Source organism: Eumetopias jubatus, unplaced genomic scaffold (genome assembly GCF_037043125.1).
Source record: "Eumetopias jubatus isolate StellerSeaLion01/CBP00866 unplaced genomic scaffold, mEumJub1_p1.0 scaffold_13, whole genome shotgun sequence".
Taxonomy (NCBI): Eukaryota; Metazoa; Chordata; class Mammalia; order Carnivora; family Otariidae; genus Eumetopias; species Eumetopias jubatus.
This window is the reverse complement of record NW_028274819.1, coordinates 52,959,238-54,003,234: the sequence shown is the minus strand read 5'-3', so window position 1 is coordinate 54,003,234 and position 1,043,997 is coordinate 52,959,238. Positions and strand designations below refer to the sequence as shown.

At 44.1% G+C, this 1,043,997-nt stretch overlaps 32 protein-coding genes, 1 non-coding gene and 12 pseudogenes across 77 annotated transcripts; 23 read left to right on the top strand and 22 right to left on the bottom strand.

Annotated features, from left to right (window-relative positions):
* Positions 1-8,711: 8,711 nt before the first annotated feature.
* Positions 8,712-13,143, top strand: PHOX2A (paired like homeobox 2A). Of its 3 annotated transcripts, none has more exons than XM_028115944.2 (3): positions 8,712-8,928; positions 11,053-11,240; positions 12,170-13,143. In XM_028115944.2, exons 1-3 carry the CDS (start codon positions 8,712-8,714, stop codon positions 12,617-12,619), a joined length of 855 nt encoding a protein of 284 aa, XP_027971745.1. In that variant the 3' UTR covers positions 12,620-13,143. The 3 variants fall into 3 exon arrangements, with proteins under 3 accessions (XP_027971745.1, XP_087874176.1, XP_087874175.1); XM_088018050.1 differs by having other exon boundaries at positions 11,053-11,241; positions 12,147-13,143; XM_088018049.1 differs by having other exon boundaries at positions 11,053-11,244; positions 12,120-13,143.
* Positions 13,144-13,249: 106 nt separating this feature from the next.
* INPPL1 (inositol polyphosphate phosphatase like 1) lies at positions 13,250-28,604 on the bottom strand. 3 transcript variants are annotated; one of them, XM_028115943.2, is made up of 29 exons: positions 28,086-28,172; positions 26,814-27,222; positions 24,000-24,063; positions 23,757-23,907; positions 23,452-23,572; positions 23,075-23,215; positions 22,749-22,842; positions 22,553-22,642; positions 22,281-22,379; positions 22,012-22,162; positions 21,818-21,924; positions 21,422-21,524; positions 21,140-21,336; positions 20,703-20,820; positions 20,005-20,101; positions 19,589-19,727; positions 19,375-19,474; positions 19,189-19,277; positions 18,816-18,897; positions 18,602-18,691; positions 17,941-18,054; positions 17,713-17,801; positions 17,188-17,275; positions 16,938-17,093; positions 16,623-16,701; positions 16,389-16,529; positions 14,575-15,247; positions 14,180-14,313; positions 13,250-14,074 (listed from the first exon to the last, which is right to left on the bottom strand). In XM_028115943.2, the coding sequence occupies exons 2-29, from the start codon at positions 27,008-27,010 to the stop codon at positions 13,984-13,986; spliced, it is 3,795 nt and encodes a 1,264-aa protein (XP_027971744.1). In that variant the 5' UTR covers positions 27,011-27,222; positions 28,086-28,172; the 3' UTR covers positions 13,250-13,983. The 3 variants fall into 3 exon arrangements, with proteins under 3 accessions (XP_027971744.1, XP_087874174.1, XP_027971742.1); XM_088018048.1 differs by lacking the exon at positions 28,086-28,172 and adding an exon at positions 28,291-28,604 and having other exon boundaries at positions 19,375-19,727; XM_028115941.2 differs by having other exon boundaries at positions 19,375-19,727.
* Positions 28,605-30,106: 1,502 nt separating this feature from the next.
* On the bottom strand, positions 30,107-35,963 carry LOC114218777 (folate receptor beta). Its single transcript, XM_028116044.2, has 5 exons — positions 35,816-35,963; positions 33,954-34,115; positions 31,119-31,307; positions 30,880-31,015; positions 30,107-30,762 (listed from the first exon to the last, which is right to left on the bottom strand). The coding sequence occupies exons 2-5, from the start codon at positions 34,101-34,103 to the stop codon at positions 30,476-30,478; spliced, it is 762 nt and encodes a 253-aa protein (XP_027971845.1). The 5' UTR covers positions 34,104-34,115; positions 35,816-35,963; the 3' UTR covers positions 30,107-30,475.
* A 28,844-nt stretch (positions 35,964-64,807) lies between these two features.
* FOLR1 (folate receptor alpha) lies at positions 64,808-67,552 on the bottom strand. The gene is made up of 4 exons (XM_028115900.1): positions 67,400-67,552; positions 65,533-65,721; positions 65,244-65,379; positions 64,808-65,094 (listed from the first exon to the last, which is right to left on the bottom strand). Exons 1-4 carry the CDS (start codon positions 67,550-67,552, stop codon positions 64,808-64,810), a joined length of 765 nt encoding a protein of 254 aa, XP_027971701.1.
* A 6,681-nt stretch (positions 67,553-74,233) lies between these two features.
* Positions 74,234-77,734, bottom strand: LOC114218688 (folate receptor gamma-like). Its single transcript, XM_028115901.2, is given in 5 exon segments — positions 74,234-74,520; positions 74,638-74,773; positions 74,877-75,065; positions 77,568-77,614; positions 77,617-77,734. Coding segments are annotated over 5 exon segments (777 nt in total).
* Positions 77,735-95,364: 17,630 nt separating this feature from the next.
* Positions 95,365-98,688, top strand: ANAPC15 (anaphase promoting complex subunit 15). Of its 5 annotated transcripts, XM_088017614.1 has the most exons (6): positions 95,439-95,469; positions 96,657-96,737; positions 96,875-97,004; positions 97,682-97,741; positions 98,069-98,206; positions 98,345-98,688. In XM_088017614.1, exons 3-6 carry the CDS (start codon positions 96,885-96,887, stop codon positions 98,402-98,404), a joined length of 378 nt encoding a protein of 125 aa, XP_087873740.1. In that variant the 5' UTR covers positions 95,439-95,469; positions 96,657-96,737; positions 96,875-96,884; the 3' UTR covers positions 98,405-98,688. The 5 variants fall into 5 exon arrangements, with proteins under 5 accessions (XP_027971610.1, XP_027971609.1, XP_027971613.1 ...); XM_028115809.2 differs by lacking the exon at positions 96,657-96,737 and having other exon boundaries at positions 95,365-95,469; positions 98,357-98,688; XM_028115808.2 differs by lacking the exon at positions 96,657-96,737 and having other exon boundaries at positions 95,365-95,469.
* Positions 97,304-103,929, bottom strand: LOC114218646 (transmembrane O-methyltransferase). Its single transcript, XM_028115819.2, has 3 exons — positions 101,437-103,929; positions 100,164-100,360; positions 97,304-99,667 (listed from the first exon to the last, which is right to left on the bottom strand). Exons 1-3 carry the CDS (start codon positions 101,693-101,695, stop codon positions 99,347-99,349), a joined length of 777 nt encoding a protein of 258 aa, XP_027971620.1. The 5' UTR covers positions 101,696-103,929; the 3' UTR covers positions 97,304-99,346.
* A 178-nt stretch (positions 103,930-104,107) lies between these two features.
* On the top strand, positions 104,108-109,899 carry LAMTOR1 (late endosomal/lysosomal adaptor, MAPK and MTOR activator 1). Its single transcript, XM_028115807.2, has 5 exons — positions 104,108-104,277; positions 107,895-108,040; positions 108,291-108,368; positions 108,814-108,940; positions 109,278-109,899. Exons 1-5 carry the CDS (start codon positions 104,236-104,238, stop codon positions 109,368-109,370), a joined length of 486 nt encoding a protein of 161 aa, XP_027971608.1. The 5' UTR covers positions 104,108-104,235; the 3' UTR covers positions 109,371-109,899.
* Positions 109,900-110,273: 374 nt separating this feature from the next.
* LRRC51 (leucine rich repeat containing 51) lies at positions 110,274-123,690 on the bottom strand. Of its 4 annotated transcripts, XM_088018069.1 has the most exons (7): positions 123,567-123,690; positions 117,300-117,382; positions 116,533-116,670; positions 112,226-112,431; positions 111,134-111,282; positions 110,690-110,869; positions 110,364-110,448 (listed from the first exon to the last, which is right to left on the bottom strand). In XM_088018069.1, the coding sequence occupies exons 3-6, from the start codon at positions 116,612-116,614 to the stop codon at positions 110,728-110,730; spliced, it is 579 nt and encodes a 192-aa protein (XP_087874195.1). In that variant the 5' UTR covers positions 116,615-116,670; positions 117,300-117,382; positions 123,567-123,690; the 3' UTR covers positions 110,364-110,448; positions 110,690-110,727. The 4 variants fall into 4 exon arrangements, with proteins under 4 accessions (XP_087874197.1, XP_087874195.1, XP_027971605.1 ...); XM_088018071.1 differs by lacking the exon at positions 110,690-110,869 and having other exon boundaries at positions 110,274-110,448; XM_028115804.2 differs by lacking the exon at positions 110,364-110,448 and having other exon boundaries at positions 110,652-110,869.
* A 239-nt stretch (positions 123,691-123,929) lies between these two features.
* Positions 123,930-191,105, top strand: NUMA1 (nuclear mitotic apparatus protein 1). 10 transcript variants are annotated; one of them, XM_088017699.1, is made up of 28 exons: positions 124,019-124,143; positions 128,773-128,860; positions 148,759-148,827; positions 159,260-159,333; positions 163,653-163,738; positions 169,063-169,142; positions 170,265-170,347; positions 170,802-170,882; positions 172,216-172,303; positions 173,740-173,860; positions 174,350-174,507; positions 174,800-174,917; positions 175,023-175,140; positions 175,497-175,637; positions 177,451-177,573; positions 177,725-181,123; positions 181,533-181,574; positions 183,057-183,125; positions 185,003-185,113; positions 185,212-185,430; positions 185,550-185,707; positions 186,865-187,111; positions 187,956-188,184; positions 188,765-188,934; positions 189,217-189,393; positions 189,620-189,736; positions 189,838-190,050; positions 190,391-191,105. In XM_088017699.1, the coding sequence occupies exons 4-28, from the start codon at positions 159,292-159,294 to the stop codon at positions 190,400-190,402; spliced, it is 6,402 nt and encodes a 2,133-aa protein (XP_087873825.1). In that variant the 5' UTR covers positions 124,019-124,143; positions 128,773-128,860; positions 148,759-148,827; positions 159,260-159,291; the 3' UTR covers positions 190,403-191,105. The 10 variants fall into 10 exon arrangements, with proteins under 10 accessions (XP_087873829.1, XP_087873825.1, XP_087873826.1 ...); XM_088017700.1 differs by lacking the exon at positions 148,759-148,827; XM_088017703.1 differs by lacking the exons at positions 124,019-124,143; positions 128,773-128,860; positions 148,759-148,827 and adding an exon at positions 123,930-124,004.
* A 261-nt stretch (positions 191,106-191,366) lies between these two features.
* On the bottom strand, positions 191,367-194,436 carry IL18BP (interleukin 18 binding protein). 2 transcript variants are annotated; one of them, XM_028115919.2, is made up of 6 exons: positions 193,831-194,436; positions 193,421-193,511; positions 192,886-193,077; positions 192,092-192,212; positions 191,856-192,003; positions 191,367-191,648 (listed from the first exon to the last, which is right to left on the bottom strand). In XM_028115919.2, the coding sequence occupies exons 2-6, from the start codon at positions 193,440-193,442 to the stop codon at positions 191,565-191,567; spliced, it is 567 nt and encodes a 188-aa protein (XP_027971720.1). In that variant the 5' UTR covers positions 193,443-193,511; positions 193,831-194,436; the 3' UTR covers positions 191,367-191,564. The 2 variants fall into 2 exon arrangements, with proteins under 2 accessions (XP_027971720.1, XP_027971721.1); XM_028115920.2 differs by having other exon boundaries at positions 191,856-192,000.
* A 1,315-nt stretch (positions 194,437-195,751) lies between these two features.
* RNF121 (ring finger protein 121) lies at positions 195,752-273,359 on the bottom strand. 2 transcript variants are annotated; one of them, XM_028115916.2, is made up of 9 exons: positions 273,280-273,359; positions 243,032-243,069; positions 239,998-240,139; positions 213,520-213,674; positions 210,687-210,794; positions 207,099-207,219; positions 199,402-199,535; positions 198,653-198,754; positions 195,752-197,109 (listed from the first exon to the last, which is right to left on the bottom strand). In XM_028115916.2, the coding sequence occupies exons 1-9, from the start codon at positions 273,340-273,342 to the stop codon at positions 196,989-196,991; spliced, it is 984 nt and encodes a 327-aa protein (XP_027971717.1). In that variant the 5' UTR covers positions 273,343-273,359; the 3' UTR covers positions 195,752-196,988. The 2 variants fall into 2 exon arrangements, with proteins under 2 accessions (XP_027971717.1, XP_087873831.1); XM_088017705.1 differs by lacking the exon at positions 273,280-273,359 and adding an exon at positions 269,955-269,990.
* On the top strand, positions 234,417-238,263 carry LOC114218696 (large ribosomal subunit protein eL6 pseudogene; annotated as a pseudogene).
* LOC114218695 (diphthamide biosynthesis protein 3-like) lies at positions 251,153-251,399 on the bottom strand (annotated as a pseudogene).
* A 393-nt stretch (positions 273,360-273,752) lies between the features above and the next one.
* On the top strand, positions 273,753-294,094 carry XNDC1N (XRCC1 N-terminal domain containing 1, N-terminal like). 2 transcript variants are annotated; one of them, XM_088017663.1, is made up of 10 exons: positions 273,753-273,986; positions 278,007-278,182; positions 280,131-280,272; positions 281,077-281,232; positions 283,269-283,447; positions 286,825-286,907; positions 287,144-287,316; positions 289,605-289,677; positions 291,405-291,532; positions 292,209-294,094. In XM_088017663.1, exons 2-10 carry the CDS (start codon positions 278,138-278,140, stop codon positions 292,442-292,444), a joined length of 1,215 nt encoding a protein of 404 aa, XP_087873789.1. In that variant the 5' UTR covers positions 273,753-273,986; positions 278,007-278,137; the 3' UTR covers positions 292,445-294,094. The 2 variants fall into 2 exon arrangements, with proteins under 2 accessions (XP_087873789.1, XP_087873788.1); XM_088017662.1 differs by lacking the exon at positions 273,753-273,986 and adding an exon at positions 273,989-274,055.
* LOC114218786 (short transient receptor potential channel 2-like) lies at positions 293,441-312,778 on the top strand. The gene is made up of 14 exons (XM_088017508.1): positions 293,441-293,455; positions 294,899-294,912; positions 295,076-295,832; positions 297,621-297,830; positions 298,899-299,063; positions 300,078-300,252; positions 302,892-303,092; positions 303,178-303,340; positions 304,076-304,168; positions 307,621-307,813; positions 308,359-308,486; positions 308,602-308,680; positions 311,387-311,516; positions 312,384-312,778. The coding sequence occupies exons 1-14, from the start codon at positions 293,441-293,443 to the stop codon at positions 312,773-312,775; spliced, it is 2,715 nt and encodes a 904-aa protein (XP_087873634.1). The 3' UTR covers positions 312,776-312,778.
* Positions 312,779-313,659: 881 nt separating this feature from the next.
* Positions 313,660-316,239, bottom strand: ART5 (ADP-ribosyltransferase 5). The gene is made up of 4 exons (XM_028115781.2): positions 316,183-316,239; positions 314,482-315,211; positions 313,856-313,888; positions 313,660-313,775 (listed from the first exon to the last, which is right to left on the bottom strand). The coding sequence occupies exons 1-4, from the start codon at positions 316,237-316,239 to the stop codon at positions 313,660-313,662; spliced, it is 936 nt and encodes a 311-aa protein (XP_027971582.2).
* Positions 316,240-324,366: 8,127 nt separating this feature from the next.
* On the top strand, positions 324,367-328,410 carry ART1 (ADP-ribosyltransferase 1). The gene is made up of 4 exons (XM_028116037.2): positions 324,367-324,432; positions 324,683-325,454; positions 326,522-326,563; positions 328,313-328,410. Exons 1-4 carry the CDS (start codon positions 324,367-324,369, stop codon positions 328,408-328,410), a joined length of 978 nt encoding a protein of 325 aa, XP_027971838.1.
* Positions 328,411-329,814: 1,404 nt separating this feature from the next.
* CHRNA10 (cholinergic receptor nicotinic alpha 10 subunit) lies at positions 329,815-334,387 on the bottom strand. The gene is made up of 5 exons (XM_088017507.1): positions 334,237-334,387; positions 332,802-332,947; positions 332,245-332,399; positions 330,981-331,513; positions 329,815-330,272 (listed from the first exon to the last, which is right to left on the bottom strand). The coding sequence occupies exons 1-5, from the start codon at positions 334,385-334,387 to the stop codon at positions 329,815-329,817; spliced, it is 1,443 nt and encodes a 480-aa protein (XP_087873633.1).
* Positions 334,388-342,092: 7,705 nt separating this feature from the next.
* LOC148162655 (THO complex subunit 7 homolog) lies at positions 342,093-343,409 on the bottom strand. Its single transcript, XM_088017602.1, has one exon. The coding sequence runs from the start codon at positions 343,383-343,385 to the stop codon at positions 342,771-342,773; it is 615 nt and encodes a 204-aa protein (XP_087873728.1). The 5' UTR covers positions 343,386-343,409; the 3' UTR covers positions 342,093-342,770.
* A 1,241-nt stretch (positions 343,410-344,650) lies between these two features.
* On the bottom strand, positions 344,651-465,075 carry NUP98 (nucleoporin 98 and 96 precursor). 8 transcript variants are annotated; one of them, XM_028115821.2, is made up of 33 exons: positions 464,942-465,075; positions 447,308-447,411; positions 445,640-445,741; positions 445,354-445,530; positions 442,891-443,030; positions 440,523-440,630; positions 438,216-438,396; positions 436,405-436,568; positions 432,369-432,506; positions 430,809-430,947; positions 423,485-423,577; positions 417,094-417,234; positions 411,382-411,515; positions 407,743-407,930; positions 397,377-397,493; positions 395,544-395,842; positions 393,191-393,304; positions 392,244-392,382; positions 385,093-385,270; positions 383,885-384,049; positions 377,446-377,628; positions 376,602-376,758; positions 374,774-375,203; positions 372,962-373,191; positions 371,115-371,381; positions 366,117-366,274; positions 365,041-365,184; positions 363,454-363,596; positions 358,608-358,829; positions 355,426-355,667; positions 351,103-351,257; positions 346,131-346,242; positions 344,651-346,002 (listed from the first exon to the last, which is right to left on the bottom strand). In XM_028115821.2, the coding sequence occupies exons 2-33, from the start codon at positions 447,381-447,383 to the stop codon at positions 345,785-345,787; spliced, it is 5,454 nt and encodes a 1,817-aa protein (XP_027971622.1). In that variant the 5' UTR covers positions 447,384-447,411; positions 464,942-465,075; the 3' UTR covers positions 344,651-345,784. The 8 variants fall into 8 exon arrangements, with proteins under 8 accessions (XP_027971622.1, XP_027971621.1, XP_027971623.1 ...); XM_028115820.2 differs by lacking the exon at positions 464,942-465,075 and adding an exon at positions 464,642-464,769; XM_028115822.2 differs by lacking the exon at positions 464,942-465,075 and adding an exon at positions 464,642-464,769 and having other exon boundaries at positions 430,860-430,947.
* On the top strand, positions 374,629-374,703 carry LOC148162654 (small nucleolar RNA U3; annotated as a pseudogene).
* On the top strand, positions 453,465-453,988 carry LOC114218651 (small ribosomal subunit protein eS10 pseudogene; annotated as a pseudogene).
* A 391-nt stretch (positions 465,076-465,466) lies between the features above and the next one.
* PGAP2 (post-GPI attachment to proteins 2) lies at positions 465,467-487,966 on the top strand. Of its 11 annotated transcripts, none has more exons than XM_028115839.2 (8): positions 465,467-465,531; positions 474,435-474,455; positions 477,328-477,502; positions 481,497-481,571; positions 485,483-485,735; positions 485,877-485,983; positions 486,612-486,720; positions 486,934-487,966. In XM_028115839.2, exons 3-8 carry the CDS (start codon positions 477,338-477,340, stop codon positions 487,062-487,064), a joined length of 840 nt encoding a protein of 279 aa, XP_027971640.1. In that variant the 5' UTR covers positions 465,467-465,531; positions 474,435-474,455; positions 477,328-477,337; the 3' UTR covers positions 487,065-487,966. The 11 variants fall into 11 exon arrangements, with proteins under 11 accessions (XP_027971640.1, XP_027971649.1, XP_027971648.1 ...); XM_088017963.1 differs by having other exon boundaries at positions 465,473-465,531; positions 481,497-481,665; positions 485,877-485,971; XM_028115836.2 differs by having other exon boundaries at positions 465,473-465,531; positions 481,497-481,665.
* A 630-nt stretch (positions 487,967-488,596) lies between these two features.
* Positions 488,597-499,257, bottom strand: RHOG (ras homolog family member G). The gene is made up of 2 exons (XM_028115852.1): positions 499,171-499,257; positions 488,597-489,834 (listed from the first exon to the last, which is right to left on the bottom strand). The coding sequence occupies exon 2, from the start codon at positions 489,763-489,765 to the stop codon at positions 489,190-489,192; it is 576 nt and encodes a 191-aa protein (XP_027971653.1). The 5' UTR covers positions 489,766-489,834; positions 499,171-499,257; the 3' UTR covers positions 488,597-489,189.
* A 10,904-nt stretch (positions 499,258-510,161) lies between these two features.
* STIM1 (stromal interaction molecule 1) lies at positions 510,162-700,718 on the top strand. 4 transcript variants are annotated; one of them, XM_088017883.1, is made up of 13 exons: positions 510,162-510,931; positions 616,307-616,437; positions 646,378-646,492; positions 665,945-666,056; positions 669,297-669,412; positions 678,643-678,820; positions 683,334-683,511; positions 689,893-690,060; positions 690,552-690,652; positions 690,929-691,164; positions 692,507-692,599; positions 694,292-694,358; positions 698,791-700,718. In XM_088017883.1, the coding sequence occupies exons 1-13, from the start codon at positions 510,793-510,795 to the stop codon at positions 699,305-699,307; spliced, it is 2,151 nt and encodes a 716-aa protein (XP_087874009.1). In that variant the 5' UTR covers positions 510,162-510,792; the 3' UTR covers positions 699,308-700,718. The 4 variants fall into 4 exon arrangements, with proteins under 4 accessions (XP_087874009.1, XP_027971840.1, XP_027971839.2 ...); XM_028116039.2 differs by lacking the exon at positions 692,507-692,599 and having other exon boundaries at positions 510,163-510,931; XM_028116038.2 differs by lacking the exons at positions 510,162-510,931; positions 692,507-692,599 and adding an exon at positions 578,525-578,544.
* Positions 557,104-557,448, top strand: LOC114218774 (small ribosomal subunit protein eS26 pseudogene; annotated as a pseudogene).
* Positions 574,615-575,802, top strand: LOC114218775 (calmodulin pseudogene; annotated as a pseudogene).
* On the bottom strand, positions 587,658-587,915 carry LOC114218776 (NADH dehydrogenase [ubiquinone] 1 alpha subcomplex subunit 1 pseudogene; annotated as a pseudogene).
* A 1,070-nt stretch (positions 700,719-701,788) lies between the features above and the next one.
* RRM1 (ribonucleotide reductase catalytic subunit M1) lies at positions 701,789-738,467 on the top strand. Its single transcript, XM_028115950.2, has 19 exons — positions 701,789-702,223; positions 709,765-709,853; positions 712,046-712,223; positions 713,490-713,590; positions 715,586-715,645; positions 716,765-716,804; positions 717,052-717,214; positions 722,015-722,156; positions 723,485-723,568; positions 724,778-724,939; positions 725,312-725,391; positions 726,036-726,237; positions 729,114-729,263; positions 729,471-729,692; positions 731,710-731,786; positions 734,175-734,310; positions 735,447-735,542; positions 736,645-736,833; positions 737,846-738,467. Exons 1-19 carry the CDS (start codon positions 702,205-702,207, stop codon positions 738,032-738,034), a joined length of 2,379 nt encoding a protein of 792 aa, XP_027971751.1. The 5' UTR covers positions 701,789-702,204; the 3' UTR covers positions 738,035-738,467.
* On the bottom strand, positions 730,113-730,216 carry LOC114218822 (U6 spliceosomal RNA). The gene has a single exon (XR_003611244.1). It is a non-coding gene; the product is annotated as a U6 spliceosomal RNA (small nuclear RNA).
* A 4,564-nt stretch (positions 738,468-743,031) lies between the features above and the next one.
* Positions 743,032-744,072, bottom strand: LOC114218641 (olfactory receptor 52Z1P-like; annotated as a pseudogene).
* An 8,030-nt stretch (positions 744,073-752,102) lies between these two features.
* Positions 752,103-753,071, bottom strand: LOC114218616 (olfactory receptor 52Z1P-like; annotated as a pseudogene).
* A 41,808-nt stretch (positions 753,072-794,879) lies between these two features.
* LOC114218658 (RNA polymerase II subunit A C-terminal domain phosphatase SSU72 like protein 3-like) lies at positions 794,880-795,461 on the top strand. Its single transcript, XM_088017788.1, has one exon. The coding sequence runs from the start codon at positions 794,880-794,882 to the stop codon at positions 795,459-795,461; it is 582 nt and encodes a 193-aa protein (XP_087873914.1).
* Positions 795,462-799,709: 4,248 nt separating this feature from the next.
* On the top strand, positions 799,710-800,649 carry LOC114218575 (olfactory receptor 52B4-like; annotated as a pseudogene).
* A 32,991-nt stretch (positions 800,650-833,640) lies between these two features.
* On the bottom strand, positions 833,641-841,680 carry TRIM21 (tripartite motif containing 21). Its single transcript, XM_028116007.2, has 7 exons — positions 841,625-841,680; positions 839,909-840,363; positions 839,341-839,436; positions 838,046-838,276; positions 836,234-836,256; positions 835,447-835,547; positions 833,641-835,200 (listed from the first exon to the last, which is right to left on the bottom strand). The coding sequence occupies exons 2-7, from the start codon at positions 840,314-840,316 to the stop codon at positions 834,653-834,655; spliced, it is 1,407 nt and encodes a 468-aa protein (XP_027971808.1). The 5' UTR covers positions 840,317-840,363; positions 841,625-841,680; the 3' UTR covers positions 833,641-834,652.
* Positions 841,681-851,619: 9,939 nt separating this feature from the next.
* On the top strand, positions 851,620-853,473 carry LOC114218656 (olfactory receptor 51G2-like). The gene is made up of 2 exons (XM_028115832.2): positions 851,620-851,649; positions 852,493-853,473. The coding sequence occupies exons 1-2, from the start codon at positions 851,647-851,649 to the stop codon at positions 853,471-853,473; spliced, it is 984 nt and encodes a 327-aa protein (XP_027971633.2). The 5' UTR covers positions 851,620-851,646.
* Positions 853,474-865,467: 11,994 nt separating this feature from the next.
* Positions 865,468-866,415, bottom strand: LOC114218589 (olfactory receptor 52P1-like). The gene has a single exon (XM_028115763.1). The coding sequence runs from the start codon at positions 866,413-866,415 to the stop codon at positions 865,468-865,470; it is 948 nt and encodes a 315-aa protein (XP_027971564.1).
* Positions 866,416-886,769: 20,354 nt separating this feature from the next.
* Positions 886,770-887,720, top strand: LOC114218816 (olfactory receptor 52K2). Its single transcript, XM_028116082.1, has one exon. It carries the CDS (start codon positions 886,770-886,772, stop codon positions 887,718-887,720), a length of 951 nt encoding a protein of 316 aa, XP_027971883.1.
* A 14,083-nt stretch (positions 887,721-901,803) lies between these two features.
* Positions 901,804-902,750, top strand: OR52K1 (olfactory receptor family 52 subfamily K member 1). The gene is given in 2 exon segments (XM_028116080.1): positions 901,804-902,061; positions 902,064-902,750. Coding segments are annotated over 2 exon segments (945 nt in total).
* Positions 902,751-915,403: 12,653 nt separating this feature from the next.
* On the bottom strand, positions 915,404-916,435 carry LOC114218617 (olfactory receptor 52M1-like; annotated as a pseudogene).
* A 35,245-nt stretch (positions 916,436-951,680) lies between these two features.
* Positions 951,681-952,634, top strand: OR52M1 (olfactory receptor family 52 subfamily M member 1). Its single transcript, XM_028115744.1, is given in 1 exon segment — positions 951,681-952,634. A coding segment is annotated over 1 exon segment (954 nt).
* Positions 952,635-1,005,061: 52,427 nt separating this feature from the next.
* On the bottom strand, positions 1,005,062-1,018,640 carry TRIM68 (tripartite motif containing 68). Of its 2 annotated transcripts, XM_028116074.2 has the most exons (7): positions 1,018,596-1,018,640; positions 1,014,731-1,015,213; positions 1,012,978-1,013,073; positions 1,011,869-1,012,129; positions 1,011,452-1,011,474; positions 1,010,766-1,010,866; positions 1,005,062-1,010,564 (listed from the first exon to the last, which is right to left on the bottom strand). In XM_028116074.2, the coding sequence occupies exons 2-7, from the start codon at positions 1,015,154-1,015,156 to the stop codon at positions 1,010,014-1,010,016; spliced, it is 1,458 nt and encodes a 485-aa protein (XP_027971875.1). In that variant the 5' UTR covers positions 1,015,157-1,015,213; positions 1,018,596-1,018,640; the 3' UTR covers positions 1,005,062-1,010,013. The 2 variants fall into 2 exon arrangements, with proteins under 2 accessions (XP_027971875.1, XP_027971878.1); XM_028116077.2 differs by lacking the exon at positions 1,018,596-1,018,640 and having other exon boundaries at positions 1,013,007-1,013,073; positions 1,014,731-1,014,819.
* A 5,405-nt stretch (positions 1,018,641-1,024,045) lies between these two features.
* On the top strand, positions 1,024,046-1,024,725 carry LOC114218806 (AN1-type zinc finger protein 6-like; annotated as a pseudogene).
* Positions 1,024,726-1,041,865: 17,140 nt separating this feature from the next.
* On the top strand, positions 1,041,866-1,042,879 carry LOC114218592 (olfactory receptor 51D1). The gene is given in 4 exon segments (XM_028115765.1): positions 1,041,866-1,041,916; positions 1,041,918-1,042,012; positions 1,042,014-1,042,146; positions 1,042,148-1,042,879. Coding segments are annotated over 4 exon segments (1,011 nt in total).
* The last annotated feature ends 1,118 nt before the right edge of the window (positions 1,042,880-1,043,997 follow it).

Here is a 1,043,997-nt window from a genome sequence, read left to right as displayed (position 1 = left end):
GTGTGGGCAGGACCTAGTAACCTTCTTCTAAGGAATAGAATACGGCAAAAGTGATATGATGTCATTTCCAAGGTTAGTTTATGAAAGACTGACTTCTGTCTTGCTGGCATTTTGTCTGGCTCTTCTTATTTGCTTTCCCTGTTGGAGAGGTCCATATGGCAAGGAACTGAGGGCAACCTCTGGCCAAAATCTGGTAAGGACTGACCCCTTCAGTCCAGCAGCCCTGGAGGAACTGAATCCCGGTAACAACCATGTGAGTGAGCTTGGAAGCAATCTTTCCTTGGTCAGGCTTTCATTTGAGACTAAAGATTTGGCACCTTGACTCAACCTTATGAGAGGCCCTGAAGCAGAATACTCAGGTAAGTCACATCCAGATTCCTGATCCACGGAAATTATGAGATAATAAATGTGTGTTGTTTTAAGCTAGTAAGTTTGGGGTAGTTTGTTATGTAGCAATGGGTAACAATACACCTGCCTAATATCCATTCTCTCCTCAGCAACATAGACTCTACTGGGGATGGGGCATACTAATGTGCTCAGTTAAAATCTTGCCTTTCCTAGTCTCCCATTAAGTTTGATGTGACTGTATGACTAAGCTCAGGCAAAGAAGTAAGTGTTGAATGGAACTTCTAGAAGGTTCCTTATTAAGGAGCTGTCTCACTGAGAGATGCACTTTTTCTTTTCCTTTTTCCTCATTCTTGCTGCCTAGAATATGAATGTGTTAGCTGGATCTCCAGTAGCTACCTAGGACGTAAGAACCTAAGTTAGAAACCACACTCTAGGAAACAAAAAAAAAGAAGGAATCTGAGTCCTTAATGCCAATGGAGCAGCCACACAAGCACTGGACTCCTTACTTATAGACTTACCTTAAGTGAAGAAGAAATAATCTATTATTTTGCTTACCTTGTTGTTATTTTGGATTTTCCCTTATGTGCTCCCAACCTAGCCCTAACTCACAAAGGGCTTAGGCCTCTCTTAGCCATCCAAATTCTTTCATCACCATTCCCATCCTGGCATGTCCCTCTTTCAAACCATTCTCTAACTCTCACACAGGAGCAAACGTTGAGTTTGATTTTTACCCTCTCATTCTCTCTTTAAGCTTTCCACACATCCTCACAATCCTTGAATTCCTCATTCCCTTTATACTGATCCCTGACAGTCCACCAAGTCTATGCTCTTTATGGATACTTAATTCCAGGTGGCCACTGGTAATAAATTGATGAACTGTTTTGCCATTAAATAACACTCTATGTCTGGATTTTTGCTGCCTTTTTTCCCAACCAGAAATCACAATTATTCCAAGATTCCAATAGTTCTGAGAGTCTGATGCCCTCAGCCAATCTAGTACCAATTTCTATATCAGAGTCATTAGTTACAAGCAACAGAAACTACATCTTATTTAAGCAAAAAAATATATTTATTAGACATTACATTCATAAAAGATATTAGATATCTCAGAGAATTACTGGAATGACTGGAGGACCAACTATAGAACTAGAACTAGAACATAGAACTAGAAATACTACCCTAAATTAAGCTACATTGTTTTCCCCATGAAAACAGCCTTGCCACCACTGCCCCTTACACAGCTGATGTGATTGGCACTGAACCCTCACTGCTGCCAAGAACAAGCTCTGTAGGGGCCTGCTGCACCTCGAACTAGATCTTGCTGCAACCTTTTGCCCCTGTAGAAAATTTTTATGGTCCATGAGTCCTCACTACTACAGATTCCTTAGCTTAGTCTGTGATGAGTGTACATGATTGGCTGAGACTAGGTCAAGTGTCTAAATCTTGGTTGTAAGGGAAGTTTAGAAAGCAAGTATCTGGCATCTGTTAGATGGGGAATTCCCCTAGCTTAGAAAGTGGTTTCAGATGCTTCAGATTCAGTGGTTTCAAAAAAAAAAAAAAATGAATGTCAGCTCTTTCCTGCTGTCAGGCCAGAGTGCCACGGACTGGGAGAATCACACTTTCCTAATTTATCTGGATCTTCCCAAATATCTCCATTTCGTTATAAGACATTCACTGTTTCCTAATCAATATTCACTTTAGGGGGTGGCAGAAAACTTGACTATGGACAATCTGCCAAGCACATGGTTATCCTCTTGCTGCAGCCTCTGATTGCTGGTCACAGGCAGAGATTTCCTTACCAGAGTTACAAATTATCATGCTGTCCTTCATCTACCTGTTCCCTCGTGATGCACCTTTCTGAGGGTGCAAATGTAGACAGTATACATGAATATTTTACCTTTTTCTACTTAATCCTTTGATGTTGCAACCACAGGGCAAGGGGAAAAATTGACATCAAGTTCTAAGAGACACATGCAATAGTTTTTCCAGCTACTTTATTATCACCTAACAAGGTCATATCATTTCCAGGCTCAGAATGGAGACATTCTCACTGCCTCCCACCCTACATCAACAGGACCAGTTTCATATTTTAAGATCTGCTCTTTGCATCATTACATAGCTTATACCAATTTTTATTTGAATATCTTTATTTGGAAGTGACAAATCCCACTTGAACTAGATTAAACATAAAGAAGAATGTGTTGGATTAAAAAAAATCCATTGAAGGACTGAACAACTAATTTGCAAAAAGAGTAAGGATGTCTCAGGAATCACCAGAACTAGGCTCCTAAATTCTAACATGAGACTCTATATCTTTTGCTTCAACTTTTTATTTATTCTTTCTTCACTACAGACCACCTTTTCTCTTAATGATAGGGAAAGTAGCTGCAAACATTTCCTGAGATTTATATTTATAGCTTTAACCATTCAAAAGAGAATGATTCATTTCCCAATTAAGAAGTAATGATGAGGGGCGCCTGGGTGGCTCAGTTGGTTAAGCGACTGCCTTCGGCTCAGGTCATGATCTGGAGTCCCAGGATCGAGTCCCACATTGGACTCTCTGCTCAGCGGGGAGTCTGCTTCTCCCTCTGACCCTCCCCCCTCTCATGCTCTCTCTCTCTCTCTCTCTCATTCTCTCTCTCAAATAAATAAATAAAAATCTTTAAAAAAATAAAAAAAAGAAGTAATGATGAGGAAGTGTTTGTTGACCCATCGTTGGACAAGTACCCACACCTGGACCAATTATGGCTGCGGGTAGGATTATATAAGAGCAATGATTCCCTGGGTAGCCATGTGGATGGAGGAGACAGTTTCCAAGAGAAGAGTTGTGCTGGCTGACCACACCATAGATGTCCACTATGGCAGCCCTTAGGCAGGACCCTTCCCACGCATAAAAACTTGGATAAGCTTGTCAGTGTATGGTGTGGTTGTTCGGATCAAACCTTTTTTTCTTCTTCCCTTTTTAAAAGAAGAGTCAACTCACCTCACCATCTGTGTGCCATTCTCTTGTCCAGACAACTGAAACATTCTAAGGATAACATCCCCCATAGACAAATACCCATGTGCCCATCAGACTAGGAGATTCTTTTGTTTTTGTTTTTTAAAGATTTTATTTATTTGTCAGAGAGAGAGAGCACAGCAGGGGGAGCTGCAGGCAGAGCAGGCAGAATAGGCAGAGGGAGAAGCAGGCTCCCCACTGAGCAAGGAGTCGGATGTGGGACTCAATCCCAGAACCCTGGGATCATGACCTGAGCCTAAAGTATCACTTAACCAACTGAGCCACCCAGGCGTGCCCAGACTAGGAGATTCTTAAAGAAAGCATCTAGGATTAATTTATTCCCATGTGTCTAGTGCCTCATGAAGTTCTATTAGATCAGACACTCAAAAAAGATTTCTAGAACTGGATTAACATCTTCCCTCATTCTTCAGAGATCCTTGATGGTTGAGCATTTGGGTCCCTGGAAAGGCCTAATGCTAAAAGCTGAAAACAAAAATAGAAATTGGTAGTATACTGGGTAGCCTAAGGTACCAATAGAAAGAAAAGAATGGTCAAAAGGGTTGTCCCCATAACAGAGAAATGAACAAGAGACTGTAAGTTCTGATAGACAGGTTGGGAGGACATACAGTTAATGTGTTTGCCTCCAACTCTCCCTGGAGCACAGAGTCATGGCAGAAGAGAATAGGGATTTGGAAGAAGGATGCTTGTGGAGTTGGTAGATAAATGGGGGGGAGGGGAGAGGAGTTCAAAGGTCCTCAAGCAGGACCTGACAATGCACTAACTTTCCACTCCCTTCCTTATTAGAAGTTAGACATGGATGTCTGATCACAGTTAGCTTCCAGTCATGGTTAGACAATGATGACACTGAGGACATTGCTTCAGAGGGTGAGAAGATGAGTTTCCATGGTAAGGAGTAGCCACTACTCCGTGCTCTTCCCCATAGCAGAGAAGGGCTGACAAGGAGTGCACTGGCTTAATAAATCAGCATGGTGGCCACTTTCTGAGCCTAGGTAAGCCTTGCTCAGAGTTCTGAGGGGAGGCTAAGGTCAGAGACTACTTGTAGAAGTGGGAATAAGGTAGTGGTACTTGGGAATTCCCAGGCTACCATTCTCCAAGTGACCATAGGCAGAAAAAGTTCTCCAAAACATGGGTCCTTCCTCATTCATTCTCATGGTGTTTCCACTGTCTAGGCTCACAGAGTAAGTTAGTGTCAGAGCAGAAGAAAAAAGTCTCTCCCCAGGTTCCTTTTTGTATTCTGCTCCCTCTGTCGGGGGGTGGGGGGCGGGGCGGAATCCTCCCACTCTGACACACTTCCACTGTTTTTAGTTCACTCTTTCTACAGGACCACTCCTTGGGCCCCAGCCTCTTCATCTGCTAAAATTAAGAGGTCAGGCTGGGTAATTCTGCTAGGCCTTGATATCCTCTGAAATCTTTGAGGGTAGAGGTGATGCTGTGGTGCAAACATAGGGGTTTATGTCCAGGTTCTATATCCAGGTATCAGGTGTAACAAATCAGAGAAGCCTGACCAGAGTGTGGTCTGGGTCTGTGAGTCACACAGGGCTCAGTCAGTTGGTGAGAGGGAGGAAGGGGTATGTGTGAGTGATGGTGCTGGCGGCAGCAGCAGCAATATATTAAAAAAACAAACAAACATTAATTTAGTGCTTACTATGTGCCAGGTACTATTCAAACACTTTATGTATTTTAATTCATCTAATCATTAAGATAAACCAGTTTACAGGTGAGAAAACTGAGGTATAGAGAGGCTGAATGACTTAGTCTAAGTCATAAGTTTGTACGTGGCAGAGTTGAAACCCAGCAACCAGTCTCCAGAATCTGTCATCACTCGTGGAAGTGAAGACATTGTGCTCAGCAAGGGGGTGTCACAGCAATATTGCTGCAACAGTGTTTTGTGCTAGAGCATCTTTTGTTCTCCAAGAGTGCACGCACTTGTGGGAGGGAGTTTCAGTTGGGATGAGCTCCCCACAAGAGATCTCATCCACTGGCCTCTTGAATGTGAGGTCCTTGCAGAGGCAGCCCACTCTCCCTGTTTCCTTCTTCTTTTATGGTGAGTTCTCAGGGAGCCCTCTTTCCTGCCCCCATCTCTCTCTCTCTCTCTCTCTCTCTCTCTCTCTCACACTCATTTGCATGCACCATGCAGCCTACCCTCCAAAGTCCCCCCACTTTTACCACCTGGAAGACCTGAACCCAGTAGTGGACAGGGTTCAAAGCATTTTTTTGAGCTGTGTCTGTTTCTATGCCAATCAGCAGATGCAAATGGCTGCCTGCAGAGAAAGGAAACTGAGCCATGGGAAGGTGAGCTCCTGCCCTGCTAACCCCGTAACATGCGTGTTAAAATAAAATTTCTAATCACCACTACCATAATTTGATTACCTGTAAAGGTGTCAAGCATTCACAGATTATATTGGTCAGAGATTTTGGCTGCAAGTGTCAGAAGCCCAAACTTAAAGTAGTTTAGACAGAGAGGGGAATTTATTGGTTCAATGACCAAACCGTAGAAATAACAGGGATGGATCATGGTCTTGGAGACAACTGGAACCAGGGCCTCTTTGCCTCCCCTCATATCTCTGCTTTACCCTGCCTGTGAGCTTCAGTTGCTCCTTTCCTTCAGTTTTGTCACTGGGGAAGGGATAAGGCCCCCTGCAAATTCCTCCGATGAGGGAGGACTTTCTTCCAGCCCAAAGGTTGGCTCAGAGGAAGGAAGTTTCCTGTCCCTGGGGAATGAGGGAATGAAGAAGAGAGGATGATCCCTTTCCAGAGAGTGGGGAATGGGACTCAGAGGTTGGGGATTCCATCCCCAGAAATGAGGGCAGGGATTCCCCAACACACAGCTTAGCTTCATTAGCCCAACAAGCAGATATGGGAAGACCTGTGATGTGCAGAATGGTGTGCTAGACACTGTGGTAGGGCCGGGAAGTAACAGTTCTGTCCTGAGACCTTGCATTTTATTGCAAATATTGGGGACATGAGTCACCAAAAGAGAGGGAGCTACTATGGGACATTCAACAGGGTCTAGGGGCATCAGGGAAGGCTTCCAGGAAGCAGTCATGTCCACTTCAAGACCAGATGGATAAACAAGAGTCGTCCAGGTTTGGGGGTTTGAGGGAAGTAGGGGGCAGTGGAGTGGGGTGGGGAGTGGAATGAACATTCCAGCCAGAAAGGACAGCTTTAAACTACAAGATCAATCAATGTGTGAGGGCTTCAAAGAAAGCCAAGGTAAGGGGGAGTCAGGCTGGAGCACTGGTGCTAGAGGACATTGTGAGCAGAATGAGGGCTTGGATTTGACCCCCAGGGCAATGGAGAGCCATAATAGCTCTAAGGAGAGCACTTCTGAGTTCTCAATTCTGAGATCCCTTTTTGGGCTCCCTGCAGAGGATGTGTCAGAGGCGAGAGGTACACTTCACACACCCGTGGGGAGAACTTTTGAAGCAGTTTTGCTGTCAGCTTTAGAAGCTTATACCTAAAACGTAATTAGAGACAACACTTCAAAGACCCCCCCCCCCGGCATAGAGTAGGTACAGAATTTGGGGACAGGTGATCCTTGTGTAAAACAAAGAGCTGGTGGCCCTTGAAGTGGATGACCTGAGGATGGGCATGTTCCCCATAGTGGGGAATTGGGGAAAGGTATTCCCAGGGACCTTCTCTCATCCTGCACGGGTTTTCTCTGGGTCTTCACTCTCGTATCTGTGGGACCTACCAAGATTTGGGTGGAGGAGGCTGGGGGCTGGGTGGGAAAGCTGTCCAATCCACCTCAGGTGAGCTGCAGGGGCAGAAAGCTTCTCTCTTCTGTTCTAGAAAGGATCCTGTGTTGGTTTTCCCACAGTGTGAAGGCCCGAGGCTGAATCTGCTGAGGGTCAGGTCTGTGGCCAGTTGCAGACTGAGTCTAGGTAGTTTACCTGGTGAAGAAAAGGAAGAGGGGGGATGGGGAGGCTGAGAGAGTGTGGAGGTCACTCGGTTACTCCTGATCTCCTGATCCTGACATTCATCACATACACACACTCTGTGCCAAGGGTGCTGGGGACCAAAGGGTCACACTGGGTGGTGGTGGGCTGGGGAACTGGGGGAGGGGAGAGGCAGGCCGGGCCCTGAAGGTACAGGGCAGGGTTGTGTGGCCAAGTCAGGATAGAGGGATCTGGGCTGCAGCGACCCTCCCCCTCAGCAGCCTGGCCTGGCCTCCACCACAATCCTACCGGCCCTTGGGCACTCCCGCTGTGGGTCTCAGCTCTCCGAAGGCTCTTTCTCTCAGCTCTGTTCCTCCTCTATCTGTCCCTGTCCTTGTCTCTCTGAGACCGCCCCTCTGTGTATGTGTGTCTCCCTGTCCCTGCCCTGTTTTGTCTCCTCTCTCTCCTGATCTCCGTCTCAGTCCTTGTTTCCATCTATGTATCACCCCGGGGCCTTCTCTGTCTCCATGCCTGCCTCACTCTCTTTCTCGGTCCCCCTCTTATCCTTGTCTCCTCTGTCTCTGCCTTGTCCCCATCTCCATCCCTGCCTTTCTCTTGCACGAGCTTCAGCTTTGTCTACATCTCTATCGCTGTGGGCCCACTTGCCCCTGTCTCCAATCTCTCTCGCGTCCATGTCTCATCCTTGTCTCCATCTGTGTACCTGTATCTCTCTTGTCTCTTTCTCCATCACTGTTTCTGTCCCTTTCTCCCCCCGTGTCCTCTCTTCATCCACGTCCCCATCCCAGGCTCCGTCTCTTCCTTGTCCGTGTCTCCATCCCCCTCCTGGACCGCCTCCGTGGTCCCCGGTGGGATAGGACCTCGCTGGGGGCGGGGCCGAGGGGCTGGATCAGAATAACTCGGTTATCAGGACGAATTGAATTAACTTCTTCACCGGAGCGCCGCGAGGCCTGTCTCCCCTCCCTTCTGCGGGGCCGCAGGTGGGGAGGCCAAGGAAACGGGTTGGGACCCTCCAGCCTGGCACTGTGCGTAGAGAGCGAAGGTCTGATCGGGATTGGGGCGGGATGAGGACTGTAAGGATGGGGCCCCACACTGCCCCGCCCTGCACCTCGGGAGCCCAAGGAGGGCGGCGGGGACCCTTTGGAGTGGGGGTCTGGGGTAGCTGGGGGTGGGGCCTGGGCTGTCCAGGCCCCGCCCCGCGGAGCTTGCCCGCTCCGCCCCCTCCGCGGGGTCCTGAGCGTTAAAAGGCGCGCGGGTCTGGCCAGGCGGCACTTGCACTGCACCCGGGCGGAGGGCGGCCACGACGGGGCGGGCGGACTCACGGGCGCTCAGAGCCGGCCTCGGGTCCTCGGCGCCAGGCGCTCGAACCCTCAACCCGACCCCCACCCGGCCGGGGACCCCGACCCCGACCCGGCCCGGCCCGGCCCCCGACCCCGACCCCCGGGCCGATGGACTACTCCTACCTCAATTCGTACGACTCGTGCGTGGCCGCCATGGAGGCGTCCGCCTACGGCGACTTCGGCGCCTGCAGCCAGCCCGGCGGCTTCCAATACAGCCCCCTGCGACCCGCCTTCCCCGCGGCTGGTCCGCCCTGCCCCGCGCTCGGCTCCTCCAACTGCGCGCTCGGCGCTCTACGCGACCACCAGCCAGCGCCTTACTCGGCAGGTGAGCCCAGCCCCGGCCCAACCCTCCCTCCAAATCCTGCGGAAACCCCAGCCCCTGCCCTATTTGGCAAGTGATTGCGACTGTCCCCCACAGCCGCCACCATCCTTGCCCTCCAACACCCGAGGGATCCCCAGCCTCCCTGTAAGACGGGCCTCCCGTAGGCAGAGTTGAGCCCCACCCTCTCATCTTTCCCCTTCTCGTGCTCTTCGGGTCAGGGAAATAGATCCCTGGCCCAGCCCCAGGCCCCTCACCAGGTCCTCCCTTCCCCACCTGCAAAGACTGACCACCAAATCTCTCCATCTCCGTATCCTTGGAAGATGCTCCCGGCTCAGTCCAATCAGATCTCCATCCTTATCCCCACCCCACTTCATGTCTGACCCCAACAAGGGCTCCTGCAGCAGCTGAGCTGCCCAGATGGAAACCTTCCTAGAGCCCCAGCACCATCAAGCCCCTCCTGCCCAGTTTTGGACCCATCCTGCCTGTGCCCAGACCCTCTTGCACCACTGAAACCTCCTCCCTTACTGGACGAAAAGAGTGTCCAGGTCATTAAGCCACTTTCATTCCCCTCTCCCAGCTAGAGTCCTACAGAACCCAGAAGCAGTCTCCCAGTACCTCCAAGCCTCTTGATCTAAGTCCCAATCTGAACCCTCAACCTCATGGAGCCTCTCCAGCCATCTCCATCTCTCCGGTTAGAGTCCAGGCTGCCCCACCCAATCTCCTTATCATCTTCTTTCCTGGGAAGACCACTGGGACCCAAATAGAATATTGGGGCCTAGGAGGTGGGAAGGGATGGTGAGATGGGGACCTGGATTTGGAGAAATGAAAACCAGCAAGGTGGAGCCAAAAACTGGAAAGGCGATGGGGAGATTGGGTACTCTGGGCCAGATGAGGATGTGGATTGGGGAGATAGGGTCAGGAAATGGGGATATGGGCCCCACAGAGATGGAGAAATGAGAACAGGTATAGAGAGGTGTGAGCAAAGATGGGAAGACTGGGGGCCCTGGAAGAAATGGGGACCCAGGGTTGGGGAGATGGAGATAATAACTATGTGATGGGGACAGGAATTATGGGACATGGGGACCAAGGAAGATTAGCAAGAGATGAGGAAGATGGGGCTAGGAATGGAGTGTTGCAGACAAGGATTAGGGGGAGATAGAGAACTAGGGATGTAGGACAAAGATGAAGGATATTAGGGACCCCTGAAGAATATGGAGACTTAAGCAGGGGTTGGAGACAGGGATGAGGAGATATTGTCAGAAACACTGTCTGTAGGGCAGCGGGGACTGGGATGGGGTAAAAGAGACAAGGATGGGAAGAGAATGAGGGAGAGCAGTGGGGCTGGCTGTGGGGGAGTCGGGTCAAGAGAGAGGTGCCTGGAAGGAAGAAGAAGGGCAAAGAGATGGTATAGGAACCTGGGTGGGGGAAAATAAGGACCCTTTTCAATGGGCACAAAGAAAAGAATGGTCCAGGAGGGAAAGCTGAAGAGAGATGTGGATGGAGAAAGATGAGGAAGAGGAGAGGACACCTGGAAGAGAATGGGTTGTGAGATGGGGCTGAGGAAATGAGGCCTGGGAGGAGAGAGATGGCAAGGTCGAGGGGGCTAAGTCCCTACATGGCAGAAAGTACATGGCAGGGCTCACAGTGAACCCAGGCCAGGGAGTCTCAGTCGCCCAGGCGGGGACCAGAACTGGTTACTGGGAAGACTCATGATGATGATGAGACCTGGCAACCAAGGCTAGGGTGGACAGAGCAGGGCCTGAAACCAAGCGGGCAGGTTGACCAAGGTAGAAGCACACCAAAGCAGAGGTCGCAGGTGCAGGTGGACTGGAGGGAGGTGAGGGAACACGGGGAGGACCGGGGACAGGTCTTGACCTGAGGATCAGATCCTGATTCCCTCGCTGCTGCTCTTGGGCCCCAGATCTCCCTGCGCCCTGTCCGCCTTCACTCCTGCCGGCTCCACTGAGCGACAGGGAAGACGCTCAGTTAGAGACTGAGCGAAGGAAGCCGAGGGGCTGGGTCAGGGGCGGGGGACCGCGAGCGATCTCAGGGGCAGGACACAGCGGGCTGAGCTCGGCCCCTCACGCCTCCACTCTCGTCGCTCCCCCCTCCTGCACACACCCCTAGTGCCCTACAAGTTCTTCCCGGAGCCGTCGGGCCTGCACGAGAAGCGCAAGCAGCGGCGCATCCGCACCACGTTCACCAGCGCACAGCTCAAGGAGCTGGAGCGCGTCTTCGCAGAGACTCACTACCCCGACATTTACACACGCGAGGAACTGGCGCTCAAGATCGACCTCACTGAGGCTCGCGTGCAGGTGCGTGTTTGCGTGTGTGTGCAGGAGTGTGCGCGTGGAGGAGGGTGGGAGGTTAGTGCCCGATACCTGGGGGCCGCGGGACAGAGGGGCCTCAGTCGGGTGGCAGGCAGGTGCAGCTTGGAGGCAAAAAGCTGGGGCTAGGGGCCAGGGCGCAGTCTGGGGGTGGTTGGGCAGGAGAGGATGGGCAACCTGGGGAGGCAACGGGGCCAAGACTTGGCAGACCTGAGGCCCTCAGGAGAACTGAGTTCTTCAGCCCCACGATTTCCCCCTGGGTCTCCTTAGTAGGGCCAGGCATGTAGAGGGATGCCTGGGAATTCTGGAAGGAGGCCGAGTGGGTAGAGTGGGAGCCAGGCAGACGAATCCGGGAAAGCCAGCGAGCGCCTCCATGTCCCCTCCCCAGCTCTGCTGCTGTGAATTCTCTGAGTCCGAAACCCAGGGCTCTGGGCCGGCTCAGGGCTCAGGAGGGCCCGCCCAGATGGACTCTGTTGTCTCTCTTACAAATCCAAGTACAGATGTTCAGCTGGTCCGCCTTCACTGGAGACCCTGAACAGAAGGTTTCCTCTAGTGCCCGAACCCGTTCTCCACCGCCGTGAGACACTCCAGGTGGAAATTCCTGGAGCTTCTTGTAGGAAGGAATCGGGGGCAGGGCTTTGGGTGATGAGGGAGCGAAGGCGGAGTCCCCTCCAGGAGACCAAGAACTCTGGAGGCAGCGGGGTCCGCGGGTGAGCAGTTCCCAAGGGGAAGACCTGGAGGAAGGGGCAAGTGGAGGCGAGGAGATGAGCAGAGAAGCAAGGAGGGCTACGAGCCTAGTGGTGGAGGGCCGGGGGGCCGACGCTCAGAAAGCTGGTGATAATCCTGATCCGGCCCTTCCCGACTGAGGGCTCACCCGCGTCTTGCGGCCTCGGCCTGACCGGCCCCTGTGCCCGCAGGTCTGGTTCCAGAACCGCCGGGCCAAGTTCCGCAAACAGGAGCGTGCGGCCAGCGCCAAGGGTGCGGCGGGCGCGGCGGGAGCCAAAAAGGGCGAGGCGCGCTGCTCGTCCGAGGACGACGACTCCAAGGAGTCCACGTGCAGCCCCACGCCCGACAGCACCGCGTCGCTGCCGCCGCCGCCCGCCCCCGGCCTGGCCAGCCCGCGTCTGAGCCCCAGCCCGCTGCCTGCCGCCCTGGGCTCCGGGCCCGGCCCTGGCCCCGGGCCACAGCCGCTCAAGGGCCCATTGTGGGCGGGCGTGGCGGGCGGCGGGGGCGGCGGGCCGGGCGCGGGCGCGGCGGAGCTGCTTAAAGCCTGGCAGCCGGCGGAACCCGGGCCCGGGCCCTTCTCCGGGGTTCTGTCCTCCTTCCACCGGAAGCCTGGCCCGGCCCTGAAGACCAATCTCTTCTAGCCACCGGACTCTGGAGGCTCCGGGCCTGCCCCCAGAGACGCCCCTGCCCCTCCAGGACGTGACAGAGCCCCTCCCCATTTGGGCGCCCGCCTGGAAGTGCCCATCTGTCCCCACCCCCTACCGTGTCTGACCCCTAGGTGTGCCCTCCCCAGCTTTGGAGACCAAGTCAGGACCTCTCGTCCTCACCTGCCCCTCCCAGCAGAGCGGGGTACTTTTCACTGGGACCTCCCCCCTTCCAGCTTGGCTTTCTTTGGAACCCGGATCAAATAACTGTGCTGGAACGTGAGGGTCCTCAAGTACAGTAACAGCCTGGCTCCCTCCCCTGGCTCTGCAGCTGGCTGGGTCACTCCTCACCTTAGCGACCAGCCTGCTGCCCCAGAACCTCGGGTCCACCAGTACTGGTCCTCCTTGGGATAATAAGCCGCCTGAAGGGTCGCACTGCCAATTTATCCCCTCCCATTCCCAGCCGGTCTGGCACAGAGGTTAGGCCTGTTCAGAGCAGTGGGGCTGGCCAGGGCATCGGGACAGAGGGGTTTCTCCTCTTTCCTGATTATTATTTTTGGGGGGGAGGGTTGTTGTTGTTCTTTTCCTTTGAAAAACTTGTAATTTATTGAGGTGAGTTTTGCTCAATCCAAATAAAACTTAATTTATTGAAGACATCACGCTGGCAACCCTTCTGAGTACCCAGGATGGGGATAGGCTGCCTGCAAGAACCCGACCCGCTTGCAACCAGCAAGGTACCCACTGCAGCCCCACATCCGCAACCCAAGGTGGTATAGACCAGGTGACAGTGAGAACTAAGCAAACTAGCACTTTATGGCCCAGATCCTTCTCCCCACCCCCACCAGCCCCAATAACATTAAAAGTGCCCGCCCTCCCTAAACCCACGCAGAAAGCCTTAAATAAACCCCAGCCCGGTCCTTGGGCTATTCCTTCATTTCCGGACGGACACCCCCATAGTGGGGGCTGGGAGAGGTCCTAGCTGAGCCCCTCCCCCTGTGGTTCAGGCCAGGTGGAAGGCAGCAGAAACAGCGGTTAAAGTGGGGACCCAGGCGTAGCCAAATGGACGACCCTACGGGCACCCCTGGGGCTGGGAGTAGGGTTCCAGAAAAGGAGGTCAGCACCAGAACAACCGAAGTCCTTGGTAATCACGGCAACTGACCTCTGAAGCCCTGGGGCAGGTGCGGGGCAGGATGCCCTAATTAGGGCATTCCAAACGATTGGGCAGTGGGGAACGCAGATCCCCAATAAATAGCCAGAGAGGTACTGCCCCACCCCTCATAACTTTTCAACTTCGGAGCTATGGCTGGGCCTTAGTGGAGGGGTAGGGGTGCCGAGTTCGCAGCTTCGCAGTGCCACCGCTATCACTTGCTGAGCTGCAGGGTGTCCAAAAGGAGGCGCTTGTGAGCCGGGTCCTGCACCCCAGCCTCCTCCAGGTCCTCCTCGGTGATGTCGCTGTAGGGGTAAGAGAGGCTGGGAGATTGGCGAAGTGGTCTCGAGGGCCCGTAGCTCCGCCCCCGGGGCCAGCCCCACCCCATCCGCCTCCAGCCCCGCCCCCACCTGAGAAACTCCAGGTCGTCCCAGCCATTGTGCACCAGGCCCTCCTCATAGCGCTCCAAACCGATGGCCCGCAGCCAGGCGCCCATGCCCGCCTCGCCCAGCCCGCTGGCCCGCCCGCCCTGCGGGCACGGAGCCTGAAGGAATAGGGCGTGTCAGGGGGAGCACTGGAGGTACCCGCACAGAGAAGCACCCGCAGACAGCCACATTCTACTACATGCTTTAGGGGAAGAGGCAAGAACTGGGGCCGATTCAGGTGTCCCCCCCAACTCCCCAGTGCCCAGCTCAGGGCAGAAGGGACACCACTGAGTGTTGAATGGTGAAGTAAAAGGATACCACTGTCCATAGGCAAGCACACACCTCAGGTACACACAGATAGCCACCCTTGGTCCACACACCTCCTCTGCCAGGTCCTCCTGGATGCTCTCTCGGATGCGAGGCGGAGGGAAGCTGAGAGGCCGGCCATAGTCCGAGGGCAGTCCCCGGGGCGGCTGCAGCTCCAGGGGGCCTGGCAGAAGTACCGAGCGGCCAGGCCCAGCAGGGGCATAGTCCACCTCACTCAGCGTCTTGGCCATCTGCAGCACGGAGCAGGAGCGGTCGTCCCCACTGGCTACCTCCCCCAGGAAAGTGCTGGTAGGTGAGGGGCCTGGGGGCAGCGGGGGTCTTGGATGGGCCTTGGGAGGTGGTGGGCCACGGGCCTCACCCCCGCTGCGGCCCCGGACCACTGGCCCTGGCAGAGGATCCAGGCTGGGGGGCAGGAAGATGGCCGAGTCTGGCAGTGGTGGGGGTGGAAAGTCTGGAGGGGGCAGTGTGCCCCCAGACTCCTCATCTGATGAGCTCCCCTCTCCCACACGGGGGGGCCGGTGGCGCCCAAGCTGTGGAGCAGGCACTGTGATGGCCACTTTGTTCTTGGTGGCTGGCGGGACAGGGGCCCTGGCAGGCGAGGGTGGCTCCGGGGGCAGCAGCTGGTGGGGGACCCCTTCAAGGACGTAGTAGGCAGGGTTATTGAAGCTGTTCTTGGGTGGGGGGGCTGCCACCCCTTCCGGCTCTGGAGCCCCCTCTGCCTTCAACCTGGGTTTGGGAGCAGGATAATGAAGTCAGGACCCAGATACCAAAGAGAAGGCAATGGGTGCAGTGGAAGGAGAACTGGACTGGGGAGTCAGGACGGTGGGCCCCCGGTCCTACAACTGCATGTGACCTTGAGCACATCACTTTCCCTCGCTGGCCCTTGCTGTCTTCACCTCTAAAATCCAGGAGACACGATCGCTGAATAGATAATCCCTGAACTTCCTTGCCTGACTTGCTAAGATTCTCAGATCTTTCTTTCGTGACTTTGTGAAACCTGAGCTTAAATCAGGGAAAACAGGTGCCAGAAGGCAGGGCAATAAAGACCTTAATGCGAATGACCAGCCAGATCTTGTGAAAGCCTCTGGAGGCATCTGAGGCCAATCTACTGAGAAGTCTCACCCAGGGATTCAGGTTAGTTTTACTCAAGCCTGAAGATAAAACCAAGGTGACTGATAATAGGTGAAGGTGAGTGAAAAAGCACCAAACCGCAGCTAGGAGCTTTTATTTAAGTTCAAGCGACACTTGGATATAATTAGAAAGTAAGCCTCACTTTCCCCGAGTATGAGCCACAGAACACTAGTTCCCCAGGGTATTAATAGTTACTGTGTGGAAAAGAAGTTTCCTGGCCCATTAAGTTTGGGAAACTATATTCAACAGAGTTGAAAAAGGGTTTCCTTCCTGTTCAGATGCTCAGAGCTTTTGCGAATACTAATGTGCACTGGGACTGTGTAAGAAAAGAATCTAGCCAGAACCATTTCCCAAACTCATTTGACCACAAACACGTTTCCAATGGGGCATCTTGTAGGACAGTGTTCCATAGAATGCACCAGAGGAAATCCCATGCTGAGGCCAAACAGAAAGCTCAAACTAAATCTGTTTACATGGAGGGAACTGTTGCAGAAAATAACTTCTAATTCTATTTTTTAAGGCAGAACCGGGAGGAAAGAATGACTGTGCTCCCGTGGACTCAGAGCCACGCCTCAGGGAGGTCTGGCTATGGCCAGAGTGCCCATAGGTATAGAGCCCCGGCACCCCCAGCCATGGGGCTTGAGATTACTCAAGCAGCAAATGGTCCCCAGGCTGGCCCTGAGAGCCAAGCACAGCAATAGATGAAGTGGGGGGTATAACAGCTTCCTTCTCTCACCTGGAGGTCAAGGGCTCCTCCCGGGGGGCAGATCGAGGCGGGGCTGGGGGCCTCCCAGTTGGTGGTGGTTTTTCTGGTTCTTCGAATAACTTGGACAGTGGGTAGGAGGCCTCTGCAGGGGCTGGTTTGCGGTTCCCTGACCTGCCAGGGGTGTACAGGGGTGAGATGAGGTAGAGGCTGACCCAAAGCCCCCAGGCACCCCTTCATGGGACCCCCAGCACAGTCCCAGCTCACCTGGGATCCTGGCTGCCTCGAGACACAGAAGGGACTTTGCTCTTTGCTCCTGCCTCATCCTTATCAATGCTGATCCACTCTGGAAGAAAAAGAAGACTCAGAGGGGACCTGGGGTTCTGGACCACAGATACCCACTGGGCCTACCAGGCCTTTTCCAGCTACTCCTCAATGCAGGCTCACTTCCAGCCATGGCTGCATAATTTCCAAATATTTCAGAGATTCTAACAAGCCCTCTCCCCACCCCGGTCCACCCCTCCTAGACGTGCCCACACCACCCCATCTTATGCCCCATATCCCTCCCAAAGGAGCCCCCACCGTAGAGTCGCTCACGGGTGCCCAGGCGCTCTGTGGGCACCCGCACCTTCATGGAACCACGGATGTTGCCTGTCTCCTCGCCGCGGTGGGACAGGAAGGTCAGGAACTGCTGGGCCGTGCTGCCAATCATGGACTTGAGTGCCACCACACACTCCCCTGAAGGGAAGATGGGGCAGACCAGCAGATTGCCAAACCTTTCTAGAGCTCTGCTTGGCTGTCCATGCCTTTTGGCACCCCTCCGCGCCCTCACCATAGGATTCGTAGCCATCCATGGACTTGACCGTGAGCAGGAGGTGCTGGTCCTGAAGGTACTCGATATCAGCCAGAATTGGCTTGAGCTGGGAACCAGAGAGGCCCAGTGAAGAACAAAGCCCCAAGCACCCCCTCCTGCCCCTGACACCACTCACCCCTACCCTCAGACTGGTCCATGCTCACTCCCACTTAAGGAGAGATCCCAAGCCTTAATGTAGAAGACACAGCCCCGCATGGGTCTCTCATAACATTTAACAGCATTGTCATTCATCTTCTACATCCTCAATGGCCAACACAGGACCTGACATTTAGCAAGGGCTCGAAAAGTATTTATGAACGGATGAATGAACCTGCAACTTGGTCCCACATCCCCCAACTAAAGCAGGGTGCCCTCACCCTTACTCATGCCCAGCCCCACTATGCATAGGCACAGGCACACTCGTGCATGCACAAACCACATGTGCTCTGCCACACCTCTCCCTATGCCCTCACCTATAGGCCCAGGCCCTGCCAAAAGCCTCACCGTGGGTAGCTGGCGTGAAGACCACTGCACCTTGAGGAAGTTGATGTTGTCACTGCTCTGGGCATCATTTTCGAAGCTCTTCTTGTACTCTGGGGAGAGGGAGGGGATACCCACCTGAGTGCCACCTCCTGGCTTCCCTTCTTCCCCCTATCCTGGGGGCCGACCGCTCTGGGCACCTCGGGCTCCGCAGCCCTCTTGGCCACACCCAGCCCCGGGCCTGCCTCTGACCTTCCAGGCAGGTGGAATAGAACTCAATGAAGAACTTGGTGCGGCTGGCTGTCTTCACAATGGCCTCGATGCTCTCAAACTCAATGTAGGCCTGGTCCGAAGTCTTTGAGAGCCCTGAGGGGCAAAGGGAGGAAGGCGGTCAGGACGGCTGCAAGGGTGGCAGGAGGAACAGGACAGACACTGAGCCCTGGGACAGGAAATCAGGGGCCCTGGCAGAGGAGGAGGGATGGCCAGGAGGGGCCTCCCTAATCCCAAGCAACCAATGGGGAGACCGCAAAGCCCAGGCCCTGGACCAGGCAAACAGATAACCCAAGGATGAGAGACCACCTAGGAAGGGGGTTGGGGGACCAGAACCCCTGCAGGGACTGTCTGCCAACAACCCTCCACACTACCAGGCACACTCAGGGGTATCCACACGGCTCCAGACAAATACAGATATCCGTGTGCTTTTATATTCACAGATAGGCACACACGCACGGGCACGCACCTTTCACGGTGCCCCGGGCACACAGACAGCCTCAAACAGTACATATTCAGAAACAGTTTTGCACATACATGTCCACACGCAAACACACACACACACACAGATATAGTCAAACCTATACACATCCCAGGCCACCCCCTGTGCCCACCCACCCACAAGCACATCCAGAACAGTCACCTTTCTTGGAGATGAACTGAGAGGTTACTCCAACCTCAAATGTCCCAAACACGGGGGAGTGGTCGCTGGTGACGATGTCATCCGTGCAACCTGGGATAGGAATGGGAGCTCAGGGGGCAAGCTCTTTCCTCTCAGCTCCCAGTTCCCAAAGCTAGGGCAGAATCGGCCTGTGGCCACCCAGGACTGCCCATCACCCTGTCCAGGAGACTCTGACCATAGGAATTGCAGATGATGTGGGTCTCAGGGTAGGACTTCCAAAGAATCCGGTCACACCACGAAGGCACATTGGTCCGGACCTGGGGCAGGCGATGTCAGCATGGTCAGGGCCAACAGCCAGGGTTGCTCAGCATGAGCCCCACTGCAGAGCTGCAGAGCTGATGAGGCCCTACACTCCCAGCACCCCAGGCCCCGGCACCCATCTCCCTTCTTGGGTCCTCACAACACCCAGGATCACCCACCCCTAAGGCCTCAGAGGGGCCACCAAAGCTGGAGTAGTAACTGCCCAGACCTTGACCAGACAGGCACTCTTGATTCACTGCAGCCCAAAGGAATCTCCCAAGGCCCCCCTGCCCGTTCCCCTCGCTCACCCCAGTTGGCTTCTGCTTATGCCAGGCATACGTGTCCCGGGAGCCCCGCTCGTAGCGGTAAGTGGGCGGGAAGGAGATCTCTTCCTCACCTAGGGAAGGCAGGGAACAAGCGGGGCTCAGGGCCCTGAACACCCAGGCATATCATAGAGGCCCCAGCCCTCGGAGACCTGCCAGGTCCACACTCACTGAACCGAAGGAAGACCTTGTGCTTCTCGCGTTCCAAATTAAGCTGGTCCACCCTGAGCAGGGGCTCAAACTCCTTCCTGCTGATGTAGTTCAGGATCTCCTGCAGTGAAGACGCAAGGGCTGGCCACTCCCTGTTGAGCCAGAGCCAGAAGTGGGAGCCCAACTGGCCCCCAGCCCAGCTTCCCTCGCAGCCACCCAGCAGCCCTGTTTGCACCTGGATATCCATGTCCAGGCGGTAGTTGAGGTCCCCAAACCAGAAGAGGTGAGTGAAACGCAGAGAGATGTCAAAGGCACTGAGCTGCCGATCGCCCAGCGAGAGCAGCCGCAGGATGTCCAGGTAGTTCTGGTTCCGCCTAGGGGGCGGGGTGGGAGGCCCAGGGTCAGGGGCCAGGGACTGGCAGGAAGGTAAGAAGTCTCTGGGGTCAGGGATGGGGTGTGGATCAGGGTCCCTGGGGACAGAGGAAAGAGCTGGGAACAAGATTGAGGTAGAGAAGTCTTGAGTTGGGACAAGGGAGAAGGCGGTGTCTGGGGACAGGGATGTAGGAGGGTCATGGATTGGGATATGGGAGAGGGGATAGGTCTCAGGGGAGGAGGGAATGAGGGTAAAGACTTGGAAAGGCGCCCCCTCACCGGGCGGTTTTCTCATTTCCTGAGGTGAGGTGGCAATTCACAAAGCCAAATGAGGTGCCATTGAACATGAAGGAGACTCCCACAGCTCCCTTGTTTCCTGTCAGGCCAAGCAAGAGAGGAGGGCCTGCGTCACCTTTGGAGGGCTCCCAACTCTCCCCTCTGCCCCTCGAAGCAGTGGTGGGAAGGTCCTCCCACTCCCCCCGCCCCGCCCCAGATGCTATGAGGCAGGCAGGCCTCTGAACGCATCCCCCCTTCCCAGGGGGCCACACAGGGCACACGCCGTCCATCTGGGTGGCCTGAGTCTCCGCATGTGTGAATAAAGCCCCTGCAGATCACAGGGGATCCCAAAGGTGGAGCTGAAAGCACCCGCAGATTCTGAGCAGAATCTCCGCTGAGGGAACGCTGGGCCACAAACCAAAAGGCCACCACGTACTAGCTGTGTGACCTTGGATAGGTCACTCAGCGACTCTGGGCCTCAGTGTTTTTGGGGTTTTTTTGAGGTTTATCATCTATGTAATGGAGATAATTATCCTGGCCCTGCCTTCCTGGTGGTGCTAGAAGACATTTAGAATATGAATATGTTTTACAGGGTTCAAAGTTCTATATATGAGAAAGCTGAGACCACCCAAAAAGGGGAGACTATGGGCTGGAGAGAAAGCAGAAGGTATGGACAGAGAGACCCTGCCCACCCCACTCACCCAGGGTGTTGGCAATGCCAGTCTTCACGCTGGATGTACTGACATGGCTGATTCGGTTCTCATGCTCTGGCTTGACCAGAACAGCTACCTTGATGTTCCACAGTGACTGCATGGCAATCTGGGGAGAGGGTTCGGGGTCACCCCTGCTCTGGGCTGGGGCACTGTCCACATGCTCCCCCAACACCCCTGCCTATACCATAGACTGTGCTGTCAGTCACAGGATAGAAAGGTCTGCTACCCCTTTTTCCTGAGGGGCCAGAGAGAAACATAGCATGTTCCCACAGCACGAAGCACTCGTTAGATCTCCTAAGGGATATGCCCGGGGGCCAGAGGGAAAGCCAGTCAAGTTGTGCTCCCCAGGGTCGCCATAAGGTCAAGCAGGATAGTTTGGGGTGGCGTCTGAGGAGGGGGGACTGGACAAGATGACCCCCCCTCACCGGGCGATAGTCCAGATCTGTGAGTTCCTTGAGGCCCCCGCGTAGCAGGTCCAGCCACTCGCGGTCGCCCACTGAGTTCTCCTGGGTCCCAAAGACATAGATGTCATGGGGTATGGTCACTGTGACCTCATCCAGGGTTTTCCCGAGACCCTTCGATGTGAACCAAGATGTCACGTTTTTCGGAGGTGGCACACTTCCTGGAGGAGAAGGGGATGGGGGGTGGTCAGGTCCCTGACCTGGGGCTATTCCTCTCTCCCCGCCCAGCCCCAACCTGGGCCTGACCCATGTTCCAGGTGCCTATGAAGACAGAGATCATGTCGGGCTCATCTTGCTTGGAGTGCTTGTTCTTCATGAGTTGCAGTAGCTGGCAGAAGGCCTCCCGCTTCTGGGGGGACAACAGCCAGTTAGGGGAGGTCCCTGGTAGGTGGCAGGTCCCACGAGGCGAGGGTCATGCCTGTCTGGTCCCCCATTCAAGCATATCACAGGTGCTCAATAACCGCTCACTGGATGGACCTTTGACTCCACCCTCAGACCACCCATTCTCAATACATACACTCTCTGCCCTGTCAGACCCAACTCCTACCAGGAGGGACGACCCACCTATATCATGTGTCTCCTCTCTTCCCACCCCACAGGGACCCCTGCAGCCCCCAGGGCCTAGCCCAGCAGGCTGCTCACCCGGGCACTGACAAAGATGAAGTCCTTGCGCTGTGTCCGATCCTTCTCCTTCTCAAACACGACACCCAGTTTGTTCTGGACACGCTGGGACTTAATGAGCTGGCGGACTAGAGAATGGAGTACGGTCTCACTGGCCCGGGCACTGAGGCCTGAAGGCCACCCTGCTCACTGCCCCTGGTCAGGCCCTGGCTCACTGCGGTCATGTGTGAAGGTCGTCCAGTCCTCCTGCGAGTCCCGCTGTCTCCGCAGCAGCACCAGCCGCCCGCCCTCCACATCCACGCTCAGCGTGAACTTCTGCGACTTCCCGATCTTGGTTAGGTCGCCCAGAGTCACATCCAGCTTCACCTGCAGGTCATGAGGTGGGGGGGAGGGGCGCCTGCTGGAAAGACCTCGGGCAGGGGACACCCCCTTCACCCCCAACGGCCCTTTGCCCCAGAAGGCCCCACCTGACACCCCTCCGTACCTCAAAGGCCTGCACGGGGATGGTCTTGGCCTTACGTATGGATGGCTGCAGCGGAGCTGGCGGGGCTGTGGAGCTCATGTCCTGCAGGGCCTTCAGGGCCTGGAGCGGGGAAGGGCAGGCAGGGTCAGGGGACATGCGGAGAGCTGGGGCCAGGAGGGGCATGGCTGATGCTGGGGTCAATGCTAAACTGTAGATTCAGGGTGGAGATCCATTAGGCTAGTGCAAATAGTCAGGGACTGGTAGGTGAGGTCCGAGGTCAGGAGTCAGGCTACCTTCTTCTGGATGCCTGACAGGAAGTCCTTTAACACGGACAGCTTCAGCACCAGGCTCTCCAGCTCCTGCTCCCCAGTCTGCGGTGGAGTCTGCACAGAGCCAGGATGAAGCTTGTACATGAGGCCAGCAAGCAGGAGGTCCCCCAGCCAGCCCCAGACACGAGCCCATTCCCCACAGGCCTCCCTGTAATCCCACCTGCTGCTGCAAAAGGCGGGTCACCATGGGAGAGCTCTGCTGGTCAAACACCTTGGACAGGATCTCCAGGCCCGACAGGACCTTGTCCACCTCACTAGGGGACACAACTGGTCAGAATGCCCCCTCCCCACCCCAAGTACAGGGCAGGGGGGGCTGAGTGGGTAGCTTCAGCCTCCACCGCGAGGATACAAGGCTTCGGGTGAGGAAAAGTCAGGAAACAACAGCTGGATCCCTGTTCAGGGCCAGAGATCAGAGGTATGGACATTTGTGCAACAAGGGGGCAGGTGAGGAGAGGCTGCACGCATGGGGCTGGGTGGCCCAGGTACCTGTGCAGCCTCCGGCATGAGGTGGCAAGGGTGCGGGTAAGGTGGGGCAGGTTGCTGGCTCCGCCTCGCACAGCCTCCAGGTCCAGTCCGTAGCTACCCTTCAGGTACTCGTGCGAGACAGTGCTCAGCCCATTGGGAGCACTTCAGGGAGGGGTTGAGAAGTCAGTGAAGCACCAGCTGACCCTGTGCCAGCACTCCCACCCTGTCCCTGGAGGAGATGGGGCTGGTAGTGATCAGAACACCATGGATCAGGGTGGCTGCCTCTGGGGGTGGAGCGGGGCCTTAGAAGGTCCCTCCCACTTTGATGAGGACACAGTTCTCAGAGGGGAAAGGGAATGCCGGCTCCATGTTGGGGGGTGGGAGGGTTGTGCTCTTACCTCTCAGCAGCTGGACTTGTGGGAGTCTCAGGGGCTGCTGGGAGGCTGCCGGGCCCCACGGGGGCAGAAACACTGGTGGAGCCAGAACGCGGGGGCAGCGGGGGCTTCTCATCCTCGCCATCTGTGGACAGGAGTCAGTGGGCCTCCCCTCCCCAGTGAAGTAGAGATACTCCCATGGAAGTGGGGGAAAGGGCCCTGGCATCATGGTCAGGAGCAGGGGGCTCTGGGGGAAGGCAGGTTGAGGAGGCGGGAAGGGAAGCAGCAGGTGGCGTCTGGGAAGGGGCAGGGAGGCACAGCGGCAGCACCTGAGACATCACGGTCATCAGGGGGGTCTGGCTCGCGCTCCCGCTCCACAGGCAGCAGCAGGGCACACACAAGGCCCTGGCTGGGCTGGGCGTACAGGCCGATGAGCTCGCCCAGGGTCTGGAAACGGCGCACGGGCACGCCCTGCGAGGTCTGAGAACCAGCAAGGGTGGCAAAAGGGTCAGCCAACTGATCCCAAGCCACAGGACGGAATCAAGGCCAGGACTCAGGGTCCAGGCTCCTACCTGCACGGCCAGGAAGTCTTCTCCATCAGGTAGAATTCGATATGTATGCACGTGCTTCTGATACCTGATGACAAAGCAAGGGTCAGAATCTGTCGCCCTCTGGCTGGGGTCTAAGCCCCAAGGCGTGCCTTCCTCCTGCTACTGGGCTCAGCCCTCAGCTCCCTCAGCTTGGTTTTCCTAAAACCTTTGCTCAGGCCGCACAGGGTGAATGAGGAGTCCAGTCCACTTGTCTCCTGCTAGTGTTGCCAACAAGAGCAGGAATGGCCGGCCTCCCCCCCGCCACCCCTCCACCCAGACCTACATAGGCTCCACACCCACCACAGGGCCCGGGAAGCAACAGGCAGCTCTTCTGTGGCCTCCACAGCTGTCTAAACAGCCCCTCTGGGCTGTGGTACCAGCTCTGGCCCCCTGCCAGAGTAAGCGTCCTCAGAAGCCTGGTTAACCTCTGTTTGCACACATAGGAGACGTGCTCACACACGTGTGCGCCTGCTGTCTGTGTTTACGTTGGTGTCTGGCTCTGCTGGAGTAGGCTGTGTCGGGGGCCGTTTTGTTAGGAAGTATGCAGGTACCCTGGCTTTCTTCCCACTTCCCCAGACACCAGGACATTGGGATTCCCCAAGAGGGCCCCCCTATGGGAAACCTAGGCCTCTAAGAGCCCCAAACCGAGGAGGGTGCTGACAGATGGCAGCAACAGCTGAGCAGGTGACAGCTGAGCCTGGCCTGGGCAGTGCAGGCCACACTCAATGGGGATGGAAGACTCCTTCTGCAGCCAAACTTCAGGTAGGCTTACTCAAGGGACTCCCCCCCCGGGCCCATGTGTGTGCTGGGCACCAGAGAGGACCCAATGCCCACTTGAGGGGACCCTACACCTTGGCCACAGTCCATCCCCTCCACTCAGGTAGGCCCCCTTCCGGAGCTCTTGCGGCTGCTGACGGGGCAACGTTCTGTGCAGGTGTCTGTGTGGGCACAACTCTGTGGGCTGTATTTACAACAATAAGAGCATCCCATTAACTGAGTTGTGTCTGTAGGACACCCTACAGGTGTGATCTCATTTAATCCTCACATTTTGATACAGATATTCTCCAGAAGAGGAAACAGGCTCAAAGAGGAAAAGCAATTTGACTCCAGTCGCGGGGTAAGTATAAGGCAGAGCTGGGACTTAAAGCCAGGGCAGAGGCCAGTGCCTGTCAGAGCAGGGGTGTGTCCTGAAATGTCACCCACGGACATGTGGGTATGTATACAGGTAAGCAAGTATGTTTCTGATTACCTACCCCCACGCTTCTATCCCATTTCTGACCCGCGCCCCCACCGCCGCCCGGCAGACCCAGGCTCTTAAGATTCAAGGAGTAGCCAGAGTCAGCTGGCAAAGCTGAAGCCCCCAATACAGACAGACCCTCACTCCACCCATCTCCCCTAGCTATGGAGCCAGGACTCTCCCCTCCTGGGACAATAATGTTCCTCCCCCAGACACAGGCCCAGCTGTCCCCCTCCCACTCAACAGCTGACCCAACACCTGCCTCCCTCCCCTCCCTAATGAGGGGGTATGCCCCAGAGGGGGTTGGGAGGCAAGACTCTAGGAGAGTTATCTGCCAAAGCAGTTTCTTGTTAGTCTCTCCTGGGCGTCAGACTTGGAGCATGAGCTGACACTTAGGGGACCCCCTCTTCTTCAGGTCCACTGCCCCGGTCAGAGCTTCTCGATCCCAGCACCACTCACGTTTTGGAATGCACAGTTCTTTGTTGTGAGGAACTGTCCTATGCACTGCAGGATGTTTAGCGGCATCTCTATGGCTTTTACCCACTAGATGCCAGTAGCACTATCCCAGCTGTGACAACCAAAAATGTCTCCACACATTGCCAAATGTCCGGGAGGGGTAAAATCAACCCCAAATGAGAACTACTGGCCCAGGCCAGTGCGCCCCCAAAGAAGTGAAGAGAGCAGAAGCGTAAGGGACACAAATATAGGGGTTTGGGAGGGTTCACAGGGCTAAGGGGGATATAATCAGACCCTAATGCCCACAGTAATCCACCTAGTATCAGACAATGGGGCACAGGAGACAGCTCAGGGAGATGACTCCAAACCCACCAAACTCACCCAGAACCACTGCCACACACAGCTGATGGCTACAGAGGCAGGACCAGACCCACTCAGAGAGCTGCCAAGTCTCACCCACGTTCAGCACCCATAGCTCAGGGCTACGGCGGCCAGGATCCCCAGGACCAGAGCACAGGCGCATGCTCATTGATTTATGAAATAATGACATGGCCCCATATAGCTTTGCCTCCCCCATCCTTCTCAACACCACCCTGCCCCTCAGCCCCAGACATCAACAGCCCCACAGGTCCCAACCTCAGTCCTGGGGGCATAGAAAGGACCCCTAAGGAAGCTGCTGGGCGTCCTCACAGATCCACTGGTCTCTCTGGCCCCAACTCCCTCCATGCCTACTGCTCAGACACCCCATCCCTGTATAAACAGAACTACACACAACCCTGGAATGCACATCCACACATCCTCACCCCTCCTAACCCCTTCTGCCTGAGGGTACCTGAGGGGGTCTGCCAGAGACTCCCTGCATTTTCCCCCCTTACAGCCACCCTGGCCAACAGGACCCCACATACTCTGCCCTCGACGCCCCAGAGAGTGTCCCCAGACACACAGCAGGAAGGAAGTGCCCCCTGCATCCTTCCTCAGCCCCGGCTTAAAGCCAAAGCCCCCACTGTTGGGGGCGCTGGCGTCCCACTGTCCCAGGCCCTCCGCACACACGCAAGGAACCTGGGGCCGCGCCCCCGCCCGCAGGGAGCCCCAGCCCCACTCACAGGACGCAGAGCGCGAAGGCTCCCGCCACGCTCTCGCTGTCTCGGACCAGGAAGCTGCCATCGCGGCCTGCCCGGGCCAGCAGCTCCTCGGCGGCAGCGCGGCTCAGGTCGCGGTGGTACCAGGCGGGGGCCGGGCTGCCCAGCGCGCCCCCGGGCCCCGCACCCCCCGGGACCGGCGCCCCGCACGCCGAGGCCATAGCGCGCGCAGGGCTCAGCGCCGCCCGCGCCCACCGCCCCGCGCCATCCGCCCCGGGACGCTCGGGGCCGAGGCTGGGGCCGGGCCCGGGGCCGGGGCCTGAGGATCCACGGACCGGACCTAGCCGGGGGTCGGGGGCTCCGCGCTCCGCCGGGCAGGCCGACTCGTTCGCCGCACCGCCGCCGCTGCCGCCGCCTGCAGCGCCGGCCTCAACTTGAAGAGAAAGAAAAGTTTGTTCAGAGGCGGCGGGGGAGGGGCAGGAGCACAGCGCAGAGCCGGGCCGCCGGCCCCCTCCCCCTCCGCTCGGCCCACGGCCCGACCGTCCCTACCCCCACCCTCTTCCCCGTGGGGATGATGGCCCCCGCATTCCCGCAGGACGCGGGACGCCCCAAACCCACAATGATCCTGCCCCGCCATCACCACTCCTAGGAGATCCAGACCCTCCCCCCAACAACGAAGGTCAAGTTCCCCCTACCCTTCTCCTGGACGTTTTGGGATCCCGGCCCCCTCTCCGGAGTTAGCCCCCTCCAACAATCGCAACGATATGATCCCCAATTCCCATAAACGTCTAATCCCACCCCAAATCTTTTCCATTCACCTCCCTTGCAGCCTCAAAGGGTCGGGTCGAATTCTCAAAACCCGCGAGGGATCCAAGAGGAACCTCTTCCCCGTCCTCGTTACCCGAGCGGCCCGACTCTCAACTCCCGTGAAATCCAGGCCCCTCTTCGACCTGAACCCCCAAACTGCACTGGGTCCAGCCCCCTACAAATCCCGCTGGGGGTAATCCCCTCCATAGAAACCTGATCTCCCACAAACCCTCAGACAAGGTCCAGTATCCTCGATTCCCCACGCACGTCCCTGGCAGCCCCTCGCAGCCGAGGCAAAGCCCTTCCCCCCCTCCCGGCCAAGTTCCCTGGCACCATCCCCCATACCCGCAGGCCCGGGCCTTGAGGGGTTCAGCAGCCCGAGATCAGGCGCCCCCCACTCCGCCACTGCCCTTCTAGAAGAAAGTTCCCTCCAACCCCTGGGCTCCCGACTTCTCCCCAGAGACGCAGCCGCCGCGCGCAGACCCCCACCTCCTGGGCCGCTCCGAAGCCCCCTTCCCGGGGGAAGCGGCCCTTGACTCTCAGCGGCCACTTAAGATGGCCATCCTCTGCCGCCGCACCCCCCCTCGCCTTCCGCCCCGCCCGCCGCTCCGCCCCCGCAGCTCTCGGCCGAGCCGGGGGTAGCACCCGCGCCCCGCCTTCCCCGGCCCCCCGTCTCGATCCCCCAGCCACTGACCCGCTGAGTGACCTCGGGCAAGTCACGACACCCCTCCGCGCCTCGCCTTCCCGCTCTGCAGAGTGGGGGCAGTGTTATGAGGGCAGACTCAATGGGACCGTGCTTGTAAAGCTCTCCGCACGGGGCCTGGCATCCAGTAACCCTCCAGAACAGCGGCTATTTTTATTATTAATTAAGGAGTAACGAAGGTGACAGCTGTGTAAACTGTAAAGCGCGGCGCCAGAACGAACGTGTATTATTAGTACCCGCCCCCGCCCCAGCTACTCCCTCCAAGACGACAAACTTGAGCCTTTGTGGGCGGGACGCCGACCCGGGAGCTCCCCAGAGCCCGTACGCTCGGACACCCCCCGGCGCCCAGGGTGGGAGGGGTACCGGTCGCCGGAAAGGGGGCGGGGCCCACAGAGGGTCTGGCCCGCCCCTTCCCCCCAAAAAAGACCTAGCCGGTGGCAGCGTCTCCCGGGAGTCCGCTTCCTGCCCCGCCCCTCCGCCCCTTGGCTCCTTAAAGGCGCAGGCTTCCAGCCTAGCTCCCGCAGCTGCCAACCCCTGGGCCGCCGTCGGCTGATCCCCTTTAACCTGGGAGAGAACTTTCACTTTGCTCAATTGAACCTGTGTCTGGGTCAGTCCGGACAAGCTCCTTCCTCTATTTCAAATACGCGTTGGATTAACCCAGCTGGAACAAAGCCTGGGACACAGAATGGGCTCTGTGGGGGCCTTCCAGACTAGGTAAATAAAGTAGCTAACAGACACCCCCATACATCCCGGTGTCTCCAGACCCCTCCAGGAATCCCATAAGTCATCCGCCACAAACTGCCCGGCTTCCCCCGTCACTCAGCTCTAGGTATGAGGGAAGGTGAGTGCCATGAAGGGGGCACCCTGGTGCGGTGGGGAGGGGAGAGGCCTGGACTAGGAGTCTTCACACCTGGGTTCTAGTCCTAGCTTGATCACCCACCTGCCTGTTGTTCTCAGACGGGGACCTGTGGCTCTCTGGGGATAACTGTGAGGGGGATGTAGAGACAAAGACTTCCCCAGGGGAAAAGGGCAAGAGGGAGACCCCGAGATCAACGTAGGCCCAGTTCCTGGGGGCTGTGCAAAGACAGGATAGGCATATCTAGCAATCCCTGGAGGGGACAAAGGTGCCAGAGAAGAGGCCAGGCTCCTGCCCCTGGGAAGCCCCTAAGAGTTCCCAACCTTTTTCCATCCAAGCCTCTAGAACTCAGCTAAACCAGTTCGAGGCTCTTGAACATTTCCTCTTCCAGGAGCCTCCCAGGCTGCCCTCCCCAGTCTTCTCTCTTCCTCTTCTGAGGGTCCAAGCCTCAACTCTGTCCCTTCAATCCACATCACGTGTGAACTTTTCTTCACCCCCCCACTGGGAATCCAGAGCCTTCCCTAGACTCCCATCCCCAGCTTTCCCATTGCAGAGCTGAGCACAGAGCCAGGCAGGCTGGGCCTGGGAGAAAGGGGGAATATTTGGGGCCCAATATAAGTAACAAAGCCCTGGACCCAGCTCCCATTTGTGGCTACAAGAGCAACAGAATCCCTGAGGACTATTAAAGTGCAGGCACTGGGCTCACATGCTTTCTAGGCAATAGCTCCTTTGTGTTTCACAACCCGGAGGGAAAGAAGGACCATTATCCCCATTTTATTGAGGAGGAAACTAAGCTTTAGAATAGACAGACAACTGCTTCACTTTGGCATAGTCAGTAGCAAAGCTGGTATTCAAACCCAGGTCTCATTTCTCTGACCTGAAGGAATACAGAAACTGTGGAATCTGTCATCTACCCACTCAAACCAAAATAATTCATCTGACATGGATGTGTCAGTTTTTTTTTTAATTTTATTTATTTATTTGACAGAGACACAGCGAGAGAGGGAACACAAGCAGGGGGAGTGGGAGAGGGAGAAGCAGGCTTCCCGCCGAGCAGGGAGCCCAATGCGGGACTTGATCCTGGGATCATGACCTGTGCCAAAGGCAGACACTTAACAACTGAGCCACGCAAGTGCCCCTGGATGTGTCAGTCTTTTTATTTGAGCTGACTGCCAGAGAAACCCCAAGACCCACCATGGAGGAAGAATGGGATGACAGAAGGATGGATAATGGATGGAGGCATGCTTAGGGCTCCCTCTGTGCCCAGCTTGGTCATCAACACTGGGGACATGCAGAGAGGATGTCTGGGTAGGGCTAGACTCAGCGGAGCAGCCAGAGCTGCTGCATCAGGGCCAGGCTGAGCAGGAGAGGCTCCACCCCTCGGGGCAGGGCCCCGGCACTCATGGCCAGGGCATAGAACCTCGCCACCTCCTCGTTGGGGTTGCCCTGGGCCGGGTCGAACCACAGCTGGATGCAGCGGCCGCTCCCTCGGCTGTAGTTGCTGAGTTTGTAGGAGTGACTCCAGAGGCCCTCACACAGGGCTGCAGGCGTGGGAAAGTAGGCCTCAAATGTGCGGCAGGTGGTCCCAGCTGGGCACTTGTTAATTCCTGCAGGCGGAGAAGGCGTGGACGCGGACATTCAGCCCCTGGGCCCGAAGCTGGTTTCTGGCCACCCCCAAATCCTCCAACCCCACCTGCGTCTCCCCCCACCCCCCAGGCCCTCACCTGAGGTCCAGTTCCAGCCCCTGTGCCAGTTGCTCTTGCAGGTGTAGGAGGTGCGACAGTCCTCCCACCATTGCTGGCAGTCCTCTTTGCACAGGGGCACGTCCAGGAAACGCTCCTTGCGCCAGCTCTGGTTCACCTGGGTGGGAGGGGAGGGAGGGGGGACGGGGATGTGGGCCGCCTGCAGCCTTGACAGAGCTGGCTGGCAGCCTGCTGGGCTGGGGTGAGGGAAGGTCCCGTACCTCCCAGATCCAGGGCCCCAGGTTGGGTGAGCACTCATAGAGACAGTTGTCCTGGATGAAGTGGCGCTTGCAGGCGGGCTCCATCTTGCCGCAGTGGTCCCAGGTGAAGTTGTACAGGAGGGAGGTGTCCTTGTGCAGCTCCTGGCTGGTGCTGGCTGAGCAGCAGGCCTTCTCCTTCCAGGGAGTGCACTGCGTGGGGAAGACACCGGACTAACTGCCCCCCCCCCCCCCACACACACACATAACAACCTTCTGCTACCTCCAGCCTCTCCCCATTTGGTTCTTGCTCTCCTGCCTCAGGTGGGTTGTCTTAGGAAAGTTTACTGTGAGGACCCCTCTGTCCTTGACCTCCAGGAACTCCCGTCCTGGGGGAGACTCAGTCACAACAGGGCTGATCAGGGGTCGTGGGAGCCGGAGAGAAACCCCGTGTTGGGGGGACAATAGCTATCATTGATGTAGCCCTTCACACTTTATAGAAAGTTCTTTGTTGTATTCATTAAAAAATAATTACTGAGTACCTATTCCTATTCCAGTCACTGTTCTAGATGCTGAGAATACGATAGAGAACAAAACAGACAGAAATATGTGTTCATGGAGCTTACATCCTGATCAGTGGGGACAGACAGTAAGAAACTGAAAGAGAAAAAAATATGGTGTCAGGATCCAGTCAATTATATGGAGATTACAGCAGGGAATGGGAGAGTGGAGTATGGGATAATTGTTGAAATTTTAAATAAGGTGGTTGTGAAAAGCCTCACCAGAGGGTGCCTGGGTGGCTCAGTTGTTAAGCATCTGAGAAGCCTGCTTCTCCCTCTCCCTCTCCCCCTGCTTGTGTTCCCTCTCTCTCTGTGTCAAATAAATAAATAAAATCTTTAGGGGAAAAAAAAGCCTCACCAGAGGGTGACATTTTGATCAAAGGAAGAAGGCAATGACCTGTGTAGTAACGTATGTTGAATAACTTTCTCCTTGGCAAGTATTAAGGTCTGTGTCCCCAGCGATGAGGCCAGTGCCAGAAACGTGGCAGGCCCATAAAAAATATTTGCTGAGAAAAGTAAACGAAAGACCTCTCTATGATTTCCTAAATCTAAACTGAACTCCATCTTACATATAGACACACCATATTTTAGCAAGTTTTTAATATAGACCGGCTTTTTCAGGACAGCAAATACTGTGAAAAGGAAAGCCGTGCTATGTGTTTTGTTTTACCAGAGTTATTCACTGTTTTAGAAAATTACGTCATCATGCCAACACAGCTTAGAGTATCTTGTAGGATTTAAGTTGCCAATAGAAGACACCTGTATCGATCTTCATCTGTAGTTGCCCTATTCATAGTGATTTTCTGAATAGAAGCAAACATGCTATTCGGTATTTTTTTTTTTAAGATTTTATTTGTTTATTTGACAGAGAGAGACACAGCGAGAGAGGGAACACAAGCAGGGGGAGTGGGAGAGGGAGAAGCAGGCTTCCCGCCGAGCAGGGAGCCCGATGCGGGGCTTGATCCCAGGACCCTGAGATCACAACCCGAGCCCAAGACAGATGCTCAATGACCGAGCCACCCAGGCACCCCCAAACATGCTATTTGATAGTAATTTCTAATGGAGTCATGCCAGGGAATTGACATATTGAAATATACTTTATTGGGGCACCTGGGTGGCTCAGTCGTTAAGCGTCTGCCTTCGGCTCAGGTCATGATCCCGGGGTCCTGGGATCGAGCCCCCATCGGGCTCCCTGTTCCACGGGAAGCCTGCTTCTCCCTCTCCCACTCCCCCTGCTTGTGTTCCCTCTCTCGCTGTGTCTCTCTCTGTCAAATAAATAAATAAAATCTTCAAAGTACCCTCCAACCACTATTTAAAAAAAAAAAGAAATATACTTTATTATAAGTTACTTTCTTCGTGCTTCTCCTTTGTAGTACAGATAGAGAATCATGTTGATATTTTTTAAGTTAAATGTGCAAATAGGTTCTATTGGCTTTGAATTTTATTCCAGGATAGAAAAAGAGTCTAAAGAGTATTTATTGGGACACCTGGGCGGCTCAGTCAGTTAAGCGTCTGCCTTCTGCTTAGGTCACGATCCCAGGGTCCTGGGATTGAGCCTCACATTGGGCTCCCTGCTCAGCAGGGAACCTGCTTCTCCCTCTCCCTCTCTCTGCGGCTCCCCCTGCTTGTGCTCTCTCTCTCTGGCAAATAAATGAATAAAATCTTAAAAAAAATAAAGAGTATCATAAAAAGGAGACATGGAGTCTCAATAGAGTCACAAATGACTGGCATCCATTTTGACAGAATGAGTGAATATACAGCACCTGTTACCTTGTATCACAGCCAGAAGAGACCGTCTCCTCCACCCTTGGCACTCCGTGGACTGGCACGTAGTGAAGGTAGGAAGAACCATCCTCCCTGACAATCTCTCACCCTCCAAACAGCTGGGAGTGCCCACCCGAGTCCTGTCCCTCCATCACCACAAGGGCTGCTTATGTCTGAGTCCCCTGTGTGTCCTTGTGCTTCTCTGGGCCTCAGTTTCCTCGTTTCTGTCATGTGGGGGAGAACATTATCTGCTACATCAAAGGACCACTGGGAGTGTGAAATCATGGGCAGTAAACAGCACACCTGGTAAGTGCTCAACAAATAATTATATCGTATCATTGCTGACATGGTATTCTCTGAGGAGGCCACCCCTAAAATCACCTCAGCCAATGCCCCCCCCTTACCATCATCTTCTCTCCCAGCAGTAGCCCAGGATGTGGGGGCATCTGACCAGTTGACCCTTCCCCCACGCCCCTGACTTCTTCTTCCCCATTAGAACCAGCCCCCTCCCCAACTCGAGCCACACTCTCCTCACCTGGCCATGCAGCTTGTCCTCAGGGCCTGGCTTTGTCTTGTGGTGCTTGGCGTCCATGCAGACGTTGAGCAGGTCTGTCCTGGCCCGGGCCCTGCACATGGAGGCTGTCCAGACCAACAGCAGCAGAAGTGGCATCAGTCTCCAGGCCATGTCTCTCTGTCCCTGCAGACGGAGCTTTGGTTAGGGAGGCCGAGGCCCAAGGGGAGAGAGCCTCATGCAGGGTCCCCCTTGACCCCCTGTGTCAGTCTCCCCACCTCCACAGTGAAGGATGGGGTCAGACCCTGTTCCTTCAGTGCTGGGGTCCTGAGGCTCCCTGAAACTGAAGTAGAGAAGGTTGGCAAAGGGGCTCCTTCATCCCAGGCTTGGTGGGTTCCGAGAGGATCTGGGATTAGTGGATCAGCCTTGGGAGAGTCTTCCTCAGTTGGAAGAGATGTCTTTGTGCCTGCATTTTCTCTCAACTTTACTTAGAAAAGTAAATAGTTTTACTATTTACCAAAAAAAAAACCCAAAAACCCAAAAAACTTAAATAGTTCAGGTCCATGCCCTGCTCCCCTGAAAAGGGCTAGGGACACACAGTGCCCTCGTGCCATGTCCAGCAAGTGCATGCTCTCCATTATACCCCAGATCACCTGGGTTCCCACGCCAGCTTAGAAACCTGTTAGCCTGGGGAAGGCAGTGACCCAGCTCTACTGAGTTCTCCCAATCAACACTGAGGTCAAGGGAGGTAGCGCATGGGGTGCTATTTGGAAAGACATGGAAAGACTGGTGGTTTCTAACTTTTGCTTCCTCAGGCTTTTTCCTTCCCTGTTCTCGGAAAGCCATTTCCTTCCTCCACCCATCATAACACTGGTCTCCTCAGCAATCTCTAGGCTAATGCACCAGATTCCTACCTTACCCCTCAGAAAACAAGTGTAGAGATCCCTGGACCTGAGGGATAATATAAAAGTACCCCATGGGGGAAAAAAGCAATAAATAAACAAAAATAAGTAAATAAATAAAAGTACCCCATGGGGGCGCCTGGGTGGCTTAGTCAGTTAAGCATCTGACTCTTGATTTCGGCTTAGGTCATGATCTCATGGAGCCTGCTTAAGATTCTCTCCCTCTCCCTTTGCTCCTCCCCGCTCCCCACCCCCTGTGTCTCTCTCTCTCTCTCTCCCCACCAAAAAATTAATTAATTAATTAAAATGAAAGTACCCCATGTTGGAGCAGTCGACTAGACAAGTGCTTAAGAGTCCTGGGAGTCACCCAGCACAAGTGACACCCACTTCTCTCTCCCTGACTGACCCTCCCCCCCCCTCCCAGCTGTTAAAGATCTGTTTCCTTTTGGCTGTCACTGAAGTACCTAAGTTGACAACAGAGACTGCTTCCTCTCTCTCACCATCCCCACGTCCCCACAAAGCCCTGGCCAAGGGTCCTTCCGAAAACCTTTCTGGAATTCACTTCCCTTGGCTCTGCGTTTGAGGTCAGGTGGCTCTGCGTTTGAAGTCAGGTCTTCCCTCCTCCAATTTCTTCCCCTTAAAGTCACCTTCCCCACAGGAGTCCGAGTGATCTTTCTTTCTTTCTTTTTAAGATTTTATTTATTTATTCAGGAGAGAGAGAGAGAGAGAACGTGTGCGAGCATGCGAGTGGGGGTGGAGGCAGAGGGAGCAAGAGAAGAGAGAAGCAGACTCCCCGCTGAGCAGGGAGCCAGACAGAACAACGCAGGACTCCATCTCAGGACCCTGGGATTGTGACCTGAGCCAAATGCAGATGCTTAACCGACTGAGCCACTCAGGCACACCCCCCAGTGATCTTTCTAAAGAAAGATCTGCCCCTCCCCTACCCAGTGTCCCCGTCACCCTTCCCTCCTTAGGGCATCTTGCCTGAGCCTCCTTTGCGGCTGGGAGCACACACAGCTGTGTCCAGACTGGCCTCTTTTCAGGCTGGCAATGGCTCCGGGCCCCTGGACTTTCCCCAGCCGTCTCTGACCTCAGCCAGGATACACTGACTGTAAGAGCTCTGATTAATACAGAAGATAATTTCCCCTCTCCGCCCTTCAGTCTTCCTTCCTTCCCTCTTCCAGGCCCCACCCATTCAAGGCTCCATTAGGGCGGGGGGCGGAGCAAGATGGCAGAGGAGTAGGAGACCTAGATTTTGTCTGGTCTCAGGAATTCAGCTGAATAGGGATCAAACCATTCTGAACACCTACGAACTCAACAGGAGATCGAACAGGAGAGTAGCAACAACTCTCTGAACAGAGAAGCGACCACTTACTGGAAGGTAGGACGTGCGGAGAAGTGAATCCGAGGCGATATTCGGAAGGATAGACGGCGAGGGAGGGGCCTCCGCCGGCCGCTTCTGGCAAGTGCTAGAGCCGCGGAGCACAAAATCGGACCTTTTAAAAGTTGGCTCGGCGGAGGGACGTCGCTGCAGTGGCTAAGCGGGGGGTGGAATCCTCCCGGGACAGTGTGGTCTCAGGACCCTTGGGGTCACAGAGAGACCGGGGGTGCCTGAGTGCGGCAGAGCTCCCAGGTGTCGGGGCGGGGAAGCCGGCTGCAGATACGGAGCAGAGTCGCGGGCTCTCAGCTCGGGGTTGCCATAAACTGTGATCTGCGGCCCAGTCGGGGCACGGCTCCCCCAGCAAGGACCCAACAAGCAGCAGATCCGGGGAGACTCCCCTTCCTTCCCGGGGAGGAGCGGTGCGGGAACGCACTGCAGGGATCTGCTGGGTTTGGAGACTCCGAGCGGGGTCGGGTGCCAGAGATAGCAATGCTCGATCACAGGCCGGGTGAGCACGGAGTGCGGCCAGAGACCGGGGACACGGGAGTGACTGCTTTTCTCTGGGGGCGCACTGAGGAGCGGGGCCCCGAGTTCTCGGCTCCTCCGGGCGGAGACTGGGAGGCCGCCATTTTCGCCCTAGTCCTCCAAAGCTGTACCGAGAGCTTGCAGGGAACAAAAGCTCCTGAGAGCAAACTGGAGCAGCTTCCTTAGCCCGGACCGACAAGGGCGGGGCAATTCCGCCTCCGGCAAAGACATTTGGAAACCACAGCAACAGGCCCCTCCCCCAGAAGATCAACACAAACAGCCAGCAAGCCAAGACCAAGTTGATCGATCAAGGAGAATAGGAGAACTCCAGCGCTAGGGGACTACTGCACATAGATTCATGGCTTCTTTTTTTTTTTTTTTTTTTTTACCATGATTCATTATTTCATCAAAGTTAATTTTTGTTGACTTTTTTTTATTTTTCTTTTTCCCTTTTTCAACCAACATCTTATAAATCCCTTTTTTTAAAAAAAAAACATTTTTTTTTTCATTTTTAGTCATATTTTATCCCTTCATAGTAGTTATCCTTGTTTTTGGCATATATATATAAGTTGTTCTCTCTTTAAAATTTTGAGGTACAGTTTCTTCTAACAGATCAAAATATACCCTAAACCACTAGTGTATGGCTTTGTTCTAGTCTCCTGCCTGATCACATTCTCTCCCTTTTTCCTTTTTTTTTTTTTCCTTAACTCTCCTTTCTTTTTTCAAACAACTTATCTTACCAACTCCTTTTATAAAATCTTTTATAATTTTCATCTTTACAGTCATCTTCCATCCCTTCATTGTATCAACCCTTATTTTGTACATATATGTCTTTCTTCCTTTAAAATTTTAGGAGGCACTTTTTTCTAACAGACCAAAATACGCCCAAAATCTAGTGTGTGGCACTGATCTATGCACTAGCCTGATCATATTTGATCATATTCTGCCTTTTTTGAATTGTTTTGTTTTTGTTTTTATCTTTTTTTTCTTTTTTTTTTCTTTTTCTCTTTCTTTTTTCTTTCTTTCCCTTTCTTTTCCCCTGGTTTCAGGTCTTTTCTGATTTGTATACAGTATATTTGCTGGGGACGTTGTAAACCTGTTAGCCTTTTGTTCTCTCATTCATCTATTCTCCTCTGGACAAAATGACAAGACGAAAGAAATCACCTCAGCAAAAAGAACAAGAGGTAGTACCGTCAGCCAGGGACCTACTCAATACGGACATTAGTACGATGTCGGACCTAGAGTTCAGAATCATGACTTTAAAGATACTAGCTGGGCTTGAAAAAAGCGTGGAAGTTATTAGAGAAACCCTTTCTGGAGAAATAAAAGAACTAAAATCTAACCAAATCGAAATCAAAAAGGCTATTGATGAGGTGCAATCAAAAATGGGGGCACTAAATGCTAGGATAAATGAGGCAGAAGAGAGAATCAGCGATATAGAAGACCAAATGATAGAAAATAAAGAGGCTGAGAAAAAGAGAGAGAAACAACTACAGGATCACGAGGGCAGAATTCGAGAGATAAGTGATACGATAAGACGAAACAACATTAGAATAATTGGGATCCCAGAAGAAGAAGAGAGAGAGAGAGGGGCAGAAGGTATATTGGAGCAAATTATAGCAGAGAACTTCCCTAATGTGAGGAAGGAAACAGGCATTAAAATCCAGGAGGCACAGAGAACCCCTCTCAAAATCAATAAAAATAGGTCAACACCCCGACATCTAATAGTAAAACGAGTCTCAGAGACAAAGAGAAAATCCTGAAAGCAGCTCGGGAGAAGAGATATGTAACCTACAATGTAGAAACATTAGATTGGCAACAGACCTATCCACAGAGACCTGGCAGGCCAGAAAGGACTGGCAAGATATCTTCAGAGCACTAAACGAGAAAAATATGCAGCCAAGAATACTATATCCAGCTAGGCTATCATTGAAAATAGAAGGAGAGATAAAAAGCTTCCAGAACAAACAAAAACTAAAGGAATTTGCAAACACGAAACCAGCCCTCCAAGAAATATTGAGAGGGGTCCTCTAAGCAAAGAGAGAACCTAAAAGCAGCAAAGAGCAGAAACGAACACAGACAACAGACAGTTAACAGTCACCTTACAGGTAATACAATGGCACTAAATTCATACCTTTCAATAGTTACCCTGAATGTAAATGGGCTAAATGCCCCAATCAAAAGACACAGGCTATCAGATTGGATTAAAAAACAAGACCCATCAATATGCTGTCTGCAAGAGACTCATTTTACACCCAAAGACACCCCCAGATTGAAAGTGAGGGGGTGGAAAACCATTTACCATGCTAATGGACACCAAAAGAAAGCTGGGGTGGCAATCCTTCTATCAGACAAACTAGATTTTAAAACAAAGACTGTAATAAGAGATGAGGAAGGACACTATATCCTACTTAAAGGGTCTATCCAACAAGAAGATCTAACAATTGTAAATATCTATGCCCCGAACATGGGAGCAGCCAATTATATAAGGCAATTAATAACAAAAGCAAAGAAACACATTGACAACAATACAATAATAGTGGGGGACTTTAACACCCCCCTAACTGAAATGGACAGATCATCTAAGCAAAAGATCAACAAGGAAATAAAGACTTTAAATGACACACTGGACCAAATGGACTTCACAGACATATTCAGAACATTCCATCCCAAAGCAACGGAATACACATTCTTCTCTAGTGCCCATGGAACATTCTCCAGAATTGATCACATCCTAGGTCACAAATCAGGTCTCAATCGGTACCAAAAGATTGGGATCATTCCCTGCATATTTTCAGACCACAATGCTTTGAAACTAGAACTCAACCACAAGAGGAAAGTTGGAAAGAACTCAAATACATGGAGGCTAAAGAGCATCCTACTAAAGAATGAATGGGTCAACCAAGAAATTAAAGAAGAATTAAAAAAATTCATGGAAACCAATGAAAATGAAAACACAACTGTTCAAAATCTTTGGGATACAGCAAAGGCAGTCCTGAGAGGAAAGTATATAGCAATACAAGCCTTTCTCAAGAAACAAGAAAGGTCTCAAATACACAACCTAACCCTACACCTAAAGGAGCTGGAGAAAGAACAGCAAAGAAAGCCTAAACCCAGCAGGAGAAGAGAAATCATAAAGATCAGAGCAGAAATCAATGAACTAGAAACCAAAAGAACAGTAGAACAGATCAACGAAACTAGGAGCTGGTTCTTTGAAAGAATTAACAAGATTGATAAACCCCTGGCCAGACTGATCAAAAAGAAAAGAGAAATGACCCAAATCAACAAAATCATGAATGAAAGAGGAGAGATCACAAGCAACACCAAAGAAATACAAACAATTATAAGAACATATTATGAGCAACTCTATGCCAGCAAATTAGATAACCTGGAAGAAATGGGTGCATTCCTAGAGATGTATCAACTACCAAAATTGAACCAGGAAGAAATAGAAAACCTGAACAGACCTATAACCACTAAGGAAATTGAAACAGTCATCAAAAATCTCTCAAGAAACAAAAGCCCAGGGCCAGATGGCTTCCCAGGGGAATTCTATCAGACATTTCAAGAAGAATTAATACCTATTCTCCTGAAACTGTTCCAAAAAATAGAAATGGAAGGGAAACTTCCAAACTCATTTTATGAGGCCAGCATTACCTTGATCCCAAAACCAGACAAAGACCCCATCAAAAAGGAGAATTACAGACCAATATCCTTGATGAACATGGATGCAAAAATTCTCACCAAAATACTAGCCAATAGGATCCAACAGTACATTAAAAGGATTATTCACCACGACCAAGTGGGATTTATCCCTGGGCTGCAAGGCTGGTTCAACATCCGCAAATCAATCAACGTGATACAATACATTAACAAAAGAAAGAACAAGAATCATATGATCCTCTCAATAGATGCAGAAAAAGCATTTGACAAAGTACAACATCCTTTCTTGATCAAAACTCTTCAGAGTATAGGGATAGAGGGTACATACCTCAATATCATAAAAGCCATCTACGAAAAACCTACAGCGAATATCATTCTCAATGGGGAAAGGCTGAGAGCTTTTCCCCTAAGGTCAGGAACGCGGCAGGGATGTCCACTCTCACCACTGCTATTCAACATAGTATTAGAAGTCCTAGCCACAGCAATCAGACAACAAAAAGAAATCAAAGGCATCCAAATCGGCAAAGAGGAAGTCAAACTCTCACTCTTTGCAGATGATATGATACTGTATGTGGAAAACCCAAAAGACTCCACCCCAAAACTGCTAGAACTCATACAGGAATTCAGTAAAGTAGCAGGATATAAAATCAATGCACAGAAATCAGTGGCATTCCTATATACCAACAAGACAGAAGAGAGACAAATCAAGGAGTCTATCCCATTTACAATTGCACCCAAAACCATTAGATACCTAGGAATAAATCTAACCAAAGAGGCAAAGGATCTGTACTCAGAAAACTATAAAATACTCAGGAAAGAAATTGAAGAAGACACAAAGAAATGGAAAAACGTTCCATGCTCATGGATTGGGAGAATCAACATTGTGAAGATGTCAATGCTACCTAGAGCAATCTACACATTCAATGCAATCCCCATCAAAATACCATCCACTTTTTTCAAAGAAATGGAACAAATAATCCTAAAATTTGTATGGAACCAGAAGAGACCCCGAATAGCCAGAGGAATACTGAAAAAGAAAAGCAAAGCTGGCGGCATCACAATTCCGGACTTCCAGCTCTATTACAAAGCTGTCATCATCAAGACAGTATGGTACTGGCACAAAAACAGACACATAGATCAATGGAACAGAATTGAGAGCCCAGAAATGGACCCTCAACTCTATGGTCAACTTATTTTTGACAAAGCAGGAAAGAATGTCCAATGGCAAAAAGACAGTCTCTTCAACAAATGGTGTTGGGAAAATTGGACAGCCACATGCAGAAGAATGAAACTGGACCATTTCCTTACACCACACACAAAAATAGACTCCAAATGGTTGAAAGACCTAAACGTGAGACAGGAGTCCATCCAAATCCTAAAGGAGAACACAGGTAGCAACCTTTTCGACCTTAGCCGCAGCAACTTCTTCCTAGAAACATCGCCAAAGGCACGGGAAGCCAGGGCAAAAATGAACTATTGGGATTTCATCAAGATAAAAAGCTTCTGCACAGCAAAAGAAACAGTCCACAAAACCAAAAGACAACCGACAGAATGGGAGAAAATATTTGCAAATGACATATCAGATAAAGGGCTAGTATCCAAAATCTATAAAGAACTTATCAAACTCAACACCCAAAGAACAAATAATCCAATCAAGAAATGGGCAGAAGACATGAACAGACATTTCTCCAAAGAAGACATCCAAATGGCCAACAGGCACATGAAAAAGTGCTCAACATCGCTTGGCATCAGGGAAATCCAAATCAAAACCTCAATGAGATACCACCTCACACCCGTCAGAATGGCTAAAATTAACAAGTCAGGGAACGACAGATGTTGGCGGGGATGTGGAGAAAGGGGAACCCTCCTACACTGTTGGTGGGAATGCAAGCTGGTGCAACCCCTCTGGAAAACATATGGAGGTTCCTCAAACAGTTGAAATTAGAGCTACCGTTCGATCCAGCAATTGCACTACTGGGTATTTACCACAAAGATACAAATGTAGGGACCCGAAGGGGTACGTGTACCCCAATGTTTATAGCAGCAATGTCCACCATAGCCAAACTGTGGAAAGAGCCAAGATGCCCATCGACAGATGAATGGATAAAGAAGAAGTAGTATATATACACAATGGAATATTATGCAGCCATCAAAAGGAATGAGATCTTGCCATTTGCAACGACGTGGATGGAACTGGAGGGTGTTATGCTGAGTGAAATAAGTCAATCAGAGAAAGACATGTATCACATGACCTCACTGATATGAGGAATTCTTAATCTCAGGAAAGAAACTGAGTGTTACTGGAGTGGTTGGGGGTGGGAGGGATGGGGTGGCTGGGTGATAGATATTGGGGAGGGTATGTGCTACGGTGAGCGCTGTGAATTGTGCAAGACTGTTGAATCACAGATCTGTACTTCTGAAACAAATAATGCAACATATTTTAAGAAAAAAGAAAAAGAAGATAACAGGAGAGGAAGAAAAGGGGAGTATGTCAGAGGGGGAGACGAACCATGAGAGATGATGGACTCTGAAAAACAAACTGAGGGTTCTAGAGGGGAGGGGGGTAGGGGGATGGGTTAGCCTGGTGATGGGCATTGAGGAGGGCACGTTCTGCATGGAGCACTGGGTGTTATGAACAAACAATGAATCATGGAACACTGCACCAAAAACTAATGATGTAATATATGGTGATTAACATAACAATAAAAAAATTTTAAAAAAAAGGCTCCATTAGCTTGTCAGAGTATTCATTCCTGTTTTCAGTCATCTTTGTTAATTTATTAATTATAGGATTCACACATTCAACATTCATCAAAACCTAGAGAAGCTCATCTCTAAAGGGGATCTGAATTTTTGAGGTACCCCAAATAGTTGTTAGGATGAAGCTAGCTTGAGGGGCATGAGGTGCAGTAGGGAAGAACCCAGGCTTTAGGGTCAGGCCGTGGGTTCCAGTGACAGCGCTATCCCTCATACAACCTTGGGAAATGTCAGTGAGCCTTTCTGAGCTTTAATTTGCTCACCAGGAGATTTTTGAGAATTATATATGGAAAAGCCTGGCACAACCCGAGTAGGCTTAAATGATAGCTATCGGGTTAATTTTTGAGTAACCAGGTAGACACAGTTAGAGGTTGAAGTGCAGAAGTCAAGGTTCACAGAGAAAAATTGTCTCAAATCTGGCAAATGATGTCATATCTCACCACCTAGCATTTCTGTAAACATAATTAAGCATTTTTTGATGGCCTTTTTAAAAATTGTGGAAAAACATACATTATATAAAACTCGCCATGTTAATTCTTTTTAAGCGTATAGTTCAGTAATGTTAATGTATTCATTTTGCGCAATCGATCTCCAGAACCTTTGCATCTTGCAAAACTGAAACCCTATTCTCATTAAGCAACAATACCCCATGTCCTCCTCTCCCCAGTCCCTGGCAAGCATCATTCAACTTTCTGTCTCTATGAACGGACTACTCTAGATATTTCATATAAGTGGGAATCACACAGTATTTGTCTTTTTGTCACTCACTTATTTCACTTAGCATAATGTCCTCAAGGTTCATCCATGTGTCAGAATTTCATTTCTTTTTAATAACTGAATATTTCATTGTATGTATCTGCTGCATTTTGTTTATCCATTCACCCACTGAAGGACCCTGGGTTGCTTTCACCTCTTGACTATTGTGAAGAAGGCGTACAATTATCTTTTGAGGACCCTGCTTTCAATTCTTTTGCGTATATATTCAGATGTGGAATAGCTGGATCATATCGTAATTCCATTTTTGAGGAACTGCCATAATATTTGCTGTAACGATTGTACAATTTTACGTTCCCACCAACAGTTTACAAAGGTTCTGATTTCTCCACATCCTCACCAACGCTTGTTATTTCCTGTTGGCTTTTTGTATCTTAATAAAAGCCATCCTAGTGGGTGTGAGGTAATATCCCATTGTGGTTTGGATCTGCATTTCCCTGATGATGAGTGATGTTGAATATCTGTTCATAGGCTTGTTGATCATTTGTAGACCTTCTTTGAAGAAACGTCTACCCAAGTTGTTTGCCCAATTTTAAATTGTATTATACATCTTTTTATTGTTGTGGGAGCTCTCTAGTTCTCTCTATATTCTGGACTAACCCCTTATCAGATGTCTGAGTGGCAAATCTTTTCTCCCATTCCATAGGCTGCTTTTTCACTCTGTTAACTGTCCTTGGGTGTGCACAGTTTCCATTTTGATGCAGTCCAATTTATCTATTTTTTCTTCCGTTGCTTTGCTTTGGCTGTCATATCCAAGAAATCATTGCCTCCTACAATGCCATGAAAGTCTTCCCCTGTTTTTTTAAAGGAGTTTTATAGTTTTAGCTCCTACAATTAGGTCTTTGGTCATTGTGAGTCAATTTTCGTATAAGGTATAAAATGAGGGTCCAACTTCATTTTTTTGCACGTGAATATCCAGTTGTATCCCAGCACCATATATTGAAAAGACTATTCTTTCCCTCATTGAATTGTCTTGGCACAATTCAATTTGTCAAAAATCTGTACTCTCAGTTCTATTTCACTGATCTACCTTTATGCTACTATCACACTGTCTTGATTGTTGTAGCTTTGTAGTAGGTTTTGAAACCAAAAAGTGTGAGTCCTCTAATTTTGTTTTGTTTTGTTTTTTCAAGATTGTTTTGGCCTTGTCCATAACATTATGTGTCCATATGGATTTTAGGATCACATTGTCAATTTCTCCTAAAAAGCCAGTAGGGATTTAGATAAGGATTGAGTTGAATCTGTAGATTAGTTTGGGGAGTAATACCCTCTTAATAGTATTAGGTCTCCTGATGAACATGGGATATCTTTCCATTTATTTAGTTCTTAAAGTTCTTTCAATAATGTTTTATAGTTTTCAGTACACAAGTCTTTTACTTTGTTAAATTCACTCCTGTGGGGCACCTGGGTGGCTCAGTCGTTAATTATCTGCCTTCGGCTCAGGCATGGTCCCAGGGTCCTGGGATCGAGCCCCACGTTGGACTCCCTGCTCAGCAGGAGGCCTGCTTCTCCCTCTCCCACTCCCCCTGCTTGTGTTCCCTCTCACGCTGTCTCTCTCTCTGTCAAATAAATAAATAAAATCTGTTTTAAAAATTCACTTCTATATATCTTTTTTATGCTATTGTGAATGGAAGTATATTCTTAAATTCATATTTATATTGTTCATTGCTAGTGTATAGAAACACAACTGATTTTTGTATATTGATCTGGTATCCTGCAAATTTGCTAAACTCACTTATTAGTAATAATAATGTTTTTGTGGATTCCTTATGATTTTCTATATACAGTGTCGTATCATCTGTAACTAGAAAGTTTTACTTCTTCCTGAGAACTGCTTCCTAGATGAGCAGCCTTTGAGGGATGCCTCTGACAACCCTGTCAGGTCAAGACTTGTGACGGAGCTTCTCCCTGCAGCCACTAGGCATCTTTTTAACCAAGCTGTGGACCAAATGGAAACAATAAAGCTTTTTGCAGCAGAGGAAGGAAGGATGGAAGGAGGGAAGGAAGAAAAGAAAAAATAGTTTTACTTCTTGCTTTCCAATCTGAGTGCCTTTATTCCTTTTTATTGACTAATAGTCTTAGCTACAAATTTTTCCTTTTTTTTTTTTTTTAAAGATTTTATTTATTTGACAGAGAGAGACACAGCGGGAGAGGGAACACAAGCAGGGGGAGTGGGAGAGGAAGAAGCAGGCTTCCTGCTGAGCAGGGAGCCCGATGCCGGGCTCAATGCGGGGCTCAATGCGGGGCTCAATGTGGGGCTCAATGTGGGGCTCGATCCCAGGACCCTGGGATCGTGACCTAAGCCGAAGGCCGAGGCTTAACGACTGAGCCACCCAGGTGCCCCGCTACAACTTTTTCTTAAAAAAATCTCTATACCCAAAGTGGGGTTCGAACTCATCACCCTGAGATCAAGCTTTGCAAGCTCCACTGACTGAGCCAGCCAGGCGCCCCCTAGCTACAACTTTTGTATAAGGTTGAATAGCCATGATGAGCATGGATATACTCGCTTATTACTGATATTAGTGGGAAAGGTTTTTGGCATTGACTATGATGTTATCTGTGAGTTTTTCACAGATGACCTTTATCAGGTTGTGGGAATTCCCTTCTATTCCTAGTTTGTTCCGTGTTGGGTTTTGTTTTGTTTTGAATGGATTTTGTCAAATGATGTTTCAACTGAGGCAATCATGTGGGTTTTGTCCTCTATTCTAGTAATATGATATTTTATTTATTTATTTATTAACTTAATTAATTAATTTATTAATTAATTAATTTATTTATTTGACAGAGAGAGACACAGCGAGAGAGGGAACACAAGCAGGGGGCATGGGAGACGGAGAAGCAGGCTTCCCGCGGAGCAGGGAGCCCGATGCGGGGCTCTATCCCAGGACCCTGGGTCATGACCTGAGCTGAAGGCAGACGCTTAGCGACTGAGCCACCCAGGTGCCCCTAGTAATATGATATTTTAAATCAATTGATATTTGGATACTAAACCAACTTGTATTCTGGGACTAATCCTGCTTGGTCATGATGTATAATCCTTTTTATATGTGGCTGGATTCAGTTTGCGAGTATTTTGTTGAGATGATTTACGTCTTTATCCACAAGGGATCTTGGTCTATAGTTTTCTTGTGATGTCTTTGTCTGATTTTGTATCAGAAGAATATTGGTCTCATAGAATGAGTTGGGAAGTGTTTCCTCCTCTTATTTTTTGAGAGAGTTTGTGACAAATTGGTATTAATTATTCTTTAAACATTTGGTAGAAAGAACCACTGAGATAGTGAGACCTGAACTTTGGTTTGTGGGAAGTTTCAAAATTATGAATTCAATCTTTTTGCTTGTTACAGGTATATTTAGATTTTTTACTTCTTCTTATGTCATCTTTGGTCATTTGTGTCTTTCTAGGAATTTGGCCATTTCATTTATGGCACCTAATTTATTGGCATACAATTGTTCAGAGTATTCTCTTACAATGCTTTTTATTTATGTAGGGGCAATAGCGTTGTTTCATCTTTTATTGCTGATATTAGTAATTTGATTCTTTTTTTCTTGGTCAATCTACATAATGGTTTATTGGTTTTGTTGATCTTCTCAAAGAACTCACTTTTGGGGATGCCTGGCTGGCTCAGTCGGTAGAGCATGTGACTCTCGATCTTGGGATCATGAGTTCGAATCCCATGTTGGGCATAGAGCCTACTTTAAAATTAATTAATTAATTAATTAATTTTTTAAAAACCCAAAGAACCAACTTTTGGTTTCATGGATTTTCTCTATTGTTTTTCTACCTTCTGTTCCATTTATTTTTGCTTTCCTCTTTATTATGTCCTCCCCTTTGCTCATTTTGGGTTTATTTTGCTCTTTTTTGTTTTTTAAGGTAGTAGGTTAGGTTATTGATTTAAAATCTTTCTTCCTTTTTAATATAGCCCTTGATAGCTCTAAATTTCCTTCAAAGTAGTGCTTTAGTTTCAACCATAAGTTTTGTTATTTTTCATTTTCATTTCATTCATCCTATTTTCTGATATCTCTTGTGATTTATTTCATTCATTATTTAGGAGTGTGTTGTTTAATTTATACATATTTGTGAATTTTCTAAAACTTTTATTGGGGCGACTGGGTAGCTCAGTCATTAAGGGTCTGCCTTCGGCTTGGGTCATGATCCCAGGGTCCTGGGATCAAGCCCCGCATCCAGCTCCCTGCTCAGTGGGAAGCCTGTTTCTCCCTCTCCCACTCCCCCTGCTTGTGTTCCCTCTCTCGCTTTGTCTCTGTCAAATAAATAAATAAAATCTTAAAAAAAAAAACTTCCTGTTATTGATTTTTAATTTCATTCCTTTGTGGTCAGAAAATATACTTTGTATTTCAGTTCTTTTAAATGTATTGGTGCCTTTTTCATGGCCTAACATAGGATATCCCATATGCACTTGAGAAGAATGTATATTCTCTGTTGTTTGCTGGTGTGTTCTATAGATCTCTGCTAGATCTCGCTGGTTTCTCATGTTGTACAAGTCTACTTCCCTGTTGACCTTCCGCCTAGTTATTCTATTCATGATTGGTAGGGGTTATTGAAATTTCTAGCTGCTGTTTTTGTTTTTTGTTTTAAGATTTTATTTATTTAACAGCGAGAGACACAGCGAGAGAGGGAACACAAGCAGGGGGAGTGGGAGAGGGAGAAACAGGCTTCCCGCGGAGCAGGGAGCCTGATGCGGGGCTCGATCCCAGGACCCTGGGATCATGACCTGAGCTGAAGGCAGACGCTTAACGACTGAGCCACCGCGCCCCTGCTGTTATTTTTTTTTTAAGTAATCTCTCTGCCCATGGGGCTCAAACTCATGATCCTTTGTAAGATCAAGAGTCATATGCTCTACTGACTGAGCCAGCCATGCACCCCTTCCAACTGCTATTTTTGAATTAAGTATTTATCTATCCAACTCTGTTAGTTTTTACTTCATATATTTTGAGATTCTGTTATTAGGTGCATTTATGTTTATAATTGTTATGTGTTCCTGATGGATTAACCCTTTATCATTATAAAAAATTTATTTTTTTATATTTTATATATATTATATATAAAATATAAGTGTATATATATTATATATATAATTTATCATTATAAAAATATAGCTTTGCCTCTTAACAATTTTGTCTTAAATTCTATTTACCCAATATCATTATAGCCACTCCAGCTATCCTTTAGGGTTTTTTTGCATGATATATCTTTTTTATCCTTTTAAGTTCAGCCTTTTTGTGTCTGTGAATCTAAAGTGTGAGTCATGTAAAGAGTGTATAGTTGGGCAATGATTTTTTATCTGCCAATCTTTGCATTTTCATTGGGGAATTCAATCCATTTATATATAATTACTAATAATATAGGTTTTACAGCTGCAATTTTATTTGTTTTATATATATATTTTTAAAGGTTTTATTTTTTTAAAGATTTTATTTGTTTATTTGAGAGAGAGAGAATGAGAGATAGAGAGCACGAGAAGGAAGAGGGTCAGAGGGAGAAGCAGACTCCCTGCTGAGCAGGGAGCCCGATGTGGGACTCGATCCCGGGACTCCAGGATCATGACCTGAGCCAAAGGCAGTCGCTTAACCAACTGAGCCACCCAGGCTTTAGGGCACCCAGGCGCCCTAAAGATTTTCTTTTTAAGTAATCTCTACACCCAACATGGGACTTGAATTTACAACCCGGAGATCAGGAGTCATGTGCTCTACTGACTGAGTCAGCCAGATGCCCCTATATGTATATTTTGGTTTTTTTGTTCCTCTATTTTTCCATTACTTCCTTCTTTTGTGTTTAATAGATATTTTCAAGTGTACCATTTTAATTCCCTTGTTTCTTTTATATATTTTTATAGTTTTTTTCTTAATAGTTGCTCTGGGGTTACAATTAACAATCTGGTTATACAATTATAACAATCTGGTTCAGATTAATACTGAGTTTCAATAGTGTTCAAAACTTTACTCCAATATAGCTTCATTCCTTCCCCTACTCCTTTATACTTTGTATTATTGTCATACAAATTTCATCTTTATACATTATAAACATATCAACACCGTTTTATAGTTATTATTTCGTGAAGCTGTCTTTTCCCATTAAATAGGATCAGGAAAGAGTTACAACATAAAAACATTTATACCATATTTTATATTTCTCTATGTAGTAACTTTTACTGGTGCTTTTTATTTCTTCATGTGGATTCAAGTTACTGCCTGGTGTTCTTTCATTTTGGCCTGAAGGACAACCTTTAGTATTTCTTGTAGGGAAAGTTTGCTAGTGACAAAATCTCCCCGCTTTGGTTTATTTGGGTATATGTCTTAATTTCTCCTTCACTTTGAAGAATAGTTTTTTGGTTACAAAATTCTGGGTTGACAGTCTTTTCCTTTCATTTTTTTGAATGTCGTCCCACTGCATTCTGGACTTCATATGGTTTTTCTAATGAGACATTAACAATTGATCCTATTGAGGATCCTTTGTAAATGATGAGTCATTTCTCTATTGCTGCTTTCAAGATTCTCTGTTTATATTTCAATAGGTTGACTCTACTGTGTTTAAGTGTGAATTTTTTTGAGTTTCTCTTACTTGGAAGTCATTGAACTTAGATGTGTAGATTAATTTTTTATATAAAATTTGGCCTTGAAATCAAGGTTTTGGCCTTAATTTATCCAAATATTATTTAGGTATTTATTCTCTCTCTGCTCCTTCTAGGACTCTCATTGTGCATATTTTAGTATGCTTAGTGGTATTCCCACAGGTCCCTATGTTTCTGTTTATTTTTCTTCCTTAGGTTTGTTCCTTTTTTTTTTTTTAAGATTTTATTTTCTTAAGTAATCTCTGCACCCAATGTGGGGCTCAAACTCACAACCCGGAGATTGAGAGTCTCATATTCCACCAACTGAGCCGGCCACGTGCCCCTTATTCTGTTTGTTCTCAAGAATGGACAATTTCTATTTTGAAGTCTGTAGATTCTTTCTTCTATCACTTCATATCTGCTGCGGAGCACGTCTAGTAAAAAATGTTTAAATTCAGACTTTATTTTTTTCTTTAAAAAGCAGCTTACGGTTCCTGACAAAATTGAGGGGAAGGTATAAGGATTTCCCATATACCCTCTGCCTCCAAACATGCATAGCTTCCTCCATTATAACATCCCAAACCAGAGTAGTACATCTGTTATAATTGATAAGCCTATACTGACACATCTTAATCATCTGAAGTCCATAGTTTAGATTACAATTCACTCTTGGTGTTATACATTCTTTAGGTGTGGACAAATGGCTGACATATGTCATTATCATATAGAGTATTTTCATTGCCCTAAAAATACCCTCTGCTCTGGGGCGCCTGGCTGACTCAGTCAATAGAGCATGGGACTCTTGATCTCAGGGTTGTAAATTTGAGCCCCACGTTGGGAATAGAGATTATTTAAAAAAAAAAAAAAAGATACCCTCTGCTCTGCATATTTATCCCTCCTTCTCCCCAGCTCCCAGCAACCACTGATCTTTATAATGTCTCCATAGTTTTTGCCTTTTCCAGAAATTCATATAGTTGGAATCATATAGTATATAATCTTTCCACGTTGGCTTCTTTAACTTAGTAATATGCATTTAAGGTTCCTCCGTCTCTTGGGGCACCTGGGTGGCTTAGTGGCTTAAGTGGCTGACTCTTGGTTTCAGCTCAGGTCTTGATCTCATGGTCGTGACATCAAGCCCTCCATCGGGCTCTGTGCTCAGTGCAGAATCTGCTTCAGATTTTCTCTCCCCCTCTCTCCAGCTCTCTCTCTCTCCCTCAAATAAAAACATAAAATCTTTTTTAAAAAGTTTCGTTCATCTCTTTTCATAGCTTGATAGTTCATTTCTTTTTTTTTTTAAGATTTTATTTGTTTACTTGAGAGAGACAGAGAGAGAGCACAGAGGGAGAGTGAAAGGGAGAAGCAGGCTCCCCACTGAAGAGGGAGCTCGATGTGGGGCTTGATCCCAGGACCCTGGGATCATGACCCGAGCAGAAGGCAGGTGCTCAACTGATTGAGCCACCCAGGCGCCCCAGTTCATTTATTTTTTAGTGCTGAATAAAATTCCATAGTCTGGATGTACCACAGTTCATTTATCCATTCGCCTATTAAAGGACATCTTGATTGCTTCAACATTTGGCAATTATGAATAAAGCTGCTATAAGTATCCCTGTACAGATTTTTTTTTTAAAGATTTTATTTATTTGACAGAGACACAGCAAGAGGGGGAACACAAGCAGGGGGAGTGGGAGAGGGAGAAGCAGGCTTCCCGCGGAGCAGGGAGCCCAATGCGGGGCTCCATCCCAGGACCATGACCTGACCTGAAGGCAGATGCTAAATGACTGAGCCACCCAGGCGCCCCCCATGTGCAGATTTTTATGTGGACATAAGTTTTCAACTCTTTTGAGGAAATATCAGGTTGTATGGTAAAAATATGTTTAATTTTGTTAAGAAACTGCCAAATAGTCTTTCAAAGTGGCTGTATCATTTTGCATTTTCATCAGCAATGAATGAGAGTTCTTGCTGCTCCACATCCTCACCAGCATTTGGTGTTGTCAGTGTTCCAGATTCTGGCCATTCTAATAGGTGTGTAGTGGTATCTCATTGTTGTTTTAATTTGCATTTCCCTGATGCTGTATGATGTGGAGCATCTTTGCATATGTTTGTTTGCCATTTTCATATCTTCTTGGCTGAAGTATCTGCTAATTAAGGTCTTTGGCTTATTTTTAAATGAGGTTGTTTATTTTCTTATTGTTGAGATTTAAGAATTTCTTTCTATATTTTAGAAAACAGTCCTTTACAGATATGTCTTTTGCAAATATTTTGTCCCAGTCTGTGGCTTGTCTTTTCATTCTGTTAACATCTTTTACAGAGCAGAAAATTTTAATTTTAATTAAGACCAGCTTGTCAGTTCTTTCTTTCATGGATCGTGCCTTTGGTTTTGTATCTTTTTTTTTTTTTTTGGTTGTCAAATGATCCTTTACTGAAACATTTTCCTTTGTAGTTAGCTTGCTGGGCATTCCACCGCACCACTGTTGATGTCATCTGTGATGTCATGAGGGTGGCGGCCGTCAACATTGCAGCCCACAGACTGGGCAGTCCCCAGGATTTCTTTAATGGTTCCAGAGAGTTCTCTGGCTAAAGATCGGTGTCGCGTCCATCGGGCAATATTGACAATCTCATCAAAAGTGATATTTCCACTGTGCTTAATGTTTTTCTGCTTCTTTCTATCTCTTGGTGGTTCCTTGAGGGCTTTGATAATCAGGGCAGAGGCAGAAGGTACCACTTCAATCTGGGCCTGTCTGTTCTGAATGGTCAGTTTCACCATAATCCTTAGACCCTTCCAATCACCGGTTGCCTTGGAGATGTCATCACCAACCTTTTTTGGAGACAGACCCAGGAGGCCCATCTTTGGGACCAGGGCAGATGTGGCACCGACTTCGCCACTGGTGCACCTCAGGTACATGACTTTGATCTCGTTGGGGTTGAACTTAGGCGGCGTGGCAGAAGTGGCTGGTGTCAGATGAACCCAGATTCGGGACAACTGAAGAAAGTTGCACCTTTGCCTCCCCGAGCCGAAAGCCAAAAGCTGGTTTTGTATCTTAAAAAGTCATCACCAAACCCAAGGTCACCTGGATTTTCTTCTATATTAACTTCTAGGAGTTTTATATTTTCCATCTGTGATCTATTCAGGTCTGTGATCCATTTTAAGTTACTTTTGCGCCTACACAAAAAGTGTGAATTGTGTGTAGGTTTATCATTTTGTATGTGGTGTCCAGTTGTTACAGCTACATTTGTTGAAATTACCACTGCAGCCCCTTTATCAAATATCAGTTGAGTATACTTATGTTAATATATTTGTGGACTCTTTGTTCTGTTCCACTGATCAATTTGTTTATTCTTTTGCCAATACCACTGTCTTGATTACTGTAGCTTTGCAGTATGTCTTGAAGTCAGGTATTGTCATTCGTCTAACTTTGTTCTCCTCAGTGTTGTGTTGGTTATTCCGGGTCTTTTGCCTCTCCATATAAACTATAGAATCAGTTCGTCAGTATCTACCAAGCAACTTGCTGGGGTTTTGATTGGGATGGCATTGGGTCTATAGATCAAGTTGGGAACCACTGACAATCTTGACTATATTGAGTCTTCCTTTCCATAAACATGGACTATTTCTCCATTTATTTAGTTCCTTGATTTTGTTCATCAGTTTTGTAGTTTTCCTCACAAAGGTATTATACATAGTTCGTTAGCTTTACACCTAAGTATTTCATTTTTATGGATGCTATTATAATGATATATATTTTTAATTTCAAATTCCATTTGTTCATTGCTAGTATGCGGAAAGGCAATTGGTTTCCATATATTAATCTTATATTCTTCAACCTTGCTATAATCACATACTAGTGCCAGGAATTTTTTTTTTGTCATTTCTTCAGATTTTCTATATAAACTAACATGTGATCTATGAACAAAGACTCTTTTATTTCTTTATTCCCAATCTATACCTTTTATTTCCTTTTCTTGTCCTGATACATTACTTAAAACTTGCAGTACAAGGTTGAGAAGTGGTGAGAGGAGACATCCTTGCCTTGTACCTGATCTTAGTGGGAAAGCTTTGAGTTTCTCACATTAAGTATATTAGCTCTAGGTTTTTTGGTAGATATTCTTTATCAAGTTGAGGTCATTTTGGTTTATTGTACTATTCTACCCCTAATTTCTCTTTTTAAAAAATATTATTTGAGAGAGAGTGGAGGGGAGGGGCAAAAGGAGAAGGAGAGAGAGAATCCTCAAGCAGACTCCCCACTGAGTGCAGAGCCCAATGTCCCAGGACCCTAAGATCATGACTTGAGCTGAAATCAAGTCAGATGCTTAACCGACTGAGCCACCCAGGCACCTCTCTACCCCTAATTTCTATTTCATTATTTCTTTTATTTTATTTTAAGATTTTGTTTTTATTTATTTGCCAGAGAGAGAGAGAGAGAGAGCACAAGCAGGGGGAGCAGGCAGAAGGAGAGGGAGAAGCAGGCTCACCGAGCAGGGAACTCAATGAAGGGCTTGATCCCAAGACCCTGGGATCACGAGGCATTGGTGGTTCAGTGGTAGAATTCTCGCCTGCCAAGACCCTGGGATCATGACCTGAGCTGAAGACAGACACTTAACGACTGAACCAGCCAGGCGCCCCTCTATTCATTTTTTAAATAATTTTTGTTTCTTTATTGGTGTTCTCTATTTGGTAAGACATCATTTTCATATTTCCTTGAATTCTTTTTCTTTTTTAAGATTTTATTTATTTAGGGCGCCTGGGTTGCTCAGTTGGTTGAGCGACTGCCTTCGGCTCAGGTCATGATCCTGGAGTCCCGGGATCGAGTCCCGCATTGGGCTCCCCGCTCAGCGGGGAGTCTGCTTCTCCCTCTGACCCTCTCCCCTCTCATGCTCTATCTCATTCTCTCTCTCAAATAAATAAATAAAATATTTTTTTAAAAAAAAGATTTTATTTATTTATTTATTTGACAGAGAGAGAGAGAGCACAGCATGGGGAGTGGCAGGCAGAGAGAGAGGGAGAAGCAGGCTCACCGAGCAGGGAGCCCAATGTGGGGCTCAATCCCAGAACCCTGGGATCAAGACCTGAGCCAAAGGCAAATGCTTAACAACTGAGCCACCCAGGCACCCCTCCTAGAATTCTTTAGACATAGTTTCCTCTAGTTCTTCACAAATGAGATCAAGAGTTGCATGCTCTACTCACTGAACCAGGCAGCTGCCCCTAGTTCTTATTTATAATAGCTGATTTAAAGTCTTTGTCTAATAAGTCCAATAGCTGGGCTTGTTCAAGGACAATTTTTATTGATGGCTATGTTCCCCCTGTGTATGGCTCACAGTTTCCTGTTTCTTTGCATTTCTCATATTTTTTGTTGAAAACTGGGTAACTTTTTATTTTTATTTATTTTTTCAAAAGATTTTATTTATTTATTTGACAGAGAGAGAGATAGTGAGAGCAGGAACACAAACAGGGGGAGTGGGAGAGGGAGAAGCGGGCTTCCCTCTGAGCAGGGAGCCCGATGCGAGGCTTGATCCTCAGGACCTGAGCTGAAGGCAGACGCTTAACAACTGAGCCACCCAGGTGCCCCCAAAACTGGGTATTTTAAATAATATAATGTGGCAACTCTGGAAATCAGATTTCTCTAACCATGGCTTCTTATTATGGCTGCTTATTTGTTTATTGACTTTCATGGACTAATCTGTAAAGTCTTATTTTCTTTGTCTTATGTGGTCACCGAAGTTTCTGCCTGGTTTGCTTCATGGTCTCCTACTTTTTGCCAAGGGTTCAGGCAAGGCTTCAATGCTTTGGCAGTTTACTCTGCCTTATCCCTCACTTCCTGCTTGAGGAAGACCTCCAGCTCACCAAAGTTGAGAGATTGGCGCCTTCTCAGGTATTTCCTGGATGTACTCACAGGTCTGTAGACATATGTGAATTTCTAGATCCCCAGGTAACATCAGAGATTTTCATAGCCTTCTATTGACAGTTCATTCCCTGATATTCCTCTTAAGTGTTTTAGCCAGCCTCTTGTTTGCATCAGCTGGTGTTCCTGCCTCAAGCAGCTGGGATGTCAAATAATTTGCTGCAAAGTGTTTAGATAGACAAAATAGAGTTTCTCGCTATGTGAGCTTTGAATCAGGTCAAATAAAGAATAGCCCTATGAATGGGACTCTTATGGGGAGCTTCCAGGCAGATCTGAGAGCAACAGTTCTCTAGGGCGAGGGCTGTTTGGGAGTTCCACACCCGTGCTGCCCCCTCTAGTGGTTACTAGGCCACTGGTTTTCAAAGCCGCTGTTAGGTGTGAGGCGGCCGATTTGGGAAGCTACTGTAGAGTTGGGAAGAGGAGGAGGGGAACAAAGCTGGTCCAAACACCACCAAACTCACTGTTCCTACTGGCATTTGACCATTTCTTTGGGACATTTTTCTTGGACAGATTCTCCTTTGAGTGTTGAAAGCTTTGGTTTCCAGACTTCTAAATAATAGATTTTTGACCATTTTTGCCCGTGCTATTGCTTTTATGGAGGAGCAGATTTTCAGATGTCTTTCCTCTGCCATTCCAGAAGTGCCTCTTCAGACTTCTATTTTAAGAAGTACAAAGCTTTAGGGGCGCCTGGGTGGCTCAGTCATTAAGCGTCTGCCTTCTGCTCGGGTCATGATCCCAGGGTCCTGGGATCAAGCCTCACGTCGGGCTCCCTGCTCCGCAGGAAGCCTGCTTCTCCCTCTCCCACTCCCCCTGTTTGTGTTCCCTCTCTCGCTGTGTCTCTCTCTGTCAAATAAATGAATAAAATCTTTTAAAAAAAAAGTACAAAGCTTTAAATACTATGGTCACTCATAAGAAAAATGATCTTTGAGCCTACAGTCTACCCTTAACATGAAGAAATAAAAGTTATTTTGGCTTCCTGGGTGTTTTCCCCTTACAGCAGAGTTTAGGTCATTACATAACTTGAATGTGAATTCTCACTTCCTAGAAAGAATGGTGATTTAAGGGTTTTGTGCCGACTCACATCATTCTCTTGGGTCGAGATATAACATAAAACATATAGGGCTCCTCTCTTCTTGAGAAGTTAAAAATTTTAATGACAAAGTTATTATAAAATATAATTTTCTTATTAATAACACAACCAAGGCTAAGGCTGTTTCCAGACAATACTTTTTTCTGTTTCCCCTTCTCCAAGATCAGGCCCTACATTCAGAATAACAAAACTATCAAGGCATCTTTTATACCAAAATCATCTTGGCACTTCCCAGACAGCTGCTAGAATACACAAAAGCTTTGCTCTCTCACTGCATCGCTCTCATAAGTGAAGAAGGATACAAGGAGCAATGCTAAAAATAATTAGGTGTAGTTGGTATGCTCCATGTTTTTAAAATTAGCATATCAGTATTAGAAAGAGCTGCCCTGTTCATGGTGTCCACAATGTAGAGAAAGATGTCAAGGCAAAGAGAGGAGCTCATCCTTTCTAGAGGACTTTTATTTTTTAAGATTTTATTTATTTATTTGTCAGAGAGAGAGAGAGCATGAGTGGGGTGAGGGGCAGAGGGAGATGGAGAAACAGGCTCCCCTCCGAGCAGGGAGCCTGATGCGGGACTCTATCCCAGGACCCTGAGATCATGACCTGAGCTGAAGGCAGACGCTTAACCGACTGAGCCACCTAGGTGTCCCTCTAGATGACTTTAATACAGGGTAAAGTGTTGTGACTGAACGTTCAGTGGCTGCAAACCTTCCCAAATGGGTAAAAGCATACTCATCTTCATGTGCCACGGCTTGCATGATGACTGTCAACAAATGTATTTCCAAGATAATTTTATGCCTTAGTTTAAAATAACTTGTTAGGGGCGCCTGGGTGGTTCAGTCAGTTAAGCATCTGACTCTTGATTTCTGCTCAGGTCGTGATCTCAGGGTCTTGAGATGGAGCTCCGCGTCGGGCTCTGTGCTCAGCACGAGTCTGTTTGAGACTCTCTCTCCCCCTCCCTCTGCCCCTACCCCCCATGCCCTCTCTCTCAAATAAATAAAACTTTTAAAAAAATAACTTTTTATTATCACTAGTAATTTTGGTGACCATCTTACAAAATAGATGTAAGGCCCTCAAGATTTCTAAATGTATCCACTGTCCATATCACCCAGAGCTCAAGGAGATAAAAGAGGACAAATAGAATTATCAACAGTAGTGGGTTGGGAAGACTAACTCTCCTTCCCCAGGTTCTAATAATATGTCCTCTTTAAAGTAACCATCAGGGGCTCCTGGGTGGCTCAGTTGGTTAAGTGTCTGCCTTTCAGCTCAGGTCATGATCTCAGACTCCTGGGAGAGAGCCCTGCATCGGGCTCCCTGCTCAGTGTGGAGCCTTCTTCTCCCTCTCCCTCTGCTCCTTCCCCTGCTCATGCTCTCTCTCTCTCATATAAATAAAATACTTTTTTAAAGATTTTATTTATTTAACAGAGAGACACAGTGAGAGAGGGAACACAAGCAGGGGGAGTGGTAGAGGGAGAAGCAGGCTTCCCGCTGAGCAGGGAGCCCGATGCGGGGCTCGATCCCAGGACCCTGGGATTATGACCTAAGCTGAAGGCAGATGCTTAACGACTGAGCCACCCAGGCACCGAATAAATAAAATATTTTTTAAAATAAAGTAAATAAAGAGCCATCAACTGAGACCTCATGAAATGCAGCAGTCCTGTAGGTTCATGCTCTGTTGCATTACACCTCAATGAAACTTCTCTCTTTCACTCTGGTATGGGACTTTAATAGGTTTCTAGACCATTTTGTCTGGTCAACAAGGAGTACCTATTCTCTCCTTCTATTTTCCTAAAAATCCTGCCATAACTGATAGGGGAACAGACTCATGGGTCTGACATCACCACCATGACTAACCCTTGGGTGATTCAACCTATCAGAGCTCTGAGGCTTGAGATTTCCAGAAAAATTCCAGCCCTAAAATGAAAGACTTCTATGGAGGGTGATGCTAATGCACAAATAGGTAATAGGAATAATTTTAAAGAAGTTAGTGAAGTTGATGGAGACACGGTTGTGGTTATTGTGCTGGTATTTTTGGTAATGTGCTTCATGATCTTTTTTTGAGTAGTCATATGATGTAGCCCTTTTTCTTTCCCCTGGCTCTGGTTTCTAACCCTCAATTTAGTAGACCATACTTGTGCCAACTGGAATAAACACTCTATAAAAAAATCCTTGGTCAATGGGCCACTCTCCTAAACATCTCTACAATACATCTGGTATTGTCCATATCATACCAAGCTCATGCTCCCTCCTTGATTGCTGCATTGTTCCAACTAATCTCTCAAAGTTTATGATGGGATAGAGTTTGGCTCAGATGATAGATTTTTAGGGAGCCAGATACTGAATTCCGTAGAATATGTCCCCTCATGAACACGCCCCACAGAAATTTAGAACCATATAAGATTCTCTGTATGCTACCATTGCAAGGGAGAGTATCATATAGGTAATCATTCATTCACTCATTGTACATATCATAAAATTTACCCATTTAAAGTTTACAAATATTTTGCCAAGTGAGGGGTGCCTGGGTGGCTCAGTCAGTTAAGTATCTGCCTTCGGCTCATGTCATGATCTCAGGGTCCTGGGATGGAGCCCTGCATCGGGCTCCCTGCTCAGTGGGGAGCCCGCTTCTCCCTCTCCCACTCCTCCTGCTTGTGCTCTCTGTCAAATAAATAAATAAAATCTTTAAAAAAAATATTTTGCCAAGTGTTACAACCTCACCATAAATAAGTTTAGAACATTTTCATGCCCCCTCATGTTCATTTATAATCAATCTTGGTTCCCCAATCCAGCCCCAGGCCACCACTAATTTACTTTGTATAAATTTGCCTTTTCTGGAATTTTCATAAAAATAGACGTTCATTAGCATGGTGTTTTTAAGGTTCATCCACGACATTAGCTTGTGCCAGTAGTTTGTTACTTTTTATTGCTGAATGATGTTCCAATGTATGGATACAACACACTTTGCCTATCCATTCCCCAGTTGATCGACATTTCAGGTTATTTCATTTCTTGAGCTATTCTGAATAATGCTTCTATGAACATTCAGGATCAGTACTACCGAATCCTCCTCTCATGTACAAGTCTTTATGTGGGGACGCCTGGGTGGCTCAGTCATTAAGCATCTGCCTTTGGCTCAGGTCATGATCCCGGGGTCCTAGGATCGAGCCCTGCATCAAGCTCTGCTCAGTGGGAAGCCTGCTTCTCCCTCTCCCTCTGCTGCTCCCCCTGCTTGTGCTCACTCACTCTCTCACTCTCTCTCTGTCAAATAAATAAATAAAATCTTAAAAAAAAACCAAGTCTTTATGTGGATATATATTTTCATCTCTCTTGAGTAGTTGCTTAGAAGTGGAATTGCTGGGTCTTAAGGCAGTTTTACATTTGAGGTTTTTTGAAACTAGCACAGTTTTCCAAAGGGCCGTACCATTTTACTTTTCTGTCAGCAGTGTGTCAGGGTTCCAATCTCTCCACAGCCTCGCCAACATTTGTTATTGCCTGCCGTATTTATTAAAGACATTCTAGTGGGTGTGAAATGGTATCTTACTGTGGTTTTATTTTGCATTTTTCTAATGACTAATGGTGTTAAGCTTCTTTTCACGTTCTTATTAGCCATTTGTGTAACTTCTTTGATGAAATGTCTGTTCGTTTCTTTTGCCCCCTATTTGAGTTGTTTTCCTAATTATTGAGTTGTAAGCATTTTTTTGTATATTATAGATACAAATCCTTGATCAGATACGTTTTCCAGATATTTCCTCCAGTCTGTAACTTGTCTTTGAATTTCCTTAATGGTAATTTTGAAGTGCACAAGTTTTGAATTTTGATGCTATCCAACTTACCTGTTTTTTCAGTGATAGACTGTTTTTGGTCCAACAGAAAACAGTCCATCTGTAGAATAGGTAGAAGCTTTAATCTAAGAAATCTTTGCCTAACACAAAATCTGGAAGGTATTCTGTTTTCTTCTAGAAATTTTATTGTTTTAGCTGTTACATTGAAGTCTATGATCCTTTTGAGTTAATTTTCTGTATGAGTTGAAGGTCTAAGTTCATCTTTTTGTGTGTGGATAATCAATTGTCCCAGCACATTTGTTGAACAGACTATTCTTTCCCCCAATGAATTGCCTTAGCACCTTTGTCAAAAATCAATTAACTATAAATATAGGGATTTATTTCTGGACTCAGTTCTGATCCATTAATCTCTATGTCTATCCTTATGCCAGTACTACTGTTGAGGAGATCTTAATATGGAAAATTATTTCTGCAAGCTAATGATTCCTCAGAATTTGAGGATGACCAACTCCAGAAAGTGGGACCCAGACTAGTATTCTCATAAATGGCTCAGAAACAATACAATACGTCTTTAATAAGGTATGTTGGCTTGAATTGAAACTAACTGTTTTAAAACAAGATTTTATTTATTTGAGAGCGAGAGCAGGGGCAGGGCAGAAGGAGAGGGAGAAAGTGTCAAGCAGATTCTGGGCTGAGCCAGGATGCTGACGTGAGGCTCGATCTCACAGCCTGAGCTGAAACCAAGAGTTGAGTGCTCAACCGAGCCACCCAGGCCCAAGGTGATACTAATCTTAAATTTCACTAATTCTAACACATCTATAAACAAGTCCCATTTGTTGGGCAGAAGACATGAACAGACATTTTTCCAAAGAAGACATCCAAATGGCCAACAGACACATGAAAAAGTGCTCAACATCGCTCGGCATCAGGGAAATCCAAATCAATACCTCAGTGAGATACCACCTCACACCCGTCAGAATGGCTAAAATTAACAAGTCAGGAAATGACAGATGTTGGCGGGGATGTGGAGAAAGGGGAACCCTCCTACACTGTTGGTGGGAATGCAAGCTGGTGCAACCCCTCTGGAAAACAGTATGGAGGTTCCTCAAACAGTTGAAAATAGAGCTACCATCCGATCCAGCAATTGCACTGCTGGGTATTTACCACAAAGATACAAATGTAGGGACCCGAAAGGGTACGTGCACCCCAATGTTTATAGCAGCAATGTCCACAATAGCCAAACTGTGGAAAGAGCCAAGATGTCCAACAACAGATGAATGGATAAAGAAGAGGTGGTGTATATACATAATGGAATATTATGCAGCCATCAAAAGGAATGAGATCTTGCCATTTGCAACGACATGGATGGAACTGGAGGGTGTTATGCTGAGCGAAATAAGTCAATCAGAGAAAGACATGTATCATATGACCTCACTGATATGAGGAATTCTTAATCTCAGGAAACAAACTGAGGGTTGCTGGAGTGGTGGGGGGTACGGGGATGGGTTAGCCTGGTGATGGGTATTAAAGAGGGCACGTTCTGCATGGAGCACTGGATGTTACGCACAAACAATGAATCATGGAACACTACATCAAAAATTAATGATGTAATGTATGGTGATTAACATAACAATAAAAAAAATAAGTCCCATTTGTAAATAGTTATCACTGGTTCTGTAGAAAATGTTGGCCTTGTTTGCAAGACTACTAGGATGGTGGCCAGGAGATTGCTCCACTCTTGATACAGTTTTTTGCAGAGGTTCACAGAGCTGGTTCTCTTTCTTACCTGAATCTGAAAGATTAAATTTGTAACCACAACCATGCCAGAAATATAAACTGACCATAACATAACAAGGTCTTTGTAGTGGTTATTAGGTCTTTTGACAACCATTCTCATTGCCCTCTCCTTTCAAGAACTTGTTAGCATTGTGTTTTCCTCGCCTCCTTGAAGTTAGTCGTGGTCATGACTTGATTTGGCCATCAAAATTAGTGTTGGGTGGAACTTTTAAAAGCCCATATGGAATTCACCAGGTTTCCTGTTCCTGTCTCATGGAAGTGTGCAATGAGATGGAGCTTCCCACAGGCTTGGCCCCCGAGTGACATGCAGGCTATCCCAGATTGCCCACAGCAAGCACTGTAGCTTGTATAAGAAATGATAGTTGTCTTGGAAATATCTGATATGTTACTGTAACATAACCTAGCTTATTATAACTGCTACAAACTATACTTAATGTGAAAACAAGGCCTAAAAATCTCTCGGATTGTTTGTTTGTAACCAGCTCTAGGAGTCTAGGTTTGGGTTCCTTTCCTGGCTCAGCCAGACCCGCTCTAGCCCAGCTTCTCTGGTCAAGCATGAGGTCTGTTATCCCTTCAAGATACACATATTTACACACTCCATGGGACAAAGAGCTTGTTCTCAAGAGCCATACTGCCTGGGGTGGAATCCCAGCTTTTATGCAGGGGACAGTTTTATTTGTTGTTGTTGTTTTTAAGATTTTATTTATTTGACAGAGACACAGCGAGAGGGAACACAAGCAGGGGGAGTGGGAGAGGGAGAAACAGGCTTCCTGCTGAGCAGGGAGCCCGAGGTGGGGCTCGATCCCAGGACCCTGGGGTCATGACCTGAGCTGAAGGCAGACACTTAACGACTGAGCCATCGAGTCACCCCTGCAGGGGACAGTTTTAGCCATGTTTCTTAACTTAGGTGGCTGTTTCCACATGTGTACAATGTAGACAACAGTGTCTATACCCTATAGGAATACATATAAAGCATTTAGGACAGTGCCTGGTAGAGAGCGCTTTGTGGGTATTAGCTGTTAGTGAGGAATGGCTCTTGCTGGCCCTCTTCACCTCTACCCAGCCATCCATCCAGAACATGCCCGGCACAGCCATTCCCCTCTCTTCTATCAGAGAGCTGAGCACTGGGCAGAACAGTCAACCCTGGAATGCTTGGGTCCAATTCAAATGATAAAACTCTGGGCCTAGCTGTAGATTAAAGCTGTAGTGAAAAAGGAAATTGAGGGGCACCTGGGTGGTTCAGTCAGTTAAGCGTCCAACTCTTGGTTTCAGCTCAGGTCATGATTTCAGGGTTGTGAGATCGAACCCCACATCGGGCCCTGTGCTTAGCCCATAGTCTGCTTCAAATTCTCTCTCCCTCTCCCTCTTGCGCTTTCTCTCTTTCAAATAAATAAATAAATAAACAAACAAATAAATAAATAAATAAATAAAATCTTTTTTAAAAAGGCAATTGAGAGCTATGAATATGTTCTAGGTTACAAGAAAAGTTCAACATCTAGAAAGTTCACAGAAGTATCAGAACTGGGAACTGACCGAGTCTAACTGGCTTCAATCAATGGGAACTGGGACGCAAACCCGTCACCTTCCCACTCACACCCAAATAACTCATGTAACACATGGTGGGTGTCTGGTTTATTCAAACTGTCGGTCAGAGCCCCATCCCTGGCCAAGGAGCAGGAAGTGATTGGCCAGGAGCTGTGGGGCTCAACAGGGCATGACTGGGAGGGTGTCAGAGGGTGAAAGGGGCTCAGCCGAGCAGCCAGAGCTGCTGCATCAGGGCCAGGCTGAGCAGGAGAGGCTCCACCCCTCGGGGCAGGGCCCCGGCACTCATGGCCAGGGCATAGAACCTCGCCACCTCCTCGTTGGGGTTGCCCTGGGCCGGGTCGAACCACAGCTGGATGCAGCGGCCGCTCCCTCGGCTGTAGTTGCTGAGTTTGTAGGAGTGACTCCAGATTTCACGGCACAGAGCAGCCGATGTGGGGAAGTAGAAGTGGAAAGGAAGGCAGGCGGCTCCCGCTGGGCACTGGTTATAGCCTGTAGGAAAGATGGCAGACCTTCAGCCACTGGGCCCAGAAGTAGCTTTGCTTCCACCAAGCCCACAGCCCCAAATATTCCTATGCCAGCCCCACACCCCACACCTCCACCTCCAGATCTCTCCCTTCCCGCCCCGCCCGGGCCCTCACCTGAGGTCCAGTCCCAGCCCCTGTGCCAGTTGCTCTTGCAGGTGTAGGAGGTGCGACAGTCCTCCCACCATTGCTGGCAGTCCTCTTTGCACAGGGGCACGTCCAGGATGCGCTCCTTGCGCCAGCTCTGGTTCACCTGGGTGGGAGGTCAGTAGAGAAAAAGGGCTCAGGTTCGCGATTCTCAGCAGCTCAGCCCTGAAGAGACCCAGAGCTGGAGAGGCAGCCTGACAAGAGGTCTGGGAAGCTCAGCTCCTCTGTAAAGGTGGGGGTCCAGGGAGAACATTCATACCTCCTGGATCCAGGGCCCCAGGTTAGGGGAGCACTCATACAGGCAGGTGTCCTGGATGAAGTGCCTTTTGCAGGCAGGTGTCATATGTCCACAATGGTCCCAGTTGAATTTGTACAGGTAGGAAATATCCTTATGGGCTTCCTCGCTGGTGTTGGCGAAGCAGCAGGAATTCTTCTTCCAGGGGCTGCACTGGGTGGGGAAAACACAGGGACTAACTCCCACACCCAGCACACCCACAATATTCCCACGTGCTGCCTCACCCCTTTTAGTCTTTGATCCCCCAAGGCAGTCAGCCTTCCAGGGCAATGCTTGCCATTGGGAGACCCTCTTCAGGGGCAGTGCAGGCATTATGAAATTCATTAATTCAAATTTTTATTGAGCTCCTACTTCCTCTAATCCAAAGAGTAGAGACATGACAAGGAACACTTCTCACAGGACACCTAGTTTGGAAAGAGATTAAGCAGGAGAGAGGGATGGGGAATTGCAGCTTTCTAGAATGGTCAGAGATGCCTCACTGAGAAGGTCACAAGACACCTGGAGGTGAGGAAGCAAGTCAAATTAATTAGAACCTCAGAATAGATCTAATTACAGAAATACTCAAAACACTGAATGAATGAAAACCCATAGCTTAGAATGCAGTATAAAAGCAAAATATTAAAATGTGCACTTTATTTTTAGAGAGGGATTGTGCACACACATGCACAAAAGGAGGGTAGAGGCTGGGAAGGGGACAGAGGGAGAAGTAGAGAGAAAATCCCAAGCAGGCTCCACACTCAGAGTGGAGCCCGATGCAGGGCTGGATCCCATGACTCCAAGATCATGACCTGAGCTGAAATCAAGAGTCAGAGCCTCAACTGACTGAGCCACCTGGGTGCCCCTAAAATATGCACTTTAGGGTGCCTGGGTGGCTCAGATGGTTAAGCGTCTGCCTTCGGCTCAAGTCATGATCCCAGGGTCCTGGGATCGAGTCCCACATCGGGCTCCCTGCTCCTTGGGAGCCTGCTTCTCCTCTGCCTCTCTCTCTCTCTCTCTCTCTCTCTGTCTCTCATGAATAAATAAATAAAATCTTTAAAAAAATGTGCACTTTAAAAACAATATATAGGCTGAAGAAGTTAAAGTCAAGGCTGCTCCAAGTATCCAAGTTACACCATCACTCAGCTGTAGGCTCAGTGATTCAAAGCAATGCAATCACTATCTGTTAATGAGATCAAAATGAACATTGACATATTGGAATGCATTTTGCAAGTGGCTTCCCTTTTGTGTTTTCTTTACAGTTATGGCATCATATTGATTTTTTTTAAACATGTAGACAGGTTCAGGATATTAAAGGGGTTGTGGTAAAACAATTGTCATAGAAAGGAGACCTCAGGTCCAATAAAAAGGTCAAGAACCCCAGAGGAAATGTTTGCTAGATGCGTGAATCAAGGTGCCTCACACCCAGCCTCACGACTGTGAGAAATCCACTTTTCTCCAGCTGGTTGGGGCTGGCAGAATAGAAGCCACGATGTGCTGTGGGTACTTTCTCCTCTCAAGACTCTTAGAGGGGTCAGTTCCCGTCTAGACTCTGAAATCAAAATGAACCCCTGGGCTGGGTCGCTCCAGTGTCATTTCCTAGGCTCCTCTCTGGACATGCTTCCGGGTTTGTGTGCCCCGGAAATGCAACAACCAAGAAGCTGGGCTCTTGGCGTCGTACTGACAACATGGGGCACTGAGCATGTGGTAAGCAGATAGGTGCCCACAGTAGTACACTCTCAAGGCCTCTCAGATGGCCTTCTTGCCTCCACCATGGAAGGACTTGGACGCTTCCATTCCCACCTTCATCTTCCTGAGTTTGCTCCTCCCCACCCCAGACTGGCCCTCTGCCCACCTGCTTATGCAGCTGATCCTCTGGGCTTGGCTTTTCCTTGTGGTGCTTGGCGTCCATACAGACATTGAGAAGCTCAGTCCTGGGCTGGGCTGCCCATACTGCGGCCACCCCCACCAGAAGGAGCAGCAGCTGTGTTCTCACCAGCTGGGCCATGTCGGTCTCTGAAGGAAGAGCTGTGGTCAGTGGCACCGGGGAAGGCAGGGGGTGGGGCCTCCAGGTGGGTGGAAACAACCCCAAGTAGGTGGAGCCTCCGTGAAACCTGGGCCTGGTCCTGCCCCACGCCTACCCCTCAGTCTTCCCAGCCTCAGGGAGGGATGAGATCAGACACCACCCCCTGGGACAGTCGGTCCTTGCTCGGGTCACTCAGGTTACTGACTTCTCCAGGTGGAAGGGATCAAGTGATGAAACTAAGGGATGGGGTTTGGGCAAAATGCAGAAACAGCCAGGAGATTGCCATAGGTCCACAGTCTCTTGTTCTGAAATCCTTGGAGGCAAATGTTTCAGAATTTAAAATATTAAGGATTTGGTAAAAGGTAATACGATTTACATGCACAACAATCAAGCACACATTCTGTGGTAAAAGTTACACTGGTGGGTTAAATAAAAACTATAACAACAACAAAAAACTATTGATAACCTCACATTGATTCTCAGGTCAGATTTTGACACCAAATCACTTTGTGCAAACTTTGACAATGATCTTAGTTTTGAAGCTCCAGATAAGCTGCAGACCTATGTTTAGAAAAAACAAAAACAAGGGGCTCCTGGGAGTCTGTCTGTCAAGCATCTGACTCTTGATTTCGGTTCAGGTCGTGATCCCAGGGACATGAGATCAAGGCCCACGTCGGGCTCTGAGGTGGGAGTGGAGCCTGCTTGGGATTCTCTCTCTCTCCCTCTGCCTCTGCTCCTCCCTTCCCTCTCTAAAAACCCAAACCAGAAACAAACAACCCCCAACCTTGGTTCCAGCCCTTCCCCAGCCTCATCATTTGGTTTCTCCCAGAGGTCCTGTGACGTGGGTCATTGTCACAGGGCACGGAGGGCTGGGGGTGGGTGTGGGCAGGCTGGACAGCCTCCAGGCCTTGGGAGGTTCCCATCCCCTGGCCACAGAGCTGGCCTCCCACCTTTGGGGCACCTCAGCCCTCTGAGCTCAGACCCTGAACCTGGAGGTGACCGACTGTTCCTTCACCCCACCGGTCACCAGGCACCTGGGCTCTCCTAAACTTTGGTATGTTTCCCACAGCTCCCAAAAGCACATGCACCCCTTTGCTCCAAGTTGCCTTGTCTCCACAGTGCCCCATGTCCTGTGGAACTCGGGCTTCTTCCTGGGCCTCCTGGATGGGGCCAGAGTTGGCCGCCTCCAGGCTGACTGCCTAGCAGGGCTCAGGGAACCTGGAACTGAATTCCCGCCGCACTCCCCAACTCGCCCCTCACCTTCCCACCATCCAAGATTCTACTACTCTATTTATTCTCATGTTCATTCACTCTCTCCCCTGCTAATTCATTCATTCCAGGACCCAATCATCCTTCTCATGACCAAATCACTTACTGATCTGCGAAAGCAAAGGACAAGTCTGTATTTTGGGGAGCACCAGGTGACTCTCTGGGGAAACAGTCTAGCAGTTTAGAGCACAGGGGGCCAGAGGAGCCTGTCCACGATCTCAGTCCTAACAGAAAGCCCCCGCCCCAGGCTCCGTGGGCCCCACCTGGTCGGTCAGGGGTTTTTCTTACTGCGGTTGCTTTCTAGAGCTAGAGCTCTCCTCTCATGCAATCTACATCACCCGGCAAGCCACTCCCCACATTCCTAGTCTCTGCTTCAGATCTTGGTGCAACTCTCCATGCCCTCCACCCCCCACCAGCCACCATCACCCTCATCACCCTGACCACAGGTGCCCTAGGGCCCCAGACTTGAACTGCGCTAAGGACTCAGCACTGTGCTAAAAGACAGGAGCCCATCGGTTCTAGTTCGGGGGTGGACACTAACTTACCGTTTGAACTTTGGCCAGGCCCTGCTCTGCTCTGGGCCCTCAGCCTCCACTTTTGGATTCTCTGGGATTTAGGCAAAGTGGATCCTCCTGGTTCAGCAAATTCTTTAACACCTGCTGGGGGCACCATGGGGTGTGTTGCCTCTACTGAGGGGGTGGGGAGGCATACCTGGGAGAGGAAGTGGTTCCTGGTCTGGCTCAGTCTTCTGCTCCGCTCTAGAGTCCCCCTTGCCCTACTTTGGGGCACAGCTGAGGTTTAGTGGCCTAGGAGACGGGCAGTAGGGCAGGCAGCGGGGAATGTGGCCCAGGAGTGGAGCCTGGGATCGGGCGAAGGCCACTCAGCAGTTAATTATTGCATGCTAATTATTGTGGGCACTAGCCAGGCCTCCATGGGAGGTGGGTGGATTCATAGTGCAGGCCAGTCCCCAAGTCCCACTTACCCCATTTTCTCCCCCAAACTCAGGTCTGTTAAAACCTTGCAGCCAGAGATGCCGGGATCCTTTAAAATAAACCTGTCCACTTCCAACCCCCTGTCCTTCGTATACAGATGAGAATGAGATCCAGAGACTCAGGACAGAACCAAATGCAGGGCAAGGACTGGAGTGCAGGCTTCGAAGCTCCCAGGCAGCTGTAGCGAGTGCAGAGCTCCCCAGTCCCCAACACAGAGATCCGCCAACTCCTCCAACCTCACCAGCCCCAGGCATTACCAGCAGCCAAATCAGACATTCAGATGCCCAGCCCCCCTCCCTTCCCCCTGGCACCCACCCACACAGGTGTCCCTTCTACAGCATCTGAGAGTCAGGTCTCCGGTAGACCCCTCCACCATGCCCACCCCAGCCAAGGACAGAAGCCTTCCTTTTACCATGGTGGTACCACTGGCGGGGAAAGGGAAAAGCAGAGGAGCAAATTTGGGCAAGAAGAAATGCCGAGCTCCATTTTGTCACAGTGCCTGTGTGCCACCTAGGGAGAAGTGGTCAAAGAGTCAAGAGCCCCGGGGAAGGGTACAGGTTGGATACAGATGTGGCCGTCATCGGCCTAGGGACAGCAATATAAGTTTAAGGAAAATGGGGCCTCAGCACTGTGGGGAAGGCCACAGGGCCCATGGAACAGGCTGGGGATGGGCTTGCTGGAGAAGCAACCAAGCCCTGAAGGGCCTGTAAAGAAATGGACTCCCAGAAGACCTCCTCTCTCCCCCAACCCCCCCCCCAAATCAAGCCCTGTTTACCTCTCCCTCGGGGCGATCCTTACTTGAATCCTGTGACAAGCAGGGAGGGTTAAGGCCTCAGAAGACCTCAGCAGATGAAGGGCCATCGGACTCCTCAGACCTCTCTTCTTGCTTTATAAGACCAGGCAGCCCTCTCCAGATTGGAGAATGACCAGAGATCTAAGAATGCCTGCAGGACGGAACTCCTCCAGATGGAATTTGCCCCTACCCGGCATCCTCCACTCTGCCCTGGGGACTGATCCTTAACTGGGTTTTGTGGCCTCTTGACTAGGAGAGGAAGACCCTGGGCCCTGAGGGCTTCAGAAGTCAGCAGCTAATGGGAGGGGAGATGGGGGTGGAGTTCTGATCTGTGGGGAGTTCCTTCCCCTTTGTTGAGCCCTCCTCTGAATCTGGGATCTGGGTGCTGGGGCTGTCTGACCTGCAGGGAGGGGCAGGGTGAGGCAGCCACCTTTGAGCCTGGACTGGAAGTTTAATATCAGCCAGGTGAGCCATCGGCACCCTATAGACCCCAATCTGTAGGCTATGCTATGACCAAAGATAACAGGAAGGTGTTTGACGGGCACAGGTGGGGGCCCCAGGCTGCAGGGAGTCAGGGTGGGTGAAACTGGAGCTTTCCCTGCCCGCTGCTAGCCTGCCCCCTGTTTTCTTAGCTGTGGAAACAGCAGTTCCCAGGCAGCCAGGAGAGGCTGAGAATTCAGATCTGAATCCCATTCCAAGCCAGATTCTTACACAAAGAGAGAAAGGAAAGCTCTGTGAGAGGCCTTCAGGGCATCAGCCTAAGGACTGCAAATCCAGTGTCTCTCCTCTGGCCTCAGTTCCGGCCCTTGCCTTCTTAACTTCTGTTGCAGCAACCTAGACATTTCTGCTTCAATTTCCATCCTACCAAGCCTTTGTCCTTGCTGAACCCTCTCCATGGAATGTTGTTCCTCCCACCATTTTCTGCTTGGCAAACATGACTCCCCTGGAAGCCTTCTCTAACCTCCCCCAGCTCCCATAGACTCCTTGTGAGTGTTTGTTTTGTTAGGGAAAAGCAGATGACAAACACAGCAGATAATAAGTATTTGTACAAAGGGACAAGACAGATGTGATAAGAAAGTGCTTGGATGACCTCTTTTGGTTCATCAGAAGTCATGTTAGTGGGGAATCGTAGGTTGAAATCTAAGTGACTACAAGGAAGCAGCCCAGAGAGGACAAAGGAACATTCCAGGAACACAGAAAGAATTGCTGGCACAAAGGCACGAAGTGAGAAGTGTGAATGGAGCTCACCTATGGGGTGTGGAACGGAACGATTGGAAATGAGCTTTAAGTCCGTGTAAGTCAGGGTGGAGGGCTGGGCTCTCTATGCCGTTGAAGTTTGGTTTCTCCAACAGATACCATGGGAAAGCATTAAAGGGTTGGCGAGGGACTGTCACATAAGACATTTTTGGTGTTTGTTTTACTCTTTTAAAAAGTGTCCATCAGATAGTGAAACTTGTGGGTACCTGTATGATGGTCAATAGGATATCTCCAGTTCTCAGTATCTGCCTATATCATACTTACAAATTACAAAGGGGGAAAAAAGTAGTGGAGAAACCTGACGGATCCAGTCTCACCCTCAGGAGTGGGTGAACTCACCACCATTCGCCTTCTGTTAGAATGCACTGAGAATGACACAGTATTGCCTTGGGGATATTCATGCCAAAAATGCATAACCTCAGTCTAATGAGGAAGAAACCGATAAACCCCAAATGAGGGATATTCTACAATGTAACTGGCCTGTGCTTTTCAAAAATGTCAAGGTTCTAAAAGAACCCCTCTCCCTCAAATATCCATCAGTAGGAGACTGAGTTAAATGTGACATACACCACATAGACTGGACTATTGCCCAGGGATTGAAAAGAATGGGCCAAAACTCAGTAGATCAATAAGGAAGATCTCAGAAACTGTGTTCTCATGATAAGACACATGGCACATGAAAACCACACCAAGATGGTCTTTTCCCGGGGCGCCTGGGTGGCTCAGTCGTTAAGTGTCTGCCTTCGGCTCAGGTCACGATCCCAGGGTCCAAGGATGGAGCCCCGCATCGGGCTCCCTGCTCCACGGGAAGCCTGCTTCTCCCTCTCCCGCTCCCCCTGCTTGTGTTCCCTCTCTCTCTGTGTCTCTCTCTGTCAAATAAATAAATAAAATATATTTTTAAAAAAGATGGTCTTTTCCCACCTATCAGCTTAGCAAAAAAGTCAGCTTAGTAGGAAATCAAAAGTTTGACCCTGGGAAACAGGCACTCATTGCTAGGGGGGGGCTTGGTCAGTTGAGGGTCCGACTCTTAGTTTCTGCTCAGGTCATGTAGGGTCCTGGGATCGAGCCGCATATCGGGCTCCATGTTCAGTGTGGAGTCTGCCTGAGACTTTCTCTCCCTCTCTCTCTGCCCAGCAACTCTCTCTTTTAAAAAAGGGAAGCAATGCAGTTTGTTCATCATTGGGATTCCTTACCTACTACCACCACTAATATCTGCACCCTAGTCCACATCTAATAAGGGAAAGAAACTTTCTTTCTCACCAGGAGCCTGAGAACTCATCTGTCAGTCTCTGCCCAGCTTCTCTCCACCCAACCCCATATCCCCTTGTGGTGTGGGACTGATGAATTTGACATGGGGGGGAAGCCTGGTGAAGAAGTAAGAGCCTCAGACTAAGGAGTCAGCTTCTACCTCCTACTTGCTGGTGAACTTCAAGCTAGTCACAGTCCCTCTTTGGGCCTCTCAATAGGAATGATAAAGCAATGAAGCATGTCCCTCCAACCCACTCATCCCCAAATTATTATTATTTTCTTTTTTTTAAAGATTTTATTTATTTATTCATGAGAGAGAGAGAGAGAGAGAGAGAGAGAGGAGGCAGAGGGAGAAGCAGGCTCCCAAGGAGCAGGGAGCCCGATGTGGGACTCGATCCCAGGACCCTGGGATCATGACCCGAGCCGAAGGCAGACGCTTAACCATCTGAGCCACCCAGGCGCCCTATTATTATTTTCTTTTTAAGATTTTATTTATTTATTTGACAGAGAGAGACACAGCAAGAGAGGGAACACAAACAGGGAGCGTGGGAGAGGGAGAACCAGGCTTCCTGCAGAGCAGGGAGCCCAATGCGGGGCTCAATCTCAGGACACTGGGATCATGACCTGAGCCAAAGGCAGACACTTAACCACTGAGCCACCCAGGCGCCCCATCATCCCCAAATTATTTACAAGACACAAGATACACATGGATCTATTAAAATAGGCTGTCAGAGGAACCCCATATGACCCATGTTGGATCAAGAACGAATGACCAGGGGCGCCTGGGTGGCTCAGTTGGTTAAGCGACTGCCTTCGGCTCAGGTCATGATCTTGGAGTCCCGGGATCGAGTCCCGCATCGGGCTCCCTGCTCGGCGGGGAGTCGGCTTCTCCCTCTGACCCTCTTCCCTCTTGTGCTCTCTATCTCTCATCTCTCTCTATCAAATAAATAAATAAAATCTTTAAAAAAAAAAAAAAAAGAACGAATGACCAGGGCATTGTGAGGTCCCCTCATCTGAGAGTGCTGAGCTCAGCTGAGGCCAGGTCACCCGGGCTGGGCCGGGTGCAGACTAGGAAGGTGTGCAGGTGTCGGCAGTGGGAGGGGCTCAGCCGAGCAGCTAGAGCTGCTGCATCAGGGCCAAGCTGAGCAGGAGAGGCTCCACCCCTCGGGGCAGGGCCCCCGCACTCATGGCCAGGGCATAGAACCTCGCCACCTCCTCGTTGGGGTTGCCCTGGGCCGGGTCGAACCACAGCTGGATGCAGCGGCCGCTCCCTCGGCTGTAGTTGCTGAGTTTGTAGGAGTGACTCCAGAGGCCCTCACACAGGGCTGCAGGCGTGGGAAAGTAGGTCTCAAATGTGCGGCAGGTGGTCCCAGCTGGACACTTGTTAATTCCTGCAGGCGGAGAGGGCATGGACGCGGACATTCAGCCCCTGGGCCCGAAGCTGGTTTCTGGCCACCCCCAAATCCTCCAACCCCACCTGCGTCTCCCCCCACCCCCCAGGCCCTCACCTGAGGTCCAGTCCCAGCCCCTCTGCCAGTTGCTCTTGCAGGTGTAGGAGGTGCGACAGTCCTCCCACCATTGCTGGCAGTCCTCTTTGCACAGGGGCACGTCCAGGAAACGCTCCTTGCGCCAGCTCTGGTTCACCTGGGTGGGAGGGGAGGGAGGGGGGACGGGGATGTGGGCCGCCTGCAGCCTTGACAGAGCTGGCTGGCAGCCTGCTGGGCTGGGGTGAGGGAAGGTCCCGTACCTCCCAGATCCAGGGCCCCAGGTTGGGTGAGCACTCATAGAGACAGTTGTCCTGGATGAAGTGGCGCTTGCAGGCGGGCTCCATCTTGCCGCAGTGGTCCCAGGTGAAGTTGTACAGGAGGGAGGTGTCCTTGTGCAGCTCCTGGCTGGTGCTGGCTGAGCAGCAGGCCTTCTCCTTCCAGGGAGTGCACTGCGTGGGGAAGACACCGGACTAACTGCCCCTCCCCCCCGGCCCAGCTGTCTCCCCCATCTTCTGGCTCCTCTGCCCCAGGTAGGGCATCCAGAGGAACCCTTACTGGGGAGGGCGTCGCTATGCTTGGCCCTTGGGGTAGAGGCAATTATAACGGAGTTTTTAACAGAGAGTAAAACAGTGGATGTGGGAGGCCTGGGAACCACTGTCTGGGGGAGCAATTGTTTTCACAACTCTAAACGGTTTAGAAAGTTATTTCACGTGATTCGGGTTATTTATATTACTCATTTTGCATCCAGCCAATATTAACTGAGTACTTATGATCAACCCCGCATCGTGCTAGGTGCTGAGAATACAGCAGTGAACAAAACAGATCAAATCTCTGCCTTTATGGAGTTTATGGCTTTAGTCAGGGGCAGGGGGAAGACACAGAACATTGTAGGCACAGAAAACAGCAAGTGCAAAGTCCCTGAGGCTTTTGCACTTAATGCCCTCAACACTCTAGTGAAAACATCATTCATTCAACTGTTACAGAATTTACATAAGCTGCACCCCTGGTAAATAGTGGGATGAAGGTTTTAACTCAGGGCAGGGAAGAGAAGAGCCTGGCCCCAAGCTGTGGTAAGGGCAGAAGTGAAAGGGGCTGATCTGGCTGTCCTAGGGTCTTGGATCCCCAGGCTAGGGGACTCCAGATAGGTCCAGAAAGCAGTGGGGGACAGAGGGCATAATGGCCTGCGCACGAACCCCAGTGTGGACCTGACTCAATGTGGGAGACCATCCCAGAGAGTTAAATTCAAGGCTGATAAGACAGTGGAAGTGGTGAAGATTTCTCTATAGAAATAGTTCCAAGCTGGAACTCCGGAGCTGAGTGATTATGAGCCAGTCACTTAAAATCTCTGAGACGACCTCTAGCACCCAAGACCAAGTGACAGGGGACGTGGGACAGGTCTGGGCACTCAGGAGAAACTAAGGAAAATCCAAGAGGGTGGAACCAAACCTATCTCTGTCCAACAATCTAGCCCACCCCCAGCACAGCTGACATCGAACATGCTTCCAGGCCTCCCTGACTTCATGCGTGCCCCTCCTCAGATGCCCCAACTCCTGGTGGCTCTGCAAGACCCCGTGCACCTCATCCCTGACCTGCCAACCAGACTCAGTTGTTCCTGCCTCCAAAAGAGTGAATGATTATACTGAAAAGCACTTGCTGGCCTCTAGTAGGGGCTTGACACAGATAAGCACTCCCATTATAGCCCCTGTCCCTCAGAATTACAAGCAAATGGCTCCCTCAAAAGTCTGCGTGCCATTTCTTGGCAAAGAAGTGCTCCCGAGGGGTCTTAGAAGCACCTTCTAGAACTTAAAAAGTTCTGAAAATAGAGTAGTCTTTCAGAAAAAGTTTTGGAGATGGATGGTGGTGGTGACAACAATATGAGCGGCCATCGAACCTGACACTTAGAAATGCTTAAAATGGCAACTTTTATACTATGTATATTTTAGCGCGCACGCACCCCCCCCCCGCCCGCCACAAACGAGAAATTGGAAATGACTCAGAAGTCATGGGGCTCTGGGCTTCCCGCTCTTCACTTCTAGCCTCTGGGTGAGTCCAGGCCAGCTTTCCCTGGGGACATCCCAGTCTTCCAGCAACATGAGACTTCGTGGGGAGCAGAGGAGGAGACCAGGGGGAATGAAGGACGGGCATTTGTCGGGAGCCTGGAGTTCAACTGTAAGCTCAGCTTCCCAGCTGCTTCAGGGGCTTCCCTCCCCTCCCCTTCTCTGTGGGCAGCAGCATCCTTGGCTCTGGTCACACTATGCTCGCCACTGCCCATGCTGTCACCCTCCACCCGTGTACAAGCTGTTCTCTGCCAGGCTGCCCTTTCCTGCTTTGTTTTCCTGGAAAACTCTTACTCATCCTCCAAGGCCAAGGCTGATGGCACCTTTCCTGGGAAGTCTTCCCAGTGTTATCTGATTTGTCACTGTCTCTTCGAGACCTGATGGGGGTGGAGGACCTGGACTGTTCCTCCGTGTTTGCTGCATCATGACCTTGAGGGACCTGTGTCCCCTGTACCTTTTGAGCTCCATGGGCCAGGGGCATATTTAAGGCTGGCAAAGGCACTGTCCGACTCTGTCTTAGCCCCTGCTCATGTCTAGCCTCTCAATTCCCATGGTATGTGTATGCACAGACATACACGTACATGCACACTGTACCTATGCCCTCTGTGGACCTCATTTCTTATTTCCTCTCCTGTATAAGTAGAGACCACCATCCACCTACCAAGTCGGCCCTCTGGGCATATTCACTGATGAGTTGTGAGGAAAGCACTTGCCATGGGAGTCGGGGGCCAGAGAAGTGGTACCCCCACTATAGTAGATTTGGTAGCCTCCTGGGGATCACCTCAGCCACTCTCCTGACTCCATTGCTCCCCAAAGTTGATCTTCCCCTTCTGCGACTTCTTCCATTTTTAGGGTCAGCTCTCTCCCCAACCCGTGACCCCACTCCATCCTCACCTGGCCGCGCAGCTTGTCTTCGGGGCCTGGCTTTGTCTTATGGTGCTGGCGTCCATGCAGATGTTGAGCAGGTCCCTCCCGGCCCCTGGAGTCCTGGGCTGGGCACGCCATGCAGCAGCCACCAAAGCCAGAAGCAGCAACTGTGTCATGGGCCAGGCCATGTCCATCCGTTCCTGCCCGAAAGCCATAGTCAGAGGTGGACACAGAACCACGAGACTCTCCACTGGGTTTCTCCACTGGTCTCCCTGCCAAGCCCAGACCTTCTGCCCTCCTCACCTAGCTTATCCCTGAGGGTACCTGAGCCAAGCAATAAGGCAAGTGTAGAGGTCTGGGCCAGAAGGCAAGACCCCCTCACCCCCTCCCAAGGGCACTCCAACACTAGCTTTCTCTGTGACCTTGGTGGGATCCACCACCCCTCCCTGGACCTATCCATCTAAATTTCACTGGCCGTATTTCACCCACAGTTTGAGGACCCTGCTAGTTCTGCAACCCATCTCAGATCTGCACATCATGGGTTTGAACTACATGGGTCCACTTATACACAGATTTTTTTGCATAAATGTAGTATAATACTGTAAATGTATTTTCTTAATAACATTTTCTTCTCTAGCTTACTTTATTGTAAGAATACAGTATATAGGGGCGCCTGGGTAGCTCAGTTGGTTAAGCATCCGACTCTTGGTTTTGGCTCAGGTCATATGGTCCCCAGGGTCCTGGGATCGAGCCCCGCATCTGGCTCCATGCTCAGCAGGGAGTCTGCTTCTCTCCCTCTCCTTCTACCCTTCCCCCTGCTCTCTTTCTCTCTAAACTCTCGCTAAAATAAATAAAAATCTTTTTAAAATACAGTATATAATACACATAACATACAAAATATGTGTTGGGGTGCCTGGGTGGCTCAGCTGGTTGAGCGCCTGCCTTCGGCTCAGGTCATGATCCCAGAGTCCCGGGATCAAGTCCCGCATCGGCCTCCCTGCTGAGCAGGGAGTCTGCTTCTCCCTCTGACCCTCCCCCCTCTCATGCTCTCTCTATCTCATTCTCTCTCTCAAATAAATAAATAAATAAAATATTAAAAAAACAAACAAAATATGTGTTGATCTACTGTTTATGTTACTGGTAAGGCTTCCAGTCAACAGCAGGCTCTTAGTGGTTAGGTTTTGGGGGAGTCCAAACTAACATGCAGATTTTCAACTGTGCAGTCTGGGTGTGTGTCAGCCCCTGCCTTGTTCAAGGTCAATTGTAGATTCCATTTTTGTGCATAAGCGATAGCATACTGTTCTACACTTTGCCCTTTTGGGGGGTAATTTCACTACACATTTATGCTTCCGACAAAACAAACAAAAACCTCATGAAGCCAAGTTACCCACATTTGATGGCCTAACCTTCCACTCACTTCTTTATGCCTGTTATGATCTGAAATTAATTAAAATGCTCTCTGGGGCAAAAACTCTTTCATTAACCATTATAAAAAAGTTAAGAAAGGGTTAACTTTCTTGGCAGGCTCAGTGGGAGGAGCATGCAACTCTTGATGGGGGTGGGTGGCTGTAAACTCAAGCCCCCATGTTGGCTTAAAAATAAAATCTTAAAAAAAAAGTTCAGGAAGAAAAGTTCATTTTTTCAAGTTAAAAGTGCTTGATCCTTGGGGCACCTGGGTGGTTCAGTCGTTAAGCGTCTGCCTTCGGCTCAGGTCATGATCCCAGGGTCCTGGGTTTGAGCCCCTCATCGGGCTTCCTGCTCAGTGGGAAGCCTGCTTCTCCCTCTCCCACTCTCCCGGCTTGTGTTCCTGCTCTCGCTATCTCTCTCTCTCTCTGTCAAATAAATAAATAAAAAATCTTAAAAAAAAAAAAAAGTGCTTGATCCTTAGTCTATTTCTCAAACATTATTACAGACGGTAAAGTTGCTGTTAGTCTAAGAAGACAGATGGTATTGCTCCTGGTTTTTTTTAATAATGTATATTGATATCTTCCCATTATGATTTTGGGAAAACCTCCAAATCCTGTCATCACTTACTCAACTAGTAGAATGCCTCTCCTGGGGGCAAGGTCTGTGGTTTCAGTCTGTTCTCGGCACATGGTCCTGCCTCAGGTACATCTAAGATGACAAGGTCGGAGTCTGGTTATGAGGTGCTCACCTTGCCCCATCTGCCTGCCTGGGGCCTCATCACCTCGGAGTACCAGACCACAAACAGTCAGCAGCAGTCTGCCCTCCTATTGAACCAGCCTGTGATCTTCACTGTGCTGCTGGTCTTAATATCTTCATTCCCTAAATTGGGACATGCATCTGTTTTCCTTCTTTAGGAGTAGTTTGAAGGTGTAAATGAAAGTATTTTGTAGCCTAGTAAACATTAATTACATAATCACACTAGTCATATATTGAGAACCACACTACAGCAGTTAGAATAATGGATGTGTTACTTACATTGTTGTGTCTTGTAACTCTCACAAGTCACTGCAATGTTGACATTATTCCCAACATACAGATGAGGAAACCAAGGCCTTGGGAGTCAGGCGAATTCCCAAACAGCTAAAAAGTAGAGGAGTCAGGATTCAACCCAAGCTGATTTAACTGCAAAGCCCACTGTAATGCTATCTCCAGATACATGGTCTCATTTTCTTGCCTTACCTCTAGGAAATTTAGCCAAGAAACCACATCCTATGTTTACTTTTCTTTTTTTAATTTTTTCTTTTTTTTTTATTTTTAAAGATTTTATTTATTCATGAGAGCAAGAGAGCGGGAGAAGCAGGCCCCCAAGGAACAGGGAGCCCGATGCGGGACTCAATCTCGGGACCCTGGGATCATGACCTGAGCCGAAGGCAGTCGCTGAACTGACTGAGCCACCCAGGCACCCTCTTTTTTTAATATTTTATTTATTTATTTGACAGAGAGACAGTGAGAGAGGGAACACAAGCAGGGGGAGTGGGAGAGGGAGAAGCAGGCCTCTTGCCGAGCAGGAGCCCGATGTGCGGCTCAATCCCAGGACCCTGGGATCATGACCTGAGCTGAAGACGCTTAATGTCTGAGCCACCCAGGCGCCCCCTATGTTTACTTTTCAGACCAGCCTTCAGAGCTTCTTTCCCCAGAAACCTTTTAGACTGTACATTTTTTTTCCAGTTCTGCTATGTTTTGCCAAATAATGCAAATAAAGGAAATATAATATTTTAGAAATAAGAGTATCATGCTACCCCATTCCAACAGAGATATGCTTAAATTTTTCATCAGAAGTTCTTCCTAGCCATGTGATGAAGCAGGTATACAAATCATAAATGATGCAAAAAGGACAAACATAAGATTTCCATTGCTTTTTTGAAAAAAGCTAAGCAAAGACACAAATCAATCTATAAAGGCAGTCACGCCTGGAGCAATGCTGAGAGCATGCCCAGAACCAAGGATTAAGATTAATCTCATCCTGTGCAATGGAGGGGAAAAAGGCCTTTCCCATGTGGGAGTTAAGAAGGGAACAAATTCTTTGACCATTGAGAGGCGAGGACTTTGTCTCCTCCCCTTGAACGTGGACAGGCTCTGTGACTACTCTGACCAATAGAATATGGTACAACTGATGCTTTGCCTGTTTCTAGGTCCAGGCCTTAAGGGACAATGATGGACTAAATGTTTGCATCTCTCCAAAATTCCTATGTTGAACCCTTACCTGCCCTCCACCATGTGATGATATTAGGAGGTGGGGCTTCTGAGAAGTGATTAGGGTTAGATGGGATTAGTGCCCTTATAAGGGTCATGAGAGCACTTGCTTCCCCTCTCTGCTCTCCACCATATCAGGATACAACAAGGAATGGGCAGTCTGCAACCTGGAAGGGGGGTGTCCCCAGAACTCACCATGCCGGCACTTTGATCTTGGACTTTCAGGCTTCAGAACTGAGAGGAATAAACTTTTGTTGTTTGAACGCCCTGTCTATATGGTATTCTGTTACAGCAGCCCAAACTGATCAAGACAGGGACTAGCAGCTTCTACTTCTATTTCTTGGAATATTGGAAGATAGCTATTAAGCCACTGTGTCGGTTTGTTTTTTAACTTTGCATTTTGGCATAATCTTTGACTTACAGAAAAATTGCAAAAGTAGTGAAAAGAGTTCCCACCTTCTTTGCATCCATGTTCCCCAAATGTTGACATCTTACATAATCAAAGTACATTTTGGCCAGAAAATCGGAGAAGTGATGGCCCTTTCAGAGTGTATCATATCAAGGGGTATATGACGTGCATGATGTCTTATTGCTAGCAATCATTTGGTTAAGGTGGTTTCTCACCATATAGTTATTAGTTCTCCCTTTGTGAGCAATCAGTATTTTGTGGGAAGATACTTTGACATGATGCACAATCCTCATCACACTGTCATCCACTGATTTTAACATCCAATCTTGCCTGCAACAGTAAACCACAAAGCTAGGGGATGTTGCAGCAATAGCTAATGGCTAATACCACGAGAGTCAGTATGGCCTTTGTCAGGCTCTGATAAACAATTTGGCTTCTCACCTTAATATAGCCAACATAACACTTAATTCTACTGAATTAACAAAGTATTTCCACAGAATTCCTCATCACTGCAAGGGATGATCAAATTATTTGATCATTGAAGAGTTTTAATCTGGGGAGTGACCTGATTCAGTTGGCAGTTTTGAAAGATCTCCTGGCTGGTGTGTGCAGGAGGGATTGGGTGTGGGCGGGGCGGGTGGATCTGGTAGACTTCAGGAGTCTGGGCTTGGGTTGATGGTGCATTGGACCAGCAGGGTGGCAGTAGGGATTTGGTCAATACATCAGTTCAAGGTCCACTGAGTGCCTACTGTGTGCTAGGCTGTTCTAGGTGCTAGGGCTCCAACAGTGAACAAGACCAAGTCTCTGCTCTCGTGGAGCTGACATTCCAAGGAGGGCGGGGAGATGGGAGAAAACAAATGGAGAGATACATGGTGATGGTGCTCTGCAGAAATAAAGCAGGGTAAGGGAATAGAGAAGGATAGAGGAGAGTTTTTTTTTTTTAAGATTTTATTTATTTGAGAGAGAACACAAGCACAAGTGCTGGGGGGAGTCCCTCTCTAGAGAGGCAGGGAGAGGGATAAGCAGATGTAGACTCCCCGCCCAGCAGGGAGCCCCACATGGGGCTCGATCCCAGGACTTGGGGATCATGACCTGAGCCAAAGTCAGATGCTTTAACTGACTGAGCCCCCCAGGCTCACCGAGGAGGGGCTATTTTATATAGGAGAGATCTATAAGGTGATATTTGGGTAGAGGCCACAGTGAAGTAAGTAAAAGATCCCAATGGGTATGGAGGGGTGTTTTATACCAGTCTCAGCCTATCAATAAGCAATGTTGTGCTTGGACTGGCCCTGGCTCTTGTGGTTCTTATTATGAATGTAAGACACCTTTCAGCAATCACCTTGTGGGAGCTTTGAAAAAATAAAGATTTCTTAGAGAACCTGAAAATTACACAGCGAGGGCATCGGTAGAGAAAGCACATGGGCCTGGGGTTCTGCTTTTATTGGGGTCAAGGGTGGGGGCCTAGAGTTTCCTTGTATTTATTTATTTATTTATTTTAAGATTTTATTTATTTGAGAGAGAGAGCATGAAGAAGGGCAGAGGCAGAGGGAGAAGGAGAAGCAGACTCCCCGCTGAGCAGGGAGCCGATGCTGGGCTCCATCCCAGGACCCTGAGATCATGACTGGAGCGAAAGTCAGGCGCTTAACCCATTGAGCCACCCAGACACCCCTTTTATTTACTTGTTTGTTTGTTTGTTTTGAAAAGATTTTCTTTATTTATTTGGGAGAGAGAGATGAGCATAGGCTCACTCTTTATTGGTGAATTTAAAACATAAGAGCAGGGGGCGCCTGGCTGGCTCAGTCAGTATAGCATGTGACTCTTAATCTCAGGCTTGTGAGTTCAAGCCCCATGTTGGGTGTGGAGCCTACTTAAAATAAAAAAACAACAAAAAAATAAGAGTGGGAATTTAAAGTGCGAGAAGAGAAAAAAAAAAGTGACCCAAATGGTCAGTGGAAATCAGCCAAGATCTCTAAAACAAAAGAGCCTCAGTTGGGGGTGGAGGTGGCCTGGCTCTTTATCTAGCACATGTGTCTGGCAATGTGTTTCTTGGAGATGGCTGTCCTTGAAGTGGATGTCTCAGTAATCAAAGCTTAAGTCAGGCACTTGGGTTGCAAAAAAGAACAACCAACAGTCAAGGTTTACACTATAATCTATCCTGTGATGCTTGACATGGGAAACAAAGGCAGAAGAAAAATTATTAAATTTCCTTACTACCTACAGCCCATTGACAAGTCCTTGAAACAGGCAGAGTGACATTCCTCTAGGACTCAACTGCCTCAATGTTAATACTTTGCTAAAGGCAAAAGGCAATCCTAGCCCAATCCCCACTCCCCACTAGGATCCTGTAAGTCTACTTTAGCATATAAAAATTCCTTTAGAAATTTTCTTTATCTCTACCCCCAAAGATACTTGGTGGCAATCATCCCCCAAGCATATGGTCCACTGATATACATTTGAAGGGTCTAATGACTAAGGTTTTATTAGATGGTAATAAATGACCTTTTCCCAACAAGAGCCAGCCCCCTCAAGGTCCTAGAAATCTTGCTTCCAAAATTCCTTAGAGATTTATGCTATCCATAACCCCCTCCCAACTTGAAACTATATAACGGGCCTCTCCTCATGACCCCGGTGCATCTTTTTCTGCCCACGGGTCCTGTCCCTGTGCTTGAATAAAATCACCTTTTTGTACCAAAGACGCCTCAAGAATTCTTTCTTGGCCTTTGGCTTCAAACCCTAACGTCTTTCCTACATCAGTGCTGAGGTGTCAGAGCCAAAGGTGAGGAGATTAACTGGCAGGGTAGCCAATAAACTAAAAGTCAGGGTTAGGGCACCCTGTAACCCAGAAATTACACTTCTCAATAGGATTATAGTAACAAATGCTATAATAATTTTACAGGCAATAGTCTGAAATCCAGTCCAGAGTCATTGTCCCAAACTTGAAATGTGCAGCCATGAGAACAGGTTAGTGATCTCAGGGGCTTAGCAACCTGTTCAAGGATTTGGATAATGTTGTAGAATATTTTAATGTCTTGGGCCATCTGGCATAAGTAGGTTTGAACCTGTCCTGAGTTGGTAGATTTCTCCATATCTCATCAAACTAGTCTCTTAATCTTGAGAATAATCAGTTCAGTTAGAGGATTATTTCAGGAGGGGGTGATGAAGGTTGGTTCTCCAAGTTAGGCCTATGTGGTATAAGTATTTGCACTGGGTATTTAAGAAGAGGCATTTCTATGGCAATAAAGAAAAAAAAACAAGGTTAATGGTTGGAGCAGATTATAATCGCAGTTTCTGAGTTCTGAAGGCAGCCAGGTGAGATTTCTAAATGTTGGGCTTGAAGCATCTTCAGATGGAGTGAGGGCAGACGGTGGCAGTCTAATAGATTTTCCTGGTTTGCAGTTTAAATGTTGCTAGTGACCTTTCTGAGTGACCCACACAACAACAGGCATAGAGACTGCCCATACATGAGCTGCTGTGGTGATTTCTCTGAAGTTTATTTCAAGTTGTCCCAATTAGCTTGCATGGTTTTAGGAAAAAGGCAGTTTTGGTTCTCAGTGATTCCAAGTCAGAAGGGTGGGAGAAAAATTGGAAACATTTAGATTGGAGAGTTGTAGCCAGATATTGGAGGAAATAAGAATCAGTGTCCAGTCCAGTTTACAGATAGAAAACAAAACCTCAAAGACAACAGGTCTAGAATCTCATATTTATAAGAGTGCACTATAGCTTTCCACTGAAACATTTTTTTCTCTCTATAGTCACCCCTGTTTCTATCAGAAATAATCAAAGAGACTGATTTGATTGCAAAATAAATCTAGTCTCATTAAACTTGGCCTGATGATTTACATAAATGCAGCAAGAACAGTGATTGACCATATAGGTTCTTTTTTGTTTTTTTAAAGATTTTATTTATTTATTTATTTATTTTTTTTTTTTAAAGATTTTATTTATTTATTCATGAGAGACAGAGAGAGAGAGAGAGAGAGAGGCAAGGGAGAAGCAGGCTCCCAAGGAGCAGGGAGCCCGATGCGGGACCCGATCCCAGGACTCTGGGATCATGACCTGAGCCGAAGGCAGACGCTTAACCATCTGAGCCACCCAGGCGCCCTTTTTAAAGATTTTATTTATTTATTCATGAGAGACAGAGAGAGAAAGAGAAGCAGAGGGAGAAGCAGGCTCCCCACTGAGCAGGGAGCCCGATGCGGGACTCGATCCCAGGACCCTGGGATCATGACCTGAGCCGAAGGCAGACACTTAACCATCTGAGCCACCCAGGCGCCCGACCATATAGGTTCTTTTATGTTTGCTTTGCTGGAACTTTTCATAAGATATCTCAGACAACTTTTAGAAGACTCTGGAGGCTAAGAAGCCAAGCCAAGGATCTGCCATCAGACTTCTGCAATACCTCTAGATTTGGGTGAATTCTTCCCTTCTTGAGGTTCCCCAAAATATCCTGAAGTTCCTGGGACTGCCAGAAATGACCTTCCTTATGCACCTCATACGGCTGCTGAAACCCCATAAGCAAGGTACTAGGCTGATTTTTCCAAGAGGCTTTATTGGCTCCATAAAGTCAACAGTAGTTCCTTAAATCTGGTATCATATTTGAGCCTATGCATATCTCTCTAAAATATGACATTCCAGGGGTGCCTGGGTGGCTCAGTTTGTTAAGCGACTGCCTTCGGCTCGGATCATGATCCTGGAGTCCCGGGATCGAGTCCCATGTCGGGCTCCCTGCTCGGCGGGGAGTCTGCTTCTCCCTCTGTCTCTCATTCTCTCTCAAATAAATAAATAAAATCTTTAAAAAAATAAATAAATAAAATATGACATTCCAGTCAAAGCCTTGGTAAAATAACCAATTTTTCCAACTGTTACAAGGAAAACAGATCCATATTGAACTTATGCAAATAATTATATTGCCATGAAAATAAGAATCCTTGCTGAGACTTTCCAAATTCTGGAGAGATCAAGTAGGAAGAAAAAGTAACTGTTTCATCTTTGTTCACAAAGATATACTTTACCAAATTGTTGTCATAGCTAGTTTAAGAGAAAAAAATCTTTAAATCTGGAAAACAAAAGATTAAAGAACCAGCAATGTTTTGAACAAAAAAATTATAATCATCGTCATCTTTTAGTCCTATGTAATTAATTCTTGATCTTTTGTTAGTGCTTTTATGAATCCAGCTTTTCATAAGAGTTTGTAAATTCTTACCCAGTTCAGTGGTATGATCTGAAAGTGGTAAGACACCTGTACTTCCTCCACAGCCTGTACTTGTCAGAGTCCTTTCCATGAATCTTCTTGAAGAGGAATTACTTTTGCAAAAGAATCAGAATAAAACAATAACTGCCTGTAAATGAAAAAAGACTGAAAAATGCCCATAGTTAAAAAAGTCTGATGAGGGTCCATTTAATGAAATCAACAAGGAAATTTATTTATTTCTGTGATACCTGACATTTTAAGATGGTAACTGAAATTATGACTGATAATGTTACATATTGGACTTTTAGGAATTTCATAAAATTTCTGCAACCCTTATATTACTAACATATATCCATACAAGGATATCCATAAAGAAGGTTTAGCATTATTTTTTACTTGGCAATACTTCCCCTGTTTTAACACATCAAATAAGCCCAATTCACTAAATGTCTTTTTTTGTAGAGAGAGAGAGAACAAATTTGAGATGTTCCAGGTGCCCTTTAGAAAATCCCAAAGGTACTTCCAAGTTAAAAAAACTTCATTTAGAATTTGATTTGGGGAAGTTTGATTTTTGTCTTTATTTTTCTCTTTCCTGTTATGAAATAATCAGGTTTTTTTTTTTTAAGATTTTATTTATTTATTTGACAGAGAGAGACACAGCGAGAGAGGGAACACAGCAGGGGGAGTGGGAGAGGGAGAAGCAGGCTTCCCGCGGAGCAGGGAGCCCGATGTGGGGCTCGATCCCAGGACCCTGGGAACATGACCTGAGCTGAAGGCAGACGCTTAACGATCGAGCCACCCAGGTGCCCCAGGTTTTTTCTTTTTTTAATGTTAGGAAAAATTTACTTTCTTTTTCCTTAAGAAAAATGCATCTTCATACCTCAAGCCTTCTCTTAGCCAAAAACATATCCTACTTTCCTTGCATATAGAGTCTTTTCCTTTATTAGTTCTAGTAGCTTTAGCTTTAATTACATATATTAATTAGAATCTTAACCCTTAGAAAACTTAATTTCTAGTGAAAACTAAAAGGCAAGTAGTTGTGAACTGTTACACCAGCGTTCTTTAGATTGGCCAATTTATGAGTGAATTTAATAGTTTCTAGTCACATACATTTCCCCATAGCACAATTTTTCAATGTGGCACAAGACATGTTTACTAATAGACCCAAATATCTTGAGTGCTCTGTAATGAGAGGTCAAAAGTAGGTAAACTTAGACTTGTTTAACAATTAATGTTTCAGTATTTCATCTTATTTGGAAATAATCTAGACAGTCAATGAATTCTCATCATTTAACATAACTTAGCAGAATTCTTTTTTTTTTAACTTAGCAAAATTCTAATGGTGAAATTTATCAAAGATTTGTGAAATTGTGTTTTTTTAAGATTTTACTCTTTTTAAGTAATCTCTACATGCGATGTGGAGCTCGAACCCACAACCCCAAGATCAAGAGTCACATGTTTCACCAACTGAGCCAGCCAGGTGTCCCGTGAAACTATTTTTAAGTAGACATGCTATAAGACACAATTACTGCTGAAAAATTCACCTAAAATCTCTTTTCCCACTTACCTCTAAAGAAAGTACTTGCTCCCAACAACTATGTTTAGATTACCCCAAAAAACTTCATTAGACACTCTACAGTCAGTCATCATCCCAAGCTACTTCTCTTCCTGACAAAAGGTGTATTAGAGATAACATGAATTTGACTAGTAAATGGAGGTAGAATAAAAGTTGTATGCCTGCATTATATTTAATGCTAATAACTCTGAAGACATACCGATTTTAATTAAACCAAACTTAAACTAGCTTTTATTTACCAAAGATTATCCCAGATCATATGAACTTGAAAAACATTTGGGTGGTTTCTGTATTTCTGGTTTTAGGAATACTTACTTCAAAAGTGCTCATTTTTAAGCCAATTAAATAGAGCTCTTTTACCAACTAATTTTGGCAATGCCGTCTTCGTAGGGAGAGAGGGAGAAAAGACCACATGTACATATCATACATCCATAGACATTTATAATCATGTAGAGATACACAAACAGAGACCCTATAGCTTCTGTTCCAAAATTTTAGCCACAAATCAGGTACATTAATATAAAACTAGTTTATATATAACAATTGAATCCAAACTGGCAGATGGAACAAGTTAAGGTTGCCTGCTCCAATGGCTAAAGCTTTTTACTAATGTTTGTGAAGACTTTTTAAGATTTGTATTTGTCCTTGACAAGTAATCATAAATTATTTCCTTGGGTATTTACATTTCAAAGACATGTTCTTCAAGGAACAGAGAAAGAATGTAAGTTTTCTCCTTGGAGTTTTAGTGCCTTTTGGATGGTTTGATAGTCTCCATAAAATATAGTAGCATCAACCTCTAATTAGGGGAGCACCTGTAAAAATAATTCTCTGGACGCAAGGTCAAATGGGGCCGCTTCAGGAATGGAAATGAAGAGGGAGTCATCTGGGTCATTATGGTCATGAAAATGATAAACCCATTGGATCATGCTGATTTTGTGCAGCAGGAGATGGGCCCCATCTTAGTGTTTTCCATTCACTGTGAGCCTTAGCAGTGATCACTGTGATGGAAGGATGAGCATGGAGCCAGGCAATAAATACCCAAGTGAGGACAGGAAGGGACCTGGTATGAATATCGGGGGCTCTAGGGGCCTCTGCCTTCCCATTTCCCTCTTCCTCCTCACTGGAGGCCTCAATAACCCTATCGGTCCCCTCAGTGGCAGGGATACCTCTAGAAGTGTGCTTGTACTTCTGCCCCATTCAGGGGAAAGCCGAGGGGTTCAGGATCTGTGGGATCTTGGTGGAAACAAGCACATAGCCTGGATAAGAAAGTTATGGATTTTATGGTCTTTAGAGCAACTGGCCGGTTGATGCATTTTGGCAGCTGTAAGTAACAATTCAGAGCCCATTCCAAGCAAACAAGAAAACTCTCAGTAGCCTATTAGTTCCCCTCTCTCCTTCCTGCTGCATAAAACTTCTAAGGAAGGTTTGAATTTCAGTTAAATTTTAGTTTTTGATCTCAGTTTCTACATTTTGGTTTTATCCCATTACCTTCATCTTATATGTTGTTACCAAAAATTTTAGATGACATCACTGTACACCCTTCTTGCTAGGTGGCTGTTTTCCTTTCCAGGGTGTCCCAAGAGACCTCTCTGGATTGGAGTCTGCCTCCACTAGCATGATATACAGAGGGTCTTTGGGAAAAGCCCCTAGGCCTCTGAGCGTAATACCAGTCTTGGCATGTTGGTATGCATGGCATTGACTAACACCCAGGAAGTGTCCATGGGCTTTTACATTTATCAAGGAGCTGGTGTACCTCCTCAGTCTTCTTAGGAGGCACTGGCAAAGATATTCAAGACATGTATATTTGTCCATTAATTTTTTTAGTAACATCACACCAGGGATTGGTAGTATCCCATCAGGTCAGGGGTTGAAGAGCAACAACAGTGGGTACCAGAAGTGGTATCACAGAGACTCTAGGCCTCTGTTGTATTCTCTCTCTGGAGGTGCCATTGATTTCTGGTTGCAAAGCTATTTCACTCTTCGGGATTAGGACATGTAGTGCAGGCACAACCCACTGACTCAGTAGTCACAGGTGGAGGTCTCCTGTCTTCCTCTTTTCCTTGTGCCTTTAGCCCAGAGCCTCTCCTTGGACAATGATAACACCCTTGTTATCCAATCTCCTGTCCTCAGCTCCCCTAGGCCATGAGGTGTGAAGGATCCTTTCACACTTTAATGGTCAATTAAGGCCTTTATAATTAGTAGTCTAATCATCTCATTAGACCATATGGTCTTGATCACGGCACTCTGGGGAGATCATTGGATTATTATGACAGCTGTGGCCTTTTGGGTTGGACACCACACACCACAGAGCGATATGCAAAAGCACAGAGCAGTATGAGACCCCACAAATGGTCCTTCTTTCTCAGACAGGGTTACCCATCTGAGGGAGGTGGTTTGTCAGCAAGTTACAGGTGAAAAAGGGCATTCCCCTCAGGAAACTGCACAGGCTTCATGCTATCCTGCCAGCCACACCAACTGTTTTGTGCCGGCCTCAGCCTATCAATAAGCAATGATGAGGTTGGACTGGCTCTTGTGGTTCTTATTTTAAGATGCCCTTCAGCGGTAACCATCAGGAGACTTTGAAGGAAAGGTTTATTACCTACAGAACCTGGACATTACACAGTAGGCCTGGGGCCACCCAGTGAGGGCATCGGTAGAGAGAGCATGTGGGCCTGGGGTTCTGCTTTTATTGGGGTCCACAGTAGGGGCCTAGGATTTTTTTTTTTTTAAGATTTTATTTATTTATTTGAGAGAGAGAGAGAGAAACAGCATGAGAGGGGAGAGGGTCAGAGGGAGAAGCAGGCTCCCCGCTGAGCGGGGAGCCCGATGTGGGACTCCATCCCAGGACTCTGGGATCATGACCTGAGCCGAAGGCAGTCGCTTAACCAACTGAGCCACCCAAGCGTGGGGCCTAGGATTTTGAGGGCTCAGTCTTTATCCGGTGAATTTAAAACTTAAGAGTAAGAATTTAGGGGCACCTGGGTGGATCAGTTGGTTGAGCAACCGACTCTTTTTTTTTTTTTTTTGACAGAGAGAGTGAGTACAAGCATGGGGAGCTGCAGGCGGAGGGAGAAGCAGGCTCCCCTCTGAGCAGGGAGCCCGACAGGGGGCTCCATCCCAGAACCCTGGGATCATGATCCAAGCTGAAGGCAGACGCTTAACCGATTGAGCCACCCAGGTGCCCCGAGTGTTCGACTCTTGATTTCAGCTCTGGTCATGATCTCACAATCCTGAGATGGAGCCCTGTGTCAGGCTCGCACTCGGTGCGGAGTCTCCTTGTCCCTCTCCCTCTGCTCCTTCTCTCTCTCTCACTTTGTCTTAAAAAAAAAAAAAAAATAAATAAATAAATAAATAAAATCTTAAAAAAAAATAGAGTGAGAATTTAAAGTGAAAGAAGAGGGGCACCTGGGTGGCTTGGTCGGTTAAGTGTCTGCCTTTGGCTCAGGTCATGATCCCAGAGTCCTGCTCAGCGGGGAGTCTGCTTCTCCCTCTCCCTCTGCTCCTCCCCCTGCTTGTGCTCTTGGTCTTGCTCTCTCTCTCAAATAAATAAATAAAATCTTTAAAAAAAAATAAAGTGAGGGAAGAGAACAGACAAGTGGCCCAAATGATCAGTTATCAAAATCAGCCAAGATCCCCAAAATAAAGGAGCCTCAGGGGAGGGGAGGTGGCGTGGCTCTTGGTTTATTAAAGATAGCTATGGATTGGATGCCTCAGTAATCCAAGCTTAAGTCAGGCACTGACTTTACAAAAAAGAAAAGAAACCAACAGTCAGTTTATGTGGCCAGAGGGATGTGTCCCAAGCAGAGGGAACCTTAAGCCCGAAGGCTCTGGAGCGGGAATGTACTCAGTGCATTTCAGGAACAAGTAGCAAGGAGGTATTGTATTTGCATCACTCAGCTCTCGTCCTTCCCAGATCCTGGAGAATTCTCTGCCCAGAGCCACGGATTTTCCTCTCCAGCCTATGGGCTCTGTCTGGACTTATTTCTCACTGTTGAGAAATCATCCTACCTCTTGCTTTCGGCCCAGGGCTGGCTTGTGTAATACACAATGAAAGAGCAAGTAGTATCTCAGGACAGAAGGGCCAGGTCTAAGGAGTATCTTCCAGGAACTCACATTAGAGCTGGAGACATGTTTGGGATATTATGTTAGAGAAAACGGAAGCTGGGAGATGAGTGGAATCTGCCTGGGTCCCAGCAAGTCAGCAGTAGGGCCAAGGTAAGGCCCAGGATGCCTGACTTCCACCCTGTCCACTCCATCTCAGGACCACCAAAGCCCTTCCCATCTGAGTCCCCCTAACTTTCTTTCTCATCTCCCTTTCTCTATCCCCAGATACCTAGTTCTGCCCGAAAGGATTTTCACTATTCTTCAAACACATCATCATCACCTTTCAACTCCATGTCCTTGAAGGTAATAATGCCTTTTGTACATCACCTTCTCTCACTTGTGTACCAGGTAAACTCCTACTCATCCCTCAAGGCCTCTCAAATGTTTCCTTCCCTGGAACAATAGTCTAAACTCAGTTTCTCCAGAACCCATTCATCTCTCCTTCCTCTGTGCTCTTATAATACTCTCCACATATATTGATTTTAACATTTACTACCCTCTCCTATAATTGTCTATAATTGTTTTAGTCCTCATTGGATATATTTTTCTCTAGGACAGGGATTATTTCTGCTTCTGTCCCTAGGGCCTAGCATGGTATCTGGCATTTTCTTGGCAATCAATAAATGTTGACCAATAGTGGAACAAATGAAGGAAGATGAAGCAAATTTCTTAACCTCTCAGTCTTAGTTTTATTATCCTTGAAATGAAAGGAAGTTAAACACTAAGCAAGGTTAAATGATGGATAATGAATGTAAAACAAATATCACCATCATTGACTGAGTTGCCCAAGCCAAAAATAGGGAATCACAAAAAATTTCCACTTCTCCCATTCCCTTTTCCCCTCCCCCCAGCTAACCAGTCACCATGGCTTGTTGAACCTGGCTGCAGACCTTGGTAAGAAACTCTAGCTTACAGGGGAATTTCCATTAGGTCAGAAGCATGGGAGGCAAAGGGTGTTGGAGGTAGGAAGTCTATAAGGAAAAGAAGCAGGACAAGAGACTCACGGGTACATGGGCCACAAGAAGAACAGATAAGGGATCCAGGAGAAGGGAGAAATCAGGCTGAGTCCTGGCGACATAGAAACCACTCAAGTCTGTGTGCTCAAGAAATCCTGGTGGACTGGGGAAACAAATAGAAACAATAAAAACAATTTGTACAGAACGATGCTGTAGTAGAGCACTGCCTCCTTCGGGATACCCCTTCTTTACTCAGCTTACAGGATATCACCCAGCTTGCCTGCTTTTCTACTTATATTTTCGGCCTTCCTCAGTCTGGTTTGCTGCTTCTCCTAGTTTCCTTAAATGCTGACTGTTGCAGGAAACTATTTTCCATCTACACTCACTTCTTGGATGACCTCATCTAGTCTCATGGCTTTAAATGCCATCTATGTACTGATAACTCCCAAATTGGTATCTCTAGTCTAGATCTCTCCCCTGACCTCAGACCTCCTGCTCCCCCCTCCTCCTGCCCTCTCACCATCTGTACTCCAATGAGCATTTCAAACTCCATACATCCAAAAATGAGCTCCAGATAGTTCCCCCCACAAAACAACATCTCCCTTGTCTTTCACATCTCAAGAAATAGCAACACTGGTCTTCCAGTTGTTCAGTCTTAAAAATTGGCTCCTTTCTTCCTCTGATACTCCACATCGAATCTGTCAGCATGCTCTCTTGTCCCTACCCTCTAAATATATTCAAAATTCATCCACTTCTCGTCCCCCACCTCTGGATTATTGTAATAGGCTCCCAGTTGGTCTCCCTGCTTCTGCCACTCTCCCTCCTGAATTTATTCCTCGTAGAATAGCCAGAGTAACTCTGTTAAAATGTAAATCAGATTGTGTGGATCCTCTGCTCAAAACCCTTCACAGGATTCTCAACATGGAGTAAAAGCTAAAGTCATTATTGTGACTTGCAAGGTTGTATTGTCTGGCTCCTGCTATCTCTCTGTCCGCCTCTCCTGCTCTCACCATAGTACTCGATGCTCCAGCCATTCTAGACCCTTTGCACTTGCTCCCTCTCTGAAATGCTCTTTCCTAAATATCAGAACAGTGGGGCCCCCCCAATCTTTTTCTTCAGACCTTTACTCAAGTTATCTTCCTAGTAAGGTCTTCCTTGCCCCCCCAAAATAAAACCTCTCCCCTCCCCGTTTCTCTGATTTATTTTTTCTCCTAGGTATTTACTGCAGTCTTAAAACTATATATTTTATCTATCTTTTTTTTTAAGATTTTATTTATTTATTTGACAGAGAGAGAGAGAGAGCACAAGTAGGCATAGAGGCAGGCAGAGGGAGAGGGAGAAGCAGGCTCCCCGCTGAGCAGGGAGCCTGACGCAGGGCTCGATCCTGGGAGCCTGGGATCATGACCTGAGCCGAAGGCAGCCACTTAACCAACTGAGCCACCCAGGCGCCCCTTATCTATTTTCTTTGTTGTTTATCTCTCCCATTAGAATGGAAGCTGCATGGAGATTTTTGGGCGGTCTGTTTTATTCACCATTGTATAACCACTACTTAGACTAGTAACAGGCATATAGTAAGGCACTCAGTAGGTATTTGTTGAATGAATGAAAACGGTGGACATTTTCAAGAGGCAAATTTTACTCTTTAATGTAGAAGCAGACGAATTTTCCTGGGACCCGGCAGGACAAGCAGTCCTAATACTAAAGGAGGTTGCTGCCAGCTATTTTTCAGCAGGGGTTGGCAGGCAGATCCTGGCTGGGGACGAAGGGGAGGGGTTAAATGGGCTGTTGGGGAGGGGCCAGGCTGGAGAAGCCGAAGAGCGGAGGCTCAAGGAAGGACCAATAGAGTAGGCAAATTTCCAACCTTAACGATGTGACTAAGGTGTGTAACGTCACATCCGGTGTGGTGGGCGGGAGCGGGAAACAAAAGAAGACCAAAGGCGCATGCGTTGGTGTTTCTCAGGTTCTGGCGGGCTCTTCCGCTCAGCCCGAGAGAAGTGCTTCCGGGTTGCCGCCGGCTGCCGCCTCCCGGCGCGGTAAGTACAGAAGCCAGGTTACGGCCGCTCTCTCCCTGCCCCTTCTCTTCTCCCTCCCCCAGAGAAACCCCGTGGCCCTGCCCCGGCTCCTCAGGACCTCCACGTTCAGACGCCTTTTAACATTAAAGAGCTCCAGCTCATTGGCCGCTTCCTCGAGGCTAAGCCCCACCCCGTCGCCCAAGATCCGTCACTCATTGGTGTTTCTTTCTGTCACCCAGCATTTCTTCCAGTTAATTGGCCCTATTCAGGCCCCGCTCCTTTCGCGATTAGCAACCCTATAAGGGCAAATGCCTATTAGAATCCCGCCCCTGCATTCTTCGTGTTGGTCCAACCCCTCGGTCATTATCATAATAAGCAAAGAATGGGCGGTGGCTTTGAGGCGAGGGGTGGGCTTTCGGAACCTCAGTCTCTGGCCTCTCCTACTTAACGGGATTTGAGGATGGGTGCTGGTGTGCTGGTGACATTGGCCGGGAAGCCGAGGTTCACGGAAGGGCAGCGGCTGGCCCAAGATCGGTCACATGAATTTAGGGCAAAAGCAGAACTAGACGTATGTCCTTTTCTCCTGCTCATCTCCTCCAGTGCCTGGCCTCGACTTCTTCCCGGTGGGAATTCGATGCCCCAACTCACTTGTGATCTAGAGCCAGTCGTTGCCTGTCCCAGGGCCTCAAATTTTCCTGTGAGGTGAAAGGTTTTAATTCAGATTCTCCGGGACCTTTCTGGTCAGTCCCCTCAGCTGCTTAATCCGTGCCGAATTTACTTACTCTCTCACATGATAGTTCATTCAGCCTTCCATTTACTTACTTATCCATTTAGGCCTTTAGAATGTCTTTCTGAACCATACTGCACGTGGTACCCCACCCCCACCCCAGTCAGCTGTGGTTCATGAGAGAGGTGATGAGTGTCCTAAATTTCTGACACTGGGTAAGTATGGTACGGATCATCGTAGAGGGGCAAAAAGTAGGTCTTACTGTTTGGAGGAGGTAAAGATAGTGTCAGTGGAGCCCTGCTACCTCTAATTTTGTCTAATTTTGTAATGCCAGTCTGCATTCTGGATTCATAACTTTACATTTGGCTTCCATTCTCTTCCCTGCGAACAGTTTAAACCACTTTACTTCTCCATATAGTAAATTAATTATCAGAATAACTATGAGGGCGTAGTATAATTGTTATTATTCCCCATTTTACAGATGAGGAAACTGAGGCTCAGGTTAAGTGACTTGGCCAAGGTCAAACAGCTAGTAAGTGGTGGAGCCAGGACTCAAACCCAGGTCTGTCTGATTCCCACAGAGAAGAGCGATTTCCCTGCTACCTTCTACTCCACCCCATCCCCAAATTAAACTGTAACCAAATAAAACCCCCAACCAAAGACATCTGACAGCTGGATTCACCTGGCCCTTTACCTCAGTCTAGGAGCCATGTCCACTTTGTTTCCCTCACTCTTCCCCCGTGTGACTGAGACACTGTGGTTTAATCTGGATCGACCCTGTGTGGAGGAGACAGAGCTGCAGCAGCAAGAACAACAGCATCAGGCCTGGGTGAGTAAGGACCTGGCATAGTGGTGGAGCCTCAGTCAGGGAGGAGCTTTTTGCCCTGGGTTGGGAACAATCAAGCTGGGAGGCAGGAGGCCTAGGTTCACATCTTTGTATGACCCTGATTTACTGTGGGCCCATGGGACTTCTGGGCCAGACTGGAGCCTAGGCTCTTTTCCCTAAAGCATAGGAAATAGTTTTGACTTTATTGAGGACCTAGTAGATGTGATATTCTAGACTGATAGTCTCTCACTTCACCCTCACAGTAATCTTTTTTTTTTTTAAGATTTTATTTATTTATTTGAGTGATAGCACAAGAGGGAAGAGGGTCAGAGGGAGAAGCAGACTCCCTGCTGAGCAGGGAGCCCGATGCGGGACTCGATCCCGGGACTCCAGGATCATGACCTGAGCCGAAGGCAGTCGCTTAACCAGCTGAGCCACCCAGGCGCCCCACCCTCACGGTAATCTTATGAGGAAACCATGGCCCAGAGAGTTTATGTAGTTGGATCAAGTTTGTAAGTAAGTGGCAGATGACAAGAGATAAAGGGATTGTCTCTTTCTGGAAACTGGAAGGAAGCTTCTCCACATTTAAGGGGTCATCTTAGGGGCAGAAGGGCCAGTCCCATGTCCCTGACCTGTCCTGCTTGCACCCTGACCATGCTCTCCTCCCACTTTGGCCATAGCTCCAGAGCATCGCAGAGAAAGACAACAACCTGGTACCTATTGGCAAGCCGGCCTCGGAGGTGAGTGGTTCCAGCAGGTAGGGCTTGTGTGGAGCCCAGGTGGACCAAGGCTCTGCTCTACTTCTGAAAGTCCTGCCTCTGGTCCCAGAGCAGTTGTGTTCCTCAGCTCTGGGTGGAGGCTGTAAAGGGGGTGTAGAGTGGGTGGCCATTGGACCCAGCACTAAGGTCCTGCAGAACATGCATCAGCTTCCTAGACTCAAAGGGGCGGGGCAAGGTTGGGGAATGGAGGGTCATTCATTGTTCCCAGAGACTGGCTCCAAGTGGACCAGCCCTTGAACTGGTCCAGGCAGCCCTATAGAGCCTATAGGCTCTCCCCTGCCTCACCAGCACTATGATGATGAGGAAGAGGAGGATGAAGATGATGATGAAGATAGTGAAGAGGACTCAGAGGATGATGAGGACATGCAGGACATGGATGAGATGAATGACTACAATGAGTCACCTGATGACGGAGAGGTCAATGAGGTAGGCAGGGGTGTGGGGGAGGGCCCCTACCCCTGACCCAACTGGTGGCCAAGGGTTACAGAGACTCTGGTTCCAGACGGGCAGGATCTGGGACTGGGGCTGGCTGGGTGGCTGAGGCCCCGTCCCACCCACACCCAGCCTTCTCTCCAGGTGGACATGGAAGGCAACGAACAAGATCAGGACCAGTGGATGATCTAGGTAGACAAGGCAGGGTGGCCTCAGGGAAATTCCAGGCCAGCCGAACTTACCCTGCATCCCCTGCAGAACCAGCTGTTTGCCCCACTGCCTGAAAGCTCACCCTTGGGTATTTCTTCAGCTGCTGCCAGGAACTGGTCTCCTTGGCCCCTCCCAGGCCATCAGTTTGCCCTTGAGTCCCCAGGGCCTGAGCCCAACCCACCTTTCTGCCTAGTACTTCGCCCTTTGGTTGCCAGGTATAGTCTCTTTCTAACTCCCTTTAATAAAGACACAGGACTGATTTTTTCCCCCCCGTGTCTATTCCCTATTTGTTGGTGGGGCCCAGAGGAATCCAGCATCTTCTCTTGAGCTTTAGGGAGAGGGCATACAGGGGACTTAGGGCAAGCCTACCTGACCATGCGGTCCAGGGCTAAGGCAGGCCAGGGTGTCCCTGGCTCTGGGCCCAGGCTCCATCTCTGGCCCAGCTTATACTCATATATTCCTTCAGAGCCTCCCTGTTTCCTCTGATCCCACCTGGAACTGCATGGGCTGGGGAGGGCAGGCTTTCTAAGGCCCAGAGCTGGGACGCCCCTGGAGCTCTTCCAGCCAGCTTCCTTAGTGTTAAGAAAGCAGATTAAATCTCAGAGCAGCACAGGGACTCCTTTGGAGTCACCCAGAAAATCAGTGATAGAGTTGGGTTGGGAGCTCAGGACTCTTGCCTGTTAATCCATGACTCTTTTTGGAAGGAGAGGGGCCAGTGGGACCAAGCAATCTGACAGAACTTGATGCCTGAATCAGTGTGGAACAGGAGTAGGGCAAAGGTGGGAGGATAGCCTTCCCCCCCCACCCCCCTCCCCCGAGCTCAGCATGTGTCAGGCCACAAGCAGTGGGGGGAGGGGATGTTCTGAGGTCCTTGCTTGGGGGGCGGGGTGGAGGGGTAGCAGTAAGTACCCCTGGGCCTGGACCTCAGCCAGGCCCTGCATAGGTGAGCTGGGCTATGCCGTCCTTGATGGCAGGGAAGTCTGGGAGGCCAGTGTGGTGGAGGCGGCAGCGGTAGCGGCCACAGTTCTTGGCATACTGCAGGAAGCGAGGTGCACCAGGGAAGAGCACGTGGTCAGCCAACACAGTGGCACCAGCTGGCAGCAGGGCATGGGCCTCCAGCAGCTGCAGGTCTCGCAGGTAACATCGGGGCCGGTGTGCCAGGAGCACCATGTCTGCCCAACTCAGCTGGTACTGGGTTTGTAGGCGTGGGATCACCTCCTCTGAGCTACTCACAATGAGCTCCACCTGTGGGAGTGGGAGGAGCTGGAGGTGAGGGTGGGAGGGACTGTTCTCCCACACTAAACTCCCGTAGGATCTGGCTTACTTTATGCCAAGTCCTGGCCTAGGTCCCCATGAGTATTCTCACATTTCCTCTGTCCTCAGAAAAACCCAAGAGGTCAGCATCAGTATTGTGATTTCCATTCTGCCAGCGATGAAGCTGAGATTCGGAGAATAAGTGCTTTGCCCAAGGTCATAAAGCTCACAAGACGTAGACAAGGTTTGGACCCAGATTTGCTGGACTCCAGAGACCTTCCTCTTAACTGCTCCTTTGTCATCCAGCAGCAAATACGAGCAAATGACTTGGAACAGAAGGGCAGGAGTTCATACATCACCAAGGGTCACAGTCCCCTATGTGGAGCTGCTGCCTTCTCCTAGGTGGGATTCCCTCACTGGGGGGCCTGGCTAGGGCAAGGCTGGGGGTGGAAGGGAAGAGACAAGGGTTGGGGAGGTGGGGGCTGACCGTGCGCTCGTCGAAGCCAGCCAGGCGGATGAGTTTTTCAGCTACTGCTGCCATGCGTGGGTCCCACTCCACGGTGAGAAGGCGGCCCCCGGGGGGCAGGGCACGGGCAATAAGCAATGTGGAGTACCCGCAGTGGGTGCCCAGCTCTAGCACGCAAGCAGGGGCCTTCTCCTCCACCAGCCGCATCAGGATCTGACCTGGGGGGAAGATGGCTGTTGCAGCAGACATGGGAGACAGATGCAGGGCCCCTGATAGAAAGGGATCTCAAATGCCCACCTGCCTCACTGCAACCCCCAACCAGCTGGGGTCTTCTCAGACTACAGTTCCAGCTGCCCCCACTGGTCCCCTTGCCCCTCCAGGCTTGCCTCCTTCATGCTCCTTTTCATACCAGCCAGTAGGCATCTTTCCAACAAACAGATCTGACCCTGTTGTTCCTTGGTTCCTATGATCCTCAAGGCCTTTGAGATTGAACTTGAGATCCTCAGCCTGACATTCGGGACCTTCTTGGACCCGATCCTATCCAAACTTTCCAGTTCTTCCCATCTGTAGCCTGTATCACAGCCCTCCCAAGCACTGTACCCAGAGTCAACCAAGTCAATGCTGGCTCATTCCATCATGCTGCATTAGCATATGTGACTGGCTTTGCCCCTCCCCACCCCTGTCTTTATCTGCTTAGCCAAGCTGGAAGCAGTTCTTCTAGGCTCTGTGTAAGTGTTGCTTTCTTCAGGAGGGCTCAAGCAGAAACAACTACCAGGCTTCTGAGAGACCTTCGCTAGAACTTCCAGTTTCATTCCCCCTTGTTTTATTCATTGAATATCTTTCTAACCTTGGAATTTAAAAAATTTCTTCAGACTCTAAAAGCAGGAGCCGGGACTCAGACAAAGCCAGGCAGCTGAATGGGATGTGGGAGCCTCCACGGTGTGGGGGAGAAATGCTTAGCACAGGTAATTAGAAGGTTATGGGTTATGTGCTGAAATGGTTGTCCCCTTTATATTATGTCCCCTTTGAGGCCAGCATTTGTGGCTGATTCATCTGTGTGGCCTCTGCCTCCTTTTCCCACCCAGCACCTAGTATAGGCCTAGCACAGAAGGGTGGCAATAAGTGTTTGCTAGATGAGTGAGTAACTTTGCCTAGCCCCCTCATTTGCAGAGGAGAGAAAGACCCAGATAGGATCAGGAACCTGCCCAATGCACCCAGTAGGCAGCGGCAGATCCCAGACCTTCCTTACCATCTTGGGGGTGCTTCCTGGAGCAGAAGGCTAAGGAACACTGACCTTTGACAGGCCCCATGTGGCCCAGGTACTCGCAGTGGCTGCTCCAGTGGTCCAGGGTGGTGAGGATGTGACTGGGGTCCCCAGGCAGGGCATGGGTGAGCACATAGCTGAAGGCCCGCTCCTCAGTCCGCAGCCCTGAAAGGCAGTCTCGGAGGCTCCGCAGCAAGACCATACGCACCAGCAGTCGGAAGTAGTGCCGGTATCGCACCAGCAGTGTCACCACCAGGGGCAGGAAGGCCAGTGCGATGGCGGGGGACATGGTCCCTACCAGGGCTCTGGGGTGAAGGGAGGCAGGGAGGGAAACCCACACCCACCATTGCTTGTCATTTGTATTCCTATATTTTACAAACCATAGCTCAGGAAGGCTGTCTTTTGTCCAGAGTCACACAGCAGAACTGGGATTTGAATCTGAATTGGTCCAATTTCAAGCCCATGTACTTTCAAGTACTTCATGCTAGTGTGTGTTGTGCACCCACCCCCAAACCAACTCTTCCCACTTCTACCCCTTGGTCCTATCTTCACCTGGCTTCTTCCACCTGTTTCTCCTCATCTCTGTAGTCACCCCTTCTGGACTGCTTTCTGCAGACCTCCTCTGAGATATCCTCCACCCTCCCTACCCTCTGCCTTCTCTTCCGAGACCCGTTAGTGTGGAGCAAAAGAGCACAGCTTTGTAGTCAGAAACCCCTTCAGACCCTGTGTGCTGTCTCAGTAAAAGGCAATCAAAACACTCCAGAGGGTGTTAGGATGAGATTTCTTCCCATCCCTCCATCTGGTCTTCCCTGAGTGTGGGAGGAATCCTTGATTCTCTATCTCCTCTCCAGACCTGTCTCCCCTCCCCTGCATTCGCCTTTTCTGTTCTCAGAATTCCTTTTACAAGCATGTACAGACACAGCACACAGTCCCCCCACTCGATCCTCTTCTTCCAGGCCCCCTTTGGGGGATAAGTGCCTTCTCCTCTCGAGTGCCCTGGACCATCCTCCCTTTCCTCCAGTTCTGCCCCTTGTGAGGCCCCTGGTGATGGGGACTAAAATTGAAAGTAAGAGTATATAAATGGATGTGAGTAGGTGAGTGATAGTTTGAACTGGTGTGCTTGGGAACCCACACTCAAGAGCCCTGCTTACCTGGGCTGGAGGCTCCTGCTTGGGGAAGATCAGAGCATAGGACAGGAGGGGGAGTCCTTGGGACCAGAGAACCCTGAGGCAGGCTGGACCTGCTCTCAATTATTGATGCAGAAGCTGCTGCTGTCACCTGAGACCTGCAGTTCAAGTTACTAGCTGCAGCAACAAGGTGGGGCTAACTCTTACCCTTCTCGAGTGCTGAAAAAATGTACAGAACTCCAGGGTCTTGATCTGAGGGGTAATAAGAGCTACTGGGTTTGCTGACCTCTCCTCTAACTCCTTGTAGCAGAACATGGGACATGGTGTGAGCCAAGGTGATGGGAGGCTGTAATTTACTCAGTTCAGACAACTGACATTTTGTCTAAGTAAATGCCAGGGTGTGGGTCGCAGAGGGGAGTCAGATCTTGTCCCCTTCCTCCAGGAACTCCCAAGTTTGGAGGAAGAGACTGATCCAAAAATGGAGAATAAAACATAATGCAGTGCTCCATGGATACAGGGACTTTGGGCTGTTTTGTGAACTGCTATGTATCTAGACAGAACAGTATATGGCACATCAGACACTCAGTAATTTTTGATTCGATAAATGAAGGAATCAACACGGGATAGGGATTAAGCACAGGGAACTGGACATGCCCAAACAATGGGATTGAAGATGGCAATCAGGAGAATACTGTTTGTAGTGAGGCTTGAAGGCAGAAGACAGACCTGGTGGGGAGACAGTGTGCCAGGCCACATGAGGAAAGTCCAGGAGGTCAGTCGGGAAACTGCAAATATTTTCTTACGGTTGGTGAGGCATCACTACAATCCCTGCACCGCCACCACCATCACTACCAGCCCCCACGACCCAAATGCTGGAATGGGAGGCAGGTGAGAGGCTCTGCAAGATCTTGAATGACACACCTGGACCTGTGTTCAGCATCCAAGGGAAGATATGGGGTGGTTCTAAGAAAAGAGCATTGTGTGTTAGATTACTATGGTTGCTGTAAAAAGGCCGGCAAGATTGAAGAGAAATGCCTGAAGGCAAAGCCTGTGAGGTAGCCTGTATCTCTTACAGTTTTGAGCTCTGCTCCGCTTTGGTTTGTGTATGAATAAGGGCTTTTCTTCCAGTAAGTCTCCGATCCCCAGTCCAGGCTGAGAACTCCGTTGGGCGCCACACTCTATGTGTCCCCCGACTGGGGGCTGGGCACCTGGGTCCAACGCTTGTACACAGAGACTTGTGTGCTCTAGGAGTGTAGGGCCTCAGTCCCACTCGCCCCTCGCATAGCATTTAGGAGAGCAAATCATGATGGCATTTGGGATAAGTTCACTCACTGGCCCAGAAAGGTAGCCTGGCAGCCACGCGACCACAAACTACGAGGACCTCTGGAGCGGGTGAAAGAAGACTCACGCTGCAAGACTGGGCAGAGGCTTAAGTCATGTGATCTGCCCCGCCTTTTCATCGCATCACGTGTCTCGCATTTTGTCAAGCGGGGTGACCCTTCCCATTGGTTGGCGATGATCACGCGGTGGAGACGGGGCCGGAAGTCGGGTTTGCGGCGGCCGCTGCGCGGCTCTGGGCAGGAATAGGCGGGGAGGCGGGTGGCTGCTTGCTGGATGCGGCCACGGGTCATGTGACCGGAAGGGCTCCCGACGGACGCCGTCCCTCCTCGGCGCGGCCTGAGTGCCCGGCCCGACCCCGGCCATGGGGTGCTGCTACAGCAGCGAGAACGAGGACTCGGACCAGGTGCGGCCGCGGCGGGCGAGGCTCGGGAATGAGGGTTGAGAGGCTGGGGCGTGGGGCCCAGAAGAAAACCTGCAGAAGAGCAGGAGCGGGAGTGCGGGGCTTGTATAGTACGGAGGCCGGGAGGGGACAGATTACAGAGGGGACGCCCGGCCAGGCTCCTATCCCTGTTAAAAGCCCCAGCTTTCTCTACAGTCTCCGCATTGGGGTGTAGGGGCAGCCGCTTGTCCCGCTTGCTCCCACCCCTTTCATCTTATCCCACCCTTAAACCTTTATAGCTTTCAGGGTCCTCAGCCTAGGTCTCTGGGAAACTGTCTTCCCAGCTTCCTGTGCTTTTTCTGTGCTTGTATGAGCGGGCTTTGTGAATCCATTCTAGAGACGGGTAAGCTGAGGCTCAGAGTTCGTTTGTCCTGACATGAATCAGGAGTTTGTGTATGCTCTCAGTCCCTGGGGTTGGAGAGGGAAGGTCACTGCTGGTTTGGGGTCAGAGAAGGCCTCTGGAAGTAGGTGGCATTTGAGTTGACCAGTGAAGAATTTAATAGAGACAGTGAGGACATCGAGACATGTGGGAAGTTGTTTGAGAAGCTACAAAGTGGGTTTCCGCCCTGGCTGGATTGGATTAGAGAGACGGGATGGGGAGCTCCGTTTGGCCTGCCTCAGTGCAGTTTTTGCTTGGGGCCTGAAGGTTCCTTCAGCTAGAGAGGGTGCCTGTCCTGGGAATTTGACTGTAGATCTGATCCCTTTGCACAGGGGATTAGGCTGAGAAACCTGTGCGGTTTTAAATTCTCCCTCTTCCTCTTGGTGCATTCTCACTTCTCCCCACACCTTAAAGCCTGCCCTACCTGCTTGATCTTTTAAGAGTGGGGAGACCTTCCTGAGGATGAAGTCTCAAGCTCTTGGCCACTCACCTTTTTTATTGTCTGTAAGCCTGGATTCTACATTTCAACACATTCTAGAAACGGACATGATAGAAAGACTTCAGCAAGTAGCTCAGAGTCTGGTGGGGAAGATGGTAACAGAAATGGATTTTGTTACTGGTATTCGGGAAGTAGGTCTTTCCCCAGTGACTCACATGAACCTATTTTAGGTTAAGGACTTAAGGTTAGGAAAATGTCATTTGTATGAGAGGCATGAGTGGCTCCTGGGCCTCATTAATTTCCCACTCAGTGAACACATACTTTTATTTCCTATGCCTTATGTTAGGCATGCCTCATGCCCACTACCCCTCACTTCATCCCAGCCTCGTAGAGGACACAGTATGCCTGCCTACTGGGAAAACTGTGGCATAGTGGGAGATTGTCCCCTAAAGAGTAATACAGACTCTTGCAGGGAATGAATCAAGAAGGGTTAGTGTCTTCTAAGAAAGGATACCAGCTTCTAGTTGGGAGAACTGGGCTTGCTGCTTTCCTGAATTTCACCTTCTTGACAGGCTCTCACTTCTGTATTTAACCCCCAGAACGGTGCTCGATCAGTGCTGGGTGATTTAAGGCTTCGTGTGGCAAAAGTCTATTCCATACCCTTCACTATCTCAGAGTCCCTCTCTCAGCTAGCTGTTGGACAGGCCGCTTTCCCATTCTCATCTCTGCTCCTTTATTTTAATAAAAAAATGTATGATGCATTTTTCAAAGGCCTTTATAGTTCTTTCATTTGGTTTATGCCAAGCGTTTGTCATATAGGTACAGGTTATGTATTTAAAGGCAAGAAAAAGGGGCGCCTGGGTGGCTCAGTCGTTAAGCGTCTGCCTTCGGCTCAGATCATGATCCCAGGGTCCTCGGATCGAGCCCCACATTGGGCTCCCTGCTCCTCAGGAAGCCTGCTTCTCCCTCCCACTCCCCCTGCTTGTGTTCCCTCTCTCTCTGTGTCTCTCTCTGTCAAATAAATAAAATCTTAAAAAAAATAAAGGCAAGAAAAAGTTTAGAAAGACTAAGTGATTTAACCAAGGATACAGAGCTGAGTAGTGCCACAGCCATGGTGTCTTGATACCAAGCCATGTGCTTTATCCATTGGGCCAAGCTGTCTCTTTTAGCTGTGCCCATAGACCAGGTGGGTAATCATGGGCAGGCCACATATATGTGTTTGTGCTAGGGTAAACAGTGGAATCCTGACTCTTGGCTTGACACTGACTCAGGGACAGACCTTGGTGTGAAAAACCTCCTCCATGCTGCACTTGGCCTTTTGGGGGTGGGGTGATGTTATTTGTCCACTCTGATGGGGGTAGCCTGGCCTCTTCTGGGAGTGTAGGTCTCAGGAAAACAACGTTGTTCTTGAAGAACCCCTGATGGGGGGAAAACTACCCAGTCCTGCAGGAAGATCTGTCTCAAGTAGGGTTGGGGGAAGGATGACACACAGGAATCAAACTCAGGGTTCATTTTGAAGCTAGCTTTCCTTTGAGATAGTTTGATCTTTGGCAAATAATTTTGTCTTTCTAGCCCTTTAATATTTAGCCTGTGTTTTAAGGAGGAGGGGTTGTGTCGAGGAGTTGGGAGGTGATAGGGTAGAATCCCACAGCTTCTGTCTCATGCTTTTGGGAACTGGGGACACTTGGGCAACCTAGGGTTGAGAAGGAAGAGTATTGTGAAAAGGGCCTGCCCTAGGGTGGGGCAGGCGGGCAGGAGGAAGTGGCCCTCTGTAAGGAGCGTTGTGGAGTTGTGGCCAGGGGAGCTGGGAGCCCGCAGTGGGAAGGTCTGTGGTAGGAACTGAAAGTGGGCTGGAGTGGAGCACTGGTGGTCTGGCACTGAGGGTTTGTGAGTCAGCATTAGGCAGGATGGCCCCCTTGTCCTTGGCTTTGTCCTGGGCACCCTTGCTCTTTACGGCTTGGATAGATACCCAGCAGGTCAGCTTATCCAATTTGTAGCTGACACAAAGCCAGCAGGGATTTGCAGCGGATGGGCTCAAGGCAGGGTTGTATCCAGAGATTGCAGTAGATTAGAACGAGGAGAAAACCACACAGAAATGTGAGGAACCAGGGAGACTTGGTCTGGCCCCAGGTTAGTTCTGGGAGTTGTAATTATCAGTGTTGGCTAGCAGTAACAGGACTACTGAAAATTAGCAAAACCACACTACTAGAGGTGTGGTGGCATGGCAAGGGAGGGAGCAGCTCCATGTCAGGTCAGGTTTCACCAGGTGCATCAGGTTTGGTTCTGGGAGTTGTATACAAAGAGAGCATCAGAGGAGAGTGAACACTTGAGAGTAGAAGGGACCTGCCCTCAAGAAGGGGGCACACTGGGACTGTGTGACCCAGAGGCTGGGACTCCTGCCCTGACATTATACAAGGAATAGAATTGTTTGGGGGATCAGGAGTGCCATTCTTAGGCTCCTGACCTGCATCAGGTGCTAGACTGTTTTCTGAAGCTCTAGAGCTGTTACTGAATACATGCTTTGTGCCTCTGTCCATCCTTTCAGGGCCTCTAGGACTGCTTGGTTCCACTTTGATTCATCCCAGACCACCAACTCAGCTGAGCTCCCAAGGGCAGGCAGGACTGAGCCTTAGCTGACATTCCACACACTTAGGCACTTAGGGTATTTTTTGGTGCTTAAAGGTCAGAGCTGGGCTGAGAGAAGAGCCCAGGAAAGGCAGCTAAAGGCTCCAGGGCTGACTTCTCCCCTATGGCCTCTCCTAGGACCGAGAGGAACGGAAGCTGCTGCTGGACCCTAGCAGCCCCCCTACCAAAGCCCTCAATGGAGCTGAGCCCAACTACCACAGCCTGCCTCCCACTCGCACAGATGAGCAGGCCCTGCTCTCCTCCATCCTTGCTAAGACAGCCAGGTGAGCACCAAAGGACCAAGCCTGGGCAGAGCTTCTCCATCGATGTTAAAGGATGGGATAGAGGGGCTGGGCCCAGGACATGGGGGATGGGACAAGGTCAGTGGCTAGAGGTGCCTCTGGGCCCAGCCCTGCTCCAGTGGGCAGGCAGGGACACTGGGGTCAGATAGCCCCGGAGTTGGCACTTGGCAGTGAATCCTGCGTGTCCCTCTTGAAGCACCTGTCATGTTCTCTCTGCCTCTTCTCCCCAAAGCAACATCATTGATGTGTCTGCCGCGGACTCCCAGGGCATGGAGCAGCATGAGTACATGGACCGGGCAAGGCAGTACAGGTGAGACCTGGCCAGCTTCGGACACACATGCACATGCACACGCACACGCGCGCGCACACACACACACACACACACACACACACACACACACACACACGCACCCCACCCCGGTCGGGCTCCTTGGGCTCCTCCCTGCCCCTCCATCCCTTATCCAGCTTTGGAGCCTGAGCCCCAGTCCACGCTTCTTGTTTGGGTGCAGCCCAGGAGACTGATAACAAATCTCTCTGGTACCGCAGCAGATGTTCATGTCAGCCCTGTTTGCCCCGTGGCCCTCAAGGGTGCGGAGGCCAAGGGAGGTGGGCCTGGAGCGAGTTTGTGGTGAGCGGAGGTGCTTGTCACCCTGCTTCTCTGGCCTGAGGGAGCGAGGCATGCCTGGGCTGGGCAGGGCAGGGCAGACCAGGGCAGACCGGCCTGACCGCCCACCCCCCTCCATCCTCTTGGCCAGCACCCGCTTGGCTGTGCTGAGCAGCAGCCTGACCCACTGGAAGAAGCTGCCGCCGCTGCCATCTCTCACCAGCCAGCCCCACCAAGTGCTGGCCAGCGAGCCCATCCCCTTCTCCGACCTGCAGCAGGTGAGCCGCCCCTGCCTACCCTTCCCTCACCGCCCAGGCTGTGGCAGAGGGTTCACCCTCTCCGTCTCAGAGGTGGTAGGGAAGTGGAGTTAGGGAGCCTGGTAGCTCGTGTACCCCACTCACCCTCACCTCTCGTACTTTGTATCTTCTTCTTTCCACCTTTATTTTCTCCCTCCCCTTTGTTCTTTGCCGTCTTTCCCATCCCTGCCTTTCTCTTTGGCTCCCTGTCCCTCACCATCCCCTCCTCTCTCGCCACCCAATCCCCCTCCCCGGCTTTCTGGATCTCCCTTCTCACTGCCTCTCTCCGTTCCTCTTGTCCCTGGCCCCTCTGTCTCAGGTCTCCAGGATAGCTGCTTATGCCTACAGTGCACTTTCTCAGATCCGAGTGGACGCAAAAGAGGAGCTGGTTGTACAGTTTGGGATCCCATGAAGAGAGGGATCCTTGGACAGCTCTTCTCTTCACCCCGTCTCCACCCTGCCTCCCCTGGCCCCCAGCCTCACTGCGGCTCACACAGTACCCTAACCTGCTACTAATCACAGAGAAGAGTGTGGAGGAGGAGAAGAGTGAGGCTGGAAGCCTCAGCAAGTGAGGACGGAGCAAGGGAGGGCAGAACCATTTGGGACTGGTGTTCATAGCCCTGGCCAGGGATGAGGTGGGGATTGAAAGGTTAGGGCCTAGTAGGTCTTCACCGTCACTGGGAAGTTGGAGGTACCACTGTGAGGGTGATCCCTAGGGGGCCTGTGGGGGCCCCCTTCCCACCCTTTCTCTTGGCCTCACTCCTGTCTCCTTCTCCCTGACTTGGTGCTCACATGCACCTCACTAGGGTTTGTGACCAGGGTCTGGACGAGCTTGAATTTGAATGAATTGAGTTTGTATTTCTAGCACCCTGGGTTTTTACATGTTTGGGGTTTTGGGGTTTTGTTTTGGTTTGTCGCCCTCGATAAAGGAAGTGTATTCATCTGTGTGCTGGTTGCAGCCCCTCTGTCCTGCCCACCACCCTAGTACTACTTCTGGTCTGTGAGCAGTGAGGTGGGTGAGGGGGAGGAGCACGTCTTCCAGGGGCACTGAGAGGAATCTGGGAGATAAGGGTTCAGGGCTCCCAGGTCTTAGCTGGAATTCGGCCTGGGCTAACCTCAGATTGGATAAGACTGCTTATCCCTTCCCCGATAATGGGAATACTGTCAAAGCTGAACAAACTTGAATCCGAGGCAGCTGTCACTGTTGGGGGCCCTGCCTCAGGTTCAGTGGAATTACCAACAAGCCCAGGGTTGCGGGGGGAGGGTAAAGGCAGACCAAGGATACTTGACATGGAGCCAGCAAGCCACTGTTTTCAAGCAGAAGATTCTTTTTATCAAATGAAATCTCAAGCAGAACACCAGCATGTAAAACAGTGGAACCACTCTGATCTGATTGAAGTGGGGGGTTCAGAGGTCACAGCCTATAAAATCTTCTGAGGCATTTCCACAGAAACTTGGCGCTCTGTGAAGCAGCTCTGACCCCAGGATATCTGAATTGAAGAGTAAAAGAAAGGGGCCCAGAGAGATTAGGTAAGTTTCTCAAGGCCACACAGTGAACCAGGTCCCCTGCGTCCCAGGCCAACAGGCCTTTCCCTCCACTGCCTCCCTTTTATCAGCGAAGTAAGACTGGAGCTACTGACAGTTGCCTGAGTTGGAGGACATTTTTACAGGGCACAGATGACTTCACATCTGCTCAACTGCTCAAATCGTTTATTGTCAAACCAAACTGACCATCCTCGGCCTTTAGGACTGCTGGGGCCCTGGGAACCTCAGAGTGCATTCTGCTTGATCCGGACCTTCTTGGGCTTGATGTTCATGCGTTTCCACACTTCAGCTGAGGCATGGTCTGCCTTGGTGACCCCACTGAAGTCGAATGTGGTGATACGGGGCAGGGTGCACAGCACATATTGCCTGTGGGGAAGACTTGGGCTGGGGGCCAGCCCCCCACCAGAACCTCCTTCCCCCTCCACCAGTTGGTGCTCTCTCCCCTAACTGCAAGAATGGAGGGACTGAAGTATAATTTGGGGGAGACAGAGTTTCCTCTGATGGATAGTAAGACAGGAAAGATCTCCACTCCCTTCTCTGTCCCAGCATGGCAGAACAATGGTATTGGATTTCTTCTCTCTCCACCTCCTTTCCCTCAGGGGAGCCCAGCTTCAGGGCCGGGGCACTTACCTATACCCCTTCTCTTCCTCTATGGGGTTCCCGTGGAGTGTGAGGCTCCGGAGCCGCGGGAGGACAGCCAGTTTGTTCACCTCTCCCAGGCGCTGGATGCTGTTGCCATGGAGGTAGAGTACACTGAGGTTGAAAAAAGTTGTCAGGACCTGTTGGGGAAGGAAACCAAAAGCCAGGATGGACAGGGCCCTGGATCTGTGCTCAGGACTGACTTGGGGGCAAAGAAGGAAAAGTTTGGGAAACAACTTGCTTTCCAGTCTATGCCACCCCCCTGCAGCCATTCTGGATAACTCCGACCTACTTTTCATTTAACTCTGAAGGAGTACAGGGGTATCACATGGCCATAGAGCTGTGATCTGAGGGGCGGGAGGTATGGGCCTGGGGCCTAGCACAGCCACTGACTTGCCGGGGGCCTGGGCTCTCCTGCTTCCCCCTGAGCCTCAGTTGCCTCTACACTGAAGACCTTTTTAGCTTTGGTGATCTAAGAATCTTTCACAACAAGGGACGGGTAGAGAGCATCACGCTAGGTACAGAAGAGAAGCTTTCAAAATAGTTAAATTGAGATCACTACTACCTGGGGAATAGTTTCCAACTCATGCTGTAGCTGCTTTTCCTCTGATAGGGATCCTGGACAAGAAAGGGTCAGTTGTGTTTTATAAAACTTGAGTCTGAGTTCATGGAAAATAAGTGCTGTACTTTACCTACCTCTTCCACAGAAGAACTCAGCACAAGGCACAGTGGGTGCCCGATAACAAAAACTATTATGTTCCTGCAGCCTGCTACGTGCCAGTTGGCTTTCCTAATTCTCATTTAATCCTCATAAAACCTTTATGTTTTGTGGGGGCACATGCTCCCCATTTTTTCAGACAGGAGGGCTGAGATTTTGAAAGGTTGGGTTTCTTGCCAAAATCCCCAAATAAGAGACAAATCTAGGATTTGAACCTACATCTTTCTGGGCCCACAGCTGTGTACTTTGCACAGCGCTGTGCTGCGGCACCACTTCCTGGATAATGTGTGGGAGGTAGAGCGCTGGGGGCTGGACGAGGTGGTATCAGGCCCACCCTGACTGGACACTCGGGGCTGGGTACTCACAGGGTCAATGGAAGTCAGGTCGTTGAAGGACAGGTCGATCCAGGCCAGGTTCTCTGGATGCTCCAGAAGCAATGAAACCACATGGCTGAAGTCTCTCAGGTCATTGAGGACATTGTTGTTCAGCCACAGGGACTGGGTCAGTGACTTCCCTGACTTTGAGTGCCTTATTGGTCGTAGCCCTGTCCGTGGCTCCTCGCTCGTCAGGTCTGTGGGGACAGAGTGAGACGTGGGCTATCATCTTTGCTTTTCTGTTTTAGGGCTGAGAAGGGACAGAGCTGGGAGGATTTACAGCCTAAGCTATAGCTGGAGGGACTGCCAGGACCATAGCCTCATGCTTGAGTCTAGCATGACTCTACCTGCTGTCAGTACAGGACCCCGTCCCACAGGCCTCAGGAATCCAAGTAAACTTGGACTAAGAGTCAAAGACTTCCCATCCCAAATTCTTGGTTTGGGTCACATGGTCTTCTCATGTCTGTCATATCATTGGGTCTGGGGACGGGGGAGAGGCAGAATCACTCACTTTATGGAAACTAAGAACTAGAATTGTCAGGCTTGAACGAAGATGATTATAGCACAAAGTCTAGAATTATCCACTGGTAGAGCCTATAGCGTTCACTTCAGTACAACACCCTCCGACGTCCTCTCTCTTGCATTACTGCTGAGCAACTGTGTATGTGCCAGATACTGGATGTATAGTGGTAAACAGAATGGCAGATCGTCTGTGCCAAGCTCTGGATGAGTAACAAGGCAGGGATGAAGCAGATGTTTGTGCCTTGGAGGAGCTCATATAGGCAGGATGAAAACAAGCTGGCAGTGACAGCAATGGAATCATGAAGAAGGACTCCTGGCTCAGTCTGGGCACTCAGGGAAGTCGAAACCTGAGCTGGAGCTCAGTGGATAAGGAGACCTTAACCAAGCAAAGGGTGGAAAGGGCAAGAGTGGCACCACACAAGTAGAGGCATAGAGGTGTGAAATGGTGTGTATGCATGCACTGCTCAAGGTGGGGGCAAGGAGGAAGAAGCCAAGGAGCCTTGAATGCCAGGCAGAGTATTTTGGACTTTATTCTGTAGATGATGGGAAGCCACTGGAGGGTTTAGACAAAGGAGATGATCCAAATCTTTCACACTGCAGAAAGATCATTCTGAAGCTCTGGCGTGCAGATGGATTAAAGGGAGTGGGTGCGACTGGAAGATCAGTGTGGCTCTTTGAGTCATCCAAGCAAGAGATGAGAGGGAGAGAAAATCAGCATGACTTCAAGTTGACTGGATGTAAGCGTAAAAGAATAATCTAGGGTGGTGCCCAGTTTCTTGTCTAAGGGACTGATAAGGAATTAGAAAAAGACAAACCAGGGTTGGAAAGGTGAGTCCAGGCTTAGCCTTGGTGTGTGTCTGAGGTTCCCATAACACAAAAAGGTGGAGAAGCCAACCAGGCAGTTGGATACAAAGGTCTGAAGCTCAGGAGACGGATAAGAATCATTAGCATAGAAGGTGTACAAGTTAGAGAAGTAGAGGAGATTCTACACGGAGAGTGAGGGTAGAAGGGAGGTACAAGGAGGAAGGGGAGTCTATTAAAAATGAGTAATGAGGGAAGGATGGAGGGAGAACCACAAGAAGATAATTTTACAGATGCTCAGGGAGTGCAGAGTTTATAGGAGTGAATTTCAGGGCGATAGAACTGAAAAGTAATTTTGGCAACTCCAGCCCCTGGTGACCTTGGTGAAGGCTGTTTCAATGAAATGAGAAGGACCTGGGAACAGAAGCTAGACTGGACTCAGTTCAAGAGTGAAGGGAGGGTTAAGGAAATCTAAGCAGGTAGTGTAAACAACACCCTCAGAAAGTTTGGCCAAGGAGGAGAGAGGATAGGGAAAACAGAGTGTTCCAAACCATCTGTGTAGACCCCCACACACTTTTTGACAAATGAGGTAGAGAGGATGGGCCCTGCCCAGACTCATAGTGGCAGAGCCAGAACCAGATAACCCCCTATGGCTGAGGGGACTATATTTTTCCTCTTGCCCCTAAGCCTCTCATTACTTGTCTAAAGCTGTCTCTGGGGAAGGAAGTATTTAGGATTTGCTGAAGCTGGCCAGCTGTCTTCACTCCCCTCAGCTCTTATTGGACACACTTCCTCTCTTCCACCTACCCCCAGAGTTAACTTCCTCTCCTCTCGGCTGCAGGTCAGGCAGCATCCACCAGGTGGCTCTCCGCCTTAGTGCTGGAGTGAGCAGGATCCCCGGTCGGGGCCGAGCTGGGGGGGAGGTGGCAGAAGGACACTGAAGCAGAGTACTCCAGCTCCTGAATAAACTAATCCTGCCCCCCACCTCAACGTATCCTGAGAACCCCCAATGAAATGACACAGCTGAATAAAAGTTAGGGTTAAAATAAACCCACATATAGATTAGCATCCAGCCTGATGAGGCAGCAGCTTGGAGACTGCCACTAAGCACGGGCGGATCTCCAGCTCAGAAGCAGCCACTGGTGGAACTGTGTTGCCTAAAACTTGAGGCTCCCATCCAGGCTGCCGGTATCAAGAGTGGAATGGTGTATCCCATTGTTACAGGTTTCTGTTCCCTTTAGATTCCACCAGGGTACTGCATTAAGGATCTGTTGACACTGCCTTGTTCAGAGTAGGCCTGTGGAATATGGACCACAGATATCAGTGCCCAAAGAACTGGGGAGTGTTTAGCCCCAGGAAGACCTGGGAAAACGTGATCCCGTCTTCATATCTCTGAAGGGTTGCCACACAACTTTTTCTTTTTCACATGAACTTTTCCATGTTCCCTAGAGGGTGGGAGTTAGTTTGATAACTTCGTCATGTCATCCCTCACCCCATAATGGAAGGGGTTGGTAAGTGTGTCTTGCAGTAGACTCCCTTAACACTGTAGGTTCATGAGCAGAAGTTAGAGGACTATGGGTTGGATATAGTCTAAAGTCCTTGCCATTTCAGAATCTATAATCCATCTATTGGTTTACTTTAGCAAATAGTCTATCCAGTACCCCCAGACTCTGGGGAACTTGAGGGGACTGGCATTTTGGGGCTTGGATGTGCTTCTGTTCCCCTCCTTACAAGACACAGCAAGGAGCACAATGCCTGGCATGTATGTATACACATCTGCTCACTAAATAGTAGGTGCTCAGTAAATATTTAACCATTGAATGAAGGAGAGGGCATCTGTACAGACCATGGTTTGTGCTGTGGAGTCATCTGTGGTTGTAGTAGATTGTTTCTCCCCTCATTTTGAAGGTTCCAGAGAGTGCAAAGCTCTGTTTCCCCGCTCAGAGTTGGGAATTTCCAGGGTAGGCAGGAGCCATACCTCCCTCATCTGTCACCCCAGCTATCTTGTACAGAATCATTACAGCTAAAACCCTTGTGAAACACGGACTACATCAATCAGAAGTGATGCTGTGCACAGTCAATAAAGATCACAGTAGGTGGGTGTATACTCCTGAAAGAATATGAGTGAGCCACTGTGGCTGGCGCAAACCCAGTAGTATCCCCAACTCAAGCCAGGCCTAGTACCCCCTGGATAACTATTTGCCTTCTTCCTGATCTTAAAAGTAGCCACCAGTTGCCTATGAGAGAAAACCAAAGCCAGTTATTGGGTCTAGGATATATGGGTACAAGCATGTGTTCTGTGAGAGCAGATGTACAGTGTTTTATGAGAAGCCAGATAGCAAAAGCCAGGGACAGAACTTCCTTGGAAAGAAGCATATTACCCTGAGAATATGACACTGCTAAGAGCCTTCCTCTGTCTGTTCCCGAAGAGTATGAGCCACCTATTTACAAAGACACTGAATAATAAAATGGGAATGAGCATGGGTAGTGCTGGAACCTGCAATAATTATGGGTGATAATGGAATAAACTTGGATAGGGCTGGAATGAGTATAAGATATTTATCAATAAATATTTAAACTGGAAACATGCCCCGAATAATGAGACCCTGCATGTTTTACCAGTGATCAGAATAGGCTTGTGTCCTCAGAGGAGTTAGGGTTCCGCCTGTTTTCATTCCTGTCTTCCTCTTCAGGTAAAAACAGGAGAATAAAACCATTGGCTGATAAACTGGTTTCCCAATTTCCTTCCACCTGACTTCACTGTTGTAGCCTGGATTCTTTTGAAGATGATCAATTACCCCTTACACCCCTGCCACCTACTTACCCCCTACTCCTCTCAAAAACAACAAAAAAATCTGCAAGCAAACAGGAAGACTCTCTTTCTTCAGGCTCTTAAGTAGAAGACTGCTCTCTCCCTGGGAACCATACCCAGCCTGTTGCCATGGTGAGTGGAGTGCTGTGCTCTGTGGGCTGACCTTGGATCACGTGGATGCTTCGGAAGGAGTAGTCAAGAGGGGGCTCTTGCACCGAAGTGTTCATATAGTCCGGTTTGCTCATAGCTCAGGCCATCATTTGTCAGGTGTAAGCATTGGCCCTGGGAGTCCGGGTTCAGCCTGGGGGCGATAGAGAAGGACTGGTGTTCCAGGTACAAGGGGTTTAGGCTTCCAGGTATCCCCAGAGCCCTGCACCCTTGCTTTCTACCCTCCACCACTCCAGGCTTGCCTGGCCGCATTTCTGTTTTAAGACAGTAATCACCATTCCTTGCATTTGTAGGGCACTTCCTACTTCTCAGAGCACCTTTACATCCCTTAGAGCTCATTGATAGTTGTAACACCCATTTCGACTTTCCACATAAAGAAACTGAGACCCAAGGGTAAAAGCACTTGCCCGGAGTTAAGCCAATGAGTCAGTGTGGACTGCAATCCTAGACTCCCGAATCCTACTCTGAGGCCTTCTGTGCTACTCCACAGTAGTTACCATGGAGGCTATCTTGGTACCTACACTCCAGTGACATCAACTGGGCTATTCTATTGCTTAACAAACCCCTGAGGGCCTTCATTGGATCTGGTGTCTGACAGCCCTTTGCCAGGCTGACCCAGCTGGGGATTTGCCTCCTTCTCTGCTCACCTTGTCTGTCAGCCCCATTTCCTTTCCATCCAAAGACCCTACTTTCAGCCACATCCTCAATGTACTCCTACATACATAAGCACATACACATGAAACCAGAATCTACCTCACTCACCTGTCACCAGTGCCTGAAACTCCACCATTAGGGATTCATTCCTTTGGGTTCAGGGATTGTTCCCTGTCAAAATGGAAATACCCCTGAGAGGGGTAAACACAAGTTATCAGTCATTTACAATGTGGTGTGAATTGTCTTATCAGATCCTTTCCGATTTGTTAGCTCAAGTAAAGCAGAGATATTTTCAAGAGACTGGGGAAAGCCATGAGAATACTACTCACCTGGGAAGAAGAAAGCTGAAAACACACTTTACCAAGGGGTTTTGTATGTGACAGATACAAACAAAAGACACATAGACAAGGACATGTCCCAGTCAACCTCCCCTTCACTTACCCACTGCTGTCACCTCTTTTGCTCACTACACCTGCTTTCCAAAAGGATTTGAGGTAGTTTATAACACACTCATAAAACAGGATGATTTGGGCGCCTGGGTGGCTCAGTCGGTTAAGCGACTGCCTTAGGCTCAGGTCATGATCCTGGAGTCCCGGGATCGAGTCCCACATCGGGCTCCCTGCTCAGCAGGGAGTCTGCTTCTCCCTCCGACCCTCCCCCCTCTCGTGCTCTCGCTCTCATTCTCTCTCTCTCAAATAAATAAATGAAATCTTTAAAAAAAAAACAGGATGATTTATAGAATGGAGTTGTCCAACTGAAATATAATGAACACTATAAATGCAAGCCACATAAGTAATTTTTTCACATATGTAATTTAAAATTTTCTAGTAGCCATAAAAAGGAAAAGTCAAAAGAAACAGGTAAAGCTTAATATATTTTATTTAACCCAATATATCCAAAATAACATTCAACATATAATTGCTATTGATAATTGAGATATTTTATACATCCCAATTTGGACAAGCTACCTGTCAAGTGCTCAACAGCTACAAGTGTCTAGTGGCTACCAGACTGATGTAGGAAATGGAAACATGGAAGAGAAAGATCAGAAGGCAGATTAAAGGAAGAGAAAGAGATGTACGATGGAATTAGGAACTGGCCTATGTTATCTCTGAAATTCCTTGCAGCCAAAGTAAAAAGGGAAAACTTAGGATATGCAGTTCTAGATTATATGCAGAAAATGAAATCCACACATTTTCTTAAAATGAATTTCTCTTAAAAACCAGGGACCTTGGGGCACTTGAGTGGCTCAGTCGTTGAGCATCTGCCTTCGGCTCAGGTCATGATCCCAGGGTCCTGGGATTGAGCTCCGCGTTGGGATCCCTGCTCTGCGGGAGGCCTGCTTCTCCCTCTCCCACTCCCCCTGCTTGTGTTCCCTCTCTAGCTGTTATCTCTCTCTCTCTGTCAAATAAATAAATAAATCTTGAAAAAAACAAAAACAAAAAACCAGGGACCTGACAGTATATAATTCAGCTTAAGCTTAATACAGTTTGAGTAAATTCCTTTTTTGGTGTTTTAACACGTAGAGGAATGGAAAGTGAATGTCTTCCTCTCAAAAAGCAGCAGTCTCAACTGAGCTTTGTGGAAGTGCCACCTTGAGTCATTTCACAGTTGAATTCTCTATCAAATCAAGACTGGCCGGGTGGGCACCGACTGTTGATTAGGGAGACCTGCATCTTTTAGGTATCAAATATACAGACAGACAACAAAGAACACAGGCTTTTCTGGAACTAGAGGAACCTAGCTTGTGTTCTCACCTAGACAGAGAAGCCCATTCCACTAGAGCACCTACAACAAGTTTGATGTCTTTGAGTGAGATTGGATACTTTTCTCAAAGTCCTGTGTTGGGATCCCAGAGTTCTGCACTGGACATGGATTTTAGCCTAAAATATTTAAGGGCAGAATTTTACCATTAGTTTCCTTGACCATCAGAGAACCTAACTCAGTGCAGTTCCTAAGAACTTCTGACTTTGTGTCATACACAAATGCATCATCCTTATGCATTTTTCCGGATGAGTTACTATTAAAAATGGAGCCCCCAGTAGTTAGATAAGTTTGCCAATTGGAAACAGTTGTTATTCTTCTCCATTTAAATAGTAGCCCAGACTGTGAGCTAGCACTGTCTTATTCATCATCTGACACAGAACCTGGCTTACAACAGGCACTCAAGAAATGTTTGTGGGAGGCATGAATGAGAAACTGCCAAATTCAAGGCTTTCTGTTTTGCTAGTGTTGATGGTAAGCTGCTCTTTCTAACAATTGGCTCCCAGGTTCAGCTATTTCAGTCTACACCTCATTCACAGTAAGAAACTCAATTCAAATCTGCAAACATTTATGGAGTGCCTGCTGCCCTGTGCCTGACCAGAAGGAATGAAGCCTAGATAACAAATAATAGAGCAACCCTGTCTGTCATGAGCACAGAAAAGCCTGCTAGGTTTCCACTGATTGTGGCAAACCAGCCTGCATCCAGTTCTAAGAAACAGCTGCCTACTTAGTGAATATTCTCAGGTTTTATTTTATTTTTATTTGTTTTAAGATTTTATTTATTTATTTGACAGAAAGAGACATAGCAAGATCAGGAACACAAGCAGGGGGAGTGGGAGAGGGAGAAGCAGGCTTCCGGTGGAGCAGGGAGCCCGACGAGGGGTTCAATCCCAGGACCCTGGGATCACGACCTGAGCCGAAGGCAGACACTTAACGACTGAGCCACCCAGGCACCCCTATGCTCATGTTTTAATACTCAGGCCTAGTGTACTCTCTTTGATGAAGCCTGTCTTTCCAGATAAAATTGGTCAATGTGTTCTGTGGTAGATTGATTCCCTTGATTATTCCTATTCCTGGTCTCCCTCGTATCTATCTCTTTTGCCCTATAAGTCTGTAGTTCTCCACTCCGATGCTGGGCTCAGCCATGTGACTTGCTTTGGCCAATGGGATACTGGTAAACATGAAGCAAACAGAAAACTTAAAAGAGAGGGCTTGCCCTCTTGCTTTTTGCCTATGCCAAGAGAAAATCGCTACCCTACAGGAGGGATGGGAGAAACATGTGCAGGTGAGATAGGTGCAGCGAGCTAGTGTTCCCAGCTGAGGCCATCCTAGACTGGCCAATAGCCAGCCTACACCAAGTCAGGTTCAGGATAGTCACAGATGCCTGCAGACATATGAATGAGCCCAGGCAAGACCAGAAGAAACACATGGCTGACTTAGAGACTTGGAAGCAATAATAAATACTTTTTAAGTCACTATGGTTTTGGATGGTTTGTTATACAGCAATAGCTAACTGATACATGCCCCTACTGTACTTTGAACAAAATTTTATCACAGACTGTTTCTTCATCTGTAAAATGGAGACAAACCTATCTTGAGAACTATTGTATGTCCTACAGCAGGTGCTAATATTAATACACTGAAGCAGCTGTATTCTCTGTACTCATTTTTTTTTAAAGATTTATTTATTTGAGAGAGAGGGGGCATGCACACGTGAGTGGGGTGGTAGAGGGAGAGAATATCAAGCAAACTCCCCACTGAGTGGGGAGCCTGATGTGAGGTTCAGTCCCATGACCCCGAGATCATGACCTGAGCTGAAATCAACAGTCGGACATTTAACCCACTGAACCACTCAGGCAACCCCCCACTTTTTTTAAAGTAGGATCTATGCCCAGTGGGGGTCTTGAACTCATGACCCTGAGATCGAGAGTCGCACACTTTACTGACTGAGCCAGCCAGGAACTCCTGTACTCGTTTCTTTATAAACTTTCTATTCCTTCTCTGTAAGCTCAAGGCCAGGGACAGAAGTCAGACTTCTTTTTTTTTTTTTTTAGATTTTATTTATTTATTTGACAGAGAGACACAGCGAGAGAGGGAACATAAGCAGGGGGAGTGGGAGAAGGAGAAGCAGGCCTCCCGCGGAGCAGGGAGCCCGACGCAGGGCTCGATCCCAGGACCCTGGGATCATGACCTGAGCCGAAGGCAGATGCTTAACGACTGAGCCACCCAGGCGCCCCCAGAAGTCAGACTTCTTTCTCTCTTCCCACCATTACTCTGTACTGAGCCTGACAAAGACTGGGTCTTCACTAAAGGCTTGATGAACAAATGGATAATGGACAAATGAAAGAAGAAATGAATAGTGTCTTCAGGTGTCACATGGTATACCTGGCTGCTGGGTAGAACTGACAAAACCCTGAGGTTGCTTTGCTCACTTCAGTGGCTACATTTCTGGAGCCAGTCTTTCCCAGCTGCTGTTCTGCCTCATGACCAGTCAGATCCCAGTGCCTTCCTCATCTGTCCAGGCTGACTTGACAAATGACAGGTTTAGAGGCATACTTGTCTTGTTTTGGAATTTTTCCTTTCCAAATTGGAAATACCTTTTATTTTATTTTAGTTTTTAATTTTAAAAGTTAACATGATAGCTGAATAAAGTCTAACAACATAGAGAAGTACATCAAGTAGAAACTAAAAGTCTAAAACTAAAATGAGAGATAGAGAGCATGAGAGGGAAGAGGGTCAGAGGGAGAAGCAGACTCCCCGCCGAGCAGGGAGTCCGATGTGGGACTCGATCCCGGCACTCCAGGATCATGACCTGAGCCGAAGGCAGTCGCTTAACCAACTGAGCCACCCAGGCGCCCCTAAATAAATAAAATCTTAAAAAAAAAAGAAACTAAAAGTCTGAGTCTCCATCTCACCAAGAACAATCATGATTAACGTTTGGGAATATAACCTCTTAGAAGGAATATATACAAAATTGTGTAATTATATATACACAATTGTGTATATAGTAAAACACATCCTATTTGTAAATGTATTTTTTAAATTCTACTTTATAACTGGGATAACTGACATAACATTGTGTAAATTTAGATGTACAACATATTGATGGGAGACATTTATACTGAAATATGGTTGCCATTGTAGTGTTAGCTAACAATGTATTTTTTCTTTTTATATGGTAGATTCATCCTTTTCTAAAAATATTTTTAAAATTTATTTATTTGACCGAGACAGAGTCCATGTGCATGAGTGGAGGGGGGGTGGAGGGAGAGGGAGAAGCAGACTCCCCACTGAGCAAGGAGCCAGATGCAGGGCTTGATTCTAGGACCGTGAGATCATGACCTGAGCCGAAGGCAGATGCTTAAATGACTGAGACACCCAGGTGCCCCTAGACTCACCCTTTTTAATAACTGCAGAGTACTGAATAGAATTTGTGTGTATCCTATTAATTTAGTTAATTTAACTTTAACCAATCCAAGTTGATGAAAATTTGTTTTCAGTTTTTGGAAATTACTAACAATTGGGATTTGATTTGTTGTTAGCCTATTTCTTCCCTCTCTCGGGTAAGTAGCAATATGATGGCATAGGAAGTTTTGAGGAATAATCAGATGAGATCTGATAGACTGAATGGCCTGGCCTAGAGAGGGTTTCTGTTTATGGACTACAGGTGGAAGAAAAATCAAAGAATGTTATGAAAAGTTGGCCACATAATCTAGTGTATTCTGAGAGGTTATATTCCCAGGTGCCACAGGGAAGCCCAAGATTCAGCCTAGCAGATGTCCAAGTTTACTCCTTGGAACACATCCTTAAGCTAGACAGGCTGTAAACTCAAGTTAGTGACTTGGCTCGAAGTTGACAAATGGGTATGGTCCTAAGCTGTCACTGACTTGGTGTGTGGCCTTGAGCAAGTCACTGCTCCTTTTTGGGTTTCAGTTTTCCAATCTGTAAAATGGGGATAAATATCCTCGACTCACAAAACTCAAAAGAGAGAGTGAATGTGAAAGTGCTCGGTAAGTTGCCAAATGTAATCTGTCATGAAAACTGTAAAAGGAATCAAAGTCTAACCACAGAGCTAGGAGAAGCCGACCATAGGGGAGGTGTAGCGAGAAGAGGTAATTTAGGGACGGCACCCCTAATGAGTGTGTGACGCTGCTGATTCTGAGAACGGGGCTGTACCCTGGGACCTTCCTGCATGTCAGGGAAGAGACAAGTCAAGCCCCATACATCTCCAGTATTAGGGCCGGTGATTTACTCTAATTCTACTCCCTTGTCTTGAAGAGGTCTCAGTTCATCATCAGAGGAAAAACCAACCCATTTTCTGAGTGTGTTTCAGATCTCCCACTGTCAGGGATTTGAGCCATCCGTATTAGGGGGTCCCAGGTTTGTGATAGGGGATGTTCTTAAGCACCCCCCAAATCCGTGCGGCTATGTATCTCGTCGCCCTTCCCTCCCCTACCCCGGTCTGTTTCGAATGGATGTTATGTCTTGTTCATTGTGCAATGGGTGTGTGCGGGAGGGTTTCTCAGGTCCCCGAAAAGGAAATTCCTTAATCTTTCCATAGACAGCGAATGGTCCCCTAGAACGAATTTCCTGTTTTCCCGCCCGACTCACCCGCAGTTGCTTTCCCTCCAGCCTCGGCGTCGCACTACCTCAGGCTTACTCAGCGCAACTCCATGGTAACTACCTTCACCACCGCATCCCGCAAGCCGTCAGTGCTACCGCGATGCCTACCGGGAGTTGTAGTTCGCCAGGGGCGGGGCTCCAAAGCCGCGGGATGTGCTGGGATTTGTAGTTTTCTTTGCTCTCAAGTCCAGGCCGGATTCCGGAAATAGTGACACCCCTTCTCTCTTCCCAGTGGTCCTCACACTTCCTTTTCCCGGGTCCTCAAGCGTGCCCTTGCGTGAGACTCCAGCCGACCGGGGCCAATCAGAGGGTGGCGCGTGGGGGCGGGGCCATAGTTTAAACTAATTGTGCGCTCACCGCGCTGGCGCGAGCCCGCGACAAATACGATCCCGCGGAAGCTTGAGGCGGAGCGGGAGCGCGCGGCAGGTAACCGGCGCGGGCCCGCGGCTGGCGTTCGGTTTGGGCGCCCGCAGGGATGCCGGGGCCTAAAGGGGGTGCTGGAGAGGCGGGTGCGAGCGGAAGGCCTCCTTCATAACCTGCTCTGACTGGGGAGAATCTATCGGGGGTAAGGTTTGTGAGGAGGGGGGCATGTCCGGGGGGGAGGAGGTGCTGGCGTGCCTAGGGGGAGGGTCTGTTTGGGGGCGTGTCTGTGGAATTCTGTCTGCAACCGGGTCGGGTCGGTGGGGGTGGGGGGCGGCTAGTGCGTGTTCCTGAAATGCTTGTGACCCAGAGGTCCCAGGGAAGTCTCCGCCTATTATTGTTAACAATAGCAGTAGTAATACTAGTAGTAAACATTTTCCGAGCACCGGCTACGTTTCAGACATTGTGCCACACCCTTTACATGGATCATTTTTAAATATTCCTAATTGTCCTATTATCCTTTATTACAGATGGGGAAACAGGTATTTTATAGTGTTTACTTGGTCAGGATTACATAGCTAGTGCATGGTTGGCGTAAATAAAGAGTGGGGGGTAAGGGGCTGTGTGGGGGTGCGCGTTGTCTTGGACGAGTCACCTAATTTATTTTGAGCCTCATTTCCCAAACGTAAACAATGAACTTACCTGCCTTACCTACTTCTTAGGGTTGTTCTGAGGGCCAGATCAGTTAAGTTGTTTCGTGGAAGCATCTTGGAATGTACAAATATATGACTGTAAGTTACTGTGTGAAGGTTGTGGGTGGGAAAGAGCGTAACTGGCTTGATGATGCCTCCTGTGGACGTCCTCTCTTGCTTAGGCCCCAGGGGAGTGCTTCTCATCTGGTATTGGAAGAGTGTCTGCATGTTTGCCCTTCTAGAGACAGTGTCTTTTGTCCCCGTATCCTGATGCCTAGGCAGGTATGAGTGAAACATGTCATGGCTATTAATGCATGCTTTGAAAGGAATGAGCTTTCGTGGACTGAAAGGAAATAGGAGCCTGGCTTTCCCATCTTCATTTAGTGGCTTTTGAACCTCTGTATTCTATCTTTTTGCCTGGAATGGCACTGCCTTCTAAAAATGTGATATTTACTTGCTTTAATCCGTGTTTCCCTCTCTCTGGTGTCTGTTGCCTGGTCCTGTATGTCCAAAGTTCTGGAATGTCAAAAGTGTGTTACTCTGTGGTGGACAGAAACCTTGGATAAGGGAAATGGGGCTACCTTGCGGAGCTATTTACTGCTGTGAATATATGGGAACCCAGAAGGAACATTCAGACTGAGTAAGGTAGCTGTCCATCATCAAGGATGAGTGTATGTGTTCCCTCCCTCTCTGTTCCTGTATGGTTCTCCTTGTAGAGGAAGAAGCACATAGTTCTCTGTAAAAGCTTCCAGAGTACTCTTTTCTTGGCCCAAGTTCAAGCAAATGGTGACTAATTGTAATGCCTGATTCTTAATCTATGCCAAAGCTGTACTCCCCCAAAGCTAAAAGGTCTTACCTGAAAGCTCATTTAAAAATTTCTATTTAGAATGTTCTTTTTTTTTATTTATGGAATATGGGAGTGAGAAGAATGCCTTGAACTAGTACTTGAGTTCTAGAACTGTTAGGATGGGGGGAAAGCCCTGCCACAGGTGGCTAAGCAGAGCTGATGGGGAATGTTTTGACAGCTGTGTCTAATTGATTAACACCCTATGGTCAGTAAGTATGTTGGGGGTCACTTATTTCAGCCTCTTACCCAGTGTTACACTAAACATATCAAAAGGTGTTGTCCGAACTCAAAAGGAGCACTTCCAATGATGAGACCACTCCCAAAGGCAATCCATTTCAATATTGAACAATTCTAAGTAATAATCATTGTTATTGTAGTCTAACAGTATTGTTTTGTGCTTTCAGTGATTAATTTCATTTTACCCTTATATGCTTTTTGTTTTTTCACCATTCTTGCATTTTATTCCTTTTGTGTTAAATAGATGAATATATCCTTCAGATGTTTTCTTCAGTGAGAGTCAGTTAGTGGTAAACACTGTGTGGAAACATCTTTTATCTTCTCTTCAGTCTTGATAGTTTAGCTGGGTACTAAGTTTCCAATTATTTTCTCTCAGCATTTTGAAAATGTTATTTTACTGAAATTCTGACTTTTTGTTGTTACTTTTGAGAACTATGCTCACAATTTAACTATCATTTTATTGTAGGTAACCTGCATTTTTCTCTGGTTGTTTTAAAGATCTTACTGTTTGTGTTCTGCAGTTTCATTATATGGTGTGGATTTAATTGTATCCTCTTGGGAGCTTATAGTGATTTCTCAATCTGAGATTCCATACCTTGCATAAATTTTGTAGAAAAATTTGCAGTCATTCCGTTTTTAAATAGTGCCTCTCCCAGATCCCGTATTTTAACTTGTGTTGGGCTTTTTTATTCTGTCCTCCACATCTCTTCTTATCTTTCATAATTTCTCTTTCTGTGTTACCTCTGAGTAATTTCTTTAAATCTATCTCCTAGCATACTAATTGACTCTTCAGCTAGAACTAATTTACTTTGCGTGTGTGTGTGTGTGTGTGTGTGTGTGTGTGTGTTTAGGGTGGGAGGGGCAGAGGGAGAGGGAGACAGAGGATCTTAAGCAGGCTCCACGCCCAGTGCAGAGCCTGATGAGAGCGGGATCTCATGACCCTGAGATCAAGAGTTGGTTGCTGAACGGACTGAGCCACCCAGGTTCCCTGAGTTCTTCTCTTCATTAGCTAACTTTTTCAGTTTTAGAAGTACTCTTTAGTTCATTTTTAAATCTGCCTCTTTGTTTTCTATGGTATCTTGTTTTTGTCTCATTTTTTTTTTCTTTTATTTTTATTAACATATAATGTGGGGCGCCTGGGTGGCTCAGTCGTTAAACGTCTGCCTTCAGCTCAGGTCATGATCCCAGGGTCCCGGGATTGAGCCCCGCATCTGGCTCCCTGCTCGGCAGGAAGCCTGCTTCTCCCTCTCCCACTACCCCCTCTTGTGTTCCCTCTCTCGCTGTATCTCTCTCTGTCAAATAAATAAAATCTTAAAAAAAAAAACAACAATGTATTTGTTTCAGGGGTACAGGTCTGTGATTCATCAGTCTTACACAATTCACAGCACTCACCATAGCACATACCCTCCCCAATGTCCATCACCCAGCCACCCCATCCTCCCACCCCCCTCCACTCCAGCAACCCTTAGTTTGTTTCCTGAGATTAAGAGTCTCTTGTGGTTTATCTCCCTCTCTGGTTTCATCTTGTTTCATTTTTCCCTCCCTTCCCCCTGTGATCCTCTCATGTTTTCAATTCGTATAATAATTTTAAATAAACTTGTAGTCTCTATCATGTTCAATTTTCTGACGTTTTTATGGGTATGATCCTGCCATTTGTTTTAAACTGACTCTTGCCCATGATGAATTGTTTCCTCAAGTATGTAGTAGTTTTGGATTGTAAGTTCATATTCAAAGGAGCATCATTTATGGTAGTCTTATGTAGCATGGATTGAGGTCAGTTCTCTCAAGAGCAGTTTCTTTTCTTTTTTTCCAGTGTTAAGTCAACTTTGCTTAGGCATAATTTATGTACAATAAACTCTATTTAAAGTGAAAAGTGTTTTGACAGATGTATACACCTATAAAAAGCTGCCACAAAGTATAGAGCAGTTCTGTCATGCCCCAAAGTTTCTGCATGCTTCTTTATAGTCCATGTTTCCCTTCACCTTGGCTCAGGAACTTTTTTTTTTTTGAGTTTTTTTTTTTTTTTTTTGAGAGAGAGAGAGAAGGAGTAGGGGGAGGGGCAGAAGGACACTCCCTGCTGAGCAGGGAGTCCGATGTGGGGCTTGTCCTGGGACTCCCTGGAAGCCAAAGGCAGTTGCTTAACCAACTGAGCCCCCAGGTGCCCTGCTCAGGAACTGTTGTAGATTAATTTGCATTTTCTAGAATTTCATGTAAGTTAAATCATGTAGTGTGTATTCTTGGGCCTAATTTCTTTCACATAGCATAATGCATGTGAGATTTATCCATTTAGTTGCATATATCAGTAATTTGTTGCTTTCTGTTGCTATATAGTATTCTGTTGTATGGTTATATCATGTAATGTTGTTTATTCACTGTTGATGGACTTTTGGTTTGTTTCCAGTTTTTGGCTATTGTGAATAAAATTGCTATGAGCACTCATGTACAAATATTTGAGGATTTGTGTATTTTGCTTTTCAGAGTGGAATGGCTGGGTTGTATGGCAGTTGTATATTTAACTTTTTAAGAAATTACCAGTTTTCGAAAGTGGTAGTACCATTTTAGTGGTATGTGAGAGCTCCATTTGCTTCATATTCTTTTTTTTTTAAGATTGTATCTAATTATATATTTATTGAGAGAGAGCTTGTGCAGGTGCACACGCTCAAGCAGGGGGAGGGACAAAGAGAGAGTGAAAAAGGATCTCAAGCGGACTCTGCTGTGAGTGCAGGGCTCGATATCACCACCCTGAGATCATGACCTGAGCCGAAATCAAGACTCAGATGCTTAACTGACTGAGCCACCAGGTGCCCCTTGCTGTATATTCTTACCAATACTTGGTATTGTCAGCCTTTTAATATTAGCCATTTTCATGGAGGTATAGTAGTATCTCATCATGGTTTTAATTTGCATTTTCCTGATGACTGATGATGTTGAACATCTTTTCACATATTTATTGGCCATTCATTACATCTCCTGGAGAACTTTGTGGTTGCTTCTGTTGGGCACTCAAGGCTATTCCCAACTTGGGACCAAAATGTATGCAATTTATCTCTACTCATAGGTTTCCAGGCCACAAGCTTACGCCACAAAACAACTATGGTTTTGAATTCCTAGGAGGGTTTTTCCTCCTACTTCACTGGGTGAGCAAGGTAAGCTTCCTTATTTTCCTGGTCTGTCTTTTTATTGAATGCCTCAGCCTTTATACAAGGATCTCAGTTGCTCTTTGTAGGCTCAAAATCTTTCGCCTGGACAATGAGGAGGTTATAAACTCTTTACACGGTTAGCAGAGCTATGCTGTCAGGTCACACTGTTCCTGGGATTTCCCTTACTTTCTCATGAGCTCAGTTTATCTGTGTATCAGTTAGGATCCAATCAGGAAAGTAGAAACCACACATAGCTATTTTAAGAGTGAACTCAGTAAATGGAATTAGTTTAAACCCTTGTAGGAGGGCTGAACAAGCAAAAAGGGAATCTTAAAGTAACTTTGATGTAATAACTGCATTAAACAGCTACCTCATCTAGGACTGAAAAAGAAAGGGAGGAAAGATTGGAGTTATTAGAGCCTAGAAGTCTGAAGGGTTCTGGAGGAACTACGCCCTGATTCTTGGAGGAGAGGGTGTTGCCTGGTGCTGCTGGTTTCTCAGGTGCTCATAGGAAGGGAAGGGCCTGGAGGAGTCAGGTTTGGTTGAGCTCTGCCCAGCTGGTGCTGGTGCCTCTGAGGGGGTGCAGTGAGGCTGGTTCTGGGAGTTTAGAGAGAAGTGGGAAGGAACCAACTGCTGTTGTCAAGAAACAGCAAGCCATAGGAAGGAGGAAGTTCCATTTTCCCTTTAGCACCTCATATTGACAGAGCCTAACTGGAAGCTAGCTGGCAGAGGTGAAATGGGGTTGGCGAAGTCCAAGCCCCAGTGTCACAGAGCAGAGTATAACAGGGTAGGTATGGAGCTGAGGGACAATAACTTAATTGGTGTAATCTAAAAGGACGTTTATTATATTTTCCCAAGCATTTCCAGGTGTATTTAGTAGGAAGATTTTCAGGTTATCTTATTTTTCATATCAACAGTCATAGCAATAGCTAACGTTCTTTTTTTTTTTAAGATTTTATTTATTTATGGGCGCCTGGGTGGCTCAGTTGGTTAAGCGACTGCCTTCGGCTCAGGTCATGATCCTGGAGTCCCGGGATCGAGTCCCACATCGGGCTCCCTGCTCAGCAGGGAGTCTGCTTCTCCCTCTGACCCTCTTCTCTCTCGTGCTCTCTATCTCTCATTCTCTCTCTCCCAAATAAATAAATAAAATCTTAAAAAAAAAAAGATTTTATTTATTTATTTGAGAGAGGGAGATAGAGCAGGAACACAAGCGGGGGGAGTGGGAGAGGGAGAAGCAGGCCTCCCGCTGAGCAGGAAGCCTGATGCGGGGCTGGATCCCAGGACCCTGGGATCATGACCTGAGCTGAAGGCAGACAGTTAACAACTGAGGTACCCAGGCGCCCCTAACGTTCTTCCCCCCCCCCCCCCCCGGTATATACTCTGAGCCAGGCACTATTCTAAGCACTTTACATGAACTGCTTCCCAAAGTTCTATGAGGTAAATACTATCATTATTACTATTCCCTTTTAACAGGCAAGTAAACTGAGCCACAAATAAATCAGTCCACTCAAAGCCATACAGTTTGTAAGTGGTGGAGTTGGTGTTCTAATCCAAGTATTCTGCGTTCCATAACCCACATTCTTTTTTTTTTTTTTTTTTAAGATTTTATCTATTTATTTGACAGACACAGCAAGAGAGGGAACACAAGCAGGGGGAGTGGGAGAGGGAGAAGCAGGCTTCCCGCCAAGCAGGGAGTCCAATGTGGGGCTTGATCCCACCCTGGGCCATGACCTGAGCCGAAGGCAGTTGCTTAACGACTGAGCCACTCAAGCGCCCCCCACATTCCTTTTTTTTTTTTAAGATTTTATTTTTGACAGAGAGAGTGTACAAGCAGGGGAAGCAGCAGGCAGAGAGGGAGAAGCAGGCTCCCTGCTTAGCAGGGAGCCCTATGGCCTCCCACATTCTTAATTTCTTTATTATGCTGAAAGTCTTTCCCCATGTCCAACCAAAATCTATCTTCCTATAATTTCTATTCAGTAGTTCTGGTTTTGTCTTCTTGCAAGAAAACACATAAGTTTTTCTCTTCATGCATGACAAGCATGCATATATTTGAAAAAAAGTTTTCATGTTCGCCCTGCTAAACTTCTGTAGTTCTTCCCTCACGTTTGCCAGGACATGACTTTTAGATCTTTCACCACAGTTGTTGTCATTCTTCACTGCATATACTCTGACTTTGCTCTTTAAATGTGGGACACAGAGTTGTCACACATCCTGATCCTGTGTTGATGTTTTGGGTAGCTCTGTTACATTCATGGTTCATTAAGAGCGTAACAGCCTCTCCTCCACCTCCCACTATAGGCAGCTTGCTCCCTCCCCTGCCCCAAAGGCAGCCTTTTTTTTTTTTTTTTTTTTTTAAGATTTTTACTTATTTATTTGACAGACTGCGAGAGAGGGAACGCAAGCAGGGGGAGTGGGAGAGGGAGAAGCGGGCCTTTTGCTGTGCAGGGAGCCTGATGCGGGGCTGGGGCTCGATCCCAGGACACTGGGATCTGACCTGAGCTGAAGGCAGACACTTAACGACTGAGCCACCCAGGTGCCCTGAAAGGCAGCCTTTTAAATAAGAACTGCTGAACCAGGTCTCTACCATCTTGTATTAGTTTGATTTCTTTTATTGTGAATGCAAGCGTTTATATTTAATCCTATTAAATTGTATTGTGTTGGTTTTGGTAACTGTTGAGATCTTTTTTGCCAGAGCAAATCTAAAAACATTGTATTTTCTGTCCTTCACAGTTTATAATTCCAAAGCTTGACAAGCAGGCTTTATATGTTTTCATTCTGTCTTTGGTAAAAAGGCTAAAAATGGTAGGTTTGAGAAGCAAGCTCTGTATTACACCACTTTAGATCTTCAGCTGATGGAAATTTGGGAGGGATAGTTTTGATTATTCTTTCTGCTAAATTGGTGGAGGAGCTATCTGGAAAGGGCAAAATCTTGGCTGTCAATGAGGGGAGGAGAGAGTCAAGGTTAAGGGTTGGCCATTGGGCAGTCAGTCACCCTAATAAGGGACCACTTGGCAGAAGTAAAATGATCTGGTGGCCGTAGAAGGGAAAGAGGGCATATTGCACAGCATGCTCCTGAGTTGAGGCCTCTGTTGACAGCTGTGTCAGCTGCCCTTTCTGTCCTATTTAAGGGCTGATTTCTTTGAAGCCAGTGCAGGAAATGCCAGTGATTCAGCCTTGCAGATTTCTTCTGCCTTACTGCAGCTGAGGACTGGTTTATATGGTGAGGAGTAAAGACTGTGTATACTTCAGACATATTTTTTTGATCACTTGGTGCCTTACTGTGACTGGCCAGAGACACTTGTTTTGCAGGCTGTCAAGTTTTTGGTACTCTATGACAAGGTGGATGCAATGTGACCCTAGCTCTTGGTCCTTTGTGGGTAGCAACTGTATTCTGCCCTGTAAGTGGGCATTTGTCAAGTGTCTCTGACTGCTGGATGGCCTCAGTGAAGGGCGAGGTAATAATAGCTTTTATTACCTACTTTTCTACCCTTCCTGTGGTGTGATGGTGTGAGTGTGAAGGAAACCTCTTGTTCCCTAAGAGTTTGCCACTGTACCCCTCATGAACTGTTGCAAAGTGGACCCTGTGTGGTTGCTGACCTCCAAAGCCCAGTTTCCTTAGGTAGTGAGCAAATAAGTAATGAGTGCCTGTTTTATCTCTCAAAGAGCTGAGTATGTAAAGAAGTGTGTAATACAGGATTTTCCTCCTCACCAACTGTTCAAACCTACAGATACTTTATAGGAATAATAAATATTTGTATACGCTTGTATAAGTTCAAACCTATTGATACTTTACAAGAAAAATATAACAAATACACTCTTCACCTGGATTCACCAATTGTGAACATTTTGTTGCATTTGCTCTCTGTCCTTCATTTTCTGACACTTTGGACTGTTACATGTGAACATCATGTTACTTCATCCTAAATATTTCAGCAGTGTTTCCTAAAAACAAGACTATCTTCCTGTATAACCACAATACACTTAGCACTCAGGAAATTTAATATTGATTCAGTACATCCAATGTATTGTTCAGATTCCTCAAATTTTCCCAGTGATGTCTTTTAATAGACTTTTTTTCAAATTAGCCTTCATTGAAGGATCGTGCTTACATTTAGGTGCCATGATTTTGTCATGCCCCTTGAACAATTCTCTAATCTCTTAATCTTGAATTTTTTCTTTCTTTTTTTTTTTAAGATTTTATTTATTTATTTGACAGAGACAGACACAGCAAGAGAGGGAACACAAGCAGGAGGAGTGGGAGAGGGAGAAGCAGGCTTCTGGCAGAGCAGGGAGCCCGATGCAGGGCTTGATCTCAGGACCCTGGGATCATGACCTGAGCCGAAGGCAGACGCTTAACGACTGAGCCACCCAGGCGCCCCAGGAGTATTAATAATTATTTAAGAGGTTATTGTAATGCTGAAGGTGAAGTATTGCATACATATTTGAATTAAAATATTTGAATGCCTTTAGGTGGGGACAGTACTCTGGGTTTTACCATATGCTCCCCTGGAGAATCCATTTCTTTTACCTGCCTGAAGGTATTTGAATTTACCACTGCTGGATAACTGAAGGCATGGAGATGAGAGAGGCTCATGCAGAGAGAAGTGGGAAGACTGGCTTGATCAGTTCAGCGTGTACACTGGAATAGTGGGAAATAAGGTTGAATAAATGACTTAAAGGCCATATAATGGAGGATTTCAAAAATTAAGCCCGATAATTTAGGTATGATGCTTTAGGCAGAAGAAAGCCATGGAAGGTTTTTGAGTAGGAGAAACACACTTGGGAATGAAAGTGGTATGGAGCCTCCTGAGGAAGGACCTTTCCTGGTTTGGAGACCAGAATCCTAATAGGGCAGGGCCTTCCCAGTGCTGACCAAAGTGGGTGGGGGTGGGGGTGTGGTGTGGTATGGTTTGGCAATCTTGCCACAGGAGGCCAGAATTTCTGCCCCAGTGACTCTTCCTGCACTTCGACTGACTCACCCCATTGACCTAGGTTGCGTGGCTTCCCTTCCGGTTGCTGTCTGATCTACAGAACGCTGGAGCTGCCCAGAATGATATGAGGCTGAGCTGACCAACAGTGGGTGGGATAGGAGAATGAACAAGCATTCCTGTCCCTTTTCCCCTTCCCTGGGTAGATGCTAATTCTAAGCCAGACTGCCAGGGATCTCTTTGTCCAGGTCTGAGGAAGCTGTCTACCAGGAGGTAAATTCAGGATGGTTCCTGCCCTCTCTGGTTTTTCATAGATTAGCTTTTTCCTGAACAGAAGCTTTACTATTTTCTTTTTTCCTGATTCATGTTCTTCATAGTAACTTTTGGTTAACTTGAGGCACATGGGTTACTGCAGGAGGTAGGAAGACAGGTTTAATAGATATATTCTTAGTGTGTGTGTGTGGGGGGTGTCCAGAGGTTTCACTGATCCCTGCTCTGAGGTAGATTATCCAGAACTTTTGTGAGCTACATACTAAACAATGGCTCATACCCATAGGGGCGATTACAGAGAGACATCCTGGTCTTAAGCCATCATTTCTCAGCTACTGGGTTTCAGAACCATTGTGGTGTACTTTAGTGTCCCAAGTTATTTCCTTTCCCTTTGAAAGACAGCAGTAAGGAATACAGAAGGGGGAGGGGTATGGATTAGGAAATGTTTGTGGATTATCTGAAAAGTCAGGGTGACTAGGTTTATAGTCCTGACTGTTGCTAACCAGCTATGTGACTAGAGTCAAATTGCCTAACCTCAGTGGACTGAGTGTTCTCATATGTAAAAATGAACAGTTTGGATTGTATGATCTGGAAGATTTCTTTCAGGGTCAAAATTTATGATTATATAATGTGATTGTAAAGTAATATAATTAATATGTCACATATATTGCACATATCTTGTCCCCTTAGTTGTAGTTGTGGGACCCTTAATATTTGTAAGTTTGCCCTCAAAGTAATTGTGTTCTCAGCCTTTGTATTTATTATGGTGATGCTGCCAATGCTCAGAATATTTTTGGCTTCTAAGCCAATCTTTTGGATATCCTCAGAAGTAGCAAATCGTCACTCTTGCTTGGTGGATTCAGTTTTTGAAAACAGCTAAAAGATATTGTGAGCCAAAGAGTGAAGCAAGGCAGTGCATTTTTTAGTGAAGAATGACATGTAAACACTAAGACTTAATTTATGTGTGTGTGTCTCACATGGCGTAGACTTTAAAGGCAGTTTCCGATGGAGTGTTTCATAAATGTTTTGAGTGATAGTAATATTGTTAGAATAAGTAACTTCCTACAGGGACTATTTTGACTGCAGTTTTCATTTGATTTAATAAGATTGGAGGCGCGGTGGCTCAGTTGTTAAGCGTCTGCCCTCGACTCAGGTCATGATCCCAGGGTCCTGGGATCGAGCCCCACATTGGGCTCCCTGCTCCATGGGAAGCCTGCTTCTCCCACTCCCCCTGCTTGTCCTCCCTCTCTCACTGTGTCTCTCTCTGTCAAATAAATAAATAAAATCTTTAAAAAAAAATAAGATTGGAAATGTTTGTTTATGTATTTATTTTTAATTTTTTTAAGTTTTTATTTTTATTTATTTGACAGAGAGCAAGAGCCAGAATGCAAGCAGGGGGGATGGGAGAGGGAGAAGCAGGCTTCCCACGGAGCAGGGAGCCCAGTGCGGGGCTCGATCCCAGTACCCTGGGATCGTGACCTGAGCCAAAGGCAGTTGCTTAACAACTGAGCCACCCAGGCACCCCTGGAAATGTTTGTTTAAAAAGGTGCCACTTCCTTTATACTCACTGTGCTTATTTGCTTGCTTCTAGGCCGTGGTGACTAGATAGTTTGAGAAAATTTGCCTTTCTCCTGGTAGTCCTCCCAAATCACAAATGTGATTTGAGGACCAAAAAGGATTGGAACATGCTGCTGTAGGATACTGCAGCTGTGGGGGCGTTTGCAGTCCCATCTCCAAAAAACTCAGGCACAGGTCCTTCTGGCTGCAGCACCCACTGCGCACCAGCATGCCAGAGCCCATCACATGGTGTGGCTGATGCAGACAGTTTGGTAGCTCCAGTCTTTTTGTGGGAGAAATGATATATCGAGTCACTTCATTATTTTTTTTTTTTGTCAGCAGTTGGGTTTGAGAAAGGGTGAGGATGGGCACGGAGATGGGAAGAGGGAAAACAGAGAGCCTATCTTGAATGCATTTGAAATAGGCTAATTGGTGTACCCTGGAATCTGTTCCTGGAAATGGTGGTCTTGTTGATAACTAGTCAGTAAAATAAGGTATTCGGCAGTGTGGTCAAAGGATTCTGTCACTAAGTCACTATATGATCGTTTGCAATTCTTTCTTACTCTAGGTCTTGTTTAACTGATTTTGATATTGAAAAAGTTCCATACTAAGAGTTCTAGATCTGAAAACAGGTAGGCCTAAAGAGATTTGAGGTGGGAAAATATCTACTTGTAAATTCTTGACTATTAGATTAGGGGGTAGGAGTGGAATTCCTTTTTAGCCGCTAAGTTGTAGTGATTTTGCTTTCTACATGCAGTCACAGCTGAGTGATCAAACATGAAGTAGCTGTTTAATGGGAAGCAGGCACTAGGAGCTTTCTCCTGAAAAACAATCACAGGACATGCTGGTCCTGAGAGAAGTCATTCCCTGGTAGGACCTATTGTTTGAAGGAGTTGGAGGTGAATTTCATCAAAATGGACAGTGTAGATATTGTGATTTAGGAGATTTAGAGACTTTGTTCCCTACTGTGGTTAATTTCAAGTCTTTCTTTAAAGGGATTCTCTTAATGATTGATGCAATGGGATTCATTTAGAGAAAAAGCCCCAGGTAACCACAATTAGAAGTTAAAAGGCCAAGAGCAGAGCCAGTTGCTGGAGAGAAAGTGGCCTAATCAGTTGCTCTTTGACACTTAGATCCTATAGTGGCCCCAAGGAGAGAATAGGCTGCTTGGTGAGCTCACTAGGCTGGGAGATCTGAGCTCCAAACAGAGGAGGAGGTGACCTGTAGAATCCACACCTCTTAATCTTCCAATTCCTCTTCTTTCCCTCAGTGCCCTTTAGTTTTAATTAGGATTGTGTAAACACAGTTTGCCAGTCCCCTTAAAGTGGCAGGCCCATGACGTTTTCTGTTGGTCACTTTAAATTAGAGGGATTGTCCTCCTTTGACACTTCGGCTTCGCTGGCTGCCTCACTGAAAGAATTCATTAGATTAGGGCCAGTTGGCTGTTAGTCAGGCAACATTATTTAGTACCTACTGTGTGCAAGCATTGTACTGAGATGCAGCTGGTAGGTGAATGAGAGGGCTTCTGTTCTCCAGAAGCTTAGTCAAGTGAAAATATTTGTAGTTAGTGTAGACCCAAAGAGGAATGGAATAAAGTGTGTAGAGGAACAAGCAATATTGGGAACACGTAGAGGGGAGAACAGTTGTTTTTGAATTGGGAGAACAAGGAGAGCTTCTGAAGAGAGAAGGCATTTGAACCAGGTTATAAAAGGTGAATTAGCCGTTCAGTAGGTTTAGAAGAAAGAGCATTTTGGAGGAGGTCACAGCATGTTTGGGAGAAGCAGAGAGCATATTTTAGAAAAGTATTCCTGAGATAGAGGATGTTTTAGAGGTATGAGCTGGAGATAGGCCGGAAAGGAAGTTTGATGGTTATATCTTAACTTTAAGTGTCATGTTAAGGGATACGGATTTTATTCTGCATGGAGTTAGCTGTTGAATTTTTTTAAGTTTATTTTTTTTTAGTAATCTCTGCACCCAACACAGTGCTTGAACTCACAACCCAGAGATCAAGAGTTACAAGCTCTTCCGACTAAGCCAGCCAGACACACCCTGAATTTTTTATTTTTTTAAGGTTTATTTATGAGAGAGAGAGGGAGAGAGAGCGAGCACTGCAGGAGCTGGGGGAGGGGCAGAGGGACAGGGAGAAACAGATTCCCTGCTGAACAGGGAGCCCTTTGCAGGGCTCCATTCCAGGACCCTGGCATCATGACCCAAGCTGGAGGCAGCCGCTCAACTGACTGAGCCACCCAGGCTCCCTGTTTTGTTTTTTTAACTAGGCTCCAGGCCCAGCATCCAGCCCAACGCAAGGCTTGAACTCATGACCCTGAGATCAAGACCTGAGCTGAGATCAAGAGTGAGATGCTTAACCAACTGAGCCACCCAGGCGCCTGGCCCCCTGAATGTTTTTGATGTGAGGAATAACATGATCCAACCCATGTTACTTAGGTCTTAGTCTATTTTCTTTCCTTTTTTTTTTTAATTTATTAGAGCGCGTGCACACTTGCGCATGGGGGGGAGGGGCAGAGGTAGAGAGAATCTTAAACAGACTCTGCAGTGAGCTTGGGCTCCTTGCATGGCTCAATCCCAGGACCCTGTTCCCAAGATCAGGGCCTGAGCGGAAACCGAGAGTAGGATGCTTAACCAGCTGTGCCACCCAGGCGCCCCTGTTTTCTTTAAGTGTAAGGTCTTAGATTTAAGGGTTGAGAAGGTGATGGTCCTGAGTCTTAGAGTATAAGGTTTGTCAGGTGTCTCACTATAACTTGATTCCTCAGTTACATTTACTAAAGCATCTCCAAAAACAAGAAGGCAGGAAATGATCGGCATTGTCCCTTTAGATTGAGCTTCTCTACACCCCAAAGATGAAGGTTTTCTTAGGTCTTCTTGCTAATGGGTTGCTTACTTCTGCTAATCCTGTGTACAGTCCTATACAAATTTCTGACAAAGGGTGGACTTTTAATTATACAGTAGAAACCGAAAATGTTTTTTGAATCTGATTGAGAAATAGTATATATTCATTGTAGGAAACAGGAAAAATATAGGAAAGGATAAAGAAGAAGACTAAATTATCCATAACCCCACTATCTGGAGAAAATCACTTATTCCCATTTTAGTATTTCTTTTCAGTGTTTTATACCTATGCATATTTCTGTTTTGCATAGTCCAAAGTCATATATTACCTATAATTTTGTATTCTGCTTCCCAGTTACCCTTGTTTTCATTGTATAAATTCATATAAATTTAAAATGTTGCTGAAACTATAAATATTGCTATATATGCTGTATAATAATCTATCATAGAGGATTTTAATAGTGCTTTCAGTTTTTCTATTTTAAACAGCACTGTAATGCTTTTATACAAATTATAAAAGTGATATATGTAACAAATAATCCCCTATACTTAACCCTTTATTCTAATCCTACTCTGCAGGGATAACCATTTTTATTTATTTTTATTTTATTTTTTTTAGATTTTATTTATTTTTCAGAGAGAGAGAGCACAAGCACACAAGCAGGGGGAGGGACAGAGGGAGAAGCAGGCTCCTGCTGAGCAAGGAGCCTGATGTGGGACTTGATCCCAGGACCTGGGGATCATGACCTGAGCTGCAGGCAGATGCTTAACCAACTGAGCCATTCATGTGCCCCATCTAAATTTCGTTTTAAGATGAGCCTCACTGTCTAAAATAGCCACTGTCAGTTGGACAAACAATCTCCATTAAGAAACTATTCTATAGATATTCAGTGTAAGTTATTGTTTTGTTTAGACCCAGGTAGTAAATATTTTAGGCTTTGCAGGCTGTGTAGTTGCAACTACAGTTGACCTTTGAACAACATGGGTTTGAACTGCATGGGTCCACTTATACAGGGATTTTTTTGATAAATACAGTACTGTAAATGTATTTTCTCATGATTTTCCTAGTAACATTTTCTTTAGCTTTATTGTTCGGTTACAGTATTAATACATATAACTTAACAAGATAGATGTTAATCAGTTGTTTATGTTATCGATAAGGTCTCCAGTCAATGGTGGCTATTAATAGTTAAGTTTTTGGGGTGTCAGAAGTTCTGCGTGAATTTTCAGTTGCATAGGGTGGTGGGGGCGGTTTGGCGCCCCTAATCTTTGCATTATTCAAGGGTCCACTCTGTTCACCTCTGCAGATCATAGTTTGTTGACCTTTGGATAGTGGGAAATATATTAGAATATAGTAGTCAGAAGGCCTGGCTGTTCAAAAACTATAGCATTTTTCTCAAGCTTTTTATTTATTTATTTTAAAGATATTTTTTATTTATTAGAGAGCGTGAGAGTGCGCACCAGCAGTGGTAGGGGCAGAGGGAGAGGGAGAAGCAGACTCCCTGCTAAGCAGACACCCTGTTGTGGGGCTCCATCCCAGGACCCCAGGGTCATGACTTGAGCTGAAGGCAGACGCTTAATTGACTGAGCCACCCAGGCACCCCCAAAGCTTTTTTAAAGTATGAGAAATCCATTATATACTAACATGGAAACATGTGAAATAAATTTTTAAGTGAAAAAGGCAAGTTGCAAAACAAAGCATACAGTATGATTACAGGTATGTAGACCAAACACACACTCTTTGTCTCTTTATTTACATACATGCATATATATATACACACATATATACACATATATGTATCTCTGTACATACACACACGTGTACGTGTGTGCATGCTTAGGAAAGGCTACAACAAACTTGTAACAGTAGTCACTCTGAGGAGGGGAGTGCCATTGGTGAATGTGGGTTAAGGTTTGGTGAATGGGGAGTTTTACATTTTACTCTCTATATTTCTGTATTATAATATTTCGTAGTGATAATGTATTATTTCTCCTTCCTACTTGTTTGGATAGCTGGTGGGCCTGTCTGCACTTGTCAGGGTCAGGAGTGTGACAAAGTAGGATGAATTCCACAAGCCAGCTCTTCCCACATCAGTTGAGTGGGAAGCAGCTGCTGAGTCCAGAACAAGGAGCACATGTATTGGGTGGGGGTGGGGGGTTGGGGGGTGGGGGGTGGGATTGCGCAGGTGGCTGGGAGAGGGAGCCAAGATAGGCCAATTTTAATTTACCAACAGTAAGTATCACATGTCCTGTCTTGACATTCTCCAAGTTGCTTTGCCTTCCTTTATCACACTGGGCCCTGAGGAAAATTCTATGAGCTAGTAAGGCAGGGTGATGACAAGAAAGGAAGCAATCAAAACATTGGATGACTAGAAAGTGTGTATATGGAAATTTTTTTCTTTCATTTAAAAAGAAATATGCACAAGGATATGCATTATGGCATTGTTTGAAATGGTAGATTGAAAATAGCTTTGTCCATCAGGAAAATATGTGAACACATTATGTTATATTCTTTATGTGGACTGTTACTATATAGCTTTTTTTTTTAAGATTTTATTTATTTATTTGACAGAGACAAAGCGAGAGAAGGAACACAAGCAGGGGGAGTGGGAGAGGGAGAAGCAGGTTTCCCACTGAGCAGGGACCCGGATGCGGGGCTCGATCCCAGGACACCTGAGCCGAAGGCAGACGCTTAACGACTGAGCCACCCAGGCGCCCCTATATAGCTTTTTAAAAGTATGAGTTAAAATTTTATTTACTGATACTGGGAATGTTCATGATAAATTATTAAGTGAGAAAAACAAGTTGCGGAGCAATGTTGAAGTGTAAACCAAGTTTTTTAAAATGGAGAATAATAAAAATCCTTAAATATAAAAATATATTTGTAGTTATGTTTTGGGGGCATGGAAAAATCTATTAGCATATCTTATCTTGTGGGAGGGCCTAGAGGGAAACAAAAAGGGGCTGAGAGATTACAAATTTTTTTTAGTCTAACTTTGTATTGCTTCATTGGTTTTAGAGAACAAGGAAAATAAACTTGGTCAAGCAAGAGGTGAAGTCTCCTATTTTTTCATCTTAATTGATTTTTAAGAGGTGCTTTTAATTTTTTTAGTGAGTTGATGAAGCAGAGAATTATGAAAGTAAAAAATAGAGTTAACATGTAAATCTTATCCTGGGTTTAGGGGGAGGTATCTGGGTAGTGGAAAGAGTCCCAGGAATCAGGGAACCAGCTTTGTAGTTCTCAACTTTCTGGTGTGTGAGCTTCAATTTAATAAGGTCACTTAACAACTGTTAAGCAGGGCCCCACTCTCTCCATCTCTAAATTGAAGAGCTTGTACCAGAGACAAGGATCTCCAAGGTCCTTTCTAGCCCTAATGCTCCAGGATCTATGATCCCACAGTTGAACTACCTTTTGAAGATTAGAACATTGTATTTTACTTATTTTTAAAATGCTTTGTTGCTGGGTTTTTTTGTTTTTTGTTTTTTTTTTACATTTTAACACTGAAATTAGGATGCATTTATAATTGGTGGCATCTTTCAATTGTTATTGGCTGTTTTTTCACACTTCTATTGTCTCTGAAATTGAGCTATCTTACTATTGATAGTATAGGATAGTTGCACTTTTCAGATGCATTTTTTTTTTCATTTACTATAATCTTGGTCCCTTCCTGGGCTTCCCTTGCTCCTGATTCCATCAGATTCCCTCACATCACCTAGACATTATGGGTAGGAACAAGTGGGTGAATATATTATTTGTGTGTGCAAGGATTTTGTGCATCCTTAACTGGTAGGTGCCCTTTATGTACCTCCTGCTTGAGAAGTCAAGTAAATATATATGTAGCCCTGAGACATCCAGCTTTGCTCCTGAATTTTGATTAGTCTATCTTAATTTTGCCTAGTGTTTGTTTGCTTTTTAATTAAAGTGTAACATACATACAGAGAAATGCATAAAGTGATGTAGCTCATGACTTGTCACAAAGTGAACACACCTGTGTCATTAGTGCTGTTTCAAGAAACTGAACATTACCAGCATCCCGTTAGTCCTTTCCAGTCATTATCCCCCCTGCTGTTTTCTTTTTAAATACAGCAAAGGTGTACATAGGGATGGTGACTCTTTTGGTTCCTAGGTGGGTGGGTGGCTCATGGTTATCTTGGGGTGAATCTGCTGGAAAGAGCTTCAAATTTGGAGCCAGAAGATCAGAGTTGCATTGTGGTCCTATTGTTTTGTAGTTGTGTGACCTTAGGCAAAGTACTTTTCTGAACTTCATTTCTCTTTGATAAAATGAAAGCAGTGTCTACCTTGCAGAGTTGTGAGGTTCACATGAAATACTTTGTAGATGGGAAACACTGTCAGTGGTAAAAAGCCATATACAAATGCTAGGTGTTTTTAGTGAGGAAGGTAGAATCCCAGGCAGGAGATGATGAGAACCTGACATAAGGAGAGAAAATGAAGACGTTTTATTTCCAGATCCATTCTCTTAACCACTTTCCTTTTAAATTGACATCGGTGTGGTCACTGGCTTTCTGTTAAAATTTCCTCAAATAAAATAATATAAAGGTCCTAAAAGGAATCTCCAGAGATGTGGAATTTCACTCAGTCTTTCCATCAATTCTCAATGTGGGTGCCCCCTGGAGCTGCGCAAGACAGAAGCTTTGGCAGAAGATTAACAAATTTCAAGAGCAAATGTATACACCACCTCTTTGTAGGCCTACTAAGCAAGCATGATCCTACTGTAGACCCTCTTCTGATTATAGTCACCCTGTTCCAGAAGTGACCCAAATCTATATCTCTAGCCCCAGATCATATTTTTCACCAGCTACTGGGTTTTTCTCATTGTATGTCCAATAGACACCTCATGTCTAAAACCAAACTTCAAACCACCTGCCATTATGGCATGATGGTTTAGATTATGAACTTTGGAGTGAGAGAGACCTGGGTTTGAATCTTAATTCTGCTACTTGTTAGCCTCATGATTTTGGACAGGTTGCTCAACATCTTGAAACTTCTATGAAAGAGGGTTTTTTTTTTTTTTTTGAAAGAGGGTATTAATAGCACTTGCCTGATAGGGTTGGTCCTAGTGCTCAATGATTGAAGTTATTACTTTTAGATTCTTTTTGTTTTTGGCACACATATTCATTCAAGCTAGGAAATTAGAGGTGCTTCTCGAATTTTCCTTTTCTCATTCTTCACTTACAATTGATTATCAGGGCCTGTCATAAGTAGTTCTCAAACTATTGTTTCCTCTTTTTTTAAAATCACTGCTTTATTTCAGACACATATCCCTACTTGCTTGGAACAAGTAATGGTTTTGCAGTGCATTCTGCAAAGCTTAACATAATTACAGAACAAAAAAAAAATTAATTAAAAAGAAAAAGAATTATAGGGGCAACTGGGTGGCTCAGTTGTTAAGCGTCTGCCTTCAGCTCAGGTCATGATACCAGAGTCCTGGGATCGAGCCCTGCATCGGGCTCCCTGCTCAGCGGGAAGCCTGCTTCCCCTCTCACACTCCCTTTGCTTGTGTTCCCTCTCTCACTGTCTCTCTCTCTGTCAAATAAATAAATAAATATAATCTTAAAAAAAAAAAAGAATTACAGAACAGACTTAGGAATCAGGTGGAAGCGGGGGCTGGCGGGGACAGGGCTCCAAACATCCTTTACTTCAAACCATCTACTTTTATCTGTATCTTGGGTTCTATATGAAGAGTGAGTCTGAAGAGGGTTCACTTTTAAAATATAATTTGAAACCTTTCATTCATGTAAGAAGTATTTATCAAGCACCTTCTATGTACCAGGCATTGTGCTAATTTCTAAGAATTCAATGGTGAGGGGCGCCTGGGTGCCTCAGTCGGTTGGGTGGCTGCCTTCGGCTCGGGTCATGGTCCCAAGGTCCTGGGATCGAGCCCCGCATCGGGCTCCCTGCTCAGCAGAGAGCCTGCTTCTCCCTTTCGCTCTGCCTGCCGCTCTGCCTACTTGTGCTCTCTACCTCTCTGTCAAATAAATAAATAAAAGATATCTTTAAAAAAAAAAGAATTCAATGGTGAGCACACAATCTGTGATTTCATGGAACATATGATACTAGGAGAAAAATTAATGAAATACAAAAAGGCATAATTAGAGACTGTGAGAGCTGTGAAGGAAAGGACTCTGGTGCTCTGCATAGTAGGAACTGGACCTAGTATGGAACTGGGAACTAGGTGGTTAGGGAGAGTTTACATGAGGAAGTAACATTTGTTGAGCTGAGATATGAAGGATAAGTTGGAATTAACTAGATGGAGAGGTAGGAAAAGAAAGCTTTGGGTAGAAGGAAGAGCAAGGACAGCACTAAACCCCATGTGGATATAACCTCCTCCTAAGGAACTTTCAGCCTCTAACAGCTAGCATTTATTCTCTGTGCTAGGTATTGTGCTTAACGTTTTACATATACTGTCTTGTTAAATCTTTACAGTGACCCTCTGAGAAAGTACTGTTACTATTCACATTTTATAGATGGGGAAGCTGGGGACACAGAGAGGTTAAATAACCCGCTCAGGGTTGCACGGCTAGTAAGCTGTAGAGCCAGGATTTGAATTAGGCAGTCTCACTGCAGACCCCATGTTCTTAGCCCTTGTGCTGTATTGCCTTCCTCTTGTTTCTTACCATTCTAGCCTGTACGTCATACAGACTGGGACATAGATCTGATCTGTGTTCCTCCCCTTTACTCCCTCCCTTTAGAAACCTTGATTGTTTCCTATCACCTACAGGATAAAATCTGAATTCCTTAGTATGATGTAAGTGCCTCACAATTTAGTACTACTTATCCTCATCATCTGCTACACCTTCCTAAAACTGCATGCCATTACTCAAATGTAATAAACTCTATCTTTGCATATGCTGTTCTCTTTGCCTAGAATGCTCTTTTTTAGTTCTCTTTTGGTGAAACCTTACTCATCCTACTCACACTTTAAGTACTCAGCCTAAATGTTACTTCCTTGGTAAAGCTTTCCTAATCATCCATCCTGAGTCAGTCAGACCCTCACATGTCCTCTAAAAACAGTAACTTCTGTGTTCCTGGTCTTTTCAGCAAAGCAGGAATCCTAGGTCTTTTCCTTACCACACCCCATTCCTAAGAACTTTGGGTTTACCTCCATGATGCCTTTCAAGTAACACCGTTCTTCCTCAGTCCTACTGCTGCTGCAATTACCACCTCACTCTGTTCTGCCTCCGGACTCGATATTGTGCCAGATTCATCTTTTGAAAAAGCACAAGTAAGCCATTCTCCTTTTCAGGACACTGCTTTTCTGGTGTGCCTCCGACAAGTCACTGTTAGTCTCCACTAGACTTCCCAGTGTTCTCTCACCTTCCTTTTAGCACTGCCCAAGTCTGTGTTCTTTGGCCTTGTATTAAGGTGAGTTATAGGTATGTTTCTTTCTCCACAGGATTGTAAGCCTGTTTTTTTTTTTTTTTTAAGTTTTTATTTATTTACTTGACACAGAGAGATAGCAAGAGCAGGAACACAAACAGGGGGAGTGGGAGAGGGAGAAGCAGGCTTCTGGCAGAGTAGGGAGCCCGATGTGGGACTCGATCCCAGGACCCTGGGATCATGACCTGAGCTGAAACCAAAAGTCTGTCACTTAACTGACTGAGCCACCCAGGCACCCCACTTGTTTTTTATTTTTATTTTTATTTTTATTTTTTATAAACCCTTTACATTTCTCAGATTTGACCTTTCTTTTCCATCCTTCCTACCCTTATCAGGCCATTATTACTCTTTCTTGGATTTTTTTTTTTAAAAGATTTTATTTATTTGAGAGAGAAAGAGCACAAGCAGGGTAAGCAACTCAGGAAGAGGGAAAAGCAGGCTCCCCGCTGAGCAGGGAACCAGACATGGGACTCGATCCCAGGACCCTGGGATCATGACCTGAGCTGAAGGCAGACGCTTAACAACTGAGCCACCCAGGCGCCCTGTAAGCCTATTTAGGTTTGAGTCTCCAATATAGTATCTTCAGGTGTTTATTTCATGTTTATGGTTGAATGTCCCTGGTTAAATTTCATTAATTCCAAGTAAAGAGTAACCCATCTTATATATTTTGAAGAATCTGTATTGCAAGTAGTGTTTTGGTTTTTTAAAGATTTGTTTGTTCCTAAAGGGAGGGAAATTTCAGCTTTAGGAAAATTGCTTGTGAGGAACTCTTCATACTTCTCAGTGATGCCAGATATATGGGATGTTATTTTATCTAATGCTGTTAAACTTACTTAGCGTCTTTAAAAATGGAGAAAATGACACCTGCCTTGCCCACACCACAAATTAGTTGTAGCAGAAACCCTTTGAACAAGGAATGTGTAAGTGCTTTGCTTTGTACACATAAAGGACTATACTGATAAGACAGGTATAGGTTGTAGTTGAGGTGTGCTGGAAAGAGTCCTGTATTTAGAAGACTTGAGTTCTGGCTCTGCAGTCCTGTAGGTTGACCTTGAAGCAGGCATTTTCTTCTAGTCTTTTAGTCTATGAAATTGGAATGAACATGCTTGCCTCTTAGGGTTCTTCAGGAGGGATTAATTGAGGTGTGAGAAGTAGCCTTCCTTAAATTCTTGAAGTCTGTTAAAATGTTAGGTTTGGGGGTACCTGGGTGGCTCAGCTGGTTAAGTGTCTGCTCAGGTCATGATCCCGGGGTCCTGGGATCAAGCGCCTCATTGGGCTCCCTGCTCAGCAGGGAGCCTGTTTCTCCTCTCTCTGCCACTTCCCCAACGCCCCCCCAGCTTGTGCTCTCTTGCCCTCTCTCACTCATGCTCTCAAATAAATCAAAATCTTAAAAAAAAAAAAAAAGGTTTGTTGTCTTTTTTTTTTTAATCATGGCCACATTAAATACCTTCCCATTTATTTTATTAGTTAGCATATTAACAAATTTGGTTTTTGGGGCAGTCTAGCATCCTATTCATCCTATTTAGAAATCCAGCCCTTATTAATATTTGTGTTTGTTCATTTCTTTCAGAAGTTAAAGGCATCACATTGTGTGTGATAGGAGAAGTGGATTTGGAACCAGAAAGACAGGGGATTCAGTGCTGTGTAGGAGGTAGAGACAGAAGATAAAGCAGAGGGGATGGGGGGAGAGGGAGAGATGGGAGGGTGAGAGAGGAAGAGAGAAGAGAGGTGTCATCTGGGTTTTTTAGCCACTTAAAGCCTTTTTGAAACAAACCAGATCCTGGGCAGAATCCTTATTCTCTAAAGCTTATGTTCTGAAGTCACAAGTTGTCTCAAATCAGCAGACCTTGCTCAGACATACAAATAAATTGTAAATTTCCATCTCGGGCGGAAGATAGCAAATCTTCACCTAGTTGTCACAAGTGTTCTAGCATGAATGTAGGGTGGGTAACTAGAAGACCATTAAGGTCTCTTTCAACTTTGAGATTCTGTGATTTGTTGACCAGGTATAGAAAGCTGCTTTTATTTAGGTGGGGTTTTTTTCTCATTTTTTAAAATTAGGCTTTTAAGACCAATGTGATTATAAATTGCACTCTTCTCTGTGGCTTTTATTTATGAAAGCTTGTAAATGCCTTGACTATAGTTCCAAATACCTTTCATTGTGCCCCATGCAAAGTTTGTATTACCAGTTTCCAAGGACCACCTCCTGTCATCAGGATTAATGAAGCATCCACCTGTGCCTTGCTTTGGGGATGGGACCCAGTAGGGTAACAAACAAAAGTGCTTGTTTCTAGGGGATTTGCTTTTTTCTTTTTCCCCCCCTGGAAAGGAGGAAGATCTAACTGGTGAAGTTTTGACCAGATCCTGAGGAGATTAGTTCTGTGGCAAAGATTTTTGTTGTTATTGTTGAGAATGGTATCCTGGAGAAAGAATCCTGGGAAATTTTGGAGGTGCTTTAGATATGATCTACCCAATACCAATACCCTTCTTTTACTGAGACCCAAGCTAGGGCAAGTGACTTGCCTGAAGCCATAAATTTAGTAGGTGATGGATTCAGAACTTACCTCCAGGGGCTTCCAACACCAAATCTAGGGTGTTTGTTTGTTTGTTACCATTGGTGTGGCTGTCTCTAAGATTAGTTGGAAATCTTTACGTTGAAACTGTTCCTCCTTCAGTTTCTTTTACCTTTTTCATCATCAGTTCTGTGTTTGTGCACAAACATTGTGCTAGATATATTGCCTGTAGGGACAGATCCGTTTACTCCTCTGTGACAATGAAACAGGGTGAACAGGTTCTTAGGTGTTTTGTAGAAAGACCTTCTTGAGGGAGAACTGAATAGGGCCTCTTGGATGTTATAATGAATCCTCTCTGGGTTTTGATTTGCCCTCTGCTTTTCTCCCCAGGAAGCTGCAGGCTTACTAACACTGCCTCATTACTCAGCACTACCCTCTGGAGAGGGAAAATGAGGCCTGGTAAGTAAGCTGGAGGTCTGGGTTCCGAAACAGCAGTTCTTCCCTCCACCCAATGGTGTTTCTTCCAACCTTCTTTCTCCATGGCTTCTCACCCTTGAGATATGTCCACTGTCCCTTCCAGTAGAAAATTCTTCTATGCTCACCTCTTCAGAGGAGTTTTGGTCCTTTAATGTTTCTAAAGCTTGTTGTATCTTCAGAAAAAAATTCTTTAGTGGTAACTTTTAAAATTAGAACTGTTTGGATTAAAAAATTGATTCTTATGAGGAAGTATAGAGGTACCGGGTTTACTTTGAGCCACTGAGAATGTGCTAGCTTTTATTTATTCATTTGATGGTTGTTTATTTAAGAGCAGTAGAGAATAACGTAGAGACCACATAGACAAGTCACTACCTATGTGACTAAGTCACTTAATTCCTGAGACTCAGATTTTCTTATCTTTAAGATAGAAATAAAGCCTACGTAGTTGAGAGGACTAGATGAGATGACCATGTAAGAGGATGGGCTCTGGAGAGACCCAGCCGGACTCCAATTTTGGCTACAACACTTACTAGCTGTGTGGCCTTAGGCAAGTTACTTAATCTTTCTCAGTTTCCTTTTCTGTAAAATAGAGATGGATAATCATAGTATTTGTTACTGTGTCATTGGGTTATTGTGAGGACTAAGCAAAAAAGTGTTTAGCACAGTGCCTGATGCATACTAAGTGCTCATTAAATGTTAGCTATTAATTACAACAGTAGCAGCAACAGCAACAACAGTCTGTAGGTATTTATGATGCTAGGACATCAGGTGGCAGAGGAAAGACTAGAAGGCATTGCACAGGGCAGTGGATCTATAAGAGCATTTTCCCCTACCAGCTTTCTTAGTGAGAGGACCTATAGGGACTGCGAGGCTCTCATCGGGCCTACAGCTTCCTATAGTGAAAGCTTCCCTTCCAGCCTAGTAGGCTGAGATAGGAGGTTCAGAGGGACTTCAGAAGACAGTGAGAAGACCAGTCTGGCAGGGTGGAGGGTTTGGGTAAGGGCATAAATGACTCTAGAAGGTAAAACTGGGGCCCGGTCCTGGAGGGCCTTGAAGGCCAGGTGAATTCTTTGTATTAGAACCACCCTACCCTGGGCCATCTCAGTGGAAATTGCTCTCTTTCAGTTTTTCCTTCATACTTTTTAAAATGGTAATACACATTATTATTTTTTTTTAATGGCAATACTCGTTAAAAGCTGTAATGTCTACATTTTAAACAAAAATAGTAAAACAAACACCCATGCACAGGAGATGTAATATTACCAGACCCTTTGAAAACACCCTGTGTGCTCCTCACACATCACCAACCCCTTCCAACCTCTGAATGCTATCCTGAATCTTGTGTTAGTCATTTATTGTTTTCCTTCCTTCCTTCTCTGCTTTCTTTTATTTATTTATTTTTAAAGATTTTATTTATTTGACAGAGAGAGAGACAGCGAGAGAGGGAACACAAGCAGGGGGAGTGGGAGAGGGAGAAGCAGGCTTCCCTCTGAGCAGGGAGCCCGATGCGGGCTCAGTGCGGGGCTCGATCCCAGGACCCTGGGACCATGACCTGAGCCGAAGGCAGACGCTTAATGACTGAGCCACCCAGGTGCCCCCTCTCCTTTCTTTTAAAAATGGTTTTACCTATCCTGGTCTTTTGGGAACACAGAGCAGGGGCTGTGGATTCAGGCAGGAGCCATGTGGCCTGCCTGTTGCCTAGCTAGGCTGGGAGGAGGCTTGGGGGAGTCCTGATGCTGCCACTGGAGGCCAGCTGAGGCATTGTGGTGGGGGAAGGGGAGGCTGGAGAAACTGGCCACCACTGGTCCTGGCTTGGTGGGCAGTCCTGAAGAGCAGGCCCGGAAGCTTGGCAGTTTTGGCTGAGAGGTTCCAGAGGAGAGTTTAGCCCTCTGCAGCTGCACAGCTGGAAGCTGTTGCCTAGAGTTTAGAGCAGAGGAGTGGGGTGGGAATCTCTTGTATTCTTTTGAGACACAGTATCAACTCTCTCAGGTGCTGGGGAGCTTCAGGGCTCACACCCTGCCAGATGTAGCCAGGACAGTTTTAGCAGGCCTGCCTTCTATTTTCATCTCATACATTTCCTGGAGTGTTGATTGTGCCAGTCATTAAATTATGTTTGCCACTTTGCTTTTCTTTCTTTCTTTTTTTTTTTTTGCCACTTTGCTTTTCTATAAAAGCTTTGGTTTTTGCTTTGGCTTGGCTTTCCTGGTCCTTCTTTGAATAAAGAACTTTCCTTTCTACGAATAGCAGTTGCTAACCACAGACTGCAAGTGATACTGTGGGAAAGCTAAGGGCCTGGGAGAAGAAGCCGGGTGACGGGGGTCTCTGTAGCAATGGGCCTTGGTCTGACTCCCACCACTAACTCCAGTCATTCTCTGGTGCCCAGAGGGTTAAATTTGGAAACCTGCCATCCAGATGTATTTCAATGGAACAGATTCAAGGAGCCCTAGTGTGCTAGATACTGTGGGGGATCATAGAGAGAGATGGAACTGGTTATGCCCTTGACATTTACATTCTAGATGTGAGGACAAGACTTCCATGCTTATATAGTTAAGGCATGCAGAATGTAGACACATTTTTCTGATTACCAATGTAATACATGTTTATTTAGAATAAATTCAAATATAAAAGAAACATGTGGAAACTCCCCCACAGTCTAACTCCTCCCTTAGATAACCACTGATACCTGTTAAGGAATATTTGAGGAGTTGAAACTTGAGCTGGACCTTAAAGTAAAATTCAGAGAGGCAGCCTGATGGAAGGAAGGCAAGCATCCTGAGGATCCAAGCTCCCACTCCAGGAAGGAGCACCCCCACTAGCTTCCTTGACAAACAGCCAGCTTCTGCTTGGACACCTTGGTGAATAGGTGCCAGAATGCCCAGAATAGGAATTAACCTTTGTTAAGCACCACCATGTGCCTTATGTGCTAGTCAGTGTGTTGGGCACCTTATAGGTGTTATGGGATTAAGCCTCATTATAACCTTGTAAAATAGATATCTTTATTTTTGTTTTACAAATAGGGATACTGAGGCCCGGAGGTTACCTGCCAGGGTCACACGGCAAGTGGTATAGCGTTGTGCCCTTCACTAGCTGTGTGATCTTGGGCAAATTATTTCATCTCTGTGGCTCAGTTTCGTCCTCTGTAGAGTTGAGTGGTAATAGTACCTGCTTCACCAAGGGAGTTTTTCAGATTAATGAGTTAATACACATTAGGTCAGCAGAACAGGGTGTGTGTGGCACATAGTATGCTCTCAGTAAGCAATAGCTGCTGTTTATTATACCTTGTTTTCGCTCTTATTCTAATAAGAGAGATCTGTCTCATCTTCCCACTTCTATATATGGCCTTTCTGTCTGCCCAGCCATCCCCCACATTTTCCTCTCCTTTACAATTTCTCCTACTTCCAGCCATTCCCTTGTCTTCATCATGTCTCATTCCTCATCTTTCCATTCTCGCTCATTTTCCCCTTTCGTGTCCTCATTAGCTGCCTTTGGTTGTGGCAGCCTTCTGACCTGCCTCCCTGCTGTTAGTCTCCTTCTTTTATATACCAGAATAAACAAACAACAAAATAAACATTCAGATCTTTATTTGATTTCTTGGTTTCAAGTTCAAGATTCACCAACTCCGACCCCATCTCACAACTTAAAGTTCTGTTCCAGACTACTTCCACAGTCTTCTCTGCTTTCCCTTCTTCCCCACTCTTCTATTTCTGTCTGGGGAAATTTTACCTACATGTTTTAAGATCCAAATTCAAGTATCACTTTATTTTCTTAGTCTTTTTTTTTTCTCCCGACATTTTCTTAGTCTTTTTACCTACTCTCAACTAGTTGGAATTTTTATATCCTTTTGTGGGAGTTATCACATACTGTTTGAAATATAATTTTCAAGGCACATTTCTTATCTCCTGTGTAATTATAACCTAGCTAAGTGTAGAGGCTGGGTTTAATTCATCTTTGTATACTCCCTTCAATATCCTATAGCAGTGCCTTGCACATAGTAGGTGCTTAATAAATATTGGTGGTCTAAGTAAAAGCTAGACAAGGCGGGGGGGGGGGCGGTCCTGATGACTGGTGGGTTTCTCTCCCAGTCGTTGTGAGAGTCACTGTTCAGTGGGTGGAAACGCTGTGGTTTTGTTTGCTCAGAGTCCGACATCTTTTCTTTTGGGCTATGGGGGAGAGGCAGAGCCTGTAGGCTCTGCCCATGGGTCCCAGTGCCTGTGCCTGTGCAGGGGCTCCAGCCAGTGCCTGCCTGCCGTACTAGGTCCCGTGCCTTGGCCCCTCGGCCCCTCCCCACAAATGCTCAGCGGAACAGGGGATTAGGTTCTGGCAGCACAGCTGGGATTTTGGCGGCCATTCCACAGCCGACAATAGCGCGCAGCCACCCGGACAGGACAGCGCAGGCCTGCGCTCCAAGGGCACAGTCTGCTTGGGCTGCTTGTTTGGGTGGCCGAGGGGGAGGAGCGGGCCCAGCGCGGCGTCCTGGCCTTGCCACGCAGAAGGTACGGGCTGGAGAGATTCCCTCAGGGAATGGGCTTGGGGGGGTGGCCTTGTCCCAGGGCAGGCGGCGCCCGCGAAAGGAGGCCGGCGCTTTGTGTGTGAGCGGCGTGTGTGTGCTTAAAGACACAGCCACCCCGCCCTGGAGCCGGCAGGAAGCTGCCCCGCGTGAAAGGGCCTGTGTCCTGCTCACCCTCCAAAGCCTCTGTTCCCGGCTCTTCCTCTCTGCCCCGCGCGCCGCCAGGCAGGGGCTGATCTAATCATCAGGGCAGTCCGTTGCTGGCCAGACAGATGGACAGGCTGTCACTGCTGTGTTAAGAGAGCGAAGGGGGAGTGTCCGGGTGATACCAGGTTTGTCAGGCAGGCCACTGTGAGATGTGTTTTGTGTATTTATGCCACAGTTTGCCTCGGCTCTCGCCACTGTTGCGGTTCAGGATTTTTTGTCTGCTGGCTCTCGCGCCCCCCCCCCCCCCCCGCGTCCTATTCTCTTGTTCGTGGGCCTAGCCTTCCCGGCCCCTCCTCTCCAGGGCGCCCCTCCCTCCTTGCCCCCGACTGCCGCCCCTCCCCCCCTTGCCGAAAGTTCCCCGCTTTCGCCGCGCTCCCAGATCGCGGAAGCTTGCTGTGCCTTTAAAGAAAGCAGACTCCTGGCTGTGACGTACTTCTGGCTGTCAGCCAGGAAGATCGCTCCTGCCAGGCTGACTGAGAAGAAAACCAACAACTTTTCTTTTGTGTGTGGGGTTACTTTCCACTAGCCCCCCCTTTCTCCTCTCCTTTCAAGATTTAAATGCTAATGGCGGATTAAAACCTGTAGATACGTTTGGCTTTAGGAGTCTGGTAAGGCCCCCCCTGCACTGAGACTTTTTCTCCCTCCCTCTTTCTCTGGGTTTTTGTTCAAACATGGACGAGGGGGTGCGGTGGAGTCTCCCCCCCCTCCTTTCCTGCGCCATCCTTAAAGGGGAGGGAGAGGAGAGGGAGCGCAAGTAAACACTCAGAAACAGGCGCTGGGAGCAGAGCTTGCCAACATCCGGGAGTTGGCGCCTTTGAGAGCAAAGGGTTGCTTTCTTTCCCCCTCGCCTAGATGTCAGCGTGTTTTTGTTCAGAGGGGCGAAAGCGTGCGCCTGCACATTGAGCTGTAGAGACAGCTCAAGAGAGCTTCTCCATTCCTGAGTGAGGCCTGGGTGTGTACGCAGTGGTGGGGAGCGAAAAGGGCTCATTTTGTCAGCTGGTAGCGACCAGGGTGTGTGAATATAGTAGTGGGGTCAGGTGCTGATGAACTGCTGGAGTGTGCTTGGGTGTGTATGTGCAGTATATGGCTGTAGGCCCCAGGTCTACTTCATGAGGCAACCCTTTTGCCCACATCTTTCTAATCTGGACCCTGCAGAGCATGGGGTGGGGGGAAGGCAGATACCAGTAAGCCACTTTTGAAGAAACCAGAGAAATCTTGGTTTCCCTTGAAGCCCTTCTCTTGTTCCTCACCAGGGCTCTGGGCGAAATTCTAGGCTACACAGAAGGGTTGGTCTGTGTGAAGAGTGGGGGGCCTGAGTCCAGACTAAGTCCCTTTAGGGGGCCCAGGGAATACATCCAGCAAGCTGGTTTGCCCTGACTTCAGGAGTGCAGAGAAACCCTTTGGACTTAGATGAGACAGCCTATCCAGGACTCCCCAGGAGTTGAGAAGGATTATATTTTTTCCTCCTTGGCTTCTCTTGGAGCTGCTGGTCCTTGGGCCTTTTACCTCCTCCAAGCCTAGAGATGCACCAGCAAGATATTTCCTACTTTGTTCTTTATGATGAGTTAGCCTATGGCGACATAGCTTGGCCTTTGCTGGGCCCCTCTGAGGTAACCTACCAGGTGAGGTCTGGGTGCTTGTTTGCCAGTGCCTCCTGACCTATCCCTCCCACAGTCAGAGGAGGAGGAACACTCTCAAGATCAGGGTGTTTACCCTTTGGATGTGGGGTTCGCTTAGATGGTGGGAGTATCTCTTTTAGGTGTACAGAGCATGGAATTCTTATGGCTACAGGCAGGCAGTCTGTCAGGGTAAGTAGTGGTAAACCTTGCTATTGAACATGGTCTTATAGCTAGGACAGACATTTCCCTTCTGAGGTCTGAGCCTTTGGAACCATGGGGTAGAGAGGGGGTGGGGCTTGGGGAAGGATGCTGTGAGGTGGGAGTTTGTGTGGGCTTTGGGCCCAGAAATTCTGAGAGTGGGAGCTATCACCTAAGAGAAGGATGGTTCAGTGGAGGCAGGGGGCTCGTGAGTGAGCAGTACAATTTTGTTGCTTTCTGGGACCAAAGGTGACTTTGGTGTTATCTTGAGGAAGGGCTGGTTTCAGGCAGGCAGTAAGTGCCTAAGAGATGGTCTCACAAGGAGCTGGCACCCAGGCTAGGGGCTGGGGTAAGGAGAGCAGCGCTGCCACAGCTCAGACCTTCTGGCCCTTGACCTATCACTTGGTTAACCTTAGAACTGAAACTTCTAGAACAGACCCCAGAGCTTAGCAATCCGACCCTTTGGTCCTGTTCCTTGCATCTAAGCAGGTGGTTTGCATTAGCTTCAGCCCTGGTAGGAAACCATCTCCAGGTTTTAACTCTTTAAGACCCAGAGAGGGTGCAGGCCAGGTGGCTGTGCGTCTCTTGAGTGTCATTTTCCTTGTCCTGATATATCTTCTCTAGAAACATAAGAGGGGTTACTGTAAATGTGGAAATTCGTCCTGATGTAGGAATTTACATTATATCAGTTTTGAAAATGTAAAGAGGATGCAAGGCCTTTAGTTTATAAAAGCAGCTGCTTCTGTGTGTGTCTTGGTTCCTTCTTGAGCTTTGGGAAGAGAAGCCACCTTATCAGCTCTGTGAAGCCTCTGTTTGGGATTCTGGGGGCACTTCTTTTCAAAGAAACAGCCGGTAGAACCTCTGAAGGTGCCTTGAGAAAGCTTGCATTCCTGGGTTTTGTTTGTTTGTTGATTGATTGGGGGATGTGGGTGGGTGGTACCTGATCAAGTTGGGGTGGGTCTCAGCAGATCCTTCTGTGAAATGTAGTTCTGAGTTACAATCGTGGGGATCTGTTTTTCCATCGCCATGACCATCACCCAGTCTTCTGGGTGGGGCTTGCCTCAGATTTCAGGGGGAGGGTGGGGAGGATGGTGCTTTGGCTGGGAGCCCTTGGGTTTCAAGCCAAGGCCTTCTTAAAGCTGTAGTCTCAGTCCAAGGACTAGCTGTGCCACTGGCTTCAATCATTCATTACACGGAGAAGTGAATGGCTGGCTGTCCTAGCAGGTCCCACTCCAGTGTCCTGTGTCTGGGAAAATGCTTCTTTATGGGCTTTGAACTGACAAGGTCATTCTGGAGTTCCTCATGTTGATTATTGGATTCCTCCTGTTTCTGTGTCTGGGGAGCATAGAAGAAGGCATTTGGCCTTGACACCGGTTTTCCTGAGCAGTGGAACTAGTTTTAGATAGGCTTCCCCTGGGGAGGACATAAGGATTGTATGTTTTGCCTCTGAGATGAAGGGAAGAGGTTGGTTAAACCTCAGGTCATTTTTAGCAACACAGCTGTGGAATCTCTCAGAGGGGGCAAGATCTACCTCCGGTTACAAATAAATAAAATTTCTGACTGAAATTTTGGACCTCTTCAAAAGGATAGCAAGTCTAGAGGCAACAGTGGGGATGAGGGAGAGGTGATCTGGGCCTCATTTCCCTTGTTGCTGACTAGCACAGACTTTTTTTTTTATTTTAAAATTTTTATGTATTTAAATTCAATTAACATACAGACTTTTTTTTTTTTTTTTTTAAGATACCCCAGTAGAGCATTTCACTATTGCTGCCTTCACCACAAGGGCCAGGCATGGTCCCTCTAACTTTAGGCTTGCCAACCAACCAGAAAAGTCTTTTTGCAGTGCAGTAGTTGAGATCATCTGTCTGTATCCTTGCCTGGCCCCAGGGAGCTAAGCATTTGGTGCCGATGGGTAGGCCATGCTGGGTGAAAATCATCCAAGACTGAGGAACACGTAGGCCCTTTAGCTTCTCTGCCCTCCTGAGAGCTCCCTTAACCACTTCTCTTGCTCTTGCCAAAGCCCAGGTGAACTGGCTCATTTCCAAGACTGTGACGTTGGTATGACAGGTGGAATCTTGTTGGGTTTTGTGGGGTCAGGAAGCACTTAATTATAATTAGCATTTAGTTATATTTAGCATTTAATTATTTTCCATTATTTAAAGCTTCATGTATGTTTAATTTCAGTCCTCATCTTGCTGTAAGCTCCTCAGAGGCAGTCACCATGTCAGTGGGTCCCATTTCCCATGTAGCTTCCAGCACAGGAGGAACATATGTATGGACTTTTTTGCTTGGTTGGTAAACACAGTACAGTTACATAGGAAGGACTAAGAATGATGGGGAGTGGATTATCATCAGATTTATGTATATCTTTCCCCTGCTAGACAGTAAGTACCTTACGGACAAGAATGGTGTCTTTCTTATCCCCAACACATTGTGTACAGAAGGTGCTTAGCAAATATGGGGCACCTAGGTGGCTCAGTTCATTGTGTCTGACTTCGGTTCAGATTGTGATCTTGGGGTCCTGGGATCAAGCCCCAAGTTGGGGGAGCCTGCTTCTCTCTCTCCCTCTGCTCGTGCACATGCTCTCTTTCTCAAGTAAATAAAATCTTTAAAAAAAAAAAAGTGCTTAACAAATGTTGGGTCCATAGGTCCCACACGTTGGGGATGCTAATATACAGGGAGAGATACAGGTGATGTGACTTAACCACTCATGTTCTTCATGGAATAGTGACAGACTGAGTACCTGTGACAGGAGGGGGAGGTGGGGCTGATTGCTCCCATGATTTATAGGAATTGTGGGGGCTGCTGGGAGATGTTGAGGAATATTTAGTTACCAGGTCTGTGGTTTCTTGGGCAGGTTGGCAGGCAGATGGCCGATTCCCAGTGGGAAGGGAAATTGGGAGTAGGAATACCAGGATAGGTACCTAATCTTTCATTAAATGGCTCATGAGATCTCTGCCAGAATTGAATCTGGCATCATCCAGTCCCTCATTTGAACTGTATCTTTGACATTTCTGTGGGAGATACAAAAATCCAGAATTTGGAGAGGTTTCCCTCAAGAACTTGGTTATTGTTAGGTAGAATTTGGGCACCTACAGAAGGAGCCAGAAATCAATCTTTCTGCTTAAGATAAGTGATCATTTAGCGTATACCTACCATGTGCCAGGCGCTGTTAACACTATGTTAACACAGGCTATTTGTGTTACCCGCTTTGTCTTGAAGCCTCACAGTAACCCAGAGAGGTGTTTGCAAATCCCATTTTGCGGATGAGGAAACTGAGACTAAAAGAAGTTAAGCTACTTGTCCAAGGTCATATGGAATCACCATTCAGACACACCTCTGGCTGAGAAACCATGTTTGTTCCATGTTTTAAGGGCACCATGTCCCAAAGAACAGCGTTGGAGGACAGCCTTGAGTGTTACATTTTCTGTGGAACAGAAAGATTGTGTGTAGAGTTTGTGGACATTGAATTAAATGCAGGACTCTTTACTGTTATGATAAGTTGTTTTTTTTTTTAAAGATTTTATTTATTTGAGAGAGAGAGAGAGAACATGAGAGAGGGGAGGGTCAGAGGGAGAAGCAGACTCCCTGTTGAGCAGGGAGCCCGATGCGGGACTCGATCCCGGGACTCCAGGATCATGACCTGAGCCGAAGGCAGTCGCTTAACCAACTGAGCCACCCAGGTGCCCCTGTTATGATAAGTTTTATAGTAATTTTAATGTGTACTTTGAGCTTTCTAAAAATTCCCATGTGCCTTGTTGGGTTAAATGCTGAGGGAAGAGAGATTTAAGTATTCAGAGCCAGTATATTGAACCACTTCCCTTCTTGTCCTTCATCATGGATATCTGATATAATTAACTGCTCTTCTTCTCTTGGTTTCCAGGAGCATTGGGGTGACTATTTGGTGTCACCAAGATGACGCTCCATGCCACCCGGGCAGCTGCACTCCTCTCTTGGGTGAGTAGTGTTCCTCTTTTTGGTCTGAGATTCTCCAGGAGGTTTGCAGGGGCGGAAGAGGAGTTTTTTAGGAGCCACGGCTATGTGAAGTCTTCTCATCTCCAGATGAAGGAAATAACAGTTTTCCCTTGCCTTTCCCCTTAGTTGTTAACTTTTACAATTTCTGGCGATGTTGCTCCTGACAGTGATCCATGACACCACTCGTGTAGCTTAGAAGAAAACTCCCTTCTAAGCTTCTATATACCTCTTAGGAGAGGTCTGTATTTACTTTTGGTCATGGAAACCCTAGTTGGCTGCAGGGTGGCATGGAGACCCATCTTCATTTGCTTCCCGTGCATTTTCCTGACTAGAAGGGTTTATCCTGAGCTTCACTGACATTCAGGGACTGGTCTTGAAAGGCTTTTTATCATAGGGCAAGGTTCTCCTCGCTTTCTTTACCATGTTTCTGTCTGCTTCCATTGTCCTCCTGTTGCCTTCTTGATTACTTAAATCTTTGTGCTAGGTCTTTTCATATATCTTCTGTCCAAGATGAACAATGGCAAATGAAGGAGTAATACCAAGCATTGGGAACATAAAGCTGCAGGGAAGCAGAAGAGGACACAGAGTGTAGTGATGACAGACCTGATGGAGTCAGACAGCCTGACTTAGAATCACTGCTGTGGCTGGGGTGTGTGACCCAGGGCAAGTTACTTAGCCTCTCAGCGCCTTATTTTTATTTTTATTTATTTATTTATTTTTAAAGAATTCCTTTTTTTTTTTTTTTTTTAGATTTTTATTTATTTATTTAACAGAGATAGAGAGCACAAGTAGGCAGAGCGGCAGACAGAGGGAGAGGGAGAAGCAGGCTTTCCACCGAGCAGGGAGCCCGATGCGGGGCTCGATCCCAGGACCCTGGGATCATGACCTGAGCTGAAGGCAGATGCCTAACCGACTGAGCGCCCCTCAGCGCCTTATTTTTAAAATGGAAACAATAAAAATACCTCATGGTGTTATGATGAGGATGAGGACATAATGTGTGTAGAAAACATCTAGCACTGTTTCTGAATAAATAATAATTCTTGATACTTAAAGTATTGCTGGGGCATGTTATGTGGTACAGGGTATTTTAGTAGTCACCTGACTACTGATCAATTAGGGCCAATGAAAAAGCCAGCTTAAAAAAAAATTATAGAATATTTTAAAGGAAATGAATGTTTAATTTCTTTTTTCTTCCTTTTTTTTAAAGATTTTATTTATATGACAGAAACAGTGAGAGAGGAGGGAACACAAGCAGGGGGAGTGGGAGAGGGAGAAGCAGGCTTCCTGCTGAGCAGGGAGCCCGATGTGGGGCTCGATCCCAGGACTCTGGGATCATGATCTGAGCCGAAGGCAGACACTTAACAACTGAGCCACCCAGGCACCCCAAATGTTTAATTTCTAAGTAGGGTGGATTTAATAAGACACTGTGTTTGGGGCACCTGGGTGGCTGTCAGTTAAGCATCTATTTTTGGCTCAGGTCATGATCCCAGAGTCCTGGGATTGAGTCCCAAGTCCCGCGTGGGGCTCCTTGCTCAGTGGGGAGCCTGCTTTTCCCTCTCCCTGCCACTCTCCCTGCTTGTGCATGCTCTCTCTCTGTCAAAAAAATAAATAAAATCGTAAAAAAAAAAAGACACTGTCTTAATTACTGTTAGATCTCTAGACAGGAAATGTGTTTAATATACAAAATGTGCATTCTTTGTGTTCAGTTTCTGAAATAAATGTGAATTTTAGTTGTATAGTTTTAAATGGGTATTTTTATAATTATGTTTTACATATTTTATATTTATATTAAATTTCAGTGTTTTAGATCTATGTTAGAAACATTGTCTCTTCCTTTTCCTCCCCTCATCCCTAAGAGGGGCCTGGTTGGGTTTGGGGGACTGTGAGCTTTGTCTCCAGTTCAGTGGATTAACTGAATATTGGGGGATCCTTTAGCCACACTGTTTTAAGTTGATCTTTAAGTTGATCTTCCCACTGAGCAGTGAGCCCGATGCGGGGCTTGATCCCAGAACCCTGGGACGATGACCTGAGCCGAAGGCAGACGCCTAACGACTGAGCCACCCAGGCGCCCCTAGAAGTTGTTTATAATATAAAAGTATGTAGGAGCACCTGGGTAACTCAGTCAGTTAAGCCTCTCACTTCAGCTCAGGTCATGATCTCAGGGTCCTGGGATCGAGTCCCGAGTGGGGCTCCCCACCCAGCAGGGAGTCGGTTTGTCCCTCTCCCTCTGCTCCTCCCCCTGCTCCTGCTCTCACTCAAATAAATAAATAAAATCTTTATATATATATATATATATATATAAGTATTTAACTGAAAAAATAGTATCTGTGGCTGAGTCATTTTTTTTAATACTCTTGATTCTCTAGTGCAGTCAGCTAATTAAACTACTAAGTAGTTTTGCTGCATCTGCTTCATTATTTTTATTTTATTAACCATAATAGCGCTTTGCATTTAGCACTTTTATTTTGTAATGTGTTCTTGCAATCATAATCCCATTTGAACCCACACTGGTCCTCTGAAGTAAACATTGTAGGGATTCCATCCATTTGGCAAGTGAGAAAGTAGGCACAGAGAGAAATAAGTTGATAACAAAGGTACCTGGCAAGTTAGTGGAGGAGTTAGATTCAAAATCTTAATCTGGGAGCTCCCAGCCCAGTACTATCTATGCATATTTTTATTTTTTTTTAGTAATGTTTTATTTCTTTTTTATTTATTTATTTATTTATTTATTTGAGAGAGAGCGCACACATGAGAGGGGGGAGGGTCAGAGGGAGAAGCAGACTCCCTGCTGAGCAAGGAGCCCGATGCGGGACTCGATCCCAGGACTCTGGGATTATGACCTGAGCTGAAGGCAGTCGCTTAACCAACTGAGCCACCCGGGCATCCCTTATTTCTTTTTTTGGATTACTAAAAAAGAAAAGGCCCTCCCCCCGCAGCGTGGGGCTCGAACTCACAACCCTGAGATCAAGAGATGCATGTGCTTCCGACTGAGCCAGCCAGGTGCCCCATAGTCCAGTACCTTTTAAAGAATGCATTTATAAACAGTAGAATCTACTCATTGCACGTAACCACTGTGCTGAAGTTCTTACAAATACCTTGTCAAGCAGCTTGAGTTCCCTCCTTCCTCAGCCTTGCACATAGGATTGATTGATTTAGCAACCCCTTTTTTTTCCTGTGGAAGTAACAAAGGTGAAGTTCAGCCCAGGCTTCTTCTGAACTTGGTGGTTTTGGAATTCGTGAGGTTTTTCTGTAGAAGTTGACCGTATATGCTTGTTGAATAACCTGTGTACCTGACTCATTTACAGGTGACTGCTGGTGAATTTCCTAGTTGTAAAGACTGAGTTAGAGGGATGGCAGCCTGAAGACAAAGAAAAGCAGGCGATTAAATTGGAATTGACAAGTTTTTCCCTAGGGTTCCCAGCTCTTCTTTTCCTTCCTCATTTTTTTCTTATTATCTTATTGCCTCATCATTTCTCCCTGTGACAGCCAAAGTTTTATGTCTGGAAAGAATTTTTAAAATGCATTAATAACAAGATTTTATATCCGTGTGGGAGTATATAAAGCATATGTAGTATTTAATGTAAGTTTTGAATAGATAGTTCAAAATTCTTGAGATAGAAAGGGTTGTAGTGTGATAATTTGAGCTACAGAGGGTTACAGTGTAAACATACAAGAGACACAAAGGGCAATAATATAAAAAGCCTTTCTTTTTCCCACATCTGACTTCCAGCCATCAAGTTCCTGTCCCTAGAGGCAGTAGTGGTACAGTTTCTCGTGTATCCTTCCAGAAAACCATTTTATGGGGTGCCTGGGTGGCTCAGTTGGTTAAGCGACTGCCTTCGGCTCAGGTCACGATCCCAGGGTTCCTGGGATTGGGCCCCGCATCCTGCTCCCTGTTCAGTGGGGAGCCTGCTTCTCCCTCTCACCTGCTTGTGCTCACTCGCTCGCGCACTCTCTCTCTCTCTCTCTGTCAAGTAAATAAATAAAATCTTAAAAAAAAAAAACATTTTATGCCGAGTTATAGTTAAAGTGTATCCCTAGTGCTGGAACGTCCTAGAATTTAAGCTCTCATTTAGTTGAAGCCAGAGGAAAGACTCTGACGGCAGCATTCAGGTGGCTGTCACTGGACGAGTGGGGACAGCAGCTCTCCTTGGCTGAAGTGAATGCTCCTGAAGGCCTGAGGCCTACAGCTGTGGGCACTCCCAGCTAGCCGGTGGGTTGTCTGCCTCTGGAGTGAGGAGCAAGCTGCAGAGCTTCTGTCACTTCATCTGTTTGAGCAGGCTCCTCCCTGTGTTTTGCAGGTGAACAGTCTGCATGTGGCCAGCCCTGTGGAGGCCATGCTGCAGCTCCAGGACTGCAGCGTCTTCATCAAGATCATTGACAGCATGTGAGTATGCGCCACACCCCTCGCCAGCCTCTCAGGTGAAGCTGTGTGTTGGGTGTGCTGGGCTGGGGACGGCATTTGCTCCCTTTCCTTGCTGACGGCTGTGAGCAGAAGGCATGGGCAGCTCCACTGCCAGCGTGGAGCCAGAGGCAAGGACACACCAGCCTCCTGTTCCGGTCACTGAGTCTAGTCTGTCTGTGGGAGAGGTTTCGCTCTTGTCCCCACCCTAAGGCTTCCTCACGCTTGCCTGGAAGAGCCTGCAAGTCTCATTGCTGTCACAGTGTTCCAAGAGCCTACTCTGGAGCTCGCTGCCCTCTTGTCTCAACAAGTCTTCCCTACCCTCTTCTTGGGGCTTGTCCTTTTCTCACAGGCCCTCCTGGCAACTTGTAGGGTCAGGAAGAAGAAAGGGGAAGCTCTTGTACTTGAGGGAAATAAGCAGCACCTAGAAATCTTATCTCTAACCTGTTAGCACAGCACACATATGCTCCTTTCTAAATCATTACAGCATTTCTGGGGTTTTCATCTGCCTCATTAACTTGCTTTGTGAGATTGATTAGCATTTGATAAACTGCTTGTTGTCATGTAGCCAGGATTCTAGTGAGCATTGTTTTGTTTTGATTTTTTTTTTTTTTTTTAAAGATTTTATTTATTTGAGAGAGAGAGCATGAGAGAGAGCACAAGAGAGGGGAGGGTCAGAGGGAGAAGCAGACTCCCTGCTAAGCAGGGAGCCCGATGTGGGACTCAGTCCCGGGACTCCAGGATCATGACCTGAGCCGAAGGCAGTCACTTAACCAACTGAGCCACCCAGGCGCCCCTAGTGAGCTTTGTTTTATGTCTGTCTGTAGCACGGTTCCTTTGAACATCACAGTTACCTGGGAAATCAGTGGAGTGGGGCTTCTGCCTTATATCTTACCACTCTGGAACCAAGCAAAGATGGGTCAAGCTATAACCTGCAGTTATTATTCTAGGCTCATATAGTTCATCCTTTTTCCTCTCTCATCAACTTTCAGGAATTATGGAGGGCAAAACTGACCTTTTCACTTCTTCGTGCTGCAGGCAAAAGTAGAAGTCAGCCATAATATAAAGGATTGCGGAGACAGTGGAGAGGACCCTCCCTTTTTAAAGGAAAGCACAGTTGATTCTGAGCCCCTAGGTCAGGGACAGACTGAGGTGTTGAGGGTGTTTCTGTTGCACACACAGCAGGTAGGAACCAGTGCCAGGGAATCGGCATCTGTGTGAAGCAGCCTGGCCACCCGTTCATAGGGAAAGAAGGTAGAACTGATTCCCTGTGGGGTCCTCTGCACCTGGCTTAACACACTGCATTGGTTAATGTTTGTTGAGTAAGTAAAGGAACAAAAATGTAGTTGATACTCTTCTTCAGCAAAGTCTAGTGGGGCTGAGTAGCCTGGAACAGAGTGGTTTTTGTTTTTAATCTTCTGAATGTAATTTTTGAAATGTATGTTGGTGCTGGGATGTCTTATGTTTTGAAGGTCCCTGTGGCTCTAACCAGCACCTGCCTTAGTGAAAAGAAGTTACCGTTTTCTTATTTTGGTATATAGAGTGTACCATTTTGTCTCCCAGTTACCCAGGCAGGACCTTTCAGCAGCATCTTGAATTCCTCCCTCTCCTTGGCAGTGATTCTACTCAGTCACCATCCTCTCAGTTTGTCCTTTGAAGACTTCTCACATCCCTGCCTCTGCCTCATGCTGGATACCAGGTCCTCATGACCTCGGTCTCTAGTCTGTGCATATTCCAGGGCATTCCTTCCTGCCGTCCTGCTCACACTGTGACGCCCCACAGCTGCTGGACCTCAGTGACTCTTCGTCGCCAGGAGGTTGAAATCGAAAATCTTCAGCCTTGGTATTGAAGAGCTTTCATCAGGGGCTCCTCTCCTCCCACCAGTCTTGTTTCCTACTCATTTTTACCCCCATACCTTACCCCATTTTCTTTTCTTCCAATTTTATAGAATTTCCTAAGTTCTGGATTTTATTAATTGTATAATCCCAGTGCTGTTCAGCTTGTTCTTCTTGTCCCCCTTGTTGCCTGTAAACTGGTGATGAGAGCCAAGCTTGATTAACTTAAGGGGTTTTTTATTGCTGTTTTTTGTTTTGTATTTTGTAAGGAAACTTCATAGGTGGAATTGTGCACCACTTATGAGTCAGCATTTTGCAATTCCTAATGAAAATAATTATTTTTCAAACCCTAACAAAGTAGTAAATCTAGACTGTTCACATCAGTGGCTGGTAAAACCATTACGCTGACAATATCTAACCTACTACTTAATTTTAACATCACTGAAAGAGGGGCAGCCAGGTATGATACCCCTTGTGTTGTAACATACAATAGGGTGCAGCATGCTTTTTTTTTTTTTGACATAAGAATAGGTCAAGGTGGGGCACCGCCTAGCTGGCTCAGTTGGAGCATGTGACTACTGATTTTGGGGTTGGGAGTTTGAGCTCTACGCTGGGGGTAGAGGTTACTTAAAAAAATAAAATCTGAAAAAAAAAAAGGGCAACCCTCTCGGATCCCCTCCCTCCTTGGGAGCTTTGTACTATCACTTTGCTATCGCTCAATAAACCTTGCTTTGCTTTCCAAAAAAAAGCATAGATCAAGGAGCTTTTGCTTTTGAGGAGATAAATTTCCTTGGCTTAATGACAAGAGTAGTAGATATGTCCATGGGTAAGGATGTGTGTCCTTGGTTTAGCTAATGTAGGTTTATAACCTGGTGGGAAATTTTCATAGGAAGGGTCACAAATTCAAGATGCACATTTTCCAAGTTGTCTTCTGGTGCACTGCCTGAGCCTTAGAGTAGGAGGAGGGGAGGTGGAGGGAAGGTGAGAGAGGGAAAGACAACACAGTGTGTGTGAGTGTGTGAGTGTGTGTGTGTGTGAGTGTGTGTGTGTGTGTGTGTGTTCGTTCGTTCTACGGGAGCGGCTGTTGAAATTTCAGGTTAACCCTAATCTCCATCTCTGATCCAGGACAGTGCAGACCACCTTACTTTGGGAAAATAGATGTTCTTGGTGAAGGTGTTCTGGCTTTTTCATTGCGATGCTGCTACGGTTGCTAACCTAAATCAGATGCTGGTTCTCAGGGGAAGACGGTGGAGGATGGCCGGGCTGGTGGAGATAGCAGCTGTGGGAATTGAACAGGGCTTGTTCCTTGGCCACTTAGCCTTCTCTCTGGGAAAATACATTGGCATCCACCTCTCTAGCAAATTTCCCTTTCTGTTTTGTGTATGAATAGCCTGAAGCAAAAAGGCTGTCCCATCTCTTTGATATCTGTGAGGCCTGAATAGCAAAATTTAGTGGAGTCCATTTTGCCAGAAAACCTAAAGCCCTGACGTTTGTGTTACTGATGTTGACCTCTGCTCTTCCTATTACAGAGCCTCCTTCATCTGTCAGTCAACCCATATGTACTGAGCACCTCCTATACCCTAGCTTCCAGGCGCGCAGTTGGTGTGGTCAATTGTAAATGATGCCCTTGTATCAGTCAGTGCTGGAGGAATTCCTGAGGAGTGAGGAGGCATGACTGGCAGTGGTTCTGGGTGGCTTCCTGCCAGAGAAAGACTTGAACTCGGTTTTATTATTTGTTTATTTTTTAAAGATCTTATTTATTTATTTGACAGAGACACAGCGAGAGAGGGAACACAAGTAGGGGGAGTGGGAGAGGGAGAAGCAGGCTTCCCGCGGAGCAGGGAGCCCAATGCGGGGCTCGATCCCAGGACCCTGGGTTCATGACCTGAGCCGAAGGCAGACGCTTAACGACTGAGCCACCCAGGCGCCCCTTGAACTCAGTTTTAAAGGACTGGTTGGATGGCTCCAGGTCAGCATTTTTAAAGCGTGTTCCGTGCAACTTATCCCAGGGGCTTAGTAAGGAAAAAAGAGGTTTTGTGGTCAGACAGGTTTGGGAAATAATGCATGTTATATTCTCTTCTTTAGAAAATGTTCAGTTTGGTTTAACCCAGCATTTCCCAAACATTTAACGCAAGAACCCTTTCTATTTTTATCTAATGGAATACACTTAAGGAAATTGCTGCTCTGTGCTGAGTCAAGGAGTCACAGTGTTCCAGATTGTGGGTGGGTAGGGAAGGTGGCTCTCTTAGGCGTCTGGGAGGAGATGAGCATCTCCTGAAGGCTCTGTAGGAGTCCCTAATCACAAGCCAGCTATCCGGAAAATAGGGGATTCACTTGGAAGAAACCTTTGTAATCCCATGAGAGAGGGAGGGAGGTACATTCATGGTCTTGGCTTGGATGCTGCTGATGCTTTTCAGGATATCTGGCAGTGCAAGTTCTCTGGTTCTAGGGCCTGCCCTGCCCTTCAGAAGGTTGGCTGGAACGTGTAGATTCAGTAGAACCTGGAGACTGAGGAACAAGAGGCCCCTTTAATCAGTATCTCCAGCTGTAGTAGCCCAAGAAGAAAAGTCCGCTTTCTGACTGGAAGTGGAGCTATTCACCCCTGAAATTGAAACTGCAGTTAGTCTGAGCACCCCGGGCCAGGGGCCTGGGCTGTGTGAGAGCTCCCCCTGCTGCCTCCCTGCCCTCCTTGCTCTCTCAGCCTGTGGCTTGCCCTGCAGTTAAACAGACTAGCACAGCGACAGCCCCTGATCAGAGCTGTCCCCGGGCGCCTGGGCGGCTCAGTTGGTTAAGTGTCCAACTCTTGATTTTGGCTCAGGTCATGGTCTCAGGGTCGTCTGTGCTCAGCAGGGAGTCCGCTTGAGATTCTCTCTCTCTCTCTCTCTCTGCCTCCCCCAACCCCGCCGCTTGTTCCTGCTCTCTCTCTCTCTAATACATAAATAAAATCTTAAAAACAAAAAGTGTTGTCCCTTGGCTTTAGCCATCTCACCCTTCAGTCTGTTGTACTTTGCCCTGGCACTTCAGAGTCTTGGGAATTTCCTCCTGTTCTTTCAATCTTGGGCCTGTTTTTCCCTTTACATTGTCTGTCTTACTCTAGCCACGTTTCCCCGGCTTCCTGATGTTTTCCAGTGGAGCCATTCCAGACTGTTGAACCTAGCTTCCCCTTTTCCGTGCTGCCATCCTCCCCTCTCGGCCCCTTCCCACGGAGCTTTTTCATGTTACGGTCAGGGTGGCAGAGTGCCATCTTTTTCAGAAGGACCGCACACCTCCAGTTCCCACTTCTCATCTACCACACAGTTCCTTCTGACCAAGTAGTGTTTTGGTGTCTTCTCCCCTGCCTCCAGCGTCTGGTCTGCTTCTCTCCCAGATGCAGTGCAGATCAGGCCTGAAGGAATGGGAAGGTGGAATGTAATGGAGTAGCAAGGAAGGAAGGACTGCTAACTACTCTGGTTCTGATATTTGTTCTTTTTCTAGCCATGGCACTGACGAGGGGCAGCAAATCCTGCAGCAGCCGGTGCCAGAGAGACTGGAATTTGTGTGCAGTTTTTTGCAAAGTAAGCACCTTTCTTTATCTAGCTAAGAAAGAGCTGCTTCCTCAACTTGTGGGACTTTGGAAGTCCAGGGGACCCAGCTCAGTGTCTGGAGGAGCAAAGGCTCAAGACCGCTGACTCTGTACCACAGGGATGAGTACAGCTGTTTTCCTGGGTCTGGTGATGCTGATGTCGGTCAGGGAAGAAGAGTGTCCCTTCAGTCCCACAGTCCGTCTCTGAGATCCAGGTAGAGCCAGAGGGTCAGTTTTGGGGACTCGTGATGAGTCCCCAAACCCACTCTTGTCCCCCACCCACTGCAGGGAGTTGGAGGAGAGGGATGGATCCATGTTACCCTCTTTCCCTTGCGAGAGAAACATTTCCCCTGGATAACTTCGAATTAATTGCCTAGGCAATAGATGTGGAGCAGAGGCAGATTTAGGTTGAGGTCTTGGTCCTTCTCATAGCCTGTGTGACCTTTCTGGCCATAGGTTCCTTGTCTGCAAAATGAAGAGAATGATAATTTCTCCTAAGGCTGATAGGTAGTAGGAAGAGATGAAAAGCTAGCACAGTGCTTGTCAGTCCCCTCCCTTGTGCAGTCATGGACCACGGAGTCCTCATCTGTGACATGGGAGCTGTCTGCCATCTCCCCCTCAAGAGAATTATGGGAAAGGTGATAATAGATTTAGATAAAGCAGAGGTTGATAATTGGCATTCCAGCATAAGAACCAGGTGTCCCTAGTCCTCCTAGTTTGGCTCAGCTTCAGGCTTCCTCTGTGACCTTACTTGGAATAAGACTCTAGAGTAACCTGGAATCTCTGGGCTGCTTCTCTGTAGTGCTGAGCCGGAGTTGATGAGTTGGGTGGGTGAGTGCAAGCAAGGTCATGCCCCAGAGCTGCTCTGAATTCCTAGCCTGCCTTTTTTTTTTTTTTTTTTTGAACTTTCCCTGTAGTCCTTGGACTGACCTAGGATAGAACTAACTTCAGATGGAAATGTGTATGTTGGGGGAGAGAGGACATAGGATTAAGGAGCCCTGCATCTCCTGGACCCACCAGAGACAGTGATTTTTTTCTACTCTGAGGTATTCTGATGATCTCAGGGATGGTGTCCAGGAAGTTCACCCTGTTTTCTACATTGTCGTCATTACAGAAAACCGAAAACATCCCTCTTCTCCGGAATGCCTGGTGTCCGTGCAGAAAGTGATAGAAGGGTCAGAGCTGGAATTGGCCAAGGTATGAATGGAATACCAGATGTGGGGGTTAGAGGGTGGCACCAGAGGGACCTGCTGGGCCTTCTCTTAACCCAGGGGAAGTGGTGGGTGCTTACTACTGTGGGCCTCGAAGACCTGGCAGGAATTAGGCCTCACCCAGCTGTCATAGTCTTTTTAGCTCAGTCTCCTTCATTCCCTCTCCTGTTTCTGGATGCTGGCCAGTAGAGGGTAGCTTAAGCTTCATAGTTAGGTTCCATGAGTTCAGGAATTCAGGTGTGCACCAGGCTTTTTGCACAATCAGGTGTCCTCAATCAGGTGTTTCTGGGTGCAGTTAAGGGCAGGGACCTAGGGCGGAATTCTAGGAGCTTCGGCAGAGCCTCCAGAATAGCTCAGAGTCCCCAGAACAGCCCAGAGAGGGGAGCACTGAGAAGAGAGGCAGCCCCGCTCAGTGACTATATCTCTTCTTTGGCTTCTAGATGACCATGTTGCTCTTATACCACTCCACCATGAGCTCCAAAAGTCCCAGGGACTGGGAACAATTTGAATATAAGATTCAGGTAAGTTCTGTGCCTCCTCCGCTCTGATTGGTGGGCCTAGTCTTTGCTTCACCTCACTCCGTTGCTTTTCTTTAAATAGCATATAGCGTTGTTTTAAAAAATTATGTTGTAGTAATTCCCTAGCCATTCATTATAGAAAGTCCAGAAAATACTGAAAAGTGCAAAAGGAGGAAATAGCAGTTTCCAGCAATCTCATCCCCAGAGAGAACTGTTAACTTTTAAAGGCTATACTTCCAAGTACTTTTTTACGTACGTATATTTAACTGTAGTCATAACTGTCCTGGGATGGGATAATATGCAGAAATTGTTCTCTCCTCATGTATGTGTTCCCATGTGAGTGTGTATATTTGTTACACAAGCTGTCACTCCATTTGTCTGCTCTTTTCCTCTAGTGGGAAGGCTTAGTGAGAGAGAATGTCTTTGCCCACCACACCAGCCCAGCCCAAAGCGGTTACCTTCTCTCCCCTCCTCTGCCTGGTCTGCCTGAGTTGGCACCTCCACTTGACTTTAGCGGGAATTGGCATGGTTTCCAGGACCTACCTGTCATGTGGGTCCACATGTTGGCTTTGCTTCCTGCCTGAGCAGCTGTCCTTCATTTCCCAGAGCAGGAGGAGCTGGGATGCCACAGGGGGTGATGTAGGTGACTGCGGGGGCAGTGTCCAGAGAGCTGTGGCCTTTCGCATAGTGGTAACAATGTTGAATCATCCCATTTTAAACTCACTTAGTTCCTGGCTCCTCTCTGAGGTTGGGACTGTAGTGGCATGGGAGGAATGGGTGGCTCCTCTTTCAACCTTTTCTCTGCTCCAGGCTGGTCATAGACCTGGTAGAAATAGAAATTCACAAGGATAAGAAACTATGGCAGGGTTGGCCAGAAAAATTAGATCAACTCTGTGACTTTGGAATTCAGACAGTGAAGGGCAGATTTTACAGCTGAGCTGGTGGATAAGCTTTGAATGAGCCCTGGAGGGTTCTCGGTTCTCACTTAGACAAAGAACAACAGTGAGGGTCATTTGGAAGAGGGCAACATAGTTATATATAAAAGCCTTCTGACTGCACTACTTTCTTTGCCCATTTTCTTCTCTGTGGTCAGGAGTGAAGTCAGATAGGAACTCTGTCTGAACCCAGGTGCATCTTTAGAGGAACTGAGGAGGCGAGGGCAAGCAGGGTCAACATGTCTCTGCTAGAATGTTCTCACCTGGAATGTGGGGCTTTAGGCTTTGAGAGGAAGACTGAGCTCCAGCAGGCTCCTGGGGCTGCCACTGCCAGTGTGGTGCCCTCCATCTCTTCAGGTCTGACACTTCAGTGATGCTCCTTTTCTCTCTCTGTGGCCCAGGCTGAGTTAGCAGTCATTCTCAAATTTGTGCTGGACCATGAGGATGGGCTAAACTTAAATGAGGACCTAGAGAACTTCTTACAGAAAGGTAAGTAAGGCTTACTCCTGAGGATTCCCTCTGGTCTGAGCTGGGAACTGCTAGGATCCTGAATTATTAAGAAATACAGTGGGGGTTTGTTTCAGTCCCAAAACCAGGCACAGGGTCTGCGCTCAGGAAAAGTGTGTGTAATGGAATAAATAGGTTGATTTCTGGGCCATGTTGCCATCATCCCAATTCCTTTGGAGCTCTTCCTTGTTGCGTGGCAGCGCCTGAGCAGGACAAGATAAGTGATCGTGTCTGCTGGTAGGTTGTCCTTGATCACTCCACACATACTTTTTTTTTTTTTAAGATTTTATTTATTTATTTGACAGAGAGATAGAGAGCACAAGTAGGCAGAGCAGCAGGAAGAGGGAGAAGCAGGCTCCCCGCGGAGCAGGGAGCCCGATGCGGCACTCAATCCCAGGACCCTTGGATCAAGATCTGAGCTGAAGGCAGACGCTTAACCGGCTGAGCCACCCAGGCACCCTGTTTTTTATTTTTTAAGCAATTGCTCCTGTAGGCTTAGAAGCTGGGAGTGGCACCTAAAAGAAAGGCTTTTCCCCACATGAAGCTCATGTTCTAGGTGGGAAGGCAGATACGTAAATCAATAAGTAGGATAAAGAATAAGTGCTAGAACAGAGAGGTACATCATCTACCAAATGTGTTGCTGGAAGTACAGGAGAAAGACTGAGAGCTCTGCATGTCTTCTGAAGAAGAGGCTATCCAGTGAGGATAGGTTAAGTATGTGGCTCTAGGCAGGTTCTCTTCCAGCCACTGAATTTGATGTTCCTCATATTCAAGTTTCTCTTCAGCCCTTCAAATGGGGATGTTGGAAATGTGAGTCTAGAGTGTAGGCGAGGGCTCTGGCCAGGTTATGGGTTCGCAAGTCAGTGTGTGGATGGCCACTGTGGGCAGAGCAGGGAGGCCCCATCAGAACTCTGGGAGCTTGGGGGGGGGTAGGAGGGAGGGCAGATAGGGAGACCAAGAATGGGTGTTTAGGGGTAGGATAGCTATGTGAACGTGGTCGTGGGAACCAGGGGAGGCAGAGGTTTTGAGAAAGAGGTTGTGTTGGCAGTGCAAGATTTCAGAATGGAGGAGTTCAGGAAGGAGGCCAGTGGCTCTGACCTGAGAAGTTGTTGGGCTAAGAGGAGATCGTGCTCAGGGCAGCTCCCAAGCTGCCTCTGCAGTGTTGAATGCAGGGAAAAGCATGAGCACTTGATGACCTGTGGAAACAGAAGCCACTTGCTTGACTCGGCTTAGTGCCACTGACCTCTGGATGACCCAGACACTGTGATTCAGGTTCTGCCCAGTGGCCTCCCTCTGTAGGTTACATGTAAGTGTCTGTGGCTTCACTTCCACTAAGGCGAGTTCTCAAATTGGGTAAAGATGCAAATCTGTTCACATTCTTACTAACCTTTATATGGTGGTTTGCTTCTTTCCCCTAGCTCCTGTCCCTTCTACCTGTTCCAGCACCATCTCTGAAGAGCTGTCCCCACCCAGCCACCAGGCCAGGAGGGAGGTTCGCTTCCTAGAGCTACAGAAGGTCGCCTCTTCCAGTGGGAACAAGTATGTGCTGTGCCTCCTCTCCTGGGACGGGACCTCAACATCAGGTCCTCAGACCCCTTCATTCTAGAGGCTAACACTATTCACCAGCAGACAGTGCTTGGAGCACCTGGTAGATGTTCTCACTTGCCCCAGTACTAATTAGGGGAATTGGTTGGGATCCATTTTTGGCAGAAGGCCTTCCTCAGAGGCTGTTCCCTGTTTATGGAATTCCTTTCTCCCATGGAGACTGCTAAAGTCCCTTCTCTCAGTGCAGCTCTGCAGAGGCAAGATGATTTTTTTTTTTTTTTTGACAAGTTAAGGCTTGGAGGAGGGGGAAGAACTGTTTGCTCACGGTCGTGTCATGAGGCGGGAGATGGCACCGTGAACAGAGCCTCCCAGCTGGTGCTCATAACCCTAGAGCCGTGCTCACCCGTCCCCGCCCGGTGCTCTTCCCTTCAGTCCTCACGCTTCAGGCTCTGACCGTGGCATCTGGGCCATCTCCTTCTTCAGCTTTCTCTCAGGTTCTCCAGCCTCCCCCATGGGCGACATCCTGCAGACCCCACAATTCCAGATGAGACGGCTGAAGAAGCAGCTTGCAGATGAGAGAAATAATAGGGATGAACTGGAGCTGGAGCTGGCTGAGAACCGCAGGCTCCTCACTGAGAAGGGTAGGTACCTAGTACGCTGGCAGATAATGTGCGAATGAGCAGCATTTGGGATTTTCATCCCAGGAAGTGCTGGGCTTGTGTGAGGAACGGCCCCCCTCTTCCATTATTGTCCGTTCTGCTGGCCTAGGAGCTTAGTGCTCAGCCTTGGGCCAGTCAGGCTGACCTCCTGGAAGCTGGTTCTGCCCTTGCCATATCCTCCTTTTCCTTAGAATGGATGCCTCCCCCCCCTCCTCTCTTCCCGTCGTTCTGTGCTGACTCTCCTTTCCCTCCCCTCTCCCCTCCCCGGGGGCAGACGCACAGATAGCTGTGATGCAGCAGCGCATTGACCGCCTGGCTCTGTTGAACGAGAAGCAGGCGGCCAGCCCGCTGGAGCCCAGGGAGCTTGAGGAGCTCCGTGGCAAGAACGAGAGGTAGGATTCTCCCTGCTCTCTTCCCAGCTCCCCACCCCGCCCTGCACCCGTGGGGTTGCGGGGAAAGGTGCTACTGTCTTTTCTGACCACTTCCCTCCCTCACAGCCTCACTGTGCGTCTCCATGAAACTCTGAAGCAGTGCCAGGACCTGAAGACGGAGAAGAGCCAGATGGATCGCAAAATTAACCAGCTTTCTGAGGAGAATGGGGACCTTTCCTTTAAGGTGAGTGTTGGGGGGAGGGGTCTGTTCCCACCTGGAGGCCCGCTGGGGCTGAGTTGGTCTGGAGGATTCTCCAAGACAGGGTTGAGAAGAATGTCCCGGCACCTGTCCTGTGCTTCAGTCTTTCCAGAGACCTGCATACTTTGGCCCTTTCCTTGTCCCATAATTGGCTGCTGCCAGGATGGGGTTGTGGCCCTGAATTTTGAGTCTTGAGTTAAAGATGTGACTAGTTGTAATTGGTTTGGGGCGGGTCAGACGGATAGTCAGACACCTGCAGCCCCTGGAGTTGGGGAAACACACAGCAGTGGTGGTACTGGCTTTGATCTTGGGTGACGGGGACTCGCACTTGTCTGTCTCAGCTCCGGGAGTTTGCCAGTCACCTGCAGCAGCTACAGGGTGCCCTCAACGACCTGACAGAAGAGCACAGCAAGGCCACTCGAGAGTGGGTGGAGAAACAGACCCATCTCGAGAAGGAGCTCAGCACGACTGTGCAGGACAAGGTAACCCCTCTGCTTTGGGGTGCCAGGGCCACGGTCTTGACTACCTGTTCCAACAGCTGAGTTCCATTTACCACTCTATTCTTTGGGGCCTTTGGGAAGTAAGCTGACTCCTCTTCAAGGTTTAATAGTGTGCTGTAATGGAAAGATTGTGGGCTTAAGTCCAGTACACCTTTGAATCCTGTCTTTGCTGTTTACAAGGTGTGGGATCTTGGACAAGTTACTTGACCTCTTTTCTCTCTAAGCATGCTTTCTGTAAAGCAGGAAAAATAATGAGTAGCTGCCTCATCACCCATTGTCAGATACTATATACAAAGTGCTTAACACATTGTGTAGTGCAAAGTAAGCTTTCAGTGAATTCGTTACTATTATTTTTTTTAAGATTTTATTTTTAGGGATACCTAGGTGGTGCAATCAGTTAAGTGTCCAACTCTTGGTTTCAGCTCAGGTCATGATCTTAGGGTGGTGAGATGGAGCCCTGCTTTGGGCTCCTTGCTCAGCACAGAGTCAGAGTTTGCTTGAGATTTTCCCTCCCTTCCCTCTGCCCCTCCAGCTCGTGCTCTCTCTCTCTCTCTTTCTCAAATAAATAAATAAATAAATACATACATACATACGTATATTTTTTTTAAAAGTAATCTCTACACCCAATGTGGGGCTCGAGCTTACAACCCTGAGATCAAGAGTTGCACGCTCCACCCACTGAGCTGGCCGGGTGCCCCCACTATTATTTTTATTGCTATTTTTAAGAACCCAACTCTACCACTTATTAACCCTGTAGCCCTAGGGCAAGGTACTTAACATCTGAGCTTCAGATCTTGCTCTGCAAAAGAAGGCTAGTAATAGCTACCTCCCATATCTGCCCGGTGGATTAGGAACTCAGAGAGGACCCAGCACAGTCCTGGCCTTGGCTTAGTGCACAGTGGGGAGGGGAGAATAGGGCTGGAAGACAGGGGTGGGAGGTGCTATGGCTGCTGCTGTTGATGCCCAGGCAGGCTGGGGAGATTATATATATATGTATGTATGTGTGTCTGTGTGCGTGTATTATGTGTTTATATATATTTATATATATTTTTTAAGAAAGGATTTTTTTTTTTAGAGATTTTATTTATTTATTTGACAGAGACATGGCGAGAGAGGGAACACAAGCAGGGGGAGTAGGAGAGGGAGAAGCAGGCTTCCTGCCGAGCAGGGAGCTCGATGCGGGGCTTGATCCCAGGACCCTGGGATCATGACCCGAGCCGAAGGCAGACGCCCAACCATCTGAGCCACCCAGGCGCCCCAAGATTTTTTTTTAAATTTTTTTAAAGATTTATTTATTTTAGAGAGAGCATGAGCAAGCAGGGGGGGAGGGGGAGAGGGAGAGAGAGAATCTCAGAGTTCAGGGAGCCTGATGTGGGGCTTAATCTCACAACCCTGAGATCACGATCTGAGCCGAAATCAAGAGTTGGACCTTAACTGACTGAGCCACCCAGGCATGGCTGGGGATGTTTTTAAGCTGGTGAGTGTTTAGATAATCTGGGAGCCAAGACTTGCCTGAGGAAGGGTATAGAGTAAGGAAATTTTTTTTTAAGTAAGGAAATTTGAAGTAAACTCAGTGGCCTGGAAGAAGAAATTAACAGGTCCCATGACTTAATTCAACCCTGAAATTAGGGCTAGAAAATCAGGTCCATCATGAACCCAGGTGCATGGTTTCTGAGTTTTTCCCAAGGTCAGGGCAAAAGGAGATCTTGATAACAGGGTGCTAGGGCTCCGTATGTTATTGGTAACCTAGTGCCTGTTCCACCTCTGTTCACATGAGGCTCTTGTTTACTCTCAGAAATGCCTTGAAGAGAAGAATGAAATCCTTCGGGGAAAACTTTCACAGCTGGAAGAGCATCTGGCCCAGCTGCGGGAAAACCCAGCCCGGGAGAAGGGCGAAGTGTTGGGGGACGTCTTGCAGGTAGGAGCGCACAGGGGCAGCGGTGAGGACCCGTGTCCTGGGCTGGTGTGGACCTGTGTTTGGTACGTCAGGTTCCTTTTCCTTAGTTCTCACAGGCGCTGTGGTGATCGAGGAGTCATGCTGATCCTCATTTGTCTCTTTATTTCACCAGCTGGAAACCCTGAAGCAAGAGGCAGCCTCTCTTGCTGCAGACAACACCCAGCTCCAAGCCAGGGTGGAGGCGCTGGAGGCTGAGCAGGGCCAGCGGGAAGCCACGCTGCTTGCCGAGCGGGGCCACTTCGAAGAAGAAAAGCAGCAGCTGGCTGGCCTGATTGCCGAGCTGCAGGGCTCCCTGTCCAACCTCAGCCAGGCAAAGGAAGAGCTGGAGCAGGCCTCTCAGGCTCAGGGGGCCCGGCTGTCTGCCCAAGTGGCCACACTGACTTCTGAGCTCACCACCCTCAATGCCGCTCTCCAGCAGCAGGATCAAGAACTGGCCGGCCTGAAGCAGCAGGCCAAAACGGAGCAGGCCCAGCTCGTGCAGACCCTCCAGCAGCAAGAACAGGCCTCGCAGGGCCTTCGCCAGCAGGTGGAGCAGCTGAGCAGCAGCCTGAAGCAAAAAGAGCAGCAGTTGGAGGAAGCTGCTCAGGGGCAGGAGGCCGCCAGGCGAGACCATGCCCAGCGACTGGCCACTGCCGCCGAGGAGCGGCAGGCTTCTTTAAAGGAGAGGGATTTGGCCCTCCAGCAGCTGGAAGCATTGGAGAAGGAGAAGACTGCCAAGCTAGAGGTCCTGCAACAGCAACTTCAGGCCGCTAATGAAGCCCGGGATAGTGCCCAGGCCTCGGTGACTCAGGCCCAGCGGGAGAAGGCAGAGCTGAGCCAAAAGGTGGAGGAACTCCATGCCTGTGTTGAGGCAGCCCGCCTGGAACAGTGTGAGGCCCAGGCCCAGGTGGAAGAGCTAAAGGCCCAGCTGAGGTCTGAGCAGCAAAAAGCAACCGAGAGAGAAAGGGTGGCCCAGGAGAAGGGCCAGTTCCAGGAGCAGGTCCGGGCTCTTGAGGAGTCCTTGAAGATCACCCAGGGCAGCCTGGAGGAGGAGAAGCGCAGGGCCTCGGATGCCCTGGAAGAGCAGCAGCATCACATCTCCAAGCTGGAGGCGGAGACCCGGTGTCTGGTGGAACAGCATAAGCTGGAACGGAAGGAGCTAGAAGAAGAGAGGGCTGGGCGCAAGGGGCTGGAGGCCCGATTAAGGCAGCTGGGCGAGGCCCATCAAGCCGAGATGGCAGCCCTGCGGCGGGAGCTGGCAGAGGCCGTAGCCTCCCAGCGTGAGGCGGAGGGGGAGTGTGAACAGCTTGCCAAGGAAGTGGCCACCTGGCGGGAGCGGTACGAGGAGAGCCAGCAAGAGGAGGCCCAGTACGGTGCCGTGTTCCAGGAGCAGCTGATGACCCTGAAGGAGGAATGCGAGAAGGCCCGCCAGGAACTACAGGAGGCCAAGGAGAAGGTGGCGGGGATCGAGGCCCACAGCGAGCTCCAGATCAGCCGGCAGCAGAGTGAAGTCGCTCAGCTTCATGCCAGCCTGGCCAGAGCGCTCCAGCAGGTGCAGGAGAAGGAGGTCAGGGCCCAGAGGCTTGCGGACGACCTCTCCGCTCTGCAGGAGAAGATGGCTGCCACTGGCAAGGAGGTGGCCCGCCTGGAGGCCTTGGTGCGCAAGGCAGGAGAGCGGCAGGAAACGGCCTCCCGGGAGCTGCGCAAGGAGTTGCCGAGGGCCGGAGCCAGAGAGGCCGAGTGGCCGGAAGAGCAGCAGGGACGCCAGTTCTGCAGCACGCAGGCAGCGCTGCAGGCCATGGAGCGGGAGGCCGAGCAGATGGGCAGTGAACTGGAGAGGCTGCGGGCTGCGCTGATCGAGAGCCAGGGCCAGCAGCAGGAGGAACGCGGGCAGCAGGAGAGGGAGGTGGCACGCCTGACCCAGGAGCGGGGCCGGGCCCAAGCTGATCTTGCCCTGGAGAAGGCCGCCAAGGCAGAGCTGGAGATGCGGCTGCAGAATGCCCTCAATGAGCAGCGTGTGGAGTTTGCGACCCTGCAGGAAGCCCTGGCCCACGCCCTGATGGAAAAGGAAGGGAAGGACCAGGAGCTGGCCAAGCTTCGTGGGCAGGAGGCAGCGCAGAGAACAGAGCTGGGGGAGCTTCAGCAAACTGTGCAGCGCCTGAAGGAACAGCTGGCCAAGAAGGAGGAGGAGCGCCAGCAGTCTCTAGGGCCGGCCAGTGGAGAAGACCCTTCTGGGTCAGGGGCACAGTCGGAGTCTGCTGGGAGGAGCGAGCGGAAAGGCCCTGAGCTCGAGGCTCTGCGGGCAGAGGTGAGCAAGCTGGAGCGGCAGTGCCGGGAGCACCAGGAGAGGGCCTCTGGCCTGGAGCGCAGCCTGCAGTGTGAGCGCGCCTCCCACGCTGAGCAGGCCAGTGCTCTGGAGGCTTTGCAGGGCCGGTTAGAGGAGAAGGCCCAGGAGCTGGGGCGCAGTCAGGACACCTTAGCCACAGCCCAAAGGGAGCTGGCCGCCCTCCGCGCCAAGGCCCAAGACCATGGCAAGGCTGAGGACGAGTGGAAGACCCAGGTGGCCCGGGGCCAGCAGGAGGCTGAGAGGAAAAACAGCCTCATCAGCAGCTTGGAGGAGGAGGTGTCCATCCTGAACCGCCAGGTCCTGGAGAAAGAGGGGGAGAGCAAGGAGTTGAAGCGGCTGGTCGTAGCTGAGTCGGAGAAGAGCCAGAAGCTGGAGGAGAGGCTGCGCCTGCTGCAGGCAGAGACCGCCAGCAACAGCGCCAGGGCTGCCGAACGCAGCTCCGCTCTGCGGGAGGAGGTGCACACCCTCCGGGAGGAGGCGGACAAACAGCGGGTGGCTTCGGAGAGCCTCCGGCAGGAGCTGGCCTCGCAGGCAGAGCGAGCGGAGGAGCTGGGCCAAGAATTGAAGACATGGCAGGAGAAGTTCTTCCAGAAGGAGCAGGCCCTCTCCGCCCTGCAGCTGGAGCACGCCAGCACACAGGCCCTTGTGAGCGAGCTCCTGCCCGCTAAGCACCTGTGCCAGCAGCTGCAGGCCGAGCAGGCGGCTGCCGAGAAACGCCATCACGAGGAGCTAGAGCAGAGCAAGCAGGCGGCTGGCGGGCTGCGGGCCGAGCTGGTGCGGGCCCAGCGGGAGCTCGGGGAGCTGGTGCCCCTGCGGCAGAAGGTGGCAGAGCAAGAGCGGGCGGCGCAGCAGCTGCGGGCTGAGAAGGCCAGCTACGTGGAGCAGCTGAGCATGCTGAAGAAGGCCCACGGCCTGCTGGCGGAGGAGAACCGGGGGCTGGGCGAGCGGGCCAGCCTTGGCCGGCAGTTTCTGGAAGTGGAGCTGGACCAGGCCAGGGAGAAGTACGGCCAAGAGCTGGCAGCCGTGCGTGCTGACGCCGAGACCCGCCTGGCTGAGCTGCAGCGGGAAGCACAGAACACTGCCCGGGAGCTGGAGGTGATGACTGCCAAGTACGAGGGTGCCAAGGTCAAGGTCCTGGAGGAGAGGCAGCGGTTCCAGGACGAGAGGCAGAAACTCACTGCCCAGGTGAGATGCCCAGCTCAGCCTTGCCCCCCGAGATTCCCTCCTGTCGTGTTGCCCCTCACTCGCAGGGTGGCTGGTAGCGTTCAAGTATGTTGCCCCCTACGGTCCTAAAGAAAATACCAGTAGTTTCTTCCTCCCTGAAGTCTCCGTCCCTGGAGAGTCAAGTTGTGAAGGCTATCAGCCCATTCTAGAAGCACTCGGTGCTAGGCAGGTGTGCCGGCGGTAGAGACCCTAGGAGCTACCGGGGACAAGAGTGAGCCGAATTGGCATTTTTTTTTTTTTTTTAAACGACTAGAAGTCTCCTTCCTTGGAGGGAAGTGTCAGAGCCTCAGTGAGATCGGCCTGGCTGCAGGCCTGGTGCGTCTTGGGCCCCCATCTCACTCTGTCTCCGTTGCCCCTCCCCCACGCACAGGTGGAGCAGCTAGAGGTATTTCAGAGAGAGCAGACTAAGCAGGTAAAGCCTGGGGTCCCCGATAAATGCTGGCTGCTTAAGCGGTGACCTGTCTCAGTGCATGATCCCGGCCGCAGCTCGCCTCCGCCCGCTCCTGTTGTGAACTGTTTGTAAAGGGGGCAGGGTCAAGCCATGGAGTCCAGGCCCGGGCTGCCCAGGACTGCAGTGTGCTGGGCCCTCTCTCGGGCTTCATCCCACCCAGCCCAGGTCGGCGCCCCCCTCCTTCCATCCCTTCTCTCATCTGCCTGTCAGCGATGAGGGGTAGGGTAGGCTTCATCTTTCCCATGTCCGAACTGGTGACCGGCATTCCTTAGGATTACCAAATCTCCAAGCTCTGTTCCGAGCCTGAGTGCCAAACTAAGGAGCAGCAAAGCGACTGTGGGCCTCGTTTAACGCGGCCCCCTTCTTTCTCGCCGAAGCCCTAAAGGTGATACGAAAGCAGCCCTTTCAGGTCAGGGAGGGTTGTGAGCGTGGGATGCCTGCCCGTCACCCTCTGGGCCTTTAACCCCGAGCATGAGCTAGAGCTGTCTGGGAGCAGGAAGGCCAAGCCTGGCGGGAGACAGGAGGTGGCTGGGCCTGGCTGCCACGCCCTCACAAGGGTCTCCCTGTGCTGCCCTCGATGTCGAGGCTGTCGGGCTGGTATTTAGCGGGAGCGCCCTTTCTCCACCACACCTCCTACTCAGTCACCTCGGGCCTGCTGAGGAATCGGACCCTCTCCTCCTTGCGTTGCCGCCTCCAGGGAACCTGAGATGATGGGGACAGTCACACCGAATAGCAAACAGCAATGGCCTCTTGCCTCTCATCTCTGCAGTTCCTGCTTGAGCTCCTGCAACGCCTGGAGGAGCCAGCAGTGCTCGTGGCTGTTAGGCTCCCTCTCGACTCCTCCCTCCCTCTGCTCTTCTTCTCTGTGGGAGTGGGGTGGCCTTGGGGTAGAAGGGCTGCCCCTGCTGTTTTCTGGCAATCTGCTTCCCAGTGATAACCCCAGCGGCCACATTGCTGGCACCAGCCCTAACAGCCTGTGGAGATTGAGAAGAGGTCTGAGCATCTGTGGGCCTTGGCAGTTTGGGGGAGGAGTGTTGGGTATTCATTATTGTCTGCTAGAATTACAGACTCGGTCCCCTGTGCCCGTCCCCAACCCAGGAAGGCTGGGGCTGGGAAGAGTGGCAGTAGGGTGGTAGTGGGATGTCAGCTCCCCAGATTTCAGTTCTGCTGAATCTGGAGGCTGCAGGGCTCTGGCAGGCCTGTCTCTGCAGGCTGGGGACAAAGGTGAGCATGGGTCATCTGGCAGCCCCTGCCTGTTGGGTCGCCTCACTCAGGTCCTGCCAACCAGCCTAAGTGAAGGCTGTTCCCTAATTGGAGGCCAGAGAAAGGACCAGAGTTTCTTCTAGGAACACTGGGGATTTATCTGGGGGAAAGCTCCTAATCTCTCTGGACATCCAGGGGAAGGCCTCCTGAGTCTTCTCTTCTTTTCTTCCCCTGCTCCAGGTGGAAGAACTGAGTAAGAAGTTAGCTGACCATGACCAAGCCAGCAAGGTGCAACAACAGAAGCTGAAGGTAGGATACAGTGGGGGGTGGGTCATCCTCCCTCAGCCCCAGAGCAAGGCTGGGGGAGGGAAGGTGCTCTGTAAGCCCTTGGGCTGTGGTGGGCGTCGGGGCAGAGGGCCTGACAGCCATATACCTCCTGTGGCTCCAGGAGCCCTTGTGTGCCTTCTTGGAGCTCTCGAGGGAAGACGAGAATGACTCCCATTCCTCAGGCCTTCATTTTCCACTACAGTAGCTCCTAGTCCTGTGTGGTTTGATTAATTAAAAATTCCGCTCCTCAGTCACACTAGTTTCATTTCCCTTGCTTAGTAGCTACGTATGGCTAGGGCTATCATACTGGACAGGGCACATACAGAACATTTCCATCACTAGCAAGTTCTTTGGATAGCACTGCTCTAGACAGCCTAGCCTCGAGGAATGTCCTCAACATTTAATATGACAGTGCAACTTAATATACTTTTTAAAGATTTTATTTATTTGACAGAGCGTGAGAGAACACAAGCAGGGGGGAGGGGCAGAGGGAGAGGGAGAAGCAGACTTCCCGCTGAGCAGGGAGCCCGATGCAGGGCTCCATCCCAGGACCCTGGGATCATGACCTGAGCCGAAGGCAGACGCTTAACCGACTGAGCCACCCAGGCATCCCAGCAACTTAATATTCTTATATTTCAGCTCCCTTCCGTGTCATAATTGTGTGATAAACATGTTTATCAGGGCACCTGGGTATCACAGGCAGTTAAGTGTCCGACTCTTGGTCTGGGTTCAGGTCGTGATCTCGGTCATGAGATCGAGCCCCATGTCGGGCTCTGCACTCAGCGTGGAGTCTGCTTGAGATTCACTCTCCCTCTGCCCCTCCCGCTCGTTCTCTCTCTCTCAAATACATAAATCTTAAAAACAAACAAACTGGGGCTCCTGGGTGGTTCAGTCAGTTAAGCACCTGCCTTTGGCTCAGGTCATGATCCCGGAGTCCTGGGATCGAGCCCCGCATCGGGCTCCCTGCTCAGTGGGGAGCCTACTTCTCCCTCTCCTCCTCACTTGTGCTCTCTCTCGCTTTCTCTCTCTCTCTCTCATATAAATAAATAAAATCTTAAAAACAACCCAGGTGCTTATTTTCCATTTGGGGGCCTTTCTGGGGCTAGGAGATGTAGGAGAGGTAAGGCCAGCTAGTCCAGTGTCTACTACGAGCTAAGCATTCAGTGGCGCATTGCACAGAGGGTCCAAGAACTGGATATGGGCCCTGCTCCCAAGGAGTCTGTGGTCTGGACAGAAGGCAGTGCAGCATCGTAAATGAGCCCGCACAGGCTTTGGAGTCAGGTGGACCAGGCTTCAAATCTTAACTGTGCTACGATCCTGGTCAGTATGTTTACATTTCTGAGCACATTTTCTTCATCTCTGAAATGGGGATGAAGTTACTTCCCACAGTGGTTTTGAGGAGAAAGAGAGTTCACGAGCCCTCAGAGAGCTCATGTGCCAAGTGCCTAGCTCCATGCTCTGTACCCAAGTGTTCCTGAGGCTCGGTCCCTGTTGGGGAGTAGGGAGTCTCCTTGGGGAGGGAAGCACAGAACACTGCCCGGGAGCTGGAGGTGATGACTGCCAAGTACGAGGGTGCCAAGCTTGTGCTTGGTTGCAAAGAAAGCAAAGATAGGGCTGTCAGAACTCTGCCAGAAATGGCATTAGCTGTACAGGGAAAGCTCCTGCAGAATGTGGACCTTGAGGGGTGTGTGGTGTGTCCAAATTAGGTAGGAGTTGGGGGCAGGATTTTTTGTGCATGTCCTGAGAGAGAATACAGCAGTCTGAGAACACCCACAGAGCCCAGGATCCTAGGGCAAGTCAGGGATTTGGGTGGAGCAGACATACCAGCCACCCCGATCAGTGTTTGTCATGCCTTCCAGGCCCAGGGAGGGGAGAGCCAGCAAGAGGCCCAACGCCTCCAGGCCCAGCTGAATGAGCTGCAGGCCCAGCTGAACCAGAAGGAGCAGGCAGCTGAGCACTACAAGCTACAGGTGAGGCGCCCCCAGCACCCCACTGCCCACGCTTCCCCCCCTCCCTAGTCCCTGCCCCGCCCCCACCACCACCCCACGCATCCTGTCTGCCCACGTAGATGGAAAAAGCCAAGACCCACTATGATGCCAAGAAACAGCAGAACCAAGAGCTACAGGAACAGCTCCGGGGCCTGGAGCAGCTGCAGAAGGAAAACAAAGAGCTGCGGGCTGAAGCTGAGCGGCTGGGCCGGGAGCTGCAGCAGGCTGGGCTGAAGACCAAGGAGGCTGAGCAGACCTGCCGCCACCTCACCGCCCAGGTGCGCAGCCTGGAGGCACAGGTAAGTGTCCGCTTGGACTGACTCCCTCACCCCTGTCACGTTGGACCCCTGTGCCCCCCTCTCCCAGGCTGCCCCTGCCTGAGGCTTGTCTTCACTCTCCCTGGCCCTCTCCTTCGCAGGTTGCCCACGCTGACCAGCAGCTTCGAGATCTGGGCAAGTTCCAGGTGGCAACTGATGCCCTAAAGAGCCGGGAGCCCCAGGCTAAGCCTCAGCTGGACTTGAGTATTGACAGCCTGGATTTGAGCTGTGAGGAGGGGACTCCCCTCACTATCACCAGGTGAGGCACGCTGCTGCCCTTTTGTCACTGAGTGCCTACCGTTTGTCAGGCTGTGTCCTGGCCGCTGGGCCTAGTGAGATAAAGATGTGGTCCCTTTGCCCTTCGGGAGCTTATTCATAGAGAAGAGTAAGGAAACTAGTCCCAGGTGGTAGGTGCATGTTTGTATAGGGCATGATGGGAGTTAAAGGAAATGAGTGGTCAGAAGGGGCTTCCTGGAGGCTGTCACTTCTGCTCGGAGTCTGCAAAGGAGCTGAAGGTGTGTATGCCCGGTGAACAGAGGGGAGCAGAGGGTAGGGGCTGAGAGCCTGGCTGGGCTGGCAAGTGAGGTGAGGAGTGCTGGCTGGGATCCCCATTGAAGTTTAGACTTGATCCTAGAGGCAGAGGTACCTCGAAAGAGTCTGAAATGATGGAGTATGTGGTCCAGTTTGCATCTTAGAAAGCTTACTCTCATAGCCAGCGAAGAAGCTGAGAGAAACGTGTCAATACTGTTACAAAAACACCCGCAAAATATTAATGCGTTTATTTACCCCTCATAGTCCTCTTGAGGTAGGTTCCATGATTATCTCCTTCAACAGATGAGACTGGGGCATAGAGGGGCAGTCATTTGTCCAAGGTCCCACAGTGGCAGAGGCAGGCTCGCACCCCGGGCAGCCTGGCTTGAGTCCCTGCTTGTCACCAGGCTGGCGCCTCCCCTCAGGTGCCACCAGGTCTAGGTGAGAGGAGAAGGCGGACCGGGCCAAGGGGATGTGAGCGGATTAGGGTGTTGGTTAGGCGAGCTGTTGGGTAGGACTGTGCCCATGTTCATGGCTGGGGCGGCCCAGCTGGAGGCTGCTCCCGTTCCATGAAGTAGGAGATCCAGGAGGAATAGACGGATGGACCTAGTTTGGACATACTCACCATGGAGCTGGGTGTCCAGGTGGGGATGTCTGGAACAGTGGAGTCCGGGAGTTGCCAGTGTTAAGGAGCTAGAGAACCCTGGGAGTAGAGGGGCTCACCAGGAATGGAGAGTGGAGCGAAGGGAGGGCCCAACGTGAGGGCTTTCCTGGGTACCTCTCAAAAATCAGAGCGAGAATGGGGCTTGACCTGGTCTGCTTGTAGTAAATGTAGGGATTGGTCACTTTGGAGCAAAGGGATGAACCAAAATGCCTTTTCTACAGCAAGCTGCCTCGAACTCAGCCAGATGGCACCAGCATCCCTGGAGAGCCAGCCTCACCCATCTCCCAGCGCCTGCCCCCCAAGGTAGAATCCCTGGAGTCTCTCTACTTCACCCCAATCCCTGCTCGGGGACAGGCCCCACTGGAAAGCAGCCTGGACTCCCTGGGGGACGTCTTCCTGGACTCAGGCAGGAAGACACGCTCTGCTCGTCGACGCACCACGCAAATCATCAACATCACCATGACCAAGGTCAGGCTGCCAGGAGTGGGGCTCCAGGCCAGTCATGCTCACTTGCTCGTTAAGGGCATCTTTCCCATCAGGTCCTTGCAATAGCCTCCCGAGGGTCCATATCTTACAGATGGGAAAACTGAGATCCCCAGAAACACAGGGACTTGCAAGGCCTCTTTTGTAGGGAAGGGGCAAGGCTGGAATTGGATGCCTGCTGGCTCTAAGGCTGGTCTCTTTCCATGGGTAGCACTGACCCTGTGCAGGCTGCAGGGAGAGACTATGGAGAAGTAACAGCCCAGCCCTGGGCCTCCAGCACACCTTCTGGGTGGCTTAAATGTGTTGTAGCCACCCAGAGGGCTGCCCGCTAGGCTGGGGACTCTGGCTGGCCCTTGTTTCCGTATCCTGAGGAGGTTGGGGAGTGGGGAGGTACCTTTGATGCAGCAGGTACCTCTTTCGTGTGGGTTGTCCTCTGCTGCCAAGAAGCTGGAGAACTGAAAGGTGGGCAGGGCCATGGCAAGCTCGGGGTGAGGGACAGTGAAGGCTGTGGGATGAGCCTGACTAGCCCAGGAGACAAGCATTCCAGCCCTGGCTCTGCCACTTGCTAGCTGTGACCTGGAGGCTGATCACTATTTTTTACACCTGGATTCTAAAATGGTCTAATACACACTCTGCCTTTCCTCCTTCAAAGTATTGTCAATAAGCAAGGGAGAATGCAGGATTCTTAGCAACAAGGCCCATTTCTTGCGGATGTGCAGCTAAGGATCCCTGCAAAGCGGTATGGGAACACAGGCATTTTAGGAAGAGGAACAGGAGGCTGCTTTATACTGTCAGGGGCTCACCCCACTAGATTCATTCTCTCTTCCAGAAGCTAGATGTGGAAGAGCCGGACAGCGCCAATTCATCCTTCTACAGCACACAGTCAGCCCCTGCCTCCCAGGCCGGCCCACGAGCCACCTCTTCTACCCAGTCTCTAGCCCGCCTGGGCTCTCCTGACGATGGCAACTCGGCTCTGCTCAGCCTGCCTGGCTACCGGCCCACCACTCGCAGCTCTGCTCGCCGCTCCCAGGCTGGGGTATCCAGTGGGGTCCCTCCAGGTGAGGGGACCATAGGGGCTTGAAACACAACAAAAATGAGACAAGGAGCAGATCCTGGCATAGGAAAGGGACACACTTTGACAATCCCAAGGCTGGTTACCTTCCAGCACCTTGCCTGCCCCTCAGGCTGCTGCTCATCTCAGCCAGGGTGAACGGGAAATGTTCGTGCAAGGAGCCTGGGATTCCCAGCCTGATAGTGATGCTCAGCTCAGGTCCTCTGTTCACCCTGTCTCAAGGGGGTAAGGGGTGCCGGAAGAGCCCTGCTGGGCCAGTGTTCTATTCTTAGATTCTTCTTGAAGGCTCGTGGCCTCCAGGACCCCCTAGGTATCAATTCCTGGTCCTCAGTTCCTCTAAGGTGTCACAGTCTCTCCAGAGGATCTCTTTCGACCTCAGCGGGGAGAGCAGTGAGCCAGCCCCCAGGGTGGAAATGGTCTGCGAGCCCCACCCCTGGATCTGCCAGGACTCTCAGGCCCTAAGCCTGAAGTCCACGGGACAGGAGTGGTGGACACAACAGCTGGCAAGAGGCCCGGGACCAGGGGGTGGCCCGCTGCCACTACCCTCACTCTTCCTGGCCTTCCAGCCCCCCCTGCTCCTGTCTCCCTGCCCTCCACAGGAAGGAACAGCTTCTACGTGGGCACTTGCCAAGATGAGCCTGAGCAGCTGGACGACTGGAACCGCATTGCGGAGCTGCAGCAGCGCAACCGGGTGTGCCCCCCCCACTTGAAGACCTGCTACCCCCTGGAGTCCAGGGTGAGCTTGGGCCCCAGGTCTCTGGCCTGCTGCGGAGGGTGACCTTCTGCGTCCATGCACTAGCTGGCAGAGAAGGGGTTGGGGTGAAGTCACCACAGGCGGGCCTGAGTGCGAGGAGGAGGTCTGCCCCAGCCTCCTGCGGCCATCCTACAGGGCAAAAAGGAAGACACTGGCAAGGGAGGCCTTCGGCCCCAGGAAGGCCTGAGCGGCCCTCCGCGCCAGGACCATGAGGAGTTGCTGGGTGGGCCTGCCCCCCTGACCACTCCCTTCCGCTCCATACAGCCTTCCCTGAGCCTGGCTACCATCACAGACGAGGAGATGAAGACCGGGGACCCCCGGGAGACCCTGCGCCGAGCCAGCATGCAGCCGGCCCAGATAGCCGAGGCCGCGGGCATCACCACCCGGCAGCAGCGCAAACGGGTCTCCTCGGAGCCCCAGCAGGGCCCCGGGACCCCTGAGGTATGCGACCCCGGCTCCTCTTTTGTTCTGTCTAGCAGCCTGCCCAGGTCTAGCCCAGTTCCCCCAGTTGGAAAAGTGGATTGAAGGGGAGCCTTCGCTGTCCGAGGGCCTGATGCGGGGACTGTTAGGAACCGGGGGGGTGGGGGTGGGGCAGTACTGACTTACAAGGTCCACTCAGCTCTGAGACCCATGTCTGGCTTTGGATGCGACCCTCTCTTCCCCATAGTCTAAGAAGGCCACCAGCTGTTTCCCCCGCCCTGTGACTCCCCGGGACCGACATGAAGGGCGCAAACAGAGCACTACGGAGGCCCAGAAGAAAGCCGCCGCTCCGGCTGTTAAACAGGTGAGTCGGGGGGGGGTGTGTGGCTGGAGGGAGCCCTTGGAGGGGCCTTGGTGGCAGGGCCCAAGTACAGCCCAATTTGACAGCCCCTCCCTCTGCGACAGGCTGACCGCCGCCAGTCCATGGCTTTCAGCATCCTCAACACGCCCAAGAAGCTCGGGAACAGCCTACTGCGGAGGGGAGCCTCCAAGAAAGCCCTGTCCAAGGCCTCCCCCACCAGCCGTGGCGGCACCCGCCGCTCTCCGCGCATCGCCACCACAGCAGCCAGCGCCGCCACGGCCGCCGCTCTCGCTGCCACCCCTCGGGCCAAGGGCAAGGTGGAGGCACTGACAGGGAAGGGGCTGGTGGACTCTTAGGAAAGTGGGTGAAGGCAGGGCCCGGCTAGGCCACTGGAGGTGGGCTAAGTGTGGGCGCTCCCTGTCTAGGTTACCTGCTTGTGGAGGAGAGGAGACCCGGGGCTGCTTAGGCCTAAGCTGGCATGATAAGCTCAAGGTGGATGTGTCCAGCTCAGCCCCAAAGGAAGGGATCCGAGTCACGGGGCGGCGGGGGGGGGGGGGGGGGGGGGGCGCGGAAGTCGAAAGAGGCCTCTTTGAGCCAGCTGGTACAGGCAGGCATCCCAAGGCTCCAGCCACGTGACGGTGTTTTTCTCTCTTTCAGGCAAAGCACTAAAGGGCCAGGACCAGCGAGAGGCCCCACCTGTGTCCTCAATGCCGACCTCGCCTGGTCCTTTTCCTTCTACTGTCCCTTTCAGTGCCTTCTCTCAGCTCCCAGGCCAACAGTGGCCAGACCCCTAGAGACAGTGATGCCTGCCCACACCCCGGCCTGGTACCTGGATCTTCACCAGAGCCTTCACCAGGTGAACAGATGTGTCCTCAGAGTTGGCCCCGGAGGCCTGGAGAGTCTGGGTCTTCTCCCTACCTTGCCTCATGTTTTCTTAGAGCAAAGTCACTTCTCCATCATAACCAGACTTGAGGCTGGCTTTGAGTGGCTGGGCCTAAGGGCCAAGTCAGTCCGCCTCTGGATCCAGAAGAGGGACCACTGGAGGAGCAGGCCCTGGTCCCTGCTGCACCCGCAGGGCCCTTTTGCTTTTGAAGTCCAGGACTGGGTATTGACCCTAGGGGGTGCACCCAGAGGTGCTCCCATCCACCCAAGGGCTCAGATGCCCAGAAGATGCTCTTTTCCAGAACAGGTGGGCCCCAAGCCTGGGTGCGGCAGCAGGGGTGGGGGGCAGCCTTCGGCTGCAGCTCCTCCCCCACCTTCCCCAGACTTACACTGGGGTGGGATTTGGAGTGATGGGAAGGTTTTTAAGGGCCAGGGATGGATCTTTTCTAAATGTTATTACTTGTAAATAAAGTCTATTTTTCTCCCTTAAGTGCTGAGCTGTCTTGATCTGTGTGGGAAAAGGGAAACTGAGGCTCTTTAGAGCACATCTTTGTCCCTGCCAAGTTTTCCCAACAAGTACCTGCCTTCTCTCCAATCCTTTCTAGGGCCATAGGATCTTACACTTCTCTTTTGAGGGCCAGTGTCCCCTGGTTTTGTCTTTAGATTCTGAGTGACAGTCCCTCTCGTCCCACACTCCCTCCTAGGATGAGCCAAGGCCTGTAAGCGGAATGATGGTTTAAACGACAGCAGGTGTTGTCATGCCTCCACTGAAAAACCATTTATGCATATGCCCCTGTGGGCCCTGCCAGGTGTGACAAAGATGCAGCTGTGGATCAGAAGCAGCATTTACCCACATCCCTTCCCTGGGACAGTCCATTAGAGGGAGGCCTGAGATGCAAGAGCATGTAGACCTCAGTGAAGAGGTGACGACTCAACCAGGCTTTGGAGTTCACCTGTCGCGATGACGAGGCAGGGGGGACCTGCTGGAGGGCGGGGCTTCTTGAACAGAAGGCGTGACGGTCTTCAGCCCAGCCTGGGGAAGGGAAGGCAGACAAGGATCAGGCCCAAGGGTGGGGACTTCTCTTGTCACCTTCCTGTAGGCCACGCCTCCCCTGCCTGAGTCTTAAGTTCCACTTGGGGGCACCGTGGACAGTAGCTGGAGGCCACTCTGGGCCGAGCCCACCCTTTCCTCCCCATACTGCTCCTCCTGTCCGTGGAAACCTTCCCTCAGGTTTCTCACCCAGAGCTGAGCCGGGACGACGTGACGCTGGGCGGTCTGCTCAGGATCAGCAAAGACACAGGAGAAGTTGGTGTTGCGGAGGGTGGGGCTCAGCTCCTCTAGCACCAGGGCCCTCCGTAGCTGGGTGCGTGCACCCCGGTACTCCCTGCTGAAGCAGAGGACGGAAGGCCATGAGAGAGGACCGCAGGAGAAGGGCCCCCCCGACCTCCTGCTGGCCTCACCACTGTGACCCTCACCTGGTGCTGCCCTCTCTCAGCCGACCTGGGAGGTGCTCGATGAAGGAGCCATTGCCCAGCCAGTAGAGGATGCTGAAGGGGAAGCGGCTGCAGGCGGCACAGGACAAGGTCAGCGTTCCACCTAGGGACGGGTGTGGCTGTTAGCTCTTGCGCAGAGCACACCCTCCCCTCTGCCATGCTGCCCTGCCTCCCAGGCCCCACAGTTCAGGAACCTGGAGTGCTGCTGTGAACACCCACCAGGTGCAGAAGTCTGCTAATGGGGAAGTGTGGTTGTCTACAGGGAGGCCCAGGGCTGAACAAGAGGGATCTGGGGACGGGTCCCTTGGTTCAGGTGAGGACTCCTGAGCCTGTTTCTTCAGGATGACCTTTTCTAATGCTCGGCTCTGGTGACTCTAGGAGCCCTGGCCAAGGAGGCAGCAGCAGCAGACCACTGCTCCTCTGAGGTGGCCGGAGGGCAAGGGGGCTGGGGGGGGAGGGGCGGGGCGCAGGCTGGGCCTCAGAGCCTATTGCAGTCAAGGCTCTAGGAGTCCTCTGATCATCCTGTCTGAATTCTCTCCATCCCATTGGATAGAGAGCATCTCGGGAGCTGGGCCCTGCACCCACACTTGATGCTGGGTGGGAGGGACCATGCCGAACGCTCTGGGAAGCTGGCCTGGCTGGTGCGGCTACATGGCAGAAGGTGGGGGTAGGGGGCAGCTCAGGAGTCAACCCCCCACCCTTGGACTCTCTGTGCCCACAACCCACACCCCCTGACCCCTGTGTCCTTTTGGGCACCCATCAGAATTGCTCCTTACTCAGTGGGACTTCCACTTCTGGCCAGGTCACCTCCAATGCTGGGCACCGCTTAGCTGTTGGGAGCCAGGAGGGGCAGGGGTCCTTTGTGATCCCAGCTGAGGCACTGGCAGTGGCCTGAGGCATAGGTGCGGCTCCAGCCAGCTGACAGACCATGTGGGCACACAGAAGCAGGACCCGCAAAGGGCTGCGATCTGAGGGCAGGACAGGAGAGAGGCCAACTGCTGTCTGACTGCCAGGAATGCTCAGCATCCTGGCCTGGATGCAACTCTGGCCCAGAGATTCCTGGGCTCTGCCCAGGGAATCGGGAGGAGCAGAAGGGGGTCCTCAGGCCCCACCCACATCTTGGCCCTTTTTGAAAGGAGCACAGGGAGACGTTGGACTGGAACCAGAACCACAGCATCTGGACAGAGGCTGAAAGCCATAACACAATAGCAGAATGGAGTTCCCCTGGGGCGTAAGGCTCAGAGCCGCCCACACCGCTCCCTTCTGTCCTCAGACCCCATCCCGCCCGCCCATGCCAGCCTCAAGTCCCACCTGGTGTCCAGTTCTGTCTCATGGTCTTGATGGGATGTGTCAGGAGCTGGCGTGCCTGGTTCTATTTATCTGTAACAACTTCCTCTCTGGGCTGGTGGGGGAGGAGAACATGAATAAACTACTTCTCAATTTCTCAGTGGCTGGATCCCAGCCATTCCTATAGGCCTGTCCTTCCTGGGGGCTCCACAGCCCTCCCTTGGTCTGAACTCTGAATGGGCTGCCAGGCACTCCAGGCATCCCGCAGAGGTTGGGGCTCTTTCAGCACTTGGCAACAAAGCTGCAGACCGTCTAGTGACAGTCTTCACCACCCTAGCTCTTAGTACCATTAACATTATGCTGATTATGAGTCCACCCTAACCCCTTCATTATAGGGATGGAGAAACGGACCCACAGAGGGGCCAGGAACTTACCCCGTCACAAAGAGAAGCAAAGCCCTCTTCGCTGGAGCTGGTTCTGGGAAGGGCAGGATTAGTGAAGTCCTTCTGGGAAAGCACTGTCCCTCTCCCCTCTATTTCACTTTCGCTTTTTTGTAGCCAGGGAATCAGCAAGCACTGAGTTACTGACAGAGGTTACACAAGCATGACACCAGCCTGTACTCGGCACCTCTTCTGAAGCCAAAATCCGCGCTGGCTTGGAATCTTCCTGCTAACTCCCAGGTTTCCCCATGGTATCAGACTGGGTCGTTAATGCCCCCTCAGCTTCACCCTCCCAGGGGCCCAGATGGGATGAACTCAGGAAAGAGTCTCTCACAGGTGGATTCTTCCGTCCCAGCCAAGAGTCAGGACTTCGGCGTCCACCTTTGCTCTTCAGAACCAGCCCTCATGTCCATGTGAGCAGGGCTCATGTTTCTTCTTTCACATTCACACCTCTGTTCAAGGGGTCGAGTCAACTCTCCTGGGCACTGGGGACCCCAAGTTCGATCACTTTGCCCATTTCAGGCTCAATGTCACACCAGCCTGTCATCCTGGCCTTTCTCAGGCTCTCCACTTCCTCCAACCACCAACCCCCTCCATCGCCTTCTCCCCGCCCCCCCCCCCCCCAAAGCCTCGCTTCTCTCTCATCATCCCAGCCCCTTGGCCAGAACTACAGGTCTAGGTCCACTAGGAAGTGTAGATTTCTCCCTACCTGGCTCTCGAGAAGCCCTGAAGAGCCCTCTTTTTCAGAATACCCCCTTCTTGAAGCTCCACTCAGTCCAGCTGTGTCCGGCCCCACGTGAGCCATGCCTCGGGAACTGTGCTGACCACACTCTTCAGCCTCGTGTGCAGGAACCGCTCCGAGCCAGGCTGAGGACTTGGACCACGAGCTGGAGCACTGGCCCTAAAACGAGGGGGGGGCACTTCCCGGGGAAGAGGAGGAGCAAGCAGCCTAGCGCCGGCTCCAGCAACAACAGAGCTATGTAAACGCACCAGTCTGGTGGCTGACGGGACAGGCGGAGCTGGGGCTGTGGCAGGGCCAGGACTAGGGTGAGGCGCGTGAGGCACCGGGGATGCAAAGCTGGAGGAGGCACTCATGGTCGGGGTCGTGCCAGTGCCTGTGGAGGCAGAAAGACCAGGACAGGTGACCCAGTCCACACACAGATCAAGCATGAAGGCCAAGAGCCAAGTGTCTGAGGTTTGTGGTCTCTGTGATCAGGGGGCTGGGATGCTGGGCACGGAGCCAGGGAAGCCAGGAGATGGAGCTCGGCTTGGCGGACGCGTCATGAAACTCCTCCCTGGGAATGCCAGTATCTCAGCTGTGTTAGGTCAGGAGGCAAGGCTGCTTGGGGCTTCTGAGACACAGTCTTTTGGGGATGGCATTGGGGGATGGGAGGGAGAGGAGACAGGACTCTGCCTTGGAGTGGAACCAAGATAAGAGTCGGGCTGTGGGGAGGACATGGGACCCAGACTTGCTCAAGTACGACAAGAGAGCCTTGGACAGCCTAGTCTCGGCTTCTCACATGAGCCTGACGTGTAGGGGGACAAGAGTGAAAGGATGATCCCTGGACCCTTCAACTGGTCCTCATTCCACTCTCTGAGGATGGGCCCACTGACATGAGCAGTGGGCGGCCAGGGGAAGCCACAGCCGGGTGAGAAACGCCAAAGTTGAGGGTGGCCCGGGAGAAGGTGCGTTGGTAGCAGGCAGGGCACAGACCTCACCTCAGGTGGTGAGGAGTCACCCAGTGATGCTCCAGGGCCCTTCTGCCACAGGACAGCAGTCTGGCATCCCACCATTCCCACAGGTAAGGGGCAGGGCCAGCCACCCCTCAGATCCAGCTTTCAAATGGGAATAGCAAAAGGCACCAAAGACAAGGCACTCCCAGGAACCCCAGGGAAGAATAAAGCAAGATGGATGTTCAGCTTTCCAACCCAGCTCATGGAGCTTTATTCAGAATGGAGTGACAAGATCCTGCTTGGCTCTTGCTGTGCTTGAAGGGCAGGCCCAGCCGGGCCACATTCCCTAGGAACCCAGTGCTGGAGGCCCATGTTTGCCCTCCCACTTCCTTCAAAACTCCTAGGGCCAGGGCTGGGGCCTACCTGGAACCTCTTTTTAGAACCCACACTTGCCTGGGCCTTGCCGTCCTCTCTTCCCACCCACCACCTGGCACCCCTGCTGCCAGGCCCAGGCAGGACCCACACATGTGGAAGTTGACAGAGGGATATTCCCTGGGCTGGGAATCCCCTGGCGGCTTCAAGGGAACACTGATGACAGGGAGAAGTCCTGTCATAGCTCTACTGCGGCACACGAACACACACACGCACACTCTCACGCATGCTTTCCAGGAAGTGACGTGGCAGAGTGGCTTTTGGCGCGTGTCACCACTTCCGGCCTAAAGGGTCAGATTGCACAAGACGCCTTCAATCACTGCAGCCAGTAACAGTCCTCATGGCCCAACTACACACAGAGACTCTGTTCTTGGCTGGGGGCAGGTTACCCAAGCTGCTGCCCCCAAACAGATCCTCAGTGAACTGTGAGATCCCAGGGCTTCCCTCCCTGGAAAAGTCAGGACAAGGTTCCACTTGCCTAAACCAGTCTCCGGGTCCTGGACAAGGGACGACAGAGTCGGGCACAACACCGACTGCCGGGCCCAGACAGGGAGGAAGGAAGACACCTCCCCTCCCTCAGTGTGCATCTGTGGTACGAGGCAGAGCCCATGAGCTCTCCCACACGGGACTGAAGCAGGCTGGAGCCCCACAGAGGGAAGGAAGGGCTGGCGGGGGCGGGGGGGGGAGAGTGGAGGCTGAGGCTCTCAGCCAGAGATGAGAAGGCTCCTTTAAACCAAAAATGTGGCTCTGCTCCTGCCGTGCTCAAGCAAGGAGGGCGAGGCCCGGAGGAGTTGGGGCAATTCCTATGCTTCACAATAAAAAAGGTTTTTAAATATATTCATCAAAATAGTTTTCTTTTAAAAAGCCCCCACTGCTGACAGCCCCACCGGCTGGCTCTCCATCATCTCCCTCCCCAGCCCGGGCACAGCCGGAGGGGTCCTGAGTGGCCCAAGGGCCCCTTTTGAGTCCTTCCCACCCAGGAGGTCTTGGAGGGCAGGGAGGAGAGTGCCCTGAGGTCCGCAGTGGGCGGATGCTCTTCTTCCTGGCTACTCCAGGCCCAGGACGTAGTTGATGCCTTGCACCAGGCCAATGATGACAGGCTGCCAGGCTACCAAGTACCGAAGCCAATCCAGCAGTTGCCCATACATGACGTGAGGCCTCTCCCAGCTGTCAGTGCGTTAAAGAGGCTATGTGTCAGAGCTGCTACGGCTGGACTTGGGGATGGGTGAGAGGGAGGCCCCTCACCAGCCTCTCCATGTTAGAAAGGAGGGCTGAACCCAGAGGCTGGGGGATGGAGGGGAGAGGGGACCAGTGCAAAAGGCAGGACAGACATGGGAGAAGGGTGGAGAGGTGACACTAAGCTCTCGAGGACTAACATGCAGACAGGGCCTCCCATAACGCCTTCTCGAAGATGGGCCTGCTGGTGTGAGAGCAGGGTCTGAGACTGCTGTGAATCCCTGTGTCAATGGCTGCAGAGACGTGGGCAGTGGGATAAGGTAACCTCACAGGTTCTTGTAGTGTCCCAAATGGAAGATTTTCTAGGTCAAGGAAGGGGCTGAGTCTAGGGACCAAGGCAGAAGGGAACAGGGAGCAAGAGGCTAGTCACAGGGGATAACCCCTGGCAGAGGCTCTAAGGACTCCCCACGCACCGCTAACACCAGGCCCTACTGAGGCCCAGCGGCCCCAGAGAGGAGTTCGCTTCCTTTCACTTTAGAGCTAAATGCTGGGCAAGACACTCAGAGAAGGAGTCTGGGAATCCAGCTCTGGGGAAAGCACAGATTAAACCTCATGACACTGTGGGGGAGCCTCTCCAAAAGCATCAGAAAAGAGCAGCCTGGCCCAATCCCTGGGAACTACGGGGAAGCCCCAAGCCTCAGCCTCACCATGGAGTTACTTAACCGTTCTTGAACTAGACTCTAGAGGAACCAAGCAAAGAACCTCAAGGGGACAGGCCAGAGCCTCTGGTTCGGGGGCTGTGGGAATGTGCTGGGAATGCAGTGGTCCCTGCCCAGCCCAGCTAGTGTCCAGGGGATAGGGAACCCTGGCACACAGGGCAGCCGGGAGAGGGGAGGGGAGAGAGCTGGGCCCCTGGATCCCAGGGGAAGCGAAGGGGGGACCAGAGCAGTGGCTCGGCAACTTCCAACAGACAGGTGGTGAGGAGGAAGAGGAAGGTGAGGGAGGGCAGAGTGGGGAGGGCCGGTGGGGGCACAGAGCAGTAGCTCGGAGGAGCAGCGGCCCCGTGTTGAGAGGGGATGGAACAGGGCTCCCTCAGCCATCCTTGCACCTTGCAGGCTCTGCACAGGCAGAGTCGGCCTCAGGCCCCACTCATTAGTTATGTAACCTTGAATAGGTTTTTCAACCTCGAAACCATTTCATTTGTAAAATGAGGATAACATTACCTACGTCATCAAGTTGCTAGAGATAATACGGGCCAAAGCACTTAACACAGTGCCAGGCGCAGAGTAAGCAAACAGTAAATGGGCTGCTACTACTACCAATTTACCCCTGAGGGATCCAGAATGATGATGAGAATCTGAGCTGTTAGTCTTGCCCTGTGTGCCACCCCCAACTTCCCTTGATCACAAGTCAAATGGAACGGTGGGTATGTACCAGGGTAAGGGGGGACAAGGAAGGGTCCCAGGAGGACCCAAAGGCAGAGTGACACTGGCCAGGACTTTCTTCCCATTGCCCATTCCCAAACAAAGGATACGGGTTGCTGAACATCCTCTTGAGGTCTACCTTCTCTTTGCAGTAGGGACACGTCTGCTTCTTTCCCACGATGCACCAGCCACGGATGCAGAACTCGTGGAATCTGAGCACCACTGGTCAAGGGAAATGGTGGGCAGCCGGGATGGCACTTGAGCCCCATACCCGTCATCAAGGTGCCTGTGCACGAGCTCTGGAGAAAGGTTCAAATCCTGGCTTCTCCTCTTTTTAGCTGTATAATCTTGGGCACACCCCTCTCTCTGACCCTGCTTCCTCACATGTGAAGTGAGGATAATGATCTCCATCTTACAGGGTTGTTATGGGGCAAAATGGAGATAATACATGGCACAGAACAGGAGCTGCCCAAGCACATGATAAATACTGGAAATGTTATTCAGGAGGACTGGATTCTGAAACTGAGGGATCCGGCTAGAGGCTGCTCCTCCCAGTAAGTGATCCAGCCTCGAGGCAGCTGGTGCACCTTCAGGCTCCTTTCGGATCCAGCCAAGCTATAAACTCTGCTTACATGGGAGGGGCTCCCAGCTGTGGGAAAGAGGGAGGGAGACCGCAGTTTCCACTCCTGGGTGTCAGCTTCTCTGGCAGAGAACATCACCCAAATGTCTGCCCTCTTGTGACTCTCCTGCACTTAAAGGTATAGATGGTACGCCAGGGTCATGGCCGCCCCCTCTCCTCCCTGACTGGCATGTGCATGTGGCAGGAGAGATGAGGCCCAAGGGGCTCCAGGCAGGATACACGTGATTGCAAGACAGCCTATATGTGTTCTCGATGATGCCCTCTTCACTGACATCCACAAAGATCTGCTGCCCACACACAGCACACACACTGTCCGAGAGGTGTTTGGTAGGCATGCCCGACTCGCTGTAGAACTGAGAGGGAAGAACAGGAGGAAAAGACAGGAAAGGTGTGAGAATCAGCCCAAGTAGGACGGTGCCACAGAGGCCTTAGGTCTTCTGAAGAGGAGGCAAAGAGGGAGGGGGAGGCCCTATAGCCAAAGAACATCTTTTATATGCCAAATCGACCTCATCTTTGCTGGGCAGATGGCGGGGAGAAAGGGACAGACCAAAGATGGGTTGGGAAGTCAGATCTAACAGAATCTGAGCACTTGGCTGGTCAGCATCAGGGACAAGGAGACCGGGAGGTAGAAGGACTCAGGGCTGGTGATCAGGAGCTATGTCAGATATGCCACTCTGTGGCCAGACTATGCTTCCATCGGAGATGGACAACATCTCTTCTCTAAGATTCAAAACAGTCAGATACCCAGTGCAATGTGGGTTTGGTGACAAGGGCATTCCCGAACACTTGTGGAAGCAGGAAAGGGGGTTCAATCCTTTTGGACAGCATCTGGCATGACGTCTCTCAAACTGCCACGCCCTCTAACTGTTGATTAATGACACTTCAAGTAATTAAAGAAGTAAAAATATCAAAAAAGTTTCATGTATACAGATATTCATTTAAGCATTATTTATAATTAAAGAAGTAAAGAGTTTAGCAATTTCTCAAAAAGTTAAACAGAATTACCATATGACACAGCAATCCCATCTTTACATATATGCCCCCTCCCATGAAAACAAAGACTAAACACACACTTGTAAGCCAATACTCACGGAAACATTATTCACAACATCCAAAAGGTGGAAACAACCCAAGTGTCCATCAAAAGAGAAGCAGACAAAACAAAATGTGGTATATCCACACAATGGAATATTATTCAGTCATAAAAATCATGAAGTTCTGATTCATGCTACAATGCATGAAACCTTGGAAACAGTAGGCTAAGTGAAATGTCCAACACCAAAGGACAAATATTATATGATTCCATTTGATATGATAAAATACCTAGAATAGGCAAATTCATAGAGACAAAAAGTAGGTCAGAGGTAGCCAGGGGTGGGGGAAGAGAATGGGATGTTACTGCTTACTGGGCACAGAGCTTCTGCTTGAGCTGATGAAAAACTTTGGAAATAGTGGTGACAGCTGAACAACACTGTGAATGTAACTAACGCACTGAACTGTACATTTAAAAATGGACGAAAAAGGGGCGGCTGGGTGGCTCAGTCGTTAAGCATCTGCCTTCGGCTCAGGTCATGATCCCGGGGTCCTGGGATCGAGCCCTGCATCGGGCTCCCTGCTCAGCGGGAAGCCTGCTTCTCCCTCCTCTACTCCCCTTGCTTGTGTTCCTTCTCTCGTTGTGTCTCTATCCGTCAAATAAATAAAATCTTTTTAAAAAAAGGAAAGAGGGTATGGAATCCACAGTGCAGGCAGGGCTGGCTTGTGATGGAAGAAAGGACATTTTCTCCACCAGAACTGGAGGGAAGGAGAAGATGGGTATAAATATGTGAGCAGAAAACCCCAGCACAAGAGCCTGCACATAGCAGGGGCTCAGGAAATAAAGAGGAGCTGCATTTCACACATCAGAGAATGTGTGCGCCAGGAAAGCCCTGTGAGCTCCTCCAGTCTGCCCCACTCTCTCGACCGGTGAGGACACAGGCGGAGGAGGAGAGCCTCGCCGGAAGTCAGAGAGAGCTGGTGCCTGGTCAGTTCAAACAGATAATTTCAGAAATAACTTGTTGAAAAAGGGAATAAAATACCCATTTCTCAGGGTTATAGTAGATGAGATTCCATGTCACAGAGTGGTCTGAGATGACTTCAGACAACAGACAGCATCCAACAGAGAACTGGCATCTGCTGGTGACTTAGGATTTGTCTGTTCTGTGTCTTCCTCTGTGTGTTGGGTATGATGAAGATACAAAGAAATCCTACAGGGTCTCTGTGCTCCAGGTGATTACAGATATAAAATATGTAACTTTCTAGTACAGAAGTACTGTACAGAAGGTATTCTTGATAAATGTTGGCTACTATCGTCAATCCTCAACTAAGTGCCACGGGCCAGGCTACTCTGCAGGGTGCTTTCCCTTATGCGTTTGTTCCTTACAACACTTTATGTCTGGTAATATTATTACAGCTGAGAAAACAAGATCAGAGAGGTAAAGTAAATTGCTCACAGCTAATTAAAAGTGGATTAGGATTTGAAACCAGGTCCATGACTCTAACCCCCTAGCTCTTCCCACTACTTCAGAACAGATGAATGGGCAGCTAGTCCTGTCCTAATGTTATCTGGGGCACAGGAACTTACTTAGAAGAAAGAAAAGTGGGGCGCCCGGGTGGCTCAGTCGGTTAAGTGGCTGCCTTCAGCTCGGGTCATGATCCCAGGGTCCTGGGATCGAGCCCCGCATTGGGCTCCCTGCTCGGCGGGAGGCCTGCTGCTTCTCCCTCTCCCTCTGCCTGCCTGTTGCTCCCCCTGCTTATGCTCTCTATCTCTGTGTCAAATAAAAATAAATAAAAAAATCTTTAAAAAAAAAAAAAAGAAGAAAGAAAAGTGTGAGGCAGGACACATGGCCCAATGGAGCAGAAACAATGTGCCACTATCCTGCCTGCCCAACAGCTCTGAGTGGAGAGCCCCAGAAAACTGGCTTATTTCGCAATCCTCTGTCTTCCACCCCCACTCCAACATGACTTTTGGGTGTGAATGGAAACTATAATGACTGGCTGTCACAAGCTTATGATCTCACAGTGACCAGCTAGAAAAAAACAAACACCATCCAAGGTTCCCCTGACTTAAGAAGAGTTACTTTAGTTCATATTACAGTTTCTCCATGTGAGGCAAAACAGCTGTCGTGTAGAATAAACAAAGTAGTGTAAAATAATGAACAGGAATTGAGAATGTGTGTTAATACAACTGTAAACCTCATCATTTCATTTTAGGAACCCTGAAATTAATTAACCACAGGTCTTAGTAGGTCAAACCACTCTCGGAGGGGGACCGAGAGATCAATCAGACCTACTTCCCCACCTCGTAGGTATAACAGCTCCAAAATCAACTATAACTCTCTGGGATCGGAGCTATGATCACAGAATGTACAAAAGACTACAAAAAACACCTGGGACTAAAAATGTGGCATATACACACAATGGAATTCTTTTTTCTAAGAGGCTACGTGCACACACACACACACAGACACAGACACACACGCACAAAGAGATTATTTATTTAGCACCCCTCCCCCCAAACACGGAGCTTGAACTCAAGACCCTGAGATCAAGACCCAAGCCAAGATCAAGAGGCAGACACTTAACTGACTGAGCCACCCAGGTGCCCCTATTTATAGCCCTTTTTAAATTGAGGTATACAATGGAGTATGATTCAGCCTGAAAAAAGAAGGAAATTCTGACACCTGCTACAACATGGGTGGACCTTGAGGACATTATGCTGAGTGAAATAAGCCAGTCACAAGGGACAAATATTGCATGAGTCCATTTACATGAGGTACCTACAGTGGTCAAATTTATAGAGGCAGAAAACAGAATGGTTGTTTCCAGGGGCTGTAGGGAAAGGGATTGTGGAGTTATTATTTAGGGAAAGGGATTGTGGAGTTATTATTTAAGGGGTACAGAGCTTTTATTTTGCAAAATGAAGAGTTTTATGGATAGATGTGGTGATGGTTGTAGAACAATGTAGATGTATTTAATGCCACTGAACTGTAGCTTTAAAAATGGTTAAGATGGTAAATTTTATGTGTGGTTTACCACAGTTTAAAAAAATTACTAGGACTGCTACTTGGAAGTGAGCAGTGGTGGAGCTAGTAAAGGTTACACGTGGTCATACCTAGCACACTGTGAAAGGTTGGTAAGTGTTCTCTGAATAAATGAAAGAATGAGTTGGCTAAAAAATGTGTGGAAGGCTGGAGTGTCTTGGCTTCCTCATACTACCGTCCCCAAACCACTGATCAGGTTCTGGCTTCAAGGCCAGGGATGGTCTTGGAATTCAGACTGCCGTGGCTCAGAGACCCATGTGTTCCTAAGCAGACCACAGCCCACTTGACCAAAGACTGGGGCAGAAATAGGAGAGTCCTGGAATTCTCAGGTCTGAAAGAACTATAAAGGTAAGTGCAGTCTATCCCTTTATCCCAAGTTGGAGTTGTGAGTCCCTTCCTCAACATCCCTGCCTAGTCTAATCTGTGGGCATCCTGAGCCCTAGCAGAAAAGCTGCCACTAAATCTCCGCAACATTTGCTGTGGATAAGAAAGAATGAATGAATGAACTAGTGACTCACCCAGTACTGTCACAGCCAGCCTAGTGTTCCTATGACCTACTCCCTGCTCCGGAAATGGGGGCCCGGGGAAACAGCAAACTGTTAGAGTTGGGGTGAGCAAGGTCACATTCTGTTGGACAGGAGCTGGACAGAGCAGCTCTTATGAGAGAGAGGCATTCTCAATGTCAATTGCCTAGGGAAGAGGTGGATCCTTGTGCAGATACCAGGATTCAGAAGGCTGGCCTGAGGTACAGGTACTTTTTTTATCAGAACACAGGCTCTAGGTCTAGACATCTGGAGGACAGTAGTTGTCTAGATGTGGATTCGAGGTGGTGCATGCTAAGGTGGCACCTGCTACACAGAGGTAGGCTGAGAGTTGGATGGGGTAGGGTCTGAAAGCCTGGGAAAACAGGTACCCTGCTATGTCAGATTAACCTCATTCAAGTACTCATGTCTATTTTCCCTTAATAAAGTTCAATGTGATTGTTGATCCTTGTGTTCTTGTGCTAGCTACTAAGAGGTATAGGGAGGTATGTGGATTCATCCGTGGGCCAGACTATTATAGAATGAGCATCAGGTGTTGGAGGTAACTGCTGAGAACTCACAGAAGAAAGGAGGGTATGAGGGGTCAAGAGCTGGTGCCTGAGGCACTGTCGACCCTAATGAGAAATTCTCCCACCAGCTCTCTTGGTGATACTGAAATTTATCATTATTAGGGAATTATCATAATAAGGATTATCATTTGTAATCAATGGAACACCCAATAATCCTTCCCAAGAGCATAGAAAGAAGTCCAGCTCAAATCCCATTTTTGGGAAGCCAATGTAATGATTCCATCTCCTACAGGAGAAGCTGACTAGTGGATCGATTCTGAGCTCAGTTCCATTTGGACTGAAGTGGGTTCTGTATATTGGTTATTAATGACCCACCTGAGGGAATTAAGGCTGCACTTAAATTGGCAGCTGATAATAACCTTGAGATAAAACTGGCAACAGCCTGGGAAAATCAGAAAAGTGGCCCCTTAAAAACAGAATGAGAAGAAAAAGAAATCACAAGAGGGTAAAGGGCAGGATACTGGCAAGAGTCATTTTGAAAAGCTGAGCGTGCCAAAGAAGCAGACTTCAAGAAAAGGTGTTGAAAGTGAAGATAACTATTAGACAATCAAGTATCTGGAAATCTCTTCTGGGCAGTGAAGTGGTTAAAGGAAAAGCTGAAGTCTATACCAATAGATAAGAGACCATGAAATGTGGCTAAAACACAAGACAGTTTTCAAACAAGAATCTAATGGGCTGTCCATAAAGTGACCCAATACACTTTGTTTTCCTTTTAATCCATTACAGAAGAAATAAAAATAGTCCCATGACACTGGGAAACAAAGTCCTACATCCAAAACTGTACTTGATGAAAGTTACCAAAGGCGATGGCTGAGGATTCTGCTTAACCTGACTTGCCCAAAGCTGACCAGTCCATGGCACAACCGAGACAGCAGTAGCACTGTTGTAAAAATGTGCCCAGCAAGTATCTTCCCACCTGCAAAACTGCCTTGAACTCTCCAAGAGTTCCCGAGGGACCGCATACAAAGTCAGCACCAATCCTTTCCTGTGCCTTGAAGTTGGTCTCCATTGGTATCTGCTGCCTAAAAGCCAGGACTGGTATCTGGCTGCCCCAAGAGAACCTACTTCCCTGACATTCTCTTAAGGTTTCTCTCCAAACTGCCAAACCTCATGTTGCAAGAACTTCTGAAGGCCTTTCAGACCTTTTGCATCAGACAGAGCCACACACATTTCAGCACAGAACTGGAGAAACGTCCATTGAACTTGGAAATACTCCTTCTTGGGGTGGGGTCTTCTAATGGGCTGACATTGAGGAGTACTTCTGTGTTGTTCACATAATTAAAGAGAACATGCACTTTTATAAGCAGCAAAACAACAAAGACACATTTCCATTTGAAAAAAAGAAATAGGAATATTGACTTGGGTTTCTTTCTTTTTTGTTTTTTTTAAAGATTTTATTTATTTATTTGAGAGAGAGAGAGAGAGAGAGAGAGGGAGAGCCCAAGAGGGGGTAGGATCAGAGGGAGAAGCAGACTCCCTGCTGAGCAAGGAGTCCGATGTGGGACTCGATCCCGGGACTCCGGGATCATGACCTGAGCCAAAGGCAGTTGCTTAACCAACTGAGCCACCCAGGCGCCCAGTTTCTTAAGACTAGATGTTACTTTACCCACATTTTGAGCTTGAAGAATCCCTCCCTGGTCTCCACCTTATAGCATTTCCTATCTCAGTGAAAGTATACCAGCCAAGGAGTGGCTCCAGTTAGACATGTCAGCTTTGATACATACTTTCCTTCAATCTTCAGAACCAATCTATATTCAAGTCCTATCCAAGTCCTAGCAAATGTACCTCCAAAATACTTCTCAAATAGCTTGTCTCTCTTCCTTCGCACCATCTGTCCCCTAACCCAAGCTACCTTTATCTTGCCCAGACTACTACAACTGCCTCTTAGTCTTCAGGGGTTCACTATAAGCAGTGGACCCCTCTCCAATCTGTTCTAGACCCAGCAGCCAGAATGATCTTTTTAAAGTGCAAATCTGAAGATGTCATTTTCAATCTTAGCCTCCCAGGGTTTTTAGCATAAAAACCACAATCTTTCCTTTGGCTTTCAAGGTTTTTTTCTAGTCTAGCCTCTATTTCTCCAGACACTTCCAGTACATTCTCAGCCCTACAATCACACTAGCCTTAGTTCCTCCAAATGGCCACCCTTTCTCTCACTACAGGACTCTTATCTACACATGTAGTTTGCTCCATCTGCCACCCACGGTTAACCTACGCATCCGCTCAACAGTCACTTCTTTGGGGAAGCCATCTCTGGGCCCCCAGATGAGGTCAAATGCCATTACTGCATTTGTTCATAGCACTGTGAACCTTTCCTTCATAGTATTCATAAAAGTTATAATTTTATATTTATTTGTGTGTTTATTACTTTAATACCCATCTCTGTCACTAGGGCGTAAACTCCATCTGGGCAAGGACCATGTACACCTTTGTAATTCCAGCACAAGCCCAGTGCCCAGGCACATAGGAGGCATTAAATATTATCTACTGAATGAATGTTAACTTCCTGAACGATCAAGTGGTTCTTTCCTACAATGGTCCTAAAGTTTAAAATCCCAGGGTACATCTGAGATCTGGTTTTCCAAATTTTAAGGAAGAAATCTCCATACATACTACTGATATCTTGAAGGATTTTTTTTTATGGCTTAGTTCTTCCATCAAGCCGGTGATGCTATACTGACTTCTCTGGAAGTGGCATGAGGCAGCAGTGAAAGCCCAGGTGAACTTACCCCTATGGTAGATGCCATGTAGTCTGCACACATTTCTGCAAAGTCTCGCTCAAGAACTCCATAATAGAGGCCATAGAAGAGGAGAGAAATGCCAAAGTCCATGGCGTCTTCTGGTTTGATCCTGTAAGGAAAGCAGCATGGCCTGTGAGGCCTGCCCTAAGACACAACTGCTCTGGATTACTACTCTGGGACACATAAGGAGGCACCTAAAGTTGGAAGCCTTAACGGCTAAATCAAGTGTTGGCAAAATAAGACCAGATCTTAAGCCTGTTTTTTATATGGCCTGTTGGCACCATCTGAACAGGCTAGCACTGTGAGCTACAAAGATCAAGCCAGGGTACTGCCTACCGCCCCTCTTCCCCACTCTGTCCCCAGTGCCTGCCTCCACCAACTGGCAACCATGCCTTGCAGCTGTCTAGGGCCCACTCTGGTTGGCACCTACGCATTGGAGACTCTACTGTTGGCAATCACTGGACACCAACCAGTGGAATTTCAGTCTGGAAGTTGGCAACTCACCAAGTTGCCTCACCTCCAGCCAGCTGCCCAAGTTGAAATGGCGGGGCAAGGGCACACCAAGATCTGGGTTGTCACTGGAACAGAAAGTGAAAATGATCCCAGTGGTCACACACCCCCTTGTCAGGCCCCTCCTTCCCAGGATGTCTCATCTGATGGCAAGTGAGCACAAAGTATGCCTCCCACCTGAGAGAGCCCATCCATCAAACAAGGTGAGGCAAGGAAAGAGTTTCCCCTCTTGTTATAGACTTTGCCTTTTGTCCACAAAGCCTAAAATATTATTTGGCTGCTTACAGAAAAAGTTTGCCAGCCACAGCTTTAGAAATAAAAGATAAAATTAGTCACTTAGCAAATATATACATACCAGTTACCATAAAATTTTAAACTGTATCTATACATATTCTGTATCATGTCATCAAAGTTAAATTTTGGTCCAGGGGCACCTGGGTGGCTCAGCTGGATAAGCGGCCAGGTCACGATCTCGGGGTCCTTGTATCGAGCCCTGCATCGGGGTCCATACTCAGCAAGGAGCCTGCTTAATGATTCTTCTGCTCTCTCCCTCTCCCTCTGCCCCTATCCCCAAGCCCCCACTCGTGCTCTCTTAAATAAATAGACTTTAAAAAATGGTGGATGCTAGGGTGGCTAAGCGTCTGCCTTTGGCTCAGGTCATGATCTCACAGTCCTGGGATTGAACCCCACACTGGGCTCCCTGCTCAGCATGGAGTCTGCTTCTCCCTCTCCCTCTGCCCCCCAACTCATGCTCGCTCTCTCAAATAAACAAAATCTTTAAAAAAAAAATTGGGGGTCCAAGTCTACTTACTAAGGACAAAGATCTTGCCTGTACATTAGGAGGCTTGTTTTAATAATTCCAAGGACCAATAATTTGCAAACTTCAGTCTTTGAATGTTTATTATAGAAAACAACCTTTGTCAAAAATTTGTACCAGGGACTGTCCCTGTTTACTTAAAGTTGTAAATTATATTTATCTTAGAAAGTTGAGTGTATTCATCAATCTTATAATATTTAACCCACTAGACATCATAATCTTATACCAATTAACCTGATTAGTAGCATAAAAATGGTCAAGATTCTCAATTCTATCTTCCTCCTTGTATAGTTTATGCAAGTAAAAACAAACTGTAATTAGAGAATAACCATCTTTAATACAATGCAGAATCTTTTCCTTTTCCTTTTTTTTAAAATAGGCTCCATGCTGGGCATGGAGTCCAATGTGGGGCTTGAACTCACAACTCTTGAGATCAAGACCTGAGCTAAGATCAAGAGTTGGATGCTTAACCAACTGAGCCACTCCGGCACCATGCAATGCAGAATCTGGATTTTTATTTTTTAACCACACAGATTAGGAAGCTATCTGGAAATATCTTGGCTTTCTTTGATGGGACTTGCTAGACTCTATACTGATGAATTCCTATAAACCTTTGTGGAGACTGGTTATGCTTTTTCCTGGAAGAAAGAATTCCATGGGTATGCTCTCACTATATAAAGTAAGGACTTACTCCTTTCAGTTTCAAAGAGACTCCTGCCTCCAGTGCACTAGATTTGGGAAAGAGGCCAGTGGTCCTGACTATAAACCTGAATCCTGAATCTCTAGCTTCAAGTGCCCGGCCCTAGGCTTCAGATTCCTCATGATCCACAGCCCACAGTCCCCATCACCTCGGCCAGGAGACCACATTTCCATTCTCATCTGTCCTGCTGACTCACTATAACCTACAGTCTCAGAGTCCAGGATTTCTTGGTTTTCTTGGCTTCTGCCTCAACTAGGAGCAGGGGAACCTATACGCTGATACGAACCTATATGCTGATCTTTTTTTAATACTTTATTTGAGAGAGAGCATGAGAGAGAGAGAGAGCACAAGCAGGGGGGAGGGGTAGAGGGAGAGAGAGAAGCAGACTCCCCGCTGAGCAGGGAGCCCAATACAGGACTTGATCCCAGGACCCTGGGATCATGACTTGAGCTGAAGGCAGACACTTAATTGACTGAGCCACCCAGGTGCCCGATAGGAATCTTTTTGAAATTTTATGACAATATGAAGCAATAGTCAGAATCCAACTCCTGGCAATGTATCCTTAGAAGCAACACAGCTAATATTATCTATGATAGCACAATATTGAAAAACACTGTAAGTGCCCAACAATGGAGCAGGAGTTAAATGTCCACGGGTTAACTTTCTAAAAACAGTTTTGGAATGTCAGCTACGTTAAAAAGCAACAATGTGTTAAACATGATGCATGTGCATCTGAACTGGGAGATTCTTAAAACTGGATGTGTTCCCAGGAGAGGGAAAGCTTCCAAGCCACCCATCTGTGTGGTCTCACCCCCTCACATCTCAGCCCTGGAACTGCTGTGAGGGCTCCTATGGACACCACTCTGTTTCCTGCCCTGTACCCTTCCAGGTGCACTTGTTGCCAGGTGTGGCCAACTGTGTCACATGAGTTTGTCTAGTTCAGGGGATGACAAACTTTTTGTGGAAAGGGCCAGATAGTATTTTGAGTTTTGTGGCCCAAATAGTCTCTGCCACAAATACTCAACTCTGCTATTGTTATACTGCAAAAACTGCGATAAACAATGCATAAACAAATGAGTATGACGGTGTTCCAGTAGAAGCTTTTTTTTATCTTGTAAAAACAGGACGTAGACCAATTTGGTCCACAGGACAGTTTGCCAACCCCTAGTCTCCCTAAACATAAGACCACTCAGGAAGAGTCATTGCAATAAACAGTGAACCCATGGACAAGGAAAATGACTCTGATAGGGTGATGGATAACTGGCTATAATCATTATTATGCTTAACTGCTGTGATACTTTTCCATTAAAATATAGGTTCTTGGAAAACATAACCAATGATGGGACTCTAACTCTATATCCAGACATTCCTTCCTCTTTGCCAGCACGAATCATGGAGGGCCCACCTTCCCATTCCCCAAAGCCCAAGTCTCCTATCCTGGGTGCCATGGCCCCCTTGTTAATATTCAGGACTTGGCTTCAGGAGGAAAGGTACATCTTACCAGCCCCTCCTCCCCAAACACAAACAAAAACAAAAGCAGAGTACTTACTTGAATAATAAATTGAGACCAAAGAGGGTAAACATGACAGCCATGTAGCCAACAATGCCAGTGGCATAGCTGATTTTATAGATCAACAGGAACCACTTATAAACCAACCTGGAGAAAGGAAAGAAAATTAGCATAGCTGACATGGAAACTTGCTTAGGGGCCTCTGGATTACCAGAATCTCTTATTCTTACATCAGTGGGGACATTAGGTTATTTGCCTAAGACTTACTAAGCACCTTCAGTTACTGTTACAGACCTGGTCACTCTCTTAATTGTAGAAATACCCCTACATACCAGGGAGCTAGTGCTTTCTATTTTCCTGGTCCCAGACCAAGGGAAGAAAAGGGAGCCTTATAAGGTTTCAGCTTCAAACAAAGAAAGCACAGCTGACATCAGACAGCTATGCCCTCTCAAATTCAGATTAGCTGGATAAGGAAGTGAAAACTAGTAACTACAGCTATGTTCAGATGGGAAGAGGTGGGGAAGGCCAGCTGTTCTTGTCAGGAAAGAGAATTCAAGGGAAGGTGAAAAAGAGATAGAATCAGCTATGGGCTTCCCCCTCTTTTTTTAAATATTTATTTATTTAAGTCATCATTATACCCAACATGGGGCTCGAACTCACGAGTTCAAGCTCCTGAGATCAAGAGGTGCATGCTCTTCCAACTGAGCCAGCAAGGCACCCCCAGGCTTTTCCTACTGGGAATGGTTAACCTGAATACTGCTTTGCTCCTATCTACAGGCCAATAATAAAATGGTGTCTAATGAATTTGCTTCTGAAATGATTTTCTTTCTGGAGAAGAAGAGATAAGAAAAGCACTCAAAGAATACCTTTGAATGGATGTATGTGTGTGATGGTGGGGGGGATTGGGGGGGTTCATAGAATGCTCTTGAAGGAGGAGCAATGCTCTCTAAAATTCAATAAAAAGCAGCGTGAAACCAGGATGGTGAGAGCAAATTGAATTCACTTGAATAAACAGCTCAAGCCTGTCTGGCTCCTGAGACCAAGTTACCACCAACCTTGATGGGCCGCAGGGAGGAAGCTCAAGGTCCTTCCCTGTGCCTGCGTGCTGTGGCTAAGCAAGTGGTGATGGGTTCTCAGGCAAGGGAAAGGCCCCAAACATTTTGTAGTGCCTGCCCTCAGAAACCACACAAAGCTCCATTATCCAGGGTTTGCACTCATCAGATAGGAGTGAGACAGTGGAAAGGATGTGGAATTTTAGGCAGAATCTGGATTAAGTGAGTTTTATTAGCTGGGTAATCCCAGGTAAATCAAATCACCACTCTAAGACAAGTTTACTTATTTGTAAAATGGGGAAACCATGATACCTTCCTCAATGGATTGTACAGAGCCCATTTCCTGGTGTATATAATACATGCTCAATAAATGCTACATGAATAAGTATGGATGTTTATGAAAGTGCTGTGAAATTATAAAGCACTATCAAATGTTAGTTATTATCATCAAAAACCTCCCATGTCATAGACACACATTTTTAGTCATTTTACCTACAAGTTGATACTGGTTGTTACTTACTGACACTTAAAGTATATTTTTACACCGTTTCTTCACAGCACCCTTTATGAGGGAGCAATCATTGTCACATTTCTAAGGATAAAAAATTCAAGGCTCAGAAAGGTGAAGCCATACAGGTCATGCAATTAAGTGGCAGGGCTGGAGTTTCCAATCCACATCCATCTGGCTCCAGAGTCTCTTATCTTCTATCATGGCCCTTAATGTAAACTACCACAGCCAGGGAGGAACTTCCAAGTCATCGACTTCACCTTGAAGATAAATTTTACCATGTACAGGGAAACTCAGACGGCCAAAATAAAACCTCACAGTGAAGCGGAACATAAAATGCATGGGAAGAAGAACAACTTGCAACTTGGAAGCCTTTGGTTCTGGTAGTTACAATTTTGAGGCTGGCTAGTTCCTCTGCTAGGCTCTCCTGGACCTGTACACATGTCTCTCACAGCACTTACCAACTGCACTGAAACAGCTGCTTTCTGGTCCATCTCCTCCATTAAACCGAGCATTCCTTGAGGGCAGGGACCATGTCTTATCCAGCTCTGTATCCCCAGCGCTCAGCACAGGGCCTGACACATAGCAGGTGCTTGTTGAATGAATGAATGAATGAGAAAATCTTTCTGTCAAGTACAGATATGAAATGACCTCACAAGCTGGTTGGGAGGATCAAACTAGAAATGCATTTGGATAAAATACAAAGAATAATACAGGCAGGGACTGTTTTGTGACCAAAGAAGTATTGTTTGTTGAAAAATTGCAAATTCGCTGAGATTCATTCATTCAACAAAAATTCACAGAGTAGGCTACTATGTGCCAGGCCCTGTGGTAGGGCCTGGATATACAGGGACAAACAAAATACATGTGGTTCCTGATCTCACAGTTATAGTTTAGTGAGGGAGATAGACACTCAAGATTTTGTGTTATGTTCTATGATGGAAAACTATAGGGCCTACGAAAGAATATAACAGAAAACCTAATTTAGAGATCAGAAAAGGGTTCACAAAATAACATTTAAAATGAGACCACAATGATCCCCAGAATTTGCTTACTTATTTGGTTGCTTTAAATATACACAGACCTTGATATAAACTCTAAGGTAAGCTACAGGGAAATATTTTGGGGTTTTTAATCTGTGAATGAGGGGGCGGGTAGTTCTCCCAATCAGCTTGTTTTGGTGGGGGCCCATGCCAAATAATTTTGGCAAACAAAAATTACAACTTTTTCAGCCTAAACCCACCCCAATCCCATGCATTTCAACCCGCTCCCTTCAGGAAACCTAGCTCTTCCCCACTACCTAAACTCTCACCTTGGGGTTGTCTGTACTAGTGGTTTTCGGGTGGCTCGGAAGGTGACAAAAGCTGTGACAGCAGAGAACAAGATCCAGATCACTAGGAACCTCCACCAATGCAGCTTCACTGTGAAATAGAGGGGAACAACCCACATCTGAAAGAGGGTCACCATCTGAAACACAAACACAAGCACTTCAGCTCTAGCCAGCTCCCTCTGTGCTCTATCTGCAAGTCCAGAGTGTATGTTGTATGTTCCATTTTAGCCTGATCTTCTCCTATATCTCCAATGTTGGATAGAGGCACCTCCTAGTGATCTAACTTAGAAACTTAGGACCATGCCTGACACCTCTCTTTCATTCCTCACCTACCTGTTTCCTTTCCATGTGAGCCCTGGCTATCCCTTGCCTGGCTCACTACAATGACCTCTTTGTTAAATCTCCCTGCATTCAGCATCCCCCTCTTCAATCTGTCCTTCCCAGGAGCACAGGAATGGTATCTCTAACATACAGTCTTGAACATGTCATTCCCCTGCTTACAACCTTCTAATGGTCCCCTGCATACAGGATAACACCCAACATCCTTAGGCAGTCAAATCCTCCACAATGTGGCCCCAAATTACTATTTCAAGAGTGACCTTCTACTACTTCCCATGCCGTTAGTCAGGTTGTCCCCCTCAGGCTAAAACATCCTTTCCACCTGCCTTTCTGCCTGATAATATCACATCCAAGATACATGAAGCCTTCGATCTCCTTTCCAGGCAGAATGAGTCATAACTTTCTAGTGCTCCAAAAGCACTTTCTTTTCTACCATCATTACAGTGCTTATCTAGAGTGTGCTTCAAATTCGTTACCTGATTGTAAGCTCCTTGAGAGCAGTGACTAGGCCATATTCATCTGTTTCCTATGTGCTAGGAAACAGTCTAGCACCCGACAGATCCTCAATAAACTTAGATATGTGAGAAGAAAGCAAAACTAGAACCCCAAACAGAGGCATGTTTCTGCTGTAAGGGGTGTCTCAGAACTCGGACTTGTCAGCTGAAGAGTTCCAAATGTATACAATGATTCTAAGTCAGAAGTTTGGACTGATCACCAGTCTTCCACTCCCTGGTGCCTCCTAACTCCCTCCACCAACCACCCTGCTTTCACTAGCTGTTACTCTGCTCAGGTGAGTAGCAGGTGTTAAAAAAAAGGTAATTAGTACTTAATGGAGGCTTTCTTCCTGATGTCATCAAATAAAATGAAAGAACGTGCAGGGATGAGTTATAGAGAGGAAAATGATAGTTTCCTAAAGTTCCATAGTGGAGAAAACTTTTGAGAAAGTATTTACTTGGGGATTTCTAGACCAGTGCTACCTAATCAAAACACAATGGGAGTCACATATGTAATTTTAAGTTATCTAGTAGTGACATTTAAAAAAGGAAAAAGAAACACTGGTGTTATTTTTAAAGATTTTATTTATTTGAGAGAGAGAGAGCAAGCGAACAGGGGGAGAGACAGAGGGAGAGGGAGAAGCAGACTCTGCTGAGCACAGAGCCTGATGTGGGGCTCGAGCTCACGACCCCGAGATCATGACCTGAGCCGAAATCAAGAGTCAGATGCTCAACCGACTGAGCCACCCAGGTGCCCCAGGTGATATTAAATTAAATAATATATTTTATTTTATCCAATAGATCCAAAATATTATCATTCCAACATTTACTTCATATTAAAATTATTTATGAAATATTTTACTTTTTTTTGTACTGAGGCTTTGAAATCTGATGTGTACCTTATATTTATGGCATACCTCAAGAGAGACTAGCCACATTTCAAGTGCTCAATAGCCATATGGTAATGGTGGCTCCCACACTGGACAGTGTAGCTTAGAGCATCTTTTTAGCATTTAGTTGTCTCCTGTAGCTTCTAATAGACTGCTCTGTGGCAAGAAAAAGCCTTAGTGTTTTAGTGTTATTTTACATAGGAGAAAAAAAAAGAGAGAGAAACACTGAGAGGAGAATGGTGAGCAGATCCCACTTTGCTTTAGAGCTTATGGTTCCGTGTGCTCACTGGTGCAGGCTAATGGTCAGTGAACAATGTAGTCTCAGTACCCGTTCTACTGTACAGGAACCCCCAACCAACTCTCCGAATGAAACACCCTAAAATATTCTGGCCTTATATGAAAAGTGTAGGAGCACTGGGACATACTAACAAATGGCTACCCAAATAACACTCCAGGTAACATTCTATAAGATAATGGGAGACCAGGAAAGGACATCGTAACAAACCATATATTATTTAAGCTAGGGGATAAGAGGGACGCCTGGGTGGCTCAGTTGGTCAAGCGTCCAACTCTTGATTTCGGCTCAGGTCATGATCTCAGGGTTGTAAGATCAAGGCCCATGTTGGGCTCTGTGCTCAGTGGGGGAGTCTGCTTGAGATTCTCTCTCTCTCTCCCTCTGCCCCTCCCCCTGTGCATGCACTCTCTCAGTAAATAAATTTTTTTAAAATCTTAAAAAAAAAATACTTCAGGGGCACCTGGGTGGCTCAGTCGTTAAGCGTCTGCCTTCGGCTCAGGTCATGATCCCAGGGTCCTGGGATCGAGCTCCGCGTCGGGCTCCCTGCTCGGCGGGAAGCCTGCTTCTCCCTCTCCCACTCCCTCTGCTTGTGTTCCCTCCCTCACTGTCTCTCTGTCAAATAAATAAAATCTTTAAAAAAAAATACTTTAAACTAGGGAATAAGACAACTGGAATCATGATATTCAAAGGGAATAAATAAATGGTGGTGAGATGTGGAAAGAAGAGCTGCAGGGTCTTTAGCCTTCACATCGTTTGCTTACAAAACAGCAGGCCCAGAGACTACAGAAGAATAAATTACAGAGTCTGGTTACATTTGTCTTCTCTGAGAAAAAAAAAAAAAATTCCTCCAAAAACCTGGCTATTGCAAAAAAACCAAAAAACCAAACCAAACCAAAACAAAACAAAAAACCAGCCTGTCCCCTACCAGCCTTTTTCCCACTCCTCACCAATCATCAATAGCATGTTCTAAGAAGGAATCTAGTAAAGATAATTTTCTCTACATGGGCTGTAGCTCTGCATACTTTGGGTGCGGAGAGAGGCAAAGGACCTGGATTCTATTCTGGGTTAAATAAAGGCATAATCAGGAGTAGAAATCAGTGTAAAAGGAATGAAAAAAATCTTGCCTTGCTTTGTTAACTGTGAGGCTTAAAACTTTAAGTGTATAAAGCTACTCAACTCACATCATGAAAGAAAGAGAAAGAGAAAAAAGGAAAGAAAAAGAAGAAGGAAAGTAGGGAAAGAGGGAGCAATTTAGGGACAGGGTTAGGTTCTTTCAAACCAGATGGCTAAGTAGAAGACCAAAAGACCTAGATTCTAGTTCTGTGTGCTTCCAACTCACTGGGCCACCCTAAGGAGGTCCTTCCTCCTTGAGGGAAAGGTTTGACTTGATTTTTCAAGCCCCTTTAAATACTAACATGCTAAGGTTCTATTAAGCAGCCTTGTACCTCAAATTTCCTGGGAGAGCAAAGGCAGTGTTCATCACTGGTACATCGAGTATTTATTTTGCATTTAATAGAAAGAAGAATGCAGAAATAAACATGACCCCCTCGTCCCTGTCCTCAAGGGGCTAATAGTCCAGTAGCAGGAGAAAAACAGAAATCAAACCCAAACCTTTAATTTAATGATTCTATTAATCTTTAGATGCTTTTAAAAAAATTTTTGTTTTAAAGTTGTTTTTTTTTTTTAAGGTAGGCTCCGCGCCCAGCATGGAGCCCAAGATAAGGCTTGACCTCACAACCCTGAGATCAAGACTGGACTCTGAGCTGAGATCAAGAGTTGGACGCTTAACCAAATGAGCCACCCAGGAGCCCCTAGAGATTTTATTTTTAAGTAATTTCTATACCCAATATGGGGCTCAAACCCACAAACCAACTTAGACAGGCACCCCTCTTTAGATGTTTTTTAGAAGTTCAAATAGAAATCATTAAAGAGTGAATAAATAAAGTAGATTGGTATAGTGAAATGACTGGAGATTTTAGAATTAAAGAGATCTAGATGTGAATCCCAATATAGCTATTTACTGTATTATATTAGGTAAGTCATTTATCCCTGATAAGCCTAAGTTTTCTGAACTGTAAAATGGGATTAACAGTATCTATTCTCAAAAGATTGTATAGAGGGGCACCTGGGTGGCTCAGTCAGTTAAGCGTCTGCCTTGGGCTCAGGTCATGATCCCAAGGTCCTGGGATCCAGCCCCGCATCGGGCTCCCTGCTCGGCAGGAAGCCTGCTTCTCCCTCTCCCACTCCCACTGCTAGTGTTCCTGCTCTCACAATCTCTCTCTGTCAAATAAATAAATAAAATCTTTAAAAAAAACAAGCAGAGTGCATAATTCATAGTAAGCATTCAGTAAATGAGAGCTCTCACTAGGTCTTCACGTGATCAAAATTGCATAAAGTCAAATGTAATAAGGGAGCAAAGACTGCAATGAGGCAACCAAAATAATCAACATACTGAAAGTGGTGGGGTTATAATGAAATAGAGACCAAAAAAAAAAAAAATACAAAAGATCAATGAAACCAAGAGCTGGTTGTTTGAAAAGATAAAGAAAATTGATAAACCTTTAGCCAGACACAAGAAGAGAAAAAGAGGACCCAAATAAAATTAGAAACAAAAAAAGAACAATCAACACCACAGAAATACAAAGAACTGTAAGAGACCACTACAAAAAATTATATACCAAAAAACTGGACAACCTAGAAGAAGTAGATAAATTCCTACAAACATATAATCTTTCAAAACTCAATCTGGTAGAAACAGAAAATCTGAGCAGACAGATTACTAGTAATGAAATTGAATCAGCAATCAAAAACCTCCCAACAAACAAAAGTCCAGGACCAGATGGCTTCGCAGGTGAGTCCTACTATTTAAAGAGTTAATACCTACTATTTAAAGAATAATACCTATTCTCCACAAACTATTTGAAAAAGAAGAAAAGGAAAGCTTCCAAATACATTCTATGAGGCCAGCATTACCCTGATACAAAACCACACAAAGACTCTACAAAAAAACAAAAAACCAAACAAACAACACCTACAGGCCAATATCCGGCATATACATAGATGAAAAAACCCTCAACAAAAGTATTAGCAAACCACATCCAACAAACATTAAAAGGATAATGCATCATGAGCTGGCAGGACTTATTCCAGGGTTGCAAGGATGATTCAGTATTCACAAATCATACTCCACATTAACAAAATGAAGGATAAAAATCATACAATTATCTCAATAAATTCAGAAAAAGCATGTAACAAAGCAATATCCATTCATGATACAAACTCAACAAAGTAGGGGTAGAGAAAATATACTTCAACATAATAAAGACCATATGTGAAAAACCCACAGTCAACATCATACTCAAAGGAGAAAAACCAAAAACTTCCTCTACGATCAGGAACAAGACAAGAATGTCCACTCTTGCCACTTTTACTCAACATAGTATTGGAAGTCCTAGCCACAGCAAGCAGGCAAGAAAAAGAACAGAAAGCATCCAAGTTGGTAAGGAAGAACTTTATTACTATTTGCAGATGACATACCAGTATATATAGAAAACCCTAAAGATTTCACCAAAAACCTATTAGAAGTAATATATGCATTCAGTAAAGTTTCAGGATACAAAATTAATGTACAGAGATCTGTTGCATTTCTATATACTAATAAAGAAGTAGCAGAAAGAGAAAATAAAAAATTCCATTTGCAATTGTACCAAAAAGAATAAAACACCTAGCAATAAACTTGAGGAGGTGAAAGGCCCATACTCTGAAAACTGTAAGACACTGATGAAAGAAACTGCAGATGACACAAAAGGAAAGATATGCCCTGCTCATGGATTGGAAGAATTAATATTATTAAAATGTCCATATCACCCAAAGCAATCTATAGATTCAATGTAATCCCTACCAAAACACCAACAGCATTTCTCTCTCTTTTTTTTTAAGATTTTATTTATTTATTTGAGAGAGAGAGAGAAACAGTATGAGAGGGGAGAAGGTCAGAGGGAGAAGCAGGCTCCCCGCTGAGCCGGGAGCCCGATGTGGGACTCGATCCCAGGACTCCAGTATCATGACCTGAGCCAAAGGCAGTCGCTTAACCAACTGAGCCACCCACGCGCCCCCAACAGCATTTCTCACAAAACTGCTAAAATTTGTATGAAACTGCCAAGACCCCAAAGAGCCAAAGCAATCTTAAGAAAGAAAAGCAAAGCTAGAGGCTTCATAATGCCAGGTTTCAAGGTATACTACAAAGCTATAATAATCAAAACAGTATGGTACTGGCATAAAAACAGACACATAAATTATTCCAATTTTAGTATATGTGCTGCCAAAGTAAGCAGAGCAGACACATAAATCAACAGAACATAACTAAGAGTTCAGAAATAAACCCATGTTTATATGGGCAATTAATCTACAACAAAGGAGGCAAGAATATAGAATGGAGTGAAGACCGTCTCTTCAATAATTGGCATTGGGAAAACTGGACAGCCACATGCAAAAGAATGAAACTGGACCACTTAAACTATACACAAAAATTAACTCAAAATGGATTAAAGACCTACATAAAACTCCTAAAAGAAAACATAGTAATTTCTTTGACATTGGCTTTAGCAGCGTTTTTCTAGGTATGTCTCCTCAGCCAAGGGAAACAAAAGCAAAACTAAACTAATTTGGACTACACCAAAATAAAAGGCTTCTGTAGAGGGGCACCTGGTGGCTCAGTCAATTAAGTGTCAGCTCAGGTCATGATCTCAGGGTCCTGGGATCGAGCCCCACATCGGGCTCTGCACTCAGCACAGAGTCTCTGCTGGAGATTCTCTCTCTGCCCCTCCCCTCTGCTCCTCCCCCTGCTTGCTCTCTCTCTAAATAAATGAAATCTTAAAAAAAAAAAAAAAGAGCTTCTGTAGAGCAAATAAAACCATTAACAAAATAAAAAGGCAACCTACTAAATGGGAGAAGATATTTGCAAATGATATATCCAATAAGGGGTTAATATTCATAAACACATAAGGCACTTCTACAACTCAACACCAAAAAACAAATAATCTGATTAAAAATGGGCAGAACAGAAAGACATGTATAATATGACCTCACTGATATGAGGAATTCTTAATCTCAGGAAACAAACTGAGGGTTGCTGGAGTGGTGGGGGGTGGGAGGGATGGAGTGCCTGGGTGATAGACATTGGGGAGGGTGTGTGTTATGGTGAGCGCTGTGAATTGTTTAAGACTGTTGAATCACAGACCTGTACCTCTGAAACAAATAATACATTATATGTTAAAAAAAAAAAAGAAGAAGAAGATAGCAGGAGGGGAAGAATGAATGGGGGGAAATCGGAGGGGGAGTCGAACCATGAGAGACTATGGACTCTGAAAAACAAACAGAGTTCTAGAGGGGAGGGGGGTGGGGGGATGGGTTAGCCTGGTGATGAGTATTAAGGAGGGCATGTTCTGCATGGAGCACTGGGTGTTATACGCAAACAATGAATCATGGAACACTGCATCAAAAACAATGATGTAATGTATGGTGATTAACCTAACATAATAATAAAAAAAAAAATGGGCAGAAGACACGAACATTTTTCCAAAGAAGACATACATGAAAAGGTGCTCAACGTCACTAATCATAGATGCAAGTCAAAACCACAATGAGATATCATCACATGCCTGTCAGAATGGCTAAAGTCAAAGACACGAGAAATGAGAAGTGTTGGCAAGGATACAAAGAAAAAGGAACCTTTGGGCGCCTGAGTGGCTCAGTTGGTTAAGCGACTGCCTTCGGCTCAGGTCATGATCCTGGAGTCCCGGGATCGAGTCCCACATCAGGCTCCCTGCTTAGCAGGGAGTCTGCTTCTCCCTCTGACCCTCTTCCCTCTCGTGCTCTCTATCTCTCATTCTCTCCCTCTCAAATAAATAAATAAAATCTTAAAAAAAAAAAAGAAAAAGGAACCTTTGTGCACTGTTGGTGGAATGTAAATTGGTGCAGCCACTGGAAAACAGTATGGAGGTTCCTCAAAAAATTAAAAATAGAACTGCCAGTAATTCCACTATTAGGTATTTACCCAAAGAAAACCAAAACACTAATTTGAAAAGACATATGCACTCCTATGTTTACTGCAGCGTTATTTATAGTTAGTTGCCAAGCAGCCCAAGTGTCCATTTGTAGATGAAGGAATAAAGAAGATGTGGTTTATATATACAATGGAATATTACTCAGCCATAGAAAGAGGAGATCTTGCCATTTGTGACAATATGGATAGATCTAGAGGGTATTATGCTAAGGGAATTCAGACAAAGAAAGACAAATACCATATGATTTTACTTATATGTGGAATAAAAAATAAAACAAAATACATGAACAAACAAACAAAAAGCAGAAACAGACCCATAAATAGAACCAACTGAAGGCTGCCTGGGGGAAGGAGAGAGGGGGGTGGGTAAATGGATGAAAGTGAGCAGGAAATACAGAACTCCAGTTTTGGAATGAATAAGTCATGGAGATAAAAGGTACACCATAGGAATACAGTAAATGGTATTGTAATACTGTATGGTCATAGATGGATACTATGCTCACACTTGCGGCGAGCATGGCATAACATACAGACTTGAGTCAGTATGTCGTACACCTAAACTGATGTAAAATTGTGTGCCAACCATACTCCAATTTTTTAAAAAAATCACCAAAACCTCCAGGGGGAAAAATGTGGTGGAGTTACAGCAATTTCTTTATAATGTTTAATTTGTCCTTTCCAGGAAAAATAAATTATCTAAAAACACAAACCAAGGACTTGAGGTCACTTTCAGTTACCCGGACACACTCCATTAGGTAGGCTTGAAAGCCAGATTCTGTTCGGGGCCTAGAAGCAGTGCCTGACAAGGGGCAAAGCAGAGGGGCCAGTGAACAGAACAGCCTCCCATGTGAAAACTGGTAAGTTACAACTATGCCTGGTTAATTTCTTTATTTCTACTGCAGTATTTATTAGCATTCTGCTTAATAAGTAAATTGAAGCTTCCTCATTAAGGAAGGCATTTTAGTGGCAAGCTTGGCGATATGTAAATTGCTGAAAGTTTCCCAAGATTTTCAGAACGCTGTCGGGGACTCTGGTGCCATCTGCCGGCAACACTTCATGCAGACACATTAAGTTCAGTAACTTGCTCAAGTGCTTGTGCCTGATGCTGGTACAAAGTAATGGGAAGCTTTGCCCCTAACTTCACTCCCAGGATTTAGGATGGTGAGACAAATACAATGAATTGAACAGCCACTGAGTACAAGCAGCAAAGCATCAAGTACTGACATGAGAGTTCAGAGGAAAGATGTAGCAGTGTGAGCAGGAGCCATCAGGGAAGACTGCCTGGAAGAGACAGAACTCTGGCTGTTTCTGAGGGGGCTTGGATTTGGCCAGCTGAAGGGGGAAACTGAAAGCCATTCACCTTTTTTTCCCTGAATTTACAAATACAAAGCTAAAGTGAAGACTAGCCTGAAACCCGTTCATTGATTCACTGCAAACATTTACTGAGGGACAATCCCAGCTTCTCTGATCTGGAAAGTTAAGAATAGCTACATCCCACCTACCTCTCCACAAGACTATACAGTTGAAATGATGATGTTAGGCGCTGACAATAAGAGCTAGACCATATTTAAATGGACTTTTGGATTTTTTTTTCACCTCAGAAACTAGAATTCATGAAAAACCAGAAAACAGCTCCCATATCATATCCTCCCCTAGGCACCAGCTGCCTTGCTGGTCTGCCATGCTTGGCACTTTTGTCTTTCAGGATTCTCATCACTTCTGTATTGCTCTATGTCGTGTGGGTAGTGATCACCCACCATGAGTGGCTGAAAAGGAATATAAAGGATGAACTGAAAACTGCAAGTCCAGCTAATAGAGCAAAGTAAGAGACTCGCAGCTAACAGAACAATCAGCTTGGGGAAAAATGCTGATAAATGGACAGAGGTCAACTGGAGGAATGTGTCTAGGACATGCTTCACAGCTCTGGTCAATATATTCATGAATAATTTGGATGAAAATACAGAAGATCTGCTTACCAAACTGTGGACAGCAAAAAGTTTAGGAGCTGGGAGAGAACAAGACAGTGAACTTGGAAGACAGAAGAAGCAAGATCCAAAATGAATAAAGCTTGTTTCTACAGTTCTTCTAGCTCTAACATTCTATGAGCCAGTAAGCTGAAATGAAGAATGAAAACTATATGATGAAACCCAACCAACTACCCAAGTATAAGATGGAAAAATGAGTGGCTTAACAGCAGTTCATGTGAAACAGATCTAGGGGTCTCAGCTGACCACAAATTGCCAGGGAATATATGCCAGGAGGGACACTGACAAAAAAGCCAACGCACCCTTATGCTGCTTAACTAGGAATATGCCCAGAATGAAGGAGGCAGCAGCTCTACTGTTCTCTGCTCTGTCAAAGCATTCTTAGGGCCCTACAATTAAGTCTTGGGACCACACTGTACAAAGAACACTGACAAAGGAACATGGCCATAAGGGAGCAGCCAGGATTACAAAGGGTCTAGAAACCAAATTACATAGTGAACAGCAGAAGGCACTAGGACAATAGACCTGGAGAACTACAGGGAGGCATAGCTGTTACCTTCAGTTATCTGAAGATTGTCCAGAGGCCCAGTAAGGAGATATATGCAGTGTAGTTCTTGTGAACAAGTATGACCCCACACATCGCTAGAATACCCTACAGGACAAAAATTTGGTTTTCAATTCCACCCTACCATGCCCCTGCAAACAGTCACCTTACCACATGAGGCAGACCATTCCATTGCTAATAGATGTGCTAGATAGTTCTTCCCTGATGCCTACATGAAAAATCTGCCTTTGTGTACTTTCTGCCTCTGGGTCCAACTCTTGTCCTCCAGAGAGGCACACAGTACATTTACTCCCTGTTTCTTATGACTACTCTTCTAATACCCAAAATTTTGTCTTTTTCCCCAAGTCTTCTCTCCAGGGAAGAGTCAGTCAAGAAATAATTTAACAAACATTTACTGAGCCCTTACCAGGCACCATACTAAGGACTGCAGAATCCAGAGATAAAAAACTAAACCTCCTCAAGAACTTAAGACTACCAAGGAGAAAAAAAACAATTATAATGCAGTATGATAAAGCTATAACGGAGTAAGCCCTGGTGGCCCAGAAAGTGGAGGAGAGGCTTTCACTCAACATGGGGGAACCAAGGCTTCCTGAAGAAAGCAAACTTTGACCTCTGTCCTGATGACCTAGTAGGTGTAAGTAAAGGCATCACGATGAGTGAGTGTTCAGGATGAGGGAACATGGTATGTCTGAGAAAGTACAAATGAGGAGGGAGGTGTGAGAAATGAGCCTAAAGAGTAGGCAAGGCTCAAAGAAGGCTGCTGTATGCAGCATTACACATAGAGAAGTTTTTATTATACTCTGGGGAAAAAAGTTTTCCTTTCGCCTAGAAAGTGGATTACCACCCTTTACCATCTTAGACCATATTCTCTAGTCACATCCCAGTAACCCTCTTAATGTGTTGGTCTAAGAAAAATCTATAGTACTTTAAAGATTTCAAGGTAGGAGATTTTGCCATTCATCCATCCCACAAGGGAACTGCAGTTCAGGGGACAGGAGTTTAAAAAGATACTGTTTCTGGTAACAAAAATGATGAAAGCTTCTCCTTGGAGATCTTTAAAAACAGGATAGATACTTTTCCAGGCATAAACTTACTCCTTCCCCTAACATCCCTGTGGGAGCTAAGGAGTGAGTAATATTAGACTCTGAACAGATGATGAAAACTGAGCGACAGAGAAGCCAAAAAGCAAGCTGGGCCTGGGCTAGGTTTCTAATCCAGATCTTCTGTCTCCCAAGTCCTGCCTCCTTGGCACCCATTCACTTTTGAGTTTGTGATAAAACCCTGGAAAGGCTGAGAAGGCAGTATGATGGACCTAGGCAAAAGTCACTAAAGAAGGAAAAATCAGGGGAGTTAAAAACAGAAATGACCATGGCAGAAACTGACAATTTCCTAGAGCTTTTGAGAAACCTCAAAAAATGGTTGAGTGCTCATATGAGAAGAGTACTTAACCAAGAATCAGATTTTTTTTTTTAAAGATTTTATTTTCATTTATTTATGTGACACAGAGAGAGAGACAGCGAGAGCAGGAACACAAGCAGAATCAGATTTTGGTTTTATGTCCAACTCCCCAATTTAATGGTCATGTGCTCCCAGCAAATCTCTTCAGGATTCTGCACTTTGGCTTACTAATCTGAAAAATGGAGGTATGTCCCTATCCTTACTGCCGAATAAAGCCATTGTGGGGTTCCAATGAGATATCAGATGAGAAAAGTATTTTTTTTAAATATCAACAAATTGCAACTATAAGCAGCTTAAGGTGGTATTACTACTGTTGCTATGACTGAAAAGAACAGTACCCTGAAATTTAAATACAGAAAACAGTAGGACCTTTTGCTCCTAAATAGCAGTTAATTTAGATGCAATTCTTTTAACGTTTAGGATGGACTTGAACTCCTAAGTTACAAAAAGATGTTTGATACTTTTCACAGTGAAACCAGTGGATTGGCGTACTTGCTCATAATCAGCCTAATGGCTGGCAGCATCCACACACTCTCTGGCAGTGCTTCTCATAAGGGGTGAATTTCCTCCCCAGGGGACATGTGATGAAGTTTGGAGACATTTTTGGTTGTGATGATCAGGAGAGGGGATGCTAGTGGTATCTAGTAGGTAGAAGCCAGGCATGCCACTAAACATCCTACACATGATAGTCACCCACAAAAATAACCATCTGGCCCAAAATGTGAATAGTCTCCCTATTGAGAGACCTGGTCTAGGAGAGTAGAACTAGTGTTTTTCCACCCAGGGGTCATGTGTGCCAACTGAAAGTCTGGGTTGCCAACTAGCACTAGGGAAGAAAAGAAAATTTCATTCAGTTTGAGAGAAACAGAGCCTTATCAATTAATTCCATCATTTCTCAGCATGCCCATAAGAAGCATTTTTTTTAAAGCTCCAGTAGCTAATCTCAAACAGTTCATGTTTCTACTACTTGACAATAATCCCAGTGTCTCTCCTTTACACAACATTCTCTGGGGAGCCATTTTGCTTTGATTCTTTTTTAGTCCCATTCTTCGCCCCATAGACATTTAATGTGTTTAATACGTATATTTTTGTTTGTATCTGTTCTTACAAACTGTATTTTTTGCACATGTGTTTTGATTTATTAGTTGGCCCTGTGTCTTTCTGTTTGTTACTTTTTCCACTCAGTAGTCTGCTTTTAAGATCCACATGTCCTTACAGGTAAACCTAATGTGTTGCTTTTAACTGCAATGCAGAGTCATGATATGCATCCACCACATTTTACTTATTTATCCAGATACAAATACCCAGACTGCCTCCAACTCTTCAATTAACTGCCATAATTAACATTTATTTTATTTTTTTGTTAAAGATTTTATTTATTTGCTTGTTTGTTTGTTTGACAGAGAGAGACAGCGCGAGAGAGGGAACATAAGCAGGGGGAGTGGGAGAGAGAGAAGCAAGCTTCCCGCGGAGCAGGGAGCCCGATGCAGGGCTCGATCCCAGGACCCCGGATCATGACCTGAGCCGAAGGCAGGCGCCTAATGACTGAGCCACCCAGGTGCTCCATAATTAACATTTAAATCAATACCTTCTCACATGCCCCTTTAGGGTATGTCACAAGATATGTATATATTCCATCTGACTGAATAGTGCCATGCTGCTCTCCATAATACCTGCCCCATCTTCATACCTACAAAGAATACACAAAAGTTCCTAAAACCTCTGATCCCTGCCAGCAGTTGGACATATCCAGCTTGTTAGTCTAGAATATCAATTATCATCAGTTTTAATCATTACTAAACTCCTATTCTGCTATCAGTTAACTTTCCCTATGGTACCCTTTACAGAACAAATCCCCTTAATCTTTTTTTTAAAATAATTTATTTATTTATTTAAAGAGGGACACAGGGGGGTGGGAAGGGCAGATAGAGACAGGGAGAGAGAAAACCCCAAGTAGACTCCACACCCAGCATGGAGTCTGACGTGGGGGCTCAATCCCACAACCCCGAGATCATGAACCAAGCCAAACTCAAGAGTCAGACACTTAACCGACTGAGCCACCCAGGTCCCCTCGCCTTAATCTTAATAATCAAATTTATCATATTTTTATCTTATTTATCTACATAATTTTTATTAACTTCATAGTTTTGCCTTTCATAATTAGATCTTTAATCTATCCTTAGTCCCCTTTGTATGCAGTGTGATACAGGTATCTAGTTTTAATATTTCTCCATATGGTGAGTCAGTTTTCTCAATACAATCTACTTAACAATGACTATTTTCTTCACCGATTGGTGGTTACACTTTTATTATGTTTTTTTTTTTAAGATTTATTTATTTACTTGAGAGAGAGAATGAGTGGTAGGGGCAAAGGGGAAGAGAATCTTAAGTACACTCCAAGCAGAGCATGGAGCCCGACACAGGGCTCACTCTCACAACCCTGAGATCATGACCTGAGATCAAGACGTGAGCCGAAACTAAGAGTCAGATGCTTTACCTGACTGAGCCATCCAGGCTCCCCTACACTTTTATTGTATATTAAGTTCCCATTATACAGGGATCTGTCTCTGAGATCTTTACTCTGTTCTACTGGTCTATTTGTCTATTCTTATGATATGTCTTACTATCTGAAAAGGCAAGTCTGTGTTTTAGGAATTGCTTTCTTTCTTGCTTTTATTTTTGAACCTCAAGTAGAGGGGGGAAATGAGTTAATCAGAATCTCTCATGAATAGTCCCATCATTAGTCATGCATGGACTACTTTTAATTTTTAAAAATTACTTTTAATTGTGGTAAAAACTCATAAAATTAACCATCTTAATCATTTTTAAATATATGGTTCTGTAGTGCTAAGTAATATTCTCACTGCTTTCTAACAGATCTCCAGAACTTTTTCATCTTACAAAACAGACACTTCTATGCCCATTAAATAACAACTCCCTACTCTCCCCCTCTGCCCCTTCTCCTGATAACCACCTTTCTACTTTCTGTCTCTGTGAATCCGACTACTCTAGGTACTTCATATAAGTGGAAGACAAATATAAGCATTTGTCATTTTGTGACTGGCTTATTTCACTAAGCATAATGTCCTGATGGATCACCATGTTGAAGCATATGACAAAATTTCCTTCCTTTTTATTTTTAATAATACAACTACTGAACCCACCACCCAACATAAAAACTGGAACAACTAAAACTATTTATATCTATGTGCTCTTCTCTAGCCTATCCTCCAGTCTTCCAACCAACATCACCCTTCTCCTGCATCTTATCATTCCCTTGCTTCTTAAAATATGGTTGTATTATGCATATACATATTTTTAAAACATATTCTTTAGTTTTCATTGTTTTTAGCTTTCTATGAAAGGTATCAAGTTATGAGCAGCCTTCTGAATCTTTTTTCACTCAATATTAAATGGCTAAGATTCATCCTTGCCATTACTTGTAACTACAGTTAATTATTTTTCGTGTTGTTTTATATATTTCATGTTATATACATGGTTTTATAAGTTACATAATATTCCATTGGTGAATACATCACAACTAACTTATCCAGTCACCCATATTTGGGTACTGAATCATTTTTAAGTTTTTGCTATTACAAATAATGCTGTTATAGAAATTCTGGTACATCCTCCTAGGATGCATCTGCAAAAATCCAAGATCAAAATGAAAAGGCAACCTACTGAATGAAAGAGGATATTTGCAAATGATGTATCTGATAAAGGGCTAATATCCAAGATATATAAAGAACCTATACAGCCTGACACCAAAAAATAATAATGAAAGAATCTGATTAAAAATGGGCAGAGGAGGGGCACCTGGGTGGCTCAGTGGGTTGAGCATCCCACTGTAGACCTAGAGGGTTTAAGCGTGGGTAATGATCTCAGGGTCCTGGGATTGAACCCTGCTTCAGGCTCCCTGTGGTGCAGGGAGTCTGCATCCCCTCTCCCCACTCTTGCACGGGTGTGCAGCCTCTCTCTTTCTCTCTAAAATAAATAAATAAATCTTAAAAAAAAAAAAGATCAAAAAAACTGGGCAGAGGACCTGAATAGACATTTTTCCAAAGAAGACATACAGATGGCCAAGAAGTACATGAAAAGATGCTCAACATCACTGATCATCAGGGGAATGCAAATCAAAACTATAGTGAGACATGGCCTCACATAGAATGGCTAGTATCAAAAAGAAAAGAAATAACAAGTGTTGGTGAGGATGTGAAGAAAAGGGAAGGCTGGTATACTGTAAATTATTAGTATCGCCACTGCGGAAAACATTGTGGAAGTTCCTCAAAAAATTTAAAATAGAAATATCATATGATCTAATAATTCCACTATTGGTTACTTACTGTCCCCCCCCGCAAAAAGAAACTATAATTTGAAAAGATATGTGCAATCTCTATGTTTAACACAGCATTATTTACAATAGTGAAGATATAGAAGCAACCTAAGTGTCCAGTGATAGATGAATGAATAAAAAAGATGTGGTATATATGTGTGTAGTATTATGTAGCCATAAATAACCATGAGATCTTGCCATTCGTGACAATATGGATGGACCTAGAGGGTATCATGCTAAGTGAAATATGTCAGACAGAGAAAGACAAATACCATGTAACTTCACTTATATGTGGAATCTAAAAAAAACCCACGAAAACAAATGAACGAAAAGAAACAGACTCATAAATACAGAGAATAAAGAGTTGCCAGGGGGGAAAAGTGTATGGGGATGGGCAAAATAGGGGCAGGGGATTAAGAAGTACAAACTTTCAGTTATGAAATAAGTAAGTCAGGAGACTGAAAATTACAGCATAAGGAATACAGTTAATAAGAATGTAATAATGTACAGTGACAGATAGTAAATACACTTATCATAGTGAGCACTGTAGAATGTATGGAATTGTTGAATCACTATGTTGAACACCTGAAAATAATATAACATTCTGTATCAACCATACTTCAATAAACATTTCAAGGAAATTGAAATAACAAATACAAAAACTAATCAACAATACGAACAACCGGTAGAAGAAATCAATGACTAGTAAGCATGAAAATGTGCTCAACCTCACTAATAATTAAAAATCTTAAAAAAAAAAAAAAAGAGAAGAAGGGAACAGAGAGGAACTATAAAAACAACCACAAAACAAGTAACAAAATGGAAATAAGTACATACCTATCAATAATTACTTTTTTTTTTTAAGATTTTGTTTATTTGACAGAGACACAGCAAGACAGGGAACACAAGCAGAGGGCGTGGTGGGAGAGGGAGAAGCAGGCTTCCTGCTGAGCAGGGAGCCCGATGCGGGGCTCGATCCCAGGACCCTGGGATCATGACCTGAGCCAAAGGCAGGCACTTAATGACTGAGCCACCTAGAAGCCCCTACTTTGTTTTTGTTTTTTTTAAAGATTTTATTTATTGGAGAGAGAGACAGAGAGAGAGCAAAAGTAGGCAGAGTGGCAGGCAGATGAAGAGGTAGAAGCAGGCTCTCCACTGAGCAGGGAGCCGGACATGGGGCTTGATCCCAAGACCCCAGGATCACAACCCGAGCCAAAGGCAGCCGCTCAACTGACTGAGACACCCAGGCGCCCCTACTTTGTTTTTTTATAAGACATTTAAAAATTTTTTTAAATTTATTTTAAGTAATGTCTACACCCAATACGGGGCTCAAACTTATGACCCTGAGATCAAGAGTCACACACTCCTCCTACTGAGCCAGCCAGACACCCCTATCAATAATTACTTCGAATGTAAATGGACTGAACACTCCAATCAAAAGACATAGGATGACAAAATGGATAAAAAAAACAAGACCATCTATATGCTGCCACAAGAGACGCATTTCAGACCTAAAGACACACAGAGAATGAAAGTGAGGGGATGGAAAAGCATTTTTCATGCAAATGGAAGTGAAAAGAAAACAAGGGTAGCCATACTTATATCAGACAAACTAGACTTTAAAACAAAGACTGTAACAAGAGATAAGGAAAGACACTAATAATCATAAAGGAGACAATCCAACAAGAAAATATAACAATTGTAAGTAGTTATGCACCCGACTGGGAGCACCCAAATACATAAAGCAGCTAATAACACACTTAAAGGAAGTAACTGACAGTAATATAATAATAGTAAGGGAGTTTAACACCCCACTTACATCAATGGATAGATCATCCAGATAGAAAATCAACAAGAAAACAGCAGTTTTGAATGACACACTGGACCAGATGGATCAAACAGATATATTCAAAACATGCCATCCTAAAACAACAGAATACACATTCTTTTCAAGTGCATATGGAATGTTCTCCAGAATAGATCACATATGAGGCCACAAAACACATCTCAACAAATTAAAAATAAACTCATAATGGATTAAGGATCTAAGTGTAAGACCTAAAACCATAAAAATCCTAAAAGAGAACATAAGCAATAACTTCTCTGACATCAGCCACAGAAACATTTTCTAGATATGTCTCCTGAGGCAAGAGAAACAAAAGCAAAAATAAACTACTGGGATTACATCAAAATAAAAAGCTTCTGCACAGCAAAAGAAACAATCAACAAAATTAAAAGACATCCTACTGAATGGGAGAAGATGTTTGCTAATGACATATCCAATAAAGGGTTAGTATCCAAAATATATAAAGAATTTATACAACTCAACACCAAAAAGAAACAATTAATCCAATTAGAAATGGGCAGAACACATGAACAGGTATTTCTCCAAAGAAGACATACTGATGGCAACAGACACATGAAAAGAGGCTCAACATCACTCATCATCAGGGAAATGCAAATCAAAACTATGATGAAATATGACTCCACACCTGTCAGAATGGCTAAAATCAAAAACACAAGAAACAACAAGTGTTAGTGAGGATGTGGAGAAAAAGGAACCCTTGTGCACTGTTGGTAGGAAGGCAAACTGGTGTAGCTACTATGGAAAACAATATGGAAGTTCCTCAAAAAATTAAAAAGAGAATTACTATATGATCTGGTAACTCCACTCCTGGGTACTTACCCAAAGAATACAAAAACACTAAATGGAAAGATATATGCACTCCTATGTTTATTGCAGTATTATTTACAATAGCCAAATTATGGAAGCAGCCCAAGTGTGACTCAACAGATGAATAAAGATGATGTGGTACACACACACACACACACAGAGAGAGAGAGAGAGAGAGAGAGAGAAATATTACTCAGCCATAAAAAAGAATGGGAGCCCGCCATTTGTAACAACATGGATGGATCTAGAGAGTATAATGCTAAATGAAATAAAGCAGTCTGAGAAAGACAGATACCATATGATTTCCTTCATGTGTAATTTAAAAAGCAAAACAAACGAACAAAGAAAAAAAGAGACAAATCAAAAACAGACTCTTAATCTGATGGTTACCAGAGGGGAGGTGGGTAGGGGGATGGGTGAAATAGGTGGAGAGAATTGATAGTATACTTATTGTGATGAGCCCTGAGTAACACAGAATTGCTGAATCACTGTTTTATACCTGAAACTAATGTAACACTGTAACTACATTGAAATTAAAATAAAAAAATTAAAAAAGAAAAAGTGTGGTACTGACATAAGCATAGTCATATAGTTCAATGGAATAGAACTGAGAGTACAAAAATAAATGCATACATCTACAGTCAATTGATTTTTTACAAGAGTGACAAATCATTCAATGGAAAAAGAAGTCTCTTCGAAAATAGTGCTAAGACAACTGGATAGCCACATGCAAAAAACTGAAGTTAGACTTTTACCTCACACCACTTACAAAAAGTAACACAAAATAGACCAAAGACCTGTAAGTAAGAGCTAAAAATATAAAACCCTTCCAAGAACACATAGAAATAAAGCTTAATAGTCTTGGATTTGGCAACAGATTCTTACATATAATAATAAAAGCACAAGCAACAAAAGAAAAAATAGGTTTAAGGGTACAAACTTGGAACAAGTAAAATAAACCATAGAGATCTAATGCTAAGTATAATGCATACAGACACCAATACTGTAGTCTAATCATCAGACTTGCTAAGAGACTAGACCTTAATTATTTCAACCACTAAAAAGGATAATTACATGATGTGACAGAGCTGCTTAATGTTGTTATAACGGCAATCATACTGCAAAAAATAAATGTATCAGTTAACATGTTGTACACCTTAAATATACCCAATGTCAGGGGTGCCTGGGTGGCTCAGTCGGTTAATCATCTGCCTTCAGCTCAGGTCATGATCCGGGGGTCCCGGGATCGAGTCCTGCATCGGGCTCCCTGCTCAACGGGGAGCCTGCTTCTGCCTCTCCCTCTGCCACTCCCCCTGCTTGTGCTCTCTATCAAGTGAATAAATAAAATCTCTAAAAAAAATGTACTCAATGTTGTATGTCAAATATATTCATTAAAAAAGAAAAAAGAGATAAACTGGACATCAAACTTAAAAATGTTTATGCATCCTCTTTCCCATCTTGCAAGACGGGGAGTAAAAAAGCTGAGAAGTTGGATACTAAGGAGAAGAAATCTGAAGCCAAGAAGGCTGATGCTGGTGGCAAGGTTAAGAAGGGTAACCTCATGGCTAAAATGCCAAATGGGAAGCCCCACCGCAGTTGAAACCCTCTCCTAGTCAGAGCAATTGGCAGCTATTCCTGATCAGCTATGTAGTCCAGAAAGGCCATCTACAAGAGGAACTAGTCAACAGCTAAGAAAAGAAAGAGAAGGTTCTTGCTACTGTTACAAAATCAGTTGGTGGTGACAAGAACGGTAGTACCCGAGTGGTTAAACTTCACAAGATGCTGAGGTATTATTCTACTGAAGATGTGCCCTGAAAGCTGTTGAGCCACAGCAAAAAACCTTTTAGTCAGCATTGTAAGAAAACTGTGAGCTAGCATCACTCCTGGGACCATTTTGATCATCTTCACTGGGTGCCACAGAGGTAAGAGGGTGGTTCTCCTGAAGCCACGGAGCAGTGGCTTGTTACTTGTAACCAGACCTCTAGCCCTCTTCTCTACATAGAACACACTAGAAATTTGTTATTGCCACCTACACCAAAATTGGTATCAGCAGTGTGAAAATCCCAAAACATCTCACTGATGCTTACTTCAAGAAGCAGTAGCTACATAAACCCAGACACCAGGAAGGTGAGATCTTCGACACAGAGGAGGAGAAATATGAACTTGCAGAGTAGTGCAAGGTTGATCAGAAAGCTGTGGACTGGGCGCCTGGGTGGCTCAGTTGTGAAGCGTCTGCCCTCAGCTCAGGTCATGGTCTTGGGGTCCTGGGATCGAGTCCCACGTCGGGATCCCTGCTCTGCGGGAAGCCTGCTTCTCCCTCTCCCACTCCCCCTGCTTGTGTTCCCTCTCTCACTGTGTCTCTCTCTATCAAATAAATAAATAAAATCTTTAAAAAAAAAAAAAGCAAGCAAGCTGTGGACTCACAAATTCTGCCAAAAATCAAAGCTGTTCCTCAGCTTCAAGGCTACCTTTGCTCTGTTTTCTCTCACAAATGGAGTTTACCCTCACAAACTGGTGTTCTAAATTTCTTACAAAGAACCTAATTAATAACTGATCCATTAAAATGTTTATGCACCAAAGGACACTATGGAGAAGGTAAAAAGGCAACCCACGGAATGGGAGAAAATATTTATAAATCATGTCTAATAATGGTCTACTATCCAGACTATACAAAGAACTCTTACAACACACACACACAAAGAGAAAAAAGAAATAAACAAACAAAAGGCAGTTAAAAAATAGGCAAAGAGATTTCTCCATGGAAGATATACATGTGGCCAATAAACACATTTTTTACATCATTTTTTTTTTTGTCAATAAACACATCAAAAGATCCTCAACATCATGAGTCATTAGGGAAATACAATTCAAACCACAATGAGATACTACTTCATGCCCACTAGGGTGACTATATGAAAGAAAAGGAAAAAAAAAAGAAAAAAAGAAAGAGGAAGAGGGAGGGAGAAGAGAAGAGAAGAGAAGCAAAAGAACAAATGTTGGTGAGAATGTGGAGAAACTGGAACCCAATGTACTGTGGGTTACAATGTTAAATGGTATAGCTGCTATGGAAAACTGTTCTCAAAAAGTTAAACAGTTCTGGGCGCCTGGGTGGCTCAGATGGTTAAGCGTCTGCCTTCGGCTCAGGTCATGATCCCAGGGTCCTGGGATCGAGTCCCGCATCGGGCTCCCTGCTCCTTGGGAGCCTGCTTCTCCCTCTGCTTCTCTCTCTCTCTCCCTCTGTCTCTCATAAATAAATAAATAAAATCTTTAAAAAAAAAAAGTTAAACAGTTCTACTCCAGGGCATACCCAAGAATTGAATACAGGTGTTCAAATAAAAGTTTATAACAAATGTTCATAGCAGCACTATTCACAATAGCCAAAGGGTGGAAACAACCCAAATGTCCATCAACTGATGAAGGGATAAACAAAATGTGGCATATCCATACAAGAGTATTATTCAGTCACAAACAGGAATAAAGTACTGATACTGCAATACTGAAAACATCATGCTATGTGAAAGAAGCCAGACAAAGGCTACATATTATATAATTTCATTTATATGAATATTCAGAATAGGCAAATACACAGAAACAGATTAGTGGTTGCCAGGGCCTGGTGGGAGGGGGAAATGAGGAGTAACTGCTTAATGGATATGGGGTTTCCTTTTGGGGTAATGAAAGTGTTCTAGAACTAAATAGTGGCAATGCCTGCACAATACCAGATGTGCTAAATGCCACTGAATTATATACTTTAAAATGGTTAGAATAATCAATTTTTTCAAGGTTTTTTAATTTTCTTTAATTTTTAAAGATTTTATTTATTTATTTGACAGAGAGAGACACAGCAAGAGAGGGAACACAGCAGGGGGAGTGGGAGAGGGAGAAGAAGGCTTCCCGCGGAGCAGGGAGCCCGATGCGGGGCTCTATCCCAGGACCCTGAGATAATGACCTGAGCCAAAGGCAGATGCTTAACCAACTGAGCAACCCAGGCACCCCATGGGTTTTTCTTTTTAAAGATTTATTTATTTGAGAAGAGAAAGAGAGAGCACAAAGCGGGAGGGACAGAGGGAGAGGGAGAGAGAATCTAAAACACTCTGTACTGAGCATGGAGCCCGACGTGGGGCTTGATCTCACGACCCCAAGATCATGACCTGAGCTGAAAGAGTTGGCTGCTTAACCAACTGTGCCTATCAGGCACCCCACAGAATAGTGAATTTTTTTGTGAAATTGTTGTCAATAAAAATAAAATTCTATTCTTCTTCCACATAGTATCTGAAAACTTTTACGCCTTGAACTTTTTCTCTTAGGAGTGGAAGCAATAGTCACTACCATTAGTTTTAAAGTCTACAAAACACTTTGCCATAGAATCTTATATAATCTTCACAACCCATGAGGTAGATATCACCCCAACTTAGAGATAAGAAAAACAGGCTCAAGATATAAAGTCATATAGCTAGGAAGTGAGACAGCTGACTGAGCAAATCAGATTGGGCTGTCTCCACTGTATTACACTGCCTACAAGGCAAACAGCTCCAACTTCTGATAAGCTTGAAAAAGGATAGGAGATGTTACTGTGTACAAGCATCTTGGGCAATTTTTCTTCTTCCAAAGCTAGTGTTTTAATTAAAGCAGTAAAAATATTCATTGTACACAAGTTAATAAAGTTTTTTAAAAAAACAATCTAGATTATTGTATAACAGCAGCATAAAGTGGACATTACAGATTTCCTTTTCCAATTTTTGAAAGATAGGGGTTTCAGTTTCTCAGTGCAATATATTTTATAATGTTAGCGTGTTCACTCATCAGTGAAGTTTAGCATAATGTTTACAGGGCATGGCAGTAAAGCAATGGGATAATTGTGCATGTTCCTTATATAACTGGCTTCATTAAGTTACAGTCACATTTCCTATTAAGGATTAGCTAATGAATGACATTATCAGTGGTTTTCTAACACTGATGACTCCTATATATGTTCCTGAGAAGCAGAGGGGTCAGGGTTATCCAACCCTCTATCAATCAGAGCAGCCTCTTAATTATTTTCCATACTGGGTTTTTCCTGAAGATATTATTTGAAGAAAGGATTCCACAGTTTTTTAAAAAAGTACTTATTGAAAACCACTACAGTACATACATGAATCCTCACTTCCTATAGAGGTTTTTAAAAATCTTTGCAGATTAGCCAACATTACATAATTAAGATTATCTCTCAATACCAGCACAGAAATGTCAATGGGGCTCTCATTCTACACTTGGTTTACGGGTGGTCTTATTTTTCCAGGCTCAATTCAACCATCTTGGTAATCCCCATTCTATAGAGTACACATTATAATCACACACTGACAAACAAGTGACTTATCTCAGATAACAGGGCAAAGCATGACCAGGGTCCAGACGTGAAGCCCCATCTCAGATGGCTTAGCCTGTTGGATGCTCTCCAGTTCAAAAAGTCTTGGTGTCATGTGGTCCTTCAGTGCAATGTGACCTGAAGGTACAGATGTCTCTATTTGTGGTGCATGCCAACACCTGAGCTGGCTATAAGCCAGTAATGTTCGGAACTTGTGTCTGCTCAAGGGCAAAGATTATCCTCTCTTCCTTCTATGCTCTAGGTTATCCCTTGTTCCCTTGATGGAAAACCCTTTCCAGGAGCAACATATGGTACAAAACAGAAATTATGAAATATGAAACAGAAGATCTGGGTTCCAATCCTGGCTCTATCTATTAGTATTCCCTTCATGCCTCAACTCTCTGGGCCTCAGTTTGTTCACGGTACTTACCTCATGGGCTATCAGAAGGATTAAATGAGATAGTTCAGCAGTTCACATCATGTGGGCTACAGACCCCTGGGCATGTCTGACCATATCACCAGAGGTCTGAAAAAGCATATACTAGAGAAAAAGAACTATTCAGGGATTAAGATTAAAAACCCTGGAATAAAACTGTCTGGGTTCAAATAATGGTTTTATCAATGGAGCAAATTACTTAGTCTTTTCTGTCTCAGTTCCTCATTTGTAATTGGAGAAAACATTATCTTACTGGATTATTACAAGGATTAGCTGAGTCCACACTTGTGAAGTACTTATAACAGTGGCTGGCATAGTGAGAATTCAATAAATGTTAGCTATTGTTACTGCTATATATGCACTTGTATATTCTATGCAAAGTATTATCAGGTAGGTGTTTGCCAAGTTGATGTTAAAAAAGGGTTGTTACTCTTGTAAAGGTTAAAAACTTCTAAGATAATAGTCGTAAAAAAAATCCAGTACACTACACCTGTCATGTCCTAATCCAGAGTGGTTGAATCTATGATTTCAATCTTCTCCAACTTATTGAGACTTGTTTTGTGGCCTAACACATGTTCTCTCCTGGAGAACGGTCCACGTGCACTTGAGAAGAGAATGTATTCTGTTGTTGTTGGGTAGTGTGTGCCCTGTGTGTCTGTTAGGTCTAACTGGTTTATAATGCTGTTCAAGTCCTCTATTAACTATTGATATTCTATCTGGTTGCTCTATTTGTTAGTAAAAGTCAGGTACTGAACTTTGCAACCTATTGTAGAACTGTCTATCCCTCTTCAATTCTGTCAGTTTTTGCTTCACATATACTGGGGCTCCTTTGTTAGTTATGTTTATAATTGTAGTATCTTCTTGTTGGTTTAAACCTTTTATCAATATATAATGTACTTTGTCTCTTGTAAATTTTTTTGATTTAAAGTCTATTGGTCTGATATTTAATAGCCACCCAGCTCTCTTTTGATTATCATGTACATGGAATATCTTTCTCCATCCTTTTACTTTTATTCTCTGTCTTTGTATTTAAAGTGAGTCTCTCATGGTTTGTTTGTTTTTTTAACCAATCTGCCAATCTCTCCTTTTAATAGAAGAATTTAACCCATTTAAAGTAATTACCAATAAGGAAAGATTTACTTCTGCCATTCAGCTATATGTTTTCTGTATGTTTTATATGTTTTGTTCCTCTTTTCCTCTATCATTGCCTTTTTTTTTAATTAATCTAAATCCTACCTGTAAAATTCACTTAGGAGGCTTGGTCTTCCCAACAAGGCGACCACCTCTCCCTCTACTTGAATAGTTCCTGATGAGTATCTCCTTCATGGATCTGTCCCAAAATGTTTAAAAGGGAAGACCTGGCCATGAAAGTAGTCTCAAGTTCTATCCCTATTTTCACCATTTGAATCACTTGCCTCTTAAATGCATACCCACCATACACTATTCACCATTCATACATAACGTTTACTATCATTGTCTATTTCCTGCCTATATGCAGCCTGGGTTAGGCTGGACCCTAGAATACTTAGGAAGGGTCTTTTGACAACTGTCAGAAAAAGAAGTGAGAGGCAGTGGCTTACATTGTAGGAGCGGGGGTGCCTTTGTTTCCACTGCACCAGGAGCAGCTGGGCCACCACCAAAGTAGCGATGAGGATGAGGACCATTTCAGCATGCATGGCTTCATGGCCGCGGTGCTTGGCATGCATGCGTGCGTGCTCAACCCTGAAAGTCAAACAGATGAGGTGAGGCAGATCAGGGAAGGTGTGCTGGTAAAAGGGCAGTGCTTTCCAGGGATATTCCACCAGTCTATAGCTCAGAACACATTCTTGGGCTTTGCATCTGCAGGGTACTAATTAGGGGCTAGAAAAACACACACCCTAGAGAACGGGCATTTTGGGATAGAACAGGGGCTCTATGGGCCTCAGTCAGAAGCTCAGCTATTGGAAATAAAGGTGGGTTGTTTGCTACCCACCCCCAAGAGCAAAAGCAGCTGACACCTTTCCTGTAGGAAAGAGGACCCAGGAGAAACCTGTTGTCACTGCCCATTTCAGTCCTATTTCAACCTGTCACTGGAAGGAGAAAGTAACCCAGAGAGAAGGATATAGCCATAAAATCTTATACTCTTAGTCAATGATATTTATGACACCAATAAAGAAGTACTACTGCAGATGTGTACTAATTCCAGGGTTAAAGTCTTACTTTATTTGTCCTATCCTCTCTGTCAGGACCAGGGATCCTAGTCTAAGACTAGCTAAAGCCTGAAAAATCTGGACTGTTTCAACTTTATACTAATCCAACGGTGTCTTCACCATCAGCATCCACAGGTAATTAGCCTCCTCAAGAGTTTAAGGAAGAGTGCAACTGGAAACTCTTATTTAATCTAAGGCTGGCATTCTCTGGTCCAGAGGACTGGCAACAGGTGATTCTCTTGGCCAATACCTTCCTTTAAGAATAGAGTCAGAGTCAGCCAACAGAGAAATGAGGAAGGAGTTAGAAAACTAAATACAAATACAGCCTGTAGTGAGGAGCTTTTATGCCAATTCTCCATACCTGGGGCTATTAGGGAGACAGGGAAAGGACAACATAAATGGTATCTTCATAGAGTTCCCAAGGGCAATGACAGACTATTCAAGAAGAACCCAATGGGATGAATTACAGACTAACAAACGATAAAGCAAATACAGTGAAAAGTTAACTGCAGAATCTAGGTGGTGGGCCTAAAGGTGTTTACTGTATAATCTTTCAACTTTTCTGAGATTTTTTCACAATAAAATGTTAGGGAGGAAACATGGTAGGGGCAGTGGGCAGCCAAATGTCAGCAGCCAGCCACAGCATCTCAGGGTTCATCTTACATCAACTCATCCAGGGTGAGAGATTCTGACAAAAAAATAACACGGGTGGGAGTCAGAAACTTAGGTTCAGACATCCATGTGGCCTTGGCCAAGAAAATTCACATCTCTACATCACAATTTCTTCATCTATCCAAGGGGTCCGTATCTTTGCTGCTTCCCTCATAGGGTTGTTGTGAGGATAAGCTAAACTAAAAGGGCAAAGGACACTTTAGAGACCTAAGGACTGTGGGGAGTTATAAAGATAACAGATAAATTTCTTATTCTCGGACAGTATATGACTAAATGGATGTACACAACAAAAATATCAAATATGGAGAAAAGACCAGAGAACAACAACTCTAGTTCAGGTTCCCACCCAATGCAAACATTATCTTTACAATCTTTGTTTGAATACTTCCACTGGCTGAGAACATATGCCTCTTAAAGTAATTCAAGGACCATCTGTCTGGCACATTGTAGGTACTCACATGTGCTAATAAAGGAATAAAACTCCAATACTTTAAGGGCAGGAGCTCACTACCTCTCAATATACCACGATTATTAAAAATGTCCCTGATGAGACAAAATCCATCTTTCTATAGCTTCAATCCATTGGACCTAATTTTATACTCTGGAACAACAGAGGACATAATCACTTTTCTTTCCCAATGCTGCTCTTTCAAAGATTTATATGATCTTATTTAAAAAACCCAAACCAAAACAATCCTCTTCCTACCACCACTTTTCTATGCCCTTTTACGCTAACAGTTCTAGATCTATGCTATTCATATAACATAATGTGAAAACCATTAATCCTGGCTGCCTTCTTCTAGATGTTATCTAACTGAAGATCTTCTTAATATGCAGTGTTTACAACAAAATTAGTGTGGACTCAGTGAAGCACGGTGGCACTTCACCTCCCTAAAGCAGAGAGTATATTTCTATGAACATCTTCCAAATTTTGGAATGTTTTGGTAGCTGAGATACACAACTGGTACATATTAAGTTTAAAGCTTTCTAAAATCTTGCGTTTGTCATGTAAGTTGGTATCTTTGCTGTTGTCTATTTTAATAATCTAAATGAAAGGGTTTTTTTGTACTATTAATCAAATTTACATAGTTGATTCCAGCTCACTGGTCAGCTCCCTTGTGGGGCAAACACTCTGAAGGCTCTCTGATGAGTAATCATGATAATAAGGTATTTGTTGATTGCTGACTCACTCCGGTTACAAAGCAAGTTAGTAGCAGAGTTGAGATCAGAAGACACTAGTCCCATTTTTCAGCCAGATCTCTCTGCTCTGTTTCGTGGATAATGATGATGTTAATGATGATAGTCACCTGCAAAGCAGGTAACACTTACTGGAAGCTTACCACATGCCAGGCATTGTTCTAAGTATTTCACATATATTAATAGTCCTCACAACAACTCTATGAGGTGTAGGTACTGTTGCAAACTTCATTGTGCAAACTGAGAAAACTAAGGTAGTAAGAAATCAAGTAACTTGCCCAAGATAGCATAGCTAGGAAATGGCAGAACTAGTAGTATTTAAACCCAGATAAATAGTTTGGTGCAATTACCTATTTACTCCCCAGGACTGAAGGAGCTACCCAGGAGTAACCCAAGTACTGGAGAAGATCACCTCTTCTTCTAGTCAATGACCTCTCCTACTAGTCAAGAGTCATGGCTTCCCCACAGACAAGGAAGCAAAAGGGTAGATATACAACTCTATTAGTAGGATTAATTTACAGTTCCCAGCCTGAGGGGCCCACACTGTCACACTTACCTCCACTGCTCCTCTGGGGAGAGGTCTGACATATCAACCTATAGAAAAACAACACCAAAAAAATCCATTACTGTCTTAGAACTGTGCCTGCCCAATATAAGGTGCTCATACATTCATCATTATCTTCAAGGAATTATGAGAAGCTTCAAGTGTCACAATCTTTATGAAGCCTTCCCCAATACTCTACTTCCCACTGATCTCTCCCTTCTCTAACCACTTACTTTATCTCATGTCTATGACTGACAGTATATTGCATGTCTATGCTGGGCAATGAGGACAGGAGAGTAAACCTAAACCTAGTCAAGAAGTCACACATATATACAGAAAATTTCTTTATTATATGCTGAGGACTAGCTATGGAAGAATAAAGAAATGGCTTCTGATCCAATTTGCAGTGTTATAGACTGGCAAAGACCTCCCGGAGAAGACGTGAAATATCATCCAGATGAAGAAATGAGAGAAATACATTCCAGGCAAAGGGACTAACTAACATAAAGATGAAGAAATAAAGTTGCGTAGCATACAAATAAATGAGTATGGCTAGGGCAAAAAGTATGAATTAGGATTACTGGGAGATGAAGCTAGATAAAATATTCTGTCATATGCCATCTGACTCTAAATGGCCCCATGGCAGCAGGCAGCACATTAGACTAGGGAGAATTAAGCTTTAGTCCCTGCTCTGCTATTAACTAGCAGTATGACCTTCCAACTTCAAAGTTCTGGTTCTATTTGTTAGTTCTTGTCCTTTAGAGCAGGGTTTCTGAACCTTGGCACTATGGACATTTGGGACTGCATAATTCTTTGGTGAGGTGGGGAGCACTCTGTACATTGTAGGATGTTTTAGCAGCATCCCTGGCCTCTACCCACTAGATGCCACAGAAGCAACAATGTTTACAGACATTGTAAAATGTCCCCGGTGGGATGAAAATTGCCTCCAGCTGAAAATCACTGCTCAAGAATAATACTAAACTCTTTGAGTTCATGACTCAAGTCTTCTACTTCCTTACAGCCATACGAAAGCATAACCAAGTGTCAGTACATAAGTCAAAAACATTACATTCACACATTCTTACAGTGACCTGAGCTGAAAATGTTTCTTGATACAGAGGAGAGAGACAAGGCCTCAAAGGAATCAATCAACAAATATTCCTTTAGTACTTATGAGGTTCAAGGCCCAATTTCTCACTGTTCCTGTGATAACTTAAGAAAAGTACTTTACACAGAATGTTTGAAGTAAAATGGGCAGAACTCTCCTACTGAGTCAAATCAGCACGTATTTACCAGGCATCCTTTATGTGTGTGTACTGTGTACCCCCATCACTATTTAGGGAGGGCTTTCTGATTTGTACATGTCCCAGCTAAGTTTAAAAAAAAAAAAAATACCTCAAGGCTTTGCCAGGGTAATGAAGTCAACCACCTCCTCCCTTTTCCTACTTCACACAATGCCTCACAGAATGTATTCAGGTGTCCTAAATCAGGTCTTCATTTCCCTAGAATAACAGAGGTCCCATAATATCCCAGGCCAAGTGGATATAAGAAATGGAAATGCCCATTTGGGTGGTACCTTAGCTGACAATTAAGGACATTTCTTTCTTTTTTTTAAAGATTTATTTATTTGAGAGAGAGAGAGAAAGAAAGAGCATGCAAGCAGGGGAGAGGCAAAGAGAGAGGGAGACAAGCAGACTCCCCACTGAGCACAGTGCCCCGATGTGGGGCTTGATCCCAGAACCCTGAGATCATGACCTGAGCCAAAAGCAGACGCTTAACCGACGGAGCCACCCAGGAGCCCCGGACCACACTTCTAAATAAACAATCCAATACAGGTTTCATGCTACCTATCAAAACTCTTTTCCTTTTTTCCAACTGGGACCTGTGTCTTGCCAAGCAAGTCTGTTCACAGTCTCAAAACACATGGGACTCATTCCTATCTCTGGGCCTTTGCATATTCTTCCTTCTGCTTGCAATGTTTCCCTCTCTTATCCCATCCAAATCCAACTTGTCCTTTGAGAGCCCAGCTGCAATTTCACCTTCCCTCAAGAAGCCTGCCCTGATTCCCTAGTTTACTGAATTTGGCCCTCTACTTTTCTCAAACACGGATTTTTCTCCTTACTCAAAGTGTGGCACAAAGACTAGTATCAGCATTGTCTGGGTGCTTGTTAGAAATGCAGAATCTCAGGCATCACTCCAGACCCACTGAATCAGAATCCTCCTTTTAATAAGGTCTCTGGATGATTCATATGCACATTAAATCTGAGAAGCACTGTTCCATACCAGTCATTCATAGTCTTATCTTAGATGTGATTTCCAAGTGATGTAACTGCTTTTTTTTAAAGATTTTATTTATTTATTTGACACAGAGAGACTGTGTGTATAAGCAGTGAGAGGGGCAGGCAGAGGGAAAGGAAGAAGCAAGCTCCCCGCTGAGCAGGAGGCCTGATGCGGGGCTCAATCCCGGGACCCTGGGATCATGACCTGAGCCTAAGGCAGACACTTGACTGAGTGAGCCACTCAGGTACCCCGAAGTAACTGCTTCTTAAGGCCAGGACCAGGACTAAGGAAGGTGGGGGTAAGCCAAGGGACCTAGGGCTCAAAATTTAAGGAGGCACTCATTGTACTGGCCCTCCATGCGCATGACCTTGAAAGTGAGTGCCTTGGGTGCCTGGGTGGCTCAGATGGTTAAGCGTCTGCCTTCGGCTCAGGTCATGATCCCAGGGTCCTGGGATTGAGTCCCGCATCAGGCTCCCTGCTCCTTGGGAGCCTGCTTCTCCCTCTGCCTCTCTCTCTCTCTCTCTCTCTGTCTCTCATGAATAAATAAATAAAAAGTTAAAAAAAAAAAGTGAGTGCCTTGTTTGCTTCACCCTAGTCCTGGCCTGCTTATGTCTACCTTGCTTCCATCCCATAAACCTGGAAGATTCCCCCAGAGCCAAGGAGAATACACTGCTTTCTGTCTTTCAAGGAGAAGAGAACAGAGCTGAGCATATACTAAGCACTCAGTGAGTACTAGAGGAATTGAACAGAATTCTCTCCACTATGATAATAAGTATGCTGACAAACCAGCACCCCACCTGGAGATGCTTAAATGGGAGTGTAAATAAACACTTGAAAAATACTTAGTAGCTATCCGGGAAAGAAGTATTCATTTGACACCAGGAGGCACCCAGAAAATCACGTTTGTCAAAACAAAAAGAAACAACACAACTACATCTTCAAAGAAGCAAGAGGACTCCACTGAAGGGAAAACTAAGGAAGATCCAAAGAACTGGGCCAGCCATGGGGTGTCTCTCCATGATGGTGGTCAAGCATGTTACTACCTATACCTTAGTCTCTCCGCCTAGAAAATAGAGAATAAGACTTCTGACTTCATTGTGGGGCTGTGAGGGTAAGAACATTCAAGGTGACCAAGTGATTTCCTTGCCTTTCCTCCTGGGAGAGTGGAAGCACTTTATAAAGTATCAGGAGAGGCTGTGGAACCGAATACTGATGAAGCACAGGAGACTACTGCTTTTCAGAGCCTCAGGGAAAATACCTCAGAAGGGCAAGCACTAAGGAGGAGACTAGACCTGGGCTTAGAGGACTGTTCAGCACTTCATGAAGTACTATGAATGCAAAGAGTAGAGACATGATTTGGCTTTAGTATTTGCCTCCTGAACCAAATGATTCTTTAAACTACATCCATATTGGTCTTCTAGCACAAGTGGAAAAACAAGGAAAGCTGTAAACCATAGCTATAATTAACCCGTACCATCTGGAAATACATCTTTATTTGCTCCCTCATTAATGAGTTTATTCATCTGGGTCCAAGCAGTAAGTCAGTCTGATTGTGCCCTGTCCAGAGCTCAGGTAGCTAATTAAGGAGGCTCTCCAAGCATGGTTACTGACTGATGGGTTCACATCCAACTCCCAAGACCCACACATAGAATATTTTCTTGCCAACCAATCCCTCCCTTCCTAGAAGCTCACAAGGCCCTTAGTAGTACCAATCTACCTAAGTCCAGATTTGAAAAAGTTAAATCAAAAATGTCAGGCACAGAGCTAGAGAAAATTTCATAAAAAACAGAAAATGCTCAGGTGCAGAAGATTCAGGGACCCACCCCTGTAATCCAACAACAGGCCTCTTGTACCCCACAAATATTGGATACTCTGTGGTCTGAGCTTTTACACAGGCTGGTTACTTTGTCCATTAAGGCCCTCTCTTCCACCAAACTACATTATGCCTTCCTACAAAATGCTGGCCAAATCCTCCTGGCTCGAAGGCTCTTCAGACTGACCCCATTCACTGAAGAAACAAACATCCTTTACCGTCTTCCTAAGCATGGGCCATAGCCCAGTAGCATCAGCACCCTGAGAGCTTATTAAGAAACAGAGAATCTCAGACTCTACTCGAGACCTCCTGAATCAGAATCTACACTAAATAAGATAGACAGGTAATCCATATACCCTTTAAAAGTTTGAGAAGCCCTGCTACTGCACCCCAGCACTCACATTCACAACTTGTCCTACAATCATACACTTCAATGCACCTGATTCTTTTAATAACAGCTGTACTGAGATCTAATTCACATACCATAAAATCCACCCATTTAAAGTGTACTATTCAGTGCTTTTTAGTATATTCAGAGTTGTGCTGCCACCACCACTTCTAAGTTTAGAACATTTTACCACCCCAAAAAGAAACCACATACCAGTTAGCAGTCCCTCTCCATCCTCCCCCCAGCCTAAGAAACCACTAATTTACTTTCTGTTGCTATCTACAGACTGCCTAGTCTAGATGTTTCATATAAATGGGATCATAAACATGTAGTCTTTTGTAACTGGCTTCTTTCATTTGCATAATGTTTTCAGTGTTCATCAGGCTGTAGCACGTATTGTGGTTCATTCCTTTTTATTTCCAAATAATACTGCACTGTATGAACATACCACATTATAGCTATCCACTCATCAGTTACTGGACATTTGGGTTGTTTATACTTTTTAACTATTACAGATAATGCTGTTATGAACATTTATCTACAAGTCTTTGTGTAGACAGGTTTTCATTTCTCTTGAGTATATATACCTAGGAGTGAAATTGTTGGGTCATAGGGTAACTCTATGTTTAACCTTTTGAGGAACTGCCAAATTGTTTTCCACAGCAGCTGTACCATTTTACATTCCCACCAGCACTGCATCAAAGTTCCAGCTTCTCCACATCCTCAGCAACACTTGTTATTCTCTTCTCGATAAAAGCATCCAAGTGGGTGGGAAGTGGTATTGCAATGTATTTTCAATTTTGCATTTCCCTGAAGGATAATAATGCTGAGCACCTTTTCATATGCTTATTGGCCATTTATATATCTTCTCTGGAGAAAAGTTATTCAGATCCTTTGTAAAAATAGACGGCGCCTGGGTGGCTCAGTTGGTTGAGCGGCTGCCTTCGGCTCAGGTCATGATCCTGGAGTCCCGGGATCGGGTCCCGCATCGGTCTCCCTGCTCAGCGGGGAGTCTGCTTCTCCCTCTGACCCTGCCCCCTCTCATGTGCTCTCTCTCTCTCATTCGTTCTCTCAAATAAATAAAATCTTTAAAAAGAAAAAAAAGACTATTTTAGATCAGTTTTAGGCTCACAGCAAAACTGAATGGAAAATACAGAGATTACCCATATGTCTCCTGCACCCAAATATGCAGAGCCTCCATTATCCAACATCCCCCACCAGAGTAGTACCTTTGTTCCAACTGATGAACCTACCCTGACACATCATTTCACCCAAAGTTCATAGTTTACCTCAAAGTTCATTATTAATGTTATACAGCCTACTGGTTTGGGCAAATGTATAATGTATACAGAGATGTATGCAACATTCAAGTATCATACAGAGTAGCTTCCCTGTCCTAAAAATCCTCTGTGCTCTGCTTATTTATCCCTCTATCCCCCCAACCCCTATCACACACTTATCTTTTTACTGTCTCTATGGTTTTGACTTCTCTAGAATGTCATATAGTTAAAATCAGATGTAGCCTCTTTACACTGGCTTCTTTGACTTTGTAATATGCATTTAAGATTCCTCTGTCTTTTCATGGTTTGATCACTCATTTCTTCTTAGTGAATAATACTCACAAAGATATTCCATTGTCTGGATGTACCATAGTTTATTTATCCACTCACCTACTGAAGGACATCTTGATTACTTCCAACATTTGGCAACTGTGAATAAAGCTGCTATAAACATCTGTGTGCAGGTCTCTGTGTGGGCATAGATTTTCAACTCTTATGGGGAAACACTAGGGAACACAATTACTGGATTGTATGTGTTGTTCTCCTTCAATACTGTATTGGCTATTCTGGGTCTTCTGTCTCTCCATTTCAAGTTTAGAATCACTTTGTCAATATCCACATGATAACCTGCTGGGATTCAGACAGGCATTGCACTACATTTATAAATCAAGTTAGGAAGAACTGACTTGTTGACAACATTGAGTCTTCCTATACCTGAACACTCCATTTAATTAGTTCCCCTTTAGTATATTTTTAAGGATTTTATTTATTTGAGAGAGAGAGAAAGTGAGCACAGCAGGAGAGGGGCAGAGGGGCAGGGAGAGAGAGAATCCCAAGCAGACTCTGCACTGAGCACAGAGCCCAAATTGGGGCTCAATCTCACGACCCTGAGATCATGACCTGAGCTGAAGCCAAGAGTGGGACACTTAACTGACTGAACCACCCAGGTACCCCAGTTCTTCTTTAATATTCTGATCAGAGCTTTATGGTTTTCCTCATATAGATCTTATAAAATTTTGCTAGATTTTTATTACTATTTATGCTTGTATGTCACTTCTATGGAGCTAAAATAAATGGTATTGTGTTTTTAATTTCAAATTCCACTTGTTCATTGCTGATAGATAGGATGCAACTGGCTTTTTTATATTAACCTTGTTAAATTTACATTACCCTGAAACCTTGCTATAATCAAACAGTAGTTCCAGGTGTTTTTTTGTTGATTCTTTTGGATTTTCTACATAGACAATTATGTCATCTATGAATAAAGATGTTTTTATTTCTTCCTTCCAAATCTGTATACATTTTACTCTTTTCTCATTACATTAATTAGGACTTCCACAGTATGACGTTGAAAAGCATGGTGAGAGGGGACATCCTTACCTTGTTCCTAAGCTTAGTGGGAAAGCTTCAAACTTCTCACCATCAAGGATGATGTTATCTGTAATTTTTTATAGATTTTTTTTTTAAGATTTTATTTGAGAGAGAGACAGAGCGTGTGTGCACACAGAGTGAGAAGGAGAAGCATGCCAAGCAGGGAGCCCAACACAGGGCTCGGTCCCAGGACCCCGGGATGATGACCTGAGCTGGAGGCAGACGCTTACCCGACTGAGCCACCCAGGCATCCCTGCAGATATTCTTTACCATGTTGAGGAAGTTCCTCTCTCTTCCTAGTTTTCTGAGAATTTTTATCTTAAATGAGTATGGGATTTTGTCAAAAGTTTTTCTGTATCTATTCATACATTTATGTAAATTTTTCTTCTTTAACCTATTGATGTGATGGAATACAGTAACTGACTTTCAAATGTTGAACCAACTTACATACCTGGGATAAATCCCACTTGGTCATGGTGTATGATTCTTTTTATACACTGTCAGATTCAATTTAATATTTTACTGATGATTTTTACATTGATGTTCATGAGAGACACTGATGTTCCCTCTTTCACTTATTAGTAATTTGTGTCCTCTTTTTTTCTTAGTTAGCCTGGCTACAGACCTACCAGTTTTATCAATCTTTCAAAGGATCAGATTTTGATTTTTATTTTCTTTACTGATTTCTTACTTTTAATTCATTGACTTCTGCTGTTTTTCATTACTTCTTTTCTTCTGCTTAATCAGGTTTTAATTTGCTCTTTTTCTAGTTTCCAAAGGTGGATCCTTAGGTGATTGATTTTCATTTTCTTATTTTTTCATGTCGTGGACTTGCTTCTTTAATTGGAGATGAACTCAGGAGCCAATGGCAAGGATCCACACTCTAAGAGAAGAGCCAACTACAGAATGGTGGTCCTCTCAAAGAAACCAGTAACTTGCATTTGATTTTTCCAGCTTGGCTCATTCCCAAATGTTTAAGATTTGGATTCCTAAAGTCTTCTTCAGCATTTAACTAATTCTTTGTGGGTGGAAGCAGCTGGGACTGTTTGTCCACACATAAACTGATCCTTGTCATAAATCACTTTTATAATGAGAAAGCAGCTAGAACACGTTGCCATGTCTTCCTCATTCTCCTAATCTTCCTTGGTGATGCACAAGTTATCCCCACACGGGAAGGGGTAGAAATGTCTCCAAGTCTTCATCATACTGGAAGTCCTCAATCTCCACCTCATCATGAAACACAGCCATCGTCACTAGGGCCAGCGAAGGTCTGTCACCTCCACCTACCAACACTGCCCTGGGACAGTCTAACTTGGCAGGCTCAGGCCCCAGACCAGGTGATTGATTTTAGATCTTTCCTCTCTTCCCTCTAAGCATGGTTTTTGCTGCATCCCACAAATTTTGGTAAGTTGTATTTTCATTTTCATTTAATTCAAATGTATTTAAATTTCTCTTGAGATTTCTTCTTTGATCCATATTTAGAAGTATGCTGCTTGATGTTCAAGTATTTATGGATTTTCTAGCTGTCATTCTGTTATTGATTTCTAAGCTGAATTCCATTATGCTCTGACAGGGGACAATGTATGATTCCTATTCTTTTAAATTTGTTGTGTTTTATGGCCCACTTTGTGGTCTATCTTGGTGAATGTTCCATGTAAACTTGAGAATGTCTCTATTCTGCTGTTGTCAGATGAAGCAGTCTATAGATGTCCATTATATCCAGTTGATTGACGGTGTTACTGAATTCAGCTATGTCTTTACTGACTTTCTGCATGCTGAATCTGTTCATTTCTGACAGGAATGTTGAACTCTCCAACTAGAAAAGTGGATTTGTCTATTTCTCTTTGCAATTCTATCAGTTTTTGCCTCACATATTTTGACACCCTTTTGTTAGGCACATACATATTACAGATTGTTATGTCTTCTTGAAGGACTGACTCTTTCATCACTACATAATGCCCCTCTTGATCCCTAATAACTTTCCTGCTCTGAAATCTGCTCTTTCTGGGGTGCATGGGTGGTTCAGTTTGTTAAGCACTCAACTCTTCATTTTGGCTCGGGTAATGATCTGAGGGTCATGAGATCGAGCCCTGCATCAGGCTGCACACTCAGTGGGGAGTCTGCTTGAGATTTTCTCCCTCACCCTTTGCCCCTCCCGTGCCCCCCCCGACCCGTTCGCATGCTCGTGCTCTCTAAAATAAATAAATAAATCTTTCAAGTCTGCTCTTTCTGAAATATAGCTAGTCTTGTTTTCTTTTGATTAATATTAGTATGGTATATCTTTCTCCATTCATTTACTTCTAATTTATATGTGTCCTTTTATTTAAAATGAGTTTCTTATAGACAACATATAGTGGATCTTATTTTTTTATCCACTCTGACCATCTTTTAATTGGTGCATTTAGACCACTGATGTTCAAAACAACTACTGATATAGTTGGATTAATATCCACTATATCTGTTAATATTTTGTTTGTTGTCCTTATTCTTGGCTCCTGTTTTTTTCGTCCAAGTTTTGTGATTTTTTTTTTAAAGTAGGCTCCATGCCCAGGGTGGAGCCCAACACGGGGCTGGAACTCACAACCCTGAGATCAAGACCTGAGCTGAAATCAAGAGTTGGAAGCTCAACCAACAGCCACCCAGGCACCCCCAAGCTTTTGTGATTTTAATTGAGAATTTTATATGATTATAATTTCTCCCCTTTCTCAGTTTATCACTTATATTTCTGCTTTTATTTGTTTTAATGGTTGCCCTAGAGTTTGCAGTATACATTTACAACTAATTAAGTCCACTTTCAAATAATACTATACCACTTCATGGGTAATATGAGTACCTTATAACAAAATAATCCTAATTCCTCCCTCCCATCCTTTGTTTCATTGCTGTCATTCACTTAACTTTCTCATAAGCATATCTATACATGCACACATATGCATAATCAAATGCAGTGTTGTACAATTATTCTGAAAAAACTGCTATGTTAGCTCAATTAAAAGTAAAAAAAAAAAAAGGGAGCATCTACAAAAATACTATAGCTTACATTATATTCAATGGTGAAAGACAAAATACTTTTCCATTAAGATCAGAAACAATGTCAGCATGTCTACCCTGACCACTACTATTCAACATAACACTGAAGTTTTTAGCCAGCATAAGGCAATAAAAGGAGATAAAAGGCACACAAATTGGAAAGAAATCAAACTGCCCCTATTTGCAGATGAGATGATGTCCTATGTAGAAAATCCCAAAGAATCTACAAAAAGAAAAAAATCCTAGAATTAAGAGTTCAGCAATATGAGAGAATATAATATAAACACACTCAAAAAATACACTTCTATATATTAGCAATGAACACATGAAAACTGAAATTAATACAAAATTTACAATCATTCATAAAAAAATAAGTAAAATAAATATTTCTATTCTACTTTCAGTTATTCCTTTCTGATACTTCCTTCCATTTACATAAAGATGTAAATCTGAGCTTCTGACCTCTATCATTTTCCTTCTCTCTAAAGAACTTCTTTTAACATTCCTTGCAAGGCACAGGTCTACGGGGGGACCAAATTCTCTCATTTTTGCTTGTCTTTACTTCTTCTCTCTTGAAGGGTAAAGAATTCTAGGCTGGTGGAGTTTTTTCTGTTTTTTGTTTTGTTTTTTTTTTTTAAGAGAGACAGCATGAGCAGGCCTGGTGGGGGGGACAGAGGGAGAGAGAGAATCTTAAGTAAGCACCGTGCCTAGCACGGAGCCGAACGTGGGGCTCAACCTCATGAGCCTGAGATCATCACTTGAGCTGAAATCAAGAGTCAGACACTTTGAGTCACTCAGGCGCCCCTTTTCTCAACACTTTAAACATTTCATTCTACCTCTTCTTGATTGCATGGTTTCTGAGGAAAACTTGGATATAATTCTTATCTTTGCTCCTCTGTAGGTAAGGTGGTTTTTCCTCTGGTTTCTTTCAGGATTTTCTATTTTTGATTTTCTAGTTTGAAAAATGATATGTCTAGGTGTAGTTTTTTTTGGCATGGAAGGTTTCTGTTTCATTGTTGTTGTTTTGGCATTTATCTTGCTTGGTATTTTCTGAGCTTCCTGGATCTGTGGTTTGCTGTCTGACATTAATTTGGGCAATTCTGTCATTATTGTTTCAAATATTTCTTCTGTATCTCTCTCTTTTCTTCTTCTGGTATTCCCATGATGTGAATGTCTTAAGTCTGGACTGCTGTTACAAAATGCAATAGATTGGGTGTGGCTTATAAACAACAAATATTTATTTCTCACATTTCTGGAGGGTGGGACGTCCAGGATGATGGCACCAGATTTTGTGTCTGGTAAAGGCTTCTGGGTTCATAGATGGCCATCTTTTTGCCATGTCCTCAAATGGTAGAAGGCGCTAGGGAGCTCTGTGGGGCCTCTTTTATAAGCTCACAAATCCCAATTATGAGGGCTCTGCCCTTATGACCTAATCACTTCCCAAAAGCTCCACCATCTAATACCATCACATTAGGAATTAAAATTTCAACATATGAATTTGGGGGGAACACAAACATTCAGACTATAGCAATGTATAACACAACTTTTGTAGTTGTCCCGTGGTTCTTAGATATTGTTTTTTTCTAATGTCTTTTCTCTTTACTTTTCACTTTTATAGGTTCCTACTGAGATACCCTCAAGCTCAGAGATTCTTTCCTCAGCCATGTCCAATCTACTGATAAGCCCATCAAAGGCATTGTTCATTTCTGCTACAGTGTTTTTGATCTCTAGTGTTTCTTAGAATTTCCATCTCTCTTGTTCTTGCATGCTACTTTATCCATTAGAGCTACAAGCATATTAATCATAGTTGTTTTAAATTCCTGGTCTAATAATTCCAACATCCCTGCCATATATGAGTCTAATTCTGATGCTTGGTTTTTCTTTTCAAACTGTGCTTTTGGGGCACCTGGGTGGCTCAGTCAGTTAAGCGTCCAACTCTTGATCTCAGCTCTGGTCTTGATCCCAGGGTCGTGTGAGTTCAAGCCCCACAATGGCCTCCATGCTGGGCAGGGAGCCTACTTAAAAAAAGAAAAAACAAAAAACTATGCTTTTTGTCTTTTGGTATGTCTTATAATTTTTTCTTGATAGCTGGGCATGATATGCCCAGTAAAAGGCACTGCTATAAATAGGCCTTTACTAATGTGGTAGTAAGGTATGGAGGGAGGGGAAACATCCTATAGTCCAATGACTGAATTTCAGTCTTTTAGTTAGCCTATGCCCTCTGCAGTATGAACTTCACAAGTGCTTCTCAGTTCTTCACTCACCCCTCTTAGGTGGGAGAGGATGGCTTGAGTGGGCTGGAGTTTGGCATTTCCCTTCTCCTACATGAAAGCCCAGAGCTGGCTAGAGTTGGGTATTTCCCTTCCCCTGGGTCAGTTAGCCTCTGGCTAACTAGTTTCTCCTGATGGCAGACCTTGTTAAGAATAGAATGCTCTGCATAGTTCCTTTATCCCCCCCAGAAGCATGAGGGGATTTTTCTTAACACTCAGTTTAAGAACCTAATGGATATGCAGAAGGTAGAATTCACAAAATTGGGGGGGGGGGGGGCTCAATGACTGAGTCTCCCGGGAGCTTTTAACTCTCAGAGTTGTCCAAAGTGAGCCTCCAGCAATTCACCAACAATTACAGGCCAGGTTTCCCTATTCCAGAATTGGTTCCCACAGATGTCTGCCTCTGTAAGTTGTGATTCTCTGTATTCAACTATTGGTCTCTCCAATTTTCCAGGCAGCAATTTGCCCTTATGAACTCACTTCTCTTACAAATCTAAGAATTACTGATTTTTCGGTTTGTTTGGTTTTTTACTTGTTGTTAGGACAAAGTGGTGATTTCCAAGCTTCTTACATGCTGTATCAGAAACTTTTGTCCATTTTTTAATGGCATATTTTACATTTTTATTGTTGAGTCATAAAAGATCTTTATATATTCCAGATACAAAGTCCCTTTATCTGATATATGACTTGCAAATATTTTCTCCCATTCTGTGGGTTCTCTTTACTTTCTTGATGGTGTCCTTTGCAACACAAAGTTTTTCATTTTGGTAAGTTCAACTTATTTATTTTTTTAATTCCTTGTGCTTTTGGTGTCATATCTAAGAAACGATCATGATTTGGCCATGATTTAGGACTACGTTTTCTTCTAAAAATTTAATAGTTTTAGTTATTATATTTAGGTCATTGGTCCATTTTGAGTTAATTTTTGTATATGGTATGAGGTAGGGATCAACTTCATCCTTTTGCATGTGGCTAACTAGTTGTCTCAGCATCATTTGTTGAGAAGACCATTCATTCCCCATGTGCACCTGATTCTTCACATTGGCTCTTTTCTAAGATGGTACAATACCCTTGTTTCCCACATCATTTTCTTGAGTATCCTCACAGCTCTATAAATTTGCTGACAGAACATCAGAAAAGACCAAGAGATAGTTGGAGAACTGTATATAATACCATAAATAAGTACATAAACAAGAAAACAAATAAATAAGGCCTCAAAGCTATCTGTGAAGTTTGATACATTTATTCATTTACTCAATTCTCACGTAAGGTACTCCTGTTCTAAATGTGCAGGTCCGGGGCTAGGTATGGGGATACACAGATGAACCAGACTTTTTTCTTGCCCTTGAGAAGACAGATAAAAAATAAAATAATTCAAAAGTATGAATTTACTCAGCCCAGGGAGCACAAGTGTTTCCACTCTACAAAAGGCAGAGATGAGATATAAAGGAAAGAAATGACTCATTGAAGATCACAGTTGCAAAGAGTGATGCGGAAAGGGACACAGAACTTACGGGAGATATCAAAGACTGTGTTTAGGGCCTCAAATGACCAAATCAATGACTAGTCACAATGTCCTCCTAGAGTCACATTATGATTTTCATGGGGCCCAGGTACTTCTGCCTTTGTGGGCCCCTTTCTCCATTAAAAAAAAAAAAATACATACGGATATATTTTTAAATATAGTGCTCACTATTGGAGCAATACAGAGATGATTCTGTGTAAGGATGACATGCAAAAATGTATTTTATGACTGCATCGCTATAAAGATGTATAATCCAAGCTGGACTGTATTCACTTTTTTCTTCTTAAAGGAAATTAAAGACACTTTTGTGGGTCTCTGGGCACTTGTCTACTATGCCTAATGGATAAGTCAGCCCTGGGTCCTGCCGTCTCCCCACAGCTATGGAGCAACTGTTCTCTCCCCAGCTGCCAAGTTACTTTGCTCTACTGCTTCTAAGAGTCTCTTCTCCCCTGGGCCTATCTGATCAAGCAGCATGAGGTTTAAGTTCACACTAAATCTCACTGCCTAAATCCACAATAAAAAGTAGCCTCACTCTAATCATATGAGCACTATAAAGTCATCAGAAAATCACTTGACAATAATGTGTATTCTGCGTTCAGGATGGGTTTAGATACATTCATGAATAATCACACCCCCTCCCCCCAAAAAAAGAAACAGACATATCATTGACCTGCAAACACCAAAGGCATGGGAAGCATGTACCTGGCATCTTGAAAGTACCCAATAAATATGTGTTTGTTCATTCAATCACAAGACAAGCATAAAACAAAGTCTATTCCCTTATAAAACTTAACTTCTAATAAGAAGACAGATAATAAACACGTAAATAAACATATATTTATACATATGAAATAAATTCTGGTAGTGTTATGAAGGAAAATAAAACATGATAAGAGAAGAAAGTGAAAAGGGAGACTATTTTGTTGCTACACTGTAGATACTCGTTTCCCCAAAAGGTTTCCAACAACATGAGAACCAGGCTGGGTGAGACAGCCAGTAAAACTTACCCCATGTGCTATGTCTTAGTTCCTTGGGTTTTATCTCATTCCCACTTTTCACCCCAAGAAAGGGCTTTAGGGCAATGACTACCTTTCTCAGTGAAGAGAAGAGCAGTTGAGAAGAGCCAATAATCCAGCAGAGCTATTTAATTGCTCTATGTCAATAAACAGAGAACTTCCTCTATGCTTCAATTTCCCCATATATAAAATGATGGGGTTAGCTTAGGTGATTTTTGAGCCCCTTTAAAGCTAAAATGCTGTAATAATTCACACCAAATCTGTCTAACTCCCAAGCTTTGGAGTCAGCTGTAATACTCTGGCTTTCCGAACTACCACAGTTTCCTTAGTTACCACAGAACTAAAAACAAAATGCCTTCAGTGCGGTAAGGTGTGATTTAACAGGATGCTACCAAATTAAATCAATGAAACTTTACTAAGTGACTACCATAGGCATGCATCAGAAATATCTATCAGTCAGGGAATGGCCTCTTGTCCTGGCTTCAAGTGCCTGCTAACTGCAAAGGGCCCTAAACTCTGGAACCCCATCCACCAGGGCAAACTGGCATTTCAGAGGTCCCAGCTGATCCTTCCAAGTTAGAGACTGATCAATCATGCAGCTAGAGACTTCATTCTTTCATAAAAATTAGAGATGAATAAACCCAACCTTTGCCCTTGAAGTAGTCACAGTTGGTGGGGGGCAGGGAAGGGGAGGAGACAGGACACAACAGACTATTAACCATAAAATAGTATGACCAGGATAACCACTGACATTTTAACAAAATGCTACGTAAGCACAGAGAAAGGAGAGATTAGCTATCTCCTGGACCTGGTAGGAATACAGCACACAAGGCTGGCTTCCTCCTCTATCCTGTGGGGACAGATGCTCTGGTCCACTGGGTGATTAGGATAACAAGTACAGAGCGCTGTGAATTGTGCAAGACTGTTGAATCACAGATCTGTACCTCTGAAACAAATAATGCAATATATGTTAAGAAAAAAAAAGATAGCAGGAGGGGAAGAATGAAGGGGAGTAAATCGGAGGGGGAGACAAACCATGAGAGATGATGGACTCTGAAAAACAAACTGAGGGTTCTAGAGGGGAGGAGGGTGGGAGGATGGGTTAGCCTGGTGATGGGTATTCAAGAGGGCACGTTCTGCATGGAGCACTGGGTGTTATGCACAAACAATGAATCATGGAACACCACATCAAAAACTAATGATGTAATGTATGGTGATTAACATAACAATAAAAAATTTAAAGAAAAAAATAAAAATAAAAGGATAACAAGTACAAAGGTTCACAGGCTCTCCATATTTGTAGCTTTCCATTTTCCTCTCATTCACATTCTTCTTCAACCCCGTAGCCTTGCCAACAATTCAAGGCCAATAAATCAAAGTGCAACCACTTCACTTTTAAAAAGGACCTCATGAATCAGCTGGGAATCATGCAGACGTTGAATCTGCTTAGGCAAACTTTAAGGCCTGATACGACAGCACACTTTGAACAGGGAAGTGAAAGTAGATGCTGGTGGTAACAACAGCTGTGGCTGCTGTCTGCCTGTCACCCCTCCCTCTCTACCATCACCAGAAAGCCAGGCCAGCTGAGTTGGGAAGGCAAGCTCATCCTCTAGGTCAGTTAAGGTGGGAAGCTTTCTAATGAAAATTTTCAAATATATTAAAAGTAGAAGGAATAGTTTAATGACCCTCTCCCATTCAACAATTATCAAATTTGGGGGCACCTACCATTCTCTGGTTCTTCAATTCCTTTCCCATCAAATTCCTACTTCTCAGATTAGCTTCCTCCCCACCTGGCCCTCCTCTCTCACCTTTTCCTACATGCCCTCCAACCTCCCATGTACTCTATACCTTTCTACCCATTCTTTTAGGACCCAGTCCAGATGCCACCTCTTCCATCAACCCTTCCAGAGCAAAACTATCCTTTCTATGAACTCCTAAAGTCTTTATAGTCTGTTCTATTCATCTGCTCATCATATCTACCCACCTATGGAATCTCCCCTGAATTTTTTCATTGCCACACCTCAGACTTTATCCCTTGTTCTCTCCTAGACTATTGCAGTGACCTCCAAGTGATCTCCCTGAATCTAATCTTGCCAGAACAGATTCACACATAAAAGCAGCCACAGTGATTTTTCTCAGATACAAAACTGACCCCATCAGCCCTCTACTTAGACAGACTTTGATAACTTTCTATTGCCTTCAGATTAAAGCCCGAACTTCTTTGTATGACACACAAGGTACTTCATAATCTGGTCCAACTAGCTACTTATCTCACCACTTTCCACCAAATACTCCAGCCACACTGAACCACCTACCATTCTAACATGCTCTTCCCTTTTATCGCTCAGTGCTTTGGCCAGTGCCATCTTCTCTCCCTAGAATTCTTTCCTCACCTTCACTGTCTAGTTCATCTCTATTCACTCTTGAAGATGTAGCTCAAATATCACCTCCTCCATGAGACATTCTCCACTGTTATTCATTCACACATCCATTCAACAACTGTTAGATGAACATATGCTAAGTTTTAGACTGGGGATACAATGATAAATAACAGCTCTCACTCTCAAGATGCTTAGAATCTATTAGATCTCCTCAGGTGGAGTGATTCCTATCCTCTTCTGAAGAAATCTGCAATTTACATATATCTCCAAGGTCACATTTATTAGTTTTTATACTTGTTTCTGAGTCTATTTCCATAACTAGACTCTAAGCATCTTGAGGTCAAGGATATTTTCTTTTTTTAAAAGCTTTGTTGAGGCAACCCCTTCAGGTCCCCTCCCTCCTTGGGAGCTTTGTACTATCACTTTTGCCATCGCTCAACAAACCTTGCTTTGCTGCCCACCAAAAAAAAAAAAAGCTTTGTTGAGGTACAGCATCCATTTTAGGTGGACAACTGAATGTTCATATACTTACAGGCTGTGCAACCATCTTATTTTATAAATCATTTCCATCACTTTAAAAACCTCATGCTCATCTGCCAACTCCCCATTCACACTCCCAGACCTAATCAACCACTAATCTACTTTATATCTCTATAGATTTGCCTTGTCTGGACCTTTCATATAAATGAAATCATACAAAATGCAGTTTTTGACTGGCTTCTTTCAAACAACGTGTTTTTTCAAGGATCATCCATGTTCTAGCATGTATCAGTATCACTCCTTTTTCTTGCCAAATAATATTCCACTATGTGGATATATGTTTTATTTATCCATTTATTAGTTGATAGACATTTGTATTGTTTCTACTTGGGGGCTATTATGAATATTGCTATGAACATCTGTATATAAGCTTTTGTGTGGACATGTTTTTATTTCTCAAGTGTATGTCTCAGGAGTGGAATTACTGGGTCATCTGGTATCTCTCTGCTTAACCTTTTGAGAAACCACCAAATCATTTCCCACATCAGCTGCATCGCTTTGCATTTCCACTAGCAGCATGAGAATTCCAATTTTTCCACCTCCTTGGCAACACTTGTTATTATGTCCTTGTTATTATAGTATCATAGTGGGTATCTCATTGTGGTTCTGATTTGCATTTCTCTGATGGCTAATGATGTTTAACATCTTTTCATACACTTACTGGCCATTTGTATATTTTCGTGAGAGAAAAGTCAATTCAGATTGTCCAGTTTTTATTGGGTTATTTATCTTTCATTGCATTGTAAGAGTTCTTTATATATTCTGAATCCAAGTTCTTCATCAGAAAGATGATTTGCAAATATCTTCTCCCATTTAGCAATCTTACTGGATGTGAAGTGGGTCTGAGGATCGTTTGAATCTTATTCACCTTTGTATTTCATTCAAAAAACCAGCCTGGGGGTGCCTGGGTGGCTCAGTCAGTTGAGCGGTTGAGCATGTGACTCTTGACTTCGGCTCAGGTCATGATCTCAGAGTTGTGGGACTGAGCCTCACATCAGGCTCTGCAAACAGTCTGCTTGGGATTCTCCCTCTCCCTCTGCCCCCACCCCCCATTCGCACGTGCATTTTCTAAGTAAAATCTTAAAAAAAAACAAAAAACAAAGAACTAGCCTATAATCTGGTACACTGTATATATTCAATAAATGTTAGATGGATGTTACTTAACGTTAACAGCTTTGATGACAAGGAATGGGTCTTACTCATTCAGCAACCCCCTCATACTTCACACCTAGCACTGCACACAAAGCACATGCTTTGGAAATACACAGAGACTGAGTAATCCTCCCTTGAACAAACAGTGGAAATGATGTCAAACAGAATGGCCAAACAGAATTTTTCACATTTCCTCTTTTCCCCCCGAAAACTTCTACCCTGGTCCCTCCTGTTTCAATACCTGGTACCGTCAACCATGGTGTTGCCAATTAGTCAAGTTAAAGCAAAACAAATCCCAAAAACCTGAAAGTCAAGCTTATTTCTCTTATACCTGATATCCAATCCACCAGCAAGTCCTATAGGCTCTACTTAAAACATATTCTAAATTCATCCACTTTTCCCCATCATCTCTGCTATTCCACCCCCAACGCTATCATCTCTCACCTGAACTACTGCAAGTCTCCTAAGTACTCTCCTTGAATGCCCCTCTACAATTCATTTTCCTCAAAGCAGCCAGAAAGATTTTTTTTTTTTTTTTAACAAAAACCAGCAGGGGAACGTGGGTGGCTCAGTTGGTTAAGTGCCTTTGGCTCAGGTCAGGATCTCAGGGTCTTGAGATCCAGCCCCGCCTCAGGCTCTGCTTGGGTTTCTCTTCCTCTCCCTTTCTCTGCTCCTCCCCATGCTTACTAGGGCGCTCTATGATAAATAAATCTTTAAAAAAAAAATGCAAACCAGCTCACCTCACTCCTGTCTTTCAAACCATCCAAAATCTTTTCCCTGTACTCTCAATAAAATTCAACATGTTTAGCAGCATCTATGAGGCCTTACGGTTCTGACTCTGCCAAACTCCCTGACCTCATTGGTACGTTTTTCCTTGATTTGGACTATGATTCAGACACACTGGCTTTCACTTTGGTCCCACGACATGCCTAACTCATCCCACTGATTTGTACCTTCTCCCTCCACTTGACATACGTTTGCTTCCAAATCTTCAAATTGCTAGGTCTTCTTCATTCGGGTGTTGGTTCAAATATCACTTCATAAGCTTTTCATAACCTCTCCTAGTTGTTCTCTGTCACATCACCCTACTTTTCTCAGAGGACTTGTCACCATTTGGAGTTCTCTTTTTGTTATCTGCATGCCCCCATTAGAAAGTAAACTTCACAAGAGCAAGGACCTTGGTTGTCTTGTTCATTGCAGAGTTACTGGGACCTAGAAAAATGCCTGTCATACTGAAGGCACAAGTATTTGAAGAAAGATTGAATGAACAATGCAGATGACGTATTTAATAAATGCCTGATGAATGGGTGAGTGAATGAATTAGGGAAGGGAATGGAAAGCACAAAAAAAAGTAAGTGGAAGCATTGCTATTTAATATTTTTATAGCTGCTCACTTTTCTCCACCTTCACTGCCTTTGGTTTTGCTCAGATCCTCATTATCTCTTAGCTACTGAAGTACTCCCAACTAATTTCTTCTTTCCCCAACCTGATCCCTCCAAAAATAACTTCTACATTTCTATCAGACTTGATTATTCTGATATAGATCTGAACATGTTACAAGCCCAAGCTTCTCAGCATGTTATAAAGGCCTCTCCAACCTTAGAGCTCACTGTTATCCCCCTACATTTAGCCTATATTTCAGTTTTACAGAAATACTTTCAGTTCCCAGAATATCCCATGTTGTTTAATACCTGCAAGCCTTTGCTTATCTTTTCAATTTGCTGTACCATTTTTCCCTACCTCACAGACTCCACCTATTGAACTCAAATTTAATTCTTAAGAACAAACTCAAGCATCTTCTCTGTTAAGTCTTTAATGATTCTCCTAAGCAGAGTTAATCACTCCCTCCTTTGGGTCACCACAGTATATAACAACACCCACTTACACTATACCACAATTATTTGTTTCCATGTCTGTCTTCCCCTACATGACTATCACCCCCCTGAGAGTAGGAGCCAGGTCTTCATCTTTGTCTCCCCTGCATAGTATTTGGCATATATAAGCACTCAATAATTGATGACCGAAGGAATGAATAAGCCTATCTTAACTCCTCAGCCTGGCATTCAAAATCAACCTTATGTTGGCCCCAATCTATTTTTCTAGATCTAGCACTTAGTCCTCACCTACTTGATGATCTCCAAATACATCCTTCTTTTTCACATTTACTTAGAGGCCTTTATTCCTGAAGTTCTCTCTCTAGTGACATTTAAATCATCCATTAAGGTCCAGCTCAGAAGGCTCCCTCTCCATGAAGTCTTCCCTAACATATCAATGAGAACGGATTTGCTTCCCCCATAGTACTTTGTTTTTTGTACTGATAAGGTAATTAGGACCTCTTAATTTTTTAAGATTTTATTTATTTATCTGACAGAGAGAGACACAACGAGAGAGGGAACTCAAGCAGGGGGAGTGGGAGAGGGAGAAGCAGGCTTCCCGCTGAGCAGGGAGCCCAATGTGGGACTCAATCCCAGGACCCCAGGACCATGACCTGAGCCAAAGGCAGATGCCTAATGACTCAGCCACCCAGGCACCCCTAGGACCTCTTATGTTATAATTATAGCCACTATCTTTCCAACTGGACTACATATCCTATTTTCTAACAGAACTGTAAGCTCCTTGAAAGCCAGAAACATGATCTAGCATCTTTTCTCTCAACCCAAGTGCCTAACACAATGCCTTGCATGAAGCAAACAGTTATCAACAAATGTTTTAGTAGTGAAGAATAGTATGCTTAAGGATTAGAGATTCCATGCCTCCATTCTTTCACATATGTGATTTCACTTACCTCGGTATAAACTGGCCTCCTATTCATATGGTAAACTTTCACCCCTTCTTTAATAATCAGCCCAATGTCACATCCTCTCTTAAGTCTTCCCTAACTCTCGCAAATACACACTTACACACTCCATCCATGTACCTGTGGTACTTTGTATAGAACTCCACTCATTATACTATATTGTCATTATCACTTGATGGTTTCTCCCCCACTAGACCATGAATTCTTTTGGAGCAGAGTTAGTCTCATTATCCATTTATGAATTCCCAAGACCAAATAGAGTACCTGGCATAATTAAATGCTCAATAAAGATGTGGTGAACTTTGAAAATAGTGAGTCCATGTAATAGAGCACACCAGCAGTAGAGATCATGGAATCCTATAGCCAAGTTCAAATCCTACCTCCACTTAAAACCTAGGCAATCTTAAATAAATTAAAATTACTTAGCTGTGTCTCCATTTTTCTCATCTAGAAAATGAACATATTAATAGCATTATAATAGAATTAAAAGAGCTAATGCCATGTAAAATGCTTACTATAGTGTCTGGTACACAGTATGTATTTAAAAAGTTAGCTACTGTTATCATTAGAATAGAAGAAAAAACTGTCTTGCAGGGTGCTAATTGACAGACTCAAGAGGTTAGGCTCAATCCTATGGGCAATGGGAAATAAAATGTCACTGGAATCCTCTTAAGTAACAGACATATTAAGTTATTGAGAACACCCTACTGGGAAAGGGGAAGGAGAATCGAGGGAACACAAACCTTGGCAGGCTTATGCTTATGCTCTCTGCCTCGTTCCCTGCTTCCTCTTTCCCCACTGTTTCTCCCTAGTTGTCCAGGGCCAAAAGCCCCATGGCCATAACTCAGCATTCCCTTAGGAAAGCTGCACTTTAGAGAGAACTAATGAGTTTATGTTTACCTACAGATTTTCCTCTGAGGAGCAAAAAGATAGCAACTTCAAGAATGGAAAACACAAAGAAATAAAGTGGAGATAAGGCAGGACACCAGATGGATTATCTTGGGTTGGCTTTCAGGGAGTAGGCTTTCAGGACAAATAGCCCCATGTGGATTGAGCCTACACACCCCAGAGGCATCCTCTGGCAGTGCCTGTGCTTGCATGTGTTTCCATGGGTCAAAGAGGCAAAGAAGCAGGATCTAGGAAAAGGAATGAGTACTAAAAAGCTGAAGCTACAGAAATAAGAATTCTAGCCCAATTTGAAGAATACTGCACCAGAAGTATTCAAAGAGGGAATAGGCTGACCACAGAAAAAAAGCTCCCTACCATTAGAGGGATTTAAATACAGACTGGGAGTGATCACTTGCTGGGGACGTTCGACATGGGTGATGGACTAGATTTAAGACTCAAGTTCAATAAACATTTGAATATCTACTCTATGCTAGCCACTGTGAGAGATGAGGTGCTAGGAACACAGAGATGAAAAATGGTATGGTTGTCCCCTCCAGGAGTTCATTGCCTAATCGAGGAGATGAACAATATAACATGGTAAGTGCTGGCAGAAATCTACATAGGGTACTATGCGGCAGAGAGCAAGTCCTCAGATTCTGTGCCTATGACTCACTGGTAAGGAGCAATATGCCATTAATTACAAATGGAAATGCTTCATAAGCAGTTTAAAAGCAAATGTTATCAGGTGCTATTGTGTTACTTCAAAAACAGACAGTTAAGCATGTCAGTTAACCTTTGCTATTGAGTCGATACTTCCTTCATCCTGAACAGTACCCACACCTATGAGCATTCTCATTTATCTTTTTTTTTTTTAAAGCAGGCTCCAAGCCCAGCATGGAGCCCAGCATGGGGCTTGAACTCATGACCCTGAGATCAAGACCCGAGCTGAGATCAAGAGTCAGATGCTTAACTGACTGAGCCACCCAGGCGCCCCTCTCATTTATGCAATAAATATATTGATGTCTGCTATGTGCCAAGCACTGGGTAAGCTCTGAGGAATGTACAAAGAAAGACAGTCCCTGCATTCAAAGAGTTAGAACATTCCTCTTCATCTTTTCCTCCTCTTTCTCCTATCCCCCTTATTGACCAGATGATATCTTAAATTCCTTCTGGAAGTAGATGAGTTATTAAGATATAAGCTTAATCAAAACGTGACTTGCAAAAAGCAAGAGGGGGCTGGTGATAGGAGGTGCTATGGGAAACCAAATGGGAAACACTGTCTGCAGACAGGGTATCTGCCAAAGTATGAGACGCTGACTGCATTAAAAAGTCAAAGGTTATATGTAGGCCTTTTTGCTACAACTTCCCTACCACCATTTTTTTCTTCTCTCAACTTAATATTATTAGCACAGATTATTAACAAGAATTATACATTCATTCATTAAATCATTCACTAGTATTTACCTGATAGAAATAGTACCCGAGTACCTGACAGGAACTGTAGGAAACACAGACAGGGTAAAATACTGGGATCCAGGACTTGCAAAGCTACAAAAGATCTCTAAAACATCATCTCAGTCCAAACCTATCATTTATTTCACAGATGGAGAAGTGAGGTAGAGAGAGGCTGAAATCTCTCATGAATTCACATCTTTGTGCATTTATTGAATCATACTCTGCCAGGCACCAGGAATATAAGGATGAATAAGGCTTTCAAGGAGAACTTAATCTCGTGGGAGACAGACAAATGCACGACCCCAGTCAAATTACCTCTGTAAATGAAGTCATATACATACAGACATGTTCAGTGTAGGACAATATTAGAAGTACACAGTACTCACACTGCCCAGAGTGGTTAAGAGCAAAGGTGCTGGAGTCGTCTTGGATTTGAACCCCAGCTCTGTCACTTACCCATCTGTATAACACTGGGCAAGTTACTTAAATTCTCTATACCTCAGTTTCCACATCTTTAGAATGGGGATAACCATAATAGCACCTACTGTAAGGTTTTCGTATTAAATTAGATAATGCATATAGAACACTCGGCACAGGACCTGGAACAGACTAAGTATCTTATTTCACCTTCAGCACTCACCTGCTGAGCCCTGGTCTCAGAATCCTCCTCAACACAGCCTTCTAAGCCATCTATTATCATTTCGCTGCCTCCAAGATAAAACAAATCTGCTATTCCTAGTCTAGAACCTAAGTGTATTGTTTACTACTCTTTTTTTCCCACTACACTATGCTATTACTCATTTTACATGCCTTAAAAATAATCCAAAGAAAAATGGTCAGATATTCAAACCTCAATTGCTCAATAAGACCGTGGCTTTGGCCAAAAATCTCTGAAGAAGAAAACCCCTGGAAACAAGGAACATTTATCAAACGTCTACAGGGAGAGACCCACAGGAAGAAAAACAAAAACAAAACAAAGCAAAGCAGTAATTACTACTTTGAGGAAGCAAGGATTTCCACAGCCTATCTGTTAAGGGTTTACCAGTCTAGCGGGGAAGAGGAGATATAGGACACGAACTGCAACTTTCTCCTTGATGCACCCACCACATCTACTACCTAGCACAGCACCTGTGACATGTTTTTGTACTTATTTATCAGTGTTTCTCTTGTCATGCTAGTCCATGAACTCCATGAAGGCAATTATCACACCTTCTCCATCCTGGTATCCTCAAGCATAGCACAGTGCCTAGTACAAAGAAGGTGCTTCAGAAAAGGTTGATGAATTATAAATGAACACAGAGAAAACCATCAAAGGCAGGGAAAGAAGACATCAGTGTAGATCAGAATAGTTCTAAAAGTCAAGACAGCCTTGGGCTAAAACCTTAAGTACAGGTACATTTAGAAACACACAGAGGGAAAGGATAGGCATTCTAGGCAGACAGGTCAGCACCAACAAAGACCTGGCAGTAACCAGAAACATGGTGCACGGTATGTTAGAATCAGAAAGTTTTAAACATGACTTAGTCCAACAGTTCAATTCTCATGGGGATGTTGTAAACATTCTACTAAAAAAAACCATGTACTACTAAGCAGAGGAGCTGGCATATCACAAACATTCACTAACTGGTAGCTAGTATTACTATTACTCAAAAATAATTAATTGTCAAACACTTAGTAGGAGCCTGTTGTATGCAAGGCAGCATGCTGAGGGAAAGAACTACAACAACGAGCAAGACAGATCTGGACTCTGCTCTCTCATTTAGCTAAGAGTCTAGTGGGGAAGACAGACAAAATAATCCTTGGTAGGCCTGGGCTAGGGGAAGTATGGGGGGTGTGGGGGGGCTGAAGGAACCAAGAGTAGGGTCATCCAATCAGTGGGCAGTAAGAAAGAGCTCCCTGATTATCAAAGTGTGTCTTGAGAAACCCAAGGGGTTCTGAGTCCCCTTAAGGACCCCAAGGCTTCAAAGCGAGATTTTGCTTGAATAAAAGGTATTGTGGCTAAATAAAGGTTTAAAAACCACCAATCTAGTTCAATCTCCTCTTTTAAGAAGAATAAAATAGGGCCCATATGAGGTAAATTATACACTTGAGACAACAAATACTTCAAGTTAGTTATAGACTGGGATACTTGCTTTGAACTTGAGCCGGAAACTACTCACTGATCTGCATGATATCACATCATTCTGGCAGATGAACAAGCACTGGGGGTAGATGCATCCAGAATTCACAGGCACTGGCCAGGCAGGCCGGCTGGCCCTGATCGGATGTTGACATGCTTTTTCTACCCTAGGTCCCAAGCCAGCTCTCTCTGCCAAAATGATGCCTCCAATTCCTCTCTGAGGTTGGCCAGCCTCACCTTCCAGGAGGAACTCACTGGCTCCAGGAGTAGGTCTGCTTCTGGGCCACCTATCTCGTAACCATGCTTTATCCTACTAACATCCTCCAGCACCACGTGGTTTGGCAAGTTGAGAACAAGAACTGAGTTTAACCAGTTATCACAGCCTGTTTAATACCTAGCCTGAGCTGGCTAGACCCATCTCTCATCTCCCTAAATACCATTAAGCTAATCACTCTTCCCATGGGGGGGAAGGGGGGGTCCAGCAGAATCAAATTATCATTAAATTAAAGGACCTGTATAGAAAAACCAATATTCCTTTGGTTAATCCTTACTTTTACACCTCTCAGGAATGAAATGCTACTTCGTGTTTTGGAGATGAAACTTCTGTATATAAAGAAAGGGGTAGTTTACTTGTTTAGATAAGTCTGCAGTTTAGGTCTTCAAACTGAGAGGAAACAAGTACTTTGGAATCTGGAAAAAAAAAAATGGGTTTAAATCTTAGTGATACCACTTAGTAGTTGCAAGATCCTGGGCATTCTCATAATACTCTGAACCTCAACTTTCTTGATCATAAATAGGGAATACTAATAAAGTTACCGTCACAAATCAGAGACTTAAAATACTCTTTGGAATCACAGTCACTTATGAAATGTATGTATCAACTTTCACATGATATCATAAGACCATACAGTTTTAAATTACCTATCCCCAGAGCATAAAGAATGGAGAAATGGAAACAAGGTGCTCTGTATAGCATGGGCTAAGCTCAGGATAGCACAGGCGGACCTGGGTTCGAATCTGCACCTCCCAGCTCACCAACTGTGGAATCCTAGGAAAGTTACACCAATCTTTTTAGCCTCAGTCTCCTCATGTATAAAATGCAATTAATACCACCTAACTCACAGGGGTGCTATTAGTAATGAATGAGATAATGTAAGTAAAGGACTTTAAACAGAGGCTGGTTTATGGTAAGAACTCAATAAACAGTAACCTTTTCCACCAGTAGCTCATTTCCTAAACCCTCTTTTCCATACACCTCTGCAACACAAGAGAAACACTTAGCAAAGCCTAAATTACCTCAATTACTAGAGAAACAAATAATGAAAAGACAAAAGAGGAAAGAAATGAATGAACTGCTGGCTGCTATTCCAACTTATCATACTAATGGCATCTGATATTGGAAAACACAGGTACAATATCCTGAAGAACAAAACCACAGCATGTACAACCTTCCCAAAGAAGTGGCACAGAGCACCAACTGCGGCTTAGTTAGGCTATCCATTACCATTATCTGGGCCCCACCGTAGTCTCTCTACCAAATAGAAAGGGCTACAGGGAGACAACTGTGACACCACATGCAAGTCACTACTTCTTTGTAAACCGAACCTTTATTTTTTCAGCTCAAAACCCATCTCTAACACAAAGATTTCACTGACTCCCCCCTAGCAGACTCAAGTGCTTGCCCCATTGAATTTTTTACACACTTCCACTATAACAATTATCTAGCACTATAGAGCTATTTGCATGTCTCTTCCCTACACTCTAAGTTGGTAAAGATCCTGTCTTATCTTTGAATTGCCAGTGCATAACACACAGTAGACCTCATAATTACAAATTATAAGGATGGATTTCACCTTTTTCTTCACTAGTTAAGGCTGCTAAGCAACAGCTGGGTAGACTTTAGTATTACATAAACTAAGGCCTGCCAGACCAGACCTCCGAGTTTTTGCTTGTTTAGGGGAAGGGAGCTTGAAGGGATAACTGGCTGTTCCTACTTCTCAGAGTTATTTCCTCAAACACACAAAAGACACAACCAGTCCATACAGAATTTCCAGACCACAGATTATATTCTTTCTCAGTAAATAAAACAAGTAACAGAAGTTTCTGGGACAGATGCTAGTGGGTTATATATAAAGCTGACCTCTAGGGCATGACACTCTAAGTCTATAATATACTCATAATAAGTATATTATACAACTAGAAGCTCTTAAGTTCTTAAAACATAAGGAAACAAAAGCTAAGAAGCAAAAATAAAAAATGTCTTCCAATCAAAACTTTAAGTTTTCTTCTCTGCTAATACTTTTGCTCTTTATCTCAATGAACCCTGATACATGTAACTGAAATTAGCCTCCCTCAAAGGAGAGCTCATGACTAACAAACCATATGTAATAACTTCAATACTATATTTACTTTTTCCAGGGCGCTTTCAAATATATCTCACTGAACCAAAGCCAACTGTAATCATAGAAACTTAAAGCTGGAAGGGGCCTTGGAGGTCATTTCCACAACCACCCCATGTCACCAACCGAGTGGTATCCAAACACCTTTAGTGGTTGGGAGGTATGGGTCTAAAATGCTTCTTTTAAAAATCTCCCCCTGCTCTAACCACCTGTCGGTTACTCAGTCTCCTGCCACCTTAATGATCCCAATCAGGTAAACCAAACCTACCAAGTCATCCCACCACCAAGCAACAGTCTTGACTTCTCAAGTCCACTTCTACTCCCTTTTCTCTGAGAGAGGCCTCTCCCCCAGTCTTCCCCAGTCACCCACAAAAAACAGAGCCAGGACCTCTAAGATTCTGATCACTCAGAGATCCCCTTGGTTCCATTCCTGACAATCAATCCCCTTCCTCTATATGGTCTATATGCTGTCCTGTGCAAGGCCACAAGCACCCCTTGTTGTGAATGTACCTTTGGCCTCCAGAATCATCTCCCTTTCCTTTCTCACCTTCTCTTTACTTCTCAGAGCTGTCCCTTCAGTCCTTTCAAACTCAATGTCTCTTTCCTCCTAGTGATTCAAGGACCACTGGTAATTGAATACATCCGTTGTTAAATGCCTATTAAACAGGTAAAGGGGACATACATCCTCAAGGAGCTCACTCTCAAAGAACTTATACGTTTAGAAGGAGGCAGAAACAGAGAATCATTTACCCCATAAGACTCAGTTCCTTTGGAAACCCTTCCCTAGCCCAAACTAAATTGGCCCCCTCTTTTCAGTGCCATCATTATACCTCTGATGCAGTGACTAGTCTTCCTTGTGTGTCTCCCACCACTAGGCTGTGGGCTCTTCAATGGGAGGGCCCCTATGTCCCTAGCACTTAGCCCAGGACTCAGCACAAAGATGATATGTAATGTTTGTTAAATGAGTGAATGGATGAATTCCGGTATATAATCATTCATTCATCCATTCAGTGCCCAAAACTTTACTGACTACACATTATGTACAAAGTCCTAGAGTGTAAGTATAAATAAAATAGTTCTTACATAAAAAATAACGCTATAATACTAGATTAGCACTCTTCCCCGGTCCGCGTCCCCAACCCCCACCCCCAAACCTAGCCTCCACTCTCCCACAGCGAAAGCCCTTACAGAAGTCCACGCCCCTCCAACTCAAGCTACCTCTCAGCCCTTCAGTCCTACCCTAGGACCCCCAGCTAATAATCTCAAATCTTAACACCCCCATCCTCTCTGGCTTCTCTCCCTATCTTCCATCTCCACCCTTGAGGTTACTGCAAGTCTTCTACCCCCATGTCCACCTCCGAGTCTCCGAGTCTCCGAGTCCCCGAGTCCCCGAGTCCAGGGTACCTCTGATTTCCCTCTCCGCGCACCCGCCCCCCAGTTCGCTCCTTCCCTCTCAGGGTCCCGCCTCCCCTAGGACCCTACTCCCGATGCCTCTCCTCCCCTCCCTTCAGTTTCAGGCTGAGCCTCTTCCCTCCTTTACTCTGAACTCTTCTTACCTCATCTAGCTCCCGTTCCCCGGCAGGACCTCCTCCAACCTCCACCTCCACCACTGCCGCCATCTTCACAACTCTCCCCCTCCCCCGTCCCCGCGCGAGCCAGCTGCTTCCGCCGCTCAAGTGCTCCTAACCAATCGGCGGCTCGAGCTCCAGCAGGGGGCGGGGCATCAAGGCAGGCCGAGCTCCGAGAAGGACTAAGAGACCGTCTACCTGCTACTCCTTAAAGGTCAGGGAGAGGCGGTTTCCATGCACTTCCAAGCTTCGGTGGAGGAGGGTTCTTGGAGAATGAGAAATTGGACTTGTATTATTTTTAGTGAAAATATTTCACCAATTTTCCCCTTTGGAAAGCCAAAAAGAAGAGGCTCTAAACCGTCAACTTTCGCGACGCTCCCTCACTCTGAGCTGCAAGGAGTGAAGCGTGGAAGCTAAGGACTACGTTCCCCAGAATGCATTGACTCTGACCCGGAAGTTTAAGTTCCGCGCTCTGGACAGATTTGTAGTGAGTGAAAATTTGCATAAAATATACATTTCAAAAAATAGACATAAAACATACATAGATACACACGAATGTATTTTGCTGATTATAGCACATGTCTTCCTGCCTCGATGGGATTCATCTTTCAGAAACAGCGGCTTCTTGAGGCCACAGAACAAATTCCCGGACTTGGGGAGGCGTAAAGAGTCGTGCTCCGGGTCAGAAGGCGGAGGTCAGAGGGCAGAATTGGCGGGAGAATGGGTTTGTGGTCCACGATCTGAGGTAGCAGTGGCTCTTCGAGGTCCGTTGTCCCGGGTGAGGGGCTTGGGGGGTTGTTGATGGGGAAGGGAGTTGCCGAGAATGGGTGGCCATCAAGGAATGCACAGAACAGCGCGTTCCGGGGCGCGGGGGAAGTGGCTGCGCCGCTTAGCCTCTTGAAGCTGAGAGAAGAGCCTTGCGGGACCTCCGCGGCCCCCAAACTGCTTCTTGCGCTCTCACGCCTTAAGGTCGCTTTACAAATCTCCGTACTCTTTCCTACCACACATCGTGCGTCCGCAACTCCTATCTTTACCCCCACCCATACACCTTATTCTCTGTGCTGCACCCCAACTTAAAGCTACCTAACTCATTTCCAACCCCTCGTTATCTGTGCATCCGGACCCAACACCTTACAAACCTATGGCCTCTGCACACTTACCCCTGGGCGTCCCAGCTGGATCTGTGGGGTGAATAGTGCAAGGATGACCAGTGGACTCACAATAGAGTGCGTGTCCACTTTATTTTAGGACCAACAGGAACCATCTACAGGCATCTTATTTACTTAAAATGGGAATTATTTTTATTATGCAAAAGAATGCAGAGAATATTATAAATACTTTATAACCCAACCACCCCACATTGACTCTTGACATCATGATCTATTTGTGTCCTCATTTTTTAAAAAGATAAAATAATACGGATAAAGGTTGAACTTATTTGTGTCTTCTTCTCTCAGACCCATTACTCTTAAATCTTTCCCAGACACAACTATTATCATAGTTAACTGGGTATTCTCCCAGTCCACTGAGAAAAATTATGGGTATTCACAATGTAATTGTATTATTTCATTTTGTTTTTTGATGAAAATAAGTGCTATTTTCTATATCATTCTGTAACTTGTTCTTTCACTATATTTTTTGAGGACTGTCCATGTTCATGTATATTTACATCTAATTCGTTTCTTTTAACTCTTAGGTAGTGTTCCATTATATTATATATATAGTATTTTACTATTCCATTTATCCATTCTTCAACTAATGGACATGAATTTTATGTTTTTTGCTATTAGAAATATTGTGTGTGTCTGTACACATATGAGTCCCTCTAGAGCTGCACTGTTCAAATAAGTTAACTACAAGCCACACATATGTGGCTGTTCTTGAAATGTAGCTAGTCAGAATTAAGATGGGCTGGAAGTGTTTATGAGAGGGCCAATCCTTTACATTGTAGACTTTTTAATTTTTTAAATTTTTTCTGGTCTTAGAGGAAAAGTATATGCAATTTCCTTATTACCAGGAAGTATGAGGATTTTTGGTTATTCAGGTCTTATGTGAATTGTATTGCTGTCTTCTTTCCCATGTTATTGCCAATCCTTTACATTGTAGACTTTTTAATTTTTTAATTTTTTCTGGTCTTAGAGGAAAAGTATATGCAATTTCCTTATTACCAGGAAGTATGAGGATTTTAGGTCATTCAGGTCTTATGTGAATTGTATTTCTATCTTCTTTCCAGTTTTCTATTGGACTGTTTGCCCTTTTCGTACCGATTTGTAATACTTAAAAATATATATTCTGAATACTATCCAAGTTTTTACGTGTTGCAGATGCCTTCTTCGAGTCAGTCATTTCTATTTTAACTTTGTTTTTGTTACCTTAAAGTGTTTTTCATGTTTCCGTCTTTGATCCATTTGAGTATAATTTTTTAAATATGTTATGAGATAGGGATCTACTTTTATTTTTCTTCACAAGTGGGCCAATTTTTTGAACACCACATATTCCTTCATCTTTTTTTGACAGACTTATGATTCTGTTCTATCTTATAATCAAAAGATGGTAAATTCCTATTTATTTGAGTCTGTTTCTGGAATCTGTTTGATCTGTCTTTTTAGAGTTGTAGCAATTTGTGGCCCTTTATTGGTTGATGAGTTTGTCATGTTTGCCAGAAACTTCTGCTGAAATTCTGATTGGCATTATATTGACTTAATAAACTACTCTTTTCAATGGCTCTTTATGCCTGCCGTGTTTCAGCACCTCCCATAGGTAGTGCCAAAATTGGGAAATGATGAACATGACAAAAATTCACATCCTCAAAGTGCTCACTACTTACTGGGGAGACACACAGAGTAAACATGCCATTGCCAAAAAAAAAAAAAAGAATGACAGTATATACAAGTGCAAGGAGGTTGGAAACTTAATCTTGGAGAACAGCAAGCAATTTGATAGACTATGATCTTCCTGAAAATGACTGTATATATCTTATTCATCATTGTGTATCCAGTACCAGTACAGGGCCTGGTACCTACTAGACACCCCCAAAATATTAACTAAATAAAATATCCAAGATTGGCAGCTTGGGGTCTCCAAGCCTAGAGTATAGTTTGGGGCTGGCCAAGTCAGTCATCTGTATGTTAGTGATGAGAAATGGTGGAGTTTTTACATCAGATCACAAATGGGATACTAGGAGTTTCTCCAAAACAGAGACCATATCATTTATTTTTATATATCCATTATATCTCTGTATGCAGAGAGTAGGAAAAATTGCTGAAGTTCAGTGAGTTCCTGTTGTGGGAATTGTCAACTCTAATTAATCTGAAGGCCTGGAGAGGTGACTCAGGATTCATCTTGCATTCTTCTCTCTTTGAAGCCATGGCACCATATTGAATGTGACCTGTGAGGAGTACTTGACCTTTGGATGACCTTTACTAACTGTTACCACTGTCACAGCAGTCTGCCCCACTATAAGCACTCCATGACTGCTGGTCCATTGCAGCTCAATTTTTATGGTCATTCGTTCAGCAGACATTTGCTAATCTGTTTCTCCCTCTTACATTGAGGATACGGAATTTAATTAGACATGAAGCCTGTCCTCCAAGAGCCTACAGTTGGTCAAAGAACATAAGACATATACCCAGATAATTGTAACACAGAATCAAGAGGTTGGAACTATCACTTGAGCTGGTTGAGGTGGAGGTGATATTTTGAGCATCAAAGATGCATTCTATTTGACAAATGCAAAAGGGAAAGAGCATTCCAACCAGAGGTGATGGCATGAAGAAAGGCTTGGAGATGGGGGGAGGGGGGAATTGGGGGTTGAGGGAGCGGGGAAAGAGGCAAGAAGACCAAATATTATGGCCAAGAATTTTTCAGGGGTCATGGACTCATTCTCAGGGGCCAGATGGGTAATGAACATGGGTAAAAAAGGGCAGGGTATAAATATTTGGAGAGAGATCCTACTAAAGGCATTCAGACAACTTTAAAACACCTCTAGCCAAGGAATTGTTGAAGCTAGGTGATGGATGGGTAAGAGTCCATTATACTAACATGTGTGGTTTTTGCATATATTTAAAATGTTTCATAAAAAGTTTGGCAAAAGACAAAGTACAAATATCCATAATGAACTTTAATATAAAATAAAACAGTGAGAGGTAAAACACATCCTCTGATGGAAGGAATAGGAGCAGATGAAGCAGAAAATGTAGAGCTCTACATTGTAGATGCTTTGAGGGGCCAAGCTGCATTAATATTTATCAAGTACCTACCATGTAAAAAGGGATTCGAATACATCAAACCATTGAAGATTCCTAATAGGGGAGTAACAATGAAAAACAAGTTTAAGAAGATTGATTTTAAAAGGAAGACAAAAACCGATAGACCTGTATATATAGTTGAACATTTGTTGGATCTTTGCTATGTGCTAGGCTCTAAGGGTATAAAGGTGAATGACTTAAGGCATAATTCATGCCCTTGGGAGCTCACCTACATATAAACTAAACATTACCATGCTAACATATTTTGTACTTGCCGCTCTGTTGCCCTGTGGTTGCATTCCAGTCGTTTCACATTTATTGGAATCTCACCCCCTGGTCCAGATCTGTTCCCTGCCCACTGCCCCCACAAGCCCATCATGGGCACCAGAAACAGTCTGACTGACTGCTGCCAAAATTACCAGAGAACCAGCCATGGCTAGTTTGTTTTTCTTTTGTTTTCTTCTTCAGGAGTAACATGAGGGTTCTTTCTCTTCTGGAACTGACGAGACCAAAACATAGGTAGTGCCAAAAGTGGTGACAGAAGAAATCCTGGGGGAAAGTATTTTTGCCTTGTACTTGGGACAACTGCTGGGCCCACCATGGCTCCTGTAAAGATTAGCCACGTGGTATCATTTTCCTCTCAGGTACGTTAATTAGCAGGCATGATTTTTTTCTTGGTGACTGAGAGGAGTGACAAAAATAGGAGACTTGGCTGCACTTGCAGGAAACTCCCAGTTTAATAGAAGAGACATATCACTTCTTTGGGGATCCAAAGTCAAAGGAGGACACACAGCTCTTGCCCTCAGGTTATTCCCAGAGCAATGCAGGATGCATAAAAGTAGTATTCCCAGGAATTCAAGGTAAAGAAGAAAACAACCTCAGGATTCCATCCTTAGTTTAAAGGGAACTATCAAAACCATAGACCCAAAGTCTGTACCAGGGTCCCTAGAAGGGCTATTTAGTTACTCTGCCATTGAGGGCAGACCACGCTCAAGGTCATCCCTGATGTGTGAGAATACCACCTCTACCATCAAAGGTGATCTCAGGGACGCCTGGGTGGCTCAGTCGGTTAAGCATCTGCCATCGGCTCAGGTCACAATCCCAGGGTCCTGGGATCGAGTCCCGTATCAGGCTCCCTACTCATCAGGGAGCCTGCTACTCCCCCTGCTTGTGCGTGCACACTCTCTCTTTTCTGTTTCGCTCTCTCTCTCTTCCCTCTCACAAATAAATAAATAAATAAATAATAAATAAATAAATAAAATCTTTAAAAAAAAAGTGACTCAGCCTCCTCCCTAAAAGTTCACTTTTCGGGAAATCCCGATTATCCCAATTAGGTCTAGATGCCGGGCCCTGGGCCCAGGATTGATACGGTGTGGTGATTCTTAGGAACTTCCTCTCCTGTCATTTCTATCCATTTATCCTTTCTTCCCATTCCTCCCCTTCTGTTACCCTAGTCTTTCTCAGAGAGGACCTTGGCATTTTGGGTAGGATAAGTCTGCATTTATAGCAGGGTCATTTGCCTGATGGGATATTTAGCATCCATGGACTCCAGACCCTAATGACAGTGATGCTTCCTGGTCATTATGACAGTCAAAGACATCCCCACTCATTTCTTTAGGAACTACTATATCAACTCCTAAGTGAAATAAAAATTACACCTATCCTTCTTACCAACATAGTCAGCCTAAATGGTTTTCTTCATATACTGAGCCCTATAGAGATCATTACTTATCACCTAATACTGAGGTTTTCAAACTGTGCTCTGTGGGTACCCACTTCTGGAAATTGAAGGCAGGGGGTCATATGTCTCTAGGCCCCCAATTTGTTTTTTAACCAGAGCTCTGTTTTTATTTGTTGAAAATAAACACACACACACACACACACACACACCTATAAGATTTCAGTTAAGAGGATGGATTTTATTGCTAAAACAAAATTGAAAACCAGGAACATAGTCTCCCTCCCTTTTAGTTATAGATGAAGAAATTTAGATCCAGAGAAAGTAGTTTGCTCAGGGCCTTTCCACAAAAAAAAATATCTAACTTTGGATTTGAACTGAATGTCTCTCTTGGTACTGCTATTGTTGCCTTTGAACAAATCACTTTATTTCTAACCATCAGTTGTAAACTTAGAAAAAAATCCTTGCCTTTCTTTTCTCATAGGGTTACTTTGAAGATAAATAGATGTCTGTGAAAACACCTTATAAATGAAAGGAAATAGTCTAGTGTGGCGGTTAAGAGCTCAGAATTCAGAGACCTAGGTGTTCTGACTTTGGTCGGTTATTTAGCTTTTGTAGCCTTGAATCTAGGCTTCAGTTTATTGATCAGTTAACAAACTAAGAAGCAATAATGTTAGGTAAACTAAAGAGTAAACTAAAGTGTTAAGAGGATGAAATGAGGTAGTTTGGTAAATGAAGGAGAGGTAAACGGTCTGTAGATCCCCTGGCACATGATAACTCCCATCTAGTGCTCATTCTATCATGTTAAAATGCCTGGAAAGGTTTGGGAATGTAGGGAGCCCTCCTTCATGGGCATCCTCTTTAGCTTTCGACTCAGTGAGGATCCTGATGTTCACCTTCTCTCTCTGACTTAGGATCCTAAGTATCCTGTGGAGAACTTGCTGAACCCACACAGTCAGAGGGGACCTTGGCTCGGCTGCCCTCAGGACAAGAGTGGGCAACTGAAAGTAGAACTCCAGCTGGAGAGGGCAGTGCCCATTGGCTACATTGACGTGGGTGAGTGAGTTCTCAGAGCCCTGGGAACCTCTGCGGGAGACACAGGAATAACATTGGCTTCCAAATGCTCCACCAAAGTGTCTCAATTTGGTCTAGCTGAGCACCTTTCATGGAATAAACCCTTCCTGGTGTGAAGGTGAGGTGTGGCCCTTGCCCTTGGGAGAGGTGTACGGTGTTGGCAGACTGAGGGTTCTGTTCACATAAAATGAAATGGGGATAGCATTCCCCGAATTAGGCAACATACCTGCCCTGCTTTGATCTGAGCGGTCTGGGTGAAGCCTTAGGACACTGATATAATTATAAATGCCACAAATAGAACCTGTATACACCTCTAAATATCATTGTCAAGAGCATGCTAGGGGCTGAGCTCTGCACACTAATGTGGGAAGACTCCATAGGAATTTCTGGGTTGAGAAGGTTGGCCTTAGAATTCTCTGGAGTAGAGAACCGACAAAGACCATTGGTCTCAGCTCTGTCAGGATGGAGAGATGTCAGGCTTCTTACCAGGGGTTAACAGAGACAGATTAGCACTGCCTGCCACAGCCAGAGGCCAGAGAAGCAGCAAGTCTACTGAGTCAGGGAAGGTTTCTGGCTGGGAGGACCACCAGGAACCTTCATCTTGTCATTCTGTGGACTAAGGTCTCATCCACTTCAGTTGCTGGCTCAGTGTGTTCCTTGACCTTTCCAGGCCTCCAACTAGCTCTAGAAGGGAAGATTGTCCTTTTCCCACCCAATTCCTTGTGCACAGTCAGGGCAGCATCTTCCCATCACCCTTAAATTCTTCTCTCAACCTTTTGTCCCCAGGTAACTGTGGCTCTGCTTTCCTGCAAATTGATGTGGGCCGTTCTTCCTGGTCCTTGGACAGACCTTTTGTCACCCTGCTCCCTGCAACCATGCTAATGTCCCTAGCTGACTCAAAGCAAGGGAAAAATCGCTCAGGCGTCCGCATGTTTAAAGATGGTAAGGAGGGACGCTTGGGTGGCTCAGTCGGTTAAGCGTCTGCCTTCAGCTCAGGTAATAATCCCAAGGTCCTGGGATCAAGCCCCGGGTCGGCCTCCACATTCAGTCTGCTTCTCCCTCTCCCTCTGCTCCCCCTGCTCATGCTCACTCGCTCTCTCTCTCAAATAAATTAATAAAATCTTTAAAAATGAAGATGGTAAGGGAGGCAAAAGCAGAAATGGGAGAGACACTGAGCAGAGAGATTATGAGAAAGAGATACAGTGATGCAAAGCTAGATAACCCAGGATAGAGGGCCATGGAGCTGGGCTGGTAGGTGGGCTTGTGGGAGGGGCCTATGCAGGGGCTCGGTTACATCTGTGGGACATGGGGTAGGCAGTGAGTGAACAGCTGTGTGGTATGTTTGTGTATGAGTTCTCTGTGGTAGGAATAGGTGATAGCCTGGAATATTTACGAGCTATGATTTATATTGACACATGACGTGATTTGGTGGAGGCTGATGTAGAACTCTTCTTTGTGAGTAGTGTTTTTATTTGTATAAATGGACTTTAGTGTGAGTACAGTAGTCCCCCCTCCCCTGCACCTCATCCATAGTTTCGCTTTCCACGGTTTCGGTTACCTACCATCAACCATAGCCCAGAAGCAGATGATGCTCCTTCTGACGTAGTGTCAGAAGGTCAGGTAGTAGCCTAACTGTCACAGTGCCTTCCTGCATCAGTCACCTCATGTCATCTCACCACGTAGGCATTTTATCATGTCACATCATCGCAAGAAAAAGGGTAAGTAGAGTACAGTAGGATATTTTGAGAGAGAGAGACCACATTCACATAACTTTTATTAAAGTACATTGTTATAATTGCTCTATTTTATTTTTTTTAAAGCTTTTATTTATTTATTTGAGAGAGAGAGAATGAGAGATTGAGAGCACGAGAGGGAAGAGGGTCAGAGGGTCAGAGGGAGAAGCAGACTCCCTGCTGAGCAGGGAGCCCGATGTGGGACTCGATCCCGGGACTCCAGGATCATGACCTGAGCTGAAGGCAGTCGCTTAACCAACTGAGCCACCCAGGCGCCCTAATTGCTCTATTTTATTATTAGTCATTGTTGTTAATCTCTTCCTGTGTCTAATTTATAAATTCAACTTTATCATAGGTATATATGTATAGGAAAAAAACAGTATATAAGGGTTTGGTACTCTGTGGTTTCAGGCATCCACTGGAGGTCTTGGAACATGTGCCCTGCAGATAAGGATGGACCGGTGTATAAGTGCTAGTATAGAATAATGTTTATGTAAGTGATGGAAGCTATAGAATGGATATAATGAGGCAGTACCCAGTGTTCCTGAGTTCCAGTCTATGCAGATCTCTGTGTTCACGAGGCACTGCAGAAGAAACATGAGGCCTGATTCTTGGTCTCAGGGATGTACAGTCCTAGTAAGGATTTGTCCCTGTTGACACAGAGGTGTTTGTAATGTGAAGGAAGAGTGATATGGGAGGGTCACAGGAGGTGCAGGAGATGAGCTACTACCAGATAGTGCTGGGAATTAAAGGTGAGAAGGGTTTGCAGCACTGATATGTCATACTGGGAGTGACTTTGAAGGCCATGGAGTGCTGCGGGGGAGGCTGGGGTCTCATGGTCCGGGAGGGGTAGATGCAGCTCAGCTAACCCACCGGGCAAGGTGTCAGCTCAGACCCCAACACTGCAGGTACCTCCTGTCAAAATGCGACATTGAGAAGGTCCCTGGAGAAGTGTAGAATGAGGCTGTGCTCATGCTGGGTACCGAGTGGAACCCTGACAGAGGAGCGAATGTGGGAAGGCGAGGCACTGGGTCTGAGCGCACCTTGCCTGGCCTGCTTGGGACTGCCAGACACCGAGCACCGAGGCCTAAGGGCCAGTTACTGATGACCTCTATTCTTCCTTTTGTTGTTTACCCTATACAGTCTCGTCTTTTCTTTCCTCTCCTCAGTATTGACCTTCTCTTCCTTTCTCCTCTCCGTTTATGCATTTCCTTTCCCTTTCATTTTCTTTCTTTTTCCCTTGAGATGATTTCCTGGCGCCAGCCTCAGGTGAGTCATGGGATCGACTTCGCCTGACCTGCTCCCAACCCTTCACACGTCAGCAGTCTTTTGGCCTGGCCTTCCTCCGGGTGTGTTCCTCCCTGGACTCCTTAGATGACCCTGTGGGGGCTCCCTTGGCCCCCGAGAGCTCGAGGCTGAGCCAGGTATGTACAATCGTGGAACAAGGACTTCATATTTTTCCCACTTTTTTTTTTCAGTTTCTGGTTAGAAAGCTGGTGCTTGATTGAGGGATAGACACACACACGCTCAAATAAAAACATAAATGGGCTTGCTACGCTTTCTTACAAGTAAGAGGGAACGCCTCTCCTCCCCTCTCACCCGTGGGAGAGTCAAGGGAACGAGCCTTCAGGACAGTGTACCCAAAGCTATTGGACCATTTGTTCTTGAGCATGAATGAAGTCTCTTTTGGATTCAAACTTAATTTCATACTTTAGGTGTAGGTTCCTATGGGCTATAGCTTTCATCAGACTTTTCCTTCTGGCACCTGCCAGACTCAGGGCTCACTTACTGTCTCTCTGTCATTGCTGTCGCCTGACCCACCTGCCAGGAGAGCCAGTTAGAATCTTAGATATGTGCTCTGCGATTTCATCTGTTTTCCTGCTTTCTCTCCCTGTACAGCACATTCTTACTGCTAAGAGAAGGTAGATAGGTATCTGGTCAGTTTACCTCCCCTCTTCTCAGCCAGTTTTCTAGTTATTTTTTCCTCCTAAGCCTATTTGGACTCTTCCTGCTTTCTCGTCCCTGGTGTCTTCATTTAACTTTCCAGTACCCTCCATCATAATTCCCTCCAAACAAGTACAAAGACAGAATCACACAAAGCTAGAGTCATAGAATTCTAGAAGTGAAAAAATACTTGGGAGTTCATCAAGCCCCATTCTGCACCTCTTCTACATCTCAGCTAGGGAAACTTCCATAGTCAAATTCACACAGTGAATCAGAGCAGAGGAGGGACTAGAAATCCAAGTCTCCTGTCATTGTACCACAGCGCTTCCTATGCACACGATGCGTCTTTAGAAGCTCCAAACATCTGACCTAACCAGAAGTTCAGCCCCAGGAGTGAATGTCACGGGTGTCATTCCTGTCATGGTTAGTGAGAACAACAAGAGACTGGGCATTGGGAAGAGAAAAGGGAGGAGGAGGAGGAGATGCTTCTGTCACGCAGCCTCGGGAGAAACCCAGAGAACTGAGACAAAGTAAAGCCTGGTCTGAGATTTCCTCCTTTGCAGGAAAAGCTCAAAACCAGTGGAAGCAGTTTGGGTGCTCTGCCGGATTCCGGCTCTGCAGCAGCCTGGGGCTCAGTGAGTGGCGCTACAGCCCTGGGGCCCCGGGCCCAGCTCCAATAAAATGCAAGCTCTGCGAGATTAGGGACCTGTTTGTCTTGTTCCACACTGATCCCTGGCAGCTAGCACAGAGCGTAGAACAAAGTAGGCTTTTAGATAACTCACCGTTCAGGGGCAAGTTGTAGATAGGAACACCATAAAATTTACCATCCAAACTCAGAGACACTTGGAGCGCAAAAAAAGAGGGCTGTGAATTTTATCAAGACAACAGTATTGTCCCAGGCAAACCAGGAGATGTGGTCTCCCTAATTATGGGCTAAATAAGGGCTTCTTAGAGCCTTTTCCATGTTAGTCATCTCAATTACTCTGCAACTTTAAGACCCTGGTGGGATGGAGGAGGGAGTCCGCAGCTCCAGAGCCATAATGTCAGAAGGGCGTTGAACATCAGCAGCAGAGTGAAACATATTGCACACACCTCAGGGAAACCACAGGGAAAGAGATCCTGAAACGTTTCTACAAGAGAGTGTTGGTATATGGAAACAGATTACTAGCACTCAGTTTTGTAATTTAAGATGTCTAAAATTCCATAGGCTTTTTTCCTCCTGTGTTGTAATAATGGTATATTATAGTGATAGCAGAACATAAGGGCTTTTAGGCCTGTGAAATAGGGTATTTCGTGGCACTGGTTTTCCAGTCAGGAAACAGAAGCACAGAGAAATTTAGTGAGATGCCCCAGGTCACATGGCTAAAGAGGTCTTGGAGTGGATTTGAACTCAGGCTGCCTGACTCCACTTAACCTGTGCTCGGGAGCTCAATTCCTAATCTCACTTAGATTTAAAGTTAAATAAACCATCTCTCCACACCCATCCAGTTGTCCTTTCTAGTAGCATTCGACTTAAAATTTATGAGACAAGGTAAAGAAAAAATAAACACCCTGGAAAATTAAAATATTTCAAAATTACTGCTAGGTCCAAGATGAGACTGTGATGGCATTTATAAAATATTAAACAGTGAATGTGATTACTTAAATAAGTAAAACAAGCTGTGAATATGAATAAAAATACTACTTCTCATACTTGCAGAATGAGGTCAAGGTCATGCTTTACAAGAAAGATGTTTACTTTTAAAAGAATCTGTGATAGGGATGCCTGGGTGGCTCAGTCAGTTAAGCGTTGGACTCCTGATTTCAGCTCAGGTCTTGATCTCAAGGTCATGAGCTCAAGCCCCACATTGGGCTCCACGCTAGGCATGGAGCCTACTTAAAAAATTAAAAAAGAATCCGATAGAAGAATCAGAGCTGCAGATTAAGAGATGAAATTTTTTAGTTCTTTTAAATTCAAGGGAAAAAGTAAATTTGGAAAAATAAAAAAGGAAATAGGTACAGATGAATTGACACAGATAAATTGAATTTTGACAAGATAGAAACTGTGGCACATACCACATAAATAAAAGCTATTTAGAAATGATCTATTGTGTGATTATCACATGTAGACATTTCTGGAGTTAGAAGTAGAGAGGTTTATAAAATTCCTGTAATAGTTATGTATAGTGGCTAGGCTAATACTTATGGTATCTATATACACATATGTACATACACATCTCTTTCTATCAGTGGCTAAAATTGGTAGGTTTGTAGTTGCAGGTGAACAAAATAGTTCACAGAAGAAATCATGCTGGAAATTAGACAATATTATTAAATAATATTACGAAGAGAAAAATGATGAGAATGTCCCCAAATAGTTCAAAATAGAACTATTTTTAAATATAGAGAAACATATGAGTATACTTAGTTTCTCTCACATAGGTGTATAAAGAGAGATAAGTGATTTGAGTTTTGTACCTACACGAATCAATTTTATATATGCACAGATTGAACCACACACACACACACACACACACACACACACACACACACACACACACAAGCTTTCAAAAGTTTGCTTGTGATTATCAGTCCCGTGGCCCCATTTTTTCCCAACAGCATATATTCTTTGATCTTTCCGGATCATGACAAAACCCTTAGCATTGGGAAACTATACAAAATTACTGAGTCTCTGAATCTTGTATCTTACAGCTGGGAGAGAGTGTGCACACAAGCAAAGGTACCACATAAAGTTATAGCAAATATCCGTACTCTTACTAACCTGAAGCCCTCAGGTTTGGGACTATTCCTGGTACTAGGTGGCAGTGCCCCCTGGTGGTGGATATCTGTAGTTCATATTTCTCCATTTTCTTCTCAGGGCTCTGATGCTCAGGAGTCTGGTCCCAGCCCCTGGCTGGCTAATCCTTCCATTCGGAGGACATTCTTCCCAGATCCCCAAACGTACGTAGCTACCAGAATGGAGGTCTCTTGTCCACTTTTCGGTTCTTTCTCCTGAAAAAAGAAAGGCTACCAAGTCACTCACAGGCACTCACTGCCTGGTTTCTCCCACTTAATCACATCCTCTCGACCTAACCCTATCTGTAGATCAAACTTTCTTGGTTAGATGCCACTGAACAGAGCGAGCAGAATGGAGTCTCTGTTCTGAATGAAACCGAGTGCTGTCTGTCTCCCTGCAGGAGCACCAAGGAAGTTTCAGAGCTTAAGAATATCCTAAAACAGCTCCAGCCAGGGGCTTTGGGCCGTTCAGCCCACATGGTGCTTTCGGCTGCCCGGAGGGTGCCCCCCGTGAGCGTGGCAAGCACGAAAACCAACCATGAGGAACAAGGTCCTAGTCAGCCAGCCGGCGCAGGTGAGTCCCCATCACCTACCTTTGGCTCTTCGCTCTCCCTAGCACCATACTTTCTCCCTGAATCCACCGCTGCTATACAAGAATGCCTCGCTAATGGGACTTCATGTGGGAGAAAAGACAATTGTCAGTGTCTTGTTACCAGAAGAGAAATCCAGTATTGTATAGTAGTAATTGAAAGAACACTGGCCTAGAAATCAGGAATCCTTATCTCTTTGGGCCTCAATTCCCTCATCTTCAAAGTGAAGGAATTAAACCACAGAGCATATAGGCCTCTTGCAGTATTAATGTTTTGTGATCACTTCAGTAGGACAGTTAAGTCAGGGTGGTGGTGTATGGAGCTTATTGGAGAAATAAAGTAATGGAATAGCATGGTTTTATCACAGAGAAGAAAGGATTAAACATGTCGGAGCTCCTACTTTGCACCAGACATGACTAAGGCACTTTTACTAACTTAACTGTTGAATGCTCATAACAAACTTATGAAGTAGATCCTGTTACTGTTATGCTCATTTTACAAAAGAATCTTTTTTTTTTAAAGATTTTATTTATTTTATTTGCGAGAGAGAATGAGAAAGAGAGAGCCCATGAGGGGGGAGGGTCGGAGGGAGAAGCAGACTCCCCCCTGAGCAGGGAGCCCAATGTGGGACTCCATCCCAGGACTCCAGGATCATGACCTGAGCCGAAGGCAGTCGCTTAACCAACTGAGCCACCCAGGTGCCCGCAAAAGAATCTGAGGTTCAGAAAAGTTAAATATTCTGAGTCACCCAGCTAATAAATGTGTGTGCCACTAATAAGTGCCACTAAATCCAGGATTTGAACCCCGGGGTTCTTGGTTTTAACTGGTCTAGACAGCAAGAGAGAGAACACATAGAGTTCTCATTGAAAACCTTTGGTTTCACTCATTGCTTCATTGGGAAAATTTTTAAAATTTTAAAAAGAAACAGTTTATCTGTCATTTTAAAGAACTGAGCAAATTACTGATAACATAATAAGTATGTTATCTCATTGCAGAAATAGGGTACATTGGTCATCTATGTTTGCATAAACAAATTTCCCCAAAACTTGGTAGCTTACAACAATATTTATGATTTCACAGTTTCTCATAGTTAGGAATCTGGGCCTGGCTTAACAGCATCCTTAAGGCTCCAGATCTGACACAAAGCTACAGTCATTGCAAATGGAATGGAAATGATCTGCTCCCCAGCTTACTCCCATGGTTGTTGGTAGGAATCATTTCCTTATGGGTGTTGGATTGAGGCTTCCCTCACTTTCTTCACCCTGAGAGCCTCTCCCTGGAGCATGTCATAATGTGGAAGCTTGCTTCATCAGAGTGAGCAAGCGAGCGAGCAAGAGAGAGAGTGCTAGCAAGAAGGAAGTCCGTCTGGGGCGCCTGGCTGGCTCAGTCAGAAGAGCATGAAACTCTTAATCTCGGGGTTTTGAGTTCGAACCCCATTCTAGGCATAGAGATTACTAAAAAATAAATAAGCTTAAAAAAAAAAGTAAAAAGAAAGAAGTCAGTCTCTTATAACCTAATCACAGGAGTGGCACCCCATCACTTTTGCTGTATTCTGTTCATTCAATGCAAGTCATTAGATTCTGCCTAAATTCAGCGGGAGGCACGAATACCAGGAGGCAGGAATCAATAGGAGTCATTTCAGAAGCTGTCTACCACATAAGGAAGGATGTAGTTTATAATTTTAAGAGACAGAAAATGGGAAGGAACTAACCTTTTGGGGACACCCAGTCAGCTGGGCACTGGAACTGAAAAGCACCTTCAAAAATATTAAGTACTCTATAAAGTGTTTTGGAAGCTCTGAAAAGCTAGACAAATGGTTGTTGCTGGGTTTTGTTGCCACTCATTTGATAGATATTTATTGAACATCTCTGTGTGCAAGGCTCCATGCTAGGTGTCAGGGATACCACAGTAAATAAAATAGCAGTGCTCCTACCCTAACAGAGAGACTTCTCCATGTCATACAAGTAAGTCTAAAACTTCAGACTGTGATAAGTACTTCAGAAGCAAAGCATAGGGGTCCCTGGGTGGCTCAGTCAGTTAAGCATCTGCCTTCGGCTCAGGTCATGATCCCAGGGTCCTGGGATCGAGCCCCGCGTCGGGCTCCCTGCTCGGCGGGGAGCCTGCTTCTCCCTCTCCCTCTGCCCCTTTCCCCCTACTCATGCTCTCTCCTTCTCTCAAATAAATAAAGTCTTAAAAGAAAAAAAAAAGAAGAACAGCATATGTGAAGGCCTTTTTGTTAATGCGCTAGATGTAATGAGTGTTTCTAACACAGAGCTCAGACCAGAGGAGCAGAACTCAGAGAATGATGTGAGCAGGACGAAGAGACGGAAAGTGCAAGCTCGCAGGTGAGTAGGTCAGCCTGAAAGATCCAGATCACCTCCCCAAACCTTATTGCCCTTCTGTGCACCTGTCCTTCCCCAACCTGTGTCTTAGTCGAGTCAGAGAGTGCCCTCGGGTCTGCATCTTGATCTCAGGGTCTGGGCCTAGAGGGTAAGTAGAGAAAAGATGTCCTTGTCCACATGTTGCCAGTTAGGCACAGAGGGAGCTCTGTAGTGAATTAGAACCTGGAGATGAGTACGCTGTATCTCATGGACTTCATTAAAACTTTTTCTGTTTCAGAGAACACTGTCAAGACAATAAAAAGAACCCACAGATTTTGTGAGAAAATATTTGCATATCATATTCAATGAGGGACTTGTTTCTAGAATACATAGAGAATGCTTACAACTCAACAATAAAAAGATAACCTAATTCTTAATGGACAAAAAGACTGAATAGACTTTTCTCCAGAGAAGATATACAAATGGCCAATAAGCACTGAAAAGAATGCCTAATAGTGGTCAGTGATCACATCCAGTAGGATAGCTGTAATCAAAAAGACAGTAGCAGGGCACCTGGCTGGCTCAGTTGGGAGAGCATGCAACTCTTGATCTCAGGGTCTTGAGTTCGAGCCCCACGTGGGGTATAGAGCTTACTTTAAAAATAAATTTTTCAAAAAAGACAATAACAAATGTTGGCAAAGATGTGGAGAAATTGGAACTCTCATACACTGCTGGTGAAAATGTAAAATGATGCAGTCACCCTAATAAACAGTCTGGCAGTTCTTCAGAAAGCTAAACATAGAGTTACCATATGACCCGACAATTCCACTTCTAAGAATAGACCCCAAAGAACTGATAACAGGGGCGCCTGGGTGGCTCAGTCAGTTCAGCATCTGCCTTTGGCTCAAGTCATGATCTCAGGATCTGGGATCGAGCCCCACATGGGGCTCCCTGCTCAGCAGGGAGCCTGCTTCTCCCTCTCCCTCTGCCTCTCCCCCACACATTTGTGCTTCTCTCTCTCTCTCTCTCTCTGTCTCAAATAAATAAAATCTTTAAAAACAAAAAAGAACTGATAACTGACAGCCAAAAAGTGGAAACAGCCCAAATGTCCATCAACTGATGATCAGATAAACAAGATGTGGTATATTCAGACCATAGAATATTGTTCAACCATGAGAAAAGATTGAAGTACTGATGTAAGCTGCAATATTGTTGAACCTTGAAACATGCTGAGTGACAGAAGTTAGTCAGAAAAGACCACACAGTATATGATTGCACGTATATGAAATGTCCAGAATAGACCAATCCACAGAGACAGAAAGTAGATCAGTGGTTGTCAGGGTCTGAGGCAGAGAGGAGGTAGGGGTAGTGACTACTAATGGATTTAGGGTTTCCTTTTGGGGTGATAAAAATGTTCTGGAATTAGATAGTCCTGGTGGTTACCCAACCTTGTGAATATCCTAAAACTGTTGAATAGTATACTTTAATAGGATGAATTTTACCGGATGTGCGTTGTATCTCAATAAAAGAATAATTTAAAAAACCTGAAAGCAATAACAGAACTTCTGTTCTCAGATGTTCAAGGTTAAATGACTTCCCTCAGGTCGGATACATAAGTGGGAAAACCAGGACTCCAACCACGGCTTCTGGCTCCACATCGATGAGTCCACACTCTTCTTTCTTAACTCGAGGCTCCTTCAGCTCTTGTAGCCTCTTACTAATAGCTGGTCTTTAACTATTCTTTCTCACAGGCCTTTATCCAGCTCGAACTTGCGGCCCAACCAGAGGGGGATGGGAAAGGCAGGGCAAAGAGAACACCACCGACCCCAGGCCCAAAGCAGTGGGGTCCAGGACAGTGCACTGTGCCCCATTTGTGCAGGTGAGCTGCTGGGGCCCAGGGGTTATTGTGGGACTACTAGGCGTCGCTTGTGGGAGGACTAGGAGACCTGGGAACGCTGCCAGGGAATATTCGAGCTTGGACTCCCAGTCTTCTCCGCAGTTACATACAAGTCTGTTTGGCGCACAGGCTTACGTTGTGTTGGCCAAGCTGAGGAAAGGACATGAGCCCTATCCCCAGGGGAAATACAAAACAAAGCAATAGGAAATACTATCAGAGAGGGCCTAGCATTTCCTTCCCAACTGTTTCCTCCATGTCCCAATTCTCTAAATCCCTATTCAAATGATACTTATTTGCCAGGTCTTCTCTGATCTTCTCAGCTCATCTTTCCGAGCCGAGCCCCTGCAGTACCCTCAGATTCCCTTGCACTTGGCACTTCTCACTTCTGCTTTGTATCACAGTTGCCTGTGGCCATAGCTTATCTTTACCCCTGAACTCTACAGTCCAGAAGGATGGGCCTCAGTTTCCGCCCCTCGGCTCCTGACACAGTGTAAGTCCTAGAGTAAACTCTTGATAAATGTTTGGCGGATTCACGACCGGACAGTGTCAGCTGTAGAATATACAGCCAGAGTAAATTTCCCGCAAAAACAGCCGCACTGGGGTGGCATCGTGCCTAGGAGCGGGCCCAACTTTGCTAACCTCCTTCTCTCCCCCTTAGGCTCCTTCAGCGCTGAGGTTCTTCCGCGGCACGCTGCCACCTGCGGAGAGATCTCCCCACCTCAGCAAGCCTCTCCCTCCTCATCACCATCTTCATCACAGTCCGTACTGTGGGTGTCCTCCCCAGAAAGCTCACCACCCACATCCTGGGTCCAGTGCCCTCTCTGCCAGTTGTACTTCTCAGCAGGAGAAGTAGAAGAACATGCCAGCATTTGTGGGGAGGTCCCTCAGACGTGAGCCATGAGGTGCCATGGTTTTGGCCTCCCTGCCCTCTGTGACTAAAACTGGGGAGTGGGTCTTGTGACAGCTAAGAGTTGATAAGGCCCAGCTGCCTTCCTCCTTTCTTTCCACTCATTCCCTTAGGACTCTGCCTGAGGGCACCTCTGGGCCCAGCCTGCTCTCCACTCCCGGTTGTCAAGGCTTCTGTCACCATGGCACCCTACTCTCCCAAGACAGCTCCATCCTTTTCCCCTTTGGAACTTCTGGGGTAGAACTGGTGATCTCTCTAGGGCTTTGGGACATAATCCAGAACGTCTTCCTCTCAGTGAGTGATGCGCATCCTCATGCCCATTTTCCTGAAAGGAAAACTGAGACCGAGTGAAACAAAAGCACTGCCTGGCAGATAAGATCTTGTGATATACTGGGAAGTTGAGAGTGATTTTTGAGCACGAGACTAACCTCCAACATCCCATGACCTTAACTCCCAGTATCCTTCGTGGGTTCCCTCCCTAGGTGCGATCAGGTAATGGTGTTACTGTGTGACTTAAAGCAAGTTCTTCATCCTGGACCCAGAATTAACCCTCAGTAACAGAAAACCCCGTCCTCCTGCTTGCAGAGCTATTCTAGGGATCAGATGGGTTGATGACTAAGGAATGGGTCTAGGCTCGGCTATGGAACCTTGGGCAAATCCCAGTCCCCATCTGTACAATGAGACAGTTGGACCAGAGGGTCTCTAAGGTCGCCTCCACCTGTGATATTCTCAATTCTATTCCCACCTTTCTTGAGCAACTATGTCCTCTCCCCTTTCCCAGAAGTTTCCACTGTGTGGTACTCACCAGTTCCTCTGGTCTCCAGGGTACAGGGCAGAGGGGGAGCAGCTGGTCCTGGCAAAGGGAGGGCCCAGGGCGGGGTTTTGAACTCAAGGGTAGGAAAGAGGAAGCTGGGCACAGTCAGGGGAGCAGACAGAGCAGGAGTTAAGTCCTTCGGTCCCTACCAGCATAGGCGGGTACAGCCATGGACCTCCTCACGGTAAGAGGCCTGCTCTCCTACTTTCCCTCATCCTGCTCCCATTTCTGGCCATAATTAAAACAACAGATTGAGCCACAGGGGCAGAGAGGACATCCCAGCCGCCGTGCAGGTGATGGATATTGCCATGTTGGTGGAGGAGAGCCCCTGGAGCCCCAAGCCTGGGCCCAGAGAGAAGAGCAGTGAGGGGGGCTAGGCCCGGTACAAGAGAGGGACGAGGCAGCACAGAGAGGAATGCTACCCAAAGTAGGAGAGGACAAAGCCAGGAAAGGTTGGTGGGGAGGAGCATTAGGATCTGCTAGGAGTCTTGGACAGAGCTGAGGGGCTGGGGGAAAGCCCAGGTCAAAGACCCTCTGCGTGGACCTGTCCTTCGGAGGCTCTGGGACTCTCAGAGGGATGAGCAGCTGGGAGATGAAATCAACAAAATGGGAGCTGGGTCCTGGGCAGATCCTGTGTTAGACTCCCCGTGCAGCCCCATCCACCTGCTTTAACCTCCCCTTTCTCAGGGTACCCACACTGGCCCACTGTGTGTGGGTTCCTGTTGAGGGTGGCAGCTGTGCTGAGGAAGGGGGACCCTGGCGGGACCCAGGCCTGGCCCTTCCTCACCTAGGAATCTACACAATAAAATGGTGACGAAGGTAACGTTTGTAATCTTCAGTGCTGCTGGCTTTTAAGATGTAGGAGGTGGCCGTAAACTAAGGAATGCAGGGAACATAGCTCTAGAAGTTGGATCGGATTCTCCCTTGGAGCCACCCTGTCCTGCCGACACATTGACTTTTACCCCAATGATACTGATTTCTGAATTCTAACCTCTAGAACTGTAAGACTAAATTTGTATAGTTTTTTGTATAGCCAACTTTTTTTAAAAGAAAAGGATGCTTTTTTTCAATAAGACCAATTTTCTAAATATCAGTATTTCAATAAAAGGGGTGTTTGTTAACAACAAATCTATACAAGAAGCTATTATTATGGTATGAAAGGGTGTTTCCAAAATGATTGATTCCTAGAAAACATGGAAATGAAATTTATCCCCTACACAGACATAATCTTTTGGGGAACATTCATATTTTCATTATATAAGATGATTACATTAGATAAACCACATATACTAGAGTAGAGGATGTATATTTGATGTAGAAATTAATTTCAGAGTAATAGATAAAGGTGGTAGCATTCTTATTTTCCTTCTTAAAAGAAAAAAATGGAATCTTTTTTTTTACATTATTATATTCCACATTTTGGGTGTTTTGAATGAGTAAAGATTCCAGAAATCCAAAACTAGTAACAATAATTCCTATTTGAGTTGAGAAGTAGCATAAAGGGGAGTTAGGAACACCAGCTCCTCAGCTAGACTACCTGGGTCCCCATCTCATCCGAGTGGCTTAGTTTATCTTTACCTCAGTTTCCTCTCCTGCTGAAGGGGACGTGATCGCTCCTACCTCACAGGGTTATTGTAAAGAGTGAGTTGCTGTACTTGGGAAGTGCTCAGAAAAGAAGCATATATAAGCACTACATTAACTGTACTTCAAAAACAACATTGTTAGTATGCTTTTGGGCAAAAGCAAACTAGTATGGTGTCTGGGCTGAGGGCTTAAAGGTGGAAGGGTGAGGGAGGCCCCACAGCAAAGGAAGTCCTTTGCTCTCTCCGTCCTTCATCCAGCCACAGCCCACCTGGACAGAGATCACGAACAAGAAGCTGAGGTTCCCACCTCCGCTCCTGGCCGCCATCCAGGAGGGGCGCCTGGGCCTAGTGCAGCAGCTGCTGGAGTCGGGGGTCGAGGCGTCGGGCAGCAGGCCAGGCGGGCCCCTGAGGAACGTGGAGGAGGCCGAGGACCGCTCCTGGAGGGAAGCTCTCAATCTGGCCATCCGGCTGGGCCACGAGGCCATCACTGATGTGCTGTTGGCCTATGTCAAGTTTGACTTCCGGCAGATCCACGAGGCCCTGCTGGTGGCAGTGGACACAAACCAGCCGGCTGCGGTGCAGCGCCTGCTGGCCCGGCTGGAACGGGAGAAGGGCCGCAAAGTGGACACGAGGTCTTTCTCCCTGGCCTTCTTTGACTCGTCGATCGATGGCTCGGGCTTTGCCCCCGGCGTCACTCCCCTCACCCTGGCCTGCCAGAAGGACTTGTATGAGATCGCCCAGCTGCTCATGGCCCAGGGACACACCATCGCCCGGCCCCACCCGGTCTCCTGCGCCTGCCTCGAGTGCAGCAACGCCCGCCGCTACGACCTGCTGAAGTTCTCCCTGTCCCGCATCAACACCTACCGCGGCATGGCCAGCAGGGCCCACCTCTCGCTGGCCAGTGAGGACGCCATGCTGGCTGCCTTCCAGCTCAGCCGGGAGCTCAGGCGTCTTGCGCGCAAGGAGCCTGAGTTTAAGGTCGGAGTCTCATACTTTCCCCTGCCCGTGGTCGCCCATATCTGTCCTTTCACATGGGCAGGGGTGGGCCTGGGGCAGGGGTCCTGGGGCGTGGAAAACAACAGAAAGATGATGAGGCCTTGTTCTGTTCTCAGTAACCCTCCATTTTGTTGTTGTTTTAAGATTTTATACATTTATTTGAGACAGAGCACAAGCGGTGAGGAGGGGCAGAGGGAGAGGGAGAAGCAGGCTCCCCTCTGAGCAGGGAGCCCGATGCAGGGCTGGATCCCAGAACCCTGAGGTCATGGCCTGTGTACCCCTCCATTTTCATGGGGAGTTACAGAATCCCACCCTGAAGGGGGAATCTCCTTCTAATGGCAGAGAGCCATCACTCTAGGGGCACCTAGTTTTATGGGGGCAGCACAGACCCCACGCTAGGGATGCCCTGGGACTGTCTAGGGAAGGAGGGAGAACACAGAAAAGCAGCGAGACAGAGATGACATTCAGTGGAAGCCGTCCTTTCTGAATACCTCCTGTGAGGTCCCACATCAAGCATTGTGTGTTGGGGCGCCAAGCTTGTGATCCCAAGCAGCGAAGGGCAGAGTGAGGTGGACAAGCCTCTCCTAGGATGCTCAGCTTCCCTTCGTGCCTCTGTGGAGAATGCTACATGGCTTCTAAAACCCAGAAAAGAGAGGTCAGGGCGCTGCAGCTGTTTTGCTCAGGACAGACTCCTTTGAAGAAGCGGAATTAATCTTGGCTGCACAGCCAGGTGGTTTAAAGTGAAGAGGAGTCGGGAGGATATTTGCAGTAGGGGTGCAGGGTAAGCAAAGGCTGTCGGGTAGAAAAACTTGACATGGCGATGAGTGCAGGGGCCCGCATGGGACAGAGAACGTGTGAAGGGGAGGCGGGGAGGTCCGGTGGCAGGGACTTGTCAGGAGCCTTGATTACCACCAGCCCCGTTCCGTCCCTCACTCATCCACTGACATCCCCTCTGCCAGGCAGACTTGGTCCCCATGCTCAAGATCACCATTAGGCGGGGACACAGACAAGGCTATTGAAACAGAGGCCGAAGGCAGGACGCGGTCCATGCCAGGTGAGCCGGGGAAAGAGCATGCTGCTTCACCAGAGTTGTGGAAGACTCAGAGCTCCCACTTCACAAGTAGCAGGAAAGAGGGGTCCTTCCGAAGGACTCTCCCCCCGTGCTTGCAGCAACCCCACAGAAGAGGCAGCAGAGACTCTCCAGGCCTGGCAAGGGGCTCCTTGCCCCACGTGACACCACCTGAGGGACGGTGCTGGGCTCGGGCCTCACCTCCTGGAATTCTTACCTGGATTCTCCCTGGGATTGGGGCCCTGAGTAAAACCAAGGCCAGGCTGGGTAAGTGGAGGCAAGAACTGTCCTACCTGTCTCTGCTGCTAAAACTGATAGCTTCTCAGGTAAGGTAGGCGCTCAAAAAAAAACGAACGAAATGAACCCACGAGAGGCACGCAGAGCGGGACGAGAAGTGGGCCGGGAAACAGAGACTGGAAGGGGTAGGTACAAAGGTGGCAGCGGGGTTTGGGCTGTACTGACCTAGGGCTGAGGCAGACGGAGCACCAGAAAAGCAAAGCTGACACAAGAGACACCTCAGAGCAAGGAGGCGAGCTGGGGTGGCGGAGGAGAAAGGAACAGACAACTCAGGGTGACACCACATGTGGGGAAGTGAGGACCCGCAGCAGGACAGAGGGGGCCCAGGCCCGCTGTTGGGAAGGTGGGGCTGACTTAACGGGGCTGGGGCTGCAGGGTGGCCACACACACCGGCTCCCCTGCAGCCCGAGTACATTGCCCTGGAGGCGCTGAGCCAGGACTACGGCTTTGAACTGCTGGGCATGTGCCGGAACCAGAGCGAGGTCACTGCGGTGCTCAATGACTGGCGCGAGGACGAGACTGAACCCGAGGCTGAGGGCCTGGGCCAGGCCTTTGAGGAAGGCATCCCCAACCTGGCGAGGCTGCGACTGGCCGTCAACTACAACCAGAAGCGGGTCAGCTGGGCCCTACCCACCTCCCCCACCCCTGCCCCGATCCCTGCCTGGCCAAGGCTAGGTATGCCCCGGTGCAGCCCAAATAAGTCCTCTCCCTGCCTCCCTGGACTCTGATCCCGAGCACTCTTCCATCTAGGCCCTTGGCCCTCTGGGTCTCCTCACCTCCCTTCTTACCTTTAGTCTAAGCCCCTAACCTCTCCCCAGCCCTTGGAAGTCCCATGACCCACCAGGACACTACCTTCAGCCCAGACATCTGGGTTTTGCTCAGCTCTGTCTCTGGCCTATGGAGTAAGTTTGGTCCAGTCTTCTGTTGTTAGACTTCAGTATCTCTCTCTATTCAGCAAGATTAGCTCTCCAAGGGCTTAGATACAAAGTGATTCCATTATTCCCCACCTCATTAGGTACTGTGCCTGTAAGCTAAAGACATGCTCCTTTTCTAGCCTCCGCACCCCTTACTCCTCCCTCTCACCCACCCTCAGAGATCCTGTCCTACCAGGAGCTAAACCAAAAACCTTCCTTCATAACAGCTTCCCTGGCCCTGCCCTCCAAGACACCAAACCCTATTTTCCCTGCTCCTCTCCTCCTCAGGACTGGTGCCCCACATCTCTAACAAGACAGGAACCCCTGAGGGTTCTGGGCCTTGGGTACCTAGTTCCACCCATCACTGCCTTAAGTTCAAGAATGTGGGATCTGGAGGTGCCTGGCTGGCTCAGCCAGTAGAACGTTGGACTCTTGATCTCTGGGTTTTGAGTTTGAGTCCCATGTTGGGTACAGAGATTACTCAAAAAAAAAAAAAAAGTGGGATCCGGAGAGTGCAGAAAAATCTTCGAGTTCAGCTTCTCTTTCATAGACTAGGAAACCAAGACCCAAAGAGGGGTGGGGTCTGGGGTCTGCCCAAGGTCACATGGCAAATGAGTTGCCTTTCTTCTGAGCTGGCTGGCCTGAGAAGAAAAGAAATATGACTCAATCTTTGTGGCAGGGAAGGAAGGACTACATACCCAGCTGGCTCCCTCCCTCTCTTCCCTGCCTGGTAACCACCCACTCTGCTCATGCGCCCTCTCTGCTTAGTTTGTAGCACACCCCATCTGCCAACAAGTCCTGTCCTCCATCTGGTGTGGGAACCTGGCGGGCTGGCGTGGAAGCACCACCATCTGGAAGCTCTTTGTCGCCTTCCTCATCTTCCTCACCATGCCCTTCCTCTGCCTTGGCTACTGGCTGGCGCCCAAGTCCCGGGTACTGGGAATAAAGTTAATGATAACTGCCATTTATTGAGCGCTTTGCTAATATGCTCATTGAGTCACCTGAAGTGGCCCTGGGAAGTCGGTCTGATGCTGATTTATAGAGAAGGCACGGAGAACAGAAGTGCTCTTTTTGTCCGGGGGACACAGGAACAGCACAGTCAGGATTTAAACTGAGGTCTCTCAGCCTCCAAAGCCTGATGTTTATGTACAACCCCATACTCTCCTAAAGAGACCCCCGCCCCAGCCTACAGGTTCTTTGAGGGCCTTTATGGACCCAGTTGTTTTTATTCCTTCACCTCAACAAGTATCTCCTTGAAACCCTGCTGTGAGCCGGGCGTTATGCCTGCCCCTGGGGGTTTAATGAAGAGCAAGCGATGTTAGCCAGCTGAGGAACAGGGAGAGCCATGCTCCAGGGAGCAGGAGCAGGATGTTGGAAGGCCCAGGGGAGGGAAAACATAAAGGATTAGTGAAACTGAAAGAATGTCTGTGTTGCTAAAGCATAAGTAGAAATAGCAAGTGGTGGGAAGCAGGCAGGAGCCAGATCTAGCAGAGCCTTATAAGCAGTGATGGAAGCCAGTGTAGGACTTGAATCAAGGGAGTGATCCCATTAGTTGTGTATTTTGGAAAGTTCTCTCTACTAGAGGCATGAGGATGGAGGGGGTGGGGCAGGAGTTAGGGAGATGGGGACACGGGAGGACGAGAAGGAAGAAGTTTGGGATAGAAGATGATGAATTTATTTTTTACCTCGGTTGAGCTTAAACTCGAGGAGCCTGTGGGACCTCCAAGGGGAAGTTCCTTCACTTCTATGATCCTCAGTCTCCTAGCTGAAAAAACGGAGAAGGGTAATACTCGTACAGTTGTGAAGGAAGTAGATATGAAATGTAGTACATTCTCAATAAATGCCTGAATACGTGCATGTGTGAAAGGAAGGGTCTGGAAGTTCTCCCAGGAAGGGGGGAGATGTGACAGGTCTCTGAGAGCCACACTTTCCCTCCTTGCCCCCAAGCTGGGCCGCCTGCTGAAGATCCCGGTGCTGAAGTTCCTGCTGCACTCCGCCTCCTATCTGTGGTTCCTCATCTTCCTGCTGGGCGAGTCCCTGGCCATGGAGACACAGCTGAGTACCTTCCGCGGCCGCAGCCAGAGCATCTGGGAGACTTCCCTACACATGGTTTGGGTCACAGGTACATGTGTGGGGCCTTTTTTTTTTTTTTTTTTGTAACTATCCCCTTGGTGGGCTTCCTTGCTGTTCTTCAAAATAAGTACTCCAATGAGGGGGCCCTCTCCCTGTGGATGTGCCCTGAACATATAACCAAACCCCCCTGGGCTCTCCCACACCAAAGGACCTTTTCCATTCACCCCTAGGGGATCCATCCCTGTGATAGACTCCCTGAGCAAGCCCTGTGATAAGACTCTGGACATCCCTATCCTCTCACAAATAAGACACGGGTCCATAGTGTCAGGTGGGAAGTTACCCTGGTGTCATGGTAGCCTGCCAGTACACCAGCAGGCAGTCTAGTCCCAAAAGTCATGGAACAGAATGGCTCATGGACCAAATTGAGATGCCTAAGTTGTACAGTTTATTAAATCCCTAAATGGTATGCTTAGGATGGTGTGGTTAGGGGGAGCAGAGTTGAGGTCCAAGCAGGGGCTACAACAGCCAGAGGTTGCCTGGCCCCAACACTTCATCTATGGGAGAGACGTGGGGGCAAGTATGTTTGGCCACAGCTGAGGCTTGCTAATCATCCTGAAGGGCAGCTCTGTGTTTCCTTTGCAATCCTTGTACAAAGGACACAGAGGGCCAGAACGGGTATTACCAGTGGGTAGCTGACTTAAAAGCTGGTGAGTCCTGAGGGCTTCCTCTGCCGCATGTATATTCAGTATATCATGAATATTTAGAGTCTATCCATCCCTTTCCATGTATGTTCACACACACACATGCTCTACTCATTTTATTTGTTCAACACGTCACCCAAATAACTAACTTATCTATGCTCAGTGTATAAGTTTCATTCATTCCATTGGTTTCTTCTAGAGCAGAATCAAGTATTCTTAAACAATTCAGCAAAGGCAATTACAAGAATCCCCGGAGCTCTACCTAGCCTCTGGCCGGTCAGCTCGGCGGGCTGGGCTGTTGGCCGCTTCCTCGGCCGTCCTCCCCTCACTCAGCTCTAGCTTAGTTAGCAAACCTCCCCGAGCTAGCAGTAGACCAAGTCCACTGCTCCACCTTGTACCAAGGCCATGATGACTGAAAGGAAATCTGGCCAAGAAACTCTGGGGAAGAAAACAAGAGCAGTCCAAGAGGAAAAGTTTCCCATCCAGTGATTTACTAAACATGATGGACCTATGCTAAGTGGAAATAAAGCCAATTCTGTTCCTGCCCATGGGGGAAGAAACGTCTTAAGAAACCAAACTCTGCATTTCTTCATGCACTAAGTGCTTGTTGCTACCCTACTGTGAGTGAAGCCAGGATCAATTAAATATGGTTCCATCCCCCCGTGCAACATCTACCCCAGGCTCACAGAATAGTCTCCCAGCCCCGGTCCCTGCCCACACTGCCCTGTCACCTGGCCGGCTTGCCCCGCCCCTCCTTCCTATCTCGGCTTAAAGGTCATTTTCTTTGAGAAGCTTTCCCTGGCCCCCAAATCAGGGTGAGGATCCGTTTCTAACCACTCCCGAAACAGCCTCTCTATTCCCCTGCTCCTCAATCTGAGCATTTACCACACTGGATTGTAACCACTGGGCTACTTGCCTGTCTCCCTCGCTGGCATCCTGGGAGGCCAGGAGCTGTATTTGTCTTATTCACCACCAGGCCCCACTTGCACATGGTAGGAGCTTAATGAATGTTGGTTTAATAGTGACTCCTAGGCCTTGCGCTGTGCACTGTGGACAAGGAGATGAATCAGACAGAGTCCCTGCCCTTAAGGGGTGCAAAGTTCAGGGAAAGTGAGGGGAGACAGACCCAGGAAGAGATATGCCGCAGTGCCCCATGGTTGATGGCATCACAGAGATCTAACGGAAGCTGTGAGAGCCAAGTGCAAGGGGCAACTCACCCCACCTGCGTAGGGAAGGCTTCGCAGAGGAGGTAGTATTTGACCTGGGCCATAAAGGTGAGCCTGGCTTCAAACAGGTGTGGAAGGGCCTTCTAGGCAGACGGAAACAGCACACCCTTATATCTAAGGAATGGAGAAGGGTACAAAGCAGCAGGATTACCTGGCTAATAGGGTCCAGCTCCCGTAACCACCACCATCCCCAGGTCTGGCTCTCAGAGCAGGCAGGTAATTTGGAGCCCCTTCAAATCAATATTCTCGAAATATTTGTCCAGTATTTGTTCGGTGGAAGGCAGGGAGAAACAGATTTAAATCATTCCCTCCCAGTCCCAGCCTCTCCCAGGTATAGTTTATACATATCAGCTGCCTGGGGTCATCAATGCAGGCCACACCACAGATGAGTCTGCATCAGCCAGGAGGCTTTTATTTGTTTGTTTGTTTGAGAGAGAGCACAGGAGCAAGGTGGGGAGGGGCAGAGGGAGAGGGAGAGAGAATTTTAAGCAGTCTCCACGCCCAGCACAGAGCCTGTCACGGGGCTCCATCTCACGACCCTGAGACTATGACCTGAGCCAAAATCAAGAGTCCGAGGCTCAACTCACTGAGCCACCAAGGCGCCCCAGGAGTTTTTATTTTCACGGAAGATCATTTTGTCCTTATGTAGATTGCATGTTTATGCTTTATCAACTCTGTCCCCGTGATAGTTTAGCTCTCCGCCCCCCGTGGGTAGGTGCCCCCACACCATAACCTAGCTCTCCCCCTACCACCTCCTTCAGGCTTCCTGTGGTTTGAGTGCAAGGAGGTGTGGATCGAGGGCCTGCGCAGTTACCTCCTGGACTGGTGGAACTTCCTTGACATGGTCATCCTGTCCCTGTACCTGGCGGCCTTCGCACTGCGCCTCCTTCTGGCCGGGCTTGCCCACGCACACTGCCGGGATGCCCCGGATGGGGCTGCCTGCCACTATTTCACCACAGCTGGTGAGTGCCCCCTGACTCAGCTTGACTCCCCCAATCCCTTCTCTCCCCTGGCTCTCAGCCTCAGCCCCCATTCCACCCCACACAGAGCGAAGTGAGTGGCACACCGAGGACCCCCAGTTCTTGGCGGAGGTGCTTTTTGCTGTCACCAGCATGCTCAGCTTCACCCGTCTGGCCTACATTCTGCCGGCCCATGAGTCACTGGGCACTCTGCAGATTTCCATTGGCAAGATGATTGACGACATGATCCGGTGGGTACTATCCCTGCTCAGAGCATCCTCCCCTGTCATAGACTCCACTGGATCTCCTTATAAAATTCCCTAGCCCTCTGCCACCCAGCTCCCCCTCCCCCACCCCACCCCTGTTGTAGCCTAACCCATGCTCACCTCTGGCTCTAACTCTGCTGATGGTAAATCCTGTGCAATAGGACTCAAGGTTCACTCATCCTTGAACCACATCTCAGCATTTCAGTCCCTGCCTGGGAGACTGGCCCATCCCCAGATTTGATTGCTTCAACTCAATACCCTTCATTCTCAAGGAAGAGCTCCTGCTTTGGCACCATTTTATTTTATTTATTTATTTATTTATTTATTTTAAGATTTATTCATTTATTTTAGAGAGAGCATGTGTGCATATGAGTGGGGGGAGGGGAGGTAGGCAGGGAGAGAGGGAGAGAATCCTTAGGCAGACTCCCTGCTGAGCACAGACCCCCAACAAGGGGCTCGATCCCAGGACCCTGAGATCATGACCTAAGCCGAAATCAGGACCCAGATACTCAACCGACTGGGCCACCTAGGTGCCCCTGGCACCATTTTAAATGACTTCTCCTTTCCCATCCCTACTTTCTCTATTCTTAATAGTCCAAACTGAATACTTGTCAAGAGATACTGTGTTTGGGAGGGCATCGCCCGATCCCTCTTCCCAGAACCTGACTTCTCCAAAGGTGGAGACTTTCTCTGACCCCTCCTCTTCCCCTCCCCTGCCAGGTTCATGTTCATCCTCATGATCATTCTGACCGCCTTCCTCTGTGGTCTCAACAACATCTATGTGCCCTACCAGGAGACGGAGCGGCTGGGCAAGTATGCTGGGGCAGAAGCAGGATGGGCAGGTGGGAGTCTGGGACGGAGCAGCCTAGAGCTTAGTGACCACCTCTGCCTTCCCCGTCTATTCACTCATAATTAATCTCTTGTTTGGGCAATAATTAATTCACTCTCTCATCGATTCACACTTATTCATTTGTTTGTTAACTCATTCATTTACTCACTTTCTTCCCAAACTTATTATTTTGAAAAATGTCAATCCTATGAAACAGTTAAAAGCACAGTGGACACCCATATACCCTCTGCCTAACTCCATCAATTGATGATATTTTGTCACATTTTGCTCCGTCTATTGCTCTCTTTATTCTTTTTTTTTTCCTTGAAACATCTAAAAAGTATGTTGCAAACATCATGACACTTCATCCCTAAATATTTCAGGAGATTTCCTAAGAGCATAACCAAAAAACCATTATCACACTCAAAAAATTAATTTATTTTGGGGCACCTGGGTGGTTCAGTTGGTTAAGGTTCAGTGAGTTAAGCGTCTGCCTTCACCTCAGGTCATGATCTCAGGGTCCTGGAATCGAGCCCCATGTCAGGCTCTCATGCATTCGCACACGCTTTCTCTCTCTCTCTCTCAAATAAATAAAATCTTAAATTTTTAAATTTATTTTTCTTTCTTTTTTTTTAAGTAGGCTCTACACTCCACGTGATTCTTTCTCCCAGGGTCATGAGTTCAAACCCCATGTTGGGCATAGAGCTTACTTTCCAAAAAAAATAAAAAATAAACAAATAATTTGATATTGATCCCAAATTATTATTTACTGTGCAGTTCTTACTCAAATTTCCCCAGTTGCGCCCCCATCCCCCTGCCAGGAAAAAGTCTTTCTAGCTTTTTAAAAATCTGAAATCCAATCTGGAGTCATGTGTTACATTTTGTTGTCATTACCTCTTTAGTCTCCTTTGATCTGCAACACACCCTCTACCTTTTCTTTGTCTTTCATGACAAATGAACTTTTTTTAAGAACAGATCAAGGTATATTGTAGAGAGTGTTCCATAGTTGGGATTTATCAGACTAGTTCCTGTGGTAAGATTCAAGTTAAGCAATTTTGGCAGAATTCAACCTAGTTGATGATGGGGGTTTTCCATTGCATCACATCAGGAGACAGAAGATGTCAGTGTAGCCCATTGGTAGGCCTACTGGCCTAGCAAACCTCTTCACTGCAAAGTTACTAAGGATGCTCTTTTAGCAATGGAAAGATCTGTGGAGACCATGTGACTAACCTGTTCCCTCGCAACTTTGACTTTGTGGCTTTAGCATCCCTAGATGAATCTTGGTGATCTTCTACTGCTGTTCTTTCTACATTTATTTGTGGTGTCCTTCTATAAAGAAGTGCTCTCTTCTTTTCTGAAAGTCACTAAGGACACAAAGACTTTTTTTTAAGAATCCATTACAGTTCATTATTCTTTTTGATGCTCAGTTCTTCCCAAATATGGCCAATAATTCTTGTATTTGTTTATTCATTCACTCATTGTACATTCGTTCGTTTGCCCACATTTTATGTCCATTCACCTTGTCATTCAGTTGTGGTGCGCTTTTTGTTATTGTTGTTGAGTTCACACCCATTTACTGACACCTTCTTCGTAGTAAGTCCTATCCCCAGCACTGGAAGCAGAGACAGAGGCAGTGAACCAGACCCAGTCTCATGACAAAGATAGCCAGTGTGCACAAATAAGCTCAATCTGGGGCACGAAGTGCTGTGAGGAAAGAGGGCTTATGTTGAGGATCCCCAGAGGGGAGAGCCCCTTCCTCTGCCTTGGGTAATCAGGAAAGATTTCATAGAGAAGGGAGTATCTGGACTCCACCTCTAATGATTATGGGCTTCAGAGAAGGTGCAGGGCATCCTGGGCAGAAAGGGAACATGCACCAAAGCTGGGGCATCTGGTTGAAGAATCGCAAGATGTCTTCCACGGTTGGCATGTGGAGGCAATCCTGAGAGAGAGGAAGCTGGAGAGGGTAGAGGGGCCGGGTCACGGAGCTCATGAATGTCCTCCTGAGAAGCTTGGGCTTTCTCAGGCTGGCCAGGTTGCTCCCGGTGGCCTTTCAGGCAATGATTCCATTATAAATTCTTCATGAGTGCAACTATGGGATGGTTTCATTGATGATGCCGAAGGAGACATGCTAGGGCCTGTGGATATTGGTCAAGGCTTTGTCATTGGTTCCAGCGTGAATGGAGGCTTTATTCAGACCAGTTCTCTTACTAAGAACATTTGTTCACGTCCCACTTTCAGGATGCTAGCTTAAAGGAACTGAGCTTGCACAGTTTCAACTATGAGTCTTAACACCAGGGGCAGCAACCACTCATGCCAGCCTGCTTCGTGGGTCCTGGTGCCACCAGTCATTGCACAGTGGCACAGACAGCATGAGCCCTCCCGTGCTGTTCATTCATGCGTGACACCTAATTCAGTTAAAGACATTTCTGCTAACCGTCTCCGGGAGGTTGCATGGTAGGCATCTGGACTGAGAGCAATTAGGAGCATTTAAAGTTTGACAAGCAGAAGTACAATACCTCCAATCAGCTATTAGAAAGAACACCTTGGATGCCGTGTGGAGGATGGAATAACAAGAGACTGAGGCCGGAGACCAGCCACAGGGGCGGTTGCAGTAATGGAGGCCTGAACTGGCGCTGAGATGGACGGAGTAAGACGGATTCACAAATTAATGCAAGAGGAGGGAGAATGTAGTCGGGTCTGTGAGGGACTAACAGATATATACACATTCGACTGGGAGTAGAGAAGTGAGTTCAGAGGGGCTTCCTGGAAGAGGCGGCATTGGAGTTGCCGCTGCTGTGGTCCAAATCACCATCCCCTCTCACCTAGACCATGACAAGTTTCTTTTCTTTTCTTTTTCTTTCTTTCTTTCTTTCTTTCTTTCTTTCTTTCTTTCTTTCTTTCTTTCTTTCTTTCTTTCTTTCTTTCTCTTTCTTTCTTTTTTTCTTTCTTTCTTTCTTAGAGAGAGAGAGACAGCATGCACACGCCAGGAGAGGGTGCAGAGAGAGAGGGAGAGAGAGAATCCCAAGCAGGCTCCATGCTCATCGCAGAGCCCTACACCGGGCTCGATCCCACAACTCCGAGATCATGACCTGAGCTGAAATCAAGAGTCAGACACCCAACCGCCTGAGCCACCCAGGCACCCCAACCATGACAAGTTCTTAACTGGTCTTCATGCCCCCGCTCTCTCAAGGCTACATCCTTAGCACCTTTGGCACTACTATATGGTCAATAAATATTGGTTTACTGAAAAAATGAGTGTGAACTCAGAAATGACAAGAGTCAGTATGGGCCAGGATGGTCCAAAGGGCTTCCTGGAACCAGAACACCCTTGGCTGAGTCCTGGAGGGTGAGGAGGTGGCACTGAGTGTGTCTGGGTGGCACTCAGGCTCTCCTCCCACCCCTCACAGCCTATCCTTTGCTTGGCCCTGCATACCAGTTTCAACGAGACATTCCAGTTTCTGTTCTGGACCATGTTTGGCATGGAGGAGCACCACGTCGTAGACATGCCTCAGTTTCTGGTGCCTGAATTCGTGGGCCGGGCCCTCTACGGCATCTTTACCATCGTCATGGTCATCGTGCTGCTCAACATGCTCATTGCCATGATTACCAACTCCTTCCAGAAGATTGAGGTGAGCTGGGGCCCGCTGAGGCCAGGGAGAAGAAGGGACCCGGGGGTGGGGAGGAAAAGAATGCAAGGAGTCCCAACACTTGGCTTCCCACTCGGCCTCCACTCTTGTTTTGTGGTTTGAGGCAAGGGTTCCCTGCCAGGCCTCGTGTTCTTCATCTCTAAAATGAGGGTCTTAGTAATGGCGACTCGTTTCTCCAGACCCAAGTCTGGTGCTCTTTCCCCTTCCTGGTTGGGAGGAAGGGTGCGCTGTGGAAAAGTAGATGGGAACACGAGGAGCGAGAGGGAAGATGGAAGGGCTAGGGTTTGTGGCTGGAGAAGAGCCTGGGCAGGAACTGGATGTCAGAGGATGAAAGACAATGGGGAGGAAGAGAGGGAAGGGGGAGCCAGGCAGGAGAATGTGGTGATAGATGGGAATGGGGAGAAGACGGCGGTGGGCACACCGCAGAAGAAGGGGCGTGGAGACCAGGGGCGCTGGAGGCAGACGGGGCGGGCAGGGGGGCTGGGTACCAAAGTGGCCCTTGCAGAGCCCCTGCCTCCTGGCCGCAGGACGACGCGGATGTGGAGTGGAAGTTCGCTCGCTCCAAGCTCTACCTCTCCTACTTCCGGGAGGGCCTGACGCTGCCTGTGCCCTTCAACATCCTGCCCTCCCCCAAGGCCCTCTTCTACCTGCTCAGGTGATACCCTCAGAGCTCTCACTCCCCGCCTCCCAAGCACCCAGCTGCCCCCCCCCCCAGCTCCCTAGGCCCCGTCCCCTGACTGACCGCTTTCTGGCCCCTCCGAATCCCTCAGGAAAAGTTTCCGCTTCATCTGCTGTTGCTGTTCCTGCTGCCAAACCAAGAAGCCAGACTATCCGCCAGTCCCTACCTACGTGAGTACGTCCTCTGCTTGTCATTGGGCTTTGTCACGCCGGGCCTCCAACTGTATTGTCTGCACCGCCTGTTTGTCTGCACACTCTTTGTCTTTTTGGTACGTTCCCCACAAAGCCATTTCCTATGTCCTCCTCTCGCACCTGGCTGCCCTTCCCTGTTCCTGGCTCTGGACGTTTCCCAAATTTCCAACCGTGGGTCACCCGGCTTAAACAGAAATCCATACTGCCTTGCTCCCAAGCCATGGGGACCCAGTTTGGCTCAGACCTGTCCTGCAACCTTAGGTAGCCACTCCAGCACCCGCTGAGCCACAGAAGCGTCAGGAAACCCCTACTCTCCCAAGCAATCCTTTTCAGTATTATTACTTTTTAAAGCTTTTTTTCTTTTAGATTTTTATTTATTTATTTGAGAGAAAGACAGAGAGGGCACAGTGGGGAGGAGAGGGAGAAGCAGGCTTCCCACTGAGCAGGGAGCCCGATGTGGGGCTCCATCCCAGGACCCTGGGATCATGACCTGAGCCGAAGGCAGACACTTAACTGACTGAGCCACCCAGGTGCCCCTCAGTATTATATTTTTATCACTATTATTAGACAAAATTTTTATATAATAAAAAAGAAAAATAAAATAAATTTTATAAATTTTATTTTATAAAAAAAAAAAGCTCCAGACTTCAGACAAACTTCTTTGCCCTAAACTGAGCCAAGAAAAAATTGATTAAAAAAAAAAATTAAGAAACCAAGGGAAAATGCCCCACAAACTGGGAAATTAAACAGCTGATAGAGGCCTGAGAGAGGAGGCCGAGCCTCTAAGGGCTGGCTCCCTTACCTCTTGCTATCTGTTCCCTGACCCAGGCTTGGAGTGGGAGCCCCAGCCTATTTCAGACCAGCGTTAAGGCCAGGTCCGTCGGGGGTTCCTCTCTGTTCCCTTTAAAACGTGTTACCTGAGGATCTCTCTAAGCCAGGGACTCCGGGCCAGCTCTTTGGGGGCCACAGGCCAACTCTGGAGCTCTGAGGTCCCTGGATCCCCTGATTGGTCCATAGTTTGTTCAACAAACACTTACCAACACCTCCACTGGAAATAAAGATCTGCATAATGGTGGTCCCTCCGGGTGTTGCCAGTCTAGCGTCGCAGAAGGAAACGAACGGTAACTGCACAGGACAAGCCCACGGTAGAGAGAGAGAAGCGCAGAGCGCTCCAGGAGCACAGCGGACAGGCCCCAGATCCAGACTCAGGAACCAGGGAGCTTCCCAGAGCCCTTGAGAGCACAACAGAACCCTGAAGGGTAAACAGGAGGTCGGTGGGCAGATAGTGGAGAGGGCAGTTCTCAGCACAGGAAACTGCATGTGCTCAGCATGGGGAAAACAGGACGCTTACAAGACACTAAAACGCCCGGGACTCCCCCCTCTCCCTGGCTCCGGGCAATCCCGTGTGGACACCTCCTTCACCCTAATGGACCTCTGCCTCCAAATTCTGGAATTACCGCCCTTTTCCCCCGGTCACTTCCTGTTCCTGTCCAGGCTGCCAGATGCCTACGTGCAGACCGTCTGTCAGGGCTGCTCCACCCTAGGATGAGACTCTGCTTCTTCAGCTGAAGTTGTGCCCAGTTCTGGATGGGCAGAGCCACTGTGTCCAGCCGGACCCCCCCACACTAGCTGCCTGGGATCTCCCCCACTGGAGTCCCACCCTTCTCCCAGCTGCCCCCACCTCGCTAGCGTCTTCTGTTCCAATCAGATGTTCCTTCCCACCTGTCCTGCATCCTCAGGAAACGGCCTCCCTACGTTCTTATTCCTTATTTTATACAAGGAAAATGCTTTATATACTCCGTAGCTGTAAAAGGCCTATCATTCTTTCTCATACTTCTGCCTGCCCCAGCTTGGTCAATCCCACCTTTCCCCTGAGAATATTTAATAAAATGCTTTGCTTTTTATCAGTAAATATGCTAACTACAAAATATTTAGAGAGAAGATAAAACTAGATAAAAATAATTCTTTCCTAAGCATTTAGAGAGCCCCTACTCTCTGCCAGGGAAGTATTGACCTGAGAAGTAGGCATTACTACCATTTCAGTCTTCAATTTGGAGACCCTCAGGCCTGAAGAAATTGAATAACTTGCCTGAGGCGCAGGGCTGCTAAGTGACTGAGCTGGGATTTGGGCCTACAGCTCCCCAGTCTAGCGCTTTGCTTGCTACACCTCTGTTCTCTCTCCACTGTCTGCCCCATCCATATGGCCTGCTGGCCCTCTTGGTACTGTTGCGGGGCCTATACCTGGACCCCAAACCAATCATTCCAATTTGCATGATGATTTCCATGCTGACGCCTCCCCACATTCCCTAGTTTCCCCCTCTGCAGCGTTTGAAGGGCAGGCTTAACCTGGACTAACTCAAGAAAACCAAGGTAGGGTTGGTGGCAGGAGAGAGAACTCACCTGTGCCTGACTCAACATTTTTGTCTTTGCCCCCCACCGCCCTCTGCACCACACTCCACCCCTCACCTGCCCACCCCAGCTCTCTTCCACTCAGCCTTTGCTCAGCTTCGACCTCCTTCTGCCTTCCGGGACTGCACCAGGGCAGGGTCTAGCTATGTGGCCTCCAGGGCCAGAAACGTCTGCAGACTTGGCCTCCATCCTTTATCGTCTGGGGGAGGACACAATGATTTACAGAATGGCTGGGGTGGGTAGAGTCTCTCTCACCCTCTGGTCTTCCCATCCCAGGCCAATCCCGGGGCAGGGGCAGGGCCTGGGAAAGGAGAGAACGGATCCTACTGCCTCCGAGTCATCAAGGCCCTGGTACAGCGCTACATAGAGACAGCCCAGCGGGAGTTTGAGGAGACCAGGCGGAAAGGTTAGTGGCTCACCCCCAAGCCTTCCCCGTTGCATTGTGGGAATAAATACCACACACCAGGCTTCCACCCTGCAGAGTGGCCTTCCTACTCAATGACTCTGAGCCATTCAGATATTATTCCACTCATTTCATTCAATCCTTCGTTCCTGTGTTCGTTGACTCATTCACTCTCTTACCCATTGGCTCACTCACTTAACTCATTTTTCGTTCATTCACTCAGTCTCTAATTCACTCATTCAATCAACATTCATCACCACGTCCCCTTAGTTCCAGCCTCATCTTGGAGGGAGGGGGGTGGTGTAGAGCAGAGACACGGGGCTGGGGGGCGGGCAGCTTTCTGTCTGGTGAGACAGAGAAACCATCTTTGTAGGCAGATAGGGCTTAGTCAGGAGAGAACCAAATTGCAATGGGAGCCCAAGGGAGATAGAGAAGCTACTATTTTGAGAGGCTGGCGGAAAGGTAGAAGGATAGGGGACCAGAAATTGGAGAAAGCAGAGGTGTAATTCAACCTTGGCCCTGAGGATGGGTAGATGGGAACAGGGCTGACAAGGGCAGAGACCGAATCTCTACCCACTAAAAACTTGCCCATCCCTGTGACTCCTGATCCCTTCTCTGGCCCAAAAAACTTTCCTTCTTTGTATCTTCTAAACTCATGACCATCTCAGTCCCTCTCAGATTCATCCACCCCAGACTCTGCCTGCTCCTGACTCCCCAGCCCACGAACCAGTCTCTCACTTTCTCCAGTTCTACTCCCTCAGGACCCGTAGGCAGGATGTCCCCTGGGGTTCTGTTGTGAGGGGAGAAGTGGTTCAGGGCAGGTTCATCTTCTGAGACACCTCCCCATCAACAACTTCCCCCAAACCCTAGACCTGGGCAACAGACTGACGGAGCTGACCAAGACTGTGTCTCGCCTGCAAAGCGAGGTGGCTGGTGTGCGGAGGACTCTGGCAGAGGGAGGGACACCCCGAACACCCGAAGGTGCCAGCATCCTCAGTCACTACATCACCCGAGTGCATAACAGCTTCCAGAATCTGGGCCCCCCCATCCCTGAAACCCCAGAGCTGACAGTGCCAGGGATTGTGGGGACCCAGGTACCTTCAGAAACTGGGCTTCAGGATGCTCGAGGGGCTAAGACTCCAGCTTCCGGAGAGTCTGGCCCTTCCTCCCCAGCTCACGTGTTAGTGCACAGGGAGCAAGAATCAGAGACAGCTGGAGACCTGCCCCAGGAGAAAGATTTGGGGATCAAGGCGGGGTCTTAATACAGTGGGAGGGTCCCATCTTCTGTTGCTAGGTAGAGCCGCCTAGATGGGTGAGGGTAAGTGTCATTTAGAAGACTCTGATGCTTTACTTGCCTCAATAAAGTTTCTGTTCTGGATGTCAGATGCCTCCAGAGTGTGTAAGAACCTCTGTCTCTTCAGGTTTTGAGATTTCCCTCCCCTCACCCTTGAAATGGGCTCCTGTGGGAGCAGGACAGAGAGAAATGTCTTGCTGTGGGGTCCCAGGTGTCTGGGGCTTAGGCTCCTACTTTGAGTTCTTTCAGATCTTTCATGGAAAGACTTCTGGACTGGGAGGAAGGGAGCCTGGTTTCAATACTAACTCTTTGACCTTGAGCAAGTTGCTTCCTTCCTTGGCTTTGCATTCCTCATCTGACAAATGGGCCAGTGAATCCATCTGTCCCCCTTCCTTCCTTTCTTCCTTCAGGGAGGTTGTGAGGAATCTCTGGCTGTTAAAGCTTCTGGGTTTGCAAGTTCTGGTTTGTGACAGGGATCTGCACAGGGGACCATGTCTAGGAGTGATCAAGAAGTCATCCTTTTAGGCCGTCAGGCTCTGAGTCTCACAAGGGCCAGAGCAGGGCAGATGGTCTCGTCTCATGGAATAAACCAGTCAGGACATGTGATGTCACCACACTGCAATACTGTTTAATTGAGTGGCCATCATAGTACCACCCTTGCTTGTCCCAGGGAATCCTTACCACCTAGCAGGGCTCCCTCCATCCTGCCAGGGCCTCAGATCCCCCCACATCCTGGTTGGGAGGGGAGATGGCTGGGTAGGTCCCCATCCCTGGGGAAATGGCTGCTAGGGCTGGGTCCGAAACCACGTTCCCGCTTCGAGGCCATTCGAAGCCCCCTCATTCAATGGAAGATCATGAGTTCCTACGACTCCTAGTGGCAGACAATGGGCTTTCAGGGGTCAAGAGCAGGGTCTTCCAGGAAAGCAGAGAGAAGTCCCCCTTGGAGGTGGAATCTGGCTGCCCTCCTGCTGGAGAGAAGAGAAGGTGAGGGGTCAGCAGGGCTGGGGGGCATTGAAGCAGCTGAGGGAGGGGGCAGCAGGCTACTCACCTTGTGCAGACACACAGCTGTGTCTCTTCTCCCCTGCAACAGACGGCACGGTGGGCCTTTGGCGTGGGTAGGTCCTCACACCCAAGCTTCCCTTCCCACCAGGCCCTGGCGTGGGCCATTCCCCTTCTCCATCCAGCTTTCCCTTCTCCTAAACACTGACTTCTGACTTTCTTTCCTCTTCCTGCCCCTGGGAAATCTCCCCAGACTGCTGATCCATCACCGCTCCCGGGCGGGCCCCTGCTGCTCCTCCATCCGTCCCTGCCTCAGCACTTAGGAACACCATATACACGTCCTATCAACCCCATTAAGCCCAGGGCCTCCTGAGATCTGAAGCAACACCCCTGTCACTTTCCTCTGCTTATCAACCTCAACCGGGTTCTTGTGGTCAATTAGACAGTACAGCGGATAGAACATTTTGAGAACATTCACAGAATCACTTGAGAATGCTCATAGATCCAGAAAACACTAAGACCTTCTAGGAGCTGGCTGAACCTGTCACAGAGAACAGCAACTCCAGCGGACTTCTAGCCCTCAACTCCCCCATGAACCAAGCGGGTGTCCCGAAGGGGCGTGCTGGCTTATTTCCCCCACCCTGCCGGTTCCTGCTTCCCTCATGCATGGCTCACCACCCAGATAGGCGCAGTTAAAGTGGCTGCAGGTCTGATTATAGCTCCAGAGAGTCACCAGGCTCCGGGCTCCATCCTGGGAGAACCTGGTGACCAAGAAGACTTCATGTGGGGGGATCAGCACCTCACGCTCCTCAGGAAAGACAGACAAGGCCTGGATAGGGGCCCCGAAGCAAGTCCTTAGAGAGAAGAAGGTGGCATTCCCAAATCTGCGGGCCACTGCCTCATCCAGGGAGCTGGAAGCAAACTGGCCCAAGCGGACAGAGTCACCCAGTCTCTTGGGTTCAAAGTGGAGGGTGCCTATGCCTCGGAACACCACCTCCCCGGGTCCCTTGCTGCAGCCCCCACTGCCCTGCAGCAGCTGCAGGGCCCGGGTGAGGTAGAAATGCAGGGCCTTGAAGGGGAAGTGCTTCATGTAGAACTCCCGGGAGCTGCCACCGGTCCGCACTGCCTGGTTCAGCTCCCGGTACAAAGTGTTAGATGAGTTGGTATAGACAATGACGGCGATTCCATGCTGCGCTTTGAAGCCAGGGGGCAAGGGGAGCCCTGGGCGCTTGTGCTCCCAGGCCCCCCGGGCTGCCTCCCAGGACTCCCGCAGCAGGGCGTGGCGGGCCATCTCCTTCTTCAGCAGAGGGACCACCTTCTCTTCCATCTCCTCGGCACAGCCCACATAAGCATCGTCGAAGGTGTCTGGAGCCAGGCCCAGGGGCAGGATGGGAACAGCCTGGGCCTAAGAATGTAGGAAAGAGAGGAGCCGCATAGGAAAGGGGAGACGTTCAGAGCACTGGACAGGGGCCCTGGTGGCAGATCGGTCCAGAAACATCAGTATCTTGTTTCTAGGACCAAATATCTAGTGTATGCGACTTGGCAAGAGCTCAAGGGCTTAAATAGCACAGCACTGGAGTGAGACAGACGTGGGTTCAAATCGTGACTTCCCCCGCCTACTAGCTGTGGGATCTTGGGCTAGTCTCTAAACTTTTCTGAGTTTCAGGTTCTCCACGTATAAACTGAGGCTACTTCCAACCTCACAGGGATATTGTGAGGACAGCATATAGATCTTCATTTCCGTACGGCGTGAAGGGGTCATTTTGTCATTAGAGAAGTTCTGCACCTTGTAGGAAGTGGGGCTAGATGACTTCCAAGCACTGTTCTGGCTCTAAGACTCAGGATACAGGTGATATACAAATATACAGCCAATGTCCGATGACCTGACCCAGTCCGCATCCTTAGATTCTCTTCCCCTTCATGCCAGCACACCAAGACCCTGTAATCTCTGAGACCCCTGAGTGCCCTCCTGCTTTAGAAGCCCATATTCCAAACCATGCGGTGGGGCGTGGGGGGGGGGGGGAGGAGGTCAAGCCCTGGTCTGGGAGGGGCTGCAGGAGGGCAGCACACAGGTAGCCCAAGCCAGTTTGCCTGGGCTGAGCCTGTGGTGGCAGACAGGACGTGGGGAGGAATGATATGAAGGAAGGAAGATCCTAAGAAGACCAGTGTGTGGAGGTGGAGGTTCTGGGAGAGAGAGCAGGAACCTGGGGCTCCCTCTGGGGATGGAGGTTCCTGAGAAGGAGAGGATTAGGAGGACTGGGAACCTAGAGAAGAGTACGTGGGGAAGATTTTTGAGGAGTCAGCCTCCCAGTGCACCTCTTTCAGGTCTGCCCCTGACCTGCTCCTTTTGTGGTAGGAGTAGGTTCTCCCAGTTACCTGCCAGAGGGCATGGAGGCCGAGGTAGCTGAGAGCCATCAGCAAAGCCGCCAGCATCCTTCCTGGGGGCGACTCAAGGGAGGGCGAGGTCCAGATGAATAGGGCAGCACTGGCGATGGGATGGGAGACAAAGACCAGTATCCCTTCCTCTGGGGTGTGAAGGGTTTCCGTCCAGGATCCGGCCCAGGCGGGTGTGGGCGGGGCCAAGGGCGGGCCTAAGGGAGTGGGCGGGGCTTTAGATTTCAATGTGTACCCCGCACAACCTCAGGGCTCCGCTCCCCAGATTCCCACTAGACCCCATGCTCCGCATCTTCTGCTCGGGGGGGGGGGGGCCTTCTTGCGATGGTAAAGGTGGAGCCATAATTTGGCTCCGCCTGGAGAGGGTAAGGGGCGGAGAGCCAGGGACCCACCTGGAAGTTTCAGGGACGACGGCGGGAAGGAACACTGACTGCTCGGGCCGGCGGGGGGCTTAAGTCCCGGCGGGTGCTGCGCTGTCCCGGGAGTCTAGCCGATCAACAAAGTGCCGCGGCTAACTATAGCCCCCGCGGCGGTAACCCGACACCTCTCTTCTGCAACAACGGACACGGGGTGGGGAAGCGGGAGTGGCGCGCGAAGGGGCCGAGGGGCGTAACTCCCCTTCCCTAGGACTGCGAGTTCTTTCTCCAGAATTCACTTTGGCTCCGAACGAGACCAGGGTTGGGGGGAGGGACTTGTGAGACTTGGCCTCTCCCTCAGGTGGGCCCCGACCTGGCGGACCCCCAGCTCTCAGACCACTAAACCCGGGAGGCCCACGAGGGTCCCGCCCACCAAGAACTCTCTGCTGGTGCACTCGCTGATTTGCATGCAGTTTGCATACGGCCCACGCATTGGGGCACGCGTGATCCAGCATCTGAGCGCACCCACCCGCCCCCTTCCCTTCAGTAGGGTTGGACCAGCTCTCTGTCTCCCATCCTCAGGGGCAAGCCCCTCTCCCTCCACAGCCCCTCTCTCTGGACCTCTTAGACCCAGGTGACCCCATGTTTATAAACACTAGCTTTTCCCCTCCCCTGCTGTGGGCCTGTCTATAAATAACCTGGCTCTGAGTTTTGGATGCCCAATCAGAAGTAATGGGAGAAGGGACCAGCTGGGAAATCAGTAAGCAGCTCTGGGGACAGCTTTCTGGCAGCCTGAGCCCTGGGGGTGGGAGGGTTACTCCTAAAGTGGTCAGGGCAGTTGGGGGTCCCAAATGTCAGGATTTAAGAGATGCTTTCTGCTTGCTGGGGCTGAGGTGGGCATAGGTTAGACTTACCTCAGGGCCTCCATCCTGGTTTGGCTCATTCATTTAGCCCCATCCCCACTGCCCCATTCCCTCAGGCTGCCAGCCAAAATAAAGAATTTCCTTCTTCTAGAATCCTTTCTACAAAAATCCTTCCTATAGACCAAAAAAGACAAACTGTGTGTCTGGGCTTGGAGAAATGTGGGGAGGGAGATGGGAAAAGTGTCATCCCAAAAAACCAGAGCACTTGTCAGGCAAACACAGCCTCTATACACTTACTCTAATCCCCTTCCAATGAGATGGACCATCCCAAAGTTCACCTATATTAGAAAATCCATTTCTCGGGGCGCCTGGGTGCCTCAGTTGTTAAGCGGCTGCCTTCAGCTCAGCTCATGATCCCAGGAACCTGGGATCGAGCCCCACATCGGGCTCCCTGCTTGGCGGGAAGCCTGCTTCTCCCTCTCCCACTCCCCCTGCTTGTGTTCCCTCTCTCCCTGTGTCTCTCTCTGTCAAATAAATGGATAAAATCTAAAAAAAAAAAAAAAAAAAAAAATTCCATTCCTCTACTGTTCGCCGTTACTGTGAAAAACCACCTCTTGCCTGTTTATCCTGACTGCCTCTCACCCTGGAGGACCCTGAGCACCTGCAGTTGTTAGAACAGAAGACAGCGTCTGGGAGAGCCAGGCCTGCTGAAATAAGTCCCCGGTACCAGAACCACTGGGATCAGGGCTTTGTCCTTTCCTCACATGGAAGTGCTTCTCCCATCCCCAAATGTGGAACTCCAAGAAAGGCCCCAAGAGATGGAGTCAAATTTTGTCACTGAGCCGGGGGCCCTGAGTGAGGCAGAAAGTCCTCCAAGATCACAGAGCAAATCAGGGCTGGCCAGACCCAGCCTCCTGAATCTGGGAAAATTTCTCCTTGCACGTTAGGTGAGTCCCCATGCTCACATAAAAGGAACACAAAGTAAAAAGATACTGAGGACAGCGGTGCTGTGCACAGGGCCAAACCCAGTGCAGAGACAGTTGTTCTAGCCTGGATCCTCGACGCCTCAGCCCACCTTCTCTCTGGCCTCAGAGGTTCCCTTCTTTATGGGAGGTGCACTGGCCCAGGGCAGACTGGGCAGAGGCTAGTGTTCCCAAGCCTTCAGGAGACATCCGGAAATAGATGGGGGAGTGTCACATTTCTGAGCAGCTGTGTTGGTACAAGGGGTGGGGGACTGACAGTATAAAGGAGAAACCTGCCTTCCCCCTCCCCCGGTGGCCATCATTGGATACCGACACCAGCTTTCCTAGAGAAGGCCTAGGTAAGGGGCACACCACCCTCCTCCTGGGTACAGGGCAGGGAAAGACTTTTTTTTTAAGGGGAAATTTGGGGTATTGATGGTGGAGTTCTAGGAGTCGTTAGGAACAGTCTCAGGGCAACTTTTGTCTTAGTCTGCTCAGGCTGTTATGAAATACCACAGACTGGGTAACTTATAAACAACAGACATTTATTTTTCATAGTTCTGGAGGCTGAAAGTCTGAGATCGGGGTGCCAGCATGGTCAGGTGAAGGCCTTCTTTCTGGCTTATAGCCGACACCTTCTCACTATGTCCTCACATGGTGGAAGGGGCTAGGGAGCTCTGCGGGGTCTCTTTTATGAGAACAGTAATCCCAGAGCCCTCGTGAACTAATTATGTCCTAAAGGCCCCACTTTCTAAAGCCATCACAGCAGACATTAGGATTTCAACATATGAACTTTGGAGGGACATAAACATTCAGACCATAGCACCTTTGATGGAGAGGTTTAGGATACCTGGAAGGTCTGGGGACATTGGGAAATCGGGGGGTTCCTGGGGAAGAGATTTGGAGTCACATCCCCAGAAGGGGATGTTCAGTGAGGGTCTGGATGATGGAGAAACCGACAAGTGCCCTGAGCAGGATGAGAGGAAAAACAGAAGAGCAGGTAAGATATAAGGGGTTGCCCAGTGCCTCCATTTTCTCGCCTCCATAACCACGCCATCGCTCTGGCCCCACCCCATTCCCCCCAACACTGCTCACCAAAGTCCTCAATTTACCTGCTCTTGCAGTGGTCTACACTGTTAGCTGCACCCAGAAAGCCTCTCAGACTCAGCAGACATTCCAGGAGGCCTCATCTGTGCCTGGCTTGGGCTGAGCTCTGGGGACACAGCATGGGTCATGCCTGGTCCCTGCCCTCGAGGAACTCACAGGCCAGCAGGGGAGACAGACACATAAAGGCAGCACAGTATGATTAGGACAGTGACTGAGGAAAGCACAGGGTGACTGGAGATCACAGAGAAGTTGGAGGGCTCCCTGGAGAAGGTGACCCCTGAGCTAAGTCTTGAAAAGTGGATAGCAGGATGGCAATGTGTGCAGGGCCATAGGGAGGGAAGAATGGAGCCTCACCTGCAGCTTTGTTCTGTTCTATAGAAGCTAAGCATGGTGGCGGGGCGGGGGCGGGGGGATGGCATGGCACAAGGCTGAAGAGGTTGTGGAGAGCACCTCAAAGGTGACAGAGCACCTCAAATGCCAGCATGAGGAGGGCTCTGTCCTGAAGGTGTGGAGGGAAATTGTATTTTGCTGGGTTTTTTTCCCCTTAGATGTGTTCTCATCTCTTCCCTCATAATTTTCATCTCTGCATTTTTACTCTGTATGTTATTTCTTCCAGTCAGGTTTGGCACAGAGGGTTCTTAAGTAGGTCAGCAACCTGACCAGTTGTACTTTAGAAACACTGGTCTCCCTGCTCTGTGGAGGGTGGATCAGCCGGGGTGACAGTGGAGATCAAGGGGGAGGCAGGGGCAGATTGAGCCATGGAAGGGATGGGGAAAGGGAAGGAGCTTCTAGGATGGACCCATATTGTGATTAACATTTAGTTGGCAACTAATTTAGTGTTTGATGAATGATCAAATGTGTTTGATGAAGTGACCATCTTGGGTGACTTGGTGAATAATGGGGATGGATATTACATGAGACTCGTCTGATGGCAAGTTAACAGGAATCACCACAAGCTAGATGAAGCCTAAAGGGGAATTATCACAAAGATACTGGGGTACTTCATGGGACCCAAGTGAAGAGCTTCTAGAAACCCAAGGTGTCTTGGTCCACCGGTGCTCTGGTTTCAAGCAGCTCCCTTTGCTGCTCAGCCCTCTTTTTCCTCTCTCCCTGGGGATCTCATGTTTTTTCTGACTTCAACACACATATCACTCAAATGTCTCATCTTATTGTCCATTCTTTTATCTCTCGGGCATCTGCCCCTTGAGAGTCCACACGTGCCAAACTGAACTCACTGTTTCCCCTCCAAAGATGATGGTTCATTCATTTTTTATTGAGCACCTACCATGTGCTGGGATGGGCAGGATGAGCTTTTAAAGTCCACTCTGCTCCTCCTCTGTGTCGGCAACCTAAAGCATGGAAAGCTGCATGTCATCCTTGGTTTTTCCCTCTGATGCATCTCCTGTATCCCATCAGACACCCAAGTCTAGTAAATTATACCTAGTAATTCTGGGTCCATCCTCACTGCCAGTATCTTAGGCCACATGATTCGATGTCCTCAGTCGGATTTCTGAAGCCTCCAAGCTCTCTCTCACTGCCTTGTCTTTGCAGGGCAGATATGGGGAAAGAAACAAGGGCCACAGAGAGGCAGCAAGAGCCGGAGTTGGCCTAGTGAGTTTTTGCTGTATAACCATTTTGCTACATGCCACAATCTCAGTGGCATGCAAAGATTTATTCTCACGCTCATGGGTCTTCAGGTTGGCTACCGATTGGCTAAAGTGGGTTTGATCGGGGTCCTCTGCTTCAGGCTGCCAGTCTGTCCGAGCTGACCTCCTTTTTGCTGGCTGGGCTCAGGTCTGCTCCTTATGTGGGTCATTCTGGGGTCCCGGCTAAAGGGACAGTTCTGGGCCACATTCTGATGGTATGTGATCCAAAAAGACCCTCTCTCGGTTTAGATTCCCCCCAAAAGCCGATCCAGAGACAAGGACTTGGGTGTAGTGAGCTTATTTGTAAGTTGATCCCAGAAAATACAAGTGAAAGTGGCAAAGTGGGATGGAGAAGAGAGGAAAGCACCCCCCCAAAAAAGTGTGTTAATGAGCACACTGTGACCACTGTGGTCAACTGGGGCTTAGTTCCCTGGCACCCTCAGTAGCAAAGAGAATCTGACTACCACCCCTCCTTGGTTAAAGGTTGTCCCTGGGAACACTAAATCCCCTGCACTTTGGGGCTGCCCTGAGCAAGCTTACAAGGGTGATGGAGAAAGCCTTGGACACAAAAATAATATGGAGCACTAGAGGTAGGAAGCTCGGCATGAGCTGAGGTGTCAGCATGTACCAGAACTCTCCACTGCACCTGTGTGTGGATGTGTGTGTCGGGGGCGGGGGGGGGGGGGCTGAACCATCAACATTTACCTCCAAGAACCAGAGGGCTTCTGGAGCAGGGATGCCTAACCTGAGATGGGGGGCAGAGACATAAGCACCTGAAATTCATGTAACACTGTGTGAGGGTACGTGTATCCATTTTCAGCTTTCATCAGATTCCCAAAGATAAAGAACCACTAACTGTCTTGCCATTTTAAAAGGAGGAAAACAGAAATACCTGTGAATCTGCTTATATGTGCATAGACTATCTTTAGAAAGACACACAGAAGATGGGAATGTTGGCTGCCTCTGGAGAGATGGGGTGAGGAATTAGTGAGAGAAAGGTGTTTCACTGTGTGCCTTTTGGACTATTTAAATTTTGAACAATGAAAATGTATTACCTTTAGAAAATTAAAACTTTAAAACAGTAAAAATTAAACTTAAGATTGATCTTATTAGTGAGCAGAGATATGAATTAAAAAGTAGATACCAGGGGTGCCTGGGTGGCTCAGTTGGTTAAGCGTCTGCCTTCAGCTCAGGTCATGATCCCAGGGTCCTGGGATCAAGCCCTGTGTCAGGCTCCCTGCTCAGCGGGGAGCCTGCTTCTCCCTCACCCTCTGCCTGCCACTCTGCCTACTTGTGATCCCTCTCTCTGTCAAATAAATAAATAAAATCTTAAAAAAAAAAGTAGATACCATCTGTGGCCACCAGTTAAGTGAAAGTTCAAAAGAGATCATGGTAACCAGCACTAGCAAAGATGTAGAGGAAAGGGCACTCTTCCTTGTTGTGGACGGGCAGACCAGTGCCTCTGGCAATTTGGCAGTGCCAAATAAACAATTCATATCCTTTAAACATCAAATAACTTCTTGACATCTTTCCTATAAAAATATGCACACAAGTAGACAAAGATTTCTACACAGAGATGTTCACTGAAGTACTATGTGTAATGTCAAAAATGTCAAAAAATTAGGGAAAAAAATCTATGTCCATCAATAAGAAAATGGTTGAACAAATTATGGTTTAACTACATTATGAAATTCCATGCTGCCATTATAATGAATAAGGTAGATATGTATATATGATGTAGAAGGAAGTCCTTGATATATTGGTTTTTTTTTTTAAGATTTTATTTATTTATTTGACAGAGAGAGACACAGCGAGAGCAGGAACACAAGCAGAGGGAGTAGGAGAGGGAGAAGCAGGCTTCCCGCTGAGCAGGGAGCCCAATGTGGGACTCGATCCCAGGACCCCGGGACCACAACCTGACCCGAAAGCAGACGCGTAATGACTGAGCCACCCAGGCGCCCCTGATATATTTTTTCCTGGAGAAAAGCTTACAGGATATGTATGTGAAAGCATGTTCCTTTTTCTTTTTGGGGAAAAAAAAAAAAGACAAACCAGCCTGTGTACAGAAAACGATGTGTGTCTGCATATTTAAATATTAAATTATTCACACATGCACCAAAAATGGTCCTACAGGACACTGTGATCACGGTAACAGCAGGCATGGGTACCAGTGAGAGACGACATGGACAGAGAAAGAAAACCGGGGATTGGACTCTGTGATTCATTCATACTTCTTTCTTTTCACTACAAGCAGGCATTACTTTGTAAAGAAAGAAACAAAGAAGCAGCAGCACTGATTTAGAAACTGCTGGGACTCTGCCTTCTTGGAGCCTCACTCCCCACCCCATCCTCTCCCCATCTCCCAGACCCTCTCCCTCACCCCTTGGGGGTCTACACCTGTCCTTGCCCTGGAAGCAGTGGAGGGCTTAGGGGAGGACGGCTCAGTTCGCAGCAGGACTGCAGCGGGGTGGGGGGTGGGGGGTGGTGGCTGGATCCTGTCCCTGGAGTACTGCCATGGCCCCACCAGCTGGCCAGTCCCGGACCTGTTCCAGCCTCACATCCCCCATGGGGTGAAGCCCAGATCTCTTACCGTGGCCGTCAAGACCTTTCATGACGGGCCCCAGTCTTTCCAACATTTCCTCACTGCAAGCTCTGCCATGCTGGACAAAATGTCTTTCACTTTTGACATCCAATACCTTTGCTCTTCTCATTTCTGCTGCCCTGGATGCCTTCCCCACCCCAAGTCCCTCTCCTATCCCAGTCTCCACTGATTGAAGCCTTCTTCTCCTATTCTTCCTGTAAGACCCTGTTCAGATAACACCTCCTCTAGGAAGTCTCCCATGTTCCTTCCAGCAAGAAGGGTCCTCTCTCTCTTCTGGGCCTTCATTTCTTTTTTTAAGATTATTTATTTGATAGAGAGAGAGAGCATGAGCAGGGGGGTGAGGAGCAGAGGGAGAAGCAGGCTCCCTGCTAATCAGGGAGACCGATGCAGGGCTCGATCCCAGGACCCTGGGATCACGACCTGAGCCGAAGGCAGACGCTTGACTAACCGAGCCACCCAGGTGCCCTAAGCCTTCATTTCTATGTTGTGACTCTGTGCTGAGCACTGGGAGTGACACAAACTAGGTGTCTGTTAATGTTTATTAAACTGTACAGATTAACATTCCCATTTTCTAGATGAAGAAACTGAGACGCAAAGAGAGACAGTAACTTGTCCAGGGCCACCGCGAACATGCAGACACCTGCCGTGCTGTCCCTGCTGCTTGTGTGCACGGGCCTCATGGAAGCACTGCAGCAGGTACGATGCTCCCCCACCGGGCCCAGGCCAGCAGGGAGCTGCAATGTTGGCTTGCTCTGAACTCCGGGAGGAGGGGCCGCGGGAGGAGAGAACCACTGATATTTCCAGTGGGGCTCGCGCGGCCTGGGGAACAGCCCCCGACCCCCGTCTCTGAGAGCGCAGCTACTTTGGCGCCTTCAGTGCCCTTCTCCATAGGCTCCCATTCTCCTGAGGCTCACCCTCTCAGTCCTCACTGCTCTGCCTCCGCCAGGTCCAGAGCCACCCCGTCACTCGACGAGACCTCTTCTCTCAAGAACTGCCCCTGGACATGGCCCCAGCCTCCTTCGATGACCAGTACGCCGGCTGTGCAGCCGCCATGACAGCCACTCTCCCAGACCTCAATGAAACCGAGTTCCAGGCCAACAAGGTGTACGCTGATGGCTGGGCGCTGGCAAGCAGCCGGTGGCAGGACCGCCAGGCCTGGGGGCCAGAGTGGGGCCCCAGGCCTACCCTACCGCCCCCTGGCTTCCGCGATGAGCACGGCGTGGCCCTCCTGGCCTACACTGCCAACAGCCCCCTGCACAAGCAGTTCAACGCTGCCGTGCGCGAGGCGGGCCGCTCCAGAGCCCACTACCTCCACCACTTCTCCTTCAAGACACTCCATTTCCTGCTGACCGAGGCCCTACAGCTGCTGGGCAGGGGCCAGCGTCCTCCCCAGTGCCGCCAGGTGTTCCGAGGGGTGCACGGCCTGCGCTTCCGGCCGGCAGGGCCCGGGGCCACCGTCAGGCTGGGGGGATTCGCCTCTGCGTCCCTGCAGAATGTTGCAGCCCAGCAGTTTGGGGAAGACACCTTCTTTGGCATCTGGACTTGCCTTGGGGCACCTATCAAGGGCTACTCCTTCTTCCCTGGGGAGGAGGAGGTGCTGATCCCCCCCTTCGAGACCTTCCAGGTGATCAATGCCAGCAGACCCGCCCAGGGCCCCACCCGCATCTACCTCCGGGCCCTGGGCAAGCATAGCACGTACAACTGCGAGTACATTAAAGGTAGGTAGGGCGCACACCGGGTATCACCTGTGCTCACGACGGGCTCCCCCTCAGTCTCAGGGGACATGTACATCAATATCACAATCAAACGAACAGTGAAGGGGACCCAGTCTTGTCCCTCTGCCCCTCCACCCTGTACATCTAAGGGTAGACAACCTTCTGAGGGAGTATGCCACTTGTCCTTGGAGGTACCTAAGCCGGACCTGGCCACCTGCCTGCTCGGAGGCTGAAGAGGGTTTCCTGACCGAGGCAGGTGGCCATTTGAGGGCCAAACGGAACTGGTCAGGCTTTTCTTCCGGCTGGAAGCTGGAAGGCAATTAATTTCCGGCCACAGCACTGACACCCAGACCATTGCTGCCAGGTATGAGTAAGAGGCCCAAACTCAGTTTCCAGAAGGGGCATGTGTATTCGGCTGAATGGAAACCCTGTGCTGTCGTGTGGATTGGGTGGGGGTGCAGGTGGGGTCCTGAGACAGCAGTCGGGTGCCATGCCCCATAGTCCTAGCTCAGACTGTCTGTCCCTCAGGACCAGCCAGAGGTGGAATCATGAGGGCAGGCCCAGGTTCTTTATCTCTAAAGGGGCTTCGGGTCCTGGCTGAGTGAGGCCCACTTTGCATAATTAGAGGCAGGATGTTGGCTGGAGCTGTGGACCACATCTAAAATGGGAGAAGGTCCAGTGGGGCTTCCATTCCCACCTTGGTCAGCATCGTGGGTGTGCATGAGTTGACAGAAGGTGAGGAAGACATGCAAAGTACATGAACCAGTACCTCCTTGGCTGGGACAAGGTGTGGGAGAGGTGGTTACACTGGGAGGCAAAGTTACAGGCCAAGGAAGCAGGAGGAGCACCCAGAAGAGACCCTGGCTTTGAAGGCTGGCTCCCTTCTAGCTGTGGGGCTCACGAGTCAAGTCAAACGCGGGCAAGGGAGGTCCCACCGGAAGGAAGCTGAGTTAGGGGAAAATGTACTAGCTTCTCTGAGAACAAGCTGGGGATGGACCACAGGGTTCTGGGGTTCCTTCCTGTCCTGAGAGCTACTGAACCTTTGATTCTTTATTCTTTCTTCCCTACAGACAAGCAGTGCAAGTCTAGGCCTTGCCGTCTGGGTAACTCAGGTAAGAGCTGCAAGCTTCTGTGGGGCTCAGCTCAAGGATAAGCAGGCTGCCCTGGGGTTGGACTCCTCTCCAGGATGCACATCCGTCTTGAAAAGAAAACAATCCCCTTTCCATCAAAACAAGTAAACCCTCTTAAGCAGACCCCTGTGGGGGTGGTGAACCTCTCTTAGAGGACATATATGTGTGTATGGGGCAGCGGTCATGCAAGCTGACACACCTGCCCCCCAGTCTGGTGCTGCCCCCTCCCTCACAGGAGGCTACTGATCGGGCCGGGCCCCAGAGAGATCCGGGCTGCACTGGGGATGGAGGGAAGGGCCACTCCCACCGTCCTCCCTGGGCCCTCTCCTTCAGCTTCAGGACCCACTGTCTCTATTATTGCCCCCAGGGCTCCCTTAGACCATCTTCCAAGGTCAAGGTCAGGCCCTGGGTGCTGGAGACCTGGGCTCTCATCCAGGCTCTGTCCTAACTCTCTCTCTGACCAATCAATCCCTCTCTGGGCCTCAGTTTTCCTATCTGTATAACAAGCATATAGACTAGGGGGCGCCTGGGTGGCTCAGATGGTTAAGCGTCTGCCTTCGTCTCAGGTCATGATCCCAGGGTCCTGGGATGGAGTCCCGCATCGCGCTCCCTGCTCCTTGGGAGCCTGCTTCTCCCTCTGCTTCTCTCTCTCTCTCCCTCTCTCTCTCTCATGAATAAATAAATAAAATCTTTAAAAAAAATAAGCATATAGACTAGATGATCCCCAGGTCCCTTTCAGCTGTGATTCTTTTCTTCCCTTGAATACCTGCTGCACCTGGGCCTGCCTGGGCCTCACTTCCCTAGGTGGGAAGGGGCTTTTCCAGGGGAACCGACTGGAATAGGCCGGGAAACTACAGCCACTACTCCCCCTTGGGCCCCGCCCGCCTCCCTCCACCAGGGCTCTGTGAACAGTGGGCAGGAAGGAGCTCCAGCCTCTACTTTGTTCCTACCATTCTCCATGACATAGTACCACTCAGAGTTCCAGGCATCCTCACCACGACCCAGTGGTGTAGGCACTGTCATTGCCCCTGTTCTACAGAGGAGGGAACTAAGATCCAGAGAGGTGAAGCAACCAGCCCTACACACAGTAGGGCTAGTAAGGGGTGGGGTCCAGACAGCCAAACTCTGAACCACCACACTACCTGGCCCCCACCTCTCCCCAGACACCATCTCATTTTATACTTACTGTATAATAAAATATTGGAAGAGGGAAGAACAGGGAGTATTACCCTCATTATATAGTAAAGGGAGACCCAGAGACAGAAGTGACCTGCCCAAAGGGGACAGAATGAGTCAGTGGCAGAGCCAGGGTCAGAATCCAGATCTCCAGCCTCCAACCAGCTTGAGTGCTGATAATGTCATCTCAAGCACTGGACAAGGTTAGAAATGCCCCCATCCCGGTCCACCAGTAATCAGGGGTTGGGCAGAGGGGCAAAGATGAGCGTCACTAGAACCCACTCACATGGGGCTTCCCCTTGTTCATCCCACACTGCAATGGCTCATTTGTGTCAGTAGGAGGCAGGGGCAGAGACCCTCCTAGGGACCTCTGCAAGGGGACCAAGGGCTCTTTCATCTGCCTGCCGTTCTCCCTGAATTCTTGCTCTCCATCTCTGGCTCCCACTGCACCTTGTGGGTCAGTGTTTCCAGCCCACTGTGCTCATTTCTCTTCAACGTGTTTGTGTACCTCATTTTGTCCTGAAACCTCTCTCTCTGCCTCTGTTTTTCCTACAGCCATCGGTCAAGGCCCCCCTTCTGCAGTCTGGTCCCTCCTACTGCTGCTCTGGTTCCTTGTCGGGGGAACTTTTCCACAGAGTCCAGGCCTGCCATGATCCATCCAACACTGAACAGCCCCGCCTGCCCAACGTGCTTCCTCGACCTGACATGGGGATATCGGCCTCGCGTGTGCTTTAAGAGCAGCCAGGATCCATGGTGACTCCCTCTGCAGGAAACTCTGGGACTTTCTCTGGCAGCTGCCAGGTTTGCTGATGGAGAATTAAGGGAATCTGGGGACTGAGCCTTCCCCAAGGCTTTAAGAGTGAGTCACTGAATGGGGGTGGGAGTCTCTACAGCAGGCAACCACTCATTTGGAGATTGAAGATTAAACTAGTTTGGGGAAAGATTGGGGAGGAAAGCACTTGGCCATGGTATTTGCTGATGTTACTCAAATGGCTCACATATGCACCTGGAAAGCGCCTATTCACTCTTCCAGGAAGCCTTCTCTGACCCCTCCCAGCTGGCTGGGTTAGGGGCCCTGTCTCTTTGCTCCCACAGGTCCCTGGCTGCTTCCCTCTACCACGTGTCAATGTTTGTCTTTCATGTCAGACTGTGAGCTTCCTGAGGGCAGGGACTGGGTCTAAAGCACAGACGTAGTGCCAGACAACGTGGGAAAGTCAGAAAGGAACAAACGCCTTGTGACTGGCTCGTGTCCACCTTGGCCACTTTCAAGCTCTCTGAATGTCAGTGTGTGGGAATGCTGTGGACTGACTCCAGCTCCAGAGGGTAGAGAGCAGGACAGACAGCAGAGACAGCGTTAGGTCCTCTGCCAGGGTCTCAACTGAATGCTCAGTTGAATTCTTGTCAGCAAAGACAACTTCTGCCCTGATCTATGCGTCCTAAGGCTCCTGTCTCTACAGAGACAAACCTGGATCCCCAACTTTTACTACCATAGGCCCCAAGGGTAAAATAGGACATTAAAGAGGTGCTAGGCACACACTTTCTTTATTATGACTTGGGGCTTTGGGGCCAAATCCTCGTGTGGCCTCCTGTTCTGGAAACGAGAGAATGAATCCCGAATCCCCTTCCATGAGTCCCTAGGCAGGGACAGGCACGATCAAGTCCCTAACACAACAGCCACCAAGGAAGGAAGAGAAGACAAGGAAACACGGTCGTTCTGTTTCTCATGTAACCTGCACTCTCGCCACCAAAATCTCTAACATGCAGCATCAAATTCAATTCTGTCCTTCCAGGACTGCGTTTCGACCTTGGCCCTTCTTAGAATTCCTCTTCTGTAGGAATTAGGCGAGTGGCAAGCTCTGGATTTCCCTTAAAGTTTAGGGCATATAGACAAGTGATCCCTGTGGTTTGTGAAGTCAGCAGTGCTGATCCTGGAGTGAGGGTGGCCCCGGCTCTCAGGCACAGTGGGGAAAGACTGGGTGGCCTATCCGAGAGCCAACAACCACCTGGCCTTTCCATCCCGGTCTGGAGGGGCTGTGGCTGCACCAGACCCCTGGGACTCACAGGGCCTGCACCAACACCAGGAGGCTCATGACCAGGGCCATGGAGAAGAAGATGCCCAGGAAGAAGCGATCCATGACACGGGCCAGCCGCTTCCAGTCCTCATGGCAGCACTGGGCAGCCCAGTGGCTGTGGAAGGTGTTCGCGATGGTAGCTACGTGGCGCAGTAGGGCTTCCTGACGGCACAGACACTGTGGCTCGCGGCAAGGAACTGCTGGCGGGCAAGCACCTCCGTCAGGAGGCTGGGAACTGGGGGGTGACTTGAGTGGTCTAGACTGCCCACAGGGCTCCCCTCGTTCCCGCACGCACAAGCCCCTTGCCAGGCGTCCCAGCAGGAGGGCCCGAGCCCAGGCTGGCACTGGTCGGGCACTGGGACCACAGTAGTGCAGGTTCATGATAAGGATGGTGAGCGCCGTGGAGACTGTGACCATGGTCATGGTAGCCATGTAGTACTTCCCTGCAAGAGAGAGAGTGAGCTAGGGCCCAAAACAAGAACTCAGGGGGCCTGAGCTTGCCCACCGCCTCAACACAAACAGGCACCAGCTCACCCGCCGTGAGGCTCTCAGGACCCTCCAATCCCAATGGATGGAGCCAGGAAGGACGTAAGGGCCAAGATCTCCTCATCCCCTCTTCTTATAAGTGAGTTCTCAGAAGCTACCTGCTGCCTAATTGTTCTCCTCACTGCTGGACGCTGCACTCCCCCACAGTCCGTGAAAAGTCACACTCTCAAATGGTACACGCACAATCTGGGGCAAGTTACTGATCCTTTTGGCACAACTGGGATAACAACCTTACCTCAGAGATTTGTGGTGGTGCCTCAAAAATGTCAAGTGCTTGGGAGAGGGCCTGGCACACAGCCAGAATCAAGGCGTTTTGCCTGTTATGACAGGTGAGGGGTGGGGTGTCCTTCTTGGAAGGGGCCTACTCCTCTCCCCTCAATCTCTGAATGAGGCATGCTCCCAGGACGCGCCCCCCTCCCGCACGGAATTGGGGCTGCTCTGCGGGGCAGTCCAGGTCCCGCTCCCCCGCCGAGCCCCGGTGGAGGGTGGAGACCGGCGAGCAGCGGCCGGGGTGGGGGGACAGTCTCCGGGAGGGGACGGCTCTCTCCCCAGCCCCTCCCTCTCCCCACCCCGCCACCGCACCGCACCGCGCCCTCGCGGCTCACCGATGAGCGGCACGCTCTCCGCCGGCGGCATGCTCTCGGCCAGGAGCAGCTGAAAGACGGTGAGCGCCAGCAGCACGGTGACGCCGAGCGACACCTTCTCGCCCGAGTCGGCGGGCAGGTGGAAGGCGAGCGGCGCGAGCAGCGAGATGAGCACGCAGGGCAGGAGCAGGTTGCACACGTAGGCGGCGGCGCGGCGGCGCAGCAGCAGCGTGAAGGTCACGTCGGGGTAGGGCTCCGAGCAGCAGCCGTAGGTGAGCACGCGCCGCCGCGCCGGCATGCCCAGCACGCGCCACTCCACGTTCTCCACGAAGTCGGCCAGGCTGGCGGCGGCGCCGCGCGGTCGCACGTCCAGCTGGTGACCGCCGTGCGTCCACGAGCCGAACGTCAGGCCGCAGCGCTGCGCGTCGAACGGGAAGGCCGACACGTCCACGCGGCACGAGCTGCGCGTGATGGCCGGCGCGTCCCAGCGCACGGCGCCGTTGTGCCGCAGAACCACGTTGGTGCTGGCGGAGGCCGTCGGCTGTGCGTCCGCCCTGCGGGGCAGGCGGGGCGGGGCTCCCTGAGGCGGAGGCGGAGGCCGGGCGGACCCCTGCAGGGACACTCTGACCACCAGGGGTCCTGTGGCTACCAGGGGCCACGCAGAGAAGGGGGTGGCAGAGAGGGACCTTTGTGCCTTCAGAGGCTTAGAAGGGGTGGCGCCTGCTGGGCCCAAAGGAGACACAGATCTAGGCCAGGGCAGTGTGAAAACACAACTGTAAAGCTGGCACCGGGGTGCTTAGTGTGATCTGCGAATCTCCTAGAGGGCCCCCGGGGAAAATATGCAGAGCCGTATGTTGTCTGGGAAACACAGAACTGGTTTAGGTGGCATAAAGGAATGCTCCAGAGGGTTAGGCCCTGGAGGAAGTTACCCTAGGCAGGCCCTTGGGGAGTCCTCAGAGACTTGGAGCCCGCCTGCAAGGGAGGAGTTTGTCATCGAGAGGCACTTGACCCCCAGGTCCCTCTCTGTGAGAGATACGGAACTGGCCCTGGACCACACAGTGGGTTCCCAGGAGGCAGTCAGCCTGGGTTGGCTTGGGACAGGTTGAAGAGGGGGTGTCATGGAGGGGCTGTGAGCTCCTGGCAGCTTAGGAGCGTCCGGGGGAAAAGCTTCAGGGCAGCGGGGTAACCAGGTTAGATTGGGGGTTTGGGGAATCAGTGCATACCTAGAGCCCAGGGCAACCGTAGGGAGGGGCTCGGAGAGGGGAGGGGCCAAGGCAGGCCGTACTTGTTGTAGAGTACGATGTCCGGCCGCCACACGCGGCTGCTGGGGATGCGGATAGCATCCAGGCCACCGTAGGCGTCGGGGTCCCATCGTAGGTAGGCATCTGTCCACTCCTGTCGGATCCACAGGTACAGGGTCAGCACCTGGTTCCGCTCATCCTGGTGGGGGGCAGGGAGTGGGCACAGATGAGGACACATGTATATGCACACCCTTCCCTGTGTGTACACACTCACCTACAGAGCTTGGGAGGGCACCCACAAACCCAGCTGGCTCACAGTCCAGTTCCTACCCGGGCCTGACCTTGCTATGTGACCTTGGCAGTTTCTTTTCTTCTTTAGGCCTCAGTTTCCTTAGTAGTTACATGGGTGATAATCCCTGCTAGGCAGGAACGCAAGTGTGCAAAGTGGTGGGCACACTGTGGGCACCCAGCAGTTAGTATCTGCTGTTATTGTTGTTAATATTAACATTTATAGAAATGTTTGGAGAATAATCCTAGTCTCTCATTACCCCCCACCCCCCCACCCCCCCACCCGTTCCTTGACACTACCACCACAACACACCATGTCGATGATCTGGGACAATGTCACCTCCAGGGTCACGTTCAGAGCCTGGTCTGTGTCTGCCACAGGTCTCAGGGCATTTGTATAGTTGGTGAAGAGGTCATGGAAGAGCTTGCGAGCCAGCCTGCCCTCGGCTCCCAAGCACTCTGCGGGACCAGGAAGAAAGGTTGTCCATCTGAGACCCTTGTCCAGGGGCCTCTGCTCACACCCTCCCCCCGCGCAAGGCTGGGGCCCTGTCACCTGCTCTGCTATCTCACAGCCACCTGACTGGTCCTCCTGAGGTCTGCTCTGTCCATCTAGCTGCGGCTCTCGTTCCTCCCTGGACTGCCTCCTGGGAAGAGTGATGTGGAGGCCGAGGAGGGAATTGCTGCTGTCTTCTGGAGCAAGGCTGACAGGTTTCTTCCCCACCCTTTCCCTTCCTAAGGACCTGGGTTCTGCCTGCCCTACTGCAAATGTCAGAGGGGCCCAAACAGGCGACAAGAGTCCCGCCTCTCACCCAGGTGTTGTGAACCCCATTGCCACCAGCCCCTGCCATCTCTCAAACCTATTTCCACTTATCTAGCCGCACATCTATGGATTTCTTCAAAGCTTCTGATGCTCTGGGCCATTCCGTCTTGAAAAATCTCTCTTCCCTAGGCTTCTGTGACACACCACATTGTCTTCAGCCCCTGACTCAAGTTTGTTCCCCAGAATCCTGTCGTTGGCTTTTTTTTTTTAGCGCAGATTTTTCTCCTGAGCCCCAGACCCATAAATACAACAGTTCACTCCTGAATGTCCTATTGGCACCTTAAACTCTGTAGGTCCAAATATGAACTCATTCCCCCCCCCACCGGAAACCTGTTCTTTGTTCTGTGTTCCCCCTCTCAGCAAAGCACCCATCCCCCCCACCATGACTTCAGCCAGAAATCTGGGAATTATCCTTCCTTTCTGCCCCCTCCTCCTGCAACCCAACCAGTACCCAGGTCCTCTCAGCCATGCTGCTGGGCATCCTTTGAATGTCTAGTCGCCCCTGCAGCTTGATTGGACCCAGCAGCAGCCTCCTCATGGCTCCTGCTGCGGGTGCAGCCTCTATAAACATTCCCCCACATTTCTGAGATCAGGCCTTTAAACACTCAAGTCTGACCAGGCCGGTAGCTGCTTAAAACTATTCAGTGGCTCCCCATTGCCTGCTGGATAAAGTCCAAACTCAGCCTGGCATTCAACGTCCTTCATGATCTGCCCCACCCCTACCCCCTGGCTTTTCCATCACTGCTCCCACTCCAGGCAGGCAGGTCCCCTGTCACCCTCCTCAGCACCTCTGTCCTCCATGCTACCCAGATAGAGTGCTTGTGCCCAGAACAGTAGTAAAGAGAAACCGGTTGTGGAGAGAGATTTGGGGAGGAAGGGAACAGCCGCAGGGCCCAGAGAGGCAGGGCCGGTTTACTGCACGTCACACCTGGAAGCGGTAAGAACAGAAACAGAAGGCCCAGGCTGGAGAGAGAGAGACCGAGGCTGAGGCGGTGGCTCCTGGGCCCCACGGTCCTGCCACAGCAAGAGGTAGGGCAGGTCTCTGGGTGTGAGCCTCGGGACCCGACTGAGGGCGGCATCAGGCCTTGCTGGCAAGGATGGTGTGGACGATACCTGGAAGTAAGAAGGAAGACTGAGATCCCTGCGGCCTTTTCAGTTCTCTGACCCTCCTATTTGTACCTGCCCTTGGATTTTAGTACTTGATCTTGGCATCTGCTCATTCTCCTCCACTGCGCCTTGCCTCTTCTGGCCTCTGTCCCTGCCCTCGTCTCTATCCCCCAACCCCCTTTCCTCTCGCTCAGCCCCTCTGTCTCCATTTCCTTGTGTTGTTTCCTCTGGGACTCTTTCTTGCTCTTTGCCCCTTTGACTTCGGTCTTCCTCCTTCCACTCTCTTCCTTTCTCCTTCTGTTTCAGCCCCCTAACTTCCTTTCTCTGTCCCCCATACCTGGACTCCAGATGAGCCTGGCACATTCTCAGCAGGACAGGGGCAGGGACTCTCCATCAGCCCTGAGCCCTCTGAGGCACAGGGCTGCAGGCCCCTCCTGTTTGTCCTTTTCATTAGGTTATTTACAGGGTTGGGACACCTGTGCCCATGGGAACAGAGCAACCGAAGCTGACACCTCAGGTTACTGGGACCTGAATTATTCAAATTGTAATGCGGCACCCAGGCTCAGCTCAAGGCCAGCGTGGGGCGTTGGAGGGCAGAGATGCTGGGGCAGGATCTGCAAAAGACTGGGCTTAAGGGTGTGAGGGGCCAGAGCCGTGGATGGTGTTTCCTCCTAGCTCTGCCACCATGGCTGGATTCTTTTTTATATTTTTAAGATTTCATTTATTTATTTGTCAGAGAGAGCACAAGCAGAGGGAGAGGCAGACTGAGGGAGAAGCAGGCTCCCCGCTGAGCAGGGAGCCCGATGCGGGACTCGATCCCAGGACCCTGGGATCATGACTGGAGCCGAAGGCAGACGCCTAACAACTGAGCCACCCAGGCGTCCCCACTGCTGAATTCTTGAGGTTCCCTTTATTTTTATAATTTATTTAAATTCCTTTAATTAACATCTAGCATATTGTTAGTTTCAGAGGTAAAGTTCAGTGATTCATCAGTTGCATATAACACACAGTGCTCGTTACATCACGTGCCCTCCTTAATGCCCATCACCCAGTTACCCCATCCCCCCACCTGCTTTGAGGCTCCCTTTAGATTGTCACCTCTGCCTTCAATGAGAGATGGAGCGCATCTGTCCAGGCTAGGCACTTTGTGCCAAGCAAACCTCTCCCATCCTGGTGGGAATGGGGCTAAGCCTTAGCCGAGCTTGTGGCTCCAGGTAGCCCCACAAAGCGGGAGATGCAGTTCACATCTTCATCTCCAACTCCCTACAGCCATCCCCATGCCCAAACACCACAGGTGACATTGGGTAGCAGGGAAAACACAGGCTTTACAGTCACTTTCAGCTCTGTCTTATGAGCTGTTTGACCTGGACAAGATACTGAAACTCTCTGGGTTTGTTTTCTCATACAGGATAATGGAATTAACAGTCCTCACTTCAGAAGTTAATAAGGATTAAACGAGACAAGCAATAACACAAGGCAAGTGCCTAGCATATTGCCTGAATGCACAGTAGTCAACCATAGGTATTTATACTATAATCCCAGTGAATTAGTTCGAATATTCTTTTTTTTTTTTTAAAGATTTATTCATTTATTTTGAGAGAGTGAGAGACAGAGACAGAGAGAGCACATGAGAGGGGGGATGGTCAGAGGGAGAAGCAGGCTTCTCGCCGAGCAGGGAGCCCGACGCGGGACTCGATCCCGGGACTCCAGGATCATGACCTGAGCCGAAGGCAGTCGCTCAACCAACTGAGCCACCCAGGCGCCCTAGTTCGAATATTCTATCTTCAGGAACACACACTTAGATTCACAAGCCCCCAGCCCCTGGCAACCACTATTCTACTTTCTATCTCCGTGATTTTGACTTAATAACTCATGTGAGTGGAATAATGTATTTGTCATTTTTTCTATTTTTTTTTATTTTTTATTTTTAGATTTTATTTATTTATTTGAGAGAGAGAGAATGAGAGACAGAGAGCACGAGAGGGAAGAGGGTCAGAGGGAGAAGCAGACTCCCTGCTGAGCAGGGAGCCCGATGCGGGACTCGATCCCGGGACTCCAGGATCATGACCTGAGCCGAAGGCAGTCGCTTAACCAACTGAGCCACCCAGGCGCCCTTGTCATTTTTTCTAAAAGATTTTATTTATTAGAGAGAGAGAAAGTGTGTGAGCAGAGAGAGAGCACAAGCAGGGGGGAGGACAAGAGGGAGAGGGAGAAGCAGACTCCCTGCCGAGCAGGGAGCCCGATGTGGGACTCGATCCCAGGACCCTGGGATCATGACCTGAGCTGAAGGCAGACGCTTAACTAACTGAGCCACCCAGTCACTTCTAAATCACGTATTTGTTTTTTTTGAGGTCAGCTGATTTCACTTTGCATAATATCTTCAAGATTCATCCATTTTGGGGCACCTGGGTGGCCAGTCAGTTAAGCGTCTGCCTTTGGCTCAGGTCATGATCCCAGGGTCCTGGGATCAAGCCCCACATCGGGCTCCCTGCTCTGCGGGAAGCCTGCTTCTCCCTCTCCCGCTCCCCCTGCTTGTGTTCCCTCTCTCACTGTGTCTCTGTCAAGTAAATAAAATCTTAAAAAGAAAAAGATTCATCCATTTTGTTACATGTCAGAACTTCCTTATTTTAAGGCTGTATATATTTTATTGGATGTATATACCACATTTTCCTTATCCATTCATTCCCTGAGGAATACTTAGGTTGCTTCCACATTTTAGCTAGTGTGAATAATGCTGCTCCGTATGGAAGTAGAAATATTTCTTCAAGACTTTGCTTCAGTTCTTTTGGATTATATACCCAGAAATGGAATGCAGCACCAGGTCATATGGTAATTCTATTTTTTATATTTTGAGGAATTGCCATACTACTTTCGACAGTGGCTATAATATTTTTTTTTCCCCACCAACAAGGTACAAAGGTTCCCATTTCTCCACATCCTTACCAGGAGCTGTTATTTTATTTTGTTTGTTTTTTTACTAGCCACCCTAACGGGTATAAGGTGGTACATCACTGTATTTGATTTACATTTCCCTAATAACTAGTGGTTGAGCATCGTATCATGTGCTTATTGGCCATTTGTATGTCTTCTTTGGAGAAATGTCTATTCAAGTCCTTTGTCCATTTATTAAGTTGGGTTTTGTTGTTGTGTTCTAGGAGTTCTCTTTGTATTCTGGATATTAATCCCTTATGAGGTATATAATTTGCAGATGTTTTCTTCCATTCTATGAGTTGCTTTTTACTCAGTTGATTTATTTTTTTGGTGAACAAAATTTTAAATATTTTATAAAGTCCAATTTGTCTATATATTATTTTTTTGCCTGCACTTTGAAGTCATATCCAATAAATCATTGCCATATCCAATGTTGTGAAGCTTTTGCCCTATATTTTCTTCTAAGAGTTTTATAGTTTTAGTTCTTACATTTAAGTCTTTGACCCATCCTTAATTTTTGTGAATGGTGTTTGTTTAGATAAAGGTCCAACTTCATTTCTTTGCATGTGGATATCCAGTTTTCCTAGCATCATTTGTTGAAAAGAGTGTCCTATCTCCCATTGAATGGTCTTGGCACCCTTATCAAAAATCATTTGACAATATATGTAAGGGTTTATTCCTGGGCTCTCTGTTCTAGTCCATTAGTCTATGTGTCCATTTTTATGCCCATACCACACTGTTTTGATTACTATAGCTTTGTAGTAAGCTTTAAAGTCAGGAAATGTGAGTCCTCCAGTTTTGTTCTTTCTCAATACTGTTTGGGTAGGGTGTGACTATAAAAGGATAGGAAGAGGGAGTTTTTTGGGTGACAGACATTTTATATTATGACTATGGAGTGGTTATACAAATCTGTATATGTTGAAATTAACAGAAATGCATACCAAAAGAAAAGTGAATTTTCCTATATAATAACATAAAGTATAAAATTAAAATCAATTTAGTTGGTTCATAACTAATGTAATGCAGGTTTACTGTACCTGCCAAAGAAGAAAGATAAGACTTAAGAGTGAGTGGTTGGTATTTGGTGTGAGGGTGAAAGATATATTCTTTTTTCCTGTACCATTTTCCTCAGCAATTATTCAGTCTTTTGGGGGCACAAGAAATTACACTTAAAAATAATGTTTTGCAGGGGCACTGGCTGGCTCAGTTGGTAGAGCATGCAACTCTTGATCTTGGGGTCATGAGCCCCACGTTTGGGGTAGAGTTTACTTAAAAAAAAAAAAGTTTTGCAGAATACCTCAAGGGCAAAATAAAGGCTAACTTCAAGAGTGCTTCAAAACAGCAAGGAAGTAGTGCACATATAGAAGAGACCCAAGAGTTAAACATGCTTTTTATCTGTTTAGCTTCAACTTGCAAAACAACACATTTGGGATTCATCTACATATGACACACAATTCAAATTCTTGGGGCGCCTGGGTGGCTGAGTTGGTTAAGCGTCTGCTCAGGTCATGATCCCAGGTTCTGGGATTGAGCTCTGTGTTGGCGTTGGGCTCCTTGTTCAGCAGGGAGTCTGCCTCTCTCTCTCCCCCTGCCCCTCCCCCTCACTTGTGTGCTCTCTCTCAAATGACCAGCCAAGAGGGTTCTTGGCTTCACACGGGATAAAAATCAAATTTGAGCCAGCAGGTGGTGAAACAGTTTATTAAATATATATACCTAGGGAGAGAGAGATACAGACAAGAGTATCCGGGAGATTTAGAAAAAGTAAATGAATTTCATCTTTGTTCAGGGCCTGGGGGTTTTATTGGGGATGGTGGTCTAGTGTACGTGTCCTCTCAGGCATTCAGGAACTGGTTAGAACAAAGACGAGGGCCCAGGTGTTATTGTTTGGAGCCAGGGGGTCTTGGTGTTGAGATGTCTGGCTCCTGAGGTGTGGAATGCACATGATAGCTTCCTCTGGTCATTCTCACCTGGTCCTTCCTTAGATGTTATTTATTCTAGAGAAATCATTAACTCTCCGTCCCTTACAAGGAGGATATAGGCTATTTGCATTACAAGGCATATGTAAAGTGCGTTGGGGGTGCAGGTCCAGCAAGAATAGAAGCCAGAAAAGTAGCAAATGAAAAAAACCCAGCTTTTTCTCTCCTGGGATCCCTTCAGTTTCCCTGTCTCATTTCCGTAGTATAGTCTCTGACTAGAGACTGATGTGTAAATTGTTTACCTGAAAAAAAAATGCTAAAATATTTCTTATAACATATTTACTGTATTTTGGGGTGAAAATGTTATATTGAAAAAAAAATCCAAAAATTTGTGGGTAACTTTTAAGAAGCAGTGGGGGTGGTGGGGGTGGGAACACAAAGTAAAAAAAAATTAACTGCACAATAACTATATGATTTAAGTTTCTATTTTGAAAATAATGAATCAACACATATAAAAAGACAAGGGATATACAATAATGAAATAATGACTCTTAGCCCTGATTGTCATTAGGTGGGAGGTTGATGGGAAGTTATATAAAGGGTGAATAAGACTGACAACACCTAAATCAATAATCTTAACATCACTGAAAGTGGGACAACCAAACATGAGTCTTCTGAAGTGATAAAACACACCACCATCTGTTAACTGGGGAGAAGGGTGGGCGCAGAGAGAAGTAAACGGAATCTAATCAAGCCCCTAGATCTAACCAGCAGTATATAGGAAGTAAAGGGGAGTATATAGGAAGGAGCAGTATATAGGAAGTAGAGGCACAACCAGCCAAACCTAGAAGGTCCTGGTTCTCGATTCCTAAGGACAAATGACCCAGTTACTTTAACAAAGGGCATTAAAAAAAAGGCAGCGGGGGGGGGGGGGCGGGAAGAACATTGGTAATAGATTAAAATACTTGAGACTTAAAAATCAAATGCACAGTGTGGACCCTGTTGAGATCCTAATTCAAACATTTCAACCATGGGGTGCCTGGGTGGCTCAGTTGATTGTGTCTGACTCTTATTTCAGCTCAGGTCATGATCTCAGGGTTGTTGGTTCGAGCCCGGCATTAGGCTCCACTCAGGAGGGAGTCTGCTGGAGATTCTCTCTCCCTCTGCCCTTCCACACCATGCTCATGCAGGTTCTCTCTCTCTCAAAAATAAATCAATCTCAAACAATTCAACCATAAAAATTTAGTTTGAGACAACTGGGGAAATTTGGAAATGCAGAGGGCATTAGTTGCTATCTAGGAATTACTGTTAATTTTGTTGGTAGGACAAGGGTGCTGTGATTGTGTCTAAAAAAATTTACCTGTTAGTGGGGTGGCTGGGTGGCTCAGTCGGTTGTCTCTAACTCTTGATTTCAGCTCAGGTCATGATCTCAGGGTCATCAGATTGAGCCCCACATCAGGCTCTGCCCTGGGTGTAGAGCCTGCTTAAGATTCTCCCTCTCCTCCTGCCTCCTGCCCCTCCCCCCATTCACACATGCCTTCTCTAAAAAAAAAAAAAAAAAAAAAAAATCACCTGTTAGAAATGCTTAGGTATTGATGAAATGATCTGCCTTAGAAATACCATTGTGGGGTGGGTAGAATAACAGTGGAGTAAAGATGAAGTAATATTGGAGGATTGTCACAAATGTTCAATGTGAATTATTATACCATTTTACTTTTGCATAGGTGAAAGTCCCTACAGTAAAAGGTTAAAAAAAGCCCTGAGGAAAACATAAGAAATGAATGTTTGAAGCAGAAATCATTACAATACAGAACTCTGGTAAAATTGGGTCAATAAGACGAAGAGCTGATTCTTTAAAAACGGAACAAAAAATCTAGAGTAATTTTCTGTTAATATAAAGTAGCAACTGAGTCAGAGTAAAACATCTGAAAAGCACAGCTACTCTGCAGGCCTTGGCTGGTCTAATCCAACATTTAATCTCCAAAATTTTCCTGACTTTGATTTTGGCATTATTCCAGCACTCTGCCAAGGAAATACACTTATTTTGGATGTTGTATGATTCTACAAGTCTGTTGAGTTTTGAGAAAATGGATTCCTGTTTTTAGATTTTTTAGAAACTTTTTATTTTTTAGAGAAATACTATTTTTTTAAAGATTTTATTTGATAGAGACAGTGAGAGAGGGAACACAAACAGGGGGAGTGGGAGAGGGAGAAGGAAAAGTTGGCTCCCCATTGAGCAGGGAGCCCCACGCGGGGCTCGATCCCAGGACCCCGGGATCATGACCTGAGCCGAAGGCAGTCGCTTAACTGACTGAGCCACCCAGGTGCCCCCAATTTTTTTTATTTCAATGGAATTTTGAAATATAGAAAAGCTTCTTTGTCATCTTTATCATTAACTTTGAACTGTAACTTGTCTCTGATGTAACACAGCTATGATAAACATTTGACTTAGAGCCATATATATATATATATATATATACATACATGAAATACTAGTTGTAAGAGTAAATACTGCCCATATTCACAATTCTTAACACTTCTCAAAGCTAACCATTTCTTTTTTTTTTTTTTTTTAACGATTTTATTTATTTATTTGACAGAGAGAGAGATAGTGAGGGAGGGAACACAAGCAGGGGGAGTGGCAGGCAAAGGGAAAAGGAGAAGCCGGCTCACCAGTGAGCTGGGAGCCTGATGTGGGGCCTGATCTCAGGACCCTGAGATCATGACCTGAGCTGAAGGCAGACGCTTAACCGACTGAGCCACGCAGGTGCCCCAAGACCATCTTAACAGTCTATTTTTCTGAAACAACTTTTTCTTTGTCAATATGTTTTTCCTACTGAAAATGACTCCTAAATAATGAAACAGTAGAAGAAAACATATCATCAAAACATTTAACAAGCACACTGCTTAAGCATTACGGAGTGAGATCTAGAAGGCAATGCATATTGATTTAATTTGCATCTTGTAATTACCTCTTATACCACTGATTGTTAGGATCGGGCAACCTCTCCCCAAATGAGCACATACCACAAACATTTCATACATAATTTCACAAGTTCACAGCCCTCATGAAGCCTATTCATGAACTACATTTTCAAAGATGGTAACAATTTCCAGACTGACTCATTTTTTTCACGTACATCCTAGAAATGCCACTTTCTCACAATCTTCAACTTATTTTATAAACGAACCAGTCTTACCAGTTAAAAACTACCTAGAATACTAATGAGCACAAACATATCTGGCTTGAGAACATTTTATTAAACATTTTTGGGTATCGCTTCCTACCTTTTAAGTTTAAGAACAAAAAAGACATTTCAATACAAACAAATTTATACTGAAGTTTTTTCCTTTGTGTAAAGAAATAGGAATGAACTGTGCATTAGTATTTAAAAGCAAAGTAGTCCACTGCCAAAACTTTAAATAGCTCAAGAGCACAACAAATTCTAAACGCACTAGGAGCATGTTATTTCTGCATTCTTGGGAAGGGTGAACATTATTAGTCTGTTTATGGCTTAGGATCTGTTTCCATGGTGCTTTCTTGAGCTTCTTCTACCTCTGAGAGCTTTTCATCATTTTCTAGTGTTTGCTGAAGTTCGTGGATGGTACTAAGTAGAACGTGAAACTGTTTCCGTCTCAATTCCAGCTTATCTTCAACACTTTCTTTAATATGTGAAAGATGCTCTAGTTCCTTTCCCAGAGACTCTAGTTCCTTTAATGTTTCATGCCGGTCTGGATGGTGCTGGATCACTTTCGCCAAAGCATCATATTCTTGGCGATTTTTTCGTATTCTCTTTGCTTGAAGAATTTGCTTTTTGCACTCAGCAATTTTTTCATGTGCTCCAGCAATGCTACATTCTATTTCTTTGTAAATTTTTTCATAATTTTCCATTTCTCTAAGATTCATATCATATACCAGCAAAGTTTTGCCCATTGAAAATTCACATTGGGACAGTGTGCTCAGCATACGTTGGTACTGACTGTATCCCTCTTCCTGGGACCCGGAGTTGCACCATTTAATGAAACTTTTCACGAGCAGATTGATTCTCCGATCATCTCCAGCACCGTCTCCATCAATTAGGAGACGCTTTCGTATGACTTCGTCGTCAGTCACGGCTCCCATGGCGTGCGCGGCGGCGGCGGCGGCGGGGGCGGCGGCGGCGGCGGCGGCGGCGGCGGCGGCGGCGGCGGCGGCGGCGGCGGCGGCGCAAGCTGAGGCGGCGGTTGGCGGCGGCGGAGGTCAAACTCCCACAATGCAGCCGGGTAAACAGCCATGGAGGAGGAGGCGGCGGCGCCCGCGGCCGCCCGCTCCGACGCCTGAGCCGCGCCGTGCCGCCGCCGCCGCCGCCGCGGGATCCGCGCTCCCCGCGCTCCACGCGCTCCCCGCACTGCCCGGGGGCGGCCGCGGCCGGCGCGTGTGGGGGCGAGGCCAGCGGAAAGCTAACCATTTCTATAGCACACTCTCTTTTCACAAAACACCTCTCACAAGGAAACCACAAGAGGACTTCTTTGCCAGAAGCCCAGCAACGCTCTGTGACTCAGGTTCACAGTCAGTAATGGAGGGAGATTCCCAGGAGTTACCCTTGTCCTTGGGGGTCTAAATTAAAGGGAAGCCCCAGATCCACTCTGCTTTATCTCCAAATTCCTCATGTCCCAGTGTCTTTGGCGTAATCCTAACTGGAATTTGCTCACACCTTCAGTTTAACAGGAAAAAAAAAATCCAAATAGTACGCATCAGACTTATGCATTCCCTCTGGAAAACAGCTGTGTTTAGCAGCAACATTCAAGATCATCATCCCCTTTACACAATGGGAAATGAAATTAAGAGTGAAGTGTGACCCAAAATTTAAAAACAAACAAAACCCCCAGAATAGAAGAGCCAGGCTTTGAATCCTAAGTATATTCCTAAGGGCAATGAGACTCTTCCCTTATCCCCCACTGGGAAGCCAAACACATAAATATATGCTTATAAATGTATTTATATAAATATAAGCAGTCAGGGGCACCTGGGTGGCTCAGATGGTTAAGCGTTTGCCTTCGGCTCAAGTCATGATCCCAGGGTCCTGGGATCAAGCCCTGCATCGGGCTCCCTGCTTAGCGAGGAGTCTACTTCTCCCTCTCTCTCTGCTGCTCCCCCTTCCCCCTCCTCGAGCTCTCTCTCAAATAAATGGATAAAATCTTAATATATATATGTATATATATATGTAGTTAGGATTAATTAATAATCTCAACCCCCTCACCCTAAATTTTCCCTAATAAATTTAGCCTTTGACTGTTTCTTTAACCCATGACCCATCTCCCTTTAGACTGCAAATCAACTGAGGCCACTGTAAAGATCCTTGGAGTAAGAAGGCTCAAAAAACACAAAGGGAAAGCCAAGAGCAGGAATGCTATAAACATTTTATTTATTTTTTTAAGAAAGTAGCTTCAGAAAAAGAGGAAAATAATCTAGATCATTTATTTATATATATATATATACTTTTTAATAAAAACCTTTACATAATCTTCATGCATAAAGACCCAGAGGTGGCCATGTTATCCACGACAGCCCTAATACCAGCTGTCGCAGGCCTTTACCGGGGACTCCCCAAGCTGAGAGCAGTGTAGCAAAGGCCCTTCTCCTGCCCGTAAAGCCCAGCTCCTTGCCTGCCTCAGTAATGGTTCTATGTTCTGGGACTGGAGACAGTGGGTGGGAAATGCTTTGGGCTAGAATAGGAAGGACAGGGAGGGCTACCCAACCTGCCACGTTTTATCCAAACTCTTCAGGCAAACCCAGACAGGAAGCCTGGCAAGATGACCGAAAACCAGGGACCAAACTGAATTCTGGAGCTTCCCAGGGACATGGAGTCTGTGACCAAGAGTTCCTGCACATAGTAGGAAAGGTTTGATGTTCATGGAACATTCAAGGCGGGAACAAACAAGCCTTGAAGATTCATCCCTCCATGGCAGGCACTCACTTCTACCCTATATAAGTCAGAAATGACTATGTTCTGCTTCCTAACTCAGTCCAACCCTCTTTTGACTCTACAACAGTGTTAACTCATCAACCTACTTAAGAGACAAACTCTCCTTCCTTCTGTGGAGAGTTTATCTGTTAAGGAAGGACGGTTCTTGATCAACACATCTGTCCTAGTATAAAAGGGCTGAGGTAGGAGTAGGGTAGCAGGTCGGCACAGAGGGTCACAAGATTCAGAACACCCGAGAGGGGGAAAGCATTCCCTGGTTCTCTGGGGGGAATTCTGTGAAAGGTTATTTTATTGACCATTTTTTAGAAAGGGTGAGGGGAAAGAATGGTCTTAAAGATGATAAAAAAGAGACTTGGCTCCTTTTTTGGGTTCTAAAGCCCTTATACTTTGTTCAGTATTAAGAAAAGCCCTGAACAAATGGAGGATGCTGCTTGGGGCAGCAGGAAACAAAGATGGGTTCCAGAGCCAACCAAGAGAATGGCAAACAGTGCCAACCAACTCAATGCAGGGGATCTCTGTGTGGTGAGTGTGAATGAGCATGTGAGTGTGGTGGGCTTCACTGACTCCCAACAGTCAATTCTCGCAGGTAGGACTGTGTGAGGCCGCGCAGTTCCTCCAAGGCATAGTCCTCAGGCATGGGGAGCTGGCCAACGTGGGGAGCCAAGAGGCCCAAAGGGACTCGCTGAGGGTCTGGTGTTGAGTCGGAGGTTGTTTCAGGGGCACGCTGAAGGCTCCATACCACCCGCAGCAGGTTGGCTGCACGTTTGGCCATGTCTGGAGAGAAAAAAATGAAGTGGGCATCAAGGATGAGGGGTGGTAAGGGTGGGCATCGGGGCAGAGGTATAATAATCATAAAGACAGGAAGCAAGCAGGCAGGAAGCAGGGAGAGGCTGGAGGCTTACCTGACTGCGCCAGGAGATCCTTGGCATTGTAACACTGCATCTGCTGTATGCGGCTGCACAGTGAGATCACTTTGGTGTGTAATTGCTCCAGCTCATAAACTGAGCAATCCACCTACAAAGGAGCAGAGAAACCAATTAGGTCAAGAAGAGCTCCCATCACCCCAATTCCATCCACAGAATGACTATGCAAAACTCTGAAACAACAGGAAAAAACCCAGGAGGCTGGCCCGGCAGTGTCATGTCACCACTATCCAGCCTAATCACTGAGGACAAAACACAACCTCAGCAGTAATCCACAAGAGGCAAGTAACACAGTATACAAAGCCTTGAACTGGGCAAGCTTTCAGATCAGCATTAATGAAACATGTAACTAGCAAGCTTTAACATGGCGCCAAAAATCTAGATAAATCTGGGCTTAGAGCGATTGTAGGACTTCTTAAGAGTAGAGAGTAAGTAAGAAGTGGAGCCCAAACTAGCATTTAATTTAGGTATCCTAACTTCAAATTCACAACCCTTTCTAAAACACTTGCAGGGCCCTATTCTCACTGTGTGCCCTCTCCTATGTGTTGCTATCCACTCCTGTGGCTCCAAGTTTTAGTATTATTTTAAATCAATTTATTTGAGAGAGAGAGAGAGAGAGAAAGAGAGCGAGCGCATGTGCAACCAGAGAGAGGGAAAGGAAGAGGGAAAGGCAGAGAACCCCAAGTAGACTCCGTGCTGCGTGTGGAACCCAACTCGAGGCTTGATCCCATGACCCCGAGATCACAACCTGAGCTGAAACCAAGAGTCGGATGCTTAATCTACTGAGCCCCTCAGGTGCCCCACCTATGGCTCCAATGATCAATACGCTGATGATTCCTCAATCATTAGCCTACTATTTCAATCTTTCATTCCCCTTTCCAGGGCCAGTGCCCTAGGCTCGGGATACCATTACTTCTTACTTGAAATATCTTAAGAGCTTGACCACTATCTTCAGTGTCATCCCCATTACATCCTTTTCCCTACCATATGGTAGCCACAGTGATGTTTCTAAAAAGTCTGTATTTTTTTTTAAGTCTATTTTTTTAAGTAGTCTCTACCCCCCACCATGAGGCTTGAACTCACAACCCCAAGGATCAAGAGTCACATGCTCTTCTGAGTCAGCCAGGAACCCTGTATTTTCATTCTTTACTTACATTCTGAATATTTTCAGCAGCATCTTATTCCTGTTTGTCTCACATATGACTCTTGGTTGGCCCCCCTCCCAAACTCTTACATTAAACCACCCTACTTGCTAAGTGTCCTATCATCTCCTCCTCTTCTAAATGCTTACCCAACCCTTCCACGAAGCATCTCTCTCATTGAATCGACTTTTGGGGGGCTTTGCAGAATCTACCATTTAATGCCTCTGCAAGTATTTTTTTCTTTAAAGATGTAGTTATTTATTTATTTGAAGGCTGGCGGGGGGTGCACAAGCAGGGGAAGCAGGAGAGCGAGAAGCAGGCTCCCCAATGAGCAGGGAGCCTGATCATGACCTGAGCCAAAGGCAGATGCTTAACTGACTGAGCCACCAAGGCGCCCCAGCCTCTGCAAGTATTCTTTTATCCACAAGAATCAAGTCTTTTTTAAAGATTTTATTTATTTATCTGAGAGAGAGAGAATGAGAGACAGAGAGCACGAGAGGGAAGAGGGTCAGAGGGAGAAGCAGACTCCCTGCTGAGCAGGGAGCCCGATGTGGGACTCGATCCCGGGACTCCAGGATCATGACCTGAGCCGAAGGCAGTCGCTTAACCAACTGAGCCACCCAGGCGCCCCAAGAATCAAGTCTTTAACTGGACTTTTAAAGGTGGTAAATACGATGAGGTCTTTGCTCTCAAGAAACTCATAAAAAATAAAGAAACTATCAGAGATAAAGTTGAAGAATCACAAGCTATGCAGATCATTCAAGCAGGGTGATATGGCAGAAAAACTGGATGGTACTTCAGATTGGGAGATCAGAAAAGGTTTCCCTGAGGAAGGTCATATCTTTGCGGAGACCTGAACAACAAGGAGAGGGTCAAGCTTTCTAGGCAAAGAGAACAGCTAAAACTACAAGATGCAAATGCAAAGAAAGTTTAGGTGGGTAAAATGCAGAGTTTAAAGAGGAGGAGAGAAGAAGATAAAACTGGAGAAGTTTTATACACTAGAGGATCGCAACTGGAGGTCCTCAGTATTCAGAGTCTGTGACCTTGGACTGAGAAAAATAGCATTTATTTTTACTAACTTTTTACTAAACATTAGCGTTTAATTATTAATGTAGATGTCAAGCAATAACTGAGACTTTGTCATCAACAGACATCACGGCTATTTTCATATTACATTACAGTTGTTAGTGATTTTTAAATATAGTACTTCAAAATTAAGAGTAGTTAGGAGATCCACTGCAAGGCTTGTTAAATTTAAGATGTTAAATAAACCACTTAATTACCTTAAGTTCTTAATATTTTGATAACTGTATTTTAACATATTGGTTTCCTTTGTAATCCCATGAATTTAAATTTTATGCATTAAAACACATTAGACAGCCATCCATGAGCTTCACCAGACTGTTACGGAGGTCCATAGCAAACAAAGGTAAGAATTGGGGCGCCTGGGTGGCTCAGTTGCTTAAGCGACTGCCTTCAGCTCAGGTCATGATCCTGGAGTTCCGGGATCGAGTCCCACATCGGGCTCCCTGCTCAGCAGGGAGTCTGCTTCTCCCTCTGACCCTCTTCCCTCTCGTGCTCTCTATCTCTCATTCTCTCTCTCAAATAAATAAATAAAATCTTTAAAAAAAAAAAGGTAAGAATTATTGATGCAGAGCTTTGTAAGACTTGCTAAGGAGCACTTTATTCTAAGTGAAATGAGAATCCACTGGAAGGTTTTAGACGAGAGTGAGATGGTATGTCTTGTGCATTAGAAAAATAACCCTGGTTGCTGCATGGTGTCTACTATAGCAGTCCAGGTGAGAGACTCTGTGGCTTTACTACACCTACACGCTCCCCTTTCCACTCCAAACCACCTTATTAAAAGTTCCCTGGAGAGTTGCCTGGGTGGCTTAGTCGGCTGAGTGGCTGACTCCCGATTTCGGTTTAGGTCATGGTCTCAGGGTTTTGGGACTGAGCCCCATGTCAGCATGGACTCTGCTGGAGATTCTCTCCCCCTCTGCACCTCCCCCACTCATTCACGCTTTAAATAAATAAATAAATAAAATAAATAAATGAACAGACAAAATGAATGACTAAATATCTTACAAAAACAAAAACCAAGTCCCCTGGAAGCACTATGATCGCTCTAATCTCTAGACTTATACTCATGCTATTCCCTCTGTTGAAGCGTTCTTTCCCACCCATCCTCCTTTTTCATCCTTAGGAGCCTAGGTGCCACTTCTAGAAAGTCTTATCGACTCCCTCAGACTGGGTTAGGTACTCCGTTTATGTGCTGCTACAAAACACTCTTTGCTTAATCCCTACACTTAACATTCTATAATAACTGCTGGCTTACCCATATATATATCTTCCTCACCAAAACTGTTACTTTGGTAAGGGCAAAACATATACGACTGCTTACCTTTATATCACCCAAATCCACCAGTACTTGGGACATAGTAAGTTCTCAAAAACTAGGTTGTATAAATGTATTAATGTTCAACTAGAAAAGAGTTTTCTTCAGTGATAATAGAGGTGATGCTCTTAATTTTTAAAAGTGTAGCAAATAATATTAATTTATCCTAAAAGTGTAACAAATAATAAATTATGCATATTATATGCCAGGCACTGTGTGAGGAGGGATTTTGATAAGGATAACAGATATTACTAAGCACTTTATATAGTCTGCTAAAACACTTTAAGTATATTTTAATTGTTATGACAACTGTCAGATATCTACGATAATCTGTGCTCCACCTCCCCCCCGCCCCCACTTTTCAGAGGAGACAAAGAGAGGCTAATTTTTTTGCTTAAGGTCACATAGCTAGTGAGGGAGGGAACCATGAATTGAACCTGACTGGCTACAGAACTTGATTCTTACCCTCTATACTCTATTGCCTTTAATTTTAAAGATCTCCCCAAAAGGAGCTGATGATAACCTAAAGACAGGTGGGTAAGTAATATAATAAAGTCAGTAAACAAATGTACCAAGTGCTTTGACAGTAAAAAAGAAAGTGCGATTAACATTTCTTAGGGGAAAAGGAGAACAAAGTAGAGTTTACAGCAATGTAGATCTTAAAGGATGAGTGTGTGTGCTAAAGAGTGAAATAAAACAAGCTTTGCTGGAAACACCACTGAGTAATTTAGTGTGATGAGAGCAGAGCAGGTTGGCAACTGGAAGATGGGGTAACACTGTTAGAAGGCAGGAGTGACAGGTAAAAACCTCTATGTGGGCTTGAATTCTATGTTTGAGAGTCTGGTCTTTGTGCTATAAGCAATTGAGGCCTATCTTATGACTACTGAGACTGACCCCAATACATTTTGATGAAGATTAAAAAAAAAACTGAAACATCAAAAACTAATGATGTAATGTATGGTGATTAACATAACAATAAAAAATTATTAAAAAAAATAAATGGATATAAATCTGGAAAAAAAAACTGTAATACTTGTAATGTTAAAACGTGCCAAATGATGTGTGAAACAATTATGACCTTCACCAAATCTCTGACCTTACTATCTCTCTCATCCCTGAGCCTTTCACTCAAAGGAGGGCTGGACAAGGGGAGGAGACTATAAGTGGACAAACCTCAGGAATGTCTACTGTACATACTACTTGGTAATAAGCACAAAACAGAAGCTTTTTTAAGTTTTGATATAGCTGTCATAGTGACTACAGCAAATTAGCCTCATCAAAATGTCCCTCCTGCACTGACAGTTCTCTGCCAATGAGTTTTTCAAGTGGTTGCTCAGACCTTTTGAGGTCTCTGTGGCTTTAAGGGCCAGGGAAAAGGAAAACCTAGTAGTAGTTTAAGGAATCCAGGTACCTGCTGTATCTGGTGAAGCATCTCAATGATCCGAATATAGTCCAAGTAAACAAGCCCAGATGTTTCCCAGTCCTGGATTAGGCTGCTGCGGTCTGGAGGTGCCAGGTCTTCCAAGAACCCCTTCAGGTAGTCATAGTTCTCATTAATGATGGCATCTGAAGAAACAAAACATTAAACACTCTGTCTACACAACTATATGGTTCTCAAAAGTACAGAGCTAACATGGCAGAAATCTAAAACAGGAAGGAAGGGGAAATAATGTTGGGTCAGACTAGAGAATTACAAGTAGGTATCTTGAAATTCTCCGAAGAAAATGTGAAAAATGTCTTGCTTCAGTTCCCCAGAGATTTCTGGTGGTGTTTTTTTGTTTTCTTTTTTAAAAATTTGAGACATAATTGACCTATAATATTATGTTAATTTCAGGTACACAAAATGATTCAATACTTGTTTATATTGCAAAATGATCACCACAATGTCTAGTTAGTATCTGTTACCATACAGAGTTACAGAATTCTTTTTCTTGTGATGAGAACTTTTAAGATTTACTCTATTAGCAACTTTGTTTTTTTAAAGATTTTATTTTTAAGCAATCTCTACATCCAACGTGGGGCTTGAACTCACAACCTGAGAACAAGAGTTGCATGCTTTAGTATGGTTAATGTATATTTGTATACACACACACATGTACACATGTATATATGTGTAATGTATATTTCACCTTCATGACTTATTTAAGTATTTCATAACTGGAAGCTTGTACCTTTTGACTCCCTTCACTCATTTTGCCAACCACCAATCTGTTCTCTGTATCTATAAGCCATTTTCTTTTTTAAAGATTCCACATACAAGTGAGATCATACAGTATTTGTCTTTCTCTGACTTATTTCACTTAGCGTAATGCCTTGAGGTCCATCCATATTGTTGCAAATGGTAAGATTTCATTCTTTTTTATGGCTGAGTAATATTCCATTGTATATGTATACAATGCATATATATACACACGCACACACACATTTCCCTTATCCATTCATCCACTGATTTCATTTCCCTATCTTGGCTATTGTAAATAATGTTGCAATGAACATGGGGCTGCATATTTCTTTTCGAGTTGTGTTTTTGTTTTCTTTGGATAATTATGGAATAATCTAGATAATTATGGAATGGCTACATCATATGGTAATTCTACTTTTAATTTTTTGAGGAACCTCCATATTGTTTTCCAAAGTAGCCACACCAATTTACATGCCCACCAACGGTGCACAAAGGTTCCCTTTTCTCCACATCCTCACCAAACTTGTTATTTCTTATCTTTATGACAATAGCCAATTCTAACAGGGATGAGGTGGTATCTCATTATAGCTTTGATTTGAATTTCTGATTAGTGATGTAGAGCATCATTTCGTTGTAAGTGCTGGCCATCTGTATATGTTTTCTTGAGAAAAATGTCCACTCAGATCCTCTGCCTAATTTATTTTATTTTTTTAAAGATTTTATTTATTTGACAGAGAGAGACACAGTGAGAGAGGGAGCACAAGCAGGGGGAGGGGGAGAGGGAGATGCAGGCTTCCCGCAGAGCAGGGAGCCCGATGCGGGGCTCGATCCCAGGACACTGGGATCATGACCTGAGCCGAAGGCAGATGCTTAACGACTGAGTCACCCAGGCGCGCCCTCTGCCTGATTTTTTAAAGATTTTTTTTGTTATTTTTATGAGTTCTTTAAATATTTTGGAGGTTAACCCTTTATCAGATAAATGATTTACACTTTCTCCCATTCCTGGGTTGCCTTTTCATTTTGATGGTTTCCTTTGGAGCTATGCAGAAACTTCTTTTAGTTTGATGTAGTCCCATTTATTTCTCCTTTTGTTGCCTTGGATTTTGGTGTCCCATCCAAAAAAAAAAAAAATCATCACCAAGATGGGTGTCAAGGAGCTTACTGCCTATGCCTATGTTTTCTTCTAGTTTTATGCTTTCAGGTCTTAACAGTTTAAGTCTTTTTTTTAGATTTTATTTATTTGACAGAAAGAGCACAAGCAAGGGGAGCGGCAGGCAGAGGGAGAGGGAGAAGCAGGCTCCCCACTGAACAGGGTGCCCGATGCCGGGCTTGATCTCAGGACCCTGGGATCAGGACCTAAGCCAAAGGCAGACGCTTAACCGACTGAGCCACCCAGGTGCCCCGGAGTTTAAGTCTTTACCCATTTTTTTTAAAGATTTTATTTATTTGACAAGAGAGAGATACAGCGAGAGAGGGAACACAAGCAGGGGGAGTGGGAGAGGGAGAAGCAGGCTTCCCGCAGAGCAGGGAGTCCAATGTGGGGCTTGATCCCAGGACCCTGGGATCATGACCTGAGCTGAAGGCAGACACTTAATGACTGAGCTACTCAGATGCCCCAAGCCTTTACCCATTTTGAGTTAATTTTTGTACATGGAATTAGATAGCGGTCCGGCTTAATTCTTTTGCATGTGGCTGTCCAGTCATCCCAACACCATTTATTGAAAAAACTGTATATTCTTGGTTCCTCTGTCATAAATTAATTGACCACATATGCGGGTTTATTTCAGGTCTCTCTATTCTATTCCAATGATCTATGTGTCTGTTTTCAGGCCTATACCATACTGTTTTAATTTACTATGCTTTGTAACTGAGTTTGAAATCAGAGAATGTGATGTCTCCAGTTTTGTTCTTTCTCAAGATCACTTTGGCTACTGGAGGTCTTTTGTGGTTCCACACAAATTTTAGAGTTATTTGTTCTATCTCTGTGAAAAATGCCATTGGAATTTTGACAGGAATTACAGTCAATCTGTAGACTGTTTTAGGTAGTAAGGACATTTTAACAATGTTAATTCTTCCAAATCACAAGCATGGGTATCTTTCCATTTCTTTGTGTCTTTATTTGATCAATGTCATAGTTTTCAAGATACAGGTCTTTGACCTCCTTGGTTAAATTTATTCCTAAGTACTTTTATTCTTTTTGGTGCAACTGAAAATGGGATTGTTTTCCTTTTAAAGATTTTATTTACTTATTTGTGAGAGCGAATAAGTGCACAAGTAGGGGGAGTGGCAGGCAGAGGGAGAAGCAGGCTCCCCGCTAAGCAAGGAGCCTGATGTAGGACTCGATCCCAGCCTGAGCTAAAGGCAGATGCTTAACTGACTGAGACACCCAGGTGTCCCTGGGATTGTTTTCTTAATTCCTCTTTCTGATAATTCATTATTAGTGTATAGGAATGCAACAGAAGCAGTGACAGTGGGAACCCTTCCTTGCCTTCTTCCTGATCTTAGAGGAAAAGCTGAAAGCTTTTCACCATTGAGCATGTTAGCTTTGGGCTTGTCATATATGGTCTTTATTACTGAGGTATGTTCCTTCTCTATCAACTAGTTTTTATTACAAATGGATGCTGAATTTACCAAATGCTTTTTCTGCATCTATTAAGATGATCATATGATTTTTATCCTTCATTCTGTTAATGTGGTGTGTCACACGGATTGATTTGTAAATGTTAAACCATCCCTGTTATAAATCACATTTGATCATGGTGTATAGTCCTTTTAATGTATTGCTGAATTTGGTTTGCTAATAATTTGCTGAGAATTTTTGCATCTATCCCTGGTGAACCATCAGCTTCACCAGGGATACTGGTCTGTACTTTCCTTTTCTTATGGTATCCTTGTCTGGTTTTGATATCAGGGTAATGCTGGCCTTATAAAATAAGTTTGGAAATGTTCTCCCCTGTTCTATTTTTTGGAAGAGTTTGAGAAGGATTGGTATTAATTCTTTGAATGTTTGGTAGAATTCATTAGTGAAGCCATCTGGTCCTGGACTTTTACTTGTAGGGCGTTTTTTGATTACTGATTCAATCTGCTTTACTACTAATTGGTCTGTACAGATTTTCTATTTCTTCCTGATTCAGTCTTGGAAGGCTATGTTTCTAGGAATTTATCCAGTTCTTCTAGGTTGTCCAATTTGTTGGTATATAACTGTTCATAGTAGTCTCTAATGATCCTTTGTATTTCTGTGGTATCAGTTTTAATGTCTCCTCTTGCATTCTGGTAAATAAAATTCCCTAAACATACAAGGAGTTCAACATAATTCATGTATATCAATCATAACCTTGGCAAATGGTAAAGTAACAGCCTGTCAACCCCTGCCCCTCTAGCCCCTCATCCTGGCTAAGTTTCTTCTGCACAGAGAACTTTTGCAAAGTGTAATCTGATTCAAGACTGCAAAGTCCCAGAACATCATCTCTGGCCTGACTAATCATGGGGTTCTGGGATTGGAAGAATTTGGGGTGATTCCAGGAGACACAGGCCCTAGTCTGAAGCACTCACCAGAAGCTAAGTGCTTGATGATGAATTTGTGGCAGCGGTTCCAGTGTCCAGCTTTAAATAAATAGAGGGCCTCCAAGTGCTTGTCAGATTCCATGTGTGCTCGAACCGCTTTGGCCTCATTAATCCACTCAGCAGGCACACAAAGCTTCTGGGTCAGGAAAGCCTCCTTAGCCCAAGATTCCGGGGTTTCTAATAGTTGGCAGTGCCGGGTAAGCAGCTCTCGAACCGCCTTCTCACGCATGCTGTAGGAAGGAAGACAATGCTGAATACATCCTATCCTCATCGATGGAGAAGGCTGCCTCAGCCAGGGCAGTGACCCCTGAGACAGTCTCTCAAACTGTAGGTCTTAACAATGAGTGAACCACTTCAAACTTCACTTAAAAAAAAAAAAAAAAAAAAGGCCATATCAGCATTTATTTTTTAAATAAAATAGAAGTATCTAAGCACATGATATTTTCATGATAAAAAAACAGTGAAAACTAATACTCTAGGGAAGACTGTCCAATGCTAAGAAAAGGCTTTCCCTCTCTTTTATTTTCTTCCTAGTAACAGGAGATCAAGGACTCGATAGGAGAACCCTATGCTCCCCACAGAGTAGTTCTTTGTAGTTCATCTCCAACCTTCTCCCTTCCTCTTCTCCCATATGGTCAGTACAAGTAAATGAATTAGTTTTTAAAGGTAAGGTCTCTTCCAGGTCCTTGTTTGCTTTTTTCCCTTCAAAACCATCAACTTTCCTAATTCATTTTCTCTCTGCCTCTAGATTTAGGCTACCCTCACTGTTTTTGGTCTCAAGGCCCCTTAAGGAGAGTCCTTTCCTATCTGGGCCAAAGGACCAGCCATTTATTTATTTTTCTTTTAAAAGATGCTATTTATTTCAGAGAGCGAGAGAGAGAGAGCGGGGGTGGGGTGGGGGGTGGGCAGAGGGAGAGGGAGAATCTCAAGCAGCACAGAGCCCAATGCAGGGTTTGACCCCACTACTCTGAGATCATCATCTGAGCCGAAATCAAGAGTCAGACACTCAACAGACTCAGCCACCCAGGTGCCACAAAGGACCAGATTTATTTGAGGGAGAGCAAGAGAACACAGCAGGGAGACTGGTAGAGGGAGAGGGAGTAGCAGGCTCCCTGCTGAGCAGGCTCGAGCCCACAACCCTGGGATCATGACCTGAGCTGAAGGCAGACGCTTAACCGACTGAGCCACCCAGGTGCTCCCCAAAGGACCAGATTTAAATATCAAATCAAAACTAGTTTCCTCGTCTTAGAATCTTTTCTGAACACCTTTTCAAGGACCTTTTCAAGGCTTTCCATGGACCCCCAATCTCAACTGCTTCGTTTCTAAAATTCTTTATCAGGTGGCACCTGGCTGGGTCAGTCAGAAGAGCAGGGTCCTAAGTTTGAGCCCCATGTTGAGTGTAGAGATGACATACATACATACATAAATAAAAAAACAAAATAAATTGAAATTTTCATTTAAAAAAATCCTTTATCAGGAAATAGGATTTGCTTCCCTAGAGCCTACTCTTAAACCATCAGTTATCTTATTAGCCAGGCTTTTACCATGTGAAATGCCCCATGAATTTGTTTAAATAAACTCAAAAGTAAAGTATGAAGTCATTTTGCTTCCTGGTAAGGGAGAAGAGGAGAAATTCCTTAAAGGGAAGGCTGTACTAGATGCTTTATACGTTTACTCCCTTTAAAAAAAAAATTTTTTTTTTAAAGATTTCATTGATTTTAAGAGAGAGAGAGAGAAAGAGAGAGCTGTGAGAGGGGCAAAGCGGGAGGGAAGAGGTAGAGAATCTCAAGCAGACTGTGCTGAGCACAGAGACCCACATGGGGCTCGATCTCACGATCCTGAGATCATGACCTGAGCTGAAACCAAGAGTCAGATGCTTAACTTTCTGAGCCACCCAGAAGCCCCTTAAAACAAAAATTTTTTATTAAGTAATCTCTGCCCAATGTGGGGCTCAAACTCACGACCCCAAGATCAAGAGTCACATACTCCACCAACTGAGCCAGCCAGGCACTCCTACTTTTCCTCCTGTAATCCCACAACCACCTTTGACTAGGTAGGCATTAATATTATGATTTTACAGATAAAAAGAAAGTATCTTTAACCAAAAATCAAAGTGAGTAAGCTTTACTCCAGGTCAAAGTGAGTACATGATGAATCTAGAATTAAGGGAGGTCTGACTACAAAACTCAACTCCTTTCCATACTATGTAACATGACAGAGAGTGCAGCATAATGATTAAGAGCACAGACTCTGGGTGTCTTGAGTTGGAAGACTCTGCCATTTACTAGCCATGTGACCTTGAGCAAAAATTACTTAATCTCTCTGTGCCTCAGGGTGCGCATCTATAAAACAGAGATTATAAGAGACTTATAGGTTCATTATGAGCATTGAGTTGATCAATTACAATTGAGTTGTAAAGTATTTACAACAGAGTATAAATATATGTAAAAGTACTATACAACAAAGTACTATACAAATGTTTTTGTTATTAGTGTAATGCCATGCTACTACCATTAACAAAAAAGGAAGTCTCCAACTTTATCTCATTCACACGATGGAGAAAAGGCTCTTTTAGGATAGAGAACGAAAACATCAGGCATCTAAGGAAGGATATACTGGTAAATATGATATTATCAAACTTGAGGGGTAGGTGTGGGTGGATGGCAAGGGAAAGCCAGAGAGGGAGAAAGCCAGCAGACAGAAAAAGCAGGGGCTCTCCTTGCCAACTCATTACATCACTCCACAGATCCACTGAGGCAGCTCAGCAAACATTGTTTCTGCATAATTCCTAACCATGCAACATTCAAGTGAATCTATGTCTAAGTTAATGGGGTAGCCCCATGTGGACATATCCTTCCCCTTCCTGTTAATTATTTCCTGTTCCTGTCTAGGGTTTTCCCTGATCACTGCAGAGATCGCTTCTCACTTCTCAGACTACTGAGAGGTCTTATAATAAATGGCATAATCTGGCACTTAAGGCAGTCTCATTTCCAACTTGTTCACATGAATAAAGAGATAGCTGCGGGTTGAACTGTCCTAAGGTTTATCACAAGGCTGGACCCAAAATACATTCTAGATGCTTACTTACTCAATTAAACCCTAGAAGACTGATGTCATTGGCACTGCCCTGTAGCACTAAATGTATAGTGGATTCACAGCTTCTTACTCACCTTGAGTTGTCAATGTGCAGGAGGACAAAGATGGCCCACTCCCACAGCCCCTCACTTTCCAGTTGGCCAGCATAACTGGTCTGTAGCACACCCGCACACTGTTCTGAGAGATGGGTATAGTTAAGAGCCCGCAGCACCTCCCACAAGTGCCAGCTTAGGCGGTAGTCCAAAGGATCGGCTGTTATGCTTCGAGGCTCCAGCAGCTGGTTGAGATCATAATGTCTGCAAAGGAAAACGTGCTGAGAGTTACCATATCAAGGCAGCAGACCACCTGCACTGGACAGGTCAACCGTTCTGGCTATGGTTTAGAAGATAATAAAGGCAGGCACCTGAGAAAAGAAGCATTATAGACCACATGGTCTCCCTCTGAGACTGTGCTCTATCAGTCTACTTCTAGGTTCAGCCAGATTACAGATACTACTAAAAATGAAGGCACCTCCTCTTCTGTGGTTGTGTGATCTGATAGGTTTGCTGGTATTTGTTTAGCTTAGATATTTACCATCCTGGTGTACATGGAGTCTTCACAACTCTTAGTCTTCATTCCTTCACTTAACCATTTATTTATTTTTAAAATTTTATTTGTTTGAAAGAGAGTGTATGAGAGCGCATGAGTGAGGGGGAGGGAGTAGACCTTTTGCTGAGTGCGGCCTTGATCCCAGGACCCTGAGATCATGACCTGAGCCGAAGTTCAGATGGTTAGCCGACTGAACCACCCAGGCACCCTGATACTATTCTTAACCATTAAAAACATGCAGTTATATTAGGATTTTCCAGACTGTTCTATTATATGAAGTTGTTGGAGTGCTAAGTCTCCTGTTTGTTTGAACAGATAGTCTTCACGATGGTTACTTCCTTCTATGGCTTGTAATTTCTACCTCTTGATTTTGTCTACAGTGGGGATTATTCTCTATATAAGGAAATTCAGGTGCCCAGCAAACATCTGAAAAAATTCAGACTTTTGCTCTTTCTCCTGCTGGCATCCTGAAGATTTTAATGGTCCTGGACCAGTTTATGTGTAAAGTTCTTAGCTTGCAATTCCCAATTAAACTAAGATCTCACACCTGCAAGTTTTAGGGCTTAGATCACCATCCAATAACTTTACCTTTTTACCTAAGATCCCAGACATTTTATAACTTCCTAATACTTCCCCAAGTAATGAACAGAAGTTTTCTTGACCAGTGCTGTCAAACTCAACTTTATGGGATGATGGAAATGTTCTATAACCTGCCCTGACCAATGAGAGCCAATAGCTAGCCACATGTAGCTATTAGACACTTGAAATGTGACTACTGTGAATGAGTAATGAAATTTAAAAGTTTACTTAAATTAAAATAGTCATATCTGAATAGCAGCTATTATGTTGGACAGTGCAGTTCTAGTCTATTTATTTGTATGGGTGTGGACTTTACATAAGGATTTAGTCAGAGCAATTCTACCTTTCATGAGAACAAGGTTCACTATCTCCTTGTGGCTCTAGTTTCTCTATTACTGGCACTTTGAGATATTCCTTTTTCTTTTTTTTTGACATTAAAAAAAACCTGATATACAGTGAACAGAACATATTTAGAATGTACAATTTTCATTAATTTTTAACAAATGTACACACCTGTGAAATTACGAGGGTCAAGATAACAAACACACTCATCACCCCCAAAAGTTTCCTTATGACTCTTTGTATTCCCCCTCTTCCTGCCCCTCCTTATACCCACTCTTCCCAGGCAACCAATGACCTGTTTTCTGGGATTAATCAGTTTGCATTTTCCAGAATTTTAGGTAAATTAGAATCATACAATATGTATGTTTCTGGGTACTTTTTTGTCTCACCTCTTTCAAAACCAAGTAAAATTATCTTGGGATTCACTCTGCTATTGTGTGTATCAACAGTTCATTCCCTTTTATTGCTGAGTAGCATTCCATTACATAGATATACCACAATTTGTTTTATCTATTCACCTGTTGATAGAAATTTGGCTTGTTTCCAGTTTTGGACCATTACAAACAGAGCTGTTACAAACATTTATGTAGAGATATATATTTTCATTCTTTTGGGTAAATACCTAGGAGTGGCATGACTGGATCATATGCAGGCAGGTGTATGTCTAACTTTCTAATCTGCCAAACTGTTTACCAAAGTGCCAATACCATTTTACATTTTTCACCAGCGGTGTATGAGAATTCAAGTTGCTTCCACATCTATCACAATACTTGGTACAGGGTTGTTTTTTTTTTTAAAGTAGGTTCCATGCTGGGAGACTCTTGCACGCATGACCCTAAGACCTGAGGTGAGATCAAGAGTCGGAGGCTTAACTGACTGAGCCACACAGGCGCCCTAGGTCTTTTTAATTTCTAATCATTCTAATAGGTCGACAGTGGTACCACATGATGGTTTTAATTTGCATTTCCCTGTTGTCTATTGATGCTGAACACTTTTTCATGTGCTTGACATCTAGGTCTTCTTTGGTAAAGCAAATGTTTAAATATTTTGCCCATTTTAAAAACTGGATTGTTTTAATTATTATTGAGTTTTAAGAGTTCTTTAAATGTTCTGGGGACACCTGGGTAGCTCTGTCAGTTAAGCATCCAACTCTTGATTTCGGCTTAGGTCATGATCTCAGGGTTCAGAATCGAGCCCTGTGTCAGGCTCCACGCTTAGCATGGACTTGGCTTCTTCCTCTCCCACTCCACCTGCCTGCACACTCTCTCTCAAATAAATAAAATCTTTTTTTTTTTAAAGTTCTTTATATGTTCTGGATACAAGGTCTTTATCAGATACATGAATCGCAAGTATCTTCCCCCGATCTGTGGCTTGTCTTTTCATTCTCCTAACAGTTTTTCAATGACTAACAGTTTTTAATTTTTCTGAAGTCCAGTTCACCAACTTTTTCTTCTACAGATTATTTATTTGGTGTCAAAAAAATCTTTGCCTAACTCACAGGTGCAAAGATTTTCCTGCTTGGTTTCTTCTGTTTGTTTTCTGGTTTAAGTTTGAAATTTAGGTTTTTGATCCATTTTGAACTGGACAAATAATAGAGATAAGCAATAAACTAAAAGCTGTAAGTAAACCGATCAAGAAAAAAAAGATAAAGGACACACATTACCAATATCAAGGAGAGAGACAGTAACAGATCATACAGACATTTAAAAAGGATAAGGAAAATGTTGTAACTTTATACCAATAAATTTGATGACTTCAGGGAAACAAATTCCTTAGTAGAAGCAAATGGTCGAAAGTGACTCAAGAATAAATAGAAAACCTCAACAGACTAGTAAAGAAATTGACTTTATAGTTTAAAAACTTTAATTGAACTTAAAATGCAAAAGTTCTCTTCATTTTCTTAAGACAGTGAAAAAAACAAGCCCTTATACTAGGATAATTGCAAAAACACATTTATAATAAAATATATATCCAGAATATATAAAGAATTATTGCAACACAAGACAACTCTATTAAAAAATAGGCAAAAAAATGTGAACAGACACTTTTGAAAGGAAGATACAGAGACCATGGTAAATAAGCACATGAAAAAACGCTCAACATCATTAGTCATTCGGGAGTGCAAATTAAAGCACTACTTTATTTATTTATTTTAAGATTTTATTTATTCATTTGACAGAGAGACAGCGAGAGAGGGAACACAAGCAGGGGGAGTGGGAGAGGGAGAAGCAGGCTTCCCGCAGAGCAGGGAGCCCGATGCGCGGCTCGATCCCAGGACCCTGGGATCATGACCTGAGCCGAAGGCAGACGCTAAACGACTGAGCCACCCTGGCGCCCTACTTTAGTTATTTATAGTTCACCACAGTACACAATGGTATTATCTGGCGGTGCCTGGGTGGCTCACTCGGTTGAGATCGAGGCCCCGTGTCCCTCTCCCTCTGCCCCCATCCCCGCCCCCCACCGCTTGTGTGCACTCTAATAAATAAAATCTTAAAACAAACAAAAACTATATCATCTTCTAACATAGTTACATACTTAATACTTAAAAGTATTTAAATAACTGAAATGAGATAGGAGTGATTAGATGTAACTGGAAAAAATCCCTCAGTGTTTCTGATAATATGTGTAATAGTTCCGCTGAGATAGTTTTAATTAACTGGTTATCTGTAATAATAGAATGGGTTCATATACTGCTGTAGGATAAATAAACCAGTTTCTTGTTTAACAACAACACACACACAATGAGATGCCACTATATGCCCATTAAAATGGCAAAATTTAAAAAACTGAGAGTACCAAATTTTGAAAAGAATATGGAACACCTAGAGTTCTAGGTGTGAATGTAAAATGATATGAACACTTTTGCATATAAATGTTCATGGCATCTTTATTCGTAATAGTCAAAATCAAGAAAAACTAACTTTCCATCAATAAATGAATAAATTATGCAATAAAAAAACCTTCTAATACACATATTAACATGGATAAATCTCAAAACCATTATGTGAACGAAAGAAGCCAGGCACAAAATTTAACAGAATGATCCTAATAGAGCACAAAATTAATCTATAGTAACAAAAAGTCAGTTAGTTACTTATTTGGGGGTGGGGACTGATTGCAAAGAGGCATGAGGGAACTTTTGGGGGGTAATGTAATTGAGATGTTGATGATGCCAGTTACACTATACTATAATGCACACTTCCTATTTGTAAATTGTATCTTATTAATCACTTTTTAGATTTCTAACCCTAGTTCCAATGTTCTTTGCATTCAACTACTATAAATTATACTTTGTTAATTTATACAAACTTATGGCAATTTGGCTTCACATTAAAGGGAAAAAACTCAGGAAAGGACTCCCTAGGGCTGATTTAAGCTCTCAAGTGACTATCATGCGTGGCTTTGACTCACCTGTCACTGTAGAGTTTTAGAAGGTGAAAGCAGACATCTTGAAGTGGTCTCTGTGAGTTTTCTTCCTCCTTTACCACACAGCCAGAGCCCTCCAGGTACGCAGGAAGTGGGGAGCAGGCATACCTGTCAGCCTCAGAGGGATTCTGAAGGGAAGAATTTGATAAAACAGTACACCATCTGCGAGTGTGTTTCACTACATGTGATCATGTATCAGTAACTTAGACACATGTATTAAGAATGATGACACCCTAATGGAATGTGTCAAGGATCTTAAGCTTATTTTGCAGTGACATGGCCCACCTGTCTTCAAGTGACTATCAAAGACTTTGGATAGCTGTCATTAATCCTCATACCTTTCTTGTCACATTCTTTTTTATTTCTTGTCACAATTCTTATTACACTCAGTTTCTTTAGTGTTCTCTTTCTCCTGACAATTCTGACAAGTGATATCAAAGATAGTAATTGTGGACAGTAAGAAAAGAACTGAAGAAATGAGGGCTTTAAAAACATTAATAGTGGCACCTGGGTGGCTCAGTTGGTTAAGCGTCCGACTCTTGGTTTCAGCCATTATGGTCTCAGGGTTGTGAAATTGAGGTGTGGAGCCTGCTTGGGATTCTCTCTATCCTTCTGACCCTCCCACTACCTCTCGTACTCTCTCTCTCCCTAAAGAAAATAGTAAGTTAAAAAACCCCACATTAATAATACTTTTTAAAAAGAGATCTTATTTGGGGCGCCTGAGTGGCTCAGTCGGTTAAGCGGCTACCTTCGGCTCAGGTCATGATCCCAGGGTCCTGGGATGGAGCCCCGCATTGGGTTCCCTGCTCAGTGGGGAGCCTGCTTCTCCCTCTCCCTCTGCCTGCCACCCCCCCTGCTTGTGCTCTCTCTGTCAAATAAATAAAAATCTTCAAAAAAAAAATAAAAAAGATTTTATTTATTTATTAGAGAGAGAGAGGGAGAGTGTGAGTGTGAGGCAGGGGAAACAGAGGGAGAGGGAGAAAGAATCTCAAGCAGACTTCTTGTTGAGTACAGAGTCTGATGTGTGGCTCGATCTCACACTCCTGAGACCATGACCTGAGCTGAAACCAAGAGTCAGATGCTCAACCAACTGAGCCACCCAGGCACCCCTCACATTAATGAATACTTTAATCTCAACACCGTCAAGGCATATGAAATATGATATATTTAGAGGCAAATTTTTCAGGCCTGCTAATTTGGGGCTATACCAAACTTGAGGTTGGGCTGTATCTCAGGGAATTCCCAAAAGGATAAAACAGCATTAGGAATAAAGAAAAACCCTCTCATTTGGGGGCAGGAAAACAGCTTTAAGAAAGTCAACTGTGGAAACATCATATTAAATAAAATAGAAGCAGACACTTGGAGAAGTTTAAGAGTAGCCCTGTCCAGAGGCAGGAGAAAAGCTTCCCATCAGATTTCCTGGGTCCATTTCAATTTTATGGTACTTCCAAAAAAAGCAGTTAGGAAAAAGTATTATGAAGTGTGCCTTGATGTTTTTTTCTCTGCAGTACTTTTCTGGCAAAAACAGAACTCCCCCCATGACTCTTGGTTGGCTCTACTGGACATAAATACCTGAAATGCTTCTTCATACATGCTGAGTGCCCTGGAAATTGAGGCTGTTGGTGGAAGCAAATACCAAAGATGAACAGCCAGGGCGCGTTTCCAATCCAAATATGAGCACACATTGATCTGCCTGTGCTCTGTGAGCTGCCATACCTGCAGGAGACAAAATCATCATCACAGCTATGTGTTATACATTCCCTTGTTACTGCCCAGATTTGCAAGTTACTCACTTATTCAAGTAACATTTTATTTCTTTTTTAAAAGTAATCTCTATGCCCAACATGGGGCTCAAACTCCCGACCTTCAAGATCAAGAGTTGCATGCTCTACCAACTGAGCCAGCCAGGTGCCCCTATTCAAATAACAGTTTAAATGAACTACACTGGCAGTGTTAATGATCCAAATATAAAATACATAATTCCTTGGTGGCGGGCGAGAGGGCGGATTTAGACTATCGGTACTCTGAGAAGAGATGAGAACCAGAGAGAGTGAAGAGGAGGTCTTCTTACTGCCTACAGTTGCCATATTATAATACTTTAATTTGTGCATAAATTCTGACCAGCTATTTCATTTTTGGAAAGTGACATCAAGATGTCAATCAGGCAGGCAGCAAAAGAAAACTGGCTTAAAATAATTATGTTATATCACCCATAAAATGAACAGAAGTGGCTACTAAAAAGAGTGATACTACACGACATGAAAAAATGTCCACATACAGTTAACTTGCAGAACTGCTATTTATAACTGATTTTATTGGAATATATACACATGTAAATATGCACACATATATGTTGATATAGACTTACAATGTGTCTGGAAAGAGACTACAAATTATTTACGTTGTTTACCACTAGGATAAGGAATACTGTGAATTTTAATGTTTTAATTTCTATATAACCAGTTTTCTTTTACAATGTACATGTTGTACCTCTGTAATTTGAAAATAATTCCACTAAAATTTAAAAACAAGTTGTTTAGTTATATGTCACAGTATAGAATTTACAAAGATAGCTCTTTCCCTTTACCTCAAGCCATCTTGAATTTATCAGAAAATTTATGCAAGTTTATGAGAAAAGAGGAAAGTACCGGTTTTCCAGCCAACAAGGCAAAGATGCGCAATCTCTCATCCTGGATGAAACAGTTAGCCTGGAGCTGTTGCCAATCCACCAGCTGCATAGTAAGCAGCTCCCGGGTTGACTGGCTGCCCACCAGCTGGGATAAAAGAAGGGCAAGACGATGATCACCTACAAGAGAAACAGTGCTCTGGTGATCATGAGGATTAACAGACTTGGGGAAATACTTGGGGGTATTCTCTTATTTCTTCTAGCCCTCATACTGTGATTACTTTCTGCAGTAGTGCCAAAATACTGACCAAGAACTTACCATTTTCTGCTTGGGAATAAAATATTCAAAGTAGTTTAACCTAAATTACATACAGACTGTATAGTGTACAGAGTTCAATGACAGATCTACTATTACTTCTGCGATCCTAGATAAGGTACTTCATCTGTAAAATGGAGCCAGGTATCATCTGATTCAAAGCTTTGTAGTGAAAACTGAGATCACGTAATTGAAAACATGCCTATCTAGAATAGCACTGAGAAATGGCAAACTGAAACGTAGATAAAACGTTCACGTGTGTGGTATAGAGAATCACTGACTTTCACTCTCACAGGTCTAATCATCTCTTTTACTAAAAAATTTTAAGTACCAAGGGCTGAGGCAATAAAAAGATTTTTATTAACCAGAATGTAAGGGGATAGAAATTCCAGTTTATGAAAACTTCCAGTTAAGTTGTTAAGTTAAGAGAAAAATGCTTTGTTTCAGCCCTTACTACAAACCACCTAAAAGTCAATAGTCCTTCTCCTATTTTGTATATGGGTCAGTGCTTACAAGTCTACATAAAGTACCATCCTGCCAAAACTGAGGCTCTCATCGCAAAAGTTTCCTTCACAAACTAGAGAAGCCTAGATGAAAGAAATCATGCATCAAGAGCACATCTGGAAATGTGCAGGATAAATGGTCTCTCTGTATACAGGTAATCAAAGCATGATTGGACTATGATTCATCCAGTTAGTGCTGTAGCCCACTTGACCATGAGCTGCTAGTATTCTAGGTGAGTGATACTAAAAGGAAAAAAAAAGATTATTTCAGTGTATCCAGAGAACCCAAAAGACAAGATTTATTGGCCAAGATGTATAAATATCCTGGTAACTAGAGATGGTTGAGTTCAGAGCTCATACAGCTCAATACAGAGCTCTGAGCATTCAGAGCTCAATACAGAGAATGTATTGATACAATACATTCATGAAGATCCTCTCTTTGCTTTGATTACACTATCAACCAACCAATTGGCTTCTGCCAATCCTTGACTTTTCACAAAGACTTTCCCATTGATAAGGACATATACTGAACAAATGGCAGGATTCTAGGGTACTACTTCAAGTTAATTTTTGTGTATGGTGTAAGGTAAGAATATAAATTAATCTTCTGCATATGAATATTCAACTATCTCAGCATTATCTTTTGAAAAGACTATCCTTTCCATATTTAAATTATCTTGGCACCTTTGTCCAAAATCAACTGACTATAAGTGGGAGGGTTTTATGTTTGAAGTCTCGTTTCTATTCTATTTTTCTATGTTCACCCTGATGCCAGTACCACATTGTCTTGACTGCTGCAGCTTTACAGAAGTTTTGAAATCAGACAAGTGTGGAGTTCCCTGATTTTGTTCTTCTTTTCCAAAACTGTTCAGGTTTTTTACATTTCCAAATAAGGATCAGCCTATTAATTTCTGCAAAAATGCCTATTCTAGGCATTTTGATAGAAAGTGCACTGAAAGGGCGCCTGGGTGGCTCAGTCGTTGGGCGTCTGCCTTTGGCTCAGGTCATGATTCCAGCATCCTGGGACTGAGCCCCGCATCGGGCTCCCTGTTCAGTGGGAAGCCTGCTTCTCCCTCTCCCACTCCTCCTGCTTGTGTTCCTGCTCTCGCTAACTCTGTCAAATAAATAAATAAAAAATCTTAAAAAAAAAAACACAAATGCACTGAATGTACAAATCAATTAACAACACTGAGGTTCCCATCTATTAGTGGTTCTCAATCTGAGTGGTGTTTTTTTTTTAATTTTTTTTTTTATTTATTCATGAGAGACAGAGAGAGAGAGAGAGAGAGAGAGAGAGAGAGAGAGAGAGGCAGAGGGAGAAGCAGCCTCCCAAGGAGCAGGGAGCCCGATGCGGGACTCAGGACCTGGGCTGAAGGCAGACGCTTAACCATCTGAGCCACCCAGGCACCCAATCTGAGTGGTTTTGTTCCCCAGGGAACATCTGGCAATGTCTAGAGGTATTTTTTTTGGTTGTCACAACTGAGGGTAAAGGACTCTTATGGGCAGAGGGCAGGGATGCTATTAAGTATCTTGCAACGCCCAGGACAGCCTTCACAACAAAAAATTACCAGCCAAAAATGACAATAGTGCTGAAACTGAGATGTATTCCATGAACAGGAAATGTGTTTCTTTATTTATGTAGATCTTTATTTCCTCATTACTGTTTTATAGTTATAGTACAAGTCTCATTTTTGTTACATTTATTCGTTAAGTATTTTATTCTTTCTGATATTGTGAATGCATTGTTTTTCTAATTTCAGTTTTGGTTTGTCTGTTGCTAATACATAGAAACACAACTTAATTTTGTATACTAATCTTGAATCTTGAGAACTTGCTCAACTAGTTTTAGTCTCACTGCCTTTTCTGTGGAGTCCTTAGGACTGAACTGTCGACATAGAGAATCATGCCATTTTTGCTTCTTTTCCTTTCCTGATTACACTGGCTACAACATCCATTACAATGCTGTATAGAAATGGTGTTCCCAATCTTAGGGTGAAATCATTCAGTCTCAACATTATGACATTAGCTGTAGATTTTTTGTACATTTGCTTTGACATCAGGGTAATAATGTCATCACAGAACAAAATGGGAGGTGCTCCCTATATTTTCTGAAAGAGTTGTAAAGGACTGGTATTACTTCTGTAAAAACAGTGTTGGTTACCAGTGAAAACATCCGGACCTTGGCTTTTCTGAGTGAAGATTTTTTAGTTACTAATTCAACCTCTTTACTTGTTACAGATCTATTTAGATTTTCTATTTTTTCTTGAGTCCGTTTTCGTGATTTATATTTTCCTAGGAATTTGTCAATTTTATCTAAGTTGTTGAATTTGATGACACAGAATTTCTTATAGCAGTCCCTTTACTGTAGGGTTAGTAGTGATATTCTTTCTTTCATGCTTGTTTTTGGTAATTTGGGCCTTTCCTTTTTTTTTTTTTCTTTTTCATAATCAGTGTAGTTAAGAGTTTGTAAACTTTCTTACTCTTTTCAAAGAACGAATGTTCGGTGCTATTGATTACTGTCTTTTTACACTGTCATTTTCATTGATTTCTGTTCTAGTCTTTACTATTTCTTCTCTTCTACCTTTTGGTTTAGTTCTTATTTTGCTAGTTTCTTTAAGGTAGAAGCTTAGGTTATTGATTTGTTGGTAGATATAAGGTAACACTGATAGTGTTCAAGTATTTTACATTCTTTAAATTTTTTTTAAAGATTTTTATTTATTTATTTGTCAGAGAGAGCGCACAAACGGGGAACAGCAGAGGGAGAGGAAGACTCCCTGCTGAGCAAGGAGCCCGATGTGGGACTCGATCCCAGGACCCTGGGATCATGGCCAGAGCGGAAGGCAGAAGTTTAACCAACTGAGCCACCCAGGTGTCTCAAGTATTTTACATTCTTGATATTGTTTAGTTGTTCTATCAATTATTAAAAGTGGAGATAGTGAAGCAAAAGTTTTTAGTAAGCTGAAAGGTAATGCCTTGCCAAAAGTTTAACCTTAAAGAAGAGAAAAAAAGGGGGGTGGGTAGAAGAAAAAGTAGAATTTGTGAACAAATAAATCTAAAGACCTGACTTCTGGCACTCCTTAAGATCTTCTTCTGCTATACACACATGTGTTGGTGAGCATAACTTTTTATCTCTTTAATGATTCATAATCTTTTTAACTTTATAAAAGGCCAATCCTGAAGATAAATTCTCACTGTACAAAAATATATGAAGATCACAAAAGGCTAAACATGTAGTGACCGTGGAACGTAACTGTCCACGTAGAAAAGTTCTTGACTCTAGCCTTTCCTATGATTTGTTCCTTACAATCCAAACTGGCCAAGTCCTCCAAAAAATAAATCCAATTAATGGATCCAATTATTTGGTTTCAGATAAGTTAGCAACGAGGTTTGATCAGGGATCTTATTATACACAGATTAAATTGGACTATGCCATCTTTTATTCTTATCAAGATTTGTTTCCAGACAGTTATTAAGTACTTGTGGAATGCCTCTCATTAGTGGAAGGGGAACTAAAAAAAGCACAAATATATAATGGGAAGTCCTTAAAAAAAAAAAAAGTAAATATCTCAACCTGGAAATTAAATTTACATAATGCAAAAAACCTATGTTTAAAAGGTTCAGAGTATTGCTTAAAGTGGGAGGAAAAAAAGCCTAATATCAAAAAAGGAATTCACTAACATGGTACATTTGTAGATAAAAGAATACTGAGAAGCATTTGACTAAAACATCTGTATTAGAGAACATGAAAAAAACACTACATATACATATATATGTAGCAGGGGACCATCTTTGAAAAGTTTACACGCATATGTTGCTTTGTGTACACAAATTTTAATATACCTTATATATTACAAAGTAAACAGTCCAAGTACAAGCTGTACATTGAAATGCATATAGTAAATACTAAAGGATTTATGTGATTTGGGTTTATTGCTTTTTGCTTATCTGTATCTTCAAGTTTTACTAGAAATGTGTATGTAGCATACAAAATTAAAATAATTTTAATTAAATAAACTTAATGCTTAATGTTCTAAAGAGAAAACTAGAAAACACAGTCCCTATTCTGGAGGAACTAGCAATCTTCCTGGAAAGTTTATACTTACCTTCAGGTTAGAAGACAAAGGCAAATCTATAGTTAAGGGGTAGGGACCACTGGTGAGTAGGATGTAGATAGGGTGCAGAGAAGGACCATATGCCCTACCTGACTGCTGGGCCAGAGAGCAGGCCTCGCTGATCCTCTTGCCTGTGAGGTAGCTGAAGACAGCCTCCACAGGCCTGTCTTTTCTGGTTAAGGAGACTTCCTCCTCAATTTGAAGCGCAGCAGTTTGGGATAGCCAGCGAGAAAAAGTTCTTCTTCGCTCCAGAATCTGAATGTATTCACTAGGCTCATCTGGCTGGCTGTCAGGCTCCTTCAGGTGGCCCCATAAGGCTTCACATAATGTCCATGTTAGGCTCCAGTGCTTCACAACTAAAGAAGGGACAGGAAAACAATGCTATGACATGAAGTCAAAGTACCTACAAAGAGGACATCATTCTAACTGTGGCATAAAAATACATAAATTAATAAATACCCCAAACAACCACTCAAGCTGATTTCCCTTAATCTGTCTCCAGCTCACTCTGCTGTGTCTTACAAGTTCCAGAGGTGTGTAGTATAACTGCTTGTTCATTCCATATTCCTGCGGTACTTATATAACAAATGTTAGCCCTGTGTTCCTTTAAACAGGTTCTTATAAGCTGCATTATGGCTAATATAGTCTCAAATGAGAGAAAAATCCTCCAATTTGATTAAATTCTGTTTACAAAATGCTTTAAGAAATATGAAGTGCTCTAAAAACTTGTGAGGGAGTCTTCTCTCCTGTAGTAGGCACAGCTTAACATTTAATGAGCCTAAATGACACTGCTGAAAGCACTTAAGAGTAGAGCCAACTCTAAACTACACAATGTAACCATACAGGAGTTACCATCTTCATTTTACAGATGAGGAAACTGAAGTACAGAGCATTAACTTGCTCAAAGTTATAGGCAACGTGTAACGGAGCCAAGATTTGAACCCAAGTAATCGGAGTCCAACTCTACATTCTTAACTACTATTCATATTGCTCCTCAGGAAGGAAAACAAAATGGAAGCACTGCTTACCACTAAGCAAAATACAAGTATACATTGAGAAGATGACACACATGCTTGAAAAGAAGATTAGACAACTGAAGCAAACACAAAGAAATGAATATCTACAATTCTCAAAATGTGTGGCATGGAACACTTTAAAATAGTGGCCATTCTTCAATAATGGTGAAATATTGTGAAAGGTAAAATATAATTTTTCTACGATTTGAAATAGTAAGTTCCCAAATTAGAAAAGCCCTTTATCAAAGTATTGGTTTAGAAAACCATGGTCACAATGGTAATAGAAAGGTAATGGAGAGGTTAGGAAGGGAAGTTATGAACATTAAATTGTTGGGAAAACCAAGTGGTACTTAAGCTGGACATGGAAGAATGGGTAGGATTTATTTTTATTTTTTTTAAAGATTTTATTTATTTATTTGACAGAGAGAGACACAGCGAGAGAGGGGACACAAACAGGGGGAGTAGGAGAGGGAGAAGCAGGCTTCCCGCGGAGCAGGGAGCCCGATGCGGGGCTCAATCCCAGGACCCTGAGGATCATGACCTGAGCCGAAGGCAGACGCTTAAAGACTGAGCCACCCAGGCGCCCAAGAATAGGCAGGATTTAGAAAAGCAAGAAGGAATGGCTTTTTCTCCCTATGCTCTCTGGGTGGAAGAAGGAATGCAATTTCAAAAATCCAAGGAATTTGGCTATAGTTCCTATAAACAAGGACTTGTATGTTAAAAGCCATAAGACTAACTGTAAAAATGTTATCATTTCTCCTTCCTTGAGATTTTGCTCATTCCAACTCAACTACAAACAACTGTGAGCTCAGGCATCTGCTCACTACATTGGCTTAAGGAAACTTGTCCTCCTATGAACACATGCTTCTATGGCAGTTCCTGAAACATCAAAGGTTAGAATAGAAACAGTTCAAACTCACTTTGTGCTTCCAGAAAGTCTCCTGATGCTTTCTTAACCCAATTTGCATAGTCATGAATGACAGCAACTCCTGGATTAGGGACAATGAGAGGACACAGCTCATCCACATGGACAGTGCTATGTTTTAATTTGAGCTCCAGAGGTATCTGGTATAGCTGCAGGTCTTCATCTGGCTTCTTCTGTCTCAAACTGAGTTTTTCCAAATGAACTTTGAATGGAGACTCAGTAAGGCTACAAGGGCAAATGACAAACAAGACAGAAAATGAAGTTAAGACAGATGCTAGAATTTTCCTACAAACCTTTGTTTCTTTTTATGGTTACAAAGGGAATGACAAACATTTCCCTGTGATTTTACAGAAATTGTGTTTCTTAATGTCAAACTATAATGAACTTATTTGCTATATAATGAGTAAACAAATTACCTGGCCCATGCATTCAGAATCCAAAGGCTTCTTAAAGCCAGGTTATAAGAAGCATGCGAATCAATACAGTTCGATTTGGAACTGGCTTCAACATGTATCTAGATACTATGAAATCCAGGGGCCAAAAGCCACTGAGGGATACTGATTTCTCAAATTACACTTAGTAAAGTATCAAAAGTCACGAGGCTAAGCTCATAAACACTACAGAACTGACTCTAAATTAAAACGAGTATATAATCAATCTGGTCTTCATTCGATTTTAAGATTGATACTAACAACTTTCAAAATATGATGTCATGCATAAACTAGGTTTAGGATCAACATTACTAATTGTGAGGTTCAAGAGATGCTGTTGTTTTGTATTTCTTCAAAGTCAATTTTTTAAAAACTAAGCATAACAGGTAATCACAGTCATTTAATCTGTAATAAAGATAACACGTGTTATACAAAATAAATAGGAAAACGTTATACATTTTGCACAAAAAAACTATGCATACTAATAACTACCAGGAACTATACATACATCATCTGCCTGAGATATACATATATACACACACACATGCACACTCATTCATATACACACATACAAAGTATATAGAACTGTAAGCACACATATATAAATAAATGCTAAAGGTGGGGATTATGTAGTAATATATAACATAATACAGTTACCAGATGTCATCTTTTTCTTTCTTTTTAAAGTAAGCTCTACACCCAATGTGGGGCCTGAACTCATAAAGCTAAGATCAAGCATATGCTCTACCGACTGAGCCAGCCAGGAGCCCCTACCAGATGTCATCTTACTTCCAAATATTTTATGTATGGACGATACACAATTTATACATTCACCTTACAAGGCCCAAGATACAGGAAATGTGCTGATTTGAGAATATACCTTATATATGAAAAAAACACAAATATCTAAGTGAGAAAATAGGAAAAAAAGACTAATGTAATAAAAAGGATGAAAAAAACCAAGGAATGCTGCAGCATCAGCTTTGGGTCTGTTACACTTCCAAATAAAGTTTAACCACTAAGTATTATATACTCTTCACACCTTGATGATACAAATGGAGTTATCTTATCAATCAGTTTAGTTTTTAATTATACAAAGATCTTCTGCTATCTAAAGTTGTACTAAAAACATTTCTAGAAAGATCACAAAGCAGGGCCTTGACTTTGGGTCTCCTGAAAACGAAAAGGTTTTTCTTAGCTACCAAGTTGTCTTTCTCAAAAAGCATAAGAAAAGACTATACCTTCAGGGATCATTTCTATAGTTCGTTACTAGAGAAGTTTCTCTGAACATGTACAGACTTTAAGTGCAAGAAATGAACAAATAAACTTGGTTCTTGTTCCAAAAAAAAAAAAAGCATAAGGAAATTGTGACTCACGATTTAACAGCTACTGGATTAGGCAGGAATCCATATTCCATAGAATCGGCAATCTGATGATTTTCCAGTTCATGAGAGCCACTCAGCTGTTCTCCACTATTAGCAAGAGTCCAGTTGGGGCCCCAACCAACTCGAAATGAGCGTCCCATAAATAGGGCCATGTCCATCAAGAGTTTCCCCTTGCCATAGGTGACAGACTTTGCAAGAGGGACTAGGCCTGGTTGTCTGCGTGTACCCACAGTTTTCAACTGAACTTCAGGGGCTGGGCTGGGCACTGTAAACACAGAGGTCAGGGGTGGAGGGACAGACCAAGGAGATGTGGATGGGATAGTCATCAAAGATGCTGCTCTGGGAGTACGACATTCTTGTACAGAGGCACTTGGTGAAAGAAAAGTTCCACTAGTAAACTTTGATTGTAGTAACCCACCAACTGAAATAGGGGGAAAAAAAGACTATTAGAAAATACAGTCTCTATTGCTTCTTGAACAGCAATAATCAGTGAGGCTGAAATTACAGTTTTACCAAACCAATTAAATCAGATATAGATGACAAGAAGCAACTCAGAGTCTGTGGAATACTCTTTCAACCAGGAAATCAAGGCAGGAATTTTAGTAATGATGATGCCAACAACAATATTAACATTAATAACAAACACTGCCACTACTGTTCTAAAAAAATAATTAAGCTCTTAACTGTGATTCTGTATAAGCCATTTGTATACAGTTTCATTTCACCCTTCAATAATTTCAGATGAAGAACACTTTTACCCTCATTTTATAGGTGGGAAAAGTGGGCTCAGAAAAGTGTTCAGTACAAATCCACAAAGCTACTAAGTGGCAGGACTAGAGAGATAAGCCCAGGGAAGTCTGACACCAATGTTCATGCCCTTATCAGAATGCTAAATGTAACCATTTCTTAGTCCATAGAAAAAACTTAGTAAGATCAAAATTCAAATTGTTACCACTCTAATGATCAATGCTAGACTCAATGAAACAAAAACCAACTGTGGCATCTTATGCCCTTCAGAAAGACAGTTATTACTATTGCCTGTTTTCTAATTCTGTTTAAAACAAGGAGTCAGTTATTGAAGTATGAGATTTTCATGTAGTGCCCATTATGGAAAAGGTTGTAGTGAATGTTTAATTGATGGTTTATCAGTTAAAATATTTTTTAAAAGGAAGTTAATAAGGGCACCTGAAAGAACTGAAAATGAAACACTTAAGTTTTTAAGGCAACATAAACAAATCTCTTCCTGATAGTTCCTCTGGCTTTGTTTTGAGATTTGTTGACATTAATACTCTATCCCTAATCCCACACAGTTACAAGCCCACAAGAAAAAAGGGAAAGCTTTAAAATCAAATATTACTCCCCTAAGAATTTGGGGAGGTTTAGGAAAAGGTAGAAATCTGACAAGTTTTGTGCATTTTAAGAAGCAACATTTGCCCCCAGAAGGCTATAAAATAAGGATAGCATGAGGATTGCACAAAAAGAGTACAGTGCAAGGCGACTTGCTCACTCCTCTAAGGTGTGATAAAAAGTAGAAAATCTGAGCTTACTATCTAATCCACTCACAAGCAAATAAAAACATAACCTGAACAAAACACAAATGCTTTGTTCTCCATACAACTTCTGCATCTGCACCAATAAAGCTGATTGTGGTTTTTAAAAACTGGCCCACCTAACATATTTATAAGAGTACATCTCCTCTTGGCATCCTAAAGTCATATGCCTTTAGGGGGATATTCGCGAGAGAAGTTGACTCATCTAAGAAGATACGTGAAAAGCAGGACTTTACGGCTGTCTCGTAAAATAGCATCAGTTACAGTACCTAAAGAACGGGATTTTGATGAGTGGGATGCTGAAATGGGGAGTCTGGGAGAACAGATTTCTTGAGAAGTATCTGCTTTAGAAGGAAGGTGACTGAAGCGTTGATCCAGAACCATATCTACATCTTCTTCATCAGCAAGTAATGATGCTTTCATGATCTAAAAAGGCAATATCTATAGAATGAATGTGCTCCCCCAAATCCAAAGGCCATAAAAGAAAAATGCAGTTTCCAACAACCAATAAATCGCTTTGCCTGAAGCTGTGTCCAGAGCTAGTATAATATCTGTGTGGCTGACTCTATTACACTGCATGTGCCCGAGGGTAGAAATTATAGAATACACTCCTCTTTAGACAAGTCTCGCCAAAACGTGGCACACAGCACTTGCTCACCTGTCTGCTGAATGATTAACTTCAAACCCAAGACAAAGGCTCAACTTAAAACATGCCAAAAGGCATAGGTAGGGGGAAGTTGAGACAGAGTTTAAGGAAACCTGTATCTACTAGGCTATTAAAAAACTTTTATGGAGCACTTTCTAGAGCCTCAAAACCACCCTATGAAGGAAACAGAGTATATTTTATAGAGAAAAATCTCCTCACAGATGTTAAATGACTTTCCTAAAGTCACATAGTAATAGTTATAAAACCAGGATTAGAATCCAGGTCTTCTGAATCTCAATATAGCCGTCCCCTTCCCTCCCAGAATATGGGCCATATTCTTGTTTTTTTCCTCACCCCAATGACCACTCAATGCTCTTCAGTGAATAATCAAGAAGAAGCCCAACGTTATGAAAGGGAGATAGATTAGTTCGGCTTCCTATTATAGTAAGGGTGGGTTAGGACTTCACCTGTAAGACATGTGGATTAATTCCCAGTGAAGATGCAATGTGTGTTGAGGCAGACACAGGTTCCTGATCCTCAGGCACGCTCTCTTCTAACATGGAATCCAAAACTGGCTCCTGGGTGATATCTACCATGTCACTGTCCAGTTCCACAACCCTCCCTAACTGCTCCACCTCTGGACTCTGGCTCTGTAGATAGCAGAAAGATCAGGGAAGCAGCATTAAATTACACCAAATAGTCATAGAACTTCTAGACCATATTTAGTTTTCAGAATATGATACAGCAATACTAGATTCTGCCAATTCTATGAGGTAGCATATTTGTTAAAAAGAGTTTAACAATAATTACCCCCAAATACCCCCTATATGTAACTGGGGTCCAAATACAGATTCATGAAATCACCCTTTGGTAATATCTTAAGGTCTGGGGTCTGGAACCTAAGTCCTACAGTGAACAAATGGTGGTCTTCAGACAAAGATTATGCCTTACCTGATTTAACTAGCAAATATAATTTCCTGATATACACAGGGTGACCCTGTCCCCTCACACTGTCTTGTAGCCAGAGGCCATTGGGAAAAGAGAATAAAAGGTACAAATACCAAAGTCTCTAGTAACTTTGCATTTCTTTTAAATAAAAACAATTATAAATGAATTTCCAGTTAACAATTTGGGGCCTGGAATTTATCTTTTGGGTGACTGAATCCTAAAGGCTAGCTGGGCTGTACATGTGCAGTATCATGTAAGATATGAGGAATGTCTACTCTAATTTTGAAAAAGAAAAACAAAGTAATACTAGAAACAAAACAAAAAAAAATTTTTTTTTTTAAATAAGCTCCACACCCACCATGGGGCTTGAACTCACGATCTTGAGATCAAGAGTCGCAGGCTTTACTGATTGAGCCAACCAGGTGTTCCCTAGGAACAATTTTAATCTAGGAATAATTCCTTTATGTTTAAGTGCCAAGAGTTGGCTTTATATTTTTTTTTTTTAAGATTTTATTTATTTGACAGAGAGACAGCGAGAGAAGGAACACAAGCAGGGGGAGCGGGAGAGGGAGAAGCAGGCTTCCCGTGGAGCAGGGAGCCAGATGTGGGGCTCGATCCCAGGACCCTGGGATCACGACCTGAGCCGAAGGCAGACACTTAACAACTGAGCCACCCAGGCACCCCTGGCTTTACATTTATTAAGCAGTTTTCAAGATATACCCATGACTAACAGTTTATGATTTGAAAAGGTCATATTATGATACCTCATAATAAAGTTATAAGGTATCATCTACCTGAAGCACACTGTAAAATAACTGGTTCAGTACAAATTCATTAAATATGTCCTAAACTTGCATATTACCTGGTAAAATGCTAACAAGTGGCTAAACCGATTTATGAAACATTCTCAAAATCAAGAAGTTTTACTAATTATTTTTCTTATCATGGTATCATCTGTAGATTATTAATCTTCCAAAGTTTGGGGCTTATCTTCGTAAGTGGCCTATTTCATGCTGACCCTCAAATGGATGCTATTATGTAACAGGTAGTTTTAAAAATAATTTCATGATTACTTTGGGCAAAGAAACATCCATTAGTGTAACTTTTACAACTTTATTTTTAATGGTATATTAGCTATTATTCCCTTGCATTCCTTTAACAAATATTCTTACTAAAAGATACCATTTTTTGGTATCCTTTCCATACTCCTCCCATTTGTAAATGTAGAAAAATTGAGCTGCTGTATACATAATAAATTGCCCCTTAAGGCATGAAAAATCCCCAAGGACTACTCCAACAAAACTGAAGGCCAACTAATGGTGAAAGGCAAAAATGATACTATTTTTTATCTATTGGAGAGGCTACCCTTATGCTAATTCTGGAAAGAAATAAAATAGTAAGTAGCCGTGGTCACAATGCTCCCATTTTAATTACAAGAATTATGGGAACACTAACTCCAAAAGTTCCCTCATAAGTTAGTTTTTAACCAATTCACTTTTAGGAAAAGTTATTAAACTGCTCCATATCCTCTGTGTGAACCTATCAGTTAGGATACCCTCCCTCTGTTGGGCTCCTATGACACCCTGTCTAAACCTGTTTTTTATGATTCATCATGATATATTGTGATTTCTTGCATATGCAGTATGTATTTGTTCCACCACATTGTCAAAGCTTGAAAACAGAAATTATAACCTACTATTCTCTGTATCTACCACCAAGCACATCGTTAAAGTTAACATTCATCAGACATTTTCTTCATCAATTCTATTGCCTAGTTTAGTGCCTGGCACACACTAGAGAGGGCAATTAATATGAAAGAACAAGGAGTGAGGATGGCTGAAAGGAAAGGAAAAAAGGGGAGGATGGTTTCAACTTACACTACTCAACAAAGAAATAACAGCAGCAAGAGATGTTCACTTAGAACACTTTGATGAAATCCTCCCATTTTGCCTTAAACAACTCATGTATAGACCCAATGCACCCAGTGTATTTTTAAGGGTGCTAGGTAGGGATCAAGGTTTTATTCGCTCTACCCTCATGCACAGACTTTAAAGTTATGAGGTATCATGTAATAAGTGGATAAGGGGGAAGTGAATGACTATGAAACTATGAGGAGCTGGTAGGCTCCTAAGATCCCCATTAGTGAATTTTGTGAAAGTATATCTAAGCAATTGCAATAAACTCCCCAAAAGATGTCTGTGTACTTATTTTCAGAGAAATCTTGGGAGATCAGGTGCTTCTTCAGAGCCAGTCCTGGAAAGAAAAATAGACTAATAATAACAATAATAATATTAATAGAAAGATGGCTCAGAAGGAATGGAGGAAGTTTAAAGAAAAAAAAAAAGGAAACCCTTGGGAAATCTATGGAAAAGTAAGGCAAATACTCAGAAAAACAGCTAAACAGAATATCCCTTTCATATACTGTAATCTCTTGAAAGTAGATCTTATTTATGTTTAAAACCAGCACAGTACATTACAAATTCTAAGTACACAGATAATATCTGTAAAATGACTGTTTCTTTATATGTAAGAGGGTGAGGTTTCATGAGTGAAACCTTCAGTGATTTTAGAAACCTTCACTTTCCATCTCAAGAGAATCTTCCTCATACAAAGCTGCCAATACCCTAAAGATAAAGCATCTCTTAATCTAGTACATAAAGTAATTCAAGTAGGTAAAGTAAATCATGACACCTTTTATTCAACAAAGGGCGAGCAACCAATCCACCGTCAAACAGGTATTTAAATAATTCATACTATTATTCCCTCCAAAATAATTTAATCCAGTATAACTATTACTGTTGTCTGCTTCCAAAATAATTTGTTTTCTAACTATAAAGAATGTTTTCTATTCATTTGGCTAGAAAATTAGCCCTGTCAACATCACTGTGTTCTCCGGAGAAAGTTCATCTCAGGGTTTCAAGGACCCATCAAAGTGTGTATGTTTCTATACATACATTCAGGGATAGTACAACAAGAAGTATAAGACACTGCAACATTAATATCTGAAGCAAAAAGGCCTATAGTATACATTTCATATATATGTAATATATATTACATAAAAATATAAACTATATATTCAACATACATATATTGACTTACTGAATAATCTTAGCTGCCGTTTATTTTTTTTAAGATTTTTTTATTTATTTGACAGAGCGAGACACCGAGAGAGGGAACACAAGCAGGGGGAGTGGGAGAGGGAGAAGGAGGCTCTCCACTGAGCAGGGAGCCCATTGCGGGGCTCGATCCCAGGACCCTGGGATCATGACCTGAGCCGAAGGCAGATGCTTAATGACTGAGCCACCCAGGCGCACCCCTGCTTGTGTTCCCTCTTTCGCTGTGTCTCTGTCAACTAAATAAATAAAACCTTAAAAAAAAGTATACACAAGATAAAATCAATTTTCTTTTAAATCCTAACTACTTTTTTCCTTTAAAAAAAAATCTCTAACTCATTTGAATGTACTCACCTAGTGATGATAAGTTTCTGAGCAAGTCAACTAGTCTGTCTCCATGATACTGAACACAAGTTACAGTTCACTAAGAGGTGGAAGTAAAAAGCCATAGGTAAAGGTCTCTCTGCCTGAATGCCATCTGAGGTCTTTCAAGTGGTTCTGAAGCCTGGCCGCGTATTTCAATCACCCGGGGGAAAGCATTTAAAACATAAATATGCCTGAGCCCAATGCTGTATCTATGGAATCAAAGGTCACCAAAGCAGTGTTGCAGTCAGCTGAAAACTGCATCTCAGATCAGCATTTTGGAAATAATGTTCTAACTACCAAATGTTTCTGCAACTGCCCTGATTCACCGGTGTGATGAAGGTTTTTCTGCCAACATTTTCTTTAACTTCAACGGCATAGAAGAGATTATGTGAAGATTTAGTTACATAAATGTTTTGTTTTCTTAGATTTACCTCTTTAGGAGCAAATCAAATCTTAAGAACAAACTAGAGAGGGGATGAAGATATTACATAAAAGGCAATAGGATAAAGCACCATTAAACACAAATAGCAATCTTCCTAATACCTAAAAAACCCTCAACTCCAAGAACCTGAGATTGTGCACAGGGGAAAAAAAAAAATGCTAGAGAAGACTGAAGGAACACCGTGCTCTGAAATCAAGCTCCCCAGGGGGCCAGGTGACAGTGTGAAGATAGTCATCTTGACACTAGGATGAAAAGACTGTGTTGTCTGTTCCCAGTTCATTCTGATGGCTCAAGTATTTTCCTCATGCCAAGTAAAATGTAGGTCTTTGGTGCTAATAACTAAAACTATGCAACCATCAGCATTTCCTACCTCTCTCACTCAGGTCACTGGGCAATATGAAGGAAGAGTCCTTCATTACTGTTCTAATATGTTAGGCTAATACCTAAACAACTAACCCATTTCTCCCATTTCTGCTTTCCCCAGCCAAAGACCACCCGCTTCTTAAATCAAAGGATGTATCTGAAAAAGATCCCACTCACTGTATTCTCTTTGCACATTTTGATCCTTACCACATCTCTTCTTCCTAAACCCTGGTTCTTCTGAAATTTTTTTGGTGCTCTTCAAAAAGTTTTTTAAAGAGTTCTCACCTACTGAAGTGTCATCACAGAAATGTATAGTTATCCCTTACTGTCTGTATTCTGGAAATTAAATAGCCTAAAAAAAATCACTGATTGTCAAGACACATTACATAAATTTGCTCTGTCTATCCACAGATGAAGCTTTTCTTTCACAGCTGCATCTTTAGGATCTAACAATTACTTTTATTAGCAGAAATGAAGGCTATCTGACTCATCCTACAAAATACACATAAGATCAAAAAACATTTCGGAGAGAAAGGGATTACACAAAGTATATGATTCAGAAAAAAAAGAACATGGAAAACCAAGTCCATTTACAGCATTTCTTTAGTTTAGAAGAGATTTCTTAGGGGTTTTGTACTATAAAGATTATGAACATAGAAGTCGATGTATATCCCAGTTCCCACTTTTATCATACCCTCCCTCACCTTGTACGCGCAAATATGAACATACATACACAACAATCTCCAGAAAATGCCTCCCAAGAAATTATTTAATAAATCATAAAAATCGCACATTTCAGCAGCCATAAGAATTGTAGCACAAAAAATTCCAAAGGTCCTGCTTTTAGCAGCTGAGAGGTAGAGGATGCTTTACAAAGAAATTCTGTATTAAGTGCTCTTCTTTGAGGGAGTACGGCAGCAAAGAAAAAAACTTTTTGTAACTTGATTGAATATAAACAACATCCAAAGGAAAGTAAAACTCTTTTGAGTTCGCAAAGAAACTACCTGATATTTAAATTGCAAACCTTTCCCTACATGGACAAAAGGTTTATACTGGCTTAACAATACTGAAAAAGTATGACACAAGTAATTGCAATAAACAATACAGCCCCTCTTTCCCCACACCAAATAATTCATTTATATTCTAAAACCTGATCTATTTTCAGAAAGATTATGTATTGTTAAAATACAAATATCAAGAGGTTACCTGAAGTATAAGCAAACAACTTGAGAAAAATGGAGTTAAAAAACCCTTGCAGAAAGCTAACTGAACTTTTAAAAAAACCACGGAGGTAAAGAACAAGATTAAACTGCACATCAGGTAGTCAAGGAAAGTAAGATTTACTTTGTATCAACCCACACAAACAAAATGCTATCTTAAGTTGATCACTGAGCAGAGAATTCAGCAAGTCCAAATGAAAGAGAGGGAGGTGTTTAAGAATGACAATCTGTAGAAGGAATGATCCAAACAGCATGAGAATTCTTTAAATCTCTCAATTTAAAAATAGATGCCAGGACCACCTCATGCCCTCCCTGGTACTTGTCTCAACGTGATTGCCAATACATTTGTACTCTTCAAAGTTCCAGGGGTCATAAACAGCTTTGTACTAGCTGAATGACTTCCTTTCAACTTCTGTATCATGGATTCCATTCAAATTCACTGTCCTGTCTCTACCTGGGGTGGAGGTGCTGGCTTGCCATTAAGAGCCATCTGGAATGGGGTGGTCTGGCCTGCAGGAGGCAAAGGGGCAGTCTTCAACTTTTTTGTACTAGTTTTAGATGGCCGTTCCTCCTCCTCTTCATCAGAATCCTGAAGGCCATACTTAGAAAAATGGGAGACCTAAGGAAAGAAGAATACAACAAAATCAATTTTTTTTAAAGATTTTATTTTTAAGTAAACTCTACACCCAACGTGGGCCTCAAACTTACAACCCTGAGATCAAGAGTTGCATGCTCTACCAACTGAGCCAGCCAGGCATCCCAGAATCCAACAAAATCAATTTTAACACTTATATTCCTAAGAGCTTCCATAATACTTGCCCTTGCAATCATGCAGAATTAGCTTTAAAAAAAAAAGAGAGAGCTATCAAAATATTTAAGGCAGAATGAAATGTCATCTATCACATGTAATTTACTGCTACCCTTAGATTCAGATGTTTCGTACAAGTTGCTTATATATAAATACTAACTTATTAATATAGGAAACCAAATGTAGAAAAGCCATTACTATTTTCACATCTATATACTGCCTAGTTGTTCGCTACTAACTTGTGTCGGGCCTTCAACTAGTTAAATAATCCAAGTGGCTTAGAAGAGAAAGAAACCATTAAGTTAAACTATCAAGGAAGGAAGTCAACGTCTTCATCCCCAGAAATTCTTTAAATGAATGACAACTGAGGAAGAGTTAGTATCAAGAGACAGAAATTCTGCCTCATGCCTCTAATGAAGCCACACATTGAAAAAACACTCCGTAGTAAGAAGTGTATCTAAATGCTCATAGGATGAGGTAGAGGATGTGAATCATGAGCATAAAGTTTTTAGTAGCGTCTTATTGTTCTGGGGTGGCTCAGTCGGTTAAGCGGCTGCCTTCAGCTCAGGTCATGATCCCAGGGTCCTGGGATCAAGCCCCACATCAGGCTCCTTGCTCCACAAGGAGCCTGCTTCTCCCTCTCCCTCGGCTGTTCCCCCTGCTGTGTGCTCTCTCTGTCATATAAATAAATGAAATCTTAAAAAAAAAAGGTGTAATCTGGAGCAAATCATGATGCATCTCTGTATCTGTTTCCTAGTTTGTAAAAAAAAAAAAAATTTAAGAGAGGACCTCTTATAACACATTTTGTCACTCTAACCACAGTTTATAAGAACTAGGTTAAGTGACTATTATACCTTAAACACCCAAGAACCCGTTTCAGGACGGTACTCTTTGAATTGAGCTCCCTGTTTCCTTGAAACTGCTTCCAATCTGCCCTCATAGTTGATATCAGCAAGTCGATCTGGGCTCTTTATTAAACAACGAGATGTTTTATCTGTTGGCCAAACTCCATCCAGTGTAACTTCAGCCTTCCTGCAATGTACAACCACATAAAATATAAATGTTCCATATTTAAGATCAGACACCCAAGTAGCATCTATATAAATAGCAAATAAAGGTACCTGTGTTACTTTGGAATTACTCTGCAGACATTTCATAAACTTGACTCTTGCATCCCAGGGTAGATAAGCTCAAAAGCAAGGAATTACCCCCACCATCAACTAGCTCAATATCTGGTTCAAGAGTCAAAATCCATTCATTTTGAACTACCATAGCACATCAATTATTTCCAATGAAATTTTAGTTAACACACTATGCAGCCTTGACCAAATTCAGTGCTAATAGTCCAATACTAAGACCTAAGTCTTAGTGAAGGTCTTAAAGCACTATTGTACTTAAAAACAACATTAATAAAGCAGCAACTACCACTGATTAATAACAAATGCTTGCAGAATGAGGTATCAGGAACACCATATTATTAACCACTAAGTAAAAGTATTGAGTGTGAAGATGACTATAACAGCAGTAATGTACACTTTCTAATATCAATATGTGAGATCAAGGACTGTAATCTATTCATTCTATATGCCTCGCACCTAGTAGAGTGATCAGCACTTAATAATAGATGACTTTTTTCCTAACTTTTATTTATTAAGTAATCTCTACCCCCAATGTGGGGCTTGAACTAATGATCCCAAGATCAAGAGTCACATGATCCACCAACTGAGTCAGCCAGGTGCCCCTAGATCACTTTTTTTAAAAAAACTGACTATAATTAAAATACAATGTTTAGCAGTGACTTTTTATTTTATTTATTTGTGAGAAAGCAAGAGAGAGAGCACGAGCGGAGGGGGAGGGGCAGAGGGAAAGGGAGAAGCAGACTCCCTGCCAAACAGGGAGCCAGATGCAGGGTTTGATCCTGGGACCATGACCTGAGCCGAAGGCAGATGCTTAACTGTCTGAGCCACCTAGGCGCCCCTAATAGTGACTTCTTTAAACATTATTTTTTTTATTGTAATAAAAGGTATACCAGAAAACTTCCCATCTTAACCATTTCTAACTATATCATTCAGTAGTGTTAAATATGTTCACACTGTTGTACAACCAACCTCCAAAACTTACTCATCTTTCAAAATTAAAACTCTATACCCATTACAAAACAACTCCCCAACTTCCTGCCACTGGCAACCACTATTCTGTTTGTTTCTGTGAATCTGACTCCACAAAAGGCCTTAAGTAAGTGGAATCATAGAGTATTTGACTTTTTATGATTAGCTTATTTCATTTAGCATGTCCTCAAGGTTCATCCATGCTTTACCATGTCAGAACTTCCGTTTTAAGGCTACATAATATTCCACTGCGTATAAAAACATATTCTGTTTATCCATACATCTATCAATGGACAGATATCTGGGTTGCTTCTACCTCTTGGCTATTCTCAACAGTGGTGTGTACATATTTCTTTGAGACCCTGGTTCCAATTCCTTTGGATATATACCCAGGATATATATCTATATATACAGATATTTATATACATCCCCTGCTTTCTATTCTTTTAGAATTGATGGATCATTTTTAATTTTCTGAGGAATCACCACACTCTTTTCCATAGTAACTGCATCATTTTACATTCCCACCAACAATATATACAAAGGTTCCAATTTCCCCACACTCTTGCAGAAACTTTTTTCTTTTTTGAAATTCAGTAACCATTCTAATGGGTATGATAGCTCACTGTGGTTTTGATTTGCATTTCCCCAATTACTAGTGATGTTGAGTATCTTTTCTCTTTTTTTTTGAAGATTTACTTGAGAGAGAAAGAGAAAGAGAAAGAGAACGAGCACCAGCACCAGCGAGGGGAGGGACAATGGGAGAGAGACTATCACAAGCAGACTCCCTGCTGAGTGCAGAGACAGCTGGGGGCTCAATCCCAGGATCCTGATCATGACCTGAGCCAAAACAAAGAGTTGGCCGCTTAACTGACTGAGCCACCCAGGTGCCACGACTGTCTTTTCATATGCTTGTTGGCCATCTGCATATTATCTCTGGAGAAATGTGTACTGAAGTCCTTTGCCCATTTTTATTTGGGTTTTTTGTATTTTTGTTGTTGAGCTGCAGTTCTTCATTAACCCCCTATCAGAAATATGATTTGTAAATATTTTCTCCCATTCTGTAGGTTGGCTTTTCATTGTGTTCTTAGATGTCTTAGATTTTAATGTACTCTAATTTGTTCACTTTTACTACTGTTGCCTATGCTTTTAGTGATGTATCCAGGAAATCCTAATCAAAATATAATGATATGGGAAAAATAATGTCTCTTCAATAAATGGTGTTGGGAAAACTGCATAGCTACATGGAAAAGAATGAAACTGGACCACTTAACACCATACACAAAAATAAATTCAGAATAGATTAAAGAACTAAATGTGAGAACTGAAACCATAAAAATCCTAGAAGAGAACAAAGGAAGTAACTTCTTTGACATTAGCTGTAGCAACTTCTTTCTAGGTATGTCTCCAGACACAAGAGAAACAAAATAAAAAATAAACTATTGGGACTACATCAAAATAAACTATTGGGACTACATCAAAATAAAAAGCTTCTGGGTGCCTGGGTGGCTCAGTCGTTAAGCATCTGCCTTCAGCTCAGGTCATGATCCCAGGGTCCTGGGATTGAGCCCCGCATCGGGCTCCCTGCTCTGCGGGAAGCCTGCTTCTCCCTCTCTCACTCCCCCTGCTTGTGTTCCCTCTCTCGCTGTGCCTCTCTCTGTCAAATAAATAAATTAAAAATCTTAAATAAATAAATAAATAGCTTCTCCACAACAAAGGAAACAATCAACAAAACTAAAAGGCAACCTATGGAATGGGAGAAGATACTTGCAAAAGTTCTATCTGATCAGGGGTTAGCATCCAAAAATCTATAAACAACTTACTAATACCCCCCAAAACAAATAATCCATTTAGGAAATGGGCAGAAGACATGAATAGACATTTTTTCCAAAGACATACAAATGGCTAACAGACATATGAAAAGATGCTCAACATCACTGATCATCAGGGAAATGCAAATCAAAACTACAATGAAGTATCACCTCATACCTGTCAGAATATGGCTAAAATCAACAACACAAGGAACAATAGGTACTGGTGAGGATGTGGAGAAAATGGAAACCTCATGCACTGTTGGTGGGAATGCAAACTGGTGCAGCCATTATGGAAAACAGCAGAGGTTTCTCAAAGTTAAAAACAGAACTACCCTGGGGCGCCTGGGTGGCTCAGTCGTTAAGCGTCTGTCTTTGGCTCGGGTCATGATCCCAGGGTCCTGGGATCGAGCCCCGCGTCCAGGCTCTCTGCTCAGCGGGAAGCCTACTTCTCCCTCTCCCATTCCTGCTTGTGTTCCCTCTCTCGCTCTCTCTCTGTCAAATAAATAAATAAAATAAAAACAGAACCACCCTATGATTCAGCAATCACAATACTAGGTATTTACCCAAAGAATACAAAAATACTAATTCAAAGGGATACATGGACCCCGATGTTCACAGCAGCATTATCTATGATAACCAAATTATGAAAACTGCCCAAGTATCCACTAATTGATGAATGGAAAAAGATGATGTGGTGTACACACCCATACACTATGGAATATTACTCAGCCATAAAAAAGAATGAAATCTTACCATTTGCAATGATATGGATGGAGCCAGAGAGTATACTGCTAAGCGATATCAGTCAGTCAGAGAAAGACAAATACTGTATGATTTCACTCATATGTGGAATTTAAGAAACCAAACAAGCAAAGGGGGGTGGGGGGAGGGGAAACCAAGAAACAGACTCTTAACTGAAGAGGACAAACTGATGGTTACCAGAAGGGAGGTGGGTTGGGGGATGGGTGAAATAGGTGATGGGGATTAAGGAATGCACTTGTGATGAACACCGAGTGATGTATGGAAGTGATGAATCAATATACTGTACACCTGAAACTAAAATTACGCTGTAATTCATGACATCTCTAATGTCATGAACCTTCCCCTCCCTATGTTTTATTCTAAGAATTTTATAACCTTTAGGTGTTATGTTTGGTGCTTGGTCCATTCTGAGTTCATTGTTCTGTAACATAATACAACTTCATTCTTCTCTACCTGGGTATCAAGGTTTCCCCAGAATCATTTGATAAAGAGATTATCCTCTCCCCCATTGTATGGTCTTGATAGCCTTGTAAAAATCATTTAACTATGTATGTGAGGTCCCTTGAGATTCTGGATGGATTTTTCTATTTCTGCAAAAAAATGCGGATTGCATCGTAATAGGGATTACATTAAATCTATAGATTGCTTTGGGTAGTATGGACATTTTATTAATTTAAAGTCTTCCAATCCATGAACATGGGATAACTTTCCATATATTTGTCTTTTTTCACTTCTTCCAGCTATTGCCTACCTGGTTGAATTTATTCCTAAGTATTTTATTCTTTCTGATGCTATTGAAAATGGAATTTTTTTTAACTTCCCTTTCAGATTGCTCATTGTTAGTATATAGAAACCCAACTGATTTGTGTGTGTTGATTTTGTATCCTGCTACCTTGCTGAATTTATAACTGTTTTCAGTGAAATCTTTAGGTTTTCTGCACAAGATCATTTCATCTCTGAAAAGAGATATTTTACTTCTTCCATTCCAATCTGGATGATGCCTTTTATTTCTTTTCCTTGCTTAATTGCTCTGACTAGTGCTTCTAGTATTATGTTGAATAAAAGTGGCAAAGTGGGCATCCTTGTCTTATTCCTGATCGTAGAGGAAAAACTTTCATTCTTTCACCACTGAGTCTGACATTCTTTTGAAAATATGGCCCTATGAAGTTGAGGTCGTTTCCTTCTTTTTATTTTATTATTATTTTTAAATAATCTCTACACCCAACATGTGGGGCTTGAATTTACAACCACGAGATCAAGAGTCATGCACTCTACTGACTGAGCCAGTCAGGCACCCTGAGGTAGTTTCCTCCTATCGCTAGAAAAGGTGCTGTATTTTGGCAAATGCTTTTCTGCATTTGTTGAGATGACATGTGATTTTCTTTTTTAATTCTACAAATGTGATGTATTACACCGATCAATTTTCATATATTAAACCATCCTGTGTTCCTGGAATAAATAATAATTGGCTATGGTGTATAATCCTTTCAATGTACTGTTGAAGTCTGTTTGCTAATACAGTTGGCCTTTGAACAACGCAGGGGTTAGGGGAACCAACCCCTGTGCAGTTGAAAATCTCTGTATCTTGGACTCCCACAAAACTACTAATAGCCTACTGTTGACTGGAAGCCTCACTGATAACATAAGTCAACTAACTCATAGTGGTATGTTAAATGTACTATATATTGTATTTATAATAAAGTAACCTAGAAAAAAAGAAAACGTTAAGAAAATTCTAAGGAGGGCGCCTGGGTGGCTCAGTTGGTTAAGCGACTGCCTTCGGCTCAGGTCATGATCCTGGAGTCCTGGGATCGAGTCCCACATCGGGCTCCCCGCTCAGCGGGGAGTCTGCTTCTCCCTCTGACCCTCTTCCCTCTCGTGCTCTCTATCTCTCATTCTCTCTCTCAAATAAATAAATAAAATCTTAAAAAAAAAAAAAGAAAATTCTAAGGAAATACACTTATAGTGTTGTACTGTAAAAAACCCAGTGATGTGGACCACACAGTTCAAACCTTTGTGGTTCGAGGATCAAATGTATTTTGAACATATTTACATCAGTATTCACCAAGGATATTGGTCTATAGTTTTATTTTCTTGTAGTTTCTTTTTCTAGCTTTGGAGTCAGCGTAATGCTCGCTTCATAGTTAGAAAGTGTTCCCTTCCTTTTCAGTTTTTTGAAAGAGTTTAAGAACTGACATTAATTCTTTTATAAATGGCAGAATTTACCACTGAAGTCATCTGGTCAAAGGCTTTTGGTTGGGGGGTTTATTAATTCAATTTCCTTATTATAGGGCTATTCTGAATTTCTATTTCTTCATGATTCAATCTTGGTAGGTTGTGAACATAAATTATTTTAACTATGGCCCTTTCATCTGTCCAAAGAAGTATCAGGAGCTAGTTTCTTTTTTCTTTTTTTTTTTAAGATTTTATTTATTTATTTGACAGAGAGAGAGAGAGAGAGAGACAGTGAGAGAAGGAACACAAGCAGGGGGAGTGTGAGAGGGAGAAGCAGGCCTCCCGCAGAGCAGGGAGCCTGAGGACCCTGGGATCATGACCTGAGCCGAAGGCAGACGCTTTAACAACTGAGCCACTCAGGCGCCCCCAGAAGCTAGTTTCTCAAACTAAAATATAGAGAAAGAATTAAAAATGGTCGCAGCAGACACAAGAAAAAAAAGGTACTATTAAAATACATTTTTGGGAGCACCTGGGTGCCTCAGTCGTTAAGCGTCTGCCTTCAGCTCAGGTCATGATCCCAGGGTCCTGGGATCGAGCGCCATATCGGGCTCCCTGCTCCGCAGGAAGCCTGCTTCTCCCTCTCCCACTCCCCCTGCTTGTGTTCCCTCTCTCACTGTGTCTCTCTCTGTCAAATAAATGGATAAAATCTTTAAAAAAAAAAAAACACATTTTTGGATGGGGCGCCTGGGTGGCTCACTTGTTAAGTGTCTGCCTTCAGCTCAGATCATGATCCCAAGGTCCTGGGATCAAGCCCCACATCGGGCTCCTTGCTCCGCGGGAAGCCTGCTTCTCCCTCTCCCACTCCCCTTGCTTGTGTTCCCTCTCTCACTGTGTCTCTCTCTGTCAAAAAAATAAATAAAAAATCTTTAAAAAAAATACATTTTTGGAAAATAACAGTTGGACCTGATTGTATTAGGGAAAAGGAGTCAAAAAGTCCTAATGTAGCATTTATCATTTATACTTTCAAATTAGAGCAACAATAATCACATACTGTACAGTAAGTCAAAAAAGTTGCAGAAAAATGTATATAATGTGAGAAGAATTTTGTGATTTAGCAAATTAATTTCTAAATATGTAAATACATACCTATTTAGACCTTCACCCACAGGTGGTTTTTGGTTATCATCTAAGTAGACTATCACTTCTTTCCTTCGAATATGCACAATATCATCCAAATTTAGATTTGTCAAATTCACATCTCCTTCAAAATAGATTGAACCATAACCTGTAAGTCAAAGCAAATAGTTAAAAACTCATCCTGTACAGAGGGCAAATAATCTATTTTATTTTCCAGCGACTAAAAAAAAAAACTTTAAACATTAATCAATATTTTATTTTTTAATTGTTTTAAAGATTTCATTTTTAAGTGATCACTACACATTGAACATGCGGCTCGAACTCACACTCCCAAAATCAAGAGTCACATGTCCCACCAAGGAGCCAGCCAGGCTGCCTTAAACATTAATCAAATCACCCAGCAATACCATCAATGGGTTATTTCATCCATAATATGTATCACAGGATGATATCAAAACCAGTTATCTTGTTTAATATCTACATTTCTACTGCACTTATCTTCAAAACAGTTTTCTTAAATCTCTTCCGAGTATCTGTACTACTGCTACATAAACAACCCTTACTTAGTACCTAGCTTGCAGAATGAGCTAAAATGCTGGAGAGTCCTAAAATACAATATAGCAAGGTAAGATTTTTTTCCCCAAGAAAATTTATCTGTATTAATTAATAATATGAAGCTGAATCTAAATATTATTCATCTCTTATTACTCAATTTTCTCACTTAGTATTTTCTTGCTGTTTATAGTATTTTCTTTAAATGAGCAAATAGTTACAAAAGAATGTTATATGGTTCTAGTCTTTTGTTACTTGTCAATCAAAGGGTCTTCTATGCAGGTCAAGGTGGGTCCAAACAGAAAAAAAATGGATTCAGCTATCAAGAACTTCTTTCACTTAATTACAAAAATAAGATGCAGATCTTTGGCCTAAATACTATAAACTCCTAAGCTCACACTCACCTTTACGACCAATAGTGAAGTCTGAGACAATGCACTCTCCTTTTTCATTGGTAATTTTAGCAAGATCATCCATAGATGGAATAGTATAGTAACCAACCTTAGTGAGAACAATACCTATGACAAAAGAAACAGAAAATATAATATTAATTGTAATTGTCCTTACGTAGATGAATTTTCATATTTAAGTTTCCTTTTTAAAAAGAATAATTTTTAAAATAATCTGAAATAATCAATAACTAAATTATTAAGAGAAAATACATAGGAATAAAGCATCTTTCCAAACTATTACTTAAGATTTATTTGAGAGAGAGCACATGAGCAGGGTGGAAGGGGGCAGAGGGAGAGGGAGCAGACAACTCCCTCCTAAGCAGCGGGCTAGACACAGGGCTCGATCCCAGGACCCTGAGATCATGACCTGAGCCGAAGACAGACACTTAATCGACTGAGCCCACCAAACTGGTTTTCTGAGACACTATTCCTAGGAGGAACTGCGCTTTTTAGAAAAAGGTTCCTAGTCAAGTAAGTTTGGGGAAACATGAACATGATAGTATGTTACAGGCTCTGAGAACTTGAAAAATAATTAAGTCTAATAATCAAGCCTTAACCCAGTGTTTTTCCATACTTAATCACAGAATGCTTTCATATGGCACTCATTAACATACTGCACTATGAAAGGCATTCCATAAGAAGAATTCTGAGAAAAGCCTATTTAATCCATTTTTCTTTTATTCTATACAAAACCCAACGTGGAAAAAACCTGCACTGATTCAGTGGTAGAGGCAGAACTATAACGCCAAACTCAATATTTAAAAAAAAAAAATTTATTTGAGAGAGCGAGCGAGCCAGCATGTATTCAGGAGGGAGGGAGCGCAAAGGGAGAGAGAGAATCCCAAGCAGACTCCCCACTGAGCACAGAGCCTGACTGTGGGCTCGATCCCACGACCCTGAGATCATAACCTGAGCCAAAATCAAGAGTTGGACACTTAACCGGCTAAGCCACCCCGGTGCCCCACGAAAGGAATTTTAAATTGGAAGGTGACAAACAAGGTCAATGAGAAAAATAAGAATAAAAAAAATCTAGACTGGGTATTTGAAAAACAGATGTAGTATCAAAATAATTTCATGTAGATATACACAAATATAGATACTTGGATTCTTAATGTGAAAATATACAGTTGTTTCCTCAGGGCACCAAGTGACCAGAAGATCTATATGAAGGCACTAAGATAATTAGAGGCAGAAAAATTTCACAGACACTTCAAGAATAACTATAAAACAATCCAAATGTTCACTAACAGAGAACAGATAAACCAAGTGTAGCATATATATAATAATGGAATATCACTCAGCAATAAAAAAGAATGAACTGTTGATATATCAGGGATGGAATCTCAAAAATATAGAGTCAAAAAGAGTATAGATAGTATGATTCCATTTATATAAAGTTCAAGAATAAGCAAAACTAGTCTATGTGAAAGAGACTGGACTGCAGTCGACTTCTGGGAATGGGGACATAAAAAAACTTTCCACTTTCCATTATATATACCAAGTATATATGTCAAAATTCATTGAAATAAACACTTAAGATCTGTTTACTTCACTACATATAAATTGTATCTCAGTAAAAAAAAGGAATGAGATTACACTCATCAAAGCCCAAATGTGATATTATGTCAACACAGAAAAAATGACAAGCTGGGTGCCCGGCTGGCTCAGTCAGTGGAGCACGTGACTCTTGATACCGGGTTGTAAGTTTGAGCCCCAAGCTGAATGTAGAGATTACTTAAAAATAAAATCTTCAGGGGCACCTGGGTGGCTCAGTTGGTTAAGTGTCTGCCTTCGGCTCAGGTCATGATCCCAGCGTCCTGGGATCAAGCCCTGTGTTGGGCTCTCTGCTGAGCGGGGAGCCTGCTTCTCCCTCTCCCCCTGCTTGTGCTCTGTCAAAGAAAGAAATAAAATCTTAAAAAAAAAAAAATCAAACAAAACATAGGTGAAAAGTGTTTAAATGTTAACGTCTATAAAATGTAATAAAGACATGGGGCGCCTGGGTGGCTCAGTTGTTAAGCGTCTGCCTTCGACTCAGGTCATGATCCCAGGGTCCTGGGATAGAGTCCCGCATCAGGCTCCCTGCTCCACGGGAAGCCTGCCTTTCCCTCTCCCACTGCCCCTGCTTGCGTTCCTGCCCTCTCTCTCTCCGTGTTAAATAAATAAAATCTGTAAAAACAAAAAAAAGTAATAAAGACATTTAATTAAAAGTTCAGGTAGCTGACTTCCAGCAAATTGAAAATCTGTGAAAAGTAAGAGGTCTCAAATGACTGGTAAAACATTACCCATGTATCAATTTGTATCTGACCTGCTGGATGCATATGGTAAGTATTATTTTCTATTTCTTCTCGGTCATCCTGCAGTGACTCCTCATGAAAAGAGGTCTCTTCACTGCTTCCTTCCAGCCCATTTCGCAAGGCAGCACGCATGTTTAATGCAACAATGGTATCATCCACACTGCTGCTGCTGTTGTGTTTATTTCCAGCACTCTCTGGGGTTTGAGGAATGGGTTTGGCAATAGGGTTAGTATAAAAATGTGACACAAGAGAATCATCATCTCCATCCTGCTGATGGTTCTCATCAACAGGTTTGCTCAGGAAACTGAATCTGAAAAATAGAAAAGAAACAAATGGTATCTGAGCCCTTTATAACAATGATAACAGCCAACCCTCACTGAACCTTTACTGAGTAATTCTACATATTAAAAATATATTTAAACTGACAGAGAAAAATAAAATAACTTGCCCAAATTAAAAAAACTCTTTAAGTGCTAGAGTTGGGATTTTAACACAGGAAATCTGGCTGTAGATTACATGATCTATTTTCATGATCAGATCACAACTCATCTACTTTCATGAATGAATGAATCTGAGCATCCCAATTTTTAGTTAAAAAAAAAAGAAAGAAAAAAGGCATTCTACTATATAAGGTCAAAGAGTGGTAAATTTCAAAAAAAAAATTTTAGATTTTTAATATTATCATCAGCAAGGTATTATGCTTCATTAAGGAAACATTAAATTAGAATTTTATCCAAGGAAGAAAAAAAACCCCGCAGGAGCGCAAGGATGTATATAGAATTTTTCACTGAGGCATTATTTTGAATATAAGAATACCAAAACAGGGGCTCCTGGGTGGCTCAGTCTTTAAGTGTCTGCCTTCAGCTCAGGTCGTGATCCCAGGGTCCTGGGATCGAGCCCCGCACTGGGCTCCCTGCTCAGCGGGAAGCCTGCTTCTCCCTCTCCCACTCCCCCTGTTTGTGCTCCCTCTCTGTCAAATAAATAAAATCTTCAAAAAAAAAAAAAAAAGATTACCAAAATAATCTAAATGTCCTCCAATGGGGAACTAATTATCATATATTCACAAAGACGGCTATTAAAGTCATTAAAAAAGAGAGGCAGAGGGGCGCCTGGGTGGCTCAGTCGTTAAGCATCTGCCTTCGGCTCAGGTCATGATCCCAAGCTCCTGGGATCAAGCCCCGCATCAGGCTCCCTGCTCCATGGAAAGCCTGCTTCTCCCTCTCCCACTCCCCCTGCTTGTGTTCCCTCTCTCGCTGTGTCTCTGTCAAATAAATAAATAAAATCTTTTTTTTTTAAAAGAGGCAGATATATTGATATAGAAATGCATTTAAAATAAGTGGAAATAAGCAGGCTATAAAATATTCTGTCATGCCTAGTCTCTACAATGTATCTATATAAATAAATTTCTAAACTGTAAGAATATACATCAAACTATTAAGGATTATTGTGTATATTTCTACTTCCTCCTTTATACACTTATATACTTATTTTTTTGGTGTAGTTACAATGACTATGCATCAGTTTGATAATTATCACAAATAAGACATCCCTTATTTTAAAGGGGGGAAAGGGGTGTCAAATGTATGAGAACCCTGTCCAAAATGACACATGGATATCAAAATAATTACGTAGAACTGAATCAGAAGATCTCCAATAATTTTAAGGTCTAAAGTACTCAAAAAGCAAAAACATGATTAATTTCTAGGTGCTATTATCTGTAATACTATGCCACATTCACCAAACTTCATAAATTTTCATAAAATAAATAAATTCCAAGCTCAGAATCTCTTCAAAATGAGAACAGGGTGCTCTACTAGAACAACCCAAAACAAAATTCGGTTTACCTCTCCCCATTTTCTGGATAATCAGATGGTGAAGCTAGATCTTCTGAGTCACGATTAACAGGAGAGAAGAGATTGCTATTGTTAAGGTTTTTCAAAACCAACTTCTTAATGCTCTTCCTATAAAGAGACCAAAGGGGGAAAAAAAAAAAAAAAAACCTCAGGCACACATAATTACATAACTAACATTATCTTAAAAACTAGTCAAAAAGAGCATTCTTGTTCGGCTCTTACATATCTAAAAATGACCTAACAAGTTCAACTCACAATGTTTAATACATAACCAGAATATAAGGTCTCAAATATATTACACTCTAGTGTTTGGAAGAATAACCTAAGTATATTCAAAACAAAGTGGGAGGGCGCCTGGGTGGCTCAGTTGGTTGGGCGACTGCCTTCGGCTCAGGTCATGATCCTGGAGTCCCGGGATCAAGTCCAGCATCGGGCTCCCTGCTCAGCAGGGAGTCTGCTTCTCCCTCTGACCTCTTCCCTCTCGTGCTCTCTATCTCTCATTCTCTCTCAAATAAATAAATAAAATCTTAAAAAAAAAAAAAGTGGGAAATCTCCTTGAAAACAGTCCTCCTTCTGTGAACCCTGAATATTATACCCAGACACTTAGTTAACCCATCATACTATGTCTTATATTTCAATTACTTCTTTAAATAACTTCTTCGTCTTTAAACATTTTCTTCCTTTCTTGACAGTCAGGATTCATGACTGTCTCCTCACAGAACCTGGCGTGCTGCCTTGAAGAAAATAGGAAAGAGGCATTTGCTGATTAAGATTTCTTTTTTAAAGATGACGAGAAAGAAAAGGAGAAAAAACCCTGACATCCAATGATGCAAATTTCAGGTGTACATACAGTAGGTTTACTTAAGGCAAAAACCTCTATCATATATAAGCTTCATAGAGGAGATCTCTTATCCAACCTCCACTTAAAAACTCCCTGGATTGGGGCGCTTGGGTGGCTCAGTCGTTAAGCATCTGCCTTCGGCTCAGGTCATGATCCCAGAGTCCTGGGATCAAGCCCCGCATCAAGCTCCCTACTTGGCGGGGAGTCTGCTTCTCCCTTTACCACTTCCCCTGCTTGTGTTCCCTCTCTCGCTGTGTCTCTCTGTCAAATAAATAAATAAAATCTTAAAAAAAAAAAAAAAAGCTCCCTGGATTAACTAATGTGCTCTATTCCCTATTTAAAAAAACAAACTACAGGGGCGCCTGGGTGGTTCAGTCAGTTAAGCATCCACCTTCGGCTCAGGTTATGATCCCAGGATCCTGGGACTGAGCACAGCATCAGGCTCTCCGCTCAGTGGGGAGTCTGCTTCTCCCTCTCCCTTTGCCCCCCACCCCGCTCCATTTCTCTCTCTGTGTCAAATAAATTTAAAAAAATCTTAAAAAAAAAAAAAAACTACATGAGGCACCTAGATGACGAAGTTGGTTAAGTGTCCAACTCCTGGCTTCAGCTTGGATCGTTACCTCAGGGTCTTGAGTCCACTTGGGACTGCCCCTCCCTCCTGCGCATGTGCTCTCTCTAATAAATTGTTCAAAAAATAATTAAAAAAACAAACAAGTAGCAGACCACTCTTGTTTATTTCTAATCTCAACAACTGAGTTATATGGTTAACAATCATCAGTAGCATTTGTTCCAAACGCATGCATGCTAGTTATACTTATTATAATGACATAAATATATATTAAATAAGCCAATGAAATAAGCACTTGACAATAAAGAATTGTTATTTCCATGAAAATTAAAACTTGCCTTCCTATTAATGACAGCCTGGGTGATGCCAACCAATCTTCCCAGAGAGGATAACTAGAAAACCCAGAGCTCTCTTAGGTGTCAAGAGCCAGCAAGATAGTAAAAAAGGACCGAGCCAGCACTGAAGGGCATTGGCACAGCAAGGTGTCTGTCATTCAGGGTTGCTTTCTTCCTGCCACCTTTTCTGATTCCAAGAGGAAGGTTAAGAGGCAGTTGGTCTGCTTGACAGTCTTAAAGGACTAGAGAGACAGAAACTGGAGTCTAGAGCCACCAAGAGGTTGGGGGCACTAGTGAATGCTGCTTGTTCTGTGTTGGGACCTGGAAAATCTCTACCCCCGGAGTTAAGAGAGAACTAAAAGTAAAAAACATAAAATCACAAGTTCAACTTTCACTCATCTCAATAAGCACCTACCATAAAAAAGTAAAAATTCTCTGAAAGTCAGGGATGCCTGAGTGGCTCACAGTCAGTTAAGTGTCTGTCTTTGGCTCAGGTCATGATCCCAGGATCCTGGGATTGAACCCCGTGTTGGGTTGGGTTCCCTGCTCAGTGGGGAATCTGCTTCTCTCTCTCTCTCTGCCCCTCCCCCCAGCTCATGCTCTCTCTCTCTAATAAATAAAATATAAAAAGAAAAAAAATCTCTGAAATTATCATCTTTGAACTCTAATTACTGCCATTAACAATTATGAAAATATAGTAACTAAAATAAAACAATTTTTTAAGAAGACACAAAACGAGACAAGGTATTTCTTCAAAGAAAATAAATTGCCAATAAGCAAATGGTAAGATATTCAACATTATTAGTCATAAAGGTAATGCAAATTATAAGCATGAAATATCTCTTCACACCCACTAGGATGGCTATAATAAACAAAAGAGATAAAGTGCTGACAAGAAAATGGAGAAAATGGAAACCTGCACTGCTGTTGGGAATGTAAAATGGTGCAGCTGTTGTAGAAAACAGTCGATAGCTCCTCAAAAAGTTAAATATAGAATTAATGTATGACCAAACAATTCCAATTCTAGATATATATTCAAAATAACTGAAAACAGGGAGTCAAAAAGATACTCGTACGCCAATGTTCATAACAGCACTATTCACATAGCTAAAAGATGGAAACAACCCAAATGTCCATCAACAGATGAATGGATAAACACAATGTGGTATATCCAAAGAATGGAATATTATTCAGCCTTAAAAAGAAATGAAGTTTTAAAAAATATTTTATTTATTTGAGAGAGAAGAGCATGTCTGAGAGAGCACCAGCAGGGGAAATGCAAAGGGAGAGGGAGATGCAGACTCCCTGCTGAGCAGGGAGCCTGACACAGGGCTCAATCCCAGGATCCTGGGTTCATGACCTGAGCCACAGGCAGATAGATGCTTAACCAACTGAGCCATCCAGATGCCCCAAGAAATGAAGTTTTGATACATGCTACAACATCATAAATATTAAGAACATTATGCCAAGTAAAATAATCCAGACATGAAAAGAATAAATATTGTATGACTCCCCTTGTATTCCCTAAAATAAACAAATTCACGCAGACAGAAAGCAATAAAGAGGTTAACGGGGACTGGAATGAGAAAACAGAGAATTACTGCATGTGCATTTTTTTTTAAAGATTTTATTTATTTATTTGACAGAGAGAGAGATAGCAAGAGCAGAAATACAAGCAGGGGGTGGGAGAGGGAGAAGGAGGCTTCCTGCCAAGCAGGGAGCCCAATGTGGGACTCGATCCCAGGACTCTGGGATCATGACCTGAGCCGAAGGCAGACGCTTAATGACTGAGCCACCCAGGCACCCTGCATGTGCATTTTTAACATAAAATTTATCACTTTAACCATTTTTATATGCATTTTACCACAGTAAGAAATAATAATTTAAAAAAAAACCTTAAGTAAAATACAAGTGATTCAGACACATGTTTGTAAAGGCTGTTAAATATTAAAATGGATAAAATAAGGGAGGCCTTGGTGGCTGTCAGTTAAGCATCTGCCTTCAGCTCAGGTCATGATCCCAGAGTCCCCAGGATCAAGCCTGGAGTCAGGCTCCCAGCTCAGCAGGGAGTCTGCTTCTTCCTCTGACCCTCCCCCATCTCATGCTCTCTCTCAAATAAATAAATCTTTTTAAAAAATGGATAAATTTAGGAAAACTGTAGATGTGTTCATTTTTTATTATATTAGAATTTAAGGAAATAAAGTAACCAAAATATCCAAACAAACAAAAAAAGGGGAAAAATCAGTATGAATATAAAAGACCTAAATGATTAGCAAGTTTGGTCTAATTCAAGATCACCATACCCAACAACTATAAAATACATATTCTTTTCAAGTGAAAATGGAGTATTTATGAAAACTAGCCGTATGCTGGACCATTAAAGCAAGCCACAAAATCCAAAGACTCAAAATCACCTGGAATACCGTTTTTGCCCATAAGCTAGAAATCATTAACAAAATGATCACTTAAAAATCTCATGTTAAGGGGAGCTCAGTTGGTTAAAACTGCCTTCGGCTCAGGTCATGATCCTGGAGTCCCAGGATTGAGTCCTACATCAGGCTCCCTGCTCAGCAGGGAGTCTGCTTCTCCCTCTGACCGTCCCCCTCTCATGCTCTCTCTCTCTAATAAATAAATAAAGTCTTAAAAAAAAAAAATCTCATGTTAGGAATTTACACTCGTATATAACCTAAGGCTCAACACCCCTGGCCATAAAAATCAGAAAGAATTTTATTAGCATGTATAATCATTATCTGAATGGTAAGAGTACTCCGTATCAAAACTTAGAGAATACAAATACAGCTGAACTAAAGAAAAAAATTTTTTAAAGATTTATTTTTTTGAGAGAGAATGAGAGATAGAGAGCACGAGAGGTCAGAGGGAGAAGCAGACTCCCTGCTGAGCAGGGAGCCCGATGTGGGCCTCGATCCCAGGACTCCAGGATCATGACCTGAGCCGAAGGCAGTCGCTTAACCAACTGAGCCACCCAGGCGCCCTAAAGGAAAATTTTTATCTTTAAATGCATATATCTGGGAAGAAGGAAGGCTGAAAATCAAAAAGCTACGCATCCACTTAGAAAAAGGACAAAAAATTAAATACCAAAAAAAGGGGAGGGGGAAAGGAAGGAACTAAAGACAAAATGAAGTGAAATGTTGGTGAAAATATAAAATTAAAAAATTACTAAAATAGAAAACAATCAGAAATGGGAGCATCAATAAAAGCCAAATGTTAGTTCTTTGAAATCATCAATAAAATGGAAGATCCCTAACCAGACTGAGAAAAAGGGAAGGCATAAAAAAAACCCTTGTCAGAAATGAAAATGAGGATAACTCCATAGATTCTACTGAAATGAAAAAGACAGTAAGGATACTTTTTAACTTTATTCCATAAATTCAAAATTTTAGTTGAATATAAAAACATAATTTGCCAAAAGTTAATGCAAAAAATTAAAAGCTTAATAGCCCTATTAACTTTTATATAAATTAATTTTTTTTAAAGATTTTATTTACTTATTTGAGAGAGAGAGAGCCCAAGAGGGGGTAGGGTTAGAGGGAGAAGCAGACTCCCCGCTGAGCAGGGAGCCCGATGCGGGAATTCGATCCTCATGACCTGAGCCGAAGGCCGTCGCTTAACCAACTGAGCCACCCAGGCACCCTATATAAATTAATAATTAAGAGAAAACCCAAAACCAAAAACAAGCCTTACTACAAATATGACTTCAGGACCCTATGTCTTCACTGGTACCCCACATTTATTGAAAACAAAAACCCAAAAAAAGGGCCTATCTTACCATAAACTCTTCCAGAAAATAGAAAAAATACTCCCCGATTTGTTTATAAGGTCAGCATAAACTTTATAACAAAACCAGGTAAGAAAGGAACATTCACGCCAATCTAAGTGATGAACACAATGGCAAAAAACTCCTGAACAGAATTTTACACAGTGAATCCTAACAAGCAAGGAAGTTACCAAACACTATCAGAGCCTGTGTGGGAAGAACTTAGGAGAAACGTAAAAGGGCCTCCACCAGCCAGAGATGGGACAACTTGGCAATCATAAAAAACACCAGATCCAGTGGACTAAAGCACAGGAACCAGGGTGGGGGACTGATTATAATATTTCACAAGGGGCAATCCCTTCAGGTCCCCTCCCTCCTTAGGAGCTTTGTACTATCACTTTTGCTATTGCTCAATAAATTGCTCAATAAACCTTGCTTTGCTGCCCCCCCAACAAAAAAATTCACATGAAGAATATACTTACAACTAGAAGACAAGGAATCAACATAAAACGTTAAGAATAGTGCCAGGCAAAAGCGAAGAGGACCAGATCAGGAATATCAAATTAGACAGGTACAAACAGAAGTATAGAAACACTATTGTGGTAAAGCAAACCTATGTGACTTCAAAGACTAGATTTATTTCCACAATGAAATACTTCATAAGTAAAAATAAACGGCAGATTCATGTATTTTGCCACAGTTATGTCACTGCCCTCAACTGGCTTATAGGAATATAGCTATAAAGGTACACAGGAATAAAATTGACTTTTATATATTGAACTTGTATCCCACAAACCTTGCTACATTTACTAGTGCATAATTGACATACAGTAAACTGCACATACTATATTATACAATTTGATAAGCCCTGACCTCTGTATACACCAGTGAAACCATTATCACAAACCAGAAAAACAACATAGTCATCATACCGAAATGTTTCCTCATACTCCTTGTATGAACCTTCCAAAATCTCTTCCTCTACCATCGCCAGACAATGACTTGTATTTTCTAGTATTTTAAGTAAATGGAAAAGAGCTCTAATTTGGTAAATACATGATAGAATACCATTCGGTCAAGTTAAGTTGTGTCTGAAACAATCATTCAAAAGAATACTGGAGGGGCGCCTGGGTGGCTCAGTTGGTTAAGCGACTGCCTTCGGCTCAGGTCACGATCCTGGAGTCCTGGGATCGAGTCCCGCATCGGGCTCCCTGCTCCACGGGGAGTCTGCTTCTCCCTCTGACCCTCCCCCCTCTCGTACTCTCTCTCAATCTCTCTCTCAAATAAATAAATAAAAATCTTAAAAAAAAAGAATACTGGAAAATAAATATCCACTTAAAAAAAATAGGCATACTTAAAACCAGAAACATAGCAAAATATTCCCTCTGCCCAACAGTCCTCCCTATCCCTCTTTTTTATTTTTATTTTTTTAAAGTAATCTCTATGCTCGGGGTGCCTGGGTGGCTCAGTTGTTAAGCGTCTTGCCTTCAGCTCAGGTCATGATCCCAGGGTCCTGGGATCGAGCCCCGCATTGGGCTCCCTGCTCAGTGGGAAGCCTGCTTCTCCCTCTCCCACTCCCACTGCTTGTGTTTCCACTCTCGCTGTCTCTCTGTCAAATAAATAAATAAAATATTTAAAATAATAATAAAATAATAATAATCTCTATGCTCAACGTGGGGCTCGGAACTCACAACCCTGAGATCCAAAGTCACATGCTTGACTGACTGAGCCAGCCAGGTGCCCCTCCCTCCTCACTTTAAACATCCTCAGAGCAGCTTTCCTTCATCATTCTCCCCCACAGTGGCAATCTCTACCACTCCTCTCTGTCACTTGTCTCACTTGTGCTGTCAACATCTCTCTCCCCTCACAGACTGAATTCAGTGATGGAGGAATGTGTCTTGTTAATAGCTGCATTCCCAATGCCTACCACACTTGGGACTTAGTAGTTACTTGATAAATGTTTGTTGAATGAAGGAAGGAACAGATGAATCAAAGAATATTTTCAAATTACCATTCAGAGTAAGTAAAATACTGGCTTGCTCTATAGTAACTTTCCTCTGACTAGTATGAAAAGGCAGAAGGAAAAAGACACGGCACTGATAAGGTTCTCACACTGTCAATCTACCAAATTCATCTTTCAGAGCAAACAGAATACTGTTCTAGGGGTAGCCATACTCCTAAAGTCCTTCATGAATCCTTTACCTTCTGTGGTACGATATGGGAACTGTTTACAGAGCTATAAAGTGATAGCCCAAGGCCTGGTTAGGAAGTGAATAGGGGCATATGCCATTTCCTTTAGATAGTTAAATACAGTTAAGATTAAATTCTAGATTCTAACAAGGTGAGAGGATAAACTCAAAAGACTTTTCCAATCTCCATCCCCTCTTATCTGTTGGCTTAGATGACCTCCATCTCTTATAGGGAGCCCCTCGATCCTATAACTGGGATTCTATACTCTTACTTAGCTCCTTTATGCCTCCTAAGATGCATTCTTTTTCTTTTTTTACCCAAGATTTATTTTTAAATAATCTCTATACCCAACATGGGGCAAAGGTACCTACCTATATAGAGCTTATGTTCCAGAGGGAAAAAACAGATGAAAAATATAAAAAAAAATAAATTTTATTAGAAGGTAGGAGGAAAAAAGAGAAAAGATGATAAGAATGTGGGGAATGCTGACAAGAGAAAAGATGGGTGCAATTTTAAACAGACGGGTTAGAGTAGTCTTCGTTGAGGGGATATGTGAGTAAACAGTGAGAATTAATATATGGACTTACGGGGAGAAGTGTTCCAGGCAAAGAGAACAAGTATGGCAAAGACTGAAAGGCAAGAGCATGCCTTTCCTGTCCTAACAGTGGCAAGGAAGCACTAAAATCAGAGTGGAGTAAACAACAGAGAGTAGTAGATGTCTTCACAAGGAAGTTACCAAACAAGATCAGATCTTACAGCACCTTACACACCACTGTAAGGAATTTGGCCTTTACTCTGAGTAAAATATGAACCACCACAGGATTTTGGACAGAAAAGTGACATGATATGCCTTACACTTCAAAGAGACCACTGTGCTGGCTATATTTAGGACAGAACGCAAAGGGGTAAGGGTAAAGCTGGAAAGATCAGGAGAATATTGTAGTAATTCAGTCAAGAGATGATGATGGGTTTGAGGGGCGCCTGGCTGGTTCAACTGGTGGAGCATGTGACTCTTGATCTCAGGGTTGAATTCAAGCCCCACACTGTGTATAGAGATTACTTAAAAATAAATCTTGGGGGGAAAAAAAAGAAAAAGAAAGATGATGATAGCTTGGATCAGGGTAGTTAGTAACAGTGAAAGTGGTAAATTGGTCAGATACTAGGTAATTTTTGAAGGTTCAACAAAGAAGATTTGCTGATGCTTCAGATGTGGGATATATGAAAGAAGTCAAGGATGATTCCAAAGTTTCTGGCCTGAACAACTAGAATGATGGAAACACAGTTATCTGAGATAGGGAAGGCTATGGATGGAACAGGTGTGAGGTAGAAGATGAGGAGTTCAGTGTTGGCCATGTTAATTTTGAAATAAATATCTTTTAGACATCCAAGTGGAGATGTTGGGTGGGGCTGGGTATAAAAATCTGGAGTTTGGGAGAAAAGTCTGGGGTGGAGATAAAAGGTTAGAAATCATCAGACTATAAATGACTATAAATGACATATAAAGCTATGAAACTAAATTAAATCACTCTGGGAGACAGTAAAGAAAATGTGATCAAGAACTAAGCTCAGAGGCATTCCAATTTTAAAAGGCTGAGAAGAGGAACCAGCGAAGTAGACAGAAGGAGCAACCAATACAGTAGGAAGAAAATCAGGGGGCTATGGGGTTCCTGCAAGCCAATTGAAGAATCAAGGAAAGAGAGATGAACTCTTCTAAAATAGTTCTGATCCACGAAGCAAAGACTGTTGAGAGGAAGAATGCAGAAGTGGAAGCCAGGAAGGGGATAGAGGTGGTATTATTAGCAAAATGTATACCTTCCCACCCTAATCCTTTCTGTGCCAAAAAAATTCCTAAATACTGGGACATAAACATGAATAATACACTGTCCCTGACTTCAAAATAGTCCAATTATGTGCTAAGAAATATATAAAATTGGACTTTCCATTTTTTCTGAAGCACCAGTCCACTGTGTGTGTGTGTGTGTGTGTGTGTGTATGTATATTTCTTTTAAAGATTTTATTTATTTAAGAGAGAGTGAGCGTGAGCCGGAAGGAGAGTGAGAGGAAAACAGGCTCCGTACATAAAATTATGTAGAGATATTCTTAATTGGTTTGGCCAATATAAGTTTTAAGAAAAAAGTGTCTTCTGCTTAAAATTATGTAAGCACTAAAATCTCAAAATAAAACAAAAAAACATGCATATTAGTAAAACAGTAAAAATATTTTTATGTTAACCATGGTTATCCTTGAAGAACTATCAGGCCACTTTTATTATTTGTGATATTCTCTATTTTTCAAATTAAAAACAGGGGTGCCTGGGTGGCTCAGCCGGTTAAGGGTCTGACTTGGTTTTGGCTCAGGCCACTATCTCATGGGTCACAGGATAGAGCCCTGGGTCGAGCTTCCAGGGTTTGGGCTCTGTGCTCAGTGGGGAGTCTGCTTGAAGATTCTCTCCCTCCACCCCTTCCCCTACTCGAGCATGTCCATGCTCTCTTTCTCCCTCTAAAATAAATAGATAAATAGATAAATCTTTAAGCAAACAAAAACCTAAGCTTACATCATTTGTACTACATTTAGGTAAATACATATTATTTTGTACTTAGTTTAAATTAATATTTACTTTTAATTTATGTTAACAAAAATAAACTCACTTGGGCATGAATGCTCCATTGGCTAAGGATGGCTCATCGTCATCTAGCCCATCGAAGAGATGTGACTTGGCCGTGCCTGTTGTTTGTAAAGCCTTTGGTCGAACTCTGGTGGCAGGGCGGGGTGTTAGTTTATAATGAGTAGGTGTAGTGAGAGCCTTCTGGGCTGCTGGATTTGTTGGTTTCAATCTCTGAAAAACAAAAGCATCAAGGAAAATTCCAGTTTAACTCAAATGCATTATTTGGCCTTAAAAAAAAAAATCTTAAGAACAGAGTTCAAATATCTTTGCCATTTATCCAATTAGATACCTCTGTTTATTTTTCAACTAAACCAAAAATCTTAAACTTCAAAATAAACTGAGATGCACCCATGAATTAATACTCGACTTCTGTCCAATCCAAATCACTCTTTAAAAAATGGTTATTAGCTGGCATTTATTCAGCATTTAGTAAACATTGGTAGTTGCCATGAGTCAAACACTAAGTACTGGCAATAAAAATAATGAAATCACTTTCCCTGATTTTTGAGGAAATTACAAGTTAGTAGAAGAGACATACAACTAAAATAAGACTTTAGGTTGATTTTGATGGCACCTTTATTATTTTCTATAACATCTGCTGGATGTTATAGATTTGTTTTCCTACTAAACATTATACATGGGATTATATAACCATTTGAAACAACAATGTCTAACATATAAAACCCTGTCACAGTCTGTTTCTCTTTACAATGCAGACTGTTTACACTTCAGCAACAATGAACCTTCCTAGATCTTTTTAGTGATCTCTCACAATTGTGTGTCATTGCTTGGAATGTCTTAACCTAGATCTACCAACTTCTCCATATATACTCAAAAAAAGTTAAATGTTACCTCTTTTGCAAAGCCTTATCAAACTCACCCCAAAATCTACACTCTTCCTTAACATAATATTCACCATTTTAAAGCAAACTATTCAGGGGGCTTTAGTATATCTACTAAGTTGTGCAAGAATCACCACTATATAAGTGCAGAACATTCCCCTCACTCCAAAAAGAAATGTTGTGCCTCCAATTCCAGTTTCCCTAGGCAAACATGAATCTACTTTGTCTCAGTAAATTTGCATATTCTAAGCATTTTATATGAATGGAATCACGTGGCCTCTTGTGTCTGTCTTCTTTCACCCAGCATAATGTTTTCAAGGTTCACCCGTTGTATGTAGCGCATTATCAGTACTTCATTCCTTTTTATGACTGACATTTCATCATATATATACATAAACATACACACACACACACTTTGTTTATCCATTCATCAGCTAATGGGTTATTTTATTACTGTATTTACTATATTGAGCTTGAGTAAATTTAAACACATTAACAGGGGCGTCTGGGTGGCTTAGTCGTTAAGCGTCTGCCTTTGGCTTGGGTCATGATACCAGGGTCCTGGTACCGAGCCCCACATCAGGCTCCCTGCTCCTCCCTCTCCCACTTCCCCTGCTTGTGTTCCCTCTCTTGCTGTGTCTCTCTCTGTCAAATAAATAAAATCTTTAAAAAAATAAAAATAATAAAAAAAAAACACATTAACAGATCCAATCTTCCTGACTAAATAAATAGCAAGATGATAACTTAGAAGATAAGTTGTTTTCATTTTGTATCCTCAGTACTGAACACAGTGACTAGCACATATTTAGGCCTGTAATTATGCTGCACAAATAACACATAATTTTCTTTTCTTTTTTAAAGTAGGCTCCATGCCCAGGATGGAGCCCAGGGCAGGGCTTGAACTCATGACCCTGAGATCAAGACCTGAGCTGAGATCAAGAGTCAGACACTTAACTGACCAAGCCACCTGGATGTCCCACACAAAATTTTCATCTAAGCAAAACTTATATTTATGCAGCATGTTAAAAAGCACTTTAAATTCCTATCTTACTTCTCTTTATATCTAGTTATAGGGTTAATTCAAAAAACCAGTGAGGGAGAAATGAAATGACATAAATAACTGAGCAATAGTATCTGTAGACTGACCAACTTATTATAAATAAACCAGGTATGCATTATCTCACTTAATTCTCAAGATTAAACAGTATTACTATCCCCATTTTACAGATGAAGAAACACATTCAGAAGCGAAGACATGCTCATTGTACATGGTAACACAAGGATTAAACAGACCAAAGCCTACTTTTAACCCACACCACAGTGAGCAGAAGATCATTTCTCTGACACTAGAGCATAAAAAATTAAGAGAAAGTTAACTGTAGAAACCAGGAGAAAAGATATTGATATGCCACTTAAGAATATTATGATTTTCAGAAAATCAGCCTGAGCCTTAGTTTGCTCAACTATAAAATGGGAATAATAATATATGCCTTATTTCAGAGTTAATGAAAAGTCTCAGCCCTCACCTTCAGTCCAGTGTTCATTTCACTATTTTAGTCATGCTGCCTTCCAGATACAGCAAACAAAATCTATCTCCTGGCTCAGTGAAAAGCACAAATAATGTGTCTTAAAAACTTAATTACACCTAACTCTGCTTAGGCTTATTAAGAAATTATATTCTCCACATTTAGTTCCTCTTGATCTGAGAATAAACTTTACAAAAGCATCCTTAAATTTACCTCTTCTTGACATCCAAATGGCCAACAGGCACATGAAAAAGTGCTCAACATCGCTCGGCATCAGGGAAATCCAAATCAAAACCTCAATGAGATACCACCTCACACCCGTCAGAATAGCTAAAATTAACAAGTCAGGGAACGACAGATGTTGGCGGGGATGTGGAGAAAGGGGAACCCTCCTACACTGTTGGTGGGAATGCAAGCTGGTGCAACCCCTCTGGAAAACAGTATGGAGGTTCCTCAAACAGTTGAAATTAGAGCTACCATCCGATCCAGCAATTGCACTACTGGGTATTTACCCCAAAGATACAAATGTAGGGACCCGAAGGGGTACGTGCACCCCAATGTTTATAGCAGCAATGTCCACAATAGCCAAACTGTGGAAAGAGCCAAGATGTCCATCGACAGATGAATGGATAAAGAAGATGTGGTATATATACACAATGGATTATGATGCAGCCATCAAAAGGAATGAGATCTTGCCATTTGCAACGACGTGGATGGAACTGGAGGGTGTTATGCTTAGTGAAATAAGTCAATCAGAGAAAGACATGTATCATATGATCTCACTGATATGAGGAATTCTTAATCTCAGGAACAAACTGAGGGTTGCTGGAGTGGTCGGGGGTGGGAGGGATGGGGTGGCTGGGTGATAGACATTGGGGAAGATGTGCTATGGTGAGCGCTGTGAATTGTGTAAGACTGTTGAATCACAGATCTGTACTTCTGAAACAAATAACGCAACATATTTTGAGAAAAAAAAAAAGAAAAAGAAGATAGCAGGAGAGGAAGAATGAAGGGGAGTAAGTCAGAGGGGGAGACGAACCAGGAGAGATGATGGACTCTGAAAAACAAACTGAGGTTTCTAGAGGGGAGGAGTGTAGGGGGATGGGTTAGCCTGGTGATGGGTATTAAAGAGGGCACATTCTGCATGGAGCACTGGGTGTTATGAACAAACAATGAATCATGGAACACTACACCAAAACAAATTATGTAATATATGGTGATTAACATAACAATAAAAAATTAAAAAAAAATTACCTCTTCTTTCTTCTTAGGGTCTGACATGGGATTCCGGAAGAGAGGAGAGTCTCCAAAAGGTGAGTATGTTAAACTATTGATGTGCTGTTGGAGAACAGCTTGCTGGGCAGCAGAAGCATTGGGATCTGTCAAAGCTTTTTGAAAAAAAAGAAAAGAGAAAGGAAGATGTCAGTCCAGGGATCCAATGCAATTATAGCAAGAGAACACAGAATCATTTTGGAGACGTCTTCAAAATGTTCAGACTCACTCAATGGCATTATTGGTGGAGAGCAGAGGAGCAAACTGTGAAGAAAATCAACAACCAAAGAAACTAATGGGTAAAAGATATGAAGAGGCATTTCATAAAAGACAACACACAAAAAATTTTACTTAGGTGTTCGTTGTCACTAATAATCAATGAAATGCAATTTAAACAACCTTGAAGAAATATTTTCTATCTACCTCAGTATCTATTAGTTGTATATGTATCAGCTATAGCAAAAGAATTATAGTCTTTAACTTCTAGACACATTATAAATTGACTTACTCTGCCTAAAAGAAATAATAGGACAGTACATAAAGCAAATACTGTTTTTTTATTTTTTAACCTACTCATTTCAATCATGGAAATTTAACCCAAGGGTTTAAATAAACTAGAAACAAAGAAATGCTTGTAAATATTCAATAAATATTATCTGTAATTGTTAGGACTTGGAAACAACCTATACCCAATATTAATAGCTGTAAAAATCATGATACATCAACATGGTGGGTTAAATAGTTATTAAAAATAATGACAATGTGTTTCACGGTGGAAATAAGGAAATACCTTTGATTTAATTTAGTAAGTAAAAATTCCAGAATGAAAAATATTAAGTATACTAAGATTATTGAGGAAGAAAGTGGAAAACAAAAAATGAAAATGGCTGTAAAGGTGTCCTTATTATGTTTATTATTTACATTTAATATTCATATTATATTCAAGTAAAAATTGAAAGAAAAAATATCACTCCAATTAGTCTAATTTTCTTTTAAAGTGTAAAAACATGTCAATAGTCACAGAGAATTTAGGGAACAGAAAAGGAATGATCTATAATCACACACAGTAAAAAATAAACAAGAAAACCCCCACAACTATCTGCGTTATACCCTGATTGACGAAGAAACCTCTTGGCAAAATAGTTCCAAAAATACTCATTTAAAAAAAAAAATCAAATCACACCTAAGTAATTTTAGAGATAAAAACACTTTTTTCCTTTATAAGTGTTTAAAACAAGGCTAATGCCAAAACATAATAAGATAATCCACATTGAAGGAATCCCTCAAACAAAACATTTGGAAAATTTTGATACAACAGGGAGAAAAAAAACACAACAGCAGCAACAACAAACCCAGAACAGAGAGCTAAAGCTTAAGTAACGAAAAAGGGGGTAAATCCACCTTAGTCAAATTAAGCTTTCTTAAAATCAGATGTATTAATTAAATACTAAAACTGTATGCTAATATGTAAGGGGAGAGTACAAGTTTGCTCAAGACTGTGAAACCCAGAGATGTCAATTTAAAGAGCACACAGCAAATCATGTGTATGATGTTCCTAAATCCAATTTAAGTATCAGTGAGGAAAAAAAATATAATAAAGTAGCTTCAGTACAGAATGCCACACAACAACAGCATAAATGTTATTCTACGGACTATTCAAGGAGACTCAAGAAAACCTGGATGTTTTTGTAAGAATTCTAATATTCACTAGTCAGTTACTTGACAGGCAATTATCCATTAAAAATAACACTGACACGTACCAGCTGATCCCATCATTAACAAGTATAATAGGTCACCCCATCTGGGCTTACTCAAAAGAATAAGAACTCCTTTAACAAATCCAAACGTAATTAGGAAAAGTGTGTGAATAGGATGTTTTTATTTTTGTATGCTTAAATATGAAATATTCTCTAAGTTGACTGTATTATTTAAAAATATAGATAAGAGAGCTGATATGTTAGCAAAAATAAGAGAACAATCAAACATAAGCACTAGTTAAGCTACCATTTGTGTTAGTCAATTCCGGTCACAGTAATTTGAAAACATACTGAAAAGCCACATCATGACCAAATGATTAAAGGCACAGGAAAAAGTATAAAAAATAAAGTCTGAGAATAGAAAAGCCTGATGATATTTTATCTGGAAGAAAGACAATAGGGTTACTGCAAAGAAACTGTAACAAACTGGTTTGCTTAGCTTAGGAGGTAAAAGTAGAATCACTGAGTGGAAATTCTAGGGAGGCATGTTTTGGTTTCTAAACAACCTTAAACAATGGACCAGACTGACTTGGAAAACGGTAACTGAGGAACTCCCACAGTAAGAGAGGACTCACATAAGCTCTAAAGCACCTTCCAACTAACATCCTATGATGCAAAGATGTACATTCTAAAAGGCAATACAGCTACTTTTAAATGTGTGGTAACAGTACCATATGTAACTGTAATACTAAATGCTCATCTCAGGAACTTTTAATTGACTTCAGAAAAAGATGGATTATCAAAAACCATTCAAGGGGTGCCTGGCTGGCTCAGTCAGAAGATCATGCTACTCCTAATCTCAGGGTTGTGAGTTCAAATCCCATGCTGGGTGTAGAAATTACTTAAATAAATAAAACTTAAAAAAATTTTTTTAAAAACCCAAACTATTCAAAACACTATCCAAGTAAAAATGGTAGGTTACAATATTTATGGTATGTCCTACTGAAAACAACTAAAACTAAGGAAAAGAAATAAAAGTGAAAATATCACTTTTAATGATAAAGCTTATTCTAATGTTCAAATTACAATTCTAATTCACCTCCACACCAAAGATCTAAGTAAAATCTGTTTTTTAAAAAAGATTTTATTTATTTGAGAGGAGAGTGAGTGAGAGGGAGAAAGAGAGAGCACGTGAGTGTGCATGCACAAACGGGAAGGAGGAGCAGAGGGAGAGGGAGGAGACTCCCTGATGAGCAAGGAGCCAGATGCGGGGCTCAATTGCAGGACCCCAGGATCATGACCTGAGCCAAAGGCAGATGCTTAACCAAATGAGCCACCCAGGTGCCCCTATGTAAAATCTATGTTTAAAACAAATTAAAATATATCTATATAACCCACAATGACAAAGAATGGGACATAACAAATGAATAGAAGAGAAAATATAACAAATTTCTAGGAGAAAGAAGTGGACAGAGGAGTGACAAAGCAGGATAGAGCGAAGGATAGCTTAGAGTACATTCATAGGGGATTACAGCCCAAAGTGGAGCATATCTGCCCTGTAAAATCCCAGAAAGATTAGGGATTCAATGATACCAAGTTTGATGAAGTGAGACTGAAAGCAGGAGAGATGAACCAATGCAAAGTACATATATAAACACCCATACCTTCATCCTTCCTAATCCCTGATCCTCAACAGATAAGCCAAACATCAGAGTGTGCCTCTGATGAAACCAAATTTACATATGGAAAGAACAAGGGCAACTCGTTTCAGTACCTGCATCATCCCAGAGCTAAGAATATAACAATCAGAGGACCCTTGGATAATAGGTGGTTCCTGGACTACTTACCTTAAAGTGAAACTTAACTGGTAAACAAGCTCTACTCATACACATAAACTGCCAGTGAGCTTTTTATTATTTTATTCTTGAATATGAATGGTAAAGATCACAGAGCATTAAAGAGTAGGACCAAAGCAAAAATAATCCTGAAGATTTAAGGCACAGAAAAGTCCTAAAAAATTTTTTTTAAAGCCAATTAACAAAGTTTCAAGAAAAAATTGCATCTAAGAACCAGATGCTTGAGAAAAGGAACTTTCAGAGAATAAGAAAGAATTCTTGCTAAACTGAAAATAAAAATTCAAAACGATGATGATTTAGAAGACATTCAGAAATCTCCTAAAAAGTAGAAACACAGCTTAAAAATCAAGCATTTAGAAAGGGGGCACCTGAGTGGCTCAGCTGGTTAACTCTTGATTTTGGCTCAGGTCATGATCTCAGGGTTGTGAGATAGAGCCCCATGTCGGGCTCTGGGCTGGGTGTGGAGCCTGCTTAAGATTCTCTCTCCTTCTCCCTCTGCCCCTCCCCCCACTCAAAAAAAAAAAACCTTAAAAAAAAAAAAGGGTATAAGCAAGTCAGTGAAATTTCAGGACAAAGGGACAATCCTAAATGCCTGTGGGGGTAGTAGCTGAACACATCTCAAGAATCAGAAAAGCATTAGACTTCACAGCACATAATGGTTAATGCAAGAAATACAGTCCAAGTTCTGAGGATAAATTATTTTCACACTAGAATTCCATAACATTAAAGCATGAGGAACAAAAAAGGTATTTTCAGACCTATAAGTGATCAAAGTTTACCCTTCATATACACTTTACTTAAAAACACATTCCAGACAATTCAGGAAATAAATAAAAGGGAAAAACCTACACCTAGGACAGAGCGGTTCCCACTGAGTAGCCCTGAAGGGAATACTGGGAGCAATGCTGAAGGCCTAGGGAATAATCAGAGTTCATACTGCTGCAGGAGGAAGGACAGAGGGATCAATGAGTGACATCCAGTGTAAAAGAATTCTGATACCACCCTTAAGAATTTGGACCAGTTCAGGAAGGTGATAAGGACTGGTAATCCAAGGGGAAAAAAGAATTAGAAATTCTAGGAGAAAGAAAAAGCTGTATAAAAAAGGTGTATGTGGCTGGGCAGCAATGTTTTCATAGTTGTAATAATATGCTGTGTTCGCCTTTACAACTTTTAAATTATTCTTTAATCAGAGAAAAGATGAAGGTAATAATTATAGACAGAATACATCATCATCACTTTCAATATGAAAATATAAAGAAGGCAAAAGAAGAAATGAGGAAAAAAAGAAGGATAAGAAAGGGCACTAATACCCTTACTTGATCAAGAGGACTCAAGAAATACTCTCAGTTGACAGAACAAGAAAAAGTATGAAGGGACCCGGCTTAAATTTGCAAAGGGCTTATCCAAATGTGGTACACGGATCATGATAGTATGGGATATCATGATATTAAATTTGCAAAGGGCTTATCCAAATGTGGTACGCGGATCATGATATCAATGGTACATCTTTCTCTTGCTCTCTCTCATTCACTTACTCTAATTTATGCCAGGTGGTAACAGTTTTTTATCTCCAATACAACGGATTTCTTTTAAAAAGACATTTAAGCTAAAAAGTTAATTTTAAGTTAAAAATAATAACAGACGTAGGAGGCAGAGAGGGCAAAAACTAGGAAAGGGTATTCAAATGAATGAAACACGAAAAATACTCCAGTAGATAAAACTAAACTTAGGGTATTTAGTAACATAGGTATATTAGGAAAAGTGAATAAAGAACACAGAGGTAGGTGATAAGTGAGCTCTATTTCTCATCTACCATTAGCAAGTTTAATTTATTTAAGGCTTAATAAATAAAGCAAAACAAAGCAACATAAGCACATCATTTAGAGATAGGAACTTAACTATATACCAGGAAACAAAGTGGCCATAACAAAGCAGTCTCTTTAGGGGACGAGGCGTGGGTGGGGAAGTGGAAAAGGCCAGGATCCATCACAAGCCCTTCTGCACCACATGACTGTTTAATGATGTGCGTCTGTGTACTGCTTTGGTAGGGGTGGGATGGACTGGGAGGAAAATCAGGTCACCAAGTCAAGTATTAGCAAGAAACAAACTAAGCAAAGCCTTCTAAAGTGACTGACACTTACCTACTGGGGCCTGGGGGGCTCCAAAGCCCAAAGTGGCTGTCGTAGTATTAAATCCAGGGGCCCCAAAGGCTCCTGTACCAAGAGGCCCTCCGATCTTAGGTTGGTTGTTCCCAAACAAAGATGCCTGTCCAGCACCAAGAGCTATGGAGACAAGAGGAAAGAAAAAGCGCCACAGGAGATCCTTTGAATGTTATGCCAGAGGTCAGTTATTTAAAAATATAATACATTTGGAAACTTCATAATGACCACTCATTTCAACAAGAGTATGTAATACAGTAAATGCTAATTATTGCCAGGCACTGTGCTGAGTACATTATATACATCAGAGGCAAAATATTTAACCTCTCTGTGCTTCAGTTTCCTCAACTATAACATGAGATAGTAATACACAGATATCTATCCTAAGGTTAAAATGAATAAACACATATTAAATATTTACAAGAGGATTGGTAGATACTAATACTCATTAAATATTAGCTAGTATCTCACTTAATCTTCGTAAGTCTGAAGTAGGAAATATCCACATTTAACAGATGAGAAAACTGAGGGTTTAGTAATCAGCTCAATGTCACAAATGTAGTAAATGGTGAAAATGAGGTTCAAACGTTGGTGCATCTGACAATACAATCAGGGTTCCTAACTGCTACACTATAGTAATACAGAGTTTGAAAGAATTAAAAAATAATCAAGTCTCCTTAAATTTCAGTATTTGCAAATCAAAATATGCAGATGAACCAAACACAATGTCATCTTTTTGACTAACTTATAGGCTAAACTATAGAAAATCAAACCCAATACATCTTTGAATAGCAAAAGTAACACTTTCAAATATACCATCTCATGCAAACTACACCAAGACAAACGTTTTGTTTTATAAAAAGCTAAATGGGGGCACCTGGTTGGCTTAGTTGGAGGAGAGTGTGATTCTTGATCTTGTGGTCATGAGTTGAGTCCCACTTGGAGTATACAGATTACTTAAATAAGTAAAACTTTAAAAAAAAAAAAAAAGCTAAATGCCTTGTGACGTGCTTACTGAGCAGACTCAGGTTTCACCATGAATCAGACCGGATGGAATAAAAACTTATTTTCACCAAGGGGAAACCCACTGCAGAAACTTATGTTTTAAAGCCTAATGAATCTTGCTTATGGATCTTGTTGTTGGCAGTGAAAATGGGATGAATTTATTTAGAATAAATTATTGGCACAAAAATTCTTTAAAAATTTCCATCACCTCCTCCTCAAAAAGTTACTGGCAATTCAGAAGATCTAAAGTTCCTTTTAACGCAACAATGCATCTTGAGCGAGATAAAATCATTTCAAAGATATAATACTTAGAGGTCAAAAATATGGAGGGACACCTGGGTGGCTCAATCAGTTAGGCTTCCAAAACTTGATTTCACAGCTCAGGTCATGATCTCAGAGTTGTGAAATCAAGCCCCCCATTGGGCTCTGCACTCAGTGTGGAGCCTACTTGAGATTCTCTCTCCCTCTCCCTCTGCACCTGCTTGCACTCTCTTTCTAAAATAAATCTTAAAAAAAAAAAATCGAATATGAACTGCTTTACAATAAAAAAAAAAAAACAGGAAGTTTATACTCAGAGAATCCATACAATATAAATTAGTGAGGGCAACTACTGAATGGACAAAACATTCCTTAACTGTATAACCTCATTAATAACAAGAAGACAACAATGTAGCAAAGGGATTACTTCTCCCAAAGCCCAGCTTTAGAATAGGAAATAAGACTCCTTTAGAAGTTGCAAACCATTAGAAATTGGTGAAAATTCCAAGAAAAACTGAAATTACTTCCTTGAAGGACATAGTTTATAGCATTAATTTCAGAATTCTTTATTTTTCCAGGTAACAAATACCTCTTTACCCCCTGAACAAAAACTTAGAAGAAACCCAAATATATAAAACAGACAGGGACGCCTCAGTGGTTCAGTCAGTTAAGCATCTGCCTTTGGCTCAGGTCATGATCCCAGGGTCCTGGATCAAGTCCAGCATCAGGATCCTTGCTCAGTGGGGAGCCTGCTTCTCTCTCTGCCTGCTCCCCCTGCTTGTGCGCACTCTCTCTGACAAATGAAATCTTTTTAAAAAAATAAAAAGATAAAATGGACAAAAATTTATCATCTGGATGGGTGTATTTTCCTCACCTTTGTAGCAGTCCTTGATGAAGAACCATGAAACAGTCTAAAAACCACTGTTATTTCAGTAAGCCAAAAAAGAATAAAAAAGGCATTGGGAGGTTCAGGTGACCTGGAAAGAGACTGTCATAAAGTGACCTGTCTGCACACTGTTGCAATTAAAGGAAAAATATGCATTTTATCCAGAGCTATCTCCTATTATGCAAATGGATTTTTATGCTTAATGAAAGGACCTACTAATAGTCCACAAGTTAAGGGACATTCTGATGGAAGATAATGTCAATTTATAAAATGTAGTGTATTTATAATTAGTTGTAGGAATCATAAAGCAGATATATGGGGAGCACCATGGTAATAGTGACCCTAGAAACTCCAAGGATACTCAAGAGAAAAGCGAAAATGGTTATATTCCTTTTGAGATCTTCTAATAAACATTAAAATTTAATTTTATTTATGGTATCTGTTACTTTGGGTAAATTTTTCTGCGTATACCTTAGTAACAATGAACTTTACTAGATGTACCCTTAAACTTATTACTTCATGGAAAATTTTTAAGAACTAAAATTTCTTAATATTATCAAGTAACTACCGAGAAAATGCCATACTATTGATAGTGCCAATGACAGTTAATATCACTGTCAAATCAGAAACTTATACTCCCATGGTTTAATGAGTATTCCTTAGTCCGAGCACATCAGGTGGGAAAATATCACACGCCAAAGAATAACACAAAATGTTTTTACAGGAAAATTTGTTATAGGAAATTTTACCTTTGCTGAGGTAGGAGTCTGAATCTCCATCTCTCAAAATAAAAGGAGTATGAATCTCCATCACTCAAAAAAAAGGTGCACAGAATACCCACTTAGCTAGTGCCCCAAAAAGACATCACCCAAAGCTACAGTGCAATTCTACTTGTGACATCATGAAATGCAGAGTTCATGAACGTGGGTATTTACATATAACATCTCAAGACATACCGCTCTCAAAGCCTAAAGTCTGCTTTAGCAGAGGTGACCATCAAAGAATTCCAAAAGTGTATGCATCGTGGTTCACAGAACTCTCATTTCCCTACATGATCTACTGCTGCTAAGGTTGGAGGCATAAAATTCTTTACTGATTGTATTTGGGTTTTAGTTTATACAAACAAAGCACGAATGAGGAATATATTACAGCAGTAAAAATGTTACCTGTTGTCTCTGAGGTAGAACTACTTAAGGAAAACTGAACATATTCAAATAAATAAAAAGGTTGAGAAATTACATTATTGTGGAAGAGAAGATGATAGCATTAGAAAAAGCTATATGACATTATATAACTTGGGACTATAGGAGAAGGCACTGCTAATAACCTGCAAAACCTAGAAGCCAAAAAGGAAAGAATGACAACTTTAACCACATAAAAATAAAACTTGTGGAGCACTTGGGTGGCTCAGTTGTTAAGCGTCTGCCTTCGGCTCAGGTCATGATCCCAGGGTCCTGGGATCGAGCCCTACATCGGGCTCCCTGCTCCACGGGAAGCCTGCTTCTCTCTCCCTCTCCCACTCCCCCTGCTTGTGTTCCCTCTCTCGCTATGTCTCTGTCAAATAAATAAATAAAACCTTTAAAAAAAAGTAAAATAAAAATAAAACTTGTACATGATGATACCATAAAATTAAATGGTAAACTTAAACACTTGGTGGAAATATCTGTAACAGACATTAAAGTAGCATCTTACCTGAGCTTTAGGTTTATGGTTCACAAACTGTCTAGGGTCAAAACTACCCTTGAAAAAGCTTGTAATGTGCCCACACCAAAGCTAATTTTACCTCCAGGATTAGAAGAGAACACTGATGTCAGATGATATATTCTGCTTAAAATTAGGGTTCACACTACACAAAAACTACAGCTTTTTAATTTTTATTTCTTGTAAAATATATGTGATAGAATTTGGATAAGTTAAAAAGTTCAAATAAAACTCTACCATACAACCCAAAAGAGTTAATATCCACAATATATAAAGCACTCTCAAAAATAGATGAAGAAACAATGATCAAATATTATGAATAAGGAATTAAAATTCAAATGGCCAGTAAACATACATAAGGGTATCCTTCATCAGTAATCAGTGAAGTGCAAATCAGAATACACCAATTTCCACTATCATGCATGTGAAGATGAAAAAGTCCAACAATATGGAAAAGTATGGGAAAAATGAGCACATTAATACAATGAGAGCAAAAATTCATACTGGCATTCTTTTTGGAAGGCAAATTGGCAAGACTGACCAAAATTCAAAATGTGCGCATCTTCTGACCCAATTCCAGCTATCAATCCCATAGTAATACTAACACATACAAAATTATGTAACAAAGATATTCACTACTGCATTGCTAATATCAAATAACTCAAATGTCTACTAAAAGGGGAAAACTGAATTATGTTATGTGTATGTATTTATGTGTCATGTGTATATATGCACATATATACACAATGGAATACCGAACAGTTATTTTTAAAGAATAAGTCAGGGCGCCTGCGTGGCTCAGTTGGTTAAGCGACTGCCTTCGGCTCAGGTCATGATCCTGGAGTCCCGACATCGAGTCCCACATCAGGCTCCCTGCTCAGCAGGGAGTCTGCTTCTCCCTCTGACCCTCTTCCCTCTCGTGCTCTCTCTCATTCTCTCTCAAATAAATAAAATCTTTAAAAAAAATAAAATAAAATAAAGAATAAGTCAGATCTATATATATACTGACCAAAGAAAAAACTATATGCCCAAAATGTCATGGGAAATGAAAAAATGAAATACAGAATACCATGTAAGGCAGTTGCCTTCAGTTTGAAACATTTTTGACTATAGCACACAATATGAAATACACGGAGACCCATAACACACACACACACAACTAAAACAAAAATTAAATGATATTTAACCTTACTTTGTACAATGAGTTTTCCATTCTAATATTTTTTTCCTTAAATGCTGTTTGCAGCCCACTATATAACTATTACATCCAACTAACGTACCTCAGCCTTTGGTTTAAAAAAACCACTCATGCAGGATATGGTTTCTATTTAAGAAGATAATAGAAAATACATAAAACACACATGTACAACAGTATGTGTTTGTACACATTTGAAAAATGAAAAAAAAATGTACAAAATGTACATAAAGGAGTCTGACAAGAACATGCCACACTTTCAATAGCTGTTACTTCACAAGTGATATACGTTGACTTATCATGGTACTTCTGTATTGCTGAATTTTTTTAAAGCACTTATATCTTTTATTTAAAAAGGAAAATGGAAGGAAATAGTTCATAGAGTATAAAATGAGGTTCTATTAAAAAGGAAAGGACAGGGGTGCCTGGCTGGCTGAGTTGGTGGAGCATACAACTCTTGATCTCAGGGTTGTGGTTCAAGCCCCACACTGGGTATAGGGATTGCTGAGTAGTAAAATCTTAAAAAAAAAAGAGAGAGAGATGAAAGATAAGTGATCAGAGCATACAAGCAAAGACAACAGATAACTGGATAGTGGGAGCAGAGACTATGGAAATAAATGGTTTGCAACTAAATGACCACACACCCATGGTCAGATGACTTGAGAAATAGACAAAACTATATGCTTTAACAACCTTGTTGAAACTATACATGCTGTTATTCATTTATGACCACTACCACTCTCATATTCTTTAAAACAGTTTGGCAGGCAGAAGGGTCAACGTCTTCAAAGGCACTAAAAAATAAATTATCAATAGTAGGAACAGAGACAAAGGTATGACAGCTCTACATCAAGGTGGAAAGAATTGAGAGGTATGCACAGACCTTATTAAAACCTCAGAGTATTTGCTAATTACTTCAACTAATGCTCTTACTGCTCTCTCTTACTATTAAGGTAATAAAGCTTACTTGATTAACAGTTCAAAGTCTCAAATGCCTGCCTGTTACAAAGGTAGCACAAGGGAACTGAAAGTTAATAATGCCATCATACTGACAAGTCTCACATTAAATACTAAAAATCCCAGATAGACTGGGACTATCAGAAGAAAAACATTTTATAGAAAGGGAGCACACAACTTTTAAGATAAAACGTCCAAATGTTTTAAAACCTGGTAAAGCAAAACTGCTGGGAATGTTTTGTAAGTCCATTTGTGAAAATGCAAATCTAGTCCTCTTATTCTCAGGCATATGATCAAACAGAGGTCTTAAGTTCCAGCAATTAGAGAGCCAAGCTGTGTCACTTCCTAAATGTCATGGTACAGTTCCTTACCTGTTCCAAATCCTGCACCAAGCCCAGTTCCCAGAGTCCCAGGTCCTGGTTTACTTCCAAAAATACTACTCCCGCTGGTGTTTGTGCCAAAACCTAGAAGGACAAAAGAATGAGTGGACTGTACTGTTAACACAACTCTCAATTTCCTATACAAGGGAATTTTTAAAAAGGCTGACTCTAAGCTTTGCATCCTGTCAGTTATTACTATTTAGAAATCGTAAATGGTAAGCTAACTTAACCTTTTTAAAGAATTTTAATTTTGATGCCTATAAACAGATCCCAAAATCTTCCTATTTAATTGTTTCAGACTTGAAATATTCAATACCAGATAATATCCATTAAAGTGATTGTGCTTGAGCATATACATTCCCTTTGTAAGACTCAGAGCCTCAAACCTATTTTTCATGTCTAATTAATGGAAGAAAAATGCATTCCCTCAAACTTTCACTAAAAATAAGATAGTCAGGGTGCCTAACTGGCTCAGTCAGTAGAGCACGTGGCTCTTGATCTCAGTGTCGTGAATTTGAGCCCCACAATGGGTAGAGATTACTTGAATAAACCTTAAAATATACATATATTAAAAATAAGACAATCTCAAAGACACTTTACTGAAGCTAAAGGTTCTTGCTAATAGAAATTTACCTATAAAAATCTCTACAGTAGGGCGCCTGGGTGGCTCAGTCATTAGGCGTCTGCCTTCGGCTCGGGTCATGATCCCAGGGTCCTGGGACCCTGCTCTCAGCGGAAAGCCTGCTTCTCCCTCTCCCACTCCCCCTGCTTGTGTTCCTACTCTATCTCTCTCTCTGTGTCAAATGAATGTATAAAATCTTAAAAAAAAAAAAATCTCTACAGTAGCTTTGGTTTTGAACAGATGAACCATGTATGGGCAGTAATGTGTGCCTGGCTGATCACACAGGAGGAACTTTAATGGTGTCATACTCAATCAACTCATAGGAGCACTCAAGGACTTAACTAGCTGATATTAAAAGAGAAAATAATCTATAAATAACGTTTCTTGGGTTGAACTGTTTCATTATCAGAGATGATGGAGAGTTAAACAAATCATCCTCCTTCACTATGACCTCCCATCTAGAGAAAATCCTATGATTCCCCTTGAAAATCCAGAGGTTTCACCAAAAGACACCTCTACTGCATTATTGCTATTATTTCCCTTTTGTTCAGATATGTCCACGAAGTTTCTGCACTCCTTTTGGAGCTAAATATCAACAAAATATCCAATGAGCATATCATTAATCTTTTTTTTAAATAAAGATTTTTATCATTAAAGAATCTCTACACCCAACATGGGGCTCGAACTCAAGACCCTGAGATCAAGAGGTGCATGCTCCAGGGGCACCTGGGTGGCTTAGTCAGTTCAGCATCTGACTCTTCATTTTGGCTCAGGTCATGAACTCATGAACTGCATTGGGCTCTGCACTCGGAGGGGAGTTTGCTTGAGGATTCTCTTCCCTCTGCTCCTCCCCCAACTCACTGGAGTGCACATGCACGCATGCTCTCTCTCGTTCTCTAAAATAAATAAATAAATCTTTATAAAAGAAAAAGAGTTGCATGCTCTACTGACTGAGCCAGCCAGGCATCCCATCATTAATCTCTTTTGATAAGAGGGGGAAAAAAAAAATCAATCACTGGACAGCAAACCTTATTCATGGAACACTCAGAAGTCTTTTTAAAAGGTATCATGGAGGGGATCAAGTACAAAAGGTAACAGAGTAAAGAGAGTATCCTGAAATATAGGACACTATCGCCAACTAAGAATGTTGTAGTTAGTCATGCCAATATCCGGATTATCTCAATGAAAGCAAAGAATTTAAACAGTTGGAAAATATATTTCTGTCACTTAAAAATGCATGGAATCTGACATAATCTGATACATTTTAAATCATACATTCATTAAAAATTTTCTTCAATTGTGCTAATAGCTATGCCACAAAATGGGAGTACTGCTACTCAAGCACAATTTTTTTTAAAGAAGAAAAAAAAAACGGAAAAAATGTACTTGGAGATACTCTTTTTCTTTTTGAGTTAAAATTTAACCAGAAAGGATCTTCCAGCCCAGTAAACAGCAGAAAGTAAGATACTTGTGAACTACCTCAAACCCACACGAGGGAAATAAGTCCCAACTTACGCTGTTTATACCACACATTTCCTCCGATTCTAACTGACAAAAGTTGATCAACTCTGTCATTTCAAAACAATTTTTAAATGAAAATTAAGGACGATTAAGTAATGGTCAATTAGTTTACAACAAAGGAGTTAAGAATATACAATAGGGAAGGACAGTCTCTCCAATTAATGGTGCTGGGAAAACTGGACAGCAAAAGAATGAAACTGGACCACCATCTTACACCATAAACAAAAATTAAAGACTTGAACTCTAAGACGTGCAAGTATAAAACCCCTAGAAGAATACATGGGCATTAAGCCCTTAATATCTGTCTTGGCCGAAACCAGAGAGGGAGACAAACCATAAAAGACTCTTAAACTCAGGAAACAAACTGAGGGTTGCTGGAGTGGTCGGGGGTGGGAGGGATGGGGTGGCTGGGTGATGGACACTGAGGAGGGTATGTACTATGGTGAGCGCTGTGAACTGTGTAAAGACTGATGAATCACAGACCTGTACCCCTGAAACAAATACTTTATATGTTAATTAAAAAAAAATCTGTCTCGGCAATGATTTTTTAGATGTGACACCAAAAGCAAAGGCAACAAAAGCAGAAAAAAACTGGGACTATATCAAACTAAAAAGCTTCTGTACAGCAAAGGAAACCATCAACAAAATGAAAAGGTAACCTACGGAAAAGGGGAAAATATTTGCAAATCACAGACCTGATAAGAGGTTAACATCTAAAATACATAAAGAACTCAATCCGGTAGCAAAAACACAAACTAATTAAAAATGGGCAGAGGATCTGAGTTGTTTTCTTTACAAAGAAGACATACAGATGGCCAAAAGACATATGCAAAGATGCTCCACATCATTAATCATCAGGGAAATGCAAATCAAAACCACAACGAGGTATCACCTCACACCTATCAGAATGGCTATTATCAGAAAGACAAAAAATAACAAGTGTTGGTAAAAATGTGGAGAAAAGGGAACCCTTGGTGCACCGTTGGTGAGCATGTAAATTGGTGTAGAAACTGTGGGAAGCAATATGGAGGATCCTCAAAAAATTAAAAATATAAATTCCAGGGCGCCTGGGTGGCTCAGTTGGTTAAGCGACTGCCTTCGGCTCAGGTCATGATCCCGGATTCCTGGGATCGAGTCCCACATCAGGCTCCTTGCTGAGCAGGAAGCCTGCTTCTCCCTCTGACCCTCCCCACTCTCATGTACTCTCTCTCTCTCTCATTCTTGCTCTCTCAAATAAATAAATCTTTAAAAAAAAGATTAAAAAAAAATATATAAATTCCATATGATCTAGCAATCCCACTTCTGGGTATTTATCCAAAGAAAACTAAAAAATTAACCCGGGAAGACATGCACCCCCATATTCACTGCAGCATTATTTACAATAGCCAAAATACAGGAAATAACCTAAGTAGCCATTGATGGATAAACAGGTAAAGATGTGATATATACATATAATGGAGTATTATTCAGCTGTACAGGACAATGAAATCTTGCCATTTGTGACAACATGGATGGAATTTGAAAGCATTATGCTAAGTGAAATAAGCCATACAGAGAAAGACAAATACTGCAGGATCTCACTTGTATGTGTAATCTTATAAAACACACACACAAAAAAACAGCTTATAGATACAGACAATAGATTGGTGGTTGCCAGAAGGTGATGGGGGGATGGGTGAAATGGGTGAAAGGGGATCTAAAGGTACAAACTTCCAGTTATAAAATAAATAAGTCATGGGGATGTAATGTACAGCGTGGTGACGATCGTTAATACTGTCTTGCATATCTGAAAGTTGCTAAAATAGTAATCCTAAAAGTTCTCATCATACACACACAAAAAACATGTAACTACATATGGTAACATGTTAACTAGTCTTACTGTTAACATGTTAGCAACATGTAAACTAGTCTTATATGATTCAGCAGAAATACCAAATCATATGTTCTACACCTGAAATTAATGTTGTATTTCAATTATATCGGAATTTAGAAAAATGAGCTTTAAAAAAAAAAGATGTTTAAGTATACAAATAGCTCCTTAACTGTCCACTTAACCATATAGTATGGAAGAATCACTGATTTATTGCCCAGCACCATCTTATCAATACCCAAAGAATCAATCTTTTTATTTTTTTTTAAAGATTTTATTTACTTGTCAGAGAGACACAGAGAGAGCACAAGCAGGGGGAGCGGCAGAAGCAGGCTTTCCACTGAGAGCAGGGAGCCCGAGGTAGGACTCGATCCCAGGATCATGACCTGAGCCGAAGGCAGACGCTTAACCATCTGAGCCACCCAGGTGTCCCAGAATCAATCTTTTTAAACTGTTGCTCACAAGTGTTGACATACTGTCTGTAATTCCTCTCCTGAAACAATTCTACTCCTCCATTCATTTGGAAATTCAGACACTATCTTATACTCATTTAATCTTAAACCCGTCCCTCCCAGGAATAATCATTTACTAAGAAAATGAGCTGATGACTCTAAAGAATGACTTAAGGATCTCACAACACCAACTGTAGTAGCAGGTACCCTAACCTTTAACTCTGTGAATTAATCAGCAGCCAAATGAAACAAAATCCCATAATGGATGTGTGACTAACAATATAATGATGCTCTAAATCTTTGTATAATCTTACCCCATTTCCAGATTTGTTATATGGCTTATTTCCAAATCAGAAGACTCTGTCCACAAACTCAAAAGTTGACAGCTTCCCAAGAAAACAAGAATATCAAAGAAAGCCTTACTTAGATAGGATCCCTCAAGGTTAGTAATGGGATGTTAAATTCACCCAAGAGTAGAACGAAACTTGCTGCCATGCAACCCCCATCTGACTTAGAGGGAATCCTTACTCTTAGGGCCCCATTTATTCACTCATTAATTCATTTAACCAAGTTTTAGTGAGTACCTATTCTATGCCAGGCACTAGGTCAACAATGGGGATTAAAAAAGGAAAAAAAATTAGGACAAGTAAGATTCATCACATAAGCTAGTGAGGCATATAAGATAAAAATGAAATCTTTCACTTTCAAAACATCAAACATGAATATAAATGTATTTATACAACAACAAAAAAATCTCCAAACAAATCAGAAATTTGCAATGATGGAAGAACATAAAGTATATTTCAGAAGTCCAGCCCATTTTATCACTTTAGCCTATATAAGCACCCACCTAAAAACAATGTTTGTTTTTCTGAGCATGAAGCATGCTACCAAAAAACATGCATTTTCAAAGGAAGGGAAAATTGGTTCTTGAGGGGCTAAATGAATCATAGCTATACAATGGCTTATGGCCCTCCACAGGGCCACAGTACATAAACAGATAAACAGAACACATGTGGTATTAAAATCTCACAGGGTGAGATGATTACAAAGCTTTTGGGGGAAGGAGTGACAGTGATGAAAAAAGACTGAAAAACTCTAATTTAACCTTTAAGTATCTTTCCCATCTTAATTTTATAAAATAAACAAGTACTCAAAATAGATACCCATGCTAACCAAGCCCACTGCCTAAAAACCACTCTTCCATAATCAAAAAGAATAGCTGAAATGATAATCACTACTAGGAGTGAGTGAGCAACACAACAAAAAAGATTAAAAAATCAAATTAAAGGGGCACCTGGGTGGTGCAGTTAGTTAAGCGTGAACTCTTGGTTTCACTTCAGCTCATGATCTCTGTCTGGGTCGCTCAGCACAGAGTCTGCTTGGGGACTCTCTCTCCCTCTCCCTCAACACCCTTCTCCCCGCGCTCATGCTCTCTAAAATAAATACATAAATCTTTTAAAATATCAAATCGGGGGCGACTGGGTGGCTCAGTCGATTAAGCATCTGCCTTTGGCTCAGGTCATGATCCTAGGGTCCTGGGATAGAGCTCCACATCAGGTTCCGTGCTCAGTGGGGAGCTTCCTTCTCCCTCTCCCTCTTTCTCTCAAATAAATAAATAAAATCTTTATTAAAAAAATAAACAAGGGCGCCTGGGTGGCTTAGTCGGTTAAGCGTCTACCTTCAGCTCAGGTCATGATCCCGGGGTCCTGGGATCGAGTTCCACATCAGGCTCCCTGCTCAGCGGGGAGTCTGCTTCTCCCTCTGCCCCTTTCCCCTGCTCATGATCTCTATCAAATAAATAAAATCTTTAAAAATAATAATTAATAAAATTAAGTACAAAAATTTAGGAACTGGTACCTATTTCCTTCACATATGCACTTCTGTAAAAACATATCACCTTCTAACAGATGCTTAATGTAGTCTCTTTCTCTAGTACACTACAAGACCATTCAAAAACACTGAAAAACTGTAAAACTCTGTAACTGAGCCAGCCAGGCACTCCAATAACCATGTCTTTTCATTCATTTCACACTAAATACCCCCTGTGCCTAATAATATATCTGGCACATAAAATCCTTAACAGATATTGGTCATGAAACGAACTTTCTTTGTGTAAAATTTGATTAAGAACTTAGTTACAGAAGACATTTAGAATAATATAATGTTTCTATGAAACAAGTTTAATTTTTCCAACATATCTCTGAATAGTTTAGGATTATTTTTTAATTATTATTCAATCTTATCTGTATTTCCCAAATTTTTAAAAATGAACATGCAATCAAAAATATACTTTTGCAGCTTGAGGGAAAGCTTCAATTTTCAGTAAGAATCATACAATCTCAAAAAAAATTATTGAAATCTCAAAAATCAACTAAAAATCAAAACAAAAATGACAACAAAAACATTTTAAAAAAATCATCAAATCTCTTTTGTACACTACTTCCCTGTTTGAAACCTGGCCTAAAACAATGTGTTCTTTCAACCGAATGTGTTTCATTTCTGGTTTCTCAACTACTGGTGAGGTAAAATAAAGAAAATTTCCTTATTTTGGAAAAAATCTATCTCCATTAGAGAAGCAACTTTCTACAAGGTACCACTGCATGTGTTGAATGGCCCATTTTATCCAAAGCAGGCAAGTAAGAGACTAATAATGAGGTAAGGCAATTTACATCTTTTCTAAGTATGTCAACCCAAGTCCATGATTTTAAATCTTTCCCTCTGGTACCTCACATCAAGCCACAGCTTACCTGAGAATTTTTAAATATTCCCAATCATATGAATCAGGAGAATGATGTGTGGTATAGTCAGTGTAACTTTAAGAGAGCCAAACCTGCTTTTTATATGTACCAAAATTGGAAGTGTTTGTATTGGTTCCTAAAGTCAGGGTTGGTTTGTTACCAAAGAGCCCGCCACTGGTTGTACCAAATGAAGGAGCACTGGTTGTGCTGGTTCCAAATGTAGTAAGCTTGTTATTGCCAAACAGGGTCTAAAAAGAATAAAAACACAGGAAAATTTTAAGTACTATAAAGATTCACTCCAAACAACAAATAGAGGTTACCTCAGGTAAACTGGATTGAGGATGAGGTAAGCAAGAGAAGATGTCATAACTTTTATGAAAAAATAGGCGTAATGTGAATAAAGACTATCAGAAAAGTATACTAATCTGAGCAAGATTAATTTTATAGAGCATGCTCCTAGCCTAAGAAGTTAATGGCAACCCTTCAGCAAACACAGTATTACAGCGGGGCAAAGAAAACAAAGTAATCAAATATTTCTTTACCTGGTAACAGAAAAGTATCATGTATTTAATTTGCCAGTATAAACAGTTATAATAAAAAATTTAAACATGTTAGAACATGGATGAGCCTTCAAAATATTACACTAAGTAAATCAGTCACAAAAGACTACACATTATGTGATTCCATTTACATGAAATGTCCAGAATAGATAAATCTGTAGACAGTAAGCCTGAGGTAACTAGGGAGAAATGAAAAGTGACTACTAATGAGCATTAGGTTTCTTTTTATTAAGGTGATGAGTATGTTCTAAAATTGACTATGGTGATAGTTCCACAATCTGTTGGTATACTAAAAACCACTGAATTATAAGCCTTGAAAGGGTGAACTGTATGGCATATGGATTATATCTCAATAAAGTGGTTATTTAAAAAGAACTTTTTGAAGTATTATATAATTTTCTCAATTTCTCATCTCAATTAGCTGCACAAAGAAAAATCAGGAAATAATATATTTTAATTTCCATGAAAATCACATTTTGGAATTTTTCTTTTCTTTTTTAATTAGCCACAACAGCACGTTCAAAGCTTTTTTTAATGGGTACATAATACAGATTGGCTGTTTCATACTAATTCTCATATAGTTAAGTGGCCATACAGAATTTACTATTATTTTTAGGTCAAGTGCTCTCCTAAATAGTTTTTTACTTAAATGACTTAACAAGGAACACAATTTAGTTAAGCCTCCATTGCATGAAAACAATGAGACCGCCAACAATTTTAGCAATTTAGAATGTTTAATTCTCAAGTATCATACCAACTTATCACCCCAAAAAGAGGTTAGATATAGGAATTAAAAAGCACCCGATTTTAAGAATAAAGCACTTCAATTTAGACTCAATTTAACCAACTGGAGTGATATTTTGCTATCAGAAGTAAATTGTACATAAGCATTGAGGCAAAGAAGTTTACAAAAGAACTTACTACTTGAAAATCAACCTACTGAAGTTACCTGGTTATTCTTTTTTGCACCAAATAGCTTTAGTTATATCAGTATCAAGTCATATAATGTACCCAGTAAAAATACTTGAAAGATAGTTAAAATCTTTCTTAGAAATTCCTTTAACAAATGTATACATATCTTCAAATTAGAATCAACTGTAAAAACCTACCGAACCAACAGCACCAAATCCAGTGTTGGGTTGCCCAAAGAGACCTGTTCCTGTTCCAAATGCTGTCCCAGTGCTGGTGTTTGTAGCTGTCCCAAAAAGACCTCCAGGCTGTGAGGCTTGGGTCACTCCAAATAAACCCTGCAAAAAGTAATCTACATTAAAAGATATCCTACAACAGTCTGTTTCCTTTAAGAATCTTAGATTAGTAATAGTTGCCATTTTAAAAAAGTTTATTTGATATATATTATGCTAAATACATAGAGCATTTCTTTTCTTCACAACAACCCTGATGAGGAGGGCCATTTAAAAAAACAAAACAAAACAAAAATCCCACCTCGGGGCAGTTAAAAATTTGCCCAAGATGTCACAGCTCCTAATTGACAGGACCAGAAATTCAGACCTACATCTAAGCCCAATGAGTTCCAAGGTCCTGGGCAGGTAATAAGACTTTATACTAACTCTTATGCTCTAAGAAACAGCAGGGTTGCAACACTGAAAACAAAACAGTATGACAGAATGCTTCATTTTCAGAGAGTTATGCTGAAAGAACTAATCAATACTGAGCTGTGGAATGGATTTTGAATCAAGTGACTGAAATCAATCAGAAGAAATAATCAATCTGGACAGAGGCAGGAGTGTAAAGTCTTTTTTTTAAAAGATTTTATTAATTTATTTGTCAGAGAGAAAGAGAGCACACAAGCAGGGGGGAACGGCAGGCAGAGGGAGAAGCAGGCTCCCCACTGAGCAAGGAGCCTGATGCGGGACTTGATCCCAGGGCCCTGGGATCACGACCTGAGCTGAGGGTAGACGTTTAACCCAGCAACCCAGGCATCCCAAAGTCGTCTTAATTTGAGATAAGAAACTACACTCACTTCAAATAAGCAAAGTTCATATCCAATGTTTAAGAAGGTATTTTATTTATGCATCAGTTAACGACAACAAAAAAATTACTGCACTAATGGACTATTATTGCTGAATTGAGAATTCAACAGTGTTGGGTTTTTTGTTTGTTTTTAAAGATTTATTTATTTATTTGAGACAGAGAGAGAGAACGTGCGAGCCCATGTTGGGGGTAGGGAGGTGAGGAGAAGAGGGAGAGGGAGAGAGTCTCAAGCAGACTCCCCACTGAGCATGAAGTCTGATGTGGGGCTCGATCTGACATACCTGAGCTCACGACATGAGCCCAAACCAAGAGTCAGACGCTTGATTGAGCCACCCAAGTGCCCCAAACAGTGTTTTTAAACAGCTTTACTGAGACATAATTCACATACGATAAAATTTACCCATTTAAAAGTTCACTATTCAGGTTTTTTTTCCTATGTTCAGACTTAAGCAATTACCCCTATTCTCTAAATTTAGAACATTTTCATCACTCCAAAAAGAAACCCCAGGCCTGTTAAGAATCACCACCGATTCCTAGGCAATCAATCACGAATCTACTTTTTGTTTCCATGGATTTGTCCATTCTGAATATTTTGTATGAATGGAATCCTATAAAATGTGGTCCTTTGTGGATGGCTTAACTTGTTTAAACTTGGCATGTATAAAAGGTCCAACCACGTTGTAACATTTACCATTCCATTTATGGCCGAGTAATATTCCACTGTATGAATACACATTTTTTTTAATTCATTCATTAATGGACATTTGAGATGTTTCTACATTTTGGCTATGTTATAATCATTTGTGTACAAATTTTTGTGTTTTCATTTCTGCTGGTGAAATACCAAGGTGTGCAATTACTGGATTAAATGGTAACTCTGTGTGTAACATTTTGAGGAACCACCAAACTGTTTTCCAAAGTGGTTGTATTATCTTACATTCCTACCAGCAATGTATAAGGTTTCCAATTTCTCCAAATTTTTGAAACTACTACTATCTAGCTTTTTATGCCTTCCTCGTGGATATGAAGCAGTGTCTCACTGTGGTATTGACTTGCACATTCCTGGTGACTACCAGAGTTATTTCTTCATGTGCTCATTAGCCATTTGTTTATCTTCTTTGAAGAAATACCTCTTCAAGTCTTTGGCTCATTTTTAATGGGTTATCGTCTTATTGAATCATTAAAGTTATTTATATATTCTGAATGCAAGTCCTTCATAAAATATATAACTTACAACTATTTTCTACCATCTGTGGGTGTTCTTTTCTCTTTCTTGATGGTATTCCTTTGACCCACAAGTTTTAATTTTGATAAAGTCCAGTATATTTTTTTCTTTTGCGTTTGGTATCATTTCTAAGAAATGATCATCTAATTCCTTTTCTTGTTAGAATTTTATAGCTTCAGCTCTTATATTTAAGTATTTGATCCATTTTGAGTTAATGTGTATAGCTGCTACAATGGTGGGAAGAAAGGGTTCAGTTGCATTTTTTTTTCCAACTGCGTATTTATGCACTAAAAAATCAATTGTCCTAGGGGCACCTGGGTGGCTCAATCAGTTGAGCGTCCAAATCTTCATTTTGGCTCAGGTACTGATCCCAGGGTCGTGGGATTGAGCCCCATGTTGGGCTCTGCACTCAGGAGGGAGTCTGCTTCTCCCCCTCCCTCCCACTCACAAACTCTAAAATAAATAATTTTTTAAAAAGAAAGAAAAAAGAAAAATCAATTGTCCTAGCACCATTTGTTGAAAAGAGTATTCTTTCCCCATCGAGAATTGTTTTGATATTTTACTGCAAATATCTGTCTATAAATTTGAGGATTTATTTCTGGACTCTCAACTCCATTCCACTGATCTATATGTCTAGCCTTATGTCAGTACCACAGTCTTGATTACTATTGCTTTATACTAAACTTTAAAATTGAGACATGTGGGGTGCCTGGGTGGATCAGTCATTAAGTGTCTGCCTTCAGCTCAGGTCATGATCCCACAGTCCTGGAATCGAGCCCCGCTCTCGGCGGGAAGCCTGCTTCTCCCTCTCCCAGTCCCCCTGCTTGTGTTCCCTTTTCTCGCTGTATCTCTGTCAAATAAATAAAATCTTTAAAAATAAAATAAAATTGAGACATGCAAGTCTTCTAGCTTTCTTCTTTCTCAAGATTATTTTGGCTATTCTGGGTTCCTTTCTATCCTTTTTTGAGTGTTTTTATCATGAAAGGGTGTCAAGCGCTTTTTCTGTACCTACTGAGGTCATGTGGTTTGTTTTTTATTGTTTTTCTTTTATCCTTTTTTTTTTTAAGTGGGCTCCATGCTCCCCCCCACCCCATGTGGGCTTGAACTCATGACCCTGAGATCAAGACCTAAGCCGAGATCGAGTCAGAAGCTTAACCAACTGAGCCACCCAGGCATCCCTTTTTTATTTCTCTGGTTTATTAATTTTTCTATGCTGAACCAACATTCTGGGATGAATCCCACATGGTCATGGTTATAATCCTTTTAATGTTACTGAATTTTGTTTGCCAGTATTTCTAAGATTTTGGGGTCTGGCTGTAATTGTTTTTTAATCAGATAAAGTATCTTTAACTTAAAGGCCAGCTAAATTCCAAGAATTTGAATCAATAAATCATACTTCTTATTAATCTTAATTTTATTCTTCCCTAAAGGAGTCCTTAGAAATAAACTGGGAGTGACTCTAAGCACTTCCTCTTTTGCTTTTTGCACAGAAGTACCAAGTATCCAATATCGCTCTGAGTTTTAACGCTCCCTTATTTATTTTAATGAATTACACACCTTTGCCTGACCCCAAAGATGAAAGAATACTCTGAAATACAGGCAGTAATTTGTAAGTATTCTCTATTATTCTACAGAATGGGCAGAGCCAATGTCCTACGGTGTAGCCTTCAGGATAGCCAATTCTAACACACTAAGCAGCTCAGAAAGTAGAGTTAACTTGCTCAACAGCCTCTCAATGAGTAAAGAATAGAGCTTGTACTAGAATCTAGGTTTTAATTTTTTACATTTTGCTCTTTCCTTTACTACATACCATCAACCCTTAAGAACTACACTAGAGGTAGAACTTGCTAGTTTGACATGATTAGAAGCCTCATTACTTAGCTCTATGAAGGTAAGATGTGGCGTTAACTAAGCGTCTGGCTGCTTACCATGGTGCTGGTGCTTGGCTGTCCTAGTGTGCTGGTATTACCAAAAGAAAAGCCAGTGTTCTGGGTGGTTGTGGCCTGTCCAAATGGTTTGCTGAAGAGGCTGGTAGTCTGCTGATTCTGTTGTCCAAAGAGACCACCCGGATTTGTTCCAAATCCAGTGGTACCTTTCAGAAAGAAATAAAGGAAAGTAAAAATAAATGGAGAAAAAAAATCCTCAAACCTTACGTTACTCAGTTACTGCAACAGCCTTAATATTCTTGATTACATATCTAAATTACCCTACATTAATTCACTACTCAAACTACATAAACATTTCACTTCCCATCCTTTTTCACCTAACTTGGATTTCGTTCAGACTTTAATTCCTACAATAATACTCTGACCCCAAGAACCCTGGCTGGGCTAAGTAATTTTCCTCTCGAGAGTCCAAAACTTTCTACTTTACAAGATACCACACCACACTCAAAATCTGTATGTGTATTTTAACCCTGTCAGACTAAATTTTTCTTGAGAACAGAGGCTTTCTCTTTAGAATTCCAGCAGAGAATACACTGTACTTGATAATGAATATACGGCTAAGCTACATCATAGAATACCAGGACTGAAATGAATGTTAAATGCCACTTAAACATGTATTTATCTGTGTATTTGTGGGTGTATATCTCTCTAAAAGATCACGAAGAAGTCTAATTTTAGCTTGTTTCTATGGAGGAAAAATGGTAGCTAGGGGAGGGAAAGAAGATAGCTTTGGTTACAGACTTTTTGTGTCTCGAACTTTTTATCATATATATGTATTACCTGTACAAAAGTAATATTTGTATTAAAGTAATTTAGTCCTCATCCTAGACTTCGCACTTTCACATTCCACATCAAAGCAATCTATTAGCAAATCCCATCAGTTCTATGTTCAAACTGGGTCCAGAATCTGACATTTTTACCACTTCCATCTCCTTAGCCAACCCACCATCATCTCTCATGTGAATGAAGCAATAGCTTTCCTAACGGATGTTTTCACCCTTGCCCCTTGCAACCTTTTTCTTTTTCTTGAGTTTCTGACCTTGATACAACGTAGTGATTCCACAAGTCTCTGGGTTATGCTATGCTCTTAAATGTAGCTACCAAAATCTACTCTATTTAACAGAGCAGGCTTCAGATGATCCTTCACTCATAATCACATGACTTCTCTTTCTACAACTTCTAATGGCTTCCCAAATCAAATAAAAATTCAGATCTTGACATTGGCCCACAAAGTCCTATAAAATATAGTCCCTATATCCCTCAATACTTCTCCTTAGTCCTTATCTCTTTGGAAAAAAACCCAGGGTTTTAGACTTATAGCTTCCTCTGGCTGTCCTTCCCCAACAATTTGTACAGCTTTATCCTTTGCCTTCTTCAGAGGGGTCACTGTTCAAATGCTACCTTATCAAAGTGAGGCCCTTTTTAACCATCTTCATTTAAAACTCTATTTCTCTCGGGCGCCTGGGTGGCTCAGTTGGTTAAGCAACTGCCTTCGGCTCAGGTCATGATCCTGGAGTCCTGGGATCAAGTCCCACATCAGGCTTCCTGCTCAGCAGGGAGTCTGCTTCTCCCTTTGACCCTCTTCCCTCTAGTGCTTTCTAGCTCTCATTCTCTCTCTCTCTCAAATAAATAAAATCTTTAAAAAAAAAACAACTCTATTTCTCTCCATCCCCACATACATATCACTCTATTCCTCCAACATCACTGAATTATTTTTCTCCATAGCATTTATCACAAAATGACAATTATGTTTCAGTTGTCTGTCCCTCCTCAATATGGTGCCAAGTGCTTACTAGTTCCAAAGGCTGTTTTGTTCTGACCATATGCAAAGCCTGAATTAGTGGTAGAGGAGCTGAAGAGTCCTGTCGCACTGGAGGTGGCTGGAGAAGACCCAAACAAGCCAGCTGTGGTACCTGCTCCCACTTGGTTCTGCGGGCCTTTCCGGTTAGCCTGATAATCCTCTAAACGAAGTTCCTACAGGAAGAGAAAGCATATTTTCTATCTTTACATGCGACCAAAAAAAATTATTTAGGAAACTACTTAAATTTAGAATTCAATTTCCATGTTCACATAAGAACCATGACTAAAAAACAGAAAACTATAGAACATTAACTTAATATCGTTACAGAAAAACACTTTCAATAGTGTAGAATGGACATTAAGATCCATAGCATAATCACTAACACTACAGGCCCAAGGACTAACCAATCTTAATTTTAATTTTCTTTTGTAAACAGTAGTACTTTCTTTTAGTAGAATGCTATATAATTTTATCTACTCCCACCCCAAATGTAAAAATTAGCTAAAAGATCAAGGATTCTGGGATGGGGTGAGAGGTCTCAGAAAATTAGGGAAAGAAGGGATGAAGTTTAACATTAACAGTTCTGCGCCACAAGTCAGGGTGTTTCCAATAAAGCAAGTATAGTCTGGGATGTAGAGGAAGCAATAGTTACAATCAGGGTTGACACTCAAAATATACAAGACACTATCACACACCAATAAGAATGAACAAACTGGGGTGCCTGGGTGGCTCAGTCGGTTAAGCGACTGCCTTTGGCTCAGGTCATGATCCCGGAGTCCCGGGATCGAGTTCCATGTCCGGCTCCCTGCTCAGCAGGAAGCCTGCCTCTCCCTCTGACCCTCGTCCCTTCTCAGGCCCTTTCTCTCGCTCTCTCAAATAAATAAATAAAATCTTTAAAAAAAAAAAAAAAGAAACAAACTGTAACTTCACGCAACACCATGGATAAATCCCACAATGTGGAAAAACAGACTTAAAGGTATGTAATGTAAAATTTCATCTGTATAAAGTCTGAAATGAGGAAAACAGGGACAATCATGATAGTGATACCTTTAGAAGGGGGCAGAAATCATGACTAGGGAGGCAGGGCATATGGGGGATATCAGGAATGCTGGTAATGCTCTGTGACTTAATCTGGATCCTGGTTACATGGGTATGTTCACTTCGTGAAAACTCATTATGTGGAACACTTATGATTTTTCATCAGTTTATTAGAAACATGTGCATGGGGTGTGCCTAGGGAGATTAGTGGTTGAGCATCCGCCTTCAGCTCAGGTCATGATCCCAGGGTCCTGGGATTGAGCCTGACATCGGGCTCCCTGCTCAGCAGGGAGTCTGCTTCTCCCTCTGTATGTGTGCACTCTCTCTCTCTCTCTCAAATAAATCTTTTAAAAAAAAAAAAGAGTTGTGGAATATTCCGCAAAAAAAGCAATCATTAAAAACAAACAAAAAAAAAAACATGCATGCCATGTACACACACACTGCCCAGTGTAATGTGAGCAACATAAAATCTATTACAATAGACTACCTAGTAAGAACTATACCAGGGTGCCTGGGTGGCTCGGTTGGTTAAGCGACTGCCTTTGGCTCAGGTCATGATCCTGGAGTCCCGGGATCGAGTCCCACACCGGGCTCCCTGCTCAGCAGGGAGTCTGCTTCTCCCTCTGACCCTCTCCCTCTCGTGCTCTCTATCTCTCATTCTCTCTCTCTCTCTCTCTCTCTCAAATAAATAAATAACCTTAAAAAAAAATAAAAATTTCTTCATAAAAAAAAAAAAACTATAGCAGTACTTACAAGCTGAATACTGCCCTGCCTAAAATATGTATAAATACTACATTAATTTAAAAAAATAATTGGGGGGGGCTCCTGGGTAGCTCAGTTGGTTAGGCGTCTGCCTTCAGCTTGAGTCATGACCTCAGGGTCCTGGGACTGACCCTGCATCAGCTTCCCTGTTCAGCCAGGAATCTGCTTCTCCCTCTCCCTTTGCCCCTCCCCTTCCCCTGCTTACTTGTGCTTGCATGCTCTAGTAAGTAAATAAAATTTAAAAAAAAATAATAATTTGGCTGTGGGGCGCCTGGCTGACTCAATCAGTACAGCATGTGGCTCTTATTCTCAGTTGGGATCGTGAGTTCAAGCCCCACACTGGGCATAGAGCTTACTTAAAAAAAAAAAGTGTTGTTAGTTTTTTACATACACCCAATGTGAACCACATGATCCTAAAAATAATCAAAACATTTTTAAAACCTGCTTTCCAACAGAATCAAAAGGTTAGGCTGATATTTCTGGATTGCATTTCACTGACCTCTAGTGACTTGCTTTCATATTCTTTCATAGCAGTAATACACTGGTGCTTGGTACTGATGTTAGTGCTAACTCCAGCTTTAACCATAGTATCTGTACCAGTTGGAGGCTGCAAAGGAAGATAAAGGCAAATTTGAAAGTCTGAAGCAAATGTTTAAGTCCAAACTCTAAATCCCTACTCTCACAGACACAATTCTTTAACCACTGAACTCTATAGTAACTAGTTCTGTAGGTCTTCTGCCAAATGAGATAGTTTCAAGGGTGCTTAATTAAATATACTGCATTTCTGATCTCTCCTCTCCTTACATCAAGGTTATCTAAATAAATCAATATCAGTAATAGTTATTACAGATATTAAGCCCATAACCAAGACATCTAATTATCTACTAAAATGCACTTAAGGGGCATCTGGGTGGCTCAGTTGGTTATGTGTCTACCTCTGGCTCAGGTCATGATCTCAGGGTTCTGGGATTGAGCCCCACGTCGGGCTCCCTGCTCAGCAAGGTCTGCTTCTCCCTCTCCCTCTGCCCCTCCCCCAATTCATGCACACATGCTCACTCTCAAATAAATAAAATCTTTAAATATATAAGGGGTTCCTGAGTGGCTCAGTTGGTTGGGCATCTACCTTTGGCTCAGGTCATGATCCCAAGGTTCTGGGATTGAGCCCCACAGTGGCTCCCTGCTCAGCAGGAAGCCTGCTTCTCCCTCTCCCTCTGCCCCTTCCCCCTGCTCGTGCTCTTTCTCTAATAAATAAAATCTTTAAAAAAAAAAAGAAATAAAATAAGTAAAATACACTTAAGATCGCCTGCATAAGAAAAACTTTATCCAATTTACCCAACATGTACATTTAAACCTGTATTACTCAGGCTTAATTGCCCCCTACGCTGCTCTAAAGTGTCTGCTTTATTTTATTTAATTTTTTGAAGTGTCTGCTTTACAAGTGTTGCATTTAAGAAATATGGAAGCCTGGCTTTTTCCCTATAACTTTATGAGGAAAAAGGCACAATATGTAACTAAAGATTTCTACAGGTATTGTCGTTTTCTCAATTATTGTACTTTCCAAGAGATAACACACAGTATTTTTCACTATCATTTATATTTAATTTTATATTAAATTTAGGATTCTAAATTCAGTATGTTTCTAAATTCTAAAGTTCAGTTTTGAGGCGCCTGGGTGGCTCAGTCGGTTAAGCATCTGCCTTTGGCTCAGGTCATGATCTCTTAAGTCCTGGGATCAAGCCCCACATCGGGCTCCAGGCCCACATCAGACTCCCTGCTCAGTAGGGAGTTTGCTTCTCCTTCTCCCTCTGTCCCTCCACCCTGCTTATGCTCTATCTCAAATAAATAAAATCTTAAAAATAAATAAAAATAAAGTTCAGTTTTTAAATTATGACTTCGCCACCTTGCCTAAGAAATTCTTCATTTCCTAGAGTAAATTTTAACAAGAAGTTAAGCCAAGACCTATTTGTGCCAGATTTTCTTTAGGCTTACTGCACCTCGAGCCTATTCTAAGTATCTCCCAACCAATCACATCAAGTGGTATCTTGTATCAAGTAGTATTCCATACATTTTCATTAACAAATCTTCCACTCTAATCCTCTATCAAGTTCTCTCAAAATAGCCAAAGAAAACATCAAACTCTATTGCCCCATTTTGCCATTTCATCAAGAGAAGTTTTATTTTTCATTGGAACATGGAATATTGATGAGTTATTCCATGTATCTCCTTAAAGAGGCCCTGTTCTTTTCTAAGACTATTTTTTTAATTTAAATTCATTAACGTATAGTGTATTATTAGTTTCAGATGGCAGAGTTCAGTGATTCATCAGTCTTATATAATACCCAGTGCTCATTATATCATGTGCCCTCCTTACTGTCCATCATCCAGTTACCCCATCCTCTCACCCTCCTCCCCTCCAGCAACCCTCAGTTTGTTTCCTATGATTAAGAGTCTCTTATAGTTTGTCTCCCTCTCTGATTTTGTCTTGAAAGAGTCCCTATTTTCAATAATTTTTTTTTAGTTTGCCCCCTCATTCCTTTATATATATAAGGAATGCTGACCATTCAGAGCCAAGTTATGAATGCAGTAAATACAAGTTCAACCTCATACTACCTATCGTAATCAACCTTGTGGATATAAATTTGACTGGACTGAGCATGATTCAAATACACATAATCAAGATTTATGTTTCATGACTTTCCTACCTACTATATAAATATTTGCAGATTTTGTTCTTAACACATTTTTCAAGAAGAGTGAGACTAAACTCTGCATAACTGGAAAAAGGAGAAATTTTACCCTTCATCCTGGCAAAGAGCTATACAAATGGAAGAGTAATATATTCCACAAAGACTGGAGAAAATACTTACATTAAACTTAATAGTGGTCCCAGTAGGAGCAGCTGTAAAACTACTCGGCCCAAAGAGGGAGCCAGATGTGCTACCAAAAGGATTGGAGGTTGTATTTGTAGTACCAAAAAGTCCCCCACTGCTAGTACTTGTTCCAAAATCTGTAAATTAGAAAGAAAAATGAGATGGCAACAGTTAAGAATTTAAGAATCTATAAGATATTTTGGAACTGGGCTTTGGAACCATAGCAGCATTACTTTCACATCCTCAAATTTTCTATCTTTCATATATCCCAAGCAAGTACCTTCAAACCTGCTTCATACAGACACATACATAATTCTAGGTTTCCAACTTTGAAGTGAAACAAAATCTGAATCCCTTTGTCAGCTAGGCGTCTATTATAAAGTTCTTGTTGGGCAAACCTGGAAGACAGGTGAAAAGAAACAGTACTCTATTTCATCATAAATTTTATCTCATTTCTCCTTTCTTGATAAGACTCCATGCTGAATGAACGTGTCTGTCTGAAAACATCACAATAGACTTCAAAAGGGGTCACAGTATATTTTATTTACATACATTAAGACAAACACCTAAACAAAACCAAAAAGTTCAAAACATACAAATGATCCTATTAGGGCAACCAAACAGATTATTATAAAATATTGCCCAGTAATTTAGAAAAATTAGTAGGCATGTTATTTTTTAGAATAAATCCCGACTGCCTCACTTTTCCAAAAAGCTGAATTTAAAAAAATTACATAAAAGTGAATTTAACTGGGGCCGCTTGGGTGGCTCAGTTGGTTAAGCGACTGCCTTCAGCTCAGGTCATCATCCTGGGATTGAGTCCTGCATCGGGCTCCCTACTCAGCAGGGAGTCTATTTCTCCCTCTGATCCTCCTCCCTTTCTCATGTGCTCTCTCCCTCTCATTCTCTCTCTCAAATAAATACATAAATAAAATCTTTAAAAAAAAAGTGAATTTAACTGTTATCTAAAGAATGTATTTTTCAAAGAGAGATGTTACTTCTCAAGAAGTTATACACAGGGTACAGAAATGTCAGTAAGCAATAAAGTTATCTGCCAATATTTAATAGTAAGTGACATCCTAATCACCAATTTAAGAGGAATCAGATTTCACACTGGCCAACTATTTCTTTTCTAAATACATGTCCTGGGGCACCTGGGTGGCTCAGTTGGTTAAGCGAATGCCTTCGGCTTGGGTCATGATCCTGGAGTCCCGTGATCGAGTGATCGAGTCATCGGGCTCCCTGCTCAGCAGGGAGTCAGCTTCTTCCTCTGACCCTCCCCCCTCATGTGCGTGCTCACTCTCTCTCATTCTCGCTCTCTCAAATAAATAAATAAAATCTTTAAAAAAAAAAATGCCCTAATGTATGGTTTCAAGTAAACAGTCAGATCTCTTTTGAATTAGCATGTTAGATTGCATTTTACATTGTTATGGTTAAATATTTCAATACCCCCCCAACTTTCCTTTTTTTTTTTTTAAAGGTTTTATTTATTTATTTGACAGAGAGAGACACAGTGAGAGAGGGAACACAAGTAGGGGGAGTGGGAGAGGGAGAAGCAGGCTTCCCGCAGAGCAGGGAACCCGATGCAAGGCTCAATCCCAGAACCCTGGGATCATGACCCGAGCTGAAGGCAGGTGTAACGACTGAGCCACCCAGGTGCCCCCCCCACAACTTTCCCTTTGTGAAATATTGACAGCTGGCTAACTTATTCATTCTGCTATGCTTTTGCGCTGTGAATGTATCAATTCACAGGACACACCTGTTCAACTAGTAGTGGCTACCTCCAAGTACTGTGTGGACAAGTATCCCCAGGCCACATTTAGACTTAAAAGAGAAAGAAATCACCTATTAAAAACATCTGCTATGGGGCTCCTGGGTGGCTCAGTCAGTTAAGTGTCCAACTCTTGACTTCAGCTCAGGTCTTGATCTCAGGGTCGTGAGTTCAAGCCCTGTGTTGGGCTCCATGAGCCCACTTAAATAAAACAACAAAACATCTGCCATGGATAAGGAATGGAAGAAGAACCATGTCACATCTAGTGTGTTATTCATCCTTTAGTCTCTTATACCCAATGTGAAACAGAGGCAAGAAGAAGATGCCCCTGCAGTACAATATAGCTGACTACATGCATTCCTCCCTGAAATTCTCCTTTCTTAACACCTATGACATTACTCTGGCCTGGCTTTTCATCCACTCTCTGGTCATTCTATGTCAGGAGCCTCTTCCTCTGCATATCCTTTGAATACTAGTGCTTCTTAGATTTCCAATCCTGGAGCGATATAGCCCCTTTCTTTCCAGCCTATTAAACTTTTCAAATACATTTTGAAGTTTTCCTCTCCCCAATGTTTTTGCCATCTGGTGGAGAATGGAGGTAAATGAACACAGGGAAAAGAAAAAGAGGGAGTACATTCAATAAGCAAACCAAACTATTAGATGCAAAAGTCCAATGATGTCCTACTTACTTCCAAAGCCAGTTGGTTTATTTTGCGCAAAAGCATTGTTTTGGGATGAGAAGAGACTGGTCCCTGTACTTGCAGTTCCAAACAAGCTATTTGATGTTCCTGTTGATGTGCCAAACCCAAAGCCAGTGCTTGTGGAAGTAGCTGGCTGACTAAATGAATTAGTACCAAACAATCCTCCTGGATAGATGGAGAGGAAAAAAACAGTTAAAGAGATGGATTGGAACCACTAAATGAAGTCCTATACCAGCTATAAATAAACCAACTGTATTCCAAGTAAAACCCCTACCTGGTTTGGTCTGTGAATTTCCAAAGAGGCCTCCAGTATTGTTGCTAGAACCAAATGCAGATGTTCCAAATGCTCCTCCACTAGTAGTGCCAAAGCCAGTGTCTGAAAAAGCAAAATCCAGGGTCAAAATAAAATCTAAATCAGGTGACCTAATGAAAAGGATTTCAATATTTCTTAACATTTTGTGTTTGAATAGGATCACTGGTCTAATCTGAAAATAATTTTTTCAAAGTTCCATCAGACTACAAACTACAGAGTTAAAATTAAGCCAGACATTTTATTCGTTGTCCCAGGAGAAAAAAAACAAAGTGAAGAGGTGTGACTTTTCAATAAAGTTATAGATGTCAACAGGTTAAAAGAGTGCCAAGGTAACTAATGACTGTGAGCTACAGACAAAAGTCAAGTCATCAAAATTAAAGTGTTAAATTCTCTCTAGGCATCATACATTCCAGAGTCACTGGGATGAATGATCCTTATTTAGGGGAGCACATCAGAATGACCTGGGAAGGTTTTTCAGAATACACATGTTCAGGTTCCAACCAAGATTCTAATTCCATAGTTCTATGATAGGAAATATGTTCAGCAACAACAAAAGGAAGGGGCTCCTGGGTGGCTCAGGCCATTAGGTGCCTGCCTTCGGCTGGGATCGAGCCCCTTGCTGGACTCCAGCCCCTTGCTGAACTCCCTACTCAGCAGGGAATCTACTTCTCCCTCTCCCTCTGCCCCCACCCCCGCATCTTGTGCCCTCTCTCTCTCTCAAATAAAATCTTTAAAAAAAAAACAAAACATTTTCTCTCTCTGCCCCTCTCCCCCAACCCCCCGGGCTCATGTGTGTGCTCTAAAAAAAAAAAAAAAAAGTACTTCAAGTACCTTCTATGAATGATCAAAAAACCATGAAAACTCCAAACTTATTTCTATTTTCTTAGAAAATTCTAACAAGATCTTATCCAGTCATTGATCAAAGAGAATTTGTTATAAGACCAAAGTATGAATAAAATTCCTATCTAAAGCTATCAGAATGATTTGTTCTTTTTAAAAATTTATTTATTCAAGTATAATTAACACAGTGTTACATTAGTTTCAGAATCTGTATTTAAGAGTCTGTTTTTCGGTCTCTTTTTTCTTCATTTGTTTTGTTTCTTAAGTTCCACATATGAGTGGAATCATGGTATTTGTCTTTCTCTGACTTATTTCACTTAGCATTATACCCTCTAGATCCAACCATGTTGCTACAAATGGCAAGATCTCCCTCTTTATGATTAATATTCCACTGTATATATACCACATCTTTATCCATTCATCAGTCTATGGACACTTGGGTTATTCCCATATCTTGGCTCTTGCAAATACTGCTGCAATAAACATAGGGGTGCATATATCTTTTTGAATTAGCATTTTGGTTTTCTTTGGGTAAATAAGTAGTAGTGGAATTACTGGATTTTACGCTCATTCTATTTTTTAATTTCTGAGGAACCTCCACACTGTTTTCCACAGTGGCTGTACCAGTCTGCATTTCCACCAACAGTGAGCAAGGAAGTTCCTTTTTCTCCACATCCTTGCCAGCACTTGTTATTTCTTGTGTTTTTTATTTCAGCCACCAGAATGGATTTGTTCTTAATAAGAATAGCTTAAGTTTTTCCCCTTCTTTTGTTCTTTTGTAAAACTTACTCTGCCCAAATGTTGAAGTTGTGCCAAAGCCACCAGTGCCACCCCCAAAGGGTGTTCCAAATGACTTATTAAACATCTTCAAAATGAGTCTTTGCTTCAGCAAGCTGAAAGAAGAAAAAATTATCACCTTTTTAAGGACCACAGAATACAATGTAATTCTTTCAAAAAATGTCATTGTACACGTTTAGTCCCATCCAAACTATAGCATAATGTTCACTCTCATTCAGTATCCTAAAACTCTATATGATAAAAGACCTTCTAAAATTGAGCTGAATTATTAGTACCATATAATTTAAGGTTGAACTTCATATCCCACCAACAATCATCCCTTATTTAAAACAAAGTTTTTTTACTTTTTTTTTTTTAAGTTCCCTTTTAATGAAGATTTTGGGTCCACTATGCCAGATCTAGGAGGTTATCCACAATACCCATTAAAAATTACAATGAAAGGGCGCCTGGGTGGCTCAGGTGTTGAGTGCCTTCGGTGAAAATTCCCCACCTCATATGAATGATTCCTCTCCAGTATCTAAACCATGCACTTAATGAGTTGGACCAAAGTGTTCCAACAAATATAAATGTTTGGTTTCTAACCCCTCCCCAGATTTGCATAAAAAAGTGTTAGTCTATTCACAAGTAAACACTGTCCCTCTGATAAATTTTCCTTAAACTTAAGATATCTGCTACCACTTAGCCAGCAGACAAGAAAACACTGAGTAAACTATGTACTTTTAATAAAAATCTCAGGGGGCACCTGGGTGGCTCAGTCATTGAGCATTTGCCTTTGGCTCAGGTCATGATCCCGGGGTCCTGCGACCAAGCCCTGCACCGGGCTCTCTGCTCAGCGGGAAGCCTGCTTCTCTCTCTCCCACTCCCCCTGCTTGTTTTCCCTCTCTCCCTGTGTGTCTCTCTGTCAAATAAATGAAATCTTAAAAATAAATAAATAAATAAATATCTCAGAAAATAGCCAATCATACTTATCTGGATTTTGTGACATGTAGGATGATTTTTCTATTATATACACATTGATGGAAAAGTTTTTTCTTCTAGTAAAATCATACCCCATTCATATAATAGAATTAAACACTTAGAGGTGCTCCCTACAATGTTCTAGTGTTCCTTCAGTACTTCCAGTTATTCTAATAACCAAAACATTTTGTGCAACATTGGAAAAGATGAAGCTGTCCCTAAATACCTGACGGTTTTACAAAAATCAACATTCTGTCCCCCTAACCTTCCCCAGGAAAAAATTCCAATACTTAGTTCTTTATCCCAACATCCGGGAATTTAGTAATTCCAATTAAACAAAGCTCACTGAAACCAGTGGTTCAAGAGAGCCATATCAGAATTAGCTAGCAAGGTTTTCAAAAATAAAACCCCCCAGGCCCCATTCTAGAAATGAGGACCAAAATGTCCAGGGTTGGGATGTAGACATTTGTATTTTGAAAGGCTCTTCAAGTGACTCTAATGCATTCTCTTGGAACCAGAGGCTATATTTCATATAATCATCATTTCTCTTTTAGTAATGAGATCTGCTTGAAGTTTCCTGCCTTCTCAATTTAACAGGTGTCACAAAGTGTACGGATTGAGCCTTTACCCTATTAACTGGTGACTCTCCTTTCCAGGGAAAATATTCTTGGAAGTACTTAACAGAAGTCTAGACCTCTGTGGCTCTATCTATGTATTTGTTTTTCAAAAAGTTCATTTGGAACTTACAGTTGTGCTAGGGATTAGATGTCTAGACCATTTCACTTTGACTGCAATCTCTTTCATACTGCTGTCTTGAGTCACAGCCCCATCACATCCACTTCACTCTCTGTTGACTACATTTTTTGACCCATCATCAGCGCAGCAAAAACTGTGAGGAGTCATAGTTATTACACTAAATTTGCCATCCATTTTCTTATTCATCCCCACAAACAGCAATCTGTTCATGTACATCTGACATCTATACAGCAGATACATCAGGATTCAGAAGCTAAGTAATAGTTTTTTCTCTGTGACAGTCATCCTTATATTGAAGATTTTAGTATTAATTTGGGCACTAGGTTCTACAGACCAAATCCATAGCTCCTAACAATCAAAATTTGCTTTTTAATATTCTTATCCTAACAGGGATGCTTGGGTAGCTCAGTCAATTGAGCATCCAACTATTGATTTCGGCTCAGGTAAGATCTCATGGGTCGTGAGATCGAGCCCCGCACTGGGCTCCCCAGTTAGCTGGAAGTTAGCTTGAGATTCCCTCTCTCCCTCTCCCTCTGCCCCTCCCCATGTTCTCTCTGGGGTACACACTAAGATACAGAAATAAATCTTTTTTTTTTTTTTTTAATCTTATCCTGGAGTGCCTGGGTGGCTCAGTCGGTTAGGTGTCTGACTCTTGATTTCGGCTCAAATCATGATCTCAGTGTCATGAGATCAAGCCCCAAATCGGGCTCCATGCTCACCACAGAGTCTGCTTGTCCCTCTCCCTCTGCTCCTCCCCTGCTTGTGCTCTCTCTTTCTCTCTCTCAAATAAAATCTTAAGAAACATAAAAAATGTAAAAAATTTAAAAATCTTATCCTAACATAAAAACCTAACATCACACATATTTCACAGAGGGATTTTAAGTAGTAATAAAATATCCTAGGAAACACCTAACAGTTTATAAGCTCTTATACATTATCCCACAATCCTAAAATGATGATATTATGCATCACTATCTGTATATTAAGGATGAGAAAACAGGATCAAGTGTTTACCAAGTTTCCAAAGGTCAAAGAAGAAGTGGTAGAGCCCCAGTTTAATCTATCCTCTGACTTCCCATGGACACCCTCAATCCTAGGAGGGAACATACTAAGCAACAAACAAGAACATGTTTAGTATTAAGGAAATTCTTTTCATCTGTTCCAGACCTAAGAACAAGGGACAACGCAGGGACCAAATCCAATTTGGACTCCTGGAAAAAAAGCTTCTCACTCAAGCTCAGCCTATCTTTTTGGGGTTTTGGCCATGATGAGCTTGGCTTAGTCTCAAGCCTGAGCATACTGGGATATAAGTGTTTAAAAAAAAAAAAAAAATTGGGCACCTGGGTGGCTCAGATGGTTAAGCGTCTGCCTTCGGCTCAGGTCATGATCCCAGGGTCCTGGGATCGAGTCCTGCATCGGGCTCCCTGCTCCTTGGGAGCCTGCTTCTCCCTCTGCCTCTCTCTCTCTGTCTCTCATGAATAAATAAATAAATAAAATCTTAAAAAAAAATTATCACCATGGAAATAAACTAGGATTTTGGAAACAGCCTCATGATTTTTATCATAATTGCTAGAAATTAAAGAATGGCTAATGCAGTTAACCTTTTGTCCTTCAAACAAATCATTTTCTTGACTATGCTATGAAATCTCAGTGACTCAATGAAAAATGTCCCATTTGCTAGACTTTCCCTTTCCAAACCTACTAATTCATTCTTCAAAACCTAGCTCAGTGGGTGCCTGGATGGCTCAGTCAGTTGACATCCCTCTTGGTTTTGGTTCAGGTCCTAATCTCAGGGTCATGAGATCGAGCACTGCCTCAGGTTCCACACTCAGCATGGAGTCTGCTTGAGATTCTCTCCCTCTCCCTCTGCTTCCACTGCTCATGTGTGCATGTGTGCTTTTTCTCTCTCAAATAAAATCTTAAACAACAAAAAACCTAGCTCAAGCTCAAATGTCATCCCTTCCATAAGCTTTCATAGCTCCTTCTAGCAATTAGTCATTCCTCCGAGCTTACACAACACATGATTTGTTTATAAGTATTCATCTTGACTCTGACTCTTTATGGTGGACACTGTGATAATAGCAAATACCTGGGATTTCTAGTCCCAGCTGCTGAGCAGTACTACCAAAAGATAACACTCAGCTGTTGATCCTCTTCAGAACTGCCTCCACTGTAAGAGCTGCCTTGCTCAGTGTCATATCCTCTTCCTAGGATAGCCCATATGCAAAATCAGGGCCCTTCACCCCAACTTAATCTAATTCTAAAGGGTGTTCCCAGCTTCACATTCTCCACAGGATTGGGTAAGGCCTTCATTAAGATAATATCACAACTCAATTTCTCCCTCAGCCCATTCCTCTTCTCTCCCAAGGTGGTGATCCCAAAGCACTCTGTAACAAAACTCATGCAACACTACCTGTAATTCAGAGTCTACCTTCCAAGGAGCTCAACCTTTCAAATCCAACCCTCCCCAATACACAATGAACTTCTCCAGGATAGAGACAGTATCATTGGTTTACTATCCCAGAAACTAACAAAGGGTCTGCAACATATACAGTTGACCTTTAAACAATGCAGGTTTTAGAACTCCTGGTGCCCCCAAAACTTAAGTACCTAATAACCCACTGTTGACTAGAAGCCTTACCAATAACATAAACAGTTAACACAAATTTTCTTTGTTATGTACATTATGTACTGCATTATTACAGTAAAGTGAGCTACAGAAAAGAAATATTAAGAAGGTCACAAAGAAGATACATTTATAGTACTATACCGTATTTATTGAAACAATTCCACATGTAAGTGGACATGTGCAGTTCAAACCCTTGTTGTTGGAGGGTCAAGTGTACTCACTTTCTAAACTAATGACAATAACCATTAATGTGTTTTTTAAACAAAGGCTATATGGGCACCTGGGTGGCTCAGTTGGTTAAGCGACTGCCTTCGGCTCAGGTCATGATCCTGGAGTCCCGGGATCGAGTCCCACATCGGGTTCCCTGCTCAGCAGGGAGTCTGTTTCTCCCTCTGACCTTCCCCCCTCTTATGTGCTCTCTCTCTCATTCTCTCTCTCAAGTAAATAAATAAAATCTTTAAAAAATAAATAAATAAATAAAGCTGTATGATCAAGTTATTTTTTTTTTTAAAGATTTTATTTATTTGACAGAGAGAGACACAGCGAGAAAGGGAACACAAGCAGGGGGAGTGGGAGAGGGAGAAACAGGTTTCCCGTGGAACAGGGAGCCCGATGTGGGGCTCGATCCCAGGACCCTGGTATCACGACCTGAGCCGGAGGCAGACGCTTAACGACTGAGCCACCCAGGGGCCCCTGATCAAGTTATTTTAGGAAGTAACTTCTAACTTAAAATAATCAAGTGTGATGAATTCTCAGAACAAAAGGAAACCATGAAAGGGAAGATTCTTGGTAGAATTTGTCATTTAATTAAGAAGTTGCAAAAAGAAGAGATCACAAAATGGCTGGATACAACCAGCAAACAGTTGTTTGGTTTGTTATATATATGGTCTATTTCGCATATATATGTATGCATGTATGCAGAAATGTTTACGTATGCATATATATTATCTCAAACTAGCTGATAACATTTAAAATAGGGCTAGGTCAGAAAAACATTTTGAGTTTGAGTTTGTAACTTCTGATATAATCAGAGAAAGGACCCATACATTTAAAACTGGAAGAACAGTAGTGCCAGGAAGCACAACAGGAGGTCAAATGTAGGTCAGAATGTGAATAGGAAATATGAGGAAAAATTTGTGGGGATAATTAGAATGTGAACTGGACCTTGGGGGACTAGAAAGACAAGAGAGGAAATGAGCACCAGGATAAATAAGGTACACAGGTAAGAATGGGTATTTGTGTACCCATCCTATCTGGCCTTGTATTTTAACACCAAAGCTCAGCTTCCCTCATATGATAAGCATATAATAAATGTACTTATTAGTTCATTAGGTAGATGTCATTAACCTTAAATTACCCAACTAAAGAAGTAAACCAAGGCACTCTGCTACTTATGTAGCCAGGATACAGTATCAAGAATAGGACACCACCAGAATATTTGGACAAAGTTATCCTAGAGAGTTATTTCAAGTAAAAGATGTTTAATGAAAAAAAGCAAATTGCAAAAAGATACATTTGGCAGATTATGTAAAACAGAAAAGACAATACACTCTTATTCATAGTAAGAGTAAAAAGGGAGACTAGAAAAAATACATGAAAGTGGTTGCCTCTGGAGAAAGGCAGGCAGGTAAATGATATCTGGGGCAAAGAATTCAGAGGACCCAAACTTTTCCATCATGTTTATTTCTTCTATTACCAGCAACAACAACAAAAAAGATCTAGAGGATGCAGATAATCTGCACTATTTTTCCATTAAAAAAAAAAAAAAGCTCTCCAGCCCCAGCCCCAGACATAGCAGCCGCCGAGATGTTGATGCCCAAGAAGAACCAAACTGCCATTTATGAACTCCTTTTCAAGGGAGTGATGGTGGCCAAGAAGGATGTCCACATGCCCAAACACCCTGAGCTGGCAGACAAGAACGTGCCCAACCTTCATGTCATGAAGGCCATGCAGTCTCTCAAATCACAAGGCTACATAAATCAACAGTTTACCTGGAGACATTTCTACTGGTACCTTACCAACGAGGGCATCCAGTATCTCCGTGATTATCTCCACCTGCCCCCTGATACTGTGCCTGCCACTCTGCGCCACAGCCGCCCTGAGACTGGCCAACCACAGCCCAAAAGTCTGGAGGGAGAGCGACCTGCAAGACTCACACGAGGGGAAGCTGACAGAGACACCTACAGGGGAAGTGCTGTGCTCCCTGGTGCCAACAAGAAAGCTGAGGCCAGGGCTGGGTCAGCAACTGAGTTCCAGTTTAGAGGCGGATTTGGTCGTGGACCTGCTCAGCCACCTCAGTAAAGTTGGAGATGTTTTGTGTTGAATAAATTTGTAGCCGGCGGGGGGGGGGAGGTAGGGGCGCCTGGCTATCTCAGTTGGTAGAGCATGTGACTCTTGATTTTGGCTCAGTCACGATCTTGGGGTTGTAAGACTGAGCCCTGTGTCTGGCTCCGTGTTGGGCATGCAGCCTGCTTAAGATTCTCTCTCTCCCAGGGTGCCCGGGTGGCTCAGTCATTAAGTGACTGCCTTCGGCTCAGGTCATGATCCCAGGGTGCTGGGATCGAGCCCTGCACCAGGCTTCCCAGAGCAGGAAGCCTGCTTCTCCCTCTCCCACTCTCCCTGCTTGTGTTCCCTCTCTCTGTGTCTCTGTCAAATAAATGAATAAAATCTTTAAAAAAAAAAAAAAAAAGATTCTCTCCCTCTGCCCCACCCCCCTCACGCTAGCAATCTCCCCCTCTCTCTTAAAAAAAAGGGGGGAGTAATCCTACAGATTGCTATGTGTGGAACTTCTAAATCCATTCAAGTTCAAAGGCATATAAAAAAAAAGTTTTAAGGCATATCACACATTCAAATCTTTATCCTTTTAAATATATTAACCTGGCCCAAACGGAAATACCAGCTAACATTTGAATTCTTACTATGTCCCAGGCACTGGCCTAAGTACATTTTACAAATTATCTCATATAAACCTCCCAAGAATCCAAAAAGGTAGGTATTTTGATCCCTATCTTACAAATGGTGAAACTGAGCATGATCACAAAGCTACTTTTGACTATTAGCTGTGCATACAGATCCCAGAACTCCTAGAGAAAGCACACTGACAACTAAAGGGAAAAATGACTTTACATTCACTATAAATAAGAAAGCTATAGGGACGCCTGGGTGGCTCAGTCGGTTAAGCGGCTGCCTTAGGCCCAGGTCATGATCCCAGGGTCCTGGGATCGAGTCCCGCATCGGGCTCCTTGCTCAGCGGGGAGTCTGCTTCTCCCTCTCTCTCCCCCTGCTCGTGCTCTGTCAAGTAAATAAAATCTTTAAAAAAAAAAAAAGAAAGCTATAAAACCAAAATTTGGCAGTATTAATCCAGCACTATCAGGGGAAAGAGACACTTCTCTGGTAAACACAACAGTTCTAATCATCAGAAAGGTAACTGCTCACTCTTATGGAATGACAATTTATGTGGCCTAGATGAACTTTCCTGAAAAGATTAACCATTTTCTTTATGGATGGATGTACTTATACTCACTGCAAAAAAATTTTTTTGTAAGACATATTAAGAAAGAAAAAATTAGGGGCTCCTGGGTGGCTCAGTCGGTTAAGCGTCTGCCTTTGGCTCAGGTCATGATCCCAGGCCCTGTGTCAGGCTCCCTGCTCGGCGGGAAGCCTGCTTCTCCCTCTCCCACTCCCCCTGCTTGTGTTCCCTCTCTCGCTGTGTCTCTGTCAAATCAATAAATAAAATCTTAAAAAAAATTCTTAGAAAGAAAAAATTAAAATGAAATAGTCCTATACAGGAAGAGACAATGCCCTTAAATAATTTACTTTGTTCTTTCTGCAGATCTTTTTAAGTAGGCTCCACACCCAGCATGGAGCCCAATATGGCTTAAACTCACCACCCTGAGATCAAGACCTGAGCTGAGATCAAATCAAGAGTCAGGCACTTAACCCACTGAGCCATGCAGGAGTCCCTGTGCTCGATCTTCTAATTAGTAATTCAGGCAGTCAGATACAAGAGGGGCTGCCCGGGTGGCTCAGTCAGTTTAGCAACTGACTTTGGCTCGGGTCGTGATCTCGGGGTCCTGGGATGGAGCCCCGAGCCTGCAACAGGCTCCCAGTTCACCAGGGAGTCTGCTTCTCCCTCTCCCTTTGCCCCTCCCCCCACCTTGCAAGCTCTCGCTCTCTCAAATCGATAAATAAAATCTTAAAAAAAAGACAAAAAAAAAAAAAAAAACCTGGGGCGCCTGGGTGGCTCAGTCGTTAAGCATCTGCCTTTGGCTCAAGTCATGGTTCCGGGGTCCTGGGATCGAGCCCTGCATCGGGCTCCCTGCTCGGCAGGAAGCCTGCTTCTCCCTCTCCCACTCCCCCTGCTTGTGTTCCCTCTCTCACTGTGTCTCTCTCAGCAAATAAATCTTAAAAAAAAAAAAAAAAACAAAAAAATGTCAGCTATAAGAAAAAGAGGTAGCCTTAATAACAGACATCAGTAGTCCAGTATTCCCCAACAATCCCAAATGAAGCTTAATAAACTGATATACATCCAACTTTTGTGCACTTTGTGAACTCTGGGAACAATGACAAACCTTAGTTTTCTTCCAGAAAAGTGGTGGAGAGACCCTGAAAGATGGTAACAACCCAGCAATTGCGAACTTTAAGCACTATCTGAATGACTAAGCAAGCTTGCTGCTCTCTGACAACAGAAAGTTACACAACTGGGAAGTAATTTTTCCTCTCTACTTCACTGAGTTCCTTTGTACCAAACTCAGTAAAGAGCAAAGATAATAAATGTTAGATGAATGAACTAGTACTTCCCGAAGTACTTCATATATCCTCTCACCTAATCTTCACAAAAATACTAGAATAGGCAGGAATTATCATCCACAGTTAAACTGAATGGAAAAATAACTTGATTTTTGCCTTGAATAGAAGAGGGATGGGAGAGTTAGGCAGAATTCCAAGTTAGCTTAGTCCTAATCACCTAATATCACATCCCAGCAAAACCACCTATCCTCTTGTTTTACTGTGTCCTTCCTATGAGCAATCCCAGATCAAGCCATTCCCTTTGTTAGAACATTCCCTTTTCTCTAAAAACTATATCCTTTTCTTTTTTTGCTTTTTAAAGATTTTTATTTTATTTACTTGACAGACAGAGTGACAGAGCACAAGCAGGGGGAGAAGCAGAGGGAGAGGGAGAAGCAGGCTCCCCGCTGAGCTAGGGTACCCAGGTGCCCCTTTTTCTTTCTAAAAATTGCTGTTCAGGGGCACCTGGCTGGGTCAATTGGTGGAGTGTGTGACTCTTGGATCTTGGAATTGTAAGTCTGAGCTCCGAGGTGGGTGTAGCAATTACGTAAAAAAAATAAAATCTTGGGGCGCCTGGGTGGTTCAGTCGGTTAAGCATCTGCCTTTGGCTCAGATCATGATCCCAGAGTCCTGGGATCAAGCCCCACATCGGACTCCCTGCTTCTCCCTTTTTTTTTTTTTTTTAAGATTTTATTTTATTTATGTATTTGAGAGAGAGGGAGATAGCAAGAGAGAGCAGGAGCAGGGAGGAGAGGGAGAAGCAGGTTCCCTGTGAGCAGGGAGCCCAAACGTGGGGCTCAATCCTAGGACTCAGGATCCCAGGACTCAGGCTGTGACCTGAGCTTAAGGCAGATGCTTAACGGACCAAGCCACGCAGGCGCCTCAATAATAAATCAAATCTTAAAAAAAAGGAAAAGAAAAATTGCTGGGGCACCTGGGTAGAGCATGTGACTCTTGATCTCGAGGTTGTAAGTTCAAGCCCCACACTGAGTGTAGAGATTACTTAAAAATAAAAAAACAAATAAACATAAAAAATAAGGGGTGCCTGGGTGGCTCAGTTGGTTAAGCGAATGCGTTCGGTTCGGGTCATGATCCTGGAGTCCCGGGCTCAAGTCCCACATCGGGCTCCCTGCTCAGCAGGGAGTCTGCTTCTCCCTCTGACCCTCTCCCCTTCTCATGCTCTCTCCCCCAAATAGATAGATAAAATCTTAAAAAAAAAAAAATTGCCATTCAAGCCTCACTATTCCACAGTGTCCCAGATTAGACCCTTCAGACTCTTATCAGTATAAAAACACATCCCCTTCCCCTCCCCCTTTCCAAACCGATTACGTAAACTAATGCCTCCCAGCTGCTTTTAGTTATGCAATATATTTGTTGTCATACCTGTCACTTGAGTGTATGAACTGTTTGCTGCTCTGGTCAAAAGCATCTGGATTTTGCTCAATTTCTTCCATTAGGGTGTAAATTAATTTAAAATAATCTGTATTATTTAATACAGCTCCTTTCCTCAGAGTGCTGAGTAGTATTTTCATTCCCTTAACATAACCTTCATTTGACAAACAGAAGTAGTGAAAAGAGCACATCAACTTTGGAGCAAGACAAATCTCTATTTAAAACTCTCCACCACTTACTATCTTTGCAATTCTCTGTAAATCTAAAATTAACTCAAAATAAAAAGTTAAAAAGGAATTTAAGAAACCCTGCCATTTGCTACTGTGTAACTGTACTTGTCATGATATTCAATCTCTTAGACCTCTATGTCTACAATTGAACAGGGATTTTCCGGCCTACACTGAAGGACAAAGATGCCTCTAACTACAGCTCCTCAAAAGGTTTGTTTGTTTTTAAAGATTTTTAAATCTTTTAAAGTAATCTCAACACCCAAAAGCAGGTTTTTGTTTAGCTTTTCAACAAATATTTTTACAATATTTTGTTAGAAAAATGTACATTAATTTCCCCTCGCTCTAAGCCTTGACTGCTCAATGCCTAGCTAGAACACCATACATAAAATGATTTCCCAATACTTCAATGTCCTCTACTGACCATTTAATACAACCATAAAATACCACTGTAAACAACAAAAACAAACACCCACTGAAGTCACTCTGATCATTCATTCTCTTCCACTCATCTCACATCCCTAGTCTCATTCCCAGCAAGTCACCTTTAATCTACAAATCCATTCACCTATTTCTTAAGAAGCTTAGTCCACCAAGAAAGCTTAGGTGTGGGGGCGCCTGGGTGGCTCAGATGGGTAAGCTTCTGCCTTCCGGCTCAGGTCACGATCCCAGGGCCCGGCGTCAGACTCCCCGCTGGGGAGCCTGCTTCTCCCTCTGCCTCTGCTGCTCTCCCTGCTTGTGTTCTCTCTCTGTATCTGTCTCAAATGAATAAATGAAATCTTTAAAAAAAAAAAAAAGAAAGCTTAGGTGTGTAGACACCAGAAGTCTCTGTCAAAAGAGTATGTGGAAATAAATAAGGTATGATGTGATGAGTGAGTGCAACATGCATTCATGAAGGATTGAACTGTTCCCTTCCTGAACAAGAGTCCTAATTCAGTCAATTCTTTCTTCCCTTAATTAGTGGTTTTCAAATATTTTTAGCTATGGAACCCAATACATAAAACAGACATAAGCAGAAGTGGCTCTGGCTGAAGTAAAGAGGAACAGGTACAGTAGAATCCTACCAGCTGAGTGCTTTCAAAGAACCAATGTGAAAAATCACTGTCCTTCCTAGCGATTCTGAAAGTGAGGTCTGAAGGCCCCTAAATGTCCTTAAATCCTCTTCCAGGGTTTCCATGAAGTCAAAACTATTCTCATAATAATACTAAGACATTATTTACCTTTTTTTTTTTTTTTAAACTATACTAACCTCAGCACTGGGGTCCAAAAGCAATGGTGTATAAAACTGCTGGACCTTGAGCATGAATCAGGACAAGACCCAAACTATAAAACAGTCACTGAATTCTTCACTGCCACACACAGCACACACAAAAAATACACTTTCACTTGAATGCCTTTGATGAAGTTGTAAAAATTAGCGATTGTATTAATTCTTGACATTTCAGTACACATTTTTTAAATATTCTGTGATTATTGATGAAATGGAAACTACTCAAAAGAACTTCAGTATATGGAAATACAAGGGCTATCTCAAAGAAAAACACCTGTGTGATTACTTTGTAGAACGCTGAACCAGCTGATTTTTCATGGAACACCATTTTTACTTCAGAGAATAAATGACAAAACTACGGTTATTCAGATTTGAAAGGAAAATTAGAATTATGTCTGCCACTATGAGCTTGTCAGTTCATTCTTTTTTTAAAGATTTTATTTATTTGACAGATAGAGACATATCGAGAGAGGGAACACAAGCAGGGGGAGTGGGAGAGCAAGAAGCAGGCTCCCCGCCTAGCAGGGAGCCCGATGTGGGGCTTGATCCCAGGACCCTGGGACTATGACCTGAGCCAAAGGCAGATGCTTAACGACTGAGCCACGCAGGCGCCCCTTGTCAGCTCATTCTTAAAAGACTTATCTGATGAGATGGGTGGAAATGTTAACAACTGTATAATTAAATTTGTCAATATTGGGAAGAGCTACATAACCCAGTGAACCAATGATTTCTAAACAACCAATATATGATGTCATAAAATCATGCATGAGTAAATATCCATTCAAAGTGCAAGACAAACCAATGAATTTTAATGTAACACTGGACTAAGTTCAAGAATATGGTTTCAGGCATGTGCCTTCAGCTCAGGTCATGATCCCAGGGTCCTGGGATCGAGTCCTACATCGGGCTCCCTCCTCGGTGGGAAGCCTGCTCTCCCTCTCCCACTGCTTGTGTTCCTGCTCTCACTATCTCTATCTCTGTCTCTGTCAAATAAATAAATAAAATCTTAAAAAAAAAAAAAAGAATATGGCTTCAGGGGCGCCTGGGTGGCTCAGTCGTTGAGCGTCTGCTTTCGGCTCAGGTCGTGATCCCAGGGTCCTGGGATAAGAAACCCCGCGTCGGGCTCCCTGCTACGCGGGAAGCCTGCTTCTCCCTCTCCCACTCCCCCTGCTTGTGTTCCCTCTCTCGCTGTGTCTCTCTCTGTCAAAAGAAAGAAATAAAATCTTTAAAAAAAAAAAGAAGAAGGAAACGTTTGAGCGTAGTGTCAAAGGAGAATATCTATAATTATCTGAAAAGGTTATTAAAACATTCCTCTTTTCGGGGTGCCTGAGTCGTTCATTCAGTTAAGCATCTGCTTCGGCTCAGGTCATGATCCCAGGGTTCTGGGATCAAGCCCGGCATCGCACAGGGTTCCCTGCTCCGCGGGAAGCCTGCTTCTCACCTTTCCCACTCCCCCCCTGCTTGTGTTCCTGCTCTGGTTATCTCTCTGTCAAATAAATAAATAAAATGTTAAAAAAAAAATCCTCTTTTCCATCTACTTATCTGTATGAGGCTGGGATTTTCTTCCCATACTTCAACCAAAACAACTTATCTACTGTGAATGCAAAAGATCTGCAAATCCAGTGATCTCCTACTAAGCCAGACATCAAAGAGATTTACAAACATGTAACACGCCACCACCCTTGTCACTAAATTTTTTAGTAATTTTTCATAAAATTGTTATATTAACAAATGAGTTTATTTTTTAAGTCAATATTATCTTTTAAAACTTTAATTTCTAGTATAGTAAACATGAGTAGATATAACCCACATAACAAAAGCTGTCTGGAATCTTCAATAATTTTTAAAAGTATAAAGGAGTCCGAAGACCTCAAATTTTTTTTTTTTTTAAGATTTTATTTATTTATTTGACAGAGAGAGACACAGCGAGAGAGGGAATACAAGCAGTGGGAGTGGGAGAGGGAGAAGCAGGCTTCCCACCAAGCAGGGAGCCCGATGCGGGGCTCGATCCCAGGACCTGGAATCATGACCTGAGCCGAAGGCAGACGCTTAACGACTGAGCCACCCAGGCGCCCCAAGACCTCAAATTTTGACAACTGCTATACTAGACTATTGCTATAGTTTTCTAATTTATCTGCCAAACTCGAGTTTCACATCTTCCAATTTACCCTACTACCCACCAGCTTAAACTCACTCTTAGTATCAGACTTAGCTAAAGCTGTATTTTAATAATTTTTATTTCTCTACTACAAATCTTCAATTATGCTGAATTAAGTACAAACTCTTCAATATGACAATTCACAGTGTCAGTAAAATGGGACAAGACTCCGATCAACGCATATAACTGTATCAGTGAAATGGAAAGATAATGGAATCCCACAGCACCACATTTAATTACATCAATTCAACTACAAACTCTTTTTGCCGTCTTCCACAAAAAGAGAAATAGATATTGCTTTATTTTCCCAATGGCCTATCCCCTTTCAAACAAGACCTTGATTTCTATCCCAGAGAAAGGGAAGCTACCACAAAAATAAAGAGACTCTAGGACTCTTAACTTTTCAGCTTCCTGAAACAATTCCAGATTTTGATAACTTAAGGGTTTTTCAAGGATATTTTATCAAGATGCAATTTATTAGGGGCACCTGGGTGACTCAGTCGGTTAAGCGGCTGCCTTCGGCTTGGGTCGTGATCCCAGGGTCCTGGAATCAAGCCCCACAGCCCCACATCCAGCTCCTTGCTCAGCAGGGAGCCTGCTTCTCCCTCTGCTTGTGGCTCCCCCGCTTGTGCTTGCTCTCCCCCCCTTCTGTGAAATAAATAAAATCTTGAAAAAAAAAAGATGCAATTTATTAGCTGACTTTACAAGCATACACCAGGCAAGATAAAGTTATGACGTTACTGAAATATTGGTAATGTTTTCTCAAAAGCAGTGATCTCTCAATCAGGGCAATTTTGCCTCCCAGTGGACATATGACAACATTTGGAGACCTTCCTAATCATTACAACTCGGGGAGGGGGTGTTATGGATATCTAATGGGTAGATGTGGGGAACGCTGCTGAACACCCTACAATACAAAACATAGCTCCCAGACAAAAAGAATTATCTGGCCCAAAACGTCAACAGCGCAGAGGCTGAAAAATCCTCTCTAGAGACATGCTATGCCAAATACTTAGGTTCAATTCCAAACCCAAAGAAATGCACCAAATTCTCAAGAAACGCTGTATACATACCTTACCTCTACTACCTATATTGTTAAATCTCCTAAAATTTCTTAGTCCCCTAATCTTTCGACAAATTGCGTAATTACAGATGTGCACTCTGTTAGAAATTAAACATCACAACCTGTATCCCTTATTTCTTAGGTTAATTGCTACAATAAAAATACCACAATAAAATAATATACCCAATTTCTTCCAAGCTGTGAATTTGGTTCCCTAAAAGTTCTTTTGCTTTTAGCTATCTAGAAGCTAGTAGACATGAATAAAGTCAGGTACCAAAGTACCATGTAATGTATGAACGGTATGAGTCCTCTTATCTAGGCCCTGTTTTTCCGGAGCACACATATACCCAGTCTTTTTATAGACTATTTTTAGGTTTAGCTGTTCCATATTTGTTTATCCCTTCAAGTAAACACTGAATGCCTACTATGTGCCAAGCAACCTGAATACAAAGATAAGACAGGGGCACCTGGGAGGCTAGTTGGTTAAGCATCCAACTCTTGATTTCGGCTAAGGTCATGATCTCAGGATTGTGAGACTGAGCCCCACATGGCTCCATACCAGCAGGGAGTCGGCTTGGATTCTCTCTCTCCCTTTCCCTGCTTCCCTCTCTTTCCCTCTTTTTAAAATAAATAAATCTTTAAAAAAGATAAGACAAATATATTTTACCACAGCCTAATAAGATAAACAGCTAAAATACAAAATGATTTGTGCTATAAATAGAAGTATCAAATAAGTGTTATGGAAGCTTGCAGGAGACAGAATGCCAGGAAAGGCTTCCCAGAAGAGGGTGATGCTTGAACTGAGAAAATGTCACAGAAAATATACTCTGTTCACATTTGTTTTATACGTACTCTTCTGCTCTTACCACACTAGTTTTCAGTTTTTGCTTTGTCATCTAAACAAGAACAAAGTGACGATATGACCAGTGTGAACAGAGCAAAGTGGCATTTTTTTAATTCAGATTCCTCAAATCTTAATGAAGAGTGAAAAAATAATTCTATCAAAGTATTTCCCAGTACCTCCAATTTGTCCAAGTTCTGGTTTTGTTTTTTAATATCCTAACTTCTTCCACCAAGTAAACATATCATCCGTCACCCAGTTAACAAGCACTTCTCTCTGAATTTATAAGACTGTCACAGGGAATGATCACTGCTCTTTTCTTTCTTCCAGTTAGTTTCTTCTTCCATAGTTTCACTTTCTCACCTGATCCTACTACAATAGTTTGAAATCACTACCAAAGGAGCCATGAGTTCCAAGGTATGAGAACCACAAAATTACCGCTCCCTATCTTCCAAAGTTTTGTATTTCCTGCTTCCTATTCCAATACTGTTATGAGTCACGAACTGGATTCTTTCTTCTGAGTCCCCAGCAGGTGACACAAATAAAAATTTCAGATTTGGAATAGGAAATTAGCCAGACATGTAGTCTTATGGATTTGTTTCCAATACATTTACATCACTTTCTTCAGCCAACTTTTTAGTTCTCACGGTTTAGGTTACGGTACCGCAAATGAAGCTTCTGCCTTTACACAAACAGAAGTGGTACCAACCAGATCAGAAACGCTATCGAAGACTGCTTCTCACTACCGAATGCTCCCCCCCTCCCAAACTCCAGAGAGAACCTTCAAATAATGGGAGGCTGGAACACCCAGGGAGGGTGATACAGGAGAAAAATTCCTAGACTGAGTCACATCTGGTATTGGCTAATCCTGTCCGTTCTCTGGACCTCAGTTTCTCCATCTATAAAACTTGCACGTGATGTACGGTAGGAGGATTAGCTTAATTTCTAAGGTCTCTATGGCTATAGTAATCCAGAAATCCCATCTTTCTCATCTAGTTTTACATGGAACACGTGGAAGGACAGAAAATAACCTTTTACTCCACTAAACCGACCTTAATTCTCAGATATTATTTTAAAAAAAAGCTAACAAACTCCCGACCCACCCACCCTAAACCTCGGGCTGCAAATTTCCCCCGTGGAGACGCCAAAGGCAAATCAAAGCCCATCCAGCACGACGGTCAAGAAGTGCTGGGGAGACTCTACTCAGGGTCCTAAGACGCTGCCCCCGCAAAGGGCCCGCTCACCTCATCACCGCCGGGCAAACGAAAGAGTACCACCAGATACACAGACGCTCCCTCCGCGTAGGCTGCCAGGGGAGACCCCGCGGCACAGACTCCACGGATCTCGCTTCTCTCCCATCGCCCAAGAGCCCAGCCTCGGGGCCGCAGCGTCGCGGGCCCCGCCCCCTCCCTCAGGGCAGAAGGTGCGCGCCGGGGCGCGAGACTTCCGCGCTGAGGGCCTGGGACGCCCCGCGCACCCGCCCGCCCTGAGGGGAGGAGGAGCCTGTCGGTCCGGGGCCGCCACCGCCTGGGTTCCCGACTTACCGCGGTGCGGCGGGGGAAGGGAAGTGTCAGGAGTGAAGGACTAGGCCCGTCCGCCGCCCGCCGCTCAGAGAGCAGCGCGCGGCCGCCACGAAACCGCCACCGCCACCGACCGCCGCTTCGGGCGCAGCGCGCACAGGGCCCGACTGCGTCACACGCCGCCCGCCGTCAGAGGCTCGCTCCGGGCGCTCCGCCCTCGCTGTCTGCGCATTGGCAGACGCCTCCGCCACTCTAAGCCCGCCCTGTTATTCATTGGGCAACGAATCTTTTGAAACCGAACGTGAGGGCGGTCTTTGGGAGAAGGGGAGAGGGGGAAGAGGAGGGACATATGGAGTTACGGAGAGGAAAGGGGTGGGGCGGTGGGAGGGACATGGAGTCTCGCCCCTCTCTGCCGCGATTGGCTGGGGGAGGGTCGTGATGTCATACAGGGCCCCCTAGAAGTGGGCTTGTGAGTGGCTGCGTTGGGGTGCACTGGGCGGGGTGTGGGAGAAAGGTGGTGACGCTATACCCAGGCTCCGCCCCCTGCCTTGGAGCCGAGACAGTCGGGCTGCTGAAACTCGGGCCAATCAGAAGGGAGGCTCCAGGATGGCATGGTAACTATTCTACCCTTTCCTAGCCCCAGTCCGCGGGCGGTGATGGGAAGGCTTCCCCGTAGTCCTGCCCGCACTTCCTGGCCAGACCACGTGCGGAGCTGGAGGGCCCTCCTGGGAGGTCTCTCTGAGTAGCTTGCCTGCAGCTGCTCTGAGGCCCCAAAACCTGGCCTCCTGGTTTCCCAACCCATGCCGGCCCCATCACAACCTTTCCCTCTCTGAATCCCTAGGATAGACGCTATAAGCATGCCCTAAGGAAATGGCTCAGCGTAGGCTATGTTACAAATGAGGATTCTTGCAACTTCTTAACCACCTGCACTTTAGGAACTCCTATTTATTCTTAAAGGCCAGGTTCAAATATTTCCCACCTTCTCTGGGATACATTACCGGATCTCTCTGAGAGAGTTGGGCTAATGCTTGGGCAGGCTTCTGTTACAGCCTTGTCACTTTGTATCCTGTTATTTACTTTTCTGTCTTCTGTGCCCAGGCTCTTAGAGGTCAGAGCTGCATCTTACTCATTTGGGTTTCTTCCCCCTCCCCCACTTGATATTACAGGGCGGGAAGGTTGAGCATATTCTAGAAAATAGACATAGTGACTGAGGGTCCCACACAGAATAGCAGGGACTGTGCTCAGAAAGCAAAACCTATTCAGGCTACCTCTCCACCACCACCTTCTCCTGGAACATCAGTACAAAACTGAAATGGGCTCTGCCCCAAAGTAGATGAATTTAAATCCCTCTGAGTGTTGGACGGTAGCAAGGGATTAGAAATAATTGACTAATTTGTCAAGAAGTGGAATGGTTGTAAAGATGAAATAAGATAATGGATAGGAGAAATCTGGTACATTGTAGGTGCTCAGTAGATGCTCAAAGGAAAAAAAAAATAAATATATGGATGGTCAAATAGTAAAGCTAGTTTAAACGTCTGACTCCAGCCACTTTCCCCCCGCTTCTGCGTCCAAACATCCCTTCCTTTCCTCCACTTGCCTGTGTTCTACATTAGAAAGTCATTAGCTCTCCCTGGATAGTTTACTGTAGCTTCCTCACTGCCCTACTGAAACTTTGATTTCTCACCCTCCAGTCCTGAAACCCAACTATGATTAAGCCTCTCCACTACTTATTTATTCTGGTGTCCCTAACGCCAGGCAAACAGTATAGGTCCACATTAAATGTTTGACCCATGAATGAGTGAATTATTGTCTTAAGTAGAATAATAGTACAAGTTGAGACTTTTGAGTCAGTGAACCCTGGGTTTAAATCTGAGCCCAACCATTTATTAGCTGTGTGAACTTGGGCAAATTTCTTAACACCTGAATTCAGTTTCCTTGTCTGTAAAAGGAGGGTAACAACTGTAATTTTAGGGTTGTTGAGAGAATTAAACGAGATAAAGCATCTAGTATGGTACCCAGTATACAGTGAGCCCTCTATAAATGATAATTTTTCCCATTCTTTAAAAATGTCAAGGAATTCCTGGGGCACCTGGGTGGCTCAGTCAGTTAAACATCTGACTCTTGATTTCAGCTCAGGTCATGATCTCAGTGTCTTGAGATCAAGTCCTGAATCGGCCTCCACACTGAGCATACAACCTGCTTAACATTCTCTCTCTCCCTCTGCCCCTCCTCCCCCCCCACTCACGCGCATGCGTGGACACTCTCAAAAATAAAAATTAAATAAATAAATAAAATACCAAGGAGTTCCCATTCTTAATATTCTGACATTGATTCTGACACAGAAATTGGGCTCAGAAGTTTGTTATGAATGAATAAGTAAATACATTCAGTCCAAAGTACTAGCAGGTATATAGGAGCTGGGATCCTTAAATAATGCGTACTTGTGGGAAGACTGGAGGGAGAGACATTGGATGAGGGGTGCCACAGGGAGAAATTTCCTATAACTCTGGTGATTTCTACATAGGAGGACTTCTCATTAGGTTCTCTGTCCTAGGAAGGACTTTGTGGACCACATACTCTTCCTCTGCCCAATTCACATAACACCCCTTTGTGTTGTTGTTGTTGTTTTTTAACATTTTATTTATTTGACAGAGAGAGAGAGCACAAGAGGGGGAGCGGCAGGCAGAGGGAAAGGGAGAAGCAGGCTCCCCAAGGAGCAGGGAGCCCAATGTGGGGCTCAATCCCAGAACCCTGGGATCATGACCTGAGCCAAAGGCAGTTGCTTAACCAACTGAGCCACCCAGGCACCCCTGAACCCCTTTGATTATCATCATCTTCCTTCTTCCCCTCTAAAGAAAAGGAGTTTGGTGCATGCTCACAAAAGCTTGCTGAGCCAGGCCCTCTCCTGGGCATCAGAAGCCCAGAGAGGTCCACAGCTCAACACTCTGCTTTGGCCAAGAGAGACAAAGCAAAGGCAAGTCTGTCCTAGGAACCCACAGTCTCTCACAAACATACTCTGAGAACTCACCCTATGCAGCTTTGAAGCATTGGTGCTCAGGGAGGAGACAGGACCCTTATGGACCACAGAATCAAGGAAGGGCAAGAGACTTCCTTTCAGAATGATGGTCTAGATTTCTTATGTGGTACATTGGAAAGAGTGGCAGAATTGGAGTCAAACAGCTAAGTTCAAGTACCAGTCTCACTACTTTTTAGACCCTGCACAAATTATTGAACTGTTCTGTGACCCAGCTTTCTTGTCTATAAAATGGGCACCAAAATTCCCATGTTGTAAGGTTGTTGTAAAGGTCAAATAAGGGAATTTGCAAAGGACTGTGCGCATGTTTGACACATAGTAAGCACCCAGTAAATGTTGATTTCCTTCTTCTTTTCCTACAACTTGATAAGGAATAATGATATTTATAAATAGCATATAATTGGGTAGGTCCACTTATAAGAGAATTTTTTTTCAATAAATACAGTACAGTACTGTAAATGTATTTTCTCTCCTTTATGATTTTCTTAGTAATGTATTCTTTTCTCCAGTTTATTTTACTGTAAGACTACAGTATATAATACATATGACATACAAAATATGTGTTAAGGCTTCTGGTCAACAGTAGGCTCTTAGTAGTTAAGGTTTTGGGGAGTCAAAAGTTATACTTGGATTTTGGACTTTGGGGGGTTAGCACCCCTAACACCTGTATTGTTCAAGGGTCAACTATATTCACAAAGTTTGGCAACTATCACTACTATCTGATTCCAGAAGATTTTCATAAGCCCAAAAAAGAAACCCCAGACCATTAGCAGTCATTCCACATCTCTCCCTTCCCCCAGTCCCTGGCAACCACTATTCTACTTTCTGTCTCAATGAATTTGCCTATCTGGACATCTCCTATAAATGGAATCATACAACATGTGGCCTTTGTGCCTGACTTCTTTCACTTAACATAATGTTTTCAAGGTTCATTCATGTTGTAGCACTTATTGGAACTTCATTCCATTTTATGGTAGAATAACATTCCATTTTATGCATAAGCCACATTTCATTTATACATCCAAAAGTTGGATGACATTTGAATTTCTCCCTTGTGGCTACTATGAATCATACTATTATGGACACTTGTGTATGAGTTCTTGTGTGGACGTATGTTTTCAATTCTCTCGTGTTTATACCTAGGAGTGGACTTTTGGGGTCCTATGGTAACTCTATGTTTAACTTTTTGAGGAACTGCCAGACTGTTTCCCAAAGTGGCTGCACTCTTTTACATTCCCGCTAATAGTAGATGAGGGTTCCAATTTCTCCATGTCCTTGCCAACACTTGCTATTTTCCTTTCATTATTATTATTATAGCTATCCGAGGGGCTATGAAGTGACATCTCATTGTGGTTTTCATAAACATTTCCCTAAAGACCAATGATGTTAACCATCTTTCCAATTGCTTATTTTCCATTTAAATCTCTGCTTTCTTAACATTCTTTGGATTATTTCGTTTTTCCTCCTGTACCAGTTTAGAAATTAAATCCTCTTCTTATATTATTTTGTCATCTCTCTAGAAGTTACCACATGCATTCCTAAGTGTGACGCTAATTAATACCTTTATAGGCAGAGTACAGTTTGCTGAGATGGAGAAAAAGAAGTATCCCAGGCCAGATGAACAGAAAGAACAAAGATGTAGGACCAGGAAAGAGCTCAGTATATCCAGAGGTAAAAACTGGGACTTCATCCTAGAAAGTTGATCCAAAGAAAGTTGAACAATGAAGAACAGAATGAGGTGAAGATTTATTACAATTTGAGGCAGAATGGGCCTAGGGCAAGATGGGTGAGCCTGGGGTGGGTAGTTTGAAGCCATCCAAGAAAGATGTCTCTACAGTGAGAAAGATCTCTAGAAAGAACACAGAACAATTCCACTTCAACCTTGGAAGACTTTCCTGCGGCTGCCCAGGAGGCAGGGGCAGATTTTGGCCTGAAACTGGATGTCTTGAGCACTGTGTCCCTCCCTCTTTACTTACCTACCCCCAGCCATGCTACTCTGCCTCTACCCCCTACAACAACAATCTTTCCTCAAAGACTTTTCTTACAGTTTGTAAATCTCTTCTTGATATATCTAAATCCTGCCCATCCTTCAAAACCCAGTTCAAGTAAATCAACCCAATAAATATTTTCTGGGCTCCTACTGTGTCTGTCCCTGGCCCAAGCTGAGAGATTCAGAAATAAATGAAATGGGTGAGAATTCCATCCTTAAATGAGCTCCCAGGAAGGTGGGGGAAACAGACACATAACAAATGATTTCACTACATTGCGGTCAGTGCTAATAAAGGTGTGATGGACTTCTAAAGCTTCCTGTGGAGTGGGGAGATGGGCAAATCATGGTGCCTAGGGAGAGAGGAGGAAGTTGAGCAAAGCTCATGGAAGAAGTGAGTGTAGCTAGAATGTAAGATATTTGTTTGCTAGAGTAGAGGATGACCAGATTATGAAGGACAGTTGAATACCACACTAAGGAATTTGCTCTTGATCCTAAAAGCTGTAGGGAGTTACTAAAGTTTGCAGCAAGGGAGGCACATGCTCAGATCTGCGTTTCAAGAGCCTATGTGGCTGTAAGTGGAGGATGATGAAGAGCTAGAAGGGCAAGGAGGCCAGTGAAGGAGATCCACAGGGAGCTTTCCTTGACAACTGCATCCCACATTCACTTCTCTTCCACTTCCCACCTCTACACTGTCCCTGTGCTACTGGGGGCTGGAACATCCCTGTAAATAAATGGTTGGTCAGCTTTGGGTTATCTGGTATGTGTGTGTGGACAGGGGGAGTGGAGCAGTGATGTGGCCAGAGCTGGAAAGTTGTGGTGCCGTTTCAGCACAGGCCTCTTTGGGGTATGTCCAGGCCCCAGGCAAACCAACCAGGAGGACAGGAGACACTAGAAGGCTTCAACAGCAGCAGCCCCTACTCGGACAATGGGCAAATGCCCATTAGGCAAACACTGAGTGCCCGCTGAATGAAGGCGAGACTGGAGGCTTAGATGCTTGTTCAACTTCTTTATCGGTACAATAGATTCCATCAAATTTACCTCAGCGGATTATTAAGAGGATCAAATTAGAAAGTGTACAGAAGGGCGCCTGGGTGGCTCAGATGGTTAAGCGTCTGCCTTCGGCTCAGGTCATGATCTCAGGGTCCTGGGATCGAGTCCCGCGTCGGGCTCCCTGCTCCTTGGGAGCCTGGTACTCCCTCTGCCTCTCTCTCTCTGTCTTTCATGAATAAATAAATAAAATTAAAAAAAAAAAAAGAAAGTGTACAGAAAGTTCCTGGCACATAGTAAGAACTCATTCTTCTCTTCTACTTTTCCTCACATAAATCAAGGTAGGTGATAGACTTTTGAACTGGCAGTGGAATAAATGGATTCAGAGCGGGTCAGTGACAGCTGTGGTCACACGGTTCGGAAAAGGCTCAGTCAGGAGAGTTCAGGCTGTAGCTTCCACATCGGGTCCTAAGAGCCATGATGTAGTGAGTATCTTCTGCAGGCCTGGCACACTGCTCTTTTACTTCATTTAATTCTCACAGCAACCCTGTGCTGTGGATATTCCTAAAACCATCTTACAGGTGAAGAAACCGAGATTCAGGACTGTATGGTGAATTGCCCCAGTCACCAAAGAATTAAAGGCAAGATTAATGCACCTCGAGTTTCAGGTTTGGGGGTAGTCTGGCGGCAGAGAGAAGGGACCCAGCCTCAGGGAATGGTATTTAGAGCCAAAGGAACAGACCAGGTGTCAAGACAGAATAAAGGCCAGGAGCAGGCATCTGTGGGTTGGAGCTAGACAAAAAGGGATGACACGAAACCCTAAGGTAGGAAACCTACATCTAGTTAATGAAACTAAAAAGAGGTGGTTCTTTCAGTAAAGTTTTACTAATTGTTCATTTGTCCTGGAGCCTTACAGGACAGGGTGAAGGTGAGTTCAAGGTTGACAAAAGAAGTTTTTAGAATAAGGCATCGCCCCTCCAGGGACGCCTGGTGGCTCAAGCGTTTAAGCGTCTGCCTTTGGCTCAGGTCATGATCCCAGGGTCCCTCATCGGGCTCCTTGTTCAGCGGGGAGCCTGCTTCTCCCTCTGCGTGCTGCTCCCCCTGCTTGTGCTCCCCGCCCCACAAGTAAATAAGTAAAATCTAAAAAAAAAAAAAAAGACATTGCCCCTCCAGACTTGGAGCCCCCAGGAGTGAGATATCTCTGGGTCCCCACCATTGCCCAGCTAGGGCCAGCCACAGAGAGGGCCTAAGCTGAGTGAATGAAGAAGAGTGAATGCATGAAAAAGAGCTCTGGTAAGTTCATCAAATCTGTATCCCCACGGTGGTGATTATAGCTACCTTGTGGGGTTAACATTATAAGTTGACTCCTTTTTTTTAAGATTTTATTCATTTATTTGAGAGAGAGAGAGAGAGGGAGAGGCAGACTCCCCGCTGAGCAGAGAGCCTGATGCAGGCCAGATCCCAGGACCCCGAGACCACGACCTGGGCCGAAGGCGGATGCCCAACCGACTCAGCCACCCAGGCGCGCCTATATAGTTGACTCTTGAACAACACAGGGGTGAGGAGTGCTGAACCCTGGCACAGTCAAAAATCCATGTATAACTTTTGACTCCTCCAGAACTTGACTACAAATAGCCTACTGTTGACCGAAGCCTTACTGATAACAAACTGTCGATTAACACATATTTTGTATATGTTTCATATGCTGTATTCTTACAATAAAGTAAGCTAGAGAAAAGAACATGTTACTAAGAAAATCATAAAGAAGGGCACATACTGAATGGAGCACTGGGTGTTATACGCAAACAATGAATCATGGAACACTACATCAAAAACTAATGATGTATGGTGATTTACATAACATAATAAAATTTAAAAAAGAGAGTTAAAAAAAAAATCATAAGGAAGAGAGGGTGCCTAGCTGGTGCAGTCAGTAGAGCATGTGGCTCTTGATCTTGGGGCCTTGAGTTTGAGCCCCATGTTGCATATGGAGCCTACTTTATTTTATTTATTTTTTTTTAAGATTTTATTTATTTATTTGACAGAGAGAGACACAGCGAGAGAGGGAACACAAGCAGAGGGAGTGGGAGAGGGAGAAGCAGGCTTTCCTGAGGTGCAGGGAGCCTGATGCGGGGCTTGATCCCAGGACCCTTGGGATCATGACCTGAGCCGAAGGCAGACGCTTAATGACTGAGCCACCCAGGCGCCCCATGTGTGGAGCCTACTTTGAAATATATATATATATATATATTTTAAAGAAAGTCATAAGGAGGGTGCCTGGGTGGCTCAGATGGTTGGGCGTCTGCCGTCGGCTCAGGTCACGATCCCGGGGTCCTGGGATCGAGTCCCGCATCGGGCTCCCCCCTCCTTGGGAGCCTGCTTCTCCCTCTGTTTCTCTCTCTCTCTCTCTCCCTCTGTCTCTCATGAATAAATAATAAAATAAAAAAATGGAATTACACTTTATAAAAAAAGTCATAGGGAAAAGAAAATACATTTACAATACTGTGCTGTACCAAAAAAAAAAAAATCCACATATAAGGTGGACCTGTGCTGTTCAAACTCCTGTTGTTCCAGGGTCAACTGTATAGGGATTAAGAGAATGGCCTCAGGTGTCAGACCCCGATCCTGGTTCTGACATTTAGAACTGTGTGAATAGGTAACATACCTTTTCTGTTTTCCATTGGTAAAGTGGGGATATTAATAGTATCTACCTCATGGGGTTTTTTTTTAAGATTTTATTTATTTATTTGACAGAGAGAGACACAGCGAGAGAGGGAACACAAGCCGGGGGAGTGGGAGAGGGAGAAGCAGGCTTCCTAGGGAGCAGGGAGGCCATGCGGGGCTCGATGTGGGGCTCCATCGCAGGACCCTGGAATCATGACCTAAGCCGAAGGCAAATACTTAACGAATGAACCACCCAGGCGCCCGTACCTCATGGGGTTTTTATGAGGATTAAATGGGATAATGCATAAAAAGTAAAAAAAGTCCCTGAAAGACAGAGGGTGCTCAAAATATGCTAATTATTACCGTGGGGATTTAAATAGGAAAATGTGATGGTGACCATGTCTAGCTCAGAGGCCCTTCACCCCCTGCAGGTGCCCTGACAACCCCAAGAGCCCTCGTCGGGTTCCTGGGGATCAGCCCTCTCTGGGCGGAGAGAGACCCGGGGTGAGTGGAAAAGTGGGGTGGAGGAGATCCTTGCTCTGTTATATCGGACAGGACAGGGCGCCCTCTCCTGATCAAAGGCGGGAACAGCTCTGGCCCAGAGCTTTTGGGGTGGGCCTCACTGATCTCTCTACCCAAAAGGTTCTCTTCCCTTTGCGCGAATCGGCTCTGGGGAGCAAAGTTAGGGGGACGGGCGCTGAGGCTGGGGCAAAACTGTTGTAATGTTTCAGAAGGGCGAGGCTGATAATTCGGCTAGAATGGGGGCGTGGGCAGGAGGGACTGAGGTTAGGAAATGAGGGAATTCGGGGCCCTGTTGAATTAATTTTATGTTCTTCCAACAGGTGATGGAACACAGCTGAGAGGTAAGGTGACAAGGTGGCTTATCCAACGTGTCAAACCCAGGGGTCCGGGGCTCTTCCGGCTGCCCCCACGCAGCGGGAATTAGTGGGGCCGACTAAGAGAGCTGGAGAGACATGGCACCAGGGGAGGCCGGATCAAGGGTCTAGGTCCGCAGAGGTGGGGGAGGGGGAGGGGCCAACGGAGGATCTGGGCGCAGTTTCCTCCCCAAGCGCGCTGGCCCCGCCCCCGCCGTTCCCGCTCCCGCCCGCCCTCTCCCCCCCACCCCCCCGCCGCTTGCCCGGGGGCTGGGCCTGGGCTCCCCTCGGGTTCCCCCAGCGCCCGGTCTGCGCTAGCGCGGCCTCCTCGCCGCCACATCCTGGGTGAGTATGGGGATGGGTGTGCCGGACTGCCGGGCAGCCCCACTTGGGGGAGCTCCGCCACGCGGTCCTGTCTCCTCAAGGCCCAGCCCCACGTTCTGGCGGTGCTGGTGCCTGCCCAGGATCTTCTGCTGTGCCGACTTCTGAACTAACCCTTCCCCCACTCCCTGCTCCCCCATAGAGTGGCTAGGTGTGCATTGGTTGAGCTCTCGCTTCACTTCACAGGGACTCCTGGTTGGGATTTCTCTTTAGGTGCCGGGGTTGGAGGTATGGGGGAGCCCTGGAACCCCATAAAGTAATTCCAAATCCCACCACTGCCAATTATTAGCCTGTGACCTTGGGCACGTCTTTTAAACCTCCCTCAGCCTCAGTTTCCTCTGCTGTAAAATGGAAATACACAGGCTATAGGGCCTACCTCATAGAATTATAGTCAGGGTTACAAGAAACACTGTATATCAAGTGTATCAAGTGCTGTTCAGGGTGCCTCAGACTCAGAAGGTGCTGGAGGCTGAGAAGATCTCTGGGACCTTTGGAGATTAGGTAGGGGTACTCCTGAGAAAGTGGTAGCCAGCCGAGTAGTCCCTGTGAAGAAGTTAAGAGCTGACTGGGACTCAACAGCTGCCCTTCAGGTAGTGAGCTCCCTGTCCTGAGGCCCAGAGGAGTAAAATGGCCATGTTGGAATGGCCTTATTAGTAATCTAAACCACATGGTCTTCATGTTGCACAGCTGTGGGAAAAGGCCCAGAGTGGTTAGATGGCTTGTCCAAGGTCACACAGCTAAAAGAGAAGCCAGGCATACCTCCAAGCTGTGGAAGAGACCATTCCTCCAGCCTCTTTACCCACCCCCTGCCTTGGGCAGTGCCTGTTCATTCCCGGAGGATCTGGTCTTCAGTTTGGGCATCCCAGTGGTTCCTGAGGGATCTAGAGCCGCTGGCTTCCGGGAGGGGGCTGGTGATGCTATAAGCACAGAATCAGGGTTCGGACTGGGTGGGGAAGTTGCTCCCCTTCTGGGGCCTCTGGGGATTACAGTCCATTTGGGGATGTTCCAAGAAACGTGTTTGATTTGGCTGTCACCAGGGCCGCTTCCAACTCCCCTGGGAGATCCCTGGCCCTTGAAGAGAGAAAGGAGCTTGGGCCACTGGAGCAGGCAGCCCTAATTGGGCCTGGCAGAGAGGCAGGTGGGGGAAGATGGAAAACACAGAGGCTTATTCACCTGGTTCTGGAATGCCAGGAGGTGCTTCCTGAGGCCGGGCCCAGGAAGAGTTGGGGCTTGATCTGGCAAGACCTTTGAGCCCAGAAGGGCAGGTTCTTTATGAATCTGGAGCCAGCCCTAGTTTGGCCACAAGAAGCCTAAGTTCCAAGGATGGCTGTCCGTCAGGCTCAGCATCAGGCTTTGAGGAAGGACCTTTCTCTCTCTGCATCTTGGTTTCTCTGTCTTTGCAGTGGGGACAGGGCTCCCTGACTCATCTATATAGGATTTGATTTGCCTTTCTTTCTCTTATGGACAGGCACCCCTTCTCTCTCCCCTCCTAATCTGACCTAACCTGACCTTTCTGCCTAGACTGCTGGCCCAGAGAGGAAGGAGTCAAAGAAGGCTGGGGTTGTAGTTTGTGACCCTGTGGGCCCCACATCTCCCCACTGCTGGCTCTTCCTTCAAGTTGTCGTGTGACCCTGAGCAGGTCCTCCTCCTCTCTTGGCCTCAATTTCACCTTCGGTGCACTGAGGGAGCTTGGGATTGTTGGTGTGTACTTGGTTATTATAGTTGCTGACCTTCCTATCCTCATCTGAAGGGGGAGTCACAATCCTCAGGAGCCTTTACTTCATCCCTGGAGGGGGATGGACAGGCCCTATGGGTACTGGGAAGCCTCCAGAAGCTGACAAGGCAGCTCTTTCCAGCAAACAGCAAGCCCAGGCTAGCACTAGGCCTGATTCTGCAAAGCCTTTCACCCTCAGAGCACGTGAGGCAGCAGGCGGGGTCGAGCAGGGGCTCCGGGCTCTATTGGCTTCCATGGAGTCCTTGCTGCTGTGCGCTAGGGTGCAGGCACACAGAGCCTGGGAAGGGACTGAAGGTACAGAAAGCCCTGGGCCAGTGGGTGAAGCAGGGAAAGCTGATGGGAGGCCCTGAAGCCTGGAGGTTCAAAGGCCGGTGGGAGGAGATGGGCCATTCTGTCCACGGAGAAGTTTTAGGGTTGGTTCCTGAAACAAGAGAGACCAGTTAAACCAGCTGTTATTGTAAAGCCAGCTATAAGGGAGAAGAAGTTCTCCCAATCTGTTCAAGCTTCGTTTTAGCACAGATTGGGTTTGTTGTCTTTACTCTGAAATTGAGGATGACTATTCTCTTGGGATTCTCAGTCTTCTTCAGGGCGTGAGCTGTCCAAACTTAGGGGCTAGATGGCTTTCTTCTTAGACCCTTCACCCCATAGCACAGCTAAGCTGAGGACTGAGCACAAGGGCTGGCTCTGCCACTGAGGCCCGACCTTGCTGCCTTGGGTCTTGACAGCACATTACTTCATCCCCAGGTCTGACAAGATGTACCAGGTCCCACTGCCGCTGGACCGGGATGGGACCCTGGTCCGGCTCCGCTTCACCCTGGTGGCCCTGGCCACGGTCTGCTGTCCACTTGTCGCCTTCCTCTTCTGCATCTTCTGGTCCCTGCTCTTCCACTTCAAGGAGACTACGGCCACACACTGTGGGGTAGGGCTTGCACAGGGGCGGGGTCGGGGAACGATATCTCATCCTCAGGCCCATTTGGATCTCTTTTGGATCCTGATTCTATTGTTACAGGATTAGTGAGCCCTCCCGTGAGGTCCATCAAACAGTTTGGGCTGCTGGGGGTTAAGGTGCCTGCAAATTGGGGTCTCAGGAATTAGCCTTCTGCCACTTTCTGTGGAGGTCACTAGGGCCTGCAGTCACTGAAGTTGGGCAGCCCTAGGACCCAGAACCCAATCCTTACTTCATAGCGGGGCGGATTCAGGAGCCCCAGGTTTTTGTGAGGGATGGAGAGGGAACAGGCCTGAGCTCGAAGGTGCTGGAGCCTCTTAGTGTGGCACTGTGGGCTGTGCCAGTCTCTGTGGGAATGTGATTATGTGTACTTGTGTATAGGGACACGACTGTATGTGTGTGTGGGCGAGACTGTGTCTGTGCAGGTCTGGATGGGGGCCTGATGATGTGTGTGTGTGTGTTCCATATGTGTGTATGGGCTACGTTCCCATAGGCAGCCATGCACCCTCCAGACTGGGTATGGCGTGCTGGGCCAGGAGGAAAGACGTGCATTTTCTCTGTAGTATATCAGAGTAAAGAGAGTGAGGCCTGTGCTGACCTCTCTTACCCTCCACGCTCATCCACTGACTCTGTATTACCTGAGACACAGAGACTGAGCCTCAGCTTCCCCATGTCTAAAATGGGGTTGATAATTCCCATCCTCCTTCTCAGGGCCAGTGTAGAGCTCCAGGTAGAGGAAGAATAGGAAGGTGGTTTGGGAAATGTGAAGGGTGAGGAGCAGAAGGAAGAGGAGGAAAAGGAGTTTGTCAGGTTGGAAGGCAGGGCAGGAGAGGAAGAGCTTAGGGGCTGGAGGTGGAGAAGAGGCAGGGCCTGGACATGGACCGTTGGAGTAGCGTCAGAGAGAGCTCTGAAGGCTCCCACTCAGCTCAGCTTCCTGCCTCCCTATAAAGAGCATCTGCTCCAGAAATAGGGCTATGACTAGGACTGGGGTCTGGCTGGCAGTATGGAGTGGGGCCTGCTTCCTTTGTTCATTTGACTTGAAGTTTTCCCTCTCCTTGATTTGTCAACGGATAGATGTCGGCCTTGAGCTCTGGGCAGCCAGTGTGATGAGACCCAGGGCTGGGAGCTATAAGAAAGAACAGAACTGGAAGGAAAGGGGGGTGACCAGGTGATCTGTGGGGGATCAGAAAGGGTCCAACCAATGGCCTTTTCTGAGCTCGTTTTCACCTTAGATAATGCTTCAGATGTTTCTCTCACCCTGGTCAACTCCTCTGTATCCTGCAAAACCCTTCTCAAGTGACTCCTCCTTTGAAAAGCCTTCCCTAGCCTCCTTGGGGGCCAACTTAATCACTCCCTCCTCTGGGAGTTCCCTGTTTTATCTTTCCTACAGTTCTATCACATCGTGTTTGTGTCTCTGTTCCCCACCAGACCTGGAGCTCCTTCAAGGTGGGCACTACATCTGAATCAGAAAGAATTTGTTGAAAAATAAACAGGACCCCCCCCCACCAGCCCAATGCCCTGGGAAAAAGAATACCTCGTACCATGTAATCCATACAGAAAATTTTAATATTTGTATGGCATATGGAGTTAAATGGAGTAGGCTGTTTGCTCCGCCCCTCATGGCTGGCTTCTGAAGGCTAATGGGATCAATAACTCGGCACACCTGACGTACCTATACCCCATTCTTGGCATACTAAGTTAGGGAGCTAGGCATAGTGGCACAGGTACCTGGCCACTCTAGGGCAGGACTGAGCTTAGTGACCCAGGGGGTGATTTTTGTCCCCGCTCCCTGGGATGACCATGTTGGAGCCTCCTAGGGGCAGTCCAGGTGGGATGTCTGCTCTGAATTTCTCACCTAGAGTATTCCAGGAATGGCCAATCCTAGGAATAAAAGAAGTAACCTTAGTCTACTGCATCTATCATTAGATGACTTTGCCTTTGCTTGCACATCCCCAGTGATGGGGAGCTTCCCCTCCAGGCAGCCTATTCCAAGGAGGCCTAGTAACTAACAATTAGCAAGCTCTTCCTTGTAGTGAGCATACATTCTCTTTCTGGTGAATCTCTGCTTTTGCACTGGCTCTGCTTTGGGAGCCTGAGAGCTACTTTCTCCTCCTGGCATCCAGCCAGTCCTACAGAGATGGGACGGCAGTAATTGGTGGGGGGGGGGGTCCCTGAGTTTACCCTTATTGGGTAGCATAGCTCCAGTTCTTTCGGGCAACCCTCACAGGACATGCGCCCCTAGACTTGTTCCAGTTGGTCGCTGTTCTCTCCTTACAAGGCCCTGATGTGGGCATAGGACTTCAAACGGCCCGGGCAGTAGAGGCAAAGGCAGTACCATTACATTCCCATTCCTGGCTGTTAGGCCCCTGTTAGGGCATCTCAAGCTGATGTTAGCTGTTCGTGCACAGCAGGCTGGACACTGATAACCGCATATTCAGGCCCGTCTAGATCTCTTTTGGATCCTGAATCTATTGTCTTAAGATTAGCCAGCTCTCCAGTGAGGCCCAACAGACCTACTCTGGCTCCAACAAAAAGGGGTGAAATCCTATTCTGCTTTCTCCCTTTCCCTTCCCAGAAACCCGCCTGTGTCCCAGGACACAGCCCTCAGAAATGTCCCCACACCCATCCCTAGCAAGGAAGCTACCCTAGGCTGACCTTAGCCACTATCACTCTTATCTTTGCAGAGTGTTCCAGGGTTTATGATATGGCCTTGTTGGTCCTGGGAGGGCTGTGTGCTTGGGCAGGCGTGGAGAACTGGGCTCTGTGGGCGGGAGGGCAGGCCCTGGCAAGCTAGGGGTGGGACCCTCCTGTCTTAGAATAGTCTCATTCTCGCTAGAGCCCTCAACCCAAGCCCCGGATCCATCTGTCAGCACCCAGTGTGAGTGTTGCCCAGTGCGAGCCCCCTTCCCCATTTCCCTGATGCTGAGCTGGATTAGTGGACTGGGGTTCCCTTAATGGAGGGAGGTATGTGTCCCAAGGGAGGTTTGGTTCCTAGGCCTTTTAATACAAAGCATTTCTGTCTGTCCCCCAAAAGGGAACCCAGCTTGCAAGTCATGGCGGTTGGGGCAGTGGGAGGTGGGAGGAGGGAGTTCTCTGTCTAGAGGGAGAAGAGAGTGGAAGAAAGTCAGTTCCCTTGGTCTGGGTCTGGCCCAGCAGACAGGCTCAAGGTGAGGGGAGGAGATTCCTGTGACCCTCCGATTCCCATAACCTTTGGATTGGGTGACATGGTCTTTTCAGAGAGGAAGGAGATGGAGGTCTGGGCCTCTGCAGGGACCTTGGTATCTTGAGATGACAGTACTGCTGGCCTGAGGCTTGGATCATTCTGAGCCTGGGGGGTGGGCCTGTTGGCAGCCTGTGGCCCCAGTGAAATGTTCTGGGCACCCCCACTGTTCCTAGTTGAACTTGGGTGAAGAGCAGGAATGTGGTCAGACAGGGTCAGTGGGAGGGCTGAGTCTGAGCCAAGGGTCCTTTATTTAGGTTATTTGGCCTGAAGAAAACCTTGACTTGGGAGCTTTAGGCTATCAGGTGGCTGAGACCTTAGTTTGAATGTTTGATCCTGGCATAGTTCTCCCCTTCTGTGGAACAGAAATAGCAACCTTTCTACCTCTGACCCTTCCGAGTGGGTATGAGAGTCTTGAGAATGAGGTGGCCCATCAGAACTCCCCATGTTCAGGCCACGGGGAGCCTCTATTCTCCAGACTCGTCAAGAGGTGGACCTACAGGACCATTGTGCCAAAGGCATTCCTAAGAGCTGCCCCTGCCTGACTCGGCTGCCCCTGCCCCATCTCTCTCTGCACCTCCTAATCTTTTGCACCGCTTTCCTTTTCCCCTTATGTTCTTTCTACTCTGGCTCTTCCCCTCTACCCAGAGGAGCCAGCTCCGGAAAAGGCCTCACTCCCCGAGGCCCACGTGCCCCACCAGGCCCCAAGTCGTGTCCCTCGCCCTGCTTGGGCACCCCTCCCTACAGGATGTTCTCTGCGGCCTCACAGCCCTTGGACCCGGACGGGACTGTGTTCCGGCTCCGCTTCACGGCCATGATCTGGTGGGTCATCACTTTCCCCATGTTCGGCTTCTTCTTCTGCGTCATCTGGTCCCTGGTGTTCCACTTTGAGTACACGGTGGCCACTGACTGTGGGGTGAGTGCCACACTCCCCCGCACCTGGGTCGGGGCCAGGTCGGGGCCAGGTGCAGAGATGGACTTAAGAGTGGAATCAGAGAGTAGGAGAGAAGGCGGAGGGTCAGAGAGAGGGGAAAGGGATGAAGGGATGGTGGGGGGCAAGTCGGAGTTGGGGGAATTCGTGGGGAGAGACTCAGTGAGAGTAGAAGATTACAGAGAGTGCCAGGGAACGGAGGAGAGAGGGGAGGGGAGGGGGGGCAGTAGGCAAGAGAGGCCATGAGAGGGAGGAGGAGGCTGAAGAAAGACCAGACTGGGAAGGAAGCCAGGACTGGGGAGTTAGATGAGGCCAGGAGCCAGAAGTCATAGGTGGTTTTAGTCCAGACTAGGGGCCTGGCCTGAGAGGACACCCCCCGCCCCCAGCCCTGCCCTGGAATCTTCTAGTTTGGTTTCTCCCTCTGGCAGCCTCGGGCCCCACAACTGTGTCCACTCAGGGCTCTGCTAGCTAGAAACCTGCCTCCATGAGCAGTCCACCAGGCCTTTCTGAGGGCCCAGGGGTAGAGGTTCTGGGTCAGGGGCATGGAACTGAACATGCACTTACCCTTAGCCGCTCATCCTACAGGAGACAGTCCTAGACACAGACGGTCAGGCCGAGTGAGACGGGAGGCACTGTGATAAAGGGGAGCACAGGGGTCACGGAGCCCAGAGGAAGCACTTAATCTAGCCTGGATGTTGGGGAAGACTTCCTTCCTGAAGCAGGGGGCATTGCAGCTATGTGGGTAAAGAAGGATTTTGTGAATGCCAGGCTGACAGCTTTTGATTTTATCCAGAGGGCAGTGGTGAGCTTTGGAACGATTTGAGGCAGGAAAGGGACATGATCAGATTAATGCTTTAGAAGACCATTCTGGCTCCTGAGTAGAAAACCGTTGTAAGGGCAGGGGGCAAGAATAGGGAGGTCAGTGAGGAGGCTAGTGTAGTAGTTCATGCTACTGGGGAGACCAGAGCTAAAATAGGGACTATGAGATAGAGAGGTAGGGATGGAGTCCAGAGAAGGGCAGCAGGTTGAATTGATAGGGATGAGAGGTTGTGTCCATTTGGCAAAGGATGAGGGCAGTAGACAGAAAAGTCATCCATAACTTTGGGGGATTTTATCAAAGGAATGAATCTCTAATGGTGAAATCCGAGGTGCTATGGTAGGAAATTTTTTGGACCCTCACCCTTTATACCATGTGAATTTCTGGTCTACTGCCCTGCCACAGATCCACTGAGCCACATCTTCCATGCCAGTGGAGGGTTTCTGTTCTTGGGGAAAAGGGGTTATGTTCCCATCTCAGTACCCTTAGCTCTGAGCTCATGGGGAGACTTGGGGTGAACTGGGTACCTGGTCTCTGATAAGCTCCTGATGTTGCTGGCATAGTTGGTGAGTGGGGAACTTGTGTGCTTGGGATGGGGGGACATATGTGAATATCTATACCTGATCATGCACGTGTGCGTGTGTGTGTGTGCGCGTGCACGCATTTGGGCGGGGGAGAGAGATAATAGAAAATGCCTGGTCTAAGCATCCTACCTCCACCCCTAATCTGCGAGGAGCTTACGAGGATGGCACGAGTAGCCACAGGGCCCTAAATCTCCCTCTTCCTGAGGCGTCCCCCCAGCTCTTTGCCATCTCTACACTTTACCTGTTTCCCAGCATCAGTTAGGGCTCTGGGCTCTCCCAGCCAAGCTTTAAAAGCTCATGCTGGAAAAAACAAACAAACAAACAAACTCATGCTGGTTCTGCTCCCCTAAAAGTAGCTGGGGTTGGGGCGGGAGTTTTCAGAATGAATATTCTAGGAAGTGGAGGCAACACCCTTACTAACCTTACTTAGGGGACCTAACTCAGAGTGGCAGAACAGTTAGGAGGCTTGGAGGTGTCAGAAGTCTCTGGCGAAGATATGATTCTCACCTCTCGCTCATATGCAGTCTTCCCATGTTCAAGAACCACATAGCTCACCAGCTAGTTGTAGGCTTTTCATGGAAGTTGGTCTTGTGAAAGCCATCACCGTAGCCATTGTGTGCCAAACGCTGCAGACGCTCTGCATACGTTATATTTAATATTCGCAATCATCCTGCGAGGTAGGTGGTAGTATCCCTATTTTGCCAACGAGGAAATTGAAGCTCTGAGAGGTGAAGTGACCAGCTCAAGGCCACTCAGCTAATAAAGGCAGAGATGGGATGCAGACCTGGGTTTGTGTGGCTCCAAAGCCTCCATGCTGCCTCTTTTTTTTTTTTTTTAAAGAGGAAAAAGCTTTCTTTTTTTTTAAGATTTTATTTATTTATTTGACAGAGAGAGACATAGCGAGAGCAGGAACACAAGAAGAGGGAGTGGGAGAGGGAGAAGCAGGCTTCCCACAGAGCAGGGAGCCCGATGTGGGGCTCGATCCCAGGACCCTGGGATCATGACCTGAGCCGAAGGCAGACGCTTAACCAGCCACCCAGGCGCCCTCCATGCTGCCTCTTTACTGACCACTCAGGGTGAGCATCTAAGCCTCGTCTCAAGCTGTGGTATCTCAAGCCGTTGCCTTGAGAGCAGCGCCCTCTCTCCAAGAGCGCCGCACATCGCTTCCTCTGATAGTGCTGAGGGGAAATCTATCTCCTTTTCTGTGAAGGCTTCGACGCCCCTGGCTGGTGATCCCCCAGGCCAATCCCTGCTCTGTGAGCTGCCTCCATCACTGCCTACCTTCCCAGCCTTGATGGAGACCCAGTCAGCATCCCCATGAAGCGTAAGGAAGGGATCTTCCAGAACTGCGTCTCTGAAGACTGGCCCTGCTCTAGTCGCTGGGCTTTGGCCCTGCTCCGGCTCTTGTCGAAAGTCTAAAAAATGCCCACAGAAAGTGTGTGCAACAGACCGGTAGCTTCCAGTCCTGGAATCCTTTAGGGATGCAGATTCCCGTACTCCGGACTGGCTACATTCGCACACAATCCCCGGTGAGTTGCATGCACAGTAAAGGTAGAGGCCCTGCTCTGGGCCCTGGAGTTCGAGAGGCCGTCCTCCTAGCCCTGGCTCTCTGGGCAGCATCTACACTGTTGTTCACTCATCCCTCATCCTCTCACCCTCTCGGGCAGACAGCACACCAGTCCTCACAGCTGTGTGTGTGACCTCCTCCTCCTTCCTCAACCTTAAAGAACAGTGCTCCAGTTCCTTGAGGAAGGAGGAATTCCAGGCTTTGAGAAAGATGAATGGTAGAGATGAACAAGAATGGGGTCATTTTCTTAGGCTTATCCCAGGTTAAGAGCACCCACTTTCTTACACATGATCAGGGTGGGGGTACCCTTCTGACCCAGCCCCCACCCCCAGGATCTCGCAGTGCCCTCTAGCACCTTGGCATATCTACCCAGAAGAATAAGGGAAGCTGGGAGGAGTCAGAAGAACGTCTTGGCTGCCCAGGAATCCAGCACTGTCCCAGGGAAGCTCAGGTGGTCTGTCCTCAAGACTGTGTCTAGGGTCCTGGGCTCATGGAACCTCCCACAAGGCCTTATCGAGGGTGCAGCTCTGTTCTGTGGGCTCAGAGAGCATCTGAATCTGTCTCCAGCTTCCGCAGCCACGTATAGGTTCCATCAAGTCCCTGCACACACGCCAGGCTGCCTGGGGAATGAGAACAAGCACGCTGGCGACTGGGACCTGGCAGGGGACGTCTCCCAGGAGAGCTCTGGGGGTGCATGAAGGAGGACTTCCTGGAAGGGAAGGGGCTGCAGTGGAGCCTTCTGAGAGCCAGGGTGATTCTGATAGGGGGAGAGAAGGCTCTCCAGGTGGGTGGGGCCAGTGGAGGCCTGCCACCAGACGGGTCCCAACTCTCTAGGTGCCCAATTACCTGCCTTCGGTGAGCTCGGCCATCGGTGGGGAGGTGCCCCAGCGCTACGTGTGGCGCTTCTGCATCGGCCTGCACTCTGCGCCTCGCTTCCTGGTGGCCTTCGCCTACTGGAACCACTACCTCAGCTGCGCATCTCCGTGTCCTGGCTACCGCCCGCTTTGCCGCCTCAACTTTGGCCTCAACGTTGTGGAGAACCTCGCGCTGCTAGTGCTCACCTACGTCTCCTCTTCCGAGGACTTCAGTGGGTGCCCAGATGAGGGAAGGAGGAGTAGGGAAGGGTTGGGGAGGGTCGCCCCCACACCCTCCCTCCCTCGGACCTTCAGACGGAGGGGTTTGGATGCTCCCTGCAGTGCGTGCTCCCAACCCTCCTCTCTCCCTCCAGCCATCCATGAAAATGCTTTCATTGTGTTCATCGCCTCATCCCTCAGTCACATGCTCCTCACCTGCATTCTCTGGCGGCTGACCAAGAAGCACACAGTAAGTCAGGAGGTACGGTCTACCCCTAGTGGGGCTCCAGGCGGCCCAGAGGAAAATCAAGGACACCTGTCCTCAGGATTTGGGTAATGGTGAGGTGGGAACCGGAGTTCTCATGGGAATCCGGGCTGGGGCTGGGACTTGGGGACAAGTGGAAGGTGATCGATGCGTCAGAATCTAGGACTGTGTTCGGACAGTATGGGAGATTGGAAAATAGAAGAGATGGAGGCACCGAGTAGGGGTAGGACGAGGGACAGCACCCAGGCTGCTGTGGGTTAGGAACAGTGTCAGGGGTCTGTGGTCTGTATTACCTCCAGCGCCCCTCCCCCAACACGCACGCACGCACGCACGCCTTTCTTCTCCCCACAGTATGTGGAGGCATCAGGTTGGTGGGTGACTCCAGGTAACTTTCATATTCCATCTGGCTGAAGTGGGAGGGGCAGGGACACCACTGCTCCTTGGCCTCATTATCCTCCCAAATGCAGGGATATGAACATGCCCATCATTCCTGCTGCCCTTGCCTGTGCCCCCTTCCATAACCAAGGGAGGTAAGAGACACAGCCCTTAGGAACTGGGGCCAAGAGGGGAGGCTGTCCACACACATCCAACAGGCTACAGAGTGATCAGATAGCCCATCCCCTAGGACCGCAAGTCCTACAACTGGAAACAGCGGCTTTTCATCATCAACTTCATCTCCTTCTTCACGGCGCTGGCTGTCTACTTCCGGCACAACATGTATTGTGAGGCTGGAGGTGAGGCCAGGCTGGGATCCATAGGTGGTCACAGTGGCTATGGGACAGATGTCATGTTTTCTGTAGTGTGCGCTACTATGGCAGTGGTCTTGGGGGCTTGCTGCCACTGTGTTCCCTGTGTAGAGATATGGTGGTGGTGATTTAGCAAGAGGCCCCGGGGGTGGGGTGGGGGCAGAAGGCTCACCATGCTCTGTTCTTGTGTTCTCACGACAGTGTACACCATTTTTGCCATCCTGGAGTATACTGTTGTCCTAACCAACATGGCATTCCACATGACGGCCTGGTGGGACTTCGGGAACAAGGAGCTGCTCATTACCTCCCAGCCTGAGGAAAAGCGATTCTAAACCCTTTCTCTTCTGCTAGGAAGGAGGCGGTCCACTGCCCAGAAACTAGAAACAAGACCCTGCACTCTGGCCTTCCCCACACCGTGTCCTCTGTGGGCCCTGCTGAAGCGGCGGGGGAGGCGGGGGGAGGGGGGCAGGGCAGAAGAAAGGAGGAAGGGCACAGGACAGGGCTTCAGGCAGCCCTGCGGCCTCCTCCTTTCCCTCACCCCACTTGAAGGCTGAGGAACCTTCAAGCAGCATCACCCTTTATCTGAGAGGCCCCAGGAGGCTGAGCTAGAAGTAGAGCTCCACCATCTGGTGCTAAAAAAGGTCCTGAGGTTCACAACCACCACCGGTTCTTGGCCTTTACATAGCCGCCTCTTGCTGAGGTCGGGGACCACTGAACAGTGGCTGCTACCTGAAAACCACAGCCATTTCTCTCCACCGGGTCAGGTCATTTGCTTGACTAATGTGTCTAATCATCTCCTGCGCACACCCAGGCCTAGGGCCACCGTCCCCTGCTAAGTTTGCTCAGTTGTTCTAGCCCTGACTTCACCTCCAGTTTAGTGTGTACGCTTCCCTAGCGGTGTGTCTGGGTGGGTGATGGGGGGTAGGAGGGCTGTAGGATTTGCACGGGCTCTGCCAGTGGTTCTGACACCACCTTGTGGAGGTGGTGTTCTGTACCTGAAGGCTGACGTGCTCCAGAAAAAGCACTGGTACGGCACCTATTTTCCTTCTCTTCTGCAATCTCTGGCTTACAGACTCTTCTTCCGTGGCAAAGGTGTGGGGTGGAGTCAGGGGCAGATTCCTGCCCCCAAATGGGCTCTCTGGTGTCCCCTTATCTCCCTACTGCCCCATGCCCTGACCTCTTTGGGTTGTACATTTTATTTCAAATAAAAATTTTTTTTTTTTTTTTTTTTTCCCCCAACAGCCTGGGCTAGGCTTGCTTGTCTTTGTTTCATGGACCTGAGATGAGGGATAGGCTCCAGGTTGGAGGGACTAAGTCCATGGCAGGGTATGGTTCCAAGCAGCTTCCCACCTTAGGCCTGGAGTCTCCTACGGGTGGTCTAAGACCCAATTTTGGTGAGTAGGAGTGACTGAGCTATCCCTGTAATGGCTCTAGGCTTGGTAGCTGGGGTAACTGGGTTATCTTGGGTTGAGGCACAGGCTTTTCCAGCCCCAGCTCTATCTGGTAAAGACCTGTCCCCTTGGGGGTGTAAGGGAACAGCTCTCAAATGTGTGACTGTGAGCACCTGCCTGTAGGCTGCTGGCTCTCGGCTTCTCCCTTTCTGAGCCTTAGATGAGTTTTTTCCTTAGACTTTGCATCCCAGTCCACTACAGAATCGGTGGCTGGGCCCTAGTGCAAGACTGGCCCCTCCAAGGGAGCCCAGAGCTTTGTTAGGGAAATTGGGGGGTAGGGGGACCACAATGAAGCCTATTGTCTCCTGTCCCCTTTTATAGGAAACAAAAGGCTCCCAGTCTCTGGGGAGCCCTAGCCCATGCCCATCCCCTGCCCAACCCCCAATGCCTAGCACACAGGGAGGAGCAAGGGCCACTGGAGACAGGAGGTTTTATTGATACTGATGGGGGTAGGAAAGGCCCCCAGGAGCCTGGGGAAGGGGGGGCTGAATCAGTCAGCAGATGCATAAGGCCTGGGCACATGGGGGTAGGTTAGGGCACATTCATCTCAGGATTCTGTGGCTCCTTCTTTGGGGAAGGGAGAGAGCATCTTGAGGGGGAAGCAATTCAAAGAGCAGCAAGGGAGAGGTTAGGGACATCTGAGAGCTCCTAACCTGAGAGAAGGCACCACAATAGGCAGCAACATCTGTGTGGGAAGCTGGATCAACTGGTCAGTAGGGGTGATGGGGGAGGGGCACTTGGGTTGGCTTCTTGGGGAGGGGTCCAACCTTGGCCTGGGTGACCTCTCAGGAATACCTGGTGTTCCCAAGCAGAGCGGGGCAGGGCCCGAAGCCCCTTTCCCTGTGGGCCTCATTAAGGAGAACTAGGCATTCAGAGAAAAGGGCATTCAGGGAGCCCCCTGGCAAGGGGTGCCAGAATTAGTCCTTAAGGCACAGCTGGGGGCAGACAAGGCGCCAAGGCACAACTGGTGGGGGGGCAGGGGCAGCCTCCAAGCCGAGTGCCAGGGTCACAAGAGGACACAGGACCGCCCACGCTTGATGGGCGTGGGGTTGAGCACAGCCCGGACAGCCTCAGCGAACACTTCCTTGACGCCGTCCTGCTGCAGGGCCGAGCACTCGAGGTAGCGCACAGCATGGATCTGCTTGGCCAGGGCCTGGCCCTGCTGCGGTGTGATGGGTGCCTGGCCCTGCTCCTTAAGGCGCCGTAGGGTGTCAGGCTGGGCTCTCAGGTCCTTCTTGGTGCCCACCAGGAGGATGGGCACGTCGGGGCAGTGGTGGCACACCTCCGGATGCCACTTGTGCCGCACATTCTCGTAGGAGGGCGGACTGGCAATGGAGAAGCAGATGACAAAGACGTTGGTCTGAGGGTAGGAGAGTGTGCGCAGTCGGTCGTACTCCTCCTGGCCCGCTGTGTCCCACAGGTTCAGGTTCACGGTGCGCCCATCCACTGCGCTCTGGGCGCTGTAATTGTCGAACACTGTGGGGATGTACTCCTTGGGGAAGGCATTGGTTGTGTAGCAGATGAGCAGGCACGTCTTGCCCACAGCCCCATCGCCCACTACCACACACTTGATGCTCTGCATCGTGGGTGCAGCTGCGACAGTGGAGGCAAATGCCTCCTTCCCCTTCTGGGCCCCTCCGGATGCAGTGACCTGTGGACAGATTGAAGAGACACGCGTGGTTAGGGAGGCCTCTACCGGCTGGGGAGAAAGAATGGGAACACACGGGGGGAAACCAGCTCCTGTTCTCTTAACCTGACACCATCCTGCAATCCCATGAAGACAGATCTCCGAGAGAGCGAGAAACACAATGAGAGAGAGGCCCTGAGACCAAGCCAAGATGCTCAGGTGTAGGGAGGATGGCAGTATCACGTGTAATATGTTATGTGAGGCAAATAAGTGCTGGTACCAGACTGAATAAGGTCAAATCCTCGTTCTTCTATTTCCTACCCAGGTGACCCTGGACAAATTACTTAACCTCTGTACGCCTCAGTATTCTTATCTGTAATAGGGTAAAATGCTCCCTACCTTACTGGGCTGTTGTAAGGATTATGGAAATTAACACATCCAAGGCATTTAGAACAGTACCTTGGGTCATAATAAGTATTTGATAAGTATTAGCTACTTTTTTCCCCCCTCCAGGCAGTATAGACACAAAAAGTGAGGTACGTAAGTAGGGGATCTACCAGATCCTCTACCAAACAGGGACCCCTCCCACTGAGTAGACTGGAGAGGGGTTCTAGCACATAGCAGCTGTCCCAGGTCGCTCTGAGATGTAGCCATGGTAGGGCTTCTACCAACTCAGGGCCCACCCTGCCCAGTGCACTAATGTTTTAACTCCAAACCTGACCTCTTGGCTATTAAGTACAAACGAAAAGGCACAAAGAGAAACCTGCTAAGTAAGGAGCAAAATTCTCTAGACAGCTGCCCTATCTCAATCCAGGGTGCTTGAGGGATGGGGAGAAGGCGGGAGAGCTGACCCCATAACTCCTGTAAGCACAGTAAACCTTCTCTCGCAACTCAGTGCAGGAGAATACTGAAGATTGAGCCAGGGCTGGGATTTGGTCTGGAGTCTGGTATACAATGATGAAAGAGGCAAAGGCTATGGCTCCCAGACATCAGCATCTTCTCTCAAAGCCCTTGGTGGGGTAGGGTAGATCCTCCAAGCCCAGCCAAGAGGGATGGGCGGAAGAGGAAAACAAACATTTGATTTGCCCCTTCATGTTCCATCCTTTTCCTGAGATCATGGCATGTGCCTCTGAAAAATTTCAGAAGCTTCCAGACTCTTGGATAGAGAACATAGTGCCATTAAAGCACCATCACTGAGAATCCATGCCGAAGTCAGACTGGCCAGGGATTCTAATCCTAGTTCCACCAACCAGTTATGTTTGATCTTGGGCAACATGTTTAAGTTTCCTGAGTCTCAAGTTTCTCATCTGTAAAATGGGAATAATCTTGCCTATTGTGTTAGAATTGCCAAGAGTATGAAATGAGCAAACATGAAGAAAGTGTTTGGCATGAGGTGTGGCACACAGGAAGTGCCAAATAAACAGGCTGCTGTAATTATTAGTGGGGTAAGTATAAGAGAAGTCCCAGCTCCAGCCATCACCCTGATCCCCTCTGCAGTGCACAGGGCTTTGGGGTGAGGAACTGCTCTTCTGAGTTCTGGAACAGAGCAGAGCTTCCGGAAACCCTGTGATTATTTATACTGCTGTGGCAAGATTCCTCCTCTCCTTGGCTACTTCCTCTCAGCCATGGTTGGGGGGGGGACTTTTTCTGGCCAGTATGTGACTTCCTTTCCCTCTCTCCCACAACCAGGTCCCTACTCCCTGGGAGGAGACAGCCCTGTTTTAGACACATGGGATCTCTAAGCATCCCTTGTTCCACCCAAGCACCATCACTGCTGGCCCATTTTCCCCATTTCACTTTATACAAACTATACCCTCGTCTGAGAACCCCATTACCCTCCCCCAGTTGGACCTCTCAATCATTGGTTCAGAAGCCTCAAAAATCAAATGGAGGGAGGGGTAAGGAATCCCCCATTGGAAACAGAAACAGAATCCTGGGGGTATGGGATCTGCACAGGACCCAGGGATGGCCCCAGTTCCCTCCCAGGTCCCCACTTCCCCTGGGGCCAGCTTGGAGGGAAATGGTTTCACTCTTAAGGTTGCCTCTCTGGGCATTAAAAATATTTCCATCTTATTTGCATGAATAAGTATATGTTCAATCTCAGGAAAGAAGATAGAGAAAGAACGTTGGGAACAGGTCCGGGAAGGAAATAAGGGTCCCCTAGGGCAGCGGAGGGAACCTCAGACTGTAAGTCAAGAGACCTAACCTAAGTCTTAGCCCCAGCTCTGCTCTGCTGCTGATTCACTGCAACCAAGCATGAGGCACTTACCCTCTCTGGGCCTCAGTTTCCCAATCCATGAAATGGGGAGAAAAATGCCTGTGACAAGGGCACTAGGTAGATGAGACATCAAGAGCCCTGGGAGCAGGGGATAGGATGATGGGGGCAGCAAAGGCCCCCAGGTGGGGGTAGGAGGGCTGAGTCAGGACATGCATCAGGCCTGGGCACACTGGGGCAAGTTGGAGCACATTCATTCTCAGGATTCTGTGACTCCTTCCCTGGGAAAGGAGCAACCAGTTTTTTGGGGGTGGGGGAAAAGAGCCATTGCTTGTGTCCACAGGATTATCTGGGAGACACCGGCAATCTGAGAGGACTCCTGGGCTTGTAAATCTTCAGTTCCACACAGAGCAGGGGAGTGGGTATGGCAGTGTGACTGGGAACTCTTTCCCCTGCAAGCCCAACACTGGGCTGGCCCTGGCAGGAAGGCGAAGAGGGAACTCTCTGGCCGGCAGTCACCAGGCCCAAGAGAATGGAAGTATAGCAGGCTCCAGGCAGCTCTCTAGGGAGGGGTTATCAACCAGCAATCAGTAAATCAGCCCTCAAAGAAGCTGGGAGGGACGGGGTAGCTTCCGGGCTGGCAAGGGAACAGGGACTGACACCGGAAAAGGATCATGAGTGAGGTAGTGTCCAGAAACAGGGCAAAGCAGAAGCGGTGTAGCTAGAGCCAGGCGCACGAGATACCTGAATCTGACCTCTGGGGCTCACCTGCTGACTCTGCCCCTTGATCAAAAATCCTCCCAACGTACAACCTTTCCTAGGTCACGTGATGTTGTTACTTGATCCTTATGACTACCTACTGGTAATATTCCTAATTTACTGATTAGCAAACAAGCTCAGGGCAGTTAAAGTAACCCAACATCACAGAGCTCGTTAGCTTGGAAGTCAGGACATAAACCCCAGTTTTGTGATCCAAAATCCCATGTTTTCCTCAAGGTGTCACACAGCCTCCAAGTCCCCCCTGACCAGCTGTCTTAGAGACCATAAGCAAGTAAGTCACTTCCCTCCCTGGAGCCTCAGTTTCTTCATCTGTACAAAAGGAATGAGAACACTTGCCCTCCCTGCCTCAAACAGCAGCAGTGAGGATCCCTGATCATGGGAATGAGTGCACTTTGTAAACTGGGAAGTGCTGTACACACAAGAGGTTACAAAAGCAATGCCTTTCATCCCAAGAGGCAGAAAGCACTGAGTATGCAGGTGTCTGAGTGGTGGCATCAGCCCAATTCTCCCCACTCAGGTCTAGCTCAGACTTTTGTCCTCTCTCCCAGGACAACTCTTTTCTCTGAAATCCTATGGCCTGAGCTGGGTCAATTAAGTTCCCACAGCTCATTTAAGGAGGGCACATGCTAGAAGGTGAGGTCTAACCTGTGCCACATAAGGGACACTACCAGCTTGACGTCGCTCCCACAAGGAGCACAACTCATGCGGGGCTAATGTTGTCTGAGTGTGGTTTCTGGAGCCCAGCTTGCACCCTGTGGGACCTGGTCTTGGGGTGTGGCCCAGGCAGGCCCAGAATGGGGGAGGGAAAGGAAGCAGCAGATTGCCTGACTGCCAGATCTTGGTGTCCGTTAAAGCAGGGGAAGTGTCCCAACTGGGAGTGGGGGAGGGGAAGAATGGGCTGTAAGAAATGGGGGAGTGTGGGGGTAATGGGAACTTGCTGCAGCCTTCTAACCTGCCTCCCTGGCACGGGGCTCCCCTTCTACAGCCCTACCTGAAACTCATTCGAACTAGAATCTGTCTGTGGGCATTCTGTTCCTGAGCTCTGGCCACACCACCCTGATCCTCTACATGCAGCCTCCACATACTCTTCCCTAAAACACATCAAGCAGCAATATTTCCTGTCCCTATGGGAATCCAGCATTTCTTCCCCATTTCCATCCTCCAACCCGTCCTCACTCCTGTGTGTACCTCTAACCTTGGTCCTCCAGAGCCAGGCACTCTTGCCACTTCCTCCAGGAAAGTTTTTGTAAATCACCCAAATCCAAATGACTTATCCCATCCCAGGTCTGGTCCCAGTTTCTCTCACAGGTATATTCTAACTTGCATCACATGGAGGCTGATCTGAATCTTATCTCTTGTCACTAGACTGGGAGGGTCTAAAGGGCAAGGTCCTCGCAGATCTATCTCCTTAGGCTGAGCACAGCACACGGTGGCTGTCAGTAAATAACTGAATGAACTCAATCCATCCCTCCTGTCTTTGCACATGGGAGTTCCTCTTCCTAGAATTCTGTTTCCTCGCCTCAGAGCCTCCCAGTCCTGCAGGGTCCAGTTCTGTTCCCCCGCTTCTCTAGGACACCAAAGCAACCCCCTCTCCTGCCCTACCTTCCCCAGCACTGTCTGAACTATTTATTCACTGCACTGAACTGGATGCCTCATGAGGAGGGAAGTCTGTCCCGCTTACTTCCAGAAGCCCAGCAGAGGGCTGGGCAAAAGCTGCAGACTGACACACATCTTCTCACCCATTAATCCAGACTTTGATTCTGGGAACAAGGAAGAGCCTCCATGCCCAGGAGACATAAGACCAGGGTAACCAACTTCCTCCTTCCTCTGTGGAGTACAGTTTAGAATACTGAACACACAGGCTAGATCGCCCTGTCCTCAGATGGACGGCTGAGAGGAGGGGATGCAGGCACAGCTGGCCCAGAGGTGATGAGAAAGAGGGGTAGGAAAAGTCATCCTGATAAGGCTAAGAACTGGGAACATCAGAAGACCGTTGGTCAAGGACGAGGGGAGGGTCAGGGTTTGTATTGGAAATGGCTTCAGAAGCTCTGCAAGTCTGTTTGTTTTGAAGGAGAGGTGGAGGGGTGATATGAAAAGGCTCAAAGGGGCTGCATCTGGCTGCAGCTGGGCTAGGAGGAGGAAGCTGGGGGAGACATGAGGTCAGTGTGGGGCTGGGACCAGGCCATGGGCTGAGTCTCTCTCATTCTTCCCCTTGTCCCCATCAGCAGGGACAGAACCCAAGACAGCCTAGTTCCCAGCCTTAAAAAAAAAGAACGTATGCTGAAGAACTCTCCACTTCTTGCTATTCTCCACCCTTCACCCCCTGCAGAGGATCCTGCACTGCAGCAGGTAGGGAAAGAGGCAAAGAGAGTTGACTCCACCTGCTAGGGGCTGGAAGGATGACAGGTGTAGCTGGGAAGGCACTGGGGGGGGGGGGGGCTGGGACCCTTTCACTAAAGTCCCAGTCCCTTCCTTCTCTCACCATCCCAGGACCTTGGGTGCTCCACAAGGGGTGAGCCCCAGGGCCAGGGCAGCTCTGGCTGGGGTAGCTAAGGAGGCTGCCCCTCCCCCCACCAGGCAGCACAGAGGAAGGCTCCAACACTTGCTTCCTCCTCCCTTCCTCCTCCCCGCCTAGCAGCAGCTCAGCAGTCCCCGGGCCCCATGAAAGGCCTGTGAAGTGGCACTTCCTTTGCCTTTGCTCATTTCACACGATGCTGTACAGAAATGCCACCCTCCCAATCCTGCCTCCCCCACCTGAAAATACCCCCAGAGAGACCCAGCCCCGCCCCAGCTCTGAGGGGGTTTCCACAGGGAAAAACACATCAGGGAGGAAACTCCGGCACCAATTTTCCACTGTCAGTGGGGCAGAGCTGGAACGGGGCAGAGGGTACTCCCCCGTATTGCTGCCCCCCCCAAGGGATAATCCCCAGTACTCTGCCCAATTCTCTGCTCTCAACCTGTAAGAATCCTTGTGCTTTGGGGGAAAGGAGCCACTGGTCCCAACCCTGGACAGATACGCAGAGGCTACTGAGGCCTGTCAGATCAAGGCTGATGTGAGACAGCAGGGCCCAGAGTGGGGGGTACCGCTATAAGGAGCTTCTTAGGGGAAGGAGAGTTAGAGCTCTCAGTATTCTCTATGTTCACTGAGGGTATTAACGGGCAACTCCCTAATGTTGGAACTGAATGACAAGAGGCAAAGTTGACCAAGGTTATACAGATTCGGGAGCAAAGCCAGGACAAGGACCTGGGGCTCCTAACCTCCAGCCTGATGTCACTTCCACAAAGGAAAAGGTGAAGACTGTTACTCTGGCCTGGGAATGGGCCCATGTTTCTGGCCTCATTTAGGATGACCCAACAATGGTTTTATTCCTTCAGGAAATGGGCCAAAGGGATCAGGTTGATGCCTGAACCCTTTTTGCTTCCAAGTTCCCTGGCTCTCACGTCTAGCCAACACTAGGCTATCCATGATCTAGAACTGACATTACTGGGCAGACAGCCACTCTCGCCTGCCCCAACTGATGAGCTCCTCCTGTAAGCTCTAGCTCCTGGGGAGATGTCCTCCGCCCATGACATGAGGACAAAAGAGGAAGCTAGACCCTAGACAGGAAAACCAATCTGTTCTGGGCCCAGGCTTTGTCTTTGGTTTCCCTCCTCACAGACCCCTATAAGCCTCACCACTAATGGGTCTACACTGTATATGGAGGGAGAGGTCTTCATTCTGGGCCCAGGCCCTTCTTCCCAGCTGTCTCATTACAGCGACAACTTCTCGTATCTTCCTGCTATGACCTCCTAAATGCTCACATCAGCCACCTCATCCGACCTAACACATTTGGCCAGAAACAACTCTCCATATCCTAGATTCCCAACCAGGATCTGTGACAATCTCACATCAGCCATTTCTTCATAAAATAAGTACTAGTTTAGCAGGTAGGGAGTCAGAACTCCTGGATGGTTTTTTAATGAGCCAGGATACTGAAAAAGCACCTTGCATGCACACCCTTCTCTGAGCTGGAATTTTTTGCAGGTTCCAGAATTTCCTCCTGGAGTGGAACCCCCTATACCTCCCAGAATGACAGTAGGAGATACGGGTGGGTGGAAGAAGGGACAATTCATGGGAGAGGAACAACTGTGACACGGGGGAAGGATAGAATGAGGAACCGGATTAGCTCTTAAATCTAGTTGTGCTTGGGAATCCCAAAAAAGTTCCCCTCCGCTTCTCTTTTTTTTTCCTAATGGAGAGAAATGACTACAGTAGCCTTGAGGAGGTGGAGAGGCAGGATCTCTCAGCGTGCTTCCCAAAAACTTGAGGAAGGAGCTTTAGAATGGGGACAGGAGCTTATAAAGCCAGGCCAGGTTGAAGTTAAACTCAAGAAGAGAAATTCCTGAAACAGAGGGAGTTAGGCTCCTGGATGAGAGGGGGAATATTAATGATGCCTGAAGGCAGAGGGGTCCGCAGGGGGCTTCCTGATGCAGCCCAGGGCACATGGGTTCCCAGCCTGGGCAGGTCCTGTAGGGAAGCAGGGAAGAGGGAGCAGCCACCTTTGCCTCACACCCCTCTTCTTTTCCTGAACTGGAACTGAACAGTTAAGACCTAAGTTAGACCAGCAATACAGTCTTCCCTCCAGAATCTTGCCTTTGCCCTCTCCCTTTCCTTCCACCACACCTAGCTGACCTCGTCCCATTCTCCCTAACAGGTGGTGTTGGAACCAGTAAGCACTGGAGTCAGGGGCCTTCAGGCTCTCCCCCAGCCTCCAGACCTGGCCCCTTGGTTAAGCATCCAACAGTTTGGGTGATTTTGATTTCCCATGGCCTCTCTCACCAGTTTTATTCCTGTGTCGCTCTACCCTGACTGCTACAGACTGCTTCCTCCTGCCTAACCACAACCTCACCCACGGCAGGCTCCCTTCATTTGGCTGGCTTCCCCTGCTCTGGGCCCTCTCAAGGCTGAGGGCCGTTATTTTGTCTCCAAGAGATAAAGATATAGACATGTGGACATACCATGCAAATACACATAGGGAAAGGTTTTCCAGCCCTTTGATCATCTCTGTCACTGGGAGGTTGTAGCCTGTCTCTCTGAGGTAGGGAGATCTGGAAAAGGCTCTCAAACTCACCAAAGATCTGGACCCCAAAGCTGGAGATAAATGGCTGAAAGGGAAGGAGACAGAGAAAGAGATCGAGAGGAGCGAGGGAAGGTGGAAGAAGCAAAAGAGTGGATATGTGTTTGGGAGCGAGAAGCCAGGCCCGGGGCGGGGGGGGGGGGGGGGGCTGCAGGAAACAGAGGTGGACGGAGGGGCAGGGCAGGTGACAGGACAGGGCCTAGGCATGACAGTGTTTAGGTTAAAGACGAAGAGGGTGATGGAGAGTCTGTGAATAGGGTCTGAAGAAGGAATGCAGGAAGAGAAATGAGAATGTATAGAATTCAGGGACTAACGATGGGGCAGGGAGCGGGGGAAGAGGAGATGCTCCCAATCATTTCCCAAGGCCAGAGCCCCTGCTGCCTCCCAGAAGCTCTATTCTCTCTATCTCCTCACAATAGTCCTGCTCTCAGTGATGCCCTCTTGTCAGGGACCACCAGTATCTCTGAATGCGAGTCATTCCATCTCTAGTCACCGGACAAGACCAGGTCCTCTCCTTCCTCAGTTTACCCCCAAAAGAGCAAGGCCAGGCTCCGGTCAACTAGGCACAGAGATGTTTGCTAACTAAATACCTGTTGCTTCATTCCAGGGATGAAGAGGTTGGGCGTCAGAAAAACAGGCATACAGAGAGCGGGATTGGGGCTGGCGGGGCTCCCCCCTCCCTGCCCTCCTCTGAGTGCACAGGACCTTGGACTGCAGCCTGCGAATGTGGGTCCGGATTGGCACCGATCTTCCAGGGAGGGAGCTCTTTTTCTGCAGTCTAGGGCTTCCCAGGCCACAAACACCGTCCCCTTCCAACCTCCCAAATGTCACAACTGCCGGAGCGGAGGGAGAGCGCCTTCTCCAGCCCAGAGGGCCCCCTTCCTTCACACACTTCGGAACCCCCCCAACTTCTGAGGTCACCCCACCCCTGAGTCCCATCTCCCCGCTCTGAGCTCTTCCACTTCGGAGACTTTTCTCTCGGAGCGGGAGACCCTCCCACCTCAGCGGTCCCTCGTGGCTCCCTCCCTCGATACAGAAACCCACCCTCCCAGAACTGCCGCCGGCTCGCAGTGGCCGGCTCCCCGCCCCGCCCGCCCGGCCGCGCCCGCCCAACTCGCCCTGAGCCGAGAAGCTCCCGCCCGCGGCCTCCCGCAAGCAAACTTCCCCGGCCCGCGCCAGCGCGCAGTCCCCGCCGGCCCGGCTCCCCTCCCCCGGACCCCCAGTCCGCCGGCCCGCGCCGGGCCTCACCTGGTGCCCTCCCCGCCGCGGGGGAGCTGGGGGCGGCGGCAGCGGCTCGGGGCTCGAGAAGGAAGTGAGAGCGGGAGGCCGGAGGAAGTGGGGGGGGCGGGCCGATCGGGGCGGGGCGCGGGGGCGGGCCGGGGCGGGGCCCGACCAGGAAGTGCGAGGGGCCTGAGCCCCCCGCCCGGGTCTCCACTCCCCACCCCTCCCGCCTGCCCAGCCCCGGGTCGGGGCTTGGGCTCCCCCACCCCAGCCCTCTGCCTCGGAGGCCTTTAAGTCAGGCCTCCTAGGGTCAGTTCTCCTCGTCTTCTTGCCACCCCAACCCCAGTAGAGGGTTTTGCCCCCTCCCCGTATCTCGCCCCCACCAACCCCCGCGGGAAGATGCTGAGAACAGGCGTCTCAAGGCTGGGTGCCTCAGTCAAGCCCAGGGATCGAGCGCTGGCCAAGGCTGGGGCTTGGCCAGAGTGGGTCCGGCTGGGGCAGTCCCCACCCCTGCCCCGAGCCCCAGGGGAGTGCGGAGTGGTGGTGATTCAGCAGTGGGAAGGCCCCAGACCCCTGGGGAGGGTGCGGAGACTGGGGGAAGAGGAGCTGGCGTCAGCACCCGGGGAAAGACAAGATCAGCAGAGGCGCCGGCGGAGCCGCGGGCCCCAAAAACAGGATGTCGTGTCGTCGTTCCGCAACAGGCTGCTTGGTGCGCCTGGGCTCTGGGGAGGGGGCGGGGCTGGCGCAGGACGTATGCCTCCCCTCGCCCGCTCTCCTCGGCGGGGCGCGCAACTGCTTAGAGCTGCAGGGCCGCACCCAGGCCCGAGATCCTGCCGGCGCCCTGGGGACCAATGGGTGGGCGGGCTCGTGGGCGCCCTCTGGTGCTTCTGCACCCAGGTCTTGCGCGTGGAGCTCTGACTCCGGAATGGATATCCTTCCTTCCTTCAACACAAACTTTCTGAGCGCCTACCACGTGCACAGCTCCGTGCTGGGTGCTGTGGAGAAAAACTGAGAGGCGTTTAAGACAAGCTCCCTGTCTCCAAGAGGCTTTCCAGATGAAGAGAAAGAACAACTCCGAGAATAAATAGCTTAACCTGTCAGCGCCTCAGTTCTATCTTTGGTAAAATAGGATAACCTCTCCATCCTATAGTTGTGGAGATAACATGAGAATGGATGTAAAGGGCGTTCTGTCAATGCCTGGTTCAAAGTAAACATTCAACAAATGCCTTTAGAGAACAATCATGCTAGTGGCGCCTGGGTGGCTCAGTTGGTTAAGCGACTGCCTTCAGCTCAGGTCATGATCCCAGGGTCCTGGGATCGAGCCCCGCATCGGGCTCCCCGTTCCGCGGGAAGCCTGCTTCTTCCTCTCCCACTCCCACTGCTTGTGTTCCCTCGCTGTCTCTCTCTCTGTTAGTTAAATAAACAAATAAAATCTTTAAAAAAAAATAAAGAACAATCATGCTATAAGAATAAGTTTCCTAAACACAACATGCCTGCCCACACCTTTGGGTCTATCGCGGATTCTATTCCCTCTGCCTTGCCTTCTTTCCTGTATTGATTGCCAGGCGAAATCCACTTTGACTTTCACAATTTGGCCCTAATAGATACGCCCTCCCTGGCTGCCATCATCCCTCCTCCTACAACACAGGTGCACATACACCCCAGCTCTTGCCATGTGGTTGATAGTCTCTCCCAGTGCAAATAATGTAAGCCACATATGTAACTTAAAATCTTCTAGTGATGACACTTTTTAAAAAGTAAAAAGAAGGGGCGCCTGGGTGGCTCAGTCGTTAAGCGTCTGCCTTTGGCTCAGGTCATGATCCCAGGGTTTTGAAATGGAGCCCCACATCCGGCTCCCTGCTCGGCGGGAAGCCTGCTTCTCCCTCTCCCACTGCCCCTGCTTGTATTCCTGCTTTTGCTATCTCTCTCTCTCTGTCAAATAAATAAATAAAAAATCTTAAAAAAAAAAAAAGGAAAAAGAGGGGAGCCTGGGTGGCTCAGTCGGTTAGGCGACTGCCTTCGGCTCAGGTCATGATCCCAGGGTCCTGGGATCGAGCCCCACATCGGGCTCCCTGCTCGGCGGGAAGCCTGCTTCTCCCTCTCCCACTCCCCCTGCTTGTGTTCCCTCTCTCCCTGTCTCTCTCTCTCTGTCAATTAAATAAATAAAATCTTTTAAAAAAAAGGAGAAAGAAACAGGTAAAATTAATTTTAATGATATGTTTTACTTAGCCCAATATATCAAAAATATTATCATTCAACCTATAACCAATATAAAAATTATTGACTCTCCAAAGAATAGGATATTTCACATTCTTTTTTTTTTTTTTTGTACTAAGGCTTTGAAATCTGGTACGTGTTTTACACTCACAGAACATCTGAATTTTGGCTAGACATATTTCATATGTGCTCAACAGGACATACAGCTGGGGGGTAAGGTATAGGATAACGAAGGAAAGCCTCTGTCAGATTCAGACTGGTAGATGACTGAGTAGGTGAATTCATTCTCTATGAGCCTTCTGGGAAAGCTTGTTCTGATCCTCCTAGGTGGAGTTTGGGTCTGTCTCCTCCCTCCCCGTAGCACTTGGGATAGACTCCTCTGTGTGGAGAAGAGGAGAGCGGGAAAGACAAAAGGGAAATCTGATTCCCCTCTATACCTTACTGGGAGCACATGGCTGGCGCTTGGTGTTTGCTCTTTAAGAAAGGATTGTGAGTTTCCATAAAAGACAGCATTCAGTGGAGGACTACATACTAAAGCAGCTTCTATGAAGCCACTAAAAATTATGTCCCAGAACAAAGGTTTTTGAGCTGAGTTCCTAGAGTTCCCTTCCCAGGACTTGAAAGTGGGAAAATAGTGGGGCTCTGGCCTCCCTTCCCTTCAACCAGAGTTGGTTTACTTTTATCTGATTTATATACTAGTGTTCTGGATGAAGCGTTTTTTGTTTTTTTTTTTTTTTAAGATTTATTTATTTATTTGAGAGAGAGAGAGAGAGCGCGAGAGGGAGCACGAGGGGGAGGGACAGAGGGAGAGAGACAGACAATCCCAAGCAAACTCTGCGCAGAGCACAGAGCCTGAGAGCATGACTCTAGCCAAGAGTCGGGGCCTCAACTGACTGTGCCCCCCAGGTGCCCCAAGAGCTTATTTTTTAAAAGTTTCCTGTGGGGCGCCTGGGTGGCTCAGTTGGTTAAGCGACTGCCTTCGGCTCAGGTCATGATCCTGGAGTCCCGGGATCGAGTCCCATGTCGGGCTCCCTGCTCAGCAGGGAGTCTACTTCTCCCTCTGACCTTCTTCCCTCTCGTGCTCTCTATCTCTCATTCTCTCTCTCAAATAAATAAATAAAATCTAAAAAAAAAAAAGTTTCCTGTAAAAAATATTTGAAAATCAATTTTAGAAGCATAACGGTAAGAAGAGGTTGCACATAACACACAGTAAACCGAAAGGCTGGGTTGGCAGCCTAGGCTTGGACTGAATTTCCAGAGCCCTTGGTCATGGGCATGCCTGGCCCTGGTTCAGCTTGCTTAAGTGGGAGAGCCTGACTTGACCTTGAGGATTTCATGATCTGGTGGGATATGGGGCTGCCGCATATCAAAATACCAAAGGAAGAAGAAAGAGCCCTGCGCTGGGCTTCAGAGGGCCTGAAGTCTAGTGTTGGCTCAGCCAGACTGGCCACTGAGACCATAGGCTAGGCCTCACCCTTCTCTGGGTCTCAGACTCCTCCACTGGAAAACAAGGGGTTAAATCAGATGATACTTTTGAGCTCTGACTTTCTATGATATACTCTTTAGAATAATAATTAAGTGATTAAGGCTTATGCATGTAACTTATTGCTCATAGTTCTTTAATACCATTTAGGTCATCTTGCTTTGTGTTCTAGTTAATTGTATCTGTGCCTAATGTCTGTCTCTCCCACTGACTATAAGTCCTTTGAGGCTGTGTCTGATTCATCTTTGTGTTCACCCACTGGGCCTGGCACAGGCAGGCCTGAGCACCCATTTGTCTTCAGTATATATCTGTGGAATAAAATTGCAGTAATAAAGCACTGACCTGGGTAGAACCATTAGAGGCCAGATGACTTAGAGACACTTTTAGGGCACAGATATAGGATGGGCCATTATAAGGCCACAGGAGTGGGAGACAGGTAATGGGGTGGGAGTGTCTGCAAAGGTTTCTTGGAGGAGGAAGATGCTTAGCTGAAGAGTATAAAAGAGGACACAGACCCCATAGGGCTGTTTCTTCTTCCTCCTCTCTCCCTTGCTTTCCCTGAATAGGTGAGCTCTTGGTAGGTCGCCTATGTTTGTGCTCACAAGCAGCTGAGAAGCAAGGACACGGGCTGGGACATTCAGAAGAGAGACAGTGTATGAAAGTACCCGGTGGGGGATAAAACAGAGAGATCATAGACAGGTTCTGAAGCCAGACAGTCCAGGATTCAAATCCTAGTTGTACCACTTTCGTAGTGGCCTTTGACAAGTCACATGAACTCTCTCATTCATTCCTTGAACTCCTATTTATTGAAAACCTTCTCTGGGCTAGGTATAATGTCACATGTTAATGACGCAGTGGTGAAAACATAGATAAGTCCCTATTCTGATGTAACTAGCAAGGGAGATAGATCATAAAGACGTGCTTATGTGCTCTAAGAGCATAGAACAGAGTCATTTACTTCCATTTTTAAATGACAATGCTACGTGCTTTGTGGAATTGTGAGGATTAAGTGAGAGAATGCAAATAGAATGCCTAGCAGATTGCCCAGGGTACAACAAACATTAATTTCTCTCTATGTCCATGACTTGGTTCCCCTAAAAGAGCAGGGCGGAGACAGAAAGGAGGAGGAAAAAAGCCTTGAAATGATTTCACCTCTGCCCTGGTGTCTTCCAAACAGGTCTTCCCAGCCTAGTCTGTATGAGCTCCATCTCCTATAGCTCACCAGTGGCTCACAAGGGTCTTCTGCTCAGTCTCAGCCTCAACCTCTTCAGACTAACCCTAAATCTGAGTTTTCCTTTGTCTCTGATGGGGCTCCTCTTGATTCCCTGGTGTTCTCTCTCTCAGCTTGCCTTAGGAGAAGTAGGAGTCTCCCCTTTGTTACTGTTCTTCATTGCTACCCCCAAAGACAAGCCTGATGTCCCATTTCATGACATGGGAAGATGATGAGCAAAACAGGAGATAGCAAAAAGAACAAACAGGGGAAGTGACAAATGAAACAGAGTTCTGGAGTTGCATCCTCTGATCCATCGTTCCTGATGGATGGTAGAAAGGAACTAGATGGGGGTAGGAAGGGCTAGGGCCTGGCCTTATCTCCTAGGAGGGTCCCTCCTCCCAGGCAGGTGGGATAATAGTTGCCCTTTTTCCCTCCAGGGCACTTTTGCATCTTTGAGGTTTTCCAAACTGGGTGGTACTCACCTCATTTGGCATAATCCCCTCTGGGAATTCCTCCTTCTTCAGCTCTGGTGTGACCCAGAAACAATTCAGTTTCTGTGGTCAGGCCACAGTGTCAAGATGTGAATCTAGGCAATCTAATTCCAGAACCCCTCCCCCTCACCCCAGTTGTGTGCCTCTGCACACCCTCTGATTGCTTTAGGCAATTACTTGCTCCTCCTGTTTTCCCTCACCTGACCCTGTACCAATTCCTCTCGAGACATTATCAACAAGTGCTAAGTACTATTCATATAGAAATTTCCCCCCAAAACTGAGCTCTTCAAAGATAGGAACTTGGTTGTTATGAACAGGTGCTCAGTATGTTTAATCAATAAATGAACATTGGTACTAAGATCCTAGACCTGATTTTGGAAGAGGAGGTGATTTTCTTTGTGAAACTAGTATGGGAAGAATTACTAGAAGCCAAAATGTCTTTACTCATTCCTACCCAGCCAGATCCTGGGCGGTTTCTCAGGGATAGCGGTACTTGCCACTTTTGGACACCAGAGGGCGCCACTGAGAACACAAATCCCCATATTCGGGGATTCTAAACTAAACTTTTGTGAGCAAATTTAGGACTCTTTATGGCACTTCTAGTGAAGATACTGTCATTTCCCAAATGAAAGCTATCAGTAACCAGAAACCCTGTGGTGTCGAGGAATGACAGCTAGAGACATGACAGCCAGTTCATAGAGAACACACATCATTCATTCACACACTTTTATTGAGTACCAGGTTTGTACTTGGTCAAGTCCTAGCCTGGGGGAGTATGAAGGTGAATGAAATTCAATCCCTGATGAACCCAGAAGCTAATGGGGAAGCCAGATACTTATGAGATAATCATAATCCAGTTGTATAAGTACTCTAAGGTATAGCAGAAGACTGGAGACACAGGGCAAGTTGGGCAAGTCAGGCAAGGTGGCAAAGGAAGGAAGGGGTGAGTTTTGAGCTGGGTCTTTTTTTTTTTTTTTTGACTAATCACAACTTTTGGTTCATGCTATTGTGTCATCATTGGTCAAGGCATGGATGCTTTTCTTTCACTGGAGCTGAGACTTGCAGGACAGAGAGAAAATTCCAAAGGAGAGAGCTTGGTGTGGTGGCCTCAGCCTTAGTTTCTTTATCTACAATGAGTATAGCCTCTGTCTTACCTAGAAGAGCTCTTGTGAATGAGAGAGTTGTTTGATGTGAAACCTCAGGCAAAGAGTGGAATGGAGGCACGAGAATTGTTAGTCCAATTCGATTTAACCAACATCTGCAGAATATCAGGAGCAAGGCCCTGAGAGCAATTCAAGGGAGATACACCTGGTATACGGTAAAGGCTTGGTGTAAAAGTTTAAAAAAGACAGATGGGAGAAAAAAAAAAAACTCTCTGTTTCCTCTTGAGACTCATAATGTGATGAGGGGTTCTTGCAGAGGCTACACTCACATGAGGACCCAACATAGGGACTGTTGAAGTGAGAGTCACAGCTTCAGATCCAGGAAGATCCATGAGGTCTCAGGATTTTCCTGTGTTGTAGAATATTAAAGCCAAACTGAATTAATAATCTGGTACTTATACACCCTATAGTTGGGGAGACTGAGATCCAGAGGGGAACTTTTTTTTTCCTAAAGATTTTATTTATTTATTTGAGAGAGAGAAAGAGAGTGCATGAGCAAAGGGGAGAGGCAGAGAGAGAGGGAAAAGCAGGCTCCCCTGCTGAGCAGGGAGCCCAGTGGGGGCTCATTCCCAGGTTCCTGGGATCAGGACCTGAGCCTAAGGCAGACACTTAACCGACTGAGCCACCCAGGTGCCCTGGCAACTAGGTTTTCTGATGTTAATCATGATCTTGGAGGCGGAGAGAGGAAACCGAAATGTTCCTCCTGTTATCTAGGCCATGGCTTTCGTTCCCAGATACCGTTTATTTTTATTTTTGTTTTAATTGTGGTAAAATACACAGAACATAAAGTTTATCTTCTTCACCATTTTAAAAAAAGATTTTATTTATTTTGAGAGAGAGGAAGAGAGTGAGCACGAACTGGGAGGAGGGGCAGAGGCAGAGGGACAAGCTGACTCCCGCTGAGCAGGAAACTGACTTGGGGCTCATCCCAGGACCCCGGGATCATGACCTGAGCCAAAGCAGACACTTAACTGACTGAGCCACCCAGGTGCCCCTTCTTCGCCATTTTTAAGTGCATAGTTCAGTCATGTTAGGTACATTCACATTGTTTTGCAACCAATCTTTAAATACTGAACTATATCCTTTAAACAATTCCCTATCCTTGGGCGCCTGGGTGGCTCAGTCGTTAAGCGTCTGCCTTTGGCTCAGGTCGTGATCCCGGTGTCCTGGGATCAAGTCCCACATCGGGCTCCCTGCTTGGTGGGAAGCCTGCTTCTCCCTCTCCCACTACCCCTGCTTGTGTTCCTGCTCTCGCTCTCTCTCTCTGTCAAAAAATAAATAAATAAACAATTCCCTATCCTCTCCTGGCAACCACTATCCTGCTTTCTTTCTCTCTGAATTTCACTACTTTAGGTACCTCATATAGGTAGAATCATATAGTATTTATCTTTTGTGATCAGCTTATTTTACTTAGCATAATGTCCTCAAAGTTCATCCATGTTGTAGCATGTAGAATTTTCTTCCTTTTTAAGGAGGAATAATATTCCACTGTATGTATATACTACATTTTGTTTATTCATTTGTCTTTCCATTCAGATTTTACCTTTTGGCTATTGTGAACAGTGCTGCTATGAACATGGGTGTACAAATATCTTTTTGAGACCCTGTTTTCAATTTTTTTGAGTGTATATCCAGAAGTGGAATTGCTGGATCATATGCTACTTCTTTCTCTTTCTCTTTTTCTTTCTCTCTTTCTCTCTCTCTTTCTCTCTTTCTTTCTTTTTAAAATGAAGGAGGCTCCACACCCAATGTGGGGCTTGAACTCAGGATCCTGAGATCACGAGTTGCATGCTCTACTGACTGAGCCAGCCAGGCACCTCATATGCTAATTCTGTTATTAGTTCCCAGCCACCATTTTAGCCTCACAGGAAACGCAACATGCTTTGACAGGTTCAAGTTTTTGGTGTGAATTGGTAACAGACCCTCACTTCCTGCCTTCAAGACCCAGGCTTTTTGTATCAAATGGGTTATGCACCCATACTCCCTAAAAAATCATGTGGTAGCTAAGAGAAACAATGCAGTCAAGTTTAAAGGAAGTTAAACATGTTTTACTTTCTTTTTTGCTGGGGTATTCTCTTAGACAAATGAGTGAGTAGGCAAGTTGGCTTAGGCAGAAGTGACAAGCTAGCAATCTGAGTGATTAATTTACACTGCAAATGTGTTTATATGGTCCATAGAGGGCTTTTCACATTTATTTATTTATTTATTTATTTATTTTAAGACCTTTTATTTATTTATTTATTTATGGTCAGAGAGAGAGAAAGCACAAGCAGGGGGAGCAGCAGGCAGAGGGAGAAGCAGGCTTCCTGCTGAGCAAGGAGACCAATGTGGGACTCGATCCCAGGACCCTGGGATCATGACATGAGCTGAAGGGAGACAAGTAACTGAGCCACCCAGGTGTCCCAGGGCTTTTTACTTTTAATTAATTGCTAGTACTAAAAAAGGGGATATGTCATGTAAAAGTTCAGCTTTCTAACTTCTCTTAAAGATGATCCAGCAATACTGAGTCCACCTTCCTGCCTTTTCTCCATTGTGCCATAGTCCCCACCACTCCCTATTATTCACCTACTTCTCTCAGTTGTGTTATCTATTTGCTAACTTTGCCATTTGAGCTTAAGGGCCCTGACTCAGAGCATATGTCTAGTAGAACCTAGGTCAGGTGCTCATCTTCTGTTCTGGCCAGTTTCCCAGCACAGAGTTGTTATTCAATAAATATTTTAGTGATCAAATGAATTAACTCATGTCTACCAACTTTTACTGAGCACTTACTTTGTGCAGGGCCTATGGCTGCATCCTCCTTTTTCAAAGATGAATAAGACACTACCCCCTGACATTTGAAAACTCAATCTTATGGGGTGGAGGGAGGTGGACATCTGTTTGGTCTAATTCTGGACTTGAGGCACTGGGCAGAAATGGGAGTTCCTGAGGAGACCTTGAATTGTATCTGGAAGAAGGAGAGAACAGCTACATGGGGAGCTGGAGGTAAAGGGGAGAGTGTTTCAGGCAGAAGCAACAGCAGATACAAAGGTCCGATGGTGAAGGTTCAACGTGTTTGAGGAACTTAAAGAAGGCCAGTGTGCTTGGAGCTTGAGAGTGGGGAAGAGTGGTAGTAGATGAGGTTAGAAGTGTATTTTTACATCAACAGCCTAACCCCTAAGCCAGGCAGCTGTTGGGCAAATCCATGTTCCTGGTCTTCAGAGGGCTCGCTCAGAACAGGTAGCTGGCTTAGCACTGTCAGTCAGAGGAGAGACTGCGCCTAATTCCTTCCCCTGCCTCCGGTGCCAAGGGCAGGGTAGGGCACAGAGCAGGTTTTAGTAAAGATCTGCTGACAGCATGCTCGAGAGAGAACAGGAAATGCAGGCTCTGTTGAAGGAGGCCCACGCGCGGCTCTCTTCATTGGGGCACTCATTCTAAGTCGCCAACACCTCCTCCAAGCGACACTGAGAGCTGGGAGAGTGAGAGGCCGAGAGGAACCAGCCACAGGCCCTACCCACAAAAACCTCAAAGGGGAGGGGATTTGAGGGGCAGGTGGGAAAACGGGCTGTGACAGTTAAAGGAGGGCATCCGACTTCGCTTGAATGAGGCGGGAAGGGAGGTCAGCTGATGGGCAGATGGGGTCCTTTAGCCGAGACTTAAGGGATGTGTAGGGCAATTGTAACTATAGAGTTTTGGACGTTTCATTTTGTTATCTGGCATCATTTCCTCTGAAAACACTCGCAGTCCCGAATGGGTTGCCCCGGGGCGGATCCTCGCTTCACTCCCCAACCCCTCTGCAAAGGGGCAGGGCCTCCCAGGAGCTCGAGTCCTGTCTGCAGCACCCAGATTTGCCCGCCAGGGGCCACTGCGCGCGGGTGACTAAGCGCGCAGGTTCCTAAACTGCAGAGGAGGAAGCTGATCGGCTGCGCGGCGCGGCGGGAGGGCGGAGCCTGAAAGCCGGCCCGAAGTGGGGGGGCTGGGAGCGTGCCCCCGGCCCAACCCGGCCAGGCCGTTGTCGCTTCAGGCATCCCGGGACAGCAGTCGTTGTGCCGGGGGCCTCTGTCCAGCCCGGCTCCAGAGCTGAGGCGAGTGGAGCAGCACCGAGGCCCGGAGATCGGGGCAGGGCAGTTACTGCCGCCGTCGCCGCAGGCCTGGGTTACCTGAGCGACTGCGTGTCCGGGGCGCGCCCGCCCATCTGCCGGCGGTTAGAGCGGGAGAGACTCCCGTGGGGGAAGGGGAGGCCGGGACCCGACCCTTGGTGCGGGAGGGGGAGTCCTGGCAGACACTAGTGCGGACCCGGGCCGGGGAGAGCCCACCGCGGTCTGGGGGGACCCGGCAGCTGCCTCTAACAGGTTATTCCGGGATAAGCCCGGCGCTGGGGCGGGCCGGGCTTCGCTGGGGGCCGGGCGGCGCGGGGCGGGCCTGCAGGAGAGCACGCCCCCGCCCGCCCCGGGCCCGCCCCGCGCCGCCCGCCAGCCTGCCGGGGAGCCGCTGTCCCGGGCCTGGCCAGTGCGCGTCCGCCTGCTGAACCTGGGCACCGCCGGCCGCCTGGGCACGGGACTGGGCGGGGGCGCTGACCTCGGCCTAGGAGGCCTGGGATCCCGGAGCCGCCCGCGCCCGCGGGGACCTGCGAGTTGCACGCCCTCCCCGATCCTGTGCTGCTCGCGGCTACTCGGCGGGGAGAGGCCAGGTGCCCCCCTCTTCCCCTCTCTTCCCTCCCTCCCCCACTCCGGTGCCCGCGGGAGATCCCGCCCGTCCGCCTCCTCCCGCAGAGGTGTAGCCCGCTGCGGAGCTGACGGCGGCCCCGCAGCCACCCTGTCCAAACTCTCCGGAAGCGGCTGGAGCAGACTCGGCGCTCAGGCCGCCGCAGCTCCCGTGGACCCACTGTTGGACCGGAGGAACCCGCCCTCCTCCCGCGCCCAAACTTGGAGCACTTGACCTTTGGCTGTCGTAGGAGGCAGGCCGGCGGGTGGCTGGACAGCTGCGGCGCCTCGAGGGCATCTTGCCTGGGGTTCCAGGACTGTCGGCTACACTTCTGGGCTCCCGGCTTTGCTCTGGGATCCCGAGGTGTCCACATCAGGCGCATGTTGACTGAGACCTGGAGTCATGGATGTGTGCTCCCGTGTTGCCCTGTGGCTCTTCTGGGGGCTCCTCCTGCATCACGGCCAGAGCTTCAGCCATAGTCACAGTGAGAAGGCGACAGGAGCTGGCTCGGGGGCTAGTTCTGAGGAGTCCACTGCAGCAGGTAAGGCCTTGCCACGGGCTGGACTGGGCTGGGAGGGTTGACTCAGGACTGAGGTGCCTGAGTGGGCAAGTTGAACCTTAGGTTTCTACATGTGCGGCTGATGGCACTGCCTGTTCTCAGTAGTCCAAGGAGTTCTTTCTGTTCAGGAGCCATGGCTAAATGTCTCTGTCCCTGACAACAACTTCTTTCCTCCTCTCTCCCCAGGATGTCTTTTGTTGGCAGTGAGAAGGGGTTGGCCTTTCGGGCACCTTGGCCTTTCAGATCAGCAAGCCAGGACCCCTTCTCAGGACTACTTGTCTGGAAGAATGGCCTAGGCAGATGATAAGTCTTTTGGCCATGATAAGTCTATTGCTTTTGGCCAGTTTCAGCACTTGGCAGCACAGGGAGGGTTGAGGCTACTGGTCTGGGCAGGGAAAGTCAGGGCTGGGCCAACTCTGTTGCCCTATAGCTTGGTGTTGAGGTGTGCCTTTCTGTTCCAACAAGCGTGGGAAACTTAGTCCCTCCCTTCCCTTAGGTAATCCGCTGTCTTTTAGCTATCCCATTTGAAATATCAAGGCAGTTCCTTAGATCGAATACTACTTACCACTAGGGAGTTAAATGGCTTTTTCTTATTGTGGGTATGGTATAATTTCTGGGGCCACTTGTTGATTTATTCCATTTCTTCTGACTGATGAGGGTAGGAATTCTATGATATTTTTGATCTGTCCTGTCTTTCTTTATGCACTCATGGAGCCTTGTCAGGTATCAGGAGCCCTGGAGTTCTGTTGCAGAATGCAAAAGAAAAGAATACTTTTAAAATTCAGTTGTTTTACACAAGACTTAGAAGGAATTCAGTTTTCTTTCCCCATTTCTCTCACCCTGTCACTGTGATCTATCCAAAGCAGTGGGTTGCGGATTAGGGAGTGTTTATAGCTGAGTTCTTTATGAGGGGACTGCTCAGAGATACCCATTGATACAGGAGGAAAAGGAAACATAGGTCATGGTGGCTGGGAGGTTTCATGGATGGATCCAGATGCTGGCTTTGATGATAGAACCTTTCTCCGAAAACCCTCTCTTTTAACTTCTTTGACTGGGCTGGGTGTACCTGAAGGGCTGAGTTGCAAGTAGGGTTGCCCTACGTACAAACATAGCACCTAGGCTGTTATTTTGTTTTTTTAATTTTTTATTTTATTTTATTTTTTTTAAAAGATTTTATTTATTTGACAGAGAGAGACACAGCGAGAGAGGGAACACAAGCAGGGAGAGTGGGAGAGGGAGAAGCAGGCTTCCCGCCGAGCAGGGAGCCCCATGCGGGGCTGCGTCTCAGAACCCTGGGATCATGACCTGAGCTGAAGGCAGACGCTTAACGACTGAGCCACCCAGGCGCCCCGTAGGCTGTTATTTTGAAGATTGGTTTTTCTTGCAGATTAAACTTGTTCTTCCATATGGTATCTCCTTGGCCCCTGAAATGTAGCTAAAAGCCTGATTTTCATCAGGCTGTGAAGGGAAAGTCTACTAGGCAGATGTAGATCAAAATGTGAAGTAGACCCTAGGAACCCTAGGAACATCTCTGCTTTCTCAGTGACATTCCTGATTATAATGGATAAAATATCCTTTTCTCCCCCTAAAATATGAGTGCCTGACATAAAATGAATATTTTTTTGGGGGGGAGGAGGTGTTTTATATTTTAGACATGAACTGAAGGGATGAAATTCTGAACTTTAGGCATTAGCTTGCTATCGAGAAGATTGTGTGTGTGTGTTTGTGTGGACACACCTGCCTAAGTAAGAGGCATTCCAGCATCCCTCAGAACCACCCCATGACTTGAGCTTGTGGGGACAGCCCTCCTCACAACATATCTCAGAGGCCTGGCTGTGCTGACTCTGTCACTTAGGCCCTAATTACTCTCAGTTCAGAAATTAGTTTATGTTGTCATAATAATACTGAAGCCCAGGGAGGGAAGTCTCAGAGACCCTAGGTGCTAGGCATGATTATAGTTTGTGGGAACCTGGGGACCCCAGAACTATTGTTCTAGGTTGTCCCCTTGGGCCTGTCTGGGACTTTGACTCAGACAGGGACTCATTTTTTTGCAAAGAGGTGGCTTACGGACTGGGCTCTGCTAAAGGATTTGGGGAGAAGTGTCTTATGCAGCCAGGAACTCTCATAGCCCTTCCAGTCCCCATGTAGTCTTGGAACACAGGAGTTTTACTTGCCCTTAAAGCTGCCATTTCTGTAATCAGATTTGGCACACCTGGTCAATTTATATGTTCTCTATAGTTTATATTTTACAATTACACAGCTATTTTTCCTATAAAAGGCTCATAATAGCCTAGTAGAATGCATGGCGGGTGGTATTATCCCCCTTTTTATAGGTGAAGAAACTGGGTTCTGTCTTTTTTTTTTTAAATTTTTTATTGTTATGTTAATCACATATATTACATCATTAGTTTTTGATGAAACTGGGTTCTGTCTTATAGGCAGGTCTTAGATTTCTTCTGTCTTCTCTGGCCCTGGCCCATTAAAGGAGTGCTAGGCATGGCCAAGAGAATGTTACTTTCTTCCCGATCAGTTATTTAGGCAGGCCCTTGTAACTGAGCTGATGAGATCCAAGGAAAGGGCTGTCTTTTTCTCCCCTGGAGAGTCTTCTGCAGGGGCCAGAGAATTGGATTTTTTCTCTCGTTGGATGTATCTCTCCATCTTAGAGCCCTGTCCCTGCAGTGAAGGCAGGTGCTCCGCTAAGAGACCCCCTCAATTGGGCAGCGGAGAGGCCATTCCTGTCACCTTCTCGCTCTTTGATGCCTGCACACCCAGCTGTGCTAAGTCACTTTCTCAGAAAAGATCTGAGCCTGGGCGTGCTACCCTGGGGACTGCATTTCTGAAGCTGGCCTGGAACTGATGCTTGGAACCTCCCGTAGACTCTGGGCTCATTGCTTCCAGAAACTCAAAAGGTTTTCTGCAGAATGTTTGTGGGGGATCCCAGGTGAGTCAGGTTGTGACAGTTGGAGATACTGACGGCCTCTGATCAGGAACTGTGGTGTGACTCAGTATAGCCAGAACAGGGCCCTGGAGGATAGGCATCTAGGCAGTCTGTGGACTGCAGGCTGGCTTCTCAATCAACCCCTGGTGGGAGTGGGAGGCCAGAGCCCTGTCTGCCCACCCAGCTAGTTGCTGCTGCCTCCAAGGCTATAAATGGCCTGGCCATCTTGGTGGCTATGCTAATTTTAGCTGAGGGTAGCTCCCGGAACTGGACCAGGGCCAAGGGCAGGTGGGTGGGGCTTGGCTGAGGCTAATATTGGGGCTGGGAGAGGGTCACAGTAATCCTGGAGCAGCTAGGACATCATCTGCACCCAGCTTTGACAGTCACCCCTTAGCTAGGTTAATTTATTCAGCAGACCTTGAACAGTGCAGCTCATGTGCTATTTATTCAACAAATATTTTAGTGTCTGCTCTGTGCCATACACAGTATGTTTGATGGTGGGAATTTAAGGATGAACAGAACAGATAGGTTCTCTGCCCTCAAGGAGGTTACAGTCTAGGGGCGCCTGGGTGGCTTGGTCCTTAGGTGTCTGCCTTCGGCTCAGGTCATGATCCCGGAGTCCTGGGATTGAGCCCCGCGTCGGGCTCCCTGCTCTGCGGGAAGCCTGCTTCTCCCTCTCCCACTCCCCCTGCTTGTGTTCCCTCTCTCGCTGTGTCTCTCTGTCAAATAAGTAAATAAAATCTTTAAAAAAAAAAAAAGGAGGTTACAGTCTAGTGGAGAGGTAGGAAATAAATACATAAGTAAATATATTATCATGTGGCGGTGCTGCGGAGGAAGGCGTGACCAGGGCACTGTTTGGAGTATGGGAGGAGGACAGAGATCCAGCCGAAGGAGCAACTCAGTGCCTAGGAAGACATTAATTAACAGCAGCAATAATAGCAACTAACATTTGTTAGTGCTTAGTGTGTGGCAGGCACTGTTCCAAACATTTTATTTCACTTAATTCTTTTTTTTTTTAAAGATTTTATTTATTTGACAGAGAGAGCACAAGCAGAGGGAGAGAGAGGGAGAAGCAGGCTCCCTGCTGAGCAAGGAGCCCGATGTGGGACTCGATCCCAGGACCCTGGGATCATGACCCGGGCCGAAGGCAGCCGCTTAAATGACTGAGCCACCCAGGCGTCCCTCACTTAATTCTTACAATCATCCGGTGTGCTGAGTATTAGTCCTGTTTTATATTGGAGGAAATAGAATCAGAGGTTAAGGAAGTTGCCCAAGGTTATAAAGCAAGTAGGGAGTAGAGTTAGAATTTGAACCCAGGCAGCCTGACTCTTCTCCCTGCCTCCACCTCAGCCCTTAGGGTATAGACTCTCTCACAGCTTTCGGATCAACGCTGTGATAGAGGTGTTGTATACACACACACAAGGCTGTGGGCAGCCCAGGGGAGCAAGTGACTAACACTGCCTGGGAGAGCTGGGGGAGGCATTTCAGTTTCCCCCATAATTTTTTTCTCAGATCTTGGGAGATAGAAAGTGGTTGCCTAATTCAGAAGTTAAGAGGTGGAAACATCAGTTAGTTCAACCCACTTATTTTTACAAATGAGGAAACTGACATCCAGAGAAGCATCAAATACAAGTTCCACAGTGGGTTATTGGTGGAACTAGACGAAGACAATCGAGTCAAGGACCCTGACTTAATTGGTTATTCAATCCACAATGAGTACTTTCTGCTTGCTTTGTGCTATGGAAGAGATTTAGGGCTACCAAAGAAGTCTAGGTCTGGGGGCAGGGGGGTATGCTATTATTAAATGTAGCATAATGCACAGGCTTAATGAAGCATAAAACCAGGCAGTGTAGACGGTGTAGCCTGAGGTTTAAGAGAGCTGTGTGTGGGTTGGGCTCAGCTGAGGTGGCTAGGGAGGACTTCCCGGAAGGAGGAGTTGGGTAGAGGCAGAGGGGAACCAGGAGGGAGTGGTGGTCTGACTTGGGGAAGGCTGCAGGAACGGGCATTGTAGATGCCTGGGTCTCCTGTGTGAGTACACGGAGTCTCACTGTTTGGTGGCTGAACAATAACTGGGCAGAGTTGCTTCATACTTGGCCGGTTACCTCGCTTGAGAGCCCGTAGACAGGAAGATTGCAGTCATATGTGATCTAGGGGCAGGTCTAAGAACTACCATAATCTTGAAGTAATGATAAATGTAAATAATATTTTGAGATATGTGCAAGTGTAATGTGATGTGAAAATATCATTTCTTTTGGTGACAAAATCATAGGTACTGCTACTAATACTGTGGTTGGTTGCCCATAAGATATAATTGAAGGAAATATTAACTTTCAGTAAAAGAATACTGGAAATAGGGATGGAATTTCTTTCCCATCCAAATTCACAGGCCCCTCTGAATTCTATCCATGGGCTCCTCAGGAATGTGGGGCCTTCATGTTAAGAACGCCTGTTCTCTGGTAAGGAAGGGATGAGGTCTTGTTGAGGGAAATGGTTTCCTCGGGCTCCATAGGACTTGGGTTTGAGCACCAAGGGGCCCCTTATTTCCTGCTGAGTAACTTTGAGATACATTGCTTAATGACTTCATGGGCATGCTGTGGTACAGTTCCCTTTGTGGGAAATGATACTCCAGGAAATAAGCAGCTCTGGCTATCAGACTTCTAGGGAGAGAAGTCTGGGCTTCCAACAGAGCTTTTCTTTTCTTTTCCTTTTTTTTTTTTATGTTACTGCTGATAAAATATATGAAATATTTAAGATATACAACAAGGTATAAAAAGTAATACATTGAATACCATGTGCCCAGGACACAGTTTAAGAAATAAAATAATAACAAAACAGAGCTTTCTTTATTACCCCAGGACACTTTGTATAAATTTCTAATGTAACACATAACAACACATTGTGTGTATATTTGCTCTCTCCCAAGTGTAAGCTCTGTGGAAGAAGGGAGGAGGGGTTGTACTTTATTTATCTCTGTTTTTTATTGTGCCTAGCCTAAAACCTCTGTTAAAGTTGGTTGGAAAAGGTGGAATCAGGGCCTATTTGAATGGATCATATTTTCTCTCTTCCTTTCAAACCATCTCATATGTCTTGCTACACATTCTGGGCTTTTCCTCAACCCCTGGATGTGCTGCTCACCCAGGGTACTTGATATTTTCATTCACACTCAGAACTGTTTATTCTTTTTCTTTTTTAAAAAGATTTTATTGGGCGCCTGGGTGGCTCAGTCGGTTAAGCGACTGCCTTCGGCTCAGGTCATGATCCTGGAGTCCTGGGATCGAGTCCCACATCGGGCTTCCTGCTCGGCAGGGAGTCTGCTTCTCCCTCTGACCCTCTTCCCTCTCGTGCTCTCTATCTCTCATTCTCTCTCTCAAATAAATAAATAAAATCTTTAAAAAAAAAGATTTTATTTACTCATTTGAGAGAGAGAGAGAGAGTACAAGCTGGGGGCAGAGGGAGAGGGAGAAGCAGGCCCCCTGCTGAGCAGTGAGCCCAATGCTGGGTGGGGACGGGGGGGGGGGGGGATCTCAATCCCAGGCCCCTGGGACCATGATCTGAGCCGAAGGCAGACGCTCAACTGACTGAGCCACCCAGGCGCCCCTGTGTATTCTTTTTCAGTCTATTTTATTTTATCCTCAACTTTGGAATTAGGTGGGACTGTTTTTATTATGGCCTTTTTAAAAGTGACACATTTGCAGCTGAGAAATTTGTGTTCTTGCTCCCATAGCTAAAAAGTGGCAGGATCAGAACTATACCTCTGGGGATCTGTGTTCCAAGCCATTGCTGTTTTTATCAGAACATATTACCTGTTGATGTGTTCCTCACCGATCTGGCACTCCGAGCCTTTAGCCTCAGTGGTCTGGTGATAGCTGTGTTAACAGGGTGTTTGAATAGTCTAGCAATATATAACCAAGTGTGGCTCCAGAGTATGGTAGAGTCTATAATGTTAGGGACCATGCTGTGCTTGGAGTTTATCTGTGTATGTGTTTGCCTTCCTCAGTATACCATAAACTCCTTGGAGGGTGGGACAGCAAGCTCCCAGCACAAGGCTTGATATGTACTATACTTTGTATATAATAAAGTTTGTAGAACTAAACTGAAGGGGATTTATTTTCTGATTCTGATTCTCCTGTACTTCACTAAGCACTTGGTTAGAAGTTGAAAAAATTTTCCTTGGAGAGGGTTAGGTAGTTTTGAAGAATAAGCTTCACTTATTTAGAAAGTTCACTGTTGTAGGGGCGCCTGGGTGGCTCAGTCGTTGAGTGTGCCTTCGGCTCAGGTCATGATCCCAGGGTCCTGGGATTGAGCTTCACGCTGGACTCCCCACTCCGTGGGAGGCCTGCTTCTCCCTCTCCCACTCCCCCTGCTTCTGTTCTTTCTCTAGTTCTCTCTCTCTCTCTCTCTCTCTCTCAAAATAAATAAATAAATAAATAAAATCTTAAAAAAAAGTTCACTGTTTTAGAATTTCTCTGTCTCTGTTAAAAAAAAAAATCATCTAGATCAGTTTGGGTCCAATAGCTTCACTTCACTTGGAAGAACTTTGTGTAGGATTTTAAAGAAACCAGACTCTTACCTTTGCAATCCTTACCAAGAGAATGCAGTTAAGAGTAGCTGGAAGACTGTCTAATTCCACCAAGGACCCACGTGGAGCGGGGAGGAGAGGGTTGGGAAGTGAGTGGATGGGGCTGGATAGAAGCCCTGATGTAGAGGGAGATGATTGGCTTGGCGTTGCTGAAGGGTCTGAGTTGGCCACAGCCATCAGAAATAAATATCTGGGTTTAGGGGGACTTGAGAATTCCAGCTCCTTTCCTTACTAACTAGGGATCTAGTGGAGGGTAAGTCACTTCATCTTTCAGGCTTAGTTTTTTTTTATTTGTAGAAAGGGAATCAGTAACCTTAATGGATAGGTTTGTAGTGAGGATCACATGAGATAACTTACATAGTGAGAAGGCTTTATAAACTCTCAAGTGCTGCATGATTAGGGATAGTTGGGTCCTCTCAACCTCAGCTTTTGTGGGCCTGAAAAATCTCAATCAGAATCCGAGTGTCTACTTGTGGTAGCACCTCTCTAAAGCACCTCTGAACCTGCTACAGTTCCATTGTTTAACTTGAGGTATACCCGTCAAGCATGTATAGACTCTGGGTATGGTCGAGCTAGGCTTTTATTCAGGCCTTACTCTAGCCTGTAGGGACGCTATTGGTAAAGTGTGGGTGCTTGTATTTGACCTTATTTCCGGTCCTTTCCCCCTTCCTTTTGTTGCATGTAACCACTTCCCTAGCCCCAGCTGCAGGCTTGAAATGAAATGGCTGACCAGATGGGCCTGGTCCCTACCTGTAATGGTGCATAACAAATTATCCCCAAACTTAGAGGCTTAAAATAGTAAACATTTATTATCTTACAGTTTCTGTGGGTTAGGAATCTGGGTGCTCACTTAGCTAGGTGCCTCTGGCTCAAGGTCTCTCATGAGGTTGCATCAAGCTCTTGGGCTGGGGCTGACGGCTTGATTGCAGGGCGGGGGGAGAGCATCTTCAAGTTAATTCATGTGGTTGTTGGCAGGCCTTGGTCCCTTGCCACATGGGACTCTCCATTGGGCTGCCTCATGACATGGTAGTTGGCTTCCCCCAGGACAAGTGATCCAAGAGGGAGTGCCCAAGCTGCAATCTTTTTATTGCCTAATCTCACAATTGATATGCCACAACTTCTGCCATATTCTGTTTGTTAGAAGCAAGTCAGTAAGTCTGGCCCATACTCAAGGTGAAGGGCTTAAACAAGGGCATGAATACCAGCGGGGTGGGGATCACTGGGGGCCTTGGTATCACCCTGTGGTATCACCCTAGGGCCATGATACATTTACCCTGCTGTGGTAAAAAGAAGATGCCTATAGTATCACCCCAGGGCCATGATCTTGGGAACAATGGCTTCTAGGTGCTGTGCCCTCTTAGCTTTTCTTTAACTTCCTTTACTTGCCTCCTAGAGTTTTGTGGAGTCTCTCTGTACTCCCTTTGGTATTGTGTCCTCTTGGTTCATGCATGACTTCATTGCTTTGACATGTAGAGTTGGCACGGCCCCTCCCTCTATAGTCCTGCTGTATCTTAGGCCCAATCCTAAAGTAGCTTTTAATCCTATATTCTAGCCTTGTCTTGCATCTGCCCAGTTTGGTACCTTCAGTTCTGAAGCCCATTGTGGATCTACTGACCTTGGCGTCTTTACTGCCCCAACTTGGCCTCAGAGAGCTAGACTTATAAGTGGCATTGCATTGGGACTTACACATGGACAGATGAAAAACTTACTGTGACCTTTTAGGTCATTGGTGTTAGGTGCTCGGACTTAATGTCTTAGTATGTCAAAGCTCAAGGGCTTTTCAGGACCATCTCTTCCAAACTCCTCGTTTTACACATCGGAGTATCGAAACTTGCCCAACGTTTTAGCTGGGGCTAGAATCTGATTTTGTCTGATTCTCATTCACATGCTATTTCCACTCTGTTGTGGAGTCTCTCTACCCTAACACAGCCAGTTTAGATTGTTAGGGGATATGAGACCTATACAGAGGAGAACTAGAAGGTGGTTCACAATATTGTATCATGTTCACAGAAATTGGGCTGGGCAGAATTGGGAGTACACGAAGTCAGCATCAAGCACTGCTTCTGAGGAGTTTCCCGCACAGCTAGAGAGCTTTCATATCAGGCACAGTAAAGGGAGCCCAGTAGTATTTGTGGCTTATGATGACTAATACCTATCTGCATTCTGTACCACTCCCTTGGCATTTCAGTTCAGAGCACCGAGAGATCTCTGTCTCTTGGGATGTACGGAGCAGGCTCCCTGAAGGAGGAGTGTCCGAGTGCTGTACTGCGTGTCTCCCTGTTGTTTGGCTCAGCTGCTTGCATTATGTATGGACTTGGGTCCTCCCCAGGCAGGTTCAATGTGTCTAAAACTTCTGGCCACCTGGAAAGTGCCAAGGGGGAGAAGCTCTTTGGGCCCTGAGAATTTGACAAAGCCTTGCCTGTGTTGGCATAACTTGCTGGGGCAGGTGGATCTGCAGAAGGCAGGCTACGGCCCTGTCATGTTTGTCAGAGTGGAACAGATTTATTTCATGACAGACCTGCAAAGAGAAAACTGAAATGAGCCAGCAGCCTCGTACTTTTTTTGTCTTCTGCTGGGGAGCTTGGGACAAAGATGGTGCAGCCTCTAAAATCCCTCGATGGGTGGTGGTTTCCTTCCTGACCCAAGCTTCTGGTCCCAGACCACTTTGCCTACTTTATCTTCCTCTGTTCCTCTCCCTGGATCTTGGCCCAGCCACACTTTTTTCTTTATCCTGGTCTGCAGAACATACCTCACACTGCTTCTCTTTTGCCTTTACTTATGTCATTGTACTCTCCTCCCAGAATGCCCTCCCTTCTCCTTTCTTCCTACCTAACTTCTCAGTCCTCTGGGATGTGTTCCCTGACATCAGTACTAGCCACGAGTTCCCTCTCATCTCTGATCAGGCTCTGGTGGCACTTGCTGTCTGCACTACTCTGTGCACTTCACAGCCTGCTCATGCCTCTTAAAGCAAGAGATAGCCTGCTCTAGAATCAAGAGCCCTGGGCCCTGACTGAAGTCTTTACTGGCTATAGGGCCAAAACTACGGTGTTCTCACTTGAAAAATGGGGTTAAAAGAGAGTTAATTTATATGAAAGTGTTGTATGGATTTTAAAGCCATTTTTTTGTTGTCGTTGTTTCCGATTTTGTTTTGTTTTGTTGACGATAGTACTTATCCTTGGTATCTCTCACGGTGCTGGTCAGAAAGTATGTGCTCGGTAGATATTTGATGAATGAATGAATGGATAGCAATGAGTGGATTTTTGGATTGAGTAGGCATGAAGGGAGAGTGCCGGGTAAATCAGCACCAGTTCCTATGAAAAGCTTAGACAAGCGTGCTCCGAGGTTAGGGGTAGGATTCACGTGGTGGGTTTTCTGAGGAGTTCGGTGACTGTTATTTTTCTGCTGACTCTACTTTGTCCCTATTTGTTGAGGACCTACCGAAGCTGTGCTCGACGACAGTTATTAGTTACACTGGGGGATGGTTTGGCCCTTGGCTCTGGCTAACAGTTTTTGTTTGCCTCAGCAATGGCTACCTGAGCAGGTGGCCGCAGCAGGACTGTGCTCTGAGGGGGCCGACGTGAGACCTGCGGACAAGCCTTCCTTGGGTCCTGCTGTCCCTGTCTTTGGTTCCATGGTACACGTGGGTTTACCTCAGGTCAAACTTGAGGCAGCCAAATGAACAGAATACACTTTAACTGCTTTTCTTAGCCTGGCTTGTGGGATGGAGGAGGGAGTCTTCTTTCCTGCCGGGCTGGTTGTGCAGCAGGGAGGTAGGATAGGCTGGTGAAGATCCCTGGCTTTTAAAATGTTATCTCTGATCCTGGAACTCCCTGGACCTCAGAGAACTCCAGCCTGAGCAGACATCACAGCAGCTTTCCTCCAGGGCACTGGGGAAAGGGCCCCTAGGGAGCCTTGGTGGAGGAGGCAAAGGTTTGAGAGCGTCAGCCGTGCGGCGGCCAGCATGGCCCAGTGAGGACAGGTCTGTCCCTTTCCTCTGTTGGCCACATCTCCAGAGCTCCTGGCTGCCTTGTATGGAGTTCTGGTCTAGGTAATGACCAGAAATCTCACTGGCAGGCAGGCTTCCAAATCTCCTATGCTTCTAATTCTCTCCAGGGTGATTTCAGTAGCTCTGCTCCTGTTCGGCCTCTCTGGGTTATCTCCGGCCTCTCAGGAAGCTCTCAGAACTCTCATCACTACAGTGTCTGTTAAAACAAATGTGTCCATGTTTGCCAAGTTCCCAGAGCCAGCATCTAAAATGTAGTGGCCAGGGGAGACGGGTGCCCTGTATGATACATGCGCAGGTCGGAAGGCAGTGTGAGTGTGTGTGTGTGCACGTGTGTGCATGCGCGTGCTTGCGTGTTGCTGGGTAGCCAAACTCCTGGAGGTCTTGTTTCAAGAAACTTCTGCTGAAAAGGGCAAAGTGCATGGGAACTCACTCTTCCGATCGCTAAAGAGATAAATATGTAATTAAGACAACTCAAATAACTTCAATGATAAGAATGATGACGGTAGCTACTATTCAGTGAGCAGCTGTTACGTTCTAGGCACTGGGCTTGGTGCTTTACATCCGTATAATAACGTCTAAGGGTGAATATTTTTCTCATTTTGTAGATGGGGAAACTGTAACTCTGAGAATTTAAGTGATTTTCCTAAGGTTATTAAGCCAGGATTTGAATTTAGGTTTATCTGACCCAAAGGCCAGTGATGTTTCTATTTTAGTTTAATAATTTGTGGGGAGGGAAAGAAACAGCTGTATGAATTTAGGTAGAGATGTGCATTTGGTTTAAAAAGGGTACAGCTTATCAGACTGTTAGTGGCATTAGTTTTTTGTGTCACCTAAGTGGCTCGGAAGGACCGGGATTAGGAATTTGGGGTGGGGGAGGGAACGAGAGGGTGTATTTCAGTTATAAATTCTGAATGGGCTATCACAGTGGCGGAGTATATAGCTGCAGAGTGGTGTGTATTCAGTTTGTGTCTTCCAAAACTAGCATTATGGTTGAACTCTTTTGGATATAAGCTTTGGGATAGAGTCTGTATCTTTGTAGTGTTCTTCACTTCTTCAGTCGACATTTAAAGCGTATGTTATATGACAGTTCCTGCCCAGTAGAAGTACTGTGTATAATAGGGGACTGTAAGATGTGCACTGACTTTTTTCTTTATTATATATATATATATATTTAAAGATTTTATTTATTTATTTGACAGAGAGAGACAGCGAGAGAGGGAACACAAGCAGGGGGCGTGGGAGAGGGAGAAGCAGGCTTCCCGCTGAGCAGGGAGCCCAATGCGGGGCTCGATCCCAGGGCCCTGGGATCATGACCTGAGCTGAAGGCAGACACTTAACGCCTGAGCCACTCGGGCGCCCCACTTTTTTCTTTATTATAATAAGAGCTCCTATTTATTGAGTACCTACTCTAAACTAGGACTGGGCTAGTTTACTGCTACTACTACTGTGTACTACTTTCACGTACGTGATCTTGTATAATCCTCACAATGGGTCTCCCATTTGCTAGTTTATTGTGCAAGGTAATCTAGGTTTAGTGCCCTGTGAATGATACTGATGGTCCTTTTGGAAAATGAGATCAGGGAAGCTTTGTGGAAGAGGTGGCAGCTTAGTGGCTCTTCAGGTACTTCAGGCAGAAATGTAAGGTAAGTTGAGGCAAGCATTCCAGCCAGAGGAAATGTCATGAGTGAAGGCATGGAGTGGAAAAAAGTAGTCTCTAGGGGACGTTAGTCCAGATTGGCTGGAGCGTAGCATCTATGAAGGAGAGTACTATAAAATAAGGCAGAAAAGATTGAGGAAGGATCAGGGAAGGTCTCAGTGCCAGGCTAAAGATTTTAGACTTGAGTTTGTAGGCAATAAGTCATTTGTGCAGGTTTTGACCAAGGGAAGGGTCATGACCTGAGTTTTGCTTTAGGGAGATTAATCTCAGAGTGTGTATATAATGCGTTGGTGGGGGTGAGGGTGGAGGTAGGGAGCCCAGGTAGGAGACTTTGCAGTTGTTCACGAGCAGAGATTAGGGTCTTCATTGTGGATGTAGAATCAATAGGACTTATAGTTTAAGGGTAGGAAGGAAAGAGAAGAGTCAGAGGTATGCCCATGTTTTGAGTATGGGTAATGAGGAGCTTGGTGGTGCTGTTAACAGAAAATATTTGGCAGTTAGAAGGAGGGTCAGTGCTAGGCAGTGATGCGTGGAGGGGTAGTTGACTTTATTTGAAGTGCTGGGCAAGGGGCTACATTTCACAGTACTCTAGGAACCAAAGACTTCTCTTCTTCACACTTATTTCAGATCTCTTCATTTTATAGCTGAGCTTTCTGGTGCCTAAAGAAATGAAATAATTTGCGCAAGGTCATACAGTAATTCCTTGATGGATTCCAAGTCTGAGAATCCAAGTTTCTTGTTTTTTGGCTATTAAGCTTTCTAACAAAGCTGGGTCTTCATTGTAAGAAAATCAGTCTTGGAGATGGAAAAACCTGGGTTCAACTCCAGGCTTTGCCATTTTCTGTTTATAAAATCTTGAATGGGCTCCCTTTTCTCTCTGAGCCTTAGTTTCCAAGTTTGCAAAAAAAAAAAAAAAAGAATAATAATCTCTACCTTATGAAGGCAATGGAAGATAATATACTTTGTAAAACTCTTAAGTGCTGTGTGAGGGTATTATCTCAGGATTATGGCTTGAGGTAGAACCAATATATATATGAGTATTTTGGCCAAGTAAGAGCAGACTTAAACTTACAGTTTTTCATGGGAGGTCTTCTTTCACTTTAGGCTGTCCTAGACTACTCACCTGCATTTGGGGCTTTCTGGTCTGGGAACATGCCAAGTTTTCCAGAGTTACACATCTCTACTTTTCCAGGGGGAAATGAAGTTACTGAAGGAACACTAAGTGTTCCTATCCTATCCTCTCAGCTGTTCTTGGCCTGAGAGATGAGTACTGTCCCCTTCCCCCCGGGGTCTTCTGCCACCCTTCTGCAGGCTCAAGGTGTTGGGGCAGAGTGATAGCTGAATTTTGGGCTATGCTTTGGGGGAGACTCCTGCTAGACCAGGTGAGCCCTGGCTTGGAGCAGAGATACCTACTAGGGTGTAGCTGCTGGTCAAAGCTGGTGCTTGGAGTCCTCTTGAGGTCATCTCTTCTGTTTAGTACACATGTTCCCGAGTCCTCTTGAGAAGCAGGAGTAGGCTGCTTGTGTGTTGTCAGGTCTGCGGTTACACAGCTGCCTGTCATGGAAGCGGGCCTGAAACTGGCCATCTTGTCAGATGTCTTGTCACACACCCTCTGAGACAGTAGAGGGGGATTGTAAGGTTTTCTAATAAAATAACTGCTGCTTATTTTGTGGCTTTTGTCTTAAAGCATTTTCTTTTCACTTATTTCCCTTGAACCTTTATTTCTTTTTTTCCTCTCTTCCTAGCTTGGTTCTCTTGAGTCTTCACAGTTTTCTTTATGGACTAGGTACTTTAATAAAAAAGAACACTAGGTTAGAAATTGAGTAGACGTAGTTAACATGGCTGGTGATACTCTTGACGTTTCTGGGCCTTTGTTTCCCCCATTCCAGGTATTTTGGGGATAATAGAACTTACCTCACAAGGTTGATATGTACAGATCTTATGAAATAATGTGACAGGTGTTTAGTCTTATACACATATGAGTAATTTATGATTAGTTTTCCTTTAAATTGTCTGGTCCTCTATATAATTCACTGGTTCATCCCTTCTCCTTACTACCCTTTGTCCCCTGGGTTTTCACTTTTCCTTATAACCTTGCTTTTTTACTTTCAGTGACAACAAGTTGCAAGGGAGAGGGCCTGAGCCTTTGGGAAATATAAAGGTTGTTGGCTTTCGTGTAGTATCTTATCATTAACTTGGACAAGGCACTTTACCCCCTCGTGCCTCAATTTTCATATTTGCCTGCTGGTTTACCATGTAGCTCTATTCTTTTGAGTTTTGAAGTTATTTCCATTTTGGAGAATATCCCTTTATTTTTATTTATTTATTTATTTGTTTATTTTTAAAAAGATTTATTTATTTATCTGAGAGAGCGAGAATGAGAGAGAGAGAGTACATGAAAGGGGGGAGGGTTAGAGGGAGAAGCAGGCTCCTCGCTGAGCAGGACTCGATCCCGGGACTCCAGGATCATGACCTGAGCCAAAGGCAGTCGCTTAACCAACTGAGCCACCCAGGCGCCCCAAGGAGAATCTCCCTTTAAAATACAAGCATTACTGGGGTGAGGTTACCCCAGAACTGAGAATCAAAACTAGCCTTTGCTAGCTTTTCGGGTGTGGATCAGCTAGGGTATAGCCACTGGGAAAATGATTCACCGTAGGACACTGGGGTGGAGGAATGGAGCCTGGCAAGGGGAGGCTTAGTTTACTGATGCTGGAAGGGTGTCTGGGCCTCAGGGCATACTTGATACTGCCTCTCTCACAGCCCACACCCAGCTGTTCTTCCTGAGTTGAGCTAGTGCCTGTACTCTCCACCAGGAGTTAGAACTTGGTGAGGCCTGATTCCCCCAAGAATTCAGTGATGAAAATTAGGGCACTTGAGCAGATCTAATTGGCAGAACTGTGTGAAGGGCAGAGGCTTTCCCTGGGGGCTCCTTTTAATCTCCTGTGGTTATAGCCTTTTGAGGTTGGACTAATTAAAATGTTGGCACCTGGACTCAATACCTTTCTTTGCACGAGGTCCTGCTCCAGCCTCCTGTAGTACCAGAAGTTGGCACAGGTCTGTCTTGGCAGGGAGCTGAGGAGTGGGTTTCTATCTCCTCATCTAACTAAATGCACAATGATGTGGTATTTGTCCAGAATGGGTTGCCACATGTCTCGTGGTGGAGAGAGATAGAGGCTGAGACCTGGATCTGGATATGCCTGATTTGCTACTCTCTAAACTCATGAGATGCCCTTTCAGGTTGATTCTCTGTTCTATTAACCCCCAAAGGGCTTTGCTCTGTTAGCTGGAAAGTAATTTCCCCTGCTTTGGAGCATTCCTCCCTGGTGTGTGTTTCGGTGTTAACCAGAAAAAGGGAGAAGGAAAGGGTGTTTATTAATTCCTACCATGTTCCAGGTTGGGGCTCGTGTTTTACACAGCTGTCTTTTGAGATGTGTAAAAATTTTACAGATGAGGAAATACTTGGGAAAGGAAAATAATTTGCCTGATTGTCATCATAGCCTGTAAGCAACGGAACCAGAATTCAAATGCGGGTCCCTCCCAAAGCCTCTTGTTACCTTCCTAAAGTAGTACCATGATTTCATATCCTCCTACCCTTCCACACTGAGGTAATTTCCTACCTCCAGAAAGTCTTCTTCAGTTTCTACAGCCAGAATTATTTTCTTGGCCTGCGTTTCCAGAGCCTTCTGCCCATCTCTCTAATCTGGCTGATATTCATGAGGCATGGATCTGCACCTCCCCTCCCGCCCTCCTTCCCATTTGACTACTACCACTCCTGCAAGGGGTGGCACTCAGGATGTGTTTGTTAAAGAACCGAATGAAGTTACAGTGTTAGAATTTCAGGCATCATGACACACTGGTAAAGGGAAGGGTGTTGGGCAGTATTGGCTAGCTCTCTGAATCAAGCCAAGCCTGGGTCTTGATTTGCTGAGTGTGCTGTGTTATACCAGAGGCAATAGGGTCTTTTTTATAGGATGCCTTTTGGGTTCCTGGGGAGCAGGCCTCTGTTCCTCTAGGTCTTTTGCTTTGGCATCTGGCTTTAGAGTCTGTTTCTTTCTTGAAGTTTCCTTGTAATTAGTAAAGTTAGAACAATGCTACCTGGAGTAAGAATGGTGGTGACAGCCCTCAGCCTGGCCTTGGTTGCTGGAATATACCTGTTGACTGTGGGGAGGAGGGAGTGGGGGATAGAGATGCGGGGTTGGGCTTTTTTTTGCAAAGAACATGCTGAGTCATTAACCTGGAATTGAAGCTTATACTTTCCGCAACCTTTACCTAACGGTGTGTGCCACTTCAGAAGCTAAAATCTTCCCTGAAGAAGGCAAGTCTGTAAACGGATTTTCATTAAGTTGAATTGTCTTTCTCACTGACTTGAAAAAATGATAAAAGTATTTTCAGGCCCTTTTCTGTACATATAGCATATATGCTTAGTGTTACACGTCAAAAGTTCTTTTGGGGGGCGCTTGGGTGGCTTGGTTGTTAAGCATCTGCCTTCGGCTCAGGTCATGATCCCAGGGTCCTGGGATCAAGCCCTGCATCAAGCCCCACATCGAGCCCCACATCGAGCCCCGCATTGGGCTCCCTGCTCGGCAGGAAGCCTGCTTCTCCCTCTCCCACTTCCCCTGCTTGTGTTCCCTCTCTTGCTATGTCTCTCTCTCTGTCAAATAAATAAAATCTTAAAAAAAAAGTTCTTTTGGGAATAAATGGCAAATTAGAATATAAAAAATATAGTTAAAACACCTTGAAGGGGAAAATAACAAAATATTAATAACAATCAAAGTAAATACCACAATAGGATAAAACACAGTGGTTTTGTTTATTTGTTCTGTTTTGATGCTATGGGAAACCTGAAAAGCCTATTCAAACAGAATGGTCTAGATAGTGACATGATACCCTTTTGGTTTGTCTAATAATGAGAGTAGATTATGAGATGTTCTTAGGAGAAGGGGAGGAGAATGCATGCAGGACCAGGAAGAACTGTGCTTTAGCTCAGATGCAGTACTCAATTGTGTAGAAGGACACAAGAAACTAGTAACTAAACTTTCTGGTGTCTGTTTCCGTGTTAAATGGGAACAATACCTACCTTATTAAATTTTATGAGGACTAAAGAAGATCACATATGGAAAGTGTTTTGTAAACTCTGAAGTATACTGGCGTCATGCTCATTGAATGACTGGAGCCATTTTATCAGTACGACAAGGAAGCTTTGCTTTAAGGTACGGCTTGCCATAGGTGGGAAGAAGGATGCAGACTCGATGAGTAAATGGTTGCTGTCTGGGCAGCCTCTGAGAGGAATTCTTGTGAGGTGAGGGAGAGGACTGCATTCAGTCCTTCCATACGCACTTGTCGAGTCCTGCCTGTGAGCCCAGAAAGAAATGCGTGTTATCTGCTTATTAGATGTGTGGTGTGCTGTATGTGGAGACAGCTGTGTTTGGAGAGAAAGCTCCATAACAACAGGGGTCTTTGCCTTACACACTGCTGTATATTCACCCAGGGCTAGTGCTTGACATAAAGTAGGCTCTCAATAAATTGTGGAAAGAAAAGTTTTGGAATCAGGCAGGCTAGGCTCAGATTTGGGTTCTGCCGTTACCAGCCTCTTTCCTGCGCAAGTTGCCTGATCTTTCTGGGGCTCCATTTCCTCATTTATTAAATGGGACTAGGAGGGGTGCCTGGGTGGCTCAGTTGGTTAAGTGTCTGCCTTGGGCTCCGGTCGTGATCCCGGGGTCCTGGGATGGAGCCCCACATCGGGCTCCCTGCTCAGCGGGAAGCCTTCTTCTCCCTCTGCCCCTCCCCCTGCTCGTGCTCTCTCTCTCTTTTTGACAAATAAATAAAATCTTAGTAAATAAATAAAATGGAACTAGGATTAGCTATCATACAGGATTATTGGGAGGATTAAAAGCATTTAAAAGTTTGGGGTGCCTGTGTGGCTCAGTTGGTTGAGCTTCCGACTCTTGATTTCCGCTGGGGTCGTGATCTCAGGGTCCTGGGATCAAGCCCTGTCTTTGCAAGGGCAGGCTCTGGGCTCAGCAGGGAGTCTGCTTGAGGGTTCTCTGAATTCTCCCTCTGCCTCCCCCACCATAAATAAATCTTAAAAAACAAAACAAAACCTTTAAACGTTTAACAGCTTTTGTAGGAGTCCTAGTAAGTGTTTTATGAAGGATCATTTCCCCTTTCTTTTTCCCTTCCCGATTTGCAAAGTGGGATGGAAGCAGAGGGAAAAGCACATCTGTGCAGGCATGGGGAAGCCTAGCTAGTGGCTTCACAGGTTTGATCTGGCCATGTCTTCCTTAGGTATAAGATTAGAGTTATCGGTCTTATTTCTTCACAAAAAGAATTCCCTGTAAGGGTGTCATCATTACTGTGCTTTGCTTCTCTGCATCTCCCATGGTCTTGGTGAGAGAGCCAGCTCTTGCCTTTCAAGGCAAGGTAGCTTTTGCACTGCAGGTTTGTGCAGAGGTTGTTTCCAGAAAAAGCAGCTTCCACTGGAGAGTCTGTACTCACCTGATTTGGATTAGGCTTTTATAGCCAGCCATCACTTCCTCCACCAGGCCCTCCCTCAGTAATTGTTAGTTATAGCTTTGAAAACGTGTACTCAGCTTGACTTCTGTTCTGGATCAGTTGTAAATTCTCCCTGGACTTGGAGCAGAATGTGTTTGCTCAGGTTAATCAGGTATTTATGAGTTGACCTTTCCTAGTGAAAACCTAATTTTTCCCTCATGCCTGAGTGACTCCAGCAGGCTGAGGGCCTTGTTCTCAGACATTCCCAGAACCTCTGGAAGTCACCACAGGTTTGCCTGCCCTTGCCTGCAAGGCCTGTGGGATCTGTCTGCCCCTCGGTCAGGGTGCCCAGTAACTCTCCCTTTTCTCCTGTGGAAAGACACTGGAAATACCACTCTCCTGTCTTTCATCATCATTTTAGACGTCAGGGCTTTCTCTTCTGGTTTAGTTTCATGGGAGGAATTGTCAGACTGTCAGGTAGAAAGGGCTTCTTGCTTGCAAATTGAAGCCACTTGGCAAGAAGTGGGCAAAGAACGCGTTCCCTGATGGGAGTGGTCAGGCCCTGGATAAGTTAGTTGGGGGGTTAAATGGGTCTGCTGACTTCTAGAGTCAGCAAGTGCCCTAGCTATGTCCTCAGTGCCCTCCTTGGGGGGCTGAGCATTGTCACAAGGGAGATCTCAAATATGGGCCCCGGGGAAAGGGAAAGGGAGGAGGGTTAAGGAAAGGAGATAAGGAAAGAAAAGAGAACTTTGCTGAGCTGTTGCCTCATGCTAGATACTTTCGACTAGTTATTTCCTTTCATCTTCACAACAACCTTGTGAAGTTTACCAATGATGAAATTAAAGCCCAGAGAAGTTAAGCAACTTTCCCAAGGTCACAGAGCTGGTGAATGATAATGGTAATAGTTATCATCTGTTGTATGTTGAGAAAGCACCTACCAAGTTTCTTTTTTTAATGTGCTTTATATAATTTAGTACTCACCACCAGCCTATGGAAGATTGTTATTATTTCTGTACTGCAAATGAGGAAAGTGGGCATTAGAGAGTTTTGGTTACTCCATGAAGGTCACTGATGTAGCAATAGCAGTGCAGGGATTTGAATCCAGAACGCTGTGATTGTAAAGCTTGTTCCTTGATGTTCATGTCACTGCAGACAGAAGAGCTAGGATTCAAATGCAGTCATGAGAGCAGGGTTCATGTCTTTCTCCATCTTGGTATCCCCCTAACCTCTGATAGTGCCTACCACATTGTTAGTGCGCAGCAGGTGTTTGCTGTGAAGTCCAGCTCTGCTCTCCCCTGTTGCTCCCTGTTGCCACCTGCATCTTGCCTCAGCCCCTTGGCCTGACGGTCTTCCCTCCACAGTCTGGCCTGACCCTTCCTACGCACTGTGGCCTCCCTGCCCTCCCAACACACAGCATGTTGGCCTCCTGCTGCTTCCCCCCCTTCCCCCGGGCTACACATTTCTGCTGCCATCTTCTAGTCCTGTCCGTTTTTTTCTATGCAGTTTCTCTGACTGATCCCAGAGATTCCCCTTTCGAGACTATAATCTTCCAGGTCTGTATCATATAATTTGGTACCTAATTATCTACTATTTCACCTTCTAATTGTTTCATGGACATTAATCTTCTCTCCAGCCAGCTGGTGGTAGTCATATCATAATGACCCCACAGTTACTTTGTGCTTTGCACTTTACAAAGCCCTCTGCTGTTCAAGATGAATCTTTCTGTTCATCATACCCATAGCAAACCTCTGAGACGTGGTAGGGGATGATTATTTCTGTACTATAGCAAAGAAAACAAATACAAGGAAGGCAGGCAAACGTCTCAAGGTCATATAAGTACTTGGGGACAGAACCAGACTAGGTCTCAGGTCTACTGATTTCTGGCTTTGTGTGTTGTTTGCCATGCCTTCCACATGAGTATTTGTCCCTGGCATTTCCTAGAACCCTGCCTTCGAGGGCCATCTGAGGCAGAACATCTGCATTTGGGTGTTCAGGAGGCTTGATTGGTGACCTGGGGAATGATGGGGGAGCCCGGATAGCCATCTCAGGTACGTCTCAGAGGTGTCAGTGCTCTGGATTGCTACTGCCTGAGAGAGGTTCTGGCCCTGCAGCTTCCAGGATTAATGTTCACCTGACAAGCACTGGTTTATTTTGAGTGGTCAGAGCATTCTCCTATAGACATCCAGGAAATAGGGCAGGATGTGTGGTGCTGGACAATTTCGTGGTGTGGCAGTGGCCTGAACTTAGGGAGCAGGCAGACTAGACCTTAAAATCTGGTTTTGCTGTTGTTTATTAGCCACATGACCCTGGAGAAATCATGAATCTGTATGAGCCTTACGGCTATTGTGAGAATGTATTTAAGGGTCACATGATGGCCCTTAAAGAAAGCAAGTATTTGTTGGTGGGTTTTATTGTCCGTGTTACTGTAAGTATAAGGCATGAGGAGCCTGAGGAGGACATGCCAGTGACCCTTGCAGGTTATTCCCTGTGGGTTGGGTTGCAGACGTCAGTGATGATATGCTGCACTGGGGCCTTTTGGTTGATGGATCGGAGCTTGAATGTGCGGCCCAATGTCTCTAGTCTCTACTGCCTACTTCGGGCAATGAAAACAGCTCGTGCACAGCTGATGGATGGCTTCAGAGTCAAACTGTGGGAGTAAAATCTTTGTTTTCCTGAAAGACTTGGGCATTAGAATTGTTGTTTCTGAAAAATCAAGAACACAGTTTTGTGTGTGTGTGTTTTTTTTTAAAGTTTTTATTTATTTGAGAGAGAGAGAAAGCATGTGAGAGAGAGAGCACAAGCAGGGGGAGGGGGAAGGGGCCATGGGAAGGGGGAGGGGCAGAGGGAGAAGCAGGTTCTCCGCCAAGCAGGGAGCCCGATGTGGGGCTCGATCCCAGGATCCTGGGATCATGAGCTGAGCGGAAGGCAGATGCCTAACCAACTAAGCCACCCGGGCGCCCAAGAACACAGTTATTATTGAGAGATTTCAGTGATTTCTGAAATCAGATATTGCTCCAGAGCTATTTTTTAAATACTTCTCTATTCTCCTTGAACCCCCATCCTGCCCCAAAAGAAAATCATTCAGATGTAGACCATTGTGTGATGGTTGTATCTTTGGTCTCTGTGGCCACCCAGCCTCCAGCTCCCTTCTCAGAGATAGCACCGCTCCAAACTGCTGCTTCCGGGGAGGCCATGCGGCACCTTTCCCTACTCTCCACCCGTGACCGGGCTGTGCTGTCAGGGAAACAACAAGGACACATAGACCCTATTCAGAAAGGAGTTTGCTTTCTCACTGGAGACTTTAGAAGGCCTGACACAGGAAATGACTAGAAAACAAGAGCAAGGGAATATAACTCATTGCTAAAATGGCAGGTTTGGATGCATTGGGATGTGAGGGCAGGCTTTGTGGAAAGGCAGGAAGAAGCTGGATGGGAAAACATCAGTGGCTTTGAGTTTTTCTTTTTAGGATATACCATGGGCCATTCACCTTTTTTTATTTTTTAAATTGAGGTGAAATTCACATAACATAAAATTAACTATACACATGTATGACTCAGTGGCATTTAGTACATTCACAATGGTGTGTAAGCAACATCTCTATCTAGTTCCAAACCATTTTTATACACCCAAGGAATCCCATACTCACTAAGCAGTTGCTCTCATTTCCCCCTCTCTCCTTCACCTGGTGGCAGCCAATCTGCATTCTGGCTATACGGATTTACCTATTCTGGATATTTCGTCTGAACAGAATCATAATATATGTCACCTTTTGCGGCTGGCTTCTTTCACTTAGCATAATATTCTGGAGGTTTATTTGTGTTGTAGCATGTGGCATGTGGAATGAAGTTGTATTCTATTCCTTTTTATGGGTAGCTAATATTCCATCGTACGTATATACCACAATTTGTTTATTACTCCTCTGTTGGCGGACACTTGGCTGTTTCCATCTTTTGGTTGTTGTCAGTGGTGCTGCTATGAACATGCATGTACAAGTAGTTGTTTGAGTACCTGTTTTCAATTCTTTGGGGGTATATACCAGGAATAAAATTGCTGGGTTGTATGGTAATTCTATGTTTAAGTTTCTGAAGAACTGCCAAACTGTTTTCCAGAGTAGCTGCACCATTTTATACTCCCTCCATCAGTATGCAAGGGGTCCAATTTCTCTACATTCTGACATTTGTTATTTTCTGTTTTTTTGATTATAGCCATCCAAGTGGGTGTGAAGTGGTATCTCATTGTGGTTTTGATTTGCATTTGTCTGATGACTAATGATGTTGTCTTTTCCTCTGCTTCTTGCCCATTTGTACATCATCTTTGGAGAAATGTCTGTTCAAGTTCTTTGTCCATTTTTTAATTGGGTTTTGCCCTTGTTGAATTGTGTGACGGTTAATTTCATGTGGGCCGGGCTAAGGGATGCCCAGAGAGCTGATAAAACATTGTTTCTGGGTGTGTCTATGAACATGTTTTCAGGAGAGATTAGTATGTGGATCCAGAGACTGAGTAAAGAAGACCACTCTCACCAATACCAGTGGGCATCATCCAATCTCCTGAGGGCCTGACTAGAACAAAAAGGGGAGGAGGGTGAACTTATCTCATTGCTTGAGCTGAGACATCCATCTTCTACTTCTGTACATCAGAGCTCCTAGTTGTCAGGCTTTAAACTTGGACTGGGACTTACACCATCACCCCACCAGCTGGCCAAGGCCTCTGGACTTGCTCTGAATCACACCATCAGCTTTCCTGATTCTCTGCAGATGGCAGATGGTGGGACTTCTTGGCCTCCATAACCATGTGAGTCAATTCCTATAATACATTTTTTCTGATATATATATAATCTATATATATCTGTATTTTTCTCTCTTTCTGTATATCTAGCCTATTGGTTATGCTTCTCTGGAGAACCTTGACTAATACAAACTATAAGAGTTCTTTATATATTCCGAATACCAGACATTCAATTTTTTTTTTTAAACATACTTTTGGGGGAAACCTTCCTAGACTTAAAAATCACTAACTTATCTTTAAATATACCTAGGTCTTTAAGGCACCTGGGTGGCTCAGTCAGTTAAGTGTCTGATTCTCGATTTTGGCTCAGGTCATGATCTCAGGGTTATGAGACTGAGTCCCACGTTGGGCTCCATGCTCAGCGGGGAGTCTGCTTGGGATTCTCTCTCTCTTCCTCTCCCTCTGCCCCTCTCCCTCTCTAAAATAAATAAATGAATCTTTTAAAAAATATATATACTCAGGGCGCCTGGGTGGCTCAGTTGGTTGAACGACTGCCTTCGGCTCAGGTCATGATCCTGGAGTCCCGGGACCGAGTCCCGCATCGGGCTCCCTGCTCGGCGGGGAGTCTGCTTCTGCCTCTGACCCTCCCCCTTCTCATGTGCTCTCTCTCCCATTCTCTCTCTCTTTCTCAAGTAAATAAATAAAATCTTTAAAAAATATGTATATATACTTAGATCTTTTATGTCTCTTAGCCTATGATCAGACTTTTTCTCTTGTCTAGAGTATCCTTCCCTTCTTCTGGTGGCTGAAATTATAGTTGTTCTTCCAGGCTCAGATCAAATGTTACTCCCTCTGAGAAGCTTTATTAACCCTTTTCTCCTCCTTATTCCACTAGTTAGGTACTCTTTGCTATGAACATCTCTGTAATGGTATACTTTTTTATTGTCTGCCTCAAATCACTAGGTTGTATTTCTAGAGTCAGGGATTATATTTTGATTTACTTCTGTACTTACCATCTAGATGGCCTGGCTAGTGGATGTTAATAATAAATGCTGAATGAAATGAGCATAGAGTGGAATTTGGAGTGTAGACTGGAGGCTTACTTGACAGAAAGGGTGTAGAGGGGATCATTTGGGAGCTGCATCAGATTTATTCACTCATATAATAAATATTAAGACCTTACTGTGTATTAGGAACTCTGCTAGGCACTTGATATGCAATAGCTAATAAGAATCATAGTCCCTGGGCGCCTGGGTGGCTCAGTTGGTTAAGCGACTGCCTTCGGCTCGGGTCATGATCCTGGAGTCCCGGGATCGAGTCCCACATCGGGCTCCCTGCTCAGCGGGGAGTCTGCTTCTCTCTCTGATCCTCTTCCCTCTCGTGCTCTCTGTCTCTCATTCTCTCTCTCTCAAATAAATAAATAAAATCTTAAAAAAAAAAGAATCATAGTCCCTGTTGACTTATATTTAAGTAGGAGGATAGGCAATAAACAAGAAGATGTGTAATATAATTTCACATAAAAATAAGTTCTAGAAAACAAAGTAAAGGAAAACAAAGTTTTAGAGAGTGATGGGGTGCTATTTTAGGTAGGATGGTTAAGGAAAGCGTCTAATTGGATGGCCTTTTAAGTCAACTCACAGAGGTCTGGACCAAAAATCAGAAGATCTGGGTTCTTCTGTCCCTGTACTTTTGTGACTTAGCAAAATTACTTAAATTTTCAAGGTTAGGGTTTCTTTATATATAAAATGGTAGCAGGAATCCCTGCCTTGAGGTTATGGGGAGTATTGTAAAGATTCAGTGAGTTAGTGGACAGTGAAAGTGCTTTCTTAAATGGTGAGTAGCATGATCCTTGGCTCTGCCTTTTCTAAGTCAAGAGAATGAGTGAACAGTATGGGAGCCAGCCACATGTTTTCAACACCTGGAAGGCCACAGGTGTTGTACATGAATGTTCACAGTAGCATTATTTATAGTAGCCAAAAAGTGGAGACAACCCAAATGTCCATCAACTGATAAATAAACAAAATGTGAAGTATCCATATAATGGAATATTATGCAGCCATAAAATGGAACAAAGTACTGATAGATGCTACAACATGGATGAAGCTTGAAAAATTATGCTAAGTGAAAAGACAACATATTATGTGATTCCATTTATTGAAATGTCCAGAATAGGCACATCAGTATAGACAGAAAATAGATTAGAGGTTGCCAGGGGCTAGGTGGTAGGGGTAATAGGGAGTGACTGCTAATGGGTATGGGGTTTATTTTTAGGGTGATGAAAACGTTCTGAAATTAGATCGTTGGTGATGGCTGCATTACTTTGTGAATATACTGAAAACCACTGAATTGTACCTTTAAAAGGGTGAATTGTATGGTATACAAATTATATCCCAATAAAAACAAAAATAACTTAGATTTGCTAAAAACTGTTGGTTTTAACACAGTTGTAGAAATTTATCATTTATTTTCTTTCTGATTGGAAGTCTTCCCCCAGGACTGCAGCCCACATAGGTGAGGACTTATGGACCCCTTCCCAGTTTAGATGTGAGCCTGAACATGATTTTAGGCACGGGCCCACCAGTGAGTAGGTGGAGCAACATTGTCCTGCTTTAGTTCAAGGGACTTTTCCTGCCTTTGGCTGGGATAAGTATGGATGAATCACTCCCTATAGTCTGAAGGATGTGGGATGTGAAGAATGAGCTGTCATCTCTGTTCTGATGACATCTTGAGTATCACACAGTTGTAGATCCAAATATAGGTGCTGAACCATTTGCCCTGAATTCTTTATGGAGAACTCCCTGGGAACCAGTGGAGGATAGGGAGAAAGATAATCGAAGCTTGTGGGAGCAACCAGGTGAAACCAGGTGAGACACCAGTGACAGATATTTTTTTCATTTTCTTAACAGATGAGCTATTGAAAGCTCAAGGGAAGTTTTTTTTGCCTTTTTTTTTTCCTGTTTACTCTGTAAACACTTAACTGGTGGACTCTCATGTGGCCATTCCATCGATCATGTCCTGAAGGAGTTCCCAAACACACCTTCCTGGGTCCAGGGAATGGTTTGGCCATGATATGCACAGCAGAGGAGGGAGAGATGGCTATGAGCTGGGTGATGAGAGGAAGCCTGGGAAAGCCAGCCTGAACCCCGGGCCGGAGGGCAGCGTACACTTGAGACAACAGGGAGAGCAAGGCAGGATACATTCTTGTCCTCATACTTGCTGTCTTGTTAATGTACCTGCTTCCTTTAACTCTACAACAAACCAGCCTTTGAGCACCTGCTTTAACTGGAGACACAGACATTGTGAGACGCGGGCCCTGCCTTAGAAGTGCTTAATGTTTTGGAATACACAGAGCTGGAAAGAGTTGACTCTAGTGGCAGGGGTCAGGGTGTGTACCAGGCATGGGCTTGGTGTGCAAGACTGCAGACTGACTGACTCTGATTTGGGATTAGGGAAGGTTTCCCTTTTTTTTTTTTTTTAAAGATTTTATTTATTCATTTGACAGAGAGAGACACAGCCAGAGAGGGAACACGAGCAGAGGGAGTGGGAGAGGGAGAAGCGGGCTTCCCGCGGAGCAGGGAGCCCAATGCGGGGCTCGATCCCAGGGCCCTGGGATCATGACCTGAGCCGAAGGCAGACACTTAACGACTGAGCCACCCAGGCGCCCCAGGGAAGGTTTCCCTTAAGCAGGCATTGAGACAGGGCCTTGATAGAGGACCCAGATGGGGAAGCAGAGGTACAGAATGCTTCTTTGTCAGGTGTGGGACTTTGATTTTTGCCCTCAGATTTGATGAGGGAATAAAGGGTCTGTGTCCAGGAATAGCGCTCTCCCTGCTGCCCCTTTAAGCCGCGCTCGGCTGACTGTGGAAGTCCCTTCCCTGTCCTGCACTTGTTCCATTACTGTTTTGGAAAGATGAAGCCTGAGAGGTGCCAGAGCTATGCCAGTTGCTATGGGGCCAGAAACAGGTGAGACCTCTAGCCCTGCTTGAGTTAAGGAGTGAGGGGCTTGTCCTCTTCAGTTAGCTTAAGGCCTGATTTTGCTATGAAACTGGATAAGTAGTCCGCACAGCTTGTTTTTCATCTGGGGCTATTTTCAGCCCTGGAGTCCAGCAAGGTGGAATGATTAAGATGCTTTTGTAGGGTTCAAGCTTTTGCCAGATCCTATTTGCCAGGCTATGGACCGAGCCGTTTCCCGGGAGGCCAGCTTTTCCAAACAAGCAGTGCTAAAAGGAAGGAGCACTTTCCTTTCCTCACAATGGGTAGTGTAAGGACAGGTGAAGGTGGATGGTCAGTGAATATTGCAACCCAGGTCCTAAATGGAGATGCGCTATAGTTTGGAACATTGCCATATGGCCCCTAGAGCAGTTTTGAGGAACTCATCTGGATCCTTCTTGTATTTTTATATTTTTATGGTCATTGCGATGGCCAGGCTCTACTAGGGGAGGGACTCTCTAAATGTATACGCTGATGCTGGCCGGGGACTTGATCTCTTCTGTGCCTGCGTGTCTGGTAGTCTTCTCGGGAGGTCCCTAGTTAGTGAGTGCTTACTGTGTGCCGGGCAGCTCTGGTGGGCCCTGTGCTAGATGCTGAGGTTGCGTCAAAGATGCCTAGGATGAGATCAACACAGTGCCCTGCACATAAATAAATACTTGCAGTTTAATAAACGTTGGTCCACAAACGTCCAAAACCAAAATAGTTTTTACAGGAACTCAGAAGGGTTATGGGAAGGGAACTGGCAGTCATTGGGTGCCTACTATGTGCCAACAACTGTGGTAAGTGCTTTCACATTTAACTTTTCATACATCCTTCTGAGGTGATTGTTGTTATCAATATCTTATATGAACAAGTAAGAGGTTCATTACTTGGCCAAAGTCACTTTCTATCAGCCTCACCTCTCAACTCTTTGTTGAGGAGCCACATCTTGACATGGCAGGTGCCTGATAGACTGAGTGTGCCTTGTTTTAAGTATTTCGTGGGTGAGTCGGGTGAGTCGGGCTAGCCTGAGTCTTTGTGAAGTCAGTGGGGGGTGCAGCTGTGTGCCTAGGCAGGGTGCTGATAATATAGATAAGGGTAATAAAATGTGTATAACCTCAGGGAAGTACCATCTCATAGGGGTGACAGGTAAATAGATAATGTAGGGTCTAGGTATAAAGGAGCCATGAAAGCAAGGTGGGGCCCCTTTACTTTGTGAGGGGTGTGGTGGCTAGGACCTGTTACTGTGAGACCCTCTGTATCTGAGCTCTCCTCCATCCCTGCAGCTCCTCAGAGTAATCTTCCTCACGACCTGACCATGTGTTTTGACAGTTTTATGAGTCTTACGTTGTTATTTCTTGAGACTAGATGCTCGTTTTTTTCTTGCCACCACTTAGGCTTGGGTCACTTACCCACTCTGGACCTCAGCTGCCTTATCTGTAAAATGAGGCTAATGATAGATAGGTATATCACGGTCTGAAAGCAGGGACCAATCCAGGTGGTGATCTCTGGAGCCTGACCTTGTTCTCCCATCTCTATGATTTCTCTGATCAGACCCGTCTGGTCCTAATATAGGGCTGGGCAGCTAGGAGGCTTGGGATTAAGTTTGTCACAGAGAATACAGAGAGTATTTTATGGCACCTCAAAATTCTAAAACTTTTCTCTGTCACCACCATTAGACCCCCGCAGCAATGACATAAGCTCTTGGCTTCTGGCCAGTCTCTTGGACTAAATCAGTGTTTCTAGCCTGACAGTAAGGATGTGACTGAAGTCTGAAGCTCAAGAGGATATTGTAGGTACATATGTTTTCTAGTGTGGTGTCTTTCATTGTGAGCTAGGTCAGATAGAGCTAGTGGTTTCCTGATTTTCCTTCTGGAAGGCATGGCCTAAGTAATGGGATCGGGACCCCACCCTTAGGATAGTTACTTCGTCAGACACTGGGCCAGAAGTCTGAAGCCCCATGAAACACTGGTCATGTACAATACCCACTTGAGTTCTAAACTTGTAAAAATAGTCAACTTTGGTATAAGACTTGGGGTGGGGGTCCCAAGGTACCTAGCAGGAGGTTGCAGAAGCTCGGAGCTACAGCTAAGTCCACCACTAACTCATCGGACAGTTAATAATAATAAAAATCATAATGTTTATTGTTATGATAAAAAACTTTTGTGTTATGTACAATTATTATTTACCTTATATAATTGTCACAATAGCCAATGAGATAGATACTGTTATTCTCGTTTTATAAATGAGGAACCTAAGGTCACATATCTAGTAATTGGTGTAAGTGGGACCCAACCTAATTAGAGATTTCATGTTCTAATTCCAAGGCCTGTGTTTTTAACCATTACATTATGCTGCCTCCCCAGTGATCTGGATATATGCTTATATTTCTGTGGGCCAGGCTGCCTTGTTGGGAGGAAGGCGATGTGGTAACAGGTTGTCTCTTCCTCAGCACCTGAAAGAGTCATTTATTTTTGGAATGTGTGCCGAGCGCCAGGCACTGTTTAGATACCAGGAATACTAATTTTGTTAAGTCATATTTTTATTTATTCAATAAAAAAAGTAGTATAGCATAAAGTAGAGGGCATTGAGCTAGATCCAGAATCCTGGCTCCACTTCTTACTAGCTTTGTGACCTTTGGACGGCTTACTCAACTTCTCTTAAATCAATTAATATATTTAAAGCTCTTAGAATAGTGCCTAGCCCCAGGGTGAGTGCTCAATAAATATTAGTTATTATTATTATTATTATTGTGTGTGTGGTTTTTTTTTAAAGATTTTATTTATTTATTTGACAGAGAGAGAGAGCACAAGTAGGCAGAGCAGCAGGCAGAGGGAGAGGGAGAAGCAGGCTCCCTGCTGAGCAAGGAGCCCGACGCTGCGGGGCTCGATACCAGGACCCTGGGATCATGACCTGAGCTGAAGGCAGACGCTTAACTGCCTGAGCCACCCAGGTGCCCCAGTGTGTGTGTGTTTAAGTAGGCTCCATGCCCCACGTAGGCCCAGTGTGGAGCCCAATGCAGGTCTTGAACTCATGACCCGAGATCAAGACCTGAGCTGAGATCAAAAGTCGGATGCTTAACCGACTGAGCCACCCAGGTGCCCCCATGTTCGCTATTATTAATACTATTTCTAAATTGAGAGCTAATAAATGTATCAGACTGTGGGAATACAGTGGTAAACAAGATAATCTCAACCCTGTCCTTACAGAGTTTATAGTCTAGTGAAGAAGATAGATTTATTTATTTATTTATTGACAGATTTTATTTATTTATTTGACAGCGAGAGAGGGAACACAAGCAGAGGGAGTGGGGGAGGGAGAAGCAGGCTTTCCCACTGAGCAGGGAGCCCGACATGGGGCTCGATCCCAGGACCCTGGGATCATGACCTGAGCCGAAGGCAGACGCTCAACAACTGAGCCACCCAGGCGCCCCTTATTTACTTATTTTTAAACAAATGTTAACAGTCTAGTGAAGAAGATAGATTTATTTATTTATTAATTTTTAAACAAATGTTTAACAGTACGTTGAGTGGTGGGAAGAAGTGCAGAGTGGTGTGGGTCACTGCAGAGAGGGACCCTACGGCATCTGCAGGCTCAGGAGTTTCTGAGTAAATGTCACAGGTGGGCCCTGAGGTGAAATGGGAACAGCACAAACCCTGGAGCCTGACTGCTCTGCCACTTATCTGTGCCACTTTGGGCAAGTTACTTAATTAGCCTGTGCCTTTTATCTGAATAATGAGGATAATAATAGTATCTATCTCACGAGGTAGTTATGAGGATTAATAAGTAATATTTGTAAAGTGCTGAGGGTAGTGCCTGGCACATAGTAAGTAGTCTATAAATAGGTTAAATAAAATAAATAGGTGAAGCACACTCTTTTTATTTTTATTTTATTTTTTATTTTTTTTTAAGATTTTATTTATTTGACAGAGAGAGACACAGGGAGAGAGGGAACACAAGCAGGGGGTGGGAGAGGGAGAAGCAGGCTTCCCGCGGAGCAGGGAGCCTGATGTGGGGCTCGATCCCAGGACCCTGGGACCATGACCTGAGCCGAAGGCAGACGCCTAATGACTGAGCCACCCAAGGCGCCCCAAGCACACTCTTTTTAAAGCATAAATCTTGGTATTCCTGTCTTTAAAATTTTGTATTAACTTGTCCTATCTTGTAGGTTAAAGCCTGTGTTCTTTAATATGGCAAATAATAGGATGATCATATCTTCCTGGGATAGTCCTTGTTTACAATTATTTTTCTGGTTCTCTTTTACTCTCAGAAGTGACCATGTTTTGGGACACCTGGGAGGCTCAGTGGGTTGAGCATCCGACTCTTGACTTTGGCTCAGGTCATGATTCCAGGGTTGTGAGATCCAGCCCCACTTAGGGCCCTGTGCGCAGGGTGAAGTCTGCTTGAGAGAGCTTTCTCCCTCTGTTCCTCCCCCCTGCATTCTCTCTCTCTCTCTCTCTCAAATAAATAAATAAATAAATAAATAAATAAAATCTAAAAAAAAAATAGAAGTGACCCTGCTTAGACCATAAAGTACATGTCCATTCATGTATGATGACCTTCCAAATGAGGCTTGCTGTGGTCTGACCCCTCTGTATTGCTCCCGTCTCATCTTTTCACATTGCTCTGCTAGTGCTTTACCTAAGCATTTCTTTTCTTTCTTTTTTTTTTTTTTAAAGATTTTATTTTATTTATTTGAAACAGAGAGAGAGAGAGCACAAGAGGGGGTAGGGTGAGAGGGAGAAGCAGACTCCCTGCCGAGCAGGGAGCCCGATGCGGGACTCCATCCCAGGACTCCGGGATCATGACCTGAGCTGAAGGCAGTTGCTTAACCATCTGAGCCACCCAGGCGCCCTTATATAAGTGTTTCTGCGAACTACTTGTCATTTCCCAAAGCCATGCCATATTTTGTTGTTTTGGTTTATTTATTTAATTATTTTGCATTTCTGAACCTTTGTATATGCTGTGCTCTCTGTCTGGAATGACCTCTCCCTTTTACTGCCATCTTTTTTTTCCCCTAGCACCACCTTCTTGGCATATATATACTCATTCTTCGAGATATACCTCAATTATCTTCTATAAAGACTTGGCCTTGCATACCCAGCTAGGTTTATTTTCGCTTTTGTGCCATTAGTGTAATTAGCCTAACTTTTCATTATGATTCTTATCGCCACCGTACTGCAATTATTTACTTTTATGGCCTCCTACCAGATTTTGAGTTGCTACAGGGCAAGGACTGAGTACTCTTTATTCCATTAAAATAAAGTATTAAGTTATGACATAAATATGATTAAATGAATGAAATGCTTGATGCATTTTTACACATGTGTATACCCATATAACTACCACCTAGAGCAACATACAGATTCATTTCTGCATCTTCAGAGTCTGGCGTAGTAGTTGGCAAACATTTTCTGTAAGGGATCAGAGAGTAAATGTTTTAGGCTTGATGGGCCTTCTGGTTTTTGTTGAAGTGGCAAGTTGTTGCAGGAAAGCAGCCATAGGCTGTCTGTAAATGAACGTGCATGACTGTGTTCCAATGAAACTTTATTTGCAAAGACATGTCTTGGTCTGGATTTGGCCTGAGGAACACAGTTTGCATATCCCTTATCTAGCACAGTGCCCAAAGACAAAATAGAAATTCAGGAAATATCTGTTGATATACTGACAGAAACTTTGATTTTAGAAACCATATTCTTGTTTTTTCTAGTAGGGGAGCAACTTGTACCTGCAGCAAGGCTGTGCTTTTGAGAAGTACATCTTGAAGCAGGTTGCCTTTTCACAAGTTGTGTTCATAAGGGAATCAAAATGTCACCTCTTCCAACAGAGTTTTGGTGGTCTGTGGTCTCTGGTCACTTTGGGATCCATGAAAGCGGTGAAGCGGTGTATTTACGTAATCCCCGAGGCTATGGACTATGTCTTCTTCATTTTGTCCTTAGTGCCTACCATAGGGTCTTGGACGGGGACACTTAGTAAATATTTGTTTTTGAATGAATGAATGAATTTAAGTTCTTTTCAGTTTTTCAGTAAGCCTAGTGGGAATTGTACATTTACTTACAATAGAAGCGTCTTTGCTTTTGGTTTTTAATTGTGTCAGTACTGTGTGGTAACACTAGTTCGCTCAAGCTGATTGGTGCTTTGACTGGCAGTTGATGGCATCATAGGACATAAACCTGTCCAGTGAGTGAATGACCTTGGACACAAGTATACAGCCAAAATAAGCAACTGGTAGCACGGCCCAGTGCTTGAATGTCTACATGTTTACTTTCACTTTGTTGCTCATTATAATCAAAGCCAAGATGGTGAGGTGTGTAATTTCAAAATATTGTTATGAAGCTTTGATAATTGTATATGGTTCGTTGAAATCTGGATCAGCATTTTGAAAAGAAAAAGTAGTGATAATAAACACAGCTGAAAATGTTGAATTACTTCTCAGTAAGTGCACTTTGTTTATAGACAAAATCATTCAAAACATGAGGGGCTGTGGAAGGAAAATAGAATCTAAGTGTTGATAAAAAGGATAGGTTTCATTATTTCTGAGCCAGACATAGGCAGTTTAACTGTCATTAACATGAAACATTTTCCCCCCTAAGAGTTGGCCTTCATCCACAAGTGCCTGGCACTTATTTATTTTTTGTCATTTAGGGTTGGTAGTTAGAGACCTGGAGCCTAGGCTGAGGGTAAATTTTCAGTCATCTCTAGGGCACTTTCCCATTACTGCCCTCCCCCTTCCCTTCTACACACACACATACTGTAGCTGGCCAGGCACACACAGGTTGCCCACAGCATTGAATTTTAATTCCTGCTGCCTCTCATGTCTTCACAGAATTTTATGTGTGTTTTCTGAAGATTCGAAGGGATTGGCATGAAGGTTGGGGTGGGATGGGGGTTGAGTAACTTTAGTGTCAGGAATAAAAGGCAAGTGATCTCCCTAAGTGGTCCTAACAATCATATATACTTTAGAAATACACAGCCTGGGTGGCTCAGTCGTTAAGCGTCTGCCTTCGGCTCAGGTCATGATCCCAGGGTCCTGGGATCGAGTCCCACATCGGGCTCCCTGCTCAGCGGGAAGCCTGCTTCTCCCTCTCCCACTCCCCCTGCTTGTGTTCCCTCTCTCGCTGTGTCTCTCTCTGTCAAATAAAAATCTTCAAAAAAAAAAAAAAAGAAATACACAGTATTTTAATCTCTTATTTTATTTGATCCTTGTTGCTATCCTGGGAGGTAGCCCTATTTGCACAAGGGTAAGAAGCTCAGAGGGTTACTTTTTAAAGGTGTCACATTGCTATTAAGGCGCAGAGCCAAGATTTGAAGCCAGGTTCTCTTACTCAGGTATCTGTATTCCATATAATGCAGCGTTGGTTTTCAGACTGTTTTCTAGTTATCCTAGGGCTTCCCAAGCTGTCTCAGGGATCACTGTGGGAGAAGTGAGTCATTGGGAAGAGCTATAGGCTTTACTCATATGTCTCAACCGTAGCCCCTCCACACTCAACTTATTTTTTAACTTGAAAAAAAACCTTTTGGGGGTACCTGGGTGACTCATCCAGTTAACCGTCTGACTCTTGATTTCAACTGGGGTCATGATCTCAGGGTCATAAGATGAGATCAAGCTCCGTGCTGGGCATGGAACCTGCTTGAGATTCTCTCTTTCCCGGCGCGCCTGGATGGCTCAGTTGGTTGGGCATCTGCCTTCAGCTCGGGTCATGATCCCGGGGTCCTGGGGTTGAGCCCCGTGTTGGGCTCCCTGCTCAGCGGGGAGCCTGCTTCTCCCTCTCCCTCTGCTGCTCCCCCTGCTTGTCCTCTCTCTCTCTGTCAAATAAATAAATAAATAAAATCTTAAAAAAAAAAAGATTAGGGGCACCTGGGTGGCTCAGTCGTTAAGCGTCTGCCTTCGGCTCAGGTCATGATCCCAGGGTCCTGGGATCGAGCCCTGCATCGGGCTCCTTCTCTGCGGGAAGACTGCTTCTCCCTCTTTCACTCCCCCTTCCTGTGTCCCATTCTCGCTCTGTCTGTCTCTGTCAAATAAATAAATAACATCTTTAAAAAAAAAAAAGATTCTCTTTCTCTCTTCCTCTAACCCCCCACCCCCCCCACTCGTGCTCATGCACATTCTCTCTTAACAGAAAACAAAAAAAGCCAACTTTTTGTATTATAGAAAAATTTAAACATATTTAAAACTAGAGAGGGCAGGGGCTCCTGGGTGGCTTAGTTGGTTGAGCGCCCCACTCTTGATTTCAGTTCAGGTTTCAATTCAGGTCATGATCTCAGGGTTGTGGGATGGAGCCCGGCTTCGCCCACCTGCTCGGTGGGGAGTCCGCTTGAGATTCTCTTCCTCTTCCTCTGCCCCTCCCCCTGCTCTCATTCTTTCTCTCTCTGTCAAATAAATAAATTAAAAAAACAAACAAACTAGAGAGGGCAGTATAATGAACCCCGATGTGCCCATTACTCCCCATCTGCAACTGTGCACTCAAGGCCAGTCTTATTAATCCTATTTCATCTTTACTGTCCCACCTGTTTGGATTATTTTGAAGCAAATTCTAGGCATATTATTTCATTCACAAACATTATTATGTATTTCTAAAAGAACTGTATTTGAAAACATAACCAAGATATCATTATCACGCTTAAAAATACAACAATAATCCTTTAATATCAACTAGTCAGTGTTTAAGTTGATTTATTCATATCAGTGTCCAACGAAGCTCTATACATTGGTTGATCTAAATCTTTTTTTTTTTTTTTTTAGTTTAATGTGGCTCCATTTCTTTATTTTTCGTTTTGTTGCCCTTGCCTGAGGAGACAGATAAAAAAAAAATTGCTTAGACCAGTGTCCAAGAGCTTATGCCTGTGTATTCTTCTAGGAGTTTTTATGGGTTCTGGTCTTTTTTTTTTTTTTTTAAGATTTTATTTATTTATTTGACAGAGAGAGACACAGCGAGAGAGGGAACACAAGCAGAGGGAGTGGGAGAGGGAGAAGCAGGCTTCCCGTGGAGCAGGGAGCCCGATGCGGGACTCAATCCAAGTTTTTAATCCATTTTGAAATTATTTTTGTGTATGGTGTAAGAAAGTGGTCCAGTTTCATTCTTTTCCACATATTTGTGCAGTTTTCCCAACACCACTTATTGAAGAGACTCTTTTCCCTGTTGTATGTCCTTGCCTCCTTTGTTGAAGATTAAATGACAGTATAAATGTAGGTTTAATTCTGGACTGTCTATTCTTTTTTTTTTTTTAAGATTTTATTTATTTATTTGACAGAGAGAGAGGGGGATCACAAGTAGGCAGAGTGGCAGGCAGAGGGAGAGGGAGAAGCAGGTTCCTTGCTGAGCAGAGAGCCAGATGCAGGGCTCCATCCCAGGATCCTGGGATCATGACCTGAGCCGAAGGCAGACGTTTAACTGACTGAGCTACCTGGGTGCCCCTGGACTGTCTATTCTATTCAGCTGATCTGTGTGTCTCTTTTTGTGCCAGTACAATATTGTTTTGATTACTATTTTTTTGTAGTATAGTTTGAAATCAGGGAACATGATACCTCCAGCTTTGTTCTTCTTTCTTAAGATTATTTGGCTATTTGGGATCTTTTATGGTTCCATACAAATTTTAGGAATATTTGTTCTAGTTCTGTGAAAAATGCCATTGGTATTCTGATAGGGGTTGCATTGAATCTGTAGATTGCTTTGGGTAGTGTGGACATTTTAACAATATTAATTCTGCCAGTCCATGAGCATTTTGTATCTTTTTTTTTTTAAAGATTTTATTTATTTATTTGAGATAGAGAGAGTGAGAATGAGAGCATGAGCTGGGAGACAGAGGGAGAGGGAGAAGCAGGTACCCATTGAGCAGGGAGCCTGACGTGGGGCTCAATCTCAGGACCCTGGGATCATGACCTGAGCCCAAGGCAGACGCTTAACTGACTGAGCCCCTCAGGTGCCCTGAGCATTGTATATCTTTCCATTTAATTGTGTCTTTTTTAGTTTCTTTCATTGGTGTCTTACAGTTTTCCATTTTGTTTATCAGTGTCTTACAGTTTTAATTTCTTTCATCAGTCTCTTACCGTATAGATGTTTTACTTCCTTGGTAAATTTATTTATAAATTTATTCCTAGGGGGGCGCCTGGGTGGCTCAGTCTTTAAGCGTTTGCCTGTGGCTCAGGTCATGATCCCGGGGTCCTGGGATCGAGTCCCACATCGGGCTCCCTGCTCCGCGGGAAGCCTGCTTCTCCCTCTCCCACTCCCCCAGCTTGTGTTCCCTCTCTCACTGTGTCTCTCTCTGTCAAATAAATTAAAAAAAAAAATTTATTCCTAGGTATTTTATTCTTTTTGATGCAATTATAAATGGGATTATTTTCTTAATGTTTTCCCTAATAGTTCATTAATAGCATATAGAAATACAACAAATTTCTGTATATTAATTTTGTATCCTGAAACTTTACTGAATTATTTGTTAGTTCTCATAGTTTTCTGGTGGAGTCTTTAGGGCTTTCTATATATACTATTATGTCATTGGCAAATAGTGACAGTTTTACTTCTTTTCCAATTTGGATGTCTTTTATTTCTTTTTTCTGGTTGATCTAAATCTTGAGTTTCTTCTAATCCACAGCTTCCCCCACCCTTCCTTTTTTTCTTTTCCTTGCAATTCTGTATTGAAGAAACTGGGTCATTTGTCCAGAAGAGTTTTCCAGTTTCTGGATTTTGCTGATTATCTCTCTATGGTGGCATTTAACGTGTTCCTACATTCTCTTTATTGTATTATAAATTGGTAGTTGGATCTTGAGGCTTGATCAGATTCAGGTTTAATCATTTTTTTTAAAAGATTTTATTTATTTATTTGAGAGAGAGAAAAAGAGAGAGAGAGAAAGAAGGGAGGGGAGGGGTAGAGGGTAAAGCGGACTCCCAGCTGAGCAGGAAGGACACTGGGCTTGATCCCAGGACCCTGAGATTGTGGCCAGAGCCGAAGACAGACACTTAACTGACTGAGCCACCCAGGTGCCCTGCTTTTCTTTCTTTTTGAAAGGATGTCCAGCTATATCTGGTTTTCTCTCTTTTTATAATGTTTAGATTGTTGGTTGGGTTCAGATATTGTCAGTTTGATCTATTTGTTAAAATATTTCCCGTCAGCTTTTTGCCCGATGATTTTAGGAGCCATTGATGTTTACTACCTAGATCCATTATTTCATTAGAGATCCAATTAGCTGTTGAGACTCCCAGTTAGATTTAATTTGAACTGCATTCGAAAGAGAGGGTTACACTGTTCAAAAATAAACTTTGGAGACTACTGGATTGTAGCCGTTCTCTAAGAGCACGAATAACGCAGAAACCGGGAACTCTTAAGTGGGGACAGTGACTGTAACTAACTTGTAGTACTTTTTAAACCTTCTTTACTTCCTCATGTGTGCTGCTTTTGGCCTACATGCTTTCCCAATGCAGCAGTTAAACCTTTACAACCAAAAGGGCCCATGTGTTTTTAACTTTTAAAGAGCAAAAAGAATGGACCGTCTTACTCTAGAGCTGGGCTTGGGGGAGGGAGCCTTAGGGGTGGAATGAAAGTTCTGCTTTAATGAACAAAGGAAGTGGTTAGGTCCCTGGGGCCTATGCAGCTTCAAGAAGAGCCTGCAAAGTCACCTTGAAGGCATCTAAGACTAGATACTTCTAGCTAAGAATGGGAGGACCAATCCCTTATCCTTACTCCTTACTCTATAGCGTAAGGGTACTTTCTAGTCTGTCCAAAGGGCCTGCCTGCTTAGGACTTAAGTTCTGTCCCATCTGACATGTTAGGCCCAGAGTCTTGGTAGCTGTGTGTAAGGCTGATTCTTAGGAATCCTGAACTGATAACCTCAGGACAGCCTGAGGGCTCCTTGTTTTGGGCTCTGTTCTCAGGAGGGCCAAGGGCAGGAGCCTCTTAGCAGTAGCTGTGGCTGATCCTTGGCCGCAATACCTTATACCAGTCTGGCCAAGGGAAGAGCTGCTGTGGAGCACTTGGTGTTCTCTAGCCTTTGCAGAGGTCACAGGCAGACAGGCAGGGGAGCAAGGCCTTAATTAGCCGGGGACTGCTGGAGCAAAGCCATTTGGCAGTGTCTTACCTCAGCTCTTCAGTGGGACTGGCTCCTCCTAGTGACAGTGCAAATACTCCCTGATTTTGTAGCTTTTGGGTCTCTGAGAGATCGCTCTTCTTTGTGAGCTTCAAGACACTTCTGTGCAGTGCGGTTCAAGGCTGATTTTAAAAGCTAGGTCGGTGGAATGACAAAAATCCTTCCATCTGCGCAGTGTTTTTTTCACCACTCAAGCGCGTTTTATTTCATTTGTTCTGAACCAATAGTCTGTGAGTTATAGATGAGGAAATTGAAGCCCAGAAAGGAGAAGTACTTGATTAAGATTATAGCTACTTATACTCTGGATTCTCAGACTAGAGTTCTTTCTACCAATATGTGAAAGACAAGGGGAAAAGAGGAGGATGGCAAATAAAATTGGGTAACTTTTATGTGCCAGGCACTGTTTAAGGTGCTTAGCTTAGTTTTCTCACAATGTCATATGGTTAAAAATTTTACCACTCTGAGCCCCAGAGTGGTTAAGTAACTTAGTCAATATTATAGCTAAGAAGTGGCAGTGCCTGGATTCAGATCTAAGTCTGTTTGACTTTAGAGCCTGTGTCTTTCTGTCATTATACTATATTCCTTGACAGTTGTTTATTCTGAAAAATACTTACTGAACTGCAGATGTGATGCTTGGTAGAAGGGTTACAAGAAAGTGTAAGATTCAGTAATCTCTGCCCTCGTGGAACTCATACTTTTGGTGATAATTCACCGCTACATTAGAGGGAATGGGGACAAGAAGTAGAGAGAGGGATAGGAGGTAGTGGGGGTTCAGGGGTCCCCAGTCTTTCATGGTAGAGGATTTGTTAGAGGAGGCTTCCCAGAGAAGTAGGTACCTCAGCTAGTCTAGTGATGAAGGACATAGGCCCTGGGGTCAGTCTGCCTAGGTCCCATCTCTTGCTAGTAATACTTTGGGCAAGTTACTTCACCTCTCTGAGCCTACTTCCTTATCTATAACATGGAGATAATCATTTTATCTACCTCAAAGGGCTGTGGTGAAGATTAAGGGCTAATTCATGTTGAACGTTTAGCAGATTGCCTGACACATAATAAGCTCTCATTAATTTCAACCATTATAATTATTATTGTCTAACCTGTGTTTCTCCCATATTCAACTCGAGTTGAGACAAATGAAGCCAGGTTCTCTTAGGACCTCTTATTATCAATAAACTGGGGGTTTATTTAAGCGATTTCAAAATATTCCATTGGGGCCTAAGATTCTGTCAGAGTAAAAATTGCCACTTAATTGTTTCCAGGAGGGCAGCTGTTTGTATCTGGTGGCGACCTAACCTGGCATGTGCTTCCTAAAGCATCTCTGGTTAGTCCCCGGAGGTGCTATTATCTGGTTAAGGCCCCTTTTCCTCTCCTACTTCATTGGATAGGCCAGAAGCTGGCCTCCTTTAGAAACTGGTCTATTCCGTCAAGAGTCCATGTTTCCCCTCCCCTCCCCCCATGTTCTTTATCACTAGACTAGCGCTGACGTACCTACTTCTCTGGGAAGCCTTCCCTGGCAACTTCTCCTACCACCAAAGATTAGGGCTCCCCTCAAGCTCCCATTACCTCCTTTCCCTCTGTCTATCCCTATGTTCCCATTCCCTCTATCATAGCAATGAACATCACCAAATTATGAGTTCAATGAGTGCAGAGATTACTAAATTTTACACTTCCTTATATCCTTGTACCTAGCATTGCATCTGTAGCTCTGTAAAGATTTTTTAGAATAAACAACTGTCAAGGAATATAGTGTAATGATAGAAAGACACAGGCTTTAAAGTTAGCAGACAGATCTGAATCCAGGTTAACTTTCTCCCAAGCTTATTGTGCTGGAGAAAGTAATGTGATTTTAGTAGTCCAAGTCCAGTTCCTATTTAGGGTCCTGTCCATTTGGGGAACTGTGGAATAATAGTACATTTGTACACTGCATTCTTTTATTTAAAAAAATTTTTTTAAAGATTTTATTCATTTATTTGACAGAGAGAGACAACACAGCAGGGGGGCTGGTAGATGGAGAAGCAGGCTCCCCACAGAGCAGGGAGCCCGATGCGGGGCTTGATCCCAGGACCCTGGGATCAGGACCGGAGCCGAAGGCAGATGCTTAATGACTGAGCCACCCAGGCGCCCCTAAAATAAGTTCTTAAAAAGTAAATTAAAAAATAAAGTAAGTGTTCTTCAGAATCTCTCTCTCATATGAAAAGACAATAGGTATTACTCTTGAGAGACCTTTGAGATCAAGTTTGGAAAAGCGAGGATCCTTTGATATGATAAGGAAAGGTATGTAGGGTTTCCTACATTTTTTTAAAAAAAATTTTATTTATTTATTTGACAGAGAGAGACAGCGAGAGAGGGAACGCAAGCAGGGAGAGTGGGAGAGGGAGAAGCAGGCTTCCCGCGGAGCAGGGAGCCCGATGTGGGGCTTGATCCCATGACCTGAGCTGAAGGCAGATGCTTAATGACTGAGCCAGCCAAGTGCCCCCCCCCCCCGCCTTTTTTAAGCTTGAATTCATGACCCTGAGATCAAGAGTCCCATGCTCTATGGGCTGAGCCAGCCAGGTGCCCCTCCTATATATATATATATATTTTTTAAGATTTTATTTATTTATTCGACAGAGAGAGACACAGAGAGAGAGGGAACACAAGCAGGGGGAGTGGGAGACGGAGAGGCAGGCCTCGAGACCGATGCGGGGCTCGATCCCAGGATGCTGGGATCATGACCTGAGCCGAAGGCAGACGCTTAACGACTGAGCCACCCAGGTGCCCCCCCTCCTATATTTTTTTGATTACGGAATTTCCAACCCCTCCCTGCTCCCTACCCCCGAACTCCAAACAAACCCATCTATTGACATTACTTAAGACACTAGTGTTCCACGGAACGCATTTAGGTAAATGAGCACAAAGTGGCTTCCTGCTTTTCTGTTAGTAAGGCTTAGAGAAGTTGAATGGCAACCTGTCCTTTGGTTGGCAAGGTAACTCCAGGGCTCCCCTTCTTTTCACAGACTGGGCTGTTGCTACAGAAAGCTGGAGATCTTGGTTAATCCACCAGTCCCTGATTATGTCCTAGAATCAATGGTAGGAGATTTAGCTAATCGAGCATCTATAGTTGGCCTAGTCTTTTGCTTCTGGAGGAGAAGATAAATGCCCTGCTTTGAGGGAACGTCACTCAGTTTAATCAGAGAACTGTCTGTCTGCTCTCTTGTGAATTGCAGCTGGCCCAGAAGTGTGTTGGGGGTGGATTGCATTATTCATAATTTCAGTCTTGCCGAGTTCTGGGTTTTAGTCCTCACTCTGCTTTGACTGAGGGACTTCTGTTTTCTCAATCCTAGTTTTCTTATTTCTTTCTTTTCTGTTCTTTTTTTTTTTAGAGAAAGAGAGAGAGTGCATGAGCACAGGTGGCGGCCGGGTCGGGGGAGGGTGTGGAACAGCAGAAGGAGAGGAAGAGAGAGAATCCCAATCAGGCTCCACCCTCAGTGCAGAGCCTGATGTGGGGCTCGATCTCACGATCCTGAGATCATGACCTGAGCCGAAATCAAGAGTTGGATCTCAACTGACTGAGCCACCCAGGCACCCTGTTTTCTTATTTAAAGATGGAAAGGTTGGGTTAGATTAACTGCATTCTCTAAATAGTTATTAAACATTTACTATGACCCAGTCATTGTTCTAGGATAATAGGGACGTAGTGATAGAAAACCAGATACTGCCTCATGGAACTTCATCTAATAGAGATGGTTAGATGATATGAATGAGGAAGTATATCTTACAGATTAAGACTTTAGTGGTTGAGGATCACTGTAGTCTAGCAGGCTTCCTGGAGATGGTGTGACTTAGTCTCTAAAACTCTGTTTAAGGCTTATCTGCTGCAGAAGTTCAGGGAGGCATTTGGATTGGAAAAATGACCCGAGTGCAAGTAGGAGTGAGCAAGGAGATTGGGGTGCTCAGGTGAAGGTGTTATCCTGTATCGCTCTTAGGCATGGCACCCCCGCAGGGCACTCTGCGGAGGGGGCATTTTCCAGGCAGCTGTAGGTAGCACTGCCAGGGAGAATTTGCAGCTAAGGACAGAGGGAGGGGCTGGTAGATGGGGGATTGATATTGTGGGCAGAGGCAAAGAATCACAAGTGATGAAGTCAGAAGTTAAAAGGATTGGGAACTGGTGAGTTGTGGCATGTGAAATGGGTCAGGGCAACAGTTCTTTTTTTTTTTTTTAAGATTTTATTTATTTATTTATTTATTTATTAAAAGTTTTCAGTTTCTTTTTTTTATTTAAAAAAATTTTTTTTTTTAAAGATTTTATTTATTCACTTGAGACACAGAGAGAGAGAGAGCATGAGCAGGGAGAGAGGCAGAGGGAGAAAGAGAAGCAGGCTTCCTACTGAGCCAGGAGCCCGATGTGGGGCTCGATCCCAGGACCCTAGGATCACGACCCGAGCTGAAGGCAGACGCTTAACCATCTGAGCCACCCAGGCGCCCCAAGATTTTATTTATTTATTTGACAGAGATAGACACAGCGAGAGAGGGAACAGAAGCAGGGGGAGAGGGAGAAGCGGGCGTGGGCCTTGATCCCAGGATCCTGGGATCATGACCTGAGCAGAAGGCAGACGCTTAACAACCGAGCTACCCAGGCGCCCAGGGCAACAGTTCTTGTCTCAGGTTTTAAATGACAGACGGACTTGAAACCTGAATATGTTTATATATAATTTACTAAGTTCTTACCATGAGCCAGGCACTGTTATTAACATTTTTAATGGTAAGATGATTTAATTTTTTATTATTTAATTCTTATTTTTAGAGTATTTAATCTTTATACCAATCCTAAGAGGGTAGGTATACTATTATTTTCTTATTTTACAGGTGAGAAAACAGAGGCCCAGAGAACTTTGATAACTTGCTGAAACTCACATGGTTAATGAGTGGTAGAATTGGGATTCAGGCCTGGATGATATATTTTAGGGTCCTTGTTCTTAATCACCATGCTGTGCAGTTTTAGGCAGTGAGAAGCCATCATAGATTTCTGGCTAGTGAACAACTTGTTGCCAGTATGTGGTGCAGGGCTGTGTCCCAAGGAGAGGTGGAATTTAAAACAGTAAGACTAGCCAAAGGCTGTTGTAGTACTCACCTCCCTTACTTTTGAAGGTATGTAAAAGTCTTGACATGACTTCCTGAGATGGATCTGGCAGTGGCCAGCCCTACTTGTAATTAGCCCATTTTAGAAATCATTTTCCAAAGAATTTTAATCTACCGGAAGCTCTCCTATCCCTATCGAACAGGCTGTTCCAGGCAGAAGGGCCCCAGGAATCAGGTCAGGATGCCTCCTCTGGGGTCAGAGTCCAAGCTGCCTTTGTAAGACGGGAAGTATTAAGACTTCCTGCTGCCATTTGAGTTCGCTCTCCTGATATGGGGGGAATATCTCCATCATGGTTGATAGTCTGGCTTCTCATCTTGAGAGACTGGGCAAGTGGGCTGCCTTACGGAGATGTGACAGACATAGTCCTTGTCTTTGAGCAATCCACAGATTACTGAGAAGATAAGCACATAGGCAAGTACACTCAATATTGTGTCACAAGTGCTACAGTAGAGGAACATAGAAGATGTATGGGGAGAAAGGAAGGAGGGTCTTAATGCTTAGCCAGAGGGTGTCAGGGAAGGCTTCAGAGATGTTTAAGGTGGATCTTTAAGGATGACCAGAAGAGTGTCTCTCGGGTCCTCACTTCCAAGATGACCAAGGAAAGAAGGAATAATGGTCATGCCAAAAAGAGCTGTGGTCTCATGCAGCCTCTTTGCTGAACCAGCTGGGCCTGTTGTGTGCCCAAGGACAAGGCCATTGAGAAGTTTGTTATTCGGAACGTAGAGGCTGCCGCCGTCAAGGACATGTCTGAAGCAAGTGTGTTCAAGGTTGGTGTGCTTCCCAAGCTGTATGTGAAACTACATTACTGTGTGAGCTGTGCCATCCATAGTAAGGTAGTCAGGAATTGCTCTTGTGAAGCACAGAAGGACCCAACACCCCCACCCCAATTTAGACCCGCAGGTACTGCCCCATCACCTCTACCAAAACCCATATAAGGAGCTAAGTCTTTAAGGACTGAAGAAAACTGTTCTCTGGGGGCAAAAAATGGAGATTATGCTTAAAAAAAAAAAAAAAAGGATGACCAGAAGAGTACTAGGTAGTGTGAGTGAAGAAATACATGGCATGTTCAGGGAATGGTGACTTGTTGCTGGTGCTGGACCGACTGTTGGGCTGCTCAGAAGGGATTCTGAATGGCAAAGAGCTTACAGCCTGTTGGAGTTGAGCTTTACTCTAGGTATTTAAGGTGGAGAGTCACTTGGTCAGAGTGGTATTTTAGAAAGATCTCTTTGATGCCTGTGCTCAGGAGGCTGAGAATGGATAAACTAGAGGTAGGAGAGTATTTGCAAATGCTGGAGGCTGGGACTAGGGTAGTGGTCCTGGGGATTGACTGAAATATGTGAGTGAAGGGCATAGGAGGACGTGTTAGGTGACTGGGTGTCAGTGTGAGGCCAGTAACACATGGAAATACAGCCTAGAGAACTGCCGTGGGGAGTTTATGTTGGTTTCGAGATGCTTGTGGATGACATCTGCTACTTAGGGGAGAAGGTAGGAGCTTTGGAGTTCCTCAGAGAGGTAGGAGCATAGCTATGGGAATGATTTCCAAGTGAGAGTAGAGATCATTAGCAAGAGGTGAGGGGCGCCTGGGTGGCTCAGTGGGTTAAGCGTCTGCCTTTGGCTCAGGTCATGATCCCAGAGTCCCATCTGGCTCCCTGCTCAGTGGGGAGTCTGCTTCTCCCTCTGCCCTTCTCCCTGCTCGTGCTCTCTCTCAAATAAATAAATAACTAAAATCTTAAAAAAAAAGTAATAGGTGAAGTCACCTGAGTAAAATCCATAAAGTGTGGAAAGGAAGGAGGTTGAGGATAGGGCCTAGGGGAACTCTGATAATATGTAGACAGAAAAGCTAGGGAAGGAGTCTTGAGGAGGAGCAATCAGAGAGGTAGGAGAAAGTACTGTCTGGGAAGCCAGGAATGGGAAGAGTTTCTAAAATAAAGTGTCTTAAGTGTCTACTGAAGCAGAGAACAAGTAGGGGGAGCCCTGAACTGAGCTGTTGAGTCATTGGTGACCTGGTGCCGGGCAGTTTCAGTGGAGGGGTGGGGATGGTAGCTAGACTGCTGTGGCTTAGGGAGGGAGTAGGAGGTGAGGGCACAGAGGCAGCAAGTGTAGACTTCTCTTTTGAGAAAGACAGTGGTAAGGGAAGGAAGGAAGGAAAGAAGATATTTTGAAGAGGGACCAGAGAAGGCAGGTTCAAAGATTTTGTTTTTTTTCAAAGTTGGCCGAGTGGAGTGGGGAGCTGAGCTGGTCTAGGTTGGGGGAGGAGAGAGAGAGGAATGTAGCCAATGGAGGTGCCATGTCTCTCTCAGAGCTTCCTGTTCCTGTTGGAGCCCAGCGCTGTGGTGCTCTGTGGAAGCCTGCAGTCACAAGGAACGTGGCGTAGGTAAGAGAGACCCGGACATTAATAATAATTAATGACAGTACTGTATATTGAGTAACCTCTGCATGCTAGGCATTTTTCTAGATACATCGAACACAATTCTGATGCTCACCACAGAATTAAGTACAGTACAGTCACCATTTTCCATGCAGAAATAGAGGAGGTAAGAAACATTCCGCCGGTGAGAGGTGGAGCCAGCATTTCAGCTGAGGTCTGTGAGCCCTCAAGGTGTGCTCTTTCCACACCACTGTCTTCGCATTAGAAGCTCAATCCTTGAAAGGGGGGTAAGGATGGCTGGATGGCCCAGAGAGAGAAAGGTGGAGTTCTGTGATCGGCTCTACCCTGGAGGGGCTGTGACTTAATCTCTGGAGCGAAGGAGAAAGGCCTTGCTCTGTTTTCTCTCTGCTTAGCCAGTGGCTTTCGCTTTATTTTTCTCCATCTTTCTGTAATTTCCTACCAACGCCAATAGGCCCTGGCTGCTGCCTATTGTTGATGACTCACAGAGCAAAAAAGGATCAATTTCTTTCTTTTTTAAAAAGATTTTATTTATTTATTATTTGAGATTGAGAGAATGAGTGGGAGGAGGGGCAGAGGGTGAAGCAGACCCCCCACGGAGCAGGGAGCCTGATGCGGGATTCGATCCCGGGAGCCTGGGATTGTGACCCGAGCCCAAGGCAGACGCTTAACCGACTGAGCTACCCAGGTGCCCAAAAAGGATCAATTTCTAAGCCCAAGCTATTCTTTTTGACAACCTACCTATGAGGACTTTGCTGAGTTGTACAATGCCACTCTCTTTGGCACAGGGCACATGGTAAGCTTCTTCTTGATAAATATTTTTATTTGAATAGAATAATTTTGGATCAGTGGAAAGAGCAAAACACTGAAAATTAGAAGGCATGATTTCCAGTGTGAGTGAACAGCTAAGTTACTCAGGCAGGTCACTTCCCCTTGCATATTTATTTGACATAAGGCGGGGACTGTGTTTTACTATCCCTGTACCCACATACCTGGCTCACGGCCTGATTGAACAGGTGTCCTGAGTAAGTTATTATGGAGTAATTTAATCTGCTCTTCTGTTAAATGAGGGAGTTGGACCTTTTGATTTCTAAAAGTCATCCCAGGGCGCCTGGGTGGCTCAGTTGGTTAAGCAACTGCCTTCGGCTCAGGTCATGATCCTGGAGTCCCGGGATCGAGTCCTGCATCGGGGTCCCTGCTGAGCAGGAAGTCTGCTTCTCCCTCTGACCCTCCCCCCTCTCGTGCTCTTTCTCTCTCTCTCAAATAAATAAATAAAATCTTGAAAAAAAAAGTCATCCCAATTCTAAAAATGTGTTGTTCTATGAGGATTTATGTACTTTAATTATAAAATATACGTGTGGTCATTTATTTAGGACCTACTACTTGCCAGGCACTGTATGATGCTCTTTACATACTTATTTTTTTTTAAGGTGATTTTTAAAAATTTTAAATTTTGTCTTGGTTGTTTAGAAATATTATGGTCCCTTGGGCTATCAGCTTGATGAGGACAGTACGACCTCTGCCTGTTTACCATTGTAACTCTAGTGCTAGACGTAGTCCTGGGCATGTAATAGATGCTCAGTAAGTTTTTGTTGGACAAGTGAATGAATGGATGTTATCATCACAACAATTCTGTAACAGAGGTACTATTAGCTCCATTTTACTAAGAAAATTATAGTTCCACGTCATAGAACTAGTATATAGCTAAGATAGAGGATTCAAACCTAACTAGAGAATTATTAGTGCCTTTACCACTTAATACCACAATGCCCCCACTTATCTGATGTTTAAAAAAAAAATTTTTTTTTTTTTTTTTTTTTTTTTTAGGTAGTCTCTACACCCAGTGTGGGGCTTGAACTCACGGTCCTGAGATTAAGAGTCGCTTACTCTTCTGACGGAGCCATCTAGGTGCCCCCACGTACCAGATGTTTTAATTGAAAATTTGAAAGGAATGAAGAGAGTGAGGAAAAATGCAGAGCAGAAAGTCAAATTTTTGTGAGGGATTGGTGATGGGATTAGATGTTGGGCCCCAAAGTTTTATTCATGTTGGCAAGATTTCTAGCACCTTAAGGAAACAAAGGGTTTATAAAAGCAGCCACTATTCGTTGGCTATTTCATTACTGTGTAATAAATCAATGACATTTAGAAGCCATTTCCGTTGTTTTAAGGCTCATCGGTTCATTGAAAACTCTCAAATTTGGGGCGCCTGGGTGGCTCAGATGGTTAAGCGTCTGCCTTCGGCTCAGGTCGTGATCCCAGGGTCCTGGGATCGAGCCCGGCATCGGGCTCCCTGCTTGGCAGGGAACCTGCTTCTCCCTCTCCCTCTACTGTTCCCCCTGCTTGTGCCCTCTCGCTCTCTCTATCAAATAAATAAATAAAATCTTTAAAAAAAAAAAAGAAAACTCTCAAATTTGTGTTTCCAGCTCAGACTTCTCTGAACTTTAGACTTGTATATCTAACCCCTTAATTGAGATTTTGGATGTCAAATCAGCATTTTATTTTATTGTTTTTTATTTATTTATTTTTTTAAACTTAAAAAATATATTTACTTATTTATTTATTTGAGAGAGAGAGGGAGAGGGAGAGAGAGAAACAGCATGAGAGGGGAGAGGGCCAGAGGGAGAAGCAGGCTCCCCACTGAGCCGGGAGCCCGATGTGGGACTTGATCCAGGGACTCCAGGATCATGACCTGAGCCGAAGGCAGTCTCCCAACCAACTGAGCCACCCAGGCACCCTATTTTATTGTTTTTTAAAGATTTTATTTATTTATTCGTCAGAGAGAGAGAGAGAGAGCGCACAACAGGGGAGTGGCAGGCAGAGGGAGAGGGAGAAGCAGGTTCCCCGCTGAGCAGGGAGCCCGGTGCCATGCCGGGCTGGATCCCGGGGTCCTGGGCAGACGCTTAACGACTGAGCCACCCAGGCATCCCGTCTAATCAGCATTTTAAACTTAACAAGTTCACACTTACATTCAGTCTGTCAGCAGATCCTATTTGTTCTACCTTTAAAACGTATCCGAAATTCAAACATTTTTCATAACCTCTGCTACTACCACCTTGATCTGAACTACTGTTGTCCCTTTTCTTGGAGAGGTAATAGCATCTTAGTTGGTTTCCCACTTTTGCCCCTGCCTGCCAACAGTTTGTTTTAAATGGAACAGTCAGAGTGATCCTTTCAAGATGTAAATCTAATCACATAGCTCTTCTGTTCAAAACCGTATCTTTCAGAGAAAAAGTCCAAGTCCTGGGCTTTCAGTTACCTGGCTTATCTTCATCTCCCTCCACCTGCTCACCCTGCCCCGTGGGCCTTGTTCTTTGAACAAGTGGGACATGCTTCTGCCTCGAGCCCTTCACATTTGTTTTTCCCCTCTTTTTCCCTCTTTCCGTGGGGCTCCTTAGCTCATTTCTTTCAGATGTTTTGGTCAAATGCCAACTTCTCAGTAAGGATTTCTTCAGTCATTCTGTTTAAAAATAGCAACTCCTTTCTCAGAGCACCCTGCAACCTCTTTCTCTGTATTTCTCTATAGCCTTTATCACCCTCTGATAGATTTCTTTCTTTCTCCAGCCCTCCACCTTGTTAGTTCCACAGGAGCAGGGATTTTCGTTCATTGCCAAGTCCTCAGTGCCTAGAATACTGACTGGCGTGTAGCCTATGCTTAGTAAGTATTTGTTGCATGAAATCTTTTGGGGCAGCTACATTGCTAGAGGCTTTATAAATATTTGTTTACTTTTCTTCACATCCCAGCAAGATGAGGAAAATTACAAGTGAGGAAAATTATTTGTCCAAGATTGCATGGCTAGAAAGTTGTAAAGCCTAGGTCTGTTCCAGGCCCCCCAAAATATTATAGAAGGACGGAGTCTAAATATTATTGCTTTGCTGCTGAGCGAAGTGTGTAAACCAGAGGCCTAGATACCAGAAGAAAGGCAAAGTCTGAACGTCCTGAATTGGGCATTGTTCATTGACTCACGCGGAAACACACTGATATTTGTGATGCTGCTGCAGCTGGAAACCTAAAATGTACCTGGAAGGAGGCCTCTGGGTGAAATCTCCCTGTGTGCCATTTGACACACCTTTGGCTTGTACACGCAGAAAGTGTACCCCTTCTGGGTTTGGGATGATTTGGAAATTTTTCTCCCCCACTCCCCGGGGAAGACCTTCTTCCCATAGTTTGGGATAACCTTAGAGTTACTCAGGTCAGTTGCTTCACATAGCTCTTCTTTCCTGAGGCTTAATGTCAGCCAAGGTCAGAGTGTCAGCCACCTCAGGGTATACTGGAGTGGTACTTTCTATGGTATGTGATTAGAAAGGCCTAGGTCAGAGCTGTTCCTTGAGTAAGATGAGGCTAGAGTCTGAAATATCTTTAGGGTAAAATGAGGCTGAATTCAAATGCGATCCTAATAGAAGTGTGTCACTGTCAGAAAAGAAGGTGAGGGAGAGTAAGATCTGGATGCGAACTGCCCCTGCCCTCCCCTCCCCCTGCAGCTGGAAGTTACTATGTCTCTCTCCTAAGTCTCAGTACCTGTAACCAGCCCCCACCATTTTTTTTTTTTTTGTGGTAAAATGCATGTAACATAAAATCTACCATTTTAACCATTTTTTAAGTGTACAGTTGAGTGGTATTAAATACATTCATGATGTTGTGAAACCATCACCACCATGCATCTCCAGGATGCTTTTCATCTTGTAAAATGGAAACTTATACCCATTAAACACTCACTCCCTTGGGGCGCCTGGGTGGCTCAGTTGGTTAAGCGACTGCCTTTGGCTCAGGTCATGGTCCTGGAGTCCTGGGATCGAGTCCCGCATCGGGCTCCCTGCTCAGCGGGGAGTCTGCCTCTCCCTCTGACCCTCTGACCCTCTTCCCTCTCGTGCTCTCTCTCATTCTCTCTCTCAAGTAAATAAATAAAATCTTTAAAAAAAAAAATAAACACTCACTCCCTTTTCCTGCCCCCACCCCTGCCCCGCCACAAGCCCCTGCAGCCACCATTCCACTTTCTGTCCCTGTGATTTTGACTGCTCTAAAACCCAGGTGCCAGTAAGTTTGGGGTGAGGGACCTGGTGAAGGCAGCCCTGGACTTATGAGAGACCCAGACAGATGGAGCAGAAGCAGATGTGTTCAGGGTAAGACTATTCCCAGTGACATGAGGGAAGTAGAAGAAGAGGAAGTGGAAAAAAGTCATCCTGGGGTATGACATGGTCAGTGATATGTCCAGAGAATAGTGAATAGTGAAGTGTGGATCAGAGTGGTCCCCAGAGTAAAGTGAGATGGGAATCAGAGCTGTTTGCAGGGAATAATGAAAATAGGATGAGAACTTTCCCCAGGGTAAGGTAAGCCTGGGCGAAAAGTATATGGGGGTGACAGTACCGTTCTCAGGGTGAGAGAAAGGAAATAGCATGTTTGAGCAGGCGCAAGTAGCAAAGGAAGCATAGTGACAGGAACGAATTTTCGGGCAACATGTTTAGGAGATGAGGCTAGGGAGACCAGCAGATGTCAGATGGTAGAGAGCCTTGTATGTCCTGTTAAGGATTTGAGACTTGATTCTTTTGGCAAGGCAGAGTCCTTGAAAAGTGTAAAATAACGGGTAGATCTGGTCAAATTTGCTTCTGGTCACTGTGACCTGTGTCCCCGGGAGAGCTAAGGTCAGGAAAGGCTAGACTATGACAGCTTAGGGACTTGAGGCAGATTGCTGGAAACCACAAGGATCTGGCTTATGGGTTTGAGCTGAGATATGTGAGGGAGGGGGTGGAGTCACAGGGAAATCAGAGGCTTTCCTGGACTTGGTCAAAAACTAAGAACCTCCATAGTTGCACAGCATTGTGAATATGCTAAATGACACTAAATTGTTCACTTTAAAATGCCAATTTTGGGGGCGCCTGGGTGGCTTAGTTGGTTAAGCGACTGCCTGTGGCTCAGGTCATGATTCTGGAGTCCCGGGATCGAGTCCCGCATCGGCCTCCCTGCTCGGCAGGGAGTCTGCTTCTCCCTCTGGCCCTCCCCCCTATCATGCTCTCTCTCTCTATCTCATTCTCTCTCTCAAATAAATAAAAATCTTAAAATAAAATAAAATAAAATAAAATAAAATAAAATGTCAATTTTTGGGGTGCCTAGGTGGCTCAGTTAAGCTTCTGCCTTCAGCTCAGGTCATGATCCCAGGGTTCTGGGATGGAGTCCTGAGTAGGGCTCCCTACTCAGTGGGGGGTCTGCTTCTCCCTCTCCCTCTCCCTCTGCTGCTCTCCTGCTAATGCTCACTCACTCCCTCTCTCAAATAAATAAATAAAATCTTTAAAAATAAATACATAAAATGGTCAATTTTGGGGGTGCCTGGGTGGGTCAGTCAGTTAAGCATCTGACTCTGTTTCGGCTTAGGTCATGATCTCAGGGTCATGAGATCAAGCCCCTGCGTCAGGCTCTGCGCTTAGTGGGGAGTCTGCTTGGGATTCTGGCGTTCATGACATCCATGATCTGGCTCTTGTTTATTGCCTTCTCAGCAAGTATCTTTGTTTTCATTCCTGCTTTCCATTTTGCTTGAATGTCTTCCTTCCTTCTCTGGTAGCTCCTCATCCTTCAGAACCCAACTCCAGGGTCACCACTTTTCTGGAAGCCTTCTCTGATTTCCCTGCCCACAGATAGCCCATTCGCGTTATTCTTTCATTATACTTGGTATGGCTCTCTGTTAGGTATCTCACTGTATTGCGATTGCTTTGTGTGTGATCGTCACACAGCTTGGGAGGTTTTTTTTAAAGACAGGGGCTCCACTTTGTTTTTTTTTTTTTCTGTACCCCTCACCCAGTATTGCACAGAGATGGCTCTCACTGATTATTTTAGAGAAATCCTTATTTCTACACCATAAATACCCAGTCACAAAAGGCAAATAATAGGCTATGTTGGTATTGGTCTGTGTAGTGAGGTTAACAGGAGGCATCAATCCATAACTGCCTTGCATTTCTTTTCTTTCCACCCTAGCCAACAGATTCCATGGAACAGTAACTGCAAACCTGAGGGCTTAGAAATTAGTTCTTTCATCAGAAAAATAATAATAAAAAAAAGAATATCTGAAGTGAGTATAAATGGCAGAGTGTTAGTTGTCTTTGCCAATATTGACTCATTCTTTTTTTAATGATAGAGCACTTGAGTTTTAGCTGGGCGTATATCAACTTTTTGTAACTCTTTTGCAACTAGGTGCGGCCAGATGCCCAAGTTTGAACTAGTGGAGTCTAAGTAGAAATGGAGTATCTGCCACTTTTGGGGTCATGTGCTTGAAAAGAGTGGCTGAGTGTTTCTCTTGTTCTTTTTCCTTCCTGCCAGCTGGGGGATGATGAGAGCTACAGCACTTTTTGGTCCCAGAGATGGAAGTGTCACATTGAGTGAGGATGGCAAAGTTCCACTCTCTGCCTCAGACTGCTCCCTGCTAAGCTATTACACGAGAGAGAAATAAACTTCTCTTTGAGTTAATCTACTGTGAACGGGGGTCTCTTAGTTACAGCCGCTTTAGCTGCCGCCTCCCTGATGCAGGGAGGCCTTGGGTTACTGCAGCCTCAAGTTGTTTCTTCCTGCTGCCCCTGGGTGTGTCTCAGCCTAGTTACTGCACTCCTCACTGTTCTTGCCTTGCCTTGCCTCTTAGCCCGAATTCCTGTTGCTCCGATGAGTCCCTGAATTCTTTTTTTTTTTTAATTTTTAAAAAGATTTTATTTATTTGAGAGAGAGAGAGAGTGCAAGAGAGCACAAGCAGGACCAGGGGCAGAAAGAGAAGCAGGCTCCCCACTGAGCGGGGAGCTGGACATGGGGCTCGATCCCAGTGTCCTGGGATCATGACCTGCGCCGAAGGCAGACGCTTAACTGCTGAGCCACCCTGAATTCCCTTGAATTCTCTCATATACTTAAAAAAATGTACTGAGGTGAAGGTTGTACTGTTATAAAATTAACCATTGTAAATTGAACAATTCAGTGGCATTCAGTCCATTCACAATTTTATGCCACCACCACCTCTATTCAGTTCCAGAACATTTCCACTACTCCAGAGTAAAGCACCTTACCTATTAAGCAGTTTCTTCCCATTTCCCCTTCCCCCTGGCAGCTATCAATCTACACTCTCTCTGTGGATTTAATTATTCCGGGTATTTCATATAAATGGAATCATAGAATATGTAACCTTTCATGTCTAACTTCTTTATTTTTTTTTTAAAGATTCTATTTATTTTTGAGAGAGAGAGAAAGAACAAGAGCACGAGCGGGGGGAGGGGCAGAGGGAGAAGCAGACTCCCCACAGAGCAGGGATCCCCATGTGGGACTCAATCCCGGGACCTGGGATCATGACCCGAGCTGAAGGCAGACACTCAACCGTCTGAGCCACCCAGGCGCCCTGTGTCTAACTTCTTTAACTTAGCATAATATTTTGGAGGTTTGTCCACACTGTAGCGTTTGTCAGCACATCGTTTTCTTTAAAAGTGTTTTTACTGTAGCAAAATATGTAACATAAAATTTGCTATTTTAACCATTTTAAAGTATATAATTCTGTGGCAGTAATTACATTCACCGTGTTATACAAACATCACCATTCTCTGTTTCCAAAACTTTTTCATCATCCCCAAAGAAACTCTGTACCCATTACGCAATAACTTCCCCTCAGCTCCTGTTAAATTTTAATCTATTTTCTGTCTCTATGAGTTTGCTTATTCTAGATATTTCACATTTCTTGTGTTTTATATATGATCATACAACAGTTTTCCTTTTGTGTGTGGCTTATTTCACTTAGCATAATGTTCATAAGGCTCATTCATGTTGTAGTATGTATTAGAAAACTTCATGCCTTCTTATGGCTGGTAGTATATCATATGATAGAACACACACACACACACACACACACACACACACACACACACACACCCATAATTGTTTATCCATTCATCTGGTGATAGACACTAGACCTGTGGGCTGTTTCCACCTTTTGGCTCTCAGGAGTAGTGCAGTGATAGACATGCATGTACATGTACTTGTTTGAGTACCAGTTTTTTGTTGTTTTTTTTTTAAGTAGTCTCCATGCCCAATGTGGGGCTCAAACTCATGACCCTGATATCAAGAGTCACATGCTCTACCGGCTGAGCCAGCCAGGTGCCCCTGAGTACCAGTTTTTAATTCTTTTGGCTACATACAGGACCTACGAGTAGAATTGTGATTAAAGTATAGTTCCATATTTAACTATTTTAGGAACCACTCAGACTGTTTTCCAGCAGCTGCACTATTTTACATTCCTTACCAGAAGTGTCTAAGGGTTCCATTTTGCCTTACCTTTGTCAATACTAGTTATTTTTCATTTTGTCTGTTTTAATTACAGCTATTCTAGTGAGTAGCTTGTGGTGTCTCATCGTGTGTGTGTGTGTTTTAAAGGATTAAAAAAATTTTTTAAGTACAATCTACTCCCCAACGTGGGGCTTGAACTCAGTACCCCAAGATCAAGAGTTGCATGCTCTACCAGCTGAGCCAGTCAGTCACCCCTCATTGTGGTTTTGATTTGCATTTCCCTAATGATGAATGATGTTGAGCATTTTTTCATGTACTTATTGGCCATTTGCATCTTTGGGGAAATGTCTGTTCAAGTCCTTTGTCCATTTAAAATTAGGTTGCCCTTTTGTTGTTGAGTTGTTAGGATTCTTTATATATTCTGAACACTAGACCCTTATCAGTTATATGATTTGCAAATATTCCTTCCCATTCTGTAGATTGACTTTTCACTTTCTTGATAATGTCTTTGGTACATAATCATTTTTAATTTTTATGGCGTCCCATGTATCTATTTTGATGTTGTTCTTGCTTATGCTTTTAGTGTCATATCTAAGAATCTAAGGTAATGAAGATTGCCCCTATGTTTTCTTCTAAGAGTTTATGGTTTTAGCTCTTATATTTAGGTTGTTGATTCATTTTGAGTTAATATTTGTATAAGATGTGAGTTTAGGGGCGCCTAGGTGGCTTACTCAGTTAAGCGCGTAACTCTTGATTTTGGCTCAGGTCATGATCTTGGGGTCAGCTCATGCTGGGCGTGGAGTCTGCTTAAGATTCTCCCTCTCCCTCTGCCCCTCCCCACTCGTGCTCTCTCTCTCTAAAAAGGAAAAAAAAAAGATGTGAGTCTAACATACTTTTAAATCCTTGAATGTATGCTGTTGGGATTTTCCCAGTCAGTAATGATTTTTAGGTTTTCAGATCCCAATAGATAAAGAAGTTGTATTAGCTGCTATTGTCTGAAGTGTCACTTTTCACCCGAGGTGCATCTTTGAGCCCTTGCTTCCTCCTCCGATGCTGTCCGCTGATGTGCATTTAATAGGTGCCGGGCTACTTTGAGAGGAAGGCCACTGATGTTTTAGGGCTGCTGGTCAGTAGAGGGACACACCCTCACGTATGTGCAGTGGAATGCTGTACCATGGGCTTGTCTGTATCTCAGACCATGCAGAAAGGGAGGAGAGCAAGGACTGAATTAAACAAGACCAAGCTGCGGGGGGTCAGGAGAGCAATGATGCCAGGTCACAGGTCTGTACTGAGCCCAGTCACGTTCCTAGCCCTGTGTATTTGAGAACTGTGTAAAGCAGTAATGAGTAGCAAAAAGATACAATTTGGAGACAGGAGCCTTGATTTCAAATTGGATGACTTCTGGTTAGTCACTTCTCTCTGATTTTTAGTATCTTCAGATACACAGTGTGAATGTTGACTTCATCGGGTTGTTTTGTTTTTGAAGATCAGATGAGATTATCAGTGGGAAAATGATTTGGAAACTGTAAAATGCTGTGCACATTTAGGAATTTAATGCGGAGTCAAGAAGAGACTAATTCTTCCAGGACTTGTGGGTTTGTTTGTTTGTTTTTTAAGATTCTCCCCCTGCCTATGATTTACAGCAAAGGTTTGAGGCTTATTGGCCAGATTCGTGTTTTTCAGTTTTTTTCCAAATAATTTTACATTTGTTGTGACTCTGTCTTTTTGTGAGTGACAGAAATACAACTCAGACTGACTTAAGCAAGAGAGGGACTTACTGACTGAAATAACTAAAAGGCTGTAAGTCTATTTGTCTTTAGAAACAGCAAGATCCAAAACAGCAGCAAGAGACTTGAATGATGTCATTTGGACCTAATCTCTCTTCCTTGGGCTCTGCTTTTCTTTGTTTTGGTGTCATTCTTAGGCAGGCTCCACCCATGCAGCGGCAAAGATGGATATCAGCTTTGGGTGTGCATTCTACTAGCTAAGCAACCACTATTGAAAGATAATACCTCTTTCCTGATGGTGCTGGCAGTCCCGGGTATGATTTTGGCTTGGGTCATGTGTCCACCCTAAAGTAATCACAGAGGAATGCTGGACTTTCACTGGCCAACAGAGTTACATTCTTTCTACTCATGGAATCCAGGGCTCAGGGTCTGCTCCCCTGGATCCATGTGGGCGGAGAGCAGGTAAGAGTGGCCCCTTAAGGGAAAATCAGGATGCATTTACATGAAGAAGGGTTTGGGAGGTGGGGCAATAGTTAAATCACAAAATTCACAGACGTTCACTACAAAAAAAAGAAGTCTGTTTCTAGTACTTAAAACTCAATCAACTAGAGCTGCTGTGCTTGAAGAAGTAGATATTGCCAAGGAACTTGGGTGTGAGGGGAGGTGTGCAGAGCAGAATTTGAAAACTTCTAGACAAACCCCTGTTTGAAGTGTGATAGTCCTTGAATCCTTTCTTCCTATCTTTCTGGCCTTCTGTAGAAGAGACTGTATTTTCCCTACAATCAGGGAGAGTGGGGTAAGGAGCAGAGCCAGTTACTACTACTGCCTGGGGTTGAAGATGCCAAGGACCTTGCACCCTGACACCAAACTGCTTTTATTGAAGAAGCCCCAAGCCTTTCGAATGTAAATAGGGAATCAGTGGACAGGAAGCAGTCACTTTATAATGTATTGGTTAATGTGAGTGATGAAATATATTTGTATCCTCAGCATTTTGCAAGGGCTCAGTATGCTAGAGCATATAGAGCTGTGAGCTGGATTCGGTTTTGTCAGTTGAGTGAGGGTAAAACTGCCCTCATACATCAGCCAGCTCATCACACAGCCAGCAGCCACTCAGTATTTTTTTTTTTTAAGATAAAATACACTGAGCATAAAATTTGCCACTTTAAAGTGTACAGTTCAGTGGTTTTTTTTCTCCTAACAATGTTGTGCAACCATCACCACTATCTAATTCCAGAATATTTCATCATCCCAAAAAGAAACCCCATTACCCATTAAGCAGTCATTCCCTATTCTCTAGCCCTTGACAACCTACTTTCTGTCTCTGTGGATTTGCCTATTCTGGACATTTCATATAAATGGAATCATGCCTGGCGTCTTTCACTTAGTATAATGCTAGTATATATTTATCTTATTACTTTCTTATGATACTTTTTAGAAGTAGAATTCTCCCACAGATCTACCAAGTAGTCATTTCTTCTACCCTCAAATGTATGCTTGGGATGGACATACCTAACAGCTGGAGTAGCACCCACATCAGATCCTTGACCGGTCAAGTAAGAGCTGTCATAGTGGGGAAGGCCAAGTAGAAGCCTTTGAAACTGCTGCCTGCTCCCGGCCAGGGTAGTGAATCAAAACCAGTATCACATGTAGGCGATGTGCTTTTATACTCCTTTTAGAGACCTATATGTGACATCTGGGTCAGAGCAAGTCCTAATGTGACAAGAAAAGGTCCAGGAAGTAGCATGGGCAGTCCTGAGCTTCTCCTTGCTTCCCCTGTGCTGTGAAGTTACTTGTAGCTTTGAAATTACTCATAAAGCTTGATACTTGGTACCATAAAAAAAAAAAACAAAACAAAACCAAAAAAAAAAAAACAGTATCACATTCTGTGAGGGATGGTGGAGATTAGTGCTACCCTTAAGTGTCTTAAGGATGCAAGGATGGTGGGTCCCTATTATATTGACATTTAATTCATTGGCCTGCCTTCCTACAAAACTGGATGGATCCTGGAGAATGGAGACTTCAGCAGTTCAGCTGAATAGCCCTTATTATGACTGCTGGGGTGTGTGTGGTATCTTTGCTAGAGCATGTTAAGATGTGGACATCGATTTGGTGAATGCATCCTTTTCTATCAGTCAGTCCAGTGGCACAGATATCAGTATAACTTTCTGGTTTTGCCCATGGTTATGTAAACACTTCCACTCCTGTACTCCTTGTCATAATCTAGTCAGAAGAGACCTGGACCATGTGGCCATTTCGTAGAACATCGCTTTGATCTATTACGGTGACCACGTCATGCAATAATCAGCATGAGCAAGAGGAGGTTAGCACTTGGAGGCCTTGGTGAGATATATGCTCCACGGTGGGTTCTGTCACATTCTTTGCCAAAGTGGATGTATTTGTTTTTAAAATAGGTCCACAAATTGTTTGATACTCATCCCATCAAGAGGTAGAGCACAATTCCCCTCCTCTTGACTAAGCTGGACCCTGGTAACTTGAATCTAACAAATAGAATAAAATTAAAGTGATGGTGTATGACTTCAGAGACTACTAGGTCATAAAAGTTTTTCTCTCTGTCTCTTGGATCACTTACTCTGGGGGAAGCCCACCAGTATAGTGTGGATACTCAGACAGCCTGTGGAAAAGCCCATATAGAGAAGAACTGAGGCTTCCTTGATAACACCCAGCACTGATTTGCTAGGAGAGTGAGTGAGCCATCTTGGAAGCAGATCCTCCGGCCCCAGGAAGTCTTCAGGGACAATAGCCCTTTATAAAACTTTACGAGAGACCTGAGCCAGAACCACCTGGTAAGGCACTCGCTGATTCCCTGACTCTCAGAAACTGTGATAATGAATGTTTATTGTTTTAAACAACTTAGTTTTGTTATGCAGCTATAGATGCCGATACACAGCCCCCAAGCTGTATACGAGAGTTCCAGTTGTTGGACATTCTTTTCAACACCTAGTATTTGCCTACTTTTTTCATTCTAGCCCTTCTGGTTAGTGTGTAGTATTACTGCATTGTGGTTTTAATTTGTGTTTCCCCAATGACTAATGAAGTAGAGCATCTTTTTATTCATAAATACATGAATAATATATACATATGACAAATACATATAAATCCAGACAGTGCATATGTGTGTGTATATGATGTACACATTTATCATATCTCTCTCTGCACATATATGTATACACTGTTTGGATTTATTATTTTGTGAAGTGTTCAGGTTTTCTGCCCATTTTTTTATTGTGTCGCTTGTCATTTGTTTGTTGGAGTTCTTTATGTATCCTGCAACATATAAGTTCTATGTATTTTGAGTATCTTTTCTCAGTTTACCAACTTTTTCCTTAATGTTTAGCCCTTTTTGTGTTCTTTTAAAGAAAACTTTGCCTACTCCAAGATCAGGAAGCAATTCTCCTATTTTCTCACTTTTTTTTAAAAAAGATTTTATTTATTTGAGAGAGAGAATGAGAGACAGAGAGCATGAGAGGGAAGAGGGTCAGAGGGTCAGAGGGAGAAGCAGACTCCCTGCTGAGCAGGGAGCCCGATGTGGGACTTGATCCCGGGACTCCAGGATCATGACCTGAGCTGAAGGCAGTTGCTTAACCAACTGAGCCACCCAGGCGCCCCATCTCCTATTTTCTCACTTACTAAGCTTTATTCTTTCATAACTTTCACATAGGTCTGCAGTGATGTGAAATTACATTTTTTGGGTATGTTGTGAGGTAGTGAAGATACATCCCCCCACCCCTCACCCCTGTATGGATATCCAGTTGATATAACACCATTTATTGAAAAGATTATTCTTTCCCTTCTGTACTGTAGTGTCACCTTTGTTATAAGCCAAGTGACCGTTAGGTGTGGGTCTATTTCGGATTCTCTGTTGTATTCCATTGATCATTTTGTATCTTTGCACCAATTCCACAGTCTTAATTATTATTATAATAGGTCTTGATATTTGGTAGTGTAAGTCTATCAGCTTGTTTTTCGGGACTGCCTTGTCTGTTCTTGGTCCTTTGTATTGCTATGTGAATTTTAGAATCAGTTTATCAATTTCTGCTAAGAAAAAAAAAACAATTGGAAATTTGACTGGGTTTGCACTGAATCTATATATTAATTTGGGAGGACTGACATCTTAACTAGATGTAGTCTCCCAATTCATGAACATGCTATGTCCTTCCATTTAGTTAGATCTTTAAAATTATTTTTTCTGTAATAGTCTGTAAGTTTCCTTCTGGAGGTTCTATATATCTTCCATACCCCTCCCCCCTGCCCCAGGATTTAACGTATTTTTGACACAATAGTAAATGGTACTACTAAATTTTAAAAGTATTATTATTATTATTATTATTTTTAGAGAGGGAGAGAGAGAGACGGGGAGGGGCAGAGGGAGAGGGAGAGAATATTAAGTGCGGAGCCCCTTGATCTCACAACCCTGAGATCATGTAAAAGTCTTATTTTTTTAATAAAATAAACCATGTCAGTGAAGTGGTTTAGCATTCGACACTTCCATGTTCAATTTCTTTGCTATAGTAGCTTGCTTAAGAATGACTCAGGAGGGCAGTGGTGCTGGGAGCCTCGCGGGCGCGGCCCGCGGTTAGTCGCAGTCGGGCGTCGGCGGCACAGCGCTGAGTGCACATTGTGCCTTAGCAGCGGCCGCGGAGGCGCCCCCGCCCTCACAGCCCCTGCGCGGGTGCCGCCACCCTCGCTCCCTCTGCTCTTCTTCCCTTCGCTCGCACCAGGGCTGATCAGCTGACTGAAGAACAGATTGCTGAGTTCAAGGAAGCTTTCTCCCTATTTGACAAAGATGGCGATGGCACCATCACAACAAAGGAACTTGGAACTGTCATGAGGTCACTGGGTCAGAACCCAACAGAAGCTGAATGGCAGGATATGATCAATGAGGTGGATGCCGACGGTAATGGCACCATTGACTTCCCAGAATTTTTGACTATGATGGCTAGAGAAATGAAAGGTACAGACAGTGAAGAAGAAATTCGCGAGGCATTCCGAGTCTTTGACAAGGATGGCAACGGTTACGTCAGTGCGGCGGAGCTACGTCATGTCATGACCAACTTAGGAGAAAAACTAACAGATGAAGAAGTAGATGAAATGATCAGAGAAGCAGATATTGATGGAGATGGGCAAGTCAACTATGAAGTATTCGTACAGATGATGACTGCAAAATGAAGGCCTCCTTTCAACTCCTTTCCCCCCTTCTAGAAGAATCAAATTGAATCTTTTACTTACCTCTTGCAAAAAAAAAACAAAAAAAGTTCATTTACTCATTCTGTTTCTGTATAGCAAAACTGAATGTCAAAAGTACCTTCTGCCACACACACAAAATCTGCATGTATTGGTTGGTGGTCCTGTACCCTAAAGATCAAGCTACACATCAGTTTTACGATATAAATACTTGTACTACCTTAATGATAAGGAAGCACCTAATGGACTCCTTGCAGTTCCGTTTGCTCATGATTAATACACTGTTTGGGCTGGCCAGTTTTTCATGCATGCAGCTTGACAATTGAGCACAGTCAGGCATTTGTATTAAAAACAAAAAATGAAAAAAAATTTAAAACTTCTTCAAATGGGTTCTAGTTCAGTTTGTTAGTATAAATTGTCATAGCTGGTTTACTGAAAACAAAACATTTAAAATTGGTTTACCTCAGGATGCTGTGCAGAAAAATGGGTGAAGGATAAACTGTCTAGACGTAGCCCCACTTAGCAGGACAGCCCTCTCGTACTTCTGGGCACCTCCACCCATGGTGAACATGACACTCATCCCGGTGGCATGCCATGTGTGTTGGTTTAGCATTGTCCCGTGTTGTCCTAGAGCGAAATGGGTGTCAGGCTGTCACCATTCACACAAATTTTTTTTTTTTAAAAGAAACCTTTACCAAGGGAGCATCTTGGGACTCTCCGTTTTTAAAACCTCCTGAACCATGACTTGGAGCCAGCAGAGTAGGTTGTGGCTGTGGACTTCAGCACAAGCATCAACAATTGCTGATCAAGAAATTACAATTTACATCCATTCCAGGTTGTAAATGCTAGTCTTTTTTTTTTATTCCAATAAAAAAAGACCCTTAACTTAAAAAACAAGTTTTTTTAAAAGTTTTATTTGTTTTATTTTTTATGCTTTATCAGTGGGTATACCTAAGTTGTTTTCATAAAACCTTATTTTTCATTATTATTATTTTTAAAGATTTTATTTATTTATTTGACAGAGAGAGATAGCACAAGCAGGGGGAGTGGCAGGAAGAGGGAGAAGTGGGCTCCCCGCTGAGCAGGGAGGCCGATGTGGGACTCGTGACCCAAGCCAAAGGCAGATGCTCAGCTGACTGAGCCATCCAGGCACCCCTCATTTATGATTTAAAATAAAACTTTATTTTATTTTTATTTATTTATTTTAAAAAGATTTTATTTGAGACAGAGAGAGTGCAGGAGCAAGGGGGAGGGTAGAGGGAGAAGTAGACTCCCCGCTGAGAGGGGAGCCTGAAGCAGGGGCTCGATCCCAGGACCCCAAGATTACGACCTGAAGGCAGATGCTCAACTGACTGAGCCACCCAGGCGCCCCAAAACTTTATTTTAATAAAAAAAGTCTTATACAGTAGAGGATGTTTTTTCTCCTGTACATTTTCCCTTTAGTGGCCCTTAAAAGGCAGTTCCCTTTATATTTCAGTGTTTAACAGAATGTCTCAAATCCTTTAACTCGCACATGAAAGAAAACTTCAGTCCTACTGTATAGCAAATCTCCTATGCTCCATAATATGTAATATTTTTTTTTAAATCTTAGGAAATATTTTATTTTTATTTTTTAAAAGATTTTATTTATTTCAGAGAGAGAGCCAGAGAGAGAGAGAGAGAGAAAGAGAGAGCACAAGCTAGGGGAGCATCAGAAGTAGAGGGAGAGGCAGACTCCCTGCTAAGCAGGGAGCCTGATGTAGGGCTCCATCCCAGGACCCTGAGATCATGACCTGAGCTGACGGCAGGCACTTAACCGACTGAGCCACCCAGGCGCCCCGGAAATATTTTATATATGTTGTTCAAACAACACTTGCTAACAAATGAATACAGTTTGAAAAATAGAAAAATATTGCTTTTCTTGTACTATTTAATCTCATTTTTTTACTGCAGCAAGAAGGAAATAGTGTTTCACAATGATATGTGCCTTTTGTTTTTCACTATTAAGTGGGAAACCTATAAAGAGACTTTTTTTTTAAAGATTTATTTATTTATTTGAGAGAGCAAGAATGAGAGAGAGTACATGAGAGATGGGAGGGCCAGAGGGAGAAGCAGGCTCCTCGCTGAGCAGGGAGCCCGATGCGGGACTCGATCCTGAGCTGAAGGCAGTTGCTTAACCAACTGAGCCACCCAGGCGCCCTATAAAGAAACTTCTTAACTAGATTGGGTATCTCTGGACTTTAAACATCACAGAAAATGTATAGAGAGGTTTATCTGTAGATTTAATTTTTAGATATATTTTTCATCATGATAGCTTTATTTCATTATTTAATACAAGGGTCGGCAAGCTATGCCTACTTCTATAAATAAAGTTTTATTGAAACACAGCCATATTCTTTTGTTTGCATATTATCTATGGCTACTTTTATACTCAAATGGCAACATAATTTAGTTACAATAGAAAATATATGGCCTGGGGCTCCTAGATGGCTCAGTTGGTTAGGCCTGGGACTCTTTTTTTTTTTTTTTTTAAAGACCTTATTTATTTATTGAGAGAGAAAGCCAGAGAGAGAGAGAGAGAGAGAGAGAGAGCACAAGCAAGGGGAGCATCAGAAGCAGAGGGAGAAGCAGACATTCTGCTGAGCAGGGAGCCCAATGTGGGGCTTGATGTGGGGCTCAATCCCAGGACCCCGAGATCATGACCTGAGTGGAAGGCAGACATTTAACCCATTGAGCCACCCAGGCGCCCCCTAAGCGTGGGACTCTTGATTTCAGCTCAGGTCATGATCTCGGGGCCATGAGATAAGAGCCCTGAATCTGGCTTGGCACTCAACTGGGAGTCTGCTTGAGATTCTCTCCCTCTGCCCCTCCCATGAAGTGTGCGCCCACACGCACTCTCTCTCGAAAACAAATAAATAAAGCTTAAAAAAAAAATGTGTGGCCTGTGAGCCTAAAATATTTACTGTCTGGCCCTTCGCAGAAAATATTTGCTGACTCTGATTTAATATACCAAGGCACAGTGTACGCTGAGGATGCAACTCATTGTTAATAATAAATGTAAATCCATATTTTAAGTAGTCTCTTGATAATTTTGAATTTTTTTGGCCAACTTATTGTTTGAAGCAGTTAGATTGTTTTTACCCTTAATGTAGCTTCTAAAAAGTTATACTAGGAATAGAAGGGTCAGCTTTGTTACATACATTCCTATTGTTTATTTTTGTTTTTGATTTTAATATTATCTTCAATCCATGAGGATTGTTTTTTTATTTTTGTTTACTTATTTGCAAGAATCCCTTAAAATCATTTATCTATGTGGTGAGGGTTGGTTTGGTTGGTAAAAAAAATAAAAACCATGATACATAAGTTCATTTAATCAGATATGTATTAACTGCAGTATGTCCTAGTATCCTAAATGCAAAAGCAAATGAATGACTTCAAACACTGATGTTCTCCCTCAGACACCGTGGAGTTCCCTGTGTATCCTCAGGACATCTTGTATGTGGTAAGTGATGTGGAAACATATGCCAGACTCAGAGAGGGGATCATCCTTAGTTTGTACAGTTAATATTGGTAAAGCATAATTCTTCTATTTTAAGATTAAAAACAAATATGAAATAAGAGTTCACTTTTCTCTCTGTGCTTTCATTGGAAAGTCTTTTTTTTTTTTTTAAGGTTTTATTTATTTGACAGAGAGAGTACAAGCAGGGGGAGTGGCAGGCAGAGGGAGAGGGAGAAGCAGGCTCCCCGAGGAGCAGGGAGCCTGCCGCAGGGCTGGATCCCAGGACCCTGGGATCATGACCTGAGCCGAAGGCAGATGCTTAACCAACTGAGCCACCCAGGCGCCTCTCATTGGAAAGTCTTGTGCAACCCATTTTGTTCTTTTTTTTTTTTAAAGATTTTATTTATTTATTTGACAGAGAGAGACACAGCGAGAAAGGGAACACAAGCAAGGGGAGTGGGAGAGGGAGAAGCAGGCTCCCCGCTGAGCAGGGAGCCCGATGCGGGACTCGATCCCAGGACCCTAGGATCATTACCTGAGCCGAAGGCAGAGGCTTAACCGACTGAGCCACCCAGGCATCCCTTGTGCAACCCATTTTGGAGATGACTGTCTTAATATATATTGTTTGTGTAAATTCTTTCTGAATGTAGACATGATTTCTGAATATAAATGCAAGTTTGTAGTGTGATAGAACGCTAAGTCCAGTAAAGAGGACCTTGTGTGGATAGTGTTGGACAGAATCTGGAAGCTGAGCAAAAGCCTCACTTAGACGCTTCATCTGTTCTTACCGTGTGTGGGCAGCTCTGTTCCAATAAGATTTTGTGTCTGCAGCTAATTAAATCAAGAATTTAACCTTAGAATGGAGAATATAGGGCCATGTCTTCTTGCCAGTCTGTACCCCACCAGAAATACTGCAGTGAGCAGAACCACCAGCTAGCAGACCTCATTAGTTGGGGATTTACTTTGTGGGACTGACAAAAGTTTAAGTATGGAGTCACACTCCTTGGGTTCAAATTCTGCACTTTTTCTTTTATCGGCTGAGTATTCTTAGACAATTTTACTTTAATCTCTCTCTGTCTCAGTTTCCTCTGATGTTAAATGGGGAGAATAGGATCCAATTTGTAAGGTTGTTATGAAAAATCAGTTATTCTATATAAAGTACTTAGAATAGTATCTGGCACATGTGAAATGCTCAATGGAATGTTTGTTAGTGTTTCACTTTTTGAAGGTTCAGCTTTTGTCAGTATCCTGAGAATATTTATTTCTCTAAGCAGACTTTCTTTTTTTTAATGTAAATAGTCTATTCAATTATTCTTTTTTAAATTATTAAAATATAATATATTATTTGTTTCAGAGGTACAGGTCTGTGATTCATCAGTCTTACACAATTCACAGTGCTCACCATAGCACATACCCTCCCCAATGTCTATCACCCAGCCACCTCATCCCTTCCACCCCCACCACTCCAGCAACCCTCAGTCTAAGCCAACTTTCTTAACCAAATTTATGAGGCTGATCTATAAAACAAGAATGCCAATTTTTAATTTTACCTCAAGAAATGGAACTGTCACATCTACTGGAATGCCTGTTTCGGTAGGACCAGTGCCTTTTCTCCCTTTGGGTGGCACTATGGAACACCAAATCCTAATCAGAATGATTATGGTGAACATGGAATTTGAATTATGACATTAGTTAGATGAGTGCAAGGGTAATATTTATTACCCTTTTAAGAATTTCTTCACTTAAAATGCCAGACATTCACTTTCTGTACTTGCCATAGGTTCTTTTGGGCTGATCCACTCCCCAGGGACTTTGAGTCTGAAGAGCTGGTGATGTGAAACAGCAGACTGCAGTGGTGGTGGTGTTTGTAGCAGGGTGGAGCTCCTGGGACAGCAGAGGTGGTGGTGTCACAGTGGCTATGTTGTGGAGGCTAGCAGTAGTGGAGGCTAGCGGTAGTGGAGGTGTCTATGTTGTGGAGGCTAGTGGTAGTGGAGGCTAGCAGTAGTGGAGGCTAGCAGTAGTGGAGGTGTCTATGTTGTGGAGGCTAGCAGTAGTGGAGGCTAGAGGTAGTGGAGGCTAGCAGTTAGTGGAGGTGTCTATGTTGTGGAGGCTAGCAGTAGTGGAGGCTGGTGGTAGTGGAGGCTAGCGGTGGTGGAGTGTGTGGGCATTGGCAGTTAGCACTCACTTGGCTTCTCTGTGCTCTGTGGAGCAGGGGAGGAATGGAACATGAGGTCTGATTACAGACTAGTTCTGCCACCTGATTTTAGGCATTGTTCTTGGCATTCATATCTGGTTTTCCACTTTTCCCGGTGAATCTGAGCTTATCTTTTAATAAGTTAGTTTTTTGCGTAGACTAGCCAGAATCAGTTTTGGTTGTTGAACTTGCAAACTAAGTTGTTCCTTCAACTGGGAACCCTGGCTGATCCAGGGGCTACAACAGCCTTGATGCAGTCACCTCACAGTAGGGATGGCAAGATCATGGGAAAGCTACTGGAACGTTTGAACTTCGTTGACTCCCTCTCTCCTTGAGAGTGTTAGAATCACTGTATTCCCAGGGCCTAGAATTGTACTTGGCATATAGCAGGTGCTCAGTCAACCTTTATGGAAGGAAATGAATGATGGGCTCATTCTGCCAATGAACCCAGTTGTGTGTCTGCCAATGTGTGTCTGTGACTTTGCTTTTTCTCAGCTTCTATAGCTGATCAACCTCCTTGATAAAGGATACATTTTTTCGGGACACCTGGGTGGCTCGGTCTGTTAAGCGTCTGCCTCCAGCTCAGGTCATGATCCCGGGGTCCTGGGATCGAGCCCTGCATTGGGCTCCTTGCTCAGCGGGCAGCCAGCTTCTCCCTCTGCCTGCCGCTCCCCCTGCTTGTGTTCTCTCTCTCTGACAAATAAATAAATAAAATTTTTAAAAAAGTATACATTTTTTCTTTAGATTATGTCAATACACATGTAATCCCGGCTTGAGAACTATTCTGTCTTTTAAACTCACTTGGTTTATCTGTGCTCTGTGAATTTTTTAGGTTAGCCCTGGGATTGTGTGATTGTGATTTGTGTGTGTGTTTGTGTGTGTGTTTGTGTGTGTGTGTGTGTGTGTGTGTGTGTGTGTGTGTGTGTGTAGAGGGGCACCTCACAGAGCCCCAAAGTGCCCATAAGAACTTGAATCCCTTCCTGGTATCACAGCTTTCTTGGCATTCTGGAAGCCATCACTTCTTGAGTCTTCCTCATGAGGAGTGTTGGTGGAATAAAGAAAAGACCATACAATGACAGACAGACAGACACACACACGCACACACACACGCACACACTGAACTGTATTTTAACCTCAGATTTGCCACCTAATAACTTACGACTGCTGGTAGGTTTTATTCAGATATCCCGTTTTGCTTGTCCTCTGTTGCTGTCTCAGATTGGGAAAGATAGGAAATACAGGCCCTTTACTCCCTCTTTTCCTCTTTTGTTTTAAAGCAGGCAGACCTCTGCTTCAGGTCTGCCCTTTATGGGAATTGGCAATTAGCACCCACATTCTGATGCCAAGAGGTCATTTGCTTATGTTTCCTGAGCTCCTTCCTGGGTGCTCTGACATGATGACCTTCAGAGGCTGGAGGTGCGAGGACTTTGAGAGGTTGGGATGGTTTCTGCCCAGCTGCTTCCATTCTTGCCTCTCTTCCTGGTGGAGTGGCTGAGGCTGGTGGCGAGGGCAGTACCCCTGAGATCCTTCTCTAGAGCACAGTGTTTTAGACTTCGGGTTCTCATAAATCAGGGCTGGGGCTTGGAGATGAAGTGCTGTGAGCATGCTAATCAAGATCTAGGGATCATCTGGCCTAGCCTTCTTGAGTTTCAGGCGTAGACACAAGCCTGGAGAGCTGTGACTTGTGCAAGGTGACAGTCGGTCAGGGGTAGAATGAGTATCTGAAGATGCTAACAAGGGCAAATTGAAATCCCTGCAAAGGCTGAGCTCCGTCTGAGACCCACTGTAACATAAAGCTAGCAGGCTTGGGGAGGGGGAGGGACTTATTCTGTGGTTTCCTTTCCTGCATCTTGTCAAGAGCCAACACCTCACCTCTGGTTGCTTTGGTTTGTTCCCACATTTCGTTATTTAGAGTGGATCTCAGTCTGTAGTGGTCTGAAACACACCCTAGTCCTAAATTCTATGCTTGGGGCCGTAGGTTACCAAGTTTACAGACAACAGTCTTGGGCCTCTATGGACACGTGACCAGGCTATGAATAGATCTGAAGTTCCGAGAGAGCCTCAGCTCGTCCCCCACCTCCCCACTCCCAGCAGCCTGCCTGCTGGTAATTTCCTCAGTGCTCAGACAGCTAGACAGAGAATGGAAACAGGGCAATCTGCCCATCCCCTTTTAGGAGGCGATGCAGGCTCAAGTCTACATGAGTAGTCTCTGGCCTCTTGGGTCTTTGCTGTATCAGATGGAGTGAAAGTGCTTAGCATTTAGGAGGAAATAATACCCTTCTGCCCTGGTTGGGATTTTTGTTATTTTTTGATAAACCTGTGTTGGACCCTCAGTATATAAAAGGCACTGTACTAGACCCTTTACATGTGTTATCTCTACCTTCCCTACAACCTTGTGAGATGGGTATTATCCTCATTTTACAGAGATTGCTAAAACTCAGAAAGATTTACTAAGTAACCTACTGTTACACAGCTAACAACTTGAATCCAGGCCTTCTGATCTTGTCCTTTCTAAATGACAGCTTCCCTGTTTGTAACGTTCTTTAGTAAATATTGGGCTAGGATAATTGGGGTGGGCTATCCTTGGGGCCACTTGTGTTATTGATTGATCCCATATGACTTGGAGAAATGGGGATGAACCTGAGGGGACAGGGAGAAGGAAGACCTGTCAGTGTGTGAGCCGCAAAGGGAGCTAAGCGGGTGGCTGTAGCGGGAGGGTACCTGCAGTATGCCACCTTAGTGAACCCAGGTCAGATAGAGGCTGTCCTGCAGGCTATTCACCATATTCCTTTATATGGTATTCAAGGCACTCAGAGGTGGGGTTTCTGCTTCAAAACCCCTACTTTATCTCTCCTTACTTCCTATCACACAGACTGTTCTTTGTTCTGTTGTTCATCCAGTCTGCTGCCATCTTCCATGCATGGGCATTTATGGGCTCTGTGAAGATTCTAGTCAAAAAGTAACTGTTGACCACTTAGGGCTGAGCAGGCAGTTTTGAATACCTAGTTACCCCAGAGTCATTTTGGACCAGAGCTCTCTCATTCATTCGTTCATTCCTTCATGTTTAGCCTTTCTAACATACTGTGTACTCCTTCTATTCCAGGCCCTGGGAATCAGTATCAGGAAAGACAGATATGGTTTGGGCTCTCCTAGAGCTTACAGAGTAGCAGGGAAGGCAAAATTGAAGCAAAGAATTACAGTGAAGTCTGATGAATGTCATGAAGTGCAAATAAGGGAAGTGATGAGAGGGTACATATTGCAAGGGAACTTTTATCTCCTTACTACCTGAGGAGATGACATTTACGTGAGACCTGAGGATTGAGAAAAATTAGCTAAGTAAATGGGGTTAAGAAAGGCAATTTTAGGCAGCAGGCAGGGTATATGCAAAGACCTGGAGGCCAGGTGAGAGGGACAAGGCCATGTCCATGTTGGGTCATTTATTAAGCAACCATTTACAGCTGATGTAAGGTTATGTCATGTACTGTGCTAGGACTTAGGGATATAAGAAACAATCAGATGGCCCCTTCCTGTCTGGAGAAATTCAAACAGGAGCAGTGGCATCACTCCTTGGTAACCAGGGTGCTAAGGTCACCCTAAATCTTGGACTCAGTCTCCTGGGTCCCATGTGACAGGACTTAACAGCTTTAGAGAAATGGCCTGCCCTTGAGCATTTGGTGCACCTGTCAAGCAGAGAGGACGTGGACCTTAGATGCACACTTGCTTCACACTCACCAGGTCTTTGGTTGATGGGGTTCATATGCAGACAACTTGAGGTTGATTGAGGTCCAGAGATTGGTTTTTACCCCAGTAGGAACATAGTAGAGCCTTTCTGGCTGAGATGAAGTTGCCTTGGTTTTCAGAGCTCATTGTCACTGGTCTCATTTGTTATTGGGATTGAGTGGTATCAGACCCATCCATTTTCTTGAACTGATGTCTGTTGTTCCGAGTTCTGGCACTGCTGATGGACAGAAGTCTTAGGGGCTGGCTGTCTTGGACAATGCAGTGCATGATTGCAGGGTGCGTCGTTCACACAGACTGTGTTATGAATGGGGCCACCCCTCCCTAGTTGTGCAACAGTGCATCATTGTGGCACTGGTTGAAGGGAGGTTATTTAAACACTGACTGTGTGCCCCGGGCTAGGTGGTTTATATTCTCTACTTCACTTAATAGTCCCAAGAATGCTCTGAGGTAAATGCTGTTAGTATCCTCATTTACAGATGAGAAGACTGAAGGTCCAGGGAAGCTAGCAAGTGGTGGCTTGGGGTTCAAGCTCTGGTCTGACTGAAGTCCATGCTTCTCCCCCACTCCCAGCTGTCGCCCAGTGTGGTTACAGACTTTAGGTCTTGCCTGTCATCTTGTTGCCATGGCTTCCTTGGCCTTGTCTACTTGGACTTATCTGCCTGGCCTCCCTGTGTCAGTAACCCGTGGATTCTCAGCATGGCCGAGGCTCAGGAATGTGCCTGCTTGGGAGATACCCTAGAGTATCTAAATTGTTTTTCCCATCCAAATTCTTGTGCATGCGTTTAGTGTGAGGCAAGGACATAACTATAGCTAAAGTCACTTTTGAGAAGTAAGTCAGCTCCAGATTTGTCGGGCCGCCTTTCTCGCTGCAGCTTCCCCAGCACTCTCAGTAGGAGAGAGACCAGGAGATGGCTCACCAGAGATGAGTCTGAGTGAAAAAGGCACTGAGACTGGTGGGATGTGATCCCCCCGGGCTTCCTGAGGGGCCTGACTGCCAGGCTCAGTTGGACCTTTGTACATTAGTAGTCCCTTTTCCAGGGGCTTATGTTCTTGTTTCTTCCTTTTAATGGAGGGCCAGCCTCTTCCCCTGGGGATCCTGGAGCTGCTGACCTCAGTGTGAGAGGGTTTTTTCTTCCCTGAGCTGTCAGGGGTGTAGGAGTATGTGTGCTGTGGAGAGGGAGGTGTGTGGGGCAGAGTCTGGGGAGAGGGGGGTGGGGAGGGATGTGTCGGCACCGCCTCACCCGCTTCTCCGCACTCTGTCTTCTCCTCTGCGCCCCCATGGAGGCTTTGCGGTCTCTGTCTTGTGTAAGAAGTAGGGTCCTAAATACCACGAGGCGGCTGCACCCACCTGTCTTGTGTTCCAGCTCCACCAGACTGCTTGCAGTGCCTGAAGCATGACAGGCTTTTTCATACATTCTGTTCCCTCTGTCAGGAATGTCCTTCCTGTCTTTACCCCCTGTATGCCCACACATCCTTCAAGACCCAGGTTAGATGTCACCTTTTCAGTGACGCTGCATTATTTTGTGCCCCCACAGCACTTTGTACCGGCCTCTGTGGTGCAGTGATTATCCACTTCCCTGTCTGCCCCCGTTTCCATGATGTAGCCTCTTGAGAGTGAGAAACAGAGTGGGTTTCATCTCTTGTTAGCAGGCACAGGGCCTGAGGGAGACTCAAGTTATCAGTAATTTTGCCTTGAACGACACTAATGCCTGAGCTGGAAGCAGATGTTTGCGTACCAGTCTGTTGTGCGCCTCCAGGAGCTACGAAAGGGTTCTCTTCGGTGATTCAGTGTCCTGCATGTCGTCCAGGTTCCAGAGCCCTGCCACCATGCATCACAGTGGCTGACAGGCAGAGGGAATGGTGTCGTGTGCCCCAGATGGTTATCTTTGTCTGCTTGGCCTTACCTTGCCCTTCACCCACAGTGCTCTTCGAAGCCCCTGGGCCTGACCCAGGGAATGAGTAGGGAGGAAATGCCAGAAATGAGCCACTCTTGGCATCCTGACTCCTTCACTCTCAGGTTTGGCCCTTTGGGGCAGTGCAGAGTGAGAAAATGGAAATGAACTGTTCCCTGTAATAGCAGCCGAAAGGGATCTCCTCCAGATTGTGCATACTCTCCCCGGTGTGGCGGCAGCTGCAGCTGGATCGGAGACAATCAGTTCTTCTAACCTAGCTCACTTGGCTCACCCTGAGGTTTCTCACACGGCCGCGAGCCTGAAACAAGTCCTGTTACACTTGGTTTTCCTCCATCATCAGGCCACAGACTGTGAGATTGTATATTTGTCTGCCTTCATTTTAATAGAGAAGGAAACCGAGGTCCACAGGGGGTATGGGACAAGGTCAAGGTCATTATGACTGGTATCAGCCAAGGCTGGTGGACGCTGGTCTTCCCACTCACAGCAGAAGTATAGCTCCCTTCACTATACCTTGCTGCCTCGCATATCAGTTTTCTTTTTCTATTGGTAATTCCTATAGACTGTGAACTCGGTGAGGGTGAGTCAGCTGGGAAACTGGCTATCTTGTCCTTCGGGCACTCCCGCACTCCTGCACTGGCTAGATCCAGGAGACAGTCAGGAAAGACTTGGTGAAGGACTGAATAAAAACCCAAGTTGCTCCAGGAGGACCCCATGAGCTAAGCCAGAAGAAGACTAAAGAAAGCAGATCCCTCCCAGTTTCCCTGGAATATCTTTGGTTTTGATGATGATTCCTGTGGTTTGGCTTTCCCAGTGTTAAACACAACGTTGGCTGGAGCATGGAGGAGTGTGGTTTGTAACACTGGTGTTCGATCCTTGTGAAAGCCAGATCTGTAATGAGGCTTCTGGGAACATACCACATCTGGGCTAGCCAAGGATGCCTTTGGGTCTTCAGACCCGTCCCTTGCTCCCCAGCAGCAAGCATAGGACATAGAGATTGTCTGCAGCACTGCAAATTCCATTACAGATAGATAACATTTGTCCAGTGCTTATCATGATTTCTGGAACTATTTTAGGTATTTTATAATTCTCTTAATCCTTACAATCCTCCATGAGTAGTTCCTATAATTTTTTAAAAAAACTTTTCAAAGTGACTTTATTGAGTAAATTTACACAGAGTAAAATGCACTTGTTTTTTTTTTTTGTTTACTTTTTTGTTGTTTTTGTTATGCACTATATTAATACACTGCATAACCTTCTAGGAGGGGTAGATGAGTATGACTGAGTTATTTTTCATCAATCAGGAAAATGCTTCCTTAATCGATATTCTCCAAACCCTTTGACACATAGTAATGATTAACTCCAGAGACCCGCCTATCTCTTTGCATCAGACTCCACTGATATGGATAATAGGCAACCTTTTTTCCCTTGCCCCCGTTACTGAACCTGTGGATGTGGGCCGTGGCTATGCCGGGGATGACCAAGCACATGGCCATGACGCCGATCCTGGGCCGGATCTCGAACCACATCGCAGCGCGGTTGCCGGAGCCAAGCCCCTGCCTGCCCGGCCCGGTAAAGGTGACCCGGCCTCCAAAATGCACTTGTTTTAAGTGTTGACAAAGATGTACAACCTTTGTAATCTCTCCCCTGCAGTCAAGGTATAGAACATTTCCATCAATAGGTACTATTATTATCCTCATTCTAGAGGGCAGAGAACTAAAGTATAAGAGGAGTTAAGGGACATTGAAGGGATGTCCAAGGTCTCATGGCTTATAAGTGATAGCACCAGGATTTGAACCCCAGAGCCCATATTCTTGACTACCATATTGCTTTCCATCTCTTCATTTGTGGTTCAGTCATTGCCTCTCTTGTCCGGGTGGACAAGATTAAGGAGTAAGATGACTTAGGCTTAAAGTCTAAGCATTAAAGGGGTCCTGGGCAAGCGGCCCAGAGGTAGGCAGTGGGGAGGGATGAAACAGCAATCTCAGTACTAGAATCCCAGGACCCAAGCAGGCAGAGCTACTTGCCTTTTGGCCAGCCTTCACCTCTCCACGCCCTGACTAGGGAGCCTCCTAACAAGCTATAATGTAGTGCCTGAAAAGGGGACTGGCTCCTCGGTTCACATAACTGAGATGTGAAACAGAAGAATAGTCTCATTTGCTCTGAGAGTGCTGTCTGTGGTAGCCTGCATCCATTTCTGGGCTAGGCAACTCTCAGGGCCACACGGACAGGTCAGAGCATATATAAAGGAGGCACAGTGGATAGAGATCCTGAAAATCTGGTCCTTTGAAGAGGGGTTGAGGAACTAGATTTGGAAGCCCTGAAGAGAAAACATAATTGTTGCCTTCATATCCTTGAAAGGCCATTCTTTGGATGAGAGCATCAACCTGTTTTTCTCTGTGGCTTCAGAAGGCATAATTAGAGAGCCCTGTGGGTGGGACAGTATAAGCATATTTTGGAAAAATTGAGGTACAGTGGATATGACATACCTCATCAGCTTGTCATCAGCTTGGAGTACAAATAAGGTCAGATCTTTTTTCAGTAGTAAGATTGATCTCTTGAATGAGGATGAAATTATCTGAAGTTTAGTACGTCCCTCCTGGGGCCTTTCCTCTTTCTCTTTCTGAAGTATTTAAGAACTTCATAGGCTTATTTGGTCCAAAGGAGTCAGGCTTAGTTCCCAAGAGAGAACTAGAGAATCTTATTGGTCTGTTAGTGGGCCCCATTTTCAGCTTCTGTCATTGGCACACAGTGTGGCTTTTAAGAATGGCTCTCACAGTGTACTCTTTCCTTACTTAGCGTAGCCACGAGGACTTGGTTCTACACATGGTGCAGTGGTTCTTTGAGGGAGGATGACAGCACCCTTCAGTTTCACATTTGGCCTCGGCTCCACTATGCTTGAGCTCTCAGAGTGAATGCTCCTCAGTTCATATATGTATAAACTCATTCATTGGAGGAGGGAACCCCTACAATCACCAGTTGGCAGGGTCTAGAAGTATTTCTAGATTTAGCCACATTTCAGTTCCAGAACCAGCCTTCTTCTACAGTCATTTTGGTTATAGTATTGAGCTTGAAACACCCATTCAGACTTTGTTTCCTCTGTGTGAGCACTTACTGTAGGCTCTTAATGTTCCTTTCTACCTTTAACTTGATTAGGATCTGAGTCTGTTAGGGAAATGATAATAGCATTGAACCTCAAAAGAAAGGGGTGAAGATTTCAGTCTTTTGTCCTGGAAGGGTTTTGGATCCTGCACATATGTGTGTTCATTCATTTGTATTCACTTTCTAAGGGGTATTGGGAACAGTCTTTGCCAAATCACAAAAGATCATGCTGTTTCCTTTCCCCTAGGGAATGTGTGCTTCCTTGTTTTATATTTATATGGTTAAAAGGGGACTCCCTCAAGAACAAGGGTCTGCTCCAAGGTGACTTGATGTTTCTAAGGCAGAGGGGGCTGACAACTTTAAAATGGCAGTTTCCATAACTGAAGTAGTTTGAATTATTTTTAATCTGGTCCCCTGCTGTACAAGGAGGATTTTTCAAACTACTAGAAATTCCTACCATTGGAGTGGGCCACCCAGAGATCTGAGTGCTTTGACATTACAACTGTTAAACAGACTAGCTGCCTAGAGCCATTGTGAGGAAATGCTGGATTTCTTATAAGACCACCCACCATCCAGAATGAGTAAGGTTAACATCAGAAGATGTGAGAATGGGCAACTGGACCATGTCATCTAAACCTGGATTTTAAAACCCTTTCCTCCATGGGGGGGACTCTCACTAATTACCTCCACTATATCATACTAGCTTCAGCAAGGTACTGCTCTCCTTTTATGTTTGGATCCAAGTTGGGCACGGGAACTTTTCTTTATTACCATATAACTGAGCCCTGCATAGAATATTTAGACAAGAATTTTCTAAAGACTCAGGGATAGCAATAGGAAAATAAACATAGTTATTGAAACTAGATAATCTGGCTTATATAATGTTGCTTGATCTCTGCACCCAGAGGATATATACACAGAAGCAGTGCCATCCCGATTATCTGGTGATGGGCTGGAAGCAAGATGAGTAATGAGTATGAGTTAGAATAAGTTGGCCTCTAAAGGGCCTTATAGCTCTGAGATTTTGTGATTCTTCTAGGGTTTCAATCCTGAAAATTCTAGAACTGACTTTGTGCTGTGACTCCTAGAAATCTTACAGGCCCAACAGGGGGTCAGGAAAGTGGGTAACTATGATGCAGTTGAGGTTACCACTGATCTCATTTCCACATTTCTCCCAACCACAGCTCTCCCCTTAGGCCAGAGAAATACAGTATGAAATACAGCCCCTTATGTTATATGTCTGACCGCGATTAAAAAAAAATAGCCTTATTCTTTGTCCATGATGTTGATCTGTCCTTTCTCATTTGACCCTCTCAACACTTCGTGATATGGGCAAAAAAGTGCTTACTAAGCTCTTTTTAGAGGTGAATAAACTGAGGTCCAGAGAAGTTAAGTAGTTTGCCTGTCTAGATTACACACTAGATTGACTGGTATCCTTAGTGCCGTCAAGAACTATTTGTTAAGGGACACCTGGCTGGCTCTGTGGGTTAAGCATCTGACCCTTGTTTTCAGCTCAGGTCATGACCTCGGGGTCATGAGATCGAGCCCCATGTTGGGCTCTACGCTCACTGGGGAGTCTACTTGAGATTCTGTCTCTCCCTCTTCCCTGCCAGGCCAACAACCCCTCCCCCCTCTGCTCAAGCACATGCTCTCTCTCTCAAATAAACAAATAAATCCTTTTATTTTTATTTATTTATTTGTTTGATGGAGAGAGAGCACGAACACAAGTAGGGGGAAGAAGCAGGCAGGAGAGGGAGAAGCAGGCCCCCCGCTGAGTGGGGAGCCCAACGTGGGGCTCGATCCTAGGACCCCGGGATCATGACCTGAGCCGAAGGCAGACACTTAACCGACTGAGCCACCCAGGCATCCCAACAAATAAATCTTAAAAAAAAAAGGAACTATTTGTTGAATAAATGAAGCTTAGATTCTGTCTGTCCTTGGCCAGTATTTGCTACCGCATTATTCCGAACCCTCCAGGGGCTTCCTGTGAGCATCTGAAGGATTGGCTGGTTTTTGCTGAATTTCCCTTTGGGATTCCCTCATTCTGTAGCTGAAGCTGTGTGCACTCTTTAGAGAACATCAGCCCAATTGTGTTCCCTACAGAGTGGGATGGGAAAAAACATTCCACCCACCGTGGTTCTTTTTTTGTTCCTTGTTTTCTGGGATCTTCATATTGCCGACAAGAGTGACTCATAGACTGCACTATATGATTTTCTTGGTTAAGAGAACTTTTTTCTTAGCTCTAGAAGAAATTAACCAATAGTTACATATGGTTAAGATGCAGATGTTTAGCAGCTTTACCCAGAGCACAATAGATCTAACTGAGCCCAAACCTATTTGATTCAGTAAAACTCTGCAGTCACTGTGTACCTAGCCATGTGTTAGGGATTTAGAGGAAGCCCTTGGGGTGAGGGGCTTAGAGTCCAGTTGGAGAGATAGACACATGCATAAGCAGGAAAATAGTTTGAGACAATTTTAAATAAAACGCAAAGTTAAGTAGTATATGTGTAAACATTTAAATGTGGGGAGTAGGTCATAAAGGGCTTAGAAGGTATGGTGAAAAGAGTGTGTGCTTTAGAACTGTGGCTTGTTGACAGGTTAAATCCCTGAACTACTTTTTCCTTATCTGTAAAAATGGGTATAGTGATAGCAGCCTCACAGGGGTGTGAGGATTACGTGAGGTGATGTGTTCAAAGCACCAGCATAGTGACTGATGCATGGTAGGCCTTAAACCAGTGGTGATCCCCTCCCTCCCTCCCCTCCGTTTTTCTAGGAGCTTTCCTAGAGGAGCTAAGCCTGAAAGGTTGATTAGGATTTGGGGGAAGCAAGGAGGGAGGATGGCAAGCCAGGAATGAAAGGGCAGGCCTTGTGAGTGTGTCAGTCTGGTGGGAGTGGGGGGGCACATGGGAAAAGCAGTGCAGAGTAAAGCTAAAGAGACAGAAGTTTGGACTTAATTTAGAAGAAGTGTATTATGGGAGGTGTATTTAAGCCCTGTACACATGTGTCTATATGTATATAAAGGTCCTTATTATACTCTGCAGCATAGTGTAGTAGTTAAGAGCTTGGACTCTAGAGCCAGACTGCTTGTCTCTAAATGCTACCACTTAGTTTACTTCTCCAGGCCTTCGTTTCTGGATTGGGAAAATGGAATTGATCGTATTGATACCTTGTAGGGTTTTCATGAGGGTGAATGAGATAGATATGAAGTGCTTAGAATAGTGCCTGACACATAGTGCTACATAAATGTTAGCTGCTATAATAATAATTTAAATGACACAAAACTTTTATAAAAAGTGTATGCCCTTAGTGATGAACTCTAACAGTTAAAGAAATAAGTTCGAGGCGCCTGGGTGGCTCAGTCGGTTAAGAGTCTGACTATTGATTTTGGCTCAGGTCATCGTCTTGGGGTCCTGGGATCAAACCCTGGGTTGGGCCCTGTGTTCGGCAGGGAGTCTGCTTGAGGATTCTCTCTCTCCCTCTGCTCCTACTCCTGCTTGTGCTTTCTCTCTCTCTCTCTGAAATAAATAAATTAATTTAAAAAAGAGCTGATCCATTAACTGAGGAATGTCAGTCAACTGATGTCTGCCGTTTGAAGGCCTCTGCTAGAGGGAACAGGGTCATCAACATGGTGAGCGAGGTGAGGCCTGCATGAAGTGGTAGGAAACAAGATCTGATAAGAAGGGGCAAGACGAACTGAGGGGGGCAGTTGGCAGTGGGCTCTTGAGTTGAGGTGTGTTCCTGTTGAATCGTCTAGTATAGGACATTTGTTGCATCTGGAGGTAATTCCTGCGAGGGTTAGGCAGTACAAGTGTAGGTCTTGGTCAGCCTTGTCAAAGAACTTGAGTTCCAGGGAGGGGAGTGCAGCACTGCCAAGCAGACAGTACTGCCATAGGAGGAGCATCGCTGCATACTGTTTGAGTGGATAAATGTTGTTCGAATAAAATAGAGCGGTCATTGAGGACCACTGGGGAGCCAAACGTTCCCCTCAGAGTAAGCAGTATGTGCACTGGGCTTGACAGCAGGGCAGGATTTGATGGGGGCGGTGGGGGGATGTGCATGGAGATGAGAATGGGTTTAGTGGATGATCAAGTTACCAGTGAGACTTGAACCCAGTTTCTCTATTCCGGTGAGTTCTGCAGAACAGCGCTCCTTGCAATGGCCGTGTATAACATCTAGACTGCACACAGCGATCTCATCACGTGGGCTGCAAAAGTAGCTCTGATTTCCTGGGAAGAGTGGCCTGTGGTGCTTGGGTGGCACCTCACCAGCTTCTTTGCTGATTTGCAAGTCCCACTAGGGTCAGCCTGGGCTGGTGTTCTATGCAGTTGGGGTGGGGGATAGGAAGCTACCCTCTTCCATTGGGATAGTGCTTCCAGAAAGTGCCTGAGGACCTTCCCCCTCACCCTTCCTTCCAGTGCTGCTTGTGCTTTGTGCCTTGGCTGGGCCTGGCTGGAACATGGGTTTGGTGATGGGTGGGTAAGGTGGCAGGGACTGTTGGATTTTCTGCTTCCACTAAATGAACTGTGGTTTGTTATGACCTATTTGCTTTGCTCTGTATTTGTGCTGCATTAAAGGATTTTTGTCTTCATCTTGACCAGCTCAAAGTTAAACCACTAGAGGTTTTCATTTGAACTGGACCATTTCTCATTTTAGCTGGCTTTTAAGCTTTAAGTCTTTTTTTTTTTTAATTTAGGATTTTATTTATTTATCTGAGAGAGAGCATGAGGTAGGGAGAGGGAGAAGGAGAAGCAGACTCCCCGCTGAGCAAGGAGCCCGATGTGGGACTCGATCCCAGGACCCTGGGATCATGACCTGAGCTGAAGGCAGACGCTTAACCAACTGAGCCACCCGGGTGCCCCAAGTTTTAAGTCTTAAGACCATTAATGGTGGTCTCCACCAGCAGAGCTTTTTGTGAGGTAAGGTGGCTCAGGCTGCTGGGAGCCAGTTTGCAAGGAAAGCAGCAGAAGTGTGCATGCACAAGATAGAGAAGTCTCCCTCAAGCTTATGCTCAGTGCTTTGGGTCTGTGTGAGTGCAGAGTGGAGCTAGGTGTATTACAGAGTTTGATGGTTTTCCCTGGAGCAGATACCCCAGAGGTATAATATTTTTGAAGCAACAAGGGCTATAGTGTATTTCTTTTATCCCACATCAACTTTTCTGCTAGGAACCTGGGAGTCTTTAGTCTGCCTTTAGAGACCTCTCCAGCCCTGGCTATGTAGGGTTGGCATTCTAGAATCCAGATGTTTCATATTCCCTAAGACTAAGCCAATGGCATTTTCTCTGGGAAGCCTTTCCCTGACTTTTACAAGAGAATTAGTCACCTTGCTTCCACAGAAGTTGGTATATCCTTTAACTGTAGCTCTTTCCTTGTATCCTGATTCCCTGTTTTCTTCACTAGAAGGTAAGCTTTTCTTCCCCCTGGTAAAGCTATTATGCTGTAATAAAAAAAAAAAAAAGAAAAAAAAGAAAAAGATTATTTACTGCTGAATGCACCTTTTACCAAAAGAGCCACAGGCCAACTCAGGGTTCTAAAAAACCCCACAAAACTTCCTGACTAGATGGAAAAATATAGCAGAGAACAAACACAGCTTTCCTCCTTTCCATTATCTCCCACAGTCACATTACAAAGACTTGAAGAAAACAAATTGGTCACATACACGCAAGGTTCAACATAAGTGATAGAAACAAATGAATTAGTCAAAAAATGGCTTCCTCTACAACCAGAAGCACAAACTAAAAGGTAAGCTTTTTGAAGGCAGAGGTTTTTTTTTTTTTATTGTGTGGCTCTAGCACCTAACATAAGTTGTATACAGAATAAACATCAATAACGAAGAATGGATGAATGAATAAGTTAATGGTAGGTTTTTAGTACTTTTCCTTCTTATCGGGAATTCAAGCCCCCAACTGGGTTGATTTGGCAGGTGGACCTCAGACTGGGACAAATTGGATGTCTTCTGTGCAGACTTCAGATCGTGTGAAATGTTCTCCCCTGCTAGGGTGTTTCCCCCTGGCCTTTCCATTTTTCAGCATTCCTCTCTTCTTTGATTGCCATTTAAAGATCTGAATGCTGAGGATGAGCTGGTGGAGGGGAATGTTTCCCTGAGGACGTGGTGTCTGATGGTGGCCAAGACTTTGTGGTTGATTAACTCCCTGATGAAATCCCTGACTTTGAGGCACCAAGGGAGGGAATGAGGGTATATGGAAGCCAAGTTAAGAACTCTGTGAGGATGATGAGGGGTGGACGGGGGAGTGGGGTTGGGAGTCATGGTGAGATGAAAAGAGGATGGCTAGAGAAATCTAGAGGTTTTAACTCTCCCTCAATCCCGTCGTAGATTTCATTTCCCCTTTTGTGGTCCAGAGTCGGAGCAGCTATAGTAGAAAGAACAGAAGCCAAGAGGCTTGACTTTTTCTGCCACCAGCTCACTGTGCCACCTAGGACGAACCACTGCTGTTGGTCTCATTTCCTTCATTTGTCAAGCAGGATGAAGAGCCTCTGCCCTGCCAGACTGCCTTAACTGTAGTGAGGCCTGGGGACATGTTGAATGAGAAAGCTCTGACCAGAGTAGGAGAAAAGTACAGTGATGCTGGTCAGCCTCCCATCTTTTCTCACCAGAGTCCCCCTGTCTCTGGAGGAATCCACTATTGTAGCCCAGCTCTCAGTGCTCGGGTTCCTCTGGCCTTTCTGTTCTTTCCAGCCTCTAGATAGCCACGCGTCCTATGTAATGTGGGTGACCCAGTAAGCATTCACAATTCCCTGCTTGGAATTCCTATAGGCCAGGGGCCATGTTTGTTTCCTCAGTGTATCCCCAGCCCTTAGGACAGGGTTGGAAAAGCAGGCACTTATTGAACATTTCTTGAAAGAGAGTTTAAGTTTGAACACTGGATCTGCCATATACAGTAATAACTTGATGCCGGACCAAGAGACTTGTCTTCCCTAAGCCCTAGTTTCCTTTATCCGTTCAGTGAGAGTCATAATCCTTGTGTCTCAGGGCTGGCATGAGAAGTGAATCTCTGTGAAATTCCAGGCGTCACGGAAATGTAATTTCCCTCTATACCTGCCAGCAATGGTATGTGGGGGCCCAGTAATCGGCTAGTTACTATACAGTATGCCCCCAGAGTGGCCTGCTGAACCCAGAGTTGCTTCTGAGGTGGTGTGTTCTGGATATTTACCTCTAGGACGGAAGAAGGAAGCAGAACCTTGGGATTTCCCTTAGCAGTTCCGGCCTTTTCTATTTGCCTGCCCCACTCGTTCTTCCTTGGATTCTGTTCCTGGAATAGCTCGAATATTTTTCTGCCTCTTAGTTCTCCAAAGTGTCTTAAGCAGCCAGAGCACTTTTGTCTGGACTCTTATAAGCTTGCTGTGTTTGGTCCTTGTTATTCTTCATTAGTTGGTATATATCCTGCTTATTTTTGGTTTCCTGACCTGTTGTACTCTCTCCATGGTCAACATAGCTGTGTCTGAGGTAAGTCACTTCAGGGGGCTCCCTCTAACCACACAGGTCTGTGAGGTAGAAGAGAGCTCAGTGCCAGTCTCGATTCGCCTCTCTAGCCCTGTGACCTTGGGCAAGGCTCTTTCCCTCTCTGGGTCTCAGGCTTCTCATCCCTAAAATGAAGGATTTGAACCGAGTAAGTGGTTTCTAAGGGTCCTTAAATTTGGAGTGTGAGTTTGGACAAGTCATTTTTCTTTTTTTGGGGAGTCTTAGCTTCTTCATCTGTAAAATTAAGTAGGTTGGGCTGAATAATTTATAAAGTCACTTCTGGGCCTAAATATTTTCTCCTCATTCTCTCTCTCTCTCTCTCTCTCTCTCTCTTTTTTTTCCCCTTTCTACCTTATATTGCTTTCTGGAGCATTTCTGTGACAGTTAACAGCTGTGGACAGGAAACCCTTCAACACTTCTAACTTGGCAAAAGTTGCTGCTCCTTCTGAACCTCATCCCAGCCCATTTCCTGTGTTTACAGCATTTGGGTTTTTTGCTCAGTGACAAGCCTGACAGGCCATACTCTAGTTCTCCATGGCCTTGTGCCGGGTAGACCAAAATGAGCACCAGTTTGGGAGTTTGGGGGACAAGGTTTCAGTCTCCACTCACCTGTGTCACCTTAGGCAAGTTACCTGCCTTCTCAGAGTTAAGTGTCCTTATCTGTAAAACAAGAGGGTTTAACTAGCTCTGCTATTGTAGGATATTAATACTTGCCTCCCTTCTATTCCCCTGGCATGGCCCTCTTTTTAGCCTGTTTCTTCCACATACACCACTGTGGAAGGGACCCAGGGTAGCTCCCTTTGCGTTTGGGACAAAATAAGAGGAAGAAAAGAAGTCAAATAGCTATCTCAGGCCCAGACTGGCAGCAGAGAAGAGTTGAGGTGCGGAGCTGGTGTGACCAAATTGCCCAACAAATCAGCTATATATTTGGTAACCAGTATGCATTTATCCTCTTTTTTTTTTTTAAAGATTTATTTATTTATTTGAGAGAGCGAGAATGAGAGTACATGAGAGGGGGGGAGGGTTAGAGGGAGAAGCAGGCTCCTCGCTGAGCAGGGAGCCCGATGCGGGCTCAATCCCGGGACTCCAGGATCATGACCTGAGCCGAAGGCAGTCACTTAACCAACTGAGCCACCCAGGCGCCCAGTATGCATTTCTTCTTATCGAGACTCTGGAGATGGACAGTATCCCAGTTCCAGCCTTTCTTTTACTATTTATATGACTTGAGCAAGTCACTTAGCATATCTGGGCCTCAGTTTCCTCATCTTATATTAGGGATAATCAAAATACTGACTTTACAGATTTGTAAAAGAGACAATGTAGGTACAAGTCCCAACATAGTTCTTGACTTGTTCATCCCCCCCTTTCTCCCTTAGACAGTAACAAGGTACTTAATTCTGTTCTTGTGGAGATAGCAGGAGGACACTCAGGTCCCACTGCCGAGGAGCTAACAGGTCAGCTGGGGACAGAGTCCAATTATGATTGGAAGTGACCTCGTGAGGTGGTGCCTGAACCAGGCTGGGCTCAGTGCCGTGGCCTCAGAGGGGAGACTCATAGGGCCTGGAATGGTTAAAGAAGGCTGGTGGGAATAGGACTTTCCCTGAGCCTTGAAGGGCCAGCAAGTTCTGACCACGAGGAGTTGGGGGGGAGAGTAATTTTAGGTACCCATCTACCCTTCCCCAAGTCCTAGTGCTTTGTATAGGTCCCCTTCACATTCGTCTCTTCCCTCTCTCCATCTAGGCTGTTATTATCCAAGGGACTTACCCTTTTTCTTTTTACATTTTTTAAGAGAAAGAAAATTTGAAGGCAAGGGGATGACATAACATTTATTCAGAACAAACTAGTTTTACTTTAACCAATGGGCTGGGTAGTTTGCTTTCATAATCTTAAATACTTAGGAAATTACGTTATTATGTCACATTTTACAGCTGAAGAAACAGTGCCTCCAAAAGGTGAAACAGCTTTTTCAGCTCAAAATTAACAGATTATAATGACAAATCAAAAGAGCTCTGCATAATAATTGAGTATGGCTTCAGCTAGTTCAGAAGATATGTATAATTTAGCAGTTCTCATTTATGTTTCTTCACCCAAGTTCTTAGTAATCTGTAAGAGTCGTTTTGTGCTTATCTTTGAGAGATGACTATCTTATTCCTGGCTCCTACTGTACTTACCTCTTGCTCTTAGCAGTACTTCTCAATTCTCTAGATCTCCGGTTCTACCACTGACTTAGATTCAACCTCCTTACACCACCAGCCTTAGATCCCTTAATTCTTTTCCCAGTTATTTACCAAGCACCTACTGTAGGCCAGACCAGAGATGGATGCAAGTATTGTTCCTGCTTGGATCTTCCAGTGTAATGGTTAGACAGACGATGACAATAAAAACAACTTGGTAGTAATTGAATGCTTACTGTGTGCCATGCTCTATTTGAAGTACTTTATATGTATTAACTCATTTCATTCCTAAAACTGTATGAGGTAGATACTGTTTTCTTCTTATTTTATAGGTAATGAAATGGAGGCATACAGAGGTTCGTTGGTCTAAGTTGTGATAGAGAGAAGCACAGGGGCCATGAGGGCACAGAAGAGGGGCTCCTAATATAACCCAAGGAGTCAGTGTAGAGAATACTTCCTAGAGGAATTAGAAAAAGCCTGAGTAGAATCTTGAAACTTGAGTAGGAATTAGTCAGGTGTAAAATGGGGCAAGGATATTGTAGGCAGAGGGAACATCATGTACAAAGCCACAAAGTGAGTCTTGCGTATTTATGGAACTGAAAGTAGTTTAGTGTGGTAGGAGTGTGAGGTATGTGTGAGTTGAGTGGTATGGGATAAGGCTAGAGGACCTGCTAGGGGCCACTGCTTGAAGAGCCTGTATCCTTTGCTACATTATATTCAGTATACAGGCCAGTGGTTTCCAACTTGAGGATTTGAAACTGAAGGGGGTCCTTGAAGGGTGTTTCATGAATTCATATTATTTTCCCAATTATTTTTCAATCTGTAGATACTAAAAGTATAACTATTGTTATTTTTAAAGATTTTATTTATTTGAGAGAGAGAGAGCGAGAGCGAGAGCGAGAAGCAGACTGTCTGCTGAGCAGAGAGCCCGGCATGGGGCTCGATCCCAGGACCCTGGGATCATGACCTGAGCTGAAGGCAGACGCTTAACCAACTGAGCCACCCAGGTGCCCAAAAAAGTATAACTATTATTATATGGAGCTTTTGGAATTCCTCACTGAAAAAAAGTTAGGAATTACTGTTGTAGGTGTTTGGGGGCTCTGCAAAGGACTTTTTTCTTTAAATTAGAATATTTATTGAGATAATTGTAGATTGACACACAGTTGAAAAAAAATAATACAGTGAGATCATTGGGAAACTTCACAGTTTTCCCCACAGTAACATTTTGACAGACTGTAGAATAATATTATAACCAGAATATTGATGTTAACACAACCTGCCAATCTTGTTTAGATTTCCTCAGTTTTATTTGTACTGGTTGTGTGTATGTGTGTGTGTAAATTGTATTCCAACACCATAAGTAACCTCCATGTTACCCCTTTATAACCACACCTTTCTCTCCCACCTCTTCCCTGTTCCTAACCCCTCTGTCCTCTGTTTCTAAAGTTTTGACCTTTCGAAAATGTTGTATAATTGGAGTCATAGAGTTTGTAACTTTCTGGAATTGGCTTTTTTGTTCAGCCATAATACCCTGGAAAATCATCTAAGTGATTGTATGTATCATGACTTCATTCCTTTGTATTGCTGAGTAGTACTCCATTGTGTATAATGTATATAACCATTCACCTGTTGAAAGACACATGGACTGATCCCAGTTTGGGCTATTACACATAAAGTTTACACGAACATTTGTATACTGTTTGTTTTTTTTTTTTAAAGATTTATTTATTTATTTGAGAGAGAGAGAGAGCGAGCGAGCGTGTGCAAGCAGGGGGAGGGGGAGAGGGAGAGAGAGAATCTCAAGCAGACTCCCCACTGAGCACGGATCCGGATGCAGGGCTCGATCTCACAACCCTGAGATCTCAACCTGAGCCAAAATGAAGAGACGCTTAACTCACTGAGCCACGCAGGCGCCCCTGTGTGCAGATTTTTTAATGTGAACCTGTGAAGGATTTTATTCAGGAGAGTAGTGTGGTCAGATTTGAATTTTAGAAAAATTATACTAACTGCTTTAGTAGAGAATGAGTTTGAGAGAAATGAGCAGAGACAGGGAGATCACTGAGGAAACCGTAGTAACCCAGGCAAAGTACATGGAGACCTGCACTCAGTTCTCTGTGAGCTGGAGCCTGCTTGGCCATAGAGGCTTTTCCTCAGAAATCACATCAGGCTCATTTGCATGTGGGAGCAGGGCTGGGGAGCCTGGGCTTGTTCTGGATAGTCAGTCCCCCTTCTGGGGAGATGCCATTACCATAGCTGAGAACTGCCATCGCCATCCTGTGAGGAAAGGCTGCAAACCCAGTTTTTGGAATGATCATCCTGACTGCAAGGTTTTTCAGTAGATGTTCTTGGTTATCTTCTCTCAAGAAAAGAAGAAAGGGGGCCAGTTATCTCCTTCGTATAGTTTGAGTGGAGGCTTATGTGGGGCAGGAAGATGGTGAGAAGCTCTTTCCTGGGTCTGGTCTCTTTGGGAGCCCAGGAATGTGTTCTCTGGTAGGCCAGCCAGCAGTGGGCCTGGGGCGGCTGGAGGATGACCTCCTGCTGCGAGGAAACCTGGCATCCACATTGGTTTCACCCCACGTAGTGGTGTGCCTGGCTCACCCAGGCATTTATCACTGTGCTCTTGGGGCCACTGTGATCAGGACTGATTGTTGGGAGCCAGGTCCACTTCTGAACCAGAAGGGTGTAATCCTAGAGGGTCCACTAAATGGGTTGGACACCTCCCCTGGGCACTGTGCAACGTCCTTATCTGGGCAAGTTCTTGGGGGCCCATCCCAGCACTTGTACAAAACTTTTCCCAGCAAAAATCTGTTTTGAGTTGTTTGTAATTATTTTTTTGGCTATCTCAGACCCTGACAAGTGCTGGCCGGGATGCAGGAATGTTTGGGTCAGGTGCCAGGTCAGAGAATTTGGGGCAACTTTTGAACAAGTGTGTGTTGATTTAATTTCTCTGGGGCTGTCATGCTTCTTAGCACAGATACCTTCAGAATGTAAAGACCTGTGGTATGTGGGACCCCAAAGCTGAGAAAGCAAATCTCAAAACCAATAAGCAGCTTTCAGTTGTCCTAGACCAGGTCTTGTGTTGCCCGGGGCTCTGCCAGACACAGGGGAACACCAGAAAAATCAGACTCATCTGTAGTTGGGAAGATAAGACTCACAGGTAAAGCAGAGAATAGACAACTGACAAGTGAGTGACTAACACAGGGCTTGACTGTTTTTCCAAGGACTTTACTGATTTTTCAAATAAAATCCTTAGGAGCCCTCAGAGTATAGGAAGGTTGAAATTTAAAGACCTGCAACTACCACTTCTGTAATTCAGTATGTATTTTAATCATTGAGGGGCAGGGGTGGGGGGACCCTGGAGGCCCGAGAAGTGTATCTTACTTCTTTTCACATTCCTGGTGCCTTTGGTTAGTTTGGCTAACTAGCTCAATGTCAGCAATTAGGTGTTTGAAAGTCAGAAATCAGCATTGAAGTGGTAGCATGTGAATCCTGAACTGGGGCTCAGAAACTTTTTTTTTTTTTTTTTTAAAGATTTTGTTTATTTATTTGACAGAGAGAGACACAGCGAGAGAGGGACAATAAGCAGGGGGAGTGGGAGAGGGAGAAGCAGGCTTCCCGCTGAGCAGGGAGCCCGATGCGGGGCTCAATCCCAGGACGCTGGGATCATGACCTGAGCCGAAGGCAGACGCTTAACGACTGAGCCACCCAGGCGCCACCAGGGGCTCAGAAACTTTTAATTTAGTCAGAAAGGTTCTAAAAATTAAAGGGCAGGCAGATTGGTCCACCCCCTTAACAGTCTGAGTCCAAAGCCCTGCAGGAGACGTGGGAGGAGGGGAGTCAGAACAGCTAGAAGGCCCCTGCACCAGAAGCCTGGGTTCCTGAGGTCCTGGCCTGCTTGGTGGGGACTAATTTTAGGGATCAGCCACCTTCTTTGGGAAGGAAGCTTCTTGTGAAACCAATATTTGAAGAAAAGAATACAGAGAGGATGAAGGTAGAAATGGGACACGAGGGGCTGGCTGGGTGGAGAGAGGGCTGAAGAATTCGTCTCGTCCTAGCAGATGATTATGTTCCATATGATTAAACAGAAGCATATTCTTTTGCTCTTTTTGTTTCTCCCCGCAGAGTGTACTAGGGATTCAGTATTCCTTCCCTAGTGTCTTTTTAACTTTGTTTCTAAGTCTTAATAAGGAAGCGGTCTCTAGTTAGTGTTGGACACTAAAGAAGTTAGGGCAAAACCAAGAATGCTATGTTACCCTGCTTGGGGAATGGTACAAGACCAGTTAGGACTTCTGTGTTGGCCCTCGGTAGCTGAGCAGAACGTATTGGAACTTGTCCCTATTTGTGGGTCTTGGAGAGTAAGGGTTAGTAGTTCTTCTTCTTCTTCTTCTTTTTTTTTTAAAGATTTTATTTATTTATTTGAGAGAGAGCACGAGAGGGTGGAGGGTCAGAGGGAGAAGCAGACTCCCTGCTGAGCAGGGAGCCCAATGCAAGACTCGATCCTGGGACTCCAGGATCATGACCTGAGCCGAAGGCAGTCGCTTAACCAACTGAGCCACCCAGGTGCCCAGGGTTAGTAGTTCTAGGGAGCCCTCTTGCACAGACTCATCTGGAGCTCCCCACCAGATAGCCTTGCCACAGGACATGGCATAGGAAGTTAGTGAGACTTCTAATCTGGTTCTGCCACTATTTTGCTGACCAACCTCCCCTTTCATAGCCCCAGTCTCCTCCTCCAGTTTTAAGGTGGGTGGTGGTCCTTGCTGCCTCCAAAGCCCTTCTAACTCTGCCGCTAAGAGTCAGAGTACAGTGGAGATCTCAACATCCATTACTCCCATGGTATGCCAAGAATTTTTGCAAGATGGTAAAAAGTACCCTTTGACTTTGGGTTCTTTTACAAATGAATCTGGGTGAGATGCTGTGCTCCTTGCTCTGGGGCTTCCTATTCTGGGATGCCCTCCCTTCCTTCTACTCCTGCTGTCTTCTTCCTGTTCAGATGGTGGTATCTCCCGGTGCTCTGGTCTCTTGTGTTTGACCGTATTCTATTTTGTGTCTTTGTGATTCATATACTGTGCTCAGTCTTGTACTTTCTGTGGGCAAGGACTACGTCTGTTCATCTCTGTGTCAACTTGCTCTTTCATCAACTGAGTTCTTGTGGGCATTCATTTGTTCACTCAGTGAATATTCACTGGAGCCCAGCTATTGTGCTAGGGACTTTGCTAGGTGCTGGGTGTTGGCTCGAAGCCAGGATTCAGCCCTGAAGGCAGCCATGGTTCCTGCCACTGTGGAACTTACAGGTTAGTGGAGAAGAAAGATATTAAGCAAATTATCACACAAATAATTATAATTGTGAAAAGGGTTATCAATAAAAAATATAGGGTGCTTTAGAGAATGTATAATGTGGGCCTAAACCAGTTTGGCAGGGAAGTTGATCAAGGAAGATTCTTTGAAGGAAAAGTGTTTAAGTTCAGACCAACAGTATGAATCAGAGTCTGCAGATCAAGAAAGAATGAGGAGGCTTCCGTACAAAAGGAATTCTAGGTTATTCTTTTTTTCTTTTCCTTCAAATTTTTATTTAAATTCAAGTTAGTTAACTTACAGAGCAATATTGGTTTCAGGAGTAGAATTCAGTGATTCATCACTTACGTACAACACCTAGTGCTCAACACAACAAGTGCTCTCCTTAATGCCCATCACCATCTGACCCATCCCCCACCCACCTCCCTCCATCAACCCTCGGTTTGTTCTATCTTTAAGAGTCTTTTATGGTTTGTTCCCCCCCAAACCCCTCCCATATGTTCATCTGTTTTGTTTTTCAAATTCCACATATGAGTGAAATCATATGGTATTTGTCTTTCTCTGATGGACTTGTTTCCCTTAGCATAATACTCTCTAGATCCATCCACGTCTTTGTGAATGGCAAGAGTTCATTCTTTTTGCTGGCCGAGTAATATTCCATTGTGTGTGTATATACTGATGTAGTTTTGGAATGTTGGTGAGCTCCAGAGTCAATGGCCAAGAAAGAATTCTTGAGGCATCTTTGGTGCAAAAAAGGTGATTTTATTCAAGCGCAGGGACAGGACCCGTGGGCAGAAAGAGCTGCTGCCCTGGGGTTGTGAGGGGTGGCTGATTATATACTTGGGAGTGGGGGGAGGTAGGGGCAAAGGGGTGTCCAAAAGAACTTTCATATGCTAAAGAAGACTCACAGGATGCTGGAGGCCTGGCTATTGTCAAGTTAAGATGGTTTTTCCTTCTAGTAAGGCATTAACTTTAAGACAGTTGGGACTTTCCGGAAGAATGTCATACTCTGCCTGCCTCCAGTATTTGTCAATGGGCTGCCGGTTATAAGGAAATTTTATTTTATTTACATTCCCTCTACCTTTGTTTTCTCCAGCACTGTGGAGGAGAGAGTGATGTTAGGGCTCCCGGAAATCGAGTCTATGGGTTTCTGAAAGTTAGGCTATTGATGAGAATGCTTTTTCCTTGTAAATCACTAAGACATCTGTAAACTGATGGAGACGCTTGTCCTGCAGGACTGTGATCTATGTCAGTTACCCATTTGTTTTCCCTTCCCTTAGCTTTAGGGCAGCCGAGAGTACCTGAGGAATGTCACACATATCCCAGCTGGGCGGGGGGTGTTGTGGGGTGTCAGCTTGTGCTTTGTCCTCAGCTTGCCTTCTGCTCCCCCATCATATATCACATCTTCTTTATCCACTCACCAGTTGATGGACACTTGGGCTCTTTCCATAGTTTGGCTATTGTTGATAATGCTGCTATAAACATTTATATATTTTATAAAAATACCTTCGAATCTGTATTTGTGTATCCTTTGGGTAAATAGGAATTCTAGGTTATTCTCACCCTGGGTTGCACATTAGCATCACCAGGTATAAGAGAGTATATGAAGCAGCTGGGCTGGTGCTTCATACTCGTTCTTCCTGGGGAGAGTACCAAGCGATACAACTACTTTGGAAAACATCTTGGCGCTTCAAAAGTTAAACATACTAAAGGGGCGCCTGGGTGGCTCGGTCGGTGAAGCATCTGCCTGCGGCTCAGGTCATGATCCTGGAGTCCCGGGATCGGAGCCTCGCAGCGGGGGGAGTCTGCTTCTCCCTCTGACTCCCCCCCCCCCCATGTGCTCTCTCTCTCAAATAGAGAAATAAAAGTCGTAAAAAAAAGAAGTTAAACATACTAAACAAATCTGTCATATAACCCAGAGGTTCCACTTCTACTGGAACTCAGGATGAAAAATTCATTTTCACTCAAGAAAAATGAAAACATGTCCACACAAAGACTTGTACATGAATGTTCATAGCACTTTATTTGTGATAGCTAAAAACTTGTGGATGGATAAACAAATTTTGGTCTCTTCATTCAGTGGAATGTTACTCAGTGATAACATGGAGAAAACTGATTCATGTGACAACACGGTTGAAGCTTTTGAATGCTGAGCAAAAGCCACCAGACACAAAAGAGTACATACTGGTGATATTTCTTTGAAGTCCTAGAGCAAGCAAAACTAATTTATAATGATAGAAATCAGATCAGTGGTTATGTGGGGTGGCAGATGAGGTTTGGCAGTGAAGTACCAAGTGGGAACATTTTGGGGTGATGGAAATGTTCTATATCTCGATTGGGGTGGTGGTTATACAGGTGCATATGTTTGTCAAACACACTGAACTGTACACTTAAAATGGAGACATTTTATTGTATACAATTCTGTCTTAAGAAATATCCATGCTCTATTTTTATAAATGTCAAGAAAAGGCAAAACTCATGTATGGTGATAAAAGTCAGAAGAGTAGTTACTATTATGGGGTGGGGTGAGATCGTGGTCGTGGTAGTATTGATTGGAAAGGGGCAAGAGGGAGGAAGTCTTCCTAGAGTGTTGGGAATGTTTTATTTCTTAATTTTGGTGGTAGTTACTTAGATATATACGCATGTAAAAGTTGGTTGATCTATATGTTTATTTATACACTTCGCTGTATGTATGTTACGTCTCAAGGAAAAACAAAAAAGCAAAACCCCCCATCAAACCAAACCCATACCTAGGTCTCACCCATAGAGATACCGATTTAACTGGTCTGGGATGGGGCTTGGGCATCAGCGACATCAGTGCTCCCTAAGTGAGTCTAATATGCAGCTGGAGTTGAGAACCAACATGCTATATGTGGAAAGGAGGGGAGAAACTTGGAGCCTCAAAGGATAGCACAAAGCTACGGGAGTTGCTGGACATGAGACCAGAAAGGTGGCAGGTGACAAATCCTTCTGGGCCTTGCAGGCCACTTTAAGAAATTTTAACTTCATCTTAAGAGTAATGAAAAGCTTTTGAAGGTTTTTTTTTTTTTTAAGATTTTATTTATTTATTTGTCAGAGAGAGAGAGAGAGCAAGCAGGGGGAGCAGCAGAGGCAGAGGGAGAAGCAGGCTCTCTACTGAGCAGGGAGCCCGACGAGGGGCTTGATCCCAGAACCCTGGGATCATGACCTGAGCAGAAGGCAGACACTTAACGACTGAGCCACCCAGGCGCCCCTTGAAGGGTTTTGAGTAGGGAGTTCACTTGGACAGATAATCAATCAGCTGGTATGCACTTGCATTGCCTATGGGCAGTGTTCCTGCTGATGGTTCATTAAGTATTCAGAATATCTCCCTGTGAGGGGAGGAGGATTTGGAATAGTTGAGTCTTGAACTAGGATCGGTGCTTGTTTAGAAGTGGGGAGTGAGGGAGAGTGAGATGTGAAGGTTTTTGACACAAGCAACTGAAGAAGTAGAAAGTTTGGGGAAAACTAACACGTTTAGATTTAGACATGATGCGTTTGTGTTCCTGTCAGACATCCTTGTGTGGAGATACTTAGGTAGTTGGCTTTTGTGGGTTTCTGAGGGTCACAAGTGAAACTTGCAGCAGAAACATCATTTTGCTTTTTGGGGGAGTTGGCAATGACTAGTGATTTCTTTAAATGGTAATCAAAGCTGTGAGGGGAGAGAGTAGTATGAAGAGAAGAGAGCCTTGGACCGAACGCAGATTCTTTAAAACTTCAACATTTAAAAGTCAGGTCTGGAGGAGACATTTTCTTTGCACACTCAGGAAAAGAAAGATTTGTTCATTCATTTAGCAGATCTATATTGAATACCTCCTGTGTGCCAAGCACTGTCTGAGTCCCTGGGGTTACTGCAGGGAACAAAAAAGTCACTGCTCTTGTGAGCCTTACTTCTGTTGGAGGGAGATGGGCACTAAGCAAATCAACAAGTAAGTGTATCATGTGTGAGGTGGTAGTAGGTGCTATGAAAAAATGAAAAAGACATGAGCTCTGCCCTCAGATACCCTCAAATAACTGCAGTTGTAAGCCGACTGAAGTAAGGCCAGAAGAGGTACAAAGTCAGGAATGCTCATGGAAATCAGAGGTGTATCTCTCAGTATGTTGCACATTGAAGCCCTATACATTGTCAAGGCTGTGAATTTTTTCTTTTCCACTGAGGGCTTTCTTTAATTATATTTCATATGAATTAAAAAACTTGTTACTGGAGTATTCAGATCACAGGTTAGAGTGAAAATATAGTTATCTTGCATTATAATAAACATATATAATATTTTTTTTAAAGTATGCTAGCAAGAATTATAAAAACGTTTACTGATCACACACATATGGTAGACTATGCTTTTTTTTTTTTTTTAAGAGCAGTTTTAGGTTTACAACAAAATTCAGAGGGAGGTACAGAGATTTCCCACACAGTCTCTGCCTCCACACATGCTTAGCCAACCCCATTACCAATGTTACTTACCAGAGTGGTACATTTTTTTGCCAAGGATGAGCCCACATGGATACATCCTAATCACCCAAAATTCATAGTTTCCCTTAGGGTTCACTCTTGGTGTTGTATGGGTTATTTTTTGATGTGTTCTCCTTGGGGGGAGATATGGGAAGTCTTTTGTTTCAGTGCTGCTTGGGTAGCTGAAACCAGTGCCAACTTTGTCCATAAGGAAAGCTCTTCTGAATTCCTGCCCCCCTGCTGAGGAGAGCTGGGCCTCTGCTTGGATATGAGGACATGATGTTCTAACAGGGGCAAGAACATCCCTCAGGAGGCTGGATTTCACTCAGCCCCAGGGAGCTGACTCCTCTTTCCTCTGTGGCTAGACCTACTATGTGCTGTGTTCCAAGGGGGCCCTTTTTTTGCCAGTTCCAGGTCCCAAACCAGTTCCCCTTCTCTTTCTTTCTCTTTCTTTCTTTCTTTCTTTCTTTCTCTTTCTTTCTTTCTTTCTCTCTCTCTCTTTCTTTCTTTCTTTCTTTCAAGATTTTATTTATTTATTTGACAGAGAGAGACACAGCAAGAGAGGGAACACAAGCAGGGGGAGTGGGAGAGGGAGAAGCAGGCTTCCCCACTGAGCAGGGAGCCCAATGCGGGGCTCGATCCCAGGACCCTGGGATCATGATCTGAGCCGAAGGCAGATGCTTAACAACTGAGCCACCCAGGCACCCCCCCCTTCTCATTCTTTACATTTTTGTTTAGATGGTACTTCTTCCTCCCACCCCATTCCCCTCCCCAGACCCCCAGCCTCAGCCTCATTCTAGGTTCTGTGCTGTTTTATCTCTGGGATATCAGGGTCCTTGGTCGAATCTGAGTCTTCCCAGGGCTGGTGCTCTTTCTTAACAGTCTTTTGAGCCCTTTCTAAGGGTAAGGGTGGATTTTGCTCCCATCAAGAGTTCCTGCAGAGCTTCCTGGTCCCGCTTTGTCAGGTGGGAGGTGAAGTGGAGAAATGATTCGCAACAGATGACACTCCTGCTGGCAAAATTCAGCAATTTCCAGATTCCGTTCAGGTGCCAGACAAGTGGTAAGGAACAGTTTGACCAGGGCCTTTCTCTATTCCTCATCTGTACCTTCTTCCTTGACTGCTGTTTTTCTCACTTCTTTCCCTCTGGGCTTGTGTCTCACACCAGACAATCCATGGTCAGGCTCAGCTGCAGGGGCTCTGCTTTGCACGCCTGCAGATATGTGGTCTCAGGGGGGATGAATTACTGCTCAGTGAGGAGAAACTGGCTGAAAGAGAAGAGGCATCAGGTGGACGGTGGATATTGGTGGGGGGGGGGGGAGTTGGTCGCTTGTACTCAGGAATTCTCTTGTCCTTGGGGGAGATACAGTTTGTTATGAATCCATTCATGCACGCATTCATTCATTCAGCCAGCATTTCCTGATTTCCTCCTTGATGGTGGATGTTCGTGATGGGGCCATACTAGGCCCTGGGGGATAGAGTGAGTCAAACCTAGTCCTTGCCCATTTCTGGATGTGGCATGCGAACAACTCAGAGCATGAGAATTAATATAACAGAGTTATGTATAAAGTCCTTTGGAGCATAGAGCAGTCGGTGATTAGCTCTGCCTGGAGAAAGAGGAGATTGGGACATGAGGGAAAGACTGTGGTTTTGCCTGCCAGTGATTAACAAAGTGTGGTCTGCAGACCATTGGGGGTCACCAAGATCTTTTCAGGGGTCCAAAAAGTCAAAGACATTTTAATAATAATGCTAAGATGTTATTTGCTTTTTTTCACCGTGTCTACATTTGCACTGATGGCACGAAAGCAGTTAGGTAAAACTGTTGGTTCCTTATCAGGAGTCAAAGCAGTGCCACAAAACTGTGCCAGTGGTCACTGTTTTCCTCACCTCCATGCGCTCTGTTTAAAAAAGAATTTTTTAAAAAATATATAACTAAAAATGTATGAATTCTATTAAATTGTATCACATGAATACATGTCTCTTTAGTGTTCTGTATGATGAAACAGGAAATATGCATAAGGCACTTTTGCTGCAGATAGAAGTTTGATGTTTATTTCAAGAAAGTGTTTGTGCCATCGAGTTGCAAGTTGAACTACCTCCTTTCTTCAGGGACCACTATTTTTTAAAATGATTTTATTTATTTATTTGATAGAGATAGAGATAGCGAGACAGAGCATGAACAGGGAGGAGAGGGAGAAGCACGCTCCCCACTGAGCAGGGAGCCCGATGTGGGGCTCGATCCCAGGACCCTGAGATCATGACCTGAGCCGAAGGTAGACACTTAACTAACTGAGCCACTGAGATGCCCCAGGGAACACTGTTTTTATTTGAAAGAATAACTGACAGATAAAGTATAGTTACTCAAACTAATTATTTGGCAGATCTTTTCTTGAAAATGAATGAGGTGAATTTGCTACTTAGAGGAAAACAACTGGTAGTATTTTTTGCCAATGATAAAATTCTGGCTTTTATTTAAAACTTAGAATTGTGGAAAACTTGTATCTGCCACTGTGAGCTTGACAGCTTCCCTAGATTTCAAGCTTTTCTGATGGGGGCACCTGGGTGGCTCAGTCGGTTAAGGGTCCAACTCTTGATCTCAGCTCAGGTCTTGATCTCAGGGTCGTGAGTTCAAGCCCCATGTTGGGCTCCATGCTTGGCATGGAGGCTACTTAAAAAAAAATAGGGGTGCCTGGGTTGCTCAGTTGGTTGGGTGTCTGACTCTCGATTTTGGCTCAGGTCATGATCTTAGGGTTGTGAGATCAAGCCCCGCATCAGGCTCCATGCTCAGTGCAGAGTCTGCTTGAGATTCTTTCCCTCTGCACCACACGCCCCCCCCCAAGCTCTCTCTCAATCTCTCTCTCAAATAAATAAATAAATAATAAAAGTTTCCTGATGAAATTAGTGGTGATACTTAATAACTGATTATTTTGATATTGTATAGATGAAATGGGTCAAATTTGGAAGCTCTGCCTAACTCATTGAATCACTAGTTTCCATGTGATCAGTGCATCATGTTACAAAATCACGCCTGGATAAAAGATTATTCAAAGTTCAAGATAGAGCAATAGATTTTAACGTAATAGAGTACAAAAAGTTCATCCAAATAGTTTCAAATTTCACACTGCAACTAATCTTTAATAAACCTACTACTTGTTGAGTTTTGATGTAATATTAGAGAAGAATGTTCACAGTTATCTGAAAGGTTATTAAAATACTCCTCTCTTTTCCAGCTACATACCTGTTTTGCTCTTGGATCAGAACAACACATTGAATGTGGAAACAGATATAAGACTACAGCCATCTTCCATTAAGCCAGATATTAAAGAGATTTGCAAAAATGTAAAACAATCCCACCCTTCTCAGAAAACATTTTTTCCAGAAAACAATTATTTTTCATAAAAAAATCTTCTTTATATTAATGTATAGGAGATTTATTTATTTATTTATTTTTAAATTTTTTAAAAGATTTTTATTTATTTGAGAGAGAGAGAATGAGAGATAGAGAGCACGAGAGGGAAGATGGTCAGAGGGAGAAGCAGACTCCCTGCTAAGCAGGGAGCCCGATGTGGGACTCAATCCCGGGACTCCAGGATCATGACCTGAGCCGAAGGCAGTCGCTTAACCAACTGAGCCACCCAGGCGCCCCTGTATAGGAGATTTAGTGGTCTAAAAGGAATTAATTGCTACTAGAATTTGTATTTTAATTTCTAATATGGTAAATATCAGTTTGGGGATTTTCAATTTTCAAGAGTATACAGGGGCCCTGAGATCAAACAATTTAAAAACCTGGTCCTGTACTATTCTTTTTACTTAGAATTCTCTTTTCTGCTTAGAGAAATCCTACATGTAATTGTTAGTTGGTATTTAATTATTCATCAAAAAACATTTCCTGAGCATCTATCAAGAACCTGGCTTTTGCTTGGGGCTGGGGACATGGTCCTAAGCTCTTCTGGAAATCACAGTCTGATAGGGAAGACAGACAGAACTGCAACACGGTATGATGAATGTTATCAGCGATAGACAAATAAATGTTGTGGGAATATAGACCATTGTCATAATCACTTGCCAGCTCATCTAGAACATATGCTGATCGATCTGATTGGACTGTATATCCTATATTTGATTCTTTGTAGTCTGACAGGGAGAGCAGCTGATTAGCAGAGGATGGGAGCTGTTCACCTGCTGTTCTGGGAGGAAAGAAGGAAACTACCAATGTATTGATTGTCAGCTTTATGCATGCCCTATGCTAGGTGTTTGAACAAATGTGGTCTTAATTTTTGCAAAAACCATGTAAGCAGATATAATTATCCTCATTTTACAAGTGAGATATTGGAAGCTAAGAGAAGATAACAACTTGTCCAACATCATATAGTTGTAACTGATGGACCTGGGATTTTGACATATGTGTTCTGACTCCAAGTCTAGGGCTCTTACTAATAATGTGTTGCTAAATGGTTGGATCTTCTAAGGTATTTCCAGATGGTTCTGGGAAACCTTGCCAGATTGGAATGTATAAGAGATTATAGATTCAGGAAGGAGAGAGAGACAGCCTAGGAAATGCTTGGTAGCAGGAGTCATTTGTGAATTTTGGCTAATGTGCTTTTTCTGGACAGGGTTCTATGGCCTTACGGGACAGCAAGATTTTGTACTCCTTTATCCTCAATCCCTTTAATCCTTCTCTATGCCAGATGATGCCAGCAGCAAAGGTCACCTGTGTGTCTGATCAGGTTACAAACCAGAGCCTAGTGTTTGAAGCCCAAACTTCTTGGACCTGCCATAGGCCTTCAAGAAAGGGGCTGGCTGACCTTAAGGCCAACGGTGCCCAGCCTGGAGACCCCCACAGTCCTAGAGCTCAGTGAACTAGTTCAGCATTTTAAAAAAACCTATTAGAAGTTATGCTTTGGTGCACTCGGCTGGCTCAGTTGGAAGAGCATGAGACTTCTGATTTCGGGGTTGTGAATTGGAGCCCCATGTTGGGTGTAGAGATTACTTAAATAAATAAAACTTAAAAAAAAAAAGAAACTATGCTTTACTTATGATAGACCTGTGTGTGGATACAGGCTAATGAAAATACTGAATTTCTTTGCTTTGGGTCAAGAATCTGTCAACCTAATGTGGTTCTGGTGTGCTACCTGTGGTTTACTAGAATAGGGGTCAGCAAACTATGACCCAGGGGTCAAATTCAGCCCACCACCTGTTTTTGTGGATAAGGTTTTCTTGGAACACAGCTAAGCTCATGCACTTAACGTTTTGTCTACGGCTGCTTTTGTGCTCTATGATAAAGTAGTAGTAACAGAGGCTATCTGGTTCATAAATGCTAAATTGTTTACTATCTGGCCTTTTACAGAAAAAGTTTGCTGACCCCTAGGGTAATCCTGACTGTTTCTCTCATGGTAATTCGCACTTAGTGTTTTAATCACCTCTCTCCCCTACATTTATAATTAAGCTCCTTGAGGGCAGGGATGAGATCTGACTCATCTCTTTATGCCCCATGCTGATTACAGAGCTTGACATATAAAGAACACTCAATAAATGTTGTTTAAATGGGCACATCATAGGCTGATCAAAAATCTCTGATAGGCAATTAAAAATTTTTTTTCTTACTCTGATAGGCAATTATATGTGCCTTTGATGAACACAAAAGCAGGAATAAGGTCAGGAAAGCGTTATGTTGGTAATGCTAATCCCAGGGTTGTGTGCTTCCATCTATGAACCAGTCAGTACTTACTGCAATTCCGTTTAGATAGGTAGTTCATGGATAGGAGTCCATAAATGAAACAATCGTGCCAAGAGCTCTTGTTGGTGAGGCAGTTGAGAAACAAGGCCTTAATCTTTGGCTGCATTCTTCTCTTTCCCTCAGTACCCACCACTGCCTCACCCCACCCTCCACTCTCCACTTCAACTTGTAAGACAAATGTAGAAGAATATAAGGTTATATGGAGATATTTCTTTGGCATGTATACTATTTATCTTACTTTTTGTCTTCTATGAAACCATTTCCTCAGAAGCCATTTCCTCAATGTCCTTTTTACCATCTGTGACTTGCAGAAGATGAAACCCAACTTAAAGCTGTTTGGGCGCCTTGGCATAAAGGCAGACAGGTGAAGTGCGGGCCTGGGAGTCGATAGACCTGGGCTCTCGCTGTGGCTCTTCAGCTGTCTTTGACTTTGGACACATCAGTTAACATCTGTGAGCTCCAGTATCCAACATGTTTTTTATTGAGTTACATCTGGGACATTTTCCACATTTAACATTTATAGCCCTTCCTCATTTTGAAAAGGATTTGAGCAACTAGCCAGTGAGAGAGAGGTGACTTGTCCTGTGCCGTCAGTGTCTCTGCCCAGCAGACAGGTCTTTGATCAGTGCCTTCTAGAAGGCTTCACAGCAGCAGCTTCTTTACCCTCTCCTTGCTTTCTCTTCTGTGATGGCTTCTTCTTTGGGAGTGATCTGAGGAGTTTTTGCTGGAGAGAAGTTATCAAGATCAGGGTCAGAGGGAAAGAGGAATTTTAGAATCTAAGAATTGGAAGACATACTGGAAACTTCACTTACAATGTCTTTTTCAGTTAGTGAGCTTGAGGCCCGGAGAAGAGAAGTGACCTCCCTAGGGTCAGACGGTAGAGCTAAGACGAGATGCCAGGCTCTTTCTGCTATATGCAGTGTTTTCCGGGGTTCTAAGAGAGGATTAAGTGGCCTCAGCTCTTGTGTTGGCTTTAGTCCTACATGACTGTGCATCGGTGGTGGAGGAAGCTGCCCTGTGGGCCTCCCACGCTGTTGCAGCTGATGTGCCCAGGGCCGTGGGTGCCTGATGGCTATCGCTGACTGCAACTCGCTGTGGGCAGGCTCTGCACTTGAAGGCTTTCTGCAGCTAGCCTGCGGCTGGCACTCTGCTACCCGCAGCAGTGACAAAGTGAACGAGAAGGAAAACTATATATTACTTCGGCACTGCAGGGAATGGGCTGTGTTCCTGTTTCTAGAAAGACTGTATTAATGCACATTTATTTATCGACTGACTAAAAATGGTATTTCGTTTGAACATGTATTTCTTCACTTACTAGTAAGCCTCGACTTTTTTCCCTGTGTCTGTTGGATATTTGTATTTTCTCTCATTTATATTGTTTTCCATGTGAGTTACCTATTCATATTCTTTGTCTAGGTCCCAGTGTATTTCTGGTCTTATGCTTGACTTCCCTGCCAGTAGGGAAAGATTAGGATAATAAAGCATTGTCCCTAAATGGGGGAGAGTTGGGGAGAAGGTTGAAGACTGGATGAAACACTTTTCTCACTGTACAAGTAGCCAGTGAAGTGGCTACATGAGGCTTTAGCTGCTGGAAGCTACGGACCCTGGGACAGGTGGGTAGTAAAGGCCAGTGGCGGCCCACAGTAATGTTGTCTCTTGCTTTTCCTGTACAGAGTTTTGCCGGATTGACAAGCCCCTGTGCCACAGTGAGGATGAGAAGCTCAGCTTTGATGCAGTCCGCAGCATCCACAAGCTGATGGACGATGATGCCAATGGTGATGTGGATGTGGAAGAAAGTGATGAGGTGAGCTCTCTCACCCTGCCATGGCTCTCTTCTCTTCCTGTGTGGACAGTCCCTAAAAGCTGTCTAGACACTCTTCCCCGTGGAGAGATGTTCTTGATGTTGGCTTGTTCTCTTAAGAGCTCCTCCCTGCGAAGGGAGGTGATTCTCAGCAGAACAGCCCTGTAGGACCTCACCGGTCCAAGTGCAGGCCTGATGTCTGTGTCTCTGCCTGGACTGGCTCCCATCTGCCTACCAGCTAGAAGCACAACACTGAATGAGGTGTGCTGTGTGAGAGGGAGAGGGAGCCTCGAGGTCGGTCTCTACAGTTCCCCTGACTCCTTATTGGAATCCTCCTGCAGACGGAGGGGGCATCCGTCTGTACTCACTATGTGTTCAGCCCTGTGTTGGCATATAGGAGAGAAGTCAAGGCGGTCCTTATCTCGCCCTCTGAGAGTTTATACTCTGTTTGGGAGGAAGAAACACATGTTCCTAGAAAGATCATTCTGAATTGCCGGCCGCAGTTGCTGGGAGCTGGTTGAGTAGTCCCAGATAGTAGGAGCGAGAGGAATCTCTAGATGGAAAAAGCTCTGTTATTGTCTCATCTTTTGGCATCACTACAGTTCCAGTTCCACAGAGCCCAGAGTACGAAGTCATCACTTGTGAAAAGATGTAAAGGTTTCAGTTGATTTCAAGCTCAACGCGAGCCAGCAGTTTGGTGAAGCTGCCAAGTTATGCCAGATCTTTAATAGTGATATGGTGCATGTCACGAGGGAGAGGTAAGCCCAGTCTCTTCACCCTGCTCGTCAGCCCTCCTTTTAAGTTTTGAGTTCAGTTTTGAATCTCACGTTGTCAGAAGCACCTGGAACAGTGAGAACCTGTACGCGAAGGAGTGAACGATGAAGGGCATGGAAACTATGAAATGGAGACATTCAATAGAATTTGGTTATTTATTAGTATTATGTATGTGCCAGGCACTGTGGTAGACATGGGGCTGTGACAGTAAAGAGGACACACGTGTCTGTCCTCATATCATTTACAGTCTAGTGGAGAAACGGGAGCCTGGAAAAGAAAAGATCTGGGAAATAAAATTTCTGTCTTCAAATACACTAGGAGTGGAGGAATCAGAGTTAAGTAACGATGGTGCAGGCGATGAAAAGTGCAGCTGTAGCTAGCATTTATTGAGTTCTTATTCCGTGCCAGGCACAGTGTTAAGCTCTTTGCATAATTAACTCTTTTACCTTTCTTAACAGCCTTTTGAAGTTGGTATTATTGTCAAGGACTGGAGCCTTGGAAAGGCTTGTTCAAGGACACACTGGGTATGAGCACAGATCTGATTTCAAAGCTCATGCTGTTAAGTACTGGTGTACTGTTTCTCTTAGGCTAAGGGCAGAACCAGGACCAATGTGAGAAAAATAAAATATGGGCATATTCATTTAGAATAAAGAATCGTCACCAGTGCCATCTTGTCGTAGAAGAGGCTTCCTTGGTAGATATGTAGTGAGCTCCCTGTCACTGAAGATGGGCAGATAGAATACAGCACTCCACCAATTGGTTAGCAGAGGGGATCCTTGCATTCGGTTGAATTAGATAATGTCTAAGGAATTTATAAGAGGACAAAAATAGACCTCCTGGAACAAAAGTAGACGTTTGGGTGGAGTGGAAGGAATGGGGCAGCCTGAGTAAGCAGGGAGCCAGCGTGAGTACAGATGTGGAGGTAATAAGAGCATGGTGGGTGGGTTTGGTTGGACAGAGCGACTGTGGTGGAAGACTGTAGGACAAAAATCTGGAAAGGAAAGTGGGGACCCAGGCAGCCCGGCTGAGCAAGGTCTACTTGTTGAACCTGGCGACTGTAGGTCCCTGAGCAAGGACAGCAACCGCGATGAAGGTATCCGAACTTTTGGTTGCATCTAGAAGTGGCACTGGCCCTCAAAGAACCCAAATTTTATTTGCCTACACTGAGAATAGAACCATGTTCCTGGAGGCAGATGAGGCCTAGAGGCTTCCTGATCTCTCTCCAGAGGCCTGGCCACAGGACTAGGGGATGGATGGCACACCAGTTAAGAAGGTGGTATGATCCAAGATCCACAAATTCCTGGATATCTTCGTCATCTGCTCCTCCTCCTTTTTTCACTTTCTGCTGATTGCTTTGTCAATGAGGGGAGGAAAAAAATGTTCTTTTTAGAGGAATGTTACCACAACAAAAAGCTCATCAGCACAAACTGTTCTAAAATAACACAAAAGCTGTCACCCTGCTCTTCTCTGTGCCAGTGGTGAGCTGTTCTTTTTCAGTGTAGCTCCTGCCTTTGCCTTAGCTTCAGCTGCTCCCCCTACAGTCTCAGGCCTCTGGTGGTAAGGGGGTGCTGCCAGTCTGGGTTTTCATGATCTGTCACAAGCTCCTGTCTTCGAAAGAGAAAGCAATGGTAGCAAAGTATGTGTGCTTAAGTCAGTCTAAACGTATGAGACAGCCTTGGAGGTCAGGTTCTAACTAGAGTGTTGGGTGGACAGCTCAGAGCTTAGAATATTGGCTACTGGGCACTGAGACGTGAGAGAAGAAACTGTGCTTGTGCTGGCCATGAGGGACCTGAGCTTTTCATGACCACTTAAAAAGCCCTGCTGATTCCCCAAGGATCTTATAGTGCAAGTCTGAAGGGATACCCTATGAGGCCTCATTTATTCAGCCTCATATCAGTAAGTTTTTCAGATGACTAAACTATAACCTCAGTTCTAGATCTCTTACAATTTTAGCCATTTTTGAAATAAGTCTTTCTTTTTACAGATTATTGTGAACAGAGTGGTGACTTTATTTGGATCATTCAAAGCATGTCTTCAGGGCCTCTTACACGATTATCCCCGTACCTGGATTCCTATATCCATTGTTGTGATTTCTTCTCATAATTTCCCTGTCTCTTCTTTGATCATCCCCATTTCTAATTGCTGTCTTTACTCTGCTGTGAGCTATGAAATTAGATTTATGGCAAGCTGAGACTTAGCAGGCATTTTATAGAAAATATATAATCAGTTGCTTGTGGGGCAGCCAGTTTGGCTGCTCAAGTACTATCTTTGCTTGCTTCTGTCTGAGTTGGCAGAGGTTGTGGATTGGGGGCCCTTCTGATGAACAAGATGGCAATATTGGCCGTGGTACCCTTCTTGCGAGGCTGGGAGGAAGTTCGACCAGCCCACCAGTGTGGAAATTCATGGCCTGTGTTCTCCTGAGACCTCTGGTGGGAACACTGCCCATGGGTAAAGGATTTGCTGCGGGGGCATGTGTGGTCCTGTCAGGTTGTCTGGACAGTCTGAAGCAGACAGAGAAGGGCTGTCTACAACCACTGTCCCTTCGACCTGACCTGACACTTTGAGAGCAGTGTTGTTTTCTTCTCTGGAACCTACATGGGAAATCAAGGGCATTTATCCAGCCATTAAACAGATTTTTATTGAATACCTGTATGTGCCAGGCACCATTATAAGGCTACAGATTCTATAGCAAACAAAACAGATAAGATTTCAGCTTTTATGGAGCTTGCATTCTAGTAGTCTGTATGTCACAGGCGAATTAAATAATGAGTAAAGTTCTGAAATTAGGAAGAACTGCGATTATAGTAGTTAAGTGACTTGCCCTTTAGTTTTCTTAGGTAAAATGGTGGTTGGTGATTCCTACCCTTGCAAGGTTATTGCCAGAATTCAATGAGAAAAGTGCTGTTGAAAGTTTCTGGCACAGGGGTGCCTGGTTGGCTCAGTCGGTTAGGCATCTGACTCTTGATTTCGGCTCAGGTCATGATCTCAGGCTTCTGGGATCGAGTCCTGTGTTGGGTTCTGCGCCCAGTGGAGAGTCTGCTTGAGATTCTCTTTCTCTTCCTCTGCCCCTCTCCCAACTTGCAGACACACACACACACACACACACACACTCTCTCTCTCTCTCTCTCTCAAATAAAAATAAATACATCTTTAAAAAAATGTTTCTGGCACAAATAACTCCCAAAACTCAATAACAGAAACCAAGCAACTCAATAAAGAATGGGAAAAGATTTGAACAGACACTTCACCAAAGAAGTTATATGGATATAGTTATATATAGTTTCATACAGAGAAACATATGAAAAGATGCTCAATATCACTAGCCTTTAGGGAAGTACAAATTAAAACCATAGTGAGGGACACCTGGGTGACTCAATCAGTTAAGGGTCTGCCTTCAGCTCAGGTCATGATCTCAGGACCCTGGGATCGAGTCCCACATCGGGCTCCTGCTCAGCGGGGAGTCTGTTTCTCCCTCTGCCTGCCGCCGCCCTGCTTGTGCTCTCTCTCTCTCTCTGACAAATAAATAAATCTTAAAAGAAAATCAAACCATAGCAAGATACCACTATACATCTATCAGAATGGCTAAAATTAAAAAATGGACACCACCAAGTGCCAGGGGAGGAGGAAGAGCCACTAGAACTTTTGCCTATAGAGCTTCTTAGAAAGTTAAACATGATTTACTACATGTCCCAGCAATCCTACTTCTAGATATTTACCCCTATAGATTAAAAGAAAATTTATATTCACACTAAAACTTGTACACGATGTTTATAGTAGCTTTATTCGTAGTCGCCAAATCCGGACACAAATCGAATGTCCTTCAGTGTGTGAGTGGATAAACAAACCATGGAAAACAGCTCGGCAATAAAAAGGAATGAACTATTGATGTACACCGCATAGATGAATCTCAAAGGCCTTATACTGAGTGAAAGAAACCAGACTCAACGAGTTCCATGCTCTTTGATTCCGTCTACGTGACATTCTGAGAAAGGCCAAAGTGCAGGGGTGGAAGCTAGGTCAGTGGTTACTAGGGGTTAGGAGTGTGGGGAGGGTTTGATTACCAAGGGACAGCATGAAGGGATTTGGGGGTGTGGTAATAGAATTTTCCTGCGTCTGGGTTGTAGGGCAGTTACAAGAGTCTAAGTATGTGTCAAAACTCATAGTACTGTATCCCCCCCAAGGGTTAATTCCATCATATGTTAATTAAGAAAAAAGTTGTCAGCATAGTACCGGACACACAATTCAAGCTCAGTGAGTGCTAGTTGTTTTCCTCTTTCTGTTTCTTCTATATTTCTGGGAAAGCTACCTGCATCTGACAGCTGTATTTTAATGTTTGCTTCACTGATGTGTTTCTCTCACCAGATGATGAGACTCTTCAGGGCAGGGACTGACCTTATTTGGTTTGTTTGCCTCTGTTTCCCCAGTACCCAGCAGAGTCCTGTACAGAATAGGTACTTAATTTAATCACTGTGTGGAACGACTGATTAATATCGCTGTAGCAGCATGGTGTCTGGCTAAGGGGGGAGGCTTGAGCAAGGGTGTGATCACACGTTTTGGGGGGTGGGGATGGGTAGGTAGCAGTAAGAGCCCAGGAAGCTGCAAAATCAACTTCTGCTTTTGTTATTGTCTGTGGTGTGTGGTATAGGAGCATAGCACAGGGTTGAGAAGTGGTGCTCTGGAGTCACACAGACCTGGGTCTAAACCTGGCTCTGCCTTTAGCAGCCGTGGAAACTTGGAGAAGTTCATCAATCTCCTTTTCAGCCTCGGTTTCTTTGTTAGAAGTGGAGTAATGATAGTAGGCGTCTCATGGAGTTGTTGCAAAGCTTAAATGAAATAATGCATGCAGAGCACTCAGGACAAGGCCTGGCATATGGAAGAGGCTCAGTAATGGTTACTTTTTGCTATTATTGTTGTTATTATTATTACTATTATTTCATCAGAAAGAGCACACATTTTGCTGCAGAGAGGCCTGTGTTCAAAACTTGGCTTTGCCACTTACTATGTGACAAATAGGCGAGTAACTTCACCTCTCGAGCCTCAATTTATTCAGCTGTTTGAGGAGGTGAATTCTTTGGAGGGTTCTTGTAAGAACTGAATGTATGCAAATGACTGGTACATGGATAGGTGCTAAATCCATGTTTTTTCCTCCCTCAGCGTGATGGTACAGATAGTGAGGGCCGGCCTGTATTGCAAGAATTCCAGGTCAGCTCTCTCATCATCCCACGGCCCCACAGCACTCAGCTCTGGGATTTCCCCCCCTCCCCCCCCCCCACCCCGTGGCGTGGCTGACTTGACCAGGCAGCCCTGCAGGAGGCAGTTCTCTACTCCCTGAGTGGCCCACGTGAAGGGGGTGAGGCATGACAGAGCAGGGCTTCTCCCCCAGCCTCTGCCCCTGCCTGTGGGCTTCACAAAAGGTCTAGGTGAGAACTTCTCCTCTCCCCTCCCACCCATCTGGAAGGCCAGAGATAATACTGTCATCAGATCTGTTTTGACTTTAGCGGGGTAGAAGTTGACTTGCTTTCCCCCTTTTGCATTGTCCCCCCACCACGGGGCCTGCTGGGTCCTGGGGGGCTGTGTGGGCTGGGGGAGCTAAACCTTGAGAGGAGCGGCTCCACTTGGAAAATCCAGAGGCCAGCAGGAGTTGGACTTGATAGGAGGTGGTATGTAGGGAGGGAGAGAAGCCCCATGGGCTTCATGCACATAGCCAGTGCTCTGGCCAGCCTGGGCTAAGTGGGATGCGGGTGAGTAGCTTCGTTATGCCCAGAAGTACTAGCATGATTACTAAGAATTGCTTTCCCTCCTCAGGCTTTGGGCCTTATTTCCGTATATGCAGACAGCTGTGGACACCTCTCAGTGCTCCCTTGCCTCTAGTTTCCCCTCTACCAGCCAGGTTGTCCATGCTGCCCACGATCTTCCCAAGTCACACTGCGGTTTCCTGTGTCCTGCGTGATTTTCTTTCCTGATTCCATCTGACTTCCTGTGCCAAGCGCTCCATCCCTTCAAATCTGGCCTTAGTCTTTCTTAACACTTTCTGGACATACCTCCTACCACTCTTGTCTGGCCCTGGCCCTCATTGTCTCAGACTCATTCCATGCTTGTTGCAGTGCCCTTTCTTTGCTCAGCTAGTTCTCCCTGGCTGGGATTAATTTCTGCCCCACCCCTTCAGCCCTCGGCCCTGTCCGTATCAGTCTTCGGTATCTCCTGGAACGCTCCAGGCTCACTTCTCATGAACTTTCCCTGACTTTCCCACCCCGCACTGATCTCTCTCTCATCCCAGGACTAACTCCCATAGCACACAGTCCAAAGCAACTTAGTTTAGCACATAATTAGAATGTCTTGCTTTGTGCCCTAATGGTTTTGATTATATTATCTTGCCTGTAAGTTTGTCTCTTTTTTAAAGATTTTATTTATTTATTTGAGAGAGAGAGTGAGAGAGAGAGAGCACATGAGGGGGGAGGGTCAGAGGGAGAAGCAGACCTCCTGCTGAGCAAGGAGCCCGATATGGGACTCGATCCCGGGACTCCAGGATCATGACCTGAGCCGAAGGCAGTTGCTTAACCAACTGAGCCACCCAGGTGCCCAAAGTTTGTCTTTTTTTGCACTATTGGAATTACTAAAGCACAACTCTGATCATTACTTCTACCTTGTAAAGGGAGTGCAGTGGAAAAGGAGCATCCCTACCGTGTGCCAAGCCCTGTTCTAGCTGTTGCATATACAGTTTCATTTAATGCTCAACCACTCTATGAACTAGGTGTTACTGTGTTTTGGAGATGATGGAACTTAAGAGTGGCCTGCCTTTACTTACTAAATCAAGCTAAACTCTAACCTGCCCTTCAGTACTCCCACAGTCTGCCCTTGGCTTTCCTGACTAGTTCACATTACACTGTATTCCCTTACTTTAGGCTGCAACCATCTCAAACATGTTCTTTATATCCCATCACTGTGCCTCTACTTTTTTTTTTTTTAATTTTATTTATTTGAGAGAGTGAGCGAGAGAGAAAGCATGAGCAGAGGGAGGAGCAAAGGGAGAGGGAGAAGCAGACCTCCTGCTGAGCAGGGAGCCCTACGTGGGGCTTGATTCCAGGACCCTGGGATTATGACCTGAGCCGAAGGCAGACACTTAACTTACTGAGCCACCCAGGCGCCCGCCTTTGCTTTAGATAAATGTTCATCTCAGCATCTCTCTGCCTCCCATTTGCCTGTAAAAATTCTACCTGTCCACACAGGCCTAGGTCAAGGGTCTCAAAATCAGCATTAGTGACGTTTTGGGCTAGATGACTCTTTGTTGTGGGGAGCTCTCTTGTACATTGTAGGATGTTTAGCAGCATCCTCAACCTCTATACACTGGATATGGGTAGCAGCAACCCTCCATCATCACCCCTTCCCCCCAAAGTTGTGACAACCAGAGTGTCTCTCTTGCCAATTGTCAGTCACCCTGGGGAATAAAAGTACCCCTGGTTGGGACGCCTGGGTGGCTCAGTTGGTTAAGCATCTGCCTTCGGCTCAGGTCATGATCCCAGGGTCCTGGGATTGAGTCCCACATCGGGCTCCCTGCTCAGCGGGGAGACTGCTTCTCCCTCTCCCTCTGCTCTTCCTCCCCTCTCATGCTCGTGCTCTCTCTCTCTCTCAAATAAATAATAAATAAAATCTTAAAACAACAACAACAACAACAACAACAAAACGAAGAAGTGCCCCTGGTTGAGGACTACTGGCCTAGAATAAATGTTTTCTCCTAGAAATCTTGTTGTTTTCCCTACAGTGGGAAGTAATTTTTCCTCTTTCGTGCTCCAGAGTACTGGCATGAATCTCTCATTTGGCATATTGCTCTGCTCTGTATTGAAATTAGTTGTCTGTCTTATTAGACTGTGAGTGCCTCCAGGGCCAGGAATCAGGTCTTATTCATCACTATTTCTCCCACAGTACCTGGTACAGGGCCTTACACATAAAGGTGATGCGTTAAGTATTTTTGAAATTTGATTTGAAAGCAATGATCCTGTCTTATCACTAAGTGCCCCTTGAATTGTTTCCTTAGGGCAGAGCAAGAGTACAAAGTTGGCTGGTCAGCGGCATGGGGACAGGGTGCTTTGGATTTGTGAGTTCCCGGCCAGGATGGTGGCTGAGTCAGTGGCAGGCTGTGTCTAGGACCCAGATATGACATTGCTTTGTTAGTGTATGATGTGTGTATCTGACCTCTGTGACTCCTTCCCTAGCCCTTTACCCTGTGCCCTGAGTCACATATAGACTCTGGATGGAGGTCAAATCCTTGTAGTTAAAATAATAGGAAAGACTTAGAGAAAAACATGTACAAGGAGGGCAGAGATGAAGAAAAGAGAAAAAAAAAGAATTCTGAAAGGCTGTGTGACTGAGCGAAAGAATGCACAGGCTTTGGAGCAAAAAAGATGAGGGGTTCAGGTGCCCTTTCACCAACTGTTGGTTGTATGACCTTGGAAGTTTTCTTAAATCTCTGTGAGCTTTCATTTCCTCATGGTCAAATGGGGGCAGTAGTCTCTGCCTTGAAGGATTCTAGCAAAGATGAAATGAAAGCACGTGTAGAAAGTGCCCAGTTTTGTTCATGGTGGTACAAGTGCTATGTCCTCTCCCCCTGCTCCTGCTCCCACCCGCAAGGCCTGTGCTGGGGGCTTTCCCTACACTCTCACATGGCATCTTTACAAGAAACCTGTGGGATAGGTAGTCATTTTCCCGTATAACCAATAAGAAAACTGAGACTGAATTAGCTCATAGTTATCCATTTTGGGGGTTATTATAACTCAGATCTGCATGAGGCTGATGGAAATGTTCTAAACTTGTGGTGATGGTTGCACACCTCGGAAAATGCTAAACACTCTTGAGTTGTACGCTAAATTGGTATGTAAATTATATCTAAATAAAGATGTTAAAAAAATAAAAGTGTCACTACAACACTGGTTGGTGTAGTGGTCACCTCCCACTTGTCTTGCTTTAGCCCAACCCCTAGGAACCCATAGGGCTCTATAGAAAACACTTTGAAAACCATGCTGAGTTCTATCTCCATTTCCCCCACTCCTAACTTCGACAGATATGCAGAGGGGCTTCCAAGTCTGTGTGTCCATGGTATCTGGAGGCAGAGATCCCTGGTTAGCTACCTGAGAGCTAGGTTCCCTGTTTCTGGGTAGGTATAGATGGTTTTTGAGGACACCAGACTGAAGAGCCCTGGGGCATTCTCTTTGGGAGAATCCTTCCTCTTTTTTTACCTCCCTCCCTCCCTCCTTCCCTCCCTCCCTCCCTCCCTCCCTTCCTCCCTCCCTCCGTCCCTTCCTTCCTTCTTCTTTTTTGTAGCTGTCACTTATGGAAAAGCTAAGATGGCAAGAAACTTATGGGAGAACCCAGGTGGTAATTCCCTCTCACCCACATACCAGGACCCTGAATCAAATTCTTGGCACTTACTATATGGAGCTCCAGGAGGGGAGATGTCAGAGGCAGCTGGCTAAGTAGCCCTGGTTTTATCTTTCCTGGCTTCACCCTGTGCTCAGGGCCTCCTTCTGATTCCCGCCGCTGCTGCCATGCTGGCCCATGGGAAGCAGCGCTCTCCCGTTGGTCCCTGGACCCAATCCTGAACATAGATTTCCTTCCTTCCTCTTTGAACACCTTTGACAGCCTGGCACTTTTGCCTTTTTTTTCTTTCTTTGGTTTACTATATGCAAAATAGGGCAGAAAAGAAATAATTGCAGTTTTTCAGACAACCTCAGCATAGGTTTCTATGTAGACATGTCTGTTGCTACAGTAATTCTTCTTTGACCTGAAGGATTGTTACAGTTTGGAGGCATCCTTCTGGTTTTTTACCTTCTAGCTTCCTGCCAGCCTCCTGGTGCAATCACCATCTTATCTCCTGCTTTGTAGAACATTCTGACCCCCTGCCCTAATCTAGGCAAAACACAGATTGAGGTCTGCTCAGGCCTTTTGGACAGAACAGAGATGAGTGATACCGTGAATGACATCATTCTTCAGGTGAAACCTGGTCCTTAGGCTAAGGGAATGACCTGTCTCCATTTTTTCTTGTAAATACTTAATTATAGGGTGGCTGTAGCATTCACCTCCCAACTCCCATTGAGTTGAAGTTCTGTAGGCTTGCTCATGCCTTCAGCCCACACTGTTGTGAGTTCCTTAGAATAAAGTATTTGGACATTGCCTTTTTTTTTTTTTTAAGTATTTGGGTTGGTTTCATTAATTTTTTTTTTAAAGATTTTATTTATTTGAGAGAGAGAATGAGAGAGAGAGAGTACATGAGAGGGGGGAAGGTCAGAGGGAGAAGCAGACTCCCCGCTGAGCAGGGAGCCCGATGCGGGACTCGATCCTGGGACTCCAGGATCATGACCTGAGCCGAGGGCAGTCGCTCAACCAACTGAGCCACCCAGGCGCCCCTGGACATTGCCTTTTTAAAAGTCTAAGCTGACCTGAATTCAAATCCAAATTTTGCAATGTAGATTGGTAAGGCCAAGTAACTTGGAGCCTCCCTTTCCTCATCTGCAAAGTAGAGATGAAAATAAGATACTCTTTGCCGTTGATAAGCCCTCAGGCTAGTGAGAGTGGCAGATCTGTGACCTGGCAGTGACAATAGCACATTTCAGGGCCGTGATGGTGGTGAGCGCAGGACTGTGGGAGTTGCAAGAGGAATAAGGGTGAGGTAATCTAACATGTGCCGGGGTAGCAGAAGACGCCTTGTCAGCCAGCACTCAGGGCAGGGGACCAGTTGCCAGACAAGCTGAGCTACACATCAGAGGGAGTAGGCCTAGTTTGCAATCTGTCCCAGTGCCTTGGCCAGATACAGGATGAAGCAGCAGCTCCCCCAGATGGGACTGCTCGTGTTTCCAGGAAAACCCAGACGGTGCTTTGCTTTTGACAGACAGGGAAATTCTTTCTCACTACACAGACTGTTGTCTTCCTTCCCTCCTCTTTGTTGGTGAATCTGCTTTGTCTGTTCTGGACTGCAATCCTGTGATGACAGGGATTAGGTAGACTTGTAAGATTTCTCTGTGTGTGTGTGTGTGTGTGTGTCTATATGTGTAGTTGTATTTATGTGCCTTGTGTTTGTTTCTTTGCATGTGTGTGTATGTCATTTTATGCCTTTTTAAATTTCTTTTCTATTTTTTTAAAAGATTTTATTATTTGACCGAGAGAGAGACAGCGAGAGAGGGAACATAAACAGAGGGAGTGGGAGAGGGAGAAGCAGGCTTCCCTTGGAGCAGGGAGCCCGATGCAGAGCTTGATCTCAGGACCCTGGGATCATGACCTCAGTGGAGGGCAGATGCTTACAACTGAGCCACCCAGGTGCCCCGCCTTTTTGTATTTTTATGTGTCTTTCTGTATTTAGATGTGTCTGTGTGTATGAAAAGAAGTGGAGGCAGGGGAGAAACACAGAGCCAAGGACATAGGAGTTGAGAGAAAACCCGTAAGCCGGGTCAAGAATTAAAGAGAAGGTTAAGAGCAAATGGTTGGGCAACAGCATAGTATGCAGGACCTGGCGGTGGAAACAGAGGCAGAAGTATAATCAGGAATCCAAAGATGCCATTAATCTGGGCTGGATCTGGACCCTACAAGGTGGTAGGCAGAATGCAAGGGTGGGTCATCTAGCAGCCAGAAATGGTCAAGCCCGCAGAGAGAGAGAGAGAGAAAAGCCCTGCTTCAGGTATAAGCTTCCGAATCATCCTGTCTAAGGGGAAATCGGTGGCTGGCTCCCAAGGCCTTGCCTGTGACCTAACTGGTGTTTGTGTTTATTTATGCAAGTCTCTCTGTGCATGTGCATTGCATTAGAAACGATTGGTTTTCTTTTTTTTTTTTTTTTTTTAAGATTTTACTTATTTATTTGAGAGAGACACAGCGAGAGAGAAAACACAAGCAGGGGGAGTGGGAGAGGGAGAAGCAGGCTTCCCGCGGAGCAGGGAGCCCGATGCGGGGCTCGATCCCAGGACCCTGGGATCACGACCTGAGCCGAAGGCAGACGCCCAACGACTGAGCCACCCAGGCGCCCCAGAAACAATTGGTTTTCTTTCTCTTTTCTTTCTTTTTTTTTTTTTTAAGATTTTATTTATTTAATTTGAGACAGAGAATGAGATAGAGAGAGCATGAGAGGGGGGAAACAATTGGTTCTCGACGTAATGGCTGATCCACATGAGGATTCGTGACGCTCCCCTTATTTGTTCTCCTGTTCTCCCGCACTCTCCTTCTTTCTCTCTTTCTCTCTTCCTTTGCCAGACATATTTTGTGTCTGCTCCATACTGGATATGCAAAGACTAATAATGAAGACAAATTTCCTACCCGCAAGGAGCTCACATGTTAGTGAGGTGGAAGATCATGTCCTAATAGGTGTTGTAATGACAGGTTAGTACTGCATACTCTGGAATTTTAAGAGGAGAAAATTGGACTTATCCTAGGATGCCAGGAAACACAGCCCAGATGAGGTGATCCCTGAGATGAATTTTGAGAGATGCAGAAGAGTTAACCTGGGGACAGAGGTGGGAAGGGTATAGCCAGTGAAGGAATGAGTGTGATGTGTGAGGTCAGTGGTTCTTTTAACTTGAGCATAGATTGTAACAATGGGACAGGGAGGGAGAGGTTGGAGATGAGATGAGGTGGGAATGACAGGCATTAGCCAGATTCTTGCCATACTGAGGAACTTGGATTTTATCCCAAAGATGATAAACTAGAAGGATTGTAAGCAGAGATAGCTCCCATTCTGACTGACAGGGTGTCAGGAGCGGGCTTTGCAGAGCAGGTGAAACTGAAACTTGGTTTTTAAAAGATGAGCAAGGTTTACTGATGAAAAGAAGAAGGAGGAGCATCCCAGGAAAAAGGATCATGAGTAAAGGCAGGAGGCAAAAATATGGCAAGTTTGGGAGACATCAACTGGGAAGGTGTCTAGGGAATAGTTTCTTTATAAGATAGGGTTTTCTTTGATAGGCAGTATGTGGTTCCAGTAAGATAATGGATGGTAAGAATCCTTTTGACCCATAATGCTGCATGAAAATGTCATTAGTAGTGTTGCTATCCAGCTTCTTCTCTCTCTGCTCGGTGCCCCGCAATGCCAGGCCCTCGCAGGTGTAGGTCAGGTAGGTGTGTGCTCAGCAGTGTGGCGCTGACTCGCCCATCTTTCATCTAGCCACCTGGCATCTTGAGGAGCGGGAGCTAAGATTAGAAGTCTCTGGGACTCAGAGGCCGGGGGCTGGTTCACTCAGGACACACCGTTCTGCACAGTATGAGCCCTCCTGCCAGGGGAGCTGGGTTCAAAAGAGTCAAACATTTCTTTTTCTTTTTTTTTTTTTTTAAGATTTTATTTATTTATTTGACACAGAGAAAGACAGCGAGAGAGAGAGAGAGGGAGAGAGCACAAGCAGGGGGAGCGGCAGGCAGAGGCAGAAGCAGGCCTCCCACATGAGCAGGGAGCCCGATGTGGGGCTCGATCCCAGGACCCTGGGATCATGACCCGAGCTGAAGGCAGCGGTTTAACCAACTGAGCCACCCAGGTGCCCCAAGAGTCAAACATTTCTGAAGCACCTTCTACACATAGGCACTGTGAGGGACTGTGCCTTACATTATCTCATTTTCTCCACATCGTCACTGTGAGGTTGTATGCATTTTACAGGCCAACAGTGACCTTGTGAGTAAGTGGCAGAGATGGGATTCGAGGCTGTATCTGTGAGATTTGTCCTCTGTATCACTTCACAAGGCTCCCGATGTCTCTGGGGGGTGAGCAAGCTCCCCGATTAGTTTAAAGTGGAAAACTCTGTGGATCTGAGGCAGTGTGGGTTTGGAAGGATTGGAGAGAGAGTTTCTGGGCTCTGTCCTTGGGATTGAGGACAGATTCAGCCGTAACCTCCACATAGAACAGTGGTTCTTGCCTTTAAGGATTGACTCTCTCTATCTGTCTCACCTTGGTTGGTCCGTCCTTCCCTCCCTCCCTCTCTCTCCCTCTCTCGCTTCCTTCCTTCCTTCTTTAAGATTTTATTTATTTATGTGAGAGAGAGAAATAGCAAGAGAGAGCACGAGCAGGGGGACGGGTAGAGGGAGAGGGAGAAGCAGGCAGGGAGCCTGATGTAGGGCTCGATGTGGGGCTTGATCTCAGGATCCTGGGATGATGACCTGAGCCAAAGGCAGACGCTTCACCGACTAAGCCACCCAGGCGCCCCTCACCTTGGTGCTTTAAATATGTTTGACTAATCTCTGTGTTCTTGGATCCCAGCACAGGGCATGTCACATAGTGTTGCTCATTTAAATGGCTCGCTGGGCAAATGAATAAATAAATGCCTCTTAGTAAAGGCTTCTAGAACCCCTAACGTCTTCACTACTCCTTCTTCCTTCTCTGTGGTACTATGACACACTAATACATTTTGTTCTTAAGGATAGTTATTTGGTATTGCTCTTTGACATATATGCCTAAATTCTCCCTCTTATAGTGATTAGGAGCCTGAAGGTTGTTAAAGATGAACTTGAGTTTGTCTTACTCTTTTTTTTTTTTTTTAAAGTAAGTTCTTTGCCCAATGTGGGGCTTGAATTCACCACCCCAAGATCGAGTCGCATTCTCTACCAGTTGAGCCAGCCAAGCGCCCCTGTCTTACTCTTTTATATTCTCTGTTCCCAAGCCTTTTCCCTTGTCCCCTCACCACCTCAAGGTGAGTGGCATTTGAAAGGAACACATGGTGAGCCCTCAACTCTTTTGCCAAGTGTTCTATTTTGGAAATGGAGTCCAGGAGGTTTTCCTGCTATGAAGTGCTTGGCTGGAATTGCATGTCCCAGAGTCTTGGAAAGCCATGCGTAGAGACGGTAGTATGGGGGAAAAAACTGAGAGGGGAATCAAAGTTGACTCTTGTTATGGGGATTGTAAGGGAGAGAGAGTTCCTTAATACTTGAAGCTGTCACAGAGGGAGGAGTAGGTGTGTTTAGTCAAGGGGTCAGCAAACTATCACCCCCTTCCTTTACATAGTTTGCTGACCGCTTGACTAAATACACCTACAGTCTATAAACTAAGACTAGCTTTTGCATTTTTAAATAGTTGGAGAAATGCAAAGAAGAGTTTTATGGCATGTGAAATTTCCATAAATTCAAATTTCAGCCTCCATAAATACAAAGTTTTATTGGTACAAGAGCCACTCTTACTCATTTACATATTGTTGATGGCTGTTTTCACACAAGAAGAGCAGAATTGAGTAGTTGTAACAGAGACTGTATGGTCTACCAAGCTTAAAATATTTACTGCCTGATCCTTTACAAAAAAACATTTGCCTGGCCCCTGGTCTGACCCATCAATTTTTTAAAAACAGCTTTATTGAGATAAAATGCACATACCATATAATTAAACCCATTTAAAGCATATAATTCCATGGTTATGAGTACATTCGCATATATGTGCAGCCATTACCATAGTTAATTTTATTTTTATTTTATTTTTTAAAAGATTTTATTTATTTGAGAGAGAGAGAAACAGAGTGAGAGAGAGAGAGCACGAGACGTGGGAGAGTCCAAGGGAGAAGCAGACTCCCTGCTGAGCAGGGAACCCGATGCAGGACTCGATGCTGGGACTCTGGGATCATGATCTGCGCTGAAAGCAGTCGCTTAACCAACTGAGCCACCCAGGCGCCCACCATAGTTAATTTTAGAAACTTTTCATCACCTCAAAGAGAAACCCCATACACATTGGCTGTTGTTCCCCTATCTGCCTCTTCCTCACAGCCCTGAGCAACTGCTAATCTACTTTCTGTATTTATAGATTTTGCCTATACTGGACATTTCCTACAAATGGAATCACATAATATGTGGTCTTTTTTTTTTTAAGATTTAAAAAAAATTTATTTATTCAACAGAGAGAGAGCACAAGTAGGCAGAGCTGCAGGCAGAGGGAGAGGGAGAAGCAGGCTCCCCACTGAGCAGAGAGCATGATGCAATGTGGGACTCTATCCCAAGACCCTTGGGTCATGACTTGAGCTGAAGGCAGATGCTCAACTGACTGAGCCACCCAGGCACCCCAATATGTGGTCCTTTGTGCCTGGCTTATTTCACCTAGCATAAGGTTTTCAGGGTTCATCTACGTGGTAGCATGTCAGAACTTCACTCCGTTTTATGGCTGAAGAATATTCTATTGTATGGACACACTACATTTTGCTTTTTACCTCATCAGTTGATGGACATTTAGTATGTTTTTACCTTTTGGCTATTATGAATAATGCTGCTATATATATAGATGTACAAGTTTTGGTGGACATATGTTTTTACTTCTCTTTAGTATATACCTAGGAGTGTAATTACTGGGTCATATGGTAACTCTGTGTTTACCTGTTTGAGGAACTGTCAGACTGTTCTTCAAAGTGGCTGAACCATTTTACATTTGTGCCAGCAATGAATGAGTATCCCAATTTCTCCAAATCCCCACCGACACTTGTTATTATCTAATTTTTTTTTATCACAGCCATTCCTGTGGATGTGAAATAATATTTCATTATGGTTTTGATTTGCGTGACTAAGAATGTCAAACATCGTTTCATGTGGTTATTGACCATTTGTATATCTTCTTTGAAGAAATGCTTTATTCATATCCTTTGTTTTTTTTTTAATTGGGCTGTTTGTCTTTTTACTATGAGTTGTTAACGTTATTTATATATCTTAGGTACAAGTCCCTTATCAGGTATGTCAGTTGCAAATATTTTCTCCCATTCTGTAGGTTCACCTTTCACTTTTTTGATAGTGACCTCTGAAGCACAGAAGTTTTTAATTTTGATAAAGTCCAGTTTATTTATTTATATTTGTTGCTCCTCAGGCTTTTGATGTCCTATCTAAGAATCCATTGTCAAATCCAGCGTCATGGAGATTTACCCTTGTGTTTTCTTCTAAGAATTTTAAAGGCATTGGAAGCTTAACATACTTCACACTGGATTCTGAGTATCACCTCATCCAAAACCTGCTCTACTCACAGCTTCCTTATCTCAGTTGAAGGCAACTCCATTATTTCTGTTGCCTGGGCCCAAAATACTCTGAATCATCCGTATTTCCTCTCACACCCCACATCCACTGATAAATCCAGTGGGTTCTACCTTCAAAACGTCCCAAATCTAATCATTTCTCACCACCACTCCCCTACGGGCACTGAGGTGCAGTTGCCCTGCTCACAGATCACCATGTCTACAGTCTGTTTTCAGTGTAGTAGCTAGAGAGCTTAACAGAAAAAATGTAAACCAGATCATTTCACTCCTCTGCTCAAAACCCTGTAATAGCTTCATTTTTCTTTTAGGGCGAAAGCCAGAGTCACCACAAGAGTCAGGAAGGCCCTTTGTGATCTGGCTCTACCTTATCATTACCATCTCCCTATAGATTATAGATCCTAAGTCTCTCTGGGTCTTTTCACTCCAGTCACACTGCTTGCTGGTCTGCAAACACATCTTGTTTCTGTCTTTGGGCCTTGGTACTAGCTCTTACCTCTGCCTAGGATAGTCTTCTCCCAGATATCTGCTTTGATAATTCCCTCATGTTCCCAAATCTTTTTTTCTTTTCTCAGACTTCTCCTTATCGATGAGAGCTTTCTCAGACCACCATATTTAGTAATGAATTCTGTTACCTCTACCCCATTTCTGGCACAGACCTTCATTACATATCACTTCTTTTTGGTGTGTTTGTTTTGCTTTTAAGGACTCAGTCACCTTCTGGATTCTGTCATTTAATCATTGATTATTATTTATTATCTGGAATATCCATAAGGGCAAGGTATCTGTCTTATTCACTGCTAAATCCCTAGCCATCTAGAATAGTGCTTGGCTCAGTGTTGGCATTCAGTAAATATTGTTAAGTGAATGAGTGAATCTATTTAAAAAGGAGCAGGTTTATTTTTTCATGTGGATTCAAATGACTATCTAGGGTCATTTACTAGCTTTGAGAACTCCCTTTAGTGTTTTTTGTAAGGTGTGTCAGCTAGCAATGGATTTTCTCAGTGTTCGTTTATCTGGAAGTCTCTTTATTTTGCCTTCACCTTTGAAAGATAGTTTTGCTGGATATAAGATTCTTGGTTGACAGTCCTTTCTTTTAGCACTTTGAACATGTCATCCCCCTGCCTTTGGCATCCATTGTTTTTGATGAGAAGGTAACTGTTTTAATTTTATTGAGATTACTTTGTATGTGACAAATCATTTTTCTTTTGTTGCTTTCAAGATTTTCTTCTTGCTTTTGGCTTTCAGTATTTTCTATGATGTGCCTCTGGATCCTTTTGCATTTATCCTATCCTCTTTGGAGTCTGTTGAGCTTTCTAAATAATGTTTTTGAATAAAGTTGGGAATTTCCCAGCCATTGTTTCTTTGGATATATTTTTCTGTTCCTTTCTCTTTATTGTCTTTTTTTGATTCCCACATTATGCATATGTGTTTAATGGTGTGCCACATTTCTCTGAGACGATTCATTTTCCTTCATTCTTTTTTCTCTCTGTTTTTGGGATTGTGTAATCTCTTTTAGTTTCTCTTCAGGTTTGCCAACTCTGTCTTCTGCTGGTTCAGCTCTCCTGTTTGAGCCTCTGTCCTATAATTTTCATTTTAGTTATTGTACTTTTCAATTTCACAACATCCATTTGGTTCTTTTTGGTAATTTATATTTATTGATTTTTTTTTTTATTTGACAGAGAGAGGCACAGTGAGGGAGGGAACACAAGCAGGGGGAGTGGGAGAGGGAGAAGCAGGCTTCCCGCTGAGCAGAGAGCCTGATGAGGGGCTTGATCCCAGGACCCTGGGATCATGACCTGAGCCGAAGGCAGACACTTAACAACTGAGCCGCCCAGGCGCCCCTTTATTGATATTTTTTATTTGATGTGACTTTGTCATCACACATTCCTTTAATATTTGAACATATTTATAATGGCTACTTTTAAGTCTTTTTCTATTAAATCTGAAACTTGGTTACTCTCACGGTTTCCTTTGCTTGTGTTTTTTTCTGCTGTATGGGTCATATTTGCCTCTTAATCTGTATGCCTTGTATATTTTTGTTGGGAACTGGATGTTTCTGATAGTATATTGTAGCAACTCTGGGAATTGGTTCAGCCCCCTCTGGGGCTTATTATTATTTGCTTGTTTATTTGTTTGGTGGCTGGCAAGATCTTATTAGTGGTCCATTCCCACCCATCCCCTATGGTATGAAGTCTCTCATGTTGCTCCTCAGAGGGTAAAGCTTTGGATATGTCCACAGTCACCTTTGGATGACATTGGTTTGAGTAGGGCCCTCATTGACTCTTTTTTCCTGGCCACATTTAGCTGTTAAGCTTAGTTGTCGTCTGATTATTCTATTGTTTTCAATGTGCGCTGGGACATAACTTTGCTCCACAGACGGATCCAGTCATATTGGGGCTCCTCTGAAAGAATAGTTCCTGAGATAAGTGTTTGAGGTTTGTTCTTACCCCAGGGGTGCTCTTCCTAGCTCTTTCTCCGGTTCTCATCAGCAAATTCTTCAGCCTACAGTTAACCTCTATCTCTAATGAATCCATCAATCTCCTCCTAAATGCCTTTTACCACTACCCTCACTGTTTCTGAGAATGCCCTTGGTCTTGAACTCCTTCACATTCTGTTGTAAATAAAATAATTTCCTTTAGGAAGAGGTTAGAAACTCTGTGTAAAGCCTTCTCTCCACCCCAGGCAAAATCTCTGAGCCATGGTTCTGCAGCTGGAGGTGGGGATCATGATGTACTTCTCTTTGAGTGATACCCCACTTTAGGAGCTGAGCACTCAGTGGAGGTGTGGCAGTAGCTTCAGGCTGTCTTGCCTTGCCTCTCCCAGAGTATAATTGCTGTCTTATAAGCCAGGGCAATGGCAATCAGGGCCCCAGGATCCTCAGTGGCTTTGTGTCCAAGGTGAAGTCCCTGCTTCATAAGTGGGGGCTGGGTGGAAGAAGGGAGGCCCGTTTCTTGGCTGGACTCACCTAGAACTTAGCCTAAGCAAGAGTAACTGGAGGCAGCATGAGAAATGCTGATATCCTGCTCCTCTCAGGCAGATAGCCCTCCAGCTGGGAGCTTGGGATCAGAGAACCCAGTGTTCTTGGCGGCACCAGTCTGGAGTGGAGCTCCTGTCTTACTGATTTGGAAGTGGGGAGAGAGAGAGGGAGCAGGTGTTAATTCAGGTACTACAGACTCTCACAGTTCTTACTGAGTTTTAGTAGATATTCTTGGGCAAATGTTTCTTCATTTGCTGTATGCTCTAGGACCATTTCCAGAAACTTTAAATGATTGCTTTAAAAAAAATAATTTTGCCAGTTTCACTGTGTAGTGGATCCATGGAGATTCTCCTGCTATCAAGCCAGAAGTCCCCTCTAATTCATCAATTTTCTAAAACATCCTTACCCACAACGCATTCTGTCTAGTGCTGTGTATTCATTCTCTGAAAGAGGTGGCAGTATTGACCCCAATTAAGAAGATGATCCCTTTTCTCTGGAGAAATATTTTGAAATTAGTGACCTATTTCTATCCTCTTTTCCTAAGACAAAGATTCTCCAGCCAGTAGTCCTTGGCTAGCTTGTATACTTTGGTCCTGAAAGTTTGAAAGACAAGAGATGTCAGAGTTTCCCAGTCTTTGCCATTCTGGCCAGTTACCTAGAAGGCTGGAACTTGAGATGCTACCTTTAGGATTTGATCTCTGTCATGTGCCCAGTGTCATGGTCTGACAACATCTCAAGGATGATTCCATGACAAGGACTCGATCTCAGAGGGATTCTCTGTACCTGCGTATGTGCTGGGTACTGGGTGCTAGGTGCTGGATATATAGGAAGAAAAGGGAAGGCAGGAGGGCATGGTTGCTGCCTTGGAAGAAGTACCTCTAGTGGTGGAAATAGCCATGTCAACGGGTGAGGATATTATGGGAGGATGAGTGAATGCTGTGATGGAGTCACAGAAGAGGAAGACCTGTTAGTTTTACCCATGCATAGAGTGGCTGACATGTAATTTGGGTCTGAAGAGATGACTGGAATGACCAGGAGAAGAAGTAGAGTGTTTGGGTGAGGGAATAGCATATGCAAAGACGTTAGACTGGTGAAGAGCTTGGTGCTTTCAGAGATTTTCAAGTAATTCATTATCACAGGAGATGGGAGGAAGTGGCAGTTGAAGTCAGGTAGGGTGCTGCATAAGGTTGTGAAATTTTGGTTTTAATTGGAGTTAACACTTTTTTGAAAGTAAGAATCATAGAGGAAGACAGAACAGACCTTCAAGGTCAGTAGATTACAAGTGCCTTGTCTTAATTATCTCTATTGCGGAGCTCTTGGCACATGGCCTTATATAGCAAGCACTTAGGAAATACCTATCTTTTACCTCCCCTGTGGGTCTTCTTTACATATGAGAGATCAGCATTGCTGTAATAGTGAGCTCCAGGACTGCACATTCTTAGTATCTTTATATTCTTCATACAATACATGAAATATATTCATATTTAGGAGAGCTTCACTCACACACACAGGGGAGCTTATTTTGTGCCAGGCACTATTCTAAGTACTTCATGAATACCCTCAACATGAGGGTATTATGAAGTTTTGTACTACTGTTATCTCCATTTTAGAAATGATGTGCATGATACACTGAAAGTAAGTGCTAGAACCGGGATTCAAACCCAGGCAGCCTGGCTCCAGAATCAGGCTCTAAACCATCATGCTACACCAAATCCAAGCCAGTGTAACTGCCTGGCCCCTAGCTGAATATTTTTACTTTACATTGGCTGACAATTTGGGGACCTTTTTCTTCCTTTTGTGTAGGGGAGATAAGATGCATTGACTAGATATGGTAAAGCTAAGCACCCTGCTGGGTGTTGTAGGGTGAGAGACATTCATTCAGTTATTTAATAACCACATACCCTGCTCTGTGCCAGACCTGTGCTTGGAGGTGGGCTTAAAGGAGCTAAATTAATTATTCGTTTAGGTGTTCCAGAGAATTTGTAAGACACAGGTTAGAGATAAATGACAAATAAAATATGGTTTCTATATTTGAGTTGCTTAGGGATAGTAAGGGGGTAGTGATGCAATAGTAATTATACTGTACTGTCATAGATGTATACCCTGAGAACTAAGAGAATAAATGGAATAGGGCAATTAAGTTGCTTGGGAGAGGTCTGGAAAACTTCACAGAGGCAGTGACTTTTTCTCTAGCAGATAAAGAGAAGGAGAAAACATTTTAAATGGAACACATTGTATAAACACTTAGAGGTATAACGAGCATCGTTTGTTCAAGGAGCCTGAGTGGCTTGATGTATATAGAGCAAATGTTGGCAAACATTTACTTTTCTTTAAAAAAAAAATTTTTTTAAAGATTTTATTTATTTATTTGAGAGAGAGAGAGACAGAGAGCACCAGTTGGGGGAGAGGCAGACAGAGGGGGAGCCTGATGTGGGGCTTGATCCCAGGACCCTGGGATCATGACCTGAGCCAAAGGCAGATGCTTAACCAAGTGAGCCACCCAGGCGCCCCAAACATTTTCTATAAAGGGCCATATAGTCAATCTCTTAGGCTTTGTTGGCTATGTAATCTCTGTTACAACAACTCAACTCTGCCTTTGTAACATGAAAGCAGCTATAGGCAGTGCCTAAATGAATGACTGTGGCTATGCTTCAGTAAAGCTTTATTTATAAAAAGAAGCAGCAAGTTGGATTTGGCCCATGGCCATAGTTTCTTGGCCCCTGGTCTGGACTATAGGTGTCTGGTAAGGAGGGAAAATGGCTGCCTGGAAAGTTAGTCTATGACCAGATTGTAAATGGCCTTGAATATGAGGCCAAGAAGCTAGGGCATTATTCTGTAGGTAATGAGGAGCCATGAGACTTTAAGTAGGTGCATTGGTATAGTTTACAGATTTGTACTTTAGAAAGGTCATTCTGGTGACTAATGTGGTAGATGGACTGGCAGAAGTGGGACTAGATGTACAAAGGTGAGTGAGAAATGACCATCCTCTCTGTGCCCTCAGCAATAGCTTCTGATCTCACTGGGGACAGATACTTCACCTATGAGACATCCAAGTCCCAGCACTTTGTACAGATGGCATTTAGAGCTATTGTAGCTACAATGTGGGTCCTTGTTAGATGTCGAAGAGGTGCACAAGAGTTGGGAAGCGTCTTAGATCTGGGACACGTATCTTGTGGGTTCTAAAGAGTGTGTATGTGTGAGGAGGGGGCCAAGTGGGAGTGGAGGTGCTGTGGGTTGGTTTGGGAGACGTGGAAGGTGAGCAGTTGGGAACACAGTTGGAAATGGGAGGGAGGAGTAATTGGTTCTAAGGAGATAGCCAGGAGCTCTGCCCGGATCCCTGCACCCGAAGGTGCGCTCCTCCTCTTCCAGCTTCCCATCTGTGAATTCTGTTCACCGCTGAAGCTTTTAAGGGCCCACAGAGCATTTTCTAAATGGAACCCATATTTAAAAATCAGATTTCATATCAAGAAAGTCCAGCTTTTCAGGCTATCTTTATTTTTTTTTAATTTTTTAAGATTTTATTTTTATTTTACGTAATCTCTACACCCAACATGAACTCACAACCCCGAGATCAAGAGTCCCATGCTCCACCGAATGAGCCAGCCAGGCACCCCCAGGCTATCTTAAAAAAAAAAAAATCTAAAGATCTAGACACTGAACTCCTAGATCTTAAGGGCTTAAGGGCTGCAATTCAATTGGAAGGGAAGTGGTGGCTCAGGGGCTTGTCAAGAGCTGGTGTCAGCGTGGCAAGCTCATTATTTTTATATGGGTTGTCCATTACAAATTAACTTCAAAATGCAACATTTTGCAACTTCAAAATGCAACAGGCTGCGCCTGTTTTGTTGGGGGCTCTAGAGAGCTGTTTCCGGTCCATATGTTCTCACCCACATCTCCTCACTACTGCTTCACTTGGGGTGGGGGTGGGGTTGCATTCTTTGCGCCACCGCCAGGGAGATCACTTTTCTGAGCTCATAGAGCTAAACATACCTTGTGACAGCTGGTCCCGGCTCTTCGGGGAGCTCTTGAGCTGTGGCTCTAGCCAGTGCTGCATTCCCCCATGGTAAGGCGAGACGTTTAGGGAGCCTTCTTAGACCTTCCTGAGAGAAGAGCTACTTGTTCTCAGTCTGAAATAGTAAATCTTTGTTGTGGGAGCCAAAAGTCGCCTCTTTGGTTTGGTTTGCGTTTTGCTTTTTGTTGCTTTTAAACTTTGTCTTAAATCAGACCTTAGCTATTAGTTGGATGTGGGGCAGAGTTCAGAGAGATATGTGGCAGAGCCTACCTCAGGTACATGGGACGTCAGAGTTCAAGTTCGGTGCAGCATTCTTGTCTGCTGTGTTTATGGCTGGATCATTGGGACCTCCATGAAAGCCTATATGGTTTGGCAGGGGAGATAGTAACAGTGGTGAGGGTATAAACGGCCCAGAAGAGCCACCTTTGACGAAGAAGCTTTTTCTCTTGCTCTCATATCCTTCCTTATCTCACCCGCCTGCCAATAATGACAACTAACGTTTGAGTTGTGCTTTACAACGTTAACAGAGTGCTTCTGTGTGCATCAGGAATCACAAGCTCTCTGCTCCCAGACCAGAGAGCACATGCCTCTTCGGAAGGGGGCAGCTGGTGCTCAGCTCTGGCACATTGTTGCCGGTCCTTCTGCAAAGCCAGGAGTAGTGCCCTGGGGGTGAGGGTGGAGGCCTCCTGACCTCAGCCAGCACCAACCCCCCACCCACCAAGTGGCTCCAGATGACAACGTGTACATCATGTCCTTTGATATGGACAATTGATTTTTTTTTCTTAGCTTTAAGTAAAATGTGAATAAAAAACATCTTCAGAAAAGGTTGCATTTTGAAGTTAATTTGTAATGGACAACCTATATAAAAATAATGAGCTCGGGCGCCTGGGTGGCTCAGTTGGTTAAGCCACTGCCTTCGGCTCAGGTCATGATCCTGGAGTCCCGGGATCGAGTCCCGCATCGGGCTCCCTGCTCGGCAGGGAGTCTGCTTCTCCCTCTGACCTTCTCCCCTCTCATGTGCTCTCTCTCTCTCTCATTCTTTAAAAAAAAAATAAATAAATAAAAAATAAAAAATAATGAGCTTGCCATGCCGACACCAGCTCTTGACAAGCCCCTGAGCCACCATTTCCCTTCCAGTTGAATTGCAGCCCTTAAGCCCTTAAGATCTAGGAGTTCAGTGTCTAGATCTTTAGTTTTTTTTTTTTTTTTTTTTTAAGATAGCCTGGGGGTGCCTGGCTGGCTCATTCGGTGGAGCATGGGACTCTTGATCTCGGGGTTGTGAGTTCATGTTGGGTCTAGAGATTACTTAAAAATAAAATCTTAAAAAAAATAAAGATAGCCTGAAAAGCTGGACTTTCTTGATTTGAAATCTGATTTTTAAATATGGGTTCCATTTAGAAAATGCTCTGTGGGCCCTTACAAGATAGGTGCAAAGGCACCTTGTGACTTCTGCAAGCACGTCTCATTTACTCCTTAGCACGCTTAGATGAGAGGGATGCCTAGTTCTCGTTCTGATAGGGAAACTGGGTCAGAGAGGCCAAATCACTTGCCCAAAAGTCACACAGGAAGGAAGGGGTCTGTTTCTATAGGTTGTGCACTCTTTCTATTTATAGTATCCTGCCTTTCCTTCTCTTAAGGTCTGATTGGTGCATCCCATGTCTTTGTTCTCTAAAGAGGTTCCCTTCAGCTTCAGGCCCTTCCTTCAGGTAGAGCTTCTGTCAGCCCACATTCCTCATTTGGCACCATCTTCTTGCTGGCCTTGTTTTCTGATCCCACTCCCTCTTTGCATGGTTTGTGGGGCACCGATGGAGCCTGTATGTGAGCCCCGTGCAGGTCCTCCTTGTACTTTCTTCCCATGAGCTTCTCTGTCCTCTGTATACCTCAGTGATCAGACTTGGCTGTAAAAAGCAGTCTATTTCTTATTGGTTCCTGATAAGCAGCTGGTATATGTCATCAGATGGTTTCCTAAAGCTAGCTGGGAATGGCAGAAAATCCCCTCTCTTGGAGATTTTGGCATTTCTGCTCCTAAGGCCTGCATATGATGTGTGTTTCTCTAGTCTTAGGTTAAGAGGGTCTGGGTTAGAGCCCAAGAGGGGCAACACAGGGCATACCTATATCTGTAATCTGAGGGTTACAGATTTGATCTCTTTAAAATATCTGCAAATCCTGACAACTTTTCATTATGTCCACGCTACTACCTCATTTCAAGCTAGATTATTGTAGTAGCCACTTGACTGGTTCCCCTGCACCCGCCCTTGCCCTCCTATAGTCTGCTCTCCCACACAGCATTTAGAACAGTTTTTTATTTTTTTAATTTAATTTTTATTTTTTTATTATGTTCAATTAGCCAAACATATAGTGCATCATTAGTTTTTGATGTAGTGTTCAACGATTCATTAGTTGTGTTTAACACCCAGTGCTCATTACCACACGTGCCCTTGTTAATACCCATTAGAACAGTCTTTAAAAAAAAATACAAATGTAGGGGCATGTGGATGGTGCAGTTGGATAAGCATCGGACTCTTGGTTTTGGCTCATATGGTGATCTCATGGTTGTGGGATTGAGCCCCGAGTTGGGCTCCATGCTCAGCAGGGAGTCTGCTTGAGATTCTCTCCCTCACCTTCTGCCCCCACCCCACTCGTGCGTGCGCGTGCTCTCTCTCTCTCTGGAATAAATAAATAAATCTTAGTACATATATATATGTGTGTGTGTGTATATACATACATATTATATATATATGTATGTATATGTGTGTATGTGTGTATATATATATATGTATATGTGTGTGTGTGTGTGTGTGTGTGTGTGTGTGTGTATATATATATATATATATATATATATATATATATATATGTGATCACGTTGCATCTCTGTCAAATTCCTCCAACAACTTCCCTCTCAGAGTCAAAGTCCAAGTCCTTATAATGGTCTACAAGGGCTTATGATCTGGACCCCTGCTTCTTCCCTAGTTCATGTCCCACTAGTCACTGCCTCTCATTTCTCTTCAGCCATACTGGCCCCCTTGCTATTCCTTGAACATACTGAGCATGTTCTTGCCTCAGGGCCTTTGCATTTGCCATTCCTTATGCTTCAGATGCTCTTCTCCCAGTTATTCTGCTTGCCCTTCTAACATCTCCTTCAGATATATGCTTGAAAGTTACCTTCTTAATGAGACCTTCCTTGACTTCTCTAAAATGACAGACCATGAATACCACTACTCTTGGCAAAGGAAACCGTGAGAGTAACCAAGTTTCAGATTTAATAGAGAAAGACTTAAAAGTAGCCATTATAAATATGTTCAAATACTAAAGGAATGTGTGATGACAAAGTCACATCAAATAAAAAATACCAGTAAAGGGGCACCTGGATGGCTCAGTCGTTAAGCGTCTGCCTTCGGCTCAGGTCATGATCCCAGGGTCCTGGGATTGAGCCCCGCATCGGGCTCCCTGCTCCGCGGGAAGCCTTCTTCTCCCTCTCCCACTCCCCCTGCTTGTGTTCCCTCTCTCGCTGTCTGTCAAATAAATAAATAAAATATTAAAAAAAATAAATTTTCTCAGGATGCCTGGTTGGCTCAGTTGGTTAAGCGTCTGCCTTCGGCTCAGGTCATGATCCCAGGGTCCTGGGATCGAGCCCTGCATCAGGCTTTCTTTCTTCCTTTTTTTTTTTTTTTTTTTTAAAGATTTTATTTATTTATTTGACACAGAGAGAGAGAGAGAGAGAGCACAAGCAGGGGGAGCAGCAAGCAGAGGGAGAGGGAGAAGCAGACTCGCCGTGGTGGAGCAGGGAGCCCGACGCTGGGCTCGATCCCAGGACCCTGGGATCATGACCTGAGCTGAAGGCAGACGCTTAACCGCTTAACTGACTGAGCCACCCAGGCGCCCCATCCGCATCAGGTTTTCTGCTCAGTGGGGACCCTGCTTCTCCCTCTCCCTCTGCCTGTTGCTCCCCCTGCTTGTGCGCGCGTGTGCTCTCTCTTCCTCTTTCTCTATCTCAAATAAATAAATAAAATCTAAAAAAATTTCTAGAAGCTTTGATTTCTTTTGCTTTTCTTTTTTCTTGTAAGAGTATATTATGAAAAGAAATACCAATAATTAAAGGACAGCATCTACAGTGCTGGGGAAAAATTTGGACAATAAAGTCAGATATCTTGGGTTGGAATACAAACCCATCACTTATCAGCTGTAACCTTGAGGAAATGTTTGAGTTATCTAATGCTGTATAACAAACTTCCCCAAAACTCAGTGGCTTAAAACAGCAACAACATTTCTTTTGTCATTTACCTGCAACCAGGGCATGGCTCAGCAGGGACAGCTCATCTGTGTCCACTTGAGATCAGATGCAGTGACTCAGAAGCTGGGGGCTGGAATCACCTGAAATCTCAGTCACTCACATGTCTGACTCCTGCGCTGGGGAGACAAACAGCTGGGGCTGCTCAGACATCTCTCTCTATTTCTATATAGTCTTTCCACATGATCTCTCCAGAATGGTGGCTTTTGGGTAGCCAGGCTTCATATATGTTGTTCAGGGCTCTCAAGGCATGTGTCCCAAAAGGGAGAGAGGCAGGTGGACTCTGTATTGCCTTTTCTCACCTAGCCTTGGAGTCCTTCAACATCACTGTTGCCACATTCTGTGTGTTAGAAGATGAGTCACTCATGTCAGCCTATATTCAGGGGGAGGGGAATTCACCTTTTGTGGGAGGATTGTCATAGAATTGTGGACACATTTTAAAACCATCATAACAAGTAATTTAATCTCTCTAAATTCAATGTGATTTGGGGCAGGTTGCATTATCTTAGAGTATTACTGTTCTCGTTTATAAAATAGGTGTGATAATTCATTGGTTGTAGAGGATTAGATGAAAAAGTATCGTAGAGGTTCTTGGAATGTTGCTTAGTGTATAAACAAGTGATCACAAATTGTTAATTCTTTTTCTCTATCCTTCTTCCTTCTTCTAGCTGATTGAATTCCGGTTAACTATTATTTAGTATCTTTCCATAATTAGAAAAATATGAGGGAGGACTTTCTTATTCATTTTTTTCAAGTGAAACATACAACAAAGAAGAAGAGACAGTGTAGTTGGCAACTAGGACATATGCACTTGGAAAGACAGATAAGTGGTGTGATACACATGTACGTTGGGTGGATGGAGTGTGCTGTGGAAAGCTGGGTGGCCTGCGTGGAGATCTTGGTGGGCTGGATCCTAGGTATCTCTTGTGACTTGTGTGCTTTTCCCTTGCAGTTCCTGAGGGAGGACCTCAATTACCATGACCCGACAGTGAAACACAGCACCTTCCATGGTGAGGATAAGCTCATCAGTGTGGAGGACCTGTGGAAGGCATGGAAGTCTTCAGAAGGTAATAGGCAGCTTGGTTGTCAATCTTAGTTGCTGGAAGGTTTAGAGAAGACAGAAGAAGATGGGCAGCAACTTGGCCTTAAGAGTACATGAGTATAAAATGCTTTGTAAAGAGCAAATTATTAAAATGGTTCTACATATAGTCACTGAATAAGACTGAATCTAGTCACTGTGCTGGGAGTGGGGGAAGACCCTCCCAGTAGAATTGGAGCTGCTCTTCATTGGCATTCTAATTGAATTCCATCATGTCCTTCCCCATCTCCACCACCTACCCCACTTTCTGCTGCTTCTCCAGAGATAGGGAGCTTGCTGGCCTTTTGAGGCAGCCCCTTCCTTCCATAGCTCCCCACTTGGTCTCTGAGACCTAGATGATTCAAAGATTGGCTGGAAGTAAGATGGAATCTCCCCTGAGCCTTCTCTTTTCCAGGTTAAATAGCCAGGTTCTTTGAAGGAAACATGTTTTCTCAGCCTCCTCCTCATCTTGGTTTCCTGCCTGTGAACACTTTTGTTAATGTCTTAGATCATAGCTCCTAGAGTTGGACGCAGACCCCTACGTGTGGTTTGACCACACGTCACGAGTTGAGCAGGACTGTTAACTTCTTAGTTCTGGACCCTGTGTGCATCTGTGAATGCAGCCTAATTAGATACTGGAGTCTTCAGCAGGCATGTCATTCTGTGGCCTCATGTTGAACTTATTAAATAAAAACTTTAGTTATTTCTCATGCATAAAACTGTTAAGCGGTGACTGCCATTTTTTTTTTTTTCCTGGAGCATTTGCTTCAGAGCTCTGAGTGAAAGAGCATATCTAACCTCGTGAAGCCTGAGAGGGAAGGGAAAGACAGGGCTTTAGCCTCCTCTCCATCTCTATATGTGGCTGGAGTATCCTTTGATACTAACAAGATTGGAAGCAGTCTCTTTGCAGGGTCTCATAGGGTAGGTCTTGATGCTAAGAAGGGTTAAACTTAAGTGACCGCCAGGGCCCCTGCTTTTGCAGATGAGGAGCCTTATGCCCAGATTTATAAAGCGATTTGTTTGTTTTCATGCACTTAGTAAATAGTAGAGCCAGGATTTAGACCTGGACCTTCCTCTCGCTGGGCCAATGCTTTTCCGTGCCGTCTCGGTTGAAAGCACTGGTCTGGTGGTAGAGAAAACCAGTTTTGGTAGGAAATGAGGCAGTGTCTATTTTTGTTTTAATCTTGCCTAGGATTACAGAATTTTAGATCTGGAAGGGATCCTGTATAATGTATGTGGGGAACATGAGATTCGAAGCAAGAAGACCTGGATTCTGGTCCTGATACTTCCTGTTCATTCTGTGTTTTTATCAGTTTAGAAGAAGCATAAGTGAGCTCTACAGACAGCTTTCTGGAAATTGTTAGGAGCCAAGTTCCTTGTGGGGGCTTTGTTTAATAGTTCCTGAGCAGCTCTGGCTGTCTACTGATGCGAGATCAAGCAGTGAAATGATCTTTGGAATTATTCTGGCACTGCCAGGAAAAATCTTCTATTAGTACTGTTTAATTTTAGTTTTCTCCTTTTTTCTGTAACAACATGAGGACATGGTGCCTGGGTTTGAAGAGTGGGTTTCATAAGTGGGAATTTGGAATGAACAATGGCAGGGAGAGCATTCCTGGCCTTCTCTGAAAGCTCGCACAGAAGTAGCTGGGAAGGGAAAGTGACCAAGAGAGGGCAGAAACAGAGGGACGAAATCATAATACTAAAAAGCAGCCAAGACAATTTTCTGGTAAGAAGTTTATTCCTGGACTCAGTAACTATTTGGAACACTTCCCAGTATGTTCTAGATGACAGGAAGATGGAAGGCAACAGAGTGAGTTTTGAGGGGTTGGTTTCCATTACTGATGAGCAGAGAAACATTCCAGTGCCCTGGGAGGTAGCTTATAGCTAAGCCGAGAGGTGACATGTATGTATCATTTTAGGATTTGCTCACCATGTGTCATGCCTGGTGATTCGACAAGCTAAAAGTAAGGATCTTCATGTGTACTATTCCTCCTGACAATTTGCTTTGTTATTTACAACAAGGCCCCTAATCTCTGGAGTGATGATTCCCAGAGCTACAAAACGCATGTGATATTCTGGCACTGGCACAAGCTGGCTGGCCTGAGTTTTGCTAGATAAGATAGATATCAGCAGTGTTCGTTTGTGTGCAGAACATAAGCTGGCTAGTGTCAGTACCATCTACATGATTAGTATGGTTAACATTTTCTGACTGATGGTGGGAGCCAGTGTTTTCTCAGTGTTATTTAGATTTTAACAGAAAAGCCTGATAATTGCTACATTAGCCAGTTCTAGACTTCAGTACTAAAAACAACAAGAACTAAAAAACTGACTTTAATATTTACATAGTATTTGATATATGCTAGCCACTGTTCTGAGTGATTCATGTATAGTAACTCGTTTGTTTTGCACAAAAACCCTTTGAAGTCGAAATACCATGATTGTCTCCATTTACAGATGAGGAATATGAGGCAGAGAGAGTGTTTCATGAAATAATGCAATGCGATTCTGTCACTGGCTACCCAGTTGGTGCAGACTTCACAGGTTAAGGGCATAGTCCCCAAGAGGACTGCTGTCACTTCAGACACTGACCAGCCATAAACTTTGGGTGTTTCCTGCCACCTGTGCTCTGACCGACTGGCTACAAATCATGGGTTCCCACTAACCATCCCCTCAGGTTTGATAATTTGCTAAATGACTCACAGAACTCAGGAAAGTGCTGTACTTATGATTACAATTTTATTATAATGGATAAAAGTTAGGGCCAGACGAAAGAAGAGACTAATAGGGTGAGGTCTAGGAGGGTCCTGAATTTGGAGCTTCTGTCCCTCTTCCCCTCATGGAATCAGGACCTATCACCCTCCCAGCACATTAATCGTGAATATGTTTGCTGACCGGAAAGCTCATCTGAGCCTCAGTGTCCAGAGTTTTTATTGAGGGCCTATTTCATAGACATGATTGATTGAATCACTGGCTCCATGATGGCACTCATTCTGCACCCCCTTTTCCTTTCTGAAGGTTGGGCTAATATCTCCTGGCCCAAAGGCCCAATCTCCTAGTCACCTGGTTGGTCTTCCTGGTCACTAGCCCCCGTCCAGAGTCGTTAGCTCAAACTCAAGTGTGATCCAAGGGCCCCAACATGAATAACAGAGGGATTTTTTTTCTATTTTTTCTATTTTTTTCAATTTTCCTATCACCAGGGAAATTGACCTGAAGACAAAGACCACCGAATTCTTTGTTATGCAAAATTAAGTAAGAAAGAGTTGAACAAACTGGGCTGAGGAAGGATTAAGAACAAGGGAAACTCCAGGGATCCCAGCAGCAGGGACTAGGGGATTGGCTTTTTCTAATTAGCTACTCTTAGATGTCTCTGCTTCATTCATTTGTTATCTAACTAAGTATCTTTGCTCAACGGTCATATATGGTGGAGGGAGAATCAGATTGGCATAGTTTGGATCACAGACTTATTATGTAGGGTAGAGGCAGTGAGAGAATATATATGGGGCTTGGTGGGGGGCTGTGGCAATTTCCAATCCCTCTAAGACCCTGTGAGGAAGGGGGGCTGGCAGTTCTTTAAAGGAAGGTAGGCCAGGTAGATTTTGTAGAATCTTTGAGAAACAGAATTATTGTTTGCATATTTGAGCCAGTGGAAACAGTAACAGTGCCCTTAGAGGATGGTGGGAGGCACTGACCTAAGAGCATTCTCCTCTAAAACACGGTTTCTATTCTTCTAAACAAAGTGCATCATTACTATTTTTTCTCCCTTTCCCTGGACATGTGATTTCAAAGGATGCTATCAGCCAAACAAAGTAATAATTTCTTTCCCCATTTGTATGGATCAAAAACATCTTAAACTATCAACTTTTATTCTAACTAAATAATATGATTCCAGCTGAAAGCAAAAGAACCCAGTATTCTCGTGTAACTTTGACCTTTGCCTTGAGAAAGTATTTATTTTCTACTGGAAATAATTTGGAAATAATTCCAAATAATAATTTGGAAATGATGAAATAAACTCAACAAATCTCCAGTTCTGTCTGTGCTATTCTTTGTAGGATGGATTTTTCACAGGAGGCAGTTGGAGAAATATTGGCAAACCAGGAGGCTTTTAGAGAGAAACCCTGCAGAACTGGCCTTTCTCTGTTGACATAACCCAGCAGGGGCAGGTGGCATTGGACTTCTGTCTAAACCATTTCAGAAGTCAGATCAGTATAAAAGAGCAGGCATCCCCTTTTTGCTTTTACATAAACCCAATGAGAGAGGTGTTTATCCTTTTGTTTTAGTTACATAAAAATTACTTTGCTAAGTGAATCTTTAAGTCATTGAGTTAAATACCTCAGCCATTGTTGCTACATTTTGGGGGAGAAAGATATAATTGACTTTTTCTTTCTCTTTGTCTTGGATTCTTTTAGATCCTTTTTTTCCAATAACAACAACAAAACCCAACTAGCATCAGTGCAGTGATTTAACACCACAGTCATTTTTGGTTTACATTAAATAGCTACTTGAAGGTAAAAGGTCTTACTTGAATCCACATTTAATAAAGGAAACTGAGCATCTCTCACCTATTTCTGTTACCAAGTCCTAAGGATTCTACCTCTCTCCTATATTTTATGTGCATCTCCTCTGATACTGCCTTAGCTCAACTTCATCTTTTTGAAAGATTTATTCAGTTGTAATTGATAATACAATCAGGTGTAAATACTGAAAGTGTATAATTTTTTTTGAGTTTTGACACATGTATACAAATGGATATCCTTTATGAGATATATGTTTTGCAAAGATTTTCTCCCAGTCTGTGGCTTACCATTCTTTTGAAGAAAGGTAAGTTTTAATTTTTCTGAAGGCTGGTTTTTCAATTTGTGCTTTTGTGGCTCATCCTTTGATATCATATGTAAGAAATATTTGCCTAACCAAAGGTTACACAAGGATTTTCTCCCATGTTCCCCTCTAGAAGTTTTATAGTTGTAGGTTTTATGTTTAGGCCTCTGATCTGTTTTGTATTCATTTGTGTATGTTAGTGTTAAGTATGGATCTGAGATCTTTTTTGTGCTCATGGATGTCTCAATTGTTCTAGAACCATTCGCTGAAAATTCTGTCCTTTCTCCACTGCTAAAAATCAATTGGTATTAAGGAGGGCACGTATTGCAGGAAGCACTGGGTGTTGTACACAAACAGTGAATCATGGAACACTACATCAAAAACTAATGGTATAATGTATGGTGACTGACATGACATAATATAAATAAATAAATAAATAAATAAATAAATAAATAAATAAATAAATAAATAATCCATATAAGTATGGGTTTATTTCTGGACTTTACCTTCTGATCCACTGATCTATTTGTCCTTATTGTCAATACCGTACTATTTTGATTACAATAGTCTTATACTATCCTTTTAGTCAGATAGCGTTCACCTTCCAACTTCCCTTTTTCCAAGTTGTTTTGGCTGTTTGCTCATGAATCAACTTGTCAATTTCTACAAAAAAGCCTGATAGGATTTTGATTGGCATTACATTGAATCTATAGCTCAGTTTGACAGAACTGACATCTTCACAATATTGAGTTTTCTGATCCATGAATAAGGTACATCTTTCTATTTATTTAGGAGACATACTTTCGGTAGTATTTTGTAGTTTTCAGTGTACAGGTCTTTCATATCTTTTGTCAGATTTATCTCTATTTCATAGATTTTGGGTTATTGTATTTTTTAATTTGTGGTAAGATATGTAAAAATTTGATTTTTATATAATGATCCTTGTGTTCTACAACCTTACAATAAACTCATTAGTGAGATACCATCAGAGTTTTGAGATAATCAAGTCTTCTAATAAAGAAAGTTTTATTATTTTATTTTCCAATCTGGATGTCTTTAAAGACTTCTTCTTGTGGGGGTGTCTGGCTGGTTCAGTTGGTAGAGTATGCAACTCTTGATCTCAGTGTTGTGGGTTTGGGCTCCATATTGGGTGTAGAGATTACTTAAATAAATAAGGTCTTTTTTTTTTTTTAAGATTTTATTTATTCTTTTGAGGAGGGGAGTACAAGCAGGGGGAGCAGCAGAGGGAAAGAGAGAAGCAGGCTCTCTGCTGAGCAGGGAGCCCAATGCAGGGCTCAATCCCAGGACCCTGGGATCATGACCTGAGCTGAAGGCAGATGCCCAACCTACTGAGCCACCCCCAGGTGCCCCCATAAATAAGGTCTTTAAAAAAAAAAATCCTTCTTCTTGTCTGGTTGTCCTGGTTAGTATCTCCAGTACGGTCTTGAAGGGAAGTGGTAACAGTAGGCATCTGTGTCTTGTTTCTGATCTCAGGAGGAAAACATTCAGTCTTTCACCATTACATATAACATTGGCTGTGGGGATTTTTTTGCAAAAGTCTTTTGTTAAATTGAGGAAGCAACTTTCTATTACTGATTTGCTGAGAGCTTTTATCAGGAATGGATGTTGGATTTTATCAAATGAGTTTTCTGTCTGTTGAGATGATTGCCTGGTTTTTCTGTTTTTATTTGCTAAGATGGTGAATTACATTGATTATTTTTATTTTTTAAAACATTTTATTTATTTATTTGACAGAGAGAGACACAGCGAGAGAGGGAACACAAACAGGAGGAGTGGGAGAGGGAGAAGCAGGCTTCCCCGCAAGCTGGGAGCCTGATGTGGGGCTTGATCCCAGGACCCTGGGACCATGACCCGAGTCGAAGGCAGACATTTAACGACTGAGCCACCCAGGTGCCCTACATTGATTATTTTTAAAAAAGATTTTATTTATTTGAGAGAGAGAGAGAGAGAGAGGGAGCACATGAACAGGGGGAGGGGCAGAGAGAGAGTGAGAGAGAGAATCCCAAGGAGACTCCACCTTGAGCATGGAGCCCAGCTTGGGGCTTGATCTCACAACCCCAAGATCATGACCTGAACCAAAATCAAGAGTCAGATACTTAACTGATTGAGCCCCCCAGGCCCCCCACATTGATTAATTTTTAAATGTTAATCCAACCCTGCATTCTTGGGATAAACCCCACTTGGTCATTATCCTTTTACTCTGTGGTTGGATTCTACTTGCTAAAATTTTGTTTCAAATTTTTATATCTTTGTTAATGAGGGATATTGGTTTATAATTTTCTTATAATACCTTTGTTTTTGGTATCAGGATTATGCTGGCCTCATTGAATTAATTGGGAAGTATTCTTCAATTTTTCAGAAGACTTCATATAGAATTGGTATTATTTTTCTTTAAATACTTGCTAGAGTTCACCAATAAAGCCACATGATCCTGGAATTTTCTTTGTGAGAAGGTTTTTAATAACAGTGTCAATTTCTTGAATAGGTATAGGACTATTAGGTTATCTATTTCTTCTTGAGTGAGCTTTTGTTGTTTGTGTCTTCAGTTTGTCTATTTCATTAAGTCATCAATTTACTGGTGTACATTTATTCATAACCTTTTCTTATTATTCTTTTTAATATATTTATATGCTCAAAGGACCAGTGTGTTTGGTCACAAGGATTTTCTCTATTGTTGGCTATTTCATTGATTTTTACATTAATCTTTATTATTTTCTTTCTTCTGCTTACTTTGGGTTTAATTTGTTCTTTTCTGGTTTGTTAAGGTGGAAACTAAGATCATTGTTTTGAGGCCTTTCCTTTTTTCTAATATAGACATTTAATGCTATAAATTTCCTGTAAGTACTGCTTTAGGTATTTTGCAAATTCTGGTATGTTTTGGTTGTTTGCTTTTTTCTAACTGATTTATTGGTGGCATAGACAGAGTAAAAATACCTAAAATGAAAACACAACTGGTGATGAATCCTTATTATCACTTTTTCTTTTTTCTTTTTTGGTCTGATACAGTCTCCAATAACTCCAATACAGTGTATTCCTTAATAATGTATTCCAATTTGAGGAATTCTTTTGGCCCTGGAAATGCATACCTCTGAAGTCTGTCTTATATCCATCTAGTAATGGTTCTTCACTATGTTAGATGATATGTTTTCTTTTTTTTTTTTAAAGATTTTATTTATTTATTTGACACAGAGAGAGAGAGAGAGCGAGAGAGGGAACACAAGCAGGGGGAGTGGGAGAGGGAGAAGCAGGCCTCCTGCCAAGCAGGGAGCCTGATGCAGGGCTCAATCCCAGGACCCCGGGATCCCGACCTGAGCCAAAGGCAGACGCCTCAACGACTGAGCCACCCAGGTGCCCCGATATGTTTTCTTTTGATTTTCATTCAGTTCAAAATACTTTCTCTTTCCTTTTTGATGTCTTTGATTTCCTGAGTTTTTTAGAAGCATGGTATGTAGTTTTCAAATGTTGGGGGATTTTCCAGATATTTTTCTGTTATCAATTTCCAGTTTAATTCCATTGTGGTCTGAGAACATACTTTGTATGGCTTGAATCCTTTAAAATATTTTTTTTTCTTTTTCAAATTTTTAGTTAAAATTCTAGTTACTTAACATACAGTGTAATATTGGTTTCTAAAGTAGGAATCCTTTAAATATTTTTTAATCCTTTAAAAAGTTTTAAAACCTTTTTTTTTTTATGTCCTTGAACATCATATATCTTGGTAAATGTTCCATGTGCACTTGACTATTGTTGGGTGGAGTGTTCTATAAATGTCCATCAGGCCATGTTGGTTGATGGTGTTGTTCAAGTCTGCTGTATCTTTGCTGATTTTCTGCCTATTGCTCTTATCAGTTATTTAGGGCTAGTATTTAAATTTCCAACTATAATTGTGGATTTGCCTATTTCTCCTTGCCTATTAATTCTGTGAGTTTTTCTTCATGTATTTTGAAGTTTTCTTACTAGGTGCATAAAGATTTAGGATTTTTTTTTAAGTTTATTTATTTAAGTAATCTCTACACCCAATGTAGGACTCAAACTCATGATCCTGAGATCAAAAGCCTCATTCTTTATCAGGTGAGCCAGTCAAGTGCCCCAAGATTTAAGATTATTTTGTCTTCTTGATTAATTGATCTCATTATTATGAAATGACTTTCTTTTTTCCTAGTGATATTCTTTGCTCTGAAGTCTCCTTTTATATTAATAAAACTTTCTTTTGAGTATTATTGGTTTTGTGTATCTTTTTCCATCTACTTACTTTTAATCTACGTGTGTGTGTTTTGGGGGCGCAGAAGGAGAGGGAGAAAGAATCTTTTTTTTTTTTTTAAAGATTTTATTTATTTATTTAACACAGAGAGAGCAAAAGACAGACAGAGAGATAGAGAGCAAGCACAAGCAGTGGGAACAGCAGGCAGAGGGAGAAGCAGGCTCCCCGCTGAGCAAGGAGCCTGTTGCGGGGCTCGATCCCAGGACCCTGGGATCATGACCTGAGCTGATGGCAGACGCTTAACTGACTGAGCCACCCAGGTGCCCCGAGGGAGAGAGAATCTTAAGCAGGCTTCACACCCAGTGAGGAGCCCGACGTGGGGCTCCATCTCACGACCCTAAGATCATGACCTGAGTTGAAATCAAGAGTCAGATGCTTAACCGACCGAGTCACCCAGGCACCCTCTTGTGGTTTTATATTTAAATGCATTTCTTATAAACAGTTTATGATTGGGTCTTATATTTTTTGCAATCTGATAATCTCTGCCTTTTAGTTGGGGTATTAGACCATTTACATTTAATGTGGTTATTAATGTGATTAGATTTGAGGCTACTATCTTGCTATTTGTTCTCTCTTTTCTTCTGCTGTTTTTTTAATTCCCCTTTCCTCATTTTCTGCCTTTTTTTTGGATTAATGAGTAGTTTTTATGATTCCATTTTATCTTTTTTTTTTTTTGGTTTAACTGTTTTGTTAATTTTAGTGATTGCTCTAGGAGATAAAATATGCATCTTTAACTTATCACAGTCTACTTTCTAGGGATATTATTATTTTAGTTTTTATTGAAATATAGTTGACACACAATATTACATTAGTTTCAGGTGTACAGCATAGTGATTCAACAACTCTATATGTATGCTGTGCTCACCACAGCTGTAGCTACTGTCACTATATGATGCTATTGCAATTGCAATACCACTGATTGTATTCCCTTTCCTCTACCTTTCATTGCTGTGACTTATTCATTCTCTTTGGAAGCTTGTATATCCCACTCCCCTTCACCCATTTTGCCCTTTCCCCTAGCCCCTTCTCTGGCAACCACAAGTTTGTTCTCTGTTTTATGTGTCTGTTTCTGCTTTTTTTTTTTTGTTCATTTGTATTGTTCTTTTGATTCCACATATAAGTTAAATCATATGGTATTTATTTTTCTCTGTCTGACTTACTTTACTTCACATAATACCCTTCAGGTCCATCTGTATTGTTGCATATGGTAACCACATCTTCTTTATCCATTCATCTACCACTGGATACTTAAGATTGCTTTCATATCTTGGCTATTGTAAATCATGCTGCAGTAAACAGGGGTGCATATATTTTTTCAAATTAGTGTTTTCATTTTCTTTGGGTAAATACCTAGTAGTAGAATTACTGGATCATATGGTAATTTTATTTTTAATTTTTTAAGGAACCTCCATACTGTATTCCACAGTGACTGCACCAGGTTATATTCCCACCAATAGTACATGAGGTTTCTCAAGAGATATTATTATACCTTATCACATATAGTGTAAGAACCACAGTGGTGTACTTCCATGTCTTCCCTTTCAGCTTTAGTTCCACTCTGCACTGTGGCCTGGAAATTCTTTCAAAGCCAGAAGCTAGGTCAATTGTATCTCCTGCCTCATTTGATTACTATCTCTCAAAGATCACTGTCCATTGTAGGCTGATGTCCAGTGTCTTGAAAACCATTGTTTCATATATTTTGTCTTTTTTTTTTCCTGGGTTTTTTTTTTTTTTTTGGTTGTTTCCGGAGGGAGGATGAATTCCATTCTAGTTACTTCATCTTAGCCTGAAGCAGAAACCTCAGCTTAATCATCTTTTGATTGGATGCTTTCATACTATTCTTCTTGGCTCAGTCCACCTCATACTGTAGTTTGTCCTTTGATTGGTTCCAGAGAGATCTTTCAAAAGTAAATATCTGACCATGTCTCTGCTTGCATTTTTCAGTGGCTTCTCATTAAAAAAAAAAAAAAAAAAAATTAAATAACGAGACAAACATGCTAGGACACCAAATTCTTAGGTGGAAGAAATATTCTTAATTGGAACCTGGATAAATAAAGGTATTGCTAAAGATGGTACAAGTAAATTCCTGTGTAATCATATATGATAATCATATGTTATTTTGAAGAGATAAATATTGGGTCTTCTTTTGGTTAGGTAACACTTGAGCTTCTGTAGAATTAGCAGTAAGCTTAGGTTACAACTGCTGTCTCATTTGGTACTTAACAAAATAAGGTACTTGAAAGCTCAGTAGTTGTTGATGAAATAAATTACTATAGAAAATGCCATCGATTTTTTTAAATGTTTATCTATGAGATGTTAGATGCATTAAAATTAAATGTCCATTTGTAATCTCAACTAAATTATCTCAGGGAAAAAAAGTTCAATATGTATATGTAAATAAAAATCTAGTGATCTTTTATATCCTGAGAGTTTCTTCATATTTTAATGCTGCATTTCTCCATCATGCCTATTCACCTTTGTAGTATTGGCCCCAAAAGGTACTGTTTCTCTCCTACAATTTGTGCAAATATGCCTGCATTAAAAAGGAAAAAAATTAACCGAGTACCTTCTAGATTGTGCTAGATTAGCTTATGAGGCCCATGCTAATTTCTGTGATCTTATTTTTCTTATTTTTTTTTGAAATTTTTAATTTAAATTTAATTTAGTTAAAAAATAGTGTATTATTAGTTTCAGGGGTAGAATTTAGTGATTCATCAGTTGCATATAACACCATCAAGTGCCTTCCTTAATGCCCATCACCTAGTTACCCCATCCCCCCATCCACCTCCCCTCCAGCAACCCTCAGTTTGTTTCCTGTAGTTAAGAGTCTCTTATGGTTTGCCTCCCTCTCTGTTTTTATCTTACTTTATTTTTCCCTCCCTTCCCTTATGTTCATCTGTTTTGTTTCTTAAATTCCACATACAAGTGAAATCATATGGTATTTGTCTTTCTTTGAGTGACATTTCGCTTAGCATAATACCTTCTAGTTCCATCCATGTTGTTGCAAATGGCAAGATTTCATTCTTTTTGATGGCTGAGCAATATTCAGTTGTATATATATATCCCACATCTTCATTATCCATTCATCTGTCGATGGGCATCTGGGCTCTTTCCATAGTTTGGCTATTGTGGACATTGCTGCTATGAACATGGAGGTGCCCCTTATTTTCTACCACTTTCCATCCCATCTCTTCTATGGCTACACTGATTTATCTGCAGTTACTAGGATATGTCATTTCCTTTCATTCCTTGATGCTTTCACATATACTGTTCCCTCTGTCCTTCCCCCTTGTTGATCTGATTAAATCCTAATTGATAATTAAGACTCAACTTAAGTATACCCTTCTTTAGGAAATCTTCCCTGGAAACCATAGGCTATGTTAGGTGCCTACTGTGTTCCCACAGCTCCTTACCCTTATCTCATCATCGCATGTAGCACACTAATTGCAACCATCTGTTCCCTTGCCTGTTTTCACACCAGACTGCTTGAGGGCATTATCTTATGTGATTTTTATATCTTAACACTTAGCACAGGGCCTGGCCCAGTGTAGGGATGTGGAAGACAGAAGTTTGTCCTTGGCTCTACCATTGTGTGATCTTAAACAAGTGGTTTGGCACATTCAACATTCCAAAACCTAGGTTCTCTTACTGCTCTGCGGCCATGCAGACCTGGTTTGTGCAGGGTGGCCTTGTGGTGGGCCTGTCACCTGAGGCCTTGACCCAAGGGCCGGATTCTTTTTGTAATGATGATTCAGGGCTTGAGGTTGACACTACATCAGAAAACTAAGACCCCTGCCTCCCTCTAGGCGCAGATGGCAAGCTGCTAGTGAAAGCCAGAAGGAAACCACTCAGAGAGACAAAGCTTGGGCCTAGGCCACAAACCGCTTTTAGGAGAGGGCCACTTTGGTACGATTCTGTAGGTCTGTGGGAGTGCTCTCTATCCAGAGTAGCCAGAAAGAAGCTAGGCTTTGTGATGCCTTTTCTGTCTCACTCTAGCAGTCAGCCATTCCTTTCTTGGTGCCCCCACATCACCCCATATGAAGTCCTATCTTACCCTCATGTGTTTTCTTTTCTTTTTTAAAGGTAAGATGTTTTTATTTTTTTAAAGGTTTTATGTATGTATGTATGTATGTATTTGAGAGAGAGAGAGAGCACACGCAGAGGGAGTGTTAGGCAGAGGGAGAGGGAGAAGCAGGTTCCCCGCTGAGCTGGGATCCCGATGCGGGGCTCCATCCCAGGACCCTGGGATCATGACCTGAGCCGAAGGCAGACGCTTAACGCCTGAGCCACCCAGGTGCCCCGGAAGTTATGCATATTGGTCTCTGTATGTAGTAACTTGCCCAGAACCTACCAGAGTAGGAAGCCAGGGAAAGCTTGGTGAATGAATAAATGAATGGTGGTGGTAATAATAATTAATATTTTCTTGGTATTTACTTATGCTAGGAGCTTCCCATATCTTCACTTTGCTCTTGCGACGTGAGAACTCTGATTCTCACCATTTTATAGGTGACAAAAATGAGACCCAGAAAGGTTAAGTAACTTGTCTGTGGTCCTACATCTAGTAAGCGGTAGATCCCGAATTCAAACAAAAGCCCACATTCTTAACCACTGTGCTGACTGGCTGACCAAAGGGCTGAGCGAAAGCTGACTGAGCGATCAACTGACTAACAGCTGTGGGAAGGAGAGGCAAAGAAAGGACTGTCAGCAGTCCTGCCAGACATAGTTCTGTTGGGGTGTGGGTTTGAAACCACAAAACTAAATGAGGGCTTCATCTGGAGGCACCATCAGTCCATTAGGGGAAAGAGATCCTGATTCAGGAGCCCATTTCTTACTGCTTATTCTTTCTCTGGCAAGAGAAAGGATTGGCCAAGGCCAAGGATCTGTTCTGGCATATTCCTGGATGTATCGCTATAGCTCAAGTGCTAGGGAGTAATACTTACTGTTGCATCTTTCTGGAATGCCTTTCCCCCAAGTATTCACACGGCTCACACCTTCATTTCACCTTCTGTTCCAATGTCACCTCATCAGGGAGGCCTTCCCCGATCCGATCTGAGAAAGCGCTGCTCTTTATTCTCTTACCCTGCTTTGTTTTTCCTCATCGTACTTATCACCACCCAACATAGAATTATTTGTTTATGGTGTTTTAGTTTGTCTCTCTCCACCAGGGATCTGGGGCTCTGTTGTGTGTACTGTTGTATCCCTAGCTCCTAAAGCAGTGCCTGGCAAGTAGTCAGTGCTTGGTGTTTGTTTTTGTTTTTTTTTCAGTGAATAAATGATTTTGGAGTTTGAGACTACCTGCCTTCAAGGACGTTTATCATTTGGCCTCAGTAATGCCTTACTCTTCTTGTCTCTATATGTTGCCCTTCAACTCCAGACAAACTGGAGTTAGTGTTCTCTGAACAGGCCTCACATTTTATAGTTCTCTCTTTGTTCACGTTTCTTCCCTCTTTCATATATATATAAATCTAGCATTCTAAAATGGCCAGGTATTTGGCAGTCCTCAATGACTTCATTTTTTTGTGGTTGTTTCAGAATAAAGTGGGAGAGTTTACTCATTTTTTTTTTTTTAAAGAATTTATTTATTTGGGAGAGAGAGTGCAGAGTGAAAGAGAGCGCACACAAGCAGGGGTGGATGGGCAGAGGGAGAAGCAGACTCTCTGCAGCGCCTGGGTGGCTCAGTCATTAATCGTCTCCCTTCGGCTTAGGTTATGATCCCAGGATCAAGCCCCACATTGGGCTCCCTACTCAGCGGGAAGCCTGCTTCTCCCTCTCCCACTCCCCCTGCTTGTGTTCCCTCTCTCGCTGTGTCCCTCTCTGTCAAATAAATAAATAAAATCTTAAAAAAAAAGAAGCAGACTCTGCTGAGCAGGGAGCCCAACACGGGGCTGGATCCCAGGACCCTGGGATCATGACCTGAGCCAAAGGCAGATGCTTAACCAACTGAGCCACCCAGGCGCCCTGAGTTTACTCATTTTATGTAAAAATCTTTCTCAAATGGAAAAGGCCCCTTCCTATCTATGAAACATAATATGGAGGCCAGGATAGATCTTGACTTTCTGAGAAGCTAACTGAACATCAATTTCTGGAGTTCTCTGCTGATACGAGTAAGGTAAGTGCTTTACTTCCATGAGAATTCTGTGGGTGAAAGTGATGCTGTTGGTGGGAAAGCATAATGGAAATCCTGATGGGATGTGCTACCTGTGATCCAGGACCTACAGAGTGCCTTCATTTGTCCATTCATTCATTTATATTGATTCTTTTGTCCAGTAAACTTTACAGAGTAGTTCAAATGATCTAGCTCTGTGTTAGACATCAGGGAATGTGGAAATAGAAAAGACATGTTCCCTACCACCACATTGGTTCAAGCACAATGGAGAAGAGAGGTACATGACTAAGTAATAACAATATAACATACAGCTCCCAATATAACATAAGGGAGAGCTAGTACTTTTTATTTTGAAGGTTTTAGAAGAGAGGATTTTGAAATGGGCTCCAAAGCGTTTCCACAAGTGTAGAGTTAGTGCTGGGTTTTAAGGATTAGTTGGTGGTTAGCAGGCCGCAAAGAGGGAAAAGAGCTTTTCTGGAAATAGCAAAGACCTAGAAATCTGAGAGCAATGTCCAAGGATGCATAAGAAAATAGTGCAAGATACCGATTCTGTATAAGATCTGCCGAGGTAAGAGCTACAGCAGAGACAGCATCCAGGGCAGAGCTGTGAAGTTCAGGTTGACTGAACCGAATCTGAGTTGGATGAGTTTGACTGTTTGCCCAGCGGTGTCCAACTGTACAACACAATCATCTGGGGAACTACAAGACAAGACTATAGCTTGTACTTTTATTGCATTTATCTCATTCTTTAATTTTTGTGTATGTTTTACAATATACCTAATGTCAGCATGTGAATCTAATTTATGAACAGCCATAAAACAGCCATATATTGGCAGTGTACGGTCAAAATACAGTTAGAGTATGTCATGAAAAGGGTTGGAGACTACAAAGTTAGTCACCTTATAGATTTCTCTTAGGAAGGACTCTTTGGTATGGAAAACTCCAGGGGTTGGCCTTCTCTGACTCCGCGTAGTATTGTCTGTCGTTTTGCCCAGAGATGTAGTTTTTGATCTCTCCAGGGGCCTTATGGACAGGCTCAGGGTGATGAGAGGCTGATGACTTAGAAGACTGTCTCTTGTTTGCATGTCCTCCTGGGATTTAGACATGTGAGTCATTTGGAGACCGTATCTGTACTAAGCCCTCCTTGTCAAATTCTGTGGCTTTCTACTGACGGCAATAGTTCTTTGTACTTGCTCTTACCGTCTTCCTCACTTTGGCCTGGAGATTCTTCCCATTTTCTCTTTTGGAATGAGAAAGCAGAACAAGACTTTTAGCTTTTAGGTGCTTGAACCTTAGGGGCAAGAGGCCCTGATACCTCGCCTTGACTACTGAGTGAGTGGGACACAGGGTTGCTCTCTGACAAGGATGCAGCCCATCCTGGCTTGCTTTGCTCAGACTGCAGTGACTCTGGATGGCCACACCATGCTGCCAAGCCTACTTGGATAGGGCGTCTGCCTAGGTAACAGAATGATCGCATGCACACACACGGAACAACTATCTTGAGATTTATCCTGACACGCTGAAGCTGTTATCCTTTTCCCAATAGCTTAGCCATGTAGGGGCTGACTGTGTTGAGAGTCCGTCCTCACTGGAGTGTGGTGGCCCCCTTACAAGATCCTCTGTCTCACTTAATGTAGTGTTTAGAGCAGTGGTTCTCAGCCGGGGGGTGGGGGCATCCTGTCCCCCAGGGAACATTTGGCAGTACCTGGAGACATTTTTGACGGTCATGAGGGGCAGCATGCTACACCTAGTGGCTAGGTGCCAGGGAATATTGTTATCCACCCTCCACTGCAGAGGACGGCCCCCACAACAGAGAATTGTTCTGCCCAAAATGCCAGTGGTGCAGACTGAGAAACTCTGGTTGGAGTGCCTCTGCCTGTCTCCGCCGCAGCAGAAGGTGCAGCTCGGGAGGAGTTCCCGCACGCCAGGCGTCTCCATGCTCCCGCTTGCATCAAGGCATCCCCCCAGTAGACAAGGGGCCCTTGTGGCTCAGCTAGCCTCAGGCCTTTCTAGCAGCAAAATAGTGGCCTTCTTCCCACTCCCCATGCCAAGCAAAAAGGCCCCTTTGTGCGAGACGCGGCTGAGCGCCCTTGGCAGCCGCGGTGGGAGCGTGTTGTTCTCCGCACTTCACAGGCTGGTACTTGTCCGTCTGCCTCAGGTCTGTGTGTCACTCGGCTACGCCTTCACTACCTGGCATTCCAGACTGTGGTGAATGCGCGCATTTGTCACCAGGTGTGCACAGAGGCAGGTACATTCTTTCTCAGGAATAAAAGGCTGATACGTCCTACTTTTTTAACCCTGCTCTGTCCTCCCTCCTCTCCCAAACCCCAGGATTTGAACATAGCTCTTGGACATTAATTTCTCTCTTCTTTTCAATGTTTTCTAGTCTGGGAATTCGAAATTTAACCAAGCGATGACCAAGCGCCCCTTGCCTAGCCTCTGGGATCTTGTCCTCTGGGATGCGGTCTGAGGGCACTAGACCGGCCTCCCTTCCTCCCCAGGCCCCTTCCCCTTCTCACCTCCTGTGCCTCTGCAGATAGTTTCAGGTACCTCCAGAGTCTCTCGGCCTCAGAACTTCCCTCCTGAGCTCTAGAAGCTTCTTGAGGACGTTAAGAGATTGGAACGTTTTTGCCTTCAGCCTTGTTTCCTGCAGGATGTCTGAGTGTCTGCTCTATGCCATGGGCTGGGCTCCACTGGAGGAGGTGTAGGAGAACGAAGGGGCAGGCCCAGCCTTCCAGCTTCTCCAGCTTCCATGAGAGTGACAGAAATAGCCCAGCATCCGAGGTGTTGCACTGTGTATTTGTTTAAGGAGATTGTTGTTTCTGTTTGCGGGCCCACAATCAGAATGTCTCTGGAACTCCTCATGTGGGGGTCGTTATTCTTTGAGTAAATTCTTATTGATGCTACTATATAAGAAGCTCTATTTTATTTTATTTTACTTTTTTAAAGATTTATTTATTTGTTTTAGAGAGAGAGAAAGAGAGTATGAGGGAGAGGGGCAGAGGAAAGAGGAAGAGAGAGAATATTCAGGCAGACTCCCCGCTGAGTGCAGAGCCTGACCCAGGGCTCCATCTCACCACCCTGAGATCAGGACCCGAGCTGAAATTGAGAGTTGGATGCTTAACCGACTGAGCCACCCAGGCGTCCCAGAGAATCTGTGTTTTAGAGATAGTGGGCTGGGCAACAATCAATAGGACATAGTCCATGTCTTCAGTATTGTCTGACTTTTAGAGGGAAATTGGACAACATTCTGATGAAAGGCAGTTTTGGGGAAAGACATGGACCTTAAGAGAAGAGAGTGAGAAATCTCACCATTTCACTCTGCTTCAGAACGTTTTTGGCTTCTTCCTGCTCACAGCAGTAGTCTTCAAACTTGAAGAATGCACAAATCCCTTTTAAGGGAAATAATTTCTCTTGGACCTACAATGCTGACTTAAATTGTTTTTATTATAATTATTATTTAAATGTGTACAAACATAAAATGAGGTTTAAGTTGCTATATAAAATTTGTATACAAATATAAACAAAACCAGATTCATCATTAAAAGCAAACTTCAAATCCAATAAAAATGGTATCTTTTTGCTGAAACTCAGTGGCTCCCACGTTTTTTAAGTTCAGCATGCCAGTATCAGTGGGTGTCATCTGATACACATATCCTTGTATGTCATCCAGCCAGCCAGCCATCAATCTATCAAGTAGAGAGAGAGAGAGAGAGCGAGAGAGCACAAGAGTACATGATGGCTTAGAGCAAGGGTATGGAGCCACATTGCTTGAGTCCAGACATTTGCTTTACCAATTCCTAGCTGGGCAGCTTTGGGAAAGTTATATATAATGTTTCTGTACCTCAGTTTCTTCTTCTGTAAAACAGGGATAAAATGGGACCTATCTTTCACATGGTGGTTGTGAAGATTAATGAGTTAATATATATGAGGCTTCTAGAACAGTACCTGTCATATAGCAGGTGCCACAGAAAGGATGGCATTTATTAGTATTACTGTCATTATTCTAGTTCAGGATGATTTCATCCCAAATGCTGGTAGAGTGGAAGAGCAAGTCCGTCCCCTCTGGGTCAAACAAAAAGTACAGTATGTACTCCTTTCATAGTTAGGATTTTGTGGAGGGGGGAGATGGTAAACACATAAGCATGCAGTCAGTGAGAAGGCCGATGTGACTGTGATGGTAAGTTCCGGTAGTGCTTGTGTTCTGGAATCAAGGCTTTGCTCATCTCTTCCCACAGTGTACAACTGGACCGTGGATGAGGTGGTGCAGTGGCTGATCACGTACGTGGAGCTGCCTCAGTATGAGGAGACCTTCCGGAAGCTGCAGCTCAGTGGCCATGCCATGCCGAGGTCAGGAGGAGACTGGCTCTCTCTCCCCCAGGGGTGCGGGGGATGGGCTGGGGTCGGCTACGTTCAGGCTGCTCTGGCCAGTTACCCGAGGTTCCACCCTTTTCAGGGCAGAATCTGCAGACCTCTCTTCTTCTCGCATCCGTTGGGCACTTACTGTAAAGCATGACAGTTGCTTCTCATCCGTTCTCTTATGTAGTATTGCTGTCATGCCTGGGAATAGTACTAATAGCTGTCATTTATTGGATGCCTAGTACGTGGCAGGCACTCCTATTCCACACTTTGTATACAGTATCTCATTTAATTCTCACATCAATCCTGTAAGGTAGGTATTATTGCACGTAGATGGTGAACATGGCTAAGTAACTTTTCCAAGGTCACGTGGCTAGTTAGAGGCAAAACTGATTGGAACCTAGATCTGGGTGGGCTTCAAAGCCTGTGGTGTTTCTTTCTTCTGTTGCTGTCCCTCCAGCAGCTGCCTCTTTTATTGCCCAGGAGCCTCGGGACTCTGTTAGCCTCCCCTGAATTATCCACATACCGTGTATCTGCTCTAAAGAAGCGGTGTGAGGCAGGCCTGACTCCCCTTGGCCCCAGCCTCCTTTCTGGAGTGGCTCTTGCAAGGGCTGTGGTGCCCTAACTCTGCCTCCTTCACAGGCACAGTGCGCCAGGGCCTGCGGGGGAGGGGAAGGGGAAGGGATGGAGCTCTGCGTGGGCTTCTTGTGGGATGTCAAACCTAGTGCCATGTGTCATTCAGTCATGAATCCATTTACTTATTCATTCGACACATATTTACTGGGTACCTGCTCTGTCCCAAGCACTTGTGCTGGGTGCTAGGGATAAAGATGACAACAGCCCACCCTTGCCCTCAAAGGGCTCACTGTCTGGTAAGTGCTGATTATGTACAATCTGTCATCTTATTACGTAGGTGCATCTGGTTATGAGCTTCAACAAAGGGGAAAGGGGAAGGTGAAGCGGTTGGAATGCCCACCCACGACAGCCTCCGGCCCCAGAGCTGCCAGGCCCTGCTGTCCAGGCCTAGTGGAGCTGGCTGCTCCCCATTCCGCTGCCTGCAGCCCTCTCTTCACAGCTTCTCCCTACTCTGGAGAGAGTAATAATCTTAATGTTGGTACATCCCCTTATAGAATACTTTCCTACCTGTTATTTCAGTTGATTCTCACAGTTCTGGGAGAAAGGAATGACTACCCCAGCTTTTGGGTGAGCAAACTGAATTTCAAATATTTTATGATTTATCCAAACTGGCAAGTGGCGGAGCTGGGATTTGAACCCAGGTCTGCCTGGTTCTAAGTGCCCTGCTTTTTTCACTGCATCTTCCTCTTGCCCCCATATAGTTGAAGATAGGCTTCCTGGAAATATTCAGTGTAGTTCTCTTTAACAAAACTTTACCCATCATCTACCCCGGGCAGGGTTCTCTCCTGGGCTCTGAGGACAAAGAAAGGCATTAGACCCCCTTAAATAGATGACGTCTGACCATGAAGCTCCAGAATTTAGGTTTCTTTCTCATTACCCATGGAAATAGCAGCATTGCCTTGTGGATTCCTGGCTCATTCCATCTGGAGGAATAGCTATGGCTTGGATTAAAACTCAAACATAGGATAAGAAGTCAGTTCTCAGGTCATGGGCTCACGTAGCCTTCTTGTAGCTAGGATTAGATCCAAGACCAGACCCAGCCAGGCCAGGCAGAGGGGTAGAGGAAGGCAAGCTGTGGCACCTTAGTGACAGCAGGAAGCATGGAGCCTCAGTGCATGGCATGTGGGATGGAGTGGCAGTGGTTCTCAGCCCACCACTAGGCAACATGGTATAATGGGAAGAATCTAGACGATTTGAGTTCATTTCCTGCCTTTGCCATTTACTTGCTGTGTGACTTTGGGCAAGTTACTCAACTCTAAGTCTCAGTTTTCTTATCTGTGAAGTGGAGCTGATGATAGAACTGTGTTCTTAAAGTCAGAGGACTAAATGAGTTATGTAAAGTGTGAAAACAGTACAAGGTACACAGTAGTTGCTTAGTAAATGTCAGCTCCTTTCTCATTTCTCTCATTGCTCAGAAATAAATAATATTCCAGTTCTTAGATTTCTTTGACAAATAGACTGTGGAAAAGATGACACTTATTTTGATGAGTTACATGGAGGCCAGTACACCTGGTAGAAGTGTTCTCTCCAAAGAGGAACCCCGAGAACTCTCAGGCTTGTAGGAAGCATCTGATTTTACATAAGTTTACACAGAAGGAAAAATGGGGCCCCAGAGGAGAGACCAAGCAGCTTATGATCAGACAAGTGAGTTGCTGACTCAGCTGGGACCAGAAGCTTGATCCCCTGACCCCTTGTCTCATTGCCTCTCATATAGGCGGGCTTGATTGCTTCCCAGGGCTAGAGAAGGATGTAGCTGCTCCTGTACCCAGGCAGGAGTGTAAATCACACACCACAATGGCAGAGGCCTCTTTTCTACCTGGGGAGACAAAGCTATGCATCAGAAAAGAGCACTGCCTTCATGGAGTAGGGTAGTGGTAAATGCTCACATGTGGGGCCCGGACCAGTGCATTGATAACCTTTCATATCTTATACCCGTCTCCTTCTGTGCCCACAGTGTTCTAGCAAAAGAGAAACAAAGTCCAGTTTTTCCTGGGTCGTTTTCTGGTTTACAGACCCTCTCTTATTAGAGTTATCATGAATAGTATGTTGAAGGTCATAAAAAATTACAATAATCCGGGAGTAAATTGCAGTGACTCAAATACAAGATAAGAAGACTAATGCAATGTTTGTCATCAGCAGGTTTATACTTAATGGCAAAGGGTTAGGATTAGAGGCCGTCAGAATTGCTGGGTCACGTGGCACGATGTTTTGACCGGGGTTAGACAGGAGAATGCATTTACGAATGGTGGGAGCGTGGGGGCAGATGTATACTGGATAATCCCTGGCAGGAGAAACACAACAGAAAATTTACAGTTGGGGGTGGGAATGGTCACAGATGGACAATCCTCAGAGAGTAGGATTCTCAGGAGATGGTGGACATGGGCAGAACATATTCTCGGTACATGTTATGTGTCTGTCCCTCCTTACTCCCTGTTGAAAACCACTGGTCTAGACTCTGTGTTCTAGAATGCAGAGGGGAGCTGTCACCAGGAGCTAGAAGTCATGGAAGTGTTCCTGGAGGAGGTGGGTAATCCTACCAGTCTCCTTCCTGGTTTTACTGGCAGGAAACTGAGCCCCTCCTCTTTGCTCCAACAGGCTCGCTGTGACCAACACCACCATGACAGGGACTGTGCTGAAGATGACAGACCGGAGCCATCGGCAGAAGCTGCAGCTGAAGGCCCTGGACACAGTGCTGTTTGGGCCTCCTCTCTGTGAGTCCTGGGGAGAGAAGGGCTGCTGATGTGACATGGAACCCAAGGCTGTTGGGGTGGCTGGGCTGAGGTCCTGGGTCTCCTAGGCATACCTGCAAGGCAACACCTCCAGTCTTTCCACTAAGAAATTAAAATATGAAGTACCAAATAGGCTTATATTTTAATCCAGCCAGATGGCAAGGTCCATTCATTAGATACATTAAGAAAATACCTACTTTTTGCCAGTGCTGTGCCAGACCCTAGAGGAAGGTCTGGATGAATCATATTCTGCCCTAAAGGGATAAAATGAATGTTCCAGAGAGGTGCACAATGCTTCTGAGGTCCCAAGGAGGGAGAGAGAAGGCATCCTGTAGAAGAGGTGGCATGTGACCTCTGCCTGTAAGGATGGGTAGGGCTTTATACCGTGCAGGTGGCAGGAGAGAACATTCTAGGGGGAAGAAACAACTGGAGCAAGAATACAAAAGCTGAAATATGAAAGGTATGCTCAGGGATAATAAGTAACCCATAGGGTCTGAATGCCATTCAGCCGTTCCTTGCTTTCACCATGGACCTGCAGAGCATATGAACTGATTGCTGAACACCTTGTGTCCTTGGACCAGCCACAGACGACTAGGTGGGCTTCCACAGAATCATAGAGACACTCAGGCCTAAGGAAGGAGTAGTCTCTTCAGCCAGGGGTTACTTGAGAGAATTAGGTAGTTCAGTTCCTGAAGATCTGCAAGGTGGGAATGGCCAACCCTGCCATCCTTTTCCTTACTCTAAGTGAACTCTGGAGGAACAAAAGTGGTAAGATTTCTTAGAAAATTAGCCTTCACCAAGCAGGCTCCTAGGGCCCACTTCCTGCCCTTTGGGAGCTATCGGCATCGGTTGAGGAGGCCAGCAGCAGAATGAAATAGAACCAGGAACGAGTCCAGAGAAGCCAGCTAGCAGGCAGGGTCGGAGACTGTAGAACATTTTCCCATCCGTGCATTTGGCTTGACAGGTGCCCAGGCTGGTCTCAATAGAGGTGGGTGGGTCTGTACTTTTTTTGTTTTTTACATTTTTAATAAACTTTATTTATTTATTTATTTATTTTAAAGATTTTATTTATTTATTTGACACAGAGTGAGACAGCGAGAGAGGGAACACAAGCAGGGGGAGTGGGAGAGGAAGAAGCAGGCTTCCCGCCGAGCAGGGAGCCCGACGTGGGGACTCGATCCCAGGACCCTGGGACCATGACCTGAGCCGAAGGCAGACGCTTAACTGACTGAGCCACCCAGGCGCCCCAATAAACTTTATTTTTAAGAGTAATTCTAGGTTTGCATCAAAATTGAGTGAAGGTACACAGATTTCCCATACGCCCCTGCCCCTGTACATGCATAGCTCCCCCATGGTTAGCAAACCCCCCCCCGCCCCGCCCTGAGTGGTACATTTGTAACAGTTGATAAATCCATCAGTTTGATAACAAATCGATAAACCACTGACACATCACCATCACTCAGAGTCTACACTTTACATTGGAGTTGACTTTTGGTGTTGCACAGTCTGTGGGTTTGGACAAATGTATAATGACATGTATCTATTGTCATTATAGTCTCGTATAGGCTAGTTTCACTGCCCTAAAGGTCCTCTGAGCCCCACCTGTGTATCCCTCCCTCCCCCTCAACCCCTGACAACCATTGGTCTTTTTTTTTACTTTCCTAGTTTTGCCTTTTCCAGAAGGTCTGTGCCTTTTGAAAATGTGAAACAAAGCAATATGGGAGAAGACTGGTTTTCTTTTTCTTGTCCACTTCCTCTTCTTTTCTTGCTTGATTTTCTTTCTTTCTTTCTGGTCTTAGGACACATTTTTGCTTACCATTCATTGTGTAAGTTTTGAATAAATGACACAATGAATGGCTGTAGCGTTTACGTGAGGGCCACTACTGAGCAAAGGCCTTTCATTCACCAACATTTATTGAGCAACTACTGTGTACCAGTATAAATGACAGGGTCCCTGCTCTCAAGAAGTTCCACCTAGGGGCGCCTGGGTGGCTCATCGGTTAAGCATCTGCCTTCGGCTCAGGTCCTGACCCAGTCCTGCGTTGGACTCCCTGCTCAGTGGGGAGTCTGCTTCTCCCTCTCCCTCTGCCCTTGTGCTGGTGCTCTCTCTCTCTCTCTCTCTCTCTCTCTCTCTGACAAATAAAATCTTAAAAAAAATTTTCATCTAAATGGGGATAGGCATATCAATAATAGAGTAAATGATCAACAAATACAGTGTTATAACTATCATGGAAGTCTTTCAGAGTTCAGCTGGGAGCACAAAATAGGGACAGGTTTTCAGTTTGAGTCCTAGAAGCTTTATGGAGAAGATCATTCTTGAGCTGAGTCTTGAAAGATGGAAAGGAGCTTTATGAGACTCTTCCCATGAACAGCTTACACCCTTCTCTTTGTATACACCAGCAAGAACACTTAACACCAGAAGAGTCAAACCCAGCAGTAAAAGCTAGGCTACTTTTGCAGAAGCTCTCCTCTGTTCCCCGCCAGGAAGGGGAAGCCTTTAGCAGCCTGAAAGCCTTCTTTAGTCTTCTGAGACATATTATCAGACTGTTACTGTTCTGTATCGAGATCGGAGTTACCATATCTGAAAACGTGCATTAGAAACTTCAGGTTAAAGTAGGCAAGGATTCTCTACCTGGAAAGATCAGCTGGGGCTGGAGAGCATGGGAACCAGAGTCCTAGGTGCAGGGTAATGGGCCCAGGGGTCAGAGCCAGCAAGAGGGGCTAGTGTAGCAGGTTAGACTGATACCAGGACGGGAGGGGTATTTTCTCCTAGGCTACCTTCATATAGCCTACAGCTTACACGTGACCTAACTTACGAGAGTCAGACCGCAGCAGAAAACAGTGTTTCTGAGATAGAACAGAGGTATGAGAGCTGAGAAGACACTTCACACCCACTAGGATAGGTACCTTAAAAACAAAAACAAAGAAAAGGTGGAAAATAGCTATTATTGGCAAGGGTGTGGAGAAATTGGAATCTTCGTACATTTCTAATGATAATGTAAAATGGTTCAGCTACTGTGGAGAACAGTGTGGTTGTTCATAGAACAACTCAGAAAGTTAAACATAGAGTTACCATATAGCCCAGAAACGTACCCAAGGAATTGAAAACAAGCACTCAAGTCCATGTACCCATATTCAGAGCAGCGGTGTTCACAGTGGTCAGAAGCTACAAACAACCCAAATGTCCATCGGTGGACAAATGGCTAAGTAAGTGGTAGTATATAACTACAATGGACTGTTAGCCAGCCGCAAAAAGGAATGAAGTTCTTACACGTGCCACAACATGGGTGAACCTGGAAAGCATGCTAAGTGAAAGAAGATAGACGTAAAAGGTTACCTATTGTATGATTCCATTTATATGAAATATCCAGAATAGATACATCCACAGAGAAAGAAGACAGATGGGTGGCTGGCAGAGGCTGGAGGAAGTGAGAAATGGGGAGGGACTGCTAGTGCATATAGGGTTTCTTTTGGGGTAATGTTAATGTTCTAAAATTAATTGTGCTGTTGGTTGCACAACCTTGTAAATATGATAAGACCATTGAATTGTACTTTTTGAATTTTCATTTTTAATTTTTTAAGATTTATTTATTTATTTGGAGAGAGGGAGAGAGCATGAGCAGGGGGAGGGGCAGAGGAAGAGGGAGAAGCAGACTTCCCGCTGAGCAGGGAGCCCAATGTGGCCCGATCCCAGGACCCTGGGACCATGACCTGAGCAGAAGGCAGATGCTTAACTAATTGAGCCACCCAAGTGCCCCTATTTTAATTTTTTTTAAAAAAAGATTTATTTATTTTAGAAACGGAGAACGCACAAGCGTGGGGAGAGGCAGAGGGAGAGAGAGAATCTCAAGCAGACTCCATGCTGAGTGTGGAGCCTGAGGCGGGGCTTGATCCCAGGACCCTGAGATCATGACCTGAGCCGAAACCAAGCATCGGATGCCTAACCATCTGAGCCACCCAGGCGCCCCTGAATTGCACATTTTATTTTATTTTTAATTTAAAAATTTTTTTTGGATTCAGAACAAGGTTTATTTGTCTGCAAACCTATGGTCTTCCTACATGAATTGCACATTTTAAAAAGAGTGAATTTTAGGGTATATGAATTATATCTCAATGATAATAAAACATGTAGAGCTTGATTTTTTTGTAACTCTTAGATTTCCATTTAGAGAACTCCTTATAAAATGTAGGAAAGTAAAGTACCTTGGTCTCTTTTGCAAATTTCCACTCACTGTATGACCTTGTATAGGTCGGTTTTCTCAGGATGTGTTTTCTGATTTGTATTATGAAACAATTGAGCTAAAGGATCCTTTCCGGTGAACATTCCATGATTTTTGAGAGGAAACCCTTTGATTGATAAGTGTCCTGGTAAAAGGATAAAAGACAGGAAGTCTGTTCCTTCCACTGCTGTCTGTATCCTGTACTTTTAGGAATCGGTCCTTGGCCCTTGCCTTATCAAGTGACCCTTGGCAATTCAGTTCTCCTACCTAGATTTCGGTTTCTCTGTTTGTAAGATGGGCTTGGTCATTAAGGCTCTTACTGGCTCCCTCCTTCAAGGACTCTGATAGAACTGGGTGTTCTCCTGGGAGCTAAGGTTTTTGGAATCCAGCAGCTGTCCTGATGGCAAAACTGTTTTAATACTTTCCTACTGATGGCTTGTTAAAGAAAATTTTTGAAAAATTGCCAGATGGAATCTGAGGAAAATACTAGGAAGCTCTTTGCCAGGAGACTTCTGCAAGGATGGAGCCGTGCGTGGTGGGTACCTGAAAAGAATCCCTTGATCTGTGTCCCTCCAGCTCTGTTTTCCCATCTGAGCATGGGCTAAAATCCCTACTTCAGTGCTGTTCCCTGCCCAACCCCATGCAGGACTTAGCGTGATGGCCGGTGGTTGTGCCCCGTTCTTTCGGGCTCACCAGGAGGCAGGTAGTAGATAAGCACCCCAGAGAACCGGGGCCAGGTACAGCTACCTTGCCCAGCCTTAATGAAATTCCTGCCATCAGTCGACGCTTGAGAAATCTCAAATCAGAGGTTCGTTGTGCAGTAGCCGGGAAGGTCTGCTGAGTGATCAGGGCCCCTCTGTCCCCAGCAGCCTCCGAGCTTGGAAAGGGGGAAGACGGATCAGACTGGCCCAGCACAGAGCGCCTCAGGGCCCATTTTCTGGCAGTAGAAGGCATCTCTGTCCTCCCACCGTGGCCACAGAGCAGCACGTCGCCTTTTCAGTCTCCTCCACTGGCGGAGCTGGCCTAGGCTTGCACGATCCATCCGGGCCCCCCTAGCAGTGCTACGGTCAGGGGTTAGGTGTGCTCCGACACCCGGGGTCCCCAGGCAGCTTGCAGTGGAGGGCTCCGCGGATGCCTCTCTCTGGCAGCACGGCCTTCTCTGGGGGGTTTTTCCTCCTCTGCAGGGAATTTCTCAGAAATGGAGGCTCAGGAGATGAGGTGAATTTTTAGAGGTCATTCAGCTCTTAAATGGCAGAGCCATGGCTCAGACCCGATCTGTGGCTTATATTTCAGTGTTTTTGGTACTGTGTTGTCCCATTCTCCACTTCTGGTAGAGCAAGCAAGATAGAATATAAAGAATTCCATTTGAAATCAAGCAAACTGGCTCTGTCATTCAGTGGCTTTGTGACCTTGGGTACATTCGTAAAGTTCCCTATGTCCTTATTTCCCCTAAATAAATGGTAGCTACTGTTTTTAGTGTGTGCCTACTGTGGTTAATCCTGGGCCAGTGTAGCCTCTGAGCTTTTAGCAGGGGTATTGAGAAGAGTGTGGAGCGGGGCCTGCAGAGTAGTTGTTGGGGTGGTGGGGAGGCTGTGGAGAGGAAGGGCAAGCCTACACCTTGTCTTCCTTCCTCAGCAGCTCAGATAATGGGGAGAAGTCCCCTGGAAGCGGGAGTAGCTCCTCTCCAGCAAAGCTTGTTTTTCTTCTCTGTCAGCTCTATCCTTACCTTACCTTCTTTTTCTTTTGTTTTTCAACTCATTTTTCAAGCCTTCTCTAGGATGCCTTTCCAGCTTTTTCCCAGGCATGTTCAACCCTTCCCTCTTACTTTCCTCTGGGATCCTATAACCCTTTGTACCTGCCTTTTTTTTTTTTTTTAAATAACAATCTGTTTTCCTGTTACCCTTTAAACGGGGAACTCCTTGAGGGTAGAAACAGCTTTGTTCATCTGTCGTCATAACGCAGCATATGGCCCAGCAATGAGCAGGTGTCGGGAAATGTATGCTAGAAGTTTTCCAGAAGGAGGCTGGGCCTCTTCAGAGCTATAAGACAGGGGAGATGGGAGAAGAGTCTGGCCCAGTTTGGTAGTGGGGAGAGTACCATGGAGTGTCTTGTGCGGACTGGTGAGTCAGTGAAAGCACTGTTTGGGCTGTAACCAGAAAGCAGGAGGAATAACTCCTCCAGGTTAACCACACACCTCAGCACAGACGGCTGTGCAGATGACCAAAGAAATTCCTAGCGCACATGGCAGTGGCAGTAAGGGGCAGGGGTGTTGTGGGCAGTGGAGAAGGTGGCGAGAATAGATTGGGAGAGGGGATTCTTCTAGAAAGTGATAATGATTGGAGGCTTGCTTTCTCAATGCTAACTGTACCCTGAAAATTCTCACCATTACTCCTGCCTCTGTTAACATGGTAGCATCTCATTGTTATACCCTCCTCCCTTCCTCAGGCCTGATTGTATTAACAGTTGACCACATTTTGCTGAAGTCTATTTGCAGCACTCGGGCTGGGATTTCTGCCACCCTCTGGCTCCCCAGGTCCTAGCCAGCTTCCCTGGCTTAGCTCTGTTCACCTAGCCAGCCACAGCTGCTCTCAGGAAAGCTCCGAGGTCCGTCTGCCCTGGCCGTGCTCGCTGGGTATGGGGTGGGTTCTGAGAGCGGAGCTTGTGGAGGGGCTCTCAGGCCAGCTAGTTGTACTCTCCTTGTCCTTTCACACGGACTTTGTATTGTACCCCCTTTCCTAGTAAAACCTGCCTGCCTTCTTCCCTTTTTCTTTCCTTTCCACCTGTGCTGAGTACCTGCTCTGGTTCGGCCCTGTGCTAAGTACGGGGCCATAGAGAGAAATAAGTCTTGTGCCCTGGCCCTGAGGAACTCACAGACTATCAGAAGGCAACCAGCATGAGAGTTGAAAAACACACAAGGGAGTCCCTGAGAAAGCAGTAGATAACCCATGTTTACCTGTCCAAAGAGTGGCATGGTTAGGGAATCCTAGTCAGAGGAGAAGGGATGGAAACACCGCTGTAGACTTGTAGCGGGCTGGGCAGGTGGTAGGAAGTGAAGAATGGGAATGGGGTTAGGATGGAGAGAAGTACGTCATTAGGAAGGCACAGGCTAGATTCTTCATCTCCCCTCTCTTTCTGATATTTTGGTTTATAGATTCTGTGTTAGGGTTCTCCAGAGAAACATAACCTGGATGGATGGATGGATGGACAGACAGATAGACAGAAAGATACGAGGTTTATTATAGGAATTGACTCACGTGATGATGGAGGCCTAGAAGTTCCATGATCTGCCGTCCGCACCCAGAGAGCCAGGAAAGGCAGTGGTACTGTTTAGTCTGAGTTCAAGGCCTGCGAATCAGGGGACAGCTGCTGTAAGTCCCAGTCTGAGTCCAAAGACCCAGCAAGCAGGACTGCTGATATAAGACGGCAGAAGATGGGTGTCTCAGCTCAAGCTGAGAGAGCAAATTCATCCTTCCTCCGCCTTCTGGTTCTATTCAGGCTGTCAGTGGCCTGAGGGTGATTTAATGAAAACAGTCTTCCTCACTCAGTCTACCGACTGAAATACTAATCTGTTATGAAGTCAACCTCACAGACACACCCAGAAAGCTCTCTTGGCATCCCTTAGCCCAGTTGAGTTGACACATAAAATTAACATCACAGATTCCCTTAGGATTGTGGGGTTCCATCCAGCCCTTGTACTGAAGGGACTTGATAATTCTCACCTCTTCTTCCAGCTTTAAACTTCTCCTCTTCTTTAAACTCCACATCCACATTCTTGATTACCTACTGGAAATGTCCATCTGAAGATTTCCAGAACACCTCAAAGCACTCTCATTCATAACTGTGTGCTTGATCTCGTTAGTAATTGTGTGACAATGCATTTTAGAGCTGAGGAAGCAGAGATCCGGATGAGGCAGAAGCAAGCAGAGAAGCCAGACTCCCTAAGACTCAGTGCAGGATGCTTCTTTCGATGGCATAAGAATCCGTCTACTGAGGAGCCCCTTGCCCTTACCAGGCCCTGGGATCCTATCTGTGCTACTCCCCCATCCTCAACCTGAGGGTAACCTGCTGCCCTGACTCCCACATCTGCAGCTCCTCTGAGCCCACCGCTGCTCCATCCCAGCTTGAGAACAATGCAGGCAGGGGCCGCGGGAGCAGCCCTGCTGTCCTCATGGCGTCTCTTCAGGTCTCCTGTGCCGTGGCGCAGAGCCCAGCTCTGATAGACTGGGAACAATGGCAGGCTCCAGGAGTGGCCCTCTTCTGCTTGGCTCAGTTCTCAGGACATGGCTTTCGTACTTACCTTCTGGTGGTGTTCCTTGTTCGGCTTTTCAGTTTCGCTCTGAACCCCCGCCACCAGCACTTTGCCACATTGCCGCCAGGCGTTCTCCGGAGGTGGATCTGCGCCTCTGTTCCTGGCACGTGCAGTATCTTATATATTCCATCCTCTCGATGTTCCTCCTGTCCTCTGGTCTCTGGATTGAGCCCACAGCCTAGAAATGCTCTTCCACAGATGGGCCTTGCAGACCTTTACCTGATCTGGGCTCTGCCTCTTGTACCTAGAATAGGCAAGTTGTCCAGGGGACCTGGCTCCTGCAGGAACTTCAGTCCCACACCCAGGCCTCAAGCTCTAGTGATAATTGCTTTATACTCTTAGCAACCATCCCCTTCTCCCCACTCTAGCGCTCTAGCATTGCTTATCCCGCCAGACAGAAGCCACTGCATGTGGGCACGTGGGCTCATCGGAGGCCAGGGGTAGCTGGGATGCCATGAGAAGGCACTCATTTTTAGGGAAGTATGATTTAATAAGCTTCCTGTACTGCTCTCGGGCCTCTCTTCCAAAGTAGGCAGAGAGCTTACTATACTAGTGTGTGGCAAGTGTGTGTCTAAGAAGAGCAACTAAGTCCTCTGGAGTGGGAAGGCTTCACACAGGAGGGGATGCGGTGGAGTCTGACCGTGCAGTGGGCAGTTGTCTCACTATGGCTTCCTCTTTGGCAGTGACCCGCCATAATCACCTCAAGGACTTCATGCTGGTGGTGTCTATAGTTATTGGTGTGGGCGGCTGCTGGTTTGCCTACATCCAGAACCGGTACTCAAAGGAGCACATGAAGAAGATGATGAAGGATCTAGAGGGGTTACACCGAGCTGAGCAGAGTCTGCATGACCTTCAGGAAAGGTAAGGCCCTTTCCCCATCCCCACAGCTGTGGTGCCTCCCGCTCTTGGGGGCCTCCTGTTTCCACCTGGGTTGTGGGCCATCTCGCCCCTGACACACGCTGACGGGGCTGGGCTGTGCCACACTTCCAGAACTGCTTTGTAGGTTCCTGCCGTTGCTGTTGCACAGGCAAATACCCCTCCCCAGGGCAGGAGCTTACTTCTGTCAGAGATCTTGAGCTTCCACGGTTGGATGGCTTGCCCATTCTATCCTCCTTCTGGCATCTGAACTGTTATCCTTCCTGTAATTAACTGTTCCTCACTGTTCCCTAAAGAAATCTCACAAATCTGTCTTCCTGATACTTGTACTTCTTTCTTTCTTTCTTTCTTTCTTTTTTTAAAAGATTTTATTTATTTATTTGACAGAGAGGGAACACAAGCAGGGGGAGCAGGAGAGGGAGAAGCAGGCTTCCCGTGGAGCAGGGAGCCCGTCATGGGGCTCGATCCCAGGACCCTGGGATCACGACCTGAGCCGAAGGCAGACGCTTAACGACTGAGCCACCCAGGCGCCCCTGTAGTTCTTTCTTGTATGGAATCTAAATCTCATAAGTACTCACTTGTTATGTGACTTTGGGTAAATCCCCTTCCTTTTCCGGGACTGAGTTCCTCGTCAGTAATATGAAGGGGTTGAACCAGGAGAACACTAATGGCCTTCTAGCCCTGAGAGTCGATTCTGTTTAAACAAAACATGACTTAAAGACTGTTGTAGGAGATCTAGCTGTGAAAAGAAGGTGCCAGTCAGTCAGTCAGTTAGCCCAAGTACATTCTGACATCTAGGAACCAGGTCTGTGCTGGGAATTGTAAGGAATTCACTGCTCCTGGGGCAACAAAGCTCACACACAGACGAAGGAGCAGTGAGCACACAGTGCAGTGACTTGTGCCCACTGATGGCACGAGGACTCTAAGAACAGGAAGGCAGGAGATGAGTGGATGTGGACTCCAGAAGGCAACCTTGAAAGATGGGTAGGGGGGTCCTGGTAGTTAAGGTTGAACATACAGAGTGAGGCCAGATTCCTGGCACCTTAAGCCTCACATGGATAAGTTTTAGTAAGATGCAAAAGGCAATAGAGCATTAATGCAGGTATTTGGTGGGCGCCTGGGTGGCTCAGTTGATCGAGCGACTGCCTTCGGCTCAGGTCACGATCCCGGAGTACTGGGATTGAGTCCCGCATCGGGCTCCCTGCTCAGCAGGGAGTCTGCTTCTCCCTCTGACCCTACCCCGTCTTGTGCTCTCTCTCTCAAATGAATAAAATTTTTAAAAAAATGCAGGTATTTTGTGTTTTGCTTTGTTGGTTGTTGTTTTCAAATTTTGTTTATTTATTTATTTGAGAGATAGAGCGAGAGAGCATAAGCGGGGGAGGGGGCAGCAGGCAGAGGGAGAAGCAGGCTTCCCGCTGAGCAGGGAGCCCAGCGTGGGACTCAATCCCAGGACCCTGAGATCATGACCTGAGCTGAAGGCAGACACTTAACCGGCTGAGCCACCCAGGCACCCCAGCTTTGTTTTGTTTTTGAGAAGAGGAGGGACCTACTTCAGGACTGTCTTTTAGAAAATTATTCTGGCAGCTTAGGGATTCTAGTTGGGAAGCCTTTGTAGGAATCCATGTAAAAGGAAATGACATCTGGCTCTTTTCTGTTACTTTTAAATGATAGATACTCTTTTCTTTGGAGGGCGGGGAAAGGATTTCTTATGAGCTAGGTATTGTTAACTACTTAAATGCATTATTTTTTAATCACGAAGAGATGAGGGCTCAGAGAAGGTGAGTGCTTTGTTTAGGGTCACGTAACAGGAAGTCGTGAGCCAGGAGTTTTGACACCCACAGGGTGCTGTCTCGGTAAAGGCGCCCCAATCAGATTCATTTCCATTGGCTGGGTTTCTAAGGGGCAAGTGGAGCTTTATTTCTGAGCTGATTCCTGGCTACTTTTCTGGGCCCCTTGTTCCTGGGCCCTTTGCCAACTGGGGGCTAAAAGCTGCTGTCTGGGCAGTCCCCATTCTTCATTTGTCTGAAAAGCATGTACTGTTTTCATTCCAAAGGCAAAGAATCCAGGCAGGAGACATTCCAAGTTTGGGGATAAAACTAAGCTCCCAGCCCTCCCCACTCCCAAGGCCTCCAGAGCTTAATGACGGCTGTGGCACTTGGAGGAACGAATGCACGTGCACACCCAGAGACGGGCTTACACACGTGCACACACACGTCTGCCTCTGACAGTGTCCACACACCTCTTCGTCCCTCCTTACTTTACTGGGCCTGTGCTGCCAGTCACCACAGAGCTTTTTTTTTTTACAGAGTTCCTGATACTTTGGGCGAATAAATGTAATGCTACATGTGCATTCCAGGTAGGATTTCATTGGGTTTCGAGATAATTCTTTGAGGGGATTTTGATTCCCATTTAGAAATGAAGAAACAGGCCTGGTACAAGGAACGGACTTGCCCTTAGTCACATAGCTACTTAGAGCTGGGGCCTGCAGGCAGGCTGCCTCATTCCCTTACTTGCGATGCTAACTGACCGCTGCCTTCAAGAAGCTCAGGCTTCTGTGGAGGAGATGGAGTGGGGTGAGGCTTGACTCACTTGTGCGTGTATTTGCTCATTTCTGCACCCAGTAGTACTTACTGATCTTCGTCTCTACCAGATCTCGTTAGGACTATAAAAGTGGGTCAGGGTTTTTGATTCTACTTTAAAAGGGTTCCCTAGTATCTGGACAAGACAGATCATAGGTTTTCCTGAAGAGGCTGCTCTTCAGTGAAGAACTGAATCCCTAATGGTGTAATTTCAGGAAGTTGGGTCGTGGAAGAATACAGTAAAGGAGGGTATTGAGCAAGGGAAGGAGAAGGGGGTAGGAAATGGCGCCTCAGATTTGTTGTTAGCTGTGCCAGTATCGCCACCTGGTGTGTACGTTGGGGAGACTCAACTTCCCTTTCCAGGGACAAAGTGGGCAGAAGCCTGCAGTTTGTCAGCAGGAAGCTTGCAGCCTAGACCTTTCCCCTCGTCCCTCCCTGCTGGTCCCACCACCTCGTTTGAGACTTCAGCCACTGACAGATCTGGACTTGGCAGTTTTTAGAGGTTGAGTTCTGTTTTCAGAACTTCTGTTCTCTCTCTGCCTTTTCTGTTTCACCTACTTAATTAACTCAGTGGTCAGTGCTCTTTTCTGAGGGCTCCTTTTGTTCTGTAGCTTATCCATCTGTACCTCATGTCTAAGCCATAGAGCCCTGTCTTCTTCATCATCCTTTCCCCTCCTACCCTGGTCCCCTGTCACTTGGTGTTTCTTACCAAGATAGGAAGACCTGACCGTGGCCAAGTCCTTCCCTTCTTCCAGAGGGATTAGGAAACTCTTACTCTTTCTTTTGGGTCTAGCCCAGGCCTCACCTTCCCTGTCTCCTTTCAGGCAGAGTTGGTCACTCCATCCTTTGGGCTCATCCAGCAGCTTGTAGGTCTCTCTCTTATAGAACTTATCACACTGTGTATAGTTATCTGTTTACTTGTCTATATTGGGCTAGATCATGAGCTCCCCAGTGGCCCGGACAATTTTCTCATTCATCTCCATATACCTAGGACTGAGTGCAGGGCTTGGCATTCCGTAGACACTTGGAAGTACTTGTTGAAAGAATGGATGAATGAATGGGTGGATTAACATGGACATGTAGAGCAAGGAAGGGAGGAGGGAAGGAGGCTGGGTGGTTTTGTCAGTGAACAGAGGGAATGTGTGGGTGGGCATAAAGGTGTATTTTCATCATAACTGAGCCCTTGAGATCTTACCCACCATGAAAGATACTCAGAAAGGAAACTCAGGCCTGGGAGCAGCAGGGGGCTCTCCTAAGCCCTGCCCAGCCCCTTTGGCCTGAACTTCATTTTTCTGTGCTCCTGGGAACAGGTACTTAGGACTCCAAGAGTTGCTACTCAATGATTCCTTTCTTGTCTTCCCTAAATATCCCCCTGCCACCACCCCAGTCATATCTCAGCCATTCTGCCTTCTCTGGATCTTTGGGATAGCTTGCAGGGTATTCTACATTTGTTGAACCTTCCAGATAGCCCGGGATGAGGGGAATAACTATGGGACTTGGACTCATACAGATTGGAATTCCAGTCTCCATTCTACCTGCAATTACTTCCCCTCCCTAAGTCTTAAATCCGGACCGTGCTAGGCTGATAATGATACATTATTATCTGAGGGGGGACACATGGAAATACCCTGTAAACTAGTAGTTGTTAGGATCTTAGTATATGCGCCACCTCAGAGGAGGGAATCACATACCCAGGAACCTAGCTTGATTGCTGGCAGCAGAATGATGGCCAAAATGATAAGAGCTATGGTAGCCACTGTGGTTTCTCTGGGCCCTGAGCTAACTCAGAGCCAGTCAACAAAATAGGCAGAATATATTCTCAGTGCCAGAGCCCTCATTTTCCTCTTTGATGCTACGACTTGTGGCGTATGGGCTGGCACCCTTGCCGGGCCTTCTCCAGCTCCCTGCATCGCCCCCAGGCTGCACAAGGCCCAAGAGGAGCACCGCACAGTGGAGGTGGAAAAGGTCCATCTGGAGAAGAAGCTGCGTGATGAGATCAACCTTGCCAAGCAGGAAGCCCAGCGGCTGAAGGAGCTGCGGGAGGGTACGGAGAATGAGCGGAGCCGCCAAAAATACGCCGAGGAGGAGCTGGAGCAGGTAGGAGAGTGCACAAATTCCTGGACGTGCTCGGGGGTGAGGGGGCAGAAAAGAGCAGGGGCCAGAAGGCTGGCCGGAATGTTTCATGAGAGAGGACTTGGAAATCGGGCTCCAAGAATATCTTCAAGAGTCAATAAAGTCTTACCAATAAGAGTAGTGGAGAAGTTGCAAAAAAAAAAAAAAAAAAAAAAGGTCAAGGAATAGGGGATAACAGGTGTAAACAGTTACTTTGTTTCTTTTTTGATTGAAGTATTTACATAAAGTGTACAAATCATAAATATACAGCTGGAAAGCTTTTACATGAGCATGTACCTGTATAACCACCATCCAGATCAAGATATAGAATATCTTTTTTTTTTTTTTAAGATTTATGTATTTGAGAGAGAGAGAGAGAGAGAGAGCATGCACCTCAGTGGTGGGGAGAGGAACAGAGGGAGAGGGAGAAGCAGACTCCCTGCAGAGCAGGGAGCCCGATGCAGAGCTCGATCCCAGGAACCCAGGATCACGACTTGAGTCGAAGGCAGAGGCTTAACCAACTGAGCCACCCAGGCGCCCCCAGAATATCTTTTAAGCACCCCTTCTGGTCCTGTAGTTTGTTTGTTTGTTTGTTTTTTGCTCTCTTAATATTGTCTTTTAATGAACAGAAGGTCTTGATTTTAATGAAGTCCAATTTAATCTTTTTTTTAAACAGTTGATACTTTTTGTGGCCTGTTTAAGAAATCTTTCCCATTCCCCAAGATATTTTTCTAAATTTTCTTCCAGAAGTGTTATTGTTTTACTTTTCACATTAGGTTTGTAGTTTATTTCAGATTAGTTTTTGTGTATGATATGAGGTAGGAAGTCAAGTTTCTTTTTTTTTTTCAGGTAGATACTTTATTATGTATCCATTTTTCTATCCTTGTACCACATTGTCTTCTACTAAGGTTTGATACTGCTAGTAAGTTCTCCCAGCTTTATTGATGGCCTAGGTTCTTTGAATTTCTATAATTAGCTTGTCATTCTACTACTCTTCCCTACTCCCCCCAAAAAAGTCTTGCTGGGATTTTTCTTGTTTTTGCTTTGAATCTATAGATTAATGTGGGGAAAATTGACATTTTAACCAAACAAGTCTTCTAGTCCATGAGCATTGTTTATCCTGTCATCTATTTAGGCTTTTTATTTATTTAATTTTTTAAAAAGAGTTTCTATTTATTTGAGACAGAGAGAAGGAGAGAGAGACAAGCAGGGGGAGCAGCAGACGGAGAGGGAGAAGCAGACTGCCCGCTGAGCAGGGAGCCCAATGCAGGGCTGGATCCCAGGACCCTGGGACCATGACCTTAGCCAAAGGCAGACGCTTAACCAGTTGAGCCACCCAGGTGCCCCTATTTAGGCCTTTAAAAATTTCTCTCAGCAATGTTTTGTAGTTTTCAGTTGTAGACGTCTTGCACTTTGAAAAAAATTTTTGACTTGTTCTTATTTTTCTAGCCTTTTTTTTTTTTAAGATTTTCTTTTTAAGCAATCTTTATACCCAACGTGGGACTCAAACTCATGACCCTGAGATCGAGCGTTGCATGTTCCACTGACTGAGCCAACTTTGTGCCCCTTATTTTTCTAGCTTCTTGAGGTGGAAGATTAGGTTATTGATTTTAAACCTTTAATCTTTTCCAACATAGGCATTTAGAGCTATAAATTTCCCAGCTCAGCACTCACTGCATTAGCTGCTGCATTTACTAAGTTCTGGTATTTCATAATTTCGTTATCATTCAGTTTAAAAGATTTTCTAATTTCTATTGCAAATTTTTTTGGGGGGGCATGGTTATTTAGAGTAAGTATGTGGCCTAATTTTCACACACCTGGGGGACTTTTCTAGTTATCTTTCTCATTGATTTCTAATTTAGTTTTGCTGTGGTCAGAGAACAGATACTGTATGTTTTCAGTTCTTTCAAATGTTGAGACTTGGTTTATGTAAACAGACTAAACAATACAATTGAAAGGCAAAGAGTTGTCAGATTGGATAAAAAAACAAAACCCAGCTATGTGCTGTTTACAAGAGATACACTTTAAAGATACAAAATGGTTCAAAGTAAAAGGATGAGAAAAGATATAGGCTACAAACACAGAAGAAAATAAAGCAGGAGTAGCTATATTAATATCAGACAAAGCAGGCGTTACAGCAGGAAGTATCACTGGAGACAAAAATGATACATGTGTGAAGCTAACAGTAACATATAACAACACTTGATTTGCATACATCTAACAATATAGTTAAAAAATATATAAAGCAAATATTGAAGAAACTAAAAGTGTAATAGACACATTTATAATCAAAGTTAGAGATTGTAAAACACACCTGTCAATAATAAGCAGCCCAAAATATCAGTAAGTATGTAAAACATTTAAACATGATTAATCAGTTTGCCCTTATGGACACAAACAGAGCATTTCGCGAGACAACCACAGAATGCACACGCTCTTTCGTGTTCGCGGAGTGCTGCTGCTGCATTCCCTCCTCTCCTTCTGGGGATCCAGTATTCATGCAAGACCTTTTCACTGGATTCCACTCATCTCTTATGCTTACTTAGTTGTGTCTTTTTTTTTTTTTCCTCTCTCTCTCTCTGCTTTGGTTTGGTTATTTTCTATTGATTTATCTTTGATTCCCCAATCCTGTGTTCTGCTGTGAGCATTGTGCTGTTTAACCCATCCAGTGGGATCCTACTCTCAGATACTGTAGTTTCCAGATCTAGAATGCTCATTTTACTCTTTTATAGATTCCAGTTTCCTGCCCAGAATTTCCATCTTTTCATCTTTTGTGTCTTATCTTTTCTGTATTTTCTTTAGTATTTCAATCATAGCTATTTTAAAGTCCTTTTCTGGTAACTCTAACATTTGGATCACTTATGAGACTGCCTATTTTTCCTCTTGATTATTGGTTATATTTTCCTGCCTCTTCTCATGTCTGGTAATATATTTTTAGTAAATACTGGACAGTGTGTATAAAACAATAACAGAGGCCCCAGATGATTTTATCCTCCATCAAATAGAGGCTCCCCCCCCACCCCCTTTCTCCTGTTAGGTACGTAGGATGAGGACCTAATCACATCAGGCCAATCAGAAATTGAGCCATGTTGGAACTGGGTTGTAGGTTTAGTAAGACTTGGTCTAGCAGTCATTTGTCCCAGTTTCTCAGGCACATCCCTTCCTTTTTCTTGAGAGCTGGTGGATTTCTTTCTCCTGAGCCCATGAGAAATTCATGTCTGTCACTGGGAGGATTTTAATTTAGCTCTTTGGCCTCCTGCTCTGAGGGGAGGATCAGCAGTGTGTTTGAAACGGGTCCCTTCTGGAATTCCCGCAATATTTTGTTTCCTAAGTATTATGAAATTGTGGGAGATCTTATTGCACCCTTTGGCCTAGTTACGTGTTCTCCTGCACAGCCTCAGAACTCAGTAAATGCTCAATGAAGAAAATGGGGTGTGTGTTTGGGACATCTCAATTTCCAATCTGTCATATCAGTATCATACTACCAGCAAAAACTAGGCTGGTTTCTCTGGGCCCCAGTGGAGTTGCACTGCCCGCGCCGAGCCCATTTATCAGCTCTGACCCGGAACCATCAAAAGCCTCCAAGGAAGAAAATGGCTGACAATTGTGAACTCACCTTAGAAAGCCTTTTTCCCCTCTCTGGATTTTTAGTTCATCTAATTCAGTGGTTCTCAAACTTTTTGGTCTCAGGATCTTTTTACTCTTACAAACTATTTAGGACCTCAAAGAACATTTTTAAAGGGGCAATTTGTTGCTATTTACCCTGTTAGAAGTTAGAACTAGGAAAACTAAAAAATATTTACTAGTTCAGGGGTACCTGGCTGGCTCAGTGAGAAAAGCATGCAACTCTTGATCTCAAGGTTGTGAGTTTGAGCCCCCGCAAAAAAACCCAAATAATCTTAAAAAATTTACTAATTCATTTAAAATGAGTATATTAAACTCTTTATATGTTAACATAAATAATATTTTTTGAAAAATGCATTTTTCAAAATAAAAAATGTAGTGAGAAATGATTTTTTTTTACAATTTTGTAAATATTTTTAATGTCTGGTTTAATAGACTACTGGAGTCTTACATTAGTATCTATATTTAATCTGTTATGATATTCTTCATCATGTAGCCTCGGGAGAAATCTATAATTTGTTGTGAGAGAAAGGGAGTGAAAAAGGTAGGTAAATAATGTCTCAGTATTGTTACAAAAATAGTTTGAGCTCACAGATGCCCTGAAAGGATGCACTCAAGGATCCCTGGATCCTACTTTGAGAACTGTAGAACTAGTCCTTGTTGCTTCTAGAGCCATCTGATGTCTTTGAAAATTTTTCATAATTATAATAATTTGTCTTTCAAGAATTTCATAATTTTCAGAACGTAGCTTTCCCCAGCTGTTGTGATGGATCAGAATTGTTCTTGGGGCACCTGGGTGGCTCAGTCGTTAGGTGTGTGCCTTCGGCTCAGGTCATGATCCCGGGGTCCTGGGATTGAGCCCTGCATCGGGCTCCCTGCTCAGCGGGAAGCCTGCCTCTCCCTCTCCCACTCCCCTGTTTGTATTCCCTCTCTTGCTGTCTCTCTTGCTGTCAAATAAATAAATAAAATCTTAAAAAAAAAAAAAGAATTGTTCTTGTGCTGTGACCTACTGCATCCTGTGGGGGAGTGGGAGTCAGGTGTGACCCTAGAAAGCACATGGCCAGTGGTTATTAACGTTGCTGCATATTAGAATCACTGGGAGAGCAGTCGAGATTTTTGATATCCAGGCCAGCACCCCAGATCGGTGAAATCAGAACCTGGATTTGGGTCCAGATTTCAGTATTTTTAAAGTTCCCCCAGGTGATTCCAGGGTGTGGCAGGTTGAGAACCACAGCCATAGAATAAAAGAATACTCTGACTTGCCACAGTTCTCATCTCCTTCAGGCATTTATACCTTGTATGTGGCAAGATGTGTCTGTCTCTGTCTCCTTGCCCCCCCGCCCCCCCCCCAGTTTCCTTTTCCCCATTTTGTAAGTATTTCTCCCATTAAAAAGTTTTGAGCCTGTTAGGCCAGCCCTTCCAACTGTCACACTTCCCTCTATTTCCTCTTTTTCCTCGTCTCTTCCCATTCTCCCCTTAGCCTTTCCCATTTCTTTCACTCCTTTCAGGGTAGAACTGGATCATTCATTTCAGACTTGGCGTATTAGACTCGGCGGTATCTGTTCTTCATTTTAAATCTACAAAGCCAGGAGTGGGCTATGTTATAGTTTCTCTTCCAAGGAACAAAAACCATGTGAAGATTGGGCCTCTCATTGGCTGTCTAAGGAATAAAGGTGTTCTGTCCTTAGCTGAGGCCCTCCCAGTCTATCGTATGCCATGGGTAGAACCTCGGGCCTGCTCTGGGGTACTTGCCCCATTGGCTGAAGGTGGGCATAATAAGCCTGCTCTCAATCCCTTTTCTTTGGGATTCTGACCAGCTAAAGGTCAGTGAATACTGTAGCCTGGGGAAGATAGCAAGGAATCCAGTGTATGTAATGTCTGTGTAATCTCAGACCTTCCACGTTCAGTGCTTTGTGATGGTCCTTTGCTTGAGAAGTCAGTAAGGAGATTTCTGCTTACACAGTGGTTCTTTCATGTCTTGGCCTCGTTAAAAGTAAGCATGATTGTTGTCTACTCCCTTTGTAGAGGGTGCCCTTCAAAGCTTACCTGCCCTGCTCAATGGGAGAATCATAGACCAAGCCTCTGGGCTACAGAGACTTTGGAGAGCATTCAGGCCAACCCCCTTCCGGAGTAGCAATCATTTTTAAGGTCTCTCTGACCTGAGCTGTTCTCATACCTCGTCCTGAGATCACCCCTTCACTTATGGTTGGGATTTGCGAGGGAGAAAGTCTTTCCTCACACAGAATTGAGATGTGCAGGACCAGTTGAGTGACAGACCAGGGACCAGAACCAGATTTCCAGGTTCCCAGTCAGGTGCTTTTCCTGCCACATCATGATGTCATGAGGTCTAAGCACAGACCCCAACTCTCAGAAAGAGGATGGTTCACTGAGCTGACCTGTGCCTCAAGAGAGCAGGGAAGATTGCTGGGGATTGGCTGTGGACCGGGAGAGACAGGTAATTGTGTGGGCAAACAGCACTCTAGTCTAGGCAGCAAAAAAAAATCTCAATTTGAGATCTGGTTGACACTACTGGCTGTGTGACCCTGAGTAGGTGACTGTCCCCTGAGCTTGCCTCCTGTGGTGTATAAAATATGGAGAATAATCCTTGCCCTTTCTGCCTTTTGAGAGGCTTGAAAGCGCCCATGAGCTAGCAGGTGAGAACTCCGAATTTGGTGGTATCAGACAGAGGCACTGGAGGGGGTCTTGGCAGCAGTAAATGGTCACACCCTCTTGGCTGCACAGGTCCGGGAGGCCCTGAGGAAAGCAGAGAAGGAACTGGAGTCACACAGCTCGTGGTACGCTCCAGAGGCCCTTCAGAAGTGGCTGCAGCTGACACACGAGGTGGAGGTGCAGTACTATAACATCAAGAAGCAAAACGCCGAGAAGCAGCTGCTGGTGGCCAAGGAGGGGGTGAGACGCGCCCTCCTGCTGCCCTCTGTGCTCCTGGCCCGCTCCCTTCCCCCACCCTGCCTCCTTGCCTCCACCTCTCTCCGTCCCAACTGTGGGACCAAGAGATATCCCGGTGCTGGGTTCTGTTTCTTTTCCTGATACATAGTTCCTGATGATGTCCTCAAGTTTCTGGAGGAGGGAATGAGGGAAAGATGAAGCCGGTGGAGGCAGGTAGAGGGAAGGCTCCGTCAGTGCCGGCCCGCCATGGGGCAGAGCCCTCCTGGGGTCGGGGGGCCTAGCAGGGGGGCCCGCTGCTTCTCTCATTGCCTCCATCTTCTTTCCTCCCCCACTCTTTGCCCTTCCCTTGCCTTCCTTTTCCTTCTTCTCTTCTTTTCTCTTGTGCAGCCTAAGCTGTGCTAGGAGGAGGAAGGGGACCCAGCCACAGAAAGGCACTTCTCATTTTCCAACCTCTAATCCCTGCTCTGTTTAAGCTGAGGACCTCATCTTTGCAGGCTGAGAAGATAAAAAAGAAGAGAAACACACTCTTCGGCACCTTCCACGTGGCCCACAGCTCTTCCCTGGACGACGTGGATCACAAAATCCTAACTGCAAAGTAAGTAGCACCTGCTGCCCGGCTCTGGCGATGTCCATCCATCCTCAGAGCTGGAGGGTGGGCAGAGTCTCCGACCCCAGGTGTACTTCTTCCCTGGTAGAGGGGCGGCCCTGGTCTCCTGTCCCGGCCTTTACCCGCCTCCCACATTGCTCTTAAGTGTCTGACTTAATTGTGGTTCTTATTTGCAACGCTCCCCCCGCTTGCTCCTCTGAGAGGCCTCATTCCTGCTGGGGCTCCCAGCCACCCATGGCTTCACTTCTGTCCCGTGTGCTCCAGGCAAGCTCTGAGTGAGGTGACGGCAGCACTGCGGGAGCGCCTGCACCGTTGGCAGCAGATTGAGATCCTCTGTGGCTTCCAGATTGTCAACAACCCCGGCATCCACTCCCTGGTGGCTGCTCTCAACATAGACCCCAGCTGGATGGGCAGTACGCGTCCCAACCCCGCCCACTTCATCATGACGGATGACGTGGATGACTTGGATGAGGAGATGGTGTCACCCTTGTCCATGCAATGTAGGTGACCTCCTGGGTGGGGGTGAGGGAAGGAGCCTCTGGGGCCCGGGTTGAGAAGTTGTTGGCCATTGCCGTGCTTCAGCAGCATCTGGGGCAGATGCCAAGGGAGTGAGGTCAGTGCCCGGCCGTGGGTCATAACACACAGCTCACATCAGGCTACTCCTCTATGGTTGTGTTCTTGGTGGATTTTTCTCACTGTATGTTCTGTCTGCCCCTCTGGGGCTACTGTATTCAGTGTGTCTCCCTTCACTCTGTGTTTTTAAAATCCCTTTATCCTCCTTTCTCTTCCCCATGTGCCTTTATAAAAACAATCTCCTTTAGTGGTTCATAATATAAAAATGATATTCATTTTTGCCTCTTGAGTGCTTTTATTTGTGTTTTTGTTTTTGTTTTTTTTTTTTTAAGATTCTATTTATTTATCTGACAGAGAGAGAGACAGCGAGAGAGGGAACACAAGCAGGGGGAGTGGGAGAGGGAGAAGCAGCTCTTCGCAGAGCAGGGGAGCCCGATGCGGGGCCTGGGACCATGACCTGAGCCGAAGGCAGACGCTTAACCGTCTGAGCCACCCAGGCGCCCCTGTGTTTTCATTTTTATATTCTTTATTTTAATTGCTAAAGTGGACGAATGGGATGATATCTTTTTTCTCTCTGCCTTTTTGTGTGAGGCCCCATGAAGCAATAGTCCCTTAAAGAGAAATAGCCCTAAGTCCTCCAAGCCAGAAAGACGTTCTTGTCCCGGAGGGATCTCCTGCACAAGCATGTCTGGCTTTCCACCTGAATGCTTGGACCTCTGCACCCTTTCCTGGGCTTTCCCTCCCCATCTTCTCCCCTCCAGTGGTGAAAGCTGAGTAGAGCAAAGCCAGGAGACAACTGTGGGAAATCTTCTGCAAATGAGGGGCTTACCCCTGAGTGGCCTGGTTGAAATTTCCTCTGGATCAGAGGCGAGTTTAAGGAAAAGCTGTGGTCCTGGGCCCGTATCCCATGAGGCTGGCCTAGGGGCTCACTTTCAGAAAGCCAGATTCTTTCATCAGGCTGGATTCCAGCTCCAGGCAGGATTTGTTTGCACATTTGTTCAGCAATACTTTGCCTCCGGCCAAGCCACGTTGTCACCATGGTGGGATGTCCTATGAGGGCCTTAATCAAAAGCCCAACGAGGTTAGGATCACTGGCAGGCAGATCTTGATCCTAAAGGCTCCTATGTTCCATGGATTGGAAGGGACCTTCATTAGCTCCGAGCTACCCACCCCTTGCCCCCGGCCCTCCCTTTATCCCACTGAAGGATGGGCTGAAGCCCTCTGTAAATCACATTCTCTTCTCCTTTTGGCCTGGCTGTTGGACCCTAGATGCTGCCTGGCTGATGGGGCGTAGGTTCAGTGATCGCTCTCTCTGCTCAACATCCGCCGGCTCGGATGATCAGTCCCTCTGGAAATACCCGGGTTTGAGGAGCCCCTTTGGGGCTTTTGTTTTTCCGACTTTTGGGACTAAACAGCACTCCTACCCCATGAGCCCCTTCTGCCTGCCTGCCTGCCTCACTCCCCTGCCTGCTCCCTCTGTTCCCTCAGCACTGCCCCTACTAACTGCAGGGAGAGGTTCGGGGGTGAGAAGAATCAGCCTGCTCAGCTGAGGGCTAGAGAGAGAACACCCATGGTGATGGAAGGCTTGGGCTTCTCTCTTCAGCCCAGCTAGACAGAAGTCCTGGTGGCCCTTCTTCCAGCTGGGCTGGGATGGAAAGAGAGAAGGGAAGTTCCTTTCTCCCTTTTCTCCCTTTTCTTCTCCCTTTTCTTCTTTTTCCCCCTTTACCTCTTTCTGTTCCATGCTGCTTCTTCCTCTTCTGCCTTAAAAGCCACCAGTCATAGAAGCCCTGCCTCCCCAGCGCTCCATCACTGTGGAATTGTGTTCTCTCCCTTGCGGCCCCTCCGTGGCTTCTGGCACCCTCGTCACCTGGCTCTTTCTCCCATCTTTAGGGAGAAGTCAGGGCGGCCCATCTCTCAGGGTAGAGGAGTAAAAACAAAGGTAGAAATTCTCTTTCCAGCTGGAGCTGGAAGTGAGCCCAAGGGGGATGCTCTAGCACATTCCCAAGTTGCCTGTTGTCCACATATCCCCTTCCCTGGGCCTGGTGGTCATCATCTGCCAAAAGCCTGATCTATAGCATCGTTCCAAGAGCTGGCTCTTTGTTGTCTGCACGCTTGTTAGAAGAAATTTGGAAAGTGAAAAGTATAAATATGGGCATTAAAAAAAGGTACCCAAAGCTCCACCCTATTTGAGCATCTTCTCTGACAGTCTTCTGAGGTCTGTGGAATTTTTAATAATTTTTTATGTGGTCAAGGTAATAATGACCACTACTATTTATTGAGTGCCATGAACTGTGCCAGGTACTTTAAATGCGCTCTCCTGAAGCCTCACAACAACTCTGCAGGATTTTATAAATCAGGACTTAAAGTAGGGAAGTAAGTTGCACAAGGTCATGGCTATAAGTGGAAAGGCTTTGTTTCAGACTCTAGTCTGTTGTGTTCCATAGCTTGAGGTATTTCTTTTATGTCTAATTTTGTATCCTTTTGTTTCCCCTGAGCATTTTAATAGGTATTTTTGTATGTTTTTCAAATCTTAAGCAGCATTTTTAATAGCTGTGGAGTTTTCCAGCAGTTGGATATACTATCATTTTCCCCTTGTTCCAACTTTATGTGTACTATCACATAATTATTACTACCGATGTGATGAGCGTGTTTGTGTATAAATCCTTGTCTACATTGCGAATTATTTCCTGAGGTTGGCTTTCTAGAAAGGCTGGTTCTTAGTGCTCTCCTGGACCTTGCCCCCCCACCCCCATCCCACCCTGCCCTGCCTGTTCCTCCCACTCACCGCCCTGCCTCTCCTTTCTAGTCATGGTGGCCCTCGGTCTCCTTCCATTGCAGCTGCCACTAAAACTGCCCTGGGCACCTCATCATGAATTTCCCCTTCCTTTCAGGAGCCCTGGTGGGAGGTCTTTGGGAGGAGGTGCCTCAATCTCCAGATTGGGCACCAAGGGCCCAGAGTGGGCCGCAGCAAGCATTTCTCCAGGGGCAGACCTGCTTGCCTGCCAGCCTGAAGGAGGCTGGCCCTCCCTCACCCTTTCTTCCCTCTCTTTGCAGCTCCCACCCTGCAGTGCAGTGTCCGGCAGCGCCTGACGGAGCCACAGCATGGCCTGGGATCTCAGAGGTTGGTAGAGGGCGAGGCTGGCCACTTCTTGACAAGCCGGGTCTCTCTGAGGCGAATGTGCAGCCTTTCATCTGGACAGTCTTTCAGTTCTGAAGGCCACGGGACCAGCGCTCCATCTGCCTCTGCTTCTTCTTCCTGCTCCTCTCCCGCCTCCACCACCACCTCCTCCTCCACCACCACCTCCTCCACCACCACCTCCATCACCACCGTCCATGTCCACCCTGTTTATTACCACCACAGCACTTCCTATTTCCTCCAGATGGGGCCCTACCCTGGCCCACTCCCTTCTGACAGCAGCGCTGTGAGGCCTGGGCATTCAGAGAGCTTGGGGTATTGGCTGTCTCTCTTCTCTTTCTTTCCTGCCTTCCTTCCCTTTCTGCTGCCTTTACCTTGGCCTCTGCCTGCTGGCTGCTGCTTGGTCAGCTGGGTGTGTGTGTGTATGTGTGTGTGTGTGTGTGTGTGTGTGTGTGCGCGTGCAGTGGGGCATCTTCTCCTTGTTCTCTCCCAGCCCCGGGGCTCCTTCTTAAGGTCAGCCTCACTTCCCACAACTTTGTGCCCTTCTCTGTTTGGGCTTTGCCGACTCTAAAAATGAGTCAGCGCCCCTCCCTCGTGGTCCTGTCGCACTTGGGCCTGAACTCTGCACCTGCACATTCGTTGTTTCACTGGAGGCCTTGCTTCCTTTGCCCCTCTGATAGAACATTTATGGATACCTGCTCTGGGCCAGGCTCTGCGGGGCAGGGGGATTCCTAGATGATAAGATACAATCCCAGCGTCCGGGAGAGGTACACAGACACTTATGGAACAAGTTGAGAAGTGCTACGGGGGTGTTGAGGAGGGAGTGACTAACAGTGTGTACCTGGGTGGAGCACGTCACAAGAGAGATGACATTTGTGCTAATGCCCTGTGTGCAGGAGCAGAAGAAAGTGTGGTCTAGGCAGAGGAAGCCTGATGGGCAGAGGTGTGGAGGTTCAAGAGAACAGGATATAACTGTGGTTAGGACCTTGGACGTATGTTGGTGGGAAGGGGTGGCAGATGAGGCTAGGAGGGGGAAGGGCTTTGAGAGGCAGGGGGCTTGGGCCATCACCTTTTAGGAGAGGGAGCACTGCAAAAGGATTTCTGAAAGGAAGAGAATCAGATTTGCGTTTTAGAAATAACATTTTAGGGGCCTGTATAAAGAAGAGAAGGGGAGACTACAGAAATTTGGAAGTCATTGAGGTAGACCAATAGGGGAGGTAGTGAGGTCTAGGCGTGGCAAGGAGAGGATTAATTTGGCAACGGGCTAGGAGGGGTCGAGGAGAGGGAGGGACCTAGGAGGACACTCAGGTTTCTGGCTTGGGTGACCAAATGGATGTGGGACCCTTCACGGAATTAGGGAACTGAAGAGGAGAAACAAGTTCAGGGTTTTGGACAAGAAGTTTATAGGTGGGACGAGCCTAAAGTACTCACTTTGAGTAGGGATTTAAGGTTCTGAAGGGTCAAGTAATTTTCCCCAGGTCCCACGGCTCATTAGGAACAGAACACAGAGTCGAACTTGACTTTCCAGGCCCGGACACTCTTCCGGTATTTCTGTCCTTCTACGAGGTCTCGATACGTGAACTGTGTAAGAACTGGGGAGAGGCTTCCTCCCACAGCCTGGTCTAGCAGCGGCCGGGCCTTTCCCAGCTAATACCTCAGGAGAGAGGCTAGGGTCAGAGATGAGAGCCTTGAACAAGCTTAGGGGAGCCTCAGAAAGTCCTTCTCCAGAGGGACCTCTCATCTCCGAAGTTGTGACCCAGCCCAGCCCTGGCCTCTGGGCTTCAGCCTGCTCACACTGCTGTGGATTTTTGGTCCTGCTTCACTCTGGATGCCAGTCCCTCTCGCTCTGCTCCTGGAACATCTGGATAGTTATCCGTGAGGGCTGTTCCTTTGTCTTTCACCAGGGGACTGCCTTTGCTAGCACTTTCACCCAGCACAGTGGCTCATTTTCATTCTCATCCTCATTGTCATCCAAAAGCTTAGGCAGGGAGACTGCCCCTCCCCATACAGGTGGAGAAGACTGGACTGGGGTTCGGGGCACTAGGGGGTGCTGCGAATCTCATGCTCCAAGGCCCAAGCCGAGGGCAGTGGGGAGGGAGGGCAGGGAGGTACATGCACCCACCTGGCCTGTTCACTACTGAATTTTCTTTTGCACCATGCACCAGAGGATCGTCTCTAAAGACAAACAGGCTCTCTAGTAAGGTTAGTAGCTTGGTATGGAAGCCCAAGGCAGCCCAGCCTTTGGGGAGGGACACCCCTGTCCTGAGTGTCTCAACGATTCAGGGAGGGAAAGTGAGCTTGCCTCAGCAGGCCTCTGACCTCCTGCATCTACCTGAGCTTCCTCCAGGCTCTTTTCTGGCTTTGGAAGGTCTCAGCTTTTAACTGATGACAAGGCATGGAGGGATGGGAATCATGGCCAAATGGGGCTGTGGGCCACGAGGAGTGAGGCTGGGAGGGCCCCAATCCCCTGACTGCTCTCCCTTGGCATTAGAAAAGTAAGCTCCTGGGATCCTCATCTTGTCAGCATAGAGGGCCCCTTTTCCCAGTGCGGTTGCTCCCCAGAACTGTCTCGGCACCTTGCTCAGTGGCCCATATGTGTGTAGAAAAGGCAGGATATGGAGAGGATCATCTTGGAGCTTAGGGAAACGAGGGCACATTTAGAAAGAAGGACAGCGTCAGATATCCGAAACCAAATATGAGACTGAACACGAGTAAACAGTAGAGGATGTGGTTGAAACAGTATCTGTAGGATGGAGTTGGAGCTGGGATTGTTCTCTGCCGTTCTTTGTCTCCAGGAAGATACTGGCCCATGGGGTAGTTGCTTAGTTAATTGTTTCCTACCGAGAATTAACCCTCCAGTAGCTATGAGCTAACCTTCTGCTTTTGCTTATTTTCGGGGCCTGGCGCCCTTCCTAATTTTTGACCCACAGCCTCCTCCTTTCCAGGTCCTATGGCGCTCTCCCCTCCCACTCCTGACTTTTCCCCTTTGCTTCCTGACTTGGATGTTTAAGCGTTTCCCTTAGCCCTCTCCTCTGTACAGTGGAGTACAGGCCCTACTGTGGGTTCTCTTCTGGGAGAGCAGAGGGAGAGTTACGGGACTGGCAGGGGACCCCCAAATTTACCCTTTTGTCTGTAGAGGCAGGAGAGGAGGCATTCAGAATTGGTTTGTGGGCCTTCTTAGGAATAGCCAGCCCCTTAGAGGGTCTCAGCTTTCTGGACTAACCTCTGCGTGTGCATGTCCAGTGTGCAGTGCCACATCCCCATAACTCAGCCTTGCAAAGAAGCCTCTTGTGATTGGCCCACGTATGGGTCTTCCAGCTTGACTGGCCTCATCATCTTCATTCCCACAATACTTCCTCCATTTCCAAGTGATTTGCCAACATATTTGATCCTCCAAACAGCCTTGCAAGGTCATTGAGTTGGTATTGTCTTCATTTGGCCAAAATTGAGGACCAGCAGGGTTAGATGATTTGTCCAAGGTCACATGACAAGCCTCAGGCAGAGATGGAAATTATGACTTCTAGTGGCAGCTCTTCAGAACCACTGCTCCTTTAAAGACCAATGTCCTGGCCTGTCTTCCTGCACCTGCCTACGCTCTCCCTCTCCGGTTCCGTGAGAGGGTTGAAAAGAGGCAGTGTCCTGGCCTTTTGGGGGTGCATAAGGGATTGTTTGCAAGGCTGTTCTAACCTTCTCCTCCCCAGCCCGGGTCAGGCCCACTTACCGCATGTGCCGTTTTCCTTGGGGCCTGGCCCAGACTGGATGTGTCCCGGGGTGTGACAGGAGTCAGTCTGGGAGGAAGGCATGGGAAATGGTGACTCAGAGCAATATGTGGGTTCTGTGTCGGCTTAGGGTTGAGTCCTAAGAAATCTAGCCAGCTGTGGGAAGGCAGAGATTTTATTGGGGGATGTAAGCATATGGTTGCCCCAGGTTAGGGCCTGGCCACTCAGCAGGGTGGGGGCCCGTCATTAGAAAGCCCTTTGCCAGACAGATGATGGTGTAATAACTTTTGGTTTTGCTTCTTGTTTTGTCTCTTCTTTCTCCATCACTTTTCCCTTTCTTTCTTTCTTTCTTTTTTTTCCCTCCCCTTGGTCCTTCTTATATCTACCTGCTCCTCCTTTTGCCTTTCTTTCTCCCTGATTTTACTCTCCTGTCCCTGTCTCTTCCCCAACCTGTCCCCATTCCCTACTCCCGCCTCATTTCTTGTCCTGTACTTATGGCCTACTCAACTTCCTTCTGTTTCTGCTCCTTCCCTCTTGCCTACCTGCCTGTTTCTCCTCTATTCTCTCTCCTACCCCTCTTTGCACACTCATTTCCCACCATGCCGTGTCTTCTCATGCTGTTCCTCTCTCCTCTTCACCTTTCCCCTATCCCCTTCTCCTGTATGTGTCCCTTTCTTCCTCTCTGCCCTGTCTTGCAGGGATTTGACCCTTTCCGATTCGGAGTCCTCCCTCCACATGAGTGACCGCCAGCGTGTGGCCCCCAAGCCTCCTCAGATGGTCCGTGCTGCAGACGAGGCCCTCGGTGCCATGACTTCCAATGGTAGCCACCGGCTGATTGAGGGGGTCCATCCCGGCTCTTTGGTGGAGAAACTGCCTGACAGCCCTGCCCTGGCCAAGAAGGCACTCCTGGCGCTGAACCATGGGCTGGACAAGGCCCACAGCCTGATGGAGCTGAGCCCCTCAGCCCCACCTGGTGGCTCTCCACCTTTGGATTCTTCCCGTTCTCACAGCTCCAGTTCCCCAGACCCAGACACGCCATCTCCAGTTGGGGACAGCCGAGCCCTGCAGGCTAGCCGAAATACACGCATTCCCCATCTGGCTGGCAAGAAGGCCGTGGCTGAGGAGGATAATGGCTCCATTGGCGAGGAGACAGACTCCAGCCCAGGCCGGAAGAAGTTCCCCCTCAAAATCTTTAAGAAGCCTCTTAAGAAGTAGGCAGGATGAGAGTGGCAGTGGCGGGACAGCTTGTCCTTCCCTGGTCTTCTGCCTCCCCTTCCTCCCCGTCCAAGACACCTGGCCCCTCGAGTGGGGGCCTGGGAGGGGCTGGCCCAGGGGCCTGGGCACTGTACATACCTGCCCCCCTCGTCCTTGGGTCCTTCAACATTATTTATTAACTGACCACCATGGCCTGCCTGCCCTGCCTTTCTCCCCGCCATGGGCTGCGGCTGCCACCCCCTCTCTACTTCAGTGCATGTCTTAGTTGCTGTCCCCTCAGCTCCCACCTCCACCTCTGGGGTCCAGCTTCTGTCTCTGCTGTCCCAGTTTTGAAGTTTGGTTTCTTGTTTCTCTGTTTCCTGCTTTCAGGCTCCTCCCTCCCACCACTCCCCAACTTCCCCTAGCAGCTAGGCGGGGGAGGATAGGAGTAACTTCCGACATCTGTGCCTCAGACCTGTTCCACCCCACCCACGATGGTTCTGTTTACCTCAGACTGGGGCTGAGGGCCTAATATTTGAGGTTTGTTCTTTGTTGAGTGTGGTGGGTCAGAAGGAAACTGGGCCTGGAGCTCGCTTGAGCCTCCAGGGGTTCATGGGGGACTGGAACACATTCCTAGAGAACAAGCTACTAGAGAATTTTGAAGAGAGGCTAGGCTAGGAGTTAGGTCAAGAGAGACTCCTCTTAGTTGGGGGATGAGTAGACGCCAGAGTTGTGGGCTACAGGGCTGTCACCTTTTCTCTCTCCTCTCACCTACACCTGCCTCTTTCTTATCCTTGCTCCCCCACACTGCAGGAAGGTTTGACTATAAGAGGTGCTGCCCAAATGCTCCCCAAGCATCAGTACTCCTGGAGCTCAGACAAATGGCTTCCCTGGCCATGGGAGCCTCAGCCATGATACAGGGCTCTAATGGGGCCCTGGAGCTGTTGGGCAGGATATTGTTGCATTTGAACCAAAAAACATTTTTAAATTGAGAAAAGAAATCTCCTGAATTTCCCAAGTGCCTGCACCACATACTCCCCTTGTCAGACCACATTTTCATGTTACTGCATAGCTTGGGCCAGAGGCTCAAAAAGGACACAGCTGGTTTAGGGAAGGGGGTGGCTGAGGAAGACAGTATAGGTGAAGGCAGCTGTCTTCCCCCCTCTTCCCCCACACCCTTCCCACCCTCCAGACAACTCTCTCCCTTACCTGTTTTTGCTATGGCTATAAAGGTATTTTCCTTTTGCCCCACTCCTTCCCATGCCTTTACTCTGGGATCCTCTTTTGGGCCTGGGGTGCAGGCACCTGGGGCTGGTCTTAGGAGGGTGCTAGGCTGCAGACTGCCTCGTACCCCCTGGACACCCTCACATGGTTTTTCTGTGTTATTTCATAAGACTCTTTGAAGTCCAATAAAGCATGTAGGAGATTTTAACCTCTGCTGGCTTTGACTCTCATTGTGTTCTTTGTGGCACAGTAGACAGGATGAAGAAGAGACTATTTCTCCTTGGCCAAGGAAAACTGAAACTCTCTAATACAGATACCCCAAAGCTCTCAGGAGAGGCTAACAGTTGAAATACAGCATGCCTGCCTGGTTAAACTTGAATTTCTGATAAAAACTTTTTTAGTGTAATTATGTCCCTGCAACATTTGGAACACATTATTTTTGTTTGCTAAATCTGACAACCCCATCTTTGGGCCATCTTTACCCTATATGGGATAGATATCACCTAGGACTTTTAGAATTACTTCACAGGGAGCTTGGGGGTGCATCTAGAGGGCAGTGAGGAACGGATGAAAGATTTTAGAAAGGGATGCCACACGAGCTTTCATGAAAATCAAGTTGGTGTCGCCCAAATCAGAAGCTTCTACGTCACTCTCGTATATTACGTCTCCTATCTATTCTTACTCCCCTCATTCAATCACCAAGCAGTGTCCATTCTGCCTCCACAAGGCCTAATTGCTGACCCTGGTTCTGCCACCATCCACTGGATAATTATAAAAGCGACTGGGCCATGGCCCTGCCCTGCTCAAAACTCTCCCAGAGCTCCCACTCCGTCAGGATACAATCAAACGCCTTGGGTTCGCAGGGCTCTCTTCCAAGGACTGACGGCCAGATGCCCTCCGTTCTAGGAGCGTGGTGCTCCCGGCTGCCTCCCGCTATGCGTCGCAGGCTATAGCCCACATCGGATAGCAGTCGGGTTATTCTCTCTCTCTCTCTTTTTTAAGATTTTCTTTGACAGAGAGAGACAGCGAGAAAGGGAACACAAGCAGGGGGAGTGGGAGAGGGAGAAGCAGGGGGACTGAGCTACTCAGGCGCCCGGGTTATTATATTCTAACAGTCGTCAAGACAAGAAAGGGTTTTGGATGGTTGGGTTTTTATTTCAAAAATACCTGAACCACCTTGACTTAGGCCAGGGCCCGCCAAGGAGAGGGGCGGGGCCAGGGCTGTCGGGCTGTGCGCGCAGCGCCGGGTTCTGGCCCCAGAGTTGGCGTTGCCCACAATCAATATGGCGGCGGGAGAACCGCATTCCCGCCGGGCGGGCCCACACCCAATGTGGCCGTTGGAAAGGCTCAGTTTCCAGGGCCCTGCCCGTACTCAACATGGCGACTACCGGGTGAGGCCGGTTTTGGGCTACGCTAGCCTGCCCACGGGCTGGGGCGCTGGCAGCGTCGAGTAAACGTCATTCGAGCTCCGTCGCGCCGCTTTTGCGTCTCGGGTGGCGGGAGCGGGAAGGGGATTCGGATTGTCGCGCCTCCGCTCCGTGGAGGAAAGTGCCCTCTGGCCCCCAAATCCAGTCCTTGCACCTCAGCGCCCCCAGGAACCCGACCCTTCGCACTCTACCACCTTCTCGATCCCGCCGGCGCCTCCGAACTGCAGTCCCGTCTCGAATCCCTCAGCGCGTCAGCCACTGGCCGCGATGCATGTGATCAAGCGAGGTGAGAGGCCGGGGAGGGGCGGCGGGTTAGTGGGGAGCAGGTAAAGGGGTCGCGGGCTGCCGCCGCCCTCGCAGTTGGCGGCGCCCGCCCGCCTCCACCGCTTCCCGCCCTGCCGGCCGCTGCTTCCCGCCCTGTCAAGCCTGCTCGGCCTCTGGCTTGTTCCACCCCCCCCCTCCCGCCCCAGCCGGCCTTCAGTGTGAGCCCCCCTCGGCTTTGTCATCCTGCCGCCTTTCAAAAGAATAATACCTCCCCGTTATCGAGTAGTTACTGTGTGCGCCGAGCACTTTCCGGGCAGTATTCCTTAGCTCCGCTTCTCAGGTAAAGAATCTGAAGTGCAGAGAGAGGTCCGGTGACTGACGCAAGGCCACCCAGTTAGTTGATGGTGAGGCCAGGGTTGGACCCAAGGCTAACATCGGAGTGTACTGGAAAACCCTGGGGCTGGTGACCTGTCCTAGGGAGTGGGAAGAATCAGCAAGAAGGGATTCTGCCTTCAGTTTCCTGATCTCTTCTGTGGGGGTGTGGGGTGAAAAGAACAGATCTTAGCCACAGACATGCCCGGAATTTGCCCTTTGTAGGAGATGTGTTTCCAGTTTTCCCCGGAGTCGTCCCAGAGGAGTTTGGGGCTGGGACTACTGACACAGAATCGGAGTAGGGAGGCCAAGACAACTTCCGACAGGATGGGGACTGGGGAGAGCCAGGGAATTGGGTTCTTCCTCAACAGTTATCTCCCATTAGACTTGCCGAGTTCGTGCTTTGTGCCAGCCCTTTGCTTGGCAGTGTGAAATTGTAAGAGGAGACAGTCCCTGCCTTGGCCAAAGGTTTAATCGGATTGGAAAAACAAGAGCAAAACATCCATTTAGCAGAGAACTGTAAGGCAGGTATGAACAAAGTTTGACTTGAATCTGCTTGCCTCTGTTAAAGCAGTAAAGTTATTTCAGAATTGTAGGCACTTAGTGCTGGTTGACTGACTGGATGTTTTGTCTACTGGGCTGTGAATATTTCAAAGATGGGGACTTTATGCCCACACTTAGCACCGGACTTGCCATGACTAAGAATTCAAAGAATGAATGAGAAAAATTATTTTAAAAAATAGGATATAATGAATGCTGTGGGTAGGCAGGTGGTTGATTTGGTTTTGTCCAGGTAGTTTGATAAAAGCCAAGAGATGGAGAAGTGGACAGTGATGGCCCTTCTTCCAGGTTTTAGTATCTTGAGAACATCATTCTCTGAATTTCCCTAGTCCTCCATTTTAGCTGAGACCAAAAGACGAGAATACATCGTTCACTTTTATTGGTCCATTCCTGTGAATGAAATGAACATCTAGTGTTTTTAGACCTTTAGAAAAAGGTATGGAAAGGGCGCCTGGGTGGCTCAGTTGGTTAGGCGACTGCCTTCGGCTCAGGTCATGATCCTGGAGTCCCGGGATCGAGTCCCACATCGGGCTCCCTGCTCAGCGGGGAGTCTGCTTCTCCCCTCTGACCCTCTTCCCTCTCGTGCTCTCTGTCTCTCATTCTCTCTCTCAAATAAATAAATAAAATCTTGAAGAAAAAAAAGAAAAGAAAAAGGTATGGAAGGATGAAGATTCCCTTATGGTAAGTCTGTAACAAATATGAATTGAAAACTTGTGAACTTAAATTACTGGAGTAGATAACACCCCTGGATTGTATTTTTAACCTTTGGGTCCACTTTGAAATACCGTAGTTTAAAAAGTACTACCTACAACAAGCTCTAAAAGGCAGGGCTTATTTTGTTTCTCATTCCTTCAGAGAACATAATTTGATCCAGGTGATTCTCTGCTAGATTCTGCCAGTGTAGCATTCAGCAGGCCTTGTTAATATACAAAGTTGTACTTGAATTTATTTTATTTTTGAAAAAAATTTTTAAAGATTTTATTTATGTATTGGAGACAGAGAGCGTGAGAGGGCACCAGCATGGAGGGGGGCGCGGGGAAGAGGTGATTTAAGATTGCAGAGGCAGACTCCACGCTGAGCTGGGAGCCTAGAGTGGGGCACAATCCCAGGACCCTGGGATCATGACCTGAGGCAAAAGCAGACGCTGAACTGACTGAGCCACTGAGGCACCCCTTATTTTTTATTTTTATTTTATTTATTTATTTATTTAAAGATTTTATTTATTTATTTGACAGAGCAAGGCACAGTGAGAGAGGGAACACAAGCAGGGGGAGTGGGAGAGGGAGAAGCAGGCTTCCCGCGGAGCAGGGAGCTCGATGTGGGGCTCGATCCCAGGACCCTGGGATCATGACCTGAGCCGAAGGCAGACACTTAACGACTGAGTCACCCGGGCGCCCCTATTTTTGATTTTTAATGTGCTCAGGGTTTTTCTTTTTCTCTTATTTTTGGCATGCCAATGAGTAGCAGAGTAGCTTTTGTCATCTTTGTTAATTTTGATGGAATTATCCAGGAGGGCAACTGGCAGTCAACCTGACTTGTACAGTAGTTCTCCCCCTCTTATTCAGGGTTTTGCTTTCCACTGTTCCAGTTACTAGCCTAACTCTACATCATAGTGCCTGTGTCATTCACCTCACTTCATGTCATCACATAGGCAATTTATCATCTCACATCATCACAAGAAGGGTGAATACAATACCACAATATAGTTTGAGAGAAAGAGAGACCATATTCACATAACTTTTATTGTAGTATATGGTTATAATAGTTCTGTTTTTTTATTGGTTATTGTTTATCTCTTAATGTGCCTAATTTATAAATTAAACTTTATCATAGGTATGTATGTATAGGAAAAAACGGTATATATAGGGTTTAGTACTTTCTGTAGGCATACACTGGGGGTCTTGGAATGTATCCCCTGCTGCTAAGGGGGTACTACTCTACTTACTGAATGTGCTTATATCTTGCTAAGCACTCTGAGGGAAATAATAGAGGAAGAAGGCCCTTCATCTTCAGAGATCTTAGGATTGTTAGAGACATAGGAACAATCCATATGAAAATTGTTAGATAACAGAAGGAAATAGTAGATGAGTTTTTCTCTTGCTATCTTTAGATATTTTTCCTGATGGGAGAGTATTGTATTGCTCCAGGAGATTAAGGTTCAAGAATAAAAATTGAGAACCATTGCAATAAATTCAGTGTAGCTGACTGAGTTGTAAAGTGTGCTTTGGATTATAGTATATGGTTTTCAAAACTTTGGGTCGTTACCCAACCCACAGTAAAAATTATATTTTACATCATGACTGAGAACATACCAGTGTATATGTGTGTGTGTGTGTGTGTGTGTGTGTGTGTGTGTGTGTATAAATTTTCATAAAATGAACATTTTCAAAATAATTCCTTTTAAAGCATCCATTTGTACTCTGGTAATCTCTCTTCTATTCCAAATCTGTTCTCTAGCCTTTCCTCTCTTTTCCCTTTTCTCCCTCCCTACTTCCTAATCCCCTTTACAGCCCACTGTATTTTTTTGCAAATCTGTGTGGATATTCTCTTGGCATTGAGAAACAGTGGTGAGGAGGCAGACATGGTTCCTGTTTTCAAAGATCTTAACAATCAATTGCAAAAGATAGACACATCCAAAAACTTAATATAATAAAATATGATAAATACTCTGATAGGTAAAGTAAAGGCTATAGGAACCCATTCATTCAGTTATTCAGAAAGTATTTAGTACTACTTTGTGCCAGGAACTGTTTTAGGTACTAGAGATTACAGCAATGAACAAAACAAGCTAAGTCCCCTTTCTTATGGAGTTTACAGTCTTGTGTGGATGAGAGTGGTAAGTATACATAAGAAACAAGTAAACAGAGGACTCAGTTAATTTCAGATAGTGATTAGGGAGATGATGACAAGTAAACCGGTAATGGAGGTGATTGAGAAGGTAATCTTGGATTAGATAGTCAGGGAAAGCTCTCAGGAGCTGGCATTTGAGCTGAGCTCTGAGTAATACTAGGAACCAGCTATGTGAAAATCTGTGGGCTGAACCTTCCAGGTAGAGGGGATAGAAAGTTCGTACCTTGAAGAAGAGGCACATCCACATCCTTGGTCTTACAGTATTAGCAAAGTCTTGCTGAAGAGAGAATTAGGGAAGATAGTTTATAATCAAGAGGAAATCAGACAATTAGTATTCTAGAGGATTTCAGAAGTAGAGATCAGTGTGAGTTAGAGTGCTTGGGGCAGGTCTCGTGGATGTGGTGAGAGTTGAAGATTAAGTAGGAATTAGATGTATGGAAAGGTGGAAGAGGGACTTTTAGGCAGAGCAAGGTACAGGCATTGTTGAGGATGTGGGAATGGGAGGCCCTGTTGGGGCTTACTGATATTTCACAGGGAACAGGTGAAGAGGTGATAGGGGGCCGAACTAAGGAAGACTGCTTGAGAGAAGAGGATAATGTAGGCAGTGACAAACAGGGATTAATGATGTGATAAAGTCAGCGTCTAGGGGTTGCAAAGTTGCCTAAGTGGAATGATAGGCTAGAGAATGGTCCTTTAGACCATTAGTCTGCCTCCCCCTTCCAGTGCGAGTTAATACAATTGCTATTGTACTTTTTGTCAGTTTCCTGATCAACTTGCTAGCTACAGAAATCTGTTTGCTAATATTGCCTCGTGGTCACCTGTCTGTTTAGTTAGCCAGTTGGTAGAGCATTGAGGGCCTAGTCCCAATAAATTTACTCTGTTGCAGAGTTAACTGCATATGTGAGTCTGGTCAAAATAGGAGATCACAGTGGTGATCTGAAAGAGAAGGGCTGTCTTAGTGGTCATATATCTGTGCAGAAGAGCCCAAGATGTTTGATGATAGGTTTTATTGTTGATAGGTTAGTAGTGCTGTCTTACTGTTGATGTATTCTTCAGCCAGCCACTGAGCTAAGTTTCAACATACAGATGTGAATGAGAAGGCCAAGTGTAAACACATATTTAACATGTCCTTTAGTTACTAGTTAAAAAGGATTGGAGGGGCAAAGAGAGATAAATTAACATTTATTGAGTGTCTCTTGTGTATCACAGATACTGTGATCAGTGTTTTCCCAATGAGAGCAGCCTTTTTTTTTTTTTAACATATAATGTATTATTTGTTTTAGAGGTACAGATCTATGATTCAACAGTCTTGCACACTTCACAGCACTCACCATAGCACCTACCCTCCCCAATGTCTATCACCCAGCCACCCCATCCCTCCCACCCCCCACCACTCCAGCAATCCTCAGTTTGTTTCCTGAGATTAAGAATTCCTCCTGTCAGTGAGGTCATATGATACATGTCTTTCTGTGATTGACTTATTTCGCTCAGCATAATACCCTCCAGTTCCATCCACGTCATTGCAAATGGCAAGATTTCATTCCTTTTGATGGCTGCATAATATTCCATTGTATATATAGACCACCTCTTCTTTATCCATTCATCTGTCGATGGGCATCTTGAGAGAGCAGCTTTTTTAAAATGAGATATAATCGTTGTAATCATACCAAAGTTTTTAAGACAGAAGCATTTTTTTTTAAATCTTTTACAGTTTATTATCATGAAGTCCCTGGCACAGGCATCAGCATTTGAGAAGGAGAGAAGCTAAATCAACATGAGGCATAATAATATCAATAGTGTACAGCAATAACAATGGTAATTTATACTTTCCATCCCCCTTTGAAGAATTTTTTTTTTCCCATGGAAGTTTCTTGAAGACAAAAATGCCCTCAGTCTGGAGTGACTTAAATTAAGACAGAAGCATTTTTTTACCTTACCTCATTTTGTTGTCACAGTAAACCGAGGAAGTAAGAAGAGGTATAATAATTATCCCCATTCTGTAAGTGAAGATCTCTTAATGACAGACCATATTATGTGGCTTGCCTAAGACAAGCTATCTAGTGGCTGGATATATCTACTATTCTTGGTAGGAGTAAATAAATAAAGGTTAGATGAGCTACCACCGAAGCTAAACTAAGAATAATAGGACTTTGGAAGGACAAAGAGGAATATGTTCTAAGTACAGAATCGTAAAAGGACTAACTAGGTAAGGTCTATGTGTATCTGTCTACCATATCCCCAAAATATGAAAACTAAGAGGTTGCAAAAAATCAGAACAGAAACTAAGACGTTGTCTCTGGAAGATTGCCTTGGATTACAAATAGAAGTACTTCTTGGGGCACCTGGGTGGCTCAGTCGGATAAGCGTCGAACTCTTGATTTTGGCTCAGGTCATGATCTCAGGGTCCTGGAATCGAGCCCCATCTTGTCCCACCTCAGGCTCTGCGCTCATCGAGGAGTCTGCTTGGGATTTTCTCTCTCCCTCTGCCCCTCCCCCTGCTCATGCTCTCTCTGTCTCTCTAAAATAAATAAATAAAATCTTTAAAAAAAGAAGTACTTCTTTACATGGTGTGAAGTATGTTCAAAATCATTAGTTATCCTAGAAGAGTATGTTAGCCAAATTTATCATGAAGGTGTTAGAATGGAGACAGGTTTTATTTTTCATTTATTTATTTTTTAAAGATTTTATTTATTTGAGAGAGAGTGAGCGAGAGAGGAGAGAAAGAGAGAGGAGAGAAAGAGAGAGGAGAGAAAGAGAGAGGAGAGAGAGAGCACAAGCGGGGGGAGGGGCAGAGGGAGAAGCAAACTCCCCGCTAAGCAGGGAGCCCGATGCGAGGTTTGATCCCAGGACTCTGGGATCATGACCTGAGCCGAAGGCGGACGATTAACCGACTGAGCCACCTAGGCGCCCCTGGAGACAGGTTTTAAGTCATTTAACATTTCATAAATATTTGAGTTCCTGCTATGGGCTAGTAGTCCTTGGTTCTTGGTCTGGGTGCTGGGGAATATATTGGTAAATAAAACATGCAAAAATCTTTCCTTCTGGAAGTTATATTCTAGTGGATGAGTGGGGAGACTTACACAGTAAACAAATACATAGGTAAAATATATAGTGTGTCCGATGATACTAAGTGCTATAGGGAACAATAAAGCATAGAAGGAGGATGAGGATAAGAAGAGCATGGCTGTGTTAGGGGCATTGCAGTTTAAAATAGGGTGATCGGGGAAGCCTCACTGAGAAGATGACATTGACCAAAGACCTGAAGAAGTATAGATAGTCACAAGGCCGGGGTTGCCAGGGTAGAGGAAGGGAGGGGGGGTAGGAAAGCAGTAGTTGAAGTTGGGGAAGGGGCACACAGGACAAGTTGTGTAGGGTTCTATGGACTATTATAATGGTTTTGACTTTTATTCTGAAGGTGATGTTAAACTACTATTAAGGCGTTTTGAAGGGGATAATGACATGATTTTGACTTAAGTTTTAAAGAATAATTCTGGCTGCCATGTGGGACAAGGGGAGAAACATCATTTAGGGAGTTACTGCAAGAATCCAACTGATTTATTTATTTGTAAGGGAAGAAGGGAAGACGTTGTGTATAGAATCCATACTCTTTGAAGATACAAAAATAATTTCTTGATGACTCTGTTGGGGTCTGAATCTTTTATGTGTGAAATAGCATCTCATGTTGGTCAGTTTTAAAAGTTCATGGGTTGATTACCTTTGATTCTTTGACGTTGCTATTTTAATGAGTGCTAACATGAATTACATGGTTTGATTCTTCAGATGGTCGCCAAGAGCGGGTTATGTTTGACAAAATTACGTCTCGAATCCAGAAGCTATGTTATGGACTTAATATGGATTTTGTTGATCCTGTAAGTAAATATGGTTTCTATGTAAACCTTGCTTCATGTGATTCCTTTTACTAGTCCCTTATCTCTTATCATTCACTTGATAAATATTTTGGTTTGGTATTTTGGTTATGGCCTTGGATATAAAATGTGAATTCATTGCTGAAAACTTACTTTCTAAAACAAAACAAAACAAGACCTATTTTCTAACTTTTGGCCCCGTGAGTTCTTTTCAGAGAATTATCAGAGTGAACAAAGAGGAAAACTTAATATTAACATATCATATTAGAGACTTCCTTGGGTGAATTGTTTTATTCATAAGTGGAAAAGCGTATAGAAAAGCTTGTTTTGGAGTTGTGGTCATTTGTATAGGAACTAGTTTGAAATTTGCTTTTTTGTTATCTATGTAGAAAGAATGCATTTAAGTAATATAAAGTAGATTTCATGGACAACATTTAAATTAAGGAGAATACTTCATAAGCAAGTTGTTCTGTTTTTCTCATTATTTTTTGTAACTTCCCTACTCTAGACCCTCATCATCTCTAATCTGGACTGCTGTCTTTAGTGGCCTCTAAAGTGTCTTCCTTTCATCTTGTCCTGTACAGATGCATCTTACACATAGTTTCCAAAATGATCTTCGAAATGGAGTCTCTAAGACCCCTTTTTCCAAACCCATTCATATTGTCCCAGCCTTATTTGGGCATTTTATCTGTACTGCGATGGCACTTGTGTTGGCCTCCTAGCATTAATCACGTGGTATGGAAATTAATTATATGTCTCTGTCCTGCCCTAGAATCAAGTGTGGGCTGTGTCTTCTTATTGTGATATCTGCCATGTTTGGCATGTATGTAATTAGACACTTGATAAATATCGAATTGACCAAAATGTTCAAAAGACAATAATTTTAAACAACTTTAAAATATGCTTATTATAAATTCCCTTTTATATTTAGGAATATAAATAATATAAATAAATATTTAGGAATATAAATAAAATATATTTATATTTTATATTTATTTTTATATTTAGGAATTCTAAACAATAATTAGAATAGTAGAATGTTAGAATTGGAATGAATCTGAGAGATCGTCCTATTTCATCTTCCTGTTTTAGAGATAAGAAAGGTTCAAGGAGAAGGGGAGTGACTTATACGAGTGACTTGTTATTTTATCCTGAGTTCTGATTACTTGCCATGTAGCACCAGAAACTATTCAGAAGATTTCACTACTCTTTTACTGAACATAACTTATCTCTTGGCTCTGAGAAGAAAGTGATCAGGAGCTTGGGCTGAGGTATAATATAAGTAGAAGGCTTATAAACTAGTAATACACACACACACACACACACACACACTTTTTTTGAGGGGGGCATGCTTTGGTTACCTGGGAAGTGCATTGATTTCCTGTTGAATTAAGGTGTCTTAAAGATTCAGTAAAGACCCAAGAATTTGTTTTTCTTAAGAATGTATGGTAATAACTTGTGCATTGTGTGTTTTGAAAAGGAGAATGTCTTACAAAATGGTCTTGCAAACAGCGAAATGCAGTGAGGTTGCATGGGATCCCATAAAGCATGAGTCGTAGTAACCGTGGGCAAGTCCCAGTATCCTGAGCCTCAGTTTCTCACATAAAGTGGTGATAGTAATAATACCCATCTCACATGGTGACTGTGAAATGTCAGTGATGATGAAAATCGAGCTACTTTGTAATTTGTGAAGTGCTAAGGAAAGAGTAGTCACTGAATGATTTACACCTTCATCTCCTTTAATTGGAATGATTAAAGTTTGATTCATTTGCTTTCTCATACTTGTCCTTAGGTAGGACTGGGGAAAATGAGTAAGTATGTAGCTCAAACCCTGACCACAGAGGGAGAATTTGAATGAAAGATGAGGAAATACTTATAAAATCACTGGTTTGTTTTCAGCTATTTTCCTGTGAGACCATTACTCTTTATAAAAGCTATACTTGGGTTTTTTGTTTGTTTGGTGACCCCTCTTCATTGCATATGTAGTATGCATTTTCTGGTGGCTCTGTTGGTTTATGAGTTCTCATTACTAAGTTTCCCATAGTCCAACATTCTGAAAGATTTTTCAGAAAAGGAAGTTGTCGGGTTTTTTTTTTTTTTTTTGATAATAAATTTGATTGTTTTCTTCATTGCTCTTTTAAGGAGGCTAGTGGTTCTTGGGGAAGCTCAAGTAGTTCTTGGTTTTGTTTTCGTAGGCTCAGATCACCATGAAAGTAATCCAAGGCTTATACAGTGGGGTCACCACTGTGGAACTAGATACTTTGGCTGCTGAGACAGCTGCGACCTTGACGACTAAGCACCCTGACTATGCCATCCTGGCAGCAAGGATTGCCGTCTCGAACTTGCACAAAGAAACAAAGAAAGTGTTCAGTGGTGAGTCTGGAGGAAAAAGTTAGAATTCTCAGAAAATGTATAAGACTACTCAAATGAAACCTTAAATGTCAAAAGAAAAGTTACGTCTTATTTTAAAGGTGTGCGAGTTAGTGGCAGAGAGGGGATTGGAACTTCCTGGTTCTCCGTGCTGCTGACCTGCTGCATGAGAGAGTCAGTGGATCCTTTTCTTTATCCTTTTCTCTCTCTCTCTTTAAAGTTTTACTTAATTAATTTGACAGAGAGAGCATGCACAAGCAGGGGGGCCGGCAGGCAGAGGGGAGAGGGAGAGAAGCAGGATCCTCTCTGAGCAGGGAGCCCCATGCGGGGCTAGATTCCAGGACTCTGGGATCATGACCTGAGCCGAAGGCAGATGCTTAACCGCCTGAGCCACTCAGCCCCCCTCCCCCCTCCCCCCCGCTTTTTTTAAGGCCTGTCTTTAGGTGGTTGATGGTGGTGTGGTTGGAAAAATGAGTAATATTTATTGGCATGTTCTGGGTTGAACAAAATGTCCTTTGTCACCATTAGCAAGCACTTCATTACATCACTCCCATTTTACAGCTCAGGGAATGTGAGCAAAGGAAGGTTAAATAATTTGTTCCATATGTAACAGGTGATATATGAAAAGTCAACTGGTAGACTGAGATTAGAAATCTTTTGGCTGTCAATTCCAGATCTTTATGTGGAGCTCAAACATTATATCACCCTCTTCATTAGACTTATTGTAGATATATTAGTTATCCCAAAATTGATCTATAGATTCAAGACAATCCTAATCAAAATGCCAGCATTATGTGTGCATATATAAGTTTTATATGTAAATGCAGAGGGTCACACTCTGTTATGATGTCCTGAAGAAGAGCAAAAAGACAGGGCTTATTATCTGTGTTTATAGAAATGAAATGCTTGGGATGATAGATTATAAGTTTATAGTTGAGTTTCTATTCTACTGGGATAAAAAACCATTTGAGAGGAGATAATAATTTCTGTTTTTCTTTATTTTCAACCAATAATTCTCAATGGTTTGGTCATCAGAATCACCAGGGAATCTCTTTAAAATTACGAGAGCCTATGTTTACTCTAACTCTGGAAGATTTTTCCTTAACTGAGGCATTATTATGTATTTATTCAACATGTATATGGTTATTGAGCACTTTCTGTGCTAGGCAGTGAGGTAGGTTGGCATGAAGAAAGGTTTTAGACTATTACCGGAGGATTGAATTTGTTCTTAAGTGATTTTGACATTTATTTATTTAAAAATTTTTTTAGATGTGATGGAAGATCTCTACAATTATATAAACCCACATAATGGCAGACACTCTCCCATGGTGGCCAAGTCAACACTGGATATTGTTTTGGCCAATAAAGATGTATGTATAATGCTTTTCTGGTGAAAAAATTTTTTATAGATTTTTTTTGTTTTAAAGCAATAAGCACATTTAAAAGAACTTAAACACTACAAATAGTATAGGTATAAAGTTATTCTCTCTCCTCTGGATCCTACTTTTCCTTTCTGGAACAAGAATTTTTATCATTTTAAAATGTATTTTTCTAGAGCTATTCTATAATATGTATGTGTGTTTGTGTATGTGTACATATATATTTTTCCTTTTAGTGGTAGTGTACTATGCATACTGTTACTGCTGATACTTTTTTCACCTACAAGTTCATCTTAGAGGTAGTTCTATACCAATATTTATGAATTTACCCTATTCTTTCTAACAGCTGCATGGCCTTCCATTTTATAGATATATTGTCATTGTACATATATGTAAGAATTATTAGTGATGAATATTTGTTTTCCATTTTTTGCTACAGCGAATATCCTTGCATGGTAGGTGCTTTGCTCATAGATGAGTATATCAGTCAGATAAATCCCTTCAGTGGAGTTACTTAGCCAAAGAATATGTGCATTCAAAAATTTTGTTAAAAAAAATTTAGTAGACATTGCCAAACTGACTCCCAGCATAAAATCTTGAGAGATCTTGCTCAGCAACTTAAAAATTATCCACTTGTGTTTTAACCCTTTTCTTAACTAGATCCCACAGGAGAGAAAGGGAAAGATGTGTAGGTCTTGCCAGCCCCTTTGTACATGGATTTATTTACCATGGATATCTGGACAGATTAGAAACCAGTTTTAACCTTGGGTAATAGGATGATTAGTTACCTGTCTCTCAAAATATGTATCTGATGTTAAAGAGACTGAGAGAAAATTGAGTTGTTTGTGTGTTGTTCATATGTATAATCTGGAAGACGGATTAAAAATAAAAATAAAGAACAGCAGAAACCTGTATTTGTAAAATAAATACTGATAAGTATTTCAGTTCCCCATTATCCATGCTAGGGACCTACCTGCTTTTGGCAACAAAGATGCCCTTAAAAATTAAAGAGAAAAAGGAAGGGTTTCATAGAGATTTTTCTAGGCCTTGGCCGTGGTTCATTATGCAGAAACATTGTTAGTATTTTGAAAAATAATACTAACTCCATTTTTTTCTATCCAGAATGATTATTTGTACCTGATTGCTTTTGTTTTCCTCTAAACAGCTTTATAGCCAAGAAAAACTCTGTAACAATGACCATTGTCACACACTAGTTTGTTTAAAACCAGTTAAATTTTTTTTGAAGAGCCTTAGAATTAATGTAATCCTACCTTCTGTCATTGTTATATATATTGTTATGTAAAGTTTAAAATGGCATCCCTAAAATGGGCTAATTTTAAAACAAAAATATGTATTAGTAAATATGTGGTACCAATACCTTTGGATTAATAGGTAGTCTAAAAACATGTTTAAGGATGATAGGGGCGCCTGGGTGGCTCAGTCGTTAAGTGTCTGCCTTCGGCTCAGGTCATGATCCCAGGGTCCTGGGATTGAGCACCGCATCGGGCTCCCTGCTCGGCGGGAAGCCTGCTTCTCCCTCTCCCACTCCCCCTTCTTGTGTTCCCTCTCTCGCTGTGTCTCTGTCTGTCAAATAAATAAATAAAATCTTAAAAAAAAAAAAGGATGATAATATGGTCCCTCTTGTGCGCATGTTCTTTCCTTTTTTAATTAGAGGTGAACTGTAAAATAACAGGGAAAGTTTCGAAAATCACATTAATAATTTTACTTATATACAGCTTATATTTACATGTTCTCTTCTAGTCTTTTAATATACATGTTTTTAAACCTAATTAAGATATTCAATTGATATACTGTTTTATTTTCCTTAATGTTAGATATAAATTTCTAGTCGACAGTACTTAGTGTTATCTCTTTTGTATCCTGTGTCAATTTTAGTTCTGGAGTCAGGGCTAAAAGATATCAGATTTTGTGAAAATAAGTCTAATTATCTTAATTATAGGTTTTTTCCCCCTTAACCTCTTTCAGCGCCTGAACTCTGCCATTATCTATGACCGAGATTTCTCTTACAACTACTTTGGATTTAAGGTAAATAATGGGCTTTTATAAGTGGGAATTCCTCCCTAAATCAGGATATACAGGTTTTTGTTTATGTTTTAGTGATATGATTATAAAGGCAGTAAGTTTTGGGTGTTGGGATGGACCTGGGGTGGGGATTAAGTTAGGGTAGTGGTGGTTGTTTGAATTAAGGAAAGATAGCTTATCCATTTGCAGTTTTTGAATTTTCCAAATGCTACCCGTGGATTACTTGGGGAATTATATAGATACTTTGCTAGAATTATTCCATATTATTCTATTTATATAACAACTATTTATTGAATTCCTACTATGTGCAAAGTGCTTTTTTAGGTACTTTTGTGTTGATAAACAGTATTGTGTAGTGATTGAGAACATGAGTGTTGTTGTCAGACCATCTGAGTTCAGGTCTCTGCTCTATTTCTTATTAGCAAGTTACTTAATCTCTCTGCTTCGGTTTCCTCATCTTTAGGATGGGGATAATAATAATAAAATTTCAACAACAAATTCTCTTGAGAATTAAATGAGTGTGTGTGTGTGTGTGTGTGTGTGTGTGTGTGTGTGTGTGTGTGTTGCTTACATCAGTGCCTAGCCTTAGAATAGCACTTCATAAGTGTTAACCATAAAGATGATGATGATGAATACCACAACTTCTGCAGTTAACATTATACATATTAATATAGAGCTGGCTTTTTCCAGGAATTTTCATGTAGTTTTTTCCAAAACAAACAGCCAACTGATAATGTTCCAGACCGAAGCCAGTAAGAGTAAATATGCTATTCCTTTCATTTAAAATCATATAAAAACTGAGAATATTTAAATAGATTGCCTTGGGGCGCCTGGGTGGCTCAGTCGATTAAGTGTCTGCCTTCAGGCTCAGGTCATGATCCCAGAGTCCTGGGATCAAGCCCAGCATCAGGCTTCCTGCTCAGTGGGGAGCCTGCTTCTCCCTCTCCCTCTGTCCCTTACTTCCCTGCTCTGTCTGGTTCTCTTGTGCACGCGCACTCTGTCTCTCTCTCTCAAATAAATAAAATCTTGAAAAAAAATAGGTTGCCTCATTGTGAAAGATATATCCATTGTGTCTTTAAAAATTGTGCTCTGGAAGTGTTTTGGTTGCTTTGGTTTTTCCAGACGCTGGAGCGATCCTATTTGTTGAAGATCAATGGGAAAGGTGAGAAATGAACATGTTTGTTATATTTTCTATTCATTATATTGAATATAGAGCTCTGAGCTATCAGCCTTAACATTTCTGTTTAAACACTAACATTTTTAACTTTAGGTTTGGCTTTTGAATAATTTTGGCGCTTATTGGTAGAAGTTTTTTAAATTGTCTTTTGGTGTTCCTTTTTGACTCAGGTACATGTCTTAGCCTAGTCTTTCTGACATGTCCCATCATTTGAAACTCCTTTTGTTTTTAGTGGCAGAAAGACCACAACATATGTTGATGAGGGTGTCTGTGGGGATTCACGCAGAAGATATTGATGCTGCTATTGAAACATACAACCTTCTTTCTGAGAAGTGGTTTACCCATGCCTCTCCCACTCTCTTCAATGCTGGTACCAACCGCCCACAGCTTTCTAGGTATGTGTCGTCTCTAGTCGTTTTTAATGTTCTGAAATGGTTTTGATTAGGAAAATAAACCTTGACCTGAAGAAACAAGGCAGTTAATCACATAAAAATTAATTTAATGAACATTGAATCACTCCTGCTCTGATCAAATGAGATTTGCATCCTGGAAAGCTCTGCTGCAGTGTGGTAAATGAATTGGAGAAATAAATGCTGATAATGAGATTTTTAAGTTGACTGTGATGATGTTTGCACAACTCTCTGAATATACTAAAAGCCATTCATTATACACTTTAAATGGAGAACTGTATGGTATGTGAATTACATCTCAGTAACATTGTTTTAAAAACAAATACCAAAAACTAATTATGGGACTCTTAATAGTCTGTACAAGAGATTGTGGTAGTTTGGATTAGGGAAGTGAAGTAGAGATTGAGAGAATAGACAGATTCAGGAGCTATTTAGGAGGTAAAATTGACAGAATTTGGTGATGTTTTGGATGTGGGTCAAGGTTTGTTCCTGAGTTTATGGGTATAGTAACAGGATTAATGGTGATGCCATTTTCTGAGAAAAGGAACACTGAAACAGAATCCAGTAATATGTTAAAAAAAAATACCTTTTAGCAACATTAGTGTATCCAGGAATTCAAGGATACGCTAACATAAAAAACTGCATTAATGTAATCCATTGCACTAACATTTTATACCATCAAATACTCTTTCATAATAAAACAAATTTAACAAAATAGATACAGAAAATAACTTTCTTAATTTGGTAAGAGATATCCACTAAAAACTTAGATCTCTGTCACCTCTGTTTTCAGCATTGTAGTGGAGACTTGAGCTGGCATTATAAGATAAGAAAAAAACGGATTGTAAATGAGGGAACAAAACTGTAGTGATTCACAGATGGTATGGTTTTTACATAGGAAATTCAAGAGCATCTACACATAAATTATCAGAATTAAAAAGAGATTTCAGCAAAGTATCTGGATATAAAAATTCAGTATGAATGAAGGGAGTATCTCTAGCTGTTAGAAGATTTAAGTTTTAAAATACATCATTTATAATACTGGAAGGTACCCAGGAATAAATCTAATAAGAGATATGGAAGGCTTTTAAGGAGAAAATTCTAAAACAGGACATTAAAAAACATTAAAAAACAAATGGAGAGTGATTTTATATCATAAATGGATTTGATATTTTAAAGATGTCAGTTTTTCCTAAGTTAACTTATGGATCCAGTCAAAATGTCAGTATGCTCATTCCAAAATTTATGCAGAAGAACAAAAGTTTAAGAATTTACTAGGCTTTTCAAGATACCAGTTCTAATCCTTGGAACCTGTAAATGTTAACTTATAAGGAAAAATGGTCTTTGAAAGTATGATTAAAAAGGATCTCGACATAGGGAGGTTAGCTGAATTATCCAGGTGGGCCCTAAATCCAGTCAGAAGTACCCTTAAGAGAGAGGCTGTGGGAGTAAGGTTCATACAGAAGAGAAGAGGCAAGGTAAAGATGGAGGCAGAAATGGGAGTGATGTGGCTACAAGCAGAGGAGCCACTAGAAGCTGGAAGAGGCAGGGATCTGTTTTCCCCTAGAGCCTCTGGAGGGAGTGTTCTTGATTCTGACCCAGTGAAATTTACATTGAACTTCTGGCCTCTGGAACTATGAGAGAATAAGTTTCTGTTTTAAGCCATTAGGTTGGTAGTAATGTGTTAGGGCAGCCACAGGGCTAACATAAATTGCAATAGCAAGTTTTGAAGAGTAAGTCCTACCAGGTTTCAAGACTACCATAATGCCATGGTAATTAAGACAGTGTGGTATTTATTCTGAGATAAACAAATAAACCGGTGGAGTATAACAGAGAGCTCAGAAAGAGATTCAGGCTTATTTGGGAAGGTGTTGTTGCAGTTCATCTGGGGGAAACGGTGCTAGGGAAATTGGTTGTCTTATGGGGAGGAAAGGTAATTAGATTCCCCTTTTTCATTCCATATACAGAAATATGTTCAAGAAAGAAGTTTTATTTATTTATTTATTTTAAAGATTTTATTTATTTATTTGACAGAGAGTGAGCTAGCGAGAGCAGGAACACAAGCAGGGGGAGTGGGAGAGGGAAAAGCAGGCCTCCCGCCGAGCAGGGAGCCCGACGCAGGGCTCCATCCCACGACCCTGGGATCATGACCTGAGCTGAAGGCAGACACTTAACGACTGAGCCACCCAGGTGCCCCCAAGAAAAAAAATTTAAATATGAAAGTAAAATCTTTTAGAAGAGCATTAGAGAAAATAAATAAATGTCTGTTTTTCTCCCTACTTTTTACTATGAATTTCAAATATTCGGAAAAGCTTAGGGGTGCTTGGGTGGCTCAGTTGTTAAGCGTCTGCCTTCGGGTCAGGTCATGGTGGCGATCGAGCCCCACGTCGGGCTCCCTGCTCGGCGGGAAGCCTGCTTCTCCCTCTCCCACTCCCCCTGCTTGTATTCCCTCTCTCGCTGTCTCTCTCTCTGTCAAATAAATAAATAAAATCTTAAAAAAAAAAAAAAGAAAAAGAAAAGCTTAAAGATAGTGAATGCCAATACACTTACTTACCTTTGCCTAGATAAAAATATTACTACCATTTTGCCATATATATATATGTACACATACTTTTTTTATCTTTAAAATTAAAAAAAATTCTTTGAGTCATTTGAAAGTGAGCTGTAGACGTCATGACTCTTAATACTTCAACTTACATCTTTTTTTTTTAAGATTTTATTTATTTATTTGATAAAGAGAGACACAGTGAGAGAGGGAACACAAGCAGGGGGAGTGGGAGAAGGAGCAGTAGACTCCTTGCCGAGCAGGGAGCCCGATGCGGGGCTCGATCCCAGGACACTGGGATCATGACCTGAGCCGAAGGCAGACACTTAACGACTGAGCCACCCAGGCGCCCCTCAACCTACATCCTAATAGGAGAATATGTATGACCTCAGAGTGGTAAAGGATTTCTTAAAATAGTCATAATAGACAAAACAACATTAAGGAAAAATTGAGTACATTAAAATTAAAAACTCCTGTGAGCCAAAAACAAAGGAAAAACAAGTTCCAGACTGAGAGAAGATACTGGCGGTGTATATTAACTGTCAAGGGATTGTGTCAAGACACAAAACTAAAGAGGAACATGGGCAAAGGATGTAAAAAATAATTCATAGAAGAAACTTGACTGGCGAATAAACATGTGAGTTTAGTAATTAGGAAAATGAAAGGTAACATAATGAGATATTTCATACCTATCAGACTGATAAAAATTAAAAGGCTGATAATACCAAGTGTGGCTAAGAATGTAGAACACAGGGAACTCTAATATGTTGCTAGGTGAGTATACTTTTCCATCCACTTTGGAGAATCTTTAGTAAAGTGGAACATATGTGTATCTTTTGACCCAGGAATTCCCCTCCTGGGTTTATATTCTACAGAAATCCTTCAACCTAAGCACCAGGAGATATGTTTAAGAATTTCCACAGCAACATTGTTTAGGATACCAAACAAATTGGAAATAACCCAAATGTCCATCAACAGGCAAATGGACAAATATATTGGCATATTCATACAGTGGAACAATTTGTAGCAATGAGAGTGACATGTATCAGTAGGAAAGAATCTCTAACACAATATTAAGTTAAAAGCAAGTTGTAGAAGGATAAATAAATATGTAACCAGAAATTTAAAAATGCTAAATGCCAAAAGAAGGTAGAAATGCATGGATATGGTATGGGATTGTAATCACACTATATTATATATGTAGTGTCTTATTTTCTTGAGTAGATGATAAGTACAAAGTATATGTCATATTTTCTGTATCTTTCTGAATGTTGGCCTATTTAATAGAAAAAGTTAACGGATAGAATCTGTTTGAGTGGATGTATGTTCAAGGTAGTGAAGGGAGAGTTGGTAGAGTAGGTAAGGTTACTCATTGGTAGAGTAAGTAAGGTTCCTGAGGGGGGAGGAGGATGAGACCTGAATCACAAGTTGCGGGGGGGTGTCTTCAAAATGGCTATCAAGGGGCTAAATTTTGGAGGGCCTATCAAAGAATTGGTTGACATTGGATAGATGTTTCTTATTTCATAAATGTTTAATTTTACTTGGCTTACTAATAGGTTGGAAAGACCTATTAGTTATGTATGCTTAGGAATTTGCATGAGAAAATATGATAAAGCACATCTGCAGTCTGATGAACACGTAAATTAATATTTTAGACTTTATTATAAGACTTCCTTCTAGGGGCACCTGGGTGGCTCAGTCGTTAAGCGTCTGCCTTCCGCTCAGGTCATAGTCCCAGGGTCCTGGGATCGAGCCCCGCATCAGGCTTCCTGCTCGGCAGGAAGCCTGCTTCTCCCTCTCCCCCTGCTTATGTTCCCTCTCTCGCTGTGTCTCTCTCTGTCAAATAAATAAATAAAAATCTTAAAAAAAAAAAAAAAGACTTCTTTCTAGGCCTAGCATCTAGGATAGGCAGGAGGTGTTTTTAAAATAATACGATTTGCACGTTCTGCATGGAGCACTGGGTGTTATATGCAAACAGTGAATCATGGAACACTACATCAAAAACTAATGATGTCATGTATGGTGATTAACATAACAATAAAAATTAAAAAAAAATACGATTTGTTGATGTGTCTTGTGTCATGTCCAGTAAAAGTTTTTTTTCCCTAAAATACCTAGGAATTTTTTAAACTTCAAATCTTTTATTTGCCCAACTTACTGTTTTGGGGGCTTATAGTCAATTTGGTTTCTCTGCTTTGTTTCATTTCCTTGCTGAGTTGTCACTTTTTCTTCCCCCATAGCTGTTTCCTTCTGAGTATGAAAGATGATAGTATTGAAGGCATTTATGACACTCTAAAGCAGTGTGCATTGATTTCCAAGTCTGCTGGGGGAATTGGAGTTGCTGTGAGTTGTATTCGAGCTACTGGCAGCTACATTGCTGGGGTAAGCTTCTGTTTTATGACTAAAAAATTGTAGGCTACAGGGATTCAGGTTGAGAGGGCATATGCTGGGGCTTGGGAGACCTGGGTCTCTGATGAGTGCTAGCTAGTCATACATGACTTTGAGTGAGTCATTTCACTACTTCTAGCTTCTGGTTTAGATTAGATGATCTGTAGGATTTTTTTAGTTCAGATTTTGGAATTCAGATTTATCTTAGCAATAATAATAGCAGCTATCATTTATTGATTGCTTACTATATGCTAAGTCTGTTATAAAAGCTTTACCTGAGTTACTCATTTAATCCTTGCTACAACCGTAGAAGATGGGTACCATTACACATGGTAGGAACTTCACTCCTTACAATAACTTTGTGAGTATAGGCAATATTGGCTTCATTTTACAAGTGAGGAAACTGAGGCATAGAAAATTAAATTACTTCCAGAGATCACTTAATATGTGATAGAGCCAAGGTTCATGCTTTAAACATTGGCACCTTATGATGTAAGTTTAGCCCTTTGCTAATTCACTATTCATTGGGGGTCAAGATAAGGATGTTGGGTAAGACCTAGATTTAAATTCTATCTCTACGACTTACCAGTAATGCAGCCTACCATAAGTTATTTTACATCTCTGAGTTTGTTTCCTCACCTGTAATGTGAAGAAAATATCTAACCCTACCAAATAAAGTTAGAGAGTCTAGAAGGAAATTATTCCATTATGTAGTGTTTTGGAGCACTTACACATAATCGTAGGGTGAGCTATTGCTCACTTATTTTTCTAGACTGTTTAAAGGCTTGCTTTGGAGTTGGAAGGATTATTTTTAAAATTTGATGAGGTATCTTCTAGTTTTAGGAGTCTATATTTTCTTACTTTCATTCTAGGATCCATTTATTGTTGAGAATCTCCATTTATCTTTATTGTCTTTATTTATCCATTATATATAATTCTTACTGTAAGTTGCCTTGAATTCTTTTGGGAAAAAGACACTGTAGTAGTGTTTTTACTCTACCCAAAGTAGATCTATGTAATGTCCATTAGAAGGTATGGAATTTAAATTTAGCTACCCTGATTTCAGATTCTTTTGACTTGTAATGTTGTATCTCATTGTAAATTAGAGATGTAACAACAACATTACAGCAATAATAAGAGAAAAACAACATTTTATTTATTTTGTATTGGGTGTTCTGTTTTCAAAGCAAAGGGAGAGATGGAGAGCAGATAAGACTTTATATAGACTGGAAGAGAGTAACTTGTTGAGCCATTTTGTTCTTTTCCTTGCTTAGTCCCACTTTTCTCCTCCAGATGCCTTTTATTCTTGGTCTCTCTTTCAGACTAATGGCAATTCCAATGGCCTTGTACCAATGCTGAGAGTATATAACAACACAGCTCGATATGTGGATCAAGGTGGAAACAAGGTATGTTCTGTTACTCGAAAGTCCTGGAAATCAGAACTAAAAATCTTTAACCATGTATGCTTCAAATAAGATGATTTACTGTATATATATTTCTAACTACTTTCCTAATATACTGTATATATTTCTAACTACTTTTTTCACTTTTAAAATCAATTTAATGAGGTATAATTTAAATGTGTGCACACTTTAAGTGTACAGTTTGATGGATTTTGACAAATATATATACTTGTGTAGTCACTACACCAATCAAGATATAGAACATTTCCCATTACCCCAAAATGTTTCTGCAGACACCTTTGATTAATCGCCCCATCACCCCCACGCATACATACTTTTCCCCCTGGCTCCAGGCAGCCAGTGGTCTAGTCAGCTTTTATTTGTTTGTTTATTTATTTATTTGTTTATTCATTTATTTTTATTTATATTTTTTAAGTAGGCTTCACACCCAGTGTGGGGCTTGAATTCATGACTCTGAGGATCAAGAGTCACATGCTCTACCCACTGAGCCAGCTAGGCTCCCCCCTAGGCAGCTTTTTTATATGACAGCTTATTGGCAAAGAATTTCTAAAGTTGTGACTTAATATTAATACCTAACCTTGAAAAGGGGTTGTAATAGTCTTGTAGCTTTTTCTTTAAAAAACAAAAACAAAACTCTGCCTCTTTCACAGAGGGAGTAGTAAAGTTGAGAGGATTGGATTATTTGCCCAGTGTTAACAGCAGGATAGTTTGCAATTTGAGCCTGCCTCGGACAGATATGTAGGCACACTAATCACCTGTTAGTTTATGAATTTCCCTTGATGGACTTTAAAAACGATCTGTGGAGACCTTGATAAGACATCACTTTTTTGATCTTTAATAAGAGCACAACTTATTATTGTCAAAGATAAAGTGATTTCCCATGGGCTTTGTATTCCTGTCATATAGGGTCAAGTGAGTTGTATGGCAGCTGAAAGGAAGCTCCATCTGCAGTCCATTGTGTCACTTTGGACTAGTTATTTCATCTTGTTCTTATCAATTGCTCTTTTTTACTCCTAGAATTGTAAGGACAATATTACTACTTACATTTGTAGTACCTTTATTTGTATTATCTCATTTAATTCCTTAATTGTAGTGAAGATCAAAGGTGATATTATAAAATTGCTTTGGAAAATATGAAGTTTCTTTGTTTCGTTCTGATTCTGAAAAGAATGATGGTTTACTTGCCTTTAGCGACCTGGGGCATTTGCTATTTACCTGGAGCCTTGGCATTTAGACATTTTTGAGTTTCTGGATTTAAAGAAGAACACAGGAAAGGAAGAACAGCGTGCCAGGGACCTTTTCTTTGCCCTTTGGATTCCAGATCTCTTCATGAAACGAGTGGAGACTAATCAGGTGAGAAAGAGGTACCTGTTGGTAAGAACAACTTGATTCATACCAGCTTTCTTTTTTGTCATCTTAAATCATGGTTAGGAAGAGCCCACCTATGTGTTATGCTATGGAAGGCATTTTAAGCAATTTAAGAGATGCCATTTCTGCCCTTTTGGGTTTTTATTCTCTAAAGCAGATGCTATCTGACCTAAATGCTTAAAAGGTCATGTATAAACAGGCAGAACTAGATGTTTGAGCCTGAGCCCAAAATGGTTATTTCTACAGCAGATTTCCAAGAGAGTCTATCTATGGAAGCCACCCTATCCCTTGCCATGTTCCTAATGGACTATGTGCGGTTGGTTATTTCAAGTCTCTTATGGGTTCTTCCCTTTGTAGGATTGGTCTTTGATGTGTCCAAATGAATGTCCTGGTCTGGATGAGGTTTGGGGAGAGGAATTTGAGAAGCTATATGAAAGGTATGGGAAAAATATGAAGTAATAATTTTTAATCATGTGTTTCTTTTATTTGGGGGATTCAAATTTCAAAACGTTATCAATCATTAGCCCCAGTTTCTAGGAATCTTCAGAAACATCCAGGAGAGAATGTGATTAATAATTTTATTTTGGTCAGATTGCTACCAAAATTTGGTTTCTATCTTCTTTCTTAAAATTTTGTGACTTACAAAGAGGTGCTTTGGTTTTTAATTGAGACTTATAAAAATTAAGGTCAAGGGTTATTATTTTGCTTTGTCTCACAGTACATTTGATTTAAAAAGTTATGCTTTATATTGCCCACAGAAATCAAGAACAGCTAGAACCCATGTTACTAGTTCATTAAATAATAGCACAGTAGATTTGACTACTTGAGGTGTTATTCCTTTTCCTTATGAAGGGTATTGTGATTTAGTGGGATTTGGGTGTATTCTAATGGGTCCCGAGCTGCCTGATTTTCCTTTGTCACTAGCCGTAGTAAAATGAATATCCTATGCCTTTTGTTCTGTCTTAGCAGAACACAGTAAACATTTAAGAGCTTTCATAATTTTATATTTTAGTGTCTTCAAGTTGTCTGCAATAAAGATTTTCTTAGGGAATATTAAAATAATATTAGCTTTGCCTTTCAGTTATGAGAAACAGGGTCGTGTCCGCAAGGTTGTAAAAGCTCAGCAGCTTTGGTATGCCATCATTGAGTCTCAGACAGAGACAGGTACCCCGTACATGCTCTACAAAGATTCCTGTAATCGGAAGAGCAACCAGCAGAACCTGGGAACGATCAAATGCAGCAACCTGTGCACAGAAATAGTAGAGTATACCAGCAAAGATGAGGTAGGTAGACAAATTTCTGCCCAGAGTCCTGAGAGAAGAATCTTAGGCAGTTATTATTTGTGAATCCCTCACTTGATTTCACTTGAGATAGGGGAAGGGAGTTTTCATAGTTTGCTATAAGTAGAAGGGCACTAAAATAGAGATGACAAAGAAAGGAACAGATGTAATCTGTGCCCTTAAATATCTTATAGTCTAAGCCATGTAGAAAAGACTCACTTTTTTTCTTACACACACATTGTTGTAATAATCTTTTCTCGGTGTTCAGTTATGGTGGTTTAGGACAAACACAAGAATGTGTCAGGATGCTCATTCAGTTTAAAGTATGTAAGCAGGTAGAGAGTCCTTTCAGTGAATGGTGAAACAGAATTCTAATGTCAGATCTTTAAGGTGATTCACAGAAGAGGTGAGCCTAGAGATGGGACAGAGACTTGATTTAAAAAAAAAAAAAAGTTTATGGAAAATCTTTCCATTTGGGAAGAACAGCCTATCAGATCAGAGACAGGAATAGGTTTTGTGCAGAGAGTGTCAAATAAGTTTGTTCTGATGGAGCAAATGCATTATGGTATGGTATGTGGAGAGATGGCTGTGGCTGGGGGAGGGGAGATAGCAGGTGAAATGTCTGGCATGTCACAGAGTAGGAAGCCCTGGTAGGTTCCTGAAAGGAAAATAGTGTCAAAATGCTAGGATGAGAAGGATAGTTCTTGCTTCTCGTAATAGAGTGTCTTCGTGTGAGAGGAGGTTGGAGATTAGTTTACGGAGATTATTGCAGTGGTTGGATGACAGGCTGCTTGGATGTTGGATGTAAACTATGGAAATGAGGAAGGAGCAGATCCCGTATGCTAGGACCTAACACACATGACAAATGAAAAGTTGGGAAGAAAATGGTAAGTGAATTAAACATACTGCTAAGGTCGCGGTTTAATTCAGCCAGAGTTACTGAGTACCAGCTATGTGCAAGACACTGTACCAAGTGCTCTGGGATGTAAATGATTATAGCTCAGGCCCTGCCCTTTGGAAACATATAATTCATTGTTGGAGAAAATTGGCATATACTGTACTCAAGTAACTGTTGTACAAAATAGATTATGCTACAGAGACTAGAGTGACCCTTCTTAAAACAAAAATCAGATCATATCCTTCCTCCACTCAACACTCCTCTTTGACTTTCCAACCCATCCAGAGTTTGTTCATTTTTTAAAAATTGAAATACAATTTTCATACCATAAAATTCACCCTTCTAAGTGTATATTTCAGTGTTTTTTAGTTTATCCACAAGGTTGTGTAACTATCACCAATATCTAAGTCTAGAACACTTTTCATCAACCCAGAAAGAACCTTTGTACCCATTAGCAGTCACTCACTATTATCCTCTTCCCCCAGCCCCTGGCAACTACTAATCTATTTTCTGCCTCTGGATTTGCCTCTTGTGAACATTTTCAAAGATTTTATTTTGACAGAGACACACAGCGAGAGAGGAAACACAAGCAGGGGGAGTGGGAGAGGGAGAAGCAGGCTTCCCACTGAGCAGGGAGCCCAGCATGGGGCTCGATCCCAGGACCCTGGGATCACGACCTGAGCCGAAGGCAGACGCTTAACGACTGAGCCACCCAGGCGCTCTTGTGAACATTTTCTATAAATAGAATCATATAACATGGTGGTCTCTTGTGTCAGGTTCTTTCACTTAGCATGTTTTCAAGGCTTATCTGTGTTGTAGTATGTATCAGTACTTCATTCGTTTCCACCCAGAATTCTTACAGTGCCCTGTGGGTTCATGCACAACTGAGTATGCCCATCTCAGCTACTGTTACTTTCCCCCTTGCTCACTGTGCTCCAGCCCTACTAATTTCCAAGTATATCAAGCACATTCCCTCCTCAGGATTTTTGCTGTTTACTTTGAATGTTAAAATGCTCACTCCCACCAGATAGCCATGTGGCTTGCTGTCTAACCTTTTCAGTTTTTGTTCATGTGTCTCATTCTCAGTGAGGTCTTCCTTGACAACTCTGTTTAAAAATGGCACTCCTTCTGTCCTTATTCCTAGAACCCTTTGTCTTTTCCTGTCTTATTTTTCTCCCTAGCATTTATCAGACTTACGCAATCCGAGCTATACTTTAAAACTGGGTACTTAGGCAACGTGTAGAATTGAGTAGATATGAAGGGCATGAGGGAGTCTAGGTGAGAGGAGTTGAGATTTTGGGGTAAGATAGTCCAAAATGGAAAAGGAAGTGTATTCATTCAACATTATTAAGCATTTATTATATACCAGATGTGGTACTAGTATTAAAAATATAAGGTTAAAATGAGATACGTTTCTTTCCTGAAAAAGCTTACCACCTAGTGTAGTGTAGTGGAAAATCACCTGAAGAGCTTTTGCAAAATTCACAAATTTGATCCCCTGTTGATAGGAACTTACCAGAATCTCAACGAAAGTAAGGTGGGAATGTGTAATTTGGAAGAGCTTTCTGTGGTGATGGAAATGTATCTGGTGGCTGTTGAGCACAAGAAGTATGACTAGTGCCCCTGAGAAACTGAATTTTTAATTTTATTTAAATGGCTACATGTGGCTAGTGGCTACTGTATTGGACAGCACACATCTACTGACTGAGACAGATACACATAAGAAATTAGAGCCCGATGGGAGGTCTGTCTGGTGACAGAGCCGTGGACTATGGAACACAGATACTCTATCTCACCTGTTTCACTGGTGCATGTGACAGCTCGTATGTGAATAGGTACTGGGATTTAGGAATGAACGATGAAGAGGGAGAAGATAAAGATAAAAATTTTATAATGTCAGAGGCTTACATGGTGTTGTCATTGACGCAGGGGGAAGAAATAAAAATTGTGTGATTCTTGACCCTTTTTCTTTGCATTCCAGGTTGCAGTCTGTAACTTGGCTTCCCTGGCCCTGAATATGTATGTCACGTCAGAACACACATATGACTTTAAGAAGCTGGCTGAAGTCACCAAAGTCATTGTCCGAAACTTGAATAAAATTATTGATATTAACTACTATCCTGTCCCAGAGGTATGAATAGAGGTCTCTGCTTATTGGTAATTCTTGAAACCCAAGTTGGAGGGAGCTTATCATGATCTTCCAGTCATCATTTAAACGGCTGTCATTGGAATGGTGTGAGAAAACAGAGATAAAAAAAGAGCATGTATCATTTGGTGCAGAATGTTGCCTTTTCTGTTCAGTAATGTCTCTTTCTTCTCTAAATCTGTTGGCACAAAGGCATGCTTATCAAATAAACGCCATCGCCCCATTGGAATCGGGGTACAAGGTCTGGCAGATGCTTTTATTCTGATGAGGTATCCTTTTGAGAGTCCAGAAGCCCAGCTACTGAATAAGCAGATCTTTGAAACCATTTATTATGGAGCCTTGGAAGCCAGCTGTGACCTGGCCAAGGAGCATGGCCCATATGAAACCTATGAGGGCTCTCCAGTCAGCAGAGGAGTAAGTATATGGATGAAATTTCTTTTTATCTGTAGGTTCTTACAGTAGGCTGAATGGTAGCCTACAGAAAGATGTGTTCACATCCTAATCCCTGGACCTATGAGTGTTACCTTTTTGGATTTCAAAAGGGTCTTTGCAGATGTAATTAAGGATTTTGAAATGAGATTATCCTGGATTACCCAGGTGGGCCCTAAATCCAGTGACAGTAGTTGTTACAAGAGACAGAGAAGAGGAGGCAACATGACCATGGAGGCAGAGGTCAGAGTAATGCAGCCACAACCCAAGAATGCTGACAGCCACTAGAAGCTGGAAGAGGCAAAGAACAGAATCTCCTCCAGAGCCTCTGAAGGGAGCATGGTCCTCGCAACATGTTCATTTTGGGCTTCTGGCTTCCAGAACTATGAGAATAAATTTTTTTTTTTAAATATGGAACGCTTCATGAATTTCCGTGTCATCCTTGCACAGGGGCCAGGCTAATCTCTGTATTGTTTCAGTTTTAGTATATGTGCTGCCGAAGTGAGCACAGATTTTTATTATTTTAAGCCACCAAATTTATGGTAATTTGTTATACCAGCCATAGGAAACTATACTCTGTTTTAATGTGTTTTTTTTTTAAGATTTTATTTTACTTTATTTTTTAGATTTTTTATTTGAGAGAGAGAGAACAAGCTGGGGGGAGGGGCAGAGGGAGCAGGAGAAGCAGACTCCTCGCTGAGCGGGGAGCCCCACGTGGGGCTTGATCCCGGGACCCCAGGATCACAACCCGAGCTGAAGGCAGACACTTAACCAGCTGAGCTCCAGGCACCTCAAGATTTTATTTTTGAGTAATCTCTACACCCAACATGGGATTTGAACTTATAACCTTGAGATCAAGAGTCTCATGCTCCACCGACTGAGCCAGCCAGATGCCCCTTTATTTTAATGTTTTATATGGAACTAGTCATTGGTAAAAGCGACTTAAGAAGAATTCTAACTGTAGTAGTTTTCTTTTGCTAAATTTAGTAGATAAAAACAACATACATTATCTTCATTTCCTTGAGTCGGGTCCAGGCTTGCCTCAGCTACGTTGTTTTCTTTGGGTCTCACAAGGTTATAGTCAGGGTGTTGATAGAGGCTGCAGTCTCCTCTGAGGCTCAGAGTCCTCTTCCAAGCTCACCTGGTTTTTGGCAGAATTCATTTGTTTGTACCTGTAGAACTCATGACATCGTGCTTCTTCAAAGCCAGTAGGAGGGAGAGTCTCTCATTTCAAGAAGGCCCAGTCCAGTTGCTCTTTGAGGGTTTTCATCTGATAAGTCAGGTACACTCAGGATATCCTATCTGTCTTTTGTGTAACTGAAAATTAACTGATTTGTAGCCTTAATTACATCTGCAGAAACTTTTCATCTTTGCCATAATTATGTAAGTGACATCCATCATATTCCCAGGTCTTGTCCACACTCAGGAGGAGGACATTACACATGGCCTGTGCACCAGGGGGTGAGAAGCTGGGAACTGTCTTAGAATTCTGCTTTCCACACTGCCTTTATTATTGGTAGTATGAGTCTCTTCTGTGTAAAATAAAATGTTATGTTATTTTTAGTCCTAATGTTCCTGTTGATATTTAGGAAATCTGATATCCAGTGGTTTGAAAATAGGTGTTTAATAGCTAAGTAAATAGATCAAGGCAATTAAAGATGAAATTAGAGTAACATTTTTACTGTACAAAAAGAGAATGCATCTCAGCAACATACTTACATGAATGTTAGGATTTCCTGGTTTGTAGATATGATATGAATCCTCTGAGGGCTCACATCAGGGACATGGGGAAGAGATAAGCCAGGTTTCTTAGGCTACCTTTAACCAATATGACTGCATGAAAGTTTGTCCAGGGAAATCTCTGGACCTTGTGTTCCTCACACGGTTCTACTAGAAGACATTTGTTGGGTTGTGGGGAATGGCAGTTAGTCATTTGGTTTTTGTCATTGTTTTAAATTGTTATAGAGTGATTTGTCATAAGCTTGCATTGTTTATTCCCTAGATCCTCCAGTATGATATGTGGAATGTTACTCCCACAGACCTGTGGGACTGGAAACTTCTCAAGGAGAAGATTGCAAAGTAAGCGAAGAGATGTAAGGTAGTTTTGAAGTAAGGAGGGTTTAGGTTCTCATTCTGGCTTTCAGAAGTTAGGTATGTTATTTTAACTTCTGAAACTCATTTTTTCTCTTTTAACTGGGGCTAAAATGACCTATCGACTGAACTATTTTTGTAAAAATACTTTGTAAGATAATATATGAATAGTAACCTACAAATTGATTGGTGCAATGAAAGCATTTTAATAAATGGTAGGTATTATCAGTTGATCTTGTTTTAGGGGCTTAACTACCTGGATTAAGCAATTCTTTTTCTCATTAAACTTCATATTTCCGAGTGTGCTTGCTTTTTAAAAGTTTTTCACTTTTATTTATTGCTTAACTCCCTTGGGCACCTAAATGGCTTTTGCTGAATTGGTTGTCATCAGAGTAAGTTAGGGATTTGGAAGAGCTTTTGGAGGGTAATATGTTAAACTGTGAAAGAAAAATGTAAAACTTGAGGTTTTTAAGGCCTTTCAAACTAATAAAAGATTTAAGGGCAGGTAGCATGTTTTGCTTAATGAATAATAAAACAAGATGTTTTCACTTTCTTCATGAGCCTGTTGTCTCTGGGTTAATGCATATGCAGAGTGTTTAATGTTTACAGAAGGAAGCAGTAGCTTTAAAATACTCTTTAAAAAATATCTATTTACCTTAAAATTGTTTTATTACTTAATAATACATGTTAGAACATTTTGGAAAACGTATGTGTGAAAGGGAGTAAAATGAAATTATCCCAATACCACCTCCTAAAAATCTGTATCTTTTTTTCTTTCATCTTTCAGACTTTCTTCTGAATGTGTGTGCCTGGGTACATTTATATGCAAATTCAACTTTTACAAAAATGGACATGTATTTTATTTATTTATTTTTTTTCTCAAAATACTGTGGATATTTTTCTATACATAACTTTTTAAAATTTCAAAATTAATACATGAATAGCAAAGTTCAAATACAGAAACAAAATGGAAGGTGAAAGTCCTTCTTTATACCTCTTCTGCCAACCACTTGTTCCACAAAACAAATACAAACCAACTTATTCCTTTTACCAGAGATAACCATTGTTAATGGTGTGTATTTTTCTAGACCTTTTTCAGTACATTTGCAGATGCACACAGTTTTGTTACAAAAATATGATCAAACTTGACATATTCTAAGATTTATTTTGGACATCTTTCTCTTAGTACATGCAGATCTACCTAATGTTTTTAATGATTACAGACAATTCCATAGTTTGGTGTGTCTTTTATATACATGGCTTTTCAAAACGTTTTCCTATCTTTGGACAGGAAATCACTGTCCACTTTGCTGAGGAAGTAAGACATGAAGTTGGTTGGTGGTTTTCTTGATGCCTCAAAACTAGAAAGTGACAAAGTGAGATTAAGATCCCGGTTGTACAGATTCCATTAGGATATGAAGCTTTAAGCTAAGTACTGTATAAATCCAAAGGTATAGAATATAGGAAAGACCAAACTCTTGGTGTTTGAGAAACTTAAGACTAAGTAAGGTGAAACATGTAAGCACAAGTAAAGTATACATAAAGGTACAGGTCATAGAAAATGTTTGCAGAAGAAATACTTATATTTGGCTTTTGTATTTAATATTTTCTGCCTGGTCGGGAAAGATGTTCTAGAGTGGGCATCTCTTAGGCTGAGCTTTGAAGGACGAGCTAAGGGCAGTTTGAAGATTTCTCAGTGTTCAGATAGTATATTCTTCCTTAAGCACTCTCTAGATGTCAGATTCTGACCACTTTCACATCATTATGTTTCCTGAAAGGGCTTAGCACAGTGATCCTAGAGCACGTAGAAAAGAATGAGGGTTGAATGAATGTACCCTGATACAGGTGGGGACTCTTCAGCAGCCATTCTATTATTTCTTTGGGCAAGCTAGTGTATCAGGTGCTAATAAGTCAAGGCATGAGAAGAATCGCCAGCAGTAAAATTGTGCTAATTTTGTTTAGGAGTCAGGCATTTAGGAGAGGGGCGAGCTATACCATTCATACTGTGAGTTGCATCTCTATAGGGGTTAAATTCAAAAGTCATGGGGCGCCTGGGTGGCTCAGTCGTTAAGCGTCTGCCTTCGGCTCGGGTCATGAGTCCAGGTCCTGGGATCGAGCCCCACATTGGGCTCCCTGCTCGGTGGGAGGCCTGCTTCTCCCTCTCCCACTCCCACTGCTTGTGTTCCCTCTCTCGCTGTGTCTCTCTCTGTCAAACAAATAAAATCTTAAAAAAAAAAATTCAAAAGTCATTATGTGAGTCTAATGCATGTATGATGTCACTCATAGCATCTGCATTTACTGCAGTGACTTGAAGTAGCTGGTTTCCTGTCAGATTGTAGTTTTAGTACCAGCACCTAATAATCTCCTTTTCTTTAGGTATGGTATAAGAAACAGTTTACTTATTGCCCCGATGCCTACTGCTTCAACTGCTCAGATTCTGGGAAATAATGAGTCCATTGAACCTTATACCAGCAACATCTATACTCGCAGAGTCTTGTCAGGAGAATTTCAGGTGAGAAGATCACAACTAGACCTACAGGAAAGCTTGCAAAAGCCTGTTGTTGGGAGTAAATGCCAACTCATATTTAGTATGTCCCTTTTGCTTAGTATGGGGGCAAAGCTTTGATAAAGTGAGTCCACTTCATCTCCAATATTATTCTAAGTTATTTAATAATAGATATTTAACAAATATCTGTTAAAAGAATGATTGAGGGGTGCCTGGGTAGATCAGTCGTGAAGCGTCTGCCTTCAGCTCGGGTCATGATCTCAGGGTCCTGGGATCGAGCCGACATCGGGCTCCCTGCTCCGCGGGAAGCCTGCTTCTCCCTCTCCCACTCCCCCTGCTTATGTTCCCTCTCTCTCTGTGTCCCCTCTCTCTGTCAAGTAAATAAATAAAATCTTTAAAAAAAAAATGAGTGAATGATTGAGGGTCAGGTACGAAAGTAGCTTGTTGATATTAGAGTTCACATGATATTTAACCATTCTGTAATCATAATGATGTGTACTATGACCTCAGATGCTTAAGTTGATGATACTCAAGATGTATATACAGTGAAACTCAAGATGTATATAGAAGCAAGAAGTATATGGAACCATGACAATAATTCTCAACGTGGTTTACAAATTAGAATATCTGGTGGTAGGACCAGTGTTTTTTTAAAGTTCCCAGGTAATTCTAATGTGCAGCTAGGGTTGAGAACCACTAATTTAAAAGACTTTTATTTGCGAATTTCCAGATTACCTGAAATAAATTTCTGTAAGGTTTGGAGTAGATACATTTCTAATTTTTCTTCTTAAGTATTTATTGTATCCTTACTTAGGGGGGAAAAAGAAGTAATCCACATAGATTTACCCATCTTACCTTTCTTCCTGTTCCACTGCCATTATTCTTAAACTTCTTAACTGATCTCCCTGCTTTTCATTTTTGTAAAAATCATGTTTCTTGAATCACAGATCAAGAATTTAAAGGAATATAACTTGTTTGGTAGGATGGGCCTCTCAGTCTTATAAAATAATAGAATTTACCAACTAATTTAATGTTAAATACTTCTTCAGTGATCTTACTTATTTTAAGCTCAGGCCTGTGATCCTGTTTAGGCTCTGTCATTCTTTTTTATTCCTTGACATCTTTTTTGCTTTTCTGTTCAGATTGTAAATCCTCACTTACTGAAGGATCTTACTGAGCGGGGCTTGTGGAATGAAGAGATGAAAAATCAGATTATTGCATGCAATGGTTCTATCCAGGTACAGAATGAAAATCACGTGTGCTCTTTAGAAGCTAAGTTGGACATTGGTACCTTCTCACTTACCCCATGCAGTGGAGAGAAAGGTTATTCACTGTGGTCATATGGGCTTATGTTAACCTCTACATTGTTGTGCTGGAGTTACATACATTTTCACATAGCTAGGCTTTACCGTCTTGTTTGTGCAATAATATGAAGCAGTAGTTTCTGACTTTTCTGTGCATTAGAACCAGTTGGGGAGCTTTTAAAATTCTGAAGCTTAGGTTGTACCCCATAACAGTCAAATTAGAATGTCTGGAAATGGGAGCCAGGCATTAGTATTTTTTTAAATACCCCCTAGGTATTTAAAATTCCAAAATGCATTAAAGTTTGGGGACCACTGATACAAAGTGTGAAATACAACCCACTATTCAAATTAAGTCAAACTTAATTAAAAAGTATGGTGGAGACTGAGGACTCCAAAGTCCAAAAAACAGAGTGACAGATAGTGTTTAACAATAAAATATTTGCAGCCTAGAATCAAGAAGTATTTATATTTGTAGATGGAGGCCTCTGTCTAAACATTTGTCTCCCTGCCAACACAGATAAGGATTTCTGTAACATTTCTATATTTGTTGGCAGAAATTGTAGCATTAGCTAGTCTGTATGTTTTGATGCAAATTAACCCTAGATCTAAGAAAACATTATTTCTATTAACTCCAAAAGGGGTTTGTTTCATTGCTTCCCTTGATTGTTTGCCTGTGAGTTACAGCCCTGATTACTTGTGTTTTCTGTAAAATTCAGGGGTCATTTATTGCTGCTTAATAAATTATTATTAAGTACCTTTAGAACAATGAATGTTTTGGCTATAATCCAAATAGAAATGGATCTTAAAGTCATTACCACTAGCCAGATATTTTGTTGGTTAAATGGAGTTTTGTTGAACGTTCTAAGCCAGAGGTGAGCAGTCTTCGGAAACTTGATAAGGATCATATTGTCTGATGATTATACAGTCAGACCTGGCAGGAAATAGAACTAAGGCCAGACCCTTGTGTCATTAATTACGTTAATTGTCCTGATTTCTTCAGCCAGCCTGCAATAAACATTTGTTTTTATTTCTTCAGAGCATACCCGAAATTCCTGATGACCTGAAGCAACTTTATAAGACTGTGTGGGAAATTTCACAGAAAACCGTTCTTAAGATGGCAGCTGAAAGAGGTGCTTTCATTGATCAAAGCCAATCTTTGAACATCCACATCGCTGAGCCTAACTATGGCAAACTCACCAGTATGCATTTCTACGGCTGGAAGCAGGTTGGTGGAGGAAATCAAGGAAGTTGGGATATTTTGGAATTGGAACGGTTTTATATTCTAGCTACCTATTAAATATTGCCACCTAGCAGTTCTTTCACTTCAGCCCCAATATGTTAAAACCAAATCATGGTTTTTGTACCAGATCAAGCTCTCACTTCGGATTTTCTTGTTTATTTTAGGATTATTTCATTCTTAGGTTTGAAACCTTGGAGTTACCTACAACTCTCCCCTTATTCTCCATACAAACACTCACCAAATTGTGGTGGTTGTTCCTTTGTACTGTTTCTTGAATATCTTTCTTCCTGTTCCACTGCCATTATTCTTAAACTTCTTAACTGATCTCCCTGCTTCTAGTGTCTGCTCTAGGCTGTCTTGTGCACTGCTGCTGTTTCTAAAATAAAGCTTTTACATGTGTCAACCCACTATTCAAAAACATCCTTTGTTTCCCCACTTTAACGATATACAGTGTAAGAGCCAGTTACTTCTCATTGCCAACTGTAAAGTCCTGTGATTCTGGATTCTATCCTTATTACCTGGCAATCTTCTGGGTATTTATATAGATTTACAGTTTTTTTTTTTTTTTTTTTTAATTTAAGAGGCATTTATTGACCACATACTGTGTGCCAAGACTGGGGATCCTGAATAGAAGATGATCCTTATCCTTGAAGTAGTCACCATCTGTTCCTTACAGAGACACAATCTAGCTCCATAAATAGTTATAAGACAGACATGTTTTAGGCAGACTTGGAAGTTATACACATCAAAACAAGAAAAGACTAAAGAACAAAAATATTTGACATTTCCAAAGAGGTAAGCTTTTTTAGTGGCAAAAGGAACACAGCATACTGTCTGACTCTACCTGTTTAAGCATTTCTGAGAAGGCTTCCTAGAGGAGTTGGAGTTTCAGGTTTAGAAACAGTCTGACTTGGTTTATGGAAATGTATTTTAAACATTGGTCTCGAACGCCTAGTGTTCTTACAATTTCTAATAGTTGTATTTGCTTCCTTTGTAGGGTTTGAAGACTGGGATGTATTACTTAAGGACACGACCAGCAGCAAATCCAATCCAGTTCACTCTAAATAAAGAGAAGCTGAAAGATAAGGAGAAGGCAACAAAAGAAGAAGAAGAGAAGGAGAGGAACACAGCAGCCATGGTGTGCTCTCTGGAGAACAGAGAGGAATGTCTGATGTGTGGGTCCTGAGGAAAGGCTTAGAAGAGACCAGCACTTCTTCACAGCCAAACTACTTCTTGAGCATAGATAGGTGTAGTAGGTTTGCTTGAAGTGCTAAGGCTTTGCTGGACCTTAATGCAGCAAAAGGATTGGTCAGTTTAAAGTACTGTTTCTGTATAGTGTGAAAGTATTAATTTTTTAAATTGATATCTTGGGAATCAAAGTAGAAGTTTTAGGAGTGCAAAAGAAGTCACCATGCAAATAGGGAGAGTGATTGAGAAGGGTTTCATTGCTCACATGGCACCCTTTTCTGGTGACCTCAGTTTTCGTAAGGCACTTTGTTTTGCTGCTTTGACTAGTGGGTCCATAGATACAAAACTGAGTCAATCTGTGAGAAGTGCTGACAGGACCTTTATCTGGATAAGGTCCTATAGGTCATTCTGAAATAAACATTTCTAAGTGACTGTGTGAGACCAAATTTGTCATTTATTTTCATACAGAGGTTAAATTTGAAAAAAACATTTTCTGTTCTTTGAGAGTTTAGGGAAAAAATTTTAAGAAAAATTACCTAGATGCTGTGCAGAATTCTGATTTTAACATATGCCTCTTTCCTCTTTTTATTGTAAAATATATATAACATAAATATTAACCATTTTACCCACTTGAAAGCATATAATTTAGTGGCATGAAGTACATATACAATCTACAACCATCACCACTACCTATTTCCAGACGTTTTTTATCATCCCACACAGAAACTCTAAAATAATAACTCCTTATTCCCTTCTCTTAATCCCTGGTAATCTCTGTTCTCCTTTTTGTCTTTCAAGTTACTTATTCTAGGTACCTCATATAAATGAAATACTATAATATGTGACCTTCTGTGTCTGGCTTACTTCACTTAACATGTTTTCAAGGTTCATCCATGTAGCATATAGCAGAATTTAATTCCTCTTAAAGATTGAGTAATATTCCATTGTAGTATATATCACGTTTTGTCTAGCCATTCATATGTCAGCGGACATTGGGGTTATTCTCACCTGTTGGCTATTGTGAATAATGCTGCTGTGAACATTGATGCACAAGTATCTGTTTGAATTACTGTTTTCGGTTTTTGGGGTGTATACCTAGAAGTGGAATTGTGGGAATATATCATAATTCTTTGTTTAACTTTTTGAGGAACTGCCAAACTTTTCTATTGGAGTTGCACCATTTTACATTCCTACCAGTAGTGCACGAGAGTTCCAGTTACTCCACATCCTTGCCAACAATTGTTAGTTTTTTGTATTTTTGATAATAGCCATCCTAATGGCTTTTGACAGTTTGATTTTTATGTATCTTGGTGTGGATCTCTGAGTTTATCCTCCTTGATGTTTGTTGAGCTGCTTGAATCAGTAGATTGACATCTTTCATTAAATTTGGGAAGTTTTCAGCCATTATTTCTTCAGATAATCTTTTTGCCCCTTTCTTTCTTTTCCTTCTGGGACTCCATAATGCATCTTTTGGTCCACTGCTTGTGTCCCACAGGTCCCTTAGAGTTCATTCACTTTTCTTAATTCTTTTTTTTTCCTTAGACTCAATAATTTCAACTGTGCTATCATCATGGTCATTGATTTTCCTTCACGCTCACATCTGTTGAGCCCCTTTAATGAATTTTTTATCTCAGTTATTCTTTCCAGCTCTAAAATTTGTTTCCCTTGACCAATTTCTCTTAGTTGATATTCTGATTTTAATACATTGTTTTTCTGATTTCCTTTACTTATTTGTCCATGTTTTCCTTTAGCTCTTTAAGCATATTTAAGACAGTTGTTTTAATATCTTTGTATAGTAAGTCTGATGGCTGGGCATCCTCAGGGATGTTTTCTATCAATTTTTGTTGTTCCTTTGAATGAGCTATGTTTTCCTGTTTCTTTGTAATGCCTGTGATTTTTTGGTTGAAATATTCTGTTTGAGACTTCCAAACTGCTTTTTCAGAGACTATTCCCTAGTGCATATGATCACTGAAGTCTCTGTACCTTTAGTGCATATTCATTTTATGTTTTGACAGATTTCCTTGAGTTTCAGGAGCTCTCTGTTGGTGCAGATTGGCTCTGTGCTAGGGCACTTTTTCCACATGTGACGAGGCTTGCGCTGAGCCTAGGCATCTGTGATGGTTAATTTTATGTGCCAACTGGCTAGGCCATGGTACACAGGTATTTCGTCAAACACTAGCCTAGGTACTGCTGTGAAGATATTTTTTTTAGTTGGAATTAACATTTAAGTCTGAAGACTTTGAGTAAATCAGATTACCCTCCATAATGTGAGTTTCCTCATCCAATCAGTTGAAGGCCTTAAGAAAGATTGAGGTCCCCTAAGAAGGACTTCTGCCTTCAGACTGCCTTTGGACTTGAGCTACAATATCATTTCTTCTCTGGGTCTCCAGCATGCTAACCTGCTCTGCCAACTTCAGATTTGCTAGTTCCACAATTATGTGAGACAATTACTTAAAATCTCTCTCGCCCTCTCCCCTTCCCTCTTTCCCACCTAACCTCCTTTACCAACCCCTCCCGTTGGTTTTTGTCATTGGTTTTGTTTTCTCTAGAGAATAAGAACCCTGACTGATACAGATTTTGGTACCAAAAGTGGTTCTAGAGGAATAGAATCTTCAGTAAGAGTCTTCTGAATTGGTTCGGGAGTTTCTGGAATTGGTTCTATAATCTGATTAGATTTAAAGGCACTAATGACTATTTCCAGTAGTAAAGGGAGTACTGATAGTTTATGGTGTGATGTGGTAATAGAGACACTCAAAATACCATCATTGGGTACTCCTAATCAAACACTAAGAGGCAAGGTTCTGGGTGATTGTGTATATGTTCTGCCTCAGAGGTATATCAGCTCTCTAGCCTTATGTCATAATTTAGTTCATCTTGATCACCTTTCTACAATATATGACCCTGTTAGGGTACATTGATGACCTGCTAATTGGACCTAAAAATTAGCAACTACTCTAGACTTATTGGTAGAACGTTTGTGTTTCAGAGGGTGGGAAATAGGACAAAAATTCGGGGGCCTTCTATCTCTGAAATTTCAAGGGCTCCAATGGTATGAGACATGTTGAGATGTTCCTTCTATGGTGAAAGATAAATTGTTGCATCTGGCTCCTCTTACAACCAAAGGACAGGCACAATGCCTAGTGAGCCTCTGGATTTTGGAGGCAGCATGGCAACATATTCCTCATTTGGATGTGCTACTCTGGCCTCTATCAAATAACCTGAAAAGCTACTAGTTTTGAGTGGGGCTTGGAACAAGAGAAGGCTCTGCAACAGGCCTAGGCTGCCACACAAGCTGCCCTGCCCGCATATGATCCAGCAGGTCTACGGTGTTGAGGTGGCAGATAAGGATGCTGTTTGGAGCCTCTCAGAGGCTCTTAGGATTTTGGAGCAAAGCCCTGCCATCCTCTTGATAACTACTCACTTTTTGAGAAACATCTTTTGGCTTGCTACTCAGTAGAGTCCGAATGCTTCACCATGGACCACTAAGCAACCTGAGCTGCCCATCATGAACTGGGTGCTGTTTGACCCACCAAGCCATAAAGTTGGGCATTCACAACAGCATTCCATCATCAAATGGTATACACGTTGAAGTGGTATATACAAGATTTGGCTCAAGAGGCCCTGGAAGCACACATAAGTTACTGAAGAAGTGGCCCAAATGCCCATGGTCCTCACTCCCATTACACCTCTCCCAGCCTGCACCTGTGGCCTCATGGGGAGTTCCCTATGATCAGTAAATAGAAGGAGAGAAAACTCAGGCCTGGTTTACACATGGCTCCACACAGTATGCAGGCACCATAACCCCTTTTAGGGAAATCCCTGAAGGACGTTCTATTCCACTGACAGTTGTGGAAGTCTTTTAAGTAGGGAGTAACTTTTAGGTAGCTCACACAGGCTGCCATGAGAAGAGGGGCCTAACCTATGGGTTTGGGTCAGACTTAAATACCCTATTGGTCTAGTCGGGTTTTTGGGTCAGACTGGGCCCCAGGAGAAGACCTGGTCTGGGTCTCTGTCAGACTAAGTGGCCCTGGGCAGGACCTGACCTGTTTGTGTGGCCCTAGTTGGATACTTGGGGTAGGCCTGACCTGTGTGCTTGTGTCAGATTGGGGGTATCAGGCCTGGGGCCTCACCTGTGTTTGCGACTGACTGGACTCTAGAACCCAACCAGTGTGCTTGGGTTAGACTGGAAACCACAAGGCTGCCCTGTATATTTGGTCAGACGGGGCTTAGGCTGTATTTGAGAGAGGCTGGGTCCCAGGGAAGGGCCTGGCCTGTTTATATGTTCAGAGCAGGTCGTGGTCTGTCTGACTTGCTCTGTACAACTTCCAGTGGGACTCTATACATCCAGATATTAATTGGGGCTTTCTCAGGGGGAAGAGGACAAAGAAACTAAACAAAGATAAATAGGTAATGGGGTGCCTGGGTGGCTTGGTTAAGCGTCTGACTCTTGATTTCAGCTCAGGTCATGATCTCAGGGTCATGAGATCCAGCCCTGTGTCGGGCTCTGTGCTTAGTATGAAGTCTGCTTGAGATTCGCTCCCTCTCCCTCTGCCCATCCCTCCCTGCTCTCTCTCCCTCTCAAATAAAATAAAATCTTTTAAAAAAATTTTAAAAAAGGGGGTACCTGGGTGTTTCAGTCTGTTGAGCATCCGCCTTCGGCTCAGGTCATGATCTCAGGGTCCTGGGATCAAGCCCCGCATTGGGCTCCCTGCTCAGCTGCGAGGTCTGCTTCTCCCTCTCCCTCTGCCCCCACTTGTGCTCTCTCTCTCGAATAGTAAATAAAATCATAAAAAAATAAATAGGTGAAAGCAGTTTTATTATTGAATGGAAATAGAAAAAGCATTCTGAGAATTTAAAAAGCAATTGTTGGCCAACAATGGACCTGTTGATTTGAGCCCATAATCTCCTCATGATTTCAGGCTGTCCCTCAGTAAAGCCTGCTTATTTCTTATTCCCAGGGTCACAGCCTCAACTTCCCAAGTTAATAAAGTCCTCTCACCCTGGCAATTTCCCCTCCACTATCATACCTTGCATTCTCTCTGCATTCTCCCCAACCTCCTGGGCTGATTTCTTGCTATAGAGCATCTTTTCCACATGTTGCCGGATCTCCCTGGTCCTCACCCCGTAAATGACAGGATTCAAGGCTCCTGGGAGCAGCAAGTAGATGGCACTGAGCAGGTTCTGGACATCCTGAGACATAGTCTTGGCTACTCGGAAGACAGTGGAGGTGGAGAGACCAGAGAGGTAGATAGTGAGGATGACCAGTAAGTGGGAGCCACATGTATGCAAGGCCTTGGCTCGGGCTCCCCCAGAAGAGATCCAGAAGGCAGCATAAATGATGCGGGTGTAGGAAGCCCCTAGAAGGGCTAGATCAAAGGTCACAGTGACCAACCGCATGGCCAGTCCCAACTTATTGTTTGTTTTTTTCCAACTTATTGTTGAAAGTCAAGTCTCCACAAGCTATGCTCAACAGTGCAATGTACTCACAGGTGAAGTGTGGAATCACCATTGTCCGGCAGAATCGAGCTTGTGACATTAGCCCACCAAAGGCACTGCCACTCCTAGGCTCCGTGTCAGGGCAAGAATGGCCAGCACAGCCAGCAGGTGGGAGGTCATCAGGTCAGTATAGCGGTGTGGGTGACAGATGGCCACGTAGCGGTCTAGGGCCATGGCCAGCAGGAGGTTGTAGTCTAGAAGGAGAGTGAAGTAGATAAAGAACATTTGGGCCAGGCAGCTGTGCAGTGATATGGGGTTAGCATAATGCACAAAGCCCGCCAGCATTTTGGGCACCATGGCAGTGGCAGCACAAACGTTGATAGCCAGGAGCAGGGCGATGAGCAGGTACATGGGCTGATACAGGCTCCGCTGGGCCACCACCGTGTGGATGGCCAGGGTATTGGCAGAAATGACGGTCACATAAAGGAAGGTAAGAGGCAGGACCAGGAGGGGCTGCCACTCTTGCAATACAGGGAAGCCCATCAGGAAGAAGTTGGTGTAGGAGGTGTCAAAGGTGCTGGTATTTCCATCCTCACCCATTAACTTTGGCCCTGGGTTGGCCTCTGGAGTGGGGATCAGAGACGGTTGGAACAACATGGTCAATGGAAGAACGCCTATTTCTTTTTCTTTCTTTCTTTTTTTTTTTATATATAGAGAGGGTGCGCATGAGTGTTGGGGGGGCGGCGCAGAGGTAGAGGGAGAGAGAATCTTAAGTACGCTCCATGCCCAGCACAGAGCCCAAAACGGGGCTCGATTTCACGACCCTGAGATCATGACCTGAGCCAAAATCAAGAGTCAGACGCTTAACCGATTGAACCACCCAGGTGCCCCTGCTGATGGACGTCTTAGCTTGAACAAGGTCAGTCTGTCTCTGTCACATGAACTGTAATTTGCTCTCCTGTTTTGCATTTTAGGATTACTCAGGTAGTTCCTCATGGAGCTTCTTGACACTAAACAGTCAAGAAAGGAAATGTAGAATAACAGCCTCCTCAAGGAGGGGCAGAAGGGACGAAAAAGAATGAGAGATGAGCAAATCAGTTAACTGGCTGATGAAAGTCTTGAGAGAGATTGAAGAGATATTTTGAGAGTTACATCAATCAGACTTAAGAGCAATTGGAAGTGGGGAGAGACCGAGGAATCAACAGTAATGTCAAGGGTTTTTGTTGTTGTTGTTGTTAGCGAGGATGACTGCATTGGTGCTCCTAAAGCCTGAGAAAGGAGGAACAGGGTTGGGGTGCTAGGAGGTACAATTAATTGATTGCATTTGGATGTGGTGAGGACTGGTAGATGAAGAGATGCCCAGTCAACATGCCCAGTCAAAAATAAGATGGAGAGTGTGATGGGGGGATTAAGGCTGGAGATGACTATGTGAGGATTAGAACTTCATAGATGGCATGAGACAGAATCCTGAAGAGCAGATGCCAGTGAAGCAGACTGAGAAAAAGAGGGGAGAGAAGCAGTGTGAGAGCCAGCAGCAAATGGAGTTCTGGAAACCAGAGGAGAGGTTTGGTTGCTCTGGAGGCTTTGAGGTAAAGGAATTTACAGACTGAGTAGAGGCCAAAGACCAACCCAGCCAAGTCACCCTACAAGGCTTAATGTTTTGGAGTAGCAGAGGAGAGGGACAGGTAGGAGGCTGTGATGAAGATGCCAGAGCCGTGTGCAACTCCTCCCTTGGAAAGGTCAAAACCACACGCAGAGCTCCGCCCTGTCCTCACAAACTGGCGACTGGGTTCCTCTCTCTTCCTTCGGTTCCCAGGGACAGATGTCTCTTCTTTCTTCTGTCCTCAGGACATCTACTTCTCCCCCTTTCCCCTTAGCATTTGAAAAAGTTCATCTCTGTCTAGAGAAAATAAGCTCTACCTTAACTTGATACAACCCTCAAGCTTTCCATCTTTCTCCTCACCTTTATTTTTTATATTTTTTAAAAGATTTTATTTATTTATTTGACAGAGAGCACAAGCAGGGGGAGTGGCAGGCTGAGGCAGAGGGAGAAGCAGACTTTCCGCTGAGCAGGGAGCCCCATGTGGGACTTGATCCCAGGACCCTGGGATCATGACCTGAGCTGAAGGCAGACGCTTAACCAACTGAGCCACCCAGGTGCCCTATTTTTTATTTTTAAAAAGGATTTTATTTATTTATTTGAGAGAGAGCGAGTGAGCACGAGCACAGGGGTGGGGAGTGGGGGAGGGGCAGAGGACCCCAGGATCATGACCTGAGCTGAAGGAAGATGCTTAACCGACTGAGCCCGCCAGGTGCCCCTTTCTCCTCACCTTTAAAAGCAGAGCTCCGGGACATGCCTTTATCATGCAATAATCGCTGGCTTGCTGCTGGAGCTCTCTGCTGGACTGACAGTGGTGCCAGTAGGGAGACCATGTCTTCTTCATCTCTGCCCCAGTGCCCAGCCTGGAGCCCACGGCTGAATATGTGCTCAGTAAGTGTGTTGAAGGAACAAATGAATGTGCAAAGGGACGTGAATAAATATTTTCATTTGCAACTTAGAGCAGCCCTTGGAGGTTGCGTGAATGAATGAATGAATGAAAAATGAAACCCATCAAACCTCAGAGATCCCAAGTGACTTGCTCAGTCTCCCCTAACAAGAAGAGCCAGACCTCAAATTTAGGTCTTCTAGGACTCTTCCATCCACACTACCGCTTTCCCCCTCACACCCCACACAGGAGGCAGCATTGGACAGGTTCCAAGCATTCTTAGTCTCAGCAGTGATATTAAGAGTTAGCATTTATTGAGCACTTACTACATGCCAGACGCGATTCCAAGGGTTTTTCCATGTAGTATTTCTTTAATACTCACAGCAACCCTGAGGGATGAATTTATTTATTAACCCTGTCTGTAGATGAGGACACTGAGGTTTAGAGACGGTAACTAATTTTCTTAACGTCTCATAGGTATTACATGATAGGGCTGGGATATGAACCTAGGTTCTCGATGGTAATGGGTGGAGTTCAGGTCCAGCCTGCCTCCAAATCCCCATCAATCTGTCCTCTACCCCAGCCTCACCGTGGAAGCCTGTGGTGGTCTCCTGTTGGGGTGCAGTCTGCCGTGGCTTTGGTTTCGCCTCAGAAAAGCACTGATCTGTGAGGCTGAAGAGGAGGGATGGACAAGTAGACCTGTGACTCCAGGGGAGGAGCCTGAGGAGGTTCCCTGTGGACACTCATGTCCAAGGACGCCAAGGAGGAGACGAGAAACCCAGAACTCCCGGGGGACCCCCGGGAGAGAGGCTGGGTGGAGGTGACAGTGTACTAACATTTTCATTTCTATGGCTCTTGGTATTTCTCAGAGAGAAGTCACATCTGCTGAGGGATTTCCCTCATTTTACAGTTAAGCCGTTAGAGGCTTAGAGAGACAAGGCAGTGTTCAGGTCAGGCTCCGTCCCAGGGGCACCCAGAAATGACCTGAGGCTCAGCTGAGGGGAAGGGGCTTTTGCAATCTGGGGATTACATAGGCACTCAGGGTCATCCAAAGACAGGAAAGGACACTTGGGGGACAGTGGGAGAGCCAGGGACCTGATTTAGGTGCAGAGTGTGTGTGTGTGTGTGTGTGTGTGTGCGTGCGCACCACACGGAGAGGGCTGAGGGATTTACTTGCCCAGCGTAGGCGGCTCAGGAACGGGGGCAGGTGGTGACTTCAGTGTGGGCTCTGCTGCAAAGAGCTGAGACGCACAGAGGCAGGGGCTGGCTCCCCTCACCACTTTGTCCTCTGGAATTTGAAAATAGAACTGCAAAGCTCCTCTTTTCCTTTCTTTGGATTGAGTATTTTATGATTCGATTCTACTCAGCGTGTTTGCTGCGCCTTAGTTGTATCATTTTAGAGGTTGCTTTAGCATGTATGGTCCACATCTTCAACTGACCACAGTCTATTTTAAGTTGTATTATTCGACTTCAACAAACAGTATGGGATCCTGATAACAGGCTTCTTCCATTTCCCCTCTCCCAGTGTTTGGGTACTGTACTCGTGTTTGATTGCTACATAAATAACAAACCCCACAATACATTGTATATATTTTTGGCTTTCTACAATCCATTATATCCTGAGGAGATTTAGAAAAATAGGAAAAATATATTATGATTGAAAAATTCATTCATGTTGCATGATACTGTATTTTATTGTTCTAATTTTTTAAATTTTATATATATTTATTTGTTTGTATTTTTTCATCATGATAAATGTACTCTTTAGTCCCCATCACCTATTTCATGCATTCCCCTGCTGACCTCCCCTCTGGTAACCATCAGTTTGTTCTCTATAGTTAAGAGTCTCTTTCTTGGTTTGCCTCTCTCTCTCCCTCTGTCTCTTTTTTCCATTTTCTCATTTGTTTTGTGTCTTGAATTCCACATATGAGTGAAATTAAATGGTATTTGTCTTTCTCTGACTGACTTATTTTGCTTAGCTTTATACTCTCTAGCTCTATCCATGTTGTTGTAAATGGCAAGATTTCTTTTTTTTATGGCTGAGTAATATTCCATTGTATGTAAATACCACCTTTTTTTTTTTTTTAAAGATTTTATTTATTTATTTGACAGAGAGAGAGAGAGACATTGAGAGAGGGAACACAGCAGGGGGAGTGGGAGAGGGAGAAGCAGGCCTCCCACTGAGCAGGGAGCCCAACATGGGGCTTGATCCCAGGACCCCGGGATCATGACCTGAGCCAAAGGCAGACGCTTAATGACTGAGCCACCCAGGTGCCCCACACCTCTTCTTTATCCATTCATCAACTGATGGACACTTGGGCTGCTTCCATAGTTTGGCTATTGTAAATAAGGCTGCTATAAATATAGGGTTGCGTGTATCCCTTTGAATTAGTGTTTTTGTATTTTTTGGGTAAATATCAAGTAATGTGATTACTGGATCATAAGGTAGTTGTATTTTTAACTTTTTTAAAAAAGATTTTATTTATTTATTTGTCAGAGAGAGAGAGTGTGCACAAGCAGGGGGAGCGGTGGGCAAAGGGAGAAACAGGCTCCCTGCTGAGCAAGGAGCCTGATATGGGACTTGATCCCAGGACCCTGAGATCATGACCTGAGCTAAGGCAGACGCTTAACTGACTGAGCCACACAGGCATCCCTATTTTTAAGTTTTTGAGGAACTTCCATACTATTTTGCAGAGTGGGCTGTACCAGTTTGCATTCCCACCAAGAGTGCATGAGGGTTCCTTTCTCTCCACATCCTCGTCAACACTTGTTGCTTGTATTTTTGATTTAGCCATTCTGTCAGGTGTGAGGGGATATCTCATTGTGGTGTTGATTTGTATTTCCCTGACGATGAGTGATGTTGAGCATCTTTTCATGTATGTGTTAGCCATCTGTATGTCTTCTTTGGAGAAATGTCTGTTCATGTCTTCTGCCCATTTTTAAATTAAATTATTTGGGTGTTTTTTTTTTGGTGTTGAATTGTATCAGTTCTTTATATATTTTGAATACTAATCCTTTATTGGATATGTCATTTGCAAGTATCTTCTCCCATTCAGTAGGTTGTCTTTTAGTTTTGTCGATCATTTCCTTTGCTGTGTAGAAGCTTTTTCTTTTGATATAGTTCCAATAGTTTATTTTTGCATTTATTTCTCTTCCTGATGTTAGAGAAATTGCTGCTTGTGCTCTCTTTAAGGATTTTTATGGTTTAGGGTCTCACATTTAGGTCTTTTTTCCATTTTGAGTTTATTTTTGTGTATGGTATAGAAAGGGGTGCAGTTTCATTCTTTTGCATGTAGCTGTCCAGTTTTCCCAAAACCATTAGTTGAAGAGACTGCCTTTTGCCCAGTGGGTAGTCATTCCTCCTTTGTCAAAGGTTAATTGCCCATATAATTGTGGGTTTATTTCTGGGTTTTCTATTCTATTGATCTATTTTTATGCGAATACCATACTGTTTTACTTACTACCACTTTGTAATATAATTTGAGGTCCAGAATTGTGATACCTCCGGTTTTGTTTTTCTTTTTCAAGTTTGCTTTGGCTATTTGAGGTCTTTCGTTGTTCCATGCAAATTTTAGGATTGTTTGTTCTAGCTCTGTGAAAAATGCTCTTGGTATTTTGATAGGGATTGCATTAAATGTGTAGATTGTTTTGGGTATTATAGACATTTGAGCAATATATATTTTTCTAACCCATGAGCATGGAATGTCTTTTCATTTCTTTGTGCCATCTTGAATTTCTTTCAGCCATCTTGAATTTCTTTCATCACTATTTTATAGTTTTCAGAGTATAGGACTTTCACTTCTTTGGTTAAATTTATTCCTATTTTATTTTTTTGGTGCAACTGTAAATGGGATTGTTTTCTTAATTTCACTTTCTGCTGCTTCATTATTAGTATATAGGAATGCAACAGATTTCTGTACATTGATTTTGTATCCTGCAACTTAACTGAATTCATTTATCAGTTTTAGTAGTTTTGGTGGAGTCTTTAGGGTTTTCTATATAGAGTATCATGTCATCTGCAAATAGTGAGAGTTTTACTTCTTCCTTACTAGTTTGGATGTCTTTTATTTCTTTATGTTCTCTAATTACTATGGCTAGGACTGCCAGTACTATGGTGAATTAAAGTGGTAAGAGTGGACATCCTTGTCTTCTTCCTGACCTTTGGGGAAAAGCTTTCAGTTTTTCACCATTAGTATGATATTAGCTGTGGGTGTTTCATATATGGCCTTTATTATGTTGAGGTATATTTCCTTTAGACCTACTTTGCAGAGGATTTTTATCATGAATGGATGTTGTACTTGTGACTGTATTTTATTGTTGATAGCATTTTAATGTATGAATATACCATAATCTATTTACACATTTTATTGCTGAAGGACATTATTTTGTTTCTAGTTTTTCACAACTTCAACAATGCCACTACAAATATTCTTATACATGCATTTTGATGCCCGTGTGTCTGAGGAGATTTATGGGGTCATGGGGTGTACATATCTTCAATTTCACTAGATAATGGCAAGTTGTCTTCCAAATGGTTCACCAATCTACAACCTCCCTAGTAATACATGAGAATTTCATTGTCATCTGCTGGGAAATTTTGTAATACATGTACAAATCTGCTATGTTTACACAATAGATGTGTGAAGTTGTACAGTGCGCAACTTGAACATCTATATATGAGAGGCTAGAGGTCAAATACCTTTTCTTATGCTTACTTTTTGAAGTGACTGTTTAAGTCTTTTGCCTATTTTACTATTATTTTACTCTCAAGTTGTCTGTCTTTTTCTTATTGATTTGTAGTTGTTCTTTACATATTCTAGATACTAGTTCCTTCTTGGTTAAATTTATTGCAAATATCTTCCCCAAATCTGTGGCTTACCTTTTTAGTTTCTTTTGGTGTCTTATAATCAAAGCTGTGTCTAGTACATAGCATACTTTTGTGCAAATTACAAAAGGCTCCCTCTCTGATGGCTTTGCAAGTGTAGTATGGGCTCAGTTTCCAGCGTTGTATCCCCTTCCTTCCTCATCCTTGTTTTCTAACAGCTTCAAGATCCTTTTCCTGTTTTCATAGAGGACATTGGCTCAGTCTACCTTTCGTCCCTGCCATTCTTCTGGACGACAGTACGGTGCATTCATGTCAGTGATCTGTACACCATCTTTGTTTAATCATTTGCTTCCTTCAACACAAGTGACATACTGTCCATCAAGTCCTGGTCACAAATATATGATCAGACTCTAGACCATTACCCGTAAATGTACTGCCTCTGAAGTCTTTTATTTTCATGCCTTCCTTTCCAACCGTCTTATTTCTTCCCACAGTACTCTATTAGGGCTGCAGAGCCATCGTTCCAAAACGCAGATAGGACCTTGCCACCTTGCCGCTTTGGACTCTTACGTGGTTACATATTGCCTGGAGTAAACCACAAACTCCTTATCACGATAGATGAGGCCCTTCATCAGCTGGCCTCTGCGTGCCCATCTGGCCTCCTTCCCCACCTGGCCCACATCTGCCCCTGTGCCAGGGAGACTGGGACTGGCGGGAAGTGCCCTCTCAGCCGTGTCTACCCTGCCTCTGTGCCTTTGCCCCTGCTGCTGCTTTGGCTTGGAATGCCTTTTCTTCTATCTCCTTCCTCTCCTGCAAACGCCTTATCTTATGTTTCAAACACAACTCAAATTCACCTTCTCTGTGAAGTGTTCTGTCTTAGCAATTGTCTTAGCAATTGTCCTTTCTCTGTGTTCCCACAGAGTTTTGTACATAAAGCTATTGTTGAACATTACATGTCTTTATACCTTGGAAACTTTATACCCTGGAGCCTCCTTCAGGGAAGAGACTGATTTTTTTTCTCTCTTTGCAATCACGAGGTTAGCATGATGTGTGTAAAATAGATGTTTGATGAATGATGTATGAATGAATGAAAATCACATGCAGAAAGAAGGGGAGAAAAATTAGAATGCAGAGACAGAAGCTTACTTTGCAGTTGATTACTGTATAACTCTGGATTAGTAGCTGCTTTCAGAAAACGGATCAAAGACTCTCAAAGATGAATGCAGATCGTCAAAGCCAAAATACAGCACAGATGACCGACTCGCACATTTACCCACTTGCTAGTGAGAGTGACTGTAGGAACTCCAAGTCCCAAAGAGTCAGGCAGGAAGCTCCCTGTGCGAGGGCAGAGACTGGTGCTGGTAGCTGTGCCCTTTGGAACAGAGTTGCCAGGTGCTGCCTGTTTTCCTTGGTCCTGGCTCCATAGATGATGGGGTTTACTAGACATGGGAGCAGCAAGTAGAGGGCGTTGGGCAGGTTGTGCTCGTTCTGGGAGGCGGTGCGAGCCACCCGGTAGACGATGGATGAGGACATGGTGGAAGAGTAGACTGTGAAGATGACCAGCAGGTGGGAGCCCCAGGTGTTCAGGGCCTGCTCTGCTGGACGAAATCCAGAAGGCGGTGTGGATGATGCGGGAGTAGGAAGCTCCAAGTAGCACATGTCCAGTACTCTGTTGAAGATGTGGACAGTGAGCCCCACAGTCTTGTTCAGGGAGATGTCCCCACAGGAGAGGTTCATGAGGGCCATGTGCTCACAGGCAAAGTGGTGGATTATGTCTGAGTGGCAGAGGCGAAGCTGGGAGGCCAGCCCCACCACTGGATCGCCGATGTAGGTGCCACCCCCAACAGGCCAGCCAGCACCTGGCCCGTCACTCTCTTGGGGTAGCGGAGAGGGTAGCAGATGGCAACATAGCAGTCCAGGGCCATGACCCGCAGGATGTTGCAGTCAAAAACAACGAGGAAGTAGATGCAGAACATCTGGAGCAGACAGTGAGACAGGGAGATGCGGTTGAAGTGGGTGGAGAAGCCAAACATCATGGCAGGCACCACGGTGGTGGCAACACTGATGTTGACAGCCAGGAGCAGGGCAATGAGCAAGTACGTGGGCTGATGCAGGCTCTGCTGGGCCACCACCGTGTGGATGACCAGAGCATTAGCAGAGATGATCACCAGGAAGAGGCTGAGGAAGGGCAACACCAGGAGGGCACGGGAGTCCTGCAGCCCCAGGAAGCCCACCAGGAGGAAGCTGGTATAGGACACATTGGAGCTGCCATTGCTCCAAGATGACATTGTCCCTGGGGAGCAGGATGGCTCTGGGAAGGTAAGAGATTCAGGAGGCCTGGATTCTGTACCTTGACCCCACCAGGGCCTGCCCCACCTTCACTAGGCTTTGGTCTTCATGAGTCAATGTTCCTGGAGAAAAAAGGAGAATTTAAGGTTCATAATTTAATGAGATATACATCTTTCAATAAATCTTTGCATTTCAAATATAATGAGAAAGCTGTATCAGTCTTGTTGCAGAGTCACTGGGGCTACTATTAAATTACTATGATTTAAGAATATTTTTAGTAATTTCATGATTGAAAAATATGATCTCATTTTAATTTGCAGGTTCTCATTTGTGAAATTTCTGTTCATTATACTTTGCCCAGGTATATAAGGGACTGTTTCCCGCAATTTAATTATTAAAATTATTGTCCCTTTCTTATCCACTGAAACAAAATTTCTAAGTCTTGTTACTATTTTTATTTTGTTTCTGATGTTAAGACTGAGAATTTTAAATTTATAAAATGAAATCTATTGGCATTTCTCTTTGTGAGTTCTTTTCTTGGTTTTAAGCTTAGCAAGTCTTTTCTCATTCAAAGATCAAAGTGTTCCTCTTTAAAATATGGTTTAATTTTTTCATATTAAATTTCGACCCACATGAAATTCATTTCTGTCACAAAGTGACAATCTAAGTTGATCTATTTCTCCCCAAGTAGCTAAATAATTGTTCTTGTTTCATCTTCTCCATTGCTTTGTGTTACTATTGTTATCCTAGATTAAGTTCTTATATGTGATGGGGTGGTTTTATAGGTAGTGGTGTTCTGATTGCTCTTGTGCAAATACCAGGATATTTTTTTTAAATAAAAGCTTTATTGAGGTATAATCACATACCATACACTTTACCCATTGAAGTGTACAATTCAATGGTTTTTCAGTAAATTCACAGAGCTGTACAACCATCACCACAATCAACATTTTCATCACCCCAGATAGAAATCCTTTGCCCACCGGTAGTCACTCCCCATGTCCCCCAGTCCTCTCAGCCCTAGGCAACCACTTCTTGTGTCAGTGGATTTGACTATTCTTTGACATTTCATACAAATGGAAGCATAGAGCCTGTGGTCTTTCACAGCTGGTTCTTCTCACTTGGCATAATGTTTTCAAGTTTCATCTATGTTGTAGCCGTGAGCATATGGTTTCTTTTTAGTGGCTGGAGAGTACTCCATTGTCTGGATATACCATCTTCTATTGATCCACTCATCAGTTGGTGGATATTTACATTGTTTCCACTTTTTGGCTACTTTGAATAATGTTTACACAAAAACTTTTTGTGTAAACAGGTGTTTCCATTTCTAGGAGTGGGACTGCTGGTTATCTATATACTCTCGTTTAATCTTTTGAGGAACCGCCAGATTGTTTCCCAGAGCAGCTGCACCATTTTATAGTCCAGCCGGCGGTGTGTGGAAAGTATAAGTCCAATTTCTCCACATCCTTGTCAACACTATTACCTGTCTTTTTAAAAATTCTAGTCATCCAAGATGTTTTGACTTGTGTTTTTCTGAGAGCTAATGATGTTGCGTATGTTTCATGCGCATGTTTCATTTGAAGTGCTCAATGGCCATTTGTATATTTATTTGGAGAAAGGTCTATTCAAATCCTCTGCTTGTTTTTAAATGAGTTGTCTTTCATTATTGAGTTGTAAGAGAGTACTGTGTATTTTAATCACTATAGCTTCATCACTTATTTTGATTTTTAATGAAACACTTTACAAGTATTTTTGTTTTGAATGTTTGTCACTCCCAAGTTTTATTCTTCCAAACTTTAGAATCATTTTGCCAATTTTCAAAAACAATCCTATTGTGATTTTTTAAACATTGGGATTTCATTAATCCTATAAATTATTCTATGGACGACTGATGTCTTGACAACATTCAGTCTTTCCATTCAGTATCAAAGTATGGTGTCTGGAAAAAGCTTTGATTTATATCTCTCAGCAGTTTCTTAGTTATTTGTATAGGGTCACAGCCGCAGATGGTCTATCCACTTCACTCACATTTATATTCCAGGCACCAAATACAGAACCTGAAACGTAATAGATACTCAGTATTTGTTGAGTAATGAATAGGTCTCCCACATGTCTTATTAAGTTCATTGTAGGTGTTTCGCTATTAGTTACCATTAAGAATACAATAATTTTCTATCATATTTTTGAATTGGCAACAATTTTATATAGAAAGTTATTGGTTTTGTACATTTGTACATTTATCCTTTTTTAAAAAAGATTTTATTTATTTATTTGACAGAGAGAGAGATAGCAAGAGAGAGAGCACAAGCAGGGGGAGTGTGAGAGGGAGAAGCAGGCTCCCTGCTGAGCAGGGAGCCCGATGTGGGGCTCGATCCCAGGACCCCGGGATCATGACCTGAGCTGAAGGCAGACACTTAACTGACTGAGCCACCCAGATGCCCTTACATTTATCTTATATATTATATATTTTATGTATTATACTTCAAAACTTTCCTTATTAACCAAAAACTTTTTTTAGTTGATTTTATTGGATATTCAAAGGAGAATTATCCTCCTTTTTTTAAACTAGATTTTTATTTCTGTTTTATATCTTATTTCAGGGGCGCCTGGGTGGCTCAGTTGGTTGAGCATGCAACTCTTGAATTTGGCTCAGGTCATGATCTCAGGGTTGTGAGATCAAGCCCTGGGCTGAGCCCTGTGTTGGGCGCTGTGCTGAGTGTGGAACCTGCTTAAGATTCTCTCTCTCAGTCTCCCTTTGCCCCTTTCCTCCTGCTCTCACCCATACTCTCTCTCTCTCTAAAAAAAAAAAAAAAAATTACACTTTATTTAATAAAAAAAGAACTTCCACAACAGTGTTAAATAATGATAAGAAAAGGTATATTTATTTTTCCTCAATTTTATTAGAACTCCTGTTTCTAATAATAAGTATGATGTTGCTTGTTCATTTGAGATATTCTTTTTTATGTTAATAAAATACTGTTCTGTTTCTAGTTTTTAATAATAAAAATAAGAATTTGTGTTTAATGTTTTCAAATGCCTTTTTGGAACCAACTATAATGAGCCAATGCTTTTAAAATTTGACTTGTTGACAAGTAGATATATTATATAGTGTTTATACTTTTAAATTCTCCTAAAATTGGTTTGCTAGTATTTTATTTAGAATAGATCTACAGGTTTCTTTTTTTGGAACTATCTTTATGAGGTTTTAGTTATCACAGTTATGCCAACTTCATAATCAATTGACTCAATTTCCTTTTTAAATTCTATTTTCTAAAACAGGTTTTATAGCACAGGAATTATTCATCTCTTGAGAGTTTAGGGGAAAACTCACCAATAGAACAAGGGGGGCACAGACTTTTTCAGCTGATAACTGTACAGTAACACTTTCAGATTTCTTTCATGGCAATTAATCTGCTCAGGCTTTTAATCTCTTAAGTAAATTTGGAAAATGACATCCTTCTGATAATTTGCCCATTTCATTAAGAATTTAAAATTTAGTAACAGATTCCTATAGGGTGATTTGCATTTTAATCATGCAATTAAATACCTCAACCCAATGAATGAATTTATGAGCTGGAGGTGTTTTGAGTCGGGCTCATGTCAAATCACTGTGTGGAGTTAAGAAGTGTAGTCCTTTAGGATGTGTGTGAAACCCACATATATACACACTCACTAGAACACTCAGTGACACACACTGGGATCCACAGGCATACTTCTCCCGGAGAAGTGTTTCTGCCAGACTGAATCCCGGAACAAAAACATGGCTCCTATCCTCACTGCTCAGACTTCACTCACTGCCAGGCAATCGCCTCACTGACATCAAAAACTCACAAACACAGGGCAGCTGAGAGGGAAGATTCCCTGCTCGCACCCATGAAGCCTAAAAGGAAGATGGAGCTGCCAACCTCCCAGCAGTGACTCCTCTGTGGGCCTCTGGGCCCAGGCAGGATGGTGACAATCACGAATGCACAGCCACATGGGGCAGGGGACCGCAGAGGTTATCTTGTTGCCCCCCTTCCCTGACAGGAAGCTCTACAAGCCCGAAATCCCTCTTTACGTGGTGTCCTCCCTTTGGGCTCAGCTCTGTCCTCTGTTAACTTGGAAGAATAGTTGTCTTCTTGAGGTTGTTTTCATACAAAGGAGCAGAGGGAAAACCCACATTTTTTTTTGAGGGCCTCCCGTAGTCTGGGCTCTGTTAAAGTCTCCCTCTTACTTAGTAGCCGTAGTGTCTCTATAGGCAGGTGTTATGACTGAGGGTTAGACGTAGGAAGTCACCCCTTATTCATGTATTTGTTCTTTCAATATAGTTTTTGGAACATCTATTAGGTACCAGGCACTCTGCAAGGTACTGGGGCTTCTATGGGTGCATTACCTGGGGTTTCAGTGCCCACAATGCTAAGAGTCCAATGGGGAAGAGCCAGAGTGCTATGGGGGTTCAGGGGAGACCTCCAATTCAGCCTCTGGGCACAGGAAAGGCTCCGCAGAGTAGAGGACATCTAATCTGAGAGTCGAAGCTCAAGCGAGCCAGAGGAGGGGGAGGTGGGGTGCAGAAGCTGAGAATTGGTGGGGATGGGCTCAGAACTCCAAAGCCAGGGTCCCGCTTACAGTCACCACACCTTGAGGGAGACACTGGGCTTGGCCAGAGTCCCAGGGAAGAAAAGTATAAAAAAACAAGACAGGAGTCTGGGAGAGAGACGATAAACAAAGCTCCTGCCGATTTCCCACCACTGACGGGGCTCAGTTCAAAGAGGAGAGATGCAGGTTAGGCTTAGAGAGAATTTCCTTCTGAAAGACCAGGAGCTGGTGGGGAGGGGACATGGGTGCAGATGGGGTTGTGGTGTGATTGTCCAGAGAAAGGGGGTGACAGCCAGCAGTGTGAGTCCAAGTTGTCCTTCCTCCTGTGCCGGCCCCCTTGTCCCCCATACCCGCCGTCGCCTCCCTGGCCCCCACTGCCCACCTGAGTGGACCCCCTGAGTTGCAGGCAGCAGCAGAGAGAAGCGGTGGGGCTCCCTCAGTGCACTTAAATTCACGCCAACCCCTTCCCCAGGGAGCCTGGCCCTATGGCGACTCCCCGGTCTCCTAGGACCTCCCCAGGACCAGCCTGGAGCTGGGTCTCCTGACACCCAGGCTGGATCCTTCCTACTGGTCTAGGCTGCCCAAGATCCCTGCTCTGGAGCCAAAGGGATGTAACTCAACACAAACAGGGGAATTCAGGCCTCATGCCCCAAACCCAGGCTGCAGCTCCCCCTGGGGGGCTCTGTCAAAGCGGGTAGGGCATGGAGCACAGGATGTTGGTCCATCCAATAGGCCCGCTGTACATGCAGTAATGAGGAGTGAAGAGTCCCAAGGAGGTGCAAGTTTTATTGAGCACCTACTATGTGGGGACTGTGGAAGGATCAGGGGGCATTTATGTGTTTACAGGAGAAAGGGAAGAACTGGAAGCAGGAGAATGAGGTTGTGGGAGGCCCTGTTGAAGTGATCACCCCACTTTAGAGGTGGCCACCTAGGGTTGGAGGCTTTGGGGGGCTTATCCAAGATCAGTGGATCTGTGGCAAACTGGCTTTCTCCACTTCATCCCTGTCTTGTTACTGCTCTGGGCCTGGTGGAGGAGCAGATGGGAGTCAGGGAAGGCTTCGTGGAGGAGGGGATGTTTGCACCCACCTGGAAGGTGCAGAAACAGCCAGCGGCAGAGAGGAGGGCCTGGGATGGCTCAGATGAGGCTTGACAGGAGGGGCAGGAATGTGATGATGGTGGGCGTGCTTAAACCCAAAGCCTCGGGTGTGGGGGTGAAGGCGGGAACCAGTCAAGACCTTGTGGTTTGGAGCCCAGGAGTGCCGCCCCCTCCACCCAAAGGCATCTGGCTTGGGCTAGCTCCAGCCCTGCCGGGTTGAGGTGACAGCAGGGTGGTCAGAGGTGGCCGCTGGGCTGTCAGGGCTGGAGGGTCTCAGAGGCATCAGGACCCCAGCAAACCCTGCTCTGGCCCCAGGGCCAAGTGTGAGCTTTGTGTAGAGGGGGGACTTCCATACACTAGACTGGGCACACCTCATGTGCGCTCCCCTTCTCTTTTGGGCCCTCCTGTCCCCTCTCCCCGAGCCCCCAGGGTCCCCAGTGGGTCCCTTCTCACTAGGCTCCCCCCAGTTTGTCCATGCCCCTCTCTCAGGGTGGGGCCTGCGCTGGAGGCAGGACAATGGTGCCTTTTGCTGGACACAGCACTCGGTCCGCTCACACCGTGGCCAACTCAGACCTCTGAGAACAGCTCGCAGGCTGTTTTTAAGTCTCTATTCATTTCCTAGGGCTGCCATACAAACTATCACAAACTGGGAGCCTTAAAACAACAGAAATGTACTCTCCCATAGTTCTGGAGCAAGAAGTCTGAAATCAGGGTGTTGGCAGGGACGTGTTCCTTCCCAAGGCTCTGGGGGAGACCCCTTCCTCACCTCTTGCAGCTTCTGGTGGCTCTAGGTGCTCCAAAACTCTAATCTCTGCCTCTTTCACCTGGCCTTCTCTTCTGTCTCTTATAGGGACATTTGTCATTGGATTTAGGGCCAACCTGGGTAATCCAGGATGATCTCATACGAACATTTTTTTTTAAAGATTTTATTTATTTATTCATGAGAGACAGAGAGAGAGAGGCAGAGGCAGAGGGAGAAGCAGGCTCCCCGCAGAGCAGGGAGCCTGATGCGGGACTTGATCCCAGGACCCTGGGATCATGACCTGAGCCGAAGGCAGACGCCCAACCGACTGAGCCACCAGGCGTCCCTCATATGAACATTCTTTTTTTAATTACAGGGTCTGCAAAGACCCTGTTTCCAAATAAAGTCACACTCACAACTTCCAGGGCTTAGGGCTTAGACATACCTTTTTGGGGGCCACCAATAAACCCACTACAGCCTCTGTACATGGGGTGTGTAGGGACAGTGAGGGTGTCTTTGGCCCGGGCAGGCTCTGGATGCAGAGGGGAGAGGGAGGTGTGGGTGTGTGACACCCATGACGGGGGAGGCAAGGGGTTGCTCTCAGGAAGCCTATCTGGTCTGGGCTCCAGGGGTTCAGCTCAGAGGGGTGGGAGCTCAACCTTGAGTGTGAGACAGGGCTAAGCCAGGAAGACTTCCTGGGGGAGGTGGGCTTCCAGCCTTGTCTTAGGAAAGAGAGATCAGCTCAGTAGTAGTACAGGCGAGGAGATACCACTCATGTTTCCTTATCATACTGGGAGCTCCCAGCCATCCTGCCCCTCAGGTCTGGGGCTTTCTGTGGCAGGGATGGGCCTCCCCTGTCAGACTGGGACATTTTCTTGCTGGCCAACTTTTAGTGACAGGGTGAGATGTTGTTGCCCAGAGCACAGACAGGAGTATGGTCCTGAGGGCCCTGGGCGGGCTTCTGAGGCCCGGCGGCCCATCACCAGGACTCCACACCAGGGGCAACCAGGAAGGTGAGATGTGAGGAGGGTGCACACACCTCCCATGTAACCCATACAACGTGAAACCTGCCTGCCGCCGACCTCCCCGCCTCCCCCACCCTGCCACCCTTGTGGGTCTGCCTGTCGATCCCCTTTCTCGGGGGGGGTCCAGCCTACAGCCCCAGGCTTGTTCTGGGACATCACCCTGTTCATTCTCTCCCTCACACCCCTTGTCTGCTCTGCCACCAACCTCTGCCCGTCCCACCCACCGTCTCCTCTCTGGGCCGGCTCCTGAAGCCAGTCCCGTCTCACCTCCAGTGAGTGCGGGGGCTAGCTCCACCAGGCCCTCTAGTCCTTCACCCCCTCTGCTGCCAGAAGGATCCTTTGGGAAAGCAGACCTGACCTTGTCACCCTTTGTGAAACCCTGCAGACGCTCCCCTTGGCCAACCAGGGAGGCTGGCATTCAAAGCTCTCATTCCTCGCCCAGGGGCCGCGCCCTCCAGCAAGGCCAAACGGCGCTTTGCCGCCCACCCCTCTGCCACGGGTCCGTTCTCTTCTCTACATCACCTGGCTGTTTCCTGTGCTTGCTCTAGGACCTCAGGTACCACCTGCTGCAGGAAGGCCTCCCTGACGGCTCTTGCCCCAGCCGCTCTGAGCTGCGACACTGTGAGGAGTCTTTGGGTGCAGGACTCGGGTCGCATCCCACTGTGGAGGGCACTCTGGGCAGCCCAACTGCCGTGGGACCTCCCCGACAGCTTCCCACTCCTCCCCAGGCTCTGTCCACTGTCGCCCCTCCCTTCGCCCCTTTTTGGCCCCCGTGACCCGCCCTGTGCTAAACTCTCCAGATTCCTCTCCCAGTCCAGGTGGTCAGGATTCCCTATTCCCTCACTCAGAAATGAGATCTAAAGCCCACAGTGATGAGTAAACGCCTGATGGCTCCCTGAGGACTGGTGGCGGATATCCTGGCATGTGGTGTAGATGAGGAGACTTTTTGGGCGCAGGAGTCTCACTGGTGCCCCTGCTATCTGTCTCGGGCCACCATCCCCTCTGGGCAGGGCTTCTCAGAACTCCTAAACTGTGCCTCTCTTTCCCCCACCCCAGCCACTGGCACCAGGTGGGAGCCAGTGTGGAGAAGGCGGGGCACCCTTGGGCCTCTGTTTCCCCTTCTATAAAAGGAGGGACTGAGCCTTTCCTTCCTAGATCAAACTTCCGATGTTTCTAACAAACCTCATGTGATTATAGTTTCGGAAGCTCTTTTTTTTTTTTTTTTAAAGGCCACTTTGCTGAGGCATGATGACATTCAAAAAGCTGCACGTGTTTATTGTATGCACCCTGATGAGTTTGGCGATTACACAGACCCATGCAACCACCGCCCCGAGCTATGCCATAAACATATCGCCACCTCCAAAGATTCCTCCTGCCTATTTATTCTTAGTGATAAAACACTGAACATAACATTTACCGTCTTTCGTGTTTCTCAACTGATATGATTTCCCCATCACACCTGGGAGGTGGAGGCCCCAGCACACTTTACAGCTGAGGGAGCTGAGGCTTGGAGCCAGAAGTCACAGCCGCTTGGTAGCGGAGCTGGGCCTAGAGCCGCGCCTGGCTCCTAGTGTCCCCTGGGCCCACTCTGGTCGCCGAGAGGTCCCTGAGCACAGGGACACAGACGAACGAGCAGGCCTCCTCACTTTGCACCCCCTGCTCCGTCAGCGTGACATCCCATCCATCTTGCTGTGTCTAGTCCTGAAAATGAGTCTCTGGCCCTCAGGCAGACCCCCTGTCCTCTCCACCCTTAGCTCCTCCTCTGGGGAGGGGGTTGGGGAAACCTTCCCTAGGTAGCAGGCCAGTGGGCCCTGGCTCTGATGAGGGGGCTTCCTTCCTGGCGGGGCAGCTCTAAATCAACTCTGCAGGGAGGAAGGAGGTCCTTCCCAGCAGGCTTTGGGGACCCTCCCTTTGGCTAGAGGGAGCATCCTGAGGAGAGGTCTTTCAGCAGGGGGTGAGGGCAGAACTGGGCTGGCCCCTGGCCCCCTGCCTCCAGCGAGAGAGTGGCCCCGCACCCGGTACCCCCTTCTTCCCAGCCGACTCACCTGTGGGTTTATCTTTGAGCCCAAAGGAAGACATGTCCAGGCCTGAGGACAGGCCACCAACTGCCTGATTTGGAAGGGTCTTCCCTGATTTGCCCGAGCCTGGGGTCTGAGTTTGAAAAGCCATGGGCATCCGGCCCCTGTTATCAGTTGCGCCTGGAGGGCTTCGGGCCCCTGGAGGCTCTCTCAGTTGGCTTCTCCCCTGGCTGGCCCGGCCTTAGAGGAAGAGGTAGCCAGTTAGCCAGTTCCTGCCCTTGGCCAGGTGCCACAGCCGGGCTGTTACAGGCTGTATCTCATTTAAACCTCACAACTCCTTGCAAGGTGGTGATCATGAAACCCATTTTACAGATAAACAGGCTCAGAGAGCTTGCCCTTGGCCAAGGCTCAGCATTAGTAAGTGGCAGAGTTGAGGCTTGAAATCAAGTCTCATTTTGATCCCCAGACCCATAAAATGCTTGGCCTGGGCTCAGACTGGTAGTAGCCCCCCAGCCTCCTGCAGGAATGGGAAATAGGAGGGGGTTCTCTATAGAATGTCCAGGAAGGCAGGTCTCAGGGTGCATGAATGCATGACGGATCACTGTACTTGCTCTTCTGTTTAACTTGTAAGAGAAAGGGTCCCTACTGAGAATCTACTGGTCTGACTGTCTGGGGGCCTGGGTGCTGGGCCCACCTGGCCAGGGCCCATCCTTCTATGCGTCTCATGTACATAAGGAAGGAAGGAGAACTCTCTAATATGGGGGTTCTTTGGGCTGAACACCCTTGTCCTAAAAATACAGACTACAGACCCAAAGACCTCAGGCTGTGGGCAGTGGGAAATCTGGCAAGTGGTCTGATATGGCTCTTGTGTGTGTGTTGCATGGAAGGGGACATGTGGGGGTGGCATTCCAAAAAGCCAGGAGGCCAAAGTCCCTTGTTGGACACCGCTGCCCACCCGCCCCCCCCCACCGCCTGCACTGCCCATAAACAAGTTTTTTGGCTCTGAGGGCCCTTTGGTCTCTGAGCAAAGCTTTTGGAGCAGACTGTGCCTCCGTATCCATGTTTGGGCTGGGAGCCTGGCCCAGGATCTTGTGGACCCGCGGCTCTCTGGCTGCAGGGCTGACTTTCCTCACTCAGACGCCTCCGGACCAGGCCAGGTGTAGCCTGCACTTCCCAGAGAAGCCACAAGGGGGCACCAAAGCACCATGTCGGGCGGAGGCCGACAGGGAGTGTGCCTGGGGGCAGGTGCAGTCTGTGACCCGCGGGGACAGTTTGAGATGTTTCCCCCTGGACTTGCCTGGTGCGGTCTGCCACTCTCCCAGCCTCCCACCCCGCTCCACAGACTGTGAGCTTGAGTCAATCAGGACATGTTGTCAGGGCCCGGGGCAGAAGACCTGGGGTCTGTGTGGTCCTGGCAAATTGCTTTCTCTCTTTGAGCCTCAGTGTACTTTTCTGCAAAATGGACCTAACAGTAATACCAACCCTATCTCCATCCAACCATCCATTCATTCGTTCAACACATATTTATTGAGCACCTGGTAGGCTACGTGTAGTGTAGCTGTGAACAAGCAAAACTTCACAGAGATGTCCCGAGCATCAATCAAATGAGATAACAACTGTACCTTACTTAGCACTGTAGCTCACACACACTATGGACTCTATAAAAATGAGCTAAGGCTATCTCTTTAATCCTCATGATAACCCTGCATGGTTGACCCTAGTATTGTGCCCATTTTATGGAGGGGGAAACAGGTAAAGGCCACACATTTGTCCAGGCCCGTGCAGCCAGTAAGTGGCAGAGCTGAGACTTGAACTTGGTCTGTCTGACTCTACTGTGAGGGTTCCCACATTTAATGTGTGTGCACGTGTCCTCTGAGCTCCCTCCAGATCTTCCCCAGGGGACCTTGGATCAACCTGGGTCACTTCCTCAGATCTTCCCCATCCAGATCCTCAGCCTCCTCCCTCCCCCTAGGTCTCTGCCTCCTCCTGCAGGTTAGGTCCTTTCTGGCAGAGGAAGTCATTGGCCACCAACGATCAGGGGCTCCTAGAAGGTCCCAGGCCCAGCTCCCTTCTGTGGCCACCTGGGGTCAAAGCCTGCCAGGGAATGGAGGTCAGAGCTTTCTGCCCTGGAGCCAGCTCCATCGTGACAACCCATTACACTGAGCTCAGACCTTTCCTAAGGGGCAGATAGGAGAGACCACCTAAGAATGTTCTCTCAGGGGGATTGTGCAGCCACCATCTGATTGGAAGGGGGTGGCAGGACACGTCTTACAGCAAACCCCCATGCAAAGGAAGCAGAAGAGAGAGGGTCAAGGTTACGCCTGAGCAGGGAGAGGCAGGAAGGCATCTGTCAGCCCCCCTTCCTTGGGATGCCTCCCCTTCTCATGCAATTTGAGTATCTCCTGCTTGTCTTACTGACCCCTGGTTGTGAGTTCCCTGTGACGAGGCGGGGCCTGCTCCACACATCTCGCCCACCCTAGGGTGTGTCAATGGCCCTGCAGGGTGTGGCGGGGCCGAAGCCTGAGGAAGCCTGCCCTTCCTGCCGGGGTGCTGAGCATTCTCTGGGGCAGAATAAGCCCTGGGATTCTTTCTAGGCTCAGCCGTCACCAGCTGGGTGAGCTTGGGCAATGACTCGAAGTCCCAAACCTCAGCTTCTTCATTTCTATACCATTCTAGAATTTGCAGACCATGATTACCTACATTATGGCTCTCAGGCCTCACGATAACCTGCATTATTGTGGGGCAGGCACTGCCCGCCACTTACCAAATGATAAAGCTGAGCTTGGAGAGGTTAAGTGACATCTCAGACCGACCCCTGACCTGTCCTCCCACTGCACTTATGTTCTGTCTCATCCCGCTCGGAGAGGGCAGGGAGAGCACCTAACTGACCCTGGAAACTCCGGGGCTGGTACCGAGCCTGGCATGGATTAAGGGAGCAATTACGGTTTTTGAATTGCTGGCTCCAAATCCTGTGCTTTTCCATTCCGCCGTGCTCGACAGCAGTATTGACCACAGTCACTGACGAATGTGTACTCTGCCGGGACTATGACAGGCGTTTTACGCACTGCCTTCCCAATCTCCTGGAATAGAGATAGCATCCCCAGTTTGCCGACGAAGAAGCAAAGACTCAGGGAAGTTAACTAGACTGGGGCAGTTTACGCAGCTGGCTCAGTGGCGGCGATTTGATCCCAGATTAATCTCACTTCTTGGTAGGGAAAGGCTGCACGAGGCGGGCGATCTCAAAATCTCTGTGCCTCAGTTTCCTTATCTGTGACACAGGGATATGACTCGCACCTCATGGGGCTTCTCTGGAGACTCAACAGGCTGATGCATAGAAGATGTTTAGCTCTGAGATAGCAACCTTTTGTTTCTCGTCATCTTTACCCTCCGGGGCTGGTGTGAGAGGAAATGGGCTAGGAGGGGAGCGAGGGGAGCAGCCTCTGGGAGCTGGCCCCGGGGTGGGGATGCGGGGCCCATGCTCACGTGGACAACCCGACACCTTCTCCCCTTCAGTGCCCCGGCCCAGTTCCGGGGTGTGGAGGGGGCTGCTGCCCACCAGGTGCCTGGGATGGGGTGAGGAGTGGGGGATAGAGCTAGAGAACCCCTCACCAGGTTGAGGGCACCCTCGAGGCTTGGGGGGAGGGGGGACCGGAGGCACCTTAGACCCAGACCACCAGGCTACGGCTGAGGGTTGTGCCGGCCCCAGCGATGACAGCAGCGTATCAAGGGTACAGCCAGGCCTGGGCAACCTGGACAAACCTGGGCGCCAGCAGAGACCTGCCCGCCCCCTCCCCCCCGCCCCTAGGACTGGGAAAGTTTGGGCCACTGTGGACAGAGCTGTGGCCGCGTGGGAGAAAGTTGTGGCTGCTCAAACTTTTCTTGTTCTGAGCTTATCACTCTCTGTCCCTGAGGCTGGCTGAATGATTTGCCACCAATTAGGTGATAATGAGCTGGGCCTTGGTGGCCCGAGAGGCTCTCCTGGGGGACAGAGGCTCAGCAGGACCCCTGGGGCCCAATTACAGCAGCCTGGGCCTGACGCCGGGGCCAGCTTTGGCTGGAGCCCCAAGGAGATCTGCCTGCCCCCAGGTGCCCACTTCCCCTGCCCGCCTCAACTTTTAATGAGTGGAAATGGCTACTCTCTCACTTGACTGTAGCCAGGCCTGCCACCTGGGTTCTGGGTCCTGCTCACTCCTTCCTTAAAGAGCCAGAGCAATTTCTAGAGTATGGCTTGCTGCAGTTTAAACTGATTGGTCAATCAACAGACCCCATTCATGTGGGGTCTAGATGTTGACCCACTGTGTGACCCTGGACAAGCCCCAGGCCTCCCTAGGCCTTAGGTCCTAGGGGTAGTAGTCAGGGGGTTGGTGTGAGGGGCCAGGTGAGATCACATAAACTGTGAAGAGCTAGCTACTTGTGAATGGTCATTATTGCCCTTAATTATCGCATCACATGATCCTGGCTGGGGCCTTGACCCTGCCCCCCACTCCTAGGTAAATCAGAGCCCACTCTGACCTGGGTGCTCACAAAGGCAGCAATGGGGCTCCTCCCTGGCCCCTGGCCTACCCTCTGCTCCAGGCTGGGCCCATCTAGCTACTGTGCTGTTCTTAGGGGAAGGGAGGTTGGGCCAAGAGAAACCTTTCTCCTCCTACTCCATCCTTACTTCACAGATAGGGAAACAGAGGCCTGGGAGGAACAGGCCCAAACTCAGGCTTCCTTCCTTTTCTGGGCCTTAGTAAAAAAAACCTTTGTGCACAGGTAGGGCTTTTAGTATCTTTCAGCCTTCTCAGCAACCCTGTGAGTGTAGGCAGGCATCCAACTGTTCACTTGGTCATTGTGGCTAAGCTTGCAGGCTCGAAAGCCAGACTGCCTGGGTTCAAATCCCGCCTCTGCTATTTACTGGACACATCTCTGTGCCTTGGTTTCCTCAAATGGGAAAACAATAGTACTTACCTGATATGGTGGTTGTATTAAGTGAGTTAGAATCCATGTAAGATATTTGGAACTCAGCCTAATGCACCGTGGGTTCTCAATAATTAATAATAGCTTTATTCCTTATCATAATTCAGTTGTTCATTCAGCAAACATTAATTAGGTTTCTAGTGTGTGCTGAGCTTGGTGTGGTAGGCCCTGGGTGGGTAGCAGTGAACAAGACCAACCTTTAGGGCTCAATTTTGTGGGGAAGACAGATAAGGCCATAATTTCAAGACTGGGGGTGTGGCAGGTAGAGGTGGGGGTAAGTCAGGGACCCCTCAGCAGAGGTGGGACTGGGGGCAGGTGCTGAGCCATCATGTACTGAGTGCTTCAGATGGCTCAGGCCCTGCGTTAAGTGCTTTTTTAAAAAAATTTTTTATGGTTATGTTAATCACTATACATTACATCATTAGTTTTTGATGTAGTGTTCCATGATTCATTGTTTGTGCATAACACCCAGTGCTCCATGCAGAATGTGCCCTCTTTAATACCCATCACCAGGCTAACCCATCCCCCCACCCCTGTGTTAAGTGCTCTATATCTGTCATCTCAGTCCAACCTCATACACACCTGTGTGGTAGATGATGCTGTCCTTTTACTGATGTGGAAACTGATGGTTAAGTTACTTGTCTGAAATCGCCCAGCCAGTAAATGGTGGGGCTGGGGTCCAACGCAGGATGAGGGTGCTTGTGGTGGTTATGATGAGCAGGGGGGATGGGCAGGAAAGGGGGTGGTGGCCCTTCATAGAGAAGAGATGCTCTCATGGGGACTCGTGGCTTTGCTGACAGGCCCAGACCTGGGGTTTGCCCTCCACTCTGGCAGAGGCCTTGCCCCCAGGCTGCCTGTGTTCCAATTCACTGACCAGCAGTGTGACCTAGAGCAAATTACCTAATCTTCCTGTGCCTCAGTGGCTAACACCTGCGTAACTGTAAGTGTAAGTTAGTTAATGCACACAAAGCAGTTAGGACAGTGCTTGGCAGGAAGTGCTCAGCAAGGCCACAGCCAGGATCCCTAAATGATAATGAACATGAGGATGATCACAATAGCCGTAATAATGAAACACGCCCTCGTGGCTCCATAGCACTTTTCAGGAGTGGGGGCTTACACATCTATTCTTGCATGTGAGACTGCGGAGGCCGGTGTGTCCCAAAGCGTATTTCACAGAACACAGTTCCCTAGAAGGCTCCCAAGTGTTTGTTTATTTATTGGAGAGAGAGTGTGCGTGTGAGGAGGGGAGGGGCAGAGGGAGAGAGAGAGAGAGAGAATCTTAAGCAGGCTCCACGCTCAGCGTGAGCCTGCCGCAGGGCTCAATCCCAGGATCCTGAGATCAGGACCTGAGCTGAAATCAAGAGACTCTTAACGTACTGAGCCACCCAGGCGCCCCTCATAAGTGTTTTTTTTAAAAAAGAGATTCCCCATTTAACTAAGTCTAGAAAACACTGAAACCAAGGTAAGCAGTTTTCTTAAGAAACTCCAACTCCCTAAAATGCATTGTCAGGCTGTGTGCCTTCAGGTGAAATTATGCGACCTCAGTTTTCCTATCTGTAAAATGGGAGAGCACACACATACAACAGGTCCCATCAATGTAATGAGGTAAACAGTGTACCAGTGCACCCAGCCTGATTCCTGGCAAACGTTACAAGGGGAACAAACGTTAATTATTATTCATACCACCACCCACCCGAAGCAGTAGATCCCATCATTACCCCCACGCAGATAAGCCGAGCTCGGAGAGGTTAGCCGGTAGCTCCCAAGCACCCCCCCCCCCAAGCTTGTGAGTATCGGTAGAGGCCCCACGGCGCAGGCTGGGAGGGAGCCAACCAGGACCGGTCACCGAGGGTTCAGGCGGGGCGGGAGCGCGAGTCCCTGGTCGGCCGCGGGGCCTGGGGGTAGGCTGGGGCCTGGGGGCAGCCTGGCCACGGGCGGCGCGGGGCGGCGCGGGGAGCCGGGGTGGAAGCGCCCAGGCCACGCGAGGCGGGAAGCGGGGAGGGCGGCCCCCGCGCTGGGAGCGGACGGCCGGGCTGCGGCACGGCCGAGCTGGCGTGGTTGCCACGAGCGGGCCGCTCCACCGCCGCGCTCCCGCGGGGCTTGTTAGCGTTGCCCGACCGGCCGTCGCCACCACGGCCCCGGGAGCCCGCGGGCTCGCAAACAGCGGATCCGCTGCGCGCTGACGAGGCCCGGGAGAGGCTGGGGCTGCGCGGGCTCCGCGCGCGCCTCGGGGGAGCGGCCGCCGGGACCCAGGACGGCCGAGGCAGCAGCGCCGCCGGCCGGGACGCGATGGGGCGCCCGAGTCCGCGGAATGAGCTGGGCAGCTGGCCAAGGAAGGCGCCGGTGAGCTCGCGGGCTTAGAGCGCGGGTCCAGGACGGGAGGACCTGGGGCCACAGGGTGGCTCTTGCTCTCTCAGCTATTTTATAGGCAAACAATGTATCATGGAACACTACATCAAAAACTAATGATGTACTGTATGGTGACTAACATAACATCATAAAATTAAATTAAAAAAAAAAAAAAAAAGTAACGCGGAAGGCCTGAAGCCGGGTCTGGGGCTGGTAGTTGTGGCAGGCGGTCTTCGCCCTATGATTTTTGGATGCCTTGTTTGTTTGTTTATTTTTTGTTAACATCACAAGGTATTTTCAGTCTTTATTGGGTGGAATACAGCTTTAGAATTTCCCAATTTATTTTTAATTTTTTAATTATGTTCAATAAGCCAAGATATAATACATCATTAGTTTTTGATGTACTGTTCAACGATTCATTATTTTCATTTTTTTCCACTTTATTACCTGGCCACAGTCTGTTTTTCTCAATGACTCTTCTCTATTCTAGCCTTAAACCCAGTTAATCTTCCTCCTCTCCTTATTAGAGGAAAAAGAACTAAATCAAACTGGGATGTCTCAGTGGCCTCTTACAGTGTGTACTTTTACTTGTTAACCCTATTGGTGAAAGTAGCCCGGGTCTCAGGCTGTGTGTCAACTCTCCAAGCAGGCTGTTTTGAGAAGTGGAGCCTCTCTGCCTGGGGCCAGCCTGGGGCCAGCCAAGCCTGCAGGAGCATGTGCTCAGGATTTAAGAGACCAGGCCTATGCCTGGGATGCTCTGTTTGGCCTCAGTGTCCGGAATGTGGACCTGCTGTTGCTTGGCTTCCCTGTTTTTGTGTCATTATCCTGTTGGTCTAGAAAGCTATAATGCTACCCCTCTGCAAATAGCTAGTGTGTCCTTCTGCCGCGGGCCTGGCCTCTTCATGCTGCCTGTATTGTTAGACTGCACCCGCCAAGAGGGTGTCTATTCGGGGATGGTTCCTAACAGTAATAATGCCCCTGCCCCACCGCCCCACTGTTACCCCCTCCTCCGCGCGCTCAGGGTCACGTCTGACTACGGCGGCATCGGGAAGGTTTGGCTGCTACAGAAAAGGCCAAGAAGTCTTGGCTAAAGATGACTTTTGGCTCTTCAAAGTCCCATATTTGATAGTGCTATTTCCTCTTCACATGTGCAGGCTGACCTTAACTTGCTACTTGGATGACAAAGAAACTTAATTCCTTTTTCACACACTGTTGTCTCAGATCAAAGCTGGCTGGTGAGGGACCTCTCCTGACTTTGTGAGGTGAGTGGTAACAGCGACGGGAGACTTCGTCGGAAGGCCTGGCACTGGGGCAGGCTAGCCATGGTGCAGGGAGGGGGCGAGTGCCGTGTTCACCGGCTGGCTGCACTTTTGTGGTTCCCAGGCAGAGATGTGTGGGAGGGATGGGAAGGCAGCTCTGTATGTCCTCTGTTCCCCTCTGCCCTGGGCCTGCCCTCTCAGGTTCCAACTGTCATTGTAACTGTTGACTCAGTTTTGATGAAGTGGACTTGGCCATATTGGGCGGCAATCAGGGCTACTCTGTTCCTGAAGATACAGAGGTGGCACTGAAGCCAGGTTGCTGTCTGGAGGCCAGGGGACACTCACCTTTGGTACTGTCCTGCTGACAACTCCTTCCCATCCCCTCACACGAAGTAAAACAAAGCAAGCAGACAGACTCTCCTCAGTAGGCTGTTGTGCCTTCTGGTCAGCTCAAGATGATCCTCTCTTTAGCCTGTATTGTTTCCCAAGGGCTTACCTGGCCTAATGCTCGGAAAGGACCTACACGTTGACACGAGCTGACAAGACAGGCCTCCTAACTGCTCAGAAGAAAGAGGGTCCCTCCTGGGTCTGGAGGGCTACAGGGAAGAAATCACCAGGCAGGATTCGGATACTGGCTCTATCTCTGCTCAGTCTCTAACTCACCGGGTCTTTGGACAAGTCAGTTCTTTGTCGTTATCAGTATCTTGGGCAGAATCATCCTTACGGGATCTTTCAACTCTTGAGTCTGCTCCTTCCACATTGAGGCCTGGGTGACACAGGAGGGAAAAGGGAAGAAGTCTTGGTGTAGATTGTACAGGATCCTTCACAGCAGGGCCTGCAGGACGGAGGCCTCGGGTTAAGAAAGGCTGAGTAGGACTGGGGGTGGGGACAGACAGATCCTGATTTTGGGGCTGGAAGATGACCTTCAGGGTCTCTTAAGGCTTTACAGAGGTGAGAGCTGGGCTGTAGGTGGGTTGGCTGCCGTATGCCCTCCTGTGCCAGGGGTTATAACGTTTTCCCATCTCCTCACACTTGTCTGGCTCCAAGCGTGGCTCTTGTTGTGAGGCTCATGTGAAATTGTGGCCATGAGTATGAAGCAGGAAGCAGTAGAAGGAGGAGGGCCACTCGGTCCGGGGCAAGGCTGGGATGTCAACGAGTGGGGCCTGAGGAAGCAGGTCGATGGTTCACGCTCCAGCCGTGTGCCCTGGGGGCTCCCCATGTGGGAGATGGGCAGGACCGTGTCAGGAAGAGCTCGAGACCAGGAAGGGCAGGCCTGAAATTCAGCCTGTGTGCCACGTATGGTAGTACCAGTTACTAAAGTATCGAAACACTAGGTACCCTTTAGAAACAGCTAAGGTCCCAAGCCCCTTGGTTGCCCCCAGTCTCCTTGGCCTCCGGAAACCCTGCATGAGCTCCAGCAGGGGTGGGAAAGCTGGTGCCCATATACCTGCTGTAGGTCCTGGGTTCTGACCTCTGTCTCTATGTGTCCCCCTGACCAGAGCCTGGACCCCAGGGACGATGCTGGAATTCCCAGATGCACTCATGAGGCCCTCAGGCTGTGTCTTCTGGCTAGGGCCAGTCACTCCCATGTGGCAGCTTGTGGAAACTCCTGCCTCCACTGTGAACGGTATCAGTTGCCAAATCTCCGTCACTCCTGGGTAGGGGAAGGAAACAGCAGGGTGAGGAATTCTGTTCTGGGCCTCTAGTCTCTCCACAGTGGGGGTAGAGTGGCAAAACCTGGCAGGCTTGTGGTCTTCCTCAGCTGTGATGGAGAGGGTTGTGAGTGCCAAAGCCAGCCCACAGGGGCTCCCAGAGGCTCTGGCACCTCCTCCCCCAGGCGGGGCCATCCACTTGGCACAGCAGACCCCAGTCATCTGCCTTTCCATCCAGGCATACCTGGCAGGAGCTGCATGCTGCGCTTCTGGGAGCTGAGTCCTTCTGGGAGCCAGTGCCTGCCTCTGCCCTCTGTGGGTCCCTGCTCCCCTTGGCCAGTTCCTGCCACAGCTAATCTCCTCCCTGTGGCCCATGCCTGGCAATGAGCCCTCCCTGGCAGAGCAGGCTGCATGTGCGTGTCTGCCAGGCAAGCCTGCTTCCGTTGCTGGCGCTGGCCCCGTTTTCCGGGAACCCTTCCTGAGGGGCACGATCCCTCGCAGAGTTCTCCTGGGAGCCTGCAGGGGGCACCTAGTCCTTTCCCTGGATTCCCCCCCTTCCGCTTTTCTGGTGTTTGCAGGGTGTTTTACTGTTTCCAAAGCACTTTCACATTTTATCTCATCAGAAGCTCAGAAGACCCTCGAAGAGCAAGTGGGTACCCTGAGATGGAGGGGCCCAGAATTCCTGAAGGATTGACTCTGACTCTGCCTACGGGCCCTGGGACAGGGCTCTGTGTGGGATCACATCCTCAGGGTCTGAATGGGGCAGGTGTCGGGCAATGTAGCAGGGGGTGGCCTCGGGCCTTCTCCTTCCAGGGCAGGTGTCAGAGGGGTCAGGAAAATCTGGAGCCTGCTGTGGCTCCCACCTTGCCTGATCTGAAACCGATAGGGAACTTCTCTCACAGGAGCCGTGGCTTTGGGGTTAGTCTGGAAAGGCAGTAAGAAAGGGGGCTCCTGTGTTACCAAGCCACATGGAGACACACCTGGCTTAGAGTGGGCACAGGAAGCTACCTGGTTGGGGGGGGGGAAGTCCACTAGGGAGAGATGTGGGTGCTCGTTCATAAGTTATGTCCGCACGATACCTTGAATGTCAAAGTTTGGGCAAATTGAAGTTGGTAAGAGCTGGTAAGCTAGCCATTCCTTCTTGATGGTTTACAGCAGTCTGCCACCCAGGCCATTCAGCTGGACTCCCTGACAGCCGGGGGATTGCCCAGCTCCCTCACGGTGGCCTGCCTGTTCCTTTGCTGGGTCTGCCTGGCCTCAGGGCTGAGGAGGGCTTTGTGCTGTGGGGGTCCTTCCCCTGCAGCCTGCTGTGCCCGTGGGGCTTTTGGCCCTCCCCTTACACTGCGCATCCCCGTGAGGCATTGGATTCTCATGGAGGAATTTGTGAATTCTGGGTGTACTTCTGGAAGGTGGCCTGCCTCTCTCCTGTCCCTCCTGCTCCTACCTCTGCTCCTGGGAGGAATTTCTCCTAGACCAACTCATGCTCTTCTCTACCAGGGAGAGGGGAACAGCATTCTTGCAGCCTCAGGTCAGCTGCCGGGAGGCTGAGGGCTATGGCCTAGGCAGGTGCTGGTGTCCAGGCTGAGAGGAGGACTCCAAAGTCCAGAGGACTCTTACGAAGGGGATTGGGAGCCGTGGGGTTGGGGGTGACGGCTCAGGGAAGATGAGAGAGTCAGGATGCTCTTCTTTGCTGAAGAGACTTCCTTTCCGTGGGGGTGGTGGATCCAAGCAAGACCATTGGTGCTCATTTGAAATATGGTTAGGTTGGTTTGCTCCCATGTATAGTCTATGTTAAGGTTTTTCTCTTTTATCCTTGATTTTATTCATTAATTTTTTTTTATTCATTAAAAAATTGAGTGAAATATTAACATGGCTCTAAGACTCAGACTTGCACAAACCCGTAACTCTCCCATGTTGCTTCCCTCCTCCTTCTACCCTGTGTCCACCATCTTATTCTTTTCACCCAGTTTCCCTCCACTCCGTGGATATAACCAATCGCACTAGCTTCTAGGTTACCTTTCCTAAGTTTCTTTTTGTAAAGCTGTGCAGATAACATATATACTTTCCTATTTCCCCTTCTTTCATAAGAGGTGGAATACTATAAAGACTTTCTCACATTTTTGCTTTTTCATTTAACAATACATTTTGAAGCCTTTCCATATCAGTTTATAGATATTGTTCTCATTTCTACAGTTGCATAGTATTCCACTGGGTGGATATATCACATTCATTCAGCCGTTCTCCTGGGTAAGTTCCTTAGGTTGTTTCTGATATTTTGCAATTACAAACAGTCCTACAATGAATTCCGTTGGGCATACATATTCTTGTACAGTTGGAGATGTTTGACCAGGGTAAATTACAATGAGTGGGGAAAGCATGTATCATTTTGTTAGACAATGCCAAATTCTCCCTGATTAGCATTGTACCAATCTGCATTCTGACTGGTGATTATGAGTGTCTGTCTTCCCCCAGGCTTGCTAACAAAAGGTGTAGATGTGCTTTTTAATTTTTCCCAATCTGATTTGGTAAGAAATAGTACCATTTTATTTTATTAACTTGCATTTTAACTGGTGTTATTTTAACTTGCATTTCTCTTGTTACAAGTGAGGTTGAGTATTTTTTCATATATTTAAGGGACATTAAAAAATTTTTTTGGTGGATTGTCTGTTTCATGTCTTTGCTTTTTTTTCTATCAGGTTTTAGAAACTCCCATACCCGCCCCCCCAATTTTTAAAAGTTCTTTGCATATTAGAGATGTTAGACATTTATCTGCAAACATTGTTGCAAATATTTTCTCCTAGTTTGTCATTTATTTTTTGCCATTTCTTTTTTTGTAATAAGATAATTTTATTTTCATATGGAGCAATTCATTAATCTTTTATTGCTTCTGGATGAGTTTTCTTTCACTAAACCCAGGCATATTAAATCATAACAAACTCCTTGTATAAATAAAACATTTGAATTTAATGTAAGTTTTCACAACCTACTTCTCAAATTTTCAATATTTTTTCACTTTTTTCAATGTTCTGGAAAAAATTAACCACTGACATAAAACATGTACCTAAGGGTCTAGGCTCCAACATGGCTCAGCCTGGCGCTAATGAGAGGCCCATTGCCCACTTTAGTCTTCCATTAGATCCAGTAGCAAGACACAGCCACCTGTTCAGGAACTATGGCGGCAGCAGCAAAGCTTACGGAAGCCTCGACTGACTGGGTTCTAAGGTCTCCACTAACCTTCATGTCTTCCCATGCTGAACAGACTTTTACGGACAGAAACCCTCACTGCTTTCCCCTAGTTGCCTGGTGAAACATGGCTTTGCCTCTCAGCTTCTGTGATGTATCGCTGCCTTCCCCTTCACATAGCACTGCAATATGGGCGGCAGGACCCTAAACCCCGCCTCTTCCTGCCTTCCCTACAGAAGGGCAGCCCAGGATCCCTTTACCTCTGTTAAGGAACTCTCCATGCTCCTTGCAGATCCTTTAGACTCCTTTGGATATCCTTTGTTTAATTGTTTATAGATGATTCATACCTAAAAAGAAAAATTAAAATTTCCAAGCTGACTTGGATTTATGTTTAAGCTTCTCACAGAAGCTAAATCAATTCAGATGGCTAACTTAATTGCCTTTGCCCACATCTGCTAACCAGTGAACAATAAGAACAAATATTTGTATTGATGGCAGGTATGATTTAGGGTTAGTCCATGATTTCGAAATGCTTTAAAAACAAAGAGATTTCCTGTTATAGGAACTCCTATAAAATGGACAGCAAATTAAAGAATCTTGAGAGTAGCCAAAAAAATCTTGAAAAAGAAAAACAAAACTGGAGCTATCACAAGTTCAGACTTCAAGTTATACTACAAAGCTGTAGTAATCAAAACAGTATGGTACTGTCACAAAAATAGACACATAGATCAATGGAACAGGACAGAAAGCCCAGAAATAAACACACGATTATATGGTTAATTAATTTTCAAAAAAAGAGGCAAGAATATGCAATGGAAAAAAAGACAGTCTCTTCCAAAAATGGTACTAAGGAAAACTGGACAGCTGCATGCAAAAGAATGAAACTGGACCACTTTCTTAGACCATACACAAAAATAAACTCAAAGTGGATTAAAGACCCAAATGTGAGAACTGATACCATAAAAAGCCTAGAAGAGGGCACAGGCAGCAATTTCTCTGACATCAGCCATAGCAGCATTTTTCTAGAGATGTCTCCTTAGGCAAGGGAAATAAAAGCAAAAATAAACCATTGGGACTACATCAAAATAAACTTCTGTGCAGCAAAGGAAATGGTCAACAGAACTAAAAGACAACCTACTGAATGGGAGAAGATATTTGCAAATGACATATCTGATAAAGGGTCAGTATCCAAAATATATAAAGAACTGAAAGACCTCAACACCCAAAACCCCCCCCCCCAATAATCCAAATTTAAAATGGGTGGAAGACATGAACAGACATTTCTCTGAAGGATACATACAGATGGCCAACAGACACATGAGAAGATGCTCAACATCACTCATCAACAGGGAAATGCAAATCGAAACCACAATCAGATATCACCTCACACCTGTCAGAATGGCTAAAATAAACACGAGAAACAACAAGTGTTGGCAAGGATGTGGAGAAAAAGGAACCCTCGGGCAGTGTTGTTGGGAATGCAAACTGGTGCAGCCACTGTGGAAAACAGTATGGAGTTTCCTCAAAAAGTTAAAAATAGAGCCACCTTACAATCCAGTAATTGCACTAGTAGGTATTTACCCAAAGAATACAAAAGCAGTAATTTGAAAGGATATATACACCCCTATGTTTATTGCAACATGATTAACAATAGCCAAATTATGGAAGCTGCCCAAATGTCCATTGATCAATGAATGGGCAAAGATGATATGGTGTGTGTGTGTGTGTGTGTATCTATACACACACACAATGGACTATTATTCAGCCATAAAAAGAATGAAATCTTGCCATTTGCAACAACATGGTTGGGGATAGAGGGTATAATGCTAAGTGAAATAAGGCAGTCAGAGAGAGACAAATACCATATGATTTCACTCATAAGTGGAATTTAAGAAACAAAACAGATTTAAGAAAATACCAAAACTCTCTGAGGTGTCTTTCTCAAGCCATAGCTACTGCTCTGAAGTGAACTCATTACTGACAGAATCTAATAACCGTTCCTTTAGACATGTCAGAAAGAAGATGACCCTGCATGGGCTCCTCCTGGTACCTAGGTTTTCTTACATCACGAGTTGCAACATTTGATCTTGTAAAAACTGGAGCTTGATTTCACACCAACAAAACAAAGTGCTCTGGCAGGGCTATCAAAATCCTCCGAGCCTGACCCAGCCGGCAGGAGTGGGCACTGACATCGGGCCGTCCTTGCTACAACAGCTGCTTTGTTCCCTTCAGGACACTCCAGCCTGCTCCTCAGATGCTTGACTCTATTCAGGAAAATGACCCATATTGAGGGAGACAAAAATTAGACCCACTCCTGTTGTGCTAAAATGATGGTTTCCAATACAGTCTGTGCTCCACAAGGATACGCACTGCCTGTGGCAATAGGGGGAGTCGAGGTCTCCATGTCCGTAAGTTTTCCTTTACTACACTGCTCATGCATGCAGGCAGTCCGTTAGATGGATGCACCAAAACTAATGTAACCCGTTGTGAAAATAATTTTGTATTTCTGTGCTGCTTCCAACTTTCTCATATTATGAACAATGATAGAGTCATTATCTTCTTTCATACCTTTTAGAACTTGTCTGGTTATTTTTTGAGAGTAAGCTGATGGATTTGGATTGATGGGTGAAAGGTAAGCACATGGGTTAAAGGTTTTTTTTTTTTTTTAACTTTAATTCCATAGTGCTGAACTGCCATTCAGTGAGGTTTGATCAATTAATAATCCCAAGAACAGTACATCCATGTGTCAGCTTACTCATACCCATACCAACACTGGGAATTAGCATGCCTTTCCATCTTTGGGTACACTCTTTCCTGTCTCACCCCATGGACGGTCTTGATGCAACTTAGGAGGATCATTTAACACTCACCCTTGCTCACTTTCACTGCAGCTCCCCCTCCCGGCTGGTTGTTGAGTAATCAAGGAGTGGTCCTTCATCAAGGCAGCTGCTGTCCTCGTCTTTCTTCCTGATCTCTATTCTGACTCTTCCAAGAGTGGCGATAGACGTGGCTGGTCCCTCCCTACCTCCCAGTCTTGGCTCACACCTCATACTCGCAGGCTAACTATTCTGATCTGCAACCTGTCACCCCAACCCTCTTACCCTCTACAGTTTCTATTTCCATAGCTCTTATTCTAACATACGATACAATCTGCTTATTCATTGCATTTATGGTTTATTATCTCTCTCCCTTTGCCACGCTGCAAGCATCACAAAGGCAGAATCTTTGTTCAAAATGTCCCATTTTCACTGATGCATCTCAAATGACTAAGACAGTGTTTGGATCACGGTATGGACTGAATTCATTTTTGCTGAACGAATCCATATTTATAAAGTGATTAGGACAATTACTGGTGGAAATACAAATTGTTTCTTGAACAAATACAGTGTGTAATGTAAGAAAATCATCCATGTGGCCTCAGAGCTGAGGCTTTTGATAATTCTGCATGGGTGCCAAGCTCCTTAAGATCAGATGCACTATGGGATTAACAAGGTAGCTTTCACCCCCCAACTTTACATATAGACCCACATGGCAACTCTCTCCTAGAATGAATTATCTGGCAAAGTTCTTTCTCCTGAGGAAAAAAGCTACTAGATTTATATTTCTACTGTTGTCATGGAGGCTTGGTAGCTCAGAGATCCCTATTATGCGTAATCACAGCAGACAACTTTTTTAAGTTATGGAACAATCATTTCCTCTTTTCTTGCCTTCCTGTATGTGGTGCTCGATCTATATGTTACTTTCTTGTTCGATATATTCTTTTTTTTTTTTTTTTTTGGAAGGAAAGGGATTTTCCTTCAAATACCTTTCAGAAGTAGGAGGGGTATGAATTATAATAAAAATTTACATTTCTCTCCCCAAGAGATAACCTACACCTGGGTACATTAGCCCTCTCCTGCTGGAGGGGATGGAATACTCTAGAGGTAGCAACAGGACCCAGAGATTCAAGCGTGAGATTTCAGCACAGACGTTTTAGGGATGGAGACCTGGCTGTGTCACAGATTAGCCATGTGATTTGGAGCAGTTTAGGTTGCCTGGCTAAGCCTCCGTCTCCTGTTCTATAAAATGAGGGTAACAGAACAAATGTATCATTGCAACATTGACAGAATTAAATGCAAACTGTGTAAGCCCCTGTTCTTACTATATTTAAGAGCTCAAATGTTGGGTCCATTTCATGAGATGAAGGGGCTCTGCAGGCTGTGAAGAGACCAAGAAGGACAGTGAGACACTAGCATCAGCCATCTCTAGCTCATGGGAGCAGAAACAAGGTGGCTCATTTTCTCACCTTCCCTTTGTGCTCCTGCCTCTCCTTGGTAACTTCTGCAGCCTCGAGAGTCCCCATGGAATGACTTATTTCTAAGTAGAAAGCTAGCGCAGATGGTGGTGGTGGTGGGGTGGGATATTCAAAGAGATATTTATGAGAACACCCCAAAGAGGGCAGGATTGGACAGAACAGGCTGTCCGTGGAGAACTCTATTGCTGGGCTTTCTGGTCCCAGGGCCACCGCGGTGACAGTGGCTTACCAAAGCACACACCCTCCCTCACTGGAGCCTTTCCCAGGGTCTGGAAGGCTCACACTCACTTCGGGGACCACAGAGGGAGACCAACACACACCGTTTCCCACTTTTCATTCCTTTCTCGCTTCCCCCTTTCAAGTTACCAACCAGATGCCAAAACTTATACACCCCAACACTTTAATACAGCCTTAGTTAAAAATTTAATTGAAAACAAAGGATACAAAATAGAATACTATTTCACCAAAAACTTAAAAAGGAGAAATGATGGACACAAGGAGTTTTGAAATGCAATCCTAATGGGTTAACATTATCCTTTGTTGAGACAATAAGAAAGTTACAGACTATTTTAAAAATCATAAAAATGACTACAACATTACTGAGGTGGGGCACAGTTCCTATTTGCATTAGATATATGAATATTCTCTACTTTGTCATAAAATTGATTCCCAAATTAATTTTTCTACAAGAAGTTTTCCTATAATATTTTATTAAATTAAAAGAACTTGTTCTCTGTTGTGAAATACAACATTTCATCTCAGGATTCAAAGCTTGTATGCATGTCTATAGTAGTAAATGACGTTATTAAAAATACATGATAGAGAAAATTGTCCTAGAAAATGGAACTTGCTCACTGGTCAAACATTTTTTGTTCTGATTATAATGACTTCTTTTTTTTCTTTTTAAAGATTTTATTTATTTATTTGACAGAGAGAGACACAGTGAGAGAGGGAACATAAGCAGGGGGAGTGGGAGAGGGAGAAGCAGGCTTCCCGCTGAGCAGGGAGCCCGATGCAGAACTCCATCCCAGGACCCTGGGATCATGACCTGAGCCGAAGGCAGATGCTTAACGACTGAGCCACCCAAGCGCTCCTTGGTTATAATGACTTCTTTAATCTTGTTAAAGTCAATCTGGCTAGCCTATAAGTTGTGTATATTATATTTTTAGTGAGAAAAGTTTTTCTTTTTTAAATTTATATTTTCCTACCTGCCAGAATTTTGCAAATAAAACATCAACTTGATCACAGAGAAAAAATTAATCCTGCATCTCAGCCAGTGATTAAATGGAGAGATGATTAAATAAATCAAAGTCACTGTGTTTATATTTTTGGGTTAGCATGGGAACAATCCTGTATATTTGTTATTTTATGATCTCATAATCTGTAAGAAAATCTGGCATATTAGAAATCCTAGCAGATATAGTACTTAACAGTTTCCAACTTTTAAATGTGTACTTGAGTAACTGTTATACATTTTGAAGTGTTAATAAAATTCCAGTAAGTTTACTTTTAAGAGAACCACACAATTACCATAGCTCTAAATTTATTTTATTAGACTGCAATTTTTTATTAGAAACTCAGTAAGGCACTTTGAGAATGAAAAGCAATTTTTGTATTTGAGGAAACTGGAACTCAGAAGTTTATAAACATAGTGTAAAATTTTTATGGAAATTTAATTAACTAGGTTATAATGGCTCCTTAAAAATGATTACGAACATTTTCTAGATTTGTAAATAGGATGAGAAGTTTTGTAATTTTAACTTAAAAATATAAGAAACAACAAAATTTCTTAGTGTGCAAAGACTTATACACTGAAAACTATAAAATATCAGTGGAAGAAGTTAAAGCGGACACAAATAAGTGGAAAGACCTCCTGTGTTCATGAATGGGAAGAATTTTGTTAAAATGTCCATACCACCCAAAGAGATCTACAGATACAGTGCAATCCCTATCAAAATTCCAAGGCCATTTTTTTATAGAAATAGAAAAAATAATACTAAAATTCATATGGAACCACAAAAGACCCCAAATAGCCAGAGCGATTTGAGCAAGAACAAAGCTGGAGGCATAACACTTCCTGATTTCGAGCTATACTACAAAGCTACAGGATGGTACTGGCACGTCCTGTCAGCTCATCTTTGACAAGTAAGCCAAGAACATGTCGTCAGGAAAGGAGAGTCTCTCTTCAACAGATGCTGTTGGGAAAACTGGATATCAGTGTCCAAAAGAAGGCAATTGGGCCCTTAGCTTGAGTCAGCTCTTGACCTTAAAGAGGGCAAACAATTGCACTGCAAAGTTTTCTAATTGACTTAAAAAAAAAAAAAAGAATCTTGGGATGCCTGGGTGGCTCAGCTGGTTAAGCATCCGAATCTTGGTTTTGGCTCAGGTCCTGATCTTGCGGTTGAAACCCCATGTTGGGCTCTGTGTGCAGTGCAGTGTCTGCTTCAGATTCTCTCCCCCCCGACACCACACACACTCTCTCTCTCTCTCTCCCTCTCTCTCAAATAAATAAATAAGATCTTGCAAAAAAAGAATCTCAAAGAATTCACATGAACAAATGTAGCTTAAAAAACATTCAGTTCACTGCTGTTCTGAGGTACACTAGGTATAAATTGTTGCCTGGGTTTTTGAAGTAATTTGGATGAAATAAACATGTGTTCAGACATAGAAATCTAAGTCTACTGATTTCAGATGAAAAAGTGGAGAATATATGAACTTTCTCATAAAGGTAGTTATAGAAAGACGTAAGATAACTTTAAGGACAACAGATTTTTTTCCCTAAGATAAGCATAAAAAAAGTAATAGTAATAAAAAAGATATTCATAACATTAAAAACACTGACTATAAAGAAAAACATTTTTTAAATTTTATTTTATTATGTTATGTTAGTCACCATACAGTACATCATTAGTTTTTGATGTAGTGATCCATGATTCATTGTTTTCATATAATACCCAGTACTCCATGCAGTATGTGCCCTCCTTAATACCCATCACCAGGCTAACCCATCGCCCCATCCCCCCTCCCCTCTAAGACCCTCAGTTTGTTTCTCAGAGTCCATAGTCTCTTATGGTTCATCTCTCCCTCCGATTCCCCCCCTTCATTTTTCCCTTCCTTCTCCTAATGTCCTCCATACTATTCCTTATGTCCCACAAATAAGTGAAACCGTATGATAATTGACTTTCTCTGCTTGACTTACTTCACTTAGCATAATCCCCTCCAGTCCCATCCATGTTGATGTAAAAGTTGAGTATTCATTATTTCTAATGGCTGAGTAATATTCCTTTATATATATGGACCACATCTTCTTTATCCATTCGTCTGTTGAAGGGCATCTCGGCTCTTTCCACAGTTTGGCTATTGCGGACATTGCGGCTATGAACATTGGGGTGCATATGGCCCTTCTTTTCACTACATCTGTATCTTTGGGGTAAATACCCGGGAGCGCAATTGCTGGGTCATAGGGTAGCTCTATTTTTAATTTTTTGAGGCACTGCCATACTGTTTTCCAAAGTGGCTGTACCAATTTGCATTCCTACCAACAGTGTAAGAGGGTTCCCCTTTCTCCCACAACCTCTCCAACATTTGTTGTTTCTTGCCTTGTCCATTTTTGCCATTCTAACTGGTATAAGGTGGTATCTCAGTGTGGTTTTGATTTGAATTTCCCTGATGGCTAATGATGATGAACATTTTCTCATGTGTCTGTTAGCCATTTGTATGTCTTCTTTGGAGAAGTGTCTGTTCATGTCTTCTGCCCATTTTTTGACTTGATTATTTGTTTTTTGGGTGTTGAGTTTGAGAAGTTCTTTATAGATCTTGGATACAGCCCTTTATCTGTAGTGTCATTTGCAAGTATCTTCTCCCATTCTGTGGGTTGCCTCTTTGTTTTGTTGACTGTTTCCTTTGCTGTGCAGAAGCTTTTTATCTTGATGAAGTCCCAAAAGTTCATTTTCGTTTTTGTTTCACTAGCCTTTGGAGATGTATCTTGAAAGAAGTTGCTGTGGCTGATGTCAAAGAGTTTACTGCCTATGTTCTCCTCTAGGATTTTGATGGATTCCTGTCTCACATTGAGGTCTTTTATCCATTTTAAGTTTATCTTTGTGTACGGTGTTAGAGAATGGTCGAGTTTCATTCTTCTGCATGTGGCTGTCCAATTTTCCCAGCACCATTTATTGAAGAGACTGTCTTTTTTCCATTGCATATTTTTTCCTGCTTTGTCGAAGATTCTTTGACCACAGAGTTGAGGGTCCATATCTGGGTTCTCTATTCTGTTCCATTGGCCTATATGTCTGTTTTTGTGCCAGTACCATGCTGTCTTGGTGATCACTGCTTTGTAATGTAGCTTGAAATCGGGCAACGTGACGCCCCCAGCTTTGTTTTTCTTTTTCCACATTTCCTTGGCGATTAGGGGTCTTTTCTGATTCCATACAAATTTGAGGATTGTTTGTTCCAGCACTTTGAAAAATGTCATTGGAATTTTGATCGGGATGGCATTGAAGGTATAGATTGCTCTGGGTAGCATAGACATTTTAACAGTGTTTATTCTTCCGATCGATGAGCATGGAATGTTTTTCCATCTTTTTGTGTCTTCTTCAATTTCTTTCATGAGTGTTCTGTAGTTCCTAGAGTATAGATCCTTTACCTCTTTGGTTAGGTTTATTCCAAGGTATCTTATGGTTTTTGGTGCTATTGTAAATGGAATCGTTTTGCTAATTTTCTTTCTACAGATGCATTGTTGGTGTATAAGAAAGCAACTGATTTCTGTGCATTGATTTTGTATCCTGCCACATTACTGAATTGCTGTAGGAGTTCTAGTAATCTGGGGGTGGAGTCTTTTGGGTTTTCCGCATAAAGTATCATGTCATCTGCGAAAAGAGAGAGTTTGACTTCTTCTTTGTCAATTTGAATACCTTTTATTTCTTTTTGTTGTCTGATTGCTGTTGCTAGGACTTCTAGTACTATGTTGAACAATAGTGGCAAGAGTGGGCATCCTTGACATGTTCCTGATCTTAAGGGAAAGGCTCTCAGCTTTTCCCCATTGAGGATGATATTCACTGTGGGTTCTTCATAGATGGATTTTATGAACTTGAGGAATGTTCCCTCTATCCCTATACTCTGAAGAGCTTTAATCAGGAAAGGATGCTGTATTTTGTCAAATGCTTTTTCTGCATCAATTGAGAGGACCATATGGTTCTTCTCTCTCCTCTTATTAATATGTTCTATCACATTGATTGATTTATGAATGTTGAACCATGCTTGCATCCCGGGGATAAATCCCACTTGGTCATGGTGGATGATCCTTTTAATGTATTGTTGGATTCTATTAGCTAGGATTTTGTTGAGGATTTTGGAATCCATATTCATCAGGGATATCGGTCTGAAATTCTCCTTTTTGATGGGGTCTTTTTCTGGTTTGGGGAGTAAGGTAATGCTGGCCTCATAGAATGAGACTGGAAGCTTTCCTTCTGTTTCTATTTTTTGAAACAGCTTCAGGAGAATAGGTATTATTTCTTCTTTGAATGTTTGGTAGAATTCCCCAGGGAATCCACTAGGCCCTGGACTCTTGTTTTTTGGGAGGTTTTTGATCACAGCTTCATTCTTGTTACTGGTTATTGGCCATTGACTAACAATGCATTCAGGTTGTCAATTTCTTCCTGTTTCAGTCTTGGGCGTTTATAGGTTTCCAGGAAGGCATCCATTTCATCCAGGTTACTCAGCTTATTGGCATATAGTTGTTGATAATAATTTCTAATAATTGTTTCTATTTCCTTGGTGTTAGTTGTGATCTCTCCCCTTTTATTCATGATTTTATTAATTTCGGTCCTTTCTCTTTTCTTTTGGGCAAGTCTGGCCATTGGTTTATCGATTTTATTAATTCTTTCAAAGAACCAGCTTCTAGTTTTGTTGCTCTTGTCGACTGTGTTTCTGGTTTCTAATTCATTGATCTCTGCTCTAATCTTAATTATTTCTCTTCTAGTGCATGGTTTAGGCATAGTTTGTTGCTTTTTCTCTAGCTCTTTAAGGTGTAGAGTGAGATGGTGAATTCGGGATTTTTCTATTTTTTTGAGTGAGGCTTGGATGGCTATGTATTTCCCCCTTAGGACTGCCTTTACAGTATCCCATAGGTTTTGGATCGATGTGTTTTCCTTCTCATTGGTTTCCATGAATTGTTTAAGTTCTTCTTTGATTTCTTGGTTGACCCAAACATTCTTGAGCAGAGTGGTCTTTAGCTTCCAAGTGTTTGAATTTCTTTCAATTTTTTTCTTGTGATTGAGTTCCAGTTTTAAAGCATTATGGTCTGAGAATATGCAGGGAATCATATCAATCTTTTGGTATCAGTTGAGACCTGATTTGTGACCCAGTATGTGGTCTATTCTGGAGAAAGTTCCACGAGTGCTCAAAGAAGAATGAGTATTCTGTTTTAGGGTGGAATGTTCTGTATATATCTATGACATCCATCTGGTCCAGTGTGTCATTCAAAGCTCTTGTTTCTTTGTTGATTTTCTGCTTAGATGATCTGTCTGTGCTGAGAATGGAGTATTGAGGTCTCCTACAATTAACGTATTGTTATCAATATTACTCTTTATTTTGGTTAACAGTTGGCTTATGTAGATGGCTGCTCCCATGTTGGGGGCGTAGATATTTACAATTGTTAGATCTTCCTGTTGGATAGATGCTTTAAGAATGATATAGTGTCCTTCTGTGTCTCTAACTACAGTCTTTAGTTTAAAATCTAATTTGTCTGATATAAGAATTGCTACCCCAGCTTTCTTTTGAGGTCCATTGGCATGGAAGATGGATCTCCATCCCTTCACTTTCAGTCTGGATGTATCTTTAGGTTCAAAATGAGTCTCTTGTAGACAACATATGGATGGGTCCTGTCTTTTTATCCAATCTGCAACCCTGTGCCATTTTATGGGAGCATTTAGGCCATTCACATTGAGAGTTATTATGGAAAGATATGAATTAATTGTCATCATGTTGCCTGTGAAGACCTTGTTTTATAGGTTGTCCCTGTAAATTTCTTTTCTATATCACTCTTGGGGTCTTTCTCCTTTTATGGACCCTTCCCCCTTAATATTTCTTGCAGAGCCGGCTTAGTCATTACATATTCTTTCAGTTTCTGCTGGTCTTGGAAGCTCTGTATCTCTCCATCCATTCTAAATGACAGCCTTGCCAGATAAAGTATTCTTGACTGCATGTTCTTCTCGTTTAGTACCCTGAATATGTCTTGCCAGGCCTTTCTGGTTTACCAGGTCTCTTTGGATAGGTCTGACATTATTCTGATGTTCCTCCCTCTGTACGTAAGGAATCTCTTCTCCCAACTGCCCTTAGGATGGTTTCCTTGGTTCTAAGATTTGCGAGTTTTACTATTACATGCCGGGGTGTTGGCCTGTTTTCCTTGATCTTGGGAGGGGTCCTCTCTGCCTCTAGGACACGAATGTTTGTTTCATTCCCCAGATTAGGGAAGTTCTCAGCTACAATTTGCTCAAATATATCTTCTAGTCCTCTCTCTCTCTCCACCCCCTCAGGAGTTCCAATAATTCTGACATTGGAACGCTTCATGGTGTCACTTATTTCTCTGATTCTATTTTCATGGATTCTGAGTTGTTTCTCCCTGGCCTCCTCTTTTCCCTTTTTCTCTATTATTTGGTCTTCTGGTCACTAATTTGTTCTTCTGCCTCGCTTATCCTAGCTGTTAGATTATCTAGATTAGATTGGATCTCATTGATAGCATTTTTAAGTTCTGCCAATTCAGCTTTCATTTCTGACCTTAGAGACTCTATGTTGCCATTAATTGATTTCTCCATTCTAGCTATTGTCTTCAAAATTGCTAGCCTGAATTCCATCTCTGACATCTTGGTTATATCTGAATGCATTTGTAAATCTGTGGCATAAGTCATAATCTCTGAGTCTTTCCTATTTTGGGGGCTCCTCCTCCTAGTCATTCTGTTGAGGGGTGGTTGAGGGAATGTATAGAGTACAAATTATTGACCACAACCCAAGGAAGATGCACCTGTTTTCTAGGGACCTTAGGGTTGCTGGCCTCTTGTTCTCCCAGCCTGTCTTCTGGGGGAGGGGCCTGCCACGCTGTTACTCAGGCAACTCTGGGCAGAGTTGCCCTACCCCTGTGGTGGGTGATGGGCTCAGTGGAAACTGGTTTTTTGGGGCTTTTGTTCTCTGGTGGCATTCCCTGGCAGCTTTCCAAGTCTCTTCTGAGAGTCAGAGCAGAAGAGACCATTTCCCACCCTCTGCCTCAGAGCAGAGAGATCGCAGTCTGTTCTTCCATGAGCTCTCCAGGCCACATTTTCTCCGTGTCTGTCTGTGCTGCTATAAACTGCAGTCCTGGGTTGTGCACCCCTCCATAGCGCCCCCAGTCCTGCCTCCAGGTCGGGGCATGTTTCTGCCCTTTGTGCTTCTAAAACTGCCAGCTGCTCCCAGTTTGCATGCCCAGCCCTGCCGCTCCACGTTTCTGTCCAGGGATAAAGTCCTTTTCCCGCTGCTACCGGTCTGTGTGCGAGTCTGTGCCCTGTCTCCAGTGCAGGAGGCTATTGCTCACCGGCGGTGTAGGATCCCCATGGCCAGGCTCCCTCCCGCTGCCATTTGTCCTCCGATTCTGCCTGAAGAATCACAGCTCCCCACTTTGTACCTCAGAGCCAATCGCCGGTGATATTCTGTTTGTAGAGATACAGATCTATCTGTATCTCAGGCTGATTTTGTGGGTGCTAGAGTGGTCTGGTAGATATCCAAATCAATTCCAGGGGCCAGTTGGAATAGGGTCCCCTACTCCTCCACCATCATCCCCCCCCGCCCCAAGAACTCTTGCTTTCAACTTAGGTACTGGGAATCTCACTGTGGAGATGCACAGCTTAGGAACTGGCAAATACATCAAGGGGAACCTGCACACTTGCTTTTGGGCTCATTTCTCTAAGGTTGCATCTTCCATCTCAAGTCTCAGACTCCATGGCATCTCTGAACTCCAATTTCCTTCTTCCCAGCCCACTGGAAATGCCATAAGCCCAGCCCCCTCTTATTTTCTTTTTAAGATTTTATTTATTTATTTGTTAGATAGAGAGAGGGAGCAAAGGAAGCAGAGGGAGAAGCAGGCTCCCCACTGAGCAAGGAGCCCAACGTAGGACTCGATCCCAGGACCCTGGGATCATGACCTGAGCCGAAGGCAGACGCTTAACCAACTGAGCCACCCAGGCGTCCCAGCCCAGCCCCCTCTTTCAGCCTGGTCTCTTCCCCATGCCAGGATTTAGCAAATGCCCTGAGGGAAAAAGCAATAGGTGCACCTACATTCTCTCCAGCAATTGCTTCTCCTTCAAGTCCTACCCGGCTCGATTTCTCTCTAATACCTTCAGTTGCTTTATGTATTTTATCCAGCTTTTACATTTACTATTGATAGAAGGGTTAGTGTGTCATAAGCTACTCCATTGTGCTCAGATGTGGAGGCCGGATATACTTACTGCTCATCCACAAATGTCCTAAAGCTCCAAGAATCTGACTGGTTTAGGTTTCATCCTCCATCACAGGAGTTGTAACTGGTCTCTGCCTCCAGGCTTACCCCTTCTCATCTATGTTGGCATGGAGGCAGAGACCTCAAGACAGTTTGAACATCAAAAATAATGATATCTATCATGGATTGAAACCCATCTATTATAGGTTTTATAAACCAAAAGATTATTCTGAGTCTGAAAAAAAAGATTTCTTTTTGGAAGTTCTAGGGGACTAATTCATTATTCTGAAAGCAGGTAAGGGGAGAACTTTTAACATGCATCTCTTCTATAAACCCTAATTCCAGTGCCACATCTTGAGCTGTCTAGACTTCAGTGTACGTGGGACACTGTGTTCCTGCCAACTTCTCCCAGCCAAATGCAATACCCTCTGGGCTCTTACTACTCCACAAGTCATCTCAGCGGCATCTAAGCAGGTGAGCACTCAGCCCTTGCGGACACTCTCTCCCTTGGTCTTGAGAATACTCATTCTCTGATTCTCTGCTTGACCATCTATTCCTCCTCTGCCTTGCCCCTCATGCCCCAGTGCCCTTCTGCCCTTGCCCACCAGCCTTACCTGCCACACTTCAACTTTCCCTTTCCCATGGGTTGGCAGCGGAAGAAAGGCAGTAGGCAGGCAGGCCCAAGTCCTTCCCCAGGCTCTCCCGGGACCTGGCTCCAGGAGTGGGATGTTCAGCAGCATCTGCGGCCACCATGGGGGGCAGAATGAGAGGTGGCTGTGTGCCTCAGGTGAGAATTGGAAGCTCCATCCTGGGGATCTTGTCCTCGTGGACACTCTGTCTGGGCAAAGTCAAAGCACCTGCTGGGGTCTCCTCAGCTGATTGGAGGTACCCTGGGGTGCTGTCACTGCATCCCAGGGTTCCTCAACCTGGGTGCCACTCCCCTCACCCAGCTGGGTCCCCCTCAGCGAGACCACAGTAAGAAGGACACAAACCTCAGTTCTCTGCCACCCTTGAATGAAACAGACAGTGTACGTATCTTAGAGATGGACTAACTTAGGGTTGGGGTGAGTAGATCATTATATCTGTCCCATGCGCTGTAAGAGAGTTGTAAAATAGCACAGGAAGGAGATCTTGGTTGCTTGAAGGCCTGATGGCAGAACTAGGGTGTGTGGGAGTGCTTTCTGAATGCTATTAAGTTAGTGCCTATGCTTAAACGCTAAGGAGGGAAGTTGAGGGGGTTGATTTTGGTATTCTGAGACTGGACTCTCCATGGACTCAAAAAGCCAAGGTGAAATCATGAGTGGAATGTAGGAGGTGAGGGGGCTGGAAGGCTTTTTCAGGTGCATCAGAGGAGAGCTGCCACTTCCTTGTTCTTCACCACCACCCTGGTGGTGGAGAATAGAGACCACTTTGCCTTCCACCATCTCTGGGTCTGCTCCCATTTGGGGTCTAGGAACAACCAGACCTGAGCCTCAGTGAGCTGGGTGTACAAGCCCTTTGTCTGGTTAGTCTGAACCAACTGCACATTCCCCCAGTGACATACAGGTGCTAGGGGAGAAAGAAGACAACTCAGATGAAAGATAAATTCCATTAAAGAAACGGATGGAGGAGAATGACAAAAAACATTTTCTGAGTCCCTAATGTAATTTCTCTTATAAATAATTTAGTGAATGAATTGAAGGAAGAGATGGTCTTTCTTGAGATACAAATTAGATTTGAGAAATATCTCAAAACAAGCAGCAAAAATGTAAAGATAAATCAAGAATAACAAAATGTAAATTACTAGAATTTCAGAAGAAGTAAGTTGCATTAATGGATGGGAGACAATAATGAACTAGTAGACAATAATAGACTAGTAGACTATTTCTTGAGCTGTTATAAGAGGCTCAGTGTGTTTCAGGCTAGACCATGCTTCCTCAACAGGGGTGATATTACCCCTAAGGAGGCGAAAATGAGTTCAGGGGCTGGTAGTGGTGGTGGTGGGAAAAAAAAAATCTTACTCTTTTACGTATAAAACACAGATACAGTACAGAAGCAGATATGCGATTTATCTGTGCTATTAAAATTTCATAGGGGGAATTAGGAAAAAATGTCTAAAAAGGCTCCTTAGTTTGGTGATAATGAATAAAAGATTGACAACCACTGAAGTAGAAAGGCCTATGCTGATTTTTTCGCTCTAAGGAAAAAGCGAAAAATATTACAAACATTAAGCTAAAAAGAACATATATATTTTTTATATATATATATATATATATAAAAGAACATTTTATATAACATATAAAAGAAGAATCATGCTGGAATTAGATTTTTTATATCTAATGCTGGAACAAAGACAGTGAAATGGCAGTTAAGGACTACACCCAACCTCTATCCAGCCACGATGCAGCTCATCTGTCAGGGTGAAAGAAAAATACAAAGCAACTCAGAATGTCTGTATCTCCCATTTTCCCCACTGACAAAAATAGTCGAGAGGAAAAAAAAAAGATTTTTCAAACATTATGGTATGTGAACCAGAACAAAATGAGGGCAGGGGAATGTGAAGAAAAGAAAGAAAGCAGAGGCAAGCACTGAAGTTTGGATTAAATATTTAAATAATTTATTATGAAGTCTAATGGAAAAAGATGAGCCTTCAGGCAAAGTCCATTCTAAGTTATAGGGACTCAGAAATCGAAGGCGCTATCTCCAAGATAAATTAGATTAGGGCCACTGAACTAGAAGTAACAAAATGTCTCAGCAAAACCTGGGAGTTAGGAATCCGGTCAGTGAAAAAGAATTAAGAGATTTACAAAACTTCTGTCTTCAAATAATAGCAGGGACATGTGATGTGATTAGGAAGGGAAGAGAAAGTGTAGGTAGCCATTTAATGGAATGGAAAATCAAAGTAGGACTTCAAAATTAACAAGGACAGAATGGAGTGTATAACAACTTGATAAGAATCTCAAAGATAAAGAAAATCAAGGGCAGAAACAAAAATGTAAAATAAATAAAATGCAAGGAATGAAGTAAAGTACAACAGTCCTTATACCAAATGTGTATGGACTAAATTCTGGCATTAAATACATTTTGAAATGTAAAGGGTGGGTGGGTGAAGGGTTGACAGGAATTATCTGACAGGAAGCAGATAAAATTAGGATGACAGTACATTCCATACCTAGAGATTCTGACTCAATTGGTCTGGGATGGGCTCCAGGTGTTGATATTTTTTTTTTTTTACCCTCTTAACAATTTTTTATGTGTGCAAAACAATATTGTTAATTATGGGCACTATGTACAGAATATCTTTAGAACTCAATCATCTTGCATAACTGAAACTTTACATCCGTTCTACAGCATCTGTAGCCACCTTGGGGGCAGAATGAGAGGTGGATCCCCAGTTCTCCCAGCCCCTGGTAACTGCCATTCTACTCTCTGCTTCTGTGTGTTCTCTTTATATGACTTACAAGATTTAAGCAATAAAATTTGATAAAATTGGCCTTTTTGATGGTTTTGAAAAATGAGATCTATGTTGGTAAGTTCTTTGAGATATCTTTAATTGACTAGCCAGATTGCACTGATTCAAAAAGCCATATACAGTACTGTTTTTAAAATTTTTGGGGGTGCCTGGGTGGCTCAGTTGTTAAGTGTCTGCCTTTGGCTCAGGTCATGATCCCAGGGTCTTGGGATTGAGCCCAGCATGGGGCTCTCGGCTCCACCGGGAGCCTCCTTCTCCCTCTCCAGCTCCCCCTGCTTGTGTTCCCTCTCTTGCTGTCTCTCTGTAGAAAAATAAATAAAATCTTTAAAAAACAAATTAAAAAAAAGATTTTATTTATTTATTTTGAGAGGGAGAGCGTGCACAAGAGAGCATGAATAGAGGGGAGGGGCGGAGGGAGAGGGAGAAGCAGGCTTCCTGCTGAGCCGGGAGCCCGATGCAGGGCTCCATCCCAGGACCCTGGGATCATCACCTGAGCCAAAGGCAGATGCTTAACTGACTGAGCCACCCAGGCACCCCACCATACAGCACTCTTAGTTGACATTTATATAGCTGTAACAAGATGTCCTTAAAAAACACTTTATTGAGGTATGATTGACATACAAAAAGCTGTACATATTTAATGTATACAACTTGATGAGTTTGGAGATAAATGGACATCTGAGAAACCATCTCCACAATCTGTGCCATGAACATATCCATTTCCTCCAGAAGTTTCCTTCCTTTCTTTCTTTTTCCTATCCCTCCTCTCTAGCCAAATACAAAAGTAAACCAACAGGGATAACTCCAGATTTAAAAATGCTCCCTCTGGTAGCAGCACCTTGTCAAGGGAACTAGAGGTACAAGTGATTTAATCATCTGTTGTTCTAATGATTAGATTATGGTTAGCATGATTAGATTGTACTCCACTTGATCAAACTGAATCAGTCAAGAAATCCTAGAAGTCTCCACCCACTCCTTGAAGGTGACCTGGTTCCTGTTCTGGGACACTTTGCTAGTTGGAAGTTCAATGCCTGATTTTCCTTGAGAATCATGATTTTAAGAGTATTAAATGCAGAAAACGCTGTGTTGTAACTTTTAATATACTATCAGCAGGGATGTTGTCTAGCATGTGATTTGTTTGCATTGATGAACGATTTTATAAATTTTTAGGCAAAACTATGTACAATCATCCTATGGTTTACACAATTGCATTTCTAGAAAATCCAAATGTATGTTAATGTGCAAGGATACTTATATGTCATTGTATGTAGAACTGAATTGGATGTAAGTTCAAAACCTCAAAACAAATTTTCCACCCATATTCCTGACCAGGTCACTGCAGAGCGGTGACAGGCTTACAGTTAGCCTGGTTGACCTGGTCACTGTCAACCTCAGCCCTCATTCCCCATGTAGACCAACCCGGACAACTGCAGGTTTCACATCCCTGTGTTGGGTGGCCACACCCTGATCGAGATTCAGTGGTTTAGTTGGGATTCAATGGCTTAGTGGAGGTAATCACCTCACAGTTGTTGTGATTAGGTTATGCGTCTCAGGATCAGAGGACACTCCACCCGCTGAAACTGAGTCCATCAGGAAGTCCCGGAAAGTCTCCGCCCACTCCGTGGAGGTGACCGAATATAATAAGCCCACTGTTTGTCCTCAGACACTCTGCTGGTCGGAAGAGGGGAACCAGGTGGTCAGCCCCCTGGCCGCAGCGCCCCCGCAGCCTCCAGCGGCCACCACCATGCCCTCCTCCCCACTCAGGGTGGCTGTGGTGTGCAGGAACAATGTGAACAGGAGCATGGAAGCCCACAGCATCCTCCTCAAAAGAGGGTTCCACGTCCAGTCTTTCGGAGTCGGATCTCGGGTGAAGCTCCCAGGACCCTCAAGCAATCGCCCGGTGATCTACGATTTCTCCACGACGTATAAGCAGATGTACGAGGACCTTTGCAGGAAAGACCGGGAAGGCTACAGCAGGAACGGAATCCTGCACCTCTTGGGGAGAAACGAGAGGATCAAGCCGCGCCCCGAAAGGTTTCAGGAGTGCAGCGACCCCTTCGACGTCATCTTCACTTGCGAGGAGAGTGTGTATGACCGAGTGATGCAAGAGCTGTGGGCCAGGGAGCAGGCGACCTTCCAGCCCGTGCACGTGGTCAGCGTGGGCATCGCAGACACCTTGGAGGACGCCACCCTTGGGGCTTTCCTCATCTGCGAGCTGTGCCAGAGCCTCCAGCAGGCAGACGACGTGGACAGTCTGGATCAGCTGCTGCTGGCGGCGGAGGAGAAAACAGGGAAGAGCTTTCTTCACACGGCCTGCTTCTACTGAAGGTCTTGGCTGGAGTTGGCGCCTTCGTTGGGTTAACAGCTTTCGTGTGGCGTTTTGGACTAGTCCCTATTTTCTGAGAAGGGCTTTTAACGCCCTTTCCGCGAACTTCTGTTTGTGCGATTTTTAGGTATATGCCACCAGGGAAGGGTTGAGCAAGAAAAAGCGTTTCTTGGGAAACGAGGACAAGGGCTAGTAGTCATGGAAACAGTCCAAACCTGGGGACATTGTTCTGGGTACTTTGGGCACAAGAAGTAACTCAGCGCTCACGTGGGTCTGCGAGGACGTGACTGCCACGGCCTGCGCTTTGCAGGGGAGCGACAGGAAGTTTATAATGGAGTGCGGGACAAGTGATTTGTTGAAGGATATTCAGCGAATAAACAACACTGAAAGGCAGCTGCTGCGGAAGGCTCTGGCCGACTGATCTCTGAACGTAAGGGAGATCCTGCACTGCTTGAACGTAAGCAGCGCGTGCGGCCAGGGACCCAGGCTGGACGAGGCCTTATCTGACCTGCGCACGCGCGGACTGACTGCCTTGGTTCCTTAACCCCTTACTCCTTGTCGTTTGTTTGCTGCGTGACTTTCTATTGTGCTTTGCTTTGCGTGATGTGTGTGAAGCCAGGTGCAGTGTGTAGTGAAATGTCATTGAGTTTGGAATCCTGAACCTACTCTACCCTTGCTTTATGATTAAATAAAGCTGACGTTGTGCAGAGACACAACTCGTGCTTGCCTTTCTAGCATGCTCGCGATGGTACCCACTCTGCACCAACAGGAAAAGAGACATCCTTAACACCAGCGGTGAGAAATTTAGAGCTGAGAAGTCTGTACAGACAACCCTTGTTGCTCGGCTCTAATCAACTACCCCAGCCTGAGTTCTGTTTAGAATTCCTTACTAATTGAAGCTCCTGAAATTCGGTTTTCTTTATCCTGTCAATTCATTAAAGATTTATCGTCTCCTTGTCTAAAAAGTATAAAAACTACCTGCCTTGGTCATTTCTTTAGGTCTCAGGTTCATTATTGGGCTTCTGTGAGCACATAATAAAGCTGATTTTTTTTCTCCTGTTCATCTATCTCATGTCAATTTAATTCTTAGTCCAGCTGGGACACTTTGATTGGTAGAAAAGATATTTTCCTTCTCTTCACTAATTAGTTTTTTAGAAGAGCATAAAGTATGGAGAACTAGCTAGGATAATATACTTTGCATTTACATCAAATGACACATTTTTTTCCCCCTGAAGGTGGGATTACTTTCTTCTTCCTGTCTTCTGATTAAAAACAATAATATACAAGATTGCTTTTATAATCAGTTAGAATATAAAGTTATTTCCAAGTTGAAAAAAGTTCACATCCTACATTCAGGATGAGGAAAACCAAATAAAATTACTTATAAAAGAATATAAACAAAGCAGGAGAATTTTTTCCCCTAGCAACCATAAATGTGGATTTTTGATGAGCAAGCACTAAACAGAATGGTACACTAGGTAGGCAAATGAAATAAAAATGTGTCATAAATCTCAAGAATCCCATGAGATCTACAAATTATGCATGGACGTTTATAGACCCTTAGGAAAGAATGAAAATTCATTATTTATGGCTTCAAAATGCGAATCTCATGACCAATCCCAGGATGAATATAACTGCAACATCATCCTTTACATGAAAAACAAAAATTTGAAAATCATATTATGTGTATTGCTATTGCAGATTGAAAAAAATAACTTTACTATTCATTAATTCAATATTTAATGCCAGTGTAAGTATTAAAAGAGGGCTGTAGCAAGCCTGGTTTAGCTGGGAGAGCTTTGTTGTAGTGAATATCTTAAATGTGAACACTCAGTGTGGGCTGGAGATTAGAGCAGGTGGGGAGGAGTGGGCAAGAAGCTAGTCAGGAGAAGGCCAGGGAGGGGAATGGCACTTAGGGACCTGGGATCCAGGCATTTGGAGGAGGGCAAGGTTGATGGGGACAGCCATATCCCTGGGGCCCTGATGTAAGCACTCCCCTCAAGAGCTCTCGTGAAAGAGAATAAACAGCCCAGTGCCTGGCTCCCAACAAGCTGAATGTCATCTCCAATCTCAGTAAGAGCTGGTGAGTAAATTAGACATGTGTGTAGAGGGCAGGTTCCAGGATCAAGGTAAGGATTGGACTGCTGTCACATCCCAGGGAGGCCTGGGAGTGGGGGTGAGGGGCCAGGACTTTCGTGCACCAAGAATGGTAAAGACCAGAGATACCAATCTGGTTGGTTACAGCAGCAGTGGAGGTGTTGGTTTGGGAAGGGAGGTTTGAGAGTATATGGGTAGCTCAGGTTAATGAAGTTTGCTCAAGAAAGAGAAGTAATCCAATATGTGGCAAGTGCTCTAATGATTAGGTTAGACATGAGAAAACAGAAAAGATCATGACTTATTTCAAGCCCTTCTTGGCAACCATGACAAGAGCCCAGAGAATGACTGGTATCTCTGCTGGGCTTCCCAAAGCAGGGCTTGGGAAGCAGACCAGGACATCTCAGGCAGGTGTGAGGAGGGAACTACGGGGGAGGGGCATTGAATGGGACATTGAGGATGAACTTGTGTCAGACCAAAGTCATCCTAATTTGGTCAGGAGACCAATTGAGCAGGCAAACCCTCAACCTCTGAGCTCCCTGCCTTCTCTCACTGGCTCCTATTAATAAAATGTCTTCAGGATGCCTGGGTGGCTCAGTCACTTGAGCGATTGACTCTTGATCTCAGGCAGGTCTTGATCTCAGGGTTGTGAGTTCGAGCCCAGCACTGAGTTCCACCCTGGGCATGGAGCCTACTTAAAAGAAAAAAACAGTTCAAAAAATAAATTTTTTTCTGCTACTCCCTTTCCCCAAACACATGACCATCACCGGCTTCTGTAATCTGCTATCTATGGCATCTTCCTTCTTGCCATTTTCTTCTTTCCTTTCCCAATCAGGTCTGTGGGGCACACACCAGCCCTCACATCCCTCCGATGCCATCCTACTGGTTTTCCTGCAGATCAGCTGCCCTCACTGGAGAGAACGTTCTCACAGAGCAGCCATATGCTCTATAGGAGACAGTGCCCTGACCTAGGCCAGCTGAATGGACTTCTTTGGTGACTCTGATGGCAGAACACTGTCTCCCAGCACTTGGAGGATGGAAATTGGAGATGATTTTTTTCCCCAGAAAGAAAAATCAGGGGCACCAAGAGGATAACTGGAATGGAAGGAATAATGTTCTTGAGTGTAAGATATACTAAGCTACTAAGCTAAATATTTTTAAATACCCCTTCACGAGGGGGAATTAGCATTTGCCTCCAATTATTCAAACTTTCTGCTTACAAATTTGATTTTCTCTCAAACCATGAGGGCAGAACTCGCCTAATTCCCATTGCTTCTATTTCCCCCGTTTATAGTATGGTGCCTGAAAAATAGTTACTGCTTCCTGAATGACCAAGTGAGTGAATGAATGAATGTATACTAAGAACTAACTGATAAAGTTTCCACCTGCAGAAAACCTCCCAGATATCATGCATATCCCTTTCCAGTAATAATGCCTTATTTTCCAAATTCAGTCATTTCTGAACTTCGTTTCCTAAGGTGTGAGCACGAGCAGTGCCTTATTCAGGTACACAGATTCCGTCAATGTTACTTAAAGGTCTGTTGACTCTCTCTGCAAGTGAGCCCGCAATGTGGTGAAGTCAGAGAGATTTCAAATCTCATTTCCATCATTTAGGCCAAATATGCCTGTACAAACACCACCCTGCTTCCTTTAGCATTCCCTATGCACAGCTAACTGGAGCTGAATAAACACTGTTCAGTGAACAGGCCATACTTGGATTTGAATACCCACATTTTCTTCTCTTGTTTCCCTCCCTTTTCATTCTTTTCCTTATGATGAACTACCTACCACAAGGTCAAGTTCAAGAAACATCTTGTTACATAGCCTTTCCAGATACATATAATGATTTCCTTTGTATATTCATAATCCTCTGTTTGTAGGAGAAATACATACAATAATGTGTTTTATTTGATTAGCTGGGTATATATATATATATACATATATATATATGTCAAATTAGACTATCACTCATTGAGGTAGAGAATATGTCCTCTTGACTTCTTATGTTTCTTATTGTTTGCATGTTCACAGAAGATGGAGAGTGGGAGATATGCTGAAAGCTCCTAGTGCCTTTACAAAGAATATTGCAAGAAAATTTGTATTTTCAACTCTGTCTATGGATTGAAGGTGATATCTCTGGTAGTCTCCACAGGTATGATTTCCTTAAACCACACTGGTGTTGGCCACACAATCTTCTACTTCCTGGGCATCCCTGGGCTAGAAGACCAGCACATGTGGATTTCCATCCCCTTCTTCATTTCCTATGTCATCGCCCTGCTCAGGAATAGCCTGCTCATCTGCATTATCCTCACAAAGCACAGCCTCCGTGAACCCATGTACCTCCTCCTCTGCATGCTGGCCAGAGCGGACATTGTCCTCTCCACGTGCACAGTACCTCGGGCCTTGGTCATCTTCTGGTTCCACGCTGGGGAGATCTCCCTGGATCGCTGCATCACTCAGCTCTTCTTCATCCGTACCACCTTCATCTCTGAGTCAGGGATCTTGCTGGTGATGGCGTTTGACCGCTACATTGCCATGTGCTACCCCTGAGGTACACCACTATTCTTACACGTGCTCTGATTGGGAAAATCGGTGTGACTGTCTTTCTGAGAAGTTATTGTATGATCTTCCCCATAATAGTTCTTTTGAAAAGATTGACTTTCTGCCAAAATAATATTATTCCACACACCTATTGTGAACACACTGGTTTGGCCGAATATGCTTGTAATGACATTCGAGTGAACATCTGGTATGGCCTTTTGTCATCATGTCGACAGTGGTCTTAGATGTCCTGTGAATTTTTGTTTATCTACCGGTTCTCTGTGCTGTCTTCCACATGCCTTCCCAAGATGCTTGCCACAAAGCTCTCAACACATGTGGCTCCCATGTCTGCATCATCATCCTCTTTTATGGGCCTGCGATCTTCACAAGTCTTATTCAGCGGTTTGGACGCCACATTCCACCTCATATCCACATCTTATTGGCTAATGTCTGCATTCTGGTTCCACCTATGCTGAATCCCATCATTTATGGGATTAAGACCAAGCAAATCCAGGAGCAGGTTGCTTACGTATTTTTTCCAAAGCAGAAATAACCTTGGCAGAGATGCAGATTTTTCGGCATCTCTAGCTATCAATGAAAATGTAGTGAAATTCGTGCGTGGCGTGGGTCAACTGAAACACTAGGAAAAACTCAGTAAATTTAAATTCTGGAGGAAATTTATCAGGGAGTTTGCAGGAGTTATATTTTCTATTGGCAAAATAACCTCAGAAAGCTTTGTCATGTCTGACTGAGCAAACTACCGTCTGCAAAGAACCCGAGACAGCACGAATTTTTTTTCCTCAAGTTATGGCCTTTTAAACAATAGCTTGATTATTGGAAATACATCAATAAGAACAGTGTTCTCTTCTGGGAATTTGCTCAACTATTCCTCACTGAGTTTTGCAATCTCTGAGACATCTTGTAATATCTGGACAGTCACATACAAACCTTCATTCCTTTATGTCCCTCATTTTGGCTAAATGACATTCTTAGAATCAGGGATTCCTAGGCTTCACAGTTATTTCTATTATAATTTATAACCTGCCATCACTTGTGCTTGTTATAGGAGAATGTAAATGAATCGCATGTTTCATATTTTACAGAATAATGTTTGAGGAGCCTGAGGCTGGTCACTCCTCTATTGGGTAAAGACTCCTGTGGTTTCTGAGGGGTGGTGTGTGGCTGGGGAGACGCTGAGGAAGGGGAACTCCCCCAAATCTTGGTATCAGGCCATGTTCTTCAATGATCCCTCCCTCAGGGGAGCATGCAAGGCCTTTGATGACCTGATTCCTGACCTTCTTTATAGCAACACTTCCCATATCACCTTCCAAGAGGCCCAAGTGTCAGACATACCAGGTCATTGACGCCTCACCTTTCCCAGACCATGTCATGCTCTCCATGTCCCTGCTCTGCCTTGGGATAACTTCCATCAGCTTGTGGAAAATTCCTATTCCTCCTTCCACACCCACTTCTCATCTCTTCTCCTCTATGACACTTTCTCTAACCACAGCTCCTTCCCAGTGTGCTCTTTAGTGGATACTTCTTCTCTGAGAGAAATAGCCTATTTGCTATATTTCTCTATCTCACCATATATATGTATACATATTATTGATCATACTGCATCTAGGATTCTTACTCAGTAACATGTTACTGGCATTGATCATTTGAAATATATGTAGATCTACACAATACATTTCTACATATATATTATATTTCATTGCAGGTTTTTTTTCGCCCCAAAGCAGAAAATATTTAATCAAATGTGCTTATCAGCTCTTGTCTCCCCTTCAGAAATGTCCAAGCTGCTTTTAAGCTGATACTGTCCCCCTGTCCTGACCAAAGCATTTGATGAACCCTCTGGATTACATAACTTGGTGGGAACTCTCTGCCTCTGGCCGTAGAAGACAATGGTTCTTTTCTTTTCTTTTCTTTTCTTTTTCCCCATTGCAAGGTTTTGACATAGTGATTTTCATCAAGCTGGCTTTTTCTAAACCATTTTTCTATGGCTTTATGATTGTTTCCTTACAAGTTTATGGCTCAATTTTACTTGTTTCCTAAGTGCACAGTGCATTTTATTTTCCAAATCAATTATTTTTAAGGGCCATATTTAATGCAAGGTGTGGAATAAGACAATGTAAGACAATTGGAAAATAAAAATACAGGGATGCCTGGGTGGCTCAGTTGGTTAAGTGTCTGCCTTCAGCTCAAGTCATGATCCCAGGGTCCTTGGATCGAGTCCTGCATCGGGCTCCCTGCTTCTCCCTCTGCCTGCCGCTCCCCCTCCTTGTGTGCTCTCTCTCGCTCTAACTCTATCTCTGACAAATAAATAAATAAAATCTTAAAAGAAAAAAGAAAATAACAAAAATATAAAGAATAACTTTAATCGGGTGAAAATTACTGATAACTTTTTTGGTGTAATGCCCTATATTCTTTGTTCCATGTGTATATATTTTCATATTTGATATGAAAATATGTACAAAATCTTGACATCTTGGCTTTTACAATATATGATAAATTTAATCATTAAAAATTTTAAAATAATTATAATTTCTAATGTTTGCATAATATTCTAAGGTAATATTTTCAATATTATTGAGTGTTTAAGCTTTTCCCTATGTTAATATTATAAATAAGCCCGCTATGAACTTCTTTTTCATAAAGTTCTCAGAGTTTTCAACTTTTAATGGTAGATTCCTAGAATTTGAACCCAAGATTTAAAAAAAATTTTTTTAATTCAGTGTTATATTAGTTTCAGGTGTACAATGTATGATTCAACAATTCTACACATTACCCAGTGCTCATCACAATAAGCGTACTCTTAATTCCCTTCACCTATTTCACCCATCTCCCACCCACCTCCCCTCTGGCAATCACTAATTTTTTCTCTCTATTTAAGAGTCTGTCTTTTTGTCTCTTTTTTTCCTTGTTTGTCTTATTTCTTAAATTCCACATATGAGTATTTGCCTTTCATCATATGGTATTTGTCTTTTTTTGATGGACTTATTTCACTTAGCGTTATACCCTCTAGATCCGTCTATGTTGTTGCAAATGGCAAGATGTCATTCTTTCTCATGGGTGAATAATATCCCAATGTATATATATACCACTTTATCCATTCATCCTGATGATCATTTAGGTTGTTTCTATCTCTTGGCTATTGTGAATAATGGCACAATAAACGTGGGAGTGCATATATCTCTTTGATATCCTGTTTTCATTTCTTCTGGGTATACACTCAGAAATGGAATTGCTGGATCACATAGTAGATCTATTTTTAATTTTTTGAGAAACCTCCATATTGTTGTCCATAAAGGCCGAACAAATTTACATTCCTACCAATAGTGTACAGGGCTCCCTTTTCTCCACATTCTCACCAACACTTGTTATCTCTTGTCTTCTTCTTTTTTTTTTTTTAAAGATTTTAATTATTTATTTGACAGAGAGAGACACAGCGAGAGAGGGAACACAAGCAGGCGGAGTCGGGGAGGGAGAAGCAGGCTTCCCACGGAGCAGGGAGCCTGATGCGGGGCTCGATCCCAGGACCCTGGGATCATGACCTGAGCCGAAGGCAGATGCTTAACGACTGAGCCACCCAGGCGCCCCATATCTCTTGTCTTCTTGATGACAACCATTCTAATAGGTATGAGGTGGTATCTCACTGTGGTTTTGATTTGCATTTCCCTGATGGTTAGTGATTTGGGGCATCTTTTCATGAACCCGTTGGCCATTTGGATGTCTTCTTTCAAAAATATCTATTTAGTTTCTCTGCTCATTTCTCAATTGGATTGTTGTTGTTTTTGTTGTTATTGAGTTGTATTTCTTTATATATTTTGGATATTAACCCCTTTTCTGATATATGGCTTGCAAAATTTTCTCCAATTCTGCAGATTGCCTTTTCATTTTGTTAACTGCTTCTTTTGTTGTGCAGAAGCTTTTATGACTGATAAAATCACATTTGTTTTTTTCTTTTGTTGTTTGTGATTTTGGTGACATATTCAGAAAATTATTGCCAAGAGCAATGTTAAGGAGCTTCTTCCCTTTTTCTTCTAGGAGTTTTATGGTATCAAGTCATGTGTTTAAGTCTTCAATCCATTTTGAATTAATTTTTGTGAGTAGTTTAAGATAGTGATTTAATTTCATAGTTCTGCATGTTTTTACCCAGCTTATGCTTGAAGTAACAGACATCTTCCTTAGTTAAGAATTTATTAAAATAATCTATAGATTCAATGTAATCCCTAACAAAATTCCAATGGTGTATTTCACAGAAATAGAACAAACAATCCTAAAATTTGTATGGAACCAGAAAATACCCTGAATAGCCAAGAAAATATTGAGAAAGAATAAAGGTAGAGGCATCACATTCCCTGATTTCAAACTTAAACAAATCTATAGTAATCAAAACAGTATGGCATTTCCATGAAAACAGACACATTGATGAATGGAACAGAATAGAGAGCCCAGAAAAAGCCCCACACATATATGGTCAGTTAATTCATGATAGAGGAGCCAAGAACATACAGTGGGGGAAAAGACAGTCTCTTCAATAAATGATGTTGGAAAAACTGGACAGCCACATGCAAATGAATGAAACTGAATCACTATCTTATGCCATACACAAAAACTAACTCAAAGTGAATTAAAGGCTTGAATGTAAGACATGAAACAATAAAATTTCTAGAAGAAAACATAGCAGGTAACCTCCTTGACGTTAGTCTTGGCAATGATTTTCTAGATTTGACACCAAAAGCAAAGGCCACAAAAGCAAAAATAAACAGGTGGAACTGCATCAAACTAAAATGATTCTGTGCAGCAAAGGAAACCATCAACACAATGAAAATGTAACCTAGGGAATGAGAGAAAATATTTGTAAGTCATAACTGATAATAAGTTAATATCCAAAATATGTATGAATTGTTGAATTTATATAATTCAATAGCAAAAACCCAACTGATTAAAAAATGGGCAGAGGAAATGAATGGACATTTTCCCAAAGAAGACATACAGACACAAGAAAGGATGCTCAACATCACCCATCATCAGGGAAATACACATCAAAACCACAGTGCGTTATCACCTCACACCTGTTAGAATTGCTGTCACCAAGAAGACAAGAGATAACAAGTGTTGGCGAGGATGTGGAGAAAAGGGAACCCTTGTGCACTGTTGGTGGGAATGTAAACTGGTGCCACCACTATGAAAAACAGTGTGGAGGTTCCTCAAGAAATTTAAAAATACAACTATCATATAATCCAGAAGTTCTACTGTGTGGGTATTTACCCTGAGGAAACAAAAAATACTAACTCAAAAAGATATCTGCACCCTCACATTCATTGCAGCATTATTTACAATAGCCAAGACATGGAAGCAACATGTGTTCATCGGTGAATAAATGAATAAAGAACATGAGTAAAGAAAAAAATATATATATATTCAATAGAATATTTTTTTCACCGTAAAAAAGAAAGAAATCTTGCCATTTGTAAGAACATGGATGGAGCATTATGCTAAGTGAAATAAATCAGATACAGAAAAGTAAATACTGTAACATCCCACTTATATGTGGAATTAAAAAACACCCCACCTACTGAGCTCACAGATACCGAGAACATTGGTGGTTGCTGGAGGCTGGGGTGTGAATGACGTGGGTAAAGGTGGTGAAATGTGCAAACTCGCAGTTATAAAATACACAAATCACGGGGATGTAATGTATAGCACGGTGAGTGTAGTTAATAACACTGTATATTTGAAAGTTGCTAAGAGAGTAGATCTTAAAATTTCCATCACAAGAAAAAAAATTTGTGACTGTGTGGTGAGGGATGTTAACCAGATTTATTATAGTGATCATTTTGCCATATGTACAAATACTGAATCATTATGTTGTACACATGAAACTAATATAATGTTACATGTCGAGTAAATACCAAATTTGAAAAAAGCAAAAAAAAAATATTCATGTTTACTTTGTTTCTTGTAATTCAACATGCTGGCAATTAGAAACCTGTCTTTCATGTTCCAGAAGGTGGCGCCATAGGTCAAGTTTGTGGTTTCTCCTACTGGAGCTGGTTCTCCAGGATACCCTCAGGAGGGTGTCCAGGGAGGGGGCAAGCCGGGTGGTGGGAGATGTAGCTTAGCACCCGGGACTTTGTGGGGTGCTAGGGTACTCCCAGAAGTTTGTCGCGGAATTCCTACTAAAGTCCTGAAACACACAGCTGGAAATGCATTTCTTTAATGCTCTTTGATATTCTTATCTTCTTCCTTTCCTTTCTCCTCACTCCCTCCACTCCTGGAGGACCCTCCTCAGAAATCTGGGTTCTGCTGGAGAGAAACGTGTTTCTCTGGTCACAGCCCGGACAACTGGGTAGAGCCAGGCAGTTACCGCTTTTGCTTTCCGCCTCCATGGGAGAAGTTGCATTCCACCCCCACTGCTGAAGTTGCTGCTGGTGCTGCCAAAAGTTTATCCCTTGCGGGGTCACCCTGGGGAAGGGCGTACTTTGGTGAGTTCATCCTTTTCTTCCAAATTTATCTCAATCCCGCTCTGATGATGTGCTGGAATCTCCCCTCAGACAGGCTGGACTTCTGTAAATTCTCTCTTGACCACGGGTATATGCCCAGTTTTGCACTCACAGGTGTTTGGTGCCCCCCCCCCCCCACCGCCGCGGGTTCTCCAGGAACGGGGCAGGGCGGGTTTGAGGACTCCTTTGGATCCACAGCCCTTACCTTTGTTTATTTTCAGATGCACAGATGGGCTAGCTATCCCCTGGGTTCCTTTGTCTACTGTACAGAGGCAATTTTGATGATTTATGGCTCAGTTTGGTCAGTTGTTAAAAAGTGAGAGAAAAGAGAAACCACTGGTGTCAGCATCACCTCTTCCACTGCCAAATAGATATAATTTTTTTGTCTATCATACCTCAATGAAACTGGAAAAAAGAACCCAAGAAAGGAAAGCTACGGGGCAAATTCATGAACAGAGATGCAAAAAGTCTCAAGGAAATATTAGCAAATAGGGTCTACCAATATTAAAAAGAATTGTATACTATGTGTATGTGGGATTTATTCCAGGTATGTAAAGCTGGTTCAGTATCTGAAAATTGATCATTGTAATTCAATCAAAAGGCTAAAAAATAAAAATGTAATTTTACTAATTATTGCAGAAAAAGCACTTTAAAAAACTCAACACTAACTCATGGCAAAACTCCCAGAGAAACAGGAGTAAAGGGAAACTTCCCCAACCTGACAGAGAAGTCTATAAACACATCTACAGACAACATTTTACTTAATGTTGAGAAACTGATTACCTTCCCTATGAGATAGGAAAAAAGTAAGCATTTACTTTGTCAATCTTACTCAACATTGTACTAGAAGTCTTAGTGTAACAAGAAAGGAAATACAAGATATACTAATTGGAAAGGAAAAATCAAAACTATGCCTGCTCACAGATGATACAAGTGTCTGTGTAGAAAAGAACTGACAAAAAAAAAAAAAAACCACACACAACAAAAAAAACCAAACAAACCCCACAAAAACTTCTGGAACCAATGAATGTAAGTGTATCTATGTAATAAGATATAAGCTTAATGTTCAAAAGTCAATTCTATTCCTATATACAAACCTTAGCCAACTGGGTTTAAAATTAAAAGAGAAATATAATTTAAAATACTACCAGGAGGGGTGCCGGGTGGCTCAGTCAGTTAAGCTAGGACTCTTGGTTTCAGCTCAGGTCATGATCATCAGGGTCTGTGCTCAATGGGGAGTCTACTTGAGATTATCTCCCTCTGCCTCTCCCTCCACCCCCACTCTCTCTCTCTCTCCCTCAAATAAATAAATCTTTAAAAATAAAATAAAATACCACCAGGAAAAAATATGAAATACTTAAGTATAAATCTAAGAAAATATGTGCAAGGTATATATGTGAAAACCCACAAAATTCTGATGATAAAATCAAATAAGATATAAACAAAAGGATAGAGATTTAGTGCCGACAGATTGGAATATAATTTTGTTAAGATGTTAATTTTTCCTAACTTTGAATGTAATTCCAATCAGAATCCTATTAATGTTTTTTTAAAAGATTTTATTTATTTAATTGAGAGAAAGAGAGAAAACATGAGCAGGGAGAAGGGCAGAGGGAAGGACAGAGGGAGATATAGGGTCCCCACTGTGCAGGGAGCCCGATGTGGGGCTTGATTCCCAGGACCCTGGGATTATGGCCTGATTAGCCAACTGAGCCACCAAGGCACCCACCCATTAACGTTTTTATAGATATTGACAAACATGATTCTAAAGTACCTATGGAAAGGCAAAAGACAGAATAGCCAACGCAGTACTAATGGAGAACAAAATTGAAGTATTCACATTACCCAAATTCAAGACCTTCTATAAAGCAGCAGAAATCAAAACAGTATGCCCTTGGTGAAAGAATCTACACATAGATCAATGGAGCAGAGTAGACAGCCCAGAAATAGACTCATACATGTAGAGTCAATTGATCTTTGACAAAGGAACAAAAGAAATTCAATGGAGAAGGACTGACATTTCAACAAATGATTCTCTGACTTATTTCACTTAGCATAATGCCCTTTAGTTCCACCTATGTTGTCGCAAATGGCAAGATTTCATTCCTTTCTATGGCTGAGTAATATTCCCTGTGTGTGTGTGTGTGTGTGTGTGTGTATGTGTATGTTTGTACATACCACATCTTTTTTATCCATTCATCTATCTATGGACGCTTAAGTTGCTTCCATATCCTGGCTATTTTAAATAATACTGCAATAAACATGGGGTACATGTGTCTTTTTGAATTAGTGTTTTTGTTTCCCTTGGGTATATACCCAGAAATGGAGTCACTGGATCATGGTGCTTCTAGTTTTAGTTTTTTGAGGACCCTCCATGCTGTTTCTCACACTAGCTGCACCAGTTTACATTCTTACCAACAGTGCACGAGGGTTCCCTTTTTTCCACATCCTTGCCAACATTTGTTATTTCTTGTCTTTTTAATACTAGCCATTCTTACTGGTGTGAGGTGTTATCTCATTGTGATTTTGATTTGCATTTCCCTGATGATGAGTGGTGTTCAGCATCTTTTCCATGCAACTATTGGTCATCTGTATGTCTTTTTTTTTTTTTAAAGATTTTATTTATTTATTTGAGAGAGAGAATGAGATAGAGAGAGAGAGCATGAGATGGGGGAGGGTCCAAGGGAGAAGCAGACACCCTGCTGAGCAGGGAGCCCGATGCGGGACTCGATCCCGGGACTCCAGGATCATGACCTGAGCCGAAGGCAGTCGCTTAACCAACTGAGCCACCCAGGCGCCCTGGTCATCTGTATGTCTTTTTTGGAATAATGTTTATTCAGTTCCACTGCTCATTTTTAATTAGATTATTATTTTGTTAATATTATTTTGGTGTTGAGTTGTATGAATTCTTTATATATTTTGGATATTAACTCCTTATCAGATATATTATTTGCAAATATTTTGTCCCATTCAGTAAGCCTTTTCATTTTGTTGATGGTTTCTTTCACTGTGCAAAAGCATATCGTTATGATATCACTTATATGTGGAATCTAAAAAACACCCCAAAATGAACAAACTAAGAAACAGAAACAGATGCATACATATGGAGAGCAAACTGGTGGTTTCCAGAGGGAAGGGAATTGGGGGGATGGGTGAAATAGGTGATGGGGATTAAGAGGTACAAACTTCCAGTTATAAAATAAATAAATCATGGAGGATGAAAACCACAGCATATACAGGGAATATAGTCAATAATATTGTAATAATGTTGTATGGTTACAGATGGTGACTGTATTTATCATGGCAAGCATTGAATACTGTATAAAATTGTTTGTTGTATACCTGAAATGAATATAACATTATATGTAAACTATTCGATTAAAAAAGACCACAAAAACCAAAAAGCTGTTTTTCTGTGAAAGATACCGTTGAGAAAAATGAAAATACAATCCACAAATTAGCAGAAAATATTTTCTTTCCTTTTTTTAAAGATTTTATTTTTTAAAGTAATCTCTACACCCAACGTGGGGCTTGAACTCATAACCCCAAGATCAAGTGTTGCATGCTCCACTGACTGAGCTAGCCAGGCACCCCAGGAGAAAATATTTTCAAAATTCATCTCTGGGGGCACCTGGGTGGCTCAGTCAGTTAAGCATCTGCCTGCGGCTTAGGTCGTGACCTCAGGGTCCTGGGATTGAGCCCCGCATTGGGCTCCCTGCTCAGCAGACGGTCTGCTTCTCTCTCTCCCTCTGTCTCCTCCCCCCACCCGTGCTCGCTCTCTCTTTCAAATAAATAAAATCTTTAAAAATTGCATCACTGATAAAGGACTTCTATCCAAAATATACAAAGAACTCTTAAAACTCAACAATGAGAAAAAACCCAATTATAAAATGAACAAAATATCTGAATGGATACTTTAGCAAGGGTGATGTATAGATGGTTAAAAAGCATATGAAAAGATACTCAACATCATTTGTCATTGGCAAATTGCAAATTAAATGAAAACAAAGAGATGCCATTATACACCTGTTACAATGGCTAACATCCCCAAATCCGATGATACCAGTTGTTGGTGAAGATGTGGCAAAGAACTTTCATTCATTGCTAGTGGGAGTGTGACAAACAGATAGTCACTTTGGAAGATAGTTGGCAGTTTCTTACAAGGCTAAGCATAGCCTTACTGTATGATTCAACAATTGTTTTCCTGGATGTTTACTCCACTGATTCTAAATTGATGTCCACATAAAAACCCTCATAATCACCAAAAATTTGGAGCAAGCAATATATCCTTCATAGATAAATGGAGAAACAAACTGGCATATTCATACAATAGGGTATTATTCAGTGACAAAACGAAATGAGCTATGAAGTCAGGAAAAAACATGTATGAATTTTAAACACACATTGGTAAGTGAAAGAAGCCATTCTGAAAAGATTATATGGGATATGATTCCAACTCTATGACAATACAGAAAAGGCCAAACTAAAGCAATGGTAAAAGGATCAGTGGTTTCCAGGGGTCTGGAGAGAAGGGAGATGGTTGATGAGGTGAAACACAGGAGATTTTTTAGTGCCCAGATGTTGGTGTCTAAAACCATTCTCCACTAAGAGGAACAGGGGTCTGTGGAGAAATCTCTGATTTTAGGCATGGGGCAGGAAATGTATAAGGTGATCCTGGAGCATCTTTACTTTTTTTTTTTTTAAGACTTTATTTATTTATCTGACAGAGAGAGACACAGCTAGAGAAGGAACACAAGCAGGGGGAGTGGGAGAGGGAGAAGCAGGCTTCCCGCTGAGCAGGGAGCCTAATGTGGGACTCGATCCCAGGACCCTGGGATCATGATCTGAGCTGAAGGCAGATGTCTAACGACTGAGCCACCCAGGTGCCCCAGATCCTGGAGCATCTTGTAGTGCCAGAGAGTAGAGGCATGCCAAACAAAACCAAGCAAAACACAGTGATGGGAGATATTAGAGGGAAACAGGAATCAACTAAAAGCTCTCCCAATAGCCAATTATGAAAAATTTGGGCAACACAATAAAGCAATATTGGATTATAGCCCAAACAAATACCCAAGCTCCCATACTAACATCAACAAATAATTGAATAAGTATATCAATTTGGGGGAGAACAGAACTCCTGTGCACAACAATTCTTACAACTTATATACATACTCTAGCCTCAAGGAAACGGAGCAAAACTCCCCACCTCTTTTTTTTTCTTTTAATTTTTTTATTGTTATGTTGGTCACCATACAATACATTATTAGTTTTTGATGTAGTGTTCCATGAGTCATTGTTTGTGCATAACACCCAGTGCTCCACGCAGAACATGCCCTCTTTAATACCCATCACCAGGCTAACCCATCCCTCCGGCCCCCTCCCCTCTAGAACCCTCAGTTTGTTTTTCAGAGTCCATCATCTCTCATGGTTCATCTCCCCCTCCGATTTACTCTCCTTCATTCTTCCCCTCCTGCTATCTTCTTCTTCTTTTTTTTTCTTAACATATATTGCATTATTTGTTTCAGAGGTACACATCTGTGATTCAACAGTCTTGCACAATTCACAGCGCTCACCATAGCACATACCCTCCCCAATGTCTATCACCCAGCCACCCCATCCCTCCCACACCCCACCACTCCAGCAACCCTCAGTTTGTTTCCTGAGATTAAGAATTCCTCGTATCAGTGAGGTCATATGATACATGTCTTTCTCTGATTGACTTATTTCACTCAGCATGACATCCTCCAGTTCCATCCACGTCATTGCAAATGGCAAGATATCATTCCTTTTGATGGCTGCATAATATTCCATTGTGTATATATACCACCTCTTCTTTATCCATTCATCAGTTGATGGACATCTTGGCTCTTTCCACAGTTTGGCTATTGTGGACATTGCTGCTATAAACATCGGGGTGCACATACCCCTTCAGATCCCTACATTTGTATCTTTGTGGTAAATACCCAGTAGTGCAATTGCCGGATCATATGGTAGCTCTATTTTCAACTTTTTGAGGAACCTCCATACTGTTTTCCAGAGTGGTTGCACCAGCTTGCATTCCCACCAACAGTGAAGGAGGGTTCCCCTTTCTCCACATCCCCGCCAACATCTGTCGTTTCCTGACTTGTTAATTTTAGCCATTCTGACTGGTGTGAAGTGGTATCTCATTGAGGTTTTGATTTGGATTTCCCTGATGCCGAGCGATGTTGAGCACTTTTTCATGTGTCTGTCGGCCATTTGGATGTCTTCTTTGGAAAAATGTCTGTTCATGTCTTCTGCCCATTTCTTGATTGGATTATTTGTTCTTTGGGTGTTGAGTTTGAGAAGTTCTTTATAGATTTTGGATACTAGCCCTTTATCTGATATGTCATTTGCAAATGTCTTCTCCCATTCTGTCGGTTGTCTTTTGGTTTTGTGGACTGTTTCTTTTGCTCTGCAGAAGCTTTTTATCTTGATGAAATCCCAATAGTTCATTTTTGCCCTTGCTTCCCTTGCCTTTGGTGATGTTTCTAGGAAGAACTTGCTACGGCTGAGGTTGAAGAGGTTCCTGCCTGTGTTCTCCTTTAGGATTTGGATGGACTCCTGTCTCACATTGAGGTCTTTCAACCATTTTGAGTTTATTTTTGTGTGTGGTGTAAGGAAGTGGTCCAGTTTCATTCTTCTGCATGTGGCTGTCCAATTTTCCCAACACTGTTTGTTGAAGAGACTGTCTTTTTTTCCATTGGACATTCTTTCCTGCTTTGTCAAAGATGAGTTGACCATAGAGTTGAGGGTCCATTTCTGGGCTCTCAATTCTGTTCCATTGATCTAGGTGTCTGTTTTTGTGCCAGTACCATGCTGTCTTGATGATGACAGCTTTGTAATAGAGCTGGAAGTCCGGAATTGTGATGTCACCAGCTTTGCTTTTCTTTTTCAACATTCCTCTGGCTATTCGGGGTCTTTTCTGGTTCCATACAAATTTTAGGATTCTTTGTTCCATTTCTTTGAAAAAAGTGGATGGTATTTTGATGGGGATTGCATTGAATGTGTAGATTGCTCTAGGTAGCATTGACATCTTCACAATGTTTGTTCTTCCAGTCCATGAGCATGGAACGTTTTTCCATTTCTTTGTGTCTTCCTCAATTTCTTTCATGAGTATTTTATAGTTTTCTGAGTACAGATCCTTTGCCTCTTTGGTTAGATTTATTCCTAGGTATCTTATCGTTTTGGGTGCAATTGTAAATGGGATCGACTCCTTGATTTGTCTCTCTTCTGTCTTGTTGTTGGTGTATAGGAATGCCTCTGATTTGTGTGCATTGATTTTATATCCTGCCACTTTGAATTCCTGTATGAGTTCTAGTAGTTTTGGGGTGGAGTCTTTTGGGTTTTCCACATACAGTATCATATCATCTGCAAAGAGTGAGAGTTTGACTTCCTTTTTGCCGATTTGGATGCCTTTGATTTCTTTTTGTTTTCTGATTACCGTGGCTAGGACTTCTAATACTATGTTGAATAGCAGTGGTGATAGTGGACATCCCTGCCGCGTTCCTGACCTTAGGGGAAAAGCTCTCAGCTTTTCCCCATTGAGAATGATATTCGCTGTAGGTTTTTCATAGATGGCTTTTATGATATTGAGGTATGTACCCTCTATCCCTATACTCTGAAGAGTTTTGATCAAGAAATGATGCTGTACTTTGTCAAATGCTTTTTCTGCATCTATTGAGAGGATCACATGATTCTTGTTCTTTCTTTTGTTAATATATTGTATCACATTGATTGATTTGCGGATGTTGAACCAGCCTTGCAGCCCAGGGATAAATCCCACTTGGCCATGGTGAATAATCCTTTTAATGTACTGTTGGATCCTATTGGCTAGTATTTTGGTGAGAATTTTTGCATCCATGTTCATCAAGGATATTGGTCTGTAATTCTCCTTTTTGATGGGGTCTTTGTCTGGTTTGGGGATCAAGGTAATGGTGGCCTCATAAAATGAGTTTGGAAGTTTTCCTTCCATCTATTTTTGGAACAGTTTCAGGAGAATAGGTATTAATTCTTCTTTAAATGTTTGGTAGAATTCCCCTGGGAAGCCATCTGGCCCTGGGCCTTTGTTTGTTGGGAGATTTTTGATGACTGCTTCAATTTCCTTAGTGGTTATAGGTCTGTTCAGGTTTCTACTTCTTCCTGGTTCAGTTTTGGTAGTTGATACATCTCTAGGAATGCACCCATTTCTTCCAGGTTATCTAACTTGCTGGCATAGAGTTGCTCATAATATGTTCTTATAATTGTTTGTATTTCTTTGGTCTTGATTGTGATCTCTCCTCTTTCATTCATGATTTTGTTGATTTGGGTCCTTTCTCTTTTCTTTTTGATAAGTCTGGCCAGGGGTTTATCAATCTTGTTAATTCTTCCAAAGAACCAGCTCCTAGTTTCGTTGATCTGGTCTACTGTTCTTTTGGTTTCTATTTCATTGATTTCTGCTCTGATCTTTATTATTTCTCGTCTCGTGCTGGGTTTGGGCTTTATTTGCTGTTTTTTCTCTAGCTTCTTTAGGTGTAGGGTTAGGTTGTGTATTTGAGACCTTTCTTGTTTCTTGAGAAAGGCTTGTATTGCTATATACTTTCCTCTTAGGACTGCCTTTGCTGTATCCCAAAGATTTTGAACAGTTGTGTTTTCATTTTCATTGGTTTCCATGAATTTTTTAAATTCTTCTTTAATTTCCTGGTTGACCCATTCATGCTTTAGTAGGATGCTCTTTAGCCTCCATGTATTTGAGTTCTTTCCGACTTTCCTCTTGTGACTGAGTTCTAGTTTCAAAGCATTGCGGTCTGAAAATATGTAGGGAATGATCCCAAACTTTTGGTACCGGTTGAGACCTGATTTGTGACCTAGGATGTGATCTATTCTGGAGAATGTTCCATTGGCAGTAGAGAAAAATGTGTACTCCATTGCTTTGGGATGGAATGTTCTGAATATATCTGTGAAGTCCATTTGGTCCAGTGTGTCATTTAAAGTCTTTATTTTCTTGTTGATCTTTTGCTTAGATGATCTGTCCATTTCAGTGAGTGAGGTGTTAAAGTCCCCCACTATTATTGTATTGCTATCTATGTGTTTCTTTGCTTTTGTTATTAATTGGCTTATATAATTGGCTGCTCCCATGTTAGGGGCATAGATATTTACAAGTGTTAGATCTTTTTGTTGGATAGACCCTTTAAGTAGGATATACTGTCCTTCTTCATCTCTTATTATAGTCTTTGGTTTAAATTCTAATTTGTCTGATATAAGGATTGCCACCCCAGCTTTCTTTTGGTGTCCATGAGCATGGTAAGTGGGTTTCCACCCTCTCACTTTCAATCTGGAAGTGTCTTTGGGTCTAAAATGAGTCTCTTGCAGACAGCATATTGATGGGTCTTGTTTTTTAATCCAATCTGATAGCCTGTGTCTTTTGATTGGGGCATTTAGCCCATTTACATTCAGGATAACTATTGAAAGATATGAATTTAGTGCCATTGTATTGTCTGTAAGGTGACTGTAACTGTATATTGTCTGTGTTCCTTTCTGGTCTATGTTATTTTTAGGCTCTCTCTTTGCTTAGAGGACCCCTTTCAATATTTCTTGTAGGGCTGGTTTTGTGTTTGCAAATTCCTTTAGTTTTTGTTTGTCCTGGAAGCTTTTTCTCTCTCCTTCTATTTTCAATGACAGCCTAGCTGGATATAGTATTCTTGGCTGCATATTTTTCTCGTTTAGTGCTCTGAAGATATCATGCCAGTCCTTTCTGGCCTGCCAGGTCTCTGTGGATAGGTCTGTTGCCAATCTAATGTTTCTACCATTGTAGGTTATAGATCTCTTGTCCTGAGATGCTTTCAGGATTTTCTCTTTGTCTTTGAGACTCTTAAGTTTTACTATTAGATGTCGGTGTGTTGACCTATTTTTATTGATTTTGAGGGGGGTTCTCTGTGCCTCCTGGATTTTGATGCCTGTTTCCTTTCCCAAATTAGGGAAGTTCTCTGCTATAATTTGCTCCAATACACCTTCTGCCCCTCTCTCTCTTTCTTCTTCTTCTGGGATCCCAATTATTCTAATATTGTTTCATCTTATCATATCGCTTATCTCTCGAATTCTGCCCTCGTGATCCAGTAGTTGTTTATCTCTCTTTTTCTCAGCTTCTTTATTTTCCATCATTTGGTCTTCTATATCCCTAATTCTCCTGCCTCATTTATCTTAGCAGTTAGAGCCTCCATTTTTTATTGTACCTCATTAATAGCCTTTTTGATTTCGACTTGGTTAGATTTTAGTTTTTATTTCTCCAGAAAGGGTTTCTCTAATTATCTTCCATGCTTTTCTCAAGCCCAGCTAGTATCTTTAAAATCATCATTCTGAACCCTAGTTCTGACATCTTACTAATGTCCATATTGATTAGGTCCCTGGCTGTCAGTACTGCCTCTTGTTCTTTTTCTTTTTGGGGTGATTTTTTTCCATCTTGTCATTTTGTCCAGAGGAGAATAGATGAATGAGAGAACCAAATGCTAACAGGGTAACAACGTCCCCAGAAAAATATGCACTAAACAAATCAGAAGAGACCTTCCAGAAAGTGGTCGCTTTTCTGTTCAGAGAGTTGCTGCTATTCTTTTCTTCGATCTCCTGTTGAATTTGTAGGTGTTCAGAATGGTTTGATCCCTATCTAGTTGAATTCCTGGGACCAGACGAAACTTAGGTCTCCTACTCCCCCGCCATCTTGCTCCCCCCCCCGACTAAGATTTCTCTTATCTAAATGTTTAGTTTTGAGTGGGTTATTTAATATCTAAAATCTTCAGTTCAGCTCTGAAAGGAATATGAAAATAGCGACGTCACAGGGATTAAATGAAATGGTAAAATTGTAAAGCACTTGGCACCTAGTCGTACATGTAATTAATTCTCTATAAGTCAGTTGGATATATTGGCGTGAGGGAGATGAGGGAGGTCTGGACCAGAGTTAAAGATTCGGTAATCACCTTCAGTTTGCACGGAGATGGTCACTGAATCCATGCATAATGAAGGCAGTGGTTGACATCCTTGAATGCACATGGAAATCACCCAGAGAGCTTTATAAAAGGTATGGTTGATGTATTTACTTATTTATTTATTCATTCATTCATTTATTTTTATTATGTTCAGTTAGCCACTGTATAGTACATCCTTAGTTTTTGATGTGGTGTTCAATGATTCATTAGTTGCCTATAACACCCAGTGCTCATCACAACATGTGCCCTCCTTAATACCCAGCACCCTGTTACCCCCTACCCCTACCTCCCTCCCCTTTGAAACCCTCAGCTTGATGTTTAGGAAAGCAACACAACCCCCAGATTCTGACTGGTTGTCAGAGCAGTGGTTGTCCCCCTGTAGTATACATTGCAACCACATGGAGGGTTTGTTCAACTGCACATGACTGAGTGTTCTCCCGAGTTTCTGAATCAGAAAACTAAGAATTCACCGTGTAGCATGTCTAAGGTGATGCTGCTATATAGCTGCTGGAGAGAAGATTCACAAACTTATGAATAGTCTCCTGCCAGCATAAGCCCTCTTTTACCAAGGTGGTTTTGTCAGGGTAAGGATAATAATTATACTCCTGCTGACCTCGTTAGAGATTTCACCAATTTTCCTAAGCTCAGTGCTGAGGACGTGAATGTATTGATGAGAAACATTCTCAGACATGAAAAGTGGGTTTTGATATCAAGAGCGGCCATCTGCTTGAGACCACGAAGTGACTGAATGGCCACTGGGTACACATTCTTGTTTTGTCCAAACAAATTTCTGGAGGAAGAGGGTTAGGGCCACTAAGAAGAGACCTTCAAAGGAGGACGTAGGCAGTGGTTTCTATTCACACAGAAAATGACATGATTTGGTTCCTCTGTAGTAATCAGGAAATAAAGATTTATTGTTTTACTTTTTTTTATTTTATTATGTTCTGTTAATCACCATACATTACATCATTAGTTTTTGATGTAGTGTTCCATGATTCATTGTTTGCATATAACACCCAGTGCTCCTTTCAGTTCATGCCCTCTTTAATACCCATCACCAGGCTAACCCATCCCCCCAACCCCCTCCCCTCTAGAACCCTCATTTTGTTTCTCAGAGTCCATAGTCTCTCATGGTTCATCTCCTCCTCTGAATTCCCCCCCTTCATTTTTCCCTTCCTACTATCTTTTTTTTTTTTTTAACATATTCTAGAGGTACAGGTCTGTAATTCAACATTCTTACACAATTCACAGCAATCACCATATAACATACCCTCCCCAATGTCTATCACCCAGCCACCCCCTCCCTCCCACCCTGACGGTTTTTCATGTGGAATGGTGTACTATCACTATTTACTGAGGTTATTTATTTATTTATTTTACTATCAAATTTCAGATTGTAGCCCATTTCTGACAGTCGCAACTTTTTTATCCCTTGTGAATCCTGATAATAAATGCTGGAGAGTTAATTATCATTCAGGTGTACACACTCAGGGGGTCTCCCAATTAAAAAAAATCAGCACCAAGCCTGGGCTGGCACTTTGCTTATGGTTCAAAAGACCCAGGAAGCTCATTGGCTCCAGCCTGACCAATCATGTCCAGCTCCCAACTCTGACCAATCACGTCCTCTCACCTATTTAAGTGAGACTTCCACAATCCACCAGGGTGTTTATGCTGCTGACTCAAACGGGGGTTGACTGTGAGTGGCAGGAGAGCAACCTGGCTCTATCAAAGTTAGTTTCTCTTTTCTGTCAGTGTCTATTTCCCTCTGCTTTTCTGGTTCTGCCTCCTTTAAGAGACCGGGAATTTCCTGCTGCCTGGCTGTGGGAAAGACAGGCAAGATGAATGAGACACCTAGACTTAGTTCCCTTTATCTCACTAAATCAGAAAATCTAGTTGAGACTTAGGCAGTAAACAGCACTTTCCTTTCACTAACAGAGTGAAACTTGGTACTGAGTTGAGAGAAACGCTTTGAGCTGATGAAATACTAGAAATGACCTCTTAGTCCAGGTGGAGCTCATTTTCCTATCCAGGCTTCCTTTACTTGCTGTTTTGGGCTTGTTGGAAAACCTGGGACTGGGAAGAGCTCCCAAAGAACACTCGAGGTTGACGCTAGCTACTGTGGGATGAAAGAATTAACCGCGCTTTTATTAGGAAGGGTATTTCTAACACTTGGATTTAGTGTCTTTGACGATGCAAGGTTGCAGGAAGGACCTTCTTTAGTTGGCGCAAGCTCTGGTTCTAACTTTGGCATAATCTCTTCTTAAAGTTAACCTCCCCCATCCTTGATAGGGTTACTGGTTGTTATCGTTCCTTTTGTGACTTAAAATATCCTATGTCAGAAGGAAGCTGTGGCTGGAGCCCATTGTCCTCCTGGTGCCTTCAGTAGGCTTACTTTATAGCTACTTTCTGCCTCTAAGCCATCCACATCTTTGAGGAATGACTGGTAACGTGCATTTTATAGGACATCTGCCTTGTCTGAGATCTGTCTTTTACAAAGCCTCTCCTCAGGACCCTAGGGCTGTTAGTCTGAACATTCCTTATTCTTTCTACCTTTCCTCTCAATCAGGTAACTTGAAACCTGAGAAACACTTTGGTGTTCATTTAGGTTCTGATTCGTTTTGTCTTGCTGGAATTGGAGAGGCAGGCTCTAAGGGAATGGCTTCTACTGGGGGATAGTTCTCCCATTCCTGTTGTTCATCCCTCCCTTTGTCCTTCAAGCTCCTGATTTGGTATCTACTTCGTCCTCATAGAAGCGCATGATTCCTCCTGTGTACTTCCTTGGCCGCTAGCTGTTCCAGTTCTTGACATTCTTTGTCTTAAGTGACCTATTTCAATCTTTTCCTGCCGTTGGATTACGAGAGTAGATCATAACAGTACTGCTAAGTCCAGTCTTAAGCATTTTTGTGGGATCCTAGACCCGAGTTCCCTTTCCTACTTCCTCATGTTAAACCTACAGATACTTCAAGAATCTCTACTTGAGAACCCCATTTTCTCCTAGGGTTTTGTATTCAGATACTGCTCAACCTGAAGCGTCTCTACTTAATCTCTTTTTTAAAAGATTTTGTTTATTTTGACAGATAGCAAGAGCAGGAACACAAGCAAGGGGAGTGGGAGAGGGAGAAGCAGGCTTCCCACCGAGCAGGGAGCCCGATGCGGGGCTCGATCCCAGGACCCCAGAATCATGAATTGAGCCGAAGGCAGACGCTTAATGACAGAGCCACCCAGGCGCCCCTCTACTTAATCTCTTAATACTGATTTAAGCAACAAGATCTCTGGAATGTATATGAGCTCTATAGGGGATGGAATTGGACCAGTGGGTGGGATTGTGATGCTGATCTAGAAACTTTGCTCACTCCCTCATGCTCGGGTTACTTATGTACTCATGTAATGAATCCTGATACAAACAGAAGCAGCTGTGAGATGCATTGAGAACCCATTGACAGGTGAAATCTAAGGGCCGTTCCTATAGGAAGACTCCTTTGTCTATCCCTTAAAACAGATTTTAAAGGTTTTTTTCCCTTGAAGTGTAGGAGCAGTTACTCCGGTCTGATGGGTGAGCTGTGTCCTTAATTCAGAAACTCAGGTGCTGTTGATCACTTATTAACCAGACTGTCAACCTAGCAGAGTTGGATTTCCTCACCTGGGGCTGCCTTCCCCTGGAGAGCTCATGTTGATCCAGTGTAAAATGAAAACTCCTGTTTTGTGACTCATGATAGGGATACCTTAGAATCTGTTTCCTAGTAACCATCAGAGTCTTGGATCTAGATAAAGATGTCCTACAGCAGACCAACAACCCCCTGACAATGCCAGTTGCAGTGGTGGAGAGTGGCAGCTGACATTTTGGGGGAAGGAAGGTGGTAAAGACCTGGATCAAAGGTTGGAGTTGGGAGCAGGGAAGAAGAAAGCAGGGACAACTGAGACCTGCTGGGTCCAGGAGAAGGTGCTCCTTGTAGTAGGGCACCGTAGCTATTGGTAACCTCAAGGATTCCCCTGAGGAAATGCAGCAGTACTATGGGAGGAGTTCCTGCTCCACCTAACACACATCTTAACAACTGACACTTAGAGACGTGACATTACATCCCGGTGGAGATCTTCCTGTTTCCTGACTTGTTCACGGTATCGCTTTGGTCATACCATAGGACTTTTTTCCCCTTAGGAACTGAAATTTGATGGTTCAATTGGTGGTTCACTAGATTTCTGTACCTGAGTAATGTTTTCAGCTGAAGATTATTCAGGTCACCTGGGAGCTCTTTGTTTGCAGTCGTTAGCTGATGGCTCCTGAGCTGAGTTCAATTTAGGATGCTTTTTAAAAGCAGTCTTACACTTGTACTGTTTGGTCTTGTAACAACAGTCTAGGTCAGAGCAGTGATAAAGGTCATTTTCAGAAAACGTGCCAAGGTGACTGCATCTTCAGGTCTCTTTGTGTGTTCTGTCACAGAAAATCCCAAGCCCACATCAAGGGCTTCCCTATGGTTTGCAAGTCCTGCATTGGTACCAAGATTTCACTTGAATAGATCAAGATAAGCCTCTCTTTTGGGAACAGGAAAGCCCAGACTCCCTTTACACAGACCTACGCTGAAGGCCTTTCTGCAATGGGATACCTGAATTTCCTGTAGTCCTTACTAATGACTGCAGTGTACGTATCTTTCATGAACCCCTTCTTATCCACCTTCAAAAATACTTGATTTCTGACTATATACAACTAGAATAGGAGAAAAATTCATGATGCGAGCTATTACCTTTTCTCCTTCCTGTACCTATAAGCAGACTTGTGATTATCTGCCTTACTCCAAACTTTTATAGAGCTGGTTGCATCAGTAGCCATAAAGTGTGTGTGGGGGGGATGTGTCGGTGGGAATATATGGTTAATCCAAATATAGTACATGTCAATTTTTGCCATTCTAATTGACAAGGCAAGAAGCAACAAATGTTGGAGAGGATGTGGAGAAAGGGGAACTCTCTTACACTGTTAGTGGGAAGGCACGTTGGTGCAGCCACTTGGGAAAAGAGTGTGGAGGTTCCTCAAAAAATTAAATAGAGCTACCCTATGACCCAGCAATTGCACTACTGGGTATTTGCCCCAAAGATACAGATGTAGTGAAAAGAAAGGCCACATGCACCCCAATGTTCATAGCAGAAATGTTCACAATACCCAAACTGTGGAAAGAGCCTAAATGCCCTTCCACAGATGAATGGATAAAGATGTGATCTGTCTATATATTATATATAATGGAATATTACTCAGATATCAGAAAGGATGAATACCCAAATTTTGCATCGACATGGATGGAACTGGGTGGTATTATGCTAAGTGAAATAAGTCAAACAGACAATTATATGGTTTCACTTATATGTGGAATGTAATGAATAACATGGAGGATATTAGAAGGAAGGGAAAAATGAAGGGGGGGCATCAGCGGGAGACAAACCATGAGAGACTATGGACTTTGGGAAGCCGAGGGTTTCAGAGGGGAGGGGGGAAGGGGTAGGGGGATGGGTTAGCCCGGTGATGGGTATTAAGGGGGGGCACGTATTGCATGGAGCACTGGGTGTTATACATAAACAATGAATCATGGAACACTACATCAAAAACTAATGATGTAATGTATGGTGACTAACCTAACATAATAAAAAAACAAATACAGTACGTGATTTTTTTTTCCTTCTAGCCACTGTTATTGTTGTTTGGTTATCTTTGTAATCTCTCCTGCAATGACTTTAATAATGCATATTCTTCATCACTTGGTTGTCAAATAACAAGCCACAAACACCCATCCTTCTGGCAATAGGTCTTGTAAGCAGTCACCTTCCTCACCAGTGACTGCATAATGTTCAAAAAGGTTTTTTGTCCTTGCCCACAAAGATCATCTTCAGACTTATCCAGGTTCCTTTAGAACTTTGCATTTGGTTCCTGCAGTTGGAATTTTGCTTAACAGTCTCTAGTTTTTGGAACCCATGAACTCTGGTGTACTATGGAAATCCCATTTCTGCTTGCCTCTACTGCTGGATCAATGAGAGGATGACCGCTTAATCTCCATGTCCATGAAGTCTGACCTATACACCACCATGAAGGGAGCAGCATGGAAAGAAACCTGTCTAACTGCTCTCCACCCCTCACTGGCCCTTTCACAAGGGATGCTTATCAATCCATCGGCTTCATGGTGACTGCAAAAGCCAAGTACTTGTCCACATTGTCCTAAGTAGTTGCCTCTAATCCTGGTGCCATCTGTAGCCTGTAGGTGAAAGGTGACTCCTTTATGAAGTGGACTAGTGTTTGCTCAGCCCATTGAACTATCCCCTTGGATTGAGAAGTGGACAGGTGGTGAATGGCTTCAGATCTTGGTCCTGTATCCAATTCAGTTTAATTAGTCAAACCAATACTTCAGTTCCCATGGTGAGGCAACTGAGTATGTCTGTTAGTCTGACATGAGAATCCAGGCTTCTATCTGGGCTTGATTCACAACTCTACTACTTAGGACTCGTATGTCCTCTGAAACTAACCTCTGCTGCTCCGTGCCTGTAAAGTCTGGATAATAGTACTTAGGCTACAAGGTGGTCATGAAAACTAAGGGAGTGAACAAATGTAAAGAGCTTAGAGTAGCTAATTGATAACAGGCACTAAAATATTGACTTGGCTCACAAGCCTTAAGTGTTTATGTACCTATAGGAGAAGGAATGTAACTAGCACTTGGGAACCCCAGCACTTCTACAGTTTGTCCACACCAACTCTATTTCCTGGGAAATACCAATCTCTGTCCTTCCTCCATGTCTTCACACTTCCAGTTTCTTCAGTCTGGAAGAGTTCTTCTTCTAGGTGTAGTTATGTCTTCTATCACTTAGCTATCAGCTATCGCTTGGAGGAATCTTGCTTGAACCATGTTTTTTACTTGTTTGTGTAATGAGGTGCTTTCTCCTGCTAGACTAACTCGTACTGTGAGAACATGTTCACCTCTATATGACCAATAGCTGAAACACTGTAGTGGCAGAATATATTTCAATATATTGGCTAAGTGAAAACCAGTGCAGGAGACTCCCACCAAAAGACTAGGAATGAGAGGATCCCCTAGAGAGAGTGGAAGCAGGTCACGAATGATACCGTGTTTGGTGGGATAGCTGGGCAGCACTAAGTTTGGGCTACGAGACAGTCCAGGAAGGTCAGATACAGCTACGCTGTCCCTGCGGGAAAGGGTTATGCTGTGCAGTCTGGAGTGTGATGCAGTAGTGGAGGCTTAAAAGCCCATGTTCCCAAGATGTTTTTCCCCCCCTCAGGAAGCAACTCTAGCTATAAAGGGAACTATGTAGTAGGGAGTCTATACTCCATTTAGGAGGAAAATCAAACCAGCTTCTAGAAGTGGACTGAAGTAGTTAGCAAAAATGTATAGGGTGCATTGAATCAGGAGAAATCATTAAGGAATTTAATTATGCATCCAAATTTGGCATCCTGATTTCAGCCTTCACATCTGATTATGGGTTTTCACCTGACAACAAGAGAAGATCCCAAGTATTTTTCCTTGGACTGCATGAAAAGATAATTCTTCCTGAACGTTTGAGGGTTGACCCATGTCATTAGACTCCAATTCCAGGATGAAGGTTCATAACTGTATCCCTAAGTATAGCAGCTCACAAAAGCCTTTCAACACTTACTAATGAGACTGTCAACCCAGCAGGGTTAGACTGTCCTCACCTGCAGCTACCTTCCTTTGGCAAGCTGATCTGGATCCACTGTAACTCAAATGAAGTCTTCTGTGTCAGGCTGTGATGGCCCTCGATTAGGCATATCTTAGGACCCTGGGATTCCTGCCACCTGAGAATGGAGCAAAGCAGCCTCTCCTCTTTGCCACTCCAAGCTCACTGTGCTCCATAACCTCAAAGGAACATTAGATATTTACCCCAAAGATACAGAGGTAGGAGGGGCACACACCCCAATGTTCATAGCAGCAATGTCTACAGTAGCCAACTGTGGGAGGAGCCGAGATAACCTTCAACAGATGAATGGATAAAGATGGGGTTCATACATACAATGGAATATTAGAAAGGATGAATACCTACCATTTGCTTTGACATGGACAGAACTGGAGGGTATAATATTAAGTGAAATAAGTCAAGCAGAGAAAGACAATTATATGGTTTCACTCATGTGGAACACAAGGAATAGCGTGGAGGACCACAGGGGGAGGGAGAAAAAACTGAATGAGAAGAAATCCGAGTGGGACAAACCATGAGAGGCTCTGAACTCTGGTAAACAAACGGAGGGTTACAGAAGGGAAGTAGGTGGGGGCATGGGGTAACTGGGTGCTGGGCATTAAGGAGGGCACGTGTTGTGATGAGCACTGGGTGTTTTACCCAACTAATGAGTCGTTGAACACTACATCAGAAACGAATGATGTACTATATGTTGGCTAACTGAACATAAAGGAACAGATGAAATCAAACAGCTGAGCAGACTTCATGAGTGCTGCACGCAGTAACTCATTTCTCTAAACAGGTGGGAATAGATGTTATCAGCCCTCCCAAAACGCAGAACTTCCCCTTTCTGAGGTTGTCATTAACAATGGAAAAGACACTAGCAACCAGATCAGAAGAGAGCATCGGCTGTATTAATGTACAATCAAATCTTTTCCTCTTGGGAAGGAGTAAGTCCAAGAAGGACCAGAATGTTCATTTCTGGGAAATAAGACAAATCCTCATGGAAGAAAGCAGAAAAGACCGGGAACAGGGATTTTAACCTGCTCTCCTGTCCAAAGTTCTGAGGTTTTTTTTTGTTTTGTTTGTTTTCAACTACTGAGCTTAATACCAATTGTAATTCCATTTCAGTTCTCTCTGGAGGAAACCAGCTGGGTAATACGTTACTCCTGTTTCTAACAGGACTTATAACTACTTCCTAAACATCAACCATTGTTACTTTTTATATATTCATGCTAGTGATTTTTGATTCCTTTGTTCCTAAAAGCCCCTCAAATCAGTAAACAACTTGGACCAACTAAGATAATGCCTACTTATGCATTGCTCTAGAGTCTCATACCTCACACCATTGACTTCTAAATCACAAGAAACTTAAACTTTTTTTACATCTCTTACTGTTGGTCACTATACAGTACTTCATTAGTCTTTGCTGTAGTGTTCCACGACCCATTGTTTGTGTATAACACCCCGTACTTATCGCAACACTTTTTTTTTTTTTTTAATGGTTAAACCATGAAAATGCAATCCTGGATTAGAAGTGATGAGGAGAACTAAGCTATTGGCAAAAGTTATTCCATATCCCCCAGTCCTTGAAACACCTGTACTGAAGTTTCTAGTCTTCTACTCTATGTGTGGGACTCAAAGCCCTGAGAAAGTATGGCTGTCCATTCAGTCTAAGGTCTATAAAAGGGGGGCCTCTGACCCTAGGAAATGCTTTCTTTTCCTCCAGACTCTCCCTTACCCTGGAAGATAAGGGTAATTTCTTAGACTTTAGCTTCAACCCCCATGAAGTTACCCAAACACTTGAAATACAGTCACAGAGTATGTATTTCATAATTTCTGAGGACACAGGATATCCTGTTTTCTAATTAATGATGGATCAGTGCTGTCCTCCCTCTTAGAATTATATAATCACATGAACATGCTTTGAGGCTATGTCCCAACCTCTAAAATTTCTAAATCCCACAGTCTCCCAGAAGACTCCTACTTGCCTCCACCAGGAGTTTGTCATTTGTCCCAGGCAAGGTTTATCATGCAGTCCCAATTCCATCACTTCCCATACCTTTACCTGAGACAAAGATGCTGTGGGAACCTTATCTTTTTCTACCATGGAGATACTGAACTACTTCGGGGGCAGTGTGTCCCTATTGTGGAGGCTTGTGTTGGATGAGACATCTTACCAAGATAAGTTAGGAAGACTCTTTCCCATTAGGGGTGCTTGAACTAGACAAGTTACTTCATTGTCTGAATTTATAGGGTCAAAGGAGGATGGAGGACTAGAAAGCAAAGAACAAACTCAGTATTTGGAGAGTATACGCAGAGTGACTGTGTAAAAGGCATAAACTTAAGCTCTCTATCTTCTTTAAGAAAATAAATCACTAAACTTATGGCCCGGGAAACAGAGTTCTACCATTTTCCTACCCACCAAATTGGTCCTTGTTGGGGAGAGTACAATGTGGAATAAGTGGTAAGAGTGGACATCTTTGTTTTGCTCCTGATCTTAGAGGAAAAGCTGTTTTTCACCTTTGAATAAGATTATCTCTGTGCTCTTCATATATGGCCTGTATTATGAAGAGGTATATTCCCCCTCAAACCCAGTTGTTGAGGGTTTTTATTGTGAGTTGAATGTTGAACTTTGAAATGCTTTGTCTGCTGGTCATGTTTTTTCTAGTTAACCTATCAGCTATATATTAAGTTGTGGTTTATTTTTCAAATCTATAGAATTTATCACCCCAGTGGTTTCTAGCTGGGCCTTCTATAGACTTCTGTGACCCAAACTTTGGAGAGACCGTAGCAATGTCATGGACTTCCATATAGCCTTAGGTCAAATGTGGTAATTGGCAGCCATCTTAACCCTTGGCAACATTTTTCTTTTGGCCTAGAGTGGTATAAAATGAGGTGCCAGTTTCAGAACTGCTAAATCTTGCAGATCTTCATATAGTCTCTACTTGAGTAGCCCTCTTTTTAAAAAAATTTTTATTATGTTAATCACCCTACATTACATCATTAGTTTTTGATGTAGTGTTCCATGATTCATTGTTTGCGTATAACACCCAGTGCTCCACACAGAACGTGCCCTCTTTAAAACCCATCACCAGGCTAACCCATCCTTCCACCCCCCTCCCCTCTAGAACCCTCAGTTTGTTTTTCAGAGTCCATCATCTCTCATGGTTCGTCTCCCCCTCCGATTTCCCCCCTTTCATTCTTTCCCTCCTGCTTTTTTTTTTTTTAACATATATTGTAGTATTTCAGAGGTACAAATCTGTGATTCAACAGTCTTGCACAGTGCACAGCACTCACCATAGCACATACCCTCCCCAATGTCTATCACCCAGCCGCCCCATCCCTCCCACCCCCCACCACTCCAGCAACCCTCAGTTTGTTTCCTGAGATAAAGAATTCCTCATAACAGTGAGGTCATATGATACATGTCTTTCTCTGATTGACTTATTTCGATCAGCATAATACCCTCCAGTTCCATCCACGTCGTTGCAAATGGCAAGATCTCATTCCTTTTGATGGCTGCATAATATTCCATTGTATATACATACCACATCTTCTTTATCCATTCAGCTGTTGATGGACATCTTGGCTCTTTCCACAGTTTGGCTATTGTGGACATTGCTGCTATAAACATCGGGGTGCACGTACCCCTTCGGATCCCTCCATTTGTACCTTTGGGGTAAGTACCCAGTAGGACTAGCACTCTTTTCTGGTAGATGCTTTCTGATGGTGCTCGTTGCTCTATAAAGATACCTTGATCTATACCCGTATGCCCATCCACCTATCTCTACCCTATACCACCTTGTCTTCAGTTTTTCTCCTCCTAGGCCTCTGACTAGGAGTCAAGCCATTTGCCATTGCCTGTTAGTATATATGTATGTATTTAAACCTCACAATGAAGACTCTTATGTAAAATGGAGGCACTGGCTGAAGCTGTACCCATTGGGAGGATTTACTCCTCTCCACTGTTTAAGGTTACTCTTGAGTGGGATGACTGTGCAGCAGCCGTCCATCTTTGGCTTGAAATACCAAGTAATCTAGGAGTCAAACTTAGGTGTTTACCTAGTGTTCATTTTCCATGCTCTGAAGTGTGTGTAACCTAAGGCCTCCAACAAGCTACATTTCAAGTGCTTAAATAGCCATGTGTGGCTACTGGCTACTAAATTGAACAGCACAGGTGATAGAACCCTTTCATCATCACAGAGCACTGGTAGAGCATGGATCCAGGACTTTGAGCTATATTGTGACAAAGTGAAATTTAACCAACCTTCAGGTGAAATTACCGATGTGCCCAAAGTTCATTTCAGGTGAATGAAAAGTGCATCTGAGCCCCTTAAGCTGTAGAAAAGCCTCCACCAAATCAATGGCTCTGTGTCATGCACCTGAGGGTGGTAATGGGCTCTAGTAGAGAATAAATGGCTGTAGGTCCCTTCGGAGAAAGAACTAATGGAATCGTCACCATGTACTCTTCCCAAGGTTCTGCTGAGCTTTTCCTCCCAGGAGGGGAGACATTCAATCAGTAAATTCCAAGTCTAAACACAAGGTACAGGATTATGAATATTGATTGGGTAAACTGCCCTTAGCCTCCTGACCATCTTGATTTTTGTACAGATGGAGTAATTCTCCTGTTATTTTCATCCTAGGTAGGTAGGGAACACATGTTAATAGAACACCTTTGACGAATGCCTGCTATGCCATACCAATTAATTGTATTACTTTTCACCAACCCATCATCCCAGTGCACCATCAGTAAATCTTAATGATCAGATAACCAGGGGTTATCTGTGCTTCCCCTACAACAGGGATGGGGATCTTCATTACCAGACAGGCAGCGGGTGTTACAACTCTAACATCTTGCCTTGAGTATGTACTTTCTCGAATCTCCTCCAGTACCAAATGTTAGGGTCGTGCAGGATATTTAAGGAGTGGAAAGGAGGGAAAAGACGGCAGAGAAAAAAATCAAGCTATGATGCAGATCCAGTTGTAGCCTTGACCAACTCCTCCAGGAGCAGTTTTTAGAATGGCCTTTCAGTTTTATCCTATGTTGGGTCTCCTTAACCATGATGTTTCACCCCTTCAGTCATTGGGCTGCCCTAAATGAGATGTGGCTTTGAAGTTTCTGAGGCCGAGATAATCCCTGGAGAGGCCAGCAGCTAAAGGCTGCTTGGTCACAGTTGGGGCAATAAGTCCATCACAAGGAATGTCTTGGGTGGCACATCGGTATCTACTACACTTAACAAAGGGATATCTGCAAATCGGTGTTTTCCACCTTAAACTTCAAGTTTCTTAGGCTCCTTGAGTCCAGCCATATCAGAATCTCGATATATTGTTTCATGAAATAACATTCAGAAGTTTGATTTTTTTTTTTTTCAAAACCCTAACTCAAATAGATTATCCTTGTATGACTGTGAAGAGATAGAAAATATCGATGACCCCCTTTAGGGGTCAAGAAAAATAATAAAACTTCTTGTGCTTTATTTTTCAAGCTAGTGGCTTGGCCTCTGGTTGGTCCTTTCGTAGAGAGCCTTTTCAAGCTCCTCAAAGAGGACTAAATATGGACTGTGCCAGACTCAATTATCAAAGTAATGGACTCCTTGGTCTATAGAAGGCCCTTACTTCCCTATCCACAAACTGGCCCTTTCCTACCCCTTCTTGCTCATCTCCTCAGCTCAAATGGACAAATAGCCACCAGCAGATGGTGTTTCAGGAGGGTTAATGGTAGGACCATGGATAGGGTTAGGTGACAAGAGAGGTGACTAGTCCTGGCCTCTGTTGCTTTCAGAAACCAGCCATCTCCAGCTCCCCACCCCAGTTTATCCCAGAGCTTTTTATTCAGTCCTTGACATAAGGCTTCAATTTGTGTCCACTTGGCAACATTAACCATACCTGATACTTTTGAAGCAAAAATACAGTCCCTGTCCCTTAGTCTCCTCATGCATTCTAGAAGAAATATCTACCTGACAATTCCTTCAGGATTTGTTTTCATGTCCTTCTAAGATTCAGCAAGCCTGTGCTTGCTTACCAGTGATTTTTCCCTGTTGAGGTACCCTAAGCCTTTTTGTTCAGGGCTTTTTTTTGTTTTTTTGTTTTTTTTATGGGCAGTAAACCTCTGCCTACCCAAACCCTTGGGTTGAGCGCTTGGTTTGTAATCTCCTGGAGAATTTTCCATCTCCTATCTTGTTTGAGTCTGTTGGAGAAATCCTAAAACAAGAACATTCTCAGCTGAATAGTAGAAGTATTAATGGTTTCTTGCCTCCTGAGATGGCATCAGTCAAGGATATTTCAGGCTCCAGGTGAACAACTTTTTGTGGCAAAGAAACTATTTTCCTCCCATTTTTTTTCTTTTAGATTTTTATATTTCTAATGGTGATGACAGTGAGTGATCATTTCCTCGACACCTGTTACATGCTAGAGACCCTGCTAGGTGTTTTGTCTAACTTACATATCACCATTAAAAATTCTGCAATGAAGATAGGAATTCTGAGGCTTAGAACAGTTAGGTAATTTTCAAGGTTGCGAAATGGAAGAGAGAGTCTGTAAAGTAGATCTTCGCAACCCAGGAGCTATATTGGCAAATTCTCATCCTCTCTCTGGCTGCTGAAATTTTGTACAGACTGTACCCTCAGCCTAGAATGTTCTCCAACTAGCTTTTCCTACAGAGGACTCTTTCTTATTGAGAAATGTTCTTCCAGACAATTACTTCTTCACCTATGGTACCCTCTTCTATTGCATCCAATCCCCTTTCTTATTTTCCGTCGTGTACTTATCAGAGTCTGACTATCTCAGTGTTTTTTACGTGTGAAGTGTCTATTTCTACCTCTTGAATGATAACCTCATGAAGCTTGGGATCTTACTATTTTTTCTCTTATTTCCAGAACTGAGCATACTGTTTGATACATAATAAATGCTTAGTCAAGGTTTATTAAATGACTGAGTCCTGACCGAAAAATATGTAGGAGTACAGATGGCCTTTAACACCAAGACAATGAGAGCCCCTATTCAGGATTTCAAACTCGTGGGTTATTAAGACACAAGGTGAAACACTCCAAATAGGATGGCTGAATGAAAAGATGGGTTTTCTTGAACTGTATGATCAAACTAGCTTGATATTTATGGAAGTCAATATTCTGTTTGTAGGACTATCGGAGCAGCCTCTGAAGTTTCATGCCACAAAAAAAGATTTGTTCACTGCATGAGCATTTATTCCCCCAAATGAAGCCCCAATGTCAGGATGCATAGCAGTTGACCAGGTGAGCGAGTAGCAAGCTGAAATTCTCCTGCTCCCCTAGGCTCGCTCCTACCCATACTTGGTCTCCCAATGATAAGCCTCATGAGCTCACCTGTTTGAGCCATCACCCAGGTGTTCAATTCAGGAGCAGTATACACTTAAGCAGTCCAAATAGGCAAATGATTACTAATATTAATAATGAAGCACAATTTTAGTCTCTACTCCTGTCTTTCGAAGGGCATTCAAGGAATACAGGTCACATTCCATACTAATCCTTTATTTTCCCACTGTTTTTAGCCCTGTGTTTATGCTGGGTGGTGGGGAAGGGAGATAGGGTCTATCAGCTCCTTTGTTCCTGGAGGAGTGCCTCAGCAAACCCTGCCCCTCTAGGATGTGCTCTGAGATGAGGAATACTCGCTCCAACACGCCCCAGGTGTTCTTTCAAATGGCTGCTTCTATGCTGAATCTTTGAGGGCTGTTTGTCATGCTCTTGAAGGTCTGGCACTCAACTTCCTATCATCCTCAGGACTCTCAACCAGGGCCAAGCCAGCTAAGTTTTAAAATTCCAGGCTGTAAGTCCCACTGATTGTAAGAACTCATGAAATTCAGCCCTTCTGGTTTTTGATGCCAAAGGTTATAGGAATTGGTCCTCCCCACGCAGGCTCCCTGGAGTGATAGTCTGCTTCTTGCTCTTCTCTGCTCCAGTGGCTCCCTCATTCCTGTGGTTGGCCTACGGTCCATCTAGCTCTCGGTCACATCTCTACCCTTCCTACCTTGTCAATGTGGCCTCTTCTCTATCTTTAGTGGTGGTTTGTTCTGCCAGTCTTTAGGCCATTTTCTGGGTTATCTACACTGATGTGGGTGTTATCTAGTTGTAGCCACGGGAGGAAGTGAGCTTAGGGTCTTCCTACTCTGCCATTTTCCCAGCCTCTCCTCCTGAGATTCTATTTTAGACAAGGACTCAGGTTGTTGGAAGGACAGCTGTTCTCTCACAGCCTACTACCACTTGAGTGTAGCACTTCTTGTTCCAACCTCAAAAGTTTAAACTCAAGAGATTGTTTGCTATCACGAGGTGATGCTGTTACTGCAGTCCTGGCCTTCATACCCATCAGGTTCACCAAAGGAGCGGAACTAGTAGGAGATAAATGTGAAGAGATTTATTGCAAGGAACTCACTTATGCAATTGTGGGGGTTGGCAAGGCAGGTCCTAAATCTGCAAGGCAGGGCATCAGGAACAGCAGGATGTAACTCTGGCAGGAGCTAAAGGTACTAGTGGTAGATGGATCATCTTCAGTGAACTTCAGTGAAGTTCTGCTCTTAAGGTCTTTCACTTAATTGTCCTGGATAAGTTGGGCAGGCCTAATCCAATCTCCCTTAAAGTCAAATGATTATGGACTTTAATAACATCTACAAAATGCCTTCACAGCAACATTTAGATTAGTGATTGAAAAACTGGGGGCTTACGGCCTAGCCAAGTTGACATATCAAAAATCCATCCCACCTTCCATTTAGATTGATACACCTTTCGACCAACTCCATTATCAACAAGATGTGGTTGGAAGAGCATGGTAGGGATGGGGGAGCCAGGGGCTGGATATGTAATGTGGCAATCTAAGGAATACATCATTCAGCCTTTATTTTCAAAGGATGACTGTTTTTCTATTGGTGGTGTGGAGCCACTGATGATCTGATGTGTGTATGTTGCAACAGTAATCCTTGATGTATACAAGAACAAGGACTGAATGGGGTAGGTTGAGGCCCAATGCATTTAGGAAGCCCCTTCGCAAACCATGCAAGGTGTATAAGAGATCTGACCAAAGGTCTAGAGATGGAGAGGAGGAAACAAGATTTGGGTCACATAAAGGCGGCAGAAACAAGTTTTGGTTGATCTAGGTGATTTGGGCCAAATAGAAGTAGTTTGTTTCATGGAGGGAATCAGAAAGCACTCTAGTGCAGGAATGCTGATGTTGAAGGTTATTTGATGTCGATTTTCAGTGAATTCCCTGCCAAAGTCTGCTTGCTGGTATCCTCACCCCTCTGCAGAGACAAGTGGTTGAGTTCCTGGGGAAATGAGGCAGGCTCTGGCTGAGAAGGGCACCAACAAGGGGGGGTGTTGGTGTCCAGAAAGTGCCGCCACAGGTCAGTGGATCCCTATCATCCCATCTCCAGTGGACAGAGGACAAGAGGGGCTGCATTTCTTCCTTCATCATTAAAACCAGTACTGAAGAAGGGCCGCAGAGGTCCAGCGAAGGCACATTCAGAGAAGGTATAGATGAGGGAGCCATGGTCAGTGATGTTGTAGAAGGACACAATGTGGGCCTCACAGTCCAGGAAGATCCCAACTTGGCGTGGAGGCACCTGAAGGTGGAGGGGAGTCTGGGGGCAGGTGCCAGCCTCATATTTTTGCTCATTCCACCGCCAAATGGTCCAGAAGCCGTTCTCAGGGCTGAGCAAAAATTGCCCCTTCCTTTGCACAGAGTCTCTACAAACGCCCAGGTCCCAGGCCTCCTTTCCTGTCACATCTACCTCCCAGTAAACCTTTCCAGAGTCAAAGCACTGGGCACCCAGGACCATGGGGTAACTGTCAAATCTGTCCTCATTTTCCGGCACTTCCTGCTGGCTGTCTCCAAGCCTCACTTGTCTCCGATCCTTTGAAAGGATGAGCCATGGATTGGCCGTGTGCGGATCCAGAGTGACGTGCACTGCAGCGAGAGGACCACAGTCAGGCTGGGAGAGGGAGGGGAATCAGGAACCCTGGGCTGGTGGCGGGAGGTGACTGTGGCCTCACTGTGGGAGGAGAGGACTCCCAGGCCTGACTTTTGAGGGAACTGCCTCTCCGTCCCTGCTCACCTACCCTGACCTGCCATCTCTCCCTGACCCTGGGACTCACTGAGCACCCTCATCACCCACTTTGTTCCCCAGTCCCACAGTCCCGGGGCTCGCCTCACCTCCACATGTCCTCAGCATCCTCTTCAGCCCTGGCACGAGGCACACACTCCTCAGGTCTGGGGAGGTGACGTCCAGCTCCTTCAGGTTCCAAGACTCACTCCTGGGGCAAACAGTTACAGACCCTCTTTCCAACTCCTGCCCCACCCTCCTGAACCATGACACTACAGCCTCCCTCGTGGATACCAGTTTAGTGCAAATTTACAAACACCTGTGTTAGGATCCTGGGGCGGGGTGGGGGGGGGGTGGAAGGCAAAAAGATGTAGGACTTGGTTCCTATCTAGGCCTTCCTGGTTCCATGGGCCCCCTGAAGCTACTGGACAGTCTCTATCTCTTCCCCAAGCCTGAGGTCAGCAGGCAAGCACGTTCTGTTACATTTCACAGGTGAGGCATCTGCTACAGATGGAGTCACTTCCGTAAGGATCCCCAAGGAGTCCTGCCCATGCCCCATGCTGCTGGTCTCACACCTGGCTCTTTCTGGGAGATTTATAACCAGCTAGATTCTTTTTACCTAGCAGGCTGTGGACTCAGAACTTCACAGACTTTCCCGGTTTGTCGGGGCTTCACTTTGTAAAGCTTTTAAAGTCCAATTACCTTGGGCAACTCACCAACCGAGATGCCCATTAATTAGCTTCAGACCAGAAAATATTTTATGGAGGACTGGGTCTTTGAGAATAGGGAGGAGAATGGGGAAAACATCAGTGCATGTTTTTCTAACTCAAAAACCTTTTCCACAGGTGTATATGCTTCCTGTCACCCTCTCCCCTTACAAAGAAAACCTCTCCTTACCTTCCCAGGACACTTTTCACCTCCTGAGGAGAAAAGAGATAGAGTGTAAATTCTGGATCACTGGTTTCTCATGGAGACCTCAGTTCTGTGGGTGAGGTGATGCCCCCGAGGCCCATGGGACATTGCTCTACCCTATTGTTCCTCTGGGCCAATACCGGAAATATTTCTGACCAGCTTGGAGGAGAAAGGGTGTGGATGTTTGTGCGGTAACCAGGGTAACTGGCATGGGTATGACCTATAGCGAGGGGAAGGATGACCAGTTTAAGGACACTGATTCAGAAGACAAAGCAGAAGGCCCAGATTTGTGGGTAGAGGAGTGGGGGGACAGTGGAAAGGAACAAGTAGCCCAGCCTGGCTGAGGCCCAGAGACAGTCACAGGGTGAGAATGGCCAGGTCAGGATGCACAGAAACTGCTCCATCTCATTTGCAGGCTTGTGTTGTTTGGGAAGGAAGGGCTCTGTTTTACGCTGGAGTTAATGCTACTTTCTCACGCATGTGAAATTGAATCATTTGAGAATATGCTGTGGCAGGGCTTGGGAGCCCTTCCCTGGGAACGGACACTCCTAGGCCTAGTCAAAAGTGTGTTAGAAAGCACGGCTCAGTGTTGGGCAGAAGCAAGATTTAGAGAATGAGGAGAAGAAACAAACAAAATATAAAAAACAAGAATAGCTTCATGACCACATCTGACAGAGACCTTGAAAAGGTTGGGGAAGAGAGAAACTGTAGGAGGTTAGAGCAGAAGGGACTTTTGAGACCCTCTGGTCAACAGTTTCCCAAAACAAGGCAAACATATTAGGGGATGCGAGATGATTTTAAGTAGAACATACGTGGGTGAGTTTTTTTTAAAAAAAGTTATATGCTTATTTTTAGCTCTGCCTCTTACTATTTGGGTGAAAGTGGTCAAGTTACTCAGCTTTAGCCTCTAAGTTTCTCAAACTCTCTGCCCCTCTGTTTTCCCATCTATAAAATGGGGATAACAGCACCCATACCTCACTGCATTGTCATGACAGAATGAATACACTGAAGCGTGTCCTATGTGCTATTTAAGAAATGGCCACTGTTGTCATGAAAATAGAAAGAAAAAATCAGTAACATATTAACACAGGATTTTGTGGCTACGAGTGCTTAGGGCAAATTTCCTTTTATGCTAAATTTCTTCCGATGAAAGAGTGAGACAGTGTCAAGGAAACAACATGCTAACAGGATTTGGGTAGTCCACGGAAGTGGCAGGAAGTGTGAAGACAACACATCGTGACTAACATCTGGGGAATCCTTGTTATTCAGTCCACTTCCTCCTGCTTGTTTCACAAATGGAGAAAGTAGGTCTAGGAAAAGAAAAGCACTTGCCCTAGAATGATGGTGACAATTGGTGGCAGGGCTGGGGCTGGGCTACTGTCTCTTAATTTCTAGTGCCGTGTTTTCAGTTACATGTATGAGAACTTTCCTATGGCCAAACCCTCATGTAGAAGCTTTTGTGGTTTCTCTCATTTATCCTCACAAAAATCCTTTGAGATATTACTAGCCACTTAACATATGAGAAACCTGACACTCGGAAAGGTTAAGGAACTTTCTCAAGGTCGTGAACCTGGTATGTGTCAGAGCAGGCTCTAACGGGGATGCATGTTCTTTTTAACTGCCGCAAGGAAAATTCCCTCCTAAATCGGGACCTTTCCAGGGCTTGAATGCAAACCACTCATGGGTCTGAAATCCGGTTATTCCAGGCACTGGGTTTCCATTTGCTGATGCTAGAGCTCCCTGAGGCTGCCCATTTTTCAGTTTCTCCTTGGGCTGCAGGGAGGGGGGCCGGCTCACCTGCAGCAGCTCCAGGGCTGAGGCCCTGCTCCTCCGCTCCAGCTCCATGACCAGCTCCTGCAGGGCTTGGCTCTTCTGGGCCAGCGCGGCCTCCACCTCCCCCAGGATTCTCAGTTGTTCCCTCTCCTCCGTGTCTAGCCTCTGCAGTTGCCGCTGTTCCTCCACAGCCAGGAAGTTTTTCTGCTGTACAAACTCTGCGTGAATCCTCAGTTTGTGTGTCTCAATCTGGCTCTTTGGTGTCAACGGAAAGAGAAGGTTTTGATCAAAATCTCCTCAGCTTCGGGAAGGAAGGTGTTCATTATCTGTTTCTATTCCCGCAGACTCAGCACCCTGGGTCTGAGAACACGTGTACGTACACATACTGTTTTGCTGGGGAGGCGTGTGGGTGAGGCCTCTGGGCTGAGAGGGAGATGGGATTATGGGGAGGCCCACTGCAGCTGTCCTACAACCACAGCTGCACTGCCCGTGGTATCAGACTTTCTACGGCCTCTTTCAAAACCCAGTCAGCCCCCAACGGTGCCGCTCTGTTTTCATACCTCTGAGTTCCTGAGAGAGTGACCCGTCCCCACCGCCAACAACCTCCCAAACACAGGCTCACAACACTGTTCCTCAGTTTTTGAGGAACGGGAGTCTTTGGGATAATCTTTGCTTGGCCTCTCCTGTTAGTGACTGAGGGTCACCCGATGACACACGATGACTCCTTTTGCCACCACAGTCTGACTTACCCTTCTCTGATCCCAAATCTTCCTTTTCTGGGCTTTATTGGCCATGAGTTCCCTCCATTCCTCTAATCCCTGACCGCCCCATCTCCCAGTTACAGAGGCAGAACAAGCTTTAGTTGTCCGTTCTACTTTGGACCAGTGATCTGGACATGGTCAAGCAACTACCCACTCACACTGGTTTTTCTATGTCTGGCCTTGGTCATTCCCGTAAGTCTGTTCCTCACAGCCCTTGTCATTTCCTGACAGGTCTAGCCATTGGGCATCTCTCCTGGGGGACCTCTGTCCCAGACACCAAGGCAGGGGTGCTGTCATGTTTTAAGACTAGGTTCAAGGATCAGGAGCTTTAGGGTATGTCTTGTTCCTCTTGGCACCTTCTTTTAAGACTCTTGATTTTTCTGATTGGGAATTTTCTCCTTTTTATTCTCCTCTATCAGGAGACCTAGAGAACAGCTGGTTCTTGGAGATATACTATCACTCCCCAGATGGGCACAGCTATGGTTAGGGCTTGAGACCGGGACCCTGGACTCTACCCTGGCTTCTGATCTGAGATTCCCTTTTGGATGCGACACTTGCCTTCCAGGCTGCTCTCTTTGTTGAAATATTCACTTCCAACTCCTCAGCCAACTCCTGTCCTTTTCTCAGTTTCCCTAATGCCACCTGTAGCTTCTCCTGCAAAGAAAGATAGATTAGTGCCCAACCAGACCAAGAAGTGGGGTGGGGTGGCATGAAGACGACCACCATGCTGGTACTTTGAAAAGCCTGAGTGCAGAGAAAGAGGAAAGACTACAGTCTGACTGGGGTAGGAATTCTGCGGATGTTTCTTAAAAATACAGCCATACTGTTGGGGGGGGGGCGGTACAGGGGTGGGGCACTACTCATTCCTAATTAACCAGGAGGCCACAAGGAAATGTGATCCTTGTAGCATTTTCCCAAGCATATTCCCTGCTCCTAGGGAATGAGAAAGTTGTGCTGAGCTTGCAGTTCTCTGCTTAAATTAGACATGGAAGGTGGGAGACCCCTTACGTTTCCCCAACCCCTCCACTCCACAGGTGACTCTGCCCCCCCCAGCTCTGGGGAACAAAGCACCCCCCAGGGACCCATCTCCCTTCTACCTGCTCATGCCTCTGTGCTAAGGCCTCACCTGGTATTCCCGAGCAGCCTCCTCAATAGGGACCATGTGGTGGTTACGGTGGCTCTGGGACTGGGAACACACCCAGCAAAGGGTCTTCCCATCTTCCTCACAGAACAGGTGCAGTTTCTCTCCGTGTACCTTACACTGCTCCCCCTGTGTGCCCTCCTTGGCACTCTGGCCCATTTGTTTGAGGTTGTCCACCATGTTAGCTAGTGGCCAATTGGGTCGGAGGTTTCGGAGCAAGAACTTGTGCTTACATATAGGACAGGTGCCGCCCCCACCTCTCCCGACCTCAGAGATGCACTCATTGCAGAAGCTGTGGCCACATTCAATGCTCATAGGCTCCACCATGGGATCCAGGCAGATAGGGCACGTGACCTCCTCCCACATCATTGCCAACGGCGCTGCTGAGGCCATAAGGATAGTGTTCTTAGTAAGCAGCACTGGGGAGATCCTGGGGTAGCCTAGTGGGGAGACGAGAAAAGAAAATGAGAAGGTAAGTGTTGTGTGAGAAAAAACAATCCAAAGAAAAACATGAGGATGAGTGAAGTGGAAAGGGTGAAAATAAGACCAGAACATTAACTTGAATAATAAGAGCTTCTCCTCTCTAGTCTCATCTACTTATGTAGTCAGACAGAAGGGGAAACTGAGTCCCCCAAAGAGACTGAATGTTATTGAGAACTTCAGCGATAAAGCTGTTTACAACTCTATTTTCATCATGGCCATCTCTGCTCCATCCTCCGTGCCCAGGCTTTTCCTCTCCCCTCTCGGGTCACCAGTCCTCTGCTGAGGAGCTGATCATCAATGATAGGGGCCATTTACTATGCACACTCCATGTGCCTGACAAGGAGCTTCATGCTTTGCAAACATCTTCATTAATCTGCACAATAATGGCAGGAGTTATACATATCTGTGATTATGTACATATTTATATATGTCTATCTGTATGCATATATACCTGTAGGTATGTATGGACTTACATGTTTGTGTTTCTATACACACAAATGTGTGGTCAAGCGCTCCCTGGGTTCTCCTCTCCTTCCTGGGAACCTGGTAGCTGTCTTCATTGCCTCTGGGGCGAGGACTCATGTTTCTTTTTCTTTTTTTTTAAGATTTTATTTATTTATTTGAGAGAGAGAGAATGAGATAGAGAGCACGAGAGGGAGGAGGGTCAGAGGGAGAAGCCGACTCCCCGCTGAGCAGGGAGCCCGATGTGGGACTCGATCCCGGGACTCCAGGATCATGACCTGAGTCGAAGGCAGTCGCTTAACCAACTGAGCCACCCAGGCGCCCCACGGACTCATGTTTCTAACATCTGAAACCATCCTGCCCCTCTCTAACTCTAACCCTAACTCCTAACCCTAAACCCTCACCCCCAGAGGGGAACTGCCGACGGGAGTCCCCAGACCATGCTCCAAGCTAGGTTGCCGCCCCGCTTCTGCCCCGCTCAGGCGGTAGCAGCACGGCGGCCCTGGCCCCTTCCCCCTTCCCGGTGGCTTGGAATTCACTTTCATAGCCGGGCCCCCTCCCAGACAGGCTGCCAACCGCGGCCGGAGCTGGGGGGAATTGCTGGGCTGGGGCTGGGCGAGTCCCACTGTGAAGGGAGAACTGGGACTGCAGGCTTTAGGGGTGAGCAATGGATGGAAGGGGCCCTTCGGATCTGGGGCAGGGGAGAGAGGTCCCCCAGCCAGGGCTCGGGCACTAGGGTCTGGGCGAGGCACTCACCTTTTCAGGGTACTCAGCAGCCGGCGGCAGGTTTCCTATTTTCACTTTCGATTTCCGGTAGGAATCACGTCTGCAAGGGAGGCGGGCTGAGGGGCGGAGAGTGGGAGGAGAGGGCGTTCCGTGAGGCGGGGCAGAGCTGGGGCGCAGCAGGTGGCGGAAGCCCCGGGCTGGCCCTAGAGAGAGCTCCGCAGCATTTTGTCCTTGCTTCGCGCTCCCTCCCGTGTCCTCAGACTCTAATAAGATAAAATATCGCATCTAAGATGGAGGAATTATGTTGCCTCCTTTGACACTGGTCATCATTACTCCACACCTGTGTGTTGTGCCGTGCCCACGTCTGGGAGCTGCTCTTAGGGAGGTTTGGATGGTGACAACAGCGCCTGGAGCTCTCCCTTACACGCCACCCTCTGCTTCCTACTTCCAGAAACAAATCCTTCTGAGGAAAGACTTGATATTCTTTTAACATCAGGGGGTGAGGGATTTATACCGCATGACCCTGAGGCAGGTGTCACGCCAGTGAGTGGTAAGAAAAGAATTGACATTTAGTAGGCACCAACTGTGTACTTGTCACTGAGCTAGGGATTTTCTGAGGTTACTTTTTTTATTTTAAAAATTGTAGTAAAATAGAACAATTTACCGTCGTAACCATTTTCAAGTATATAGTTCAGTGGCATTAAATACATTCACTTCCTTGTGTGACCATTGGCGCCATCCATAGAACTTTTTTCATCTTGCCCAAATGAACCTGTTACCTGTTCAACAATAATTCCCCCATTATCCCCTCCCCTCAGCACCTGGCAGCTACCATTCAATTTTCTGTCTCTATGAATTTGACTTCTTTAGGTGCTCCGATATAAGTGGAATCATACAGTATTTGTACTTTTGTGACTGGCTTATTTCACTTAAAAGGTCCTCAAGGTTAATCCATGTTGTAGCAGGTGACAGGATTTCCTTCCTTTTAAAGGCTGAATAATATCCCAATTGTTTATCCATTCATCTGTGAATGGACACTTGAATGGCTTCCATCTTTTGACTATTGTGGATACTGTTGCTATGTCAGGTTATATGATTTAATAAGCCACATAGAAATTTAGTGATTGAGGAGTTATAAAACTCACATTCCAGGAGAGGACATGGAGTCTAAATGGAGTAAAGTGACTTGCTTGAAGAGACATAGTAAGTAGGTGCATGAGAGTTAAAGGTCCAGGGAAGACCCTCATTTTAGTGACAGCCCAGAGATAGCAGACTGCCCCATCAGCTCAAGCAGAGGCTGCAGGGGCAGCTGGGAGGGATGTGGTTTAAAGCTGTAGAGGAGGAAGGGGAAAAAAAGGAAGGGTGATGAGACTAGAAGAATTCTCAGTTCCTTCCAACTCATATTTTTTTGTCCCTGTGTAACTTAAGGTAAAAACATCAGTTGAACTTTGCTAAATGTTTTCTATAGATTTAGGAAACCTAAAAACACTTCATGCCTCTTTGAAATTTCCAGTTCTGTTATTAAGAGAATTTGTATAGTGGGAGGTTATTAGATGACCTCTAATATCCAAACTGTATCACTGTACTGATTTGATTCCTGGAACATAGTTCCAGAAAGCAAGGTGGAAAAAAAAAAAAAGAGACCTACGTATGAATTTGCAGACACTCAGAAAATGACTCTGCTTCACATCACTGCATTCACTCATTCCTATCGGCACTGAGTAAGCCACTGTTGGGTGTGGTAGAAAAGAACATAGATCTCATGATAGGGCAGTCATGGATTCAGGGCTAACCCTGCTATTTACCAGCCACGTGCCATCTCTCTGAACGTCAATGTACTTACCTATTAAAGATATTAATATACACCACAAGGTTGCTTTGGTACATGTTCAATAATATGCATATAGATCGATGAATATAACACATACATGCTGCAACAGTCCCCACCTTGGTATTGGCTATAAGACCAAAGTTGCTACTAATTCCAAATTTCTCTCACTCACTGCCTGTACGTTAGTACTTCAGTGTTCTTTTCCTGGTGAGTCATCCAAATCATTCCTGAAGGATCAGTATCCTTAATGTTCCTGTCTTTAATGCACTGGCCATTGTCATCAGGCAGTCATAACTAGGAATCTCTCCAATGTATATTTTGGGTTTTAGGCATAGTCCTTCTTGCTCTATTATGTACCAGCCACTCTTAAATTCTCCTTGGTAATAGGAATAGGTCACTCCAGCCGGTATAGAAAGCCTATCCTCTATTTCATCAGTGGCTGAAGGAGACCCACAGAGCAATGGGATGGTTGCAAACTCCAATTTATTAGAACCAGGTTTGCTTACTCTGGTAGAAAGTCTTTTTTTTTTTTTTTTTTTAACTAGGCCCTCCCAAACAGGCTGAGCCCTATGTTGGGGGATGGAAAGAAAGTGTTCTATAAAGGAGTTACTAATTTGGTGATAAGAGGGGCCACTTCTACCTCCCCCCTTGATTCTACCAGAATTTATGGGACAACCTTCCTATCTCATAGGGTAGGGTTTCCAAACTGGTGTCAGAGCTGTGCCTTTAGCAGGGCATCTCATAGTCTTACTGGGCCAACTTTTTCTGGCTGGTGGTGTACATTGTAAGACTAATGCATTCCATAGGGCAATCCCATTATCAGAATTCTTTGACTGCAAAATCAGTTTCTCAGTTGCAAGTGATGTTGGGATATCCTGATGGTGTAAGTCTAAAAATCATGGTGCTGGCAGAAGCAGTGTAGGAGAGAAAATGAATCTGTCTTTGGAATATTACCATCTATTTTGTGAGGACAAATTGCTGTTGGTTCAATTCAACCCATGTGCCACTAGAAGACTGTCTATATTCTAAAAGTAGTGAAAATTCAGGCTTAGAGTTGGTCTTTTATGTATCTGTCCAGAGCAGCAGGGTTAGAGGCTCTACCTGAGCCTAGGTTTTCCCTCATGGAGGCTTCTCTGTTTACCTCTACTGATATGGACTCTTGTATAGAAGCCCATTGAATGGCAACAGGTCACTGGAGCAGAGACTGATCAATATCCACTGGATGGGTTATCTTGTTCACCTGATTATTACTAATTAAAACTGATGCATTTAGAGTCTAGGTACCTGGCACAAGGTATCTAGTTTAGTAATAGGGGGTTTAAGCCCTGTTTGATTTCATATACAATGATCTTAACTACAGTCCTGGCAAGACTTTTTTTAAAAAATATTTTATTTATTTATGAGAGAGAGAGAGCATGCATGAGCAGAGTGAGGGGCAGAGGGAGAAGCAGACTCTCAGCTGAGCAGAGAGCCTGATGCAGAGCTCGATCCCAGGACCCCAGGACCATGACCTGAGTTGAAGGCAGATGCTTAACCAGCTGAACCACCCAGGTACCCCCTTGGCAAGCATTTTATTTCTACATATTTAAGACCAACTCTTCTCAGTCTCAAGTCAAATACCATCTTCTTTATATAAAGACTTCTCTATTTCCCTCTTGTCTACTAAAGAGTCCATTTTAGTTTTTACACATTTTTTCTTTTGGAGGCATAAATTACTAGAGGATAGGATTGGAAACTGATTAATCTCTAGGTAAAGTACAGTGAATATAGGAACCCCAATATTGTGAACCACTTAAAAGACTACTGGATAATGTAGATTTTAGAATGAATAGAATAGTCTCTCAGGAGCAGATGGAATTGGTCTCAGGTTTCATCCATCTACTTCCATTTACCATCTTCCCTCCCATTCCAGATTTGAGAGATAAACTAGCATTAGCCATATTTATTAGTTTTAAGGCAAAGAATGCATCTCTGAATGCAGAGCTAGAAAACCAAAAGAAACAATTTCATCAGAAAGATGTGCATATTTCAACATGGTTAATAAAAAAAATAGTTAACTATCCATTAAAAATTATCTGCTTTTTAGAGCCTGAAACATAAGAACCTGAAAAACTTGTAAAATTTCAATGAATGAGGAAAAGGGTGTGTGGTAAGTATGGGAAAGCCTTATACTGGGGTGCAGCCCATGGAGGACAGAGTTGGTCTCCTAATCGGGAAAACCTCAGGAAATGCTAATGGCCTCAAGCAGACAGAACCTTGAAATGTCCTGTTCTTGAGTCTGCAGGACACACTGGGACCTGGAGAGGAATAAAGAGGAGTCAGGACATCCTGCGCGGTAGCCTATTACCTCTACATTGTCCTCCTCTCCATGCTGGAGAGAAAGGAAGGAGGGGATGGTTGAAGTTAGTCAATTAAATGCTCTGACCTTCTACAAAATAACTGACCAATATTTTTCAAAACTCTGAAGGTCATGAAAACCAAGGAAAAACTGAGAAACTATCACAGACCAGAAGAGACTAAGGAGACATGATGACTAATTGCAGTGTGGTTCTCTGCACTGGATCCAGGACCAAAAAATAGATATTAATGGAAAACCTGTCAAAATCTCAATAAAATCTGGACTTTAGTTAATAGCAACGTACCATTATTAATTCCTTGGTTCTGACAAATGTACCATGTTTATGTATGTTGTTAACATTAAGGAGACTAGAGGAAGGATATATAGAAATTACACTATTTTTGTAACTTTTCTGTAAATCTGAATGTATCCCCAAATAAAAAGTTTATTTAAACCACCTCCTCCCACCCTGCCCAAAACTCTATGAGTGGTAGGGGAAATGTGATCTGTGGATGGGCAAGACCGGGGCGTCCAGACATTACTGAAAGCCTGTTCTCGATTTCCTACTGGAAGGGAAAGGAGCGCATATGGAGCTTATATGATGTGCCAAGTCCTTTTCTGAATGCCTTCATAGTCCAGGATAATTCTAACAATCCCAAGAAATAACCATTATTCCTAGTTTATAAGTGAAGCATAAAAGGCGCAAAGGGTTAATTTGCTAGTTATCACACAGTTGGTAAGTGACAGACCCAGAAATAGATCCCAGCTTTTCTACTACATCATGCTTGATGTGTGACCTCCAAGGGTATTACCAGGAGAGAGAGAGCTATTGCTTCATCATCATAGCTTCATTTTCAAGCACCTTCATTCCCTAGGTATGGACAAAAAGAGAACTTCTTTTCTCCTCTCTAACACGCTCCCCATGTATAAAGCACTCATGCACATCTCTTTAGCTACACCATCTGGTTTCTCTTTGGCAGGATTTGGAAAGAACTTATACTTATTCTCTCTAGAAATGGAAATTCTTCATGGTCTCTGGTGCTCCAGCAGGACAGTTGGGTGTCCTGGTCTCTAACTATCCCCTTGGTCCCCACCTGCCTCCATCTGTCACCAGGCTATTCTTGGGGCTGGCTCTTTGGGAAGGGCAGGTGGTCAATCTGGGACAACTTAGGATTCTTCTGATGCTCACTATGAAAAATCATCAGGATGTACTGTTTGATGCTTCCTTCCAAGTCCCAGAGCTGCCTGGCAGCACTCAGGGGGTTCAGGAAGTTCAACTATGAAAATCTCTTGGATTTGCACTTGGATCCCAGAAGACCAGTTATTCCCCTACTTCCATCAGGAGGATTATAAAATATTAGTCTTTACTGACACAGCAAAAAATGCTTTTCACAAACAGAGAAACAGATGAGAAGAGACATACACTCTGGAGCAATGGTGAGTGCTGGCACTGGAGGGTCAAAGCCAGGGTGAGTGCTGGCACTGGAGGGTCAAAGCCAGGGCCCAGGGTGAGGAGGTGGAGCATGGAACCTTGTAGCTTCAGCCTGTTTCAGCATTTCTGCCCCTGGGCTGCACTGCACAGTCTCTGTTAGGGCAGGCAACCACCCTTCTGGTCTTTCCAAATCCAGAGAGGTGAGTGTTACTTTAAGGCTTTTGTGGATCCTTTTTCTTGTAACATAATAGGCTTGGGTAGGCATCTGTAATGAATTGTTATTACATTAATCAATGCCATCTTTTGAGCTAGATTATTCCTGCTGTTCTGGGCTGAGAACCATGGTTAGCTCATGATAAGAGGAAACACGGTTCCTTCTCAATCTTCAATTACCTGGCCAAATCTAGGCAAAATGAATTATAGATGAAACTCCAGGTTCACCAGCAGAGGCTTCTGGTAGGAAAGGCTGAATTGGACAGGTTTCCTGCATCACAGTGTGGGGCTTCTGATTTGATGGCAAAGACAGGCATAGGGGATAGACTCTGCCTCAGTCTGGGGTTCAGGTATGTGACAAAACCTCCCTTGAAACAGCGTATTCTGACTAGTTTGAGCCAGTATGGAGGGGCCACTTTCCATCTCATTCTAAGTCAAGAAGGCAGTCAGCTATGTAATAGACGATCATAGTAAACATTGAAAAGATTATGATTTCCTGATGAACTCATTTAACCTCACCAAAACTCAATGGGAGAAGTACTCATTATGTTTTATGGGTCAGAACATTAGGACAGAGAGGTTAAGAAATTTGCCCATAGTCATGTGGCTAATCAGTAGTATAAAGCCAGGAGTCAAACCCAGACAGTCTGGGTCTACTGCATATACTTCTACTCTGTACTGCCCACCCAGGATAAAATACATGTTAGATGTGAGCCTGTCCCAAACTCTGAAATGCTAATGTGAGATGACACGTGATTTTAACAGAACATACAGTATTCATGCTATTAAAGACATTCAAGGAAGTTGGAGATCCCTTTTGCAGACACCTTAGAGCTTTATATGCTGATTCTGGAGAAGGCTGGGTTTTAACCCATTCATAAGTCTGATTTATACAAACAGGCCTGTACACCAGGATGATTCTATCATTTAAAATTTAATACCATTCAGTACTAGAGATATTCCCCCTTCATTCCAGACCTTGGCATCTCGTTGTAAATAACCACACTTCAGTTAAATCTAATCAAGAATTCTAGTTGCCAACTTTCTAAATGAGGCAACACATATAGTTAAATTTGAAGGCGATCTACTGTTTAAAAATATTTAAAGTGATTTAGAAGACATAGAACCAGATTTATTTTTTTTTTTTACTATATGGATCTTAAATCTATACATAAATGAAAACCTTTTGAGGAATTCTGATTTTATTCCTTCACTCAGATTTCACTGCAATTTCATTGATAGCTTTTGGGATCTAAGTCCTGTATGAAAGCTGTAGCCTCTGAGAATCTGTTTATATGTGGTAGGAGGAGGAAAGATGTATGGAGGGTAGGAAATCTCCCCACACATCCCCATTCATTCATAAATCATAATAGCAGCTTCAAACAACCAGAGAGCAGCTGGAGGTGGAAGGGGCCTGAGTTATTTCTGGGGAGCTGGAGACCCTGCAGACAGTTTGTGACTGCCCAGCTATAGCTGTGTGGCCCAGGCAGGTTTATGCTAAGCTTATTTTTGAGCAGAGCAGTGATAGAGCTAATCTTGGCTACAGCATAACAGCATCATGGGCTTGGGGAAAACTTGGGTCCCTAGCTCCTGCTGGTCTCTGCTAGGCTAAATATCAAAGCCTATTTTTCCATAAACTTCCTTATATGCAACTAATGAAATCATTGAACACTATAACAAAAACTAATGATGTACTATAAAGTGGCTAACAACATAATAAAAAAAATAAAACAAACAAAAAACTTGCTCTTGGCCCCAAGCCTGGGGCTTCTTCAGTCCCAGGACTCAGTTGGCAAATCCAGAGGCTTAAAGCTTTACATCTCCTTGAGTGCTGGGGACTGATACCTGGTTGCCATAGAAATCTTTCCGGGTAGGGGAAAAGCATCTCCAATCTTCTCCAAGTTGGTTCACTTCTTTTCAGTGGCTCATAGTTCAGCTACAGGCCATCTGGGGACAGACTTCCCTGATTAGAGAAAGACAGTCTTTGTGGAACCTGAACGAGTAAGAGTGTAGAGGGACAGAAAGTGTAGTTTAATTCTGCCCCTCCCCACCCATCCTCAGAAGGGTCTGCTCTGCATTGTTTCCCTCCCTTTGTCTCCCTGTGTTTTCCTTCCAGATATAGTTTTATCATGTTTCTCCTTTGCTTTCTCAGGAGATTACTACTTTGAGGAGAAAGTTCTTTTTCCTAAACTATAAGCCTATAATTAAACTCATGGACTATGCAACACAGGGACAGTTAATAAGCACATGGGCCCCTTATAAATTTAGAAATTTTCTGTGGGGAAATTCAAGGATTGATGCATATTATAAGTGACCAGAGAGGAGGCAGGGGTGGTAAATGAGGAGACTCCATACATCCGTAGTCCTATTTCATCTTCTTTGGGGATGAACATTTGCGGCACTAATAATCGCCATAGCTAGCAACAAAGCAGCAGCGGAATACCATGCTTATGAATGTGGGTTCTGGAGTCAGACTGCTTAGATTTGAACCCAAGATCATCCACTTTCTTACTTCATGATCTTAAGCAGGTTTTGCAACCACTTGGTAGCTCAGTTTTCACATATGCGAAGTGGGAAACTTGCTTATGATCATGAGGCAGTAAATACTCAAATATTAGCCATTATTATTTTTAACTGCTTATTACGTGCCAGGCACTGTCCTAAGTGCTTTGCATGTATTCTCATTTTATAATGATCTCAAGGGATAAATATTATTTTCAAAGATTTTAGAGTTGAGAATTCTGAGGAATGGACAGCCGCATGAGCTTTGGAGTCAAATGGAAGAAGCTTGAAGCTGGTCTTCTCTTCTGTGGATTCTTTGTGTGGTCCTTGACAAGTTTCCTCTACCTCTCAGGCTCTTTCTTCATCTCTAGAAGGGGAATGATGCCATGAACAGCCTTTGGAGGTAGGGAGACTTCAAGAGATAATGGATGTAAAATCTGCTTTTTAATGCCTACCACGTGCTGAACAGTTTATAGTATTTTCTGTGTTCACACTCTGTGAGGTCAGTATTCTTGTCCTTTTTCTATGACAAGAACACAACTTTTTGGTGCACTTGTCACTCCTGCAGCACGGGAGTGGGGGAGGAGGGACCAGCCTCCCTGTACCAACCACCACAGCATCCTTGGGTCTTGGGTGAAGGTGGGCTGTGGAAGGGGACTTGGCCACTGCATCCAGAGGATGAGTCACAATCTGTGTGGAAAGGCTAGAAAAACTAGGAATGATTGGAGCAGAGGGGTCTGGCTGGATTGATCTGAGGACCACTTCTAGTGGGTGACCTCATTCCAGTCCCCAACTTCTGCATCTGCTTTAGAGGAAGTGGGGTTGGCGGGAGGGGACAGAAAAACTGGCCTTTAAATTGTCTTGAGGGCCAAGGATCTAATAACCATAAAGTGCTGGAACCATGCTTTCTTGTATAAAACAATTAAGCAAATGGCCTTTGTCTTTAGGCCAGCTTGGATTTAAATCCCAGATCTGCCACCTATCTTCATAACCTTGGCAAAGTCAATTAGCATCTCTGAGCCCCAGTTTTCTCATCAGAAAATGGAAAAAGGGTTTCTCCACAGGCTGGAGGATTAAGCAAGCAATACATGTATGGAGCATTTATAAAAGACAAATGTTGTTTCTGACTTTTACTATTATTTTGTAAGAAGAAAACCTTAGGACCCTGAAGATGAAGAAAGTAGGACAGTCAGGAGGCATAAATATCTAGAGAAATGATGACAATTTGCAGTTTCACTGGGATCTGAGAAGAGGAGAATGTTCAAATACAATTGATTTGGGGAATATGTTATGGAGTAAAAAAAGATATCAGGTTTTTTGTTTTTTGTTTTTTTTCCTGGAGATTTCATGGATAACAGGAATGGGAGGAAAGCCTGACAGGTATTAGAGGGTAAGCTCTGGGGACAAAGTAGGAGAATTACAGTTTGTGCTTCTGTGAGACATTCAATTTATAATGCAAGTCAATGTGAAGATGGTAGACACAGGGAGATGCAGTGCTGTTGCTGAGGAGAGAATCTGGGGAGGCTGGAAAGCCCGAAGGTGTGATGTGAAGTTATGGGATCAGCGGAGCTTTAATACTACACTCTGGCCTCCTTGCTTAACATTATTAATCCTGGGGTTCTGGAACCTCAGCTGCTCTAACTCTTCAGGTGGTTACCCTCATGCCAGTCAGCCTCACCCTTCTGCCCACACCAAGGAGAACTTCAAAGTCCTTGGGGGCTATCATAACAGCTTTTATGGCAAGAGGGCTGAAAAAGATATTTCAGAGGACAGTGCCTTCCCATTGAGTCCATGTCCACAGGACTGTCTCAAAGGCAGAGTCAGAAGCTTCAAGCAGCTAAGGGAGCTGGAGATGGGGCTGGGGAAGATGGCATTTTAACAAAAAGTGCATCATCTGAGTTCCCAGATGTCTTGTTTACCAGACTTAGCTTGAAGAACTCTTGGATACTTACTCTAAGCCAACCCATCTTCACAGGAGAGAAATTTGTCACTATTGAACACATTCAAAAGAACCTATTTGGGGCCCCAAAGGCATTTCCAGAAAAGAAGTACAGAAAATGTTGGTTTTAAGCAGCACCAGAGGAAAAAACCAACCAGCCTCCTCAGACGAAGTTTTTTGAAAATACATCCTTTGTCTGAATGTGTCCTTTCTAGTGTATTTGTTAATAGGTATCTCAGGCTGTAGAAAACCTGCCTCTAAGAATAAATAAAAATGGAGTCTCTACTGCTTATTCATAATACCATCCTAAATTTTGACAGAAAATTATTCTCCTTTCTTCACTGTTTAATCTGAGGAGACACTTTGGAGATAGGTCTTTGGGTATAGCTTAAGTGAATAAAGGAGGTTGTTTAGGCCCAAGAGAAGATATTGAGTGGCTAAAGCAGTAAACAGAGATCAACTCTTAAAATGCATTTATTGTCACTATATCCAAAGAGAAGACTAAATTAGCCAGGAGATGGAGGGGAATGAAGTTTCTTTCATGGCCTAAGAAAGGGTTATGGGGCAGCGCTTTCTTTCCATCGCACACTTAGTAGGGACTTTATAGGTGATGATCAAATGAATGAATGCCTCTTAATTGTAGGGTGGACCACTCCATCCTGGAATCACTATGTTCTCCTGCAACACCAGCACTTCTGGTCATTCTACCTTCCTCCTCACTGGCTTTCCAGGCCTGGAAGCCTCTCATCACTGGGTTTCAATCCCTGTCAACCTCATCTGTGTGGTTTCCATTCTGGGCAACAGTATCATCCTTCTCCTGATCCACAGAGATCCATCCTTACACAAACCTGTGTACATCTTCCTATCCATGTTGGCAGCCTCTGATCTGGGACTCTGTGCCTCTACCTTCCCCACCATGATGTGGCTCTTCTGGCTGGGTGCTCGCGAGCTGCCCTTTGATCTCTGTGCAGCACAAATGTTCTTCATCCATGCCTTCACCTATGTGGAATCTGGTGTGCTGCTGGCCATGGCCTTTGATCGTTTTGTTGCCATCCAGGAACCTCTGCACTATGCCACAATTCTGACCCACTCAGCCATGGCCAGAGTGGGGGCTGCCATCCTGGTGAGGGCTGTCCTGCTCAACCTCCCAGGACCCATCCTCCTGCGGCGTCTGCTTTTTCCCCAGATCAGTGTACTTTCTCATTGTTACTGCCTGCACTGTGACCTTGTGGGATTGGCCTGCTCAGACACCCAGATCAACAGCTTTTTTGGCCTGGTCTCCATCCTCTTGTCACTGGGCCTTGACTCCTTTCTCATTGTGCTCTCATATGCTCTGATCCTACGAACAGTGCTGGGCATTGCTTCACCTGGGGAAAGGCTCAAGGCACTCAACACATGTGTCTCACACCTCTGCATTGTTCTCATCTTTTATTTGCCCAAACTGGGGTTGTCTGTGTTGCACCGAGTAGAGAAGCACAGCTATCCTGCTCTGGCAGTGCTCATGGCCAACCTGCACTTCTTGGTCCCACCTTTCATGAACCCCATTGTTTACTGCCTCAAGTCTAAGCAGATACGTCAGGGCCTCCTTAAGCGCTTCCAGCAGAAAAGGGTTGATGTCTCCTAGAAGAACAGAAGGACCCAGAAACACAAGACCCCTGTGGGAAACCTGGGTCTTGGGGTGGTGGAGAATTGGTGGAGAGTTAATTTTTGAGGTTTGAATGATTCAGCTTTTATTGTTGAGCCCTTTGTGGGGGCACAATCAGCTTTTACAATTATACTTTTGGGGGACTGAGACCATTGAAAAGTATATTTAAGTCTTACCTTGATAATCCTCTCATTGCTCTGTCTGATTAGAGCTAACCTATTTCAGACTTACACTGTGACATCTCCTTTCCTAGGCGACCCAGACACAGCAATTGAGAGGATATGTGTGCATACCCATTTGTTTAGGCACCTCTCTCTTTTTCCCCACTGGATTCCCCTCCCACCATTTCATTTCTAAACCTAAGGAAGAACTATATTCCTATTATATATAAGGTTAGGTAGAAGTAAACTATATTCACCTTGACACTGGCCTTCTCCCAAATTCAATATTAACGAGCTCACATATCAAGAAATAGACAAGGTGGGGTCTGGATGGTGGGAAACAACACAGGGTGATACTGCACATGCTGAATTTATCTAGCACTTATCTGCAGCCTAGGGAGTGGTAGTTTTCTCTTCATTCTCTTCAGGCGTGTCTCTGCTTTGAGCTTGAAGTTTGGTACTATTAAACCTAGGGAAGCTGCTCAGCAGAACTTCTGGATTGTGCTGGTTTCTCAAGCATCAATGGTAAAGTTGGAATAGCCCACTCACTTCCAGTGCAGGTGATCTGCTAGGATATAAGCTCCATAAGGCCAGAAATTTGGGGACTGTTCTGTTCACTGTTGTGTCCCCAGCTCCAAAAACAGTGCCTACCATATAATAGGTGCTCAATATATATTGTTGAATAAATGAATAGGGAAGACAAAGGGACAAGGAAAGTCTTTATGGCTGGTCCTCAGGAAGGGAGAGGACCAAGAGATCTGAATGTCTGAGGCCTGTGGGAGTAATGAGCAGTCGGTAAACTGTGATGGAATGAGATAAGGATGGGATGTCAGAGGCCTTGGGGACAAGGTGTGACTATCTCTGTATCACATGTCAACCTTGGTTCCAAGGGTGCAGCTCAGAGAGGAGCTTAAGTTTTTTGTGAAGATCTTCCCAAAGCCGTTCGCAAATTTTCAGAAGGAATTTTACCCAGAAACTGAAGGGTATCCCACTCGAGCACTAGCATTGCCCTTGGCCTGCTCAGCCCTAAAATAACCAAACATTTCATGGAGAACTGAAATAGGGGTATTCCTGGTAGAAAACCACTACTCAAATTTAATAGAAAAAGCCACAATAAAGCTATTTGGAACTTCTTGCTTCTATCTCTAGCTATCTAGATAATTAGTAATTTACTGCTCGTAGTCATTTCTATGTATCATTTTCATGAACTGAGACAAGAGAATAGGAACTTAGAGGCAGGAGGCAGGATGGGGAGCTGTGAGCCCTCTTCATGCAGTTCTAGCTGGAAAGGCTGTTTCCCGTATTAGATGTATTTACATTGACCACTGTATCTGCTATAGGATTCCAAAGAGTTCAGATCCCCATGGTTATCAGTAACTAGGAGAAAGCCACTGCCAACCCTCTGTGTCTGAAGGTCACAGATCCTGCCCATAGAGGTCAAGAAGCAAGGATAATAAATCATGAGTTTGGAGTTACCATTTTAGATTATGTCTAGTAGTAGCAAACTAAAGGTTTCAACAAGTCTAGTTTGACAGGCTACTTTGGAAGAGGAGGTCATTTGAAAAGATAGCTTGTGCTATATGACAAGGTTCCTCATCAGGGCCACAAATCTTGGATTGAACAAGCAACTGTGTTATCTAGGCCCCTCTGCCCACTTCACTCTCTACCCCAATAGTAAGGTTCTGACCAGAGAGACAGCATGTCCATCTTGCTGAGGAGGGTCCCACCTATTTCTATCAGAAACCCGAAGCTGACGTGATGGTGTTCAGGATCACAAGCAGCCTTGGGCAGTAAAAACAAAACAAAAAATGACCTTGGGTCCCCAAGGCTGGAAAAGTTCTATTGAGAGGGTTAGCAGAATTAAGCTTGGATATTAGATACCCAATCTAGGATTGTAGGGATCCTTTGGCTTTGTCATTTTTACCTTTTCTCAACAGCAGCACTGAGCTTGGAGACTTCTCTCATTTTAATTGCTGTCACCATGGCACAACCACTCTTACATTCTGTGGCTCCACTGACAGCAAGAACTGGAAGAGATCTGGCGTCAATGTCTCTACTACTTTACTTTCGGGGTACAGACATCCCGGCATGTTCCAGTAATGCCTTCCTCTGCTCCAAAGACCTGATAACTACTGAAGTATTTGAGCCTGACACAAGGTGGAATCCCAAGATGGTTTCTAGAAAGCTTCATTACTAGTTTGCCCTGTTAAAATTATCAAAGTGTGATATATATATTAGATTTTGTTATTAGTTAAAAGAAAGTCTATGTACATGTATCTAAAAACTCCTGCTCTTAATCTTTAGGCTAATAAGATTAACCCCCCACCCACTCCTGGGTGGCTCATTTGGTTAAGTGTCTGCCTTCAGCTTAGGTCATGATTCTGGGGTTCTGGGACAAACCACACATTGGGCCAGGAAGCCTGCTTCTCCCTCTCCCTGCAGCTCCCCCTGCTTGTGCTCTTGTCTCTCTCTGTCATATAAATAAATAAAATATTAAAAAAGACTATCCCCCACCCATGCAGAAAATTAGAGTTAAAAAAAAAATCTTCTGGCCTATACCAGTAAAAGGCAGAGGTCCTCCATGGTAGCTTTAAAAGGGACTCTAATTTCCTCAGCCAGAAGACAGACTACTGAAAATCAGACCCAGGATAGGATTTTAAGGCTGGCAGAAATATAAAGACAACTGAATATACAGTCTCAATAGAAAATTTGCTTTGGTGTAGATGACCTGATACAGAAAGTGTGGGACTCTAAGAGCAAGAAATGAGGCACTTCAGTGAATGAGCCTACAACTACTCAACCTTCAATATTTTCTGAACTTCCCAGGCTGGCAGAAGCACTTCTTTTCCCTTCACAAGGAGAGAGCAGTTTCTCTGCCTGGGAATCATGACATGACCTTATTTGAAGCAGGTGCTTTGCAAGAAGTTTCTTGCTCTCTTCAAGATCTACTTCATCACTTTTCATGGTTTCCAAGCCCGGTTATACCTTAGAACAGTGTAGGTGGAGAAATATACTATTTGCTTCTAGAGGAAATAACTTATATGCAAATAAAGTTGTAGAAAGTATAAATATGGCATATCCCTTATCTCCTCCCACCAAGAATCCCAGAAGTCTGAGATCCAGTTGAGAAACACTGTAATAACATAATAAAATTCCTATACAAATTCTTAGTTCATCAGTTTCTTCCCTTTGCTGTCTTTTTCCTCTTCTGACCTTGAATCCTAGGGTGGCTCAGGCTCTGTATACCAATCTTAAGACTGGCAACTGTCTCTATTTCTTAGAAAAACTGAAAGGATTGTCCTGACCCACGGATATTCTTCTGTTTCTAGCCACCAAAACATTTAGTATCTGTCTTCTGACTCTTGAGATGGTCCAGAGAGTTACTTTATATCTACTCATTACTTCAAAGCATTTATTATTAGTAGTAACTTGGTTAAGCCCATCTAATCACTCATCTGAATAGGATATAATGGTGGCCCCCGGCCTATTGGAATTACAAAATAGAGAAAAGTAGTGTCCTGAGAAGGGCTTGGACCTCTAACCCTGCTGGGAGAATGCTTAAACAGTGGATATCAGAAGGGAGAGGGAAAACAAAGGTCCCTAGAATGGACCCTCAAGTGAGGAGAACAGTGGGGCTAAGGAGAAGATGAAACAATAGAGCAGTACATGTTATGATGAACCAGCTGTACAAGAGTGAAGGGGCAGAGAGTGCAATGATCCTGGCCACCAGGTATAATTTCTGCTGTATTACAAGGTCAGAGAGACTACAACTAAGAAAATTGTACAATAGCTTAAATTGGGGTAGCATCCCTGATATCAGCAATTTCCTGTTAGGAAGACAGAGTTTGATATTTTAGTTTCACTAAGTTGAGAACAATTGGTAACACCTCAGACTTTAAACCTTCAGAAAAGCTGTGCCTTAATAGTACATCCACATACTAAGGGCTTTGATCTTGGAATAAGAGAAAAATAGATTAATAAAATCTGAAAGCCTGAAGTTAAACCTCTTAGGATAAGATCTTGACCCATCAATAAGTAAATTATGCCTGCTAGACAAAAACTAAAAACTCCTCAAGGCAAGATAACAGGATCAAGAGATTTTTCAATACATCATTTACAATATCTGTTATAGTTTGAAAAATTACTATACATACCAAAAAAGCATAATCAAGAGGGAAAAAAGTTAGCAGAAAGAGACTTCTCATAGCTCATATTTTGGGTTAAACAAATATTTTCTCTTTGTGTTTGGAATGAAATATTAAAACGTATTTTAGCATAACTATAAAAACAGTTTAAAAAATACAAAGATGGGTAAATAGGTGACAGTTAGTATGCAACCTTCTTGGGAGCTTCCCAGGTGTAATATGAAACTGGCCCCTGTACAGAGAAGGCAAAGAAAGACTGAAGAAAGAGACAAATAACTCCAGATTGGTGGGTGGAAGATTTAATAAGCAAGGGAACTTAACTTACATATGAGGCTTGTCTTGGGCAGCCACAAGGTGAGTTGATCTCCACATCCACCCACCAGAACCTTAAAAGTTTATATGGAGGCCTTAACTGGGCTTAGTCATGTATGCCATCCAGATGATCTCAGACATCTTACTCTCTCAAGGATATGTCCTTGGAACAGCTCCCAGTGTGAGAGTGGTAGGCAGAGCAAACATCTCAAGGACAGGGGAGGAGGTGAGGAGCCTCTGATTGCCTGGGTCCAGTGGTTCTCCTGATTCCCTCCTGATGATATGGGGATTTAAGGAGAAATTTAGAAACTGCATAAAAGAATCAAATGAAAATTCTAGATCTGAAAATATATCTGAAGTAAAATCATTGTTGGGGATAACATCAGACTGGACAATGCAAAAGAAAGGATAGAGAACCTGAAGACCAAGTCAATAAAAATTATCCAGTATTCTATTAACCAATTAATAGTAACAGAAAAAAATTTAAATAGAATGACATTTGGGTCTCTACCAAGTAGTCTTACATATAAGTGACTGAAGTCTGAGGAGGAGAAAAATGGGTCAGAAAAATACTTTGTGAACTAATTAAAAACATTTTCCAAATTTGATTACAAAATTACAAAAGTAATTCACAGATCCAGGAAATTCAGAGTCCCAAGCAAAATGAATACAAATAACACACTGACACAAAGTCAAACTGATGAAAACTAAATACAAAGAAAAAAAATGTAATCAAAGCTTCTGAAAAAAGATATTTATGGGAATAATAAGAATTATGAAAGACTTTCATAAGAAAAAAAATGAGGTGAAAAAAAAAGGGCCAATGTATTTAAAGTGCTAAAAGGAAAAATAAACCTGTCAATCTAGAATTCTATAGCTAGCAAAAAATTTATCAAAAATACATTTTAAGTAAGAATATTTTCAGGTAAAAGCTGAGAGAATTTCTTTCCAACAAACTTATACTACAAAAATGCTAAAGGAAGTTTTTCATGTTGAAGAGAAATACTATATGAAAATTTAGATCTAGAGGAAGGAAAGAAGAGCACTGAAAATAGTAAATATATGCATAAAATAGTTTTATTAAATTCTTTAAAGTAGTTTAAGTTTTCAAAGTTTATAATGTATACAAAGTATGTGTAAATATATATTTTATGTAAAATATATGTAAACATAGCACAAAGGACAGAGTAAATGGAACTGAACTGTTTAATATTATGTTTTACATGAAGTGATATAACATTAATTCAGGGAAGATTGTGATAAATTAGGGATATATAGGGTAAGCCCTAGAGCTACCTATACAAAAATAATATGAAATACGGCTAACCACAAGTAGAGGGGATAGAATGGTATTTCAATATATGTTCAATTACCCCCCACATGCAATATAGCAGAAATAAAGGACAAAGAACAAAGGAGGCAAATATAAAACAAATAGTATGATAGACTTAAACCCAAGTATATTATAACACTAAATGTAGACAGACTACATATTCCAGTTAATAAGCAGAATTTGTCAGACTAGATACGTAAGGCCCAACTTTTTGCTCTTCACAGTTAACTATAAAGCCACTGACAGTTTAAATGTAAAAGGATGGAATATGATGTACTATACAGTTTAAGAAGAAAGTTGGTTGTATAAATCAGGCAAAATTGACTTGAAAGCAGATTACCACTCAAGATAAAGAGGATCAATTTATTTTTTATTATGTTATGTTAGTCACCAGACAGTACATCATTAGTTTTTGATGTAGTGTTCCATGATTCATTGTTTGCCTATAACACCCAGTGCTCATTGCAATCTGTGCCCTCCTTAATACCTATCACTGGGCTAACCCATCCCCCCACCCCCCTCCCTTTTAAAACCCTCAGTTTGTTTCCTGGAATCCATAGTCTTCATTTTATAATGTTAAAATGTCAATTCAAATAAAATGAAAACAGAGGGAGGGAAACCATAAGAGATTCTTAAATGTAGAAAACAAACTGAGGGTTGCTAGAGGGGAAGTGGGTGAGGGGATGGGCAACTGGGTGATGGGTATTAAGGGCACTTGATGTAATGAGCACTGGGTGCTATATTGCAACTGATGAATCATTAAATTCTACCCATTAAACCTACCTGATAATCATAAAATACACTCCAAACATGAAGAAATATTAATTTGAAGTAGACATGGAATATTTACCCAGAGAGACTATATCAGGGCCATAAAACAAGTCTGAATACATTTTGAAGGGCTAAAATACAGCCTATGTTTTCCAACCATAATGGAATTAAATTATAAATTAATAGTGATAATAAATATAGAAGATCTCCAAGTACTTGAAAAGTAAATAACACATTTAAAATAACCAATGGGTCACAAAAAAAGTCATAAGGGAAATTAAACAGTAGTACAAAATATTTTTACACAATATCAAAATTTGTGGGATACAGCTAATGCAACGTATAGAGAGAAGCTTATACATGTGAGTTTTTAGGAAAAAAAGGTTTAAAAATCAATGGTCTTAAGTTTCCACCTTAAGAAGCTAGAAATAGAGGAGCAAATTAAACCCAAAGTAAATAGAAGAATGGAAATAAACAGCAGAAATTAAAGAAAAACAGAAAAATAAAGCCACAGTCTGGTTCTAAAAATTAATAAAACTGATACACCTCTCTCCCCTACCAGCATGATAAAACAGGACAAAGTAAACATGAATAACCAATATAATAAAAGGTGACAAGTCCTACAGAATCGAAAGGATAATAAAAGGATATTATGAATAATTTATAAAATAATTTATAAAATTATGTTGTATATTATGACAATTGTTTTGACAATCTAGAGAAAATGGAAAGATTGTGAAAATAGAAAATTTGAATAGAACTATATTCACTAAAAATTAATGTAAAATAAAAAACAAAGGAAACTTCAGACCCAGATTTCTTTCCTGTGTAATTCTGTCAAATATTTAAGGAAAAAATAAATGTTATATGAACATTTTCAGAAAATAGAGCAATAGGGAATACTTTAGTACATTTTAGGAGGTAAACAAAACCCTGATATAAGAACTTGACAAGGAAATTACAAGAAAGAAAATTACAAGATCAGTATCTGTCATGAACATAGATCCAATTATCCCTATCAAAATATTAGCAAAGTGATTCCAGCAATATACAAATTTGATAGTACATCATAACCAAGTGGGGTTTATTCCAGAAATATAAGGTAGTTTAACATTTAAAAATAAGTCAATTGGTATACTCCATTCATAGAATGAAGGAGAAAAATCATGTGATTACCTAACTCTATGAAAAAAAATGATGACCAAATTCAACACCATCTGGATAATTTTCAACAATGGTAAAGGAAACTTATGAAAAACCTACAGTTAACATGATATTTAATTATGAAAAATTGAATACTTTCCTCCTAAGATCAGAAACAAGGCAAGGATGTTTGCCTAATTCTATTGAATATTGTATCAGAGGTCCTAGCCAATATGGGATCAGAAAAAAATAATTTCTACAAAAAATATTACCAGGGTTTCATTATATGTTTTCTAACAAATTGATATATATATATATATATATATATATATATATATATATATATATATATATAGGAATGCAAAGAATATGGAACAGCCAGAAGAACTGTGGAAGTACAGTGTTGGAGAACTTATACTATTCCCTTTCAAGACTTATTATAAAGTTATTAAGTCAGTGTTGATATGAGGATATGAGATTGATATGATCATCAAATAGATTAATGAAAGAGAAAAGAAAAATCCAGAAATACATCCACACATAAAGAGTTGACTGATATTTGACAAAGTTGCCAAGGCAATTCAATTTGGAAAAGAGTTTTTCCAATAAATTCTCGAACTGAATATCCATAAGTGAAAAAAATAAATGATCTCTACTTCACACTTTATACAATTATTATTTGTGTTGGATCACAGACCTAAAATAAGTTAAATCTATAAGACAAGCACTAACCATGAATAAGATTGCTAATTTTGAGTTTATAACTAAAATTTATTTTATTATGCTCAGTTAGCCAACATATAGTTCTCAAAGGTTTTGTTGTAGTGTTCAATGATTCATTACTTTATACGCAACTAAAAATTTCTTTTTATCAAAAGAGATATATAAGAAAATCAAAAGGCAAGCCACAAAATTGGCCAATATTTTCACTATGTTTAAATGACAGATGACTTGTATTTGAAATATATAAATGGCTAGTACAAATCAATAAGCAAAAAATTCAATAAAAAATGGACAAAAGATATTAACAGACATTTCATAGAAGGTGTATGCACAAAGAGTAAATGTATAAAAAGTTGCTCAATGTCAGTCATCAGAAAAATGCAAACTAAACCCACAAATTACCATTTTACACATATTGGAATGGTTAAAATAAAAAAAGAATGGTAGTTTCAAGGGTTTATCAGGATGTAGAACAACTGAGAAGTGTTATACAGCACTGGCGAGAATATAAAATGGTCCAATTACTTTGGAAAACCATCTGGCAGATTCTGTTAAACATACATTTACCTTATAACCCAGAAATTCTACTTTTCGTTTAAGAAATATTCATAGCAGCTTTATTTATAATAGCAAAAAAAAAAAAAAACAACAAAAAACAACTCAAGTGTCCCAAAATAGTTAAACTTTGGTGTATTCATGCAATGGAATACTAGCAAATAAAAAGGAATTCACAGCTCATGCACACAATGCAAATGAATCTCAAAAACATGTTGAGCCAAGGAAGTTGGACACATAGAATATATATTATAGCATTCCACTTATATGAACTTCTAGAACAGTAAGTTTGATCCAAGGTAATCAAAATCAAACAGTGGTTTTCTCAGTGGAGGACCCCTAAGGGTTTTACCTGGAAAGAGCACGAGGGAACTTTCTGGAATTATAAAAATATTCTATATCTTGATTAAGGTGGTGGTTATACTGATGCACATGTTTGTCAGATATCATCTAACTATATATTTAACATATGCATTTTATTTTAGGTAAATTATACCTCATTAAAAAATAGTTTTGGAAAAATAAATCAACTGTAACCAATGGTCCCAAATAGAGTATAGCTGGTTTTCTTGATTTCCCCCATAATTTGAATTAAGTATCCTGGAGACTGAATTTATTGGCCAATCTGAGGTCTCTAGTTGCCTGGCAACCTGGGCTGTTTGTGGGAAAATTAAAGCTACTAATTTTGAGCCCTAGAGTGAAGGAAGAATTATTATGGTAACACAGGAGTCAGAGTACATGGGTGGGGGGGTTTTGCTGAGGTCTCCTATTCAAGTTGTCACCAGGGATTTATCTTCCTGAATCATCATTATATGTCCAAACCCTAGAAGAGTGTTTGTCATGTTGCATATTCTCAGTAAGGCCAGTGATATTAGGAAAAGAATTATCCCCTCATTCCTAGATTAAATCTTATTAGATTTTTGGTTCCAGGGTCTAGATTTATAGGAACTTATTGGATAAGGGGTAAACAACACAGAATTTAGAATTAAAAAGATCTGAATTCTGGCTCTGATATTTACTTGATTTCTTGGGCAAGTTATTACCTTCCTAATCTTCTGCCTTGGGCTCTGTAAAGTGGAGGTAATTATGTGCCTTCATCAGATGGTTATGAAACTCTAAGATGATGATGCATATTCTTGTGAGGCACTGCAGAGTGTTAAGTTAATCTACGGCTATAACTGGATGAAGTTCTGATGACCTAGGTCTTCCTGAGCCTGCTAGTGGCCTTCTCCTGTGCAAGCTCTTCCCTAACTTATTAGAATATTTGCCTGGGAGCCAAATACCTATTAACTCCTTACCAATCTGAATGTGGATTCTGAGCAGGGATGTCAAAACCAGGGCCTCTGCGAACTCTGGATCCTAATGGACCTTCTAATCACATCCATCACTTTAATTTTTAAAACCTGCTCTGGAGGTCAAATTGGACTGCTTTCTCTATTTTCTCTCCAAAGAAGGGGTCTGGTCTTTTTCCTGGACATTTGAGGCTTGGTGGCAGGTCCACATGGCCACTCCCAGGGAACAGACTTGATATCATCTAGTCTGAGACTTTGTTCCCACACCTTACACCCCAGGCATCATTGAAGGCTTCTGAGAAAGCGGCCTCTCCTATCTGTAGAGATGTGGAATGAAAAGAGGTGGGTACTGGGATCTCTTTTTCCTGAGCAAGTTAGGTGTCCTTACTCAATACCCATGGTCCCTGTGCTTATCCTAATCATATTTCTTTAATGTGGCTAATTAAACTAATTTGTTTCACTGTTGTCTCCCTATTGTCGTTTTCCTCTGGCTAATAGTTAACAGTCTCCACAAGGACTTTTGACCTAATCAAGTCCATACCCCTAGATTTTTAGCATACTAAATGCTCAATGAAAAGATGAAAATTCTCACCTTCCTAGATTGACATTACACTTCGTTGCCCTCTATACAGTGGATACAGTTGTCCCTATGGTCCATTGCTGAGTGTTCTATCTCCATCTCTCTGCTTCTCTTCTCTGTGTATGTGTTTCTCCTGTCAAACTTGGAGTTCGCTGAGGGAGGTGTTCATGTATCCATATCAGAGTAGGAACACCTTACTATGGATGAGGATTATTTTTCCTTTTCAGATCATCAGTCATATCTTTTTCATTTTATCAAGGTCTCCTAGAAGGTAGGAGCCATGTCAGAAGAGCAGTGTGGAATTCCCTGGGAGGCTATCATCAGCTTGGTGACCATGTTTCCCAATAGACAGGGGATCCCTAGGCTTTGTAACCATATCTACATCACAAGTGGGAAATATCTGATGATTCTTCACCCATCAGACTTGTGCTTTATCTCCTTATCAAAGTAAGGATACCACTGAGTGTGGGTTTTTCTTTCTCCACCATGCTGGAAACTACTGGTCTCTTAACAATTGGTGTTGGTTCACAAATTGGCTCCCATACACAGGGAGCAAGAAGAGACCAAGGAAAGAGGCAGGCCACTCCAGATGGGTAGGTGACAGGTTTAAAAAGCAAAGGACTTACTTAAGAGATTTGTCTTGGTGGCCACAAGATAAGTATCCATCTGCCAAATCTTAAAAGTTTATATAGAGGCCTTAACTGAGTTTAGTCATGTATAATGTCCAGATGGGCTCAACAATACCTTACCCTCTCAAGGCTGTGTACTTAGAACAGCTCTCACTGTAGGAATGGTGGGCAGAATGTACATTCCAGGGACAGAGGAAGGGATAAAGAACGTCCAAATGCCCCCAGCCAGCTCACAGGTTAACTGGTGGTCACATCCTCTCAATGGCCTCCTCCAACAATTGCCCAAGGCCTAAAGGAAGAAGATAGCTTTCCAGGGTGGGGTTGAAGACTTAAGACTGAACAATGCCCTGCTTCATCAGTCGGAGGGCTCCATCCCGGATCTGTTTGGTCTTCATGCCATAGATGATGGGGTTGAGCATGGGTGGTACAACAAGGTAGAGGTCAGCCAGGAGGATGTGGATGTGCTGGGGTACATGCTGGCCAAAGCGCTGTGTGTAGAATGAAAAGAGTCCTGGTGTATAGAAGAGAAGGATGACACCAAGGTGGGAGCCACAAGTGCCAAATGTCTTAGCCCTTGCTTCTTTGGAGGAAAGGCCTAACACAGCCTGGAGGATGAGTGCATAGGAGACAGCGATGCAAATGGAGTCTGTGCCCACCACCAGCGTGGCAGCAGTGATGCCATAGATGCTGTTTGGCTGTATGCCCCCACAAGCCAGCTTCACTACAGCCATGTGCTCACAGTAGGAGTGGGCCACCACTCGGCTACAGTAGCTCAGCCTTGCCAGTAAGCAGGTGAGTGGGGTCATGAGCCCCAAGCCACGAAACACAGCAGCAGCTGCCAGCTTGCCCACAGCCTCTGGGGGCAACAATGACCCATAGTGCAGTGGCCGGCAGATGGCCAAGTAGCGGTCAAAAGCCATTGCTAGCAGGATACCAGATTCGACGGCTGAAAAGCCATGGATAAAGAACATCTGGGTAGCACAGGCCCCAAAGTTGATCTCAGTAGCATTTGTCCAAAAAAGTGCAAGGAGCTTGGGCACAGTAGAAGTGCAGAGTACCAGGTCAATGATGGACAGCATGCATAGGAATAGGTACATGGGCTGGTGCAGGGCAGGCTCTGATCGCACCACCAGTAGCACTGCCATGTTGCCAAGCACTGCCAGGGCATACATGGAGCAAAAGGGAAATGCAATCCAAAAGTGGGATGCCTCCAGGCCAGGAATTCCCATGAGCAGAAAAGAGTTTGGGTTCTGATGGCTGTGGTTTGTGTACTGCATGGTCAGGTCCAGGTAGGGTGAGTAGAGAAGAATTTACTACCCTGCTCTAAACCCCAGGAAGCCATGAGAGATGAAGCCATTGGGATCCATTCTTATACTGTGGCTGAAACAAAGTGGGCAGCAGAAAATATTTGAGTTAGATCTCATGAGAAACATCCAGGATAAGAGGGCTGTAGAGCATTGGGAAGTGATTCAAGGCAGGAGGTGAAGTTATCATTACCAGGGATCAAAGGAGTCCTTTCCATTTGTGTCTGATTCAGTGATGTCTAGGCTGGGGCTGTAGGGTGAGTGGCATGGCTATAGAACTCTCTCCATCGTGAAGGTAAGTGATTAGAGAATCTTACCAGTCTTCTGTCGGCCTGTAAATCCTATTCTGCCTATACTCTCATTTCTTTCTGTTCCATCTGCCTATGTGACAATAAAAGGGTGATGTAATGATGAAAGGTCAGGCAGATTGGATGGAAGACTCAAATGCAATTACTTTTCAAGACGGGAAGATCAGGACTGAGAAGTTACAGAAAGGAAAGTGGGGGGATATTCAAAGGGTTTTTCAGGGCACTGAGCCCATGGTTACTCATGGATGAGACTCAGAACCTGGCTTCTGATCCAGAACAACGTTTACGTGGTGAGGGCCTGAGTCTCTTATAGCCTGCTAAAGCCATAACATTGCCTGGCTCATGTTAGTACTAGGATCCTGTGCTTGTTGTAGGTGTCTGTATGGATACTGGGAGAAACAAGTGAGATCATGCAGAATTGGTCAGTGGCAGAGGTCAGGCTAATTTGCCCATAATATGTGATCTGATAAAGTTATTGAGGGATGAATACAGTCTCATAAAAATCAAAGGTACATAAAGACGGTATGAAAAGTGACTTTTAATCACAAATGTTAACTATAAGCAAATGTTAACAATGTCCACCACATCTGTCTATTATCCACACTTTCTATATCCCCTGATCTTCCCTTACCTACATGTCCCTTCTCATTACTCTCTTATCCACTAGCCAGCCAGTAATTGAGAATTTAAGAAAGAATTTGATTAAGTAAGAAAGTCAGGAAGGGGACAGTAGAGGGACAGGAAGATGAAAAGGAAAGTTGAGAACAAGAACCAGGAATAGACACAGGCGGGAGAAGAGTACCTTTCTCACACTGATTTCTAATATAATGGGATTTGACTGTGTTCTGGTTGCTAGTTGGGACAGAGAATGGAACTAATGGAACCCTCTGGAGATAGCCCATTTTTATCCCTTACATTAAGCTACAATACTCCTTATAATCCCTTACATCAGCTATCCATACCCAGAAAGAAAGAGGCAAGAAGAGAAAGGGTAAGTTCTTCTAATGTGGTCTGGGCGAAGGAACCCTGGACAGGATGCCATCCCAGTGCCAACTGTGGCTGTCACTGTGGTATTGAGACAATCATCTTGTCTCTTTATGTCTCATCATCCCTTTTTCCAATGTGCTTCCTATTTTTTTCTTCTGTGCTATTTCCCCTCCCTGAATTTCTACCATTCAGCTTGGGATCGAGTATATCCAGAGGGTATTTCAGTTTTGGTGGTGGCTGAAGGGTCAGGGACAGAGAACAATCTGGGTGGTGGGCCCTTGTAAAATGGGACACCTGGGTGGCTCAGTCGTTAAGCGTCTGCCTTTGGCTCAGGTCATGATCCCAGGGTCCTGAGATCGAGCCCCACATCGGGCTCCCTGCTCGGCGAGAAGCCTGCTTCTCCCTCTCCTGCTCCCCCTGCTTGTGTTCCCTCTCTCGCTGTTTCGCTGTCTCTCTCTCTCTCTGTCAAAATAAATAAATAATAAAATCTTTAAAAAAAATAAAATGGTATATGTAAACCTGCTCCATTCTATGAATGAGCACACTATGTGCTTAGTTCAGCATGTAACTGTGTGTCTATATATGTTGCTGTATAAAATGCGTGAACAAGGCTGTACTCAGAAGACATAGGTACAAACACTTAGTTAAGACATTGTTTTGGAGTGTCCATACTTCAGGGCCCTTTCTTTGGTGTGGAGAAAATTTAGAGTTGAATAATCAGACATAAATGGGACAGCCTTGCCTTTTCCCTTTTTTCTTCTTCCACTCAGTCTTTTAATAATTGAATCAAGTTTCCTCAGCCCCTGAGTTGCCTCTCAAAGAATGTTCACTCTATCTTTGTAGTTACATAGCACAATGACTGCATGCTCCCCTTGCCTCAGACCCATTTGCACAGACAGAGAAAATGAAGTTGGAAAAGCATTTGTTGAGCACAGTATGCCCAGATTCTAAAAGAGATCAAGGTGAAGGCCTTGGGAGTCATCACTTCCTGTCCTCAATAATATTTGAGTTAGGTCTCATAAAAAATCTCCAGGATAAGATTGTAGGGCACTGAGAATTGATACAAGGCAGGAGGTGGGTTATCATTGCCAGCATTCAAAGGAGGTCTTGCCACTTCTGATTCAATGATCCCTAGACTGTGGGCTGGGAGGTAAGTGGCATGGCTACAGAACCCTCTCCATGGTGGAGGTGAGTGGCTAGAGACTCTTACAGCTTTTTCTCTCTACCTGTGAATGCTGTTGTGCTATACTGTAATTTTCTTCTGAGGGAGAGACTCTCAGCCTCTTCCATATGAATCACCCAGAATAACTCTATTTTATGTCCCTCTCGTTCTGAATTACCTTAGTGTTTGGTATTGAAAAAAGGCCTTACTTAAAATATGTTAGAACAGGAGCTCAAGTATAGGAACAAACCTGCCTCATGAGGAAAGGAACAAGTTGTTCATTGCTGGAAGTGCTCATGAGCATCTGGAAGCTACTTGCCAAGGATACAACTTTTATTAGTGGAAAAGTAAGAGCAGCCCATTTCAATTCTCAACTCTAACTCACCAACTGTGTGATCTCAGTCAAGTCACTCAACCCTTGTCAACCTGCTTCTTCATCTGTGACCTGGAGAGGTTGATTCCTACTTCAGAGGTTACTGTGAGGAATCCTTATGGGGGACATTCATCTAAGAGTACTACATGGCACATAGCAGTGATCAAAAAGTGTGATTTATTTGTAAGTCCCTATCTGAAGTAGAGACCACCTCAGTGAGAAAATGATCTTAGTGCAGCCATGTCTTTGGTCTGCTAGTAGTGTGCATATTATAGGGTGGAATACACAGACAGACTTACCAGATCTGGGGCAGGGAGTGGTAGTGAAGTCTCAGGTCCTGCAGGGATTAGTGTGTGGGGAGCAAAAAGGCTGGAATATTTATCCTATTATTAAGGCCCTGAGTAAAAATTCCCTGGGGATGAAGACATTTAAAAAGACCTTTGAGATACTGGAAAGAGGCAGAAAATTGAAGCTAGGATATTTGGGTAAGGTAGGGGGAAAAATAGGGCAATAGAGATTTATCCTGAGAGCTCAGAGTGGATGGGAAGGGGGTGGGTGGATGGACCCCCGCACACAAATAATCCTAAAGGCTTTCTGTCACAGGAACACAGTTTAGGAAATTTTGCTGATTTTCCTTTTTCTCCTGGCCCCTTCCATGTGTCCCAAATACTTACTTCTCAATATTTCTTTTGGTTCAACTACTTAGCTTCTCTGTCTGTTTTTCACTGTAAAATGAGGAGGCAATGAATATTAAATGAGATGACATATGCAAGGTACTTATCATTTTGCCTGATCTGTGCCAAGCAATTGGTAAAAAGTTTTTATTTTATTATCTAATTCAATGATCATTGACTGAGCATCTACTATCCACAAAGAATTATGCTAGATGTTAGGGCACAGAATTGAAGGGTCACACCTTTTTGTTCATAGTCTGGTTTGGGATGGGCAGACATAAAAAAATTAGTTATAATTTAATGAGAGACCTATAGATATAAAAAAAAAGGCAGGCTCATTCAGCAGAAAAGCAATTAGTGCTGTAAAACTTAGTCAAAGATTCAGAAATAGAAGGTAGGCTTGGAGGAAGGTACACATGAAAGAGAGAAGACAGCAGGTGTAAAACATGGCAAACAAGGGATAATGGGCATTTTCTAGCAACCAGTGAAGCCCAGTTCAAAGTTAACATTTAAAAATTTTATTTGACTATAGTTGACACACAATGTTATTACATTAATTTCAGGTGTACAACATAGTGATTCAACTTCTCTATACATTATGCTATGCTCATCACAAGTGTAGCTATCATCTGTCACCACACAGTACTATTACAATATCATTGACTATATTCCCTATGCTCTGCTTTATTCCTGTGACTTATTCAAGCCTGAATCTCCCACTCCCCTTCACCCATTTTGCCCGTCCCCTCACCCCAACCCAATAGAACAGAGAGCCCAGAAATAAACTCTTGCCTACATGATCATTAATCTACAAAGGAGACAAGAATATACAATGGGGAAAAGACAGTCTCTTCAATAAATGGTGCTGGACAGCAACATGCAAAAGAATGAAACTGGATTGCTTTCTAACACCAGAAACAAAAATAAACTCAAAATGGATTAAAGACCTAAATGTGAGACCTGAAACCATAAAAAACCTAGAAGAGAACACAGGCAGTAATTTCTTTGACATTGAGTGTAGAAACATTTTTATAGGCATGTCTCCTAGAGCAAGGGAAACAAAAGCAAAAATAAAATATTGAGACTACCTCAAAATAAACTTTTGTATAGTGAAAGAAATTACAACTTAAAAAAGGGTAAAAAGATAAAAAATAAATTGGGAAAAAAGTGGCTGATAAACCTGGGCAAATTTACAGTGATAGACCATATACCTCCCAAGATGGTTAGGAAGGTTAGATGAACATGTAAAAATCCTTAAATATTTTCTTGCAAATACAAGTGTTTACTCCAAAAAAACTGTGTGACTAGGAGAAGAGGTTCCCAGGAAGCAAGCTATCATATTTTTGAATTCTATACCAAAGAAGGGAAACAACAGATGTTCACCACAGTTCACCACAGTGTGTTATATAATGTTTCATTTGAGGGATTCCACTATTTTTAAAAAAGTATGATAATACTCATCTAAGATAATGCAATTACATGACTTGTCTTTTAACCATATCTAAAGCTTTAATTATATTAATGATTTATAAATACATTCCTTTAGAAGACACACACACACACACACACAATTCCATTTTAAGGAGTTTTAAATGCAGATGGTGAAAGGAAGAGACAGTGGGAGATAGCATGGCCCAGATGATAGAAAGGAAGGTGCAGGCTTTGTTCTCTGGGCATAGATTCATACTTCAAGAATCAGGGTTTCTGAGTTTTGGCCATTCCCCCATTTAGTTCTTCCAGAGACACAACTGATTCTAATAGAGGGAAATAAGTGGCAATAGCAGATAAATGAGATGACTCTTAAATTTTCTGCCAGCACCACAGTGCTTAGAGCTAAGCCAAGGGTCTCCATTGTCTTTTTTTTTTTTTTTAAAGATTTTATTTATTTGACAGAGAGAGACACAGCGAGAGAGGGAACACAAGCAGGAGAAGCAGGCTTCCCGCCAAGCAGGGAGCCCGATGTGGGGCTCGATCTCAGGACCCTGGCATCATGACCTGAGCCGAAGGCAGACACTTAATGACTGAGCCACCCAGGTGCCCCGAGGATCTCCATTGTCTTAATGGGGCTCAGGGATAGGCATGGCTATTCATTGTTAACTTGGGATACTATTGGGCAGAACTCTATTCAAGTAATGATATTTACTCTACAGAATATTATTGAGCATCTATTATGTGTCAACATTTCTCTAAGTCCTAGGAATGTAGTAGTGAACAAAGAAGACAGTCTTTGATCTCACAGAACTTCTAAGCTAGTAAGGGAGAATTTCGTTAAAGTCAATATGTAACAAATAGGTATTGAAAAGTACTAATAAAAAATAGAAAGACAGAAAATGACAAGAAACATAATTTTAGACAGAGTAGTCATGGTTGACCTTTCTCAGGTGACATTTGAGTAGGAATCTTAATGACATGAGTGAACAAGCCATGCAGGTACATGGAGGACAGTGCTCCAGGCAGAAGGAACAGCAGATGTACAGGCGTTGTGGTCTGGAATGTAGTGAATTTGAGAGGCAGCATCGGGTCACTTGCTTGAGTGAAGTGACTAAGAAAGTAGGAGATGAATTTGTGAGATAGCCAAGGTCCAGATAATAAAGGGTCTTGTAAGCCATGCTGAAAACAGGAATTTGTTTGAAGTGAAGAAATCTATGTGAAGATTTTGAACAGGATTCTGTTATGCTCTGACTTAAAGTTTTAAAAGGTCTACTCTGGGTTCTACATAGGGAGAATAAGGGTCCAAAGAGGGAAGCTGGTTCAAAAGTTATTGTTGTAGTCAAAGAATGAAATGAGTGATTTAACCAGGATGGCAGCAGTAGAGTCAATGAAATGTGATTACACTTGGGATATGCTTTGAGGATGCAGCAAATAGAATTTGTTGATGGATTCATTGAATGCAGGGTCTTGAGAATATGATGAGTTTCAGGTAGGAGACTTACAGTCTTCCAACTGGATGAATGGAAGGACTTTAGTACAATGGGAAACACTGAGATTAAAGTGGGTTTAAAGTGTAGAGGAAGAAAGGAATCAGAATTCTGTTTTGAATAAGTAAGCTTGGACATATATATTAGACATTCAAGAATAGCTGTCAGGTGAGCAAGTTATATTTACCAAATTTGAAGTTCAGAGATATCAGAATTGAAAATATACATTTGGAAGGCATCAAAGAATAGTTAGAACTTTGAGAAATGATAAAATCACCTAAAGAATGAATATAGAGAAGAGAGCCCCAAATCCGAGACTGGGAAGAGAACTAGACAGTAAAGGATACTCAGAAGAGAACATAATGAAGAAGGAAGAAAACCTTCAGAGCGTTGTTTAGGAAACCAGGAAGTAGGTAGTGTACCTCTCTGCCAAATGCTACCAGGGGGTTGAGCAAGGTGGGGTTTAAGAATTGATTACCGATAGAATGGCTAAAATTAACAACTCAGGAAACAACAGATGTTGGTGAGGATGTAGAGAAAGGGGAACCCTCTTACACTGTTGGTGGGAATGCAAGCTGGTACAGCCACTCTGGAAAACAGTATGGAGTTTCCTCAAAAAGTTAAAAATAGAGCTACCCTATGACACAGCAATTGCACTACTAGATATTTATCCAAAGGATACAAAACACTGATTTGAAGGGGCACATGCACCCCAATGTTTATAGCAGCACTATCAACAATAGCCAAATTGTGGAAAGAGCCCAAATGTCCATCAATTGATGAATGGATAAAGAAGACGTGATATATATATATGTTCCGTATAAATGGAATATTACCTGGTGATCAAAAAGAATGAAATCTTGCCATTTGCGACAATGGGGATGAAACTTGAATATATTATGCTAAGCAAAATAAGTCAGAGAAAGACAAATACCGTATGATTTCACTCATATGTGGAATTTAAGAAACAAAACATGAATATAGGGGAAGGGAAGGAAAAATAAAATATGAAAACAGAGAGGGAGGCAAACCATAGAGACTCAACTATAGAGAACAAACTGAGGGCTGCTGGAGGGGAGGTGGGTGGGGAGATGGGCTAAATAGGTGATGGGCATTAAGGAGGGCACTTGTGATGAGCAGTGGGTGTTATATGTAAGTAATGAATCACTAAATTCTATTCCTGAAACTAATACTACACTATATGTTAACTAACTTGAATTTTTTTATTATGTTCAATTAGCCGAAATATAATACATCATTAGTTTTTGATGTAGCGTTCAAAAATTCATTAGTTGCTTATAACACCCATTGCCCATCACCACACTTGAATTTAAATAAAATCTTGGAAGAAAAAAAAGAAGGTATGAGGAATGGAAATACATTTTTGTTGAGGAAACAAAGTAATTTTGTCCTAAAGAGAGGCTATTTCAAAATAGGGAAGAGGAAAACCTAGGATAAAATCTGAATGTAAAAAAAAAAGTTATAGAAGGTTTGTAGAAAAAGAATCTTTGGAAAGGAATTTTAGTGTGAAGTCAAGCTGGCTAAGATAAAAATAAGTTAAATAAATTTCTTAATATCAAAAATAATCTGGTATAGAATTAAAATTTGGTTTTCTTTCTGTTAAAAGGACCATTTTCTTAGATTATTGGTCTTTTTTTCAAGATTTTATTTGAGAGAGAGAGCACGAGAGAGCATGAGTGGGGGTGGAGGGGCAGAGGGAGAAGCAGACTCTCTGCTGAGGAGAGAGCCTGACGCGGGTCTTGATCCCAGGACCCTGAGATCATGACCTGAGTGGAAGGCAGACACTTAACCGACTGAGCCACCCAGGAGCCCCAAACTTTTTGATATTTTTAACAAACTTCCTAAAATCAAATTCTAAATAAAGTCTTTAAATGTAAAAGTAACAGGATTTTCTAAAAGGTCCCTGGAAAAATCATACAAACAAAAAAAATTGTTTTTTCTCCTAAAAAAAGAGATGTTACACTAATTAGGCTTATTTGATATGCTAAATTACACGGGAAGCATTGTCAAATAGAAAGTAATACTAAGCCTTTTTTTATGTTCAGTTAGCCACTTTATAGTACATCATTAGTTTTTGATGTGGTGTTCAATGATTCATTAGTTGCGTATAACACCCAGTGCTCATCACAACATGTGCCCTCCTTAGTACTCACTGTTATCCCATCCCCCAGCCCCTCCCTTCTGAAACCCTCAGTTTGTTAATACTAAGCCTTCTTCATTTTGTATATGTGTTCTACAAATTATATGAAATTCCTAGAAATCTAATATGTCTTGGTATAATGTTATCAGTGGTAATTCCAGTTATTATCTAAAATCTTATGTGTCAGAAGAAAAAATATTGCCAATTGCAAAAAAAAATTGATTACTGGTAGTTAACAATACTGTATTCTATACTTGAAATGGTAGATCTTGTGTTTTTACCATGAAAAAAATGGTAACAAGGTTATTAGATTGTGAGGATTATTTCATAGTGCAGATGTATGTCAAAACATCAAGTTGTACACCTTAAACATATAATTTTTGTCAATTATACCTCCATAAAGATGGAAAAATTGATTATTGGTGTTTTCAATAAATGATGCTGGAAAAACTAGGTATCTACATGCAAAAGAATGAAGTTGGACTCTCACCTTACATCATATGCAAAAATTAACTCAAGTTGATAAAAAACCCTAAACAGAAGCTCTAAAATTATAAACTCATAGAAGAAAATGTAGGTAAAAAGCTTCATGACATTGGATTTGGCAAGTTTTATTGAAAAGGACACCTACAATACAGGTAAGAAAAATAAACTGAACGTCATGAAAATGAAAACCTTTAGTTCAAAGGACTCTATCAAGAGAGAATGGGAGAAAGTATTTTCAAGTCATAGCTGATAAGGGATTGATATCTAGAGTATTTAAACAATTCCTACAATGCAATAAAAAATGTAATTCAAAATGAACAGAAGACTTGAATAGACATTTCTCCAAAGAAGATATACAAGTGGCCAATTAGCTCAAGAAAAGATGCTCAACATCACTAATCATTAGGGGAAGGCAAATGAAAACACCATGAGCTACCATTTCATATCCATTAGGATAGCTGTTATCAAAAAACAGACAATACTAAGCGTTAATGAGGTGTCGAATAGGAATCGTGTACCTTGTTGATGGGAATGCAAAATGGTACATACAGCTGGTGTGGAAAATGGTAAGGCAGTTCCTCAAAAAAATTAAGCATAAAATTACCATGATCTTTCCCTAATTCAACCTGGGTACCTTCCTCTCTGACTGCTCCCAACATGAGCTTGTGAACCTCAAATCAGGATCGCTACCTGTCTCTGTCTCTGCAGTCTAACTCAGACGTCAACACAAGCTCTGTGTAGAAGGCTCACCTAAACCCAATGTGTTCTGAAGACTCCAGGTGAAGACAATTGAGTGCTTGTTCCTGAGGGACAAGACTTAGGACATCTAATACAGAATCTGGACGTGTCTGTGGGATGGGAGGGGAAGCCAGAAGTATACAAGTCTCAGTAGGAGATGCTGGGATGCCTCATGGAGAATGAGTTCAGGTTTAATGACAGAGCAGCCCCTGTGAAAGCCAGCTTCCCCTCTCAGGACTATGGCCGAATAGCAGATGCTGAGACCAGTCATAGGAAGAAAGCAGCCCCTTTGGTATTGTTATTAATGGTTGATAGCTACTGAGTAACAACAACATGGATAAGTATAGCTCAGTGATCTCACTGGATCCCAAATTATCCAGACAGGTGGGCAGGACTAGGATAATTGTCCCCACATGTTAGATAAGGAAACAATTCAAAGAAACAGAGGTTAAATGCCTCATAAAGGTCACAAACTGGGATTTGCCTCATAAAGGTCACAAACTGGGATTTAAACCTAATCTCCCACTCATAACCTCAACTCACAGCTCTATCCACAACATGAAACAAAACATCAAAATGCCAAACAAAAAAAGATAATCTTGACCTAGTTATGACTGAACCCCAGCTTTCTAAGTCACAATCCAAGCACACACAGCAGGTAGTCATTTGCATGTTCCGAGGAGGCTCTATTTCTCAGTAGGCACTGCAGGGAAGGAAGGTGAGGGTGGAAAGAGGCACCATGATTGCGAAGCCAGACTACACTCTGCCTCAAGGGAGGCACTGAATGCCACAAAGTGGTGAGGGGGCAGGGTCTGTAGGAAGCCAGGCGCAGGAACCTCAGAAGACCAGAGACTGGGACAAGGAGTCGAGAGTGACCTCCAGGGAAGACACCAGGCCCAGCTTGGGTCCCTTTCAGGATGTCCCTCAGGGATTGGGCCTGCTGTTTCTTTTTCTTTTGGGAAAAGAGTAGGTGATTATGAGGATATAGCCAGACCTCTCCTTTCCAACTCTCTTTCCCAGCCTCCTCTCACTAAGAGGAAAACTGCATCAGTTTCTCCTAAAACCAACAGAAAGTTAATTGAGCCTCCAGCTGGGGGGTGAGAGCACATCAGGCCCAGGGTGGTAGGGAAGACCAGGCATACACAAAGCATAGTCAGGGAGGTGGCATGAATGGGGTGAGGAGCAAGCAGACCAAGAAGGGGTACTTATGCGAGGTCAGCTGGCTACTAGAGGGCTGGAACAGGGTACCTGGGGGGCACAGGTCAAGGAAAGCAGCCATGTGAGCTGGGCTGACAGAGAAACCTAGAATAACTATAGGGGCCGAAAGCAGACTAATAGTAATGACTAGAAGGAACACGTGAAGGCTGAGTGGAGAGTCACTACGAGAAGAGTGTGTAATATTTGAGGGGAACAGACTAGGTTGGTGTGTATGGGGAGGTGAGCTCTGGAGTGCACAGGCAGAGTCCTTCCTCAGTACCTCTTGTGCCCAAACAGTTTATTCTTGTCTCAGGCATTATCTCACCTCCTGATTCTCTTGTCTTCTAGCATTCTCATCCTGTATGACTGTCTATCGAACAGAAGACCTGCTCTCTACCCTCCTGAAGGCTTTATCTGCTACAAATTTCAGATCCTCCCATGCTGCCGTTAGAAGAAATCCTTTTCTGCCTCCCAGGGCTGTGCTCCTGTATTGTGCATTAGGGACCACTTCAAGAAAGCCTTAACTAAATAACCCAGACCAGGTTAGCTAATCCCTTATTAGCGCCACTTGCTTTCCTCCTACTTCACATCTGGTCTCACCCACAGTCACAGCTGCTGTAATAGTTCTGGAACAAAAAGGAGACATCTGCAATAGGGAGGTGGAAGGGACAGATTAGTTGCCCTTGTTTATTAAAGGTTTTAGTAACAACTAGCTGTATCTTTGCAGCAGGGTCCTGTAAACAGAATCCTTGCACGGGGGTCAGAAGTTGTGGAATCTAGTCCTAGCTCTGCTGCTTACTTCCTCCACGACCATTTGGGGACTCAGCTGCCCAAATAGATCTTTCTCAATTCCTCTCAAGTTAAAGGGGTAGCCTACCAAATAGTTTATAATACTGACTGAATATTCTAGGTATAGAGCTACATGCATTTTTGGGGGAGACAAAAAATTAAGTGACCCAGACTTCTTTTTGTCATTTGCTGAGGTCTTGACTATGAAAACATGAAGCATAGTACAATGACATGTAAGGACTGGACAAAACACTCATGCCAAGCAGGTTAAGGGTGCTGGGGCAGGAGGAGACTGGATAAGCAGAGTTGGACTGTGAATGGACTTAGAGCTATATTTCAGTTAAACCTGGAAAGAAGGAAGCTTGATGAATTATTAGGCATTTAAACAGAATAGGCAAACCGTGAGAATGAGGTGTGTGGGCAAATAAACTGGAGGGCCAGAGATGGGCAGCAGCAGCACACAGAAAGTAAGGGAGACGGGGCACTCAGGGAAGAGGAGGGACCTGTTTGGAATTGGAGAAGCATATTCACTTAGGATAAGAGTGGCAATATGGATAAGAGGATATTCTTTCATTCATTCAGGAAATATTTAGTAAGGTCCCTCCCTCCCGCTCTAATCTGGGTGTCCAAATTCTGAGAAGGAAACCCTGAAATGGTTTACTGAATTCCATAAAGACAGTGGCAGTATGTATGTATATATATATAAAGCCCCATTTTGTCATAGGCCTTCCACACTGTCCATCCCAATGCTGTCTTAGAGAAAATTAAGATACACATTGGACTTTCTAATAAGAGAACTTTTACTCTGATCTATGTAACTAAAATTGATGGAGGATTTCATAAATTTCCATCTGTGGATGTGCTTAAAATTGGGAGATACTCAGTACGTTTCATTTTGAATTAGGTGGTAGTATATTATACACCAGCAGGAGAGGAGAAAGTTTCTTCAGAGAGTCATTCATACACTTATTTAAAAAGCACTTATTGGGCATCGATAATGTTCAGTAGAGTCTGTGATTATAGAAATTAGTCTGTCAAATGGACAGACACATGCACTGGCAACACGGATCATATTCTCCTTATGTTATTTAATTCAGGGCATTAATGAGTCCTCATTGACAACACTGAGAAAAATCTGCCTGGAGGAGTCTGAGAAGACCTCACTAAGAAGGTGGCAGGATCTTGGCCAGGTATGGAAATGGGCAGAGGAAAGCATTCCAGATAAATAGTATGAGCGGTAAGCATGCCTTTCAGGAAGTGACAGATAATCCAATGTGGCTAAAACCAGGATGAATGTTTAGGGGAATGGTTAAGAAGTGAGGCTAATTTAGGCAGGAACAATTTTATCAGCATGTGGAGTAGTTTTTAATTTTCCTTGTAGCAGTGAGGTCTCATAAGCAGTTTTCAGTAGGGATAGAACACGTGGTCTGTCACACTGTAGTGGTAGATTTAGTAGGGGTGGAAGACGAAAGAGGTTTTTTTATTCAGATATAATTAACATAGTGTTATGTTAGTTTCAGGTCTACAAGAGAATGATTCAATAATTCTGTACATTACTCAGCACTCATCATAAGTGTACTCTTAATACCCTTTATTTCTCCCATCCCCCACCCACCTCGCTACTGGCAACCACCAGTTTGTTCTGTCTTTAAAACTCTGTTTTTTTTTTTTGTTTCTTAAATTCCACATATGAGTGAAATCAGATGGTATTTGTCTTTCTCTGACTTATTTCACTTTGCATTATACTTTCTAGGTCCATTCATGTTGTTGCAAATGGCAAGATCTCATTATTTATGACTGAGTAATATTCCATATATGGTGTGGTGTGGTGTGTGTGTACATATCACATCTTATTTATCTATACTATGGATGGACACTTGGGTTGCTTCTGCATCTTGGCTATTGTGAATAATCCTGCAATAAACATAGGGCTGCATATCTCTCTCTTTTTTTTTTTTTTGCACTTCTCAAGCCCCCATTTATTTTGGTCTTGAAGTGAGACCCTTGTGTGGTTAGAAGGGACCCTAGCAAGCTGTGCTTTCCAGAAGCGCTTTTGACATGCCACACAGGAAGCCTGGACCTGACCTTGGCATGGCTTAGCTAGTCATCAGATGCACTGGATCCCTGAGTTCCCCACATGGCTCCTCTTTTCCCAACATGGGTCCTCTTTTCCCAGATGGAGGGGGAATTCACCTCCTTTGCAGATGCCCCTGATGAGCTGCTTCTGCTCTCTGGCTCTAAGACAGCCAGTTGAAGTGTGTTGGCATGCAGGCTGGAGGTGTGGAGCTGACTGATATGGAAGCTAAGTCTGAGTAAACAAGACCAGCCCAGGAATGTAGCCTGGCCTTGAGGCTTGTCATGGCAGGCCTGAGATCCTGGCCTTCTGCCTGCAGAGACACCCCCGCCACCGCCCCACCACTAACGCCTGATCTTTTGGTCTCATCTGCCAGCAGATAGCATCATCCAGGTCCTTTAGTAGAGACCTGGCTCATGGGTGAGCTGGGCTCAGGTGGAAACATAGGAGCTCAGAAGGAAAAGTTTCCTCAGTTTGGGCTAGAGCTCAGGCTTCTAGGCATCCACCTGAGGCTGGAGTCGGATGGGGGCTGTGGGGACGTCGTGTGGGAAGGCCATGTGGAAAGCCAGCTGTAGTGTGTTGGTCTGAGGTCTCGAGTCTGAGGCAACTCACCAAGCAATAAAGTGTGGAGAGTTCGCTAAGGCTGGATGGTGGCGTGCCAAGGGTTCCCATGAGCTCTGACCACTGGGCCAAGGAGAGCAGCTGGCCCAGCCACAGGGAGGCTGGCCTCCCCTGGCTAAGTCCAGGAGCTAGAACTTCATGGGTCTTGGTCACATTTTTATTGTGACCAAGTGAAGTGTCTGTGCTGTGAAGTGTCTGGTGCTGACCCCTGGGACAGCCAGGTAAACAGAAAGGGGCAGGCAAGGAGGGAAGGGCCTGGATAGGCCTCCAGCTTCCTCACCTGCAACACTCTTTTCCCCCACCTTTTTTAATCTTTTCATTTTGAAATGATTTCAACTTACCCAAAACTTGAAACGATAGAACAAAACATTCCAGTGTCTTTCACCCAGTTGCCCCAAATGTTAACACCCTACCTCTAGCCACACTAAAATGATTACAACCAGGAAATTCGCACTGATACATTATTACCAGCTAATTTACAAACCTAATTTGAATGACCAGTTGTCCCACTTCTGTCCCTTTCCTGAGCCAGGTTTCAATACAGGGTCCAGATCCCACATCACATAGTTGCGTTTCCTGTAATTGAAGACGGCTCCTCAGTGTCTTTGACTTGAATGATCTTGACACTTGAAAAGCACCTGCCAGTTTTTTGGTAGAATGTTCCTCATTTGGGTTTGTCTGATCTTTCTTCATTCAGGTTTTGCCTTTTGGGTAGTGATGCATGTCCTTCTCAGGAGGCCTACAATATGTCCCTTTACTGGTGCTGACTTTTGTCTTCATTTTTATTGAGGTATCATTAATATACTATACAACGAATATCTTTAAAGTATAAATTTGGTAAGTTTGGATGTGTATACGTTGGTGACCTCGATCACTTGGTACCTGGTTCTCTCTCAGGTTTTTCTCCACGGCGGTTACTATTTTAGGTTTGCGGTTAGTGTCTCGGGGAGAAACTTTGCCTCTCTGGCCTTCCCTGCGCTTCCCGCGCTCTCCTGTTCCTGGCATCCCCTGCGCTGCCCGTTCCGGCGCTCTGCGCGGCGAGCCCCGCCCCTGCATATCTCTTTGAATTCGTGTTTTCATTTTCTTTGGGTGAATACCCAGTAGTGGAATTACTGGGTCATATGGTAATTCTATTTTTAATTTTTTGAGGAACTGCAGCACAGTTTTCCACAGTGGCTGCACCAATTTGCATTTCCAGCAACAGTGCACAAGGGTTCCTTTTTCTCCACATCCTCACCAATACTTGTTTTTTTTGTTTTTGTTTTTGTTTTTTTTAGCCACTCTGACAGGTATAAAGGGATAGCTCATCCTGGTTTTTATTTGCATTCTCTGGTTAAAATGTAGTCAACATCACTAACCATGTGTCTGTTGATCATCTTTGTATGTCTGTATGTCTTCTTTGGTAAACTGTCTATTCAGGTCCTCTGTCCATTTTTTAAATCTGATTTCTTTTTGGTGTTGAATATATTCTCCCATTCAGTAGCTTGCCTTTTTGTTTTGTTGGTAGTTTCCTTCACTGTGCAAGAGCCTTTTATTTTGGTGTGGTCCCAATGGTTTAATTTTGCTTTTGTCTCCCTTGCCAGAGGAGATTTTTTCAGTTCTACTGATCTATGTGTCTACTTTTGTGCCAGTACCATACTTTTTGGTTACTACAGCTTTGTAGTATATCTTGAAATCTCGGATTGTGATACCTCGATTGCATTAAATCTATATATTGCTTTGGAGAGTATAGACATTTTAATAATATTGGTTTTTCTAATCCATGAGCATGGAATATCTTTGTGTCATCTTCAATTTCTTTAAAGGGGTGATCATTATAGTGACACAGGCCAGGGATGTGAATTTGGGAAGACAAAAGTCATAGAGAGGAGAAAAGCAGCATGGGAAACAATTTAGGGGCAGGATCAAGGGGCATCACTGATTGAAAAAGATAACAGGAGAGAAAGAAAAGGGGAGTATGTCAGAGGGGGAGACGAACCATGAGAGATGATGGACTCTGAAAAACAAACTGAGGGTTCTAGAGGGGAGGGGGGTAGGTGGATGGGTTAGCCTGGTGATGGGTATTGAGGAGGGCACGTTCTGCATGGAGCACTGGGTGTTATGAACAAACAATGAATCATGGAACACTGCACCAAAAACTAATGATGTAATATATGGTGATTAACATAACAATAAAAAAATTAAAAAAAAAAAAAGAGCTCCAGGAGCTTTGGCATATGGTAGAAGTCTCTATAACTGAAGCACATGAAGGGACAGGTGGGAGGAGATAAAGCTGAATAGTGAGTAGGGGCCAGACCATGCAGGGACTTGTAAACCAAAGTTAGGAGTGTGGATTTTATCCTCAGTGCAATGGTAATTCCATGAAGGTTTTGAGGCAAGCCCTGGCACAGTATAATTTGTCTGTTTATGGATTATTCGGCCACATTATAGAGAATGGAGTAGAGAGGGCCCAAGATTCAGACCACAGAGTACAGTTATGAGGCTTTTGTGGTCTAGATGAAAGATGATAAATTAAATAAGAACACTGTCAGGGGAAAAGGAAAAGAGTAGGGATTAAATTATATTTGGCAGATTGATAGGATTTGCTATGAACTGGATACTAAGGAAGAGAGAAAGGATTAAATGAGGAATTATCCCTGGGTTTCTAACCTTGGTACAGGATAGATGGCCAGAATATGTGCTGAGATGACAGTGCATGGGGAGGAAATAGTTTGTGGGGAGATAACAAGATTTCCACTTTGGCTGTATTGTTTGAGATGAGTGTGGAACATCTAGGTGGAGAGGCCCAATAGGCAGTATGATATATGTATCTGGAACTTAGAGTAGAAGCTATACATTTGACAATCTCCTGAATATAGATGGTAAAAAAAAAAAAAAAAGCCAAGAGGAAAAAAAGTAAGCACCTAGTAAGGTAATATGAAGATAAAAGGGGGAATAAAAGAAGAGAGAAAAGCAGAAAGAGAGTGAGGGGAAAGAAGTAATGACCAGGTCAGTATAAGGGAAGGAGTGGAGATGGAAGCTGGCTTGGAAAGGATTGGAAATTAAATGAGAGATGAGGAAGTAGAGATCAAATATAGTCAAGTTTTTATACAAGTTGTGCTGTGAAGGGGAATCGAGGTAAGGGGTTGTTAGATGGAAGAGATAAAGCCAAAGACTACATGATGGTGCTGATGTTAATCAAGATAAACATTGTAGAAAGGGGGGGCAGATAGAAATGACAAATGGCATATGCAGAATGCTTCACAGTTTACGAGGCCTATTCTCATAGGATTCCGTCTTTCCTTACATTAAAACTTGGCGAGATGGTCATGGGAAGTATAGTTATTGCCTTTAGTTATAGGTCGAGAAGCTAAAACTTTAAAAACATCAGAGATTAATGTTAGTTTCTGCTGGCAGACTGATGACACAATCATTACTTGAGACTAAGTCTTTAGATTCTAAAACTTTCCCCTATACCATGGTGAGGAGTTAAGAGTTTTATTTTTTTAACTTGAACATATTGGATTTGAACTGTCTGTGGAACAACAAGGTGGAGGCAGAATATAGTGATTTAAGACACTGGATTTTAAGTCAGGAAACCAGAGTTCTCAAAGTTCAAGCTTAATATTTGATATTTTCCAAACATGTGATTATCAGTAAGTAACTTCACTTCTAGTTTTCTCAATTTAAAAAAAAATGCCCATATTTACTGAGCAGATTTTTATATTCTAGATTTGTGCTAATGGTTTTTTATTTTTAAAATTAATTTTTTCTAGTTTTGAGATATAATTGACATAGAATTGTATTAGTTTGAGGTGTTTGACAATGATTTGATAGATATATATGTTGCAAAATGGTTACCACAATAAGTCTAGTTAGCATTCATCACCTCACATAGCTATAATATTTTTCTGGTGATGAGAAATTTTAGGATCTACTTTCTTTGCAACTTTCAAATATATGCTATAGTATTAACTATAGTCACCATGCAGTACAGAACATTCCCAGAACTTATACCTGGAAGTTTGTACCTTTTGACTATCTTCACCTATTTCTTCCACCCCTAGCAGCCACAAATCTGTTTTGTTTCTGAGTTTTTTTTTTAAAGTCTTAATTCCAGTGTAGCTAACATAGTATTCTATTAGTTTCAGGTGTACAATATTGTGATTCAACAATTCCATATATTACTCAGCGCTCATCAAGATACTCCCAATCCCCTTCACCTATTTCACCTATCCCCCACCTACTTCCCCTCTGGTATTTGTCTATAGTTAAGAGTCCTTTTTGGTTTGTCTTTTCCCCCCTTTGTTCATTTGTTTTGTTTCTTAAATTCCACATATGAGTGAAATCATATGGTGTTTGTCTTTCTCTGGCTTATTTCACTTAACATTATACTCTAGATCCATCCATATTTTGCAAATGGCAAGATTTCATTGTTTTTTATGGCTGAATAATATTCTATTGTGTATATACACCACATCTTCTTTATCCATTTTCTGTTGATGGACACTTGGGCTGCTTCCCTAATTTAGCTATTATAAATAATGTTGCAATAAACAGAGGGGCATGTATCCCTTTGAATTAGTGTTTTTGTATTCTTTAGGTAAATACCCGGTACTATGATTATAGGATCATAGGGTAGTTCTATTTTTAAGTTTTTGATGAATTTCGATGCTGTTTTCCAGAGTGGGCTGCACCAGTTCGCATTCCCACCAATAGCACATGAGGGTTCCTTTTTCTATCAGTTCATTTCTTTTACAATTAAACATAAAAGTGAGATCATACAATATTTATCTGACTTATTTTACTTAGCATAATGCTCTCAAATTCCATCGATGCTGCCACAAATGGTAAGATTTCCTTCTTTATGACTGAATAATATTCCTGTGTGTATCACATTTTCTTTATTCATTCATCCATTGTGATAATTTTTACAATATCTCCATTCTCAGAAGAAACCTTTAAAATATAAACTGAGAAAAAAGAGAAGGAAGCACAGATCAAAATTCTGGGAAACAAATGTTTAAGCTTTTTCAAAGAGAATGATAAAAGGGATAAAAAGGAGATAGAAAGATAAAGTATTCCAGAAAGAAAAAGAATGGTGTGAAGTTCAGAGGTCAGTCTTACAAAAAGGTGGGAGTGGAGGAGCTCTTCCTCTGAATGTCCTGGAGACTAGAAAGAAAAGTGGGTGAAGGTAGAAGCATGCAGAAATGGAAGTTAAATTTAGGTGAAGGAAAACAATGATAGGTCTTTCCATGCTCTCAAGTTGGCTGGAAATATGGCTTTAGTTGGTGAGATTGCTGAGCATCAAATAAAGACCTATGGAATCCCTGTTAGAGAAAAATTTATAGAACTTGAAGGAAAGTGAGTTTTTAGAAGGTGCTAAGTCTTAATTATTTTTTCATACAGCCAAGATAGACATTTAAAGGAGAGAGACACTCCTTTCATAATTAGACATGCAGCTTGAGTTTGGAGACAACAGGAAGACAGTGAATGTCTTGGGTAAGATTGAAAATAGCAGGGATCTACATCTTTTACAAAGTGGTCCTGGGCCCCACAAACACCACAGAAAGCTCTTCTTCCACTCAATTCCTCAATGAAGATTGCCTTGTGATACTAGCTCAATTGGTATTTAATGTTCTGATTACCTAATGATTTTTAAGCACATTGAGGGCAGAGATCATGTATGTTTCATAATGTATATTAGGATTATTTTCTAATTGAAGGTCTAGAAATGAGATCAAGGGCTAATCCTTCCATGTGAATGGTCAGAGTTTGAAATTGAATGCTATAATTCTGCTGACACTGGATACTTTCTGGAGGAGCCCTGTGGAAGTAGACAATAGGAAGAAAATTTCCAATGGCCACGTCAGCCTCCAATATCACCTCAACCCATCCGGCAGTCTTCGTGTTGATGGGGATCCCAGGCCTGGAGCACCTACATAACTGGATCTCCATTCCATTCTGCTTTGCCTATACTCTGGCCCTGCTAGGCAACTGCACCCTTCTCTTCATTATTCAGGCTGATGCAGCCCTTCATGAGCCCATGTACCTCTTTCTGGCCATGTTGGCAGCCATTGATCTGGTCCTCTCTTCTACAACACTTCCCAAAATGTTAGCTATTTTTTGGTTCAGAGATCGGGAGATCAGCTTCTATGGCTGTCTGGTCCAGATGTTCTTTCTCCATTCCTTCTCTATCATGGAGTCAGCAGTGCTGCTGGCCATGGCCTTTGACCGCTATGTGGCCATCTGTAAGCCACTGCACTACACTATGGTGCTGACTGGGCCCCTTATCACCAAGATTGGCATGGCTGCTGTGGCTCGGGCTGTGACACTAATGACTCCACTCCCCTTTCTGCTCAAGGGCTTCCACTACTGCCGAGGCCCCGTGATTGCCCACTGCTACTGTGAGCACATGGCCGTGGTAAGGCTGGCCTGTGGGGATACTCGCTTCAACAGTATCTATGGCATTGCTGTGGCCATGTTTATAGTGGTGTTGGACCTGCTCTTTGTTATCCTGTCTTATATCTTCATCCTTCGGGCAGTTCTACAGCTTGCCTCTCAGGAGGCCCGCTACAAGGTCTTTGGGACATGTGTGTCTCACATAGGTACAATCTTAGCCTTTTACACACCTGTGGTCATCTCCTCAGTCATGCACCGTGTGGCTCGCCAGGTTGCCCCTCATGTCCACATACTCCTTGCCAATTTCTATCTTCTTTTTCCACCCATGATCAACCCCATCATCTATGGCGTCAAGACCAAGCAGATTCGTGAGCGAATCTTAGGACAATTCCCAAGAAAGGATGCATAAGTGTAGAGTGAGGGACAGGTGGAGAAAGAGTGGGACAGACTGGATGCTGGAATGGGAGCAGGGGTATGAGAGGAAGTGGAAGGATGCCAGATTTCCATGTATAATGAGAAAAACTAAATGATGTCCTGAAACTCAGTCACCAGTCTGATCAGGATTCATGGTGCTATGTCCTTTCGTAGCCTTTGAATTCAAACTGCTGACTTTGCTGTCTTCTCAAAGAGCCCACTCTGTCAAGAGGCATGACAAAGGCTTGACACACTCTCCTCTTGGTAACATCATCTAAAGACACAAAGGTGCTTTCAAGTTCATTTACTCAGACTGTGAGAACCTGAGTTTCTAACCAGAGTCATTGGGATCAGGACCTGGGAAAGACCAAAATTTCATCTGAGGCAAGAGTACCTATATGGTCTGAAAGCTGATGTCCAGTCTCTGGCTAAACACTACCAGTTTTGGGGAGCTCATGATCTTCCAGCACTACAGATTCCAAATCAGTTTTGCTTGTTAAAATTTATTTCTTCAATTGAGTCAGCTTATGTATTCTTTGACTTCTTTTGACCTCTGTATTCTCATGGTCAATCACTTTCTTTAAACATTTTGAGTAAAACGTGTCCTCTGACATTTCATTATACATCATGCAACACTTTATTTGCACACAGATATAGCTTATGTTTCCACCAAGAATGTGAATTCTTCATTTACTTGATAATCCAGTCACAAAACAGTACCAAATCTGTGCTGGGTACTGGGAATATATATTTTGTTAAGGTGGGTGTGCTGTTCTTATGTCTATGTCCTAAGACAAAGAAGGAAATGTGAAACACAATGGTTGTGGTATCTGACCTGCCCATCCCGAGGCCCAGTATCATGAAAGAAATAGGTAGGCAAAGTAGATAGGAAATGGGGATATTGACCTGTACTCTTTCTTTTCTTCTATCCAATGCAAACTTACATACTAGAAAATTCCTTTAATGTTAATCCTGACAACTAGAATTTGTGTGGTCACACAAACCCTCATATACCATCTTCCATAAATGCATTCTTTTATTTTGTGACTCCCTTGTTTCCTCAGACTACTGTTTAGAAATTATATATCTCTATCTTATTTTGACTCCATTTCTGTCTCTGTCTCTACATATTATTTAGCTTTGAAAGAATCTGAGCCTATGCCAGATGTGGTATGGAAGGTTGGAAGTTTCAAAGAGGGAAGGCTGTAGCAAGAACCCAGCGTCTTACGCTTTTTCCCATCTCTGCTTTTATAATTCCTTCTAACACCAAAACATAAACATAAACATAAATATAAACACACACACACACACACACACAATATTCTACCTTTAGTTCCTATGTGGTTAAAACCTCTTGTTTCTTGTGAGCATAGTTGGGACAGGTGGAAAGCTTAAAAACAGCAAATTCTAACAACATAAACAGAGTAGCATACCTTGAAAGAAGTTATTTCCAAAACAGGTTTTCTTATCCTCCTGATGACTAACATAAGGAATGTAAATATTAGACCTGCACTGAAAGCAAAACTGAAAGTAGCCGTTCAGGCTGAAGGAAAATGAGTCAGAAACAGAATTGCAGGAGGGATTGAAAACCACCAGAAAAGCTAAATATGTGGATAAATGTAAATGAATATGGACTGCACAAAAGACAGAAAAGCAAATGGAATTGAGTTGAAGCATTCTAATATTCTGTCAGTGACTTCTAAAGCAGTTATCTAAGCTATGGCCATTCCCCACTCCATCTGCTTTTTATCCCTGCTCCCATGGCATTAGGTTTTATCCCTGCAGAGTGGAGTCAAGGGGCAAAGTAAGGTCCTTTGCTCCTTCACACCTTCTCTACTTTATCTGGCTCCTGTCTGGATGTTAGGGACTCTAAGCTATAGTCTCTCAGTTAAGCCTATCACCTCAGCCTCCCTGACCATGGCTGTAGACCTATTTCCTACAAGCATGACATGTCTAACTCAATAGTGTTGTCCTCTGTTCCATCATCAGCTTTCTCTTAATTCAAAGCTGTTTTTTTTTTTTTTTTTTGGTCTTACCTGCAATTTGCCCAACACTTTGCCACATCAGGGTTTTGGTCAAGTTCTCTTCATATAGTCTGTATCTCTTCAGCCTTGCTGTGCTTGGTAATTTAAGCTCCAAATTTAAAGGTGTTATGTAGAGGGATGCCTGGGTGGCTCAATCAGTTAAGCACCCAGCTCTTGATTTCAGCTCAGGTCATGATCTTATGGTCCTGGGATCGAGCCCCAAGTCAGGCTCTGTGCTCAGCAGAGAGTCTGCCTGAGATTCTTTTTCTCTTATCCTTTCCATCTCCCTCTGACCCCTGCCCCTGCACAGGCTCCCTAAAATAAATAAATAAATCTTAAAAAAAAAAGATGTCGTAAAAATCTCATTTCATCTGAACATCCTAGGCAATCATCCATCATGGGAGAGTGCCGAGTACACATTACCCCGAGGCCAACAGTTAGGAAAGATAAAGTTAGATCCAGTATATGTCTGTCAAAAGGGAATATGTACAGCTGGGGCATGGAGCTTTGAGATTGCTTTTAAAACATAACCTACCAAAACTAAATCATGCAGAAATAGAAAGCCTAAGCATAACTTGTGTGAATATTGAATCAGTAATCAAAACCTCCCATTAAAGAAAAACCCAGGCTGCATTGGTGAATTCTACCAAATATTTAAGGAATTAACACTACTTCTCAAATCTGTAAAAAACCCAAACATAAGGAATAGCATGGAGGACATTAGGAGAAGGAAGGGAAAAATGAAGGGGGGGAAATCTGAGGGAGAGATGAGCCATGAGAGACTATGGACTCTGAGAAACAAACTGAGGGTGTTAGAGGGGAGGGGGTGATGAGTTAGCCTGGTAATGGGTATTAAGGAGGGCATGTACTGCATGGAGCACTGGGTGTTATATGAAGACAATGAAGTGTGGATCACTACATCAGAAACTAATTATGTATTGTATGGTGACTAACAGAATAAAATAAAATTAAAAATAAACAAAACAAGCCACCAACAAAACAAAACCCCCCAAAAAACCATTGAAGCAGAGGGAATCCTTTCATACTCATTTTATGAAGCCAGCATTACCCTGATACCAAAGCCAAAGATATCACAAGAAAAAAGGATAATATCCCTGATGAGTGTAAATGTGAAAATCGTCAATAAAATACTAACAAACCGAATCCAACAACACATTAAAAGGATCACACACTACAACCAAGTGGGACTTATGCCAGGGATTTTTGTACATATAAAAATCAATTAATGATATGCCACATCAACAGGATAAGGGATAAAAAAAAAATCACATGATCACTTCAATAGATTCAAGAAAAGCATTTGAAAGAATTTAATATCCTTCAATGATAACATCAATTAGGACTAGAAGGAATATACATCAGTTTGATAAAGGCTATATATGAAAAGCTATAACTAACATTCTCAATGTGAAAAACTGAAGACTTTTCTTCTAAAATCAGGAACAAGGCAAGAATTCCCACTCTTGCTAATTCTATTTAATGTAGTATTGAAGTCCTACAATGCAATTAAACAAGAAATAAAAGGCATCCAAATTGGAAAGGAAGAAGTAAAATATCCTTTGTCAGTGACAAACCTATATATAATAAATCCCAGACATTCCATAAAAATATTGTTAGAACTAAAATAAGTCAGTAAGTTTGCAGAATACAAAAATCAAGATACAAAGATTAGTTTTGTTTCTGTATACTGTCTTGAAATTAGGACAAAAATCCCATATACAACAGCACCAAAAAGAATAAAATGCTTAGGAATAAACTTATGAGGTGAAAGATTTAAATACTGAAAACTACAAAATGTCATTGAAAGAAATTAAACAAGACACAGACAAATGGAAAGACCTCTCATGTTCATGGATTGGAAGACTTATTAAAATGTCCATACTACCCAAAGCAACTTACAGATTCAGTGCATCTCTATAAAAACCACAAAGATATTTTATAGAAATAGAAAAAGAATTCTAAAATTCACATGGAACCACAAAATGCCATGAATACTCAGACCGATTCTGAGAAAGAAGAACAAAGCTGGAGTCAGCACACTTCTTGATTTCAAAATATATTAAAAAGCTATAGTAAATCAAATGATATGGTACTGGCATAAATATAGATATATAAACCAATGGAACAAAAAGAAAACCCAGAAATAAATCTACATATATGATCAATTGAACCTTGACAAGTATCCTTGTCAAGAATATACCCTTAGTCAGAGAAAGACATGTATCATATGATCTCACTGATATGAGGAATTCTTAATCTCAGGAAACAAACTGAGGGTTGCTGGAGTGGTGGGGGGTGGGAGGGATGGGTGGCTGGGTGATAGACATTGGGGAGGGTATGTGCTATGGTGAGTGCTGTGAATTGTGTAAGACTGTTGAATCACAGACCTGTACCTCTGAAACAAAGAATACATTATATGTTAAAAAAAAAAGATAGTAGGAAGGGAAAAATGAAGGGGGGAAATTGGAGGGGGAGATGAACCATGAGAGACTATGGACTCTGAGAAACAAACTGAGGCTTCTAGAGGGGAGGGGGTCGGGGGATGGGTTAGCCTGGTGATGGGTATTAAAGAGGGCACGTATTCAATGGAACAGTGGGTGTTATAGGCAAACAATGAATCATGGAACACTACATCGAAAACTAATGATGTAATGTATGGTGATTAACATAGCAAAATAAAATTAAAAAAAAGAATACACCCTTGTTCTTCAGCAAATGGTTAGGGAAAACTAGGCAGCTATATAAGAAGGGAATTGTATACTTATCTTACAGTATATACAAAAATCAACTCAAATTGGACTTAAACATAAAACCGGAAGCTATAAAACTTCTGAAAACATAAGGGAAAATCTTCATAACACTGGTCTTGGCAATGATTTCATGGATAGGACATTTAAAGTAGAGGAAACAAAAGCAAAAGTCAACAAGTGGGACTCCATCAAATTGAAAAGCTTCTGTACACAAAGGAAATAGTCAACAGTAAAAAGGCAACTATGGAATGGAAGAAAATATTTGCAAACCATATATTTGATAGGGGGTTAATTTCTAAAACATAAGGAACTCTTACAACTCAATAATATAAAAATAACCCCATTTTAAAATAGGTTAAGGACTTGAATAGACATTTCCTCAAAGATGACATTCAAATGGCAAACAAGCATATGAAAAAAAATTTATTGTCACTCATTGTGAGGGAAGTGCAAATCACATGAGTTATCTATCACCTAACACCTGTCAGATTGGCTATTCTCAAAAAAAGACAAGTGCTGGTAAAGAGCACACTGGAGAAATTGGAATTCCTGCACACACTGTGGGTGGGAATGCAACATAGTGCAGCTGCTATGGAAAACAGTATAAAAGTTTTTCAAAAGTTAAAAATAGAACTGCCATATGATCTAGCACTTTTTAGTATATATCCAAAGAATTGAAATCATATTGGCAAGATGGCAATCAATTGAAAAGATATTGGCATGCCCACATCTGTTGCAGCACTATTCACAATAGCTAAGATGTGAAAGTAAGCTTAGAAGTCCATCAACAGATGAACAGATAAAGAAAATGTGGTATGCATATTTCATGAAATACTATTCAGCGTTAAAAAAAGACATTCTGCAATATGCAATATGGATGGACCTTGAGGATATTATGCTGTGAAATAAGCCAGACCCAGAAAGATAAATACTGCAGGATTCCACTAATATGAAGTATATAAAATAGGCAAATTCACAAAATCAAGAACTAAAATGATGGTTACTAGGAATTGTGGGGGAAGGGAATGGGGAGTTATTAGGCATAAAGTTTCGGTTAAGATGAATCTGTACAAAAACTGTACCTATAGTCAATAATGTATTATACACTAAAAATTTATTAACACTTAATATGAGAACTATCCTCTTATCACAATAAGACAAAATAAAGACAAAATTAAAAAAAACTTCTTTTAAAATTAAAGAAAGTATTATGGAAAACTGTAGTAGGCAAAGTCCATGGCAGACCCTGGTATAAACTAGTTTCCTTCTCAGATCTTTGAAAAATAGCATTGAAGTCAGTTGTAGGTAGAATATTATCTTTATTACTTATAAATGTTTGGTAATTATTAAGTAATCACATCATCATCAACATCATAATGGCTTCTTGATTATATAGTTAGTGATCTATTCTTCCTGTGATTTAGGAACAATTGGAATTATTTCCATTTCAGAGATAAGGAAACAGATCTGAGATCAGGGAAGTGTCATTCCAAAGTTACAAGCTGGAAATCAATGCCTAGCTTCAGGCAATATGTAACATGTATGCAAAATAAGATCTATCAAATAATTTTGCTTGCTTAGGGTGGAGTTCCTGCCCTTCCAGGTCATAGTCAGACAGGAATTGGTTGCAGTATATATGTTTTAATGAGGCTCTCTTTATTAGAAGACACTGCAAGGAGGGGGTGGAAGTAAGCAGAAGCGTATTAAAGACCAAGGCACAAGGATCTACCTGAAGTGCTCAGTGTTTGGAGAGTGAAGCATGACCTCTGGGAGGTATGATTTGTACCACAAAAGAGAAAGGGGCATGGGCTGCAGGAAACTCCAGGGGTGGGAGCCCTGGGTCAGGGGAGTCCCCTTGTGTTAATCCTTAGAGAAGAGGCCAAGAGCCGTCCATGAGCCCCCGAGGACCCTCCTCAAGTGCAGCAGTTTCTGCTTCTACAAGCTTTTCGGAGATTAGAGGCTTGCAAAGATAAAGCCAGCTGCTCCCTTCCCAGCTCTCTCCTCAAATTCCTCCCACTAAAGCTGCATGAAGCTAATGGAATGGGCCAAGAATTCTACTTCAGACTAAGCACTGGGAACACAGCTGGACTAAGGGAAACAAGAAAGAGGTGACAGGTGTGGAGAGTGAGAAAGGGTAAGGGCACTCTTAATCAGCTCCTACAGCTAGTCTTGGTCCTAGGCATCAGCTCCCTGCTCTCTCCCCAATTCTTTTATTGCCTGTATTTTGGCTTTTCAACTGAGGAGGTAGAAGTCCTAACAGTCCAACCCAAATATTTTGTCTACAAACTCCAGAAACTCCCTCCACTACAGAGGATGACTGTTTCTTTTCTATGCCAGACACTAGTTCACCTCCAAGAAGTTTGACTGATTATTTCTGCATGGATCCATCAATTCTCACCTATCATTCCTTCTCCCCAACTTGCCAGTATCCCTATCCCAATTAGGAGGCTTCTGCATTAGTCAAGAGAGAGAAAATGAGGCCTGAACTAGAAAGATACAGGGAGAGGTAAGAAATACATATTTTTGAATAATGATGTGTTTATTGAAACATGCTGGTTCAACCATGGTTTCTCTTTTCTAGGGAGTGAGTATGAAGGGAAAAGATAGGAGCCATTTATTTTGGCATTATTCTTTAAAATAGTCTTTAAAATGACCTCTGCCACAGTGTAAGCTCTACAGGAAATAATTTTGTAATGCCATATCAAATATATGGAGACAAAATAATCTTTGCAATAAGAATATGGTCTTGAAAAATCAAGATTTTAAATCAAAGAAATAAGAGAAAACAAATGTGATTCTCTCTTGCTCTTTCTGAAACAGACCAGCATGAGGTATTATGACAGAGACTGTACAGTAGAGATTGATACATTAAAGACTGGTTTTAGAAGTGTTCAGAAATCATAACGGTGCAAATTTTTACTCTTGCTTAGGGATCATCAGCAGAGACTTTCTAATGGTAATCACCTTCTCATGCTCCTCTCTAATAAAAACTCACATTTTGCTATGTCCCCTATGAATTCAATCATTTTTTACATCAATATTTATACTTGGAAATAAATTTTTAAATCTTGCAAACAAAATATGTGAGCATCTCACATGTATAAATTTGAGTCCATATCATTGAAATTCCATAGATAAAAATATCCATAATATTCAAAATCTTTTACTATTCCTAGAGCAGGCAGACACTTTGTAAAATTTTATCCCCCCCCATTTTTCTGAGGTCCTTAAAGGACCTTAGGCCAGTGACTTTCTTCCTGTCTCTGGGTCTTAGTCTTTCAAATCCATCATTATAATATCTTTTTAAGATACATTTATTGCAAGCATTAACTGAGTACTTTCTGTGTATGGAGACCTATCTAAGCACTTTTGGGAGAAAAAATAGACAAGTTCTGTGGTCTAGTGTGGACATTTAGCTCTTGAAACAGTACAGACAGGATAAAATATTTACCACAAAACAGGTTCCCGGGTTCTGGACAGTAGGGGACGATGACTGGTTCCATTCATTCTCCTACTCTGAGATTCTGATTCTGAGAGAGGTATATTTTTCATGAGCATCAACAGAAATAGGGTTCACGCACTGTTGAACGTCCTGTGTTTGGGGGAAGAAATTGGATAGAATGGGTAACTTTCTTTGTGTGAAAAAGGGTGGTCAGGTCACAGGGTCATCAGTTATGTTAAGAAGGTAGACAGTAAGCCAGAAGAATAGAGAGACTAAGAGGTAAAGCGAATTATGTTTGGTTTTGCATATTTACTGAGGATTAAGATGCAACAGGTATGTGGGAACATTAATCATTTATAGAGTGTCTGTTATGTAGCAGGCACTGTTCTTGGCACTTCTGAACATATGCTAGTGAAAAACGAAAAAAGTTCCTGCTGTCATAAGTTTGCTTCCTACAAAGCCAAGAGCTCAACCTGGCAAAGAAGTGCAAATATTAAAAACACATGGAAAAATCCTCTCCAGTGAGATTTGGATTTTATTCTGATGCATGTAACCAAGGCTGGTGTAGCTTTCTTAGAATTTCTGTCCTGATTCATATATAATGAATATAACCAACTATTCTGGGCTTGGATAGGATAGAGAGGTCTGAACAGGGTGAGAAGACCTATTTTCCAGTAGTCTTGTTGTTCATGCTTCATTTGGTGAAATAGTTAATACTTATCATGTATGCCAGAGGCTGAGATTATAGAAGTGAATAAGGCACATTTCTTTCATTCCACAATATGGTTGGTATTTGTAGAAGGATAAAAACTGGAGAACAAAAACAGAAATCTGTACACTTATTAGGCATCTTTTTTCCAGTCGTGAGAGATAATTGTGGCTTGAATGGTGTGGAGGTTAATTAAATTGGAGTAAGCAACTTTCCGATTAACTATGGAGGCTGACCCAATTGGACCTGCTGATAGACTGAATCAAGAATGACTTGATTTTAGGTTGAGCGACTGGCTGGAGAGGATATTATATCCTGAGATGTGGAATGCATATGCCTTGATAGTGGGTTGAGATATCTGTGACTGCTACATGGGGATATCAAATAGTTGGATATATTAGCCTGCTGCTTAGAGGGGAAGATAGGGAAATTTATATTCAAGGTTTTAGGATCTGATAACCAAATTCATGGTAAGTAAGTAGAACACCTAGAAAAAGGACTATGTTCAAAGACTGTTCCAAAGCAGTATTTTCCTTTCTCTCCTATATTTTAAGGCCCCTTGCCACTGGATAATTCTGTTCCCTTTAAAAACATGCCATTTTCCCTTTCCTTCTTAAAAACCATTGAATACTCACACATACACCCCCACATACATGCATACAAACATGCACATGCACAAATAGCCTTCCCTTTACAGTACTTCCCTCTGTAGCCAGTATCCCTTTTACTGTTGGCCTTTGTAGCAAACTCCTCAAAAGAGGGAGCCATATTAACGGACTTCAGTTCCTTCCCACACCCCTCCCCCACCACCTAACTCAATCAAAACAGGTGTTGTCTCCCTCTATTCTAGAATTTTTTTTTTTTACTGCAACAACAACAACAACAACAACAGAACCCATTTATGTTAATTGAAGAAATGCTGAAGTTACACCATCTATTGGAGGGAGGGAGTTAATTTTCAAGACTCTTCTTTTGAAGTGAGAGGGGGAGTATGTTATTGTCATAAATAACATATTCTAGAAAAATTTCTTACCAAGGTATCTAACCACTGCATTTCTAAACATAAGGCCAGTTCTGTTTTGGAATTATTTGACTTACCAGTAGCATTAAACATGGTAATAGTTCCCTCCTCCTTGATGCATTCATTACATTTAATAGCCTATCAAGAAACAGACATTCTGGAAATGTTGACAGGTTGCCATTCTCAGTCTCTTTTGCTGACTTCCTCAACTCCTTACCCCAACTCCTTTTCCACCCTAGTTCTTAATGTTGGGATTGAGCCCTTGATTCTCTGTTCTTCATGAACATTTACTATCTTGGTGATCTCAGTCTCATAGATGATCTGTTCCCAATGATTCCAAGTTTATATCAGCAGGCAAAATCTCTCAAACTTGTCTTACTGTTCACTTAGATTTCTGATAAACCTCTCAGACAACATATCCACAGTTAACATCTTGATTCCCTCCTCCACAACCTTCCCCCACCTCAGCTAAGAATAATCCCTTTTATTGGTGTTCAAGCCAAATCTCTCCCTGCCATCTTTGACTCCCTTTTCTCTCATGACCTACATTTAATCTATCAGATTCCATGGCTCTTTTCTCAAATATATCCAAAATCAGATTGCTTCTTATCACAAACAGGGCCATCCTGGTTCTTAACTTTTTCTCTTCTGTAATCTCTGGAATAACCCCCAGAGTCTTTTCTGCTTTTGCCCTTACACTTTCATGCAATTCTCATCATAGAGACTAGAAGAAACTTAAAATTTGTCAAATATGTCATTTCTTTGCTCTAAAGATGTCTTTGAGAGAAATGAGCATTTGCTGAGTTCTACAAAGGACTATAAGGCCCTGTGTGGTCTGGCCCCATCTTCATGGCATCTATATATCTCTCACTCATTCACATCATCTAGTTACATTGGCCTGGTAGCTGAGCTTTTAACATTAGGCATATTTCTGTCTTAGAACATTCGTTCTGACTGTTTCATTTGTTTACAGTTTGTCACTGGGGGCTATTTCTCTATATTTTTCATCTCTTATGCCTCACTTCCTCTCATTCACCTTTTTGTTCTGGCCAATGCTGTGACTACATCAGGTATAGTCTTAGTGCAGGTATAGCCTGACTTCACCTTACTCAGCTGCATCCTGCCCCTGGCTTCTCTGCTCCATTTCATGGGGCACCTGAAGTAGACTGCTCAGCTACCCCGGTGCGTGTGTGAACCCGGGAGTATGAAGAAATTAACACCCTCTGGGTGAACACTTGCCCTGGGTGGGGTGGAAACCAGTGGATAAATATACCCCTCTTTCATGTCTCCGGTAGACAATTCTGAGGTGCCTTCTGCATGGTTCTTCCTGTAGGATTGGACACAGTAGATCAACATTCCTCAGCTCAGTAATGCACACCTGGATAGGATTCTCTGCTTTCCTGTTTCAATCTTTCATGCCATTCTTGCTCCCCATTATTTTCCCCACAAAGTTACCTGTATGGAACCTCAGGTAACTTTAAAAAGAGACTAGAAACCAAGCTATTTTCTTACCTCATTCAATCTTTGCTCATATTCCCTTCCCAATGAGGCCCATCCTGATCTCTTTATTTAAAATTGCTATCTTCTCCCTCTCCCAGCTTCAGGATTTCTTCTCACCCTCCTTTTTAAAATAATACCTTCTATTATACTATGTAACTTACTAATTATGTTATTCTTTTCGAAACTTTAGTAAATGTGTTGTATGAAGGCATCATCCTGTTTTGTTCTTAGATTTATCCTTAACCAATTTAGTAAAAATATTTACCCTCCCTGAAAACTTATTGAATATATTTACTAAATGTTTTGTGAATATAAAATTGAATGGAGTTCAATATTGAGCCCTGAAGAAATTCAATATTCAGAGGTAAGGCAGAAAGAGGAGACTGAAATGACAAGCTAAGGAAGATGGAAATGGTAGCATTAATGCACCCAAGAGTAAAGAGGGTTTTAAAAAGGGGACCGTTGTCAATTAAGATAAAGGTTGCTGAGAAGTCCAGTTGCATGAAAGCAGGTAAGTTACAATGGCACCATCATTATGGAGGCCTTTGGTAGTCCTGATGAGAGCAGTTTCAGGGAAGTAATGAGAATGGAATACAGACTGGAATGTTTTGATTACCAAATGATATTTGAGAGAAGATTGAGACAGAATATAAGCATTTTCTATATATTTTCTGTGAAGAGAAGAAGAGATTTGAATAGGAGGATATAAGATCAAAGAAGGGAGAATTAATTCTTTTTAAAGTGTAGTTCTGTGGAGGAAGGGAAATATATACTTAAATGACAAATAAGCTCGGCAAACACTAATTGAACAAAAGGATTTTATACACAATCCCATTTATTACCCTCCCCTACAATTCTCACAGAAAAGCAGGGCATTGCTATTCCTTATTTATAGAGAGGGAAACAGGGGCTTGGAGATAAGGGATTTGTGCAAGGTCATGCAACTGGTATAAGTAAAAGTCACTTGATCCAAGAACTTCAGGTTTTAAAATTTTTCTGTACTCCATGGAAAGAAATTCATTTTTAATTTGGATATGCTGAGTGTATGTTACTTATTAGGCATTTAGATAGGAGCAATACAGCTTAGTTATTTAGGACACTGGAATTGGAGAAAGCTAGAACTCAAACCTAGCTGCCTAACTATTAACTATGATATCATGGACATATAAAGTTTTTGGAAATTGATTTTTTAGATTGAAAAGAGGCCAAGTTTTTTCAGAACTTACTTTGTTCAGTTATATGGGAAATGTTTAAATATTATCTCAATGCTTACAAAAACCACATTACCTGGATCCTATAAGAGAAAAGAGATTGCATAAAAACTGGGCAACTCCAATGTTTAATTATTTGAAAAAGAAAAATGAACTAGAGGGAAAGATAAAAATTGTTAAGAATAAAGGGCATTTGTTATGGAAGCCAGATATCAGTCTTGCTAAAGATGAGAGTTCTCTTGTGATGAAAACGAAAAAGCTGGGAGATGAGTGGAAGGAGAGTCACATGAATAGGGAGTTTAACATGAATTTAGATGGAGAACCAAAAGACAAAGCTCCTTATTTTCTCAGTAAGGTGGAAGCTGGGCTGTACTTAGGATTTGTGGATGTGGAGAGGACCAGTTCTTTCCAGTAGAACCTCTGCAATGAGGGAAATATTCTGTATCTGAACAGTCCAATATGGTAGTTACTAGTCATGGCAGCTATTGACCACTTAAAAAGTATTGTGACTGAGATATTCAATAATTTTAAACAAAATTTTGAACAAATTTAAACAGCCACATGTGGCTAGTGGCAACCATATCCATTAGAGTAGTGCTAGAAAAAACAAATTTTGTGATTAATAGGGGCATTAGAAATTGCAAGCTTTATTGGACTTATACAGATATACAAGGCCTAAGATTTCAGGACAGAAAACTGGTTTTTGTGATTGTGAGCTTATCATGTAGAATAGTACCAACATATATTCTAAAGAAATGAAACAAGTATGTGGTTTCACTTATTTGTGGAACCTAAGGAATAGCATGGAGGACATTAGGAGAAGGAAGGGAAAAATGAAGGGGGGGGAATTGGAGGGAGAGACGAACCATGAGAGACTATGGACTCCGAGAAACCAACTGAGGGTTTTAGAGGGGAGGGGGCTTGGGGGATGGGTTAGCCTGGTGATGGGTATTAAGGAGGGTATGTATTTCATGGAGCACTGGGTGTTATGCACAAACAATGAATCATGGAACACTACCATCAAAAACGAATGATGTACTGTATGGTGACATAACAAAATTAAAAAAAAAAAGAAATGAATTGGTTTAAACATCTTCACTTCTTTTATCAGGGTATTCCTGATGTTACCATGAACACAGAAAATACTACCTTTTCTCCATTCCTTTATGTAAGTGTCTTGTGATATCAATTCTAATGATGTTTAATGTTCTATATACTCAATGAGATTCAAAGTTTCTTGAGGGTAGAAAATATGGATTATGCCTATCCAAGTCTATGAGGACTACTAACTAATTTTCCTTAAGGTATAGCAATGGGAACAAGAACTAATTCTCCTAAGAAGGAATATATAGAAGGTGAAGGGGCCCTGTAAAAATGGACAAGGAAAATTTCTACAAACCATGACCGTCTCCAACATTACCACAACCCATCCAGCTTTCTTCTTGCTGGTAGGAATCCCAGGTTTGGAGCACCTGCATGTCTGGATCTCCATTCCATTCTGCTTTGCCTGTACTCTGGCCCTGCTAGGCAACTGCACCCTTCTCTTCATTATTCAGGCTGATGCAGTCCTTCATGAGCCCATGTACCTCTTTCTGGCCATGTTGGCAGCCATTGATCTGGTCCTCTCTTCTACAACACTTCCCAAAATGTTAGCTATTTTTTTTGGTTCAGAGATCGGGAGATCAGCTTCTATGGCTGTCTGGTCCAGATGTTCTTTCTCCATTCCTTCTCTATCATGGAGTCAGCAGTGCTGCTGGCCATGGCCTTTGACCGCTATGTGGCCATCTGTAAGCCACTGCACTACACTACGGTGCTGACTGGGCCCCTTATCACCAAGATTGGCATGGCTGCTGTGGCTCGGGCTGTGACACTAATGACTCCACTCCCCTTTCTGCTCAAGGGCTTCCACTACTGCCGAGGCCCCGTGATTGCCCACTGCTACTGTGAGCACATGGCCGTGGTAAGGCTGGCCTGTGGGGATACTCGCTTCAACAGTATCTATGGCATTGCTGTGGCCATGTTTATAGTGGTGTTGGACCTGCTCTTTGTTATCCTGTCTTATATCTTCATCCTTCGGGCAGTTCTGCAGCTTGCCTCTCAGGAGGCCTGCTACAAGGCCTTTGGGACATGTGTGTCTCACATAGGTGCCATATTGTCCACCTACACACCTGTGGTCATCTCCTCAGTCATGCACCGTGTGGTTCGCCAGGTTGCCCCTCATGTCCACATACTCCTTGCCAATTTCTATCTTCTTTTTCCACCCATGATCAACCCCATCATCTATGGTGTCAAGACCAAGCAGATTCGTGATCATGTGCTCAGTCTATTCCGGAGAAAGAATGTGTAGTAACATACTCTCTTCTTTACCTACCAGTTCAGTATTGAGTGGATATTAGATATTAGATTGAGGTGGAGAGGAAACATCTTAAGTAGGAAAACTGTAATCTCCATGTTTGGCAATTCTTTAATATGACAAGGAAAATGAGGTTTCATTCCTCAAAGATCCAGTCAGATCAAACTTTAGCTTGATAGCAGAGATTTGACCCTATTCTCATAGACTCATCACATGATTAAGGAAAACAAAGAAGCTTCCCAAATGCTACTGTCATCTAGGTGAAAGAGAACAGGAATATTGGCTGAGACTGGCACAAGAAGTTGAGGTTTTGGTGAACTCTTCACCTAGACTATGAATGAGGAATTGAACCACAAATTTTGTGACCCAAAGAACAACACCTCTTCTAGTACTAAAATTGCTTCCATATCTTTTCTAAATGGCATCCAGTCTTCTGCTACTCTATTAACCTACTACCACACAATGTTATTGGCTCTACATTTGGATAGATCTACGTTTTAAAAAAAGAGTTATCTATTTATTTGAGAAAGACAGAGAGAGCAGGGGGAGGTGAGGGGCAGAGGGAGAGGGCGAGAGAGTCCCAAGCAGGCTCAGCACAGAGCCCAATGCTGGGCTCTATCCCACAATCCCAAGACCCCGAGACCATGACCTGAGCTGAAACCAAGAGTCGGATGCTTAACCAACTGTGCCACCCAGAGCCCCTGAACAACTACACTTCTAAGCAGACTTATTTCTTCCATTAAGTCCGTAGGAGTCAGAAAAGAAGTCCAAGGAACTAACAGCCAATTCCTTTGTTGAACACTTAGCAAAAGAGTCTTCTGACATCCTTTTATGTAAATTCATATCCTGTAAGTAACTTTTTATGTGCATATGTTTTTCTAGAAAAAACCCCACTTAGTAATATTTATTGAATGAAGAGCTGAATACCATCTTTGAGCTATGTAATATGGAAACAAAGATTAATACCCTTTCCTTTTGAAGTTAAGACTTCTGAAGCTAAAGAAAAGTTAAAATATATAGTTGCAGTAGACTGTATTATTGTTCACAGATATTTACTCTCCCATCCCTCTACCATGGAGGGGAATTTTCTCACTCTTGGAATGTTAAATCTTGCTATGGGACTTCCTTCAGCCAATGGAATTTGAGTGGTCTTAAAATATTTCACAATAATAATAAACTTCAAAACCTGTTCATGTAGCTTGGCCTAGTCTGTCTTGTTTTTTGCCTGTGTTAAAAGAATGAGCATGTCCCAGGACAGAATTTTTCTTCAACCTAGACCAAGAGCCTCTGACTGTTCCCTGAGCTTACCCAAACTCTTGCTTGGTTTTCCTCAGTAGAGATGGGGCACTGTGCATGATAGATTAGATTACTATTCAAAAAATATTCCCTCTCCCAGAGTGTAAAACCTCACTGACTATGGGGTTGGCTATCTGCACCAATGGGGCATTAGCAGATGTGGTGCAAGCAGAGACTCGAAATTTGCTTGTGCAATGGGTCTTGTCGTCTTTTGACTCTGCTGCACCATAAGGATATACCCTGGTTAGCCCATTTGTCCAATGAGGAAGAGGAAAAAGTGGAGAACTGCATGATCAACTTGAAGCTTGAAGCAGAGCCTTACAACCAAACCCACCTTGGGTCAGCAGATTCCCCAGCTGACTTGTGGATGGATAAGCAAATCCAGTTGATACCAACAGAGTCATCTCAGCCAATCTCCAGATGTGTGAGAGATACATTTTTAATGTTACATGCCACAAATGTTGTGGGTATTTTTTTCCACAGTACATTCTGGAAACTAATTATCTGTCATTGTTATTTAGTAAACTGAATGTAGTAAATGGATTAAGTAAGTATTTCCAGGCTGCAAGATCTGATTTGTCCTTATGTTTGGTGCAGAAATGAAACTGCCCTTCAGGTGATACTCCTGTCCTCCACAGAGAGTGATTTTATCCAACATATAAGTATAGTAGCATATGAAATCAATTACTATGTAATAAACTATGGTCTGCATGACTAGCTTTATTCAAATAGTCAAAGGTGAGTTATTTCTTATCATGTATTAATACTATGTGCTTAGATGGATCACAGCAGTATGAGAATACATGCATGCTATTTTTAGAGTTGAAGTTTTACAGTTAAATGATACAAGAGGATATGGAAAATGTGCGCTAATTCAAACTTAAATCATAACACTTCCAACAATTCTTGCACCCTAGTTCTGGATTTTCTGGAGCCTAATTGTCAGTAAGTTGCCCCAACAATGCCTCTGCATGGATCCTTGACTGACCTAGACATAGTGTTACCTAGGGTAGCCCCAAACCCGTTGATAGCTTAGAATGGCCAATTGACAGTTACAATGCAGATGAATATAAAAAAGAAGACAAGCTTCACCCAACAGTTTAACACGCAATATTAGAAATAAGCACAATTCCTTGAATTTCAAGTAGTGTTTTGTTCAGGATGCTTCCGTATCACTATTGTGCCTGTTATATCCCTTTATTGTATTTTTTAATCTGATATTGTACATTTCATCTCATATTGTAATTTTCATAGGTATTTTCATAGGTATATATTTTATCTCAGATATTGTAATTTTCTTCTTTGAAAGTTTGATTTGGGCATTTTTTTTTTAATATCTTTGATGCCTCTAAACATGCTCAATCTTTCCTCTAGCTTCTTAAACAATTATAAGTGTATTCTGTATATTCAATATCCTTATATACTAATTTTATCTGCACCTTTTTAAAAATTTGTTTTGATTTTTCTCATGTGTATTTCCTGATAACTTTTGGTTGAACACCAGATAAGCTGAATTTTACTTTTGGGTACTGGATACTTCTGTATTTTATATATGTTCTTGAGCTTTATTCTGGGTCATGGTTAAGTTGTTGGAAACCATTTAATCCTTTAGGTTTTGCTTTCAGGCTTTGTTTGTCAGGACCAGAGCTGCTTTTAGTTTAGGCTTAATTTGTTACTACTACTGAGTAAAAGCATTTTTGGAAAAGAAAAAAATCTGATGGCTCATGAGGATTTCCACTCTGGCTTGTAGGAACAAGAACTATTCCCAGCCTGGTGTGAGAACTGGAGGTTTTTTCCTCTAATATTCTGAGGTGGTCTTTCCCTAAGTTTCAGGTAATTTCCTCCCAAGTAAGCATAGTACTGAGTACCAAGTGAATGGTACTCAGATGAGGACTGCAGATCTCCAGTGCATTTTTTCTCTTCTCTGGTATTCCAACCTATGAGCTCTAGCTCCCTTGGACATTTATGTTTGATATATTATTTGGGGTGCCACATGTGTGAAATTAGAGGGTCTGATTTTTTAAGAGTATGTGATCACCTAAGTAGATAGAACAAGTCAAAAAACATAGCCAGATCCTGGCATTTTTTTAAAGATTTATTTATTTTGAGTGCAAGAGTGAGCAGAGCAGGGAGGGGCAGAAGGAGAAGGAAAGAGAATCTTAAGCAGGCTCCATACTCAGCACACAGCCCAACACAGGGCTCAGTCTCATGACCCTGAGATCATGACCTGAGCCAAAACCAAGAGTTGGTTGCTCAACCAACTGAGCCACCCAGGTGCACCTGGATCCTGGCATTTCTACCTCCATGGAATAGAACAAAAGTCAAGAATGACATGAAAACAGGAGTGGTCCTCAGAACGTTAAGAAATACAAAGTTGGATAAAAAACTGGAGAAGTCATGAAGTGATAGAATGTCCATAAACTATAGAAGATGTTAAAGTTGTACATATATCATCTTGTGTATTACAAAACCCCTAATTGTCTAAAAAGGATGGTCTGCAAAATAGCACAAAATGGCCTACTCAGGTAGAGAAAAATGTTAGAATATTCATTTTTTCCTATTTTCTTCAGCCTTTTAATATTTACATTATTGTAGGTTTTATAATATAAAATATAATGGTATGTGGCGGTTAAGTACATATTTCATAGGTTATGTACACATATAAATACAATAATCAATGTGTCTAATATTTGCATATGTGTAAGTATATATATATATATATATATATATATATATATATATATACATGCATGTAAATGATCAAATTTATAGTCTACTGACTTGGATTTCTTAGATCTACTCCAGTCATTTGTACCTCTTTCTTGGGGAAGCATGTTCTGGCTTCTGCTCTAATCCTGACATTAAATCCCTCCCTCTTCCCAGGAATGGCACTTAGTCTATGTTTCAAGTAGTTTTGACACCAAGTAGAGTTGAATTCTTACCCACCTGTGTTTGGGAAGTGAGTTAGAGACAGAGAGACAAACCTTACAAGGACCAGACTAAAGAATGGTCCTCACTGCTACCCTCAGTATAGCATCACCTCCACAAATGACACGACTAAAGTCCAAGGATCTGAGCTCTCCCTTGGGTAGGACTCCAGTTTGGGAGATGTCTAGTCAATTTTGGTAGATGAGTTCCTGTAATGCTGAGACCTCCCTCTGAGAATGTTGTTGGTTGGTCCTGGCTTTGTGTCTCTTCTTAGTTCTGAAGTTTTTTTGTGACACTGGCACCGTAAAAACAATTTTTCAGGACAAATGCAATAATTTACAGAGAAAGGAGGATGATGTTTGACTGTTAAAGGAGATCTTGTCCTTATTTTAAACAGATGGGTATCAAAATATTTCTATAACACTGATTACATTTAAAAGTTTGATATAGCAGTTTTTTTTTAAAATGCCAATATTTAATGTAATCCAGGAATTATATATTTGAATTAGATGACAAAAATTCTAGATGTTAACTTGAGTTTGAAAAATTATATATCTCTTTATGCAGTTATGGAGTTCACTGACAAGAAGTTGGAGAATCTCTTCTATAAATCATATATGCAGACCCTAGTGTTTGACTTGAAACTTCCAGAATGGGCAGGATTTGGATGGATCTATTTTCATTCTAGAAATGCAAATCAAATACCTTAGCTTCCACTTCAGGACGGTATTGTGATTTTACCGGTCTCAATCCCTGATGATGTTAAGCACTATCTGAGGAACTAATATGTGCATGGCAATGTCAGCTTATAGATAAGTATGAAAATATTTGATCCTTTATAATGATTGCTAAGTCCATTGTTAGCACTTGGATTGGGCTATAACAAATGGCTGTCTATGACCCTAAGGTTTTTTTCCTGAAGACTTATGACCGTAACATCTTAATTGTATCAAGTTATAAAATACCTGGATGATATGTAATTTGATCATCTCATCCATCTGAACTTAAAGAAATTCATGCATTCGTAAATTCATTCATTTATCCATCTATCTATCCAAACATTTGTTGATGGCTTAAATATATTATTGGTGATATTTTTGTACTCACGAATTACAGGATCAGAATAGGGCAGTGTGATAGACTCATATCAAAGAAACTTGAATGCTAGGAGCTAGAACCATGGTCTCTTCAGCACCCAATTTGTAACAGCCCATTCTGCCCTAATTCCGTCCTATCATCTGCTTAAACCTTGTTTTTTATTATGTTCAGTTAGCCAATATATAGTAGTACATCATTAATTTTTATAGCTTGGTTTTTTGATGACTGCTCAAAGTTTTGCCCAAGAATTAGCTTGGAGTCTAAGTGCAGCCTATTTGATGACTGACACCTTGCTTCTTCCAGTCTCCTGACTTTGGTTGGCCTTCTTCTAAGCTTCTGCCATTACCAGCAATATCACCCACAGGAAAGGAAGTGTGTAGTTATATGAATGGAAGGAAGATGTTTGGATCCTGAATCATCAGAAATGGAAATTTCTATCCTCATGCAATGGGAGATAGAAATCACAGGAAGTTGAGTCTGCTGAAAGATCCTTAATGAAATATTGCTCCCATATCTGGTGCTCATAGGCTTGTAAAAGTTCCATTCCTGTCTTCCCTTGGTAAACAGACTGTTTTTCAATTTAGGACCTACCAAAGGGCTTAGGTATCATCCTCTAAAATCTTATTTTACAGATGCCAACAAAATTCCCAAATTAGTAGGTAAAAATCTCATTCAAGGTAATAAAGTCATTGGTACTCTAATATATGTGTTTTTTAAAATAGTCATAAAATGGTATAGCTTGATTTTGTAGAACATTATTTTCACACAAAGTTGTTAATTCAGAAACCTAGAAGTTTAGGGAGGCTTGAGAAGATTCAGATTGGGGAAGCTGTCAGTCAAGAAGATATTTCTCTTATGTAAGACTATATTGTTAATCCAGAAAGGGCCTTGAAAGATAATGAGGCACTCAACAGAAGGTGTGCCTGAATAAGAAAATATGGAAGAATTACCTGTACCAGTAGTGTCTTGGTTTGGGCCTAGAAGCCTTAAAACAAGCTAATGTTCATAAATTTGTCATGTAGCTCTAGGAAGAACTTCTGACGAGAGTTAAGACAGGAACAGGAATAGTATATTTTCTGTTGATCCATGATTCAAAATAGAATTATTTGAAGCTGAACTGTCTAGAAACAGATGACAGTAAGTGAGCCTGATATACTTTGAGGCACTTGCCTTAAACTACAGCAGCCAGCAGGACCTCCGATTAAACCAAATCACTCCACTGGATGATTCTTCTTTCTTGGTTATTTGTTCACCTCAACAGAAGATGGACCAGCAGAGGGAGTGGTAGCACAGTGATAGCATGGTGGTGAAAGCAGATCTCAGATACACTGGTGGAACCAAGTTTCAAATCCAGGTCAATGAGCCTTCATGAAATTAAATGACTTTTGTTTCACTAGCTTTTGGAGATGTATCTTGAAAGAAGTTGCTGTGGGCGATGTCAAAGAGGTTACTGCCTATGTTCTCCTCTAGGATTTTGATGGATTCCTGTCTCACATTGAGGTCTTTCATCCACTTTGGGTTTACCTTTGTTAATGGTGTTAGGGAATGGTCGAGTTTCATTCTTCTGCATGTGGCTGTCGAATTTTCCCAGCACCATTTATTGAAGAGACTGTCTCTTTTCCATTGCATGTTTTTTCCTGCTTTGTCAAAGATTATTTGACCATAGAGTTGAAGGTCCATTTCTGGGTTCTCTATTCTGTTCCATTGGTCTATATGTCTGTTTTTGTGCCAGTACCACGTGGTCTTGGTGATCACAGCTTTGTAATATAGCTTGAAATCGGGCAACGTGATGCCCCCAGCTTTTTCTTTTTCCACATTTCCTTGGCGATTCAGGGTCTTTTCTGATTCCATACAAATTTTAGGATTGTTCGTCCCAGCACTTTGAAAAATGTCATTGGAATTTTGATCAGGATGGCATTGAAGGTATAGATTGCTCTGGGTAGCACAGATATTTTAACAATGTTTATTCTTCCGATCCATGAGCATGGAATATTTTACTTTTGGGACTTCATCAAGATAAAAAGCTTCTGCACAGCAAAGGAAACAGTCAACAAAACAAAGAGGCAACCCACAGAATGGGAGAAGATATTTGCAAATGTCACTACAGATAAAGGGCTGGTATCCAAGATCTATAAAGAACTTCTCAAACTCAACACCCAAAAAACAAATAATCAAGTCAAAAAGTGGGCAGAAGATATGAAAAGACACTTCTCTGAGGAAGACATACAAATGGCTAACAGACACATGAAAAAATGTTCATCATCATTAGCCATCAGGGAAATTCAAATCAAAACCACACTGAGATACTACCTTACACGAGTTAGAATGGCAAAAATGGACAGGGAAAGAAACAACAAAGGTTGGAGAGGTTGTGGAGAAAGGGGAACCCTCTCACACTGTTGGTGGGAATGCAAGTTGGTATAGCCACTTTGGAAAACAGTGTGGAGGTTCCTCAAAAAATTAAAGATAGAGCTACCCTATGACCCAGCTATTGCACTACTGGGTATTTACCCCAAAGACACAGATGTAGTGAAAAGAAGGGCCATATGCACCCCAATGTTCATAGCAGCGATGTCCACAATAGCCAAACTGTGGAAAGAGCCGAGATGCCCTTCAACAGATGAATGGATAAAGAAGATGTGGTCCATATATACAATGGAATATTACTCAGCCATCAGAAAGGATGACTACCCAGGATTTACACTGACATGGATGGAACCGGAGGGTATTATGCTAAGTGAAATAAGTCAAGCAGAGAAAGTCAATTATCATATGGTTTCACTTATTTGTGGAACACAGGAATAGCATGGAGGACATTAGGAGAAGGAAGGGAAAAGTGGGGCGGGGGGAACCGGAGGGGGAGACGAACCATGACAGACTATGGACTCTGAGAGACAAACTGAGGGTTCTAGAGGGGAGGGGGGTGGGGGGATGGGTTAGCCCAGTGATGGGTATTAAGGAGGGCACATTTTGCATGGAGCACTGCGTGTTGTATGAAAACAATTAATCATGGAACACTACACCAAAAACTAATGATATACTGTACGGTGACTAACATAACATAATAAAATAAAGTTAAAAAAAAAGAAAGTCAAAGAATCTGAAAAAAAATAAAACCTGTATCATACTAAACTACAAACTGGCATTGACTAAGTTGTATAGGCTGACTTTAATTTTTACTCTAAACTCCATTGTGGATGATGCAGGGAAAAACCTGAAGTGACATTTTTGTACAACTGAGCCTGTGACTGGATTTTTTTTACTTGTTACACAGGAGGTGTTTAGAGGTATTTGGCCTTTCACCATCCCAAAACTAAATAAATGGGTGTCACTAGTTGAAAATCCTCAGTTGTACATGAATGGGTACTGGGGGCAGCTAAGGAGATCAGAGGAAAGCTGGTTCTGTTGATATGACTTTCTGCAGAGAAGTAAAGAACAGCGTTTTCTAGAGTTGAGGTTGGTACGTTCATGAGTGAGAAACAATTGCAGATATTCTATAGCTTTTCCAGGAACTTAAGTTATTCCTCTCTTCGGCCTCTCAGTGCACAATAAAATTCTATTATTATTAAAAGGCAAGTTTTTTTCTTTATGTGCCAGAAATTATGCAGGCATTTTAGATTCATTATCTCATTACATCCTTATAATAAGCCCAAGAGAAGCTACTATCACTACTTTCGTTTTTAAGAAGAGGGAAATGATGGCGCCTGGGTGGCTCAGTTGGTTAAGCGACTGCCTTCAGCTCAGGTCATGATCCCAGGGTCCTGGGATCGAGTCCCACATCGGGCTCCTCCTGCTCTGCGGGGAGCCTGCTTCTCCTTCTGCCTCTGCCTGCCACTCCCCTGCTTGTGCTCTCTCTTTCTCTCTGTGTGTGTCAAATAAATAAATAAAATCTAAAAAAAAAAAAAGAGGAAAATGAGGCTTAAATTGTGAACACATCCAAACTCTGACAGTTATTGGTTCAGATCCATCTCTGCCCTTTATCTAAATCCAGAGCCCAAGTTCTTAACCACCTGTGTCACATGACCATTAACAAATAACTATAATGATGCCCCCTCCCTCAACTTTAACCCAATCATCACTTTTTCCATCAAGACTTACTTGCAGACCCAGGAGGTGATGACAGTCTTTTATTTCCACCTTGAGTGTGGGTGATAGAAAAAGAACAGAGATTTGAAGGGGCACATGCACCCCAATGTCCACAATTGCCAAAATATGTAAAGAGCCTAGATGTCCATCAACAGATGGATAAAGAAGATGAGGGAGATATATATACGTGGAACTAGAGGGTTTACTTATTATGCTAAGTGAAATAAGTCAGTCAGAGAAAGAAATACCGTATGATTTCACTCATATGTGGAATTCAAGAAACAAAACAGATGAATATAGGGGAAGGGATGGAAAAATGAAGAGGAAAACAGAGAGCGAGGCAAACCATAATAGACTCTGAACTATAGGGAACAAACTGAGGGTTGCTGAAAGGGAAGTGGGTGGGGGGAAGGGGTAACTGGGTGATGGGATTAAGGAGGGCACTTAAGTAATGAGCACTGGGTGTTGTATGCAACTGATGAATCACTGAATTCTACCTCTGAAATTAATACAGTATATGTTAAATTGAATTTACATAAAAAATTTTAAAAAGGAATAGTCATATATTTGTGTGAAGGAGAAATGAGATATTGGCTTTGAATAGGACGTTCAGTTATTGGACTTGTCATGTCCTCATACTGCATTCACCAGGGTACATTCCCTTCCACCCTCTTCTGAGATTAGCCCCTTCATGAAAGTTTGTGAAAGAGCCCAGACATGACTATGGTTGACAATGGGATTAAATGCCCTTCTGTAACTAAGCTCACACCCTAAGTCCCATAGGTCTGGGTGTTGTCATGGGCGGTTGTCCCTGGCTGGAATGGGAGCACACGTCCACATGGTATTTCTCCTCTTTACTCCCAATCATTCGATGACATAGGGGGATGAAGCTGGAGATAGTTGTTATTTGATTTTGGTCTGTGGTAGACCCAGAAGATCACCTAGAAACACCATAGTGGAGTATTTCTGAGATTATTTGGCTAGAAATTTCTTAATACTAATCCTACTAAATGCAATTTAAGCCCAGAATAAAAGCCCAGGACAAAAGCCTTGGATCTCCATACACACTTAATGCTTTACGTAGTATAAATCATGGATTTATACCTAAATCTTTAGGCAATTTGCCAAAGAACTATCCCATGACAAAGGTTCCTTGTAATTCCTTCAGCATTGGGGCCGCTGATGGATTTGAATATTTTTCTTTATTTTCTCCAAAGTCCAGGGCTATGAACAGGAGATAATTCTGTAAAATAAACTTTTAAGTCTTGGACTTCTATAGTATCTTTTCATCAACTCCTAATTAAAAAAATAACAATAGTAGGTAGATTATATTTGGCACCAAAATTTACGTTCATAGAACATAACCTTTCTAAAATAAGTGAACTTGAGTTTGGCACTGGAGTCCAGAGTCCTTGATAAGGAATGGGGGAATGAGCACCCCTCATCCCAAAAGAACAAAGAAAAATTAATATGCCCCAACTAACCTTAGTGTTAGGTATAGGATTCTAAGGAAATAAAATAGCACAAACTCTTTTCCTAAAGTTTAGCTTAGGGGCAGTCAGTTGGGCGGCTGCCTTTGGCTCAGGTCATGATCCCAGAGTCCTGGGATTGAGCCCCACGTCGGGCTCCCTGCTCAGTAGAGAGCCTGTTTCTCCCTCTGCTCCTCACCTCGTTCACTCTCTCTCTCTCTCTTGCACTCTCTCAAATAAATAGAATCTTTAAAAAAAATAAAGTTTAGCTTAAACCCCTAGCTAGTTCCAAATTTGTTTTCCTTTAAACATTTTTTTTGGATGATATAAGGTTTGAATACTACTCTGGCTTAATCATTGGCTTCTTTAGATTATACTTTCAAAATACTAAGATTTCTTTTTAACCTTAGGTAAGTCATCTTAGATTTTGTAATGGTTTGTAAACTGAGGTTAAATGAGCATTTTAGATTTGAAGTCTAAAATATTTTAGAACTAAAATGGACATACAATAATTCTGAATCACTAGAATTGGGAGTAGTTGCTTTATTTTTCATGCATTACCACAAAATTCTTGTAGGTTTCTAACCTGAAGTAATTATCTTGTTATAGAACTTCTATGATAATAAATAAAAAGGGTCAAATCATAACAAAATAAGTATGAATCAAGGATTTTCCAAAAAGATCTGAAGTTGTTTCAAGGTTTGTATCTATCACTCCGTTTCCACTTAATCTCATGACTTTTACTCCATTCTTACCCGACTCCTTTCATGTCAGTTACCACACTGTTACTTTCTTCCCTCTGTCATTTTATTATTTCAATGTGGCTACTGTACTTCATGACCATTTCAGGACCTCCCAAACAAAATCTCTTAGTGTCCTTCTGTCTCCTCCTCCCTGCTCCCAGTTAATTATTAAGAGGAAATGTGAGATATTGCATTTCCATTTATTTAAATGGGGGAATAACCTGGCTTGAGAACTTTAACTCCTGTGGGCAGGAAAGTCCCAGTCCAAGTACTATTTGATTAAGATTTCTCACATTCATATTGCCATCATCCTCAATGAAAGGTGTTTTCTGGGGCAAACCAAAAAGATTGGAAAAGCTTGCCAGTGCAGATGAATTTTTCCAAGTCTTTACTAACAATTTGTAAACTGTCTTCAAGACGGTATTAGAGTATAATTTTATCATCTACAAATTGCGCAAAACATTCTCCAAAGAGAAGCTAGAAATCCTTTATCAAAAATGTCAAAGAAATAATCCTACTTCTGTGGCTTTGCAATTTTATGTCAAATATGAAAAGGGATACTGTATAAAAACTCATACCCTGGAGCACCTGGGTGGCTCAGTCATTAAGCGTCTGCCTTCGGCTCAGGTCGTGGTCCCAGGGTCCTGGGATCGAGCCCCGCATCGGGCTCCCTGCTCCGCGGGAAGCCTGCTTCTCCCTCTCCCACTCCCACTGCTAGTGTTCCTGCTCTCACTATCTCTCTCTGTCAAATAAATAAATAAATAAAATCTTAAAAAAACCACAAACAACCTCATACCCTGATTTCCCCATTCAGATATTCTTCTCTCCACTTTGAGAAAATCCACAGTTATGGGGAATATATTCTAGCATTCTTCTTAGACTTTTATCACCACACCTCAGGTAAGACCCAGTTGCGTGGGTGGCAGTGATAAAGGTGGAATGCAGTCTGCACCAACCCATGTACTTCTTCCTGTGTATGTTGGCTGTCATTGACTTGATCCTGTCAACATCTACCATGCCCAAACTGCTAGCCGCCTTCTGGTTTGGTGCGCTGGCTTCCCCAGTCAGAGTCTTTTTCTGCCATCATTATCTGTATGCCCCACAGATGCAGAACGGTCACTTGGGTTGAGTGGACAAGGAGAAGTCTCTCTCAAATCTGTGTGGTGTGGACTGCATAGACAACGGGGTTGAGGATGGGTGGGATGAGGAGGTAAAGGTTGGCCAAAAGAATATGGATATGGGGAGGCACATGATGGCCAAAGTGGTGAGTGAGAGAAGAAACAGCCATGGGGATAGAGAAGACAAGAATGGCACAAATGTGGGAACTACATGTCCCTAGGGTTTTAAGCCTAGCTTCAGGGGTGGCCAACCCCGTTACAATGCTGAAAGTCATCACACAGGAGGCGGTGATGGCAAATGAATCCAGGATCAATACCAGGAAGCCAATTCCCATTCCATATAAGTTGTTGACTGTTGTGTCACCACATGCCAAGGTAACTATGGCCATGTGTTCACAATAGGAATGGGCAATGATTTGGGTCCGGTAAAGAGGCAGTCTCAGGCGAATCATCAGGGGCAGGGGTCCAATGTAGAGTACTCCACGGAGGAGGGCAGCCAGGCCCAAAAGACCCACTGCTGCATGAGTGAGCACCAAGGTGTGGCGTAATGGGTCACAGATGGCCACATAGCAGTCAAAAGTCATGGCAAGGAAGATTCCTGACTCAACAGTGGCAAAGCAGTGAATGAAGAACATCTGGGTCAAGCAGGCATCCAGGTCAATGTTGTGGGCACCAAACCAGAAGGCGGCTAGCAGTTTGGGCATGGTAGATGTTGACAGGATCAAGTCAATGACAGCCAACATACACAGGAAGAAGTACATGGGTTGGTGCAGACTGCATTCCACCTTTATCACTGCCAGGATGGCCACAATTCCCACTACAGCCACCAGGTACATAGAGCTGAAGGGAATGGAGAGCCAGATGTGCAGGGATTGCATCCCTGGAATGCCCGTAAGCTAGAAAGAACCAGGCACCAAGCAGGCATCATTAGACATGAACATGTTTCAGGCAGTGGAGTATCCAGGAGATAGGAATGCTTATTAGATTTTTACTCTTGTGAGAGAGATTGTCTCTGAAAACTGTAGACTACTAGATTCTTATTTTCATCCTGTGCAATTGGTGGAACCTATAATAAAGAATTCTGAATGTCTACTTGATATATTACAGATTTTATTAAAGAAACTGTGGGGGTGCCTTTTATTTTATTAAGGAAACCCAGGTGCCTTTTATTTTGTTAAGGAAGCATTGGCTTCTCTAATAAAATAAGCTTAACCGACTTAGCCACCCAGGTACCCCAAGAGCGTGGAGTTTAATTCAAGTCCTGTCCTGTTTTAGGGTTGCCATCCTGCTGTTTCCCATCAGAATCTCAGCAATATTAAGTCTCAGACTCCCCATCCTCACCATGGTGACTCTTCACACAACCATGTTTTTGCTGAGAGGTGTCACCACCTTTTTGGTTTTTACCTAGACAAATTTCCCCCATTCTTCAAGGCCCATCCCAGATTATTTCCCTTCTAAAAGGCTTCTTTGGGATCTGTAGTCTATACCAGAGTGGGTGAGTCGTCACTAAATTCCCAATTGTCTCAAACAAGCCCATGCACATTTAAAATATTCTTATAATTGCTATTTATATTTTAGACATTTCCATGACAAATAAGCATAAAAATGCCCCTATGTATCCTCAGGGATTCCTAATTCTAGCTCCAACATAAATTTTTACAAGTTTGTTTACTTCCTGGTCAGCCACTGATTGGGTGCTGAAAAGAAAAATGAGTTTTGTGAACTTCAAAATGTTCCACAAGTGTTTTTGTTACATTAACTCACCCACTTCAGCAATTCTGTGAATTAAGTACTTTAATATTCCAGTAAGTGATAACATGTGAAGTCATTGTCCTTAGCTCAAATGTGAGATTCTGTGGATTTATTGGACAGACAGATTGGACAGACAGGACAGGAAAGATGTCCTGGAGGCCGCACCACAGAGGCAGCTCAGAGCACAAGCTTTGCCATCTAATAAACCAGATTTCCCATCGCAGACCTTTCTCTTACTCTGTATCTGGGCAAGTAGCCTAACCTCTTGATGTCTCATTTTTTTCCATATAAAATATGGGGAGAGTATCAACTACAAAGGATAATTATAAAGAAAAAATTAAATTAGTATGAGGTTCTTGGCACATGGCAGCAACTTTCTTTCCCTGAATTCTTACTGTTCACTATGGGGAGCAGATCAGAACTTTAGATTCTGCAAATTGGCATAGTTTCCTATGTTTCCCTGATACATGGGACATCTTTAAGGAGGTCTCAAAAGTCTAGGAATTACATAGATGGGACAGGGACTTAAGGGGAACACTAAAAAAATATACAATTCTATCTCACACCAAGGAGAAATAAGTGTTGTCTAAAAATATTGTGATAGACCACCAATCCAAAGCAGAAAGAGGCCTGATTACTCAATGTAAGGTAGATTACTTATCACAAAAAGAATTAATGTTCATAGGATGGACTTAAACCCAGATTTCTAACTGATTTGTGCCAGACCCAAATTTTGGGCTGGGAGAAGAAGAATATGAATATATATAAAAATAAAATCCACCAAGTTGATAACTGGCATCTTAAAGGGGTGGTCTGAACTAGGTTGTAGCACTGGAATTGTGTCACTTTACCTAGAACATTATAGAGAAACATTTTCTGTGTCAGCCCGCATAAAGCCCTCCCCACCTGGACACTGGTGACCAGTGTCTGCAAGTCCTATAAGAAGCATCCTGGTAGGTCTGAGGCTCCTGAGAAAGAGGTTTTGTTATGGCAAAATAAATATGGATTAGCAGCAAGACAGACTTAGTTTCAAATGCTAACTGCTGTTTCTGACTCTGATTTAGGGAGTGTATACTCTTTGCCTCTGCTTTCAATCCTGTTTCCTAGTCTGTGAAATGAAAGAAGTAATAGCTACCGTAGAGTTGATTCATGTATTAAATGAACTGTTTATAAATGTGAGCGTGTGTGTGAGCACGCGGGTCAAGTGTCAGGAAGCCTAGTCTCTGGAATAGGCACTGTGTTCCCTCCTTACCTACTCCTCCCCTCTGTTCCACAGAACATCGACACATAGTACCATTTCCATAGGACCTTGGTGACTCCATAGCCTTCTTTCCTAACTATATGAGTAGCTTTTTTAACATGGGCACAGTCAGTTGAAGAGACCTGCTGATGGTATAAGGATCAGCTGAGGAGAGAAGGTTGTCTGACTGTGGGGCAAGAGACCAGAGGCCCAATAAGGCTAGAATAGTCCAATTTTTCCTCTTGTGTCCTGATGGACAGTACTAGGCAATGAGGTTCTTGCCTTCAGGTTTCTCCTTTTTCTTCATAACCCAGGCCAAATTGTGCTCTATTTATTCTACTTTTGACTAGACCCAGGAAAAAATAAGCCCTGGTTGACCCAGAAGACAAATATAGTTTCTGGAACTTGGAGTTTACTCCCAGTGACTTTGACCCCCCTCTCTGGAATGTACTTACCCATTGGGAGTGCTGTCCACAGAGCTCTAGGCTGTGTTCCTTACAGGGGTCACCTCTTGTCTGGATGCTTGGACAAATTTAGAGTCAAGGGAGGCCATAGCCCTGCTCTCTTCACTATTTTGTCCTGTGTCCTCTTTATCCAGGTGCTGAAAATAGCCAGTTATTTCCCAAGGGCTGCACAAAGAAATCTGTGCCCATCCCTCTGGACCTTTATTTATCCCACGTTGGGAACAGTCTTCAGCTCCTAATCCCACTCCACTCCCAGGACTAGGTTATAGACTTAACTTCTATTCCCCTGGCTGGTGTTCTTGACTGTTCTCTGACTACCCAACCCCCAAGCCTGAGGTATTTTAAGGACTCCAAGGGGGACACTGGGAGAAAGTTCACAAAAGAAGGGTGGAAAACCACCAGATGTTGATATAATCCATATGGATACTTTAGTTATTACTTACATTATTTTAAAAGAAATCTAAGCTATGCCTAGATTTACTTTATGTACTATGTATATTTCACCAACACTGTAATTTTCCCTTCTGCTTTTTAAAAAAGCATGTTTGCTTAAAAACAAGATTTGTGGGACACCTGGGTGGCTCAGTCAATTAAGTGTCTGCCTTCAGCTCAGGTCATGATATGGGGGTGCGTTGGGGGTCCCTGCTTCTCCCTCTGTCCACCCACAGCCCCACCTGTTCATGTTCTCTCTTTCAAATAAATCTTAAAAAAAAAAAAAACACCAAGACTTGTAATCACAAATTACAGTGTGTGTCTATACAATGTGTGGTTACTTTTTCACTTCTCAGAGTAGTGGGCTCATTTCAGTTTTTATATGCCAAGTGATACAGTTATCAATATTTTTTCTCTTCAGCCGTAGGAGAGGATCCCAGAAGGTAGATTACTGACCATTGTTCAGGACAAATGAATCCTGTTGTCAAAGTGCTTTCCAAAAGCGTTCTTCCAGTTTATGTTTAGCCCAGTGTCAAATGAGTTCATTTGCTAAATTGCCCTTCAGTAATTTTTGAAATATCCATTGTGTAGATGAACAAAGGAAAACCTTGTTTTCATTTTATTTCTACAGTGTGAATGTTTTTCTGTATTTGAACAATTTGTGGCCAATTTATTTTGAACAGTTTCTTTTCCCATTTTTTCTACCACATAATATTCTTAAATGAAGTGGGGAGAATGATTTAATGATTTCAGAAAATACAGCAAGGTTGGAAATGTTCTCTTTTTGTTTCAAATTTTTATTTAAATTCTAGTTAACATATAGTGTAATATTAGTTTCAGGAGAATTTAGTGATTCATCATTTACACGTAACACCCAGTGCTCATCACAAGTGTCTTTAATACCCACCACCCATTGAGCCCATCCCCCTGCCCACCTCCCCTCCACCAACCCTGTTTATTCTCTATAGCTAAGAGTCCCTTTTATGGCTTGCCTCTTTTTTCTTTCCCCTATGTTCACCTGTTGTTTCTTAAATTCCACATGAGTGAAATCATATGGTATTTGTCTTTCTCTGACTTATTTCACTTAGCATAATACATACACTCTAGCTCCAACCACTTGTTGCAAATGGCACGATTTCATTTTTTTTTTGATAGCTGAGTAATATCCCATTATGTACACACACACACACACACACACACACACCCTCTGGTTCTGTTTCTCTGGAAACTCCTAAATTCAGCTTTTGGAAACTAGAAGAACAGACCTGTAAAGAGGAGTTTTCTAAATTGATTCTGGTGTCTAGAATTGATTCTCCAATCTGATTATATTTTAAAACACCACATTTTCCAGCAGTAAAGAAGGAATGAACAGTTCATGGCATGATAGGGCAATAGAGATACCTGAAGTAATACCACTGGATACTTGTAATCAAACACTTATAGGAGGCAAGGTTATAGGTGACCATGTAGGATAGCTTCAAACATTTGTCAAATTAATAAGTAGAATGGAATTGGCTGGTTATTCCTAATATCACTGGACAAAGTGGGGAAAAAAAAGATGAGCTCAGACATTCGAATTCCCAGCTCAAGAACTACATAAATGACCTGACAGTGTCTATGTGTGCCCTGTGGCCACAGGGCTGAGACTGCTGGGGAAAACAAACAAACAAACAAACAAACAACCTCACAGAATATTATCCTGGGACTGACTCAATTACGATGCAAGTTGAACTCAGTCTTGCAGGGTCTCTAAGAAAGTAAGGGTCTTGATTGGGAAGAAATGGGATCCTGAAAGTTGGAATGGGGGTACAGGAGAAGACCCTGATAAGGCTGGGACATTGAGCCCCTTCATTCTGATGAATCTTCTTTGCCAGTGGAAGAGGCCTCTCTACCTGTCTGAAGGGGATTAATCCTAAATTGGCTGAGGAAACTGTAGTGACTTCCCCTAAGGCAGTTGCCATACAGGATAATGCAGGTTCTCTTTAGGATCCACTTCCACTCTATTTTTAGGCTTATTCCTATACTCAAGTCCCAGAAAGAGCCCTGAAGATGGGGTATACCATACCGTGTCACCTATGAGAAAGAGCACTACATTCCAAAAGAACTTGACTTTTCTAATTCATACAGACAAATCCAGAGAATATGTGTGGGAATGGATATTAAGGGTATTGGGTAATAGTTGAAGGAAGATAAAATGGGATCTGGTCAAGTTTGTGGAGGTGAGTCCAATAAGCAGAGACTCTAGATTTAATGTTGCAACTTAGGGAGTTAGAAAAGGTCTCTAACAGTTTGGTTTGTTGGCTGAAACATGGACCAAAAGGTGGCTCACAATAAATTAACTTAAAATGCCAAATTTGCCTTGAAAAACTGTACAGAAAGGAATTCAGAGACTGGAAATGGAATGTTAAAGTAGATTGGTTATTTAAGGTCTGCTCACACACCCTTACAGTGCCCAGAGAATACACCTTTCACAACTGTGACAAATTAGTTTGTGAGGGGAACCCCATCATCTTTGAAGAGCTCTGTGATTACTCTCTTCTGCAGGCCAGGCCTTAGAGTCTACATTCAATGGGAGTAATTGGCTCCTGCCATGCCAGTATCCAAGTGGTAGGGCTTAATTGCCAAAGACAAGGTGGGCATGGTTACGGTGATGGACAGCAGAGTCAAAGTACCAATTAGGATTTTCTGACTAGTATAGACCTAGGGCTTTGACTAGTTGATCACAGTATTCCTAGAAAAAAATAATCAGACCTTTTGGGGAACTACTAGACACTGGCTCTGAATGGACACTAATTCTAGTATACCCCAAATATTACTGTAGTCCAATCCTAGTAGGGCCTATAGAAGTAGGGTGATTGAGTTTCAGCTCAAATCCACCTTACTCTGAGCTAAATGGGTACCCAAATTGATCCTTTGGTTATTTACCAATTTCAGAATGCATAATAGAAATGGACACACTCAGCAACTGGCAGGATCCCCATACTGCATCCATGTAGGTTTCATTATTCTGGTTGGATATATTGGTAATAAAAGTGGCTATGCATGTGTCAGGGACAGGGGGTAAATGGGAAGTCTGTACTCTGTTTAATTTCACTGTGAACCTAAAACTTTTCTATGAAATACAGTCTATTACATTCAAGTCCTTTTATCTCAGTGAAACATTTATGGGTCCAGTGGTATGAGGTCTGTTGAGATACCCCTTTCTAAGGTGAAGGACCAGCTGTTGCATTTGGCCCCTCCTATAATCAAAAGGGGAACAATGCCAAGTGAGCTTCTTTGTGTTTTCAGAGACATATTCCTCTTCTGGGTGTGTTACTTGGGACCACTTACTGAGTGATCCAAAAAGCTTCTCGTTTTTAGTGGGGTATAGAAATACAATTTGCACCACGCCCAGGCTGCTGTGCGAGCTGCCCTGCCACTTGGGCCATATGATCCAGCAAATCCAATGGTGCTTGAAATATCAGTGGCAGGTGGGAATGCTGATTGGAGCCTTTGGCAGGCCCTTATAGGTGAACTGTTGTGCAGGGCCTTAGGATTTTAGAGCAAAGCCCTGCCATCTTCTGTGGATAACAACTCTCCATTTAAGAAACAGCTCTTAGTCTACTATTCGGCCTTAGTAGAGGCTAAATGCTTGTACATGGGCCATCAGGTTACCATGTGACTGGAGATGCTCATCATAAATTGGGTCTTACCTGACCCACCCATCCATGAAGTGAGTGTGAACAGCAGCACTCCACCAAATACAAGTGGTCTATATACGACCAGGCTCAAGAAGGCCCTGAAGGTACCAGTTACATGAAGTGGTCCAAATATCCATGGTCCCAACCCCTGCTATACCTTCTCTTTCTATGCCTGTACCTAGGGCCTCATGGAGAGTTCTTCCTCATGAAGAGGGAGACAAGACTTAGGGCTTGCTTAAAGATGGTTCTGTAAAATATGCAGGTGCCACCTCAAAGTAGGGAGTATAGTGCTTGAAGCAGTCTTTCTGGGACATTCATGAAGGACAGAGGTGAAGGGAAATCCCTGCAGTGGTCAGAACTTTGAGCACTTTGGATTTATTTTTCTTGGAAGAAGAAGGGGCTAGAGGCACAATTACATATTGGTTCATGGGCTGTGGGCAATGGTTTGTCTGGATGGTCAGAGACTTGAAGAAATAAGATTAGAATAATTGGTAACAAGGAAATCTGGGGATGATAGACTTTTCTGAATGGGGAAAAAAAAAGCCAACAACAAAAAAACCCCACAAAAAACAAACCAAGATATTTGCTCACCAAAGGGTGACTTCAGCAGAGGAGGATTTAATAATCAAGTGGGTAGGATGACCTGTTCTATGGATATCAGTGAGCCTTTTTTCCCCAGCCACTACAAACACTGCCTATTTGGGCTAATGAACAAAGTGGCCATGGTGGCAGGAATGCACGGCCTCAGCAATATGGACTTCCACTCGCTAACACCAACCTGACTGTGGTCACTGCTGAATTCCTCATCTGCCAGTAGCAGAGACTAACACTGAGTCTCTGATATGACACCACTCCCCAAAGTGATCAGCCAACTACCTGGTGACATTGATTACACTGGACTACAACCATCATGGTGGAAGTATTTTGTTCTTATTGGAGTAGACCCTTAAATAGAATCTTTAAAAAAGTTAATTATTAGAGAGAGAGAGAGAGAACATGAGCAGAAGGGTTAGACAGAGGGAGAAGCAGATTCCCTGCTGAGCAGGGAGCCCAACCTGGGGCTTGATCCTAGGACCTGGGATCATGACCTGAGCCAAAGGCAGATGCTTAATCAACTGAGCCACTCAGGACTTAACCTTGAATAGACAACTTAACCCTTCATATGATTTTTGCCTTCCCTGTACACAGTGCTTCCACCAAACTACTATATGTGGACTCAGAATAACTCATTCCTAATCATAGTGTTCTACACAGTATTGCTTCCATGAAATGTGGCAATGGACCTAATGTTATGGAATCCACAGGTATTACCATGTTTCCTGCCATCCTGAAGCAGCTGTCTTGGTAAAATAGACGAATGGCCCTCTGAAGACTCATTTATAGCACTAGCTAGGGGCAATACATTTCAGGGTTGCAAAATGTTCTCCAGAAGGCTCCATGTGCTCTGAATCAGCATCCAATATATGGTACTATTTCTCCCGTAGCCACTATTCACAGGTCTAGGAATTAAGAGGTAGAAATGGGAGTGGTACCACTATTATCCCTAACCTATTAGCTAAATTTTATGCTTTCTGTTTCTACAATCTTAGGCCCTCTTACCCTACAGGTCTTAGTTCTAAAGAAAGGAATGCTTCTGAGGGTGGAGTCGTGAATCTGCGGGGAGATATTGGAAAATAAACAGAAGGGGGAGGGAGCCTCCATAAGCTGGAGCCTGGAAAGTGGTAACACCGGAGGGCAAAAGTGTCCTGTGCCTGGACATGGCAAAAATGCACAGAGAGGTAGTGGCTGGGAAAGGGCTTTAGAGCATCACTCAGAGAGGATGCAGGAGCTGTGGGTACCCATGCACAAGCATGGGGCCACTCCTAGTTTTAGAAACACCAAGAGCAGACACATGCCTGGGCCCTGGGGTCAGTCTCTGGGATAGTCGCTGAGGGCACACACCACCTTGGAAGGCTGAGGTTTTCAGCAGCGCAGACAGAAATGGAGACTGTGTGGCCTGGAGGGCTCAGTGAAGAGCAGACTGCAATTTCTCTGCTCTGTGACAGAGGTTTGGGTGAGGCCATTTTTGCTCTGACCCTCGGAAGAGGCCTGGAAAGCCGCTAGAGAACAAAACCTCAAAAAACAGGTTTCCACTGAGCCCAGTCACCCAACAGAGGGTAGGGCAACTCCGACCAAGCAGGGTTGCCTGAGAAACAGCACAGCAGGCCCCTCCCCCAAAAGACACGCTGGAAAAACAAGAGGACAATCACCCTATGGTCCCTACATGGGTGCATCTTGCCCAGGTTGTGGTTGATATTTTGGACTCTGTACATTCCTTCAACCACCTCTCAACAGAATGACTAGGAGGAGGAGCTCCCAACAAAGAAAAGAACCAGAGACAATGGCCTCTGCCACAGACCTAATGGATATGGATATAAGCAAGATGTCAGAGATAGACATCAGGGTAGAAATTATGAAGTTGATATCCAGGCTTGAGAAAACCATTAGAACAATATTGTATCTCTAAGGGCAGAAATGAGATCTAATCAGGCCAAACTTAAAATGCTACGAATGAGATGCAGTCTAAACTGGATACTCTAACAGCCAGGGTAAATGAGGCAGACGAACGAATTAGTTATCTAGAAGATAAGCTGATAGGAAGGAAGCCAAGGAGGATTGGGATGAACAGCTAGAAGCCCATGAGAACAGACTTAGAGAGATCAATGATGCCGTGAAATGTTTCAGTGTCAGAATTATTGGGATCCCTGAGGGGGTGAAGAGAGAGAGGAGTAGAAGGTATATTTGAGCAAATCATAGCTGAGAACTTCCCTAATCTGGGGAAGGAAACAAGCAAACAAGCATTCACGTCCAAGAGGCTGAGAGGACCCCTCCCAAGATCAATAAAAACAGACCAAAACCCTGGCATATAATAGCAAAACATGCAAATCTCTTAGAGCCAAGGAAGCTATCCTGAGAGCAGCTATGGGGAAGAGATTTCTTACGTACAGAGGGAGGGACATCAGAATAATGTCAGACCTATCCACAGAGACCTGGCAAGCCAGAAAGGGCTGGCAAGACATATTCAGGGTACTAAATGTGAAGAACATGCAACCAAGAATACTTTATCCAGCAAGGTTGTCATTCAGAATGGATGGAGAGACAAGGAGCTTCCAGGACCAGGAGAAACTGAAAATATGTGACCATCAAGCCAGCCCTGCAAGAAATATTAAAGAGGATTCTATAAAAGAAGAAAGACCCCAAGAGTAATATAGACCAGAAATTTATAGAGACAATCTATGGAAACAGGGACTTTACAGGCAATATGATAGCATTAAATTCATCTTTCAGTAGTCACTCTCAAAGTGAATGGCATAAATGCTCCCATGAAATGGCATAGGATTGCAGATTGGATAAAAAGTCATGACCCATCCATATGCTGTCTACAAGACACCATTTTGAACCTAAAGACACCTCCAGATTGAAAATGAGGGGATGGAGAACCATTTATCATGCAAACAGACCTCAAAAGAAAGCTGGGGTAGCAATTCTCATATCAGACAAATTAGATTTTAAGCTAAATACTATAGTAAGAGATGTAGAGGGACACTATATCATACTTAAAGGGTCTATCCAACAAGAAGATCTAACAGTTGTAAATATCTACACCCCCAATATCAGAGCAGCCAACTACATAAGCCAACTGGTAACCAAAATAAAGCATCATATAGATAATACATTATTAGTAGGAGACCTCAACACTCCACTCTCAGCAATGGACAGATCATCTAAGCAAAAGATCAAAGAAACAAGAGCTTTGAATGACACATTGGACCAGATGGACTTTGTAGATATATACAAAACATTCCACCATAAAACAGAATACTCATTCTTCTCAAACGCACATGGAACTTTCTCCAGAATAGACCACATACTGGGTCACAAATCAGGCCTCAACTGATACCAAAAGATTGAGATAATTCCCTGCATATTTTCAGACCACAATGCTTTGAAACTGGAACTCAATCACAAGAAAAAACTTGGAATGAATTCAAACACTTGGAAGCTAAAGAGCATCCTGCTAAAGAATGATTGGTTCAACCAGAAAATTAAAGAAGAACTTAAACAATTCATGGAAACTAATGAGAATGGAAAACACATTGGTCCAAAACCTATGGGGTACCGTAAAGATGGTCCTAAGGGGGAAATACATAGCCATAGAAGCCTCACTCAAAAAAGTAGAAAAATCCCGAATGCACAAGCAAAACTTAAACCTAAAGGAGCTGGAGAAAGAAGAGCAAATAAAACTTAAACCAAGCAGAAGACAAATAATAAAGATTAGAGCAGAGATCAATGAAATAGAAACCAGAAAAAAAGTAGAACAGATCGACGAAAGTAGAAGCTCGTTCTTTGAAAGAATTAAGATTGATAAACCTCTGGCCAGACTTATCCAAAAGAAAAGAGAAAGGACCCAAATTAATAAAATCATGAATGAAAAGGGAGGGAAAGGCGAGAGATCACGGCTAACATCAAGGAAGTAGAAACAATTATAAGAAATTATTAGCAGCAACTATATGCCAACAAATTAAGCAACCTGGAAGAAATGGATGCCTTCCTAGAAACTTATAAACTACCAAGATTCAACAGGAAGAAATAGACAATCTGAATAGACCAATAACCAGTGATGAAATTGAAGCAGTGATTAAAAACCTCCCAAAAATCAAGAGTCCAGGGCCAGATGGATTCCCAGGGGAATCCTACCAAACACTTAAAGAAGAAATCATACCTATTCTACAGAAGCTGTTTCAAAAAATAGAAACAGAAGGGAAACTTCCAAACTTGTTCTTTGAGGCCAGCATTACCTTGATCTCAAAACCAGACAAAGACCCCAGCAAAAAGAATTACAATATCCCTGATGAATATAGATGCCAAAATTCTCACCAAAATACTAACCAATAGGATCCAACGTACATTAAGAGGATTATCCATCACGACCAGATGGGATTTATTCCTGGGATGCAAGGGTGATTCAACATTCACAAATCAACGTGACAGAGCACATTAATAAAAGACAATATAAGAACCATATGGTCCTCTCAATTGATAGAGAAAAAGCATTTGACAAAATACAGCATCCTTTCCTGATTAAAACACTCCACAGTGTAGGGATAGAGGGAACATTCCTCAATATCATAAAAACCATCTATGAAAAGCCCACAACGAATATCATCCCCAATGGGGAAAAGCTGAGAGCTTTTCCCTTAAGGTCAGGAACATGACAGGGATACCTACTCTCACCACTATTGTTCAATGTAGTACTAGAAGTCCTAGCAACAGCAATCAGACAACAAAAAGAAATAAAACACATTCAAATTGGCAAAGAAGTCAAGCTCTCTCTCTCTCAGATGACATGATACTTTATGTGGAAAACCCAAAAGACTCCACCCCCAAATTACTAGAACTCATACAGCAATTCAGCAATGTGGCAGGATACAAAAATCAATTGCTTTTCTATACACTAACTGTAGAAAGAAAAATTAGGGAATTAATTACATTTACAATAGCACCAAAAACCATAAGATACCTAGGAATAAACCTAACCAAAGAGGCAAAGGATCTATACTCTAGAAACTACAGAACACCTAGGAAAGAATTGAGGAAGACACGAAGAGATGGAAAAACATTCCATGCTCATGGATTGGAAGAATAAAGATGGTTAAAATGACTAAACTGCCCAGAGCAATCTACATTTTCAATGCCATCCCTATTAAAATACTACTGGCATTTTTCAAACAGCTGGAACAAACAATCCTAAAATTTGTATGGAACCAGAAAAAACCCGGAATAACCAAGGGAATGTTGAAAAAGAAAACCAAAACTGGGGGCATCACAATGTGTGACTTCAAGCTATATTACAGCTGTGATCATCAAGACAGTATAGTCCTGGCACAAAAACAGACATATAGATCAATGGAACAGAATAGAGAACCCAGAAATGGAACCTCAACTCTATGGTCAACTAATCTTCAACAAAGCAGGAAAAAATATCCAATGGAAAAAAGACAGTCTCTTTAAAAAATGGTGCTGGGAAAATTGGACAGCCACATGCACAAGAATGAAACTAGACCACTCTCTTATACCATATACAAAGATAAACTCAAAATGGATGAAAGACCTCAATGTGAGACAGGAATCCATGAAAATCCTAGAGGAGAACATAGGCAGTAACCTCTTCGACATTAGCCACAGCAACTTCTTTCAAGAAACATCTGCAAAGGCAAGGGAAACAAAGCAAAAATGAACTTTTGGAACTTCATCAAGATAAAAAGCTTCTGCACAGCAAAGAAAACAGTCATCAAAACTAAGAGGCAACCCATGGAATGGGAGAAGATATTTGCAAATGACACTACAGATAAAAGGCTGGTATTCAAGATCTATAAAGAACTTCTCAAACTCAACACCCGAAAAATAAGTAAAAAAAATGGGCACAAGACATGAACAGACACTTCTCCAAATACATACAAATGGCTAACAGACACATGAAAAAATGTTCATCATTAGTCACCCAGGAAATTCAAATCAAAACCACACTGAGATACCACCTTAAACCAGTCAGAATGGCAAAAATTAAAAAGTCAGGAAACAACAAATGCTGGCTAGGATGTGGAGAAAGGGGAACCCTCTTATACTCTTGGTGGGAATGCAAGCTGGTACAGCCTTTTTGGAAAACAGTATAGAGGTTCCTCAAAAAGTTACAAATAGAGCTACCCTACAACCCAGCAATTGCACAACTAGGTATTTACCCCAAAGATACAGATGTAGTGAAAAGGGACACATGCACCCCAATGTTCATAGTAATGTCCACAATAGCCAAACTGTGGAAGGAGCCGAGATGCCCTTCCACAGATAAATGGATAAGGAAGATGTGCTTTATATATATAATGGAATATTACTCAGCCATCAGAAAGGATGAATACCCACCGTTTGCATCAACATGGATGGAACTGGAGGGTATTACGCTAAGTGAAACAAGTCAAGCAGAGAAAGACAATTATCATGTGGTTTCACTCATACGTGGAACATAAGGAATAGCACAGAGGACAATAGGGGAAGGAAGGGAAAACTGAAGGGGGAAATCAGAGGGAGACAAACCATGAGAAAACATGGACTCTGGGAAACAAACTGAGGGTTTCAGAGGGGAGGGAGTTAGGGGGATGGGGTAGCTGGGTGATGGGTATTAAGGAGGGCATGTGTTATGATAAGCACTGGGTATTATACACAACTAATTGAATCATGGAACACTACATCAAAAACTAATGATGTACTGTATGGTGGTTAACTTAACATAATTAAGAAAAATAAGAAAAAAAAAAAAAGAAAGGAATGCTTCTACCTGGAGACAATGATTCCATTGAACTGAAAGTTAAGATTGCCACCTGGCCATGGTGAGATCCTCATGTATGAATCCAAAGGCAAAGAAAGGAGTTACTGTGTTGGCTGGGGTGATGGATCATTATTACCAAGGGGAACTTTGTACTCACTCCAAAATGGAGGTAAGAAAGACTATGTCTGGATATACAGAAAAGTCCCTAGGGCATCTCTTGGTATTACCATTCCCTGTGATTAAGGTCAATGGAAAGCTACAGCAACTGAGGCAGGACCATAAAGGACCAAGATCCTTCAGGAATGCAGGTTTGCGTCACTCCACCAGGTAAAGAACTGTGACTAGCTGACAAGAAGGCAAATGTAATACAGAATCAATTATGGAAGAAAGTAGTTATAAGTAACCAGCTCTAACCACACCAAGAAGGTAATCAATGTAGGGGGAGGGCAAAACCAAGGAACTACCGAAACCCGGGATATAAAGGAATGGTCTCATTTTGTGGATAAGTATCAGCTTCCTAAAGAAACTTTACTAAAATGGATTATAAGTGTAACTAGTTTGGGTGTTGCAACACTGGTTTTAAATGCTGCAGAGGGAAGAACATGTCTGGTTGATATAGGACCTGCAACTTACTGTTGATCAGATGGCTGTACTTGATCCAGACATACTAGAGGTTATCCCTGCGGGAAACAGCCAGCCTGGTGGGCTGGATAAAAACCACCATAATGTGTTTATCCTGAGAAGGGGGACTGCTCAAGTTCCCTTGTAAAGTAAGTAAAAGTAAGACACCCCAGATGAAGCAACCTATATGCTTATGTAAGCCATGTGATTTGGCTTTATGAGACTGGGATATTCCCCTTGCTGAATATGCCTGTTACCTGGGTTATGGTAAATGCTGTGATTAAGGGGCCCCTTTTCTTGGGCACCCAATGTAATTCAATGGCTACAAAATTGAACGATCACTGCAGAAGCCTTCTCAGATTTATTCTCCACTTCCCTGTATGGGTCTGATGCCAAGAAAATTAAAATACTTAAGAGAGGAGAGACAAAGGGGAGAGTCAAGGGCCCCTACTCAGCACAGAAGTTCAGATGGTTGAGAAACAGGATGAATAAAGTGGACAATGATGGAATTGAAACAAAGGTGTTGATGCAGCACTACTAAGGACAGAGTGGGCCAAAGGGACACCCTCTTCGTCTTCCAACATTGGAAGGCCCAAAGTCTGTCCTAATTTGCCCGTCTGGAGGAATTTAAAAGAAGGAAGCCAAAGATTATGATGAACAACCTGACCAGGAAGTGCCCGGGGCTATGATTAGGCAGATTAATCAAGGTATAGATTAAGGACAGAGGCCAGGTTTCTGGCATTTACCATCACCTGGGGATCCAAGGTCATTGGCACACACGTAGATAAAATGGCAGATGGAGAAAAAATTTTCTGGACTCCTTGCTACAGGAGGTCAATGTATTGTGAATCTGAAACTGGTTGGTGAAGTCTTAATGGGGCCTAAGATTAGATTGGGAGGAGGATATGGAAATACAACAGTTGATAGGATTAAGGCGGGAGTTTAGATGAAAATTGGGATTCCTGAACAGACTCTTTGAGGTGGTCACATCTTTACCTGAATTATTGGGATGGATATTATGTCCAACTGGATTGCTTCCCCTACCTAATACTGTAAAACATAGGCATGTAAATCTGCCCTTAGGCCAGTTTTAATTGAACATTCTAAGTAGGAATCACAGAAACTGCCTGAGTCCACTTAGAACAATTTGGAGTACTTGGTAGGTAAAAAGATTACCACTAGAATGACATGCTGGAAGTTGGAGTGCTGGTACCAACAAATTTTCTGTACAGTCATCCTGTGTGGCCAGTGAAAAGGGACTTGGCTCATGGAGACTAGTAGTAGACTATTGAGGCTTATGTAAGTTGCGCAGCTCAGCAGTTTCAGACCTGGTTTCAATCATACAAAAAATAAAGAGTGAAGAAGGCTGATACTTAAGTGATTCATCTTGCAAATGCTTTCTCTATCTCCTTCTTGGAAAAGAGCCAACCACACAGTTTGCCTTCACATGGGGGAGGATCCCCATTTACCTTTACTGTGCTGCCACAGGGTTTTCTGAACTCACCAGCTTACTGCCATGATTTGGTTAGAAGGGATTTGGACTTAATACAGATCTCAATTATATCAATATAGTGTACTATCTCAGAAATTAAATCCAGATTTTTTTTCTTTTTATTGTTATGTTAATCACCATATATTACATAATTTGTTTTGGTGTACTGTTCCATGATTCATTGTTTGTTCATAACACCCAGTGCTCCATGCAGAATGTGCCCTCCTCAATACCCATCACCAGGCTAACCCATCCCCCCACCCTCCTCCCCTCCAGAAACCTCAGTTTGTTTTTCAGAGTCCATCATCTCTCCTGGTTCGTCTCCCCCTCTGACTTACTCCCCTTCATTCTTCCTCTCCTGCTATCTTCTTCTTTTCCTTTTTTCTTAAAATATGTTGCATTATTTGTTTCAGAAGTACAGATCTGTGATTCAACAGTCTTACACAATTCACAGCGCTCACCGTAGCACATACCTTCCCCAATGTCCATCACCCAGCCACCCCATCCCTCCCACCCCCGACCACTCCAGCAACCCTCAGTTTGTTTCTGAGATTAAGAATTCCTCATATCAGTGAGGTCATATGATACATGTCTTTCTATGATTGACTTATTTCACTCAGCATAACACCCTCCAGTTCCATCCACGTCGTTGCAAATGGCAAGATCTCATTCCTTTTGATGGCTGCATAATATTCCATTGTGTATATATACCACCTCTTCTTTATCCATTCATCTGTCGATGGACATCTTGGCTCTTTCCACAGTTTGGCTATTGTGGACATTGCTGCTATAAACATTGGGGTGCACGTACCCCTTCGGGTCCCTACATTTGTATCTTTGGGGTAAATACCCAGAAGTGCAATTGCTGGATTGAATGGTAGCTCTAATTTCAACTGTTTGAGGAACCTCCATACTGTTTTCCAGAGGGGTTGCACCAGCTTGCATTCCCACCAACAGTGTAGGAGGGTTCCCCTTTCTCCACATCCCCGCCAACATCTGTCGTTCCCTGACTTGTTAATTTTAGCCATTCTGACGGGTGTGAGGTGGTATCTCATTGAGGTTTTGATTTGGATTTCCCTGATGCCGAGCGATGTTGAGCACTTTTTCATGTGCCTGTTGGCCATTTGGATGTCTTCTTTGGAAAAATGTCTGTTCATGTCTTCTGCCCATTTCTTGATTGGATTATTTGTTCTTTGGGTGTTGAGTTTGATAAGTTCTTTATAGATTTTGGATACTAGCCCTTTATCTGATATGTCATTTGCAAATATCTTCTCCCATTCTGTCGGTTGTCTTTTGGTTTTGTGGACTGTTTCTTTTGCTGTGCAAAAGCTTTTTATCTTGATGAAATCCCAAGAGTTCATTTTTGCCCTAGCTTCCCGTGCCTTTGGTGATGTTTCTAGGAAGAAGTTGCTGTGGCTGAGGTCGAAGAGGTTGCTACCTGTGTTCTCCTTTAGGATTTGGATGGACTCCTGTCTCACGTTTAGGTCTTTCAACCATTTGGAGTCTATTTTTGTGTGTGGTGTAAGGAAATGGTCCAGTTTCATTCTTCTGCATGTGGCTGTCCAATTTTCCCAACACCATTTGTTGAAGAGACTGTCATTTTTCCACTGGACATTCTTTCCTGCTTTGTCAAAGATAAGTTGACCATAGAGTTGAGGGTCCATTTCTGGGCTCTCGATTCTGTTCCATTGATCTATGTGTCTGTTTTTGTGCCAGTACCATACTGTCTTGATGATGACAGCTTTGTAATAGAGCTTGAAGTCCAGAATTGTGATGCCGCCAGCTTTGCTTTTCTTTTTCAATATTCCTCTGGCTATTCGGGGTCTCTTCTGGTTCCATACAAATTTTAGGATTATTTGTTCCATTTCTTTGAAAAAAGTGGATGGTATTTTGATGGGGATTGCATTGAACGTGTAGATTGCTCTAGGTAGCATTGACATCTTCACAATGTTGGTTCTTCCAATCCATGAGCATGGAACGTTTTTCCATTTCTTTGTGTCTTCTTCAATTTCTTTCCTGAGTATTTTATAGTTTTCTGAGTACAGATCCTTTGCCTCTTTGGTTAAATTTATTCCTAGGTATCTTATGGTTTTGGGTGCAATTGTGAATGGGATCGACTCCTTGATTTGTCTCTCTTCTGTCTTGTTGTTGGTGTATAGGAATGCCACTGATTTCTGGGCATTGATTTTATAGCCTGCTACTTCACTGAATTCCTGTATGAGTTCTAGCAGTTTTGGGGTGGAGTCTTTTGGGTTTTCCACATAAAGTATCATATCATCTGCAAAGAGTGAGAGTTTGACTTCCTCTTTGCCGATTTGGATGCCTTTGATTTCTTTTTGTTGTCTGATTGCTGTGGCTAGGACTTCTAATACTATGTTGAATAGCAGTGGTGAGAGTGGACATCCCTGCCGCGTTCCTGACCTTAGGGGAAAAGCTCTCAGCTTTTCCCCATTGAGAATGATATTCGCTGTAGGTTTTTCGTAGATGGCTTTTATGATATTGAGGTATGTACCCTCTATCCCTATACTCTGAAGAGTTTTGATCAAGAAAGGATGTTGTACTTTGTCAAATGCTTTTTCTGCATCTATTGAGAGGATCATATGATTCTTGTTCTTTCTTTTGTTAATGTATTGTATCACGTTGATTGATTTGCGGATGTTGAACCAGCCTTGCAGCCCAGGGATAAATCCCACTTGGTCGTGGTGAATAATCCTTTTAATGTACTGTTGGATCCTATTGGCTAGTATTTTGGTGAGAATTTTTGCATCCATGTTCATCAAGGATATTGGTCTGTAATTCTCCTTTTTGATGGGATCTTTGTCTTGTTTTGGGATCAAGGTAATGGTGGCCTCATAAAATGAATTTGGAAGTTTCAGATTTTTTTTTTTTAAAGACTTTATTTATTTGACAGAGAGATAGCAAGAGCAGGAACATAAGCAGGGGGAGTGGGAGAGGGAGAAGCAGGCCTCCCGCTGAGCAGGGAGCCTGATGCGGGGCTCGATTCCAGGACCCCGGGATCACGACCTGAGTCGAAGGTAGACAATTAACGACTGAGCCACCCAGGCGCCCCCCAGATGGGTTTTGGTGCAATGATGAGGCACATGGCCAACTGGGGCTGGTTAATAAATCCAGCAATGGTCCAAGGGTCCTGTACAAATAGTAAAATTCTTAGGAGTAACTTGGACAGGAACCACCTGGGATATTCTGCAAGTGATTACAAATAAACTATTGTCACTACCCACTCCTAAAACCAAGCAAGAAGCCCTGAGTTTAGTTAGTTTATTTGGATTTTGGAGGACTCGTATTCCATATCTGGGAATATTGCTAGCCCCCATCTGTAAGACTACCTAAAAGGAAGCTATTTTGGAGTGGGGACCTGAACAAGAGTGGGCCACATCTGAATTCTAAAAGGCTGTCTCTCCCAATGCCTTTGGTTTCTTATGACCCCCCACTCAGATAGGTTTTCTGAAGTGTCTGCCACCTGTACTCATGCAGACTGGAGCTCAAGGCAGAAGCCCACGTGTGGCTCTTAGCAGCAACTGTTGGGATTTTGGACCAGAAAATTCTCAGATGTTGCTATCTAGTATACATCATTTGAGAGAGAATTATTAGCCTGCTTTTGGGGCTGGAGACTGCCTTAATGACTTAGGGGAATAATCATGAAAACTGAGATACCCATAATGTCTTGGGTGATGTCAGACAAACACTAATAAGGAAGGCAGTACCCAGAGGAGTTCAATAAAATGGAATGATTTATATAAAAGCATGCTGCCAGGGGAATGGAAGGAGGCACTCACTGTATTCATGAGCAGGTAATCTCTTTTCCTGTAGAGCCAACTTTGGAGCCACCTGAGGAGCTGTGGGAATGGACTGCCACACGGTGCCCTATGAACAACTGTTAAGAAAAACTGCTTGGTTTTTGAACAGCAGTTCCAAGGTGAATGGATGACCTCCCATTTGGAAAACTGCCACATAAGACCAGTAGATAGAAAGGCTTTGATTAAAGTTCAGAATAAGTCAGCTCAATGGGCTGAATGGCATGCTTTCCTAGTAGTGATGGAAGAATTGAGCCATGGTAAAAGCCCCTAAGTTTATTTACTGACTCACGGGCTGTAGCCAATAGCCTGGCTGTCTGGTCAGGTGGCTAGGCATCCCTTTAACAGTCCAGTTTTCCACTGCCTAAGTGGGGCATGGCTCTGTGGAAGTTACTCTGAGAGTAAAGGTGCACATTAGAGTAGGACATACTGATGCCCATCAGAAGAACCCCTTTCATGTTTGGAGTGATTGGAACCACCAGATGGACCTTTCACTGTGCTCCCCTGAAGTGGCCATGTAGGTCTATGAAGTGAGTAGACACACTGGTACTACAGCAATGAAGAGACAGGCTGAATACCTTCTTGCACCCTGCAAGGCCCGAAGTGTCAGAAAGAACTGTTCTGTCAATAAAAGACACAGACTGCCGATGGCTAAGGGGAAAATTCCTGGGTGGGGGTGGGGAGGCCCCACACATAGGTGGCAAGTAGATTATATTAGGCCAATGTCAGTAGTCCTTGAGCAGGGGAGCTATAAATGGATCCTAAAAGGAACAGATACTCTAGACTGGGTCTGCATACCCAGTGATAGACGTAAGTGCTCAAAATACTGTGAAAGGAGTGGAACACAAGATACTGTACCAATCTGGGCCACTGAATTACATTTATTCAGACCAAAGGATACATTTTGCAGCCCATCAGGTCCAATAGTACGCTAAGAGATTACATCAAGTGGAGAAGTTATTCATCACCCTCATAGTAATGGTCTGATAAATCGGCAGTTGAAACATTTGCTGTCTAAAACGGGGAGGGGAAGAGCTAAAAGCATAAAGGGCTGGCTTACACGCCTCCATGAGTATGTACTTATATTCAGCATGAGGGGGACCTAAGGGAGGGTCCCCACTGGACAGATTCCTCTGCTTTTCTGGGGGTATTTGGGGAAGAAGGTTGGGGGAGAATGTTGGTGTGACCTCACAGTTCTTCATATCACTTCAACTTTTTTTCCTACCTGATACAGTAGTCCAGGGACCAGGTATGCTGCTGTGGGTGCTGGAAGCAGGGATGATTCCTAAGAAACTGAATTCCTAAGGGTCTAATGGGATGGCTTGCGCCTTTACCCCATTCTGGCAGAGTTGGGGTTGACCGTGAATGTAGTTGAAAGTAAATGCAGCTGTATTTCCTGGTGCGTAAGATAGAACACAGTTACCTGTGTAACCCCACCCTACATGAATTGGAGTGGACTGAGGACGGGGCGTGGGGGGGGAGGCACATGCTAGATTATTATCAAGCAATATGGACAAGCACAGTGGCTGAAAGTAACAACCCTTCCAAAAAGGTGGAAAATTCTAGGTAAAAGTAAATGACAAATGGAGAGGAGAAATAGCAGCTGAGGGTAAAGGAGTAGTGTTAGGCAATGAGGGAAAGCCGACATTTTATTAATACACTGGGAGAGGCTCAGAGCAAGAGAATGTTACCTTTTATTATACTAGATGCCCAGAAGGTGAGTCTATATGGTTGCTCAGACCACCCCTGCTTTTGGCACATGACAAGGCTGAATGCTAGTCTGCAAACCCGAGTGGCATTGCTCTGGGAGATTCTGATAATAGGATCAACTGGACTGACTCAGTGACTAAATAGAGCTCTAGTAATATGCCAGTATTATTCGACTCCTATTTTTCAGGCTACACCTACTATAAGGGATATCATTTGAGAAAGAATTTTCAAGAATTGCTTCCTGCTGGGACTTTAAACTATGTGGTGTATGGCTCACAGCAGACAGACTGGTCACTATAGCTCTTGACCAAATTCTTAGGAAGGTCCCTGGTTATAGTGGGAAAAATACAATGGCAGCATGCCTAATATGCCATAGTGTGCGCTGCACAAATACATACCACCCTTGTTTTTGTAGATGGAAAGCTATTAGCTTAATAGGGAAGAAGAGTGGATCCCTGATAATATTCAAGCACTGGGCGCACACAGAAGATCTAAATTCCCTTGGGGAAAGGCCCCACCCTGAGATGATGAAGGCTGTGGGAAGCCTTAAGGCATACTCAGGCTAAATTACATCTAGGTAGGATTACTACTCATCTAACCCTAGTGTGGGGAACCCCAATATTTTGGGGTGCAAAACATGTATACTAACTCCACTTGGCCATTAGTGCCTAATGGCAACAATATGCATGGTGGACTAAACACATGCCTATAAGACAGAAAGGGGCTTTAGGAGAGATCAGTGCCAGTCTAGGTATCCTAGGACAAGTGGAATTTCCTTTTAATGAGGAGCTACATTCAGAGGAAAAAGATTAACTAGATTGGCAGACTAGAAGTTCTCTTCCAGGAGGAAGGCAAAAGGATAGGAGTCAGCCTGGGAAGATAAAGAGGCTTAGCAACATGGGTCAGGCATATTCAGACAATGCTGGGTAATGCTAGAACCCAGCACTGGGAAAGCACCTACACCCTGACCTAACAGAGCTTCTTGATGATTTTAATGCAAAAGGAGGCTGAAGTGGCCAGGTGGCAATGACCCTCAGTCCTAGCTGTCAATGCTCAAGAGGTACATCAATGGCAATCTTATGGCCCTCCAGGCTTATGGAAATTTTCTGGGGGCTCCTATAATTTACATCAATGTACCATGACTGCTCTTGTCGCCAGAAAAGGTAGACCTAAAACCCATCCTGTGGTACAGTTGGTAAAGATGGGAAGTCTAAATATCACTTGTGTCCTCCCCATAGTAGGGAGGTGCATCCTGCTATGTAACACACAATGGAAAGTAGTCTCAGTTCAATCCTTGAGATGAGGCAAGGTGATTGGCTTTGTCCCCAGGTAACCTGGAATCCAGAAATAAAACACGGACAATTGTAACAACCCTTGTCTTTAACAGTATCTGGTACATGGACAAGGTAAATTCTGTTGGAAAGGCAAAGCAAACACTTTTGCATTTCTTACTGATTTGTTCAGTAATGGAACGGAGTTGCACAATGACCATACTGTGATAAGGTGCAACACTGACTTTGTTGATTAGGTTCAGCTGCCACATATAAGTCTTATGATAATATGGATATTAAATGATTAACTGTTTTGGAAGACTGAACTAAGTCTTCCTTACGATGTAATATCTCTGGAAAATGAGCAGGAACTGATGTAGCTATTCACCAAATGATTTCTGTGCTAAGTAGCTCTGCAAGTTTAGGTTACAAGTAGCTGGAGATGAAGGGGGAGAAAGAAATCAAACTAGTACAAGAACAAAAGTGTTTGCAATGGCTTTATAGGACAAATGAGCTGTTTCTTAAAATCTTTTCCTACCCCACACCGGTTTAGCCAAATGTCAGGCTTTTGTGTTGGTACTATTGTTATGTTGTTATAGGATTTGTGTCCTTTAGCGAAGAGGTAGACCAGATGAAGAGGGGTGGGCAGCAAAGTTTATTGATCAACAGTATAAAGCTCCCGGAGAGGAAGGGGGGCCCAAGAGTGTTGCCCTCAGAGTTTCTAAGTTTAGGGATTTTTATGAGCTTTCATGGAACTTAAGCAATCAGGGCTTTGGTCCGTATGTCTACCTATTAGGTTAATGTCTCTGTGCTGATGGTCTTCTTTTGCTGACATTTGGGGACTTATGTCTTAACTGCCTCTTGCCCATGATATTGACAAACGCCTTGTGGTTGTCTTATCTTTGGACATATTGCAGAAGTAATTTCTGCAAAGGCTGCAAAGCAAAATGTTAGTGCGGTCCTGTCTAAGCTGCAAGACAGGATGTCAGTGCTGTTTTATTTTAGCTGTTCTGATTCCATATTTTCTTGTTGGGGTCCCTGGCCCTAACTACCTAAGTGCCCAATTAACTCCTAACAATATGTATTCAAATGGAAGTGTTATGACAGGTACGCTGAAAGGGATAAGTATTTGAAGACTAGGAGGTAGATACGATATTGTGATTTATAAGAAATATACATTTGGCCATTCAGAGAACCAAAATTTACTTCAAATATATATTTGGTCCTACTCCATGGTTCCTGACTCACAGCTTCCAAAACTCTTGGTATTTCCTGAGTGTTAAGAGCAATGGGAGCATATTTGGTCCTTGTTTTCAGTTTAGAGCCATGAAGGTAAAATGGGTATCTCGTTATTCATAAGAAACCCTGTTCTACCAACTGGCTTTATGTTAATGAGGGGACTTTTGGAGTCTGGTTGCCAGGGGAACCAACCTTAAATAGAGGGGGCTAGTACTCTAGCAATGATAGCACTTCAGGGTTCTTTGGGAGGAGGAATACTGATCCTTCACAGGTTGCCACTTTGTTCTGTACTCAGTTCTTGGGCAAGAAACTCATGAGCTATGCTTCCTTATTCTCACTTCTTCTATTTGCATTAGAGTAAGCTCCAGGATTCTAACATATTCTAGTTTTCCTCTGTAGAATGGATACAGAGATACTAAATCAATGTGATCTAGAAAAAAGTCAGAAGCCAGAGGAATTAGATATCCCAGGAGACCTCTCCAGCTTTAAGACTTTGGACAGCAACAGGTCAGCTGAGTCTGATCAGGATCAAAGATCAGGTGTCTGGAAAGTAGAATCTTTAGCCAGCCCTTATGGCAATCCTGACTACCTTTAAGTGTGTGAGTTTCGATATTTGTCTTTAAAAAGTGTTTGGAGTGGATTAATAACACCCAATTATATGTGGTCTATAAGAAATCTACTTTAAATCTACTTTAAATATAAAGATGCAGATTGAAAGCATAGTAGGTATTTTGCTATCCCTTTACTAATACTAGTCAAAAGAAATCTGGCTAGGTTAATTCCAGACAAAGAGTTTAGAGCAAGGGAAAATAACTGGGATAAAAAGGAGCATTAAATAATGATAGAGATTAATTCTCCAAGATGACAATCCTTAATGTGTATACACTTTACAGAACACCAACACATGCAAGGCTAGAACTGCAAGGAAAAATAGATGAATCCATAGTAGAGTTGGAGATTAACATCCCTCTATCAGTAAGTGATTAGATCCAGCAGGCAGAACATCAGGACATAGTTGAACTGAACAGCACTGTTAGTCAACTGGATCAAATGGACATCTATAAGTTATATCATCTAACAGAATTTTTTTTTTTAAGATTTTATTTATTTATTTGACAGACAGACACACAGTGAGAGAGGGAACACAAGCAGGGGGAGTGGAAAAGGGAGAGCAGGCTTCCCGCGGAGCAGGGAGCCCAACGTGGGGCACAGGCTTAAGGACTGAGCCACCCAGATGCCCCACTGTTTTGTTATTTTAATGGTTGCTTAGGATTTATAAGATATATGAACTTATCACAGCCTACCTTCATTTAACCATTTAACTATTTAATGACCATTTAATGACCTGAGCAGAAGGCAGATGCTTAATGACTGAGCCACCCAGGTGCCCCTAACAGAATATTCTTTAAGTTCACATGCAACATTTACTAGGACAGACCATATTCTGGGCCATAAAAAGCCCTAAGATTTAAAATCAACAGTCTGCTCATACCAAAATGGAATTAAACTAGAAATAAGGGCTGCTGGAAAACCTGGTATTTGGTAGATTAAATGCTTTTTATAAAGATGGGTCACACTTGAGAATACTTTGAACTACATTAAAATGAAAATATAACTTACCAAATTTGTGGGATACTGTGAAAGCAGTGCTTAGAAAAAAATTTATAGCCCTGAACACATATTAGAAGAAATGAGATCTAGAAGAGGATGTATGCTCCTGTCTTAGAAAAATAGACAAAGAATCATTTAAGCCTAAAGCAAACAAAAGAAATTACAACAGAAGTCAATGAGGGGCAACTAGGTGGCTCAGGTCATGATCCCAGGGTCCTGGGATCCAGCCTCACATGGGGCTCCCTGCTCAGCGGGGAGCCTGCTTCTCGCTCTTCTTCTACTGTTCCCCCTGCTTGTGCTCTCTCTCTCTGTCAAATAAATAAAATCTTAAAAAAAAGTCAGTGAAATTTTAGTGTATAGAAGTCCAACTGATTCCTGTGCATTGATTTTGTATCTTACCACACTGAATTGCTGTAGGAGACTGAAGGAAGAGAAATTAAGGACTTGACCCCATTTACAATTGTTCCAAAAACCATAAGATACCTAGGAATAAACCTGTCCAAAGAGGTAAAGGATCTGTACTCTAAAAACTACAGAACACCTATGAAAGAAATTGAGGAAGACACAAAGAAATGGAAAAACATTCCATGCTCATGATTGGAAGAGTAAACATTGTTAAAAATGTCTATGCTGCCAGAGCAATCTACACTTTCAACGCCAACCCTCTCAAAAATACCACTGACATTTTTCACAGAGCTGGAACAAATAATCCTTAAATTTGGATGGAACCAGAAAAGACCGTGAATAGCCAGAGGAATATTGAAAAAGCAAACCAAAGCTGCAGCATCACAATGCATGACGTCAAGCTATGTTACAAAGCTGTGATCATCAAGACAGTATGGCACTGGCACAAAAACAGACATATAGATCAATGGAACAGAATAGGGAATCCAGAAATGGAACCTCAATTCTATGGTCAACTAACCTTCGACAAATAAGGAAAAAGTATCCAATGGAAAAAGGACTGTCTCTTCAATAAATGGTGCTGGGAAAACTGGACAGCCACATGCAGAAGAATGAAACTGGACAAGTTCCTTACACCATACACAAAGATAGAATGGATGAAAGATCTCAGTGTGAGACAGGAATCCATCAAAATCCTAGAGGAGAATATAGACAGCCACCTCTTCGACCTTGGCTGCAGCAACTTCTTGCAAGACATGTCTCCAAAGACAAGGGAAACAAAAGCAAAAGTGAACTATTGGGACTTCAATAAGATAAAAAGCTTCTTCACAGTGGAAACAGTCAAAAACTAAAAGGCAACCTACAGAATGGGAGAAGATATTTGCAAAGGACATATCAGATAAAGGGCTGGTATCCAAGATCTGTAAAGAACTTATCAAACTCAACACCCCCCAAAACAAACAATCCAGTCAAGAAATGGGCAGAAGAACAGACACTTCTCCAAAGACATACAAATGGCTAAAAGACACATGAAGAAATGCTCCACATCACTTGGCATCAGGGAAATACAAATCAAAACCATAATGAGATACCACCTCACAGTGAAAATGGCTAAAATTAACAAGGCAGGAAACAACAAATGTTGGAGAGGTTGTGGAGAAAGGGGAACCCTCTTACACTGTTGGTGGGAATGCAAGTTGGTACAGCCACTTTGGAAAACAGTGTGGAGGTTCCTCAAAAATTTAAAAATAGAGCTACCCTATGACCCAGCTATTACATTACTGGGTATTTACCCCAAAGATACAGATGTAGTGAAAAGAAGGGACACATGCACCCCAATGTTCATAGCAGCAATGTCCACAATCGCCGAACTGTGGAAGGAGCCGAGATGTCCTTCAACAGATGAATGGATAAAGATATGGTTTATATATACAATGGAATATCACTCAGCCATCAGAAAGGATGAATACCTACCATTTACATCAATGTGGATGGAACTGGAGGCTATTAGGCTAAGTGAAATCAGAGAAAGACAATTATATGGTTTCACTCATTGTGAAATATAAGAAATAGTGCAGAGGAACATAAGGGAAGGGAGGAAAAACTGAATGGGAAGAAATCAGAGGGAGACAAACCATGAGACACTCTTTACAATGGGAAACAAACTGAGGGTTGCTGAAGGGGCGGTGGGTAGGGGAATGGGGTAACTGGGTGATGGGCATTAAGGAAGGCATGTGATGTGATGAGCACTGGGTGTTATATACAACTGATGAATTATTAAACACTACATCTGAAACTAATGATGTACTATATGTTGGCTAATTGAATTTAATAATAAAAAAATCAATGAAGCTGAAATCAGGAAGTCACTGGAGAACATCAACAAAACCAAGAGCTGTTCTTTTAAAGAATCAGTAGAAGTGATAAACCTATAGCCAGGTCAAGGAAAAGAGATAGCAATTACTAATAACAAAAGAGGAACCACAATCACTGATCCCATGTAGGATTAATAGCATTTTGAACCACTCTATGCTCATGCATTTGGTAACCTAATGAAACAGACCAGTTCCTTGAAAGACAGTCTACCAAACTCAAACAAGGAGAAATAGAGGAAATTAAATATGAGTCAATAATTAATAACTTTCCAAAGTAAGACACCTGGTCCAGATGGATTTACTGGGGAATATCTCGAAAACAGATAAAAAAAATCCTCTGCAAAATGCTAGCAAACCAAATCTGACAATGCATAAGCATATGCTCTGTGACCAACTGAGATTTATTCTAGGTGTGCATGGCTGACTCAACATTTCAAAAAATTGCTGTAATTTATCTCAACAGGCTAAAGAAAAAAATCATGTTATCAATAGATACAGAAAAGGCATCTGGCATTCATAAACTATTAGCAAGCTAGAACTGAAAAATGTAAAATTTAAACCTGTGGTGTACGAACCCAAAACTTTTTTCACTGCTACCCATGTAAATTTCAGGCAAATTAGTTAGCCTCTTTGTGCCTCAGTATCTTGATTTGAGAACTGAGGATTCTTAGAGCTCATATCTCAGAGGGTTGCTTTGGTGAAAAGGAGAAGGATTTGGGAAATGATAGCCAGAGGAACCAAAGTATAGTAGCACAATGTAGTAAGGGGATGAGAACATGACACAGGAGAGGGGTACTTGATACTGGCATAGGAACTTCATTTAATGACTTAAACATTAAAAAAGATTCTAATTCTTATTGGTATAATACAACCCATCATTTGTCAAGTCATTTTGACACCTGAATGAACAGATATTCAAGTGGAATCTAGCCTAATCTCATTGTCTATGAAGACATAGACCCAAAGGGTATTCCCTCATCCAGCTGTACATCCACAGTTGCTTCAGGCTCTAAGAGAAACCTTCCATGTACCGGAAAACACAGAAAAGAGTAGATTATCAATGACCAGTAGAGGGAAGATAGAGATTGCATGGTTCAAGCTGAGAAAGCTTACTGGTGGAATCAGGGATATACAGGGGGGTTCAAGATTAGAAAGGATGTGGGAAAGCTCACAAAATGTGTGAACCAGGTTTAGGGATAACTTGGTAAAGGACACATGTCTAGTTAGTGTCAGTAACTGGCAATCAACCAGACAGATGTGGGCTCAAGTCTATGCGCTTAACCACTGTGGTAGACCAGTTCCCCCAGAAGTGAGGAGATCAAGTTTGAAGCCAGATTCTAAATCCCGGCTCTACCACTAGTAAGGTAGGAAGATTTTGGCAAAATTCTTTATCTATATTGAGCATCAGTATTCCCATTTATGTATAAGAAAATTCACCTTCAGACTTTAGAGATGTATTCATGGCACTCAAATATTTATTCACACATACTCCAACACAGCAGCTGGTCTAACAAGCTTAAGAGTTCTTTTCTAGAATTGCACACGAAGGATGGCTTATTTCAGAGCAAGAATAGTACAACTCAATGATAAAATTCTAAACCAGAAATCTAATATTCAACTTATTTTGGGTCCCTGGTATCCTCAAAATGGCCTGACCTCCACACCTTTGACTTCTATGGTAATAAGCCAAATTGTAATAAGACAAGGCTCACTGGATGAAGACAAAGCCAAGTCAGCACATTCAAATGAAGGATCAAATCTAACATCAAGCTTGAGATTTTCCTTTGTGTTGTGGAGCCCAGGCTGCCATGATATCTCATCCTTGGGCCAGGATGCTCTCTCCTGGACAGTGCTAGAAACAGGGACCATGTTTACTTTTTTTTTTTTAATGTTCTATTTGTCACCACCAGTTTACTTTTGATTCATCTCTGCTTCCAAGGCTGAATAGATATCTGACTCATTTAACATAGACTTAAGATATTAAATTAAGGGAAAGTTAACACCTTTAATGTTCTTTCACACAGCTCATAGGCATACCTCTCCGTCAGTTGAAAAATGTTGTCTTGAGTTGGTCCATAAAGTCAAATTATTAAAGGAAGTGGCCTTACTATAAGCTCTAACATGATTCAATTTGATGCAATGATTTATTGAATACTTATAATTTCTAAATATCATACAAGGTATCCAGGTACACAAGTCACAGCTAACCTATTAAAGTTTAAACGCAGAGTTCAATTGGAAGTGGTGTTTAATTAACCAAGTTTCAAAAGTTCAATATGAATCCCTATGGAATGACATTCCTACTTTACTTCGCTGAGGGCATAACACATGCACAGGCACAAAAGCAAGAAATACCCTGTATATTGTACCAACTCCAAGCAGTTTTACATAGAATGTCAAGTTTAAGGTTGGGGAGCAGGTAGCAAGCTTCTAGAGGTTCCCAGCTTTTCCTGAGGTACTGGAAAGTAGGATACTCTGGAAGGGGAATAGGGGTAACAATAAGTTTTTCTGTATTGATTCTACTGCATTACCCCCTGTCCTGACTATATTGGTTCCTGGTCTAAAGGAGACAATTTGGAGGTCCCCCAGGCTTATGAGAGTTATTGCTTCCCAAAGACACAAAAATAGCAGTAACAGTGATAACAATGTTGTTTATTAAGTACCTGACGTGTTTTACTACATGTTTTACCCTTTCTATACAGTATTTCAATTACAAAGACTACCAAGAGATGATTATTCTTACTTTACACTTAGAGAAAAATCTTGTTCAAGGTCATACAGTGGGTCTATGGCTGAATTGGCTTGCAAACTCAAGCCTTTGGAGCCTCCAACTCCATGTCTTGCCACATGTCCTTCCTAACCCAAGATGCCCACCAACCCATGAGCAACCCATTAGGATACACCAAGAGATAAACCACGTTCTCAATTTGGCTTCTCTCCTGAGGAACTGGATATTAGGTTGGAAAGGTTAGGTTCAGAAGGATGTAAAGGAGATGCACTGCTCTACCCACAAGTCCATGGATTCCACTACTCACAGTGTAAACTAGAGTGGGAAGAGAAAATTCCATAGTATCTAATTTTTAGGGAATAGGCCTTCATTTGTCTTAAAGTTAGTTTGAGACAGTATCATCCCCTCCAAATATTCAAAGAATATCAAACTTCATTAGAGATTTACAGCCAGGCTGAGCTCTAATTCCAAGGAGATTCTTCATCCTTTCTCTAGAAAGATCTGATTTCTATTGGGGTCCTGAGAATACCTGCAGACTCCAAGGAGGCCAGATACAACCAGCAGGAACAAGACTTGGATCCAAGGGATCATGACTCAACTAGAAAGCCTGTTTTCCCTAGACCTCTCTGGACCAACCCTGACACACTACACATTGCTATGCTTAAGTTTTGATTTTACATTCATTCTTCTGGGACAAAGCCTGCTATTTTCCTTCTCCTCTGAGGGAAGTGGGAAGGTTACAAGTCCAGATGGAATTCCCTCGACCCCTGAACAGAATGCTTATAAGTGCCAGGCCTCAGACATTTGCAGAGCCCCAGGCTCTTGCTCTGACACTACCCAGCCCAGGTAAGAATATCTTGTAAAGGGGAATCTAAAGGAACAACAGAGGTCATCAGGAAGGGTTTGAAGCCTATTAGGATGAACAGCCTTGGGACCCTTGGGCCTCCTACTTCTGATTATACTCCTTTGAAGTCTCCAAGACCAGACTCCAAGGGAAGGAATTCTCTTGCAAGGGGACTTGATGGGTGGAATCCACACAGAGTTACACTCAAGGAGTCTGAAGAGGTCTCTAGTTCACCAATGCCAATACAAGACCCTCCAAAACACCCCCAGGTGCTTTAAATAGGTAATAGGTTATTCTCATTTGACATAGCCAGGCACTATGCTTGCACAGGGACTACACTAGAGAATAAGACAGGCATGCTTCCTACTCTTACGAAACAGATTCTGTTTGGGGAATCATGCAGGTGAGCAGGCAGTTCAGAACACTGTGTGTGTACAGTACAAAGACAGGCACTGAGCACAGACTGAGGGTTAGAGCAGGTTTAAGGGGACATCTAAGCTATGGCAAGGTGCATATGTAAGGACTAGGTAGGTGAGGAAGAGGAGTATACCATTCCAAACCAGGAAAGAACATGGGTAATTCTCAGAGGCAAAAGAACATGCTACAGTTGGGAGGTAGAAAAATTCAACCTTGTTGGAAGGTGGTGGGCAGGGTGAAGAATGGTAAAAGCCGTGGTTAGTGTTGGCAGATATATTTGCATAGAGTTCAGGCGGCATGTTGTAACTCCTCATACCCTCACAACCATTCTGAGCAGGAGCTGCAGTAGCCTTTTCCTGTTGTATTTAAAGTGTGAAGGTTGCTTCTGACTAGGGAGGCATAAGCTAAGGAAGGTTAGGACCTTAGGGAAAGGATGGGGGTTGGCAAAGTTAACCAAGGCTCAGCCCAACCCCATTTCACAGAAGTGCATTTCTCCAGTCATGGGTACCTTCTTCACTGTGATGGGGTGCTCCTGGAGATGGATAGGAAGAGGAAGATGCCATTGGGAAAACAGCTCTGTATGTTGTCAGGTATAGCATAAGGGAAAGAAATCAAATCCACCTTCAGGGCTTGAGGCCAGTCCAGAGGAATGAAGACATGTGGCTTGGCTCTAAGAAGGTCTATGATGTAGTAAGGGCCAGCCTGCTGGCTTTCAAGAGAAATAATTTCTCATTTTTAGAGTTCCCTTGGTATATTTAGCCTTGTATGTACCTTGAGCTGTGAGATCCTCCTACAACAGGACTTCTCTGCCCAAACTCAGAAGGAAACTGCTGATCCAGGGTGTGACTCAGTAGTACTGGGACTCAAATGGCATCAGAAGCAAAGAGAACGCAGAAACCACTTCTGAACTAACACAGAAGAAGGGTAACTGCTATGAGGGGGGAGGAACATGGGAATAAATGACAAATTCACTTGGCAAGGCCTGCCAATTTTTCCAAAGACTGTTCCTTTTCTGGAGTAAATAAGGTCATTCTCCACATGAATACAACTTTGCTTAGCATAACATCAGGTTATGAAGGCCAGTCGAGTAGAGGCAGGGGTGAAGGAGAGAAGTCCCCTCTTATTTTAAGTCTAGAAGTCCTGGCAGAGGTCATTTAGCCCTTGACTACCAGAAAGTTTTCTTTCTTTTGCCTTTAGAATCAATTCAGTAAAGTTGACAACTTTCAGATTATGTGTCCTGCTGAGGAAGCAGACAGCTTTGCAAAGACAATACTGAGTAAAGACTGTACTCTTGGGATCTGGTCTGATCCATCCAAACCTGTGGCCTGGGGAAGGGGGCAATTGAAGGGACTATTTGCTGAGGCCTGGGAAGAGTTAAGGAAATTGAATAGGGGATGGTGAAGCACCAGGACCAACCGTGCATAGCATTACCTAACTCAGGCCTGACCACAAAAGGGAAGATGTTGTTTACTTTGGTAGAACACCAAGGCAGTGCCATATGTGTCTGGCAGGAAGGGAACTGGAGGGACAAATTCCTTATCTCCAGTCTCACTTTCCTATCTCCTTCCCACAAGAGAAGGGAATCTGAGTGATGCAGCCCATGAACATCAGCTTCTAGGGACCTAGGACAGAGCTTCAAAACAGACAAATGGAGAGTAACTAGCACACAAGGTGAGAAAACCAAGGCAGGCTCCCCTTACCTGAGCTCACCTGGTCATTCCAATCACAGGCTGGTTCCTGTGTGCTCTTGTCTTGCCCAGCCCCACTGACTCAGCCTTCTTACCCTCCCTTTTTACGGTTATTGCCAACACTCTTCCCATTTGTAGTGATCTAGGAGAACCTTGAGTTAGAGTGGAAACCCAGCTCAGGGAGAGGAATTTTGTGGGATAAAGTCACTGTGATGGTTGTCTTCCTCCCAGTACCATGGCCCTCTCCAGAGACAGGCATTCCAAGTTTTTTTTGAGTTTTATTGGATGTAGTTTTGGTTTTGAACATTATTCAACAACTAGAAAGAGCTAATGCCTAGTGTTAATGTGTGTCAGACCACTGCATTCTCCTTTAATCCTCATCCCTCCTCTAGGCCACAACTGTTTAAATTTGTTGTCAAATGAAGTCAGTCATGTAACTGATAAGGTCACTTGCGTCAGCTCCTACTGCCACATTCTGAAACCAGATCTGGAAAATCCCAAAGCCCAGACTACTAACTACCCTGCTATATTCAACCCTACAAGGCTCAAGATCTGGAAGACAAAGCTTCTTATAGGCTTTTCCATGTCCTTGACATTCCTCAAATATAGATAGGAAACACATTCTGGTATCATCGTTTAGATCCTGGAACAAACAAAACCCCAAAACGGTTTGTCTTTTTTCTTCAAAATACTAATCTCTCTTTTAAGCCAGTTGCCCTGGACTCTGAGTAGAGCATTTCTTCTCTGGCCAAATACTCATCCTCTAGGCTTCTTGCCACTGAGAGCTGAATGTGTCTTCTTTCTTCCTGGGGATAACCCCCTTTGCTTCTGCAGTCTTCTCTATTCAGCCTCTATGAAGGGAGAAGTCCCTTGCAAGAACCTGCCTCTGGGCAGACACACAAACTGAGTTACATTCAGCGCTTTCACCTTTCAAGAATCCCTTTGTTTCCAACCTCCAAAGTCCTTCTTCATTGGCCGATGTCTCTGCTTTGTGATTTTTGGCCTGCAGGTTAAATGTTTCAGCTCATGCATGAGCAAATGCTGGCCTCTAGCTTAAACTTTGATTTACCATAGAGCCTAGACAGTCCTAGAAGTCTGTCACTGTATCTTTCAGCATCAATGTGTCTCTTCTTTTCAAGGCCCGCTCATTTTGACATCTTCTAATATAATCCTGGGAGATACCACAAAGCCTACCTACAGACTTAAATGACTAAAAACTAGTACCGGTCTGCCTCAGGTCATTGTATTTATTGATGCAAGCACATTACTCTTTGAGAATCCTATTATAAAGAGATACTCCTACATTCATTTGAATATGTGCTCAGTTTGAACTCGGCAAATTTTTGTCAATACCATGAAAGAATTAACATGACATTTCCCCTAGGACATTGTTCCACAGTTTCTTCTAAGAAAGTTTGTAGCATCTTATCATTGATCCTATTCTTTATTATAGAACCTAAGAATAAAATATTCTTATTTTTTATTTCTAGAAAAAGTTTCTACTGCATTTTGGGCCACAAGTGAGGAGGTTCATTTATGAATCATGCTCACTTCTCACAATGTCTGTTCAATACCCAGCGCCTTCCAACTCACCAGCATCCCAGGGCTAGAGTCCCTGCATATGTGGCTTTCCATCCCCTTTGGCTCCATGTACCTGGTTGCTGTGGTGGGGAATGTCACCATTTTGGCTGTGGTAAAGGTGGAGCATAGCCTGCACCAGCCCATGTACTTCTTCCTGTGTATGTTGGCTGTCATCGACCTGGTTCTGTCCACTTCTACTATGCCCAAACTGCTGGGAATCTTCTGGTTTGATGCTGGGGACATTGGCCTGGATGCCTGCCTGGCCCAAATGTTCCTCATCCACTGCTTTGCCACAGTCGAATCAGGCACCTTCCTTGCCATGGCTTTTGACTGCTATGTAGCCATCTGCAACCCACTCCGTCATACCACAGTGCTCCCTCATGCTGTGGTGGGACGTCTGGGGCTCGCTGCCCTCCTCTGGGGTGTACTGTACATCGGACCTCTGCCTTTGATGATCCGCCAGCGGCTACCCCTTTACAAAGCTCATGTCATCTCCCACTCCTACTGTGAGCACATGGCCGTGGTCACCTTGGCATGTGGTGACAACAGGGTCAACAATGTCTATGGGCTGAGCATTGGCTTTCTGGTCCTGATCCTGGACTCCATGGCCATCACTGCCTCTTACGGGATGATTTTCCGGGCTGTGATGGGACTGGCCATACCTGAGGCCCAGCTTAAAACCCTGGGGACATGTGGTTCTCACATCTGTGCCTTTCTGATCGTTTACGTTCCTATTGCCGTTTCTTCTCTCATTCATTGATTTGGTCACCAGGTGCCTCCTCCAATCCACACTCTACTGGCCAACTTCTACCTCCTCATTCCTCCAATCCTCAATCCCATTGTCTACGCTGTCCGTACCAAGCAGATCTGTGAGCGGCTTCTCCAAATCCTAAAGATAGAAACTAAGACCAAATGACTGTCATTTCCTTCTCTCAAATAAGCACATGGAGAAGGTATTAAAATATGGCAGGCAGCTTTCCAAATGGGAATTTGAAGCAGTCTGAAATGTTAGGCCCAGTGTTCTCCAGTTTGTGTGATTGCAAAGGAATGCCAAGATAGGACAACTCTGAATTCTAGTTTTTCTTTTTTTTAAATGACTAAAGGGTATTTGAGCTGTCAAGGTGAAATCATGAGGACAACAGTAATACAAACAGCCATTAGTGTTCAGTCACCAGTTATGTAAGTCCAACAGATATCCTAACATCTTAGGAGGTAGCTAGTATTGTTCACATTTTACACATTGGAAATAGGACAGAATACCCTTGCTTTTTAAACTGCATATGAGGTTTCTAAGATGAATAGATCAAATGCTCTGGAGTTTGTATTATATAACACAATATATTATATTCTACTCAGTCTGTTTTCTGTGTATGTTTTAAATAAATCCTAAAAAACTGGAGTCATTTCATTAAAGTGGCCTTAGCAACAAGCAAAGAAGTTTTGATTTAAGCCTTTAACAGAGATGTTGTTAAAAACTGCTTATACTAAGAAAGCATGGCGTGTTCTAGAAGAACATGGTCGGGGGCGGGTGGGGGAATGTCAGGTTAATGAGACAAGAGGACCAGGTCTCAACATGACCCTTGTACTTCCCCTGCAGGCCCACTCCCGTCAAGTAGCCCAAGGCATGGGAGGGCTCCATGAAAAGGAGTGACTCCTCTCTGCACAGGACTCTGTGGGTCCATCTGTAGGATCCCTGATCATGATGTGTGTGGTCTTTTGAATCAATCACAAAATAAAATGAAGTTATGAATTCTACTATGTCTAGGAACATTGATCTTACCTTCTAAATTAAGTATTAGTTCAGTATCTATGAGGTGACTATAAAGCATTTTGCTAGTTAAGTAGCTGCTGGAAAGTTACTAATGTAATCCCTACAATCACACTGTACAGGCAGAAATTATCATCCCTGCTTTGCAGATGAGAAAAGTGGACATTTCCAGAAGTGACAGAATTGTCCACGGTGACTCAGTTTACAAGAGGTAAAATCAGGAATTTGGCAGTTTTTTAAAAAAACTTGAAAGCTTCTGACCCACATTTTTCTTAGCCATGGTAAAGCTGACAAGCCTCTTCCCCAAGGACTGAATGGTTGTATATTTAATGTTCCTTTTACAGCAGACACTAAGCTCCTTACTCCCACCTGGGAATGCACTTATCAGTCTCTTCTCATAAGGGTAGAGCTGGATTCAATCCACGTTTGATCACGAATCCCTAACTATATAACTAGGCAGGAAGATGTTGTGTCTACTAGGCTTCAGGTGTATAACAAAATGATCACAGAGCTTAGAATAAAGGAGAGTAGTCAAGAACAAAGGAGAGATCACTACATGACAACCAGAAAAATGGACTTCATTTTGCTTTGCCTATTCCAGTTAATTGCCTCACTCCTAGGGTATCTAAGTGTGTGATCATTTAGGGTTCTGATTATATGCCTATTTCTTCTAATATATCTAACTTCTATCCCATCCCACCCTTCCATTTTGGTGTTTTGTTTTCCTGAAACTTATGTCTGAGTTTGGGAAGAGTCAAATATTCTTCTTCATATGAATGAAAAAAATCAAAAGCATAGTCCTATTTTGCCCAACCCCACCACGGTTGGGGACCAAGGCAAAAGGTTAAGAGTTAGTGCCAAGTATGTGCTCACTGGCTCTCAGGGCAACTCTTGTTGGAGTGCAAGAAAGGGCAAGACCCAAAGATCCAGAACTACCCCTGAAGATCTAGCATTCAAGCACCATGTTACAAACTGGAATTTAGAAACCTTGTTATTCTCCTTCAGTGCAGAACATTTAAGTTTTCTGAAGAAGAAATATACTCAAGGGAGTTAGACATAAACTTGGACCCAATTTATGGCACCTATCCTTTGGAATTCAGCCTCACATGTGAACTTGCCTTTATACTCCAAAGACTGAATTCTGTCAGACTGGCTATGGAATACCATAGTCCCTCAATTCTAAGGTCTTAATGTATTCTTTAAGATTTTATTTATTGAGCTAGAGAGCACGTACGAGCAGGGGGAGGGACAGAGGGAGAGAATCTCAAGTAGACCCACCACTGAGCATGGAGCCCAATGTAGGGCTCAAACCCATGACCCAGAGATCATGACCAGAGCAGAAATCAACAGATGCTTATCATACTGAGCCACCCAGGTGCCCCTAAGGTCTCATGTATTTTAATATTGTGAAACCTGCATGTAGCCAAGAGGCATTCAGTTGGCTACCTAACAAGAAAGACTAAGGGTTTAGAGAACATACCACAAACCTTGGAAATTCTTGTGGCAACCTCTAAATACGCCTCCCAGATCTCCCATGGTAGGAGTGTGATCGATTGCCAGCGTTAGCTGTTGCCATCTAAAATCCATCAATGTGTTCTGCCAAGGTCACATTTCCTCACAAGCAGCTCATAGCCAATGACTAGGCATTACAGGGATGTAAGGTAGGCTGATTCCTGCAAGACAGAACCCTTCTGACAGGGAACTATGGCTCCAGGAATCTTCATTGGCCTTACTGACGCTTTTAGAAGTACAGTGAAGCAGTGAAGTCTGAGACCTTTCCTTCCTCAGCCTCCTTTAGTCTTCTACAGATGTCAGACTGGCTTTGTGATCTGATAGCTTGCCCAGCATCTAGCTCCCTCTGCATTTCCCTCATAGGCATAGCTTCCAGTAAATTTCACATGTCTAATTCCATCATGTGGTTTGCTTCTTGGAGGACCAAGAGTGGTCAGAGCAAGCAGAAGGTAAAATGGGGATCTGACTGGCTCACTAACTACTTTGGTGGATGAGGAGGATGCCATCCCACTTTGTGGGTAGGGCATAGGTAGTCCTTCACACAAGGTGGTGGCTCAATTGCTAAAGATTTCACTGGTGGCAAACTAAGAAAACATCCCAGTAGAGGGAAACACTGTTGCAGGTGTGATGACAACCATTTGAAAAACATAGGGGTACCGCCTATGAAGACCCTGGTATTTGGTTTTCCTAAGTTGCACTGATGCCTTGCAAAGGATAGTTAAGATTGAGGGATACTAACAGTGAATGGTTAAGTGTGAGAGCCAGAGTGGTAACATGTGAGAAGGTCCTTATCTCCTGGAAGGATATACAGCTGAGTGGTCAAAGACCATTGTTAGAGGCACAGAGCACCAGAAGTGTTTGAATGCTCAGCCAAACAAGGACAGGGTTCTCTTTTGAAAAACCTGAGACACTAAAACATGGTATGGGGACATCTGGATGCCTGCCCTTGAGGATGTTGACACTATAGTTACCCCAAATGCTTGGGCTTTCAGAGGTGATCCACTTTCCCTAGTAAGGGGTAGCTTCTGTGAGGCACCAGGTGTTCCCCTTGGGAACCACCCTCACTTTTCCTCTTGGCTGCTGTGCTGATAACTAGGGTTATAGGACCTGATAAGAGAAAAAAGTAACTATATACCAAAGGAGTTCTCAAAATTAGCTAGCACATATTGACAAGAGAAAAGAATACCCCGGGAATGGTTTTGGGAGTATTTGATCAGGGGAAATGTAATGGAATATTAAGACTAGATGAAAAAAAATTCAACTTGGCAGGGGGGCACTTTCATGGGATGTGGGATTTATCACTCTTGCAAAGACCCTAGGAGCTAGTACAAACTCACTACTAGAGTGGCTCCTTTAAACCTGAAAACAATGATAGCTTATGATCAGCTAAGAGAAAATGCCTAGGTTGCCCTAGAAGAAGGTTGAAATAGAGGGAAGTAGTCCTATTATAACAGATTGTTATGTAAGGACAGAAGATCCATCAGAAAATTATGTTCAGTTGGAGGACATAAGACAACATTCAAAGCCATCATAACCTGGTGAAATGGGCCAGCACCACTGAGAAGTTCAGTGGTGGCTCTCTGTATACCAGGTCTGGTGGCAGCAAAGGTAGATACTGGTGTAGGCTCATTAAGATCTATGGGGATAATGCAGCAAGAGGCTGAGGGGAAGCATCTGACCACCAAATCAGAAGGCTGAAAATACTTAAGAACTGGTAAAGTCAAAGGGGCTTGGCCTTCAGGAAGTTGTAGAGCTATTTGGGTGTATTGAGCCCCAAAGGCCAAAACACATGGGCAGCCAGCAAGGCTCTGCTTACCATCTAGAAGAACAAAGCAAAATGGATAGAAGGTTAGGGATGGTCACTGCAATAGTCTATCTCTTGCTCAGTTCTCAAACCTGTGCCAATTTTTAGATCTAAAACTCATTAACCCAAGAGGTACCTGGATCCCTAAGGGGAAGGACTCTGATAAACCATAATTATATACTATGATCCCCTGAGATCTTCCCTAAAGGTAACTATGGCCATTTGTTTAGGCTGTTTTATACTAGGGAGAGGAGAATACCTAGACACTGAGGATTATTGAATAGTTTGGGTTGACCGGATACTGAGAAACTGAAAGCATAATTATGTTCCCTCCATTAGAGTTGGGGCTCTACTCAAGGTAGTAGAGTCCAGTTAGTGAGGGATCCTGGACAAAGTCCAGGTCAGTATATCTTGGTTCCACAAGCTCACTCGGTGGTCATTTCTTCAGCCACTTAGTGACTGATTACAACTACCATTCTGGAGTTGAAATAACTACCATATGGTGTTCCTAGCCTGTGAGGTAAGAGCTAGCACAGAGGGGAAGGCTGATTGAAATCTCCAAAAATTCTCTCCAAAGAGGTTTTAAAAAAATGCTTCCCAGGTCCATGGTAGAGAACTCGGCAAATTGGCAGATTTTTTTTTTTATTACAGTTATAGAAGACTAAAAACAGTTTCCATTCATGGGATAGGCAATAGTCCTCAGTTTTCCTTAGGGGCATGTTAATTCTTCCTTTCTGTGCCATAATATAGTCCTAAGAGGACTAGACATCCCATAGAATATCTCAACGATCCAACAAGGATGTGTTCATTGGGCAAAATAAAGAGGTGGGCAGTGAAAGCCTTAGTAAGACACATATGCTCCAGAGGAGGAGAAAAATACTAAGAATATTCAGGAACCTAGCACTTCAGTGAATGTTTTTTAGAGGTCCAATGGATAAGAAGTGCTACTAAAGTGAAGATCTTTATCCTGCAAATTCTACCACAAAGAGAAAACAGTGCATGGTAGGCCACACTGGATTCTGGAGATAATATTCCTCACTTAGGACTCTTGCACTGTCCCATGTACCAGAAGACATGGAAGGCTTCCAGCTTTGAGTGGGCCCAGAGCAGGAAAAGGCTCTGCTGCAGGTTCAGGCTGTGGTGCACACATCACTCCCACGTAGGCCTTAGGAACTGGCAAACTCAGGTGTTAGAGGTGTCAGTAAGGGGAAGAGAAACAGCATGAAGCTTATGGAATTACTACACATGCCCAAAGTATTTGGATCAGGCTGTGTCACTTACAGCACAAAGTTATCTAACTTTCGATAACTAACTCCTGGCATTTTACTACACCCTTGTAGAGACAACATTTGGCCATGGGACAAGTTGATCATGTATCCATAACTGCCTATTATGAGTTCAGTCTGTCAGGTCCACCAGCAGTGAGAGATGGAAGTGGTTCATCCAGAATCAAACCAGAGGGCATAAGTTGCAGGAGCAGGTATCCCAGACTCATGTGCTCCACAGCATCTGCACCAGTCTTTCTCCCCCCAGATCATATCAATGGCTGTATGAAGGGGTCTGTTAAACCAACTGAAAGAAAAAGCCAGGGATTGGTTTACATTATGGGTTGGGAAGGCATGTGTTCTGCACAAAAGATTTTAATAGCCATGTTTTGGCTTAGAAAAGAAAAGTATTATAGAAAGCTAATAAAAGAAAGGAATCTACACATAAATGAAGGTAATAGTAGGCAATAGATGAGAATAAGGCAAAGTTACATCAAGTCAGGTACTTACAACAGCCAACCTCCTTAGCTGGGGAAGCCCCATGGAAACAGCCAGGCTAGAGTCCTGATTGAGAGGCCTGGATGGAGCATCCTCCCCTCAGGGGAGACTTCCAACTGATCATCCCCATAAGGTACAGATTTATAGGGCAAATAATAGGGTTTGAAACTAAACATCTGTTTGCCTAGGTGCAGTTGGGAGCGAGCTGCATTTTTATGTTAGCACGTTTCTAGATTTTCAAGGAGCCTGGACTATGTGTGTCTGCCTCCCCTCTGGGATTTCATTCCAGGGGCCCAACCCAGCCTGGAGCAGGAAGGATGGGAGACAAGATTTGTAGCTCTTGGCATCCAAAACAGAAGGGCCAGTTCTGACCTGCAGGACAGATAATATATTTTCAACAATTAGCCTCTCAAGGTTATTCACACAGCATGAGTCTAACAATATTCCTTAGCCTGCCTGTGTACATGCAGGTCCAGGTGGTCAGTTACGTGGGACAAATCACAAAGACATCTATCCATACAGAACAGCATGGCCTAAAATGGATGGCAGATGCATTAGAGTTACAGACAGGAGTGGCCTTTGGAAGAGTAGAGAACCAAAGTCTTCCCAATTGGCACAACTTCAAGTGGTACAATGGGTCATTCATGCTCTGTGAAAGGTCAAGTGGTCCAAGAGAATCTAAGTCTTTGGACAGGGGCCTAGAGAGTAAAAGGAGATTTAAGGCGAAGAAGTCTGGGAGGTATAAAGATGGGCATAGGGGACTTGAGTCCAAATTGAAGAGCTTTCTATCTGTATAAAGCATACACCAGGAGATGCTCTGAACAACTAAGCCAACTGAGGTGATTGTGCCAGTTGACATTCATCAGTGGTCAGCTCAGAACTGGTATGATGGCTTTTTAGAGTGGCAGCAGTAATAGCAAAGGAGACTGTGTGGGTCCATCCAAGTCGAGTTCCACTGAACAAGGTTGAGTAGCTACTGCTGCCTCTGAAGGTCAGCAATAGAGATCAATGCTGAAACCCATACATAATACTGTTCCTCAAGGAGGTCACTTGATGGCAAGTCAAATACAATGAAGGTTTGTACTGCCAGTGCTATGTACTTCTGGATGTGGATTTGCCTTTCTTGTCCACACAGCCTTGGCCAGCACTACTTTGAGGCTTTGTGAATGGCTGATTTATGGTCAAGAGATCCTACATGACATAGTAACATGTGGACATTCTTCACAGTAGGGTATGCGGGATAGGGCTCAAGGCCATGGGAATCCACTGGAAGAATTAACATTACTTCACACCAATCAGGAGCAGTTGGCCTCAGAATGCTGGAGCAGTCTTCTAAAAACACAGCTAAAAAAGCTAAAAAAGCAGCTCAGAGGCAACACTTCACAAAAATAGAGTATCTTCCTTTAAGATGCCATGTTTGCATTAAATCAGATCTCTATCTGGTGCTTGGTACCCAATAGGATACAGGAGCCCGGGAACAAAAGGGTAGACACAGGAGTATTCTACAGTCTCCATGATGTACTAAGGGACTTTGGCTTCCTGTCCCAGGAACTCTTGGATCTGCAGTATTGGAAGTCCTGATCCTCCTAGGATACAGCAGAGGTTCTATTGAGCCATAAGTTATAGCTGCCATCAGGCTACTTTGGACTCCAGTGCTCAGGGACCAACAGGTAAGGAGTTACCTTACTGGCAGAAGTAACTGACCTAATTAAAAAGGCAGCTGCTTTTTACAATGGAAAACAGGGAAGAATTTGTAAATGAGAAGCCAGGGGATCCATTTGGGCATTTTTTCTGGTACTCATGCCACATTCTAAGCAGGAATGTACATATGCAACAATCCCCACATTTGAAGAGTATGATTACCAAGGGTTCATCCTCCTCAGGAATGAAGAATCATGTTGCTACATCAGATAAGCCACCAGGATTTGCAGTGGTGATAGCTGTAGCTGAGGGTGAAAGGAATTCCAAATAGACTATAGGGGGGAGGAGAAGATGAGGGACAGCTGTGGTTCTCATAGGAGTTTGAGACTGGAGCTGCAGTTCTCCCATCAACCTTCCTCATCTAATTTACCCTTAGCAAGGGCTCATGGGAGATGGAGATGCTGCTCCCAAAATCTGAAGGACAGCTATACAGTGCAAGAATGGATTGTGGTGGCCATGAAAATATGCTGCTCAGATCTGATTGCAGGGAGCATGTTTGACTGACAGCCTCTATCACTATGCTCAGAAATCCATGGCACTGCCTAGGTTCCACTTCCTGTGGGTGGCTTCCAACCAATCAAGGAGCTTAATACTAAAAGGCGCACCCATTCTTTGAGGGACACTGGACTCCTCTTATGGATGCCTTTGGCATAAGGACTCCCTGTGGCCTTGACAGAACTTTCTTAGAAATGCACCAAAGTCTAAGACCTTCCTTCCCTTCTTACCTCCCTCCCTCCCTCCCAGAGATCAGACCTACACTGTAATCTCAGGTTCTTCCAGCCTCAGGACCACTTTGTATCCTCCTTCATGGGCATTTCCCCCTGAATGAAGAAACCTCTGACACATCTCACTCCATCGTGGATCTGCTCTTTGCAGAACCTATTCTAATACAATTATGAGGAATTCCACTGAAAAATCCTCAATTCATGTTCGCAAGTCAGTCCTGTGGGAAGAGCTAATCTCTTATGAATATAAAGCCTTTTTGAAGACTGACTTTCCAAGAACTGCTCTCAATTAAGAGAACAAAAGCCACCATAATCATTACAATCCTCAGTACGCAGCTCAGCAATGCCTTTCTTCCTTACCCTAGAACAGAAGACTTGGGGGACATTCTAGTGCCGATCTAAATCTGAAAGACCTGGTGTCAAAAATGACTTATACCAACTGAGTTCAAAATGCAGCGTAAGGCAGAACCACTCTTTACCATAGGCACTCCTCACAATCAGGGACACTTTATGGGAAGGGAGATAGCACAAGAATAGCCTAAGACTGCTCTAGACTAATAGACATTGTTACAACCCAGTTTCCTCAACTTCTCGTAGCAGCTTGTTTTCATGTTAAGTCTGCTTATGGATAGAGAATTTAGATTTCTACTCTAAGCTACTTCTCTCTCCCTCCCTCCCAACTCTTGGACTTAGAACAGATGAGAACAAGAGATATATTACCAACTGCCTGACCCTTTCAAGGGCAAAATTTCTGAATAGCTCTTGGTTCTAAGAGCAAGCAGAAAAAGGAAAACTCCCAGGAGAACTTCAACCACTCAGCTGAATGTTCATTGTGTGAACTACCTGAGTTGTTAGGATCTCTTGCGTGAAGGTCCCATTCTCCATCTCTGTTCCATGAGACTGTCTTCTGCTCAGCTCTACTCTAAGCCCACTCTTGGAAAGTAGCTGTTATTTGTTACCTAAAAAGGACCTTCTTAGCCCCAAACCAAGGATTTACTATTAGAGCATTCATAGCTAAGATTTTGCACAGCCTTTGTGACAAACAGTGGGATTTCTGCTTCATATACAAGATAAAATAGCTTCCTACTCAGACTATACCTCCATCCATGGAGTGCTATTGAATGATTTGTGTTTTCAGTGTGGTTATAGGTAGATGTACACACAAGTGAAAATAGTTTAAGTTCTGCAACAGTACTACACACAAATACCTCCAACATGAAGTCCTAGGCAGGCCTATTAGCATCACAAAGGTAATTGTGAAAGATTGAGCCCCCTGAGCATCTTTAAAGGTCTCTCCAGGTATGAGATCCACATGGCTCTTAATCTCAAATGGTAGACAAGTATAACTGCTGGCTGCCTTCCCCAAGATCAATCTCAAAGGTACCCTATATGGGAAACTCTGAGATAAAAATTGAAACTCTGGGGGAGGTTAGGAGGGGAAATAACCAGAAGGTTTGCAAGGCAGTAGCTTTCGCCTGAGACAGAAGACAGACATCCAAGCACAGCTACGGGAAAATGCAATCGATAATGGACAGTAAGAGCTTGGGTCTTGTTCCTCCCCGGCACTGCCTTGGAATAAGCAGTGCCTAGTTAACACTTGTTCGTGTGGACTCAGTTGTCCTCAGAAGTCCCATCATGGTAACCGAGAAGCTCTGTGCTGATGAGGTTCCATGAAAAACAGGTAGGGTATAACTAACCTCAAGTAACAGCGCATCCCCACCCTCTGGCATTCTCAAAACTGAGAAGTTACCCAAGGAGATTTCACCCTTTAAATCTTCTCCCTAGGGAACAAAGAAAGTTTAGATTTTTGTGCAGAAGGAAAAGATTTACCATTTATATTTGTGCCTTAGGCTCTTGTTCTGGGGCTCATACATCCTCTCATTGGTTCTGGGAATCTGCAGTGCCATGTGAATCACACATTGTCTGATAGTAGCCAATGCCACCAGGGACGTGAACTCACAGGGCAGAAAATGTTTAAGAAACAACTAATCCAGAAAGTAAACAACCCACTGAATTGAAGTCCATGAGAAGCAGGATTAGAACAGATGAACCACTACTAGCAGCAGTCACACACACTTTTGGATTAGTTTCTTCATAAGACAAAATAGGTTTTAACCTGGCATAAAGCAGCTCACCATGCTCAGTCCCATGGGGACATTCTATAGCTGCAGCTTCTTGGATCCCTCATCCCTGCAGGGGTGTGAAGCGTTAAGGATGATGCTAAAATGTGTTATATTCTGTCTTGGTATAGATAATGGCATAGATTTTCTATGGGAGTCTTGTTATTTCAACTATATAGGTCCAAGACCCATCTTCCAGACCCCCAAGTCCAGTGCAGTCTCACAGACCAGCAGACTCCTAAAGGAGACCATCAGCTCCTTGTGCACAACATTCTCTTAGTAAGGTAACTTACTGAAAGGAGGGCTGTTCAGTTAGTCTAGCTGGAAAAAAAAGCATTCACACTGGAGATAGTTTGATGCCTACCTTACTCCATATATAAAAGTAAACTCCACCTAATTAAGGACTTACATATGAAAGTAACTTTTTAATTCTTGGTAATGAAATATGGGGGTGAATAAGTTTTAGACCTTGGGATTGATGAACTTTTCAAAACAAAGGTCTACAAGAAAGTTAGAAAGTTTGACTAAGTTCTCAGGAAGTGCCTTGAATTGAGAGGTTACAAATGTAAAGACTTGGGATATACTCAAAGGACTTATAAAGAACTACCATGAAGAATCAACATCAAGAGAGAAGAATGAGAAGTTATTTCACAGAGAAAAATTTTAAACACATGAGAAGTGACTAATTCATGATCAGAGAAATATACATCAAGATCATACTGAACTAGTTTTTGAAAATTAAAAGGTCTAAAATTAAGTGTTGTAGAGGATGTTGGTTCAGAGATTCCTCTTACGGTTTAAGTCAATGCAACCTCTTTGAATGACAGTTTGGTATGGTCTCCTGAAACTGAGCTTTTGTATACTCTATACCTTGAATTCTGCTCTAAGAGTGCCAAGAGGCTAACATGCATGATAATAGAGATATAAAGGTGCTCATGGTTACACTTTTCCTAATAGCAAAGCCCTAGAAACAACCCACCCATAAGAACATGCTTAAGCTAACAGTTATACAATGGAATGTCAGAATTAAAAACTATAGCAACACACGGATGAAACCTTCAAATACATTATGTGAAGGTTACATAGTCATTTTTTACTCTGAAAGTATGATACTAAGTTTTAACGTCATGTATTTAGTGAAATGAAAACATGGTTCTTGTCCTATCCACTTCCTAAGTCAGAGCCCAACTTATTTGAGCTGCTACAAAAACAGATTAACTCTTGTAGAGAGTACCAATTTGAGAGTACCACCTGTTTTTACATAGGCATCTTGTCTTCACTACTCACTGGCTTTCCAAGCCATCTGAAATTGAGTGGTGGTAGTCTGTCTCCAGGTTTCTGTGGGATGATAGGAGCTTAACTTCAGCCAATCCTTGTCTCCATGTTGCAAGTCTACCTCCCATTCTGAAGATAGAAATTTTTCCTTGGTATAAAGGCAATCGAGCACAGGTGGCTACCTCAACCACCAGGTGAATTTAGGACGATGTGGCCAGCAGTGCTATTAAGTTCTTTGTTATTGTCTATCTTGATAGCCAAGTAGATACACCCCATTTCACGTATGCTAAGTGTATAGTATTTCTATCTTTGCAATCTCTGGTTTGTTGCTTGTCATGTGCATCACATGCTAATGCTTATTCAAAAATTCTCTCTTCTACCTTTGTGGAGAGGTTCTCTGTTGGTGGGAGGTTGTGTTTTTAATTTTGTTTTCCTGAAACTAGAAAGCAGAGTTGTCAACTAGACAATACAAAGCCTCAGAATCCCAGTTGTAGAATGCTAAATTTATGGGTATCTCAGATTCTTATGGGTAGCTCAGATTCTTCAACCAGAATCTCTCAGACTATCTACAAGTTTAGTTACAGGAAAACTTTCCCAGTTTGGAATGGAGTTTAATAATATCCTTGAAAGATAACTTATCTGACATTAGGAAATGCTCTGATCCAATCTGGCACAAAGACCCATTTTATTCATATTGGATTGCAAGGAATTCTGGGAGATGGTGTTATAACTGGATCACTTATTTCAGGGTCAGTTTCTTTCACAGAATTAAGCAAGCACCCACTGGCATAATAAACGTTAATAGTTTGTAAGGTATTTTGATATTGCATTGGAACAAGTTTGTGATTTGAATCTAATCACTTGACTTCCAGCCCCTAATTTGTTTTTAGACTCAGGGTATGTAGTAGGCCCATGTTTTATTAGGGCTCTTGGCAAAATGCCACCTTTCCTGCTTTAGTTTTTTTTTTTTTTGACTCCTACATTAACTAGTTTTACACTCTAGAGTTTTGAAGATGCTACAGAGAATGACAAATTCAAGTGCAGCTTAAAGTGCAGTACTTCCTCCAAAGACCTGTATTCTAGTTGCCCCAAGGTTACCTAGATATTGTGGAAGTGTGAACAAGGTGCCTCACACAGGAGGACTTAACACTCATTTAAAAAAATTTGTTACTGAGAGCTAGCAAGCATGGTAAAGGGCAGGAGAGAGAGAAAAAAGTCCTCAAGCACACTCCCCCTGAGTGTGGAGCCGGAAGTGGGACTTAATCCCAGGTCCCCGAGATCATGACCTGAGCTGCAATCAAGAGTTGGATGCTTAACTGACTGAACCACCCAGGCACCCCAAAATTCATTTTAAATACATTATCTGTGCTCCTTAGCACATAGTGTGTTTACATATATGAGTTCCAAGTCTTACCCAATGTGAATTCTGCATGAAGACTACAACAGACTGCAATTGTCAAAATTCTGACAGGCTATCAATAGCTATCAATTTAGTTCCAGTATTACCCAATCCAACTAAAGGAACTAAAAGGACATTTTTGTATTCCAAGTAGTTAGAGCTGTATGTTTAATTAGCAAATCTGCATTTGGAGGAATAGTTCTGCAATTGGTCTGTATTTTGGTCAACATTCAGCTCACATACTAGTTAGTATATATGCGCACTAGTACATATAGTGAGGTTCTTCGTGTTAAGCATGTTTAGAAGTATGCAAAGCCTATTGCTGTTTCAGCTGCTGGCAGGGAGATTATTATGGCTTTGCCTAATTATATATCCAAACACTAGTCTAGGAGACAAACAGAAACTTTAAGGATATGGAAAGTACTATTTCTAGAAAGGCAGAAGTTTGTGATACACTTAGTAGTTAAGAGGGGACTCCTGGGGCTCAATTGATCTTGTCAGAAAACCAGAATTTTTAAAACTAGTTTTAAAAGACTTGCTATGTCAACAAGGAACCTTACATAATTGCATTTTTCGAGAGTTTGTGTTAAAAACTGAGTTCATAACATTGGATGTTATTAAATCACTTGTTAAAGTGTAACTTCTATTTGTTTATAAGAAAATCAAAATGGGGGCGCCTGGGTGGCTCAGTTGGTTAAGCGGCTGCCTTCGGCTCAGGTCATGATCCTGGAGTCCCGGGATCAAGTCCTGCATCGGGCTCCCTGCTCAGCGGGGACTCTGCTTCTCCCTCTGACTCTCCCCGCTCTCATGTGCTCTCTCTCATTCTCTCTCTCTCTCTCAAATAAATAAAATCTTTAAAAAAAAAGAAAATCAAAATAGCAAAAGCCTAGAATATCAAATTAACTGTAGCCCCTCTGTTGCTTATCATGTCTGTGTAAACACTTCAAGAAGAAGTTAGTGTATCCTTTTCATCTGGAGCAGATCCCAGACTTGACCATACATACTCAGTAAGCTTGTTGAAAGTACAAGTTGAATCCTATTGAGCTCATTACAGTGAGTCTTGGGACTGAGAAAAAAAAAAAAAATCAATGTTGTCAATAGATGCCATAGGTGATTTTGGCCTAGCTGGTCTAGTTTTTGGTTATCAAAATTTTCTAGGAAGGACACATAAGTTACACCCCTTATACGTATTTTTACAGTTTAGGTAGGATTACGTAGCTTTCAGAAAGCAGCTATAGCTGAAACTTTGAAAATAGCAATTACCTTTAAATGCATTTCAGTAGTGGGGCGCCTGGGTGGCTCAGTCTGTCAAGCAACTGACTCTTGATTTTGGGTCCTGAGATTGAGTTCCCTGTTGGGTGCCACACACAGCACAGCGACTGCTGCAGATTCTCTCTCCCTCTTCCTCCCCCACTGGCTGGCACTCTAAATAAAATCTTTAAAATGCACTTCAGTAAAAAGTAAGCTCTCACAGACATCCTCATGTTGGCTTAATGAAAGCAAAACAATCATTTTAAACTTACGTCAGTTACATGTGTTTAACAATAGCTAGGTTTGAAATTCAGCTAAAAATTTAATTTGAGAATCCTTAAGTGTGGGATTTCACAGCTAGTTCCACATAATCTTAAAAGTTCAAAAGCTCTCATTTTAGAATACTTTCTAAGAAATGAGTGAAGAATTGACCTTACCCCAATTGAGGGCTGGCCTTTCCTCTGGGCTCTTGGCAAGTCATGCCTGATGTCTCTGTTTACCAGGTGGGGGGTGGGGGTGGGAGGGGGGCAGTGGGGCGGGGGGGCACTTTGGACCTCACTAGGTAGTCTAACAATGTGGTTTAGGGTGGGAGCTTTGGATCACACCTATCTTGATCTCAGGAGGGGCAGGAGACTGAATTTGGCCACATGGCCAGTCAGTAGGATCTATGTGACCCAGCCCCAATAAAATCTCTGGACACGAGTTTCAGGGAAGTATCCCTGGATGGAAAGTACTCCATGTATAGTCACACTGTTGCCAGGAAAGTTAGTACTGTCTCACTCGGTGAAGAGGGCAACCGGAAGCTCTGTGCGTAGCACTTTTATGGATTCTGCCCAAGATGATTTTAAGCTGTATCCTTTCATTGTAAGGAAGTGGCCATGAGTAGAACAGCTTTTAGTGAGTCCTTCTAGTGAATTACCAAACATGAGGGTGGTCTTGGAGATCTCTGAACATGCAGTGGGTGTCAGAAGTGAGGGTGATATCGTGGACCCTTAACTCTAGTTGGGTTCAAAAATAGTCCCAAAGACCACTCTAACTTCACAGAAATTCACTCCTGTCAGATTAAGTTACCCATTTAAATACATTAGTTTTACTTAACCCCAGTCATCAAAATTTCCACTAGATTCTTCCATTGGGGATCCTTTGGGTGATTTCCTTTAATGTTCATGAGGGTGTAAACACTTCAGTCTCTTTAGTGTGAGATTTTCACTGAAGATGTACATTCTCCATGTCTTTAGGTTCTAACGTATCTCTAAGAGGGACTAGAGTTACCCTCTCAAGTATTGCAATCTGATGCACATTTATGGTCTTAAGTGCTCATTTTGCTAGGAAAAGGCTTTGCTTTCCATTCAGAAAAGTGAAGTTCAGAGATTATACCTGCACTGAGAGGAAAGGACCTCTTCCATTTCTTCCAGTTGGCCTGATTGCCTCCGTCTGATAACTTGGCCTTTCTATTTTCACATGCCCTGAGCAAGATGCTAAAGAGGCAGAATTTAGTTGATTGGTGTCATTTTCTATCAGGTGTTTAATACCCACTGGAAACATGGTCAGTGATAAAAAAAAAAAAAATGGAGATGCCTAACACGGTAAGGCTTCTGTTCATATAAAGATCTTTGTTAGAAATTTTGTGATATTTTATCTCTGCTTCTGGAGTAATCTATTTGACTATTAAATATCATAATCTAGCTGTCACCTATTTTAATGAGGTTACAGACCTAAAGTTAGTCACTAATTACCTTCCACATATTCAAGTCTAGCAGTCATCATGCTTCATGTTAAAAACTAGCTGCATGAAAATTTTAACAAAGTTCTAAATTCCTACAGAAATGCTGAGTGTATGTGTATGTGTTTAAAAACAAAGTCTCAGGGTGCCTGTGTGGCTCAGTCAGTTGAGAGTCCAACTCTTGATTTCAGCTCAGGTCATGATCCCAGGGTTGTGAAATCAAGCCCCTTGTTGGTCTCCCTACTTAGTGGGGAGTCTGCTTGAGATTCTCTTTCTCAGTCTCGTTCTCTCCTCTGCCCGTCTCCCCACTCACTCGCTCTAAAATAAAATCTTAAATAAAAGAATCTTATTCATCATTTAATCATTCTGTTGAGATTTGATCTTTCCAAATAAATTATGTAAAAAAACCCAAACAAACAAAAAACAAAGTTTCAGAGTAGTATCATTGAAACTTATCCAATCCCCAGAGTCACCATTATGCTCAGAGTCACTGGAAAATTGTTTCCTTTTGAAGCTTAAACATGGAGTTTCCAGCCAAATGATCTGTTTTCATATTTGAAATCAAGTTAGATTTACCAATAAGGAGACAATCTTTCCTCATAACCAAGGTTATTAACTGAGCCAGACTAAACCACAGTAGGTCTAAGACTATAGGAAAAGAAGAAAAAGCAGGAGTCAAGAATCCTGATAAAGGACTAGACAGAAGACTCTGTTGCTTCATTTCTTTATAGGTATGCAAGGAGGTTATATGTGCGGGAGAGGGTAGGTGAACTTGTGGAAAGCAAGTGGATGGCACAGATTAAGGCGCCAGGAGAACAAAAATTGCAGTTAAAAGTCTAACACGGTATATCAAGGGTAAAGTTGAGGAAGAATGCTACAATAGACCATCTATTTGACTATTTGAGGCCTCTTCCCAAGAGGAGCATATATCCTCCATGGAAGAAGGGCATGCATCCCCCAATCCTTATTTCATGATGGATCTCTAGCTAGAGCAGACTTGAATGAAACCCCACAACACTAGAGGCCAGTGATGCATAGGACATTGCATAATATCCAAAAGTTCAAGGGGCCCATTTAACATTTCTAGAAGTTTGGCCACAAGTTTGTCTTTTCTGAGGGGGCAGTCTTTTTAGGGGATGTAGGCTCCCCAAAGGGAAAGCTTTAAGTTAGCTGCTTGTGTCTCCCAAAATGGGCCTACAGATGAAGGTGTTGACAAATGGGAACACCCCAATGTTGAGTCATCATTTGGGATAGTGCAGAAGCTTCAGTAGATCTCTGCCCTCCACTGAGAACACCAGTTCCTAAAGAGTTTTCCTGAACTTTAGACTACTGAACTACAAAAAAGTTAGTACTGAATAGCTCATAAAAATGCACTTGGATTATTTCAATGAGGGAGGCAATTCTGCACTTGGATAAAAAACTGATTAACACAGGGGAAGGGAAGGAAAAAAAATCAGAGGTAGGCAAACCGTAAGAGACTTAACTATAGGGAATAAACTGAGGGTTGCTGGAGGGGAGGTGGGTGGAGGGATGGGGTAACTGGGTGATGGGCATTGAAGAGTACACTTGATATAATGAGCACCGTGTGTTATATGCAGGGGATGAATTATTATATTCTACCTCAGACTAATATTATACTATGTTAACTTGAATATAAATAAAATCTAAAAATAGTGGGAAAATAAAGGATTAGTGTGGAATCTGACATCTATTACTTTAATGCCCTTTGAGAGATATGAGTGGAGACTAAAACTGTGCTTAATTATTAGTATTAATTATTTGCCTGTCTGGACCATGCTTCTTTAAGTGTATCCTGCTCCTGAATTGAACACCTGGGTGATGGCTCAAACAGGTGAGCTCATGAGGCTTATCACTGGGAGACCAAGTATGGGTAGGAGTGAGCCTAGGGGAGCAGGAGAATTTCAGCTTGCTACTCGCTCACCTGGTCAACTGCTATGCATCCTGACATTGGGGCTTCATTTGGGGGAATAAATGCTCATGCAATGAACAAATCTTTTTTTGTGGAATGAAACTTCAGAGGCTGCTCCTCTCCTGGTTTACATGGTTAGATAGTCCTACAAACAGAATATTGACTTCCATAAATATCAAGCTAGTTTGATCATACAGTTCAAGAAAACCCATCTTTTTATTCAGCCATCCTATTTGGAGTGTTTCACCTTGTGTCTTAATAACCCACGAGTTTGAAATCCTGAATAGGGGCTCTCATTGTCTTGGTGTTAAAGACCATCTGTACTCCTACATATTTTTCGGTCAGGACTCAGTCATTTAATAAACCTTGACTAAGCATTTATTATGTATCAAACAGTATGCTCAGTTCTGGAAATAAGAGAAAAAAAAAAGATCCCAAGCTTCATGACGTTATCATTCAAGAGGTAGAAATAGACACTTCACACGTAAAAAACACTGAGATAGTCAGACTCTGATAAGTACACGACGGAAAATAAGAAAGGGGATTGGATGCAATAGAAGAGGGTACCATAGGTGAAGAAGTAATTGTCTGGAAGAACATTTCTCAATAAGAAAGAGTCCTCTGTAGGAAAAGCTAGTTGGAGAACATTCTGGGCTGAGGGTACAGTCTGTACAAAATTTCAGCAGCCAGAGAGAGGATGAGAATTTGCCAATATAGCTCCTGGGTTGCGAAGATCTACTTTACAGACTCTCTCTTCCATTTCGCAACCTTGAAAATTACCTAACTGTTCTAAGCCTCAGAATTCCTATCTTCATTGCAGAATTTTTAATGGTGATATGTAAGTTAGACAAAACACCTAGCAGGGTCTCTAGCATGTAACAGGTGTCGAGGAAATGATCACTCACTGTCATCACCATTAGAAATATAAAAATCTAAAAGAAAAAAAATGGGAGGAAAATAGTTTCTTTGCCACAAAAAGTTGTTCACCTGGAGCCTGAAATATCCTTGACTGATGCCATCTCAGGAGGCAAGAAACCATTAATACTTCTACTATTCAGCTGAGAATGTTCTTGTTTTAGGATTTCTCCAACAGACTCAAACAAGATAGGAGATGGAAAATTCTCCAGGAGATTACAAACCAAGCGCTCAACCCAAGGGTTTGGGTAGGCAGAGGTTTACTGCCCATTAAAAAAAAAAAAAAAAAAAAAAAAAAAAAAAAAAAAAGCCCTGAATAAAAAGGCTTAGGGTACCTCAACAGGGAAAAATCACTGGTAAGCAAGCACAGGCTTGCTGAATCTTCAGGTAAAACTAATACTAATAGAAGGACATGAAAACAAATCCTGAAGGAATTGTCAGGTAGATATTTCTTCTAGAATGCATGAGGAGACTAAGGGACAGGGACTGTATTTTTGCTTCAAAAGTATCAGGTATGGTTAATGTTGCCAAGTGGACACAAATTGAAGCCTTATGTCAAGGACTGAATAAAAAGCTCTGGGATAAACTGGGGTGGGGAGCTGGAGATGGCTGGTTTCTGAAAGCAACAGAGGCCAGGACTAGTCACCTCTCTTGTCACCTAACCCTATCCATGGTCCTACCATTAACCCTCCTGAAACACCATCTGCTGGTGGCTATTTGTCCATTTGAGCTGAGGAGATGAGCAAGAAGGGGTAGGAAAGGGCCAGTTTGTGGATAGGGAAGTAAGGGCCTTCTATAGACCAAGGAGTCCATTACTTTGATAATTGAGTCTGGCAGAGTCCATATTTAGTCCTCTTTGAGGAGCTTGAAAAGGCTCTCTACGAAAGGACCAACCAGAGGCCACGCCACTAGCTTGAAAAATAAAGCACAAGAAGTTTTATTATTTTTCTTGACCCCTAAAGGGGGTCATCGATATTTTCTATCTCTTCACAGTCATACAAGGATAATCTATTTGAGTTAGGGTTTTGAAAAAAAAAAAATCAAACTTCTGAATGTTATTTCATGAAACAATATATCGAGATTCTGATATGGCTGGACTCAAGGAGCCTAAGAAACTTGAAGTTTAAGGTGGAAAACACCGATTTGCAGATATCCCTTTGTTAAGTGTAGTAGATACCGATGTGCCACCCAAGACATTCCTTGTGATGGACTTATTGCCCCAACTGTGACCAAGCAGCCTTTAGCTGCTGGCCTCTCCAGGGATTATCTCGGCCTCAGAAACTTCAAAGCCACATCTCATTTAGGGCAGCCCAATGACTGAAGGGGTGAAACATCATGGTTAAGGAGACCCAACATAGGATAAAACTGAAAGGCCATTCTAAAAACTGCTCCTGGAGGAGTTGGTCAAGGCTACAACTGGATCTGCATCATAGCTTGATTTTTTTCTCTGCCGTCTTTTCCCTCCTTTCCACTCCTTAAATATCCTGCACGACCCTAACATTTGGTACTGGAAGAGATTCGAGAAAGTACATACTCAAGGCAAGATGTTAGAGTTGTAACACCCGCTGCCTGTCTGGTAATGAAGATCCCCATCCCTGTTGTAGGGGAAGCACAGATAACCCCTGGTTATCTGATCATTAAGATTTACTGATGGTGCACTGGGATGATGGGTTGGTGAAAAGTAATACAATTAATTGGTATGGCATAGCAGGCATTCGTCAAAGGTGTTCTATTAACATGTGTTCCCTACCTACCTAGGATGAAAATAACAGGAGAATTACTCCATCTGTACAAAAATCAAGATGGTCAGGAGGCTAAGGGCAGTTTACCCAATCAATATTCATAATCCTGTACCTTGTGTTTAGACTTGGAATTTACTGATTGAATGTCTCCCCTCCTGGGAGGAAAAGCTCAGCAGAACCTTGGGAAGAGTACATGGTGACGATTCCATTAGTTCTTTCTCCGAAGGGACCTACAGCCATTTATTCTCTACTAGAGCCCATTACCACCCTCAGGTGCATGACACAGAGCCATTGATTTGGTGGAGGCTTTTCTACAGCTTAAGGGGCTCAGATGCACTTTTCATTCACCTGAAATGAACTTTGGGCACATCGGTAATTTCACCTGAAGGTTGGTTAAATTTCACTTTGTCACAATATAGCTCAAAGTCCTGGATCCGTGCTCTACCAGTGCTCTGTGATGATGAAAGGGTTCTATCACCTGTGCTGTTCAATTTACTAGCCAGTAGCCACACATGGCTACTTAAGCACTTGAAATGTAGCTTGTTGGAGGCCTTAGGTTACACACACTTGAGAGCATGGAAAATGAACACTAGGTAAACACCTAAGTTTGACTCCTAGATTACTTGGTATTTCAAGCCAAAGATGGACGGCTGCTGCACAGTCATCCCACTCAAGAGTAACCTTAAACAGTGGAGAGGAGTAAATCCTCCCAATGGGTACAGCTTCAGCCAGTGCCTCCATTTTACATAAGAGTCTTCATTGTGAGGTTTAAATACATACATATATACTAACAGGCAATGGCAAATGGCTTGACTCCTAGTCAGAGGCCTAGGAGGAGAAAAACTGAAGACAAGGTGGTATAGGGTAGAGATAGGTGGATGGGCATACGGGTATAGATCAAGGTATCTTTATAGAGCAACGAGTACCATCAGAAAGCATCTACCAGAAAAGAGTGCTAGTCCTACTGGGTACTTACCCCAAAGATACAAATGGAGGGATCCGAGGGGGTACGTGCACCCCGATGTTTATAGCAGCAATGTCCACAATAGCCAAACTGTGGAAAGAGCCAAGATGTCCATCAACAGCTGAATGGATAAAGATGTGGTATGTATATACAATGGAATATTATGCAGCCATCAAAAGGAATGAGATCTTGCCATTTGCAACGACGTGGATGGAACTGGAGGGTATTATGCTGATTGAAATAAGTCAATCAGAGAAAGACATGTATCATATGACCTCACTGTTATGAGGAATTCTTTATCTCAGGAAACAAACTGAGGGTTGCTGGAGTGGTGGGGGGTGGGAGGGATGGGGCGGCTGGGTGATAGACATTGGGGAGGGTATGTGCTATGGTGAGTGCTGTGAACTGTGCAAGACTGTTGAATCACAGATCTGTACCTCTGAAACAAATAGTACAATATATGTTAAAAAAAAAAAAAGATAGCAGGAGGGAAAGAATGAAAGGGGGGAAATCGGAGGGGGAGACGAACCATGAGAGATGATGGACTCTGAAAAACAAACTGAGGGTTCTAGAGGGGGGGTGGGTGGAAGGATGGGTTAGCCTGGTGATGGGTTTTAAAGAGGGCACGTTCTGCGTGGAGCACTGGGTGTTATACGCAAACAATGAATCATGGAACACTACATCAAAAACTAATGATGTAATGTAGGGTGATTAACATAATAAAAAATTTTTAAAAAAAGAGGGCTAGTCAAGTAGAGACTGTATGAAGATCTGCAATATTTAGCAGTTCTGAAACTGGCACCTCATTTTATACCACTCTAGGCCAAAAGAAAAATGTTGCCAAGGGTTAAGATGGCTGCCAATTACCACATTTGACCTAAGGCTATATGGAAGTCCATGACATTGCTACGGTCTCTCCAAAATTTGGGTCACAGAAGTCTATAGAAGGCCCAGCTAGAAACCACTGGGGTGATAAATTCTATAGATTTGAAAAATAAACCACAACTTAATATATAGCTGATAGGTTAACTAGAAAAAACATGACCAGCAGACAAAGCATTTCAAAGTTCAACATTCAACTCACAATAAAAACCCTCAACAAAGTGGGTTTGAGGGGGAATATACCTCTTCATAATACAGGCCATATATGAAGAACACAGAGATAATCTTATTCAATGGTGAAAAACAGCTTTTCCTCTAAGATCAGGAGCAAAACAAAGATGTCCACTCTTACCACTTATTCCACATTGTACTCTCCCCAACAAGGACCAATTTGGTGGGTAGGAAAATGGTAGAACTCTGTTTCCCGGGCCATAAGTTTAGTGATTCATTTTCTTAAAGACGATAGAGAGCTTAAGTTTATGCCTTTTACACAGTCACTCTGCGTATACTCTCCAAATACTGAGTTTGTTCTTTGCTTTCTAGTCCTCCATCCTCCTCTGACCCTATAAATTCAGACAATGAAGTAACTTGTCTAGTTCAAGCACCCCTAATGGGAAAGAGTCTTCCTAACTTATCTTGGTAAGATGTCTCATCCAACACAAGCCTCCACAATAGGGACACACTGCCCCCGAAGTAGTTCAGTGTCTCCATGGTAGAAAAAGATAAGGTTCCCACAGCATCTTTGTCTCAGGTAAAGGTATGGGAAGTGATGGAATTGGGACTGCATGATAAACCTTGCCTGGGACAAGTGACAAACTCCTGGTGGAGGCAAGTAGGAGTCTTCTGGGAGACTGTGGGATTTAGAAATTTTAGAGGTTGGGACATAGCCTCAAAGCATGTTCATGTGGTTATATAATTCTAAGAGGGAGGACAGCACTGATCCATCATTAATTAGAAAACAGGATATCCTGTGTCCTCAGAAATTATGAAATACATACTCTGTGACTGTATTTCAAGTGTTTGGGTAACTTCATGGGGGTTGAAGCTAAAGTCTAAGAAATTACCCTTATCTTCCAGGGTAAGGGAGAGTCTGGAGGAAAAGAAAGCATTTCCTAGGGTCAGAGGCCCCCCTTTTATAGACCTTAGACTGAATGGACAGGCATACTTTCTCAGGGCTTTGAGTCCCACACATAGAGTAGAAGACTAGAAACTTCAGTACAGGTGTTTCAAGGACTGGGGGATATGGAATAACTTTTGCCAATAGCTTAGTTCTCCTCATCACTTCTAATCCAGGATTGCATTTTCATGGTTTAACCATTAAAAAAAAAAAAAGTGTTGCGATAAGTACGGGGTGTTATACACAAACAATGGATCGCGGAACACTACAGCAAAGACTAATGAAGTACTGTATAGTGACCAACAGTAAGAGATGTAAAAAAAGTTTAAGTTTCTTGTGATTTAGAAGTCAATGGTGTGAGGTATGAGACTCTAGAGCAATGCATAAGTAGGCATTATCTTAGTTGGTCCAAGTTGTTTACTGATTTGAGGGGCTTTTAGGAATAAAGGAATCAAAAATCACTAGCATGAATATATAAAAAGTAACAATGGTTGATGTTTAGGAAGTAGTTATAAGTCCTGTTAGAAACAGGAGTAACGTATTACCCAGCTGGTTTCCTCCAGAGAGAACTGAAATGGAATTACAATTGGTATTAAGCTCAGTAGTTGAAAACAAACAAAACAAAAAAAAACTCAGAACTTTGGACAGGAGAGCAGGTTAAAATCCTTGTTCCCGGTCTTTTCTGCTTTCTTCCATGAGGATTTGTCTTATTTCCCAGAAATGAACATTCTAGTCCTTCTTGGACTTACTCCTTCCCAAGAGGAAAAGATCTGATTGTACATTAATACAGCCGATGCTCTCTTCTGATCTGGTTGCTAGTGTCTTTTCCATTGTTAATGACAACCTCAGAAAGGGGAAGTTCTGCGTTTTGGGAGGGCTGATAACATCTATTCCCACCTGTTTAGAGAAATGAGTTACTGCGTGCAGCACTCATGAAGTCTGCTCAGCTGTTTGATTTCATCTGTTCCTTTATGTTCAGTTAGCCAACATATAGTACATCATTCGTTTCTGATGTAGTGTTCAACGACTCATTAGTTGGGTAAAACACCCAGTGCTCATCACAACACGTGCCCTCCTTAATGCCCAGCACCCAGTTACCCCATGCCCCCACCTACTTCCCTTCTGTAACCCTCCGTTTGTTTACCAGAGTTCAGAGCCTCTCATGGTTTGTCCCACTCGGATTTCTTCTCATTCAGTTTTTTCTCCCTCCCCCTGTGGTCCTCCACGCTATTCCTTGTGTTCCACATGAGTGAAACCATATAATTGTCTTTCTCTGCTTGACTTATTTCACTTAATATTATACCCTCCAGTTCTGTCCATGGCGAAGCAAATGGTAGGTATTCATCCTTTCTAATATTCCATTGTATATATGAACCCCATCTTTATCCATTCATCTGTTGAAGGTTATCTCGGCTCCTCCCACAGTTGGCTACTGTAGACATTGCTGCTATGAACATTGGGGTGTGTGCCCCTCCTACCTCTGTATCTTTGGGGTAAATATCTAATGTTCCTTTGAGGTTATGGAGCACAGTGAGCTTGGAGTGGCAAAGAGGAGAGGCTGCTTTGCTCCATTCTCAGGTGGCAGGAATCCCAGGGTCCTAAGATATGCCTAATCGAGGGCCATCACAGCCTGACACAGAAGACTTCATTTGAGTTACAGTGGATCCAGATCAGCTTGCCAAAGGAAGGTAGCTGCAGGTGAGGACAGTCTAACCCTGCTGGGTTGACAGTCTCATTAGTAAGTGTTGAAAGGCTTTTGTGAGCTGCTATATTTAGGGATACAGTTATGAACCTTCATCCTGGAATTGGAGTCTAATGACATGGGTCAACCCTCAAACATTCAGGAAGAATTATCTTTTCATGCAGTCCAAGGAAAAATACTTGGGATCTTCTCTTGTTGTCAGGTGAAAACCCATAATCAGATGTGAAGGCTGAAATCAGGATGCCAAATTTGGATGCATAATTAAATTCCTTAATGATTTCTCCTGATTCAGTGCACCCTATACATTTTTGCTAACTACTTCAGTCCACTTCTAGAAGCTGGTTTGATTTTCCTGCTAAATGGAGTATAGACTCCCTACTACATAGTTGCCTTTATAGCTAGAGTTGCTTCCTGAGGGGGGGGAAACATCTTGGGAACATGGGCTTTTAAGCCTCCACTACTGCATCACACTCCAGACTGCACAGCATAACCCTTTCCCGCAGGGACAGCGTAGCTGTATCTGACCTTCCTGGACTGTCTCGTAGCCCAAACTTAGTGCTGCCCAGCTATCCCACCAAACAAGGTATCATTCGTGACCTGCTTCCACTCTCTCTAGGGGATCCTCTCATTCCTGGTCTTTTGGTGGGAGTCTCCTGCACTGGTTTTCACTTAGCCAATATATTGAAATATATTCTGCCACTACAGTGTTTCAGCTATTGGTCATATAGAGGTGAACATGTTCTCACAGTACAAGTTAGTCTAGCAGGAGAAAGCACCTCATTAAACAAACAAACAAGTAAAAAACATGGTTCAAGCAAGATTCCTCCAAGCGATAGCTGATGGCTAAGTGATAGAAGACATAACTACACCTAGAAGAAGAACTCTTCCAGACTGAAGAAACTGGAAGTGTGAAGACATGGAGGAAGGACAGAGATTGGTATTTCCCAGGAAATAGAGTTGGTGTGGACAAACTGTAGAAGTGCTGGGGTTCCCAAGTGCTAGTTACATTCCTTCTCCTATAGGTACATAAACACTTAAGGCTTGTGAGCCAAGTCAATATTTTAGTGCCTGTTATCAATTAGCTACTCTAAGCTCTTTACATTTGTTCACTCCCTTAGTTTTCATGACCACCTTGTAGCCTAAGTACTATTATCCAGACTTTACAGGCACTGAGCAGCAGAGGTTAGTTTCAGAGGACATACAAGTCCTAAGTAGTAGAATTGTGAATCAAGCCCAGATAGAAGCCTGGATTCTCATGTCAGACTAACAGATATACTCAGTTGCCTCACCATGGGAACTGAAGTATTGGTTTGACTAATTAAACTGAATTGGATACAGGACCAAGATCTGAAGCCATTCACCACCTGTCCACTTCTCAATCCAAGGGGATAGTTCAATGGGCTGAGCAAACACTAGTCCACTTCATAAAGGAGTCACCTTTCACCTACAGGCTACAGATGGCACCAGGATTAGAGGCAACTACTTAGGACAATGTGGACAAGTACTTGGCTTTTGCAGTCACCATGAAGCCGATGGCTTGATAAGCATCCCTTGTGAAAGGGCCAGTGAGGGGTGGAGAGCAGTTAGACAGGTTTCTTTCCATGCTGCTCCCTTCATGGTGGTGTATAGGTCAGACTTCATGGACATGGAGATTAAGCGGTCATCCTCTCATTGATCCAGCAGTAGAGGCAAGCAGAAATGGGATTCCCATAGTACACCAGAGTTCATGGGTTCCAAAAACTAGAGACTGTTAAGCAAAATTCCAACTGCAGGAACCAAATGCAAAGTTCTAAAGGAACCTGGATAAGTCTGAAGATGATCTTTGTGGGCAAGGACAAAAAACCTTTCTGAACATTATGCAGTCACTGGTGAGGAAGGTGACTGCTTACAAGACCTATTGCCAGAAGGATGGGTGTTTGTGGCTTGTTATTTGACAACCAAGTGATGAAGAATATGCATTATTAAAGTCATTGCAGGAGAGATTACAAAGATAACCAAACAACAATAACAGTGGCTAGAAGGAAAAAAAAATCATGTACTGTATTTGTTTTTTTATTATGTTAGGTTAGTCACCATACATTACATTAGTTTTTGATGTAGTGTTCCATGATTCATTGTTTATGTATAACACCCAGTGCTCCATGCAATATGTGCCCCCCCTTAATACCCATCACCAGGCTAACCCATCCCCCCACCCCTTCCCCCTCCCCTCTGAAACCCTCAGCTTCCCAAAGTCCATAGTCTCTCATGGTTTGTCTCCCGCTGATGCCCCCCCTTCATTTTTCCCTTCCTTCTAATATCGTCCATGTTATTCATTATATTCCACATATAAGTGAAACCATATAATTGTCTGTTTGACTTATTTCACTTAGCATAATACCACCCAGTTCCATCCATGTCGATGCAAAATTTGGGTATTCATCCTTTCTGATATCTGAGTAATATTCCATTATATATAATATATAGACAGATCACATCTTTATCCATTCATCTGTGGAAGGGCATTTAGGCTCTTTCCACAGTTTGGGTATTGTGAACATTTCTGCTATGAACACTGGGGTGCATGTGGCCTTTCTTTTCACTACATCTGTATCTTTGGGGCAAATACCCAGTAGTGCAATTGCTGGGTCATAGGGTAGCTCTATTTAATTTTTTGAGGAACCTCCACACTCTTTTCCCAAGTGGCTGCACCAACGTGCCTTCCTACTAATAGTGTAAGAGAGTTCCCCTTTCTCCACATCCTCTCCAACATTTGTTGTTTCTTGCCTTGTCAATTAGAATGGCAAAAATTGACATGTACTATATTTGGATTAACCATATATTCCCACCGACACATCCCTCCACCACGCACTTTATGGCTACTGATGCCACCAGCTCTATAAAAGTTTGGAGTAAGGCAGATAATCACAAGTCTGCTTATAGGTACAGGAAGGAGGAAAGGTAATAGCTTGCATCATGAATTGTTCTCCTATTCTAGTTGTATATAGTCAGAAATCAAGTATTTTTGAAGGTGGATAAGAAGGGGTTCATGAAAGATATGTACACTGCAGTCATTAGTAAGGACTACAGGAAATTCAGGTATCCCATTGCAGAAAGGCCTTCAGCGTAGGTCTGTGTAAAGGGAGTCTGGGCTTTCCTGTTCCCAAAAGAGAGGCTTATCTTGATCTATTCAAGTGAAATCTTGGTACCAATGCAGGACTTGCAAACCATAGGGAAGCCATTGATGGGGGCTTGGGATTGTCTGTGAGAGAACACACAAAGAGACCTGAAGATGCAGTCACCTTGGCATGTTTTCTGAAAATGACCGTTATCACTGCTCTGACCTAGACTGTTGTTACAAGACCAAACAGTACAAGTGTAAGACTGCTTTTAAAAAGCATCCTAAATTGAACTCAGCTCAGGAGCCATCAGCTAAGGACTGCAAACAAAGAGCTCCCAGGTGACCTGAATAATCTTCAGCTGAAAACATTACTCAGGTACAGAAATCTAGTGAACCACCAATTGAACCATCAAATTTCAGTTCCTAAGGGAAAAAAAGTCCTATGGTAAGACCAAAGCGATACCATGAACAAGTCAGGAAACAGGAAGATCTCCACCGGGATGTAATGTCACGTCTCTAAGTGTCAGTTGTTAAGATGTGTGTTAGGTTGAGCAGCAACTCCTCCCATAGTACTGCTGCATTTCCTCAGGGGAATCCTTGAGGTTACCAATAGCTACGGTGCCCTACTACAAGGAGCACCTCCTCCTGGACCCAGCAGGTCTCAGTTGTCCCTGCTTTCTTCTTCCCTGCTCCCAACTCCAACCTTTGATCCAGGTCTTTACCACCTTCCTTCCCCCAAAATGTCAGCTGCCACTCTCCACCACTGCAACTGGCATTGTCAGGGGGTTGTTGGTCTGCTGTAGGACATCTTTATCTAGATCCAAGACTCTGATGGTTACTAGGAAACAGATTCTAAGGTATCCCTATCATGAGTCACAAAACAGGAGTTTTCATTTTACACTGGATCAACATGAGCTCTCCAGGGGAAGGCAGCCCCAGGTGAGGAAATCCAACTCTGCTAGGTTGAGTCTGGTTAATAAGTGATCAACAGCACCTGAGTTTCTGAATTAAGGACACAGCTCACCCATCAGACCGGAGTAACTGCTCGTACACTTCAAGGAAAAAAAACCTTTAAAATCTGTTTTAAGGGATAGACAAAGGAGTCTTCCTATAGGAACGGCCCTTAGATTTCACCTGTCAATGGGTTCTCAATGCATCTCACAGCTGCTTCTGTTTGTATCAGGATTCATTACATGAGTACATAAGTAACCCGAGCATGAGGGAGTGAGCAAAGTTTCTAGATCAGCATCACAATCCCACCCACTGGTCCAATTCCATCCCCTATAGAGCTCATATACATTCCAGAGATCTTGTTGCTTAAATCAGTATTAAGAGATTAAGTAGAGGGGCGCCTGGGTGGCTCCGTCATTAAGCGTCTGCCTTCGGCTCAATTCATGATTCTGGGGTCCTGGGATCGAGCCCCGCATCGGGCTCCCTGCTCGGTGGGAAGCCTGCTTCTCCCTCTCCCACTCCCCTTGCTTGTGTTCCTGCTCTTGCTATCTGTCAAAATAAACAAAATCTTTTAAAAAAGAGATTAAGTAGAGACGCTTCAGGTTGAGCAGTATCTGAATACAAAACCCTAGGAGAAAATGGGGTTCTCAAGTAGAGATTCTTGAAGTATCTGTAGGTTTAACATGAGGAAGTAGGAAAGGGAACTCGGGTCTAGGATCCCACAAAAATGCTTAAGACTGGACTTAGCAGTACTGTTATGATCTACTCTCGTAATCCAACGGCAGGAAAAGATTGAAATAGGTCACTTGAGACAAAGAATGTCAAGAACTGGAACAGCTAGCGGCCAAGGAAGTACACAGGAGGAATCATGCGCTTCTATGAGGACGAAGTAGATACCAAATCAGGAGCTTGAAGGACAAAGGGAGGGATGAACAACAGGAATGGGAGAACTATCCCCCAGTAGAAGCCATTCCCTTAGAGCCTGCCTCTCCAATTCCAGCAAGACAAAACGAATCAGAACCTAAATGAACACCAAAGTGTTTCTCAGGTTTCAAGTTACCTGATTGAGAGGAAAGGTAGAAAGAATAAGGAATGTTCAGACTAACAGCCCTAGGGTCCTGAGGAGAGGCTTTGTAAAAGACAGATCTCAGACAAGGCAGATGTCCTATAAAATGCACGTTACCAGTCATTCCTCAAAGATGTGGATGGCTTAGAGGCAGAAAGTAGCTATAAAGTAAGCCTACTGAAGGCACCAGGAGGACAATGGGCTCCAGCCACAGCTTCCTTCTGACATAGGATATTTTAAGTCACAAAAGGAACGATAACAACCAGTAACCCTATCAAGGATGGGGGAGGTTAACTTTAAGAAGAGATTATGCCAAAGTTAGAACCAGAGCTTGCGCCAACTAAAGAAGGTCCTTCCTGCAACCTTGCATCGTCAAAGACACTAAATCCAAGTGTTAGAAATACCCTTCCTAATAAAAGCGCGGTTAATTCTTTCATCCCACAGTAGCTAGCGTCAACCTCGAGTGTTCTTTGGGAGCTCTTCCCAGTCCCAGGTTTTCCAACAAGCCCACAACAGCAAGTAAAGGAAGCCTGGATAGGAAAATGAGCTCCACCTGGACTAAGAGGTCATTTCTAGTATTTCATCAGCTCAAAGCGTTTCTCTCAACTCAGTACCAAGTTTCACTCTGTTAGTGAAAGGAAAGTGCTGTTTACTGCCTAAGTCTCAACTAGATTTTCTGATTTAGTGAGATAAAGGGAACTAAGTCTAGGTGTCTCATTCATCTTGCCTGTCTTTCCCACAGCCAGGCAGCAGGAAATTCCCGGTCTCTTAAAGGAGGCAGAACCAGAAAAGCAGAGGGAAATAGACACTGACAGAAAAGAGAAACTAACTTTGATAGAGCCAGGTTGCTCTCCTGCCACTCACAGTCAACCCCCGTTTGAGTCAGCAGCATAAACACCCTGGTGGATTGTGGAAGTCTCACTTAAATAGGTGAGAGGACGTGATTGGTCAGAGTTGGGAGCTGGACATGATTGGTCAGGCTGGAGCCAATGAGCTTCCTGGGTCTTTTGAACCATAAGCAAAGTGCCAGCCCAGGCTTGGTGCTGATTTTTTTTAATTGGGAGACCCCCTGAGTGTGTACACCTGAAAGATAATTAACTCTCCAGCATTTATTATCAGGATTCACAAGGGATAAAAAAGTTGCGACTGTCAGAAATGGGCTACAATCTGAAATTTGATAGTAAAATAAATAAATAAATAAATAACCTCAGTAAATAGTGATAGTACACCATTCCACATGAAAAACCGTCAGGGTGGGAAGGAGGGGGTGGCTGGGTGATAGACATTGGGGAGGGTATGTTATATGGTGATTGCTGTGAATTGTGTAAGAATGTTGAATTACAGACCTGTACCTCTAGAATATGTTAAAAAAAAAAAAAGATAGTAGGAAGGGAAAAATGAAGGGGGGGAATTCAGAGGAGGAGATGAACCATGAGAGACTATGGACTCTGAGAAACAAAATGAGGGTTCTAGAGGGGAGGGGGTTGGGGGGATGGGTTAGCCTGGTGATGGGTATTAAAGAGGGCATGAACTGAAAGGAGCACTGGGTGTTATATGCAAACAATGAATCATGGAACACTACATCAAAAACTAATGATGTAATGTATGGTGATTAACAGAACATAATAAAATAAAAAAAAGTAAAACAATAAATCTTTATTTCCTGATTACTACAGAGGAACCAAATCATGTCATTTTCTGTGTGAATAGAAACCACTGCCTACGTCCTCCTTTGAAGGTCTCTTCTTAGTGGCCCTAACCCTCTTCCTCCAGAAATTTGTTTGGACAAAACAAGAATGTGTACCCAGTGGCCATTCAGTCACTTCGTGGTCTCAAGCAGATGGCCGCTCTTGATATCAAAACCCACTTTTCATGTCTGAGAATGTTTCTCATCAATACATTCACGTCCTCAGCACTGAGCTTAGGAAAATTGGTGAAATCTCTAACGAGGTCAGCAGGAGTATAATTATTATCCTTACCCTGACAAAACCACCTTGGTAAAAGAGGGCTTATGCTGGCAGGAGACTATTCATAAGTTTGTGAATCTTCTCTCCAGCAGCTATATAGCAGCATCACCTTAGACATGCTACACGGTGAATTCTTAGTTTTCTGATTCAGAAACTCGGGAGAACACTCAGTCATGTGCAGTTGAACAAACCCTCCATGTGGTTGCAATGTATACTACAGGGGGACAACCACTGCTCTGACAACCAGTCAGAATCTGGGGGTTGTGTTGCTTTCCTAAACATCAAGCTGAGGGTTTCAAAGGGGAGGGAGGTAGGGGTAGGGGGTAACAGGGTGCTGGGTATTAAGGAGGGCACATGTTGTGATGAGCACTGGGTGTTATAGGCAACTAATGAATCATTGAACACCACATCAAAAACTAAGGATGTACTATACAGTGGCTAACTGAACATAATAAAAATAAATGAATGAATGAATAAATAAATAAGTAAATACATCAACCATACCTTTTATAAAGCTCTCTGGGTGATTTCCATGTGCATTCAAGGATGTCAACCACTGCCTTCATTATGCATGGATTCAGTGACCATCTCCGTGCAAACTGAAGGTGATTACCGAATCTTTAACTCTGGTCCAGACCTCCCTCATCTCCCTCACGCCAATATATCCAACTGACTTATAGAGAATTAATTACATGTACGACTAGGTGCCAAGTGCTTTACAATTTTACCATTTCATTTAATCCCTGTGACGTCGCTATTTTCATATTCCTTTCAGAGCTGAACTGAAGATTTTAGATATTAAATAACCCACTCAAAACTAAACATTTAGATAAGAGAAATCTTAGTCGGGGGGGGGAGCAAGATGGCGGGGGAGTAGGAGACCTAAGTTTCGTCTGGTCCCAGGAATTCAACTAGATAGGGATCAAACCATTCTGAACACCTACAAACTCAACAGGAGATCGAAGAAAAGAATAGCAGCAACTCTCTGAACAGAAAAGCGACCACTTTCTGGAAGGTCTCTTCTCATTTGTTTAGTGTATATTTTTCTGGGGACGTTGTTACCCTGTTAGCATTTGGTTCTCTCATTCATCTATTCTCCTCTGGACAAAAGGACAAGATGGAAAAAAATCACCTCAAAAAAAAAAAAAGAACAAGAGGCAGTACTGACAGCCAGGGACCTAATCAATATGGACATTAGTAAGATGTCAGAACTAGGGTTCAGAATGATGATTTTAAAGATACTAGCTGGGCTTGAAAAAAGCATGGAAGATAATTAGAGAAACCCTTTCTGGAGAAATAAAAACTAAAATCTAACCAAGTCGAAATCAAAAAGGCTATTAATGAGGTACAATAAAAAATGGAGGCTCTAACTGCTAAGATAAATGAGGCAGGAGAATTAGTAATATAGAAGACCAAATGATGGAAAATAAAGAAGCTGAGAAAAAGAGAGATAAACAACTACTGGATCACGAGGGCAGAATTTGAGAGATAAGCGATATGATAAGATGAAACAATATTAGAATAATTGGGATCCCAGAAGAAGAAGAAAGAGAGAGAGAGGCAGAAGGTGTATTGGAGCAAATTATAGCAGAGAACTTCCCTAATTTGGGAAAGGAAACAGGCATCAAAATCCAGGAGGCACAGAGAACCCCCCTCAAAATCAATAAAAATAGGTCAACACACTGACATCTAATAGTAAAACTTAAGAGTCTCAGAGACAAAGAGAAAATCCTGAAAGCATCTCAGGACAAGAGATCTATAACCTACAATGGTAGAAACATTAGATTGGCAACAGACCTATCCACAGAGACCTGGCAGGCCAGAAAGGACTGGCATGATATCTTCAGAGCACTAAACGAGAAAAATATGCAGCCAAGAATACTATATCCAGCTAGGCTGTCAGTGAAAATAGAAGGAGAGATAAAAAGCTTCCAGGACAAACAAAAACTAAAGGAATTTGGAAACACAAAACCAGCCCTACAAGAAATATTGAAAGGGGTCCTCTAAGCAAGGAGAGAGCCTAAAAGTAACATAGACCAGAAAGGAACACAGACAATATACAGTCACAGTCACCTTACAGACAATACAATGGCACTAAATTCATATCTTTCAATAGTTATCCTGAATGTAAATGGGCTAAATGCCCCAATCAAAAGACACAGGTTATCAGATTGAATTAAAAAACAAGACCCATCAATATGCTGTCTGCAAGAGATTCATTTTAGACCCAAAGACATCTCCTGATTGAAAGTGAGAGGGTGGAAAACCACTTACCATGCTAATGGACACCAAAAGAAAGCTGGGGTGGCAATCCTTATATCAGACAAATTAGAATTTAAACCAAAGAGTATAATAAGAGATGAAGAAGGACAGTATATCCTACTTAAAGGGTCTATCCAACAAAAAGATCTAACACTTGTAAATATCTATGCCCCTAACATGGGAGCAGCCAATTATATAAGCCAATTAATAACAAAAGCAAAGAAACACATAGATAGCAATACAATAATAGTGGGGGACTTTAACACCCCCCGGACTGAAATGGACAGATCATCTAAGCAAAAGATCAACAAGGAAATAAAGACTTTAAATGAAACACTGGACCAAATGGACTTCACAGACATATTCAGAACATTCCATCCCAAAGCAACGGAATACACATTCTTCTCTAGTGCCCATGGAACATTCTCCAGAATTGATCACATCCTAGGTCACAAATCAGGTCTCAACCGGTACCAAAAGTTTGGGATCATTCCCTACATATTTTCAGACCACAATGCTTTGAAACTAGAACTCAGTTACAAGAGGAAAGTCAGAAAGAACTCAAATACATGGAGGCTAAAGAGCATGCTACTAAAAATGAATGGGTCAACCAGGAAATTAAAGAAGAATTAAAAAAATTCATGGAAACCAATGAAAATGAAAACACAACTGTTCAAAATCTTAGGGATGCAGCAAAGGCCAGTCCTAAGAGGAAAGTATATAGCAATACAAGCCTTTCTCAAGAAACAAGAAAGGTCTCAAATACACAACCTAAGCCTACACCTAAATGACCTGGAGAAAAAAACAGCAAATAAAGCCTAAACGCAGGAGGAGAAGAGAAATAATCAAGATCAGAGCAGAAATCAATGAAATAGAAACCAAAAGAACATGAGAACAGATCAATGAAACTAGGAGCTGTTTCTTTGAAAGAATGAACAAGATTGATATACCCCTGGCCAGACTTATCAAAAAGAAAAGAGAAATGACCCAAATAAATAAAATCATGAATGAAAGAGAAGAGATTACAACCAACACCAAAGAAATACAAACAATTATAAGAACATATTATAAGCAACTCTATGCCAGCAAATTAGATAATCTGGAAGAAATGGATGCATTCCTAGAGATGTATCAACTACCAAAACTGAACCAGGAAGAAATAGAACACCTGAAGAGACCTATAACCACTAAGGAAATTGAAGCAGTCATCAAAAATCTCCCAACAAACAAAAGCCCAGGGCCAGATGGCTTATCAGGGGAATTCTACCAAACATTTAAAGAAGAATTAACCTATTCTCTGAAAGTGTTCCAAAAAATAGAAATGGAAGGAAAACTTCCAAATTCATTTTATGAGGCCACCATTACCTTGATCCCCAAACCAGACAAAGTCCCCATCAAAAAGGAGAATTATAGACCAATATCCTTGATGAACATGGATGCAAAATTCTCACCAAAATACTAGCCAATAGGATCCAACAGTACATTAGAAGGATTATTCAGCACGACCAATTGGGATTTATCCGTGGGCTGCAAGGTTGGTTCAACATCTGCAAATCAATCAATGTGATACAATACATTAATAAAAGAAAGAACAACAACCATATGATCTTCTCAAAACATGCAGAAAAAACATTTGACAAAGTACTGCATCCTTTCTTGATCAAAACTTTTCAGAGTATAGGGACAGAGTGTACATACCTCAATATCATAAAAGCCATCTATGAAAAACCGACAGCGAATATCATTCTCAATGGGGAAAAATTGAGAACTTTCCCCCTAAGGTCAGGAACATGGCAGGGATGTCCACTATCACCAGTGCTATACTACATAGTATTAGAAGTCCTAGCCACAGCAATCAGACAACAAAAAGAAATCAAAGGCATCCAAATTGGCAAAGAAGAAGTCAAATTCTCACTCTTTGCAGATGATATGATATTTTATGATACTTTATGTGGAAAACCCAAGACTCCACTCTAAAACTGCTAGAACTCATACAGGAATTCAGTAAAGTGTCAGGATATAAAATTAATGCACACAAATCAGTGGCATTCCTATAAAACCAACAACAAGACAGAAGAAAGAGAAATTAAGGAGTCGATCCCATTTACAATTGCACCCAAAACCATAAGATACCTAGGAATAAATCTAACCAAAGAGGCAAAGGATCTGTACTCAGAAAACTATAAAATACTCATGAAAGAAACTGAGGAAGTCACAAAGAAATGGAAAAACATTCCATGCTCACGGATTGAAAGAACAAATATTCTGAAGATGTCAATGCTACCTAGAGCAATGTGCACATTCAAAGCAATCCCTATCAAAATACTATCCACTTTTTTCAAAGAAATGGAACAAATAATTCTAAAAGTTGTATGGAACCAGAAAAGACCCCGAAGAGCCAGAGGAATGTTGAAAAATAAAAGCAAAGCTGGTGGCATCACAATTCTGGACTTCAAGCTCTATTACAAAGCTGTAATCATCAAGACAGTATGGTCCTGGCATAAAAACAGACACCTAGATCAATGGAACAGAATAGAGAGCCCAGAAATGCACCCTCAACTGTATGGTCAACTCATCTTTGACAAAGCAGGAAAGAATGTCCAATGGAAAAAGGACAGTCTCTTCAACAAATGGTGTTGGGAAAATTGGACAGCCACATGCAGAAGGATGAAACTGGACCATTTCCTTACGCCACACACAAAAATAGACTCAAAATGTTTGAAAGGGCTTAATGTGAGACAGAAGTCCATCAAGATCCTAAAGGAGAACACAGGCAGCAACCTCTTCAACCTCAGCCGCTGCAACTTCTTCCTAGAAACATCACCAAAGGCAAGGGAAGCAAGAGTAAAAATGATCTATTGGGACTTCATCAAGATAAAAAGCTTTTGCACAGCAAAAAAGACAGTCAACAAAACTAAAAGACAACCGACAGAATGGGAGAAGATATTTGCAAATGACATATCAGCTAAAGGGCTAGTATCCACAATCCATAAAGAACTTCTTAAACTCAACACCCAAGGAACAAATGATCTAATTAAGAAATGGGCAGAAGACATGAACAGACATTTTTCCAAAGAAGACATCCAAATGGCCAACAGACACATGAAAAAGTGCTCAACATCACTCAGCATCAGGGAAATCCAAATCAAAACCTCAATGAAATACCACCTCACACCAGTCAGAATGGCTAAAATTAACAACTCAGGAAATAAGAGATGCTGGTGGGGATGTGGAGAAAGGGGAACCCTCCTACAGTGTTGGTGGGAATGCAAACTGGTGCAGCCACTCTGGAAAACAGTATGGAGGTTCCTCAAAAAGTTGAAAATAGAGCTACTATATGACCCAGCAATTGCACTACTTGGTATTTACTCCAATGATACAAATGTAGGGATCTGAAGGCGTATGTGCACACTGATGTTTATAGCAGCAATGTCCACAATAGCCAAACTATGGAAAGAGCCAAGATGTCCATCGACAGATGAATGGATAAAGAAGAAGTGGTATATATATACAATGGAATATTATGCAGCCATCAAAAAGAATGAAATCTTGCCATTTGCAACGACGTGGATGGAACTGCAGGGTATTATGCTGAGCAAAATAAGTCAATCAGAGAAAGACATGTATCATATGATCTCACTGATATGAGGAATTCTTAATCTCAGGAAACAAACTGAGGGTTGCTGGAGTGGTGGGGGGTGGGAGGGATGGGGTGGCTGGGTGATAGACATTGGGGAGGGTATGTTCTATGGCGAGCGCTGTGAATTGTGTATGACTGTTGAATCATAGACTTGTACCTCTGAAAAAAATAATACATTATATATTAAAAAAAAAAAGACAAAGCAGGTAGGGAAGAATGAAATGGGGGAAATCGGAGGGGGAAACGAATCATGAGAGACTACGGACTCTGAGAAACAAACAGGGTTCTAGAGGGGAGGGGGGTGGGGGGATGGGTTAGCCTGGTGATGGGTATTGAGGAGGGCACGTACTGCATGGAGCACTGGGTGTTATATGCAAACAATGAATCATGGAACACTACATCAAAAACTAATGATGTAATGTATGGTGATTAACATAACATAATACTAAAAAAAATAAAAAAAAATTAAACATTGAATAAATGGCCAAGCGCAGATTCAGGAGCATGACTTGGTTGATGAGCAATGTATTATTTTCCATGCTACTTCCCAGCAATTCATCACTAAATAGAATCAGCTAACCGGAAATGTGACATGATTGAGTGACAGAATAGATTCAGAATAATTTAGAGCCATCTGGAAATTATAGAGGAGCTAGGATTCACACAGAGTATAGAAAATCTAGAAAGGAGGCTGTCACACAACATAAGCACAACGGTAGGTCTGGGAGAACCAAAGTTGTGTCAAGAAAAGCCCTTTTCCTCTAGGGACCACTTCTATTTCCAGTTTTACAATAAAGGTTTTGAATTATATTAATCCTAAGGTTTACTTACTAGCACTGTTTGTTTATTTTTTTTAAGATTATCTAACTTCCTAGTGAGAAAAGGAGCAGGCAAGCAACTCAGCAGCACTGCAGAATTGCTGGTTAAATAAATTAATAAATCCACAAATGATAAGTGGGTACTAAAATATCTCCTATGTATCGAAAGCTCTACTAGGTATAGACAAAAGGAATATGAAAGAGTAACTGATTTAGAAAAACCTTGATGGAAACCCAAATGAGGAGCATATTGTACAATGTAAGTTAAGTATAGGAAACTCCAGAATTCATTTTATGGAGGTAACATCATTTTGCAGCCAAATGATGATACTAACATCATAGAAAGGAAATAAAATTATACACTATTTACTTATGACAAAAGACACAAAAATCTTTTGAAAATCAGCAAATCAAAGCCAAATGTGCATTATACTGATAATATAAATATAAGCAAGAGCTTCTAACCCAAAAATGCAAAAATAGGTTAACTATTTTTCTAAGCATTCCTGGCAGGTTTCAGACTAGAAAAAGGGATCTCAGGTGTGGTTACTATAAGGTTATTTTAAAGCCATGACTTATTTTTCCTAGGATGCAGAAACTTATCAGAGGTTAGGTGTCCATCCAGAGAAGAGGTAGATTCATCGTATTTCAGAAAGGTTCCTATGGGGGGTGGAGGGATCACAGCTGCCAGGGACCCTACTAAGCAGCACTTAGAATCCCCCATATATGGAAGCCTAAACCTTGCTGCACCTGCCCTTTTAGATTGGGGAATTATGTTACCACTCAAGAAAAGTTTAAAAAGTAATGAACACTAATTTTATGTGTGTCCTTTAAGGGAATGTTTACAGGAATCATCTCCTCTGTCTTCTTGAACCAAACTCCATGTCAATTAGGCAACATTTTCATTCAGGGGTAGAAAGCAGAATAGTGCCCATCAATCTTTTTTTTTTCCCCATGAATCTTTAAATAATATTTCCACCTTCAGCTTCTTTCATTCTTGAAAGACTATTTCCTTTCAATTATGTTAATAAAATTAACACAAAATTAATATTTATTTAAGTTATTTAACAAATATTTAACTGTCTATTACACACTAGGAATTTCACTGGCGGAAAAGGGGGCAAACCAGGAAGACACAGTACCTGCCTGTAGAGGGGACAATTCTAGAGTAGAAGCTTAAGAAAAGTGTTTTTCCCTGGAAGGAGAGACTGAGCCATAAGCTTATTTACTAGTGCCTTATTAAGGGTTGTAATTTCAGGGAAGCAGGAGAGAGGAAAAGGGGAAATGATTTAGACAAGATAGGCAAGTCAGTATAATAGTGTTTTACCAAGCCGGTCACCATTTTGTAACAAGTGTGACCGAATGTTACCATCATGGTACCATCTTGTCATTTTAGAAAGCCTACCCAGAGAAAGGAGAGGGGGAGGAGAATTTATGTGCTAGCTTCCATATCCTGTTAAAAAATAAAGGTTGTTTCATTAGGAGTTAACTGGTCCTGCTTCTGCATTGCCCCTGTATGAGCACCAAGTAGATTCTGTAGGATCTTATGACCCAGCGTCAACAAGAAAAACTAGAGGTGGGAAGTAAGAGAAAAGTCCTTTTGGACAAGGACTGTCTGCTAGTGCACACATGACCTTGATCATGCTCCACACAGAGAAGCTGCCACAGCAGTGACTGGAATGAAACAAGCAAAGTTCTAGAGGACAGATGAAGATGAGAGGACCCAAAATGGTGTATCCCAAGAGTTAGATCTATTGCATATGCATGTGCACCATGCATAACTACCCATGCCCCATTATATCTAGCTCCTCTAACACAAAATAGCTATAATAGAAATCCTGAGAACAGTTGGATAAATATGAATATGAAGTGAGTACTATAGTTATGTAGGAGAATGTCCTTATGCTTAGGAGATACGTATTGGAGTAGAGGTACACTGTCCTCGTGTGTTTATCAGGTGTATATGTAAGATATAGTTTATATATATAAACACACTCATACATCTATTCATGTGTGCATTTAAAACAAATATGGCGGGGTGCCTGGGTGGCTCAGTCAGTTAAGTGTCTGCCTTCGGCTCAGGTCATGATCCCAGGGTCCTGGGATTGAGCCCCACATCAGCCTCCCTGCTCAGTGGGGAGTCTGCTTCTCCCTCTCCATCTATGTGCTTGCTCTCTCTCTCTCTCAAATAAATAAATAAATCTTTTAAAAAAACAAATTTGGCAAAATAATAATATGTAATCTAGGTGGTGGGTTTACAGATATTCATTGTACTATTTCAATGTTTATGCATATTTAAAATGTTTTATGGAGTTGAAAAAATTGTCCTACCACTCAGTCAACTTCGCTTTCATGCTTGTTTATCTGAAAATTAATGACACTATTTTTATTTTTTTTAAGATTTTATTTATTTATTCATAAGAGACAGAGAGAGAGAGAGAAGCAGAGGGAGAAGCAGGCTCCCCACTGAGCAGGGAGCCCGATGCGGGACTCGATCCCAGGACTCTGGGATCACGACCTGAGCCGAAGGCAGACGCTTAACAATCTGAGCCACCCAGGTGCCCGAATGACACTATTTTTAGAGACAGATGCCATTGAAGTCAACTTGTGAGGAAACCCAGTACTCAGTTATCTACTGTTATCCTATCCCTGAAGCCATGTCCTTTTTGTATGGTTCCAAACATGTAATTCATCACTAGATTCTGGGGCTCTATACTTAGCACTTGATTTGGAAAGGCTCATATTAATAGGGTCGGGGAAAGTATACTGTAACAAGTATCAACACTCTGTATTACTGTATAACAAATTACCCCATATAAATTTAAGATTTATTCTGAATTGAAATCAGGATCTTCAAGAGGTATGAGCACCCCTATGTTCATTGCAGCACTATTCACAATAGTAAAGATATGGAAACAACCCAAGTGTCCATCAACAGATGAATGGAAGAAGAAAATATGTATATACATAGAATGGAATATTATTCTGCCTTAAAAAGAAGGAAATACTACCATTTGTGATAACATGGATCAACCTAAAGAACATTAGGCTAAGTGAAATAAGAGAGGCGCAGAAGGAGAAATACTGCATGATTCCACTTATGTGAGGTATCTAAAATAGGCAAACTCATAGAAGCAGAGAATAGAATGGTGGTTGCCAGGGTCTGGGGGGAGGATAAATGGAGAACTAGTGCCGGATGGATATAAAGTTTCAGTTATAAATGATGAAAAAGCTCTAGAAATCTGTTGTACAATATAGGAATCAGTTAACAACAAGGTATACTTCCCTTTAACATATGTTAAGAGAACAGTTATGTTAAATGTTCTTTACCACACAAACACACACATACAGGGAAATTTCTGGAGGTGATGGATATGTTTAGATATCTTTAGTGATGATGGTATCACAGGTATATGTACATGTCCAAACTGAAGAAAATGTATACATTAAATATATGCAAATGTTTGTACATCAATTATAGCTCAATGAAGCTTAAAAAATGTGGGTTTAATAGCTTAAAACAAACATTTATCACATCACAGCTTCTCTGGTCAGAAATCTGGGCATGACTGAGCTGGATGGTCTGCAGTCAAGGTGTTATCCAGGCCTTAGTCATCTCAAGGCTCAACTAAGGGATGATCTATTTCCAAGTTCACTCACCTAGCTTAGCCTCAGGTCCTCTCTGGCTGCTTGCTGGAGACATCAGTTTCTTGCCACATGGACATCTCCATAGGGCTTTCACAACATGGAAGTTTGTCTTGATTCCCCAAAAATGAGGGCTCTGAGAGGGAGAAAGTGAGAAGATCAGAAAGATGGAAATCAGTCTTTTGGTGACTTTACTTTGTAAGTGACATTTCAATGCTTTTGGCACATTCTATTTGTTAGAAATATCACTAGGTGAACTCTCAAGGGGAAGTAATTACACAAGAGCATGAATACCAGGGGAGTAGGGATCACTGGGGCCCATTTTAGAGGCTGCCTTTCACATCCTCCTGCTTAAACCCTCATGTTCATGATCAGATCTAGAACCAACTCAGAATAAAGACACACAACCAATATTAGTTAACTTTTTTTTTTTTTAGTAGGCTTTACACCCAGCATGAAGCCCACTGTGGGGCTTGAACTTGTGACTCTGAGATCAAGACCTGAGCTGAGATCAAGAGTCAGACGCTTACCTGACTGAGCCACCCAGGCACTTCTTTATTAGCTTTTAATTAACTTTTCCTACTCCTAAAAAAAAAGTATCTTTTAATATAGCAAAAGAAGAAGAAAATGGAAGCATATGGTGCCACATACTAAGAGCTCCTACTGGAATTGTGCCCAGGGCAGCTGAGAGGGCAGTCTTGTGGGCCTTGTTTTCAGCCTGCCAGTTTGTAATCCCGGTCGAGTCTACTTTCTATGGCTATTCCTGTTATCAACTGTCTTGGACTCTGAGAGTTTTTCATGCCAAAAGTTTATCATGGAATATGCTCAGGACGAACATCTGGTGTGAATTGTGCAGAGAGAGGAGGTGAATTACAACACAGTTTAATCGGACTTCTCAGCTGATCCTATGGGGGACTTCAGAGCGGAGATGGCCCTGTACACTTGTCCTGAATTGGGCAAGGGGGACAAATCCTTACACCTAGGATCAACCAGACATGGATACAGTCATTGCATTAGGAGGGTGCATAATTTAGGGTGATGCAACATCCTCTGGGGTTGAAGGTAATTTCAGGAAAGGAATGCTATGAGCCCTCAGTAGTCAACACTCCCAGGTACTGAGTGAAATGCTTCAACCCTGAAGGGGGATCTGTGTGGTGTTCTGCAGCCTAGAACTAGGGAACGTTCATAACTGATTAGTCTTATGAGGGGACTTGGAGGTGGGTGAGGAAATAAACCTTGAAAATTTTCCTGGCTGGAGAATGGACTCTCTCACTGTTGCTCTCGTGCTTAATATCATATTTCTTCTTGGCTAAGAAATCATGAAACAGATATCATAAAAGTGAACACAGTGTTTAAAGATAATATTAAGACCAAAGAAAGACAAAAATCTCAGAGAAACAATGTAAACAGACATCATAACAAAAATACATTCACCTCAATTTTGATTGTTACTTTTCAGATACAAATAAATGAGATGTAACTATTAGAATAAAATATGAGAAATGCATAAATTTGGAAAATAAAATTAAAAAATTTCTTTTGTATTTATTGGTTAACTTTCTTATTTTAAATTTAAATTCAATTATCCAACATATGGTACATCAGTAATTTCAGATGTAGTGTTCAATAATTCATCAGCTGTGTATAACACCCGGTGCTCATCACATCATGTGCTCTCCATAATGCCCATCACTCAGCTGCCCCATGCCCCCACCCACCTCCCCTTCCGCAACTCTGTTTGTTCTCCAGAGTCAAAAGTCCCTCATGGTTTGTCTCCCTCTCTGATTTCTTCCCATTCAGTTTTCCCCCCCTTCCCTTATGATCTTCTGCACTATGATATTCCTCAATGAGTGAAACCATATAATAATTGTCTTTCTCTGACTGATTTATTTCACTTAGCATAATAGCCTCCAGTTCCATCCATGTCGATGTAAATGGTAGGTATTCATCCTTTCTGATGGCTGAGTATTATTCCATTGTATATATAAACCACATCTTCTTTATCCATTTATCTGTTGAAGGGCATCTGAGCTCCTTCCACAGTTTGGCTATTGTGGACATTGCCGCTATCCAGGTGCCCCTTCTTTTCACTACATCTGTATCTTTGGGGTAAGTACCCAGTAGTGCAATTGCTGGGTCATAGGGTAGCTCTGTTCTTAATTTTTTGAGCAACTTCCATACTGTTTTACAGAGTGGCTGTACCTTGCATTCCCACCAACAGCGTAACAGGGTTCCTCTTTCTCCACATCCCTGCCAACATTTCTTGTTCCATGTTTTGTTAATTTTAGCCATTCTGACTGGAGTCAAGTCATTTGTCATTGTGGTTTTGATTTGTATTTCCTTGATGCCAAGTGATGTTGAGCATTTCTTCATGTGTCTGTTGGCCATTTGGATGTCTTCTTTGGAGAAATGTCTGTTCAAGTCTTCTGCCCATTTCTTGACTGGACTGTTTGTTTTTTGGGTGTTGAGTTTGAGAAGTTCTTTATAGATCTTGGATACCAGCCCTTTATCTGATATGTCATTTGCAAATATCTTCTCCCATTCTGTAGGTTGCCTTTTAGTTTTGTTGACTGTTTCCTTTGTTGCGCAGAAGCTTTTTATCTTGATGAAGTCCCAATAGTTCATTTTTGCTTTTGTTTCCTTGCCTTTAGAAACGTCTCTAGCAAGAAGTTGCTGCAGCTGAGGTTGAAGAGGTTGCTGCCTGTGTTCTCCCTTAGGATTTTGATGGATTACTGTTTCACATTTAGGTCTTTCATCCATTTTGAGTTTATCTTTGTGTATGGTGTAAGAGAATGGTCCAGTTTCATTCTTGTGCATGTGGCTGTCCAATTTCCCAGCCATTTGTTGAAGAGACTTTTTTCCATTGGATATTCTTTCCTGCTTTGTTGAAGATTAGTTGACCATTAATTAACAGAACAGAATAGAGAACCCAGAAATGGAACCTCAACTCTATGGTCAACTATTGGTTAACTTTCTAGCAATGGAAACCTTAGGGAAGGATCCATGTAGAGAGTTGGAAATAATAGATTCTCATAGCAGGAGCCAAAGACCTTTAGTAATTTATGTCTCTATCTGCATCCTGACCTCAAGAGACTTATTAAACTGATCCAACTCTAAGGAGGATTATTTTGCTGTTTGGAAAATTCTGCTTCACTTTCTACACAAAGGTACAGTTTTGTGAAGAAACAACTGAAATCCTGTAGGCTCTTCATTAGGTGGTATTGTGGCTGGTTCCTCAGGGCACAAACTGAAATTCTTCCCTTGGAAGATATAACATGGTCCTAATGAACACTATCTCAAGCAAAAAAGGCTGTTTGATTGAAATGGGATTGTGTATCAATACTTACTTGCCTCCATACATATATGCACACACAAACACTCCTGCACATATACACCTGACATTTGCCCTTATGCCTAGGTTGCATGTCCAAATAAAGCTTTGGCCTAATGAATTGTAGACAAAATTCCCTAGTTCCTCCAACATAACTTTTGAGGTTTCAATGCCTGCTGTCAGTGAAGATTCCCACTACTGCCTAAAATCCATCCACCTGTTGACTAAATCCTCTTCCTTTCACGTTCTACTTTCTTGTCTAATAATGTGTCCTAAGCCAGTTAAGTGTCAGATTTTTATTTTTAAAAAGACTGTAGAATAATATTCCATTGTATATATACCACATCTTTATCCATTCATCTACTGATAGACACTTGGGCTGCTTCCATAGTTTGGCTATTGTAAATAATGGTATAATAAACATAGGGGTTCATAGAACTTTTTGAATTAATGATTTCATTTTCTTTAAATATCCAGTAGTGTGGTATTACTGGATGATATGGCAATTCTATTTTTAATATTTTGAGGAAACTCCATACTATTTTTCACAGTGGCTGTACCAGTTTGCATTCCCACCAACACTGCACAGGTGTTCCTTTTTCCCCACATCCTCACCAACACCTGTTATTTCTTGTGTTTTTGATTGTAGTCATTTTTTAAATTATCAGCTAGAGCATTAGCCTCTAAATTCTCCTTCCTGGCTGCAGTCTGGGACTTAATGCCATTACCTTGATGTGATTTTTATTTTATTTATTTATTTTTTTATGTTTTAAAGATTTTATTTATTTATTTGAGAATGAGAGTGAGCACAAAGGGAGAGTGAGAGGGAGAAGCAGACTTCCTGCTGAGCAGAGAGCCCGAACGTGGGACTTGATCCCAGTCACCCACCCAGGCACCCCTGATGTGATTTTTAAAAAGGAATGGTCCATACTAGAGCTTCTCAAATGTTAACATGCATGTAAATCACCTGGAAGATCTTGTTAAAAATGCAGACTCTGATTAAATGAGTCTGAAGTGAGGGTGCCTGGGTGGCTCAGTTGGTTAAGCATCTGTCTTTGACTCAGGTCATGATCCTGGAGTCCCAGGATTGAATCCCATGTTGGGCTCCCTGCTCAGTGGGGGGTCTGCTTCTCCCTCTGCCCCTCACCCTGCTCTCATGCTCTCTTTCAAATAAATAAATAAAATCTTAAAAAAATAAAATTAAAAAAAGTAAATGAGTCAGAAGTGAAAGACAAAATTCTGCATTTTTAACAAGCTCCCAGGTGATACTTGTACTACTGGTCTAAGGATCATACTTTGAATAGCAAGAGTTTAATAGACCCTGATCATTTCTTACAGACTCTTCTACCTGGAAATTTTAAAACTTTTTATTAAACAACTCTGGGTGGAAAGGAAGAACTAAACAAATGTAGAATTTCAAAAAATGGTATACACTGAAGATACTTCACATTAGAATATATGTAACAAAATAAAAGCAGAAGTCAAAGAAAAAAAACTTTACTTATTTTTTTAATTTTTATTTTCTTTAGACACAGAGAGTAAGACAGAGGAAAAGAGATAGGGGCAGAGGGAGAGGGAGAGAATCTTAAGCAGGCTCCACACCCAGCATGGAGCCCAACACAGGGCTCAATCTCACCACCCTGAGATCATGACCTGAGGCGAAATCAAGAGTCAGATGCTTAATCAACTGAGCCACTAGATGCCCCAAATACCTATTTTAATAAAATAAGAAATAAAACTAAATTTACAAGATTTGAACAAATTAAGCCAAAATAAAGCAAAAAGAATAAAGATTAGTGAATAAGTAAATAACATATATAATTTTAAAACAATGAATAAATATAAAAATTCTGGTTATTTAATACAATAAACACAGCAGAATAAACTAGCTGAGATAGGGACACTGAAGGACTCCATAAAAAATCTGTGTTTTGCTCCTTTTCCTGCCTGTTCTTGCTAGGACCTGCACCCCTACTTTACACATACAAGTAATGCATGTCCTCCTTGTAAGGGACAAAGAGTTAATGATTTCTTTGGAATCTTCCAGCACAATTGATAACATCTAAGAAATGACCATCGTATGCATATTCCAGACCACTGGCACTAGACATCTTGATGTTCAGACCCCCTGGCTCCAAGGAACTAAATGACTTATGAAAGACACCTGGACCTTTGTCCCTGTTCTAACTGGTTTCTGGATGCCTGAGAGGACACATACAGCAGACCACCATCTTCAATAAAAACCCCAGACCCCAAGCAAAGATGAGACTTTTTCCCTTCTGAATCTCTCAGGTGCTCTGTCTGTGTCTACACTCTCTCTATATCTTCAGTAAACTCTGCTTTCACTCCCTCTGGGCTCATGTTTGATTTCTACCCTGTGTGTAGCCAAGGATTCTCTTGGCGGGTTCTGTGGGATCCCCTCTGGGTCCTTGAACTCAGCCTGCCTACATCATAGCTAATCTAATCAAGGATAAAAGGGATAGCTCAAATATATAAACAAAAAATGACAAGAGCAAATAACCACTGAAGCTGATTAAGTAAAATAAAAAATGACTAGAGAACACTTTGCACAATTCTCTAAACATAGATTAGAAAACCTAAATGAAATTGATATAGTAAAATGCAATACATTCTACCAAAATTGATCTCAGTAGAAAGCACAAATCTGCACTAAAAAAAAAAAAAAAAAAAAAAAAAGTTAAGAATAACTCCTGATACCAAACTGGGCCCTTGGGCGCTCTAAACAATGGAAATTGGTAAGAGGTCAAATGGGAGTTTCAGGCAAGGCCTTTTTGGGTTTATGCTAGCACACAAGGGAGGCAGCACAAAGGAAAGAATCCTCAGGCTCATTTCCCAAGGAGAGGTCAGGGAGAGTTTTTTAAAGAAATACAGGTGGGAAAAGGGTGATGTCTAAGCCTGGAGAAGCGGGTATTTATTAGCACCTCTGCACTTAAAGGTCATGCTTCCTCATGTGTCGCAGGTCTAATTAACATGTTAAACCTCCACCCCTCGGCATGATGTTTAGTGTTATAATGATGGGAAAACATTGGTGAAAGTTCAGCACTGGGGTTCATCTTGGAGCAGACTGGTTTGGTCGGGTCCTCACCAGTCTTTGTAGTCCAGTCCCTCCTTCTGTAAGCCTGCTCCTTTCAGTAAGCATCCTGCCCCTGCAGTCCTGCAACATATGCTACACAAGGGCATGGAGTTTTAGCCATCCTGGAAGATATACTCCTCAAGGACATAAGAGTTTCAGCTACTAAGGAACGCTGGACTTGGCAGTCAGAGTTGAGAGGACCTGAGTCCAGTCCCTGCTCTCACTTCCACAAAACAAAAACAAAATACAAAACCCCACTAGATTCAGATAATTTTATAGGAGACTAAGAGAGAGAGAGAGAGAGAGAGAGAGAGAGAATTGTAGAGAAAGAAAAACATTCATATTTTTCCTTACAAAGTATTACACTGATGGCTGTACCTGATAAAAGTTGCACAAAAAGGAAAACTAAAGACTAACTTCCTTATAAGTATTGATATAAAATTCTAATTAAATTATCAGCAACACAGAATTCTTTCACACCAATTTTTCTGCTTTATTCCTTTTCAGGCTATGTGTGACAGCTCTGTTCAATAATTAGTTTCATGTAATGCCGGGTATTCTTCCATATTATGCAGGCTATGACATTCCGAAAGGAGAAAAAAAGATGTTGACAACTCTTGCTTCTACATAGAATACCTTTCCTTTATCATTATCCCGTCACCTTGGGTCTTTGCACTTTTGGGAGTGCTTCTTCCGTGTGGGACTGGGTGTGGTGATCTGAAAGCCACCCCTTGTTTGTGAGATCCACTATTGCCACTGAAGCCTCAGCAGGAGCCAGGGTGAACCCCAGGGAAAAGCAGTCCATCTGTCCCCATGGGCACTGTGGCAGCTTAGCGGCCTCATCTCATGTCGGGGCTACTTGCATTAGCAACCCTTTTGCCTCCTGCATTTCACTGCCCGCCTGCTTTTCCTACCTATATTCCACATTGCTGTTTAGGTTTACATTCTGGTCTGTTCTCTGAATTATCCTGTAGACAATGGGGACCCACAGGGTTTAAACTTTTCAGCACAGCAGTTTTGGGGACTAGTTCTCTTGCAGGTGTGAAGACTGGACCTTCTAATAGATGCTAAACCTAGTAAATTGAACTTAAACCACCATGCATCCTCATTAGGAATATTCTGGGTCGGGCTGAGAAAGGCATGAAGCACCCTTACTCCTGTCAAAGGCAACAGAATGCCTCTCACCATTCGCATCACTGAGAACTCTGTCTCTGATATGGAACTGCGGAGTTGGGAGCATGTAGCATTGTCTCTTGACTTTTTGTATTTCCAATATCTCTATATCCTTTGCCATTAAAAAAAAAGAGAGAGAAATTATAACTTGTGCCTGTTGGTTTCTCTTTCTCTTTGGCTTCTTTCTTCTCATTCCTGCCCCATGATGGTGCCTAGGCAGAAGTCATGGCCTTTAAAACAGGGCCCATTCATCCCTCTAGCCTCATTTATTTTTCATTTTCTTTCAAGTACCCTGCACTCTATCTTTGGTTTATTCTCTGTTTGCAGAATATTTTGTCTTTTCCTATTTTTCTGAGGTCCATGCCCTTCCCCCAGTTTGAAAAGCTCATCTTCCATTCTCTGTTCAAATAAGACCTTATAACACGGTGACGTGAGATATATTTAGCCAGTGAAGCCCACCCCAAGACCCCAGGCAGAGCTGAGGAACAGTGAAGTGGACTTTGAGAGATGAAGTATACTACCAGTGTGAAGACTTCTACAACAAGCTAAAATGAATTATGACTACTAGAATTTGAATCCTGATTCTCTGGCTTAGAAGCTTCGTGACCTTCTGTGCACTTCAGTGTCATCCATAAAATGTAGATGTGATGATGGCAACTGCTTCAGAGGGTTGTGAAAATGGAACGGAGAGGTCGTCTTTGTAAGTAGTTAGCAGGGCACGTGGACAAAGCAGGCTTTAACAAATCTAACTCATTGTGGGCCTTTTGTTTCCTTTTCAGGATTCACTCTATATTCTTTTAGGTATTTTCTGAGCACTTGAAGAAACAAAGACTCTTCATCCGCTAAGCGTCTGCTTCCTTCCATAATCTGGAAAGCCCCAGAGGCCAGAACACAGAGGAAAAGAAAAACAAACAAACAACCAGTCTCGGGAGGAGTTGCAGTATTTGGCTGTTGGCAGAGGCCAAGGGAAGCTGGGGTGTCCAGGGGAAAAGCAGGATGATAGAGAATCTAAAGGGGGAAAAGAGGACTCCCAATGGGAGGTCTTTGAAAGTGATAATACTTTTGATTGTGACTCTATGTTGTTCATCTTTGATTTTATGTGGCTCTTCCTGTTCCTCCTGAAGGGTCCTGAATAAATCCCCCTTCCTTTGAGTGAAAGAAACGTGGACACATCAGAGGAAGCTGAATAGAGAATACAACAGGAATGTGGGTAACTGACCTGGGGACTGGGGGTCAGGCTGACGGAGTTTTAAGACCAGGGTCAACCTAGAAAGGAGGATGTTAAGTCCTCCATCACACTGTAAAGGGCTGGCCAGGTCTGGTGGGTAGTGCTGATATGAAGATCACCTCTTGGAAATGGGATGAGAGGATGGGGGAAGAAAGAGAGAACAGGGAACACTTTGCTTTGTTTCAAAACTGACAAAGGAAGGAGTAAATCCAACCTTTCGATAAAGGAGAGACAGTTTTCAGGGTCCAAGGGGAGTTTTGAGAAAAGAAACTGAGCAGTAGACTCATTAGGAGCATGTTTATTTGGTTGTAGAAGGAAGGCACAAGGTTTTCATAAACACAAAGGCTCCATTCAAGTAAGTTATGCATTACTGCTTTATGGCCTGAGGACCAAACAAATATGCAAGTGAACATGGAGCTTGCTGATGCACTGCCTCTTTGACCAATCCAAACTGGGTTCATAAACACAGATTCTGTTCAGATCTTGAGCAATCAAGATGACTCAAGACCAAGCATTTGAAGATGACTTAGAAATCTGTAGAGCTGGTGTGGTTTGCCTAGCACCATAAAGAGTTCTAAGATGAAGCTGTAAATTATATTCTTGTCTAATTTTCCAATTTCTAGGAAGAATGCATATGAAATGATTAATTTTCTGACATTTTTAATGATTTCAATCAACTAGTATCTGTATAAGAGATAAGTCTGGGCAGAGAATATAGATTTGGGTTTTTTCTTTCCTTAGCTTCTGACCCTTATTTTCAACTGAGTATCCACCCCCCCCCCCAGAAAAAAACCAACTGTTTGGTTCCCCCCAACACCTGGCTAATTTTCCCAGAATTATTCATTTACTCATGTGATTATTATGGAAGCAACTGTTAATATATAACCCTGCCTTCTGGCCCAGTGATGAATCCACTCAACTTGGGTCATGTGCTTATACCTGGAGCAGAGTTCATCTCTAGTCAAACTGAATCCCAGTTTATCTGAGGAGATATAAACTTGGGCTCACTGACTGTGGTCATTTTCTAACACGTGAACTTGGAAAAACAAATATGTTCTACAGCAAGATAAGCAGATTAGCAAGATGGGATGAAGAAATGGGAGTCTCTGGTTCTCTGATTCCAACTCATTTTGGACACCCAGGTGCATCCCTGTTATTAAATTCTGTAAGATACCTCTATAACCTTTTAATTTATCCCCTATTGTTAAGTTAGTTGGAGTCAGCATACTAAACACCAGCCTTTTGCTTTGAAGCAACAGAAGTTAAGGCAATGTGAGTTTGACTGTGGACATCTTTCTCTTTGCTTCCCAGTCTGGTTCTGTATAACTTAACTGTAAGGCATAAAAGAAAGGGATCAAATATAATATAGGTCTTTCTTCATCTGGACACCACCATGGAAGTGTGCCTGGGATGAGAAGGTTAATAGAAAACAGTATCAATAATGAAGCCGAAATGTCCCTATTCTTCTCCAGGTCACCAGACATGTATTTGGTCTTTGCTTTTATTTTCCCCTTTCAGAAAGTCTTAAACTGAATAACCAGTATATGTTAAAAGAAAAAGATTTCAAATGTGACAGATATGTATATTTGACTCTGGTACCTTTGAAAATCTTAATAAAAGATAATTTCCTAAGAGTGTTGATAACTAGTTATTATATCTGAGTCTTACTATTTCCTTGCTACTGATGGAGGATACAGTGTTAATTCAGAGGATATTAAAGATTAAAGATGATGATGAACAGAAACCACATAACACAACATCTGATATGGTGTCTGTATAACCAATAAATTTTTTTTTTTGAAGATTTTATTTATTTGAGAGAGAGAGAATGAGAGATAGAGAGCATGAGAGGGAAGAGGGTCAGAGGGAGAAGCAGACTCTCTGCTGAGCAGGGAGCCCGATGTGGGACTCGATCCTGGGACTCCAGCATCATGACCCGAGCCGAAGGCAGTCACTTAACCAACTGAGCCACCCAGGCACCCAACCAATAAATTTCTACTTCCATACTTTTAAGAGTAGTTCTAGGCACTATTGAGAGTGTATTCCCATGTAGGTCAACACTCATGTGATAGCTGTTTCAAACAGTCTGCTTAACAACTTGGCATCTGTACCTTTTGCTAGTACTAAAATTACTTACCTACCTAAAATGTATTCTATTTCTGAATACCATGAAGTAGGAATCAGCTTCTAAACACCTGATAGTAATGCACTGAGTTCCCAAAGAGCAGGAAAAAGAAACTTCTCCCTAACATAAAAACAAACCAACATCATGAGGTGGTTAAGCACATTTGATAAGATTTACATTTTGAAAAGTCACACTGTTGTTTCTCCATAAGCAACCCAAAGAATTGACTATGTTCATCAAATACAAGAGTATCAGATGTATTAAAAAATCTGATGTCAAGCAACAAAGGCATAGTTCAGCTTGGCACTCAAAACAGAAATTTCTTCCCAGCGTTTCTCTCAGAAGTCTGCCCTGCTTTGTGTTTCATTCACACTAGTATTCCCTGAAGCGAGCTGGAACCCACTGTTAGCGCTCAGATATTGAACTACACACTTCCAAAGTGGACTAGTTCCCTGCCATTGCTACCCTCAAACAGAAAATCCCACGCAGATCAGATACAACCCCTGCCCTCACACTAAGCAATCTATGCCATTTAACTAGTGCCTGGGACCCATACAGAGTCTCAGTGTTTGGATCTTAAGAGACTAAAATCAATTCTGCTTGAAAAATGGGAGACTGGATTTCCTGTGGGGAGTCCCAAGGATTTTCCCTGTCTCTCTGCAGGACTATCTATTTTCCCCTTTCATAGTCTGTCACCTCAAGGCTCAGGCATTGCACCCCTTGTTTCTCTGCTGGTAAAATAAGGATGGGCAAAGCTCATTCCTGCCTTGTAGTGAATGATCTCACCAAGATGGAGGAGATACCCTAGGCATTCCAGGGAGTGGTGCAGACACTCTACCTTCTGCATGACCACCTGCTTCCTCCCTTTCCGGACCACTTTTGTGATTATCCATTGAATCATTTTTTTTTTAACAGATTTGTAATTAAGTACCATCTAGTTGTTCATGCCCCATGAGACAAAAGCTTATTTTTCTTTTGATTCTAGGCAGATGAATGAAAGTTCCCTCACTTAAATATTTACACACACACACACACACACACACACACACACAGACACACAGACACACACACACACAGTGCTAGACTGGACTGCAACTGTGAATCAGACAAGTAAGGTTCTTGTCTTCATGGGGTTCTTAGCAAGGAAGTATAAGTAACTACCCTAGAGAAAAGGGTTTTCATATACTTAAGAACTTCAAGATTCTTACCTGGTCTTAAATATCAGACAATATGAAATAAACAATGTGCTTGACCTTATACTTCTCACAAGTAATCACAGCACCCAAATCAGCTTATAAATGTCAAAAAAAAAAAAAAAAAAGAGCTCTCTGCAAAACAGCATGTTACCAATGAAGTCATTCCACACTACTCAATTCACTCTAGGTTTAAATAAATTTATCACCTAATAATCCTTTTTCTAAGAGACTTCCAGGACTTGTCCTAATAAAAACATAGTCAAAGAACAATACTGGTTTGGTCCCTCGCCTCTTCTGCTAAGTGTCATGGACATAACTGGAAGAACTTCCTGAAAATCGATTTCTTAAGTCTATAAACAATTCCCCAGGGAGTCCCCCTATACGAAGACATGGTCCCTTTAATGTAGGTCAGCTCAATCCTTTGCCAAGACCAGGTCTGTGTCTTACCAGTTCATTCCTCTCCAAGTAGAGAATGGAAATGTTTCCCCTTCTGCTAATGCTCTATGAGTGACTTGGAAGCATGGTGGGCAGAATGAGTTTATTTCTCCACTTTAGCCTGTTTTACCTCTTCCTTATGTGAACAACCAATACAATTAAAGTAGAAAGACAATTTTTGCTCTTCTTTATTACAGGAATTACTTTGCTTCTGCCTATACCTGACCTGGTAACTATTTTGCTGCCTAATCCTGACTCAACAGTCACTACCTTCAAGCTTAAACTATATCAGAAGTTGTGTTTCACAGCATCATGGCGACAACACGTGATGTACACATCAGAGCCCCTTGCAATAGGCAAGGCCAATGGTTTCCACCTGCTTGCCTTGCAATTTGTCTCCAGGCACAAGCATTCCCACATCATACTCTTAAGCCCTGTAATGAATTATTTTGAACACATATAACCATCATTCTAAGGTCAACAGCCCAGATATATAGTTTTAATTCCCTTTCATTATAGTGTATGGCTCCCAAGCTGGCTTTTTATGCCTTGTCCTTCTTGTGTCATAGACTTAGAGAAGAGAAAGGCAGAATATTAGGTAGTTACCAGAGCCATGAAGATTCCCTTGGTGACAAAAAAGATCCAAACTTTAGCCCAACTAGCTTGTGGGTGAGCCTTCTTTCCAGTACATCTGTTCTAAATTTTTCTTTTTATTATTTCCATTCTCTACTCTGATGTCACAGTCCCCATTCTAATCCAGACACAAACACATACAACAGATGCACAATCTATCACTGTGGCCCAGAGTCTGCCACTGACTGGCAAGGGCACCTTTCTGTCTAACTGGCTGAGACTGTCGGGAGAGGCTCTATCAAACAAAGGCACTGCTGTACAGATGCTGGCTCTAAGAAGGAGAGGCAGGAGGGCTACCGCAGGCGAAATCCATGGCCTGCCTTCCTCCATCCCTGAGAAAGGGACAAAAATATAGGATGGATCTGAGATCTTCACAACAATCCTGTGAGGTAGGAGAGTCTGCAATTACTATACCCATTTTTCCATTGAGGACACCTAAAACCCTCAGACACTGGGATGTTTCAGACCCAACTGTAATGAAGGATATGCAGACGGGTGACCTGAGAAGCAAGTCTGCCCATCTTTTTTCATTTGAATGTGGGAAGTACTTGATAAGCTTTACAATCTTTTTTCAACAGTTTTGTGAGAAGCAACTTACTGCATTTAAGGCCACTTCAGTTTCTTCATCCGTAAAGTGACCATAAGAACAAGGCTCGCAGGTTTTCTGATCCTGACACTTGGGGAAAAGGGCAGGACCAGGATCCAGGTCTCCTCAGAGTCTGAGATAGAGTGATTTTCCCAGCTTACGTTCAGAGAGGGGATGCACACTGGGGTGGCCCGGGCAATGTTGCAAGGCATTTCTCTAGCTAGGGGGTCAGAGAGTTGGGGTCCAATATGGGTTGCTCAGTAGCAGCAAACCTCAGGCAAAGCATCCTATCCTGGTATCAGCACAGTAACCAGCTCTGGACATGAACAATTATCTTTTGGCTTTTTGGTAAGCCCTATGCAAAGGGTTTCCTGGAGGGTGGACCCACTTCACCACCCGCGCTGACTTACTTATGGCACCCTCAGGGACTGGGGAAGAGCATGAACTACAGAAAGGGCAGAGTCCTGACTGACACCAACACGTTATCTTACAACTGCTTTGATCCTCGTCCTCAGCCCTGTCATGCTTCCCTCACGGGGGTTCCATGCTCCTTTGACTGAGCCTCAGCTTTTATACATGAGTAGGTTAGTGAGAGACCTTGGCCCAGTAGCAACAGACTACTGGTCAGGGAGAGGGCTCCCTGGATCATCGACTCAGCTTAGTTCAAGGGGATCCTTGTTGGTGGCAGGACCCTCCAAGGCCCTTGTGGGCCAGGTGAAACTCCAAGGCCTCTGGCTAGGATGGTGGCCCTCTCAGTCCTCCCCGTCCAGGGAGCAGATGGCCAGAGGGGCTGTGTTGTTCGCTCCAATGCTGTAGCAAGGACTAAAGTAGGGCAGGAGACGCCCAGGGAAGGGATAGTGGGGGAAAGTGAAAATGTGGGAGCCGTTGTCAGTCACATTGTAGAAAGAGATATCATGGGCCTCATAATCCAGGAAGACTCCCACCCGGTGGGGAGGGACTGGCAAGGACAGGAGGGGGTATTCATCGGTGCCTGCTCGGTACTCATTTCCCTTCCGCAGCCTGATCACCCAGAATCCATAGTGGGGGGATAGATAGACCACCTCCTTCCGGTCTACATTTTCCCTACACACTCCCAGGCCCCATTCTGACCTGTCTCCCACTTCCACCTCCCAGTAGTGCCGGCCTGAGGAGATGCACTGGCTGCCGAGGACGATATTGTAGCGGTAAAATCTCTCAGGATTGTCGGGCAGTTTCTGCTTGGTGTCTCCGTATCGCACGCATTTTCTGTCCTCAGACACAATGAGGCGAGAATAAGCAGTGTCTGGATCCAGACGCACGTCAGCTGGGGAAAAAGATCCTGGTTGGTGACACTGACCCACAGCAGAAGGCATGGGTGTGGTCTCTCTGATAAACACAGCCACAGTTTTTTCAGAGATGAGCAGGACGGGGGAGAGCTGGGGCATCCAGAGCGCACTGAACCATTTTCATTCTCTAGGAGGGGTCCCTCCCACCGCCCACCATAACCTCTCCTAGCATTCATTACCTGCATAGGTCTTCAAAATCTCTCTTAGCCCCAGCACGCGGCAATCCGTCTTTAGCTCCAGGGAGACCGGTTCTGGCCTCCGCAGACTCCAAGACTTGCTCCTGGCAGAGAAGGGGTAAGCCTTGGGGCCAGAAGTCCTGCTTCTGCCATATGGGCCTTCCCTTACCATAGGAAAAATGGGCTTGGCCAGAGATAGTCAATGGGGTGCCCCACCCCAGCAACACCAGGCAAAGCAGTGATGTGATGATTATTTGACTGAACCTGAATGGTCTGTGGCACAGAGAGAACACTCGCATTCTTGTGCTGGGGGAGCGGCAGATGTACATTTGGCACTGGGGGAGGAAGCAGCGTGCCACAAAGGAGAAAGGCCAATACTCAGGCTGGAGCATGATGGGAGACATCGGCGGTCTTTTTCCTTTCTTGGGCAATCTACCTGAGACTACATATTTTATAACTTTGTCTGAAATTCTTATTGGTAATACTTGAAATGAATTTGACTGAGTACAAAGAAGGAAAAAGACTGATGAACAAAGCTTCTTTAGCAAATACAATGAAAGATGATGCTTATGCACCAGCAGCCACTCTTCTGTGGGTACCAGGTCTATGTTCCTTCCCCATATCTGCCTCTGGCCAGGCCCCACTATCCTTTATAGGGCAGCTTAGGGGCTCCAAGGATGGGAACATACCTGTTTAAGACTTCCTGAATACCCTAGAAGGAGGGAAAAAAAAAAAAAGCAGGACATGAGTATGTGCTATTCCTCAGAGGGACCAGACCACACTGAGCTCTGGGAGGGGGTTTCTCTGAGGGAAAGGGAGGCAGAGAGCAAGGCTATACGTCTTGACTTCAGACTCCACCTTGACTCCCAGGCCAGAGGCGGGGTACGGGTATTATGCCAGAGCTGCCTGAGTGCTGTCCACCTACAAGGCGACAAAAGGCCATGCGAGGGGTAGAGCAGCAGGCAGAGTGGAGGGGGTGGTATATGGGATCCACGTCTGACGGGCAGAGCACTGAAAGGCCCCACTGAAGGCTAGCAAATCCTCTCCTGGAGTCCCATACCATCTTCAGCTCTCCTTCAGAGCTCCCAGAAAAATTTGCCACGTACCTGCAGCATCCAGCGGACAGGCCTCTGAGATCTCTCTTCCAGCTCTGCAATCATCCTCCATAGCACTCGGCTCTGCTGGATGAGCTCATTGTGATTCTGCTCCAGTTTTTGCATGGTCTCCCCCTCTTCCTGCTCTAGGCTGGCCAGAGCTGCGGCTGCTTCCACCTCTAGTCGCCGACCTGGTGGCTGTTTTTTCTTTAGTAATCGCCGGTATTTCTCAAACTCCCACATGATATTCTGCTTTCGGGTTTCCACCTGTATCTGTAGAGCCAGGACCAGAAATCAGCACTGATTCTGTACCTGTAAGGGCCCCCCAGGACTGAGGGCGCTGGCACATGCATACACACACACTCTGGAATGTGGGTACCAAATGTGTATCAGGCACCGCAGAAGCCAAGATAAAGGAGACCGTTTTGTCTACCTCTCTGGCTTCTGGGTCCCTAACACTACTCTTATTGGCCCTAATAGGTCCCGGGACATTATCTTGGTACTATATCCTCTAGGCTATTCTCTCTTTTCAGAATAATATATTCCATTTTCAGAATAACGACCAGAAGGATTACACTTAGGCCTCTAAGGCAGTGTAGCTTAACTACACTATGAGTTTTGCTCCTTACTGATGATATATCAATTCCCTATGCTTTCTTAGACTGGCTCAGTGTTACCTTCTGTGGATCGAAAGTTCGATGGTTTGGTAGTTATGGTCCTCAAGTTTATCACAGGGATGATTTTCTAATATTTTAATAACTTAACTTTTAGTAAAAATGTTCTACCTGGGGAAAGTGAAACAGATACCATGCTTTACTAAGCATTGTATAAGTCTTACCACTGTGAACTAATGCGTACGTGAAGCACATAGTTTTCCTTTCTCACGTACGTGGACATAAACCCAGAGGTTATCCCTTTATCACTATTAAGAAACTGGAGTCGAGAGGGTACAGAGCCTGCCTAAGGCCATGCGCTTGCTAAAGAATGCTGGTTGGAGAAGCCCAGGCTCTCTGACTTCAACGCCACATTCTGCACGGAGACGAGAAACAGGATGCGGCCATGGGTCAGCTCCCGGACAACACAGCGACAGCACAGCCTCCCTCCCCCGGGTGGCAACCTGCCTTCCAGTTGGCAGTTCGTTTCCTCTCACCAACTTCCAGCTTCCAGGCCTCATCTTGCTCTTTCCTCAGATGCTCCAGAGCCTCATGGAGTTCCCACTGAAAGAAGTAAAAAAATTGTGAGGACATGTCCGGCAGCCCAGGTTAATGACAAGGCTTCCTAGCATTAGCAGGTGATGGGAAAATAAGCATCCCTTGGGCAAGGGGCCAGAATGAATGCCACAGGGGGAGTGATTCCTGCCCAGATGACATCCAGGGCAGCTCTCTAACCCACAATCATTTCAACTCCCACAGTTTCCAAGTTTCTGTAAAGCAGAAGAAAAGGTCCATTTCCAACCTTAGACATTCCTATCCATGCTTATTTTTATCTGTATCTGCCTTGTTATCTCATGACCTCTTAAAACCTTATTCAAAGTGTGGTCCAAGTGGGTTAGCAGCATCCACAATACCAGAGAGCTTGCTAGAAATGCAGAACCCCAGACTCACCCCAGACCTACTGAATTAGAACCTGAATTTTAGCAAGATCCTTGGGTGGTTCACGCAAATTAAAGGTAAGAAGCCGTATCCTAGAATACTGCAACACTTTACTACAGGAAAGCATAAAGTGTTCTGATAAAAATATTAACCATTTTATTAAAGATTTACCAGGTGGCATATGTGGCTTCAGCGCTAAACTTACATTTAGTACTTATGACCCCTTGAGTTTTATCCCTATTTTATAGATAAGAAAACTGAGGCTTAGTGAGCGAACTACCCAAAGTCATTTAGTTAGTTAATGGTTGGGCTGGGATTTAACCCAGCTCTCTAACTGCTACGCCTATATTTCACTACCTCCCTATTTTAAAACTCAAAGTAAAATGAGTAAATACATATAACTTTTTTAGAAATTATTTGTGCATAGGAAAACACCTAATTCAGGGGATTTGTCTTACACTCTTACATTCTAATCTCAACTTCAAGAAAGAGAATTAAGACCAGTACTAGATCAATGGATCACAGAATCACTGGGATAATGAACCTGATAAAGATATGTCAGCGTAGACATCTGAGGAAGGAGCAAGAAGCTGGAAGCTGATGAAGGTTAACAATAGAAAAGGAGTAGCAGGTGTGATAGAGATAACCCCCCCGCCCCCCCAAAAAAGGGTAGGGAGAGGAGAAAGAACACTGGCTGAGGAGCAAGACTTGAGTCCTAGCCTTTGATCTTCCTTTAACTAATTTAACCTGAAATCACAGGCACCTTATAATGTTAGATTAATCTCACCCAATCCTAAATCATTCAGCCATGGTCCCTTCCAGGTCTAAAACCAATGATCATGATCTCAAATTTCTAAGCCTCAATTCTGTCGATAACAGAGGGAGTTGAAGTGACTCTGCCAAATGACTATTGGTGGCAGTGTGAGGAGGAGTTTGCAGGTTCTGCAGGGTGCAGCCTTGACTGTCTCATGCCCGAACTCCTCCGAGGCACTCAGAACCCCAGCTAACCCAAATCGGTCTCCTTCAAATTCCCAGTATGGAAAGCATGTTTGGATTAGGCATTAAGCCATGCTGGTATCAGGGAAGGGGTGTGGATGTGGGAGGGAAGGAAATGCAAGGAGAGGTGTGGCTCACTACATCAGGTCCCCAGGATCTGTGGGTGTGAGGAGCCAAAGGAATCAGCTCTCATTTAGTCTCTGGGGCTCCTGCTCAGGTCCTTGATCTGGAGATAGCCAAGAATGGGGCAGGGGAGAGATTGGGGTGGCTGGCCTCCATCTCCCACCTTATATTCCCAGGTGACATCCTCCATGGGCACGACACTGTGGGCCTCATGCTCAGGGGACTGGCTGCAGGCCTCACACATGATCAGGCCATCCTCTTTGCAGAACATCTTTAGCTGTTCCCTGTGGAGCTCACACACGTCACCCTTCAGCCCCATTCCTGGATGCAGCCCCAGCAGACGAACTTTTTCTACAACGTTGGCCAGCTGCCAATTGGGCCGCAGGTTCCTTGGCTGGACAGGAGCCCGGCAGAGGGGACAGCTGTAACCCCAGTTCTGGGATTCTCCTGGGACCTCCCACAGTCCAGAGAGGCAGCTGTGGCAGAAGCTGTGGCCACAGTCGATGCTCACAGGCTCCCTCAGGAAGGTCATGCAGATGGGACAGGCCACTTCTTCCACAACAGCTTCCACCAATGCTGCAGCATCCATGGCTCCTTCTTACTCCCTCCTCAGAACATGAATACAGCCAGGCAGAAGTAGTCAAGGCTGAGAAGGAGAAAAAGAAGAAAAAAACAAGTAAGATAAAAATGTTCTTCTGTTGAAGAACAAAGGGATCAGCAAAAGGGAGAATTAGTGACTGAAAGAAAAAAACAAACCAACTTCCTCCTTTGGATCCTTTATTGACCTTAGTTAATATAAGTGCTGGCCTTCTCAACTGAGGTTCCGATCGGGTCACATTATCCATACCACTGTGGAGACATCTGGGGATGCCTAAGTGAGTGGATATTGGGAGTTTTCAGTTTTCATTCATTTGGTCATCTCTTATTCTCCTCTGAGTTTGCTCACCAGACCATTCCTACCCTACTTCAATCACACTCTCCAAATCAGTATTGTTTCTTTTGAGCTTGGGAAAGGTCCCACAAAATGTGGTGTTTCAGTATCCAAAATAAGGCCAGAAATGCCCCTAGCCTTACTCTCTAGTATGTTTATATGTCTATTTATATACTTCAAGGTGCAGAAAAGGTAATATGTCAGAAGACCATTGCCTATATGCTCAGTTTGTTCTCTTGCATTGCACACTTGAGTGTAAAGTATAAGGGAATCAGCAATGCTTTCTCCACACCCTCTAAACCCCTGCCAATTTCTCTAGCACTAGCATTCACTAAGTTGCCAAGACACTCTCCTCAGCCTTCAGTGATGTTTAGAAGCAGAGATGAAACAACACCCATTGGAAGATAAAAACACAGCTCATCTGATGACAGTCAAACCCATACTGATGAAGTCACTACCCCAGCAAGAAACCTGAGATTTTTGCCAGGGCCAGATAAGAGTATGGAACTTGAATGATCAATGGCAGACTTTTGGCTCAGTAGACAGTATTTCTTTGTTTACTTTCCAAGTCTGTGTTACCAGCTAGAATCTATAAAGGGAAGAGCCCTGTTGGTCTCAGTCATGGCTGTATCCTCCATACCTAAATGGTCTGCCATGCTGTTGTTGAATAAATAAACCAGGTAGACATAGGAAATACCTCCTAGACCCAAAATGTTTTTATAATTTGTTAGGTAATTGAGAGCATATTATACAGTAAAAATAAGAGCAAACATTCCTTAAGCACTTACACTGTGTGCCAGGCACTATTCTGAGCCCTTTACACAGATTAACTCAGTTTATTTCACAACCCTAAATGGAAACCATTATTCTATTGTTTTCATTTTACAGATGCTTGGTCCTAGGCCCCACCATTCTATCCTGGGCAAATTACTTAACCTCTCTAGCTTCACGGTAGAATGAAAATTCAAGAGAGAGAAATTGGGCGCCTGGGTGGCTCAGTCGGTTAAGCACCTGCCTTTGGCTCAGGTCATCTCAGGGTCCTGGGATCAAGTCCTGCATCGGGCTCCCTGTTCAGCGGGGAATCTGCTTCTCCTTCTACCCTCTCCCCTCTGTTTGTGCTCTCTCTCTCATGCTCGCTCCCTCTCAAATATATAAATAAAATCTTTTTTAAAAAGAGAGAGACCACATCTTCTTTATCCAGAGAAAGTCAATTATCATATGGTTTCACTTATTTGTAGAACATAAGGAATAGCATGGAGGACATTAGGAGAAGGAAGGGAAAATGAAGGGAGGGAAATCGGAGGGAGGGATGAACCATGAGAGACTGTGGACTCCGAGAAACCAACTGAGGGTTTTAGAGGGGAGGGGTGGGGGATGGGTCAGCCCAGTGATGGGTATTAAGGAGGGCACGTACTGCATGGAGCACTGGGTGTTATATGAAAACAATGAATCATGGAACACTACATCAAAAACTGATGATGTATTGTATGGTGACTAACATAACATAATAAAAAAAAATTAAAAAAGAGAGAGAGAGAAATCACCATGATTTAGGGTAGTCCAGTAGGCTTCCTGAAGAAACTGGAGTAGTATGTAGATTTTGCAGGACTCTCTGTTACAGGCCAGCAGCAGGTCATGCCTTCTCACTGGCCTCCCTGCCTCCTAATTCCCCCCCCCCCCACTATCACTGCCAAACTGTGGGACCCAGTATCCTAAAACCTAGTTTTGTGAAATCCCTAACCTACCGAGAACCATCAGTCCAATAGGGAAGCTCTCTCTCTTCAACTCTGAAACAGCAACACTGCCCAGTTAAGCAAAGAGAGCAATTTCCACACTTTCTTGCAGACCTCATGTCCATTTATTCTACCCAACTTGGGCTCCTGCTGTTTTCACAGCTTGAAATGACTTCTCCATGATCCTGCTCTTAATATCATTTGATACACACGTTTATTATCTTACTTCCCATGCTGGAAGCTTCACAGGGATAGGGATATTCTCTTTTTTAAAATTTTTTTTTAAAGATTTTATTTATTTGAGAGAGAGAATGAGAGAGAGAGAGAGCACGAGAGGTGGGAGGATCAGAGGGAGAAGCAGACTCCCTGCCGAGCAGGGAGCCCTATGCAGGACTCGATCCAGGGACTCCAGGATCATGACCTGAGCCAGCCCAAGGCAGTCATTTAACCAACTGAGTCACCCAGGCGCCCCTAGGGATATTCTCTTATTTTGTTCACTACTATATCCCCAACATCAAGAACAGTGACTCAAACATTTTTGAATATGAAAGAATTAAGTGTAAACGTTGAGGTCTTTTAGTAGGTTGGAAGTGGAAGTGTCAATATCATCTCATACAGTGGGGCACCAAGAGCTACCACCTAAAAGTGACACAAGAGAAGTTGGTATCTATGATTTAAAGCTACAAAGATCAACAGGAGAATGCAAATAAAAATCGAAAACTGAGAAGATGGTGGCAGTAGGGAGGTGAGGTAAAGAAATATCAAAACGATAAATCAAGAAATGCTGCAAAAGCATATTTTAGATTTCAGAGTCATAAAGATTTAAACATGAAAAAGTTCAAAGTGGTGGCCTGGGCAAGAACGACTTAGGGTCAGCTAGCTACTGTTGCTCTTCCATATAAGACCGGCTTTACTGATTTATTTTTGTATTATACATAAATTACTTTGACAAAACTTTAATCATTAAACGTTTAATTGCTTCGACCTTGCCTTTGCAAGGGTGGGGATCCAGTCTGGGAAAGACATTTGAGGGAGGGGGACACAACGTGGAAAAGCCTGGAGAGGAGAGACCAGAGTGGAGAGGGGAGAGGGAGGCGGTGACCCCGGGGGTTCTGGAACAGAGGGGGATGGTAACCTCCCGGCCACAAGAATGCGGAGCAGGGCCCGCGGACAGCGGACGGCTGGGGATAGAAGAAAGTGAGCCTGCAGGACCTCCGACTTCAGAACAGGCACAGCTGTCCCCCACCTCCCTCCTCAGCCGGGACTAGCGCCCCGCGGCGGAAACCGAAAGTGGAGACGCCCGCTTCCCACCGCCGAGGACCCGCAGCGGCACAAGCGCCAGGCCAAGCCACCGCAGCACTTACCGCCGGCCGGCAGACGAAGGCCCCAAAGCTGCCGGCTCCTCTGCCTCTCCAGCAGGGCTCCCAGGCCCCGCCCACAGGCCGGGAACCAATGAGCGGCGAGCAGGGCCCAGGCGCCGGGATCGCACGCCGGCGACGTCTTTGTGGGAACAGCCAATCACAGACAGGGATCAAGACAACTCTAACCAATCGGAGGTTGGCTCTCGGCGTGCCAGTGCTTTTTTCTCTGCTACGTCGGTTTTTCTGGTTCTTTCTCCCGCTCAGAGTCATTTAAACTGTGAAAGGGGTTCGGGGTAGGTCGCATGATAGGCGTGGGCTCCCGAATGAGGCCGCTCAAGCCCTGCATTAGCAGAGGCCCTGCTGACTCTTGACCCAAGGGACCCCCTGAGTCTTATGCTTCCGCTCTGACTAGAGGCTCTGCAGAACGAGCCTTGTTCCTTCCAGGTGGTAGCACCAGACCTAATGCTATTCATTTGCCAGTTTTCTGTGTTAAAACTCAGCAGCCTATGAGGTCAGTCGCGTCTGGTTCTGTGACCCAATTTAGCGCGGGGCTGGGCACTCATATGCAGTTTCTTGTAAGATTAAACTACTATTGCTCTTCCATATAAGACCGGATTTATTGATTTATTTTTTATTATACATAAATTACTTTGACAAAACTTTAATTATTAAACGTTTAATTGCTTCGACCTGCCTTTGCGAGGGTGGGAAGCTCCAGGTTGCAGATACTGGGTTCTTATGAAAAAAACAAAACAAAACAATCCTCCTGCGTTTTCTTGGCAAACTCTTACCATTGAATACTGAAGAAGGCAGCTTCTTATCACTTGCTGCCGCAGTCCACTTTAAGGTTAGAAGTAGAGATGGGGATTAAGGAGTGCACTTTTCTGATGAGCACTCGGTGATGTATGGAAGGGTTGAATCACTATGTCCTACACCTGAAGTGATAACATTGTATGTTAACTAACTGGAAGTAAAATAAAAACTTAAGAAAAAAAAATAGAAACAGATACTGGGATCTGGTAGAGTAGAAGTGGAATCCCCAGTCACAAATTGTCATTATTTTTTTTCTTTTAATTTTAAATGACTGGCACCCCTACCTCACCCAAACACATAGACTCGGTCGTGTGCACACACAAACTGCTACTTAAGGCAGTGATTTGGGTTTTTCTTTGCACTTACAGCACCTTGTCCTTTTCCTGATATTTAGGTGTTTACTGAATAAGCAAATAAAGGCATGTCCTGTCCACATGGAAAATAACCAGGAAATGCTCCAATTGAAGCCCAGGTCTAGGTTTCATTGTTGGGACTGATACTCTTTGGATCTTCATGCTAATGTCAGGGCCCAGGTCATGGTTGAAACTCTGAAGAGCGAGGACCAGAAAATCCTTGAAACAAATGGGGCTATGAACAAAAGAAGAAAAGAGGTAACTGATGTCTCAGTTGGATCATCTTACCAGGATCTGGACAAATTGCTGCCTAACAGAAGAGTGAATGGGTTAAGTGAAACAAGCCACTTTAAACATTTATTGAGCATCAGCTTTTCACAACATTTTGTCCTGGGTGCTGGGATTACAACTATGAGCCATATAGTCTCTGTTCTTCAGGAGCTCAAGATCAAGTTGGTGGTACTTTGGAGCTTCTGTGAAGTTAAAATAGTTAATGGGGAGATCATTTTCATTTGTAACTTGCAATTGTCCATGACCATGACTGACTCTCAAGGGCCCAGACAAAAAGGCACCTTAAGGTTGCTGGGGGAGAGGGCTTGTGTTCACCAAGGGAAGGCTGGACAGAGAGCTTTTGAAGGCCTATCCGCCCATCACCCTCACCCCTGCAGAGCAGCTGTCCTTCCCAGCCTCACTCAGGGTGCCTTGTTTGCTGTGAAAAGCAGACATGTGTATATAGGCAAGGCTCTGTTTTGGAGACATTCCATGGCTGTGACTGCAGACCACAACCCCCTGCCTGAATCCAACACAGACCAGGACAACAAGGTGAGTGGCTAGCTGTGAGATGGTGTCTGGGCTGTGGGTAAGGAATGTTACCATAAGAGAAGTAAAGATTGAGAACTGGGTGGGGGTCAGGAAAGAAGGTGAGGGCATTGAGGAAGGGCTAAGGAAGGGGCAGGAAGCTGGTACAAACCCTGGGACCTCACTAAGCTTCATACAAGCTTAAGCTTGAACTTTAGACGGTAGGAGAGAGCTGCCCATGGTAGTGGCAAAGCAGTCAGAAGAAAGACCTGTGAGGAGTGGGGCTAAGAGGAGTGCACCTCAGACAATGGGTAGTTGCCCCACTCTACCTCAAAAGTCTCTTTCTGGACCTTTTATAATAGAATAAGACCTCCTGTTCTTCCAGTATTCTAGGTTGTCTTCAGTTTCCAGAAAGCAAGGAGGACACTTCCCCAGAGTCCAAGTAGGGGAAGTTAGGGCCTTCCTCTCACATCCAGTCAATGTTAGCCCAAGGTAAGAGAGAAGAAGTCCCAGCTCAGAGCAGCAAAGCCACAGACCTTTGTTAATACTCTTACTTAGGCAGAGAAAGAGAGTCAGGGATAGAGGAGCAAGGGAAGCCTAGAAGCTAAAACCTAGAATTCTGTCTAGAGGATGTGGAGAGCCTTTTTTGCAAGTGCTCCTGAGTCACTGGAGGCCCGTGAAAGTGACTGGGGAGTCACTGAGAGTGTGTTTTAGTTGTACAAGAGACTAAGAACAGGGAGTAGAGAGAAGGGAGCAACTCTAGAAGCAAAGGAAAGGAGCAATAGTGGGAAGAAGAAGACCTACTTTAATGTGGCTTAAGTGTGAGATGCCATGAATGGGAATATAGAAGTATGTATGTGTGTGTGAGATGTTTTAAAAAATAAATATGTATATTTATATATTATTTTTATGTATAGTTACCAAGATATGTTTATATCTTTGTGTATCTATATATGAAAATATAACTATATATTACAATAGCAACTGCTAATAGTTACATATAACAAACAGCAAGGTGTCTGGATGGTTGGCTGAAGAAGGAGCCAGACAAATACTGTTACTGGTTTTGATATCAGTGTTATGTTGGATTAAAAAAATAAGAAATAGCTTTACAGTTCATTATATTGGTATCTATTTAGATTTCTTTCAACTCTTAATTTGTTTTACTAAGTTATTATCCTCAGAGTGTAAATGTTTCCATAATTTATGAGTGTGTAATTATGCAAAGTTGTGATATTGTGATTTATAATAAGAGATATATATTTGGCCTTCTTTCCCATGTTTGGCACAGAGCTCCTGAAGCCTTTGGAATTTCCTATGTGATGAGAACCATAAAGGTGTCTTTTGTTATGTTAATGAGATGACTTTTGGACCTCAAGAAAGGATGGGGGCTGGTAGCCAGGCGAACCCCTGTTATGATTAGAGGGTTGTAACTTTCAGTCCTACCTTCTCCCGCACCTCTGATATCCAGGGGAGGAGAAAGGGGTTGGAGGTTGAATCGATCACCAGTGGCCAATGATTTGATCAGTCATGCCTACATAATGAAGCCTCCATAAAAACCCAAGTGGATAGGGTTGAGAGAGCTTCTGGGTTGGTAACTGTGTGGAGGTGCTGGGAGAGTGGCATACCTAGAGAGCTTATGGGAGCTCTGCACCCCTTCCTGTTGACCTTGCCCTCTGTAGCTCTTTCATATGGCTGTTCCTGAGTGATATGCATTAATAATAAACCAGTAATCTAGTAAGTACAATGCTTCCGAGTTTTGTGAGCTGCTCTAGCAAATTAATTGAACCCAAAGGGGAAACCTGTGGTTTATAGCCAGTAGGTAGAAGTACAGGTAACAACCTGTGTGTGTGGGTGGGGGGGGAGGCAGTCCTGTAGGACTGAACCCTTAACCTGTGGATCTGATGCTATTTTGGGGTAGACACTATCAGCATTGAGTTGAATTCTCTCCCTGCTCATGTCTGAGAATTGCTTGTTCTTGTGGAAAAACCACCCCACTCCTTCGCACGTTGAAATTGGGTCCAGCAACCCAAATTAAAAGTATTAACTTTTATTTTTCTCCATTTCTAGGCTTTTTCTTGATTATGATCTCTAATATTATGTACTTACCACTACTTTTTTCCCCCCGAAAGACTTATTTTTATTGCCAAAGTTCTAATTTATTGTTCCATTCAAGGAACCTGTTAATTTATGGTTATTTTAACTTGCTTTTTTTCTGATTTTATCCTTATTGTATTTTCCTTTATTTCGCTTTTGCTCATTTTCTTTTTTTCCCTTGATTCTTGCATTACTTTTTAGTTTATTTATTGGGGAGTATAAAGCTTTCTCTAAATTTATGTCAGACTATATTCCGTACATTGTAATGGCACCTTCATTGTTATTAATAAACTGTAACTACAGTTTTGAATTTAGTTTTCTACAGAAATTGTTGAATTAGGGTTTTTTTTGTTTTTTGTTTTTTTTTAAATTGAGTGTAGTTGACACACAATATTACATTGGTTTCAGGTGTATAACACAGTGATTCGACAAGTCTTTATGTTATTCTATGGTCACCACAAGTGAAGTTTTAAATATATAAGTACAGCTGATCCTTGAACAACACAGGTTTGAGCTGTGCAGGTCACTTATACACAGATTTTGTAGAGTACAGTACTGTAAATGTATTTTCTTTTCCTTATGATTTACTTAACATTTTCTTTTCTCTAGTTTACTTTATTGTAAGAATGCAGTATATAATACATATAATATACAAAACGTGTGTTAATTGACTATGTTATCAGCAGGGCTTCTGGCTAACAGTAGGGTATTAGTAGTTAAATTTGGGGGGAGTCAAAAGTTAAATGTGGATTTTTGACTGAATAGGGTATGTGTGGGGTGGCTAGTGCCCTTAACCCCTGCATTGTGCAAGGGTCAACTGTAATTTTTTTTTAGGCTTGCTGTTATTTTATGACCACATTGCATAAAAACTTATTTTTAAAATGCCATGATGGCCTTGCTTTGGGAAAATATTTTGTGGCCGACTATATAATTATAGTATTATTCAGTAGGTGATGGGAAAGAAGGCATATTTCTACAGTAGAAAAGATTAAATTGATATAGTTTCTTTATCAGAGCGTGATAGAGTTTAGAGGTATTTGGCCAAACTCATTGTCTTGGACGTGGATAGCAAAAGACTGAGTCCGGAGCCAGCCAGCCAAAAGGCTGACTAATAATAAGAGTTGAAAATGCCAGAAACATATTTTAATCAGAAAAAGGACTTACTAAGGAATATTAGGTAGCTCATGGATGACACAGGCAGGAACATCACCACCCTACTCTGTAGGTTCACTCCGGTAGAGATATCACTACTACCTCCATTGTGCATGGTTAACTCAGATCTTACTCCCAAACATGGGCACTAGAAGCTGTCACTATGACAGCTTCAAATGAAGTCAGTCTGAGAGAAAGCAAACAGAAAATTGTGGAGGTTTTGGTGTGCAACAGAGGAACATGGCTCAAGAAACTAGTCACTGTCAAGTGTCTATGCTTTGTCCCACTGGCTGCAGATTTTGTGGAAACGCTCATACAAATGGCATGTGTTCAGTATGCTATAAAGAACATCTTCAAAGACAGAATAGTAGTAATGGCAGAAAAGCCCCCCCCCTGCAGCTCCTGTCAGTAGTCTGTCTGAATCTTTACCCATCCAGTGCACAAACGGCAGTGTCCCGGACGTTCAGTAACCGCTAGATTCCATGTCTGCGTCTGTGCTGCCAAGCCCTGTATCAAATCAGTCACTTTTATCAGTATCTGTAGCATCTTCCCAATTGGACAGTACATCTGTGGATAAAGCAGGACCTGAAACAGAAGACCTGCAAGCTTCTGTGTCAGATACGGCCTAGCAGCCATCTGAAGAGCAAAGCAAGTCTCTTGAAAAACCAAAACAAAAAAAGAATCGCTGTTTCATGTGTAGAAAGAAAGCGGGACTTACTGGGTTTGAATGCCGGTGTGGAAATGTTTGCTGTGATGTACACCGTTACTCCGATGTACGCAGTTGCTCTTAGAATTACAAAGCTGATGCTACTGAGAAAATCAGAAAAGAACATCCAGTAGTTGTTGGTGAAAAGATCCAGAAGATTTGAACTCCTGCTGGAATACAAAATCCTTTGACCATCTGCAAACTAAAAATTGACTTGAGGTTTTTTTTCCTAGTCATTGGGAATGTAGGGCAATGTATCTTGCATAGACCTTTTAATCATGCATGTCATCAGACGAATAGATTTTTGTCTTTGTTTTGAAAATGACTCTGAACATTTATTTCCATTGCAGTTTCTGTGGCTGAAAAGTTAAGTAAACTTTACAAGTATTATCCTTTTAAGATCATTTTAATTTTAGTTGGATGCAGAGGGCTTTTATAACAAATGTGGCGAAATTTTGGAGGGCCGTGATTTTTCCAGTATTAAACATGCATGCATTGATCTTGCAGTTTATTTTCTCACTGTGTGTGTACATAGCTTTTCTCTGCAGCTCGATCTCTGTCGATGGCGCCCCTCAGGGCACAACTAGTTACCAGTCACTGAATGTATCTTCATCTTTATGGCTGCTTCTGGGTTTTCATTAACAAAGGTTCTACATATGTTAGCATATGGTTTCTTTGCACCCATTATTTATGTCTGAATCATTTGTCACAGGAGAGTGTGTGCTGATAAATTCTAACTTTGTGTGTTTTTAAATTTTTTTGAGTGAGGGAAGGAAAAGCTGTATGCATTTCATTGCCGACTGCAGGTTTCTTTCAGATTACGTTCGTCGGTCTGTGTGTATACAATACAAAGAATGATCTGAAGTAATTGTGCTGTATTTATGTTTATCCACTAGTCTTTGATTAAATAAAAAGGAAAACCATAAAAAAAAGAAGAAGCTGTCACTATACTCTCTATCTCTATCTCACTATACTCTCTATACTCTGCTTTCTCTAGAAGATGGATTCTTCTATTGATTTTCGCCAGCATGATTCAATGTAGCATCTGCTTTATGTTCTTAGCTTCCGAGTCTGCTTCTTGCAGGTTTACATGATTGACAGCACTTAGATCCCATGGTAGTAGATTGAATTATCGTTCCCATCGATTTTCTTGTAAGGGCAATGTCCAACCCCATCCATGGCCTATGACTCAGAGTGCCTCCCTATAGGTGGAGAATATTGCCCCAGGCCCTTATCAGACTTGGCTATGTGACTGTCTTGGATCGTTGGAATGGGAGCTAAGGACATGTTTCAGTTTCCTACAGAAGATTTATGAGACACGCTTGCACCACTTCTTCATATTTTCCCTCCGCCACAGTAAAGACAGGTCCCAAAGAGGAGCTCCTCCTTCAGCTAGGGTCCTGGATGAGAAGACCTGTGGATCAGAGTCCCAGCAGTCCACCTGTAGCTGAGGACATGAATGAAAAAATATTTGTTGTAAGCCCCTGTGATTTTGAGGTTTTTATTACGGTAGAAAAATTGATTAGCCAGGAAGCTGAGTTTATGGCTACCATCTTAGGGAGATGTAGAACCATACTGAGGGAAATTCCTCAAACAGGAAGACCAATTCAGATGCTGAGTAGCCACAATGAATGACAAATATTCACCACATACACCAACTCCATATTCATAAAATTTAGAAAACACACATAAGTTCTCAGAACAAAATGTGGCCACCACATTGTACAATAGCATTTCCCTAGTCAAAAGGATGTTCGAACGCATGTGGCCATCACAGGCCATAGTCCTTACAGAGAAATATGTTATCTATGGAGGGGGCAGAAAGGAAAAACAAGGGATTGGTGGTTTCAAGTTTTCGAAATTGTTTTGTCAGTCTGTGCCCATTGGTGTCTAGAGCCAGACTCAGGAGTGTCTCTAAGAAGTTAGAGGAGTGATGCTATGGTTCCCACACAACATGGGAAAAACAAACAAACAAAAAACCTTTGTTTATATAAACAATCTTCTTTTTGGGAATGGTTTATGAAAAACTTCTGTTTTCTCAACTTAGAAGTTTTCAACGTCCTATTCTTCCCTCAAGTATTACTGTGCGTATTATAAAACCTGCACATTTTCCTTTCCATCACCCTCTCTGTCCCCATACTTTCCAAGCGTCCCAACTGCAGCATGGAGAGAATGCTTTTTCTGAGGATACAACACCTACTTTCTTTTGAGCCGGATGCATGATATTCAACAAAAACAAATTTCAGTCGAAGATTAGGGCCCAACATTTTCCACAATCCTTATTAACTGCTTTTTTTTCTTTGTATTTCTTTGTATCTGCTATAGGATTACAAGGACTCCTGCTCTCGCCGAAGTGGCTACCACAGCTACTTACTGTGCTGGACTTCCTTAGATCTGTGAGTCTGGCTTTCTTGTGCGGTTTCCCATTATTGTTTATATTTCATGTGCTAGAAAAATCGTGATCAGCTCATTCCTGAACCACAGCTGCTGATTTCTTCTGGAGCTTAAGGCTTCAGGGACCTACAGTGGCCTATCCTGGCCTTGCTATGTCTTCCTATATTCTTACTTCTTCTCGTTGAGCTTTTATATTTTCCAGAACTTCTATAAATGTTGTTAGCTCTTCCTGGTTAGTAAGATATGACTCTAACTTCCTTTACTATTGCATTTCTCTCTTTTTGTTTTCCTGTCAGTTCAAGCAAGTCCAGCATTTTTTTTTTTTTAAACTTCTAACATTAGCTCCATATTTTCTCTACCACTTGTAGAAGCAATGCATTTACTGGATCAGAATGTTTTCCAGTGCTCCCTCACTTGCTTTTTCAACTCAGCTCCTAAGGAGGATCTTCTCCTCCTTCAATTTCTGACACACTCTTATTTTATCTATTATCACTTCTAATGATCACAGGTATCCCTCTATCTTGTCGTTAATACATACCGTCATTATTTTACCTGCTAAGATAAGCATACAACTGCCACTGTTGTGTCTATGCCAATCTGATTACAAAGCAATGGCATTCTTATTATAGATTTCCTTTAATTATTTATTGACCTGAGGATTTATGATGATTTTATTCACACCTCTTGCCACCCAGCAATTCAAAACGAGACTGCTTCTTATCTACTTACTAATGACACTTATTATTCTTGGAACCACATTCTAGATCTCTGAAATCTATAGCTTTGATCAGGGTTTAACTAATAAATGGAATCAAATATAATTTTTGATACACAGTCAATGCCCATAGGCAGATTTTGGACAAGATATGCAGTTACTTACAAGTTAGTCCTACCTTAATCCCGGATATAGCTTAAAGAAGAAAACAACCAAAATTGGGGGAATTGTATGTAATGCTGTTTACTAATTCATAGTAGTAACATCCCAGAGACCTAAAATGCCCTCACTAAATCTCTACCGACTTTGGGGTTAATGAATTCACCCTTAGCCTACTTAGAATTACTCCACTCTTACCATTTGATGTAATGGGAGAGTTTCTTGCCTTCCAAGGTGATTCCCTGGCTCCACAACCCTGCATTCAGGAGGGTTTTGGGAAGATGGCAACTTAACTTTGATTTCTGCTTTCTAATTCTGTGTCTAAAAATTCAACTAAGAAGATAAAATTTATCAAGAATATACAATCCTGTCACACAAAAGAGAGAAAAATTCATTCTAAAATTAGGGATTCCTGTGAATCTGTTGAGAATAAGGTAGAGGGAAAGCTGTCATGAAACCATGCACGGAGTCCCTCGCTTCAGAGCCTCCAGTATTTGGCACCTGTGGAAAGAGCTATGCCTCACGTCTCTATGGGTCTTAGAGTATGAGTGGCCAGCTCACCTGAGCTATTCCTTATAACCCTCCTAGGAAGAAGCCCAATCTAGGGGCACCTGGGTAGCTCAGTCGTTGGGCATCTGTCTTCAGCTTAGGTCACGATCCCGGGGTCTGGGGATCGAGCCCTGCATCGAGCTCCCTGCTCAGAGGGAAGCCTGCTTCTCCCTCTCCCACTCCCCATGCTTGTGTTCCCTCTCTTGCTGTGTCTCTGTTAAATAAATGGATAAAATCTTAAAAAAAAAAGCCCAATCTACTGTTCATTGAAAAGGCAGAATGTTATGAGAACATATGTCAGCTAAGAAGAGTGACTTGTCAAACCATCATTCATAACCATGAACAGATAAAAGGAAGCTAGTAATGTGGAAAAATATCAGAGCTTGAAAAAAAAGAGAACAGAAATGAGAAATCAAACCAAGTGGCCCAGTAAATACAGGGAAGAAGTGAGAGAACCTTAAAATAAAAGCATAACATTAGTGAGAGCTGAGAAAATCCTATTGTCTTAAAACAAGAAGATGGCTACAGAAGAAAAGCAATATGCAAACAATAGCAAATTATTTGAAACAATAACAGTAAGGCAAAGTGTGCAAATTTTGCGGGGAATGTTTGGTTGTTTTGAACCAACAGGGAGAAGAGATAGGAGCATGTTCTTGATTCCCTAAAACTCCGAGGTGTAAATTAAAAAAAAGAGAGAGAGAAACTGAATAAAACAGAGTAGCCATTGTCTTTTTGCACAATATTCTGGGACAATCTCTCCAATTGGTCATGCCTAGTTCTTTGTTTTTCAGCAAATATATAGACATAGGCAAGAAAAGACAAGAGACTTGGAGGGCAAATATAGGCATTCCAGAAGGAAGGAAAGGAGGGGATGGAGATGGAATGAAATCAATAATCAGGGAAATAACTAGGAAAAAATTTCCATAAAGACCCAAGTCTTAAGATGCTCACTCATTCATAAAGTGAAAGATCCATACCTAGGTAATTTCAGATAAAATTTCTGAACTCTAAGAAAAGGAGACTATTTGGCATACATTTAGACAGCTATACCTACAAAGTAATGCTAAATCACAGTGGGTAGTGTGTAAGCTCCACAAAAGCATTTGTCTGTTCTGTTCACTGATATATTTCCATCAATTCGAAGAGTGCCTGTCACATACAAATAAATATCCATGAATGAATTAGCTGGCATTAAGAAATCAATCTTTACCCAGGGTCATGAAAATATTCTTTTATATTACTTTGGAAAGTATAATTGCTTTGCCTTTTATAGGTCTACTTATAATCTGTGAAGGATTGATACTTGTGAGTGGTATGAGTTTAGGGCTCAAATTTCATTTTTTTCCATATGGATATCCAGCAGTTCCAGTATCATTTATTAAAAATATCCTTTCCTCATTGCTCCGTTGTGCTACCATTGTCATATAACAACTGGTCATTGGGGTGCCTGGGTGGCACAGTTGGTTAAGCGTCTGACTCTTGGTTTCGGCTCAGGTCATGATCTCACGGTCCTGCGATTAAACCCCATGTTGGGCTCTGCACTCAGTGCAGAGTTGGCTTGAGATTCTCCCTCTCCCTCTCCCTCTGGCCCTCCGGCTTGTGTGCGTTCATGTGCTGTCTCTCAAATAAATAAATAAATCTTAAAAAACGAAAACAAAAACAAAAACAAAAACAAAAACCAACTGGCCTTAAATGAGTAGATGTACTTCTGGGCTTTTATTTTTGTTCATTGGCTCAATTGTCTACCCTGAACCAATATCACACTTTCATAATTACTATAGCTTTATATAAGTCTTGAGATTTGATATATCAAGTTTTCCCATGTTGGTTCCATTCTTCAAGAGTGTTTAAATATAAAGCCATTTATATTTTCTATACATTTTTAATTAAGCTTATCAAATTCTACAAAATGAGCTGTTAGGATATTATTAAGAGTGCATTGAATGTGTAGAAAAATTTTGGGGAGATAATTAAGTTTTTTGCATTATTGAGTTTTCCTATAGAAGAACATAGTTTTTTTCTTCCATTTATTCCTCAATTTCTTTTAAGCATGCCTTCTTTTTTTTATTAACATAATGTATTATTTGTTTCAGGGGTACAGGTCTGTGATTCATCAGTCTTACACAATTCACAGTGCTCACCATAGCACATACCCTCCCCAGTGTCCATCACCCAGCCACCCCATCCCTCCCATCCCTCTCTACCCCAGCAACCCTCAGTTTGTTTTTAAGGATGCCTTCTGGTTTTCTGTATAGAAGGTGCTCTGTACCTTTGTTAGATTTACTCTTAGATAATGTGATTTTTCTATGCCATTGTAAATGTTTTAAAAAAAATCATGTGTATTTTATAAAGAAATATAGTGGAATTTTGTACATTGACCTTGTATTTAGCAACTTTTATATATTTACTTATTCACATTATCAGTATTCAGCAACCTTTATATACTTTCTTATTAATTTAAATTACTTATCAATGGATTCTTTTGGATTTTTATACATATATAATCATTAATCCACAAATAATGATTAATTTTTTTCTAAATCTCATACATTTCTTTTTCTTACCGTATTACAGGTTGTTAACACAAGAAATCATTTTTATCTTCAGGTAAAAACCATGCTCTCCTTTCATGGTGGGTGTTTGTGGCTTGGTATTGACACATCCATCAGTATCTTCTAACAAAATACAATGGCATTATTCATCTACAAATGGAATTTAGATACCCTTGGAAATAAGAGAACATTGTCTTTTTTTTTTAAAGATTTTATTTGACAAGAGAGAGAGTGCATAAGCAGGGTGAGTGGGAGAGGGAGAAGCAAGCTCCCCACTGAGTAGGGAGCCCAATGTGGGACTCGATCCCAGGACACTGGGATCATGACCTGAGCCGAAGGCAGACGCTTAATGACTGAGCCACTCAGGCACCCCAAGAGAACATTTTCTTACCGGAGAGATTTCCTTGTAGAAGCAGCATCTAAAATGGAGTGGTTAATACTGGGTAACAGTCATTTTGTGACAGGCAACAGAAAACATAGATTGGGGGCGTAGACTGGGGATCAGAGATAATGAGTTTAGCTGGAGGCATTGAGTTTGAGGTCCCTGAGGAGCACCAAAATGGTGATTTCCAATAGACATTACCATGTCTGCTGTTCAGAATATTAGTCTGGCCTGTTTTGGTAATAGAGGCTATGAGAACAGGTAAGATTTCTCACGGTTACTATATAGAGGCTGAAGGGTCATAGCCTTAAAGATCCCCACCAGGAATGTTAAGAACAGGGAGCTTCTCTATTAACTCCATATACTTGTGTTCAATCTCGTGTAGCTCAAATACACATTTAAAAACTCCTTAGAGCTATCAGGTTTTCACATATTTCCCGTTTCACTCCTTCCCTTCATATGCAAACTTACTCAAAGAGTTGTCTGCATCCGCTTTCTCCCTTTCTTCCCAGCCCGCTTACTCCTCACTTGATGCATTCAAGAATCTCTTCCCACAAAACTTTCTCAAGGTAACAAGTGATCTTTTCAGTCCCGATAGTGCTTGATCTCTCAGCAGCCTTCTGTACTGCTGTCCACTGTTCTTTCCCAATGTATTTTTTTCCTTTGGCTGTTGTAGCACTATCTCAATTGAATTTCCTATTTCTTTGGCTCTTCCAGTTGTTTTGAGTAATAATAATGAACACAAACATTCACTGGAGAATTGCTAATATCTCATTTTATTTTTCACATCAAACTGAGGCTAAGGGTGGTCATATCATGAGCAAGTGGTTGGACTCCAATTTGGACATGTCTGTTTCCTGACAGAGCCCCACATTTAAATAACCTCTGTTCACTGTCCCATTTCTGGTGTGACAGAAGCTATGAGTAATGGCTCAAGGAGGGGCACCTGGGTGGCTCAGCTGGTTGAGCATCTGCCTTGGGCTCGGGTCGTGATTTTGGGGTCCTGGGATCGAGCCCCGCATCCGGCTCCCCACTCGGCGGGAGGCCTGCTTCTCCCTCTCCCACTCCCCCTGCTTGTGTTCCCTCTCTGGCTGTGTGTCTCTCTTTGTCAAATAAATAAATGATATCTTTAAAAAAAAATGGCTCAAGGAAGAAAGAGTTGGCTTGAGAGGGAAGGAGAATGAAGGGGCAGTGTACTGCAATGGAAGGAGTTCAAATTCAAGACCGCTGAGTTAGGTCCTCGGTCCTTGAAAAGTCATCCTCAGAGCTATGGCCCTCTCAACTATGGAGGCTGCAACTTTCCGATCTGACCACAAGGGGGCAGCATCAAGGAGCAGGAGGCTGTTAACGGAGCACAGCCTGGATCCCCTTGGATAGCACGTTTGGGAGTGTGAGCCTAAGTATCCATGGCTGTGCTCTTTCTAGTACCTGCCCACACCTCCATTCAGTTGCTCCTTGCTTCCAGCGCAGGTCATCCCTCTTCTCTCCGCCTGACGGCACCCTCCTTCCCTCTAGTCTCCTGAGCCTTAGAATAGTATCAGCACAGCCACTCTGGGTAGGAGTCAGGGCTCAGCTTTTCTTGGGTGCCTGAGTGGAGTGTGGCTCCCAGGGAGCCTGGAGTAATTTACTCTTCTTCATCCCTCACACTCCCTAGGGCCCGGGAGAAGCTATAAACGTGCCATGGCTTTGGGCGGAGGCACTGCTGTTGAGTGAGCCAGGCTCAGCCCAGGGAGGGGGGTGGCGCGAGGCGCGGCAGGGAGTCTTGCCTAGAGATCCAGCCAGAAAGCATTGCAGGAGGAAGCTGGGCCTCTGCTCAGCTCGCTTGGTTACTTGGAGAAGTCTGTCTGCGAGCGCGCTTCCCATATTACAGCGGCTGGGATCCCAGACCTTGTTCAGCGATCAACCAAAGAGGAGTTTCTTCAAACATTGTGAGGCCCATTCCAAACTATGTCTCTCCCTTGAGCCTGAAAGGACTCCCCACTTCCAGCCTCCTACCCTTCACCTAAGAAACAAGGCAAGGGGAGTGAATTTATCCAGGGAAATTACATGTGTGGGACAAATAGATATGTGGTGGTGGTAGCAGTGGTGGGTGATCCATAATGAAAAAGGAAACTGAGAAGCTGGACTATAAAGTTAAGTCTGAGCTAGCCCGTGAAGGACCTTGAATGCAGACCACGTGTTTTCAACTTTGAGCGCTATGGGAGTCACCAGTAACTTGTTTTTTTTTAATTTTTTATTGTTATGTTAATCACCATATATTACATCATTTGTTTTGGTGTAGTGTTCCATGATTCATTGTTTGTTCATAACACCCAGTGCTCCATGCAGAATGTGCCCTCTTTAATACCCATCACCAGGCTAACCCGTCCCCCTACCCTCCTCCCCTCTAGAAACTCAGTTTATTTTTCAGAGTCCATCATCTCTCCTGGTTCGTCTCCCCCTCTGACTTACTCCCCTTCATTCTTCCTCTCCTGCTATCTTCTTCTTTTTCTTTTTTCTTAAAATATGTTGCATTATTTGTTTCAGAAGTACAGATCTGTGATTCAACAGTCTTACACAATTCACAGCGCTCGCCGTAGCACATACCCTCCCCAATGTCTATCACCCAGCCACCCCATCCCTCCCACCCCCGACCACTTCAGCAACCCTCAGTTTGTTCCTGAGATTAAGAATTCCTCATATCAGTGAGGTCATATGATACATGTCTTTCTCTGATTGACTTATTTCACTAAGCATAACACCCTCCAGTTCCATCCACGTCATTGCAAATGGCAAGATCTCATTCCTTTTGATGGCTGCATAATATTCCATTGTGTATATATACCACTTCTTCTTTATCCATTCATCTGTCGATGGACATCTTGGCTCTTTCCACAGTTTGGCTATTGTGGACATTGCTGCTATAAACATTGGGGTGCACGTACCCCTTCGGGTCCCTACATTTGTATCTTTGGGGTAAATACCCAGTAGTGCAATTGCTGGATCGAATGGTAGCTCTAATTTCAACTGTTTGAGGAACCTCCATACTGTTTTCCAGAGGGGTTGCACCAGCTTGCATTCCCACCAACAGTGTAGGAGGGTTCCCCTTTCTCCACATCCCCGCCAACATCTGTCGTTCCCTGACTTATTAATTTTAGCCATTCTGACGGGTGTGAGGTGGTATCTCATGGAGGTTTTGATTTGGATTTCCCTGATGCCGAGGGATGTTGAGCACTTTTTCATGTGCCTGTTGGCCATTTGGATGTCTTCTTTGGAAAAATGTCTGTTCATGGCTTCTGCCCATTTCTTGATTGGATTATTTGTTCTTTGGGTGTTGAGTTTGATAAGTTCTTTATGGATTTTGGATACTAGCCCTTTATCGGATATGTCATTTGCAAATATTTTCTCCCATTCTGTTGGTTGTCTTTTGGTTTTGTGGACTGTTTCTTTTGCTGTGCAAAAGCTTTTTATCTTGATGAAATCCCAATAGTTCATTTTTGCTCGGGCTTCCCGTGCCTTTGGTGATGTTTCTAGGAAGAAGTTGCTGCGGCTGAGGTCGAAGAGGTTGCTGCCTGTGTTCTCCTTTAGGATTTTGATGGACTCCTGTCTCATATCTAGGTCTTTCAACCATTTGGAGTCTATTTTTGTGTGTGGTGTAAGGAAATGGTCCAGTTTCATTCTTCTGCATGTGGCTGTCCAATTTTCCCAACACCATTTGTTGAAGAGACTGTCTTTTTGCCATTGGACATTCTTTCCTGCTTTGTCAAAGGTAAGTTGACCATAGAGTTGAGGGTCCATTTCTGGGCTCTCGATTCTGTTCCATTGATCTATGTGTCTGTTTTTGTGCCAGTACCAAACTGTCTTGATGATGACAGCTTTGTAATAGAGCTTGAAGTCCGGAATTGTGATGCCTCCAGCTTTGCTTTTCTTTTTCAGTATTCCTCTGGCTATTCTGGGTCTCTTCTGGTTCCATACAAATTTTAGGATTATTTGTTCCATTTCTTTGAAAAAAGTGGATGATATTTTGATGGGGATTGCATTGAATGTGTAGATTGCTCTAGGTAGCATTGACATCTTCACAATGTTGATTCTCCCAATCCATGAGCATGGAACGTTTTTCCATTTCTTTGTGTCTTCTTCAATTTCTTTCATGTGTATTTTATAGTTTTCTGAGTACAGATACTTTGCCTCTTTGGTTAGATTTATTCCTAGGTATCGAATGGTTTTGGGTGCAATTGTGAATGGGATAGACTCCTTGATTTGTCTCTCTTCTGTCTTGTTGTTGGTGTATAGGAATGCCACTGATTTCTGTGCATTGATTTTATATCCTGCCACTTCACTGAATTCCTGTATGAGTTCTAGCAGTTTTGGGGTGGAGTCTTTTGGGTTTTCCACATACAGTATCATATCATCTGCAAAGAGTGAGAGTTTGACTTCCTCTTTGCCGATTTGGATGCCTTTGATTTCTTTTTGTTGTTTGATTGCTGTGGCTAGGACTTCTAATACTATGTTGAATAGCAGTGGTGAGAGTGGACATCCCTGCCGCGTTCCTGACCTTAGGGGAAAAGCTCTCAGCCTTTCCCCATTGAGAATGATATTCGCTGTAGGTTTTTCATAGATGGCTTTTATGATATTGAGGTATGTACCCTCTATCCCTATACTCTGAAGAGTTTTGATCAAGAAAGGATGTTGTACTTTGTCAAATGCTTTTTCTGCATCTATTGAGAGGATCATATGATTCTTGCTCTTTCTTTTGTTAATGTATTGTATCACGTTGATTGATTTGCGGATGTTGAACCAGCCTTGCAGCCCAGGAATAAATCCCACTTGGTCCTGGTGAATAATCCTTTTAATGTACTGTTGGATCCTATTGGCTAGTATTTTGGTAAGAATTTTTGCATCCATGTTCATCAAGGATATTGGTCTGTAATTCTCTTTTTTGATGGGGTCTTTGTCTGGTTTTGGGATCAAGGTAATGCTGGCCTCATAAAATGAGTTTGGAAGTTTCCCTTCCATTTCTATTTTTTGGAACAGTTTCAGGAGAATAGGTATTAATTCTTCTTTAAATGTCTGATAGAATTCCCCTGGGAAGCCATCTGGCCCTGGGCTTTTGTTTCTTGGGAGATTTTTGATGACTGTTTCAATTTCCTTAGTGGTTATTGGTCTGTTCAGGTTTTCTATTTCTTCCTGGTTCAATTTTGGTAGTTGATACATCTCTAGGAATGCACCCATTTCTTCCAGGTTATCTAATTTGCTGGCATAGAGTTGCTCATAATATGTTCTTATAATTGTTTGTATTTCTTTGGTGTTGGTTGTGATCTCTCCTCTTTCATTCATGATTTTGTTGATTTGGGTCATTTCTCTTTTCTTTTTGATCAGTCTGGCCAGGGGTTTATCAATCTTGTTAATTCTTTCAAAGAACCAGCTCCTAGTTTCGTTGATCTGTTCTAGTGTTCTTTTGGTTTCTAGTTCATTGATTTCTGCTCTGATCTTTATGATTTCTCTTCTCCTGCTGGGTTTAGGCTTTATTTGCTGTTCTTTCTCCAGCTCCTTTAGGTGTAGGGTTAGGTTGTGTATTTGAGACCTTTCTTGTTTCTTGAGAAAGGCTTGTATTGCTATATACTTTCCTCTCAGGACTGCCTTTGCTGTATCCCAAAGATTTTGAACAGTTGTGTTTTCATTTTCATTGGTTTCCATGAATTTTTTTAATTCTTCTTTAATTTCTTGGTTGACCCATTCATTCTTTAGTAGTATGCTCTTTAGCCTCCATGTATTTGAGTTCTTTCCGACTTTCCTCTTGTGGTTGAGTTCTAGTTTCAAAGCATTGTGGTCTGAAAATATGCAGGGAATGATCCCAATCTTTTGGTACCGATTGAGACCTGATTTGTGACCTAGGATGTGATCAATTCTGGAGAATGTTCCATGGGCACTAGAGAAGAATGTGTATTCCGTTGCTTTGGGATGGAATGTTCTGAATATGTCTGTGAAGTCCATTTGGTCCAGTGTTTCATTTAAAGTCTTTATTTCCTTGTTGATGTTTTGCTTAGATGATCTGTCCATTTCAGTCAGGGGGGTGTTAAAGTCCCCCACTATTATTGTAGTGTTGTCAATGTGTTTCTTTGCTTTTGTTATTAATTGCCTTATATAATTGGCTGCTCCCATGTTAGGGGCATAGATATTTACAATTGTTAAATCTTCTTGTTGGATAGACCCTTTAAGTAGGATATAGTGTCCTTCCTCATCTCTTATTACAGTCTTTGTTTTAAAATCTAGTTTGTCTGATATAAGGATTGTCACCCCAGCTTTCTTTTGGTGTCCATGAGCATGGTAAATGGTTTTCCACCCCCTCACTTTCAATCTGGGGGTGTCTTTGGGTCTAAAATGAGTCTCTTGCAGACAGCATATTGATGGGTCTTGTTTTTTAATCCAATCTGATAGCCTGTGTCTTTTGATTGGGGCATTTAGCCCATTTACATTCAGGGTAACTATTGAAAGGTATGAATTTAGTGCCATTGTATTACCTGTAAGGTGACTGTTAACTGTCTGTTGTCTGTGTTCTTTTCTGCTCTTTGCTGCTTTTAGGTTCTCTCTTTGCTTAGAGGACCCCTCTCAATATTTCTTGGAGGGCTGGTTTCATGTTTGCAAATTCCTTTAGTTTTTGTTTTTTCTGGAAGCTTTTTATCTCTCCTTCTATTTTCAATGATAGCCTAGCTGGATATAGTATTCTTGGCTGCATATTTTTCTCGTTTAGTGCTCTGAAGATATCTTGCCTGTCCTTTCTGGCCTGCCAGGTCTCTGTGGATAGGTCTGTTGCCAATCTAATGTTTCTACCATTGTAGGTCACATATCTCTTCTCCCGAGCTGCTTTCAGGATTTTCTCTTTGTCTCTGAGACTCGTAAGTTTTACTATTAGATGTCCGGGTGTTGACCTATTATTATTGATTTTGAGAGGGGTTCTCTGTGCCTCCTGGATTTTAATGCCTGTTTCCTTCCTCACATTAGGGAAGTTCTCTGCTATAATTTGCTCCAATATACCTTCTGCCCCTCTCTCTCTCTCTTCTTCTTCTGGGATCCCAATTATTCTAATGTTGTTTCGTCTTATCGTATCACTTATCTCTCGAATTCTGCCCTCGTGATCCAGTAGCTGTTTATCTCTCTTTTTCTCAGCCTCTTTATTTTCCATCATTTGGTCTTCTATATCGCTGATTCTCTCTTCTGCCTCATTTATCCTAGCATTTAGTGCCCCCATTTTTGATTGCACCTCATCAATAGCCTTTTTGATTTCGATTTGGTTAGATTTTAGTTCCTTTATTTCTCCAGAAAGGGTTTCTCTAATAACTTCCACGCTTTTTTCAAGCCCAGCTAGTATCTTTAAAGTCATGATTCTGAACTCTAGGTCCGACATCGTACTAATGTCCGTATTGAGTAGGTCCCTGGCTGACGGCACTACCTCTTGTTCTTTTTGCTGAGGTGATTTTTTTCGTCTTGTCATTTTGTCCAGAGGAGAATAGATGAATGAGAGAACAAAATGCTAACAGGTTTACAACGTCCCCAGCAAATATACTGTATACAAATCAGAAAAGACCTGAAACCAGGGGAAAAGAAAGGGAAAGAAAGAAAAAAGAAAAAAAAGAAAAAAAGAAAAAAAAAGATAAAAACAAAAACAGAACAATACAAAAAAAGCAGAATATGATCAAATACGATCAGGCTAGTGCATAGATCAGTGCCACACACTAGATTTTGGGCGTATTTTGGTCTGTTAGAGAAAAGTGCCTCCTAAAATTTTAAAGGAAGAAAGACATATATGTACAAAATAATGGTTGATACAATGAACGGATAGAAGATGACTGTAAAGATGAAAATTATAAAAGATTTTATAAAAGGACTTGATAATATAAGAAGTTGTTTGAAAAAAGAAAGAAGATTTAAAAAAAAAAAGAAAAGGAGAGAATGTGATCAGGCAGGAGACTAGAACAGAGCCATACACTAGTGATTTAGGGTATATTTTGATCTGTTAGAAGAAACTATCTCAAAATTTTAAAGAGAGAACAACTTATATATATATGCCAAAAATAAGGGTCACTACTATGAAGGGATAAAATATGACTCTAAAAATGAAAAATAAAAAAATTTTTTTTAAGAGATTGATAAGATGTTGGTTGAAAAAGGGAAAAAGAAAAAAAAAGCAGTTAACAAAAATTAACTTTCATGAACTAATGAATCATGGTAAAAAAAAGCCATGAATTCTATGTGCAGTATTCCCCTAGCGCTGGAGTTCTCCCGTTCTCCTTGATCGGTAAACTTGGTCTTGGCTTGCTGGCTCTTCGTGCTGATCTTCTGGGGGAGGGGCCTGTTGCTGTGGTTTCCAAATGTCTTTGCCAGAGGCTGAATTGCCCCGCCCTTGTCGGTCCGGGCTAAGCAAGCTGCTCGGGTTTGATCTCAGGAGCTTTTGTTCCCTGCAATCTCTCCATACAGCCTTGGAGGACCAGGGCAAAAATGGTGGCCTCCCAATCTCCACCCGGATGAGCTGAGAACTCGGGGCCCTGCTCCTCAGTGCGCCCCCAGAGAAAAGCAGTCACTCCCGTTTCCCGGTCTCCGGCCGCTCTCCGTGCTCACCCGGCCTGTGACTGAGCGTTGCTATCTCTGGCACCCGACCCCGTGTGGAGTCTCCAAACCCAGCAGATCCCTGCGGTGCGCTCCCGCGCCGCTCCTCCCCGGGAAGGAAGGGGAGTCTCCCCGGATCTGCCGCTTGTTGGGTCCCTGCTGCAGGAGCAGTGGCCCGACTGGGCCGCGGATCACAGTCTATGGCAACCCCGAGCTGAGAGTCTGCGCCTCAGCTCCGTCTCTGCAGCCGGCTTCCCTGCTCTGATACCTGGGAGCTCTGGCGCACTCAGGCTCCCCCGGTCTTTCTGTGACCCCAAGGGTCCTGAGACCACACTGTCCCGGGAGGATTCCACCCCCTGCTTAGCCACTGCAGCGACGTCCCTCCGCGGAGCCGACTTCTAACAGTTCCGATTTTGTGCTCCGCGGCTCTAGCACTTGCCAGAAGCGGCTGGCGGAGGCCCCTCCCCCGCCGTCTATCCTCCCGAATATCGCCTCAGATTCACTTCTCCGCACGTCCTACCTTCCAGTAAGTGGTCGCTTCTCTGTTCAGATAGTTGTTGCTACTCTCCTCTTTGATCTCCTGTTGAGTTCGTAGTTGTTCAGAATGGTTTGATCCCTATTCAGCTGAATTCCTGAGACCAGACAAAATCTAGGTCTCCTACTCCTCCACCATCTTGCTCCGCCCCCCGGGAGTCACCAGTAACTTGTTAAGAGAGGAGCCTGACATGTCTAGTTTTGCTGTTTTGATAGCAGTGATGCAGAAGATGCATTGAAATATCTGGGTTTGGAGACAGGTGAGTTAGGAAGATCTTTTCATAATCAGAGCAGAGTGGATGATATAATGAGATTGGGAGGAAAAGAGCGTGTGTTAAATAGGAGGAAGGGTCATAATAGATTAGTTGCAAAACTAAAATCACATGAGGAGATAAAAGAGCAGAAAAGTCAGGATGGGACTAACTGTCCTGACCTGGATGACTTGGGTGAGTGGGAGGTACCATTTGGAAGGGGTTCCTTTTGGGGCAAGATGAGTGTGAGGCCCATAGGCTATCCGAGTAGAAATATGAAGAGGCAGCAGCTTATAGGGTTGGATCTCAGGACAGAAGCCCTAGAACAGAGCGGTATATGAGACTAAGGAAGTTGAGCCTCGTGGTTATGTGATCACCTGGGAGAGTAGTGGTGGAAGGGGGACGTGCCTGTGGACACCACATAGCACCAGCTGCAGCATGGACCGCTTTTCTTCCCATGTATCTCCTTTCCATGTCACACCTCAGCCAAGCACAATCTAGGACTGACTCTCATGCAGCTCTCCAGAGATCATGATGAAAAATTCTGTTCTTTTCTTTTTTGGGGGCTAGAAATGATAATCTTTCTTCACTGCCCTCTCCCCACCTCTCGGAACACCAGAACTGCTTTTCACAAATTTCCCTGATTAAAAACAAAATTTATCTGGGGAGAAAGGAATTACTGTTTTTAATCAGATTTCTGGACCCTCTGGGCCTGGAGTCAGACCTTGGGAATAGTGTTTTCAATAACTGCTTCAGATTAATCTATCAGGAAAGTTTGGGAAATGCTCCTCAGGCCTAACCATAAATCTGTCTCTTGAAACCCCATACCAGACAGAACCCCTGCTTTCTGCCCTTAATCAGATTAGAGTGGATGTTAAAGGCAATCACAGACTGAACCTTACACTCTGGACCCAAATGGTCTTTACCCTCACATGCACTAGAAGAACTGGGTTCGGTGTGGAACATTCTTTGCAGGTCCACTGTGTTGGAGAAGTGGTTAAGAGCAGTGCCCTGGTCCACAGCTTCAGCTCTGGAAAGGAAGAGCTGTTGCATGTTTTCTGAGTGGGTTGTCACACACTGAGATTAATGGGACACTGGGAAGTGTGTAGAAAGAGACTCTCCACAGAGAGGCTGGAGTTCAGAATTACAAGTACTTCATCTTCTGTTTGCTGCTGTCATCATGACTCCAGTGCCCTTTCCTTGTAATTTCTTTCTCTCCTCTGAGCTATGACTGAATGGTGTTTCTCCTTTTCCCCTTCATAGACCCTGGACTTGGCATGCAGAGGCCCTCAGGACTTCGTTCCTGTCATGACCACTCCAAATGGAACTCTGGTACACCCAGTGTATTTCCTGCTGGTGGGCATCCCTGGTCTGGGGCCTAACACACTTTTGGCTGGCTTTTCCACTGTGTTTTAGGTATGCCTTGGCCACTCTGGGCAACCTGGCCATTGTCCTCATCATCCGTGTGGAAAGGCACCTGCATGAGCCCATGTACCTCTTCCTGGCCATGCTTTCCAACCATTGACCTAGTCCTGTCTTCTATCACCATGCCCAAGATGGCCAGCCTCTTCCTGACAGGCATCCAAGAGATAGGATTCAATGTTTGTCTGGCCCAGATGTTCCTTATCCATGCTCTGTCAGCCATGGAGTTAGCTGTCCTGCTGGCCATGGCTTTTGACCGCTTTGTGGCCATCTGCCATCCACTGTGGCATGCTTCTGTGCTCACAGGGCCTACTGTGGCCAAGATTGGACTAGCTGCCCTGACCAGGGGATTTGTTTTCTTCTTCCCTCTGCCCTTCATCCTGAAGCGGTTGTCATACTGCCAAACACATACTGTCGCACACTCCTTCTGTTTGCACCAAGATATTATGAAGTTGTCCTGTACTGACACCATGGTCAGTGTAGTATACGGACTCTTCATTATCCTCTCAGTGATGGGTGTGGACTCCCTCTTCATTGGCCTCTGTTACATTCTCATCCTGAAGACTGTGTTGGAGTTGTCTTCTCTGGGGGCAGCACTCAAGGATTTCAACACCTGCATCTCCCATCTCTGTGCTGTCCTGGTCTTCTGTGTGCCCCTCATCGGGTTCTCGGTGGTGCGCAGGCTGGGGGGCCCTACCTCCCTGCTCCATGTGATTATGGCTAATATCTATCTATTACCACCTGTGGTCAACCCTGTTGTCTATGGAGCCAAGACCAAGGAGATCCGTTCATGGATCCTCCATATGTTCTCACAGGGTGGTAGGTGAGCAGAATAACCTCCCTAATGCCTTTAATCCCTGCCAAAGCTGAGAGGATTAGGATCTTGTTATCTTGGTGATTGGAGCATCCAACCCACTGGGCTCTCTATTTCCACATATCTGGAATGTGTCAGTACAGAAGTGTGGTTCTGAGAAAGTTTTGGCCAGGCCAAAGGAGCAGCCCCAAGCGAAGGTTTCTCATCAGAAGGCTCCTACATTGGCAGGAATGGGTCAGTACTAAACCATTAGCTGGGGGTAGCCTGGACAAGTGTGGCCTTCCCGCTAACATGGAGGTGGAGCCAGAGAGGCTGCAGCTGGTCCTGTCAGTGAGCTGTGCTCCCAGCAGCAGGCTCTTGTGAAGGAGATTTGAACACCACACCTCCACGGCTGTCACAGCATCTCACCTTAGACATTTCAGCCACTTAAGACCTGTGGTATGGGACTTAGGTATTTTTTGCCTCCAGCCCTTGGGTGTATTTAATTTCATCTTTAATAGTTTATTGATGTATAATTGATATACAACACATGGCGCACACTTAAAGTGTACAGTTTGATAAGTTTTGACATGTACACAGCCACAAAACCACACCACAATCAAGATATGAACAAATTCATCACCCCCGAAAGTTTCCTTATACCCTTTTAAAATCCCTCACTCCCATCTCTCCTGGTCACCCCTTGCTCCAGTCCCCAGACAACCACTGAAATGCTTTATGCTACATTAGTTTACATTTTCTGGAATTTTATATAAATAGAATCATACAATATGTAGTCCTTTTCTTGTCTGGCTTATTTTACACAACACAATTATTTTGAGATTCATCCATGCCCTAGCATATATAAGTAACTTAATTCTTTTATTGTTGGGTAGCATCTTATTGTGTAATTATGTCATAGTTTGTTTATCCATTCATCTCTTGATGGACATTTAGGATGTTTCCAGAATTGACTGTTACAAATAAAGCTGCTATGAACATGTAAGTCTTTGTTTGGACGTGTTGTGTTTTTTTTTCCTCCCATGTAAATACTTAGTAATGAAATGGCTAGATCATACTGGAGGTATTTGTTTAATTTTTAATTGCCAAACTGTTTTCCACAGTGGTTGTACCATTTTCCAAAGTGATTGT

Bases quoted from the DNA above. Each gene is read 5' to 3' on its own strand.
- CHRNA10 (XM_088017507.1), bottom strand. From the start codon at position 334,387: ATGCCGCCCTCAGTCGGGTCCCGAGGCTCACACCCAGAGACCTGCCCT. The intron at 332,400-332,801 runs GTGTGTTGTGGT...GCCCCCCACCAG, and splicing joins TGTCCCAGATCATCGACATG to GATGAGCGGAACCAGGTGCT. The intron at 330,273-330,980 runs GTGAGCCGCGAG...TCTCTCTTGCAG, and splicing joins GGAGAGCGTGCCGCTCATCG to GGAAGTACTACATGGCTACC.
- LOC114218658 (XM_088017788.1), top strand. From the start codon at position 794,880: ATGCCCTCCTCCCCACTCAGGGTGGCTGTGGTGTGCAGGAACAATGTG.
- ANAPC15 (XM_028115808.2), top strand. From the start codon at position 95,378: ATGCGTTGGTGTTTCTCAGGTTCTGGCGGGCTCTTCCGCTCAGCCCGA. The intron at 95,470-96,874 runs GTAAGTACAGAA...CCTTTACCTCAG, and splicing joins GGCTGCCGCCTCCCGGCGCG to TCTAGGAGCCATGTCCACTT. The intron at 97,005-97,681 runs GTGAGTAAGGAC...CTTTGGCCATAG, and splicing joins AACAACAGCATCAGGCCTGG to CTCCAGAGCATCGCAGAGAA.
- TRIM21 (XM_028116007.2), bottom strand. From the start codon at position 840,316: ATGGCCTCAGCAGCGCCGTTGGCAATGATGTGGGAGGAGGTCACGTGC. The intron at 839,437-839,908 runs GTGAGGCCTTAG...CTTTCTTTGCAG, and splicing joins AGGCTGCTCGGGAATACCAG to GAGAAGCTACAGGTGGCATT. The intron at 838,277-839,340 runs GCAAGTGTCGCA...TTGACACCAAAG, and splicing joins CAAAGAGAGCAGCCTGGAAG to AGCCAGATTGAGACACACAA.
- LRRC51 (XM_088018069.1), bottom strand. From the start codon at position 116,614: ATGAGCAAACCGGACTATATGAACACTTCGGTGCAAGAGCCCCCTCTT. The intron at 112,432-116,532 runs GTCAGCCCACAG...CTGTCCCCACAG, and splicing joins AAGCATCCACGTGATCCAAG to ACCTGACGAGCGAGGAGCCA. The intron at 110,870-111,133 runs GTAAGTGCCCCG...TCTTCCCCACAG, and splicing joins GAGGAAGAGAAGGGGTATAG to GCAATATGTGCTGTGCACCC.
- LOC114218589 (XM_028115763.1), bottom strand. From the start codon at position 866,415: ATGCAGTACACAAACCACAGCCATCAGAACCCAAACTCTTTTCTGCTC.
- RHOG (XM_028115852.1), bottom strand. From the start codon at position 489,765: ATGCAGAGCATCAAGTGTGTGGTAGTGGGCGATGGGGCTGTGGGCAAG.
- PHOX2A (XM_088018049.1), top strand. From the start codon at position 8,712: ATGGACTACTCCTACCTCAATTCGTACGACTCGTGCGTGGCCGCCATG. The intron at 8,929-11,052 runs GTGAGCCCAGCC...ACACACCCCTAG, and splicing joins GCCAGCGCCTTACTCGGCAG to TGCCCTACAAGTTCTTCCCG. The intron at 11,245-12,119 runs GTGTTTGCGTGT...TTCCCGACTGAG, and splicing joins TGAGGCTCGCGTGCAGGTGC to GGCTCACCCGCGTCTTGCGG.
- STIM1 (XM_088017883.1), top strand. From the start codon at position 510,793: ATGGATGTGTGCTCCCGTGTTGCCCTGTGGCTCTTCTGGGGGCTCCTC. The intron at 616,438-646,377 runs GTGAGCTCTCTC...TTTCCCTTGCAG, and splicing joins ATGTGGAAGAAAGTGATGAG to TTCCTGAGGGAGGACCTCAA. The intron at 666,057-669,296 runs GTCAGGAGGAGA...TTGCTCCAACAG, and splicing joins AGTGGCCATGCCATGCCGAG to GCTCGCTGTGACCAACACCA.
- LOC114218777 (XM_028116044.2), bottom strand. From the start codon at position 34,103: ATGGCCTGGAGACTGATGCCACTTCTGCTGCTGTTGGTCTGGACAGCC. The intron at 31,308-33,953 runs GTGAGGAGAGTG...TTCCCCACGCAG, and splicing joins AGGACAAGCTGCATGGCCAG to TGCACTCCCTGGAAGGAGAA. The intron at 31,016-31,118 runs GTACGGGACCTT...CCTCCCACCCAG, and splicing joins TGGGGCCCTGGATCTGGGAG to GTGAACCAGAGCTGGCGCAA.
- INPPL1 (XM_088018048.1), bottom strand. From the start codon at position 27,010: ATGGCCTCGGCGTGCGGGGCGCCGGTCCCGGGGGGTGCGGGGCCCGGG. The intron at 23,573-23,756 runs GTGCTGCCGCTG...TCCTGTCCACAG, and splicing joins TGATGACCGTGATGTCTCAG to ATGGCGAGGATGAGAAGCCC. The intron at 19,278-19,374 runs GTGAGTGTGGAC...TGCCTTCCCTAG, and splicing joins CAAGGTCTTCCTTCGGTTCA to GTGAGGAAGAGATCTCCTTC.
- XNDC1N (XM_088017663.1), top strand. From the start codon at position 278,138: ATGGCTCCTGTAAAGATTAGCCACGTGGTATCATTTTCCTCTCAG. The intron at 278,183-280,130 runs GTACGTTAATTA...TCTCTGACTTAG, and splicing joins TGGTATCATTTTCCTCTCAG to GATCCTAAGTATCCTGTGGA. The intron at 287,317-289,604 runs GTGAGTCCCCAT...TTTCTAACACAG, and splicing joins TAGTCAGCCAGCCGGCGCAG to AGCTCAGACCAGAGGAGCAG.
- LOC148162655 (XM_088017602.1), bottom strand. From the start codon at position 343,385: ATGGGAGCCGTGACTGACGACGAAGTCATACGAAAGCGTCTCCTAATT.
- NUMA1 (XM_088017703.1), top strand. From the start codon at position 159,292: ATGACGCTCCATGCCACCCGGGCAGCTGCACTCCTCTCTTGG. The intron at 170,348-170,801 runs GTATGAATGGAA...TTTGGCTTCTAG, and splicing joins CAGAGCTGGAATTGGCCAAG to ATGACCATGTTGCTCTTATA. The intron at 189,394-189,619 runs GTATGCGACCCC...TCTTCCCCATAG, and splicing joins AGGGCCCCGGGACCCCTGAG to TCTAAGAAGGCCACCAGCTG.
- ART1 (XM_028116037.2), top strand. From the start codon at position 324,367: ATGCAGACACCTGCCGTGCTGTCCCTGCTGCTTGTGTGCACGGGCCTC. The intron at 324,433-324,682 runs GTACGATGCTCC...TGCCTCCGCCAG, and splicing joins TCATGGAAGCACTGCAGCAG to GTCCAGAGCCACCCCGTCAC. The intron at 326,564-328,312 runs GTAAGAGCTGCA...TTTTTCCTACAG, and splicing joins TTGCCGTCTGGGTAACTCAG to CCATCGGTCAAGGCCCCCCT.
- RNF121 (XM_028115916.2), bottom strand. From the start codon at position 273,342: ATGGCGGCAGTGGTGGAGGTGGAGGTTGGAGGAGGTCCTGCCGGGGAA. The intron at 240,140-243,031 runs GTAAGTGTGACA...TTTGACTTTCAG, and splicing joins TCCCCAGAGGAGCAGTGGAG to GGTTGAGCACGCACGCATGC. The intron at 207,220-210,686 runs GTAAGTACTCTG...CTTTCCTTACAG, and splicing joins GGTCTCAATTTATTATTCAA to GATCAAACCAGAAGACGCCA.
- LOC114218786 (XM_088017508.1), top strand. The intron at 304,169-307,620 runs GTATGCTGGGGC...CCTGCATACCAG, and splicing joins GAGACGGAGCGGCTGGGCAA to TTTCAACGAGACATTCCAGT. The intron at 307,814-308,358 runs GTGAGCTGGGGC...TCCTGGCCGCAG, and splicing joins ACTCCTTCCAGAAGATTGAG to GACGACGCGGATGTGGAGTG.
- LAMTOR1 (XM_028115807.2), top strand. From the start codon at position 104,236: ATGGGGTGCTGCTACAGCAGCGAGAACGAGGACTCGGACCAG. The intron at 104,278-107,894 runs GTGCGGCCGCGG...GGCCTCTCCTAG, and splicing joins AGAACGAGGACTCGGACCAG to GACCGAGAGGAACGGAAGCT. The intron at 108,369-108,813 runs GTGAGACCTGGC...CCTCTTGGCCAG, and splicing joins GACCGGGCAAGGCAGTACAG to CACCCGCTTGGCTGTGCTGA.
- FOLR1 (XM_028115900.1), bottom strand. From the start codon at position 67,552: ATGGCCCAGCTGGTGAGAACACAGCTGCTGCTCCTTCTGGTGGGGGTG. The intron at 65,380-65,532 runs GTATGAATGTTC...CCTCCCACCCAG, and splicing joins TGGGGCCCTGGATCCAGGAG to GTGAACCAGAGCTGGCGCAA. The intron at 65,095-65,243 runs GTGAGGGCCCGG...TCTTTCCTACAG, and splicing joins GGGCTGGGACTGGACCTCAG to GCTATAACCAGTGCCCAGCG.
- NUP98 (XM_028115820.2), bottom strand. The intron at 373,192-374,773 runs GTGAGTCACAAT...TTGCCCTTGTAG, and splicing joins AATCCAGTAGCTGTTAAATC to CCTTACTGAGTCTCCATTCA. The intron at 363,597-365,040 runs GTATTTATGTCC...TCTTCCCTTCAG, and splicing joins TGTATGAAGAAGCATTTCAG to AATCCCTCTGAGGCTGACAG.
- PGAP2 (XM_088017965.1), top strand. From the start codon at position 477,338: ATGTACCAGGTCCCACTGCCGCTGGACCGGGATGGGACCCTGGTCCGG. The intron at 477,503-481,518 runs GTAGGGCTTGCA...GCGGCCTCACAG, and splicing joins CTACGGCCACACACTGTGGG to CCCTTGGACCCGGACGGGAC. The intron at 485,984-486,611 runs GTACGGTCTACC...CCCATCCCCTAG, and splicing joins AGCACACAGTAAGTCAGGAG to GACCGCAAGTCCTACAACTG.
- TRIM68 (XM_028116074.2), bottom strand. From the start codon at position 1,015,156: ATGGATGCTGCAGCATTGGTGGAAGCTGTTGTGGAAGAAGTGGCCTGT. The intron at 1,012,130-1,012,977 runs GCAGGTTGCCAC...CTGGCTCTACAG, and splicing joins AACGAACTGCCAACTGGAAG to ATACAGGTGGAAACCCGAAA. The intron at 1,010,565-1,010,765 runs GTAATGAATGCT...CTTTTTCCCCAG, and splicing joins GATTTTGAAGACCTATGCAG to CTGACGTGCGTCTGGATCCA.
- IL18BP (XM_028115919.2), bottom strand. From the start codon at position 193,442: ATGAGACAGAACTGGACACCAG. The intron at 193,078-193,420 runs GTGGGACTTGAG...TCCTGCCCTCAG, and splicing joins GAGACAGAACTGGACACCAG to ATCGCAGCCCTTTGCGGGTC. The intron at 192,213-192,885 runs GTAAGGAGCAAT...ACCCGTCCCTAG, and splicing joins AGAAGTGGAAGTCCCACTGA to GTGGAACGCTGACCTTGTCC.
- ART5 (XM_028115781.2), bottom strand. From the start codon at position 316,239: ATGCTGGCGGCTTTGCTGATGGCTCTCAGCTACCTCGGCCTCCATGCC. The intron at 313,889-314,481 runs GTGAGCCATGCA...CGTCTGTTGCAG, and splicing joins TAACTGCGCCTATCTGGGTG to GGGAGAAGAGACACAGCTGT. The intron at 313,776-313,855 runs GTGAGTAGCCTG...TCTTCTCTCCAG, and splicing joins CAGCTGTGTGTCTGCACAAG to CAGGAGGGCAGCCAGATTCC.
- RRM1 (XM_028115950.2), top strand. The intron at 726,238-729,113 runs GTAGGTAGACAA...TTTGCATTCCAG, and splicing joins AGTATACCAGCAAAGATGAG to GTTGCAGTCTGTAACTTGGC. The intron at 734,311-735,446 runs GTGAGAAGATCA...TTTTCTGTTCAG, and splicing joins TCTTGTCAGGAGAATTTCAG to ATTGTAAATCCTCACTTACT.
- LOC114218816 (XM_028116082.1), top strand. From the start codon at position 886,770: ATGGCCACGTCAGCCTCCAATATCACCTCAACCCATCCGGCAGTCTTC.
- LOC114218646 (XM_028115819.2), bottom strand. From the start codon at position 101,695: ATGTCCCCCGCCATCGCACTGGCCTTCCTGCCCCTGGTGGTGACACTG. The intron at 100,361-101,436 runs GTCAGTGTTCCT...TCTTCCCCCCAG, and splicing joins CCACATGGGGCCTGTCAAAG to GTCAGATCCTGATGCGGCTG. The intron at 99,668-100,163 runs GTCAGCCCCCAC...CCACTCCCACAG, and splicing joins CTGGCTTCGACGAGCGCACG to GTGGAGCTCATTGTGAGTAG.